Genomic DNA, 1,054,747 nt, shown 5'->3' on the forward strand with positions numbered 1-1,054,747 from the left:
GCACGGGAGACGCGTTAAGACGATATCGTATACGCACGAACGATGAAAACCCAAGGGCAATTAAAGGAGGAGCTTAACAAGCCGGAATCACTATCGTTTCCTCTGCATCTACCCGCGTTGAAAAGGCATCCACCGCGTAATAAGGTACATACATTCAACGTCCGCCACCGCGCATCCAAAGTGCATACTTAGGCAGCGTAATACGCGTGTACAATATCGCCGACAATTAGGTCGTTTCTTTCGGACGTTTATTTAAATGCGAGAAACGACGGTCTTCCTGCGGATGTCGAAGCCGTAGATCTCCATACGCGGACGAACGAATAGGTGTATCGATCTCGCGAGGAAAGTTGCGGCGAAAAATAGGATATCTATAAAAGTCGATTTAATGATCAATGTCAACAAGTTATAAAACACGTACGCGTTTTTTTCATCCGCTACTTTCGAAACGATTCCAAGAGGCGTCGCTGACGAAAGCACAAATGATACAGATGTTACGATCAGTTCTCTCGGTCCGCATCGAAGCGTGACATGTAAAGTGGAAGAAGAAGGGAAGAAAAAAGAATTCGCCACTGAATCTTGTTGTTCATCGCATCGGTTGCGAAGCTGATCAACGCGAATCCGACATAATCCGACAATTTCCTGCCATAGTAATCAAATCGCGGATAGAAGCGAGCGAACTCTCTCTTCAGCTAGCAGCTAGTTACCCGCTGTGCAGTTATCTCGCATCTTTCCCACTGGCATCGTTAGCACCTCCTCTTCTCTCGTTGGCACCGAAGACGAGGTGAAGCCGGTCGTAACCTATCGACACGTAAAAGTTTTGTTAGACAGCGCGTTCCGACGTAATATACGTCTGTTTACAAGCCAGATACGAGACGCATCGTCGTTCCATCTCGTAACTGTCTTGGCACAGGGAGATTTTTTATCGCCGGCGTATGATTCAAAGCGAAATGACCATTAATAATATTATCGATTGAAGAACATGCTAAAGTTGCAAATTTATACACATGTATAGTCCCGCATTATTTTCTTTTATCTTATCGTATTAATAAGGAGAGAGTCTTCCTGAATTTTAAAATCGCAATAAAATAATTTTCAGCGAGGAAATTTCTCTCTCTTTTTATGAATACGATGGCGGTAAAATATTAATAAGCAAACAGCCTGGCACAATGGCTCTGTAGGGAAATTTACAAATTTATGCAAAACAGGGGAACGCGTTGCTGATATATCGATGATGTTCGACGTGCTCGTCGACACCTTGTGTCGTTCGCAGCGAAATTCCCGCTTGTACGCAAGTGCGTTCGTATGCCAGGGCCACGGGGCAAGAACGAGGCGAGACAAGAAAGGAGTAGAAGGAGCGCTACGGTCGAGTCGAGGGTGAAGGAGAGCAGAAACGATTGAGTAGGCGCTGGGCAGCTGTCGAAAGATTAAGATAACCCTGAAGTTAAGTGAACACGGGGTGTGCCCGGACTGTGGATTTAAGGTGATTAAAGGCACCTGATATCGAGAATTATTATACCATATATTTCGTAGTTACGGCGAAACCATATTCCGACGGTTGCATAAATTTCGCGTCTAATAGTTGAAAAAAAAAAAAAAAAAAAAAAGAAGGAAACGCGGGAAATCATTTAAAAGTCATGCGAAACAGGGGACCATCGATGAGGCACCATAACGAGGAAAAGTAAACGACGGACAATTTCCCTAAAAGTACGAGCGTTAATCGAGGTATAAGATCCCATCGATACACCGAGCCATAAGACTCGTGTCACGAGTCTCTCGTGATCGTGTGCAGGCACATACGGGAAAAGAAGAACGGGGTGACTCCCGACCTCGTGCAAGCGAGGAACGTGACTCCTCGTGAGGTAGGAATCGGTGAACCCGTCCCCGCACCCGATCAGATGATCCCGAACGACTTCGTGACTTTGTATTTGCTCAGCCATTTCAGCCGGGGAGCGAGAGACTATCCGCCCCGCCGATCGAACGTATCCCCTTTTCCACGCAAGGGTTTGCGGGGGAGAGGGATACATAATTATATTATAATAAACTGTAACGATATATACGAGAGGCCGGCTATCTTCGCGACCGCATCCTCCTAGCTTTTTCTCGACGTCCAAGCCTCCCGAGAGAGATCCCCGACTCGCGAAGGTATTCTCCCGAGACAGGGACCTCCGTGTCAGAGGGCTGAGTTTATCACTGTCATCTCTTGACGCCGCGGTTCTGCCGTCTTAATAGATTTAATGTCCGTCCGTCGGAGAGTCTGACTCTCGATAGCCGTAACTAACGTACGCGTCGCCTCCTTCATCCCTTTCCCAGCATGATACGCGCGCGATTTTTCTCCGTATCTCGGGGTGTGTGCATCTCGCCGGGGTGAATTTAATTGAAATCGCGCTCGCGAGAACGTGTACCGCAAAAATGGAATAGCGCGCGTCGAACGATTTTTCTTTCTTCGACGTTTGCGGGAAAAAGCGATTAAAAAGAATTCCTCGCGCGCAACTTGCAGGCTCTCTCTCTCTCGAGAGAGAGAGAGAGAGCTCCTCCTTCGAGACTGAAATTTTCTCGCAGATTCGTGAGTGGCCCCCTCCTCCCTCGCACCCTCTCGCCGTCCGATGCTACGTGCTACGATGTTGGTTAAATCAAGGTGCTGCGCCTGGGTGTGCGCCTTATCTCTCACGATGTTTACTCGGAGAGAAGCTACGCTCTTGGAACACTGCAAATATCGCAGAATGCGGACATTGCCGTGGCACGTATATTGGTACAGGTAAGAGAGAAAAGAGCTCGGAGGCCTCCGGGTCGAGAGACGGATGGATCTTCATCTCCTTCCCTCCTCTTCTTCTTCTTCTTCTTCTCCTCTTATTTTTCTCACATTATTGTTCGCTCTGGCTGCGAGAAACAACAGCATCGATCAATATGTTTCCCCGAGCGGAGCGACCCGAGAAAACAATGCTATACTTGGCACTGTTTTGTTTATATTCCGATATTATTCAATGCGTTTTTAACGCATATTCCGAGGAAAGAAATTCGGGCGGAAAAATTAGAACGTCAAACGACGAAAACGAGGCGTGTTGAACGACCGTGTCGGCGAGATCGCGCGAAAACGAATAAAAAGAAAGGTAATGAGGCAAGAGCGAGGGGTCGGGAGTCGTTGACAAAACGGATTACCCTAAGACGTCGGGCGGCAGCGGCGTAGATGGAGTCGCGAGGCAGAACCAACCGAGAGCGCCCGAAGAATGAAATGGCCCGAGACGCGCTGTCTAAACACAACCCTTTTCCTTAATCATTTAAGTGATTCGGTAAGCGCCTCTCCGCTCTCTCCGCTCGTCGAATCGCCAGTAACTCTTGTGTAAACTCGACCCTTTCTTACGGGAACGTCATCCTCCGCCGCGTCCCTTCGTCCGATAATGATAATACCCCCTCGCTCGACTGGAGAAAGGAAAATAATGCCCCCCCATCTGACACTCGCTAGCCCGGAAAAAGTTACATTGCCGCTATGCGCAGAATCGTATGAATAATCGTCTAAAAACAGAGAATATATTGCATTTACAAAGTGATGAGAAAATGTCTTCCGTTCAAAGACATTGTACGAAGAATTAAAAGCTGCGCGATATGAAATTAATAATTTTGTTTTGCTGTATTAAAAATCGATATTCTCGTTTGCTGCCATATCGTATGTAAAGGGCTTTTTACATTCGAATTGCCGCGGCAATTCGAAAGTTCACGAGGCGACAGAAGCCGAAGCGACGTCGAGTTCGATTAATTTTCCGGTCATTATTTTTTACGACTCCTTATCGCCAGCTCAGCTCCCTGCAGCTCGTTCTATTCGCTCTCTCGACGCCGATCCTACAAGAGGTTTTGACATAAGAATCTTCCCCCAAACCAGGACGGAGGAGGCTGTTGGATCTCCGCGCTACGATTATCGTAGAGCTCGCACTTATTCCGTAAACGTCTCCGCGGATCATAGTAGCTCTTAAAGATGTCTTCGAGATAAGCCCGAGTCGCATTGGAAGGGAAAGAGGACGTACGTGGCATAAAAACCTAACGAGAGATCGAATACGTCGCGTATTAACATCTCTTCTTCGCAGCTGTAGAAATTGCAAGACGGAGAATAAAAGACTCTCTGCGTGATATTAACATCGGCACGCCCGTAATTATCGAGTGATAAAGGATCGCGATAGGGTCGGATAAAAAAATATGAATATTCTCGGAGTGGAGTAACAATATATCCACGTTATTTACGCGATGTCTTTCGCGCTTAAGTCGTCATTCGAATAACGGCTAATTACACGTTTCGCGCGCGACTGGTCGATATTATCCCGGTTATCGCGGCAAAAATAAAACGACTCGTAACGAGGCTCGCGCGCGCGCGATACGATAATGGCAAATTCGAAGGGAAATCGAAGAGCGGACGATTCCTCTTCCCATCATCTTTGTTGGTTCCATTTGACGGTTTCCTCTCCGATCGAGTTCTACTCGTTGGTACAAGGAGGAGCCCCGTAGTCGTCCTGGGCGGAGCCTCGGAACCGCAAAACACCGGCCGACTTGACTTCGCGGCTCTCCGACTACTATTAATTATTTATGCTGGAGAGAACGTTACCAACCCCGTCGTCGACGTACGCATATGTGTTACACCGCGAAGCGAGAGTCGGGGCCGGTATCGGTATTATAGACCCAGGGTATCGCGAGTCTCGGGGAGAACCGGGCCAATCCTATCGAGAGCTGCAATCGATTCGCCCGGAATAATAATCATGATTGGATTCCCCGGAGTTTTGGGGGCAGGACTCGCCGGTCCCCTTGAGCGCGCGCGCGCGCGCGGCCCTCGAAACGTCATATTAAAAGCGCAACACTCCTTGCGTTCGCCGACCGATCGTTCTCAATGGTACCAATGATCCGGCCGGGAGAAACCGATGATTAATGATTAAGCAAAAGTATAGGTATTTATATCGGGCATAAACTTATAAACAATAACAAAAAGAATGAGAACCTGATTATAGTGCTCGATTATCAAACAATAATCGCGCTATATTTATGTCCGTTGATCATGCTTCTGCAGAAAAACTACATTTCGAGTGTTCGATACGTACAATAAGCGCAATTCGCAGAACCTATAAAGAGTACTCGAGTGCTCTCGAGGACGAAAGCATTTATCTCTTCGCGCGCGAGATTAAACGACACAGCCTCCCCATGGGATCGCTCGATCTATCTTTTGGAAATTTTCGGCGAGCACACATTCGCGAGGGAAAAAAAAAAAGGCAGAAAGAGACGAAGAGTAAGAGCGGGAGGAAGTGACGATAGAGAAGACGAGATGGGGATGGACCGGGGGTGAAGAGGACGACCGTGGAAAAGAAGACGGATAGGGAAGGGGGGAGGTAAGGGAAGAGATGGGGGGGGGGGGTAAAAAGAAAATAAAGGAGACGTCCGGCGAGGAGCATTTTTCTTTTGGACCGCGGTGGAGCAGCCACCGTGTGATTACTCGGGACGAGGGGGCATATATGAGTAATTTGTATTCAGCCCGATCATCCGTATCGAAATTCGAATCTACTTAGTTCTGAGAAGCGCCGGTGCCCTCCTCCGAAGCTTCGAGACTCTCTCCCCCCCCTGGTCCCTCTACCTCCCCGGAGTCGATCCACTATTCCACCCTCTCGGCTTCGACTACAGCTTAATATAATATTATTCGCCGGTTTAGTTTAATGGTGCCGGGCGATTATTATGTGGCCAGAGTCCGACCGACTGGCTTCTTCGGCCCCGGGTACTCTCTCTCTCTCTCTACCTCTTCTACCTCCGTTCTTCTTTCTACGGTATCCTCTTTCGGCTTTCGTTCTCTCATACAGCCCGGTCCACTATGTGCCGATATACGTATGTATGTATAGCTTACTTATGCACGCGCACGCACACTCGTGCAAAGACACGGTTGTTCGTATGTACTTGCGCCCGTATAGACGGCCGTACTCTCGGCGGGCCGTGAATGAGATCCTCTCCGAGCGCGCACAAAAAGCCCTCGCCCTTCGAAACAAAACGCCATTATGATTAGTCGGGAGTATAGGTGGTCCAAATTACCGCGGGTTCGCGTTCCCGCGCCAGAACGGCGATATTCTTCGCTCGTCGGATGCGCGCATAAAATTAATTTTACGCGCCGATCGTAAATAAAGAGAGAGAGAGAGACGAAAAATTGTAAAATTCGCGAAAAAATTGCTTTGCGTCGTGAACGGAATTGTAGCCGGATAATTCCGCCTAAGCGCCAACCTAATGAATCGCCGCGGAATTTGCATTGTGAAAGGGGCGCGTTTATAATACATTGCTCGGTTCGAACTCGTTACGGTAAGAGTCATTAAGAGCCGAATAATTACTCGGTATCGTTCCGGACTTGATAGATCGTCCGATCCGTGGCCGGTTTGACCCGCGACACTCGGGACAGGATGAAGAACAACGGCCTCGGCAGTCGAAAAGCTGCCCTTCAAACGCGAACCGTAACGATTATAAGCGGCACGATCTCTCCCGATACAAACGAGCGCGCACGTGGATAATAACATCGCCATTACGTCGGCCCCGACATGAGTTTGAAATTCATCTCTTCGACTTTCATTATCTCGAGCTAGGGCTTTTTCCTACGCGCCTTCGCGAAATATATCTCGTTTATTCGATCGAAGGAATGACAATGTGACGAGTGACAAGTCGCCCCTTCGGCCGCAATCTACGTAAGGGGATCGATTAAATGGTGGCAAGAAGTCGAGTAATGCATGCGGTTTGGTGCGACGGGTGATTGTAGCCGGTAGGATATTAATGAAGATATTCAAATGAGACAAAAATGAAGGGGGAGAACTGGCCTTTGTCGGGCGTAAAGGTGACTCGGCCTATGTAGATTACTCTTCGCCCCTCCCCCGCCCTTTTTCTCCAGAGTTTCTTCCTCTTTCTCTTCTCGTCGCTTCTTCTTAAACTCTTCATCCTCGATCCCGCCTTAACCTCTCCACCTACCGATCGTTTACCTCCCGGAGATTCGATCGTGCACCGACTGTCGGAACGAAGCGTTCTTATACTTCAACTTCTCGCAAGGCAGAGATTCCATTCCCATCTCGTTAGCGAAGAGAGAATGAAAATAGATTTCACATTTATTCAATTTGATTTCGACTATTCGATCCCAGTCTCAAATATTCAGCCAAATATTTCGTCGTAAGTGAGACGAACGATCGTACAAAGGAGAGAAATTCGATACGCGACGAGCGAATTTTTCAATTTTGTCGCCGGGGAAGGAGAACTAGAGGAGGATTATTAAAACGAATTACCGGCGCGAGAACGCATAAATTGCCGGAATATCGTTACACACGGAAGGTCAGAAACGCCTCGCCTCCGTGAACCCGATCTGTCATTAAGCGGGCTGCTTAATTCACTTGTTTCTTCAGTTTCCACTGGGATGAAATTAGAGCCGCGTCGCGCCAGCCCGCGGTGGATGTCATTAAGAGCCTTTTAAATCGCCCTTAAGACCCGCCGGGCCATTAGAGGTTCGCGCGCGCGCGCGGGAAAGGAAAGGGCCAACCCTTGTACATATCTTTTTTCCCTCCCGCAGCGCCACGTTGTCGCTACCGACACGTTGCGCCTTCGTATATAAGCGCGGTTCCTAACGTTAACGGCATTTCCTCGCGACGGCTCCTCGTCGCGATGCGCTCATCTCGGCTTACGGCTCTCGTCGAGACTCCGCACTCTTGCGCGTACACTTTGCGCTTTATCCAGTTAGTTGCGAGTAATGTCGTTACTCGTCTTCGAGCGTACCGCGACATGGGAGGGGCCTATCGGTGCTTATTTTCCCGCGCCTAGTCCTCGACCTCGTTTCTTAATGGTTCGAATTAACATCCTGGATAGTCTCGAATCTTGCACGGTGGGAAAGAACGTTTTCCCATAGAATTGGAAAAGGTACTAGAAAAGGTTCGATTTAACGATGCCAAATGCTGGCCTGCGGAATGTAAGACGGTAGCCGTTCCTCGAACGGTAGCCACGATTTCGATTTTCCTTTTCGGAAACTGTATTTCTTCCGAGATACGTTCCCAACGAGAGACACAAAGAACGGACAACGCGTGTCGGCCCAATTTTAATTGATATTTCGCCGACGACGGCGGCCCATTGTCTCCTTCTCCTCCATTATCGAAACCTTTGTGTTTCGCCGGTACGGTACGAAACGTCATTTTCGCCGGGATGCGCCTCCGCGTCTCAGGTCGACGATCCTATTTGTCAAGTCATTTCGGAGCGTGTATACCTGCGCCGCCGGAATCTCGACTGTTCGGCGACTGGAACGATCTGCCTCGCAGAGCGTACAATGCGGTAAAAATGCATATTGTAAAAACGATGCGTCAGAGATGGACCGCGTTACGTGATAAAGTTACCGCGTGTACGCCCGCATCTCGCTCTCCTAAATAATATAAGTTTCACGAGACCCAGTTGAGACCACCACCGCTTTAAAGCGTGCGCGTCAAACTATATTTAGGTGTGACGTAATTACATGCAAGAGAAATTGTATTTTTCTCCCGCGTACATTTCAATTCTCTCTCTCTCTCTATTTGAATTGAAATTTTCACATCGCGCGATAAAAAGCATTTCATGCGAAATTCCCAGGAACCAGGAAGCGATTTGTGAAGTAACTCGACCGCTAAACGGCAGATATATGGCGGGTGATTAGCGCATGCGAGCAAATAGGTGGGATTCGCGATAACACGAGCCAGTTGCGGGTTAAGTCGCGATACTCTCGATAACCCTATCTGGGGGAGCACGCGGTAAAATCATGACCCTCTCTAGTTTATGAGTAGCAAAGTTGGTATTTATACGATGCACAGGTATATACAAAAATAGTACGCCGAAGGCAACACGCTCCGCGCGCGATTTACCGAAGGACACGCAGTTTTTTAATTAAACTTCTCCGCTAACTAGACGACTCTATCATTTTCTTGCTGTGATCACCGACGATCGCTTCTGGAATCCGGGACGATCTCGCGGCCGAAGCGTGTCAACGTCGTGGAAAAAGTCTCGGACGTAACTCGGAGAGACTTTACGTCCTCCGTCAGTCCGTCATCTTATCGCGAGAGTCCGCGTGTAGCGTATGCGAAGAAGGAGGTCGCCATTAGTCACGAGGGAGGCGGAATGCCCCGAGCTGCGCAATTACCGCGTGCATTAATCTGGCCGCGATGCTGATTATTAAGGCGACGACAATAAGAGTAAAGTCGAATGAAATGCGAAACCGCCGCGGCATAAATCGCCCTAGGAAACTCTCTCTCTCTCTCTCTCCCTCCGCTACTTAATTGTTGCACTCTATATGCTAAACGCGACGCGGTTGCGCGTCGTGTCGGCGGTAGCCGCGTGTGCGATATCGCGAGCGAGTCTCTCGGGCAAGTTATGGCACAGTCGCCGCCTCCGTCATGCGAACCGTCGAATCGCTTATCTCGTCCCTTGGCCGCCGGCGAGAACGACCACTTGGCGAATTAATTAATCTCTCTTGACCAACGCACGGCCTACGTCGCGCTCTACATCTTCGAGTCTCGTCCATAAAGAATTTTCAATGGCACGAAGCTTCGCTCACGAACCTCGAGAAGCCTAGAGGAGCCTTCGTCCGTTTAACCGTCATCATTTTTGGCGAATGCAAAGAGAATGCACCCAAATTTCATCGACGCCGCTGCCGCACTCGATATTCCGTCAAAAGAAATCTTTTGTTTGGCGTTGGCGATGCGGGCGGTATTGCAAACCGGTAGGTCGTAGGTAGACACTTGAAAACAAAGAGACCCGTAATATTCAATGACAGTTGGTCCGTACGATGATCGGTTTCACCCATATAAGGGTAGTATCGCGCGTCTCATTGTGCTCGCGATAAATCATCGGATGGTTCTCCTCTTCCAGAACATCAACCGACGCGCGCAAACAGTTATTAATGTCGTTAATTAATATCGCTAAAAATATTAATGACAACACGCGCGAGTAAAGTCAAACGCGGGCGGATAAACGTTCCTTGAAACTCGCTTCTTTGCGTCTCAATCGCAAAGTCCGGCTAATGTATCATTAACCGATCCGGTTTTGCGATAATTACAAATACACTCGCGAGAGACTCCACGTGTGTTATGGGCGTATGTATAATCGTTTTCATTAATATTTTAATCTCTACTCTCCGGATTTCTCTTTCTCTCTTCCTCTTTCTAATTCGAGAGATTCTCACGGAGAGTGTCGGTTGCTCGGGGATGATGAAATCGATGATCCGCCGGCGTATACCCCGTCACGTCGATCAACGACGCTTTAGCCGGGAATATCGAGCGAAGAACTAGTAGAGCAGAGCGGTTGCGGGGGACCAACCGGCGCGGCGGAGTGACGATAATTGCGATCAGAGCCGCCCGATGAAATCCTAATATTACGGGCGCGGATACGCATCGAATATGAGCATCTAGGTAAGCCGTCGCGCCGCTAGTCGCGCTGGACGACGCAAAGCGGGTTGGAAGGAGCGCGGTGATGCGAGGGGCCAAGGGTGGATATGCGAGAGAGAGTTGCGGAGAGGACAGAGCAAGAGGGAGGCTCGACGCGGCCGAGCAGGTATAACCTATTGTAATCAATATTAATTACTCGAGACAATGGAATCTCATTGGACTCGATCGTTCGAGCGCGGAGGGGCACTGATGATGGGCGGTGGGAAGAAGAGAGGAGAGCCCGAGGGGGGGAGGTCGGCAGAAAGAGAGAGGAAGGGAGTCGGGGATGCAGGCGGGAAGGATTCCAGAGAGAGAGAGAGGAGAGGTCGTGTTTGGCTCCAACGGACGGACACGTAGCGTTTACCGCGCGAATGTGCGAGCGACGCGCACTCGCTCGCTCGCTCCACGTTAGAGCATTATCTATTGTCGTTGACGTTATGCGTTGTGCACGCGCGCGGCCAGCATCAGCCGCTGCGGCCGATGATGTTGTCGTTGGATGCTGCCCGCGTTGTCGACGCGATCGACGATGCGGTCTCTCTCCCCCTCGAATGGCTCCCGGTATCCTTCTGCAGTCGCGAGGGATTCGGGGACAGCTATAGGCAGGGTAGGCAGGAGCGGGCGGAGAAACGACAACGACAACGACAACAACAACAACAACAACAACGGCGACGGCATCGACAACGTCATCGTCGTTGCCGAGCGTTCTCTCTCTCTCTCTCTCGCTCTTCGAGCTCCCCGGCGGCGCATATCCGGCACGCACACACCGGACTTACGGTTCTCGTTACGCGTTCCGACTATGGCCCTCGTCATCATAGCGACGCGTTGTTATTAGAAATTAGATGGCATATCTCCCCGCGCCAATCGGTCGTTCGCTCAGGGTATACGGATTATTGGACGAGGGAACGTACGACGCGCGTATTAACGCCACGAATTTCGCGAACGAGCGAACGATGATATACACAGCGAACGAGTGACGTGACTCGTTTTATTACATCCCACACCGACGTTAGTGGCTTATGATTATAAACGCACGACAGTCGCGCGGGAAAAGTCGCGATAACGCCGGGGTGCAAACGGGATAATCGCTAATTATCGAGCATTAATTAATTAGCCGCGCGCGACAAGGGCGCGCGACAAAATACTCCACTCGGCTACTTGACGACGACGACGGGAGAGGACGACGCCGATGACACGACGATGACGACCGCTTTTTACGTCGCGTACCTACCTATACCGTGCCTGTTGTCCGACCGGTTAAGTAAGCAACGTTACGCGGTGAAAATTAGTTCCCAGAAGGGATCGGTTTCGCGTGTCCACCCCTCATCACAACCCGGTGCGTGTTACCGTATTATATACGTCTGCCGCGCATCGTGCGATACGTCGCGTTACCATTCACGGTTAACGCAGGAGCGGATTTTCTCGCTAGGAGCGGAAGCTCCTCCAGCCGTTGAAAGATAATTCGCGAATCGTGTTGTCTCGTCGCGTGAAACAAAAACGCTCGAATGATGAATATTTTCGCGTCAATCTTTTCGCAAAAAGTAATACACCTTTCGCTTACATACTTTATAAAGAGAAAAAGATTATTTATTATTAATTAATTTTAAAAGAGATTTTTCAAACGATCGAATCCGTCCCTGTTTAAGGAAAGCCTCTCTCCTATATTCACCCTTAAGCGCCGAGTTCAGCGCACCCCGGTGAGTTTTACAGTCCCCCTAATGTGGCTCACTTCGAAGGAGAGCCTTTCCTTGTAGACGGACACCTTCCGGAGCCAGCCGTATCGTTTCCGTTTTGAAAGCGCCATGGTCTCGCACCGTATATAAAGTTACTCGACAGAGTCACAATATATATATACATTTTTGTTAAAGCAAAAGATACATAGATAAACGATAATGAACGTATAATTAATAAGATAACGTAAAATGAAGCTATGTATTTTACGTGCATTGAAAAATTATGAAACTCTACTTCTCCCTCTTTCAGAGTGTTACATTATATATATATATATATATATATATATTAATGCTTATTGTAACGTATACATCATATATTTCTCAGACTCGATGAAAGACGTGAAAAACTTTCGAGCGGCGCCAATCTTTGTGGACACGTTAGTCCATTAGAAGTTGGTAGCAACCGGCGTGAAATAAACGCGGCATTCTGTCAAAGCGTATAACCAGGTAGCGCAAGGTGGCAGGTGCCAAAGGCTTTCGATTATTCTGGCTTTGATCGGAAGAGGTGGAGGAGGAGGTCGGGGTAATGGGGTTTCGCCACCTCCACGGTTACCATATGCCCGATCTAATTTTTATGGCGTCGACGGGCCCCGTGGATAGAAGTATATAAAAGTATATGTGTATATACGACGACCTCCGGGCAACTTTGTCAGAATTTATGGCTTTTCGACGCGATTTTACGGGAAGAACTCTGCTTCGCAAACTCTCTGCGCGGAAGCCGCGCCTCGAATCTTTTCCATTTTAGAGAAATAAGATACCGAGCGGACAATGTTCACTTTAAATTATTATTGACGTAACGAATTATTTACGTACATAATACAAAGATTTAAAATGTTTTATCATTTGAAAATTGAAATGAGGAAGCTGTTTTTTCAAGAGAGATGTAAAGAACTACTATTTTTTTTTTTTTTTTCCATTAAGCATGTTACGGTAAAAATGTAACTTCTCGTAGAAGCGAGCAAGGTCGACGCGGAATATCGAATGCTAATTTAATAGCTATCAGGTTGCCGCACATCGTTGGGGTAATTATGTTTGCGGGAAAACGGAAAAGGAGCATGCGACTGTTTTAATGGACACACGCGGGCTATCCACTTTCTCCTAATTGGCTAACTGCGGGATCTGATTTCGGCTATAATCGCATTAGACTCTGACATGCCATCGGATATAGTCTCGCGTCGTGCGCGAGTTCTCGCACTTAATTTCCGCACAAACTTCGACGCCGACTATGGCCAATTTCTCGCATGTGTGTGTGTGTTTTTGCGTGTGCACATATGTATGTATGTGTGTGTGCGCGCGCCTCGGTACCATAGAGGTACATACTAACCATTTTCGCAGATTGCGATCGCTATGTAGCAGCCGCATTATCGCCGCATAAAGCTGTAATTAAAGAAAAATGGTCAAAGGCGCGCGCACGCTCGTCTACCGCGACAGTGAATTTTACGCGTAACTCCCGTCGTGAAAGAATTCCGATGTGTTATCAGCCACGTTTCTGATGCAGCGATATCAGCCAACGTCGTTGTTCTTGTCGGTGTCGTAAAGCACCTCAGCAACGCCACGCATTATGAAATATACTAACGCGACACTGCTTTAACGATCAGTTGACATTACATTCGATGACGTAAAGAAGCGCGAAAAGCACAATAAGGCACGTGCAATAAATGCAGTAATACTTGATCTACCTCTACGACTCGCGATATGTATAATACCTCTTTAAAATCGGCCGCGCCGATCGGGACAACGCTCTCCCGACCTCGGGGCTGAAAACTATTAGAGAAGATACGAGTAGTTAATGCACTTATCGTGAGGCGAGATAACGCGACACAGCCTCGATGCGGGAGAGAAATGGATGCAGACAGGCGCGCGATGTGTATACATAAGTGCAAGTCGTTGCGCCGCACGAGGTCCTCGTAGACGAGATAATCGAACCCTTACTTTATTCAAACCCGAAAATGTAGAACCGCCGCTATATATACCGGTTTTATACAGATTATCGCAGGGGCTGCATAATAAAATGTTAAACATATATTTTTTTTTTTCAACGCGAACGAATTTTTTGCGAGAGAGCGTATTTATACTTTCATTATCCGGCATAATCCATAATAATCAACGCAAAATGTGAATATGCATTTTCTTATCGCGCGCTGTTTTATTCGACGGGGCGGAGGCGGGGGCTCATAAGCGACGCGTATGCGCGAGATCGAGTCATTGGACCGAGCATACCTACGGATCACGGATTTACGTGTACACGCACACGCGGCTCGCCGGCAACAAGCCCCGAAGGGGCTCCGGAGGACGGGGCAATAATTAGAAAATCGTCCCGCCACCGAATAACCGGACCCTGTCCCTTGTCGAGGCACACAACCCGACACGTCGCTTCCATCCATATACCGGCGCCTGTGGCGCGAAGAAGCGAATTTCCATAGGGTCGGGTAATCTATGAAAATATTCTCTCGCGTGTAATCGCCGTGTTTCGCAAAAATTCGCCGTCCAGAGTAAGGGAGAGACGAGAAACGAGAGCAGGAAGAAGAGAAGAGGATTACGAAATTTCGTTTAGCGAAGATTATCCGTTTGATTATTAGCGTGTTCCTGTGTGTGAATTCGTGATAGTTTCCACATGTTAGAAAAAAATGTGACTTGAATAAATAAAAGAGAAAAAATATGTATAAGATATATTTAATGTTATATATTTATAGTTTTATATTTGCCTTGGAATTAGTTTGGTTCTTTATCCAGAATATTTATCTAGTCTATTTCACTCTGCTCAATTTTCTTATACGCGATACGGTATAACATTAGATTCTCGACAGGTGACGCAAATTCGGAAGCAACTAAGGCCATGCAGCGAACGGCAAAGTTGCCGAGCAATGGCCGATTATGACTCCGAAATATCCGTGGCATGTCGGCCAGCTACTTGTCTATTAGACACCGTGGAATCTGGGAATATTCCGAGGCGAGGTGATCTTTACGCAAATTACGAGATTTCGAAAACTATATTAAAATCGTTAAAATATAGAGCAAAAGAGCCATATTTCTTAACCTTTTACTTCTAGAAACGATCCGTCATATACTCTTTGCGTGTAAGAGAAAAATATTACAATATCGAATAAATTGAACAATTACATTCTATACGAGAAATATGAAAATCTCGTTTATCGAATCCAAGAGCGAGATTTGGAATCTTTGCAATTTCACAAGATGAAAGCGAGATGTTGCTGCACAGCGCGGACGGTTTTAAGCGCGTCTCCCTTCGCATACGAATCGCGCATAGATGGATAAGATAAGATGTAGATAGGTGAGAGAGCCAGGTCCGGGTTCCTTCATAATGAGGTTCGGTTTTGATTAGCACGGAGACTGTTTAACGGTTTGATACCTCGCCGGTAATCGAATCCGGACCTAATCTCTCAAGTTATAACCAGATTATTGCCTCCTCCATGCACTTGCTCTCTGCAACGCGCTCTCTCCACGCCCCATTTCGTACAGTCAGCTAGTAATATCAACCTTCCTCCCTCACCTCCCCCAGCCGCCACCCACACCCTCTTTTCCATGGTAGGACTCAACCCTTTGCTCGCCTTCGTCTTTTTGCCGCGACTGCCGTCGTACCTTGAAGTCGCGTGCAATTTGGTCGAGCAAGACAAACGGATCGCGTTATTGGAAGGCAGGATATATACAAGAATGCATTTCGAATGTCTGCATAATAATCATCGTATCGACAATTCAATTTGTATTAAATCAGTTTTTTAATCGGAAGAAGACGAAAACCTTCGCCAAGAAAGCTAGTACTGTTACATACTCGTATAACAGAGTGTGAAAGAAATAAAAGGAAAAATGTTGATTCGGAGAGAAGACGATTCGATTTGAAACAAACGAATCCTCGATGTCGCTCTTTTATCGAGCTGCGCACGTTTCCAACCATCGTTTCTAATTTATACATGGCTATATATTTTGGATCGATAATACAGTAAATGTACAATATGTTACGCCGCGTTATATACGCATCGCATCGGATCGGATCGCGCGGCGGTGCAGGTAGTCGTGTTAACTTACAGTTTTAAACGCGGCCAAATTATACGGTTCGCAAGGCATCGCCCGCGCTCGCGTTTAAAATATTCCGACGTCGGATAGCGCGGGAAAGGGCAAAATAAATGTTACGGCATTACGATGGACAGCGTGTGCTCGCTTACGTTATACCACGGGGTGGTGGTTCCCCTCCCCCTTTAAGACCGCTGCTACTACCACCACTTCCCGAGGGTCCTCCGCCTTCTCATCCTTCTTCTCCGCGTCCTTTTTCCTTCTCCTCCTCCACCGTCGCCATATCCTCTCTCGCCCTTCTGTAGCCTTTACAGCAGCCAGTAGCACTATTGATGTGTGTGTGTGTGTGTGTGTCTGCGTGAACATCGTTCGCGTATTTACAAGCAGCCATGTATGGGTCTGTGTATGTGCGAATATGTACAGCGGCAGCAAGATTCTTGAGCACGTGAAAGGAAGAAGGAAGAAGGAAGGAAAGAAAAAAAGGAAAGAAAAGAGGAGAAGCAGCAGAAGAGAGCGCAGTGAAGGAGGGAAAAGTAAAAGAAAAAAATAGCCGACTCGATTGGTGGAAATGAATTCAAAATGGCTGGTCCCCCAGCTAAAATGGCGTCGCGATGTTAATAGCTGGCTATTATGCGCAAATATGACGTTTCTATTCGCGATACGCGCGCAAGTCGCGGGTTAGCGACACGCGTGATACTCTCCCATCGAGGAGGTAAAACAAAAAATCAATTTTCTCTCGACCGTTCCCGCGCGCCAAAAAAACTTGAGCAATTCACGTCGAGCGCGAATCTTGTTTCACGAGTTACGACCATGGCGGCCGTACCAATAAAAATAATCCGAGAAATCCCGGTTCTCTCTCTCTCTCTCTTCGAGAAGTCTGCAGAAAATTGATCGACCTGGTTACCTGGGTTCCGACGAAGAAACCGATCGACGATTTTTGTTTCTCGCGCTGGAACGTAATTCGCGTTTGAGAGGATGATCGCTCGTGAGTTATTCGCGAAGTCGGACAGGTCGATCGCTGAGATCGACAACGCTCGAAAAGGGTGTCCCGAGTTTCGAAAAACAAAGAGAAAGGGCGAGCAACCCTCCTCGCCCTCGAGGCAGTCCACCTCTCTTCTTTTCCCTCTCTTTACCTTTCCGTCTGTTTTGAACGTCGATTCTCCGCGCGCTTCCCTTTCTTTTTTCCTCCACCCGCCGCTCTTTCTCTCCGTTTCGCCTCGCTCCAGCACGGATTCTTAATCGGGCCCATTATCTCCCGCGCGATCATCATCCCGAAAACTAATTCGTATTTTTTACTACGAAACCGAAAACTCATAAATCAAAACTCGCACTGACCGAGGCCCCCGACGCGGTCGGAGAGGGAGAAACCTCGGATTTTGGCTCCCTTAAAAAAGTTGGGCCCCCCTGTGTGTGTGCGCGCGTGTAGACAATGGGCGCGCGTCCATTTAAGGGATTCGAATGGACGCAATTTTCTATGGAACTTTGTAATTATGGGTAGTTTATTGGCGCGGTTGATCGAGCCAAAAGCTCTACTACTAGCTCCGAACTCCTCCCTCTTTGTGTTGATCATAAAAATTTTCGAATTAAATTAAAAATAACGCGCGCTCACACACACATATCTATATAACGTGTCCCGGCATAACTGGCGATAATTTGCCAGCTCGATGACGAGATGCCGTTCGGAAATCGCGAAAAAAAGTATTGCGCATGTATCGAGTTTATTCACGGACGCCGATAAAACTTTAATCGCCGTCAACGAGCGCGCATTCAATTATTTAGCCCACTACGCTCGCACGAACGTCGTGGTGCCGTTTTTACGCGCACCATTCAAGGGAATATATCGTCTGGAAATTAGCGGATATTAATGCGCGCGGCAGTCGGACCGCAAATGAGGCCGCGCGCATATCGCTTCGTTTGAATCCACTCGCGGTGGGATGATAATGAACAATCCGGAGATGGTATTTCTTGTTGTATTATCCGGTCGCTTTATTGACCAACAGCTGTTGCCAGAGGCTTAAAAAGTCCACACGAATATTTACTATTTTCCGTATGGGATGCAAAGAGTCAGACGAATGTGAATAGAAAGGATGTACTGTTTAATTATAAGCTTACAAGCTGCTGTAAATTTTTGTCCGAGTATCTCGACATCGACAAAGTCGATAACGAACGATATGACAAAATGTGCATTGCGAGGAAGACGATGTAAAATCTCTCTCTCGATCGAAAGAGACTTTGATATCGCAGCACAGATAAACAAAAAGATCATGATATTTGACTGATGATATTGCTTTTCATTAACTCGAAAGCTGGACGCTAATCGATATTAATCTGCTATCTAATTACAGTTTGCGTCAACTTTGTTTTGGTCATAATTAAATAAATGTAATTAACGGAGGAAGAGGAGCTCGACAGTAGCGAAAGAAAAAGAGATGAAGACTCTTTTAAAGTGACGTTCGACTTATTATTGTCTTCCTTTATTCTTTTAGACTCTTCTTATTCCAGACGCAATGACGCGTAAGTAATATATAATATAGATTTCGTTCAACATTACACGACGGTGTTGTAATATTGTATCATGTTATCATGGAATATTGTAAAATTATAGATACGTCATATGTTTACATGTATTTATAGCGTAGTTCGTGAACTTTTCGACAAGAATACCGATCGGTTCCGAGATGGAGTATTCTTGCACGATCGACCACCGAGATTTATACCTTGTAATGAGAAATCATTAGCCGCGAGGTGTATTAGATAATCTCGGTAATTGCCAAAAATTGGCCGGTCGTTTCCGAGTCGCGAGCGAGCATACGAGAGCCTTTCGGTACCTGCCGGTCCAGATTTAGGAGAGCACGATAGCCCGGGGCTCGCCGATTTTCGAGGTTTCATCTTGACGGGTCGGAGAAAAAAAAAGAGGAAGCGATTCCGATTTAAACAAAATTGGAATACGTACCGCAGAAACCTAATTCACGATCGAGCAGACGTAAGTCATCGGTATCGCGCGCGCGTTGATGTCTGCTTCATCTCGAGCAATCATCTCGAAATTCGGCCGCAAAAATAAAAGAGAAAGACTCTTATATCCTACAGCGGTCGGACGTTTCGAACAAAATTAAATGCAAATTCTAGCATAATCGTTTAATAGAATTTTGTATTTCGGAACACGTTCGAAAAGTTTCTGATTCGAAGAAGAATGTGACAAATGACGATGAAAAACTGTCGAGAATCTATTCGGTTAGTCGACACGTCTGCAGGAACGATCAAACAATAGGACGGATATTAAAAAAAAAAAAAAAAAAAAAAAAACACGAGCGGAGGAAGAGACGAATAAGAGACGAGACCTTCCAAGGTCCGGCAACATATGTATCCAACTTCGTTTCCCGGGAGCGAAGCACGCCGTCAAAATCAATCACGTCGGATGACGTCCCGTTGGCGATGTTGAGAAACGCATAACGCACTTTTATCGATATAAGAAGAAAGACAGAATAGAGGGGAAATCCCAAGCTTCGTTCGAACAAGCCGTCGCTTTTCCTCATCAGAAAACTTTATGACTCCTTCTTTTTCTTTATAAAACGCGTACATATACATCATTGGCGATATTAAATCGCAACTTTTGACGTCATCCTGGCAGAATTAAAGGTGCGCCGCAATTCATTACGAGAGAGTCGAAGCGGCGTCCTTTCGCGAAAATCGGGAAGATTAAAAAGATACGGCCTCCCGGGAGAAGGGAGAGAAAGAGGTAGGAAATGAGGATCCAATTGGATGGGATCACTCAAATCGGAAGAACGCGATCGCAGCGAGGCAGCAACGAGCGCAACAGCAGCATCGTCCGAAATTAAAGCCGCGTCCGATAATATCGCCGCGGCAGAATCTGCATATCATACTAGGCGTTCCCAATCAAGTAATTAACAAAAAACCGCGGAGAACGTGCCATTAATCATCCACTCGGAGCCGCTACTACTCGGAAACGGGCGCGTATATCGAGGTATCAGATTAGCTAACCCCTTCGAATCCGAAGCGCGGTCGCACCGAAGAGATGGAGAACCCTCTCGCGAGGTACCACTAATTTCCGAATGACCCTTGGGCTCGTTTATACGTTTACTCTATCCCGAGATATATTATATCGTCATTACGAGTGATCCTGTGCGAAAGAGTCCGATAATTTGAAATCCTCGGAATTTTCAAAGGCCTTTATATAATCCTTTATCCGCGAACTCTTCATATATGCGCACACATGATGCGGAATAAAAACAAAGTATCTCGCACTGTCGCGGTCGCATGTACCGGAATAAATCCGTGGACTTTTGAGAATGTCTGCCGCATGCCGGTGCATAAACTTGACTCTTGCCTATCACGACGGTGTACTCGTCTCGCGATGTCGATCTTTCCCTTCCTCTTTCTACGTATTTCCTTCCTTTCGCGCTTCTATCGCCGCTACGGTCGTCTTTAATTTCGTCGTCTCTTATCGTTGCTCGCCTCCTTCCTTCGTCCCTTCCTTGCTCGGAGGTTCTTGACACTGCCGCGAAATCGATATCTCCCTTTCTCTCTCTCTCTCTCTCTCTCTCTCCATCTGTCTATCTCTTGATCTATACGAGCATTCGGAGATCATTGCGCGCTGCAACGTCCAATTATTCCAATGCAAGCCGAGTTCAAAGAGGTTAATTCCGGGGCTAATGTATTCACCCCTTTTTACTTGAACCCACGCAGATTTCGTATGTATTGCCAATTTTGCATTTATACCCCCGCGCCATCCATGAATAAATTCATCCCTCGGTTTTGCTTTCGATCGCGCCTTTCCCGCGCCGTTTTCTTTTACTCTCGTCCGTCTCTCTCTCTCTCTTTCTCTTCCTTCCCGTCCCCCTACTTTCTTTTTCTCACACGAGCGTGCATCTCATCTAATTTTATTATGCATAGATATACGTAGCTATGCGCGACAATAAATGCTTCCAAAGTCTCTGAGCAAAAATTCCATACCTTCGTCGAGCCGGCAAAAGTAAACACAAACGTAAAAGTCTCGACTTTACAGCGCACAATCATCATCAGATGATGATACGATAGATTAATTTTCGATGATTACTCATTGCTAATTGCGTCCGAGATTTCCAGAGAGAACACGGGAAGGAAAGGGACGGAGCAAGACACAGAGTACGAGAAGGATGATGAATGCGTATCAATCAGAGCGATGTCTTGCCCACGCAACCTTCCAACCCCCTACATATACACGCGAAATCGACCCCCGAATGTTCCCGCTCCTTGTCAACCGAGAGATTTCCCTCCCTTCCTTCCTTCTCTCATCCTTTCTCGGATACGCAGCTTGGAGGATAGAGGTGCGTGCCATTTATCACCGACCGGGGAAAAAGCGCGCGTCATCGCCTGTACCGAAACCCGGATGACTTGGTGAGACGCCTGTCAACAATATCGCCCCTTTCCGCACGACGAGAAAGCGGCCGCAGCGATTTTCGCGACGAAACGCGCGCCCTCTCCGACTCTTGTTTAGATTCGACTCGACGGAATGCGATTCCGAATACACTGAATTTTCATTTCGACGAGTACGAGATATATCTTGACGAAATTAAAAAATATGTATTTAAAAATATATGGTACGATTTCGCGAAACTCGAAACTACCGGATGAGAAAGATCGCGCAAAGTTGGCTGCATCTTCGTAGCACGACGATCGACTCTGGCGGACAAATAGTTTAAGACCTATTATGGTATAAGAAAAGAGGCGTCTCGATATCGGTTGGCAGATATCAACCTGTCGAAACTCCGCCGCGGAAACTTAGTCAATCTGCTGCTCCCGACCCATCCTTATTCCGCCCCAATCGACCCTTAAAGCAAGGAGCGCGCCCCGCCGGGTAGTAGTCGGTAGGGCGTCCTCGCTAAGGTAGCAGATCATATTTCGAAAACTCCCTCCTTCTTACCGAGGAGGCAAGAACTCGAGAGACAAAGAGAAGACGAGAGGGTTTGAGAGTTCGCTCGCAAAGTGTCGAAAGCTTCGCGAGCGAATGAACAGTGGAAGGGAAGAAATCATTGTTCATCACCTGCAAAATTTTTTAATAAGAAATATCTCCGATTTGAAAGATGTTGAAAGCGATAAATGTTGATGTTTTTGTTAAAAATACGAATGAACGGCTCTCTTTCGCGAGAGATAGATTCTCCCGCTCCAAGATCGAAGTTTCGTCTCCGCGACGAAAGTTGCAGCGGCGTAGCTGGGGCATCGCGGCGCCCCGGGCAGCGAGAAGACGCATACCTGTGTGCAAGCTCGACTACCACGGCATAGTTCATCCGAAACGCATTTTTCGCGCCCCTAAACCCCCGGTGGCACTTGACCTCGGGGGGTCGACGGACGCGGTGCTGGAGACGTGGGTCGAGACCACGCTATACGAAAGGACCGAGGATGCCTTCCGGGACTCAAAGACATTCTCGTCTTGGGGACCGCGAAGTTTCTCAACCCCGATGACGGCGGCGGAATCTCTGACCGCACGATATCTCGGGGGGGTTGCATCAGACTTAAACATCCCGGGAACCTTCCCAGGGCGCCGTCACGTCGCTACGCCACAGATTCAGGGAACATGCCCCGCGGTAGCATCGACACACCGAGGAAATATTTTATCAGCGGAGCCTAATGGCTCGGAAAAAAAAAGCAACAAAACGCGCAAACAACCGCCGGACTGGCCGAAACGCGAGCGAGAGACCCGGGCCGCCGAACTTTCGGTTCCCGCGTGTAATAATTGATATTTGCATAATTATGTATGTGCATAATTATGAATTTAAAGCGTCCCGCGTGCTCTCGCGTACATCGTATATATCTGATATATACGCTTTCGCGGTAATAGTAATAAGTTTGTACCAGACTTGTGCCGCGCGCGCGAGCGCGAGCAGCCGAAACGGGCTGGTCGGTGCCCGTCCATGACGCTCACTGTGCACCACCGCGCATTTATCGATCGTATAACGCATTTACGGCGTATCGAAATATAATACCGCGGCTCATCGGCAACTCGAAACATTTAGCCCGAGTTACTCTCTCTCTCTCTCTCTCTCTCTCTCCGAGAGAGCCGCCTCCTCTCCACGGTCCGGCAGCCCCCGGCTCGGTTATATACGATATATTACATGCGTATATGTAAGTCTGCGCGATGCATGTTTCCCACTATCGAACCCCGTATTTACGAACGCCGCTCCTCGGCGACCGGCGTCTTATATACGCGCCTCTATATTTGCCGATCAACTTTTAAGAGTAATTACGACGCGATTAGCGCGTCGAACATGCGACTCGATTATATACAAAATTGCTCTTTCTCAATTATCGAAGGATAACTAGATATTTCGAACGTCGATAAATAGTCTCGGCAAGAATTATAAAGTTATGTATCTGTTTTTTTTTTTTTTGTTTTTTTTCTACGCGATCGAGGGACCGAAAGCGAGATAGGGCGAAGAAGCGAACGATAGATTCGGCGGAATGAAAACGCGGGAGAAACGCGGTACATAACTCGCGGAGGGAGAAAGAGAACGACGAGGAAAATGATAGAGAGAACGGGAGCCGTAAAGACGAAGTTATGGCTTTTCGCAAGATTCGCCCGCCTCCGCCCCTAATAATGGATAAAACGATCATAAATTCGACGGGGGAGCCTCTTCGGGCTCTCTCTTTAGGAAATATTAATTAAAATGTAATTGTTCCGTACGCGAAGAGAGTCTCGAGGACGGGTAGGGTTACGGGGGCCATCGTCCCCCTTAGATCTTACATCGCCTCTTTGTTTTCGCATTCGATAACTCAGCCCTTTCCATCGGGGGCGAGATCTGGACCAACAAAGAACTCGAGAATTTCAGTGGATAAAAATCAGGAAGATCGAAAAATCGGTGCATTGTTTCGAAATGAAAAGACAGGTACGTGCGCGTATTTGATAATGTAACGCAAAATTCGATCCACCTTCGGCTCGCAGCATTCGCCGTCGATTAACGATCCGCGGCGTGCATCAACAATGTGACAACGATGACAATGACCATAAGCGCGCGCATACATAGCATATCGAGAGGTATGAAACGAGAATGATCGATCGCGTCGCCGTCGCCGCTGTTGACGATGATGATGAGGACAAGGACGACGACGACGACGACGGCGACGAATATTTCCGTCGTCGATTAGCGCGCGTCATGAGATCGCGATTAACGCGTCAGCGACGACAAGAGTAAATTCGCAAAAGGGAACGGGGCAAACTCGTCGCGATGCCGGGCTGTCGGAGTATCGATGTGCCATTGGCTCGAAAGTAATTCCGTCCGGTGTGCACGATATTCCCGAAAACTCGTGTTTTCGGCATATCGCTTCGTCCTAACCCGGGCTCTCCCGCTCGGAGTTTACGGGCCGTCGTCTCTCTATCTTTCTCTCTTTCTCTTTCTGTCCCTCTCTCGCTCTCACACACACACTCTCTCTCTCTCTCTCTGTGAAGTCCGCCGGGTCTAGGCTTGGCACATCAAAGAGAGGGCAAACAAACGGAGGGGGTGGGTAAGGGTCCTACCGATGCGATGCAATTCGGACATGGGGCACAAAGTGATGACGTCACCAACCGGCCGAAAGCCCTGTTCGTCGTCGGCCATTGTATGCTCAGTCACTGGTTTACAAGTTCATTGCACACTATCACTTTATACCGACACACTGGCCCGCGCGCCGGCACGATGCTCCTGTCTGGAGCTGACTACCCGCCACTCTGCCTTGTTCGCTCACCCCCGTCGTCGTGTTCGAAAGAGTCGATAAGATCGTATGAAAAATCGAGATTTTCAATCGAACACGCATCTCGGACGATTAGACGGATGAGATAATGGATAATTCTGTTGTTTATAGTAATTACAGAGTACGTAAAAATTATCTTCTTATACAACTTTTAGAACAAGTTATCAAATTGTCTACGCGGAACTGATATATATGGGGCGGGATTGATGTAACGAGATTAAATTGATGAATAACGCGTCTTTCAAGACAAAAGGGGTTTTTTTTTTTCTTTAACCCGTCGTCTCTATATAATTATATCTACATCTTCGGGATGATATAAAATTTAAATGAAGGAAAAAGCGTCGTACCTCGAACCCGCAAGACGTCGATGCAGATCAGCCGCCTAGCCGAATTCACGCCATTTTGAAAGCGAGGTCGTCGATCGTTCGTTCTGTCGGAAGTCTGTCGTGGTGCGCCGCAGCTGCCACGAAACTCTCATATCCGACAATCGATCTCGGCGCGTGCTGGACTCGCCATTTTGAAAGGGGGAAGAGGAGGGAGATTCGTTCCCTATCGCCATTTTCTCTCTTTACGCACGAATATCGGTCTCGGTCACGAATATAGCGGCGACTCGACAAAGTCGACGATCGGCACGCACCTACCTCATGGTTCGTCCAGAAATAATCATCCTCTCTAAGGGAGAAAACTACTTCCGATACTTTAAGCACCTTCTTCGCGCAAGCTCGATATGGAAATTATCGATAAAAGGATTTGTATAAATCGCGTGACATCGCATATTTATTTTGCAATTAAAAAAAAAAAATTAATTTGTACATTTTATCATTATGTTAAAAACTGATCACGTACTCCTGCTAATTACTTAATCATCGCTATATATTTCTCAAGGAAAGACGAATCGGATCAGCCGATTAGTTGGCAAAGGGATTACGGAGGAAAGATTTTGGCGCGAACTGAAATTTGATCTCGGCGATCAGCGAGTATCAGAGACTTTCCGCAACGGCACGAGTAACGACTTAACGCTAGTTCGGTGCCGATATTGCGAAATCCGTCGATCGGCGCGTCGCTGGTTGTACACGGCGCCAGGGGGAGAGAGATACAGGAGAGAGGACTGGCGAGGGATGGAAGGAGAGAGAAAGAGAAAAGAGCAAAGAGGGACAGAGAGGGGGAGAGAGTGGACAACGCCGAGCCGAGCGTACCACCCAATTACACTGCAGTTCAAACACATGCAAATCCGGAGAATAAGCTTTATTTGTTGTGCAAATTAGCCGCATATTGGCGCACCGAACGAACGGGTTTTGTTACCACGAGAGTGAGAGACGGAGGAGGCGCGAGAGGGTGGGATCTGAAGGGGTGTGGGCGCGCGGGGCCAGTCGGAGGGAGATAGAAAGGAGGTAGGGAGGTTGTGTGTACGAGAGAGCGAGAGAGTATCGTGGGTCAATTGCTTATTTTGAATCGGGCCGGTGGTGCGCCCACCGTCCTGTAAATACCGCATATACTGCCGTGCATACCGCCGCCCGCGAAATATATATATATATATATATATATATATATATATGCATACGGAAACACGATCGAAAAATTTGCGATAACGATAGCGGGGACCAATCTCTGCCGCCAAATTGCGCCGTGGACGAAGAGTGAACCCGATCGGAACAAGGTGATTTGCAATACAGAGGATCGCGAGGACCAAATTCGGCAACCAAATGTAGCACTCGTTTTACATCTAACGCGATGTAAATTGCGCGATTCGTATATACATATATGCGTGCGCTTCTAGATATTTTCACGGTCAAATCGATTGATTATTATCCTCGGGAGAACGAATCCCTTCGACTTTGCGTTTCCCAAAGAAATTGGCTCGTAATCGAAATCAATAAAAATATAGACTTGTCTTGCCCCCGTGGAGAGATGCGCCCGGAGGCTCTTTGCCATGACTGACGAGGGGGTCTCGAGGGCTCGATCTATCCTTGAGGGAAGAGAAAACCAGGACGAGAGGATGAGGGAACTCCGCGATAGCCCCTGACCCACGGCTATCCTTCACGGGCATCGAACTCGCGCACATCCCGCGGGATCTCTTAGTCAAGACGCGGGCGTTCTCGTATATCGAACTCACCGAAGCGAAATACTCATGTGCAGCGTCTCGTAAAAATATGTGAACGAGGAGAGGGAATGTCATAACTCAAAATTATGACATATGAATCATGTCAAAAATATTAAAATTATATCGTACGCCTTGGTAAAGTATTATGACAGTTCTGTCAATTAGAGTTCATTTTTTAACAAACCTTTTTCATTCTTTCGAGTCACATTTATATTTATCGTACTCTTTAGGGGTGACTTCGAGATTCCTTCTCTTCACGAAATTTCCATAAAATTCAATAAAGGGATTTTCGGAGCATTTCAATGATACATGTAAAAAAAAGCCTCGCTGTGTCCGGACAAATGTCGACAGTCATCGCCCGAATTAAAAATTGCGACCCTCGTCGACTTTTGTCCTTTATCACTCCGCTCGCCCGCCCATCCTTGCGACGCGACGTATAAAATCAAAATAGAGCTTCGCGTTTTAACGATTCCCGGTCGTTTATCCAGTGACTTGCAATCTATTGTTATCCCCGTTTTCCCGTTCTGCTCTGCCATTCTCTGCTGCCCTCCACCTCCCTCTCTTTCTCTCTCTCTCTCTCTTTTTTTTAAATCCGCGCCGATTTCGTCCGTGCCGGGTTGAATTTGAATCGACGGCGCAAAACCGTAGAGTCACCAAGGCCTCATATGTTAGCCGCCGGCACGAGGCAATGGAAGGGTGCGCGCCCTTTCTCAACCCCGGCAACGAGAGCCGTCCGGCGCAGGAGCGCGAATCGCGCCGTGGAACGCTTTTTCCGACCCACTTCTCGCGGCAAGATGCTCCCGTCATCCTCTGATGCGCGCGACGAGCAACTTTCGGTCGGGGAAGCGGATAACCGAATAATAACCGCAGCAGTGGAAAAATCCGCGCCGATGTAATTTTCATCGGTCAGCCTTAAGACCGATCGAAAGCCGAATTCGATTAATTTTTAATTTTTAATTTAGTTGAATTTTAAATCAGAATAGATTTAATTAAGATGAATTTTGGTTCTTTTTTTTCACTGATAGAATCTAGAATATTTGTAGGTTTTTTTTTAAGATTGAAATCTTTGGTCTAAAGTTAATGCGAGAATGAAATATGCATATATGCAAGTTGACGACGGTATTTTCTCGTATACCTTCGAAACGTTAAACGGCGTAAATTGTGCTGCGACGAGCGTAACAAACGACAAACTACCGTGATAAGATAGCTTCGCGCGATGCTTCGTAAGAACGAGTTGATTGCAACAAATCGTAATTTATCGCATTCGCGTTCGCGAGAAAAAAAAATGCGACAAGCCTAGCTGGCGGCTAGGATCGTAAGTCGTACAAGTTCCATTGAGCTTCCCGTTATTTTCATAAATCACGTAACTCGTGACAACAAGATTGCAATATACTGTCGCTGTGATGCCATTTCGTAATGCTCTGGCTCGCGGCATCTCGCATTCCGTTAAAGTAAAGTAAAACGATAAAGCAACGATGACGCAATTTATAGTCTCTCTCTCTCTCTCTCTGAATTGCAAATAGTCGGTAATAATCTAGATGGAATAGCTATGATAATCAAGCGAGTTGCACAACAGCAGATTAAATAAAATTCAGAGAGAAATTAAATTCGATCGAGCGTTCTGCTGATAAAATAAGAATTAGTTCTCCCTTTAAATTTAATTTCTAAAACAATTCCTGTCAGATCTCTATAGACACGATTAAAGAGTATAACAGTGTCTCGGACGACAAGATGATTCGAAGACGGTCTGTTTAGCGGTAGGAAAGATGAAGTTAAGGGTGAACAACGAGCGCAGGCGTCATGGGAAAAGAGGCCAGTGAGTCGAGAACGCCGTGACGATACGTTCGCTTCAATCAATATGCAAATATGACTGACACTAATTATACGGAAGCTCCGCGCCCTCTTTGATGTCGCTCGGCTGACTGCACCACTCGTCTACGAGCAACGAGCGGCGAGCAGGAGAGTCCTTGGTTGCTCGGTCGTTCGGCGGTACTACTACCAGGACCAGGGAAAGTGAACTCGTAACGAGTTACTCCGAACTACGAATAAATCAACCCGCGCCACGAGTTCGCTTTCGTTACATTCACGCAGCTTCACGTCCGGCGAACACGATGACAGTTTAACTATCGGCTTTGTTTTTAATCGGCTACGCCGCAACTCGCCGCACCCGCCGTCCGGAGAGAGAGAGAGAGAGAGAGAGATGCATCTTATCGTATTTCGAGATCAGACATGGAATCAATCTACATATATACTCGCATGAGAAATAATTAAACTAATTTACTTGCATGAGAGAAATGAAACGCAGCTGAAGTGAATGTATACCTACTTGTAAATTAATAATTAATTTAGAATAATAATAAGTATATGTTGAAAAAAATGCATATGTCCTTCGCTGCGATATAAACGTTAGGATGCGCGCGGATTAAAAATTGCGTATTTTCACGATGTTTCGTTACTCGTTATTTTACGCGCAAAGTCGCGGAGACGAGGGAACAAAGTGGAGAAGAAGAAAAGGAAGAGGAGACGACAGATGCTTGCACAACTCCTATTAAGGCCGAAACAATTCAAGTGCAGGCAAGATGGCCGACGTTGGGCTTTGAGATAGAAGCTCTTTCCGCGATGCATCTGCGCTACACGCGGGAGAGAAAAAGGCGTGGTTGTGGAAAAGGAAAGGGGGCGAAGAAAGTGGAACGAATGACGTCGATAATAACGACAGCACAATTCTTCCCATCCAAACGATATCGTTGTATATTATCGCGTCGAGTATCCGCGCTATATCGCGATTACAACGAGAAGTAATCGGGATCAACGATAAGTGCGACACTTTGAAACGAATGATTAATGCAACTGCGTAGAAACAAACGAATAATCGAGATGTCTGTGTCTTCGGTGGAAAATCGCGAGCTTGTTTTCCACGGCAATCCCGTCGGCTGCGAGTAAATATAGTACGCCGCATAATATACACCGAGGGCGTATAGGTATATCGGTTAGGTACACTCGGCGGTGCGTCAACGCGCGAAATAATACCGCTTTATATGCATACGCGATTTGACGCGTAAAGCCATGATTTTTCCACGGGGGTCGCCCTTTCCCCCGAGCGCGCATATGCGCTGCGAGGGAGACGAAAAGAGAGAGGAGAATGAACGAGACGAGGGTAGTGGAGTGGCGACGGCGGGGGAGGAACGGACGCGTTACTACTTTACGGTTATTACACCGGAGGGCTAAAGCTCTCTTTCTCTCTCTCTCTCTCTCTTCGAAAGACGCCATTCTTCGACTTGCCTCGGAAATCTAATCGTATTGCCGACGACGAGAAGAGCCTCGTCGTCGTCGTCTCGAGCGAGACAACGCGCGTCGAAACGCGTCGAATCACACGCGACTTGGATCCGACAAAATTGTTGAGGAAATAAATGAATCAAAAGGAGAGACAAAAGGAACAAATAATAATTAATGCGTGATGTATAGAGAGTTTTCACTGTTGGGAAGAAAAAGTATTTATCTCTCCGGAGGCTAACTATCTTTAAACACCTGGCGGCGAGCAAAATAAAAGGACGATTCGACGGCGCGCTTGATAAATGCGATCGTCGAATGCAGTCACGACGCGGGAGGAAGTTGTCAGGATGCGCCCCAAACACTTTCCGAGAAGTTTCGCGAACTCGACGCGAATCCACGTCAAGGCATCCAAGAAGGAGACGAGGGACCTTAATCTTGGTAGCTTTAGACAAGGAAACGCGTACACACGGTCGAACGGATGAGGTGCACGTGCAAGGCGCCGAGACTAGCCCCTGGCACGACAATCCGCCATCCCCTATTCTCCACCGACCGCCCCCTTCTTATCTCAGGGGGCCCGAGTTTCCTCGGACAGTTTGCCGGCGCTAATGAGCTGGCAAGATAATTAGCATTATGTTAATGCGTGACGCGTGGGGCGGCTGTACCCGGCGGTAGCCTCCGACAGGGTAACCCAACGTTACCCGACCTCTCTCTCTCTCTCTCGGGTAAGAACTTCCGGTCCGACCTCTTGCCCTGCTCCGTCCTCTCGTTCGCGAACTACTCTACCGGTGTTTGTGCCTTATGTTTGGACTATCGCAAGTTCTAGGCAACATCCAGGCAGCCACCCAACAGCGGCAACCCCTTCGTCGCGAACACCAGTGGTTTTGAAGAGCTACGAGTCTAAGAGAGAAGCTCTGGTTACCGGATACTAGTTCGCGAATCGCCGATCCGAAACGTTTCGACAAACGTGTATATCTTGATAATTCAAATATATGTAGATTATCTTTCACATTTAAGGATAACTAAACAATATTCTCTATTCTTTTAGTTTAACATTTATTCGCGATATCTGCTGCAAGTTTTACTTCATCATCCGACGAATGAACCCTTCGTCTCGACTTTTCGAGAAATGAAGTACACTCTGCGAATATTCTTGATGAGAGAGTACTCTTTCGCCGGTATCTAGAGTAAACATCCAGGATCTTGCGGCATCGAGTTGAGGCAGATACGCGTTTAGTCCGACATTGGGAAAGTTAATATCCAAAGGGTTGGTCATTCAGGGTTATATTTGCCAAACGATAGGATCGCCGAGATAGGATTGTGCGCCTGGCCATCTCGTCCTGCGCACTTGTATACCTGCGATAACGGCCGGCCGTCGCCATGTTTGTCCGATCTATATTTCATGCGACTACTTGACGGTGACCCGGACCCACAATCCACCAACAAAATAATGCGATACGGTGCAAAGGATGGGAATGCGTAAATTTACTCGCAATGCGTTTTTCCGCGTGTAAAATAAAAATTATTTCTGTCTCTTTATATTATTAATCTTTATATTTTTCGAAATAAAATTACTATAGTAAAAAGATCCGCCGCCGGCTTACACCGCTCTGATTTTCGGAACGGTTCGAGCGCGTGAATTAGCGCGCGCAATCCTCAGCCGCTAAGCGGTCTCTGAATCACTAGATATATCGTCGTCGCCAAGTCGATAGAAAGGAAGGAAGGCGCGATCATCGATCCGGCTGTGGCAATAACGTGGTTAAGCAAAGCGGATACGTATATACACACACGTATATATGAAGCTATGCGTGGAGCTACTACCGCCGTCCTAACTGGTCCGGGCTAATTAATTAATCATGCGCCCCTCCCTCCCTTCCTCAACTTACTCCTTCCAACCCTTGGACAGCTTATCCGGAGGCCTCGCCGAGCCAGCCAAGTTTACCACCAAGTTGTGTATCTTCAGTATTGTTGGTGTTCGGAGGTGTCGAATGTCTCGTCCAGGCCAGTGGTTCTTCCTCTTCTTTCTTCTCCGTCTTTTCGTGTCGTCCTTTTCCTCCTATCCTTCTCCCCCTCCATTTCCGCCATCCACTTGTCGATCGTCTCTGCTCCTTACGTACTAGTGCTTCACGCGGCTTGACTCGGTGGCACTCATTATCTTGATTAATTGACCGATGGCCTCCTCCACGTTCCACCCTCGGCATCGGTTCCATCCCCCTCCCAGAGCATCCCCATTTTGCCATACCCTTCTCCTTCTCTTCTATTTTTCTTATATCATCTATCAAATGTTTTCGTCTATTTTCCCGCGACGTTTCCGATAATGGTTATGAAAGATATCGCGTTTCCGTCTTCGAAAAATTAAATTGTCCTCCATATGTGATGTAATAGAATCTAATGGATTAATATGTACGCGTGTAAAGTAGTTCGGGCTCGTAATTCGTCGAGATATCGATTCCGTCGCGGGAGGGTAGAAAGTTTGGAGAGCGAGAGACGAGACGACTCGTCGTAATTCCGACCGAAGAAATCGATGATGAATATATCGTCGCGGAAGAGGAAGCGCGCGACAACTCTTTACTGCGCGGGAGAGATCGTTATTTTATTATTAACGTTCTCGCTAACGCTAGACAAAAGCACGGGAAAACTTGGATCGCGTCCCTCCTCTTCTTCTTCTTCTTCTTCTTCTTCGGCATCCTCTCCCGACTTCTGTCCCCCGCAAGTTCCCTCGCGCGGATGATTCAGCCCTCACGTCGGTCGGTCGCGCCCAACAAAGGGGCAGCCAGGTATCGAACGAGTCTTAATTTAAAGTTAAAATTAATTTCTCTCTTCCGAGCGAGGTGGCCACGGTAAGGAGCGAGTTTTCGCATTTGCCAGCTTTTCGTCCGACTTGCGCGATTCCTACTCTCTTTCGCGAAATCAACTGTCCAATATAAAAGTTCTCGCGAAGAAAACTAATTTAAGTAATTTTATTACAAAAATGTGTTTAATATTATTTCTCAAGTATGTACTATCTCGCTCGATATTCTATCAGTGTAATACGCTACATTACGCGGACGATTCGATTAACGAATACATAAATTGCACGTCCGCGAGATGTCTGATTAAAAGAAATCCTTGATTAGCGAGGTAATTCATCTCGAAAATATTTACGTTCACAATCGGAGGGAGAGAAGGAGAGTGAAAGAGAGAGAGAGAGAGAGAGATCGAAAAAGCAAAGCAACCCAAATTAAGAGACTCAAAGGAACTTGACATAATTAAATCGCGATAATGACGCAAAGAATATCGCCGGGCTCTCCCTCCTCCCTTCTGTTCGAGGCCAGCACAAACCCTTCGTCCGTTCAGCTCTGGTTCGCTGATTATTTCGTCGAGTGCTTTGATATTCAAGAAACCAGAACAGCCCCGCAAGTTTCTATAATTATCAGAGGTATCTTTAAGATGTCTTTTTCTCGACGCCGCACCCAGTAAACATTTTCCTGATTCGAATCATCATTCGGCTATTTGTTTAACGAATCGGATAAATACATGTTCCAAATCAATTTCAACCACCGTAAATAATTAATTTTATAAATTGATTTTTATAAATCCCCCATAAAAAACATGATAAAGTTTACGCACGTTTATTTATTATATAAATATATACAATTAATTTAATCGTATTATTCTTCAAAAACAGACAATTAAATATCGCAAAGCGTAATTGGCAAACGACTCGTCGTCGTTCGAGCGTATAAAAGTGCGATTTGATTTTCCGGAGCAATCAATCGCTAAACGCTCGTATGTAAGGCATACCTAAGTGAGTTCCGGCGAAAGAGAGCGAGAGGAAGAAAATCGGGAGCGAATGAATGTACAAAACTCCATGCATACAAATGACATGCTAACAAGATACATTTGTCTACGGTGGTGTGTATCCCGTTGTCAGCGAGTGCGTACGAAAGCGCTGAGATGGTGTTGGTGAAAGAGCTAGCTACCCCCGCGAGCCGTGATGCGCAGCTCCCCGGATCCTTTCCTCCCAGTAAGCAGATTTATAGATCGATTATAGACTTCGCTTATGATTGGAACCATTTGCATGATGTAGGTATATACAGTCGATAGTCCTCTCCTATGCAACCTCGTGTCCCCCTTCTCTTTCTCTCTGTCGCTCTACACGTCGCTGACGCTCTTCAGCCACCATGAATCATCCGTGCCAACTGCTCTCTTATGGCTTCACGCGATAAACGTTTGATGCGCGGTGAGCGATGCGTGTAACGCGGTTGTTTGCATATTCTTCGTTTCGCTCGCCTCCTTATCCCGTGCCAGCTCGCATCGATGAGAGCATCTCTCGTGCATCCTCCCCCGTCTCTGTATTCTCGCGCAGCCTTAACCGTACTTATTAATAGGTATATGCAGATTCGACGTCCCCGCGGTATAAATCGACTTCATTCTCACGCTTTTTTTTTTTTTTTCTAAATTAAATTTTTCCATCTTTTCCACGCTCGAGATGAAATACAATTTTTAACAGTTATAAAAAAAAAGTATTTTCTTGTGTATCGCATTTTCATAAATAGAATTTTGGTAACAATTTAAATAAATCTTACGAATCGTGAGACGAGAGTCGGGCTTATGAACCGGAAAACGAATTAAATCGCATAAACGAGAATGTATAATTATTCCCGCAGATTGGCCTGCGGATCTCGTGGCCTGCGAATGGCACTCGTCGAGCAGAGTCGCAAGAAGGGCTGGCATCGGAAAGGGGCGACCGATGACTACCCCGCAAAGACGAAACTCCGTCTCGGGGTCCCTCCATTCGTGATTGATTAACTACTTTTTTCTTTTCCTCACCCGCTCCTCGCTCTCCCTCCCCCACCCCTGATGACGACGATGAGAAACGTAATTATAATTTTTATTCATTACCGGCGCAGCGACGACGTCAACTCCGAAAGACGGAGATCGCTCCGTTTGATTTCCCATTTAGAGGCACTCGCTTGCGGTTTTGAGATACGATTCTTGGCGGACCTTCTCGTCCGCGGTGATCAATATTCATTTGCAGACCGCGGAGGGTGCTGCTGTAAAGAATTAACTGTCTACGAGACGCGCTAATCAAGACGGTCCTTTCTTTTAATTTCATCCGTTTCTATACGAAAAGAAAAATAATTTTAGCGCTACTTCGTGTGCTAAGACGGCCAGAATAGAATTTAGATCGCGATAGAGTAAATTACATCGGTACAATATATACCAATCTGATATCATCAATTATCTCGTAATATATGTATTTTATAAACGAGCGATATCGAATAATGAAATTATATACGATAGTTGAATTTCTCAAGATAATTTTAATGAGCGATTATAATAAAGTAACCGACACATCGGGACGATTAAAAACCTTAAATGACGATAGCATCCTTTCCATCTGGCCGGCCATTGATCACCATTCAAAGAGTTCCCTCCATCTCTTTCCCCACTTTTTCTCCATCCTCTCTTATCTCTACGTAGACTCTCCACTCGACACGGTATCCATTTATCTTGTAATTAGTTCCGATCGTCTTGCTCCCTTATATCGCACGCGCGCGAGCTTCGTGCCGGAGCGAAGCACGAGATGGGATAAATCGGCGAATAACCCCCCGTTAACTTTGCTCACGAAAATACATTTCGATTATTTTCTTTCTTTTAAAAATCTCCGTCGTGGCGTGCTGATGATGACGGCTTTGGACGGTGGGAGATGACGTGCCGTTGGCAACGATTCGCCAATAACGATGATTCCGACCGACACGAGCAATAACTTTAAACCGAATCGAACCCCCGAGACATCCGGGAGTGGCTTATTTGCATACCGACCTGAAAATCCCGCACCCTCTGCCATTCGAAGTCACCCACTCGACATAAGGTGGCCCCGTGCCGTTCACTCACACGCTTACATTCACGCGTGACACGCGTATACAACACGCACACCGCGCGCTCGCCCTCCTCGCCGATCGTTTAGCACTTTGGCGTAATTTTTTCCATCCCCACGCGGGTATTTGCATAGCCGCGAGAGAAACCCCGTCGAAAGAAAGGAAGCCGAGGGCGCCGGAGCTGCGATAAAAATCGATGTCGTCTAATCGAACCAAAACACTCGGCCCTCATTATTTTTGTATTTTGAGGGGAGAGAGAGAAAGCTTCGCGAAGGTATCGAATTCGATGTAAGAGCCGATCCCACTCGGCGAATATAATCGTGAGCGTTGAAAATAAGAGACGAAAAAGTAAATCTTGTTATTCCGACTGAATTGATCAAGAGCTGACTTTGTAAATTAACGCGCGAGTCTTTAGAGGTTATCAACGTTCGCGTACAACAATTACGCCAGAATATTAATCTTTTGTTTTTCAATTTCTTTGATAAAAAAGAATAAAGTTTTTATAATAATGCAAAAGGAGAATGAAATATTCAAGATTCATTTAGCGTTAAATATATCCGGTCTGGACAGCTTTTTCATTCATCGTGTGGTTCCCTTGTCTCGGAACTCTGCTGCGCATTCGCCATGCACGCAATAATAGCGCGCGGTAATAAAATAAATACCATACCGGTGGACGACAGAGAAATATCTCTCTCGCTAAGAAGGAGGCGTGAAGAGAAGAACTCGCGGCGTAACCGCGTGTAAGTCACGGTAATGCAAGGTCCATCGTGTTTCACGGGGCCATAAGAAGTACACAGAGCGCGGAAGAAGGTTCTCGCCCGGTATCGATAGGGTATCCCCGGGGCTCCCGTGGTTTACTACTAGGCATTACTTCGAGGATAACACCCCGGAATAAAAACCTTTATGACCTTACTTCACTTTCCATCCATTTTATTCCCCCCGCGCCGCCGACGTCCATTTCGTACGTATATAATAACGGTGTTACCGCAACCGCGAGTACCTTCGTGCGTCCTCCCGCGTTCCCTCGCCTCGCCTCTTTTTGCGAAATAATTTACGGCAGGAAAGGCGAATTATGGGACATGATCGTTTTCAACTCAACCCGGTCCACCGCCCGATTTCCATTTACGGGGCTCAGAATTCGCGGCAAATACATCGAATACCCTGCGATACATCGCGCATCTTTTTTTCGTTTTAAATTGCCACAAATTTCTCAATTGTCGCAATAAATATATGCTATCGGCATTTGAAAAATGTAAAGCGCGTTTTGATAGACAATTTAATTCTTTTTTTTTTTTTTTTTTTTGAGTTGAAGAAAAAAGAGATGACCACTGGCTATCAAGACGATTAAATAATTAATCGATCGGGTTAAGTTGATTTCGATAAAAATAATAAAAAAAACTCACCAAATGTATGAGGATCTTTCTAGTGCTGTACGTGGAGGCATCTGGAGAGGACTGGTGCAAGGCAAGCAAATGAGGACTCGGTCGATACGCAATGGTATATAATTGTATAGAAGCCTTTCGACGTGGTGGATGCGCTGTAACAAAGTTGTAATCTGGGTGTTAAACCTTTCGATATTATATATATTATGATATATTCTTATACAAGCTCGGCTAATAATTTGTAATTCAATTAAAACATTACAAAAATGTGCATATACACCTATATTACACATCATATTATACATACGTATATAAATTCTGTTAAATCAAATAATTTTTTTCCCTTTTTGCTCAACGAAGCTCATAATGACTCTGCCAGAAACTGTTTATTTTTAATGATTTATAAAGGAAACTGTTATATCCTGAAAATCTTGAAGACAATATCGACTTTATTTTTCGCGTCGACGGAGGAACATAATCTTCCTTAAAAATATTACTTGCACTTCGAGACAAATTATAGATCCTAAAACAAGTCCGAATCTTGCCCGCAGCGAAGAGACTTTGCTTTCTCGCGCGAAACACGTAGCCTCACCTAGGTAAATAATGGTATAAAAAGACCGAGCGGTCTTTTGAAAAAATAAAGTCACGGCGCGGGTTCGCGCCCGAGTCTACAATGTTTGCGCCCCGGGAACGAGCGGATGAGTCCGCAACGCGGAGAAAGTCGAGAAGAAAAGAAACGAGCGTACGTGTACTCGAAGACAGGAAAAGAGAGGAGTGGGTTGGAAGTGAGATCGGAAGGGTCGTCGGATCGCTTCGGTGGTGCAAAGGCAGACGCCTTCTCCTGGGGTTTCATTAACCCCACGCATTCATAATCTCGAGTGTGTGTTGGACGTGCGAATATAGATTGAGATGGGAATGAGACCGTTTTTGTCCCGGTGGAATATTTGAGGCGCGCGAGGCGCCGGCCGTGAGAGAACTCAAAGGGGTGAATCTGTAAAGAGAGGGCCTATCGTTTACGCCGCGCGCTCGCTGTTTGGCGGGTAAATAGGCAGTCGATTGGGGGATTGCGGACACAATCCTTTTTCCCCTCTTCTCTCTCTCTCTCTCTCTCTTCCCTCTGCCCAAACAGCGAAAACGAAGTCGAGAGAAACCGCGCGAGCACCCGCTTTTCGACGCCTCTCGTCGAGTGTCAAACGGCACTCTCGAGCTTCTATCCGGCGATCTAAGCGAATTCTCCCGGATCGGATATGCGCCTAATCGGCGAGATACGGACCCTCGGCGGACTTTAATCTTTCGATCGCGAGATAACGACGTTCCTCGATCATTTTTGTTTCGCACGTGGTCAATTTTTAGTGCGAATTAATAATATTGATAGTAATCTAAAATATCGTTCGTTACGTGTGATAATATAATTAAAGAAAGCGGACGAGCCGAAAGACGACTAGATGAAAAGAGCGACATATGCGCGATAGCGAATCGAAATTCCGGCACATATCGGCCGGCATAACTGGAGCACAAAGTTCACGACACGTAGGTTGCGGGAGAAAACACACGGGATAAACGAAGAGAGAGGAAGAAAGGAAGATAAAGAGGAGAGAAATTTCAAAGATAGAAAGAGACGAGGGGGAATGAGAGAGAACCGAAGCAGCTATGCGTGAAGCGAAGAAGGTACATAAAAGAGCCGAGGGAGAAAATAGAGAAAGAAGGCGAGAAGGGAGACGTACGACGAGAACGTTCTATCCTCTCCTCGACTCGCTAGTTGCATTTTCCATTGGGTGGCTCTCGCTCACGATACGAAAGGCGGACACGTCGACGGAGGGAGGATGGTCGACGACGGAGGGATGGCGGTGGCGAGGCAGGAAAGGTAGATACGAGGTGGGTGGTTGACAGAGGCAGGAGGGGATGGCGGTCGAGCGACGCCGCCGCCGTCGACAACGACAACGACAACGACAACGACAACGACTACGACGACGACGACGGTAGGCAACGCCGGTGGTTGCCGCGAGAGGACCGACGCCACTCGGAGTAGCATCGAGAAAGCGAACGGAACGGAAAGCGGCAAGAGAGAAAACGAGGGAGGAGGAGGACCGAGAAATGAGAGAGAGAGAGAGAGAAGGAGAAAGAGAGGGAGAGGGTAAGAGAGGGACCTCGGCTTGGGGTGTGTGTAGCCCGGTCGATTCAGCCCCGGGCACTCGACTCCAAGCTACCTCTATCTGCCGTATTCCCTCTATTCTCTCTCTCTCCGCAAGCATCGCCACGGTGTTACCTACCGACCCGCGGCCCCCGCCACCCTTTCACCCCTTCTCACCCAAGGTCCATCCCGCCGCTGCCGCGTCGCTGCTGCTGCGGTCGTGACACTAGGTCTCGATACAACTTTCCCAACGACCACATTATTCCACCGTATATCCGTACGCACGCTGCCGTATCGGGTGCTACCAGTTTCTCTCGACTCTCGCAACCGACTACGACCGAAGTTAGGGAGGGTCGCGGATAACGAGTTAAGAATTCACTTTTGCGTTCGCTCGAAAGCTATGGATTCTTTGCTCGCTTGCGCCGTAAAAAGGGAGATTTTCTTAATCTCATCTTAATTTCGAGCGTCGATAAAATGTGAAGAAAAAGAGAAGAGCAAACTAGATTTCCTCGGTTGACGATTGTCGAAATGTACCCTCTCGTATACGAATCCGCCTTCCGTTAGCTAGTAGTCGCGAGGGCGACAAAAGCCGCCACCCTCCTACTCGCGAGTCGCCATCTTGAGCGATTCGACGATTTCTAGCGCGGAGTAGCAGGTTCCCCCGGGCGTAAGGACGTACCCCTACGTAGTCGTAGACCTCTCACGAGCAATGGCAGTCGCCAGGCGGGATCCCGCGAAAGAGTAGAGAAACGGACGGAGAGGCGGTTCTCCAAGCGGGGGCGTACGACGGCGGCCGTGTTATTTGTACGCAGACGTAAAGCAACCACCTGGGCCACCACCGTGGCGCGCATTGGTTTCTACGTCTGTGCCGTTTGTCTGTACGTCTGATGACGTCAGCAGCCAGGCTCCACCCAGGGTGGGCCCCCCCGTTGCCTCCACACCTATACATCTCTACCTCTACCTCTCGGTCTTCGCCGCGAGCGCGAGGTCGAGAAGAGGGTGGTCGTCGTAGTCGTAGTCGCGCGGGGGCGCTTGCGCGAAATCGCCGGATCGTTTATTTGTATCTGTCATTGCCGACCGAGGTGAAATGGAGGGAGGATGCCTCTCTCGGAGGAGGATTCCCCTTCCTCCGGTCTTGCTTTCTTTTCGCGTCTTTCTTTCCCCCCGTTCTCCTCCGCCGTCGTTGCCGCCATCGCATCGCGGAGAATTCGCGTATACCGATCGACATGTGGTATCAAAGTTATCGAACGCCAACTATAATTCGATTTTACCGCAACTGCGAGTTTTTTGCGCTGCTCCGCGCGGTAGAACTGCAAGAACCATCCCGATGATTCGCTGTAATAATGCTCTTGTGACGTAATAAGTAGGTCGATAACCGCGGGGGCTCGTGTTTTGCAATGCAAATTGCGCCGCGAGAACGGAGAGACGTCTTCGAGAGCGGTCTTCCGGCTTTAGCTACGGCTTCTAGCTCTCTGCCCAAAGGCGAATTTGTTTCATCGTCTTTCGCGCTAAAGCGCTGGGAAACGCGGTTTTGTCCACCATCCAGATTAAAGGTCTCTCTCTCTCTATATCGTACGTAACCCAACCACCTCGACCGTGTCGTCGGAAATTTAAAAAAAGATTCCATAAATAAGGATAAATAAGGAGAGTGCGCCGCGACTTTGAAACTCGTTTAAAACGCCCTTATGGCGCGAAGAGAGTGATCGAGAGGAAAAAAGGCTTGCTTTACACGTCGATAGAGAGAAAGTTCGCGACGAAAGAAAAAGCACGAGCGGAAAATAGCCGGGCCTAATTTTCGTTTCGTCAAAATATTTTCGCGGCGAATAGCGTATATAAAAGAGTCGGCTTCGTGACGCGCCGCGCCGTTTCACCCCTGCGAGGCAGCGGACGCTTTGATGAAACCAATTAGCTCGTTTTTAACGTCGTGGCACGTTGTACGAGCGCGAGTATAAAATGTCAACGCCAAATGGCTCGGCACGTTCTCGCTTCTCTTCACGATCCTCCTTCCCTCTCGCGGGGGGCGCATCGAGTAGAGGTGAGTGTGTGCACAGGTGTTACGGTAACCTTGACTTATAAAAATAAACGAACCGTCGCGTCGATTGACCGTAACGGACGTTTTAATTGCACCGAGAAGGCGGCCCCGTTGGCTGCGCCATTAAAGAACGCGCGCCCGCCACCACGTATAACTTGGATAATTTAATAACGATTATCTGTGATGCGGCAACGCCGCCGTAATTCGATTAAATCGTCGCTCCACCCGAGTGTCAATGCGCAACATCCTATCGACTGCTTGCGTCGCAAGCGTATCTCAACTATCAGCGAACCAGCCAAGTTAGAATAAAAGACCGAGGGGCTTTGGACGAGCAATAATCAGAGTCCAATATTCCCTGGACCGAAAGAGACACAGTTTCGCTTCAAAATTCATTCCAATCGATATTATTTACCGGAAGAAAAAACCAATCTATGTATTTAGAAAATCTCTCATCTATTGTATTAATACATCAACGAGGGAAAAAAGGGGGTAAGATTCCATCTTAATCGTATTTGGAGCGAGCTGGAGATTTCGAATCGAGCGATCGAAAAAAAAAAAAATAAATAAACGATACGTCTCTTCGGGGGTATGGCTTGTATATACGTATGCGTATATGTATATGTGTGTTCGCGCGCGTTACCTTCTCTCCGCGTAAGAAAAACGAAATTTCTTTTCCCGACGCTCCAGTCGGAGGCACTCTCCGAAAGAGGCGAGGTAAAAAGTGACCGCTCTCCGCGAGGGAAATATCGTGCCGAGCTTTTTCCCCGTTCCACTTCCTCCGACCTCGCCGCGGCCACCCCCGACCATCCCCGGACACTGCTCTGTCCTCTCTCTCTCTCTTTCTATCTAGCGTCCTTCTTCGCTGCGTTTCACGAGGCACAGCATCTGCCGGTAGTAACAAAAAAATCCTCCAACCACCCTCAACGATCCTCGGGCGGCCTTAGCTTCGCGCTTCTGCTTCTAGGGTGGATTTCCCACCCTTCTCGTCCCTTTCCCGCCTCCCCCGCGAGAGTGGGAAGAGAGAGTCTCGTAGAGAACGCCAGAGTAGAAAGAGAATAGCGACGGAGGGCGGGAGAAAGAGGAGCGAGATATTCCGGGTGCAAGGCAAACGGAGCGAGGGAGAGAGCGAATTACAGAAGAGGAGAAGGTAAGAGAGATCGGTCGGAGGTTCGCGGTAGAAAGACGACGAGGGATGGGGTGCGCCGAGGAATACGAGCGGGATCGGGAGGGCGGCGGGAGGGAGGAGGATACACGGAGGGTTTAAGTGCCGCCGAGTGTCTACCTCCTTGTGGGATCGAACCCAGGACTCTGTCTGCGTCTCTTTCTCGGATCGAAGCAAGGCGTCCTCCTCCGTGCTTTCTCCATCTCTCTCTCTCTCTCTCTCTCTCTCTTTCTTTCTCTCCGACGAAACTACATAGTTCGAAGCCGCGCGCGTATACACACACATATATATATATATATATATATGGGTGAGTGCAAATGTATGCATGTACGTGTACGTACGAACGCGCTCGTCTCGGCATAGAGAGAGGGAGAAATCCCTCTTTCCCTCATGGACGCGAGCACGGTCGTTGCCGGAGGAAAGAGAACGGATACACAGACAGACGCAGAGAGACGGCGAGAGATCTCCCGCTGCGAAATTCGCCGTCTCTTTCCGTCGGGATTTATCCCTCTCGCCTTCTCTCTCCGTCTCTACGTCCGCACCACTACGCGTTAACTCGCTTATATACGTATGCGCCGCGTGGGGCGTAACCTACCCCCCTGGAAAACCACACAGCCCCAACGACAGTCGGCATTTCGCCGTGCCATTGGCCCCAGACGACACTCGGAAACCCAATGGAAAGCGCAAATACGATACCGACTTCCGGTCCGTGGAAACGAAATACGGGAAACTCCCGGCAAATCGCGCAGGACCGCGCGCACTCATACTCCCGGTCCTCTTTCCGCTGGTCCTCGTCGCGGGATTCGACCCCCGGATTCGCACCCCCGCGCATCGCCGCCTTCACCTGCGAGCAGTCACATCCGAATGCTGGAAACTCGACGATTGGTCGCAATAACTGCCGAGTCGCGATTGGTCGCGATTCCGCATGCTTTTCCTCCTTTCGCGAAAAACCCTGCCAGGTCTCGCGAGAAGTAAAAGACTTCTATATATGTAACAGAGTCTCTAATATGCGATCGAATCCGTTAATTGTTTTGCGATCTCATCCGCGGGATAAGAGGATGAGGGATCCCCATCCTTTGGGAAACAATTTATTTTTAATAACGAATTAATATATATTTTCTCAACGGTAAGAATGTGAATTTCTTTTCTGAAATATATAAAATATTACGTTTTCTCTCTTTTCTACACAAAGGCGAATACGAAGGATCAATGGTGAAACATCGTGTAACTTTCGCGAAGACGGAGATCCTGCCAGGAGGTTATCGAGTTCGGGATTAACGGACGAGCATGATCCTAAAGGACCGCCGTAGGAACGGTGGCCATTAATCCCGAGTTATATCAGAGCGGAGAAGCAAAGCTCGAGGTTACAACGCGAACGCTGTTGCATCGTCTTGGCGAATCCATTTTGCCCGAATTTCCCGTGTGTCTTAGCCCTGACGTTACATTTATTCGACAAAATGTTTGTCCCGGGAGTCAATCGTATAGAGTTCTTCGAATCTTGGAATCTCCGATAGAAATTTTTGTTATTGGATAGCCAATCGTTACGTCCGACTAATGTAACGTCACCCTCATCGGAGTAACGAAAGGACGGTTAATTCTCTTGAATTTATTCTTTATTTATTGAATTTAGATGAGCAAGCGCTAAAATTATTCTAGCGCTCGTATATATATATATGTCTGAGAACGACACGCTCTCCAGATGATCAATTTCTTGGAGATTTCACGAGATTACTTTCGTAAGATGCCGAAGGTGTTGAATGCGATTGCGTTCTCTATCGATCCCGAAAACAGAGGCTTCTTAAAGAGATGGAACACTACCTTCGCTCGCCATACAATTCAGCGAAATCGTGAGACATAGGCATCTACTTTTACTTATAAACCTTATCTCCGACAGCGTGCCAATATCTTTCTGCGATTGTATACAAAAACATTATATTTTCTCGAAAATCAAAAACAAAGATAGTACGCTTTGCTTAATTAATGTTCATTTTATCATTCGTATACGCGCGATAAATGTAACACGTGCAAGTGCAAAAAAAGTGAGTACAAAATAAAATTGTGATAAACTAAACGTTGCGAAACATGAAAATAGCACGTTTCTTTCAAAATACTCCAATTTGAATGAATGAAATCGAAGAATAATATTTCCCGAAATATCGAATATTCCATAATTACATAAGGCAAACGACGCGGCACCTTATGCAAGGGTTAAATACAACGTCCTACGGCATCCTACGCGAAAGAGCATGCAACCGAGGGGGAGAGGGTGTCTCCTTCTTTCGCTTTCTCGCGAATTCTTGCGGAGAAACGCGAGAGACGAGCTACGCTATTGGATAATACCAGAGGCCCCGGGTTCTCCGAGGGAACCATCCATTTAAAATGTCTCCCTTAAATCTCCAACACCGCCGCCACCACCATCTCTCCACCAACGCCGCCGCCACCATCGTCGACTTTCAGTAGTTGCCCCCGCCTTCACCCCCTCGTTCACCCTCGGGCCACCCCTCCCCCTCCCCCCTTCCTCCCGGACCAAAGTAGGTGCCACCCTCGCGCGCGCTGCCACCGGTTTCTTCTTCCACCCCTCCACTTTTATATCCACCTAAATCCATCCATTTTAAATGACGGATATTTTCTCCGCGCGACTGTATGGATTTTCATATTTTGCGCGAGCGAGATCTTTCTCTCTTTCTCTACTCTCGCTTCCTTTCTCTTTCTTTCCCCGTTGGCATTTTAATAAAAGTGGAAAGAGAGAAAGAAAACGATGGGCGTTGGGGTACCGCGAAAACCTGCAAGGAGATAAATCCCCTTCGCTCTGTCATCGCGCACACTTTGCAAAGCGTTTCGCGTTTCCGAAATTATCCTCGAACGGAATCGGAGATCAACTTTCGGTCATATTTGTTACATGTATTATCATTCGAAACGGAAAAAGAGATTATTAATTATAAAGAATGCGCAAGAAATATTGCAAACGCAGTTGCGCCAAGTTTTATTCCACATATAGTTTAGATATCGATTTACCTTTTAGCCTTCTCAAAGACTGCTCCGAACAATTGAATTCATTCGGCTAAATGGTATCGATTGATTTGACGCATTCAAAATCGGTCTCGGGTTAAAAACAGTAAAAAATGCAGTCATTGTAAGAGACAGAAAGAAAGAGGGACAGAGAGAGAGAACGAGAGGGTAAGAGAGGTTACTTGCGTCAGAGCCAGTTATAAGCTTCGAAGATCATGGAAGACAACGAAAGGGGCAAGAGGTGAAGCAAGCGGCAGACGACATGTATTATTGATGTGCCTGTGTCGCCGGCAAGCCTCTACCTCTTCTCTTCTCTTCTCTTCTCTTCTCTTCTCTTCTCTTCTCTCTCTTCTCCTCTCATCTCGTCTCTTTTCTTCTCTCTACCTGTCTCTACCACTCCGCTCTTCCGAGTATCTGCGCTTCCCGTCTCTCGCCCTTTCCTCACCCACCCCTTGCATGAAAACACTCATGCGAGTCTTCCAGTTTCCGATACATTCCGCCAGGAATCCCGGCCGTCGTCGTCTCCGTCACTCGATATCTCTCGCGAATACGCACACGCGTGCACGCTTAACAAAATCCATCCTAGTTTCCACGAGGAGGAAACTCAACGATCCATATTCCTATCGAGCACTTGGGTTCTACTGCGTTTTATTTGCACGCGAAAAATTGCATATCAAACATTTTGGTGATTTTCTAATTTTTACGATAATATGCAGATTATTTGACGTATGTAACAAAAAGGACGTTCTAGAAAATTAATGTATTCTATTTTTAAAAACGCAGTTATAATATACCCCCCCCACACACACACACATATATATATATAGTGCATGAATAAAGCGCAATCTTGTTTGACTGCGTTTTCCCGAGGGCGAGAGACGCTGCTGTGGGATTGAAACCGACCGAGGATGGATCTGCAATAATTGCAAGTCGAGTGCATTATGCACGGTCGGCCGAGTGCGGAAAGAACGTCATGCTCTCACCGAGCGTTCATGAGAGAAAGAGGAAGAGAAAGAGGGAAAGGAAAGAGAACGCAGAGCGCTCGAAGCGGAGACGCCGCCTTCTTCCATTAATCTCGCAGCAATCGAAATTAGCATAATTGACGGAGCGGAGAATAGCGGCCTGTTCGACTCCGAAACGCCATCTCGCATAATCTCTCCATATATCTCACTCAGTGTTTTCCGATAAAGCACGCATCCGCGAAAGGACCATCGTTCCAGAATATATCCACATGTACACAGAGCGTGTCGAGATTTCTCTAAACCACACGTCATCTGATTGAGAAAGAAAAGTATCTACGCGATGGATACACCAAAAAAAAAACAAGCTAATTAAAAGTCGCAGTATCGTTTTTTTTAAGGGAAATTAGATATATCTTGATAATTAAAATATGAAAGTTGCGAAAACCCCTCCGCGTTATGTGATTTGTCGAAAACCGCGACTCTTTCCCTCGACGAAAATATACACGTCGTTTGTATTCACGGTATGCGCGGAGAAACTTAAATTGCCACGATTAAACTCGACACCGCGCGCGCGCGCGCGACGGGAGATTAATGAATTTTCGGAAGCGTAAAATCTCCCGATACTCTCGCGGCAACATTTATACGCGGATCGATCTGCGAAAGCAGCGCGTTGTTCGACTGGTTTGAATAAACGAGCGTGTGTGGCGAGGAGGGAATGCAGATCTCGCATGCGGGATATATAGGATAACCGCATCTCGGTGGACCGCGGGAAAGAACCAACGGCTTTTTCTCGCCCTTCATCTGTCCCTCTCCCTCCCTTTTTCCTCCTTTCGCCCCGTCTTTCTTTACGGTTCTCCCTTTTTCTCTCGCACGCGCATCTCCTTGAGCAAGACGTATCGACGCGGATTTTTTTCCGCGTCAGTCATTTATCAAAGCCCTTCGTTCTCGGCACCCATCCACCCGATACACGTGGATCCGACCGAAGGATTTAGGCAAAGAGACTCTCTATAGTCTCTACTAGAGAGGTGGAAAAGGAGAGGGCAGGAAGAAGGGATATTTACCCTTCCTCGGACATCCGGCAGTACCGGATCGAGACGCCAAAGGATCCCCGATCCTTTCGCACTTTCACCCCTAGCGTTTATAATTGTACCAACTCTCGCGGAGGAAAGCACTTTTCTTCACCGTCCATCTTTCTTCCGCCCGTACGGAAATCTTCCGGCTCTGACGAATACACGCAGGTAAACAGATACGGACGAACGTCGATCGAAAAGTATACGAAAAATCGTAAAGCCGCGAACGTGGTAATTAAGGCAGAGGCATTGATCCCGGAAAAATTCAACAGCTCGCAGTTTCGAACGTTAAACGCGGCCAATTTTTCCTCGGCCGCGTCCTCGCACGCAATCTCCCCTACCCCCTCCCCTCCACTACTACCCCTCGAGAAGAGCCGTCACTTCCGCCCTGTCCTCCGCGGCGTTCCCTTTCGCAAGAGCTCGATCGAGTATCGAGGATGCTTGTGGTTTTAGCGCGAACGGAGGAGAGAGACCGGCGCTACGTAAATCCTCCACCACCTCCACGACGACCTACAACTCACACCTGGCCAATAAATCCATAGCATCTTCCTATTTCCGGGGAACTCTTACGTATGCCGCCGTCGTAAAATCTCGCGAGATAAAGATTTCGACGAGAAATCTGTAACACGACGTCGCGCTCTCGTAAAGTTTCTATATATATATATATATATATATATACTCGCGGATGTATAATAAAGTCGCGACCGTTAACTGGGCCATTTCATCCCTTCGCGTATTCTCTATTCTATTTTATTTTTTATTTTTTATTTTTTTTTCCCTTTTACAACGGTTGTATTCTATAGACTTTATATAGCGACTCGAAAACGAGATTCGCGGTAAGGAAAGAACGCGACGCGTAATTTCTATTATCTAATATAAAGAAGCGAGCACTACCGTGAACTCTGGCCGGCGTTAAAAATTCATAACAAGAGCTTCGATGTGTGAGTAAAAAGTAATCTGATCGAGCGTGACAAAAATGATGCAACGTGACGGCGAACTGTTGTTTCTGACTGGACCGATGACGCATCTTTACATATCTCCCTCTCTGCTTCCTTACGCGAGCTTCTATAAACTCCGGGTGGTAGTGGTGATGCGTGCGCTACGACCTTTTGTCATCTCCTTTGAAAGAGACGCGAGTGCATATTGCATTACCTCGCGCAGAGCGCAGAGAAAATGGAGATAAACGGTGCGAGAGAAAAGAGAGACAACGACGTCAGAGGAGGGAGCGGGTCAACCCGCCGAGTTTCATAAATATTTTCTATACAGACGCGTCGCCAAACTGATTTACGGTAGCTGAAGGTAGCGGAATATACAACGTAACGAGACTCGAACGTTACACAGTCGTATTTTATTGCCGTCAATCGCTCGAGCAAATTCGTCAGGCGCACGTCATAGAAAAATAGCGCGTTTCGACATGTACATAAATAATAAAAAATTAATTTAATAATTAAAGTTGTATAATTAAAGTCGATTGTTTTTTTGTTTTTTTTTTTTCAAGGCAAATCGGATGGTCGTTGACCAATCGACAGAATTAGTCGAGATTTCTGTGCGATGAGATAAATATAGATATATAGGTCGAAGGGGATTCTCTCTGATATGCGAGACCACATAAAACCCGTTGGTATGCGAATAAGCGCATTTCAGGCAAGATTTAAGGGCTATTCAGCAAGATAAAAAACGAAGCATCCCCTGCCGAGAAATACGGGTGTTTGATCAGGAAAACACCTTGTATATTAGCGGGCGTGTATGGAGTGTGCCCGCGCATATGCAAATACGGCGATGTCCAAAAAGTAAATACATGCGACCGAAAGATAAGACTGGTTCAAGACCGTAAGATAAGACTGGTTCAAGGCGAAACGTTTCGGCTAGTGATCCAGAGAGGACTTTCGCAGTCGATCGAATTACGGATTATTAACGATAAGCCCTTTTGCCCGAGTAAGGTTACGGTAAAATTCATTTTATGTATTTTCCTGGTAACTTGTACTCTCTCTTTCTCTCTCTTTTTCTCTTTGTATCGAATTTAAACTTGCGCCGCACTTCTGACTTTGTTAAAAGCACAAACGTTAATTAGCACAAACGATGTAATAAAAAATATAAAATGAACGAAGAATAAAAAAAAAAGAGTAAAATTATTTGTACGAAAAAGAATCTTTTTAGTATTTCAATTTAGCATCAATAATTATTATATAGACTAATGGGGAAAAAACAAAAATATTTTAATAAAATTAATATTGTTAATAAAATTTGCAGGAAGAAGTTGGATTTTTGTATCAAGAATAACTTTGAAGTTGCTGTAAATATGATGGATTAGCTAGCATGTCTTTTCTTCTATTTTAAATTCCACATCCCTCAAAGTATACATGACTACATCTTGTCTATATTCGTGTTGCCATGTGTATTGCACATTCCTCTATATACTAATTGTAATAAATATCTATTATTAAGAAGGCTTATATGGTTTATATATTTTTGTAACTCTCCATTCTGTTATTAATTTACTAATCTTACTAAATATGATGATACTTAAAAGATTGATAGTGATGTCGTAGTATAATAAATAAAGTGCAACAATCGGAGCAGGTCAGTGAACTTCCGCTTAATATGATTACAGTGCTACAGGGCGATAGGCTAAAAACGAATTCGGATATGAAAATAGGCAGATAGAATAGGTAACAAAGAATAGAACATAGGATAGCTTGGTAGGGAGACAAGAATAAAATGAGAGAACGAGCGGAAGAGCAAGCGATGTTTATACGAGTCGCCGAATATAAATACCAAAGACGAAGTTAAAAAGCCAGTAGTAGAGAAGTGGAACCAGTATCGTGAACTGTACCCTACCTTGCTACTCCTGAGAAGGACCCTCTGACGGCTGTTTTTGTTGTAAGACCAAACGCATTTGCATCCTCGATTGAGATTTTGCGGAAGTGAAGGCACTGAAATAAAAATCGCAAATTATATTAGTCGAAAAAGAATATATTGTTTTTTCTTTTTTTTTCATAAATTATTTTTTTTATTTATTTGTGTTTTACTTATATGTGTAAACAGACAAATATTTCGCACATCGATCAGCACAATAGAATAGAATTAATAGAATACAATAGAATCAATAGAATAGAATACAATAGAATCAATAGAATAGAATACAATATAGAATCATTAAAATATATAATAATGACCTAGTTTACACTGATATACTTTGATACGTATTAAGTACTACTGACCAACCATAGTCATTCTATTCTTTAGAAGAATGGCTGTGTTTTTTCAGTAACGCGTTTGATATGTGTATCAAATAATCGGTGTAAACTAGGCCAATATATATATTATTATATCAGCGATACATCATGGAACTTGCTGAGGATTATCTTGCTTCAAGCAACATGCAAAATCGCGATACCAGCGAACTAATTGACGAGTTTAGTGCCGAAATGTCAAAAATGAAAGGCAAGTGCCTAGATATCGGTTGCGGGCCAGGCTATATTACCAAAGAAATTTTAAGTCGTGTATTACCAAACGAATCGGAAATAGTAGGTAGGTGTGAATAAAAATTTGACATAATACGCAACATTTAATAATTTTTAAAAAATTTTAACAAAAAATATTCATTATAAGGTGCTGATATATCGCATAAAATGATCAATTATGCACGAACCTTTTATTCTGGTGAAAGATTATCATATATCGTTCTGGATATAGAATCGGATCTGCCAAGTGATCAAATCGAGCAATATGACAATATCATATCGTTTTATACGATGCATTGGACCTATGATATATGGTATATTTTTATATATGCGATATTTTTTTACTCAATATAACAATTTTTTTGCGGACTGTTAACTCTTCTATCATAGAAGAAAATCACATAATTGAAGATAATCGCATTATAGCGATATTAACATTTAATAAATATTAATCTCATACGATTTCTTGTGCAAATCTTCTATAATAAAGTATAAACTTATATAGCAAAAACGTATACAGCTGTTTTCCAATTCGTTATGTTTATATATAAAAACTGGCTGTTATTGCTCTTTTTATACTTTTGATTGTTTGAGTGTTGATCGGAGTTTTGTTCATTTTTATATCATTGTTTTATATAGCAAAGCCTTCCAAAACATTTACAAGCTTCTGCGACCGGAAGGAAAAGCGCTAATCATGTTTTTAGCTCATCACTTTGGATTCGAAGCTTACACTCGTCTTCAAGAACATCCGCAGTTCCAGCCTTATCTTTACGTATGTTTTAAAATAACATAATGTACATATAATACGCGATATGGAGCATGCTAAAATGTTTTTATCTTTATTAGGATGCGCATCGTTATGTGCCTTACTTTCAGAGAAAATGTGCCAAAAATATGAAAGCGAGTCTACAAAAGATTTTGGAAAACATTGGCTTCAAAATTTTACATTGCAGCAAAAGAGAGAAAAGTTTTCAATATAGTAATAGAGAGAGCCTTAAAAGTAAGATATTACATAATTTTTAATTTGCTATTTTTTTTTGCTAGGATAATATAAGGATAAAAATTAGACAATTATTATTTAATTAATATTTTATGCGTTTGCTCCAAAACGAGAGTCATTATTTCTTTGTTTTAGTTTTCTTAAAACTTTTTTCATGTGCTATACATGTGCTATTCATGTGTTTTTACAGATCAAGCAAGCGCCGTAAATCCTTTCCTCAAGAGATTTCCAGATGATAAAAGCAAAGATGATTTTTTAGAGCAACTCATAAATGAAATATTAAATCTGAATGTTCATACGCCGCTTAAAGACAAAAATAACAAAGATGATAATATCATATTGAAATATCATCTTTTAGTAGCATATGTATCAAAACCATCGACATCTAAGCCGTAAAGAGCGAAATATATTTTTAAATAATTAACGATAAAATTAACAGAATTAATCTGATGTTTAATATATATATATCAAACATTTTACTAATACATTTGCTAATATATTAACATCTTTTATTTAATAAATATTGTGAATAAAATATATAATATTATATAGTTATATATTAATAAACTATATATAACTATATAATAATATATATATATATAACTATATATATAATATATATATTGTGGATATTTGGATAAGAAATACTATTATATATGTGGACACGTTTTTTTGAATAAGAATATTAATATTTTAATATTACTTATTCATTATTGTAAAATGAATAAATAAAGTTTTAGTTTATTCATCTTCTAAATAGAATGTTACTTTTTCAACAAACACTCCTCGTTCCGAACATGATTAAAGGAAGAAAGAATATCCAGCCACCTTCAACATCATCCTCTCCTACAACACTAAACTTTATTATACGCTATATCTTTGATTTTACAATAGTACAGCCATTTATAGAATATCGTTATTATAACTTATGGATCATTTATCGGATATAAGTGGGCATTAAATGGTATTGATATTTGTATAGCAAGTAACAATATGTCTCTAACTGTGTGTTTTCTAAAAAATACATCCAGGTTTATAAATAATCTTGAAATTACGTCTCATCGATCATATTTAATATCCAATGTTCGCTTTTGAGAAAGTACAACTAACTTTGCGACTGCGAAAAGATTATACAAACGTACAAGCGAGCATCGATCTTTCATTCTGCCCGATTATATGAAGCATCGCGATAATTAATTAATTTTCTTCTGCAATTACTATTCATTTCACGGTAAAAAAAACCGGAAATCGAGCCAGAAGCGAAAGTCGGCGCACTTCCTCCAAGCGACAGCGAGACTTGTCGAGATGGAAGCGGACCAAAAACTACCATTGTACATTTGTCCATTGTACCATTGTCCACACGTGATGCGTGACCTTTTCCTTTGTGACATCCGCATAATTTATCAAAATCGCTGCGTAAAATCAAGTTCAAAAAATAATTTCTCTATATGTCGAGCTAGTGTGGCACAGATAAGTTTCAATTGAAATATATGTTTACTGTATATCGGTATCGAAATCTTAATATTCAAATTCACACACGAGTAACTACGTCACAACTAATCGTAACGCAAAATATATTTTGAATACTCGTCGCATATAACATATTCTATTCTCCATATTATGATTTTGTGTGTGGATGTAATTAATATATAGTCTAATCATCTCAAAACGAAATATCTGCCTATTTTCTGTATGACAAACAATATCTACCACAGCAGCTTTCCGTAATTCGTCTAATGATTGTTGTTAGTTAGTAAATAGAACATATTAAATTCTAATCGAGCAGCGTTCTTTTATAATAATTGCGAAGGTCGTAAAGCATCGGATCCGATGAGTGTCAATCTGCTCTGAAATCTCGCTGATCTGATTACCGAAATTAAAATTTTACAGAAGAAAATCTTGTTGTGGAAATGAAAATTAGGCTAATTCGTCTTGCTTTTAGGTTACAGAACGAGAATTGTAATACACCGAGATATTATAAAATTTAAAATGCATTTATCTTACATCATTTAGATGCTCTAAATATATTTTCGAGAGCAGGGTTTGCCAGCGTCCGTAATCCGAATGCCTTTGTAATCATTCTGGATGTCTTAAAGGATGTTTAAATCGTAAGATTATTCGGTGTACATTTATGAATAGATTACGAACTAGTAACCATTAGGGCAAATGGAGTAAGTAACGTTTCTTAGTTATATCGCTCTAATACTTAATAGGTTTCTTATCGTAAAAAGGACATCGAACATCGAAGACGATTATTTAGAAAAGAGAGATTATACCTGGATATACAGAACAGCGAAGGATGATCAAAGGCAAGGCACAAGTGAATCAGAGGAGAAATTATTTTGGATCAAATTAATATCTTGTGTCTTAATCGTTTTTCGTTACCTTATTCTTTTTACGTTGCGATTAAGATCGGGACATTGCGAAATATACATACATATATATTGTATTATATAATCAGACATCGTCGACGTGTTTAATCGACAACTATTGCTAATAGCGAGACAAACATCTCATTTCTACTGATACCCTCGCATTTTTTCGTCCACATTTATCTCGTAACGATTAATAATTCATTTTTCAAAATAAAAACATCGAATATATACTCGGTATGAAATAGAATAGATCTCTGCTGAAAGGAATAATTTGAAAAACGAGCGAAGACACAACATGAAAAAAGTAAAATATGAGGATATCGTTAGATTGTATCTATGTATATATTTCGTTTGTTACGAATTCCAAACATTGTAAAAACGAGACTCAAGACTTTAAAAATTTTTAATCCACGAAACGCTAGATTTGCGAAGAAAAAAATACAGATTTTATAAGAAACGAGCTACGTAAGATTTAGCCGCTCATCGAAAGAAATCGAATTAAGATTTGCAAAATAAAGATTTTAAATTCGATAAAAAAATCTTTTTTTTTTTACTAAAACGAGAAATTCGTAATATAGAATAAAAATTCTAGTTTCATGATCCGTAAACTCTCAAAAGTACTCGCAGAAATGAGATTTCTGTCCAAAATCTAAACTATACTACACAGAGCTTCATCTCACCGATGCTTCGGCCAATTAATATCACGCGTCGAAAAAATCGTTGCGTGACAAACGCATAGCCGAAATTACGTGTATATCTTAAGTTTCGATAGCGTTTTTATTTTTCTTCCGTCCGATACAACCGATATACCGAAATATGCGTTATGCATAATATAGTGGTTCGAGAAAGCCACACTTACTATAATTTTCTTTTACGTTTTAAGAGCAATAGAACGCGAACAGCGTGTACCATACCGTTAATTACACATTAAAAACTGCTGTCTACATACTTTCATTGCCAGAGTTTGTCATTGAATTTAGTAGAAATGAATGCAAATATTAATTGATAAACACATCACGCATAGCGACTAAAAATTACAAACTAAGTCAATTTATCATAAAAACAGATATTGGCATAAGATAAATAATAATCAGATAATAATTGGCAGATAGATAATAAGATAATAATCAGCAAGCAGTCAAAGTTAGTAATTTATATATAGATATATATGTTAAGAATCAATTAACAAATATTGTTAATTATAATATCTAATTCAATATTGTCTCGATTCATTATTCATAAAATTTTAATATTTCTTATTAATAATTATATATAGAAACAATCGTGTGTAGAGAAACTTCTCATAAATATATAATACTGATTAATATTCCTGACTTAAATTTGACATAACTCCTGATTATCATTAAACGGAAACATGGGAATGGAGAATCACAGGGGAAAAAAGAAAATAATATGAACACAACAAATTATTATAATCTCTCGTCGCTTACAAAATAGAAGTACGCGACCGACGACAAATGAACCTAATCGCCGATTAAAGAATGCGAATGACACAGATGTATATAACCGAGATATATATAAATCAGATCTGTCACGTTGTGCGTGATGCATTACAAAGATAAGTCAACGTATGTAGATGAGATGATCGGACAGTACAATCATCGAGACGACAATATGCTAAGAATAATGGAATTCCCGCGGTAAAATCGAGTTACTGCAAGTATGCTAAGAGGGAAGACAAAATTATTTGCACGGGATGAGACTATATATTCTCGATACATAAAGTAGATAACGTATAAATCTGCATATACGTTTTCTACTACACGTACAATACCGTCAAGCATTTGTACATTTCCGGTATCGATCGTTACTATAATTACAATCATCTCGATGAGTTTGTTTTCTTCCTCCTCGCGCGCTATCTTTTTTTCTCCCCTTCTTGACGTATTTTTCTCCTTTTTTTGTTATTACGAATAGTCGTATAGACACACACCTAGCGAATAAATCATCTACGACGCAAAATCTCTACAACATAGCTACATTACAATCTCGATAATCGAACTCTCGATCACGAAGCGGATACGGAATTATTAAGATTCGCGCTGTACTCAAGTGCGTTTTAACATTAGCATTTTGTGCAAAGAAAATCAAGATGCTCTACCGACTGCCACTGTACAGTCTGTCCTAAGGCAAAGTTATTATACTCGGAATAAAAAGTTGTCCAACTCAGACATCAACAATGCAAAGCTTTATAGATCCACAAGAATATCATCGTTGCATCTTATGTACATCGAATTACGCTATTTCATTGTCGATTGAGAATTTGCTGCTAAAACTGATATAGACAATTCAAAAACACACGGCTGAGCAGCAATACAATTCTAATATCTACATAATATCGGTGCAGTCTAATCGACCGCCATTTCTTTCAAAATACTTAAAAGCTCTCGCGAGCGCTAAAAAGAAGAGATTATCGAGAGGATCAGAAGAGAGGACGCAAGGTTGAGGACAACAGTACGTTCAGGTACGAAGAATCGTTGTTAGGAGATCCTCATTACAGTAAACTCGAAGGATGGACGAGATGTATGTATGTATGTATGTATGTATGTATATATATATATCGAGATAAATCGAGATATATATATATATCGAGATAAATAGCAAAAAATCCTTAGATAAGCTTGTTGCGGGTAACATTATGCTTACTTCCGATAAGAATTGTGTAATAGCGGCGGACGTTTAGACGCTCCAATGTTTGAACCTCGACAAGCGCGATGAGTGCGATACTTTCGAAACAACAAAACAATATATAGCTGAGCCAAATCACTACGATCGTTTGTAGGCCGTTTCAAACTACACATATCTTATATATTAATATAATACGCCTACGCGTCTTCGCACGTTTACTCTAAAACGACAAACACGTCCGTTACAGAGATCTTCGATGCTGAACGTCTTCTATAAATATCTATTTGGCAAACCTCGAGTAGCTTGAGTAGCACCTCCGGAAATACTTGTCGTTAGACTCAATCACCTTATTAGCGCGAAGCCTTACACGTGGAATATCTAAAGGACTGACGCTAAAAGTAATCTGCGAATTGGGAATCCTTCGTTCAAAGCAACGTCTAATAGAATCATATTAGTCAACGCCAGAGTGATCAAGACAGATATAACATCGCAGGTACAAATTGCTAATATTGCGACGCACACATCCGAAGTTAAATCGATGATGCGCAATTATATAACTATCCGCGCGCGAACGTGTTCGTCGTAATTAACGTGGAGAACTCGTGTGTTTTTTTCTCTTTTCCTTCTTTCCTTCTCCCTCCCCCCCCTCCCCTCCCTGTAATTGCTATATTAACAACGATTATGCTAGCGCTACTATTTTTCATCTTTATGACTATATCCTACGATTAACAACATCAACAGCAACAACACATAATATATCAACATGAATATAATAACTATGTCCCGTTAGCGTAAATCTATATACTTATGTACACACGCGTGTGTCGTGTGTAACATACATACGCGTGTATATATGTACGTTACACGAATGTAGGAAGAGAACATGATGTCGATCACATATTCCAAGCAAGTATGCGATATTCATCCGTATATATAATATGCAGAAAAAGATCTCTGACAAAATACACACAATAAACTTGCAATCTGATCTAAGTGAAGGATATAAATGCACTGGTAGATCACACTATCCGTGAAACGATGGTAATTGAGGAATTGGACACAATAATTGGATACAATGAGAAATAATTGTACATAATTTAAAAAAGAATGAACACAAAATTGGAATAATTTGAAAGAAAATAGTAAGAGAGAAAAAAGTGAGTTTTGTAATCACCTGTAATATTCAGATTTGCTGCATATCAGGCTAACAGCAAACAAATCAACTTCCATTTCCTCAATTAGATAACGGAGATAATAAAGCTCATGAGGAAATTCGAATAAATACTATTAGGGAACATAAGGAAGTTAAAACAAATTTTATAATTGAAAATACCATTGACATTCTACCTGCTCACTCTCTAATTGCTTATATTCCAATTATTTCTTATGCCTACCTTTCAATCAATTATAGCTTAATCAAAATGAATTCAAAAAGTTAATGAACTTTGATATGAGAGAATTAATAGAAATCAAGATTTCCTATTAATATGGCAAGACGTAAAACGCGTGGGGCATTCGCAAAGTAAACGTGTGAAATTAAAAAATAGGTGCTTTCCTTCGAAGAAAAACGAAGGATTTCTATAATAAAGTGTATAATAAACTAATATATTCGAAAGAAAACTCGAAATAAATATTATTATATGCAAGAAAAGATCGTATCATTAGTAAACTAGATAGAAATCTAGCATACCAAATAGAATTTATGTATATGTGGTTTAATCAAAATTCCCTCTATTGTCACCTTTTTGATATCGCGAAGGATGCATACTTGGCGCAGAAATCTGCCCAATCTCGCAAAAACATCGACACTTATACGCACGCATACAATTAACGCGGTATACGGAGGACGCTATCGATTTCCTCACACAGGTTCCAGGCATACTGGATAGAGAAATTACACATACGTTGCCTTAAATATCGCCTGTATTATTATGGTATACGGATTATCTCTATCGTCAACCCCCGTGCCCGGATAAAATCAGTCGCGTCCGCCACGGAACATTCTACAACTTCGCGAACGATTGGTAAACTTCGTTTGCGGAAGAAATGCTATCTCGATTAATTGGCATCGACTAAGAAACGGTAACTCTGCGTTCTCTCTGGTTCCCCGCGCGCGCGCGTATATGTATATGTGTGTATTTATGTGTTTATGAGAATCTCTAAATTTATCGGAAATATATATACATATATATCAACTACTCTTTCAAAAAACGCGATATTATTACGACTATTTAAAGTGAAAACCAAATGCCATATCTTTTACATCTACAGCAAACCAAATATCATTACATCAGAAGGAGGTGCACGGGATATAACTTCAAGATCCATAATTCTTTTTAAGTTTACAGAATGCGCACTATCATCTGCAATAATAAATGCATATGCTTTAATTGCTTTTCCCTGCTTGTTAAGACTCATAATCGCAAACGGTTCTTTCGACTTATTTTCTCGTTTTCCATAATATTTGCAAAAAACAATATGCAAGGACAGCACACGATTGTATAACAGAATAATAATAAATTTGAGATTCTATCGTATACAACACTTAGATTTTTGTACATGTGATTACACTCAATGGTATAAAATAAAATGTATATAATAATAAAATCTTTATATAAATTTTTATATAAAATAAATATAAAAAATTTCGATTAAATTTATAAAAGCATTATACTTTTTCATTATTTAAATACAATTTAAAATAATTAGAATCATTAAGATAAAAATTATGAGTTTGATAAAATTATAAAATAATACAAAAAATTAACATATAATAACATAATAATTTATATATATGTATAATTGAAATAAACGATATACTCTCTTATAAATCGATGTGCTCTACGAAGCTCACAGATTTCAATATTATATAATATAAAATATAATATCAAAATCCATGTCAAGATTTGCATTCAAATTATACAAGTAATTATAATTTCTATTCATTCAAAGAAAGCAAAATTCTTTCAATGTATATAAGTACATACAATAAAAAGATGTACTTAAATCGAATTGTAATACGTAAAGAAAAGCAGCTAAATTTCGGTAATACTAAATGCCACGAGATCACTTGTGCAGTATACTTGTGCAAATAGAGCATTAATAATAATTTTGTCTGGTTTGCCAAATATTTAACAATAGTTAATCTCATGAAAATTTAAAACAAAGGATGCAATCGTTCGAATAAGAATATAAATAACAAATTACTACGACGGAGTATGTGACCGTACATAAGTAGATTACTTAAGTAAATATAACATTATAATATTACATAAAATATCAGACATCTTTGATTCAGATCATCAATTATATTCACGCGTTACTATTTACCGCCTAATAATTACGATACATCCCGCGTACCTCTGTCTTCTCATTAAATCAATACCTGTTAAACAATTAACTGATTTTACATGATGCAGACTTACTTAGATAGATTTTAATCCTAAATTCGTTATAATTAACGGAGAATTCTCCCTCATATAGATACCTGTGTACATGTATCGTAGCGCGTAGCCTAAAATATCATTACAATTAGAAACAACAAGGACAAATGTTACCTCGTAACATTTTTGATTGTCTTCCTCAAAGAGGTCTGCCCGACCGGACTGCTCGTGATACGAAGATTGATCCGCATACAGTAGAATCCGGCTAGTAGCACTCCAGCAATAATGCAAAAGCGGAAAACTCGTGAAAAAGAAAAGTATTTACGCGCCGAACTATTCAACAATCGCCATATGTACTTGCGCGAACGGTCAAACACGATTATAGTGCGGCTGCGCGCGCACGTCACGTGATCGTCACGTGATCTCCCATAATTCCACAGAAAATCATTTAAATAAAAATAATATAATTATATATAATTTATATATTATATATAATTAAATATATAATTTTATATATATTATTATATATTATATATAATTAAATATATAATTTTATATATATATATTATATTATATATAATTAAATATATAATATAATCATTTATATATATAATATAAATATAAATATATATGTGCGAGATGACTCTTCAAGTTGGAAGCACTCACAAAAAACGCAATGTGCAAAACTATGCATTTTCTATAGAAATTATGAATTCGATTCTATAAACAAAAGAAAATAATAATATTATCTCTTTCTTTCTCTTTTTTGAGAAATAAATATACATAACTAGCACTGGGCTTATGATTATAATACATTAGTTTGATAATATGTATATATCTACGTATATATAAAAAAATAAGAATTATCCGGATCCTACTGTAATGAGATATTAAAAGATTCCCGTGCCTTCGGCAGGGAAAATATCACGATTTTTGTCATAGTATGGGCAAATCCTCCCCAAAAAAAAAAGTTACTTTATATATGGAGTACTTTCAGTCAAAAATATATCAGATCACTCGCGCGTTCGTGCAATTTGTCGAATTTTTCTTTTCTAGGCCAAAGAGATTTCACCCTCTCGGTTGTATATGTTCTCTTACGTTATTCTGACTGGAATCTCCTGAGATCTGACTTCTTAATAGTCAAAGATCAATCTAAACGGAGCATCTTGGAACGCGATTAGACTTAGTTTATATGTAGTTGATTAAATAACGATGACTTATGCATATAACAACAATATTAAATGTTAGCACTTAGGAAGGTTGTATATTCTTTTTTCTTATTTGAAATTTTATATATATATATATATATATATATATATATAATTTCTTGCACGCGTATTTGTCGCGATCTTAATGCTCCTTAAGATCATACGAATACGTAATCGGCTATATTACGTCAGCGATCGTTTTAGATTCCGGAATCTCTCTGCTTAATACTGTGTGCAAATAATGCGAAATTCATCACGTATATTGAAGTTTAACATTGTCTCTTTCTCTTTCGTATTACTATAAGCAGATGTTTTATCGTAAAGAGATCATGACATAGCGTTTTTTCCACATACCTAAACAGACACGATCAATTAAAGAATTGATCAACATGTATGATATCAACGCGTCAATCGAATAATGATTATTGTAGTAAAAGACACAGCATTGAAGTAATAGAAAATTACCTCAATCCATTATTCGACATCTAATCTCTTTGAAGTATTAAACGGTAAAAGTTCAATATGTATGTGTGTGTACATACACAATTGCATCGTATATATAGTAATTACTTGTCGTGCATTGTATAGCACCGAACTGCTCCAAATCACGCGATTTCTTGATACAGCATCAACGTCACCGTATCGATATCTTCAATAATTGATGGCAAGAATCATCACCATAAACAGCTGTAGATATACACTGTATACCAACATTTCCTTACTCGTTATTGGTTCATTTCCTTATACAAACATCGGAGAAATATTGCATTCAAGTACAATATCCGTTTTCTTTCTCCCACATATCTCTTGTTACAAGCCGCGTGTTCGATATACCAAGTTGCATAACTGGATGCTTTAAACGACGCGTATAATGGCGTAAAACATCGTGAACCGATGTCACACCTTTAGTCAACACATAATTAGACCCGTTTCGCAAGTCAATACATATTCTCGCTAAGTGACTCGGGTAAGCTAGCTCCGCCAGATGGTGACAAGGGTAACTCACCACTCTCATATTTACTGTAGCGGCTACTATATTCTGCTAGCAAATTAGCTTTTACCTATTGCATTAAAATAGAAAATATTTCATGATATCATACGAGTAAAAATATTTATTACAATTTAGGATGCATACCTTGGCTCGCTCATCTTCCAACCTTTGACGTACTTCTTCATGTTGTCTTTCTAACTCTGTTCTCTTCTTGTCGAAAATTTTCGTTAACCGCGTGCATTCATTTACAGCTTTCTCTACAGTCGATTTTGCAACTTCTCGTTTTATGCGCTCCAGCTCGGCTTTATCTTTATGTACCTTGGCCAATTGTTTGACCTTAAACACGATAAAAGATATGTAATTAATTTTCATTATTTTATATATGTATTTCGTCGCGCAAAGAAAAAATATAGTAGCTAAAAATACCTCGCCCTGTCTTGTAGCTTGCAGTTTTCGTTTAACATCGGCGGTTTCTCTGTCTAAAAGCACTTGGAGCATTTTCAATTGATTGGCTTGCGATGCTCTCATCACTTTTTCGACGGTCGTAAAGAGACTGTCATAATATTTTTCCTGAAGTTCACGTTCTTGTTGAACGTGCACTTTACATATGGCTAAAAATCGTTCGCTTTGACTCCTAGGTATACCTCTGGATGTCCCGTCATTTCCCTCGCGATTCTCCGGGTTCTCTGGGTATTCGGAAGACTCAGGCATGGCTAAGGTGCTTAAACCCACTTCGCTCGAAAAACTCCTATAATAATAAGAATACAATTAAAAATTATACAATTCAAAATTAATGTTAGCTTGCTTCTATACTTACATATTTTTGCTCGATAGTCGCTTCACCAGTCTATTGCTGTAGAATTTCGATCTATGTTTCTCGCCGTCGAGCGAGCCTTTTTGCGACTGCATTCGCACTTTTTCTTTCTCGTGCTTCTTCCGCAGAGATTCAAGTTTCTTTTCGAGTTCCATCTTCTTCTCCCTGACTAGCTTATTTTCCATGAGTTTTTCCCAACTTTCAGCCACTATTTCGTCACTTACTATAACAGAAAGAAGTTGTCAAAATATAGCATAAGAAATAAATATACTTATAATCAGAATAATTAAAAAAAAAAACAAAAATACTCACTATTGCTAGACTGATTGACTGGACTTTTATTTACAGATGTATCAACTGCTTGAATTGCAGGACTCGGAATATCGTCTTCTACATCCACCGTGTCCGAGCTACCCAAGCCACCAATAGATGGTCTACTATGTAAACTACTGGAAGGAGGTACAAGACTTGGCATTTCACCTATGGACTGCATTCGTTTAGCTTTTACAACTTCCTCCTGCAAAAATAACACTGTCAGTAACATATTACAGGATAATTGAATCATACAGAAAACTTACAGCTGGCTTAGCAGAAGTAGGAGCATCGCCAACTTTACTCTTATCCTATAAAATATGTTAGTAGTGTTATTAGTAAACTTGAAAATAAATTTGAATTATTAATTGTTAGAGAAGAGAAAAAGAGAAGAAAAGGGAAACAGTAGCACCATTTTTAATCTTACTTCAATTTCATCCGGAGCCTCCAAACAATCCGTAAGAACCAACAATTGATTTTCTCTTTTCTCCACTTCGCTCTGATATTTGATAGGATTCGCTAAAGCTTCGGCAAGCTCGCTCAAACCATCAGGCACGTAATCCTTTACGATAACGTGTAAAAACACACTCGCTAATGGTAGCGGTTGCCCACACTCGTTTCTTAGTGCAACGTGTCTGTATCCTGGGCATAATCCAACTACAGGTAATACCCTGTGACCGATGAAACGTCCAGAATCTTCATATGCGGCAATCCTTATCGAAGCAAGTTCCGGTAAAACTACCTGAGAAATGCAAAAGCAATACATTATTATAGAAGCTGTGTAACAAGACAATGTATAAATAATATAATTTTACCTTTTTAAATACGAATGGTTCCTCATCATATATGGGATTAATACCGTTATTCGGCACGATTTTTGTGCGGAATTTCTTTCTTACGGTATCAGCTGGTAAACCATACATATCCACTTCTACATAAGTGCCTACTCTTTTGTCGGTTAAAAATTGCGCGGATATTACGTGAATGTGAACGGTGCCCGCAATAATACCATCAACGGTAGATTCAGCAAAAGGATCTAATCGTCGATCTTTCCTTCTCATAAATTCCGGTTTCAATAGATAACCACAACGTTGATTGTATTCAAATATCCCCAAATTTAATTGCATCGCTAGATCTGTTATCAATCAAATTAATCAAATTCATTAACGATAAAAGTAAAATGATAACGTCGAATAATACACTAAATAAAATTTTACGTACCGAGTGTTTGATAATTTAATGCAACTAGCTGACATCCCGCGTTCCAAAATACTTGCGGCATGAAATTGCTAGAATCGAATCGTGTTCCTGCTGGATAAACTCTGGATAACTGATGTTTGTTGTAATTTACAAATTCTAGTGGTCTCTCCTTCAAAAGAGTCGTAGCTTGTTTCTCGTCGAAAGATGACATTTCGTACGTACGATTTTTTTCTGTACAAGTGATATAAAAATTTATCGTCTTCGCAATATACGAAGAGAATGCATAAAAATTCTTCTCGTTAAAATACATCACGTACTTTCAGCCGACTCGAAACTGTTGAAGTGTACAGGCTGCACATAATTAACTAGAGCAGAAATTTCTGCACCCGCCTCCGTCTCTTTGGCCGCGGATGCTTTATCTGCCGCAGATCCTTTGTCACCCATTCTCAGTTCCACGTTAGACTCATCTTCGTCTGTACTCGATTCGTCTTCCTCATCTAAAAAAAATTAATGCATTAAAAATATAAGTATCTCTTATAAATATATTATTTATAGTTTCTTTTTTTTATTACCAACCTTCATCATCCTGAGCACTATCTTTACTACCCTGTCTTTGTTGCAACATAGGAGGATGAGGAATATCGCCATTCCCAATTTGTTGTTCATTTCCAGATGCGCTATCATCAGCCATTTCATTTTGAGGTATTATATCCGGTGGTGGGCCGTTTTCTCCTGCAGATGGATTCACCGTCCCGTTTGTTTCATTCTCTGGGTTATCTTCAGCAGTGTCTAATGCTTGCGGTTGCTTTTTGTGATGCTTTTTATGATGATGATGATGTTTTTTCTTATTTTTTATTATTATTTTGCGCTTCAATAACGATGGAGGTGGAAGCTCTTGACCTGGCTCTAACTAAAAACAAAAAAGAATTAATCGTTACAATAAATCATAAAAAAATTTTCTTTTGCTTATAATTATCCTATTATTCTTATAATTATCCTATTCTATTAAGTCTCCATTAAACATAATATCTAAAAATACCTTGTGCGATTCGAGTGGCGCCTCAAGTAACATTTCCCCGAAAAGTTCTCTGCAGTACTGTGCGATTTTGGCTTGTTGCCTTGGATTACAATGATTTTCGAAACTGAGAATGACCGGATAGTCAGAAGTTTTAAAAGCACTCTCAGCAATTGCTTCTATCACATCTCGAGCACATATTTCAGGTACAAATGTATATCTATAAAAAAAAGAGATTTATATTTTTTATTATTTTAAATTATAAATTACTTATATATGCTTTTCTATACATATTGAAAATTATTACAATATTCATACCCGTGAACAATAACAGGTTCGTCAACTTTTCCATTCCAAAAATCTAATTCGACGCATCGACAACCGGCTAAAAGACACTGACGATAAATTTCCACAGAACTCTTTCCAGTGAGTTGATGCCCTAGACAGAGAAAATTATATCTGCTACAATCATTCAAAATCAAATAAATGTGTTGCATGTTAAAAATGATTATAACATATATACCCGTTAAGTATGTATTGTGACTAGAATTTATGAAATAATGCGCAAGCGATTGATCCATATCGTCAGACAATTCAAATTTCGAGATTGCAACAATCGGATTGTCCTCACTCATGAGATATCTCAGGAATCCATCAAGACTGAGTTGGCCTTTATTTGCATTACATTTGTTGGGTTCATACTGATTTATGATATCCTTTGCCCTCGCTTCATTTGCATATGGATATAGTATCTCGTTGAGGCGTGGATCTCTCTGCGTCTTATTCAAAAAGTCGACGAATTGCGAAACAGACATCAATTTGCGTTTGCTATTGCCAACTATTTCTTCAAACACTTTTTCTACATCTGATCTCTGAGTGAGAGACTTATAAAAGTTGAAGAAATCTTCGAATTGGAATTTTGACAATGGCACAACGTCGCTCTACGAAATAAAATATATCATAAATAATATGTATAAAAAATGCATTTTGGAGTAAAACCTCTTTCAAGAATAATATTTACAATAATGAGAACAAAACTCACTTTGCCAGTTGGAAAGCCAGAAATATCGAGTGCTTTTTCAACACGCTTGCGATGTTCTTTGTTTTGTGTAAACATTTCTATTATACTACAAAAAGATTTCAATATAAAAATAATAATTTTTTTCTTATAAATAATATTAAAATTACATTACAATATTGTACTCACTTCTTTACTGGTATTTTTTCACATTTATCAGCAGTAAGTATTAATTTGGTGTGCGCTTTGAGTAAAAACATAGTTGTGCTAGTATTTAATTGAATCAAATTGTATGCCACTTGAAAAAGCTGTTCTGTCCAATGTTGTGCTGTTTCTGCACGCATGGTGCAAAAATTAATAAAATTCATATTGACAAAATCAGAGCCGTAACAGACTGTTAGAGTTTTGTCTTCTAAGGAATCTTGAGAACCAATATTTACAAGAGATTTCAATTTTGGATCCTATAAAAGAATTTTTAATTTAATTCACAATATGAATGTTCTCTTATCCTCTGACATATAAAATTTAAGATCCATAAATAATTATAATCCTTCTAATGTTGTCATATCGCAATGAATGGATACAGATAAAAAGTTTCATATAATGAGCTAAACATTACAATGCAACATACAGAAGTATGTCAGTTCATTCAAAGTTGCTTATTGATTTATAGGAAAACTGATCTAACAAAGTGCGCTATTATTTCAATGAATACGGAACTGCCTTTATCTACCATTGAAGCGGATAGTAGTGTGATAAAAAAAGCAAACTATGTATGGTATGTAAAGTAGGTAATGTTCTATTTATAAATTAGTCAATAATTATTATGTGATGATGCTCTCTGTGCGTCATTGTTATAATTATGGGAAAACCAAGAGACACTCTTTGATTATTCATCTTTGATTATTTATCATTGATTATTCATCTACTATTCATATTTGTATATCTATTGACATCGATGTACAAATAAACTCTAGTAGCTTTTGTGTATATCTCGATAATGCTACGTCAAATATTTATTAAAAGAAGCAAACATGAAATTGATACCTTTGGTACTTTTGCATATTTTCCTGTTCGTGTATCTCTTATAACTGCTATGTCCAGCATATCCATCTCATTATTTTGATCCACCCAGTGTAAGTAAAAACCATACTTATCCACTTTTAAAGTCACAGGCGTTGCTATTCCAGAATCCTATGGTTATACATACATACAGCATATTTTATATGTTACGAAAGATTTATTTTTATCATATGACTCTATATGTATGCATGTGTGTTTTCTTTAAGTGTATTATAATATTCTTTCTTTGATAGAAACGACATACGACATATGACTTAAGACATAACATTTCATTTTTTTAGAGCTGTCATCGTAGATCAATTCAATTTTTTTGTTTTACCAAGCAAAATGAAGATAATACTCTTATGCCTAAAGTGACCTTTTCCACTTATACTAAAACTATTAATATTAAAAATACACACAAACCTCATCCCACTTGATAAACTTCTCTCCTTCCTGCAACTGTTGAGAAACCTCCACGGGCTTTGTATACATGGTAGGGATATTCTTATTGCTCGCCTGCATCCTGTCTCCTTGTTATCACAAATCCACACTGTCCAGCACTGACTCTTATAGACGTAAAGGCAAAGTGACAAGTGACGTGGTGAACGGCGGTAGCGATGTCAAGGAGCACGTTGCGGACATTGACCACGAGGATGACGATAACGACGACAACAACAATGATGATGATGATGACGATGACGACGGTGACGACGACGACGACGACGACGACAATAACGACGACGACGACGACTCCGACTCCGACGACGACTCCGACGGCGGTGGCGGCGATAATGACAGCAACCACGACGGCGACTCCGACGGCGACGACTCCGACATCGACGACATAAGCCTTATCGAAATTTCAAGCATTTAGGAACTCCTGAATCACCGTATCTCGGTCGCCGTTGCTGGTACCAAGGCGACTGTCGCCGTCGTCGTCGTCGTCGCGATCTGGATACACTTTGCGGTTATATATATTCTTAAGGACGTGCTCTCGACGTGTCCACGAGGAGCATAAAGGTAAACTTCGAATCCGATTTCGTCGATCGAAGTCACATTCAACCGGGTCGCGACAGAGCAAAGGTCGTCCGCGAAGACATCTCGTTCACCGCCCAAGTAGAAGCACGCCGATTGTCCGGAGCACGTATCCGGGTGTCCTCAACCGCGTGCGCGCGCGCGCGCAGGAATTGGAGCACTCTGGAGCACTCGCGCCTCTCGTCTCTTCTCGCCTTGTCTCGTCTCGTCTCGTCTCGTCTCTTCTCAGCCTTGGTTCGCTCGCTCGTCGTCGTTGCTGGTCCAGCTTGGTCGCTCCCTCCGAACCAGCGTCGACACCAGCATCCTTCTGCGACTTCTGTGTCACGCCGCGCGCCGAAGACAAGCACCGAGCACCGACACCGAGCGCGAGCGCACGCACCGCGCCGTCAACACCAGAAGGCGCTCGAAGGCGCCGCCGACAGGCGCGCGCCTTCCTTCGAATTCGTTTCCCCGTCCTATTCAATCACATACGTAGACTCTTTATCTTTTCTTTCGGGGATTATGTAGTATTATTATCCGTGATACGCAAATGAAGAACAATGACAGTTCTCGCATCCACGTGACATTGGCGCGCAAACTTCTTCTGTAGATATAGCGAAAGGAAATTTCCTCGAACTCGTCTATAGAAATCGCTGATTCATCGACCCTGACTCGCGAGATTATACAGTTTAATTTATACGCGATAAGAAATATAGTATATAAAATATATATATATATACATGTATATTATAATTATATATTATATAATCTTACCTATGCTGCAGATGTAGGAATAAATTTTTTCTACAAAAAAAAATGTTAAATAATTTTTCCCTTCACTTTTTCTGACTCGTTTCTCGAAAAACTTGATCTTTCGGCTTCGGAAAATGCGCGATTATTATGTCACGGTGTCACTTTTCCGCGTGAAAAGCGACTGCGTCAATCGCCGGAGAAAGGATATGAACGACTATATAGAAAGAGCGGTGTACGGAGAGGGAGAGAGACAGATCGAGCGTTAACGAGGGCGCGAACAGCGTCGAGAGTTAACGGCGCTGGGGAAGGAAGAGGAAGGGTTGCGCAACCCCCTCTCGATATTATCTCACAGTATTGCCAGCGCGTGAAACACGGCGATTGATTTGCGGTTCTCTCTCTGTTCCGCAAATTCCGAGAGATTCCGCCGCGTGGCCATCGATTTTGCATTAGTTCCGAGTAATTTGCGCGACGACGCAACAGCGAAAATTAAATGGGTCCTCGATCGAGATCCGGTTCACCGCTCCCTAACCGAGGGTGCTGCGTTTTTTCGGGGATAAAAATTCACGCGCGCAAGCATACACATACATACATACATACATACATACATACATACATACATATATAGGTACACTTGTATTATAGATTGTGCATTGAATTCGATCTAAAAATAAGCCCGCGCCCTTCCACGAAGATGGAGGATAGACTAATCACCTTCACCGCGCCCATTAAATCGATCCAATCTCTTTGACTGCCGTTAAACTTGAGTCAACTTGACACGGCAAACACGCGAAATAGAGCAACGACGGCGACGGCGACGACGTCGCGTGTTCTCGTCTACTCTCTCATACCTACGATAGCATCTCTTATCGGTGACTCAGGATTCATTTAAATGAGATAGTCGAAAAGGGGAGCCGCGTGATACGAGGCGATCAAGAAATCGGGTTGTCTCTCTTTCCTGAAAAATATTCGTTTTAAACATGATTGTCGCACTCGAAGTGAGATGAAGTGAAAGAGTGAACTTTTTTCATGGGTTTAATGCAGTAATTCTTCGAAAGGGAGAATATATCTTCGCGATAGAGCCTCGTTTCCTCGAAAATATCACATGTGAATTGAACAATAAAATGTGTAATATTAAAATATTACCACTATATATTGTAATCCTTATAAACACAATCTCCATTATAATACAAACTTCTGCTTACGTTTTTACGACTAGAAACTTACATTTGTGTAAGTTACTTATTAGCAAGCAGTACATTTGGATACAATGATATATTTGGTATTTATTTTATATTTCTATAGTTCCCATTTATTTCACTAGAGACTTCGTACAACAATTTGAGGCCTTCAAATCAGAGGAATTCAAGTATTAGAATAGATAAAAATAAATATTTATTTTGAAGTTATCTATTTCTAGCTTGAAATAAATAAGAACCATAAACTATAACAGTCACTCGAGAACAACACATTGTTTAGATGTCTAAGCAATATGATAAAAAGAGAATTGCTACAATGATATTCTTATTCTTTAAAGAATGTGATGTATACTATGTATTAAATATATAGTAGAATTAAAATTCTTAGACAGATCACTGTAATATAAAAAAAGCACAAACATGAGTACAAAAAAGATTTATGATGTGCCTTAATCTTTTTTATAATTCTACTATAGTATCATCATTCCTATTGATGGGATCTCCCTTGAGCAATGCCACAATCATGCTAAAGAAAGAAGAAAATATAAATATCTTCTCTTTCAAGCTTCATTCCTTTGTGTATAAATAATTTGTATACTTATGCAAATACGTACCAATAAAGATAGATGAAAAAGAATACTAGGCAATATCCAAGATGAATCATACAATCTCGCGTGTATCTCTTTAATTGGCTGCGATTATGAATCTCCGTAGGATCATAAACCCCCATATTTCCACTGGGAACACCAAAATACTCATAAAACAGCCATAGCGTCATTGGTATGTTTACCAATGTTAATATTAATTGTCCATGTATCAATAGAAGAAATACTAAAAATGTATGCGCTATTAATTTGGGTAACACTCCCTGTAACAGAAAAAAGATTGACTAAATAATTTGTACTGCATTTTATGCACATGTAATAAAATAATTAACTCTTTAATGTATTACCATATTCAATTTTGAACAACATTCTTGCGCATTCAAATAATCACACTCGAGATCCGATAGTGTTATAATCTTGACAAATCAGTCAAGGAAAACAATAAGCTCATCAATAATCGATTTGACAGTAAATTATTCATTTTCTACCTTTCCTGCCTGAAAAAAATTGAAAATGACGCCATTGCACGACTATAAATAAGAACATAACCTTTAATAAAAAAAAAATAAAAAAACATTTATTCGTGTATCAAACAGATTATTTTAGCGTATTCTTAGTTTAATGAAATGTAAAAGAGATATTCATATTATATATAAATGATGAATGTAATAAAGGATACATAATACACAAGGAGAAACAAAATAGAGCCCGTGTCTATCAACGCAATCGCGAACAGAAGTGGATCTGAAATTAGGCCCATAACGCGGCTATTTTTCGACGCGAAAAAAAACGGCGGATCACATGGGATTTAAAACCACGATAATCCTCGAATATCTTTCCTGTGATTTTTATCACGCAATTTTCCTCGTTCGCCGGTCGAGTTTTGAGTTTCGTCGTAAACTTCCGAAACACCGACCCCCACCCGAGAAATGCACTTCGCAGTGTTACCAATTGCGCTATTTTTTATAATTAAATCCCCTACAAACTCTTCCTTCCTTCTTTTCTACACTCTCAAAAAAGACAGAAAAGTTATGTCATGTTGAGCGAAAATTGTTGAATTATAATAAATATACTATTTTCAGAAACTATTGAAATATAATGTTTTCAGAAAAATATTGACAAACTAATTCTAATGACGAATTAATTTTGATCAATTTGCACTTTTTTGCACTTTTTTCTGAAAATGGAGTGTATGTGACGAAAAATTTGATTGGTCCACAACGTTAGTAAATTTGCGATTTCGTCGCGAGTTTGCGTTTTGTATTACATTACGTTGTAATACGGTTGTCTAACCTGCAATATATCCGTTGTTCGAAATCAAACGAACTCGGCTTGGAACTGTACGAGAAAAAAAGTTTTACGTGGTGAATTATGTGGATTATAAATACGATAATACATAGATAGATATGGAACTGTGGGAAAAGATTATTATAGAATGGGTAATTATTTCGAGTACATATTACATTACTCCATAAAAATTCATGTACAATGTATCATTTTTATTATATATGTGCTCCCCTATACATGTATAATAATATAATATTTTTACTAATCAATTCACTTTTTTATATCTTTTACTTTCATTTTTGTAGCTTTTTAAGCAATGTTTAGAACATTAAATTATAAGCATATTCCAATTTTTATGAGATCTACTTACTACTTATTGAGATCTACATTTCACGATTATTTGATTATTACCTTGATTATTTTGTCTGTTACCTATCTGCAATTTATATTGTTGATATACTCTAAAATATTTTACGATTTTATTTACAAATTTGAGGCACTTTTTAAATACAAGCTCTTTATGAATAAACATTTGAACTTTATAGATTGAATGCTTGGGAGTGCAGAGTGATGCTATAAGAAATACTACAGAACTGCAAGATGGAGTGTTTTATGCCAATTTCCTAAAATCAATGTAAGTATATAATTTATGTAATATATGTATATATATATATAAGCTATCATTTAATCTATTATGTTATAGAAAATGGAAGAAACATGAGAGCTACGATCAAAAAGATATTATTATCAAATTTTTAGAAGGTAAACATCTGCATATTATATATTTTTTGTACATTACTTAATATCTTAAATGTATGATTTTAAATTTCTATAATCTGTAAAATATAAATTGAAAAATTAGCAACAAAATATAATGTAGGTATATCTACCATTTGTAATTTTAGGAATTAATATTTTTTTATATTTTTAATTTTTGCAGATGAATATCCTAGTTTTAAAATCAACAATGATGATGGCACAGAACATATATACATTGCATCTTTATTATTGGTGCATGCATGTCGAACACTGTCTAAAAAGAATAATTCTCTGCAATACAATATGTGTGACTTGAAGCATGAAACACAAATCAGAGTTAAAACCTTTTTGGAAAGTGTCTTACCTCTTGGAAAAGATATTACTAAGGAAACTATGAGAGAAGTTATGGAGGTTGAAGATTCATCAACAATTGCAAACAATTTTAAAACACCATCCATTGAAAAAATGTCTAAATCTCCTGCCACTTGTTCTACACATAGTAAAAAAATAATAACCGACCGAATTCGAGAAATGAGAGATTTAAAATGTAGTTTAGCAGTAGAACGATTTACTAATGCAGAATTACAAGATGACATAATAATTCAACAAGAAAAAATAGAAAAGTTACAGAAAAAACTCAATGAAAAATCAGCTCAAGTAAAGATATTACAAGAAGAAAGAATGAAAGCAGCTACCCCACAGCCTTCTCGGTCAAAGGAAAATGATTCGCAACATAATTATTATAAAAGGTATATTGATGATTTGGAAAGTCAATTGAGCAAACAGCAGAATGAAATGGATAAATTGGAGACAGATAAAGATACTCTATCGAAAAAGTTATCTGGTGTGCAAAGAACATATGTACGCTATAAAGAAGATTGTACAAATTATGAACAATCCTTGGAATCTTTATCAAGTAAAATTGAATTGAAAGATAGAGAATTGGTAGATCTTAGAATTCAAAATGAAGAATTACGTGGGCGTATTAAAGAATTGGAAAATAAAAATGTTGGTACAGAACAAAGTTTTGAAGTTGAAGATTTACCACTTCCTAGCAGAATATCATTTAATACTAGTGAAGCTCTAAGTTCTGTGATTGAAATTCAACTGCAGGAAGCTAAAGAAGAATCCGCTATATTGCAAGCTCAAGTTGATACTTTAAACGGAAAACTAAATATTCTTACAAAGGATTACAAAACTGCTATGGAATCGAATAGAGATTTGCAGAAAAAGGTGGAAAAACTGGATCAAGTACAAATAGAATTAAATAATCTGCAGAAGGAATTAGAAATATCGAATACAGATATTGCAAACTTACAAGTGGAAAAAACATCTCTTGTTGCGCAAAATGAAGATTTAAGAAACTTACTTTCATGCAGGGAAGAAGAATTATCTGAAATAGAACAGTCAAATATTGCATTAAATACAAAATTGGTTAATTCAAAAACAGACATTAATAACTTGAATAAATTACTAGAACAAGAAAAAACTAATTCTTCAAATTTAAACATTACTCTAACACAAACAAAATTGCAGATAACAGAACATCTTGAACATATTCAAAAGGTTACTGATGAAAAAGACTCGTTTAAATCTTCCATTGAAAATTGCAATGAAAGTTTAAAAGATATTTTACGTTTTAACAATCAATTTGCACAAGTTGAAGCTAACAATTTAGATAATTCGACGCTTAATGATCTTATAAAGTACATTGATGTAATGTTGCATAATTGCAACACAGCACACATTTCATATAAATGTGACATAGATAAACTAAAATTGACAATAAATGAAATAAATACAAACTTAGTTAAGCAACAATCAACTATTATAACTTTAGAAGAACAAAATAAGCAAAAACTTATAGATTTAGCTAATATTGAGGAAAACAAGAAGCAACAAGATTTATTGTTAAATGACCAAAAAGAAACTATTCATAAATACTTACAGGAAATTGAAGTTTTAAAAAAAATTAAAGATGAAAAACTTGCTTTGGAATCAAATATACATGAGTTAACAAATAATTTACTCAATCGAGAATTATTATTAAATTCTCTTATGACACAATTAGAAGACCTCAAGAATGTGAAGAAAGATTTAAAATTAATAAAAGAAGAAACTCAGCAAAGCTTAACTGAATATCAGAAAAATATAGAATTAACCTTTAAAAAGTTGCAATGTGATTATCAAACAGTGTATTACAATTTTAACAACATACAAGAAGAAAAGAAGAAATTAGAATATGATCTCGATTGCAATAAGAAGGAATTATCAAATACTCAAATAATAAATGCAGAATTGCAACAAAATTTATTAGAAAGTAAAGAAACAATAAGTAATTTGGAAGAAAGAAGCAGAAATCTCTGTAACGAATTAAATGAATCTAAACAAACTATTCAAGACTTAAAAGAAATAAATCGGACATTGGAAGAACGGTATACAATGATGGAAACTGAAGCAAAAGATAATTTGGAAAGTTTGAAATCAGAAAATACTAAAATATTATGTGAATTCAAGGATGCTACTGATAAGCTCAGTTTATTACAACAAGAAATGAATGACACAATTACACAAATAGAATTGAAAAAAGCGCAGATTCACGAATTACTTTTGGAGGCCTCCTCTTTAAAAACAGAAAAAGAAGGTTTGATGCACTCACATGAAGAAATGCTTCAAGCAAAAAATAAAGAGATAGAAATGAAAGAAGAAGCATTACTGATGTCACAAGCTAAGATGGAAAAGCTAATAAATGAAAAAAATGCCACGGAAAAGAAGATGAAAGAAATAATTATTAATCTTCAAGAAATAAGATCTAGTCAGGATGCCGTTTTAGCAACTCAAGAAGCAGCTTTGAAAGAAAAATGTTTACACATAGAAGAACTTCACGAACAATTTGATAATTCTAAGAAAATATTAAACAAGGACCTCGAAGATGCAAAATCACTATTGAGCGAATACCAAATCAAATTCTTCGATTTAGAAAATCAGATTAACAATCAAAACAAGGCTACAGCAGAATTACAAGAAATGTTAAGAGAAATGGGTGTAAAACTTGAAACAAATAAGGAACACTATAAGCAAATAGATCAGAGTCAAATTGAAATTGTAAAACTGTGCCAAGAATTGGAACATCCAATTAAAAATTTGAATTCTACAATTATGAAAACATGCTCAGATTTTGATTTTCTCGATCAGGATTTATACCATGTACCACAATATGAATGCACAGATCATAAAATCGTAAATATTTCAAATATTATTAAAATGACTCTTGATGAATTACATAAATCTCAAAAAGTTATCTTGCTTTTATCTTGCACAAATGCAGAATTAAATAAAACTTTGGCAGAGCAAAAAATACTTATAGAAAACAATGTAAGAGACAAAGAAGAGATCTCTAGTTTGAAGAATAAAGTACGAGAATTGGAAATAATAGCGCAAAAACGAAATGACTATCTTAAAAATCTTATAAAAAATAAGGAATCTTTAAAAAATTCTTTGAAAAAAATGGTTGCCTCACAAAGTGACTTAGATACTGTTTTAATATCATCTATGCAAAAGTGGACTGAAATAGTGACAAAGTTTCAACATATTTTTCACATTGAGAGCTCCGTTTGCGACGAGTTCAAACAGTTACAAGCTAAAAAAGCAAGTCTCGAAAATACATTGTCGAAATACCAAGTTGCCTATTCAGAGAATACTAAATCTATATTCGATATTTTATGGAAGAAATTTTTATGGACGGAGCAACAATTACATGATACTTACTTATGTTCAATACATGAAAAGGAATGTCTCGATGCATTGACAAGTGTGGAAGAGGATCAATTTGCTGACGAGAAAACAAATATTGACATAGAGGTGGAAAAGCATAAAACATTGCAAAACGATATAATGAAGTCTGATGAAGAAATAGAATCCTTCATAGCTTTAGCCACTTTTTACGAAAATAATTTAAAATCTGGCGAAATCAAGACTCAAGTAGAAGTAGAGAAGAAACTACAAAATCAAGTTAATCAATTGACGAAAGAAAAAAAAGATCTAAAAAATAAAATGGATACTATGCGTGTAAGAAATGTAAAATTAGAAAAGAATATCGACGATCTTAGGACGGAGATGAAAAAGCTAAAATCAGCGGAGATAGCACCAATTAATTTGGAAGTTAACTTGAAAGAAATGCGATCTCTGAAGGATGAAATAGAACATTTGAAAGAACAAAATCATCAATTACGTAAAGAAAAAGATGAGTCAAACAAGCAATCTCTGAAAAATGAATTGGAACAGTTGAAACAACAAAATCAACAGTTATTTAAAGAAAAGGATGAATCAAACAAGATTGTAAAACAAGAATTTGAAAATCGAATAAAAGAAATTCATGCTACATACGAACAAAAATTGGAAGATATGAAGCAAAAAATGGTAAATAGAATACATCTATATTTGTAAATTTTTTTCACATAAATTCTAATATACTGTATAATATTACATATTTAATATTATATTATAATATTAATGTTTTTCTATTTCAGAAAATAGCTTATAATGAACAAATGACAAAGTTAAATAAAGATAAAGAGAATATCGTACGGGAAAAATTGCAGGCTCAAATGGAAGTAATGTGTCAGAAACAAAGAGAAGAAATCAATAAATATAAAGCACATGTTGGCGAATTAAGTTCGCAACTTTGGAGTCTGGGAGAAAAGTATTTGATTGAACAGAAACAGAAAGACGATGCATTGCAGCAGGTAAAAGAATTACAAACCAAGTACAAGGAAGTTGAGGCAAATCAACCAATAACTACAATTTCGCGCAAGACTTGCAAGTATGCATTCAACTTGTGTTAGAATTTTTTTAATAAAAAAAATAAATTATAACAAACACTGTCAATTAATTTAAATTTATTGCAGAATAGAAAAAGAAGAAATATCACCTGATATGCAGAAAGCAACTGTATCACAAAAAGTGATAATAACAGAAGAAACATTCAAAAGAAGAGATAGTATTAGAAGCATACAAGCAATGGGCAATGCGTTTAAAACGGAGGACGAGGAAGAAATCTTTGATAATGTTTATCTAGGTATAATTTACATATTACATATATGAATACGTTGATAAAATTTACATTTTTTCCACAATATCTAAATCAATATTTTTTTGTATTTCAGCCGATATGAAGAGAGGTAAATGTGTACCTGTTATGGATGCGGATCGCTTGTCCGTATTACAAATGAGGAATTCTCTCTGTAAACCTCATCTAAAATCATCTTATCCGGCGGAAATGCAATTCCTTCCTCCAACTTTAACTGAAGAAGAGATTAAAGTAAATTTTTTTGTAATGTGTATTGTTATGTTTTATGTATTTATTGTATCTATATTTAAAATGTTTCGTTAATATGATTGCATGTGTTCTCTCTTGTATATGTAATTTTTTTGTTCTTTATAGACGGGCTCTGCAGTGGAAGATAATTTTAACGATAGTCTTAGTCAAAGCCTTCTTCCAGAACAAAAAATAAGGAAAAAAGATAGATCTCAGGTAAGAAGTTGTCATTATATTTCCATCGTTTTCTATGAAAACCCCTTGTTCAATCCCTTGTTCAATGTTTGTGATGATTTCCATGCTCATATAGATAACATATAAAAAACCTGGCCCTCCTACTCCAAGTAAAAATGGCGGAAGATTGTCACTTCAGGTACTTCCATATATGTTATCTTTAATCTTACATATTCATATCATGCATGATTCAAAATCCATTAAAATAAAGAATTTGTTTTCTAAAACTTTATAATACTTTCATGTAAACTTTTTTATTATTGAAATTATTATTGAAAGATCTTTTAACAATCTTTTTCTTTTGCGACAGGGTAATGAATTAAAAAGCCCAAATTCACGCATATTAAGAGAGCGGAATATAGATAGGAGAATGACGACCACTCCTCACTCATTAAAGAACATATTCTCTTTAAAGCGACAAGATGAAGTAAGTACAAAGAAATATAAATAACTTTATGTATTGAGTCGTTATTAAATCTATATGTATTTTTAATAGAATGGCACACCCAAACGCAGGCTGAGTCTTTTCCGTAGATCTAGATTACCATAGGACTGATTGGAATGCTGAATTGATATGTAAAGATATATATAGTGTCATATTATGTACATATTATGTACAAAGAATGACGATAATTTCTGGTTTTATGCTTTAATTTATTGTCATTCTTTGTACATAATATGTACATGTAATTTTATAAATTCTGATTTTATGCTGTAATTTAAGTTCTACATAAAATTATAATACAGGATGAATAAAATAATTTCAACCTTCTATAATATAACATGTAATAATTGTAAATAGCATGTAACACAAATATTTTATTTTATATAAAAACATTTAAATATACCAAGCGTTATTGCAAATTATATAGGAAGTCAGATATAAATATTTTTTCCACTTAATCCTTTTATACATACTACTAAATTGTATCTGTATATTTAAAAAGATTATTACATAGTTGAAATAAAAAGAGAAAAAATTTCAAAGCAATTATTTTTTTATAGAAAAATGTAATACATATATTGCATATTATTAATCTAACATACAATGAGATAAATCCAATCTCAAAAAAAATTTTTAATTTTGCTTATATATGTTGTGTGTGTGTATGTGTCTATATATATGTATATATATATATATATATATATATATATATATATATATATATATTAATGCTAATCTATTATAATAATTTGTCAATACCTGCTCTCTGAAAGCTTTCTTGTGCCATATCTGCTTTGAATATGTATCATAATACATTTATTTAAATCAAAAAAATAAAGCTTTTATGACATTATATGCATGTTATATAAAAATGAAACATATATACTGTATTATTTATATAATGTATAATAAAAAATAAATCAATTTGACAAAAGAAGAAAATTTGCTTATATAGATAAGGTATTAATATTCACGCTGAAATCTATTTGTGTAATATATGATAAAATAAATTTAATCTCATAGAAAACCTAAATTTTGCTTATACATGTTTATAATGTGCTAATCTAATATCTTTATATAATAATGTATTAATGTTTGCTTTGATAGCTTTCCTGAAGCATCCATAGTTAAGTATGTCTATAATTTTCAAATGACATACCTGAACACATATCACAATCCAGTTGTCTAAATTAAAGTAAAGCTTTTATGGACTATGTTTTCTTACTCAGAATCAGATTCCTGCAATAAATTAATTTACATTGTTATATAATTAACATTATGTAATTTGTGACTGTTTAAATTGCTACATTGCATAAAATTACCATATATTGCCCCTCTACATATCTGCCCGAATTCCTTGAAGTTCTTCGTAATTCCCTGTGCTCTACATGCTCTTGACTTCTTCGTCTGTGCAAAATTATTTTAGTTTTACTTATTATATAATTTTATATAGTAATATATGATGGAACAAATTTACTCTTTCCAAACTTACGCTCGTGATGACTGTATTTGTAATGTTTTAAGTCTATTATCGAGCTCATGCGGAGGACTTGTCGATGTATCTTCTATGTTCGCCAAAGGAGAGGTTTGCATTTGTCCGGTGTCATTATTCTCATAGAAAGTATTGGTTCTAGGTCCACGTGTTATCACTACTTTATTAACTGGTAATCTGAAATAAAATTACCAACGCTTATTGGATTATAACTGCATTGAACAGAATCAATATTTCAGTTCATATACAATATTGATATTTCTGTGTATCTAATTTAGAAAATAACATTAAAAGAGAATAAATTACTCACTGATTCTTCCGTGGACGCTTTTTTTTGTGTTTGCTGAAATGTGAAAATGTCCATTTTGAGGTGAAAGTACAATTATTGCTATAAAAATTTATTTAGAGAAATAAAGGGACAAAAATCTCTTAAAAGATATTGTTACATAAATATATGTAACAATCAATTTGCACACAAGCTGATATTCAACTTTATCTTTATATAGATTTATCTTTTATTTAAATTGTTATTTTCTGGATGAGAATAAAATTTCGTTGTTAAAATCGATATATAATATTAAATATAGAGATGAATAATAATACATACATTTTTTGTGAAGAGTATGATGGGTATAGAGAACGGCGTGTCATGGAAAGGGAAATGTTGACTATTAATTTTAGGAAATATGAAAAAACAAATGATTAATTTTCTTATACTTTATATTATATTGATGATTAATAAAAAAGTTTGTCGCGCTTTTCTAATAATTGATCATTTTTAATTCTGATAAAATAGGATTTAGGAGCGCTGGGAATAGAAGGTCTTATTTGAAGTAATCCCACATATTTATTCACATATCTATTACCAATTTGTATTATCAATATATAAAGAGAATACAAAGTTTTAAACTTACTTGAGTTTAATCACTCATTAAAATACACACATCGTTCTCTATGCACGATCTTTTTGTTTCAAAAATATGATCCAATGATATATATATATATATAGCTATCCCTTAATAATTTCTTATTCTAATTAAAGTGATTTACTGTCATTAAAACAGGCACCAAGTATAATAAATTACATCAAAAATATTTTGTATAATTTTTGCCCCTTTCATACACATTTTTAAATGTACATTTGATATTTCTTTAAAAATATATACTCTTTGACTTTTATAATGATTGAATCACTTGTGAAAGGGATTAAAATTACTACTCATGCAAACATAGCACAGATACAATTTCTGCACTATATTTATTTGTATATATATGTATATAAATGTTTAAAAAGTGATATTTATAAATTAAGCATAAGCATGCAGCTGTACTGCAAGAAGCGAGATCGCAGATCTTTTTTTATAAGAAAAAATATAGATTATGGTATTTAGTTATACGCAGTAATGTTGTAAATTTTGATATTCAAAAACTGCAAAATTATAATATATTTTAATATATATCAAAGTAATAATTATATAAGTTTAGATATATGTTCGACTTGCTATTAGATCCTACTTAATTTTTGCATAAATTATTTGCATTTTAATTCATTATAGCAATATATTGTAAAATTACATAAGTAAATAAATTATAAATGATAAAATATTAATAAAGCATTAATGAAAAAATGGCAGTAAAATAAAAAAAATATTAGTATAAAACTACTACTACTTCTACACTTTGCAAGCAACATATACTCATAGCAATAGTAGGAGAAGAAACATTCATATGTGCAGAAACTGTATCTGCGCTTCTAATTTGATAAATAATACATATTATCTATATAGCATAGTTTAAACACATTGCAAAAGCAAGTAAAGACAAGCATTTAATTTTTATAATGCCATGATAATCGAACGCAATTAAGTATTCAGTCATTCGATTCTTTTTGTGTTATCGAGTTATATGTACCGAGCTATATGTTAACAGTTACTTGCAATTACAGTTGAATTTGTACTAATGACAAATATTTGATAGAATGGAATAATTATTTATATCATATTCTATTCGGGTACACCTAACTCACCCTGCAAACTCATGATCAGAACCTTCATCAGGTTCATCAGCATCTTCTTCTTCTGCAAAAGATATAAAAAAATAATTTAAATGATGAACGATTTTATTGACTTAAAATTAATAGATTAATGACTTAAATCTTAATAACTTTTTAATTACAATTATAAACGCAACTGCGTTTTGCTAAATTTCTAATTATTGATGTTCGTTTTTACTAGAATTCTTTCAAAATTTGAATAAAAATTTGAATTTACATCTATCAAAATAATTTTAATTTTACAAAAAAAATTAACATATACTTGCACAATATTCAAAATTACAATAAATTTATCAGTCATTTCCTTCTTTAACTTAATTCTAGAAAATAAAATTGCATCCAAACTGGCATCTATATATTAAGAGTACTTTTAAGATAATCATAGTAAGAGATTATCTCTTACCAGCCAAGTGATCCTTCTTGCGTCTCGTGTAAGCTCGTTTACTCGTGACTGGAACTTGATCAGTTTCACCATGTAATAAACTATTTCTGTACAAAAGTAAAGGCTGCCAATCTTCTCCTCTTGAAGACGGCATTCCAGCTTGTAATCGTCTATCCAGGAAATTGAGTCTGCATAATAATACCATAATAAATATAAAGATATTCTAAAGAGTGTATTGCATTCGATAATAAGTACTTACACAACACGTTTATCTTGTTTAAGAAGCTTATTCGTGAATTCTGATAGTATCTCGAGGAATGGTAAATTCGGTGGTGGACCTGTAGGATCCTGTTCGACACCGTCTGGTGGAGTAATGGCGAACAACACACCCGCACGATGCAAGGCGGTAATTGCTTCGCGATTTTTCACGGCATCCAAACCGAAGGACAAAGCAAATCGCTTCGCGAGTTCCTAAAAATAATTGAAAAATTTCACAGATTTTGATACATTTTGTCTTATTATATAGTAGGATACAATGATAATTACACACCTTGATTGCAGTGAATTCTTCACTATTTCTGTTCACTTTGCCTTTTTCAGTTACTATCTCGTTGTATAAAATATTTAAGCTTTGTTGCATTGTCAGCGCGCAATTTGTTTTATTAATGTCTCTTGCTTTACCTAATGTAGTTTTAATAATATCGCCATAGTCGTTATAATATTTGACGTAATGTTTAAATACATCGGCTGCCGCTTTCGTGGGGATCATATTATAGACAATTAACTTGCAGTAGTCAGCTAAGAAATTTCTTCGCTTATGTAGTTCCTCGATTTTAGAATGTTCATCGTGTTCGTCTACAAAAGAAATTCGTATTACATAAACTAATATTTACAAAATTTAAAGCATTTAATTCGGATATTTCGCTTACCATCCTCCTCTTCGAAGAAGACATATTCTTGTATAAATCTGTTGAGCATGTTCTGCATTGCTTGGTCAGGTTCGTACACTAATTGATGCATCAAAGGATTAGTATGATTGGTCAGCTGATTGCAGAATAATACTAATAAATCACATATCGTATTGTATGCTTCTTCCCTCAAAATCGCCTGTTCAGTATTAAATATATAAGTATTATTGTAAGAGACATTAATCTCATTCTTGAATTATTAAGAAAGTAGGATAATTACCACATCGCCATTGACGAAATGGCGCATTGAACCCATAAATGAATGCAACCGTTCCTTTAATTGCCGACATTCCTCTTCACCGTGACTGCCCGAATCTGCAGCTTCCATCGAATGATTCTGACTCCACAAAATAGCAAAGAAACATGCGCTTATACAGTATTTAATTGCCATTGATGGTAAACCTCTACAAAACAAATTGATTTATATATACAATTTAATATTATAATACATATGAATATATACAATTTTATGTAGAGTAAAACAGTGTAAGTATAAAAAAGATACTTTGAAGGATCCTCTATGTCCTTGTATAGTGAATCCCATATGTTCCATGGATTCATATTATGACAAGAATAAAATATAGAAACTTTTTTTAACGATTGGATAACGTTAAATGTTTCATCTTCATCTGGCTCCTCATCTCCTTCAATCAAATTTCTGTACTCATCGATCGCCTCTTTATATTTATTTACGATAGAGTCGATCAAAGTGGAACGAGCGACGTCACATCTACATAAAAATAAATTAAATATTTCTTCAAACAAATAGTATAAGAGAAAGTAATAATAATAATATATATATATATATATATATATATATATATATACACACATATATATACCTGGTGAAAATAGCATGACCTTCTATACACATATGTTCTAAAGTTTTAGCCGCTGTATCTAAAACTTCGCTATCATGCATTTTTTCAACAATCGCGTGGATTTTAGTTAGTAAAGAATCTAAGTTTGTCTCTTGTCTAGATTTTTTATAAATATCCAAATCAAAATATTGCGGGATAGCCAGCAAATTTGCCAATTTCTCGGGATCTGCCCTGTACTTGTCGAGTAACAGTGGTAATGTTTGAATAAAATGTTCCGTTAGCTTCTGCTTATCATCGTGAACTTGTTTAAGTTCTTTCGCCGATAAAATTTTCCGAGTGGGTCCACGACCAACGGGTGCTTCGCCCGTAGCGGCTTGCTTTATACAGCACACCATCAATTCGATAAGGGACGTTTCCTTTTGATTATCCAATGCTTCCTCGTCAGGACCAGCCTCCTCCAACAAGAGATCTGTCATACACTCCCAGTCCTTCATCATTTGATTAGTTTCGATTAGGGAATCGACCAAATAAGCTCCGTGCTCGTGCAATTCAGATTCGATAAAAAATAGAACAAGATCGCGTATAAGAGGTGTATTTGGCAATCGTTTCTTGCCGCGTCTGGTTTTAACATCCGCTACGGGTTCATCCTCCGGACGAAATAAACGCTCATTCAAAAACTCTCCGGCTGCCTGAGCAACCGCGCGATGCGACGAATACACAAGTTCATATACATGTTCACAGTCTTTATCAGTGAGAATTTCCCTGTGATGTTTTAAGATCGAGATAACCAGCTTCACAGCTTGTACCGCTACATCGTATTCCTTATCCAACGTCATTGCGACGATTCTATCTTTGAATTTGCTCGTGAACAGTTCAAGCTTTGTTTTTAATTCCTCCGAAGCGTACAACGGTTGCAATGCCTGCAGGCACTTGAGCCTAACTTCTCCAACTTTATCGTGCAAAGTCCAACCTAAAAAATTACATGTACAATATGAAAATATATATATATATATATATAATTTCTAATTAAAATATGTAAAATAAAAATTCTTTGTACCAATATATTTCAAATACGAATCATCTAAGAAATTTTGATGAAACTTTTTCATCCAGACTCCGATTTCCGCCATGCAGATCGCGCGTATTTCCGGCAAAGTATCTCTATATCTATGAACGAAAACAGACTTGAACATATATGTAAGCATATTTTTTATTTCGTCCATATTCTCTTCCAACTCCTTTCGTTTCGCCAACAAGGACTCTAATCTGTCCGCTGCCCTTTTCTCTCGTGCTTTCTGCCTTTCTGCTTCGTATTGACGCTGTGTATTGTCCAAATTTATAGATACAGTCAAAGCAACATCCACCAGAGCTGTCATTAATTTCATAGCTACAAATGAAATTGTTTTGTTAATATACATACATATTTTGTTTATAAAATATAATTTATAACTACACAGGCTTTTTGAGATTTACCTGCAAGAGTTGCAGTATGCCTAAACGCTCTCACTTGGGAATCTGAGAGTCCAGTTAGTAAAGAAATAACGTTATCCATTAAAAATTGATCATAGATGATCGAATACTGACATTGACGAACAAGAATTTGAACAAATTCACAGAAATTTGCACGAAACTTTTTCCACTGTTGTCCTGTCATTATCAAGGGATATTCACCACTTTCCTGCAAGAAAATAGAATTATGTAAACATATTGATACTTTGATTATTATATATTGATATTTTGATTGTTGAATTGATTATTAATAAGATGGTTGAAGAATTTGAGGAAGTATGCTAATATTAAATCATAACATAACATATGATTTAATAATTAACATACTTCATCAAATTCTTCAGTCATTTTGCGAATAATTGCCACATGCTCCATAGTAAGTTGCATCTCAGAAGTGATACGTCCTTTGCAACCACTTGCATTGATGAAAAATTGCATAAGCATAAGCAACGCGTTTTCTCTATTACCCTTGTATTTTTCTATCCAGTCATCAACAATGGTCTGCCAAACAATATTTAGATATTATAAAAAAATTTTTCAATATGCAAACATTCTGTTGCAATTTTGTATTAATCTTAATTAATCTTTTTACAGTGAGTGATGAACGATTGTTCCTAATAACATAGTAAAGACTAGCTTCATCTTCCAGACTATGCGAATGATGTGCCCTTTTGCCACGTCCTCGTCCCCCACCACCTCTTCCTCTGCTGCTGGTTTGTGGAGTATAATCTGTATCAATTTCTTTGTACTTGGGTTGCTGTACCACTCCTCCTATAAAATCAAATATATTACAATCTTTCATATGACTCATCAGAACATTTTTTATATAATTTTATATACAAAAATGCATATTTGTATATACCACGCATCCTGGCACGTGTGTTCCTCGTGATTCTCATGTTAGGGGTGGCAGGTGTCATAGGAGCCTCAAATTGTGCCTGATTATCAAAATTGTTCTGCTCCTGATACTGCTGTTGAGATGTGCTCGGTGAACTATAGCTCTCGGAATAGTAATGTTCCGGACTACAAATATACAATAGTATATTATAATGCTTAATTGATAAAGAAAGTGGGATTGCATTGTTTTTATAATAAAACTAGATATATACGTGGGATTGCGCATTGGCGTTTGAGACGCTTGATACGTAGGGGTGTAAGCAGCATAGTCGTTCGCGTCCCCGCCAGAATTGTCGTTCATTGGAGTCATAGGTGTCATCGGGGTCTCGTACTCTGGCGGCACCGGATCGTCCATCCGGATCCGCTTCCCGCCCCTTCTGTGCATCATCTCGGCCTTTATTCACGTTCAACGTGTCTGACAATAAAATTCACATCTGACGAGAAAAACGCGCAATAAATCCACGAAGCGGCGCAAGAAATCCCGCGTTTATCGAGATTTCTTTGCTAAGAATGTTCAGAAATTTTCACAAGCATATATACTGTTTTAATAAATCCGTCAATAGGGCAGATTCATGTGCGTAAGAATATTCCTCGCTGCTTCTGATTTCTGTCAAACTATACAAATTTATCAAACTCAAACCGCTCATATTTTGCGTTCTTCGCCAGTTAACGCCATCTTGACTTTAATGTTTGTGCCACAATCAGAAGTGCCAACGCAAGGATTTATAAAGAACGGCAAAAAGCTAGGGATATTCCGGAATTGTCCAATTGTCGAGCTCTACCGGACGATTTCATTGGCTGCTCGATAAAAAATTTCCACGTCTCATGAAAACTTGCCTTTCGATGGCGCCAGTTTTTTTACTATTGCAATTTAAATTCTCTGTCTCTCTTATTATTAGTTTCGTGTGCAATTTTTGTGTAGACGGTACAAACGGAAGATCGCTCCTGCAATTATTAATTAGTACCTAAAAACAATCGAAGGTAATTAGAATATAATGTTTCTACGTGCTAAAGAAATCAATTCTTTACACAATCGAAAATTTATTTTGTTAATTTTCAGAATCCGGTTGACTAATTGCCTGAGTTTTCTTCTTCCTTTCGAGATGCCGGATAAGTGATAAGATGGCGAGTGTGCAACTTTAAGGATGCTGTTTGAACGGTGAGTGCATTAACGATAAAATAATAAACTGCCTTCATTCATTCTTTATTATTCGTATATGTATATATATATATATATATATATATATATATATATATATATATATATATATATATATATTTCGTTGTTATAATGAGTCGTAAGATTATACAATAATCCTCTACAAGTTAGTTTTAATAACGAAATAAGAGGCGAGGATTCGAGAATCGTTACTCTATTCATAGATACAGACTTTTTCATAAAAGTAAAATTTTCTCATCTTGAAAACTTCAAATTATTAATAACATTCTCTATTTCCGTGAAATTATTTCAAATTTACAAATTTACTTCTCCGCGTTTGTTATAAATTAAATTAATATTAATAAAAAATAATTGATATATTAATATTAATTAAATTAATTGTAATATTAATATATTAATTAAATTAATATTAAATAAATTAATATTAATTAAATTAATATCAATATTAATAAAAATTAATATTAATATTGAAATTATTATTAATATTAAAAGATTTATATTTGTATATATTCTATATCTTCTTATTTGTCTTATTGAATCAAAATTGAACAAATTATTAAGAATAACAATTTTTTAAATAAATTTTTTAATAAATTTTCGAATATTTTCAATAATAAAATAATAAATATATAATCCACAATTGTATAAATGATCATAATGTGTATATTTATGTAATAATGATAATAACAATAAGCGTGGTTGAAGGATTCGAGAAATTACAGAAATGAAAAGTCGGCGTCTTCATCCTTGAGATAGAGAATGGGTGATAATTCTGAACCCATCACTGATCGGTTAATTTGCGATACGGAGTATGAAATGTACAAAGCAGAGACACACATATGTCTCTTTTTCTTTTTTTTTTTTCTCCCAATACTTATTTAATTGCCTACCATTTTTAACACTACGGTTTACGCTTTGCATTACTTTCTTGCGATTTACTTGCACGATTTTACGAAACCGTCGTCGAAACCGGCGAATCGCCGGGCGAATTAATTAAGGCGGTTGTTTTATTAAGTACTACGACAAGTTTTGGCACTTATAGATTTACGATTGCACTAATTATGAATGGTACCGGCTGCGTTCCAAGAAAAAACGCTCTTTTTCTACACTATGTATAATATATGTATACTTGATATATCAAATCTTCGCTATGTAGCGCAGCGAGAATTACAACTCTCGTATTTTTTTTTTTTTTTTACCTTGCTGCATTATGGGTTTCTTGGGGACGGCATTGCGATTAATCTATTAATTTGCTCGTGCTTAATAATGCGCGGCTAATTAAAAGGCAGGCATTGTTTCCCGCTTTATTGCGATATTATATTGTATTCGAGGAATTATTGTTGTGTCGAGAATCTCGCTACATATAAAATTTTCGCTGTACCATTTGCAAATACAATTGCAATATATTATAAAAACCTGAAAGTCCTTTTTATCGCTGTATTGCAAGTAAAATAATCAATATTAAATATGTCTCCAATGTATAAAATGTATAATAGCGTGTATAAAATGGCAGTGTTTTAGTTTGGAAAAATTTTTATTATTCGTGAGAAAATTTTTTTTTCTTACTTGTGGATCACGTTTAACTATTACATATGAGATATTGCTTTGACAAATCGCTTTAGCTCCAGTAAAGCGATGCAAAACTATCAAAACGCGTATCCCTTCAATTAATGTATATATATCTTGAAATTTGAAAAGAATTTAAAAAAATCTAAAATATGCTCGAATTTTCACAATGATCTTACATTATTTTTGCAATCTTTGAATAAAATACATAGATGAGTAGTAATATCCGTTTTATATACTTTATCAATTAAAAAATCTACGTTTTTTTAAATCATAGTGCTTATAGATTATAGCACATTATTAAGTACAGAACACGAAGATCAGACAAGATGCGTTTCATGTATCTTTTTGTATATGTATTATTTAATTATACAAATTACATGTGATAATTTAATTTAAAATATTCAATATTTATAAAATTCAGTAATTTAATATATCCAATAGTGGACATACAATTTATTTAGAGATAATTAAGACAAACAAAATTAAAAACTTGATCGCATTTTGGCCTGATCTTTCTTATAACAATATTTTAATAACAGTTTTGATAATATACATGGATTGGCACAGCGATTGTTCGAAAACACGATTGCTCGTTAAAAAAACAAAAGAGAGAGGTACATACAAGTGACAGATTACTGGTAACTGTACGCGTGTTCCGTGTATAACATTTTTTACGAGCGCAAAATCTGTATAGCCCTTTTATTAAAAGAAAAGTAACTCCCTATCTTGATGTAACAAGGCGCGTTAACAACGTTTATTCTTCAATGTTGTTCACCTCGAGGCACGTTGTTTTTCATGGATGCAATAGTCGGATGCAAAGATTAAAAATTCCTTGTCTTCATTTGTGACATTAATAATCAACGAGGATAAAATTTCAAACGAGACCGAAATCCGTGTGAACAGTGACGTCGCAATTATTAGGCTTATCGGCGGCTGCCATGTTCACCTCCACCAGAGTATCCACGCTGTTGATCGGGCAACCTTTGAGGATTTTCTGTGCCGCCAGGCTAGTAAACTGAACCTGCATGTCACTAAGACTGGGATAAGAGTGTAGATCCGAGCCTCGGCTCACAGTTTTCTCCAGATTAGGCTCGGAACCCTGCGGAGCCCGTTGCTGCTTTGCCGTTTCCAGATTTTCGATATAGACATCGTTGAAAGAGCCACCGAAACCGTCGTACGATTTCGTAGGCGACGGCGGATTCGAAGCGATGTTGTTCTTCGAGCCGGGACGCAGCAGATTGCGATAGCTCAGCGCGTCCTTCGATAACGACAGGCTGAGTTTGCGCGAATTATTCATTGCGTCGTTAGTGTTCTTCGTGGTGGACAAGGCAGCAGCCTCGTGCACCAAGGCGTTCTTGTCGACGTTGTTGGTAGAGCCATCGATCAGATGAGCCTGACTATTGTTCAGGCGATTCGTCAATTTCAACTTGTTAGGCACTTCCTCCTCGATCTTCGGTTTATTCTCTTTGTCAGATTCCGATAGTAGAAGACTGGTTTTGAGTTCCTTGGATGCATAGAGCGACGACGGACGCTCGGCCTTGACCGTGCATTTGTTCAACTTCTCGTCATCTAGCTTCGATTTGAAGAGCTTCTCCTCGTCCACCCGAGTCTTGTAGGCCTTCTCGGCTACCAGCTCTCTCTCCTGCTTTTCCTTGCAATCGATTACTTCCTTCTCAGCAATCTTCGTCTTTACCGTGCCATTCTCGAAGGTGATCACGGACCTCATCGGCGAGTTGTTTTGTTGAACGTAGATCTTCGTGCCAGGCGAGCCGGAAATGGTCGTCGTACTAGTTGTGTTAGAAGCTAGCGTCACGCTATTCTGTATCGTCCGTTGCTCCTGCGACGATGGGCTCAGATTAGTAGACACCTGAAGAGTTATCGAGTTCTGTGCCTCTTGGAGAGGAGTCAGCGAACCTTGCTGAACAACTTTGAGCGGTGATGATTTTGTCGACAATGTGGCCGTTTTCAATGGCGAACAAGTCAGCTTCGTGCTAGACACTGACTTGCCACTAGAGTGAGATGAGTGACCCGACGAAGTTTTTTGTAATACCTTGAAACAATAAATCTTTCGTTACACACAGATAAAACAAACTTCAAAAATTAAAATTACAAAGATTAATCATCTAACTTTTACCTGGAAAGAATAAAATTTTATATAATATTAAAATTTCCATTACGTTTCTTAAACAAGTAATACAGAAAAAAATTTATATATATATATATATATATATATATATGTATATATAAAATATAATAATTTATATATATGTATATATAAAATATAATAATTTATATATATATATATATATATATATATATATATATATATATATATATTCAAAGAAATTATATACGCGAAAATATATCGTTTTATATAAATATTTATAACAAAATATTAATTTATGTCTACCTTATGTTGTGGAGAGCCATTAGCCGATTTACTGCCGCCGTTGCTAAAGTCGTGACTCGGTCTTCTAGAGTTGGATTGCCTGGTGTTGGGCCTGCCCAACGTGGTTGTTTTAGCCGGACTCGCGTTCATCGTTCTAACAGAACCCGAGCTGCCGCCACTTCTGCTAGGCGATGAGTTGGTCGAATTTTTATCGTTCTGCGCCTGATTACGTGCTTGATAGGTCTCCTGATTAGTTGTGCTAGGCGGTAAAACGGATGCTCTGGACGTGCATCTGCTCAGACTGGAACACTTGGATCTCGGTAGAGTAGAACACGGTGACCGATGCCTTCGAGAGCTTCTTGGCGTCGAGTTGGCCAACAAGCTCGAGGAGTCACCGCTGGCTTGACGTCGATGTCGCCTCGGCAAAGTGGCTGATCGCATCGAGCTTGAATCGTCCCATACTTGAAAACTGGCTTGCGACTGGTCGAGACCTTCCATCATCTGAAGGCAGATTTATTCGATCGATCTCATTTCTTCAAAATTCTATTCGCTTCTAATTTTATTTCAATTAAACTATTTATTATCTTCAATATTATCAAATTTGCAAGTTCGTTGTTATAAATAGCTTAGAATGTGTATTGTCGCCTCAAGATTTTTTATTAACTGTCTGGAGGGAACCGGTTAATTAGCCTCGCGGCGTTAGAGAAGTACTACAGTAAGAAGTTTTATTTCACTAGTTCTTGTCGAGGTATATACTTGTATGCGACTTACCGAAGGACTGGCGGCCCTTGTCTGCGTGGCAACGCTGTGCAAATGCACAACACGCGGATTAAACCACTCGGTGGGGGGATACTGAGCACTGAAAGTGCCCATTAACGGTGTGCCCTTCCTTCGTGTACTCCGCCGAAAGAGCCTGGAGAGCAGGCCTATTTTCTCTGAAAAAATCCCAGAAAAGCCTTGAGAAAGGGATTTGGATTTGTTGCGCTTCGTTAGAAGATAATGAGGATCAAGGAAGGGCTTGCCAGCTACAGGGTGACTAAAAAGCTTTGATTTCTGTTATTATACGATCTATGTACATGAAATACCTGTTTGTAATTATTTCACTATGTGAAAATAATTATTAGTCGCAAAGAAATTTAATAAAAAGTCGTACAAGGCATAATGTGCAACGAATAAGTCTTTCTTGCGAATCGATTTAAATTTAATTACATATATACAAAGCAACATTCTGTCTTTGAGAAAAGGCAATTTTATACACGATTTAGAAAGTATTTTTAAATCGATTCACTTATAATTTAAAGCGGTCACCCGTCACCACGCAATCCCTTCCTCGATCAGACTTACTGGTTGGACTGTGAGGTGCGCTGTCCGTGCTGGCGTATTCCGCGCTGGAAGATGTATCGCTCCTTTCGGGTCTTCGCGGCAGGGACCGCGAACTTCCGCTTCTGTGCAAACGTCTGGCCGAGCCCCAGAGCCGTAACGAGTGTCGCCTCTCGAGACGGCCGGGCATCGACCGGCACCTGGCGAACAGGACCTTGTCGTTTGGATTTCCTGAAGTAGAGATCATCCAAATTATTTCTAACGAATGTAAAAAAAAAACATTACATTATATATATCATACATGGAGAGAATTTTCTCTCAGACTTTACCCTGAAAATCATGATAATCGTGGTTTGATAATCGTATTTTATAAGAGTTTCTCTGATTAAATATTTATCACAATAATAAAGATTCATATGTATATACATATTAATATGTACATTTTACTATAAAAATTTTATTCGTATGAAATTCTTCCATTACCACATATTATTCCACCACGATTTTGAGGATAAATTCTAAGAGAAAATGATCTCTATGTAATATTGTTATATAATATAAGAGAACTCTAAATTGATGAGTAATGTTCAATTCGAGAAGAATGAATTATATTTTTTTGGTTGTCTTCGCCTTCCGGGCGTCATAATATTTAAATAAAATCTGAATATTCGTGAAAATACGTCGGAAAAACATTGCGTTAAATGGAGATCCACACCTTCGCGAAATATATCAGAACGGCGAGGCGACGCGTCGCTTCGGCTGAAAGGGATAATATAAAGAGATATGCTGCACAACTACGTTCTCAAAAAAGAAAAAGAGGGGTGGGGGAGGGGAGAAAAAGAAAAAAACAAAAAAGTGGAATACCCTCATTCCTGAGAGTTTCATCTTGGTACATAGCCACGGGCGATACGCCGACGTACCAGCCGACGACGAGTGGGTTACCAGCGTGAGAATCAGCCGAGAAACGAGTAAGAGAAAAGTAGGAAGATTATATACGTGTGGTCCTCTGCCTTCCCTTCCTCTCCCCCGCATGATGTCGACAGCGTATGTAACGGTAGACAATGTCGTGACCAATAGCTAATATATCGGTTGCGTTAAACGCTTTCCAGGCATCGTCAGTTTCTCTATCTCGTTACCTCTCTCTCTCTCTCTTTCTCTCCCTATCTTAAACGTGTGCCGTGCCGAGATGTTGGTGGCTCTATTCTCCACGTACAGACACTTGACGCACATAAAAAAGGCCGCAAGAAATTCCGCATACGCTGCTTTAATATAAATAACTCGACATATCGCGAGAGACGCAAACACTTTTTATCAAAGATAATAAAAAAAACCCGCATAAATAGCTCGTTGGATTCGCATCGCGCTAATATCAGAGTTTCAATTGTATCGCGATTTTTTTATGTATGCAATCAGAGATCAGCTCGGGATCGATCGCAACATTTCTTCGATACAGATTGTTGAGGACAGAGAGATCGAGAATAAGAAACGTGGATATGTATGCGAGATGACGAACGCGATTGTCTCTCTTTTTTTTCTCTCTCTCTCTCTCTCTCTCTCTCTCTCTCTCTCCCAGGATTTCCGCGAACATGGCCAAAAAAGCGAAATTAAGATAGCACGCCGATCTTTCGTAAGCGGTCGCGAGAGGAATTGACGATCTTCCGGCGGCAGGGCCTGCGTGGCTACCAAGGACGACAACAACATAAACGCTCTCCCGACCCGTCCGTCGAGTCGCGACGAGAAAAAGGCCTCGGAGAGTGAGCAGCTAGTGGACTGCTCTCCTCCTGGACACAATCGGAACGTTTCCCGAACACACGTGCCGAACGAGTTTGCCCGGACCGAGCGACCGGTCTGCCGGTGCGAGCAAATTCCTCGTCGCGAGTATACGAGGCCTCCGACTTCCTGTGCATCCTTGCACCATGAGAGAGAGAGAGAGAGAGACACGGCGAAAGCGATCTTTTCTTTAGACTTCGGTCCCGGCCGCACACGCATTTATTTGTCCACCTTTTACGCACGTCATCGCGAAAATTACACAAGATATTATAAGTGTGCAGGCAAATATATATGTCTGTACATTTTATGCTGGTCTGCGAAATATCTATGATTTTTATATAGCAATAATTTCTGTAACAAGAATTTCTCCATCGCATTACATTCAATATTTTTCTGAATTTTGATCGTAATGCACGTTCATGTTATAAACCGTAAAAATATGTTATCGAAGCGTTTACTTCGTTTAAGACAACTTTATAAGTTACAATTAATTATCACGGTTGTTATCGCGAGATAGGGTGATTCAAATGGGAAACTTTCCCTCGAATAAGTATCGCGCACCGCGGGAGACAACAGAAGATACGCGACACTTTAAAGACGCAGAGAACTCCACGACTACTACTGAATGAAGACGAAAGCAACGTTAATCGCGTCCTCACCCGACACTCTCTTTTACATACATGCTATACAACCGGTATATTTTCACGGCATTAACTCCTTGTATGACAACTTCCACATAAGAGGACACACGTTATAATATATATCTATGATCCTTATGATTAATAGCTGTCCCTTTTAGCAATTTAACTTCGCGCGATTTTATATTCTGTAGCTAAAATAAATGGCAAAAAAATGTTACTTAAGTAATTTTCTTCAAGAATCTTCGCCGCGTTTCGGCTCGGATTATACACGAACCATTAGCGAATTTTTGAACTTTGTCTCTCGAGAGAACGAGATTCGCGAGATGATGTCAGGCTCAGAAAATAATGAACGTGAGAGTCGTTTTACCTCCGCAAATAACGTCCGCCAAGTTTGTCTGTACGGCCTGATGCGTAACATCGCCGTCTCGCAGAGTGAGCATCTCGCCGTGTACGAGTGCCACCGCTTCGTCGTTGCTCATCAGCATGCTACCCTGACCTCTGGACCCGTTCACGTCCCTGGAACACCGCCTGGAGCTACCGGAGTCGCGTCTAAGCCTCTTGGTCTCCGGCGTTACGACGAAGTAGCCCTGGGACGTGTGATAGATCTTTCGTTCTTGCATGAGCTTGGCTAACGCATCGTAAACGAGCTCTCGGCTGGGCCTTTGCATGGCCGGGAAGGCGTTTCTAAGGGCTGATCTGAGGGTATCCAAGGTCGCCGCCTGCCTCTGGGAAGTCAACTCCAGAATGGCCCAGCACAGAGCCTCCGGCAACGGCGTGAACTGACCTTGAGAAACTGGAGCCACCAGACAGTCCTCTATATCACCTGCAAAATAATAGATGTACAAAATTAACATTCGATATAGCCGAAGTCGCGTTATTTTTTCTAGAAATTAATTAAACGGCAAATTATCATCGCCCGTGTCTTACATAATTTACTTTATGCCTCAATATAAATTTTGCGCCATTATGGTCCCACGTACATCATATATTTTACGACCGTCCGTCATATATTAGCTCCCTCGGAGATAAAATAAACGATGCGACGACGACGTAATTTTATATTTTCCATTTATTTAGATAACCATCGCGATAAATTCCTATTTGTCTTATCATATAATCGCGTAATTTTATTTTCAAAGCTGGAACGTAATAGTTACTTAAATCCAATGACATTGCATTCATGTTGAAATTTTTTCTCGACCTCTCGCATTTTCATATACGTGCACCGATTTCAAAACACATTTCTTTAAGAAATACACACGGCGATAAAAAAAGTCATTTAAATTTTATTATGCTGCACTCGTGATCACATAGATCACGGATTTCATGGTGTGTATGAAGCTAGCATATTATTTAAAGGAAGATCATAAATAATTGAGAGTTTTGGCTTTATTTCAATAGTTCTCGAGTGGATATATCTATCATTAATTCTATAGCTTACATATTTATATTGTGTATATTATAATACGAAATAATAAGATTATTCTAATATATGTATATGTATTTTATTTGTTACAGGTACCATTGCGATACACAGGGCGATTTGTGTCGTGTCGGGAGTGCCGTGTAAAATTGCGCGCGTCGGGAGTGCCGTATAAAGTGTCGGGAGGATCATAATTATTCGTGTTTTCGCGAGTGTTGTGCGAGTGCTACGGCTACAATAGACCAAGAGAGGAGGAGGAGGCCCGGTGAGGCATCGGGCAACAGCGGGGCAACTGTAAGGTATGCAAAATAAAAATTTAAAAAAATATATATGTATGTATATATACACATGTATGTATATAATTTGAATATTTTGTTTTCAGATCGATATGCTGTGTACTCCGCTCCACAACTGTGATATTGCACGTATCGGTGAGTGAGAAATTGTTTATAACATTTTTGTAGCGATAATAGGGATATATGAAGCGTCTCATTACGTGGAAACTCATAATTAAGAGTTCCGGTTTTTTTAAGTTCTTAATAGTTTGTTTAAACAAATAATTCTGTCCATTAAATTAAAGAAAATGCCTAAGAACAAATTGATATACCAATTTCATGCAGTACATCACTTTATCCTATACATATAATAACACTTTCTTTATCAATAATTATTCAAATTTATACAAAAGTTCTAAGAAGAGTTCTGCCTTCTAAAAATAAAAAATATTAATGAGAACTAAATAAACATCAGCAAATCTCTTACTTGAACATATCGAAATAAAACGCCGCTCAATTTTCGACAATTCTGCTTATTACGAAATACCTAATTCTGATACAAATCTGAGCATGTGAAAATAAAGTTAGAATTCTCAACTATTTATGATCTTCCACGAAATGATATGTTAACTTCACACACACACACACACGATTTCAAATGCGGAAGAAAAATATTCCAATTTACGAGCTAACTCGGATTCCTACCGCGAATGAAGTCAAAGAACAAACGCGATCGGTGAATATGAAAAAGACAGTGAATTTATTAGCCCTGGGGAGACCGTGGCTTGGATATAGAAGAATCGAAATCCTTATTCTTCCAGTCACGTTTTACGGTAACCTGGCGACACCGCGACTGCGTGCTTTTCTACATCTGGTTCACGCCCACAAAAAGAATATGGATTATTCTAAACCCGAGTAAGACCCCGAAATTCTCCGCGAGGCCCGTACTTCGTTTGACGTGCGACGAATTTCTAATGTCCCTTTCGATGTCGATACCGAGAAAGTCAATGGATGTCAACGATGCGAAACGCGTGACATTCCTCTATATCGCGATAATGTTATAAGAATATATAATAATATATTAATATATTAATGAGACATTTTTAAGTCTAATAAGAGTATATTCTATATACATATATCAAAATAGCATTGTATTTAGAAAATGATTTGCTTCATTAACAACTTATAATCAAGGTTCTCAAAAACAGAAAAATTTAGGAAATTTAAAGTACGGGAAAATCGATTATTGTATATCGATATCGATATAAAGCATATAAGAAGATATTTCTAAATATTTTAATGAACGTATAGTCGCGCGAAATACCCATCAAGGCTCAACAATACATTCGCGAAGCCACTTGTTACGCCGATCGCGTATAATTAAAGGTTTCAGCCGACAGAGGAACTCTATTTAAAGTTCGTGCAATCGCGGGCCCGCCTTCTCCGCGGGTGCAACTCTGCAATTTCCCTGCACGTCTGTCAACGGTTGCCTTTGTTGTTCGCGAACAGGACAAGGGAAAGAGCAGGTCTCCAATTACGCGTGTAACTAACGTGTAGAAAACGCCCGTTTCGCGAGCTCCCGTTAAACAATTGCCGTAAATAGGCCGAATATATAAACCCACCTTTTCTCCTAGTCCTCCTCCGTTCTTATTCTTTCGACTTTACGCCGACAGACCGAGATGTCTCGCTGTCCGTTTCTACGTCTATCTTGACGCTTGATACGCGTTCCATGAAAGCCGGGTCATACGCAAAAGGCACATAGTCTCGACAATGTGCCTTTACTTTCGACTTGAACATTATTCTCACGCTCAATGCTCATTGAAAATGAGCTGAAGGTGCCTATTTAGACTTCGATAACTTATATCACGAAATTATTCTCACGCTCGACGTTCATCCGTCTTCAGTTTAGTTAATTGAATGTAAAATATCCTCCTTCATTCACAAGATACATTCGTTTCTACATGATCTTATCTCTTTTATTAATCGCAGATTAGCTGAATTTTCATGTTAGCTGTTTCAATCTCGTATATTATCGTCCTGTCTATTTATATCTCTCTCTTTGAACACACATATATCAGTTGCCAATTAGATCTGCGCCGCGACTTTGAATAGACGGTATCTAAATGCTGGAAGCAGTCATATAGTTTGATTTCATTCGCGCGCGAGATTTTATTTCCTGCAAACGAGCGCGGCACTATATAACAATAGGGAAAAAAGTGTACCGGGCACAATTTTCAAGGAGCTTTGTCGACGACGGACGGAAAGACGGACGTCGGAGCGAGGCCAGCGGGATCATGGAACCCGATACACGTCTCCGGGGCGTGGATGCTGGGCTCGCGCTCCTCGTCGTGAGAATCTCATCTCGAACGTGTCCCCCGAACGTGTTCTCTGTGTATCTACGTTATCTGGCACGCATTATCAGCATGTGCTCCGAATTCGAGAGCCTCGACCGACGAATTCTTGTTCTTTGCGACAAACTTTCGCGCATTAAATTGGCGAGATTTTACATCTTTTTTTTATATACCTCTTTCTCAGAATTATATGCCTCTTTTATGGTCAAGTGACACCAATTTATTCGAAACGATGAAACGTCCGCGCGAAACGTCCGTTCTAGAGCGCGACTTAATCCCTCTCTTTCTCTCTAACTCGTTTTAACTCGCTCGGGATTAAACCGGCGAAGCGTATTCGCGCAATTTCAGACGTACATACACGACGAACATCGACAATTAGATACGCGTCATAAATTTTCCGGAAAGCGTTCTGCATGCGTCAAACCGCTCCGCTCCTCGTTTTTGTTCCGGTGCTACGCGGCGCCGCGATATAAGGCCGCAACCGCCGCGAGATCGAGACGGACAATTTATGGCCGATGGACATTTACCACCCAACTAGCGGCCCTGTGTAAATGGCCATTAACGGTTTATTCTTATTTTTCATTAGGATGCTTTATAACCCGTCTGTATGTGCCTATGGGTAGAATTTAAAAGAACCGATCTCTCGCCAATGACGGCTGTTTCGATCTCTGCGTCGCGTCGTCTCGCGGCTTTCTCTCGATCTTCGATCGAGAGATACCTGCAACGTCATTTTCTTATGCATAAAGCCGCTCTTATTATCAGGGGGTACGCAAAGTGCTCTAAATAAAATCAAATAACTAGATCGCTTCGTCGTTGTACTGCATTTAGCTTATCATTTTTATCACGCATGAACTAAATAAAAAAACGAGATCGCAAGTGCACCCGCGATATGCACAAAACTGGCAACACGGTGACGCAAAATCGACGACACCGATCCCGAGAGAACAGTAGATAAACGCGAAGCCGAGCACACCTGCCGACCTGCGGCGACCCTGTGAAAGGCTATTATTAGCAGCCTGCACCTTTCTATCATTCCACGAGGCTTTATTATAATACTATTTCTTCGCGCTGCCCACGTAGACAGCATTCGTTTGGCGTCTCGAAGTAAAAGGTGGTAGTGTCGGGACTGGCATTCGGTCGATTCGCGCCCACGCGAAAAATATATCGCGAAAATATCACCGCGGGGAAAATACATATAGAAACACCGCGGAGAGACAAGAGACGGAGGCTGCCGTCGGAGAGAACGACTTCTCCGTTCCTCGAAACGGCGCGATCACTTCCGGTACTGTACACGCTGCATATACTCTTATCGCTGTGATCCATCGTGCTGGTCGGTTGGCTGTTTGGCTGGTTGGTTGGTTAGTTGGTTGGTTGGTTGGTCGACCTCCGCCGCCTTTATGGCTTTGCGCTCATGGGAAATGGCAAAGACCACTCGGCACTCGAGGAATCACCTCGTAACAAGACGACCTTTGGAGTCGCGTATATTCTCTCTCCTCTCGAGAGAGTCGGCGACTTTTCTCAGTCGTCTGATTATATGTAAATTCTTGAGACAGCGCTACTTTATACCGCCGGCTATATATCGATCACGCGATTTATTCTCTCTCCCATTTGTTTACCTTACAGCGGCCTTGTTTTGTCGGATTGTTACGTCAGCGCGTACGAGAGCAAATACGGAAGTTATACATTAGATTAATCATACGTTAGATTGTTGATTACATAGTATATAGCGTTGATAGCATAAGCGAAAGCTATTTTACTCTTTCATGTACTATATATTTATCCAGGCGGTTGAATAAGCTCGGAAATTTTACTCTATATGGAACTATGTATTTCCATAAATAAAATTGATTAAAATTAACGCGAGTTTAATTAATATTTATACTAGTCTTTACATAAATGATAGATTAATTATCTTAACAGTCAATTTCTATCAACATTGATTATCTTTAATCGTAAATTAAATAATTCTCTTTCTCTTTCTATAGAATGTTGAATATAATATCTATAAATAGACAGATAATTTATATAATTAAATATAAATAACGCTAAGCAATATTGGTGGAGTTAACTTTACGAGAAGCTATCGCGATAATAAAATTCTCAAGTGCACAAGAATAAAATGTACGAAAAAATGTACAATGCAATTCTCTCGAACAAGGCGTGGTTGGTTGGCAGCACCTTTACACGCACAGAGATCTTTCTTTCGTGCCTATCAAATTTATGCGTTTCCGTCAGCAGTCAATAATCCCAAGTTGTTAACCAACTGTTTTGTTATCCGTGCATGGAATGCGAACGCAGTTATATAAGAGACTCTAGTCAATTATAAACAAGTAGCGATACAGACAAGCACATGTCGTCTCTCCTGCTCCATTGACGGAAATAAATTTTTCGATTTGAAAACATTACGCACCACGAATTGTATCCCGTCGTGACACACGAGAAGCGAGTCGATATCAAATGGAGCACTCATTAAATTCAAACGCGCGAGCTCGATGTAACACGAATGTAACTGTGATCGTTCCCGAGTATACATATACCTACACGTTACATCAGTCGCAGAACACGATCCGGAACATTGCATGTACATTGCACATACGGCGTGTCACGTTGTTCAGAAAATTAAGTCCTACAAGGTATCCTGTATCTGACGACGATATGGATCCTTGACGTTATTATTTTCGGATGACACTTTGCAGGGTGTAAACTTGCAGAGGGGCTAAACGTTCGAGCAACAAACAAGTCATGAATAATCGTGCTCATAATCTTCTTCAATCGTTATCGAATCCGAGTCGCAATAGTGTGTGCTCGGCACTCGATTACTTTATGTATAGTGACGAACACTCTGTGTTCGTAAATGATTTTTGCCTAAGGCCAACTCGATTGATGATCGCTCAGATATCGCGCAAAATATCCGGTCTACGAACCAGAAACACCGTTAAACGATTAACGTCACATAGAATATTAATATACGCGTCTTGGAATAAAAATTAATTTTTTTAGGAAGATATATTTTAAACTTGTTTTTTTAATTAAAATCGGAATTTTTTCAATTAAATTCTGGGATATACGAATATTTCCAATTTTTAGGCAATATGTTTCATCATCGAGTGCAAAAAATTTATCGTTAAATATTACAACGTAAGGATACATATTATATTTTATAAGTTTTTATATTAAAGAAAGATTATATAAAACAAGAAATTACAGTGACAAACGTCTAAAATCTTTTATAATTTTCGATTTTGCACAATGCATATCATCGTTCTTTAATAAAAAAATTTCTTTCTCGATAATTGTTCAAGCAATTTTCACATCAACAAACATTTTAATTGAAAACTTGATATTTTTAAAAAATATATACTCACTATCGTATGAAATCACATATAAACAGCAATAATAAATGCGAGAGTATTTGCTTTTCGCGGGATCCATTTTTCACTAATATGCATTTTACACCACGCACACGCCTACAACCTGCGAATTCTTACGATCCTACGCAGGTGGTGAGTGACGACATATCGCGCCGACAACGCAGTAACATGCACATTTAACTGCCACCTTAAATAAAGCTCTCGAGAGCTCGGAAGCGTGTCCTTAATCATTCGACGAAACGTCGTCGTAAAGTGTCATCTCGGATTATTAACAAGAAATATGTTATTTATATTATCTGAATCTCGGACATACTAATATACATATATGTACACGTCGAAACTTTTTCGCGCATATTATTGCCACTATCATTCGATACGAGAAACAGAGAGCTTATGGACTTTCTCTAGTCACTCGCGCATTCATCGAATATAAGCGTTTACTTGTGCAAGCAGGCACACACGGATGCTGTGTTCGATGTTTCTAGATGTACGCAAATACGCGATGCATACGCATACATTATCGGAGACAATACGAGTTATTACACGAAGCTATTAATGGTGTCGCAAAACAGACAAAAAAAAATCGCGTTTCTATTGTGTCATCGCGCATACGATATAGATTGCGGTCAAGCGTTTTCGCTCGTCAGGCCAAGGTGAGCCATTATGTCAGAAAATTCATTTTCACATCATGCCATTGCGAATAATGCGAATAACTTTAGCTGCGTCCTTATTAGCGGAATTGAAATTTTCAGTTTTAATTTTCTCACATTTATCGATTAGAATATTTCGATAGATTTATATTTTATAAACAGGAAATGAGCTCTTACTTTGCATCTAAAATAAGTAATAAACGAACAGTTTATCACTCGAGATTTAGAAGAGAAGTTTTTTCGGCAGCGTTAAAAATTAAATAATTAAAAAAAAAGATAATTTGATTATATCTGCATCGAAATTTTCGATCTCAATTTTCTCATATTTATCGATTTCAGAGTATTTTGGTAAGCTTATTTTGTATAGGAAATGAGCTCTCATTTTAAATAAATTAAATAATTTAAAAATAGATAATCCGAACTGCTCATGTTTGAAATGTCCAAGTCAAAATTGAAAATTCAAATTGAAAAAAAGACAGGTAAAATTCGATTCGAAATATGCTCCTGTGGAATATCTATCGTACGAACGCATCCCGCGGAACGTCATCGTGACACGCGGTCGCTTTCCATCCCGATGCTTCCTTCTCGTGTCCGCGATGCGCACTGTGTATCTCTGTCGTGCCACATACTCGTATTACAGCTGTCTTGTAGCGTATCAAAAGGACCGGTGTATAACAATGCCGGGGCACTTTAATCCTCCGTCATCGAGAGAACCGCAACCGAAAGAAGGGAGGGAATCGTAGCTGAGGAGAGCCGAGAACGCGCTCGTGCTTATCCGAGATTTTTTGCGCGAATCCCCCGTTATCCCCGGTGATATTAAATTTCGTTCGGATCGCCAACGGCGGCGGCATAGAAAGAGAGAGAGACGATTAGATCGCGCTCGGATTAAAATCCGACCTCGCGGGTCGTGCGATTTTTCGTTCACCGGAAAGACGATATAAGCCGAGGCCATGAGAATCGACTCGTAGCCTCGATTCCGCCGTTCGATTCCGCTGCTGCATCATGTGCGGCGGCCCCCGATACCATTCCTTCTCTTCGCGATAAGGGCGCAGTCGTTCTCGCGTCTGACATGAGCCATTTTGCAACTACGATTATTATTACGGGGCCCCGACGTGCCCGCCAATTTCGTTGTAATTGAACAGTATCTTATTACGTATCCTGCTTTTGATACAGTTATTCTGACAATGAGATGTAATCTTTTATCGCTAATCACTTTTCACTTTCTGTATCTGCATTACTTACTGTTTATTGTAGATGTAATATATGATATTATTTTTATTTATTTTAATAATATCGATTTTATTAGTATTGTGATTTAATTATTCTCTTCGTACGCGATTTTTAATGCAATATTATTATTATATACAAAATATACAAGGTTTGAGATTTTCGTTGCCTCATCGCTGATCACGATCGATAATGCCATGCCGTAATTTAATTGAGACTGAAAGAGATCTTGGCCCTCGAGTATATATTCAAGCATAAATTTCATATCGTGCTCGTTGTATTGATCGATTTCAGGAGGCGTAATTTTAGTGATAATTAGGAAGATTTTCGACACGACGATGAAACATTGCTCGGGAATAAACTAGCTTCGACCTGCCACTCCTAATCAGGAAAGTTTTAATAATCTTCTTGCCTGTTGTTTCTCTCAAACGAGTTGTGTAAGATTGAAAGATCACCAGTACGTTACCGCACGTATATTCTAATATTATCCAGATTGAATTATTAAATTTTATTCATGGTACGCGATCGATATTAACCGCTGTATTAATAGAGAGTAATCATTCTCAAAAATATGAAATAGTCATGTATGAAAAATGAAATTTATGCACGAATCAATAAATATACATGTTTTTTAAATATCAAATTTCGAATTAAAATTTGCAAAAAACTGCTTGAAAAATTATCGAGAAGGAAATTTTTTTCTCAAAAATTTTATGAAATATTCACGAATTCATAAATATAATTTTTTTTTAAATGTCAAGATTCGAATTATAATTAAAATTTGATGCAAGAAACTCTATTTTAAAAAATTATTGACAAGGAATTTTTTAAATTTATACGCGTTTGCTGAAGAACGATATACACCGTTTGCAAAATCGAAGATTATAAAGGATTGTACACGTTTGCCACAGCAATTTCTTGTTAAGATAGATCGCACAGGTCACACGGAAGCGATATACGTATTTATCTGCAGAGGCGAATGTGATCGCTTAACGCTATCGAGGTCAACGGAGCACACAGGTGAAATGTCACGAGGGTTTGCCAGTGATGAAATTCGCTAACTCGAGATTAGGCGACTGCAAATATGTACATACAACGATAAATATGCCTAAAAAAGCGCGGGTATTAACGGTTCGGCACCGCTAATCTGATCTCGTTTAATTGCATCGTTATAATTCATCCTTCAACTATTTTCTCAGGCAGCTAGTTAATATCCCTGATGAGAGAGGTTAAAAGTAAATAAGCGAAATCGACGAGTCATACAATCGATACATTAAAGTCATTAAAAAAAAAATCTCTGAAAAAAAATTGGCAAAAAAATGTTTCTTTCACGCAGTGAATCACCGCGGCTTCGGCTAAAGATCACCGCCTATATCCTTTTAAAGTATACTGATTATATGTTGAGGAACTTTTTTCTTCTCTCGTAAATTAAAACCAGCGTCTTTAATATCGTGCGAAAGAATGGGCGATGACCGACGGTGTCATCAATCACGTTAAAAGATATATCCACGGATTATTGTGTGTACCCCCTTGACATTAACCTACATACTGAGAAATAATGCGACTTACATTTGTAGAGGCCAACATTTTACAAACGCAGCACCACGCCTTTCGTCGTCTCTATGGACAGGCGGTGCACGCCTTTGTAATTATGTCGCTCGTAGTTGGTCGCACCTAAGAAATTATCGTCACACGTTGTATATTGCCCGATCGAACAAAGCGAACCGCCGAATCGGTGTCGACGAAAAGTCTCTCGTAATTAAATGGCAAACGTGATTCTCTAACTAATTAACTTTTCAACATTCTATCTATAATTGTCTAATGAAAAGTACGAATTTCAAAACATAATCCCGCGATGAGATGCGACTTTTAGCTTCACTCGGCTTTCAATCGAGATCAATATCCATTCGATCCAGGTGTTTATCCGATGAACTAAATATAAACCGCGCATATATACGAGCCCCTATATTAATGCCAATAATTCGTTGAAAAATTTATTTTACTACCCATCGTCGCGTTTCTTTAATGCCGCTAATACGCGCGATCCTAGATTTTTTCCACCCGTAATCGCATGCTATATAATATATTCTACTCGTTTAATTTTTCATCGTTTCTGTCGCGTTAAATCGCGCAATAAACGGAAGCGAGCCATTTAATCCGCGCATGATTATATTTCGCGCCTTCGCATACCGTTCCGACACATTTCTCACGACAGATATAAAATAAATTGATGAAAAATGAAAAGAGATACAAGTAGCAAAGTAGAAAAGTAGGATATTTAGAAATCATCTTTTTAAGAGAAAAGCCTACGCAAGAGAACATAAACATTTCAAGATAAAAAAAATAATTCGCTCCAATCTGCAAAGTGGCGTTTTGCGACACCGATTTGTCCTCATACTTTACTGCATCTCGTATATAGAGTGTTTGTTTCACCGTCGTAATACCGTGTCGTCATAATAGATTAGTCGTAATGAACCTACGACCGCGTTTCACCCGAAGAAACCCGTTTTCCTTAACGGCTACTAACAATAGCAACGCGATCGTATACCCACGCGAAAAATTAGCAACGCGAATGACCACGCGATATATCCAACGCGTTATGTCGTAAAAGATATCTTCGTGCCTATTTTCGGAGGATATCCGCGTACATGCCGCTGCCGGAGGAAACCGGTTAAAAACCGTCCATGTGTGATAAACATTCGCAACTTTCATAGCCATCGCATTTGCCATTTCAGGAAATATCAACGCGCTCCGACCGCGTTTTGCAATTTGCATCTAAAAAGCATATTATTAGAATATGTCCAACGACCAGAGAGAATCTTTTCTCTCGTTTGAAAATATAAAAGTATTATACATATGTTTTATATCTCTCTATACTTTTGCTTCTTCGCAAACTCACCTCGGTCCGATTCTAATCAAAACTTCTCTACGAAATGGAATCGCGCGATTGAGACGCAACGAGGGAGATGTAATCCTCTTTTCTCCGGCGGTGAATTTATGCCGTCGTTCTGTAAACGACATCTCACAATGCCAGTCCCATATCCTTTATTATATCGATCGACATTGTGTCGCATTCGCAGCTGACATCTCGACGATTTCCCTACCTATTTTCTCGGAGCGAATCGTGCCAGACGAGCAACACTTTGGTGCCGCGATTACCTATACGTCTGCCTCTCGACGATCGACGTATCAAAGTATCGGAGAAAGGGAATATACATTTTCTCGCTTATGTACATTGAGGGTGGCGGAAGAAAAAGAGAGTAAGATGAGGCGAGATATACTCGTGCGAGAGAAAGAGACGGAGAGAGAAAATTCTCCGGAACGGTCCAGTTCTCATGGATAGTTGAACGTGGCATAAGACTCTGCTCGACTTCGCTTGGTCTCTTCGCTATGCTATTTTTTATTCATAAGCTTCCAAGCCACTCTATAGGATGTTTCAACCTCTTCCCGTGCAAATTACTCCGATATTTCCAGACGCGAAAGTGGAATTCTTTTTTCCAAAATTCTTTATTACATATTTCTGCGTTCATCTTTCGTTCAGATTGTCTTCTTATTTGATCATTTTTATTTTTGTATATTATAAGGAGAAGATTCGGATACGAAAAGAGTTGGAACGTCTTGTAGCTCCTACAGTTCGAGAGTTAACGTTCGGCGATACTAACCCGCATTACTGCGGCAAAACGCCATAAATTTCGCTCGTACATATATACATAGAATCACGAGTCCCAGGAGAGACTCATTCTTCGCGAATTTACCGTCTCTCTTTCTCTGCATTTAAAACCGATGTTCTTCAACCTGCTATGCCACATACCACGATGTAGCTAGAGCAAGCTTATTCCGAATGTCTCGCTATAGATATCTCGATCGTGCGGCTGGCGAATGAAGATAAAATCCTCGCAACAAATTTAAGATAGACAGGATACTACCGCTGAGAAAGTGTACTATGCAAAAGAGTCATATCGTGCATAAATACATAAAAATGTTTTGGAATTTTATCGGAATTTTAAACGGCTTGGAATTTTCTCAGGGGATGCCGCGCGCGTTTTCACCGATAAACCTTGTTCAATCTCAGAAAGATTTATAATGGTAATTTATAATTAAGAAGACGGTTCTCTCGCGTGAAAATGAAACGCCTGATTTTATTTCCGATTATGTTTTCTCTCTCCGCCTAACCATATTTAATGCGCAGAAAGTGCAACAAATTACTCGATTTGAATCGGTGTATTATGAAAATAGCGGAAGAAACTTTTCACAAGGACGCGGATGATATATCACCTGATAATACGGTGGAGATAGGCGTACCGTGACAGTGGCATTGTTTTCGGGAATTTATTAGCTGCAAGAAACGTCGCTTTCGAAAGCGCACCAGGTTTCACTCTAAGTCAATTACCGGAATCGCGGCGCGCAAATCTTCGCACGCTCCTTCTTCATATCGCAGTCGTGTTTCGCTGAAAATGCATAAACTGTTCCCGCTGCACACAGAACAGTTAGTCGGAAATGAACGCGTGTATATGTAAGGTACCTGTCCCGTATACACGCCTCACGCATGTATCGCTCGTTATATTGTTTTCCGCTTTTACCGTTTCTCTCTTTCTCCCTGTATTTACAACTTTCGCAGCCTAGTCCGCGATCTAAATATACTCATGCCGGATGAATGAAAAAATAAGAAAATATAGAAGAACGAGAGCATGTGACGAAGCGAATGAAATTAATTATATTATACTTTCAATGTATATATACGTACTCTTCTTTTTAAAAAAAAATATGATACGACGCGATGCACGCGCGATAATTAATCGAAACGTCAAGACTCTCAATTACGCGGAAATGACACGCGATGTAATACAAACGCGGGATAGATTTTCTCTCTGGAGGTAATACGAGGCGATATTATGATCTCCGTTGAAACATTGTCCACTTCTTCTCGAAGCGAGGAGAGCACATCGGGGCAAACACGGTATCGGCTTTCCGTCCCGACGAAAAGGTAAAATGCCATACGTATATAGCAGAGTCTAGGTAGACGAAGGTGTACATATCGCATCGTGCCCGTCGCTGAATTTCTTGGTGCAGTTTTGCACCGAGAGCACGATGCGCCACGATAACGAGGGAAGAGGCCTTTCCCTTTCGCGGCCAGAATGCCACGTTCCTTGCTCTCTGCTCGAGACACGAAGAGTGTAGGTCTTCTTCGGCCAATGTGTAATTTTCCACTCGTTTCCCGTGGTGCATCATTATGCGGCCGATTGGCCGGATTCCCTGGGACCCACTCTCGCGTCTTCATCTTCTCTCTCGCGGGAGAGACGCGTGTCCGCAAGCGGTTAATTCCTTCAGCGCGTCTTTATGAGCGTCCTTTTCACATTTCGTTTCCCCCGATTTATTATTCGCGCGTTATTGCTTAAACATTTTTTGCGCGTTTCAAACCGTTTGCAATCGTCGTTTATGTCGCCGTTTCGTTCGAAACGGCTCCCGCGGAGCCGTTCATTATTGGTGGTAAAAAGAGAGGAGTCGAATGACGCGCATATATCACGTTACCCTCTAGAATGTGTGTCGCGAGAAAGAGAGAGAATCACCGCAGCTGTGCATATGTCGCGTTTAACCGGGCACGCTTTGTGATTGCAAGAGGGGGTGGCTTTGCATTTATTATATACGCACGTGCTTCAGGGCAAAGAGAAGCGCTTTTCCCCTCTCTCCATCTCTCTCTCGTTTATGAGATTGCGGTAATAAATGTTAAAATTTGATACTCATCGTCAAACATTGGCACATGTGTCACGCAACAACGTGACGCTGCATTCGCTCTTCGAAGCACGATTAACACAAACTACTATCCCTAAATTGAACCACTTGTACAATTGTCAATCTACATTTGTTTGAAAATATAGATGTTATTCGTTATTCATGAAAATTGGAGTGGACATTTACAATTATTACATGAAAAACAAATATTACTAACCATAATTAATTTTAAGTATGATAATTAATATATTTAAGCTATAGTTTAGTAGAGAAAATGTTAAATTAAACACAGAGAATTTTCTCTTAGAACTTACCCTGAAAATCATATGGTAATCGTGAGACATATGATATTGGAAGAATTTTATAACAGTCTCTCTGATTAATATCTATACCACAATAAGATATAAAATATGTTCGATTAATTTTACTATGTACATATTAATATTTTTTATTGTGGTAAATATTAATCAGAGAAACTCTTATAAAATTCTTCCAATATTATATTGCCCCACAATTACTAAAATTTTCAGGGTAAATTACTGCATTGTAATTTTTTTTGTACGTAATTTTACATCTAAAGTGTCATAGCACGAGAAACTTATTCTATTTAGAAATTTCTTATTAATGAAAATTATTATTAAAAATTCTTCCAATACCATAATTGTCTTACGATTTTCAGAGTAAATTTTAAGAGAAAATTCTCTTTGTGTAGTTAAAAATACAAGTTATTGTAATTAAAATTTAGACAACTAAATTTCAGATGTAACAGGGACAGACCCCTAAAATTTAGCTAATATTTTTTTCGTGTAACTTGTATTTGCAAATGACTCTGCATCGATGAATTTGAATTGCGACCTCGCAGTCTGCTTCAGATAATAATTAGGAAAACGTAGAGACAACCTTTAACGAGTACGTTGTTCGAGGACGCACTTCTCGTGCGTTGGCTTGCAGGTGCGTTTAAAAGCGAACGCCTTGACCTAGACAATCGCTCGGAGTGGCGCAAGATGATTATAAGCAACGACTTAGACGATACAACTACGCGTGTCTCTTTCTCTCTTCCTCTCTCGTGGGAGTACACGGGGGAGGTCGCGGATTAATTTATTAGTCGATGCAATTATCCGTTACTCAATGCCTCAATGTAGCCTTCATGCCACAACTGCGGCTGTTACCTCTCGACATTTCGCGACGTTGTTACCTCTCGGTATTCCGCGACACGTTGTTGATTTAAGTCGGCGAATTATCTCGTCGGAGGAAGGTGTTCTCTCTCTTTCTCTCAAGCTACCGGTCTTAAATTTCCCGTGTAATTACGATCGCATTAAACGCCAATCCGCTTCGCTCTCGTACTGATCGCACTCGGTAACGTAAACGGCACCGTTTGACTGCGTAACGAGCTAATAGGCCGCGTCAGACGCCACTAAAGCGAGGTAGCTGCATGCTTCATCTCATTCCAAGTAACATACACTCGTAATCGCACGCGATGGTCAATATTTTATGGTATTTGTCTGTAATATCGATATTATACATGCGCATATTTTACCGTGAAAAGAATTACACATAATTAATTCATCGTTTAAATAATCATCAGTCAATATATCTTTATACGTGCAATTAATTAATTTATGAATGTAAACAAAAAGATCAAATAAGAGCCAAACGTGAGATAAAGGAGCGAATAAAAACCTCCTAATTAATTGTAGGCATAGTTTAATTAAAATTAAATCTTCAATATAACTATATAAATAAAAATAATAAGATGAAAAAGGTGAAAGAGATTTCACTGTTTTAATTATTTAAGATATAATTAGTAATGAGTCTCACGCACTAAATCTTTGTTCTGAGAAATGAAAAATCTCCAAATCACCATAATCAGCGTAGGAGTCCGATACTTTCTTTCGCGGAATCATCATGCAATGAGCTCACATGCGATATTGCTTATTTAACAAGAAAGTCGCGACGCGACACGCGGCCTCTCGCAAATCACGAAGTCGTTGACGAATTATGAATGTGACTTATGAATATGAATAGTAATACGCGTATATATAAAAGAGGGACGCGTTAAAAAGCACTAAACACGAAGGAGTCGGAAAAAGAGTCGGAGTAACGCCTCAGGAACGGCAGGAAGAAGCGAGGTAATAGCAAAGTATGTCGTGTCTCGACCCCACCATCATCGTGGTAATCGTCGATCTACGACGAGGCGGCCGCTAGGATCCAGCTGACACTCGACAGGAAGTTGCCACTCGAAAATACCGTGGCATACATCGATGGGCCTACAAACGTTTACACACTGCGGTGGTAGATGGATGGACAGATAACTCGTTACTCGGCTCTGCCGTCTCACTCGCGTACACGTTTGCACACACGTGGAACGAATGAACGAATCGTGTAGTACCGTGGGATCTCCTCGCCGTTCTGCTTCCAGGTTCCTAATTCCCCCTTTTGAAAACGAGGGTTGAAGGAGCCTCGAGCAATTCGATCGAGGCCCTCTTAAGATCCATATAATGTTAATTAACAACAGGTGCTCGCCAGTTAATCATAATGCTCTCTACTTTTTTCGAGGCAGAATTTAAAAAATTTTTTCAATTTAAAGCAATATTTGGATCATTCAAACTCGAAATATAATAAGCAATAGTAAAATGTAACATTTTTATTTTACGAATTTTTTCAACAGAATTATTCTGAAGGTACAATATTTAAAAAAATGGCATTTGACTCTATCCTTAATTTAATATTTATTGATACATTGATTATGCATTTAGGAACATTACTGTATTTGCGTAACAAATCTTTTGCCGCTAATTGAATGGTGAAAAGGATTTTTCCCTGGCGCGAGAAAGGTAATCATACGTCAAAGTTTATTTCGATCGGGCAAATAGCAAAATCGTGACAGGAGAGGCGTGAGAGACTGACCGATTGCAGAGACGTGTTTGGAGCGCCCTGTGGCCTTAAGATACCGATACACCTCTATATATATGTATATACTCGTTTCACATTTAGCGCATTCGACACGACTGTCGAATTCTCCCGATTTAATCGACACAAAGATCCGATTAAAGAGTATACGTAATATGTCATCGTTATATTGTTTGTTGAATAGCTAACAAGTGAAAAATTTGCCTGTCGCGAGATAGACAATTCGATAGAGATTAATCGTAAGTAAGCGATAAACGATTGTCAGGGAAATGTCAAACAGAGTCGAGAATCGCGTCGCCAGCAACGGGTTGTTGGAATTTTGCTATCGGGTCCGTAATCCTATAGTCGAGTGTCCTTTTATATCTCTTGATCAGCAGCTTTCCAAGTACGTCGAGGAAGGTACCGATTTTTTTTGCATATATTTAGCTATGATATATTAGAAATATATATGTATATATTTATCATAGAATGCACATTACGTAAAGAAAATTGATACCTGATACATGAGAGATGTTTAAAAAATTTTATCACGTCTTGATGCAATTTTGCAAGCAATTAATGAATATCTTTATACAAGTGCATTTCCTTATAGATCTTATCTCGCGACAAGTCACGTTGCGATTTAATATCACATTTTACACGATTCCCAGATATAATTGAGATTTAAAATAGCGAACAGAGAGAAAGATCGTTTCGAAGATACATTTCTCGCGAATGCAGGCGCATTCGTGTAGGATGGCACAATCGCGATTCCCGACATGATAAAGCGCCGTTTTGGCTCGCCGTTCGCTCATCATCATAAAATGCGGTTGCATACTCGAGTCGAGGTCTTCTCTGCGCATAGCGCGCGCTAATAGAACACCGACGAAGTCTTCTCGCGCCGTCTTAACAACGTCCGCGGCTAGTCAATACACATAATGAATGAGGCACACGGTGCAAACAAAAATGCTGAATCGCAATCATCCAGGCTCGACGTGTAACGTGCATATATATATATATATATATATATGTATATACGAGCGCGCATTCCGCGTTACTGCATACTCGGCCATGTATATGTGTACCTATTTATAGTATAGTGTAGAAATAACTGGATGTCGATACGACGCTATTAATTTCCACGACCTCACGTCCGTAGTGGCACGTCCCACGGAATCCTCGTTATTACGTTCGATTGGGTTCCTTATCTCCTTGATGCATAGACTTGGCCCGCATCCCTGCTCGACTCGCGTTTTAACTAAGTATGCGCTATCGAGCGTCGAAAACAGGTATGATGTCCCGCTATTGAAATTCGCGCTATACCGCAAAACTTCTCCACGGAATACCTTGTTTACTTACGGCAAGAGTATTTAGCATCTCGTGAGTGAAGGATTGATAATTGCAGGGATGTTAATTACACCAGTGTTAAAATTAATGATTCTGCATATAATCAAAGAACGAACATATATATAATTAAGCGATCACGAATATAATTGCTCGTATAATTAATTCAATTATAAACTCTGCGGCGAACTCTTGTTTTACGAGAGGGAAATATTCGTCGACAAGTTGCAGTCGGTCGCGGTGTCGCGAATCGCGCTCGTTCTGCGAGATTCCCTCGAGATAAATCGCGAAATGGGAATTATGCGTGGAAAACGCGCGCCGCTTATCGAGCCACGCGTGTCCAATGGGGCACCACGACTTAATCGATCGCCCTGGAATGCCGCTACTGTCGCGCACCGAAGGAGGCCGATTTATTACCCTGCGAGAGAGTGCACCATATGGATTTCAGTCCGGAGGAGACGAGAGGAAAGGGACGGGGAGGAGGGAGGAAGGTCTGGCATTCCAGACGCGCGCGCGTCGACGTCCCTTTCGCTGCACCCATGTGCATCGGATGCAGGGACTCGATGGCATGCGACTCGCGTACCGAACGAGTCATTTCTATGTGGAGCGCGTTATGCCGGTTATTTAGTTTTTTTTTCTCGACACATACGTATATATACTCGAACTCCATCTGAATCGCGTTACGAAAAAGCTTTCGCAATTCGAAACACGATCGACGCAATTATTTTCATAATAAAAACTAATGGATAAGAGATGTTAAAAAATGAACAAAATTCTGCAAGCAATTAATTGAGACTTAAAATGCGAAATTTTATTTCATGAGCTCAACCGCGTGTATAACTCGCTCCTCTTTATTTTTATAGACCGACATAATCTTGCGAAACGCGTGATTTTCCTGTTAATAAACCCAAATACTCATCTTGTAACGCGCTAAAAGTGCGCGTTCGCACGCGAAAGTCGACGACACTAACTACTGAAACTAGAAAATCACGCGCAACCGCCGTATTTACGGAGCCGCGTTCGTCGTTATCGTGACTCGGCATAGAGGGATGGAACGTGGGGAATAAAGGGGTAAGTCTGGATAAGAGCCGGTCCGACCGGAGGACCGGCTATCTCACCGCGAAGTGGACGGCAGACCAATTATGGTAGCGCGAAACCCGCGTTGTTATGCGCATACCAGGTGCATACGCATATACAGACGCATAAAGAGGCGCGTATTATGATGCCCGACCCGATCCGGCAAATAGTAGAATATGTAAAGCAAGCTTGTCTTATACGGAGTTGCATTCCCGCGCGAACCGGAAAGCCCGGAAATATATACGCATTCGTGTGCAAACTGGCTTAACGAAAACACACTTTGTAAAATCTCGTGTATCTCGTGTTATACCGCAATTCATCGCATTTCGACATGCTTAATCAGCAGTCATTTATTTAATTACGAAACATTAATATATTTTCGATTTAATATCTCTCTCTTTCTGGACTTGGCACGAAAAACGCGTTGTATCGATACATTAATATATTAATTTATTAATACATTGTTTGAGTAGATTGCGTAACTTGTGCGGACGCTGAATATACGAGGCAGATGAAAATGATAAATATTCTCTGTGCAAAACAGCCGCGTGTGCTTCGATTCGCGGCTTCGTAATTTTTCGATATTCACACCGGCAGCTTTCTCACGCGGATAAAGTCACGTAACGCGTTCTTTATCGCTCGAATAAATTTCTTTCGTTTTCGCGAAACATAATAACGAGTCGAAGCTCCTACGCCATTGCGCGCGTGCATTAGCATAAGCCCGGTATACGAGATAGCCGAGCGTAGGCGTGCATAGATACACGAGTACGTGGGGCATAAAAGGGGAGCAATAAGATTGGAAAGAAACGGCGAAGATGGAGAAAAAAAAAGAGAGACCGGGAACGCATCGCGACCAAAGGGGGCGTAAAAACAGGACGACGGGGAAATAAGGGGTGCATTGCATATACGGGTGCATGGGCTACCTGATAAGATATGTGAAGCTATTACTGTAGAATGTACATCGACGACAGGCGCGGATTACGAGCGATAAGCGGATAAGGAGAATAACGCGTAGAGATCGGACACTTTCTACTATATCCTCGATCGTTTCTGTTTGTAAAGCGTCGGTTTTATATCAGAGTCTAGGATGCTAAGTAGATCATATCTTGGAATTTTCACGATAATTTATATATGCTTTTATTTATTTATTTTTTGCTATAATATTTGAGTATTCGAGTTTATTTTAAACGAAATAAAGGATATTTTTAAATATGCATTCACGAGTTTGATAAAGGCAAATGAGAGAAAGAGAGACGCCCGAAGTAAAGCTCGTACGTCATTTTCACGCATAAATTGTCGCAAGACATTGTAATTCAAATGTACCAGGAACCGGGGGTCACGCAATATTATCTCCTCTCTCATAAGAACTCAATCTTGTAAAATATTGGCGCTTTCACTTTCACTTTCACAAATTGCTTGATCTCTAATTAAACTTTTTGGTTACCGTTTGAATCAAACGGATTTATAGTCCTGGTGACAGGACTGTCAAGTTAAATACATACTCGGGGCAGTGTATATATATATATATAAGTGAATAAAATGAATATGGCACGTACCGAGACAGGTGATTGAATGGTCCGCGGGTGGTCGTAGAACGTTTCGCGCCCAGGCCGCCCTCAAAACCTCGAGGGCGCAGGGCGGTCCGCCAACCATCAGCACACCCGGTGACACGTGGCCCTTGTACCTTAGCTGCCGTGTCGCATCCACGAGAGCCGTGTTCCACCAGCACTTGGAATTTGCTTCCAAGAAGCTCTGTAACAATTGCGAAAATTACGTTCACCTCGATATTTACCAATTAAATTTGCGTCAAAAGTTTATCACGAGAAATTATCTTGTTTTTTGTTTTTATATTCTTAATTTTTTATTTATTTTCAAATATTTTCGAGTTTATCAATTAATAAGAAGTATGACAGAAAAATAATGTTCTTTGCGGTAACCAATAAAAAAAACTGCCACACGTAGTACCACATAAAAATCCACGAGTTATTCCCTAAAATATAGCGCGGTCACTAAGTGTTTATCTCTCCGTGGAGCCGTATGGCGTTTCACCCTCGTCGTAACTAGAAGCGAAACGCAGTTTCTATCCCCTACAGATGCTTCCTAGAACCCCTGCGTAGCGATTCGCGTCACAGAATGAGCCGTGATAGGGTCGAGAGCCCCGGACAATGCTCATAAACGTACCGCCCCATAGAATTTTCTTCTGACCCTGTCTTTCTTTTTTCTTTGTCCCGGCTAAACCATGAAATTAGTGCGAAGTGCTGGAATCGATCGGTACGGATCAGAATGTGATTTATAACAGCCCTTGTTCGGGCGATCGGTTTTTCGCAATTGCGAAAAGTGCACTGCACTTGTATACGAATAACAATTGTTTAAATGAAAGACAATTTATTACACTACCTATGTTTCATATAATTTTATACTAGTAAAATAAGTTTATCTTCAACACACTTAGCGATATATCTTAGTGATACAAATCTAACTAAATTATGTAATTCGCTGGCTCGCCGCTTAAATTTTATTCGGCCAACGTAGGATGGAATAGTAGGATAATGCAAGACATGATTAAGATCTCACAGCGGCGTCGATTCGAGTTTTCTTTCGAACGAAAGAAACGAAAATAGGACTGAAATATCGTGTTTAATTTAATTCTAAGAAAAAAACACAATGCGTGCCGCGCGTGCATAAGGCAATTTTGCATCTAACGGTAAGATATAAGAGCGTAGGATCTCCAGACTTTCACCAGGTGGAAGTCGCCATATAGCGGACCGTGGCGATGACGGAGTTACTGCCAAATGACGGAACCTCCGCCGCAAAATTACACGTCCGTTCGTGATCGATCTGATCTGCCACGAAAACGACCAGGCCTCGTTTTGTGCCTGTGCAACGGAGCACAGCGCAAACATCCACCCTTGCCAAGGCTGCGCGCGTCCCGTATTTCGTCGTGAAAATATAGTATATATTCTCGTTACCCAGATCTCTCTCTCTTTCTCTCTATATACTTATATATTGTTGACCTTCCATGAAATAATTCCACGAAGCTTTCACGATTGCAATAACATTTCACCAATACGTGACATCATTCGATATTATGTAATCGGTGCTTGCTCCGGGATTTTCAAATTTAATTGTAAAATATTTACGTTTACCGTAACACACTCGCCGTAAATGATGTCACTTTATGTCACGAGAAACGCGCTTCGATGGCGATTACGAATCGAACGCCTTTATTCCCCGAGATACTGCATTATAATCTCACGCGCAAAGAAAACGACTTTCGTAACCGTGTCGATTACGACACGAACGCAGATTTTCGACGCTCCAACGCTCGCGGCGAGAAAGAAATCATAATGAAGGTGCAGCGCGCGCGCGTCGCGGCCGATTTATTAAATCGTTGGTGAGATGCGATTTTCAAGCGGGTGAAACTTTTTTTCGGTTACGTCAAGCCGCGCTTCTTCCTCTCGAGAGTTGGCGCGCGTCAGCTTCCACGTGGGAGCTCGCCTCTCCGGTGTCGAATCAGCCAAGCGAACACGATCGATTTCACGAGATCGCGAGACCTCCTACCGATCTCTCTCTCTCTCTTCTCGGGACACCTTCTACACAATCGAATTACTCTTTAGCTTTGTTTTTTCCGCTCGGTCGAACACGATGAACGGAGAAAAGCGCCACTTTAACGATTAAAAAAAATTCCGTCCACCTCTTTCGTAATCGGCTAAAACTTTAGGAAAACATCCCGGAACGTCGATTCACGCTCTAATTCGTAATACAGAAAACTTTTTTAGATCTATCGATTTATTACCATTTGAAATATCAAGATAGAAATTTTTATTTTATTATATATATATTTTTTCTTATATCTCTTGCTAATATAAACCTGAAACGCGCCAACAAGAAAATCGCGCGAGGACGTGTAAAAATATCGCGTTGCGTCGCGGAATGTGCCTGGGTGGGCAACAGGATATGCTGATAAAGTAGACGCTCTTATTGTCCATGGGAGGATCTAACCGTGAGAGTGCGACAGTTCTGAGTTAACTATAATTAACGCTGAACCCAGCCACCATGTCTCCTGTATCCAACCTAGCGGCACGACAGCTAACTGTGCGAAAAAGAGGGCTTTGATCGCTAAACATAAATTGGCGTTATACCGTATATTGCGATACTTTCGTTACGTCTCCGGCAATAACATTCTTTCTGTCCCCGCGCGAATATAATGCTTCATGAAATCTCATTCAATCTACAGAAAATAATGAACGTTGCGTAAGAGCGACCCGTCTCTTTTGCAAGCATTATATAAAATACTTTTGTTGAAAAAGAAAAAAAATAAGATTGTTCAAAAATGGAAACTCAGGGAGTTGCCGTAAGTTTCCTTTCATAATCGTGAACATATTGAATAAATTTCAGAACCATCCCTAGGATTTTCTTGTATATTTAATCTCGATCTCATTCCGCTCCCTAAGACTACTCAAAAGATTATAAGCTATCGATTACTCGAGGGGAACAGTGAAACGGCTGTGGGATATTGCCGAGGGTGAATATTTGCGAAGAAGAAATCGCGATAAAGAAAAGATGGCGTGGGATTCAAAATCGTCGATCGGGAATTGTGATTTCTCATTTTAATTACACATTGATAAATATTTAAAAAAAAAATGAAAAATGCTTTATGCGATAATTCCTTTTCGTCGCGCTATTTTACACCTTTCGCGACTTAAAATAACACTCGCACTTTTTCAAGAGACTGAGAGAAAGAGGAGGGAGAAAATAAATTACGGCAAGATGTAGAAGGTGCGGAACGGACCTCTATTGCTAATCGGCGATGCGGTGCTCGGCGCACGTAATATATGTATTGCGATTTCCGCGCCGGCAATGAACTTGCGGCAATACGGTCTATAGGGTGTTGTACGGTCGTTGGCTGCCCGTTAATTATTATGCAATATACTCGCCATGCGCTTTCGCACCGCGCGCTTATCCTTTTAAAGCCCTAACTCGAGACGCGCACGAACGTGAGCGGTTAACGGAGTCGAACGAAATACAACAGAAACTTATTGCCAGGCGTCATTCGCTCCGCGATATTATTGCGCCACGTTGACCTCCCCTTATCGATCCATCAAAACTTGATTACACTAGCATCGAGAATATATTGTATAACCCGTTAGTATATATTCATCCTACAGTCAGAGTATATATATATATATATATATATTAGCCTTATAAGTATTTTATATATATAATAATTTTAATTGTTTTTTGGGAAAGAAGGTGAAGGATTATAAGATAAATTTTTCATTTTTTTCCTCGTGACGTTTAGCCTTCGCGAAATTGATCTATTTATCAGGCATTACTGGACGACAGGCATCAAGGCGTTTGCCCGCGTCGTCTCGAATTTTAATCAGCAACCCCCTATAGCCCCGTGTGAGTACGCTGACTGCAAGCATAAATCACGATAATATAATTTATATGCTAATATTGCGAGTGCAACGTGCGTTCTCGCACGAATAGTATACGTTGGAGATCTCTCTTTCTAACTGGATGTAGTTACATATCCAGACATCGACGCATAGGCGTCGACCCTCACGCAACTTTTTACGCATCAATAGTGAGATATTTTGCGAAGGAAAAAAATAAAAGTGTTTTATCTAACCGAATCAAAAAATATAATCTAAACTAAATCCTATATCTCGTTATTATGAAGACAAATTGATTAAGATATTAAAAATTTTTAATTTCTTTCTCGTCTTAATAAATTAACATTTCCGCGGGATTAACTCCTTATATCTTGATCGAAGAAATTCTCCGCTCCGCGTGCAAAACAAGAATTTGTAAAGAAAATAAATTATTCCGAGTCGGCAACATTCTCGCTAAGATCTTATGTTAGATATAAATAGCGCTGTGTTATTGTATATCCCTTAACTGACGCCCGTGATACCATCGGTATCTACATATCGTAAGGCGGAGAATAAGCCCCGGCATTCCATGTCATCGTTAATCTGAGACTCTCGCGCGAGAAGACGAGAGCGCCGCGACAAGAGGGAGAGTCCCCTCTTTCTCGCGCGCATATTTTTTTTGCAATTAAATCGGCAAACAAATAGACAATCACGGACGCGAACCGCTTCGAGACGAATGGGCATCCCGCGGATAAACGAGTTCTCTCTCTCGCGCGGGAGATAAAAGTCGGGACTGGCTGAGCGATATACGCCGCATGGCGCTGATTTACGAAGTCAAGGCAACGCGATGAGAACACGGTCGATTCGGTTTTCTACGTGGGACAGAAAAAAGAGACAATCAGCGAAAACTTGGAAGAACCTGAGAAAGAGAGAGACAGAGAGAGAAAAAAGTGGCAGAATCTTGGCCGAACTCTCTAACGTCGAGCTCGGCCCGATACGCACTTGACTTTATTGTTCTCTTCGTGATTCCGCGCACTAGTTACGTTCTGGGTGCCGTTGCCTGGTCCCCGTCGAGCGGCTATTACTTCGATGATATTCGCGATTTGATCGTATAATCCGAGCCCCGCCCATATATAGATTTTCTCCTCAAACTTAAATCGGTTTATCTGGACCGCGCGCGATTCGCAACTATCTAATCTGTAATATCATCTGTAATTACTCAAATTATTTTTAAATACAATTATTCTTCTTTTAAAGATTGTGACGTCAGAGAAAACACGCGCTGAAAATTCTTGCGTGCTATTTTTCAATAAAAACTATTTCGAAAACTATTTTTTCCCTTGACACAGACTTTGTCATGTGAAATATTTATATGAAGGGAAAAGGATAATTTTCAGACTATTTTAAAAGTGTACTAAAGCCATCTGAATTAATAATTTTTCATTGAAATATCTTTTTATCTAAAAATGACACACGGAAAAAAAATTATTTGACTTAACAAAATCTGCGGTCGAATACGTGCAAATAAATATCAATGTAATAAGAACTAAATATTTTGTTTAATTACAATGGCAATGTTCAAAAAACTAAATATTTTGTTAAAAACAGTTCTTATTACATTGATATTTATTTGCACATATTCGACCATAGATTTTGTTAAGTGCAATGATTTTTTTTCCACGCAAGAATTTTTTGTGTATACTTTCTCGCCTCTGACGTCACAATCTAACATAGCCGCGGCGAAGATCCAGAAGCCTCAAGACAAATTATCGTAATATATAGTTACATTACGACAATTTTATTATGCGCGAGAGCTGTTACATCCTCGCGAGAGGATATTTTTACAGTCGAATCGATCCGCGAACAGACACACACACACACGCGTGATGTAAAAGAGCGAATGTAACAAAGTAATGTATAGCCGCGGAGTAGCTCGAACGTAGGTTTTTGCATGGCGGAAATCGCCACGCGGATGGAAAGTGTCCGCCGGATCGTTGGCTGCGTCGACCATCCCCGGGGGCGATGCGCGAGATCGGTGCATCGTAATAACAGTGATTTAAAAACGCGTCACAACGAGCAGCGAAACACACACTCCGCGCCCGAGAGAGGAAGCGTAAAGTGCCTTTTCTCGAATGCAGATCTCGCGTGCGCGCGCCTCGTCCTGTGTCTGAAAAGGCCTCGATAAATCTCGCAAACATAAACTTTGCGGATCGAACAAGCCGCGTCGAAGCACAATGCCCTATTATTTAGTAACCTGAGATTTGCTACACAGTAATAGATCCCCGTACACTGTCGCTCCTTCGTCATTGTCGCTTTTCTACCGTAAGAGAAGACGAAAATAATACGTTGATTCGTATCGACAATCCCTATCGCAATCTTATATTAATTCGCGCACGCTAAGAAAAATTTGTAATGCCGCCTGCTTGTTTTGTCAATTGTTGTATTATCGGCCATTTTTGTTCGATAAAAGGCTGATGCAGAATTTCATTCGATCAGTCATTCCGATAAGCTGCATCGAATATAAAGCTCGGACTACAACATTCTAAACAACGTGTATCGCGATATCGATGCGATCTGCGCACGGGGATGCTTTTACGAGAGGATCGCTCCGTTGAAAAGCGATCGTATCTCCACGTCGATCGATTATTATCCGCCGACATCGATAAAGCGGTCACTATATGGCGCGAAACCATGCGGAACCACAATAGCGATAGTATGGAACACACACACACACACATGCTACGATTTCTGCACTAACGTCTAATTGACTTAACAATTATAGAATGTCTAATTCACTCCGCGACCTCGAGAGATTCTATCTCCTCTCGTACGAACGTTCAATGGTTTCCTGCTTTCGTACATACCATATACACGGCGCGAATTTTCTCTTAGAATTCACCCTAAAAATCATGATAATTATCACAATAAAAAATATTAATATGTACATGGTAAATTTTATTATGTTACATAGTGAAATTAATCGAGCATATTTTTCATATCTTATTAAGTGGTAGATATTAATATTTCTATTGTAACAAATTGAAGAGAAAAGTCTCCTTGTGTGTGTATGTACGGTGTCTTCCAATTCTCTTCCTCGTACATTACTTCATTTATAGTTTATTCTCCAAAAGAGATTTATATCTTTAACAAAAATATCGACTCAAAAATAACTCATATTCTTCGTTCTTTTTAATTGAAAAAATTCTTTTAAGCATTTTAAATTCGCTAAGGTGTAAGAGGCTGCAAGAATATTGGCACGAATAATGAAACATATTTTTGTCCTCGACATTTTCGGATGCCTGAGGAATGGGTCATCGCTTAAGAACCCAAAAGAATGCATATGCTTGCATATTCAACGATTCAGCATCCTCGCTTTATCATCGTCGCCGTCATCGTTCCTTATTAATTTTGGAAGCGAGAGGCTCGCTCGTTGAGTTTTCCGCAAGGGTGCTTCTCCGCCGAGTACGTACTCGTTAAAAAGTGAGAGCACTTTGTTATTGCGAACAGTCACGTTCTAATTTTATTTCTTCACTACTAATCTTTGTTTCTCTCTCGCGCGATCATATCTAAAAACTTTATGAAAGAATTAATATTTCGAAAATATTTCATCTTCTATACACATTTACAATTTATTATTTTTATTTTAAAAAATTAATTTTTATATACATTGAATGCAAATTCTTAAGGATAAAAAGAATTAATTAATGTTGTATATTGTATATAAATATAAGTATAGAGGAATTGAAAAAGAATTTTGTCGCGCCTAATATCTGACTCTTTATATTTGAATTCGTATTTATATATCAGGACCTTTTCAATTTATGATTAAATTTTCTGTTCTAATCCTACAACAATGCATAATAATACCTATATCTATACGCCTGACCCGTAACTGCAGACTATATATCGGTAGAAGGATTAATACAATTTTCCAAGCCAGACAATAGACCGCTGTTGAATATTCAGCGGTTACACGTTACGCATTGGTGGCTATAAATTCGAGACGAGCTGGATTACGACGCGCGCGGCGCCGCCGCCGTCGTTCGCTTCATCCGCACGGGAAAGAATTTTCTGGACGTAAAGCGAAAAATTTATTACCGTGGAGGAGAGTCCGCGGGATAAAACACGTCGGCCGGCCGCGAGAACGAGCTTCCGCCGCCGTTTAACCTACCGCTCCTCGATTATGCTTACTTTTGCGAAATTGCTCGTAATTCACATTGTCTCATTGTGGCGTAACGGTGCGGGCAATCAACGTCCGCTTTACGGTAAAGGACCCGGTGCGCCGACACCAGGGGAAGGAACAAAGCCGAAGACACGAAGTCTCTTGACGGAGAATCTCAACGTCGGCGGACGACGTCCCGTGTTTTCTTTTTCCGACGTTCGCTTCCGCAAAACTTTTCCGGCGCCAGAGTGATTTCTCGGAGCGAAGAAAAAAGCACGGAAATGTCACATGCGCGTATAGATATATCGCGTTTATCGACGAAAGTTGAGGGAAACTCATCTTAAACTCGCGTGGTGACACGATAAAAGGATATCGACAGTATAAACTGAGAGGTATAAAATAAAACGAAGGATAAAATGAAAGATGACGTGACTCACTTGAAATAGATTGTAACCCTTATCGTACATCCACATCTCGTCGGCTGGATGTTCCTTCGGACTCTGACTGACGTTGATTCCGTTTGCGCCATGAGGGGGTGGTCCTCTGGTCAACTGAATCGCCAGGGACCTTTGCAGAAGCAAGAGGCATCGGGAGGACCCGGGGCCTCCCGGACCCGTGCCATCTCCTAAAATCGAGGCCATTACGAAGGCCCACCACTAACGACGTGGGTGATACGGGGGTGGCATTGCGAAATCTGTAACAGAAAAAAATACATTGAGCAATTTTACTTGGAATTATACGTAAATTCTGTCAAATCATAAATTAATAATTAATATAATATAATAAATCAAAGAAAGCAAGAAAGAATTATAAATGAATTGCTTATGAAGAAATATTAAAAACGAGCGACATTAGCAGAAAGATTTGTTCCGTAAAATTAAAGTGCAAAGACACCCGGATGATTTTACATATTGCATAACCGAAAACTGTAGATACGCTCGATAGCAGAGAACTGCGAATGACCTGCAATTTTACGCAACGGAGACCTCCATCTCTCCTGTGCTGTGCCATCTTACGTCCAATTATTCTTATCGCTGTACCATGGAGAGAGATAAAGCGGAGGCGAGTTCATCGTACTATTATACGAGTTCACGAAAGTTGCAGACGACGTGAGAGACTTTGCACGAAACCATCTTTCTCTCTCTCTCTCTCTCTCTCACTCATTCCGTCTCCTTTTATCTCTTTCTATACACACGTACGTCCGTGACGCATACAGCATACAGCTACTTTATTGAGCATGCGTTGCAGGAAACCTCGCAGGATCTAAGATCAGAGGTTCTCGATTCATTGCAGATTTTTATTCGATTAGCGCAGCTTGTTCAAACGTCTATTTTATGTATATATTATATCAAAAGTTTATACTAATATTATAGAAATTTTGTCTAGTTCAACAAATCGATTGTCTTCATTTAATATACACGATATACAATATTTTATTTTGTGGAAAAAAATATTTGTCAAAAAAAATTTTTTTTGCACTTAGAGGTATGTAAAGATAGTTGAGAAATCCTGCAACAATCCTGCTCGTTCTTCATCTTCTAAAAGCTAGAAGATAACATCACGTATTTCTATATATTGTATCAACGCCTCCCACCTCTAATTAATTTAGCCGGCCAGGCAGAAGGGTGGAACGCCCTTACTCGCCAAAATCCACGTAGCATTATAGCTCGTGAGAGACGACTCGAGTAATAAGAAAAGGGATGGTCGTCATCGTGCATTATTGTGACTCTTTCTCTGGAGCCGAGCCAGAGGCACAAGATTGCTTCATCAATTCGGCCGTTCGTACATGAGAATTCAATCTGGCTCTAATTGCTTAGAGTAGCCAAATGTATCATAACATATCCGTAAAAAAAGAGGAATTACTTTTTTTTCAAATCAAAACTATGTACAGTATAAAATTAAATGTAAATTATTTTTTGTTTTCGAATTGTACCTTATTAAAATTTTATTTCGAAGTAATGAAAATATTTTCGCATGTGTTGTGATATAAAATCAGATTTAATCAGATACATTATTATTGCGAAGTTTAGTTCATGGACTATTATCTTACGTCCCACTGACTTAGTTTACGATGGGGATGGACATTGTTTTATTACAAAACTGTACATAGTTAATAATAGTTAAAGTTTACTTCCCGACATCAATAGATATTTGATAACGCAGATAAGATATACTATGTGATGCGTAACAAGTGTACGGGATACGCTGATGTACCGCAATTGTGGCATTATTTTTTAATCGAAAGATAATTGGATAGTTAGTAGTATACACTCTCAGTTTATGTGTAATAGGCGACATTGAATAATTCCTTGTGAAATAGCGACCTCTCTCACGCGATCGCGTCGCGCTGATGATATCCCGCGGGTATATATCGAGAAAAAGATTCATGCAGATAAAGATAGATGAGAGAGAGAGAGAGAGGTGGAGAGGGAAAAGAGAAAAGAATAAGATTTAATAGGATCTAATCTTTCCTGTGTTCGCGTTGTCTATCGTGCCATCCGCTCTTTGAACTGCGACTGTCTAGCGCACTTTTATCCGGTAGTATCTCCGGAGTATCTCATTCTCACCGATACAATGGGGCAATTTTCTCATCGCGTACTTGGCAAATAGTTTATTCTGCTTGTCTGGAGAAGGAACCAGCTCCGATGCAAAAAGAAATTATTCCAAAACGGCGGAGTTCGAGAAAGAGGAAAGAGAGGAAGGATCAATCTCTCTTGCCATTATAAGCCTTCTTCCTCCCTGTCGGGATCGAAGCTCGATTTCACCTTGTACCAGTTCGCCAGTTCGAAGCGGAAGGTGTTCGACCGTGTGTCGCGGAAAAAGGACTTCCTGCCGCGTGATTCATTCGCCGCGCGCACGACTCTCATTAATGTCCCACTGCAATTGTGCGGCTGCGTCGCGCCGATGCACGCCGGTGCATCCCTGAACCTGAACATCTGAGCGGCCGCAGTCGTCGATCGAATTGCGCGTGGGACACGCGATGACAAGTAATTAACGCTCATATCTCGCCGTTAATTTGCCTTTCCGCGCTTTTCCGCGCCGCTGCAAGCCAGAGGGTTTCTCTTTCATTTGGATCCCTTCCCCTCTGTTATAATTGTAATTATAGAGTGTCTAGCGGTCAGGGAAATCTAGAAAATCGGGCATTGTGAGGGAATTTGATAAATCAGGAATTGTCAGGGAAAAGTCAGGAAATTTCACTATTTATCTGGACTTTTTCACATTATTCTATTGTACATTTGTCTCAATAATTTGCAATTTTTTATTAAATAAATATAACTTTTTCTTGACTCCCATGCAGATTGTATAATTGATTTAAATTTTTGTTTTTTTTAACTTCCGAACCTTTTCATTGTTGGCAAAAATATCTCAAGGATTTTATGATTTAACATTTAATTGATTTATCATATAGATATATACAAATTATATATTTGGAAAAAAATACTAAAAAGCCAGGGAAAAAATGAATTTCTGGTCTTCTGAAAAATCTGAAAAAGTCAGGGAATTTTTTTCATTGAGTCTGCTGGACACCCTGAATTATAGAATAATCACGTGGCCGAACACGACGCTTCGTGAAATAGAAGAAGGATATATATGTACGCGTTATTCTTCACGTGATCGATCGCGATCCGATCGCTCGTATAGAAACGAGGTAATTTCTCCCGCGCAACAGAATAACACATTTACAGAAACATATAAATCATCATGTAGTGAAACGGTGGATACCATATAACTTAATTACGCGTCTCATAAGTTACAAGATTATACGAGATAACCACCTACGTTAAATACGGGTGATAATATATATATTCCGATCTCGTCCCATTCTAACGTCACCTTTCGAATCTGAAATGTTCATATCTATATTTAGAATCCTCTATATCGAATACTGTCTCGCGTTTCTTTCTTAAAACGCTTTATATATCGAAACAATAAATTGCTTTCGCGCGGCTTTATTACAATCTTGCTCTTTCTGAAATAGCCGCGTCATTAATTTCCTGTTAGACAACCTGTCCGACAATTTGTCGAAGCGCAAAATATCGTCGATACGAAATCTTTCTCTCTCTCTTTCCAACATTTTTTGTTTCCTTCTTTTCCCCTGCACAGTACACCACTTGGAAGAAATATCCGCTAGACCGTAGGGGGTTGTTAAGAAAACAAACTTTCATATACGATGAGCAAATTCATCCTTCGCGCAGGCATTGTACGATCCTTTGATGTATCGTCGATCTTCTCGACGACGAAGACCAACCGCACGTATCCCGGACTCGAGTGTGTCTAGAAAGTACTTCTCGGGCGGACCATTCTCGTAAAACGTGTAACGGGAACGATCAAACAACGTCTCGGCCTAATGGAAGTCCAAATAAAGACAAATCTTCGTCCGTACCGCCGTTGATCTTGCTCGCGATGGCCATTGAGACCTCAACGAGCGTTATCAATGACTACATCGCGACTTACCGCGAGTCGCCAGAGTGATGATAAATTTTTACATCGATGATGAGAATGTAAATAGAAAGTTTCGATCGGACGTCATTCTCGTTTGACGTTGTTACAGGCTTGTCATTTATAATGTCCGAGTTTTTTTTTTTAAATTACGATGACTAAAAAGATGATGTACGAATATTATGATAAATCCCTGGGAATAATTATTACACGGGGAGAGGGAGGAACGTGAGAGCGAATTATCGTCCTCTCTTCCTCACAAAAGACAGGTTTAAAAATATCTAGTGAAAAGATAGAAATTCGCTTCAAGCCATATGACGATCCGGCGCGTTTCGATGATTCTGGGAGAAAAAAAATTGCGTGACTCTCGCTTTGCGCGACCGACATAGCTCGCAACGTAATAGGATATATCAAGAAACTCGAGAAATGCGAAATTACCACACACGCCAAGTTTCCATTTAAGAATCACATAATTGTATCCTCCGGATTCCGAGCTTAATTAGCGTTACGCAGGGGAGTCCTATCGAGCGACTTGCCGCATTATCATTAAATGCGCCGAATCATTTCATACCGAGCGATCACTGCTCCGTTTATTGGAAATATGCCTGTTTTGTAACGTGACTTGAGTCGTTCACGATGTAAAAGCTAAAGGATATAAGTGAAATAAAAAAGTAATGTTAATATATATATATATATAATTATATGTTATTGCAAAATTTACTGCCAATGAGTCGGTCGAATATATCTAATCTTTCGAAACAAGACTCTCTATGTGAGGAAAAACGACTATCTTCCTTATGGCATGTATTATATGCTGAGGAGGTCAAGAGGATATTCTAATGTATCAGCGATGTATCCCGAAGACCCGGTTCTCACGCCTCCACCTCCGGAACATCGCGGTGATGTGAAAAAAAGCGGAGGATACAAGCGGATGACGCTTGTAGCGCATCGTGAAAAATCGTGCGTAGAAAACGATCGAGGCACACTCTGTCGTCTCACTTACTCGTTTGAAAAATAGAATAGAACTCTCGCGTACGTTTCATATCGCCGGGTGAAAAGTCCCACCGAGAAGCTACTGTATTTGCTGTTATCTAAATAAAATTATACAGATGATCATCTAACTGAAACTTTGGTGTTCATCTTATCTTTATATATATATATAGATAATAAAAATATGTATTATCTATACCTGCATCTTAGATGAAAAAAGTATTATCTTTACTAAATTATCTAGAACAATTCTCAGATTTTGGTTTAGAATCATAGTACATAAAATACTTAAATAATGGAATTTAAGCAGTAAGCGATAAAAATTTATAAATAAAAATATGAATACATATTTTTTATATCCCTTTTACAATTTATATATTTTTTAATTGTATTTACATAAGCAGTCATAAAAATTATTATTTAGAAAATTATCTAGATCAATCGTCTTATAATTTTATCTTTCATCTAGATATATTTAAAATAAAATCATCTTCATCTTATCTAAGTTAAATTTACATATTTTTATCTCATCTTTATCCGGCTAATTTTAAAATCATCTAAGTACAACCCTGCTCACGATACATTCCGCGATTCCTCTCTCCCGATAATGACGAGCAACGATGAAGGATGTTGCGGACACGCCGCAGTCGATGAACGGACGACACCGGTTTGAAGGATGTCAATTGCGAGCTCGCGGATAATGCGCCGTACGTGAACATTATTGAAATAATGACAGAGAGAAAGGCCCGGTGGCGTCGAACGGTGTGTCACACCAATCAGCTAGAACTCCGATAGAAGCCGGGAGAATATCGATATTATCGCGATTAAGTCAAACGACACCAGGACTACCGCGTCTTCGCGGAAATTATTTCTGAAAAGTACGTACTCCGGAACAAGAAGCACGTGGGAGAGCGTTTTCCTTTGATAGTCGCTGGTATCGTTAATATTATCCTGGGTATATCGCTGACATGTGCGGTATTAGAAAGTAGTTTTAAAACGTGCTGGCTTTTCTCCAGTTTTTAAAAGATATTTTGTGCAATATTTAAATATATAATTTATGTAAATAATTAAATTAATAATATTCTTACAAAAGGAGGAATTTATTTGTTAATTTTTATTCTATATTAATATACATTTTATTATCATTAATATGTATATACATATGTATTTATAATTATTCTAATTGTATTATATACTTATATATTATATAAATATTAATAATACAAATTGACGAATAGAATTATTCTCCCATAAGAATATTATTAACTTAATGATTTATACATACACAAAAAATATTTTCATCATTGAAAAAATATAATTGTAGCGAATCGAACATTTAATAGATATATCAGTTTCCAAAATTGGGAATGTTTTATGACAAATGTACATAAATATATATATTTCATATAAATACACTAGTTCTAGGGCATCCTGTTTTCAGACATCGGCGCAGCTTTGCGCATTTCTAGTTTGAAATAATGTTTTATTGATCGCAATAAAGGCGCTTTCTCGAGTGCAGCGTCGCCGGTTAATAAATAACACATCGAATGGTAATGCCGAGTGACGATGACGAGCTTTTTCCTCTCGCGCGCGGACGGAAAATATCACCGTGGAAAATCAGGTTTCGTAACGTGTTAACGAGCAACGAACGCAAAGCGAGAAACGCGAGCGAGAGGTGACAAGGATACGGCTGCGCGACTAAAGGATGTCAACTGCACTCTCCAAGCGTGACTCGTACCGGTTCGCGAGGCGGTGCGGTGGTTCAACTTGCTAGGATAAATTATACCGGACGTAAGGACGGCTGGAGTCCTTGGGATGGCGTAACTTTCCGCAGTTAAAGAATCCCGCGGCGAATTATAGCCTCGTCGACGGAATCGCGATGATAATCCCGTTAATATTATAGGATTAAGAAAACGTAATTTTTAGAAAAAGAACGCAATTTTTTCAATATCGTATATAATTTTCGTATTCGAGTATAATTCAGGGTGTTCAGCAGACTTAATAAAAAAAATTTCCTGACTTTTTCAGATTTTCCAAGACCGGAAATTAATTTTTTTCCTGACTTTTTAGTATTATTTTTTCCAAATATATAATTTGCATCTATATATGATCAAGCAATTAAATGTTGAATCATGAAATCCTTGAGATATTTTTGACAACAATGAAAAAGTTCGGAAGTTAAAAAAATAAAAATTTAAATCAATTAGCATGGAAAAAGTTATTATATTTATTTAATAAAAAATTTCCAATTATTGAGACAAATGTAGAATAATGTAAAAAAATCCAGATAAATAGTAAAATTTCCTGACTTTCCCTGAGAATTCCAGATTTATAAAATTTCCTGACAATGCCCGGTTTTCCAGATTTCCCTGACCGCTAGACACTCAGATATAATTACTCGAAGAGAAATCATACATACGTTCTCCAACCGATATATCTTCGCGATAATAAGATTGTTTAGCGATATATGTGTATCTATATTTTGCAAAAAAGAAAATATAAAAAGACGCTTCTTCGCTTTTGGCGCGGAGAAACATATCTTACTTATCTGGTGAGCTATACGAGATACGGATCGCGTGTGTGCATATATAATTTTACGTATGCGCGAGCACGCGCTATTTGCAAGCGGCGGCAATATATATAATTTATGTCGTAATTTAATCCAGGACAGCAGTTAACGCTCCGTTGTAATAGATAAAACGGTTAATTCGTTGAATAGCCAGTCCCATAATTACGAAACGTCGATCCGCGAAACTTTCACGCGAACAAGGTGGTCTCTAAGCAGTATATATACATATACATACGTATATACAAGCGCTTCGCGCTTTCCTATCGTTTTAATATTTATCGATCATGCCATTGCATATATATTACATCAAGCGCGAAATTAGACGCGTCGATGCGTTACTAAAAAAATACTGGGATATATTAAATGAACATATAAGTCCATTACGATAAGATTTTATATATAAATAAAAGACGGTATTTATTTCGAAAATAATTAATATCGATATTTGCTTAATACCGAATCAATATATTGTACAGTTAATTTAATAATTCTCTCTGTGTGTTTTTGTGTCGCAATATGAACGTCTGTTAATTAATTTAAACATAAGAGAAAGTGAGAATCGCGCGCTCGTTGTAATGAAGCCGTAATTTCATGTAATAATTCGTTTGAAGATAGCGTGTCACGGAAACGTTACTTTCCATCGAATCTCTCGAAGAAGCAGCAGATCATTCTCGATAGGTCCCCGACTTGATACCCCAAGGCGTAAAACAATTACTTTGCGAGACTACCGGAAGCCTTAAAGCTACCACACGCGAACGATCAAATCGTACCGACCATTAACCGACACTGCATATTACTAAGGGACATTCCACGAAGAAAGTATATTCCCGCAAGAACGACTTTTACGGAGACATATCGTGACGAGAAATCTTTGAAAGAAGTAAAGATGCAAGGACGCGAACTCACATGTATTATTAATGACAAAAGCGCGCATCATACGTATACGAGCCTAATTACGCTTTATCGTTCCCAGCGCTTCTCTTCCTATCTGTAATGACGACCCGGCAATGCACAGTTAATTGTTGGCACGTGGATCATTATCAGCGATCCCTATGTTGTACCTACATGCACGTATTATCACAAAAATCTCATGATGTGCGCTTGTATTATAAATATTTATAATATATTATATATATATTATAAAGCATCAATAAAATATACGTATATTAAAACATTATAAGTATTAAAATGATTAAACATAGCTATAGAACAAATTTATTCAAAAAGTCAAATGAGAAAATGCACAAGGAATAAAATAAAATAAATATATTTTACATAAATATTTCATATATTATAATGTAAGATAGATCACTCTTTATTATGATGAGAAGCACTTAATTATATAAATAATAAATTACATAAGTGAAAATATATTAACTTACGTCAGGAAACTACTTCTCCATCATCCGATGCCTATATCTGTGTGTTTGCTCTCTTTTTTATTCATCTTTTATTGCTACTTCATGGCACACTCACTCACGAAAATACAATTTAATTACGATCGCAAATGCTCTAATAAAATAGAATGGTTAATTAAAAGATAGAAGACTGTCCAAGAACACAGTTCCAATTAAATTTCGAAAATAAATGCATTATTAATGAACGGTCAATGTGTTACGTCTCTTCATCAGTTGAATCATTCGATCCAAGTTAATAATTATTATTTTTATAAGTAATAAAATTAAAAGGCTAACTTAACGAGCTAATTAATTAGGTGTTATTATTTTTAATCCGAAAAAAGAACAATAAATAATTTGTAAAAATTTCTGTCAAAGGGCGCGATAATATTTGTATTTAAAGTTAGTATTTAAGGAAAACTAATTTGACAAGAAGACTGAAATCATTAATATCGAAAGTTAAGAGAACCGCGTGTCGATAGACGACATGTAATACAATCTTCCCGATACCTTCCACGGACGAGCGTTGACTGAATAATAATAATCTTTTCGTTCTCCCGATCCTCGCGCCTTCTCCCACTTGTCGCCTCTCAATCTCAATATCTTTCGTTGTGGTGAACCCCACTATTCCGCGCCGCATTGACATACCATTACCGTTCACCGGCATGTCAACAATAGTGCGCGACGTGAAGGCCGAACACGGTAAACATACTATTTCGTTAGCAACGATGTATTAAATTGTATTATACTATGTTTAGCCTTTGCGTGTCACGGTCTTGCTATCATTCACACGGTGAATCTCGAATGGAAAGATATAATTATACGTATGTCGTTGCATTATATTTTTGATATGCGATCATGATTATTGTAATTAGAACTATCAGGCCGTGTGATTAAGTAACTTTTACGATTAATGATTAACGTAAGAGCATCGTGGCATTATTTATAGAAGTAGAATTTCGCGTAATATATATATATACATATTCATTCTAAAATCGAAGTGAGAAAAAATCGGAATTATAAATTGTTTTGAATTGTAAATTATAAATTGTTTGTTACCGTAATATACATATATTCACGACTAATTAAACATTTCCTTAAATATATTTGAAATATATGTCATCTCATTTTAATCTAAGTTTTTCGCTTTTTTAGTGGAATTTATTCGGATCGAAAGCACAGAGGAGTAAACAAATTGAATTGAACAATCATGAATGATACAAATAATAATTCGGAGCTGTGACGTATAGACCGTTTATTAATAATACTTTTATTTTGATAAATATTTTCATGTTTCAAATATATCGCATATATAATATTAAATTTCGATTTTGTGTATTTTTTAGTGTATTAATTCGATTTAATAATAGTATTATGTAATACCGTGTGATTTTTGAGCGCCAAAAATCGAGAGATTATCGTATTCGTGCTGTAATTAACTGTATTTTCACAACTGAATGTGAATGTCATGAAAAAGCAGCAAATAAATACGAGAGAAGGAGTAGATCTGGCGTAAGCAACTTCTTTAATTGATTATTGATTGTGAAATTAATGTTCGTTTATTTCAGCGTTAATATCCATCCATAATTTAATGTTTAATCTTAATGATACAACAAAATAATTTTCAAAGCAAAATTTTTTTAAATATTTTTTTGTAAAGAAATATTTCTATTTCTTATACAGGATGTCCTGTAATAACCGCCACACCTTTCGCGTGTAGGTAGAGTTAGTTAAAAGTAGGAAGTCCAAGTAGGAAAATCCTCTTTCCTTTTACGATCTTCTCAATAATTAATAAGAAATTAATTTTTAAAAATTAGCCAATCTCATGCACTTAACATCGGCGTAATATTGGGCTATCTTTTTTCTCATTAATTATTGCGAAAATTACAAAATAGAGAACTATTTTCTCCTCGGTTTATCTCGTTCTAACTGTACTTAATTACTTTAAATAATTTTAAATAACGATTGATATAAATTCAATTAAGTTTAATAATTATTTTGAACACTGTGCTACATATAAATCGCTATATATTAAATATATGTACTTTTTATTTTACAGATCAACCTAGGCCTATAACTTTATTGCTGTTGCTCATCATATCGGTGAGTTAAAAAATTTTCTATCACACATGCGAGCATGCGACATACACGTATACATATATATCTTGAGTTAAACGAAGTTATCCCGTATCCTGTTATTAATTTTTCCTTATCTTAAAATATTCCAAGAGACGCGTTTATTAATCAATCTTGCGCAGTAATCTTGTTTTTAACAAACATGTAACGCTAGTTTTTTGTAGAAATTTTAAGACTTTCACATTTTTTAGCTTTTTATTTTCTTAATATTGGCAAATATTAAATTTTCGCTTGAAGCGCATGCTCTGAAGCTTCAATGAGATTAATAAACAGAAGCTCCTCTTTGCGTTAACATATGCGTGACGCGGTATGACAATCTAATGGACTAAGAAGTCAGTTTTCACTTTCCATCGACCTCGAGGTTGTACGAACATGTGTCCACTCACGCAGGCACACTCACCGGTATACAGTGTACATCAATGCCGATACATGCACGGCTATTATTCTCATTACTCGCCGTCAGGTTGATCGGGCAGCGACAGATCGAGTCGAAAGCCTATTTTTCCGCGGTCGCTCGAGGAGAGGAAAGTGCGGTCGTAGGAGGAAACCAATTTAGTTGCATGTAGGTGTACATACACTCGTATGTTTGTATTAGTTGTATAACGAACAGCAAATAGCCATCGGAAGTACAGGAAATCCTTAACGACGAATAAATAAATACCACCATTGACTAACATTTATTGCTGTCAATGAATCACGAATAAGAAGAAATGTCCGAGGAGAAACGATTCATAATTTATAGTTAATTATATATTTTAAAATCTGTTGTAATTTACCACTCCTTTTTCGCAGGAGGGAAAAGAAAAAATTTCACTTCATTCCAAAAAATTAATAAACATTATTAACATAATAATAATAATTTTCTAATATATACTAAACACTTTTCGAAGAGGATAAATCGTAACGGGACGTCGCTAATTTGATCGAGACTAGATTGAGCAAGATCACCTTATTTCCTGTACTTGAGAACGCGCGCGACATCAACTCGGTGGTCGTTTTTGGAAAGGAAAGCGTTAGAGTCGTAAGAGAGGAAAGCGATCAGACGTTGAACGGGTGTTGCAAAACGAGCAACTAGCGTCTTTGTTATACGCACCAGAGTCCAGCCAATGATCATTAATATCTCGCAGCTTCCAGGGCCCGAGCGACTAGACCAATTACCGTTATAGCGCAAACACTGTTGCTGCCGTTAGAAAATGATTTATCGCGAATTGTTCTCGGGCGTGGGATTTATTAGAGCAAGTCGCGAGCGCCCGCTTATTGAAAACTCCTTCGGGACTGGCGGCGTGAAACGCCCCTCGAACCTATTCGATTTCTGCCGACCGACAACACCAGGTATCTTTGAAACGAGACGCGTCGCGATCGACTGCGCGTACGTACGTGCCGTTACAGTGCCACAGCCGATTTATCTTAAAACATTTCTTCCCTCTACTTATGCACCTCAAACGAATCCGTGCGGCGATAACGCTGATCGGAAAATGATGCCCTGAACTTGCATGATTTTTTTTTTATTTCTTTTTAGTAGTAAACGTTTTCGATTGTCTTGGCCTATTTATGAATTGGATCAGAGATAAGTTGATTGAAGAAATTCATTTATTTTCCTTACGAACGTATATAGGATACGAGGTATTAATCTCGAAAAGATAGCTAACGTGAAATTAGTTTACACGCAACCGGCATATATTCACACATTTCTTACCGCGTAAACGCAGGTATTTATCAATCGCCTCTGCAAATTTACAGTTTTTGTCCCTCCGCGAAACTCGTTTAATAAATTACTTTCGCGACCAGCGCGTTAAATTTGACGCCGATATATTTTACGAGCGATCGATGCTTCAATATCGACGATCGAACTGAGTATTAGTATCTTGATTTTATCACGGATGAGTATCCTACATAGTATACATATATATAGGTATATATGTACATAGGCGCGCACAAGAAACACTCTGCTGCATCCGATGCAATATATTAATTAATTAGCAGTGACGACGTATAATTATGCGCTTGAAATTATCGTCTATCGAACGCTCGATCTCGCGAGCGCGATAAATCTCGCGATACGCGAGCGTTAAACGCTTGACGATAAATTTCGCGGCGCCGTACGGAAAATTAAGCGCTATTTGTTCAATCGATCGATCACGCCGATCGATCAAGCGCGCGCGATGTAAATTCGCGTTGCATCCGATCATTATACATCGGTAAACGAGCGTGATTGATCACGCGTGCGATGTATCTCCCGGGTCACCGTTAAAAAAAAAAAGAGAGGAAAAAAAGGAAGGCAGAAGTTCCATTCCATTAATTTTTCACGTTCCGTTAAGTCTTCACTCTCTAAGCGAGGCGCGACTTAGCGCGAGGCCGCAAATAAACGCGGAACACGCGAGTTTCTCGGTTAAAATCACTCTTCCTTTTCTTCTCTCTCTCGCGAGAGAAGCAAGCGAGATTCCTCGTCGTTTTTTGCAACGTAAGAACCATCGAAAGCCTCTTTTGTCTTAAAAAAAAAAGAGCTAACTACGGACTGCGACCGGTGAAATCCTATAGTGATCGCCTTCACGTTACTCTTTTAATGTATCGCTAAATACCGTCATGATCGTGACATTGTCTCTCCGCATAATTCGATACCTCGGTCTGTTGCGTGATGTAACGCCACGGCCAGTTACATGGTCGTTAGTCTAGCGTAACGTCATCGTGAACACGCAGAAACGACGCTCGTTCTTCATCTTAAGGGGGAATTAGTCATTATATAAATTAAGAAAGCCGACGCGAGATTATTTTCGCCGCAATAAAATAATATCAACCCGAGAATCGCTTAAAAAAAATCCTCGAAGGTACTTTCATTTTATATAAGTGTATACCATAATTCACATAGAACAGATTATTTCTTCTTTATTTAAGAAATTCGATCCTATTCTTTCATACTATCCTAAATAAATAGAAAATCTCGATCCCAACGTTTAGCGTTAATATTCCTCGCCTCCACAACTTTACTTTAAGGCTTGCCAAGAGCCTTGGGGTGCTTTTATATAAATCTTGCGAAACGTCTTACTCAGAGGCACAAGGGAAACACCCCTCGGTAGAAAATAAGGCGAGAGCGAAGAGGGGTGAAAAGCCGAGAGCCTTTTTAAGAACGACCGCTCATCGTCGCTGATCGCGATTAACGTCCCTTAACGTGAATCCCCGAGATTTCTACAATTCGACTAATCTGATTAGATACGACTCGTATTCACGGAGTGTATATACGACAAAAGGTCAAACAGAGCCATACTTTCTACTTTATATACTGCGATCTTATAATCCGAATAATCTTTAAATCCGAAAGCGCTTGTCAAGATGATTCCGGATGTGTGCGCTTTCATTAAAAAAAAAAATCAGATTTAGACGTGCGTCGATCCGTCATTATTCACTCTGCAATGTTAAAATGATCTTGGATTGGACAGGTACTATATGTTACGTTAAAAATGCGGAATGATTTGTCAAGAAACGAGACGATTGATTACTATATACGAGTTAAGTATATACGAATAATCGCAGAACGATTTCCCCGTAAATGATCGAGCGATTAATTCGTGATCAATGATTTAAGTGATTCGAGCGTAAATTGAATAGAGCTCTTTTCGAAGGATTATTTAATTAACTTGCATATTCGCAATTATTTCCTGACCGCGATACGTCGAGAAAAAAACATATAAAAAAGAAAAAGAAATGTTCTGAAATGGTATCGTGAAACGATCGTAAAATTCGCGGCAAAAATCCATCCATCCGCGCGCGCATCATGATGCACTTATCGAGCGGAAAAATGCAAATGTTCCCGGAAGTGGTAAATAAGGGTCCAGAAAAGACGATGCGGCTTGAAAGACGGGGATTCCGAAGGAGGATACGCGCGCATGGATATTACGGCGCTCCTAGGCTTCGGGTGTGGTTGATCACAAGATAATATGTCGTAAGAAGCTGAGTAAAAGACAGACTAACAAGGAAGATGTTTTTGTTTAACACGCGGGATAACGTGAGAAATAAAAATAAAACCGCACGCAGTTTCGCGCGTCGATGCAGTCCACCGGTCAAGTGTTTCTACATTACAAAATAATTTATGGATAATAGGAAATATTACGTAAAAAAGTTTAAGTGCAATATATTAGAATTTATATTTTATTTTAATTAAATCAAAATTGAAAATTGTTGCGATATAATGGAATCTATAAATAAATTTGCGGATAATTTTTATAATTGTTAAAAATGATATAAACGATTGACGTATTTTAGCGTAATTATTATGCATTATTGAATTAGAGGTTTGCGAGAGGTATACGCTTCCAGGAATCGATATATATCAATGAAAATATTTTAACGATAACTGATAAGAGTACGACGAGAGACGTTTAACCCTTTCGCTGCCGAAGACAGCTGTAGGCGCTAGGAAGACTCCGTTCGTACATATAACTAAAGACGACTATGATCGCCCGAGTGGAACTGACATTTCCTCGAGGCGTTCGTCCGAGCCGATAAGATTTCCATTCCCGCGATCTAACAACACATGACTACGTACGCACTTTATCGGAAATTACGTCAAAAAATAAATGTTTCAATTAAATCTCATTAGATTGCTTTTTTCATTTTTTGTCACAATTTTTAAATGTGACTTACGTCACTTTAAACATAAATTTAATATCTCCCGTATTAAATTTTTCAAAATTCTATTTCAAATATCCCGACTATAACTTGTACATGGAGAGTATTTTCTCTTATAGATTTTACCCAGAAAATCATGGTAATCGTGAGAAAATGATATTGGAAGAATTTTATAAGAGTTTCTCTAATTAATATTTACCACAACAAGATATAAAACATGTTCGATTAATTTTATTATATCGTGATAAATATTAATCAGAGAAACTTAAATAAAATTCTTTCTACCATATTATCTCACGATGATTTCAGGGTAAATTGTAAGAGAAAATACTCTGCGTGTACAAATCATCAGTTTTTGATCGCTTTACATGCTGTTCGCGCACATCGCGATGATTCCGAACAATAGTATACATATAGAATCGGTGGTTACCCGGCCGAGAGACAATCTCCGGTCGCTCATCTTCGGCGAGCAAGCGGCCAGTTCGCGAGGAAATTCCGGAGGAAGATGTACGAACGTATGCACGTGCGATTCCACGACGGATTTTCGCTGGAGGGTCCGGGTGTGGTCGCGATCGTAGGATAATGCTCGCGAGGATACTTGAGGGAGGGAAGAAGCTCACGGTTCCTCTGCTGCGAGAGATCGATGCCCAAAGGCGAGACGCGTCCTCTCTTCTCTTCCTCTTTCCTCCATCTCTCCATCTAACCATCTATCCATCTACTATACACACAGGTATACATACGCGCGTGTGCAGAAGGCGGCAGCTATCTTCAAAGAGAGGGAATCTTCTTCTCCTCTTCCTAGTATTTTTCCCTCGGCTTTAACTAAGGCGATTTTCTCGTTCTCTCTTTGTCCCGCGCACTCTCAGCCCGCCCCTGTATCGTGTACAGGGTGTTCGGATAGTCGTCGATATACGTAAGCGATTGCGCAAGCGGTGGCAGGATAATGGTCCATTCAGAGTTGAGCATCTTTTTTTTTATTTTCGCTACGTAGAGATTATTCAATTTAATTTATAGGATATATTGTGATCTTATAGGATCATCATTTAATGATATATAAATTAATTAATGAATTTTCTTTTTCTTAACACACAATATATTTCTTTTTGAACAAATGGCATTATTCCGAATTAAAAAGATTGATATTCTAGGCCAAAATAGCCTACTATTCTACGAAATTTAAAGATGCGGTATTGATAAAAACGTCACAAACAACCCGGTCGCAGAAAAATGGTTGTAGCGCCGTGCTGGAAGCGGCGCTTATACTTATAAGAAAGCCAAAGTGATGGAGCTCGTTACCGTTTTCTTTGAACGGACGTGTTAAACGGTGGCTGTACATAATTGAATGGTCGCTTCTATTCAGGCTCGAGCATTGGAACAACCATCGATCGAGAGAGAAAGAAAGACCTACGGCGCTTTTTGTCGTCGTTCTGGTAATTTGTTCGCGCAGACCAAAAATAGAAGATCTTTTCCCTCGATTCAACTCGCGGCATCTTGAGCTAATATCTCGAGAGAAGAACGAATGATTCTCTAACTTGTTACCGTTATTATTACGAGTCTTACGACGGAGTATCACGTGCGAAACTTTTACGCGGAAGCTATTTTTCATCGGTTAAAAACGGAGAATTCTACTTGATTGACCTGATTCTTCTCTTCTATCGGAAACTATATAGAATGATTAAGAAAAAAAAAATCTGTTCTCATCAAGCAATACGTTGCATATACTGGAACAATGTGTTCGAGATTTAGATAAAAGATCAAAAGAGATTCGCATTTAATCGATATTACACAATTTCCCGCGAGTGAAACTTTCGTCCTCTTGCATTACGTAAACAATACTCGAAGGTACGAAAAAGGGGAAAAAGAAATTAATTTAAATATATATATATGTATATATACCTTCTGCGATCGAATTCCGAATCGTTCGAATGGTATATAACTCACGCCGCGATCCGATATCGGGTTCCTCCTCTTTCAACGATTGGATAATTCGATTTGGATCTCGATTTAAATCACGCTGCGCTCTGTCCTTGATTACAGACCGCGCGGCGGATACAAGGGCGAAAGCGCGATAACGAAACGGAATCCTACGTCGTCCTACGCGCGCTACGATCGTCTACTACGACGCGCAGGATCGATCGGCACGTTTGACCTGCCACGCCACACCGCAAAACGTGAATGATCGATTCTACGCGCGATATCCGCGGGATTGATACCGTTCCCCGAGAGCGACCGGCAGTTTCCTCTCGCGGAGAGGTCGGTCCGCTTGATCTCGAGCGTTATGCGCGGTAATTCATGACTCGCGAGTGCCGTGACTCCAGGGGATGATCATTCCTAGACTCATCTCCGATGAAAAATCTCGCATCTCGTAGCGACTTTCAAGTTTCTGCTTTTTTTTTTATTCAGGGATATCTCTTCCAACGACGGAAATTTTTATTTTTAGGCTCTTGATAATTTTATATAAATGAAAATAATAACATATCACTGTAAATCAAATTAAAAACTTTTTACAAATATAGGTAAAAATAACGACGAAATTCGCGAGTTTTTTCCCTCTTATTTAAACTTTGAAAAAAAAGTTACGTAAGATGACATAAATTTCAAGTTTTAAAACCCTTTTTTAAAATTTAAATGATAATTTTTCGAAACAAAGTTACAGCTATTTAAAATTTAGAAAAATAGATGGTTTGAAAACTTTCTCGCTTTCTTTTCGCACATATTTTATCATATAATATAATATAATATAATAATTACATCACGTTCTTCCGGCGCGTCAGTTAGGATGTTTATTGTATTTTTTAAGAAACGAAAGTCAGCCTTTCGAAGGTAACGAAGTTGTGCTTTGATACGCACAACTTCCTACGGTGAAACGAACGGTGATTATAGCTGTTTTATCTCTTACCATGTATCGTCATCGGATATGCGCTCGAGATAAGCTAGGATATGCCGGCAGGAGCGCGCGCGATCTTTACTTTCCTCTGTTTAACATTTATTATAATATACATTCTATTTAGTGTTATATATATATATATATTCGTGCGAAGACGCCCTCGATTCCGTCTTGATGCAGCATCTCCTCTCACGTGCGCGCGCGGCTTTGATTATTTGCAAAAGCGATCGACAACGATGTAAATTTATAAGTAAAAGTAACGATGCGTTTTCACAGATCCATGCGCAGACGCTTTCGTATCGCGCAAATTTGATGTTTTTAGCTCGCCTCGCTCGCCGAGAGCGGAGCCGCGCGCGAAAGTGTGCGCCAAGTGTATTTCTACCATATAAGAGGGCGAGAGAGCAATAAGCAGAGCGATGACTAGCTAAGAGAGAGGATGACTGACGAGAGAGTGGTGATTGCTCCTGCAAATATCCATGTAATGTGTGTATGCGCATACGTGTGCAACACACACGTGCGTATCTTTAATCTTTCAACCACGTGCGGATGTATTCGTTATCCATTAATTCTATATCTGATATGCGCGATCCTACTTTTCTTATAGATACCGATTACGGAACAATATCTTCTCCGCTGAAATCGATTAATTTTCTGTCTAATGTCTATTAGATCCACATATTGAGATTACATTTATTGCACACACACAACACACACACACATATTTATGTGTAGAATAATACCAGATTGTAACCAATTAAAAAAAATACAGTTCCGTATTGCTACATATATTTTGTATAGCAGTATAGCTATATCAAAGATTGGAGGATATGCGCGATACATGAAATAAGATTACGATAAATCCTATTAATAATTCATTCATATTGTTATATAGCGGAAGAATTACCGTTATTTGCTAATTAATTATTACGTATCAATAATAATATTAATAGCGCGTATTTATAAATGGAACGAAATAGAAGAGAGAGAGAGAAAAAGAGAAACCATTAGTTCATTCTATAACATACACAAATCTACAAAAACGTCTTTAGAATTAAATGTAGGTCTAACGGACTCGGGCAACAACAGCTGATAGATGAGGAGTTAAACGTGCGAGTGCATTTACTATTTGGATAGAAGTAATTTTCCGATGTTAGAAAATTCGTTGAAGATCAAAGGAAAGCCTCGATCGAAACGCCAGTCATTGTCAGTCGTCAAAGTCATTCCTTGGCCGACATTGTACATCTCGGCGTCATATTGTCGTTCTCTTCAGCGTCGCGCGACGCGTTTACAGATCCATTACTTTCTAACTATCTCGATAGACACGCGACGTTAAATTTGAATATACATATAGGAAGGAGAAGCAGAAGTCCTCCCGTAATCTCTTCCACGTTTTACGTTGCAAAGTCGCTCGATCGGAAATTAGATCGAGTCGTGGGCGACTCTTCCGGATGGTCCCCGCGGCGAACGAGTCAGCTTCCAGGAGAAGACGTAAAAGGCACTCTCCAAGAAAGTTTGAACCTTGGCGTTGCCATAAGGCCAACGGGGACGGCCATATAAGTTCGCAACGTCTATCCACGTCTAATCTGTTCAGTCATGCGGCCGTCCGCGCAGTAATCGTTTTATCGATGACCTCGAAAATTCGCAATTTATCGCTAATTATTTTGCATACCGTAAGAGTGAGAAAATCATTCAAAATAAATCCTGCTTCTCTAATTGTCTCGAATTAGACAATTGTGCAAAAAAAGAAACAAATCCAAAAAAATATTGGGAAGCTAAATAGGTATAAGAGCTATATATAATATGAAAGATCTAAAACAATCATATCCATCTCGTATTTTTATCTCATCACGAAACGTTCAAAATAAAGCAAATCAATAATTTATGGGGTTTATTTTTAATATAAAATAGTCTAAAAATCTAATCTATTTTTGTCCAAAATGTTTCAAGATATATTCAGCTATAATAATTTCAACGTTTAATTAAAGCTATATATTTTTTGCAAACTTGTTGCTGAAAGCGTTTGCACATCGAAATCAAGATCGAAATCTCTCTCCTCGTATTTTTACAATACAATATTATCAATTTTTTTCGCCGAGAGCGAGACTAGCAATTCCGGTCGATTAGCAGGACTTGATGGACGAGAATCCTGGCGGATGATACTGCGAGGTATCGCAGAAACTGGAAGTTTCACCCATTATATATACAACTCTTCTCCCGCGATTAGGTTCCTCTCTAGGCGCCTCTCACCATCGCACAGCGACCTTCGAGGCCACGGTTGGCCAGTTCTGGCCTTGACAGCAGTTCGGGAGAGGGAATCTAAACAACAGATCGAAGCAGCACAGCGGCAGGAAAAGCGCTACGTTACACTCAGTTGCATCGAGAGAGCTCTCTCTTTCTCCGCCACCGCAGCCGAAATCTGAGCTCTCGACTTATGAATAGCGGATCGATCTCTACTCTCACATGTCGGCCGGTCCATTCTCACTGCCGGCTAACTGCACCGATCGCATCTCTCTTCTCGCCACGCCCCACTCTCTTCGAAATAATGATCCGAACGAATATACGAAAATCTTTGACTTAAAATTCGAGAAAGCAATATTGAAATATCAAATATTAAATATGAGGAATTAAATATGATTGGCCGAATTAAATATTAATACGTATTATATAAATGAAAGATTGATGGTACATCTTTGAAAATGTTTGATAATTGACTAATTTAGATGCAAATCACGCAAAGCGATGAGGAACTGGTAATATTCTATTTTATAACTTGTCTACAGGAAATTGTTAAATATTCCGGAGCGATTAATCTGTAGGAAATCTGTAGGAATTCTCGATAATATATAATCAAGCTATTTATGCACATACTTTATATGGAAATTGGACGAATCAACTATTCTTACATTCATTCTTGACTCTCAAGTTTACTTCGACACGTCAAAAAATGCGACGATGAAGAATGTTAATTAATGACGACTGGTGGGACTTGACCAAAAGTGGGCATGTGGCATAACGCGTTACGTAAAGTATGTGAACTGTCCGTAAAAGGATTTCGGCGAATTTGAATGACGCCAGGCTAAAAATATGTACGAGAGAAGAGAATTCATGCTTGCGAAATATCTCGATTTTCCGATTATGAATACGCAAACATTTTCTCAGCAACGATTTTATAATCAACGGAACAATAGACTCTTAATTAAATTAATAAAGTGTTATAAAAACATATCTCTTGAAGTAAAGGAAAAAATGGAAATTCTTAGACATGATTTTTATAATTATGGACATATTTTTCACGCTTCGTGTACGAGATATCAGTGCGAGATTGACAATTTGCAATTTTTTGCGAACGTAATTAGTATAGTTAAGAATAAACGAGGGGATACTTTATACACGAAATTTTTTCTTAGAATTTACCCTGAAAATCATGGTAATCGTGGGACAATAAATTGGAACAATTTTTCTCATTAATATTTACTACAAATTAAAAATATTAACATGTACATAGTCAAATTAATCGAACATATTTTATATCTCATTGTGATAGATATTAATATTTTTGATCGTGGTAAATAAAACAATTATTTAATCAGAGAAACCCTAATAAAATTCTCCCACGATTAGCATGATTTTGAGGGTAAATTCTAAGAGAAAATTCTCTCTGCGTAGACGTCCCCCGTACGAAACGTTTCTCGCAAGGTGAAAGAGCCGGTTGAGAACCCTCGAGATTCAGGTTCTACACAGGGCGACCCGACCGCGGAGAGTCTTGGGTGGCATGAGAGTCGGTGGTCGCGCCCTGCGTTAACCCAACCTAACGTAGCCTAAGATCGACTCCTCTCTCGACTAGATTCTCTCTGCTCGAAACCGCATATCGGCGGCGCGGCGGTCCATCGTGCGCGAACCCTTAAGTAGTCATGTATATCCGCCGGCTACTTACTCCAGCAACAACCGAAACCACCGCGCCGACCGACCGAGAGTCGTCTACCTGAGAAATCGCGGAGACTGCTTCGCCATTCAGGCATCTAAAAGATCCAGTTGAGAATACGTAGATTCGGAATTTAGCGGGATATAAAAAAGGTCGGAAAGGAATCTTGACGCGTCGATTTTTCTCATTTTCTGCGGAAATATCTTTTCGTGCTACTCACCTGGAGAATAGACGGTACTTTTGTGGTAAAAATACAATCGTTAGGGTCCCAAATATATATCCCTTTTGAAATCGACTTGACTGACATCGTAAGGGATCGTCAGGTAGTGACAAAGAAAAATTATCTCTTCTTTCGCATTGCAGAAGGAAGTCGCTGATGATGATCAAGGTAATCTCGTTCGCCCAATTTCTCTCGAACGCGGCCGCCACGTGAAAAGTAAAATTTCACCTGCCCGACTTAAGTGTCATAAGCATAAAACGTGCAGTTATTGACCGCTTAAGGAACGTGCGCTGTTCATTGACAAACGGTTAACAGGTGTTCCGTTGAGTATAACGTCGCGAGAGCAGAGAATTGCTAGTTTTATATGTACGAAAAAGAAATTTAAAATCGATTTCTTCTTGTCGTTTTATCACTACTATATTGTATATCTTATTATTTTTTTTTTTAAATTAAATAAAAGCATTATTCCTGACGGCTTGCAAATAACGCGACGTTTACCGAGAGCAAAGATCTTTCTTCGGATTTCAGTCTCTGCCGTGAACACTGTGAAGCATCAATTTGGCGTTTAATCGATTTTCCACGGCATCCTCTACGCCGTCACGAACCTAGGACGATCGCGAGACCGCGATAAAGCCACGAGAGAACTTCATCTCGATAAAACAGTACGTGGATTTATTCGTCGTGAAATGATATACGTCAAATTAATCGTAGCAATAATCATTATCACAGTTAAGTTTCTCGTTATCGATCTACCACAAAAATCGATCCTTTATATTGTGTGCCAGGAGCACAAAAGTCGCTTGTCATTCGTGTCCGAATCGTCCTCTCACGTTATCGTCTTAATCGTCTCGGTGCTGTGGGATGGAAGTTTCGAAAATTATATACGAGTTGAAAATCGGTAAACGCAATTTGACACGATTGAACCGACACGTTCATCTTGGCGAAGCGGAGTTAATGAATTATGAAACGCGATTTGCATACGACCGAGATATGCAAGACCCCCTAGTGCATAGGACTTCATTCCAGACCAGTCGTAGACGCGATTCTTCGCGATTCGTAGATGCGATCCGGTCCCGAAGACGGATGCTGTGCCATGCTCGAACCTGTCGAGTGTTGTGTTGCGGCAGACAACGTTCCTTTTATATGGTACAAGAAATGTGATCGCGGTGTTTCTAACATCATGTACGTGATAGATATGCATCTGTTGGATGTATCTGGGTTAAAACTTTTTTATCGCGTTAAAAGTCAAATTTTCTTTAACTCTTCTATGTAGTTAAATTATGTTAAATGAATACAATTTATTTATCTCTTTCTCTCTCTCAATTAATCTTTAATTTTCAATATGCTAATATAAAAAATTCATTTTTTAGAGAAGTATAAGATTAATTTTTTGAAATGTTTGAAAAGACTTGATTACCTTATAACTTATCACATTATAATGATAAATCTTCAAATTATTCCTGTGATTAACACATGCCTTGCACATCGCCTATAGTAAACATTTAATTTCGAAGTAAAAATTATTCGTTATTCTTCGCGTGTTAATTTATTTTAATGTGATTCGTGTCGCAACGCTATGTCGCAGGCCATGGGAGCAACGCGAAATGTCATTTGCAACGCAATAGTCGGTGATGACAGTCAATGCTTATGTATATATTCTCGCATTTCGTTATTCTTTAAATAACGCAATAATAAGCGACTGCATGCATAATCATTTTCCTCGTTTCGTTCATTCAGGCATCGTTAGTATTTAAGTAATTGGTCGTAAGATGCTCGTGACAAACGCACGTATATGATGATTCTCGACTAACGGGATAGACAATTCGCCGAGAAATCACATTGTTCTTTCATTTGAAATATAAAAATTAACGAGTTACGATTATTTACGGTATTAAAAATTGATTCAGTTTCTATACTAAAATTATATTAGTTATGTAATCTGTAATTAAATATGTACATAAAAAATATCTATGAGACATATATATATATATATATATATATATATATATATATATGAGATATATTAATACAATAATGATAGACTAATTAACACAATATATATACCTAATGACAATTTATTATCATCTATTATTGAAAAAATAATTTAAAATTTCCAAAAGAAATTGTGAGATCGTGTTGGGTTGGTGACATTCGAATTCGCGATCTCGAAGTCGCGCACGATCGAATCGATACATCGCGATGCAATTAAGTAAATCGTGTCCCAGATCTTAAACGACGATCATGTGTATACTATCAAAAGTAACACTGGCTGGTAGACTGACGTGACTTTTGACCCCGTGCTTACGGTATCGCTCAACCTTTTTCATGCTCAACAAAGAGATCGTTGTCCTCTCATCCACGAGGGAGGGTAGGATCTCTCGACCTACGACGCGAGACTCTCGTATCGAAATTCAAAAAGACGATGACAGAGCGCCACGTGGGAACCAGAACGACGCGTCGTATAGTAGTAAGTCACCCCGTGTGCTATATAAATATATCGCTGCGACTTGGTTGCATAGTTTCATTCCAAAGTAAATCTCGTAAAGTGAGCGAGGAGGAGCTTTTCTCCAGAGAGAGAGAATACGATACTGTTTTGAATAATAATATTTTACGTTGAATAATTATAGCACACCCTCTCTTTTCACTCTCTTCCTCTCTTTTTCTCCTTTTACTATCTTTCTCTGCTTAATTTAACATCGCTTTCGATGTACACTTGACGAGAAATTAATTTTATAACGGGTCGACTTCCGTTGTGTGTTACCAATCAGAGCTCTTTCCTGCGTGCGAACATAAACAAAATCTATGACGATAGTAACGATAGCACACATGTGTGGGAATCGGGATGGAAATAACGGCGCGATATGTGCATGATCGCCGGTAGCGATACATGCATATGCAAATGTTCGCTCGCAATCGTTTACATATGCAAAATATATGGCAATAACAAAATGAGAATTCAAGGCTGCGGAAAATCTGCATTTCAAAAGTGAAAAAAATCGTATACTTTCTACGTACAGTAGTCGGAGACCCTTTTACCTCCGGTACATGTCTCTAAACATTTTGCGAACTCCCCCAAAAAGTTAAAGTACTTGATAATTCGGACAATCAAAAAAGTCCAATAAATAAAAAAAGGATTCATGCTCCGTAAATTATAATTTAAAAATTAAGAAGTTGAGGTAATTTTGATCCATCATGATTTTTGGATGTTATGACAACCGCAGGAGGAGATAAAAGAAGGGGAAAAGGGATATCATTATTCCGGGCCGATTTATCCGTCATCGGTGGCACGAAATTCAGTCTGTCGTAACGGATCCGGCACGGAAACCGAGGAATATACACACACGAACGAGCACAACACGCATAGGCCGATATTTCGTCGCGTGTAGATGCACGGTGCACTCGGGATATGCAGGCAGGTTGTACAGGTACAACACACGATACGCGATACATAATACCGTACGCGGCGGAGAAAACATTATCGAGAAGTCTCTCTCTCAGAACAGACGCTGCGGAGGTCTCGGCAGGACCGTTAGGAGGCTTCAAGGATATCCTGCGTCTCGCGCTGGCGATCAGCAGGAATTATTTTACGCGGGAGACACAGGAAGAGAGAATTAAGAATCATCAAGGACTCTCCGTGCTCTCGAAAGCGTCAAATATATTTTTTTCGAGAAAAATGAGAAAAAAAGAAGCAATATATTTAATTCTTAACACGTTGACTTGCCCATAGGACACAACTGTCTCTTATGCACTGTGTAGACCCATGGATACTCGTATTCAAGTTTATGAAACCGTATGATTCACCAGTGAATCACGCAAGTTTATACTATTTTAATTGTGCGCAGAGAGAATTTTCTCTTAAAATTTATCCCTGAAAATTATGGTAATCGTGAGACAATATATGGTGTCTGAAGAATTTTGTAAGTTTCTCTGATTAATATTTACCACAATAAAAAATATTAATATCTACCACAATAATTATCATGATTTTTAGGGTTCTAAGAAAATTCTAAGAGAAGATTCTCTTCTCGTGTATAAATCGAACACATTTTTAAATAATAGTCTGAATAGTTCAATTTCTGACAGTCATCAACATGTTAAAATATATAAAAAGAGGAGAGAGAATTATATAGGTACATATTTAATATATTTTAATATATATCAATGTATGTATCAATTTTACATAACTAATTTATTCTAATAAAAGTAAACAAATATCTAATATATAAAATTGAAAATAAATTTTGTTTTATTTAGTGCAAGATAACTGGTTGAAGAATCGTATATCGCAAAATAAGCATACCTACATTGAAATCATTTGTGAGATAGGAGAGATTTCGACTTAACGAGACGTGGAATTCTCAAATAATTGTACGTGAATAAAAACTCTCGCGAGCGCGAGTTATAAGAGTATACCTATATATATATATATATATATATATAGGAATTTCACGGCTCACAGCGGGACGCGATAAAAAAGTCTGAAAATCGTTAAATCGTTTTATTAGTATATTGTCATAGCGAGATGCTGGCGGTGAGAAGTCCAGCCAGCCGAAGTCGAGTCGATCGCCGAGAGGCAATGATTGGAGAGCGGCTTATGTGGCCTACTGGCCCAGTAAGGGGACTCGGCGTGTCGCCCCAGCCCGGCATCGGCGTGTATACTTGACGCCAATCGGCCAATATCCCCTTGCTCATTACTGCTTCTCATGATTAAGCCTCGATCGAGGGTAAGCGAGTCTGTCGCGCGCCAAGTATCACGCGGAACGAATCCAACTTTTGGCTCTTGGAGCGGAAGGCAGCGGCGCGGCGGCGCGATACAAAGAAAAGCGCCAGAGACGGCTGCGCGATTAATAACGCTAGATAAAGCGTCGCTAAATTACGCTCGAGTCGCGACATTAGACGTTAGGAGGACGACGAGGCCATCAATCGACGCCAGCCGCTTTAATAGCGTATGTATACGCTCTGTACAACGTGATCCAAAAACGCGATACTGCGTCGTTCGAATGAGATTAATAAAGTGCCGTTCCTATATTGAAATAGTGATAATCCAAGGTATTCTAATGCGTCCGCCACTTGTACGGAGTTTAATCGGCTAAAGCTAAACAAACGCGGTACTAACGATAGGAGTGTTGAAATCTTTGAACCACTAACAGAATCAATCAAGAGTACTATTTTCAGACGGAGCGGATATGCTAAGTGAGTGTGCTAAGATATGCATCGTGTGTCACTTGTATCTCTTTTATATTTATTTGACAAGTGTCAGCCTCCCTCGTGTCGAAATTACATCTGTCAGTAGAGAGTTTATGTTTCTAGAGAGATCTATAAATAATTATACTGTTTTCTTGTTTTGATCAATTTTCTCTGTAAGGATGGTGCTAGGATTTTTTTTTGCTTTGCGCGGGGTCGATAATAATAGAATTTATTAAATATAGACGCAGAAAAAATGCTGCATTTTTAAGTCTCATTTTTAATTACATTTAAACAGTACATCAAAAATATATTTAAAAGAAATATTTTTTCTCATTATATATTATTTTCATTTATATTATTGCATTAACATTTTTATTTATTTTTTTATTATTTCGATGTCATTGTAAATATATGCATAATTTATTCGACCATGCACCAAATTTCTCCGATAGTGTGACAGAGTGATCTCGCGAGCATGCTTTCTAATTACATCAAAACTATTATAAAACAGCTGGACAATTAATTTATTTTTAATTGTCAAGCTGTTTTATAATAGTTTTGATGTAATTAGAAAGCACGCTCGAGATTACTCTGTCAAATTACCGGAGAAAGGTGGGAATAAATAATGAATATACTTATAATGATACACCGAAACAATTTAAAAAAATATACAAAACTATACTCTAATTTATATAATAATATTATATAAATATTATTATACAAATTAATACATTTTTATTATTTCGGTATAATTATTATAAGAGCAAGCATTCATTCGATCGCCAAATTTCTCCGGTAGTAATCCCGAGCGTGCTTTCCAATTACGTCGAAACTATTCTAAAACAGCTCGGGCAATTATTATTGGGCCCGCGATCTCATCAACGAACGAACGAGCGCGGGGGAATCGACCGCTCCGTTTTGTCCGGAACAGAGAGAAAGCTGGAAATTCGAGAGCTCACCTCTCTCAGAAATCTATCGGCGCGTACGTGCGAACATCGCGGCGGCGGCAGCAGCAACGTCAAAGTAAATTACATGCGGAGTAGAGATCGCGCGCGGTATCGCACGACCACATTGCCGTATATGATGCATATACAATACATTATATATATATATATATATATATATATATATATATATATATATGTACTCGTTCTATTCTCTCACTCTTACTTTTCATTGCGCGAAACCGGATTTTGAAACTGGGACTAGCCGTGCTTCGCGGGACGGTGCATAAATCGGCGAGAGCGAAATGAGAAACAACGTCCCGCAGCCCCGACCTCTCATCGCATTAACCACGCCGGTCGACGGTGTCGTTTGAAGGATGATCGGTGCTCTCTAGGCTAGGTGTGGTTCTCGCGCGGTTCGCGAGGTCTCTATATCTAACGCGCCGCCGGGCCGCGCGAGTCAACGCGATTGCGATTTCCTCCTCGAGTGCCGACGTACGAGATCGTGAGACTCTCCGTCGTCGTCCGCCAGCACAAATATACGCCTCTCCTCGCATATCCATTCCGATGGTCAACGACGGAAATATTCTCACGGCGAAATTACTTTCTAGACAACGACGCGACGCCGCGCGAACACGATATCTATTGTTCGGAACTGTTGTGAAATTAAATTCTCACCTGGAAATATGATGCGCGATATCACTTTTAATTCGCCGATTAATAGCGCCGCTCATTAAACGAATGATCGACTGTGTGATTATTGAGGAGAAATTCTATGATTCTTTCTTTTTTTAAGAAGACGAGAGATTTCAGGGATACCGAAACAAATTTAATTCAACGTCTTAATAATCTTTATATCGGACTCGATATCAGAATTCATGAAAATCACAGAGAGAATTTTCTCTTAGAATTTACCCTGAAACTTATGAGACAATATATGCTATTGAAAAAATTTTACAAGTTTTTCTGATTAATATTTACCACAATAAAAGATAAATAAAAAACCACTTGAAAATGTTTCAACATTTTTAAATTTTTTGATCTATATAAATGCGCATTCGGCAAATCTTATAAATCTTTCCTTATTTTTCACTGGGATATCATCATCCACCGTGGAACAGCACGATACGTAAATCTCTTGGCAAAACCGCCGTTTGTAAAATTTCGGCGCATGATTTGTGGCAATTTTAACCGCAGACTCGGGATAGAAAGTCAGACGAGAAACGATTTATAACTTCGTTACACACGGAAATTCTCCCGTGACGTTCATTCATTTCGACGAGTTTTCTCGCGCGGGATTCGATCTATCCGGTCGCTTATTATCGTCTATTTCTGAAACGCGTCACGCGTCGAACGTCAGTCGAATCTCTTGTTGAAGAGGAAACGCAAGGTGCATACGTTTAATAAGGAGATATGCCATAAAGCCACCGCCGTATTCGACGCAAAACGACTCATAAATATCCTCGCGAAATAACAACGCCGCCCGCATAGTGTTATGCTAATTCGCGAACGTGATTCATCCCACAGAACGACAACCTTCGACAAAATTACAGCTATCGCCGGAAATCGTTTGAACAAAACAATTGCGCAGTACGATACTCTTGTCGAACTCGTCACAGAAATTCACTGCTAGAGAGACGAAAATAAGGAAAAGGAGGCGTTCGGTCTCGCTCTATCGAGGTCTGAGATAAAAGGATAATATATCAAGACAATATTGATTTTCTGCACGCTTATCTCATCGTCGAGGATGTATATGTACAGGTAAAAGCAAATCGAACACGAGAATAAGAATACGCCCCGAGTTTCTCCCAACAGCGATACACGATTTGTCACTTAAGTGTCGCTCGTACAAAAGCAAGCGATTTGACTTACAAGAGGAAGATTCATTTTGTACATGAACTTGCGCTGGCCGCAGGGTCCAGCTTCCCGCTTTTAAGAGGATGATCGTGACGAAGGGCGTGGGAACGTCATTAACCCTTTCCTTGCGGCACGGCGCGGTCTGCGAGAATCTCGCGAGTGAGATTTTCGAGCGAGACGGCACAAGGGGATGCATGAAATTTATGATAGATAACATCTCCCCTCGGATTTATTTAGTTTTGGCTCTCTTGATTCTCTATGTAATCACAATAACTTGGCGTGAAATGATATATTGGAAATATACGCACACGAAAAGATATTATATAAAAATGCGATTATTACGTCTGTACACGGAGAGAATTTTCTCTTAGAATTTACCCTGAAAATCATGGGGAGAATTTTATAAGATTTTCTCTGATTAATATTTATCGCAATAAAAAATGGTAAATCTTACTATGTACATAGAGTAAAATTAATCGAACATATTTTATATCTTATCGTGGTGGATATTAATATTTTTTATTGATGAAAATGATGAGGATTTATTAATCAATTTTAATTTGATATCTACACGTGAAGTTAACAAGTGCAAACGAGAAATAAAAATGAAATGGAATATAACGAAGAGTTAAACTAACTGAGGAATTAAATTATACACATATTGTGTGTATTGCTTTTATAAATATGAAAAAAAAAGATATCAGCGAAGAGAGTCAGATGTTTCGAAAATTCTATATAATTATAGAAAATAATCGTACACCCTGTAGCTGCGATCATTCTTATCCCAGAACGCGCGCACACATCCTAGGGCTAATATTACCCTTCAACCGGTAACGTCCATTTCTTAGACTCGCGTACGTTCTGCATTCTGGCTACTCGGGCAACCTTTATAATTACGTTGGTAAACTACGTAATTTTACCGGTGAATTCTTTAGTTCACCGTCTGTAATCAGATAACAATTTACATGAAAAGTGTAATGACATGTATACGCGTGTAAGCGTAAATAATACAGTGTTATACGCCCGTTCCGCGGATGGACGTTAAAACTCAGTAAAGAGATTCGCGCAGACTCGCTAATAATACCGTATAAAATAGCGATGATCGCTGAAATATTTCGCTACCGATTCTAACATTATAACTGAATATATCATCGTTCACGCAAATATAAATTTATATATAATATTTGTTCCAAATTGATTGTGAGAGAACGTTTCAAATAATCTTCCAAAAAACATGGAGATACATTTTTATGCATACTTATTATTCTGTATAATTTATAATATGACTGCCAATTTTTCAGATTATTTATCCTAATCTAACCTGATTGAAATATTAATCTATGAGCGATCAAATGATTTTATATCACACCGATCGCGCTCATTAAGGTTACACATAATAGGAATTCCTTTCCGCTATATATACGAGACGTTCGAAAGTCTTCGGCCTAGCGAATGCCGTGTCCCTTATACACATTGTAAGCAAAAGGCGGCGAGATAACTCGCACTTTCCATAGTTTCCATGCACATGCACGAAACGACGCGATGCAAAGAGCGTTTTGCGTCCAGGCGAGATTGCAAGTAAGCATATAAGCACGTGTTTCCAGCTTGACGTACGATCGATAGAGTAATGACGCAGACTCGAGAAAGTCGCTAAATTGCAAGTTGCCGTGTAAATTTAGCGGGTTTGTTATCGCGAGGCGAGAATTAGCCATAGAGAATTAGCCAACACCCTCCCTCGACTTTGAATCTTTTCACATACGTCCTATATACGAGTATATATAATCGCTTATACGAGCTTTAGCTCGTAAAGTTGACATTTACCTGGCGATATAAAATTTCTCCTCAATAATGCGCGCAATTACGAATCTAGAGAGCACCGGCATGTCTAATTGTAATCCGTACAATTATCATTAACTGCATTTCCAATATTACGAAAGTCGTTTTCATTGTTTCGAGTGTAAAGACGCGGCGAGAGATTGGTTGGATGAGATAGGAATTTCGCGTTCGAAATTTTCAAACGTGTACACACTTATATGTATATATAGGTATAATATACAAAAGCAAGAATCGCGTGCTTGGCGCGTCGAAGCGCATAAAAGCCCCGCGCGCGATATCTCGCTCTCCGTCCAGGTGAAAGAAAAATATCAAATGATAAGAAGTGGGCGTCAGAGATTATGCCATTACTAGCTCGTAAAATAGCTTGTAGGTGGCTCAGCGACGGAGATTATTGCGAAGAGACGCGCACGCAGGAGCCTCGTTCCACTTTTCCATCACGTCGCAGACCGCGATTCCGCAAGCATATACATATATATGTGTAGAGGAAGGAAGAGGAACACGCTTACGCGGCGACCCGATCGTGTGTGACTCGTCCGTGTGTATATAACGAGAATCCGTATATGCGCGCATATGTGGACCATAATAATGAAATACGTGATCTATCCGCGGAGAAACTTGCGGTACGCGGGAGACTCCTTTTAATTGAAACTTTCAAATCCATCCCGAATCTCGCGTGCGCGCGTTTGTCAATTTCGCACAGGCGGTATCTTTTCGTGCAAAGCTTCCGCCGCGCGCGGTGAGTGGGAGACTGATTACTGTCATTATGTGGCTCGTAGATTGAAAATTTATCTCGCGTTTTCCTCGCGAGAGAGGAAAAGAGAGACACGAAAGGTAAATAACGGGCGATAAAGTCGAGCGTGATTTGCGTTATATGGTAAATGCATCGGCGTGTGTGTTTTACGCACCGTGCCATTTGAGGAAATTTAATTTCAAGTGCCGTAAAGCAGTCAGACTTCTGGAGCATTATAATTTTCGTCCCACGATATACCTGCGAGCGACCATCGACCATATATCTGCCGAGTCTATGATCGATTAACGGAGTGTCTTGTGTGCTGGACGTATTAATTAAGACTATTTTCACCATCCGCCAATCGGTGTGTTCATTTAAATCGACATGTACGTACAACAAGATCGAATCGTCGCGAGAATGTCTTCGCTTTTTCCAGCCTTTAGCCATTTGCACACTCTGATGTTGATATAATTATTTCTAATCGGTTTAGAAAATGCGCGATTACAAAGAGTCCGCGAGGTGAATGGCCAGTCTATTTAACATCCTGCTTTCCATTTTTCTTTTTTAAATCATTCGCGGATATGGAATCTCTTCCTTTTCAGAAAGTCTTAAAGTTACAGTAAACGAGAACACATAGAAATTCATATATTTTAATATTTATTTACATTTTACAAATATGCAATACACAGAGAATTTACTCTTAGAATTCATCCTAAAAATGATGCTCATAGAACAATATGGTATTGGAAGAATTTTATAAGTTTCTGATTAATATTTATACCACAATATAAATCAATCGAGTTCGGAGTATCTAAGTCACTGAATTAAGACTGTCATTGATTTTTAAATATTAATTACGACTTAATACACATATTGGCTAAAATCAATCTCCAAAAAAATTAATAAAACACCACGTGTACTTTTTTCGATAAACAGCTGGAAAAATCTCGCGTTTATATAATCTTACATTTCTTTTCCATGTACATCAGGATGTCGGAAACGATCTCTAATTAACGGCATCGTCGAGCCCGAGGTCAAACGTGTGTCATTACATTAGCAGATCCCAAGACCCGACCATGAGTCTCCGCGTGCTTTTACTTCCGGTCGCGTCGCGGATTTTTTTCTCCCGCGATCTTTCTTCTCTCCTCCGAAGACGGGAGTCGCGCGAGTCGATTAATTAAGTCCGGCGATCTCTGACGGGCGCGCATTGACTTATAGGCTACATGACGTCCTTACTTTTCCAGCCTACGGGCTGGCGTCGACGCAATTATTTCTAATCACTTTAGAAAATCCCCCGCGCGTGGTCGATCGACAACCGAGTGTGTGCCATCTTTCTAGGCTGTCCGATCTCCGCTTTCTGACGCGCGGCAGAGTTTCCTCGTCGTTCGTGTCTACAAAGTTGCTTGACCATAAACGGCTTGATGTGTCTCTCGACGACGAGAGCGACGATTCCTCGCGGTACCGAGTCGGATTTACGAGATGAAAGGTCGTACATTTCAAACTATGTTGAATAAGACATAACTATAATTCTTATACGTTTGTTTCAAATGACATTTTTACTCGCGTGAGTATTCTATACAGGATGTTTCTTAAACATAAGTCAAAAACTCAAGGAGTAATTTCTTAGGTCATTTTATGAAAATTTATATTTATATACCTCTGATGTTTTTTTCAAAAATTGCTTCGTTTTTCGAAGATACAGGGCGATATGATATATGATATGATGCTAGAATGTGTAGCGTATCTATTTTGTTATCATTGGTTGTGACCATAAATAAAAATATTATTTACGAAGCAATTTTCGAAAAATCATCAGAGGTATAAATTTCCATAAAAGGAAAGGAATTTTTTGACATATATGTTTAAGAAACGCTCTGTATATATTGTGTTTTATCGATATACTACATCTTTCCTCTCTGGATAGAAAAAACAATGTATTTTAATTTCGTAGAATTTATCGGTAGAAATTTTGATTTATTACGCTCGAAAGTTTCAATTATAGGAGTAAAACACGACGTACGATGCTACTCTCGCGATTATGTCGATCGGATGATCTGCTAGATAACCGGTGACAAGCGAGTGTGTCGGTCGATGATCGTTCCTCTTCCTATACGGTCTTGTTTTTCCCGCGGAATCTAGCGTAGGAGAAATTAGCCGTATATATACGCGAGCGCTTCGAAAAGCTAACCGACACGATCGTTCTCTCATTAGCCTCGTTACCACTGAGAATGGGTCGAGGAACTCTCTTTCCCTCGGCCCACGTCACCGTAAGGTCAGCGAACGGATGACTGGATATCGAGAGGTTTTAGGAAAATATTACATAAAAATTAGTAACACGTACACTTACGAGATCGAAGCCATTCTCTCGTACACACGTGGCTACGACATTCACAGGCAGACATTTATATCGCCGATTCCATTAACATTAATTATATATGACGTCGTCCGGAGTGAAAGCGCGCGAATCTTTCGAAATGTGCATGTTGCGGATTTCGCCAAATAAATTTTTCATTTTCGAAATTTAATGCGTACATAATGCCGCTTCTATGGGGTGGGGTGAAAGGGCGGGCCCGCTAAACATACACACACACACACACATACAAACACACGAGTAATTTTCTCCTTTACCGTTCTCCACCACGTAATGCTCTTGGAAAGGATCCTATCGATCAATTACCAGCTCGATACACTCGCCGGTTGCGCCCGGTAAAATGGGCTTTTACCCATCCAACTTTCCTTCGGGATACATGAAAGATATCCACACATATCCAAGTAAGAGTACTGTTAAAGGTCGACTATAAATAAATCGAGAATACGGCGAACGTAACTGCGTGTGCGGACGCGCGACAAGAACCGATCATTCGTGAAGGTCGCACGCTGGAATCGCGCGTCTCTCGTCAGATTTACTATACATTATCAGGTATAATCGGTCTGTCGAAAAAGTATCTTGGTTGACACAAGTCTCGAAAGAGCGCTTCCTACTTTTGTCGTGTAATTAATTCAAATGGGATAAAATGAATCGATTTAAGAAGTGCGCGCGATTAAGTTCAAATTGCCAATATATAACTATTAATTGCGCGTAAATTTTCACAAAATTTCACATCATTCGGGCGATAAATAACGCGATGGTAACCTTGTTTCATCAATCATCGTCATGATGTAGCTTACAACAAAGATATTCGATTAATTTGTGAAAATTTTCCATCCATCATGAAATATGATGTGTTTCGACTTCATACGTATATAATTATCATTTTTCTACAAAATATTTTCTATATTACGGCAGGCAAATTATTATATAAAATTTTTTTCTCGAATTTCATCGCAATTTCAATGACTTGAGATACACGTTTAACTCCGAATTGACTCACTTTCGATCCGTTCGAGCCCCGCGGGTGCGACGTATTACGCGAGAGAAGTTTACTTCGCGATTATAGTCTGACTGTAGCTCGGAAATCGTTGTAAACAGGACTCAAATGGTGATTTGAGCTAGGGATAAAAGACTTGGCGTATAACGACGTACTCGGTGCGAAATGTAATTTTCTTTGCGCCGACCACGCTCACGTTTAGCTACCGCAATGCGCACTTAATCTTTATGGCGATTCGACTGGCCATCGACTTATTTAACGATCGACTTAGTCGCGATCGGCCGTAGACGATCTTGTGTGTATCGTTTTCGAACACGAAGACCCCGTTTTCTATATCTGTTCATCGTATCTCTCATACCGTGTATCCCATAAATAATTATTAACTACAATATAATCAATCGCGTATAATACATACATCATTTTTTTATTTTGTTTTGTTTTCAATAAATATATTTTATGTATATGTAAATTTTGCGATGAGATAAAAAGAAATATATATGTGTGCTTTTTCCTTTGAATGCAATTGTAATCATGAAAGAAAAAATGTTTATACCTATACATGGAGAGAATTTTCTCTTAGAATTGATATCCTGCAAATCATGGTAATCGTGGAATAATATATGTAGGATTGGAAAAAAATTTTATAATTTTATAAAAATAATAAAAATATTACCATGTACATGGTAAATTTTATATCTTATTGTAGCAAATATTAATATTTTTATTTATTTTTATTATAAAATTCTTCCAATACTATATTGTTCCACGATTACCCATGATTTTTAGAATAAATTCTAAGAGAAAATTCTCTCTGTATATATACGATACATATATATTTTTTAAGATTAAAGATACTATTTGAGTAAAATATATATAATATTATTAAAACAGAGTATTCATCTTTTTTATCAATACATATATGTCAATTTTCTTGCAATACATAAAATTGTTATCTGTCGTATTAATCGTGTGTTTTAATCGCTCTGCAGAAAGAAGATTAATATAAATACACACGCACGCTGCACTTGATATTACCAATCTTTCGTAAAAGACATCGAACGGTACATGGATTTATATTCGATTCGCCTGAATCAAGCGTTACGCAATTTTCACGGTTTCTCGCCCATATACGCGCATAGTCCCGTTTCCCGCGAAGACAAATCGCCGATTATTATTAAACGATAATAGAAACAAGTTTGGCCAGCCGTTTCGTACAGCTGTTATCCACGAAACGGGAATCGATGGCGCATTGTAATACGTCACCGTCGTCGTATATGAAATTTATTTGTGTCGCGCCGATATATATGAGCGTCAAACATTCTCAATTAATACCGCATTAAATTGTCTCTGCATATTCGCAGGTGAGGCATTTACGCATATATACTTATATTTTTTATCCGCTTGCGTGCTACTTTTGTGCGACTCTCTCGTATGAATGAATTCACAGGCCTGTGAACACGATGGATTTTCCATAGAAAAGCTAAACAAATCAAAACGTCCTAGAAGAGGATTAAATATAATTTTTTATTTTATATATTCATTTTTTTTATTCATTATTCAACACTGAAAAAATTATGCTATAATTTTATCTTAAAGGTTTTTTAGAGGGAAAGTGCATTTACGTAAAGGAGACGTTATATAGCGACCTTTTCCTATCATTTTCTACCTTTAATAAATTTTTTTGTACAATATACCGTATTACGGTATTTTGCTTTCATATCCCACGCGATCGACACTTAACGACGCTAAACGCCCCGTGCTTGCATTGTGCACGACGAAAAGGTCGCTTTCCCGAGATACCCTTTAGACGGCGAAATGTGACCGTAGGTCCAAGACCCCGTCAAGATAATTAAGTAGATTGCCATGGAAATTAGATTAAGCGAGTTTCTCGCGAGCGAGGACATACACAATCCGGTTTAATTGCCCGGCATTGTGTCGCGGGAGTTAATGACTGCGCTCGCGGTTGCCTTCCTTCCTCTCTCTTCTCCGGGAAAAGACGCCGGCACCGTCGCTATGTCGCTCAAGACGAGTTGCGACGCAACTTTAATTACGATGCGCGCGTGAAACAACGGGCGGAGAACGGATCGCGAAAACGAAACGTTAGACGATATTGCACCGGAGGCTGATGAGAAACCGCGACGAAATTGGAATTGCGCAAATCAATTGGAGTCTGTTACATCGCGATAATCTCATCATTTTATCTTCCCATCTTCTCGGTTTTAATAAAAAGATGGTAATTTGATAGGGCAGAGTTGATTGAGCGCTAAAGACGATTTCTCTCCAGATATAGAATATAACTTTCAGGAAATGTGTAGCAATCTAATTGTAATCAAAAAAATTGCGTTACAATGAAAGACCGAAAGAAATTCAAGAATGAAACTTTCGTGGTTTTAATTTAATCTCTTTGCGCATATTGCTACAAAATTATTGTAAAACCTAATAAAATCACTTTTAATTCCATTGCGTTACGTGATCCAAATATTTTTAAAAAGGTAAAACGAGAGAGAAAGGAGGGATTGGTTCGCGATTAACGCTACAAAATTATTGTAGAACCTAATAAAATCACTTTTAATTCCACATTGCGTAACGTGATCCAAACATTTTAAAAGGAAAAGCGAGAGAGAAGAAAAAAAGAGAGAGAAAGGAGGGACTAGTTCGCGATTAATGCAACACATTAGCGAGAATTGTTGAGACTACCTATACAACGGGCCAGTGATCGTCTCTCTGGTCTTTCTCGGGGTCCCACGTTACATTATTCCTGATCGTTTGAACTATCCGGGATGGTAATTCCGCGTTATTTCCCGAGGTCGAGGTCGCGACAGGCCTCTCGTCGATTCGCGTGGAAAAGGAGACCGTCGACCTCCGCCGAATAAATCGTCGGGGACGATCTTGTCGTGACGAGATGACGCGGTAAATCATCCGGGTTCTCAGGGATTCAAAAGACTATGTATCTCTCGTCGATTTGGCTTTAATAAAGCGCTCGGCTCGCCGCTATTATTGCTAACGTTATCGTGCAAGCGTGCAGAATCGTCAAGATTTTTTTTAGACGATATAAAATTAAAATTCTTACTACATGTGGGAATTTTTCAAATAAGTTGAAAAACAAGTTCTTTGATCGATTTGCCAATTAAATCTCAGCACGATAATCATGATCATTTCAATGGAACGGTGAATAAATTCCATAGCTGAAGATAGAAGTATATCCAAGCAGATTTAATTAGTTCTAATCGTTCTGTATATATATGTACATACATCTAATTTATCTATAGTAATATATTCATTTCATTTTTCAATACGTCCCGTTAGAATTATTCTGTTTCTACACAGAGTTAATTTTTTCCCAGAATTTATCCTGAAAATTATAATAATCGTGGAACAATATGGTATTGGAAACATTTTATGAAAGCGTTTCTGGTTTATTATTTACTACAATAAAAAATATTAATAATCTACTATACAATAGGATGTAAAATATGTTCGATTAATTTTACTATGTACATAATAAAATTTACTATATACATATTAATTTTTCATCAGGATAAATTCTAAAAGAAAATTCTCTCCGTGTACATATTTTATTTTATTTATATATCTTATTAAAATATGTAAAATATTAAATAAATCTAAATCTTCTTTACATATTAAAAAATAAAATTTTATTAACATAAACATAAGAGATAAAAAATAATAGATCTAAAAATAAAGACTTTAATGATAATTTTGAGAAACCAAGCTAAATATAATCACGTTATTAAATCATATGAAATTTAAATTAAAAATGAAAAATTAATTAAAAAAAAAAAACAAACGCGTAATCTTTGAAAATGAAAATATGTAATCCCTCAAAATTTTTTGACATTAAGTAGTATTGATAGAAGCGATCTCGCTTGTCGCGAGAAAGAGAGATGAGGTCTAATCGCTCTCGATTCTTCAATCAAAAACTCACCTTGCGACGATCGTCGCCTTATCCGGTGGGAAGCCAAGCCGCTCTCGTCTAATTAGCACCAAGGTTATCAGCGAACAGGGTCCGATATCACGGGGACGTTGAACGGGATCGAAGGACGAGTGTTTTCACTTTTGTCAGTCCAATAAGCCGGTCTCCTTCGAGCCGCGCCGTTTCATCAGTTTCACACGCGACAACGCAACTCGCCGGCGTCTTTAACCATTTACCGGGGATGATGCACACGCGCGATTACTTATCTCTGTCTATTTGGGCGGGACACGTGTGCACGAGAGCGTAATCTCCGCGAATTTCGGCGCTCTTCGGCGAGAAGAGAAAGAGTGTCAACGATCGGCGGCTCCCCTTCCGGCTGGGCCGGCGAATCGATCCGCTTTTACGGAGACGATCCCCGTCGAGGAGAGGTCTGGTGGTGCTGTAACGTTCACTGATCAGGATGAGGAACGTCGACGCGACGAGTAGACAATAACACGGTGGTCGCGCAAGACGTTGCGGCAGGTGCAGCCGCTGCAGCTGGCACGATCGTCGGCTTCATACTGAAGGGAAGAGATACGCACGGCAGGCGCGATGCCGCATGCCGCCGCGGACTGCCGCTGTGCGAGCAGCTACGCGAGAAACTGGCTCCCCTGTTCCGAAAACGAGCAAGCAGCGCCTCTCCTCTCCATTTCGCTCCTTCGATCTGTCTCTGTCTCTCGCTATCTCGTCCTCTACCCCTTCGCTGCGTGCGTTTTGCCATTCGTGCATGGTGGGGTTCTCCTCTCCGAACGGAGAGTAGGGATCATCCTCTTGCTCTCTCTTATTTTCTTTCTTTCTGTCTGCCCCAATGCAGGATCTCTTCTTCTCTCTCCTGCGCTTCGCGTGGAATCGCGCGAACGGGTCCTGAAGATATTTTTGGATTTTTCTTTCGATACGTTGTCCTGCGCCTCTTACGAGGAGTCACCCGGTTTGAGAGACCCGCTCGCAGGGATGGATCCTCATCTCGAGAAATAGCTCGCGACGATATGGCGGAGCGAATTTATTCCGGCGAATTTCTCGAATATTTATATGTATATGTATAGAAATCGAATTGCAGAACGAAATGTGCGTATATAGATATTTCAGGGTCTGTACCTTCTTCCACGTCTCCAATATTGATCTAAATTTAGTAACACAATTTTCAACTGTTGCCAAGGAAGAAGTCGCGTCCCTTCAGTATATAGTCTTCCTCACGATTCCCAGTATTGCGTGGAATCTTGATAGATTTCTCTCTGAAAACTAAAGTATTTAGTAATTAGAGATATATCGTTACATTTCATTCAAATTGTTTTTATATTTTTATCTCGAGCAAAGTGCAAACTTATAAAGCTTGTGGAAGAAGAAAGATGCGCTCTCTCACGAAAGATTTCATCTCGCGAATTTCGGAAAGCGAGGAGGATGAAAAGAACTGTATCTTTGTATTCCTGAATTCATTGACACTTGCAGGTGCACAAATGCATCCTGGCGAGGGATCGCGGCGGAATTTCCGCGCGAATGTCCGTTTTGTCCTTTCTGGTCCTAGTCGGACGGACATCGTGCTCTCGAGGCCGACGCGACGCGTTCCGGTAGGTCGGTGACGCCAAGAACCGGACCGGCTGCAAAAACGATTACGTTTCGAGAAGAGCGAGAGGGGGAAGTGCGGGGACGGCGGAAAGAGAAAGAGAGAGAATGGTCAGAGATTACCGGCAGGTCCTGGGCCGTAAAGATGCCCGGACTCTCTGGACGCATCGCCGAATATGGCCGAAAACATCCATATATAAGTGCGCCCGGTAACAGGTCGTAGCATCGCGTAAATCGAACTGCGAAAGTTATTGGACAAAACCAGATCATTTTTCCAACTCATTTTTCTAAATAGAATCATTTTCTCATGCTGTGACGATTTAGATGTAAAATATAACATCTACGAAAAAAGAATTAAAATATGCAACTTTCGAATACACGAAGAGAATTTTCTCTTAATTTACCCTGAAAATCATGGTAATCGTGGGACAATATGGTATTGGGTTTTATAAATTTCTCTGATTAAATATTTACCACAATAAAAAATATTAAAATTTACTACGTACATATTAATGGAACATAATTATTTTATGACTTATTGTGATACCTAAATATTAATATTTTTTATTGTGGTAAATATTAATCAGAGAAACTCTTATAAAACTCTTTATTGTCCCACGATTACCATGATTTTCAGAATAAATTCTAAGAGAAAATTCTCTCTGTGTACATTTTTCAAAAATGATTCACATTCTCATTTTCGCAAACGAACATTATTTCACAATCTAGCTAAGTCCTCATAAAATTTTAATTGATAATATTAATAAATGTTTCTTTGAATACTCGCATCAACATTTTCATGGTGTTGAACATTATAATAATAAATGTTATAGAGATTGCAATAGAGACATTAAGAAATAACCTTTCTTAATTTACATAATTATATAGCTATAGAGAAATGAGGAGATATTTTGCAGATGAAATATTTAAAGGCTTTTACTAGGAAGAACGATAGAACGTGAAATTATTTTGTATTGATCTGATAATTTTCACAGTACTGTAAAATAATTAGACCGATCCTCAGTGGCAAGGGCGGTTTTTAGCATCTTCGCACGCGTTAGACCACTTCGCACTCACACAGCAACGGTAATTAACGATGCTTTGAGCTCATGTACTTTCATAAAGTCCGGAACTTTCTAATGTGCCCGATAAATATCTCTATTTAAGCGTAACGGGGTTACATTGCTTCGACGCGCCAATTTTTTTTTCTAAGAACATCTCTAAGAATGTTTTTCATCCTTCGAAATTAAAATAATCAAGGATCATCTGTGCTAAAAGAGAGCTCGAGAGCTCAAGTTTTTTTTCACATTATAGGTATCAATTACAATTTACTATCGATACCCTTAACTGTATATTCGTAGATTAATTTATTATCTCATATATAAAATTAATTTATTGATCAAAAATTACGAATATCATCCGACTATTAATTTATTATATATTTATTTCCTGTTTTCGTAATGTTTTTTGAGATGTTTTTTAGAAACATGCTATACAGAGGAAATTTTTCCTCAGCGAAAATGTCGAGAAAGAGGTCATCATTTTTTACATGTTCCCAATTTTTGCCACGATGTATCTTTTTTGTAACTAATTGTAAGCCTCAAATTAAAATTCTATTGAAATAAACACTTCCTGAAAATTAACTAAAGAATGTGATTTTGTTTAATTGGTACCTCGACATTTTCGCTGCGGAAAAATAGTCCCCAAATGACATCAGGAATCTATACTGTTAATCAGTGATTCACTGAGTACGGGACACTCTGTACGCTCTTTAAAGATTAACGAGAAACAGATGATTCTCCGCCAACACTTTTCTGCTGGGATTTCTCTTCGGTCGGGAGGTGATTGCGAAAGACTCTCCAGGGGCGTGTGTCGTTGAATGGACACCCTCTCTTCGCGTCTTCCATCCCTTCGCAATCGTGCAACGGCTCGGCCGAACGACTTTCCTTTAAATCGGTGGGACGTTTTACGTGCCGTAGATTGACATTTACAGTGAAATCCCGAGCAACGGGCGCAGCTGGTTTACCATTCGCTCAATGATGCCTTAAGGATCTACGGTACCGTATAGCTGAAACCTGTTTCTCTTGTTCCTGGTTGCACCGGCTATATTTATACGCATTTGCGCGCGTGCGTCTATACGCATACGCACGCAACGACGTATCTCTCTCGTCGTCGTACAAATTGAATCGCAACTAATTATGAAATATTACCGATGTGTCGCGCTCCGCTTTCAATGCTCCAAGAATTTCACGCTGCGACACGTTAATTCACCGCTAACGTGCACAATAGTATTACAACCAAAATATATTTCATCTCTTATATATGTAAATCTGAATTTATTAAATTTTAGAAAAATAAAATATATAATATACAATAATATTGGAAGAATTTTATGAGAGCTCTGATTAATATTTATCACAATAAAAAATATTAATATGTATATATTAGAATTGATCGAATATATTTTATATTTTATTGTGGTAGATATTAATATTTTTTATTATGAAAAAAATATATCAATCAAAGAAACTCTTATAAAATTTTTCCAATACCATATTGCCCTACGATTATCATAATTTTCAGGGTAAATTCTAAGAGAAAATTCTCTCTGTGTATATAGAATATTTTTACAAAAATAAAAAAGGTGCCGAAACAAATATTTCAAGATTTTTAAATAAATAAATTTTAAAAGGAATAAGACACAACTCTTACATATATATCTCATATCAAATTATATATATAGAGGTTTATATATATAGAGATAATCTCGAACTCTAATCTCTCCTTTTGCAATACACAATAATCGTAGATTAAACATCGCAGTTACACACATATTTTTCACGCCTCTAGATATGGATTTTATTTTTATCTTTCCGGATCGACCGGATCTCATTTCGCACCGTTGCGCTCGGGTTAGTTCAGCACCAATGAAATCAAAAGTGATTTCTATACCTTATCTTTTACGATCCGGTGTCCGATCGTCGAGGCACCGGCATACCGCGGGAACCGTTTGGGAAACTGCATAATCGGTGCAACACGCATTTTAACACTTGAAGATTCACACGTGACGACGTGGACTGGGCCCTCGACTTCCTGTCGGCGACCGAGCAAACGAGTCGCACGATATAACGCAAGCCGGATACGGAGCTGCGTAATTATACATCTGCTGCGTTTTTTTTGTGTGTGTATGTGCCGCGTTAGTCTTTATTATCGTACGAATGCGCTAACAACAAGAGAGACTCTTAAGTCGCGCGCCCTTAAACACCCTCGTCGCGGAAGTGTGAAATTAATTTGACGTAAGAGAGAAAATTTTTCTATACGGTACAATTGCGTGCGATCTGTTAATGTTTGAATCTACGATTTAAATTTATTAAGTTTTAATATTTTATTTTATTTTGAAGGGAAAATTCTTATCTATATCGATTATATATGCATTTATTCTTTTGCTCAAACTAAAAACTACTACATGGATTTAAATAAATCATGCTATGAACACATAGTGCGATATTAATAATAAATATCAATAATTCGTGAATTTTATGATTGAAAAATTTAATAATTATTTAGATCACATTCTGATAAATTTATCATTTTTTGTGGAAAAATGATAAAAAAATCTCATAAGTTATAAGAGAGTTTTCCATATCCTCTGCCACAAATATATAGATAAATTTTTACAAGAAATAAATTTGTTTATTCATTTCTTTATCCTCTTTTAAAATTCCTTTTTCAAAAACAAGATAAGACTATTTAATTCTATTCAATTATATATGTTCTTTAATATTGATATCCACCATTACCATTTTGTCTGCTATTTTCGATATCCGCGTTGCCACCGATGTTGTTGCTAGGAGCATTGGAGAAGTATCCACCAATATTGCCACTCAAGTCACTATCCTTAGCTTGGCTAAAGGATTGTTCTTCTACAAAATAAATAAAAGAATTATCAACCAGAAGTTTAACAAAAACGGATAGAATATATATATATATTTAATTAAAATATATGTAGCATAATTTATTGCTTTTATAAAAATTATATATACTTTCTCTTTCAAATTATTTTATTTAAAGAAAAAACAGAGAAATTAATTATTGTAGCATATTTAATTTCTTACATATAAAATTACTAAAAAATTACATTAAAAATATGTTCTTTAATATATGGGGGATTTAACGTGTAAATAGATATAATCTAATTACATTTATTACAAAAGTTAAACTCTTTAACATAAGATAAATCTTTCGAAATTGCCATTTGTTATTCGTGTCGAAGAATGAAAAACGAGGAATCATAATCTTATCGCACCTGATTTTCCCGATTGATAACTATTGCTGCCTCCTCCATTAAATCCATTTGACTTTCCCTCGCCTGGACCACCGTTTGGATAACCATTACTACCGCCTCCATTAAATCCCGAGTTATCTGTAAAGCCGCCGCTTTTGCTATCTGGTCTACCAGAAGAATAACCGCCGTCGTTACCATTCGGCCCACCGGAGTTATATCCTCCACCCATATTTGCTTCGCCTTCGTATCTAATTTGCGGTTTAAATCCATCCTGATCAGCCTCATACTCGACAATCTGTTTTCTACCATCTGGAAGTAAAACGTTGAACTCGCCTTGAGCGCGATCACCGTTTCTAGTTTCTTTGTGGCCATAATTGCTGCCGGATTGTTCGTCCTTCACTTCGTAAGAAAACTCATATTTTGCTGGCTCCTGAAAGTGAAAGAACAGACCTGTAAATACACATCATAAAATAAATATGATTTAATATATAGGAATATATTATTAAAAGAGGATCAATATTTTTGAAGATTGCTTTGTGATTCGTCTTGCATTAATTATGTCATATTGGTCTTTGATATACTTAATTATTTTAATAACATATGTTTACGTTGCTTTCTTCCTGTGCATTGTTGTTGTAACCTTCGTTTCCTCTTCCTCCGTTTTTAAAACTTCCACCGCCGTTCTCAAAATTTCCTGCGTGTCCACTTCCTCCAGATGGATAACCATTAGCAGCGCCGTTTCCGAAACTTCCTCCATTTCTGGCTGGACTTTCAGATGGATAGCCATTGTTCCCATGTCCGTTTTTATTAGGTGGACTATAACTGCTTGATACTCCTCCATTGCTACTGCCGAATCCGTTTATTTCGTTGTTTGTTTTAGGTACATTTGGAGATTCGTAACTGCTCGACAATTTTCCACCATTATTTCCGCCATTGAAGCGATTTTTATCATTTGCATTTTCACTTGCAGGTACTCCATAACTACTGGAAGGCTTTCCATTACCATTGTTTCTACCAGAAGAACCACCTCCATGGTTTCCATTCGCGCCAGGAACACCGTAGTTAGTCGAGGGTCTTTCTCCATTACCTCGATTCCTAAAACCGTCTCCGTTGTTCGCATTCGTATCAGGTACGCCATAATTAATCGATGGTTTCCCTCCATTGCCGCTGTTTCGAAAACCACCTCCGTTGTGTCCATTCGCAATAGGAACTCCATAGCTGTTCGATGGTCGCACATTACCGCCGTTTTCTTTAAAATCCCCAAAAGGAGCACCGTAAGAGCTAGAGGGTTGTCCATCCCCAAATTCGTTTCCTCGAGCTTGACCTAGACCATTTACGCGGGCATTTCCTCCGGGTGTATCGTAAAGCTTCGACGGACCATTACCTGCGCCATTATCACCAGGCTTGCCGAAACTTGTTGCACCACCGTTTCTATTAACACTACCTCCGTTACCAAAATTCGGCGTCCCGTACTGAGTAGACAGGTCGGCTTGACCGCCATTCGCACCAGAGGTTCCTGTTCGTGGAGGTAGATACGAATTGACCGGAGGTTCCGAACGCGTCGTCGCCAGCATCGTGATAAACGTCATTATAGCAATCTGTAATAAGAATTTCGTGCAACACTTACAAATTTTGGTATCATATAATCTGTAATAAAAGATAATAGTAATATTGATTTCGCAAATATTAAAATATTAAATATAATCTCTTTTTCTTTTGTATGAAAAGATAATTAATTACAGAACATTTTTCTTATTTTTCAAATATGTTCTATGTTTCGAAATTTGATGATTTTTACTATGTCGTAAATTGATCTCGATAAAGTGAATTTATAATGTATTACGTAAACACTTTTGTATGAATTTTTGCTGAGAGAATCTTAATTACATCCATCAAAAAATATTTATTTATGAATTATATTTATAGAGTTGTCGATAATTCTAACACTTGATTATTGACACCAAAAATAAAAATGTATCCTTATGAACTCTTGATTGATTTTTCCTCTTGATAAATATTTCTAAATTATAACAGATATAATTCGAAAAAAAAATCTAAAAAAATGTATTAATTTCAAATTCCAAATTTTACGAGCACTAGAATAGAAATATATACATATATACCTTTATCGTTTCTTCTCACCTTAAGCATATTGACGATACTCGATGTTTTCTAGCGGCAGAAAAAAACAAATTTTTGTTACTTTATCCCTCCGAGAGAGAGTCGTTCTCCCTGCTCTCGTTGCTACCCTAGCACGGGATAGTCTCGAGGGAATGACAAACATGGGGTCCGCTTCGCTCTTTATATATCCCGGGTCTCATCCGCGTTTCTAGATCATAGTTTGGTGCAATCGGTAAGATTTACAGCAACAGTTCGATGCAAGTGTGTCACGAGATGCCGCGTGGAATCGACGGTGACGATGGAAAAGGGAGCCAGATCGATGTACAAGTAAGCGTAATCACGAGCAGATTCGCGCTCTATATCTCTTCGATTCGCGATTCCCGAGTCGGTGTTGCACCGGCGAATCGTTAACTCGAATCGTAATCATCTTAAACGTCTTTAAATTGTCTCGCTCCATGCGAGACAATTTAACAATCTTTGACATATCACCTCTGTAAAAAAAAATTATAAGAAATGTACATGTTAACTACATGTTCTTCAATTCTTAAGAACGTAAGAACTGAGAAGCCGCATAATGATATCAATGTAATAGTTTATCAAGTGACAAACAAAAATGTACAAAAGAACTTTTATTATTAATACAAAAGTTGCATAATATAAAATTGAAACCTATATATATATATATATATAATACAATGTCTATCGTACTTAATTGAGTATGACATGCATATAACTATACGTTCCATTGCTCAATATCTGATAATTTTATTCCATTTGCAGGGGAATCAGAAGAAAGGCTTTAATGCCGTGATCGACGCGTTAAGATGCTGTTGACGTGCACGTGAAATGTCCTCCAATTATAGGAAGCCTAAACATCGCGGCTTCTCCGTCCGCGCGTAGAGCTGATGCAACAAACCCGCGTGACGCAAACTTGCATAATGTATCTCTGTCTCATCTAGCTTACCGCGCTGCCATCATCTGCATACGAGTGCTACGGATTGCACAAATTTTCCCGAACAAGATATATACATATATCATATAGGTATGTAGAGCAGTAAGTATGCAACTATACGTTTAAAATAATTATAAGAGGCACTTAATTTTCTCTCAATTTACGATTTGATTTTAATTTATATTATTCTGATTAATTCAAATTCGAGTCGTGTGATATGTAAATCAGAATTACCTGTAAATTGGATGTCTGTAAATAATGATGAAATATTATATCAATATGATTCGAGATTTAACATAATTATATTAAACGCAAGTAATTTTATTTCTGAATTCATTCTTGATTAATTTTAGTAACGTGTACGTGATACACACACACAAAAAGAGAGATATTTATCTTTACATAGATATAATTATCTCTAACATCATTAATTAATTCAATTATATTCTTTATCTCCCTACGATAGTATAAAATAAACAAAGTATCATATAAATAAGTAAAAGCATACTTTATATATTCTGCTTTCGTCCGCTCGATCGTTCGATTACATTTTATATTGCAGTTATGGTGGACGCAATCCCCCTGTGCGAATACATGTCGAGAGATGTTTTGTATGGAACACGATTCTTCTCTAGATACATATCTCTCGCTACGGGCTTTGTGTCACCTGTGTAAATGAGAACGCGCTTATGTACTAGTCGTTTTATACTAGCATACAAATTTCTACATTGCGCCTCGATCGTCATCAATTATCCGCGTGATATGCAATGCTAAAAAGTTCTCACGCTAAATTTTAATCACGATCATATTTTACTGTAGTCTTTCACTGACAATAAGAATATATAATAAATAAATATATAAATAAATATATGTGTATATATATATATATATATATATATATATAAATGAAAAATTTTATATCGTGAAATATAAATATATATATTTTTTTCGAAAAAATATAATTTGTAATATTTTTTTTATAAAAAAATGCATCATTAGATATTTTTCTTAAATACGTAAAAATGCACTTAGTAATTTCAATCACAAAAAAAATTGTATTTAGTTCTCCATGCAGAGACGCCTGCATATACATTCTCTCTGCGATTCTTATGCACTCTCGCGCATCCTTGCAGTACATCGCCTTGTTATATATATTATATCGCACAGTCTCGCACGTGAGAATATATTAATGCATAATTCACAGAATTCTATGTTTATCCACATGTCCGAGATATTAAAAGTAATCTCACGTCATATAGGTAACGTAAAGGAAATATAATTTATATAAAATTTATATAAGATTTATTTATATATTTATATAAATATTTAAAAAATATCTATCACACATACATATATAAATATATAATTACATAAATGTATGTACTTAATATATATGTATGTTTTTAATATACTGCATATATGTGCATGTGCATCATATGTTGCGTTCCTCTTGACATTTCTATCTGGATAAAATGGCCGCGAAGTGGAAACATCATCGAGTCAAAATAAATAATATCTTACTTTACAATGGTTAGAATAAACGTTAATAGATTTTTATACGCGTGCATTTTGATCATTTGTAATCTCACATATTTGATAATTCGTTTAATACAACGACATACCGAGAAATTAATTAACAGTTGGAACAATAAATGTAGATCTGTCAAAATTGTGCATCGGAGTGAGAACTTTTTAATAATCGATAAGCCCTACGACATGTATATAAATAGTAATAATCCTGACAGAAAAGTGAGGACATACCTGTTTGACGTGCACACATAAAGCATTCTCATATTAATCAAATATTATGTTTTCAGAATACTCTCCAGTTAAAACTGCGAGAAATGCTGCCGGACTTGGTTAACCCAAAACTGCGTCATGAATTTTATTTCGTGCATCGACTGGATTATCCTACAAGTGGCATCATGTGTATAGCATTAAATAAAACGGCAGCCAGAGCAGCATCGTTTGCTTTCGAGAATCAAAAAGTACAAAAGTTTTATTTGGCATTGGTACACGGTCATATACACAAACCTTACATCATAATTGACAAGCCTATTGGTAAGCAACTAAAATAATAGAATGCAATATAATATTGGAACAAGATAAAAATAGGCAAAGGATTTGATTTTATCTTTTCTTTAACTAGGTAATGATGTACGTGAAAAGAATGGCAATCATAAAATGTGTACAAGCGAGAGTATCTTTTGTGAAAAGCCACGTAACTCTTACACTGTACTAGTAGTATTGGAATATGGATTTTGGAAAAACAAACCTGCTACTAAAATATTGCTAGCACCTGGCACAGGTAGACGGCATCAGTTGAGAGTACATTGTCATTATATCGGTCATACAATTATAGGAGATTATACGTATAGTAATGGCAAAGATATACAGCCTCATAGAACCTATCTTCATTCTTTCAGGTAAAATTTCTATAGAAATTTGTTATTTGAATTACATAATTATTTTACTAATGTCCTGTACTTTTCAGGTTAATATTAAACTGTGATAATATTGAAAATATAGATGTAAGAACAATAGATCCATTTAATGCTTCCATATTGTCTGATTATAAAGTAACAAATGTAATAAACATATTAAATGAAAATATATTTCACGATATAAGTAAATATATGGAATAAAATTAAGAATTTTTGTTATATATGATACACAGATTTATTGAGCCACTTTGACTCCAGATTTGGTCACCATGAATTGAAAAGTAATTCTTGGTAAGTGCGAAGCTAGCATTATGCAAGCATATCGTTTAGAATTTCTTCTGTAAAAATGTATAGAAGAAGTGATCATACTTGACCAAGTAAATCCTAAAGCTGGTTGTTCAATTGCATTTTCAGATATAATACTATGATTATCTATAACTGCAGAAACCTAGAAAGATATAAAAATTAATACTGTATATCTGTTATAATAAATATTTTAAGATTTCTTTACCTGATTAATGCAGATTACACACAAGTCATTATTTTTACAAAGTTGGTGTAATTGTCTTCCAACATTCCTTTTACTTCTGCCTTGTAGCTGATCTTTCCAATCTTCTACTCTGTAAGGGGCTGCTATTGAATCAATGACTAATAATCCTATTTTATGAATATTCATCAGCGCTGGGACTTGACGTTGCAGACATAGTTCTAATTCGTCCTTTAACATAGTATATATATATATATATATATCAATTGTATGTATAATAAGTTAAAATGTAAAGCCTCATTGATGTTTTTAAAAAAAACGAATATAATTATTATTAGAATTATATTATTAAATGTAAACTTTTTAAATATATGTATTAAAATAAAAAAATATATATATATTCAAATATAAAAATATATAATAAATTCTAATATATCTCTTATAGTAGTATAATTACAGTGGTGGCTACATGGTTCACGAATATTACATCTCCATTCACAGAATGAGTTTTAGCTATTTCTGAATTCTGTAGTAATTGTTGCAACCTTTCTGATGGAAAACTAGTTTCTGTACAAATGTATATTGCACCTGTTAACATCAATGTATTCCATCATACATGTATTTTAATTCACACAGTATTATGAATATTTGAAAAAATTGACCAAAAAAAAAGAGAAAAGGCATAATAGAAAATTATTATTCTTTACAAATTTGGTTAAAATTTATATTATATTAAAAAAAAAAAAAATACAAAAAGTTATTTAAGACATTTATTTGATTTTTGTTATTTATCAAGAATTTAGAAAAGACATAAAGTTTCAAAACTACATAAAGAGACTTATTTGGCATGTTTTCTGAATTAACATATTATATTTCAAACTTTTGATTACCAGCTGCAAGACCGTTCGCGGTTACTGGCAGTTGAACAGAGAGACACAACTGCAAAGCCAACTGTGTTTTTCCAGTGCCAGCAGCACCGTAAATCTGCGTGATACCCCGACAAGGTATACCGCCCTTTAATATCACGTCCAATTCTGAACAACCGGTTGTGAGAAATTTCTCTTTAATAGCGGCTGCGTCTGTCACTAACATATAATAAAAATCATTTTATGCATGAACATAAACGTGTGTGTATATACATTATTCTCAATAATCATAAAAAAGATTCATTATTTTTTAACAATACCTTGCAAATCATCGAGTTTGAAGCTCATTTTTTTATGTATTGAATATTTACACATTAAATGCTTTGACATATGAATTCATGTTCATATCGGAGCGTATATGTATTTCTCATATATGCCTTGTTCTTAAATTCATATTAAACCATTTTGATTCTGTACGTATATCACTGTTACATTATTATTGATAAATTATAACTCGAACAATTAGTTTTTAAAATAAAATATATCACGAAATAAATCGAATGTTAGATAGTATGATGGAGTAATCGTTTTCTTGACAATCATAGCGCCATCTTCTGCTTATGAAGAAAAATATATTACAGAATGACCAGGAAAAAAAAGTCTCTATAATATTATGTTGCTGAAGTGTTACGTATATATTTTTTATATACAAGTCAAATTTTACTTGAACATCCTTTAAATTGACGTACAATTTTTTTAATACTTTTTTAAAAAATATGCTTACGTTATGTTGTAAAAACAACATTTAACTCATTATCATAAATTGTTATAAATGTGAAATACACATTGTAATCTTTCTTCTCCACATATCCTTTTTTATACAAATTTATTTATTTTCCCCCTCTTGATACTTTTATTTTACGTTTCTTTACGTGCTTCTTTACTTTAGTTTTCCTTTTTTCCGCTTGCTGTTCTTTGACCGCCTTTTTACGCGCCTAATTTGAATTTTAAAAAATTTTAAAGTTAAAACAGTAACATCTATATAAAGAAAGAATAAATAATATATCTTACTTTTTTACTATCCGGGCTTTCGTTTCTGGGTCTAGCCGAATTTACAAATTTGCTTTTATTCTCGCTCTCGTTTTCACTATCGGAATTATCGCTACCCTCAGAAGAAGAGCAAGTATCGCTTTCTTCCTCTACATCTTTGTTACTTTTCTTGTGTTTGTTAGCTAGGATCTCGGGTGTTTCCGCAGGCTTAGATAAATCTGCTTTCAAGCCAATTAATGTCTTGTAAATTAAGTCTTGTCCAGATTTGGCAAGATTTATATCACGTTCCACATTGACCACCTATAGAAAAATATACAGAATAAAAGTTTGTATCTTTTCAGAAATTTCCTTATATAAATGAAAATTATACATTACATGAACTTGTAGTAATCGATGATACCTGAGTCAATCTTTGAGGAATGTAAGCTTGCTTAAAAACTGCCTCTTCTATTTGCTGCTGTGGATCATTTTCATTATTTGCCTCTTGCATCCGGATATCGAGATATTCATCCATGTTTTTTTCATTAATAGTTGGGTCTGTTATGAAATCAAATAGTGATTGAAGTGGCATAACTCCTACTTTGTGCTTTTTGAAAAATGCTGCAAAAAATATACAAATATATTAAAAATAGATACTTTTAACTACATGAAAATAAAATGTCTTTATCATACCTGTAATATTGCTACAATCGTTCCTTAGAAATTCAATTGCATTACAATGATCACGATCTACTGCCTGTAAAACATCAATGACTACAACTGATCCATTATGATACAACATATTATACTCGCTCAAGTCAGCGTGAACAAGCCTACACTTATTGTACATTTTCCACATAATTTCGATACACTCTCTATACAACATTCTTGCTTTTGATTCTGTAAGTGTAGCATCCTTTAGTTTAGGCGCCGCCCAGCCGTCTGAACCCAGAAATTCCATCAACAACATGTGACCACCATATAAAATGGGCTGTGGCGCTCTGACACCACCTTGTTCCAAGCGTTTCAAATTAGAGAATTCCTTTTCCGCCCAGATTTTCACCATTTTGCGCGGATTATGCAAAGAGTATACATGATCAAAACGATACTCTCCCCTAATATACTTTTCCCGATTTTTAAATGTCAGGATGGATGTCCTATATATCTTTATAGCAATCTCGTCTTCGTTTTTCGACTTGGCATAATATACATTAGCTTCTTTTCCAGTTGAGATACAACCATTTATCTCCGCTAACACTCCTCTTTCAAACAATTTGTGCAGTTTCTTCTTGATACGCGAATCCAATACATTCTCAGTCGTCGCGTGATCGCTCTTATCTTTCATCCTTATGCGATCTTTGTCAACACGTTTGTCATTCTCCATCAATACATTGGCTACATGGTTTGGTAATGATGAACTCGCATACTTCTCTAAATTAATCTTATTCGCATAGCGAGTCAACAATTTATGTTTTGGTTGATAATTTGTTACCTTAGTGGGTGCTTCTTGAGTGTTGAATCTTTGTGAACTCGTTTTTACAACAGCATTCTTGTCTTTCTCTTCATACAAATCATAATCATTGTTACAATAATAATCATCATTGTCACTATCTTCAATATTGGTCTCTTTATCACATGTGATATCCAAATTGGCTACTTTTTCCTCGAGTGGTGCATGCGAATACATATCAAACGTGGATGTATTTTTAACTTTGTTCTGTCTACAAAAAAATAAAATATAATTATAGTTTCTTTAAAAAAATACACAAGATTTGGAATTTTATAAAAATTTCTAAATAATTTCAATCTTTTTAATGAATTTTTTTAGATTAATAAATAAAAATGATTTTATTCCTAATACTTTGTTGAGAATCAAATATATTGATATAAAATATATTTACATGCAAGGTATTTCGTCCTCTTCGGCGTCGCTAAATTGGCCTTCTTCGAATTTTTCTGACATGATTAATATTCTTTTTGAACAACTTATTTAATATATTCGTTAATTTCAATATTTTGCTCTAACATGTGCTTAAGCAAACGTATGAAATAATCATATATATATATATATATATATATATGTCAAAGCGTGCGTTCCATTTGATATCACAAACGATTCGAATCATCATAATCACAAAATTTTAATCAACCAATCAACACAAAGAAATCTTTATTCTTTTCGTTCTGATTGGTCAATCTATATTAGCTTCGATTTTTAATCAACTTCTAGTAAATACTTGTATTTTACAACATTTTTGGATATCTATATATGTTTCATTATCTATGCTTTAAACGTAAATTTGTTGTTTACATCAATATTTAAACTATCCAATTATGCTGAGCTGACAAAGAGTAAGTTTTTTTTCAAATTTCTGTATTAATATATAGTTCTCTAATACACTTGTTATAATCTATTATAATTTTATGTACATATTTAATGTGTATATTATTTCTGTTGTACAATTAACATCACAGCTGATTATATTTTTTAATTAATTAGAAATACATATATTTTACAGTCTGTGTTTATATAGCTAATAAAAAGTAAAATACAATGTTTTTTTTTTTTCAATTAATATTAACATTTTTTTATAACATAATTTCTTGTATTGGAGTAATAAATAAGATTATTTTACTTGCTGTATGTATATTGTATAAACAAATGTATACAAGCAAGATTATCTAATACGTATTGCTTGCATAAAGTATCTAATTTTAGTAAATCTATGTCTTAATACACACACATAGAATTAATAGAAAAATAATTGCTTTGGAAATATAAAAAAGATTTTCTAAATTATCATTGGCAGATTTACAGTTATACACTTGAAAACTTATAAAAGACAAATAGCAATTCGCAAGAGTGATTAGTGAATAAATATTCAACCATGGAAAATATTATGCGATCTATGCAAGGATGCAATGCTATTCGTTACGCATCTTATAGAGCTGCTGCAAAGATGCAAATATTACATAAAGAATTGAATAGTAAGTTTCTCATTGATTTTTAATTCTCTGTAAAATAAATTAATATTTTATAAACTATCTTATTTAATTTTTAGTGCAATATGTACAATTGGAATTAATAGCAGGAGTATTTGAACGTCATAGACTTTCCATTACTGAAAACTGTGTTAATTTAGACTCTAGTGAGATCGAGGATGTTTTATCTGATATTTATTTTGCGGCACAAAAAGAAAGCAATTTCAATTTTGATGTTGATTTTGTAACAAAGCTTGCTACAAATTACATTTTGAGTACTTTTGACAAGTGAGTTTTTGTTTTTCTTTCTTTCTTTATACTCTATAAATAATATTAATATATATTAATTTTGCTACACTTTAAAACATCTTTATAAATATATACATTATAATCTCAACAATAAATAATTTTATAATTACGAAAGAACGTATTAATAAAATATGAAATTGTATTTAATATTGCAGACAAAATACTGGAAATATTTTAGTGTTTTCAGTTAAAGTTGCATTGATATTATTAAGTAATGGTAAATTACAAGAAAAGTATGGATATTTGTATCAGCAACTAGCTGATCATAATGCATGTTTATCTAGAGCTGGTTTGCATACCTTATTAACAAATATCTGTAAAATAACAGAAATGCTTGGAGAAACTATAACGTATGGATATGAACAGATTCAGACACATATAGATGCCTGTTTTGTAAAGGTTAAATACAATCAATTTTGTGTTCGTTATTTTTATTAAAAATAAGCTTTTAAATAATTTTTTAAAACATATTTTAGTCTCAAGGAGGTCTTGGAATTACTGAAGCAGAGTTTGCTGCATGGATCATGCAGGAACCTCCTCTGCTTGTTTGGATAACAACATTCAATCGAATAAAATCTGCAGAACATAGTCAGTGATAGAATAAAATTATTATACTATTATTATATTATTATTATTACTTACATATAACATAATTATATATTTTTTTTTGCAGTTGTACATAATATCAGATGTTCTTCATGTAAAGTGACACCGGTACAGGGACCAAGATATACATGTTTGAAATGCACTGGATACCATCAGTGCCAAGAATGTTTTCTCTTAGGCAAGACGTCAAACAAGCACAAGTTGAAGCATCCAATTCGTGAATTTTGTGTTAAGGTAAATTGTTTATTTAACTTGTTTCGTGTGAATTAAATTGCTTACAAGAATAATTCTTTTGCAGACTTCACATCGAGAAGTTACAAAACTGATTATTGAATTAATTAGAAATAAATTGAGATTGTGTCCTACTAGAACAATCCCAATAGAAGATCCAGTTACAGATGTTACCAGGTTCGTGTAAATTGTATCTTTACAATTTTGTATATAATTATACAATATTTATTTTTTGATAATTTTTTTTATATGTAGTAACGAAATAAGACGTGTAGATTATGGTTCAGTAAGGAGTACTGTTAAACGAAAGATTCTCAGTGATCCGCAAAAGGAATTACAAAGTATTATAATGCATTTGGAAGAAGAAAATCGACAACTGCAAATTGAATTGCTCGACATACAAGGCACCAAAGCAGAAAGGCTACAACGTCATAGAGCAACTATCGAATCTCAATTGCAGCGACTAAAAACGCTTAAGGTATATTAAGTCGAAGATTCCTTAGACATTGTTTACTAACCCTGTAATTTTTGCAGAAATATTTATTTACTGATGTGACTCAAGTACCACAGATTACTCGTATGCAAAGCACCCCAATGTTACCACCTTTAACATCTAGACTTACAGCATTGCCTCTTGAATTTGAATTGAGTCCAATTATCAGGCAAGACTCTACAGATCAACCAAAAACACTTCACAGCAAAAACAAATTGACACCGGATTTTAATACCACATCAACAATAGAGCATACAGAAAGGAAAGATGACGTCAATGCTCTTTCTTGTACCCAAGAAGCTTCTACGAGTTCTGGATTCGGTAATTTATCAGAAAACAGTCGCATGGAACTAAGTACTTGGATTGGAGGTAAATATAAAGTATATCGATGCGATTAAAAATAATTACAGATAGACAGATTTATGAAAATACATGTTGAATTAAATTCTCTCCTTCTTCCTCCTTAGGAAGAAGGAGAGAATTGAGTACAGCTGACAGTGGTTTTTCTCAGTGGTTGGCTGCTGGCAATTCAAATTGTAAAGATAATTATGTGGCTAATGCAACAATTAATAATGCAAATAATGATTCGTCGCTCGTAGCTTCTCAGTCTCCTACAGGCATTCATAGAGATAATACTCCATCTTCCTTGCAACGGCCTGATAAACATTCGCAACATAGTAGTTTGCAAAATATTCAAGGAGATCTTAATGATATATTAGATAGACTGCAAAATATGGTTGCTAATGACTGTTTGCTCGATGGTAAGTTTTCATTAATTATCAAAAACAAAAATACAGAGAGTATTAGATTTTCACATACGTAAATATATCATTTTATAATAAAATTATTTTGATACATTTATGGCACATGTTATGCAAATGTATATATACATATATTTAATTCATATATGCAATTTTTGTAGAATCGTACGACGGCAATGACAATTGTAAATTAAAACGTGCCACAACTGAAATGGAAGATCTATTAACTGGCCTTATCGAAGGTATGGAATCTCGTAAGAGTAAACTTACTACTATTGTTTGAAGCGATTAATACTTCAAATCTAAAACTTTAATATTGTACATTTAAAAATTTTTATATTGCAATGACTTTTTCTTTTATGCATAATCTCAAATCTTTTTTAACTCTTATTATTGGCATAAATATGAAACGACATATAAACGTGCCATTTTATGACATTATGCATTATCCAAAGAAAGAACATAGAACATAATCCTTATTATTATAAGCAATAACTTGTGCACAAAGATTTAGAGAATTACAGTTATATTTAACACAATAGTGAAATATTCATATTCATTATTTGATAGACTAAAGTATTTTTTGACACTATATGTATTTGTATATCTGTGCAATCATGAAAGAAATCTATTTTGAGATTCCTATTAACAAAGAATTATATCTGATGATTGTCTATAAAAAAAAATGGATAAGTTTTATATATACATATACATATGACTCTCTTTAATAATAATTTACTTGTAAGTAGGAAATATAATAAAACTCTTCTACATATATCTTGCAAGAAATCATTTATAATTTCGTCCATTTAAACTTTCTTAATGCATTATTGAGCCAATTTATTATTGTTCTTCAAAGATAATTAATTGCACAAGACGTTATACTTTATGTCAAAGTATATTTTATTTTTCAATAAAATGAAAATTTTGCATACATACATTCGATTAGAACGTAAAAGCGATAGATTCCTTTGTCTCCAATTATAAAACGAGTGCCTTATATTCTAAGTTTAAGTCAATTTGAGACCCGACTAGATGCTTGATTATGACATAATCTATGTAATCAGAAGTAGAAAAATTTGTACGTGTATAATGCCAGCATACCATACAAGTCTTTGAAAATTAATACTGAACAAATATATCGGACATTTACTACATGTCCTTCTCTAGATGTAGCGTATCAGTTAGATAAGTGACTTTGAAGAGCCTCGAGAAGTGCGTTTTCTCTGACGGTCGATTTACCGTCCATGCCATCACGCGAATACCACGTTCGGACCACCGTTCTATTACGCGTCTGAAATAAAATTTATCATAATTATATATACGTATTATTCGTTCGTACAAATATATATGAAATTATTAAGAATTTGATTTGAACATACGGATTTACTATGTCCTTGTGCAATAATATAGCAGAAATACCAATGATATAATAAACGAAGCGAGATAGTAACCACTCGTACAAAAATTCCAAGATGCAAGCTGCCAAATGTTTAAACGGATTATGAAATCGTGCCGCGCCAAGCGCTTCCAGGCCAGCGTATGATAATCTCGAAAAATAATACGGCCTCCAAGCAAGACCCGAGACAATACGTGGCTCTTTCTTTCGAATCTGAACGTAAGATTAAGATGAATATATTAACGATTAAAAGATATTTTTTTAAGCATATATATAAATTATATTAATATTTGAATTTCCCACATGTACCATGTATACTATGATTGGATTGAAACTCGATACAATGCCTCTTTCAAATAATTTTGGATATTTTTTGTACGCATCTAGAACAACTTGCACGACATCCGTCCTAGTTTCTTTTATATCTATAATTACTCTCTGTTCGCCATTCAGACATTCTTGCAGCGCATCGTATAACAGCGCGATTCTCTCGCCATCAGAAAACTTATTCCTTGATCAAACATATGTACATATTTTCTATTAAAATACTTAAATATATATTTATTATAAGGTGCATTTTACATCTAAATTATATCATTATATATTTAAATGTATAAATTATAATTAAAAGATGAAGTTTAAAGTTCTAGTATTGAATATTCAACTAATAAAGAGAAAATAAACTATTAAAAAATTATAATTAGATTAAAAAAAATATGTACACAATCATACCTATGTCATACCTATGTAAGCAGGTAATTATAAGTTATATAATCATACCTAAGTGGATGATTATAAGATATATCTAACTCTCTCAATTCCTCCCATGTCATCTCACTAATTGTTCCTGTTTGGCCTGTAAGTCTTTCAATTGTTGAGTCATGAAATATTATTGGAATGTTATCTTTTGTTAGTCTTAAATCAAGCTCTACAGCACTGCAGCCCTTTCCCTTGCTCTGTAAGTATAGGTAATATATTTAAAGAAATATGTTTAAGATATATTTGTATATATAAAATAAAAATGCATATAATTTGAAATACAAATATTTAATGATTAAATAAGATTAAAATATTAATGTTAAAAAAAATAATATTGATAAATTAACTTTATTAGTTCTTTCTATTGTATACTATCAAGCAGCAATTATGTTAAATAAGCTAATAAGACTGAGATACAAAAATGTCAAAGTCTAACAGAAATTTTACAAGTATTTTATATAACTAGATATTTTGAAATATGTAATTTTACATTTCGAAAAGCCAGCAAACTGTTTTCAGGGTAATCGTATCCTCCACCACGGTGAGCCACCACTCGCATGCAGTATTCCTCTCCGTTACCATGTTTTTCAGGCACAGAGTTATTTTTGCCCAAGAGGAGTGGATTCACACCGAGTACTTTTTGGACAGTTTTGACAGGCGGAGGAGACACTCGGGTAAATCTGAGTGCAATCACAATAATTAACGAGCCCCAAACGATCCAAGGAATGCAAAACTCGTACAGAACAGTAATTAATACACTCAGCAACGTTTGCAAGAATATCCATAATAAGGCGCTGTTTAAGATTAATTCGATGATTCTGTGCATGTTTTTTTGGTGTTAATAATTCTTTATCACAGTTTACTTGTTTAAAGATTCTCTTGCCATATACGAGAGAATTAGGCGAATATTGCGTGATTGCACACGTTGTCTTATATAATTATTATTTAAAAAGAAGCAAAAATTATTACTTCATAAAAAATTAAAATAGAAATTGACAATGTCGAAGAATGCACGAGAACTTTGGTTGCAAGTATTTCATCGGCGATTCGTGCAAAACACAGCATTCTTTTTATTTGCAAGTCAATATATTCGATTTATTGTACAGTGTGCATAGATTTGCACAGATCTCCAAGCTTCTAAAACAACGCAGAGCGTTCATTTGTAGAATTTAAACACGTATGTGCGAACAAGAAACTCTGTTTTTCTTTCGCAATAAAAGCTCGTCGAGGTGCTATCTATCCTTCCTTCCTATCACACTATTTCTTTCATTCATTATTCATTCTTTCGTTCCACTATTTTTTCCTCATTCGATCGATTGGCGCGCAATTTACACAGCGAATATTTCGCTCGAAAAATCAACACAAATCACACGCCTCGATAACAAAACTGTAAATATATATAGATTTATAAATGTCTGTCATGTCTGTGGTTCCTCCCCGTTACATCGCAACATTCCCGATCGGCCAATCACCATCCGGCTTCCCGGCAAGCAGAGTTACGTGTATTCTAGATGGTACATCAAGTGAGAAAATTCGGACTTTCAGCACTAACACAGAAATTCATTAACTCAGTGCTGCCACGTCGCAAGACGTAAATTTCTTCAATTCGTATAATGAATTGTCTTTTGATAATCGATAATCGCATTTAAAAAAGGGTTGAGAGTTTCCTGTCTCCATTTTTCTAGTCAAATTGTTAGCGCGCGAATAACGACACCTCCCCGCTCAAGTGTCGCCGCGCGAATGACGCAAGCTCTGTGGAATGCAGTGCGCAGCACACCGCGCGCAGATGGGGTGGGAAGGAGGAAGAGTGGGGGTAAAGCCGTGGGGGAAGCGGAGTAGAGAGAATGGAATGTGGTGTAGAGGGGAAAAGGTCATAGGTAGCGCACTGATGGCGCATTATTATTTAATTATTTTGATCATTTTGATCAATTTGATTATGTGTTTTAATTAAATCTTATTGTAATCGTTTTAATGCGTGTACAATGTGATAAAAAAGATTTTGTTTCAGATCCTAAAATATTAAGATAAAACATGAATGAAGGATTCACATTGCGTGCAATGTTCGACGTCCAATAAAAGAACTTGTTTTCTAGGGACAAAAATATTGAACGATGAGAATATTTTCTATTGGCGAATCAAATTGACATATGTCAAATAATGCAATGTGAATCTACCATTATACAGCGCAGTGACGTGTAACGTAAAAAGTTGCAAAAAGAAATATCGGTGTATGATTAACCTTTATGAATTAAAAAGAAGATGAATATGTACAAAATCGTGACGAGCGAAAAAAAATTCGCCGCAAGAAATGTAATTTGACTCTTGAAAGAGTATACTTTATTTTGCATTTTTGATTACTAATCCATTATCGTTACGAAGCCGTGCATACATGAATATTTTTCATAATGAATAAGCACGCATATTGAAGAGCAATAATACATTCGTAGTGAAATATATTACTGCAAATCATTCAAGAACGGAGCGGCGATACGTTTGAAAAGTTGTTTACGCAGATATGGCTGGAACGAAATCCAAAAAATCCAGTGCTCTCTCAAAAATCTACCTGGCGTCGTATAATCTTGGCCAAACTTTGGGGTATATATAATTTTTTTCTGTCAATGTCAAATGAATGACGAGAAATGATGTATTGATTTCAAATTCATCTATCTTCAAAATATTTGTTTTTAGAATATTTTGTATATTTTGTACATAAGAAATTTCTTTATTACTCTACTATATTTATAAAGAATATTTTCTATAATTTTACATATTCTAATACATGTTTATTCATGAAAATCACATTTTTTCTTTTATTTCAGATGGAGTTACATATTGTATCTGATTATACAACATTACATCAATCCTTCTCGTAAGACTTTGTGGGATGAAACACAGCTACCTGTAATCATTTTTCAGAATGCAGCTGTATTGGAGGTATTTTATAATATCTTATTATTAGAGAAGTAGAGAAAGCAGATAGATACTTTTTGAAATTAATAAGTTTAAAATTTTTAACAAACACAATAGCAGTATTTGAAAATGTTACATAAAAATTATATAAAGTTATACATGCATAGTTACAAAAAAAATATATATATATATATATATATACACATTATATTATTTATTTGTATACTGTATATATAAAATATTATTTATTTATGTATTTTATTATAAAAACTTATTTTTTTCAGATACTACATGCAGCAATTGGGCTAGTACCTTCTAATGTTATAATTACAACATTCCAAGTTTTCAGTCGTGTGATGGTTGTGGTTGGAGTTATTTTGGCTACTCCTTCTACGTATGCTGCTGCATCTCCAGGACTTCCGCTAGCTCTCATTGCATGGTCTATCACAGAAATCATTAGATACTTCTATTATTTTGCAAATCTTATTAATATTTTGCCACATATATTGATATGGCTTAGGTATTCTTCTTGTCATAATTAAAAAATCTCAAGTTTGAATTCTTGCTTATTTTAAAATTAATTGACATATATTTTCAGATATACCACATTTATTATTTTGTATCCAATTGGTGTAACTGGTGAATTATTATGCTTCTATGCTGCAGTGCAATATTCTAAGACTCATCCCGATTCATGGAGTTATGTGTTGCCGAACAAATGGAATTTCACATTTAGCTATTTGTATGTCCTGATAATAATTATGATAGGTTATATACCAAGTAAGTATGCGATAGAATATAGATAGAATAATATAGAAAACAAGTTATATAAACTCTAAATTATATATTCATTTTATTCCAGTTTTCCCACATCTTTATTTGCATATGTTTGCACAAAGGCGCAAAATGCTCAATCCTACAGCCAAGAAAATTAATTAATTAGTTTTTAAATTTATATAAGAATATAAAAATAGATTATGCTATATATATTTTTATGTATATGCATATTAATATAATATAAACAAAGGGTGGGAAAATATTTTTGTACTAAACATATTAATTTAAAAAGATTAATATACTTTCAAATATATAAAATATACTATGCAGTTATTTATTCTGTTTACGCTGCCAAGGTAGCTATTTTTATTTTTAATTAGTTCTTGTATTATCTTGTTTAGATAAAATGGCGGAAATAATGCATGCTTTTTCCGTTTTTTGGAAATCGAAAGTTGACAACAGTTGTTAGTCGGGGTAAAAACAGCAGAAGAAACAGCGAAAGTACCGAGAAGAGCAGAGATGATGAGAAAAAGGCCAAAAAAACGTGAAAATGCCAGAAAAGGCATCGGAATTGTCGAAAAAAATATCGGGAGTATCGAAAATAATATCGGGAGCGTCGAGAAAAGTTTCGGGAATGCCGTAACGACTATTATTATGCGTAAGTATATCGCATATTGTCTGTTCGAATTTGTACAGTTCCGTCAAGTAAAAGAATAATTCCGCATTCGTAATTATTAAATATTAATAAAAATAAGTCATCGAACATAAGTATTGCCTAAATATAAATGTGTTGGAAGAGTCGATCTCTCTCTTCCTTTTTCTCTCGTTATACATGGACACAAAATATATATCCGCGTCAGTAAATATGATACATTCATCAAATAAAATCCACACGACCGTAGATGTGTGAAAATATCACAGACTTCTAATAGAAGTCTGTGGAAAATATACATTCGTCAAATGAAATCCACACGATCGTAGCTGTGTGAAATCTAGATAAATCTAGATAAATTCTGTACAGTGCTAAAAAAAGTATCGAATTTTCATTGTATTATATGCGGATACAAATATACATTGCGTACATCGTCTGCAACATGCGTTAAATTATCGAGATTGTTAAGATATCGATACAGTCGATTATATCGATATTTTATCGAAATCTCGATTGAAACTTAAAAGTATAACAAGTCGGAAAAAGGTTATGTTTTGTGCAAAAGGAGAAATATATTTGAAAAATTATTAAATTCTCCATCTAATTGTTTTCTCTTGGTGTGAGAGAGAGAGAATATTAACATACGATTTTCAATATTATTTGATAAGAATTTAATATTGATAAAGAAAAGAGTTTTTTCCTCCCGTGAAAAACATAACCTGTAACATTTATTCACGTCCATTACTAATCTCTCTGTTTTAATTAAGATATACAATGAAGTTGACGCAAATATTATACAAGCAACACATAGGTAGACAGATTACTAAATTGTGGTACGTACGACGTGAACGTAAGGTATACAGTGACAAAATCGAAAACTATTTGTTTAACACACATGGAATTCAGGCGAAGGATGCTTTAGATGTGATCACTCCAAAACGAACTTATCGAAAGTACTTCAAAGAATTATATTTTTATGCAAATTAGCGTTATTTTATGTATTATATGTATTTAATATCAATTGCAAACTGTATTTTATATCAGGTTGAAAATAGAACAACTCAAACCAAAAATATCTTTTGCCAACAAACATCCTGATTGGAAAGCTCAGGCTTGTTTAGTATTTAAGGATCATAATGTCCTGCAAGAAGGTTTTCGCCAAGCACAGATACTAACTAATACTGTGTGTCTGCCAGATAGCTCTTCAAATTATATACAAGATCCGCTTCCAGATCTACCAGAAAATGTAGATGAGATAGTAGAAAGGTATATTAAATTAAATTTTTTTTTAAATTATATATTACATGTTTATATATTACATATGTTTCTTATTTTTAGAATAATTTATACTTCAAATATATATGATGCTCATCAAGAAAAGCTACCAAAAAGGAAGGATCCTGAAAGACCTGCATGGGTGTTCCCCAGAAGTTTTGGCCTAACCAACTGCAGAAAAATGTTAGCAAATTAAGAATTAAGTATTTTCACATATATATATATATATATATATCAATTTATACATTTATTTCTTAATCACATACTTATTATTTTTATAGGCGAAATTTGTCCAGAAAGATCTTACAACTCTGTGAATCTTTATCAGGGCCAGATATTGCAAAAAAGCGATGCATATTGTACGATGGGATTACTGTATTAAATTTAGGTAATTTACATATTTAAAGATATTAAATAATACATACATAATATAAATATTGCATAACATAAAAATGTTTTTTCAGAAAAGGAATCTGATCTCATCCAGTTCACCTTAAGAGCAGATGTGATGGTCATGTCAGCAAATCCTCTAAAACCAGTAGAAAATTCTAATTGTAATCTGGAAATAAATCTTCCAGATATCTATCCGATGCATCATACTATTAGTTTGGATCAGACAAATTTCTACAAAACTGAAGACATATATCGTGAGTTTAATTGTTTGTTATATATCAATATACACACACATTATCCTCATAATGACAAGTATATTGCATTCGATAGCTGTCAACGTAACAACGCCTTGGAAAAACATTCATACAATTTTTGTGCATTATGACCCAGACGAAGTCAGAAATTTGACGGAATTGGCTGTGGTAGAAAATCAGATTTTCGGTCGCACCTTGATAAAATCATATACCATGGCAGCATTTTGTGCACGACAAAAATTCGGTTCATCCGTGAAGAAATTGCCAGAACCCGTGACCTTGCAGTGCATTCAGTCAGATGGGAAGAACTATCACTTTTTCATATTTCAACTCAATTCATTAGACGCCAACGATGCCAGTGTAAAAAATTTCTGGTGCGCTCTACCACCTTTGACGCTTTACGAAAAAGCTGAATATGATGATGCCAGACCTGTAGTTGAAGGTTACAATCCGGAAGTGTTTAGAAGGATATTAGCATTTTATAGGAATGGTAATTAAATAAAATTTGTTGAATGAAGTCGTTAACGAATTTTTTAATTTTTTCTATGTAAATCTCTCATGCATTTATATAGATTATATATGCATATATCATTAAAAATACGATATATATATACACACACACACACACACACACACACACACACACACACACACACACACACACAACATTATTACATGATATTTAGAAGATTTTCGAAAAGCGTGCTTGTTTGTACATTTGGATTGATTTCTTTTGGTTTTACACGCAAACGATGATCCTGTGGTGGTTTTATTAAATTCTTCATTGATGGATAAGGTTTGGAGTAAAAATATTTGTGACACAATGCCTGAAATAATTATCCATTTTATTTATATATATATTATACCATGTATGTTTATAGATACAAGAATAATCTAGCACCTGTTCAGCTGTGAGGCGTCTCGACGAATTGTAAATCAAAATTTTCCTGATTAGATCAATAGCGTCTGGTTGAGCATCTTGAATAATACTCTCCCACGTCGTACCTTTGTGATAAGCAAAGCTGATTTTATTGTAATCTGGTAATGAAGTTAATTCAGGCCATGATTCGGATGTAGGAGAGCCTAAATATTTTAAAACTATAGCTAGCTGCTCGATGTCAGTTTCACCCTATTGTATAATTTTATATACAACATTAAGATTTTATACTATATATTTTATCAATTTATTTAAAATGATAGTGCGATATTTACTGGAAATAATGGAGAAGTGTTTAACATTTCGCCAAATATGCAACCAATCGACCACATATCTATTGCGGATGTGTAATATCGTGCTCCATAAAGCAATTCTGGTGCCCGGTACCATCTTGTAGCTACCTGATGCGAATACGCTTTCGAACTATCCTGCCACATCAATCTGCTCAAGCCAAAATCTGCAATTTTCAAAATACCCTCAGTGCTGATCAACAGATTCGCAGGCTTCAAGTCCTAAAAGTGTAAATTTGAAAACTTGTTAAAAACAATCTGGAAGAGATCATCTATAGATCCTGCTAAAATAAGAATAATTTTTGAATATTTGAGTACCCTATGTATTATGTGTTTTCCATGTACATATGCCATACCCTCCAACAACATTTTCATATATGTTTTAATTTGTGTCTGTGTCAAGGATATGTCAGCATCTCTCAACACTTCCCATAAACCTGTAGGCATGTATTCAAATACCATCACAAAGTCTAAGCCACTCGGGAAAGCATCCAATAATTCAACAACCTGCAAGTAAATTGTAATAATTACGACAAATAAAATACTTATTAAATTAAAATATAAATAAATATTTTTACAATACAATTCATTCCTTTGTTTCAGAGTAATCTAAAAAAAAAGAAAAAGATGTGAATGTACATAAGGGTGCTGAAGTTGCTGTAAACTTTTCACTTCTCGTATGATGGATACAGGTAGACCATCTTCGGTCCTTTTAATTAGGATCTTCTTCAATGCCACATCCTGATCCTTAAACATATCACGTGCTTTTAAGACCAAGCCTTGCGCTCCTTCACCAATTTGACCATTGATGATGTATTTCTCCATATTCTATTTCATACTTCACATTTATATTTTAGAAATATTATTTATGGATAAATAATATATGTATATATAATTAAATTATATATATATATATATATATTTGTAATTTTTTAAAAATTACATACTTAACTATATATTCCTTATATGAACTTTACATATATAAGAATCCTTATTTAATAAAAAATATTTATTAAATAAACATCTGTAAAAAATTGAACTATTTGCAAACATATTTTTATATTGACGTTAGAGAGATTAATTAGTACACTATTATCTTATGAAGAAAATGTGCATTACAGTTTCCATGGTTACCAGTATAGTACACTGCATTATCATGCATTCGCGTTGTTGCGCATGTCAACGAAGAGTTCACGATATGTCATACGTATATGCATATGATATGTGAGATATGTATTGATATACGTACTTTACAACATTTTATAATCGCAAATGCGTGGACTAGCGATTAATTTGATTACATTGTGATTGATTATTTCAATTGACAAGCTAAACACACAAGATTAATGACTGTATGTATATTTAGGTTATTTAAAATACATTTCCTAAAATATGATACATATATATAATATATAATTGTCTGAAAAACAGGTTGCACATGGATAAACTACGCACGATCAAGTGAAACAGAAAATAATATCGAACAAAATGAAGCAACAAATAATTGATTCAAAAGCAAATCTTAATGCAACTGGAGAAGCCGACGACTGTCTCTTTGAATATTTGCATGCTGAATTGGTCAATTATGTTCTGAGTAAATCATCTAACGCTACAGTAAGTAATGAGCTTAAGATGATAGTAATACTTTTACATGTGTTACAATATCTTTTATTATTTACTATAAAAGAATCCTCCAATTTGTATTATTTTTGACACAGGAAGGCGAAGAAGAGCTCTCGCGTCTAGAATGGATGGGTTTCAGTGTTGGATACAGAATTATTGAACGATTAACAAGAGAATGGAGCAGATTCAAGGATGAATTGGATATGATTAAGTTTATCTGCACAGATTTCTGGTCCAGCCTATATCACAAGCAAATTGATAATCTCAGAACTAATCATCATGGAGTATATGTGCTGCAAGATAATGCCTTCAGATTATTAGATAAAGTAGGTACAAGCAACAGTAAACAGTATCTTAAAGAGAGTCCTCGTCTACTGGCCTTCACTTGTGGTCTACTCAGAGGTAGTTTAGCAAATCTTGGTATTATCAGTACTGTTACAGCAGAGACTACTACATTACCAAGCTGTAAATTTCATGTTCAGGTTCAAAAAATTTAATAGCTGTTCTAATGATTTGATAAAAGAATAGATATAAACGATAGAGGTAAATGTAAAAAGAAATATATATGATAAAATTCCTAGTATTTAATTAAATATAAGGGAATGTAATAGATATTTAACATGTTTTACATTTTTATGTTTAGTCAAATGAAATCATTAATTTTCAGAAAGAGAAAAATTATTTAAATATAATTCGTATATATAAATGAACTACAGATGTTTTAGTTTCAAAGTACATTAAAAAAAATAATAACATGTATTTATAATCGTATATTTGATATATTTTTATTTCTTTTGCACAGTTACATATATAATTTATAAAATCACTATCAAGATGGATGTATAAAACTTAAATGCTTAAAATTTACAAATGCTAAAAGGGACTAAGAAAAATCATTATTATACATTAATATACATAATAATTTGAAGTATACATATAAATAAAAAATAAGTACTATAAAATATTTAGTATTTGATATAATGTAGCAAAGAATTCTAAAATTCAATTATTCTTATATTTAGCCTTCTTACTTGTCTAAATACGCAAATATTGTACAAACGACAATCTTGCTTTATCACATTTATATAACATGGGCGAATTTTACATAATACCATTATTCTGTGCTGTATTATCGCCCTTAATTATAAAATTGAAAATATCATTTTGATTTACAATCCCGACCAATGCATTATCGTCGTTTAAAACTACGACAGAAGATTCTTTTTCAAGAATACGTGATAGTTTACCCAGCGTAATCGAGTTTGTAACTTTTGTAAATTGCTTGATCATGACTTTCTCGGCGCAGTCCGTTCGCTCAACCGTCCCAGAAATCAAATTAGATAGGAGCGCATCTGACGTAATAACACCTTTCACGTGTATTTTTGTGTCATCAGTTACTAATAGTTGTTGCGTGTTGCTAGTTTTAAAGAAGTCTACAGCATCTTGACATGACATTCCCTTCGATAATACTACAGGCTTATGTAACGTTAAATTTAATAACGGTATATTCCACCACCATTTGTTTCTCTCTGTTGAAGGTTCGCATGTCTGAAGAAAAAAGATTATGATTTAGTAAATATTTTATACACTTTCGCAATCATATATAAGTATATATCTTCGATACATCGCAAATGATTTTACCAAAAAATCTCTGGCCTCCATCCATTGATCTGATACAAATTTTGTCATGTAATTGCGTATACCATCTGGTAAAAGGACGACCATACGTTTATCCGCCGACAGATTTTTAGCAATTTTAATCGCTGCGGAAAGTGCCGCACCACTGCTACCTCCGCATAAGAGTCCCTCTGTACGAATTAATTCACGTGCTGCATTTAATGATTCGTAGTCTTCCGTCTTCATCCACATGTCAACAACACTGCGATCCAAAACCGTCGGTACAAAGTCGTATCTGGAAGAAAAATATTTTAATCGACTTTTTTTATTCTGTATAACATGATAACATTTTATATACATACCCAATTCCTTCTACTTCATAAAAACCAACGTCCTCTTTATTCAACTCAGGTGGCTCTGCTAAAATACTTCCTTTCGGATCCACAGCAATAATCTTTACATCAGGCGACAGTTCCTTCAATTTACGTGCAATTCCTGTGACTGTACCTCCAGTACCAGCACCAACAATTACATAATCAATTTTTCCATCACATTGATCCCAAAGTTCAGTCGCAGTTTGATCATAATGTGCCAATGGGTTACCAGAATTTGTATACTGATCTAAGACAATACTGTTGGGTATCTCCTTTTGCAATTTTTGAGCAACACTGATATGCGCTTCCGGACTGTACCAAGCAGCTTCGGTTGGTGTCCTAATGATTTCTGCACCGAGTGCGCGAAGTACATAGACCTTTTCATTAGACATTTTTTCAGGCATGACAATGATACATTTATAGCCCTTAACTGCTGCAGCTACTGCTAGACCAATTCCAGTATTTCCACTAGTAGGTTCTATAATAGTATAGCCTGGCTTTATCAGTCCCTTTTCTTCCGCATCCTCTATCATTCTATTTGCTATTCGATCTTTTACAGAGCCTCCAGGATTAAAGAACTCACACTTTGCATCTGTGTAAAAAAAATAGCAGTAATTGATAAAAGTTTTAATCAGAGAGATTTTCTTTAATTTATAAAATATATAGAATATATGATATTTATAATATAGAAATTTTTTACTGACACATTTCACATTTGATCCCATTAGCTTTAGGAATATTATTGAGCCGAATGAGGGGTGTCTGACCTATTGTACTTAAAACGTTGGGTAATATTTTCTTACGGTCCAATGTCCTGTAACAAAATAATATAATTAGCACATTTGTCTTGTGTATTTTATTATATTTCCAGTTTATTAGCACAGTATATATTACAACTTGTAGTAATATCTGTACAAAATTTTACATATTTTTCATTTATTTTTTATATTATAATTGTAATACCATATGGTATGGTCTCCATATACACATTGAAAATTTTGCAATTTATATACCCTTTTTCCACATTTTGCTAGTAAAATATATTGTTAAAGTTTCTTACTATTAAAATTAAAATAGAATTATAATGTAGCATGCATGTGTGATGGCAAAATGTGGAAAAAGGGTATATAAATTGCAAAATTTTCAATAAACTTACTCTGTTCGTTTCGTGTGGGGTGAATTTTCCTCGTTCGCTTTCCACGTGCACTTTGCTGGTTTATCTGGTCGCTTTAGCTCCATTGCAACTTTTTATTTATTATCAATAAAATTTAAACTTTTCTATTTATTATCAACAGAATAAACCGTTCTTTAAAGAGGAAGAATTTGCAAATAAATTATATATATATTACTTATACCAGTCGTGCTTTATGGCCTGTTTCTACCAACGTCGATTAAATTGAACCTTCGATTAAATTATATATTTGTCTCTTTTTAAATAAGTTCTTAAAAAGAGACAAAGATATACTCAACCGGAGATTTAATTTAATCAACGTTGGTAGAAACGGGCCTATGTGTTAATAGAGATTGCGTTCTAAAATTTACATCTTGGAGCTTAGAATAGAATCGCGTTTGACCAATCAGGACGAAAGAAGCAAAAATTTCTCTGTCCTGATTGGTGCTCTATCGGAAAGGAGTGAATTTTAGAACATAACCCGAAAGGCTTTAATAAATTGACATCACTTCCGGATTTAGATTAGATAAACGCCGGCATATTTCCGGGTTGATGTAACCTAAAATTACAAACATAAACATGCCGCCGAAAAAGAATGCCGGTGCCACGAAAGGCAGTAAAGGTAGCAGTAAATCTTCGGAGGAGAGTGGAAAAGCCGAAAAGAAAGGAGGAAATGCGGTGAAAGTAAGAAAGCACATATTTTGTATCGATGAGTAACATGTATACTCCATATAATTGTGTTGTTATTGTTATCTACATAATATTCTACCTAACATTCTATTAAACATTAAACTCTTAAAACTATTAAATATGTACAATTGTTTACAGCTTTTGTCATTTTCGTATTTATTTTTGTTTATTATATGTATATATATATATATATATATATATATATATATATATATATATATACAATAGTTTATTTTAAGCTCCTTGATTTACAATTTTTTATTTTATCCTCACTTATCATCCATCCACAAAAACTATTTTATCCTATAATTCTCTTCAATTATATCTAAACTATATTTATATTTAAAAATTACAGTACAGTTTTATATAGAATTTTCTTTTTATGTGTAAATACAGGTTAGACACATACTGTGCGAAAAGCAATCAAAGATATTGGAGGCGTTGGAAAAGTTAAAAGCTGGTCAGAAATTTAATGAAGTCGCAGCAACATACAGTGAAGACAAGGCCAGATCTGGGGTAACGTGAATATATTAAGAAAATATCGTTTTAATAAATAAATAGTAGAAAATAATTATGTCTGAAATTTTGCATTTTATTATCTGAAGGGTGATCTTGGATGGATGACACGTGGCTCCATGGTAGGACCCTTTCAAGATGCTGCCTTTGCACTGCCAGTTTCTAATCTGTCATCTCCAGTTTACACGGATCCACCGGTGAAAACAAAATTTGGATATCACATCATAATGGTGGAAGGTAAAAAGTAGCTTAAAGTACATACCTATTTTTCAAGCACTTGTAAAGCTGTTATACATATTTGATTAAGTAAATATGATAAATATTATTAGACTTTTTGTAAGAACTTTGTTTAACATTTGTGATATATATCTTTTATTGATAAATATAATTTTATCTGGAATTTAAATTTTTATAAAAGAGAAAAATTTTTTAAAGAGAACAGTTTATGCATTTTATACAAGTAATTTATAAGATGTTATAAATTAATGCATATTACAAATGAACTGCTTTTTAATAATGAAAAAATATGCAAAGTTATTTATTCACGAATTTATTACTATTTGAAATTACAATTAGTATGTATATATATTATTTAGAAATGTAATTATATAGAACTTTGTAATAATTTAAGAATTCTGAGTGTGTGCAAACTGCAGTTTCTATTCTATCAAATATAATTTTCCATCTATGTCTAGGATTATATCTAAGAATATAAATAGTTAATTTTTCCTGGAATCAAATAATGCCTACAAGTTTAATAAAATATTTCATACTCTACAGTGTTGAATAAGCATGAAATATTATTAATAACATTATAATAATAATAAATAAGATGTTCTATATGGCTATTCAGTCGCTTCTCTGGCGTAGACACACATTTGAACATTATGATTTTATAGGTGCTTAAATTCATTTGAACAAAAGTAAAGCTATTATTCTACGATATTCCTCTTCCATTATATGCGAATGTTGGGATTGGTAAAACGAACATATCTCAGGAGAGACTCATTGTCTTCACAGATCCATGGTTTCTTGTGATGACATGCTACGTCATGCCAGTTCACTCCATCATTGTAGAATTGATTGAGGATAGCCAAGCAATTCTCGGGAGCGCCGCCCTGAATGGCCTCGCGATTGTCTGGCTGCGGCTTGCCGATACTGAAAAAAAAAGAAAAACATATTGTCCAATACAGAATGAATTCTCAGAAGATGAACTAAGATACATTATCGCTTTGTCACATTTAATATCATATATATGCTTAGGATCCTTGACTGTTAGACACACAATCATTGATTATAGAGCAAAGAATACAGGGAATTATAGCGGGCGGATAGAGAAGATTTAATCATAACTTGTTTAACATCCTTGAGCTCAAAAGTGTGTGAGGATATGGACAATCTTGATCTGATGTATCTCGATATATTCGACTAGTAACATTGAGCAACGCAAAATTACAGGTCGGTGTTATGGATATGTAATACTGCGAATAACAAGTCTTACCCGCCGCTCTCGGACCAGTCATTTTGGGAGCGTTCATTGGTGGGCGCTAACTTTTGCAACTCGGCGGTCCAGAACCAACCGTTAATATAAAGGGGTTGCAGATCTGGCCTGTCGCAGCCTTTGAAGTCACAGAGGCGACCGGAGGTCCAGATGTACTTCACCTTGTCTGCAAGAGAAAAGCATTTTACGTCTTTTGTTTTTTTTGTCTTCTTTTTTTGCAGAGTGATATAGTACTTTGGACCATGTGGCTCTTGATGAACTCGTTCTCGGCATAAGTCTCCAACGAGACTAGATCCATGCAACGTTGTCGACAGAAGTTTCTACCCGACAGCCAGTCCACTTCCTGCCCGGCCGTTCTTGGATCAGCCCATGAAAAGTAATAGCCTTTTCCATTGAATCGTTGATGGATGATTCCTGCGAGTAAAACCGCAATTAGAAGATCGAATGAATTAAAGCGCAAGCATTAGACAATAGACAATAATCTTTAGGAAACGTCTTTGAATGTTCAAGAGGTATGTTTACACTGGGAAGAGCCCGAGGTCTCTCGCTCCCAGAGTGAAAGTTGCGAAATTAGTGTCAGTCGTGGCGGCGACCCCCAAGCAATCGCAGTCACGACCTAGACATTGGCACCCGCGCTGTATATTGATTATATGGCGCGTGTCACTTTCCAAATAAAGAAGAAGAAAGTTTTTTATGAGGGGCGCGTCTTTGGAACGCGCGTCGACCGGTTATACCTTATGAATGAATAATCAGTCATCAGGTCCCATGCATGACACATTCTCTCCTATTGTTCCGAGTTTAGAATCTCGTAAATGAATGTTCGAGAATCTTGCGTTGCTTTTTATTCTCATCTGATATTTAAATTATGATTTAATTCTTCCAAGATTGAGATCAATCTTGGAAGAATTAAATCAATTCAAATATCTATTTTTTATCTATCTTTAGAAGACGAAAAAAATTAACATAATTTATTTTATACAAACAAAAAAGTACAAGATGAAATAGTTCAAATAAGGCTTAATCTTCTTCTAAAATTATTTTAACATTTTTGACTATTAAAAAGTTTAGTTTATGATCTTCTATGTGTGAATTTCTGCTTAGATAATGGGGTAAGAGAATGCTGGGAAATGGCTGGAAGAATCTAGGAAAAATACTAAAAAAGCTAAGACTTCAGATTAGATAACGAGCGGTGATTTATTGTTACCGGTTCAACTCAACCGAAAACGCGATGAACGTGAAAGTGCCACCCGACATTCCGTACTACTTACGACGAGGACATTTACAATTCAAATGCGTTCGAGTTACACCGCTGTCGATGTCATCGTCACACTTTCTATAACGAACGTCGAGTAAGACGCGCAAGATGTAAAGAATGAACGTCACGTGTAATTAACCACGCGACGTCGATGTAAGAGGATGCAACAGACGCGGAAGATACAATGGTTGAAGGTCCGAGGCGGAGTAGGAAAACGGATGAAGGAGGAGGATTCCGTAGTGGAGGATCGCGGCCTCTCTTTAATCACAAATATTGAAAATACTTTCTCTGGTCCGTAGTTTCCTCGGATGTTTGACTGTTAAAGGGAAATAGAATGAAGACTCTCTCCGGTGTGAACTTTTAGAGAGAGCATTGGGAATGCTTAGATTATTCACCTTCTAACCGGGAGATCAATTTGTATAAAAATTCTAAGCGGCAGTTTCCACAGCCGATCTATTTGCATAAAGTTTATTTACAATAGTCGACAAGTTAATTTAGCGATGAATTATTCAATTTATTTATTTATTCTTTTATCTTTACACAATAACGCGATAATGAAAGAGCAATATTTTGTACGATTAAAACATTTCGCATCCAAATAATATCAACATTTGAAAGATATGTGTGAAAGATGTTTGTAAAAGCTTTTCACGTTGAATTGACAGATTTTGATAAAAATAGTGATGCATAAATAGACTTACTCTGTGCGCAAAGTGCGGGATTCGGTGATTCCAGAATCCGACCACTGGGTTGCGGTTGAAATTGGGCGAACGACAGCGTCACAAGAGCAACAAAATACACGAGCGACTTCATTTTTCTTCTCTTCATATACGGCCATAAAAAAAACAAAAAATCTTTTTTAGTTAATTTAAACGTTTCCTTAAAAATGGAGATGTGGATCAAGATGTATGAATTGTTTGTTAATTGATTTCTACTGAACATGATCCAAAAAAGGATTACAAGTTTATTGCTCCTAATTTCTATGTCTCTCACATTAGCTCATTTCTTAATTTTATTTATATTATCAGTATTTTCGTTTCATTAAATTAACATTAAAATTTGATTATAATGATATAAATAATTCATCTTTTTTTGATTCTGGTAGAAATACTTTCTTTGTTATCTTTAGGTTTAAATTCCTGAACTTTCTTAAAGAAGCGACCACACATATCCTCAAACCGGTTTTACGATTTCAACGTTATACAAGGTGGTACCTTGTACCCAGTCTTGCTTTGTGACAGGTGCCAAAATTTGAGATTCAACTAATGTTACTAAATATTATTTCTTTTTTATTACACACACGTTATAGATATAGTCTTGCTTTGTGACAGGTGCCAAAATTTGAGATTCAACTAATGTTACTAAATATTATTTCTTTTTTATTACACACACGTTATAGATAAAATATAACTCAAAAAGTATACAGAATTTATTTTTAATAATTGGATACCGGATATATTAAATAGATAAAAAAAGTATTGTTTACAATGCATTTTAAAATAAGAAACTCAAATACGGAAGTATGACGATACAATTTTAATCGCATCTAATTATTTTTCAGCATTACCTGATACGGTCAGCTGCAACTCGATTCTAATCTGAACAAGATTAGGCGATGAAATGTCTCAACTGATTTTCACAAAAGAAACTTCCTTCGACGGGACAGGTATCCCTCCACCTGATGCTGTTCTACAGACGTTCAACGAGGAACTGCAGTGTTTTCTTGTCACAGGCACCCCTATATATACACAATGAGGACACATCGCGTCAATACTTTTACCATTCGGTGAATCACGTTTTCGAGCGTCGAAGTCTCCGTGACGAGATTCACCCATTGGGGATTTCAACGCTGTACATCGTGGATCCCTTCTTTGTGTACGGATCATTTTTGGGTACGAACTTATAATATTGATACAATACTCAGAGCGATGCTTCAAAAAATCACGCCTTTTCTCTAAAAAATATAATACGCCCCGCGACTTTTTCTTTCAAATATTATTATTCGGATATGGCTGCTTTCGATTTTCACTCATCGTTTATGAGTTAGCTGATTAAACTGCCTTTAGTCAAGCTCATTAACTCGCGTCTAATATTCCGCGGAGACCGCAAATACTTTCTAGAAAATTTTGAAAATTGTAATGAAAACATTTTATACATAAGCTTGATCAATTTTTAGAGAATTTGAAGATAATATAATATCTTCGAAAAAGCAATTTGAAGATTTTCTATTGGAAGGCAATTTATTGTGAAGATTTCTTTAATTCCCTAAAGTTTACTTTTTTTACCCAGATTATATGAAAAGTGGAAAGTATAAAATCTCTGTTGATGCAAGTGAAAGGAGAATACACGAAAGCATGGAAATTGAAATAACGCTGCGTCAAAAGTTCTCAGAAAAAGTACATTCTGTAATACGCAAATATGTGAAAGAAATTAGTGGCGAGTTCGGCACAATCATGGATATTTGTTCAAGACGGCCATTTTTGACTGCGTTTGACATTCATTGAAGCTTCTGAGAAAACGTAAACTTTCGCTAATACATCTGCGGAATTTTAAACGGGTTCTAATTCCGGACATTTTTTGCTACTTACAAATCCATATATTCAAGATAAATGCGAGTTAATCGATATGCAATGTTTTATACTTATTTTTAGATTTTAAAAGTTTCAATAGGAACAATGATATGTTTGATACTTTTTTACTGCAGAATATTCATATATTACAAAAATTATATAAAATATTTTGTTTGAAATTGGATTATTTAATTTTTGATAATAAGAATAAGGCATTAAAGTTTTCAAAAAAGATAAAAAAAAAGAAATAATTGTTATTCTTTAATGTTTAATTACTGCTCTTTGCTATAATTATTGAAATGATAAGATAAATTTCTTGTACATATTTCTGCGTTCAGATGAATATTTATATTTTCATGTTACCAAGAACTATCAATTTTCCTATAATTTAGTCTGCCGTATAATTTATCATTTTATATTTATTGTATTAAATAATAACTAAATTTGTTGCTCATAAAATCTTCACGATTACAAACGACCATGTTTGATTTTTCAGCGGGAATTTCTGTATTACCATATTGGTAAACGCAAATACCTTCAATAACTACTGTTGATAAATGCGGACTTTGACAATACCGAGCGAGAATGAAATCGTGCGCATGCGCCATGCGTATTACAAATCAGATGTTTTTTTTGCTCCGCAAACAAACGCTTTGACAAATTACACGTTTGGGAACATTGCGAAATACGCGATCTTTTATTCGCTGCTCGAGGAGAAAAAAAACAATCGTTGACTGACTCGGTCGTGATCGATCGCTGTTCATCGCGCAACAAGTCGCTTCTCAATAGTTATGATTTCTCACGGCGAGCAGGGAGAACCAACATGTCCGCTGTGAACCGAATTAGCGTTGTTCGTGTCGATCGTTTGTTTACCAGCGGTACGATATGATAATACGCGCGCGATATACGCGATCCTCCGTCTGAGCTGTCAATATTATGAATGAATTCCCGCCTCGTAGGAACGCAGTACGACGCTTCTGTTCCTCTTCTCTCTCGGGCATTTTCAGCGCCGAGGTGTATGGGTTATTGAGGCTTCGGGATCGAACCTGGGAGAATCGGTCGCTCTACGCGTTACCCCACAAACGGCCTTGAACCAACGAGCACGATGCGTTTTCGCGCGGTGACGCCGTACGACGATCTCACGCGTACGACAATCTCGCATGTGCATTGAATGAGGATGACGGAGCCGGAACTTTATTGCCGGCTGTGTGCCGAGACCAAGAAGAATCTCATCGGGATCTACGACGCCGAGGGTCAGAAACTCGCGATCGAGACGAAGATTGCGAAGTGTTTGCAGATACAGGTGAAATTGTCATCAATTTGACAGTTCTCTCTCTGTTGCTCCCGTTTAATGTATCTATTCCAGAAGAATAGAAATACTTTATTTCATATTGTAATCGCATTTCGAAAATCAATTTTCAATACTTGAAGTGAATCTTGCATGGAATGCAGCCTGAGTTTATAGATATAATATGTATTGATTATCCTAATATATGATCTGATACCATAAATGATTATAATTGTGATTATTATATAATTGTTACTTTCATACTTTTTTGGAAAACTTAAAATTTAAAGTATATATTTGCATACATTTTATATTTTGCTCGAGTTTATGAATTTATGTCATTTTATTATCAATCTAGAGCAATTGTATTAAATTGTTTTTGTATGCTATAAAATAACTATTTGTAGTAATATAACTACTTATGTATATAGATTTAATTTTCTCGTTACACAAATTTTGATATTTCTGATGGATTTTAATAATGACTATTACAATTGTGTGTGCAGGTTCTAATAACAGACAGTTTGCCACTCACGGTTTGTCTAGAGTGCTGTGACTTGTTGAATCAATCCAGTGAATTCTTTGAGAAGACTAATCAAGCACAAATATCACTAAAGCAATTATTGGTAGATTTAAAGCCTGAACCACAACCAATAGAACCAAATATAGATTATGTAGAGGAAACTATAGATTTTCCAAAAGATGAAGTTAACAATAGAGAAGAGATAGTTGAGCGCCAATTAACTGGCAATTATATCAATGAGACGGTCAATGTCTTGAATACTTACAACTTTATTGAAGAATGTAATAAAGGTGAAAATTCCGAAACTCAGGAAACGCAGGAAACTCAAGATAACGCAAAACAGAAAAAGTGTAAGATACAGATAAAGAAAAGTTCCCCTAAACAGAGTAAGAAAAGATTAAAAAGAAGAAATCAGATGCAAAGAATGGAAGAAGAAGAATCCGAGCTTCATGTATCTTCCCAAATAGAAACGGAACAGAATGATGCAGCTGTGAAAAATACTTTAAAGATTGTAGATAATTATATATCTGGTAAGATATTTATATATATATATAAAAGAATTTCATATATATGTAATTTTATTTGCTTTGCTTATTTCTTAAAACTCATCATAGATATTATAATTAATACCAATAGATCTGTTGTAAGTCTAATACAATATATGTTTTTAATATATAGAGACAGAGTCTAATTTAGAAATGAGAGAAACACGAACAATGGAAACAACTAAGCAAGGAAGAAAAAAGACAGAAGGTTTAGAGAGATATCCTTGGTTGTGTACAGACTGCAATGATAAATTACCAAGTTTAGAAGCATTAGAGGAACATCATGAAACAGTGCATAATCAAAAAGCCAAGTATATGTGTGTGCAATGTTGTAAGGTCTATGATAAGTACTATGGGTTTCTTACTCATGTTAAGAGGCACAAGAATAAGGCAAAGTTTAGGTATAAATCATTTGCTGTAGTCATGTGAAATTTTGAATATATGTATAAACATGTTTATTAATATTGTTTAATTTTCTTTTAGCTGTGAAGACTGTGGAAAATCATTTGTACATAAAAAAGTATTAGATTCTCATAAAACGATTCACAGCGAAGAACGGCCCTTTGTATGTCAAACTTGTGGTAAAGCTTTCAGACAGCAAAGTGCTTTATATATCCATAATCGATGCCATTTACCCGATACTGTAAAAAATAGATATCCATGCGATCAATGTGATAAGAGGTTGATATATTTGTTTATTTTCAGAATAATTATATTTTAATGAATATTATCTATATATTTTTGACTCATAAATTTATTTTTAGGTTTTCTACAAAACCAAATCTTGTAACGCACCAACGTATTCATTCTGGTGTCAGAAACTTTACATGCGATCAATGTGGTAAGAGTTTTATACAGAAAGGAAATTTAGAAGCCCATTTTTTAACTCATTCAGTAGATAAGCCATATAGCTGCTCTCAGTGTCCAAAAGCGTAAGTTAAAATGTCAAGTCTATATTACACATTACATATAAGTATATTATTATATGATTTCAAAAAGAATTAATATTTTACAGATTTAAAACGCCCTTGCAATTGAAGAAACATGAGACAGTGCATACAGGTGCCAAGCCACATCAGTGTGATGTGTGCGGAAGAACCTTTAGGGAGAAAGGAACTTTAAGGGAACATCACCGAATTCATACCGGCGCAATGCCGTTTTCTTGTGAATTTTGTGGAAAACGCTTCCGTTTCAAAGGGATATTAACTGTAAGTTACTACCAGATTTTAATTGTATGGCATTAAAATCTCTATTTAATTAGATATTAATTAAAATATTAAAATAAATTAAAATAAACATTAATTAATTAAAAAAATATTAAATAAAGATTATCTAATTAAATTAAAATATCGATTTAATACAATTGTTTTGCAATTGCAGACACATAGGCGACAGCACACGGGAGAGCGTCCGTACAGTTGTTTAGAATGTCAGCACCATTTTACAAATTGGCCAAATTATAATAAGCATATGAAGCGTCGTCACGGAATCAACACTTCTCACACCAAGCATCTAACTAACAATCAGCAATTGCAACAGACGACGGAACAAACGCAGTCTCTTGAGGAAGAAGATCCGCTCACTGTACCTCAAACAGAATCCACGACAGCGCAAGTATAAAATGTTTATTTTCTAATATTAATTTATGTATTAATAATAGTAAAGTAGATGAAAAATATAATAATATAAGTAAAATATAATAATATAATAAGTAAATATAATAATATTAAAATATTGGATCTCTCTAAGATAATTCAAGTTGAATTAAAATATCATAGAAATTTGAATTAGTTTTGAAGCAATATACCTTATCTGCATCTGATTAACACAGCATGAACATTTAAATGTTATATTTTTATAGGTAATACAAGCAGTTCCTTATGCTTCAACATCACAACCTATAGTCATCCAAGCTATTCCAACAGCTACTATTCAGACTTTCCAAACAGATGTTAATGGTACTGTACAAGAAACTGTATTCAGAGAACGAAACACGACTTATTTCAATGCAGTGCCAGCCGCGCTGCAAAACTTTTTGCCAACAAACTTGCCGTATAATTTTTATAGCATTTCAAACGTTACAGAAAATGATTTAATTCAACATAGATAAAATTGTTTTTTAATATCATGCTTAAATAAAGACACCTATATCTTTGTGTTGATTGATTATATGAGATACATACAATTGTTATTATTAATATATACGATAATAACAAATGTTATTAAAATCACACAATATAAAATACATAAACATATACAAAGATATAGCTGCAAGCTAAAGAACAAGTTTTATTGATAATTAAGAATAAAATAAAATAATCTATTATTTTAACGAAAATAATCTGTAATTAATTAAAACAACGAATTTTTATAAATATTTTATCGCATTAATTTATAATGATGTAAGATCTAAAAGACAAAAAAATTAGCTCAAAATATGGAATTAAAAACTCATAAAACTTTGTTATGTGAATAAATATTAGATTTTTGTATATAAGAATAACTAGACGAAATAAAAAAATATAATTAAGTATAAATTAGAATTAAAGAAAAAATAAAAAACTAGATAAAATATTTACATACATTTTATATCGTGTACCATGATTAGTATTAAGAATATTATTGCAAATTGTGTGTATTTATACATACACTTGTTTAATTACACTTATTATTAAATACATTTCATAAAATGTATGTAGCTCTAATTTATATATGTTATATAATTGCATTTTTATAACTTGTAACTATGCTGACAATTTATCATATCTTTTCAGTGTAAGTTGTAAATAATCTATGCATATTACATATACATTTTATATAATTATTGAAATAATAATTATATAAGTAAAGATTTTTAAAAGTAAAGATGTTTTTTTTCTCTGCTCAATGTACGTGATGACTTGACTTTGAATTATATGCAATATTGCATATTTATTATTTTTTGTATATTCTACGAGAGAGCGATTAATAATGTGAACAAATTATGTTTCAATTAATTAAAATTAATTAAAGATGACTGATTCTATCGAAAGAAATTTAAAGCGTTGAATAAAACGAAATAATTAACAATTAAGAGGGAGACTTCTGGGGTATCGCTCGATATCATCTATCTATATCTGTTATATTATGTCGAAATCGGGTTGCATGTTGCACAACTATCAGTACAAGCAGCTCTGGTACAAGTTGCCTTATTACAGGGGAAAAACGTTAGTGCGCGTATTCTAACATATCTTCTTTAGCATTTTTGTAATAATCCTTTTTCTCGAAATAAAAATAAATAGCAGATTTTTCGAAATACGGATTTCTACGAGAGTTCCGGCAAAGTACTTTGGATATAACCTAATCTAATAGAAATCAATTGACAGCTAAAATGGGTTTCGAGAAAGTCACTCATTGCATTTTCGATATGGATGGTTTATTACTGGGTAAATACATTTTCTGAATTTTTCTTCTCATATTTGTGCATTTAATTTTATAAAAAAATTATATTGAAATCTTACTTTAAATTTATATGTTAAACATATTGTATTGTGTTATCTGTAACATATGATAACAATATTTTAATATTGAAAATAAAAAAGAAATAACTGATATTTCTTTACAGATACAGAATCTCTGTACACTGTGGCATACAACCATGTCACTCAAGAATTTGGGAAAACGTATACTTGGGAACACAAGGCAAAAATTATGGGTTATAAAACCACTGAAGCTGTGCAATCTATAATAGATCAGTTACAACTGCCCATTTCAGTGGAAACATTTGAGGACAAACTTGTTTCTATATATCAAGAAGTATTTCCTGAATGTAATATTATGCCAGGTAAATTAAAGCAAGATTAAAAATAATTTAGCATTATATCTTAGCCAATTTTAATACAAACACTATATATATAGGTGTGGAAAGACTGTTGCTGCATCTTAAAAAAAATAATGTGCCTATTGCACTGGCTACAAGTTCAAGTCTGGAAAGCAGTGATCTGAAAACCCAAAAATGGAAACACATATTCAACTTATTTGATCATAAAGTATATGGTGGTTCTGATCCAGAGGTTGTCCGTGGAAAACCAAGCCCAGATATATTTTTAATCGCTGCAAACCGTTTTCCTGATAATCCTGATCCTTCAAAGGTTTGTAGATTTTAACAAATGTTAAATATTTTTTAACTCAAATCTATTTATCTGTAGTGCCTAGTCTTTGAAGATTCACCGAATGGAGTGCAGGGTGCTCTTGCTGCTAAGATGCAAGTGGTGATGGTGCCGGATCCTGAACTTCCTAAACATCTCATTAGTCAAGATGCTACATTGGTCTTAAAAAGTTTAGAAGATTTCAAACCAGAGGATTTTGGATTACCACCATTTGTTGTGTAAAATTATTTGTCTTAGTTTATCAAAGAGAATATAGAGATGAATTAGATATAATTTGGTGTAACTAAAGGCAGATTATAAGGACTATAATTATATTTATTGACAAAAAAGATAAAAACCTGCAGGCAGGATTTTTAGCACAGAAATCAGTAAAATCTGACTGATGTATATTTTCGTAGAACATAGGGAGACAATTATCACACTGCCTATATAATGTGTGATTAAATCTATTATCAAAGAATCTTTATCATATGTTTATGCAATAGAGATCTTATGCCATTTATGTTCATTATAGCATATAGTTATTTTTCTTAGTTTATATTTGTCAAACTTGCAAAAAATTTTATAGCAAATGCTATAAAAGATTAACTGTTTGATATAAACACAAAATTACAAAAATAAATATTTTTCTGCTATAAAAAATGAATTTTCTAATTTCGTAAAATCTAATCTGTATATAACTGCATATACATGCAAGGTATAATTTGTTAAGACTTGTAAATGACTAAAATCTACATTTGAAACTGATATAACTATTTTATTTTACAACACACTCTACACATATTAAGATAGATATTTATAAAATATTTATTTTTGAGATGCTAATTCTTGAACCCTCCCGAGTACTTCTTCAGATTTCAAATTTGACAGTGGCACACAACGTTCTACACCATATTCTGTAACACCATTTACAAAAAGATAAATAACATTTGAACGAGTATTTAGAAAAAAGTGTAAAGTATAATTTGTGAAATGGTTTGCGATATTGTCAATTTAAATTATGATATTCATCTTTACTCTTTACATACCATAACGCGCATACAATTTTGGTTCGATCGACGAGCATTCCCTAATCAAAACAGGAAATCTTGGATTATTTTTCTTCAACGGCACATATTGTTGCTCAATGAAGTCTCTGCAATGTACACACAAAGTAAGAATGAATGAAATTGAAAATTGATTCAGATTACAAATGAACTTTTATCTCATCTATTGTGACTCTACCTAACACCTTGACTAGATTTTGACGTTTGGCAGAGGAGGATTCTCAACTCTTTCAAATGTTTTCCGAATTTTACAGTAGCCATATCTCTTTCAATTATTAATCAAACTTTTTAAAAACATACACCATAACCATACACTTTCATCACAGTTTCAATCCTCTACAATTTTGCGTTGATCTCTATTATGTCATTAATTTCGTGCACGTAGCTGCCATCTACATCTATTTTGGAAACTATATTTGAGTGTGAAGTTAGTGTCTAGAGATTCCGCAAGAGACCGCGAGTTTCGAGCTTCGCGCGCTTTTCCCGTGTTAAAAAATTTTCCCGCCATAACAAGTGCGCGTTGCCTAGCTACCATTAAAATCAGAAGATTCAGAAGTGCGGAGTGCGGCATGTCGTACGCTCATTAATTGCATTAAAGTATGATTAGTGCGTGCGTAATCGCAAGAAATTGTTTTCGTAAATGCATGTTTAATTGTAATACATTGTTTTCGCTAGTGAGTGGCATAAAAGAGCGACATCGCTAATGGAAAAAAGAAAGAGAAAAGAAGAGGAGATCCGGAGCGGCATCAGGCGATGGAAGAGCAATCGTGTAAGGTAAATAATTTATTATTTATCTATTATTATTTATACAAAATTCAATGAAGAGAAATTTTAATGCGCGCAACAGCTACTTTTCGATAGATATTTATATTTTATTTGTTTCTCCAGAGATATATAGATATTTTATATTAAACATTTTAATTAAGATATTTTAATGGAGATATTTTATATATTTATTTTTTTCGAGAAATATTTATTAATATCTAGTTTAAACACTTGTTTTAGATTTTATTAAATAAATATATTTGTAATTTACAGACTAACCTTCTATATTATGCTGTGTAGCTTGGCGATTACACATCGCACCGGTGAGTTAAAACTTTATTTTTTATTTTAATTATAAGATAATAGATTTAGGTAATCAATTTTTTATATGCAAAACGCATGATATAAAGATGCACATTTTTGTGTCTGCTAATGAATAGACTTTTTTAATAAAGAGAAGCATATTAGAATTAGTACAACTAATTAATACCATTTTTTTTAATTCGAGTTTTAATTTTACATTTTCGTTTTTTCAGTCTTATATATCTTAATACTTTAATTTTTATTGATAAATGCATGCGTATAATAATAAATTATAAATGCTTTTATAATAATTGTCAGATGGATACTTTTCGCATAGCCATTTTATTTTTATACTATTTTTGTACATTTACAAATTGTACATTATTTTAATTATATTTTTTACAGTACATATAAATTATTTACATAAATAAATATATTTAGAGTTATATTATGCATATTAGATAACTACAATTGAATAGTAAGAGGAAAGTTGAAGTATCGATTCGGTCCTAATTCTCAGGTCAATGGACATACATACGTCAATTTTTCGCTCTTCAAGGGTTTCTGGTCTCCTTAATGAAAGAAGAACCGCACCCACGACAAACATTCTTATAATTGCCGACATCGTTCTGATCGGCGCTTATATGTATATATGTATATATGTATATATATGCATATATGTACGATCGTGCGCATACTCGCATACATACTTTCTCATTGCTATAAATATAAAGTTGCAATGCGTTTGAACACAAGTAGGTAATGCTCATAATTGAAGACTTTAGCACCTTTATCCAAATTTTGTAGTTGCACGGATCAATAAAACCAATCGATTGCAAAGATTTTCTTCTTAATTTTGCTTTTAAAAATTCTTGATATATCGAGTAATAAGAAAATATATAGTTTATAATTTGTATATTTCGTGTTTAAAATTCCTTTCGTTCCAACTTGTATGAAAAATTTCCAGATTTTTGGAATGTAAATAAATTTTGCAAAATTTATATTTGCCAAATCCACATCGAAACATTTTAGTAGTAAAGCGAATAATAATAATAATAATAATATGAAAATCGCGCTAATGAATCCCTTTATTGAAACTTAAAAAGCGAAAAAGAACATACTTGAAATAGCAACACTAAGGAGAAAGAAATCGGGTGGTCGCATCATAAGTAAAATCGCGATTATTTATGTAAAAAATTTATTAAAATATTCGCTGCCGGAGAGCAATTTAATTCGTCTGCTATTTAAGCAAATATTATCCGACCGATCATGCGTTGATTGATTTTTCCGCTTGACGAATGTTTGATAGCTTTTCCGTACAAAGACAAATTGTAATAACGAGTTATTAATTAAACAAATCTATCAGGTCAAAGAGATTGTTTTCTCTATTTTGCGTCATCTCTTCAGTTTCATCATTTTAGTTGTCTTTTCAATATTCGTGGTTTCTGATAGATGAGAATCTTCATAGGAACAGAGAGATGCAGATTTTCTTTTTGGAGATCTTATTTAGCTCGAGATTATTGAGAGTTAATGATGTGTAAGCAAAAATGCAGCGAAACTCGAAGAAATATTAATATACATTGATTCGAAGTTGAACGTCAACAAATTAGGAAATCACAGGTTTGCAATTTTTTATTTTTTTTTTATTTGCGCAAACCAAAAAGTTATTTTTCATTTCCAATATAAGAATAATAATTTAATGTGATGTTATAAGAAATTTTTTTCTAAATTTATAAATAGTTTTGTGTAATTTGATTTTTAAAATTTGATTTTTTTTAAATTTAATTATTCTATTTAATTCAATTAATATTCGAAAAACATTTAATTACAGTTATATTAATATTAATATATCTAATTGCATACTTGAATATAGATATATTTAATATATTACAAATAATTATAAAGCAATTGACAGAAAAATAATTTTCAGAGAAATTAGTTTTTCGAAATATCTTAATTTTTAATAATATTAATAAATTGATTTTAAAATAAAAAATTATCCGTAAAAATCTTTGCATTTATTTTATATTACAATTTAAGTAATAGCATCACATAACTTGATACTAAATAAATAACAAAAATATATTAAATTAAAAAATTTTTTCATATTCAAATCACGAGTAATAAAAAGATTCAATCGCACTTTATTACGAATATATTTATGATTCTGGCTAATAATTATATTATACGTAGGTTACAGGTATATTCGCGTGGAATAATGAGCTCTTGATCCCCCTCCGATTAATGATTGTGCGATCGGCATGAAAAAGTGGGGAAGGATTTTCGGATTCAGCGTTCGCGTTCGCGGTCGCGCATGACATAAATATTTAAAGCGTCGCGACGACAACTCCGAGTCGAAGTGTCAATCCATCGTCATCGACGAGTAACGTTCAAGGGAGGTCACGACATCTCCGCACCACCCGCAATCGGCAGTCGCAGATTAGGCTTCTTCGTCGTGCGACCGAAGAGATTGCGCCTGTGTCGTAGTACCGGACACTGCTCTTGGAAATTTTTCCCGGTGCTGCATCATGGTCAGCCGCATCTCCACCATTTCTCTCTCAATAGGTCAGTCTGTAATTTCGAATATTTTATATGGGATTTCTGTCGATTAAAATTTAAAGAAACGATATAGTCAAAAGTCACCCGTTGCGACATCTGTGTATTAATATACGTTTATAAGCATATGTATATTTTAAATTATTTTTAAAATCGAGTTATACTTTTTTAAATTTTGATTAATTAATTTAATTAAATTAAAAAAATTAAATTATTGCTATTTTAGCAATAATCTTTGTGAAATTAAATTTCTGTGCTAGGAGATCGAATCTATATATCTTCCATTTATTTTCTTTTTGGCATAAATTTATGTAAGACGTACATGTTTGAGTATTACTGATTTAAAACTTTAATATTACCTATAGATAATACCATTTTTTATTATCTCGTTGTCTATTTTTTTTTAGTTTTTACTACTTTACTTTTCTATATAAACCGAAAGGTAGACATTAAAAAAATGTTATATAAAACTGTTTTCATTATCATCATCATTATTATTAATGATGTATAATGTCTTTTCTCATAAAAATCCTGATTTTTGTAATCGATTTATGTTGCAATCAATAATAACTCTGTAATGTTAAGCTAATATTTCTTTTCTTTAACTTAAACAATTCACAACCTTATTATTTGATTTATAATGAATTTCACGAACTCATTATAAAACATTCTTGTTTTTTTTATATTTATTTTGCACGAATTACGAATTTTGCTCGAATAAAATATCAAGTATTACCAAATATAGTCAAAATATATTGGTCAAGTTGTATGTAATGTAACAATTGCGTCATCGATTCATTCCAAATAGTAAAGCGCAATTACGCCTATAATTATCCCTTAATTTGCCACCTTATGTATAATCGATCAAAGTCATGCTAGTGAGTTTTTTTGTCGAGCGCACGTGCACTTCATCGTTCAAGTCACCTTCATTTTTGTCTCATTGTTCGATAGTACTTAGTGCAATTTGCATCAAATTACGTTGCATATTCATACATATATATAAGTTTTTGCAAGAAAAACATTACAATAACTAAAATAATTTGAATTTGAAATAGTTTGATATACTGTGACAAATTGTACATTACATTTTGCGAATTGCAACAACAATTAAGTTTCTTATACAACAAACGATGACATGTTCATGGTATGGGCTAGCATTCATCTACAAAATGCAAGATAATTATCGAATTGCGACATTGGGACACAAAAAGCGCGCGCACAAAGATGGTTTTACGTCAACATATGGTTTACGTTTATTTCAATTGGAATAATGTTGCCTCGCATAAAAGCGATCATGAATGAAGAGAAACATAAATATATAAATTTTACTTCAGATATAAGTTTTACTTCAACAAATATGAATGACGAAATAAGTCACATCTCATAATAATTTAATTCGAAATCAAGCATGTTGAATGTTGTTATTTTTTTTAATTTAATTATATTTATTCTAAAAAATAGCTCTAATGTTGATCTATAATTATTGAATATCTATAATCATTATTCCGTTCTTGATTTCGTTGAGATTAGTATAACAAGGATAAGGATTCATGTAATAAGTAAGATCTATTGTGTGGTTTAGGAGCAAACAATGATATGTATCATAAATTGATTATTATATCGATATTGCGCTCAATTAACGCAATGATAAATTTACGCACCTGTGTAATTCGGTGACTGTCGACATTTATTTATTAATTCCAATTTTCCAAAGCGAAAAAAATAGATCTCTTAATATTCTCGATGCTTCTTCCAAAATCATATACGTCTTTACAAATATTAAATGACAGGCAGATTTTTTCAATTTCATAAAATGCAGGCAAGCAAATATAGAAAATTTTTGGCGTGCGTAATCAATTTATGTATATACGTGATGTATCTTCGCAAAATTTTGAATATATGCATATGCTTGTTTATAAAATTTTATATCTCCACTCGAATTTTACACAATTTTTGCGCATATCGACAATGTGATATAAATGATATGATATACATGTTCATGTAATGACGCAAATTTGATATCTTAAATTTAAAAAAAAATTAATTTTATGTTCAGATTTATATATATAATTTATGAGTTAAGAGTATTATACAATATATATATATAATTATTCATGCTTCTATTTTTCTCTCCAAATAAATTAAAAAAAATTTTTGGTTTTTAGAAAAAGAAAATCGCAATGCATCCACAGAAGAAATCGCAGATTTTGAGAAAGCGATGGAGATATGTGGTAAATTCTCATTGCACTATATCTATTTATAATCATGTACTTTTCATGACGTTTAGCTTCTTTAAATTGGATTTCTTGTTGATAGGAAATGGAAGATATCAGTACACTTTTCTGCTGGTTTGCGGTGTGATGTTCCTCTGCGTCGGCTTTCAATATGGTGCAAACGCGTATATTTTGCCATCAGCTGAATGCGATCTGCATATGGGATCTGAGGAAAAAGGGTACTTGAACGTTGCCTTTCTCATGGGTAAAATCTTAGAATTACTAAACTTGCACTTCTTTTTTTCAAAATTTAAACGCTTTTAAATCATAAAAACTTCTGAAGCTTACATTTAGATTATTAATACTTATTTTTTATCATTTCAGGTTCAGTAGTTAGCGCCCTTTTCTGGGGAGTCTTTGCGGGTGCCTACGGAAGAAGAAATATCCTGCTATTCTCTTTTTTCTCCGACAGTATCTTGACGCTAATCGGGAGCTTTTCGCAAAACTTCAAGCTATTCCTAATGTTCAGAGTCATAAGCGGATTCTTGTGAGTAACAATTACTTGCAATGAAACAGCAAATATAAGATTGTGCATGTTTATGATTTTTTCGCCACTTTTAGGATGGGTGGACCCGGTTCCTTGTTATACATATATCTCGGTGAATTTTATGCAGAGAAGTACAGAGCAAAGAGCATTTGTTTCATAGGCTTTTTCTTCACTCTCGCTTGGTTAATATTACCTGGTAATTATTTTTTAATTATCAATAGATAAAGAATTCTTAACTGCATGCATTATTTTTTTTAAATAATATTCATATAAATTATTAAATATGACAGATGAGTAAAATATTAATTTATTAACAATTAAAATTATTAATTTATTCAGGCTTGGCATGGATTATCATACCATTGCCGATATCCTTTGAGTTCTACGGCATCCGGTACAATTCTTGGAGAATGTTCCTTGGCGCTATTAGCCTGCCAATTTTCATTATAGCTATGATAACTCTTATGTATCCCGAAAGCCCGAAGTTTCTGGTGTCGCAAGGTAAGACCGACGAGGCTCTCGCGATTATGCAAAAGATTTATGCGGTAAATACTGGACGAGATAAAAGCGAATTTCCGGTAAGTATCGAAATTATGTAGAATAACATTTTCAGATTATATATACGATGTTTTGTGTCAATCGACGCGATATATCTTTACTTAGGTGAAGGAACTCCTTTCTGATGCCGTGCTCGAACTACAAAAGGACAAGAAATCAGTTTCCTCGTCGGAAATATTAATGGAATTGACGAAAAATATTTGGTTGCAATTGCGTACCATTGCCTCACCACCCTACATAAAATATGGTATTCTCTTGTGGACGATTTATTTCGCGAACATGTTCGGGTGAGTCTTCTCAAAACTTAAAAAAAAACATCACACATAAATATCGTATTAAAAAAAATGTTTAGAAAATAGTTATAATTATGTGATTTTATTAGTGAAAAAAAATTTATCTATTATCTTTACACTATTACTTTTTATTATAATTTATTTATATAGAGTAATAATATATCCATTTAATTATATGCTAATATAAAAAGAAATATTTTTCACATCTAACTTTTCTACCGGCGTACTTAGGTTTTATGGTTTTAATCTTTGGACGCCAGAATTGTTTAATCGCTTTGAGAGTTATCATCAATTGCATCCAAATGAATCGGTGACGGTCTGTGAGCTAATAAACAATAAAATGTCATTGAATTACACTGTTCTGGAAGAATCATCTGTCCCTTTGAAGGATGAGAACACAACGGAATGTAAACCGCACATGGACGAACAGGTATTTATTAATTCTCTGATCATCAACACCGTTTGTTTATTCGGCAATATCATTTCCGGATATTTGGCAAATCGAGTTGGTCGTCGAACAATGCCGGGTAAGTTCTAAACATACTTTGGATATTATTATTACTACAAAATTATTTCGGAGTTTATCTTTTCAATAAGACTGCTTTTTCTTTTTTACAGTGGTTACAATGTTTGTAGCTGGTATCGCCGGCTTCGGTTTATATTTCGTCAAGTCCTCGCTACAGATCCTCGTAACAGGATGCATCTTTTCCATGATGATATCCACGGGAAATTTCGTGCTTTCCAGCGTGGCAGTCGACATCTTCCCCACGCATGTATCCGCCGTCGCAGTATGCATGATGGCCTGCTTGGGCAGATGTGGTGCGATAGCGAGTAATCTGGCGTTCGGCATGCTACTGGATCTTAGCTGCGAGATCCCGATATTCCTTCTAGGCGGTGTCAGCATATGTGAGTACAATAAAGTATGTCAGATTCATTTAAGAAGAATTGAAAAAGATATTCACAATGTCCAATTAATATTTTTATAGAAGCTCGTAGTTATCTTTTGTTATATATATTTAATTTTATCGAATAATTTTCTCAAAACTTGATTTTAATGGATCAAATGGATTATAGATAATTATAAAAATTGAGTGATGTTAAAATAAAAGATGAAAAAGATAATATTATTTAATAAACAACTGATTCTTTTCAGTTGGGGGAATACTATCTTTTCTGATTCCAAGCAAAGAAAAGAAATGAAAATCAATATTAAAGAAAGAAAAGAACTTAAAAAAATCTAAAGTGTTAAAACATTTAATATTATTTTTTTACGTGCTGTGACATTTACGTAGAATTTGAAATACATGATAGTAAGTATCTAATATATATTAATTTATAAATAATTATTATCAGTATCGACCGACAATTTCTCGGCCTCATCCAAGTTTATATTTAAATTTTTTGTAACTTTTTATCTTTTTTTAAGTTTTGGAATGTTCTGATTGAACGATTATTTCATATTTAATGAGCGATTATCGATCAAACTGCATTTCTTTGTAAATAACCACATTCCATATAACATATAAATATTTATTAAATTATGTTGTCTCGTATATCCGTGTGGAATGTAATACATTGCATAATCTTGGTCGTGTTTCAATTAATGACGAGAGATGTAAAGAGTGAGCAGTCTTTTTGTTACAAAGAGTTAGAATTTAGAAATAAAATGTATTAGTGTTAGATGTTAAAAATAAAATAAGAGAGAGAAAGATAAAATGAGAAAGAGAAAAAAAGAGAAGGTATTTTAATTTATCGGCGTGCAATTCCGTGAAAAAAAAACAGTACAATGACCCAAAAAATGTTATTGTTGTATTACATATTGTTCAGAAAAAAGAAAAGGAAAAAGAGTAAACTGCATTTTGCAAGTTAGGCATTAATCATTTTAGTGAACGGAAAATACTTATCTGATAGCACCTAAGCGAATTAAGCGTCGTTTCTTGTAACAAGCTCCACGAGAGATTTAAAATTTAATCACTCGATGTTTATAGTCTACCTGTTATAAAGTGTATTAAACGCGATCATCTTCCAGTGACAAATATTACGTATACCATGTAAAAATTAGGTACCTATTATTATCACTATCTATACTTATATATATATATATATATATATATATGTTATAATTAATATATTTATATTATAAAATTATCTCTTTGGAAAAGTTTTGCAAATTGTTCGTAAAAAAAAGATAGAATAATCTAAATTATATTAATTTAAATGTGAGTGTATATATATATATATATATATATATATATGTGTGTATATATATATATATATATATATAAAATCATATGCAAATATATCTATAGAGATTCGCAGGAGGATTCATGGTATTGAGGCAATTTAAGGTATTTGGTTATTAATAACGCGTCAGATACAAATTTGCAATTTCATATATTTGTTTTCTTTTTCTCGTAAAAATGAGTGGAGAGGATTTCCTTGATCGTCGACACACGATCGCTTAGTAAACGTGTGTTACTTGATTTTCGGAATCAAATACAATGATATTGAAAATAATATATATCGTGAGTTCTCGGGATGTGTGGTACCTAATAATATCGTTATTTCGTTATGCTATTCGCACTTATTCGATATATCTGCTTTCTGTATTATTATATAATTATTATTACTATCATTCGTTATTCATTATCGTCGTTGCCGACAACATAATATATAATATATATACATAGTATGTATAACGTATGCATATGCGTACATACTTTATGTACAATATATACAGCAGCGCGTTGCTTTATTTCATTTCGATTTTTCTCGTATGCACTCTCTTTCCGTGCATAAATTATATATGAATATATAATATGCATATCTAATATATATATTTTGTTTAGCGTATATCTTATTGCGCGTGATTCGAAAATGAGGAATTGGAGTAGCCGCTATCGAAGGCTCTTTTATCCATAAATATATATTAAATAAACGGTGTATCTCAAAGTTTTCGCTCGACGCAATTCGATTTCGAGTCGGAAATCATATGAATAATCATTGTTTTCACATCGACGAATTTTGAAACTGTCAAATGTAAAATTATACACTAAACTTATGTCATTAAAATATAAAAAATTCTTTTAGGTATATACAATATTATATACACTTTCAAAATATCGATAATTCTTTCAATCGGACTAAAAAATGTCCTTTTTTCCAAATTCGTCAACAAGTTGATTTCCGATGAAACGATCGATTTTTAATACGTCAATATAAGTGAGTTCTCTTCGATGGCGAAGAACGACGTGTTTTATCAATTTTGCGAGATTACAATTTAAGATACTGAAAGGAGAATATCTAAAAATTGCCCGTTTTAGAACGCTCTCTTTACGTTCCGACTATTTGAACTTTTGAAAAGCACAATATCTCGTGGTAAGGCACTATTTCTTTATTACATCCTAACGGATGTGTAAAGCGTATCTCTAGAACGTAGGACATGGCAGGAATCGCGGAAATTTGTCTAAATATATATCAAAGTTTTTTTCTCTCTTTCTTGTTTTTATCAAAATCTTCATCCGGTAGATATCATTAATTCTAAATAAAAAAAAAAGAAAAAATAAAAGAGAGAATCGACAAATTCTTCAAAGGAGGAAACATACGTACGAGAGGGCTTTCTTGTTAACGGGGTAATATCATACCGATGCCGATAAAGCGCTTACCTATCAACAACAGTTAATTTTTATGATACGCGTGATAATCGCTAAGTTGTATGTCGCTTCTATAAACACTAATTTAATGTAACAGTGAACGGCTATGTAAAGGCACTATGTTTCACAGACGTAGAGTCCTTATAGAGAAATTAGCTGCCTTCATTTCGTTCATTTATTTGCTCAATTTTTCCTCGTTCGTTCTTGTATTCGAAATTGGCAAATTTACTATTTTGTCGCGAATTTTTTTCCTTTCTAAGCAAAAAAGTTTCAGTCAAACTCGGAGCGCGGTGATTAATTGTTAATTGACTCGAAGGCATCTAATCTCGCTAACGAGGAACTTTCGTATTGCATGTGTATGTGTGTCTACGGTTTAAAGATTATTTAAACCTAGCCCCACAGAGACACGTAGAGTGGTCGGTCGGCCGATAGCAGTTAAGAGTTAGTAAACGCTAGAAAACGGCTCTAATTGTCGTTCGGTCGTTAACATTAGTGTTATTACTCTCGTTATTACTACTACTGGATAATGGCACGTCGCGTCGCCCGAGAGAAACGGTAACTCGTCAGCAAACAAGTGGCCGGCTCTTTTCTGATTGGCGACAGCCAATCATTTTGTTTGAGATAAATCTCGCAACGGATAGGCGTAAAGATAAATTATCTTATTCTTAAAACCTGGAAACCTCAGTCTTGCTTTTGACGCGCTTCGAACGGACATACCATTTGCTGACGTAATAATTTCCCTTATTATGAAATAACACAAAAGCAATATTATATCACAAAATCCGGAAATTATATTTATATTAGACAAATGTCCTGTGAATTAAAAATGAGAATAATTTAAAAATGAAAGAAGAGAGAGATACTCTCGAATATTATTTTTAAACAAAAAGATTTGGTGTCAATAGGCTCGAAAATTGAAAAAATGAAACAGAACATCAAGACTTGAATAAAAGATGGAAAGTGTAAATAGTAAAATTAAAAAAAAAGAGATGGAAAAGTGCGAAAGGAAGATGAAAGGAAAAATAACGCAGAACGAATAGAGGTAAAGTGAAAGAAGACAATTCATGCATTACATGAATCTATGTTTTCAATCGAAATGCAAAAATGTTTTACGCAATTTACGAATGTATACAACAGATGTATTTAGCTTTTCTTATCTGAGAAAATCTCCATCGAAGAGATATAATATATTACATTATTCACACACATCTCTGAGCTCCCTTTTTTTAACTTAGATCTCAATGTAAGACTCTCGTGTTTTTTTCACAATTTTGTGACGCTACAAAAAATCCACATGAAAATCTTTTACTACAATTTTTCTGCATTTTTAAATGTATATACAAATACAATCCATAAATAATATTTTTGTATCAACTACAAATATTTCAAGAAAAGTTGAAAAACAGAACAGTATAAAGAATATCAGACAGATTGACAGCGATATAGAACCTGTAATTATAATAATCTATTACATAAAAAATTAATGAATTTAACAAATGAAAATATAAATCTACGCAGTTTAGATTCGCGAAAAATATAAAAACAACTGTGGGAAAAAGATCTACGAATCGAACAGAGTATTTATTCTCTTTTTTCATCTTTCCTCTTCTCGAATAATTTTATATTAAACAAATTTATTATTGCGAGTTTAAACTTTTTGCAGTCTGAGCGTTTTCTTTTAAAAATTGTTTTCGGAAATTGTATCGCATTCGGATTTTTTTCGCGTTTTTGCACGCGAGCGAATCTTTTCTTCCTTTAAATTCCTCAAACGAAGGAGAAATCGCTTTCCTCGCGTTTATTGCGACAGGCGCATCGCAGGGAAGAAGCGCTCGGTCGTTCCCGTAGTGGCATTTACGTCGTAAGACAGTCTTACCATTAATTTTAGTACGCCTTCGTAAGTTCCTTTTTGTTCCTAATGCGCAACGGGGCAATCCGTACGCTCTCTTTTGGATGCTTAAGCGCGATATAGCGAGCAAGAGATACGAATATTCTCACAAATTATTATTATGCATCTTGTGGTGCGTTTAGTATGTACAATAACCGATCTGCGAATCTCAATGTAAATTATAATTTAGCATCAAATAATTCTCGTATTATCATTCTCTTAATTGCACATGTTTTTGAAATTATTATATTTTTTATTCTATTGTGTCATTAGCTTTTTCTCAAATTATTGCAATTTTTATGAAAATTAGAATGTTCTACAGTTGTTGCGGATGTTTATCAGCTAAGTCAAGTGCGATGAGAAAAATGTGTATATAAAAAGACGAGGATCGTTGACAAATATCAGTACCTCGAACTCGAGACGATGACACCGAGATAACTGAAATTCCTCGGAGAAGATACGCACGTCTCGTAAATCATTAAATACATCATCTTACATCGCGCGTATGCATGTAGTACCGTTTTAAACGCGTTCCAAAGCAGTGCTGCAGCAATGCGCTCGGTCTTAATTGCGGCAAAAGGGGCGGTTAGATAGATCTCGACCACAACAACGTGTTGGGGGGCAGTGAAAAAGGGACTACGAAAAGCAAAGTCGCGAAGTCGCTCAGAGTGAATAATAATCTGTCGGCGGAATTCCTCTTATCATCGTTACAATTATTTTCGCCGATGATCTAATCCGACTCTCACTCACTCACTCACTCACTCACTCACTCTCTCTCTCCCTCTCATACATTTAGCTACCTATGAACATTTTTGTGTATACGTCTCTGTATACATATTAATATATAACATTCAAGTGGCGTATACCCATCACAATGTAACGTTCTCGTAGCTCTCAATCCGTTCAATCGTCATTACAAAGTAACGACCACTTTTACATCGATAAAAGCGGTAGTACGAAAGTAAACTAATGGTCGAAAAAAATTCTACGGATCGATCAGTCGATATATGTTTGTATGTGTAAGTGTGAGTGTTGAATGAATACGTATGACTGGTACATATTACATCGTATGCATTTAAACATATTGTTCTGAACACTATATACGACTCTTTCCTTCCTTCAAAAATCGATTCGTATCTACAGAGTATATATAAAAAAAGATTCACATATCGTATATATATGCGTCTCGTGTACAATTTCTCGGAGAAAAGTTTCTGTACGTCAAAAATCAGAATTGCGACGTTTTAAAGAAAAAGAAAACAGAAATTTCGATGACCAAACGCGATAAGCTGAGAAAATAAGCGTCGCAAAATTAACAATACCGTTTCTCTCACTCTCTTCTCTCTCATTTCCGACGTGCAGAATCTCTTCTAATTAATCATTATACGTGAACATTATCTCGTTCTGCGTTATTTCTCTCTCGTCTTCGCAACGCGTCAATCGTAAAAAAAAGGGAAGAAAAAAAGACTTGCGTCGAACTGTTATCACAGTACATTGTATTACTGTAGTATAAAGCTCCGGAGAAGGAGGAGGCATTTTATATATATATATATATATATATATATAATATATATATGTGTGTATATATATATATATATATATATATATATTTTTTTTTTCCGTGCGAAACGAGCTTGGCACGTGGCGCACTTTTATTTCCCGAGAGTACGCGCTGCACCACGGAGGGAAGCTGGGAAGGCACAATGTATGTACATATACTATACGTATGTACAGCACCGAACGACGACCGGAGATAACACATTCAGGATTCGTGGCACGTTTGCTTGTAACGCTAATCAATCGCGCGACTATTCGATTCCAGTACTATCCTCTCATGACTTATGTCGTAGAACTTATGTTACTGGAGCACAATTTGAAAGATTAAAAATAACCTTATTTAAAGTAGTCAAACCAACGTCAATAATTACACATTTATTAATTGGCTTAAATGGAAGCTAAATAAATATAATTGATACAATATTAATCGAAAAATACAAGACGATAATAATTACATCAGTCCTTCTTTATATTCTTTAAAAAAGAATTAGAGCAAAGTACAAATGCAGTTGAAAAATTTTATTTTACTGATAAAAATTCTTACGGTTCGTCAAGAAATTTTGCGAAACAACAATTTCAATCTCGATCTCTTCGCTGCACATAGTTTCCCCAGGAATTTTTCGATGTTGCATCAATCAATTTAATAGTTACATTTAAGCCTAATTTTAATTATTGATCTTATTTAAATATAAATATATATTTACATATATATTTATCAAATAAAATTGTATTATTTAAAATTCTATTGTCTTTATAATACTTTTATAAAATAATGATATCCTACTTCTTACAATTTGTATAAAAATTGTAAAAAAGATTTAATATTCATAATCTAATTTAAATGCATGTTAAACGCATAATTTTTTGTACAATTTTACTAATCTCATAAATATGTAAATAAATTACCAATATATTAATTTATTTTTGCTTTCAATAACATAAGTTCTAGAAGATGTAACGAGTTTGCGAAGCTCGAATTTACAACAAAAAGACAATCATTTTTTCGCAGTAATTTATCAAAAATTATTTACAAGCAACTAAATATTTAATTATTTTATATCGCATCGATTACCTTATATTATATAACGTTATGCAATGAACTTTATCGAGATGATAAAACAAAAGCAATTATCCGAAAAAAATCTTTGTTCCGATAATTACTTTTGGAAAAAAAACAGAGCAAATCGTAAAATATGTTTTATTTACATACCTCTTTGTTTCGTCGATATTACTCTCTTTACCTCATGTGTTTTCATTTTTATAAGACTAATAATTTTCCCTGCCATGTTGAATTCAGAATCCACGCGCGCAAATTCGCGAGTCGGCGCATGCAGACCATAAACGCAAGTGACTAGACCTACCGGAAGCCCGACTCTCTTCGCTTCCTCCTTGTCGGAAATTCTCACATGAATCTCAAGAATAATATCGACGAGTCTAGAAAATAAATCGAGAGAATAAAAAAAACCTAGACGAATCAAAACGCAAGAAACATCCTAAGTACCACACTCGTCAATGTGAGTTCCTCCGTTCGTATATACGCGCTCGATGAACACGCTCGGCGAACGATCTCCGATCTTCGTTTCTATCTCTCGTTCTATTGTCGAAACGGAAACGCGACGTTATTCCTAAACGTATTATTTTTTTTACGGTGTGTACTTTGGTAAGACTGCTGGGGTTTTGTTCGGGGCGACAAGCCGCTGGCGGTCGCCCCCGGCACGTTTTTTTGTTTTATTTATTAGTCATTATTAACACAGCTCTCGTTAGGACGGAGCTAAAGGCCACGGTCGTCGCATCATTATCCTCCCCGAGAACAACAACAACAACGATGACGACAACGAGGAGGAAGAAAAGGCGCGAGTTAAGGACGAGACTTGACGATACCCTTTCGGCCCGGCCAGCTTGGGAAACGATCACCTGCACGGTGCCAAGAGCACTTCGAGCCAGCACGGGCAGGAGGTGACCTCCTGTCGCGAGTAGTTGGGTCCCCAGCCCTTGACAAAGCTGATGCGGACGGAGTTAATGTCGACGGGGCCGGAAGCAGCAAATCCGGCGGTCTGACATCCGCCGCCAACACCGCCGCTGCCACCGCCGTTGTATGGAAGCTGCAGGATCTTGGCGCGATCGAAGATGTTGAGACAAAAGCCCGATGGCACCCGGTAGACCAGCAGGGTCCGCGATTCCGGTTCGTCCAAGGTGGGTGAGTGCACGAAGATCGGACTCTCCGACCGATTGTACGCCCATACACCGTCCGCTTCCTGACTAAGCGTTAGTCCTACAAAGATATTATCTGTTTATGTCCAAATCATTTTAATTAGACAAAGTTATATCGTTTTTCATTCTTTATTACACAATTTGTTTTTACGATAGAAAAAATATAGGATAAAAATATTTTTCTTCTTATTATAAAATCGCATTATTAATAAATTTCGTTTTTTACGTATTAAACATATATATATAATATTATATATTAAATATTATATAATTTAATAAATTTATGCATTTTTTATTCATATGTGCATGATATAATTGAAAACTGAAAAGATTAAATGCAATTGTCTATTGTTTTCCTAAATAATCTTAATAATGTTCTTAATGACTAGGTATAATGGCCTGCCATAAGAGAAGCGGAAGCTGTTTTTGAGGCAAAGTAGAAAGTGCAAAGAGCAGCCTTCTTCAAATAGAGGAAATTTTCCTATTGGGGGTTGAAAAACTGTAAGAAGATCTTACCTAGACCGATTTTGCTGCGCGTACGCTGGACCGCGGGCGGTGCATTGTGATTCTCGGTCAAAGTCGCCAGACAGAGGCCGTCGCCGTCGTGGAGCGAATCGAAAACGTTCACCGTCAACGGCTCCACGGGATACAGACGACCTACTCGACCCCCTAATTCCCAGTACGCCAGGGTGCACCATTCCCTCTGCCCTGTCTCACCTGTAGACAAAGAACAAGAAAGGAGTAAGGTAAACATTTGCATCACTCTCTTTCTTATCGATTTATGAATGACATTTTATTGTGATCCTACACAGAGATAATTTTCTCTTAGAATTTAGAGTTTTAGAGAAATTAAGAGTCTCTCTGATTAAAATTATAGCACGATAAAAAATATTAATATTCATCACAACTTATAAAATATGTTCGATTAATTTTACTGGACATATTAATATTTTTTATTCTGGTAAATATTAATCAGAGAAATTCTCATTAAATTCTTCCAATATCATACTATTCCACCATAATTTTCAGGATAAGTTTCTGTCTCGCTCTTCATAAAAATGTATACAAAAATTTCGCGCCATTAATAATAATTAGCGCACAATATCAAAATTAAATATGTCGATTTTTTATCTCCAAAATATATTGAATTAAAATGCAAAAGAAAACACAAGGGAAGGAGGATAACGTGATATTTTATTGTTCTCATTCGTTTGAACAAATGAAAAAAGAAAGCCTTCAAATATTTTATCAAGTCGCATTTTTTAAAAAGTGCATCCATTTTTATTTTGTAATCTTATATATCCGGTCGTTTAGCAATAATAAAGTACTTCCGTGCGTCATACAATAAAAATGGTCGATTATCCGAAAATTTGTCTTCATCCCTGAATAAAAGGATTATCGACCCGGTAAAGAATTTCCCAAAGCAAGATCTTTTGTTAACGATAGGACGTCTTTCTTTTCGGTAAAGAGGTTTACACGAGGAGAGAAACTGCGGGCGGTACAAAGGACTGGTTGCCGACAAGACAAAATCCCACGCTTTCGCTGTTACGGCGTCTCTTCGGTGGCGTAGTCGCGCAGAGACGGCGCCAGCAGATCCCGGAGGCTGGACGAGTGCGGTCGAGCGAATACAAAAGGATTCGTGAGAACGGCGGAAGGCGCATAGCAATCGAGTGTACGGATTGCAGTTCATTTTACGTAAGTTCCAGAACAATGATATACAATTACAATTCATATCGAAAATCACATCGTTACCGTACCGTTTTTTTTATTATTCATTTAATGTTATATTTACGGTGACCATCCGTCCTTTACTTTAGAAAGAACAGTTCCTTATTTTAGATAGCTGTCCTTTAAATTCGTTCATTTTTCCAAAAAATTTAATTTTATTCTTTATTTTAACAATATTGCCTTTTATTTTTTATTTACACCGAAAAAATTGTATTCTAAGCGCCAAGAGGATCCTCTTAATTTAAGATGATATTTTTAATTTATTCTTATTTTTAGAAAAAAATATACTAAAATTTAGAGGAATTTCTTAAATTAAGAGGATCCTCTTTGGCGCTTAAAATACAATTTTTTCGGTGTAGCGTTTCAATGTTTAATATCGTAGTATTAACATGAGAATTTGTACGAAAAGGAATTATTTCTTATGCAGAACCTATTTAAGAGACCAAGGATTTTTTTGCTCGTTGATCTCAATTTTGGTCGCAAACTGATTCGGAAAGACATGAGCCCTAAAATTTTCAGATATATCCTTTTCTCTCGGAAAATATGTTGACCATAGTTTACTCAATGTTATACTTAATGTTATATTCATTCTACATATGCATCATTGCATATCGTGAAATATATATTGACTTCTATTTTAAAAGTAAGAGAGAGAGAGAGAAATCTAGAATGGAGACGCAAAAAATGGATAAATATATAATTGCAATAATTGTATTACAATAATTGATATTAGTATATATGTAATTTATAGTGTATTTTACATTATAATGTGAAATGCATAAATCCAAGTTTATTCTAAGCCTAGAATGATAAGATGAAACGATTACGCAAATTCATATATTAATGTGATAATTTACGCGTAACGTCAAATGATTATTAATAGCTATCCTATCACAATCATGGATTATTTAAATTTGTATGTGTTAATAATTTAATAGATAATTTTATAAAAAATAGATAGAAGGAATAAGATATAGAGAATCTTTTTTTTTAATATATAGGAAGAAGACAGCAGATAATTTTATTCAGAAATATTATATGATATATAAGTTCATTATTTAAATATGAAAAATTAGCATCTCGATTTAACTTTGTGACATAAATTAATCCGTATATTTTTTGCTCTCTTTCTTTCACATTTTTTTTCCGTTGCAACACTTTAATATCTCGAAACCAAATTCCGAGTCGTCGACGCAAATTTCGCGTCACCTAGTGCACAGCTGTCGAAGACAGCTTCCACGTTCTCGCTAATACTCGCTCTTGCCGATGATTGGTAAGCCGATTAATGACCGGTCTCGCCGAGCTAATCAAACATTAATTGCAAGAACTCGCTCGGAACGCCAGATCAGAAACTTGGTCGCGCAACGAAAACACGAAAAGTACGATCAAAAGCACGTTCTTATCTCGACCGCAATAAACGTCGTTCGATTTCGAAGTCTCCTCGGACATCGGGGCTTGGCTCAACTTGGCTCTCTCTCGCTCTTTGCGACTCGATACGTATATTCTGATGCGTGTGTGGCGTAAAAGCGCCGTCACACACAAGACAGAGCTAGCGAAAGAGAGAGAGGGAGGCAAGCCGGGGGACCTCGAGGGAGGGACCCCTTGCTTCCACCACAGATAAAAATAGATATTACGAGTTTACCGCGGCGCCAAGATTGCGGGGTATCGCGACGATTACGTCATCGGTAGTAGCGCGAGTGGTTGGAGCAAGGACGCCTGTCGCGTCGCCCGTCGTCGTCGTCGTTGTCCTCATCGTCGTCGTCGTCGTCCTCGTCAAATTTTCATGTTTATCTGCAATCGTCTGCAGTTCCTGATGTGACCGCTGCGCGTTTTATTTCGTCCGCCGACAATGGAACGTTTACCGCGAACGGAAGATCAAATCACGCGAGATAAATAGTAATAACGTCTCACAATAATTATCAAAAACCGTATAAGTAAATCAAATGAATAATTCATAATTTAGGAAAATCTTTGGAAATTGTTTTATATGAAAACAAAAGATCTCATTACTCCAATAAGAATTTTCTCTTAGAATTTACTCCGAAAATCATGACAACCGTGGGACAATATGTGATAAGAGTTTCTCTGATTAATATTTACCACAATAAAAAATATTAATATGTACATAGTAAATTTTATATCTTATTGTAGTAGATATATGAATATTTGTTATTGCGATAAAAATATTAATCAGAGGAACTCTCACCATATATTGTCCCACGATTAGTATGATTTTCAGAGTAAATTCTGAGATAAAATTCTGTCTGTGCAGGAGCGAGAGAGAGGAAATGAACGCGCGCGAGAGATCGCGAGATCCTGCGATCTTACGGCCGCGATACAATAAACGCAGTCACAAAATGTGGGCCACGCCACCGCGGCAAAAGAGGCAGAGCGAATAACGCGCGTGCGAGCGCGCGACGCATGTGCTCGGAAAATTGGAAGCAGACTGAAAGCCCTGTAATAAAGCAATTCTGTCGGTTCTCTGAAGATCGCGATAAAGAAGCAATTACGAAATTGACTGCAGCTTGCCGCGGCTCTTAAGTGTCCTCGTTTCTCAGCGCGCCGAGAGAGAGAGAGAGAGACGTATTATTTCGTCTGGCTGGTCTCTTAGTTAGAGACGTACGTCCGCACGCGGCCTTTTATTTTCATAACCGCTCTCGTTTCCAAGGATTTCAGTCCGGTTAAGAAAAACTTCTCAATGAATCGGTGCCGGCGACCGCGCCGAGAGAATTATCCGCCGTTCTTTGCACCGCCAGACTAATTTCCTCCGACCGTACACGAAGACGTAAGGAGATGTAATATGCTATTTCAAAAGATAGTCTAACGACACGTATTTATGTGTGTAAATATATATTAATATTTTTTTCCAATATTCGAAAATAAAATCCTGACAGCGCCACGCGAGTTTCTAACACAGAGTGCTCTGCGAAATGTAATAATAAAATAATAAAATGAGTCCGCGTCTCGCGCGCTTTGCGAATCTAATGGCTAACGCGGAGTCAGTCGCAGATATTTATCGTTTTGCAGCGTACGCAGATCTCTCGAGTGTCGACCTTCCCAGTCGCATACCAATCGCCTCGCAGAGCGATACGGCAAGGTGTTTGCACGGGAGCGTGTGTAAACACGGATGAGAGAAAAATAACGCGCGTCGTGTCCCGAGACACGCGACAGCGCCGGCTAAAGTATCTGGAGTCTCTCGTTTGGAATGCGATACCATCGCAATCGCCGCTCTCTTCCCCCGCAAAACGGGCGTGTATATATATATACATACATGTACATGTCGCAAAGAGATACGGCACGGTTAAAATTGCGATCCGTCAATATAAAATCGGCGAGGGAGATGATTCCGCGAAGGAATTGCGCGATCGAACATTCAAATTGCTCGACAGCGAAACGCCCAGCTGCGACATCGATTGATCGATCGTTCGCCAAGAGATATCAATTATTTATAATAATTATGTAATATAATATTCTAATATCTCGTAATATATGTGCACAAGATAAAATTAATAAACACGACGCCGAGACTTTTTTCTTAGAATTTACCTGGAATTTTCTCTTAGAACTTACCCTGAAAAATCATGCGATAATCGTGGGGCGATATGGTATTGAAAAAAATTTATGTAAGAGTTTCTCTGATTAATATTTACCATGCACAATAAAATATTAATATATACATAAATTAACTATATTACATAGTAAATATTTTTTATTGTAGTAAAAATATTAATCTAATAAACTTTTATCATATATTGTCCCATTGCACAATTAGCATGATTTTCAGAATAAATTGTAAAAGAAAATTGTCTCTGTGTAAAAAAAAGCGGGGAAAGAATTCGCAAATCATTGGAAGGGGGACGACCCTTGTTGGGGGTTCGATTCGTACGGAGGGTGAGGTGAATAACGGCGGATAATAAATTTCGACGAGCGAGAGATGGGAAAGAGAGGCGAAGAAAGCGCGGAAAAGAGAGCGATGCCATCATCGTCGGCCCCAAAAGCGAATTCCAGAGAAATTGGATGCAATTACTTATCGACGCGCCGCGCAACGATCTGTAAAGAATAAACGTCGGCGGTCCTCCACCCCACAACGACGCGACGTCTCGCTTCGCGGAGAGTGCGCTGTTTTGATCGGCTCGATATATTTTACGTTCGTAAATTAATTCGACGCGATTTATATCTTCGCGCGAGAATTCAATTCGTGTCGCTCGAGAAGAAGCGCGGATGTTCAAAAGCCGATCTCTCTTATCTCTCGCTCGATCGACACATCGTTAAGTTTAGCACAAAGTATGGATTGAAAATATATATATTCCCCTCCATAAAAAATTAATGAAATAATAATATATATTTCGTGCAAAGAGATTAAGACGGAAGAATTGCAATTCCCGATAGCGGAAAAAAGTTAATAATCGACATTCCATCTTCGTGAGCGACGAATAATATAAAATCCGCATTTATAGCGCGCACTTTATATCGTTCCGGTCGATAAGGAAAGCAAATTGTGAACAGTGCTTTAAAGTGCGGATCGGTCGCGAGTAGCCGTGGCGATGCAAAGCCACACCGGAGTGCCAATGTGTTTTCCCAGTTGGGTCAAACACCTTGAAGCTTAGATAAGGTTCCCAACCTTGGCATGGCCGAGCAGCCAACTAACTGCGTAACATGGGTGCACGTTGCAAGGATCATACTATTCCGCGTACGTACGGCGACATGAACGATTTTGCACGTAAAAAGATAAGCTGCATGCATCAATGTAAAGTATGTAGTACGTAAAGTGTGGAAAAAAAATAATTTAAGGGGACAGATTTCTATCTCTCATTCATCGCGACTAAAACTACAGTGACGTATTACATACTTTGATTTTTCATTCATTTATATTAAAAACGATTAATCATGCAATCGCATGTCTAGAGTATTCAGAAAAAATTATAAGTAAAGAATAGCATGCACGTTACATATATTACAGAGAATTTTTTCTTAAATTTACTCTGAAAATCATGGTAATCGTGGGACAATATTGTATTGGAAGAATTTGATCTCTGATTAATATTTACCACAATAAAAATATTAATATTTTTTGTCTCATGATTTTCATGATGATAATTATTAAATTTTGACATTTCTGCAATTTAATTTCATAAAATACGCATATGTACATGTATATAATTTTACTTTTCAGAAAAAAAAACAATCACTGTAGCTAAATTTCGCTGCTCCTATATTACACCTGTTTAGTTAGCACGGTAGCTAATATTTTTAAGCTACAGTTTAATGGAGAATTAAAAAATGAGGCACGGTAATTAAATTTCAGATCTAATATAGGGACACATCTAAAATTTTCTTATAATATTTTGTTCTCTTTATTTCGTAGTTATTATTAATTTTGTACATAAATCCTTGATTACTCGACCCCGATTCCAAAGGCAATCTGTTCTCCCTTCTATCTATTCCAAAAAGAACAAAAGAATTTCGCGATCCGTTCGTCGGCGAACGCGCGTGAGATCACGCTGGCATAAGGCAGGCGCACTGCATCGGGGTCGATGGCTATACGGTAAAGGTAGTAAAGGTAGCGGCCGTGTCGCGTATATATATCGGCGCTCGCGGAGAGACGTGACCCTTGTCCTTCAAACGGCCTTTCTACGACCGTGCGCGCGACTTCGTATAGGTGCGCGTTGCATACCTAACGACACGCGCTCTCGCGTAAGAAAGCCGGCCATCGACGACGACGACGACGGCTCCATTGCGATCGCGACTCGCGTATATATGTGTACGTATATGTAAACGCGTACATACATACATATATGAGCGCAACGACCGCTTCCAGCCATAACCCACAATTCTCTCCAGCCGCTACCAGGGACGTATTTGCCAAATTCCTCACCTCCGAACCGCAACCGCAAAGATCCATTCCTTGCGAAACGCGACTAAAGTTTGCTCATTTGCGACTCATCAGACATGTGTACCTTGCCGCGTCGAAAACGCTCTTCGATACTCGAGAATATTATATGTTATTCTGATAGCGTTATTTTTTACTTTTTTTAGCGATTGTAATAAAAAGTTTTCATAGAGTGCATCGTCATAAATATTTATTATTAAGAATTTATTCTTTTGCGCTATATAGGTACAAAGAGAATTTTCTCTTAGAATTTATCCTGAAAATCATGGTAATCGTGGGATAGTGAAGAATTTTATGAGAGTTTCTGGGTGATTCATATTTACCACAATAAAAAATATTAATATGTACGTAATAAAATTAATCGAACATATTTTACATCTTCTTGTGATATATATTAATATTTTTATTGTAGTAAAAAAATAATTATTTAATCAGAGAAATCCTAATAAAATTCTTCCAATACCATATTGTCTTATGATTACTATATGATTTTCAGGGTAAATTTTAAGAGCAAATTCTTTCATGTGTAAATATAATATAAAATTTTATTTGACTCGTGTAATAAAAATTAAATACCGACAATAATAATAATAATAATAATAAAATAAATATATTATCCAATATTGTAACATTTGTAAATAATAAATAATACTATTATATTTTAACGATCGTTTTAATCCGTAGGCAGTAGTCATTATTTATGTCGCAACGTACTTAACACACTCATTTATTAATGACGCGAATTAAGAAGCAATTTCGACCCGACTCTCCATCGAATTAATCTATGTCAAACAAAAGGCACGATATGCTTTTTCTCGCGCATATAATGGACATGGGAGATTACCTCTATTTCTGTCTCGCGGTAATGCAGTTTTTGCTAAAAATAGTTGTCACATACTGCATTATTGCGATGTGAAATAAATCATTGCGCAATTTCGAGAAACACTTTTGTATACATGTTGCGGATACGCGCGACACGGTTACCTTTTCTTATATATTTATATATCATACAAATGTGCGTGTATATATATATATATATATTATATACAAATATGTATAGTTTGATAGGAGAGAAACTGAGATAGGAATTACAAACTTACTTAGCCAAGCGGTGTTTGCTCACGATAAGATGTTACCAGTGTGGCGCCTATATGTAATATTATATAGCTTGACGATTGGAGATTTCACAATACATCGAAAATTATCGAAAATGCTGCCAGAACGTACTTTTATATCCTATAGTAATATCACAATCTCCCGCCAGATTATCAAAGAAAATCACGGGAGAACAATTACTGATAGTAAAAACATTTCTCTTATCTGAGCAAATACTTATTTATAAATTACAAATATATTTTATCTCGCATCTAGAACGGAAATCCTACAAAAACTCAGTCCAAGTTCTTCTAAGTTTCTCGAAAAAAATCTTCGGCCAGATTATGGAAAATCCCAGGAAGATAAACAATGATAGTATAAATATCTTTATATATCTCTTTCTCGACTTTGAATATTGTAAAGTTCTTCCTTATTTTATTTTATTTTCAAGTTGTGTACAAACGATTCAAGTTTTGGCGATAATGTTTCATCTCTCAAATATCATGACCCGCAAATATTTGCATAACTATATAGTGGCGCTAAACTAGATATGTTTTTAAAATATACATCTACTGGGAATAAGTTAAATACGAATTATCGCGTGAAGGCTGATAGGCGTTTCTCCGATTCCTTACACTAAAAATAAAAAACTGGTATGAGAATGTACGCCGTGTATCAAGTGATTAAAAAATAATAACGACCCAATGTGTCGAGACACTTAATAAATCAATTATGCGGTAAACGTTAAGTGGGTACAGGTGCGCATCGAGGAATCATTTTCAATCTTGCAATCTTGTGTGTGTGTGTGTGTGTGTGTGTAATTGGAAACGGGAAGAAGGAAGAAACTAGACGACAATTGCGAAATAAGACAGGAATTGCTACCGGATTACCTTGAAAAAGAGAGACACGCGATTTCAGAAGATCAATGAAAATGTTTCCTTTTTTTTCGCGACATTTTCGTGTTATTTTTTCGTGTACAGATAATGTTCTCTTAGCATTTACTCTGAAAATGGTAATCGTGGAGCCATATGATATTGGAAGAATTTTATAAGAGTTTCTCTTATTAAATATTTATCGTAATAAAAAATAATTAAAAAAAAAACAATCTATACTATAATAAGATATAAAAGTATGTAAGATTAATTTTACCATGTACATATTAATATTTTTTATTGTGGTAAATATTAATTAGAGAAAATTCTCTCCGTACAGAAATTAAGAAATCGATCTTAAGGTTTGTCAAGTTTCTTCGCAAATCTGCGCTACTTTTCCACGAGCAACGTGTCCGGTTACATTAGATAAACTCGACATTACGTAATCGCGTAATACGCGTTGATATTGGTTGCGCGAAGTATCTCGCAAAAGTGTCTCGCGAAGCCATTCATCGAAATTTATCACGCGACCTTGCGAAGGCGATATAATCGATTACAATCGCGATTAAATCTATATCGCGCGCTTCGTCCCGAATTTCTGCGGAAAATCAAACTACCAACTCGCGCGTGTTCTAATCGATTAGCGAGATTAGAGATCAGGCGACCGCGCAGTTTATCATCGAGTCATAGACGTATCTATAGCGCTGAAATCATTTTTTTCCTCATTTACACACAAGTATTGTCTTATAGCGTCTCAAGTGTTTTGCAACTGTCATAATATTAAAATAACGATATGAAATTTCTGAGTAAAGCAGAGAAACATTTCATTTTTTTTGCTTAGGTTTTATTGCTGCAGATTTGGCGGAACACAGAGTACACAAATCCGCAGGATTTTTTTCAGAAGGGGGCTTAAATTTTTTTTATTTTTTGTACTTTCTTCATTTTTTTGTTACTTTATTTATACAAATAATTTCCAGTGTTTATTCAATAGAGAAGCAAATAATGCTTAATTTACGGACGTCCGCACACAGATGACGGGGATACGCTGCGGTCGAGCTACTCCAGGTAGAATCGATAAGAAAAAAAATCACGTAAGGACACAGGTACATAAATATATATGCAACGAAAAGCTCTCCATGTCAATCGAGGCGACGCGCGACGATATCGAGGGGGCCACGCGCGTCAGAGAGGCGACAGATGACCGCGTCAGCGAGTCGCCAAGTCGAGGACAGACGCCTTTTAAACGAGACTACCAGCGGGAAGGAAGGACCGTCCACGTCGCGCCGGCGAGGCGCACCGGCTGACTTTCACGTGGGATTCTATTCACGAGAGTCGATCCTTCGAACGCGATGAGTGTCCGAAAAAAAAGAAAAAAAAAATATCTTATGCACCAAAGACGACGACAACAAAGCCATAAACCGTTCGCTTCCTGCGTCGCGCCGCTCGTCCGGTTCTGAATGCATTACATCGTCATCGTCTTCGTCGTCGTCGTCGTCGCGTCGTCGTCGTCATCTTCGCAGAGCTCCAACACGCAAACTCTTGACACGAGTGCATAAATATCGGCGGAATAATATCGCGCCACGCATTCCGAGAAAATAAATATCCCGCGGTCTCTTTGATGAGACACTTTCAATCATATGTTTGTAAGTTGTATGTGTGTGTGTGTGTGTGTGTGAAAAGAAAATGATAATTATATTTATAACGATTATTTACACATATGCGCGAGTAATATATAATGATTTAATAATAAATACAAGTTCTAAGTTACAAGCGCGATTAAATGGCTTTATGTCGTTGTAAATTATTGAACGGCGGCGTCTATAAAAATAGATCATCAAAGCGACGTGATGCATTTATTAAGACTTTGATGGCGTCAGAATGTCGCCGCGGCACGCATCGCTGAATAGGCAAGATAGATCCAACGGATAAGGCTCGCATTTAAGAATTGCATCTTTCTCGAGAGACGCCCACCGGCATAGGCTTGCAAAATTGCACGGAGCAATAATATAGTAGAGAGCTGCTGTACAGGGTGTCCCGTTTCAAACGCATTAAACGTCAACGGGACTCTTTGACAAGAACAAAGTCGGAGTTTCCAGTTGAACGAGTCGCCAGCCCCGACTATACTCGTCCAAGTGAACCGGATGATCGAATCCGTCCAGAATCCGTGGTGAAAAATTGAACGAGACGACAGTGGGACACTCGCGAATTCCGCGCTTACGTATATATAAACGTGCGTAGTGCGCATAATAAGCGAAGATATAAAGTCGTCGGGTGTTTGCTTAAGTGCGTGTCATATTAGAAAACGGTACAGCGAGAATATTATTGGCGCCTGCCTGGCAGGGGAATGCGGCGGCGCGTGTTGCATACGGAATCTGAATAAAACGACAACACGTAATATAGAGAGGCTTTAAGCTTTATATATATATATATATAATGTAATACGCGTACACGCTCTCTCAGGGGCTTGCGGTAATTAGTGCTGAACGGATTTAACGAATCCCAAGTATCTCCGAGGTACACGGAGAGAATTCTCTCTTAGAGTTTACCCTGAAAATCATGCTAATCGCGGGAGAGTTTCTCTGATTAATATGTACCACAATAAAAATTATTAAATGTACATAGTAAAAATTAATCTTATTGCGATAGATGTTAATATTTTTTATTGTAAATAAATAATTATTTGATCAGAGAAATTCTCATAAAGTTCTTCCAATACCGTATTGTCCCACAATTATGATTTTCAGGGTAAATTTCAAGAACAAATTCTCTCCGTGGTACTCGACGTCTAGTTGTTTAATACCGCAAAAATATAATATTATACCCACCCCATTAAAAAAAAAAAAAAAAAAAAGGTGGGCGCGCCGCGAATAGTATCGTAATAAAATCGTTCGATTTATTTCGGTTCTTCTCTGCAAGAGAGGAGAGTGTCGGCATGGGGGCTAAAAAAAGACTCCTCACCTCTATTACGCGCACCACACGGCAGCGGCGGCAATGCTCGATCAAAAGGACACTTGGCAGCGCTTATATTTTCGTTGGCCCTTATCGACATCGCCCGCTATATGCACCCGATGCACTGCCGTTCAACTTTAATAGACGTGTGTTTTCCGAGAATCTATATTAATAACCGGTATTCACCCTTTCGTCGCGACTATACATTGAGCAGTATTCATCTGTTTTATATATATATATTTTTTTTTTTTTTTAATTATATATGTATATAATAAAAAATTTTTATGGCGTAAAAATATCTAAAAAAAAATGAGAACAATATTATACTATTACTATTATATAGACAGAGATAATTTTATAAGAGTTTTCTCTATGTGATTAATACTTGCCATAATAAAAAATATGAATAATGTACATAGTAAAATTATTCGAATATATTTTATATCTTATTATGGCGAATATTAATCAGAGAAACTCTTGTAAAATTCCTCCAATGTCATACGATTACCATGAGTTTCAGGGTAAATTCCATGAGAGAATTCTCCCTGTACTGTGTGGAATATCATTTGTATAAAGAAACGATATAAAGTGTAACTTGTGATTTTTTTGACATTACACGATCTGTCACTTTTCGGATCAACGGTGCAAATTTATGCCAATATATAGACGAACACTTAAATGAAACATGAGCAAACGCTCGCTCTTGTTCACTCGTGCTTGCTTCGTTGAGTGAGTACGTAATTAAAGAGCGCGTCTATAACGCGAGACACGTGTGGGCCCTGAGATGGAAAGAGAGAGAGAGAGAAAGAGAGAAGGAGAGACCGAGGGACGAGAAGGGCCTTCTCTAGACGATTCTAAAAAAGGCTGGCGATGGCAGAAATCTAACGATCGTCGTATTGTCCACAAACAATACGCCCGTAAGGAGATATACGCACAATACAGATGCGTATACGTGTGCGCACAGATTGCGCGCACGTGTGTGGGTGGGTGTGTGTGTGCACGAGAGACGTACACAGAGAGATACGTGTTGACGCTTTGTAATGGCAGAATAAAAGATGGCCCGACGCCAGTGAAGGCGCCACATACCAGGCGCCGCCTAACCACTCTTTTCCTCCGTCCTCTTCTCGCGCGCGGTCCATTCTCGTTCCGATGTCTCTCTCTCTCTCTCTCTCTCTCTCTCAGCCGGTCCGATCTCTCGCTGTGCATTACGTCTCCCTCTCCCACGACAGCTGTCTCTCCCTCCTTCTATCTCTTCATATCTCCCTCCGCGCTCTCTGCTTTCATCTCCACACGACAGTCTGTTCGTTCGCCTCTCCTCCTCGGTAAATACGCACCTTTTCTCTCTCGCTCTTTCCTCCGTCCTCGTTCAAGGCACAATTTTCTGTCATTCTCGCGCTTCTCCCTCCCCTCTTTCTCTCTTTCTTTCACCAATTCTTTGACCCTATACAAACAGGGCCGCGTGCATATGTCATGTGTGTGCACGGTGGAATGTGTGGGGGCTTGTACGAGAGTTACGTATGCGTGTGTGTGCATTTGTGCGTGTACGTATATGGTGCATCTGTTTTTCGCAGATTTCGCCGAACGTTATACCCGACCATGGCGGGCCCCCGTTTCTTCTCTCTTTCCTCAGCTCCTCCTTATCTCTCGCTCTCGCGCGCTCGTTCGAGAGATACGCACATTGAAACCGCGTTCGATAATTTTGCAAGAGCGCTCTGGCGCACAGTGGCGTCGGCAGCGCGAGGAAGTCGAGGAATTTCTCGCGGAATTTGAGGAAATCGCGAGGAATAAGAGGATCGATATCGTATAAATTTAGAGGAGATTCAACAGGTGAGATATGATGCTGCATCGTAATAAAGTACGGACCTGTCAAAAAAAAAAAAGATTATTGCACACCGATTGCTTCAATTTAAATACAACAAGCTACGAGAGATACTTCGAGAATCTCGACTTTATCACCGGCGCGGGTTAACTCGCGGCTCTTTCTCCCCGCTGATAAGTCTTATCGGAACCAGGAACTTGCGGATTCTTTCTCACAGAAAATTCGCGGAATTAAAAATCTGCGTTTTTCGTATGTAATGTATATTCCAGAGATTTTGATGGCGCTGACATTTTCTCTATTTTAGGAGGGAAAAATAATGCGTGACATATACTATATATAGCTTCATAGATAAATCTCGGCGCGCCCCTTGGGCGGATAAGGAATGCCGAGGCGTAATGACTTTCGAGACGGCGAAAGTATGCGTCGGAAGAAGCGCGCACGTGTCCTGTGATTGATTTAGCGTCGCGCGATTGATTTGGTGCGTAACGAGCTCTTTAGTCGCGTTTTCCGCAACTTGGAGCTTCCGTAGCTTGAACGGCAACTTTATGTAGAAAGTTACAACTTGTCATTCGGATCAAATATATTTTTATATATATATGTACTTATACACAGAGAGCATTTTCTTTTAAAATTTACCTGGAAAATCATGGTAATCGTGGGACAATATACCTATGGTAAGAGTTTCTCTGATTAATATTTTTACTACCAATAAAAAATATTAATATCTACCACAAAATAAGATATAAAATATGTTAGATTAATTTTATTATGTACATATTAATATTTTTTATCGTATGGTAAAAATATTTTACCACGATTTTCACGGTAAATTCTAAGAGAAAATTCTCTCCGTGTATATTTTAATATATTAATAATTTTTAAACAAAATAATATACTGTTAAAAAAATTAATGCAACAGCGATGGTAAAATATCATCATAATCCCGAGCACATCTTTTAAAGCTAAAGAAAAATCTTATCTGACGTTTAGAAAAGTCATTGATCCATTTATATTTATAATAATAATAAAATGTACATATATAAAACTTTAGTGTGTCTAGACTTGACGTCGCGCCTGTTTTACTAAATTGCAATGCAATTTGAAGTCTTACAATTATTAGCTGTCAATCCCGATCGATGGACGTCTGCAGAATGTCGTTGCACCACAACAGAATTCCTGCGCACGACCTTCATATATATTTTTTTCATTCTGCATTCGCGTGCGACACGCGTATCGCGTGATGCACGGTATATATATGCGCGTTGTAATCGTTTCGTATCAGTCCGATCGACGACAAAAGGGGCTTGTTCGCGATCGTCATCGAAAGAACCACGCTGTATAGTCAATTTCTTCTTTACATTTTATCCATCCCATTTCAAACCTACCAAGTTTTACTAATTGCCACCTTTTTTGTACATTAAAAATATTAATACATCTCCTTTTTAATAATGAATAAAAATATATTCTTATTATGCATTTTATCTAGAAATCTGTGGGTATCATAGAGCGAACGTTTGCCTATAATTATATTATTGATGCTAGATTAATCTCTAAATAATATATCTGAAAATGTCCTATCGTTCCCGCGTAGTGTTTTAATTTTCGCGGAATACATAGCTCCGCTTCGTGCACTTGACGCGGAACACGTGTATCCAATTATTGACATCAAAACGATTTCGCTGAATCCGCGAAGCGCCATACGAAAATGTCGAGTGTTATTCGACGGGCGCGCATGATAACGTCATCATCGTGCAATAATCGTTTCGTTTATCGGTCGGAATCACCAAGATCGTCCGTCCGAGTTGCGAATTAACGTCGGCGATAACGATCTGACATGTGCGCGCGTATTTAAGGGGGAAATCTGCTATCATCGTGTAATAATAATAATAAATAAAGTCACACAGTCCATTAAATCGCCGTCATCCGAATCGGCGAGACGCAATAAGCGATAAATTCGATAAATTCGCGTCGTTCCTCTCTCGTGAGGAGGGAGAACTTTTATCTCCTATGGAGAGAATTTGCTCTCAGAATTTACCCTGAAAATCATGGTAAATATTTTTACCACGATTAAAAATATTAATATGTACATAGTCAAATTAATCTAACGTATTTTATATTTTATTGTGATAGATATTAATATCTATTTTTATTGTTCATTAATAATAAATTAATACTTAATTTTTTTATTAATATTTTGTCTCTGATTAATATTAATCAGAGACTCATCATAATTTTCCGGGTAAATTCTACGAGAAAATTCTCTCTGTGGATTAATATATAGTTACACAAAACAAGTCGTCGGGAGGCCGCGAGATCCTTTTTAATCCTTTCGGCGTTAAAACGACGAGGCGTAACTTATGGCAACGGTAGCCTAAGCGCGTAGGTCCTTGCAAGAGCGAACGCCTTTCTATCGATCGATAGACATGTTCGATACCGATAATCTCGTAACACATGTAAACTTCTCGCGATACGCGATAAAGCGTCAATATTTTATTTTTTTTTTTCCAACTCTGACGGCTGAGTCTCACGAAAATTAATCACCGGATGAATTGATTTTCATGTCGTGTCATTTTCTCGTATTTCATATATAAATCGAAAATAGCAGCTTTCTGCGACGTTTGACGAATCGCGATATCACATTTTCTGAGTAGAATTATATAAAGAAGATATTATACATATGCAAAACATGAGAGAAGATTTGCCAACAACTTTCGTGTATCTTTCTCTCTGCGAGATATCATAACTTATATCTTCTCTCGATTTATCATTTCATTTTAAAAAGCGCAGATAGTGCTAAATGAGTTAATCATGACTCAGAATGTATCTATTAATCGACGACGTTTGAATGATTTGAAAATCATGTTTGCATTTTATTCATGTGTCGCGAAGAACGAAAAGGTTTATCATAATCATTTATCACATCAACAAATTTATAATATGATGATAAATGATAAATATATTGGAAAATCACAGAGAGAGAGCGTGCCTTCTTTATTATACTTCATTAAAATATATTTATTAATGTAAAGGAAGAATTAACTTTGTTAAATTTGAGAAAGCTACTCGATAAAATGGATGTATCGATAACCATCGATTTTTTTTCTTTATTCTTAAGCGAGAAAAAATGACATCGAGCTGCGCAAAAACTAGTCGCTTTAGTCGTTAAAGCGAAAAGGTTAATATCGGATGCAACTTGAAATTTCGAAAAAATCTGGAGCACGTCTAACAAAATTGCTTTGACAATCTTTAGCGAGCGTAAGTTGCTCGTCGTTACGCGAGATTTCATTTTCCGAGTCTCTCCTCTCTCATCTCCCCAACCTCTCGTCTCTTTCCTTCTCCAGCGAACGCTGCTCTCTATTTTCTCTCCTCTTTTGTGTCTCGTCATCTCTTCTGTATCTTTCTCATGCGCTGCGTGTCAACGAGCACGCATCAGCCAAGTGCAAATATGCATATAATTTCCCGCATAAAATTTAATTCGAGGGAAGGTCGCTGTAATAAATTTTTCCCTCAATTTTCCACAAGTATAAAATTGTAGAAAATTATTTCAAGTATACACGTACTAAAAATAGAATCTAAAATAATATTGTATTTTCTAAACAGAATAGAACTAGAAGCATTTTTAATTACAAAACGCGCGGGGAGATCGTCATATAAATTTTTCCTTCAATTTTCCACAAGTATAAAAAATTGTATAAAATTATTTCAAGTGCGTGTTCTAAAAATAGGATATAAAATAATGTTATATTTCCTAAACAGAATAAAAATAACGAGATGCAACTTCAAAAATTGTTCACACGATCTCCCGGCGAATTTTCGGAAACGTTATGTCGTCGTCGCGAGAAATGCGGAATTAGTGTTTTTCCGCGGCGTTCATCGAGCCGCGATTTCGCTCCGATCGCGCCTCGTAATATCGGAGACCGCTGATTGAAACACTCGGCCGATAGACGAGGAGGCGTGAGAGCGGGCTTCTCGGAAGAGCACGCGAACTTTGACAGATGGCCTCGTATAACGTATCTCTCTCTCTCTCTCTTTCTCTCCCCTTCCCTTCCCTCGAAAAAGTGCAGGGAAACGTTTATTTCGCTTCGTAGCGCCGCCGCTGGCGGCCTCGGTGCGGTATAATTTAATTATTAATTTAACGACGACAAAATAACGATCGCGCGGACAATGAGGGGGCCCGATTATCTCGACGCGACGCGATAGCAGCAGCAGTAGTGGTAGTACTAGTAGTTAGTAGTAGTAGTGATATAGCTCGTAAACCCGGGCCGTATTATAATTTACGCCGATATTTATGCACTCGGGTATTATACATATACATACATATATATAGAGAGAGAGAGTATAAGAACGATAGTAATGGTGGTGAATCTCCTCGTTAGAGTTAAGCGAACAGTCTTTCTTCCGTGCACGCGCGCGCAGTATGCAAATTATTTCTCGAAGATACTCGACGTAATTATATAGGTCAATAATGTTATCGATAAGCATCGCGATCACGTCTGCGCCGCTTTATAAGAGCGTAGCGTTTCTCCGGGAGCGGCGAGGTACAAAGAATTTTCTCTTAAAATTTACCCTGAAAATCATAATCGTGGAACAATGTAATATTGGAAGAATTTGATCTCTGATTAGTTTCTCTGATTAATATTTACCAGAATAAAAATATTAATATCTATACCACAATAAGATATAAAATATGTTCGATTAATTTTGTAAAATTTACGATGTACATACATTGAAAAAAAATGATAAAATTAATCAATATTTATCTGTTTTCAAAAGAATTTTCTTATATCAAATAAATATTTGTCACATCAAATCAATATTATTACTTTCAAATAAATGATTTATTAGACGGTATTGAAATAAATATTTATTCGAATTCAATAATTTTTTTTTCCAGTGTATTAATATTAATCAAAGAAACTCATAAAATTTTTCTCATATTGTCCTACGATTACCATGATTTTCAAAGTAAATTCTAAGAAAAAATTATCTCCGAATACTGACGGTCCCCGAATCAGCACCGTATAGCTACAATGTATTTATATAACGGTAACAAAATATAGGAACCCTTAGGAATTTCGCCTTTCTTCCTTTATTTCTAAGATATATTTTTTCATATCACGATGAAAATGTAATATCTATTGAATGAAATTCGCGAAACAGGGAATCTTGGAAGTGCAAATTGAAGAAATCGCCAAAGAGAGCTGCGATTAGGAAAACTTATACGAATATCAACATAACGTGGGGCATCGGATATATACAGTTAACGAAGAGCACTTCTGGATCTATTTTCGCTCGATCGAAAGATCGAGGCCGTCGACCCAAACGGATCTCGAGAGAGAGAGAAGAGAGAGAGAAAGAAAGAGATACCGAGAGAGAGAAACACTGGATCATACTTCGCGAGTCTTCGCGATATTCGTTCTTTCTCGCTCTTCGCACTCGACGATGACGATGACGGCCGGATGACGGCAAACACCAACGACAAAGACAACGACGACGACGACGACGACGAGGGGCAATCAATCCGTCATTTTATTAAGAGGCTTATTTCGCGCCGCGATTTCATTCCCTCTCAAGTGGCCTGATCCAATTCGATTTCATGGCGTTCCTCGTCGCGCTCGTGCTTCGTCGCTTAGGCTCTTTTCCATTGATGACCGGGGACTCGTCTCTGCAATCGCCTGTCACCCTCGTGACTCCTTGTTATGCGCTACTCGACGAATAAAATTATCTTTTAATCTTATAGTCGCGGCACGTGCGTGAAACGTCTCGAAATTATCGGCGAATGTGATGACGAAAGATATTGTGTTACGTCAGGTATTACACTCCGTCTTGAAAAATGTCTATACTTTGATATAAGAAAATTTGTGCGCTTGACAGTTGATTTCAACTGCACTTGAGGAATAATAGCGGTAAAAAAGAGCAGACTAAATTGTTGGAAGCGGATTGTCAAGAGAATTGTAATTATTGAAGGAATACGAGTTGGATGACTCACGATAATTTGCAAAACCTAGAAGAAGTGTGATGAATCTCGCGGCCGAATGCGTCGGACGAACGCTAATTGAAGCGTTTTAACTCTTCCACTTATTTTCTCGTTTAACGAACCGTTAACTACTCTTAAAGTTAACAGCTGCATAAAAATTATTCCTCGCTCGGCTCGTCGTAATAACTATTAACGTATAACTACTATTATACCGCGATTAACTCTTTGATACGATCGAGGAAAGTATGTTTATATTTCACGTAATTCGGACGAATCATATTCCGACAACGCGAACTCGGTATTCGCGACTCTCTTTTCAACGCGCGCCGAGAAGAAATCTCTCCCCTTTAAGGAAGGAAGGAGTTCGATCCGGCTTTTCCAGCAGACTCCGAGTGACTTTGACCCTCTCTCGCCTGGGTCAACCCGCGGGAAGAGACGCGATTGTAAGCGAAAACAAAACTGAAACTCGTGTCGAAACAAGTGCAAACATATAGCGAATAACTTTGTTGAAAGTCTGCAATTTTTTGCGACTCGATAAAATACCGAATTTTACAAAATGTAAAAAAGAATTCAGGAATAAAAATTATTTTACAATTCCCATTTTAATCCAAAAAAAGTTAGAGCTGTTTCGTAATAAAAAAAATATATATATATTATATACAGAGAGAACTTTCTCTTAGTATTTATCTAAAATCATGATAATAAAAAAATATTAATATGTATATAGTAAAAATAATTGATCATATTTTATATCTTATTGTGGTAAACGGCAATTTTTTGCGACTTGATAAAATACCGAATTCTAAAAAATATAATAAAGAATTCAGGAATAAAAATTATTTAAAAATTCCTATTTCAATCGAAAAGAATTTTTTCTTAGAATTTACTTTGAAAATCATGATAATAAAAAATATTAATATGTAAATAGTGAAATAATAATTTATCATATTTTATATCTTATTCTGATAAATTGAGATTTATAGCCTAAAAAACACGTTAATACTATATAATATAGTCTCCAAACCTTTTCCAAGACTTTTCCTAAAGAAACTAGAACGCTGTTGTTTTTGACGTATGGTCTGGGCGACGCTTCGCACTCGCTTTTCATTCACACTTTTGTCTCTCGGCAGTCTCGAGGCGTCGTCATCGCGACAGTCACGACGGGAGATCTCGATTGAGAGAAGCAATTCTAGGATTCGATGAATGGGAACACATCGGGGCAGGGTCTATTTACCTCGGTTATCGCGTTAGGACGCCGAAGGTTGGCGGCGCCAGTAATGATCTTCCCATTGAGAGAAGGGAAAAAGAGTGCTCTGGACCGGGGCGACGAGACGTCGTCGAGTCTGGCGAAGGAGAGGAACTGAGCGGACACGAGCAACCTGTTGCGCGCGTTTACGGTGCCGGGATATATCCGCGTGCCTCTCCTCCGCGTGGCAGCACCCACACGCAACATGTTGCAATCCCCGAACCTACGACTATAAAATATTTGCGCGCACACGCTCGAGAGAGCTGCCTCGAGATTCTTACGTAGGTGGACAATTTCTCGTCGCGGGAAGCGAGAGCTTTGTGCGAATCGGGACTGCGGAGCTTTTTGTCGCGAGATATTTCAAGGAATTTTATGACAAATAGAATCAATTAATATGTAATTTATAAGAGTACAGTGATATGAAAGTATAATAATGTAAAAACCGTGTAATACCACAATAAGAAATCAAATATGTTTGATTAATTTTACTATATACGTGTTAATATTTTTGGGGGAAATTTTGACAAGAAAAATTGAATCATGTCAAACCCAATGATAAACATTCCGGGACCAAATAGAAATTTGATATAAGTATTAAAAATTCTGAAATCATGTACAGCGATATTTAATCTAAAAAATTGAAGCACTTATAATTGATAAGAGACATATTAATAAGACTTAATAAATTTTCATGAGAGTCTGTCCGACCGTGTTCCGCGTTTAAAGATTAATCACGTTCGTAGAAGTAGATTCGAAAAAGTGAATCGAGTGAATAATCTCGAAAGGCTAAGAGACGTCGGGAAGGGCAACAAAGCTTTCTCGCTGCGCTGCTCGAGATTCTTGAGAGACAAGACGGGCGCATTTCGATCGATCGTCGGCCGAGAAGGCGGCACGGCGCGGCGACGGCCGACTAAAGCGAGCAGCGGAAAGAAAGAGAGAAGGAGTGAGAGAGAGAGAAACCTAGCGCCAAAATAAATCAATAAAATAGCGAACCCGAGTCGGGCATGTAGGTGCATACACGTACAACGTGTATATGGCTATATACGTATGGATATGAGAGGCGAGGTGAAGAGAGAAGAGAGTCACGACGCGACGGCTGAGAGGCCGAAGCAAGCAAGCAGGCAGGCAGGCAGGCGAACGAGCGAGCGAGCGAGCGAGGTCGAGACACGCGGCAGCTGTCTGGCGCCAGGGGTCCCCCTGTTCCCTCAAACAGTCGCGCCGAATGCCACCCACCTTAGCCGACCGACCTATCGTGCCATTCTCAAACCTGCCTGCTTCCCGGGAGCCCGTCCGGCTCTCTCTCTCTCTTTTTTCCTTTCTTTCCTTTCTACGCGCATTAACTCGCGTTCCTGAGACCGTCTTCTCCTCGTCTCCTTCGTCCTGCTGCGGATGCAGCCTGCGTTCGACGACGCGTGTACGTTTGATCGACGACTTCGTTACCGCGGAACGTACGAAAATTTTTAATCTTCGTCGGAATAATTATTTAATATTCATTCAATTAGTGAAATTAGTGTCGATGTTATCGAAAATTTAATCAAAATTTGTATGATTTTTAAATTCTATAAATATGTTGTCGCGTTGAAATAAATGAAAAAGAAGAAATGCTCGATCGAGCTTTGAAATTTCTAATTCAAGCGATATTTCTGTTCTCTCCCGGAAGCAGCGTGTTCTATCTATAACCGATTCAAATAAAAAGACACGCGCGCGTGTTTATAATTCCGTGCCTTCCTCCTCTTTGGCGCGCTATAATTTTGCATATCACGTATATTTTATTGACCGCGTGTAACATCGCGCAAATATATGTGACGTTCACTAAGCCGATGAAAATGCAATTGCGTTGAAACGATTCTCATTTCCGGCAAACCAGGGTTCTGTCGAGGAGATATAGAGGTCAAACGCGCGTCTGTGCAATGTCACTTTTAAGTCCCCGGAATTTTAAGCCCGAGTGATATAAGTGCTTAAAAATGTTCTATTACAGATAGTACAGATGTCTACTCCGCATATTTTGTTGTAACGGAAATATGTCAAATTGATGTATAGCTACTAATTTCTTTGGTTTAATCACCCCCCAGCTTTTAATAATTAAATACTGTAAATTAAATACCGTAAATAAACATGACATAAATTTATATACCTATATAAGTTTAATGAAAGTTAAAGCAACTTTTAGACTTAATTAAAAATGCCAAAATTCCGAGTCCAAGAGAGGGGTTTGCTTAAAAGTGACATTTGACAGCTTTCACTGTTATAGTATAGCGAAGATGTCTTTTCAATTTGCAATCATTGTGGTAAATTGCACTTTACGTGACTACTCTCGGATTAAACGCGCAAACGTCGCCTGTTATTCATTCTTGTAAGATCGCGAGAAGCGCCGGGCAGAGACGCAATTTGCTGACTTGGGAATGTCTGACGTCGTCAGAGTAGTGGCCTTTGCATTGGTAAAGGCAGATAGTAAAAGTAAAGACCTCGATGGCGCGGGAAAACTCGGCGCCGACGACGTCGTCGTCGTCAACGAGAATATTACGAAATACTCTATATTTTTTTTTCATGGACATGAAAATTTATGATCGATTCAGAGGCGAACAAATGTCACGCTCTTTTATCCGCGGCTTGATCTTTATTCTACAGACCAAATTATGTTTGTCCATAAAGTGTTTTCGAAATTTATAACGTCACGAAATTCTTAAAAAAAAAAAAAAAATAGAATATTTTATTCTATAAATTCTTTTTAAATTCTTTAAAAAAAAAAAAAAAAAAATTAAATCTTTAATTATAAAAAATATATGATAAATTTTCTGGAAATATATTTTGGTTCCTCAGAAACATTATCCCAGTAATATTAATCGAAAAATGATTTATCGAACGACGTTGCGGAGAAACGATAGTAATCGTCGCGGTGCGGCGAGAGAGCAGAGCCCGCGCTCACTTTCCTCGTTCTGGTCGGGGCCAAAAGCGTTTCAGGCGTTCCACGAAGCAGCAACGCGAGCGAGAGCAAGCCGAAAAACGACGAGTCCGCGATCCGTGCGGTGCGTCATGCGTGAAAACCTACGCGCGCGTCAGCCTCGTGGAACGTGCATGCTGAGGAAATTTCTTCGACGACCGCCGACGACCGAGGATGGTAATGCATCACTCTGCCCTTTCGACAAAATTTTACGTGACTTCGATGGGTATCGCGAGTCGGCGTCACGAGTGAATCATTATCACACGGTATATAAGATTCATTGTAGAGTGGCTCAACATTATTATGGTTTTTATGAAGATACACAGAGAGAATTTTCTCTTGGAATTTACAACGAAAATCGTGGTATACGTAGGACAATATTATAAGAGTTTCTCCGATTAATATTTATCATAATAATATATAATATTTTTTTATTGTGATAAATATTAATTTAAAAAATTATCTCTTATAAAGTTCTTCCAATACCATATTATCCCACGATTATATCAGGATTTTCATGGTAAATTCTCTCCGTGTAGAAAACACGATTTAAAAGCTACATCTGCGAGTTGAAAAAAATTCTAAAAATTCGCGATTCTGTTCATGAATTTGTATTTGAAAAAAAATTTGAAAAAAATCGTCCAAAAAATGAGGATCTTTATTTTATTTTTCCCACACAGGGAAGAAATTGATCGTAGCACCGATCAAGGTTAACCACGCGGATATAGAGGCGTAGCCATCGATCAGTGGCGTAGTCGAAGGCATCTCGGATCGACCGTTAGGCTGAACGATTACTCGAGAATGAAAAACAAAAAAAAAAAAAAAATCTGAAGTCGTACATAACGCGTCTCTTCAGAAGCACTTTATTTTGCCAAAATTTCACGTCTGAAACTCGACGCGGGATTCGACAATTCTCTACCGTTATAACGACTCAACGGGACACCCTGTATATATCTCTCGCCGCAGGGTCGGTTCTCGCATATGGAGTACGTATAACCTTGAGGACATAGTTACCTTCTCCGTTGGTGGTAAGCGAGCCGGGAAGTGGCAGGGGCGTGCTGTTTTTGCACCGACGTTGATCCCCTTCGCTGGGCGCGCGATCTGAAAATAAACGGACAACCCTTTTGAGAAGCTGCTTTCCTCGAGAGACTATTTCTTCCTCTCTCAATTCCTTTCGCTCCCTCTCGTGCTTTTTCCGCGCTCTTTCTTCAATACAGAAAATTATGCGGACACGCATCTAATAATATATCGTTTATAATCGCTGCACTTGAAAAGAAAAAAAAAATCATGTGTCTTGGAATTGTAGCGATATTGCATAATTATGCATCATTAAGTGGCGTAGTTTGTTATCGCCAGAAGATCGGACGACGATTTTCATTCGGAACGGGTGAAAAATCTCGCGACATGCGTCGCATAAAAGGCTTATTATCGGTAAACACTAGCGGCAGCGAGGTTCCACGTAATTTTATACGTATGATCGTACATCTTGTCTCTCTCGCGCGCAACTAATTAACGTCACACCAGCGTCTCGGGTTTCTCCGTTTTGTTCGACGGAATAATATGGAAGGCAAATAGAAAAGCGAATCAAAAGTAGCAAATAAGGATTTTTTTTTTTTTTTTTAAGAGCGTGAATAATAATTATATTGACACATATTGTTGTAGGTTGAAAAAAAATATGAGACACGCACTTTGCCACTCGATTTACATTCTAGTAACCATTATTGCAATTAAACGGCAGCGCCGGCTACTTAATCGCAAGAATTCACAATAGGTTGCGAAGCGTGGATAATTAAGCGCGGCAATTTCCGCCAACCAGAAGAGACAGAAACAGCCAAGGTAATCGCCAGACGGGTGATTCATAATTCCCCGCGGAAATTCGTGCATCTCTCTCTTTCTCTCGTAACGTCCACAAAAGAGGTGACAGAATCATCCAAAATAATGACTCGCGGACGGATAATTTATTCGCGCGCCCGGTGGCAAAGTTCCTATATAACAAACAAAACGTCAACTAATTTCCAACGAGACTGCGCGCTAATCCATCGATTTTTTTGTAAAGGTCCTTTAATATTTTTTTTCGAGATATATACTGCATTTATTTTGTCGAAAAAATGGGAGCGGTATAAAAATTAATTAGTTGAATGAATAAAATGATGAAAATTAATGAAATAATTAAAAATATAAGAGATATGTTTCAACGTAAATTACTTTTTTAAAGAAATGGCATTTTGTACAATAAATTACTAATCACGAAGATTATATATTACAAAAGAAAAAGGCTCGACTAGTTTCTTCAGTGGCATGCTAATAGTTTTAGGGATAGGCTATAGAGAAGACCGAGGTCCATTCACAAGAGAATTAAAAGAGAAGATGACGTCAGAAGAACAAGTTGGACGAGAGAGCGGTCGCATTCTTTTTGGATTCCAAAGGATCGTTCCTGCGGGAGAAGAGGCATTTCCTGCCGTATCGTATCACCCACGAACATTAGAGAAAGCAAAGTGGACGGATGCTTTAAGAAGGGGCTCCTCCAAGGACTTAGAAGACATAGTCGCCTCATCTATTTTTAGGACACAATTATTTAAAAATCCACCGGCCTCGCTCCCGTCGTCGCGCGCGAATATTCAGCAGGAGATTCTTCTCCGTCTTTCGCCGAATCCTCGTCCTGTTTCCCACGCGAGAAGCTATCTCCGCAGTTGTTACATAAATAGAAACCGAAACTCGCCCGATATATTCTCCCTCTTGCTTCTCGACCAAATAAATATTTTTCCATTCAACGAAATTATGCAATATAATTTCAGTATAATTTTCCACGAATAATTCTCGAAATTTTCTAGATTTCAATTATAGAACATAAAATGTGTTTATCGATTTCAAGATCAATTTTTATACTTTTCACCATCTTTCACAGATTCGCGCAAACGAGGAGCACAATCATCTCGACATAGATGGTTATCCAGTCGATGGGGAACAAATTGACACGCAAACTCGCGATTTGTTATATAGGTATCCGCCGTTTATTATTGTTATACAGTCGCTCGATATAAAACGCCGCAGCACACCGAGACGAGCGCAAATACAATTTATTTACAAAGTGGCCGGTGACGAGAGAACGTTTTTGGCACACGCGCGTCACTCCACAAAGGGAACGTAAATATAATTCCGCGAATTACGCGTGTCACCGTGTAAGCCGTTAAGTGCCGCGCGAATCTGCGAGATAGTGTCACCGCCGAGTTTGCAAAAATATATAGCCACGCGGAAGATTCGGCCCGCGGCGCCACCGCGCTCTCTCGCTCTGTCAGCCAAGGTGAGCGGATTCCTCGATTATTGGGTTTTGGCTCGGGAAAGAGAGTCACGTGAGAGAAGAAAAAAAATAGAAGAGACAAGTTTGCTAAAATTGTAATCGTAAAATAGCGCGTCAAGAAATGTCATTTCTATTAAAGTCATGCATTTTTAAAAGTCTACATGGAGAGAATTTTCCCTTAGAATTTATTACCCTGAAAAATATAAGAGTATAAGAGAATTTTATAAGAGTTTCTTTAATTAATATTTACCACAATAAAAATATTAATATGTACATAATTAAATTAATTGGAACGGTACTTATATTCGCAACATTATGTAAAACTTGTGGAGTTCCGCTGTCGTTAAGAAAAATAAAAATAAATTACTTGAAATTTATTTTAAATATAGAAGATGTTATACACAGATAATTTTCTCTTACAATTTATCCTGAAAATTGAAAATCATGGTAATCGTGGAACATGATGGTATTGGAAAAATTAATATTTACCACAATAAAGATATAAAATATATTCGATTAATTTTACTAAGTACAATCTTAATATTTTTATTGTGGTAAATCAGAGAAACTCTTATAAAACATATTTCATAAACCTCTTTCCAATATCATATTGCCCCACGATCACCATGATTTTCAGGGTAAATTCAAAGAGAAAATTCTCTATATTAAAAAAAATGTTTGAAGTAATTAATTTTTTTAACGACTCTTCTTAAAACTCGCAAGTTTACATATAATGTCGCGAATGTACCGTTCGTAAATCAAATATGTATCGCGATCGTCGAGTACAACATCGTGACATTGGAAGTCGATCGACGTCACGCGTTATAACGCTCGCGCGATTCGCAGCTTCGCCGAGCGAGCGAGCAGGCAAGCTGCATCGAATTAGGATCTCGCCGGCGGATCTTCAAAAGCGGCATCTCGTCGGGCTCCCCCGATCCGGAAATCGGCGTGTCTCGCCGCTCTCTCGGTGCTCTCGGTCCGGTCCGCAAACGCTGCCGGCGCAATCCGGTGAAGGAGGCACCGGAATGCGAGAGAGCCACTCCCGCCGATCGCCGCCGGACTCGCGGCAGTCGTGGCGCTCGAGCGGAGACGAGAGAGATTGCTTTTCGTTATACGGAATATGCAGCACACGTATCATAGATTTTCCCAACCAATATGCGATCCACCCGATTTCAAATTTGTTCAGCGTGACAATTAAGTCTTCATTTTCGACATGTTCATTTTTTCTACGAGATCAAACGAGTCTGTTTAAAATATTTGTCGTCGACGGAGAACGCAGTGAAAGTTGGATATATTTTTTCTGAAGAGAAAGATGAAAAATAAACGAAAAAAGGCATACGGAGAGGCGGGATAAACGAGGAAGAGCAGAAAAAAAAATGCTGAAGAGAGTCGGCAGAGGAGAGAGCGAGAGTGCGTGTGCTTGAGGTTGCTGTTTCAAGCAAAGCAACACGAAGAGAGAAGGAAAAAGAGAAGGAAGGCTCGGGTAAATAGACGAGAAGCAAGGGACAGAAAAGGAGAGAAGGATGAAAGGAAGGAGAGAAGGGATGTATTCAAGGACGCCGATGCGGCAAGCCAAGCGACAGGCGTTCACCGCTTCGTGGTCCCGGGGGCTTCGTGTTACCGCTCTCCACGTCAGCCCCACCCTTTGGCCGGCGCTAAGGGGCCCTTTACGTGCCCTTAACCTTTCACGGATTAGCGCGGCGTATCGGAATTGTCGCGTTTCCTCAAGGCTACGTGTATACGAATGGATTTGCACCGAGACTTGTACTTGGGTATAGAAAATCATTGGAATATGCCGCCATTTTTTATAATCTCTCTTTCGAATGTAGTATTTTTCCCCTTTCATAATGACTCGTTCCTGGTAAAATGACAAAAGCAGCCCATTTTAAAACCGGTTATATGTGTATCGATACCGCACACTATCGCACACTTGTTACATTCTTTCGAGGCAGGTGGACCGTTTAGCGAGTGCGCTTATAGCTATGAACTTTCTATATACATATCTTTTCGCAATTTTTGTCCTCTTTTTCTCTTCCTGCAAACGAATATTACCGGTTTTATTTTCAACGGCGCGGAGTGTTATTGTATACAAGTCTGAGCAACGAAGCGATCTACTACGCGGCGGCAAAAATAAGATCTAATCTGAGAGACGAATCTCGCGGACAGAGAGAGAGAGCAAGATAGAGTAGAATTAAAAACGTAGATGTAGCGCGATATACGCGGCGACGTTTGTCCTCGTATCGCGCGTTCGAAAGGGACTGCGGCGGTGCGTTGTGTCCTTCGTCGTATTCGTTGAAATTTACGCAACCGCGCTGTATCTGACACAAAACAAGCACGTGCGGAAATCAAGTAGCTTCGCCGATCACTCCCAACCGAGATAAAAATTTCCAGAACAAAAAAAAATTCCGTTAAAAAGTCTACGTAGAGAGAACAATAAAATGCATTTATAAAATATTTTATGAGTGAAATATTATTTAGAATTTACTTAATAGAATTTACCTTCATATTTTAGCACAATAAAAAATATTAATACAATATATATACATAGTAAAATTAATCGAATATATTTTATATCTTATTGTGGTAAATATTAATATTTTTAGAAACTCTTATACCATATATCCCACGATTACCATGATTTTCAGGGTAAATTTTAAAAGAAAATATAGCCGCCCTTAGAATTATTTCGAATTACTCGTTTGCATGTGAAATTCATTTTCAACTGGTAAAACGAGACGACAAAATTATATCATTTACGAACACTGGTAATAGACGCCCTTTATAAGAGTTTCTCTGATTAATATTTTTCACAATAAATTAATATGCATATTAATATTTTTATTGTGGTAAATATTAATCAGAGAACCTCTTATAAAATTCTCCCAATACCATATTGTCCCACGATTACCACCAGTATTTTTAGGATAAATTCTAAGAAATCGTGCATAAAATCATACTCAAACATAAAGAAAAAAAATATAAAAAAAGCTACTTGATATGTTTGGAAAAACGTGAAGATGCGAGATCAACTCGAGATTTTCCATTGGCGTCATCCCCTTTATTCCCCTTCCGCGATCGACGAGAGAGCGCACGCGTGCATTCGCGGAATCACTCCACGAGTCACCGGTTCGACTGAACTAGCTGCGTTTCGTGGTACGAATATCGGCGTCGCAGGCAGCAACAAGTGGCGGACTTTTATCCGCCGGTGGCCCAGTTTCCGCGACGGAGCGATAAATTCGCCCGAGCGCCCGAAAGACAGATTTACGACGAAGACAGGAGGCGAGTCTTCTCCTCTTCCGAGAAGAGACCGCTCCTCTGTTTCCTCCCGCGACGCCGAGATCAATCGTATACGTTTACATGTACTTGTCGATTCTATCGTATCGATGCCATAACACGCATAAAATAGAGCTCTGACGTTATTATAAGTGACGACTTGTTCACTATTAAACAGAAGTTAACGTAAAATGCCATTTTTTAATATTATATGAAACAACTATTTTGAATCGGTTAATGCATTTATAAATTTACTAGAAATATAATAATAAAAAATATAATAAAAAAAATAAATTTACTAGAAATTTCCTAGAAATGAAAAAAATGAAATTTCGATTGTACTGTGTTTAGGCGCGAAAAATGCGTCGACCTCGATCGAGACGACGATGTAGGCGGCCGACGACGGATTCGTATTTATAACGCACCCTGCGGATTTAATAATACCTTCAAGACCACGCTGGACCTTTGGCAGGATCTTCCTTGATATAAATGGGAGCGGTTACGCGGTGGATATGCACGGCGTATGACACACGGTCCTTTCTATCGACAGGAGATATTGACCCCAGGCGATACACACTATGCGTCCAGTAATATTTCTTTGCTACATAAGAGTGCGTCCACTATATAATCTTATAAACACGGACGCACACACGCGCAACGTCATCGCAAATACGCGGTTCTCCTGGCTGCAGGCGCTATTTATTATTTCGTCATATCGAGCTTAGTCGCGCAACGTCGAGCCTATATACAAAGATGCCTGGTCTCCGTGACATTTTTACCAGAAATTTCAATAATAAATGTTACAGTAACATTACATCGACATTGTGATATTTTATCTTCGACATCTGAAAAATAATGCATAGCACTTGCGACACATCTTGACGACGTGCTATATTGCTTTACCTGATTACACGCTCGGCACACTTTTCAAGAAGATATCGATGAATGGCGAGGACTCGATGCGCCTGCATTATATATCCGTGTGTATAATTGCGCAACCAGATCGCACGAGAGGTTTCTCGAACGAAAGGCGAATCTATCGATGACTACGCAGTCGATCCGCGTGTTGTATACTTATTCGCGTCGAGAGAACCAGTTTAGGACTGGGTGCGGAAGAAGAAAAGAGAGAAACGTGTATAGTCAAAATTAGACGCGAGGCAGAAAATATCGGGTATTCCTAATCTCTTTCTGCGATTCACAACTTCTTTGTTTATCTCTGTAATTTTATGCCATTATGATTCTTTATTAATATGTATTTAAAAATGTGTAATCTTGAGACAAAAATTGATCACGAATAATTTTACATCGCAATTTTTTTCGTAAATCTTTCGTGTTATAATTAAAAAGAACTGCAATTTTATAATGAAAGATGACTGGTTGCGGAATATAATTTTTAATTGCAAATAAATATCGTTGAATATTCATGTTTTGCATTCTCGCGATGCAACGAGATCGATCAGCTTCCACCTGGTGGTCCAATATTGGCCAGCGGATACTTTGATCAACCGCTGAAATGGCGATATCATGAAATCTATCGGCATTATGCGATCGAGAAGATCGACTTACAGCATGTAGTTACAAATATTACAATCATAAAGAATCATGAAAGTTATGTAGAAAATTCAATTTCGATTTTTTAATCGCAACTGTCGATTTCATGTTTTATCTTTATATAATATTCATTTTATTCATTTATCATGTTTGGAAGAATTATTGCTAAATTTTGTGAAAACCGTGCTATATTCGCAAAGTAATATTATGTTACGGCAGATTGAGAACCCTCGACACATATATGACTAAAATGCTATCGTAAATGTATATCTCTCTCTTCGAATGTTATATCTACGTTTGTTTTTTGTCGATTCCGTCTAATAAAATCGTTAGTTTTATTCGCGACAGGATAATTTATTATTTTACTCAAGAATTCACGGTGATTACATACAATAAAATGTAATAAATTATATATTTCTATAGTAGCTATTTTTCGTCCGTCCTCGAATTTCCTAAGAAAAAAGTATATTGACATCTTGTTTATCGATCTCATCCACGCGTGACCAATGTCAATTAATAATAGCACACCGATTAAACCCGAATAAATTATGCTCGTGTCGATAGGTATCCAAAAATATTATTCCGCTTTAAATCGAAGAGCTGTAAATGAATAAGAGCAGCGTGTGAACACAAAAACGTTGCGCCTCGAGAAGAAAAGTCAAATGTCAAGGTCTCCCTTTCACACCATGGCACATCGGCCAATTTCTAAATCGATACTTTTAAATCACGTTAACAGCATTATTTGTGCGCGCGATCTTGAATCCGCTCGCGGGATTAAAACGGGAGTTTCGCCGCAAACTCCGTAAGATAGAAAAAACGGTGTCACTCTCGTCCCGGATTATCCCTAACCTTGCTTTGGGCTAGGTCGTGAGAGACACGACTTGCTGCTAACAGAGACGAGCCTCGCTTGTACGGCAAACGTTTGCAAGCAATAAACATGAATTATCGTCGGCACGGTTGCGTGAAAAGACACACGCACACACATTCACGCGGATATATACGCGATCCACATTCACAGACATTCCTGATTACGGCGTGAAAAATGAAGACACTCACCTTCGGGTCTCAGTCTGTCGGCGATAAGGCAATACGGGGGTGGCGGCGTCTCTGAAATAAAAAAAAAAGATAATTATCACATTGTCGTGCAACTCGAAACTTTGGATGAATGAAATTATATACGCTATGTATTATCTAATCTAAATAAAATTAAATGTCACGAAATTCTTGCATTTCGAATATTTGCATTATCTGGAGCAGAAATAATTTTATTTTTATCTTACATTTGTCGAGAGTAATATAATTATTAATTATATGTATTTTAATCAAGATATATATGATGTGAAATAAAAATAGTCAATGATTTCGATTAAGAATGCCGCTTGATATATCCGTATCGATGGCGGAGTCATTGAAAAACGGATCCGAGAGGCCCCGATGATTTTCGATTAAATCGAGTTAATGACATCAAACGCCAAGTGACGGCGCGAAATGTCACGGTGGACGGGCGCTCCGTTAGAAAGAAGTCCAGGTCCAAAAGCGGCGAGTTCTATTATTGGCGCGGAACGACGCCCGTGCGAAACCGGTACGCCGGTTTTCGTCCTTTTACGTTTATACGCGTCCTGAAAGTATAGAGGACAAATCGCGGCACCGCGAATATCTCAAACGTCAAGGTAACCCGATGCTTCCCGCGTGCATGCCTCCGTCTCGCTCGTAACGCATGGCCGAGATACGCACGTACACGCACGATAGGTAATTGCGTCCTGAGGAATCTCGCCCCGAGTCTCGAAAAAAACTCGCCACTCAATTAGCCCTTTTCTGGACGCTCCATTTTTTTCAAAGAAATTTTATAATTTGAGCGAGAACAATAAATATATAGAATTAGAAAGGAACTTGTCGTAAACAGAGAAAATTTTCTCTTCGAATTTACTCTGAATATAAATAGGTAATAAATAAAAATATTAATATGTATCATACAAGATATAAAATATGTTCGATTAATTTTATTATGTATACAGTAAAATTTACTATGTATATTTTTATTGTGGTGAATATTAATTAGAGAACTCTTATCATATTGTCCCACGATTATCATGATCTTCAGGATAAATTCTAAAAAAAAATTATATTACATATATATATAATATAATATAATAAAAATATATAAAAAAAGTAAAATATTGTAAAACAGAATCATTATCATAATGAGAAAAAATATATTTAAAAAAATACATTTAATGCGATTTAAATGTATGATAATTTAATTCAAAAAAATCTCGCCTTTATCAATCATTCAGTTATTTAAATAAACATTTAATTAGATTCATATCATGCAGATTGTAATCAGATATCGACATCGGTGTATCGTAAATAACGCAATTTTTTTTTTTTTTTTAATAAGATGCAGATATCACTAACAATAGAGGAGAGCCGCATGCCGGAGAATTTCGTGCCCAAAATTGCTAGATAATATAGATAATAAACGTGGTGCGACGTCGACGCGTAATGGCCGCCTGTCGCGCCTACACGTGGATCCTCTCCCGCGGGGCTCGCGTTTCTCGCTTCCACCGGTTCGCTCTTTGCTCTCTCGATCTCTCCTCTCCAGGGTCCGCCGAGAGCTTTAATAAAGCCGGCGCGGCGTGTCACTCATCGACGCGCTTCACACTTGGAGTCGGAGTTTGGCACACGATTCGAATAACAAGATCCGCGAGAGCACACGGGCGATTTAAACGGCGATGTTTTAGCCCCCCCGGTTAAGGCACTTATAATCAATGCGTATGGCCATTATTACGTAACTCGCGCCGCCAAATGTCTCTTCCGAAAGGAGAGAAAAACCCGCCTATTTCTAGGTCTGTTTATCCATCTGTCGCGCAAACCGCCGCGAGATAAATGTTATTACATTTATCGAACCGAGACCATCAATCGATACCGAAGCGGAAAAGTCAAACAATAACGCGCACAAGAATGTGTGTTTGTCCAGATATCATCTTTCAGATTAAAAAATCGAGGAGGAAAAAAAAAAGAAGAAAATATGTTATGGAAGTCGCGCTTTCGGGCGTGAATATGAATATATTCGAAGCGCGGTCAGAGAAAGTGGTGCGCACATTTGAAACGCTGTGGATCGCGGTATGTAACGATAAAAACCTGCCCCGCGACGATTTGCGTAACGACGACGTATATACATACACAGAGAGCCGTCGCCGGTCGGCCGATGATAATCGATTCGCCGGCGTGAATTATTAACCGGCCGTCCCGGCAATGGTTCGCGAACGAACGGACGACCGCCGAATGCAAAAACAGATAAAGACGGCGGCGGGTTTGTGTGTGTCGCGCGCGGCGGCGTTATACGAAAACAAGGCGCCACCGTGGGGAGGTGATTTACGCGCGATAAAACGCCGCGCCGCGATCCGATACGAAGTTAGCGGCGTTCGCTATATCGACGATCGCTGACAATAGGTTTGCGTCCGTCCGATGTTGATGTTGCGCGTAAATTGAACCGTCGAGAGAAAAAAAAATAGTGCCTCTCCGTCGCCGATTATTACCGGTCATCGCATGTATGCGTCATTGCGTATCGAATATGCGCGTTATTTCGAGCGATGCGGACTAAATTACGTGTGCATTTATAGTCGACCAAAATAAATGTAGGTTAAACAAAATGTATGTGCATAAGAAATATCTTTTCTTATGTTAAATATTTCTTAAGAATTTATCTTGTATCAAAAAATATAAATCGTTATGTGTAGATATATATATTTGAAAAAAAATTATTTTAATAATATTAATAATAGATTATATATTAAATAATAGTTTGTGTAATATAATATAAACTATTATTAATATTGTACTTTGTTATATGTTGCTCATCCGAGAAATGTCATACGAAATATAAAAAATGTATTAAATATATGTATAAAAAATTGTGAATCATATATATAGAAATTATATGAAACACGTGGACGGTCACGCGAAACGTCATTTCGGCGCGTCCTTTGTCTCGACAAAGAAATTCTAACTAAAGTATCGACAAAATTGAAAGCGCAGCGAACTTAAATTCCTAGGAAACCTATTCCCGATCCGTCGAAATGACTCTAAAACATGCGCATCCCAGAAGACAGAATATAATAACACATCGGCACCAGCCAAGATTCTTGACGCCTTCGCTGCCCCCGATTCCGAAATCTCAAAAATTTCGACGATCGAAGGTCAGCAGTCGGCATTGCATACAGTGGGTGTATGCATTTATTCAACGTGATCTCTATACGTCAGCCCAAAAGTTGTAAAAATATATAATCGCGCTTGAATTTCGAGATAATGTTCTGCTTGTAAAAAATTCAGATCCAACTATAGAATCATTTATTAATCCTAAAAGTTAATCTCTAGCCTTGGAAAGTTTTTATACGACGGTACAGATATTCCTTATCAAACTCGAGACTTTTTCGTATAAAAATGCAATTTCCAACATTATACAACCATTTAAATATTGAAGAAAAAATTGCAGACGTAACGCAAAAGACCTTCCTCGTTATCAACTCGTTCGCGAAACGAATTCTCCAAGGGAAAGAGTTAAAGTTGAAATACTTGACATCGTTTCTGTCTCCGGACTCTTTCTCGAGCACTAAACATGGACATTCTCGCGCGAGGGACGAACGCGAGAAAAAACGTCGGTGAAGTTTCCGATATAGAGAGCCGCGCGGGAGAATCGGTGCAATATTAAATTCTCCGGCCGGCGAAATCGAATCGAATCGAATCGAAAGAGGGGTTCGCCTCAGTTCGGTCAGCTCCTCGGCTAATGCCGGCTGGCCTCGACAATTAGCTGGCGCCAGCAATGACACGCAGCGGCGCCGGGCTGCAGCCTCCCCTCTCTCTTTCTCGCTTCTCGCGCGATCCCGCGACCGACTCCGGTTGTGTCTCCGATCCCCTCGCCATCGCTGCCCTTCCTAACCGCACATGCTCGACGGCGCCCCGTCCTCAGTCTGCCATCCGTTCTCTTCTCCCGCCGCCGTCGCCGGTCGACCAACCCTTCCCACTCTTTCTCTCTCTTTCTCGCGTCACCGTCTTTCCGCCAGCCGCGACTGACTCGCTCAATATACGTTTTATTTTTAGATTCATTTCCTTCTGGCCATAACTTTGATTGTACGGCCATTCGTAAGTGCTCGCGCTCTCTCTCTCTTCACTTTTAACGCGCCTTCTTTCTTTCAACATGCGTCCCGAGTATTTTTTTTTTCCCTCCTCTCCCTTCCTTTTCTCCGTGCTTGGTCGGGGTGTCTGCGCGCTGACGCGTCTATTTCGTCGTCGTTCTCGGTGGCACCGCGCTCTCGCTTTCTCTCGGCTTCTCTTTCCCCAAATGCGTCGTCGGCTTCCTCCGGGCGTGTGCATACGTGGCGCGCGCTATTATTAGTCGTGGAAACCTCAGCATGGAATTCGAAGGATCCGCTCTTGTTCCCCTTCCACCTCCTTCCCCCAACCTTCTCTCCGGCATCGCGCGCCGTTAATTACGAAACGCGCGCGTAGTTCGCGATTTTATCTCGCACACACCTTCAGTCCTTTTTCTCTCGCGAAAAGGTGTCGCGCCGCCCGGCGAATCGGTCGCGCCTGTTTTATTCCGACGAGCGATTTTCCAGCAATAAACGCACGATATTATCAATAAATCGTGCACGCCGCGCCGCTCGACTGTAACGAATCGATGTTGTCGTGATTAGACCACCGGCGCCGGTGAGCATTCGCATGAATGATCGCGTAGAAAATAGTATGTTTTTTTTTCCTACTCGCGCGGTCGTACGAGACGTCTCTCGAACCTTTCGGAATTATGTCGACGTAAAATGTATCGTTTTCCTCTTGTATATTTTTATTTATTAATTATTGATTATATTTATTTTCATTTTGTATATTATTTTTCATACACTGAAAATCATGGTAATCGTGGATATAAAATCGAAGATATAAAATATGTTCGATTAATTTTACTATATCTATATATTAATATTTTTTATTGTGGTAAAATATCAATCAAAGAAGTTCTTATAAAATTCTCCCAATATCATATTGTCAATTACGTGTAATTATGACTTTATACGTCTTGAGAATATATTAATAATTAATAATTTCTTTTCGTATATGAATTATTAATATATATATATACAACATTTAATGAAGTAATGCATACATCTTATTGTTCGAAATGTATGTCGGAAAGTATCTTCCTCTTCGATCGAGAATATTTCGAGATAATATATTCCTGAATTCGGATCGTGCCAAAGCGTAACAACCGTAAAACACACCGTATTACCCGTGGTTCGCACGATCGAAGTCGCTCCGTGCTTGAGCCTCGGCGACGACGACCGGGTTAAATGATCGCCGGGGTTACGTAAAGGCGCGTTTTGCTGGCGCCTACTCCGTCCGCTTCCTCTCTCGGCTCTCTCCCGCTTTATTAGGGCGCGACGCTTTTTTGCGATCGCAGTCACGTCACCGGTCTCGGGACCTATCAATTCGACTACTGGATGCGAATAAGGCGTAAACAGCGTAAAGTCGCAGCGCGGTTATACAGTTATTGGACTCCGCGAAAAATACCGTTCTCTGCGAAAAAGTGTCTTCAAAGAAACTCGATTCAAAGGCCGACGTTGAAATAAATTTTCAACGCGCGCTTCTCGTTACATTATTGTATATATTTTAAACCGTGCAACTAGAAATAATGAAAGTTGTACAGTACTTAAAGCCTCATTAAAATTGCAAATATTTTCTTAAAGTTTACGTTTGCATTCGTTAGAAATGAGCATTGCAAATATAAACATTAGTTAAGATTACACGGGAATACGTCAATGTGTTTGAAAAGTTTACTCATTAGTTCTAATTCTCGCACCGTTAACGTTACGTGGCTGCACAAATGAGTTTCTTCCTTTTTAAACACACATCCGCCTACCTTCTTTACGTTTTAAAGAAAATTCTTCGAGATTACCTAATTCATACCTAGATGATAAGGAATCCAGCTGCGGAATTGTTACAACGGCGTCACTTCACAAAATAAATATCCTTTGTATTGTACCTATCCACTTTTTAGAGTTAACATGGAACGATTATATACCTGCTCGAAACTAACATAATAAGTCACAAAAGCGTACTCGAAAATGTGAAAGAGCCTTGTCGTCAGCTTTTCAAAGTTTATTACCTGCCATAATCTCTTCGGCGTTCAGTGTGACAAAAGGGACGACCGTGTCGAATGTGTTTCGACATTTCGAATTTCCATTACTTTGAACTAAATTATTACGATTACGTAATCATATTATTGTATATATAAGCGCCATTTCATATATTAAAAAATTGATCTGCAATCTTGCAAAATTATGACTCTGTAGTCATATATCATTATTATTATTATTGTAAACGTCATCTTGTATTAATAAAAAATTTTATTAAAAAATCGATTTTGCAAAATCTCACGTCGCGATAAAGTCCGATTCTTCGGCTTCTGTAAGGAAGAAAGCATGAATGTATTGATATTTGACTCCGAAATTTTCTCCTGCGAATATATATATATATATTGCGTATATTTATTATCTACATTTCCAAAGACAACCTTGTATGTGCCCCATCTAGTAATAAATTTCTTTTTTACACCGGCTCTCGAGTCTTTGGGCTTGTTAGCATCCGGCGACGCGCGCACAGGTGCCGATTAGCGTGCCCGGTTTGAGGTCTACGATCGTTACAATGTAGCCAGCTGTGCGTTACGACGGTAAATTATTCCTTCGTCTAGACACCACCGGTGGCGACGGACTCGGACACGTTCGATATACGTCCGGGACTAAAGCGCAACTTTAAACGGCATTGACGGTATTTCCGAGAAAAACTGACACAAATCGCTGACAGACCTAACTTGAATTCTTTATGAATTTTCGGCGACCGTACAGATGCACGCCTAATTATTCAGTGGTTTTCAAACATTCGTTAAAGGGTTAACATTTTAGGGAAAATTTTGTTTTGACACTTGACAAGTTGCCTTAATTTGTATAAAGTGATTAGTTTGTTTTATACCTACGTACACAGACAATTTTTTTTAGAATTTACCCTGAAAATCGTGGGACAATGTAGCATTGGAAGAATTAATATTTACCACAATAAGATATAAAATATGTTTGATTAATTTTACTATGTACATTTTTAATAATTAATATTTTTTATTATGGTAAATATTATATCAGAGAAACTACTCTTATAAAATTCTTCCAATTAAATTCTAAAATAATAGAGTTATGAGTTTCTCTGATTAATATTTACCGCAATAAGAAATATTAATATGTACGTAGTAAAATTAATCAAACATATCTCGTATGGCAAATATTAATTCTTTCAATACCAAATATTGTCCTATTTTTCGCAGTAAATTCTAACAGAAATTCTCTCCGTGTACATCTCGGCAAGAAATGTTTATTTTATACAACAAGCTCCTTAATTTTATCTCGTTATACTAAATTTGATTAAATCTTCCATTCAGATAAGATAAGATTATTTCAAACGTAGAATATATCAACGCTGTAATTCACGCGAGTGCGGCGAGGCATCGAGTTTTGGCGAGATGTTGGTGCGAATTAACGAGAGTTACATAATTCGTAGCGAGACCTATCTCTCGGCGAGAGAGATATAATATACGAATAAAAAAGATGTCGAGAAAAAGAAAAAAAAGCTTCGCTCACCGAGTTTGCAGAGCCGGCTATAGTGGTAAGGGTTGCAGCATACGTAGACGGGATCTTTAGCGGAATGACAGATAGGTAGTCTCTTGAGCTCGGACGAGTGCTCGAGATCCGGCCACCGCCAGATCTGGCAGCAGAGGAGGTGCGGATCGTTGCATCGTCGTCTTCCCTCGGTCGGTCCTCTCGTCGCCGGCACGACGACGCTCGTCTTCCCGCAGCACCTGTCCGTTCTCATCGGCGACGCGGACAACGAGTCCTCGGACGCGGAGCAGCAGCTCTCCTGCTCGTCCTCGACCGAGGACGAGCGGTGGTGCCTGCTGGAGCGACGCCGGTAGCGACGATAGCGATGGTGCTGAAAGCCGTGACGGCCGTGATGGCGATGCGGCCTGCCGTGATAGTTTTGGTCGTGCTGTTGCTGCTGCTGTTGCTGCTGCTGCTCGTACATGGGATAATCGTCAGCCGGCGAGCGTTGTTGACGCGGCACGAGGACGCACGAGCCGAGATCGGCGCCGGAGCTCTCGACGGCGACGAGCAGCATTTCCAGCTGATTCTCCTTGAGCGTCTTGAGGAGCTCTTTGACCCTCAGCAATCGGGCGGGATTATCGTAGTATCGGCGTTGCTGCTCGTGCTGTTGCTGCTCGTCGTCATCCTGGCTCACGTGGCCGCCGCCGCAGCAGCCCTGGTGCAACCGGCTCGTGTTGCGACTCCCGTACACCACCGCACCACTTCCTTCCGTCCTGCTCACTTGTCGGCCGCCTGGTGGTGGTGGTGGTAGTGGTGGTGGTGGTGGTGGTGGTGTTGTTGTTATTGTTGTTGCTGCTGTCGTCGTCGACGTCGCTCTGCTGTCGTTGCTGTCGTAGACGACGGCGCCGCCGCTAGTGTTGCTGCTGCTCGTGCGATGATACGTACGTGACGATGAATCCTCTTGAGCTTCACACTCGGTTTCATGCTCCCCACGGACCTTGGCCTTTAGCAGACGTCTAGTGAGCACCGTCCGTTTGCTCCAGAACATCAACATGAAACGGGATTTGCGGTACGCGCATTTGGTGGCCAGTCCTTTTCAACGTAGCCGCCGTAGGAAAACAAAAGGAGGACACGAGGGAAAGAGAGCTGAGAGTAGGGAGTGATGTTTCGCTTCCCTCCCCTTCCCGCAAAATCCCTTTATTCTCTTCTCCTTTCCAATAAACACCAAATACGCACTGTCAACCGAAAAAGCACTTGTTCGCGCACACGCGAGATCACAGACGGTATACGGAGCGAAAAACACACACACACGACGCACAAACACAGTCACGCCCGCTCTCTCGCGCGCAAGCGTGTATATTTATTTATGCGCGTATATATCTCACGCGCGATCACGGTCCCGAAATAGTGTGACAGTCCAAACCACACGGCGGAGCTCCGTTTCACGGTCCTTCTTTCTCTCTTTCTCGCGGATTCTTCTTCTTGTGTCTTCTGCTCTCTCTCTCTCTCTTTCTCTATCTCGCGTGGATATTTCCGATGAGCGGCGAACGAAACGCGCACCAATCTTTTATTCCTCGGATAAGTCTTTCGGCCGCGTTACACTCGAGCTCGAGTCCGACACCGGCTGACCTTGAACTCTCATTTACCTCTCGTTTGCTCTTCTCCGCTTCTTCTAGAGATCTAGTAGAGATCTCCTCGATTCTTCTCGCTCTCTCTCTCTCTCTCTCGAGGGAGTCTTCTACGTATCCCGTCGACGAACACCTCCCGGGAACAAACAATCCGCACGACGGCCGGGAGCGCGAGCCACTGTCGGCATCGCGGACGAAAAGTCGACGTCGTCGTCCGCGAGTCGACCGACGACGTAAAAAAAATAAAAATAAAAACGCACCACGCGGATGCAACTGGTCGGAGATTACCGACAGACGCGCGCCCTGCTACTGGGTATAATATCGTCGTAGACTCGTTATCCGTTTATACACGCGCGTTCTCGAGAGATAGACAGAGAGAGAGGTAGGAGAAAGAAGAGACCCAGGGGGGGAGGAAGAGGGGGAGGAGGGTAAGCACGAAACGAATCGGTCGGCGCACGCACGACACCCGGCCTTTACTTTCCTCGGACGTCGCCTACGTATCGAGGGCGATGCGGTGCCTTAACCTCGCGACCCGGCACAACGACGTGTATATGTATACAAGATATAAGAGTATGCGCGGTATATATAACACACCGGCGCCGCCGCTGAATCCTCTCTTCAGGAGCAAGAACTCGCGACTCTCCACAGCTGACGCAACGACAAAGACGTCGTCGCCGAAGAGCAGTAGTACTTGGATCTCGGTGACGCTCGTGGCAGGAGATGACGTCGCTCCCGATGCTCCTCTCCCTGCCGACGATCCGGTGCTCGCGTCGTCGTCAATGCCGGCACCACCGGGTGGTCGGCGGCACCGCGTAGGGACGACGTCGACGACGACGACGGCGACGGCGACGAGGATCGCTGCCACCACCACCACCGCCGCCGCGACGACACTCCAACAACCTCGGACTCGCGATCGTCGCTCCGTCGATCACTCCCCGTCATCCGTGCGCGCGTATCACCGAGTGACATTTTCCGCTCGCATCGTCCGTCCCCTTCTCTCCCTTCGTCTTCTTCTTCTTTTATCTCCTCTCGCGTTACGTTTCCACGCGCCGCTCTGTTCTTTCTCTCTCACCGTCACACGATGCCGCGATTCTCGGCACCCATCGCCGGCGATGCTTTTCCGCCGCCGCCGCCGCTGCTGCTGTTGCTTCTCGACGAAGAACTTGTTGTGTCGATGAATTCGCGACGCGCACTGTCACATTCTTGACATCGCTCGCGAGGTGAAATGAGAACTGAACGTGGGAAAGATCAGAGTTTGCGGCAGGAGAGAGAGAGCACGCAGCAAACTTCACTCCGAAGAACGACGCTTCCTCGATATATCGGCTTTAGTACGACGTCTCGGGCTCTCGTAACCCGCTCTTCTTCTTCTATCGACGACTCGAGTGTCCGTTGCCCTCTTCCACCAGCGTGTCTTCCTTTTCCTTTTGTCGATCGCGCGATGAATATCAACGTCATCAGCGGATCGAGACGAACTGTTGCGCACGAACGGACCGACACGGCGCGATCACTCCGACTCGACCAAGCTCGGCGGCGACTGCGACGAGACTGGCAGGCACGAGGTTCGGCCGTCACAAGCGCGCCGCGACTTCCCCCACCACCGCGACTTCCCCCACCACCGCGCGCCGTCTGTCTCCCCCCTCCGCCCGGCACACACGCAGCGCTCTCACTCTGCCTCGCGTCTCTCGCCGCCGCGGTGGCGCGGCTCGTCTCCTTCTGTCCTTGTCGTCCCGACAACACGCCGATACAACGACCGTAGCATACTAAACACACAAGAGAGAAAGAGACGATCAAACATGGCTGCGCCAGTGACGGACGGCGCCACGATCGCCAAGTAGCGGTGCCGAAGACGGTCGAGTCTCTTCTCTATCCCGTTTCTCTCTGTCTCTGTCCGCGCGGCGCCTCGCAGAGATCGAGATACGTGTGCATAGGCGTCCGCAGGGGAAAAGGGCAAGGGGGCACCTTTGCCCCCCTTGAAATCAATAAAAAAATCAAGCATTTGCTATTTTTTGAATAAACACTGGAATTTACTTGTATATTTAATATAAAAAAATTAAAATAGCAAAAAATTTGATTTTAAAAAATTAAGGAAAAAAAAATTGAATTATGCTCCCTCCTGGAAAAAATCCTGCGGACACTCATGCGTATATATGTATATTGTATGTATGGGCAACCGCGTCGACACGAATTCGAATCGAAATTTTTACAGCCTTATGCAAATGCGTGAATCATCGCGATGCGTCATGATTAAGTGGCCAAATTCGCGATTGAAATTGGGTCGAGATAGAATTTTTAGATATGCTAAATAAATAATTTTACACCTCTGTTTATTTATCTAATCTTGCTCAAACAACATGTTACCAGGGTCATTAGATTAATATCATCTTTTCGTAAGTGAAGAATGTTCGCCGTTAAAAAAAAAATAGAGATTTTTTCTATATATTTGTCCAACTTTTATCTAATTTAGATTAGACGATTTGTGAAGGAACGGAAAGCGGAAGGGCAAAGAGACAAAGATATCAAACTGTTCGTCGTTAGAGCAGACTGACGCCAGTGTCTTCACCGCCAAACTGTCGCGCTCCGTTTCAACCTTCGAGGGTCAACATTCCAGGATAAATTTTAGTCACGTTATCGCTCGTAAAAGGGAGTAACCCATTCCCCGACAAACGACAAAGAAACGCCGCAAGGAACACACGCACACTACTAATATCGGATGACAGGAAGAAAATAGCAAGGGGAAGTCAGTGTGGCGCAATGCTCAAATTTTTGGGAAACGCATCGTTCATTTAAAATTCCATGGACGAGATATTTCTATTTAAAGCTCATGAAAATAATCATAGAGCAGATGACACTCGTATACGCGAGTTTTCAATGAGTCAAAAATTCCAGCAACCTTTTTTTTGGAGATAAAACTATTAATTAATTAAAATATTGTTATACGCGATACTTACAAAATTTTGAAGATCGCACCGTCAATTGCTCTTAGTAGAGATGCCTAATCTGCAATAGAAATTTATATTACACTTATTTTTATTTTTATTGTGTAACACGTGCAGTCTATCTCTTAAAAATAATTATTTTTTATCAGAAGCGAAGTCTGACAAAACCTAATTTTCCAAGACGCGAGGAGACTACGAAAAATCTTTCTGCCTCGAATCGGCAAGTGGGGTACCCTTGTCAACGCTATAACAGTGTGTACACGTGCATCAATAACGCGTAAATCGTGCAATTTATCTCCGGAGGCGAGACGTGACGCGACGCGTTTAATTTGGATCGTCGCGTCTCGAGCAGGTATACCCAAGAGAGAACGAGATCCGAATAGTTGACCGAGTATACTGAAAAAGGGTCGCGAATGGCATAGCATCGCGCGAAGTTGAAAGGATCTCTCGCGCGTCGCTCATAAATTTTCTAATTTTAGAAACTCGTTTCGCGCGATCCCGGTGGACGTAATTTTGTAATAGGCGGCTGCATAGCTTCGCCCGGCGAAGCCGACTCTATAAACTTACGGGAGCCTATAATTTCATTTTTCTATAATCGAAACGCGCCGTGGTATAACACGCTTTGGAGCTCCCCCTTTTTTGCCGATCATTATATTATCGTGTATATTCTTTTTTATATTTTTCATATCATCTCCCTTATCTCCTGCATCGACAGGTATTTGACGAAACGAGATCGTATCGAAAATTTTCATTAAAATCAGATTTCCTGTCAAACATATATACGTGCGATCGATGGAGGATCTGCTGAAAGTCGCAGTTTACGCAAGGACAATTAAATCGATGAAGGCAATGATAGCTTAAGGCGTTCCGGCTTATAATATCTCATCCCACAATCGGTTGTTTAACACTGTGAATGACGTTAGGTATTTATGCCGTGCGTAATTCGCACTTCGCGTGACACCTCGCGAGAGCTACGCATCATTCTTAACTAAGGATTGCGACTGGACTTTATATAACGAGTTTCGAGTTTCCATAAAATAATCACCGCGTGAAAATGTGCCGACAATTAATAGCACGGTATTTAGATGGAATGAAACAAACGTAAAACAAGAGTATACAGTTCTCCGTCTTTGTCCTGAATTTATCGAATACGGCGGAGCGAATCGCGCCGACAGAAAACGCGTTCGCCAGGCTGTGACGCGAATATCCCTGCTAAAGCTTCTCTCGCGTTCTCTCTCGCGACGAGTCGCGACGTGGGTCTAGACGCGTTATTTTACCCGTCCGAACACGGTCCAAAATGATATAGAATTTAGGAAGTTATTTAGTTATGTACGTCTGGTGTCCTGCGCTGGCTAGTAATCAGACGCCTAGCCTTTTGTTTTTCTCTCCCTATCTCTCTTTTCGTCTCTTTCTTCCCTATCCTTACCTTTTTCTCCGCTCCTCGTCTACCGAGGACCATCGTGCTTGTTTCTCGTTCTTCCTCTCGTCTCTCTTGTACAACCGGTAAAGATCTCTCGGTAAATTCTGTAGGGCTATCCGCGTTTCTTCGGTGCCTCGATGTCTTGGCCCAATTAAATGTCGATCAGGGCGGCCCTGGCTCAAGGTATACCGACGTTGAGAACAAAAAGAATTCGTCGAGCCTGGAAAACAAAGAGAGAGAGAGGAGAGAGAGAGACAGGATGGGGTGGAGAGTGCTCGTTTGCCCGTATATCCGCAACGAGATGCACACGAATTATTCGGATTCGAGAATACAAGACGCCTTTCAACAGTCGTGTTTATTCTGGCAACTAGATTTTTGCGGAAATAAGTAAGGAGAGCAAGTGAAAGTTCCTTCAACAAAGTGTCATAAAACACACGTTAAATAATCATTAATTCTGCGCTCGTTTTTACAATGAAAAATTAAATTTTTAATTAATTGCGATATATTGAAATTTATTAAGATAAATTTCGTAAAAATGCTTTCAAAAATTTTAACTATATTTGACATTCATTTATATTTTTTGCTTGCATAGATAATAATTATTATCTAATCGTGCATAGTGCCAGCTGCCGCGTGAGATTTAAGCAGCGACAAACATGCGATGCGAAACGGCCCAAGATAGCGCAATCGTACTTTTTTTCATTCTATTTTCAAACACGAAAATTACTCGCATGCCCGCCGCTGCTCTTTGGGGTATGGCGCCATTCTTAACATATCGCACCGATGGCACCGGCGAATGGACGACATTAATGTTGTGCGATGGAACATCGCAATGTTGATGTAATATATTGCGCCGATAAAGAGAACTATTCCTGTATTTAGAACAGAAGATATAGTGGATTAATTTTTGAAATATTTTTTCAATTATAATTATATCGCACGTGATATTATTATATCTCGAACATTAGCAAGACATGTATACATATGTATATTATTATAAAAATAATTATGAATAATATATAAAAATAAATATATTATTACATGTATATTTTTCTATATTATTCATAATTATTTCTTGCGCTTTGTCTATTACAATTTAAAAAATGAATTATTGTAATTTTTGTGCTGATATGACAATAATTGTACCCGAGAGGTTCTTGAAAATGGATAATTAGCAGATGCAAACACCGGGCGTCCGCTAGAACAATGTAAAGCGATAGGAATGATGAACTCGCATAAATAGAATGAAACCGAGGGACCTCATCTGTCTTTTCCAAAAGGTCGCGACGCGTTTCGGTTTTCGTTTCAACGAATATCCTCGCTCGCGTCACACACGTGCGCGCTCTTCGTTACACGTCGCGGCTCTGCTTCGTTGTCTTCGTCCAAGAGGATTATTAATGAACGCCCGATGAACTGTGCCTTCCGCCAATTACTGCTGGTAAACGACGTGCTTCTCTCCACTCCGCGCGATTAACACGCGCGCACGCTCGTTATCCGCGCGCGAGCGTGAATAGCTCTACTTGAAATTCTGCGCGTACATATCGCGCCGATTGATCGCGACGTGCATTAATTGCGTTGCTCCCTCGAAACTTTGAGAAATAATGATGATGGGACGCGCGAAATGGGATAAACGTTTACGACAAGTCGCGGCTTGCGAAATTTGACACGTCGAATGGACTATAAAGGATAGTTGATTTTAATGGTTTCGCGATATACTAATGGAAACATATATATATATATATATATATATATATATATCGCGGGAGAAAAGCGAAAAAAACGCGCGCGAAATGAATTTCTCAGATTTTCCGAGAATATACTCTTGGCGCCGCTTGTCGAGACAGAGGAATATGATGATTGACGATGACGCGCTCTGACTTTGTCACGTCGCACACATACGAATTAAGGAGCGGCGTCTCTCGCATGGAAATATTTTCAGTCGCGGCATTTTTACGCTCGAAGTGCCTATAAGAGAATAACGATGAAGGAACATCCTAGCAAATTCTACTTTTAATTTCTCGATACATCGTAATGTGTACAATTGCAAATATTATGTACATGTTGTTTCTATACGGAGAGAATTTTCTTTTAAAATTTACGTGCGCGAAAATCATGGTAATCGTGAGGCAATATGATACTGAAAGAATTTTATTAAAGTTTCTCTCATTAATATATCTATACTTGTGGTAAATATTAATCAGAGAAACTCTTATAAAAAAATTCTTCCAATATTATATTATACCATCACGATTATCATGATTTTCAGGGTAAATTTTACGAGAAAATTCTCTCTATGTAGGATGCCTATAGATTTTCAATGGAGAAAAAATAAAAAACTGTATTTTTTTATGGATCTCATTGATCCTTTTTGCGATCGAAAGGAGGATGTTTTTCATGAATTTTACTCGAGACAGACTTGGCCCAGCGCTCACCGATAATCAAGTATCTTTACTCCGTACAGATAGCGTCGGCGCCGATGTCAACGCTCCAAATTCCGAGGGAGAGCGATCGTCGTCGTTCTTCGAAGCGGCGCAGCGGTCCAGCTCACGATTCCGCTATAATTCATCTTCCACGAAGCGCGGAGACGTTTCGGGCTATTCTTAGGGCCGGCGCGGAATCTTTTTCAGTAACTCCCCGATGGACCGAGACGACGTGTTGGAACGCATGTCGAGGATGACCAATCATTCGGAGGCTTCTAGTTGTTTATCACCGATGTGAACGTCGCGCTCGCTCTAATGCGTAATATCTGCGTAGAATCTCGCGAGAGAGAAAAACGGACGAGAAAACTTTGAACGGGCCTTTGCGGCTAATAGCTAATATTATTTCACGTTGTCGACGGTAAACGTTTAGACGAGAGCGATAAACAGTTTCTAATCAAAATATATTATCCTACGTAAAAAAAAAAAAAAAAAAAAAAAAGAGAAACAGAGATGAGAAGCATCGCTAAATAAAATTACATCGTGGCGCTTATCCAGCGGTAATTATAGTCTTATCAATTATCTCCTAACTTACAATTACGAATGAAAAATATATATACATATATAAAAGATCCTTTGTAATCGACGGCAGATCTACAGAGGATATAAAAAGCGACTCGACCGTGACGGCGCTTCATTGTTCACGCTCGTTGCTAACAGCGTTTTGTGCACCTGTCAGTCAGACAGTACACGAGCTCTCGCTGCCGGTTATGGAAATTCGGCTGGCATTAACGATGTCCGCTTGCAAATGGAAAAACCCGGTCGCTCGCCACCTCCGGGCGACGCGACGCGACGCGGCGCGTTGCACGCTCGACGGACTCGAGCGCGTAATCGTCGTCTGCATCGCTGGCGCCGGGTGTCCCTCTCTCTCTCTCTCTCTACCTCATATTTCTCACGGAGAATTTAAATAGAATTATCGCAACCGTGGTCTCGCGCATGTACATATATATTTATATATAAATACACGATTGACGATTGTGATAACGCATATAGGTACGGTGACCATCCGTATATCCTTTATTTTAGAGAGGATAGTTCTTTATTTCAAGTAGCTCTCCTTTAGATATTCATTTTTCCAAAACTCAATTTTGTCATTTATTTTTTATTTAGTTTGTTGTTTGATATTTCGACCACCCAAGGCACACAAACTATTTGATGTTTACAGCCAAAATTTGGTGTGTTTATTAAAGAAAAAATAGTGAAAAAAATCCTGAAGGCATCCTTGACTTTGGAAATTGCCATTTCAAGGTCAAATTCTTTTTTTTCGCTATTTTGGCCTCAAAGTTCGTATAGCCACATTATTTATGCGCTAAGTGCGAAAAAATAGTACTGCGTATCGTAAAACCTAACCTAACATTTTTCACTATTGGATTGCATAAGGTAAATTTGCTGCAGATCGCTACTATTGATTCATAATCTATTACGATTAGAATTCTTGCAGTACATATTTTATTTGTTACTATTATTATCATTTTTTTGACACTATTATCCAAACATTTTATCAGATTCTTATCTTTGAAAAATGACTGAGGTCAAGGATGATTTTTTCCAATATGTTTTTCGTATTCAGAACATCAAAAAACATGAATATACCAACTTTGAGGCTGAAACAGCAAAAAAAAAATTTTTTTAATGTCGTCGTATTACCGTGAGAATTTATACGAAAACAACGGTACCTCTTATCCAGAACAAATTTAAGAAACCAAGAGTTTGTTTCAACATATAAAACTAAGAATATGTGCACAGAGAGAATTTTCTCTTAGAATTTATCCTGAAAATTATGGTAATCGTGAGGCAATATGATATTGGAAGAATTTTTATAAGAGTTTCTCTAAGAGCAAATTCTCTCCGTATAGACTTCTGATAGTCATAGAATTATATTTTTTTGCTGGTCGATCTCTACTTTTGGATGCAACTGATTTGGAAACATGTTGAAACAAAGCCCTAAATTTGTCAAATTTAACCTTTATTTTCTCTTATATAGAAAATATGATCATCGTACACATATATAGATGTATACTCTGGACCGGCTCGCCTCCGTGTTACCGAGATATTTCTGCCAGTGGTTGCCACGAGGAAATACGTTCAAGTCGCGGCAAATAAAATACAACCCGAGTTAATCCGAGATAAGGTGGAAATGCGAAATATGTATAAATATATATGTGAATGATTAATTATTATAACACGGAGAGAATTTTCTCTTAGAATCTACCCTGAAAATCATGGTAATCGTGGGACAATATCGTGTAAGAGTTTCTCTGATTAATATTTATCACAATAAAAAATATTAATATGTACATAGTAAAATTTATCGAACATATTTTATAATATCTTATTGTATCGTATAGATATTAATTTTTGTATTGCGGTAAATATTAATCAGAGAAACTCATAAAATTCTTTTATAAGTTCCTCCAAATATCATATATATCATTTTACGATTCCCATGATTTTCCGGATAGATTTCAAGAGAAAACTCTCTTCAGAATGTCGATATATTTTTTCAACGATTCACATCCGGTTTCTACTTGGACGGTCCATATCCGTCACATTTATAACCCCTCGCTTTTTTTCTCTTTCCCGCCGGGTACGAGGTCTTCGGCGGAAGTCTCCGCTTTGGACGCAACGCGAAAACCGGCGGTAGATCGAAACACCTGCGACGAAGAAACACGTGCGGTCGGATATACATATATCGATATATAGAGGCGCGAGAGAGAAAGAGAGCTAGCGCGGCTGCGGCACGGCCCTGCGAGACTTTACTTAGCTCGAGGAAGGGGAGGAGAGGCATGACGGGACAGGTGCGGCTCGTAACTTCCTGGATGATATCGGCCGGTCCGGACGCTCGCGCTCGCGCGCGTCCGGCGCTAACGCCTGACGCTTACGTTAGCGCTGGCGCCACTCGGATCCGCGCCGTAGGCGCCTGTCAGTCCCGGCTGCTTCCCCCGGTGCCCCTCTTCGTATTCTTCGCTCCACTCCTTTCGCTCTTTACCCCGCGCCGCGTAAAGCATCTGTACCTCTTTGGCCCGGAGTATAACCCGCGGACTCCTCTCTTTCGCTCGCCGACCGAAGCGTCTTCGTTCGTGCGAAGCCGCCGGCGAAAACGATGTTACCTTTATTCACGCGCGCCATGCGCGCCGGAAAGATGATGTCCAGGATGGGAGAGGGAACGACAGCGTTTACATCGCCGAGATGCATGCATACGAAATTATGCCGCGGCGAATCTAATCTTCCAACGGTTGCCTCGATCGGCGATTTTCGTGCCGACGATGCAAATGCAGACATGCAATCCGCTATAAGGTCGCGTCTCGAGGTGCGCCTATATGTATAAGAACGCATGGAGAAGGGGGATATTTTTTCTCCTCGCCGACGAGAAAAATAAAAGGACAACATAATCACGATTCTGAGAGAAGTCACGTACGCGCGTAATCTGACATGCTCTATCTGTATATATACATATATGCCGTCGCGACGAACAAACATCGATATAGATCTAATTTTCGGAGCCGACTTTTGACTGGCCTCCTTCCTCTCCCTCCCTCCTTCCCCCCCGAGCGTGGAACTTATAATTAGAAAATTTAGTGCTTCGAGCGACTCGAGATAATACGTCGTATCCCGATCACACGCGAGATGTGTCGCGACATATGCGTGTACGTTTAAATTCCTACAAATACGGTGGACGATCGTCATGGGCGCAGGATTTTTTCCAGGGAGGGGCATGATCGAAACATTTTTTTTTCTTATATTAACATCCTTTTTTAATTTTTTTTATTATTTTTTTATTTTAATATTTTTATATTAAATAAAATTGCAAATAAATGCCAGTGTTTATTCACAAGGAGAGCAAATGCCTCTTATTACCCTTCTTAAATTGTGGATGCCCATGAAGGTCGTCGTATGGTATAAATAATGGGGAGAAAATTGACTCCTTCTCTCCGAGAGAAGGCGTTATTTATAAAATGTAATGCTGCGGCATTGTTATATTTACACCTGCCATACTCTTACCTTTTCAATTGACGGAAACTGTACAGGTATAAAGCGATTACATTTCGTTCTACCTTCGAGACGCATTCCAATCGCGTCTGACGCAATCCGTGCGCGATACCAAACGGATTTCAGATCCGACATTGTTGAGGCAATGTTAATTTATTCGGCGGCTATTACGTAAGAAGGAAGAGAGATATATTCCTGGCGCACACTCACACATAGTTATCACTATTCAAATACGCGGTAAATATTTATTTCTCTAGCGCCGCAGCTGCAAATGCCTCATCTTCACGTCTTTAGTTAAAAAGTTTCGCGACAATCAATGGCCGCTTATTTCTTTTCATTTTTTATGCATATGTGTTTTTAATAATAGTAAAATTAATAGATCTTTCGAGCATTTCTATAAGGATAAGGATCCCCATCGTTCACCGACGAAAGGTTTTCGTTCTAAAAAGTTTTCCTCCAACTCGCGTTCTAGGTTTGCATCTCGCTGAACTCACATTGTTTCTTACCTGTTGCAGACTTTCCGCTATTGGCCGAGATACCGTGCACGTGCTACGCCGGCGTACAAAACTCGCTGCCGATTACGAAATCTTCGACGGAAGATTTCGCGTAAAACACACCGCTGAATTTTATCGTACTCCTTACTCCATCGATTAAAACAAGGCACGCATATCTGAAACACATATCGATACGTTTTTCACATTCAATTGAAAAATAAGATGTCACAAATTGCATAGAAAAAACTTTGCATAAATCATGTCTATAATTTTAAAATATGGTTTATAAAATAGCAAATTATCTGTTTTTACAGATGTTATCGTTTTAAATTGTTGTTATCGAAGCAATTATTTTTTTTATTTTATACATATTAATTGCTAATTGCCAAGAAAAATCAATGAGTCGTCATAATTTTCGCGATAAAAAATGAAAAAGAAAAATTTAATATTCTTTTACAACTATGTAAATATATGAATGTAAAAACGAATAAATGAAATGCACCAAGGTTTCAAAAGAATTCCAAGCATTTTAAGCGTCAAAGTCGCAAGAGGTTTAACATACATAAAGTCGTGCAAACAACCAAGACCTTGTTTCTCAATTAACACGCATGACGCGGTAATTAAATGTCGAAAAAAAGGAGTTGGAAAAAATCGCGTATTTTTCTTCGCGCGATTTCATCTACAACGGAGAGACGTCCAGAGGGAAGACCAAAAGTTTCGCGTATATATTCAATGGAGGTGCACGATCGGCAACTCTCCGGGGACTCGACTCCTACGATCGTCGAGCGTCGACTGGCCGCGACGCCGGCCGAACGCCGGGCAATATGTAAGCGCGTGTACGAATGCGCTGCAAATATACGGACGACTGGAGCCGAGGGACTCTCGCCACCCCTGTGTTCCGTCGTCGTCGTCGTCGTCGTCGTCGGCGTCGTCGTCGTCGTCGTCGTCGCCATCGTCGTGGTGTGGCTCCTCGCCTAAGGGCGGCCGGAGCGGCGCGAATCCGCGGCGACATAGAGCGGCGGCGCGCCAGTAACGTGGCGACGCGGTTCCTGACGCCACTCGGCGGACATGTACGCGCACCCTCGTCGCCGATACGTATACACACGTGCGAGCGTCAACGACGACGTGCGCGCGCGACGCCCGGCACCGACAGCGGTGGCGAACACATCGGCGGAAGGGGCGCGTGGAAGGGTGGTTCTGGCAACGGGGACGTTGAAACTGCTGGTACACACCAGGGTGCTTGACCGAGTCAAGCCAAATTGCCGATCGACGACGCCACTCTGCGTATATACACTTTTCGGGCGGACTCTTCTTGCTCTTGTGCGGAGGGATAAACAATGTCATTTGCCGCGTCCCTTCTTCTCCCTCGTCGCTGTTCCTCGATCGCGCGATCCCGAGGAATCGAAACGGCGACATCGGTTTGCTCGAGATCCATTGGAACTTGAAATTAAATATATTTCACAATTAAAGTCTGGTCAATTACATCATTCATTAATCATACGCATAATAATATATACATATTATAAATTATACATTATAATTATAATATAATCATATGAAATAAAAAACTGTTTCTTGAAAAATTACATACATTATATATATGTAAAAAATATTTCAGTCTTTTTCTATCGATATAATAATTTGTTAAATATAAATTCGCATTTTTTGAAATTAAAATAAACAGTTTTATTGATCAAATATTTTGATTCTCTTGCTGCGCGTGGCGCCGCTTTTTTCTTTCTCCGACCCCGACGTCTGCAAGTTATCCGCGATTCGATTCGCATGACATTAGGGTGATTCGATATGTATACTTTCAAAGTTGGGGTACTTTACGACGCGCGAATTAAACAGGCATCCGCTACATTTCCTGCACCTTAATGGCAGGAAGCGAGTAAACACCGGTACCATTCTCGTTTTCGTCACATTGCTTATTCGCGAAACCAAAGCCGCTCTATTTCCGTCAAAAGTATACGCGCACTCAAGCATCTTCTCCTTCTCTGTCAGCGGATATAGCATAAGAAAGGAATGCGGATAATGAAGAGGATAAGATGAAACGTACTTGAAACATCATTAACATTTCTCACCTCGTACAATTTTCATAAGAAATCTACGCAAATTTAGTTCTTTATATATTATAAACGATTAAATATTGGAATCTCATTGCGTAAAATTCGGTATATTTTTCCTCCCTTATTTAAAACTTTTTTACTACATAATATATTTTTACTTTTCGAAAAATTCTCCATCAGACTTGTTTGTCGGAAATATCTGCCATTGAATCTTAAAACATTGTAATATATGATACGCGTCATTAATTCACTCACGCTCTTTCGCGGGTTAAAAACCACGACTCTTGCACTCTTACTCCGGTTCGTGAGCTATGATCGGAAATTTCCGATCATACGACCGTTTGAAAATCGCGTCGGCGGCGCTCCGGCACCACCGCTAACGACGGCTGTCTCTCCGATTCGGGAGGGGCGGTTCGAGACAACAAGTTAGAAAAACGGAATGACGCCGTAGTGTCAGGACATCAATTCTTTCGTAATGACACGGGCGCAGCCAGTCGGTCGGACGTCTCCGTTCCCGTCTCCGGGAGTCGGGGGCGGTATGGGCGACGGTGATGATCCGAGTCCGTCCGGCTCCGTTCTCTACGTCCCGTTGTTTATCAAGTTCCCCTTCGCATAACAAGCATCAAAACACTTGGCGCCCCACGCTGGAGCCGTCGTAGTCGGCCGCCTCCGGCCCCTCCTGGGTGGCAGCCGCTTCTACTACTTTCCGCGGATGTTGCCGGGGGTAGGTGCTCTGGCATGGGTTAAAACGGCGGGTACACCCTCGGCGGAAAGGGGTGTCTCTCTCTCTCTCCCCCTATCCACACCAGGCGCCGTCTATACCGACTCTGAAAAAAAATGAGTTATCGTTCTGGATCTAGGAGCGCGGTGATTGCGATCACAGGGATTCCCGTAGTTGTAAACTATGTACAATCAACGGGAAATTATAGAGTTGGCGCTGGGAAGGGGGTGAGAGGAATTAAACGATACTATTGAGGGTTTAACGCATGTGCGATCGCGAAGAAAACATATCTAGTGAACCCGATTTTAATATTCAATGCGCTATGAATGATATAAATATTTTATATGAATATACTTTTATGGAAAAGGGTTCCAGGTTATTTCGAGTTCGAAAATGTTTAGAAATTATTTTATCGTATTAAAAAAAAAAAAAAAATGAAGAATTTTCAAATTGTACTTAGAAACTTTCTTCATCTCTAAATTCTGTCCTGATAAATATAAGTGGATACAGTAACCGAGGGAAAAACAACCCCTATTAATTTGCAATTTGTTTTCCGAGTGTCCTCGGAAACGATATAGTCCGAGTATTTTTTCCTCAATTATTTTCGCATAAAACGCGATGGCGCCATTGACGCGTCTAGGAATCGGAGATTTCGGATGACAATATCGAGAAAGGGGATGGGTGTCGGTGCATCGTGAAAGATAGAGAAAGAGAGGGACCGCGGGGATGTGGACGGAGACGTCTGTCTCCCCCGGCTTGGCGTCCGTTGGACGAGCAACGCGTCCCACCCTACCGTGCGTCGTGGCGGTGCCAGAAGAAGTATTCTTGCATTGGTCGTCGTCGCCGTCGCCGTCGTCGTCGACATCACCGTCGTCGTCGTCTTCGTCGTCGGTGGTGGCGACGGCGACGCTCCACGCTTGGCGTCGAGGTTAGCGCCGGCCGGTCGCTGGAATCGGCGCCTGGCTGTCTCTTTCTCTCTGTCCCTCTCTCGGTTTCGTCTGTCTACAGCCGGGAGAAAGGAGCAGAGCCATCGTCATCATCGTCGTCGTCGTTTGTTCGTTCGACGGCGACGACGTGGCTCTGCCAGCCGGCTGTCGCCGTTCGCGCGACCCCCACTCGCCGTCGATCTATTTCACGGGATGCGTTTAGGGTAATGAAACGCCGACATCGAAAAATAGTCGTCCCTCTGGCGTTTAGCGCCGCTTATGCCGCCCGTCGCGCGTTACGCGCGCTCCGCGATATACCGCCGAGCGTTGAAATTACCGCCTCGCCATTGCACCCGGTGCGTCACACGCACTATACGTATAGAACGAGCCGCTCATTTTAGTCCTACAAAATTCAGATAACATTTCATATCTAGACGCATCCTAATATAATCAGGGATATGTCTATGATCTTTGATGAAAAATTCATAATATAATTATCTATTCGTATTTCTTGGGTTTTTTGCGAAATGGAAATTTATTTTATCATATTTATCGGATGTTTTAAGATGACACATCACGATTCAAACTGATTGCTCTATTATTAATCTAATATATTTTAATATAAATATATTTTAATTTATAAAAATAATAAATTATATAATATATATATATATATATATATATATATAATATGTGATGTATTATATATAATATAAATTAAATGAGATACAATAAAGAAGCTAATGTATTCCTTCTCTTTCTTGGATTAATTATATTGCAAAGAGATGAGAGAAGAGAAAGAAAGAGAGTGACTTTAAAAGATAAATTTTTTTACATATATTTGTTCTGTGCGAAAAGAACGGAATCGATCGCGGCCCGCGGCAAGTGCTGGTACCCCATCGTCATAACAAACAAGGCATCAATTCGGTAACGGACGTTGTGGCGCACGTCGCAATCTGTCGGCATAATTAGATCACGATCTTGCGGCGCGTAAGAAAAATCGAACGCGCGGATTGTTTCGTAGCTGAGGGCCAGCCGAATATAATGGGATTTTGCCGAGCCCGACGTGATTCGAGGGTCGGCGAAAGATTCGTCCCGATTGCCCGTCGCGTCGATCGTCTCCCATCATTCCAGGAGGCCCATCGGCCCTCCGCGAAATCATCGGGGCTGTGTTTTACGAAGGCAGCTTGAGATCTCGGCGCCGCTGCTGGCGACGCGTTCCTTCTCTTTGATTTCTCTTTTTCTCTCTCTTTCTTTCTTCCTCGCCGTCTTTCCCGTCGTGCCAGCCCAATGTGGAGTCCCTTAACTCAAACCATTATCCGTATACCGCACGATTATAGGGCAACGGGACCGACAAACAAGCGTGGGTTAATCCATAGGCGCCCCTAAGAAGGGACGTCTGGGGACGTGTTTAACTTCTCTATGTGGATCACGTTTATTTCTCAATAAAAATAAAGCTGGAAGGATACCTCTCAGATAATTGAAATTTTTTCAAGAAATTAAAGAATCTTCTAAATTGAAAATATATATGTGCGTGTATGATATTGTAATCGTCGAGTTTTTTCTCGCACAATTTAAATTATAATCTAATTAAGATTTTTCATACATCACAAACAGTTCTATTTTTATGTATAATATGTGTTTTTAGATTAAATAATATGTGCATTCGTGGTTTGAGAAATTTTCATTTATCGGAAAAATTAAATTGTTAAAATTGTATTTATTTCATTATTACTATTTCTCTTATATTATTCTTATCTATTGTTAAGATATATACATATACGTAATGTGTATATCTTCGAAATGGCATACTGATGTTTCTCTTATTGAAACTTATCGAATGAAGATTTCTCGAACTGGCAGATGCATATCTGTGCGCCTCTTTCTGAAAATATTACCTTTGGCGCCCATGTAGAACACCCCCGGCATAGCTGTTCTCCGCCCTGCACCAGCACATACGTGTCCTCGACTACGCAAACAAACTCGTGCACCGGCTAACAATCTGCCTCTCCAACCGTCCATCATATTTCCATCCTCGTCGTTTTGCGCTACCGCCACTTTCTGCTAATTCCGGATCCTCGTCAAACATTGTCCTTGAACATGCACATATTTGATTATTAGACTTATTATTCTCATTATGTTCTACTTATTGTTAACAAAACAAAAGGAACATTGCAATTTACATTTACAGTTAAAGTGAAAAACGTGATTGATAATTAGAATGGTTTCTCTCTCTTTCTTTCTTTCTCTCTTTCTCTCTCTCTCCTTCATGACTTTCAAATAGCTTGATAATTGAGTTAAATATGCATATCCATTGACTTATAAGTGCTTTTAAAATTGAGAAACGTGAGTTTGATACTTATTTATACATTTCGACAGTTTTCGTGCTTTCAAATGACAAAATTATTACCTTTTTAACAGAGTTTTGCTGGACAAGAAAAATTCAACCGCGAACGTCACGCCGCCATATTGACTGTTATCGGTTGCTAGGATACGCGTTGCACGATTGTGACTACAGATGGCGCGCAGATACGCTTCGGAAGCCCTGCCGATAAAATAACTCGCGCGACGTCAATTATCATCTCGCGGTCACCTCAAGCCGAGCTCCTGTTCCAGAAACGTCAAAACCAGTACGATATGTATCTTAACCTAACTTATTACCCTCAATCCCCAGTATATCGTTCGTCCTCGTCAAAGTGCCACGTTAACAAGTCATCTCCAGGCGGATCCGGCGAGAGATCGCGTTACGTAATGCGAGAACGATAAGATCATTTCTGGCGGGGGTCGAAATAGTGCATAATATATAACGACGACATCCAAGTTCATCCTAGGATGTACGTGGGTTACGCACAAGTCTGTGCGTTCGCTCGCATTTAGTTCCTCGAGCAGCGAAGCGACTCGCAGACACGTCGTCGAAAGAGCATCGGAGCTGTCATCTGTCAAAATCGCGTTTTTCTGTCATCGCTTTCACAAGATCCCACGTCATTCCAGCGTATCGGAAACATGAACGAATCGTCGACGGCAACATATTTAGGTCTAGACCTGAGCACGCAGCAGGTAATGACGAGTCTGTGGTCGAAATGCGAAAATATACAGTTGTAAGATATAAATATATATATATGCGGAATTTGAGACGCGTGAAAGTTCGAGCCATTAGCGGCGTGTTAATGAATAATTAAAGTACAAACACGTCTAAGAACGCAAAAGCCTCTCAGTTTTTTTACAGATATTTCGGAGTAATTGTTTAACTAGGATGCGTAATAGTTGTTCGCAAGATATATAAGAATACGAATTGTTCTAACAATTGTCTGACGTTTCCTGACCACGTGGAGTTCGATCCAATTGCGTGGCGTATTTATTGACATAAAAGTATTTTGTATATTATTTTAATAATTTTGAAAACCTTACGAAACAACATCTGTATCGTTCACTTGCATGCTTTTTTTTTAAACTGCGAGATAAAATGATTTCCGCAAAATTTTGATGCTGCAAGTACGTGAAATGATCTTTATTGACGACAATAGATAGATAAGATAATAATGAAACGATGTAACGTAAATATTTTACTATGTCAACAGCGTCAAAATTATATCAAATTCTTAAGGAAAAATAAATATTTTGTGGAAAGAACTATGAAAAAATTGTCCATTAGTTCGTCAACTCGGAACGCACTCATATTTTTTTATATCTATACATATATACTTTATTTGTGATTTCCATAAATTATTTCCTTCAATTGTTATACAATTATCGATTACTTGTTATTTCGTCTCTATTCATTTTTAATCTTACAAAGTATGTTTACAAATTTCATTATCTTCGAATAAAAATGACCCGAAAGTTCATTTAACATGCGTGTTATGCATTTTAAAATATGTCGATACGTTAGTTGTTTCGTAATTTGACGATTCTATGCAGAAAAGATGAACAAATGTCACGAGGCGCTCTGACGTTGCCGGGTTATTATTATCTAATGCGCGATAACGTTGTTAGCTGATAAATATGAGAGAAACAGATCTGCAAAAAGTGGCGAAATGCAGCAAATATTAACTGATAAGCGATAAAATTAATATCGTGGCGTGCCGCCACGATATTAATTTTGATGCATGCACATAGGTGTAAATATTACATTGCATCCGAGGTGATAATGTAAATAGCATATTAATATACGATTCTGTTATATTATTATGTCACGATATTATTATCGTTCATCTAGATAGATATGAAAATAATTTTTAGATCTTATTAGCGATATATACGTCCTCATACTAATCGATCATTATTATAATAAATATAATTATATTAGTATTATATTACATAAAATACAATTTATATAAATCAAAAAATAAATGAAAATATTTACCGTTTACGTTATACGTATAAAACATAAATTATAATTTTTTTTTTAAATTTTGAATTTGCGTTTGATTTCAGCTAAAAGCAGTAGTAGTTGATGATAATCTAGCTGTCCTTCACGAGACGAATGTACAATTCGATAATGATCTACCAGAATTTAGGTAAGTTAAAAAAATGTTGAATAAAAAGGATTATAATTTTGCATCTTTTATCTTATAATACGAGTATTTGAATATTGTAGGACTTACGGAGGAGTTATACAGAAAAAAGAGGAACCGCATGTCGTGGTGGTGCCTTCTTTAATGTGGGTTAAGGCCTTAGACATGATACTTGACAAACTACGTGTCTGCGGTGTCGATTTCAGTAAGGTCGTAGCCATCTCTGGATGTGCGCAGGTAACGTGACTATATATATCATTTAAAATAATATCAATGATTTTAAAAATATACCATAAACGCATAAACATACTGTAATATAATATACTTTTTTCTATATTTCTATGATACGTTTAGCAACACGGCACAATTTATTGGGGCAAAGGCAGCCAAAGTCGATTACAGCATTTAAACCCCACCAAATTTTTATACGAACAATTCGCTACGTCGTTCTCCGTGACTCATTCACCCGTATGGATGGATTCCAGCACGTCGAAAGAATGTAGCGTTTTGGAAGAGATCGTGGGTGGTCCTCACGTAAGCATCTCCATTTATTTATCTATGAAATAATACATAAGGATTAATTAAGATAAATATATATACATGCACATTTAGTCTAATATACGTTAAAATTTATAATATTATGAATGCGTTTATATGGGTCAACGTTAGCTCTCACAAGAATTTTATTTCCACGATGTAAAATATTGTAAACAACTGACTGGTGCTATAACTATACGAGAATCGATTGGCCAAATATTTAAAGTAGTTGCCTTAGACTTGATGTACACACGAGTTCTTCAGGTCGACAATATTTATTCACGCAGCATGTGATTTCAGAAATTAGCGGAAATAACGGGTTCGCGGGCGTACGAGAGATTCTCGGGACCTCAGATAGCGAAAATAGCACGCACGAAGCCGGAAGCCTACTGCAACACTGAGGTATTACCTACTAAAAACTCGTGGCTTCCTTCAAAAAAATGAGAAACGGCAATTGATCGAGGTATTCGTTACGTATGACTATACTGATTGAACTTGTATTACAATAGTGTGGCTTCTGAATGTATCGTTTATAATCTTACAAAGTGTGTCAACTATAGAGAGCATTTAGTAATCGGAAGTTTGCATTAACCGATCGTTTATTTATTCGTGTTAGTGTGATTATATATTTTTATACTTCTCTTTATTTCACGATTCTAGTGAAATGTACGAATCTAAACATTTCTGACATAACTGTGTGTCGTGTGATTTAACGCCTCTAATTATATCTTGATGATCAAAACTATGCGTCATACGTTTGTGCTACTTTTAAAACGCGTGTAAGTCGAATGTAATTGTATATGTGTGTTATTCTTTTTCAGAGAATCTCGTTAGTGAGCAACTTTCTCGCCTCCTTATTCCTGGGCGATTACGCACCTATCGATTGGTCGGATGGTTCGGGTATGAATCTATTAAATATCCGTACGAAAGATTGGGATGATATGTTACTGGAGGTAAAAAAATCACGTTGTACGCATATATACGTTTATATTTAATATTTGCGATTACTATATATTGTATATTTAATAGACTTGCGCATCGGGACTAAGGGAAAAATTGGGTAAACCTGTATCATCATACAGTGATATCGGTCCTATATCACCTTATTTTGTTGAAAGATTTGATTTTAAAGAGGAATGTAGAATAATTGCATTTACCGGGGACAATCCAGGTTCCGTGGTAGGTACGTAATATTATCCGTGTATATATATTTAACACGTTTTTCATTAATCAATGTGAGAACTATAGAACACTTTACTTGTTATACTCATAAAAGAAATGATATATAGGTCTTAGATTAAAAGAGGGTGATATCGCTTGCAGCTTGGGTACAAGCGATACTTTATTATTTTGGTTGAACGAACCAAAAATCACAACTGATGGCCATATATTATGTAATCCAATAGACGATCAGGCTTATATGGCAATGCTTAGGTAAATACTTTTTGTCACTGTTACTAACAATGTACAAGTTGTAATAATTTTATAAATAAATAGTGATCATTTTTATACAGCTTTAAGAATGCTTCTTTGACACGTGAAAGGATACGGAATGAGACTGCACAAGATAGCTGGCAGATATTTAACGAATTATTAGAAAGCACGCCTCGAGGAAATTTCGGCAATTTTGCATTATATTTCGATATACAAGAAATCAATCCTTTTGTCATTGGTGACTATAGATATAATAAAGCCAATGATGAGATCTCTCGATATAGTTCAAAAGAAGTAGAAGTGAGAGCACTGATTGAAGGACAATTTGTAGCAAAAAGAGCATACGCTGAAGACTTTGGATTTGTCATCGGTAAATATTTTTCTATAAGTGACTTTTCTCACATTCTTATTTTTTAAAATTTTCGACATTTTTAATTATTTATATATTTTTTATTTTCTATGTAGGGCCTAACACACGAATTATCGCGACGGGAGGTGCATCTGTAAATAAAGCTATATTGCAAGTGATTTCTGATGTATTTAATTCGCCAGTATATGTCTCGGTAAATATAGTGTGTAATAATCACATTATTATCATTCAAATTATGAAATATTTAATAATATTATAACTTTATCCAATAGGAAGCAGCTAATTCGGCTATGATGGGTGCGGCATATCAAGCCAAGCATGGTTTATTACGGAATAACTGCAGTTTTGATATAATTACACATTGTTTGCCAGAATTCATACCTGTATGCGAACCTTACGATGATGCCGAATCCGTAAGTGAAATCAATTTTTTAAGTATTTCTTGTTATTATTACAATTGATGATATATTCATAATTGATGATTATATTCAATGCTTATAGATCTACAAACCTATGACAATACGTTATCGCAAGATTAGAGATCAGATATTGAAGAAGAGAAACGAACAAAAGAAACACATATGAATTTTGTATATAATAGAATGTTTTCTGAAGGAAGAGGCCTTTTATATCTTTACAATGCTAGTAAATACAAAACGACAGATTTATTATGCTTTTCGATAGAAGCGTGAACTTTTCTATACATATTTTGAAATTAATTGGAAGGAAATATTTATATATTTCAATTTACATTATATTATAATATAAGTTCACAAAAGAGAGGAAAGCATTTTACATATGAGAATCTCTCATACAATATTTTGTATGAATGTATAGAACACTTTTTTAACTATAAACTTTTTATCTGATATGTAATTATGTGTTTATATATCTGATAATATATTATCTTACATTTTTAACTTTAAAAAATAAAATAATATTTAAAGTATATACCATAAATAGATTTATTACATTATTTTCGTCAATTACTCTATTTGGTTTGAATTTTAATAATTTTAAAAGTTAATGATACCAACTAAATAGAAATTCTATTCTGATTATTATATAATCCTAACATAAGACTGAATATGTTATAATTTAATGTTATAATTTAAGTTTGATTTTTTGACAACGTGAAAGAATCGAGTTATAACAAAAGTTATAACAAAATCATATTTAAAATGTAATATTTATTAAATTTATAGGTTATAATTCTCCATTGCACATGTGATTATAAATGGATCTTGAATAAATGCAATATATATTTTAATTAAATCATTCTTGTATCTTAAAATGATTATAATAATTAAATGCCTAATTAATAAGTTAATAAGTCATATATATATATATATATATATATATAATTAATTAGTTAAGTTTACTTTTTACTTACTATTTGTATTTACTTCTTTCTACCACCTCTTTCTTTCGGTAGCAGATTGATAACGTTACCCGAAGTTAAATTGTAATAAGCGAGAGTATTGTTATCTTTGAAAAACATTCCCTGGAAACAGAAAGTTGCATTTACATAACATAAAATTCATTAGTAATCATGCGTATACATGAAAAATTTATCAATTATCATTACCTCATGCTGCAACTTTTGTTTTCCAGGTGGCATACCAGTTTGCTCGTGGATAAGCGCTTTCATGATTGCCACAGTATCGGTTAGTTGTAAAGTAATGTTCAGTGTTTGACCATTCAATTTCCATTCAGCTTTCTCCGTCATCATAGGCACAGCGATGTTAATTTGTACAGGTCCCTGAGAATTTTTTGTTTTAGAGATTTCACAATTCAAACTCTCTCTTTGATAAATAAACATGTATTTTTTTACCTTATTTCTAGCGAGGAATTGTTGTTCTGGAATTAATGAATCTTCAGTTCTCAGTTTCTTAGCTTGTGGTTCTTCTTCTAGTGGTTTACTAGCAGGATGTTTTAATCCAATCTTTAAACAAAAATATAAATTAAATTTTAAAGTGCAAGAAAAGTAACAAAGTGTAATTATATTTTATTTATTTATATTATTTTATAACAAATTACTTACAGCGGATGCCATCGGTGGCTGCATCGGTGGTGGCGCCGGCATGAACGGAGACATCGCTGGAGCTGCAATAGATTATTTTATTTCATTCATTCATTAATTTATTTAATTAATTTTATCTGTACGGAAAAATACGATAAAAATATATTTATATAAATGTATATAAAAAAGTTCCTTACGCATTAGAGGTGGTGGTCGGGGTGCCATAGGTGGCATAGGTGCCATCATCATCATTGGCGGCTGTGGCATCATTGGCTGAGGGATGCCCATAGTTGGCATACTCATGGTCGGTGGTGGAGGAGGTTGAGCAGGCACTGGTATTGGCTTTGGTGCGGGCGGTTTTGGAGGTGCTTTCAACGTAGCTTGCGGTTTTGAAGCGGCGGCAGCCATGTGGGAAAGTTCGGTCGCGCGATTCACCGGTTTTGGACCGATCTTTTCCTTCTCCTCGTCGGGAAGAAGACCCTTGACCTTATGTATTTGATGAATCTGTTCTTCCAGCGTGATATTGGCGCGTGCAGCTCTCGTTGCTGCCTCTACGCTCGACGTGTGACCATCCCATGTGACCTTATCATCCTTCTTCTTGTCCTCTTCACCAATTTTCTTACCAATCGCCGTTTCTTCATCGCCGACACCGAATATATCGGTACGTCTCTCGGCGAGTTGCTTGAGACTCGCCTCGATAGCTGTGCCTGGCGCAAACACAGTTTCTTGCGCTAATTTATCCAAATGTTTGTCTCGTTGCTCAACCCAGCGCGGATCCAACAATCCGATGCGCATGTGCTCTTGCACTTTGTTAGCAGGGATGTGTTCGCGTGTAAGCGGCGAAATCATCAAGTACTCATCAGAACCAACGGGGCGAACAGTTTTAATAGCTGTAAAAATATTAAGAGTGAAATGTTGATTTTGCAGTGTAAAACAATTAATAAAAATGAACTGATGAATATTTACCATGTTTTGGATCGTATCCTTTCTTAACCATCACATTTCCTGGTGTAGGCGGTAACGGAGGAGGCTGCATGCTCGTTTCGCGTGGTTTGGAGTCTTTAGATTTGTGAGTATCACCTGGTGGAGATACGTCGTCTTCGTCGCTGGAATCTTCCTCCATATCTTGCACCTTGAGATAACAAAGAGTGTTACCACGCGTAAATTTATCTTTTTATATAATAGATAACAAAATACACTTACTTGATTATTATCTTTTGCACGATCGCCTTTTTCACCATCTGTGCGCGTCTGCGCTTCGTCTTCTGCGTCACTATCAATTTGCATTTCCACATCCTCACCATCTTCTATACGTTCCTACAAGTTTTCGATATAAATTAATATTTAAAATATATTTTCAAAATTAATAAAATAGATTTTAATCATTAAAGTTATGATGATTATACCTGCATTAGAACACGCGCTCCAACTTCGTCTGGTGTCGTCGGTGCTGGGAAATTACCGACTTCGAATTGTTGATAGTCCACTGTCTCAACCACGACGAAATCGTGCCAATCAATTTGCGCATAGGCGACTCTTTCTCTTTCCAATTCCTCTTCTTCTTTACGTCTCTGTGCCTCCTGATATTTTAAATACTCGGCGCGGTATTTCACCTGGTCCAAAATCTTATCCATATTGAGTGCCTCATCTTTGAGACGCGGCAACAAATCTTTAGGTGGAATCAATACCTGTAAGTATTAAGATTTGTTATTCACTATTACAAGCAAGTTTCTGTTCATACTTTAAAACAGAAGTTATTTATTTTTACCTTGGTATATTGCTCCAAAAGTTTAGTAAAATATTGAAACAAAGAATGTTGAGGACGCAAGAAATCAAATTGAAAATTCCTTTGTTCACGATTCATCAAGTTGGTCAAGAACTGCCTTCCGTTACGTGCAACAAACTGAGCGGTTAGTTTCACAATATCTCTGAAAAAATAATATCATTTTATATTCTGAGGTAGAAAATATTACTTCCTATATATGATTATTACATACAGATCCAAAGCTGATATAGAAGGGGGATCTGCGATGAATTCAAATTCAACTGGTGGATCCTTGGGCACAAATGGTTGTTCAACTTGTTTCAAGATTTCCTGCTGTTTCTGATGCGCGGTAAGTGTAACAGTTTTCCCAGGGGTTGAGCCTACTGTAGGCTCCTGCCCTTTTCCTTCCTTAAACTCCTTTACTTTATGCTGATAATAAGCATGATACGGATCACCAAAGTTTAAGAAATTAAATTTGGGATTGCCCAATTCATTCTGTCTGATCCTGGATTCGAACTCCGGCCCATTCCTGGCTACAAAGCTAGCAGTTTTGTCAACGATATCTGAGTTTCTGCATAAGGAAGAACAAGTAAATAAATGTCATACATCAAGCAATGTTGAACCAGGATAATATTTTAAATGTATTTTTATATATATATATATATAATACATTTAAATATGTATAATATATATAATACATTTATATATGAATATAAATGTATATATAAATATAAATATGTATGTATATATATATATATATATATATATATATATATATATATTTATATAATACATTTCTCGTGTTGGTTTCTTCCCAGTTCTGTAAAAAATATTCGTGCAGTGTGACAATGTTTCTGACAAAGGATACTTCTAACTTCCGGAGGCGGATAAATAATGCCTACGATCGGTTGAGAAGAAGGGACATTGTTCTCTTCACTCTCCGTAGCTGGTGGTTCCGGCACCGCGACTTCTTGCGCGGGCATTTTGGTTGTAACCGGTGTATTCGCGAAAACTAACGCGTGTTCCACGCCGTTCTCACAAATGGTCGCCATTACTGACACTGACAATTACAGTGATCGCAGCGACACCATCCTTTTGTGGTTTGTCGCTTGACTAGCTATCGAGTCATCATCGATTGTCGATAAAATGGAGATACATATTGTTTACCGACAGATCAGATCTATCAAAAATCATAATCGTGACGTAATTTATTAAATATGGCGGGAAGAAGCGGAACAGGTGCTGATTATGTGTGCGGATATAATAATAAATATACAGGTAAAAATTTTGTTACAATACGAAATTTATTAAATATCAATCAATAAGATTATCATCAACGTTAAGAAAATATTGATTTATTTCGTAAGCGCTAATATCGCTCTTTATTTACGCTCTTCATATCGTTGATAGAATGGAGTAGTAGATTGTCGGATGCAATAACAGATATATACAATCTTAAAATAAAATATGAAAAAGAAGAGAAGCGCGTGTAGATATATTTATCTTATAGATATCTTTTATTATATGAGATTTTATGTCGCTATTTTTATATATTTCTCGAAATGTAAATACTAATATACGAAAGAAGAGAAAAATGACAGAAATGAGAGTAATGTGTTTCTCGTGTCTTGGAAATCGTACTATACGATTCTTTCAATAAGTAAAGGACATCTTAACGTAGAGCTATATATACATATATACACGTTGAAGTGCGCGGTTTCTACCGGGTGGACGCAACGTATCGTTTGACAGTCATGCGACATATATATACATATATATTGTTGGCAGCCGTGGACACGGTAGCCTCGGCAACAGGCATCAATTTCGTAAACACAAGCACGCATTGTCGTTCGCCGAGGGTTTGACGAAAAAAGCCGCCCGCCCGATGTATGAAGATGTGAATGCACCGCGACGGCTCGCACTTCCTTCCGCGTACGCCCGAAACGTTCACCCCTGTGCAAGAATCCCGCGTCTTGCTCTCGCCCGGGATCGCGTCATCGGCGGCCACCAGGTTCCGTCGTCGGCGTCGCTTTGACGATGTCGGGCAAGAAGACCGTCGAGAAAGTCTCCGAGATTGATGCTCACATTAGCAAACAGTACGACATCGTGAAACGCCTTGGCAAAGGGGTAACGTTGCTCTCTTTCTCTCTCTTTTTCTCTGTCTTCCTTTTCTTTTCCCTTTTTTGCCTCTTTCTTACGCGCCTCCAGGGAAATTTGCACATGATGAGTGTGGTCGCGAATTTGCATCTTTTATCAATGAAATAAAGATTTGCGGGGTTGTATAAAATGCGCCCGCGTAAATGATAATTTTCGTATATGTCGAAAATTGTATTTTATTTGCGCAATTGCGACGAGGAATTTTTTAAATATGTAAATTGTAGGAGAGACTTTGTTAGCTGTGCGAAATGCATATATAGATATTTCAAATATGATAAATGACAAATTTTTTTATTTACTGGAAGTAATGTATATAATTTGTGATCTGAATTCGATATTGAAGATTATACTGAAAAAAATTTATTGAATTCGGATAAATATTTATTTCAATACTACCTAATAAATCATTTATTTAAAACTAATAATATTGATTTGATGCGAAAAATATTTATTCGATATAAGAAAATCCTTTTTAAAACTAATAAATATTTATTTGTTTTAAATAAATAATTTATTAGGCAGTGTTGAAATAAATATTTATTAATTTAATAATTTTTTTCAGTGTTATGAAAATAATAAAAAAAATTATCTCTTTTATGTTATCAAAATTATTTAGGATTACACACTGTGTGTGTGTTTTATATGTAATCTGCTTCGGACTCAAGCTTCATCATGTTTTTCTAGCTAAACCTATATTAAATTTTTCTTTTAAGAAACATCTTTTTTTTATAATACCTTGAGGAAAAAGATTATTAGCACATGCGTGGTACAATACCCGACGATATAAAAAGTTTCATTAAAGTTCTGCAGTTCGCGAGGAATATCAATAATTGTCACGACTATCTTTCTTGCCAGGCAAAGTTACAGATCGATAGCGGTGCGGTTAAAAGCCGTCGCCGTCGCAACGATGACAAACGGATCATATGGTAGCATAAGTCGATTTTTGTCAGACACACACACATACATATCATCGCGTTTGTGTAATTTAAAACCTGATCGCAGACAGGAAGGCAATCTATTTATATCGTAATAATGCAAATTGGCATAATGCAATATTCATGCGTTGCGTTTGTATACTCGTATTTCACGGCATAATCACTATTTGACAGAAATCATTTCCAATTATGAATGTACAAAAGATACAAAATGAGAGAATGAAAAATCCGATAAGACAATTACGTTAATGTACATTTCTTCAAGTTCTTTCCGTTCTCCTAGGAAATATAGTAAATTGAAATATAAATAGGATTTAAAAGTTCCTCGCGTTCGTTTCTTTACGTAAAAATTTCCTTCAACGTAATCATAATAACATGTATAATTTTTTTATACAGGCTTACGGTATAGTATGGAAGGCGATCGAGAAGAAAAGGAAGGACACCGTCGCGGTGAAGAAGATCTTCGACGCCTTCAGAAATCAAACGGATGCGCAGCGCACATTCCGCGAGATTATGTTTCTACTGTCATTTGCCAATCACGAGAACATCATAAAGTTGATCGGACTTCACAAGGCGAACAACGATCGGGACATTTATCTCGTTTTCGAGTACATGGGTAGGTTTTACTCGGTATGAAGAAGAAATTATGTAACATTATGCGCGCCGATTCTCAGACTTTTAGCCTGAAACACATTTTGGCTCGTTTCTTCAGAAACTGATCTCCACAACGTCATTAAGCGGGGCAACATCCTTAAGGACATCCATAAGGTCTTCATCATGTATCAACTCTTTAAGGCGATCAAGTACATACACTCGGGCAACGTTATCCATAGAGATTTGAAGGTGCCGGAGTCTTACAATTAAATAATAAAAAATTGTTCTTAAATTCTTGAATTTTTCTTGAAAGAGGAAATATCTTTTCGAAGTTATATAATTTCAGTAAATTTTACGTAAAAATTTGTCAAAAACTGAAATGCGTAAATATATTTTTTTGAAATAAAATAACATTTCGAAAAATTAAAATTCATGAAATACATTTTCTTTTCACCCTTGCAGTTTTATCACATCAAGTTCCTTCGTTTTACCGTGTGCTATCGCATGTCGAGTTTTATACGTTATCTTTTTATTGCAGCCATCCAACGTGCTTCTGAATGCACAATGCCATTGCAAGATCGCAGATTTCGGTTTAGCAAGGTCGGTGACGCAGATTGGCGAGGGTGACGGCGAGACTGGAAGCGATCCCACCCTGACGGACTATGTCGCCACTCGGTGGTATCGCGCGCCAGAAATTCTCATAGCTTCAAAGAGGTACACGTTTATTTAGCTTACGCATTTCCCTCGACGCCTTCTCCCGGCGTCGCCGACACGTTTATTTCTCTGTGACATTTTTATGATCTTTCGCGTTCAGATGCGTTTCGAGTAAAACTCTCTCGGAGGACGTTCACAAATGTCATTTTAAAATAAAGTTGGTTTTTTTATTAAAAATGGATTTATAAATTTTTCTTTGCAAAATTAAACAATTTCTTAAATATTTGGTAAATTGGTATTTTTTTCTATTCTAATTTCTGTTTGACTGATTAGCGATCAATTTTTTGGTAATTTTTCGCGTATCAAAAAGATTAATTTAGATAGATTGTAAACTTAATGGTGAAGTAATATGTATTCAAAGTTCCTGATAGACATTGATACACCTATATATAACAGTATATAGAGCTTTCAATCTGGTTAGAGACTTAAAGTACTTTATGCAGTTAAAAGCCAAGGTTGTGAGTTGTGAGTAAGTATAGTAAGCTCTTAGAATTACCAAAAGTTCTCAACTAAGAAGTTAATCTTGAGACATAATTTATAAGACTGTGGGAGATAATAATGTATTTATTTCGGTTTAGAGTATTATAAAGATACATTGTGTCATTTAAGAAAAATTTTATGCGAATAAAATTAGTTCTATTTAATAGAGAGAGAAAGAGAAAGATAAAAGGAAAGTAATTGTTAATTTAAACACAGTCTAATTCATCAAAAAAGAGTAAAGATATATGAAAGTTTAAAATAAATAAAGATATAAATATCGAGGTAATTGTTTCATATTGTTATCACATATGTGCGCAGAATTTAACGTCGGCTCTTGAATTCTCTGGGTTTCTTTTATCTGCAAAATTGTGGAAATCAGATTTTATTCGCGACAATACAAATGTTCTCAGGTATACAAGGGGAATAGATATGTGGTCTTTAGGCTGTATTCTTGGCGAAATGCTGCTGGGGAAGCCGCTCTTTCCCGGTTCATCGACGATAAACCAAGTCGAAAGAATAATGGCGACCTTGCCCCCGCCGACAGACGAAGGTAATTTTTCCCAGAGCTCTTTCGGTAGTAAAAAGATGAAAAGAAGAAAAGAGCAAAAGAAAGAGGAAGAAAACGATTGCATTACTTGCCGATTATTTTTTCAGATCTAATATCGGTCAGCGCCGGTTACGGAACCAATCTGTTGGAGAAGACACCTAATAGACCTAGAAGAGCTCTGAAAGATTTACTACCGGAAGTGTCAGAGAAAGCTTTGGATCTTATCAGCAATTTGATAGTCTTTAACCCTACGCAAAGGCTTACCGCCGTCGAGGCGTTAGAACATCCCTACGTCGCCGAGTGAGTACATTTGTTATATATTGTATATAATTTTGCAGAGGCTAAGTAAAGAAACAAGAGTTTATTTATTTTTTTTGTAAAATTAAATTTCTTATCCATGCAAAATTATTTAATTTTTTAAAATTTAATTAATCTTTTCTGGTAATCGATTGTAATTTATTATTTGTTAACGCGAGCATAAAACAATTATTAATTTTGAAGTGTAAAGCTTCAAATGGTATTTTATATTGTGGTGCAAAATATAAGAAACATACCATTATTCTGTCACGTACATTCAGTTTGCACCTACTATCTTATTTGACAATTTTTAATATGAGGCTCTTTACGCAGTGAAGGATTTTCCGTTCTCGTTATTCTTGCGTCATTATTTTTTATTAGAGAATCATTTGCATAAAAAAGTTATATATTGAAAATATTGATTTTCGATAATACAATGTAACGAAATTTTGTTTAAAGAACAGTTATTGGAAATGTGTTTCTTTCTTTGGATTCTTAAAAAGAATCTTTCACAGGAGAAAGAATCTTATCGATCTTGAAATATCTGGATTAGATCTTCCCGAATAGGATTCTCTCGCGAAAATTCTACGTTTAATATGTTTGTCTGTACGTCTTTGTGTAGTTTGTATTTTTATTTGAACAAAGAGAAAGAGAAAAAGAGAGAAGAGAGAAAGAAAATGTGAAAGCACACGTCTTTCGAAACCGAGTGAAGGAACGCTGGTAGATAGGCGTTGATGGAGATTTAATTGGAGAACTTTTCTTTTTGATAGTTTTCACCGAAGGGGAAACGAACCGGAGAGAGGCTCCAGCGTTATACCGTTGCTGAATGATGATGTGCAGCTTTCCGTCGACGAATACAGAAATAAGCTTTACGCGATGATGGACGAAAAACATAGGAAGCACAAGAATATGTGAGCATATACACAATATACCTGTACGCGCAATCGGTGATTATTATCTCGCGTAATCGAGATTATATTGCAGTATTATTCACATTTTACATCTGATGTTAATGTAATTTGGTATGAATAATAGCAATTTTAACGTGATTAAGAACTCATCAAAGAATTCAATTCTCCGGATCGTATTCTTCGGTCTCTCGCGTTACAATTGATTGTCAGTTTGCTTGCAAAGTTTTATTTTAATGAATATTCAGATACAAAATTATCGCACAATATGTCTGTATATTTTGTATATTAAAAATTGTTATTGCGTCAACAACTATTTCATAGGTCAAAGTCCAGATTGCGACGATTATCTGAAAGTATCTGGAAAGAAACCAGTAAAAGCAATCCGGTAATTGGCCAAGGTGACGCTATCGTCGGTAAGAGTAATACATTTAATTAAGTAATATATTTGTTTTATTTAGTGCAATCTTATTATAGCAATTTTTTTTTATTTCTTCAGCGTGTCCGTCATTGCCAAATAGGAAGACAATTAGACCGTCTCAAGGCGATAATAAGGCGGTACAGGAAACTTTAACAAATTCCCGACATAATGGTAAGTATTTCACAATAATGACGTTTTATAATTCAAAATATAAAGCCTCTCAAAATCATTTAACTTAAATCGCGCCTAATCCAACTTTAAACAAGTTTATTTACCGCAGCGATACCTTTTCTTATTCCCTAAGCGCCTACGCGCGATTGGAAAGTTTCAATTAAAACAAATAGCATTTTCCTGAACGGACTCAGGAAAATAGATTGCTCTGATTATCGTTCAACATCGCACGATCACGCGTCCGCCCACGTAATTTCGCCAAGTATACCTTGTCCTACATATATATCGTTATCTCGTAAATCTTTTCTCCGGGGTGCAAAAATTCCTTACTTGTTTTTTTCGATGTATTATACATATACGAGATGACCCAGATTGTCGTATTATCCTTTTACTCACGTATTGTTTGCTCAGAATTAATTACTACTTAAAAAAAGTTATCGCAAAATTATCAATTTTTAATTATTATTGAATGACAGAGAAATACATTTTGCAGTCGCGATAATATCTACCTCGGGGCGATTCTCGCTGCTTTCTATTAATTGCTCGTTACGTTTTATTAATTGTTACGAATAAATATGGAGCTTATTAATTGGCGCGTGTCTGTAACATGTCCAAAACTGAATTCTGCACTCGTCAGAATTATTATCCGCTTACAAATAAGTTTTCATCTCTGCATTCGCGATCGATTGACAGTCAGGAATGTGGCGACGCAGTACGCTTGTAACTTGGCAAACAGCAGCCTGGGAAATGTACCTCCGGCGGCAGCCAAAAGCTGTTTTTATCTTAACCAGCAGCAGCAGCAGCAGTTGTCAAAGTCCCAGCGTTCCATACAGTCTGATCAGATGGCAATGGTGAGCGTAATATTGTAATTCTCGCTTCTCTGTCTGATTTCTCTGTTTGCTCTTTCGCGCTTCGTCGTTTTCTCGCGGTTCACATTATGCAAGAAGGTAAACGGAGAATTCTGTTATTACAGGCTACATGTCGTGTGGGATTTGCGTTTAGTAGGTACTGTAACTACTGATCCATGCATCACCTAGTAAATTGCATGCAACTCTAATTTATGCATGTTGTTCACCGCGCTTCGAAATTCGAGCGAAGCCTTTAATTTTGTAGTGAGACGTGGTCATCAAAACTTACACGCAATTAGTAGAATTTTTTGACAACTTATTATCTCCGTATGAAAATAAATAACGGTAATGATAAATTTAACAATTCTAATGCATTAAATGATATTTCGTTGTATTTTTGAAAAAAATTCTTAACGCTGAAAATGCTGTGGTCTGTTTTGATGGCCATATTATTAAGAGCGGGATTAAACGCGCAATCTGCCGAGCCTTTGTCATGCATATAAAGAAGAAAAGTGACAATATGCAATTTGTCATACTTATCTACATGTCCTTTAGAATGATTGTACGCAGACGCGTTTCATATCTGACGACAATATTCTCTTGTGTAGTAGCGATAAAAATTTATGATCGCATTACCTAGCAAGCAATCGCACTCTTTTATGTCTGACAGATATGTACTATTTGCAAAATCTCTAACCGGTATCATTTTTTTTACTTTATGTAAATGCAAATGATGTTGGTGTGTTTGCATATCGTATCAATATCATATAGAAAGAACTTTATCATATATATGATAAATACATAATAAAAATTCAGATACATATGTTAATTTATCATATATATGATAAATAAATAATCAAAATTCGGATACATATGTTAATTCATCATATATATGATAAATAAATGATCAAAATATATATACACTTTTTTTATCATATTTATAAAACTTATCAACTCTTATCTATATAATTGTTCACATTTTTGTTAATATATGAAAATTATTTTACTTTCACGGTGCACATTTTCGGAGAAAGAGCAATTCAAAGGGAGATTTAATACATATTAACGCTAACGCAAAGTTGGAACTCGCGGTAAATGCGAGCTATTATTCGGAAATGTCCCGCGTCATCTGCTCGTCCGCTTCATCGCACCCCATTACAGGCAGACCCGCTAATTACCTTACATCAAGGTTACGCACAGTACGTGTATCGCGTGCTTATCGCGATCGTGATTTTCGCGATACTGCGCCTGATGGGGGTATGTATTTCCGATTTGAAAATTGTCCATTTTCAGCGCGGTGCCGGAAGCAGATTGAATCAATTAGCGGTATCGGCACCTCGCGCCAAACTGCGACGGGCCTGTAGGCAGCAGATCTTCGCTCACGCACCGAGACCTCTCACCTCAGCGACCGCTCATTGCCGCGGCGACCTAGATCCTCGACCTAGAACGATGCCGGCGAAGCCAATCAGGATGGATGACAGTCCGAAAGGTATCGGGCAATCGCTGATGCCCAACAACGTCACCAGACACTTTGCGAGGACGAAGACCGGAGGAACCAGCAGCCCGGAGTCGCCGTACGTCGTCGGTCATCATCAGACCATTCGCAACTACTTAAATCAAACGATGCCATTGTCGACGCAGCAGCATCTTCGTGAACGAAATCGCGGGTCCTGGCAAAACAGAGTCAACCTGGACAGATCGTGCACCAGTGCGGATAATAACGAGATCAACAATCGTGTGAAAAGCGCGGCACGCAGTCAGGTGAGCCGGTTACAGACGAGGCACAGCTTCGACGGCTGCAGCATCCAGAGGAGATCGTCGACGACAACGTGCGACAGATCGGGCTTTCTCAACAGTCACAATCAGAATCACGGCGTGATAGCGGCCTCGATCTACAAGGATCTCTGTAACGGGACTATAAACTGGTAAGCGTGCGGTGGGCGGGTTTCTCTTTACGGAGGAGCGAACATCAGACGAGACAATCGCGCGACGATCGCTCTGCTTCTTCTTTCGTCGAGATCTCGCAGGATTCGAGAGCGAGATGCGTGAAAGTTTCGAGCATGTTACACGAGTCCTTTCAGAGGGATCTCGACCGCGAGGATACGATTGAATGTCCCGAGGACTTTTGTGGGGAGCTTGCAATTGTATTCAGCGAGATAAATCTGCGGTTCGAGTCTCTCCGTTTCTCCATTTACCCCGGAGGAGATACAAAACATAGTATGCTTTATGTGGTTTTCCTATATATGTTTCTGTCTGTAAATCATCCTTTTCTAAATCAATTTTTTGCACAATTGCAATTTACATATTTGATAGACCACCTTTTCTAGTAAATATATATAATATTTAGTTTTATAATTTACTAACTGCAACATTGTAAATAATAATTTTACAACAAGAGAAAAAACTGTTGGAATGAATAACTTTGCGATAAGAAACCGACGATCGTCGCAAAGAGCTCTCTCGTCCGGAGTTCGTTCTTCGTTCATCGTGTAAGAAACAAGCCACCTCGCGCGAACGAGTAAGGTTCCTAAGTAAAAAAGCAAATTTTATACAAAGTAAATGCTATATAATATATAGCTATAATTAATGCTATCAAACCGCGCAGTCGATGCTCCGAGTTCTTACGGGGATAATCGATCCGGCCCCATAAACATTAAAGTTCGGAGGCAAATACGATCCATCAGGCTACTACGACTACCTCAACTTTTTATACAGCATAAAATATTGGGATACAAAATATAGAGAAGCGGGAGTGAACCATTCTCTTCCCCTCTTCGATAACGAAAATGCGACAATAACGATATCAAATAAGAGATCGAGAATTCTTTTTTTAATCCCGGGAGGGGAAGAGACGTTCATCTTGACAAAGAAAGAGCAAGGGCAAAGTAAAGGGCAGAAATTTACAGAATTCACTCCGTGGAAATTCAAAAACATGTAGGAGCGTAGGATATAAGGTAAACGCGTATCGCGCGCACAAAGTCGATTCATGTGGGGCCATGTAGGAATGAGCGACACACATTTTTCTATAATATTTTATTTATACGACGCGGATATATATATATATATATGTGGAACACGTACACATATGCACACGCGATACGTACGTATATCCGTCAACTTAGTATACAAATCTCATTGTACTCATTGTACATACTTGATGTCGTGATACTTTTGTCAGCGACGCTCGACAGCGTTCAGACTCTCGTGTATAGTCTCGAGAGAATAAAGTTTTAGTAAAGAAAAAGAACCTGTTCAGTATACACATATCTGTTGTACGGTAAATAGATAATTCGAATTAGCGAATTAGCTACTTTTCCAATCGACCAATTAATTTTTAATCAAGGATTTTATATATTTGATTATAAATCACGTTTATTTCATTATTGCACATGTGAAGAGATTATTATTAATGGTTCTTGAGTTTCTCTTTAACACTGCCAGTTTAATCAATTTTAATTCAAAATTCTGTTCGGATTCAAATTTCCACGTTGTGCACGTGATCGAAATACAAGTTCATGAATATTGCTATTCATTCCAATCCCTATAGAATAGATCGTGTGAATCGAGAAAGCTATTAGAGACTGCAACTGATATCTCAGATCTGAATTACTCGGCCGAGAATAATTGAGTTCTCTTTATCCGCTGAACCGTCAATAGCTCTTTCCGACGAAGAGAGTTACGTCCGTCTTTCGTTAAATGAAAATCGGATCCGTTTTCATTTTCCTCCGGACGTGTGCGAGAACGTGAGCTGGACGAAGCTTCCATCATCTGCAAGATGAGCTCGGAGGAGAGTGAAAACGGATCGTTCTGTCTTCCTCTGATCTACGTAAGAGCATTTTCTGCATGATGATATACACATCGACTTCTCTTTTAGGCTTTCCGCTATCTCTTTCCGTTCCTTTGATATCTTCATCATTCAGAGAGAGAAATATTCCGTACATATGCAAGTGCATACCGCTCGTGTTATACCATGAGTTTATTTAAATTTATCGTTTTTTTTCTTTTAATGATTACACACTCTTTCGAGAGTTTTTTTTGTAAAGAGCAGATTTAAACAGAATTTTTTTCCTGAAAAGTCACACATTCATAATTTGTCTTCTTATCAGCGTAAAGTGTATAAAATATTTTTATATTCTTTTAATTTTCTTCGTCTTTAATCTTTAATGAAATGAAATAATTACGTACTTATGTGAATAGATAAAGCTTGCGAGTTTTTATCGCTAATGTTAGAGATTAAAATATTCCCCAATTCTTATTCTCACGAACATATATAAGCGAGCTGTTTTAAAAAGTTGCCAATGCCTTAACGAAACGGAGGCTTTTTTTGTTTCGCGAATGTAACAACAAATTAATTTCATCTATTGATTTATTTATTAATTTATCTATTAATTCATAGTTAAGATTTCTGAAAAAATGCAAAACTACAAATTATTTATCAAATAATTTTATACGCACCAACAGATGGATTTTTTTTTTTTCAATACTATAGCCATATAAAGTCTTTAACAATATGTGACCGGAAAATATACAATGTTTCAGAAAACTCTATTTACAAGCTCTCCACATATAAAGCGTTTATTTACGGTGAACTACTGGATCGTCCTCTGTGCGCTTTATAAACTGATCTAAGTAAACCATCGTTGTGGTCGGTTGGATCGCGCTGGCTTCCGACGATTTTTAATCATATTTCCTGTCGTACCAATTCCGTAGATCCAACGGTTCGGCGTGGGTCGGCGTGAAAGAGCTGAAACATGAGAGATCCTCTCGGTCCATGCTTCGCATGCCATCCACTGAGGCGAGCGAAGGCTCGAGCTATTTCATATTCATGCTGTAAACGCTACGCCTTCATATACTGACTATTTTCTGCCAAGCTCATGTCCCCTATGTCATCAAATCTCTAAGTACTCGGATCATAAGGAGCGTATAAAAAATTGCTCCATTCATCCGCATATTCTTCCGTGACATTGATTATATTAATTGTCGTACATTTACGAATTCCATAGCATTTCTCTTATGAAGAAGATTTATCGATGTATTGCGATAAAACTCAGCTGTTATAGGAAAGAGTGTTTTGATAAAAATCTTCATAAAATGACCGAATTGTTTAAATGTCACGAGTTATTTAACAGCCGGAACTTTGTGTGGGGTAAATGCCAATGGAAGTAATAAAAGGAAATCGAAATGATAAAATATCTTTCGTACTTAACTTGAGTTTTCCTATTGTTAAGGAAAAAGTATAGTCATAGCTGTTGTTTTTTAAACATAACATAATTAAGATAATTAAATCTCTCTTTATTATTTAAATATATTTTGTGAAAATAATATGATAGTAAACTTTCAATAATTTTTTGAATTTTTCTAAGAGTTTTTCTAAAAGTTGTGACGGAAAATATTAATACAGAATTTACTTAACACAATTTATCCAACAATTTTCAGCCATTTTTTTATTGAAAATACACGTAGATATAATTTACAGCGTTTGAAACAACCCGCAACCTCTCAATAGTTACAATTCTAGCAGCCCTTCGATGTATCGATCTTCGCCTGGCAAAAGGCCAAAAATTCTCGACGCGTAAAGAAAATCTCATTTTAATGATTTATTATGACTATTGAAAATTTCAAGTTAGTTAATTGAAATACGTCCTATTTTATCATGTCGCGCCGCGCGATGAAAATTCATTTGCGACGACCAAATATTTACAGGACGCACACACGCGATGTGTATTATTGGCGGGGGTATCTTCAATAATTCCCCGTAAAAATTGATCTATGAGGGGTTAAAGTGGTAGTCTCCCCATTAACGATAACGAGCGCCAGACAGTCGCCGACGCGTTTCAAATTGCCTTTTTTATTTTATTCCTGTACTCCTTTCTTTTCCTACTTTCGCAACGCACTTTTCTCCCGTCCAGACTTCTCAAAGAGCGATTAATTAATAGCCCCGTCTTTCCCGTCATTTATCAGCGGTTCCATTATATATGTATATAGGGCTTCCAACTCCCCATTCTCTTTTTCGCGCAGCATTCTAACAGCTATTATCGACTAAAAAGCTCGTTCTTGCAATATCAAACGATATCGCGCACGCTCTCGTGAATCATTTATACATAGTTGGTGAAAAAAAAAATCATTTACAGTGAAACGATCACGAGAGAAAAAAGGAACGATAACGCGCGACATCGGTTGCGATTGACACATATATCTCCTTGATTTAAATATTTGTGGCGTATATTGCGTTAAAAAAAATATGACAAAATATTTGCCCTTGTATATCTAGCTTTCTAGAGAGTTTATAGAGAAAAATTCATATTTGATTTGACGATTCCGCAGAACCGTACCTTCACTTTCCCATCGTGCCAATCTACTCCGACATGTATTAGAGACAATTACAGCTGATTGTCACTGATGATGACAAATAGCGAAGATATACATACGATAATCGCGCTAACAGTGACTTATGATTAATTAATGCTATTAACGAAAATGCTATTAGCACATACAGTTACACGTATGTATGTTCAACACGAAATGCAACATTAGCACCGTAGACAGACTTGATCAAATTTTATGCTTATGTTTTAAGCGAGACAAATATTTCGCGCTTCAGTAGAAAAAATGCGTTTTAGTCAGACATGTACCGAACTGTCAAAGTGTCGTACAGAATACAGTCATATCACGTTTTTTACTCACAGAGCAGTTTTCGAACCCTTGATATCAAGTTCGCGCTCTGTCTTTCTTTTCGAACATTAAGTTTGATTTTAATCTCTGGTTTCTAAACATGAATTTTTCGAATACTTTGCTAATTAATATTTTAAAATGTATTAACAAATAAGCCTGTCGCAAGAGGTTGATTAATTTTCGTTCCGTTTTGGTCCCATCGAATTTCAATTCATAACTCTGCAAACTGCATATATCGCAGTCACTCACAGAAATAAAACTTCAACGAGTAATAGTCAATAGAGCGCATTTCACGTTCGTTGCACATGTGACGCTTGATAGCTTTCGGTTCATTGTGTTTGTAGGTATAACTATCAGAACATACAGAAATTTCTCAGGAGGATACATCCTCTATAAAATTGTATCACTTTCTGTAAAATTGAATCTCTTGCGAGCACCACGTTTAACGTCGTATATATGTGATACGAGTTGTAATCTTGATAAATCCGAGAAACTTTAAACTTGTGTGAAATGAGACTTAATTTACTACTTATTTACATTAAATCTATTACAAATCATCGCGATATATCTCCGGCAATGCGCGAGGAAATCCAAAGATTCTCCGACGAAATAAACTTGATTAGCGCCGTAACAAAAATGACTCTCTCGTCATAAATTACGTACATCAGTATTATCCAAATATATATATATATATATATATATATATATATATATATATATATGCACATATTTAGACATCGCACAGGAATAAAAAAATGGCACATAAAAACATGTATAGTGTCGGTTATCCCTTGGAGACTCCTCAGGTTCAAGGACAAGGACGTCGCTCGTCCGTGGTGCACAGGGTGCTCGGCCGGGGTTGGCTGGTTTCCAGCCCGTTGTTCTCGTCGTACTTCTGCGGATGTTGATTCCGTTTGGAATTCTCCGGCGGATCGACCTGCGCCCGCGGCGCGTCGCGGATACTCCTCAGCATGTAGCAGTGCAAGTGCGGACTGTGTCGGCTGTAGAAGGTGTCGTAGCCGCTGCTGGACGTCGCGGTGCGTCGTAACGCCAGGACGGCGTTGCGATTCCCGCGCACGGGATTACCGCAACCGCATCCGGGCAGCATCCTTCGCTGATGCAACAGACCGCGACGCGCGCCGTCATTGACAACCGGCACGCTGCATCCACCGCAATCGTCGATCATCGCGCTCTGCAACAGTGCCAAAGATCGGCTTTCGACTACGATCCTCGCGAGAGTCTCGGCCCTTGTCGAATGAAATAGGGATCTTATACGAGAATTGTGAAGACCAGTTTTAGATAAAGTAGAGATAATTACGCGACTTTCCTTGTTCACCCATAATAGTATACGTCGAGCTGTCTAATTGAGCGGATGAGATATCGAGACACTCCTATACTTACTACTAGAATTTCGCGTCAACGATAATGCAACGTGAATTGCGCCGCTGCATAGCTGTATTATAATTCTGTTATCTTGATCCATTTATGCGGGGAGGTCACCGGCATAGCTATGCGATTCAATAATAATGCTCTCGCTTTACGTCGTGCATTTATGCCGCCTCATAATGTCTTTATAATAGCTTGTAGATTTATTTTAGAGATTTTGGAAGTAGCTTTTCCACGCTTCTAATCCTTAATCAAACATCAGTTATCCGATCATTAATTAATCCAGATTTCATTATCGATAATAATAAACCGATGGGTTGCATTAAGCGTTAATTCAGGATAGTCATTATCGCTTTAATGATTTAATTGAAATAATAATAATAATCATCAGGATGATCGTAATATAATGCGAAAATGGTTATGACATGATCAAAGGACAACTAAAACCGCGATCGTACGTATTTACGAAATTTCATGAATTTTTATTTTCTCTCGTACATTCGATTAATGAATTTTCTTCTTACAATTAGACGAGATGCTGCGACTCGCGACACAAACTGCGTCACGTAAATTTGTCACGCGCGCGCTATAATTTTGCATGCTTACGCGGGGAATTCATATTGGGTCACTTGATGGAATCACACGGATACTCTTGTGCGTACCCTATGGCATGTGAATTCGTAAATGGCAAGCGCGCGGAGTTACCCGTCAGCCATATAAATTCTATGACAGAGACACTCTCTGTATTTTAGAATAATCCGTGGATATTGGGTATGTTTGTCCTTTACCCGTCGATTTTGTGTGCGAACGTGTGCGCGAATGTATATGTATATGTTACTGTAAAATGCCTCGTGCATATAAAAAGTGCGTGGACATGCAGCGGGAGGCATGACACAACGTTGCACCGAGCTTTCCTCGTGCGCCTGCATGACGCTGTATAAATTATTTTATCACGACATTCGATAACGAACTCTGAATTTAACTGCACATACACATTCTCTAATTGTGAATTTAATGATAAATTTCAAGCGCTTTGTGTGGCTAATCATTTATTTTATAATTTTTTGATTATTGCTACATGGATGCGCAAGTACAAATTGCAGTTAATCGCTCACGTAATTAATAATCGCGGAAAAATGCACTTCCCGGTAAAAAAATTTTTATATATAACAACATAAAATTATATATATAGAAATATATATAAAATTATACATATAATTGCAAAATTATATATGAAATACGTCCATACATAATTAGATAAAAATGCTTTTTATATATAATTATTTAAATTTAGATATATATAATAAATAAGTATTTCTTCATATATATAAATATATATCATTTGACATGATTATATATGAACCCTTTATATATAAATTTATATAATTATGTATAAAAAAAAATATATATATATGAACATATTTCACATATAATTTTACAATTATATAATTATTTATATATAATTATATATACAAAATTTTTTATCGGGTTGCAATTATTGATGCATTTGCTGCGCGTGATTGCCGCAATCATATACTTTATATTTTACGAATAGGTGTCATAAGATTTATGTGTTTATATTGCGGGTTTACAATGCTCGTTTTGAGATTTTTACAAAAAAATCAAAACTGACAATTTTTACTGCAATTTTAAACCGCATCATCGAGTATTCTCTCGAAATCCATATGCATCTGTTGCGTCTATGTGTATATGTCGAATAACGCAAGAATTTGTTCATATATGTATATATATATATATATATTTTTTTATTTAGTTTAACCTTTTAAAATAAATTTTGAAAAAAAATATTCACGTAAAAATACAGACGGTCCTCTATTTTATTGTCACGTAAAAATGATATTTATTCCTTATTATAAATGACTATTTTAATTCCTGCTATATATATATATATATATATATATATATATATAGAAGATTCTTTACGATGATATACATAACTATTTTTTTATATTTGTTATATACATATATCTCTTTTTACGGAAACGTTGCAGTGGAACCGACTTTTAGCCGAAGCCGTATTGCATATTTTCAGCTTCGTTGGAGTTAAGGGACTTCATCCAAACCCCAACAGGATCTCTCCATTCACGGAAAGATTCCATCCCAATTTCTTGCATTGCTCAAATTTATGAAATGACAAAGAACATAAAAAGTATATTACATTAAAAAAAGTTAAAAATTTATCTTTCATAGAATAAACATTTTAACTTTACATTATTTTTATACGCTCTTAATATGCATGATAAATTTAAAAAAATAGTGAAACATCTAATACCTAACAATAATTGTATAATACATATATAAATATAAAAACTTGATAATACAGAATTCAAATACAAAAAAATATCTCTTATTTATATTGTTTAATTAATATAACATGATGTATATCCATTAATTAAGCTGCATATAAAAGGAAAGAGATTTCGCGAAGTGATAAATATTATTATGTCAGATATACATAGGAAAATGGAACATAGTTAATTAAGTCCCAGGGGTTGAACAAACTTACAACATGAAATATGAATACGCGATTCTGGTGCATACAGAATAAAATAAATAATTTGAACAAGTAACGTATAGCAATATATATTAGAATTTGCGAATTTCTCGTGCATATGTACTCAAGATACCTACAATATTGCACGTATACGCATTGCGTTTCGTATTGGTTTTTTTATATAAAAACACATGAGTTGCGTGTTTGTTTTAATTGATTTTTTTGTAAAATATTAACTTTACAATATAACAATATTTTGTAAACTATTTTTATAAAACGTAAATGTTCTGTACAATATCCGGTAGAAATTAGAGAAAATATTGTGAGATTTTTGAGCTTTTAAATCTTTCGAGAAATAATTTAAATTTTATTGCTCTTTATAAACAGACATATTTTAAAAAAGAATGTTTATAAATTCTGCATAAAACGAATGAATTTTTGAACAGCTCGAAGTTTGGCTGTAATATAAAAATATGTACGAAATATTGCATAGATAGTATTTATATAGTAAAAAGTTTAAATTGAGAAAAATGAGACTAAACACTTGACGTGGAATGAAGAACATACGTAACAAAAATATCCCGTATTTAACTGCGCATTGTTTTTTGCTTGATATACGCGAATCTCTCGCGTTGTAATATAAATGGATTAATTAACTTGAGTTTACTTTATTGTTATATAATTAAATACTTAATATTCCGGCCGGAAATTTTTTCTTGCTTATCATATAGTTCTCTCTTACGTACGAAAGGAAGTAAATTAAATTTGGTTTCAACGGCAAATTTGCTTCAAGAAAATAAAAGAGCTATAAGAGGAATTTTGCAATGAGAGCAGTTCTTTGAAAGAGAGTACTATAGCGATCTGTTTAGTGCAGAAAGATACTTTGGAACGGAAATTCTAATTGGTATTAAGAAAGAAATAAACGTGAAAAAGTATTAAAATTTAATTATTCGCTTAAAAAAAATCCGTTATAAAACCGCGATATTGATTACGGTTTTACGCGTGGAATTCCAGAGATTCAATAGCGTACAGCAAAAATATTCGTTATAATTGCTGTAATTGTAAATATGCTACTTTTATTCTATCAAATTGTAAAAATAGTTTCATCAAATTATAGGTAGAAAGATAATGAATTATTATGTTACATAATTTAATATAATTTAAATTAGTATTATGATTTAGATTTAGGACATCATCTATAATATTTTTATCCATCAATTCAATTTGTATGCACTCATTACATCTATAATATTTTTATCCACTAATTCAATTTGTATGCACTCATTACATTTTGGTCTCGAATCTAAAATCTTTAAATTGTTGCGTATTATCGGTTTATTGATTGAATACTTAACTCTAATGTTTATATAGACTAGATATCTTCAAATATTATAATATTATAAGATATATATATATATATATATATATGTATCCCGATGTGATTTAATATATATAATAATATTCTATATATAGATTTTAAGGATGCAAACAACCAATTGACCTTTCATTTTTAATAACTTACTATTTAAAAACCATTGATAATATGTTTGCTGAAAACTAAAGTATTATTGAGCTATATAATCGATCTATATATATATATATATATATATATATAAAACTTATATATATATAAATATATATATAAAAAACCATTGATAATATGTTTGCTGAAAACTAAAGTATTATCGATCTATATAATCGATCTATATATATATATATATATATATATATATATAGATCGATAATACTTTAGTTTTCAGCAAACATATTATCAATAGTTTTTAAATAGTAAGTTATTAAAAATGAAAGGTCAATTGGTTGTTTGCATCCTTAAAATCTATATATAGAATATTATTATATATATTAAATCACATCGGGATACATTCATATATCGTGAGATTTTAAAGTCAGATGATACCATACACACATGAGGTGTAAGAGATTAGTACATGATACCTTGCAAAACGGATTATATGAAAACTTTGTTAAATATTCCAGTCGATATTCCAGAACGAACAATTCAAAAAATAATTTAAATCAGTCAAGCTACTAATTTAATCACAATACCGATTCTATCGAATTTTAATTAAGCAGACACTGTTAAATTTTGTCGCATATATATACGCGTAAAAATTTAATACAAAATATATTTTATTATTCTTTAATTTGTTTCCCGGAAAATCTCAATTACATATATAAAAATTACATAAAAGAACAAAAGTTATTAAAATCTCGGTTTATGTTTTATTATTTATTGTATTATTTGATATTGAGTCTTGTCAGCTTTATTATTTCCTCGTATTGAGAATTGCAATAATTGTAATTATACAAATTGTAATTATACTTTGACACAATTCAGAGAATTAAATATACAGATGATTTCTACCACTGATTTCTACTGCATGCTTGTCATCACGATTTTATTATAATATCGATTATATCTACTACATTTTTATAAATAGTCTCAATGACACCATAAAAAGATATATTCGATATATTCAAATATATCTAAATTATATAATATGTCCTCGATAAGTTCGAGTTCTGGCCTTGTAAGTTTTGACTACATTGTATTACCGATCTGGCGATACAATATTTATTCAAATGTTATGATTATCTATTAAATCGAAAACTTACATCTCACCGAATTTTTCTGAAATAAAGAACTGACATAAACCTATAAAGAGAAAACATCTTATAGAGATATTACCGCGAGATCCAAATTTTTTTCTGTTTTACTTCTAGATACGATCGTGATGAATAAGTTTGAGAGATATAAATTTATGATAACGATAAAAGAATTTTTAAAACTCAGTTCTTGTAAAGCTCCGTAAAACAGTATATTTCGCAATAAAAAAAAGCAAAAATGTTTATGGCAAGCGCGCTGGTGTTATTGAGTTTTTCATTGCTTTGATTCCTAGAATTTCATCAAGAAAATTGGAGAAAGAGAAAATATGTGATAACATATTTTCACGAACATAAATTTTATAAGGACGGGCTATAAGAATCAATTTGTTGTAAAAAAAATTATCTTTTTAAAGTAGAGAGTAACTGTGTATAAACTATTCGCGGAAAATTTTACATTAATTTCATATTTAGTCAATTGTTTTAAAATTATTGCATTTGCGCAAATATAGATATAGAAAAAGGAGAATGTAAAATGTTCAAGCTATAACATTATTCATTAAAATAACGTAGAAGGATTCATTTGCCATTAATTCTACCCATGGTAAAGATGGCATTAAAGATCAATTTAAAAGTTGCGCAGAATGCACATTTAATTTTCTCTCATTTTATCCACTGATCGACAGCCCTTGGCAGAACGGAAGCATTCAACTATAGAGAACAATTGCGATTTAATGTTTTAATTGTAATCGGAGTACTTCATAGTGATACAACTTATATCGAAATATAGAACGTGCTTGAAACATGACGAGGAGAATGCACTTGCATCTATTTGCAGTGAGGAACTTGCGACGAAGTACTTGGCGCAAGTTCAGTATTCATTATAGTTAAGCGATTATTACGCCAACAGGCATATCAAACATACGTTAATTAGCATTTCAAATTCATCTTCAGTCTCGTTAATTATGATGCATTGAATATAAACCATCATTTATTCCACTGCAAAGCTTCATACAAAATTTAGAGATTGTTATTATTTCATGAAAAAAATGCTATATATATATATATATATATATATATATATATAAATTTAATATAATTGATAGTATTCTATTTACGTCTCAATTGCTTGATAAAACATCAGAATGTAATGGGGAAATAATTGGATTTGCTTTTATTGAGCTTATATTTCCAATGTTGAGTGCTTATCTTAAACATTTCTGTAAGTTGCATAATTGATTTTGCGCGGCGAAGAAAACCTTAGAATTGAAAGACGCAACTTGACGAGTTTCCATTACATAGCTATAAAATTCGTAAGAAATTATGATTGCCATGAAAGATGAATAAATAAAGTGGTAAGGGGAAAATCTAATTGAAAGATATGTGAGAGGTGCTCATAGACGTTCTCTCAGGTGAAACATATATAAATTCGCTTGGGAGTGTACTTGGATAGTTCTATAAACATCTATATAGTGACAAAAGGAATTTTTGTTCTTTTCTTCTTAAAAAACGAAAAAAAACCTCCAGTTGGAATCCAATAGAAAAAAAGAAATTATTTAAAAACTATTCAGACATCAGCAAAAATGCAAATAATATACCAATTAAAGGATTTTGGATCGTTATTTTAAAATATAAATTTTATTTTACTGACAAATATTTTTCAATATATAACAAAGAACCGGTACTTATAGGTATAACTGACAGAATAGCGATTTTATTTGTTAACGCTAATGATTTATTACTGGTTTACACATTGAATTTCTCTCTTTATTTACAATCATTATATCATTAGTTTCAATTAGAATAGAAACAATCTATATTATATTGTGTCAACAATCTATAGTTTGCAATAACATGTAATTTGAAACGTATAAAATTCAAAATACATTGCAAAATTAAATTTAATATTTTAGTGATCTATCAGCTATTATTTCTGAATAATATTTAAAAAAGCTGTATTTTCCATAAGAACTTAATTTTTTTTATTTGAGATGCATAACTAATGGCAAATATTCAAGCAATCCTCCATTTGCTATCGTTATTTCTTCGACATTGTAAAACGAGCTTATGCAATCAGCCGCAACCGTGCGTTCATGCATTAAATGATCAGCTAATATTATGATCGGCGAGAGAACTATAAATGGACGCTCGGTTATTACTACGGAAATATCTTCTAGCAATAAATAATTCAATGAGAGTATCAAGTATACATTTTTCAATAGTAGAGTATTGAAAAATATACTTTCATCGAAATATGTATTTATTGATACAGAAAGATGTAGCTATATAAGAGAGAAAGAGCGTTTTGATGGACTCAGTTTAGCGATTCCGTGAGGCGAAGAGTTGTGGAAATATCTCTTTTAACGCATACAAGTATATACTATGCATATTATATACATATTTATTCATGCACTCACACACTCCTGTATATAATTGGTACTTACTTTGCGGCGAGGTTTACAGCGCGTTAAACCATGAAAAGTGCGACGCAGAATCTCTGAAACACTGCGACGAAAATTGCGCGTCATGAAGCAGTAGACAACGGGATTCAGGGCGCTATTTGCGTGTCCTAGGAACAAGCAGTACGTGAGAGCGTCCGATATCGATCTTCCTTCTTCTGCGAACAATTTCCAATAGTCTCTTTTCTGATACGTGTCGAGAATTAATTAATATTCATTCATGCGTTTTTGTATGTTGTCGATGTGTATGAAAACGGTCGTACTTTTTTTTCATTTCCGAGAAAGTAGTATTTAAATGCAAAATATAAATGAAAATTATGAGAGAGAGAATTTATAATTTGATGACACATTTTTTTATAATCACGTCGTTACAAATGATAATCTGTTTTGTATCAAGGGCTTTAAACGACAATTTGTAAAATTTCCATTTCTTTACAGGAACATACGTAGAAGACGAATGAAGAAAATTAGTGCAATTTAATTTGAATTATAGAGAGGGAAAATATACTATTGATGAGAGCATATAATAGATAAAAGAGGGAATATTAAATCAATTACAAGAGAAGAAATACATTTGTGATGTAACGATATAATAAGAGGAAACTCATACGCAACCGATTTTCAGAGGTTCGTCAACAAAGGTTTAAAGTAAATAACGACTGACAATATGAAACTCATGCTCATTTCAACAAACTATCCATTGTTCACAACAAGGTACAAGGTACTCAGTAACTCGGAAAATTAAGCAAAAACATATATATTTCATGTAGTTTGTAAATTTTGATTAATTTTTATAAGCACACATGCGTACAAAATTTAAAATAGAGATTATTTTTCAATTTTGAAGCTTAAAAAGTTTGAAAAGTTCTATTATTATAATTTTCGCGTATTTACATAATTTAATTCGGATACAATTTTAAATTTGAAATATGTTATCCAAGACTCATCTTTTTGCAATGAATGTATTATCATGAGATTATTTATTATCGGTAATTTTTGTACTTGGTCTTAAATAAAACTCTATCGAAAAGAAAAAGAGAAAAAAAAATATATAAAATTACACAATGTATGCAAATATATTTTTCACATTTTGAAAATTAAAGTGTATCATCGCAGTCATTGCGTATATGGTTGGTTTCTAATTTCATATGTGTAATATTATTCGGGTTTTGCGTATCTAAGCAACAAATATTAAATTATCGTTGTATTTAAAGGTTTCTTGGTTCGAGTAATTTCGAGGATTTTATCAACCGAACATCCTCCACCCACTCTCAGCTGTCAAAATAACATATTTGTTTATATTGCTTCATTAATTCGAAAATATCTAGTAATTCATCTGTCGAAAATTGAATATATTTGCAAATTTCTCTATATGTATATTCTATCTATTTATTCGTACGATCCATGATTTATAAAAGATATATTTACTTGTTTGTGTGGAAAAAATAAAATTAATATTTTCCTATAATACATAATAAAGCGGAAGCCTATATAATGGAGATAAATACGCGATTGATCATAAAGAATAAATGCATGAATATACTATAGTAAAATTGGAAGTGGACAGTATTTCAAATGCATAAATATTTGAACTGCAAAGTGCAAAAATCATAAAAAATACAGATTCGTAAAAGTAAAAGAGATAGAATGCTTTATAGAGTTCGTTTCGTAGTCTATTTGTAATTAAACGATCGTAATAAAATTTAAAAATAAATATGCATATATATAGGTAGAAAAGTGGAAGATATATATTTCAATTATATACGCATTGATACCAATATTTATAACAACAAGATATTATTTTGGAAAATAAAGATATTTAACGAGCTACTCACTGATAACTCCAAGATCGATTAACAATCTGAGCATGTTGTACGGCAACCAGCACAGGGCAAAGAGTACAGCAAGGAGGAGCAATATCCAAGCAATTCGTCTCCTCTCACGTACCAGTCTGAAACTCTACGAATAGGAGGTATCAGTGTGTCTACTGAATTTAGATTGGAATTAATCGTATGCCTAATGAATTCCGCGGAGATTAACGGAGATAGATTTCGAATAATTATATAGGACAGATGGAAGTTCGACTGACTGACCGGTTCAAGCCGATCGATTGTTACACTGGATCGAATTTCGTCGGATGACATTTGAACGGAGATATGATATTTCTTTTATAAAATATGCGCGGCAAACCGATATGCGTTGTAAAAAATCATTGGTAAGCACTTGGAGAAGTTTCACTCGTGTCATCGGAATAATTTTGCGGAAAATAAAGGTTGTTCCACGCATAGAAATTATGTTATTAGCCGTTATTTATACTGTGGAAGGTCACTAGTAGTCACGGGTATGTGCACGTGTATTCTTTAGCAGTATCCCGCTGCAGAAATTGTACGGTATCACACGGAGAGAAATTGTACACACATACAATACAATCTCACCAAGTTTGTGGAGCTCGTTTATAGTTTATTTGTAACTAATTTCTCGCACCGTGACGCAGATGGTACTGCGGTGTAGGGAAAGAATCGCATCAGTATCACGAAACAAAGGGCTAATTTCTATTACAATTTTCCTCCGTCTTCATTAGTTTTAATTCAGAGAGGCAATAAATTGTAGCTTATGGACCAAATTGCCTTCATCTTTTTTATACGTTATACCCTTTATCGACAAATCGATTAGCGACAAAATAAGAAAAGAAATGCCTTAAATCAAGCGTGAGTGCCTATTCTGTGGAACTTTAAAGTGATGAGGATATATGTATATCTTCCAAGTTATAATTAGAAATTTTTTAAATATAAAAAACTTGTTTTACAGCTTTTTTTTGCGCAAGGGAATTTTAATCAAGTTTTTATTAACACTGGATTTTAATAAAAGTTGAATCGTATTTAACACCTGTCAAAGAGTGAACGCGAATGGCGAGAGAGAATAATATGGGATGGCAAATTTCCCGTCATCGAATTGCAATTATCGGCGTCGAGCTCACATATGGACTGGGCAGACTTTAACAAACCAGAGAGGGATTTCTGTCATAAAGCATCTGGAATGACGCGATTCGATTAAACTCGACGGGAAGATGTTTTTCGACGGACTTTCGCAATCGGCGCGCAGTTGCAAAATAGATTTATGACAAATGATTCGTGCTCGCGCAAATCAGGTATCGCTTTGTAAATACATACACAGACGCATCGTCGTGTAACGGTTTCACATTTGTTCCACCTGAGCGATTACAATCCCGCACCATGCAATTGACATATTGCGATACGACAAATAAACGAAATTGCGGATTTTTTTATCGAAAAAATGAAATAATTCTCTTGCAACGAGAGGAAGAATGTAAAATATAACGTATATATGTATTTTTAGATACAATATACATATATATATATATATATATATACATATATGTAGAGTGCTTAAAATAAGCTATATGTTCAATGGTCATTATTATTAATAACATGAAATGTTTATTGATTAAGCTGTTATTAAATTGTTTTGCAGTAGCTATTCCCGCTCGACTCTTTACTCATCAAAAGATACAACGCACTTTTGGACGATATATATATATTGCAAACTATTGGCAGTTTAATTAATGAACATTTCATGTGAATCAATGATCATTGGACATCATATATTACATTAAAGACAATTTGATCTAACCTGCTGTGAGCTGGCGCTTCCCTCGACACTGTCACAGTCGAAGGGCGGCTTCCTGGAGCAGAGGGTGCGGCCCATCATCGAGTAGGCCAGTATTACGACGAATCCTAAATTGGTCAAAACACCCAATAGATAGAGCATTGTGAAGAAATCATTAACGAAGATAAATTACCAATCTTGTCCGAGTTATTGGGTGTTGAGAGAATAAATTAACACTATTAAATGTCAAGATTAAAAAATTTGTTGTCGCATTAACACGGTCACATCTAACTCTCAAAATGACAATTTCTTCAAAGATAATAATAATGTTGCATCTTGGGATTTTACATTAAATCAGTGTAGGAGGTAAAATTATACGGAGGAAAAACGTCACTGAACGTGTTAAGGATATTTAGGTACCATGTCACGTGCAAAGCTCCGTCATCTTCTTTAAATTTAAATCAATCAGCGAGTATTTGTTTTTGACCTACCTTCATAGTTACAAGAATGCATATTTTCTTATTTCTAGGCACGACGAAGTGATTTAGTATTCAGGTTCGCGTAAAGTGAAATAATATATATATATATATATATATATATATATATATATATCTCGGAGGTGATTTAAGATATTAAGAAATTCCTCTAAGCCGTTATAAAGAAACGAGATGAAAGAAGGAAGGATTTTAAATTCTTAAAAATTTTTTCATTAAATTAAAAGTAAAAATGATGATCGCTGATAAATCTTACAGGAATTCGAGAAATCTAAAATATTACAGGCCATATATAAATTCATATGGAATTGTAAATATAGCAAATATGAGCGTGTATAAGAATTTATTAATATTGCACTTCAATAATGCACGATAATAACTGGAAGTAATGCAATGGTAAAATAATTACATTTTACTTATTGTAATACGTGACCGATATATTCTTGTGTCGATGTTCTTCCTCGTTTTATTTCTCGTATAAAGTTTGCTCGAAGCCATATTGACCGATATTACTTTCCTTGTAATAAAGCCGTGAAAGAGAAAAAAAGGAGAGAAAGAGAGAGTATTCATTATTAATCATGTAAACTTACCCGGAATAGCATAAACAAGAATGAAGCATGCAGTCCCGAAGACATGCGCTCTGATGCCTAGTGGCCTGAAATCCTCCGAGCAAATGTAGAAGGTCGGTGGCAACCGCGAGATATCGTGCGAAAAATTCCCTCTTATCGTTGAGGAATCGGGCAAAGTTAAGTTGAAGAATGTGGTCGGACTGTGAAGAGTCATCTACAGGGAAAGATAAAATTCATAGAGCGGGCGTAACGTTGCGTTGCATTATGCAGTAAGGTAATTTCTGTACAAAAGTTTCTCTTAAAATACAATATGGTACACTTTTCACGTATCAAGTAGCTTTCAATAATTTATTACGAATTTTTTCAACAATTTTTCTTCCTTACTTAGATGTACATTTTCTACATGCGATTAATTATTATTGCATCGCCATTAAGGCGCTAAATAGATCGCGGATTGAAGTACTTCAAAAATCAATAATCTCGTCCCATGATGTATGTACACGTGATTAATTTAACTAATGGACATGCGAATCCTCATTTGCCTGCTATTTATTTGTATTACGTTTTTCTCAGTAATCTTTGATTATTTTGCAGTGGACTCAGAATCCATTTGGTGACGATCAACATATGATGCTATTCTTATTCTTTCATTGTCGCTACAAACAATGTTTCATACATTTTAAAGAATGGCTGCCGTTATTGTACTTTAATTTTTTATACATTTCGTTCTCTTTATGCACTTAATTTTTTTATGCATTTTTATTCTTTTTAGCTCTATAACAAAAGTAACAATAATGGAATTTAGTGATCGATAAAGTCCATGATATCTCGTTAATTGATCATATTAATTATAGTTTATAATCAGATGAAATGTTATTACGTTTACATGAATTAATTCGATTATGTATCCTATTAAAGATAAGTAACGTTAAGCGATTTGTTTGACGTCATAATGTTTGAAACGAGAATATAAAGGAAGAAATACATTTTTTTTTAAATTGCACCCTCTCAACAAAAAGATGATTCTTCCCGAGACTATATTTCACAAACAGATAGCACTTTGGTTGTCGACGTTTAATATCGATCCACTCATCCGAACAATATCACGCTGACGTTCTCACTCACAAGTGTCTCCTGTCTTGTAACGTATATAAATAGATAATAAAATGTATGTTTAGCGTGTATTATATTTCTCATCTCTGCAGGAATTTTGCTTTTGAGATTTTGGTTTTCTCGAGATGTTCTGTATTGCGCGGTGACTTACGAATTCAATGTCGGATTAAAAGATTAAAAGGTTCCAAGGATACATAAATTTATCCTGTTCGAGATGAAATACGATGATAAAATATTTTTAGATGTAAAAAAAAAAAAATGAAAGAATTTTACATAAAGTTTAATTATCTACAAAAATATTGATATATTTAACAAAAACTTATTCTTATTGTGCAAACACATATATTTTTAAGCACTTCAAGATGCAGGCGCACTACGAGATATGATTCTTAATAATTTCTCATGTATTTGATCGAATCTGTGCATTGCCGTTTTCCCTGCTCGAAAGGCAATCGGTTTTCATATGATTCACGAAGAGGAACTGCGAAAAAAAGGAGAAAGAGCAGCTTACTTTGCCTTATGTTGCGTACATTTCGTTCGATCGTCAGTCAGATAGAGTATATACATGCACAATGCATCGCGAGTGTATCGGGCGAAGTGACTGCTCTGGAAAAACGTAGATGTAAGCACATCAGACGCAGCTTTGTGCGAAAGGGCGGTACTAATGTGACTGGGTCGAGTCACGGAAACTTCGACTTGCGTTTCGCACGCGACATCAATTTTAGCATGACGACGGCGTTCCCATTCTGCAGTGTATGCAATTCTCTCGTCTTGTTTGAATTAGTTTAATCTAAGCTATATTTGTCGAGAGTTCTATTTCCTCTTCCCCTTCTTGGAGGACCTGCTTACTAATCCGTTATTTGCGTATCCGCCGCGGATACTTAATATCCGGTTTTCGCGAGTCTCCCTTCGATAATCTCGCAAACGTTTGCGCATTTTCTGAGGTTTCCGAAGGACGTTCTCACGTTTCATTGGTTTTCTTTGAAAATGTTATTCCAAATTTCTGTTTACGATATGGATAGATCAAACAGAAGCCGTAAACGCCCAAAAGTTTTATGCGAATATTTATGCCATAAAGCACAGAAACGTCGAATCGAACGACCGCAAATGTACACGTCGCGAGCAAATATGTTCTTTTTTGGCAGACCAAAAGAGATTTGCATGTAGGAAAAATAAATATATCCCAGCGGTGCTATAGGTCCTCAAAGTCTGTCCCTCCCAAAGGAATCAAGGTACATCCCAATTTGCGTATACCATATATCATTTATACTCTTCGCGAGGGTGGATCTGCATTAGCAGTTGCGACGATTCTTCTGACGTAAATCCGTTTCTAAATTTATTGTTACGATCGGTATAAATTCTCATTCTCATTTCGCAATTTCGTAAGTGACAAATTTACAATTTTACATTCTTCCGAAATAAAAATAATATTCAAAAAATTACACTAAAAATATATACATTTTTTAAATACATAATTTTTTTAAATGTATAACTTTTTTAAATATATAAATTTGTTAAATATATAAGTTTTATTTTCACCGGTTGAAGCGAAGATCTCGTCACGTGCACACACCACGTCGGCGAAAATGGACTACTCTCTTTGTGGCGAATGTCAATATGTTCATCAATTAACGCATGCAAGCTCAATATCGATCCGTAATCAAGATTTCACTTACCCCTCTGAGGACGGGAGCGAAGATACCCAAGGCCACCAGCCAGAGAGCGACGATAACAAGTACGGTACTCTTGCGATTGAATACACGACGAAACGCCATGGGGCTCCTTATCGCTAGGTATCTGTCGATACTCATGGCCGTAATGGTGAATACCGAGGCAGCAACGGCAACACCTATGAACACGAGTGATTATTTGGTCAGGACAGGAAATTTCGAGCACCGTCGTCGCGATTTTCTCGATCAGTCGCATCCTCGTTCCTCTAATCTGATTTCACGAACGTGTGAAGCGGATCTTGATCAAATCGCTACAAAAGGAGGGACAACTGTTCCAATTTATTCTTAGTGGAATTTTATTTTTCAAGTCACTTTTTTGACACACAGCTGCGATTGTTTAGTTCAAAAAAGTTACTTTTTACTGTTCTTTCTATTGTTCTTCTGGAATTGGTATGCATTGTAAATTATAATTTCGTATCTCTCTCATTCATTTATATCATAGAATCTTTATGAAATATTTGAAACACAACGAATGTGCAAACATTGTGTACACGAAGTATACAATGGTAACATTGTATTGTTTCCGCACAATGTGTTTACTTCTGAAAAATTAAAAGGTAGTTTCACGTATAATTTCATCTTGTATCACAAGTAATAAAAAACATTTTTATATACGAGTTATTAAAAACATATGTCGTATATCCTTCTTTGACCATCTTGTCAACAGCGGACATTTATGTACTTTGATTTTCACATCATTAATGGTCCTTTGTAGAGCTCGTTATAAAGAGGCAGACTTAGTTACAAGGTAATATGCGCATACATTACATTATTTTACGCTTTTGTCAAAGGCTTCGCTCGAGATTGTCACCAGCCTTTATTTAAAAGATTTCGTCAACTATATATATAAATATATATTTCCTTGCGACTTTTCTCTCTTCCTTTTTGCCAAATAATTTTCATTTTATATAATATATAGCCACGCCTGATATTATATAAAATGAAAATTATTTGGCAAAAAGGAAGAGAGAAAAGTCGCAAGGAGATGTGCCTTAGCGAATACGCAAAATCAATTTATGCTACCGCATTTTAAAATTGCTATAGGATATTAATATATATAATATGCGAGATTATGTTAAATCAAACGTCTCATAGAATATATATTCTCTTTTTTTTTTTTTTTTTTTTTTATTATAATTGGACTTTAAATGTGCGTTTAAAAAAACAAAATCATAATTTGAAAAATATCAATTACTCTCTGTTATCAGTATCGTGAATTATTTTTCTTGTAACACCGGAAAATACACATTTCAATAAAAAAATTATTAAATAAACTTTTATTCTAGATCGTATAGATTACTGAAATCAAAATCAAAGCTAAAAATATATACAATTATAATGTTAAATTTAAGCAATTACGATCTAATATTTTATGCAATTAGTTTTTTCATACCGTGCATAATGCATGTCGTTTTGAATCATAATTTCCATAAATCTTCGCTCCATTAATAATGCGAAAACTGTTTTTATAGCGGAGTGCTTTCTGATTTTCCTTCACCCACTTTTCCATTCCTTGTTCTTTCACGTGTGCATGCACGTGAACGGTAATAGCATGTCTAGTTAAGATAATAATGACACATATAACAAACGTGAAATATGAACATGAGTTGAATTTTGGATGTTACAACATAAGCTGTCAAAGAACTTCGCCAACACTGCGTCACATATTTGAAATTACATATGGAATTTTGCGTCTACATTTTATCTGGGTGACGCGAAAAATAAATCATTTTGACGAGGATATATATTTGTAACACCTTGCTCTTTTATCACCGCGACAAGAATCGTTATTCTTTTCTAAATTGTCTGAGAAAGAAAGTTTCGTTTAAATTAAGAGCGAATGGTTATGAATATTTCGAGGCAAAGAAAAATGTTTGCGCAAATGCTTTGAAGAAATGCGAATATGCGTAACTTGTTTGCGCGCTTTACGCCAGAATACACGCGTGCAAAAGACAGTGATATTATTTTAGATGAAAATATAACGAGAGCTTTTTCCATATTGAATGCTGGGGTAACGTTACACGAACGTATTAAAACCAAACGCGTTTTGCAAAACAGAAACCCATTACCGTAGAACGATGCATAATCGAGTTGCTTACGTAGATACCCGATGTCTGATAAACATCCGACGTGGTAAACGATCGAAGCAACGATAAAATCAGCGCGTAATTTTTATCGGCTTGATTTCATTTTTTTGTCATACGGTGGAATAATATGCCAGAAGTTTGCTTGTTATTTTAATATTTTACATACAAACTTGTGTGTAAAATATTAAAAAAATATATATACCGACAAAAATACGCAAAGCATAAAAGTGATAAAATCAACAATATGTTACACTGTTACGAAAAATGGAACAGTAACATATCGCGAAAGATTTCAAGTGTGATTAGATCGAATAAGAGCAATCGATTCTTTTTTTTTGAAAATTTTAAACGTAAAACATTCTCTCTCTTACCTTGAAGATAAGAAGAAAGTTTGCACATGAGTTCACCGTGACGCCATACAATCGAGTCCGCCTGGATGACAGCAACTGGCATGCATATAATGGTAACCAATAAATCGGCGACGGAAAGGTTCACCACAAAATAGTTTGTAACACTGTAAGAAAAAATGTTTCATCTTTATTTTTGCGTAAATACAAACGTAATAATATAATAATTAATCATTTATAAATTTAAATTGAAGTGTATCAACAAATTTGAAATTGGATCATATTTTCCACTAACACACTTCATATTTTTAACAATATTATATCTATTGAAATAAAATATTTTAATGATATTTTTAAAGCATATATGTATATATGTAATTGTGTGTATGTAGATTTTTTGTTTATTTCACAAATTCAATTTCTTTGTAAAAATACGGACAACCAATAGGATATCGTGACAGTAAATCACCAATGGAGGGTTGACCCACGAGATAGTTGGTCATATTTTTAAAAAATAAACTCTATCTTCCTATTCCCTTTTTACAAATATACACACGTGGAAATATTGCGCAATTTATAATACTTCCATATCCGTTAAATATAATTGCTTTGCAACCTATAGTTTCTCCATTGGGAAATTTAAATCACATTCCTTATTAAATATAATGTCACTATCCTTTAGAATGCACTTGAAGTACAAAGGTCATAATGAAGCTCAAATAAACGACAAACGCGTTGTCCTTTGTTAGTGATAGTAATATCGGTGATATTATCGGAGAATGCAGGAATAGTTCCTTGTTACATTTTGCAAGTGCTAGCCCATCAAAGAGACAAACATCATTGTCATTTACCATCTGGGAAGTATCTGGGAAGTTCGTGCGATCTTTGAATAACACACCCCATCCTCCCTCTTCGTCACCTTCAATCGTTCTGTCAATTCGCTGACATAGTTGCGAAGAACTTGTTCAATTTTTTTTTATCAATGACGAAGTAGAAAGTTGGTGGAGGCTTTTGATTTTAATGAGTATACATCTTGTCTAAGAAAATCTGATTTATTTTCTCAATAGTTAACGATTATAATTAAAAATTTATTGAGAGAAGAAGAGAAATATTAAAAGAATCTAAAAATATCCATCGAGAAAAATATTGCTGCAACGTCAAATATATATTTTTCTCATTATTTAATACGCTTTATTATTTTATAATATATAAAAAAGATATATATTATAGAATAATAAAGCATATTAAATAATAAAAGATAATATAAAAATATAAAAAAGTGATGATACAGTAATAAAACAATATCATAAAAGTGCAGAATAAATGTTTTGTGTTTAATTTTCCAAATTTTGATAAAATAAAATAAAACAAAATGTTATATTACCAAACAATTTAACTGTATCTTTCTCTCTCTCTCTCGCTTATGAATTTTTTATCCTTTCAGTATCACTAAAGCATTCTTGCTTTGTTTGATTTTACAATCCTCGTGTGAAAAAATGACAAAAAAAATAATACAGGACGGGCTGTAGAAATGTCGTTTCAGAGTCGAAACGAACAACACACAGCAACCGAATCTATCCTATGACAAGATTGAAAAGCAGACAGAATGGACCAGCTTTTTCGATGGCTGATTGTGGTCTTATCGTATGTAGGCGAGTCTCGTGCATCTCGTATGGGAAGCAGTGCCTGGACTGAAAAATAATCGGCAAGTTTCGCCCAGTTACGAATACGTTCATCCATTATGAACGGCTCACCGGTGGTTTATTTGTACGACACGATGCTGCTGTGCGCCTCGCCGTCAGAAATAAGCGACCACGGATAACGTACATGCAGCTTCGTGAAATGCTTGAACACCGTACTCGGAATACATTCTTCTTCGTTAGAGAAATAGTCTGCATCTTCTTCTTCGAGACTAGACAAGCTACCTCGGTGAAAATTAATGTTTCTCTCGAATGCAACGCGAGCGCCTGTGTTAAATATTGGAGTAGTCTTCTGTTTTCGAGAGAATGATGTATTCTTGCAGAATATATACTAGAATCGAGAGACGGAAAAACGAACGAAGTTGGAACCGCAACTAGACTGGTTGCGAATGTTCCTTTGTGAAAATTTTAAAACTAATCACGTTGGTCCACACATTGTTTTCAGATTCCCAATCGAGTGCACGTTTCCCTCCGCATCGAGATATATATGTATAAACTATGTGCAATTCCTTTTTCTAACGTTCGACGTATATCAAACGCATATATAATATATAATAAATATGTATATAATATATAATAAATGAATATTATTTTAAATCTATTTTGCATACGATATAAACGTTTTTTATTATTACCAATGATCGTATTTATTGGCAAATATAACCGAAGCTGTTGCAATGTAAATTGCGAGAGAGATATTGCACAGATGTAATATAAAAGTTTGCAAAATCCTTCGCCCGAAGCGGAAAACGCACGATATCATGAAAATGTATACAACGGCCAATTCTGTTCACTCTCGGAGAAATTATTATGCAATGTGAGTACGTGTTTATTGACATTGTAAATTGTAACATGAGAATGTCACGTATTCAATTAATCATTAATTTAATAATTCCGTAAAATAATTAAGATATAGCGTGTACACAACAAACATATATGCAATGCACGTTGCATTTCACCTGTAATTTGGAAGAGAAATCATACATAATTGTCACTAATTCAAGATTATTATGTTTGCATGTTTATAAACAAATTATTCGTAATACAGCCTCTAGGGGTGCATTATCATATGCGCGTAGGAATAATTACGAACTTCAAGGTTGTCAACATGAATATTCTCGAGTAAACATAATTATAATAACTAAATTATAACGGGGTAAATAATCGAACCTCGGGTCGAAAGTGTGAATACCGCAATCACGAAACTTTGGATAATAAATTGCTACTGTAAAAGCTTTAAAAGATCTAAAGCAGCTATAAAGATGATATTGCCATCCCGTATTAATCGCGCGATTCCTTTCCTGCCAGCACTATACGTGAAAGAGAAAATCTATGTACATTGGTCGCAAAGTCGCAAGAAAATATGACACGTGACGTAATATACAAAAAAATTTAATCAACTGTCTATCGGATTTTTGTAATTTTGTGATTGATACTTATAAGAATAAATTGAAATAACATATAATGAATTTTAATATAAAATTTTAATATAAAATTTTAATATAAAATTAATTTTAATATAAAGTTAAATTTAACATGAAATGTTACGTCGCAAAGACGTTACAAAAAAAGCGACGCGGTAGCCAATATTTTGAAAAGTTGAGATTAGTTTTTATTGTTATATATGTAACTATATAATCACATTGATAGATAAAATACATAATGTGTATTTGATTATATACTTATAGTGACAAATTTAAACAGATGACATATTATTTTTATATTTGTAAATATAAAATATATACCTGTTTAAGTTTCGGTCACAAATTATAATATAATCAGACATTTTGTTTATCTAATATATAAAAATATATATAGTTTACATACATAACAGTAAAAACCAATCTTAACTTCTCAAAATTGATCGATCAATTTCAAGTCGTAAATAGGTGCTGAATATGTCACATAAATCGCAAATCACTACAGCGTTTCTATCACCAAGAATTTGGCTGTTAGTCACGTGACAGTAACGTGGCAATTACGTTTTAAACACCAGTTGAGACGTCGTTCAATGTAACATGTGACGAGTTAACACGTTATAGTGACGTATTGAACACGTATCAGTGCTGGCAGGGTTGGAACTAATGTGACCTTTGTCTAGATTATTGCCATTCGGATAACTCAAAGTTTTAATTACTGGCTGTTTGATTCAATCATACTATACACAGCGAAGGTAATATCTTGCGATAAGCCAAGCTGCGAATGAAACGATAGCTCGACCAATCAAAATCTATGTATTTGGAGATCGTTATATTCCTCCCCCGGACTTTCTGCGCGTAATTTACGAAAATCTCACGTGATTCAATTCGGAGTCGTCTCATATGTCTCGGGTGACGTACGAAATTCATATAATACCGATACAATCACGTTTAACCGGTTAATTCCTGATTATTATAATCTTTGTTAATGTCCGCACGTATTGTATAAAATTCTCATTATGTGAAATAAAAATAAAATATGATTCTTTTCTCTCCCCGTGATAAAAATAAATATAAACTTGAAAAATTGATGCGTGACATATATTTCAATAAATAGTATTAATGTTGAAATTTTTCACATTTATATCTGTAAAAAATTATATAATATTATAAGGATTATAAAAATCTCACGTTATAGATATCTTTCTCAAATTATTACAAATTGTTCAAGTGAAAAAAGCGTTAAGTAAACACTATAAAGTATTAGGTATATAAGTTAGCGTAAGTTCCTCAAAGGCTTTCGAATACTATTCGCAGATCTCACTTTATCCGAAAAATCCTATCTACAGCGTGTCTCCATTAAGACAATTCTGTATAAGCGTATTTAACCGCGTTTATATTTTTGTCACGTAGGATCTCTTCGTCCTCTCGTAATTTCCACATGGGTTAACGTGATAACATGTGCACATGTTTATATCATTGTTTAATCAGCATCTCTTAATCATACAATGCATTTTCATTTCATTATAATTTATTGAGATATTCTATATATTTTCTCGAATAGAGAGGGGGGGGGGGAGAAAGAGAGAACTTATAAATGTTTTATTAAAATATGACATATAAAATGTTAAATTCAAACATTATATGACGTAAAAAAATTCAGGAAATTTTACAAAATTATTTTGTTATTCAATTAAGTAGAAATATTGAAAAAAAATTGCCAAATAAAAATATTTAATAATAAATACAAAAGATAAAGCTGCCAAAAAATGTTTAATGCGTGATTTTGTGTGATTGATCAACAAGATAATGTTCAAGATAACTAAAATAACTGACCACCAACTATTTTACGAAATATATGATTTTACGTTACGCCATAAATATAATGTATCAAAAGAGTATCAACAAAGGGGAGATAGAATTGATAGATTGTGTACATATATTCAATATCGTTTGGAAGAGTTCAGGAAGACAAAATATGTCTTTCCCTACATGTAGAAATATTGCCATAAATTTATGATGGTTTTTGTCAGTCGTTATAGATAAATATCTATTATTTCAACAAATGTTATAAAAAAACAATTAAATAAAATGCATTTGACATTTTTCAACACGTTTATCTCATCATGATTTTTTTAACAGTCAATATCAGTTCACATGTCGCAACTGCGACAAATGTTAAAAAACCATAGATTTATTTGTTACATGCTTTGTAACGTTTACGTTTACATAATACCTCTGTAGTAATTCATTAGAAGTATCCTTCTCGTGTAAAATAATGATGCGCGCATAACAAATGAAATAATATAGGGAGAATCAATATCAAAGGCGAAAGAGATTTACTCGAATAATGCTATTATATCATCACGTGTAATGCATATCGAAATCAACAGCATTGTTACATAATTTATTATCAAAAATCGATGAATTGAGAGAAGAGATCGCGTTAACATTGTTTATTTTTCACAATTTAATAAACTTGCGATCTTGACATCTCTACTAATTTCCGATTTTAAAGATTGTAAATTTAATTTAATTTTGCTAATTAATTCGTATGATTAAAAAGAATACTAGAAAACAGATACGAAGAAGTATGTGTTACGATTTTATTTTTTAAGAGAATTGTACAATATATTTCAAGAGAAATATTTGAAGTACATTTATTCAGCAAATTTTGATTCAAATACTACATACATCATTCTATGCAACAAACTCTGAATCATATCTACCCTCAAGTGTGCAATATACGATGCAACATTATATCACTAGAGAATCTTGCTTTATTCACTGTTTTATATTGCCCTGTTGTAGCTACTGCTTTCTCTCACTTTCTCTGACTGTTTCGCGTACGCATACGACGTAGAATAAACATGATACACATGATTGATAAGGAACTAAAGCGTTGCAAGACGAGAGATTCTTTTATTCGAAGCATTTCTTATTTTAAATAACAATCACAATGTTATTTAAATAAAATTTATATATTTCTAAATATATGCCTATTATTTGTAAAATATTACGATTTGTTTTCGCGGTGCCTTGTTTTTTTTCGCTATATGGTTTTCATAAAGCGATTAAAATGTTGACGTTTCATCACTTTTATATTTGTTTTTATTTTATTTAATAATAATAATATTCACGTTTTCAATATTGCAAGATTTATAAGAGTATTCAAATATATATATATATATATATATATATATATATAAAATCTGTAATTCATATTTAATGGTATAACTTAGGAGATGGAATTATAAAGGAAATAAAAATAATATTATGAAGAAAGTAATTTTGACTTTCTTCCATTTTTTACATTTTTTACATTTTTTGGCTACCATAAACTTGAAAAATTATAAATATATCGCAAACTTTATCTATCGTTTACAATCAGAAGCATCTCTCTTGAGCAACTCAGCGCTTGCATTACTGAAATACTTTAGCAAAATTCAGGTAACCGAAGGATATCAAGCCGTGTACATACAAGTTTCAAATTATTGTCCTATACAGGCCGTAATACAGGCGTTATTAGTTTCGCAAAATTGCAATCAAAATTTGACAGTGCTATCACGCTGCATCAAGAGATATCATAGTAATGCACAAAATATGCAGACAAAATATCCTATTAAATTTAATATTTAATTATCCTATTAAAAATTGTATTCAGAAAAAAAAAATATATATATATATAATTATAGAATCATTTAGAGTTTTTTTTACATTATTAGTTTTAGCATTATATATATATATAGATATCCCATTTTAAATCCGATTAATTCACATCATCAATAAGTTCTTTTTTTTTTTGCAAACACATGCACATATAAAAATCATTACGTACATACCTTCTCATGTAATGATACTTGAAGACCACCGCGATCACAAGGATGTTGGCCGTCACGGCGAGCACTATCACTGGCACATAGAGGATGATCAGCAGGTAGTTAGTCTCGCTGAATTTTTCATAAAAATCCCACAGTAGGTCCGTCATCATGTCCATTTCCATTGCACTGTCATTGTAAGGGACCGTCGTGGGCATCCCATTGTTGTCCGCGACCTCGATTCTCGATGTCGTGGTATCTTGCGACGATGTCGACGTCGTTGTCGTCGACGTAATACCGATGGCGTTCACCCTCATTTTCGCTGTCTTCTCTCCCGTGGAAGGGTAAAGCAGTGATGGACCAGGTTAGGAAGGGGATCTTGCTGATCTTACGATATTTTATCGCTCGGACTACGTGAGCGGAAAAGAGTACACGACCCCAACGAGCATACGAAATACTTCGGTCCTCGGGCTGTGTCTTGAATCAACAAAGAGAAGGAGCTAGAGCGCGTTTAGAGGACCTACCATAATTGTCGCTCAGGGGTGCAATCGGGGGTCCGTTTCTGCATGAGGAGAAAAAGTCGCCCGATATATATATATATAAGTAGTGGCTTTACTTCATTACTCTTTTCTTCATCTCTTCGTGTAGTGAACGTAATTTGATTGCGCGGAAAACGTATGTCCAAGTGAGTATTACTTGGTCAAGTGATGTTGAGATTGATGTAATTTCAGTGAGTCCGCAATCTTTGCTTGTTGTTTTCTATTTTTTGTGCGAGACGTCTCTCTTCCTTCTGCCGTTTGAAGGCGAAATCTTTGAATTTAAAGTGGATTAGTATTTATAGCAGAGGGAGATTCATTCTCGTTAAAATTTAATCTGTCTCTCAAAAAAAAAATATTTTTCTTCAATTATCGTACATCGCTTTTTGATAATTTATTCGACATTTCTTGAATGAAAAACAGCCATATGGATGAAAGGTAGAAACACAAACGCATGGATGAGATTACAAAATTATCGCTCAAATTTCCTCCGAGCTGTAATTAATGCATAATTCATCTTTCGTCGCAGAAGCAAGGACGCACCTTTCCGTCGCTTTAATTAAATTGTAACTGATATGACGCGTATATAACAGTGAGAAACATCGAGGTACATCGAGGTACTTCAAGGTACTTCAAGGGACGTCAAAAGTATGCGGGCGTAATATATAGGTACGTAGCGATTGCAACTTTTGTCTCCCCTTCGTGAAAGCGAAACGATGACGGTGAGTTACGGGATGAGATAAATCTTTTGCGTGCAATCAAGAACGGATTATCGTAGAGAATGCTTCTTCCATTTGCCTCTATCAAGAACGATCGTAGATACATCGGAACGATTTGACGACTGATGTCCGTAGACTCCGGGATAAATCTCGGAATGGATTTTTCGAGTCTTGACATAAATCTCGAGCGAACGCATGCGGCGAGATTGAGCTTTCGATGCTACTGATGCGTCGATATCTTATTAAGTCTGTTATTTTCCGTTAAACTGGCCGCACTAGTTCAGAGTTTATCTTTTTTACTCCACATTATAAGAAAAGAGATAAACTCTGACAGTTTAGTCAAAAAAAAAAAAAAAAAAGACCTATTGTTAGTACAAAACCGTGAATGCAATTGAGATTAAAATGACAAATATATAAATATAGGATCATAGGTTATATGTTGCGAACTTTACTTATACGTCATTTCCGTTCGCTCAAAAAATCGCGTGAAGAAATGCGTGCCAGGCATACATATGTAAAACACTCCCTCTTCGACAGATCATGAATATGTATTGATAAACCTGCTGCTTACGAAATTTTCGTGAAGGCAAGTTTCATTGACGTAGTCACTTGAAATTATGCTTTTTTTATCGATCTGATTTTAAATTAATAACGAAGAGATCGATCACTTTCTTATGTACGCTAATTGTAAAAGTACATTGCATGTACATTTCCAATTTACATTAAAATTTTTAATTATGTAGATTCTATTTGACATAAAAGCATCACTATGTTGAAGTAATTTATAGATGGAAGCAAAGTTAATGCGGTTTAGAAAAATTTGAGGCAAAAAGATGAGAAAAAAGTTATCTCTCGCGATTTTTCGAAGGGTTGTTTACATATCAGTTAATCGTCAGTCTATAGTATTTTTTTTATTTATTATTAAAAAGATTTTTCCGCGAAAAACATTACGTATTGTTGAAAATAAAAGACGAAGGATTAATTATCATCAAAAAATGCACACAATGCACGCACCGATGCAAATTTTATATCTGCTTTTTTACTTGTTTTATTATGGTGATGCGACGCACCGCATATTATTTCTAGAATTTGTAGAAAGTCTACTGCGATGTTACGGCGATTCATCACTGCGAAAGTATCGATTTTTATCTCGGTAATCCGGATTTGCGAGATAGAAAATAATAACCGCCCAAGTTAAAATCGACAGCTGATGCTATTGTATACGGATTAAAAATAATCGTAAAAAAAACTTGATCAATCATCTATCCGTGATGCTGTCTTTTCACAACCATTACATGTTGTTACGTGATTCAAAAAGTGAATTAACACAAATTCGAAAATTGACACAACGGGCTTAATCTCGACAAATGCGCTTTTTTTTATATATTATATACCAATTTCCGCAACTTTTTTAACGAGCGATCATAAAAAATCGTATATATAATATATACGAAAGTTGAACTCACCGAAATAATTTCGCTTTCAATCCTTGCAGATGGAAAAAATCAAAGACAAACCAAGTAAAATGAGTCTTCGCTGTCCAAAATTTCACATCTCTATTTTTCTTCCCAACGTCGTCGGATCACCATATCGAGATCGATCGTCACAATCACATCTGAGCTTTCCACCACCGACAGGTCCGCAACGTTTTCATCGATCGGTTCGCGGCATGCATGTTCAGGGAAACATATGTATCTCTGTCGCCATCGACTTCTCGAACCCGGAGATCGCTGCTTAAAGGAATCGAGATAAGTGCATCCACAGTCTTGCGGCCGAAAAGTTGCGGATGCGGGTCTACGGCAAACTGATCGGGAAGAATCGCGGCTCCCGCCGCCGGTCTTAAAGGCGCACGTTGACGAATCATATACGGCGCGCTTGCGTCCTTTCGTCCTTCCGCCTCCGTGCTGCGCTGCGCTCACCGGACGGAAGTCCGAGTTTCGTGTATGCGCTGAAACCGCAAATGCTTTGGACAACTTTCGTCAAAGTCTTTGCGACGAAATGACAAATTCCGCTGGAATTAACTCCAAACATGAACAAAAGAACAATTTCAATTCATTAATAATATACTATTCGATTGAAATGGAAAAATATCTTGCTGCGACGAGAACCAATTTGTAATGTCACAGTTCGTTACACGTATGTTCGCATGGAAAAAAATTCATGTTTTTTCGGATGAAAATTTCGATTTCAGAAAATAATTTGTCGAATCTAATTTCTTCATTTGAATTTCGAAATATCATGTAATGCACTTTTTTTTTTATATAATTTATATTTGGTTCGCAAATTGTTTTATTATCTTCTCAATTCTTTTAAACAAAAAGATTAAATAATTTGATCATTCTTCAATTAGTAAGTTGAAGCAAAAGTTTTGTTATATCTACCAAATAAAGTTGAAAATAAAATTATACCAAAATCGAAGCAAAATTGGTACTAACTTCAGTATACTTTTTTTTCATTCAAAAAGGAATTTTTCAAATTTCAACTTTATTGATATGAAACTTAATAGAAGATCGATAAACCTTTTGCACAAACGTAAACGTTAGTTCATTTAAAATGTAGAAAGTAAAGAATTTGAAAATGCTGTATAAAATTAATTGCAATATAATAATTGTATGAGTGCACCAAATATATAAATAGCTCAATATTGAAATTCTCTTTCTCTGTTTATTCTATTAAATATCATTATTTTATAATTAATTTTATAGTGTTAACTCTCTGGTAAACTGTTTTCGGAGCGCTTCAGTTTTTGCAAATAAAATCTAAATTTAATTTTGTTTGTTAACTTATTATGCACCGCAAAAGAGTCCTCCGAAATTGCAATTTTAATATAGTATCGTCATAATATCAAAATAACAATGGCCTAGATTTTTCCATCGAATCTTGCCCGCTCAACAAACCATTATATTTTCCAGCTGTCAGCGAGATTCATCACTAAGAGGGTGCGATCCCTTCTTTCCTCAAATAAATTCAACGTTCTCCTCAATCTTTCCTATACTCTAAGCCGATGACATTGGAAGCGTCAGTTCGTAGGTAGCGAAACTTCTGAAATCTTTGTAATTTTTATTGCACGAAATAAATATTCGCAACAACTACGTTACGTACTACGTCGCAAAAGTATTCATCAGGTATCTCACCGAGTTTAAAAGTTCTCAACAGAAAAAAAGAGAAATAAATTATCCGCAGCGATAATTCTGAGAGAACGCAGATTCTTCGAGTTGCTGGAGCGTTTTTTTTTTTTACGGCGTAAAGAAAGCGTTCGCGATTATCTCGCTGTTGTTCACAGTAAATTACTAACTACCACCGTATAGTACTATACACGAGAGAGAGAGAGAAAGATGGATGTTTGCGCCTTTTCAGCATCCACTGCCGGCCGATCGATGAACAAAACGACGTGGCCGCGCGCTCGTGACTCGTGTTGTTGTGACAACGTGCTCTCGATGCAAAAAGGGCCGCGACCAAATTTCAAGTGTATTCTATTACAGACATTAAAGCTTGTTTTCTCCTCCGCGCAGAGGTGCCTGTACAGCGTTTCATGTCAAAGACTAATCGAAACGCGACAAAGACGTTAAATCGACTCATAGTATTTCTTTACCTTTTATGTGTTTTTTTTCTATTTTTTTAAAAAGCTCTTCCTTTCAACATGTTATTCATCGTTGATCCGGTAAAGCCGTGAGAAAAGATGAGACTGGAATTAACAGACGAACGATGAATCGATCAATCGGTCGATTGATCGCGCGTACGTAAAGTTGTATGCTGGAGATTACGCTAGATGTTAGCGCTATGAAGGATTACTAGATATGTAGTTATACCGGAGGCTATCTGTGAAAGTAACGGATATAGAAGTTATGAAAACTCGCATTCCGTACAATCTTATGCAGATGATTTTACACGGTGGCGAATTAAAGTATTAAATAGGAGCTTCAAGCATAAACTATGATTTTGCGGCTTGTTATATTCGAAGTGTTATTGAAAGTTTAAAATCAAGAAAGTTTCGAATAGGAATTCAATATAATCATTTTTAGTAAATCGAAAATTGGAAGTAACGACGTTGTTTGAACGTTTATTACAATAAAAATGATATCAAGAGGGTTTCAAATGTAGTTCATGGAAATCTAAATCACTTGAGCTCGAGATAAAGAGCGTCTTGCAATGAAACTGCTTAAGTGAATAATCGATTTTGCGTTTCAAAGCGATCCTACAACGCCTCTTTTCTCAAGTTTGAAATAGTAGAGATTATTCTCACACAGAGCTGCAACATTCTTGCGCGATTAATCTATTCTTTATCTTTATTGTGCCATGCAAATATTTTCGATATTTTAAACGGGAAGATTGATCCACGCTATTCTTTTCAAGACTCACCGAGAGCAGCAATGGAAGATCGATGCGTATGATTCCGAACAAGGCATAGTAGTGCACTTGCTGTAGCTGGAAATACGTCACAGCTTCCACATTGCAATCCTGCAATCATACAATATTCATATATTCATTAATATCTGGTGAAGAAAATTAACTGTACGACACAAAACCGATAAAGAGAAAAGAATTTTTATTTGCATTGTTATTTATTTTATTCTCTAAAAGTTTCTTATTTTAATATATATTCAAATTATTTAATAATTATTCCTATCTCTGTGATATAATAATTATAAATATTCACTTATTATAAGTTTTAATTGAAATGACTAATAATAGAAGACCTTGCCACTTTTCGCAAAATAAGAATATTCAAGAAAAATAGGAACAGTCGTGAGCTTGATGCAATTAATTTTTAAGCGGAAATGAAACTTTGTTACGTGATAACAAGATAAGAGACAACGACACAATAATATTGCTGCAAGCTCGCAGTTAATTATGCACCTCAGTGCATTTAATCGATTAAGTGCTTTTTAAGAAACTAATCTTCTTCGAATTAATTCGGATTGTATAAAAAAATAACATTTTCTAATATGATATATTTGATGTAAATTTATTGATTTTTATTAACTACGATTTAATACAATTTAATTTTGAATCATTCTGTTTATATTTTTCGTGTTTCAATTAACTAATTACAATTTTAATTAAGTCAAAACTAATATTACATTTAATTACTACTTTTCTAATTAATATATAATGTATATATATATATATATATATATAAAATTAAAGGAGATGCTTTCTAAAAGATTGAAATTATTATAGATTTACCGTGGAATAAATTGACATACCTGAAAACTTCGCTTTGCGAGAACGGCTGACGACGGAGCAAAGGCGATCTTGCCCACGCGATTTGCCTAAGAAAAATAGAAAAAACGAGATTAGTTGGTGTGAGAAAAAATGTTTCTGTTCAAATATGGATTGCCATCTATACCTGATTCGCAGTCGCGTGACAGACGATGCTGATAATTAGTAAATTCGTTACGCAAGCAGATACCAGCATTACTTCTCTTACTGTCAGTAAGGGTAATGAGATCGCACCACCGTCATTAATCGTATAAATACGCGTAAGGGTGTTGAAGGACATGCAGGAGATCCATAACAGCAGCTGAACCGCGTATACGGAATTTATCATCTCTGTCGCATTGGTGAGACACGAATGTAACCACCATACCTCCTGCAAGCGAAACTGTCTGCTCGATCGATCGACCACCATGATTTTGCCATCTGTTTGAACACGTATTATCGCACTAATGAGATAATTATTTGATGAGAACATTTTGATTTGCGTACTTACAATGTTTACACATTACTTATTCATGTACAAAGACTTGTTAAACATTGTAATGTTGCAATTTATAAGGTAATATAGGGTAATTGTATTATATCATAATTACATTTTATATATTTATAAATAAGCAATTTTTTAAATGTTTCAATCATTTTACTAAACAATTACAAATATATTTCTAGCGAAAAATCTATTTATTTGCACTTGTAAGAGTCGTGTGATAAGTCAATACAGGTATTTATTTGTCAGGTTTTCAACCCTCGCGGCTATTCTTCGCGTGAGAAAGCAGGCATGTCGATAACAAACAACGAATCTTGACGATAACAGGTAGACATAAATGTCCATGAAAGTGAAAAATAAAAGACAAGTTGGAAGCAGAATAATTGAGGAGTTGGCGTTGAAAATTGCAATGTTATTTTTCCAAATAATGATAATAGAGCAATCTCTTAAAATAGCGCAATCTCTTTTTATAAAATAATATAAAACTTAAAAAAACACAATTAATTTATCTCTTTTCATTATTTTCATGTATAAATGACGAATGAAGATCTATAGTCTTTAAAAAAACTTTAAAAGCGTTTTCAGTAGTAAAAATATTTATATAGTCAGACATGATAAATATCATACACATTATTCTTTGAAAAAAAAAAAATAATTACAGTCATATTACATTAATTAAATTCTTTCTGTGACAGAAATCTTTGAGATGCTGCAGTCGAAGCTGTGGTAATTGACAAACAATCGTTTATCAACAAATTAATTATTGTACACTAATCTCACTGCAGAGAATATGAGAGACATATTGTCCTTCGCAATTAACTCACCTTCAGGCAGTAGCAATATTTCACAAAGACGGCGAAATCTCTCGTACAGCAGGGATGATAAACTGGCGAACGTTATCAGTTGCATCGACAGTGTCGCATTAACGACGGCGTAAGTTATACCGTTGAACACAGAATATCTGGGCTCGACTCTACGGATGACGAAATTGTGAATGACGGCATTGTTACACGATGAAGATCTATAAAGTAAGAAGTAGGCTTATGTTTGCGAAATAAAGAAATATTGATCTTGACTCTTCTTAATTTCTTTTCATTTTTAATTTTTTCACTTATTATAAATTTCACTTATTGTTAATAAATTAAATGTGTCGATAAACGTACTGATAAAAAATTAATTAGGCAATTTTTCTTCCACGCAATGTGTCATTGTTATTACTGTACTTCTAACATAATTTTATGATATAAATAAATTACGATATAAATAAATAAATAAATTTAAATTACATAATAAATTTATATAATAAAGTATATATATCTTACTGTACACAAAAAAATATAAAATAAAGATTTCTCTTTTACCAAAAAAATGAAAAAATCCATTAAAGTTTTAATCCATTAAAGTTTATTCACTTTAAAATTTGTGTATAAAAATTTTTAAAACTTACATAATTATTTAGGTATATAATTAAAACTTACATAATTATGCACATAGGATCAATAAATAAAAGAAATATTATTTAAGGTACCGGAAAATCTGTAGACTTTAAAAGAACTTCAAAAGTGCTTTCAGTAGTAATACTCTATTCACAGTCAGACATGATTATCGTTTATATATTATAATATTATCCTTTAAAAAATATTAATTAAAGTCATATCATATTAATTAAATTTCTTCTCGTGTATGTTGTATGTTTGTGTATACACAAAAAAGAATTTAATTAACATATTATTATTTTATTGCTCTTTTTCTTCATCAATATTCGCTAGCGGATTAGATGAAAATAATGAATACTCACTGAAATGTTATGTATCCGACTATCGACCAAAAGGATAAAACAATGAAGGAGAAGGCCCAACAGCCGTAACGTATTCGGTAAGAGCGTTTATTCTCTTTGTATTTTGTCGCTCGATCGAAGATGCGTATGTGCGAAAGCGCAGCTCGTATCTTCCAGTTATACAAAAATGTCATCACTATGTCGCTCAAGACGCAAGCGTACGAGAGCAACGTTCTTACGGCGGTGAGCATCCGAAGCCTCGGTCCCAACACGTCGTCCATCCAGAGCATATAAAAATTTGTTATACAGAAGCTGAAGTACAGCAACGCGAACAGAATCGAGTAAATGGCGCCATATTTCATCATCGTGATGTCGTCCTCGCCGACAACGTACAATCCGCATCCGAACAATCTCGCGGTAAGCAAAAGCGGTCGTATATCACTCGGAGACAGCATCGTATCGATCCTGATAGGTAAAAGAAAAAATAGAGAAACACCTTTCCCTTTCTTTATTTTTCCTGTGAATCTCGCGAAATTCGCAACACGACGTTTCCGTGTCGGTATATTCTGATTTAAATGTTTCTCAACGCAAGTCCTTATTTCTATTCTTAATGAGATTCTTAAGAAACGCGTGGGAGAAACGCAAAAAAGCCGTACTTGGAAAAATCACGTTGACATCACAAGGACTTCGTATACATTAATGTGTAAAAAAAGAGCATTTTTATATAATGTTTTACGGAGCGATGAAAAACAAGAAATGTAAGAATAGAAATTGAATTGAGCCACCAAGATGTGATTTCTTACTTTTTTCAGAAAAATGAAAACGTTTTCAATATCTCGTGGTTTGTGTAATTTGCGTTATTTATACACGTTGAAACACGCATAAAATTAAAAATAAGACAACACAAGATGAATACACAGCTCGAGCTCTTTATGTATTTGAAACATACCAAATGTATCTCATATTCCTACCGATGTTCACGATAATGCACAGACGAACTAAATGTTCCACTGGGATCGGAAGAAGTTCTCATATTGATAGCACTCGTGTTGTTTCGCGAGCGAACGTGACCGATCCTAAATTATAGCAATTCGATGTTAGTTTCGATCTAAACGTCGGTAGATTCGTCAGATAGAGTACATAAATTGCTGAAAAGCGATTTAGAAAAAATTACAACTGTACTAAAACTACATTATACGAACTATACTGAAACTAGTCTGACAATAAGTGACGGTGTCCGCCTTTAAGCGGACCGTATACGTACTGATGTTGGGCCATAAACTAAGTTTTTCCACTTGTTAGCCTCTTTAACTGCGATGTCGGTAAGATAAATGGAAAAATATACGTCTGACATATGCGTGAATGTACATATGTACGTGTATGTAAATGTATGACCCTTTTGACGCTTCGCTTCACGATATTAATCTGCTACCGATAGTAGTATGTAAATATTAATATTACGAGCGAGTAATTAATGCAAGCCGTGTCTTGTTAACAAATTTGACAGCGTGACAGACTAGCCGTCATCGTTAATTATTTTTGGACGTCACAATGACGATTCTTCGTATAACTATACTGCCTCTCTCCACGAAAAGAAAATAAAGCCAATCGACAGGAGAGTACGTGCGAGACATGTAGGGAACTACGTGACATTTTATAATCGTGATTAGATATTAAACGTTCCGAGATTATCGAGACATAAATGGAAAATATTGCATTTATTTTCATGTTCGCCGTAGAGACAGATAAAAAGATACGCACAGGACAACGATAGAATACTGATAGTTTGAATTATAAATCAATTATAATCAGATATTTTGTTATCTGTAGTCTGAAAAGGTATAGAATTAAAGAGAAATCAGTTTCTAAAACGGGAATATTATAAATATTTAATCTTTAATTCCTCTCTTCATACATGTACATCACGTGTATATCACGTGAGCCTCGTGTGCCAAACCAGTTTCAATCATTGATAAGACTTGGCACGTAGTAATCTGAGAGTTTTTTATATGTAAAAGGCTATGCACACATCGCATTGTAAATTGTAACTTAATATCAAAGCGTGTGAAACGGAAGTTCAATAGGCTACGATGACATCGCTCAAACAAAAATGTCAGTATTTCCATTTGTGATATGTAGCACAGATAAACACTCATTGTCAGATACGAAATGCAAAGTATAAGACGTAAATGCATTAATGATCTGAGACCTAATAAAAATATTTGGTTTATATGTAACATGTAATCGCTTTGAAATGTATATAGATCCTAGAATACAAAAAAAAACGGAAAGATTATATAGACATGAAAGCGAATATGTAACGATTCGTTTTTTACGAAACGCGATATTATCTCGTTTATTAATGATTGGCAAAGTAGGTCTTCCAAACGCAAACTAACTAAATCTTACATTTACTTTCTTTACACACAGACATTGAATAAGCTAATAATAATAGACGAATCTATCTGTTAATTTTAAACGACTTCATTTTTCGTCTCTTTACACTATATATAACGATTCGTTCGAATATATGTATTATATGTGTAAAAAATGTGATGACATAAGCTTTTACGTATTCGATAAAAAATCTAAAACTATTACATCTTTTAAATTTTATATTTTTTTGAGAGACGTTATTTTAAAAAATTAAAATTTTGAAAAGATTTGGAGAGAGAGGAAGAGAAAATATATAAAAAATTAATATGCAACAAACAGGATTCCATTAAAATTATTAGAAGTAGGTATTATACGGTAATTGGAACTTCCTGCGATGTGTATTTGAGATTAAGGAGATACTATAATATCGAGAAACATTGATTGCAGGATTAAATTTAACAAGATGTGCTATTTGTGCTGGCTAAAGGATAGGTCAGTAATGAGTTTGATGCGTGTTTATGTACGATATTAAATACGAATTGCTTAATTACGATAATAATATTATACTTACACATGCTTATGCATTAGAATTTATAGTATGTCATAAATAAGCGAAAAAAACATATATATAAAAACGATTATTTCTGTAAAACTTTGCTTATCTTATTACAAATTTTAATTTTAAGTAAAGATTACTTAATTTAAATAATAATTAAATTAATTAAATTATTTATTTATTTATTATAGTTATTGTAATTAAATTAATTAATTTTTAATTTTAATCTTTTGTTGAATGGATGAAGAAAGTTTCTTTATATATATATATATATATATATATATATATGCTTTATATATATCTTCATGAAAAACTTTCTTATATATATATTTGCCTGATAATTAGCAATTATTGAATCTCAACAATTCCGATTAGATAATGATTTTTTTTACCTGATAATATAAAAAGATAAGAACGGAGCTGCGACACAGTTGATTCCTTCTGAATTAAAGGGACGAAAGTGAAGTGAGGCATTTAAAAATGTAAAAAGTAGCATTAACGCGACATCTGGTGTAGTTTTAATAATTTACTTGCTTAAGTAACCTGCCTTACCGATCGTAAGTCACGTGGAAGGGTAGACAGGAGAACCTATCGGGCGATTTGTTTGTCGCGCAGCCCGAGAAAGTATGGCGACGTGGGAGAGCGACAAGTTTCGAGAAGACGAGGATGCCGACGAGATCGGGGGCAATTTCGATAACATCCTCGTGACGCACGATCTGCAGGACTGCTTGGATGACACTCTGGACCTGTCAAGCTTCGAGAAGGTCTACGAGCAGAGCGCGGTGTTCGATTACGAAAGATACTCCGACGACGATGCTCCTATCAACGAGAGGCTGCCGATACCCGCCGATGACAACACGACCGAGTGAGTTTTTCTGCTTTTTAAAATCCTCTTGGTGAATTTTAATCTTGTCATTCACGTTTCTCGATCGGCCCGCTCGCGCTGAATCTTATTTTCGCGATCAAATCTGCAAAGTTTTGATGCGGATGCTTATTGATATTTCGTTGACTTCGTCGTCGGTATAATTCCTCGTCCCCTCCTTATAAGGCTATAACGAATTTTGAAACAAGAGCCTTAATTCATAAATCGTCTGAGAAAAATTGATGCTCGAATGACGCGCGTCGAAAATTTTCATGCAATTGCAAAATAAAGCCATGTCACATGTATATTATATATATGTATATATGTTTGGTATATTATAGAATATATATGTATATATAGGCAGTGCCTTCTTCCGTTTTGTTAATAATTTATTATGGAGTGGACTATACAATATAAATTATATACAGTTTTGTGGTTTCTTATTATTATTGTTTTTATTCTAAAGAATATTATTTTTATGCAATACAATATTATTTTATATCATTATTGGCAATGTGAAATTTTTGCATTCTCTTGTTGTACTGAAAACAAGAAGCACCTGCTTGTTATAAATTTAGTTTTGATGTCTTCTATTATTCATATCTACTATTACATATTTCTAGTAAATCTAGCAATAAAATTGGCATGCTTGTGTTTATGTACCATTTCATATATGAAAAATATATAAGAATGCTCTCTTGTAAAGTTTTAGAAATTATGAAATAAATATATAATATTAATTTAATTAAATATAATTTATTAAGGAAGATTAAATCTAATATAATTTAGAAGGAAGTAAATCTAAAACATGTATGTATATACAGGCATATTCAACACACAATCAGTCCAGATGAAATTTATATGCGAATTCATCAAGAGCAAGACGATGCATTACTTGAAGATCTTGCAACTTCTCATGAAACTATTACAATTGAAAGTATGGATTTGGATAGTAATCAGAAACATATCAATCGCTATAATTGTCAATATGAAGGCTGTACCAGAACATATAGTACCATTGGAAACTTGCGTACCCATATGAAGACACACAAAGGTGAGATTTAAAAATTTTTTTCTTAAAAAATAATTACATTTTATATTTTCGTGATTTTTTAATAATAGATGTGATAAAAAATCAGAGTATTAAACTTTTATGTTAAGTAAAATGTCTCTAACATATATATTACTAAGGAATTATGTAATGAAAAATAATTATTTAATAATTAAAATAATAATATTTATAATAAAATAAATAATATAAATATATAATACTAATTATCATATTACAATATATAATATATTATTAGTATTTTTTAATACAATTTATAGTTGTATACTTAATATTTTAAAATTTTTTGTCTTATTGTCTTATGTTATTATATTTATATTATATCTGTTTTTGACAAGGGATTGTCATTTTTTCATTTTTATTGGCTGGCTTATCCATATTTATTTGACTTATATTTGTCAAAAAGATCATCAGGCTTTGCATGTTGTGCTTGTTTGGTACGCAATGTACTTTGCTCCATGTACCATACTAACATGTGCTCTTGTTTTTACATATTCAGTGGATGAAAGGATTCAGGTAAGTGTCAAAATCATATTATCACGTGTTTATATGTGCTGGCAATAAAATCACAACTTACATATTTTGCTGCAACTTGATATTATTAAGTCATCAATGCTGGTATAAAGGGACCGCTTCGACCTGCATGGCTTTCAGATACTGCAAGAGATAGGTAGCCCTGCAATCTTTTTATGTGGAGGGAATTCTCAAAACTTTCAGGCGAGTATCGATTTAAATGCGCAGAGCCGAGTTGCGGCAAGGCCTTTCTCACATCCTACAGCCTAAAGATCCACATTAGGGTACACACAAAAGTAAAACCGTTTGAATGCAATTACAAAGGCTGCGAGAAAGCATTCAATACCCTTTACAGACTGAGAGCTCACCAAAGACTTCATAGTGGCAACACATTCAACTGCGAAGAGACTGGATGCGTTAAATTCTTCACTACTTTAAGCGATCTCAAGAAACATATACGTACTCATACTCAAGAAAGACCGTACAAGTATGTTTCTTTTGGTACTTATATAATATTGAAGAAAAAACAGTCATTATCTTATAAACACATTAAATAAACCGAAAGAAAAGAAATTAATCATATAAAACTCAACTAATTTCTTTATACAAACTATTATACATTATGTACACTTATATATATATGAAAATTATATTTGGAATTATATCATTTTTCATTTATTTTAGGTGCAGAGAAAAGGGTTGCGGAAAGGCTTTTACAGCTTCACATCATTTAAAAACGCACAAGAGAACACATACGGGCGAACGGCCATATGTTTGTACTTTCGAAAATTGCAGACGACGTTTTACTACTCCTCACAGTTTAAAGAGTCACATAAAAACGCATAATAAAACTGTGAATAATGAACTGGTGAGTATTAGACACAATAAAAAATTAAATGTAATTTCAAGATTTTTTAAAAATATATATAATAGAAATATCATATAATTATACAATTATATCAAGTTCTATTTTTATAATTTTTTAACAGAAGAAGCGTAAAGACAATAGAAATGACGATACGACTGAGGAACAAAAAAAGTTGAGTCAATTAGAATTGAAACTTGTGAAAGTTAGCGCAAACAATACTATTATACCATCGTATACTGTTATACCAATATCTTCAGATCTTGCACAAAATCATAAAAACATGTACGTTTCCGCGAAAAACGATACAGCAGGACAAGTAGTTCCTAGCGATGTAACGATGGACATTATGAGCCATCGCAAGTTGGAATCGCAAGTAAAACTCGGTTATATTTCTACCAAAGATGCAAAAGACTCGAATAAAACCACCAAAGTTGCGCTTCTCGCAACGGATATCGTGTTAGATAATTTTGACGAACACGCAGTTGATGCTTTTAACAATAATGAGGACTATCACGAATTTAAGGTATTCAATGAAATGACGGAATCGAATATGCAACATGATAATTTAACGGATATAGTTGGGCACAAGTCAGCTTCGTTATCAGAAGTGATTATAAGTGAGATCAGAAGTGAGTATAATGATAGTATAGATAGGCAGGATCAATCTATCCCGATAAATTTGGAGCAGAAGATTATGCAGGACGGTTTGCAAAACGCAATAGCGCATATTTCGGAAGGAACAAATTTCACAAGTGATATAAAGCAGTACAAAAACGAATCCGCCACTGTTTCTGACGATGTATTTGCAAATCGATCAAATGCAGGAAATATAGATAACGATAACAACGTGTTATATAATGCCAATTGTATTACTAGTCATATTCCCGATATTATAAGTTCCTCGAATGAAACCCACCTTTTCGAGAATGGAATGGACGCTCTCTCGTTTATCAATGATGCGACTTTACAAAGCGGAGATTCTATCAACGCAGTTTCAAATCACGATTTGTGCGCAGACACTATAATTGCGAACGCGCAATCCGAAGCCGTTGAACTCGCGATAGCTACTGAGGAGGAATTACCTTCAAGTTGGATAGATGTTACAGCATTGGCAACCGCATCCGCTTTAAGAACACAATCTTGGTCCGAGTTCAATGCTTTTCCCATAGCAGTTCATTCCCTGGTCGATCTAGTTGGTCCGGAACCTTACCCATTAGAGATAGATTCTCAATTGCCATCTATGGAAAATTTGAAAAATATTAACACAGTAAATACGGAACATACTTTAGCAAATACTGAGATTGTGCAATCTCAAAAAGCAGCCGATTATGAGGCTAAGAGTATAAGTAATATTAAGAATAAAAAAGATAATAGAAATGTTCTGCAGGAGATCACGGCAGACGCTGATATATGTAAATGTGTTGACTGCAAATGCGATAATTTACAAAATTGTCAGAATTGTACAAATAGTCCTGTCGCAGAAATTACGAAAAAAGATACGTTAAATATTGTAAATGACATCGTGTCTTCCTTGCAAAGTGGATGTTCCTGCAACGCTGAGTCGGGTGGTTGTGATTCATGCTGTGTTGTAATTTGCTTAAAGACATTACAACAATTACAGAAAGTATTTAGCAATTGCTGTAAGAAGACCACAAATATGTGTTGTGGGGAAAAGTTGTTACCATCCTTGATGAAGTGTCAATTAGCTAGAAATCCATGAATCACATATTTTCTTCATTAACTAGTCATGCAAGAAAATAATGCTATATTTTCATGTTAACTCCCCTGAAAATGTGATTTTGCACTTGATAGCTTTAAAATTGCCTTTGGCAATTTTTGCCTTCCAAATGTTTTATCTAGGACAAATTGAGAATATATGACTGTACATACATTTATGTGCTATATCTATATTTAATAGAATCTTACAATATTGATTCTATACATATGTTATATAATTTGTGCCAAATATTTGTAGACTTTTTTACAAAAAATGTTTATATAAACAAAAGTATTTTATCGCATAATTTGTGATAATAAATAAAGTATCCACAACTTTAAAATATTATTCAAATGTAATAAAAAAAAGAGTTAAAATGAAACTAACGATACACATACAGAAGTGCAAGGAAATGAATGCACAATATATAATTATTTTTTACAAATTAACTATGTTGACATGAACAAAAAATGTTTTATAAATATTGTATGAAGCTTCATAGCTTATGCAAAAATAAATAGATGTCATATTTTTTGATATATTACTTAGTCACAAATATATATGCTGTTTCTTTCATATAAGATTGGTTTATAATTTATAATTTTTGCTAAAGAACTTGTTAAAAAATGTACAGCATATATTGTTAATATATTTTAATTATAATATTATATTTAATTGTATAACACCAAAAATGATATCTATATCATATTTGTATATTTAAGAATTTTATTTATTTAATATAATTGAATGTATGTTTCTCTAAATAATATGTTATAGCATTAATTTTAGGAATATTTTATTCTGTTGCTGTTTTATGATAATTGCAAGAAAAACTTTTTGCATATCAAGAAAACTTGCATATTCTTTGGATTAATAACACGAAATGTTAAATACTTATGAACATCTATTTATAATGTTACGAAAATTACAGTACTAGAAATTTCGAATTTTAAATATTCGCTGTTTGTATGCATTATTATAACGATAAGTAGATTGAAAAAAAATTTTTTAACCGTTTTAGAGCGTGAACATTTTTATGGCTGTTATAAGTACTTGCAATAAAATCAATGTACCTAAATAGCTTGTAAATGGCAGCATATTTATTGTTAATGAACAAATATCAAAACTAACATCAATAAAGAATTTTAAATAACTATTTACATCTATCTATAATATTATCCCTTGTATTTATTTTAATATTAAATTTTAAATATATAATAAAATAGAAATTAACACAGTGATTTTTTGTGTTTTAATAAAAAATATATACGACTTAATATATTTTTATTTCTGTCACATTCTTATACAGCTATTATGATAAGGGTGTATTGAACACAAGCTTGTATTGCACAAGCTTTCTTCTAAAATTCTTAATGTGAAATGTGTATATATAATTCTATTACTTATAACATTTATTGCGTAGCTTGTACAAGAGCCTCTGCAACTTCAACTGCAATAGCTGCTTCGGCCTTATCTTTGTCTGACGTTGCAGAGGAAAGTTGTTGCTGAGCTTTACTAAGGATATCTCTTGCTGCTGAGTTATCGAGATTTTCTACTGGATGAGCTTCCTCTGCTAAAATCTACAAATAGATGATGTGATTAAACTTTAGAATTTAAACTTATTATTTTGAAAATAGCTAATATGTACCTGTACACTGTTGTCTTCATTTATGGTGACTGTACCAGATGACACAAAAATTTTCTTAGTTGAACCACCATCTTCATATACTGTTACTACTCCAGGTTTTAACACTGCCAGCGTGGGAACATGTTTTGGTAAAATGCCAAACGCACCTGAGAAGGAGGGTACATCAACTTGTCGGATTGCAGCTTGATCATAGAATACCTGATGCAGAAGAAGGAAACATATTAATTATTAGTTAAGACATGATTATAATATTTTATCACAGCAAAACTTTTACTCCATTATACCTGATTAGCACCAGCAAACGTAAACTTCATTTGATCACCAGCTGCAACATCTGCATAGGTCCTTCTTTGGTTCCGGACATACCTTAAGCAGGAGCGCAAAGTACGAGCGAGAGTGGCCATTTCTGCACGATAAAAACAAATAATCCTTTTTAAAAATTTATCTTTACATTAACTGAAGTGACATTGTGTGTGTGACAAGGTTGTTACATCACAAGTAAGAGACACATGAGTATAATTTTGTTTCTCAGGTTTCGATACTAAATAACTCGTTCGAGAATGCGTTTGAATTTTCTTTTTTTACATTTTTCGTTGTCAATAATTATTATACTCACTAATATATTAAATATTTGCGTTCTCCAATATTATAGATGTGCAGAAGACGGATACAAGTGACAGATAGGGAACTTTGACAGTGGCGCTGGTGTTGCTTTGAAGACTTTTGTTCTTTTCAGTTGGTGACACTGCCTACCTTTAAAAGTTTCAGTTTATGCGTAGTGTGTGGTGCAAAATAACGCGGGTAAAAGATTTTGGCATTCAATAACTTATTTCGCCGATGTATGTTATAGAAAGTCATCTTTGAGATTTGTAGATAATGCTCTTCATAAATCTTTCTGAATTTATAATATCTAACATTTGATTTTTCTTCTGTTTCAGTATTCGCTGAGAAAGCCGAGTAAACGATAACAATGCAGCGACTGTGCAACGATTCGGTGAGTGAATTTATTATGATTAATTACATTACTGATTGATATAATGCTCTTCATAAATCTTCCTGAATTTATAATATCTAACACTTGATTTTTCTTCTGTTTCAGTATTCGCTGAGAGGGCCGAGTAAACGACAACGATGCACCGACTGTGCAACGATTCGGTGAGTGTGAATTTATTATGATTAATTATATGATGATTATGAATATGCTAAAATGGATTATCACGTCTACGAAAAATGAACTTTATATTTATCAGCAAAAGTATCTTTCGCCCACAAAGCCAATTGAATAGCAGCTTAAAAATATATATTGTTTAAAAAAAAAAAAAAAATAATTTTGCTTCCATATAAATGCGTTAATATAATTAATTTAGAGCTTATGTAATTCTACTTTTTTGAGAGAAAAATTATATATATTGTTTGCAAATGGTTCTTATTAAATTATAACTTCGCAGTTTTATAATACTTTTTATCAAAATGATAGTAAGATACACGGAGAGAATTTTTGTTACATTTTGCTGCAAAATTTACTATAAATTTTATTATGTTTGACAATAAGCTGAAAATTATCATGCTGCATATTGAAATTATCATGAGCGATTGGGTTGGAAAATATTATATGTTACATTGTAAAATTTATATAAAAGATTTTGGATGTTTATTATTTTTTTATCTATGTATTCTATTTAAAACACTTAAAGAATCATAAGTATTTTAACACAGTTTTTAATATATTTTAAAATGATTGAAATTTTACTATATATTTTAATAAAATTAATCATTAAACGTATTTTATATTTTATTGTACATATTCATATTGTAGATATTCATATTTTTTATTGTGATAAATATTAGAGAAATTCTCATAAAATTCTTCCAATATATTATATACATATATTGTCTCACGATTATCATGATTTTCAAGATAAATTTTAAGAGAAAATTCTCTGCGTATAATATATAAAGATATTATATAATGATTAAATATGAAAATTGTATGGAAATTGGTCTTTTTTGTCGTTGAATATTTAGTGAAATTAACATTTAATATCTACATTCAATTATTATTTTAATATCTACAATCGTTTCCTCGATTTATCTACATTCAATTATGATTTTAATATCTATAATCGTTTTCTCGATTTACCGCAAACATCCTCTTTAGCACCGTGAGATAAACTATATTAAATGCCTGAGATAGGTCATTCGCGAAATATCTCGTTCTCAAGTCCCGTCGTTGGCTCCGATATCGGAAACATTGTCGTCATTTCTTTCCGAGTGCCAGGAATTTTTATGTCTCTCCAGGTCTCTTCTCCTGACTAGCACCTTGCCGCATATGTCGCATTTATAGCGACTGTCATCCGTCACGTGCAGTCTCACGTGCTTGTTGAGATTACTAGGATCTCCGAATCTATGCTCGCACACCTTGCAGGTCAGAGGCTTGTAACCGGTATGCGTTCTAATGTGGATTCGCAGACCGTACTTCCTCGAGTAGATCTTGTTGCAGAAGATGCATCTGTAGCCTTCGTTGCATTTGCCGATCTCGCTTGCGCGCGTCTCTACTTCCGCGGGATCCGTTTTCTTCGCAGATTCTGCTGGTGCATTTGAAGATAATATATCGTAGGGTATCATCCGATCTTGGCTGTGATGTATCAAGGCATTGTACGATCTTAAAATCAAGCGGTGATCCATTAGATTCTCAACGGATGATTTGTAATTCGATGAACTCGGTAAGATTTCCGTTGGTAAGGAGTATGTAGGAATCGGCGAGGGATTATTTTTATTCGAAGACGGGGACAGGGGCGATAGTTGATTTGACGAACACGGCGAATCGTTCTTCAGCATCCGATTCGTGTCCTTCGTTTGTGCCGAATACGCTGGAATATTGACTGGTAACGTTTTCGGCCTGGAAACGGGCAAAGGATTTAGCTTAAACGTAAAATTTCTTTCTGAATATTGAATGAAGGACAGGTCCGTTGAAGAACTAATAATTTTATTCGCCAAGAGCGTCCAAATATAACTATTGTCCTTTTGATTGCAATTTAAGACCAAGTGCAGCTTCAGAGGATTTGGAGAATCAAAACAGCTGTTACAAATGTGACATGTGTAGACTTGACCTGTAATCATTTAAAGTCGTAAAGCATTTAATAAATATCCTATTATTTAATATTGCATTTATTATTTTATATTAGTATTGTATATTAATGTAATTAAAAATTATAAATATAAACTTATTTGTTATAAAATTATTTTAATTAAATTGTATTACGATGGTCATTTGAGTCAATGTACAGTTTAATATCAGTCATAATTAAAACATTTACAACAAATAAATTTTAATATTTATATCATTTTTAAGTACTTTAATATATGGCAATAATGTAAAATAATATAAATAATATATTTTATTTATAATTTTTAATTAATTCCATACATATTTATATTTTATACGTTATAATGCAAAATAATAAGATTATTCTAATATACGTATTTTATTTTTGTTACAGGTGGTATTACGATACGTAGTGCGAATCATGTGTCGGGAGTGCCGTGTAAAATTTCGCGCGTCGGGAGTGCCGTATAAAGTATCGGGCGATCGTAATTATTCGTGTTTTCGCGAGTGTCATGAGTGCTACAAAGGACCAAGAGAGGAGGAGGAGGCCTAGGGAGGCATCGGGCGACACCGGAGCAATCGTGAAGTAAGCAAAATAAAAACATTTTTTTTCTACACTAAATTGTTTATGAAATATTCGATCGTTTCCAGACTTTTAAAATATCCTGTTTATACACACACACACATATGTAATATACATAATTTGAATATTTTGCTTTCAGATGAATGTGCTGTGTACTACAACTCTGCTAACGTATTGGTGAGTGAGAAATAATTTATTTTTATAGTTTATAGTTTACGATTTAACAATTTAAATCGTTAAAATTACGAGAAGAGCTTTAACAAATCGTTCTTACCTTGAATATTGCAATTTGCCGGTGTCAAAAACGGAATATTCAACACATTCAGAATACAATCCGCGAACCACATGAATAACGGTTCTCCTGGTAATATTTCTCTTGTCGTTTTTAATATGAGTCCGCCATTATTAAGCATAAGTAAAACATTAGCATTTTGGAAGTCTGTCGCCAACGTGATCATTTTCAGCCAATATGATGAACTTATAGGTTCATTGAGGCAATGGAGTCGATCGCCAATGTTAATAATTTCGATGATATTCTAGATCATTAATAATAATTTTAGTAAAAATTAGGAAATTAAAACATAATAAAATATTATATATTTTCATGCGTATATCGAGATCACTCTATTGTCAATATTGAATGTGAAGATTATTCAAAATAAATGAAACAGAAACTGTCAGAGAAATTTAACTTATTCAAATAAAATAAAATTTTTATGCGCGTTGAAACTAAATCAAAGTCGAATGTTAAATTGTTATAGAATGATAAAAATATAGAAATAATATAAAATACAAAAAATTATGTGTATTAATTTTCTCAGATAAATCTTCATTTGATGGAGATATTTAAAAAGAGAAACATGCCGTTAAATTTATTTTAATCCAAATTCATGATTGAATAATGATTATGTCATGATCAGAAACATTGAAATGAAGACTACTTAATTGATAATAAATTTTTCTGACAGAATAATTTTATTACACTATATTATATATATATTTTAAAATTATTATCGTTCTGGTAAGTACTTAGAACATATAAAAGTAAACAATTTTTTACTATTTCGAATATTAGAGAAAATTGCGAAACATAATTTTTTTTATATTCTATATACAAATACCTACATTTCGAATGATCGATGTATTTTTTTGAGGTAACGTATTGACATCTATAATTTCTGTCGTGGAATTTCCTTTAAGAAGTCCACCGGCTCGAACGAGTGGCCTGCTTATAAAGAAGTTAGGTCTCTCTCTTTCCCCCCCCTTCATAGATAAATTAATATAATTTTGAACTGAATATCTTTGCACTGAATGCCTCTCTCCTTGCATTGTATATCTTTGTGATGAACTAGCTCTTTCCAGTCTTCCGCTTCTTGTCATTATTGCCTCTGTTTCTGTCGTTGCGGGATATACTACTGGGATTATAGCTTGATTCATGGTCTCAAATTGGTTTCTTTTTCTTGTAAAATTCTCTCTTACAATTCTCTTGTAATGTCCGGGCTTCTTTTGTATTTTCTGAAGAAACTGTGTCGCCAATTTAGTTTCTCGTTGTTTAAATTTTTTTACATTTTCGAAAGATGCATCAGAGGGTTGACATTTTTATCACACTAATTTAAAATATTGATATAGTGAAAATTATATTAAACCGTAAGTTAAAATAAAAAACTTTGAAACGTTACACCATAAAATTTCTAAAAAGTCACATTATAACATTTTCGAAATGTACGCGTTTGCTTGTTATAATATAAAAATGTTTTCAGAGTATATCTTGAATTATCGAACGTTAATGATCCGTAGAGTGATAGCACCAAGTTAAGATATCAACTAACATAGAGACGATTTCGTGCACGCTTTAAATATATACTGGGGGTGGTGCCTAATTTTGATCATTGGTAGTTGCTGCGTTCTCCCCTCTGTGCTTCTCTGTATGAGTCAATATATATACGAAATTGTATTTAAGAATCAGTCATAGATGGGCCCTTTGGTTGCTTCTGGACCATGTCGTTGGTGCAACCATGCAGGGTAGGAGGAGCTAACTGGTTGTAGCCTCTTGGGGGTTTTTCTATTTGCTACAATAGGTGCTACTTTTTCGTCACGTGGTATTATGGACAACTTATACATCGTCAATATACAGAAAAGAATATAATAATAAACAAATTAATATTATATTATATATATTTATATTATTATGCTCTCATTTATTAATAATTAATTTGAGTAAATCGGATTGCATCTGAATAAGTGCAGTGCAAGATCTATCTGAATTACTTATTAATAATTATATTGTATCTTTAATTATTAATAATATATTGTATCTTTGAAAATTTAGATGCAATGCGTTGTACTATAAAGTGTGTCTTTGTAAGAATAGTAAATTTAATCACGCGTTTTAATTTCGGTATTATTGCAAAAGATGATAAATAAAAATGTGGTATATTCGTTTTTGCGATTTTGACGAAGACGCAAGCTTGAATCGCGGATCGACAGGATTGCAAACCAGGAGCGGACCTTCAGTACGCTCAATAGGGCTATAAAAGCCTCATGTGAAAGGACATTGTTTGGCTCAGCTGCGGTCTACTATATGTCTCTGTATTACGGGGGATCGGTCGAAAGGTGCATCTGAATCAACGGTTGATTAGGAAATTAAGTGCCTCATTCTTCTCGGCGGTCCGGGTCGTCGATCGCGTAGGCGCGATATCATCCGAATTTGCTTAATCTTTCGTCGATCTTGATTGCACTTAGCACGATCTAACTATATCCATATGTATCTCTTTCTCTCTCTTTCTTTTTTTATGTTTGCGCGATAGATAATCTCATAAAACGCTTCTCGTTGCACATGACATTTTTTTTCTTTCAACGACAGGATTAATTGATCACGTGATGATTGATTATGCGCAGTTGAATATTGACGTGATTGTTAAAGTGATAGAGTTTGCACCACGAAATAAAAAAATTTTTTTACGAATGGATAAATGACATATTTTAAATATGGAGCAAATATCTAAAATGTATTTCTTACGAATATTTATGAAGAGACACACAATACCCTTTCTCAATATAATTCGATAGAATTTATTTTAAACCAAGTATATCTATACAATTTTGCATAATAAATTACAGTATATTTTTAAAGAATAATTCTTTAAAATTAGGACTTGCATTCACTCAAATTTACAATTTGAACAAGTCTAAATTTTCAATTCTTTCTTTTATTAAATTAAGAAATAATATATTAATATTTTCAATTATTGATTTTATATTATAAAATTTTTCTTGCAATAAAATGTTTTTTAAAAATATTTTAATAATTATTTGATTCAATAATTTGAAAATTTAACTGTCACGGAACATAAAATTAAAAAGAATAAATGATTAAATTAAATGTGATATTAAATGAATATTTATCTATTACAACAACTATATTAAATATACTTTTCTCCTTTTTCTTAATTACGTGCAATCTTCGCGTGAATTCTCTTAAGACCAGTTTTCAAAAGCTACGCGTAGCTTACCAGTCTGATCCGGAACCAGAAGGGCATGGTCCCTTCAAACTACGGATCTCTTACACGGGCCGCACGAGCGGCGTGATTCATCCACGTGTACGATGTTAGAGCAGGGAATGACACGAGTGTTCACAAGCCGCACCATCCCTTGCAATCCCTCTCTGGTCGCTGGAAACTCGAGCACGAGTGTTTCGCCATTCGTGCCTTATATCGTGCCCTAAAATGTACGCGGCAAGTGTTCCAGCCCCCCTTGCACGATTCGTGGGTAGTAAACAGAAGTACGAAAGACTCAGAGACCTTGCTTCTAGGTCTAGTAAAGGCGTAACTATTGGGGAAACTATCGAGGGATAGAGAGAAAGAGAGAATACGGATTGTACGCAAAATTTACGAAATCTTTCTACATTTATATAATATATATTTTTTGTTAAAATTTATTAAGACCAACTTTTTAGTGCAATAATATAATTATAAACTAATTTAGTAAATGATAGATAATTATAATTATTCTAATAATTAAATATAATTTTGTGAGAAGTTTTTAACAAAATTGTACAAAATTTGTTGGCGAGATATTGCACCTTTCTTGCAATTTGTTGATAAATTTGTGCTTGTCGCCCGCATCGTCGCGGAGGGTTGTACCCTCTAGTCGTCTCTTTCTAAAATCAGGGTGCAATTCAGAGAACCGCGAAGCCAGCAAGCGCAAGCAAGTGTTCCGCCGTGACCAATGGGCCCTTTGCACGCATGTGTGCGCTTCCCAATGCGATATTAATATCGCGATTATCATCTACGTATTATCGCTGCATCCCCCGGGTGGGATGCTCAAAATAAGCCCACGCGGTAGCACCCTCCACGAAAGTGTATTCGTGTACCAAGCCGTGCACCAAGCACCCGGTGTTATGGTGCATGAGGAGACGCAAGTGCATGTCGATCTTGTACTAGAGAATTAACATTATTGGATTTAACTACCAAAATCTTGTGCATTTTTATGTATTTCAAATATAATAGTTTTATAATAAAAGAAAATTTTTTAATATATTTTTATTTAATATATTTTTAATAGTTTAATATAAAAATTTCTTATATAATATTGTATATACTTATATACTATCTTATATACTATTATATGTATACTTATATATTATTATATAATTATTATTATTATATAATTATATAGTTATTTTATTATAAAATTATTAAAAATATATTAATTAAATAATAACGATACGCCATATTCTCACGTTTTTTTCAAGATTAATTATTTGGAGCTATTTAAAATTAATCATGCACCTTATTATATAAAGACACTATCTATATTATATTCGTCATTATCGATAAATATATTTTGCATACATTTAAAAATGTGTGGACGAAGTATATGCGAGTTCGGATTGTCGTCGATAGCGAGAGATGCATGTGGATCCTTTTGCTTCGTAAAGAGGGAACCAATGCCATTGTTCTGCGTCCCTTTACTGCAATCCTGAGTTATGGTCGCCTTTGCGGGGAGGTGGCCATAAAGGTGATTCGTCTCGGTCCTGCAAGTGTCAAAAGTCTATCCCTAATGGTGCCGCGCGTGAACGAGACAGTGGTCTATGTATTATTAATATTCGCGTCATTCAGATCTGGCGTCATCTAAATCTGACGACTTCTTGTTTATCCAAAATTTCCGCTTCGTATTGATTGTTTTTAGGTTTTTTCTTATATTTAAGAAAAGTCTGATTAAGAAGTATCTTATTTTTGAATTAAATAAGTTAATTTTTTTCTGCATGCACAGGTTGAATAGTTTTTGATCAGACTTATTAGTATATTATAATACTTTTTGCTTTATTGGTAAATTTTATTTATTACAGATTCTATATTTATTGTATCACTTAAAATAGTAAAACAATAATTATATATTATAATGTTGCTAACAATCACGATAACAATAATAATTACTATCAGTTTTGCATAATTTTTATACGAAAATTATGCAGAGAAAATTTTAGAGAAAATTTTTTTGTAATATATATATATTTCTTTAAAGTGTTGCAAATCTTGCATTCCACGTAAGAGAAAAGTTAAAGTGCACTTCCGCTTGTTCACGTGCCACATCGACATATTGTCCTTGTCCCGTAGAAACGTGTGCTATGTAACATGACACGTGACCATTGAATACCCCACAGATATTCTCTATCCCTGATCATACGCCCCGCGTTTAAGGCAGTATTTAACCATTAGGAGCTATTTACTTGATTTTAAGAGTCAATCCAATCTATGATTGTTCATGGGTAAACATTAAAATATGACAGTCTCATTTTCACTCGAGCGAATAGCCGAAAGGAACACTTTTACAAAATATAAAATTGTGTAATTTAATATAATTATATAATTTAATAAATTGTATGGGAATTTTTAATTGTGTAAATAAAAGTTCTGAAGTTAAATTAAAAAAAAAATTAATAATATATTTCGTTCGAAATAATATGTTGATTCGCGCTATGTTTATTCTGTGCATTTTTACAATAAAAGTGTTCTTCGCATGTGTCATATTCGCAGCGAGAAAAAAACGCACATGGAGATGCAGGTGACACAGCTCACATGACAAAATAATGTCAGATCCCTCGCGGCATATACCGGTCCTCAGACCGTGGTGCATCGGACATTTTACCCCTCTTTATCTTTCCCTTTACCCCTCCGCGTGATAGACTATCCCCCTCCAGAAAACACGATTCACTTGGCACACAAGTTTTGTGCATATAATGTTCGGTACGAGAAAGTAGCCCCCTGCTTAATTTAATCCAATACAATATGTTCCCTTGTCTCACCCCGATCTCTCAGTGTCGTCAGGGGTGAGTTAAAAAGGGTGGGTGGCTTTTTAAAACTGTGCCGATCTCAATTCAGCGTGAAACCTCATCCCATTATGATTGATCTAATCCTGATTGGAGCGGACAGGTTTTTTTACTTTCGCGGTGTACCGGTGGTCTAGATTCGTGTCTGCAGATAGATTTCGGAAATCATCTCTCATCACACACGTAATATCTGTCATGCTCAAAGTGAACATATACAGGTATACTGATTTTACATAACAATGTATTACGTGAACATCTTGAAAAATATTATTTTTTTATATAATAAATTTCATAGAGAATAAATTTATAAGAAATATTAAATCTTACTTTTTTTAATACAATTTTTTTCTCGATTAATTATTTAACATATTTGTTGATATAATTAATAATGTTAATTTCCAACTTGAATAACTTTGGCAAAAGAATAATAAAGATTTCTTCTAATCTATAATATACACACAACATTCGTTTGTTTTATCATTACTTTCTTTTTTAACTTTTTTACTTTTAATTTTCTTTAGCTAACATTTTACTTAATTTATAACTTTGAATTTTATAATTTTTTGTATAATACAATTTATACAATCTATACAATTATAAAATCTAATTTATTCACCATCATCTCACTGGTATTCTCTTTCATCTCCGTTTTTATCTCGTTCTTGTTGATGTAATTAATCTACGACATTCGGTACTTTGTGTTGAAAAATTCTTGTTATTTGAAATAATTTAAATAGTGATAGCTAGAACACACGTTCTGTTTTAACGATGTTACATTTGTTATTTTCGACGTAGAATAAATATCTTCAGCTGTGGCAATTCTTCAGTGCGGATTAGGCGATAATCCATGAAAATCGATTTACCAGAGCCTACAAAAAGTGATTTTTAAAATATCGACTAAAATGCATTTTATCTTGAAATTTTGAGAGATCATTAAAAAATATCGTAATTTAATAAGCAGAAATAATTTGTGATAAGAAAAATACTCTCTGCTTAAATTCTTTTTATATTTTTATTTATTTAATATATGTATACTAAATTTTTGAAGAGATATCTTTGGACTGGTTCTAACAATCATAAATTATATCTTGGAACGTAATTAGTTTCTTAAACTGTCTTGAAATCGTTGTGCAGCATTATGGATTTCCAAGTCAGTCTAGATTATGCAGACAGATAAACAATGAATCATTAATATCATATGTGTGTGTGTATATTATGAATAATATTTATCACATAAAACAAATATTAAGTTTTCTTTTAAAGTAATATGTATTAAGATTTTCCGATATAATGGGGAAATTTTTATCGTCTAAAGATTATTGTCGGATAAAATTGTTCTGAGCAAAAATGAGCTTTTTCTTTATATTCTTTCTATAAGAGATTATGCCCCGCTGACTTTGAGAATCGATAATTAATTTCCGATGGGTCTTTCGCGTTCTTTCGACAGTTACTGTTTGCGATAGGGATTGCGAGTCTTGTGGTAACCTGTCAGGGGATGCAAGCGGAGGAGATGGATTTGTTGCACAGCTGTGTACACTGCTTAATGTAGGAGGTATCGGGCTCGGAAATTACTTTTGTGCTGGTTAAGATGAATCCCTAAATCCGAAAGCTAACTACGATTTGCTCGTTTTTTAGTCATAGTGCATCATTAACGCTCATCGAATTGCGCAATAGTGAAAATTATTATCGGATTGTATATACATACATATTATTAAATATTTATGATCCAATAGTAATTCTCATTTTTTATGCCTTCACTCATTTTCTTAGATTTTAATTTTCCTTAATTTGTAATTTTGATTTAACTCTTAAAAAAAATCCAATCTTTATGTCGCATATATATATGTATGTATAATTCGCTCTATCTGCACATGAGAAATGCAGTAATTATTATCGAATGCTCTGTATATACGTGAAATATTAAATTATACAAATTATTTTAAAGCATAGACATTAATTATTTATTATATTAATGTATCACGAGAAGCAGTAAATAAAGGCTATAAGCTCTATGATACATTAAATGTTTAATAAATAATTAATTTCTATACTTTAAAATAATTGTATAATTTAATATTCCATGTATATACAAAGTGTCCGGTAAAAAATAATCATGATAATTGTGTGTACATATATATATATATACAGATATATTTACCAAGTTAAATCTCGTTATCATTTTCCATCGCAGGCGATTCGTAATTCACGAAATTGCTGTCAGTTTCATCTTCTTCTAATTTATCCACTTCAATTGGTCTCTTTTCTTTTGAAATATCGTATTCTTCACCGAGTTGTCTATACGTCTGCGCGCGGTTTTCCAAGATTTCTTTAATGATTTCTGTAGAAAATTATGCAATTAAGTTATTATATATCAATTTTCTAATGTTATATCTAAATTTATCTATAGTTATTATCGCAAAAATAAATTCTTATCCAGTCTATTTTACTCTGACATTTCAAATGACCTTTGAAATAGAATAAACATTTTGCTGGTTTATTTTCAGTTTAGCCCATTAATAATTCTTACCCATTAATAATTCTCTGCTCTCGATCATGTTGCCCATCTCCTTTTTAACTTCTTTCATCAACCACGGCATGAAACCTTCTTCGACATCTGCAACAAATCATGTTCACGGCATTTTAATAATTATAGATGGAATAAAGAATAAAATAATCAGGGGCGAAAAGAAACTTAATCAAAAGATAGACTCGACAAATAAAGAGAAATTAAGAAACCTTTAGGATTAACAAATTCAGAAAAAGTAGTCAGTGTTTCTTGCGAGCTCACGAACCGGCCTTGATTTCGTCCAATAAGTAGCCAGACATTTTCAAGCCTTCCAAAACTGCGGGTAAAAGTTCAGCAATGTATCCTGTTAACAATACCGCCGCCGCGACTCGTTCCTCGGTTTCCTGTTGAGTCTTCATCGCTTCTTCGTGTTGTTTCAGGCGTCGATCCTGAAACGAATCGGGAAACAGATTTGCTTTTTAATCTTTTCACGCGAGCGATATATGTCTTTCTACGATGTAAAAATAAACGAGATATTTAAAAGATCGAAGAGCGCCGAGATATTAAAGAATATTAAAATGCAAGAAAATAATACCTTCTCTTCTCTACGTCTCCTCTCCTCTTCCGCTAATCGTTGCTCTTCAGCTTTCTCAGCAGCGCGTAGTTCCTGGAATCTTCTCTGCTGTTCCTTGAGAGTAGCAATTTCCTCTTCTTCTAAAACTTCGATCAGGGATTGCTCGATAGTCTTGCCTACTAACACCTCGAGAATCGGTTGAACTTCAGTGTCATAATCGAAGAGCTAATAATAAGAGGAAATAGTATAAGAAGAAATATCGTAGTACACACAAATACTGTGTTTTGCAAAAAATTATGTCGTGATAAAACATTAAGTACATACTTCTCCGGGTTCGATTTGAGTGCAAGCGTCTTGGCCAATCTTGCCAGGATAATAACTTGGTGGTTCCGGTTTCTCCAAAAAGTAATCAGTTTGCGTGGCTACTTCGGATTCGTCCGGCTTTTCGGCCAGCTTAAATATAATGTCAATATTAAAATTTGAATTTACGCTTCGTTCGTCGTATATCGAGAAATAATAATTAATTGTTATAACGAAAAATAAATATACAAATGTTAATTAACCTCCTCGAGAAAGATTTCGGTTTGCACTGGTTCGTGCTTTCTCCCAGGAACCGGAGGAGGTGAACCCGTCCTCGCAACGAGCGCTCTGCAAGCTTGCATCTGAGCACGTTTCCTCGCCAAGTGTCTTCGTCTCGCTTCCGCTTGCCTCGCTGCTATCGATTGTTCCCCATCGATCTAGATGAACATGCGAATTTCATGAAAGAACTTACCATTCTTTTACCTTGAAAGATACCCGAGAAGAATACTCACTAGAGCAGGAATGGGAGCGAATGTACTTCCGCGAGCCACGCGACGATCAAACATGATGTTCCCGAAAGGAACCGATTGTTCGCTGCAAAATAACGATTGATTTTTATAATGAAACATGGTTCTCAACGGTCACTAAACAAATCTAAGAAAAGCTCAGCTGAGTTTAACATGCTGAGTAATGATTGCTGCAAGACCGGTCACTCTCTTGAGCAAACATCGACAAACTTGGCAATAATAAATTTGTTTGAAATTGTAATACATTCATAATCATTTTAATATACCTAATGTTTCATCAATCATCTATTATTGAATTATATTAATTCACTTCAATTTATTTGGAGACTCAAATTTTGAATAATTAAATATAAATATTTCGCCAATCTTTTGATTGAATTCTTTTTTATTTAATTTACGAATCAAAATATACAAAAATACGAAATCCAATTGCTCTCTCGACTATTGTCGACGAGTATATTAACTGTATATATTTATATAAAATAAAATGATTAAAAGATTACATCACGCTATGCAGCAAATTATATGAATATAAAAAAAGAAATAATTTTTAAATATATATATATGCAATCTGTTATTAAAAATTATATACGTAACAGGTACATCTGCCTATTCGCATTTAATGAAGCATAAGTTTTAATCACATAGTAAAATATCGATGTCTACGACCCTGCTGCACGCAAATGTTTCCGATAACAATCACAACAGTGTCCATCACAAGCACAGTAAAATTTATTATGTATTGATGACATACTTTTGAGTCTGCAAAAATATTATATGTAGATCAACCTAAATAGACATGCACACAACACGTATATTTAGGTTGATCTACGTATATATCAGACTTGCGATAATTTCTTAAAAAAGTATAAATTGTTTTTTTACATTTATAGTAAAAAGCAATGATTAATATCTTCATCTTTTAATCAAAAAGATGATACATTTATTGTAGCGTAAAATCGATTATACTTTTTACTTGAAAAACAATCCTATTGATTTTTTTATGTTAGTACAATATAATAATGATGAAAAACCCTTCCTTGTAAAAGGGAAATAAAAGTTAATATTATCGATCATTTCAATGAAACGTAATTTCCGTTCTACGAGTATTTAAGAACGTGGTGCATAGGAGCGACAATAAGAGAGGAATAACTCGAATACGACCGCAAGCGCATGAGAATAAATCGAGCCGATGAGAAGGAAAAAAAGCGGGGAGAAAGCAGCTGCTATCAAATAAAAGATCAGTGATAAGTGTATGCCATTTGGTAGAAGGTGTTTTTGTTACCCGCGGAGTCTCGGCAGCATATTCATCATGCCCTCGATCGGTGCCAACTTTTTTGGTAAAGCTCGCGGCGTCTGCGGGAATCTGCTAGAAAAACAATTCTCGCTCTTCTTATACGCTCTTTTCCTCCTCTCGAAGTGCCTCTCGTCATTTTTCATTTACGCGCTTCAATCGAGCTTTCGTTGCTTTTTAAGTCCGAAACACCTTTCGCGCTTTCATATTATACGCATATATATGTTTATTGAGGAGACGGTGAAATCTTTTCGCACACTTCTTTCGGCCGGTTTCTTTCGACTGATCGATTATATTTCAGCAACATCTACGTTGTCTTGGACATCGAATTTTCGGCGGGGATGATATGAAACGAACGTAAGATTCGATATCGCGATTTGCATCTGCGAAAAGGTTCGAGGTCGCATTATCGCACGTTTGCAAACCAAATCCAGTGAACGGAAAGAGACTTTTCAGGGCCAATCATTATTCATTTTGAACTGATACATTTTTTTCATATTAAACCATAATTATACTTAAGAAAATATTTTTAGAAACAAATAATCCTTTTATTTTATATATAATATATAACGTTATAGAAAATATTCAGCTAAAAATGTTTCTCTGAATAAAAGCGTTTTTGCGGAATAAGAGAGCATTATGAATTCCGCTGCTATAAATTTTATCCCTAGCTGATAATAAAAGGACGTAAGTCACGATATATGTTAATTGAACAGCCGGGACCACGGCTATAACGCGACCGTGTTACGTCACCTCAGCGTCACTTACGGCGGTTCACTCCTCTTGAATCTTCTTGCTCGTTCGTCTAAGGTCGAGGCCGTGGCGATGGTAGTGGCGTTCATCATGCCAAGGGAGAAGTCCACGGTAGCCTTGAGGGCGGCCGGACATCTGGCATTATGACTACTGTGACGTACTTCCGGTCTCTTGGTTAACGACACCAGTGGTTTGAACCTGCTCTTAAGCGGGCATCCGTCTGTTACCTCTTCGTCGTTTCCGTTGGACGCGATACCGAGTAGAGCCGCCACTTCCGGCGGAGGCATCAAAAATTCTCCTGTTTTTACGGTCGTGATAAACGGCTTTCTCTGTAGCAGAATCGATTTCTTGGGCGATCTGCGCCCTTGTTCGGCCTCGGCTTGCTCCTGTATCTTTTTCAATTTTGCATTGAGTACTTCGTTGAAGTCCTCCGTGGATAGAATGATGCTGGCCTTAATAGGCGGTCTTTCTTCGTTTAAACTATCCTGACTCTTGCTGTGGTTTCTGCTCTTCAAAGGATTGGCTTGATTCGATTGTAGACTAGCCAAGACCAGATGTTCGTTGGATTTGCTGATCCGTCTACGGTTGTAGAGGTCATTCCTCATCGTATTTTTCATGTTCTTGAGATTGGTGAGCCGCGGCGCGTTCATTCCGTCGTCCTCGTTGATGTGTAGGAGCGGCAAACTCGAGTCCAGGCCATCCTTTTGCAGGATCGTGAAGGCCGGCGGATCCTTCGTCTCATGATTGAAAGATCCCGCGTCCGTCGACGGCGCCAAAGCCGAAATACCGGCTGGCATCCTTCTAATTTCTTCAGACGTTTGATTGCGCGGCGAACATTGTGAATCGATCGAAGGCAAACAAAATTACGTGACGCGTTTTGCCTTTCAAGCGTAGTTTCCCTTTAAAATTTCAAAAATAACTTCTTATTTGTTTGTACGGGATATAGGCTTTTCGAAAAATCTTAGGTAAAGCAATTATGATCCATTGATCGCTTATATTGATCGTTTTCGCGAAGTGAAAACAACAAAGATCACGCGAGCGTGATATTTGCAATTATTTCTTGAATTATTGACCGACAAAGTCACGATATCTAACTACAATCAAGTTGGTTAATTGCAAAATATGACCAGTACTTTCGCGATACTTAACGCGGTGAAAAAAATATGTTCGCACTAGCTCTTATAAAAAATATAAATATATAAATATATATATTTTTAAAAGATTTTTGTGCCGCAAATATTATTTGGTTGGTTAAGTACGCGATAAGATATTACAAAAAGCACACAGTGTTATTATCAAGAAAAATTCTTTTGTTGGAATTTTAATTTTCGGATTTGCATTTTTTCTATAAATAACGTACACGTTTATTAAATCGTGTCGCGCTTCTATCATTATGAATAGACGGAGATTATTTTCGCGTATTTATATGTAGGATGAAAGTGAACTCTTTCCAAAATGATATCAATCTCAGTGTCAATCGATCCGTGTCAATCGATTTACATTAATACATACTGTGCGAAACTCGCGCCAAATCGGCGGTCCTGCTGGTCGCGGAAGATCTCGGAAGGAAAACGTCGTAGTCGTTCGTCGAGTACGGTCGCGACATTACTGACCATTTCGCGGGGGAGTTCAGAGACTGGACAATGTCCTTAGAATCGACCGATATAGGCCGCGCTCAAGTTGTACATACACATAGATTCTCGCTTCGTGTGACCGGCCACTCAATAATGCTGACCACCGCGAATGTTGCGCATGCTTAAGTTCCACCGACAGAGGGTGGAATACGGTTGGGGTTTTGCCACACTCGCCTAGGGAACCTGTCCGGGAACTTTGCAAACCTTAGCAACACTTCAAGGTGAAACTTGGCGTATTTGATCGCGTCGGTCTAACGCAAGAAGACTTAGTGTATAAGTTGAATCACGATTTAGATTTTTAGATGAATAAAATTCTTAAGTTTCTGCGCAATTCATAACTTTTTTTTAATAAAAAATATTATATATGCACGCACGTGTACATGTCACTTTGAAAAAATTGCTCAGGAATAATCTCTTGATGAGAATTTCTTATCTTTCAAAATTCTCTCGAAGATAGAACTGATTAAGCTTTGCTTCGTAGCCGTAATAAGAATATGCACGCGATCGAACGATAGGTGGAAAATGAATTATGAGATGAGTAAGGCATTTTATTATCACGCGATTTAATGCAAATAATGTGCATGAAAAATCAGATTTACGCAGTATGAATATAAACTGTATTTTATGTAACAATATCACGCTTGTAAAATAATTTTTGCGATTATATTAAATTACAATTTCAGTTTTTCAAAATAAGTACAATTACATCGTACTTTACGTATGATTATATGTATCGCAATAATTTGTAACGGATTTCGTGTTTCTCGAAGATATATCCGACATTTTACGTAGAGCTTATTAATCTAAATATAACATCTATTCCCAGTAAATAAAGTTAGTCGAGTGGTACTTTTTGGAGAAAGATCTCATATAGAGATTGCCGTTCATATGAATTCTACACGAATAGCATAACTTTTTCGTTCTGCAAGTTCTATCGTAATATCCAGATTTATGATAAGGCATTCTTATCACTAAAATTTTTGACATATTAAAAAAAATATCGATTTAAGTCGAGGTGACCATCAAAAATAATGATAAGAGAAATTTGACAATATAGAAGTTTATCGTTGAGTTCGTGAGCGGTGTAATAAGAGATCGTTTTTTCGTCCTTGCATGAGCGTAATTGCGCGATTGATCGATTTACTCGAATAGTGCCACAAATAGTGACCTACGGCTATTGTATTTACGATCGTCAATAGTAGTTTATCATAGTTATTGCTTTATCAATTCCTAAAATAGAACTCACTGTATGTTTTAAAACTATTTTTTGTATTTTTAAATTTTCTTTTTCTGCGTTAATTAATCAAGCAAATAAAAAACGTTTTAATTTCATTAAAAAAATTATTTTAAAATTAATCACCATTGAATGTTTATTACTACATTTTGTATTAATACAAGATGTGTGAAATTTCACCGTATTTTGTATTAATATTAATACGCTGCAGATATCCTTGAACAAATTTCTTACTAGTTTCTCACGTTTTGCGTGAAACATGGCGTGCAATTATAAGCCTGAATAGCTAATATTTGCTGCTAGAAAAACGATAAAATAAGTAGAACATTTTTACGCGCATACAGTTTTACTATGCTTTTTACTGGCCTTTTTTTTATTTTTCTAGTCCACTTGAATTATAGTTTTTATTCAACGTCACGATCTTTCTCGATAACAACATTCATCGATCTCTTAATTAATTAACAAAGAATTGACGTTTCGTTTAAGACAGCTGCAGAAGCCCCCTTTATTATTGATTCATGCTCGATTGTTTCCTCCGAATGTATTGTAACATAAAGCGCACGTTTCTTTATTCTGATCAATATCATTCGCAAGTTATATTTTATTATGTATCATGCAAAGGACTAAATATAGTACCCAGCCAACAGTCAGAAAAACTTGTTTAACAGAACATTGTGTTATGCACTAACTTTATAGAACTTCACAGAATGATAAAGTGAGTCACTTTTGTGTTAGTTTTTTTTGTGTGATGACATATTCATATGAATAATTTCTGAACTTGTCATGCATTATAGTTTTATTTGTCTAATATTTTTCTAATTTCGATAGCGAGATTTAATTAACAAATTTATTTACATTTAATTATTTATAAAAAAAATTATAAATGCAAAATTTAGAAGTTTTAAGTTGTATTCAAAAGGCTAATTTTCTTCTCAAGAGCTTTTATATTTTTATAAAATTTATTCTAAAAATATTATCCTAAATCGTTAGTGCGAGATTTTTGCAAATTGATTATTTTTACAGCATAGCTATACTTTGATGTAGAAGTGGAAATCGCGTGAAGCGAGTGCATAGTATATCATACTTTGTACTCTTCCGTGTACGATAATCAACGATAAAATCAACTGCCACCGCGGTCATTCCCTTTTCGTCTATAAGCGCAGTAATGTATTAAATAGCTGTTGCATTATCAATATGCTGTGCTTTTCCAGTTATCGATATTCTTCTTTTGGCTTTAGAAAATAGAGAGAGAGAGAGAAAGAGAAGAGAAAGAGAGAGAAAAAGTGTACTTTTAGTAATTTTCTCGGAATAGATAAATTCTCAAAATATATTCTTTAATAGCAAAATTAACAAAATTACTATCCATAATGACAATTATAGCAATTTTTTAAAATGAGATATTGCAAGTTTATTGAGAGTGAACATTTTCTGATTGTCCCACAGCATTAATGTTTGAGGAACATAAAGAGCGCAAGAGAAACCAATAATAGACTATGCTCGAGAAGTAGGGTGTCTCTACTTTTAATATGTATCTGTATGTCATATAAGCTTAGCATTGTGTTAAATATGTAGCGTGCTTTATGTAAAGAAACGAACACTATCTGTTTTCCATTATCGTACGTCTCTCTCAATGTTCATTAATTCAGGGAATGATTAGGGCGTATATTTGTGCAATTTCGTTAAATAGATAGGATGGTTTACAAGAATATCGTACACTTGTTGCATAGACAATAACATGAAAATATAACATACAATGTATCAATATAAAAATAGATTGCTTTTTTTTATTAATTGTGGCTTGTACAATTATCAGCAGCATGTGTAATTATGATTTTCGTTACTTTTTCTCTTTGAAAAAAACAATTTGTTGCTCGATAATGAGATTAGGAAATATTTCTGATATTCTGTTTAAATAGTAATCTTTTATTCAATTTATATGTATATAAGATTCAAGAAAAGATAAGCTTAAAATATTTTTTCTTAATACTTTTTGTGAAAAAAATCACCTTTATCAGTGAGCTTTTTAAAAGCTGAGATAAGTTTGTTGATGTTTATTAAGCAATTTTCCAGGTTGCAACACAATTTCTCGTTTGATAAAGAACGCGCAATATGATGTTAGGAAAAGAGTTAATTGTACTTACATCGGAGGATTTCTGTACTTCTTTTGAATATGTAATATCGCCCGCGGGCTCTTCACGAAAGTGTAGGTCTCCTTTCTTTCGCATGTATCGAGGGGTATATTGTACGAATGCAATCCACGACTGCACATCCGACATCGTTCGGTCACCGTTCTTGTAGCCATTGTTATTTATTTTAGACGATTTAATTGTGTACAAATTTTATTCTGGAAATCGCGTCGCGCGGCTTCTAGCCTTTTATGAGATAACCCGACTTCTCAGGGCGGATCCCATTCATTACTAAGCTCTTTGTCTGTTGCTATAGAAACGGATCAATTATGAAATTCCTTTTATTGACATAGCGACTTGCAGTTTTCCGTATCTAAGGTACGACATCCTTAAATTCTCATGATTCGATTTTATTTAGAATGCAAATTAGATTTTTGAATTATCATTCAAACAAGGATATAATATTTTAGGTAAATTTTTCTCAATTAAAATTATATACATGTATATGTAAATTATGATATTTATATCTTGATTTGTATAAACATTATTTTAGTATTTTTTTATAATTTAAGAGAAGTGTAATCTAATAATACAAGTCTAATTTAATATTATAATGTTAAAAATATTTTTTACTATATGTAACATATTTTAAATATTTTTAATTTTATTTAATTTTATAGCATATATTAAAACATTATTTAACTGAAAAAAATTATTACTTTTTTATCGGATTTAACTATTCTAGGAATAGATTTAACTATTCTAGGAAAAGTTGATTTCTACTGGGAAGATGGTCTGTCAGAATACCTATATTGGATATGACTAAATCGATACTTATATCGGGTGAGACTTTTCTGCTTTATCGAGTTAGGCACGGGGTTGCGTCTATTGCCGATAGGTGTACAATAAAGTTTATTAAGTAATAAATATATTAAATAATAAATATTTATGATAAATATTAATTGAATAAAAATATAAATACTAAAAAAATTTTTTAACTTTCTAAATAATTGCATATAACAAAACTGTTTTAATATTATATAATATAGTTTAAATAAATATTTTTTTAAGAAATAAAATCAAAATTTTGATAAATTAACATTTTTTCTTCTGAGATTAATGTTAATTTTTAACTTTAAGAATAATAAAAAAAATATATTGACAGTGAGATTAAATTGACATTTATAGTAACTATATTTATATGCACAAAAATCAAGTATTTTAGAAGAATATTACTTTATTTTAATTTAATAACATTTTTGAAAATTTTGGAACGTTTTGTCAACTTTAAAAAATTTAATTAAATGCAAAAATTATGTTATTAAAGTTAATACGAAGTCGTGTCATTAAAATAGCATCATGATTCAATTCATCAAAGATATACTATTCACGGGGAGATATGTAATGACGTTTTCCTTGATGGCGAAGAGCCCGTCGAGGAGGCGCAGCCCGCCGAAGAAGTAGTAGAAGAGAAGAAGGAAGTGTGGGCGTAGGGAGGTGGTAGTTCGATTTGGGAGAGAAAGAGGAAGAGGGCAGAGATTTTGGCACCCTGCTGTGCCTCCTAATTGCCTCGCCTTCCTTGCCTCGACAACGTCCACGTCCAGCACGCCCTTGAACCTTCTCGTGGGTCCACGTAAGGCCCCTAAAAGCCCACCAAGTCTTGATTCTTCTCTCCTTTCTTTTCCTCCTTCTTCCCCATCTATCGTATTGCTTCCTCTGACTGCAGTCTCTTCGTCTTTCTCTTCACTCAGAACGCTGAATAAGCAACATCATCTATCACACTGTGCGAAACGATATATTTGTTTTGTCGGACCTTTTTAATTATTTATAACCAGAGCCCACGAGCGGAATCTTCCGGGACCAATCTTGAGAAATTTTTGCTGCTTTTAGGCACTCGGAAATTTTGGGGAAAATTGAGATCGTGCATCGTCTAACGATTAAGTTTTCATTCCTGTCTGGCAATTTATATCTACTAATCAGCAATGAATGGTTATTAATCAATTTTCTTTTGTAAAAAAATTATATGATAATAGAGTGTAACATGTTTATTAAATTGTTATGAAAAAATCTTATATTAACTGCTACGTTCTCCTGAAATTAAAAATTTAGAAATGAAATATTTCTATATGTCTGGCAATTTATATCTACTAATCAGCAATGAATGGTTATTAATCAATTTTCTTTTGTAAAAAATTATATGATAATAGAGTGTAACATGTTTATTAAATTGTTATGAAAAAATCTTATATTAACTGCTACGTTCTCCTGAAATTAGAAATTTAGAAATGAAATATTTCTATATATATTAGTATATTAGTATACTGGTATTAATTTTATTATTAATTTAATTAGATAATGATTGTAAATAATGAATGACTAGTAATGGTCGCATAATACATTATCAACAAAATTTGTAATTGCCCAACACATTCAGTGGTTTACACCGGCGATTGATTGAGCGTTAATGATAAATACGGCGCTGCGTAAGTGCACATAATTTCGTGAAATTATGTAAAGTGCATTATGTCGAGCATAAAAAAGAATCGAGATTCCACGAGAAAAAACTTTGCACATACGGGCAAAGGATGGGGTATGATTATCTCTATGGAATGTCAGTGTCGGGATTCCTGATGAAATTCGATCTCGGTATTGGAACCACCAGATAATGACTAGGAAGTCTGGAGGCGTGGTAATGAGGGTTGGCCCGGGGCCTCGAGGGGCCCAAAAGAAAGGAAGAGAGAGAAAGAAAGAAAGGGAGAATGTAGCGCAGCGCGTTCGTAGTCCCTTTTTCGTGTCTCCTCTTTCTCTATTTTCCGTTCGCGTTCTTCTCTCTGGGCCCGTGTCCACATAAGGGACGAGCGAGCGAGCGAGCGAGCGCAAGTGGCCGGGCCCGCCAGTTTTCTAGCTGGTCTAGCTGGGTGATAAATTACGGTTGAGATATCGGCACCTCCTCCTGTCCATTCGTCAGGGGTACGTAACGTTGCTCCGTTTAAAAGACAACTACACCATCCCCTTCCTTAGGGCCGTTCGAAGCACGTTTGCCATCCTTCAGGTCTCTCATTCTTCTTCTTAACCCACTTCGTCTTCTTTGGCAGTCTCATCTCGTTGAGGCTGACTCGAGATAAGACATCAATCTTGCGCGCCACGAATTAGCACCAGCCGCGATTATCGCGCTCGGTTACAATTCGCAGGTAGAAACATATTCGATTTACTCGAATGTTATCCGAAAAGATGTGTTATCTGAAAGATGCATTGTAAAAAAGTAATATAAAAATATATATATATATATATAGTTTTCTCTTTCAGCAATAATCAAAATTTATTCTTATGGAAACTACATAATCGACGGAAAATATTAGATATTAAATATTGAAAAAATATTACTTGACTTTTTTCTTAAATTTAATATATAAATATAAGATAATATGATTATAAAATAATAAACGGTTAGTATATTAAGATATAAGAATCTCGAACAAAAATGTCTTTCGCAAAATCAGTATCTGATTAAAACATGACTTTTGTTGTCATCACAAAGTTAAAATATTTTCGGAGCCTCGTTGTTGCACACAAACACGGTTAATTGGAGAACCGGGACGAAACCTCGACGAATCGGTCCAACCCCGCATTTGCATCTGCACCGGCATGGTACAATATTTTGACGCGGTGTGAAAACGAACTGCTGTTTGTTTTACCGCGATGCGGCCGATTGTTCACGCGAAGGTAAACAGATCGAGCAGGTCGAACAAACGAGACGGAAGTGTGCCCTGCTCGTGGCGCAACCCTCGTCTTTGCCACCCGGGCGAGATCTCGTTTACAGCGATAGTTTCCACCTTTGCCCGTTGTCTTTCATTTTGGTCTCATTCTTGCTTCCCCTTGCTCCTTTTCTCTTCTTGTCCTTTCTTTTTTTTAACTGTGCGCCCCTTGCAGGACGAACTTTTGCATTCCTCGAAAGCGGTAGATCGCGCGCACGTTCCAGCTCGAATTTGGAACAAAGACGATCTAATGCCGCGAACAATGTTAACTGATGAACGGGGAACTAGACCTGTTGTAAGGACAATGTTAGGGTAGAAAAATAGTGGGGAAAAAACAATAGGCACCTATTAGTATCTACCTGGATGTTTGGGGACTCTATCGTTGTGCTTCTTCTTCTGCTATATGTTTATACCCTTTCGTTTTTTTTGCACTTGATATCTGTCTTGGTTTTCTCTCGTTGTATTGCCGAAATTAAGGAAGGTTGTATAAGGAAGTTTGTCTTAACATATTTTTGCTTGTGATTTTTATATATTTTGTTATCTCAGGTGACTTGATGTTTTCGATGTTCTTGTTTTATAATTCTTCTTTGAGTTGTTTTGCAGAGTGCGTTTCTTCTCACTTTCTTAGCAAGGAATACTCAATTTTCATTTGAAATTTGTTGAATTAGTAATATTTTTATAAAATAAAAATTCAATTTATATGATCAAAAATGTAATACTCGTACATTAATGATATCACGAGAAATAAAAAAAAATGCATTTCTTATCGAGAAAAATTATGTTTTTACGAAATTAACAAGAGATAGTGTCATATTTATTATAGAAAATTTTGGTCTATTCGACGTGATTTTGATAATCCCGACAAGTTATGGAAGAGGATCCCCAAATGGGATGGGCGACGAAATTTATGAGAAAGTTGACGCGACGCCGCTATTGTTTAAGAGTTAAAAGGATCTTCGGTGTTGCGAATGAAATCTCGGCTTAAGATGTTGCCCGCCAATTTTGACGCGGAATTATTTTACGGAGAAAATCCAACGCTGTCGATTAATACAATATTTCGTGGAGAGACATTCCGATATCTACAATGTTAGTTATTTTTTTGTCAATTGAAACTTGTTGGATATGTTAAAAGTTTACGTTTATGCTCTACAATATTTAATTTTATTTTTAGCTATTTTTATATTTTTTTACATACGTGCATTTAGACGTATTTTTAGATAGTTTTCTTATCAATTAAACTCAAATCAATTCTATCTACGCCGAAGACACACTGCTCACAGAAATGTATGTTTATTAATGAATTTTTTGTTCTTGAATATTTAGCATGAGTCAATTATTTGCATAAAACAGAACTTTGTATTCTGTGTAAACGCATTTTTTCGAACTGCCAATCAGCAGTCTGAAGTATAAAATTTATTGCTTCTAACTCTGGCAAGTGATGAAAATGTAACAGATATATGTATGTGTGTTACTTTTCGTATTATTTTAATATTTAACTATAATTTAATTATTGATTACACAATAATAAAATGACAACTATATTTGCACCAATGTGTGCGTGTCATAGTTATATCCAAATTTTTTCCCTACTTCTTTAAAGACGATTCCGCGCCACATTTAGCCGCGTCCTCTTTAGTAGAAGTTTCTAAAAGGCACCTCGTGGCGCCGATGATATATCGTTTAACCGCAGGTGGAGTCTCATGGGAAGCCATAGATCGATTTTGAAAATTTCACTCTGGCTTCTTTACGAGCATCGTGAGGGCCCGAATATTCTAGACACCGGGCGCTATTTTTGTTTTTGGAACATTATCACGCTACTTTTCAATGATTCGCTAATAAGGAATATACCATGTCAAAGAAAAAAAAATATTTTACATCGAAGACGAAGAGAGGCGGAAGACTCGACTCGTGACTACGCAGGGTCGTACCAAAATAGACTAGGTAGATAATGTCCGACAGATAACGGTCGCTAGATAAAGCCGTGACTGACGTACGATGTACGTGCGCTTAGCGAAAAATTGATAGTCCTCGAAAAGTGAGCTTAAACATTTTCCATCGCTCGACTGCGCTCGAGCGTAGTTTATTATACATGCGCTTAAATTTAACGCGTTTCTTTAAGTCGATACGTAATAATTTATTCGAGAATTAATATATATATTGGAATATACGGTCGAGAGAAGTATTTTTCTTTCATTAAACAATTTTTTTTACTGAAGAAATCTCCAAAATCTATAATAATTATTTTCGAACGTTAAGATGACTTATTCGATCCATTGATCTCATTTAAAATGATAATTATCGCTTTGAAGGAATTGTCGCAACGACGTTTGTGATTTGCGTAACAGGAGACTAATAATCTTTACGAGAGATTACTTTGTCGTATCGAGGAAGTTCCCAGACTCGCGGAAAACGTGAAATGGTAACAAACAGATAATGCCTAGGAAACACGTTGAATTCTGTAACAGACACGGAGCTGTGCTTCGCCTTGCATAAGTGATCCCGCGGAATTCGACGAACGTCAGATCCCGTTGGGTTTCATTTCGCTCGTGGATCTCCTTCCCTCGCGATTTCTCACGATCTTTTCCCCCCGTGATCGACCTGACCCACGAAGAAGATTAGATACCTCCGTCGTGTCTCCGAATCCCGCAGCACGCAATCGGACAATCCACTTTTGTCATTGCATCGGCGATTCCACCTTCGGCAGCAGCAGCAGCGCGCCCGCGGAGGATCGGTTTCCCCGATCATATCGTATCGATCGTTGTCAGTCGAGTATCGTGGCAGCATAAAACGTGCTCGCTTTGAGGCACGTTGAGCAGCCTCACGCCGAAATGCACTTAATCGCCAGACATCCTTCTCCAGATATTTTATTTTATTTTATTAACGGTATCGAGAAGGGATATAAAACCGCAAGACTGACATGAGTGTTTTAAGCGATTGCTTTCTGACGTGGGGGGTTACTTTCAGGAGTCTCTCTCTCTCTCTCTGTTTTTCTGAAAAATGTTTTTATCTAAAAGACTGCTTTGTTTATAAAATTGTTGCAAAAGATATTTGCTTTTTAATTTTTCTAACTTTTCCAATTGATATCTCCTTGCGTTCATTACGAAAAAATTGCAAAGTGGATGCCTTGTTTCTAGCAATTTCATAAAACATAATAATCTTTTAGGTGATAAATACAACGTTAGAAAAGCAAACGTTATCTTTTATCAAGCAAAGAGTATTGTATTTTATAATTGAACATTTTCCCGTTACGATTTTCATCAATAGAATTAGGAAGTATACGTCTTAAAGAGCTAGATATAAATAAGCTAAATTATCGATTGAAAGTTTGTCCATTTAATCACAAAAAATATGACGGATAATATAATTTCCCCCGCAATTAGATCCGACGTCGGAGATAATTTTGATTCATACTGGAACTGATGAAAAGACAGCCTCAAATATACGTTACGTTCCATTCTCGAGTGGGCTGGATCCGCTAATGGAACGAAGAAGGGCGTTTATCACTGGCCTTATCACATCTTTGACGGGCGCGCATGTCGTCTCTGTGGTAGGTGCGATTTCCGACGTGCGGCATCGCACCTGTACGATCGTTTTTCTCTCTGCGGGGTGCAACAACGTGGGCTGAACTTTTCCGGTTTTACGCGTCACGCCGTGACGTTGCTTTATCCGTGAAGGAAAACACGGATAACTTGGTGCGTCGGTGATGCTGATGCCGCGACATCGCACCCTCGGAGCGTTAAAACTGACGGACAGGTATATCGCCGTGGAGCGTGTTATTAAAATTAATCGAATCTCTCGCCGTTCTCTCTCTCTCTTTCTCTCTTTCTCTTTTTGTGACAGATTATTAAAATATTAAGCGCGAGCTGCTTAACGTAACGCGTACTCAAATACGACGATCATCATTCATTTCTATTAACTTTGTTACGTCGTTTCATATACGTCGCTTAAGATTATTTATGTCTGTAAGGATCTCTGTTTTACTATCATATAATAATTAGGTAAAATTAAGTATTTAATTTTTTCTCTGAATTTTACTTAAAAATACGCGTAATGTGTATAATTTATAGTATAATACAACTGTAGGAAAATACTTAAATTATACAACGTGTGAGATTTCTCTCTCGAGCTTCCGCAACACGCGAAAAATATTGTCGAACGGGGAAAAGAAATCTGAACAATAACGAGTGTCTTTGTTTCCACCGAAGGCAATTAACATGGGGGCAGTCCTTGTAGAACAACGGATCGCGTGCAAGCGGTACATTCATTATATCTGTCGCTAGCTTGCAACTTGTACGTGACACGACGTACGAGGCACGATCTCGGCAAGATGGTAGCCCGTGGTCCCGAGGGATGGAGCGTGGAAGAGGTTCTCTCTCTTTCCCGGGGACCAACAATAAGTAAGTATCCTCGATCGGCGCGAGATAACGGAAGCGGCGCGTAGATCATGTACCACGATCGCGATGGTGGCCGGATAGGGTCACTCGCGTTTTGTTCTTTCGGCGATGAGAGCAAGGATCAGATAATCCTGTCCAGAGTGGCGGACGCGCGGGGAAAGCAGAAGGGAGAAAAAAAAACGAAAAAACAACCCGAGACTCTCCGCAGCCGATGATTCCGGAAAGCGAGAGATCGGCACATTCGCCGTCAACCTGTCCGCTTTTGTCTTTGCCTGTGTTCTTCGTCAAAGGAACAGGTAAAACGCACGCTACCATCCTGCCACGATCTTGTCCTCTTGATGAAAAATGGATCTTCGCCATTATCGTGACGGCCGTACGTGCCATAAATAGTTACGAACAGTTTTCGTTTCTCGTTGGGGGTTTATAGAGCTGGAATATATGAACGTAATCATTTTTAATTTCGTCTTATTTATTTATACGTGAACTGTGTTTAAAAAAAATAATAAAATAAATTTTAACGTTCTTTCAATCCGATTCCCTCATGAGATTCTTTCTGTTATTTTTCTCCATTGATATTTCGTGATGTCAATATATGAACGTAATCATTTTTAATTTCGTCTTATTTATTTATACGTGAACTGTGTTTAAAAAAATTATAAAATAAATTTTAACGTTCTTTCAATCCGATTCTCTCATGAGATTCTTTCTGTTATTTTTCTCCATTATATTTATACGTGAACTGTGTTTAAAAAAATAATAAAATAAATTTTAACGTTCTTTCAATCCGATTCTCTCATGAGATTCTTTCTGTTATTTTTCTCCATTGATATTTCGTGATGTCAATATATGAACGTAATCATTTTTAATTCGTCTTATTTATTTATACGTGAACTGTGTTTAAAAAAATAATAAAATAAATTTTAACGTTCTTTCGATCCGATTCTCTCATGAGATTCTTTCTGTTATTTTTCTCCATTGATATTTCGTGATGTCAAGACAAAGTTCGCATTGCAAATGATGTTCGAGATAATCTTTATCGAAGTAGCTCCTTGCTACAATTCGTGCACGGGCGGAATATTTTCCCGAGATCGATCGCTCAAATCGATTTGTCCTCTCTTCGGTGTCCGCATGACGATATACGCATTGTAGATTCGTATCAATCGGTTATACAGCGCTGTAAAACGAGTCTTCGTGAATACATCTCGAGCGATCGATGCCGCGGTTTTTCGACACGGTTTGTAAATGTGATCGTACGACGCAATGCCGAAAAAAGATTGCAAGATATGAAGAAAGATAACTGCGATATCAGTCCATGAAACAAAGAGAAAAAGAGAGAAAATAAAAAGAGCAAGATCGGTTCTCACATCTATTAATTGCATTTCGAAATCTTGAAAATTTCAATTTTTATTTCGTATTCATTTGATACATTTTAAAAAATTATATATTTTTTGTAAATTTGAATTTAATAGGTTTGAATGAAGAGAATGTGAATTTTTTAATTCTAATGAATCAACTATTCGTATTTGTGTGTATATTAATTAATGAACTCTAGTTAGTCAAATGCTGACTTATTTTTCGATCATCTTTCTAGAGTTCGCGTACGATATAAGTATAAAGAAAGAGCGATTCGACTCTTCAACTGATTAATACAAACTTACGTTCGCAGAGTTGGCTTATAATGTCACTGCGACTGGTTTAAAACTGATTCATGTTTACAACTGCTGCGTTTTAAGTCTCGTCGCCCGAAGTGACCCTGGATGAGACGTCGTACTCCAGCGAAGAGACGAGAGCATCTCGATGGATCACGATCGCGCGTAGATACATAAATGCATTTACGATTTCTTTTCCTTGTCTTTCATCTCTCTTTTTCTCCTTCTCTTTCCTTCCACATATTTTTTCTCTCCCTTCTGTTTTTCCTCCTATTTTTTTAGTCGTGTCACACATCCGATTTCGCCGCCTCCGATTTTTTTTTTTCTATTCCGCGGCTTATCTTCACGGTAGCCCAGGACATCGGGTCCGATTCTGTCGTTTCTTTTCGCTATATGTATCCCGCGTTCGATGGTGAACGGTCGCCACATAGATAACAACGAGCTACATACATTATTCACGCGGTTACGCCGAGCTCGCGCATATTACGTATCGCCGCGACAATGCATGCCCTCCCTCCTCCTCCCCCTTCTCGCCATCTCGCCTTATCGGCGTCACCATATCGGTACCTTTACGTAAGGGCCTTGTCGACGACGAGCTTGTTGTTGCGCGTTTGTCGCGGGAACTTCGATTGGGAAAACGAGATTCGGTAGCGATCCCGATGATACGCCTAAGTACGCGCGATCTGCGACTTTTAAGTTTCAACGCTTGTGAGTCGACACTCGCTTGAAATAAGTCTGTCAACTTAAACATGAAAGGAAATCAGATAATCATGGATATTTTCTTAATCTGCATTATTCATGCAAAGCACGATAAAAGTGCGCAGTACTGATTCGCGTACTTTTAGCGACTTGTCAAAGTTTTGTCTTTTAATTTTTTTCATGTTTTTATAGCAAGATATATATACTTTTTTTATCTTTTTTGTGTTCAATTTTTCTAAAAAGAAAAAACATTTATGTTTTGCCCGACAATATTCATTTTTCGACATTTGTTTGGTAATGTTAATGAATTGCGCTCGTTCGACGTGAATGGTTTCTCGTATGACTTTGATGCAGCAGGATGCATGAAAAATGCATTTGCGGGTAAAATTATCGGAGCAACTCGGAGCATATATAGTACATCAAAATTTGAAGACATTCGCCTTGGCATAATTTTCTTTCACCAAATAAAATATTCTACATCATTCTCCGTTTCTCGCTCAAATCGTCATAAATGTCATAATGTAATATTAATCGATTAATCTTCAGTATAATAACATAAAAATGACACAGTGATCGAGTCAACATAATCTTCGTCACAATTTCCATAGCTTTTGTTTCGTCCTCTAACGCAAAGGATCCTCCCTATTCGTTAGCTCGTCTATCTATCGAAGTGTCCATCTAAAGTGCATTTTTCTTCTCTTTTGAAAAGGCGGGAGCAAGAAGGAAGGAGAAGATACACGAATCGTGTATTTTTGCCGCAGAAACAACGATCCTTCTCGTCTTGGGTTTATCATCGCCAGAATCAACGTGTATCGAAAATCTAAAAAAAATAACCTAATAAAAAAAAAAAAAAAACGAAAAAATAACGAATGTCTGGTCTTTGGTCGAAGTGCATGCACTTTTTCCTCGAGTCTTGTCTCGATTGCTGGCACACGCCAATTACAGCTGTTAATCTATGAGATTATTTTCGAGAGTAGATAAATGAAAAATTTGTCCGAATTTAAATAGATTAAATTGCGAAAGATCTAAAATACAAACTGCCATCTCTTTGTAGTGACAGGATAATTTTCCTCTGTGATATAATTATCGATATTCGAGACATCTGCGTTTAAGTAGGATTCGTTGCGACGAAAAATGTGAAAATGCGCAGTAGCGCGTAATTGCGCAACAGACATTTGCATGTCCAAGGAAATATTATATCTATTCACGCTTTGTCCGTGTGCTTTGTGCCGCTCGAGAATCCATATTGTCGTCGCTATCACTATAGATACTACCTTTGTAAAGACTCCATGACATGAAGAATAAACGAGAAAGAAAGAGAGAAAAAAGAGAGAGAGAGAGAAAGGGAGAAGGAGGTCCCCGAACCCTCGATCGCACCGTCAGGAAAGTGTGTCCAAATGATAAAAGAATATCTGCCGTGTTATAAAGGGAATGTGTCAAATTTCGTTGCATTCGAGAGAGGGAGTTCGGGGATGATGCCCTTCATCGATGAAAGAGGACGGAAGGGGGTAGAACAGGGAGAGGCAGGAGAGGGCGAGAGAGAAAGTTTCACGTTCGTAGAGAGAATTCAAAGGCGTGGGATTTCACCTGCATAGACGCGTCGCTCTTGGCGAAAAAAAAAAAAAAAAGAAAGGGGGATGAGGATCCTGCCACCGTCCGGGGTGACGTCCAACCTCCCTAGGTGGCAGACCCATAAATAGTCCGGTTTTAGGTATTTAAGCGATAGATCATGTTTTAAACAAAAGTCGCGCTGATCCGCGCTGCAGGATGCATCGGAGGGGGTTGGAAGAGGGGAGGCGCGAACGAGGGAGAGAGGCATCGAGAGGAAAGAGACGGCGGAGGGGTACGCCCTCGCTTTTACGTCGACCCCGGACCGATCCCATAAATCCTTCATCCAGCACCGACCGCTTGCATCCACGCGGCTGTTTTCTAATATTTTGATTTATGCCGCTTTCGCTGGGCTAATTTGGCGGCTTTTATCCTTTATTTGCGCGTTTAGGGGTGAAATTTGTCCCTCCGACATGCTGCTCCGAGGATCACTGTACGGGAGGGAAGGAGTTGTTCCCAGAGTGCAGTCACAATGCCGAAGAGATCGAGGATCGTTTTCGAACGCGCTATTGTGTTTACGCGGCGTGCGTTTTTTTTTGTCCACCGACCACGCATCGCGAAGGAAAGTGACAGGGAGTTGCGAAACCACTACCAACGTCAATGGGATACCAAAATATTTTCCAGCCGCGCTCCTTCGAGGCTCCTCGAGAGGCAGGGATGGACGCATCGAGCGTCTCGATCATGCTTCACGGTCCAGCGCTGCCTCTGAATGCGCTCTATTTCGGTTAGCGTCGAGCGGGATGATCGCGCACATAGAATTTAGAATCGTGCGAGCGCGAGGACGTTGAATACGAGAATGTTGAATAGAATTAGAAGCTGCGAAGCACGATTGTCGAAGTCAAAAAGCGCAACGAGAGAGAGAGAGAGAGACGTTTTGCTTCAATTGCCATTTATCGAGCGAAAATAGCTTTTATCGTCAGTCTCGGATATTTGTTTCTCAAAATTTTGAACCGTGAAATCTACTTGAATTATGGTAGTTTAATATAGGTATTTATTTAAGAAAATATTTCTAATTTTCTGATTTTTTAATAATAAGTAAGTCGGTAATAACATTTGAAAAAAATACAAGTTGTTTCTTTCATATCGGGCAATTGATCCATCGGCTGTATAAAGCCGGGAATGTATCCGGCGGGAGAAGAGAGACCGGAATATCAGGACGGGGAATAACAAATCGTAAATTATGCCCGGTAACATCGTGGATCCGCTTTCGTTCCGGAGTCGCGGATACTTAGGATTTAGACATCACGTGTACGCGTTGCAGGAGAAAAAAAAAAGGAGACCGGCGGGAAGTTTCGTCCTTCTCTGTGCGGCGCGCGCTCTTCGCAATCTCCGCCGCATTAAACTTCCTGAGGGTCCACGTGACTGTGCCATTGTGTCGCGACGGCACTAATGATTCGTTCTGATCCGGCGTGGTCCCCTTCAGGGTCCGCTTCCGCAACATCGCCAGCCGAGTCTCGCGACGTTTCGTTAGGATGGATCGTGTACTAGCGTCCTGGGGTGACTTTCCGGCAGGGTGACGAGCGATTTTTAGAGTACTGCCCGTAGAAATCATTTCTGTATGTATTTTGGTTGACAGCGAAGACATCGCGCGTTACAAAAATAAATTCGCATTAAAAGCGAATTTATAATTTTTTTAAATAAAGTTCTCACACACATACGCATGCGTAGAATGACTTTACATACTTGTTTTTGATAATCAAATTTTAATTTAAAATCCTGAAAAAATCTAATTTTTAAAAATTCGATGAAAAAAATTCTTATTAAGAGAAAAATGATTTTAAATTTATTTAGATGCGAATTTATTTCTAAAATAATTTTTTGTTATTAATTACTATCTATAATTATTGATAAATGTTAGTGACATAAAGCGAGCAATGAATTGAGTTTGCGTTCACTCTCGTGTGATCTTCTAGCTTCTTTAGCAACTCGGGGTGGGTGACTGGATGCTGGGTTGTCTACCGGGAAGTAATGGCTTGGTAATATGACGGGGGAGAAACACGCGTCGACCGGAAACGATTCAATCCAGGAATAGGGTCTCCTTTCACTGTTACTGTTAATTTATCGTTCGATAAATGACGCAGCTTATAGTGTAGCGAATAGCAGTATTAAGTCGTATCGGGGGTATATATTGTATATCGCTAATCTATGACAAACTACTCCGTTATTCTTGTCAATAGCCCTCATGCAATTAATTTTCTTATAGTATAATATTCTGCTTATATATTTGAAAACTGAAAAAGTCCATTTAAAAAATATATTTAGATATCAATTTTAAATGTGTTAATTAAAATGAAAAACATTTTACTGTAAAATTTAATAATTATAAAAAAGTAATAATTCTAAAAAAAAAAAATAACGCGTTGAGAAATATAAAATAATAATTTAAGGAATTTTATGTACATACCTATTGCAATAGCTGACATATTGCTTTCATCAGGTAAATATATCTTCTGTTAGTGTGAGAGTTCGTTCTATAAAATCTTCGTTTGCGGCTGCTTTTTACAGACTAGCGAATAGACGACATCTGTCCCAAGATCCTTTTTGTCACGTCATTTTCTGTCGTATTGCTGCGAGCGATGTTCCTAAGCCAGAAGATTACGCATCGAAGATTGGCATGACAAAAATAAGGCAATATATGTCTATCGCATCTGCCTGTCGAAATTGACGAAAGGATTTGCGGATGATTATACAGGCAAAAGGCTAAGAACATCGGTCGACTCTTTATCGAGAGTTAATAATATTCTTATAAATATCTAAATTAATTGAAAAGTAAATAATTGCAAGAAAATGATTTTATTTTAAACAAGAGCAAGCTGTTAAAATTTCTCGTATTAAATTTACTTTCACATTAAAGTTGATATATATTTAAACTTGATATATTTGAACAATTTTTTATGCCGATTTTGCGGGATGTATCGATTTTAGTGGTCGAAAAAGGGTGCGTTGTCCGAGAAGGATTAATTCTACTGACCGATGATCTTTTATCCTTTAAACGACGATACCGACTCACCAACTGCCACGACGAGAAAAGAGAAAATCCTATTTGGATTCGTGGTGAGCATTCCATGGGCCCGTCACGGCCTGTAGAAGAATGAGCCGTCGTTTATCAGCTGGGCGTGGGCCGCGCGGGCGTCCGTAATAAATTATTTAATTAGTACAGTATTTAATCAACGCTCTTCTCGCGCGCCCTCCGTGAATATTGGACAGACCTCTCGCGGGTCATACAAGAATGGTAGAGGTCAACGATTGCTCGATACTCGACGGAACCAGTCGGGTTTGTGAAAGTGATAGGTTCGGTCCAGCGAGGTGCCAGCAAGGACGAAGTGCCTCCATCGTTTCGTCTGTCGATAAAAAATTACCGCAATTTATATTCTATATAACCTTCTTCTGACGGAGTCTTCCGTACCTGTGTCGATTACAGTTAATTAAGATGAATTAATTTACTATTTTAAACAGAAGCATAATTGCTTGGAAAATAAGTTAAAATACGATCTTTGTGGCTAGATTTTTCTACTTGTTCTTGTGTCTCTTTCTCACCGTAATATAATATTTGAATATAATATATTATATTTTTGATTTTTATTTCACCCGCGCTTTCAATCTTTATATTATATATCTATTAGTTAATTTGCAGTCGTATTTATAATCGCAAATTAAAAATGCGCCGTGAGAATGATCAAAACGCCGATTAGCCCGCGAACACTTTTTTCGACGAGTTCTTCGATCAAAGGCTGAAGAGAGCAAGAAAGGGTCGCGCGAGTCCCGAATCCGGCAGGCTGAGGCAGGAATATCGGTATATAATGCATTGGGGCCCAGACAGGCCTTGTTTATAATGGGTTGAACAAGGGTGCTAGAAGCCAGTGGGGGCTCCGGCCCCCCTAAGGCGCGGGTCTTATGGGGCCTCATAGGGATCGGCGGTGTTAACCGGCGGGCAGTCTCACTGCGGTCGCTGTTTGCTCATGAGCCGCGCGTGGTATTTAGGGATAACAAGAGGGCCACTTCATCATCCGCAGGAACGACGACCCCGCTATCCTTCGTCCTCCTTCACTCGTTCTCTCTTTTTGTTTCTTCTTTTCTTCTCTTTTCTCTCACTCCTACGATCGCGCTCTTATTCGTCTCGTTCGTCCTCACGTATTTTCCGAATCGTCTTGCTTATTTCTTCATATCATTTTCATGATTGAAAAAAACAGTAAGTAATTACCAATTTTTAATGTAAAAAAGGATCTTTCTTTATTTTATTAAATCTAATTAATTTTTTAGATATCCTTAATAGTCGTATAGAAAAAGGATCAATCCAGATTGACATTTTTACAATAACAAGCAGAATCGTGTATAGTTTCAGAACAAGTTAGTTGTTAATTTATACCATTTTAGCAATCTACTAAGCATCGCTATTCACACAGGCCGGAAAGTCAACTCGGGGGCACAGTTTGACCGGTCTGGCTCGGCCGAAAAAATGGATCGCTCCGGGGATAGGGCCCTCTTATGGTAATCCCGTGTTTATGCGTTGACAGTCGTTCGAGCTTCCGAAGCGCGGGGGAAAGTATGCAAATCCGACGTAGTCAAAGATTGAATTTCATTCTCCGTGCCTACCGTCGGCCAGGCACCACCTCGGCGTTTGACACATTCGCGTCCGCCGCGCTGGAGATAACCTTTCGTCACCCGGCGAAATGCCGGCTGACCTTTCGACGTCGTCGGCTTCCTGCTTCCATATGCATTAAGCCCGGACGTCGACGACGAGCCTTTTGATATCGAGTCGTCGCGTCGCGTCGTATCGGCCGATTAAAAACGTCGACAAATCTTCACGTATATTGAAATATAATATACTATATCTCGTCGATGATGTTTGCGCTCCTCCGGAACAAGATTCCATTTGTTCTCTTTAAATATGACGCGAATGAGGCTTTATCATGAATTCACTTGCTTTTTTATATCACCTTACGCTGCATTCTTTATAGCAATTGTTAGTATCTTTTTTCCATTTCTTTCCATATTTAATAAGAGTTACATATCGCGCATTGTTTGCAAATTTAATTTTGTTGGTAAAAAAATTTGAATTATTATAAAAAGCTCATTTACAAAGATTCGACGTTTTATTTAGAAAAATATTAGTTTTACAAAATATAAATAATACAAGTCTGAGACTTTTCAATTTGTTAATATAATAAGAATTTTTTTATACAGTAATTTGTGCGTAACACACTTTTATAACTTGAATAAAAACATGGTCTAATTCACCGATTGATCGTCTTCGAGGCATAAATGTAAGAATAAACCTATTTGACCTAAAAGCTAGTTGTCTTATCAGCAATGATATCAGTCTTTCCGGTATGCATCGTCTAAAATCGTCTAAAAGGGCCACTTATGCCCTCTGACATTTTGGAACTTTGCTCGCCGGACGCTGTAACGCCGGACGTTTTGACCCGTTTCTAATTTGCATTCGATAACATGAAATCGCATGCTTCCATCATACATAGTATCAGATCATCAAATCATCGTTACATTTAATACTAGATAAAATAACGTGTATATTTTCTCTGATATTAAAAATTTTTGAAAACTATTTCCGAAAATTGTTAAATTATCACGTAAATCAAATATTGCATAGAGCAGTATTTTTTTTACTATTTTTATCACATTTCGTGTCATCTGCATATCTGCAGTTCGCAGGTAACTTGTCGCGAAATTACAAATGAGGATTTCAATTGAACACGTATTTTAAATCACATTACAAAATTATAAAATAAAGTGTCGTAATTAATACGTTACTTTTATTACGCGGCTCTTTAATTTCTACAGACTGACGTATTATTGAATTGCGCTCCAGACTCCCGGCGAAAATAATGGGCACATCCGTAAAGTGCAGCGTTCGACCTATATTTATCCCGAGTCGGATCGAGTCGAGAATTACACCGGTGTTACGTAAATTTCCGTGTGCGCAGACTAATGTCGGTGCGATACGACGCGGCGCGGCGACACTCGCACGCCCCGATCGAACGATCGAGATCTTCGGCGGTGGTTCATGAATTTCAAGAGTTCCGTGCACACGGACGGAGAAGGGACGAAGGAGGAAGGAGATAAAAAGAACCATTTCCAGGAGCATAATTTTTCCATTTAGCCGTTGCATGAGTTCGATCGTGAGATTGTTCGATTTCTGTCCGCGCCGACATACGTATATATGTAAACAAACGTGTACTAATGCGAACTAATGTGCCACCGGTTGTAAACTAATGACCCGCTTAAAATGTCACCACCCCATCGAGGATGCCCTTCTGGTAGCCGTTGTCTTCCGTCGATCCTTTCGATCGTTACCGGTCTCGAAAGGTAGAGCGGCTCTTCTCTCCTTTTGCATTCCTTCTGTAGATCACATCAATGATCTGTCATTCAACGTTCTTACAGCCCTAGATATCGGCGAGATCGTTCACGGACGGTCTGTTTCATCTCGATCGCGAGTCGTGTTCCATCTACACAAGAACCGACTTGTTAATGTCTTCAAATCGATGGATCTCTCTCGTGTTGCGTGCGAAGCTTGCCAGATCATCTTAAGATGCACATGATAATTTATCTGTGGGTGAAGGAATAGTCGTCGTGACGCGCTTTGGGAAAGTATTTTTTTCACGTCCCTCAGTAGGATAGAATTATGAAAATTGATGGGGCCAATTTTACATGCATCCGAAAAAAATGTACGCCGTTACTTGGTTGGCTATTGATGCGATAGGAGCACGAAGAAGATATATCGCAAGCTTATTAAGAGTTATATCACAGATTTTTCACCATTTTCCATTTATTTTATTATTTAATAATTGGAAAAAATATTTTTCTATATATCAATACAATATATCGGCAACAAATCGCGCGAAGCTCCCGTATTTAAATTAGTATGCGAAACGAGATCTCTCTCGCCGAGATCGCTCTCGTCCTCTCGAATAAAGAGAGCGAGACATCGTTTCCAATGGACACGTTTTGCCAACACATGTATATCCTTCGAGTCGTTCGCGACGATAACATCGATATGGACGATCGAGAGAGATCTATCTCGCCGGCCATCTCTACCTGTCGACGATTCACCGATCGTATATATGGTACACAACTCCGTATTGGGCGACGTTGACGATCCCAGCAATTCAACCCCTCGAACGACATCGCGATACCCTCGATCGCTACCCGTCGGGAAAAATGTCGGTGAGACCGATTTCAGATATTGCGCGAGCTATTTCTCACCGTTTTTATTAATACCCCGAACGCGTTCTCGGGGCCCCCGGAAAGAAGCCGGCAAATTAGGGGGCGAAGCGCCCGCAACACTCGTGAATCTCTCCGACCCTTCGTGAACGAGGAGATGACTATCGTTTTGTCCTTGAAGGAGGACTACCGTAGCGTTACTACCGGCGTGTCTTGCCGACGAAAACTCATGAATTCACCGCTAATTTATCGTCGAGAGAGCCGCGCACTTCCCGCTCTTCCTCCAGTCAGCACGTTCCTGCATCCGGGATGACTGTTCTCTCTAGCTCGTCGTTCGCTCGAAGTCGACTCGTGTTTTCTAAACACCGAATTATAATAATCGTATACGAATGAATGATCTGTCGCTGCGCAGACGATGCTTGTTACATTTTTCCAAAGTATCCAACTGTCTTTCTTGCAGCGAATCTTAAATAGCAGATGATTCTCGCGGAGGCACTAAAGAAAGAGGAGACAAGAGAGAGAGAGAGAGGGAAAATAAAGAAGAGAAAGATCGGTGCGGCGCTCCGTGACGCGCTCGTGATTCCCTTTAGGCTCGAACTACGGAGCATCCGCGATCCGGCGCAGCATCACAGGTACATGCACACAGACGCGCACATACACACGATACGGGGGGATAATAACCAATTATTTTCGAGTATATAATTAGAAAATTACGGAGTCAGCTCTCCGACACAACGCAAGGGACCCGGCCGAGGCTCGTTCCGTCGCTTCTCCTTCCTCCCTCTTTCAGTCTCATCTTTTCCTTCCCTTTTCTCAGCTCCCTTTTCTCGGCTCCTTCATCCTGTCTCTCTTCGTCCTGTGTGTGCCACCTTCATACGTTACGCCGTCAGAATTGAGATACAGATACCACGGCGCAAAGTATAGACCGTGTAAGCTCGAGTCGCATGTGGACGATCCCATCGTCTCTCTCTTTCTTCCTCGTTAGTTTTCTTGCCTCCCTTGTTCGCCTCTTCGTCTTTGCTACTACTCGTTGCTCTTCCTTCTCCTCCTTCAACCTCCTGCGCGTGTAGGTGAGGGAGTAGAGGAGGGCCGACCTTATGGCCCTGGGCTACCGGGCTTCGTACCTATGCTGGTCCTCCGTATATGGGGTGTCCCGTGTCGAAAAATACAAGTGCGTGCATATATATATTTTTTAGATATTTTATTATCGTGTATTAATAATTGAGCATGTGTAAAATCATTGATCTAAAATCAAGATACGAATTAAGCGTGTGTGACTTAACGTTGCAATTTATTTTTATTCAAAAATGCTTATTCGTCGTTATTTTATTAGATATAGTATCTTATTTACGAATGAATTAAAATGATTAATACGAGATAGTTTTTTTTATGTCTTTTTCAACAATTATCGATTTTTATAAAATTATGATGTTATTAAAATAGTAAAGACTTTTGAACGTTCTGCATATCTCCAATTATTTTGGCCACTTTGTTATGCATCTCGCGACTAAACTATTAATTTTATTAGATTAATTATTAATCCTAAATTCTTTAGTAACCATAATTCTTGCCGGGCGATTCGTTTTCAAATTAGCTTCTATTAGGTGATGGTCGAGCGGATTAATTCTCAGACGAGAATCTTACGTGCATTCCGATGCACTTGTAATTTAGACTCGACTTGTCGTCAGTAGGTCCCAGCACGACCGTTCGTGAATGGCCAAACGGGTTATTAGGCGCGTTTCGTAACGAAGAATCATCGCCGCGGTGCGATTAGAGAAGAAGAGCGGCTTGTTAGCCAGGAGGTAATCGACCGATATTCTCCAAGCCGATTATCTTATCGCCTTATTCCCGATTTCTCGGGCACAAAATTGTGTCGACCCCTCGTAACTCACGATTTGCCCGAAATCGGTCGCGCAATGATCGTTTCATTGAAAGCGAACTCCGCCAACGCAGTCGCGTCTCGATCCGTCGCGAAATCTCGTCGATAGCATTTAAGACGATCTAAATCGTGAGAAACTCGAAAGATCGAAGTAAATTTAATTTGATGATATGTTTGCCTTCCCTATCATTCTCTCGACTTTTATATTTTTCGATTTTATTAATATTCGACATTTTTCAATGTTCTTCGCAAATTATCTTAATCAGTCTGAGTTTCTCGAACAGATACTCTCGATATTTTTGATACGTTTTACGATGAGTTTTGTTTCACGGTGAGTTATACACCCGGTACAAGAGCTCCGCCACCCACTCGACCAGCAGGACCAGCCCTGGCGGATCGTGATACCCCGCGGACTAATGCCGATAATTACATTTTGCAGTTCGTGAATTTCTTCTTTCCTTCCTTGTTTTTTGCCGCGGCTGCGTTCAGCTTCTTCGCTTAGTTTAATCTTTGGAAAGAAACTGGCTATCGCTTGCTATCATAGCTTCGCACTTCTGCTTCTCAAGATCAAAACACAATAAAGAAACATATCGACATATGACACAGTTTTTTACGTACCTCCTAATTATTTTATGCAGTTATTTAAATATTTATATTTTATTTATCGATAACTGTGTGAGAAGCTGACGCCTGATTTTGGAAATTCATAAATAATTAAGAGATCTAGCTTTATTTTCAATAGTTCTAGAGCTCTTGATGATTTAAACAAATAGTTCTGGTCATTAAAGCAACGAAAATGCCTTGAATAACAAACTGAGACGTCAACTTTACGCAGCGTGTCATTTTCCTTATCAGTAATTATCAGGATTTAAAAAATTTATAGTTCTACATGAGTTCTGCCTTCTAAATGCAAAAAAATATTAATTAAGCTAAAGACAACCGGATTCTTATATCTTATATCTATAGATGTTGAGATGAGACGCCAGTAGATATATTTTCAAGAATTGTATTTATTCTAAAGTTATATCTTCTCGAACGAATCTTCTTTGAGTTTTAATTAGTTATTAATATTAAGTTAGTTTTGCCAACACAGTTAACCCGATCTAATTTTTTCGCTCGCGCGAATGTGTTGAGATCCGTGAATTATCTATCATGAATTCTAGCTTACATATATTTATATTGTTAATGAGAAATAATAAGATCATTATAAGGAAATTACTAGACCAACTTACGAGACATACAAATAAAGTTTCTAATTTATTATATTAATTAAATGGATATACATATAAAAATCAATGTACATTTTTATATACCTATCCATTTACCATAATTAATGTAATAAATTAAAAACTTTATTTGTATGTTTCGTAAGTTGGCCTAGTAATTTCCTTATGTTGTTAAAAACTATGCAACGAGCCTTTTTATATATTTTTTTTTAGTTTAACAAGATCATTCTAACATATGTATTTTATTTGTTACAGATAGCATTGCAATTCACGCGTATCGGGAGTGCCGCGTAAAGTTTCGCGCGCTCGTAATTATTCGTGTTTTCGCGAGTGCTACTTCGCGCGTCGTGAGTGCTACTATATAAGAACCAAGAGAGGAGGAGGAGGCCCGAGGAGGCATCAGGCGACAGCGGGGCAACTGTGAGGTATGTAAAATAAAAATTTTAAAAATTACATATGTATATATAAATATATATACGCGCACACACATGCATACATAATTTGAATATTTTGTTTTCAGACCAATGTGCTGTATACTCCGCTATTGCAGTATCGGTGAGTGAGAAATTGTTTATTTTATATAACATTTCTATAGCGATGATGCTTTATTGTATATTATTTGAGTCCTCCTTGCGAGTGAGAATTAAACTTCACTTTCACAGTTGTTTTTGCAATGTAGTTTGCAAAATTAGGATCAATTTGTATCCATCTTGCTTCGGTTAGTATATGTTGATATAATTCCTGTGCTCGTATGTCTTTTACAATCGCATAATTTCCATATCAAAGCCAACGATCTCGGCTAATCCCCGATGACTTACTCTATGCGAACACGGAGAGTAAATATCCACGATCATATTCCCTACTCGCCAACTATCGACGACATTATTAATCTCTTTCACATAAGACATCATAAATAAATTATATACAAACAAACGCTAAAAATAAATAAGACGCTTCGTATAGGAGCGATTATTTTGCTGACAAGCTATATATGATGATACGACCATCTAGATTAAAATTTCGTGGTCCTTTGAGATTTTATTTGAATCACGCAAGGAATCGTAATGTGTTTTAATCCATTATTTCTTTCCTGCGTATCGAATATATAAAATATCGCGTTTTCTCTCAACATTAATTAATATTTAAATTATTATAAATTTAAAAAAATGCAAATGTTCTACGTAGGATAATTTATGCTATATGTTAAAGACAGACTCCCTAATCTGATCTTTATGTAACAAAACTTTTCAAGTAGTAATAGTTTTATATATAAGCTCGCTGCAAGCTACGCGAGTTAAATGCATCGCTTGAGACGTATATCTCTAATTATCTCGGGATTTCATCATTTCTTATCAAGCGATCAATTTTACGCTGATCAGACCTTCATAAAACAAATTGAATCGTCGTCGTAGCCGGGAGCGTATCGAACGTTGAAAAGAATCGGCATCTTCGAGTGTTGTCGAGGAATTTGACTTGTAATAACCCGCTTTCGTTCGTTTGAATTTATCGGGGAAGCCCGCTCGCCGATTAATTACCGTGATCGAAGTAGCATTTTATCGACGCGTTACCGATAAAGATAGGAATAAGCGGAACAAGGGTATTCTGAATCGAAGAATTAAAAAAGCAATATGATTCGCAATTAGATTCAAGATCGAGAGCGGTGATCCTCTAAATCGTATAACAATTAAATTTTCAAATTTTTTGTAAAAGAATCGACAATATATAGCTTTGATGCATATATTTATATAATTTTTAATGAATTTTGTTTAAATTATCCAAGACAGATTTTTTATTATACAAAAATCTTTAATTTATAATAATCTTTACTTCTCGAAATATTGATATTTTTTTTTGAACAGTTTAAAATTCAGAAAAATATGTAAAAAAATGATTTTTATGAAAGACTTTACCGAGAGTTTAAATTTTCTTACTTTTTATAAACGCGATCTTGGTCCGGCAGTTGTGGGAGCAGCTCGCGGTTTCGATTCGGAATACATAGTCTTTAAAAGAGATGAAGAGAGCAAAATAGAAGACGAATAGAAGAAGGGGAAGTAGAGAGAGAAAGAGAGTACGTTCCTTCGTGTACGTGCGTGACGTCAATATGTCGAGGGTAATAAGATGGCCGGCGATAAAGTGGTGGGTGTAGATACAAGATAACAATCAGCTGCAGTAGCTCCTGGCAATCTCGTGATTACAGGCTTAGCCTCCAATCTCTCCCTCTTCTTCGCTCTCTTTGTCCCTCTCTTTTCCGCTCGTTTCGTCTCGAAGCTGCTACCTTCCTGATCGTGCCTTCTCGAACGACGTCCTACCTTTCTTCCTCCCCATCTTCTCCCTCACGAAGCTTTACGATATATTTCATAAGCGGTATAGATCTGCCCACGAGGGGTACACCGATCTTCTCCTCCCCTTCAACTCGTCGATCCTCGACTTCTAGTCGTCCTTCTTTTCTCTTATAATTTCTCTGCCTCTCTTTCCGATTTTCGCACATCGAATATTATAGGCTGATGGTGCAAAGGAGCAGGAACCGCGCCAGGTTTCGGTACCGAGGGGGTTCGTTCCTCGGGCTCTCTCTCGGCCACAGGTACCTCTTAATAATAATTTCGATCGGTAAATTGGCGTGGTGCATATTTCAGACTCTTCGATCGTTATCTCTCGCGAGACTGTCGGTTGCTCTCGCCGCGCCGCGGTTCCGTTTTCGTGGGGGATGGAAGAACGACGCAGCAGCCCCGAGGCTGCTGCTATACACGGACGAAGGACGAATCGTTCTCGCAACTCCCGCCGCGGCTAGAGCCAGGGATGGAAACTGCTGTTATGTTTTGATGAATGTAATTTTCGATGCAGATACCTCGCAAATACACCTTACGTCAATCTTACGTTTTCACTTTGCTTTGCACGTGAGATGTTCAACTTTTGAATTTAATTGATTAACTCTTGTTGCAACTGACGCATCTCAATGTTTTTTTCTATATCTTTTTGTTTCATTATCATTGTCAAAATAATTATGTCTTTATCAAGTACCTTTTGTATTATTATTTTTCGCCTGACACGTAGGCACGCTGCAGCAGCAAATCAGTCACGCGATTAAAATTTATTAGAGCATATTTCTTTGTTCTCTTATTACTTCAAGGTTCAAAGTTAAAATTACAATTTTTGCTTTTACATTCTCATAATAATCTATTTTATTCTTTAAAAATTCGTTATTTAACTAATATAATAATAATAATAATAATAATTAGAATCTCAACTAGTTGCGTGTTGCTCTGCTCTGCTGCCTTTGCTGTTTGTTCAATCGAACTTCACCAATAGCAACAAACTGCTGCCGCACATGAAATGGTACGTTTAAACATACAAGAGCGAACAGTGAATTATTCTGGTATCATTGTTACATCGTTTGATCAAGGGAGCAGCGGCGAGCTCGAACGCGCGCTAACTTTTAGCGGTAACGTCGCGCTGCTGGCTCGCTGCATTAGGCAAGAGCTCGAGCGCGGCGCTTATCGTCTCCTTAATCAACTCTATACCCAGAGCGTCGAAGTTTCCGCCGCAGTTAGCGGGTCCTTAGAGTGCAAGGATCAAATAGTCTGCGCCTGAGAGAGCCCGAGTCGGAGCTCGAGAGCGACGAGAACCCACCCCTTCGTATTCTCGATTTCAAACGCAAATTCGCGTACAGCGTAAGGTTTACCAGACCGGCGAATCCCGTGCGAGTTTCGTTCGCTTCCCGCCAAGGATCCGCGGTCGACGAAGTTAGTCTCGAGACCGATTCGATCCGCCGGCGATTATAATCGAATCCAAGATGCCTAATCTATTCCAACGGTTGCTCCTCTTCCCTCGACCCTTTGACCCCTCGTGACGCTTTAACGAACAGCCTTGCACCTTCCTACGCTGTCCATCGGGAATTTCCGTCCGGTTGGTCGGACACTGGGCGATGTAGTTGAGCATTGTAGCGGTCATCCGTGAATTACCCGTTAATTCGTAGCGTCTTGTTACATCGCGAATGTCTGACGCGCATGTAACAAAGGATTAATTTGTTACACAGAGTGCTGAAGCTATTCAGATTCATGACAAATTACTTATATACAAATTTCATCGATGTTTCTTAGAGATCAAATTCATCAAATTTTTCAGTCGACGATTTCTTTCGATGGACCTTTTTGATCAAAAAGACTTTATAAAATCAAACCAACATATGAAGCGCGAGATTACTGTGAACATTCGGATATTAATTGGCCTAAGCAATTTGCGGCATCATCCCCATTTCAAGTATCTACCCTACACTTTTGCACAGGGTGTCATTGATCTCGAGTAAGCGTAGATGCCTGTGTGTCACATTGCGTGTCAGATCCACGTGGTGACGTCACCACGAGAATGAATCGCGCTTGGATACGGCGACCGCGATCGTAAAAATTCAGATCACGGATCGGCGGCAGTAAATAAAACCATCGTCTTTCCCTCCCTTCCTTGCGCTAACATATTTCTTCACGCTCCTTACATCCTTCCACGCGCGAGCTATCGATTCTCCTTCCGAGCGGCCTAACGGTTGCGCTGTGTGGCAGATCGAACTTTTTAAAGTGGAAATTCACAAGACGAGGGAGGAAGCTCATGGCTCTTCGCCACGACAAAGATCTTGACGTGCGGCTTGAAAAATCGTTTTAATCACGCAGTGATGGTCTTCTGAAATAAAAGAAAAAAATTGATAGAAATAGATGGAATATATACAAAAATACGAGATAAGAAAGATGTGATTCTTTCTTTGGCCTTTTTTCTAGAGAAGACTGAAATTGTCAAATTATAATATATATATTCATTGACTTACAACAGAAATAAATAATTTTCTTTCTTCTAATTTTACTGAATAATTTCTTGGATTATATTTCTTTTAATGATCTAAATCTTCATTGTTTCTCTTTACAATTAATTTGATTAATTCGTTAGAACGCAAGTGGCAATGAAAATTATCAGTAAAGGCATATCGTTTTATCCTCGAAGCTCTCTTCTTCTCTATTCAACTCTCGTATTGTTCCATAGGTGTCACCGTGTTTATCAACGTGTCCCTTCTTCGAGCAACCCTTCGAAGGGGTGTTCCACCAAGTTTCCCTCTCTTTACGATGACATAGCCGCGTGCTGCTGCCATCTCGTTGCAGTTTTGTTCACTATGAACCCCTCTCACAGATCCTCTGTTCCTCTAAACAGCACCCATGGCACTCCCTCCTTCTGCCTCCTCGAGTTCTGTCCCCACTATTCATATCGCTGCCTCCCTTCTCTCTCTCTGAACGTCGAATCTCGCTGTCCCCTCTCTCTATGTTGCCCTTTTTCCCCTCTCCTTACCTCTACGGGAGTAGATACCCACAATAGGGAAAAGCTCTATAGTGCACCATAAAATCCCTCATAGCGTATATATATTTCGTATTAAAATATTAAAATATTCATTTCGGGCATAAAGGCGGCCAAATTACGTCGGTTAACGTCCTCCATTCACGTACGGGTGACGTGGCGTTCCCTTCCGTTTTTCCTCTTTTTTTTTTATGACCGCCGTGACCTACGGCACGTTCTAAATATTCGTTTTTATAGGCTCCTCGGCATGCACTGATTCGCAGATCGTTGCGGGTTTTATTTCGACGATTGTTAAAATGTGGATACTGTGCGCATGTATGTATGTGCATATATACATATGTATATGTACTATGTATACGTATGCATGTATAGTACTGTGTGTATATATGTATATATATATACATTTATGTATGTACGTATGTGATCGAATTCACAACGACAGTCTACATTGTCGCGTTGCACTCTGTTTTAACAAATGATCAAATCCGTGCGAATTTCGCGTGTGCTCTCATGCAGCATTTTCGGCTCACGCATATTTTGAAAAATTGATGCAACGAAATTTTGGCAAGCTTTCGCACCATTTTTCGGTAGGAACCGAAAAAAAAAAAAATTTACACATCATGCTCTATGCTTCCGATGAAACGTGTTTGCTAACGAATATCTCGGGCTGATGTGATGCCTAGCTTGTATATATTTTCATATTTGGTAGATGGTCTGAATAAGTCCCTTTTTTATGTTTGCCAGGATCTGTGACACCTCATTTCAAATATCCGGATTAAATGCTTTTGAAATGCTTCTGAATAAGTAGGTTGTCGCGAAAGATCATTAAAATGTTGTTCAACTATCTTTTCAAAAATTGTATTATTCGTACAATAATCATCATCATGCGACGCGAGTCTCAATGAGACGTTATGGAGGTCAACAATTGTATTTTCAAATGTATCCGAAAAAGATGACCCAGCTAGGTTTTGTGTATACATTCTATTATCGTGGCCTACCACATAATGTAGACGAGAAGTTGTAAGCGTGTTGTGTGTTCAGGAGTGCGTTCAATGCGTATATTTCTCTTTTCGTGTCTACAAGCGGATTTCGTATGTAAATACGTTCTTTTAACCATTGTTGCGCATCTCGACGGTTCTCTGGGGTGATTATTTGGAATTCGAGTGATATTTTCAAGGCGTTGCGGCTAATTTCAGTGCTTTGCCCGACGCGATGTTAGCGAGTAAATGTATTCGTATCAAAATTAGAGGGGAAAGGTCCAAAAGATATATAGTCGTTTCGTGTGTAGTGTGTGTAAACTCTTGTTTAGTTTGCGCCACGTTTTCCTACTAAAATACTTGGTTTTAAATTCAATAAATTAATAAAGTTACCTCGCACGTGTGTGCGGTAAAAATTTCACCAATTAATTTTAAGATAATTTTATATCAGCGAAATTAAGACGTGATACGTATAGTGCAACGTGTTATAAGAAACCCTAGATTATAAAGTCAGTAAGCGAGGAAAAAGGAAAAAAAGGCGGACACGGAAAATTGGTCGTTTAACACTTAAGTGGAATCGATTTCGGTACTGATGTTTTGCACAAATGTTTTCGCACTCCTCGATGGACCTCCGATCGCAGGACAAGGTGCAACCGGGCCGTGTATCCCTCAGGGGTGAGCCCTAAAGGTGCGTCTAAATTATGCAAGCGAACATTCAGGTAGTAAAGCGTTTTCGCGCGGAGTTAGGCCGTTGTGTGCTGGTTGTTTTCTGCGTTTCCTCGCACCTATCCTTTCTCTTTCTCCTCTCGTTTCTCGTCGTCCCTAATCTTCCTTCCTTTCCCTACCACAAGGTTGTCCCGTGTACGCGATGTGGAAACCCAGCTAGCTATAGCTACCTGTCGGATCCTAAGCAAATATTTCACGGCAGCATTCAATCCAATTTGACACAATGGGTACACGAAATCGAATTAAGGGTGCATTATGACGGCGCGACCCACTCGATCGATCGACACGATTCCGCCAGGAAACTTCGCGAGACCGAGCAGCTATCTATATCGCATCGCCAAGATAACGATCGAAGAGATAGGAGCGACAATATATCGTGATCAATTAAATAACTAAAGCGATTATACAAGAGAAACTTACTTTTTCGCTTCGCGTCTCTTATTAATTTCAGATTTTTTAACTAATACGATAATTACAAATAATTACATATACATTATACATATATACACATATGTTTAGCGAATGCATTTTTTCTTTTAAAGTAAAACAAATTAAATAAAACTTTTAAATTTGCAGTTTTTTTTTTAAACTTGCCTAAAGTCGATAATATTACTTTCGCGCAGCGTTCCAGCACTCTTGTGCGTTCTTTCCCCTTTCTGAAGTCCCTTCCCTATCTTAGTCCGTATTGTACATTTAGCGAAAGACGCGCGCGTCGCGTTAAAACCGTATGCGCGTCATATCACCTCGGTCGAACGAGCGTTTGACGAGATCCGTCTTCGGCATTTTAAGCAGCGCTATTCATAATCTGTCAGTTCAGAGCGATACATATGTAAAGACGATTCTATTATTGGCCTACCCTTTTCCCCCGGTCCCTCTGTCACCGACCTTCTGTTTACGGTGTCCCACGACAAGCAGTGGCACTTATGGCAACGTGCCACCGTTGCGCGCATAACGAACGTGAATTTATGCGCTTCGCGCGAGTCTTGTATCGGTCGCTCGTAGATCATCGGTGATGTCGGCGTAGCCGCGAAAAGTTGACGGACAGCGGAAGGTAAAAAGCGGGGAAAAAGGGATAGAAAAGACGGATGGTCGGCCTTCGTTCCGTCGAATTGTTAATGCGATGCGTGCGAAACTTGTATATAAATAAAATCGCGAAAATCATTTTAGCATATTGTAGAAAAAAGATATCTTATTAATATCTAATGTTTAATATATATTTGATAATGTTTTTTAGTCGTTTAATTTAATAATACAGTATATATTATCGGGATCTCGAGTATTCTGTATTCTAAGGTCCAAGAAACTTGAGTAAGCTTTGCGTATACATACTTGCAGCAACGGAATGGAGAAAGGGGACGTGACGAGTGAAATTCCGGAGACCGTTCGCGGGCAACGTACACCCGCGTACACGCGGAATGCATAATTTCTCTCTCATCGCGACCGAGCTTTGCGATCACCGCGTGAGCGTGTCGCGATGGCGATAAGAAAGACGCAATAAAAGTCGTCGAAGTGAAATATCGACGATTTTCCGCGGCGACACCAATCGTCATCCACCGAAGCGTCGCGATATTTTTAATGTAAGCCATGATTTCTCCGGATGTTAAGAGAATTTCAGTTTCACCGTGTCGATTTAGAAACGTCAAATAGCTAATTGTTCGTAGGAATTTTTTTCTGAAACTTTTAGCGCGTTGAATCTATATATATGAATATATAATTTCTATTAGGTAAATCTCGATGAATTCGAGCACCCAGTCAATTTATAATGTTTATTCCTAAAAAATATATTAACATTTTTAAAATCTTCTTCTTGAGATAATTCGAATCACGAGGCAAGAAAACGTAAGGGAGAGATATAAGTTATCGTTTCCTTTTTTTTAGTATTTTTATTGTAATGCTCGAGAGATTCGCGTACGTCTCGTATAAGCGATAATTAGCCGCGCTTCCTCGCACGCGCGAGCAATAAAAGAAAAAAAAAAGGAAAGAAGGAAGTTAGCGGCAACAATAACGCGAGCGAGCGTGGCCACAGGTGCGAAGGCGCGCAAAGCCAGTCGGGTAGTTGAAACAGACTACGACACAGGAGGATCCCGCGGCACACGATGATCTAACTCACCCCTTCTGAGGGGTGGCTGGCACGTACTGCATAATGCTGCTACCTGTGGCTCTCATTTAAATGTACTAAACCTCGCTCACTCGCGCGTTCATCCCCCTCGTCCTCTCCCTCCTTTTCTCTTCTCAATACACTTATTCGCTTTCGCTCATTCACTCGCTTTTTGTGTTTGATTCTTGATACTACTCCCTCCCGCGGGAGGAATTTGGCGATTAACCATCTCGAAGTACGAGGTGAGTTGAAAATTCTGCGATTTTGAAAGATTGGCGAATATCGCAAATAATGTGTTCTGAAAATTCTTGAACAATATTGAAGTATATATAAATCTGTGCATCAGTTTTTTTAAGTTCATTCGTCATACAACTTTCTTGGGTTTATTTTCAACGTAGCTGTCATCATTTTTCTGAGAGAGGGAGAGAGAGAGAAAGAAGAAAATTTTTCCGTAATCATAAATCGAGATTTCGGACTGGGATTAAACTTTTTAGCTTATTCCTCTTTGCTTCTCGCTACGGTGCGAGGTGCGGAATATCGATAACGAAGGCGCGCGTAATCAGCGGACGAGTCGAGACCAACGATTACCCGTACACCTGTTGCACCGCGAGCTACGCGAAAAGGAAATGAAACTGTCGACGAGCAGGATTGTACCGCGACGGTGCCTGAAAAATTGATCTTTCGCTCGCGTACGTGACGAGTATGCCATCGTGATTCTCGCGGAACAATCGTGATGCAGTAGAGTAAAATCGCGTATTCGGACGGTTGTTCTAAATTGGAAAATGAGAAGGAAGTGAAGATTCTGCGACTATTAATTATATCTGGATAAATAGTTATTTTCTATACGCATATTATCGTTACTTTAATTAATATAACGTCTTCCACGCGATGCGAGCCTCGTGAGGCTTCCACCGGATATATTCTCACAAAGATATACTTCGTTACGAGGACAGGAATATCCGAGGTATCGCGATGTGCCTCACTATGCATACAATTATCCGTAGAAATTAGTACCTGTTGCATGCGTGCGCGTGTCATCGGGAGATCACGACAATGTTCATCGTGATCGGTGAAAAATGAAAAGGAGAAGAAAAAACGACACAATATTGAACGGAACATAAACGTAGAGAAGATGAACTGTGTGCACATCCGAGAAGAAGTCGCGAGGAGTCTAGGTCATGACAGGACGGACGTGAAACAGAGTTCTGTCGCGTGGAGTCGACAGCTCGAGTCATGCTTCTCCGAATCGCCGCGAGAGTAACGGAACGCGGCGCGGTTGCGGTGCGGTGCGGTGCGGTGCGGCGCACGGTGCGGATGCGGCGAGGTGCGGCGCAACGCGGCGCGGCGGCGGCAGGCAGCAGCAACGTCGACGGCATCAGCGAACGAGCATCGTTAGCCAGGCGAGAGCGTAGTCGAGCGACAACAAGAGGGGGTCGAGAAGGACTGGTGCCTGGGGTGCCTTGCCTGCCTTCGTAGGCAGGTCTTATTCAGGTTCCGCCTGATGCTGACGTACATCGACGGCCACCTTGCGAGGTCGACCAATCAGAAGCGGCATATACAAGTTTGGAAGGGATGAACATGACGGTGGCGCGCATGACGTACCTCCACCACAAGCGGCTCCGGGAGCCTCGGGAACCTCGGGCGAGCTGCGAGGCGAGGCAGTCAGTCGCTCTCAGCTACGACATGCATAACGCATGAAAGCCCGAGCGAGATCTTTCTAACCCGTCTCTCCTCCGCCGCCATACACACACACATACACATACACATTCACATACACTCTCTCGCTCTCTTTCTCTCTCTCTATCTTTCACACATATACATACATATTCTCTCTCTCCCCGTATTCTCTCACCCACACTCTCACGCATACACGTATACCGTATGTATACGCACACGTACACTCACGTAAAGAGAGGGACATCCACCGCCAGAAGGAACACACACGCACGACATCATATACTTACTCTACTCCCGTCGAGTTGAGTCTCTTCCGTTCCGCGATTACCGTCGTACGTCCCTTTACGCCGAGCCGGTCGGTCGCTCGCTCGTTGCTCGGTCGTCGGTTCGCGGTGGCAACCCCCGAGTGCAGTCGCGACGTGCATCGTCATCGTCGGTTCGCGTTTACCACATCGGGGCCACGGACACAACATCAGTGTGGAGTAATCCTCGCATCGCCGTAGACGTCATCGTCGTCGTCGTCGTCGTCGTCGTCGTCGTCGTCGTCGTCGTCGTCGTTTTCAAGAGTGATTATTCGAATCCCCACCAGGGATATGTGATCTCGGCTAAATCGATACCCTTGGTCGCGAGTGACTTTTCGACTCGTCTCGTGCCGCGAGAAGAAAGGAAAACCGAGTGCTGCGACAAGGCGGTGCTCCGATCCACGCTTTCCTTCCGCGGGGATCCACCCCGTTGGAGCCGAGACGAAGAAGACGATACGTCGACGCCTTCTCCGCGGACTCGATGTTTCTGTATCGTCGCGTGCATGACAATCTTGAGAAACTATGGACGAAAGTTCGTCGAGAGCGATGACCAGCTTCGTCTGGTATTTAGTGTATCATCGCGAACTGTGGACTGTGCCACGAGTGATCAGTGATTAAAAAAAAAGAAACTGCCTCTCGATCGTCGTATAAGGTGACTAGAGACATACAACCGATAACGGTCGAATCTAAGATCCGCGAAGAAGGCGCGAGGAGACTCTACCGCGACAATCGATATCTTCGTGGAGATTTTGTGAAAAAATCTCGATCCTTTGATCTATATCGACGGATCCATCAACGTTCGGAGGATTCTTTCTGCGAAAGGGGTGCGCGCGAGAAACGTGGGCGTTCCACGGCGTGGAACCACACCGAGAAGGTTTCGCGAAACCTCTCGACGAGCGGGAAGTAGATGGCCGCTACCACGTACATGCCGATTAGTAGCGCAGTGTCTACCGACCTGGATGGTGGTTCGGGTACAACGATCGGAATGAACATCGCCGTAGGTGGCTATTCCTCGGGTTCGCCCCGCAGCGCCGCCGACGCCGGGGAGATGAAGTACATGCCGGCGCCGCAGCATCATCACCACCATCACCATCACCATCAGGTGAACTCCTCGCCGTCGCCGAATGGACTCTCGCATCCGGCGGCGAGTCTCTCGTCGGCGAATCCCTGGGTGAGCCTACAACCTGGCAGTGATCCCTGGGCGGCTTCGATGGGCATGCACCACACTACCCATCATCCGCATCATCATCCTCATCAAGCTAATGCGAGTCTCGACGTGAAACCGCTGACCGCGGCAGCCGCGGCGACCGCGACGGACCAAGGTATGCACCATCGAGGGCCGCATCAGTCCCCGGGCATGGCCTCGCCGCATTCTTGGCACGCACCGGTCGTTCCGTCGGCGCATTACAACCCTAGCGGTGGCGCGGCCTCGCCCACTACCCTGCAACAGTACCACGCGGCGATGAACGGCATGCTGCATCAGCATCCGCACCAGCATCCGCATCAGCTGCACAATCATCAGACCGGATTACCTCACCACTTGAGGGACGCGCACAATCACAGTCCACCGTCGGGGCATCCGCTGCACGCGGGACATCCCCTCGACAGGGATCACAGCGCCGGCGAGGAGGACACGCCGACGTCGGACGATCTCGAGGCCTTCGCCAAGCAGTTCAAACAGCGACGCATCAAGCTCGGCTTCACCCAGGCGGACGTCGGTCTCGCTCTCGGTACGCTCTACGGCAACGTCTTTTCGCAGACGACGATATGTAGGTTCGAAGCTCTACAATTGAGCTTCAAGAACATGTGTAAGTTGAAGCCGTTACTACAAAAGTGGCTCGAGGAAGCTGACTCGACGACCGGCTCGCCGACGAGCATCGACAAGATCGCCGCCCAAGGTAGGAAGCGGAAGAAGAGAACATCGATAGAAGTATCCGTGAAGGGCGCGCTCGAGCAACACTTTCACAAACAGCCGAAACCCTCGGCTCAAGAGATCACCTCGCTAGCGGACTCGCTGCAACTCGAGAAGGAAGTCGTCAGGGTGTGGTTCTGTAATCGACGGCAGAAGGAGAAGAGGATGACGCCGCCTAATACGCTCGGCGAGGGTATGATGGAGGGTATACCGCCGGGTCACCAGGGCCAGGGCGGCCTTCATCAGGGTTATCATCCGCAGGATCACCTACACGGCTCGCCCATGGGCCACAGCCACAGTCCACCGATGCTCAGCCCACAGGCTCTTACGGCTCACTCGCTTGCGGCTCACTAGCGTTCGCCGGGGCCTCCCCCGTTGGGCCTCGCGGTAACCTCGCAAAACTCGACAAACGTGTCGTCTACGGCAGAAACGACGACCCTGCCGCCGTTCTATCATCACTACCTTCAGGCGCGCACCGGCAGTTATACGACTTCGTAGCTGACGGATTCACGGCGCCCTTTCTACCTGCCGGACGACGGCGCGCGTTACCGAAACGAAGGTACGAAATGGTGGCTTGTTCAACGAGATTCAACGGGGTTCAACGAGGCCGAGACCGGTCTACCGGGGAGGCTGAGGAGCTGACGCGTTCGGTCGGAGATCTTTTCTCGACCTTGACCGCCAAGCCCAAAGTAGAAGATTAAAGCTCTGGACGAAAAGGAGCGAGGAGAAAAAAAATCGGGATACGAGAGGATACGTCGATGTCCCGGTGATAAGTGATTATCTTCTCATCTAGGAAGAGATCGTCAGTGATGACGTTCCTCCTTCGTGCGGTCAGGTCGGGGCCCGTTCGTCTGTCTCGCGGAGTCCGAACTGGACCGCGGACTTTGTTGCCTGTTTGCTGTTGTTATTGTTGTTCTTTCGTCATCGTTGGTGAACGGAAGTGAATTTACTCGACGGTCTCCGACGGGAAGCCGAAGAAGGATGGTTCTAACAGGGTGCGCGAATATGCGGACTCGGGCGAGGGTGCGGCGAAAAAGAAACGGAGATGTGTCTTCATCTTCTTCTCTCGCCCGCGAACAAAAGCGGGGATCTCGAATATCGGACACGAAACATCGCGTCGCGAGGGTGTCTTTTTTCCGTGCGCGTGCGATTTTCCCGCTTATCGTCCACGAAGGGAGTCTGAAAATTCGCGGGACAATTTTACGGGGCGGACGAACGGGCGACAACAAGAGAACGTTAGGGGACGAAGTGTTGTGTTCGCGCGGGATTTGCTCGGAGCAAACTCGGCGGATGATGTAACATAAGTATAAATATGGACTGTAAATAATGTACTAGATAAAGCTAGTAAGTTAAGTGAGAAAGAGAGAACATGAGTCGTCGTCGTCGTCATCGTCATCGTCGTCGTCATCGTCGTCGGCGAGCGAGAAAAACAGACGCAGGAGCTGGAATAAACGGAGGAGAAAAAAAGATAATGAGAGATGGCATGGAGAGAGAGAGAGAGAGAGAGAGAGAGAGAGAGACAAAAAATATGCGGCGCGACGAAGTAGAAGAAAAAAAATGAGGGACAGTTTATATATAATAAAAGGGACAGGATTGTCCAAACGCAAATACATCGAAGAGGGAAACACGTGTCGGAAAAGCGCGTGCGAAATCCTAGCGAGATGGCAAGACAGATACCCCCTCGCGCGAAAAACCCCTTCTGTATAAAGAGTAAGTATACATAAATCTATATGTGTATATACACACGAAAAAAAATCTATATATATATTTATATGATATATATATAGATGATATATTATTATATATAAATTATAGAAAAAAGGATATATATGTATATGAAAACGCGCGGAACGTGTGACGATACATTCGAAAGTCTATGTATAGATTGCAAGGTTTTAGCTATGTTCTTATCATTATTGTATTATTATTATGTTTATTATATTACACATTACTCTATTATATTATTATATATATTATCATATTATTATTATTATATTATTGTGACGTTCATTGTCTGGTCTCGAGAAAATGTATAAAATGTGGCAAATCCGGCGTTTAATCACGCAGTGATCTTATTATTATTATTGCTATTATAATATTCGCCACCCCATTATTATTGTCACTTATTATTATTATTATTATTATTATTATTATTATTATTATTGCGATTATTATAATTTAATTATTATTATTGTCATTGCCAATATTATCGATACCTGTTGTAACGCCCGGGAGTCGAGCGCGAGAATCATCTCGTCTTCCATCGCTGCCGGGCATCGAGTATCGAAGGACTCTCTTCCTCTCTCGCTCTCTCAATCTGTTTCCCCTTGCCTCTCCGCTTGTCGTTTCATTCGTCTTCTCTTCTGTCTGAATTGTTTTTTTTTTTTTTTTTTTTTTTTTTTTTTTCAAATGGGTTTAGGCAGATGCGAAGTTGACGCACGCGATTCGCGCGCAGTATCATACGCTGTATTTTACGTCACAAAGTGTGTAGTAGTATTAAACGATGATAAACTATATGATTTACGTGGAAGTGTGTTATCAATCGCCCGATCAGATTATCGTGTAGTGTTTGTATTATAAAGAATAGTACTATCCGTCGCGCTCATATTTATTCTCTCCGTTGTTAGATCCTACATAATGTATTTCAAATTTCGACACTACGTAAGGCGACGAAAAAGTCGCGGAATATAATATTTAAAGTGCTGCGAGAAAAGAGGGTGTATTTCTCGCATAAATGGTATACGAAATTTTAGATTGTTCTTATACAAACCAGCTGCGCTTCCACCTATAATCTTCTTTAGTTTGTCCGTCGATCGTTTCTCTATACGTATCATCGTCTCGCACACAATTTCTTTTTTTCCGTTGCGTCTGCGAATCTCGAGACACGCATAATTAATTCACTCGTGATATGAAATAAAGATGACGAAGCTGTCACTCTTGCCGTCGGTAAAAATTAAGTTCACACTATATAGTATTTAAATGTTAAGCGATCGGAAAATGTAATAATAAGAATATAGACGAGAAATTTTTCCTTTACATGTGTTTCATATGTGATAAATTTCAAATAATGACCAAAAATTCACCCATCATCGTATATTGTTATTACTGAAGAATGTATATGTATAGCAGTCAAAATATTTTAGACTCTAGACAATCGTAAAATATGTTTTTCCTCTACGAGATATTTACTATTGACACAGGAATATCTACTTAATCGAGTTAAAATTCTCAGCGACATTTTATTCCGTAAATAGTTGTAGGTTTTTTACTCTACAAAAAACAAGCATGACATTAGACGCTCTATGAAATTTAAATTACGTCTCGAGGAGCCACGCGCGTACAAAATCGGGACGAGATCGATCGATCGTATGTTTGTTTTTCTGTTTTTGCTCTCGCGCTTCGTCAAGGTTTCACTTTCCGCCTTTTTTTGGTGTTGTTTTAAAACCGTTCGGCGCGGAGGTGGTCACGTGTCTCGTGCATCCCCATCCTGAGTATCCACGCGCTTTTTTGTGCGGCTCTCTGTCTCTTTCTCTCTTTTTCTCTCTGTCTCTCTCGCTTCAAATCAATCGTGTTGACTAATCAAGCATATCAACGTTTTCCAATCTGCTCTATAATATTTGCTGCATAATTCTCGCGCCTTAACAATTATCGATGATCTCGCGATTGTTCTGAATACGCATTTAAGAGATGTCGGAAAAAGATCCCCTTCGGCTGTCTCACCTTCTCCCAGTGTCGCTTTGTTCAGCCTTTTTTTACCTATCGAACTCTCTCGATCGACTCTCCGCCTTTTTTCGCGATTCTTTCTCGGCGTCGTATGAAACGCGTAGGTGGTCGCAAACTTCACAGCGCCGACGCGCACCTTCGCTCTCTCTCCGGCGATTTATTTTCCACTTCGATCGTTGTGTGGTACTTGGTTTAGTCGCGCCGATGTACCAACAATGTGCCTACGCAAACGCGGCGTCATCTCCTTTTCTTTTTATTCATCGGTAGACTCGTTACGCAGCGTATCGCGCGAATTCATTTGCCTGGCGTCATCGTTGTTGATGCTGGTATGTCTGACACAGTTGCTGTTCCTCGCCTTGCCGTTTGATTTGCTAGACTTTTTTTTTGCGAAATCTGACGTTGATATAGCAGTGAATAAAAAACAAAAAATGATTTTCCAAACGTTAACTTGTTGAGTGTCGGAAACACTGTTATACAACTTTTTCTAATTTTATTTGCATAACATTGCACGATTTATATTTATATTTTGCATATATTTCCTCGGTCGTTGTAGAATACAATGCTTAGAGTAACAGAAAGATGATAATAACATTGACGACTCATTATCACTTGGGTCATCGGAAAAAAGCACACTCTTCAGACGCGGGCGGGTTCTTATTTGAAGAAGGTAGTTCAACGAACCCGTCGTTAGTAGTTCCAACAAATCCGTCATCGTCTATTAATGCCCGAAACACCGCGTTGACATTACGCGATATTTACCGAAATACCAACGAATAATTTATACGCTTCCGCGGTGTCGTACTTGCGTCTGGCAGTTGAGGTTGCGTAACGACGTACACTATAGGTGTATATAAACTGGCCGGTAAACGCGTTAATAACGGTATCTACTTGGCGGGCTAAAAGAGTCGTTTAGGGGCGCAAACGCGGCTTGTAATTCACGGCCCAATTTGGGAAGAGAGAGATATTTTTATGGGAACGCGCGGCGATCGTTCCATGGGAGCGCGCGTCATGGGGACTTTAATAAGAAGGGCCCACCGTAAAGCACTTCGTCGAGGCCTACCGCACCGGGGACCAGATTGCTCTCTGGAGCGGCATTACACAGCCATCCCGCTAATCATCGTAATTCTTGATCGTTATAATGCGCTTAACGCATCGCGGCCCGTTCATTTCCGTAATTCCTTCATGTTTCGATAATGGCGCAGTGTCCAACCTTTTGGCCCTGTCAGACCCTTTAAGAATATTCAACCTCGCGCCTTTACGACACGTGATACTAGATTTCGAAAATTTTTAAAATGCCTATATGAATCTAGTTTTTACTTTCGCTAATATTTATTTAAAAAATGCATGTTGTTTTTTTTTATCAATATAGAGAAAATGTTGTAAAAGACTCCTCTTCGAATCTCTCCACTTTTGTGGATCACATATACGTTTACTCGTCTGATAATTTGTGTTCTAACTTTATCACGAGCTTGAGAGTTTAGCTTCTTTAACTTACGATTGATTGTTTTCCCCTGCGCATCATGAATTAACGTCTCCTACAAATCAGTTAACGCGTATTCGCTCCTCGTGTGCTATCGTCCGAGCATTAAAGGTCTTATCTACGACTATCACACAGTGGCTTGTTCACGGCGGAGGTATATTTGCCTAGCGGGACGAGGCTTTGGAATTTTACGAGATCCGATATTAGACCGTCCATCCTCGTGCGAAGATAGAGCCGTTGAGTCCTTCCTGCATTAGCGACGCTCGTTAGCCTCCTCGTTCATTGGAATACAGTTGTCCTTCTTTGACGTAATCGCCGCGCCGTCGTCCGAGAACTGGTGAAATGCTTGTTAGGTCCATTTACCGATTCCGGCGAGGATATGTAATAGAAACGTTTCCATTTTCCCGCAGGTTCGCTCCAAGAAATTTCAGACATTACATCGTCCGACGTCGTTAAGCTCGCGCTAATGTTCTTCTCGTCAGTCTTCGTGTATTAACAATGCCTTTCCCTGAACGTTCCCCTTTTATCCACACACTTGATTAGTCTCTCTCGATAATGACGGTACAGAAACGTTTATATTTCGTGAATTGATAGTCGATTTAGAAGGACCCACCAGCTGCAGGGTGTTTTTGAAATAAATAGTTGAAATAAATTATAGTCTGAAATAAATTATGCAGTTTGGCTCGTTGACTGGATCTTTTGATTTTCTACTCTTATCTATATATAATTCAGTGAATACAAATATGTGTTTTCGTGTGCGAAGGAAATTCGAATAAATTTAACACATGGCGAGAATCTCTCATAACAGTTTCGTGAACTCTCGGATTTATATTCGAAAAGATTAAAAACTCGCGTCAAATCTCGGAAATTTGCTTAAGCGTACCTGATCTCTCGTATACTTATTGTTAGTGTGACGCCTTATTTTTTCTGCTCAAAATAGCGGCTTTATATATACGTATATTACATATACGATAATGACATTCGTGATGTTACGTATGTTATTATCAGTCATAGCTTCTGTGATTATTTGCTCAATTGGCCGCTGATGCTTATCACCTTCTTGTTCTTTTCACTTATCTTCTATATCGCGATGTCGAATATATATATATATATATATCTCTTCGACTTCGTTGAGTTTCATTTTGCGCCTCGTGAGATAATTAGAATTGTCGAGAAATAGTAATCGCCTATGAAAAGTTTCACTTTTTCTAAGAGATCACGTTGAAAGCATCGATAAAGATCCTGTTAATGACGTTTTCATACATTTTGTTGTTGATTAAACCTAAATGTTGGAAAAATCATTATCAGCGAAATGTGTCGATGATTTTAATTATAAAACTGTTTAATTTCAATGACAAGTGCAATCTTGATAATTGTGATCGATAAGTGAACACACACATTGCCGTGATGTTGAATTTAAAAATGGTAAATTGATTTCTAAAATGCAAAAATCGCGTATATATATGAATGATATGCGAATTGACACGCGACGCTCATTATTAAAGTGATTCAAAAGATTTTCACTTGCGCCATTTGCATATACATGTGTATATTTTTTTTATATACGCTGTTCCGCATAATTCAATTGACGCTCGTGAATTATAAATTCCGCGTTGCGGAGATTGCCCTGCACGTTGATTTTATGATGTGATCTTTTTTATTACCGCATAAAAAGTTATTAGCGAAATAAATATTGTTAGAAAAATATTCTTTCGAGAAGCGCATCGGCTACAAATCTTTCGCATTAGTCAATTAATTATATATTATATTGTAATGGCAATAATCGTGTCACATTAACAAGCCGCATAGAAGATATGTTAACAAAGAGTTGTATACGTGATATGTATATTTTTTGATTATTATTTGTTACTGCATACTACTTCTCATAAGATTTTTTCTAAGAATCTTCAAAAAGAAATATTAATATTAATATTTTATATTAATGAAATGAGAGAACCCAATATAATTTTTCCCCATAAAATCTGATCGTTTTTTTCTTATACGATTTTATTGTTAGATGTATAATTCGATCGAGAGAGAGAAAAAGAAAAACGGGTACACGGCCGGCAAAGTGATTTTGTTATGTCGACAAACGATTTTACTTATTGATATCGAGGCGTATGACTGTGAGAATCATTGCGAGACCGACGGACGTTTATAATTTAACTCTCGCGTATAAAAAAATGGGCGTCACCGGGATCGAAACTAACGGTGATCGATCGCGCTGGATGAACTTTATTGGCTGAACAATCGGACTGTTCGTTTTTTAGGGCACCAAAACAGGAGCGAGAGAGAGAAAGAGAGAGAGAGAGAGAGAGGAGGAGAAAGAGAGAAGAGAGAGAAATCGATGCGAAATTGGGAAACGATGAATGAAATGTTTGTGCAAAATTCGACGTTTTTTTTTGAAAATGTAAAAAAAAGATGTGAAAAGCGAGCGACAGAAATGCGACAGGTGCGCGCGTGCGATTGGTGAAAAACCGATGTCGATTGTTGCGAATCATGACGAACAATGTGTTTCGGACGCATGAAGGTCGAGGAGCGCAGTTGTTCGTTAAGGAAATTAAGGAAATCCTTTTCCGGGCGGATCGACGCGCGCGAACGCGAAATTGGACAATTGCTAATTGAATCGTTCTCCGAGAGACAGGCGTTTCTCTTTTCTTTCCCTTCTTACGAAGTCAATGGTACTTAATTATTTCGCGAAACAACCGCGCTCTTCGATTCGATCTCGCGATCAGAGAATGAAATCGGTATAATTTCGCCAAGTTCAATATTTCTTCGTTATATCTCTTTGTTAAAATATTGAATAATATTTCAAATAAAGTTTACACGGGAATATTTTAATATAAAATACTATCTTCTATATTTCATGTTTTGTGTTAAACTTTTATTTTCTATTTGAAACATATGTTTTTGAGAAGATTCTATAATTTATATATATTTTGTATTTTATATTTAAATTTACTCTTTTTTTTTTACTTGAAAATTATATTCTTGCACGTGTGCGGGAGATGTCAAAATGTAAACTCGTAAAAATTACACCGATTTCGATAGATTTTAATCCCCGATCTCTCGATGATCTTTTTTTTTTAATATTAATTAATGCGGATGCTGCAAATTGCGAGCGATGTGCACACAAAAGAGAGAGAGAGAGAGAGAGGCGACAAAGAGACATGTAAAAACTTATAGTGATACACGAAATCATTAAACGATACGCATTTGTAAACAATTCTTTCCTCCCGCCCATCTTTTCTCTCTAATGCTGTATATTATTAATATAATTAAATCTTAATTATTATTAACGTAAAAATAAAAATTTGGCGAGTGATGGTGAGCATACGTTTTGTTAGAATGACGGAAGCTAAATTACTACTGAATTTCGATTAATAAACGACATGAAAGTAATACAATATACATTTGGCATTTTTTATTTTATTTGCCGGACCATCATCATCATCATCCGTGATTGGGAAATTCTCATCTCTCTCTACCTTTTCGATATTCTATCTACATCACTATAATAAAAATCTGATCTTGTCTTACGGATTTACTATAAATTACTTGCTGTACCATAATGCGCGTATATATTTATATATGTGTGTATGGGATCCAATAAACGCGAAATATTCTATTTAGTCTTGGTCATTGGTAAGAATTAATTCTCGATGATTGATAAGCGTTTTCTGCAGATATGGTCGTACACTCAGTAGGCATTCCAGATTAAGACTCTTCTAAAGGAATCCATTCGAATTTTACGGAAATGAATATTGACGCGTCATTGATCAATCAGCTGTTTAGTATTTCATCGAGGTTAATTGATTTTTTTCGCGGAATTTTTCTCCCTTCGTTGAATCATTGTGGGCGAACACTTTTACTCTCGCGTCTCATTTCCATCCACGATGTATCCATGAATAATTACAGCAAAAGTTCATTCGCGCGACTTAACCGTGGCGTGATATTGAAGTCTTTCATTGCATTAATTAAGAGCTTAATAAGCAACGTGAGCGACACGAGAAAACGGCGAAAAAGAAAAAGTGTATTCGCGCGTACAATCGATCGAACCTTATAATAACTCTTCATCTCTCCGGGACCTTTTCCTCGCGATTGTCTCTCGCGTTTCCACGAACCGAAGTACGGTTCTCTGCTTGTCGATCGACGGCGCGAGGGAGGTACCTCGCCCGATCTCTCGATTATTCCATCTCGTACACCGCATCGTGTGTAATTATCACACGATATGATAAAATTGCCGCGACGGCCAAGTGACAAGCGGAATAATCGCGTGTCGCGGAAAGAAACACGCCTGCGAGATAGCGAAATTGATTAAGCGTCTTTTGTAGTATTCTTGGGGGACGGGTATATCTCATTATATTTATGTATGTCTCTATATCATGTCATCTTTGAGTAAAGGTATTGTTCAATTATCGTTAAAATAATAATCGACAAAACTTGAGAACGTGTCGAAAAATCGGAATTATTGATTACGTTACGTTAATAATAATCAATTAGGGTCACATGTATGATTTGACACGTGCATTTATGTATTTAGAAGATTGACTGACATACGATATTTTTATAATTAATACAATTATTTTTATATATTTTTTTTATTATAATGTATATTATAAAGATTTAATACATACGTCTATTTTTGAAGCTCATTTTTTATGTTTCACAACTTGTTTTCATCATTTAGTAGTCCATTACGCAAAGAAGGTTGGAAAACATTGCTCTAACGTTCGTGAGCTCCCAGAGATAGCTTACTGTTTGCTCATCATCGAACGCATCATACTGATTCCGAAGGTGTTCCTCGCTATACGCCTACGGTTACGCATCAAAGGCTCGTGTCGCTGTTGCTTATCGCGAAATCGAATATCGTGGCACGTTTTACCTTGAAGAAGCAAGTCGCGTCTCCTCCCATCAGGATTTTACTGCCCGAGTCGAGTGACGTAATTTGAAATAAAAAAGGCTCTAACATCGCTATTATCCGATATTAATGCATATTTTCTTTTTTTTTTTTTTTTAAGAACTATAATTTTTTATGTGAATTCGCGTTTAATTATAATGTACCATTAAATAGTCTAATCACTCTTTTCTATCGCTCGATATTAAACTATTTAACATATCCGATTGAACGATTCCAGAATCGGAATCCCATATATTTATTATATCGCTTATTTCTTTCTGGACACATTTTTCTTTTTTACCTCGTAAACGTTATGTAAATAGATTGCTTGATAAACCAGATTCGCGACGTAAACCATGTGAAAAACTTGCATTACAAAAAATGATAATTTTTTTTAGGCGGAAGGATAAAACAAACATGTTTACATATCTAGAAGGATCTATAATATAATTCAGGTTCAAAGATAGAAGAAAAAAAAGTTAAAAAAAAAAAGATAATGTTTCCTCAGTAATTAAGAATTCTCGTGGAAAATATTGATTTTTAAAATTATTTTTGTTTGAAACGCTACTTGAAAATATTTCTCGCATATTCACGTTGCAGTTTTTCTGATCGACTTGATTTTATTCTGATTTCTTCATTGCACTTTATCGAACTTATCCGATATTGCACTAGAGAATAATTTTGAGATTCTGATGAAACTAATCGAGAAGAGCATGTAGTAAATTATTATCGTAGCTGAAATCATTCTCGATTTGGCTTAACAAGATTTCTGCTATCGCAACCAGTATGTCGATGTTCATTATATCACGGATGATCTGACGCTTTTCGTTGAAATTATTGGTTATCGCGTCACGCTAAATTTGGGCCGTGAAATATTTAGATTGTCGCTCGATTTTGATGGTTTGTCCACGTTATTTCTACATAACTATTCTACATGTCCGTGAATTAATTGGAACTATGGCATGTTTGGTCCAATTTTTCCACGTGGGATTGGAGGATTTTTTGTGAGACCAAAATATCACAATGTTACGCAAACGTATTATGTGAGGAATATATATATATATATATATATATATATATATATATATATACTCTACGTATTTTAATTCATCCATTTACAAATAATTAAACGTTTTACATAGTTGACTTGATCGTATAAATTATGGAATACATTATTTTCTTAAATAAGTTAATATATCGAGTTGAGAAGTAATATATAGAGTATTAAAAGCGAGATTCTGAAGAGTTTTATGTCAATACAATTGATATAAATTTTTAATTCTATATTACGATTTTTAACATTTTTTCTTCGATTTATTATTTTTCTGTTTTGCTCCAATTTGATCATTGATCTGTCATTTCGCCACCTAAGATTAACAAGTACAAAATTTGGAGTAGATACTTTCTAATAAACAAACAACAAAAAATTTTTTTTGATTTTATTAATTTTATATTACACAATCTTCTTTGGATAAATATTTATCGTTTTTCTGTTTTGCTCCAATTTAATCATTGACCTGTCACTCAGCGATTTTGCCGTCCTAAGATTAACAGATTTAAAATTCGGAGTAGATTACCTTCTAATAAATGGTCGACATAAATTTTGTAATTGTATTAAATTTACATTACGATTTCAACATTTTTTTTTCCATATATATTTATCGTTTTTCCGTTTTGCTGCAGTTCCATTCGACCTGTCATCCGGCGATTTCGCCGTCGTAAGATTAACAGGTGCAAAAGGTGTCCGATAAAAAAGCGTCATCTTTATCGTATCGATAGGACGACCACGTAACAGCTCGTTTCTTCCAGCCGAACTCGATGTCCCAATTGTGTAATGGGCTTAAAGCACTTTAACCACCTCTTGAGCTACGCCAAACGACGCCCAGGATACGATTGACCGTTATATTCCGAACGCGTTTCGTTTGTCTCGTAAATCTCGACCGGGTAAAGTCCCGTGGCGTCTCCGTTCCTCTTTTACAACCCGCCGAATCTATTCGAGGGAATAATACTCCTCTGCTGGTGTTTTTCGCGGCGTCGAAAAAGGGACAGAGCCCGTCCTCCTGCGTCCTCTCTTTCTCGCGCGCGAGCATTTTTACAGTCGGTTTTTACACGCATTGTGTTCGCGGTTTATGTCGCGCTTATTTTTACGGCCGTTAAAGGCGAAAGGATATGATCGCGTGGCCGGGAAACAACCCGTCGATTTCATTGCCTGCGTTCGCTTCCTGCTGCGGCTTTCCCGTGCGCAAATTAACCTTCCGATGCATTATTCAGGCCGCTTCATCCTTCGAGAATCGCAAGCATCAATTTTAAATAATTATTAAATCAAGAATCGAACACTTGACTTTTCGATAGTACAGCGTAACAGAGAAATCAGCGATACTCTTGTAATTTTCATTTAATTTTAACAACCCCTTTTTCGTTTTTTTTTATTTCATGGGAGTTGTGGAGCGACCGTTAAATTTTTATAGAGATCGTCGTGTCAAACGCGATTTATAATTTTCGAATCAATTCCGTTGAACGTTTGCGGGAACCCGGCGACAATAATACACACGTGAAGATGACGTAAAAATCTCCGAGACATTAATATGCAAATCCCGGCATGCCGGTGGCGAAGATCGCGGCTTCCTGACTGGTGCGGCGATCTTGGCCAATCGAAAGGCGAATGGGCGTCACGACGAAGGTATCGCGTTACGATCTACTCACTTCGGAAGCACGCAAAACGTGCTCCGGGTAATCTCGCCGAGAGAGCGAAAGCCGGGGGATGTAATGATAATCGATAATCATAATTGTGGCCTCATCGATAGCCGCGGTAGATCCATATCTCGTCGCTGTCGTTTCGAGACTCATAAGACCTTACCTGAACGTGCCGATCATCATCCATCTGGAACAGCTTTTCGATTTTTCGCAAAAATGTCAAAGTATCAACGTTTTCTAAATTAAATTAAAGCTTTATAAGAGGTTAAAAATATATAATAAATTAGTATTCTCCCATAAGAAATAGAGTGTCTAATAGACCTGAATTAAAATGAGCAGAGAAAGTATTAATTGAAATAGAAATAAAAAGAGGCGTCACAGGTATTCAAGGAGAAATCTGTTCTAGATTAAAGAGCGTGTTATTAAAGATCGATGCGGTGATACGAATAACCCTGTTTTTGTATGCCGACGCATGCCGGTCGCCCAACGCTCAACGGAGGTGACGATCAGGTGGCTGACACGTGCTTCCGGTTCCTCCGTGTCGACGAAAGAACGGTTCCCCGGTGTGCAACGGGTTTAAGTGCCCGGCGCGCCATCCGGGCGTATCCACGCGAGGCAGATTATTATGTTAATGTGCGAATCGGCTTTAATTATGTGTGGAAATGCGCATCCGATTAAGATTCATCACACGCGAAGGCTCGAGAAAGCAAGATACGCCGCGGAATGTAAGCACTTTTCTCACTGCATCATTGCGTTTTCGGCGAAGAGCATTCCGTGATTAAGCTGTCAAACACGCGCAGACTCCAGATGTTTCTCTTCGAGCAGAGATTCGAGTAATTATTTTTTAAACTATATTTATTAATTTTTTTTTACATATTTGTATAAACATATTTATCTTGAAATTATACTTGTTAATTATTTTGCAAGATATTATGATGCCGCCACTCATCTTATCGATGTCATACTTGTTTCGTGCGTAACTTTGAAATACACATCGCAATGTTGATTAACGTTATATAATTAACATTATTAAATAATGACATAAAGTACGTCGTATAAAATTAAATATTCAGAATCTATACTATTTATTATCGTATTATCAGTGTTAATCATAATTAGATCAAGCGTTAGAATCTCTGACGATCGATTGATACTACGTAATGCATCGGATTGATATGATAAACACGCGATGTTTTCGCGTTTCCTACCTCAAATAACGTTCGCAAAACCGTATATTATTAATATAAGACCACAAGTCTCTCCTCTTCTACCGATTTCATCCCCAGCGGCGCTACTCGCCCCCGGTTTGGGATCACAAATGTACTAATTTGACGCTACACCTGTCACACCCTCGTTAGCCCCGCTCTTCCGCCATTGACAGTGACATCGGTCACTTCGGAAGTCGGCCTCCCCTTCCGTCGTCTCGTTACGATCCACCGATCGTGTGTGCCCTCCGACCGGGTCGGTCATCGGTAACAACGGCTTCGCCGGTGAAAGCAGACGAGTGGAAGAGAGACAGAGAGGAAAAAAGCAGCGCGCGAAACCAGGTGCCAGCCAGGAAATCGTCGGATGGTTTCACCTCGGCGATGCGTGACACGCGCGAACAATGAGCGGCGTATCGAAAGGGGGATGAAACTGACCGACGAGCGGGAGAAAGAAGGAAGGAAAGCGGAGCAGGCGAGAAAGAGACGCTCGATGAAAGAGGGAGAGAGCGAGGGAGGGATAAAATCCGAGTGTTCCGAGGAGGAAGAGAGGGAAACGAGCTAACGAGGGATGGAGAAACGGAGGAGAAAGACGAGAGGCGATGGGAAAAAAACGATGACGAAAGGGGAGGGAGCGATAGGGAGAGAAAACGAGAGGGGATGCGATGATATCGGTGAGTGGGGTGGCTGATAAGAGAGAGGCGAGTTAGTCCATAGAGAAGGGAGGAAACGGAGGGATGAAGAGACGGCGCAGGCGCTATTCGGCTCCCTATCAACCCCTCCGATTCATCGCGGGCATGCGCTCTGGGACTCACGTTTCGTTAGTTTCCTTTTCCCGCAGTCCTTTCCTCATCCTCCCTGATCCTCCCTTCGTATATTCTCAATCCCTTCCCTCGACGATTTCGTTCACACCTACCGAAATTATTTTTATAGGCGTAACGCGACGTCTGCGTGGACTCGCGCGTGCACGCTGCAATTTGTGCCGCGACGTTTCGTTCTTCAGGATCTGCTCCGTCTTTTTTTTGTTTTTTTTTTTTTTACGTACATCAGTCTTTTTATAAAGTTTCTAAAATTTTAACATTGACTTTTTTCACTATACATCGCAGCAAAACTTTTCATTTTACCAGCGTAAATTTTTAAAAAAAATTGCGCTATTTATTATATACAAATACGTAATTCACATAGAAAATAGAGCGTGCGTATTCAGAGATTTTGAAAGAAAGAGGGTTCTAGCGGAGAGAAAAATATGCTCCTCTTTTTGTAAAAAGGAGGTTCGCAAGCTCTCTTCAATCCGATTCGCATTTGAATGCTAAAAGATCAGGAGGCGCGAGAGGGTAGTAATTCAAATGGAGTCGCCATATGGACGGATTCCGGTTCTCTCGAGAGATCTCGTTATCACGGCGCCAATCCCGATTGCCTTCCCGACATTCCTCGGGATCGCGCATTAGTGAGGCGTGTACGCCGTTGCTGCATTGATTTAATAGTCGATTGATAAAGGTGGCCGCACGGACAAGAGACCGGTAGCCATTCGAAGTCGGTGCTACACGTTACCCCGACCTTATCTGGAATACCATAATTATACCTAGCGACACCTTTCGCGCGCGCGACTCTGCTGGATCTTCATCTTGAATTGCTACCGTCGAGCTTTGTATATCGGCATTCCGCGCGTGTACAAGTGCAAACAGACCTCGACATTTTGCTGCCGTTCGTACAGGCTGTTTCAAACAGAACAGCCAATACGTTTTTAAAAACAAGATAATTTGCATTATATTTTTTCATTTTTTTGATATTTTTATATTTTATATGCATATATATATATATATATTTTTTATAATATATTTTATATATTTAAAAAAATTGATTCGAACTAATATATGTTTGAAATAACTTGGAATTTCGTTCCTCATAAGGAAAACTGCGTAATTCTGTGTAACGATGAGAAACGAAGTGAAAGATAACGTGTACGCGCGACAAGATAACGCCGGCTTTAATTATGGGATATGCACACGCGTAGAACCTCTCGTTCGAACCTGTCGAGCATGTCGCTCGAGCCTCGCAAATTGTCGTTACTTCTGTTAATTAGTTATTGACGAACATTTCGCCGCTCCCTTAATGCCTGGCTTCTCTTGAGGGATACGGAGCGTAACGAACGTGTAGACGCGGTAGTTCTTGCTCGCGCATATATATATATATATATATATATATATATATGTACGCACACACACACATATATATATATATATATATGTTAGATGACGCGACGAGGAAATGGAAATGCGAGAATAATACGTGGCCAAACCGCAAAGCGCTCTATCTAACATAAGTATCGGTTAAATAAGCGATTTTCCCCGAGTGCGGTCTCGCAAATTTCTTCCTCATTCATTCCTCGTTCGCAAACAACTTGAGCGATCGGGAAAATAGTTCGAAACATGTGTGTGATTATTTTTTTTCTACATTTATCGCGAAAGATAAAAGCAATTAAAAGTAGGATATATAGATATATATTTTATTGCATACCAACTTGTCCAATTTATCGGCGTCGAACTGGCTTTGAGATATCAGTTAAATTTAATCATATAGAGAGCTGAAAATTAACGGTATAAATATCCATGCGGTTCAATTTTACAAACCTCTTTCAATGAAAATATTTTTATCGAATTATCTCAACATTTTCACGCTTATCCACATCTGAAAATCTTCGCTTGTCGAAGGACTCGCGCGAAGAAATATTTTACCCCTTCTGTGAAGTTTCTCCGGGTTTCTCCCATAGTGCAACAACAGCCTCCTCTCAAGGTAGTCGTCTCGTTGACATTCCACGGGCGTATTAGCGAGGCGTGAACAGATCCTGACACCAGCGCATTGATTTAATAGCCGATGCCCACACTAGGATCTTCGGCGGGTCGCGTCGTTTCTCGTCGTCTTCTATATACGAGCGGACGTAGGTACGTACATACCTACGTACGTGCATACGCGGCACGCGTGTGCGGAGGAAACAATTGAACGTCATCCTTCCCCCTCTTTCCCCGTTTTTCACTCTAGAACCCCTTTTCCGCCCCCTGCCCGTCGTGCTCTTTCCATCTCATTCTATTTTTGTCTGCATCTTTCTCTCTCTCTGTCTCTTTCTGTTGCTCCCTCTCTCGCGCTCTGAAGCTTAATAAGCACCGCTACCTACATTCCATTTCCGGTGACGCTGACGTCACTCAACAATCCGGCTACGGAGAGCGAGCGCAAGCCGCATACGCGAGACTTCATCTATCGTTTACGTATCCCCGAAACGAATCTTCGTTTCTTTCCTTGTCATTTACCTGGGGCTTTGCTATTGTCACTTTTTTAAGGGACATTGCAGCTTTACGGTAAAATGGATATAAGATACAATCATTTTTGATGAATTGAGAGCGGCTACAAAGATTTTTCTTCTTTCTCCATTCATATATTAATTTGAAAATAAATGTAAAAAAAAAAAAAAAGGAAAAAGAAAAGAAATGATCGATTGGCTCCGTAAGCAAACAGGTAAGAACCTGTAAACAAATCTAAGCTCAGAATCTCATGCTGCAGGACTCTTCGTTGTTTTCGAATCTCTCTCCTGCAAACGCAGGCCAATTTCGCAAACCCAACACCATCCTCCACTCGACATGATCGAAAATACGTCGGCGCATATCGATGTCATCGTCTAACGTTCGTTCTTGGTCCCACTCGAGACCATCAAGTCGCGCGAACTCGTCGATGTTAAGTACCGGATCCACTTCGCGGGGAGATTCCTCGGAGATACCTCGTCCTTACGGCAACCTTGTTCGCGTCTCTTCGGTCATTTTTTATTTCTCGCCGAGATTTTCTGCCCTTTTTCTCTCTCTCTCTCTCTCTCTCTCGCGAAATTACGCAGTGGCCTCGACGAAAGGGATCGCCGAGAGAGGAATACACATATAGAGAAAACGAGAAAAGAGGAGAGAAGGGAAGAAAAAGAAACTCCGGGGAGAGAAAGATCCAAGTGACGGAGATACAAACCGTAGAGAGACGGACGTGGCGTAAGAAAGGAAGGAGAGAACCGATCTCTCGTCGCTCGCGTCCGACAGCAACACAACCAGGTAGGCCTTGAACAACTCGGGACCCACGCGCGTACGGCACTCTAGGAGTGTTGGCTCGTATATATAGAGGCATTCTCGGCCTGGCGCTGCCGGGTAAAAGACAGATAAATAACTCAGGTATGGCATTGGCTAAGTAAATGAGCCTACGCATGCGCTCGTGAAACGTACACCTGTACGTCCACGTGTCGCGTTACATGCGTGCGTATATACACGCGTAACGTGTGTGTAACGCACGTCATACCAACGCGGTCCGTATACGCCTCTTGTACGGTACACGTTCGCGTGGGCGGACTCGGCTTATCCATGTGTACGCGATTTTTTTTCTTATTTTTTTTCTCATTTTGCACACACACGTATATATATATAGAGAGAGAGAGAGAGAAAGAGAGAGACGCACGCGGTGTGTTTGTCTGCATATATAGCGAACACGGTGCAGCGCGGATAAAGATTGAACGCGCGTTTCTCTCCCGAGAGAGTGCAGTGCTTTTTTAGGTAGCCGAGATCACGTCAGTATCCGCCGACATTCCCTTGACTTATGCACTGCCCGCGGAAACGCGCTCGCTTGCGAAAACGACGGGTCCGGCGCTTGGCTGGACCGTAAAAGCGTAGGAGATGACCTTCTCGCGATGTGTGCGCAACTCGATTGGAAATATTATCTCGCTAAGAAATGTTTCTAACTATGTGATATTGAGAAATTTATCTCACCTTGTAGCAAAGATATTTCATTTTTAACTTTTCCGAGAGTTTGTGACATAGATTTATTTCATTGAAAGAAAAAAGTGGTATTACAAAATTCGTGACAGTTAATTTTATATGAATTAATTTTTATATAGATTTTAATACTTTATAATTTGTATTTTTATATATTTAAAAGTATTTTAATATATTATATATTATGCATTTCAAATCAGCCGGGGAAGAATACACCTACCAAAATGTGCTTTATTCAACGTGATGCAAATGGAATAGCCATTTCGTTTAAATAATCTCGATGCGTGCATCTTGCGAGTTCTTCCGCTCTTTTGTGGCTCCATTACACGTCAATAAAAGTGCCCAACACCCGGTAGTGAGATTTGGCACTTATGTAGAATGGACATCCCATGCAATCGAGATACGGACGAACTGACGGACGATCGGGCGTACGCCTCCTTACTCACTTATAAAGTTAATTGAGGGCAAACGTCCACCACGATCTACTGACTAACCCGAAAACATTTGTCGGAAAAGACCACGTGAAATTCAGTTGACAGCGCAGAAATTTATTTTCATCGTTACATCTAAAAAAAAAAATGCTCGTTACGTAAAATATTTTTTCCAAAATATCGAGATATAAAATCTTTAACATTTTTTATGCGCGTCGAGAATAATTTCTCGATCAACTTGCAACCGACTGCTTCCAGTCAGCCGCGTTTGCATACGTTGACAAAATCTCTCTTTTTTTCACTTGCTTCGGAATAAAGTATCGTGCTGGTGAGCGTCATGCATTACAAATGCGTCTCGACTTCGCGAAATGCACTCCGTACGCGAAACGTACAATATAATGACAAGTTGACACGCCGTGACATAAACGCGACCCATATTCGTCAGCCACGAGACAGAATTACCGGGGTGTGTGTGTACGTGTAAAAATAATAAAGAAGCTTTTATGATAAATCGCGACGCAGATTGACACGTAGTGTCGCGAGAGTTAGAAGTTATGGAGTCAGACGAGCGACAAACTCCAGCGCGAACAATCGCGCATGACGCGACAGATCTATCAATTCTTCTTACACGATACTTTGTCTGTGTTTCCTGCTCATGCAAATTAGACAACGTTGAAGAAAAGAAGCCTTTATTATTGTACTTGGTAAATTTATTAACCGTATAGTCGTTCTATGTTTGTGTTGGCTTATCGTTTAGCTTGGTGCAGTCGTCCTCATCCTTGCTTTTCATTCAAGAATCCACATTTGCGCAGAAAAATTATTGCTAGAGAGCGGTCTTTCGCAAGATCGAAATGCAGATATGTCATCGTGTTAAGTCTTGTTTCTCGCGCGCAAATGCAATTTCTACAGGGTTATTTATGAGAATAGTATCGTTATTTAGGTCTCTTAATATTTTTGTTAAATTCCTGAAAATTAGTCATACATTAGGGTTTTAAATAAATTCATTAAAAGTGACGAAACATTTCTCCTGAATGTGACATTTTTTTCTTTCGATATTTCTAGTTTCACTTACAATTAGTTAGATGATACTTGGTAATGAATCGTAATGTATCTACAATTAATTGATACATCTTGCAGATGGCTTTTTGAGGCTCGAAAAATTAATTCGCACGTCACGTTTTTATGACATTCGAAATCCATTCACGTATATTCACGCAGTCACGACAGCATTCGCATATTTCAAACCTAGGGACCATTTGGTTACGTCGAAGAGGTATTTAATTTCGCGGGAAGATGATTCGCGCTAATTTCACAGCAGCCCCGTTTCTACGTATCAATCATACATTTTTCACCTGCGAAATGAGATCGGGGGCTGACAAATCGGCGCGATAGACGCGCGGTCGCCATGATGAATTATAGTTAACGGCGTGACAAGCTACAAATATTGAATCTAATTATGGTAATGCGCTCTCCAGCAATCTATTTGCATTGCTGAATAATGAAGACACACAGGTGGCACACGGAAAGATCCCACCCTGATCGTCGCGCGAATGGTCCAGAGGGAGCGGGACGAACCTAACCCGGCGAAGAGACGGAAATACAGAGAGATAGAGACACATAAATAGGATGATTACCGGATCAGCCGCAAGTGAGATAGAGAGGAGGCGAGAGTCTGTCTGCTTCGGATATACGAGCTCTCGTTGCTGCGATACCAGAGCGATCGCAGAGATAATCTCTCCATCCGAGAATTTATAAGCAAAGATTTCGCGGTTCGATATATCTCCCGCATATATACGATCGATATATAAACATGGATAATCGTAGCGTAGTCTTCTTCGATACGTTTCGAATATGTTTGCTGCGCGAGCTTGTTTTTCAAAATTTCATTCACACGAATGTGCAACAGAAAAGGAAAACAGTAGAAATTATATATCCATAAATATATATTATATCGTGTAATGCCCCTTTTCTTTCAACATATCACGGGTCGTTGCGTGATTGATCGCGTGTGCGTACCTTTTCGTTTTTTTTCTCTCCTGCTCTCTCTCTCTCTCTCTCTTGAATCACTCTTGCGCGTACAGTTGTCACCGAGCATGCGAATCATTAATTAAATTGTGTCACACGGATTCGTGTCGTCACGCTTGAAATTGCGGACGAAAGCACCTTCATAGGCCGCGGGCTGGCTTTTTTTCCACATTTCGTGGCACACATCAAGCAAGTTCCTTTAATAGCAGGTACTCGTGTACGGTGACACGTGCACGCACTCGCGTGCCGGAACTTTCGCGTGCCTTTCTGTATACGACGCGACCCGCGGGACCGATAAAGCGCATTCAGATTAAAGCTCTATTGCTAGGAAACTTTTCGTAAATCCCCGCCGGACCTCTCTTTTTCCGTCTCTAATCGAAAATCTGCCGTAAAGTTTTTGCCTTCGGGAAGTCCCGCTCGCCGTCGGGGGCGATGATAAAGTGTCTCCGAGTGACCAATTCTGAATACAATATCGTACAACTCGAGGAACACTCTCTCCTCTGTGATCTTCGGGAGTGCTCCGTTTCGTGCCTCCGGAGAGCGATCATCTTGATTTATGTGTTTTTAATATGTCGAATGAGGAAAACTTGCAAGAATACAAGGGACGTTTACGTAAAATAATACAAAGTTGGAGGAAAACAAAAAAAAGAGCTTCACACATGATATGCAAATCGCGTGTATAACTTTATCGCGAGAAAGTAACGGAGAAGCTCTCTTATTTGTCAAATAGAGAGAGAGATTCTCATCAATCTTTCCAAGGAAGGTCCGCTCCGAGAGATCGCCATCGGAGGATCCGCCCCGGAAGGAATTTCGCTCGCACGTAGGACATTTAAACGACGGGCGTGTGTCTGTCGTGAACGCGTGCGGAACGCGTGCGGAACGCGTGTCTCGTGCCGGCGTTGCATTCCGCATGCCCGCGGGAGGGCGATAAAACGTATGCAGATTAAAACATTTTATTTGAATGATAATATAACACTTGTTGATGCAAGCGCGTTGGCCTAGGTTAGCATAATAAACATTATGTAGATCTCTCCGCGTCGCCGCCACCGCTATCCGTTCCGGCTACGTCCCGACATCACACACGTTCGTGTGTGTGTGTGTGTGAGAGTGTGCCCTCCCCCTCTCGCCGTTCTTCGCGTACCCCTCTCCTCATCCCCTTGTTCCCCCCCGTCGTTACTATATTCACGAGACGTTCATTCATTAAAAGCGGCAGACTGCGTGCATTCTCAATTTTATCGATGCTCCAATCGACTTTATATATATATATATATATATATATATATATATATATATGTATAGGTATATATATATATGTATAGGTATATATATATATATATATATATCGTCGCGTTCCCCTTTCACTCCGACTTCGACTCGCGGATGCTGGACCCAGCCCCTTTTCTGGCCGATCCTGATAACCGCAACTAGAACCCAATTTTCCCACCCGCAAAACTATTGGTATTTTCATAGCTCCTTGTGTTCGATGACTTTATATCGTAGCTTGTGCGGCGCACTCGCGCGTTGCATGTGCAAGATCGTCCGCGAACATGCACGGTCTCTTATATAGCGGATTTGCCTTTATGGTATTACATTTGATGCGTCAGCCACACGCTTTATAACCATCCTGTTGCTCGTAACTATATTCCTTTGGGAAAGGGGAAGGAGGACAGAGAGAAAGAATATATATATATATATATATATATATATATATATATATATACACAAAGTGGAAAAATATTTTACTACGACACGGTCTGTCAATATATTATACAATATCTCGGATTCCATCTGCGATCGGACTGATTTCGCAAAGATCCGCGTCATGCATGATCTAGTCTCAAATCTGTGTGTTTGCAAAGCTTTCCCACTTTGTTATCGCTTGCGAGTCTTTTCTATTCATTGCAAATCGATCAGAAATTATATAAATAATGTTCTATTAAAAAAAGGCGCTCGTTTTTCGCGAAAAAAAATATTTGAACAAAGCAGCGTGCATAAAGTAACTGGAAGAGAGGCTTGAAAATAGATCGAGCCGTATTCTATTGTTCTCTTTCTCTTTCTCGTAGTACGAACTTCAGTGGCAGGCAGACTAGTATCGTCATTCCGGCACCAAGTGGCCGCGATAATAGGACCTATGACACGCATATACGTGTACACGCGCGCGCACGCCTAAGTTAAGTGGCTGGTACTCGCTGAAAATAATGTCCAATTCCGTCGTAACTGCACCTATGACCCTGACCCCGCGGTTTTTTTTTTTTTTTTACCTTGAGTGCTCATTCGGATATCCCGGAGAGTGCTTTCACGTGTGTGTGTACGTGTGCGCGTAAATATGTTGCACACGTTAGTTCTTAATCTTACAATTAGAAATGCAGTAACATATAACAGAGTTTCTTCTTCTTCAAACTTGCAAATTTTTTTCCATTAATATAACATTATTATTTGTTTTTTACACATTTTTTTTCAACACGTGTAATTATTTTCGATCTCTTTTACAAAACTTTTACGAATAGAGATCTCGAACTTTTTGGAACTGCATTATTCTTACGATGAATTCAGTTGGAACGAAATTTGGAGGTCGCGTTGAATTCAACTCGAGATGAGCTCTAGCGTCATCGCGTGACTGCACAGATTCAAAAGAAGTGAGTAATCTTTATCGTGCGCAAGGAACGTCCTGCAGACCTTGTAACGCGCACGCGCGAAAAAATGATTACGAAAGATCCGGACACGTGTAAGCGCTTAATGAATTTATCGATATCGTTACGGCGGTTGGATCTCTCGTGGAATCTCTCTCGGGGCAGAAAATTACGACTACCTGTCAGCACCTGTCAATTTCGCCCATAAACCCAGTGGTTCTGCATCAGACAACGCGACGGTGATCTTTCGTTTTGTCTCTAAATCTTATGTAAATATATCTTCTTATGAATAAGGAATATTATACATATTTATATAATTTTTTTTCTACCCACGTGCCATCAATTAACCCTGTCTTAATGTTAATGTACGATGCATCCTAAAAGGAACATCTTACATATTGCTCTTTACGAAATCGCAATAAAAAAAAATTAATTCATAAAATAGACGAGGCTTACATTAGCTATTCGTACACGTGTAAACGAGTCTCTTTTCTCGTCTTTCAAGATAAGGAATATATATATATATATATATATATATATATATACATATATATTTTATAGTACGCCAACTCGTGCATAAACATCGCCGGGATAGAGAAATCGGGATCGTTTACCGAGCAAACGATCCTTTTCCTAGCCGAGCGACGAGAGAGACACGGCACCCCTCGGTCCCTTTTTAACTTGTCCGTCTCGTAAACAGCACTTACGGCGCGAAACGCAGCTCGCTGGACGGAAGGAGTCGCTGAAACGTAGCCGGTGCACGCGTCGGAGTTAAGTGGCAAAATAATGTCTAATTCCGACGTAAGTGCATCTACTCGTCCCTGACCCTCCGTCCGAGCGAAGGGACCCCCTCGGTCTCTCCCTCGTCCCTTTTCCATCCCCTTCCGCGACCGCGATCGTCGCTTTCAGCCCGCGTTGCGCCGCAATCGGATGTAAATGCCATGCAAATTTCCAACCGGGGGAGAGATAGAGATAGAGAGAGAGGGGCACTCGGATGCAGGTACACTATCGGCGTACACCCGGCTACCGAATGTACCGGGTGGCGGCGATAAACGGGCCCCGACAGAGCCCCCTATCTGTGTCCTAAAAGGAGGAGGAAGATCGAGCACGAATTCCGGGCGCCGACAAATTTAATGGCCGTCCATTAAATCGTGTCTAAACCGCGATAGCGGCGAAATATTTACCTGCGGAAAAAAAGGCGCGACTTCTCTTTTTCTCCCTCTGAACCCCTTTTCGATCTTCATTCCTTTTTACGAGAGCGATTGCGCGATTATCGCCGACTCGTAATTTAACGAGGCTGCTTTTTCTCTGCGTTTACAACTTAATATTGTATATTATTAAAAGTGCACAAGATAATTAGGAAAGTTAAGGATTAAAATATCGAATGGAGGACACATGATTGTTTATCTATAACGTTTTTTTTTTTGCTCGCGAGATGCGTGTATTGTATAGCATATGCACCTGGCTCTACTTTTTCAAAAAATACCTTACCATCTTTTATACAAGTCTCTCTGCGTATAACGAGAAACGGTCGACCTTGCGTTACAGGAAAACTACCGGGAGTGCTCAAGTTTCTTACGCCGGAACTCAATTTCTTACACTTGCCAACCTCTTCTTTTCTCTTTCTCCCTTTCCTTGCTCTCTCGCATCTATCCTCGAGAGACTTTGCCGTAGAATTTGCATTTCCATCACATCGATAGGAGCTCTTGTAAGCGCGTCGGCCTTCAATGGACGTTCCGCAACTTTCTGGACGTCTACTTTCCGCTGCTTTCGCACTTTATTTTACATCAACGATTATTTTTTCTCGATGATGTATAAAAATCATATGTTCAACAAACTTGCAATTAACGTCTATGGATTAGGAAAAAAACTATCTTCGAAGTCACTTGATTATAACTTTTAATTCATGACAACGTTAAATTTTGCAAATATTTGTAGTGCACACAGCATCACAGATGCTTGAAAAAATCTTCCATATTTTTTACATATGTTTTACGAAATGAAAGACGCGGAAGATGGAAGCGTGTTGAGCAGATGGAGAGATTCGAGCGAAAAAAAGGACCTCCCAGCGGCTTTTCCTGAAATCCAATTTCGGATTCGGTACAGTCAGATTTTGCGCGAGGTGTAGGGCGACTGGAAGTTGATGTATCGGAATAGGAGGGGCGAGAGAGAAAACGTGAGGAATTAGCGGTCGGACGCGTGCGATCGCATTGTTGTCCGGTGGCATTAGCGGCTGTAACGTATATATAGTAGGTGAGAGAAGCTCTATCTCGACTAGCGCAAAACACGGAGAGAAAGGGAGTGCATCTCCCCCCGTTCTGTCGGCTCTTTGTCACCTTTGTTTGCGTTATAAATAGGGGGAGGCAGAGAATGTGTGGGGTTCGCGCGTCGATTCACGGCGCCGCATCGGCACTTTTTCCAAATACAACATACCTCGAAAATTCACTATCAAGAATCTTTCTCGGGTATAAAAATGTATATTTATTATTTTTATTAAATTTAGAGTTTAACAAGACTCTGTAATATAAATATAAATTTAAATCCCATCAAGGCATTGTGCACAGATACTTAATCCTAACGAAAAATTTAGTTTCGTTAGGATAACGCACTGTCATCCGTGAGTTGGCTCTTATTGCCTGTCTTATATCTTTAAATTTATATTTATTAAATTTATTTTTTATCATTTTTTTATTACAATATATTAAATTTATAAGACCAGAGTGTCTAGCGGTCAGGGAACTCTGCAAATTGTCCGGGGTATTGTCAGGGAATTTTATAAATCTGGAATTGTCAGTGAAAAGTAAGGAAATTTTATTATTTATCTGGATTGTTTCACATTATTCTATATTTGTTACTCTGTAATTTGAAATTTTTTATTACATAATTATAAATATAACTTTTCTTTGACTCCCAGCACGCTAAATTTCTGTGTTGTTAAAAATCGATTCATCTACATAGCGGGTTCGTTAATTTCAATATTTTCATCGTCGCGTTAGTTTATTTCAATGTGTTTAATAGAGACAAAACTAAAAAATTTGATATACTTAATATAAATAAAAAAGGCAATTATTTAAATAGTTTAATATAATAGCATAATGCAGATTGTATAATCGATTTTAATTTCTGTTTTAACTTCCGAACCTTTTCATTGTTGACCAAAAAATCTCAAGGATTTCATGATTTAACATTTAATTGATTTTCATTTAGATATATGCAAATTATATATTTGGAAAAAATAATATTAAAAAGTCAGGGAAAAAATTAATTTCTGGTTTTAGAAAATCTGAAAAAGCCAGGGAATTTTTTTCATTGAGTCTGCTGGACGCCCTGAAGACTTATCTACTATATTTTTGGTACTTGCTGAAAAATTTTGGTTACGCTCCTTTCACTAACAATAGATGAAGTCTTACGATCGACGATGGCTCGTAGTAGCATTATCGACATTCTCGTGCACAAGCGAAGGCTTGGAATACCTTTCTTGAGATCTCTCGCGGTTTCCCGGGCGATCTTCCGTGACCAAGGATCGTATACTCAGACTCATTGCGGATTCGTGACTCGTGCAATAGCGTGCGACGAAGATCGTCGTGAGTCACAACACCGGCGATAAAGTTGCAAGCGGAGGAATCGCGTCCTTAGATTAATTGACTGCGGTCTCGCGCGGTAGTTTCGCGCCGGTGATTTTCCGCGCCGATCGTTGCTTAGCGATTTATGTTAGCGAGGCTGCTGTTTCTCGCCGTTGTTTCGTCATTTGCGTTGCGTAAAAAATGCATGACTTGTTAATTTTACTTTATAATATGCATAATTAATTTGATCTTCACCTAATAATAAATGATTATTGTGATAACACGGGAGATCTTTTGATTAATCTGTAGAATATTTCCCATTATAACAGTATAATATGATTAATTAATTTAATATTTACGCAAAAAATTAAATAACGTATTTTTATAATATATTAACTTAATTTATACTTTTATAATATTTATATATAAATTCGCAAGATTCGCAAGACAAAAGCTAAATTGTAAGTCAGTTTCATTCCGCTGTTATCATAGTTTCGAATTATGTGTGAGCTCTCGGAAATATATTCCGTGAAATGTAATTGCGAGAACGTAAGCGTGACATTTCCTTCTATAAACATAGTAGACTTTCCTGATTAGGCCGCCAGCATGTTTCATGCTTATTTCCGCAAATTACTTTTCCCTACGTCTCTCTGGATATGTGCGTCGAGCTAGTTCCACGAAAAGAGCGCATTCTACCGGCATATAATTAAATAGAAATTAATTCAGGTTCACGATAACGCCAATATATCCTTGCCGTTGATCTTTAATATAATTTTCAGAAAGAGCCCGAGATCGCAATTAATTTCGCGTTTTTTGTCATTCCTTATTATTTAACCATTAATCAATTTTTCTTTCCCGTTACCTTGACTTGCTATATATAATTTTATCGCTGTTGTGTGATATGAGAAACGGACGATCTTATTAATCTCGATTACGCAACGCACAATTAAAAAACGAAAACCGGCTGGGTTTTTTCTTACGTCTCCTTAATTGATATAAAAAAAAACGTATCTGTTATATAAATGTTACTGTTAAGGAGAGCCGATGTATATGTCATCGGCGGCTACCGGGTGTCCCCTTGCTACATTCTCCCCGATGTGGAATGATGGAGCACGCGCGTTTCGCCAGCTTTCCGAGCCGATTTTTGGCACGATGCCGACGCTGGCTGTTCTCGCTTCGATCGACGCCTTTTGTGGATACACCCGTCACAATGTGACCATTGTGCGCGATCCATAGTTTTTGTCCGCGCGAGCTCTCTCTCTCTCTCTCTTTCTCTCGATAGCACACATCCTCGTAGTTTCATCCACGTTGCGCTATGATGGGGCCCCGTTAGTCGTTTACGGGGGTCCACGACGCAGCTGTCCAAGTCTAGTGACGGACGGAAAACCGTCCGGATCGTCTGGTTCCGAAAGGTGCCACTTTTTCTTAACACGACCATAAACGACCGCGAGATGATGTTTTAATTGAAACGTCGAATATATACAAATTGTCTCTGGTGCGCCAGTTCGATGAGGACTTTGTAGATTGGGACTCCTGTAACAATAAAAATTAAATTTATGCAAGATATCGACATGCTCTCAAGTGATGCGTAACATCAAACGGAAAAAGAAATATTTATGTATTTCCTCTAAATCATTGAGTCGAATAGTTTCAGAAATACCGTATTTTAATCCAAGTATCTCAACTGATACATGGCTCTAATCTTAAGCCCATTTTTTACTTCAACAATTACATATATATAATTTTGCGATAGCCAATTTCGGTTATTGATAAAAAAGGATTCGATTATTCGCGGTAGCCGATCACGTGGCTTCGATGATTCATTCCTTTTTCCGTATTACGAGAACGAGCATAAATTTGCTTGTATCCGTGGGCACGATTTCAATCTCGGTCTTTCCACAAAAGAAGAACCCGCGCCCGTAAACCATGCAATAATTCTCCCTATTCTACATGGTGTTCATTAATTACGGATGGTACGTGCAAGAGGGAAAAGAGAAAGAGGAATTATGGATCCAGCTTTATCCATGCATCGCGCCGGTCCAAGGCAAAAGGGATGTATGCGCTCGCGATATTCCTGTTTTTTTTTATCCTTTTTGCTGGTACATGTCGTGATAAAGCTCGCACCGAAGGATATTTATTGCCAAAAAAATTCTTACGGCCGTTCATAACATGCGTCTCGGCACGCGAGAGCCGGCCGTTTGCGAAATATTGCTCAAACGATAGCTGCTATATTGCTCGCAAACACTTTAAAATATTATTGGTTATTAAAAGTATAAAAGATTATTTTTTATAATAAAATATCCGATTGTTTTGCGAGCTTGAGATTTACGCTAGTCGAAATCAAAAGCGATATATCGACGAATTCAATTTTTTTTGTTTCGAACCTTGCCCATGTGAGAATCTACGTAGGTTTCTCGTACACCTTTAGTTTAAAACTCGAACAAATATTTTAATTGTCGAGAGCACGGGAAAATTCCTTTTCCCGTCGACGTCTTCAGTGGCAACGTTGCAACTGGCGTTTCATCGGATTTATGGAACAAAAACCAAAGCCTAGCTCGCGCAGCAGGGGTCATTTGTGCGAGAGAAGGAGACAAAGTAGTGAGCAAAACACTAATACCAAATAAAAAAAACAGTTTATAATCCGTAGAAGTTAAGATCGCGTGACAATGGAGTTCGCGGAGCGTACTAAGGGGCTCTTACAGGATTACATGGAAGGTAAACGCATTCGGTGCATTTACCTGGATCCCTTCATGAGAGATATATAGGAATAAAGAGAACGCAGGGCAATCATATCGTTTTTGTCGACAAAATATTTATCAGAGAGAAAATTAAGAAATAATTCTGCCTAAGCATATGTTTGATATAAATTAAGCATATATATTGTTTTGTGTGCCATAAATAATATAGACTTTTTGTCAAACAATTATTTTGGCGATCACAGTTTCGATGAAAAACCTTAGCGCCGATAGATCTAAATCTCTGGAATATTGATTTTAATATCGACTACGTAACCGTAACAATAACCGTAACGAGAGTCGCAGATATTCGAGCGACCATTACGAGAAATTCCGTGGAAAGTGTAATAGCCTTGAAAAAAGGACTGCATAGAGGCGAAACGTAACACGAGATGCATCGAATGTGATCGATCAATGGGTTTCTCGCGCGATTAGTAGGCGAATGGCGTTTATCCGTTAAATACGACGTTCGGTAGGATGTAATAGCGGTAATTACCGTGTCAGTGGCTGCTATACTCACCAGTATCGATGATCGTTTCCTACCTTTCGCCGCTTAATTATGCCTCGTTAAGATGTCGGGAATATAAAAAAATTCAGCTCGTCAAGGATTATTCCTTTAAACGAAAGAATTTCTAATTTTTCTTCTTGCAATTTCTTTTTTCATTATAATAGAAATGTTTCCCTCGCGACGAGTGTTTTCCTTAATTCTTGATTCTTTGGTCTGCCTCTGTTGTGTTTAAACATTATTTTCTGCGATACACATCGCCACCGATGAACTATGGGCTGCGGACGACAAAGTATGAGGGTCAAACAAGGCGAATTTAAATAATAATGGACATTACAATAGCGCGTTAAAGAGCTGCTGGCCACTCTCTCGGCTTCACTGACAGCTTCTCGTAGAGCTGTCTCTGAGAACCTCTGGTTAGCGTGAGCGAAACTTCAGGAAAGTTCAAAGGGAGCGACCGCTCTCGGCCCGGGGCCTTCTCGCTGGGCCTCATATCGTGCCCCGAGAGAGAAAGAGAGAGAGAGAGAGAAGCTCGAGCTTCCATCGAGGAGCAAGGGGTATCTCTCGCCACGTCGGCGAGCGTTTGTGTAAAAGTTTTCATGTACGTGCCGATGGCGTGGTCGTGGTCGAGCTCCAAGGAGAGGAAGAAGCTCGACTCGATGAGACGAGGTGAGACGAGTCGCGGTGGTGTAGGGGAACCAGAGGGTAGCAGGGGGGGGGAGAAAGGGGGGAGACGAAGGGGACGCGTAATCCTACGAGTATACCGTTTCGGCACGATCCTTTTCGAATGCTGCGCTGCGAGAACTCGAGCGTGCCAGCGAGGTGTCTATCGCTCGGAATCCGACGAATTGTCTAGAAGAGAGAGAGAGAGAGAGAGAGCTCAGGACGTTGGTTCCCTGCCCCGTGGCTTCCGGTGTTCCGCCCTTCCTTTTTTCGATTCTTCGAACGGTAGTTCGACCCAGGTAAAAAGTTTTGTGTTTTCCCACTTTCTAAAGGAATACGTGCTTCTTGGATAATTTTCGACAACCAACCTGTTCCTGCAATTCAGTCATGGGACATAAATCATGTCACGATATAGTAAGGTCAGGCGTATTTCAATCGACTTGTGCTACAAAGAAATTGTCTCCGGAATTTCCGAAATGAATACAGAAAGATTTATACAATCGGGAGAATTATAAATTATAAATTATATAACTTATAATGTAGAATTGCATATTACACACGTTTATTCGTGATAATAACAACGTGTGATCTCGCGATATCTGACAGAAAAATCGTTACTATAAACTACATATGTAACAACCGTTTCGACGAAAAGAGAGAGAGACTGTGAGAGTTTATTGCGTTCTAACATTTTATTTGATCGCAAAACTGCTCGTCCGCGGAAAAACAACAGTCCGGTGTAAGATTTCCGCTATGCGAGTCCGCGAAAGTGAGATACACCGATCGCGATCAACTGATTAAAGATTAAAAAGAGAGTTCAGAGCCAAGAGAGACGCGGGATTCGGTGCGGATAACTTTGCGATAACTTAACAGCTCATCGCTTCGTTTCGCGCTTTATCGTTACCCATCGATGTCTTTATTATCCTTCGTTAAGCGACTCCGATTTTCGCTTTACTTGGTTCTACGATCATCTTTTTTTCCTCTCTCTCTCTCACTCGGTTGTTTTCTACGTGAGCTCGGTCGCGCGAGGAAGTTTCCTAGATATGGAGCCCACGTATTTCTCGACCGTATCATCGTTCGCTTCTAATTTACGCGAACTTGAGTTAATATCGTACAGTCTTCGCCAGGAATGTATCGAGCACGCAAATAGCCAACTACCTACGCACCTTTCCCGAGCTTTGGAATTACGCGCGTGGCCTGCTGCGATATTCCATATCATGTTCGCGCGACTCTCGTCGCTGCGAAATCGTTACGAAGAGATCCGGTCTAACTGGAACATTCTAAATAAATAATTAAAGTATCGACAACCGTGTCGCGCTATCATAGGGTGCCGCTATTGGTGCGATAAAACAACTACGCAGAAAGCTGCTCTCTCTTTTTTTTTGAGCGTGCGAGAATCTCCCACCTTGGAATCTAATGGTGACAGATCGATCGTAGAATCGATCATGACGATGCCCTCGAAGGGTCACGCGGCTCGTTCTTACACACCGGTGGCCCTTTTGTCGTCTTCTCGGCACAGAGCCTTGGGTGAGAAAGAGAGCGAGACAAAACGGAACTGTCGTCCTCCGCATAGTTCAAGGGGCGATTCGTCACGGGCGTGAGTTTACGATGACGGCGACGTCGACGTTCCATAGTAATCACGTCATCGATGTCCACGACGCTCGATATTTTTGTCTGTAAATACCTCAAGATATCATCTTTTGACGTTTGTTATCTCGCACATACCACCGTGTTGTCGTGTCATTGTTCAGAAGTGTTCGACATCGATGATTAGCGGATTATCTATTATCTGTTAAGGGATGTTGATGTACTAATAGATACAGTGAAATTTTTTTAAATCGGAAGTCCAAATCTTACCGAAGATCACCAGTTTTTTTTTCAAAAAGAGCATGATTACATGACGCGTAAAAAATATTGATTTCTAGGATAAGAGCCTAACGTAATTATATCAAATATATATGGCATATAAAAAGGAAGTAGATTTTGTCGCGTGCACTTAAACAATGCAACTTGGCGCGAGCAAAAAATATATCCTGTCAGCAACGACGAAGGAGTGAAAGGAAGAGTTAGTTCGAGTCGCATCCGTCATATGGTTGGTATTTTAAAATCCCGCAGACTGCAAAGATTCTCTCTCTTCTTCTCTCTCTCTCTCTCTCTCTCTCTCTGCCTCCTTGAATGTTTTTCCATTACGTAAGAATATCGCTTTGCACGACAGCAAGCGGAGAATCCGCCTCGTACATCCGATCGCGGAATAGACGCGACGACAAGACGAAGACTATTGCGAAATTCCCTTTGGCGCGTCGTGCGAATAATTGCACGAAATATCGATTTTCGACAGTCGGTGGGGCGTGTTCAGGTTCTTCTCCGTCTTGTCCACAATGCTTTTACAGGCGGTGAAGAGACGCGGTCGAGTGTTCCGAGGCAACAAGGTGGTCGTTCGGAGAAGGCAAGAAAGAGAGAGCGAGAGAAACGATGAGAAGAAGGAAGATCAGGTAGAGGATAGTCGGCAGCCCGGACTGACCAGCGGGTGCTCCGGATCCGACTGGACCGGTTTTGCTTGGATTCCCTAGGAGTTCTAGCCTTCGGGACTCTGCAAGACTGGCTCTCGCTCTCTGGGATTCTCTCCGATGCTGACCGGTCAGCACCGGTTACCGGTCACTACGAGGCAGAGCAGCGCGGGATGAGCTCTCGTCGCTCGTCCCAGACTCTCTCTCTTCTCTCGACTTTTTTTTTCTTCTTCCTCTTCTTTCCTCTCGTCCCCTTCTCCTCCACTTCTCGTCCGAGGAGGAAGTTTCACGCCGCATCGTCGTTCCAGCGCGCGGTTCCAGCCGTGCTACCACAGCTAGATTTCAACGTATCATTTATCATCGGCCGCCTCCTGCACGCGCTCCTGCCGCTCTGATGACTTGATAGTCTCCGAAGACGACGATCTCGCGACACTGATACGTCCGACTTTCATCCAGTCTCTGCGCGTGTGGACCTCGCTAATTCTAGATTTCTTGAACGGTCGAAGGTGTAATTATGAATTTACCGAGGAATCGTGCCTGCCCCGATCTTTTCCGATTTTGCCCGATTATTAGTTAATGGCTCGGCCAATGTCATGGATCGATAACTCTCGCACGGGGTCTTTCTCACCGAAAGAAAATTGCGTCGCGATTTCGCCGTCAGTTGGAGGGGCTCGCGCTTTTTACCCTCGTTTCGAGATGTTTCTTCAAGGTGTTGTCAAAATCCAGTTTAGAAATCGAGTTCAGCCTCCTGAAACGGTTCCGTGCGACCGTTATAGGCGAGGATGGCGGAGGCCTTCGTTCTGGAAAGGTGGACTGGCCAGCAGCCAGTTGCGTCGCGGTTTTGTCTACTTGGCAATATGCGTGAAAAGAGGCGGTAGTCGAGAAAAAAAGAGTTGCGCGCAGGCTTTGCTCGTAGGGTGGCAGAAGCTCTTCTGCTTCATTGTGGGAACGTCCCGATGATGGATTCGGTCATTAATTAAGCCAGCTAAGTGGGCACCTCCTGGCTCATTTTTTAGCCGCGTTCGAGGAACGAACTACTTGATACACAAGACGTCCGTCTCTCTATATATCACATACTGTCGTTTATTTATCATTATTCAACTGCGCAACGGATTAAATTCAAAGCCTCTCTATTACCGCTATTTGTTTATCTACTCCCTTAAGTATTAATATTACCGGATTAATTAACACGCGTTTAACACCACGTGAATTAGCGCTGACCGACAAGAATATAAGAGAATTATGCATAACTAATTTTTTCTCGCGCGACCACGCGGCGAGTCACGCAAAATTTATGCGCCATTGAACGTGTTAAATTATATAATTATTTCTACGTAATAAATCCTTCATACGTGTAATATTTTATAACTGCTGATTTATTCGCATTAAGTTTGAGGGGCTATAACCCAGCTCGCGCTGCGTTAACAACTTCATTATGAGACCTCGTAATCTGCACGAGATCTCGTACTTAGAATCAAAGTGCAGAAAATGCGGAGAAAAAGAGATAGAAATATCATAAATCGACATGTTTATATAAAATTGAATCAAACTCAAGTTTCAGCAACTTTGTCAAAAGACTTTAGGAAGTATACTTTATTTGTTAAAAATAGTTTGAGAAGAAGCTAGATTAACATTTCATTACATTCGCGCTAATGGTCTGCAAAAGTTATTCAGAAGAGCTCGGCGTATGTTTCTAAAAAAAAAAAAGAAAAATAAAAAAAGATCGACACGTAGGTCAAACCTCACCGAGCCATCGGTGGAGTTATGCTACCTGCATGCTAACATATTTTTTTTGCGCTTGCGTGCGCGACAGGTGATACACGCGTGACGCTCGTACGAGATTTCGGGAAATCGTGCGCGTGGAAGGGCGGCCGTGAAGTGGAACGTTGGGATTATCGTCGCTGTCCGGCGCTTTTAAAGGTCCCATTAGCCACGGCACGTCACGCCGGTGGTAAAAGAGCGCAGCTGATGAATAGCGCCTATGATCGTCGTCGTTCGAAGGGTAAAGTCTATCCGACCGCGCCACCATTCATTATGCTTCTCTTTTACGAAATAAACCGGAGGCACGCACGTTGCTTCCGTAATGGCATTTACGTAATCGCCGGTGGCTGTCATTCGGAAAAATCGCTTCGATGATGTATAACACTGTTCGCGACCCGTCATTAAGTCGCTACGTTCGAAATGTCAAGATTTCGAGGATACTCGCTTTAGAGAACTCTAAAATTCTCTTCTAACGAGAGAGTTTGTAATACGCGTTAATATGATTTATATTGTAATATTTTTGTCAGGCAGTTTTTTTAGATTATACGAATTTTAATCAGGCCTGTCAAACTTCGAGGCTTAATTAGTGCGAACGAACAAACCGGATATTTGTACATCCATTTTTATTTATATACATCAATCACAAAACCGGTGTGCCAGCCAATGTTATGTCGTTAAACTATCACAATATGACGAGCAAACGGCACCAAAAGCACTGAATTAGAAATCGATATAAAACGATGCGCGACGCTAACGGCGTGTCTGGTGATTAATAGTAAACGCGTCGGTTTTTTTCCCTCGTCTAATTTATTCGTCCGAGAGAGAGAGAGAGAGATCACATTTTTCCGGCATGCACGCCTTAATAACCATTTAATGCTGTGCTAATGACGGCACTTTGCCGAGACTAATGATTTGGATCGTCCAGCGTTAACGACAGCGTCATCGACATTCAACAGTAACAGGACCGCTGTGCAACCGCACACGTCGATTACGTTGAAGATGAAGATTTATGTAAAAATATTCCACCGCTGAATCGCGCTAATAATACGAACTCACTATTTCATTACAAAAAACAACAACGACTCTCTCAGGCCAATTTCTAATCCATCCGTTCGTGCGATTATACTTGATAATAATATAATTAATATAATCTTAATGATTACGTGCTACTTAAGCGATTAGATAATATATATAATCTGTTACAGCACACCCTTTTTGTAACATCCAGTCGGCTATCATTAAAGCAAACGTGTAGCAATATAGCGCCAGTTATGCATATTTAACATCACATTTGTACGTGTTGTTTTGGTGACAGGTTCTCTCGATTCTCTCTGATTCTTTCACGTTTGCATTCGTGATTTTTGCAAGCACGAAGGAAGAAAGAAGGTGTCGATATTTATTCGAAGAGAGATTTATTATAAAGAACACTTAAAAATTTTATTTAATAATCTTTCACTAATAATGATATAATCGCAATAAATCGCAGAGAGTTTGATTCGTAACTTATTTCTAATTTTCTTTTCTTCACGTGCAATTATTTAAAATTTTTTAACGCACGCGCGTGAAATTTACGTTTTGATCTGCACGATTCGCGTGTCGGGCGAACGAGGCGATCGCGGACAATGGGTCTTGTTTTCTCAAAACGCAAAAATTAGCATCGCCTATGGGCAGAGAAAGAGAATAAGTTCGCGGTGAAAAAGCAAAAAAAGTGACCGTTCGATGCAGGCGATGCATCCCGTGTAACAATGATAATTGCAAGTTGTTCTCCTTCCGTGGCACCATCGCGCGCGATCGTTCGAAAATAAGTGTTTGTAATGGCATATCTTCCTTCCTCTCCCCAGTGGTTCGGCGGGTCTTTCTTCGTTGCAGCTTCTCTTCCGCCTCTCGTCCTTCGGCTATCTTGACCATGCGTAAGAGCCGCTGCATTTTTTGATATAGCACGCTCCAAGAATCACATTTGTCTCGTTCATTTATAACAAAAACGGCAAAACGACTCGTTAAGATTTTTCAGCGATCGAAATGTGGATTTTTAATATCGTATTTTGTTAGTATATTTTTCTGTTTTCTCATTATACAGTAAAACACAATTTCGCAATACATAGAATGAAAACATGATAGGGATTTATAGAAAACTGATCACTTTCGAAAGAAATAATCTAAAATAGCGATTGCACTATATCTTGAATGAAGATTTCAAGTCGATTTGATTGAATAGTAAACTGTGGTGAGTTATATAACAAAAGGGTTTTGGACCTACCTGTATATCCGCGGATTCCATCTCGTGGGCCCTACGGTGTAACAAGCGAACGCGCATAATGATATTAATCAGGGCGGTGTGTTCGGCTTCCTTAAAATTGCCGGCAGGCTCAATTTCTCACTTAAAATCTAATTAGAGCTTGCCGGAGCTCGAGCTGCCGTAGGCCGGCCAGAGAACATATATGAAGAGAAAAGAACAAGATCGAGAGATAAAAGGGAGAAAGAAAGAGAGAGAGAGAGAGAGAGAGTCCCTTCCTCGACACAAGCGAGCCGCGAATTTGACCTCGGAATAAAGACGGATCCCAACCTAAGGCCCTACTTTGCGAAATTGCAGTTTCCTGCCCTCGGATTGCCGATCATCCCCCGGACCCATTTTCGGATCCACCGAACTCGACGATGGACCTCCCCCCTCCCCGACTGCCAGAGAGAGAGAGAGAGAGCCGCCGAAAACTAAGTCGGGGCCTCCGAATCAGCCGTCAAGGATCGGTCGTCAAGGTTTTTGGGACGTCCGGAACGCGTCGTCTGTCGATCGCGCGCAGTCAGGACACTCGAACGGACTCGACAATATCGTCGGATTTGAGGTGAGATATATTTTTATTTCTCGACAAATCCTACCTTGTCATTTCAAATGATAGATCGAAAATGCTCTGACATATAAATACAAAATCAGATATATATAATATATATATATAAAAAGTAAGAGCCAGACGGTTAGGTGCAAAATTATTTATTTTATATAAAAATAAAAGATTTATGTAAATGTGTAGAGGAATTTAAAAATAATTTTTTGTGTCTGGCTCTTATTAGTCATTTTTATTGATTTTGACATTTAAAATTCAAATCAAGGATTATTTAGGAAATTAGAACATTTTCTTTGATTTTCATAGTTAGAGAAATTGTCTCGCTTAATATTTTTTTCTTGGCTGTATGTTTCTGGATGTAAAAAAATTTATTAAAATTTCTAGAACTAGAAATGTCTCGACAGCTGATTGATATACGTTGTACAAATATTTGATAGGTCGCGTTTCGGGTTTCGTTCGCGGGTTTCAGAAACGTCGATAACGATAAAATACGGTTCGCGGTTTCTCCGCGATCGATAGGTCGGTGTCACTCGGTTTCAAAATACGTCGATGTTCGACGCATAATTACATGTATCGAGCGCTAAATCACGAGAGTCGCGCATATCGAGGGATGCATGGAGGAGGATGAAAAAAAGAACGAGAGAGAAGGGGATGACAGGAGCAAAAAGGACGGTCAAATCGTTAGCAAGGTACAAATTTCGCCATTTGCCGCAATAAACCTTCGAAGCCGCTTGTAACTTCTTCTTATGGAAGGTATGAGTAATCGCCTTGTTAGCCCTTATGGCCCATAGCCCTCGTGCGCACTCCCTCATCCTCGGGAGGGACAACAACAGCAACAACAACAGCGAACGGATGCAGGCATCGATATAAAAGAGGGAAAAAAAAGACGAAAGAGAGAGAGAGAGAGAAAAAGAAATAGAGAAGAGGTAGAGAAACGATAGGGGTACCAAACACACGCGATATATGTATGTACCCCATCGACACCGAGTGTAACGAGTGAAGCAAAGGAACTAAAAGTCATTGTAAAAGGAAGAGCACGATGGAGAAACGGAAAGAGGGAAAAAGAGGATGACAGACAGAGAAAGAGCCTATAAGGGGCTGAAAGATACAAGCAGATAAGAGAACGGCGGATCTCGAATATTCCCCTGGCGACTCTTCTCCGCGTGCTATCCGTCTATTTTCCATGTAAAAATCCTACTAGACCGCGTATATATTATCGTGCACATCTTGCGCGTCTCGTGTCACTCGTTTCTGCGACGCGCTCCTTAATTAGTAGCACGTTAATAAAAGGAAAATGGCTTTGATAGATGAGACGAGAAATTGTCGGCGAGTCCGAAACGCTTGCACGCGAATAAGGAAGGTATATGTTGACGAGGCATAATATCGAAACCTTGATAAGAGATAAGAGTCTTTTTACACGGTACTTGCTCTTGTTTCTTCCCTTACTGAGAGATTTTCTTTGGACTTGATTAGAGTTGCTATCTTAGAGAAAATAGATGTGGTTGTAAGCAAAGATAAACTTGTAACATTGTATATTATGCGGTAAAAAATGTTTAATTAGTTACAACATAAAGTGTAACGTGATAAAAAATATACCAGATTCAATTAATTCTGTAACGCATCATATTACTTAAACCGATATTAGATAGATTCGTATAAATTAGCAGAATTAAATTTTAATTTAATTTTATTAGTTTTTATTGTATATTTAATATAAATTAAGAATAAATGCTACGTAAATAAAATCTTTTTGGCGAATGACATCAACCGTGAACGATTGTGTTTTGACGAAGAGAAATAAAAACGAGGGAAACGAGGGAATGAAAAAGGGACGGTAAACTTTATTTTCGGCTATATAATTCTTATTCTTCTATTGTCGCTATCTCGAAACAGTACAGAAGCGTTTATCTCTGTAATACTGATCGTATTTGGACTATATTTTTTATGTCGGGCTCGTGCCAGCTGATTTTTACAGTTAGTGATTTAATAATATTAATATGCACACACTTAAAAACTGAGAATATACGTATATACGTACACTGTTAGGCTCTGTCTGATAAAATAATTTGAAATGCTATTTTAATATTAGCAAACATTTTTATAATTTCGATAAGAAATAAATTAAAAAAAAAAAATTTAATTGTCCAATTAAGTTGTACGTTAGACACAATTTCCGACGCGCGATCGATTTTTTTTTCTCGAGAGACACTAGAGGTCCCGTGTTTCTCGCGACGCGAAGAATTTCGGTCGAAACGGGTTGTTCGCCCGGGTTTGCACGACGCCTTCGGAATTTCTTTTTCCTCGTAATTCTCATCGGACCTCCAACTTCGCGATACACGTACGAACGTATACGCGCACACGTGCGCGAAGAAGTCGCGTGGCCCCATATGTTAAGAGGAAACCAGGGGGGGTCCAGCCGAAGGACAGCGAATGGGGACTAACACTGTTTTATCGTGTAGCCAATTAATAACGTTTCTCCAGGGTTCCACCAGCTCCTCTCTTTCTCTCTCTTTTTCTTTCGTCGTCGTCCAGCAGTCTCCTCTTCGCGAAGAAGAGATCTCTCGCTTTAGATATCCCCTGGCTCTCTCTCGTAGACTCCCCAAAGACGACATCTCGTAACTGCTCGATCTCGCGCGCTTTTATTTATCTTTATTTGAGTGTCCACTTGGCGGGATCGTGGCACGGGACAGTAATGAGTTAAAGCGTCACCGACGTTCGCAAACGAAATATTAACGATTCCGTATTTACGCGGAGAGATGCGAGAATAATCGTGCGTCGGCAGACATTTCGAGAATCATCAATGAGAAAAATAAGAAGTGCCTTTGTGTTTTAGCTTACAGAGTTGTGTCTCGCATCGTCCTCCTGCAAGCAATCGTTCTCCAGAAAAATCCAGTCGCAGCCAGGCATCGTGTCTCAGTGTGGAAATACATAATTACATAGAATTACGGTATAAGTTGTGTTAAATCAATGTTAATCGCTGTAGCGAAGTGGGGTATTATAATAAATACATTATTTTATGTATATTTGCCACTGTGTCTCGTTTCTTCTTCCGAAAAGTAAAACTAAGATTATGAATTGAACGAAGCCGTACGCGTCGATTATCGGATAAAATCTCGGTTAATTGGAGATTCAACGAAACCCACGAATAGTGGATAGGAAAAATATTCAAGTCGTGACAAGACTATCACCGCCGAGTCGAAATCTCGTTCGAGCACGCGAGGCTCGTCGTTTAATTACAGTCTTCCAAAGTCGTTTGGAATTTGGCGACGGACTCTTCTGCTATACGGAATTTGTCGAACGCGTTCTAATTCCTGTTCTTCTTCTCGGCGCGGTAAACGGATCGTGTTACGATTACGAGGCACGGTCGTAATCGCTTTTAAAGACACTTTCGGAGCTTACGGCGCGAGGAACTTTTCTCCGGAGAACACAAAGAAGCTCGGCTTTTCTCTCTCCGCGTACAGTCTCTCGCTCACCCCTTCGTGTCTGTGTTTGCACCGAGGGAAAGAGCGGCTCGTAAAGAGCGCGTGCAACGGCCCGGCATCTGCGATGCGCAATTAACGAAAGGGTTTTCGCCTCTGCACCCTCCCCCTCCCCCCATCCCCCCCGTTCTTTTTCTCAGCGGCAGCTTAAAGACCGGCCGCCACACCCGCTGACAAGACATTTGATTTATAACAAGCTATTACTTTTTAATTCCGAGTCGCAAGTGTCACCGTGTTTTTTTTTCTCTTCGCCTTGTGCTACCCAGGAAACTCGTTGCGTCGCGAACGCGTTACAAGACGGCCTATAATTTATGCACAATTTTATTTAGCTTCGCAAGTTTGCGTAATAATGTTGGACGTCAGCATCGAGATTAATCGTAGGTATGAAAATCTCAATCGCACTATCACACCGTCGAATTGAAAAATTGATGCATCGTTATCTGCGAACGAAGGTTTGCCAATTTCTTGAAGAAATATTCTTCTCATATTTTTTATAAATTATAATAATTATTATTTTAATATAAATGTAAAGCTTAATATTTAAAAAATCGAACTATGCCATCTAAACTTTTATTAAATCTTTAATCACATTTTCTGAAAAAGATTAAAACATTTTGTAAAATATGTCATTTTGTAAAATTCAAATACATTTATTTATTGCAAGATAAGCTCGAGAGAACTTATTAGGGTATCGCCACAATTCGTAGAAATAATCGACCGTTTCTCGCGTAACTTTTCAGCGAGTATCATCCTTGTAGCTTTAATTGTCGAAAGATAACGCCGCGGAAGGGAAGAAGCGGAACGAGGAAGGAAAGAGGTTGGAGATCGTGTCGTGAAAGTTTGAAGCTCTCGGTGGGTTCGTGCTTAACTCGGGATTTGGGACTCGAGGGGTACTTAACCCTCGGGATGGGTTATGAAATGACTTTATGGCAGATCAGAGGCTTGCTTTAGATTGCATAAGGGGGTCCAGGAGTACGCGCGCAGGGGTACGCGCCTCGGTTTCCATACGACATCGTGTCCGAGCTGGGAGGGTACGATCTCTCTATGATGATGACAACGAGGAGCCAGGCCCGAGAGAGTTCCGCAAATGGAATCCTGATTACGAATAATGTCGTCCTTGCGAAAGCTCGTCAAACTCGTCATTCATATAGGATCAGCAATATCGGCGCACCAATATCGGTAAGTAAAATCTTTTATTAAACCTGTATATAATTTAATGTTAAGGAGTAGTTTCGTGTATGAGAATAAGTGGAGAAAAATATGTCACGATCGTGATGAGCTATTATAACTCGCGCGCAGATATCTCGCGCAGCGTTTCGCTCTAGAACTAAGGGTTATCCGGTTTGAGCACCCTTTTTATGGTTTTAAGCGAGCCGACTGGAGCTGACGTAGTCGGGTTCTCGTAATCGTGCTACGTAACATCAAACTCCTGACTTTGCGCGATTATACGCGACACATTCGCTGCATCCTGATGCCGCGCGGACGTAATTTGTCTCAAAGGGACAACACAAAAGAATTAATTTGATACCGAGGTTTTTAAGAAAGTATTACACGAGTATTTTACATTATGCACATTTATGCGTAAACTGCCACGAAATAGACGGGCATCACTATATAATTGTGCGTTTAACGAGAGGCGGTTAAAGCTGACGTAATGAGGCAGATGCTTCTAGCATGCACAATACTTGTGATTCAGTATTCACAGATGGTATATTTTTCCAAAATTTATACAGTTTCTTTTTATTATATTAATCATTCACTAAATTACATACCTTTCCAGAAAGATTTACAGATAATAATTACACGACAAATTTAAATTTTATTCTATAAAATAAAAACTACAATTTTACATCACATAAAACTTTTTCCTCGTTTCAATCAATATACGTAATTTCCGTACAATTCATATAGCATATCGTATACTGTAATTAGAAAAGATGTAAAATCACCTAAATAATTAAATGTAATTTGACATATTTTTATATAATACATTACATAATTTTTAGAATCCGGATGAATTACGTCGGATTACACGGAACGACGATCGTTTCCAAATGAAACACACTGCGCGTCCGAAGTTTTCGCGACGAGCCGTCTCTATTCGCGCGATAGGTACGCGAGATAGCTCAGGTTTGAGCACCTCTTTGTGTAATTTTACGTTGCCGTGGGGTGGCTAAAGCTAACGCAGTGGGGTAGATGGTATGCCCAGTAGCCAATTCCCGGCTTTGGGCTCGACTCGGCGGGTCCATTCATCGCCGTGCATTACGTGACCGGTTTACCAATCCAGCCCTTCCTGCACCAGCACCCCCGCCATCGCCGCCGCCGCCGTTACCATCACTACCCCGTCTATATACCTCTTTTCCGCTGCGAGGGCCGTCGGGTACGTACCTGTGTGTACGTGTATCTGCCAAACAACCCCCGGAGTCATATCGACCGGCTCGAATGGCCCAAACTCCCTTCGCGATTCCGAAATTCTCTCGTAAACGATTTTCCAAGGTTTGATTCCGCTACCCATTTCATCCCTAAAAAAAATCTTGCCACTCAACGGTCTTTCGTTTTCTCGCGTGTTCTTTATTTCCCCGGCTGAAAGGAAAATAAATTCTATAGATTTGTATAGCGTAAAAATTCATAGTCGTTATAAATCAGTGACGATAATTATCTTTGATAGAGACGCGTAAACTATTGAATACTATTCGCGCTTATATGAAAGTTTAGGATGGTCTCGGCGCAGACAAATCGACCGGTCGCCGCAAAAAGAACAGCGTCGACACGCACGCACACAGACAGGTTTCCAAAGTAATTATTCCGTCTATAAAACGGCCCGGCACGAATTTGCGTGACGAATTGCTCGCGATATTCAGTGCAAGCAAACGAAACGCCCACGAAGAAGAGGCCGAACCGGCTGAATCCTCGCGCGAGAGCAGACTTTCGAGAGGCAAGTCTTCACAGGAGGGCGTCACGTCTCGCGTCTGATGACGACGGCGTTTAACTTTGAGTCTTGAACGAAGCAGCGAGGGAAGGGAGAGAGAGAGATATGGAGAAGGTTCAGCTCGATCAGCTCGGTTTCCACACGATGATGACATGTTAATGTATGGATGCGTAGTACATAAGCGTGTCTGCCATGGAAGGAGGCACCGAAAGAGAGCACTCCGATGCTAAGCACGAGCCAAAGCAGGCAGCCCTCTCTCCTGAGACATCCCTTTCGGATGGGTTTCTTTCGGTTCAAGACGAACGGGCCCCGACGTCGTCCCGAGTCATTGTCGCCCTGCCTTCTTCATCTGCATACAATGCTGGAGACATCCGCGCGGCACATCGAACCGTCCTCTTCATCGCTCTTCCTCTCTCTCGTCAAACTATCTCTTCTTTTCCTCCTCTCTCTCTCTCTCTCTCTCTCTCTGTCCCGACGTATCATCGGGATATCGTTAATACGACCGTCCGTTGAAATTATCGAAGTGGAGAAACTAAAACGAACATGCCGAGTATGGGTAGAGAGGCCGGGTTTTGGATTAAAGATGACGTCTAAATTAATCGAGCGGGCTTTCAAAGCGTCGCAACAACTAGTCGAAGAATTAGAGGAGCGGCTTGTTATTAAAGGGTGTGTCTAAGCTTCCTCTCCTTTATGTAATTCTTTAAGATAATATATGAAATATAACGCTGCGAGAGCCGAGTAACGTGGAGACGTGTCGAACATGATCGAAACTCGACCGTGCAACGTCAATTTCAGCCAGGGAAAGGGAGAGGGAAAAACTCGATTAAGAATCTGACGTTGGGATCATAACTATTAGTCGCGCTCCCTTTTCAACTAAATAGAGGCAACAGTTGCGGTTTATGAAATTAAATCGCCGCTGACTTCTGGAACGAAAGTCACACAGCCTGACGCAGATTATTATATTCTGGCACACTCTTATATATAATACATTCGGAATGAATCCCTATTGTTCTCTTTCTTTGGTACATATAATACATCATTTTACGAATATAATATACGCGCGCTTTATTTTTGCGAAAACATTATTCTCGCGGGATAAAATCGATTTTTTCGCGATTACAAGTACGTAAGAAACGGCGTAATAACTCAAAAACTCGTAGAATTTGTGTATTATTCACTCAGGGAAACTCTCGTTTTAATAAGAATTCAAGTATATGAAAAGTTCTCATATTCGCATCGCATCGCTCCGATGTTTTACTCGGAGTGAAATAACGTGAAAGTTTTTAACGACGGCGGTGGTGAGAGAAGGGAAGGAGAGGATCGAAACGCTGCTCGCATTTGTCAGAAAGGCAGGATTTATTTTTGGAGGGTTCTGTAGAGCGACACTCGGCCACGGTATATAATATCCAGGCGCGAGTGCAGCCACCTTTATCTCTTCTATTAACCCCCGCGAGGTAATTAAATTAAATGATCCACGGTCCCTCGATCATCCGGCTTGTAAGTGCCTATTTATTCCGGCACCCTTCGACGAAAATGAAAGCTTCTGCGGACGCGTGCTATCAATCCAGATTCAAAGAAATGTGTGCCTTAAATTACATTATACATTGTACTTACGTAATTGTTTCCCTCTTTCAAATGTTTTCATCTTTTTCGCGACGTTAAAATAAATCATCTTTTTTCTCATTGTATAAATTCTAATATAAATATATATATATATAAAGAAATTCTAATTTTTCTGACAATGAGAAAAAAGATGATTTATTTTAACGTCGGGAAAAAGATCAAAACCTTTGGAAGAGGAAAACAATTTATATATATATATATATATAATTTTATATATATATATACATATATATATATATATAAATCGCATGAAAGAGTCAATTCGTAAAATAATATGCTTCGAGATAGCCCGCAAAATTGGAGCGGATAATCTAGGCAGTCGTTTCGCATGCCAGCGCGTTATCCGATTCGCCACAGGAATTTCGAAGGATGAAAGAATTTCGAAACATCTGGGTCGAGAGCGGCGCAATCGCTCGTTCCTTCGCTCGCTCGCTCGTTCGCTCGAGGAATACATAGAAAACGCGTCCGTAAGGTAACGGAGGGCCCCTTCTGCCCCGAGATCGACCTTCCGACGAGCGCAAGCCACGGAGAAAGAAAACGGGGGGTGGTGGCACCGAAGGGGCCCCCGGCACGCCACGGTTGCGCACGTGTTAGATAGAGGGTCGACCGGGCTGAGAAGCTCCCGAGGGAGCTACGTACCATTTTGCATAAATCGCGAGACACCCCGTCGTACCAGAACCTCGGGGAGATTCTGGAATAGGTTGAATCCACCGGCGCCGCACGATCAGAAGGGATGAAAGTGCCAGAGGTACCAAAGGCACTCGATATTTTACTCCCTTTTTTCCTTTTTTTTTTCCCTCCTTTCTACCGCGCGCGGCGAAAAATACGCATGAAAATGTTGAGATAGAATTCCACCTTTCCGTTTCGCGGAGGCGGTGCTGAACTTAAATGATGATTATCGTTGGATTCGTTAACGGTTGAGCATTGCAGCTGATCGTGTATTATATATACTATATATTCGAGATAGGGAAGAAGTGAAAAAATCGTTGGATCGTATTCTAAAAATTTTACCAGGAGATTTTCGATCGTACAGCGGATGAGTCGGGTGACTGGGAAAAATCATACAGCGAGATTTACCCTTTCTCCCGTGACGCAGCTTAATTCAACAATAACGGCAATATGTTCTCTTTCTCGTTGTAACGGAGCAGTATTGTTTTATAGCCACGATAACTTTGAGATGGTATGGGGATGCGTGTTCCCTACGTATGTTCGATGAAGGGGTGTGGATACCCACAGCGGCCCGAAATGAAATGCAACAATAGCTCAGGGTGTAGTTAATGCTCGTCCTTTCGCGGGGATCGTCAGGCCACAAATTATGTGTCTCGAAATTTCTGTTTTTCCGAAGCTCGCTACGTTTTTTCTCGACATCTATATATACATGATTTTTATTCAAATTTATTTCGTCTAAAATTCATATATGCGATCAGCCGACAGTGAACTTGGTATGCAAGCAACGAGTCTCCTTGTCTCGTGTTTGTTTCTAAAATAATGGCGTTTATTCGCCGATGTCTATTTGCGGAAATTCGTCTCTTTTTGCCATTAGCATTGATACTATTTCTCAACGCGTTTGCCTTTTACAAATGTTCGTGGTGGCCATTCCCGGAGACGAGATCGTTTACGAGCGCGGTCGAACGATCGACAGACTGCGATCGGTGATTGAATGCCTGATAAGGTGACTCCCGTAAAACCGGTAATTCGACATCCCTAGTTGTACTTTGGGTACTGCATCTCGTTGTTGCATCACTTTCCCGACGGACTTGTGTTATGCTAAAATCTTGATACTTTTCTCGATCGATCAACAGATATGCCGTTTAATTATAAGATTCGGTTCTTTACAGGAATAGATCATATATTAAGTAATTATTGTAGATCATATAATTATATTAATTATTTATACATATGTAATTAGAAATTTTTTAAATTACATTTTTCAGAAGCTATTTTTTCAGAAATTATGTATATATATATGTGTGTGTGTATATAATAATATAAAATATTAAAACCTTATTTTGAAAATCGTTTGTGGGTCAAGTAGTCTGGCTCATCCAAAATAGCCAGCGAAATTTCCAATAAAAAATCGAGATACACGATCCACCGAATATTTCATGAAAGTAGCTCGTATACGCCGGGAATTAATTCGCTTATCTCGACATATTGACGGCGGGACCATTTGTCGCGGTTATCGGTTATTGCTCGACACTTCAGAGATTCGTGCCACTTTGCTAGATTGAGGGGCAACACAAAATTTTGGGAAAGGTGTCGGGATGTCTGATTCCAGCAGATGATCGGGCAGGTAGTCGGTCGGTCGGGCACAGGCTTACGCAAGCCCACATACCTAATAAGTTAAGATTAACCTTGCTTAGCGGCGCCCGGGTCGAGGGGGGATCCGGATAACGAATGAGGACATTTGACGGGATTAATTTATGTCCAGTTTGGTAACCGAACTCGACGATACGCTCAGCCTAGGATCGAACGAGGAGACGCAGCGAGAGAGAGATAGAGAGCAGAATACATACAAAATATTGTACGCTCGCGCGTTCGACCGGGGACTTCGATTTTAAGGAATAACAAGTTTTGTCCCTCTCTCTTGCCTTCTCTCCTCCTCCTTATTCTTCTCTAGCTTTGCTAGATTCCGGTGTGATCTTCGAGCTCCCTATCCCGCAAACCTATAGGGTTAACGGTGAATGGACCATCGGCGTTGCCAAACCGGACACAACTCTCTGTGAAACTCGTTTTTACGTGGAACTCGAGAACTTCTTCTTTTTCTTTTCCTTTAGCAGCTGCCGGAAAGGAGGGAGGGGGGAGATTTGTTTTTTTCCTCGCGGTGTCATTGATTCGGATCTGCGCGTATGATTCGATTCGCAGAGAATCTCGAGGATGGATCCTCTTCGGATGTTTCTGTGTAAAACGGGCGTGTCGAGATAGAATCGATAGGATAGCTATTGAAAAATCTGTTTGAACCGATCTCATGAGATAACTGCATTTCTCGAGCATGATACTTTGTTCATGTTGAAAAGAGCAATATGATCGAATCGATTCTGCGAAAAGATTTTGCAATAATTCAAGAAACTTATATTTCCAAATTATTATTTTCATTAAAAAAATCATGTTATTTTCGCACACATTTAAAATATGAAACTACGAAAAGGAAAGAGAGAAAAAGATATTCTTAAAATATGTGTTCCCACTCCTTGTTTGTCCTCAACAACCCATACCGTTTTATCTGACTTCATCGTTGCCGTTTGTCAAGTCCCGAGTTAAATCTATGCGTGAAACGGATCCTGCGAAATTCCATAAGTCGTGAAATTCCGTTCGGAGAGACGCGCCCGTTCCTGCCGTAAATTAAGCGGTTGGCACAGTTTTCGCGGACACGTCCACGTGGTCCAAAACGCAGCTTTAATATACGCAACTTCTCTCGCAACCATCACGTTCCGACGCGTCTTTTATTCATCGGCAGAAAAGGGTCGATCGAGGAGGGTCCTCGTAGGGGAAAGAGGCGAAGACACCAGATGCCTCAAGCTTCGCGTCGCGTTTCTCGAACATCGGAATAAGGGTTGCGAATTCCCTCGGATGCCTCCGTCGCGTCGCGATGCAACACGGTGGTTAAAATCGCGAGTTTATGCGCATTCCGACAGCGCGCGCAGTTTCGATCAGGATATCTCTCTACCTTCGCCGCGTCCTTTTTCGCTTCCTACCAAGCAACGACACCTTTCCCTCCCTGCCCCACGGGGCCTCGGATATATCGGGTTTTGGACATCTCCCGGATCCGATTCCAGATGCCGAAGTGGGTTACCGGCTCCGATGCACGTCGTGGACTCGCGAGTAAACTCGACGATATATAATCGTCGCTGGCCCCCATCGGAATATTCGATTCGACACTCGTTTCGGAATGATTCTTACGCCCTTTATCGCGGCGAATCTTTATCTCGAGATAAAGTGTTGGAAGAGTTGCCGGGAAGAAGACTCGCGTTTTATTTGCTCCTTAGACATGACGCGACTTTTTATGGGAGTGCGATGCGTGTCGATTTTACAGTGTATGCGGTAAGGCAAGTTGTTGCAGGTGTTAATGCAGTTACGTGAACGTTGAACGCTAAATTCGCGTTGAATTATAAACCTCGCTCGATCCTCGGATAGTTGACGGCGATGAAAACAAGAAAAAGATAGGCGGAGATAGAATAAAGGAAGATAAAGGAGAAAGGCTCATAAAAATAATCTCTCGCATTAACAATCGTATACAATTCCTTTTTTTAACGCGTTTTCGCAGATTTCACAATAAATCAATTTTTAGATATCTCGAATCCAGTTTCAAAAGTAGGTTAGCGTCTTTGGGTCACATGTTTATAACGATATATGTAGTGAAACTATCCGATCCAATCGACTAATTTGTCCTTAACATTTTTTTATGTGTTTACCTGCCCATTCGATGTGCCGGAAATTATCAGTCTCGATAAAGAGTTAATCTTTCATTTTTTTTTTTCTGAATCGTGGGATCGATAAATTATTCGGCGGATACTTTCACATACTAATAATAGATTTATTTGCGAAAAATGTTCACGTACATTGTGTACGATTTAGCATCTAGTAACCAATGTCAATCTTGCACTTAAATATAAAAGTAGTGCTATTTGCGCGGTCGCTTATCGATATGCGGAATCAGCTGATAATGACAGCTCTTCGCGTTCGCTAAATATATTAATAATATACATAAATATGTGTAAAATAAAATCTTTGCGCTTATATTTATTGCAATAAAATTATTTATATGTATCTCTTATCATATAAAAAGTGCTCTAAAATTTTTTAATATTTGTTATAAAAAATATTTATTTCTTTATATAAGAAACGTGCCAAGCATAAAATTATTCTTAATAAATTTATCCACTTTCTATATAGAGATATTTCGCAATAATGTCCGACCAATGATAAGAACTTGTTTACAGATGTAAAAGGTTGAGTTCGATGATAAAGGTTTTAACGCGAAATTATAACACGGCTCGCTGCTATGTTATAATTTCCACGGTCTCGCGTTATGGAGCAACGTTAGATGAGAAAAACATCCTACTGGGATCTCGCGTGAATACGTAACGTGTAATTTTCGCATGTTGCGCGCTCGTCGGGGCAGCACTTACGTATCACGTCGCTAATCGATAAGCAGTTAATTAAGCGGCGTTACATATGTTGCAAAAAAAAAAAAAAAAAAAAAAAGAGGAAAAAGACATCTTTTACGCAGTACGAGACAAGTCTCTGATCTGGAACGCGATCCGCGCCTGACACTCCATCATCGCCATGAAGAATCTCTTTTAAATCGTCCGTCTAATTGCGATTTGACGAGCTCGCGCTCGTTTAACCTGCGGCTGTCCGCTTTCGGGAACAAAGCGCATCTTGTCAGTCATTGTCCCGATTATCGTTGGTCATTAGGATGATCGATGATCTAAACATAGGTCAGTTACAGAAATAACTTTAACTTTTTTTAAATCCGCGCGGGGTAGATTTAATTTAAAAAATTCTTTTCAATTTTAATATGTTTTTATGCGTTAAATTGAGATATATATATAAAGATCTACTCTCTCGACTCTCTTTTATATAACGAAAATGAATCTTTCAAGCTATATTGTTTCTGCGTCCAATATTCATACACTATATATACTTCCATTGATTCTCTCAGCGAACCATTTTGTACGTAGGACGGTTCGTTAAAACCGACCGGTCGATTTATTTATCGCGAGCGAAGAGAAGACGGCTTAGAAGAGATTGGTCCGAGCATCCGGTGTCCGGATCACCCGGATGATTGATAGCGATTTGGCGGATAGTGATCTAGAGACGTAAGGAAATGTGCTCCTGATCGAAAGGAAGAGAGAGAGAGAAGCTGGAAGCGCGAAGAGGAGAGAACGGCGAGAAGATAGCGGAGCGTTCGGTTCTCCTTGTTCGGTCAGCGAGAGGATATAGACTAAGACAGTCCAAGAGAGGCAGGAGAGAGAGAGAGAGAGAGGTGACTTCTGCGGGACGTACAGGAAACCTATTATCCGTGGCGGGCAACGGCTATCGGCGAGCACCATCTTTCCGTGTGGGTGTCCGGACGCCCTTAAGACCCCATAAGTCGAGAGCCACCCCGTCGAGAAAACCGCCCCCGCGGAGTAAACGCACACCACTAGACACCTCCTTAGACACCCTTTCAATTTCCTATATACCCGATAATCATCTGTCCGACCGGATCTCGCCGCGGGGAGGACACATCGCTGTGTGTTCGCGTTTCTTTCTCTTTTCCCCTGATATATATATATATATACCTTTCGGTTCATTCGCAGCTTCCCTCCAAGGGATCCCGATTGGTCCAGATAAATCCTTTATCGGTGATGAGAAAATGACTTATTATTGCCTCTCAATTGCTAATGACATTGTGGAATAAATTACACAGAGATGGAATTACGAACCGAATAAACATTCCCTGTTATATTGTTAATTAAAAAATAAAATAAAATTATTTCTACCCCTTTCTTCTCTGTCATAGTTACATCACTGTTAATAATTATTTATGGAACATGCAAAATTTTCATTCGATAAGAGGATTAAAAGATATTCGGCTACCAGATGACACGCTCGCGCTCGCGATAAAAAGTGTCTACATAATTACGTATGCAAATATCGATATCGTTCGTTCGATTCTTCGACGGAAGAAGCCACCAGGAGTCTTCCATCCGTATAAGAATATTGCAGCCGTAACGGCTGCTCGTTCACAAGAGAGAGAGAGAGAGAGAGAGAGATCGAAAACGAGCCGCGGACATATTGTTTCCCTCGCGGGGTGTAATCTATAGCGCTTAAATTTTCTAAAGTACTCAATCACCCGGCGTATTTTCATGCAAACGCCGTCTCACGGGGATACCTCCCCTCCCTTCGGAGAAGCACGAAGAACGGACGTACAATAAAGCCGTGACGTATGAATCCACCGGCGAAATAAACTTCGCGCGCATATTATTAGCCGTTATTCCCGGAGACTTATGCCGGCCCCTTAACCACGGGCTCGTAAGGCCCCCGAAGGTCGATACATCCGCGCGTATCGCAAACGTATCCTTCCTATCTCGTAGGGTCTATATTTCAGTCCTCGTTCGTGATTTTAATCTCGATATATGAGGATAGTGACATACGAGGAAAGCTCGGGCTCTGATAAAATATTGACGGGTGTAAAATCAAGCGTCGAATATATCTTAAACCTAACGTATTCGAGATTTTTCTACCTGAATCCGAAACATTTATCATTTTTTATTTCGCGTTAAAATATAGAAAAGATAATTATTTAATTTTTTGTCGGCGAGACGCGTCATCTTTGAAAGAACAAGATTGCTTTATGGCAGTCAGCGTTAATATGTCTCCGCGCGGTGCTTGAAAAGACGCGGCGTGTAAACTGTCCAATAAGTAAGGCCCGGAACATGGGGCCTCAGTTGTAGACCTCCGCTCCTTGTACTTTGCGCATACATACTGTTACCTGCGTTTATAACGTATGGCGCGCGCGTACGTAGGCGCGGGAGGAAAGAGAGGGTGAGAAGAGAAGGAGGCGAAAGAAAAGGAGAGACCCCGGGCCCGGCGCTATAAAGAATATCCCAGAGACAAGAATAAAATCCGGTTGACTTATTTGAACCGCCGCGCCGCGATGGAAGGACGGAGCGAGCAGGTAGCGAGGGAGAAGGAGAAGACACGGAGAGAAGATTTGCGAGATTGGAAGGAGCCCTATACGAGAGCGGGCCGTGTACGAGAGTTTCTCGCGGAGGCCCCGCAAGAAACGGCTAGCAGGGTCTACAGAAGCGGTGGCCGAATACTGCTATATTGCGCGACCTTTGTGATCCGAGCTACATGTGCCCACACACGTAGTAGTTACCGGAGGAATCTCTCGTATAGGATTCCGTCATACGTGGTAAAGACGTTACGCCGAATGTTTCACTCTCTTCGGGAATCTTTGCGTCTCTCCCGCTCTTCCGAATATTATTTTTTTTTGTAGGATTATATTATATAGAGGTGCTCTCATTATTTATGAATTCTCTGTCCTTTGTCGAACGTTGAGTGAGTTACTTTATGTAAGTTAGTATCTGAAACGCGGTTCTCTGTGTAAAAGGCTTGTATCCTTGATTCGTTGACCATGCCCCGATAAACGTCTAGGTTTTCCAGAGAAAGGTATTCCCGCGATAAACCTCGTGTTTGTTGCAACAAGTATGCTATTTTCGTATCACGTTTATCACACGTTAAATGATCTGAAAAAATCGCAAACTACATGACACATATTCTCAGTTGGTGAACTTTAAACCGTGGACATGTTAATTCTCCATCTCGATCGTAAATACTAAAGATTTATAAACTGAGATTTATAACACTGAAAGATAAAATCGAGAAATAATAATGTAATCAACAAGATTTTCAATCGGCAAACACACTTTGATTCAATAATTATTCCACCTCAATTTGCACAACTGTCGTGATAATAATTATATAATTGATGATAAAAGAGTAATTACCCCCAATTTAGAAATTGAACGAAGAAAAAAGAAAGGAAAGGGGTAACTCTCTAATTAGGATTTGCTGGAAGAAAATGATCTGGGTCTCCAAAAATGTATGAAATTTCAAGATGAATTAAACAATATGTATAAAACAAATGATAAATTCAAAAATATCGAGAATCTCGAAAGCGGCATATAGACACGTTTCCCGACTCGATCCCACAAGTATCATCGTGAAGATTGAAAACGCGCGAGAGACGCTCGAATGTTGACCGCATCTCGCGCACAGCTGATCGGCGACGCGTCGAGTGCGTCAGGTACACGTGGACAGGTCCTAAGAGTGGATGAAAGGCGCTGCGGCACTAAGTGACGGTAATTATCGTAAAAACAGTGATTTTTCGCAGTATTCTAACCGGCTATTTTTAGAGACCGAGTCACGTCGAGTCCGGTCTCCTACAAGGTTCTCGCTTCTCGTGCGTGCACGCACGTCTAGGCGACATTCTCGCGTGCACACATGTTCACGCATGCATCTGTGTACGTATGTACGTGTGTGTGTGTGTGTGTGTGTGTGTGTGTGTGTACGCCAGACTTCCTAGTTTCGAGAAATCGGTCGTCTGCCGAGTAACGTGCGCTTTCGCACCGAACCGTTCTCTTTCTTTTGTCGCCGTCTATCCTCCGAGCGCTCCGTTGACATCAGCTTTCCCCGAGATACAGATAGGCTCGAATACGCTTCTGACAACCGAGATAGTACTCGGATAATTATCGGTTGTGCAAGATTTGTTTTGACCAAGCCAAGTTGAAGCCTATCGATTAATCGACATGTGATCGATGTTTTCTGACGAACTACGAATGCATATACATGTGATATTTGCACGAATCGTTTTATAAGTGGGTAATCAATTGATGTCGTTGAAGAATGTTAATGCGATATGATTTTCTTGAAACGTAACTTTATTCGAAAAAATAGATGTCTCGATTAAATTTGTCGTCCAGCACGATGCAAATATGTATTTATGCTGTTATCGATCCACGTAATCATCCGGTTGCACGTCTCGAAAGAAGGCTACGATCGTCCGTCTTTTCTATACGTCAAAAGCGTAAATCCACGGGTTGATGCGTAAGGAAAACGCAAAGGGAAGAGGCGAACGAAGGTGGACGAGGTCGAAGACGAGCAGAGAGAGGAGACAAGCGGATCTTTTCAGAGGCGGGAATGTTTATCGACGCAATATTTGCTCGTCCACACCGCCGGGTCGTCTGTACGCGATGGCGGAATTTGTTTAATTTGTTAAGTGTTAATCTTATTTAATTTTTTCTCCAAACCTCACGCGTTCGCCGTACTCCCGGCACCGTACTCTAAATATCTGTGCAAACATCGGGAGCAGGCGACGTATTATTGGCTCCTTACCATTGCGCAATTTTGTCATTCGCTTCTCGTAGAGATCTCGAGAAAGAAACCGAGACGTCGGATTTTATTACCGCTGCCCCTTGAGAGATACTAGGACTCTATTTGTTTCGCTTTACGCTATTAGCGGGAATAATTACCATCTCTCTCGAGCGTCTTGCATCGACGCCGGATAATGCAATGCATACACCAGGTTGGTCTACGAAGAATGTCGTGTGAACATTAACCCCATTTCAGTCGACATTCACGCATTCCGGCTGACAATCGCGAGGGAAAAGATTTATACATACGAGTTCGTGATTTTTGGATTTTTATCGCAAAAATAAATTACAAAATAATGTACGAAGGTCTCCCTGTTCTCCGTCTTTCTCTACCTATGCGCGAATAAAAGTGTTTACATCTTTATTTCAAGGCCTATTAATGTTAAGTATGTTTAATAAGTGTCTCATATTTCTACTTTCCCTTTCAACGTAAGTCAAGTCACTCAAACTGCCAATAAATAAATCGACAGACTTACGAAATACATCGCGCGCTAGTTTTTTACAAAGTCTCACACGATTATCAACATCGATCGCACTAATTAAAATCCTTGAAGCGAAGCGCTTCGCGTTGTCGACGTCGAAACCGGTCGAGAGCCGTTATTAAGCTTATTCCGCGCGTAACTCGTTTTACTCACCAGAAAATCCGATCTTACGCGCATATTGGTACAGCGGACTACCGGAATGTCCTTTCCACTCTCGTTATCTAAGTAAGCATGTTTTACGCTCCGTCAGGTACAAGAACGATGATGTCCAGATGTCGTTCTGTCACCGCGTGAAAACCGACTGACCGAGGATATCGAGAAATGCGCGAAGGAGAGATTGATGACTGATTGAGACTCGGATTATGTCTCTCTCGAAATAATCTACATTAGCAAAGATGATTAGATAATGAGTTAAAAAGCATCACAACAAAATAGTAATACAAAGTTTCGCTAACAATAATTTTATATATACATTTTGAAATAAATAAATTGTAATTTGTTTTTCTTATAAATTATAGAAATAATAATCAAATGCCATCAGCTTATAAGAGTAAAATGATTCTATTATGGTTCGTATCGAGGGGACTTAAAAACCGGATGTTTTGATTACGAGGAGGTTTTTCGCGCAAGCCATATATTTCGCTTTCATTAAATTTCCGATATGGATATTATCAGAGATCTTTCTTTCCTCGATATACATACATACTGGTCCTAGCTACGCGAGATAACTGTATATACACTACCTTGTAGTATCGGTGTTTATTAAAGTCGCCCGTTTCCAATTAATTTCATCGATTACCAGCCCAGCGATAGGTAACCGACGACGATTCGTGTCTCCATTCGCAGAAGCGCGTGTAACAAAAACCAGTTATCCCCCGATAATTTAATTAGATTCAATCGGAGGATTAAATCTTCCCGTTACTTTTATTCTTACGCTTATAGTTAGATGTGTGCACGGAACAAATATAACGACGTTGCGTATACGAGCACTTTGCATTTTTTAACCGTTCGTCCATTCAGAGGTATATTAATGTCCACATATGCATTATTAAAGTATTATATTAACATATTACATATGTAATACTTATGATTCACTTATCGATAATAAAGCATCGAGATTGAAAAAAATCTTCGTACGTCGTTCATATATTTGATTTCTTCGACGCGCTTGCTACTTGGAGTGCACCGGAAATAACTTCGTAAATATGGACGCGGTAATAGGTATACTCTGTCGCTCTCTCGAGGAACGGAATGCAACGATTCCATCGATTTAATTTTTTAATAACAGGTGTCTTTACACAACCGTGTGCAAAACATCCGCGCGATGCCCCGGCGCTTATTAAAACTGCAATTGCTATTGCGTTTCAATTAAAATTTCGCCACTCATATCGAATGCTGCATTCGTGCTGCGAACGAAACGTATATATAAGCGTACGTGGCCGAATATTATTCAAACGTATAACGCGCGATGACGTTATACAATAACAGGCTTGTACACACACATAAAATTGTCAACGATTGCACAATTACGTTTTATGTTTTTCATTATTACGTTGCCGTTGTAATTTCCATTGTTCGCAGCCTATAAGTTACCAAAATGCACGGGCATGTGTTTATTTATGCGTCAGCTCATAAACTGCATCTGCATTATTTTACACCGTATTTAGTTTGCATTTAGTCCCATCTCAAATATTTGCTCTCTCGCTATATCACGTCACCTCGCTCAATCGCCACTGGCTTTTAACGTATAGGTATCCTTCAAATGAAGCGAGCTTACGAGAATATGCTAAGCGAAGATCTACATCTTCCATCACGGTTGATCCTCTCTGCTTTTCGGTAGACCAAAGTAGACCAACAGGACGAAGCAGCAGGGTGATCCACATCATCTGACCCACCCGGCGAGAGTTCCACCTAGTTGACCCGGCTTTGCCGAGACATATACATACACGTATATGCGAATACATGGACTTGTAGAAGAAGGCGCGCCTACTCGCAAGTATTCGCGAGTCGTCTGGTTTTGGCGAACATAACGGGTCGCGGATAAGGCGGTGAGAACCGTTGGCGATTTCGCACAAATTTATTGCAGATATCCCCAGGATTTTTTTACGACGATATATTCGGCGTCGAAAGTTTCGAATGCGGCTTCCTGCTCAGCGACGCCGAGACGTTTCGCAGAAAATTATACACGTGGAAGGAAGATTGAGGTGAAGTGATGCATAATATGGGCGCTATCTCGAGACGCAAGGTGCAAAATGACACGTGAAAGATGTTTATCGATGTCGCTCTGGTACGCACATATTTTATACGACGAGTGACATGTTCGACAATCGAGAGTTGCTCCGAATTTCGTGGACTTTGACTTGATTTTAACAACGACGGTGATTACAAGTCTCATCGAATCGTTTCTGGAAACTGGTTACGTTTCCAATTTCACAAATGTAATACACGTGCAAGTGTTACGAAACGTCTGGGTCCGAGAGTTTCCTGTATCCCATCTGCTTTATATCAAACGATGCGAATTTTAATTAACGAGGCTAAACGAGCAAAGATATACATTCCTCGCGAAGAGGACACGATTCTATAACACCGCTTTCACGGGCATTTTAGTACGATCATAATTTTCTTAATAACGCAGATAAGCATTTCGCTCATGCGGTTTTGCAAGTTCAGTAAGATGTCAAGTTGCATTCTTCTATAAAAGCGCGCGAGCGTCCCGTTTTGTCACGCTTAATGAAGTTAACAGCTCCTTGAATAACAGTGTATAACAGGCTTTCATATTCAGCGGTCAGTTCGCATTAGCATTACACATTCACCGATCTGGTAGTAGCCGCGCCGGCCGTAGAACCGCCGTATTAATCCTTCACCTTATCCGCGCCACCATTAATCACCGCTTTATCATTTTCATATCATTTTAATACGATATTCCTCGAAACAAGTGCAATCGACTTACTCCAGAGCGGTGAAAAAAAAAATACCGATCATTTACGATTATTATCAATTCTCTTTATCTTTCTCTCTCTTTCGAACCGATAGACAACCAACTATCGTCGATGCGGAAATTGTCAGCCGCGCCGCACGTTCAAGATGTGAGAGTGAAACGTTCACCGAAAACTGAAAAAAAACCCAGCTTCCCCTTCGAGTCTCTCGCGCGGGAATGCACCGCACGTGCATATGCACACACGAACGATGCATACGCGGCATACATTAGCATAGCTTTGCTCGGCACGGGCTGTTTCATAGGTGGTTAGGTGGCACGCGACCGTGAGAGGTTCGGCATGGACGAGAGTATGCTCGAAGGCCGCGAGGGGAAAGGAAGGAACAACGCGAAGGCAGAGAGAGAGAGAGAGAGAGAGAGGGGGTAGAGATTTTTTGGAGCACGCAATGTTTTTGTCGGCATCTAAACAAAACCCCCGTACGCCAATTGGCGCCCGTAGTCTCGCGTGCGAGAAAAGTATGTCGAAGACCCCGAAGAAAATCACGAAGCGACACGAGAGAGAGAGGGAGAAGAACGTTTCGCCCGGTCGGTCTTAAAGGTTTTAATGTTATGCGGGATTCCCTTACCCCGTGAATGAAACGGAGAGGAAAAGACAGACAAAGAGAGAGAGAGAGAGAGAGAGAGAGAGAAATTGAGTGAGAGAAGAGAGAGGAGAGGTCTGGGCCTGAGTCTCCGGCGCTCGTAGGAAGCCGTTAGCCCACTTGTTCGTCGTATACTAATGAGAATGAAAATGAGATGACTGCGTTTATTTTAATTTCATCAGGTGCAAAGGACGGGCTACACCTGCTAAATGATGCCGGTGACCAGACGCATTTGTATCCGACGCGTTGTTGACTTCCTGTCACGTTTCACTTTTCCGCCGCTATTCAAGTGGAATGACATTCCCGATCGAGCTTCCGGCTTGCCGCGAGACAAACGTCAATACTTCAATACTTATTCATCGAAGAAGGGAATCGTGTTTGTTTATTTAATACGTATATTAAATAACTTTTACGTATACATTTAAAGAAAGATTTCCCAAGATTTCCAAGATCGATAATAATATATAATCAAACGCAACAAGTTTCTGTGTTGTTTTCGAAAAAAGATTTACAATCACTAATGATTTTTGATTTTCCTATATATATTTCAAATCTATTACTCCCCGAAAATATACATAAATCGCAGAAAGACATAAATGACACAATAAATTCCGCGTCGAACGAAACCGTATAACGTATCCGTTAAAACTCGAGAAGACGAGCGCAACTGATGACGAGCGAATGACATGGAAGCGAGGAAAAAAAAAACGGTTGAGGAAAAAGCTCTCTTGACACATCGGCGGTTACTTCTTTTGCCTAACAAAAGGACTCTAATGCTCTCCCGCTATCTCTGTCTCGCTCTAGTCTCGTTTCGCCTCTCTCGTTCTGTCACGTTGGTTCTGAAACGCGCGCCGTGCTAAGGCTGGTATGAGAATATAGACGGACCAATGCTTTTTACGTATGCACAATTGTCTCCTGGAGGGAGAGAAGGAAGGTGCATCGTGCAAGCGAGAGAGAGAAAGACAGAGGGTAAAGGGTTTCGACGTTTCCTCACGGTTCGACGATACCGCGTCAGAACCATCTATCTCAGGGGTGTGATCTTCCTACTTCCCCCTTTTCTCCCCCTCCCTCCACTTCCTTTTCCTACACGGGCGAGAACGGACGGCGGGGGTCACAATGGTTTGCATACACTTTCCCATAGGGATGACACCGTGCTCTCGCGGATCTTTATACCTGGACCTTTAAACGCGCGGCAGAGGCAACGTAAAGAAAAAAAGAAAACAGGGAAGAGAGAAGAGGAGGATACATAACATATGGAGATCTATGCAAAATCGCGGGCTGAAGAGGTACCTGAAAGAGGAAGGATATATCCCGCGCGAACCGAGGGGTCACCCTTCTTCTTCCACGGTGTTTATTGTTCCAGATCGGAGGAACGAGAAGAAGGGTTGCACGGGGCGCTAGCCTAACACCGCCGCTTCTACCCCCTTAGCAACTCGCCCTTTTACCACCTTCTGCCAGTCACCCTTGAATTTTAAATTATGCAACGACCGGGCCAGTGCCACGCCAGACCAGGTATATTCAAATGGGCATATTACCTGGGCTCTTCCTATTCAAACATCCGACTAACCTTCTCTCTATCCTCTCCCCTCCTCTCGTTCCACGGCCTTCCGATCATCCGGAGATTTATAATGAAAGCGTCACGGTGCGCCACCAGCGAAGACCGCTGCCGAAAATTCTCACGGTATCCGTGGCTGCTGCTTTGCCTATCGGAATAGTTCTCCGCGGAGGGAGGGAAGAAGGTTCGATGCGCATCTTGAAATCTACGTGATGTTTGCGATCTTACGCCGATCCGTTTAAAGGGTTCGATCCCGCGAGTGCTCTCCCACGGAAAACCGTTGCGCAGATTCGTTATTGGCTTTTCTAATCTTTCAACGGATTCTGCTCCGATCAGCTGACGGATGCAAATTTGCGTATTTAAATGCGACGTCATCGTGACAGTTGAATTTTGCGAAACGGTTTTTCAGATCCGTTTTGGTAATAAGAATAAAAGATTAGCATTATAAGGTTAAAACCATCAGGTTCTCGCATTTCCTCGAATAATTTTGAATCTGATTTTCACACGTATGGATATTCATTTTTATGCACATTTTAATATACGATCAGCCGCGGCTATTAGAGAAGTAGGACTCACCACGTGCCAATGTTTTCCTTCGCCGCGATAATCAGATACGTCTGGTCCTACGGTGGGTTAAGGTCATCCCCCTTGTCGCGGAATCGGGAATTAATGCAACACATCGCGAGGATTGGCCACCTAAAGCCCGGCGTAATATGCAAATGTCGAGGCCGGCTCGCGTCTCGATGAAACGAGGAAGAGAGAGAGGCAGCTTCCCCTGCCTTCTCGCTTCTTCCTCATCTTTTTTACCGTCTCCCTCTCTCTCCCACTTCCACCTTTCGCGGAGTGGACCCAGCTGGAAAAGGACGAAGGCACTTAACAGCCTTTATAATGCTTTCTGCTACGTGTTTCTTCTTCTTCTTCTTCTTCTCCTTCACCGACTCGACTTCTTCTTCCTTCTGCCTCCCGTTTTTTTTTTACTCCCCATCCTTCTCGTATACTCGGCCGTTCCGACAAATAAATAATTCATCGAGACTGCATGCTTTATGACGATTATGCTAATCCACGTTGAACCTGTTACCGCCGCTCGCGCTCGCACGCGCGCATGCAATGGTCTGAATGGACGGCCGCAGGACGAAGGAATTGTAGATCCCTTGGCGCACGCATCCCCGCCGACGTCAGAGATGCACCTTGCGACTGCACTCTCGGTCTCGCCAGATTTTTCGACAGATTCCGGAAAAATAGGTGAGAGACCGGGAGAGGTGGAAAGGGTCGGCAGGTGCTGTTCAAGAGGCTTTCTCGAGAAATGTGGGAAACCGATGACCCACTCTCTCTTTCGGCAGGCCCTTTCGCCCTTGACACAATGACCTTTCTCTTTCTCTCGTTTCCTCTCGCCCAAAGTCACTTCTCGTTCCATTAAGATATTGCGCCACGTGGAGGAAGCGGTATCGTATCGAGGAACACGTCGCAATAAATAAATGTCGAGATAAAATGCGCGCCCGTTTAAGCCAGTTTCTTCTACGTCTCGTAATTTTTGAACTTCACGCGATCGCGCTGGTACCGGATGAACGTCGTCCTTCGTTTTCGACGATCAACCAATCGTCGCGCTCGCGCACAGACTTCCAAGAATAGAGCGATTTTATATGGTATTCGAATTTTTTCATAATCTTCCGAGTTTATATAACATCCTTAGGCACGAAAAATATTTTCGTACGCGTTGGAAAGGCCGCGTGTCTTCTTCATTTACATTTCGAAAAGCGCGATTGATTTCTATTTCCAATACACGAGAAATCCAGCTCGCGAACAACAAGACAACCTACCATGGAACTCCTGGTGGTGGCAACCTACCGTTCGGACGATGGTCCGAACGTAACACTTACCAGTATCTTATCTCGGCCGGACGGATAACTTATTAACTGCGTCGCCAGCAAACTCTGCCCAAAGACCGCTATACGGCGTCACGGTAATAACGTAGAGAAACGTTACACGTGGAATGCGCCGAAGGTATCGAACGCGCAAGTATCCACGCGAATACGATGGCGTTTCGCTTTACGGATCAACCTCCGAGACCGCTCGATTCCCACCTGGATTAGACTCGTCGTCGTAAAGCAGCTACAAAGACGACGACGAAGACAATGACGATTACGACGTCGACGATTTCTTCCCTCTGTCTCTACATAACCGGAAAGAACCGGGAATCTCTTTCCGTAGCTCTCACGAGGAGCTACGAACGATCCCACGCGTGGGAGCATCATCGTCCCCAAGTGCTGTAGAGAGTGTGTACTTTTATTAAGCGCCTCGACCGACGTGTGATACGAAGACCCGGAAATCGTTGGAGATTCTGTCGTTCTCTCTTATCGCGTTCCACCTTCCTCGAGCGACGAGCGTTATTAGCATTGCCAGTTATCCGGGACTATCTAATAAATTGTTCGCGAAAGGGCGCGAGTGTGTGTGCGTTTATGTTTAGAGCGCATCTCGTCTTGTCGGTCCCTGCGAGATGTTCGCGTGGCTCTCTTTCCCGCGCGTTTAGTCACCATTTCTATTGATTCCGAGGTGTCTTGGAATTCCATTGATTTTGCGCCGTCAAAGTTTGAAAAAAAAAAAATAATATATACTACTCGACAACAGATGAAATCTAAATCTCTCTTTAAGAATGAATAAAACAATATTTTTGTTCCGACGCGATTTGACAGTTGCACCGCGTTTACGAAAGATACGACGATCGTATGACGCTTCTCGTTGCCTGTCGATTTTTTCCAGAGAAATTGTGCCACTATTTCAACGACTTTCTTCTCCTTAAAGGTGGAGCTCCTCCGTGGTACCTGCTCGAACGAAATATCCGTAGATCAGACAACGCTCGTCTGAATAGAAGACACTCTTCGTCTTTATAGACGAGAACATCCGATCATTCTTATCCCCGATAGCGCGTAGACCAGATGCCCACACCCCTCGCTCGAATTGCGAGTCTAACCCCCTGGAGGGCGGTGCCCCGACGCTGATGTAGCAGGTAGAGCAGGTAGCGCAGCCGGGGCCCCCTTTTTCCACCCCGGCTGCACCCTGCGTTTCCTGCGCGACCCCGAGAGGAAACGCGACGACGCTTATGTCAGGACACGGCGGAGGAGAACGTCAGTCAACCAATAGCCGCGGCTCGAGTTAATGCGTTTCTTTTATTATGCGCCTCGACGCAACTCGAACCCGGCAGCGTATATACATAACATATATAGCACAGCCGCAGTTGCGGCAGGCCGGAACCGTTTAGGGAAATTTCCTGCTACTGTTATTCAAACGAGGGTCGCGCGTCGAAAAACTACCGTCTCCCGGACGGTTCCGTGGCTGCTGCCCCTTTGCAGCGCGTAGGTAAACGTATGCATATCGATCATTCTTCGATCGAATGAATGCCGCGAACCGACGACGTTAACAGTCCCGACCCTACTTCTATCGTTACTCGCCTCGAAAACGCCAACGGTTTTTTTTTATTTGCGACGAAATTTAGTTAGCGAAAATTCTCGTATATCATCGCGCGCGATACGGAATATTACTACGGTTAATTACGTATTGTGAGAAATTAGTGCACTTTTTCTGATTAAGATATTTCATTAAATATTTTCAGTGGAAATATAATATTTGCGAGCGTTCGCGAGAGTCTTCAGACAGAAATAATAAATGTGCGGGTTTCAAGGTGCCGGCTTTTGAAACGCTGCTATCTAAAATGTGCACGTTTCAACGGACCGCGACTTGACGTGCGTGCGTTTTTAATCAGCCGCGCTTAGAAGGAGCTTGAATGCGAGCTCTCTTGCGAGATTCTCCTGTGCAAGCCAGCCACAAGTATTCTAGAAATCTCCCTCTCTCTCTTTCTCGACCAACGGACGATCAGACCACGTACACGATGAAAAGGCAGTCAGACGTGGCAAGCGACACATTGTCTTCCAGCAACCTAAACTTATTAGCCTCGGTTTCCGGTGGCGTTAAACGAGGGCTATTCATCGGGTATTCGTTCGTTTCGTCGTCGCGTGCAAACACGGGAGATGAAACGTGGGGTTGCCGGCCACGGAAACAGAGCTTTCAGAACCAGAGTCGCTGCCGGTTCACGAATTCTCTCATCTCTCGATACACATCGTCGTCGCAGATGCGTGCGCGCACTTCTGCCACCCTGTCGCGGACGGGGGAAAAGGCGGAATCCGGAGACGCGGAGGCGCTGTGTGTTTGTGTTTGAGAAGTAAATTACAATAATTGAATAGACCACTAATTCCCCCTCGGTTCTCCATCGTACGTTCTCTCCCGCTCGCGCTCTTTCCCGCCGTTTTCTCTCCTCGTGTCTCGATCTGTCGTCTCTCTTTTTCTCTGCCTCTCTCTCTCTCTCTCTCTCTCTCTTGTGTGAAGCCAACGCGAGCTGCGAAGGTTAACCACCAGCCGCAGCCACTGTCTCTACAGCAGTGCGTATCCACGCGTGTTGCATCGGTGCTGGTACACCGCTGGCAAAAGGGGCGCGTGTCGCGCGATTAATTTCATTTGCCGGTCGCTCTTTCTCTCTCTCTCTCTCTCTCTCTCTCTTTCTGGCGTGGGTGTGGAACGCTAAATTTCCTCCTTCTTTTTTGCCCGCTCGTCATTTGATGTTTTTATTGTTATGCATTTCTCGCTGCCGAGGCGTTGCGATACGACCGCATCGCGCTGACCTTTTGATGCACGACGAATCAAAACTGTCACCCGCCTGCGATTGAGACGTCACGCAATATATACCGGTTTTTTTTTATTCGCGAGGCGAATTTGATTCCTGACATTTCTACGCGCCGTAAAATTTAACGAGAAATGTTAGCTCTTTTATTATTTTTTACAATCTACGTCGTCACATCTCATTAAAATAGAAATTGAGGCGCATACATGATTTTTTCAATATATGATAATCAGTAATTTTTAAACGTATACCGTTGCTTAAGTAACATCGCAAAATATTACGTCGTATATATTATATTGCTTTCCGTTTTTAATCTAAATCCACAACGACCACAACATACGTAAATGTTATTGGGTTAAATTATTTTTAGATATTCCCTGGAATCAACGGAATTCGCTGAAGCAAGGCGATTGCTGCTTGTTACAACCGGACGTAAAGGCACGAGATAGATATATACGAGATAACGTCGCGAGGAAAAAAAAAGTAGAAACAAGAATGTCACCTGTTTGTGCAAGTGTTAACATTATTCCTCCACGCGGTTACGGATAGAGCGCACTTGGAAAGCAAAACAGGATATTACCGATGTAGCAAAAAATTTCGTCTTGGGAAACGGCTTTTATCACTGATTTATGGCCTCGATTCGTAACTTTGCGCGACACGGGCTACGCGTGTGTAACCCCATTTTTCAACAAGTGCGCACGTAGGAAGTGATCGGAACCGATGCCTTGCGAGATAAATACAAGATTGCGCGATTAAACCGTCGTATTAACGATGATCATATGCGAACGATAATGCCAAGGATTCGCGTAAAGAATTATCGATGTAATAGCGTTGCGACGAAATGGTTTTCCTCTTCGCATCTGCGTGTAAATACGTAACATTTTCTTGTAACGATGTCTCGAGATGTATTTACATCGAATTATGATAAACGTCTCAAGCTTGAAAAAAAATGATGGAATAATTTTATTAAACATTTCAAAAGAATCGATCTCCTTTTACGAGAAAAAAATTTTGACGAGACGCGACTAGAAACATCTCTACAAACTCCTTTGAAAAAATAATACAATAAGGATGCGTGCTCTTCGAGTGATGTCAGTCATCGCTCACGCTGCTGCTCCACCTCGACATTCCTGCGAGAGTGCCGGCTTATATTCGCGCATAGTTTTAAAACGCTCTCGTGTATTGTACACATCTCGCAGCCTTCCACGTGGAGGCGAGTAGAGAGACATATTTGTAGAGTGTAGGAGCAAAGTGAGGCCAGGATAGATACAAGAGAAGAGAAAGGGAAGGAGACGAGAGTGAGAGAGAGAGAGAGAGAGAGAGAGAGAGAGACCGTGTGTGAAGGTGCAGAGACAGGTCGATAGAGAGAATAAGAAACAAAGAGGAAAAGAGAGAGAGAGAGAGGAGGCTCGATGAGAGGCTGAGGTTCTCCAACGCGCGAGATACTCGGTCCCGCACGATTCGTTCCAACTTCCAAGTATTCGTTATTTGTTTGCTTGTGCCCGGACAGAGCCCGTTCGTCTATTTTAGCGGGCGATGCTGCGCTTCACGGTCCAGAATACCAGGAATTTCGACGTTACATAGACGATCCGATCCGTGTGTAGGCGCGGATGAGAGGATCGCCGATAGTCTCCGAAGAGCGGATTAGCGGCTACATGTTTTGGAGGTCCGATCAAGGCCGACATCACCAAAGATATACCGTTTTTGCACACGTGAGAAAGAAACCGCGACGTCTTAAAAAAGTCTAGAATATGATGTATTCTTATTCTGGATTGATTTCTGGACCCTTTTTAGCTCCGCGTTTCGAAGGTAGCAGCCGGAGAAGTGAGCGTTCACAATTTTTTCCCGCGATTTTAGATCATCTCTTCCTTCTTAGATTGCGGCGCGACACGTTGTCCTCGTAAAATCGGCGACAGCGAGTGGAATTGTTGTCGCGCGACGTGATCAGCGCGTTTAACGCTGCTCGCATCGTATACCGTACGTCGCGTGAGCGCCGCGTTTATCCTCGTTTACGGCTTATCGCCGTGAATTTGAAGCTACGAGAATCTCGCGAGAAAATATAAAAAACGCAAGAAGGCTCGTGCCGTGCGACATCGCGCGTGATAATCGCGCGTCCTTCTCCCACACCGATTTTCAAGGAGTCGGAAACCAGTCTGAAACTACGTCGGGATCGGGTTTAGCAGGATTTTGGCGCTAACGTGCACGTTGGCCGAGCCGAAATAGCGCTCGGGAATGCTCGCGGCTAGAGGCGAGCAGAGAGGGACAGAGAGCGAGAGAGAAGGAGAAGAGCCGGGCTTTCGGGACCCGGTCCCCGGAGTACTGGCGACTGGCGATTATAAAGAACAGTAAAAAAGAAACGAGAGGAGACACGGAGAGAGCAGGAACAGACGAGGCGGACAAGCCGCGGAGGGAACGAGACGGATAGGAGCGGTGTATAGGCATCGTCGTTGGCTGCGTTTAAAAAACCAGTTGTGCGAGCCGAGCCGACAGCGACGGCACTCGTTGGGGCACCAAGAAAACCGGCGAGAAGGAGCGCGTGGGCCGCACCGGGTCCTACACGGGGCCCGCGCGCTTTTGGGCCCTTCGCGGAGATGCGAGACTCGACCCTACTCGAGTCTACTCGCGATGATTTTACGAATCTTCGTGGAAGAGCAGGCTAAAAGAACTAGAGGTCTTTTTTTTTTTTTTTTTTTTTTTTTCACGTCAATCGCAATCCCTTTCTATAAATTCGGCGATGTAACGACGACACCGATATCGCTATTCTATAATATCGCTATTCTATGCGTCGATATTTTATATTCAATAGAATTTATGCAAATCGCGGTAGCTGCGCTGCTCGAGAACCTCTTGCCGAGAGTGGATCAGATGGATAGCCACGTGTATAATGAATATAAATGAAAGCGCGTGTACTCTCTCTCTCTCTCTCTCTCTCTCTTGCACGAGCGGATGTGACTCTGCGCATTTTACGCGCGGTCAGGTGATTTCGGTGACGTCACCGGCCGAGAGATTACGAGGCGCAAGATGCAACCAAAATTATGCAAACACGATGCAAATCCCGGAGCGCCGTGACGCTAATCCGCGTCACAATATTGGAGGTAATTGGCCAGCAGCGCTGTCGCGGTGTCTCTCCTCTAGCTTTCTTCTCTTTCTCCGCCGCCTGTAAAACTCACGGTAATCCGAATGTCCGGAAATTCATCTTGGAGGTCACGGAGGGCACTCGGACGCTTCGCAGGCGATACCGCCTTTCGATATGTACGCGCATATTTATGAAGAAGACGAAACAGGTTCGTGCAATTTTTCACCCGCCTTAAATTCGTATTAAAACGATCGAAACTTCCTGCTTGCCAGAAACAGAAAGTTACACCTAAATGTGACCCAAAAGAACGATAATAAAATGATAGGATTTAACGCTCCGTCCAGAATCAGGAAATTCATAAACGTGAGAAAACAAATATATAAATTTATAGACCTGTAGAGAACTCGCAATTTCTTCAATTATATAACCAGGAGAAAGTGTAATAAATTTTTTTTGCTTTTAATACATTGCTGGTTGACTGTCACAAGTTAAATATAAATTTGTCAAAGTTCAGAACGACGAGTTTCAAGATCAATCTTCAATGACAATCTTATATTACCCAATCTCGTATACTGAATGTACAAACCGCGTGTTAACAAATTGCAAGTCGCAACTGGAGCTTCAAGAGTCCTCGTAGGACTAATCGCGAAAGATCATCCAGCGTGTCTATCCAGCCCTTATCGATCCTTGTCCACCTTGTCCCACACGCAGCCAGGTACACGAAGGGGGTTACTCGGTATGTCGGTGCCCGGGAGGAGAAAGGCGGGCGGTTTCATTCATGCCGGTTCCCCGCAGAAGAAGAATTATCTCGGTCGCTCCGTTATCTGCGGCGGCGTACGTGCGTGTGCATCGAGGCTAAAAGTAGTCATGAATCTCGAGAGAGATATCGCGGTCTCGAGTGAAAACCGAGGGAGACGGAGAAAGCGTGCTTTGGAGCGACAAAGGCAAAGAGGGGCGATCTTCGCGTCGCGGCTTCGTCGTGGGGGTTGATGAATGACGGGCGGTCAGCCACGACCAACGCTAAAGTTATCTGGGTAATCTAAGGAGAGGAAAGGTCCCACTGTCTTACGGCGGCTTTTATTATGGCGCTCTCCTACTCGCGCGGCAAGAGCGAGGTCAGCGAAGGCGATGCCGAGGCCTGAAAATGAGACTGGGTCAGACTCGCGGTTGCATCAGAGATAGAGAAAAGATATCTGACCGCCCTACGACTGGGAATTTCCAAGATCTAGAATCCTTGACCCACTATCGATCGTTGAGTATCGCCGTATGGAACACGTGTGTCTATGGCGACATCTTGCCATTCGTATTCGCGATGGGCCCTTCAACTATTTCGTGAGATCGGTAACCCTGGTGTACGAGGGGGAAAAAAAAATGTAGCGCGATCGCATCCCTGTGGATTCTTTTACCTCCCTGTCGGTAATACAAAGGGAGCTTCGCTCAAAAAGGGTCTTACATGGGCCTTAAAAGTGCTCCCTACAGTCATTTTTTTTTCTTTACCGACTGCCTTGAGATTTTTACAAATCAATAACATTATTAAGAATCTTAAAGTAACACTAAATAAATTCACATATATTAAGAATTAAGACATTATATATTAATTATTGAAGACATAAAGAGAGTTGCTGAAAGGATGATTGAGTTTTATCGATACATTCTATACAAATGATTAACATAAAAATTATGTAAAAATCACGTATCGAAAAGCGAATAAGATTGCCGACAATCTCGCGTGCTAGTCTCGGAGTTATCGAGAAGTCATCGAGCGTTGCGCTGGTCGACTTTTGGAAAGGTCAGACGGGTTTTCGCTACCCGTTAGCCCGGCGCCGGAGTAGAGGCACACGCATACTCCGACTCTAGATTTTAAGGGGATTATAAAGCCGCGTTTGACCCGCGGCCCCGACCGGTTCATTAGAGAGATCGCTTTCTCTCTCTCTCTCCTCTATCTATCTTTTTACCATACACCCCGGCACACACACGAATGCAAGCCAGGAAGGAACGAAGAACAATGTCGATCCTGGCCTTTAGTTTAGAGGTTCTTCTTCACGGTGGCGAGGCGCGTGCCCGATCACGCGACGATAGAGGACGATTAACGACGAGATCCGCTCGAACAAAAAGCGGGTCCCGTCGCGGTTAACCGGGGGCATTAGTTCCTCAAAATGATGATATTTCGCCGCGGGTAATTACATGTCATTAAAATTTCGTCTCACGAAATGATTCGGCCCGACGAGAGTCTAACCGGTCAACTCGATTCGCCCCGTAATTGCCGTTGAAGCGAGTTTCGATTGGGACACCCCGGGGCCCCTTGAGACAAGAAAATGAGAGCGCCAACAATGAAGACAAGCGTGGTAATTATAGTCGATTACAACTAGAACAGTGTTTACGTAATGTTAATAAGATCGCTTACAGGCACGATAATTAAAAAGTGTGCGCTTCTTCAGGCGATGCTCCTGTCGCAAGGCCAGGTGCGATTGTTTCAGTAAACTCATAATGATGAACACATCTGATTCTACATACATATGTATATGTATAACTCAATGTTCTATTCATTATTTAAATGTAAAACGTTTCGCTCAGCTGTCATATCTCACTAGCGGTCGTCGAAATTTTATCCAGTCTTTAACGCGGAATTTATATAATCACGTCAAAAGAAGAAAAAGAAATTGACGCGGATAATCGAATAGCCAAACACCTCCGTTGTTCGATCGCAGCCGATTCACTTTTTGCACACAGAACGGCCTTGTTGGCGATGACGTCAGCGAAGACACAGGTCTGTCGAGTATCCTGTGGCGGATTCGCTCGATGTTGAGCAAAAAAGGCACTGCGTAACAAGCAGCGTTACAGCGTGATACGTGCACCTACTTACAAGGAGATCGCGCGAGAAGAAAAAAAATAAGCCAAGACAGAAGGAAAATCCCAGGAGAAAAAGGAAAAAAACCCGAGCAGCATCACGCTCCTCTCCGGCTTTTCACTTCGACAATTCTCGCAACTGACGATCCTGCAAGGATGATCCTTTCTCCCGAGGCAGTTCCGTCTTTCGGAACCGCGATACTTTCTGGTTACATCCTTTCTAATTTGGAATAAAAATATCATCAGATTAATTATTCTCTCACGTCGAGCTCGATATAATATATAATGTTCGTATTAATCCACGATACGTTCTCTTACGTATTCATTGAGCTATTGTAGAAGCGATTGAGAACAGGTATCGAGTAAATTAGATGAAAAAATAGAAAATAATCGTTCATTCCATTCATACCTATTAATGAAAGGTGTAACTTGTCATAACGGTCGGTATATAGGCGATCGGCCGACTATTAGCGGCACGCTCGAATCACGGCAATTTTCGCAGAGCGACGGCAGTAAAAATATCCTTGAAGGCGCGCAGGTGAGTTAAACTGCACGTTTAACTTTAAATGCCTCGTACGCAATCGCGCGACGTTTCTCTCTCCATCCTTTTCTCAAAACACCTTCACGTACGCGGGTCGTGAGTCACGCTCGGAGGCTGAGATACGCGGAAATAATAAAGCTCACGTATATATCCACGAATCGGTTTTAGAATAATGATCGAGATGACGGCGAACAGGCGTTTTCCCATTCGCTTTTCCGATAAGCAATTACGGGAATCGTCCTACGCTATTATATCTTCGATATTGAGAAAGGGAACGGGCAGGTTTCGAGGCCGACGATCGATGGTGCGGAAAATCCGTAATGCGTGCTTGTCTTTCTGTCGGACGGCCCATTTTTTTGCTTATCACTACGTCATTTCAAATTAATACGAATTTGCAAGCGCACGGCGTTGACCTTACGAATTAATATTCGAGAAATCGGGAATCGACGCGAGAAAGGACCGTACACGTTAGTGCACTGTACGCTTATACTATACGCTCCTCTCGACGCCGCCATTCACTGGATCCCTATGAATGAACAGGGACGAACGCACGACGGCAACTTTATACGCGGTGCGTTGCAGCGCAAGCAAGCGGGTTTGAGAGAGAGAAAGAGGCGAGAGAAGATGCAATGAGAGAGGCGAGAGAAGGGAGCGAGATGTGTGCAAGTAAAACGTATGCATGCGCACACGCGAGCGTGGTCGAGCGGTTTCACATTGTGTTATTATTCAATAGCGATAGAGTAATTGATCTCGCGCTCGGTATCTGTGAACGATACAGCCACACGTATATATATATATATATATATATATATATATATATATATATATATTATGTATACACATGTATATTCGCGGCTCCAGCTGCTGCGGCGAAAACGCGCGCGAAAGTATTCAGGAGCGTCGAAGAGGAAAAGTATCATTTAATGACTTTGATATGGGAGGAAGGCGCGTCTCTCCGCGCGTGTAATCTTCATTATTCACGCGATGTCTCGCGAAGCTCCGCCGATGATCGCAAGGTTGGATCAGCGGGAAAGATAGCGATCTCGCTGAATCGATCGATAAATACTACTATCTTGCTTGCAAAATAAACTTGATTACTTTTCACAGCGAGAATTGGTACACACTCCACTTTATTCGAGAGCTTTACATGAAAGTGACAAATTTGAGAAAGTTCAATAATTGATATACAATATCGATTTTTATTTTCAGTAAAATTATATAGAATGAAATTTTCTCGTCAAGGATACGAACACGTACTTGATTTGACATTTGTCAGCGTGTTAAATAATTGATATATAATATCGATTTTTATTTTTAGTAAAATTATATAGAATAAGATTTTCTCGTCAAGGATGCGAATGCGTGTATAACATTATTTGACATTTGTCAGCGTCTACGTAGGCCTCTTTCGAATCTCCGATCCTCCTCTGTCTACTTCACAGTCTCTCCCAGACACAACGCACATTCTCGTAAGTATAATTCCTCGCGTGCTGTTTGTATGCACATGTAAATGCGCAGGTATTGTGTTTGCCGATGCTATACAGCATTATAGGAGAGACTGCACAATGTTCTGATTCAAGATGCCGAAGAATCAGATCTCGCATTGATCGTCTAATCGCTCTCAATTAAAATCGTCGAGACGTAATCGATCATACAAATGACAATGAATAATGATGAATTGTTCTCGCGAATGTGGGAGGAAAGATGAGAAAGACGAGTCCGGTCAATCAATAAGAATGGTGTCTTTTTTCAAACAGTTCGGAGCAGTTCTAGAATTCGTCTGGACGCTAGAGCTGAAATATACGTGAAGATGAAAGAGAGAGAGAGAGAGAGAGAAAGAATTCGCCGCACGTCACGTGCGGGACCACGCGAGAAGTGCTCCGAAAAGAGAAGCGATGCTTCGGACGTGAAAAATACGGTCGCTACGGAGCGGGAAAGCCGGCGATCGTTTACCGAATATTCCGTTACCCGGGTGTAAACCGATACAAATGTCGCGTTGGATCGAATTTCCTCCCTCGCGAGGCGGTATCGCGCCGCAGGACCGACTCGTCCAGGCACCGTCGGGGTCTTGTGAAGCGGGCTTTATACCAGCCACGTTGCCAGCTGAAACCATCCCGGGGCTCGACAACAGGAATGCCGTGTGTTAAAATGCCTCCGTATCTGTGTGTGCTCAAATCATGTGCGTGTACGAATGTGTGCGTGCATGCGCGACGTAGGATGCGTAAAACGTGCGTCTGTGTCCTATCTTTCTTCTCTCTCTCTCTCTCTCTCTCTCTGTCTTTCGTTTTTTCTCTCCTTCTCTCCTGTGTGTGCCTCGAGCCCAGCATCACCTGTCTTCCCTCTCTCACCCTCTCTCCTCATCCTTCCACCGTTGCTCATCCCATCTCTTCCCCTGAGCCTCTGGGAGAGACTTCGTTCTTTCTCTCTCCCCTCCTTCGTATCTTTCATTCTCGACTTCTTTCCCCGGTGTATCCCGACCACACAAAAAAAGGAGGATCGAAAATATATCCTTGTGCGCGCCACACGGATCTCCTAGAGGACTAGCCTTTAAATCCCGAATCTCTCGAGAGTGAAGGGACCTCCCGATGCCTATCCTCTCCTTCGAATCCTCTCTTCGATAAAGATAGTTGAAAAAAAAAAAATCATTTATCCCCCTATTTTTACACGTAATTTGCATACGTTTAATAGAAGCTACAGCGCTATTCCTCCCGAGGATTCTCGCGGAGAGGCGAATACAAAGCGAATTGCCGCTCTCGCGCGAGCGGCCCCAGGCGAGATTTCCACGTGGCAGTGGCGGTCGCGTGCTTGCGTTTACGGCCGTTGCGGTTTTGCGGTTTGCACGCCGGGGCTGATCGTTTCTCCGGTTGCGTTCCTGCCTACCGTGCGCGTCGCGCCGCAATACCTCTTGCGTTACGCGGGAAAGCGAGACGACGCACGCACGTTAAAGGCGCACCTGCGCGCGAAGATCGTTAGCGGCCGGCGCGCCGTTGGAAAGCACGGAAACAATTTGAAATAAGGACGATATTTGCGGTCGCGGCTCGTGTTCATCATCGCCAGATACGAATCTGCGACTCGAGAGATCATCGCGCTTCGAAGTAGCTCGCGAATGAGCAACATTTTATACCTTGCAATTTACGAACTTGCGACAAGCTTCCTCCTTCTTCGTGATTTGGAAATTCTTTGGATAATTATATAGTATTATCGTATGTATCCAGTGCCTTTTTTCAGATCAACAAATTTCCGTATTCATTATATACCTATAAGTTTAGATGCGATTAAATGTAATTAAGCAAAAACTATTGTACACATAATGAAATATCTCATTTAGATTATACGAGAAATGTGTTGGGATTGGCAAGATTATTTCATAGAAAATCAATGATTGTACACGACGAGTACGTGATTGTATATCGGTGTATATCTTGCAACGACGGGCAAGAAGTCGGCGCGTCGTCATTATGCAACGCACTTAATTGCGCTATAATTGCAGTCGACACAACGTCGAGTGAATCATATCGAATCGTATCGTATCGAGTCGCTTTTTAGTCTCGGCTAATAACGCACTTTTCTCGCCGAAGCGATTAATAAGCAAAGGGATAACTTTCGGTGCATCACGTGAAATATCGTCGAACATCGCGGCTCGCCTTCGATTCGCCTTTTTTCCGACTGCACACGTCGCGCTCATCCCCCTCGTTCGACGATCCGATGCCTACTTCTTCGGGGCTCTTCAAGTGAGCTACGAGCTAAACGTGCCCCGGGGGTCTCGGGCGGGCCCCACTTTTACCCTTCACCAATTTCTCTTCGAACGTATCTTCTTAGACAGTGGCGAGACTAGCGTTCTTCGTGCCCCATGTATAGCGGATATATGTGAACGAAGTATTCGAAAACATCTTTTATACGACAAATTTTCAATATTTTGAAAACGTGCGAAACAGAAAATACAATATATTCAAATCATAACATGTTTAATATACATTTTTGTATTTAATTCTCAAGTTTGGGATGCAAAAAATAGTTTTTAAATGTATATAAAGAAATATTTTAGATCATTATATAACTTATATATTTTATATTTAACCAATTATACGTATGTTATATTGTTTTTTCAGATCTATATTAGATATATCGTATTTTCTACTAGATGTTTTAATCTGCATATTAGAAGATGAAAAAAGGAGTTCACGTTCAACAGTATACACTATTTTTTGTAAAGGGACACCACCTCGTTTGACCGGCTTGCGAGTTTCGACTTTAACGCTAACATCCCGTAACTTTCTGTTCTGAACAGATCCACGATGGCGCGTTTCCACACTTATAGCTTGTATAGGAGAGAGAGAAAGAGAGAGAGAGAGAGAGAGGCCCTCGACCTCGGAACACTGTTACGTGTCAGGTACCATAGCTATACGCGTGAATAAGTTATGGTCGGTCTGCCATATCCACGAGGCAGCAGCAGCACGCGTGCATCAGCTTCGGTGTCACGAAAGCTCTCCTTCTTCTCTCGCCCGAAATAAGTCGCGCGATTTTCTACTATCCGAGAGAAGTTAGATCTGTCTTAAGTTCTCATTGTGACTTTATGTATTATCATTATTAATCATTATTTTTGCGATGATAATTATTTCATCGCGAATGAGACATCGATCGCTGAAAGATTAAATATTTAATAAATCGAATGTCAAATAATGTTTCGTGTTACCTAATAAATACAAAGATAACAGAATTCTCTATTGAAAAATTACGTAAATAAAATTTTAATTCCATTGCATCTTTTTTTGCAAAAATAACGTCATAAGGGAAAGATTAGTGTTAATTTGTTCAGTGCAAATATAGAATTTATGAAGTATATTTTCCTCTGAGAATGCGAATGCGTGGAACAAGGAAGAACGAAGGAAGGTGGATGACACGAGGGTGTTCCAAGGACTCCCGATCGCGAACGGTGGCGCGAGTCACCCTTTCGAACGTAATTCACGTTTCCTGCTCGTTTGAAGGACCCGTGCTCGCTCACTCGCTCGCATTGTCCTCCGAGGGCTCGCTTCCCTTCCTCTTGCGTGCTCCTTTGAGCAGCTCCCGCACATTCTGCGTAGCGTCACTTTATAATATTTACAGCCCTCCGCCAAATTCCTTCCGCGCCGTTTTATTTCGCTGACTGGAAGAGAAGAGAGACGGTCGGTGCCGTCTCCCGACCCGAATGGTTCCAACGGGGGCCCAAGCAACCGCCTTTGCTCGATTTTCTCATCTCTGGTCTGAGTCGTGGCTCGAGGGAAAGAAGGAAATAGACGTGCCGAGCAAAAGGACCAAGAGGCAGAGAGAGAGGTAGGTTACGTGCTGAGGGAGAAACGAAGGGCGCGTGTGCATCTTCTATTTGTTGGGCCCCTCGGCGGTCTCCTGACCGCGGCCTCTCTTATAAGCGTCCGATGGGGGCCCCCAATCGGACACATGAAAGCCAAAAAGCCGAAAGTTGTCGTTGATCTAGTGCTCCACCGGCCGCTTAACTAGGGCTGATACCTTCGGATAAGGCGGGAGCCCGCGCCGTCGATGTTTCGATGCCCGGAGAGAGAGACCGCCGTCCCGTCATCTATTATATCCGCCATCCACCCTTTATCGAGATTCTCAGAGAGCGCGAGGCTATCTCTTTCCACAATTCCATCGGCTTTCGTCCGTCCGCGCGAGGGTGGATGCGGCACCGAAGATCAATGGGGATCGTCCCTCGATCGGGATCGAAGATACAGAGAAATCTGAAATTTTTTGCTGCCTCGCGTGCGGTTTTGCGGACGGCAAAATTTCGCAGCGTCTTAAATTGTGATGCAAATGGGACGATTTAAATAATATTGACTATAACCAGTGTTACTTGAAAAAAAGAGGTTCTCCAATTGAATGTTTGATTAAGAAAGTCGATTTTGTATTTGAAAACCTTTCCACCGCCTGATTCTTCCATTTCGGATGAAGAAAACAGGATGACACTCTTGCAAACCAGTATATCGACGCGCAGATAAAAATTGCGTAAGCATGTTTTCGATATCTCGATACTACATTATCCGTATAATGTAACAGATTTAGAAGAGAACGGAGAAAAGGATTTTTCTTTTATATATATATATTTTTTTTTTACGGACAGATTGTGTTTGAAATGCGTGTATTGAAACCCGCGTGCATACGTATATATACGTATGCGGCGTTTAAAACTTGGCAGTCAGCCAAGATTCAAAGGATCGTGTTGCAATGTTCTTCTTCAAGGTTTTTCGTGCCGCGTGAGCGCACCATAGAGGCGTCCCGTAGGCGTCGAGCGTTAAACGCATTCCACCTTAGAGGTTACGCGTTGCGAAACCGCAATGCGTGAGCATTGCGTCTCGTTAGCCGCGATTTACACGTCCTTGCGTCAAGTTCACATCGGTCACGACGCGCTGTCAACTGTCACTGATAAGGAGACGAAGAAAAGGATTGTCGTAGTTCCTCCTGGAGAATCACGCTCGTGTACGCGGAGAGACGATTAGACGTGGCAGATACATCATTACGATGACGTGGCAATCGATTGATGAGAGAATTAACTCTTTCATATATATATATGAATCTCTATTTATTAAGAAAATGATCGCGATTCATCAGTCGCTTTTTTTCTCTTTGCACGCGCGTCGTAATTTTTTTCCGCAAATTGTACATCGATTTAAAATTTAAAGCCATTTCTATCCACGATGTTTTCGAAAGTTCCGACATTTCGGTGAATTATCTCTCGATAAATTTCAAAACTTTTGGACAACCTTGCGTGGCTTCTTTTTGTAGAATATTACATATATATATATTGTGTAAACATATAAAAAAATATATACTTTTTTTTATAAACGCAAACGCTTCACGTCAGCTGGGCAATAAATATCATCCGCTAGGACATTCGTGAAATTTCAACGCCTGCATCCAAGGCTGAACTTAAAGAGATCGCGGAACGCTCGAAATGTCATCCGCCTCGCTAAAAACAAAGGAACGCCGACGATAGTCTCTCTAGGTGCCTCGAAACACGCGTGTTGCGCTGCCTTAACGCCTCTGCTCGTCGTCGTCCTGGGAACTGGGAGCGACGAAGAGGCACGTCTTGCTCGAACGGGGTTCGAACGAGGTCCGGGCGAAAGTTCAATTTATGGTCACGGTTTAGGATGGTGAACGGCCTGTTTCTAAATTCAAGCGAGTCGCGATAATCGTTATTAACATGGATGAAAGGCCGTGTAGGAGAGAATCTCGGTTCTACTTGCGTCGAATCGCCGATTTTATCCTTTACATTCCTCCCGCGTCTCGTAATCGGAAATTCGCCGAACGCGTCGAGTGCCGTCGTCGTCGTCGAGGAATTCGCGTCTCTCGAGCGGCGCAATTTCTTTTTTGCATTTTCGTTTAATTGACTTGCTAAGCCTCGAGGCAGATGCAATCGATGCGCTCTCGGATGCGGTATATATATATATATATATATATATATATATATATATAATGCTTCCTCGGTCCATCTGTCATTTCTTCTCTTCACGTAGCGATCGTATAAAATTGAAAATAATTTTTTATAACACGAAAGCTTTCGCAGAGTGTCGCGCATTATTTAATTACGTTTATTGTTAGTGTGGAAATTATTTTTTTTAAATTTGAAAAATATACGTATACGTATATGGAAAAAAGAATTAGCGTCTCTACACAAGTGTACAATATTGCATTCGCAGGTTTGCCAAGCTCCCTGGTGTGGAAATGTTCGACGAGTGGTCAGAGCCAACCAAACGACTTCTACTTATTGCGTAATTCTTTGACGACGAAGGCGAGCAGGATCGCAGGTCTAGACCATTTCTATATACACCTATATACATATATATATATATATATATATATATATATATATATACGTACACTTTTCTTTTATCAACTGCATATACATATATACACACACTTATATATCGATATTATGACACTATTAGAGATGAATCAAAGAAATCTGCGACAATGAAAATGGGATAATTGACATAAGCCATTATTTTCCATACTTATCGACATAGAAAACTCAGCTTACCGAGATTATACCGGTTCTAAACCTAGCAAAATACATAAAATACAATACGTCATAACATATACACACATCCGAATGCATATAGTCGCTTTTATTTTCACTGTATACAAGTGACTCCTTTCCTTTTGCGATTTATCTAATCATTTTAAAGTTCTCTTGACAAGTTTTTCGCGAATCGATAACGAGATATTTTGTACGTCTGGAAATTTTCTATGAGACTCGTCATACAAGATGTTGAAGAAGACATAGTAGACATAGATAGCAGTCGAGAATACTTTTATAAAGAATGATTACCAGACTTTACAACGAGAGTGCAGCAGTCCTGATGAAGAAGCATATATATACGTATAAAAATGTATAAAACATATTATATATATAATAAAAGAATAATAAACAATTAACAATAAGAATCGATTCCCGATTCTGCTAAAATGAAACTTGCTTGATAGCGACGAGTTCGTTAAAGGTGTAATTTCGCAAGTTTATCCGACGTGAGGGAATTATTGCGACAATTTGAGGCGAATGCGAGTGAATTATCGTCGATCTCAAGGCTCGCATGGATGAGAGTAGGCAGTAGCTGGACGATCGAGGTTCGATCGAGATAACGGGAGCTTAAACGTACCTAAAGCGGTTCGTCTAACACGACGCACTTAAAGTGGAGCTCAAGGACGGCTGTCTATATAAGGGTTTCGATCTCCACCATGTCGGATTCCGATACCAGTGCCGATTAGATCCCTTCTTTAACAGCCAGCTCGCACGGGCGTTAGCCCGTCGAGAGATTAGAGTCACTTTTTAGCGGGAAAAGATGGTAATCCGATTGATCGGACGGTGGACAGTCGTAGAACGATACGATAATTGCGCGATACATTTGCGTACATCGGCCGTCCATCTGCATTATCTCGTTAAGCCCCGCGATCTTGTTAATCCCTGATCCGTACGTTGACTGAGAAAATTACATGTGTTAGCCTGCGTGTCCAGTTTGCATTTTATAAAGCGTGTCTCTTTGAAATAGACGCAAAGAATAGTCTGTCGCCTACGCAGGGAATTGGTTTCCCTTCCTTTCTCGGGTATAAATGATAATATCGGCGAAATGAATTTCGGATATAAGTCATCGAGATTGTTCGTTCGGTATAAACGGAAGCCCAGACGTGGCATCGTGGTCGACCTTTTGGTCGGAGACCTTAAGAGTTGGGAGCGGCTCTGTGATGAAACTGGTCGTAGAGACCACTTGTTCCGCTATCTTTTGGAACCTTTCTGACGTCGTTGCACGGTCTAGCATTCTTATATGAGAAATTGAATAAAACATTTTTCTCACTGTCAAAAAAAAAATTGTAATTTAATGTAAAGTAATTTAATTTTTCTCCTGAAATAATTATATACGAAAAATGATTACGTATAGATTTCATGCTGTTTTCGTTTATTAGTGATATACATTAAAATTATACGGAAGTAGAATAAAAAGAACGAACGAATTTTAATTTTCATTCGAGAGAAAGAAGGGTGGAGAAGGAACGATATTGATAGAAATGATCTCTTGCGGTCGACATTTGGCGTGAAATTTTCAGCTCGATATACGAACGGTATATTTGCGGCCCCGGTCTCTAAATGAACTTGTCCGATCGGAAGGGTGCCGGAGGTATTTATGTGCGGCGGTTGCTTGCCGCACGAAAGCCGCAAGGTCGGGCCGCATTAATAAAACAAACACAATGTACGACGCAATTCTGCATACAAGTAGGTTGTCCGTCCCCGAGGCGATGGTTTCCACGTACGATCGACAGGTACTATCTCGGAGTCCAATGGACATCGAGTAAGTCGCTTCGGTATCTCCATCTCTCTCTCCGGCTTCTTCGACTGCCTTCCCTTCTCCTCGGACGTCGTCGTCGTCGTTTCACAATGGATTTTCGTGCAGTCCAATCTCTCCGAGATCGTTTCGCGATAGGGTTCGCGATAGCGGCGCGGATTTTAACGTCGCTCCAGATAGAGAGCGACACTTTCATCCCGACGTGTGCTCCGAAATGGAATCGCGAAGGATAAAGAAAAATGTTGATTGAAAAATCGCGAGGCATTACACACACACACACACGCACACACACGTAGCATAAAGCTAATATTTTTAATACTAATATAGGAAGCGAGCAGATGAGAAGAATAGTTCGATAGAATTGCAAAATAAGCTTATGGAAGTAAGTGTTTAACATAAATCATTCATTACTCATTAGAATGACGTAAAGACGTTCTTATTACGTAGATATTTTTTCTTTATCAAATTCTGAAAAATTCCCATCATCAGATTGAGAATTTCACCTTTTCCAAAAAAATGGATTCTGCTCTTCCACTTACCATATATATATATATTTCTACTATATATATATATATTTCTATGTAACTATATTTCAGATCCATGTAAATCAAGGGAGATTCACTTTCATTTTATATATATATACGTATATATAATGAAAGTGAAGCTCCCTTGATTTACATGGATCTGAAATATTGTTACACGGCGGGCTTTCAGGAAGCTGCAACAGCAGCATCGTCGTATCCACGTGCGCGTCTCGTCGAGGTAGTTGCGATTAGCCCAATGTCTTCAAGATCCTCTTACGACTCGTGTGTGCCACACCGCGTTATTATCCAATGCATTCGTAATGGGCACGCTCTCGCTCTTTGCTCTCGCCAGCCGAGTCTCTAATGAATGGCTCGGCGAGGGCACGAGACATTCATGAGACGCGTAGAAACGCATAAGGCCTCTCTATCTATCCCTTCCAGCCTCCTCTACATCACTCTGTCTCTGTCCGCTTGGCTCACTAACGTATTAAACGTGTATTATGCGCGAACGTTAGGGATACGCAGTGTTCTTTTGATATCTGTCATGTGATTAACTTTGTAAAAAAAAAGAAACGATGTTGAAATAGAACGAACGCGCCGAGTTAACAGATTTAACTTTCATGTCGTTCCAGTATATAATAATATAATTATAGTTAGTAATATATATAAATATAGTTTTTAAAATAAATTCCAATTAACAGATATTTATTTTATTTTAAAAATAACCGCTACGTTCATTTAAGACGCTTCTGTATCGGGAGATTTAAAATTATGTGAAATTCAGGACGCAAGAAGGACGTATTAAGAAAAGTGGCTAAAGGAGACTTTACGAAATTGCATAAGTAGAACGATGTAGCATCGGTTCGCCTAATAATTTTCTCGAGTATCTACGGCGATCTGGTTCTGTCGATGATGTAACGACAGCTCGAAATGTCGTCGGCCTTCCAGGCATTCGTTCTCTCCAGTCTCTCGCGGAATCCGAAGATCGAGTCTTTCCCTTCGCTCCTGCGTCCCTGGCATGTTTCCTCATTAACATTTCGTAAGTTCGATCTGTGCTGTGTCCTCTTCCTCGCGTTTCTCAAAATCTCAAAATCATCATCCCGCCACGGATAGACGAACCAACGCGACTAAAAGTCCTTCAAGGAGAGTCCGAGTTATCTTTAGCCAGAACTTTCAGAATAATTAAATAGCTATAATTAAATCTCACACGCGAATAAAATGTATTTATTAAATGTTTCTCGAGTTTGAAAGAATTCCCTTATTTCTGCGAAAATAAATAATAATTTTAAATCCTCAAATGCAGACGTTCCGTTTAATCGTTTTGATAAATTCGAGTATTCAGTGCATCGTCGATACCGCGAGATAATATGTTAAATGCTCCATGAGATTTTGACCGATGTGACAATCATTTTCACGAGTACGTCCGAGTGGACGCTCGTTAAGGTCTCCTGTGGACACCGATGACGTCGTTCGATGGAACATTGCGACACGTAACGGCCGCGCTACAGCTTGCACCGCGCGGTAGACATCCTTGAGTGCCCGTTTACACCGTGGCAAAACTTGCGTCGTTTAAAACGCTGCGTATATATCCGTCCGTCCCGCGGCAGCAGCCGTTTTTATTGCTTATCACCGGCTTTTATAGCGCGGCCAGAAAACCGCCGGTTCGCGAGAGATCGCGTCATTTTGCCCGCGCGGCGATGTCCGATCCCGAAGCTATAACTTCTCGCGCAGATGCTGTATCTTAAATAAATATATCGTATAAATACGCGTTTATATTTAAATCCACGCCTTTCCTTCATTTATGTATAGGCGTGCAATGGCAAAGTTCATTAATTGCGAAATTTGCTATTTAGCGGAGTTAATTAACACGAATGATCGATTCTTCCCCCGATTGCAACTTCATCCGACATAGACGAAGATGACTGATTAATCGTCGATGCGGTTGCAACTTAGCCCTGAACGCGACGTGCGAGGGTTTCTTGAAGTTCGACGTGCGCACCGATGACGCAGTCGGATGGAAGTTGCGACACGAAACGAGCATAGACTGGCTCGCATGGATGGCGGCCATCCTTGAATAGTGCTCGTGGCTCATTTCAACCGCGGTAAAACGGTCATCATGCGAGAAACGCCCGACGATGCCGCGCGACACAACTGGCTCGTTTGACTTTATTGCATCGCCTGCGCGACCGGATAGTCCGGCTACCAACGTCGAATAAGTCATTTGCCCGATAGAAGAGGAAGAAACATAATCGTCGTTGTTTTCTCGGTTCGCATCTCTCGAGAGACCGCTCGCTTAATGGAATCTCCGTTCTTTTGCCATTTGTCCGCGATACCGGCAAAATTTCGCGCCGACAAGGAGATTCCATCATCATCGAACGCCATTTAAATTTGGAAGCAAAGATAGCTCGCGAAAGTGGAGTTCCAGACGACGAGTTCCGCAGCCTTCGAAGAGCTGTTTTAATTCCTTCCTATGATTGGGATTCTTCATGGACTCCTCTCCGAAGAAGATCCCATTCCCCGTTTCCCGGCGATCGTCGGAATGAGCTAACTTTTCGACCAACGGGAGCGTAAAATTAGCGGAATCTTCCCGGAGGCTGTAAATTTCACACGAAAGCCGATCTTGTTGACCCTGATTGGACCAATGACAGAGAATAGTGAGAATCTCGGCTTGCTTAATTCTCTCTAGGAATCGTGTAACGGTGATAAAAATTATTGGCCGGTTGTCTTTAAATATCCAAAACTCGCGTAACGTAAAGTTATCTCGTGAACGATCACTTAAGATTATCGAAAGCCACGAAATAAATCTCAATTTCTTCTTACGAAGAAAAAAAGTCATGTATAAATAATCAAAATAATCGCAGACGATCAGCCAAAACATTTCGAATCAATTAAGACATCGAATGTATCGCGATATATCGCGAATAATGTGACATCGTAATATATATTTCTTTAAAAATTCATGGTCAACGTATTTCAATAATATTTTCATAATTGTTAAATAAGCAGTCGTTGCACATTTAACAACTTTATGATAATTATCATATTCATATTAAAATTAGATTAATAAGCTCCATAAGATATTATAATGATATTTACCCTCGAGTCATAAATATCTCGATTGAATCTACTTATGTGCTATCCTCAATTTACTATTCAAATACCGATTCTCGCCGCCTCGGAAATCGCAAGCACTCGCCTCGGTGTAAACAAGAGAATAACGACGAGATGAGTCAGAGACACGAGAGGATTCTTCGAGGAGAAAAATGTTTCGCGGCCTAACTATGGTCCTGGTCGTCTTTCTAAGCGATCCGAGCGTATCGGCGTTGCAATGACACGTCGCATATCTTTCTTTCTCTCTCTTTCAATGAATTAGTTCGCGCGAAATGGACCAAACTAATGCGTCTTTCAAGCGAACGACGTGCAGATTGCAGCCGAGTCGAGGACAAAGACATAACTCTGTTCTTTCTCGATTAGAACCGGCGCCGCGAACGAACGCGGTGACAAAGTAAGCGTTGGGTGCGCCGCAATCCGTAAAACGCACACGCACGCATTCATATGCGGTCCACCTGTGTGCAATTCACGTGTATCTTGCCACGCACACACGTCACCGTCGACGACGACGACGATCTAACCGCTCACTTCTTTTCATATCTCGGTAGCCTCGTGCAGTTTCTGCGAGCAACCCGCGTGCTCGGCGCGTGTAAACATCGCCGACAGATATCGCGGAAAACATCGAGGAAAATTGCAGGAGTTTTCAAGCAAAATCGTTAGCGAAGTTGGACTCTGGATGATACCGGCAAGAATTAATTTTTAACCCTTTTTATTAAAAAAAAAACTCTTACATAAAAATTGAAAAAATCTTGAAGAATAAATACTATGACTATAATTTTTTTATACACTATTTTATAATTATCTTGATTATTTTTTACAGAAAGAGAAAGAGAAAGAAAAAAAGACAATGTAATTTTGTTATAATAAAATTAATTCAGTCTCGAGAGATTAAAGATACTTTTGGCTGTCTTTCGAATTTGGTTTTCGAATCAATGAGGTAATTTGCTATTTTTGTCAATTTTCCAAGTACCCGTTATAATGAATGTCTACGATAGGCACACGACTGTGCTCACTTTCATATTATGTCAACGATTTGGCCTTGGCATACGCAGGAAAAGGTTGAGAAACATTGCCATGCGCGACGAACATGCGTGCAGCAACATTTAACCGCAGATATCCGTAAAGTCATGTGTCGACGTTATTATTAGTATTATTATAGCGATATCTATCGACGGATCTCAAGGTTCGAGTATTTAAATATAATTGATATCTTTAAAAGAATAAGCGTTTAAAGATATATCAATTATCGCGCAATCAAGCGTTTCATAAATGCCAACACAATTCGATTTATTATATAATTACCATCCATAATCTGCAATCATTATTGTAAAGCATTGTCACATCAGCCGCGATAAATGTGATCTGCATCAATTAATGATGAAGTAGGACATTACAAGAGAGATTCAGTAGCGCGAATTTTCCAGATCTGTTAGCGATCATAATTTTATTAAAATTCATGAAACACATATTGTGCATGAGTGCATGAGAGAGAGAAAGAAAATTATTAACATAGAATAATCTTTCGGCAATTCCTCTCGTCGGCCACAATGCATCTATTTACGAGTCGCGGAAAGTAGTCATCGGCAAGATATGCAGATCGTATGGTAATCGTTTCGTAAGATAGACACGTGTGTGTCGCGTTGCACCTTGAGGTGGAGGCAGAGGAAAAGATTGACGGAAAGAATCGATGACAGGAATTTTTTTAGTCAACTTCTCTATGTCTGACAACGAAGCGTAAAGACGCGGGAAGGTCACAAAAATGATTGTTCGATCAAAAATATATATTTATAAATTTCAATCTTAATTTATGTCTTCCTATAATGAAGATATAAATCGTCCCATCTCTTGCGCATCGTATAACGCAAAATTATGCGTGACTTGATTAACTAATTCATTCCACTCAAAGAACGAAGAAATCTATATAATAATAATAATTGTGATTATATAGATAAAGCAAAAGTCGGCTTCGAACAAAGATGATCTCTGAAGAATCAATCGTTAGCTGCAACAAATTTTTTCTCCCGAGATAATGATATATATCTTTACGTAGACATATGAAAATCTATTTAGCATAATTGAATTTGGCATCAACATTACACGGCAAATATTATGCAGAATTGTTTGAATTGCAGATGCCTCTTTTTTCCACTAAAGTCACTTTTTTCAATTAAAGTAAGATGATAATGACGAGAGAGATTAGATAATTATTCACCGTACCGTTAATAAAAAAAAAGTGAAAAAAAAAAAAAAAAAGATAAGTTAAAGTACCTACGATAATTTGAGCGGGACGAAACCGAACGTTACGCGTGTCGTCGCCTTCTTTACGAGAGTCTGCGGGTTTCGCTACTTAATAATATTTAGTAGGCCATTATTACGCGGTCGGGGCCCGCGTTATACCGACGAAACACGGTACATCTCCGGCGCGATTCCTATACGTAACGTCGGCGAACGTTACGCGTCGTCAAACTGGTTTATTTTTAGGTCGGGGCTTTTAGCGTTCCGGTCGAAACAGAGAGGAAAGGAGATAACCAGGAAAGGGGCATTCGCGCGAAAGGGCACGCCGGAGATACTCTCGCATACCGGATTTTCCGGTATATCTAGACGTAACTGCGCAAACCTCGAGCGACAGGTACGTCTAAAGATACGTAGCTCTTCTGGATTAAGCGACTTTTGTCGGAGCAAAGCGCGCAATTTCGCGCGATTTGCGGCAAAGGGCAAGTGTCAACGGACACGAAACAGCCTCGACCTCGACTTCTACGAGCTGGACGTTTCTCAGGATTCGTGCAAGATCGCATCGCGAAACGAAGTTTGAATTTTCCGTATACGAGAGACGCGGAAGAAGGAGAAACGACGATGTGGCTCGCGATTTCCAGGGACCTGAATTTCGCGGGTCAGTTGCGGTTTCCGCTCGGACGGCGGCCTCATGCTTTCTTCCTTTTCAGGTCAGACCGACTAGACCCCTCGTTCGCAGCCCAAATCACGGGCTCACCTATTTGTTATTTCCTCGTGCAATTAGCGCACCGTTGCACCCGCGAAAATAATAAGCGAGTCCGAGCGGTATCGTCCACGTTCTACTTACGGTTCGCGAGCGAGCGAGCGAAGAAAACGTGAAAGAAGTGCGGCGAACGTGCGATCGTCGAGGAGATTCGCCTGGGCGGCCGCGGAATCTCGTCGATCTGTTGACAATACTCTGTTTCTCGGGAGCGTGACAGGATACCCTCGCGTATACCCTACTGTCAGAATCTCATTTCGCAAAATAATATCATGCGCGATCGCCTAACCATGGCCGGACACGGCTCTTGGTCAGAGTTGGTTTAATCGACGGATTAATTATTTATGAGGCGTGTTTCATTCATTCATTAAAGTTGCCCGAGATCATTATGACGTGATAATGTCTTAATTAACGGCGGTTAATGTATCCCTATCGTAGGATCATTTTGCTTTATAATGCGAACGCGCGACTGCGGGCTCTCTAAACGGCAGATTAATCCGCGCTTAATAAACGCGAAGAAGCGCGTGTTCCCGAACACAAGCGTGTAGGTATCACAGATCGTGCGATCTGTCCATCCGCCGTGATTGGCCATTTTTACGAACCCGGCTGCATTGGGGGATGACGCCAATTAACCCGCGCATTGAGGGGGACATTTGACGTGTGTGTAATCGCGAGAATTCTCGCGAGCTCAAGTAAGTCCGATAAGATAGGCGTGGTATGCGGTTAGGTCGGTCATTAACTAACTCCTAATTAATTTGAGAAAGCTTGGCCGCGATCGTAAATTCTTTGCGCGACGAGTCGAGTCTCGATAGAGGCGAAAAAGAAGACTGTAAGCCCGGACGCATCTTTGGTCCTAAACTTCTTTATATTTTGCCGTAAAAATACATTTGCATTTTTTTGTTCCTTCACGTTTCTATATACAATACATATTATGCTTTGCATTTACGATCATTTTAAATTTCATTTTTTACTTTTGATTTAATAGATGAAAAATATCTCGTTTTTATTTATTTCTACTCCCACGCAGTTATAAATTATTCGTTATATAATTTTACATTCCAATATATCATGAAGTAATATATATATATTTTTTATTATTCATTTAGTTTGACAGCTCATGTTTATCATAGATTATAAATATATCGGTGGCAGAAATGCGTTATGCAGAACCAGTCGTACTCGTTTTGCTGAAATAGTATCGTCGTCGTCGTCGTCGTCGTCGTCGTCGGGCACTTCGTCGACTACCCGAGCTTCTTCGTATGTAACTTGTATTAATTATTTTGACACGTCGGGCCCATGTTTGTAGGTACTTCGCGGGTTGCTAGCAGCGATAATTAATAGCGCCAGACGCGAATGAAATCATCGTAACGCGCCGTGACTGATTGCGTTAAAGTTACCGTGCATCAAGTCTTCCCAGTTGAAGGCACTACGACTGTAGGAATGCAAGATTAATACTGCCTGCTCACGTGTCTCGCGGTATTACAGGACTTATACCTATAATATGCCAGGCGCGCCAATTATATCGACAGAAAATCTACATCCAGGATCAACTAATCATTGGAAAATCGATCGTTTCCGCGGAACAAATTTTATTTAAATCTATCGAAAAAATTCTGAAGATTATATACTGAGAGATCCTAGCAAACTAACATAGATAATAAAATAGAAAACATATGTCATACGTTTTGTGAACCGTAAAATTATGTATATATTTTAAAAAGTAGATTAATTTATTTTTATAAGTTACGTTTTTTGTATTAGAATTTTCACGTTCAGTGAATTTTATATAGTTTATATAACGTATTGTAAAATTTTTGTGTTTCTCAACACAAGAAAATATTAAAATAAAAAATGTTTAGGCGCTTTATACATTTTTATCCTGTTTGAATCCACGTTTACTTATCAGATACGATGTCAATGCATGTAGCTTATAAACAGAAAGTATCAGGGCATCAATTTCAGTTCGACACGGGGATAGGATAGTAAATCCGATTTTACACGAGGGGGAGGGAGAGGAGGGACCATTCTTCGGAGCACGAGCCGAGGCCTGAATTTTCTCTTTCTCTCTCCTTCCTCTCATCGATAATTCTATTATGTACGGTTTAATGTACAATTAACCGATCACTTAGAGGCTGACATTGCGCCGAGTCACGATGTCTTATTAAGTCTCTACCGAGCACCGGTCGGCCGAGAATACTGTGCGGCGGAAGGTGCAAACGGCAGATGCGGTCTTAAATCGGGCCAAGATGTTGGACCCCGGTTGGACCAGGCACCGATTTAACGATCGCCGGTTTGCTATTTCGTATCCGTGACCGCGAGAATTATCGCGAGTCGTTAAATCGTTGATTTACTGTAATGAGAAAAGAGTATCGATACGTCATTCCTTCCCCTCGTATATACACACCCGGGGATCTCATATTTACGGCGAGTATGGTAATTATACGTGCATCGCGCGCGAGGTGTTCCGGCGTTAAGTACAAATCGCGATAAGACCGATGAATTCTCTCCGTGGAACCGCCGCGCCGGTTTTATTCTCTCGCATGTCAGCCGCTCACAAAGTAGCCACTGATTCAAAAAAAAAAAAAAAAAAGAAAAAAAAGAAAAAAAAAAGAAAAGGAAGAAGGAAAAAATAAAGATAAATAAATCCTGCAGCTGCGCGTCGCGCAGAGATGACGCGCGCCCGAGGCGCTCGTTTCGCCGAGCAGTTATCTTGTAATTATAGCAAACGGTAAAGAGAGAAAAACACGTGACGCACATTCTAGCGCTTTTCACTCTCTTGCTTTAATCCTCATCTTCCGCTAAAAAATAATTGCGCTATTTATGTTACTTTATTCACCCCACGCAATCAATAGAACTTTAGATAAGTGTTGTATATCATTAGAATAAAATAAAAATTACAATTTTAGATTATATGATGGACAGATTTGTAATGTAGCAAAAAAGTATCGATGCTTTGCTATGAAAATAAAACTGCTATTATTTCGGGTCCACTCTCGATTATTTTTATCGTTGAAAAGGAATCCGATGATTTTATAGGGCGGTTTCTATAAATGTATTACTTCCGCGGCGGAAATTCAAGGCTCGAATCGACCCGCGACGATCGGCTAATTTAAGAGTACATAAAGTTAGCCGGTTCTTTGCCCCCTTGTCTGAGAATCCGATTCTCCTCTCCCTACAACAGCGACGAAACCCCACCTGAGACACATCGTGTACCATCGTCCCTAACGGCCCCCACACCGATGATATTTCAGTGTTAATTGCGCCCAGTATCTACCGCTCTCGAGTCCGGGGCTGACTTCTAATCTCGAGTTCATTAGGGACTCCACTACCCGGGACCAACCGAACTATTTTCAGATCGGGACACACGTATGGTAGCCCGCTTGCTGGTGAGAGCAACGGATAGGAGGGAAGAAGAAACAGGACGAGACGAGGAGAAAGAATCGAAGGATGGTACATAGAGCGAGCGGAAACACAAGACTCACTTCATACGTATACGTATATTGCGTGTGATTGTGTGTGGGTTGAATTCGGTACAAGGAAGAAGGACGAAGAGTACGAACGAAAACGAGGGGTGAATGCAGGGGAGAAGAAAGACAGGGAGAGACGCAAAGAGAAAAAGGAAAAGAGAAAGAGAGGAGAGACGTGGCGAAGCAACGGCCATCCCCGATTTCCATTTTAATTGAACTCAACGCAACATCATACTTAATGCCAGAAACGCGTCAGAAACTCCAATTAAACGGCAACGCCATTTCACTTTATCTCCCTGTACATTCGTCCTGATTGCCGGACCGATCGTCGCCGAAGTAGCCATCGATTACTTCTCCCCCAGAATTTCTTCAAGATATGCTCCGCATGTGCGGACTCGTCGACTCGCTGCAGAGAATTTATTTATCTTTTGCCGCGTGTGGATCGCGTGTCCAGAGCCAACTCTGTCCTTCGCGCATTCAACGAGTCGAATATCGCAAGATTATCGAATGCATGCGACAAGTTAAGTTACAAAGTCAAGTGACAAAAGATATAAACTTAAATTAAATTTCTTGCAATTCGTATCAATTTAGACTCTTCAATAATTACGCCTTACGAGCTTTTTACGTAAACCAACGAGCAAACAAGATCGACGAATAGAGCAAGAGTGTACATACATAAACAAGCTTTTGCTTGCAAAACTAACTAAACCAAACGCTGGAAACGCTTATAGGCGGGACACGTTGACACACAATATTTCTGTGACGACATTTTACTCAACACGACGGAATGAATAAGGAAGCAGCGCATGGTAACAGCAGCAACGACGATGATGACGAAGAAGACGAAGTCGTCGGTGGCAGAAATGCCGAGGCCGGACCCGCTTGATTTATTGACAGGAAAATCTAGTCGCTCGCAGTCGTCCAAGTCGTCGCAGTCATCGTCGTCCTCGTCGTCGAGTTGCGATCGGTTCGGCTTACCTCACCATCTCCTGTGCGCCTGCGGCTGGTGTCCTTCAGCCGGAGCAAAGAAAAGACACGTGCAAGGATGGAGAGCGAGAGAGGGAACGAACACCGGTAGCTGTTTTGTGTTTACCGAAACAGAATCCTTGAGGATTTCGCCGATGTGTCGACGCGACACCGAAGAAGACGCCCAGCTCGATCGATCTATTACGAACAAAAACTGTAGCAGTCGGATTTGCACGAATTTGTATACGAAAAATTTGAGACCACTTGATGTGCGATTTCTTTTTTTAAATCCGACGATCTTGGTGATGTTAATGTATAAAAGTTTTGTTATACTTGTTTTATATTTAGAGTATATTGTGATCCAGAAAATAAAACGTCAAATTATGCTAGTCAATGATATATTTGATGTTTCATATTCCTAGATATTTTCTCATATTCAATTTATGTAAAAAAGTTGAAAGCGTAAAGGAGTAGATCTACACGTGTCGTTGTGAACCAGACATCATCCTAGACTTAAATTGCTTCAAGATACAGATTTATGTTCGTACGGCTGGTTTTTCGAAAATTTTGCATACCATCTCTAGTACGATCTTTAATCCGTTATATGTCCTATTACGATGTTAATTGTTATTGACGATGCATATTGAAAAAGAACTTCGCACGACTTCGATTGATATTTAATCGGCACATTCACGTCATCCACGTGTTCTTTAAAACTCGTGGCATCGTTGGGATTGGCATCATTGCAATTCAAAGGTGTGGTTCTAGTATACACATTCAAAAAAACTTTTGAAAAAAAATGTCGAATTTGACGAATAAGTCAGAGGTAGAAACCCAGAGCCCCCATTAATATAACGATGTAAAAAATGATCAAATCTGTAAAAGAGAAGTATAACTGCCATAAACTTCGTGCGAACGATGATTTCGCATCGCTACATCTTCCGTTTATGGAAATGTCGATGTCCAATTTTATTATGCGACGAGAGAGAGAGAGAGAGAGAGAGAGAGAAAACCGACAGAAGATTGAGATTGCCTGTTAACTTTATGATATATCAACTTGTTTCCCTTACTTTCTGTTCAATGTCTGGTGCGAAGTGCTCTTTAAAAACTTCTTTTCGAAATGTCGGTCGAGCGTTCATTAACATCGTAGGCTCGTTACAACTTTTGATAAGCCGATATATATGCATCTTATACATATATTGCGTCACACATGCTTTTCGTAGAGACCGTCTTTCGCTCAATCCATTCGGATTTGTTTGTTGCTTCGAGATAGACTCCAAGCAAGGTTGTGTTCCAGAAATTCCGATCGGGCGTACCACGTCGTAGATTTACTCCCGAATTGAAGACGGTCTCGTCGAGCCGTCCATCATTCGAGGAGAGGAAAAAGCGACGACAAGTACGCCGAATACGTATATATATATATATATATATATATATATATATATATATATATATATATATAACGATTACGATGAACCGTGTCTCATTAGCCGGCCGTTCAGGAGTTTAGAAGAGAATAATCGCGTCAGAAATTCGCCGTACACATTTTCAACCCGTAGAATTAAATTAATCATTCATAATCCAACTATATCTCTCGCGAAAGAGCAACTCCCCAACAAAATTGCTTCCCATTATTGGGAAGATCAACGAGAGAAGATTAAAAGCGAGAGTAAAAGAAAAAAAAATAAATATCGCATAATTTGTCAAGTCGCAAAAGCCGCAAAGCGTTAACTTCCCAATAGCCTAGATATTATAATAAGAATTTTAATGGTCTCAGAGAAAGCCTCCTGTATATATATCGGATGTTGTCGCGCTTCTTCAAGGTTTCTTCAACTCGCCAATCCACTATAGCCGTCGCGGATACTTTTTTGAGCCGCAGTAGACCGGTTAAAGCATGGTTATATCGCGACGGCACGGCCGATTAGGCGAAAATATCCGCCGCGGGCTACCGGTCTTGGTGCATCGCAGGACCGGCCCTCCCGTTCGCCACGTCCTACGGCGTTCATCGATATCTCCGATGCGGCCGAGGTGGCTGCGAAGGCGCGTATATGAGGCCCGAAAATCGGCTCCACTCGGCCCTCTCGGTCTTCTCGCGCGGCCAGGGACGAGGGCATTGAGATGCAGAGAGCGTCGGTGCTACCGTGCGATGGTCCCGATACCGCCTAATGGACCGTCCCCGCCCTCTTTTCCCTTCGCCCTTCGTCGTCGTCGATTCTTCTTCTCCGCCCTCCAGCCACCTTTCACACTCTCTCGTTCTTCCTACCACCACTTTTAACCATCTCCCTCTCCTCTCGTTCTTCTCTTCACCTTCTTGATTTTCTCCCCTCGTGCCTTCCTTCCTTCCGATGGTCCATTTTCTTTTGACCACCTTCTTCGCACCGGAACTTCCACGAAGTGCAGAAGAAGCGAATACCTTCTCTGTGCTCCGCGTGTTAAGCGCGTCCTTTATGGTGAACGCAAACTCTCGAGCTGATATTTCTATGACATTTGCGTCGGACAAATAATTATGATTGTCTTCTAGAGATAGAGATCCGTTCAGTGTATTTTCTTCCTCCTCGTATAATATATCCCGAGATTCGCGAGAGTCGAGAAGTCGCGGTGAAACACAATGGGAAAATTCTCTGGAAAGAGTAGGAAGTCGTCAAGAATTTCATTAATCCTCGAAGCGACTTCGGGCACGCGATGGAAAACCGCGATTCCTCGACTCGCGACATCGTAGGCAGCGCGTATCCGCTTATTGCTCGCTTGAAAACAAAACCTATCGTGGACCGGATGATCCAACCGCGTGTCGGCGGCGACATAAGCAGGAAATAAGACGGCCGAGAAAGAAGAGAGGCTCTCATCTACGCATTGTGCGTTTTATGCTCTTGCATCGGTGTATATATGCGAGAAAGAAAGAAAGAGAAAGAAAGAGAAAGAGAGAGAGAGAGGTGTAGGTCTGCACGCACACGGTAGCACGGCTATAACTGCGTCGCGGCATCATTTATATTTACGAGACACCGCGAAGAGCCATGTCCAGGCCGCATTGTTACTGCCCAAGGGTCTTATAGCCGCCGTCTGGGCCTTATAGGGCCGCCGCGATATCTCGCTCCTCTCTTTCATTCCTTCCCGATGGACCGGACCTGAACGGAGAGATCGCGCCGCTGGGCCTCTGTATCGATCCCGATTGATCGGATTTAGTGCGCGCGAACGCGCCCTTTCGTGAACGTCGACCCTCGAACGAAACTCGCGTAATTGGGTCGAGATACACTCGACGGACATAAAAGAAAACAAGAATTGCGGGACCACGAGTGAGATAAATATATGATCGCGTTTGCGATATTTTAAAATAATCCGGAGAAAAAATTGTCGAAAAATAATAAAGACGTAATAAAATAATATAGAATGCTGTTGTATCTTTTGATAATGTAAACTCTTTTAATTTTTGCAAGTCATTATTTCCGCGGCAGGTCATCAAGCGTACAGCAATAATCTCTTTACGATGGCTTCTAGAAAAAATCGTGAGCATAGGTATTTGTAGCGTCAGGTCGTTTTGAACAGAGGACAAGGCGATCGAAGGAGGAGGGAGGAAAGATTTACCGAGGAGAAACGGTTCGCGCCAATCAGACACGACGCGGCGCAGCGCGGCGCATCGCTAGCATAGATATTTCACAGTTATGGCCAGATAAACCACGACCTTAGCGTCGGATGTAGCACCGTTTGGGGAATAGAGCGCATCAATGATGCAATATTCGGCCGTGCGGCATCGAACGCGCGTTTGTCTTCCTTACCGGGAGTTTATAGTCGCGCCTATCGCGTATACAGTTCCGCTTGTATATTATCTTTCTCATACGCCCCTACGTCTTATTACCTGCTTGAAATTCGAAAAGAAATATTATGAGCATCGTGTATTTGTTCGTTACAGTATGTATGTGTGTGTGTGTGTGTACGTGTGTGATAATTGTAGCGAGAGAGTTTTCGGTGACACGCGAGATTATAAAATAAATAACCAAATATATTTATAAAAATAAAGATAACAATAGTAAAAAGATACGAAACGATTTAGATTATCAAGTTCATGACTAATGTCAGAAATCTCTCTTTTTCTCGTTTCGCGAGAGGGTAAGCATCGATTGTAAAGACAGCGGCTCGAGGGTGGCTCTCTCGAGTGCAAGCAAAGCCAAGGGCTGCGCTTTTCTGCTGATCAGCCTGCGTTCCTCACGGGATCGTCATCAGCGAATCGAGAAACGGAGAGAGGCGGAAAAAGAAAGAGGAAAAAAAACCGTATATGGGAGAGAGTTTTAAACCGCAACTCGATATCTGCTCGTTTCCGCGCCGTATACCAACCCCTGCTCGTATAAGTCCCTCCAGGGATTTCGGCGGAGCTAGAGGGATGCCCGACAGGGATGCGTACGAGCTGTGCAAAAATGGGAAAACCAGAGCGGCGTTGACATTTTCAAAGTCGTTTCTGATCGCACGGGTTAGCCACGGTAGAAAAATGGCCTTGCCACCCCCGATTCGGTTAGGGTCGTCCGAACGCGTTGTTATTACAGTGTGACAAGTGTGATAATTAAAACGTTCAATTTAACTGCCGTAAAATCGAATCGTCCCAAAACAATAGCGAATCATTTCGAACTAATTGAAAAATTCATATCTTAATCCAAGAGTAACATTAAGATATTTATATGAAAATTTCTTGCGTATAATAATAATTATAATATAAATGATAGAACGCTATAATCGATAATTTCTTTTGCAAAAAAGTAGGTAGGTGCGTGTTTCCTTGCGGAGGGACGTCCTCGACTTCGCTCGAGGAAGTTACTCGGATGCCGAGAAGGGAGGAGAGAAGAAATCGCGCCGATAAGTTCAAAACCGTGTCGATGCTCGACGCTATAAATCGCTCGGTCGAGGATCGCTATTCGCGAACGAAGCGAGTCGAATCGAAAACGTGACCGAGCGCGGAAACGGGGACAAGGAATCGGGCACAGGCGGCAAAAGGAAAATATAAAATTCCATTAATTCGCGAATCGGATGGTCGTCGATACAATTTCTCTCTCGTTGGGACATTTTAGAGGGGGTACATCGAGGGGTGCAATGATACACCGTCGAAGTACGATATATAGAAAAAAAAGAACGCGCGATATAGAATGGCGAGCTATATGCCTTATGTGTTTGGGGTTTCGGGTCTTATTAATGATTGATCGAGGGATATCGACGTCTCCCCTCTGACGCGACTGAGATATATATATATATATATATATATATATGGAAGGAAGCGGAGGGAGGGAAGTTTGTATCTATGCCTTCGCACGTGACACAATAAAACGGCACGGTCGTATCGATGGCTTATTGCGAGACTTTTTATCGATCCCGATAACTCCCTGGTTGTTGTTACGCGGCGCCGAACTGTGGAACTTTATATAAATCGCGCTCCTGTCCGGGGATCGACTTTGTTTTGCCAGCCGATTAGCCGAAAGAGTCCCCAAATATCTATCTTGAAGAATATCGATGGGTCGCTTGTATCAATTCAACGATAGCCGAGGATATCGCATTGATTTGTGTATGTACCTCAAAATACTCGAATGCTGCTCTGCGTATGTCGTAGCTTAAAAGCTGTTTTCAATTAATATTGACATGGAGTTTTGTATTTCTATGGTTGAATTTAATATCCAATTATTAATTAAATCGAATCTGGTTCTTAAATATTATGACGCACAAATCAATTATTAGATGTTGATTTCAATGAAACGTAAAAGATAGATGTTTTATTTATTAAGAATACTTTTCTATTTAAAGAGAGATATGCAGTTTCGCATTTCTATGCAAATTAAACGCGACTTTTATCAAGAGGAATTAGTGTCAGGCGAATAAGCAATAATTCGGACGGAGCTATTTCGGACAAACGCCGACTAATCTTCGTAAAAGGTGAGCGAGGTCTTAAAAGTATAAGGGCATAAAACCGCTCGTGCAAACACGGGGCTAAAGCGAAACGAAGGTGGGAAAGCCACGTGGATCCCCGAGGGTGGCATTAATCCGCCCTCGCTCTCCCCGATGCTTACCCATCTAGACAACGGAGACGAAGCAATCATATTTTCCGCCCCAGAGGCACGATACGTGTCAATGCGAATCAGGCTTAGTGATCTAATGTGGATTCCGATAGTGTCTGATTTACTCTCGATGCTTCTCTTCGGGCGAGATATACCATACCCCTATTTCGCGTCTGTGGAGATTGCATCCGTCTGTTTGAGATTTAAGAAATCAGATCGATATTTCTCGACTGAGCAATACTTCTCTTTCGATCGCGACACTGCATTTTAATTGCAATGTCGACATACTTAAATATTTATATGTCTGTAGATATAACACGAATGAGAAACGATTCTAAGAACATTCTAAGAAAAACAACGTCACTAGAGTTTCCAATCCCGAAGACATTTTAAAATTCCGGGATTACGGGATTTTTTGCACTCAATCTCGGGATCCCGGGACTAGTCCCGGGTTTATACATATGGAGCAAAAATAATAATAATATTTAAGAAATTATAACTTTATTAATTAACAAAAAAAAATAAATTTATGTTTATCCTCTTAATTACTAATTTGTCATTTTTAAGTACTAAAATCAAAGATAACTATGTTATGTTATTTTTATGTACTTATTAGAAGAAATCTTTAAAAAAAATAATAAAATAAAATAACTTTTTGCAACTCGCAACTTTGAAAATTTTAAAAATATAAAACATTACACTCTGAAACTTTTTAGGAACATAAACGAATAAAATACTTATACATATATACTTAATGTATATATATTAAAACTCGGAACTAAGTTTTAAATATGGACACATTAAATATATTAAATATATCTTTAATAAACACATTAAAATATCAATTAAAAATATTGATAATTGATAATGATAAACTAGAAATAATTATTAAAGTATAATTTTTGTATACATCAATATATTATATAAGTATTAATTACTGAAACTGCAAATCCCGAAATTTCGGGATTTATGGTGATGAATCCCGAGGATTTTCGAGATTGTAAAATTGATCGGGATCCCGAGATCCCGGGATTCGGTATCCCGGGATTAGAAACTCTAAACGTCACGCATATATTTACATTAAAATGTATCGAGGAGCGTAAATATAGCGAGAACAAAAAACCTGCGGATAAAAATATGTTGCTTATTAAAAAAAAAAAAAAATTAAGGAGACTGCTGTCAGTTCTACTTTTCGTGGGAAATCGCGTAAACGTTACTATCATACTTTCGAATACAGCCCTTTTAGGAAGAGGAAACGACATAAGGATTTCGAAAGTTGGAAAATCCCTCGCGAGTAATCCGGCGTTCCGCCATCAGGCACGATCGTCCTCCGCGATGGACGGAAATTCGCGACCGGCTTTTTTCCCTCGCTTTCCACCGCCCTTTTCTCCCTACCTGAAGTCCTTTCTCATCTCGTTTCTACTCCCGTCACGTATGTAGCGAGAAAAATTGCAGCCGAGCGCTTTGCCCGGTTCTCGGTTCTGCACGCCCGGCTTCCTCGCCTCGTCTCTCTCTCTCTCTCTCTCTCTCTCTCTCTCTCTCTCTCTCTATCTCTCTCTTTCTCTCTCTTTTCGCTTCCTGTGCCTGGATACGCTCCTGGAACCCCGCGTGATGAATCTTATTGTTAGATAGAGGCGCCCTTTTCGTTCGGCCAAGTATACGTTTATTGTTAGTTGCGCCAATATAACTTTGTCGAATCGCAAAATTCATTTTTCCTACCAATATCTATTTGACGTACAAAGTTTACACATTTAAAAAAATTTAAACATTTTTTCGCAACATTGAAAAATCAAAATTCATAAAATGTGTATATCCATCCTGTGCTGAATGCATACTTTCTTAATTTTGCATTCACGTAATTTTAAATATCCGGCTGCATTCCAAAATGTATAAAAATTAATATATATATATTGTGTTTCAGAAGCTTGTGAATTAAACTAAAATAGATTGCATCCATAGCTTCATGTTTATACATAAGTATGTATAATCAATCTTGTAACAAAGAAAATTATAAAATATATATCTAACAAAAAAATACTATAAAAATTACGCAGTGGTAACAGTTTATAAGTTTAGATTATTAACAATAAAATTGGGTTAAATAGCATAGTTCTATAAAGAAGAGCCGATAATATGCACCTTATAGAAGAGTTTTTGCGACGAAGTGCTCTAATTCTGCTGTTTATATTTTTAAGCACCGGAACGCGCGATCGCGTCTAACCAACTTGCATAATGACATCAGGAGGATGATGAGGATCATCAGTAGTAAAAGCGGGCAATTACCTCTCGGACGATCTGCATGCTACTCGTATAATATACAGTAGTTTTCCTCGAAGGCACATGACACTACACTAATTTCCCGCTATAATGCAATTATAACACTGTATATCTCAACTACAATCAAGACAAATGAAATCACTGATTCATCATCCATCATCGGTCTAATTAACTTTGAAGTAATGAATTATATAATTACTGCTAATATATGTGTATTATTACTTTTGATGCACTTTCAATATATAGGTGATGTTAAAGAAGCGCGTCATAAAATTATAATATTTCGCCAATAAATGATAATATGGTAAATTACACAAAAGAAAAAATTTAATTAATAAAATTTTTAAAAAATTATAAAGTTAAAGTAGCGAAGATTATGTGACTTATTACGATACGTGATTAAAAGAGAAAGATTGTAAAACTTGACCAGGAAATTGTTTTCGCGATTTCCTTGAAGTGATAAATACGCGTAAGTTATAATCGTGCGTCTGATCGCTTGTCAGAAAATACTATAATTAACGCTAGAAGGTCGTATCCGTTTATATATATAAATTAGTATCACAACCTGAATTCCTTACATATAATAATATGTAAGAGAAGGCGTATGATCTTGAAATTCCTGGAAATATCTAATAATCCTTTCGAAATATGTTAATTGAAAAATTTATGCGATGTTATGTAGTATCCCAATAGTTAAAAAAAAAATAAAGTCAAATTATTTTTAGATAACATGTTTTAATATAAAAAATATGCATACGCATTTAATTTTTTTAAAAATGCCTAAAAATTTCAACTCTCCGAACGCGTTTGTCCGTAATCGAGGAAACGACTTTTTTTTATCCGTGATTCATATCTCCGGCTAGATCCTTACAATCTCAGGCACTCCCCGGCGGAAGTAGTCGCCCGCACTTTTATGTAACCGACGCTACGTGTTTTTTTCCCGAACGATTTCTATCAAGACGAACAGGCTGTTAAGGGAAGACACGCGCATCCTGGGTAAGCCGTGACGACACGCGTGTCTACCTCGACTTCCCTCCGACTTGAAGCTCCGAAGTATCTCCGTCTCCTTCACTTTCGTCACTACGTGAGTTTGATCCTTCGTCGATATCCATAAAAGTAAGTTGCGCGTAACTCACACGCAGTTGTACATAAAGTTTATATTATTAGCACACAATAAATTAGATACTTTGCTGAATACGAAAGCAGTCTTGAGCTGTATATGTCTCATTTCGAAATACTAGAAACGAATAAATGTATCTTATTAGAATTGAAGCTGAGAATTAAGATCGAGAGGTACTTCTCGTCATATTAAATCTATCAATCTAGCTGCTCGTTGATTGCGGAATGAAAGTATTCTCGTAAACCGCATCGATCCTTTGTCCACCGTTAACCGAGAGGTCGCTCGCAGGAAGCAATAATTGTTTCTTATATACGCCGCATACCGGTCCAACAATCGCCGTCCTCGCGATCCGATGAAAATGCGCGTACACCATCCGTCGGTTTATCAAGTATGCAAATGACGAAGCAGCCTGCCCGTCACCTTAAGACCGGCCAACGTTACCGGTGACGGCTTGCAAAGCCATCTCTCGCGACCGTTAGCGTGTAAAACGCAAACTCGTGTTCGTGATGCGCGCCACGTGACCGCGACTCGCGAATAATGATTGACGTTGTCCGTCGTGTCGCATCGCGTGTATATAGTATTTTCTTATTGAGATAACGCGTTATCCGCTAGCCCAGACGGTGACGATCGCTTGATCTCTGAAGAGCTCCGTCTGATTCCGCAAAACCGAGGATTATCTCCAGATTGGAAGATCGTAGTAATTGAAGGAAGACTGGCTCGATGATATGCACATTAAACTAATATTGATGCTTTTCATTGACAAAGGCAACTTGTTCAGCGAGTTTAAAGAATGATACGCGTAACTTTATGTATTATGTATCGCAAGATATGTATATAATAATATTGAGCAAGAGTCGGTCGTGATTGAAAGCTGTGAGGAAAAAACCTTTCATCTTATGATAATATATAACTAATGAATATATATGATAAATTATGTGAAAAAAACGTGAGTCTGTTTTCGTATTGTAAATATTTTTTAAAATTTGCGCAGGTCAATGATCCGTTTATATTCACGAGAATTTGTAATTTTATTCTTTCATATTTTTTTATTTTAATCATCTAGTTTAACGAGTCAAAATTATTCATCATCTCATTAATGTCATAATTGATAATGTATCGCAAGTCAATGATTCCCGCGAAATATTTCTGACACAGTCACACACTTATATCACGTGATTTTTTTCGCCTTCGAGCTACCTCTCGACCATGTTTTACTGCAATCATCGAGTCATCGTTACTGCACAAAAAAGCGACGTTGTCTCGGTTTTCGAGCAATCAGCCCTAATCAACCATGACTAGCTAGCATCCTCAGGCTCGCAGACAACCCCTATGAAATCGCGCACAAGGTCGGCATACCTAGCTACCTCGAACCAGCCGGCATGGCAAGCGCAGAGGGGGTTGGTTTCTGCCGCCCCCGAGATGGGTGTTGCGTGTAGAACGCGGCATAAATATGTAAGAGCTACCTCCCTCCCCCTATCTGCACGGGCTGTTGGCCCCCCTTGGTACCCCGTCCTCCGCAGCATTTGCCTCCCGCGGCGTCCCTCTCTCCTTATCGCCCAGACCTTGCGCAACCCCCGTGCATGTACACAAGAGAGACGGAAAAGCGTCGGCTGTGACGTCAGAGAACGTCCACGTCACCGGCTGGCTGTTGTAACGTCAGTGATCGAAATCAGCTGAACCACTGGATGAGAATGAAAACTTTCGAGCGATACGTATCGATACTCATCAATTCAACCATCGATTGACATACTCACGAGCGACGCTTTAGTTCTTTAAGAGAAACCAAACGGACCTTGAAGAGGTCCTTGAAGAGGAAACATTGATTTACCTATTGAAACACGAAATAAAACTCGCGACTGTTCGCCGAAGGAATGATTCTTTCAACAGACCTAGGTCTCTACCGAAGATCGAAAGGGTTTCGAGCCATCCACTTGAATGGGAGGCGGAAAGGAGCAGGACGAGCAGCAAGGCAAGGTGCTCATTGTGATGAAGCATGAGTCTGACCTAGTGGGGTAGTGGGGCAGGTCGCAGCGGATGATACATACATATTTATGTCGCGCACCGCGTACCACCACCACCACCACTACCACCGGCAGCCAGAGTACCACCGTGTCGGCGGCGCTTCCACCATTCTACCATCAGACCAACCCCCTCCCCGGCCGTTCTCTCTTTCTATCTTGCCGTCTCGCTCCGGTCCCTCTCTGTCTCTTTTGCACGCTACCCCTTACGCTCCTCGTGGAAGACCAGGCAGGGTGCCATTGGCCTTCGCTCGGTCTGGGTTGCTAATCAGGCCGCGAAGGTGCGCATCCCGAGCACGCGCCGTTTCCACGTTGCCGTTGAAAAGCGCCACGAGGATGCCACGTGAGACGAAAGCGTGAGGATTTCTCCCCCGCGTGGAAAGTGGAACGCTTCCGGACGAATGCTGCTGTGGCTTTCGCATCACTAACTGCCGACACGAACATCTCCCGGTTACCAAACTTTCGCCGCGTGGCCGACAAAAGACTCCGTTCGTATACTTTTAAACAACGCGATTTTTTCGTTCAAAAAGAATCCATCGATCTACGGGTTGAAACCGATGCGCGTCGATCTTGTAAAAATGTTCAAATATATAATTGTGCACCGATAATGATTTGTTTTCATAACACGATTAATGCGCTTTCAATCAATTAATTTTCTCTTTATCGACGTTACTCAAGGATGGTGGGAAAATATGCCGCTAACCGTCCCGCTGTTATTACGGAACATCCTATACTCGTTTAATTCATCAACTCATACATAGACACACACACACACACACGGGAGACGATGAAAATATAGAGAAACCGTCGAACGGCAACAAGTACTGCTCGTCGAAGATCGCGACGCGGAATTCTTACCGCTGGCTGCGAGTTATTAATCAGTGGATTCCTTGCGTCACGTGGACGGTCGTCCTGTTCATCCTATTAATCGTAACCCGCTAATGACGCCCCGGCACAACACCATCATCGTCGTTAGCGTCGCGCCGCGCCGTAACGGTGGTCACGCGATCCAGATCGCGTTTCAGACCGCGCGATGTGCAATTATAACGAGAATGCGCCGCGAGCACGCACCCGGGACAAGCGTGCGTCCCGGGACGATTTCATCTTCTCGCCCCCTCCGTCTCGCGAGAAGGAATCGATTTCGCCTACGACATCGTGTCCCCGACACGACATCGAAGGCGTTCGCCGTCTGCGCTGCTCGCATTTGGATGCACTTTGGCGAAGCTGCAACGCGATAATGACACCCGGCTCTGATACGGCCACGCACGCACGCATGCACACATTATGTATTGCATTAAGTGAGGAGATACGCCTCTCCTTGGAATATTACGTCCGAATGATATACGTTCTTTCAGGATCGAGGGAGAGTGATCCCAGGTGTCGTTCTTTCGTTTCCCGCGATTATGTGTTCCGGTTTATCGGGACGATGTGTCGACTCAATTAATTACGCCTAGCCTTATACTCGTAATAAATCCGATTACAATTTCGTATACGCGTTCGGGCACGGCAAACTCGTTTAAAAGATACTATGCGATATTTATGATTGGCATGGCTATCTTACTGGCTGGCGCAATGGATACAAATTCCTCCGGGTCGTTAATGAAGAAGAGATAGAGAGAGAGAGAGACGCTCGAAATTACACATCTTCCGATCCGGATCGCCGACCGATCGGCCAGCGGATTTAGAAATTAAAGACGCGGCTTATCGCTCCGAGCGTGTCCTCGAGGCCGCGAGCGAGTAGAATACAGAGGTGCTTCTAAGGAGCAAGGTCAACAACTTGTTTCACTTACAAACGCCGAATATCTCTTTCGAATGACTCAAACGTGTTATCTATCTTATAAAAAATATTTTCTCTTACAGTATCTCCTATATATCTTCCCTTCTCCTACGTATCTTTTTTTTCTCAAATCAAGATTTTATCTTGGTATCTCTCAAATTTCAGCCTTATCCCATGTACCTGCCTTTTACCGTTGAACTAAATCATTTGGCAGCAGTTTGTCCCTTCTTCTTACTTCGTTCTACACTTGATCGCTACCGAAGAGGACGCTCGCGAAGAACGAACGCTATCAGGAATGCAGTCGGTTCGAGAAAAAAAAAAAAACAAGGTGCGAGTCGATTCTATATATACAGACGAAGACGCTGCTGGAAACGTATAAACGTAGACGTCGCTTTTACCTCGCACGCACGACGCGTAATGATCGACGATCAGGTTCGACCTGCCAGATAGAACGAGATAGAAGAGAACGATGCGCGCGTTGTAGAGGCACCCGATTTATCGAACGATAATATCCTTACGTAAAGTGTTTATGTCGCGGACGCACCATTAATAAAACCGTTTACCATGCCTTTTCGACGGGCCTGCCTCGTCCGCGATAACTGCCTCGGTGAATAGCTGTACTTCTCCTTTTCGAATACTCTCTTCTACTACTCTAACTTCTCCGTCTCCTTCTCGGCTCTGCCGTTTTCCTATCCTATCCGCAATCTGACATTTTTTGGTTGGCCCTGATATTCGAGTAGGCTGCAAGTTTGCCGCAAATTTTCACGTCACCACCGCACGATCAACACACTCTATAATAGTCTTTAATTCTTTTTTATTCAATGTATTTTATAAATTATATCATACGTGTATATGTGCTCCTTTGCGCGAGAGGAAAAGTGCAAGAGAATTCAGTTTTGAAACGTGATCGCGGAGGAATCCAATATTCCGGAATTACGGATACACTGGCTAATGATAAGTAATCAAACCGGTTTGCGTAAAGCTGGTGAAACGCTAATCTCTCGCTTTAATCCACTACAGAACAGTCTCATTAGTCGAAACGTCGAATTACTTCATAATCTATGCGGGACATGTTATTCGCTCCTTTTTTTAGGAATTTAATATAGATTATACAGACTCTCGTTCACAGAAAATTAACACCGATGCTGCTTAATAAAGCGATAAATTGTCATCTTTTAATTTTTAAAATACATTTTTTCGTTTCCGTCAATTATAACGCGTCGTGTTGGTAGAAAACAGGAAGTGCGAGCGAAATGGAAGGTCGATTACCGGTCGCTTATCTCTGCCTGTCTATTCAACATCGTAGAAGAGTGTTTTTATGCCGGGAACAGACAAGTACGGCTGACGACGATCGCAGGAAACGAAGGATACGAGAGCTCCGGGTTAACGCAAAACGGGTTTCATCGTACATGAGAGAGAGAGAGACGCGCGGTCTCATCTACACGTTCAAGTTAAAACTCCCACGCATTTCGCCCAAACGCGCGTCGCGTCCGACGTTCATGCTTCGTAATCCGTGGGTTACCACCTTGACACCACGGTATCATTCCTTAGGAAGTTATTGGCCATCGCGAACCTTCGCCTTCGGTCGCACAGCTGTTCCCGTCCAGTGGTCGGTGACATTTAGCTTTTCTCGCTTCTTCCGAGAATAATCCCGGGCCTGGGGTGATCCCCTCAGAATCCCGCCAGTATTTCGCCTCCTACGATCTCACCCTCTTCGCGTACAGATCTGATTTCTTCAGTCCGACTCTTCCGACGATAGTTAAGGGCCAGAGATTCGCGCGATTGAGATGAGGCAAAAGTGCGGACAAAGGAAATAATAAACAATATTTTTCTCCTCTTCGAAATGACGCGTGATAATTGTATAATTGCTTGTTTTCAATTCTTGAGTAGATATCGATAAAAAGAAATCGAGCACAATTTTCGCTCTTTGCATTAAGTTGGTCCAAGTATAAAGTCATAATCATGTTACACGAGAATTCCAGTATTTGCATATCTACGTAAGTTTCGCTTGTTTAGATGTGGTATTTAGATAAGAAGTATCTCGCTCTCTCTTCCTCTCGTGCGCGAATTCACAAAACCTGCTTTCCAATAAAGTTCCCGCGGCCGAATTTCATTACGCAAAGTCACCAGCGTGTGCACGTGTCACCTTGACTTTCCGACGATTCACCTCTCCCAACTCGACGAATGACGTCAGCGCGGAAAGTAACGAGGGATCGTCGTCAGCCATCAGTCGATGACGAGTGTCTCCTCGACCGATGTTGGTCGAGTGGAATTCCGCGGTGGCCGGCTTCATCAATAATAAGCAATTAACGCGATTACAATCGATTGATCTTTAATCATTAATAGTTCCGTGATAGAGGGGTAATTACGATTGACGATTTATTACGATAAGTGCGTAATGAGCGCACGACGCGTGCGTATACTTTGTTGTTTCCGTGCGCGGCTGTTTTTTTCTTTTTTTTTTTTACGTTTCGCCTTACGTAGCCGCGCTCGCGCGACGCGATTACGTGGACGAGGACACATCTTGGCACTTTGCGATCGGCACTCGGCAAAGTCAGGACTCGCGACAGCGACTAGGTGTCCTTGCGCTTTAAATAAATGCGAAAACAGTGCCTGCATCGTGCGCGCAACGCGCCTCGTCGATATCCACATAGCGATATTCTCTTGCGTTTACTTCGAGAGAGGCGAGGTTCTTACGCCTACGCCTATACGAGACCGCGATCAACGTCTCTCTCTCTCTCTCTCTCTCTTTTTTTTTCTGCCTCTCCGTTTCTCCCTTTCTCTGTCTGTCGATGCAGTCTAGAATTTTATTGCAAGTCTTTTTATGCAAGAGCTACCAGACGGTAACAATAATCGGAGTATTCTGTTCTACTTTTAAAATAATTTGCGCGAAAACTGTTTGCATCAAGGCAAATAAGCGATAAAAAATGTTAATTATTATTTTTTTTTTTTACAAAAAGAATTTTTTGAAATAATTTCGATGTGCGAATATGAAATATATCGAAAAGGCGCTTCGTTATATCACACTAATAAATTGGTCCAATCATCGCGGCGATTGATTAACGCGAGTAATTCGTGAATTTTCGTGATTGCCAGGTCTCCGATGGTTTTCGCATTCGCGACGCGTCGCGTGTTCCCTCGATCGTTATTATCAGACATTTTATGTGACGTCAGAATCTTCGTCGCAGGTTGAATTTTGCTAATTGATACCTACGAACCTGCACCTCTTCGTATACAACGAACGACGTATAAAAAAATGAACTATAACGGAAAAGAAGCGAGACCAGAAGGAAAAAAAAAAGAAACGAAAAGATTCGGTTTCCCGAAGCAACGCGCGAGGCCCAACCGATCGCTCTTTGCCTACCGCACCCCAATTTTAATCAGGACCCGAAGTATGCAAGTAGGATGGATGCCTGCGAGCTCTCTCCCGGCGGTACTGCCGAGCGTTACGATGCATGTAATTTATTTTTATTGCCGCCAATTTTTTTCCACCCCTCGATCAGCTCCTACTAATTCCGAAGAAGAGGAGGCGTCGCGAGAAGAGAGGACTCTAGCCCCGGGGTTATGTCCGCGCCTGAAATATCTTGTAGCGCAAAAATGTTCATACGACCATACGTTAATGGTGTGTAAACATCGTTGTGTGAGATTTCTTTTTTTCATTTCAAAGAATCAAGGTATTATTGCAGAAATCGCGCGCGAGAAGAAGAAAGAATTATTAAATATAATTATTACAAACTTGGCGAGAATAAAAGAAGAACGCAATTGGAACCGCGCTCGCGAAGAAAGCGTAGAATAAGAAACCACGGCGATACCCTGGAATTGCCTTCCAGATTCTATTTGTGCAAATCTTTGCGGAAGCGGCAGCTTCTCTCGACGATACAGAATCGCAATCCACCCCGCGGCTTTCCACCTTTCGTCGAATCGCGCCATCGGAAAAGCCAACCACCCGAGGCACACTCTTTCCGTATTCCTCGACGAGGCCTCCCGCGCCTTGTCCGATTTAGAGGTACGTGAGATTTATAGCGAGTCAGGAGCGTGTAAGAGAGAGAGAGAGAGGTGGAACCGGTGATGTAGAATCCCGCAGGAGGGTTGGAAATGAAGGGCGGGAATCGGCCGGGTAAGAGAGATACATAGAGTGAACGGCGGGTTTTGAGTCTGAGCCGCGGGGGTTATTGCAGTAAGCCTTCTCTTGGGGGTTCAAGAATATTACTATCCGCGCGCGAGGCCTACCCTACGCTTTCCTCTAAACCACCCCCTTCTCTCTCTCTCTCTTGCTTCTTTCCCTTCGGCCGAAGCAAGCGCGAGGGAAAACGAAGAACGATTCCCTCGAAACCCAAGCGATCATACGTGCCTAGACGATCTTTTTAAACGCGCCCCACTTAAAAGAACACGGTTTACGTTTATGGCCACTCATTCGACGGGGGAATGTAAAAGCCAGCCAGCGAGTGCGAGAGAAGAGGAGAGAATAAGAGTGCGAGCGACACGATTCCTGCAATTTCGGACGAAGGGCGAAAACGTTTGTACCAGCGGGGGTGCGCGACCTGATAAGCAATAAAGGTCGACTAAGGGTGAGAGGTAGGTATTATAAACCGTACGGTTTCCTCGATAATGTTTCGTAATCGGAGGTAATTTCCTTGGCGCGCGATCCGCGAATTCTTCCCGGTTGAACTTTTTGCGTGCGCGAGAGTAAGAAATAGGGTTAATTATACAGCGAACGCGTCGTTAATGCGATATTAAATATGTACATGCGTTATTGCGCTACGATATCGATGAAACGGGTCGCGCGTTCTCACATTTGCTATTCAGAATTTACTGGAACTGATGCCGGGTTTAGTCTCGCGATGGATTTGCACTGAAACGAATACGATAACCATCGATACTTATATAAGCGATATTTCACGAGAAAAACGAATGTGCGATCAAATACGATAATCGATAGCGAAAATAAATACTGTAATATATAAGGAAAGATTTGTGTTTAAATTAAGAACTTGATAATAACCCGTTAATCGCCTTATTGTGAAATTATTGAAACGGCCGTACACTAAATTGTATTTCGTTGTTGCTCGCGCGATAAAGTTTTTATTCTCGAACAATTAACATAAGTCCCGTCAGGGATGTCGCAAAATTCATTTTTATTTTCACGAGAACGGCCGAAAGTAATGCGGAACAATTTCGCTTGTTCGGAAGTTACGGGGCTCTTTCACCCCTCGTTTCACTTTCTTCGCAGGCCCTCTCCTCTCCCGAGATGAATCGTCGTTCCCCGATCCCGTAAGACAGGACACGGTCGAGTTAGTTAAAAAAAAATGAATTAAAAGTGTAATCCGCGCGCTGATTGTGAGGAGGAGGACTTCCGCGAGATGGAGAACGGTCTCGCCTCGTGATTCTTTCCGCTCTCTTGGGGACCGACACGGCGGCGACGAGGAAGCCGTCTAATTAAAGACGGGGATCGATCCGACGGGCATGGGAACGAGAGCCACTCTCTTTCTGACAGAAAAAGAATTCCTTCTCTTCCGCTCGAGAAGAGAGAGAGAGAGAGAGAGAGACGAGGTCGAGGGAAAAAAAAAGAAAACACGGCGTCTTTCGCATCACCTCCCCCGCGAACGACTCGCAACAGTCGTTCGAATGGCGGCATTAACGTTGGAAAATTCCCAGCGGCGCTTTATTGACCGGTCGATATAACCCGGTTCGTAAAAATGGTTCCGCGCCTCGCGCTAATTCGCAATTCGGGGTCGGCTCGGAGGACGGTAAGGATTCGCTTCGTTAAAGTGGAGCGAGAGACGAACGACTCTCGAAGTGCGACGGAGTCGTCTTCTTCTTCTTCTTCTTCTTCTTCTTCTTCTTCTTCCCGATCTTCCCGGAACATCGCCCGGGAGATTATTTCTAGGATCAACGGCGCGGCTCAATTTACCGCAATTTACCGCGGACTTTCCCCGATTTCGAATGCTCTCGGGGAGCCTTACGTTCTCGGACCAAATCTTCCACCCGCGCGAAAGGGAGGAAGAAGGGTCGCCCTAGACCCTTCGATAAGCGCCGCGATCCTTTACGAAACGTTTACGTCCGTAAACCGCGCGCGTTGTTGATCTCCGGGCCGTGGCTTAGCCTAGTTTTATTTAACGCGTGTTTAAAACTAATAAAAGCTACAGTCTCTCCCTCGGAACTTCTGCTCGTCCCGGCAGATCCGCAATCAGAGCTGTGAGTCTTAACAGCGGACAACCGCATTATCCATCCCCGTTTCCTACGCTTTCGCCTCCCTTTCCTCCTTCTCCGAGTGGGATATACACTACTTTATACTACTCCGAATTCAAGAAGAATAGATGAAGAAGACGAGAAGGCTAATGGTTGAGTGGTCCTCAAGTTTCGGCGCGACGTTAACCGCTCAGCCTGAACAATTATCGTTTAAGCTTTTACGAGACACTTCCTTCGTTTAAATTCGTCTAGTTACTCGGGCAGAAATAAAAAGAGGGTGTCATAGTTATCGTACTATTTTCTTTGGCAATTTAATTGTCAAATTTTTTAGTGTCGATTGTCAAATTTAGATCTCTCGAGCTTTTATCGCGTAAAACATAGGTACATTGCAGTGAAACGTGCCGCCTTGCACACGTAATCTTTCGCCTGCATAAAGCAAAAGCGACGAAATAAAAAAAAAAAAAATAAATAGCGTAGGAAAACAGCGGGATCGCTTAATCCGGCGCGACGCAATCCACGCAGATTGATAAAAGAGCCATGATTGAATTTCGCTTTCCGATGTTGGGCAGGCAAAATTTTGCCAACCGGCTGCGCGAACGCAAATATAGAGATTCCCCATCCCCTGATTCGAGTTACGAGACGCAAAAACAGCCGCAATTCCGGCGACTTTTGGATTTTGCAGTTTGTTTTCCGTTTACAACCGTTTGCCGCCGCTTCGCGCTCCGGTGTCAAAAAAAATTCGTCGCCGCTTCCTGCGCATTATCCGATTTATTGCGGGTACATAGATTCCCACGAAAGTTTATCCCGCCCGCGCGGATTGTAAACGAAACGCGCGTACACCACCGACGACCATTGTCCTGCGAGCTTGCGATCTGTTCGGCCTGTGCCCTGTGTGCGCTGGTCGTTACGGCCGTATTTACACGGGACCAGCGGGTGGTCCCGGACTAACCATTTACATCGCGTCACCCGTTTACAAAGAATTATCGTACGCGCGCAAGCGCTCCGTTCTTGTCATCGGATGTCGTTGCTGACGAGACTGCTGACAATGTGTTAGTACGGGGGCCGTTATGGATATTAACATAGTTGCTTTAACCCGCATTATATCAGTCACCTTACTCCCACCTCTCTCTTTTTTAAATAGCCAATGACGATAAGACGTCGATAGAGGAATAAATCTATTTAGGAGCGCGCAATTAAAATCTGTTATCGTCATAGCATTATCTTGTTAAGCGATTTAAATAATCGCTATCAGTAAATTAGAGCAAAAAAAAATGTGCTTATCGAGTTCTTTCGTATAATTACTCCAGGATGATTAGACTAAAAAATTGATCGCAAGTAGATATGATAAGTATGATTTTCTCGATTTCTGCTATATTCCATATGTGCTTTATCTCTATACAAGTTCAAAACATATAAATCTTACCTTATTTCTTATTTGAATCATGTTTATTATAATCGTAGTAGCATGAATATTGATATCGTGTTTAAAAAATTTCAAGTTAATTCTCTCTCTGTAGCAATAAAAAATATTGCATTATTAGATTGGGAAGCATGCGGAAAAAAATTTTTATGGATATATCACAGCAAAAACCTGTCATGTCATAGTCAAGGAAACAATTTAAATAAAAATACGCCTTTTTCTTGCATTTTTTGCCGAAAGCTTTAATGGCTACGAGTGACATCGGATGGCCACTAAAATCCTTTCGTTTTTTTTTTCTAACGAAATACCTGTGAAAAAGTCACCGATCATATGTTGCGATCTGACGACAGAAATTATTATAGATCGAAGACGACAGGTATTGTCTCTGCCTTTCGTTTTTTTACTTACCGAAATAGCAATTTATTTCTCTTATCAATCAAATTCTTGTCTTTGATTCAGTACACAATATTATATAAATGATTATTTTTAATCGATATAATTCAGATAATTATTTTTATCCAAAATTATATACAATTTGTTTTACAACGATAATAATCCATATTATTTTATAATACATGTGACATATATTAAAATGTATAAAATTTTGAAATATGTAAATATCAACAAATAAATCCGGATAATGAGACTATAAAATTGATCGCAAGTAGGTATGATAAGTATACGATATGATAAGGATTCTCTCGATTTATGTTATATTCCATATGCTCTCTTTATACAAGTTCAAAACATATAAATCTTACCTTATTCCTTTGAATCATGTTTATTATAATCGTAGTATCATGAATATTGATATCGGCTTTAAAAAATTTCAAGTTAATTTTCTCTCTGCAGCAATAAAAATATTGCGCTATTAGATTGGGAAGCATTAAAAAAAATGTTATGGATTTATCATAGCAAAAACCTGTCATGTCACATCAAGAAAATAATTTAAATAAAAATACATCTTTTTAGATTGATTAATTTCATATTATGAATTTATAGTTCTTTATATGGAATAGTATGCACAATATAATTATCGACACGATTGCGTAATATTTTTATTACGGGATATCAAACATAATTATACGAGAAAATAATTTTTCGTTTTATAACAGAGATTGAAAGGTAATTGGCATCTGATGTGGCTAATTTCCTCATCTGCGTATCATTCAAAATCCGGATCGGACCTGTCCACGCCTCAAAATCATTAAAACCGAATTAAATCTTCAAAAACAGCTTTACGAGTTGAGCACGTTATGCATACGAGTTTAAATTATTATGTTATAACACGAATAAAAAACTCAGTCAGTTTAGCGTCGATTGAACACGAACTTTGGTCAAATTATTCTTTCAAGCAATCGCCCATCTGTAAATTAATTGTGTCTCACAATTTACTTATAATTGTGTACTTAAATCACTTAATTATTATTACTTAAAAATAAATCAATCTATTAGCTTAAGAATTAAATTGTTTTAATTACAATATCGTAGTAAGAATTATACTTTGGAATATAAGTTGCTGTTAAATCGTCGGCAATTACAAATTAAACAGCGCACTCCGGTGTAGCTATAATTAATTAACACTTTCCCTAATTACAATGAATAACTCGCCATGCTGCTTAATCGTTACTTCTTCGAAGGAGACGCGAGAAAGGAAACGCGAGGAGAAATAAGAACCTTTCTCAGAGGAAAAAGGAGGAAATAAATTGTACCCGTTTCGCGGGGAAGAGGAGAAAACGCGGGAAGGAATCGACCGACTAGTACCAAGAGGTGTTCCTCCTTAAAAGCAATCGGCTGTACCACTATTTTGAACATTTCGTCGCGCTTGAGATATAACCGCCTTGCGATGAAATTATAGCTGCTCGCTCACAGGACCTCTAACATATGCGACATACCAGTCGTTAAATTATGTAACGCCTCGCGTAAATATCGCAAGGCTACGCTACGTACAAGATGTTCCTATGTACAGATGCTACATCGCGCTTCAACCTTTAACCCTTTCGATTTTCTGTCGAATTTACGCGATCGTAATTCTCGCTCTTTTGCACGAGCAATTCGCTCGCAAGATTCGCAAAGATTTTTAAATAATGTAAAATGTAAGAGAGAAAAGATATTGTTCGTATAAGGATCAAAGTAAGTCGTTATGCCATTTTTTATAATCATTACGTAATTCGTTTGTGCGATATCAACAGTAAAACATTTTTCATATAATCTGTTGAGTGGTAATTATAAATGTAAATGAACAATTTTATATGTATTTATAATATTTCACTCACCGGTACGATGTACAGCAGAAATAGATCAACACATGTTGAGCTGAAATATAAATATAGCATTTAAAATAATTAATGTTTTACAAAATTATTATTGAGTGCAATTAAAATTGTACTATTTAAATATATTTTATTTTTTAAAAATACAAAGTTTTTGCACAATTCAAATTTTTTAATAAAAAATATAAAAATTTAATAACTAAAAATGTAATTCTTATAAATTATTCTTATAATTTTATATGCACGTATTAAATATTATAAATATATTTTTTACATTTTTATTGTAAATATATTTTATTAAATATCTTATAAAAATGTTTAATACATGGCTTCTTAATTTTAAAAAATACATATTTTATATATTTCATGGAACTCGTATCTGTTGAAGAAATTATCACTTCTGTTTCGATTAATAATTTTATTAATACTTACTTTAATGATGCCTGGAGCTACGATCTCGTGGAATTAATTGTCGAAAATGTCACACGTTCGCACTACCGACACTATATATATATATATATATACTGTACTAATGCATAATATTGTACGATAATACGTCTTTTTCGCACTCCCGATATACATACATTTGCAGAAAGTATTACTTTAAAATCGCAATTCAATGTAATAAAACAATGATTCTTATGATCGTAATATCGTAATGTAATTGTTGACTCTAATATTAATTATAGTAACCAATTAATTTCGCGATACACAGTTTTCACAAAATAATTGCGAATGATAAACTAATCTTTTGATTGTGTTACGGCACTGATCCGATTCCGAGACTTCACGCACGATGTGTAATTAAATCCGCATTTATATCGATAAACTGCACGCTTAGAGGCAAAAGGACATCGTTATTAAAAGAGAACAATAGAATCAGATACTTATTTTTTTCCGATTTTTTTTTGTCGTTCTTATACTGCACGCATTTAATAACGCCGTCCTTTTGCCGTCTTTCTCTAGTTCCGACTCTGTGGTACCACTGTAGTTCGATTCCGAATATGAATTACACGAATCAAATATGGCTGTCATAAAACACAAACAAGCGTTAATTTTCATTAAACGTCAAATTAAGGTGATATATGTACATCGCGACATACATAATAATATACTTTGCGACATACATAATAATACACTTTGCGACAGACATATTTGATTCGCATAATTCATGCTCGGACTCTCGAAATCGGACTGGCGCCACAAAGTGGAACGCGGAATTGAAATCGCGCGCGCGATTTCGGAATCGAACCGGCGTGAAATTGCGCGCGATCAGGAAAGTTAGATCATATCGTGCGGGATTATGTGCGGCGTCAGGACATTTGTGCAGATATAATCGCGCATTGTGAGCGTTTAAAGGACGTAATCAATTAATTCCACTGTGAGTATTGAAAGAAAAAAAGTTTATTGATCGCTGTAGTAATAATTGCGATTGCTGTAATCATAATTATATAATGATAGTACGATCATAAGAATCACTCTTGTCTCGATTATACTTATGTATATTAAATTATTATTTTCAATTGAGAATAAATATGTTAATAAATACGTGTTGGTTATATCTGCAAGTAAAGTAGTGTATATTATATCAAAAGTGTCGAAAAAAAGTATCGTACAACATTAAAATATAGTACATTGCGTCGATAGTGCAAATGTGCGACAGTTCCGCCAATTAACTCTACAGGATTTTATAATTCCGAGTCATTAAAGTAAGTATTAATAAACTCAGCAAAAAGTTAAACCATCGAGAATAAATATTGCTATTAAATAAACATAGATTCATAAAAGTGTCGATAAAAATATCGGATAATTCTTGCATTATATGCAATATATATCACATCGAGAATGACTCCAGCATTGTTAAATGAGTAAATGCTTAGCAATTATTTTTTTGGAGTAAAGATTAGTCATTGTATTATTATAAAGTATAAATTATCTTTCTTTTTACATAGCAATATTGCATATAATTTTATTTCAAATACGATTACATTTTTTTTAACATATTCACAGTTTTTACGTTACAAAGTACAAAAATATATAATTAAAAACCCATGAATTGACATTTAACATTGACATTTAACAATTTTTTAAACAACTCAAAATAAAAATTAGCATATTTTATATATATTCTAAGAACGTGTATAAACTTTAGATTATTATACTCGCAAAAAAATAATTAATTTTACAAATAACATATAAATTAATCAATTATAAATTGCTTATACCACGCTGCTCTGTTGGTGCCCAAGCTTCCTTCTCCTCTTTTGTTCATCCTTGTAGCACACAATATTCAATCATGAAAATGCGGTTAATTTGCATGATATTTTGAACTACACTTCTGATTATAAAATGCATATTTATATTATGACAGAAGAAAAACGCGCAAAAATGGACGACTACCTAAAATTGCGCGACCAAATTTACATAATACATACCGTGGAAATATTATTTCTATTTTTTAATAAATGGCACTTTATAACAATTCTATTATCTCGCATAATAATGTACTATATATAAGTAAATAAATATATAAGTTAAAATTTAAAATAAAAATGTACAATGTATTGAAAAATACAATTGAATTTGAAGATTATTTATACAATGTCCATTATTTATACTTCGAGCAAATAAATCTCGCGAAATACGCATTTTAACAGATTACAATGTGATATGTAAATACCGGCTTTTCGTTACTTAAGTTATTCGATGATATGCATATTATTCCATACTCTCGATATGATAATTATGAGCAAATTATATTTAAATTGATGAAAAGTTTAAAACACGATGCAAGATATATTCAAATTTAAGCATTTAAAGAAATAATTATGAACATAAATATCGGAATAAAATATATTTATGTCTGTAATCTCCTATCAATACGTTTATGAGTCATTAATCATAAGAATGATTGAATCGCGTGACAATTAGTAATTGTAAAAGTTAATAAAAGAAATATTTTTCGCATTTTGAATAATTCTACGACATACGCGTTACTACCTTCTAACTCGAGTCTCGCGACGCAAATGACAAGGCCAAGGAATGTCAACAACAGCGCTCTATACGCCGCGAAAAGCGAAGGTCGAATACCGCATGACAATCAATTTGTTACCACGACGAAATACATATTTCACGCGCTAGAAAATAGATTTGTGTGCAATATTTCTATTCTTTTATTATTATATAAATTATTAATTAATTGATATTGATGTGCGCAATGCTGACTATTCGTTATTTTAACATCGATTTTGCGATTCGTACTACGCATAAATGATTAGTAATTTACAGCTAAATGAAGAATTGAAAACCCAAAATAGGAAATATGATATTTGAATCCAAGCATATTTAAAAAAATAATTAGTCATCCAAAATATCACAATGTAATTTATAATACTTTGTTACTTTGATTCGTCGCATTATACCCCGGAAACGCAATTATTTTCTTTAATTATTATAATTATTCTATAATTAACAATTATAATTATCAATTCATATGATTGATTAATGTGAAAGTGAAGTTTTACATTATTCACCGACTGAAACGTCATTTGCCGTTTTCGGAGTAAGAGCATACAATATAGCAAAATAAAGTAAATCAAATAACAAAAAGTATTAATACATCAACGTAATAGCACATCAATCAGTAATTAATACCTATAAAAGAATAGAATATTTCTTATGAATTTATTTCTTACAAATTTTGCGATAAACATTTCCTAGCAAATTCAATCCTCGTTTACAAATGGGAATTAATAAATTATGCGAGTTGATAATCTCTAATTGTACCATTTGCAAAAAACGATCGCGCTCTTGGAATCTCCTAATAGCATTTGTCGCAGTCGTGTTTAGAAAGATATTGAAATGACAGCGAATCGCTTTCTTGCTTGAGGCGCATCGCGTAACTGACAAGGTCACGCCGTTACGATGAGTCTTCTCACACGAATATGTAAACAGTAGTGCATTCCAAAGCGAGGCATACCAATAACGAATAGAAATATGTAATATGTTATATATCTTTTACTATGACGTACAATGACGTAGTGCGTTATTGTTCACGAGACTTGTCGCGACCTTGTTGTTATTCGCGCGGTGAATCTCGAGAAGGAAAGTAGCAATCCGAATCGCTCGTGTGTCGTCGTTTCAATATCTCTCTAAATACTATTGTGATGCTACTGGGAAATGCTGAAAGAAGGGGAGAGAGTGTTTTTTAAAATTATTATAATTATAGATTATCAACTGTGATTTAATTCTACCATTTATAAATATATCGATAGAGATGAATTATAAGTTATTGTTTCATCCTGAGTTTAATGACAATTATTTATTTAATATATGACATTTTTATATTTCTTCTGTTTAAAAATATATAATTAAACACTTTTCAATTTAAATATAATTTGCTCATATTTATCTCGAATCAAGAATACGAGGTAATACATTGAATAATTTAAGTATTATAATTAAGAAAAGTCTTAACATACAAATATGATTTATATAATAATAGCGTTATTTCATATAATTTTTATGTACGAAACACACATATATACATATATCGAATTTTTATTGTATGTTTTCAGATAATCGACGCATCTTAATAATAAACTTACATTGTATCATACAATATTGGAGTAAAATCGTTGTTATCGTTTTACGTTTTGATATTACGTTTACATCTTTACGTTTAATTATTAAATACAATCGCTATTAATTATATGTCGGGCGGATACAGTTTTCGAATTATTCTTCCGAAAATATAATAAAGTGCGTGTTGTATTACATAATTAACGCGTCGGGAGTGCCGTGCAAAGTGTCGTGCGATCATCGTATTTTATCGATTAGTGCGCGCGCGTCCGTAATTAACTATGTTTTCGCGAGTGAGTGTGAGTGTAATGAAGAAACAACAAAGGACAACAAACAAGAGAGGAAGAGGAGGCCCAGGGAGGCATCGGGCAACGGTGGAGCAACCGTGTGTGGTAATTTAAAATTTTATTTTATTTTTAAAAATAATTGTTTGCTTGTTTTTGCGATAGTAATTAATTTTAAGTATATCATTTAATGTAATAAAATCATTCAGATTTTATTCTGAAGTATTTTAAAAATATTTCATAAAATGTTTATAATTATACATTATATATATATATATATATATATATTTTTTTTTTAATTTTAATCTGAATATTCTTATTTGGAAGCTATAAATTTTTTCATTCATTATCTATTTAAAAGGAGCGAAAATAAAAAAATTAATTACGTACAAATTTAATTATATTAATAGACTTAATTGTGCATAATAATTACTTTTTAAAATATTCATTATTTTGAGCATTACTTTATAATTTGGATTTATTTATATTTTACAGATCAACGTGTATGTGTACTACAACTCCGACATTGCACGTATCATATTATCGGTGAGTACTAAAATATTTTTTTTTATTTTGATCTCGGAGTAATGAATCATATGCAACGGCAAAATATTTTGTATTATTTAATGTCCCTATAACAATTATTCGATATATAAATTTATTATTTATTTCTACAATTATAATTACATGAAAAAAAATAGAAAAATATTGTAGATAAATATAAAATTTTATGAAAATTTGCTTTGAAATTTGTTATATAAATTATTTTTGAAAAGTTAATTGATTATATGCATAAATATAAACTTGATATTGGAGAACTATTGAAAAATATTAGTTCTTATTTAAAAAAAAAAAAGTGTTATATCTGAGATAGATATGCCCGATACTCGCACTTGTATAGGCATGACTCAACCTTCCATCTTCAAGTCGGGCGATCCGTTTTCCAGATAGCGGAGAACCATTTTTTCGAGTACAATTGCTTTTTAAAGAGATAACCGCGAAGAGCGCGACAGCATCTCCGTCTCCCTTCTTCCTTTTTTCCTCCCTCGGACAGGAGGACTTTCTTGTTACGTGGCGATGTAAGAGCGAGAGAAGAAAAATGAAAAGAGTCTCTCGGAGAGTGAATGAAAGAAAGGATTGAGCAGTCTCGGGGCTCTCGCAGTCTGGATATAACTAACAAAGGGTGTGTCGAAAAGGGCAACGATGGCCCCCACAATGCCGTTCTGATAAACGAGGCGACATTGTCCGTCCGCATCTCTTTCTCCTTTCCCTCCTTCTAGTCTTCCTCTTGCCATTCTTCACGCGCGAGAGGACGAGAGGTCCCTGTCAGTCACGCTACGACTGTTCCTCCGCTTTTTCACAAAGCGAAAATTGGGTTCGTAAGTAGGTCGTAGAATCCGAGAACCGTTGCTCGGTACATGAAAAGTATCGTCTTGTATAAAGTGAATTATAGAATTATTCGGAAAAATATTTCAATAAAAAGGTATAACATTTCGATAAGCGGCCTTCGATTTTCTCATTAACAAATATTGGATTGAAACGGTTGAAAATTTCCAGAAATATTTTCGATGCTAATTTACTGAATACCCTTCCTCTGTTTAATCGATTCGTCGATCGGAAGCGTTCGCGATTTTCACTTCTACGAACGAACGCATTCTTTGTACAGGATCCGATCGGTCCTTGATCGAGAGGCACGCGCGTTAATATAACCGAATCGCTTAATTTCGGTGGCGGCGTCACACATACGAGAGAAACGATCGTTTCGCAGCGTCGAAATTGCGAGACGACCAAGATGGTCGGTTGCGGATTTAAGGCGAGAAAGCGAGGCTGCACGCACAAGCGAGTGTCCGGGAACACGCCACGAGAGAGACGGCTCAAAGCTGCAATTTATGCTTAAGTGCCCTGGCAGTTCGTTAACGAGGCCCTGCTTGCTACGATCTTTATAAGCGCGACGTGTATCTACGATCGGCCAGCTCCGAATTGGGTGGACACGTTCCCGCGGCTTTTCTCTCCTCTTTTTGCCTTCATATTTTCACCCGTTTAATATGCCCACCGACGCATAAATAAATCCCTAATTGGGCCGAGGTCCTATTTGTTTCTCTTCTACGTGGCGCGGCCGCACCGGTCTCCCGCCTTTATTCGCGGACCCGTCGAAGATAAGGACCTAATTTTCGGAATTAGGGCGAGTTTTCTAATTCCTCCCGTTTCACTCCAGATTCTGTAAATTTCGATTCGTTGGAATTTTCGATCAAAATTGTTAAATATTTAATTAATACATAAGTTCAGATTTTGTGTGTTAAATAGAAAGATAACGAAAAATTATTAAAATTATTATATGAGAAAATTTACGATATTACATGAGAAACGCATATATTATATATAAAATAAAAATTATTTGAATATTTTCAAGTATTATTAAAAATTATAAAATATAAAAAATATAACATTATAAAAATAATATAAAAAGGTACGATTAGTTTGAAAATTAGATAGACATTCGATCAAAGTTTCGATAGACAGGATTACCGTAAAAATGTAAATGTACCGTAGAATCTTGTAGGCCCTACACTTAGACGGTCTATTATTAGCCATACCGGAGTTAAACGGGCCCTCCGGGGCTCTAGAGATTTTGAAATTCCGCGTCGACGCGGACAGAAGAGACGCGTAAAAGTCGCGGTCGATTAAAAATTAGCCGGACGCAGACGACCTTTTTCTTTCTTCGATAAATCAGCCACATCAATGGTAATCGTGGCCATAAAATTTCAGTGTTCATAAATTAAATAAAACAAATATTTTCGATTTTCCTTGACAAGGGGCGAAATCGCATTTCGTTGGGAGAAGCTATTGCGAACATCGGCGTGATTAATTGCGCGCATTTCGACCGGTTGAGACGAAAGTCGAAAATTATTAATTTTCTGAGGTACGACGACCTCGCGTGCCCGATGATGTTTCTTTCCCGATGTCGTACGGGTCAATGCATTATTCATGCGCGAATCTCCTCGTCATTCTTTCGCGTGACACAGATATGGACGGTTTATGTCGTAAAATCGTCGGCAACTTTCGGCAAAGTATGCGTCCGTGATTAGCGACATTACGATCGCTTCTTCCATTTAATCAGTCCCGGGGTCGTTATCAATCAACGGGAATAACGTAACTAATAAAATTTAGTGCGACAGGTTCGTGCTAACTTTGATAAAAAACTGCGATAAAAAAATATAAAAATAAACAAACGTTATTTTGTCGCCGTTATTTCGCGCATACATCGACGTATCGATCGTTTTAATGGCCGTTACTGTAAAAATGCGTGTAAAAATAATTCTATCAAACTACAGAGATGCTCTCTCCGGGTCACGCGTCGCTTGTTGCCGTTGATTATCGCTGGTTCACAGTTTTGGAGAGAGTATATCGTCCAAGTTTTGACTTCGCTATACTGTACGCGTTTGCTCGTAATCTCTATGGCTTGCAAGCCAAGAGGTAGACAAGGTGTTACCGCTTGTTTTTGCTACTGAGCATTGTCGTCGGAATTCTCGTAAAATAATTAAGAGAGCCCGGTAGAGCTACCGCGACCATGGTATTTTAAAGGGTCGTAAAAAGGACGTTAAAACCTGCACTGTCTCGCTCCTTTCTACGGGGAAAGACGTCCACCATCTGGAAGATCGCGGTTTTACAAGATGCAATAAGTATCCTTCCGGATCTCCACTGCTTTTCTAGAACATAAATCGTGAAAGACCTGTGTAAACGTCGGCAGAAAGAATTGTCACCGGAAATGATGTGGCAATTAGTGCAATGTGTCGATTAGAGAATGAAACGCTCCTTTATTAGCATTATTTTAAACAAAACAAAATTTAAAACCTATACATCTATAAAAAATATATTATATATATAACTTTTATATATTATACATTAATAAAACAAAAAAAAAAATATATATATATATATATATATATATATATTTGTTGTATTTCATAGACAGAGAAAAAAGATTGCAAAGCTAATTGACACGTTTCAGTAATCGTATTAAATACTCGATTACGAGAGTGGGGAGAAAGAGAGACAGATGATAGACCGAGAGCACTGCAATTAATTATGTATACGCGATTAAAAGGAAGACTCGTGCGCTTTCGTGTCCATAAAGGAGCCGGACGGATGAGAGAAGGAAGGTGTTGCGTTTATGCATCGCACATTCGTGGATGCATTAATTATCTCGAGAATCATATTGCGTTACCAACTTGCGCATTAAATATAAGTGAGATCAAAGAAGCTGAGGATAGCGCAAATGTATCTCTTAAACGCCATTAACATACGGAATCTCTGTCGAGCGTGTTTATCTACTGACCTAACCGGTCTTACGTAAATGCTCCATTACTATCGATTATAATTGTCAGTTTAATGCGGAGTGTCCCCCATTGAGGTGAATATAAATCATGACAATGACATCATCAAAAAATAATGCGCATCGCGTACGTTCGTAAAATGCACGTGACACTGGCGCAAACTGAGGCATCATCGCGCGAGATTACGGTATAACAAATATTAGCATGATTAGCCGCGCGTAATATTGTTTACAAATTCGTAAGCGAGGCAAGCTCGTTTCGAGCTCGTTCACATTCGGTTTATACAATATAATACAGATATTACCTCGCGTTATCAAGCCGGTTTACATAACTTGATAGGAAAGCATCTAGAAGAGGGTAGTAAACGCGTCGCGTATTTTAATGAGAGATCCACCGAGAAGGCCGGGCGCGAATGGCTTAACGATTGCATAAACGACGAATAAAATTCGCATTCTATCGGCGGACGTTACGTAAGAAGGTTTTAGAATGTCCCAGAAATCAGAGATCGTTACCTTGTATTAGGATACTCGCGACACGACGAGGCGAAGGAGAGTCGTAAAGTGGGCTGGGCAGATCGTACAGTCTTTGAACGGTGTGGAACGAGTTTGGTGACATCGAAGGGGCCTTGTCACCGGGACCCACCTTTCTGAGTTCGGCGGCCCGAGTATATATCGGCTTTTCGAGAGAGGCACGGCCTAGAGAAAGTGCGCGCGTATATATATCTCTATACGTACCACTCTAAGCGCCTACTTCTTCTCTCATCGACCGAAAAAAAAAGAAAAAATCCCAGGCCTTCGTCCCGAATGGTGCTACCTTGCGACGTGTGCTCTCTGCCTTCGGAATGTCTCTTGCCTACCTCGTTGCGCGAGTATAGCAACTTTCGAAAAGAGAACGCCTAATAACTTTGACGTTAACGAAGTAAAAAAGACAACCGGCGCGCGATCTTGCCGTATATCCAACGTATTTTATCGTCGATCGATAGCCAGTTGCTGACTAAATTTGTAAGTGGAACGACAAGCTCACATGTGTATACTATCAATATATGTATATATATTGCCGGCCATTAATTTGTAGAGATTCACAGAAAATAAAATTTTTGATAAAAAAGAATATTGACATCAGAGCTGATATTTCACATATAATAAATATAAATTTTCCTTTTTTATAATCATAATAAATAACAGTTTTTATATCAAAAATAATAAGATTTTCGTATAAGAAGATTATTTCATGTGTAAAGAATTATTATAGAAACTTTTTCCATTTTTGATAAATCCCTACAAATGAATAATTTTCTATCGAATAAATGTGATCAACTTTGAGTTCTCTCTGGGAATACATCATGGTATCGTATGGTGTCCTTAATAAGCGAGATACAGTACTTGTTTGCGCACACTTTGCGATCTACCTTATGCATTTTCGGGCTCCGTAAACGGTATCGCAAGGTATATTATATCGCAGAAATAAGTGTCCGTACACGAGGCGAAGGACGGTAGTATCCCGAGAAGTAGATCTTCGATCTGGTCGCTTATGTACAATATACGTATACCGAACGTAACTTCTGCTACATGTCTTTCCGAGGACTTCGTCCGCGAGTCTCTTAAGGTTTCGCCCTTATCTCACATCGGAGCATTATCGCTCGCGCCGGTTGACAGCGTTGTAGGACTACTGGGAAAGGTATAAAGGTATATAAGAAAGCGATGGAACGGAGCAAAGAGCGGAGAATCGCGCTATATGTGTATATATATATATGTGTGTGTGTGTGTGTGTGTGTGTGTGTGTGTGTGTGTGTGTGTATGCGCGAGAGGAGATCCGCCTGGAGATCGAGAGATCCAAAGTAAGAAACGAAGACGACGACGACGACGACGACGACGACGACGACGATGACGATGAGAGGACATCGTCGAGCGAAGGACGAGAGATCGGACGTGCATGCGTGCTCGAGATTGGTCCTCGATCGCGAGGACGATCGCGAACCAAGACCGGCGTCCGTCACTTGTCCTCTCGCGGACAAGTTGCATCCGGCAGATTCTACAATTACTCGAGCACCTTTTGCGAACTTACTCCGCGCGCTTTCTCGAGAATTCTGTATTTCTCTGTATGACGTAAAGCGATTCTCGATATAAACGTTTCGTATTATAAATTTTTTCTAGACCAGTGTAGATAAAAAAATTGAGCAGCGAAAACATAAAAAGTTACTCTGCGCTCGGCTAATTTATTTTTTCCTCTGTCACCTAGCTGCGGAATATATCGAAAGCGAGTCTTTAATGCATTAAAGGACAAGGCTTTTTCTTTTAAACGTCAAAATAACCGGTTCGGCTCTGTTAGTGTTAAAATACAGCTGACATTACGGCCCGTGCCGGCTGCTCGGGCGTTTATGACAAAGTCGCGGCGACGAGCAGCTGCGCGATAAATAATTTATTCCCGATTTCGGTGAACATGCTCTCCCAGTTGTAAATAACGCCGGTAACCTCGAGGCAAGCAAGCTCTTACGGGCCTCGCGAGAATAGGCTCGCTTTTTTTATTTAACCTTTGCGCGAGCGCGCTGAAAGAAGATTGCGAGTCTGTGTCGCAAGAGCCGCGCGCGGGACTTTCGATTTCCGGTTTGTCCATCGTCACATAAATTCTCGCGCTAAGTGAACATCGGTTCGCACGCGGACGTTGCCATTCGCGATATGATCGCGTATTCCATAGCCCCGAAGAGATCGGCAACCTCTCGAGACCGTGCGAAAGGCTATCCGATGTCCAATATTGAATGACATATTAATCGGGTATCCCAAACTTGTCGAAAATGTCTCGATGCTAATACACACGAGAATATACCAAGAATACGCGCACGTGTATCTTGAATGGAACGCGTTCATATCTGAATAATCAATATTTCAAATATGCAAATCTATATAATTTATGTCCAATAATTTCTTGTAAACCATATAATTAATTTTCAAATTACTAAACAAAAATAGTATCGGAGTTTATTATTTTTTAAAAGTGAGTTTTCGTATCTTCTAATGGAAAATGGATTTTCCTTTCGAATCGCAGCATCTCTAATGCACCGACGAACGTCGCGAAGATTTACAGCAAATCGATCTTCACGACTATCGGAGGAGCTCATCCAATCTTGAAGATCGATTCGCGCATAGGGCAACGGATTTGTCAGAAAGTAGAGAATAAGAAAGAGATGGAAAGGAAGAGAGAGAATCGCAACGAAGAGACGGCTGAATTTCTCAAAGTCGTCGGGGACCGATCGTCGCGGACTTATTTTGACAATCGTGCATATACATAGACATCTGCACGTACATGTATATACATCCTATATCAGCAGCGCGTCTCTCGGCTCCTTTAAAACGAATGTCTCGACCAATATCTCCCTCGTTTTCTCGGACGACGCGCGTTCGTCTGAGTTTCGATCGTATCGTTACCGAGGGAAGGTACCTCTCCGCGATGTCGTGAAAGCTGGTTCGTTTTGGTTTCCCGGGATCGTATATTGCGAATTTAGTGAGAAGCCGGGACCGTCGGAACGATCGGTTCGATCGTGGCTGGATCCCCCTGCCGATATTTCCCATTCCGTTCCATCGCGCACGCGTGCTGACCTTTTCCTCTTTTTTTTTCTTCTTTTCTTTATATCGACGTACGTATTCCGTGCCGTTTGTTTTTATCGGCACAAATGGGACTTTATGACGTCCCGTCACACACCGTCGTCGTACCGAACGCTCCGCGAACTCTCCTCCTCGTTCTACGACCTCGTCCCTGTCTCTACCCTTCGTTCTCCGATTTCTGTCCCCGGTCGGATTTTATATATATATATATATCGGAAAGACCACGGAGAGACGAGAGAATGCCACCTCGAACTACTCAATCTCCTTCTCTTTTGCCCCCGCGAGGACTTTTTCGACCGCGAAACTACTCGCCCGGATCCTAACTTCTGCTGATTTCCGCAGATACAAATTCCCTCTGGAAACGCGTGTTCCACTCGTGTTTTGAGTTTGTTCGTTCCTTCGTCTCTATATAGCCGAGATGACTGAATTTCTCAAAGTCGAGTCCGAGACCCGAAAAATCACAGAATCAAAACTGCGGTTACGATCGCGTTATGCGTTTGAGTTTTTCTGCAATGCACGTTGATAAAGTTTTTGTCGTCCTACAATTATATAATTCACACACACACACACACATCGTATATTTATGTTTAAAAATTATTTCTATTAAAAAATCACTAAACTTCTTTTCTAAAGCTATCTTTTTAAATGTAGAGGCTCGTTATATCGCGCTTTTCTTCGGGGTTGAAAGTTTACTCTTCATTCGTACGAGATCGTATCGCAAATTTTCGTCGGGCGCAGAAATTCGACGCACGTCGTTTCGATCGAAGATGATTGGATCAATCGCGATGGTGGTCCGATTTTTCCATCGAATGGCACACGCGGTAGACGTTCACTAAATATCGTTCATTAAATTTCGCGACTTTGACGTCACATATCGATGCAGTCAACGATTATTTCAATAATTATGATACATATATATATATATATATATCGGCAAGTAACCTCGATGCTTGACAATCATTGAGATTTATATGTTCTTGGCGTAGTTTATTCCCATTGCACAAGCATACTTTTTTTAATTGGTCGATTGACATTCTACGACAATCTCGAGCGTATAGACTTGTGATTATTGAAATTGAGATATAAAACAACATTTCGATTTTTTTAAGTCTTTATCAAACATATACCTTTTATACTATAAAAAAATAATAGAATAACCCCAAAGCAGAATTAATAAATCTTGTTTGGAATTTATCATAACATATTTATAACATGCCATATTTAATATGTAATGAAAAACTGTGTATTTTAGTTATTTCCATCAAAACGCTTATTTAACAAATACATTTTTTGTTTATTAGTCGTCGTTTAGTTTATTAAGTCGTTCATTTTTTTTTGAAAACAATATTATCGGAATTATTTTAATACGGCCGATAAATGTTTGTTCTAGAAAAATGTGCATCAGAACTAGCTGCTAATGATATAAGTAATAATTGTTATTGCTACTGTCGAGAAAAACGCGAGATCGTATCATATATAATTGTTGTCGCGTTTTATATAATCGTCTCGCCGTCGAAATCAACTGGAGAAACGTTTGAATTATAACGTTCTGGTTAAAAATAGTAACGTACAATTACGGGTAATTACGGGCGCGTCAAAACAACGACGGTGTTAATTTCTGGTTCTCTATTCTCAGAAAATGTCAAATCACTTATCCATAATCTATTCGATTTTTTGCGACCAGAACTTAATATTCCGTCTGTGTAACCTGTCATGTGGCCTTAATCGCGAAAAGTTTAACTAGATTTAGCGCTCTTGACATTTACTATTTTATAGGGGAACATATATTGTATAAACGTCCTGTTTCTCCTACCTATTAACAAGCACGTAATATTATGCTATTTGTTCGCGCAACGACACGATTATTATTAAAAAAAAAATACAGATATGATCGATCGATCGATTATCTTTTATAAAATAAATTCAGCGTGTAATTAACTTAGGTTGCGTATAGAGGAAAATATATACGACACAAAAAATGTAAAAAAATAATGAAGCATATATAGTTTTTTCCTAAAACAAGTTTACGCGATAATTTCTCAATCGATTCGATGTTTAAAAGTGCAACGACTGTAAGAAGATTCTGAAAGAAAAATGCGCGGAAAGATTTTCGAATCAATTTCAAGTCGATTTCTTTCTTAGAGAGAAAATTCAGTTGAATTGTCGTCCTTGTCTCTTTTCGCGACTATTTCTCGCGTCCAGTCGCTATTCGGGATTTTCTAGTCCCGTCACGCAAGAACGTGAGCTCAGGAGTTTTCTTTTTTTTTCTTTCAAGCGGACATTTGCGCCTGCGAATGCGCGGCTGATCGGTAACTGAGAAACGTCTGGGAATTTTCCGCGGATTCCGACCGCACCTACGTACATAAGAGAGAACACGAGAATTATTTTTTTTTCTCGGCAATATATCGCGACGCGGAAAACGTGACGACAGTGACATCGATCAGCGATCGTCATTATCAGCCTCCGCGCGTCGTCGCCCGATTCCGCGCACTCGTGATAATCAAATGCCCGCGGGATGACCTATCGAGATCCGACGTTACGATCTACGAATCGCTGCGGGCTGAGGCAAGGTGGAATTATCACGATGTCCCTTGATAGATGCGATTGTCGTTAGACGTTGCTGGAAAACCGGTATTCCACAGCGAGTAGCGATCGGCACGAATGCACAACGTGTTCGTTCAAATACAATATAATTTCACTGTCATTATACTATTGTATATATTTCTTTACATTGTCTCTCATCTTTGATCATTCTTTTTAATTGCTACGATAAGTTTACACATTTTTTTATCTAGTTCTAAAGAGTTCTTAAAATATGCAACTTTTATAATATTAATAGGAGACGATAAGTATCCCCTTCAATCGAGAGTCTCTTAATTGATATGATACAATATTATTACTTCTCTGAGTGCAATTATTTCTATTCATGAATGAATTTCACACGCTTGTAAAAGGTGCCTGAGATTTTTCGAGCGTTCATCAGACGGACTGACTTTCAACTGGTCGCGCGTGTTGGTCGTTCGTGTCCTTCGCTGCTTATAATACCGGTCGCCTCGATTGCGTAAGCGATCGATCGGCCTAGCAAACGGGTATAGTAGACAGTATCGTTGATATACTCGGTTGTACTTGCAGCTTATACTGAAATCAAAACGATTATAAACGATTCCGGTTACGCCGCGAGTGGATTTCAGCTCTGGGCGAATCGGTAAAAATTCCGTATAGCAATGACTTGTCGTTGCGCGACGAGGGTATAGGCAGGAGATGGTCAGGAATCACGTCGCCGGGACGAAATGGCACTCGGGTGGATCTGCTCCCGCGGATAATCGATAACAGTGATTAACGGAGCAACGACGGGAATGGCGAACCAACTAGAATACTAAAAGTACGCGCGCGGAGGAGGCTGATTGGATCGAGGAGAATAGTAAGGGACGCCGTAAGCGCAAACGATGTAAACCATAAGTATAGCGCGAATCGAAGTTATATTAATTACTGCTATATCGATTTTTTTCAACCTAGAGTCCCATATTAATCAGTTATGAAAAATGTAAGTTGACGTGAAAAAGAATTATTTTAATAATTGTACAAAAAACTAATTTTGTAAGAAAATAATAAGTAGATAATTTTCCAAGTTTTAAATTATTATTGTACGATATAATTATATATTTTTGAAAAAAATTCGTGTATGGGAATCACTAATTGGATTGTGAAAAACAGTGAGGGACGCCGTAAATCGAAATTATATTAATTACTGCTATATCGATTTTTTACTGCTATAAAAAATATGAGTTGACATAAAAAATAATATATAAAACAAATTTTGTAAGAAAATAATAAGTAGATAATAATAATATTTATTATAAGACCTCAACAAGCATATGATGAAAACTAGTTACTTTACGGCGAAATTGTTACAAAATGAAAGATACGAATTATAACCGTACATATTAATAAATCGTTGAATTATTACATAAATATTATTATTGTTTATTCCCAGAGCGGAAATTATTTGTGTAATATAAGTAGATAATTTTCGGAATTTTTAATTATTATCGTACGATATAATTACGTGTTTTCCTGCGCGAAAAGTCAGGTACGAAGCTTCCGCGATCCACGGAGAAAATCTAATCGTAATGATTCGATCGATCGCACGATCAGCTGGCGGTCGAACATCCACGATAATCGCCATAGCGACGAATCTGCCGCAAAGTGTGCGGCGATTAGTTTTCGCGGCACGATCTGACCTAAAATCGAGCACTGCTCGGTTAGACTCTGCCCCTCCGTCCCTCTCGCTGTTCCTGGTCGATTCTTGCCGGCGTTTTCTTTTACCTCTTTGATCCACCTCCTCTACACTGTCTGTCTCTCTTTCTCGAACCCTGTTTCTACGCGCTCGCGATCTTCGAGCAGTGCCGGTTTCTTCGGGGCGCTGGAAAAAACATTGATTTCACTCGGCTGGAATGGTGACACGATGTGCACGTCGAGTTTACACGCACAATTCCCTATCGCGAAACATCGTATATACAATCGTGGGCTTTAACATTGCACTTTGCGGCCGCGCTCTTGACGCTCGAGAATTTGCCTCACGTTCCCTCCGGCAAAGAACTTTGTAGCTCTGCGCAAGATAATCACATTTCCTATAATTAATCCTCCAGTTTCTCGTGTCTTTAATTCTTATTCCCTGTCCCTTTAATTCTGAACATATCACTTCTTTACCAAAGAAGACTTTAAAGTTGATCCTTAAAGTCGATCTAAACGTGTGTAGGATAAAAATTAAGTACATCTGACTAATGTCGCGTCTAGCTAAAGTCTTGCCGATTAATTAATTTCAACAAAGTATCACGAAGTTTCTAATTTTAAAATATGCCTGGTCCCTAATCGACGTAAAATTCACAATCTTCGTCATTTTTACAAGGAAATTCTCCACTTATTATATTTTTAGGCTGCTTTTCCGATCCGCCGAGGACAAATAAATTCTCAGCTATATCGCTTTCATAATTTATTAAAACGACCGGTAGTCACGAACGCGCATCCGCGCGCAACCTTCGTTTGCACGTTATAAATACTTTTCCGGGGACATCGCCTTAAGCATAATCAGCGCGGCACGTTTTACAATTTATCGTGTCGAATATAACGCGCGCGTTCGGCCGGCTGGCAGATGTCAGCTGCCTCATCCGCGTATGCAACATTCCGTGGTGCAACATTGAGAGCATCTAAACTGTACGATGCACCGCGAGAAAGCGGCTTCCCGCCCACGCCTCTTCATAACTGTCTCGTAGTGGTCCATTGACCATAGCGAGCTTATAATTGCATTTTCGTAAATAAAGAGATATTAGAATCCCACATTTATTTTGTCACAAGCAATTTACTTCCGCTCAAAAATATTTTCAATTTATAAAAATATTTATTCTTGTGCAATTAGAGTGGTAGCAATATATATATATTTTATTAAATTAGAATGATAAGGAGTGTTTCAGTATTTCTTTGTAGCAAATTCTAGTAAAAATGTTTAAATACGAGGCATCGTATATTTATCTCGTTAATTAAACAATATTAACATACGAACGTTATTGTCCATGGCAGTTGATTTTGTATTTTCTCACGGCATCATTATTATACAGGATGTGTAATAATCGTCCCACTCGTCGTATGCAAATAGAGGGATTAAAAATCGAATAAGAAAATCCTGTTTATCGTTTCGCGATCTTCGCAATAATTAATAAAAAATTAAATGAAAAAGATCGGTGAATCCTCGAGAATATAAGGTCGTGTTTAATTAAATTCTCATTAATTATCCGCGAAGATCGCAAAACGGTAGAAGCTCTACTCGCGCATGATATAGATGAAGCGATTATTACCGGACAATCTTCTAAGGAACCGAGAATCGTTTGATCACTGAGATTTGACTATTCGCGATTTACGCGAGAGAAGAGAGCAAAGAGATGAGGAAGGGAGTAAAGCCGGCTAAGCGTGGCGGAAGAAATAAAGAAATATCGGCACGGTTGGTACCAACGCGGCGGCATCGCAGATACCTACTACGCGGCTGTGTAAGTGAAAAGGGTTGGTCTTGTCGAGGCACGAGAATGCGGTTATGATAATGCACCGGCCACCGTGCTACGCGAAGAAACTCCGAAGGTGGACGGCAGCAACCAGTGGCGGGGGACTCTCTTTGCCTCGCATCGCGAGAGGTGCATCTCTTTCCCCGACAACGCCTTACTCCGTAACGTAACCCGCGCGAACATTTATCCATGCCGATAACCGATTTTGGCAAACCCGTGCTTTCGCTCTCCTCCTCGCGCGATCTCTCACCGGTGTCTCTTCTCTCGTGCGAAACCCGCGGTGCCGCGCAGATGCCATCGTGGCCACGCACGGTGGAAACTTGTGCTCGAATCTCCCATTGTTCTCGCTGCCGTATAGTCGCACCGAAGCTGCCGCGAATCGAGGCAGCACTTGGAGCAGGATTTTATTGTCGCGCGAGACTCTTTCGCCGCGCTTGTCGGGAATTTAGCGAGCAATTGTCCGCGTTATTTTATGGTCATCGCCGGCTCCTCTAACCGTACGTTATTCTCTAGTCGAGTTTTCGGACAAGATGGAATATATGAAGAAATCATTTGCCGAAATAAAGTAAAGCGACATTTTTTTTTCAGCGATCAAGTTGCTGATAAACGATATGAGAATTAGAACCGTGATTAAAGTGAAGACCATTCGTATGTGTCGCCGTTATATTCGAACATCATATATTGCCAATAAAAGAGCAAAGATATCTTTTCTCGATATCTCGGATCCGTGACGTTATGGAAACTTTTGAGCATGACTCGATAACGACGACCCAAAATTCCGCTCACATCAAATAGCGCTCTCTCGCGCGACGACAAGTAGCGCACATTCAGTTTCGCGCGCGCGAAAAGAGAGAAACCGCTTTCGGTGGGGCCGGTGCGACCTAAACGGATAAATTGTTTCCAGTCCATTAACCATTAACCGTACCGGGGATTCGGATTCGAGGTTTTCTCCGTGAGACGATTCGCCGCGAGGAAAAACGAATCGAAGGGCGTTAACATATAAGGCACGCCGAAGGTGAGAAAAGAGAGAAAGAAGGCAAGATTCTCTTCCGTCAAAAGATAAGAAAGAGAGATAGAAGAAGTGGTAGAGGAGAAAAAAGAAAGAGAGAGAGAGAGAGAGTGGATATCACCGGTCCACCCCGATAGCAGCTACCACCATCGGTTCTGCCCAGCCACTCGGGTGGTGGTGCAGAGAAGGTAGGGGTGGTTTTTAAATAATTCCACTATTTCCATGCATATTGCAGGAAACAATTACAACTGTAATTGCTAATAGAAGATTCCAGACGAGGCCAGGTTTATCTCGGGGTTCAAACCCGCTCCTTACCCGCCCATTTTGCTACCCATCTTATACCCTCCCCATCCCGTTGCTTGTCCCTTTACTCGGTGTAGTTCTTCTTATACTTGCAATCTTCTCAAACGTCCGATTCACCACGACCGATAGCGCCGCATTTCTTTTTCTCTCTCTCTCTCTCTCTCTCTCTCTCTTTCTTTTCTTTTTCTCATTGGAATTGTACGACGCTCGTGTAACTAGGTGGACGGTTTTGCGATCGTTTGGACACACCGTCTCCATTCAACGATTGTTCGCAAATGTATGTTATTGCGGCGCAAACTGTTGTCCATTACGAACGATCGTTTGTAATATCGTATATTCACGACCGGCGTTTACAACCTACTACTTTGGCGTCGGGCTACGATTTCGTTTGCGTTCGCTAAAATTTCGCCTGCAGAGCTCCTGTAATTGTGTCTAGAAAGACCGAACTGCGGCGGTAAACTTTAAGCTCCCTCTTTCTTGCTTTAGCAGCACTCTACACAACTATTACGAAATCGAAACTCAATGAAACCAATGTAATCACGATGAGTATGATTTTCGATATACACCACAGCACAGGCAATTCGAAAATCTACAGCAAGAAAAATTGGACTAAAGAAAATTATACAGCTTTCACAGATGTTTCGTTGAAAGAGATAGGCAGGAAGTATCAGTTGAAGCAAAAAAAAATGAAGAAAGGGCCGATGGCTAGCCATAGGAGATAGGTGGGTGGAAAGAAAAGAGCGCGGAGGGAGAAAGGGAAAAAGGCAGAAAGAGACAGACATAAGAGAGCGAGGAGGAACGAAAGGGAAAAAAAATCAAGCAAATTGGTATGCAGCACACAACAACCGGGGGGTGGAACGAAGGGGGAGCGAAGTTAGGCCAGCTAGGGGTTCCTACGTCTGGAAGAGAGGGTGGGATCAATACTCTCTCTTTCTCTCGTCTTCTTTTACACACACGCACACGAGTGCGAGCGCGTAGACACGCGAGCGCTCTTCTCCGTTGTCCTTCTGCTTTTCTTATTTTTCTTTCTTTCTTCCTTCCTTCTTTCTTCTCTCCTTCAGCCTGTGGCAAATCCCGAAACACTCGTCGAAAGAAAAGAGAAGGAAAGAGAAGGTGAATTTGTTGTCAACGCGACGTGCCGATGGATCGCTAGAGTTGGGATTCTCCCCGGTCGCGGAGTTACTGAACTGTGGTATCAGGATAATTATATTCGATCGGAAGGATGCGAGGTACAATAACCCGGTATCCTGTTATTTATACCATTATATGTGCACAGGCGAAATTGTTTCGGGCGATGCACGGTTCCTGGATTCGCAGGAACACGATCATTTGCCGCAAAAGTATCGCTCACGCGACCATTATACAAGCGTAACGCAATAACAAATGATGTGATTGAATAATTTAATGGTAATGCGATAATAGATCTGTATAATGCAAATTAGCATTTTTCAATTTATATAGAACAATTCATCCGTTTGACTTTATATATTCTCCAAAAAAATATGCATATTTGCGCAGAAATACTTTGGAATTTTGAAAATAGATGGAGAGGTAAATATACAGGATAAATAGATATATCGAAAAATTTCTGCGCGCTCTTCTCGCTTATGAAAATAGCGCTAGGGAAGGGTTGATGAAGGGGGAGAAGAAGCGGCAAATTAGCGCGACCGGGTACTGGGAAAAAGCGAGGAATCGAGGCTGCGACTATACTCTTCCGCGCGGAATTTCGCGAGAAAATTTCGACGCGTCCGTGCTAATATAATTACGATATTCCGCTAGGGCGAATATACCGTGAGATTAACAAGGCGTATCCTTGTGAAACACCGAGCGCACACAGACGACGGAATCGCCCTAATTCGAAAGCGGATTGCTATCTCGCTCGGTCTCGTTCTTCGTCATGTCCGAGAGAATAGAAAATTCACGGAGCTGGCCTAAGTCGTTTTGTTAACAAGGTCATTCTTCTCCTTTACAATTAAGCTCTTTGATCGTTCCTGCTCGGTCTCAGCTTTGACGTTGCAGATGCAAGCACTTGGTCGATGAAATTAATTTGTATGTGTGAAAAGAGTTGAAATAGTTAATTGATTCGAAACGCGCATGTGTTTTACAAAGAATTAAATGACTCAGATTGCGTTATTAATTGCGAACCCGTGTGATTTGGAACGTGAATGTTTCTTAAGAATGTCGAATAATTTTTCTTAAGAATTTCTGATTTCGCGGTTATCAGAAATTCTTAATAAACGAATAAGCGAAATGGATAAGGAAAGGTAGACGAAACCCGGGAACGAATGGACGGATGGTCACGTCTTGGGTTAATGCCGCATGCAGCAAAGTCACTAGGTTTATTAAACCATGGGAGAGGAAGAACGGAAAGAGAAGTTGATGACTAACTTGAAGTCGCATGTCGAATTAATACGTTAAAGTGATAACACTTTCTTACGGATACATTATTCTAACGATTAATTTGCGCAAAATTTGATTAATCTGCAAAATTTTCTCAACAGTTCAAAATAAATTATCGTATTACCGCTCATGTTTCTGATTTTGAGTTTCTATTTCTTGAATAATATATATATATACGTATTATTCATATATATATATATATATATATTCGTATATATAACGTAAACTTTTATACCCTCTAATCAGTGGCCTATTTATCATGATTTATTTATCTGAAAAATTAATAGAACACGTCAGTATAAAATGTTTCCTAGTACAATCGTGTCACGCTATTTTCGTTGAGACATTCGTGTGTGTGTGTGTGTACGATATTAAGTTATTCTACATTTGATAACAGTAACTTTAGGATCAGTTTCCTGTGTGAGAAACGGGGTGAAGATTTATCTTATTTTTAGAAATATAGCAAATCATAACATTTTGCATGCAATCTAGTTATTCGTGATTAATACAAATTCACAACGATTAGATTTATAATAATTATCTCGATTCAAGACACGCGAATTCCGCCAAACTGTTCATTTACTTTCATATTTTTTCTATCATTCCTATCATTTCTAGTACTTTTATTTCTTAAAATTTTTTAACACAGTAAAAATGCTCCAATTTATTAATGATAAAATAAAAACAATTTTCATCTATGGCATATAATACCTTAAATATTGCTATAAAAATTATCATAAAAATGAATTAAACAAAATTAAAAAAAATTATAAAATAAGAATTAAACAAAATTTCGAGAAATAGGCATTTTAACTTTTTTTCCACGATTGTTTAAAAGACTCGAAATAATTTGACTTATAAAATAAATATATTTTTCTAGACTACAATCTTTCTCTCTTATCTTAAGACTTATTTTAATCTCTGCAAACTTATTAATAAAATTTAAAAAACTAAACAACTTGCAAATAGTCGAGTACTCGAAAATAAGTTTAACGAAATATATAATGACCCTTGTAAAATTCCATTTTAGGAAGGATTAACATAATGAAGAATCATTGATTCTCGGGTAACGGTTTCCTGCCGAATGACCCCGACAACGGAAGTCGGCTCACGGAAAGATCGGCGGCGTAGAATAATTTACGCGCAAACGAACAATGCATGTGGAGTCTTCGATGGCATTGCGCGGTTAAAAGTTCATGGCTGTCGTCTGGGTTAAGGGTTAGAATTTCCGATGCTATTTATTTGATGCCACGGGTGATTATTTAACCTGACCTTATTCCAGACTACTTAAATCAAAGAATTGTTTATTCGTCGTGCCAATTCCTCCAAAGAAAAAAATCAGCGAAATTTCTAATCATATAGAAGATTATCAGAAAATATGTTTCAAAAATATTTTTTCGGTTTGATTATATCAATGTAAGTAACTAAATATATATGTATATACATACAATGCAATTACTTTATCGAATAATGTTAATTATATGTATAAATAAGAAAGTTTGGAAATTTTATTGCGCGCTCTCTCTCTCTCTCTCTATTTATATAAAAAAAATACATCTTTTAACATATAGGATCGCGGATCAGATTTTTGTGTCGGCATTGATTTTATTCAACCAAACATCTGTGAGTTTAGTGACAGGTACTACCGCGACAGTTGGTAACCGCCCATAGCGAATATAAGGCAGGCGGTGAAGGCTGAAAGGACGAGGAAAGTTAGTGGTTATGGTCAAATTGTGTAATAAATAAAAATAATTGCCGCTACGTGTTTGCACAATGCAGCTGGCCGCTTAGGCTGCCACATCGTTACAAAAAGACGGCTAAAAGTATAGATCGTATAGCTACGACTGCAGTTATACTCACGCGTTGAAGGGAGAAGCGGCGATTTTCTATGGAGAGATCTGACTCTCGGAAGTTTCGTATTAAAAGAAAAAAAAACACCATCGAATAATAAAAAATTCTTCGAAGAATATCGTATAGATATCTAAAATTAATCTAAGATAAAAAATATATTATTTAATTTCATATCGCAAATTTTTCGATATAAATTGCCGGGCGAAAGGTTTATAGCGCGAAATATTTTTCATGCAAATGCCGCTCGACGTAAAACCGTTTCATTGTGATATACATATACTAGGCCGGTGACCGGCCCTTTTTGGGGGATTAATTAAAGAACCTTGCGGCGCGTTCCTGGAAGAACGACGGTCGCCGCCGGCCGTCACAGGATCGCATGTTTTCGGTCTAAATTCTTCGTGGGGTCTACATCACGGTCGTAAGAAAGCGTCAATTTGGCGTCGGATGCACGAAAGTCCGACGACGTCGTTACGAAAATGCTGGAGCAGTTTTCCAGAAAGCTCGTCAGAAACTCGGTCAGAGAGAAGGAGGGAGAATATCGGTCACACAAAGGGTCCGCACGCGGATATGAATTCTTATTTCACCGATGAGGTAAAATATTAAAGTCACTCGCGCATCCGCCCCCGAAGTAGTGGGTCCTCCGTCGCGTTCATAAATAAGATTTCATTGTGTAATACGTAATATCGCGTGCGCCCTATCCATTGTGTATTTTTATCTTCACTCGTTTTGCATAATTTCGCCTATAGGTCCCGCGCTTTTCGGTCTTTTAAATTGCCGAGTCGCGGCGTTTCTCGTCGCGTACACGAGAAAAAAAGATTGATCGATAGCACCAATGTTATGTTTTCCTCGCGTGTAGTTTGAACCTCGAGCTTGCAGCGGAAAGAGTGCGAAAAATCCTTATTTTTTTCTCTTTTTCATCTACATTCCCCGAACCCCAAAATGCTATACTTTTCAAAACATTCGATAAACGAATCTCTTAACCGAAGATCATAAGCTACGAAAGAATGCAAAAACTACGCTGGCATTACGTTGAATGCTACGACGCATATTTCCCTTCCTTTCCACCGCATAAAAAAATATATGAAAAAAAATACGCGCAGTTGTATATGAGATTCCCTCGGGGAACGCCGGTTAAACGAGGGAATTAAGGCGGCTGAAGGGCGCTTGTGGTTTTTCATCGTTCTCCATTTTTTATTCGAAGTACGAGCACGCGAGCCCCGGGATTCTCGAACGAAGGTGATGCCGCGTTCTTAACGCATACCTTAAGTGATCTAGGACATTGTGATGCAACGATGATATGGGAATAATCTTGCGAAAAAAGCGCATAAATCGTGAAAAGCTAGCATAAACGAATGCATATATACCAGTTTATTAATACATAAAATTAATGATAAAATTTTTATTACGAATCATAAAATTTGAACTTTGTCGTATATTTATTCAACTAAAGTCGAAGAAAAAAATCTGCATATAGATTTTGAAATTTTTTACCGTTTCGAAATATTGTTCTCGAAACGTTGCTCGTCTAAAAGTCGCTATTCCACGTCTCGAGACTGTATGTCGAACGGAATAAGTAATCCGATCGGAAAGCGCGGAGAGATCTTTTTGACTATTTACTCGAACGAGAATCGAACTCTTATCGCTTCGGGAGATACCCTTGCGCGAGATTGCGCGATTTCCTCGGGGAAGAGTTCGCAGCGCGCGAGGGATCGATTCGAGAGAGCCGCGGAGAGAGAAATAACCCCTCGGTTCTAATGTTTATCATTTATCATGGCGCGCCCGATTGTCTTCCGGATGACAAAGGATCATATATATTTATGTGTGTGTCTGTGTGTATGTATAGCATGCGTATATACCTTCTTTTCCCTTCTCGCTCCTCTCTGATGCCCCTTTTATTTTGCGGAAACGCGTGCGTGCCGGCGCATAACTCTCAGATGTCGTGTGGGCTTTATCGCGCGGACACCTGTCCTACTTACCGCTCGTTATTATCGGAGCCCCTTATCTCGCGCCGCTGCCAATCTTTTCAAAGTGAAGGATTGCACCGCCACGCTACTTGGCCAACCTGTTTCCGTGACAAAATTAATAAAAGAAAGAAGGAAGTTTGTGTAGAGAGAGCGATACACATTAGCACAACTACCCCATTATACAGCTCCTTTCACTTTCATACAGATCCAGATTATCATGTTTATTGATATTTTATAAAGACTACACACATGTTTTTACTCATTATTCTCAAATAACTCGCACATCTTTTTTATACAACAATTTTACAATTGTGATAAATGTGATTTCTGTCATCTCATAATATTATAATAATATATATTATATAATAATAATAGTAATAATATTAATATTAAAATAATCAATTTTCACGTTAAAAAAAAATCGACTGGATAATATTGCGTTTCGCAAGATAAAGGCGTATCGGGCGGATACATTAGAATCACCTATAATTAAAGATATAGAATTAATTGAATGACGAAGTTGCAGAAACTCGTTGCATAGTCGATGAGAGCCCTTCGATGCACCGCGGCATGCACGGCGCGCGTACGCACGTACGAAATAGCATTTAGTTAGGCCCAGTTATGGGATCCTGCTAGATTAGGGGTTATTAGGTGTCGGTGTCCCTGTGTTTCAAGCACGGCCCCTCATAGAGTGCTGTTTAGCCCGGGCGTGTGTTGCTGTGTTTTCGGTTTCGACGTTTTTGGGCCCCGCGGTACCTGGCAGCCGCGTAACGTGTTATTACGTGTCTGGCGGTCTGCGGACGGAAAAGGGAGGAAGAGAGTACACGGGAAAAAAAGAAAGAAGGGAACCCCAAAGAGAAGAAAAAGGAGCGAATGGTGCGGGGCTCCACCTCGACCGCAGCAACAACCCCCTGAGCCAACTAAATCGGGGGCCCTATTGTGCCCCGCGGGCGCAATGCCACCAGTGTCTCTCAAGATTACCCAAATTGCTTTAAAGACTCTCGGAAACGATCGCTATATTGTCCTGCTTGGAATACGTTGTCGATGAAAGGACGATTACATCAACAAGAGTGAGATAATTGCACATAACGCTGTTTATTAGTTCGCATACATAAATAAATTACGCGAGAAAAGTTATCTGATTTTATTATTGTTAACTATTTAAGGGTATATATATTAATGTTTTATGCTAAATATAAACTCGGAATACGACGTTTTTACTGTGGCAATGATTTCATACGCAACGAATAAAAATATTATGATTTAATGTACGGGAAGGAGGGAAAGCATTCCTGACGGATACGCGATTAAAGGAAGCTCGATCGTCCTTTCGTGGCTGTGATGAATTTCGTCATTCGGCTAAAACAAGGCAAAAGCGCAGCGATGCTCTGGGCGAATCTTTATTATGCGAGGATAGGGTTGCAGGTCGTTATATTATTCAATAGCTTTAGAAGAAGCGTTTCTTCCAAGAAGCCGATGTAGTTTCAGATAATGGACCGGCGAATTGGGATATAACGTGTCTTAAATTGTCTAATGAATGTCCGAAGGGGATTACGGATCCAAGGTTATCCTATTTTTTTTCAAGGAAAAAACTATTATATCTTGGAGGTGCACCGAGATGAACTATTTGAGAAATTAAATTTCGACAAATCGCGTCGTAAATGCTCGATTTCGCAATTTTTATTCTGCGCTTATTATAAAATCATCTTTCCGAAGTAAATGTTATAATCAAGAGCGATGTAAAAAAGATGGAATCATCAATCACAATTTATTATTCATTTTAATACATCCTATCTTTATTCGGCAAATCAATTCTCTTTTTCGGAAAATTAAATCCTCGAGAGAAAATACCTTTTTTTTCGCGTGATAGGTTTGTATTTTCCTTCTCGCGAGAGGGAGGATAAGCACACCGCGCCTTGTTCGTCAAGAAGAAGGGAAGTAACGGCGCGAGGGATTCGATCGATTTTTAAAGCAACCGCAATATTTGACAGCTACAGCCCACGGCCGTGGTTTCGGCGCCACCTGTTTCACGACCCTCCGGCCTCTCTACGCGCACACACACGTAAACGCACCCGCGTTTTCAGGACTAACGTCGACGCACGTATATATACATATACACGCGCGCGTGCACGCATAGGCAGAAAGAGGGAAGTAGAATCCACCGGCGTGCGTCTGCGGTCCATGGATAACTGCACCATGCCGGCAGACATGCCGCCAATAAGTGAACATCAGTTGTGTTCAACACCCTCGCTTTGTTCCACCCTCGTCGTACGCGCGCTCGCACGAACCATTCTGAAATCCATCGGCCCACGACACGCCGCAACGATCCCGACTCTGAAGCCGTCAAAACTACGCGATTCGATGCTTCCAGTTTGTATTAAAAAAAAAAAAAAAAAAAAAAAAAAATCATGGTCGAAAAAGCAATCCGCTCCGATTGTGTAGCAAAATTTGTCTACAGTTCTGTAACAGTCGATACTTCTATTCAGTCTCGTAAACTTCATTTTCATTTTGGAATAATAGCACACAAATATTTCCTTGAAATAACAACTGTCATCCGTTTATAGTTACAAATATTGAAAAAGAATCGGCTGTTTTGCTGTCAACTCGCGAACAAATCGACTACTGAATTCATTTGATTACGATGTATAAGAATCGAATGAAAGTTGAGTATACGCGAAGAAGAAGGTTAAATACGCGAGGAGAGGAGAATTGAGTTGACAACGTCAGTGATGTATGCCGGAATGACCCCGAAGTCCGTGGGCGCGACCCTCCTGCGAATATATCGAGGCCTTTGGACGACATTACGGTGTTATATGCGCGGTGTGCCACGGAGAGACATTGATTTATATGAGCCGAGAGTCAACGGGTCCGTGGAACACCTCGACCTTCCCGGGATATCCTTCGGCAGCAGATCTGCCGCAGATCTTTTCCGGTTCAAAGTTATCCCGCGGAAAAACCTCCGGTTTTTTTCGTTCTAAGAGATGACTCTGCGAATCGACTCGACTACATGATACACGTTTCCGACAAAAAAGAAACGTATCTCTCAACATCTCCAAAAAAAAGGTACACATTTTTTTCTCAATCCGTAAATATATAGTGAATTAATTTTTTATCCGAGCATCAGACTTGATATAAAATTAAGGTTTGAACACGTTTTTTTTATACGAAAACAATCAATTATACTTTATTTACGGCTATTTGAGATTTATTATAGTCGATTTATTAAACTCGAGCTGATGTCGAGTCTAGTATTCGCAGGATCAGAAATAGATAAGTGTCGGAGTAAGTTTAGAGGGGAATTCACGTATCGACTCGATTTTGACGGAACGCGGACATTATTTATTTTAACCCCAGCAGCTTGGCCGATCGGATGGGACGGTGGGTGCATTCTTACGAAGAGTCACGTATACCGAAGGTGGTCGGAGGGTGACGATGGAAGCCGATATATTGGCATACCTAAACGAAAAAGAATTTCCAACGCGTACGTATCTTTGTTCGTCGTGGATTCATCCTTTTCGCCCTTCTCGCCTTCTCGAAGCGCACGTCTTTCCGTCTGTCTATCTTTACTCGTCGTTGGTCAGACTTCTTCGCCGATGCAACACGCTCAATTGCGAGTGTCGAGGGTGTGATAGATGTCCTTCCGGCGTAGGAATGCGAAACGGGCCTGACGGAATGAGAGAGTGACACGTGGCAAGGATGCCCTCGATCCCGTTGATTCAGGATCCAACGAATACACGTATTTTCCTCAAAGTTATTTTTGCGATAATAACAGAATTCCCCGTGTCTTCAACAAACGATATTAATTGCGTTCAAAATTTTGATCGGATAAATTCGGGCCATAAGCGTATAGAAAATAAAGTCTTAACGAGAAAATAAAATTGAAGAAAAGAGATTAATTGCAATTTTTCATATCGGAAAGAAAATGTTAGAATATCTTCTTTTTTTTTCTTTGTCGCGTGTAGAAGTGTCGCTTATCGCGTATTCGACACGACAAATGTCTCGCGGATAAAACACGAACCGGACGTAGACCGGAGTATCCAGGGTGGCATATAAAGCGACGTTCATCACGCACAATAGACAGCCATGAAGCAAAATGCCGAGCCGCGGCCGTAAACTGGAAATATGTCAAAGATAATAAAACAATTAGCCATAAAACATAACGACCCCCGTATGTACCGTATATCCAATGCCGATGCTGTGCGGCCGGTGAAGAGAAACGACGAATGCGAACGGCAGAGAATGAAGGGGGAGGAGGATGGCGATTGTAAGTGGAAAAAAGTTGCGCCCGCGAAACAATGAAGTGAAGAAAGAGAGGATCCGAGAGACATGTGTGTCTCGAGGAAGGGACATTTACATATGTTTCCGCGGTAATAAGTGTTTCGTGCAACCCTCCCATCCCCCTAGTTCGCGTATATTTCGCGTAATCGCCCCCGAGATAAATAAAAGTCGGAACGTGCCAAGTAAATCGACCGTCTCACGAGCTTTAAATAAATACATGGCGCGACGATATATAATATTGTTGCGGTTCCGTGCGGTTTCACGATGCGTCATTCTCTGAATCGAGAGAAATTTTATCGCCAAAGTTATAAATCACTTGTGCACAAAGTCGAAAGCGTACTGCGCACTCTTTTCGCGAAGTTGAGGCTAGGAGAGAATTTTTGAGCGAGCGTGAGCAGGTTTGCAAAATCATGTCACGAACTCAAGGTCGTCCGAATTTCAGTCGAGAGAATAGGGAGGCGGTGTCTTACAGAGAGAGAAAGAAAGAGAACAAGAGCGGGAACCTAAAGGAGAGACCTTGGTTGAGAGGTGCGACTAGCGCGGCCGGAATGATAAATCGTTCGCGACGAGAGAGAGAAAGAGAGAGAGAGAGTCGCGACAGAGTATTTAAACGAAGCGATCCTCCTCGGGCGTAGCGAAGAGATTAAAGCCACCGGAGTAATGTAGCTCTTAATAACAATCACGTTCTAGAATCCGGATCGCAATCGCGAGCGAGCGATATCAACGGAATGCATCGATGATTGCGATGAGCATTATCACGATACAATCTTTAACAGTCCTTTTATTCTTACATTTCCTTCGAGATAATTGATATTCTTGTTTGCGCATCGACTCCTTCAAGAGAATGGAATACGACAAGTATTTTATTTCTCAATCTTCTCATTAATAGTGCGAGTAAAACTTGTATAATTTGCGAGACAATTGGACTTAAATATTTTAGGGCATTGAGAAAAAACGATCCATTAATTACGTCAATATCGGCCGGGGACAAAATAAAAAACGACTTCGGGGGGTACATTTGTTTCGACAGCTCCTGATACAAAGTGGATTCCTCGAGAAAAGAAAGCGCGTTCCACGAGGAAGGGCGAGAGACCATCGAGCGAACCTAACCAAGGGATTCGTTCGTCCGGGGTCCTTTTTCCGGCAGCTTATATACATATATATACACACACACACATACACACGATGCACGGTCGCGCTGCATCAGCTAGGCAGTAATGAATTCGGAGATAAATGGCCGGAGATACCAGCCAATATGTAGAACTGTCGTTCTTTCGTTCCTTCCACGGACGCTTTATCGCGCGGGAGAGAAAAGAACAGGAGCAGATCTCCTCTCTATAGCAACTATCCGTCTGTAACGTCTCCTTCCACGGATTCGTGTCTTTAACATATGAAAACACATTGTCAGATAGCAGCCACCGCGATGTACGTTCCAGCATATAAGAGATCATCCCGGCGAGAAAATTTATTAGATTCGATTTAGAGTCAAGCAGACACGCACGTGTTGTTTTAGCGAAACTGATTTTCGATACGCGATATTTCATATTTATTCGCGATCTAGAATTATGTTTTATTTTTACTATTGAGCTTTAACAGTCCTTCTCGTTGGAATTTGAGGAATTTCAAATTAGAATAAAAAATTTTGAAAAATAACTCCAGTTTTTTTAACAGCTGAAGAAGATAAGAAATACAAAAAACAAACAAGAACTAAGAAGTCTCTCGCGATTCTTTCATAAGACGCGGTACCGACAGGTCGAAATAATACCGTAATAATATCGTCCGACACAATGCAATGGTCGTAACGGTTTTCGAGAAAGAAAGAGAAAGAGAGAGAGAGATATGGAGAAGGAGAGAAAGAGAAAAAACAAGGAAGCGAACGAGAAGCCTCGCCTTTTGCCACTTGGTTCGTTTCCGGGGTCGCGTCTCGAAATAGAAGTTGCAAACCACGACGCATCATTCCCGTTTTAGCGCAGTTTTACAGCCTGCCTACGAGCTATCGGTTCGTTTGACGGCCATGAATCTCGTCGTCGCCATCAATGTGGGTTTTTGACCACCGGCTGTCAAGCGCCCGCTCTCGCGCTCGCGCGACTTGCCTACTTCGAAACCAGGAAAACGTCGTCGTAAAATTTATACAGCCAAACGGTATACGTTACTCGAAACGTGTATATAGAGGTCAAATGCGTTTAAGGAAATGTCGGCCGACGTAAATCGAAAAAAATTACACGATACGCGCCAAGAATTGCCCCACGAATCTATTTATTACTTTATCGCCCCGAACTGACACTTGATCTGTCATATTAAAATAACGCGCAATTAACATCGTCCGGGATGTAAAAGAAAGTGACTAAAGTTCACGACAAAAGTCTTGCTTTTTCTTATCAAGAACGACGAGAGACTGTAATTTGGCCGGGGCAAACTAGCTGTGACAAATCTCAGCCAGGATGCTTAAGCGCGCATAAAGCTCTCTTCCCTGTCTTTCTTTTATCCCGAAAGCAAGTAGACTTTTTCGCGAAGGGTACAGCGAGATAGCTATATTTTCCATTCCATTCCACTCGCCCATTTCATCCTCCACCCCCGAAACTGAGTATCTCGACTTCACAGTCATAATGCCCGTACACGATACAAGGATCGGAAGACAGTTGAGTAAAATGATTCTATTTAATTTTTCCATCGGGAACGGCACTCGTGCATGCCGCCCCTGCTTCTCATGCGTCGTCTTTCGGATCCCTTCCCGCTGTTGTTCTATTACGGCATCGTGTTCCAGATCGCGCTTACGTTACGATTACAAACACACGCTATGATATACCTCGGAAGAATATCGTTAAAAAAGAGAAAAATCTCACCGCTTCTCTCTGTATATTACGAGACTACCGCCGAGTCGAATATATTCGCGTATATAAATATGTACTTTGTTTAATATTATATCAATTACGTTTCCATTACAGACAGCTTAAGGATAAGAGTGCTTGAAAACGAATCGAAGCGGAGAGAATCTCCCGTTAGTCCGGTGCTTGAATTTTCTCGTACGAATTATACGATTATTGCGCGATCACTATAATAACACTTGAAACCCGCAGCCGACTACCAGTTACTACCGTGATCTCGAGTTATTTGCGTTTCCCTCTGGAACGGGAGATACAAACCGAAGCCTAGGCACGATATATACCGGACGAAAAAGGCAAAGTATACGAGACGGAATGAACCTAAACTAAACATCGAGGGCTCCGATCGGAGGGTGAGGGCGAGACGGAGGCAAAGGGGGGACCAAGAGGCGCCACCGTGACCTCCTTCGACCCCGAACCATCCGTCACTCCATAGAATCAATGTGCCAGGAACGAAAAGGGCCGGGTCACGAGTCCGATCTCTTCCCTTTTGTCCGCGCGAAGATTGCGCTCTCGCTCTCGTCTTCCGACACCATTAGATCCGCCGAATTATAAGGAGCAACGTCTCACCGCTCTTATTGGAATACGAAATGGATCTCGCTCGTCATCCGCGACCATTGATAACCCGGAGCGAGACATCCGTTATGCGCAAAGTCGACTCGGAATTCGGATGGACGTCTTGATCGTGACATCTCGATCGCTCCAAATGATTCTTTTTTTTTTTTTTTACATCTACCGCACGTTCTCTTCGCTTATCAGACACTCTCGAAGCAATTTTGTTTTTTCATCATTTTTATTATAGAATAAAAACAATTTATATATATAATAAAATAAAATGTATATAATAAAAATTTATATATATATTTTTTTAATTTCTTGCGAAGTACATCGCGAGTTGTCGCCGTCGTCATTCATTATAATTTGTCTCCTACGGTCGAGGTATCGCGATCTACACATGGTACCGCGCAACATGTGCCGGCACTACCTGCTTATACCTGCGTGTGCCACGGAACCGAAGTTATTAGAGTTCCCCCCTTTTTCCCCCGTGCGTTTCATTGTTTAACGACAAAGAGAGGAGGGAACACAAAGGAGGTCCTGTGGCTTTTTCTGCGCGTGGGCGCGAGGAGAGCCGATGTGTCCACGTGAGGTTAGGCAAGTCTGAAGTCACCGCCCTAACACATAAGTACATCTCGCTCGTAAGCGCATCTCGAGACACCGCAGAGGGGAGGAGAGGGACGACAAAGTCAGACGGAGAAACGAAAAAGGAGACGAGTCATATTTTCTCGTAGAGGGGTTTCGTTTAATTCAACGCGATGAAGAAACAACGCACCTTTCTACCCGTCGTTTCTTTCTTTTTCTTCCTATCGATCATGACTGCGACACGACAACAAAATTACAAAAATCAGACATAATAAAATGGCAGCCCGGCATTATTAATAATTATTTTCCGCTAAATAATATATTTACTCGTTGAATTCGACGAAAGCATATCAAATAGACATACGGTGGTGAAAGTTGCATCACGATAGAGAGAGAGAGAAAAAAAAAGAAAGGGAGAGAGCCGGAGGAGATGCCTCAGAGACGCCAGCACATCCGGTTTATTTTCTTCACCGGCCAGACTTCTTCGCGGCGGAGGTGTGGCGAGGCGCATCCTTGAATGAAGGAACCGTGTCTGAGCCCACCTCTGTGTTTTCCCTGGCCCTCCGCCCCGGCTACAACGACGACCTCATCAGTATCGATAAGAGCGAAACGTGCGACGACGCGTCCTACACGTTCGCGACCTGACCTCCGGAACGACCCCGCACAGTCGCGTCGTCGTGGTCCACCGCAGCTTGTCTCCTCCGTCTTCTTGTCCGTGCGCCTCCACCTCCTTCTCATAATCACAATCTCTCACGAATCCACGGCGTCATCGTGTTCGCGGCCGGTGCGTACGAGGGAAAGGCCGACATGAATGGAAAGAGTGAATGGATCAAGCAGGGTGAATGCATTCGAATTACGACGCTGACGGGTTTCTTCATGGTCTGGAGAAGTAAGGAGGGAGGAGGAGATACAGAGCGAGATACATATATATATATATATATATATAGAGAGAGAGAGAGAGAGAGAGGTCAACCGCGGTACACCCGGCACGGCGTGTTTACAAATTGTCTAATCTCGTCGACAAATCGGTACCGGACGTGTTTTTCGTGCCCTCGGGGCACTCCCTTCTCTTTGCGCGAGATGTTACACATCACACGTTGCTCGATTCTCGAAAACAACAGCTCTCGAATATGAGATTTACGAAATCTCCGTGCTTTGCAGCGTTCTAATTTCTAAACGGATAAAGTAATACACTCTGAAGATATTGTCCATTATAATTTCAGCTTCGTCCAATCAGTTAAATGCCATTTAGTGCCTCTGAGACTGCGATTCTTTTAATTTCAAATTGAAGTATCCTTCGATCGCGGGAGGATTAGGAACGACGACCGGTGGCAAAGCAAACGAGCAACCTCATCACCGTTCGGTTCCTCGTGTATGGGCGGACGAACGCGACGAAACCGCAAATTAAATTAGCGAGTCGCAGAACGACTCGAGGCGGGCAAGAAAGCGTTGGCTGCCCGCTGTTTAACCCGGCTTAATTACCAATTAGCCAATAAAAAGCCGCTGTACCCGGTCGCGCATTATGGCTGCCCTTAAGAACCTGCGGCGCGTACCGTAAGAACGCACTGATCGTCCACGCGAAAAACGAGCCTGTATAATTATAACTGGCAAAACAACAGACAGGCTGCTAAGAGACTTCCTCTCCATCCAGACGTGACTCTTCTTGCATCCGATATCAGAAGAGGTCCGAGCTCGCAAGGGATCGACGCTTTCATGAATTATCAATTTGCACAATTTAAATAATTTAGTTGAATTTGCAAAATATATAACGCAAACGCTCGAAATCTATCCCGAATTTTTGAAAATTTGTATAAGAAACAACGTCCGATGCGACACAAGAAATTCCGCACCGAGACGGAAGAGGGAGAGACAAAAGAACTCCGGAGACTCTCTTGTGTCGCTCCTCGGGGGTTCTGATAATTGCCATGCTCTCCAACTGTTATTATTAAGCCGATATTTTACCAAGGGGACACACGTTCGCGCATATAATTTGCGAAAGCCTCTAATTATGGGTTAGTGGGTACACGCGCGGCCAGACGAGCGAAGCGGGGGAAGCGCGAGTTGAAAGAATGGCGTTAGATGGTGCCGAGAGAGGAAAGGGCGAGGCCGCAACGTGGGTCCTACACTCTCGATTCGCCTACGCGTTGCACCAGCCCGAGACTTTCCTTCTGTACCTTGTTATTAGTCACACATCGTCACACCGGTTTGTCTTAATCGAGAGGAGAAAGATTTCTACAAATTTCAAGCGCGCGTCGGATGAACACACGAATCTTTCAAGATCGATTCATAAGCTATTCTCAATCGCTCGACTTATACATTTAGGGTAATATTAGAGATTAATTTCTAGACAAAAAAAATGGGTGAAAAAAATTCTTTTTCAACGCTATCAAGAGAATCTTACAATACGATCGGCAGCGATGAAGATATATAACAATCATATAGGTACAGACGTGGGCGGGCAAAGATCGAGCTCGATCTCGTCGGAAAGGAAAATGAGATAAGACTTCGCTCCAGTCACTCGACGGAGAAGACACCGTGTCGCCATGATTCATTGTACAGGTACGATCTCGACTACGAGCGGAACTACGGGAGCGTCTCTTTCTGGCTTATCTGGCACCTTTATCGATCGCGGTTTTTGTTCGGGGACACGTTGCACGAATTATCATGCGCGGTTATAAATGATTGTTCGAAGAGCGGGAACGGTGGGGAAGAAGAAAAAAAGAAGAAAGGGAAGAAAACGAAGAAGAAAAGCCGAGGCGGTGGCGGTTACCTCGCGGCTCGTGTTTCTCATAACTTCGGACCCCGGCAGGGCAGAAGAAGAAGAGGAGCTTTTGAGTGACGTGAGTATAATGACGCGCCTCTGCACCGAAGCACGTATATAGGTATATACCCGGCTCGAAAAACGTCGACGGGGGAGAGGAAGCGTCTTCGTACACGCCTCGGGGCTCTTCCCGCCCAGGGAGCAGGGTGGAAACCGTAAGGCGAGATAAGGAATCTGCGATTTAATCGCTCCTTACCGATCCCGCACCATTAGGGCAACCGACGAGCGAGAGGCCTTTCTATACGATCGAACATACGGGCTGATCGATCGAGAATCGCTGTCGCGCGCGAGACTTTTCCCCATTCGATTTATCCATCCTCCGTTCTTGTATCTCATCATAGTTCGGCTAACGCGTTTTCTCGATCGAACGGACGAAAACGATTATCGGGTGATCGCGAATGACCCATTGATAACGACAAAGTTGGTAACGATCGTCGCCGGAAATGTGTGTCAGCCGAGAAGTGATAGTAAATCACCACCGACATGGTTGAATCGAACATTTTAATCTACCGACATAAGTATAGTTATTTATTCCATGTGTAACTACGTGTACTTGATAAAACGCGGTATAGTCGTGCGTAGGAACCCGAAGGCTCGCCACCATCATCGACGTCAGGGAGGAAACGGCGTGACGGTCGGCGATACATCGATGTTTGTTTTCTTGTGGGCGGGCCCGAAGAGAGTCGAACGGCCGGCTCGTGGGTTAAGGCACGGATTGCAAGTCACGAGCCAACAATAGTACAAATAATAACAAGCCCGTTGCGCGGAGGTCTCCACCGCGGTGAAATCGTTTCAGCTACTACGCTACCCCCGTAAGGCTCCTCTCACATCGGTAATGCTCGGTACGAAACGCGATTCCTACCGTGTCGGTGCGTCAAACATCGAAGCACACGTCGTGCTACGAGAGATTCCAAAATCCGCGATAAACGTATCGAGATAAATCGACGTCCGCCCACTGAAAATGCAGAGAGAGAGAGAGAAGACGAGTTCGGACGGGCGTGGGTCTGGAAAAAAAAAAAAAAAAAAAAAAAAAAAAAAAAGCGTAACCGAGCGATTTTGGTGTGCGTGCGTCTTTATCGAGCCTATCGCGTTCCCATAAGAGCCGCTAGCTCCACGAGACCGTGAAACCGAGGAGCGATACTGCCCCTGCAGCACTTCTCGATGCTGTTGCCGCGGTTACCGCTATCGTTCCTCTCTCGGTTGAGAGAGGCCCACCCACAACGCACGATCTCAGTCTCCAGACTCGCTACCGGTATTGAATCCGGTGCATTGTTTTTCTTCGGTCATAAGAGGAGAAAGATTATTTGCATCGAGTTGAGAGAAGAGCGCTCCCCGTGCTCTCGAATATATATCCATTAATCGTTCGACTATTTTCCGAGATGAAAATTACTTGACCTTATAGTGGACAGAATATTCGAATATAGTGGACAGAATTATATATTTCCTATACTCCAACTCGTGAAAATAATCACGAGCGTGATAAGATCGCGAAAATTACCATTAAACCAACAAAGGAAAGGCGAATCAAGGAGACGTAAGATATGGGTATGAAAAAAATAGGGGTTGATAGTATACGGGAGGAGGAAAAGGAAGAGGGCGGGCGTTGCGCGCAATGGCATCTAATACGATCACGTAGTACGAAGAAAAAAGGGCCCTTTCCGTGATGGAAGGAGAGAGAGAGAAGAAGAAGATATAGTTTATAGTGATTACATGGGGTCAGGTCCCGGCAATAAACCATCTCATGGTGGCAATGGTTATAAGATCGGGTCTACGGTTGCGACCGTTCTTTCTCTCGTCTCGGTCTCGATCCTCGAGTCGCGCCTACGCGCGGGCGTAGCAGGAGCAAAGCGACTTGGAAAGAGCAAAACGATCGGTCGACGAGAGAAGCGACCGGTATACGAGAGCAAAAAGCGCGTGGCTGCGCGGCCATACGACGAGATGAGGACCGGGGTGGGGGTGGAAGAGGGACAGCAGGCGCGAGAGGGAGCCGCGACGAAAAGAAACGGAAAGAGAGGAGGGCACTTAGGGGGAGCAACCGGGGGGAGAGAAAGACGCGAAGAGAAGGGAGCCGCAACACCGGGAGCCATCCTACTGGAATTTAAATAATAATTATAGTGTTTAATATCATACGCGCGGTATCCCCCTCATCGTCCCGCCGCGGCCCTCCTTCGTAACTCGTCTCGAGACTACTCTTCTTGCGGTACACGACGACCAGAAGCCCGCCGGCTGCCGTTGGTTGGTCGGTGGATGTATACCCGGTAAGGTTCTTCTTCTCTTTCCTCGTAACGTAGACACGTGCAGCCGTATGGCGTCCGCAAGCCTGACCGGCCGAGTCTGTAATAAGGCGTCCGCCAGATTGGAAACCGATCATGGTTCCCGAGGGATCCCGCCGCAGTATAGACGTGGACGGGCCCAAATTTGATATTTAAATGGTATCTCGTTATACGGAGATTATCGGGGGCCGCGCGCTCTGTTCGTTATTTCTAGAAGAATATATATGGCCGGCGATTATATATCGCGCGGACCTGTGATTTAACCAATATAGCATATTTTCCAAATGGACTTTAGGAACATTCGCATTACAGCGCGAATTAACGCTCCACCGGAAGCTCCACGTCGCGGGACTGATCCGATAGATGATTTTAAACAGTAGCGATTTGTCCAATTTAGCAGAAGCCGCGCGTCGCCTTCTTATACAGTTACAAGTGACAGCGATTGGTTTCTTTTTAGATTCTACTACTTCGCTCGCGCATAAAGATACGAAAAAAATAGTTTTAGGGGACTTTCTTCGCAGGATACAAAGTACCGATATGCGTGTCTGTGGCAGTTGCCGCTGCTGTCACTTCGGTGCTGCAAATGCGTTAGTCGTGTTCGAGCGTCGTGTACCCGCTGGCCACCAGGATCCCGGAAGGCGGAGCGGTTTACCGGTCGCCGCAAAACGCTACCATTATCGCTACTTGCGGACTTTACAGTCGAGCTCTCTCTCTCTCCTTCTCGCTCTCGGCGAGTCCGTTCGCGCACAATGCCGCCTGTCGTTATTGCCCTGCCACGAATGTATTAATAAAATTTATTGGTCGGCCTCCGCAGCAAACGTTAATGGATTTCGAGCCACCGGTGGCCTCGCCGTCGGCAGCAAACGACAGCAACGACAGCAAATGAGCCACTCGAGATGGCTCCGGATGGTAACTCCTTCCACGCTTTAACGCGTTAAAACTTGACGGGAATGATATTACGGTACGGAACGATGCGCGCGGCGAGCGTCGACCACCTTGTGCGCGTTCCTTTAAAGAAACGACTTCGGGAAGTCAATCGTGATGCACGACGAGCGATTTAGCGGTTCGCGGGATAGAGAAATTTCGATCGCACTTTTGATTGAATTCGCCAGATTGCGATGTCTCAAAAAAATTACATTATTTCACACAAATTATTATCCTTTTCAAGTTAAATTCGAAGAGCGAAATCTTGAAGATTCCTCGAAATAATTCTCTTACCGTATTAGAAAGTAAACATCTTTTTCTATTCGGATGATAGATTTTATTTCAATCACCGCGAGCGACAGCTAAGAAGGTCTGCGTTTGAAAATAATTTTCAAATGTAATACGTTCCGCGCGGAGAGAGATTTTATACGAGCGCGCGAATAGCAAAAACATCGATCGTCTCGCGAGACACGATCGTTAAAGGTTCGACTCTCGTACAAATAACTTACATGACGCGAGTTATTCGAATGCAGGATGGAAGGGAGAGAACATAGGCGGTCGCGGGGCGGCCGAGTGAGAAGAAGGAGAGGAAAAACAAGAAGTCGACGAACGCCAGTACGTCAGTTTATCTCGTGGCATACGTCGACTATTAATCAACAGACCCTCCTAATCGCTTGACGAACCAATCGATAAATCAATAACTTTCATCCATCGCGCGGACGTTGAATAACCCGACGCTATAACGCCGCGTGTCTAGGAGCTAAAAAGCTGCCCCGTCGATATTTTGCTGCCCCGACGACGTTGCATCTCAAACGAGATCTAATCTCCACTTCGTGCGCTAACGTCAAAATTATTCTTTCGTTTCTGTACCTGTAATATATATAAGACTCGCGCGTTTCGATTTTTTACGTAAACCCTCTCGTAGCAAATTATATATATATATATCTTCTTCGAAAAAGAGAAAAAATCCAGCACGTTCGAAACGTGTCCACCTGCTTCGAAGGCGAGCGAGGGCAAACGAAGCCCCGGAAGAGCAGCGTCGGGAGCTCGTTATCCTTATTGGAGTCGGGAGAGAAGGACAACGGAAGAAACACAAGAGGAGAGATAATCCGGCTATTAGAGGTGTCCCCAGGAGATTCCGGGGGTCATCGATAGATCGGGTCGGGGTCGCCGATGGACCCGCGAACCGAGGTCACTCGAGGATACGTTGGGTTTGTCACGGTGGCAGGTCTCAATTTGTCGTAACAGGCGACCAACACGTTTTTTTCGAGCTCCTTATCCTAAGACCCTACCTATACCTACCGTCGCTTCCGAATGTCGTACAGTTCGGTCTCCCTAACTGGACAAACTGAATCACATTGATTGACCGTCTGCTAGACGAAAAACTGTCGCGAAGAGAATTTCTCTTGAGAATGCGTTTTTTGTCGCGCGCAAACAGAAAACGAGGAAACTCTGTGATGGAAAAATGTTGAATTAAAATGCTCGAATGCCTTTAATCTCTTGTGTGCACTTTATCTATTTATCCTGTCGGAATTTTGTCATCCTTTTTGTCCCGCTCGCAAATATAAAAGTAAACATTTTAATAAACATCAAGTAATAATATTAAACAGTTACAAGTTCTAATCAATATCAAATAAAAATATTCCAATATACATATTTTTCAATCTCTCGCGGACGCGTTTCATGCATTTAGCGTGCAAATTTGTGTAATCGTTTGAGAGATATAGAGATCGAATAAAACAAATAATATTAGAAATGTGTTTGCGACGCGATTGAAGCCGAGGAATAACGCAATGACGAGAGAGAGAAAGAGAGTTATTTAAAGAGCGAAGGTGAGAAACGCTCGTAATACAAAGTATGCAGCGTAATCGAACCGATAAAGGCGGATGCCGTAACGACATCGTAAGTTTCGTAACAGAGCGGGCGGATGGGGGTGGCGATGGGCGAATAGCGGCCAAGTTTTGCAAGTCGATCATCGGCCCCTCTTCCGAACGCTTATCGATTCGCGGGATCTTGAATAAATTAATTATCCGACAGATTAATCGAGTTAGTTATCGGCCAATCATAACTCGATGCTTTATTAAGCGCTTCCCGCTCGCAGTCTGCCTGGATTAAAGCCAACGCTAACCCATGGAAAAAGATAGATGTGTGTGTGTGTGTGTGTGTATAGAGAGAGAGAGAGAGAGAGAGCGATACACAAAGTATCGCACGGCTCGCAACCAACCAATCAAATAATAAAGTAATTTTGCCACATCTCATTGATCGTCAATATGACATGCGATTGTTGAATCATTATAAACAGGTACGTCATATCGAATTAAATTTCCATTTTATCGTAAGGATCTTTCAAACTAAATATGCTGCTAGAATTAAGAAAAATTGGATAATCGAATAAACGGCTTCCTCGTCGAAAGTTGTTGGATTCTTTAACCAAAGTGTTTCTAGATTCTAGAGGAAAAACGCGATGGAAATCGAGAATTTCGGGTCCGATTTCAATCACGATGTATCCAATAAGGCGCATCGAACTTTCTTCTTTTCCAAAGTCGTGACTGCGGGATTTTTCGCAGTCGGACAAGACTTCGAGGGGAGAATAACAGGGAGGAGGGGTTGGGGAACGCGGGGGATGAAGGGAGAAAGGGAAAAAAGGTATCGCAAAGAGAAAAACGGCAGCACGTACACCCCGGTGAGTTCGATTCCACGAGTTTAGTTGCAGGACGGGACAGGGCTGCCGCGCGGTCACCGGTGATTAATGATCCAGCCAATCAGATATAGTCGCTCGGCGAGGTGGAACCGAGACGGAACGCGATCGAACGGAGACGGGACGACGAGAGCGAACGGCGGCGAGAGATGGGGAACGACGAGGGGGCGGCGAGGAGGAACATGTGCGAGAGGGGTGAGAGAGGGAGGTTGCGTCCTGTGGAAAGAGAGATGCCTGGTATATATATAAAAGTAGGAACGAGATAGAGCGGAGGAAAAGAGGAGACGCGGATACACATACCGGAGGCCACAACCGAGAGAGAAAGAGAGCGCAACATACCGCGGTTGATATGTTGCGCTGTCACTGCGCTCTACCTGCGCCGGTGGGATGTTGCTGTTGCCCGGATTGTAATATTGTATTGTACTGTTTGTTGCCCCGATGTGTTTCAGCGACCGTCTGCGCGGTCGACAGGCTGTCCAAACAGCCGCCACCGGCTTCGAACGTAGAAACGTCGGACAGACGGGATGGACTGCCGCGGTATGCAATCCGACCGAGTTCTACGTTCACCCGGTGTTACACCCGCTGCGGGGGATCGCTCTCCACTTACATGCTGCGTATGTTACGTTTCAGCGGAGAGCAGCGATGTGTTTCTCGACAACGTTCTCGTGTCGCCGAGACGAAACACTTTCGCTTTCGTTGCCTCGTCGATGAAACAAACTCTGCGTACTTTCTCAAAAATTGTATCTCCAATATTTCTCGATAATTCCTCGCGCGGCGCGGCAATAAAAATAAAAGCACGACGACGAAGATGGAGAAGATGTCAAGTTTCGCCGCGTATCTCATCTTCGCGACTTAGTAAATGGCATTCCGAAGAAATTAGCGAATGGTCGGTCGGCCGTTTAGCTCGAACGAGTAAGCGATATTAAATGGAAGAGACTCTGTTGCATCCGCGCACGTCTCTGCCTTTTTCTTCCTCCGCTACCTTCGTTTTCAACGTCTCTCGCAGCGACGTTGCGGTCAGCAGCGACCGACGTCGGGCCTCGGCATCAGCTTCAACAGCGTATAATCTCGGTGGTTATTAATGGCGATGCTTTGGGAAACTGCTACCGTGCAGCTCGCTCGCTTCCCCCTTTTAACCGCGCGCTATCTCTTCTTCTTCTTCTTCTTCTTTCTCTTCTTCTCTGTCTCGCTATCGTCCATTTCGCTCCTCTCCCCTACCACCACCTTGCTCCTGCTACGAAACTGCATTCCGAGCGTCGTTAGACCTCGCCCCGCACCTACCGAAAGTTCGCGAGACGCGAGTCTAAGCGTGAGTCGCTTTAATTGCCTGTCTATGTCGGACGGTGCCTCCTCGACGCGCGGTCTCTCCACCGAACGTTCTCGAGAAGAAGTATCGCTTCTTTAGGAAGTGGTTTCGACCTCGACTAATTACCGACTCTCATTCGCTCGTTCGAGAGACTGCCCTGGGAAAAGCTCGTTTCGTCGCGAAAACACCCTTTATAGACGGGATTACGTTCTCGCGTGCGCTCGCTTTGTAACTTATTAGCGGGATATTTGTCATGCAACTCGTGTACAATAAAAAGCGAATTAATTAACGATAGGGAAAAGACGAGTAAGAGGGGCATCTCTTTCTCCCCTGAAGATATTCATGCTACAAAATATAATACGTGGTATTATATAAGTGGTGTCTCGTATTTCCATATTTTTATAAAACTCGCACAGACATAAGATACTGCGCGATGTTTCTCTAAGTGGATTCGTTTACATAATACTTTACAATTACAACGAACGTTAATTGCTCCCAGAAAGAATGGATTTTTTTCTCCGTACATTTCTGGTTCTCGCGAAGAAAAATTTTGACACTCAAGTTTAATTTTATTTATGTTTTGAATTTTGTTTGCATTCAACTGATATAAGTACAAAATTACGCATATTATATATTATATATTTTCATACGCGGAAAAAATCTGGCATTTAAACGTCTCAAAAATTTTTTCCCGAAATATCCACTTTTGTGGATTATCTTGTAATTAGAATCACGAGTAAGATTGCTTAACGCGATCGTAACAAAAATCCACGAGCCGCTCGTAAATCGGTTTCGGCAAAAGGAAAGAAAAAAAGAGTGCGAGTCGACAAGTCAACCTGGCCGATATAAAAGAGTACGGGAAGTTCATTTAACAGGCCATAAAAAGGAGTGAGGAAAAGAGCATAAAGACGCATTCTCTCCAAATCGGCCCTTTCGCCGTCGGCAGCGGACAGTTTCGCCCAGAGAGGGTGCCAGAGGATTTGGAATTGGGTGCTAGCTAGTTGTCCCGGAGTATGTTAGGGCCGCAGGCTATCGGTGATCAAGCTCAGGGGTCGGATCCAAAGGCTTATCTAGCCGAGAGGAAGGCTTATCGAAAGGTAGGGCGAGCCGCGAGAGTCGCCCGTGCGTAGGTCTTTTCGCGGGATCGACCGCAGGATCGTTCGATCTTAATCTACCCGGACCTACGCCCATCTCCGAGATGTCCTCTGAAAGGTGAAGGTTGACTGGTATTAAGCGTTTCCGAGTGTGGAATACAATTCACGTGGTGAGCTGGCAAAGATGGGCCGCCGATTGAGTTCTTAAGAAATAAAGCGAGGGTTGATACGGAGGGCAAATCTAATAGTTATCTACTACCCGTAATACTTTACGAAGAAATATAGGTGTATATATATATATATATATATATATATATATATATTTTTTGTTGCGCAATGAAGGATACAGTTAAAAACGCATAATTGCATTTTCTTTTTTATTACATTTATAAAAAAAAATATAAAATGCAAATAAAATGCATATGCATGCACTTTACGATGCGTATATGTGATATAATCCGAATTGCACTTTGCGATATATTTATTTTTTTGTGGCACAGAGATTGCGAAGCGATGCGGTCGCGAAAGAGAAGTTTCTCTCACAGAAGTTATTGTCGAGCCCCGGCGTTCGTTAGACGAGTGTTCGGAAACCGTGTGACGATTTTTGCGGCGTGCGTGATCTATACAGTTGTAGTACATACTCGGAGACTCGCGGCTAACGCTTTCCTCCACGCACAAGAAAAGATACGCGCGTTGCACGCCAAATGACTTTCCGCTAGGCATTGTCGGTGGTCATGCGCGACTCATAAACGCGCCACCGCCGAGGTTTCTAATATCACGAACCACTAGTAGCAGCGATCGCTAGTAGCTATCTCTCTAGTCACAATAGGCAAATATCAAAAATATCACCATTGTGTTGCCATGGATATTGTTTACTCTTCAATTCGACTATCATTCTATAATAATTATAAAGAATATTGCAGAATCTCAATTATTTCTAGACATTTATGAATATTTATGTTTTTAGATGCATCACATAATTTAATTCTTAATTAAAAGAAAAATCATCTTTATACATTATAATGAATGTAGAAGATAAAAACATCGTGGCATAAGAATTGTCAACTTTTACGTAGACACGTGGTTAAATATTAGATATAACATTTTTGAATATGTTTCTAAAATAGTTAGTAGTACGTCTTCCGGGCTACTTCGCGGCTTTTGTGCTCCGGAGAGATCGTAAAAAGCAGCGCGCGCGAAAGCAGCCTTCGAAAGTGGCATTCCGCGTTACGCTCGTAGGTCACGAGGCATTCGCACGTTGTTTCTCGCCCAGGTGCATCGACGATCGACAAAATGGATATGGTGAACACCCGCGTTTGACTCGCGGCTCCGATCATTTTCTGGTACGTACACGCGCTGATTGTCCGACGCCCCGACGCTGCTTTTCCGGCCTGCCAGTCGCGGGGATCGTCATCATCGATCGATCTGCTGCGCTACCGTCATTTCGCTTCGCCCGACTCTTTTTTTCGCCACCCTTCGTTGGCGATGACGTTCCCCGCGTGAAATGTATTTTGCAGCAAAATGCATACATGATCTCGAAAGCATTGACGGATCTTATGCGATTCTAAATGCGAAAAATAATTTGGAATTTATTAAAGACTAATTATCATCATTAAAAAATATTAAAACTGCATCTAACACTTGAATAATCTTTATTCTCGTTTCGCATATAAATATCCAGATTTTTAAAATAAAATGCTTCGACGAGTTAATTAATCAACAATTGACGCCGTATTATCATCGTTAATGTGAATTGACGAACGGCTAAATGAGTTGATTTCGATCGTTTAATATCGCGCAATTTTTAGCGACATATATACGTCTGCGCAGAATCAATCCCGCGAAGAGCGCGACACGGCAAAAGTGGTGGATGTCGACGTCAAACATGTTGGCGGAACGCCGGCGACAGTATTTTTGCGAAAAAAAAAAAAAAAACGTCAGTGTGGTGATCCAGGTGCGACGGTGTTTGCGTTAGCAAACCGTTTCCCGGACGGACGGACAGGCTTCGTTGTGGCCGGGCGACACTGATTGCCAATCAATATGCCCATCTCGCTGGAGTCTAATTCGGCAACAATGTTGATCAATCAGTGCGCACACGGGCTGGCCGGTCGGTTGGTCGGCCGGCCGGGAAGCTCCCGTTCCATTTCGCTCGCGTTCCGCTCGCAATCGCGCATCCACAACAACGAACGAACGAACAACGAACCGTTCTGCGGCAACGGGCCGTGGGGAGAGGGAGGAAACGCGCTACCTTCTCTCTCTCTCTCTCTTTCTCTTTTTCGCTCTGATCATTTCCGTTTCCGGTCGTACACTATATATAAGCGTCCAAACACGTATTTCTTTAGCGTCGTTTAAAGAAAAATTACGCGATTATTAAAAAGTGAAATGTCAGAATTTTTCAGAGATAAGTGCTCGAGCACCATTAGAAGTATTACTTGACATTGTGCAAAAAAGTATAAAAAAATTATATAATTGTATAAAAAAAATGGAATCCTACTCTCTTGAATATATTACATTAATAAAAATCTCAAGATTAAATTAATATTCATTTCATTTGGCAAAACGATATAGTAAACGAAAGTAAGTTGTTTGTTTCGTGCATTTTTAACGAACGTATAAATAAGCCCGTTACGTAGTTAATTCATTATTCCCGCGGTGCGCGACGATGCAGGATAAGGAATCAAGAGCCGATTGAAAGGCAATCGTTACAACGAATGGCGGAGTATGTTGATGCACGAGGTTGTTCCCTCGACAATGCACATGTCGGCGACACGCAACAAAACATATTGATACGCATGGGGCCGCGTTCGCGCGCACTTGATGCAGTCGAGCCGTTGATTGCATTTCTGTTTGTGCGTTTCACACGTGCGTTTCCGGGCGAGTGGCGAACAGCGCTCGCTACTCCGCGGGATATGAAAACGAAAATTCCAACGATCACACTTGTCACATCGCTGCCGAGTCGATTAAGCTACCGAGAATAAACGTACAGCGCGAATAAAGTGTCGGCCGATCTCTCCACGCGAATCGAAACGAAGGGGTTAAATACTATATATGTGTGTGTATATATATATGTATATATATCTGTTCGCACGCATGTCGAAACACACGCGCTCCTTAATATTCGTTATTATCCGACTGTCAATTACCAGAAGAAAACGCAGGTAATTAGCCGGTATACTTACATCTCTTTATCCGATGTGACACTTTAATTGCGACACGACACGCAGCCCTGCGACGTGGGCTTTATATAAGAAATCGCGATAAAATCGACTTCCGTCGAGATATGAAACTCGGTGTTGCCGAGAGAAGAGGAGAGCTCGATTAATTAATTTCCAACTTTAATTAATTAGCGTTTCGAGTAAAGAGACCTGTCGATCGACTCGCTCGCTCCGCTGACCGAATCAGCTGATCGACGTCAACCTTCGGCGTCGGCGATTCCTCTCGCGATACGTCACGATCGATCGGTCGAAAGAAAACGGGACGTAGACAAATGCTGCTCTTCCGCCGTCGTTACCGCGAAGGGTCAGCGAGCTAACCCGATATAAGCGAGCGCGTATCCGCGGACCGGCCGCATAGAAGATGTATGCGGACCGGAAGGCACCGTACCCGGAAACCATTACTACCCCTCTAATTTCTTTACGATCACGATGCCATTGGTCACGCTCCCACTACGCCGTGGTTTACGGCCAAACCGCGCAGGAAAGGTCTAGCGTAGCGATTTTTTTCTTCCTCCCTCCATCGCCAGCAAATTGAGACTTTCCCCCGAATATTTCAGTCCTCGTAAAATCACCCCGATCATTTTTCACTTTCTCTCGAAAAAATTGCTGGTCGTCCAATGGCATCATTTTTTTTTACGACAGATACCATCGGTTGTAACGGTAGTCTACAAGTTGCATTGTAAGTTACGAAAAAAAAAAAAAAAAAAAAACATTTAGATGGATAATAAGAGCGTAACGCAAGATAACGCGACGTTGAACGAAAGGGAAGAGCCTGTCAATGAAAGAAAAGATCGAAGGCAAAGAGGGAAAGGTGAAAAGAAAGAGAGAAACGCGGCTAGAGACAACGAACTGGCGTGTGGAGATAGCTGATGTCGGTAGTGGCAGATAGTGGTGTAGCGAGTATAGCTCGGGGCACAATGAGCCTATCAGATTATATTTCTATTTTCGACACGCGGTCTATCGCGCAATCCCATCTCTCCGAGGCGGCTACCGCGACGGGGTATACTACACACGTCGATACGTATACGAGAACGCATACGCGCGAGATGGTCGCGGAACACGAACAGCGTGTACGCGGCACGCCTGCTTCGTCCTGCTCCATCTTACGTTGCCCGCGGGTCCGCTGATGCTGCCACCGCTGCCGTTCGCCGCCTCTATCGAGAGTACACGCACGTGCGTGCATGGCCAAACTTGAAGCCGTTGCTCGATATAGATCTTGTTTCGATGGATAAAACAGCCAGCAGATTACCTTCAAATTCCAGAGAATCTGTCACGGAGTCGGATGATTATATCCAATGACATAATCGAGAACATCGTTTATCGATCATCCTACTTCTTCCAGGTGTCCATATTCAAACGATGCAAATAGAAGAACGCGACAGCTGGACACGGCTAATGAATGTAAGCGGAATCGCCGCTCTCTCCCGATAGTTAATAACGAAAAAAGCGCGGGGACGCGAGAGGTAGCGCTTCGATAAAAGTAGTAATCACGGATGACGCCCGGTTGATTCGTTCGTTCAGAGGGAACGTGCCCCGCAGCCACGCGAGAGATTCTCCTTGGTATGCGGCCGGTCCTGAAACCACCTCCGATTCGAAGGAAGGCTCTTCTCTCCGCTCGGTTTCTCGGGCTCTCCGCTGGTAGCTCCCGGCTACTACGACGGGCCGCGCGATTCTCCCCGGGTCTTTCGAAGCCGGGGATGGAGCCGGGAGGGCCCCGTCCCACGTTCGAAGGGGCTCTTAAAGGCCCGAGCTGCCTTCGTTCTTCTCGCGCTCTTCGTCGTCCGCGCGAATCGCTACGTACCGAATCGCGAGGATGATGACCACGTCGTACTATACGCGCGCGCGCGCATGTGTGTGTGTGATATAGGCACGAGAGAGGGAAAATGACGCGGAGAGTTTAGGATGAACGGAGACGGAGAGTACTCGAACCGCTTTCTTTCCTTCGGGCGGTGCAGCTTCTCCCGCAACGCGTACTACTACGCCTCTCTCATCTCGTCCTCTCCCTCACTGTATCCCTCACTGCAATGTTCTTATCTTCTTCTCTTCGTTCCTCTTCTTCCACTGCGAGCCGATGCTGCTTCTGCCTCTTCTCGTGCGAGAAGTAACGTGTTTTCGAAGAGATCGCGCATACTTGGCGACCACGACGTTGTCAACGCGACACGTATCGATTATCGGGCTAAATAAATCTTTTTCCGGAGTAAACGGCAAAACTCATGATAAGCGGACGTGTGAGCGATTAAAATTGTCGCGTGATTGAGCTACATCGCGCAACTGTGGATATTTTACAATTCATATAGAATATCTATAGCTTACATGAGCAGAGCGAAAAATATGTTGTGTAACAAAATTGAATATAAAAATATTTTTCTGTATTTTTATTTCATTTAGATAGAAATATCGCTCTTTCGATCCATAAATTAAAAAATTCCTTGCAACGTGAAACAACGATAAAACAAGTTTCGCCATACTTCTAATATACATATACGGCTCTCGTGATTGGATTTAGGAAGAACGTGGCGATTTTCCAGGAACGATTAAACCCGGCAAATTTCGCGTTTGGCAATCTCGAAAGTCCCGGTGACTCTCCCATCGAGCCGCGGAGAGATGACTCTCGAAGGATGATCGCCGAGAGAAAACGTCAAGACAAGACGTTGGCTGGAACACCTCGAGGTGTTCCTGGTCGACGTGATGGAAAGAACGCGCGACTTGGCAGATGGCTCCCGAGCGAAAAGGGGGGCTGCTGTCGTGCACCGCGGCATGACGTCCGAAAAGCAAAAGAACTCGCGCTACTCGAGCGAGGGCGAGTGGGAAGAGAGGTCGGAAAAGAGCACGGGCAGTTATCACGACACTTCGCGCCGCGGATGCGGCCGACGCGTGTGTGTACGCACGACACTGTAAAATTACCGCGTCAAAAACAATTACGTTACAGCCCAACAGTTCGCGTAACCCGACCACGGGACAATGAAGATAACCACAAACCATCACCGAGCCAACCAGCCAGCCAGCCATCGTCGTCGTCGTCGTCACTGGCGAAATGCGCTTCGCGCGCGTTTCTTCATCAGATCCGACTTCCGCGTGACAGGTCGAGGTCGAGAAATTAGCTTGTGTATAATCGCGCTTTCCGATCTCTTTCTTTTCATAATATTCCGCGCGACTTTTCTCTTTTCAAGTTTCGTTCTAACTTTGAAAATTACTAGCCCGCGCGCATATACGTATCAAGAGGATCCGAATCAGCCTCGGGACGATTCCGATTTTAACCACCGCGAACGATTCATAATGAAGCGTTACCGCGAGATGGTCGTCGCTTGTTGATTACTTCCTTAGACATTAGCGTTCTGAGATCTTGGTTTTACTTTGACGAAGACGTATCTCTATATTAATGTAATCTCGCTTTGCTTTACCGGTAGGTATATATTTATGCAAGCACATCTGGGAAACGTTAGTGCATGAATATTAAATGATCGAGCATGAAAGGATTTTTATGGCAAATTTCTTTCAAAGTCTCTCGTCAAGCTGTTGCAGAAATTATTAATTTCTATTCGTCATCGATGTTCGCGAACACCAGCCGAGCGCTTGATATTATCAACGATGTCGGCTCAACTCATGGGGTGGAATCGAGGGGGCGGGGGTCGAGCCGCGGCGCGGCATTGTCGAGTGGAAAGGGGTCCAATCAATCAGCCGCAAATCAGTATGCACGGCACGTTCGCCTAATGCCGCCACTCTTTCATCATATTCATTTGATCGCGACCCCCTCAGCCTGTGCACGCAATCGTTAATGGCGCTGTTTAAAGATCGCAACCGATCGATGCCGAGACCTCGCGCGCGTCCGTGAAAAAAGAGATATGTGTAAGTATAGATTTTAATAAAAATTATACGATTTTCTCTTTATGTAATAATCTTGCGTAAATATGCGTCATTGCGCCATTAGGGCTCGAATAGACTCGTGCTGGAATATTTATCAATCCATAAGCACCGAAATATGTTACGTTCTCAATTAATTGAATTTGCACACTTTTAAATAAATTATTAAATGCAACTATCGAGTTAATTTCTTTGAAATGCCATTTCTTTAAAAGTATGACGATTCCAGCGAATAAGTGTCTGCAAATAAATCGCTCATCGACTCGAAGATACACTCTTTCGCGTAACCGTAAATATGTGCCATTGCGCCATTAGGGCTCGAATAGACTCGTGCTGGAATATTTATCAATCCATAAGCACCGAAATATGTTACGTTCTCAATTAATTAAATTTTCACATTTTTAAATAAATTATTATTCTTTCCTCATATATGATCTCTCTATGCAACGATACAATGTTGACAATTGTAAAATAGCGCAAATGCAACTATCGAGTCAATTTCTTTGAAATGCCATTTTTCTGAAAGTATGACGATTCCAGCGAGTAAGTGTCTGGAAATAAATCGCTCATCGACTCGAAGATACACTCTTTCGCGTAACCGTAAATCGTGCGCGAGGGAATCTCGTAATTGACGAAGGAGGAATCGCGTTTTCCCCGAGAACGTTTCTTAGCCGCGGCGCGGTTACACATCGATAATGATATATGGGTTTCTCGCTACCCGTGTTTTCGTGGCTTCGCAAAACAACCGGCTGCCATTCGTAAAGCGTTAAACAGATTACGGACAGCGGACGGTGCGTTGCCACGAGGCAAATACGTCTTTGGCTCTCCGACTGGCGTGAGATCGAGATGGCAGAGAACCGGGCAAATACGTAATCCGGATTATCGTGGGATCCGCTTACCTTACCGGACACTTGCGCGGTGGAACGATACGGCGCCGATACCGGTGCCGACTCTTCACCGTCCTCCCTCCCCCTTCATTCTCTGACCACACTTCTACGTCGCGCAGCACTTTTAAGAGGATTGACCTGTAAGCCGTAATATATTTTTAACGAGGCCCCGAGTTTCCTCGACGTGTTCGTGACAAAAACGCAATCTGTCGAAAGTTGATTGACATTATTCGACAAGAACACAGAAGGGTTTTTTCTTTTTAAAGAACAAACCTCGTATATTAAGTTTACCTATTGTGTCTACTAATTTTTTAATTCATAATTGAATTCCGCAAACATGTTCCGATCGTCGAGGAAACATTGCAGTTTCCTGTATCAAGTCGAATCATCGAGGCGTAAATCGCAGGAAGCAGATATAAAATAAGCAAAGATAGACAGCGGATGAAAGAGAAAAGGAGAGGGGGTGGGTATCCAATTTAAGCCGAGCCCACAGCGCAAAAATGCTTCCGAAGGCTCCGGCTTGGTTCATTAAATGAAACCCAATAGCGGTTGTTTGCGTTGCCAGACAGCGAATCCGTCTGGAAATTGAATGCCATATTGTATTGGGTCCGCCCATGCGTTTTTCTATATAGAACGTACGCGGCGTAGAGTTTTACGAAATCGGCTGGCGAATGGCGGCTAATGTTTACATTGTTGTTTATCGTTAATTTACAAATTAAGAGCATCCTGGCGCAAAAACGACACGCGGCGTGTCGGTAATGAAATAAAATTGATAATCTATCGTTCTCTTTATTATTATTTTTTTTTTTTTTTTCACATACTGAATTAATCAATCATAGTGTATAAAAATGTAGTTTCGGACAGAGGGAGGACACACATTTTTTTTTTTGCGCGCGCTCGTTTATTTATACCGGGGTCGGTACAACCAACCCCGCATCAAAGAATATTTTGCGACGCTTTGGAACGAATGGACGACAGCTATCGCGACGATATGGAGCGTAGTTAAAACACAATTACCGCGTCGCCCCTCCACTTCGATCCTATGACAGACCGCGGGCGTACCGCGCTGTCAAAATAGATAACGTTCGGAGTAAGTCACCCCGAAGTTAAAACCCATCGTTGCAACGGGCGGTGTGTAGGACCATTCACTTTGGGTTAACGTCGACAAAGGGTGTACGCGCAGGAGGATAGGAAGAGAGAGTGCAGGAAAACGGGGGGAGGAGGGGGGAGAAGGAGGGGATTGCGTTACCGTGATACGCTCCGCGTTTTGTTGCTTGCGACGAAGTTAGGGGTTGATATTGCGCGTCGTTGGGGTTGCTAGTGTGACGTCACGCGGCTGATTAACATAAACGGACCGGCGTTCGTTGACAGAAGCGTTATCTTTTACTGCCCGTAACTGCTCTCCCGCATAAACGGACATCAATTAAGCCGATGATATAATATATCAGCTGGCGAGGCTCGAAAATTCATTTCGTTTCGTTTTTTTTTTTTTTTACTCGATTCGATCGTTCGGAATAAACGGCGATGGATTTTGGCGTGGAACCGCGCGCGTGTCATCGATCTGCGTTAAGCTTATGAGGAATTTTCGTCCGAGGGATTAGCGCACGAGGGATGACGCACGACAACCCTTTTATTACCGGGACCGGATGACTGTAACTATCTAACGTGACATTAGCGGAACCTCGCTTGCCTCCGAAATTATTGTTATTATTCCATAAATGGATATCGGGAGAGGGAGACTTAGATTATGGAACGCTGCCCGCATATCTATTAGGACAATGTACGTCTGATTTTATTCACTCGCATATAGAGAGATCTTAGGTACTTGTTATTGTCTTTCAAACTTATACGACATTTTGATTTCGAGCACTTTATAGATTTATGTACTCTCTCAATTTTTCATAAAAATACTTAGCATTAAAAGATTTTAACGAACACATTATATATACCTTTCGTCGCCTTTACTACTTCCTTATGGATCTTTAACGACACTCGAAAATAACAATCGAACTTTACAACTGCGTTTTATTATCTCGCATCTAGCGAGACCTCTCAATCTCTTTATAGTTCAAGACCACGAAAAATGTATCTCGTTTGAAAAAAATCTCATCTGAAGAAGAAAAAATATTTTAAAAGCTGGAAAGATACGAGAGGCAGAGGAGATAAAATAAAGTTTTTGTTACAGAATCGATCGCCTATCTAGTCGTATATAATCAGCTTTCCGAGATAGATAATACGGAATAGAGATGTAAGGGAGAGAGCAAGGAGCACGAAACCGCGCTGGTGGGAGGAAAGACGATCGTCGGGGAAACTTTATCTCATTCATACTTTTGCATTTGAAAGCGGTAATTTATGCGCGCGGCGAAGTGAGACGGAATGCACCGCGGCGATGCAGACGAGGGAGGACAGCGAGAAAGAGAGAGAGAGCGCGACTGAGTATCCAACGTGCGCGAGAGAGAGAGGCACGAACGTCGCCATTATAATAGATATGTTAGCATGCAAACGCTGTCTTTTATACGTTTGCCAGTCTGCGGTAGTGGTGGCGATCTTCCAGGGCCGTGCACCTTCTCTTGCCATACCCAACACGAATGTCTCTACTTATACGAACTTTGACAGAAACACGCGGTGGTCTCGTCCACTCACTTCTGATCCTTCCAAATATTGTATCGAACTATAGAAACGAGAAGAATGCACGCTGCAACTACCGCGCGAAGGTCGTGCACAGATATCTATGGATCGTAAAGTCGTTACAGAATTGAGATATAATTTGACATTTGTCAAAACACCGAACTAGTGTCAGATTCGAAGCTCTCTCGGTATCACTGACACCACCTTCGAAGGTCAGTCGTTGAAGATGCAACGTCGTTTCGAGGATTTGCCTAGTAGGCCCATAAAAAAAAAAAAAAAAACCAAAAAAGAGCGGCAGTCCAATAAACCGAAAGTTGATACATCCCTGGTGCCTCGCGAGCAAAAGCGTAGAGGCGGCACGAGAGGGGCGGCAAAGCACGGTTCGTCGGATAAGGGGAGTGGTGAGAGGACAACGCGGTAGCGACTGCGGCGGCGGACGAGCGGGGGAAACGCATGGGTTCCCCGAGGGAACGGGGGGAGGGGGTGGCGGTGGCAGGGGTGTATCTACTTACCATACTCCCAGTATACCAAAGTCCCGCGGTCGACGCGGCAGATAGTAGTCGCTGGCAAAGCAGGCATCTCGACAGCAGCCGCGAGAGCAGCGGGAGAGGGAGGGGGGAGGGTGAAAAATAGAAAAAGAAGCGAGAAGAGAGAGGGAGACGAGATAGAGAAGTAGAGACGAGGTGTACATACATAGAGAAGAGATAGACGCAAAGAGAGAGAGAGAGAGAGGAAGTCGCGAAGAAAATCTGCTACGCGTGTTAGTCATTCGCTTTTCTTCGAAGGAGACAAAAAAAAAAAGGCAGAGATATGGCGAAGAGGACGTCGCGAAAATGGTCGACCGCAACGAGAGCAAGTGGACGCATCGCGTGTGATAGCATATCGTTGCGTGTTTCGTGCGGGTTCCGATCACGTGGTGATCGCTGCCCCTTCCTCTCCTGACCACAAGGGTTCCTCCGACAGGCAGTGGGGATGTCAACCATGATTGGGAGAGATGTAAAAAGAAGGAGGAAGAGTGGACGGCTTCTAGGAGATGAAAGAGGACAGTGAGGGTGAAGAGAATATCGTTTCAACCCTGATGATGATAACGTTAGGTGAGTGTATACGTGATATTTTACGTCAATAATCTTCGTGTAATAATTTTTATAAGATAAAACTATCGCAAAAAATTATGAAATATTGCTCGATGATTATATATTGTTGCTCCATATTATATATCGTTATTATTTATCGAGGGGAATGTTGAATTAATCCATTTTGCAGATCCACAAGTAATAATCTTACGGCGGAAAAATAAGAAATAGAATTAAGAGACAATTCTTTAAGACACGGAATAGATTGATGATACTGTAAATCATATTCCACGACAGAGACAATATACGCGGCTCGCTCCTTCTTCTTTGCCGCAAGATGTCGACTTAAATCGTCGTTTGGCGATGCCTTCGAGGCTTTGCCACCGACTCACTTTAAATCGTATACTTGGCACACGAGCTAATTGGTATCTCGCGTTAGTCGGCGTGTTTTATCGCGCCATTCGTAACCGGTCGAAAAGCATTCGCCGACGTTCCAACGAGCAATTTAACGAAACGCGAAATGTGTAACACCCTCGCCGACGCTCGATTTTTCACTCGCGGTTCCCACGTGGCAGGCGACCACGTGTTGACTTAGCGCGCGTCTTACGCGATTACGAGAATCCTCGCTCGTCTTTTCCTAGACGATCCGTCAAAAAGATACATGCTAGAAAAAAATATACAACTTGGAAAATAAAATTCGAGTAAGAAGGAGCTCTGTCAAAATGTAAAACTTGACATTTAAATATTTCGATGACAGGCGACCACGTGTTGACTTAGCGCGCGTCTTACGCGATTACGAGAATCCTCGCTCGTCTTTTCCTAGACGATCCGTCAAAAAGATACATGCCAGAAAAAAATATACAACTTGGAAAATAAAATTCGAGTAAGAAGGAGCTCTGTAAAAGTGTAAAACTTGACAATTAAATATTTCGATGACAGGCGACCACGTGTTGACTTAGCGCGCGTCTTACGCGATTACGAGAATCCTCGCTTCGTCTTTTCCTAGACGATCCGTCAAAAAGATACATGCCAGAAAAAAATATACAACTTAGAAAATAAAATTCGAGTAAGAAGGAGTAAAAATGTAAAACTTGACATTGAAATATTTCGATAGAAGTATATCGCGCAAAATGAATTTTTGTATTACAATTAATCTAAAAATTGTACAATTCTGCAATATAATTTTCCTGATTATTTTTCTCTCATTTCGACTCTCTTCGTTCGCTTATTGTCAGATGTGTCGAGTGCGCGAAAGTATCTCGCGGAACGAACAGAATCTCGTAAGCCTGCCTGCCGCTTCTATTTCTGTTCTACGAGCTGGACATGAAATTGAATTCGTACCGTGAATAACGACTAACAAACCGCAGTTATATCGTAAAAAGCAATGCAGCGGGATGTGAATTAATTCTGGCTCCGCACCCCACAGGCTATCCCCGTTTTGCCGCTCTCTCTCTCTCTCTCTTTCCGTCTCTCCTCACGCGGCATCTCTCGTTTCCTCTATCGCGGTACTTCTCTCCTCCAACTTGAAACCCAAAATTCAATAAAGGCGAACGAGTACGAGGTCTCCCCCTTTTGACCCCCCTCGCAGCTTTCCGTATGGGGTGGTGGTACGGCTATGGGGTTAGCAGTACTGGAGTCATCGCGAGAACTTGGAGGGAGAGATGAAGGCACGGTGCATACATTAGCGGGGGCAACGTACGGAGATATTGTCTGAACAAAGGGATCGACTCGTACCTATCGAAAAGGCGATTAAGCGAGGATAAAGTTAACTTCGCCTTGGGCTACTTCCTATTGAAAACACTCTCGGAAAAGACTTCGCGATATATCATATTTTCATGTTGCTTTTGACAAAATAGAGTCGATGGAAAAAGAATTCTAAGAAAATTATAATGCTTTGAAAATCGAGGATGGTGGATAAATCGGTAGCTGCCGGAAGATTCTATGACAACGCGAAAGACATTTATCGGGAGAAGTTATATTCAGTTCTTTGAAACATGCCGTCCAAGTTTCGAAAGTATTCCAATAAAGCGAGTTATTACAGCTTACGTTTGCGGCTGCATGTATAAAAAACGACGGAAAAATTATCCGCCGACTTATTTGCGACGCGTTACGCGATTCCGCAAACTTGACACGTCGCGTCCAAGACAAAGTGATGAAGGTGGAAAAAACAGGCGCGCGAGAGACGGAGAGAAATAGAACGACAGCGAGAACGGCGGGCCTGACAGGACACAATATTGCAATAACTTCAATTACGGCGACACGACGGATTGCCGTGGGGTAAATTCGACCGCGCGCGTTTCCCCACCCCCGCCTGTTCCATCCATTTATATATCCGAGTGACACAAACGTCGTGGTCGAATTGGCTGTCGGATCTGAAAGGGGCTGCCTTTAAACAAGTGCTTCTTAATAAACCATTGACGCGCGAAACCACCCTCGAAAATTTGCCCCTCAGCGCCGCGTCGTCACCCTTCCTCAACGTCTAACGCCACGAGACCGTCGAGGGACTTTAAGCTTTCGTTACTTCGTTAAGTTCAGAAAGGCAAAGCGCCTCGAAGTAACGAGGCGTCCTGATATTTTTATTTTCGACAATTTTTCGGCACGCGTCAAGTTTGCAAGCACAATCCGATTAAAAATCAATTAACTGTTGTACCTCGGAAGGAGCTCTGTTAACGTTTTATATAAATATATATACAACAAATAGAATGAAAAATATTATATAAAAAATGTACAACTAAATATATTAAAATGTATAAGTTACAAAATAAAAATTATTGAAGAGAATAACGAGTTATATGTCGACTAGCATGAAATATTAAGTAATTTAATTTTTTGCAATAACACAGAGAAAATTCGTCAAATGGTTTTCGAGACAAGGCCGAAGATCATGGAGTTAGCGTAGCGGTGACTTATCGACCGCTCGGTTGCAGGGAGAGCGAACTCTGGAAAAATTGTGCAGAGCCTTTTGCCCCGCGGGCTAAGGGTATTTCACTAGGGGTGGGCACGCACCCTTCTTCGCTCACGTCCCACTCGAAATTTCGCTCGGCTAGCGCTTTTTTTAACATTTATTTGACAGCTGTCGTCCGCAATGCGTGCGCGTTTACCTACAAGGTCTTGTCGTCGTGTCGAAATTGTTCGAGGGCAGAACGACGAGTCTTGAACAGTACCCTTGGAAGAGATAGGGGTAGTATAAACTCTTAAGAGACGCCGACACGTTTGACCGATATTTACATAGCACGATTTATCAATATTTCAACATAATTACATAAGTGTCTCAAAAAATTAACCTTCGTATCTTATACATATTTCAAATTCATGAATTATATCGAAGAATATTAATCAGTTTTTTTTCCGGTGTGTTTATAATGCGTTTAGAGGTTCATTTAAAGTATAAAAGTAAAGAGTACCTATTATATATATAATTGCAATTGATACGGCCGTAAAGTTTTTCATGGACATCTTTAAGCAAGCTACAATTATCCTATTATCATCTTATGAAATTCAATTATTCTCTAATTGAAATATCAATTGTATATTTATAATATGTTAATTACATTTTCAGCATGAATCACTTTATGATTGAATAAAAACATACGCTAAGGAATCGTTCGCAACGATTATGATGTAATTAATTTTTTATCAATAAATTGATTATGTTCTCGAATATGAATCACACTTTTCGAGACTGAAGAGAAACAGACGATTTCAGAAGGAATTCTCGAAATATCAATGAATAATTTTCGCATTCTTCTTTAATAGGGGTTTACATTTGTTATGCACCAATTACTTACACCCCCGCAGGCGCACGATCGCTAATTGCGGAACCGCGTTTTGTAAAAAATCGGCGAGGAAATAACTAATAATCACGTAATGAGTCGCCGCGAGAGTCTGTCACGCGATGCAAACGAATCAACGATATCGTTGAGCTAGGTTAATTACCCCGTGACCCGCGCGCCAGAATGCGACACCCCACTTTCTCTATGGTTGTATTCGTGCATGGACTTTCGAAAGTGTTGGTACACGCGAAAATTGAATGCCATGCGCGACACAACACTTTAATATAGTCATATTCGTCGCATCAACTTCGATTACAATTAACACAGTTTTTTTTATTCCTGACAGAGGAGTATCGTATCAATGAAGACTATTTACATGAAGGTGACAGGAATATATATATATATATATAAGTCACTATTTTATTTTAAATATCGCGGTGTAACCTTAGTTTTCACCGAATTACAACGACATTATTCCGGTTACAAACGCCAGATTAGTTTACGCCGAAGACAAATCGCAGCCCCTTGTCGTTAGGGCTTCTTAAATCGATATTCGTTGCCGCGCGCCAAGAAACCTTCCTTTCCCTATCGAGCATGTCCGGGAGAATGATAAAACGTTTAACGGCAGATAATCGTAAGGAACCTCGATAAATCTAACGAGGTCTCGTTCGTTTCGCTCGTCGATCCGCCGTTTCTGGATACAACCCCCAGAGCAAAATCCCGATAACGAAGCGGGAACTCGTGCGTTTTTTTCTCCTCGCCGGCGAAATAAAAAGAGTGAGAATGAACGACTCGATTGCGCAGGATTGCGGAGCCTGAGAACTTTGTCAATTAGACGGCAACAATTAGTCGTAGCCGCCAGACAGTAGCTGCCACCATAGTGATAGGTAATAAGTAATAACGGATCACTCCGATCGCGGTAACTTGTCTGCCTCCTTTTGACGTATGCGCTTTAACGTTCGCCTCGTTACACGTCGAGTTCTCGCCGAGTTCTCGTCGAGTTCTCGCCGAGGAATGCGGATCGCCGCATGATATTGCACAATTGCCGGTTTTCCCAGATGCTTCCATAAGCGTTATCGAGATCTTTCAAGAGATTTATCTCGCCCTGATTAGAACATACACGTCTTACGTCAGAAATGTCAGAATTCGGAAGTTAGCATTCGGTAAAAAAAAAAAAAAAAAAAAATAATTGTGCGTGGAGACTATAAGAAAATGTTTTATTAATGAGTAATTTTATCAATATATATAATTATTATCAATAATATGTGGATTTTAATTATAATATATTCGACAATTTCGTTGAATATTTTTCGCTTAATATATTTTGCACATGTAGACATCGAATTAAAAAAATAATAAATATGCATGTAAATGATTAAGCATCATTATGTAATTCTGAAAATCATTATTACAAATAATATATAATACGTCATCGTAATGTTGTGCACGAATCCGAGCTCCGGAATAACGATCAAATAGCAAAGCGAGAAATTACAGTATCACGGTCGATATCGAAGAATATAGCTCGCAGATTTATTTAGAAATCGACGCGGCGTCGCTTAATAAATCCGCAATTATCGTCGATGCGTTGTCGCGCAAACGCGCGAGATTTTTCCGGCATTTCCTGTTGCGAAAGAAAAAAAAAGATAAAAATCGGTTAGAATGTCACGTCTCGACAGGCGACGCGCCTACTTTCCCGTCGTTCACTATCCCTCGTTTCCACGAGAGAATATTATCATCGTCGTGCTTCGCTCGCGCTCGCCTTTCGCGAGGGATTCCTTGGATCAATCAGCGGACTACGAGCCGAAGAAAAACCTGGTTGCCAAGCTTGCTCTCTCTCATGTACGTGAGTTACGTGACGCCGTCGATCGGCCGTCGATTTATCACGCAAACGCGTACGACGACAGTTCAACCGGATGTGAGATCGTTTCTTGGCGATCGACGCGAATCTCGCGAACGTGACGTCCTCCCTGAACTGCTATATTGTTGGCGTTTAATGCAAATTTTCTTACTAGCGCTTAATTCTAATCGTCTCTTCTATAAAAATATTACATTTTTTATGTACACAGAAATACACTTACCTCGCTGTCGCGTCATACACTTCGAATGGCAATAAAATCGGCGGATGGCCGAGAGCTTCGAAACGTTCTCTAAAATCGAATCGCGGAAAGGAGAGGCACGCCGGCAATTTTCGGGATGGTCGCAAAATAATGATGATCTTTATCCCTAATGAAATTAGTCCCGCTGCTCCGAAGAGCGCGCGGGAATAGACATCGTACCGTGAAATTACTATAATAGGCGGCGGTAGATCCCCCGTTACACGCACAGGCGTTACTCGCGTGTAGAGAGAAGAGACGTTTCACGTGTATATTACGTATACGTGGATTCGCGAGCACAGGAGAACGCGAGAGATTGGATCGGTTCGACTCGGAGCCGATGTGGCCTATTTAAAGAGAGCACCTAAATATAGTTCGCTTTATTTTTTTTTTTTCGCCGGAATTTAAAATTACGGTCGTAAAGAAGCCGAGGGCAAATTAGCCGGGGATTCGACCCTCCTAAGGGGGCTGTCTCTAGTCTCTTCGAAAGTCTCTTCGTGCACGAGTGGATCCACCACCGCGAGGAAAGAAGGTATTTGGCTCCTTTTGGCAATCAAGTAGATATATCGATTCTAAGAGAAGAGTATTGAGAAAAAACTTGGATGTCTGTGAAATTTGATAAAAAGAATTGTCTCTCGCAATTTTTTGCGCGCTATTACTAATCATTACAAATGAAAATCAGCAATCGAATTGAAGATCGCGAGTCGGGGCGAAGATTTCGTCCCACCTGCACGAATATTCGATCCAATTGCATTCGTCGCCATGTTCATTGTACGTTTCTTCACGTCCGGCTCTTCAGAACGATAGTGCCGGGACCCGCAGCCCCACGGACTCGCTCTGGTGGAAACAATTGCTGCCGCGGGGCATCATTTACATCATAAGCAATCATAATGATCGAATTTTCGGCGAACGACGATGATCCAACGAGTGGAACGAGGGGAGCCAATCCAGAAGTGGGTACCCACTTACCGGCTGTACGAACTAGTGCGCTCGCGAGTGAGGGACTCTGACCCTCCTCCACCTCTTTCGACCCTATAGCTCCGGGCTACCTGCGCCCGTTTATACGAGCTGGCACCTATTTCTCCTTCCCCTCGGCCCTCTCTCTCTCTCTCTCTCTTTAAACATCCAGAAGGGCACTTCGAAAAAAGTAATCGTCGAAAAAATTCCGGGCACGACGAAAGTCGGCGCCCCGTCAACCATCTACTTGCGATGTATGCGTCTGGCTGGCTTTCGCGATACGTTAAAACAAATAATGTCAGCATGTCGTCGAAACGAGCCATCAACCGTCCAGCGACGACTCTTAATGCGCATCCACCTAAAACGGCATACGAGTATTTTCACGTACCGTTAATGGGAAGCTACTGCGAGCTGAGCGCGCGGAGAGGCACGAAAACGCGGGTTCAATTTCCTGGGCGCGCACGAGCAGAACGACGTTCCCGGAGGACGTTTACTTCCAACGTTCAACGTCGACGATAATATAAGAAGTCCGCGCATTGCTAGGCTATTTGCGCTTAAACGGTCGGGAAATTCGCGGAGAGTAGCCAATTTAAAAAAATCGTTCCCGCGAACGCAAATGATTCCGCGTTCTATCGTATATCCGGCGTGCTTCGATTTTCGAATTTCGTAGAAGAGCCCCCCTTCCGCCCCCTTTCCTAACGCGTTTAGGGGTGCGACGACGTCGGCAACGTTGCCGGTATTTTCCACAGCCCGGGTTTACCAAAGACAGCGGAGAGAGAGCGAGAGAGAGAGAGCTCTGTGTTTTGGGCTTTGCCCGCTCTCTCCGTATATACGACTGGACCTATCAGTATGCGGACCACGAAACGTGGTCGGGGTCTCTCTCTCCCTCCCCTCTCGGCCTCCTTCTTCGTCCCTCCGTATCTCTCTTTGACAAACATCGTGTCCCTCCGCTCCACTCACCTCCCTCGGCAATCTATTTGTCTCTCTCTCTCTCCTCTTGTTGGCCTTCCTTCCTCGCACGTCTTCTCCGTCAGCGCGCGCGAGGCGAAACGTAGGCTGTTTCGGAGAGAGTGTTTCCGCCGTAATGCCGAAACAGTATTGATTGCAGCCCACCTAGCTTAGCTACGCCGCCTACTGCACCTAACTCACGCTCGCACCTAAACTAGCGCGTATTTTCGCACGACCACCTTCGAAGACAAACGAAATTAACTATGCATATTAACTAACTGTCATCGGACGTGCGGCGCAAATATCGAGCTTCTCCCGCGGCCGGATGATATCGACTTTACCGCATTGGCGTTTCCGACGACCCATATCTTACGGAGCGTTTAACTTGTCTCGCACAGAGAGAATCGAAAGTGCATCGAGGATATAACGTCATCCGATGCGCGTCCATTAATATCGACAAGGCTATACGATTTAGCACGGCTCGCTCGCAAATCTGTTGTCCCGGTCAACCGTGACGACCAGCCGGAAATCGCGCCCATCGTCCTGGACCGAAATTGGTCGGAGGACCGTACTAAAGGGTAGTAACGACGTAACAATGATCCTCGGATAGTAGCTCGGCATCGCTGACTCGGAGAGGACGATGGGAACGGCAATTCCATCTTTAGGATAGGGTCGCCCTATCGTGACTCGGCAGATAATTAGACGGGTAATCGAGATGGTCGGAGTTTCAAAGTATTACGGTAGTCTGCAGTTTAATATAGGCCGGCGCGATTCTGTAATTTCCGATGCCAATGACCCGCCCTTAATGTTACACCGTTCGTATCGCGGAAAAAATTCACAATTATTTGTCGTTATTATTTTTACAACTGACGGATCATCCATCGAAACGATTAAAATGATGAAAAATGTCAAAAGTACTCGCAAAAATTATTTTCAAGATCTTGACATGACCTTTGACACTCGAATGGTCACCGCATCCATATCCCGCGTTTTTCCCATAAAAACGGAGTGTACGGGCCTCGTCTGCGAGGTTTTTCGAGGGTTTGGTGACATAATGAGGCAGATCGATTGCCGGGTACATTACCATTACAATAGTGGACACCCCCGGAGACGCCTATGCCTAACACAATTGATAGACGGCAGGAATTTTGGAAGAAAACGGGAAAAAGCGGGGAACTATCGCTCCGAGATGAGAAAAGAAAGGGAGAAAAAATAGGGAGGGAAAAAGAGAGCGCGGTCACACCAACGGGCTTATTAGTCAGCAATGTGATCTATTTGCCCTGTACTCGCATAAAGAACCTACATTATTGTGCCACTATGTTACGAAGGAGGGCGTTATTGCCCAACAGGGACCTCCAGTTAGGCTCCTGTATCACCAAGCCGTGTAGCGACGTATGGGTTATAGGCACCGTTCTTTCTCTCTTGTCTCGTTCCACGTTCTCCTCCATCATCGACCACCCGCGGGGTCTCGCTAATATGCCGGTAATATTTCCTCCATTCCGGATATCGCTTTATTATTTCCTGCCGGCACGCCACGGTTATCGACAATGAATTCTACATACGAGGAAAACAGCGTGAGAAATTTCCAAAGCGACGCGAAATCTACATCGATATCATCGATATTTGCATTAAAAACGCTGCGTCATCTTCTTCCTCTTGTAATAAATAAATATTACGTCGCGAATATTTTGCACGACAGTTTGTACAATATATTTATGTTAAATTTTATTGCATTTTAAAATAGAAGATTATAAAAAACTTAATGTCCCATGTATATTTTTCTAAAGCGTGATCTTTCGCGTAAGTTTGTTGTTTTACGAGATCAGCTGGTCGAATACGGCGAAAAAAGTTTAACATTGTTAAAGACGGTCGATGAATGCCGTTCGTAACAGAACGACCTCCATCCTCGACACTCCGTTCCATTGTCGATTTTGGTCGCTTAGTCCGACAGACATTGTTTAGCATCCCGCGGATTCAGCGCGCGTTGTCTGACTCATGCGATCGGCTTCTCCTCTCCATCCGTATAAACCGAATCGAATCGTCCGTCCGTAGGCTCGCTCCTTTTGGTTCTCGCGTCTCCGTTTGTACGAGTGACAATGATGTCACTTAAGGAACGAGGAATTTCCATTGTTCTCGACGACGGCCGATCGAGACTCACGTATAGTGTTATAAAAATATATACATATACACATATATATATATTGAATTTCATCTTTTATTCGACCCAGAAATTCGTAGTTTACCAGCGAACTTTGGTCGGTGATACTTTCGACGTTATTTTTGTGGAAGGAAAGTTCGGCTTATCGTGAAAAGTTTGGTGAAGGCACGCCGGGAAAGGGGCGAGGCTCTCGCGGAGCAGCGAAACGCTTTCGGAAAATCCATAGCGTCAAGGAATATACAGGGTTCCGCCGTGGTGGAACACAATGGCGCGTTGTAGAAAGGTCGGGTGATAAGAGGAGCGAGCGGGAGCGAGCAACCGGACAGGAGAAAGACAGAGAGAAAAAGGGAGAGAGGAGAGAGCTTGCGGCGTCGGTCTTTGCCCCGAGTACGTGCTTCGAGTGACAAAGCTTCCAGCATGAGACCGACCGACCGACCGACCGTACGAACGCCAGAACGATACGAGGCATCAAGGTCCTCGACGATCGATAGGCAGGCTCGACTCCAACCTGGAACTATCCTCGTGCGCGCCGCGCTTTTGCCTCTGTTTAATATTTCGGACGGGTATTTACACACGCGGTCGTTTTATCTGTATCGCGGACGGATCTCTCTTGTGCATTTCACAATTCCACGCCGAAAGATAATAATTCAACAAAATACGTCATTTGGAAATTCATTTCGCGCATTTCTAGCATCTCTCGAGCAATAGAAGGGTTCTCGTTGTTTTTATTTATTTATTTTTTTTTACATGGATTATATTTGATTGTCAATGCAATCTTGCTCGGCAACTTTCTCTTTTAAAAGCGTGATATCTCGATTAAACGGACTTTACGACAATGGCGGATTAGGTCGAGGGACCGCTAGTAGGTGTTGGCAGATCTGTATCTGGCTCCATCGAGCTGGTCGCGCCCGCTCTCAGAAGCGTGAAATGAAATTTGACAGATCAGACCGAGACCCTCTCGTCTCCTCCGCGGCTTCCTGTCTCGCTCACTCATCTCTCTCGCTCTTTTCGTCGCCTGATCGCAACCTCGAGAGCTGCAAAATGGCGTTGGCGCTCGTCCCCCGGGTTTCCGCACCTTCGGGGTGCCCCACGGGCATCGGCGGGCACCTCCCGTCCCTCCCCCGTTCTCTCTCCCTCGCGTGGCGCACCCCATTTTATACGATTCTCTTTTATCTGTTACCTCCCTGCCGCCGCCGCTGCCGGTTATGCTCCCTCGGGGCATCCGCTGGAGCGGGTCTTCCTTAGTTCCAACCCGACACCTTTTTACAAATACATCACACGGCCTTCTGGCCCTTTGCCGCCTCTCATCCTAGAACCTCATCCCTCCTTTTCGTATCGCTGTCCCATCGTAACGCTTCGTTATACCAAAGGTGGTGGGTGCCCCATTTGCTTAAGCACATCAAATGCTTCAGGCCACTCGGCTCTCATTCACTTCGCTCGGCAGGTACTTACTGTAACTGCGTGAGCTATATACTTAAGAACCGTGCGACATTAAGGAAATCGTATATAGCGACATGCTATTTTAATAAATATGCATCGATATATATTTTTCCGATCATCGATTGAAAAATTAATATAAAAGAATGTTAAACGATAAACGAAATTTTTCTCTTTTAATTTTGACGATTAAACGCTTCGAATGCCACGCAGCGGGAATATCGTGATGCGATTTCGCTGAAACCTAACGAACTTTTTTTTCTCTCGCCTCGACACCCCTGTGTCCGTCGACATAAGTAACATAATCTACGATCAAAGTGCGGGAACGTCATCATCCGCGTTGACGATCATCCCGTCTCCTTTCTCGCGTCCAAACATCCGATCGTGTGACAGCTGTCCCCGCATCGGAAACGAAATTATATGCTCAAAGGATCGCGCTGCGATCTCTATTTAGATTTTATCTTTCGCAGCAGTGTGACGCAACGCCCCAGAGATGTCATCGGCGCGTCTGGTGACCATGATCGTCATTGGCACCAGGATAACGTAGCGTTCAATAACGTGTGAACACGAACGGGCGTCCGATTTCCAGGACGGTTTAATCGTGTTTCTTTGAAAGCGTCGATAGCATCTAACGGGGACACACTATATACTAACGACACACGCGGGCGTTCGGTTAGGTCGCGTTAAACAACCTGGGATTTCTCTCTTTTCACTTCGACGCGCGAGCATCTTTTTAATTAAATGAGACAGGAATAATAACCATTTAAAAAATTCTTATTTCTCTTTTGCGTATCAATCCCGAGTCCTCGTCGTTTTATAAGATCGTTCATCCCTCCCATTCTTTCTCGCTGCGAAAAAGATCGTCTCGGACGACGAAGGTACCCCTAAGTGGCGAAACGAGGAAGGAACGAAATGCTGAGACATAAAATTGAAAAGTTTGACGTACGGCGGTTTATGGGACTTTTAGAACGTAGTAAACTCGCGCGTTATACCTCCTTCCGAGAGTCGTTATATTTTTCTTCCCGTAGTCCGCGCTCTTTCCGAGTGGATTTTTGTTGCCGCGATCGTTTTGTGCGCCGAGATGTTTGTCGTTCAAACGAAATCTTCTCCTCTCTCTCTCAACCTTTTCCCCGTTTTTACTCTCTTCAACGTGAATTACCGCTTTGCCACTTGCAAGGTGATTTATTGTTGGCTAGTGCCTTCGTTCTTGAATTAAAATTTATTCTACTTTCCATTTTATTTTTAAAGATTCTAATTCAATTTTATTCGCGTTCCTCAAAAATAATATTATAGTAATTATTTTTTTTCATCTATATAATTATTACCGCCGCACTGGTTTTGTAATAACGATTTAATAATGATAAAAAAACTTTATAAAAATGACAGAGCGATAGATGTAAAATACATACGATTTACACTTGTAATTTTTAAACCGGTTTGATCTGTCCAGGATAAATTTTATTCCACGATAATTAGTACAGATCGCGAAAATTGCACCGACAAAGGGTTCCCCTTCGCGGAAATAAAGAAGTTGTTCGGCATTCCGAGCTCATTGAACGCTCGCATACCGGGATCATCCCCGCGAGAACGGTTAATTATCCGAGGATTTTTCGGCAAACGTCGTACCGCCCTCCCGGCATCGGAGCCGGCAAAGCGCCGGGTCTAAGGGGTTAGCGATGAACTTCGACTCGGTAATGAAGCGCTCCCTCTCTCTGCCTAAACGAGTCGTCGCCTCTGCTTCGGATATATTTTATTGCGCGGCCGGTCTGGTTTATTATCGCCACGGTTGCGCGAACTTCTCCGTCTCGTTTCAATCCCGCAACGTCTTCGTCGCTCTCGCCCTTCGCGCTACACAGAGCTCGAACACAATGCGAGAGAGAGAGAGAGAGAGAAAGAGAAAGCGTTAGGCACATTTCTGCCTAGATCAACCCTTCCTCACGCCCGGCTACGACGATACCAACCCTCGGAAAAACAGTGGCGCTCAACGAGCCGTGCTGTCGCGCACGAGTTCGCCCGAAATAAAAGGGTTATGACCGTGGGTCTTACCCTCGGGGTACCATTGTAAGAAACACGTTTCCAATTCGCCTGGACACCTTGTTAAAGTTCTGTCGAATTATTGTAGTACATTTTATTATAATACTTTGTGATGAGCAAAAAATGTTGATTCTTTTAAAATGAGACAAACGTTTAAGAAAAGTGCAATTAATTAATATCAGCGAGAGCTCTTCGTTTAATCACCGTTTAATAGTCCACGCATTTGTAGCGTATCGTAAGTTAACGGACCATCCGATTTCGCATCGTTAACTTTTTAAATGCGTACGCGCGATAACTTTCTAAACGAGCTTACATCAAATGAATTATCCGTAGAATATGAGAACCGGCGGCTTTTAACGGTACGAGCTTAAAACTATAATGCGTCCTAATCCGGCAATATCTCATGCTGTCTTGTGGGATTCGTCGCTCACGCACAGCCGTCCCTATTTAGTGGATCATATATATTATACCACTCTCATCGCCGGATCAACCCCTCGTCGAATGACATTTTATCTTTTGCGATTGCACGCCAAATAATTCCCGTCGTCGCAGTTCTTCGCGGTAAAGAGTATACGTTGAAATATCAAGCAAATTCTCGTTAGACTTATTTAAGATAAGACTGATTTAACGCGATTAAATTTTTTTATCCAACATCTCTTTGCCTACCCTCCCATATAGTTCAGGGTGCTCGAAGTAATCAAAATCCGGCGTTTGTCGGGTGTGAATAGTCACAGAGAGGAGGAAGTGGAGGAGAGTGAGAATGTCGTCTTAGCACCGCATCGGCATCTGTTCACGAAGGAATTACGACGTAACTTTGTCTCCCAAGATAGCGCGACGGTTTCTCTGGAGCTGAGTGCTATCCAGGATAGAGTGTAGGAGACGATGGAACCGTTGGGTTATGGGAGCGGGTGGGAGACGAAGAGGCTATGAAGGAGACGGGGTAAAACCGAGAAAGAGCGAGATGGAGACAAAGTGAGTGAGAGAGAGAGAGACGAGAAGAGATCGAGAGCACGGGCGACCGGTAAGCACGGGAGTGTGCATGATGGGTGAGGCTCCTCCGAGGCTTGAGTTTCCATTGGGGTTGGTTCTTGCGATATAAGCTCTCGCAGCCACAGCACCGCCACCCATCCTGGGCCCGCCATCCTCTCCCCTTCGCCCCCGCCATCTCTCGCCCTCCACCACGCAGTTCGCCCGCAGACCCCTGCGAGACATCCAGCATACCCACTATCACCCACAGATAGTGGTGGTTCGGGTCGTCTCTCGGTGTGCTACGGGGTGTCGCGAGCCTCATACATATTCAGCGGATGCATCACCCTCCTCCTCCCACGTTTCACCCTTCGCACCCCTCACCCTTTATCCCCGCGCTCTCTCGACCTCAGCGCACCTCCCGAACCGCACCGGTCATCTATTGCCTCGACGTCCCCGAGGACCCGAATCGCGCCGGACGCGGACCAAACTTTCCCCGGCCGTGCGCTAAACTCGAATTATGGAGCAGTTTTCGAAACCGATTGATGTTTAGGCGTTTTATCAAAACCGAAAAGCGCCGCGGGAGAACCGTCCGCCGTTACGCTTTGTCGTTTCGACCGATAGGCTTCCGAAACTTGGTGTCTGCTCGCCTCATTCCCGATCACGCGTTTCGAACTTTCCTTTCGCGAAAGATCGGTATGCGAATCGACTCCAAATGCGACGACGCTTGCGTTTTATATTTTTAGGTTCTTATATTATTATTTTTCGATTCTCGTTACACGTTTTTAATTCTAGTGTACAATGTCGTGTTTTGATCGATTATTATTATCATCACCCTTATCGTCATTTTTAATTTTGTCTTTTGACATCTGTCGCTGCCATATTATCGTTGTTATTAATAATCTACCGCTAGATACTGCAAATAAAGTGTATCATATATTTCTTCCCGGAGTAGTACGAAGCAAAAACACATGCATATTTTTTCTTCCTTTTTTTAATGTTCTTGTTATCAGTATACCGATGCGAGATATCTTTTTTCCGATAAAGAAGAAAAAAAAGCGCTGCGTGCTTGTCCCGCCGCGAACGAAGTGTTTAACGGCGGGCCGCATAAATATTTACACTCGCCGGGATGTTTTTAGCCCGCGCGCGGAATCGAGATTACATCCGAATACATATGTAACAGTTCGCAACGATATTAGCAGTATTGCAGTATTTATGAAGCGAAGTTACGCCGAGTGATTTCCATCGCGCGGCAACAAATTCCTACCTATACCCTCGCCTCGCATTAAACGCCTAAACGCGATGACGTATATTTGCGAACATCCCACTCTCTCGCCGAATTTCCTCGGCGCGCTAATCTTTCAATAATTACAACGCCAAACTCGAACTCGAACAAACAATTATCCCGCGATACGATCGCGGATCTCTATATACTTGGGTAAAATCCATCACATGCTAAACATACATTTAACCTACTCGCTGAAATTTCCACCTCGCTTGTCCGTCCGACAACAATTATACGTGCCGAAATGAAGCAAACTAATCCCGATATTGCGATATACCAATGCGGCGTTTCAGATTTATGCAATCAGATGCGAATTATCTTCGCGATCCCCCAATCAATACCTGGACAAAATCGGACCGTGACGAACGTCTGCTTACAACACGTTCGACGACGTCTAGGTGCGCAAACGCGATCGCTGACATCCGCGACGCGACAGAACAGCCATTTACATAATAATCCGAGCCGCGGGAACGACACGTAATTGATATAAATACGCCGGGCGATGACGGTACCGACAGACGTACGGCAGACCGTGGCCGCTGGCCAACCTATGGTATCCATGGACTGGCTTCGCATAACTTAGCATAAATAATAAATAATATTGTAATCGCGCGTGCCCCGGTGTTAACGCATGTGCGTCATTAATAGGCACATTCTCTCTCCCTCTCGCTCTTTTCCCGCTTTTCACCCTTCCGCCCCTTTCACCCCGTTGCTTTCTCCTCTAGCTCTCTCGATCCACTAGCACATAGCGTTATATTATATACTATATATACTTATATGTGTGCATGTGTACCTGTCAACTCGCATCTGTCTACCTTTGCCATCGACGCGCCGTCTCGCCGAGTTCATCGCCACGAGCACGTATTATACAATTCGAGACGATTTATGCACCTTCGATGTATGTCCATCAAATACAACAATCGCCTCGACGTCCGTATTAATAGAGACAATTAAACTTGGGCAACGAATCTATATTTAAATTAATGTAAGATAGGCATATTTATATTTTGATATATCTTGCAGATTATACAACATTGTTCAAAGACATTGTCAGTTTGTATATTGTGTGAAACGATAGAAAATTTGTCTGCCAAACTAGATCTGAGAGAGAGAGAGAGAGAGAGATGAGCAGCAAATCCCAAAAGCGTACATCATGAATTTAAAATGTATACTGTATAGTAATTAGATGATTCTTTGCAAGTATAATAGCAATCATATCGATCAATTTTTTATGTGACAATAAATATAGCTAGAGACGAAATAACGATTAGCTTACTCTTGTATACCAAAATCGGGAAATTATATAGTAAAATAAGGATATATATATATATATATGTTATATTTGGAAACTTATAATTATGTGCATAAGTTTTCGTTTACAAGTTGCCTATCTATAGATAAGATAAACGACTATTTAAATTGCATTGTGCGCGTACATACACATTTGACATTCGAAAAAACCAATCAATATAATTTTTTAACGACAAATAATTGCATAGCTATAATTTAGTAGTCTTATCAGAGATTGCAATAAAATATGTTAAAGAGGGAGAGAAATAGAGAAAGACAGAGTATGCATGTGTACGTGTGCGTTCTATATATATCTGAAGCGATGATACGCATCTTTACGACGGCGGACTACTAATAAGATTCGCTATACTTTGTCATTAAGGCGATTACGTCTAGTTCGCCGGATAGCTAGTGTACCCGTATTTTCTCGCTACTCGAGAGAGAAACGAGTTCTCCTCGCCGCGAGTCTCGCCGATAGGCGATTTCGTAATACATTAGTGAGTCCGGGGAGCTGTTAAATCGCTCAGTACGCAAACCACCGCCTCGAACTCGATCGCTCGATCCCAGGTAGCTTCTTCGTGATGGCAATAATTGAGGAGAGAGGCGCACGGTAGCCGGGTGTCTCTTTCGCGTGTAACCGAATAGCGATACTAATCTTGTCGCGGTCCGTGGATACACGGAACGAGAGAGAGAGAGAGAGAGGAGACCTGCGTGTCTCGCACCCATCCAGACTCGAGAGTTCCAGGGCCGCGGCGACGTCGCTCTCTCTCTCTCTCTCGCTACCCGGGTGTCCGCTTCCAGTCCTAATACCCTTTATCGCGAATTAAGATGTTGTCGTGGTGCTATAGCCACCACCCGTCTTTCCCCTTTCTCCGAATCGACGGAGTCGATTCGCCCAAAGTACCTGCCCAAAGTACCCTGCAGGTACTAATACACATACACAGCCGTACGCCCAGCGAATAACGAAGACACACTTAAGCGTTACGGGGAAGAGGCAATGAGCGCGCGGCGCCACGTCGGGCGGCGAGACGGATCGTTGCTTGAAGATAAGTGAAGGTACGTAAGATACGTAGCGCTACGCACATTCTGCGCTCGTCAGAGCGGAATATCAAGTTCGGAAAATGTAAGGGATTAGACAACGGCAGAGCTTCCTCTAGCGTCTTCTCTAGCGGAATTTTGTAATTTAAAATCAAATCATATTTCTGACATTTATATATTACTTATATATATGGTAAATTAATAAATCTCGCTGATAGCAAACATAATTTTATATATATAGCAAGATTCAGTCTCGCACGGGTCGTATCGATTTATAACAAGCGATACGCGAGTGCAATGGTAGGATGCGCATTGCATCATTGCTATCGTCTTCCTTTCGCGATGTCGCGCAATCGAGAATAAACTCAGCATCAACCCTCCCGCGATCTCGTCCCCTCTGCCCTGATGAAGCGAGCATCGGGGGCGGTTGATGCATGGGGCCCCATTACTTCCTGGCACGCCGTAAATAACCGAAGCGGCATTTGCGTGCCATGTAGTAAACATTCAATAAACGGCCGAGATCCGTTTACAGGAATGCATAATGCGTCGACGACGCGGAGAGGCAGTTTTCCGCACGGGATCGTTTCCAGAGGAAGAGCCCCTAGAGGAAGAGCCGACGCGGCTTCTGAGCCGAATATACCACGAAGGGGATCGAATGGGTGGGTGGAGGGACTAAATGCGACCACTTATACTCGCGAAAGAGTCTCGAGCGCAAGAACGCGCGAGTATCAACGAGGTCGAAAACGCCAAGTTTCTATATAAATGTACGCGTCGGTCCGTAACTTAGGATAATGGGTCGTATCTGCATATTGGTTATCGGTCTCGTCGCGGATCAGACTCTGCCCGTCCTTGTCGCTCCTTCGAAGATGGCACCCAATTTGCGGACGCCCGAAATCGCGAACATCAACAGTCGCCCGAACCCTCGAGTAATATTCGAGGACGAAAAAAAACCCGTTTATTAGAGATATTTATATATCGCTAACAAAAGTTTAAAAAATGAAGAAAAAAAAAAAACGTTTTAAGAAGATTTTATCGTATTTCATAAACAAGACACTAGATCGAATCAAATTTGCGCATCTGTCTCGATAATCGTCGGACGTCATTAAAAAATTAATTACCGATCTAATTATTGATATTGCTGGAACCACATAAGTTTTAACGTCGAGGAACGTGGTTCTCGCTGATTCACGATCGAGGGAACGTTAGCTCGCGCGCATATCGATTAAACCGGAACCCGGTTAACTCAAACGTTAACTCAAAGTCAGATTCTGCGATTTCTCAAGGCCCCGTCTGCAATCTCGGCAAGTCGGTTTCTTTTCACCTCGGTCGAATGTATCTGCGATAGACGATCGCCCGGATGCTAAGAAGATTGCAGGAGCGGAGCAATTTATCCGCGATCGCCCCGAAGGAACCGATGATCCATGAGTGGCCCGGAGGTACGAGTAATCCGGTCGGCAATCAAGAACCGCGACGCGTCGCCGATCCGAGAGCCGCGCCGAGAGCGCGGACAGGTTTATCAATGCATATTGAAAACAAGCCGAGCCGTGAAAAAGGAACGGTTCGGGGCAACGGCGAAAAAAAGACGACGGTAGATTCGGTCGACAACATTCAATCTTTTCCACTTTCTCCCTTTTGGAAGATCGGTTCATTCTCCGCGCTCTCTTTTCGTCTGTGTGGCTTACACAAACGCGCGCGGTTGCTTGAAATATGCCGCGCGTTGTGAGTTAGTTTAATATGCAAATAGCGAGAGAGATAACGGGCCGATCTGCGAAGAGTGGAGAAGGCTAAGTCGTGATTCCGGTAGCCGTGTCTTCCCCAACCCTGTGTGTGTCGTGCTCCTCCTTCTTGCTCGCCCCCCGGTCTTACCGAAGCGACCGTAGAAGATGAAGCAAGCGCGGGAGAAAGAGGATGAGACGAGAGAAGAATGAATCTCGCTCGCTCGCTCCCGATGAGTGAATTGAGAGATAAGGGGCCCACGTTTAGCCCCCCGTGAACGCTCAGGGACGCATCCTTCCGTAGGATATACTACTCGACAATTTGACAAGATTTGCTTTGACAGATGTCTCGACGGAACGCTTAATCTCGAAAAGAGCTGCTCTCGCGATATTAAATGTCTTGTTCACATGTAAAGATGCAAAGAGTAATAACATATTTAACAGTTTAATATTTTTCATTTAAATCTACAACGTGGAAAATGGAATAAAATAAAATTATATTGCCTTTAATCTTCGCACGCAGAGTGCAAAACTCAATTAACAAGCCTACTCATATCAATTAAAATTCATTCTACACGAGGCGAAAACTCTCCCAGAGAAAGAGAGAAGAGAGAGAGAGAGAGAGAGAGAGTTTTACATTCCTGGCTGGTTTAATCCTGTAATGGTCGTCGAAAATGCGAGCGTATCTACTCTCCAGCATCCCGCAATGACTTTAGCGATATCTTTCGTCCTCGCTTCGTCCTGACATTCCCGAATCGACCGCAAAGCGTGAGTATCGCTTCGAAGATAGCGAGAAGCGAGGGAGTAACGATCGTCGTCGTCTCGTTGATCTCGTCGTCATCGTTTTTTTTCTTCTTCTTCTTCTTCTTCTTCTTCTACGCTCGTTTCACATCGAGAAAGAAGAAGAAGAACCGTGACGTTGTGGCCCGGCGCCGATGTTCGCCGTGACCTCGGTTAGGTATTCGTCAGTGTATGTCGGCGTGTGTAGGAGGCACGAAGGGGCCGAAGAGGGTTGGTAGCTAAGGTAGATAGGTAAGCGCTTCATTAGGCCGCGAGAGCTCCCTAATTACACACGGCCTCATTAGCGGCTTCCACTCTCCTTCCCTCTCTGCGAGCTATCTCTGTACCACCTATATCCTCTGAAACCTCTTCGCCCTCTCTGCGTGCTGTCTCTCACTCTTCGTAGATGTATATAGAAGAGAGAGAGAGAGAGAGAGGCGAGTCGAGGGAGATACGTTGATGGAGCGGGAGGGAACAGAGGAGGGAGCGAGCTCGAGGGAGCCACAACGCCGTGTTCGTCGCCGCAATGAGGTTCCCGACAACCGACCGCGTCTCTCTGTATCTGCCTAAACGAGCCAGCAAACCGCCAAATGCCACCTGATCGCTCCACCGAACATGGAGAAATTACTCGTTGCTCGGCGCAGCTGACGAGAGTCCAAACTGAATACAAATTTTTCAATCTTGGCGAGATTTGCGACATATTTGAAACGGTAGAAAGAATAATTTTAAAAAATTTGTGATCCAGATTGTACCTATTATAAAGTCGATTTAAAAATAACTCGCTCTCTCTCTCTCTAGGTGACGCGTGTTAACAAGCAGCGAATTTTACACTTGCATCGGATGAAAGTTAATGTGGAATTCCATCGCGTGACCCGATCGAGACAAGCGAAACGTGGGAGTGAAAATCTTCACCGAGCTAGGACGACGTCGAGTCGGTGTAATTCGTATTAATTAACTCACATCCCACACCTCGCTTTCTCTAGGTCCGCGGAGAAAAAATTAAAAGCCGGTCCGCCACCCCGTTTGCACGCGTAACTTCAGGTCCAATATATCGCCGGACATTCCGGTAATAGGCTTCTCATTATTTATGCATTTAAAAGGGTCCACCCTAACTGGCGCGCGCAACCCTTTCCCTGTCGAAGGATCAAAAATAGCTTCGGGAATGCTACCCTCGCTGCGAAACCGGCTGAAAGGGGTTCGTCAGCTTACCACCGCGACACCCCCCTGCGTTCGCACGCAGGCAAATTTAAATGTCACTTAACGCGTCATTAAGATCCTCGTCCGGATCGCTCATTTAAAACACGGAAGCGTCCCGATATTTTTTTAATGATACCACTTAGTTAATTAATAAAACAACGATGCCAATATTGCTAAATTTCTTGTTTAATGAATCCTCGTACAAGTTTTTCACATATTACATACCCATTTAATGCACATGAACATGAAATATCTCTCGCAAAGAGAGTCCCAAAGATTTAATTAACATAACATACATTCGCGACGATCGAAAAAAAATACTCGAATCGCTGATAAACGATGGAAAATAAATTAGAGAAATCACTTTTCCCGGCGAAGCTCGCGGCGGAATTTTGTGATATGTCGGGCGGGCGCGCGCGGAATCAACGACGCGAAGAGCCGAATAACACCGGGGGCAGGTACACCTGGTCGTTCCGTTTCCCGCTGATTGATGCGTGTCGTCTGCCGAGCGCGCGCAGCCGCTTCGCCCAGTCCCGCCGGGGTTGAATGCAGTCGCGCGGGCCTTCGCCGCGGCGCGCCGCCGCGCCGGAAACGGTCCATCACACGACCACGTGACCACGTGACGGTCTGGCCTTTGTTCCACGCGATCATTAGTCTGTCAATATGCCCAAACGACGCTCGCCCTATACGTCCTCCTCCGCCTATCTCCTCTCTCGCCGCCCTCAACCCCTCTCTCCCCTATGTACGTGTGTATATATGTATATATATATATATGCGTTATCTACCTGCACAATGCACCCATTGTCTTCTACACGCGTGTATTATATATCCCTATTATGCACGTGGACGCGTGCGTACTGCGCTTACCTGCGCACGCATCTATATATATGCACACGCATGAATTCGTGTACGCGAAGTGATACGAATTTTGTTGCAAGAAGATCACGCGAGCGCGAGATGATATAATTTTTATCACGATGACAATAAAGGACACATAAAAATCTCGATATAGCTTGAGGAGAATAATTAGGATACGATCAGATAAATCGGTAGATAATAACTTTTATCCCCCAAACTCAATTATATGATAATAAAGCTAAAAATATGTAATATATACACTTGCCCGGAAAGATCAGTCTCGGAAAGTAACGTGGCGCGACGTGTCATATATATATATATACGATTGCTCTGTCGGCGCGCGATTTCATGCCAGCCCTCCAGCTCGCTGAAAGATCCGTAAATCACATTCCGGTTCATTGGATAATCCGGCGGTGTTAATGTTCCCCGCGTATCCCGTTGACACGTATTCCTCCTCCTCTTTCTTTCGCCTCCCGTGTCTTTCGTTCGTTTTCTCTCTGTCTTCTCGCTGTACACGCCGATGATCCCGAAGGCACCCCTATACGCGGCCTCCACCAGCCCCGACGCGTCGCGTCGCGACGCGTCGCGCCGAAGCAGGGAGGAGAGACGACGTTAAATCCAGATATATGATGCGCGGCCGTGACATGCAAATCTGGTCAAAGCCCGGTGCCATTACGTTTTCAAATCTTTAAAGTGTGTTTAGACAGCCGACAAGTGGTGACGCGCTCTCTCGCGAAGATTGTCGCTAGTGAGATCTGCAAGAATCGTCGAATGTCGATCGCGAAAGATGACAGATTTTTTTAATGCAAGGAAAAGACAACTTCAACAACAGTATATTTTTATGTATAGGTGATGATCGCACTGTGGTGTGTCTACACTTTATTATTGCATTGTATTATATTGTATAATGTATTTACATTATGTATTATATATTATATATATATATTTTACGACAGCCATAAAAATGTTTAAAAAATACGATTGAAATGATGCTCTAAACACATTCTCACAATTTTAACGCCGTTTTCGTGATTTGCGCGCAGTTATCATCACTTTGCAGTATAAGTGCACGCGATTTAAATTCATCCTGACAGTTGCTTATCGTGAAAAGAAGTCGTATCATAAGGGATTAAAGATCAGGGGTGAAGTGGCGAGCGTTAAAAGTCAGAGGTGAGAGCCGCGAAAATTGGAGCATCGTTTGGATCATATTGCAGTGCAGCGCAACATGCAACCCTTCCTGGAAGCCATCAAGGGCAAAAATGTGCACGATCCGCCGTCGATCGACGGCGCTGGCCGCGAATCCGGGATCGATACAGCCTGGTCGTGTTGGAGACAACGAGTTTTTTGCCCGAACGATCGAGACGCAGTTTATTTCGGCTCTCGATTCGCGAACAGAGAGGTTGGTTCGCGCGGGAACGAACTTGGTGTACACGCGCAATGTTTATACTTTATAGAGGATCCAATTAATGCCACGTAAAAACTTGCCGGATTCGAGGGTGGTCGACACCCACCGTAAATCGCCCATCGATCGATCTCTCGCGCGATGTCGACGGACAACGAAGTTGCACGCTAAACAGGATTAAATCCGTCAAAGATCATTGGACGAGCTTCGGTCCTCGTGGACGTCTGCACTCGAAATACCCCGGTCTGATAAGAAAACGCCGCGGTCTGGCCCGATTCGTTTTTGCTTCGTCCTCGGATCTCATGAATCGACCGTTCGAATCATCGCTTCGCCCCGATCCGGGTCCTATCGATCAGCGAACGATCGAAGGCAAAGAGACAAAACCGTCGTTTCGCGGTATTTCGCTTCTTGTCCTGGATTTCGTTTGGTCCCACGGGCCTTGAGCGACGAGTGGCGTCGACAAGGTCGATGCATCATTGGCTTTGTCAGAGAGGAAGATTGAATCGGTCATTGTGAGAAGGACATGAATTAACTTTTTTTTTTCTAAACTCCGATAAAAAAATTCAATTATACATTATTTCCTATAATAGACAAGAAAGAGGTAAAAAAGCATATAAAATAGTAAAAAAAAAAAAAAAAAACTGTTTGAGGATACCCAAGAAATATATGGATCTCTCTAGTAATTCCGTCCACATTAAACAGAAGTTACGATAAGACATATAACGCGGCTCGTGAGCACAAAGAGAAATACCTGCGTCCGATCAGGATACGAGCGCGCATACGCTCTCCTGCCTGCTTGCGGCATGAAATAATAATAAATACACAGCTGACCGAGAGTGGTATTGCGCGCTAAACTGATTCGTAAGCGTGGAAGCCGCGGAACAATGGGCGCGGACTCCGCGCCCGATGGCGTACTTAGGTAAGGGGGACCGAGACGGTCGGAAGGACCTGAGAACGACCGCCGACACAATGGGGACCAAGTTGGCGGTCTGACCTCCGACCTCCCGACTGCGCACCACCGACGTCCGCATTCGCATTCGATTCCGTTGCTTCGATTGTGTGCTAATGCTTTGTGCGGTGTCCACTACCGCGGCCTTAAGACACATGGTACCGACCCCCTTCTGTCTGTCTTAAATGTCTACTCTCTCGTCGCCCCCCTTTCTCCTCCTCCCGATTGTCAATACCTCGCACCTCGCTCGACAGATATATCCATGTTTCCAACAAACGTAACCATCGACCTGAATTCCTGGGATTCAATTTTTTACGAATTAAAAATAAACTGAGCGAAGAGATACGTTGAAGTAAAAATTATTCTCCTTTTTATATCTCTTAATTATCGTAATCATGATATATACTTAGAAATTATACGGTAATTTCGACCATATTATTCTCCTCCGATTTCGTCATTAAAAAAACATTTTGATCGAGTGAAGCTACGCGTTTCGCTACGCTGTATATTTATGTCGGCGCCATCCTCTTTTTATCTCGGGCGGCACGCAAGGGAGTGGATCGAAATCATTTACTGTCGCGATCACATGGCGATGACCGAGACGTCGGTCGGGTCGAATGGATTCGATTAGCGACGACGGCTCACCGCGGTACCGTCGACCATCGCCGTAATCGCTCCCGGCAGGCTCGTAAGTCTTACCGCACGGCTAACGAACATCACTCTGGAATACGGATCGATTCGAATCTTTGCTACGCGTCGCGTCGTGAATTTATCATGATCGCTCCGATGGAAACGAAAATGTAACAGTAGCACTTATTGCTAAAAGCAAATATTGAATCGAACGTGTCTCTCCACGATTAAGTTGCAGATCATATTTCTGTTAAACGAAAAAATCCATATAGATAATATAGATATGATTGTAAGTCTTTTGGAATTTCATTAACGAATAATTGATTCGAATCTTTGCTACACGTCGCGTCGTGAATTTATCATGATCGCTCCGATGGAAACGAAAATGTAACAGTAGCACTTATTGCTAAAAGCAAATATTGAATCGAACGTGTTTCTCCACGATTAAGTTGCAGATTATATTTCTGTTAAACGTAAAAATCCATGATAATATAGATGATTGTATTGCCTAAGTCTTCTAGAATTTCATTATCGAATAATTCATCATTCTTCTAATTCGTGCTCGGAAGAGCATGCAATGATTATGTCATGCAACGATGCACGAGACATCGGTAGCAAGCATTGTGTGCACAGATGCAGAAGATGTCGCCATCAAAACATCCCTATCGCGCGTCAATTTTCGATAAATATGATAAGCAGCGATTGGCGACGTTTAATGTTAAGCACGGTATAAACCGGATGCGATGCGTGTTTGCCGCAAAGAGAGAAAGAAAAAAAAAGAGAAAGAGAGGAAAAACAGAGAGAACGAGAGAGAGTGAAAGAGCCGCAACAATGACGCGGATCTTTCCGCCTCTAACGCAGCAGAGGGTGAACCCGGTTTCCGGTGGCCTTGCACCCGAATTTGAAACTTTCCCCGTTACGTCGGCGGCGAAGCCGCGCCGCGCGCGATGCGCGCCAGCGGGGGCGACGAGGGCGGCGAGGAGGAGGGACGGGACGAAGGTCAGTGTCTGCATAAAACCACCCGAGGCTACAGACTGTCGGTTCTAGACTGCCGAGGCGTTTGCTATGCGGGCTGCGCAAGCCGCGGCTACGTGCCCTGCCTGACGAGCTGCGACTCAAATTCAACTCAAACTCTGCTTTCTGCATCTGCTATTCCGCTTTCCTTCGCCGCACTCCTGTGTACCGTCGCTCTGCCTCTCTACGAGGTGTCCGATTCGAGGAGGCCCCCGATCATAGAGACCCCACCGCTTGAGACAGCGATCGAGAAATCGAGACTGAAACGTCGGCGGTGTTATTGAAATTGTCGAAAAAAATCATTGGTCATCTTGAGAGGAGAAAAGAGAAATTTTAAGTAAAATATTTTTTTTTTAATTATATCCTAACGAGAATCGAATTACAAAAAAAATCGAAGAACGCCAGGGGATATTTAAAAAAAAATTAGAATTATATACTTCGAAGTAAGAAAAGGAATTTTCATTGTTCACGATAAAAACGTCGGCGGTGTTATTGAAATTGTCGAAAAAAATCATTGGTCGTCTTGAGAAGAGAAAAGAGAAATTTCGAGTAAAAATTTTGTGTACAAAAACTTTTATTCAAAATACCATAAAATATTCTGAAGACGAAACCCCATCTTATATTGCAAAATATTATTTATTTTTTTTCTTAAATATTTCCTAACGAGAATCGAATTACAAAAAAAATCGAAGAACGCCAGGGGATATTTAAAAAAAATTAGAATTATATACTTCGAAGTAAGAAAAGGAATTTTCATTGTTCACGATAAAAACGTCGACGGTGTTATTGAAATTGTCGAAAAAAATCATTGGTCGTCTTGAGAAGAGAAAAGAGAAATTTCGAGTAAAAATTTTGTGTACAAAAACTTTTATTCAAAATACCATAAAATATTCTGAAGACGAAACCCCATCTTATATTGCAAAATATTATTTATTTTTTTTTCTTAAATATTTCCTAACGAGAATCGAATTACAAAAAAATCGAAGAACGCCAGGGGATATTTAAAAAAAATTAGAATTATATACTTCGAAGTAAGAAAAGGAATTTTCATTGTTCACGATGAAAACGTCGGCGGTGTTATTGAAATTGTCGAAAAAAATCATTGGTCGTCTTGAGAGGAGAAAAGAGAAATTTCGAGTAAAAATTTTGTGTACAAAAACTTTTATTCAAAATACCATAAAATATTCTCAAGACGAAACCCCATCTTATATTGCAAAATATTATTTATTTTTTTCTTAAATATTTCCTAACGAGAATCGAATTACAAAAAAAATCGAAGAACGAGAATTATATACTTCGAAGTAAGAAAAGGAATTTTCATTGTTCACGATGGACATATCCCTGTCTTGTCCGACCACATTTATCCAATTAACATTCACGTCGCGTAAGCGTGATCGCGTCGTAAATATAATACCGTAATAGTCCAGGACTTGCTCGAGCTGAGCTGTACGTCGCATACACGTACATACAATACTCACGTGGAACACGAAAGGTTCCAATTGCGGGGCAAACAAACGGGGGAGACAAAATGACAGGAGGCAGCCGTTTACCTGGCGTTAATTAAATCGAAACAAAAATCTATCCGCCGTGGTCGTCAATCCTCGCAGCCGACATTTTACGTTGCCAATCGGCCACCCTCTCGCCGCAACACGTTTCCACTTCCGTCCCCCTGCCTGTGCTCAACGTTCTCTCCTCCTCCCCCGAGATCGTCGTGTTTTTTCGTTTTTCGATGTCGACATGTTCCACGTACTAATAATCCGTGCACGAAAATATATTCGCTTTTCGACCCTTTTTTCTCCCGCGATAATGACTTCGACAGGAAAATCGAGCGCCCGCTTGTGCTTTACTACTATCACGTATCTCGCTATAAGCCTCGCGCGATAAAATTGCACGCCAATGTTTAAATATAAAAAGAAGCTACGGCAGCCTCGAGCGTCAAGAGTGTATAAAAGCGCGATAACATACTGTTAAGAAAAAAATTTATTTTAAATATTCATTAAATTTTTATCAAAGAGAAAAAGATTTTCTATTAAAATAAAATATAAAAGACGTTTTAACTTTCTTTTATCGGTGATTTATCAATGGCCTCGAAATTCTTAATTTTCAATTTCGTAGAAAAATTCCGATAGAGGTCCAGGTGTATTTCAAGACTGCACTGCCGAAAACATTATAGAGCGCCCTTAGACGCCATTTTCGACGATGCGGGGGTTAATCCCACATGCGCGTCGCGTTGCGTCGTGGTGGAAACTACGCGACGAATAGTTACAGCTCAACGAAAGTAAGACCCGTGCGCGACGTTGACGCCTAACCTCGGCTCTCCTGCACGTTAGCGGCACGGAATCAGCTGACTAGCAAAACTGACCTAATTATTATGCATTTATTCGCGCGTATTCAAATGCGCCGGCGGTGCCCATTGTCTCGCTCGCTCGTGCTCACGTTCTATCGCTCCCCTTCGTATCAACCAACGCACTCGGTTGTCTCACGGACACTTAATGCGCGATCGAAGGATCCACGTCGAGGATCTTCCACGGAATTATCGATCGATTCCTTCGATTACTTCGGAATCTCTATTTAGCGTTTATATCTTGCCACGTTTATTTAACACATCGATCCTTCTGTTTTTAATTTCTTTCATCAATATTACGGGAATATCGAACAAAAGTATCCTGGCATTTATCTTTAAAAGAGTCGAAAGAAATTAAAAGAATTGTTTTTCGTAGTAATACGAGAGAATTAAGTAGTACAAGTCAAGTATTTCAACATCGTATGCAATTATTTCGTTTTTGGAGCTGTTGGCTCGATAAGAATGCAATTTGACTAATTCAATCGCATATTAAATTATGCGCTCTAATATCGATGTTAAAATGTCTACATGTATGAACAAACAGATTAATCAGGAGACACATACACCTTATACGTATTCCTCCGGCGCATAATTTAAAAAGCTTCATCTCGTAATATCGCAACGCCGTAAAGTCAACTTCGCGTGACCCGATCAAAATTTGCCTTGACAAATGAGAACGAATTTCATCGATGCAATCGTAAAGCGAAGTGGTCGATTAGAGCACCTATCGGTTCACTTTATCGGAACACCGTGTGGCACCCTTCTCTCAGCCTTTCGAATCGATCGGCCTTATCGGAAAACTTCCGCGACATTGAGATCTTTTTCCGAAATCGCGCTCGCGTGCTAATCGTGCGTGCCGATAAGTTGAGGGATAGGTATGCCGAAACAACACAGGACGAGAAACATAGCCCCCGGAATACCTACCCCGTGTCCCTGCGCGTCTGCTTGCCTGCTCGGTCTGTCGGTCGCTCGGTCGATGCTTTGGTTTCGCCGGTGGTGAGCATACATCCGCGCTAAGTACGCATACACACGGGCCGCGTGTACGTACGTATAGAGGGCGAGCGCGCCGGAGAGGGTCGCGGGAGGGCGTCTCGGCGCCATGCTGATTTGCATGCGCCGCCATGACGGCCGCCACCGCTCGAGCGGGGGGGTTGCACGACGTCGCGGGAGGGAGGGTTAGGGGGTGAACATCGATCGCTTTCTCCCGCGCGAGAGCTCGCCGTCTACCCCTCCCGACTCTCTCTCTCTCTCTCTCTAGGTTGCTCCCTTCTTGTCGGCCCTTTCGTTCCTCACTCGCGACCATTCTCTACTTTACTGTCCCCTCCCCACCGTTATCGTCCACCCCTATATACGTCGCGTACTCTTGTTCCCTCTCTTTTCGCCGCGCGTCCTCTTTTTCACCGTTTTGCTCGCACTTTCTCTCTTCCTCTCGGAGAGTTCCTCTGGCGACCGAACCCAGCCCCAACAACCACCACCGACGCCTAAAACCAGAAACCTCCGCAGCTTCGCTGCCTTTACCTTTCTCTCGTTCCGCTCGTTTCTTTCCACTCCTTCGCAAAGACTATCTATCATTTTATTCTGCACTGCGAAAACTCGAATTTTGTTATCGAACGTCTGCGCGTCGAGATCATTCATATCCCCCTGTGCGATGGATTTAATTTTTTTCAAAGCAGTCTTTATTCTCGTCGCGAATATATAATATCCGTTTGACTAAAAGGACTTCGCATCAACAATCGTTATATCAACGTTGCACTTTTGTGAAACGAAGCGTTTCAAGAAACCGCGTCGGCTGGAAAAGCGCGGGGTGGAGAAAAGACAAGAGGGGAGAACGACCTGGCGAACAACGACCGCAGCCGTCTATTTACTTATGCAACGGGCGACGAAGTAAGAGGATGGTGGCTCGCGTGGTGTAAGGGGTCGGAGCCTCGGGCTCTGTTTGTTTTCGTTGGACCACATAGCGTGATACGTTTGCGTAATGCGCTACGTCCGTCGTCCTTTCCTCCGCCATATCTATCTCTCTCTCTCTCTCTCTTTCCACCCCCTCCCTCCTCGACCGTACCGTCATCCTCCGGGGGTAGCAACGGCTGCGGTGGAATCTGCCAGGCGGTAACTCATCCGCACGGTCGTATTCTCGGATATGTTTTTGCTCGTTCTCTCTCTCCCGTTTCATCCCTCTGCCCGTTTCGTCGTCCTCTCCCTTTCTTCCTTCCCACCCCATCTTTCGCGCAGACCTGCATCCATCCGTCCCACGCCATCGTCGTGTTCATTTTTTATAATGGTCGCCAACGTCAACGCGAGCTGACGGAAAAAGACGAGTCGTCCTCTCCGCCGCAAGCGAAGCGTTTGGTTGCGTGAATCGAGAAATTACGCGAATCCGAAAAAATATGGCGCTCGCGTTATTACGTTTCCGCGTGGCTCTCGAAAATGAGAAATTCGCTAAGTACGCGGACGAAAATTAGAATAAAATCATCTTTCTCCGTCTTCTGGTATGCGAGAGCAGCAACGACGCAAATGAGGAAAAATCATTGTGAGAAATAAATAATCGATCGAATCACAATTTTAAGTAAGGGAAAATACTTTTCGCGGAAAAGATAATTACGCATTTCCCTCGATAGAGAGACTGCGGGTAATATCAGGTGATGACAGCAATTTGCTCGACGCAGCACGCCTAGCAAAGTATTCGCTTCCGTTCCACCGTCTAGCGTTTCCCGATGAATCTCGCGACGGATCTCTACGCGAAACGGTTAATTTCATAGCGGGTCGTCGAAAACGATGGAGGAGAAAGAGCGATCTCGATGCTCCGCGGAATGCAAAACTCATGAATGAGGTGCTTGAACCGAACGAACAATCGCGCTATACTCTTTCTTAGCCTCCTCGCGAACGAATATTTGTGGATGGGAGGGGAAGAGAAACCCGTAAAATGACAAACTCGTAAAACACGATCTTCCTCTTTCAAACGACCTATCGATGACTTTGTGAGTAACGTGATTCGAATTCGGTCGCGTTTGCATTCAGAAATCCGAAAACTTCTGGCGGAAGGTCGCGAGGGGGTCAAGGGAGGGAAGTTCTCTCCGCCGACTGCGAGAACGAGCCGACGTGATCTCGATAGACGACGATGACGACAAACGAACAAACGAACGAAAGGGTTCGCGCAAACGCGGCTTTGATAGTAGTGTCTACCGGTGTGTATGTACGCCTCTGTGTGTATAAATACGCGTCAACGATCTCATGTGTAAAACGCGTACTATTGCTCCCTCTACACCCCGCATTTTCCGCAATATCTACGTACGAGATGTAGAAGAAGAGGAATTGGATGGAGGAGGATGAGAGAAAGATGGAGATAGAGAAAGTACGGGTTACGTACTACTACGGGGCGAATGGCGTGGACCCCTTGGATGGTTGCCTCATGAAAGATGCATAAGACGACTCACCGAGGGCGCGATAAAGAGTCGACAACAGACAGACCGACAGTCACCCCTGTGCACCCCCTAATACCCGATGTACAATACACTGCCAGGCCTTGGCGTATATACGGCCAGTCCGATGTGGCCGCGCCACCCACCCGCTATCAATTAATTATAATCTAGATTGATGGATCCGATCCACGACGCTCGTAACGGAGATTAGTCTCGCTTCTGTCGTTGTCGTGCTTTCACCCCCTACCCTTTTCTCGACCCGAACAAAATTTGGCTATTTTACGTCAACGATGCGTCGAGTAATAATATTTCTAGGGATCTATCGATTTCAATCGGCGGGATCGAATCGAGTGATAAAACGATGAGAACAAGAGAGAGAGAGAGAGAAACAGACACATCGGCGATGTAACACCGAGTTACGTTTGTCGAGGTCTGTGGGCTAATGGCATGCAAGTGAGCGGTGGCGATGGCGGCAGCCTCGCGCGCCCGCTCGGTCGATAGGAATTAGCATTTTTATGGGTCTATCTCGCTTACGTGCTACGGTGGCACCTAGATTCTTCGCCATTGTTCACGCACGCTTCGTACGCATTCGCCGCCCGTAAACGCCCGTCAAACGCTCGCTCGAGCCACGAGACGTTCACCTTTCGGTATCTCGAGATCGGCGATCGTCTGCGGCGAGTCTTTACTTCATTTTCACGAATTAGCATATTTTATTTATAAATACATAACGAGCATCGGACTAATTTTTTGTATTTAGAACCTGCTAGTTATTGATTTCTGAACTCAACTTGAGATTTTTTTTTTCTTTACTAAATCGAGAAAGTAAAAAGACCGATAACAAATTGATTAGTATTGCGTTTAAGTTGATGCTTCTGAGAGTGATTTTCGAAAACTCGTGAAAAAGGTAAGAGATAAAAGACAACAACTTTCGATTTTCAAACTTTTATTAATTTTGCAACAATAAGCGTTCCAATTGATCGATGCGATAAATGATAAAACAACTGGATCAAAGGAGCGAAAACTTTATTCGAAATCACGATTACCTAAACAAGAGATGCAAAGCGTGAAAAAGAAAAGGAAGAAAGCGCGTTACATATTATCTAACGCTCTAGATCGACGTTGAACGCTTTCCTGAACGGAATCCGTGAATGCATGCAACTGGCGAGATGCATCGATAACTTTCGGACATTCGGACGGGCAGGCGCCCGATCGCAGGTCGAGCGTTATCCCGATCGACGTCATGGCGTTGTTTCTTCTCTTCGAGGCAAGGTCCAAGGCGTTATCGGCGCCGAAACGCCTGGGCGGTATTGCGCCCCGAAGGGTAAACACGCGCGTGCAACCCCCCGGAAAGCCTACACGCGGCCTATGGGGTGTTTAGTGCGTATTACGGAGAGTAGGCGGCCACGAGGGGCTGGGAGGAACGGAGGGAGTCGGATGAGAAACGATGAAGACGAAGACAGATAGACGGGCAGATAGATAGTAAGCCAGAGGGCGGAAGGAAGAGAGACAGGTAGAGAGCGAGGGAAAGTAAGGGTGCGTGATAGAGGGAGAGTGAGAGAGAAATGACAAAGAGAATGAGAGAGAGAGAGAGAGAGGGAATTCGTCGAAGGGCCGAGGGTCTTTGGCGAAAGGCGCCTGCGCGTTTCCATGGGCACCGTGTCTGTACGCCCCCTCTTCCGCGTAACTCGGGGGAGAGGACGAAGGGGTGTATGTCCCATTCCAACGCATTTGCCATCCCTCCCTCCCTTCCCTTAGTCACTCCATCTCGTTCTGTCACTGCTCGTTCTCCGCGCGCTGATGGGCACGCTATACAAGAGAGAGAGAAAGAGCGAGATGAGAGAGATCTCCCGGCAGCCTCCCTTTCTCGCAGCGCACCCCTTCGTCTGTCGCCGCCTTTCGCCGTTCCGTCGTTTTTTTTTTTTTTTTTTTTTGTCTCGTTCCACGTCTCCGCCAAATCTCGCACGCATGTGATCGACACGGACGATTCGATGATCGGAACGTTAAAACTCGGAGTATTCGCGCTTCGTCGCGAAAGCACGGATATCGTCGATTTTTCTCGAGAAATCTGGGATCTGGCAAAGTGATGCCGGGTGTTACTTAATTTTTTGATAACATTATAGAAACTCACACGGAATTAACGCTCAGCTGTTTCCTAAGTCTCTAGACCTCATGATCCGTCATTAATTTTTCGCCGCATAAATCGATTTTATTTTATGCTCATTTATCGCGAGAACGCAAGTAGCGCTCGGTTTGGTAAATATATCTTAAATTGGTCGTTCGTCGGGCAGAAAAAGACGCGATTTTCTGCCATTGTATGCAAGAAACCGATTTTGCCGTTATAAAAACATCAGTCGAGCGCCGCCGTTTCTGTTTCAACAAAATCAGCTTGTTCACCGCGACGGTTTTTCGGACTTTACATTCAGGTCCATGTTTTGTCCTCCGAACCACTCGACGACCGACGGACGTGAGATGGGGACAGGTAAAGGCGGAGAGGTATAAAAAGCTGCTACTCGGCGCACCGAAAGTCGGGAACACCGGATGGAGCGACGCGACCGCCTACTTCGATCGCAAGACACGCTCCGTTACGCATGCACAGCCACACGCCCGTCTTTACGTGTGTGTGTGTGTGTATACGTCGTTTTCACGTAGATATACCAGCGACACTATCGATTCGAAGACTTCGATCCGCCTTTTGGCGAAATCGAACGTTCTTTACTATGAAAATCCAAATCTCGATGGATTTATATGTGTCGATCAAAGTTGGAGACAGTTTTCTAAATCTATATGTATTAATTCGACTCTTTGACAGCTCCTTGTAACGATTGACGGATGGATTATATCGCGCATTGTCGTTCCAAGGTTAATGCATCGCGAAGGCTTAATCTACCTTAAATCTGAAAACACGCGTGTGTGTCATTTACTTATAAGCGTCGTCTCGCTTGTCGGCCCGCGCGAATGCTTAGGATTTTCCTTACGCAACAACCTGTTTTACGAGATGCATTATCCCACGCGAATCGCGTCGCGCGTGGGCTACGGCATTGACTGCCAACTGCATTTATGACGAAGCTAGCGAAGGCGCGCGATAAAACGATCGCTATACGTATTTGCGCCTATCGATACGCGATGTAAATGCATTATTATACATCCGACCGATGTACGCGTTTCGTTTGTCGAACATCTGTAATTAGTTGGTAATTACTAGTCAATCAAACGCCATCAATTACATCAATTAATCCGCAAAGACGCACACGCAATACTGTCCATGAGCGCAAGAATCTCAAGCACCGTGTTTATTTCGCGATTATTAATTATGTATACGTATTTATAATTTGATAGAATAATTTGTAAAAATAATTTATAAAATAATTATTAAAATTTATAATTTATAAAATTAAATGATAATTTGTAATACAGCGAAAGAGAGATATTTTGAAAGAGTATATGCCGCACGTGGCCTTCGGTCTGAAATAAAATTGTTGCGGGTTGTAACCGCGAAACAAACTTTTTTCTCTAAAGATTTAAATTAAAGTTCTAAACGTCAAACGGGCGCTCATATTTTTATCGTAATCTCTTTACGCGTTAAACAACCGATATTTGCATTAGCGATCATATACCATGAAAAAGGCACGTGCCAAGGACATGCCCCTAATTAACAATTTATATTCCACATTAATCTGATTGTACGCTACAACTACATTGTGTGAATAATAATAAAATACTTTCGTCTCTCTCACAAACATACAGTTTATTATCCCGATATCTTAATCTCGTCTTTGTAAAAAAAACTTTAATTGCCGATGATCGGCGATACATACGAAAAGAAAATGACGGGTCGATTCGAGCGGCGCGGCGTTTCCCAAATAAAGGGTGGCGGTCGAGTTATGGGCGGGGTTCGTGTATAAAAAGGGCTGTTTATGATTTTTCTATTGAAGCGTAACTAGGTGGCACGCGAGGTGGTACGGGTAATAAAGTCCTTTACGCGACAACTAACCGCGGTGGCGGCAGGTTCAGGCCTGGGGATTCCAGGCGAGCTGCGTTTACCGTTTACTATCGGCGTTACAGCCGGTCGTACACATAAATCGCTTTACGATCTGTCGCTAAAAACGGATTTCATGCGAAAGTAGGTAGCTGCTGGTAACCGCAACCGCGCGTCGCCCATCGTGCGACTTCGTGAGAAGAAACCGCCGCATAGCAGAAGCACCAAGTCAGGGCCGTCAATATGTGCGCGGCGATTTCGCAGCATCGGGCAGAATCCGCCGATCGATCGAGGGAATCGAAACGCTTGTGTGTTGTTTCGCGCGCCGATTCGTGAAACGCTCGCGAACATTTCCATAATCACCTCGCAAACATAGGCAACGATGCGTCTCGTTGTGAAAACGAAAACGCGCGAGTGTAACAATTCCTTTGGAGAATAAAAGAACGCTCGTGTTCCACTTGGGCGCAAAACCAGTTTCCGGGTGAACGGTTTAGCAAATTCTCTTAATTTCTCCAAAGGGTTACTTGAATAAATTTCTACAATTACTATTGATAATTAGAAAATATAGATCATCGTCGAGATAGCATAGAAATTTGTGATCGATTGTTTACTCGTCGAAGCGATATATTTTCCCATTCGTTCCAACAAGAACCGGCGCCGTTCGTCGATAGAACGAACGCGAGAGATCTCGGAAACGAGCGAAGAGCGAAGAGTAAGAGAGGAGGAGAGAGAAGTAGGGGAGTGGGACGTGAACGAAACGGAGGACAAGATGATGGATGGTCCCTCTCCACCCTTAGCTGTGCCGCGCGCGCGAAGTGAGGGCGTCCCGACGCTGACGACGATGCTGACGCTAATGAGCAAAATATGAGGCGCCACCCTGCCACCCCTTTTCCTTCCGTCTTTCCACCCTCTCTCTTTCTCGCCTGCCTCACCACCGCCTGGCCTCGCCAGGTATCGATTGTCGTTCGCTTAAAGACCAAGAAGAGGAAGAAGAAGAAGGCGTACGAGAAGGAGGATTGGTTTCGTTTCGGAGAAAACGCGAAAACAAGACGATCTATCCGTCTGATTACTCGCACCGTCCTCTTTTCCTTCCGCGATTCCTCGCGTATATATATATATATTCTCGGTTTGTCTACGTGCATTTACCGTATCTTGATCGCCGTCGCAGTTGTCCCTCCTCGGGGCTGACGATAAATAATGACCCCGAGCAAAATCCCAGATACCGAGAGGAATCTTTGTTTCGTTCGGTTCTCCCGGATAAACATTGTTGGTATGCGGTATGCCGCGTTTCGTGAAATATCGTCGACAACGGGATTGTATTTTCGCGCGACTGTAAAATATGTTAATGAGAGAACCACGAAGATATGTCGGGGAAAAAGCGAACGACTGTACGTACGATCGTGTTACGCCGAAATGTCATTTATCATAAAAGAAGCAAAAATTAGTATCATCGATAATAGGAATAACGAGCGATAATACGCACACCGGATTTGGCTGCTCTTCGTTCGTCACTTCAGCAACATTACCACCGTCAGCATTACCACCGCGTCGCCGTGGGGTTAGTGCCGGATGTCCACACTCGTTTTTACCGCGAACGAGATGCTCCGACGACGAAAAAGGGACCCGTTTAATTTCATTTCACCGGCACCGCCCTTACTCTCGACGCCCGGAGCGACGAGGTACCGCGAAAAAGAAACTCTTCGACGTTTTACGAGCGAGAGACTTCCACCACGTTCCGCGCTAACCTCTCGACGAAAGGGATCTCGAAAATGCTTATCGTTCGCATCATCCGCGATGCGACCCTTCGTTAAATAGCTCCGATATTTGGAGGCTGTATTAATCGCGCGGATGATGACTCACCTTCGGAAAATTCGGATTAAAAAAAAAAAATAAATAAAATTCTGTAAAAAAAAAAAAAAAAAGAACATTATATACTCTTCGTCGTAGGATTAATGACCGCACCGGATATTTTTAATCTTGACGAGGAACGGATGAGTTAGGAAAGAAACTTGGCAACTATTCGTAATGCAAATTCTCTTCGTCTTGCGCGTCTCCGCTTCTTTTATTGGGTCACTCCATTTTTGTGGTAACGATCCCGTTTCGGTGTCACGCCTACCACCACCACGACCGAGACGCAGAAGAAAGGTTTTTGCAGCGCGGCGAGAACCCGCTCGCAGCCTCGTTAGAAATTACCGTGCAGCCCATCCTTCTCGCCGTTAATGAAAGCCGGGTTCTATGCGGCGAAGATTATTCGCGGTTTTTACACGCCGAGGCCATTCAACGCACAGGCGAAGACGCGCAGCGTCTCCTCCTGGTTCATAGGAGAATGCAGAGGACTGGCAAAAGGTGGAGAAAGAGAGAACGAAGAAGAGAGAGAGAGAGAAAGCGACAAGGGAAGACTAATTAATTTGGCAAATCATCGCGTCGCAGTGTAAACAGGGTGGTTCGATCTGTCTTTCCCGCACAAAGGGGGTGTCGACCGGAATGAACAAGGGCGATGGCGGGGGTGGGCGCGGGGGAAAATTCGCCCGCTAGCTCGCGAGGGTGATATCAAAGGGGAAGACGAGGGATATCAATCCCCGGAGAAGCCACGGACTCAGCCTCCGCCGACTATAGCCGACGCTTCCGCAGTTCTCAACCGCGAAATCCTCCGTTCGAAATTTATCGCCATCGTAACCGAACACTTCCTTCCCCCGTAAGCTGGTCCCTACAACGTGCGTCGAACTTTCTCCGTGCTTTTCCAAAACGACTGATGGATCATCTCTCCCCCTTCGTTTCTCTCTCTCTCTCTTTCTTTTTCACCGAATAGTATTTATATATATATATATAGAGCCACATTTATATACATCTGGCTTTTGATGGTTTCCACGCGAAACGTTAAATCTTCCCGCGAGTGAAAAACTATCGGATAATCCAAAAGTAGTTTCGCCCTTACCTTAGCCAGACGTCTCGCAGATGATAACCCCGACTTTTCACTCCGAACGTCTTTCCGTAGTGGGAAGAATAAATCATGTGGAACAAACGAGATGAAACAAACAAATTATTTTATTCCATTTATATATAGTATTTGTATTTAATTATAGAAAATTCTTACAAATCTAATTTGCAATCGATTTTTAAATCTACGGAACTAATTATTAAAATAATTTCTCGTTCGATTTTTCCTCGAAACCGAACTGAAGAGATTTATCAATCGTCGGTTGAATAAATTGCGTGACAATCGCGAGTTCGGGCATCAACGGTGACACACAAAGAACACTGGACTTTAGCACCGCGGCTTCGTCTCCTCGCCGTAGTATCTTATCGGTGGATCGGACTCGATGCGAGGTCAAGGCGCGCTATCGTAACCACGCGATCCGTTACGAGTCACCCCGCGGATATACGAGGTCACCCTAGTTCTCCGATCCGGACGTCTTCCTCGACAACGGTAACATACGAGCGCTTCGCACGCCTGATCGAAACTCGCGAGGATACCTCGCGAAAAAATTAATCATTTTCGATATTTCGAGTAAACTGTCGCAATTTCCTCTGTTAAAGCTGATCTACATTCGTACAAACTTAATAACGACGACGAAAAGCGTAAGCAACGCTCCAAGACGGAAGTCGTCGTCCGGAACAGTACAGTACGATTCACCTGTCATTCCCCGGAATTTCCCGGGAAGTTGGGATAATCTCGTGCGCGCGCGATCGTCATCCGGGATCGTTGGTAGACGTCGCCGCCGCTTGGTTATCTTCGACCGTCGACGAAAGCCGACGTAGAATATGAAGGAAATCGTGAGCACCCCTACAGATTCCTTTTCTCTCTCTCTCTCTTCCTCTCTCCCTTTTTCTGTGTCACTCTCTCTCTCTTGCTCATCCGTCTATACATCCGAACAGTCGTCGCTCCATCTCTATCCCGTCTCCTTTCTCTCTATCGAGGTATAGAGAGCCGAAGGGGTGTGCCGGGCGCGCGGGGTGGTTCTTTCCCTCCTGTGACGGAGGAGTTGAGAGTGCCGTTGAATATGCATGAGGGCTCCTATCTACCATCCTAAAAACATTCAGTCGACGCTGAAGCGACCGATGCTCGGACCGACCGTGCGCCTCGTCGCTCGCCAATCAATGTCTCCGACAGGCCCGTCTTGCGAAAATTTCTGCGAGACGATTCCTTGTAACCACGAGCATGGGGAGTGAGAGAAGAGATATAGGTTTCTTCCTCGACCTAACGCTATACCATTGCCCGCAGACGTGCGCTGACATTTTTATTCCGTGGAAGAGAAACCGCGGGGTTCGCTGTATACCTCGGGGAATGTTTATTTCACTGAATTTAGATCGCCATTTTTACCGATGTATCGGTGATTCTTGAATGAATTTTTAACATCGAGGAATTAGATTGAACAAGGCGCTAATGTCACGAAATATTTTATCAATTTCTTTCTTTTCTTTTTTCTTATTCGAACCTATTCATCGTTAAATCTATTTTTCTTTTGCTTCAGGAAAAATATGTCATCGCATATGAGAAATGGACCGCACGAATCATATACGAAGGGTGTCTCGCTTTATCGTGTTTTCTTATCCTGCGGGTACGTATATACATAATATGACAGAAAATCCGGGTAGCAATTATAAATGAAGTCCTGATGTTAAATGAACAATTTGCTAAATAATTATACATCCTTTTCACCCGGAATAAATTTGACATTGGAATCCGTTCGCGCCGCAGATCAGTTTTATCGCGACGATCATCGGCCATAATTATGTTGTAACTGCGCGCATAAATGCCGGCGTGTAAAGTGAAGCGTGTTAAGCGTGACTCGATTATCTTTCGAATCAGACACGGAAGAGACGCAGCGTCTGAAATATATGGCTTTCGATCCCGAAGAACGCGAGCGCGATCTCGGCCCCGCGTGCACGCGCGCGCTACTTAACTACGCGAGAGCGCGTATATACGCAGGAATGCTTAATGCATTCAAATGATATTCACTCTCGCGCCGCTGACGCGAATGCTTTCGACAAATTAACGCCGTGTATCGAATAACTATCTACCGCTGCGTTACACGCGAGAATGCGCATGTGTGAAGTGCACGCGCGCGCGCGCGCGCGCACGGTTTCTCGAGCATCTTGTAAATCAAACACACGATCGGTAGTTCCGATAACGCCTCCCCGGCGTTTCGCTCGATATAATTCCGCAGAGGAGCATTGATTACACGTATAAACGCGCTCTTCGCGGCATCTAATATTAATTCATACACCGTACGAGTCACGCTGATAACCCTGTCTAGTAACTACTGATAGTAGTATCTGCCAGGGGGTTGCGTAATCGTGTACGTTCATTTCGCGGACACGAAGATAAGAAATCGTTGACTATATACCTGAAAGGTCTTCTCGCCACATCGATAGGTGAATCGAATATGATCCCGTTGCATAATAACCCGAGATTCGACGTTCTCCCTTTCTGCTAGCGCCTGACCTACCTATTACATCGAAAAAAAAAGTTTCCTTCTAATATCTGTCAAGTCCGAACGAAACCTGAGCAAAAGCTGACGAACATGGTTCTATCGCCATCTCTCGGTAATGTCAGAAGGCAAGGTAGCCATTTTGTTTCTGGAGGTGGCCAGAAGGTCGCCGTGGTGTCGCGGTACACCCGCGCATGTCCATTGGTCCCTCCTACGTTGTCCTCGCAGCGACGGCTTCTCTTTCGTCTCTCGCCTAAGCGACAACGAGAAACGTACCCCTCTCTACCCCTCTTCTCATCCCTCTACGCGACCAACTCCCCCACTTCGAGTCCGCGACTTCCCCACCTCGGGAAACTCGACCACCTTCCCTTTTGTGCCCGCCGCACCCTCTGGCCGCCGTCGTCGAGGCAGAAACGTCGTTTCCCCCTCGAACCTCTTTCGCATCCTTGCCACCTACACGGCCACTACCATTGTCGTCTTCTCCTCCGAGTTCCCTTCCACCTCCAACGATCCCACCCCTACCATCGTCGCGCGATATTATCACTCCGTTTTACTCGCGATTTATCGGCCTTTATCAACTACATTGCCGCCGAACGGTGTGTATCGTTGCTGCCCGCCTTGGCTGCCACCAACGCGCGATCCCTAAACCCCCATTCTCCACCCGATCCGCGCCAGGTTTCTCTTCGACGCGCCACGACATACCCTCGTAAATCAACGCCGGTGGTTTTGATCGTCGTCGTCCGACTGAAAACCGCAAAATCGAGCGACCGACGCTCCCGCTTTCTCACCGTGTCGTCCGAGAGACGGCTGCGGCGCGTCAAACTCACGCTACGATGATTCTTGTTCATTTTGCACCATGACGCGAATCGGTATTGAACACGCACGCAATGGTTTTACCCCGGAATATCAGGGGAGGTAGAGAGAGAGAGAGAGCCGGTGGATGGTATTTGTATGGAGCTGTTTAATTTCGAGTACTAATTTGCATACTAATAAATACCAAAGTTGGAGCATCATGCTGCGTCGTGAAATATGCGTTATAACTTTGCGCAAATGTATTTATATTTATTACAATATCTTTTTTTAGAATTGATGAGAGAAAATATAAAAAGAAGATAAAGAAATAATATTCGGCAAGGAGAGCTAAACGATTTAAAGCGCGACGGTTCTCGCGCGAGTCTCAATTACGCGAAAGTGATCGGGCCGACCTTCGTCGATTCGTTCCATATACGCAAATGAGATTTTCAACTTACATATATCGATTTTTAAAAAATTTATTCCCCGATAAATCTCGGTCCTTTTTTTTTATTTTTTAAAGAGACAAGTAATGTGCGTTATCGTTAGAAAATGAAAAAAAGAAATGATTATCTCGACATATAAAACTGAATACAATTGATTATCTTAATTAGAAACTCGTAAAGTGGCCAATAACTAGGTTTTCACGCGTCACGTCTTCCCTCGGAGCTACCAGGAGACTTCATAATACGACCTCTATTTAACGCACGCGGCTCCCACGTTCGCGGAGCGATTAGACGTTAGATTCCGACGTTTCTCAGAGTCGCGCATCCGTCCTATCTCGCATCTTATCGGCCGTCTTTGAAGCCGCTTCGCGCATACCACGACGACGTTGAACTTTGCACGAGAGACCGAGCGCGCGCTCGATCCAACCGACTAGAGAGATTTAACGCTAGACCTAACGTGTCTCGATGTCACCGATCGCTCGCCTTATCGGTTCGCCAATCCGATCGCGTACCGGAGATTGAGCGAATCTCTCTCGCGGCACACACTCGGGACTCCATATCCCCAACCGGTCATCCGCCGGTAGTGGAATTCTTTCCCTCTCGTTCCAGCTCGAGAACAAAGCGATCGCCGCGCGACTCCATTTCCCGTCGTCATAGTCGTCGCTTTACATCCTGTTCCCGACTCCGCGATGTGCTCTCTCGCGAGCTCTAACGCGAGAGGGGACCCTGCTCGCACACTTTCGTTTTCGCGCATGTACGTGTACGTATGCGCGTGTTCGCGGTGCAGTTGCTCTTATACATACATATACATACATATGTATATATATATATGTATATAGCATGCATGTATATGGCTGGGTTATATGTATATATATATATATATATATATATATATATATATATGTTATGTATATATATATACGTATATACATCGGAGGCACCGATGCACGGTAGAGTGCTTTCGAGGCGAGTGCAGTACAGACTCACGCTGCTGCACGGTCTGGTGATTAGCGCCGCCCCTGGGGGATGGCAACCGCCAATCGGTGGATGGCGTCGCGGCGCCCGCCGTCGTCGCCGGGAATATCCCCTGCGGGTCTGCACAATCGCGGATATAGCGGATAGCGTCGGGCAAAGCCACGACAAAAATCAATCACTCGCTGCTTCCTCTTGTTCGCGATGCTTCTCCCTCTCGCTCCTCTTTTCGTCCATCCCGTCTCCTATTTCTGTTTCCCTCCGGTTACACGCTCTCTCCTCTCTCTCTCTCTCTCTCTCCTTCTCCTCCATCGGCTCGCTGTTTGCGCAAACCAAAACAGAGACAGCGTCTCTATATACCGTGCGCTTTTTTCCCTCTCGTGCGTTCAACTTTAGTTTACCTGTCATGATATCTCGGTAATCTCAGTCGTCAGATTAGCCTGTGAAGGCTTCCCGAAATCGTAATTAGCGCGAAAGAACGGACAGAGTCGATTGTAGATGGCTAATTGCGATCGTAATAAATTTATACCGCTCAAGATATACCGAGGTAAAAGAGATAAACGCGAGAATCGGTATATTCCGAAAGAAAATACGTGAGAACGGCTTTGTGTCGCGGAACTTGATAATCGCCTGATGTCGAGGTGTCATGTACGAATCCTACCGTCGCGAATCGACCGATTTTTCTCGCGCGATCTTCCCACGTTCTCTCGCATATATCCCGTACACGCGCGTGCGCTCGCATCATTCTTGTTCACGTCGATCCACGTCCTCGTCGAGACGACATGCAAGAACGGGACAAGGACAAGCGCGAGATCCTAGCCGGGCTGACCGACGACCCGCCTTGAATTTCATTCACACACCCGCGAGGTCGAGAGTCTCGCTACTTACGCGGAATACAAAACGATGTTCCCATGGATCGAATGATACTGTCGTGTCAGCCGAAATAAGAGAGATGCCTCCTCTCTCTCTCTCTCTCTCTCGCTTCGAGAGACCTTCCGCGAGGAAAATTTTCAAGCTACTTGTCTTTGGAAAGGAAAAGAGCATTGAATTATAGCTCCAACTTTTAGTAACATTTATACTGTACAATTGACCTCATTTTGCAAACAGCTAATTTCCATTTTGCAAACTTAACTTTTCAGTCACTCAACCAAGTTTCGCGTTAAATCAGCGAATTCTAAAATTATTTCCATAGCTTGCGAATTTTGCCAGAAAGATCATTATCAGCGAAAAGAAATAGATATAATTATTTCATCCTCGAGAAAGATTTGGAATTATCATTCTTCCATTTATAATTCTTTCGTCTTTCCGTTGCATAATCATTAGCCGCAAAACTCCGCTAAATACGAAAGCGATATTTCTTACCGAAACCACTCATTGTCAGTATATCGCTTAGCGAAGCCATCGTCACGTCACGGCGGCGGACGTGGTTATGACATCAAATCGATCCGCGAGCTATCGAGCGGCAAACTCGCTGCGCGCAAGAGAGCTTTTCAAAGAACTTCCGCCGCCATAGTTTCTTTTTTTTTTTTTTTTCGTTTCTCAAAGAACCCATAGTTTCTAAAGCCGGTGCGTTACGCGTCGCGCGCGATTTTCATAAATTAAGACCGGAAGGCGTGCGTATACACGCGGCGCGACAGAGCGATCTCGGGAGAAGGGAGACGAACCGAGGAGACAGGGAGAAAGAGAGCTCGAGTGACTGAAAACATCCCATGGCGATAAGAATCTCCCGGCGATTAATTGGTATGACAGCGGCACACGTTAGGCCGCGCAGTGCGCCAGCCGTGACAGCGCGTCCGCGTATCTCGCGCGATATCTCCTTATGACGACGCCCGGTCGACGACTCCTTCGTCTCCTCCCTTGCCGCCCTCTCTGTCCGCGTCTTAGGTTCTCGCGTCTACCTGTGTCGAGAGGGAGAAAAAAAAGACGAAGAAACGAAGGGTGTCTCGAGGAGAAGCGCACCCGAGGGCGCCGATAAAGAGGAGATCGCCCTTGCGGCACGTCGCGATACGAACGCCTGCGGTTCCCACCGGAACTGTAGTTCCGGGAAAAGCCTGTAGAGAGGCCAGCTGCCGGAAGTCGCCGAGAGACGCGAAGCGCCGCGCTTTACCGCGCGAAAGCCCGAGCGAGGTGAAAAGCGCAAGCTCGCCCGTTGCAGGGATCTACTTGCCACCCGGGGGTTCGTATCCCCGATGCCAAACCCTCCCCCGCAGCCCCCTTATGCCCTTTGTCTTTTCGCGTGGGCGCGGATACCCACGTGGTAAAGCAGGAATCTCGGAAAAGCTCGCAGGACCTTATCCTGAGGTCGTATTCTAGGTCTCGACCTTGCGATAACGCGGCCGAATGTTGAGCTTTCCACCGCGACGTCGTTTGATAATGAATTGGAACGGGGTAGGAAATCATTTTTTTTTAATCACGAGTATCAATAAGTACTCCCTAATCTGTGGCTCGTACTAAAGGCTATTGATTTTACGTTAAGAAAAACATTTCAATATTCAGCTATATAAATAAGGATTGCCATCATCTGTTTGTGCATCGAGACAGTTGCATAAAATTTCATTATACTTGAAAGATTTAATGTGTTCAATGTTCAATGTGAGATTGCAATATGAAGAGAAATGTTTTCGAAAAATTGAAACACACCGAACATCGAAGAATAATTGATTCCTTTACAAGATTCGATTGTTATGATTAACAGTCCGTATTGGCGCTGTGCCCGATTGGCCTTTGTATAAAGCCGCGCGCACACGCGACAATGTAAAGTGCAGCTGCAAGAAGCCTCGTCTGGATCTCACCGATTGCCGCTCCGATGTCCGAGGTCAGCCGTGTCGGTTCGTGCTGGCCCCGAAGATCGTTGGTCCACCTGCTCCGAGCGCGCGCGTATGCGGCAAACGTTCACCTGCACTGGGTCCGCGTAGGCCAAACTTACACTTTCACGCGTACGCAGCCGCACACGAGAGCCGACATCCACCTTTTCTTTTTTATTTATAGATATCTCAACATCGACGAAACCAAAAACCTGTTCGATTTTGGAGAGTCGCGCATTCTTATATTTTGTCAACACCGATTTTACTCTAAAAGAATCTGTAACGATCGACTACTTCAAGCTTGAAGTATGGCGATGTCTGCGGCAACCGATCTTATCTAATTACATTGACAAATAATGCGGGAAAAATCCGATTTTTCATAAGATTAAAAAATGTTAAACTTGTTTTTTTCAATTAAACGGATTGTTCAGGGTGGCCGATAATAATTTTTGTCGATACCGCCGGCATATAATTATTCTTTTCCCCTGGTGGATGATCGTAACGAAGGAGAAAGAAGTTTGGTAGCACACCTTGCGCGACAGGTGCCATTCTCTCGTGGAACGCAGGCGTAAGTAACAAGTACCCACGCGCTCGTTCATACGAGTTTCTCTCTCTCTATCTCCGGTTCTATCTCTCTCGCATGATAAACGCGCATCCACGCTCAGTTCCTACTCTCTTGCGTATTATATACCCTACCGGTCGTCGTCGTCCTCGCGCTCGTGGTTGTTGGGCTATATCGTATCGGTGCGCGCACTGGCCGTGTCCGGTAGACGCTATCGTCGGTGCTTAAAAATATGTTAGCGGCCGGCGTATAAGCACCGTGACCTCCGTGATACGATCTAAAGAGCCCAGGGGCCTGCTGGGACAGCGCGTCAGATGCTCTTGCGACGGGGTGGTTCACCGAGGGTGACACGGGGAGAGAGAAAGAGGAGAGAAGGACCGTGACTGTAACCGTCACGCCGTCACCGTCGTCGAGAGTCACCGGAAAAAGGCTGAAACGAAAGGCTGACCTATCTGATGGGACACCCGGCTCGTGCACATGCTCGGACATCGCGATAGAAATTAAGGTGAATACGTGGGACTTTATAGACTCTTAATTGATCTTTCGTGTAGCTTGTCGATATCATCAATTTATATTTTAAATATCCGTTTAAATACGTCGCTGTATTTAAAGATGAAAAGATATTAGAAGCTTATTAATCTTAAAATTAATTTCTTTCTCGCTGCTCGAAACACAAATGACGAGAAGATGCCGAAGGCGGTTCCATTAATAACGTCGAGGCACAGGAGCTCTTTGTTTAACCGCGCTTGTCATTTGAGCCCGCGGCGTGTTAGCTTCTGGGAGGAAGTAAGAAATTGATAGAGCCTCTGTGTGTATCGGGTGAGAGATCCGGTGAGGAGGAAGTAGACGATAATCTCGTCCGCGACACGAGGAGGAGATGCGGCAGTCAGAGGTGAGGAGAAAAGAGGTCGCGTCATTGCTGGCCATGGCTCGTGATCGATGGCGCTGGGCGTTATCTTCGCCACCCCCTCTTGTTCCCGCGGTAATTCATCATCTCGGTCTGTTTTTCACTTACTTTATATGCAACATATTCCGTAATTTTTATTCAGTCAACCAGTCGCCGTCGCCGGTGCCAGCCATCTCCATACAGAGAGAACCCCGCCTCATAAAATAGCGAGCCGGGCTTCGGTGGACCATCATCTCCGCGAGTCGTGAAGGATACAGCCGACTTGCTGAGGAAGCAGACGGGACGACTAACGTTCCCCTCGATCCAAAGTAACTCCGACGGACGGAAGTCCGAGGGGTTACGCAAGCTTGCACTCTATATGCTAAGGAATTTCGATATGGAGATCTATCCCCGGGACCGGTCAGTTTGATTTATTGGCTCGAAATCGGCCGCGCTAAATTTCGGGGAAAATATGCTGTCTCTTCTCCCCAACCGGTCTCGGCACCGATCGCGCCGTGTCCTCTGACCGGGCTTTCCCGCTCGGTGTTATTTCCATAAAATGAATTATTAGACTCTCAGATATATCCGGGAGAACGCGCGGGATGCGCCAGGCTCTGTCCTCCGGCATAGTTTGACAGAAATCTCGGGGTGAATTTATGTCGCCCCTAAGACAATCTCGCGAGAGTGGAAAGGTACTCGTATTTTAACTTCTCCTTCGCAAAATTTATGAACTCGAAACGTATATGAGAAAATTTTAATTACATCCAAATATACTCCACTGTATAAAAATATCTATCGCGTCGATTCATATTAAGTAGCTTTAGCGAGAAATATCACGTACTATATTATACTGCCGATTATCAGGGATCGAAACGCGTTGAAACATCAAGCATATTCGGTAAAGCAGTCCAAGCAGTCGGTCACTGACAGATATCTCTTTCGGCGATAGTATAGAAGCCCTAAAGTGAGTCTAAGCGCTAAGTAAATCGTAGGGTCGGGCATACAGAAGACGAGTGGCGAGAAGATGAGAAACGCTGGATGCCAAAGATCGAGGATAGGGAAAAGGTGAACCGTAGTAGTAAGGGTGGCAGGAACGAGAGGAATGGGACGGGCAGAAGGCGTGAGAGTGCGAGCAGAGGAGGTTGAGGTGCTTTCGAGACTCGAGAGTCGCGCGAAATCTGCATTTCAGCCTTCTATCCTTCCGTTTCCACCACCATCCCCTAGCTACGGACTCGCTCGAAGCCGAGAGCTTTCGAACGGCTCGCAAACACTCCGCGCCGCGAGAAAGCTTCCATAGCTGTTTGCACGAGGGTGTGTGTGTGTATGTGCGTATACAATTGTAGACGCGCTATAAAGACTCCCCGGTAAGCCTCGCACCTCTGTCATCCTCCTACTTTTGCTTTCGTTCCGGTATTTGCCTTGCGAGAGAGCGCAACGCGAGCCTTTTATTCGGCAGATCAGCATTTTGCAAAAGATATACACAAGGGGAAAGATCCTTAAACAAAACTGATTGTCAAAGATATATTGGATAAAATGGAAAAGTTTTCTCTAAATTTCAAAATCTTCAACAAATGACAAAGAATTTACGATTAATTAGATATTAGAGATATATAATTCCTCGCATTATCTGAAACTTTGTACAACGATCGCAATAATTGACGTGGAAGACTGTAGGGATGAGGAATGAAAAATTGTTTACCGCGCTCTCTCGGGCAACCGGAAAGGGTGCGAGAGAGTCTCGGGAGAAAGATGGTGAAGAGACGGGCCGGTAGGAAGAGGCAAAGGCGACGGGTAATTAATCCGCGGTTTTTCTCGTCTAATTAGTTGGATTTATTCCGTTGGTCCCCTTATCCACAGACTCTCTCCTCCTTCGCTCGCCCGCGTCGCGCTCGCACCAACTGTAGCTAGATAGGTTGATGTATGGAAATGTATGCGGGGAGACGGAGGCTCGCATTTTTCCAGGCACGGTGCGCCTTCATTTCCACCGCAGCTTGCTCCCGCACCCCTCTCCCGCAACCCTCACCCCCGTTCGGCTTACGGCCCCGTATATCCAACACCCCCTTAATGACGCGTCTACTCGTTAAATTCGTGTCAGGCCACCGCGCTGCTTCTCGAATCCGCGCGAGATCCCGCGTACTTAAGGACGAATCCGCTTCCACCTTAGCGGGGATTTTCACTTTCCACCCGTGAAAACCTTTTCCTCCGTCCTCGCTTGATCTTTCGCGCTGATCCTCGCTAAGCTCGTCGAGATCTCGGAACTTGGTCTCTTGCGTTAACGTTCCGCGCGGAATTACTTTGTTCGATTTCGCAAATTGGAATTAATGCGCGACTCTAACAAAAAAGTTTGAGACATCGATATTTATATTAATAAATCGTATTCAAAGTCAATGTATAAACGATGTAAATCTTAATATCATATTTATTCTCAATGTATTAACAATGTAAAATGTTTCAATGTTATATCTAGGAAAAAAGGAAAGCTGCGAAAAAAGCTGAGCACAAGAATAGCATTCAACAAAGGCGGCAAGACAAAAGAATCGCGTTACCATGCCTTACGGGCACAATGTCCGGTGAAGATGACGACTCGAGGACATCCGGTGTTCTGAAAACGAATACGGAATGCAGCATGTACGGTACAAAAGCGGATTGTTCGAAAAACAAACACGCGCTTTAAATAACGTTCGCTAAAATATCATTCGAGATATTGAGTTGAAAACAACACACAACATTGTCTTGTCGCGATAATTGAAAAGTAATACCTACATAGATAAAAAAAAGTATGCAATATGTATGCGCAATGATGAATTATGCATGCGACCGCTGTCCACAATAATTGTTGCACATTATTATAATAAGATTATTTAAGGCCGAGATAAAAACATTTAGTACGAAGACATCAATTTCGCGATAGCATGCTTCTTTTCTACTCTAAAAATAGCTCGAAATATTTTATTTATGAATACATATACAATCTCGAAAAAATTATTCTCCATCAATAATTTCCAATCTATCAAATTGCGAATATAAAGTATTGATTTCATTTCGTAACAAAACCTTCGATTTAAAAAAATAAAAAATCACTGAACAAGAATGATAAGAAACATTTTCAATCGATCCTTCTGTAATCAGTTATTCAAGAAAGGGACGTGTATCTCTAATAATCTGGAAAGGCAACACAGGGAATAGCGGCCGTTCTCCATCTTCAACGTCGGCCATCGAGGACGACATTGCGACAGGCAGCGGTAGAGACGGTTTGCGGCGAGTTACATTTCCCGGCGCAGCCGAAGCGTTTCGACCAGTAAAAGCTCTCGCGTGAACGTGGAGTCGCGCGATACGGCGGTATACACGCGGAACGCACGCACACGCTCGGCCGGCGAACACTCGCGTGTTGTGTGCGCCATAGTTACCTACCTACACACCGGATAGTCACAAAGGAACGAGAGAGAGAGAGAGAGAGAAAATCGCAACGGGTTACGAGGAAGCCAGAAACGCGCGGCGTACCCGCGGCGATGCCCAGGCACGTACCTGGTAAGTAGTAGGTACGTAATGGGTATAGCAGGCAGTAGGTGGCAAGGCTGCGTGACGAGGCGATTGCGGACCGTGACTAAAATATTTAAAAATATGTATCTTTCTGACCGTCCAGTTTCAGTCCCCGGCTCGGACCCTCTCCTCCCCTTCGCCCACGCCGCTCCCAAGCTCGCCGCTCGCGCTCTCTGCGCCGCGCTATATTTATTTCGCGTTTCCTTCCTGCCGCACCGGCCTCGCTCGAAGGGTTGCTTGCTAGCCTTCCCTCTTTCCCTCCCTTCCCCTGTGCGTGTGTGTGTATGTGCGCTGATATTCCATCGCCTTTCCTCTCCACCCTATCCCGAAGCTTACGCAACGCGCGAGCACTTCGCGTTCGTTCCTCAGCAAACTGTAGTCATTCGCCAAGATGATCTGGGAGATAATTTGGTGCGATGGAAACCCATTTACGGAATATAATTACTGATCGTCGGACTGTTATTAGACCATCTGTCATTTAAAATTAGAACTGTCGTTATACGTGTTCGTACGCTGTGTTATTTTGGAATTTTTAATTTTGTTCAAGAATCTAACTTTGAGTGACAATTAATTTATTTTTCTTTTGTGTCAACAGTGCTGTAATTACCACTTTTATTCGAGTAATTTATGAACATTAAACATAGGGGCAAACGTTATCAATAATCGCTGCTGATGACTATAATATAACTATCATTTATCAAAGAATCATGTCATTAATAAAGCGTAGACATTTTTCTCACTAGCGTAAATTTACGTCAATAATACTTAACACTTTCGTAGACTTATTACTGCCATTCAATTGCCTTAATATCTAATCTATTTTTATTCACGTGACAATCACGCAACCTTATATAAGTATATTATTAAAATAAAACAAAGTTTCTATAATGTAATGTGCGAATTTTTTTGTGTCTTTTTTTTCTTTTCCTTAAGAGGAATTTTTTCTGTCAATGTTATATCTTGTGCGAAAACGATTATTATACAGTATTATATTATATATAATTTTATTTAACTTTAAGATGAAATTTCATCGCTAAATAATCTATTTGCAGCACTATTGCATTAAATCATCGAAGCAGGTGAGAGCAGAAGAGCATGTGCATTCGCAATTGTGCATTCGAGACTATTGCACCCGCTAATCGCGCGCGAATGCAACGTGCACTCCAACAATAAAATCTAACATTATCTGATATCCGAAGCGCCTTTATACCAACTATTCTCTTGAGGGATTATCGAATGCCGTAAGTAAACGAGCAGGTGGACCGGTATATGATGACGCAGGTATACAATAGCATTTGCTGCTGCAAACCGAGTATAATTCGAGAATTTATTCCATCGCTCGCGTCTTACAATTGCGACTTCCCGCATCTTCGAATGCATTATGCAAAAGTCTCTAGGCTCTGTAAGTAATGTTGCAAACAACCCGAAATTATCCACGCGAATATTATTTGGTGCCGATTACTCAGTTACATCAGACATATCTGATCGATTATTCGACCCCTATCATACGTCAATTACGTTGCAGTTAGGCGTAAGTGAGAGAGTAGGCGGGTAGGAGTATATCGCACAATACACAATCGTAATTGTAATCGCAAATTAGTCTGTCCATATGGGAATGTCGAATAACTTTAACGATTTTTTCGGGTCCCTATATACCGGATGGCCGGGTGCGAAATGTCAGCAAACAGTCGTGCCCGGTTTCCGTTCGTAATTCTGTCTTTATTTTCCTTTGAAAAAGGAAGACTTGGAACGCAACACGCAGTCCGTAAAGCGCGATACGGCAAGATGCATACTAATTCGAACGATTTTCGAAAACGTCACAGAAGCCTCTTCCGCCAACCTGCTTGACCTTTCGAAGCACGCGGTTCTATTTCGACGACTATCCTGTGTACAATTAAATTTTTGCATAAGTCGAAAGTTGATGCGACGTAGCAGATGTCAATAAATTCCTTGACGTATTGTGGTATGTAAAAATGTTGCACGGTGTATGCATAATATAGAATATTATGAATTTATCGAAAGACACTGAATCATCGAAAAAAAATCTGTACATCTTATAACATTTTACTTTAATATACGCAATTTTCATCTTTTTTTATATAAGTAGAATTAAATGATTCAATTACTTAATATAACATTTAACAAATTAGAACCAATATTATAAAGATAATTGAATTTTCAATACGAAAAGAGCAAAGAAACCTACACACATACATACATACACACACACACATCGCCCTTTAATAAATGAGTTATAAAATAAATATCTCGACGTAACGCCCTGTTTCTCCGACAATTAAGCTCCATAAAACACTAAACCGTAGGATACCCGAGCGTTTCGGCCACCAATGAATATTTTTATTTAATGTCCCATTAGTGTTTTAGCCCGCCCCTGAAACTCACCGGGAATAATTGTTCAGAATGCTGCTGGTGTTTCAGGGAAACACCCATAAAGTCACAAGAAAGCAATCTCTTTTAACGAGCTGCGGAATTCCACGGATTTAATCGTCCCATTGAGAAATAATTTTATAATTCCGATATATTTTTACACGCGTTTATTGTCCATTTTTATAATTGGGGAATATTTTTCACTCATAAATGCTCATCTCATATATCTTTCTTGATTTGTTCCAATATGTTTGGTAATTCATTATCCACGCTTCAAGAACATTAATAGTTTTTACGAAAACCAAGTAATCGATACCGCAACGTTCAAGATCAATATTCGGAATACTTCGGAAAGTTTTTAAAAGATTTAAGATCGCGATAAATAATATCGATAAATTACGATAATTAAGCTTCTCTTTTTTGCTCGTGCAGATTTCTCTCTCACGCGAGTAGCGACGAACAATTAAGTGTCAAAAATTCATCGCGCCATCGCGGCGACCGCCTTCGGCTCTTTAGATAAAGAGGTACGCGATATCGAGTAACGATGAGAGAATTTCAAGTTGCAAGACGGCTTTGCGTACGGGACCAGGGGAGGGGAGGAGGGGAGGAAGAAACGGGGGCCATCTCCGGTGGCGTAGCGGGTAGCGGTAGCAGTTAGCGCCAAAATAAAATAAGGATGGTACAAAATGAAAGGCAGGAAAAATAAGTCGGCCCTTATCTCGTCCTCGTCCCGTTCCGTTTGGCCCATGCATATTCAGGAGCTTCGCTCTCCCTCTCTCTCTCTCCCGCAATCTCGCTTCCTTCTCTCTCTCTCTCTCTCTTTCCTCGTAGATTCAACGAACCATCCCCCTTGGTTCTCGTGGTTGGTGCCACTGGCTCGTACCACGACGGACTCTATACTTACCTACGTCCGCCACCCGCTAATTTCTAGGCTTCCTTCTTTAATTGCACCGGTGCGATAATAAGACCGTATATATGCTCGTGTGTGTGTGTGTTTGTATGGGTTTTATATGAGGGAACGTGCGAGCGACTGTGTAAAGTAGGTACAACGGGGTACCGTGTAACGAGGTAACACCCATTCTTACACCCTCGACCATCGAGATAATCTTTATTGTCCCGATGCCTGACGAGACGTCATCGGTTGTTTCGGATATGTGAGAAGATGAAGGGATCTTTGTATCTTTGATACGGGATGAATAAGAAATATAACTATAAAGAAACCAGTTTTAAATTCGTTTCCGGCTTAAAAAGATCATCCTCGACAACATCTGCGGCAGTTAGTCATTCTTGAAAAAAAAAAAAAAAAATTAATGATTAACACGTCTCTAGTTGCGTAGGACGTGTGACGTGTGTAGGATTGTTCTCTTGAGAATATAATTTGTGTTCAACGTAATCTCACAATCAGTCATAAACTCGTACTTTATCTGTTATAGCGATATTACACAATGGTCCCTATAACCGTGAAGAACAATCGATGAATGATGCTACAAGAGCTCGCGCCTATGATCAAAAATGATTCAGCTACATGAGAAGACGTTTTTAATCGGAATATATAAAGAATTGGCGGTATTGTCGATTCGCTAAAAATCGGAACGTCAAATAACTCTCGAACGAAGAGAGCGCGATGCGATAGACGCTCATTTGACATGCACGTCGCATATGTTTTAGTGGAATAAGGTCACAAGACAGACCGGCCCGAGGCTCTTCTTCAAGTATGGTATCATCGAGCATCAGACCGACACAATGGCGCGGCGATGTCTCTCGGAATGGAACGGAACGCCGACGACGGATTTCGTATTGTCTGCAAGCGGGACGCGATGGCGTGTCACGCGTCTTATCGCATTCTTATAACGCGCGTGACACGCACGACGGTACCTACCTACTTACTTTATACCGGCGGCCTTACGTTCGCTTTACGTCGCCCGTGGTGATCGGCCACGGTCCATTATGGCCGTGGAAAACGGACCATCGATCGACAGCTGTACGCCGGGCTACCTGCACGCCGAGGATGGATGGCTTCATTAAGAGAGAGGCATTAGCGAACGGATCGTTCTTTGGCGGACGGTGAATTTGGCGCACCGCAGTAATTTTCGATTACGACGCGCGAGAAAAAGAGTGAAGAAAATAACTCTGTTCCTCGCAGTTATATATCTTCTCACGCCTTTTGTATTTAAGGTGAAATAGCGTATGTTCAGTATCATGTTAAGTGGAAACACTAATTCTGTAGAAAGATATTTCAAAAAAATTGATAATAAATATAAAGTTAATAACATAGCTATTTATTTATATTAAGTTTTAATATAAAAATACGTACATGTGTTAATGCGAAGAGAAGAAGAGAGACGATTGCGGTTTTTACTTTGTATTTAATTAAATGTAAGAAGACTTGAAAATAAAATCGTGCAAGGGCGAACACAGATTCTCTGTGGGAAGACAGCTCTCGTTTCGTGGGAATCGAGTGCCGGCTATTAACAGCTTCATTAAGAAAAGGTCTGCGAGAACGCGGCGTGGCAAATGCGTACCAGTTATAAAAGTCTATTTACGCCTCCACGGTGTAAATCAAGCATTTTGACTACGGCCAATCATCAGGCTTCCCGTGGAAATTCTCGATCCCGTTAGAGGCCAACGACGCCGTAAAGGTGCACGGTCTGCGATTTACATAGGCTGATTTTATTGTACCAATAATATCCGATTGGCACGAGAGCAACCTTATACATTAAATATTTCCCCAAAAAATGTTTTTTAAAACTTCATTATAGATTATATATTTAAGAAAAAAAATAAAAATTAATCTTCGTTTCTTATTTTAATATATCGCAATAGTCGATTATATTTTTTTTATATACCTATAAAAAGGTCCATCGTAAAACGCGATTCTTGCTATAGTAGTATGAGTGATAAAAAGACTAACAAGCCAATCGCTAGAGTAAAAGACTCTTAAATAATTTTAAGGTATTAGTTATTGGTTTAAAATGATTATTAAACTATAATATCTAAAATTATGTAGACATCTCTCACTCGCGTCTTTATCTCGCGATTGGCTCTTTAGCATTTTTTATCACTCATATTGACATAGTTAGAGTCTACTCTTCGATCGATCGAGTATCGTGTTTGTGCGAAACGTAAATAACGACGACAAGAGCGACGATAGGTCTCGAATTCGTCGCGAACGCTGGAAGTTCAACGCGTGGAAGTTTTTGGTCCCGTTAAGCGCCGGCTTCGTCAAGGATGCGGGAAACGGTAAAACTTTGAAGTCAGATCGATTTAAGGCACCACGAGTCCGCGGCCGAGTGTCGCGATCGGGCCGATTGTCAAACGACGTTTGTCGTCGCGTCGCGTCGCAGCGAGGCAGAGCTCGTGAAAAGATGGGCGCGGCGTACCGACATTCCTCCTCGAAGAGCTCCGATGGCATTGTTCCATCGCGTCGCACCTCGATCACGCCTCTGTCACGTGGCCCACAATTCACAGGACGTGACTCCCCGAACACCTCTTAAGGTGTCTCTCTCCTCGACGATCGCTGTTCGCCATAAGCGCGTACACCGTCATCCGCTCTGTCACCGACGCCGGCCATTATTTATTTATTTTCTTTTTTTTTTTTCGTCTGTCGTCTCTCTTGTAATGTCACGTTGCGCCAAAGTAACTGCATAATTTCGTCGAGATATATCGGCAACAAATACCCGACCCGTCGCGACAATCGAGAGAACGTCTTTGCTCGACTATTAGCGCCGACTAATTTCATGTAAACGAGAAGAGAGCATCGGCATGTGAATATTATTACGGTCGAGAGAAACTTAACCCAATAGAAGTCGTGGTATTTTTGCACATCGTGTTTAAGCACATATCTGAACCGGAACGAGATTATCTATATATTATCAGTGTACTTGTACTTCTCCACTTATGAAATATTTATGAAAATAATAATATTATTAATTAAATTTCCATTATAATGGCCAATTTGATATTTCAGACATCGCGATATCAGAAGAATACTGTTCTTTCAAGTATATGCGACACGAGAGTCGAAAGAGAGATTTCAATGTATATAAAAATGAATAAAATATCTTATTATCCGCGTAAAAAGATGTGTCGAAGCTTGAAGATCAGATCCTTATTCCTCGTCGTACTATATACACCATCATAACTCACGCATCAAACAGAGTGAACTACCGTGATACGAAACGCGGCTTACTTAATCGTTCGCCCGCTGATTCGCTCACCTGCCGCTCATTAGAAGCCTTATCGCTAATTAATCCATACAACAACGGCGTTACGGCTCTCGTGTCGTTCGTTGCCTCGCTTCTCCATCCGCCTCCTGTCCCTCCCCGCTCCACCCCTCCCCCCTTTCTCCCTCTTTTCATGCAATTATGAGCATACTTCCTGGACTCGTCACCCTACTCGTCGTTGTACAATGTTGAAACTGTTCAGGGTGTGAGCGACAATTATGCGGTTTCTCGTCTCAATACAAGATATTAATGAGTCTGCGAGAGGGGTTGCCGGAAGTTTTATCGCAAATCTTTCCGGTTCAGGTCAGAACCGTCGCCAACAAAGAGATACGCAAGGTTTCAGATCTTTCTGCGCGATATTTCTGGGACAGATTCTGCGAACAGTTTGACGCGCAATGTCCCGTACAAAATTGCAAACATACTAACGATTTTTCAGATTTAAGCGATTCGATTACATAAACCTGCATTCGATTTTATTTCATTATTATAAATTGTACTTATTATTACAATATGTTTAACTTCAGAAATAAACTCTACTTTGACATACAAAGTTATACCTATGCAGCAAAAATATTTGAAAGCGCGAGCAGGTTTCTTTGTTGAACTTTTTGCGTGCTTAAATTTCTTTTCACCCGAATTGCGCTCAACTCTATACGAACCCTTCGACAGTATCACGTGTTTCTGCCCGAATGCAGGCAGTTCACCCGCCTCTCAATCTCTTCCCTTCGATCGCGTCGACGTTTACAGTAATGTATGCAGTCCAATGTGTCAAGAGCGCGCTGCTCGGATGGCTGGCGGCGTTTATCCGCGGTGTTGTTAAGTCATTTAAATCCACAGTTACGCGACAGCTGGCGTAGGTCAGTATCATTATCTCGCGAGAGAGGAACGAGAGTGAAACGGCGAATCGGTAGACGGACGTACGGGACATTAATAAACATGAAGAGGCGAACGCGAGTCGACTCGGCCTCCTCCTTTTCTTCTTCGAGACTCTTTCCCCGTTTTACAGACAGAATTGATCGGATTTCTACAAAGCGGTAGGTACCATTGCCACAGAATCCTCTTCGCCGAGATATAAATACGATCGAACGCATCTCTTTCGCGTCGTTAATTCGCGAAACTTTAAATCTAGTTTTCGTTACCGCAACTTTGTTTCTTAGCACAAACTACAGGTAACAGTGAAGAAAGAAGTAAGCGAAACTACCATCGGGCATCAAAGGCGAAAGCGAGCGTCAATTTCATTCGGCAAATTTGATCGACGACTTTAAATTAAATTGCAAGAAAATTCCAAAAATCGACATTATTCGTTAACCGAATGATAATACGTACGGACTAAAAAAAAGATTATCTTTCGAAAAATATACCTATCACCAAAAAACCGCTATATAAAAGCGAGAGGGATAATCATTGTCAAGTTGCGCTTTTTACTCACAACGTCCGATGTTTAATATCTCGAAAGTAATCACATCATCTCTGGAATGTCGTACGTAAATTTAAATTGAGCGAGATGCTCGCATGCAGAGAACGAAATCGCAAGAAGGACAGAAAGAGAACACCCACCGTCTCTATACCGGTATGCGCGTGCAAAGAGCCGGCAACTTGTTAATTATTAATCAGCATGTTTAATTCATATTGCGCGCGCCAGCTGTTTGTTTCCTTGATGCGCGGTAAGGTCTTCGCTACTTACTTATGGCAACGTTTAAACGTTACCGCGGGTAAGCATTGCGCTCCGGGTGCTTAGGAATTCTCTCCTCTCTCTCTCTCTCTCTTGCCTCTCGCTCTCCCGTTTACGCTCCCGCACCTGCGACTTTTTCTTTTGTCTTTTCCTCACCTTCCCGCGTCTCTCTTTCACCGAAGGAAGTCTCACGGTGTTGCATACCGTACATGCACGCTGCAACGTGCACTCGCAAGGTCGTCTTCGTCGACATTACCGATGTACGACACACCTGATCGGATCCCTCTTATCGGGAATGTTTTATCGCCTAAACCTATAGAATTTTAATTTCTGAATTCGTGCGAAACTACTTCTCAAGACATAAAAACTTTAATTTGCAAAAAATTGACGGCATCGAAGCTAATGATTTTTGTGGCTCGATCAGTTCGTCTGATCAAGTTTCGTTCTATTTTCCTTCGCATCTTTTGAAGTGGGATAAAGTAAATGTAATAAGGACACCTCGCGAAGCGAATAGGAATTACCGAGATAATGAGGCGCTTGGCGCTCCTGAAAATGATTCCACGATCGATGTGTATCGCCGCGTGTGCACGGCATTTTATGTATTACTCCGGGAGGGTTGGACCTTCTCGTCTGTGTCTTTCGCCCCGCGGACGGTTCTTTTTCTCAACGCACAACACGGGGGTGTTTATGGGTTTATTATACGACCGATCCCGGCCACGCATACACGCATATAGGATATGCGTATACACGTCCGGCGTATGATTCCGCCGGGTGTGTCGGAGAGAGACTTTCGTCCGTTGCGGATCGGACGCGTGCGAGAGATCCTTTCCCTCTAGGAGCGTCTATCTCCCGCGCGTGCGGGATCATAAAAAAATATCCGAGTGGAGTGAAAATAAATCTAACCTTGGGGCGCCGAGACCAACCCGACCGACCGGTCGCTCCCTTAACGCGAGGTAATAGAAACGAATGGCCGCGCGCGTGCGAAAAGTACGCGGAGGAAAAGTACGATATATATATACGTGGAAAAAAGCGACTTCCCCGACGACGTCGCGACGGAGTTTCTTACTCTATTCACTTTGTAACGCCTCGTTAGCTCGGCGATATTCCGCGCATATCGCGCTCGTTTAATGCGCACGTGAGGCCGCGTCAAGGCGTTTAAGCAAAGGTACTTTGAAGGTAAAAGTATGTTAGTCATGTCAGGCGTATAAGCGTATATGAAAATACAAAGTAAACTATATTCTCCGTTCTATTTCTTAAGCAAGATTTAAGATAATGCGTTAAAAAGACGGAGAAAAATGATATAGAAATATATATAATTTTCTATGTGAAATAATTTATAGTTCCTAAACGATATGCAAAAACACTTCCTAAATTTAACCGTTAAACCCCGTTAGCGATCTGCATTTAAATGTTATTTCGGAGAATACGAGTGAATCCATTTGTCACTTGAAACGCATTAACTCAATCGCTTTTACCGTGGAACCACGGAATACGTACAAGACCACCGAGCTGCAATGAAACTCCCGCATGTTCTATACATAAGACGGGTACACAATTTCCGCTATCTTCCCCCAACTGGGCCGAGAAAAAGGGAAAATGTTATTGAAAGATCGCAGGTTGGAGAGTAGAAAGGCGGGTGGTGAGAGTAGAGAGAGAGAGAAGAACACGAAGAGAGAGAAATAACTAGGAAGATAGAAAAAGGAGGGCGAACAACGACGACGAAGAAGAGGGATGTGGGATGCCGAAGACAAGAGAAGGGAAGAACGGCGGGTTTACCGCAGAGCGGTACCACCCTTAGCGCGGTCTGAGTTCATTGCGCGAGTCATCAGTATCCATAAGCGATGAGTTACCCCTCGCTCGCTTCCTCTCCCTTCTTCCTGGTCGCGCGGCGGGTGCAGCCCCGTCGATGGAAGAGGAAGGTTGGAATCGGGGCACCTGGTTCGCTTGTTCGGCGCGCTTCGAAGCTTCTCTCCTCTCGGCTGGATGGTCGAAAGGATGGCGGGAACCACCATCGCCGGGGAAGGACGAAGGCCGAGGACGTGCGGCTGGCGCTACTGTGCCGGTAGTAGTGGGTGGTTGATTTTCTTAGGTCAACGTATAATCAAGGAGAGGTACGACGGGGAAGAGGGATGAGTGAGAGAGAGATAGCACGGACAGCCATCGTCCTAGACCAATCCCCGGGCTTCGTTGGCGAACAGTCCCCCGAAAGCGGAGGCGAGCCAACCGGCGGCTTACCTCGAGGAGAAGGAGCCTTCTCGAAGGAATCCTCCGGACTACCTTCGATACTCCGATCCTCTTCGAGGAGGATACTCTCTCGGTTGAGAGAGAGAGAGTCGCGTCCGTGAACCACCAACCCCTTTTGCAGAAACGCTATCCTAGAATAACCACGTCCGCGATGGCTCTTACATACTACGTGGTTACGCGGCTAAAGTTAATAACGGATAGTCCCGCCGGTGCACGCTTCGACGATTGAATTAAATGAGCAGAGCCCGTCTCATCCTCGAAAGTTGGCAGGATTATTCTCTTTCGAAATGATTAGATTTCGGAAAACGGACGGTTGAAGATACCGCTGGGGGCGTAAACTTATCGTCAGCGCGAAATTATTCATATTTTATGTCTTTGATGTGGTTGATTATAATTTTTGTCATAATCATTGCAACTGTATTCTCTGATATTTTTTAACTTCTCAAATACATTTCTTATTACATGTATAATTATTAAGACTGTAACAATCGCGATAATATATTATATTTAAAAATGTTTCCTTTTTTTTTCTATCAAAATTACATCAAGTACACCCTGAATATTTTGCAACATTAATTCTCTATCCGCGTCCATCAGCCACTCGCAAACTTGCGATTGCAATCTAAACGTATAGACATCGGCTTAAGATGTCCCTTCGAATTTCGTGTCGCGTACAGGACGAATGATATCGGTTGATGAGACCAACTGATCCGAAAGAGATGGAGAGAAGGAGCGAGAGAACCGCGAAAGGGCAGAAATAGCCAGACGGCCGGAACGTCGAAAGTCCGTGTTCTTGAAGGCAACGGGGCGAGATGGAAAAATTGCCTCGATGTAAAAACATGAGAATCGCTTCTCCGCCGTCCACACTCAATAAAACGACCTCGACCTAAGAGATACGCCGGTCCATCGTGCCGCATATATATGGAATGGAGCACTCGCGCAAACACACGCGCGCGGGAACGAATAATATACATGACCATTACACACACACACACACACACACACATGTTCATGTCAACTCGAAAGGCTTCCTTTTGCAACAAGGCGAAGGAAACGGGAGCACGAGAGAAGGACACGAGGAGCTTGAACGGAGAAGGGAAGGAAGCATCAACATCCAGTCGAGTGGTCAGCTATCGAAACCTCCTACCCGTCGCCATTCTGTCCCCCCTCCCTCTCCCCCCCGGGGAGAGACCGGCTCCATCGACCAATAATAAAAAATATACGATCTGTTCGGGCTCTCGCACACGGACGCAACCGACCGGCACGCCGATCTACGTAGACGTAGGCGAATTATACTTCGAGGCCGGTTCTAAGTGATCGCATTTCCACATAGACGAGCTGGCCCGATACGATATGAAAGACTGCTCGGGTGCCGTTATTGCCGCGTGACGAGGGGGCTGAAAAAGGCCATCGCGCCAGCGGGGGGCGCCATGAGATCCGAACGAAACATTATCGAGTCGGATATTTTCTTTTTTTCGTCGAGATCTTTATGATCCTCGCTTGCGACGAAGAAAGGGAAAAAATGGAGAAAACGCTACGAGAAGGGAGAATCGTACGGTTTAACAAGAAAAAACCGATATTAGATGTGTGACAGTCTTACAAGAACGTGCTAAAGTCTTTATCGAAACATCATTCCATGGATTTATCTCGAATTTTTTCTTCCTTTTTTAATTTCCTGTTACGCTGTATCAAGTATGATAAAGCAATCTTAATACACAATCCTTGACTGCTTCTCATCATCTATGTTATATAAAAGATTATCTTTTTTATATTCAAACTAAAAAAAAATGATAACATCCAATTTTGATTTTTCTTGTAAAATGTAAATTTGAAAAAGTATCGACTTACAACACGCGCACACCGAGAAAGCAAAAAGTACTTGCTGGAAGAGCGTGAAACAGTTGCGCGAAATCTATCAACCGCGTTCCCCTTTGCAGTCCTTTGCGCCCTAGCGCGGCCAAGTTAACGGAAGAAAGATGATCCATTCGTCATAATATAAAAATGGCCCTGACAGCGTTATCTGTGGCCATTTCCTGCAGTCGTAGAGCCGGTTCCCCGGGCTCACTTGTCACTATGCCGGAGGTAATGATCATTACTGAGGGTTTCAACCCTATGCGCGGTACAGAGATATACGAACCTCGTAAGAGGAGAAAGAGAATCGCGGTTAGAGACCAAGAGAGAAGAGAGAGAGAGAGAGAGGACCGGTCTCTATCAAAAAGAGAAGACGCCGGGGTGGAGAGCAAAAGACGATGATATAGACTGTGTTCTCGAGCCTTCAACCCCCGAGCGCCTCAACCCCTCGCGAGGGTGGGACAAGATGGCCGCTGGTAGGACTTCCCGGCCCAGGTCGGGTTTATGTGTAGTAATAAATGGTAATTTAAAACAGCGAGAACTAACAATTTCTTTCTTTATTTCTTCCCCAGTGCTCCGCGCTCAAGAGCGCCCACGAAGAACGCGCTCGCCCGGCTTACACACTGACGCGTTGTGCAAACACACGTATATATACTCGCGTACACACCGCGGGGGCACCCGCTCGCACCTAGAAGGGTAGATCTTTCCCGAAGGTGGTAAGCGCGCGGGAGAAAGGCGCTGTGCGAGATCCGAGAGGATAGGGTGCTAACATCGAGCCGAGAGGGATAGTAAGAAAGAGAGAGAGGGTTGGCTATGGTGAAAGCACTTTTGTCGAGATATATCCAAGCCAAGAAACCGTGAACCAACCAGTCAGCCAAGCAGCCCACGTAATATAAAGAGATATGTGCCGCGGAATAGCATTACCATTAGGAGATATAGTTTAGCGGAGGAGGCGGCACAGATGAAATGAGATACTGCGGCTGAATCATGCATGAAGCGAAGAAGGTGCGATTCGCCGTTCTCCTCTCGCTCGACCGTCGCTGTACACGTTTACCGTAAGTATGTATGTATATGCGTTCACACACACACACACACACGTGTGTATATAAACCGGGCGAGACATCACGGTGATCTCTTCGCCCTCCCATAGTCGCGGATCTCTTCTCCGTCAACTTTCCCCGCTTTTTCTTACGCTTTTCTCTTTGCCACCTTGCTTAGCTTCCCGCCCACCTCTCTTTCTCTCTCTCTCTCTCTCTCGTTCTCTTCGTCATCTCTATGTCAACTTTCCGTCTCCTCCTCGCGCAGACTCGATGAGAAAAGTGAATATGCTACAATATTCAAATGGCAGCCGCGCGACACTTTATTAAACGCGCTATTTGCATCGCCGCCAACGTCCCCTGCTCGTCCCCCAACCCTTTCTATTGCCCGCTCTCTCGCTACGTCGACCGACGGTCGACGGTCCTTTTTGGTTGCCGACCAGACAGAGACGAGCACGATGCCTGATTAAAAACTCGCCAGCGTTGCTGTGATAGCGACGCGTTACGCTTCGCACGTTTAAAGTATTCGGGTCGGGGACCGTTTTCTATCGCCGTGTAATCAAAATCACTAAAGTCTTGAAATCAATAAAAAGAGCAGATTAATGAATTTTTTGCGAGTAAACAAAAATAAACTTTCTTGTAAAGACGCTTAAATAAATTCAAATCGACACAAACAAGTGTTTTAGCACATATTTCTCATTTTAAGTATGATGTAAATGTATCTATCCGCTCTCGATAATTTCGGATGAATAGAGAAAGTATGTGTAGTTTATAAAAAAAAAAAAAAAAAAAAGATTTTGATTCATTATTATGAGAGCCACAGTGCATGCAGAGATACTAGAAGAGTACTCGAGCATACTATCCCCGTAATTCTTCGCAGGACGGCTTGGGGCGCGCAGGCACACATTATGCTAATTTGTCTTTTAATCTCGTGGCACCACCGGTGCCGTCTTCTCTTTTCGTTCGAAAGGGAGGCTCGTATCCTCCGTCCAACCAAAATACAATCTGAGAGCGTGCAAGCGTACTGTATACTTTGAAGAACATGAATTGCTCCGGTATTTATCATAATATTATTTCTATTGAGAAAAGAAACGTTAAAGAACTCGTGTGTACAGACGCGTGTAATTACAGTTTTAAAGTGACTTTGAATAAAAAATAGAGATATACCTACGTAAATACATTATTTCCGACATATGAAAATATCTTAATTTCTTCGTCTTTTCCATAGCACGGTTCTATGTTCCATGTCGCGAGACGAAGCGACATCCAATATTTTTCTACGTCGACGAATCCATTCTAGCGCGAGAACTCGAAATTCAACCGAGAGAAATTCCGACGAGCGCATAGGTCAAAGGGCAAAAAGTGTCTTCGAAGAAAGAAATTCGGAATCACGACGTGAATGAAGTAGGCGGGAGGACCAGATGGTGGTGGCCGCGACGACAGTAGTGGGAGCACTTATGCATTTATGCATTCATATTTCCGCGGTCTCGAGACGAACCGTAAGACGACGACGTTGTCGTCTTCGTCGTAGCGCCCGAACCATAGCGATATTCCGCGCCGTCGAGAAAGAGGAGAGGTAGGGAAGCGAAAGAGGTGGGCGGAAAGTTGCTCCGGAATAATAATACACGCCGGCGCCCGCGCTAGCTCCGCTCTCGCAGGAAAAAATCTGAATACATGAAACGTAATGACAGAGTGTGTACGCCTCCGCTTTCGCCGGAGCGGACGCCAGATTCAGGATAGCCGTGTCGGGAGAAGCAGATGTCGCAGCAGCGCCGGAGAACGTCCTTCGACTTCCTTACGATACCGGCTTATCTCGCAGGCTAGAATCGCGAGAAACTCTTCGGGAAGAGGAAAAAGAAATTTACACCCTCCCTATATGTCTTATTCCCCATATTTGCTACAATAATAATACTTCACCAGAACCTTCAGTACAAGACTAAGATATTTTAAGTCTAAATAGAAACAAATAATCTTTTATCAAATTTAAATTTCGCAAAGTTTGCCATATATAGTTTGCAAGAAATGGAATGTTAGCGTTCTCCAATGAAGCAATCGCTGAAATTGTTGGCAAATGTTAAAACCTTTGACGCAATGGTGACCATAAGATTCGCTCTCGATGGTGAGCATCGCGAAGAACGAGGTTATCGAGGACGAGCAGAAGGACGTCGGCGAGAGAAAATAGTCGGCGACGCCGATGGCGTAAGGGTAGGAAGGTAGATGGATGAAAGGAAGGAAGGAAGGAAGGAAGGAAGGAAGGGCGCCGTCGTACCCGTGGCTCCGCCTATCGGCGCGCCGGCTCGCGGTGGTGAATACATTTAGCCTGGTTAGTTTACAAATGAATACAGCGATTGAAGCAACTTATAATATCAATGTACCTCCGACCGTCTCGCTCGCACGCCGTGCGCCACCCCTTGCTAGCATCTCGCTTCCACCCACTCTCTCGCGGGGTTCCATACAGAATGGCCATATTAACTTGATAATTAGCTCGGTTATACGACTTGCAGATGAGGAAAGACTCGGGACGGACGTCGGCTACCCCTACCAGGAGTGGTGCCAGTGTTCCTTGCTCTGCTCCCTATGCTATGCTCGACTCGGCCCGGCTCCTCGTCGCTCGTCGGATGGATATAGAACCCTTAGTTCGTATTCCTCTCCCTGTCTGCTAGGAACCCCGCCGTGGTTCGTCTCGCAGCCGGCAAATCCGACGACGACGTCATCGTCGACGTCGTCGTCGTTGTCGTCTTTGCACTCGTCGTGCTCTTCACGAGACGTGTTTTTCGGAGTATCAGTCTCTCAGTGAATTTTCAAAGTGCCTATCCTCACTTCGCAAGTGACAGGGTTAATCTAGGTGGTCACGTGCTCGAGCATCGCGACCACGTGCTATATACGAGCTTTACCTATGAGGATTGAAACAAACGGGGAAGGTCGACGTTCGTCGTTTCTCTTATCAGCGACGTCCTATCGAGCTATATCGTGGTAACGATAAAAAGGTACGTTTCGACTAGGCTGGAGGAGAGTTTAAAATTAGAAAAAAAATTGTCATTATATAAGAGGTGGTCGCCGTCGATCCGCGACGGCGACCACCAAGGTGATGACGACGACCTTCCTCCGGATCAGGTGACGGGAAACGAACCGTGCGTGTGCTAGGTGGCGCCTTGAGAAACCCAAAATGGCCGCACCGCCGGCTGGCTAGACGAAAACAGCATCTCTCGCACGCGCGTTTCGAAGATGAGCGGCGAGTCGAGTCGAGTCGAGCCGAGTCGAAGCGCGCGACCCCGTGTGTCTTCTTCTCTTTGAGGACTCGCGCTCGCCAAAGGTCTTCCCATCCATCGCGCGCGATACGGGAATACAAACTACGAAGATATAACGCGTACCAACGCATTCCGAGAGATGACCGGCATTGAGTAAGCTCTCTGCCTTTGGAACCGCTCCCGCTCGCTCGGCTTACTCGCTTCTCCAGTCTACGACTGGAATACAGAGAGAACGCGGCGGCCATATTAGGCTTTGACTTGTCTCCTTCTCTTTCTATATTATTCTCTTTTCGTTTCTTCTCTCGTCTTTTCCTCCTCTTTCTCTACCTCTGGTCCCTTCGTTTTCGTATTTAACGACGTATCTCTGTGATAAACGCGGGAAATAATGACATTTGCTAATCGTGACATTAGATCGCTTCGAATGACATCTGGACGCGACTTACTCTTTTCTCATATCTACCTGGGAAATCGTGCAGATTTTTCTTAATGAATATTATTAGCAGTTTGAAGCGCTTTTTCATCATCGATTACTTTCCACGAACATAAACAGACTTTACGGTCATATGGCAATGGCTCGGCTTTAAAGACTTTATCGCGTGCGTTTGCTTTATGCTTTCTTGATTGCGAATGCCATTGCCAGCAAATTTCCCTGAGGTATGAAGATTTCTTAATCATCTCGCGTGCAATCTTTTACAAAGCTTCGTAACGCATTGTAGAAGAAGCGTAAAGAAAACTGTGTGTTGCGCGTGTTGATAAATTATTATTTTCATTATATTATCGTCAATGAAGACAGTTTGAAAATATATATAAATACTCCTTTTGCAATATTAAATTATATAGCTATAATTATATAATTTAATTTCATATATTATGTCATATTGTGATGCGAAATTAAATCTAGATTTGACAAATAGAAGTTGATCGCCCTATACGATTATAAAACCGCGTTACAATTCTTTCTTTCTTTTTTTACTTTTTTACTTTTTAACTTGTTTTTTTTTCATTTTATATATAATTACAAAGTCACATATTATTTTATAATTGTTTTCATTTCTTGTCTATTTGTTCTGCCACCCAAATTTCAGATACGCCCTACTTTATCCAGTCGCGTCTTCGATCGAACACGATTACCATCATTTTCTCGCACCGTAACATCGTAACACGATATTTCAAGTTTACCTCTACATCCGATGGCACCCGTTGCAAAATGATAGCCGCGAAATCGTCCTATCGTAAAGCGAAAGCAAACGAAGGAGGCGGACCCGGCGACGCGATACGTACGTGCCGTCACGTACGCGACGGGAGTTTTTACTGAAATCAAATCTAAATAAAGCGAGTTCGTAACACGGCGATATACACGAGCCCAGCAAATTGTTCCCATGGCGGTACCCATGGCGTGAGATACCGCCGCGTTTTATCGCTATCTCAAAAGTTTCAACGACAGCCGTCGGCGCATTCGTTAGTCGCGCTCGAATCGGCGTCTGATCAGTCCATCCGTTTTCACTTCATCATCTCTCGCTCGAGAGCCAATAAAATTAATACAACAAAGAGAAGAGAAAATGGAAAAAAAAAATGATAGAGACTTTAGACTTTCGATCTACTTAATATTCTATGAAAACCCTCAATGTACAATAATAAATCAAATAGACAAAAATTGTTCATTAATAAGAGGCTCATTATTTTAAGATTCAAGTGTATTTTGCAAAATTCTTTTTGGGCGAAATTTGTTTAGCTCCAAAAATCGTTCATCTAAATTCAAGGGTAAGACAAGTGTCTATTGTAAAAATTTTTATTCTTGACAATTTATCGAGCGACGGCCTTAAAATATCGTTGCATACATCAACACCCTGTGAACTCTACCGACTATTGGTCGACGGGACGCGTTCGCGAGGCCCTCGATTACGTCCCCGACGGTAATCGGCGTCACGTTGCACGCGGAAAACGAGTTTTCACGGGCGATAAATTCAAGAATAGCGCGAGCGCGAACGAGAACTCGGCCGGTACCGCGGGGTGTACGGCAAACAACAACACCTGCCGCGAGTCGCAGTGTGGGTGCCGCGAGAGAACGGTATATATGGGGAGGCCCGACAAAAGTAATGTATGCACCCTTGTACGCTGTACAATGGAAACTCCGAGAGAGCGGAGCCACCTGAGCCTGCAGGCAGGTCCGAGCATCATTCGGGCCGGCTGTTTGGAATCGGCCGTTGTGGCACCGCTAATTATTCCTCTCGTATCGAGAGAGCCGCGTGAGAATGTCAGATGAATGATAATTAGATTAGCCTGGGGTCTAAAAGAAGAAATTGCGATTCGATAATCGTGATTCCGCGAATCCCGCTTTCCACTGACAGCGATCAGCTGTTCGCGACGTCACGTATCGCGGAGTACGTCCCGCTAATTATTCGCGTAATATCACCTGTGGCGTAATGTCATCGATCTCACGCATTACGTTTCCCGCGCGCGAATATATAGTTGGGATTTCTAATTATTTATTCGCACGGCGAATAATAACGCGTGTACGTCTTCGGGGCGATAACAAACCAGCCGACGCCATTATTTTTTTTCCCTCGTCCTCGACAAGGAGGACTCACGGCGAATTCCGGACTAGCAAAAGGAAGAGGGAGGAGACGAGGCAGCGAACTAGAACGAGAAGTCAGGGCACTCAGCGTGGCTAATTGCTCAAATCATTAAGAAAAAAACATGAAATCTAAGGCTCGCCGTACAGTGGGAAGCCATAGTAGATAGCGATCGGCTGCGCGTATATACCGTAATGAAAATAATCATGGTAGTCTGCGGCAGCGATATAACTACGTTTCGAGCCAGATCTATTCGCGATTCGTCGCGGTCTCTCGTTCGCTTGTCCTTGCGATTGAAGTGCGTGCGCGCAATGTTTTTCGATACATCGGAAACTTTGATCTCGAAAGTCTGTTCTATGAATTACAGTTTCACACTTTCAATAATATATATAAGAATCATAATCTCTGCTCTTTTTCGCTCTATCTTTTGAAATAAATCGGTAAAGTCAATTATGTACACGCATGGACTTTTTTTTTCAGACTCTCGATCTTATGAAAAAGAAAATCCGTCTCTTCGTTATGCACGCGAAATATTAATCTCGCGAATAAAATTACGAAAAGTAAGACAGACCTTTTGATTACACGTTATTCTCGACGAAAATCCGTTCAAAGTCGATGAATCACGGTCGACACGAAATTTTGTCGCAATGCGAAAGCGCTGCGGCGAGAAGTAAAAGAAGAAGTAAAAAAGAAACGTAAGAAAAGACTGTAAGAGAAAGAGTAAAAAGAAAAAAAAAAGACAGAGGGAGAAAGAAGAGCGAACGCGCGCGGAGGAATAAGAAAACCGAGGAGTGCGACCGCGCATTTGCGTATTGTTATGTTAACGCCCGCGCGCGAAGTAACAATCGGCACCAAGCACAATGGCGAAATCCCAGCTGAAAAGGGGGCAGGGAAGGTTGTAGAAGCCGAAAGCAAGGGTTGGGTAGGGACAGGGGGGAGGAGGGAGCGAGAGGGGAAACGTTATCGCATTATCGTATTGCGGCGCCTCGTTGCCGGGACTCGCTCTGCCCTTACGTAAATTCCTGCAAACAAAGATTTACACCGATACAACCGTGAGCACCCGATACCGTTCCCTCTCTTCCTTCCACCCTCGTTGCTCCATCTTTCCTCGAGCGAGTTTGCGAAACCATGCCGAGTAAACGGGGGACGACGCGCGCGTTTGCCGCCCACTTTAATATTCCTCGTTTCCATAAAAATATGACGTTCCTTGCGAGAGAATCTCGAGATGACGGCCGCGACGAAGATTCGCCACGAGCCATGAAGAGAATCGACTTTGATGATAACGACGGATTTGATGGAACTGCACACGTCAATGCTTGTTTTCCATCAAAATAGAGAAACTACTCTTGTGTTATCATTACACCGCGAGAAAACAAACTCATCATTTAGTGTCTGCAAACATAATAGTCAAATGCCAGGAATATCGTGAACGTGAAAACTAGAGAGGCTAACAATATTTGTCTAGTCTACAACTTGTTTTTCACAATATATTTCTACGTTAGAATAACAAATATACTTTCAACTGTATATCTTTAACATTTTTTTTTTTTTATTACCACTCGTATAATTGTTTATCGGATGTTTCTCAAGTTTAGACAATTCACCTTCTCGATCGATCTATATACGATGTAGGCAAAACAGACAGCCCCTATGTTATAAAGGATAGGCTGAGGGATTTAACGGAGAACGGCGGAGGGTGGACAGAGCGAACGGTGGCGGGTCATGGGTGGGTGGCGAATATGCAAATGTAATTGATATTACTTTTTAAATATTCCCCACTCTACCCGACAGAGAGAGAGAGGGGTCACCCGTCTGTCGCTCGCCTGCAGCAGAGGGTGCGCCTGCTTTATACACTCTTATTCTAAGTGCCTTTTACCCCCATGCCGATAACCTCCCACCGTTCTGCCTCCTATTCGGCAACTGCAGCGACCCTAGTAAGTAAAGGTAATTAATAGACCCCGAGGACCTCTATCGCGAGATTTCGACTGTAGTTGCCGATAAACCGTGGCGAATTATCGCGTTTCGATAATTCGTGAAATTTCATTTCCGCTGTGTATATAACTCTGCTCTCTGAACTCTGAATTGCACGATTTTATAACGGAAGAATGTGTAGAAATAAAGATAAAAGGAAAATTACATCGTGTCAGAAATTTATAACTTGTTATGTTAGCTGCACAAAATTAATGTAAAAAACGAAAAATATATTCGAGAAAATATGATTTTCTTAATATTCATTATTGTGAAAGCTGTGAGAACATTTTTTTGTGATTTAAATGAAATCTAAAATAAACGAATTGTGACTTGTATTTTGCGGGAAAAGAGCTTTTATAATACTTATATGTGTATATGCGATTATACGATAATACAGTTATATACACAATATGTTGATTCACCGAGTAATTATTCGTAAATAGAAATATCTGTTAATCATGAGGCAAAGTTTATAATATACGAATAATAATTAATAGATCAGAATACGCGATACTCTTATATCTACATTCGTGTTAATAGTCATAAGGGATTTAGCAATTCCGATAGGAGCATAGCTCTCGTTCGCTTTTTCAATCTATCATTCCGTTCAAACATCATCTCTCCCCTTCGTGATTGATCTAATTCTAGCAAAACCTACTAAATTATCATACATTAATTTGCGCACAATGGGCAATGAATTTATTAGTTAAATGCATTGCGTTGACGTTGCGCTAATTATAATTTATGGTGCAATAATAGACACGATGTATGATTGCCAAATAGGATGCAACGATACATTAATGAGAAGACCACGATCCCTACAATCGCTGCATCGCTGAAAATATTTTTAATCGCTACTACCTATAATCAACGTTTCAATTCTTATTATAAATATCGATAAAATTCTTTCTTTCCTATAGTTACCATATCCTATAGTTGCAAAAACATTCATGAATTACATCAAAGTCAATTAAATCATGTCGACATACATACACATTTAAAGATTAACTGTATATATATATATATATATATATATATTCTGAATCAATTTTATAATAAGTATAACATTACTGTAAGCTTGAAGAAAGAATTGTGTTTTGTCATCGAATTTTTTGCCATTAATTTTTCTTTAATTATCTCGTAATTATCGCTGTATTTTCCGGAAATTCCATAAATACGAAAGATGCAGATATTAGACAGATATTAATTTAGTACCTATATTGACAATGAGCTCTCGTGTGTACAACAAACATGGTGAAAATCGGGTCAAATATCATGAACAGAGAGAGCTTATGGAGACCAATGAGCATTTTCTTTCCATAAATCCGTTTGTGTACGCTGATGCTAAATAAATAATTGGACGAGTTTACGAAAAATCGCTATGGTCACTCACCGACGGCAAAGAAAAAGCAATCGACCGCTTTATCATAAAAATAAGTAAATTGAACGTCGAATTAAAATTTCTTCAAGTATATTCGCTATCAAATCATAAAACCTCATTATCATTGAATTTCGTACGAAAAATATGCATATAAAAACAAGTAGATATAATCCCTATTTTAATTTCTTTTATGTTAAACACACACGCACACACATACACGTATATGGCTTATTATTATAACATGTATTCATATTGTAATAAAATATTCATATAGAGAATTGAAAAAATACTGAAAAAATATTGAAAACGCAGAATATTTCTTATATTTGTCTTAAGGTTAAATTTCCCAAATCCTCATCTATTAATAGCTATATTTCTCATGGTATGATAAATCTCGTATACATAGCACACAATTAACTGTATCTCCTTCCAAATACTCCAGATAGTCATTAGAATACAATGCGATCGTTTTTGCGCCGACGAAAGTAATCCTTTTCCTTGCTTCGGTTTGCATTACCGCGTAAACGCGTCCGAGCAGGTGTCAATAAGATTTATGATAATTAGCCAGGCTGTCGAATAATTAGCGAGAAATTTCGCAAATTGTAGCACGCGTATATTCCAACTCACTAGAATCCACAAGTCACACGATTAGCATTCGCTCAATTAAAGCTTCGGATAAATATAACTCGCTTAAATATATAACTAGGAGTCCGATAATAACGAGTATATTTTCGTAGCGATAAAATAACGTAATGAGACGCGACTCTTCACACGTGGTTAAAAATTTGCGTGCTAAATAATGTGTAAAGAGACGAAAGAGATTAGAGCGTGGCCACTTGAATAGAGAAGGAACGGCGTAAGGATTTACGACCAATTACGTGGCGATTTGAATTCGCGGCATTTAGACAGCCGACGATGATTAATTAATTGGGCCGCGCTCGCGATACGACGGGTTAATTGTTGTTTACGTTTATTATGCGGCATAATATTATCGCGTTTCGACGATCGATAAAATTTCGCGCATCGCGCGCCGATGCTCCTCGACGATGGGTTTTTCGACGGGGATGAGAAACGAACGACGAGCGCGAGCGATTGATTAATTTTTTTTTTCTTTTCAGCCTACCAAATAAACGCGGAATTAATTTGTAGTAAATTCGTCGACGCGATCGATGATTATTATGCAGAATTATACAAAATTACCTCGTCGTTCGCGATTTATTTTGTTGCCAGCGATGTGTAATATTGAAATAACGCGCGTGGCAGACGCCAGCATGGTCACCAACGACGTAGCTACATAGGTGCTCGCACACCGAGAATGCGGTGCTCCATCGAGCGTGCACACACACCGTCGGTGATTATCGGGTTTCCTATCGCGCCATTTCAAAATGGTGGATTATCTAATGGCCTTTGCGCCGCGGAATAACGCTCGTTCAACGGGCTGAAAAATTAATTTTTTTTTTCTCTTCGACATATTGTCGCGCCCTGTTCTTCGAAGAGCCGATCGTTCGGCGATAGCACTTATCTCGCCTGTCGTTCAATCTCACGCGCGTATATACGCGCATATTTGCGTGTGTATTTTATGTACGTGTTTTTCTGTCTATGTACACTCATAATTGCACGTCAGCGCGAATACAGAAGCGGCGAGTAATTATCGCGTTTCCTGTCGTACGACGCGAGCAATGGCGAACGTTATCCCCAAAGATATACACCTAGCTCGCCATGTTGCGAATTCGCCTCTTCGTTAAAGCTTACGCGAGATGTTACGGCGAGATAATTTGCCGTGTAATCGAAAATCAACTCCGCCATTTTTCCCACACGGATTCTTTCGAACTAATTGCCGCGTTCCGAGGAAAAGAGAAGAACAAGAGAATTCGAACGTTAGGAAGACTTAAATCAATAGACGTATCTCTCATAATTACTCCGGCTTCTATCCTTCCTCGCTATCTCCCGTGATCTATAATTATTATTGTCGGCCGTTGTGTATCTCGGTATCGAATGATAACCGGCGGTGATGTTTACCGATCCCGATGCGATAGAATTTTAATTTCCGCCGCGGTGACGTGTGGGAATTGAAATAACATTACGTAAATGAAAATAATAATGTATTTTTATCGTCGCACATATGATTCCGCGTGATTCAGACGATAATTGCATACTACGTGTGCATTCGATACGGTTTGTGTGCCTAATTTCTGAAAACAAAACTCGGGCATAAACATAAAATATAATGAACGTCGATAGAAATCTTAACAAAACGCTTCGTAAATACTCGAAATAACTACTTTGTACTTATTCCTCTATTGCATGGTTAAGAGAACCATATTTACATTCATTTCTATTATTAAATTAATAAAGCTAATTGGACTCATTTCACATACGTCAGTCAATCTCAATCGGTATAACTTAAAGATGAGACTGCAATTACTTTCATCTATTACTTTAGCATCTTAAAAGGTATATAAATCCTTCGAAACAGAATTCGCGCGCATATATGACTTTTTTCACAGTTTTCCACTGCTTCTTCAACTCTTTCCGGAATTAATCGATATAAATCAGTGCGTGTCCTGCGTTATGCCTCCTTTACGACACCACCTTACGTACGTACGTAACGCTGAGAAAGTCGCTCGCCATGGTGAACAAACGCGAACGGAAATCGCCGCGGGTACGTAGCCGCCATCGCGAACAGCAACAACAACATCAACAACAACAAGAAGAGAGCGGAGAGAGCAGCGCACTACGTGCTCGTACATACATCCATCGACGTATACATACCGTGTATATATACACAGACGTACACACGAAGTTGCGTGCCGCGGGTAATTACCGGGTTTCGCCGTGGTAACGCACCAGCGATGGCGGATCCGCCTGCGTATATGTATAGCCGGGGCCAGGATTCAGGCATTCGGGCATTCGGGCGACGCCACCGGCACACACGGTGTGTTCCCGTCACACCGTTGGTTTCAACGCCAATTAAACACCCGCTTGTCAAGGAGAAACCCGGAGCAGGGGACCACTCGCGCGCGAAGGGGGCCCCAGGACGCGATTCGCTGTCGCACGCGATGCGTTGCCGGAGCGTTATTATTATTACGTGTCATTGCCACCCACACGCGATGGCGGTGGTTTTTGAGAACGCAGCGAGCTCAGGTATGCCGGGGAAATCAACGTGGGAAGAGAAGAGACGAGAGAATCGAAGTAGACGGGAGAATCTGATTAGAGTCCGATTGTGACATGTGTCATTGTGCGTCTGACTTTCTTATCTCTCTTCTTCTACAAATTAATGAGACTGTATCTAGAATTTTAACGATAGACTATGACAATAAAATATCTGACATTTTTATAGGTATTACGTAAAATATATAATTCTATTTTTTTTTTTTTTTTAATTTTGTGCACGTCTTCGTATGAGACAGAGCTAATTACTACCTCATTCCAACGTCGACTGCTCAGAAAATTTCAGTCGACTTAGAATCGAACGAAAAAATATAATCACGGACGAGGCATCTCTTTCGAGAGAGAGAGAACAGAAATTACGACGTCGGTACGGATTTTCTTGGGGCGCTATCGTGCGACATAATTTTCCAGGCCGGAAACAGCATGTATACGTCGGAAGAGAGAATAAATACACGATTGTTTAGATGAAAGGAAAGGAGGTAACGCGCTGCCGCGATATACCGGACTGTCGTAAATCCTTCGCCTAAGCCTCCGGCCGCAATTAGTACTCATAACGAAAAATATACAGGAGGAAAGTAATATTCGCGATAACCCCGTGAATAAAATCTGCCTCGTCGACAAATGTCGTTTCGCGCGCTGCGTATATAACAAATGCGCTCCCGTTTTTTTTTTCCAGTGCGTATATCGTTTCACCACCAATCGCGCCGCGCATCTGGATTTTTTTCCAGCCACCCCCGACCGCGTCCAATCGCGAGACAGAAAAATTGCGAATGCATATAGGTCGCGGTTGAGTAGGCAATATTTGCGATAACAACGCGGCCGCGCTATATATGTAGGATATGCGTGTGCGATAAAAAATATGACGCAACGAGTGTGCGTCGCACGAGCCCACCTTGGGAAAGGAAAAAAAAAAACTACCTCCCGATAGCGCGAGTCGCTCGACAATTTCGCGAATCGTTAAGTTTTCCTTAAGATACGACAACATGCGTTGTATTGTGAGCGGATAATTATTCCTCGCGCTGCGGTATTTTTTTTTTTTTTTTTTTTCATGCATTGCGACATTATTCAATTTTGATTTTATGCAGAATCTCCTCTGTGTGGTCGATCGCTTTTCGCGATTACGCGCTCCATATATGTCTACGCAACTTCTATAGCCTCTCGATGTAACGTTGTTTAAATAATTCATTTTTCGAGTATAAATTAATCTCCACGCTCATACGTGAAAAGAGAGCTTTCACGAGAAAATTATGTTATTTTTTGCGAACGTAATAATTGTTAGGATACATATGCATGGAGCAACATTTAACAAGAAGATTAATTATGATGGATTACTTTTTGTATATTAAACTAGATTAATTAAAAAATTTACAAGCACTGATATTATAATACGAAATCTAACGTGCCACATAAATGTCAACCGTTCACTGTTCATTTCTCAGGAACTTGAATATTACGTAATACTCGAGCTCGTACAAAGGAAATGTAAAAATTATCAATTTCGCTAGATAGATAAGTGGTTATCGCTTAACTGATATGAGATACTAAAATAAGAAATAAGTAATTTATCGACGATTTGCACTTTTATTCAAACCAACCTAACATCTTATTCATTGTCTTCGACAACGTTCGAGACAAAGTTCGCCGGTGTGGAAACCTTTTCCATCATCCAGCTATCTTTATCATGATCTACGACACAACACGATGACAACACCGAAGTAGAGCGTACCTTGGCATACTATCGTCAGAAAAAATGAGTCGTACATTTTACCGTACGGTTTTTTTATCGCTTGTTAGGCTCCTTCAGAAAAGACATGCATTGAGCAACTGCGGAAGTCCGACGTACTATATCAGATGTTAAAACCCACTCTGCTAGACGTGAACTAAAGAGATAGTAAATCTTTTTTTTAAAAAGGCGTAAGCTAAAAATAGTGGAAAAGCAGAGTGGGACAAGAGATTTTTAGAGATAAAATTTTTATTTCTTTACATTTATTTCTTTAGGGGGGTCTATGGAAATAAAATCTCAAGTAAGATTATTCCATATATGTCTTGGTAGTAGACCAAGTAAAATACGTGCCTTGTGCAATTATTTGTTCAACTATTTAATTCCAACGAAAAATAATTTTCACGCATTAATGCACGCATTAACTTCTGCGTTCGGCTCTAACAATAAGATCTTTCTCACTTGTATTTATATTTAATATAAAAGATCTTTGATAGTCTTAATGTTAATAGAGATCAAATAAATTCTTTTTAATAGAAAGGCTATATTAGAGCCGAACGCGGATGTATATGCGTATAGACAGCGAAAATTTTAATTTTTTCGCTGTCTTTTAAATTGTGCACGAGGCACGAAAATTTTTTGAAATTCTTTTTACTTACAAAACTCTATAATTCCTTTTTATCTTGCATTTGTAAAAAAAAAAAAAAAAAACGCAAAATTTCTGGCAAACAGAGAATTCGTTAAGTCTTCGCGGAAGCGAAAACACGCGCCGCGAATAAAGATTCGACGGTACGACGACATCTCGATAAATTAGCCTAAGCACCACGAGGCGGCTCTTCTCGCCCCCCAAACAATCAGCCCCCCGTGGCTCCGGCACCGTCGATTCAACGCCAGTTTTAATCACGTCGCGCAGAGTCATGGGGCGCAGCCGTTGCTATCCACCCATGGGGCCGTTTCGTCCGAAACACAGCGATCCGCCTGCGGATTATCCGACTGCTTTATTAGCGCCATTCGTGTCTTTCTCGCCCGCCCGTCCGGCCCTTTTTTTTTTCCGGGTACCGAGAGATGAAAGTTACGAGACGCGTGCCTCGCGTGCCTCGTCGATCGCGGATTGCGCGAGCGTGCAATCAACGACGGCTTAAAGTCGAGGCTTTACCGGTACAATTGGAATTCCGGACAAATTATAGTCATAACGGAAGCGAAACAATGTTTTACCCTCGCTCGCGACAATTTATGTTTTTATTCGCCACGTATATCACGCGGTTCTTTATATACAGGTTTTACACGTTTTACACATTTTAGCGTCGTTCCGACCTTTCATTGCTACACAACCACACTACACGTTACAATTTTTACTTGACCCAGGATTAGGATAATAATTTTGTACCGCAATTCAAATGTCATTAATGTGAGACCTAGGGCATTAAAAATCTTATTCCGTATATCGCATTTTTTTTTCCTCCCTACATAAGTAGAATTCTTGATCTGTACTTCTGTCAATTGATTTGGATTAATCCTTAAGTGGTGACAAGTAATATTCGCATCTATTTTCTCCATCAATTTAAAAAACAGTAGTTGACGAAATATAGACATCTTTGGTGCGATCCGTATTGCATATATATTTTACGAGTAGAAAACCAATATTTCGATATAGATTCTATGCCGCAATTTTGCTGCGAGCTCCGCTTTCAACGCAGAGCCGTTTATGATCCAATTTGCATGTTTGATAAAATCCGCATTGCCAGGATAATGACCGTTAAACCTTAAAAGCAGCGCGTGCAATGTTAAAGCGGAAATTACGCTTACGAGCACGGATAATAATCGTTTCCGACAATGCCTACAGACGTTCTCTCTCTCGCTCTTTCTGTCGTTGCACAATTCCCGTAATATCCAAATTCGTCGTTCTCTAGGATTTGGGGCGATTATGCTTTTCGGAATTTATAAATTTCGATCACATATACACGGATTAAAATAGATATAAATAAAAAAATTTATATAGAAAACGAGATACGTTTCGCGAAAAAAAAAAAGAAAAAATGCATTTGCAAGGATTATCTGAATATCTAAAAATAAAAATTATCAGAAAGATCGATATTAATATTTCGTGGATAAAATTGGAAGACAAGCGACATCCTTCCGTGATGTCCTGCGGAAAACGCAGACGCACCGCACGCGACACATTTTTATATAATCGGCTCCGAATCGAATTGTTTTACGTATTACACCGCTTATCTGTCTATCTATGCGTAAACACAACAACCGCCGCTGATCGGGTAGCGATACAGCTGACAGATAAAGGTGGATGGTCGATAATTTTTTGCGCGCACGACGCGAATTCTTGCGTAAGAGGAAGGCCGCACGCTATCTCGACGGATCGACGTTTCGCGCGCTAATTACCTATCGTGTGCCTGGCAAATGACTTCCGCGGGTTACTCGAGAACGTGCCCGCCGATAAGGCCCGCGAATCTGCAGAAATCGTAAGCTAGATCACAAGATCTCCTTCGCATGAGAAAGATGTAACTACGTGTCAAGAGATATAGTGGCTATTCATGTCGATAACAAATAGAGATTCTGCTCTGTTAAATTTTAAAAATGTATGTCGATATACATTTGTTTTTAATTGTAATAATAATTGTTAATTATAGGTAATTTTATATATTGTGCTCTGCTGACTGCGTGAATTTGAATATCTCTGATACCAGTTTACGCACATGGATTGCACCATAATGCGATGCGTTGAACAACGTTAAATTAAAATACGATACTTGTCGAAGAATAAAATGGAAGCGTTTACGGTTATCTTCTCAAAGCGCTTCAAAGACAGGACATTAAAATTCGCTCGTTATCGAAGTTTAGCATTTAAAATTGAGCGTTTGATATTTAAAAATAGTACTTTGTTACATGAAAGTCTATTATCATTGATGTAAGTAGTTACGTCGCAAACTAAAAACCGAATTTAATATAAAAGCACAACATTTCTATCTATTGTAGATCCCAAATTATTCTCTTTAAGGACAACAATTCATATTTAAGTGTATACTTACAATTTTTAAGTACGAATAAACAGATTTGTTCAATCGTGTTTTCTCAACTTTTCCCGTTCAAAGTCTGCGCTTGTTCTTGTGTCATTTCATCAAATAAATAGAAATATATAATTCAAGTATAATAAGGACTTCTTATTAGTCCTTACTATACTTGAATTATATTTCTATTTATTATAAGAAAAGATGCAACTATTAAGTGCAATAAAATGTTATATATTTTGCAGTTTATCTATTATCAAAATAAATAGCTATAAAGAAATTTAAAAATAATTTTGTTGCACCTCAAATATATCAAAACCTTTTCAATTTATTATCTAAAATAAAGATCTTTCTCTTCTTCATAAACGGGCGAAATTGTTACAATTATAATCATTTCCTACGAAGCTAGAAATGTTCCCCTGCGAATCAATTTTTTCCCCGTTAACAACATTAATTCTCGAACTGTCATATCTGAATCCGCGTAAACGCGCAAAAGTAAAATGCCGGTTATCGAGTCAAATATCGTCCCTGAAACTCGTTTTGCTGTCCCCCGGGAGGATTTCGAGGATTTACGTATTTCCTCGTACGGTTGACGCGCACCATGCAGGCAACAGTTCCCGTCGCGAACCAGCCGCGTCGGGCTTCTTTATTAAAGCCCAACCACGGGGCCTCCCCTTTGGCCCCACGTGCCCGGGCTTATCCCGGAGAGACCTTCCATCATTTTAAAGCCCGTCGTGATAAAATTAGACGGACAATTTCATCCGAAGACCTCGAATGCCGCGATCGCGTAGGTAGGTGACGGTTTAATTTCATGCCTAGGGGTGATTCGACGTCCCTTGATGGACGCGGACACAATAGGCGCAATGTTAACAGATTGGACGACAGAAATTCGAAATAACTATATTACCATCCTCGAGGATTTCGGAACATTTTTTCGGAAAACAATGCTGACGACGAAGCTGACTTAAAAGGACTTGAAAGGGAAGTATTGTCGAAAATACGACGCTTCGCGGACAATTATGTCACTATGTATGAAATATTGCGTCTCGCAAATCTCGTTTTGGCGAAACAGTGAAGGTTATTATATAATTAATCAATCTGAAAATAACACGATGAATAAAAATGACAAGATTCATTTATATTTATGGCCGCCTGTCGCGTTGAGCTTTCTTGTCAGAGTTGTATAGTTACGGACAGAAAAGTGACATTTATTGCAGCAGCGTGCATTTTTACGAAATATGGAAAGTAAATGTGAGGGAGTGCGTAATGCGTGATATAACTTAACATTGTGAAGTGCATCGCGATATGCAATGAAGATTTAATGCTGCGCAGCAATGCGAATAATGACTAACAATAAGGCGTGTATTTAAAAAGAAAAGAAAAAAGGTAAAGAATTTGTTTGAGCGTAATATTATACATGTTACATGTTTAAAAAAATGTTCTCTTTATAAAGACCTGGAAAAATTTATGGAAAACAATTTGCAATATTATATATATATATATGTACAACGATGAATAATTGCGTCGAAAAATTGAATAAATTAATTGATTGAAAATTCATCGAATTAATTGATTCATTGAAAATTCATTGAATTAATCTTGAATTTCGAAACACGCATTTATAAACACGGGCCAATATCTTAATCTGAATATAATCCATTTTCCTCGTTATAAGTTTACTAGTTTCGACATAAAAAAAAAAAAATAAAAAAAAAAAAAAAAATCCATCACGAGAGAATAACGTCGTAACGAGAGGACGAGCGACTCCCGTCCGGGAAAAACGACTTACAAACGAAGGAACGAACGAACGAACGCGCATGCATTCGCGCACGTGGAATAATAATTAGCCGTCGTCGGTGCTGATACACGTTCCACGCAAATGACGTGTCAGGTGCAGCTGTTGCGCATCGTTCCGCAATGCGGGCCGATGTATACTTCTCCCCGCGGCTCACCCTTTCCTCATTCCCTCTCTCTCTCACTCTTTCTGACCCCGCTCCTCTCAAACTGCACCGTCTACTTAACTTCGTTCCACCCTTTGTCTCATGGTTTTATAATGTCTCCCTCGGCAATCTCGGGTCCCAAAGTGCGAACCTACATGCGACGCGTGATCGCGTGCTACTTGTCATTAAACCTCTCGACGGACCTCTAAAACGGCTGTAGCTATACCTACATACATATATATATATACTATAATGCTCTCTACGTTGTATACGCCTCTTCCACGGATGCACTTCCTGCCGTTGCGATTAAGAGCCGCGATTAAAAACTCGCGGCTCGCGGATATTTTCTAATCTCGGTCAAATAAAAAAATAGATGTATGAAACACATACTTGAAATTTAACGATATTATCTGCAGAGTATAATGAAAGAAAATCAAATTTGATCTCAACTTCTTGTAACTTCGTTCAAAAGTTCTGCATATCCGCAGGAACAAAATGGAGATGAAAATGACTCTATAAAGTTGAAAAAAAAAAATCTCAAGGAGGAATACGTGCGGTCCATACTCCAATTATGAAGCGACGTTATAGTTGGAGCGTGTCTCGATTCTGCCTCCCTCATCAATCCTAAACAGTTAGATTCGATCGGATCTCGTGAGCAGCGCGGATCGGCAGGGATCATCGGCCGTTTTTACGACGGAAGGAGGAGAAAAGAGCAGCAGAGGCAACGGCATTGCGGCATAGATCGCTTGCAATGAAGAGGAATAAGAGGCAATGAGAGAAAAGATGAGGGAGAGAGAGAGAGAGAGAGTTGGAATGGAAGCTACGTAGCTTCCCACGGCGATTCGCGGTGGCGGTCGTCACGAATCGCATGACGACGTGACGACGACGATGGCGACCGAGGACAATCCGTCGTCTCCTTGGCCTCCCTCTCACCGTTAGCTCGGCAGCTCATCGGGTCCTACATAGGCCGCATCATCGACGCTGTATCGCCAGCGAATATCGGTGCAGCGAGACGGTGCATCAAGTTGCTAGCGGGAAGAAAGGGTCGGGGGGAAAGACGAGGGGAAGGTCTCCGTGGACGCTTCTAGCCTAGATCAAAACCCGTAATCACGACGTAATAATACCCGATCACGGAAGATATTGCACATTTCCCCGGAATCACTGCTATTCCCAGGGAAGATGCCTCCGTCGGGGTTGTTTGGGAGGTCTTACTGTTCCCCGACATGCGATCCCGAATTCGCCTTCTTTATATCGCTCTCTCTCTCTCTCTTGCTCTTTATATTTCTTTCTCTTACTAGGCGATTCCTCCTCAACGCCGCTCTACTTTGCCCTGGGTCATATCGCCGTACACTCTCTCTTTTCTATCCTTTATACCGGTACCTACGATTTCTTTCTGCGTTTCCCTCTTTCTAACTCGTGACGAACAGCTACGGCTTCGTAAAAGTAACTTCGCGCCGTCTAATAATTTCTCTCGGATAAAACGATTTTCGCAGAAATAACATTGCCCGATGTGTTCTATTGCAACGTTGTTAAAAAATCGATTCTTGCATTGAACGTCTGTAAATAAGTCGTATGTAAAACTGTCAATTCGGATATGGCAGAAGCGAAAATAATGTAAATATTATAAAAAGAAGAAAAATTAAATCCATACATGATGGCAAAACTAAGCGTAAAAATAATAAAAAATACAAGTGCATAGAGTGTATTCTCGTTCGTGCGCTAAATTATTGACAATTTTTAACGAGCAGAAACTACCTTCCTAGTAAGCAATTTGCAAAATGGTGCTAAATATCCGCGAGCAGCTAAATATACAAAAATGACGAGCCAAGCGGGATCTTAATGAAGTTCACGGTTGCGAGATAACAGAGAGCAATCTAAATATTTAATCTAGATTAAATCGGGAAGACAGAATGAAGAGAAGAACGGACGGACAGACAGACAGACAGACGGACAGATGAGATACGGTCGGCACGGGCAGCGCGCGGGTTTAACATTGTACACTTTTTTACACGATAACCGAACAGTCCGTCGGCCGGCTCGTGCACGGCAAGATCCGAGGCCCCGGAGCCGTTGGGCCCAAGGTGGGCCAGTGGCTGGTAGCACGTCGGCGGCAACAGACGTAGGCGGTCGGACATTCAGGAAAAAGGAGGGAGAAAAAGAGAGAGAGAAGAGACAGAGAGGGGAGCAGGGTTGGAAAACAAGGTAGAAGGGTGCCTCGAGCCAGCCGTACCATTAATCATCGGGGTAATTCCATAGATGGCTCTTTGCTGCTCGAAGGAGCGAGCGATGCATGCCAAACTTATGGTATACCTCGTCCGCTTCGAACAATCTGCATTTAGCGAAAAGGCTGCATTCGTTTCTGCCGCAATTCGTGTTTTCGCGGTATTTTTCGGATTTTAGCGACTCCGATTGTGTAAAAGATTCTTTACTAGTCGTGGAAAAAGAAATTCCCGCCTAAACTCGTCGTTCAATTTGGCTGAATTTTTGTTTCAAAGGTATTTGCAAGCAAAGACTTAGGTACCATTGAATGATTTATTATGCCCGATTGATTCTGTAATTACTGCATTCGTTTCTGCTGCACTTCGTGTCTTTGCGATTCCGCGGTTCTTTTCGTATTTAAATGACTGCGATTATAAAAGATTCTCGTCGTTCAATTTAACTGAATTTTTGTTTCAAATGTCAAGTAAAGACATATACTTATCATTCAACACCTAGTTAATGCGATTCACCACGAACGATTTATTATGCCCCATTGACTCTGTAATTACCGCATCTGCTATTCTAGAATTAGTCAATCACTCTCGCATCGCAAGACGAGACACGCGACAAAACTACCTGTCAATTTAATCTCGAACCTTGTATTACTCGCATTCTGTTCATATTTTAACAAGCCATTTTATTTACACTGTATTACAGGAATATTAACGATACACCAGCTATTAATTCGCGTGTATACCATATTGAGATAATCGATAAGATATATAATACTACGTAAACGCTAATCAAACATAACAAGCCAAAGTATCGACAAACATTAAATTTTTTTACATAAATGTCATCTAGTCCGTAATTTATGATTAATTGAATATTTGCATTTAGATTATACCCCTATCTTTTTTCTAATTATATATAACATTATCAACACTCGTCCCCTATAAGAATGATAAAATTGCTCGTAATTTAATCGTCGGCAAGTATGCAACTATATCAACGCGACGCAATTCCATTCGAAGCATTCGTAGACATATATAATGCTCACCTCGCTAAACGCGTCGTGAAGTCACGAGTTACGATTCGGGGGTCCAAAGTGGCGGGACAAAAATGAAAGGGAGAACGGGTAGGGCAAAAAAGAGGGCCCGCGAAGACGCGGTGGCCACCGGGCCGTCCGAACGATGTCAGCAGTTTAATCAATGCATTTAGCCGAATTCCCGTCTGGCCCAAATAAAAGGCGAGACGAGAGGAGGTTAAGCGCAAAAAACGCCGTGCGCGCGACGGGTTCGCTCGAGCGGGCCTCTCTCGGCTTCTCTTTTCGCCCTCGTCGACGTGCCGCGACTTTTGGGACCTCTCTCTACGCACCGGGGCCTAACCCTCCCAAAGTTCCCGAAGTCGTTAGGTATTCCGCGGGTGTACTCCTCTGTCCTTTCGTCCCCTCCCTCTTTTGCCCCCTCGCGGGAGGAAGACACTTCTCCGAATAACGTATACGTCAGCCATGAAGAGGACTGCGAGACGAAAACCGGTGGCACTACAAATCTTCGAGTTGGTCTTTTCATTCACTGTTTTACAGTCCTACCCGAGATTGCTGCCCGCCGCAATGTCGCCTGCATTTTGTTTCCTATGTTAATCCAACTCTTGATATTTTCTCAATATTAAACGCATCGACGCTAACGAGATTTTTCATTTCCTCGTACTTTTTAATCAATTTGAAGAATAATATTGAGACGCGTTTTATTAAAGCTAAAAAATTCGTATCCGTAATTTTTTTATGCTCGTCATTTAAAATTGTTTAATGTCATAATAATATAATAACAATTTAGCAGAGAAAACCAAATGTATATATGCAAATACTATATATATATAGGTAACTGCATAACTGAATCATTGATAGGAGCATTCTGTGATTGATCATCTATTATCTTGTTAAGAAAGCATAAATATTGAGACACACTTTATTAAAGTTAAAAAAATTCGCATCCGTAATTTTTCTTATGCTCGCCTTTTAAAATTGTTTAATGTCATAATAATATAATAATTATTTAGAATAAAAAACCTAATATATATATAAATACTGTGTATATAACTGCATAACTGAGTCATTGATAGTCAAGGAGTAGAGCATCCTGTGTCTGAGCATCTACTATCTTGTTACGCATCTTCTAACGATGGACCTAAAGTTGTTTCGTGAAACGTGACGAAGAGACTGACGAAGATATATAAAAAAAATATCCAGAAAAGAAGAGAACCTTTTTTCTTTCCTCCAGACTCTGACATATATTTTTGTATTTTTATTAAAAATACACATACGAGAGTTCATAAAAATCTATTTAAAAAACGTGCATACCAAAGTAACATCAATATTTTTTTAATTCTTTACGTATCATGATTTATAGGCAGCAAAAAAATGCTGATGTTAAATTAAAGACATGATATAAAAAAAATATGAGTACAAAAATCATCGCTTGATCTTCCCCTTACTTCCCGGTGGCTAGTATTGCAACACTTTTGGGGTCTCGTCTCTTCCGCTCGTTAACCAGGGAGAGTTGGAGCTTATGGTAATTTAAAGTAGTCGTCCCCAGTCGATTCTTTCCTAAAGCTATTAGGCGATCATCTCGGATTATCCTACGATTCCGGGTTTACTCGAAACTCGACTTTTCTAAGTTTTCGCCCTTTCACGTGCTCGCAATAATACACGCCTAATCTTACTATACTACGTATATTATATTTACTTTTCATGTTAAGCGAGTCAAAAATTAGCAGAATATGCATATTTATGCTTTCGGTGAAGAAAAAAAAAATTAATCCTGTCGCAAGGAAAATGAGAAACTCCGAATATGCCTTCGAGTGGGGTTTCTTCACAAGAAGACGATGACGGAATGATCGAAGAAATGTTATTGCTACCGGTGCGCCAATTATACCATAACGATTATCAGATATCTCGCCGGATCGGTAATTACGTATTACGCCTAGGCCGGGCTTATTACAACCGCATACACACACGGCGGTCTTTTATCTCTCTTGTGATTTTATTAGCTAGGAAATCGTTTTCCCCGTTACGGATAACTGTACTAGCGGGATACTGGGGAGAAAGGAGGGATCATTACCACGTTATCATTACTTACGTCTTTGTTATCGAGAAAACGCAACCTCTGTTCGCGCGCGGCAACCTTACAATTAAATTCTCAGGGTGTTATGAGGGCACCGCTATTGCCCGCTCATATCTCTCTATATAATATGTGCGTGCCTGCAGTACACGGCCTGGGCGAGAGATAATCGAAGGAAAATACAGTTAAAACTTCAATATATGCATATATGCCCTTAAGTGGCCGTAAAATATAATTACTGCAAATTTTCATGTCATGGCAGAGCGATAAATCATTATAAATTATTATTAAAGAAAATAATGTAGCAGCAGTTTCTCTTCATTCATTTTTGAACAAAATTGAATTTTTGAAGTGAGAGAAGGTACCTACGTCTCGGAAACTTCGAACCTGAAATAAAAATGAGCAAAAAAGGATGATAGTATTTTATGTATTTTTACATCGAAATTAATGATAAACTGGCCACGTTATTTCCATATTGCTGTCGTTTATACGATTTTTTTTATAAATCGTTTATGGTACAATCATGCGAAGCGTAAAAGACGTAATAAAGACTAACGTATCTGCGCAAACGATATCGCGGACGAGAAGGTGGTAGCAGTTTCCAGCGAGGCGCCCTACGGGGAGTTTCTCGACAGCGCGGCGGAATAACTTTGCGGTTGATTTATACTTCCGACAGGCGTAACGAGCTTGCGGTCAGACTGCGGCGTTACGCGTCCATCCTTTGTATATATATAAAAAAAAAAAGAAAAATCAATAAGATATCTCAAGTTTTTTTGCTGTGCAGATAAACGAAATATCCGCAACCGTATAGGTTCAATTTAATTAACGCTTTTAAGATTTGACACAAATCGAAATTGTCTCGCTTATTCGATGAACCCTACATAGTAAGAAGATTAAAATTATTGCTATATGTATATATAGAAAAAATATATATATATATATTGCTCAAGATTTTTATGTTATTCATGTCACTCTTTAATTATACAATGTTTCGATTTAATTGCTTATTTTCTCTCAACTTGCAGATTCTTTATCCGCACGAGAGAAAGCGGGGGATGACATATCATATATATTCTGTACAAACTTTAATTAATTAACAAAATAAGAACGCGTTGACAACAATCGTGAGATTGGCCTTATTAATTGAATACGTTAATTAAATATATGAATAAGCTTAATTTCTGAATAATTTATCAATGTTTGCGTTTCGCAAACATACATATAATGCAGATCGATACACATCCCAACTACGCACACACATCTAAAATAGACCTAAAATAACATCTCTTCCATCTTGTATCAGTTGAGAGACTCTCTTACGATTATATCGGCTATCCTTCCGTGTGCTAATAATTATCTCTCGATTTCTTCTAATTTAACGGCGCATACGTTACGTGCGTAGCGTTCCGGTTACGCACTGCTAAAATCTAAGAGCCGCGCCTCCTTTAATTGGCCTCATACAAGAGTGATTTATGATCGCGAGAAAAAAAAGAAAGCATTCTCGTATTTCTTTCACGCTTTTCCCATTGAGATAACAAATAATGTTGGGTGTTTAATATAATATTAGCGCGAAGGAACGTCTTAATTACGTCTCTCTTGCGCCAATTTCTCAAGCAAGCCCGTATAACCGCGTCGCGGAAACCCACCAGACGAAAGTTTCATAAAACTCGGGGCCGTCGCGAGATAAGATACTCATCGTGGAATCAAACCCATCCGTCTCGTAAAAGAGACATCGCGGAGACTCCTCGCCGAGATCACCGAAAGCCGTAAAACGTCCAGCACCCACGTAGAACCCTGGGTATATCACGTACCGCCATACGTAAAGCTGAATCTTTTTTGTACGCTCGCGTGTGTATTAATCACGTGTGTGCATATACAGTCGCTCTCACAAATAGTCCCGGGACTATCGTGTCTCGCGTGTGGCCGCGCGGGACCTCAATCGCGCTTTAAATCACGGAAATATTAGATAAGCACCTGGCCGAAAATATTACCTGCCGCAAAACGACTCCGCGATCTTTTACGGATTCCAATATTTGCGAAATTGGAACAAGGATATTCCGCAGCCCCTGCTGCTCAATCTTTCTATCCGAGCTAGATCACAGATATTTATTCAATGATCTTAGCTTTATATTCTCTATCATTTATTTTATTACACATATTTTAACAACAAAAATTAGAGATACGTGAACCTAGATTCAGAGAATAAATTAAATATATTTTTTTGTAATGTTTCAAAAATTTTGCTACCGTTCTCTCGTAAAGAAGAGGACTTATTCGCGGTTCGGACTGTACCATACACGTGTACGTTTCTGGTGTACGTGCCCGTCGTCCGTCCGTCCGTCATGAGTGCGTGCGCGAACGTTCGGGGCTCGTTGGAGGATGCTCGCTAGCTTGTTCGCTTAGCTCGATCATGGGACAAAAGTCGGAGTCTACGTCTCGTGGGAACGTGGAAGTCACGCTCGCTCAAAAACCGTGTGCCGTGCTGCACGTATTAACAGAGGAGCGAGCAAGTTTCTTGCATCGCGGCGATTCAACCGAAATGTCAAAAGTATTCGAAGCACCGAAAATATGCTCTTGGAAATTAGCAACTAATATAGTAACCATAATAATGACCAGAAATTTTTCTTCGGAAGATTGTTGTAAAAAGAATGTAATTTCTTCTATATAGGAATATTTTTCTTATCAATGATTTATGAAAATTCGACCTGACTGGCCAATACAAATCGTATTACACTCCATTTATCATTTATTCTTTATTATATCGCGTGAAAAAGATAAAAATTGACTCGACGACAATATTTTTCTTGTTGAGGTTAAATTATTTTTTTAATAATGATAAATAAAAAGCAGAAATGTTAAACTGCGATAAAAAAGTTATTAGAAGAAATTTAATTTCGAAAGAATAAAATCGATATTCATGTCGTTGTAAGCTTAAGATTCTTAGAGTATAACATTTATTATATCACACAGTATGTATCGCATGTCGACATTCTAATAGCCACTTAATTAAAATCGTATAAAATTAATAAGAAATGCACGTATCAAGGGAGAGACACGTTTTCCTCGTTATCATAAATTCGCGATCTCGATAATACTGTCATATGCTAACGACGGTGAAAGGATAAGGATAATTGCAGCAACAACGATATAATTGATAGTTTAATTAATTGTCTCGATGCGTGTTTTTCTGCGTGTAGTCCAGTCGTGTAATCCGTCGGAATTTCGATTTCATGCGAGTATATATTGTATATAGTATATGTATGTATGTATACGTGATGCGCAATAACGCGCGTGCATGCAAGAACCGTAATTATCTCGTGATTTGTGAAAGTATCTCGCGCTTTTACGCGAGGAAAATCGCGCTCGGGCTGATGATAGAGACACAACCGCATCGGTTATAGCCGTATCGCGTCGGTCAGGTGCTTCGGTATCTTTCTCTCTCTTTCTCTTTCTTGATTTCTCCCGGCTGGATATGCATCCTGACACGGTGCACCTGTCCGCCGTGGCTCGCAGGTTGCCTCTCTCGTTTTATAGAAGGCTACTTCTCTATCGCCGATCTATCAAATTGGCCCCGGCAGATAAGAAATTAGGGGGAAACAGGGCCTTAAAAGCCGTCCGTGACGGGACACCCCGGCTGTTATTTGGCCAGCGTCACTCTCGTCTCGCTTTCGGAATTTTACGGCTCTTCAGCTCGAGATCACCTGCTGCTCGAATATCTCAAAGCAACGTGTTTTTCATTTTCACTATGCTTAAATTACCGTCGCTTCTTTCAAGCAAGGTCAATTGTTTTTCGCGATTTCTGCTTGGAGGAACATTTAAACGCACGATATTTCTCTATTTTAATGAACTGTCATTTGCTATTCTAATACTTTTACTAATATGTAAAACACTTATATATTATAGGTATCCAAATGAAATTTTCATTATACGAAAATCTTGTCAAAAAATATCCAGATATTTTTTCGTATTGTATATATGGATATCGCGTGAAAAAGATAAAAAATGAGTGGACGACAGCGAGTCTCAAGACCAGAAAGGCGCGTAACGTGGGAGTAATTTGGTAATACGTATGCGACGTGTTTGAACTTGTTTGAAAAATCATAAGCAATTAATAACGTTCATTAGAGACGACCGGCGCGTGCGATAATAATTCCGTTTGATAGGTAATTAGACGAGGGAGCGAGTAATTGCGTTAATTGAGACCGAGACCGGGCACGGGTTGCGCAAGGCTTGGCTAGATATATGGAACCGTTCCACACGCACGCCGCAGTCCGTAATCGCTCTAATCGCGGTGCTTCTTGCTGGAAATACCTCGCCTCGCCTTTAGTCTTGTTCTCTCTACGTACCAGCCTTTTCGACCGCGCTTTTCTTTCTTCCGCGGAAAAAAAAACTTACCCGTCAACGATCCATAGAGATCGTTAACTTTTGCGCTTAGCATCGCGCACTCGCTAACGATTTGTGACGACTCACGTAACTGGACGCGTTGAATTATTTTCACGAGAAAATGATATTTATGTTAAAGCGTTTGCTCTTTACAAATGCAATATTGCTCTCATTAAACTCAAAGAAAAAATCTAAATGTATTATTTAATACATGTAAATTAAATTCTTCCTACACCAGAAACTTGTGTAAATTTTTCCCAATTTTTTTTCCTATTGTAGGTATATACATATATACAAATATACTCGTTAATAACCGAAAATAGTATGGATGCGATAGATAATCCGCGCGGTTTTCGATTCCCAGCTGCTTCTTACGGACATCCGCATTTTTGGCGACACCAAAGTTCGTATATGTATGGTATTCATACATAATGGGGAATCGTTTCCGCGCGATGTGCGTAGACACTTATAATAGCGACATCCTGGACATCTGCCGACCTCGAGGCCCTCGAGGTCTTCCTGTATTTTTTTTTCTTTCTCTCGAAGAGTGTCGCGCAATAAAGCCGTTGCCGACGGCATAATACGGCAGTAAGCCCCACCGATATTTGCTATTTTATGTAACTATTTTATGTACTTACGCGACGTGTCTAATATTATTAAAGAAGCACGAAAGATACGAGTTACGTATATATTGTGCGGGAAGACGCGAGGAAACTTGTTTCTTCGTTTCAGATCAATCGTTTATTTGTCATCTCATTTCATTCCGCAAGTTGCAGAAAAGAGGGAAAGCATGATTTTATAATCTAATCGCTTTTATACGTGCAACGTTAATGTAATGTTAAAAAAAAGGAAACGATCCGTGTATCTAATTAAAAACCTTGTAGGTTTTGCAAGTTTCACACCGAATACTAATTTACCGATGAAAATGGTTGAAAAAAAAAAGATCTCGCGCGTTAGCATAACCAGAAATAATGATTTAATCCATCCTGTAAATGAATTCGTAACACATCCGAAACGGCGTATCATTAGGAAGCTGATAAATTTGAGTTGCTCGATATGTTAATATCAAAATTGAATGGAATTAACCGAGAATTCTCCAGGGTAAATTATAGTCCGATTTACACTCTCGATTTCACGAATTTTAAAGCGACTTAATCGACGTCTATCGTGAAAGGCGCCGATAAGGTAAGAGTATTAGCATTAGCAGTTTATGAGCGTCTACTAATCACGCGATTAATTAGCGTATATATGCAGATATGATTTCTTAACGTTGAAACAAAACTTATGTACCTACCACTCGCGCTCTATAAATTTTCGCCATTCGAGCGCTTATTAACTACACCGCCGTTAATTACATGCGAAACATTTACGCGGGTATCAATTATATCGGAATTATTATATCCGTATTTACGTAGACACGCTCGATGCGCGCATAATCCGCGCCTGCAAGTTGTATAATGTAAATTTCTATTCCGACAAACGCGATCCTTGTTGTATGCTTGGACTTTTTCGAGGACGCGACGAGGTATAGCTCTTTTCCTCGTGCACGCTTATACGCGCGCATCATTCATCGGAATCATCGAGTTAACGAGAGCATAAATATGCATTTCATTTGCCTCCATATACACGCCGCTTTCTTGTTACTTGCCAAAATAAATCTACACGATGATTATATACGATTAACACACCAGTTAGAAATTCTAATATCCGTATAATTAAATAACTGATTCTCTCTTACTCGGGTCATAAATTATTACACAACTCTTTGGCATGAATATACAACGTATACGCGATGTTAAATAATGAATCGGAGTCGGGTGCTAATCATCTCTTCGCGATACTTTTGTATACACAAAACTGCAACGTGATATTCAAGGTCTAACGACTTATATATCAGCGTGAATAAAATCGTGACAGATTTCGCGGCGATTCATCATGAAACATCAGGAAACGCTTAATACAAGAGAGAAGAGAGCGGATGAGAAAAAAAAAAGGAAAGAGAGAGAGAGTCTCGAGGGAGAATGATTCGAAAAGGGCAGCGGTTTACAGGGCGGTCCCGTTCGCGGGCGGAAAAAGTCCGCCAGCGGAACGTCGCGTCGCGTCGCATCGCCGAGGTGCGGACTATTCTGGCGTTCATTAATTTTGTACCGTTGTCACCGGGAGGAACATGCGTATTCATGAGACACACCGAGGCTTATAAACGTCGGGCTATTAGTGATACGATTAAAATGTGCATTTCTCGAGCGTTGTTTTAAACGCAACCCCCGACCCGTGACTCCGCCCCGCACGCGCGCGCCTATTTTACGTATAACGATATTTTATTTCGCTGCGTCGCGCGCCGTCGCAGCGCTACACCCTCCCGGTGCGGTGGCGGTTTTATCTACCGGAAGAAATAATAATACGAGATATACATGCCGCGCGCGCGCGCGCGCCCGCGCCTACCGGCGCCAATTAATTTTCTGTCTTTACGTTTCGCTCGGTTATCACGCGACGGAGCGACGCGTGCGACATTAATACGCGGAACGCGATTCCGTTACACGCCTGAGAGACGAACTGCGCAGATTGAAACAGTGACATATTAAATCGCATAAAGCGGATTTCACATGCGAGCGATTCGATTGAAAGTCATATATATGGTATGTGCTCGAGAAAGAGAATGTTAGTCGAACATATATCTATTTTTTTTATTTAAAAAAGGGAAAATTATAGACGAAATTATTATCAATTTACACGGTTATAAGTAGGCTTGATTTTTTCATTTAATTAAAAAAAGTTGAAATATAGAAAAATTCTTGTCTCAATTTATATCATTGTAGAAAATAAAGAATACGGAATTTTTCAAAGACTGCATAGTTGAAACTATTTTCTTGTTGACGAAACATCAAATTGATCGCAAAATTATATACTTTATCCATATTTTTCAAAAATTCAATGCTAAATAACGAATAACTGGTCCTTGCGAACATATCGAGGAAGATGATATCGATTTAACGACATGAACAGCAGCAAGGAAGGAAGATTCATCCAGAGAGGATCCCCCGGAAAAAGGAGGGAAAAAAAACAACGCTATATACCGTATAAATCTTTTCCCAATCCCTCTTCCTAGTCTCTTTCGCGAACAAGCCAGCTCGAAAAACGAACCGAGCTGCATGGAGATCAGCGTGATACAGAGCGATCACACATACACACACACACACACACATATGTATATATATTCCAACGCGCAACTGCATCGCGGACACACGGAGAAATATACCGCGGGCGGCCGGTCCGTATACACCCCTTCCACCCCTTCGCGCGCATCGCTGGTAAAACGGATGCATTTCGGATGCAGCTGCGAGTTCGTTAGAGCGTCTAACGCGCGGATGCACGAGTCCGAATTGTTTATGCGCTGTGACGTCGGCGGCGGCGGCCGGGGTGGAGTCCGAGACCGCCCGCGCCACCACGGGTATAATAAATGTGTGCGCGTGTGTGTTTCGCAGGAAGCGCGCATACGCGTATCAGAGAGCGATGAATATGCATACCTTAATTCGCGGGGCTAATTGAATAATTTGTAAAACGCGGCGGCCCGGCCCGCGCGCGACCTTTTTGCATTCCCCTTCTTCCCGGAACATGTCCAGCTAGCCAGAAATGCCGGCCGACAGGACGAAACGATATCCCTTGCCCGGAGCGGGAAGCTAAGGCATGCCGCGGATAGCTCGCCGAAAATGCGGTTTGGCACCCGCCCGGCTGTCGCGCGGAACGCGATCCTACGCCTCGTGAATCATTCCGCCGGGCATGCCGGAAGAAAGAGACACGCTAACTTCATCCACGTTCGCAAATTCTAACAGGCGATTCGTTCTTTCGGGGAGTGCGCTGGGCGATTCGATGCAAACAAATTCAATTTCATTATCATATTAATTATCATTTTTTGCAGCGAATGATACTCCTGCGGAACAAATATTTTGTGAATTAATTTATTATGTATTATATGGAATATATTGAACCATTGTATTAGTCGAGATTATAATGGTTGGTGGGAAAATGTCAATTTTATACTAACAGCGTTTATAGATTTTGCAAAAGATTTCTTCTTTCAGTAAGAGTATCATCTGTGCTACAAAAAAATTGATATTAAAATATTATATAATATATATTGTGTATATAAGATGAAAAGTTTCTGTAGATTACAGGAAGTGAAATAGTACAATTATATTAATATTCGAGGTTTAAGAAAACTGGACTGAACAAATATTTTGTGAATTAATTTATGATGTATTATATGGAATATATTGAACCATTGTATTAGTCGAGATTAATGGTTGGTGGGAAAATGTCAATTTTATACTAACAGCGTTTATAGATTTTGCAAAAGATTTCTTCTTTCAGTAAGAGTATCATCTGCTACAAAAAAATTAATATTAAAATATTATATAATATATATTGTGTATATAAGATGAAAAGTTTCTGTAGATTACAGAAAGTGAAATAGTACAATTATATTAATATTCGAGGTTTAAGAAAACTGGACTAAACAAATATTTTGTGAATTAATTTATAATGTATTATATGGAATATATTGAACCATTGTATTAGTCAAGATTAATGGTTGGTGGGAAAATGTCAATTTTATACTAACAGCGTTTATAGATTTTGCAAAAGATTTCTTCTTTCAGTAAGAGTATCATCTGCTACAAAAAAATTAATATTAAAATATTATATAATATATATTGTGTATATAAGATGAAAAGTCTGTAGATTACAGAAAGTGAAATAATACAATTATATTAATATTCGAGGGTTAAGAAAACTGGACTGAACAAATATTTTGTGAATTAATTTATAATGTATTATATGGAATATATTGAACCATTGTATTAGTCGAGATTAATGATTGGTGGGAAAATGTCAATTTTATACTAACAGCGTTTATAGATTTTGCAAAAGATTTCTTCTTTCAGTAAGAGTATCATCTGCTACAAAAAAATTAATATTAAAATATTATATATTGTGTAAAATGAAAAGTTTCTGTAGATTACAGAAAGTGAAATAGTACAACTATATTAATATTCGAGGTTTAAGAAAACTGGACTAAACAAATATTTTGTGAATTAATTTATAATGTATTATATGGAATATATTGAACCATTGTATTAGTCGAGATTAATGGTTGATGGGAAAATGTCAATTTTATACTAACAGCGTTTATAGATTTTGCAAAAGATTTCTTCTTTCAGTAAGAGTATCATCTGCTACAAAAAAATTAATATTAAAATATTATATATTGTGTAAAATGAAAAGTTTCTGTAGATTACAGAAAGTGAAATAGTACAACTATATTAATATTCGAGGTTTAAGAAAACTGGACTGCATCATTTCTTGCTATGTAATAAGAAAGATATTTCAAAATAATTTGACAAATTTTTTTTTACAAGGATTAATTACGTTAGCGTAAAATTTCTATGTTGAAGAATAGAAGAGGCGAGTAGGCTTTAGGCTTCTTCATGGGTCTAGTTCGTCCGTTATAGTCATCGAATCGGCCCAAGGCCTTCCTTACTTATGCGATGCGTGCGCTTGTCGACATATATCACTACTAGCTAACATTTTTACGGGACACGATGCGATTACGCACGTTAACATTCTCGGAATATCATTTGCCTACCGTTCAAGGATTCGTTGTCGGCGCTCGTATTTTTTTTCTTCATGCCACGAATTAATAACAGGATCGGAAGACTCGATTAATTCGCCAACGAGTTAATTATATCCACTTTTTTCCATTCGCCAAATTAATATTATCGCGCGTGAAATCGCTGAGATGTAATTTAAAACAAAGAATTTAGGAACCCTCTGAAGTACCTTTACCTTTAGAACACTTAAACCTAAATAAAAAAATTATCTCACGATATAATATTATATAATCTCCAAAAATAAAAAAGCAAAGTTTAATATTAAATCGATATTTTACCCGTCTTTATTTTCCGGATTCACTCAACCGCATTTAATAGCTTTGCTCCAAAATCCAATAATTACCGAGTGAGAAAATTCCACGGAAGAAAACGTCAAAAAAACGAAATCTCCGACGAAAGCAAACATGAATGGCGAAGTTGGCGATGCATCTCCCCGAAGACACAGTTGTAACAAAGTTGAAATCTCACGATGGGGAAGGAAATCAGGCGTACGATCGACGATTTAACGACAAAGGCCGCGATATTCAAGATCCAAAGTTGGCTGTCGTATGAGAGCTTGCCTAGGAGACACGCCAAAAGCCGACAGCGAATCCCTTTGCTCTATTTCGGACTGTCTCTTGATTCTCATCTCTCTCTCTCTCTCTCTTTACCTACTTTTTCTCTCTCTCTCCCTCCCTCCCTCACCACCCTTCTCTCTCTCTCTCTGCCTCGCCATCACTCATTCCCGAAGGGAAGAGAGACGTAAGCCTGGCAGAGGGCCTTTGATCCTCCGCACTCGGTGTCGGCAAACAGGAGCTCCGCTGGTGAACGCAGCCACCGCGCTTTAATACCTCATGCAAATTTCAGGAAAAGGGCACCCCTCGTGCCTTCCCCCTTTCGGGGGTCCCCACGCTCGTCCCGCGCGCTCATCCGCCTCCTTCGTCGCCTCGTACTCCTCCACAACGGTGATAACCCGCTATATTGCTTTTCGAACAAATCGCTATCCGCCTGCCACGGGAAACACACCGATCGAAGTGTCTGCCGGAAAAATTTCGAAATTCCTGTCGGAATGCATCGCTCGCCTCGACAACGCGCTATCGCGGAAAGATATAAACTGTATCCGCGTTCAAACGGAAGATATCTTATATAAACCCAAATTATTTTCTTCGCGCCCGGGATGATTACTTCAAAATTATGCAGAATTAATGACGATATAGTTATGATTGATAGGGAAATTTTATTGAACTTGTACGATATTTTAGAACTTCATCGACAATATATTAGAATTTGAAATAAGAAAAATGTAGATGAAAAAGAAATAGTAATTTTAACGGGAAGAAAAAATGCATATATATTCAAGTATTATTAATTGCAATATTAACAGCCATTAGCGACATTGATTGACGAATAAATGTGATAATCCAGCGTGATATATATCTGATTTCGCAATATAAACAAGCATATATGCGTGATAAGCCGTACACATATAGTGTGATAAATTATCGTGTCATCAGTGGTACGAATTTCTGGATCCGGACTGTAATGAGCCCCTCTTTCCGTACTGGTCCCGCACATTATTATACATATATTCACACGATAGCAAAATTAAAATTATTTCATATTTTATCTAGAAAAATCAATTTTTCCATTACACTTTCTTCAGCGAAATTTAAAAATTATTTCGTAATCAAGCTAGAGAAGTAATTTTTACATTATACTCTTATACTATTATAAAGATTAAATTTAAATGCCAAAAACATCGAATAAGGAGTAAATCCCGATGACGTCGGATTCGTTCTTTAATACTATCATCGGCAAATTTAACGAAACTATCGAGCGAGTTCAAAGTTATTGGCTCCGATTTATCGATATTCCATAATATTCCGTCCTAACAATAGTTGCAGATGTGTGGTCCCCTCGGAACAATTTTGAGAGTTTGTGAGTGGGCAAATATATATAGCTCGAGTTGTACCTATATATGTATATATATTTGTCTACGTATTCATGTCCCAAAACCGTCAGTCTCGACCAACGAACCGCGTAATCCTTGACGAGAGAATCTCGTCAATCACATCCCTGACGCACTCGACGAATCGATACGAATTCACCCGCGGCTATCGCGATAGTCGCGATTCTCATTGTCGATTCTCTCATCACGATCGCTCACGAGCTCACGAATCAAACCGATTTTTCAGCCAAGTCCTCAATTATTCGGAGTAATCGTTATAACTTTCTCCAAGAAAGAGAGAATCCCATGGATTACAAATCATCGATTTAATCAATGAGAAAATGGACGTGTTTATTAACGTAAGAGCATTGTATTATTATATAAAAATCTAGAGAAAAGTAACTTAAAAAATAGCATTTCGCGGACATTATCTCGAATGATGACAAATAATTATGTCGAAAAATATTTCTTCGTATATTTTAATAATTAATATAGAGATGTTTCTCTCTCTCTCTCTCTCTCTGATTTAGCAAGATTGATGGGATTTTTCATGTATTTTATTACACAAACGCAGTTGCTACTGTGACCTCTTAAACTTATCAAAGTCAAAGGTGAGTCGCTCGGCATAATAATTTATGAACCCGCTTTTGGCTCAGGTTTCGAGGGCACAAAGTCAAACCATGACGCCGTCAGAGTTTCATAGTATCGCGTACAAGTCCTACAGTTAAGCTTCGCCCGTGCAAAGGACAGACAGCGAGCGAGTGCCTCCGCAAGCAACGCGACGAGAGAGGAATTCCTCTTGGAGGAGGCGTTTGCTGGACCAAGGTAGAGAGGTACCAGGAGGGTACCGGAGGACACCAGATGCCGAGAGGAAGCATGGAGTCTCCTCTTCTGGGAGCGGGTACCTTTTTTTTGTCCCGTGATATGGCCCGGGGAATGTCATCCAATGAGGGTGAAGTAAAGGGAAAACAAGTAAAATAATGATAAAAGGCGGAGCCCGCGGCGTGATTTGATTGGTCGAGATATCGCCGGCGTTCGGAGTTCACAACCCGAGGAAGAAGAGGGGGTTGTCCTCTCTTTCTCTCTCCTCTCCCTCTCCCACTCTCTCTCCTCTTTTCTCGTCTCTCATCTCTGTCTCGTCCTGTCGCGCGGCTTCGTTATCTCTCTCTTTCATCTTCCTCCGCCGTTTCCCTTTACCTTCGTTTCCTCTCTCGCTTACACCTGGTGCCCTCTTTATATCCTCCTCTTTCTCTTTTGCCTCGTATATAGAGGCACATACATGCGCGCGTACGGAGAGGTTACTTTATTCTCCTCTCTCCGTGGGTCCATGGTCCACGATCGTGTCCTGACTCTGGCAGGAGCATCGGTTTTCTCTCCCACCTTCGTGACTCTCCTCCCTCCAGTCCTCCAGTATTTCCTTTCGTCGTCGTCGTCGTCGTCTTCTTCTTCTTCTTTGTGTCATCATCTTTTTTTTCTTTCTTCTCCTTCTGCTCGTCGTCATCGTTTACTTGGACGAGTTCGGGTACATCGCATGTCGTATAAGTACGTGAGCGGACGGTCCACCGTATTTAAGTGAAATATATATTTGCAACGATCCCGGTAACCCTTGAGAAGAATGGACGCCGAGCATGGAATAATATTGTTTTACGAGGAAGATGCCGTCTCGCGCGATACATTCCGCGAAAGATAACACAAATGATGATGATAGAATTCATAAATATCACATGTCAATTAATCACACGGCAAAAGACACAACTAATAATAATCAAATTGCGTGTAACAAAAGCCTTTATGCAATAGAATGAGAATCGAAAATAATGTTGGTAGCCAACAAATCATTAATCTTCTCACAATATATAATTCTAAAATTGTATTGCAAAAGATAAGCTGTTGCGTCAACCCGTATGTAAATGAGTCAACCCTATAAAATATTATTATAATACAATTTTGTCATATATATTTTAACTCATTTCTCTTCAGCATCTCTTCGTCATGAACCGAATAAGCATATGCGAATACGGGTCAAAGATATGATTAGCGGTCGTAACGAAAATTCAGAACCCGTCACGTGCGTTCCCGCAGAGCGAGGGTTTCGTGGCGGAAAAGTATATTGACTCGTGATACGCCATCTGTGCCGAGAGAGAAGGCACCCTCTCGGGCGTTATTGGCAAAATTAATAAGCCCCGCTGTATCGCGGTCTGTCCAAACGGGAAGCGGTTAATTCGGCCCGGCGCTCATTGATCCGCTGTGTTGGCAGATTAGAAACGTTTCCGAACGAATGGAAACTGTTTGTCCGATGGCTGTCGATGGTATATGGCTTTGTACGCTATTGCGAAGGGGAAAATCTCGAAATCCGAAAGCCAGCGCGACGGAAACCGCCTCGTTTCTCCCGAAGAAACGTCCGCGATGAATGATCGTGGGCGACGAATCAACACCCGACAATCACGGGATACTTATTACGGCGCATTAAGCGAAACGAGTTTTCTGTATAAGCGTCAGCAGTCGTTTGAACAATTGATATCGCTGATTTGTCCTGAATTGTTTGACGTATTGGCTGATTTATTATTGATATTAATAAACGACTTCGCGTTGATGACAAAACATTGTCTACTTCAACGAGCGAATGAAAATTCAATGATAATTATACTTTGCAATATATATATATGACATACGTATAAATTAATGAAGGAAATACATTAGTATAATTCTTAACTCTCTTTCTATGTTCCGTATTAAAAATTCTAAAATTGAGATTATTGATACATGAAATACTGCATAACAATGTAATTTTATAATTACGCTCATTACAGAGTTTTGATATATTTTCTTTAACTGAGTATCTAAAGATCGGTGAAAACTTATTTCTCGACTTTCTATCGCAAATGAGTATAATACTCATGCGACGAATGTACAAAGACCGCTCTTTACATCCGAGCATGTTCACGCGTTTGAGAGCAAGAACGGTTGCCGGCGCGCATTGCGGCATCGAAAATTAACGCCACCGCGAATCAAGACGACAATGTGATTCATCAGTTAAATCCGCGTGCATAATCCTTTACACAACGTCCGAACCCCGGTCCAGCGCCGTGAATGGGGTGGATCGTGGGATACGAGAAGGGGGTCGGAAGGGAAGGGAAAGTATGGGCAGTAGAGAGAAACGAGGAGAGAAAGAGAGAGAGAGAGAGAGCGGGTGGCTCTGTCAGAGCTGCGAATTATAATCACAGTTGTGGTTGGTGAGGAGACGTCGAGGGGACTGCGCGGGGAGATACACGGATGATGGACCAGGCGGAGGGAGAAGGACGACGAGCGTCCGCTTCCAAGGGGATGGAAAAGGGTGTATTTACCCACCGCCAATACACACCGGTAACGCGCGCGGACCTAGATGGAAATCTGCGGCATTCGGAGGCACTGGCCAAGAAAATTGCCTGACAACATTTCGCACGGGCTCTGAATTGCCGAACCGATCTCTCCTACCCTCCCTTTCCGTGCCATCCCTTTTCTTGATGGTGCGACGACGACGTACGCCCAAATTTGCGGTCCAGTCCGATGCGCCCGCATGGACGACGTTTTCCTCTCATCGCGACTCGAGCGATTTAAATAAATCAAAAAGATGTATAATCCAGAATTTCTGTGCATTTAGTTATGGAGCGCTAAAGAATCTCTCCCGCGAAAAACAAATGTATTCCAACGATAAGAAAAAATAGAGAGACTCTTACTTGAAAATTTTATTAACAATAGAAATAATAATAGTCTACGCAGTCCGATGCGCCCGCATGAATGACGTTTCCTCTTATCGCGACTCGAGCGATTTAACTAAATCAAAAAGATGTATAATCCAGAATTTCTGTGCATTTAGTTATGGAGCGCTAAAGAGTCTCTCCCGCGAAAAACAAATGTACTCTAACGATAAGAAAAAATAGACTCTTAAAATTGAAAATTTTATTAACAATAAAAATAATAACAGTCTCCGTTATTTTATACTAAACTTTATTTGCACTTTTTAAAAATTAAAAATTATTGCGAAATGAAATGTATAAAAAAAATATCGCGAATCATTCCGCGATCTCAAAATTTGAATTCAGACTCAATTACTTAACAATTAATTTGCAATATAAGAAAAGGAAATGACTCACGCGGCATTTCCATTATTGTGCAAGTGACACGAGCACTATACATATAAAATCGATATAGAATCGTGCGTAACGAAAGCGCGGTAGTGTCAAATTAACGCGCTCTCGATAAAAGGCTTGGAGGCGTTTCTCTCTCCACACAGTGGAAAGCTTTAATGAGTGCCTCGTGCCGCCGACAAGCGCCGAATCCCGGGCAAAATAAATCCGACTTGATTGAATCATTGTTAAGCGAAACCGCGTTAAATACCCGTGAAATTAACCCGGCCGATCCGTGGCCGGCACGCAATTGCCGCTGATTGGCTCGGGGGTATCGCCTTTAAAGCGTCATTAGAGCGCCTCGCGCTGTCGAGCAACGATTAATGATGCACCGGAATATATCCGGCTCGGGTGCCGTTCTGGCGGTAACGTCTTCTGAAAAGAACGAGCCACCCATTCCGCGAGGGCATCTCGGGAAAATATGTTTTGCGTTCGACGTCAATGATGATGAACACGCGCGGTAATTTGCTAAGATGATTACCACCACAATATTTAACGTGCAATGTAAGCTACATTATTGCAGGTAGTAATGTTGAAAAAAAAAGCTTAATTGCTCGACTAAAGTATTCTAAAAGCAGAAACTTGTAGCGCCTTGGATGATTATAGTTTTTCGAGAATTTCAGTGTTCATCCGCGAGTTATAATTTCGATAGTTAATTTCCAAGTTAACCAACACTTCACATTTAATTATATAATTGCAGAGACTGCGCCTATACAGCTCTTCCGAGATTGTTGCAATTTCATTTCTTTCTGCTGAGCTGTATATATACATCGGAATCTAATCTACCGTTACTTCAGGAAATAGTCTCCTTTCGTTTACGCTAAACTAATACAATAATAGTCATTTACTAAATCGCCCATTCATTTCGCCAGACCGGAATGCGACGGACCACACCCGCGGTGAGCTCTCAGCATCAATGAAGCGGCACGAATTTGCCGTAGCTGCCAATCCGCCGTGACTTAACGAGATCGGCGAGCCCGCAAACAAACATTTCTCCAACGGGATCATCGTGTTGCTCCTCGTTCTCGAAAGGGAGATGAACGCCCTTCGCCGATATCTCTTGTAAGCCTCTCTTCCTCTCTCTCTCTCGATTCCATCTTCCAGACGTCGCTACTGCACCCCGCAGACGGACAGCGGACAAAATTAGGGTGAGTACCATCGTGGTGGTGTGGACATATGGGAGCACCATGTGGTCACCACCGTATCGTTCGTTTGGTCGACTAAAGCTAACGCCGGCGTGTGCGAACGGAGAAATGAAACGGGAGGGAGACGAGAGGAATATAGGAAGCCACAGATTTGGCCGGACGGTTAAACGCCCGCCGCAATTTGTAGCAATTTGTTAAGTAGCTGGCCAGAACATTACCTATATTACGTTTACTCCCCCTTGAACCGGACACCAAGATATACGGCGTGCGCACAGATTTATCGTTCTCGCGGAGAGAAACGGAGGTTGCGAGCTTCGGGTGAATTCTAGGACGCATATACTTGGTTCTCGTTTTAAGTTTATCGCAATGTTAAACCCTTGCGGGACGAACGAAGTGGTTGCGACTGGTCAACGTCAGCCAATCTGCTAGCAGAAAATCGATATATAATTTAGATTGTTAACTTTCGCGCGTGAGATATATATATAAGGATTTTGTTTGATTAAATCTCGAATAGAAGATCTTTATTGAATTAAAGACACTGCGCCATGTAAATATTTGTGTTTCTTGTAAATAAAAATTAGCGAGGTGCATGTCGTTCAAACGAATGTATCGGTACAATAATAAATAGTAATTATCCTTTGCAAAAATTCAAGCTAAAGATACAGGAGAGCCACTTGAACTTCTCTCGATTTTCTTTTGTCGAGAAAATCAAGGGACTCAAGAGAGGCCAAGAGAAATCGGCGAATGACAAAACTTCCTTCTCTTCTCGGTTGCGCAGGATCGCGGGGATAATTTAAACCGAAGGTAAACGTCAAGAGCACTCGCTTTATCTCCGTCCATCTCGTCTTCGTAACGAGTGGCACCCTCCTCCACCCTTTGCTCTTCACGAGTCAGGAGTTTCCATGACGGCGTAGATTCGAGAATAAACCGAAACGACTTCGGCCGCGCTGGATGCTTTTAGTCGATGAGTTCGCTGCTTCCCTATATATCCCGTTTCGTTTTCGTCTCGTTCCGCGTACTGTCCTGGCCTAACCCAGCTTTCTCATCCATATGTAACAGTCGCCTGGTATTAATGACAAGGGGAGAGAACGAGTACGATACACGGTGGGTTCTTTATCCTACAAAGGACTGTCCTTCTCTCGCCGTCGACTACTCTAGATTTCCCTCGCGCTTACACGCTATTGCAGTTTTATCGTTGTCCTTTCATTATCTGATAAATGTAATGGAATTGTTTATTCGTCGTTTGCTCATCCGTTATGTCGCAATTCGCAACAGAAATCGCGATACGATACAACTTGCAATCAATTAGTGTTTTAAATAAATTATGTATATATACACACATGTATTAATATTAAATTATATGTATACATATATATATATATATATGTATATCAAACGCACAACTATAGAAAACATGTATTAAATTAACAGCTTTTTTATTGTTATTTTATAAAGATGAATCTCATCTTTTTAATTATATTCAATAGATATAATCGCTGTACACTGATAAAAAAATGCGATAGCTAATCAAGAATACAAGCAATAAAAGCATGACAAAGTACACGCCGAAATATATTCAAGTTGAGCCAAAAAATTGCCAACATCCGTTCAGTGATTATTTTTCGTGGAACTCGAACGACGTATCTTCCCAGATCGGATAACGATTTTACGGCTGAATGCAATATCAATCAACATTTATGATCACCGATAAATAACTATAAAAATTAACATATATAAATAACTATTATATAATTTCCCTCTTAGAGATTAATCGATCAAAAGCTGTGAATCCTCATCCATGTAGAAAATGTCACAGGCACATTTCTTCCAAGATTTCATATCGACAATTAAAATTCGCTGATTATTTCCGACGGTATTAGACCACCCACAGTCAATATATTCATCATATATCAAGACAATTGAGATTTCCGTGCTCACATCTTTCGCGGGTTCCTCCGCGCGCGGAACTCTCGGAAAAAGATTACGAAGCAACGCGTTTGTGAATGCAATCGGCGCTTTTGTGAGTCGCACGCACATATGTCAGAATTAGTGACAATGAGCAGCGCGGGTTGAAAGCGGAAGAGACAAACAGGAATAATACAGAAAAGGTATAGCGACACTTCGGTCACCCAACCACTCTGTCTCTCTCTCTCTCTCTGTCGCGATGTTCATAAGTGCTTGATAAACGGCCGGCAATCGGTTAGTCTTTTTAAACGGCTCGCGATGACGGATCTTCACCTGCGTCGGTGGCACTTCAGCTGACCGACGACAATAGGATGAAAGGAAGCAGGAATGAGATTGGAAGGGATTCGTACGTTTGTCTAGCTCAATGGCCTCCGTCCGTCGACATCAGTTACGCTATCTCGTTCACCGGTTTCTCCTCGGACAAGTGTTGTTCGCAATATCGCACCTTATGTGTTTCGTTTTCCTTTTCTCGGGTAATATGTGACCAGAAAACATCCATCTACTCGCCAGATAAATTCTCTAATAAAACTAATGTTCGAGAGCGTATAGCAAATATCTTAATATTCTATCTTTTCAATCGAAACACAATAATATCTCAATAAAATAATAAATTAGCAAAGCTTTTATAATTCATATAATTAATTCATTTCGCGAGATTTTAAAGAATTAACTTTTTGAATATCAAAGATTGACGTTAAAATACGAAACTGCTTTTATGTATTTTTTTTAATTCATAACTGACATAAATATTATACCTCTACTTAATTCATTTAATCAAATGAACAATGCGAATCGGTAGATTCGAGTTAATATCCTGATAAGATACAAATTAAGTGTACACAGAGAGAATTTTCTCGTAGAATTTACCCTAAAAATCATGGTAATCGTGCGACAATATGGTACTGGAAGAATCTTATAAGAGTTAAGTTTCTCTGATTAATATTTACCACAATAAAAATATACTATGTACATAGTAAACATAGTATGTACATTTACTATGCACTTAGTAAATTTTACTATGTACATATTAATATTTTTTTGTGGTAAATATTAATCAGAGAAACTCTCATAAAATTCTTCCAATACCAAGTTATACGATTACCATGATTTTCAGGGTAAATTTGAAGAGAAAATTCTCTCCGTGTATTAATATCCTTCGTATTTCGTCGGAATCTCGTCAATGCTGACATAAGGTACCATTAACAGCTAAGTAGGAAGAATTCGATTCGCGATCGTCGAGAATGGTCCCAGTGCGGCAGTTAGCCCCGTGCAAATTGTCGCTGTCTTTCTCCGTCTGTTGCATCTTTTGTCCCTTTCTCTCTGTCTCGGTGAGCATCATCCGTACAAATTACGAGAGGCGAGGGCCCCATACGTCCCCGGGCATCGAGTCGAGTGCCCCGCGGGTCCGTCGGACGTATCGACGAGAGAGGAAAGGGAGTCAAGAATTCGAACATGTGGCATCATTTGTTACGTGCGAAGTAGGGTTCTCGAGCCTACGGCTTATCTAAACCCGTTTAAAAGCGCCTACCCGAAAATCCAAAAGCGTGAAGGAGCGAGAGATCATTCGAGCGTGTAAACGTTGTTTCAACGAGGAGTTCAAAGGAGATCCGATCTACGCCCGATTACTGTATCCGTAATTAATTGTTAAACACATTGCAGTTAAAGAAAACTATATAGCTGTTCTGTAGACGCAAAATTAATCAGACGAGAAGCATTAAGAAATGAATAAAGAAAGTCGAAAATTCGAAGAAATAAATTACAAACGATATCGCGACGCAGCTTCAATGTCATCGATACAATGTGCGACAACTATCCTCTGTACACGGGGGCGAGAATCCGCGTGGAACGCGCGCCCGATGGGGATCTCGGTTTCCGTGGACATATGGTCAGCCCGTGCCTCACCGCGACAAAAAAGCGCTACAGAAACGGCGACAGAAGTTGGGAGTGTCGGCGGGCGATATATCAGGGCTTAAACTGTCCCGTCGCAGCAAGCATGTCCTACCAGCGTGGTTCTACGCCACCCTGTCTGACCGACTGGATGGTCGGTCGGTGACTGGTGCGCGTATGGCGTTGCGTTCAACAGGGGTGCTGGGCATTAGTTAATAGCCCGAGTGCAATACCGGGAACACGATAATGCGAGAAAGCGGGGGTAAAAAAAGATAGAGAGAAGCGGAACGAGGGTGATCGACGTCTAACCAAATGCGGTTTCCAATCTATTGCGTTTTTACGCGGCGCGTCTAACGCTTCTGGAAATTATCCTTTATGAAAGGGCGAGAACTACTCGCTGGGGTGAGAGAAATCGGGAGCTCTAAGCGTGTGATTTCATATTTAGGCAATCTTAAAATCGGTAGTAATAAGTAACTCGAAGAATTAATTAAAATGCTAATTAAATATTTCATACATTTTACATGTAGTTATTTAATGTAATTGGTTACAAAAATATCAAATCGAGAATCGTGCTTCGTTGAGGGACGAAGAAGCGCTCGGAGAAAAGGGAGGATTCGAACGACGGTGCGCGCAATATAGGGTGGCAAAGGTGTCCGCCGACGCGGGCCAAAGTCATTATAAAAATAATCAAAGTTTCCCGGGGCGGAAGGCTCGTCAGGATGGATGATGGGTCGAGAAACGTTCCGGCGGCCGGCTTCGCACGACGCCGGCGACCGGCGTCTCATTACGTTTGACGATTATGCGTTAATTTGCACCTAGCGATACTTCAAAAGATTTTTATTCATTGCACGAGCTTTTTGCCGTCGTCCTAGGCTGGAAGTCGCGCGGCGACGTTCCCTGGTAGTCTCCGGGCCACGTCGTTCTGGGGCACGCTTCGGAGACGACTCCTCAAGTTTTATATATTTTTCCTGTCTTTCGCGTCGAGGATCGAGTGTCCTCTCGTCAAAGGATCCAGGGGATATGATAATCTCGATGTCGCGCTGAATGCGTAACGAGTTTTTCGCCGGCGACGAGAAGCGGACTCGCTCCTGATTAGCTTTGCCTTTACGTTCTCCGAAGGAAACTCGGTTTTTCGCGATTGAGTGTTCTCTTTACAGAAGGCAACAGGATTGCTAAAGTCACTATATATTATACGCTCAGAAAACATTTTTTAAATATATATGATGTTATTTCTAGAAAAGTGATAATTTTCTTTCCTTATTGGAAAAAATATCACGACTAATATTCATCGCATAGAGAATAAATTCGAATTCTCTCATTTTTCCGTTATTATCGATCTTTCGTTCGTTCAATAACCATACCAATCGAAAATCAACGACGCGTGAGAGACGTGTCGCGGCGAACATTTTGCAAGCCAATTCTCCCTCGAGACGTCGACGTCGATACGTGAACATGCTTTTTCCACGGTGCTTACGTAACCCTTGCTCGATGCCGGATCACGATGCCGGTATCAATTAATTAATTCCGTTCGTATATCTCGCACGGAGAGAGAAGCCATTGTAGCGGCGACGGCTGCCAATATACTCTCGCTTCTTTCTCTCTCTCTCTCTTTCGATACTAAACACCGTCGACTACGTCACGACCGACGGCCGCTCTCGTTTTGTATCGTGACGGCACGTGTCGCTTACAATGGTACCGAGTGACTCCCGTGTGTTCTCTCTCTTTCTCTTCTTCGACTGCGATCGTCATCAATCGACACGGTTTCTCGCCCTTACGAGCGCACGCCCATCCCTCCCGACAAAATACCGAAGGCAAACAAGAGGAGCAATGCCAAAAAGCATTTATTCCCGATTCTTTATCTGACGCAGCCCGACGCGTTCTCCCATTCTCTATCTTACGCTACGTGATCGTCTCTCTCGGAGCAGGACGCGTGTCCTGGGCGTGTCCGTCTCACGCGTGTATATATTTGCGGACCGACGTAACGCGTTCCCGCTTTTATTGCTGCCGAAAATTAATGAGATCGCGAGACGATAAACGACAGATATGGCCGGGCGAACGATTCAAGGCGCATCGCGCTCAACTTAGCACGTTTCGCTTTCGTTAAGTGTCCTTTCGAGACTCGCACAATTGAGTTACACGCACTCAAACTAGCCGATTAAATTAATGAGAAATAGCGTGTAGATTTTACGCGATAATTTATATATTAAATTTAGAAATCGTTGTTTCGGCGATTCTTTATCGTTTGCACGCTGCCAAATGAAATCGAATCGTTCGCCGATCACGAGACCAGTGAATCCGAGTGACGAGTGAACGCGATCACGCGTGAAGACATTTTCCACGTTCGACTTGACGCTATCGCGATGACGAATCGCAATGTTACGCCGACACGGAAACTTCTCTTTCGCGCGCGCGATCGGCAACCGCGATCGGTGACGGTACATCTGGCGTTCTTGCTGCGGGAGAAAACCGCACCGGTAGAATCCTCCTCGTATAGGAAAAGAAAAAAAGAAGGCGCGACTGATGGATGAAGATCGATGTCGTGTACGCGAGACGGAACATGCATCCTCTTCTATACTTCGATACCACCCTCTCTTCCACTGCCGCTTTCCCGCGCAATTTTGTTACACCTCATATCCCGTCCCTTTCGACTTAATATCCTTCAGCACGTGTGGAGATCTCGGCATTAACGGAGAAGCGCGTCAGGTGTATTTCCTCAAAATTCACCGATATTTTCCGGCGAGTCGCCGTTATTCGAAAACCGATTATCCTCCTCTTCAAGATATGTACCGAGATAATAAATGTGAAAAAAGTTTTACCGAGTTGTAGCGATTGTATAAAATATTGGTTATGTAGAGAGTTGACTAATTAACGGTATAATTTTATATTTCCAAAAATACAAAAAGAATAAATTTCAAATCATGTTTATCGCGAAATGCATTGCATGTTTTATAGCATTTCAAGAAGAAACCTGGAAGCTTCTCCATGAACATTCAGCATATTGATATAAAAAGATATCCACGCTGCTTGAGAGAAAGTAGAGAATAAATCGCCAAACTTTTCGGCAAAGAGGGACAAATTCGCCCGAGGGAATCATCGAAGGCGGACAAGTTGGCTCCTGTTCGCGAAATTAAATCTGTTTTTCTTTTTTCGATATATCCCGCGTTTATTTTTCCGGCAAAACTACTTACTTGACCGACGAATACGCTTCTGACACATGCTCGTTGAATACGAATCATAATACATCTTTATACCGACCATTTTTCGCCTGATATTCTATATTGAATGACTCTCTGGTTTTCTCTTATTCTTTCGACTTCTCCGCAAGAGAAGACGCAATGTTTAATTTAAGAATTATTTAAGATACAATGTAGTTTAGATAAAGAAAGAAAATAAACGTATTCAGAGTAAATATCGAAGCGATACAAAATACCCGCGTTAATTAATTGCCACGAAGATCATCCGCACTTGATTACGAATCGGCGAATAACCATTCCCAGCATGCGTGTTTACCGGACGATCCGGATGAATCGAAATCCTCGAAAGACTCCCGCTGGCTGGAATCGGCCGAGACCTGTCAGACGAGCGATTATTGATGACGCGCATTGATGGCTATCGAGAAAAAGAGAGAGAGAGAGAGAGTTGACCGCGGTCTTCGTATATCGCAGGCATGACGCTCGCTAACGCGGATATAATGCCAGGCTCTCTGCCCTCTCATAAGGGCGTCCAACAATACAATTTTCATTTTCGGTCGAAGGGTAAACGTTTCCCCCGTATACCATTCTTCACGTTCTTTTCTCCGTTCTTTTTTCTCTCGGATGACCTATGTCTGCTATCCTCCCCCTACCTCGCCTGATCTCATCTAGAACCCTCTGCCTCGATCATTTTCCATACGAGTGGAATATTCACTATGACGAGCCACCATCATTGACGTCGCCGACTCTCGAAGTAGTCGAGCTTGTCGCTCCGCAGACACGTCGGAGGTAATGGCGTGTGCCCTTTTCGAAAACCCTCCGTCACGGACGATTTTGCCGCGCGACGACGTTATTTATCACTTTCCAGTGAGGTTCCGCGCTCGCGTCTTCTCTACTTCGAGCTCCCTTTCGAGAGAGAGAGATCCGCGAAGAGGGAAGAGAACTCTGTGCCTATGTGTTTATCTCCCGGTGCAGCCATAAAGGTCGCGATGTATTAACATAAAAATTTTGTTACATTAACCTTGTAATCCCACCCATTTAAATCACTATCGTGCGAGGGGAACGAATCCCTCGTTAACGCCGTAGTTTTCATTTCGCGACATAAGCCACTTTATTTTCGTTTTTATTGGACAATTTAATTTTAATTACGTGAATCGGGGAGCTAAATATTTTATCATATATATTGTGCATTTTGCAAAGATCATTCCTTACCAGAAATCATAGAGATATATAGCGTATGTGTAAAAATTTAAATTGTGCTCTACTAAATAAATTTGCTTTTGTTGTAGTACCACAGTTTTTAGCAAAACTGTATTTTGGTAAGTCAAATATGAAGTCAAGTGGCGGTAAACTTTAAAACTAAACATCCATGCAATTCGAATGTGGTTTATAAGATCAGTTGCAATAATTGTAATGCATCTTATGTAGGCCAAACAAAGAGGCAATTGCAGACGCGAATGAAAGAACATAAAAATAATATTAGATTGGACTCAACGAAACATTCAGTAATTTCTGAACACATAATAAATGAACATCATACTTTTAATTGGGACAATGTTAAGATCATGGACAACGAAAATAATTATTATAAAAGACTCATTTCTGAGATGCTACATATCAAGGAACAAAAAAATGGACTAAATTTAAACAAAGATACTGAGTTACTTAGCGAGTCGTATTTTGATATTTTGGATATATTAGCGAACAAGAAATAATAATAGGACAAATAGGACATTAACGAGTAAAACATAGATATTAGATCATATATAAACACGCACGCTCTCCGATCAAGTAGAGTTTAAAATGAGCTGTCTTTCTGTATTGTTGGTTTGTTATGTGTCATCCTTAATAACTGTTAATAAGTAGCAAAATTGTCAAGAAGAACGATGATAGGTAAGCATACTACCAATTGTAGGGGATACATATTATAATTTGGACATACGTTGATCGGTAATTTTTTATTAATCGCAGCGCCTACGGAACGGGTTAATTTCTCGCATATTAACGATGAAACTATCCGAGATCTGAACAAAATCAGGGATCATATCGAGGCGAACATTGTTGGACAGGACGGATTGAAACACGCGTTAATTGCTCAAAAACTCTTGATTCTGAATAACTATAATTAAATTTCGATATTATGTGAATTGTAAGAATTTATATTTCAATAATTATACTGAAGAAGACCGCGTGCGGTCGAAACGTTTATAGAATGATTGTAATTTGCGTTAGTTTTAATATAATGACTGTAGTTTTATAATTTATACATGTAATAAATGGTAGTTGACTGAACATCTCGAATATTCAGCTCGATAAGTTGGCCTTATATTTATCACTTTGTTGACATTAATATAAATTGCCTACATATTAAAATCATTTATACATATATATTACTTGGCGGTTTTTATCATAAAATAAAAATTTGTCACTCACTGATCGGCGAATAACAGCAGAGTTTATAAACAGACTAGGCAGATCTGTAACATAAAAATATAAGATCTATTATAGCAAAGTTCAAAATAAATAACATTTCAATAATTAATTATTATTGTATGTATTGCAACGAATTTTGTATTCAATGTATATAATAAAAAATAGACATTTATCCACCAACGTCAAAATGTATCCAGTGGGAAAATGAATTACATCGAGCGACCCAATGATGCTCCAAAAATGAGCAGCAATCGCTACACAATACTTTCTTAATTAAAATAAATTATAAAATACATTATAACAGTGAATTTTGAGGAAAAAGAGAATTAATTGATGATACGCTTTTTAAAAAAACTTTAAAGTTCTTTTAGTAATCTTACATTTAAAATACCTTTAAATATATCTATACCAAAAATCAATTCATTTATTTGAATATATATGCTATTTATGGAGAGATAAAAAAAATAAAATTTTTTTTCAATTTTACATCGCGAAAGCCTTTTCAATCAATCCCACCCAATCCCATCCGATCATTACTCGCTCGGACGAGCGACTCGCGCAAACAAAGCTGACGCAAAGAGCACGACGCACGTGTGTTTGCCGCTACCCGCCGCGCCCTGCGAGAGGTCCAGGACAGGGAGAGATACACAGCTTCTCGCCGTGAATGAAGCTCTCGGTATCCGGCGGGAAGAGACTTGGACCGGCCACCGATACCGAAACGGAACGGTGCAGTTGCGTAAATCCCTAAAGGGGAGCCCGCGAATTCGGTGCCGCGCTGCGGAAGGGCTCGGGGTGCCACGTGACAGCCGTGTTTGCTGGGTACACAGAACTCGGTGTTTGGTACACACGGCCTTGGAAGGCACAATGCTCGATGGGTTACCAAAACAGCGGCGCGACGTCGGCATAAGCGATATTTGTGTCAGCATAAAGGACCCCCTCTAAAGCCGCGTTAAAAGAACAACCGACTCCCTCTACGTCGAATATTCCCTTCTCCGCGCCCGCATCGAGTATAAGTCAGATATGAACCAGATATAAAGTGTAGCGGTTTTTTTTGCAGCAAGAAGGTCTATTTATAATTCAATATAGGGATATTTTTGAGATAAAAAAAAAGAGAAAATAAATCAATTTTTTCGAAGATATAGAATTGAAATTTTATTATCTCTCTATTAAAAATTGACAATATGTCGAATTTGACGCTCTGTTCTAAAATTAATCATTTATTTTATAAATAAAGGAAAATCTTTGTCACATAATTATAATTAAATTTATAGATTCGCATAGAACGATTCGCATAGAACGATTCGCATATTATTTCTTTCGCGTTTCGAAGTCGATGCACGTAACGCCAATAGTGAAGCGCTATCTTTTCTTTATCTTGGTACAATTTCCAAAAATTCCAACTACAATTTAACACGAGACAACTTTCCAAGCGCGTGACTCGCAGTCGTAAGAACAGTTCTCGACTTTCGTGCGAAAGTACAGCTGAAAAAATTTCGCTTGCAACGAGGCGGAACCCAACGTACGCATCCTAGAAGGATTTTCGAGGTAAACGACCGTTGGCTAATGTTCGCCAGAACGAGATCCTGTGCCTGCACCCGGTTTCAGGCAGGACGACGACAGTCGCATTAGCCACAGGACGAGCTTACAATAGACCCCTCTGTTTTTCACGCATGATCGGGATAACTAAGGGGGGCTATAACCCCCTCGATTCCTCGTCTGGAACCCCGTACTTAGCGGAGGAGATTTGTGAATCGGGGTGTCGCGCCCGAAATAAGTAAAAAATTGATCGACGATACTACAGTCCGTTTTTTTTTCTAGCTGTCAAAAATTGTGAAAAACGTTTGGCTAATTTTCTGGTAATGTAAAGATCATTTATTTTTGTTCTGCCTGCGAAATAAGCACGTTTATTTGTAATACAACATGAAAATCTCTCTTTACCTTCGAGTGTGTAGAGCAAAAAAATGTTAAAATTTAAAAAATTTTGATAATAAAGAATATATAAAACCAATTTCTATTTTATTTTGTTTTTAATTGCTCAATTGCGAGTATGAAAGTTAAAACAAGAATTGAAAATTATCCAAAGGTGTTGGCTCTGCCGATAGCGCTATATTATAATGAAGAGTCGCATCAATGATTTTTCTTTTCGAACCGTTTGACGATTCGGCGAATGCACGAACTGGTTTTACACCATCGGTGTCACGCTAAATCTTCGACGCATTGTTTGCGCCCCCTCTTACCGTCACGATTTTCCATCAGCACCCCTCCAAAAAGCCTGCCACAGTCAACTCCTATCCCTCTTTGTTCCACCCTCATCGTAAACCTCCACGAAACTTAGTTCTGATCGTCATCCTTCTCGCGATCACGGATTTGCCGAAAATCGCGTGTTTAACAGTTTCGATAAATCATCATTTTGTGATATACGTTTATTATACACCTATACTTACATAGAAATACAATATTAAAATTAACTCTCTAACTATTATACCTATCAATATTTAAATCATTAGTTTTATTGAAAAATTATGCATGAGCAAAAAGTCAAAAAATAAAATTTTAATATTTTTTTACTTTAGTTTTTATACATTAATTCAAATGCAATTCTAAATCTTATATAATCGCACAAAGTTGTAAAAATGATTTAATAAATTATTTATTAAACTCTTTATATTTCCAACTTGATACCAACAAAATATTATATTATTTAATTAGATTTAATTGTCAAAAAATAAGCGCTCGCACTATCTCATTAGATTTCCGAAAAACAAAATGAAATTTGAAGATCGAAAGCAGTTTCTAATGAGACTTTAATACATCTTTTTTATCTGTCATCTCTCGTATCATCATCCATATTGCACAACTTGAAGCATTTCCTTAAATACACATCTCTTTCTCCAGTTTCATCCATTAGTTCCCGCCATAAATCACCGACGAAGGAACGATCGCGGAAATAGATGAATTTCTCCGATTATACCCTTAGTATAGTATTCCACGTACTCAGCGATACGCGGTTATATCTGAGATATAACCGACGGGCGAACCGTTGCCGATTGGCTTGATGAACGAGTGCGATTAATAATTAAGATCACCGAAGCGGAGTGGGGCCCTAAAAAGCCGCGGGCGTTCTCTCTCTCTCTTTCTTTCCTCCAATGGGGAACAGCGGGTAATGGCAATTTACGCGTCCCGCGGGACCAGATAACTTCATATCTTCGCGGTAATCATTTATTCTCTCAATGGGCATGATATTGCCAAATTGAATTAGATAAGCGCGTCGCACATGCATCTTCTACGTGTATATACGTGCGTACGCGGAAAAAAATTCGCGACATTATCGCGCAATATCCAGAAATTGATTTCCGAGCAAGTCATTATAAAGATATCAACTTGCCAATAAACCTTATGTTTAGATATATCAAAATAATGACATAGGAAAGAGTACTATATTTTTTTAACTGTATGTAAAATGTGAAGAAATTATTTCTCAATACGTCTTCTTAATGAGTGTGTAATTAAGATATAAAAGATATTTTTTTAATATAAACAGTTTCATTAAATAATGAATTTTAGATAATAGCATTGTAAACCTTTTAAGACAAACTCTGTGTACTAAATATTATAAAAAAATTTCCAGATTTTTCCTCGCATCTCTTTTTATATATTATATTATGGAGATATCTTCGTTAATAAGAAAAAATTTCAATATTTCTAGTATATTTCGATGTTTCCGTTCTTTTTAATGCGCACACAAACGAACAGACCGTTCGGCTACAGAAAATCACACCCCGATAAATTGACCCTCCATTGCTAAATACCTCCCTTTGACATTGTCGATCGGGGTAAGAGAGCTGTATGGGGACAGAATAGGGTGGCTCATAAAGGTCCACGTGGTACAAGGGAGAGAATCGCGCCGCACCGTGAACACGTCCCGATTCTCGAGCTATGGAAGATCTATTGATCCTGTCCATCAGTTTCCAGGATTCATGATCATCGCGTTGACAGATTAGCCCGATTCGTCACAGTTGCTCGAAATCCGTATATCCGGCGCGATAAACATTCGCTGCGTGGAACAATCCAGATTTTCGTGTATGAAAATGCAATCTCTAAATTATTTTCAATTACCTGAAATATCATTTTGAAGAAGTAGTTTTTTTGAGAAATTTTTATTTATTATTTTGTATCTTGCCACAATATTTTTCAAACAAACTCGACGTGTATTACGCAACACGCGATACACCTTCTATTTAAAGAGTAGTGAATGATAAATAGTATAAATAGTTGAACGATTTATGGATTCATGATCATCCGGTTGACAGATTAGCCCGATTCGTCACAGTTGCTCGAAATCCGTATATCCGGCGCGATAAACATTCGCTGCATGAAACAATCCAGATTTTCGTATATGAAAATGCAATCTCTAAATTATTTTCAATTACCTGAAATATCATTTTGAAGAAGCAGTTTTTTCGAGAAATTTTTATTTATTATTTTGTATATTTCCACAATATTTTTCAAACAAACTCGACGTGTATTACGCAACACGCGATACACCTTCTATTTAAAGAGTAGTGAATGATAAATAGTATAAATAGTTGAACGATTTATGGATTCATGATCATCCGGTTGACAGATTAGCCCGATTCGTCACAGTTGCTCGAAATCCGTATATCCGGCGCGATAAACATTCGCTGCGTGGAACAATCCAGATTTTCGTGTATGAAAATGCAATCTCTAAATTATTTTCAATTACCTGAAATATCATTTTGAAGAAGCAATTTTTTCGAGAAATTTTTATTTATTATTTTGTATCTTGCCACAATATTTTTCAAACAAATTCGACGTGTATTACGCAACACGCGATACACCTTCTATTTAAAGAGTAGTGAATGATAAATAGTATAAATAGTTGAACGATTTAGGCGTCATCGTGACTATCGTCCCCCGAAGCGACGAATACGTCAATGCGTGCCTCGCGAGGCGGGGTACACGCTGTTTTGTTACCAGCGTGCGACCCGCGCCACGTGCCCGAGATTAATGTGTTTTGATTTTTAGACTTCGCATTATATCCGCCCGTGAGCCTTCGCTTTATTGTGCGTACTGAAGTCGCTCCGCACGGTGCCGCGCAGTGAAATCATAATACGCGAAGTGGCTGAGAGACCGCAGAATTTTTTTCTTCTTGAATTGCAATGTAGAATCTACATATTAATCTGACACTTCATAATTTCTTAGTGGTATAAATAAAAAAAAATATATATAATATTATGTCTTGATCGATTGTTTCTCTTTCCTTTTAATTTTGCGATTTATTCGTCATCGACACAAGGGATTAATAATAATTTACGATAGAATGTCATTAGACCACTATATTAGCTAGGAAATGGCGAGAGGCCGATACATTCAGGCCGTTTCAATTTATCTGGTTTTTAACGTTTCAATTTAATTGACGGCACTTGAGAGCGAGGGCCCGCGAGGCTCTAAAAGAAGGGATGAGAAGGAGGACGAGACGACCCGATTAATTCCTTTGTCGCCTATCCGCCGCTGAAATAACAAACCTCTTCGGCGGACGGGAGTCGAGAGGATACAAGGACGATAAAATCACGAGGGTCCACGGGATAAAAAAGCTGGAAAGTGGGGGAAGGGGATGGTAGAGGCTCTACCGACGACGAGAGGGAGGGATGGTTTGCAGTCCTCCGACTCTCCCTTCATTTTCCAACGACGACGACGACGACGACGACGGCAGCGGAGAGAGGAATAGCAATTAAAAGTATCTGGCACAATCTTCGTTAAACTTCTTCCTCGCTCCACCCTGTCGGAGAGAAGGCATTATTAAAACGTGCCGTCGGCTGCAACCGCTACATACCCTCTCTTTTACCCCCTCCGTCAACCGCACAGTTTCTACCAACCCGCGTTTTCAACTCTTTTGCATAGAAAATGCGGCCTCCTTGCCGAATCCGTACTTGTAACTATCGCTCCGTTATTCCGAAATCTCGGCATTCTCTCATTCGGGAACATCTGTACTCATTGTTGAACCACTCGCGAGTTGGACTCGAAGTGTCTCTTAACTGCTAATCATTTATACACGTAAATTTCTACCGCGTTCTTCTTCAAACTGGTATATTGTAATAGTGACAAGAAAATATTTATAATTTATTAGAAAATAGCCTTTCAAGAAAAATACATGGTATATTGTTCAACCACTCGCGAGTTGGACTCAAAGTGTCTCTTAACTGCTAATCATTTATACACGTAAACTTCTACCGCATTCTTCTTCAAACTGGTATATTGTAATAGTGACAAGAAAAAATTTATAATTTATTAGAAAATAGCCTTTCAAGAAAAATACATGGTATATTGTTCAACCACTCGCGAGTTGGACTCAAAGTGTCTCTTAACTGCTAATCATTTATACACGTAAATTTCTACCGCATTCTTCTTCAAACTGGTATATTGTAATAGTGACAAGAAAAAATTTATAATTTATTAGAAAATAGCCTTTCAAGAAAAATACATGGTATAAAAATATCTCTAAGTGCAATTGATTAAAAATTAAAAAAAAAGAATAAGAAAGAACATTCGAATGGAAGCATATATTAGATGAGATAATCAAGGTTTTCGTAACAAGAGATGATATTGAAATTAAGTTTGAAATATAAAATAATAATAAAAAAACACTGCGAATGTTACTATTGTATTTATTCTTTCATTTCAAGCATTTTGAACGAGCAAATTAAAAGAAAATGAAGAGAAATCAATAATACATAAATGTTCCGAGGTGTGTCGACGAAAATATCGATTTATCGAAAATTTTAAGAATGGTAAATTCGGAAAATGCGAGAAGGAATGGCGTCGATAGAAGCATGGGAGCTGAGAGGCTGGAGAAAGGTAAGAAAGGGAGAAGTTCTCGGGGTCTCTCGAAGTAATCCTGCCGAGCGGAGGTCGAGGAATATAGGATGAAAATACCTGGAGTTAGAGAGGTCTTACTTGTCCCATCCCTCGCAGTCTGGTCTCTCACACTACGAGTGTGCGATGCCGTTCCAAATAAGACAGAAGTCATCATATAATTCCGCGACTAACACTATGGCGCGCGCTAAGACCCGTGCTAGAGAAGCTTACCGAGTATCCTCGATTTTTTTTCTCAGACCAGCCGAGGAAATTAGCACGCCGTTCTGCCTCGCGACGCGTTCAATATGCAAATTACGCACGTAATCGGCACGTAACCCTTCTCGGAAGCTTACAGCCCTTTAATACGATCGGAGAATACGTCTAACACCCCTGTGTTTGTAAAATGCTAGGCGATTCATCGTTTAAGTGCTGAAATGTAGAGATACTCTTGCAAATCTATATAAAGCGTTCTTAAAAAAGAGGATTTATATTTATATAAAATATTAGTCAAAATATTTTTTTTTAATAATATGACTTAAATCTATATAAAGTGTATATGTGTACATCTCTCAGGTTGAAATAAAAATTAAAGTAAAATTAAAATACAATATTTTCAATTCGAGAATAGTCCGTAAATTAATTCAAATTGTACGCTTGATTTCTTAAAGTTCTAGCAGAACAGAGATTTTATTAAGAACGATATGATTACTCGATATTACAGTCGGAAACATAACGTCACAATTAGTCGAAAAGGAATATCTCGCGAAAAATTGTGTTACTGCAAGAAATTTTGTGTGAAGAAACCTTTTATCAGAATTTTCTCAAAAATTTGCTTTCTTAAAATATTTCATTTTAAGAAAAATTAATTATAAAACTTGCAAACGATAATTTTTTATTAAGTATATTATTAACGCGATATATTCGATTATTAAAATTTTAGATTCGAGAAACACCAATTTAAATGCTGAAAACACACGCGCTTCCAGCACACAAGAACGTATATCTTTTTTTCCTTGCCGACATATTAAACGTCAGCAATACACGGTGTCTCGTAAATTCAACGGTATATCGGGACGAGTCGAAAAAACTGAATAGTAAAGAAGTTGACGGCACTCGACTTCGACGAGGGGTTGAAAACGAATGCACGAGGAATGAGGAAGAATTCCGTCACGATTTCATTCGTGCTTACTTTGTCCCGGCTTTGATTTCTTCTCTTCGATGCTCGACGATCGGAGAGGCGAGAAAGAGAAAGAGAAACAGAGGGTGTCGAGATGTAGAAACGGACAAGTGCAGTAGAAACGAGAGAAAAAGACGTATCGGGAGCGCGGGATATAGAGCGAGAGGCTTCGCTTGCTTCGGTAACGGGAGAGTGAGCGATATTTACATGCGATTTGCATACTAGTTGATCTCTATTGCTTCCATCTCCAACGACCCGGTAGGGGTGGCGGCGGATCCGCAGCCCCTCCGTCAGGATTCGCTCTTCCTCTTTCTCTCCTTCTCTCTCTCTCTCTCTCTTTAACTCGTCGGCACGTAAACGATCGCCGACGAATCTCTCTATCGCTATCTCTTTGCGCCACGACGAATCGCGAGCAATAGTAACTTTCGCACGTTCAGAGTGGCACCGGAGGTAAATAAACGAAACCCTTAACACCGAAACAAATCCGCGCGACGAAGGAGCTTCAACCGTCTTCGAATCCTACCTCGTTATCATTCGCCTTAATGAAGCATCCTCCCCGATGACGAAATCTTTTTGTGTCTCACTCCGCACTTGTATTTATTCTAAGAAAGATTCTTGATGAAAGATGGCAAAAAATATAGCTAAGATCTTTTTTAGGCTCTTATACAGTTTCAGAGATTTTTTAATTCTATTAATATTAAAAATATATCTCATACATATATGTTATATCTCATTGTATATTTTATACGTATGATCTAAAGATTTTATAAGTTAAAAAATATTCAGTTAAACTAAATTATTTAGTAAAGTTAATGATGTAAATTAAAAATTTCAAAGTTAGAATAAATGTACAAACTTTGATAATCTTAGATTTCGTAATCTTTCCTTTCTGGAACATCAACGAACGGTTGCATTAAGTTTAAGAGCGGAACGAACGACGGAGTTTCAAGATTTCGATTAAGAACCTTCGGATTAAACGAAGCTGAGAAAACGATGTAATCAGTTCATATAAATGTGTATTAGTCAGCTCGTGGTTGTACGCGTTAAAAGAGTCTGGGAGAGAGAAAGAAAAGATCTTTGGTTTGTTGATAAACAGAGAGAAGAAAAGTGATTTTCGTTTCCTTATCTTCCAGCCATACGGCAAACACCGAATTAGCTGGAATAATCAAGGTGCAAAGTAGAACAAGGCGAAGTTACAAGAAAATATATTCCCTTCTTTTGCCACAAAATGTTTTGCAATCTCTCTCTACGCGTAATCAACAATTATACAATAAAAAAAAATTGTTAAATAAGACACTATTTTAGCTATTAATTTATAGAAGATTAATATTAAAATTTTCATTAAAATCTATTTACACATTGTGCATTAACTTTAATAATAAAAAGTATTATTTAAAAAAAAATTACTTGTTATATAAGTAAGAAAAATTAGGTGACCTGTCCTCGGTCAAAGATTTCGTTTTCTGCAAATATATATGTGAAACATGTGATAGCAGAGTACGAAAAACGTGGAAGAGAGAAGAAGAGGGAAGAGTTATTTTTTTTCTTTCTTTTATGGAAACCGGGCGTTCTCTGGTCCATCCAGGAGCATAAGAGGAACGATTGATATCTGATTGTAAGTCTCGTGCCACGTGAGTAGCCGGCGAAGCGCAGTGTCTAATTAACTCCGTGACTGGCTGACCTCGTGTGACCCTGTGGGCATGTTGCATACCTCGTAGGGCGCCTTGTGTACCCTAACGTGAACGCATGCAACTATATACGTGCACACGTGTTGCATCGTTCTCACATAACGGAACGCTTCATCAAGGATAGAGACATCATCCGTACTCCGATCTTACATAATCCTTCGCGACCCTAAGTGAACGAAGATCTCCCGTGCTAATACGATTAAATTAATAACGCGACGATTGCGAGCCTCCTCAATATTTTAATAAAGACTGAGTGGAAAAAAATTGAGATTTAACCGTGAAAATCTATAATAGATATTGACGGTATTTAAAATATTTTTCTAACGATCCAATGGATCAGTTGATAAAATAATCTTGAATCCTACAGAGGTATCTGATAATTTATAAAAATCTGAATAAAGGTTACATGATGACGCGCATAAAAAATCTCGCAGATACATTATAAACGCGAACGTTTTGGTAATCGCTGTCGATTTATGTCGCGTATCGCGCGGATCGCGAGATACACATATACAAAAATGATTGACATTACAAATTCCCGGGGCCGAGCGCATACGGCCGAGCGATCGCATTTGCAACGGCGCGGCGCGGCGTCGAGAAGATCGACGTGTGCCGTGGCCGCTCTCTGTGTGTTTCGTTAATTAAAACGAACGAACGAGCGAACGAACGAGCGAACGAACGAGCGAGCGAGCCGGTTAATTTTATGCGGGTGGTGCGAATCGGGCCGGCATGGTGTGCATGGCTTTCTCATTACCGGGCGCGTTCGCCTCCCTCTCGCGCCGATTGGTCATCGGTGTCACAAAACGATCATGTCCCGGTTCCGGTGGCGTATTCACGGGGTGTATTGTTAAATATCGTCACTTCTCCTCCTTCGAGCGCGGATTTGATACGTGCCACGGCGTCCATTTAACGTCCCGATGTTTAATAAGCGGGCGGGTCGCTTTTTCTCTCTCCCTCTCCGGCGAGATTTTAATAAAATTCCGGAATATAAATTATATCGCGTGCGTAAAGCAGCGACCGGAATTTATTGTGCCGAATTACAACGCGCATGATGAATTATCGACATTATCGACGTAGATAAATTTGCGAGTCAAAAGAAGCATACAAAATTCATGTTTTGCGCTGCCGCTGGACGCGAAATACAATATTTTTGGCGACTGATTAATTTTTAATATCCCTTTTTCATCGTCAAAATGATATCGATGTTACGGAAATATGGAACGGATTTTCGCGTCGCTCAAGTCCGCGAAAAACGCCGTTGATAGTAAACGTCGCTTAATACGCCGGAAAAACAGTGATACACCGTTTATTGCCGGCAGTCCCGCGGAATTTAAAGCAGGAGTGGCGATGCTAGATATACTCTCCGCCGTATCATCATCTCGCCGACATTTTTATTAAGCACGCGAAAACAAAGAGTCCTTATCCCACCGCCCACTAAATCTCTGCGCGATTTTAAATTCAAATTGTTTTCGTATATCTAAAATGGTTCATATTTTCGTTTAAGCGGGCCGCCCATAATTACAACATCCCCGTAATAAAATAGCGAGAAAGTGTATATAAATTATGCGAACTGCAAGTGTTGAAAGTCAAGATATTTCGTTATATCATAACAGAAAGCTAATTGTGCAGCACACGATTTAAACATGGTTTTAAAATCGTTGAAGAAAATAATAAGCAGCAAATATATCTCGTCGGATGCTCCGGAATAAAGTTGAATAAAATATTTTTTCGGTCATTAACTGATCCTAAAAGCTCCTCTCTCTTACTTGCCGAGGGGATCCCGTAAAGTTACCCTTCCGAATAATATAATATCTTCGGCGAAAGTCTTCCGGCAGTATTTCGGGCAAAAATATATTCACCGATGGCGGTTGTTCTCGCGCCGAACCGCACATCGAGGCTACATCCCACAGCGGCGGCGCATTTTTTTTTTTTTTATTCGATACTTTTTTTTCTAGAAAAATTGTTTTGCACTAGAGAGAACGATTTCAAATTTCCAATCGGTCGGTAGTGAGGGAACGCGGCTGACTGGACACGGGGGTGTGTGCAGGTACGGGGGATGGTTTCAATGCGGAAAACAGGGTGTGGCGCGTGAGAGCTGGCTCACCTGAAACAACACAACGTTTTCAGATCGCTGATCCCATAAGCGTCCACGTTTGATCCCTCTGTTGTTTTGTCGAGCGCGCGCTCTCCCGTCCGTTTAATTCGCGAAAAACTGTAGCAACGTTCTTCGTCTCGAAAGGAAGCATCGTAATGTATATCTAAACCCATCGTCGCAACATACCTCGATGCGATATCGATGTTTATAAATGTGCCAACGGAAAATATTTAAAATATATCTTCGCTGTTTATTATTTTATTCCACAAACAATTGCGCTTTGCCGTTTGCAATGAAGCCTATTAAATGAACAAGATTGTCTGATATCAGAAGGCAGATGGATAACAAGTAACGATAATATTTTCAGATGACTCACAAATATTCTTGTATCGATTCTATCATTTTACTCGATTTTTAGATTTGAAAAATAATACCTTTCCTCGATACAATGCGGTCGTTACAAAAGTGTTTCTAAAATCATTATTGCCATTGTAGATTTAAAAAAAATTAATCATTAGAGAGGGAGAGAAGGAACGTGACGTTTGGACGAGACTCGTCAACTCGGGTACAATGGTGGAGATATATCGCGTCGTAATATGCAAAGCGGATCGGATGTACCCAGCGGGGGGTGAAAGCGGGAGCCAAGGGGTGATTAGCGGGACAAAAGCCGGCGCCGCTACAAGTGGAACCAAATTGGTAGAAAATTGATAATCAACCGCCAATATCAACCTCCATTGGGAATAGCCGATCGTCGTGCTTGAGAAAAGAATAGAAGGGAGATATTGCGGAGAAAATATATTTTTCTAAGTAATAAATATAAAATACATTCGTTAAATAAACTATCAATCTCCGCCAAACTGCGCGCGTAACGTTACGAAAATTGTTTCGCCTCTACAGAAAATTCTATAAAAATCAAGGAAAGCGAAAAATTCAACTATAATGATAGATTCAATAAAAAATTAACATATACGATATCTTTTTTCTCCCTCTACATTTTTTTCTGTAAATCTAATTTCCAATTAAGATTAAAAAAATTATTAACGCGTAATTAATAATCCGTGATATCTAATTGTATAAGATTGTTAAAAAGTATGCCTCAACTCATTTAATTATTAATTAGAGATCGTGAGTCAAAGTTTCTTCGCGCACGTTGTGAATATTAAACGATTCGTCGCGCGACGAATTATTTCAGGAAGACTCAACTGTCACATCGGAAAAATGTTCAAACCAGCCACAGTCGAAGAAGGAGGAGGAAGAAGAAAATTTGAAAGGAAAAGCGAAAAGGAATCGAATACGCCGCGCATAAGAGGCACTTCGTCGAAGTGAACTACGCGGCCATTCTGGTGTGAATGGAACACGTGTACGGTGTCACATCTATCTGAAAAGTTCATCGTTACCCGAGGACCCTCTCAAAGAGTTTTCTAGAATGCGAGCTAACTCGACGGGCACACGGCGCGTCGCAAGTGTGTAATCGAAAGAATCGTAGAGCACTTTTCTCATGCAAATACACCCGACAGACGTGGGGCGCGAGTAGACGGCGAACTTTTTCTTTGGTCCGCTTAAAACTCCGAACTTAGATCCTTTTAAATTTAAATGCTTTCCCCGCCGTCGCCGTTCGTAGGCCCGCTGCGCGTTTTACCGTTTCGAGACCAGCTCTTTCGCGGAGGTGAAGCAGATAGTCGTTAAAAATAGCACCGTGACAGATAGACAGATAGATGAAAAGAAAAAATGAAAGACATGCGCGATAATCGGCTGATGAAAATAAAAAAAATCTCTCGTATCGCGAAGAACAGTCAGATTATTTCATTTTCATATATAAAGTAGATGGAGATAAGATTTGCAAATTAGAAAACGAAATTTATTCGAAATTAATTGTAGATATATATATAGGAAAAATCATTATATTCAATAGTATTAATATTGTATATATGTATATATATTAATAGCATATATAAGATATTAATATTAATAACGATGGTAGAAAAGATATTACATTCGATCATAATTTTATCAGGGGATTGAAATAATCACGAGCGTGTCGAATGAAAGAAAAGTAAGAAAACGAGCGACTCCGCTCAACATACGCGTAATACGTAGAGGGACGACGAGAAAGTGGAAGAGACGAGTTATTAAAATGTAAATATGAATCGACAATCTGTAACGCGCATCTCTAGTCGTGTGCGCTGCTGTGTGAATAAACGTGTCGCGAATATTCGCGAAAGTACGATGACACCCGCAAATGGGGCTCGACAGAGGATTTAATCGAACGGATTTTTCTTGCACATAATTCCCCATCATAGCCGCCGATGTTAACGTCCTTTAGGCATCGTAAACGACCTACACGCGTCGTATAATTTTTTTATCAAACATTTAATTAAAAAAAATGCTAACATTACAAGCAAAATTTTTTTCATAATTAAAGACGCAGATAAGTAATAAAATGTTATTATCTTCTGTGTCTACTCTCTGTGTCTAAAATAAGCTTAAAGTTAGATTATATGTATTTTCAGCTGCAATTTAATATAAAATTACATAAATGCTTCCAAAATTATTTCAATAGCTCCTTATAATGCTGCGCTTCAACGTTTTCCTTCATAAAATTATGCAGTAAATTTATCAATTGACATTAATATATCAATCAGCCATCTATTTCCCGAATTTAAGATCAGTAGAATATTGCTAATCTGACGGTCCCCAGGAATGCCTTGGCAACGGGTGGAAATAAAAATTCCACGGCGTTCTGCTTCTGTTTTTTACGGAGACCGCCATAAATTCGTGCAACCGATCCCGCGCCCGCCTTCTTTCTCTCGAGGAGATTTTCTCTCTCTCCCTCTGATCCGTCTGCTCGTAGATTTATGGGCTTATAGATTCTTCCTCCTCCGAAAATCTCCCTGGAATTTCGCGGAGGTAAAGTTCCGCCCTGACCATCGGCCGTCCCGCCCTTGTCTCTTTTTATTTTCTATGATTTTCTCCACCATTATTCCCGATTCGCTTCATCGTACTCAATTATCGCCATTAATTCGAGAATTATATTATATAGAATAAGGATGAATCAATCTGTAGTCAAATTTATCTTTGAGATCGAGCCTTTTCAGTCATTTCTTTTATTCTCTCCAACGGACATAATACACGTGCTTATTAAAAAGATGTTATTTTCATTATTGTTTCAATAACTTTTTTATTCAATGATTATTTAAGAGAAAAATATATGAAAAAATAAAAATAATATTTCTATTCAGTTTCTTTAAAAATTAGATTTTGATTATTCTCAACAAAATTTGACGATATGAATTTTGCGCCTCATACCGAACTCTTTAATTGTTAAATAATCGAGCCTCCCTACGTCGTGTGAATCGCGTACGGACTTTGATGCTCCGAAGGCAATTACGTCTGCCGGAATGGCGCATCTTTGACGAAGTCGAGAGCGAAAATCGTAATCTCGCGCGGGATGACAGCAACCACAGCCGGTTCCTTTCCACGCTCGCCGAAATCTCATTCTTCGTCCCCTCGACGGCGACATCCTCTGGTCCCTCCAAGCTCCCACCTCTAGTAACGTGGCCAAAGGATCCCTTTACCATCTCCTTCGTTCACTCTCCCTCGCCCCATTCACTTTATCTCTCTCTCTCTCTCTCTCTTTCTCCGCGCCAGCGAGCGACCGCGATGGTTCATAAATATTCAATGGCCACGCGGCCAAGATAAACTAATTAAAACTTAGATCTCGGTAGTCACTTTAGATTTTTACTTACACAAGAAGCATTTCAGCGCGGCTGCTCGTCGCCCGGAAAAAAAGTCTACATGGTCCCGGCCTCTCGAAGCCGCGAATCCGATTCAACTCCACTTCGCGAATGCGACCCAGAGAGGGTGGCAAGAGCATGAAAAGGGGGGTTTAAGATGGGCGAGAGGCGGTTTGGCAAAAGGAGACGCAAAGAAAGCTTTACTCTGTACTTCTCATTAAGGAAACCAACGCTCTTTCTTTCCTCTCTGGTCTTTCAAGGGAGCGGGAACCAACCGCTTCTTCATGCGAACGTTTCTTTTTTTTCTCGCAGACGCGACGTGAGAAACCTTTAACGGATGTCGCCGAAAGTGCGCGACAAAAGAGAGACACTAAAGTCGATGAATGTCGTGAATTCATAGTTAATGTTGTAATACGTTGGCGTACAGATAATCTCCCTCTTCTGCAAATAACCGTGTACTTTTAAACAAGTTCAGGTATAACTTTGGTTTTAATTAATTTCTTCTTATTCTTGAATGTAGAGAGCTGACACAGAGTAAACATCACGTCTTATCATTACTGACTAATATTAAATACTTCATATTTTTGTCAAATATCACATAAATACCGGATAATTTCTTTCGTTGCAAAAAATTTAATTTTTCACTTCCGATTGCAATATTCGAATTCTAGATAATCTTCTGCGTTCCCGCAATCTCTTCTCCCTGTTCGCTAGTATTTTAATTCGTCGACCGTGTTTTCGCGTAACCCCCTCGAAGTCTCTCCCTCCCGTTCACGACTCTCGTATGGCGCAACTTATTTTTTCCTCCTTTATCCTGAGTCGGGTTTACTTAAGATATTAAAAGCGCTCTCACCCTCTCTCGCGCCCCTTCCGTTTCTCTTCCCACTGCATCTTCTTCGCTTTATACCGGTTGCCCTTCCTCGTGGCGGAAAAAGAACGACTATCCAGCGACTTCCTTCTTCGGGGAGAGTTCTAGAGCGCCTCCGCGCTTAATTTGTAAGCAGATTTTTGCGCTAATCAACGGATTTAAGGAGCTCGGACCGTCTCATAGATACAGGGGAGAAAGACGAGGCGGCGACGCCAAAGACAGAAGGCAAGAAAGTCATTTGAATTTATTTTAATTATCCTAACGAACGAGGAGGCCCTAACGAATTATTTGCTCGAATATGATTGCGCGGAATTTCTAACGAAGGATCGACCGATCGTCCCTCGTCCTTGAGGTCTCTAATATCAGGCTTTCCGTCTTTCCTTTCATCAATCATCGACGATGCCTACATGATGAATCGATCGTCTTGATGAAAAAAAAAAAAAAAGAAAATTATCTTAAATCAATGATATAAATATTCGAAAATATTCAACTTGCGTGCTTGTTAATATATGGAAAAATTAAACGTAAAAGCATCACAGGATATCGCGTATGTATAACAAAGCAAAAGTTCTTTTTCCGCAAAGTAGTATAAAATGGAACGACGAAAGTACTGTTCCAGATAGTTTTTGCTTCCTATCACTTGAATGTAGATAGATAGAAAACGTATACCCCAGATAGCGCTCGCCGGACGCTTTTATGAGAAGACTGTGTGCGACGTATAGAAAAGTGTGATGTATAATATGATAGATTGCAACGATTCTTTACGGGCCTCTCCCATTGTGCTCTCTCCATTGCGATCGACTAGCGTGACCAGCGCGCGACAGGGTGACTCGGCCTTTTCTATGCCATAGAAAAATTCTAGGCCATAATCCTACTATCCAAAGAGAGCAATGCTAACGAGAAAAGATGAAATTTTTATCTCGCATTTAATCTTTAATTACAACATTTCGTTATTCACGTGATTTAATTACTACATTATATATCGCTACACTGACGTATCTTTTTAAACGTCACTTATTAAAAACCCAATATCCTAATTGCGCATATAATATGATGCGTTTAACGATCTCTGAGAGTTAATATTTTAATTTTAAATATGCAAAAAAAAAAAATATATATATATATATATATATAATTATAATAGAAGAAAATAAACATACTAAAAATGTCTTTTCATTTAAAAAATAAAATGTTTGCAGTCTTCGCGCGATTTCTTCGCTACGTTCGAGAATTATTAATCTTGTAGAACGTATCTCATTAATATCGAAGCGAGCTAAGACGTTTCTAAAAAGCAACTCTCGGCGTAAATCCATCCATTCTCCGCGAGTCGCGTCGTTAGGGTTGTCTCAGTGCGGTGATTCATCCGAGACGCGAACCTCGATATAGCATCGAACTCGCACACGCGGCCGATTTCACCGTAAAACGTTGCACGCTCCGGCGTCGTTCTCCGGTGTGTCTGACTGTGGGCGGAGTGGGTTGCACATTTGCAATGCAAACGATAACACGGCGTATCGCACGAAAACGTGCACACAGAGAGACGCAGCCGGACGAACGTCAGAAGAGAGAGAACGAGCCGGCACGAGAGGTATCGAGGAAAGAGAGAATCGTCACCCTCTCTCGAGAGGATTCCCGAAAGCCCGGAACGCGCGAGCTCTCTTTTTCTCGTTTCTACCCCTCTTTCTTTTTCTTTTGCTCTCTCTCTCGAAGCCTCCTCTCGCGTCGCCGCTGCCGCGGATGGATCTGATTATCGGATGGACCACCTCCGATGAAGTTATTCGCGATTTCCGTAATCTGCCCGGATTTGTCTCGGTTAGGAGATTTCACGGCTCGTTTTATCGGGATTATTTCACGTAGTCGTGATGGCGCATATTGTATCGCGTCATTACCCGAAAGGGATGCCGCTGCGTTTTATCGTCGTCGATTAACATATTTTTATCGGCGCCGCCTTCAAAAAAATCCTCGTTCTTACTCGCCGTGATTATCGACGTGCGAATGAATATTTTTATGTAACAGGTACATCCAGTTAGACTTAACAAAAGGCTCTTCAGCTTTTTTTTAAATTTTAATATAACAATGTAAAAGAGAAGATAAAAAGAGCAGCTTTGCAATATATACATATATCATATTTAATATCCCCAAGTCTATACTTTTCATTTTTTTTTCATAATAAGAATACATCGTTTTCATCACATTTAATTCATATTTAATATATGAAATATATAATAAATTATATGAGATCGTTATTAAGATTCCGCTTTCGCGAATTTCCTCGCTCTCCGCAAAGAAACGATGCGTTTCTCTCTCTTTCCCCGACGCGCACGGAAACTTTGCGCCCCATCAATCAGCGGGGGGGTAGAGAAAGAGAGGGAGAGGCGAAGGGGTAGCAAAGTACAAACTTTTTTTTCTGGCACGTACCACATTTCATTTACGCCGGCCAGCGACGGTATCTCGCGATCTCTCTCCTGCGAAACGGCGCTGCGCCAACCGTAGAGCCACGCGAGCTGAAACAACCCGGGCCTGCAAGCGACGACCCTTCACCCTCTCCCTCCCCCCCGTTATCCCTCATAGCTGCACTTACGCAACCCCCGTGCGCGATAGAGGCGAGCGGCGAAGTGGCAGCGCGACGTCGAGGGCACCGAATACCGTTCCGTGGCACGCGGAACACGGAATATCCGTTTTAGAAATGAGCTTACTTTAAGGCCGCCCGACAACCCTCCTTCGTACGTATATACGCAAGTACGTGGGATCTCTCCGCGCGATGGGGATCGGTAATTAATCATTTAGAACGCCGGTCTTGGGGGAAACGTAGGTAGGGGATGGACGCTGCCATACTAAGGCTAGGAATGGCGCGAACCTTTTCGCGTGCGATTTTCAAACTCGAGAATCGAAAATCTCGGTGCATTTACTGACGAAACTGCGACGGTGTAATTTAGCACACTGTGCATAAAATATAACGATAATAATTATTATTTAATTTTTCATCATATAAATGAATAACGTAAAATATATGTATTTAATTATAGTTAATTGCAGCATCACGCTATACAGTTTTAAAAAGTGCAAAATGTAGTAAAAGTTTAATTTTTTTAAATTAATTGCTAAATTAAATACTCAATAGTTCTATCATAATTGACCGAATCCGGAGCTGTGAATGTTCGGATCGAGTCCATCTCTAGGAAGGGAATAAAAGGCCAATCTACACGAGTATGCACGAAGTAGGAAACGCCAAGTGGCTAGCGTTGGACTGAGATTAGCTCAGACCACGCACAGGTATACACGAAATCAGGACTTCCTCGACGCTTTCGTGTCGACGTCGTAGAATCACGCATGTGTGGAAAGTTTAGGGCCGTTTACGCAGATCTTATGTACACACGGTATACGTACGGGCGATCAAAATTGTTGCATATTGTTGCTGATGATGGAAAGCCTGCAACACGTACGTTGACAGACGTATCGCGCCTCGTAGGCAAATCAAGTCGATATCCACGTCTTTTGAAAAATATGTCATTTCCGCATTTAATATTACGAGGGCTAAAGTGTAGACGTTTTCCTGACAGGAAATATTTGTTCCATGGATAGAATTTTTATTTTAAAGAATTCGCTCTTTTTGAAATTCCATATTGTAAACGTAAAATAGATATCTGTTTAAAAAATTGGAAAACAAAAAGCTTTAATACACTTCCCAAAATATATGTGTTGTAAACTTTTGAGTTATAATAAAATTATAATTTTATTTAATATATAATTTTTATGTTATTAAGAAAATACTTCGATATAAATGATTTCAAAAAATCATAAGTGTAATGAAAAGTGTAACGTAACAAAATTTATCTCTGCAAAGCGAAGATAAATAACAAAAGTTGCGTAATATTGGCCAAGATTTTAACGGCATTGCAGCAGTATGACCAACGACTTTGAAAGGAAAAAAGCGAGTACATAAAGAAACGGTAATGTGTCTCCGAGTCTGCGTAATGGAAAGATACGTTCACGCTAAGTACGGTGCTATGTACGTACTGTACGTATGTAAACCGTGTATCCGACGTATGTTCCAGTCGTTATCGCAATCTCGACCCCGTTTGATATAACAGTCACTGTGACGACTATCGTCTTCCGACACGCAAGGCCGCCACCGAGGTGGTTTGCGGACCCACGAGGGTTCTCTATAAAATTGTTATAATGCGTGGAGTAACTAATGGCGACGCTGATAACGTCGATCGGTAGGTACAGGTCTATAGATAAAGAGGCAGCCGTGCGCGATATAGCAACGAGCAGAGAAAGGGGAAACGAAGAAATAATTACATCTCGATGTTACATACTCAATCCTTCATCGCTGTGACATTTACGGATCGATGACATTTCTCAAAAATAGTTCATTTGCGCTGCTTATGCGTGCCACGAGCGGAAATATCACTGACGAACGCAATTAATCGAAAGTCGCGTGATGAGAATATATTATGCTTATGTTAAATGAAGGGATTCTTTAACAGATACCCCGGTATAATTGTGAGAATTAATTTTCCAGAAATGCAATATTCATTATTGTAACTTTGCGGCATTTGCAATCGTCCAATATATATACGGCATGTCAAACACTTAACATTGATTATTATCATAACAATTAATATATATTAAATTAATTATATATTTTATGTATATTAATATATGTTAAATTAATGTAAAGAAATAACATGAAGCAAATAAAATATATTATTGATCTTTTTTTTTTTTTTTAAGAAAAAATATTTTGCGCCTGATATTTTAATTTTCATCATATCACTTTTGAATTGTTATTTCCAAACTATATATTTAATATTTACTCTAATAAGTCGCCTCTAATTTTCTTCACGCATAACCGACCGCAAAACTCATAAATAAAGCCATCCAGCGAGCAGTCAATTAACGCGAGGATATATATAATTAGTCATGAAAGAAGCAGAACGGTTGGCAAAGATGATATGGGACTTCCTGACAGAATTCATAAGCGCTACCGCGATGATTCGGGACAGTTAGGAGGTCGCTAACGAGTGTTTCCTCGCAGAGACCGATCCGGACGATGTCCCTGGGGCTGCCATTATCGTTGACTTGGTCGTCTCCGCCATTATCCACGACTACAGCATCCCGCTAGCTACATCCACCCTCTGATCATCCCATCCCTCCGAATCACGGCCCTCCTCGTTAACCTCGAAACGATCGAGGGCTCTCTCTCTCTCTCTCCCTCCTCTCTCTTTCTCCCTCTAACCTTTTCTACCAAGCCCTTCTACCAGCTCTTGCGTTTTGCTCCACCCTCACCCACCCTCCCCTATAACGCACAAATACATTTAGTAACGTCAACGTGGGAGAACTCACAGAAAGAGGGTGGCCTCCCGAGAGTATCCTAATGAGCGCGAGCTTGTCTGATTTGTGTAAATACATGCGACTATCTATTTTGTTAGGAAACATCCGAGAAATTACTCTATTCTAGTGGCTCTATTCTATTATGATATGTATGTCATAGAAATATTTATTTCAAACAAATATATTAAATTGTACTCCATTAAATAAACAATACACTTTTTTAAATCAAACAGAGAGAGAGAGAAGAGAGACATATAAAGAAACACAATAAAATTCGTAATTAAATAGAAATATGAATGAAAGCATGAATTAAATGAACAAATTTGTTAAGATTACATATTTTTAACACAGCTCGGTGATCTCCTTTTCAATGTTCGTTATCATTGATTGCATTTTTCATTGCATATAAAGTTGCGGGATGGACTATTTTTTTCAGACATATTTTCTTTTTTTTTAACTCGCACACGGTATTCCGCGGCACGCAAACCGATCAAGTTTGCCTGCCGCGAAAACAAGCCGCTCTTGTTTTCGCGCGATGATCAGTCCACCGTGAATCGCCTCCATCTCCCGCATCTCTCCCTGTTTTTGCGCGCAGAGAAACAACAGTTTCGACGTTCTCTCAACGATAACAAAGGAACGATGAACGGGTCGGGCCCCGTCGATTTTACCGAGTCGCGAAAAAATATATGTATCTTTTCGCCGAGGACAAGAGCGACGTGAAATATCTGAGGCGTGTGAAACACAGTTTACAGGCATTCGGTCCATACATTGGGAGTTCGGGATGTTTACTCGAAAAAAACAGCCGCAAAGTCACAAAAATCGCATGCGGTGACTTCAAATCCTACTGACTCGCACAACGCGTGTTATTTTACCCCACTTTTAACTAAAGCGCGCTATTTTTTTATTACTACTGGCAAAATACTATCGTGTATGTGAAGTTGGCGTTTCATTTCATGGAAACTCATAAATAATTACGAGTTCTGCCTTTAGCTTTAATAATTCTAGAGTTCTTGATCATTTAAACAAATAGTTCCAGCCTTTGTCCTAAAGTATTTTCCTTATCAGTAATTAACAAGATTAAAAAGATTTATTCTATATGAATTCGAAGAAGAATTTTATCTTTCAAAAGAGAAAAGCATTAATTCAGTTAAAATGAAGATAACCAGATATTTGTATCTATAAATATCGAGATGAGATACTAATCGATTTGCATCAAGAGTTCTGCTTATTCTGGAGTAGTACTCGTACAGTTCTGAGTATACATATATACATTATTATTGTCGTTTCAGAGTTTCGATAATTAAAATCATTAAAAAATTTTTTAATAATTATTTCGCTCGAAAACTCGAGAACTCTATAATTATTAAAAATAAAACCAGAACTCTTAATTATTTATAAGTTTCCACAAAATGAAACCAGTTTCATACACCCTCATTGCCGCTATAGAAATGTTAAAAAATAAACAATTCCTCACTCACCAATACGCGCAAAAGCAAAATTGTAGTACACAGCACATCGATCTGAAAACAAAACATTCAAATTATAAATATATACATGTGTGTGTGTGTGTGTATACAATATATTTTTTTTATTTTATTTTGCATACCTCATAGTTGTCCCGCTGTCGCCCGATGCCTCCCTAGGCCTCCTCCTCCTCTCTTGGTAGCACTCGCGAAAACATGAAAAATTACGATCGCCCGACACTTTACACGGCACTCCCGACGCGCGACACTTAACACGGCACTCCCGACGCGATGCATAAATCGCTCGCGTATTTCACGTACGTTGCACAATGAGAAAAAACGATAATCAACACGAAACAACGATTCGGCACTCGAGATTCTCGCGGTCAAACTCGCGCGCAGCTTATCAGTAATGTTACCTGTAACAATAAATAAAATACATACATATATAATTTTTCTAGAATTCCAGAATTATTAAAAATAAAGCTAGAAATTATAAAAGCTCTTAATTATTTATGAGAAAATCAGACACCAGCTTCATATACTATTAATTATATCTCATTTGGAAAAATTAAAGATCGACGACTCCAGCATCGCATGGTCTGATACATATATCTTTTCTATAAAGAGAAAAAAACAGGCGGCATTGCAAAAATAGGCATAATTGTGTTAGTCTCGCGTGTTACATATCGGCGATGCGATGTAAGAAGACTACACATGGCGTTTTGATGAGAAAGCATTGATTGCGCCGCGCTTCGCCGCGGCGGACGGCGATTAAACGCTGATTACGACTAATTATCGAGCGGGCGCGCACTCTCTTACAAGATCCGCCGTTTATAATTCCCCTCTCGAAAGGAGAGAAGACTTCCCATACGGATTCGCTTCAGGATTCCACGTGCAGACGAGCGCGTAGACACGCACTGGAAAGTCCGCGCGCGTTCGGTAAACGCACACGTCGTACGTTGAACTCGTCGAACGTCGTATTCGCGGACGACGAAGGGGGCAAAAACCCCGCGGAGGCTATATCGCGTCAGCAAGTCTATCTCTCTTTCTCTCTGGTAACCTTCTGAACCTCTGATTAAAAATGGATGCACGAGAAGGGACCGAGACAGAGAGGATCGAGGAGAGCACGCTATATAACTGAATGTTGTGGAAAGACGAGTTGCATTCTTATCGTCACGTTGTTACACGTTTGCATCGTCTAATCGCTAGATAAATTGCATTCTTCCGAAACGTTACTCTTCCTATGATTTATCAGAAATTTCGCACGACCGCGCACGGACGACGTGGCGCCTTCTCGTAATTCTCTACCTCCAATTACTTATCCAATTAGCTCATGAGTAACGGTAATGTTGTTTGTCCTAACACGTAAACGCGATGCATCGCGCGTACGGAAAAATTCACGGTTTTTTACATATAAATGCGTCTATTAATAAAACGAGTGGAAAAAGAGTGGTTAAAGGAATTTTTATTGTTGTAGTAATTAATTAAGGTTATTCGTAATTAAAAACCTGACACTCGATCCAATATCATAAAAATAAATAAACTTTAGTGTATTTCCTGTAAGAAAGAGAAAGAAGGACAGAAAGAGAGAACATTTAGAGATCAATTGAAAATTGAAGTGTTTACGTAGAATATCAAAATTATTTTCTATTTGCACATATACGCATTATATATTACGTATCATAAAATAAATTTAAGAGCAATTATAATAAATGATTGAAAAATCGTTCAGTATAAGAAAACTACGATTAGTTTTATTACCTATACAAAATTACAATTTTGAAAATAAAGTGTTCTCTAAATCGACTTTCTTGCAATTCATCCCCTTCAAATTAAAAATCCGCTCTTATGTATAACTTTTTCGCGGAAAAATAAAGATTTTGTAGTCGAACTCTACATGGTATTCGAGATACACCCTCTGAACTCGATCGAGTATACGAAGGACGAGCGAGAAGAAGAGGACACGCCGCCGTCGGTTGTCGGTCGCAGCAGCAGAAGAAGCGGAAGAGGAAGAAGAGACCGCGGCGAAGAAGTAGCGGGGCGGGAACGGAACTCTGTCGTAAATCACTGGCAGTACGGAATAACTGGCAAAAGCGCGATAAATCAGGGATCCCCGGGCACCGAATTAGGAAATTGCCTGCTTAAAAACCGCAATGACGTTAATCCCGGCGTGCCAGCAAGCCAGCCAACCAACCAACCAACCAACCAACCAACCAACCAACCAACCAACCAACCAACCAACTAACCAACCAACCAACCAACCAACCAAGCCAGCCAGTCAGCCAACCAACCAACCAGTCAGCCAGCGAGCTGCCGTTCGACGCACGTATATATCGGCAATCCGGAAAATAAAACTGATTCGGCTAAGAAGCGATGCCCGGGTGGAATAATGCGGAATAAAATCAACGTAACTCAATCGCGCTTGTCTTTCGAAATCAACCTCCCCGTCTTTTCCGCTGATAAATGTTCGATATACACCATCGACTACCTGTATACGAAAGTAGCTCGTTTTTTCTAATTCGCCGCGAGTACATTAGGAAAAAACAATGTTTGGAAAAGAGCTTAAAGACACGGTGATGTTTGATTCGAACTACGATCTTATAAAAGGGAGATTACGAGATTCCAAGAGGGTATAATTAATATTCAGATGAGATTACAGCAGAAATTTTGTACTTCGTATATCACGCAGATTGCAGATTAAATTTCTAAAAAATATAAAATCTCTTAGAGAACATCTTTTACATATCTTTTGTTGGAAATATTTTATTTGTTAAAATGAGATAATTAAATTGATATCTCAAAACAAGTTCCTGAAATCTGGAAAAACGCGCGCTTGCCGGCGATCCATCTCTCGCAATCTCATTTCGAGAATTTGAAACGCTCGATGTACGATGGATAGATATCTATGACCGATTGTGCCATTCAATATTGCCAGATTCTCGATAGGACACCTGACAATTGACCGGAATTAATGGCTAGCCGATGCGCGAGGCCAACCGCCAGGTTTCAACTTCCCATTCCGGAATATGAAATGTCGCGTTAATTAGTTTTGCCCCGCGGCGACAGGCCTAAACACACATAAACGTAAACGAGCCGTGCCGATGCGATGAGCGGTAAGCATAAGCGATCGCCAACGATATTATACGACGCGGCAATCGACTGCTGACGCAAACGCGAGGTAATATCCACGACTCGGCGGTTCGCGGCAGGCTAAACCTGAACGGGCACGAATGGACAGACGTTCCGCTTCGGCGCATTAATCAAGTTATTAATTATGTAGTCCTCATGCTAATTGAGCCTGTAATCTGCTCGCGCTGCCGTAAAATATCCATGCCGATTTACGCGGAACCGAATGCGACAACAATACGTTATCGTTGCTGCTGTCGTCCTACCGTTTCCGTTCTCGAAACCACGAAGTTTTGCTCCAAAATAAAAAAAGGATATATGGCTTGAATTGAAACTCTAAGATATAAGAAAAATCTAAAAAAAATAACAAAATTATATTGATATTTTTCTATTTTTCCTTTTCTCAAATAACATAAACGAACATTCGCGAATATATCTCTATATATATTTCATAAAAATGCAATTAAGTCATTATAAATGGAGCTTTTTCGAAATTTTCATAGAATGCTTCGTATTTAAACGTGATCGCTTAAATTTTTGTTTCAGGAGATATAACGGCCATGAAACGGAGGGAAGCCGGAAAGACGATAATCAGGAGGGAACTGCAAATATTCTTAACTTGGGAAGAATATTCTTAACTTCGAGAAATGAATTTATTCTTCGCGCAACTTCTGTTCCACGATCGAGTTTAGCGAAATATCTCGCGCTTCGCGCTCGAGCAAGAAATAAATGTTCCAACTCACTGAGAGCTTTTATCTTTCAACAAAAAACCCATGATCCTTAAGCGATAACCACAGCGGACTCGCTAATCCGCCAATCAAATTAATTGGACTGCGTACTTCCGCGCGCTGATGAAAAATGCCGCCAAAAACAAGTCAGCTTCGGAACATTAATCAAGAAGAGGATAAAAAGGTAATATTAACGCTAAGTCGGCAACGGTGGCCGGCATCAAAGAACCTCCCCTTCCTTCCTCCTTTCTACAGCGTATATTTAAAATTTTTTTCGACTCTAGGATAAATTCAATATTTTATTCTTATTATTTTTATAAATTTTCCAGATTTCTATATAATCTCATATATTAATAGCAGCCAATAAAAATATTAGTGTATAATATAGATTGTATAAAATATTGATTATAATATACTTTACAGACAAAATGTCACAACACGAAACTTCAGCTTGTAAATTAAAAAAAAAATGAATATGCCTTATTACAACTCTACACTATAACACATCTAGTACGACCAATTGGCTAAATATGTATGCAAATAAAATTAATGTTTCAAGGATCTTAACCCTTTAAAAATGTTCTCGTCTCTCTCTAGATGAAGGGAAAGTTATTTAAAATACATCGCTCCGTTTATTCTCGCTTGTCATTATTTATTTCCCGGTAGCTACGTGCCTGGTCGGCTCCCCTTTCGCCGATGTGATCGTTTTAGAATCCTCGGCGGCACCTGCCGTGCAACCTGGAGCAGCATGTAAGTATATACGCAAGTAAGTATACACTTAGTCCCCGTGTGCAGGCTGCGTGCGGAGAGGCCGCGGCTACGGTTATTACACGCGTCACGCGGCGTTCCGTACGGTCACGCACCCTCCTTCTCCTTCCTTAGGAAGCCCCCGATGAGGAGGAACCCTTATCGTCACCCTCTATCTTGTCAGACAAACGCAGCCCCATTAAGCCACTTACGATGTACCTAACACACGAACCACGAGTGAAAAGAGCCGCCGTCGTCTGTTCCGGAAAACAGAATCTATATATATGTATATACACGCGAAAATATAAATTTGCGCGATGCAACTGAGCTTTCATTTTTCTTGTTTTCTAGTTTACTCAAATCGTGAAGTGTAAAATAAAATCTGTAATTAAACATTTTTTATATATGAGATATATAATAAAGTATTTTTATAGAAATCCTATCAATATCATCCTGAAATAATATTTCCTACGTGGAAAGAATTTTCTCTTAGAATTTACCCTCAAAATCATGGTAATCCATGGTGGGACAATAAAAAATTTTATGAATTTCTCTGATTAATATTTACCACAATAAAAAATATTAATATCTATCACAAGATATAAAATATTTTCTATTAGTTTTACACGATTTTCAGGGTGAATTCTAATAGAAAATTCTCTCTGTGTACATACAAGCATAGTAATATAATTTCCTTTCATATATAAAAAATGTTTCTTTTTTAGATAATAATACGAATAATTTTTGTGAAAAATTACAACTGATGCAAAAGAATAGTGGAATAATTAGGTACAAAGAAATAGATAGAAAAGATTAGATGAAATATCATCATTATATTTTGTTTACGCTTATCGAGAGAAATAACCGTGCACTTCCGTAAAATAACCCTCTGTTCATAGGGCTCCTCCCTATTATTTGCGCACAAGCAAAAAAATTAAGACCGCATTAAGATTTGCACCTGCATGCGTTACCTCGTACGTTTGACAAGATAGAAATCTTTATTTATTCGAACAAGATTTCTTTTCATATTACTCTTATCAAGAAAAATATATCCGCTTATAATTCGAGAAAAATTAAAAATGATCATATTCTTAATTATAAAAATTATTTTATATTTTTAACTTATTTTGAATGTTTAGAAATAAAGGAGAATACTTTATAGAATTGACTTCAAGTCTTATTATAATCTAAGCAAATTTTTTAAATTTCCTTTCTTAAGTTTTGTTTTTTTAAATTTTATTTAGAAATTAAGAATACTTTAAAATAGAAAATAGGAAAGGAGTGAAATAATTTTTTCATAGTATTTTAAACAAAATATTTTAGATAGAATAATATTTAACATGTAATAAGAATAATATTTCATAAAAATTCCTAAATTCTTTGACGAGTTATGAATCAAAATATATGATCAAGAGAAAGGATAACAATTTTATACTTTGCGCCAACTTTTCTTTGTAGTCCACAGATTTTGTGATTTTTTCCTGCTTTGGTTTTCCCAGACATATGCTAATCCAAACTTTTCCCAGAAATATGCTAATTCAAGCATTCTTGCTATGTCAGGGTCGCAACCAAGGGGCATCGAAAAGCTGCAATGACCCGCAAATATATTTCATCTTAGATTTCTTTCTATTTCTCTCTCTTTCTCTTCTCGCCCTAGAATAAATTCATCCGGCCGAATTTTCGAGTTACTGGGTGCGACGCGAATAATTCCGAGCTATCGGTGACCGATATCAAAAACGAACGATGGAAAACGGACGATCTCCAACATTCACCGGGAGGGAACGAGCCGGGAAATTTTCTCAACCCCGGGAAAAAGAAGATGGTCGATCTCTGGAGGAAAGCAACGGAATGTAGACGCGATATACTCGCCGATGGGTATGTGTATATATATATATATATATATATATATATATATATATATATATATATATATATATATATATATATATATATATACATACATACATACCCCTCTTTGATATAGTGCGCGAAATCCTAGCGTCTTGAGGAGACGGAAGGCGGAGAAAAGAACCGCCACCGTTATCAGCTCGCGGCAGGATTGGTCTAGCAAGGGGATGCAGGGCTCCGTCGACGGCCAATGGCGTTCTGGTCTCGGCTTTTCAAGGATTCTGTCTCCCCTAACCCCTCGCCACCCCCCTCCCCCCCGAAATCCGGGGTGTCCTGGGCACGACGTACACAGGGGCGCGCGCGCGCAAGGCGTCCTCGATGTACCCGAGACTCCGACTTTTCCATCCCTTGCACACGTATACATACGTCAAGGCCACTGCCCACCGGTCACCGGAGTTCACCGTCGTCGCTGACGGTGGATGTCCGGCTATTTCGTATATTCCACCCTCTACTACAACCCCCCCGTCGAACGATCTCGTTCGCCGCACCCCATCCGATTCGTCCTCCTTCTCCTCGGAAGTATCTCTCCGAGAAACATCTCCGATTCGCACCACAATGGTCCAGCTTTTTCTCCGCTCTTTCTGGGATTCCGAGGGAGCTCACGTAGGACTGACAATGGTGGTGAGGTATTACGGGGGAAGAGAGGACATACGCGACTCGTGTAACTCCCATTTTGACGACAACGCGATGCGAATAGAATCTGCGAGTTTTTATTAACTGCTTTCGCGTACAAAAATGCTTCCAAGTTTCTAAAAATACCGTCGTGTAAATCCAAAGAAAATTAATGTATCTTTTCTAATAAATTAATAAAATACTTTTATTATTTTACTCCATAAAAGACAGGCGAGTTTTAAAAAATGATAGGACTTCTGTAAAAATATATATATGGAAAATGTGTATAGTCAAGAAAATTGCTACAGTTTAAAGGAATAGAACGCGGATGCTGCGCATTATCATAATAAAAGTGTAAGCTTTTTCTCTTTAAGTTTCATACTAACAATACTAATAACTAATAGCTATATTGTAAAAATACTGATATTTGATAATACAAAATAAGAAACATGATAATATATCATTGTAATATATCAGATGATAAAATAATCGTTTAATTATCAAAGAGAATATATCGAAAGATTGAATATCTTTTTTGGTAAGATCAGAACACACAAGCAATTTTCTATATAATAAAAAACATATATAAAAGAGACAAAATTATGTGGTCGTCTAAAGAAAAGAAGTTGGACGCGGAGATATAAAAGACGAACGAAAGATGAGGCCAAAATTGCAGCTTCCACTTCAAGGCACTTTCCGCCAGCCGCCACAACTGTTTCTCCACTCGTGAAAAGAATTATGAAGGCGCTGCGAGTGACATCATGATGTCAACGACAATATAAGAGCATCTTTAAGAGCACCTATTCTTTTAGCGCTCCTTAATATTTTTCTCGATTTCTTTAACTAGCCACATTTATCAAAAACGCAAAATAAAACAGAACTTTCTTTAATGAATCGAATGATTAAAAGCACACGTTTTAATCGAACATATCACAATAGAAATATTTTTAATCACATTGCTAGCGAGAACAAATGCTACTATTTCAAAATCATGTTACAGAATCATTTCAGAATGAACAGAATACTTTGAAAAAAGCAGATTGATTAAACTGAATCGATTTGAAATTGTTCCTGCAATATTCAATCTTCAAAATAAAAAAATCCTATTCCTTTAAACTGTAGCAAATTTCTTGACTATAAACATTTTCCATATATATATTTCCACATAATCCTATCATACTTTTACGTAGTCCTACCATTTTTTTAATGCCTCACCTGTCTTTTACGGTAATAAAATAATTTTATTATCGCGATTTTCGAGTTATCAACATATCCCCCGTATCATTCCATGTATTCGTCTCTTTTGAGTTATTAGTTGATTAAGTGATCCTCGCGCCAGGTGCATTTTTCTACAGAGTGATCCACCTTTACGATGCGATCCCTGGCGTGTCCAATTAATGTCAAAGATCTCTTCAAGCGCAGTACTCTCAGCGCGCGATACAGGTGAACGATAAACGCGGACTGTGAATAAGCGATAAGCGTAGCGAGAGAAAGGGGGAGAAAGAAAAAGGCGAAATGTACGAAAGGAGAAGAGAAAGAGAATCCGGCTATTGATAACATTATCATAAAAGTGACGTTAAATGGTCAGCCGCGAAGTTACGTCGACGCGACGCGCCGCTACTGGCGAATGGCTCTATAAATGCGTTTACTTTGCGCCATAAAAGCGCCGTACTTCGGCTAGCGCCGTTAAACGGATATATATATATATATATATATATATATATATATATATATATATATATATATATATATATACGTATATATATTGACGGGCACACACATACAAACGGACGCCTGTATATACAGTGTGTGTGTATTTGTGCACGATGCAGGAAGGAACGGGAACGTCGACGAAGCACCCAGCGCTTTACGGTAAAAGCCCTCTTTGAGTGATCCATTTATTGGTTGCTAAACATCGATATATTGCTTTCGGGGTTGCGCAAAGAGCCGCGCGCTCTCTGTCCTCCCCGTATACATATATGCATACGTATATACGGTGGATATACGTCTCTTTCTTTCCCTCTTTTGCGCACGAATACGAGAGTATACCGTACATAACATGAGGCGCATATAATACCGTAGTCCCGAACGTATCGACGCTTTCTGAGCTTTTAAAAGCACCGCGGCGACATCGCGTTGCCGTGAGACGAATAAATATCCGCGGACCTTCCTTCGCGAAGGAAGACGCTGCCGATTTTGAGATAAATCCCGCGAAAATGTGCGTTAACACCTTAAGCCGTTATTTCGACCGCTATGCGCTTCTAATACAACATAATTCCATATCTGTAATACAATTTAAATATTTGATAAATATGCTTAAAATATTCTTAAGATAGAGATGCATCCCTCCTGTTCTAAAATATTTTATAAATAATTCGAAATATAATTTAAATATATATATTTTTTTTTATTATATAAATGCAAATAAATAATAGCTGATATGACTAACAGCTGATGTGATATTTTAATGGATTCGCGAGCTCAATCGAAAGATCTCATTTTAACGACGAAATATGACAATATCGCTCATTCAGTCGAGGCGCGCTTTAAGATATTCCGATCGTGTAAACGAAACGTGTCAACGGCAATTCACACAATATACGTGTGGATCAATGCGTAATATATCCACTGCACGTGCACGCGTGTACACGAAAGACGCGTCTTTAGGGAAGAGCGACAGATGATCGATCGACGATTTCTCGGGATAAAACGTGGAATCAACGTGGCTTCATATCGCTTCATCGAGATGTCCTTAAGCTCCCCTATTCTCGTCATCATCTCGAGAAACGCCGTTGGTCACGAAAAATAGCGTATAAGAAGCAGATAATGTCACGAGCCATATAAGTGGAATATAAAATGTGCGTTTTATAAAATAGATGTATTTCTTATTATTTTTTAAAAAATATATAAACGTAAGAAATATCATTTTTTATCAGAAATTAAATGAGAATACTTTTACTACAATTATTCATCGAAAAAATCAAAATTGACGATTATGATTAAATTACATCCTGTATTTTTAATAATAAAATTGTATACCTATATCGCGATATTTATCAATATTTTTATATCAGAAATTACCCAAATTAAATAAGAATACTTTTACTACGATTATTCATCTAAAAAATAAAAATTGACGATTATTATTAAATTAACATCCTATGTATTTTTAATCATAAAATCGCGTATATCGCGATATTTATCAATATTGCGTGGATTTTAAAATTTCCGAAAATCTTAGCCAGCAGCAAGCCATTACCGTAACGACCTCAAAATTTACATGAAATTGCTTATTAAATTACTAAGTTTTTCGGGATGATTTAATGATACCAAAGGCCATTTGTCTCCTCAGCTTTTATTTTCTCCTTTCCCCGTTAATAAAGCGATGTGGTTAGGCTTTACGTCCGCGCGTGAAACTTTACGTTCATAATTCCCTACTTTGGCTTTTTTCTCTCTCTTCCTCTTTCTTTCTCTCTCTCCTCCTTACTCCGTTAAACGAATTCACGTAATTTTAACGCACATTTTTTCGGCAAGTACTTTTAAACACAGAAATATACAAATTCTTTGTACAAATTGAAATCCATATCAAATTGACTTTAAAAATAAATTATATATTTTAAATTTTATTTTTTTCAAACCTTTGTTACGAAAATTTCAAGAGTAAACTAATGTACAATTTTTTTAAAAAATATAGATAAGTAAATATACTAATTAAAAAAACTTTTCTTAGGAAAAACTTTTTAAGGAGAAATAATATATATCATAACAATTATATATTATACAAACATTACGTATTATATGTTATAGTTTTATATTATATATATCACAGTTTAAAAAATTTGTATTTTTAACAGATATCTCACATATCCCAAACAATCCACAGAAATTTTTATGTTAATTTGATATAATATGGATATGTTAAGTGGAGACACGAATACTATGTAAATATTTTAACACAGAATCAATGCAAACCTTCAAGTAATTTAAAGTAAATTTTGTGTAAAATTAACATAGTTTTAAAGTAAAAATTAACTAAAAAAATACGTTAATTGTAGATTTTATCATTCCCATTTATACTATAAAATAATTCAACATTTTTTCTATAAATTTTAACACATAAATCTTGTCACTAATAAAACAGAACATATTTATTAAGTTCAGTTAACACAACAGTAATATGTTAAATTAACACATAAATATGTTAAATATTTAACACAAAAATTTTAATAAGGACCATTTTTAACAAGAAAACACAAATTTTCCAACTGTGTATGTAAAAAATTAAATAATTTTTTTTTATGTGACTCTATTTCATATGCAAAAAAAATTTAGTCATATTTTTATCGAAGACTAACAATAAGAAGACCGATTGCAAATTTTTGCATGTTTTCTCTTTTCGGATATTGGATGCCCCATCATTTCGACGCAGCGTGATATCTGCAATATTTTTGTTTGAATTCTTCATATCTAGAATTCTAAATATCGAGACCGCAGCACACGGATAAAAACGAACAATCCCCTTTTCGAGTAGCGCGGTAGCCGCAGATAGTAATAATAGTAGCGGGAATATTCGACGGTATGTTACGCGTGGGTGTGCGCGGCTTTGCGAGAAGTCAGTTGGCAACATGTGGTTCGACGAACGCAATCTGGCACTGACATTTCGAATTAAACTTGTTGAAGACCAGCCCTCTCCTGTAACTTCCACCAGATGAAAAAAAAAACAAAAAAAAGAGAGAATTGGTCGCCAAATGTGAAATTTATGTGAAACCAACACACCGAGATTGACCGACAAAATTTTCCCATCAATGTTTTTCGCAATCGATACATATTAAACATTTCTTATTTCGTTAAAAATGTCCAAATTTTAATTATATAATTGTTAATCGTAAATATTAAATATATTTGTTTATTCTTTATAATAATTCTGCAAAAAGATGCGCGCGCTTGTTGTTTTAAAATAAGAACTCTGCTAAATCTCAATTTATTAAATAAATACGCGAATTCTTTGGGCACTTTTTTAATCATATAAAAATTAAAAAATAATTATATTACGATATGTTTTTAAAGCTGCGTTCAAAAACAACACTAATGCTTTCTTTTTCTATATCACTTCTCTCTGATATAGAGTGATATAGAAAAAAAAGAAAGGAAATGCATTCGGATTTTGGAACGCAACCTAAAATTGTTAATTCTATTTTGTAAATTAAATACTTGAGAATATTGCAATTTAAATATTAGCGGACAAAATATATATCAATCAATTTTCCATAGATGTAGCACATCTCTCCCTATTCTTGATATAATTGTTAATATATGATATAATTGTTAATCATATTGAATATATATATTTATCCTTTATAATAATTTCGGAAAAAAATGCGCGCGCTTGTTGTTTTAAAATAAGAACTCTGCTGAATCTCATTGTCAATTTATGAAATAAATACGCGAATTCTTGGGCGCTATTTTCAGCGCGAGAATATCTGGTTCGCAAGCGCCAAAAAAAGAGTTCTCACAGTCGTCCTTCTTCGGCCACGCCTTCTTAGCCACGGCTAAGCCGATATGCATTCATTATAATAAGAAATGGAAGGCGCCGAGTGAAAAGTTCGAACGCGCACCCCCGGCTTATCAACTTCCTCTGAATTTTATATTATTTAAGAAGGTACTTACCCTTATATATATATATGCTGCCCCGGCATCTGCCCTGTGCGGCCCATCTATACACTTCTTTCCTGCCATGATGCTGCTTCGATGTAGCCGGAAAGGTCCGCTTAAACTTTCTTCCTTCAATGCGGCGCGCAAAAGCCAAGATGCGCGGCATTTGAAGTTCGCCGAGTGCTTATTATCATATTTATTTGTCGCTCGACGATGAACTTAAACGCGACGTGTATTTAAACGCGGAACGAACTTTAAAACACTATGCGACACCGATGCAACGACGCGTTCTTTCTTCTCGGTTTTCTTCACTATGCACGCGGCAACTTCATATCGAGACAATCTGTTAAACATAACAACAGTAAAATCTATAGTAATTGCTCTCTACCTATCAAATATGCGCGCCCTCTATGTGTTACTTACTCTAGTAATATTATTTCAAATTTGACTAAATGCGAGTTGGCGCGCTTTTCTAATGTTCTATATGTTCTTAGTATGTACCAACCAAAAAGACAATATTGAATAAAGATTTATCTTAATATATTCAACTGAATTCTCTTTGTCAAATGTGTACCAATGTATGTATAAAATAATTAAATTTAGATAAATCGATATCTATTGTATATTAATCGATAGTATTGATTAATTGGAACACTTACAAAGAATTGGCATAAATCGGAACGAAAAAAGCAATCTAAGCCAGTTCTTTACAGATTAAATAATATTTGTAGTTAGATATAAGTGTTAATATATATAAATTTGTAATATATACATACTATAATATTATTTATAATATTATATTATATTGTAATAACAATTATAATATAATATAAATAACATTATATTATATTATAATTGAATTATAATTATTATAATATTATAATATTATAATATAAAATTGTAATATATATATAATATATAAAATTGTTTTTTGCGTTTAATGAAATTTTGCATTGTACATGAATATACTCTGTTACTGTACTATTATATAATTAGGTTTTTTAAAACTATATGTGTATTATATTGTATTGTACTGTATATATTAAATATATATACATATATATATAAACATATTTTTAATATATAAATTAAATAATAAATGATACTGTATGCAAATATAAATTAAAATTATTACAATTAAGTTAATAGCAATATTTCACTCAAAAAACAAATATAATTTTATTAAAAGTAACATAACTGTAAGATAAAATTTTATATGTAATGTTATACTTTTTTTAATTGTAAATTTTACAAAATTTTATGGAATTAAAATGAGTACACTATCACACTATATGTGCGATACTGTATCAATGATTATCAAGAAATGCAAAAGTGTCAGAATGAGATCTTTTCAAAACTACTCATGTCAAATTACGATTCCTAATGCGTGTCGCAAGGCCACGATACGAGATCTGACAATTAAAAAATTATTTTTTATTCGCGTTGCACAGTGTCCGGCAGGTAAAGTGACCGTGTATACGCTCACCATTATAAGTACCATAAATGACGTATAAAAGCGTTTGCATGTAGGACATAGGGGTAAAACGCAGGTAACGAGACATGCGAGGCGAGTCGTACAACACGCGGGATGCTTATCGGTTGCTGCGGTAAATGACGCAAGTCAAACTGCCAGCAAAAAGGACACGTAACAGCTCGTCCACGATATTAACAATTCGAGATTTAATGAGCACGAGACATGTCGGATTTGAAATTATTATTTAACACAGTTTCTGGACTGACCTCATATATATCATACTGCAAATTTTTATTTGCATCATAACTATAATAGTTGTTATAATTGACTCACCTGTGATTATTACAGATTAAACTGTAGATCAGTCTTTAACATTCAATCAGAAATTTATGACCATTTAATGATATGTATTTTTTACTTTCTTCTTCCCTTAATAGAAAGTCTTTAGCCTAAAAACACAATATTTTATATTATTTTCTGTTAATATTTTTTATTTTATGTATTAAAAACATTTATATTTTTATGTAAAGTAGCTATCAACTTACCTAAGATACACATTGTAGATTGTCATTTACAAGGAGAGAGAAGGGAAACACCCAACATAATAAATCACTTCTTTAACATGTGATCAAAAAATGACCATTTAATGCACTTTTTACTTCCTTCTTTTCTTAATAGATTTTTTAACCTAAAAACAGTATGTTTTATATTAATTTTTGTTAATATTTTTATTTTACGTATTAAGAACATTTATATTTTTATTTAAAGTACCTACTAACTTACCTAATTGTAAGATAGACTGCAGATTGTTGTCATTTACAAGAAGTGAGGAAGGAAACACTTAACATAATAGATTACTCTTTAACATTCAATCAGAAATTTATACCATTTAATGGCATTTCTTGCTTCCTTCTTTTTTTAATAGAAAAAATCTACCTAAAAACACAATATTTTATATTATTTTATTGTTAAATAAAAGATATATTTTCATTCTATACATAGAGAACATTTATACTTTCATTTAAAGCAGTTATATTAACTTACATAAAATATCATGCCATATGTAACATATGTAAAATATCATTGCAGATTATAAATCTGATTGTCATTTACAGGATGAGAGCAAGGAAACTTTCAACACAGAATTTTGTTAACTGTGTTCATTATCTAAAAATAAAATTACATATTATTAGCTACTAAAATTCAAATAAAATGCATCAAATGCATTTTATGCAATAAATTCAATAAATAGCAAATATAATTTTGTAAATAAACAGTACTTATTCTAATAATGTGTGCTTTTAATTGTAAACACATAACCTAATATAATATAATATATATCACAATTAATAATAACATAGAAACAACAAGTTTTCGTTACTAAAATCAATAATAGATAAAAATTGGAGTAAAAATCGATCTTATACCTATCAATAAATCGCTAATCGCTTCTCTCATCTCCTATTGTACAAAATTATACCAGTGGCATTATACGTAGAAATTGCCGCAGGCATGCGATTCCGCTGAATTTAGTTTTTGCAATTCCGCGTGAATGAACGCAACAGGCGGCACTTCCCACACATCCGCAGTTTAAACGTCGCTGATTCGGAAGACCCGAGGAATGCTTTGTGCCGAAGAGAAACCGAGAGAGCGCCATGTCTTCCCGATTTCGCGCGGGAAACTATCTGACGCGTACCGCCACCTATCGATCAGCTGATCAAGACGGAAAGCTGCGCCATCAAAAGGTAAGTGCAGTTAACTCGAAGGGTAAGATTTATTTGAATGCTTGCTCAATGAATAATAGAAATTACTACGTATGTACCAAGGTATATGTACTTATGAACATTTATGAACAAAATGAAATAATAGAAAAATATAATAATAATAAATAGAATAATATAAAAACATTAATAATAGAAACTCGAGAAAAAATTGATTTTAAATAAAGTTTAAAAAAAACTGTATATAAAAAAAGATGTTTAAATTTTAACTCATTTAATTCTTATATATCACAAAATTTGAAGTTTGTCTTATGCTTTATATTCAATACTTATATTTGCATTACTTTCCTATATATATATATATATATATATATATATATATATATATCCTACTTATTTACGAAAATTTACAAGATAAAAGGAAATAAGAGAGCCGCCTTCTTGTCAAGGGAGCGACCCTCTTCTTTAATATAAACTGCTCGTAATGTAATGACTCCTACACATCCTACTACTATGTTATGTAAGAAAAACACTTTTCATCGCCTCGCGATATGGTCAAACGGACACAATACATTGGGTCAGCCAATACATAATGCATGCGTTGTAAGATTAGAAACGGGGCTCGCGAAAATACATACATACATTGCATATGTAATGGAGCTGCTTTTTATATATATCCGAGGAAAGGTTACCAAAAATGCATACACAACTCCTCATCTGCCTCTTTCTTCCTCTCTCTCCGCCCTTTTATCGTCGTAAAAGCGAAATTCATTCTTCTAGAAGAAAAGCGAATATATATCAGCTATTTTTATATAAGACATAACAAATATACATAATTGCGCTCAATGCAATATCTTTAAAAAGCTATTTAACAATTTTTGGAATATCTGAAAATGAAGAATTTTGCAAAAGGTATTATATATAAGCTATATAAAAAATACTAATATATTAATTATTTTCATATTAATAATCAAATTCCTGTATCTAATAACAGAATATATAAGAGCAGCATATAATTACCTATTATTGAATTGTTCAATATATAACGATAAAGCGTTAATAAAAAGAGAGACAATAAATAAGTTTCATTCAAGATGGAACGTTGTAGCCAATTATTTAATAGTATTTGAAAAACAGCAAGCTAAGGCCGAATTCACAATATATAATTTAAATCCGTAAGAAATTGACCAATCACAGTCGAGTATCCTTCTTGTTCTTGATTGTGATTGGTCAATTTCTGAGGGATAAAAATTACCAGACTCTATCGAAATGAATCTTTTGACCACAGTGCGCGTTTTCATGTATGCGGGACATGTGAACGGGCCTTAACGAGGATGCCAGTCGCGCCATCGCAAACGGTAGCAGCATCGTAGCGCAAGTATCTCGATCGTTTTCACTGCTGTTCACTGCATGCGATCAGCGTGCGAATGCCGGAAAGCATGATCGCTCGCGCCTCGTAATCGACTTGAAACGATTTTTTTTTTTTAAATCTCCACGACGAGACACGCTCTCGATGGTGTGATTTAGTTAGTTTCGTACAATCGTTAATATTCGCGCGATCGAGGCACACCGCCATCGGGAAAAACGGTGAAAATTATCACGAAGCACGCATCGACGACCCCGTGATTCTGCCGATCACCGGATCACCCCCCGAGCTCCACGGTCCGTGCTATTTTTAATGTTTTGTACCGATTGTGGACGTGAGAATGGTCACTCGAAGCGAGGTAAGTCCTCCCTAATCCGCGAACGCGTTCGCCCGCAAAAATTCTCCTCGCGCGATCAGGTGTGCTGTCAAGGTTAGGTCGTTGCGTCGCCCGGGCCGATTCGGCGAGGATTTTTCCTTAGTTTCTCAATGTTTTGTCACATTTCTCCGAGATATCTTTCGAGGCACTCGATACGCGAATTCGCGTTGGCCCTGGCTATAAACAAACTTTCACGAAACTCGCTTGAAACGCTTCCTCATTTTACGTGATATCAGTGTAAAATTAATTTTGAGATTGTAATTCAAAGCTAATCCCAGGTTTCTAAGTCCTAACGTTTATTATTTTTTATCTTAATTTATTAAACGCACTTTTAACATACTGGGAAAAAATAGTTTGTTTTAGTCATTTGTTTTAGTCCAGTTTATTGAAAATAGTATTAAAAGGAATTTTTCTTAGTAGAAAATTGTACAATTACAAAACACTTGTATTATATGTAAGTATAATGTATTCATTATATATTTTTTTATTTTAATTTTTATACTTTTATCATAATGAGCATATTTCTTCGTTATAATATAAAATGAATACATTAAAATAAAAAAAATATATGATTAATTTACAGTTGTGACAAACAAAAATAAAATAACAAAAATGAATTTCTTATAAAATATTTACAAGATATTTAAAAATAATTTAGTAATATTTATTATATATATATATATATATATATATATATATAGCAAAGATTAATGTATATATATATATATATATATATATAGCAAAGATTAATGTATATATATATATATATATATTCCAGTGTGTGTGTATATATATATATATATTATTTCGCCATACATAATTTTTATTTTTATTTTGCTTTTTTCAGATGGATCTTCAATTTTTAGATTTACATGATTTAACTGACAAAGATAAACATGAAATATTAACAATCCTCAGATCTGACACTACCGATACCTTAAAACTACCATGGGATGCTACAGAAAATAATAATAATAATGTTAATTCTGTTACAATGACAGAAGTTCCAGCACTTCACCAACAACATTGGTATAATGGTAAATATGTTACCTATCTCGAATTGCTTTATGTTCTGATCCTTTTTTCATAAAATAAAAAGTATAAGAAAACTTTTTGAATGAAATTATTTTATCAATAATTCTGTTCTGTTTTTTTTTAGATATGATTTTTTAATAATAATATAGCACTAAATATTAAAAATACATATAGATGTATATACATAGTCACTTATATCAAAGTCCTATAATGGCATATTTGGAAGGCTTTGTAAAATATAATAATCCTTACAAATGTTTCATTTAGCCATGCCACCAACACAGACCTACTCGCAACAGATGGTGTCATTGTGTAATGACTGGCAGGCATCAATGTACAATGTTTCTACAAATGGTCATATGCCATTTATGTCAGGACTGACATATCATCCTGGATACAATCTCGGTGCCGAGATTCAAGACGTGAATTATGGTAGAGAGAACGGACGCCGCAACAATCGGGGCAGAGGTATGAGAAGAGACAACTATAATCGAGCAATTAATTCCACTAACGAAGTGCAATCAGGATACATGGGCGATCAGGCGCAATTTCACCCACAAATACATCCAATCATGTACATTTACCCTGATCATCATTCCGTCTCTACGCAACAACATCAGGTAGCTGCCGGACAAATCTATTACGCACCGCCGATGTATTCATCGATACCTCATCCACATCCGAATGCACAACCAATTTCATCTAATTCGCATGCACAACCGACTTATCCTCCGAATCCGCCGCAGATGGACAGATGCGTGCGACAATCACAACCTGTGCCATTGGAACAATCGAACCAAGAAACCACAAAACAACCAATTGTCAAGGTACATGATAAACATGTACAAAATACATATATCGATAAATCAGTATGTCATCAAGTAAACCAAGACAACCACGACTCTATGCAAACTAATGTCATTAGTAATGCCATTGCCACCGTTGTAAATAATTCTACACCGGAATCTGTCAAGAATTTTGACGAAAACACTGCCAATAAAAAAACCATAGCTAGCAGTGAGAAAGACCCAAAAATTCAACACAATATAGTATGGGCTGAAAATTGCAATGGTACAGAGAAAATTGACGTATCATGCATAAATACTAACAATGACGTCGAAATAAATCAAAATTGTGAAATGGACAAGATGTTAAAGAATGAAACTACATCAAACATTGCACTGATTGTTACAAAAACTTCGCCTAAATCTGTCCCTGCCAATGCAGACAAAAGTGAAATGCATACTGAGGAGAATGTTGTGCTGAAGGATACCCAAGATAATACCGTTGAAGATAAAATACCAAATGGCTCTTCAACCACATCAAATGATTCGTCAGTCATGCCAAAAGCTCCATCGCCCGCATCTGTATCTGCCACATCATCTGCAACTACAACTAGATCTTACGCGAGCCTTTTGAAAAAAGATAACACCGAAACACAAACACTCGCATCTTGTAAACCGACGATACATATTAATCAGAATGACCCACCAGAAATACCAACTCAAAAAGAATCAACGAACCTTGATTCCACACTAAAGAATCAAAACGATTCATCCAGCACACCAAACGATACAAGCACAATAAACGATGACACGACTTTGCAGAATGGTGTATTACAGAATTGTTACGATGATCCAAATTCATATAGAATAGGTGGTAAGTACAAAAGTGCATATAATGTTTTGGAATGATAAAATTTTTATATGCAAATATATTTTAATGCAAATTAATATTCTTTTTCAGAATTTTTGTCCAGTTATCAAATGGACAAACAGACTGTGAGCTTATTACCAAGAGGATTAACCAATCGTAGTAACTATTGTTATATCAATAGTATCTTGCAAGCTTTACTAGCCTGTCCACCATTTTATAATCTACTCAAAGCTTTGCCACTTCCTAAAAATAGGGGCAAGAATTCTGCTACACCTTTGATTGATAACATGTAAGTAATCACCATAATTTCAATACTCTTTTAATACTTCTATTGCAATTTTACAAAAACGATATAGGTGTATAATAATAACAAGAAATGTAAAAGTTAATTTATCTTGTTAAAAAAAAGGGTCAAGTTTGTTCGCGAGTTTACACCTTTGACAGAGGCCGCTCGCATGCCCAGAAAAGATAGAGTTCACAACAAACGAGGAGAAGATACAGTCATAGATATACATAGTGGTGTTGCTTTTGAGCCATCATATGTATATACAATGTTAAAGCACACCTCTGCTGCTGGTGCTTTTTCTGTGGAAGGGCGGCAGGAAGATGCGGAAGAGTTCCTATCATGTCTTCTAAACGGCATCAACGACGAGATGTTGGAAGTATGAATTTATATATACTCTATTCGTTAAAAAAAATATGAACTATTATAAAATATTTATAATTTGTAATAATTATAATTAATTCTAGTTGATAAAATTGGTCAGTAATGATCAAAATGCAATCGCCAACTCGGAGAATAATGTCGGTTGTGCTCATGATGAAGAAGAGTGGCAGGTAAGATGCTCAGTAGAGTATATATCTAGATATTACTCTTAATACACATACATATATAATATATATATATATATATATATATATGTATATGTATGTATGTATGTATGTATAATGAAACATATATTCATTCTTATGTCAATGTAGGTAATGGGACCAAAAAATAAAGGTGCTGTCACACGGTGTACGGAGTTTGGAAGAACGCCATTGTCAGATATATTTCGGGGACAATTGCGATCTAGAGTATCGAGAGCAGGAGAACAACCGACAGATAACGTGCAACCCTTCTTCACATTGCAACTTGATGTGCAAGTTAGTATATTAAGAATTTTCACTGAATTTACTTATGCTATGTAAGATTTATATGCGATATCTGATATGATATTATTTATTATAGAAAGCTGAGTCTGTAAAAAATGCTCTTGAAATTCTCGTTGGGAAAGATCAAGTGGAAGGAATGACATGTAGTAAAACAAGACAACAGATAGAAGCATGGAAACAAGTTACCTTGGAAGAATTACCTGTCATTCTTATATTACATTTAAAATGGTTTATTTATAAATTTGACAAATATTCCAATGGATGCTCAAAAATACTAAAGAGTATGGAATTTCCTATAGATCTAAAAATTGATGGCAGTAAGTATACCAAATATAAATCTAATTTATTCTACTTTAATCTCCAATATTCAACAAGACAAATACAATGGAAATTTTTTTGCAGAATTTTTATCACCAAATACTGTGAAAAAATTAGGGCCGAAACAAAAACAGTACAAATTATTCGCAGTTACGTATCATGATGGAAAAGAAGCTACCAAAGGTCATTACTTCACAGATGCCTTTCACATAGGATATGGATCTTGGGTGAGGTATGATGATAGTGCAGTGAAAAGCGTTCCAGAAAGTAATGTGTTGAGGCCCACATCACCTCGAGTACCTTACTTACTTTACTATCGAAGATGTGACACTATCGGTAACCAACCGAATAGTACTAAAACCCATTAAAAAATTTAGCGAGAATTTACATAAGCGAAATTATATTTCATTTGGAATGGAATATAATTTGCTTAATTTTCGTGCAAAATTTTTGAAATGGAATGACATAAACCTGTTTTTATAACTTCAAAGTTCTTGTTGATATTTGTATTTAAATAGAAATCTACAAAAAAAATACAGAAAGTTTTTATATATTATCCGTAATAGCATGGAAAGAGTAAACATACATTGAACTCTTATAGTACTTCCATGAAATATTCCTATTACGATCGTTGTTACAAGTTCTATACATATATAGTTTCCCTAAAATCATGCGATAAATATAGCCAGGCGAAGTTAAGATTCGTCGAGTGTTCCAATCTGGGTTCACATTTTTTTAGTGGATCTATATAAAGAGCGTTATATATATACTAAATGCTTTATACGTTGCAGTTTGTGAGATACTAGAAGAGTGTCTTGTGTATATATATAAATAAATATATATATTCTTTTTTCTGAATAAGATGACTGTAAATGTTACTGGTTTCCAATTTCTTAGAGGAAACCAAAAGTGCGAGATTTTTGAAATTTATGACAATGTGTGTATAAAATATAGAGAGAGAAATGCAAATCGTTATATGTAGATTATTTTTTTATATGATCCTCCTGTACAGCAAAAATCAATTCCAACTTGCCAGTCATTTTCTAATATACACATTACTATTTTTATATTTTCAAATCATGTATAACACAAGTCATATGCATGTATCTTATTTGACTAGATCTTTCTATAGATTTCTTGCTCATTAAGTCACTTAAATCATCTCAATAATTTTAAAGAAAACTGGCAAAACAAAAATGAAAGACTTATCAGGAAGATTATATGTAAAATTATTGAACATTTTGTATATTTAATCTTTCCTAAGCATGTGATACTCTATATGTCACATATTAATTCTTAAAACTGAGGTGTTCAACAAAGCTTGTTTATCTATTATGTTTGAATATTATGTATTGATATATTATAGTTTGTAACTATAATCCGATTGTTTGCTTTGTATGCGAATAAAACGCCATTTATTTGCGATGCAAATCTTTTGTGTTAAATAACATTAAAATAAATAAGAATTATATAAGTTTTAGTTCCCTTATATTAAACTTCGTAATATATACATTTACTATATCTAGTATATATGTTTGTATAATATAGATAAGATTAAGAAATATTCTAAGTTTTGAATCTAATTGTAATCCTATGCATTAAACGTAACTCTCATTTATTTTGGGTTTTGTAAATAAATATTTGAAGTTTATAACAAAAAATAAAATTGTACATGTTATATCAAAATTAGTTATAATTAAGATACATATATTTACTCAAATTATCTTTAAGTTTCCTTTAAATTTCCTTTTATCTAAAATCTTATCGTTATGTTACTAATCACAAAAAATTCTAGACTAAGTAGAATTTGAATATGTATATATATATCATAAACAATATATATATATTATTTACGAAATTTTCATGCATTAATCTTTAAGTTCAGGAAGAGATAAATGCGATACATAATAATTATATATAACAGATTTTAGCATTATATGATATAATTTTATAGAAGATTTATAAAATGATATAAAGAAATCCTCTCTTTCCCTAATATCTACAATTAATGTCTACTATATTTATAATAAATCTATTTGGCATACGGCATAAAAATTGTAGCAAAATTTTAATCCTTTTAAAGTATATATATATACATACATACACCCAGATAGCCACAGTAATTATTATGACATAATTTTGATGTCAAAATGCATCATTTGCCATCAAAATGATGTCAATAATTACTGTAGCTATCTGGGCATATATATATATAGCATTGTTCCTTACAAGATAAATTCTATATATCATTACCCTGCCAGCACTGTCACGTGGTAAATATGTCATTACAACGTGCTACTAGTTACACGTTACGTTACGACGTCTCAACGGTATTCGAAACGTAATTGCCATGTTACTATCACATAACAGCCAAATTTTTGGTGATAGAACATTTCGTGTTAAATTTAATTTTATATATTAAAAAGAAGATATATGTTTATTTCAATTAATTTTTATAATTATTAACCATAAAACTACAAAAAATGCGAAAGGAAGCTAATTAAATTCTTTTGTATGTTACATTGTAGCAAAGTTACAACGCGCAAAAAACTAGTACAAGTATCATATTTTTTGACTTTATGACGGGGTTGTTTCACGTATGTTTCCGAGTATAGAGTATATTTAAATTTAAAGGATCAATAATAGTCATATATAAATAATACAATTGTTAATGTAAAGATAATATAATTAACAAATATTTTTTTTATGGAATAATGCTAAAAATGTGGCAGACAAACTTTGCCAGCAAAAAGTTCAGAAATTACTGTAATCCATAATGCTAGGACAAATAAAATATATGCAATTCCAACTTGATGTGAATTAGGCAATTGATATGGTTGCCCACCAATTTCGTCAATATGGAATCCCATGGGAAATATAACTGCCGCAGCACAAAATAGCACCACTGGAGAATTTAAATATTAGTTATTATGTATAATGTAATTTTAGTTGCACTGTTTTTGTTTAAAAGTAAATTTTATGTGTATATATATATATATATATATATATATATATGTATATATATATATAATTGTATTATACAGTATAACTTATTTTCATGTATTACATTATAAATGTATCATTTATGTACATTTTATATATTTTCATGTATTACATTATAAATGTATCATTTATGTACATTTTATTATACTAAATATTATATACTCTTCTGACACTTACTTGCACCAAATCCTACCCAACGTGCATAAGGAATGACACTACGATCCCAATGTGAAATGACCAGTAATATTATGGTTGCTGTTATTAAAATGCATCCTACAAATATGCAGACCAGTGCCATCAACCATTCCGATTGCAGATCTGACTTGTAACAGACCTGTGGTCTGTTGTACAAGGTCATGCATGACCACATGAGACCTAGTCTTGTATCACCTGTTTAAACCGAAAGAATGAAAATTATGACATGTACAAATTCTCACATAGCACATAATTGTAAAATAAAATAAAAATAAATGTAAAAATGTGAGAAAAAATATATCTTTTATGATAAATAGAGAAAAAGTTGTGCTCGTTTGAAAATAAAAATAAAATCCACAAGTTTACAAGTACCGCCGACATCGGTAATGATCCAATCCGGCATAGCGATGCTAACTATGGCAGAGATATCCGCCAGCAGAAACAGTATCCCCGAAATGATAGTCAATTTGTCCATTTTTGCGTTCAAAGTAGTCAACAATTGGGAAGAACTGACACTGTCACATTTGTTTTGCCACCATATTTACAAGCATCGTGATGACATTTCAGCTGTCAATCATTTCGGGCAACACAAGTATCCTCGACTGATCGAGGAGATGTTATCCGTGTACGAATATACACAATTGTCATTATTTATACATCGACAATTTATACGCAGTGAAATAAATCAAAAAGAATCAGAAATAAACAAGCCAGCATGTATCACGCGGACATACAGCGTGCTTACTAATCGAGGCAATTGCGCTCGGGTAGGGATGGACGATACTCGATAACTCGATCGATTAATCAAACAATCGCGTTTATTTTTTGAATATAAGTTTGAAAACGTGATTATTTTTGTCCTTATTTTTTTATTAAATTATTTACTGAAATATTTATTTATTTTATAGATATAAATATACTTTTTAATCAAAAAGTAGGCACACAAAATCTAACGGAATAAAAAAAATAAACAGAAAATTGTCGTCAACTTGGACAGATTGTATAAATAAATTATAAAAGAAAGATTGATTGAGATATATAATAAACATGTAAATTATATATAAGTTAATTATAAGTTTTAAAATACGAATAATATATTTATAAAATAATAAATTTAATAGGAAAGGACATGTACATACACAGTATTTATAATCTAATGATTGATATCATTATAATAAAAATTTTGATAAAAGTAATAAAATTTAATAAATTTACAAAAATTTTTGTTAATTTATTAAATCTCTTTTTTTCTCTTCTTTTTCTCTTTCTGTAATAAAAGTTTATTATTTACATACTAATTAGATATATAATAATGAAAAGAATTCAGTGATACAATGATGGAAATAATATATTTGATATAAATATAATAGATATAAATGTAATTTGATATAAATATCTAACTAAAAAAAAACACTAATCACAGTTAGAATGTGTTAGAGTATATAGAATAATTCCGACGTTTAAATTTCTTGCAGTTTGGCTCAGTTTGTACACCTGTAACATATTTAATTTATCTCGAAATTATTCTTTTTCTCAACGTTCTTTATTCTCTCGAGTATTTGATTAAAAACATTACTTACTATCTTTTGTCGAAGCAGGTTCTACAAACGTAGTGGAATTATGAACATCCTCTAAGGTGCTTTTACTCGTGTCTGTATAATCAAAATTATGATATTCATCATCATTATCGTTTTTTGAGGATAGATTCGTCGGTGAACTATCAACAAAATATTTATTCGTCGAATTTTCCTGAAAAGTAGAACTAAGCACGCTCTCCTCCTCAAATGAGACCTCCATGGATTCCGACATGTACTCGCCGGACGTCTCCATTTCGCTCGACTTATCCTTCGAAGTTGAAGTAGTGCTCGTAATAATTTGCAGCAAGGTGGAGGGATCGTCGATGCCCAGCATTTGGCAGAATTGAGTAGTCTGATCATTTATCAGTAATCGTGGCTGTTCGACTCGAACGTGTGTTGTATCTTGTGGATCGTATGGTTTCATAGTTTGAGTGAAGTTGCAAGGAATTTGTAAATTAGATTTAAATTTCTCATATACAGTTTGTTTCTCTTTCGTAGTGGGTGTGTACATCCACCTGCCAACGCCATACTGACCAGGCATGTAGTGATAATTGTTCTTGACACTTAATAAGTGATTCGTTAAATATAATATTGTTAGCCATTCAAGATCATAGTCCAATTTTATCAAACCATCCTTTTGCGAATTTATTTCCAGTACTTGAAGGAATTTTCGTTTTGGTAGACACTTGTCCAGCGCTAGAAATTTTGTCACTCGTGCTCCTTCCTTTTCGGGAATGAGCGCCGCGAATTTACAATGTAAATGTGCTGAGAACCAGTAAGAAGGATATAGACGTTCTAACAATTCCATACCTGGAGGACTACCAAGGGTATTGTTTTCTATATCATCTCTAAAACATAAAAATTAATGATTGAATATTAGAACTCTTAATATATATGTTAAAATTTATCTATTATTTCAAACATAATTTTGTGCCAACATTCATAAAGTTTTGATATAGAAATAGAAGTTTCTTACTTAAAGAAAGGTTTTTGTCTTAACAACGTGTCTTCATCTCCATATTTTGTCACTCCTGCTGGCCAATCATGTGATAGAAAAATATCAATTTTGCCAGAAAGCTGAAAAAAAAAAATATATATACCCTATTGGAGATATTCCTTATTTTAAATCATCTAAAATTATATAGTTATTTATACAATTCGATCAATCTTTTACAGTTTATGTAATTCTATCAACTATTTCTTTCTGTGTCTTTTCTGTCATCAACTATTTCTTTCTATCTTTTTCTGTGTCATAATAAATATTTACCTGTTTTAACCTAAAGACTTCCAAATTCCTAATATGATATATGCTTCGTATAGTGCTATCATTATATGGAGGTTTTTCATAACGTCCCTGCATCCAATGTTGACTCTTATAGATACCTGAAAGTCCTGCAATTCTTACTCCAGCTACTTGTACGACACCTGCATATCCAAGGTAATAAATGTTAGGTGCAACCCATCCTCCATATGGCAATTCCTGAAGATAATTTGACGCTTCGTGATTGCCTCCAATGAAAATAGTTAATACTGGGGCTTTTTTCTCACCCGAATAATATCTATATACAATAAGCTTAGATATATAAATAATATTAAACATAAAGTGTGTGTGTAAATTATATTAAACAATTTCAACGAGTCTTTGCTAAGATAATTCTTACTTGTAAAAGGTACATATATTTTTATATTTATCTGGCACTGCCATACATTGTAAGTCGCTTAAATTTCTGGTAGCTTGAAAATCGCCGCAACAAATAAGCAAATCTATCTTCTTTCCATCTATCTTTTCAATCTCCTGTATAGTCTCATAAATGATATCTAATTCGCCGTGAGCACAACCTTCTACAGCGATCCTCATTATTAAAATTATATTGAATTAAATTCTAAAATTACAATCTCGTAATTTGATAATTAATGTCATATGTTCTCTCTAAACGTATATATGAATCTCTTAATTATCAAATTTATAACCCTTGTAAACAGTTTATCTGACAATTAGACAAAACCTATAACCTAAAATATAATACGGCATAGACTGAGAAAAGTACTAAGATAAACAACCTATCGGCGCATTTGATTGACCAATCACGATACGAAAGAAGCTTCGGAAAAAAATTATTATTATTAACGGTTTTTGAAGGTTTCAATTTTTGAAAAGCATAAATTAGGAGGTGTCATTAAATTCTTAAATCAGGCATAATATAATGCAATATTATTGATGAGATAAATTAATAGTAAATATATATAACAATAAAATTTGAAATAATTTAAAATATACATTTAATTTTTAAAATATGTATTAAATTATATTATCTTTTCAATTTTAAATATATAAAATGTATTTCAGATATTTTATATGAAAATAGTTGATATTTATTATTATTTAATTTTTATAAACATAAACAACAACTATGATTTAGTTATAAAGAATAATTTGCTTTTATTTCTTTCATATTCGTAAAATTAGATTTAGATTTATCAATGTTCTTATATCTAGACTGCACATTGTAGTTCTTATAATTTTTGTACTAATTACAGAGCAACAATTTTGCTTAATGTTTACGTTTAAAATTAAAATAGATATTATTGGTAAATTTGACTAAATATATTCTTCTGAAAACAGAATATTTAGTTTTACAGTTTTATAACATAAACAAAATGCAAATTTTACATTTTATTAATGTTATAATACTGTAAATATTTAAATACTCTGCTCTTAAAAGAATATACAATTCAGTCAAATGTAAATTTTATTTAGTTAGTATTATAAAACTGTACTTAATATTCTGTTTTTAAGAAACACATACACTCCTGTCAAATTTATGTCACAATTACTTTACAAAAATTCTTCGCACCAGTCAGTTAAACACTGATAACAATCTGTTGACTGCTTTGCATTTGCTGAACAAGCATCCTTCATCCATTCTTGAAATAATTCCTTATTCTTCTTTAGCACTAAGTATTGACCTAGTACTACATATGCCTGTACAAAGAATTCAATTATGAGCTCAAATCTAATCAAAAAACTTGTAAAATTTAGTAATTATTGTAAAATTCATTAAGTATCACAAACTTTCAATTTTCTTTCAATTTATATGCAAGTAGATTTTAGTAGATCAAAATAATTTTATATTTTTATAGTTGCAAATAGACTGTTGTATATATAAATTGAAACAAGTATTCAATGTAAAATATTAATAATTAGATTTTATATACAAATATTACTTTATCAAAACCTGCAGCTTCTAATCTTTTCCCTAAGACTTCCCCAACGCCAGCAAGCTCGGTCACAGGTTTCTCTCCCATTGGTTCTGCCACAAAATTCCGGTGCTTTTGTGATGTCGTAGACATTTTGATCTGCAAAAATAAAAGATTTTACTTTCTGTTTTAAAATCCGTTATTATAAGTTAAAAGAGCTAAACGATATTAAATAAATAAAAAATTACTTCATCGTAAAAGAACTTTATAACCTTCAAATAATGAGATATTTCATTGTTCAAACAGGGATAATTATCGAGATTTTGCAAAAATAACGCATCAGAAACAAATAAAACAAGTTAGAAAGATGCGAATTAAATATAAACATAAACTAGACAAAGATTTCATAACAATGTACAAAGGTGAAGAATGATTTACCTGTGGCAGTTAACCGAAGTATTCTATTGTCTTCTGTTGTCTGCAACTGTTTCAGTACGAATAAATCAAATTTATTATTAAATTATGCTGAATTTCAAATCGCTTGAATATTTACTTTTCTACGAAATTTAATCGAAAACCGGTACGTGATGATGATTCATGAATTCGATCAAATCAAAAATATATCAAACGGACGCAATCCATCAAACGTAGAGTATATAAAGTGTAGAGGGGCAACTAGAAACTCTATTACTATATATTAATTTTAAAAAATTGGACAAAAAAATTAGCCATTCTGATGCAGATTTTTGAATTCTTTATTTTCTTTTTTTTCCTATAATTCACAACTTTTTTAAAACAATTACTTTTGAAGGTAAAAATGAATGAACACATTAAGTGTATCTCAATATTTAATTACTAAAACCATATCTTTCTCCAAAATAATTGTAACGGAAGAAAACCATTTCTTCTTTGTAATGTTGGATGGAAAACATCAAAGTCTACTTTTCGTAATTCCTCTAAATAATTTTCCACGCAAACTGCCGGCAAAAATATCGCGTTAAAATCCTTTCCCATTGTCTTTTTAATTGACATTGCCTAAAACAGAAAAGTTTTTGTACACGTCAAAAAATGTCCTTATTCTTTTACACGCATAAAAATACAATATTTTAAAAAATAGAAAGATCAAACTTAAATTTTGTTCCACACAATTGTATTCATTATTTATATTTAATCTATAAATTTAGCCTATTTAATCTATTATTTATATTTAATTTATAAAATTTAATATTTTAATTATCGAACAATGATAGGTACCACTTTTAAATGTTGTTTGGCGCAAGACGCGACTTCAAACATCGCGTCTCGAAGTCCAGCGCTCGATTGTCCCTGGAAAATGGATTCCGAGGAGACGCTGTTCCTCAGCAAAACGTCCTGCGGCAGTACAATAACTCGTTTTCTAGCGTTATACGGTACGGACCGTATCGAGGTGATTAAACCGTGTGCTTTGCCGAAATGACTGGCCGCATGATCTGCGTTGACATTTGCTGTACCATTCGCCTCCAACAGCAAATAATATATCGACGATGCGGTATAATCACAGTACCTCTCGAGTGATTCCAAGTCCACGAATATCGAGTTACTTAATTTATTCAAGCGAGCGTCGATCAAACGCTTGAAATAACGCTTAGAGAGCTTATGTCGTTGGAGGATCTGCAAGAGATGCGAGAAGTCTCTAAAAAAAAATTCACAGCTTCGATCTTCAATATAATCTCAGAAATGTATTCGAATGTTAATTTTCAGTCATCTACCCTGTGTAATTCCAGTGATACAGGATTTCTGGGAGGGTGATCGTTATAAATATTGTTCAAAGCATCTGTCCAAAATTGCAGTCGCATAGCTCCTATCTTATTGTCGCTCACTTGATCCTCCACTTGAGCCACTTCGACATTAAATGCTCGTATAGCAAATGCCACTGATTTAACACTATGTGGAAGTAACAATGTGCACAGAAAGTTCTCGTAATCATTTCTCCTAAAAAGATAATACATGTAAACATGATTGCAAATTAGATTGTGGATGTTTCATATAAATATAACTATTTTACTAAGTTTTGTAAAAAACTGTTTTATTTAAAAAATAAAAAAATATAGAGGATACAAGAGCTTCATTTTAAAAAAAAGTATATATTCATCTATTTTTTACGAATTTGATAAACCCAAATTTTTTTTGAAAACTGTGACAAAACATTACATAATCTCAACAATATTCTACTAAAATATTACTATTTAAATTTTATATTTGTTATTATGTATATACGACAAAGTTTAGCATAAAAATAAATACCTAACTAATTGCAAACAATATTCGGCTGGCGTTTGTCTTTCTTTTGTAACTGCTGTATTTAGGCGTCTTAATTGCAATCGCACATTTCGTTCAATAATCGACGACAATTTATTCATAGTTATAGTTGAAGAATTTTTATTAAAGTTGATATTTGAGATTATATTGACAGCATCGAATAATAAAATTTCCTATTACGACAAATATTGCGATACGTGTTGTAATTTGTTATACAAGAACAATTTTTTTTACAAAATGCACGATAGAAATAACCGTATGAAGGTAGGTTCTTTAAACCACGGATTGTGTGTAATATAGATAGATATCCACACTAGTAAATTATAAAAATTATACATAATTCCCTAGATTTCTTTGGCTAAATACATTGGCGACACTGTTGAATTGACATTTGACCGACTTCACTCTTCACTTCAGAGGTTTATTTACAGAAATAAATATGGCAAAATTATTAGGATTAGATAAAATTGCCACGTTTTTTCGCATTATTCGCGCAAACGGTGGACCTTTCGGTTCCGTAAAGACATTATTCAGGTTATTATTATATAATTATACGTTATATTATTTCAACAATACAATAAACATTTTACAATATTGTCTGCTAACACATTGGATTACATACATATAATATTGTATAATCTACTTTGTACACAATTCTAACTTATTCAAGTTTTAACGTTGCATCTCCTAATTTTCATTTGCAGAAACAATATTTCTTACTACATTTACAATATATTTTACTATATAAATTATTTTTTACTACATAGAGAATTGCACGATATGGTAATTTAATACTTTTAGCAATTAAGTGTGATTATTTCAAACTGATTTGTGTGAATAGGACGGATGAGCTCAAGGTTGGCACTTTAATCGGGGAAGATAAATTTGGAAATCGATATTATGAGAATAATGCATATTTTGTAGGTGAGTTATTATAGATACATTCTTAACCACATCGCACAATGTTGAAATAAATTTTTACACAGAATAATACACAATATTAAGGCATTTCATAAGATTCTAAATTCTTGCACATAAAGATTAAATTTGTATAATTTTATATATTATTATTTATTGGATATTTTTTATAGGTCGTAATAGATGGGTGATGTATGCTGATAAAGTTGGACTCAATTATGATGGCTCGCAAGTCCCACCAGAGTGGTTTGGTTGGTTACATTACAAAACAGATTTGCCACCACATAAAGATCCATCTCGACCGAAATACAAATGGATGTTAGAGCATGAACCAAATTTGAGTGGCACCAATAAAGCTTATATGCCCTACAGCACTACGAGACCAAAGATTGAACCTTGGCAGCCGCCACAGTAAAAAGTTTAATGAACAAAAAATGAAAAATAAAGGTAGTTTATTATAATAACGTAATAAATATTGAAATAAAATATTTAATGTGTAAATATAACAAAGAAATTATAAATATTTAAAAAATATTTACAAGCTGTTTTTAATTTTGAATCAAATAATGTTTCTTTGAATTCAGCATTATGATACTAGAGATAAAACTTGATATAGCAACAATAAACAGTGGCATTTAATATCAATTTCTAATTTTAGAAAACATTAAATTGTGAAACATAAAATTATAAAGGTGATAATATGTACATTTTTTATATGTATTTAGATTTTATTGGACTAGAACCAATACTGCACTATATAGATTTAATTTCCTGTACATTACTCATACATTGCTTCAAGTAATTAATTCGTTTGTCAATTTTGTCCTGTACACTGAAATTTTCATAGGAAATTGTTATAAGGTTGTAACCTCTGGCCTTTAGTAATTGAGTGTATAAATACACCGATCCTACGAGATCTTTCTGTCCTCGACAATAATCGTGGTAATCGTGCATCATTATTGCTATCCTAAAATGATTATATTCGTTATTGTTGTAAATTTATAATTGTGTAATTAAAATTAATTTATTTCTATGCTCTTTGAAAAAAATTAATTTTGAAGCTATTATTAAATTATTAAATATAATTGTCATTGTTCAGTTATTTATATTTTCTATTATTTATAAAATGTGATTATGTTTAAAATTAATAATTAATTTTTATTAGCAAATTGTGATATAAAAATATGATATACCTTTTTACATTTTTAGATTGTTTATTCCAATCTTCCACCTTTATAAATTTATGTTGATCATTTATACGAAATTCTGCATCTAAAAATAATAAAAAAACAAATTTTTTAAAATTATTTTAGTAACAAGATTAACAAAATAAATTCATTATAATTCATTCATTTCTGTTTACTACTGTATTAAAAAGTTTACCTAGTAAAAAACCCATGTTCGTATTAATATCTGTTTTGAAATAAGACTGAGAAGGCAGCAGCTTTGTTAGTGTTTCCGATAACGCATCTATATACGCTTGTTTTTCTTTTGCTCTAATTAAAGGTACATTAAAAACTTCTGAATCTTTATCCAAAAGTGGTCCTGTAATTTAGAATAATGATTATTTATGGAATTGTTAAAAGTATATTAATACACACATTTCCAAACATTTACCTTTATAATCTTTCAGTATAAACTGTGCAATGGCATTAATGTTTAATAATTTTAATTTCTTTGAAATATTTAGTTTGGAAGAACCTGTACAGAAGTCATAATAACAAATATTAATATATTCAAATGATAACAATTTAATTATGTGATTCAATATAATAGATACAAACCGCTTAACCTTTCCATAAATGTAGGATCTAGTACGAATTCTATATGTCGCGGCCGTACTGCATCTAAAACCGCTAAGGCCCAAACAATATCCAACCATTCCACCACAGATGTGTAAAATGGATCTGATTGTTCCGTGAAATTCTGATCATAAAAATAATATAAATGCATATCTATATTGAAAAAATAAAATATAGCTCTTCTTATAGCTAAAGAACATATATAAGAGTGAAAACACTATGAAATTTTTTCATATACCTTGATAAGCGAGCTTGCGCACTCTGATTTATACTGTAGAGCTGCAAACGTTTGCAATATCGACGAATAATCATGAAATTTATAATTGATTGATTCCTTGAAGAATGTGTTGCAGAATGCCTTAAGTATTTCCTCATTTTTGTAACGGAGAAATCCAAGTGATGTTATTATGGATTTATTTGTATTAACATTGGTACTTTTTGGTATACATTTCAATAAATCAGATGTAATTTTTTCCAACAAAATCTATAAATGATACAAAATGATTATACATGATGAAAAATTAGTATATTTTTTATACATAATAGATAAATATATGTATACCTTATCTGGAAAATTTAATATAGCCATGCTATACAACAAAGTTGCACTTTGTTTCATGGTTAATGTTATGTTATACTTGACAATATTGTATGATAGCATCCTTAATAGTGGTGTATGTCTATTTCCTTGTTCTCTCAATGTTGCCATCACCTTTATAAAAAGAATATGTCAAGGCACATATATATTTAATACTAATATAAACATTGCATTTACCTCAATCATTGCAGGTGTAGATAAGTCAGAGTACTGTGAGAGATCTTCTGATGTTCTAATCTCGCTACCACTTTTAACAATCTTTCTGAGATGAATAAATCTTTCATCAGCTTCAATATTGGCTATTTGCGATTTGCCACTGTTTATCTGATTAGTTATACTTGAAATAAGCTTTAATGCATTATTTATGGACAGATTTTGCAGCAGTGCCAAATCTAGCAAATCATTTATAGACTTAGCAGCTTGAAATTTTTTGGAAAATATTGTGTCACTTTCACTGGACCATTTCTTTTCCGATGGATAAAATTTTGTATGGATTCCTGTTTTTTTAGATTGCTGCTTCTCTTCATTCTGTGAGATATCCTGTATTTCTGCGAATTTAGTAGCATCATCTTCCTAAACATAAACATACATTGAGAAGCTTTTCTGTCAGTAAAATTGAATTAAAGCAGGTATATAATGTAAATATGAGTTGTGTCTTTACCTTCGCAGAAACAGCAGAGTGTTCGCTGGTCACTGCTGTGCTGGAGTTATTAGCTATGAGTGCAGTAAAACGCCAGGACGAACGAGGTGTGAGTCTTGCAGTCGCGGTATAAAGTGTCGCACTAAACTGCAGCATTGTCATTATCCTGCAAAATGATTGTTTATATAATTGTCAATTAGAGAATTTCAGAAAAAAAATGTTTATATGTGTTTTTTCTTATTAATTCGTCGGCGAAACAATCTTAACTTACATTACAAGCATATATTTTTTTTCTTTTTTTGCATAAAAAAATAATATTACCTCCAAAGTCAAAAATTATTGTTAACTATCTCCGGTGCAGCAGGTGCATATTTAGGTTAGATGATCACCATGTTCCCGACCATAGAACATGAAAAAGATTAGAGCCGAATATCGAACACATTTTGATGCAGCTCAAGGCAAAAAGTTTGCAATGCATGCATCGCCAATAATTTATTTTGAAAATATTATGCAATGCAAAATTTAATCGATTTAATATGCAGCGAAATATTGTAAGATAAATAAAATAAATTATGTTACATAAATTTATATAATTATATTTAAAATAATTTTAAATTAAATAATTTTTTTAATAGAGAAATGAAGAAAAAAAGAGGTTTTTAAAAAAATATAAGAAAGGAAATCATAACCATTTCATGTATTTTAGAATGTTTAGGGCCCACTATCAGCAGATTACTGTACTGTGATAACAGCGAGTTATGTAAGCGTCAGGATCTTGAATAATCGACAAGTGTATCCGAGTTCATTGAAAAATTATATAGTATCAGCTGATCGAAACTATGTGTTCCGCAAAAACACCACGCATACTTTCAATTCAGAGTCATGTTGTATCAGGATATGTTGGCAATAAAAGCGCAACTTTCCCGTTACAGGTAAATATTGTAGAAAAATTAAAAAGATATACGTCCTTATGTTGATCTTTGATTGACACTGAATGTTTTTTTTAATATGCAATAAAAACCGATTTTCCATACTTTGATAAAATATAAATAAATTGAGAAATTAATTTTTCATCAGCTATTAGGCTTTGAAGTCGACGCAATTAACTCTGTACAATTATCTAATCATACTGGTTATAAAGCATTTAAAGGTCAGATACTCAATGATAAAGATCTAGGTAAGATCAAAGACAGATAACAATGATTATTTAGAAAGAGCAAGAAAATATTTCTCAGTAATAATTATTTTAGACGACCTAGTTGATGGTTTGGCGCAAAATAACTTGGATAATTATACGCATTTACTGACTGGATATATTGGTTCAGCTTCTTTTTTAAAAAGAGTAGCATTATTGGTCACGACATTGAAAAGTAAAAATCCAAATCTTATTTACGTTTGTGATCCTGTTATGGGTGATAATGGGAAGATGTATGTCCCAGAAGCACTGAAGGAAATTTACAAGAAGGAGATAGTTCCATTAGCAGATGTGCTTACTCCTAATCAGTTTGAATTAGAGTATATATGATATTGATACACTATATTGCTACCTCGTTAATTTCAATACCTATCACAATATGATACATTGTTAAAAGTTCTTAGAAATTATATATTTTTATAATTTTTTTTCATAATCATATATTTGCTTTCTCAGATTACTGACAGATGAAAAAATTACCAATATTGCTGAATTGCAAAATGCAGTTAAAAAATTGCATCAAATTGGACCCAAAATTGTAGCTGTATCATCAACTGAGCTTAACAACAAATTGACAGCAGTAGTTAGCGCTGAAAAAAGTATTATTGCACTATAAGATAACACTTAAACTCTCAGATTATTATAAAACTACATTACATTAATGAATTTTTTTTCTTAGATAATATATTGTTAAAATTAGACATTCCAAAAATACCAGCCACTTTTACGGGGTCTGGAGATCTCTTTGCTGCATTATTTCTTGCTCACTTGTATTTGCAAAACAATATGAAGATCACCATGGAGAAAACTATAAATTCTCTATACAGCGTATTACTTAATACTTATGAATATTCTAAAGGTAAATACCTATAATAATATTTATAGCAGAACATACAATATGGCACATATCTTAATATTGTTACACAAATAATTACTTGCAGTATATGCAAACACTGAAGATCAAAATGCTAGAAAAATCGAATTACAACTTATACAAAGTAAGAAGAATATTGAAAATCCAGAAATTTCTCTGTTTGCGGAATCCTTATAACACACATTATGAGGAAAGCTTGAATGTTTATGTGCGAGTTGCCAGAGAAAAATATATATTATAAACAAAAAAAAATTGTACATATATAATGTTTATATAATGTATATAATGATATTTTAAGTTACCAATTTGTTAAATTGCAACGCATAATATCACAAAAGATATTGCATTTATAATATAAAAATTTTTGCTATATATGTATAATGAATATAATGTAAAATGAAATTCCAAAGACCAATATATGTCTTCCAAAGAGAAAATATGTAATTTATTCAAATAAAAACATACAAATCATATAATAGACAAGTATTTTTATGTATTAAATGAATTTAATTTTGAAAATTCGATATCTAAGCTCTGCTAATGAAATAGATAGAGGTTGAAAATTACCTGAATATACTCTGATAATAAATAATTAGTCACAATAATCTTTCAATGTTAAACGGGGTAATATGTTCATGCATTGTAATTCTTGGAACAATAATTTACAAGCATAAGGCATTGTGATTGTAGACATGGAGGAACTGGAGCTACACCTTTGGCACCAACCGTTATATCCCATCAGACCACACTCATTACAAATGTCGATTTGAAATGCGTCACTCGATAACATGAGTCTCTCTACTAACAACATGCTGGCCCCATAACCGATCAAGCAATCGCGTTCCATTTCACCCAGACGTAGACCACCGTCTTTGGAACGTCCTTCTGTCGGTTGGCGAGTTAGAATTACTCTTGGACCTTTGGCACGAGCATGTATTTTGTCTTGCACCATATGTTTCAATTTCTGGTAATAAACCTATAATACAATTAAATTTGTATTTTAAACAAGATATTGATCAAAACCTCTTATCGATAATTAATTGGAGTTAATTATCTAACTCAATATTTTTATTGGAAAGTGAAAAATACTTTAGAAATTTTAATGAACTATATCAAGTCATTATCATCTTAGTTAAAATAGTAAATAATAAAATTATTATACATATAAAAAAATGCATGCATTATATTAGTTTCACATATTTGGAATAACTTTTTTCTATCTAAAATAACTGAATTAAATTGCACTGATTTATTTATTTTTAAAAGAAAAACTTACTGTTCCAGAAAAGAGATATCCTGTTATTGGCTGTCCAGTCATGCCGCTATAGAATAAATCTTTCCCTAAGTAATTATAACCATGTTTTGCTAATTCTTCACAGAGATCCTCTACTTTAGCGCCCTCGAATGCTACAAGCAAAGATTAGTAGAGATTAAATATTATATCGCATACAGCTCTATCGTATTATCTTCTTATAAAATGTACCTGTTGCATCGTGAAATTTCCCATTTACAACGCCTGCTTTGCCAGCTAATACCTCTATCAGTTTCCCAACTGTCATTCTAGATGGGAAACCATGTGGATTCATAATCACATCAGGACATATACCATGGTCATTAAATGGCATATCTTCTTGATCTACAATTAAGCCTGAAAAAATATATTATCAGAAATACCTCTTTTACAACGCATGATATATCTTAACATGAAAATATATATTTATAACAAAATAATTTTACCTACAACACCCTTCTGTCCATGGCGACTACTAAATTTATCACCAATCTCAGGTCTTCGAGTTTGTCTTAATAATAGTTTTATTAAGAAAGCATTTTCCGCATTACTAGATACCATAACTTTCTCTACATATGCCGGGACGGAACCTTTGTACGAAACTTCCGCGCTGCGATACTCCGGTTTCGCTTGAAAATTGTCAGCCCTCGATGGGCCGATATTTCCACGTGTCGACACAGATTTATTTACCAATACCTATAACATGGTACAAGATTAATCATAGTAGAAACAAACAAAAAAATCACGCTGTCATTCAAATACATACTTTCTTATTTTCCACCTTTTCACCAGTCGCTGCAATCCCATCGTTCTCAAGAATATCATGTTTCCATATAGGTTTTTTACTAGTTGGGTCTAAAAGTTGTCCTAAAATTATATCACTCGGTTGATTGGGATGGTTTTTTATTAAACATTTCGAGTTCCGGTATACCAAACATCTTCCATATCCTCTATCGACAGAAGCTTTATTCAATATGAGCGCATCTTCTATATCATATCCGCTGAATGACATTACTGCTACGTTAGCGTTTTCACCAGCTGGCAATTTATCGAAATTGATTAACTCTATCTGTCGTGTTTTTACTATCGGCCTTTGCGGATATACCAGATTATACATCACTGTATCGATGCGATTACGTTGATTATATCCTATAACTCCCATAGCTTGCTTGCCCATAGCACATTGATAAGTATTTCTTGGACTTTGATTATGATTTGGATATGGTATTAAGCCTGCACACACACCCAAGATTGTAAACTCTGCGATTTCTAAATGTGTTGTTTGAGGAATAATTTCTGACTCCTTGCAAGCAATCAAACTGTCGTTTTCTTCGTTTACGTCTAAATACTCTATCAATCCTAAATAACACAATAAACAATGTATTACAATTAATTGAATAATACATAAAATAAAAATTAAATATATATTGTATTTTCAATATTTATTACCAGCACGAACAAAATCATTGAAAGTCCAAAGATTTATCTCAAGATTGTTCATGTGTTTTTGTTCAATAAGAGGCTTCCCGTCCTTAACAATGATGAGCGGCCTACACAATCGACCACCATCACAACTGACTTGAACGCATTTATGGCGACGTTGCACAAATATTGACACAAAACAATCTATGTATCCTTTTCTGCGTAACAATCTAAACTGGTGCACCAACCTTGAGACCATAGATTCTTTTATGATACCTGCCATATTACCATTGACGAAAACCACATATATGCCCTTTTTAATTAGCTCTCCTCCGACACAAGTATAAATAATTTGCACGCCAAGATTACGCATCAATCTTACAAACGGTTCCTCTGGCATTTCCGTGGTAATATGAGCCAGCAATGCTAAGTTCTTCACTAAGCCGCACGATTCACCTTCTGGTGTGTCATTTGGACACAACATTCCCCATTGTGAACCATGCAACGCTCGCGGACCAGAGATTTTTCTCGTCTTTTCAAATTGAGAATGAACTCGAGTCATCATGCCAAGTGCTGAAATGTATGATAATCGTGACAACACTTGTGTAACGCCATGTCTTTCCATCCTAAATCTCTTGATTGTCCAATTGCCTGAAGATATAGCAAAAGCTAGCCCATTGGTAATCAGATCCTTTCTTATATATTTTGTTATATCAAATGGTGCCGCTTTTATCTTAGGAATATTCTTATCGGCAATTTGCTTGAGCTCCGAGTTAAATCTTTTGAACAAATCCTCAAACATTAGAGCCAGAAGAGATCCAGCTAGTTCCAGACGTTTATTACCATAATAATCCTTGTCGTCAACCAGTTTGCGATCACTTTGTGCATCAATAACTCTTCTAATCATCAAAGCGAGATGCAAAGCTTTTGTTCTGAAGTTGAAATCTATGACAGGCACATGAGACAATACATTTGCTGCTAACAAATCTTTCATCTCGTCAGTAATTTTAGTAGACTTTGCAACATGAAATCTCATCTGTCTGCGTTTATTATAGAGGTATTTTAATGCTTGTTTCTCAGAAAAAACACCCAATTCTTGACAATCTTCTACACTGGCTATAAATTTGTTCATATATTTTCCTTTTTCTCCAACCATTTGTAAGATATCTATATCGCTTACTATTCCCATAGCTTTGAAAACTACAGTAATCAATATATCGTCTTGAAACATATTGTTTCTTATATAATATCTGCCTCCTTTCCCCACAACAGTTGTCTTAGTCTTTTTTTCATGTGTAAAACTATTGCATGTTGCAATAATGTCTTTACCATCTTCTTCCACAATAATTCTGTTTCTGACCATTTGTTCCTGCATTAATATAACTTTCTCTTGACCATTTATAATAAAATAACCACCAGTATCATATGGACATTCATTCAGTTTAGCTAGCTCATAATGAGATTTATTAGTTAATACACAATTTGAACTGCGCAACATTACTGGCATCCTGCAAGAGAGTTTATAATCATATAATATTTTTCACATTATCACATGTTATTCTATTCTTTATTTTTTATTCATACCTTCCAATTACCATGTTTGTATTTCTTATCCGTTGATTATTTCTTATGTGTTCAATATCTACTATGATTGGTGCAGAATAATTTAGATCTCTTAAACGACATTCGTGCGGTGTAGTTGGCCGCATTACATTTGAGCCATCCTCAATCTCAGGTGAACCTACTTTTATATTTAAATATCTGCAAGATAAAAAAATAATGTTAAATTAATAATTTTACAGTTGCATTTTCTATATAAAAATATAAATGTTACTTTACATAAAAATGTTCTTACTTTACATAAAAATGTGGATCCTCATCAGACAAAACTTTTTCATTTGCCTTAACAATATTTTTTATTTCTTTGTTGATAAAATAATTATAAGAATCTATATGCTGTTTCACCAAACCTTTGCCTTTCAGAGAAGCTTCTACTAGCTTTAGTTTGTTCTATAAAAGTATATAATTTATTAAAATTTATTTATAATTCAGCAACATGTGACAATAATTAAAAAAAAATGTTTCAAGTAAATTTAATTATTTTATATTTTTCATAAAAATGCATGCATTAAAAGGAAGAAAAAAATACAAGTTAAAAATAAAATTTTTATTTAAATGAATTCAACTTTTATTTTACAATGCAATTAAATGAATTTCAAAAACAAAAAATACTTAACCCTGTACTTACTTTAATTTCATTTGTTTGTTCCATTTTTGTTAATTAAAAAGTGTCGTAATGTTAAAAATCAATATTTGTCGAAAAGTTCATATATCAACGTGTTAAACACGTGGCCATACGCGTTTTTTCTTTTTTTTCTTCTAGATTTCACTAAGGACACACAACCAATATTATTATTGGAGGCTCGTTCTTCTGAACTTTCTACACTGTATAGTGTACACTAAAAAGGAAACAGATATATACCTAAATGTTCAAAAGAAAGAGAAGAAAGCGTGACCGCAGTCAGTGCACACAAGCCGAAATTTGCGTACATGCGTGATAGTGTAAAAATCAGCTGATTCTAAGAGTGTACGTACATACATACATATATACATACATGTATATATCGAAATAATATATTAGATTACATGAAAAATGAATAGAAACTGTTTCAAAAGATTAATAAATATTATTATTAGATATATGTAATATTAGTATATTTAGTACGAGAAAAAAAAAATATATATAGACCATGGTTTTTTTTTTAATTTGGTATTTTCCGTGCCGTCAACCTGTATTTAAATATATAAAAGATTTTTTTGACACTCCTTTCTCTATTTCTATATAGATCATGGAAAGTCAAGTTAGGTTAGGAGAAGCATGTTTAAAGAGATCATACACCTCTGCTTGTTTTTTTTATTACGCAAAAAAACAAATATTAAATTATTATACAAATATAGTTGCAATTTAACATAAGGTTTTAATTTGCATCTTAATATAAATAGTTTGTATATATTATAATTATATATATATATAATCTATAAAAATTTAAATTATTACTTCTTTAAATTATAATTACCATATACCTCTATTAAATTATTTCTAATATTAATTAATCAATTATTTCAGATAAGGACGTCGATATTTCTTCTCCTATCTGATTACTGATAAAAAATAAAAGGTATATATATCAATTTTAAACATATATATATAAGCGATGATTTTTTTATATCGATTTTGATAAATATATCGGCGTTATCAGAATTTAATGTTATTGCATAATTAGTTTATTCATTCACTTATTATCATATATATGTCGTCAGTCTTTTATCGTCATATATATATATATATATAGTTTTAGTACAAAATTCTCATAACATGCGTTTACACTGACTCATTCGATTTTTGTTCATTCTATTGAAATTATTCAACATTCAATATTTGGCGCTTTTTTTATTCGACCTCTACAAACATCAGTGCAATACTTTTTAACGAATAGATTACAATCGAGATATTCTTAATCGACCTTAAAGGGCATACTTCACGTATAAAAAGTAATATTGATCCGAAATTATTCCTAATCGATCGAAGAAGGGAAAATGATCTCGACACGTCGTTTTGTCGTTTTGCAACATATAAATTTCGGTCTCGCGAATCGCGCTAATAAAATTGTGAATGTGAATTATGCGTCCAGCTATTGCAAGATCGACGAGAGTATCTTCGGGTTAAGCAATGAACAGAGAGAGGTTATAGTGACTTTCATGCTTTATATCATACATATGTCCTGCATGTGTGTGAGTTGTCATATATATATATATATATATTTATATCGCGCGAAGTCATTGCTCATTTATTATTATAATCGCAAATTTGTATACTTATAAAAATGCATGTGCATATAAAAATATATATTATTCATTATTATTTATCAGCATCTCTTATAGAAATTTATCACTAGTAACGCCAATTAATCACTTATTTCGAGTACTTAATAAAATACTGATATACAGTAATTTAAGTACTCAAAATAAGTGACAAATTGGCATTAATAGTGATAAATTTCTATAAGGGATGTTGATATTATTGTGCTTTTGTGATTGACGTTATCAGTCATAGAAAGGCTGCTCCCCTTCGGAGCAAAAATATCGTCAAATGGAATGCAGAAATGCACCATGAGTGCAATGATCACGTGATCGCACGTGTGTTCCGATATAGGATGCATTTCGTTTAACACTATGTTCACTTCGAAATGTCTATGGTGAACCAATTAGGATGAAGAACATCTCGCGCTTTGGAGCGAATATATAGCGTTGCATCTATATGCAATATTCTTTCATCGGTTCTTTTTATTTAATAAATATATAGCGTCGCATCTATATGCAATATTCTTTTATCGGTTCTTTTTATTTATTAAATTAGAAAAGATCGACGAAATTTTTGTTTCAGTATTTTTGTATATAAATTATATATAATATCTAATTGAGGTATAAAACTTTTTTTTATTAATTTTTATTAATAACGTTATGAATCATAATGAAAAAATAACTGCGTTTAAAATATTAGCTTTTCTTTGCCATTCAACATATTCTTTTATATATATATATACCCTTCCTTTTTCTTAAACTATTCAAATTTTCTGCATTATGTTAAATTAATTTAATATTAATATCGTTATTCTTTTTTCAGCTTCGCTCGCTCGTTTTCAATTTTGCGCAGAAGAACCTGGCGCCTAAAGCTGCCGAGATTGACAAGAAAAATAATTTCGATGAACTGAGAGTAAGTATAAGAAATTTAAAAAATAAAATAAAATCGCATTTAAAATTAAGAAAATCTAAATCGCAAATTGCAACGCAAATTAAATTAATTAATTTTTGTGTCAAATCGAATCCCTCAAAATAGTAATTTTTATTTAAAAATGATACAATATAGACATTCTGGAAAGAATTGGGGAAATTGGGCCTGCTGGGCATCACGGTGAAGCCGGAATATGGCGGTACAGGCGGCACCTATCTCGATCATGTAATTATCGTCGAGGAATTGAGTAGAGCATCAGCTGCTATTGCTCTCAGTTATGGTGCGCATTCGAATCTCTGCGTTAATCAAATCCATAAACATGGCACAGAGGAACAAAAACACAAATACTTGCCTAAGGTAAAACTCGTTTCCATATACACAGCGTATAAAAAATATTGTTAATTTGACTAAACCTTTCAACTATAAATATAATAATTATTTTGTTAATATTGAACCTATCTATTATATAGTATTTAAATCAAATATAGGTCTTGTTAGATTTAATATATTTAATTTAAATATTTTTTTATATGTTCAATTAATAAAATAATATTTAATTGAAAGATTTAGTCAAATTAACAAATTTTTTTCATGTATATATATACACATCTGATGTTGTATAATATCATAAAAAAATATTTCGATATATAAATTTCTTGGGAATATAAATAAATTTCACAAAACAAATATATATACTTATAATTAATAAGAAAATCTAGATTTTATAAGCTTATAACAGTTACTACAAATAAAACGCTTTCACGTAGATTAAAAAGTGTTCAAATATCTTTATTGTATAGAGTCAAATTCGCATCGAATTCATTTCACATAATAATATAATTAATAATAATATGAATATATCATTGACATATTCATATCATTTGTAATATATATTTATATAATAATATATATTTATATATATTATATTAATAATTACATGAAATTTTTCAGCTGTGCAGCGGTGAGCACATTGGCGCACTGGCGATGTCGGAACCGGGGTCTGGATCTGATGTGACCTCCATGAAATTACGAGCTGAAAAGAAAAACGATTATTACGTATTGAATGGTAATAAATTTTGGATCACCAATGGCCCGGACGCGGGTACCTTGGTCGTCTACGCGAGAACTGACCCGAACGCGGACAAGCCGCAGCACGGTATCACCACCTTCATCGTCGAGAAAGATACAGAAGGATTTAGCACGGCGCAAAAGTTGGACAAGCTAGGAATGCGCGGTTCTAACACTTGCGAATTAATTTTCGAGGATTGTAAAATTCCAGGTGTGTAGCATCTGAGAGACGCAGATATAGATATTTTAATGTTATACGATATATATATGTATGTATATATATATATATACAATATATGTTATATTGTGTTATCGATTATCATTGTTAAAATTACAGCCGCCAACGTTCTAGGAGAAGTTAATAAGGGCGTTTATGTTCTGCTCAGCGGATTGGATTTGGAACGATTAGTATTGGCCGCTGGACCTCTAGGGTAAGTACTTAAAGAATGTTGAAAGATATAATACAAAATTTGAAATCTTTAAAATCTACTTCTCGTTTTTTTCTTCACGAGTACTTATGCTTTATATTTTATTAAAATAAACTTTGAAATGATTATTGAAATGGACGCATTTTTTATAATCGGCTTTTTATAAAAATAAGAATTGTAGTTTTTTAATATTTATATGCAACTTACATATTATACATATAATTATATATATGTATGCGTGTTTCACGAAAAGATATGATAGATCTTAGGAATTTTATTCTTAAAGATTTATTTTTGTTTTAAGAATATCGATAGATAAGTGTTTACACGTTTATTTTAATTATAAACAAGTGTTTATAAGAAGATGTGCAATAATGCAACTTCTAGAATTCTACAAGCTTCTTGCGACATCGCTTTTGAATACGCTCATACGAGAAAGCAATTCGACCAATATCTCGCGCAATTTCAATTGATACAGGTAAGATCACATGCTCTACTTTTGCTGAAAAAATTATTAATATTATCTGACGCTATAATCACGCTTCAGGCAAAGATTGCGGACATGTACATGACTTTAACCGCGAGCAGAAGTTACTTGTACTCCGTCGCGAGATCTTGCGATGCTGGTCACACGAATCGTAAGGATTGCGCCGCGGCGTTGTTATTTTGTACCGAGAATGCCGTGAAAGCAGCCATAAACGCCATGCAGATACTTGGTAAATTATTTATCAAACGGAAAAAGAAAATAGTATAAGACAAGAATTTTATACTAACAATAAGTATAAAAAATATCTAAATTTTTTAATATTTACCGAAGTTTAGTTAGATCGACATATTTATCTGTCTTTCTAATTTTTAATCGTTTAACAGGTGGTAATGGATACGTCAATGATTATGTGACGGGAAGATTATTGCGAGACGCGAAGCTTTACGACGTTGGCGCGGGTACCAATGAAATACGACGATTGGTCATCAGCCGTGCAATCACTCAGGAATACCTGTAACACAAAGAAATCTATATTCCGCATCGATCTGGATTTTATAATCATTTTTATGAATATATGTAATTCATCAATGGTAATATATCACTATTTTTATACGTTATTATTTTCTATTGCATTATATTTTAATGTTTTTATATCTATGTTATATTTTATAATAATAATAAATATATATATTCTCTGATGCCAGTAATTTATTGCCACGAATTCGCAGGCTAAAGAATTATTGTCCAGGTTTTTTTTACATCTCGTAGCTTATAATTAAATGGTGATTCATAATGAATTGTCGCTAATTTGCCAATGTCGCGCATAATTTTAATGATCGTATAAATTAAGATAAAGTGAGTCACTAGAACGAAGACCGTGATTAACTAACCTTTAGCGCTATAGGTTGCTAATTTAAGTCGTATAACGCGTATACGCGTGTTCTCTTCTCTTTTCATCTTTCATTCTTTCTTTCTTTGTCCCATCTCCGGATCTATAGTCTTCGTTAATCACAGCCAAATTAATTACATCGATCCCCACAGGGGAGAAGTTTCTCGCCGTCCGTGAACGTCGCACGGCGGAAGAGAAGCGCGAGTGTTTCATCAGGAATAAACGAGGGAAAAGCGATAGGATAAACAGATTTTAACGAATCTAGGATGGCTCTTAAGTTCTCCATAGGCCACTTTTATGAGACCTATGTGAGTACGAGCTGGAAGAAGTCGTCCCTTAATTTTCTTGTGAATTCCCTGTTGCCTCTTAATTTCTTTGTGAATTACAGTTTAATTATACATCTGTTTTTAAGATCTTTCATCTTTATTAATTCTGACAGATTTTCTTCGACGGGTTTAAATTTTTGCTTTGTGAGGAATGAAATTAAAGCTATATTTAATTGAGTATTACAATCATTTAATATACATAATTTATTACATGTTCAATTAAATAATTTGATGACAGCAATCGCAGAAATTTTAGTATTGGAAATCAAGTGGTCTCTTAGCAAATTAAATCTTCTAAAGATATAAATAATTATCTAATCTTGGATTAATTTTAAATAAAGTACTTTCTCTTATTTGTTTAATACTAAAAATTAACAAATATGTAAATAATGATCAAGCATCAAATGTGTTGAAGAATCTATCGGAATTTGGTGTGATGAAATATGTAATGTATATTCTTTTTTTCTCTTTCACTCATAAACTTTTTCATGTATTGTTTTATATATGTTTGTCCCATTTACAGATTGTTTATAAAACATATATTCGAAATGTGTTTTAAATTGTATCGTTAAAGTGTAAAATTACACTATTGTAAAATATAAATTTTATTCATCAGAAAATTTTGATCTTGTCTCTCCCTGATGTTTACCATTTATTATTTTATTTGCATATAAATTCTATTGTCTTATCATCTGTTAATTTCTGCAAACGATTGGATTAAACATAATACCATATATGATGTTCAAGCTATATTTTTTGTTTTATAGTTTTCTTTTTTAATTTTAACAAGCTGGCATGCATTTACAAACCGCTTCTCCTAGAAAAATCCTATAACCCGAGCACAAATTAATTTTTGTATAAAATCACATAAATTAACAAGAAATAAATTTTGCGATTAAAAGATTTATCTTTTGTTAATTTACGTCTCTATACTTTTATCCTTCAAAAAATTATAAGAGATTGACATTTCCAGAAAACAGGAAAATAGAAATGCAATAAGAAAAACGGGAGACTTCTTCATTAGTTCAGAGATCCTCTCTCTCATCTATGTCTTCAAAGATCCTTCTCGCGATGTCCTTCGCGGATGCAAATATTGCATCTCTCTCCCAAAAGTGTCTATAATGTATTTACGCACGCACGCACGCACACGACGGATGCCAAAGAAATGAGTGCAAGTCGGATCACCAGAACAATACATCGGCGCAGTATGCCAATTCGAAATGGGGCCAGAATAGCGAAGAAACAGAAGGAAAGAGAGAGAGAGATTAAACTTTGCGATAGTCTCTGTTTTAGAGTTAGGCAACTAAGGCTCCTTCTCTCTCTCTCTTTATCTGTCTTTTCCTCTCTCGCTGCTCAGGGCTCTGTCAAAGTCGGCATATAGTCGGCAAGTGCTACAGCTGCAGCTACTATCTCAGTAGTGTAGCAGAGAGCGACCACGAGATCCGGGAGATCTATCGCTCGCGCCGTATTCGCGCGACGTCTTATTTTCTTCTGTGAAAATCCCCTTCTCACTTGCGAGAGGCTCTCTTCATTCTGCTCACCTAGTGCATCTCGTGATTGATCGATCGATTGATTAGGTGCTTGTTGTCGTGGTGGTTGTTGTTGTTGTTGTTATTGGTGGTGGTGAATTAACTGGACCGAGTTTAGAGTATGACGAGAAGGCACACGGTGATCGTGAAGCTCAAGAGACCCGGCACAGGCAGGCCTTGGGGTATAAGAATCGCTGGAGGAGCTGATCTGGACACACCGATCATTGTCACCCGCGTGAGTCTTCTTCTTCTCGATTTAATTCCGATTCCTTCTTGTCTTATTCCTTTCATTTTCGGATGAAATTGACTATATAGAATAGCAAGTTGACGAAATGCATTCGTTTTTCAAATGTATTCCAATATATTGGAGTTTATTCTGGCTCCAAAACGTAAAGAAATGATTATGATCTTTGAGAGAAACGACAACAAGTGATAATAAAATAGGAAGATAAATTTAAGGAAACAATAAAAAATAATGCATTCTTCAACTATTTAAATAAAAATGAATTATGTTCTATCGATATTATTGTTGTTGACATTTGATAATTGATATTTGATGATTAATATATTAAAATGACAATCAATAAGTATATGAAAATTATATAATTTGATTTGATATTTATGATTTACTCGCAATGTTGAAAAGCTATTCTCTTAAAGCTCTCTTTTAAATATTCTAAACTAAGTTTGCCGAATTACAATATAGAGTCACTGATCAGCGAATCCAAAACAATGTGCGATAATAAAAAAAAAAAAAAAATATATATATATATATATATATATATATATATATATTAGATATTTTTACGTCATTTAATCATGTGAAAAATTTGATAACATGCCGGATAATAATTTTTATCCGACAGAACAAATAGTCTCCCATTAATAAGGCTTCGTGTCTCGATTTCGGCGTCTGCTTACTTGGCTTCGATTTCGCGCTGGCATTTGCAAATCGCGACCAAACAATGAGTGTAGAACGTAACACAATACCGTGAACATTTGAAATAGAGAGAAATAGTGGAGAGGGTTGCCAAGAAATTTTCAAATCAACGATTCGATCTAGCGCCCGTTGACATTGATACACGATGTGTACCAATGCATTCTATTTGCTTGCGCAAAAACATCGTCCAATCAGGCAGTCTTAATTTTTGTATATTTTGGGCATAAGTACGTAACATTGCATAAATTAAAGATATAGAAGTTCGCCAGCTTTTATTTAATTCTCTTTTTATCTTTTATTTATTTTTCCTCCCATAATTTTGTCTTATTTCTAATAATATATTCATTCCTTCCCTTATATTTAGCTTTATTATTTATCAAGTTTCCTGATGGATATATTAATTTTTCCTTTTAAGATCTATCATCGAATTTATCTGAGTGAAGCATCATCGAATGTAAATAATTATTTCTTTAAATTATTTTACATGCCATTGTATTAAACCATTTAGAGAATATTCTATAATTTTTCGAAAAATAAATTTTTTAAGATCTTGCTTCTTGTCACGTATTTTCAGTACTTAAGATTATATCTGATTATTTTCTGTTAATAATAATAATAATATATCTTACAAATTATAATAATTATTTCAACAAATTATAATATAATAATATAATTGTTGCTAACAATAATATCGAATCAATATTTCTGATTGCAGTCGGAGAACGAAGCGCTCCAGAGGGGTGATGTGATCAAGAAAATCGACGATTATGACACGCGCGACATGAGGCATGTAGATGCACAGAACCTTCTCCAAAACTCCGAAACCATAAAGCTAGTCGTCGAAAGGTCTGAGTCGTCGAGAGCCACGACATCATCACGTATTACCACCGACACTACTATCACCGTGTCACCTCTACCATCCACAGTTTTCAAGTCCAGATTTGGCGACGGGGCTGCGGTCACTAGTCTGTCAGAATGCAATATTATCTCCATTATTACGCGTTTTTTGATTGATAATGCCGTTGTAATGTTATTCATTGTTGCTCTTGCACAATATCGCATTCGCCACTACGTAACGCCGCCGCTGATTAATTCGCTTCCTCGATTAATTATAGTTTCCTTCTTCGTACAAAACACAATTGACATTTTTGCCCGCTATTACATTGACTTATACTACTTCGCTCTTACATCAACGATCGCCTTTAACCCTTTTTTAAATATCTAATGAAACAGTAACTTTTATCATCGAATATAAAATTAAAATTCATTTTCCTGCATACAATTTTAATTTTGTTTTACACATAATATGAATTTTACATACGTATTATATATTATATATATCATATATTTTACTCTAGAATTCTCAATTTTACACGTTAAACTATCTCTAACTTTTTTTGTTTCAAAAAATTGCAGTCTGTATATTTTAATTTTACATTATATTATAAACTTTATAAATTTATTTCTCTCATTTATCTTATTAAAATTATTTATATATTTAATTGCATTTTTTTTAAAAATCGAAATATATTAATTTATTTTTTTATACTTGAAGGTAATCGTCGAAAAACTGCACAACTCCCTGTATTTTGCAACATAAAATGCATTATTTATTGTATGTTACTAATATCTTTTGCAAATTTTTTACGTAGGTACAAACAGCAAAAGGAGTATCCTCAAGAATTACCGAAGAGCCCGATACCGCCGCCTTCAGTCGAAGAATACATACCGATACCGAGCCCCGAATGCAGTCTTCGTAGCACGATCGTTTTGCCACATGATCATCGTGATGAGATCCGCGAAGAGAGAGTTCATTTGTCGCAGGTATTTCAAATGTGCATTTTTTATACGAATTATACGAAATTATTCTTATTGAAATAACAAAAAAGATTTTCTTGTTTAAATGAAAATATGTATTGAAATACATGATTATAAATCACACATATATATAGAAATGAGAATAATGAAATTTATTTGTATAAAATAAGATAAAAATAAGACAATTTCGTTAAATTTATAAAATAATAAAAACTTTCTTTATCTTAAACGAAATCCTAATGATTATATTAAAAAACTATTAATTTTTTGTTATTCATTGATGAATTTGTCTAAATCTATCTATTACAACAGATCGATAATGTTCCATAGGAACAATTGTGATTGAACAAAATGCATTTTATAGTTAGAACAGATTGAATTGAAATTTCCGAACATATGTCGACAATGCAAACTCGCTAGAAAGTTCATTGATCCGCGCGAAGAAATAATCGACTTTGTTTTCTTGCGTATAAATTAAGGTCCAATCGCGATATTTATTTTTCTTTCTTATATCGGATTGAAATAATTTGGACGAGCAGAAACGTGGCATTGATATCGAAAAATATTCACATATCTCAGGCCTCATATATAATGATCTAAACAGATATCCCGCGGTATATAAAAATATTTTAAAATATTTAAATGGTAGAGTTATTTAATTTATAAATATTTTAAGTGTTATTTAAATAATGATTATGCATTATTGCATTATATACTAGCAGGCGCCAGTGTTCGGCTATGACTGACAGTTTCATGCGGAATTATGCAAGCGGGCACTAAAAGTAGATACTAAAATACTAAGTATAGAAACTGTCCCGTCATAAATTCTTGTCTCTATCGTTAAGTCATAAATGTCCTTTTTCTATTTGTTTTTCAATGCTTTGCGCGTTTATAGAAGAACGGCCAGAACGCTGTTGTAAATATGAATCCATATGACAAAACCATTCTTATACACTACGTATCTAAAAATATATAAAATAATAATTTGGATTATAAAAAAATAGATTGCAATGGTAATTATAAAATATAATATTAATATATATATTGAACTGTTTGACGTAGGTATGATTTAGAAACATAAATTATTATAAATAATAAACAACAATGTTTATTCCGATTTCTTAAGTCTGTATGAAAGTGTCTGGCAAGCTTGAATCGGTTCCGAAATAATTCCTTCTTCACTTTGAAATCCAATAACTCATCGTTAGATCATACTAATGGTATAGTGTGACAGGACATTTGTCACGTTTAACTCGTCTATCTTGCTTGTTTTGAAATAGTTATTTAAGCCAACGAAAGCTTCTGGCCTGATTATTGCATTAAGCTATCGCATAATGGAGCGTATAGAAAAATTTAATACAAATGAATTTATTTACAAGATAATATATAGAAAATAAAACCGTAAATATATAATTATGTGGAAACACAAAATTATAAAATTAAATACTTTTTCCAATTAATAATCGTATATTAAAGTATAATATATATATATATATATATATATATATATATATATATATATATATATATATAGAGTTCTTATCCATAATTTTTCTAAAATCAAAGATTTTCAAGAGAACAAATAACACTACGAAATTGACTAATTGATCGAATAATTTATAAAGACAAACAAGTACGCAAAATTTTGATTAACGATTTTAACGGCGATGGCAATGATTTGCAATGCGACACTTTTGAGTCTAGATGTCGTTTGACGGAGTATTTCTCACTCGTTTCGCGAAAACGATACCGACGAAACTTCGGAAAGGGAAGTCGTCTTCATATCTTCGTGTTTACGTCGCTAATCGTATTGCTATTACTATTCGCCAGCTGCAACAGGATGCACCGTGCATCGCCGCGGCTTAGCGCGAAACGGAGGCACGAAGGGGCCTTTATTCGTGGGAAGTCCGAAGTGTGAATATATTTTTGTTGGCCCGCCACGATGCCGGAAAGTACGTCGGTAGAGCCGGTTGCCACACGCTATAAATATCGCTTTTGCATCGAAACCCGCCTCTGCCTGCCCCGATCCGATATACATCCCGCGGATTCAGGACGTCGTCGTCTTCTATACTTTGGCCTCCTATATTCGCCTAGTCACTATTTCATCTCATTCTATTGGGATCCTAAATGGAAAATTCATCAAATCTCTTCCTCTCCCGTGACACATCAGACAAAAAAACGCAATGCACGTTAATAATATTTAAATTGAAAATAGTTTACTTGATTTTTCCTTTTTTCAAGATCACATAAACTTAGAGAGAAGACAATATGTTAATTTTCTAAAAATTTACTTAAAAAAATTTATGAACACTTTTTTGCCTGTTTTAAAAATATCACGACCGTCGAATTTTGGAAATGTCTGATTGCGAGAAAGAATGCACGATGTCCAAAATATTTTGTATGCATTTCTATAAATACATGACAAAAGGAAAAGAAAGATTTACTAGTAAATCTTGGCAATTGGAGTAACTCTCTTGTTAATCTCTCATCGCGAAAGTCCGTTGCCAATAAAAACATTTTACGCGATCATCTTGTAGCAATAATCAATTATTTGTATAGGAATAAACCTTAGAAGCTCTGAACTATGATAAATAAAACTGAATAAATAAAATGATCTAAATTTTTAGGAATATCTAAAAAAATGTTTTATAAATCTCTCTCTCTTTATGTAATATTTTTTACACAATGTTATCTATACATTTTCCTTTTTCTTATCAAAGAGAAAGAGAAAAGATTTCGATTGTTCAGGCGATTTTGATGATTTATCTGGTTTCTCAATGGGATAAATCGATTATAATTGCCATCGAATCTCTAAAAGTTCCGAAAAGTATCCGACTAATGACAGTTGAAAGACAAGCTTCCAGTGTCAAAGAGTTAAGTATGTGAAACGAAAGCGAGGGTATTCGAGAGAGGTCTCCTCTCCGGAAAGAGAGAGAGAAGAGTCGCGTGGAAAAGGCCAGAGTTAGTGCCGCCCGCGCTCTCGTCGAGCCAGTAGTGCTTAAGCGCGAATAATCCGGCGAGAGTCGCGAACGAGGGACGACGCGAGCGATATTACGTGGCTCGCGAAAGGGGTTGCCGCGCGAGAAAGGGTGACAAGTTTTTCCGAGGGAAAAGAATCGTAGAAATCGCGAGGAAGTTCCCGCGGGACGCCTCTCGACGGGACGAGAAGATGCCCGCTTACACAACCGTCTATCGTTACAACATCGAGCATCAACCGAAGGAGGAGGAGGCGGCCGTTTACTGGGTACGAAAGAAGCAAGAGAAACATTTCGTCGGTTTGTTAGAAAAGAGACGATCAAATTATAGCGAAAACCCACGTAGGCGACCGTGTAATTGCAAGGCGAATCTCCCTTGCCCTTGAACGTGGACCTTCCTCGAGAACGCGGCCAAAATGTGCTCGCGGATTCTGTCGCGTGCGAGTGATGAGAGATTAAATTGTCATCGCAAAAGTATTCATTTCAAATATCCGACGAATATGTTCATTTTTTTATCTTTGCACAGACAAATTTTTCCGACAGATATATATTTATTTAGAGTGAAAAATGTATTTACGTAATATGTGTGTCAAGATTTAGAATTTAATTTTTCTTTCATTCTTCTTAATTAATTTCCGATCGGTAATTAACTGAATAATTACATACTGAGTATATTATTTTAGATAAAGCTGTAATTTATAAAATGATTTATTCGATTATTTAATTAATAATATAAAGTTTTATAATTAAATATATAATAATGTATCAGTTTTTCTAGTACTTATTAATTATTCTTTTCATTTTATTAGATTGACTTTTTATCTTTTTTTTTAATTTCTTCTTATTCAAATAAAAATTATTATTTCTGAGTCACGCGTTTATTAGAACAATATTATCGATTTTAAAATTCATTTTTTCCGTCCGAATAGCATTTATGCGTGGGTTTGCTTACGACAGAATATAAAAACGCACAAAATCGCTTATGTCTCGCCATGTCACCCTAAAATAAAACTCGATAAAGACGCAAGCTCAACTTCAGCATCGACATCGATATCGAATAATGAGATCACCAGACGATCTGGATTTCGCGTTATTTACCTTGACACATAATTGTGTCTATATAGAACAATTTCTCGAGAAAAAATTAATTAATTATACTTGGAAATGTATCGAAAAAGAGTCCGATGATTTCGTCGCGATCGGTCGGAGTTGAAAGATATACGTAATCGAGATGAAAGAACGAAATTGCGCGAACGCTAAAGCGATGTGCATTAATAACGCGCGATGCAATAAAACACACGTAGGCACATCGCAGATGCCGTTCATCGGTATCGCGTTCTATTTTCGTGAACGGGATCTGGGTTACTCGCAAGCACGAAAGGCCGTCATATGTACAAAGACACACCCACATCTCGTGTTTTTCGAACGCACCTTTTGTTCGAAAAAAATGTAGAAGGCCAAAAAATTAATTAGAAAAAAAGAGCGACGTCCTGAACGTGATGCCTTACGTCTATTAAGGGTTGATCCGCGAAAATGTCGAAATTAGAGATAACTTTTGAAATTTTGTTTACTGAACAACACTCCAGCGAGGAATTATATACGATTATTTTTGGATATATGAGTAAGCAGCGATAAAACTCATGCAAGAGAAACGTATATATCATGTATTACAACTGGAAGGTTTTATCACTTTATTATTTTCTTCGCGAGCAAATGAAACACACACACATTTGCAAATTGAGAATTTAAAATATATAAAATAAATAATATAAAATATCTTTGCATATATTAAACTCTGTCTATATGATATTTCTTAATCAATTTGTTTATCCTTAATGTGACAATGTTTTTTTTAGTTAGAAAGTGATTGGCGATTTTAATATAAACTTAATTTTCACGTCAAAAATTGAATAAATCGGAATTTATTAGTCACGTAATCACGTATTCAACTTGATTGGAATTTTTTATTTTATGCGTATAGTTAATGAAACCGAAGCGTCTGTTCGTTAATGTGTCTCTTGCCAACCTGCTCCAATCGGTTTCCAAAGAGTTCAAGTTTCATCTCGCCGCCGCCAAGTAATAAACACTCTGCGAAACAGCTGTTTTGCTCTCGTCTGAATATAGTTCGCGGGAGACCTTTTACAAAACGAAGCATGAAAATGCGCACACGAAAATTCTATAAAAAAAAGAATCTTAAAATAAACAAGAATTTTATAAAAAACAACGAGATAAATCAGTCAAAACTAAACTCAATTAATAAACTATTCTATCATTTTCGGAAGAAGATTTAATTTGATTCAGAAATATTAGTTATTAACGTTTAAAAGATATTCTCATTATTTCATTTTCTTTATATAAAAAAAGAAGAAAGAACATATTTTTTTATTCATCTTTAATTTTATAAGACGAGATGATAAAATTTTTTTGACTAATATTCTTTGAGCAAATCAGTCTTTTCAAGATCTATTCTAAATATTTTTACGATGCAGTTTGAAATACACTACATCGAGGCATACGTCATCGAAACAGAATAGAAGTAAAATGCCCTTTAGACATTTTTAGCTGAACGATTTTACTACTCCCTTTTCCGTGACCTTGTCAACGCTTTAGCGAGGGACATTTCTCATTCCTTCATTCTCGGAGAAGAAATGTTTCCTGGTTAAAAAAAATTGCGAATTAAAAAGAAACATGGAGAGGAAAAAAGAGAGAGAAAGAGAGAGAGGTTCTCTCGTGTAACGCGATTCGGGGTGTGCGCGTTATTTTTGCTAGCCGGGGCCTTCATCTATTTCGAGAGAGTCACTAACGGCTCACCCTCCAACATATAATGACGTTCCTGACCCATTTATAATCATCGTAATCGCGTGATTTCACGCCGTGAACGTGAAACGCAAAACTCGCGCGCGAACTTGTTACGACCGCGACCGCGGTTCTAAAATTGTAAAATATGCACATTGCAGCATGCATGTTGCAGCATGCACATTAGAGCACCAACGTCGAATGGCAGTGGGCATAAGAGAGGTCAAACTCCTTACGTTTCATATAAACATTTGGTTTATATATGTATTTTGGAAATATAAATTTGTTCATTTAACAGAGGCCTCGATTCGTCAATTTATTCAATTTATTATTTAGTTGTCACGATCTCAGCTGATAATGCGATAATTATGTTTCTAAAATTTTAGATTTCGAGAAAGAGCTACGAAAAAAAGTATAGAAGAGTTAATAAAAATATTGTACTGACAAATCGCTCAGATTGAATAATGTTTAGTATTTTTCCGTTATATATTTCGCTAACTTGACGCGCAATAATTCTGAAGCCAACAACGCGTCATCACGGTCAATTAATTGCCCGTAAATCCCGAGCTGCCCTTCAAAAATGACTATTTTTGCAGAACAGAAAATAAAACGACAGCTTGTTTGTCCGCGAGCAAATTTCACGAAATATTTCTTTTTCTTTATATGACTATACTTTATTTTTTCAATTCGCGATTTGGCGAAAACCTCCGTGGAATTTGCACGACGAAAGATTACGAGATTCCGTCTTGCACTTATTTTCACGGATGTTTCAGCAACTCAAACTTGTAAACAGACAAGAGTCGCATGACGAATCGACGATGCGCGATATCGAATCGCGTAATTTCATAATGTCATGCAAAAACGACGGTATGTGATGTAATGATCCGTAACTTGCCAAGATAAGTTCGCTCGTGGTACGAGAATGCTTTATGTAATTTTCTCATTGTGTGTGCCAGCTAGGCAGAATTTTTGCTTCTTTAGAAGCAATCGGTCATCGTCTGATGATATCACTTCCGGTTCACGGTGTCGCGCCAAAAATATCGATCAATGTATTGATACTAGCTGGGAATTATTTGCATATGCAAAAACAGAATATTATCATTAGTGAAAAGCGTTAATTTTTTTACATAGTTTACGATGGAAATGAATAAAAAAGAATACTTTTGAAAAAATCTTTGATCTGTCATAAAAGTCTCCAATCAATGACATTATTGGACTAAATTATTTTAAAATATCTTTCAAATATATATCTTAAAAATATAAAATCACGATGTCTCACTTTGTTGTAACTCGTCATTCTTTAAGTCATACCTCGCCTCATTAATGTTACGAAACGGGATCAATTAATTTAAGATGCGATATCATCATCATCGATTTATTTTCGTCGTTGCTCGGAATTATGGCGACATAAGAAGCACCAAAGATTATAACGAGCCATCTAATCGCCATGGCCTCTATTATATAGTTTATTTTAGATCTCGTTAGCTAATTGGCATCGCTTCGACAGGATATTGTCTTATATATATATAATTTATGCCATCAACTACCCCATTACTCACATTATTATCGGTATATTATTTTCACAATGTTAATTTATCAATATTAATAACAGCCATTGTAAGTAATCATACAATGAGGGAAATATTATGTATTAATAAAATATTAAACTAAAATAATATATAGTGAGACATCGCGATTTTATATTTTTAAGATATATATTTCAAAAAATATTTTCAAATTATTTATATAGACAAATAATGTCATCGATTGAAGACTTTTATGACAGATCAAAGATTTTTTTTCACACAAAAAAATTCTTTTTTATTAAATTTGATTATAAATGAATAATTGAATAAAAAATAAAAAATAACGAAATATCGCAATTACGATCTGTCTTCTAGCCCTACCGTACGACTCCTTTGGTCTTGCCAGGTGCTAAGGTCAAGAAGGATGCCCCTCTCGGCGAATGCTATCTGCGACATCATCCGAATCCGATGATCAGGGCGGCACCCCATCATTACGAGCCGGCTCACCCTGAAGTCGCTATGAAGCAAAAGGTAATGATCCGCCATGGAGAGTCATTCTCCGTTATATATCTTTCGATTTCGACGTCATAATACGGAAATAAGTTCGTTTCCTCAGAGACACGTTTTTGTCGAATCGGGATCGGTCGCGTGTAAATCGGTCCTCTTAAATTGTATCTCTCATTAAACGTCGTCTGAGCAGGTGGCGGAAACGGTACTTCAGCGTGTCTTGGGACCTAATGAAGTTCCAAAGGTTTGGATCACACACTTCCGTTTTTTGCTTTCTTTCGTAAGCCGCTTCCGCTTTGAGAAACGACGCTTACGCTCTTTGGATATCCGATATGTCCGCAAGAAACTTGAGTTTTGCGGAAGTTTCATCTTACGAGAACTCTGTTCTTACACGATTTTTTTTCTGCTATAACTAATAACTAATAATAATGATATATGACTTGTAAAGAGATTATTACAGGATTAATTAATACAGGAAATCCTGAACTCTTCCGTCCGTGTAATATAATTCTATAATCCGAAATAATATTGATACGTAATCGATTTCATTGCAAATCGATATATCTTGCACTATCTCCCGATTTCGATTAAGTCACTAAAGTAACTTACTTAAATTAAGTAATTGAATTTTTTATTTCAATGATTAAATTAAATTAAATTAAATTTAATGTAATGTGTAAAAAATTTTGAATTATTTGATTATTAAAGTAAATCTACACCTTGAATAACATTTACTTCGTATTGTTTGATTATTATTGATTGTTTTGTGAATGGTTCAAAATGTAATTTCGAATGAGCCGATCTAAAAATATATTTGAGCATAACGATTAATTACATTATGACAAATATTATTTTTTTGTAGTAACGGAATTATATAAATTATATCTGTAAATCAAACTTTTTTTTACGTATATTTTCGACATAAAACGGAAACTTGGCATTAGCTAAACATTTATTGTGTCCAATGCCAACATACTAAATATACGGTTATTTTTTTGCAGCACTAAAATTGTCATAATGTAATATCGCAGTCACAAGTGACACAACTTGATGACAAATTGTAACAATAATACACATTCAGTGGACGTTTTGCACAATAAAGCGTTATTAATATCTATCTGCTTATGTTGCACAAAAATTTCAAAATAAATAAAATAAATTATAAATAAAATATTATAACTACATATATTTTTTAAAATTTTAATTGTGTTTTAAAAATAAATATTGAAATAAAGGAAGAAGATTGAAATAAATCTCATTTACGCTTCTGCTTACAAAATAATAACTCGATCGTTTTGATCTCAAGCCACAATTATTGTATTTTGAGTTTTGTGCGATAATACGGCGAATTGTATTGTACAACTATCGTAAACGCGAAATTTCGCTATTTTAGGTTGTCCATAAGCAATTCAACTCGCCGATTGGTCTCTATTCGGAACAAAACATCGCGGACACCATCAAATGTCAAGCATCTGCCGTCCCGTAAGTAATCAATCATTATTTATGATTGCACTAAGCTCTCCTAACTAGCATTTTTTAACTACTTAAACCGAATTATATATACATATATATATTTAACGAATCGCTAATACGCAGTAAAGCTTGCAGCAATCACAGGGTAAAATTAATAAACAATTAATAAAGATTGGCTTTTCCGCTGAATGCCGCTCACACATTTTGACAAATATCTGTCATATAATAAAGATAATAAAAAATTCGATTTTTCGTCTTAATTGAAATTAACAAATTATCAATTCACACAATTCATGACGTCGTAAAAGATGAGTTTAAAAACTTGATTATTACTCTCAGTAATATCTTCAAAACCGGAGACTGATTTGGACATTTTTAAATAGCAAAATTATAATTTTTATGTACTATATATACATATATATAAATTTTTATCAATTTCTATCTATTAATTTTTATATAGCCATATAATTAGATATATTGTTTGAAATGTTAATCATTTTCAGATATATTTTCTGAGTTTTTTTTAGAGATTTATGCAAGTGAAAAAAATGATCTTTTTTTTGGATATTTTCACGAAGGCTAATTCGGAAAAGATTACCAATTGGGGAATTAAATTGGACTTACTTCGTTCGAGATTGCGCAATCGTCGATCTTCCATCGTTCAAAAGAGAAAGGACATTCTGGCTCCTTTCTTTTTCCTATGCGGCTCTCGGATTCTCCTGATGATTCATTACTTACGTAGCGGTTTGTTTGTTTTCCAGCATTTTCATAGACTTTTCCTTCCTGAAACAGAAACAGGAAATACAGGAGCAAGCGAAAATCTTGAAAGAGCAGGCCAAGGCTGCCTCCTCGAAGAACGTCTGGCCACAATTCAATAAGCCAAATTAAAAATTATTGTAAAAGACGTTCGAGACGTTTTCCGATGCTTCTCACACGTCGGATCTACGACGGCAGTTTTCCGATTTTCACGTGATTCATTGGGCACGTTCCTTTATTTTACTGAAGTATTATTGTATATTAATCATATACATATACACGCAGATTATTAAATAAATTATTTCTAAATTGTTAAAGAAATTTATCATAAAACGTTACAATGAGAAAAATTGTTGATAAATTTGAAAAATAATTATAGTACAAAATTGTTAGAAAAATATAGGTATTCGTTTTTTTTTAATTTACGGTATCTCGTAAACTACTGATTTGTCTTAAAATTAGAAATTATTTGATTGTCTTAAAATTAAATTATTTGTTTCAAACAGTAGACACAAATATTTTTTATAGATAATATCGATATTTGAATTTATATAAAATATTGAATTGCGATATAACGAACGTGACCACTGAGTTTCAATATTTTGAAAAAATATGTGTGATTATTATTTCAAATTAGCTTGTCGTTCATATTGCATAGTGATGAAAGTCATATAGGCGCGTTACTTACGTTAGACGAAATTAAGAATTTCGCGCTGCTTTCGCGAATCCGCGCAAAAAGCTTTTTCTTTAACGATAGTGAATAAACTCTTGCATGTGGTAGAGTAGTAAATAATCAATAAACAATACAATAGTTGAAAAATACGTGAGAATATCTACTAACTTCGATGAGTGTTCGTATGCTTGCATCGTAGATACCGTGCACGAATAGCTCGAGACGACTTTCGAAAATTACGCTTTTGAGAACAAATTTTTTAAACATGTTTTTAAATATTTTTTAACCATAGAATTTTAATATTTGAAAATTAAAACAATCTGAAAATTTTTACATCAATTTTTCTTTTTAATATATAATTTAATTTTTTGCCCTATGCACAAGTGTATTAGAAAATCAATAAGTGTCAGAAAATAAGCCTTTCAGAAATCTGCAACATTTTTTTCTTAGATTTTATTGAATCTTGACAATAAGAAAATCTTTTCTTTTTAATTTTTCCAATTCTTTGCGAAATTTTTTTTCTCAAAAAGCGTAATTTTTTAAATGTCCGACGAACGCGTTCTTCCTGATCGGATATGTACATGGAATTTGCACGATGAGGAATTACCGATTTCTCTCGATTAAACTCGGCTGGAGGACGCGTCTGAAAGTTGTTCTCGAACAAATTAATAATAAGAAAAACGTGGTTGCGTAATTGGCAAATCGCAATCCCGGCCGCTGCTAACCGATCCAGATAGAGAGAAAGATAAAAGCCGCATGAGCGAGAGAAAGAAAAATTAAAAATCATCCCTGTGTACACATGCGATACATGCAGCTTGAAGAAGCCGGTGAAGTACGACCCGAGTAAGAGCGAGGCGTACAAGGCCCTGCAAGAAGAGCAACTCGGGGACCAGGTGCAGGAGGTCAGGCAACCGGTCCGCACCGCTGTCTTTTCGCCGCAAAAATCGAACAAGGTATACATTCTTTTTTTTTACATTTTCAAGAGATATAATAAAATAATACGTCTAATTCAAAATTGATTTTTTTTCTCTTCAATGTCTTATTTTTCCAATATTATATATTTATATTTATAAATATATATTATATTAATATATATTAAATATATTTAAATATATTAAATAAATAAGAATATATATATATATATATATATATATATTTAAATATATTTAAATGTATTTACACGTATTGTAAGACATAAGAATTGCGTTAAACAATACGATATTTGTTGTACAGATATACCATACTCCACCGAAAAGTCCTGCATACGTGAGTATCTGCGTTTTTTTCGTTTTGATCAATAATTAATTTAAGCCACACAATTTTAAAGAAAATTTGTCAGGCTGAAATACGCATTTTAGCAACGCAGTTTTCATTCGCATGTTATCGCATGGATTCTATGCAAGAATATATTTATTATCAACTGCTGCATAGACTATATTATCTCAGAGCTGAACTTAAGATTCTCTATATTGTATCATTATATATTCATAAAACGCATATTTAAAATACTATGAAATTTTATTTAAACATGCCATTTAAAATAACTTAATCACACAATTTTTAATTATTCACGTGTTTATCATTTGCCACCAAAAAACATTTATTGACTACGTATGAATATTCTTATAACGTTACCGAACACAGCCGGACGATGAAACGGCACTGGATTATATAAGTAACTTGGCACGAGGTGTTACTTCTCTTGTGCTTCTTTCTTTTTCGTCTACCGAAGCGTCGTGCCAAACCATCTCCTAGTAATAATCGACCGTTGCATTTCACCATTGGAAGATCATGATAGATCCGACCCGCTTATCTTTTCTAAAAAAGAAAGATCTCGAATCGTTCGATTATTTATAATATGACGCGATTATTTCACATTAATATAATTATCATCACATACAAACATATTAATTTCAATGCAGATCTGTCATTTAATCGTCGCGCGATCGGAGATGTAATCTAATTTTCGGCCTCTGTTTTATTAAGGGTGGATATAGACGTCCCTTCCCTCTTCCTTTTGTTAAGGATTTCACCACCGACTATTAAAATTTTTGCAGAAACTTGTACGTGCGTTTTCTATTACTTTTGCATAAAGTGCTTTCGCATAGAGAAATTAATTCATAGGACAGATGCTGTTTCATTATGCTGCATTGTCGGGTGTTTGGTTTTTTTCTCTTGTGTAAGGCACGTTAAGGTGTTATAATCTCACGGCATGCCATTTCACGAGATATAAAATTGTCTTGTTCATAGCATAAATTAAACTTAGATCATTTATGTATACCGTTTTTACAGTTCGACGATATAGAATGACAGTGAATAATTAAATTTTCAGATAAACGTGCTCGACGACGAAGGCGAGAAGATCCATCAGAGTAATAGTTTCAAGAGGATCATGTACAGTGTGCTGGGACAGACCGATTACTAAAAGCCGAACTGACGCTATAAATATATCATCATTTATTTATGTTAAATAAATCTATATTTTATTTATTGTACTACGCAATAAACGAATTACGCATGAGAACGAATGTCGAACAGAATCTCTTTTAACTGAGATTAGCTATTGGATTTTTAAAGAAGCAAGTTTATATTAAGTGCATATAGAAAGTAAAGAGTCTACGGAAAGTCTGCGTTAATTAACGAATTGCATTCGACATTCATTGCTTGACAGGATAAAACAATGCCATGTATTTTTAAGCGTAGTAATTATAAATATATAGTTATTTTAAAACGCATCATTGTTAGAGTACGCGGGGCTTGCAATCATATATATTTTACTCAAGATTAATATTTTTTGCTAGCCTGCACTAAGATAGCTTATTCTCTTCTCGCCGCATCTCGATGTATCTATTTTTTGACGATCTATTTACACACTGTATTATACTTTTAACGTTATGCACAATGAAAAATTAATTTTCACAAAATATATTTTGTCTTATTTTACTCTTTCCCAGATTTTCGTTTAAATTCAAAATCAGAAGAGATCTTTCTTTCCAAATTCAATCCTAATTAATTTCGTATAAAATTAAATATAGATTATGGTAAATTTAAATAAATAAAAAATATATACATATGTACATAACATATTAACTTCACATATCACGAAAAAGCATGCAATAAAAGAAAAAGTTATATATTTTCTTCTAATTATTTTTTAACGTAGTATTACGTGTACGAGAAGATTAGTAAATATTACGAGGGAATAATATACGCAATCAGATGTGTGAGACAATTTAATTAAATCAGCAATAAAATGCTACAATATCGGGAATAATATCAGCGGTTTGCGCCAAACCAAATTTTAAAGTGTCAGATACTTACTTGGGAGGGAGGAAATCTGTTTCTGTTTAACATTTTCACCCACGTGTGCTCTCGTATTAATCGTTATAAACACGATGATGTAACGAGTAGGAACAAGTGTAACGATAGGTACTGCAACTTTCATTGGGCCGTCTAAATAATAATATCGTGCTAGATCGTGAGATGTCACATAAATATCACTCCATATGCATCAAGCAAAATAAGACTGATTCATCCCCGCGCATCATAAAACAAATATTACGCGTCAAGTAACAATACTTTCTTCCAGTCAATAAGGTGTGTAACGATAATTCTCAAAATACCTTCGCGTCTCATCTTTAAATAGTACAGATAGAAGAATATAAATATACCGTGCATATGCACATCTTTGCATACTACGCACAGCGACCCATACGAGCCATAGATGCCCCGGTTAAATAATAATTATTAAAATTAATCCCTAAAGATGCTATTTAAGTATTACTAATTTGTCTTCTACTCTCAATCCTTTATTCTCAACCTTTTACTGAAGCATTCACTGATACTGTCCATGGGGTAGCACTAAGATTTCGGTTGACACACTTTTTTTAAGCTTACACAACATTGAAAATTGAAACACCCTTCAATTTAATATTGCGTTAGTGTAACTGAAACTGCGAGATAACTCGAGTAATAGTGCTACGTCACACGTCTGCGTCAAAAACGCGCTGCAAAACCGCCAATTATTTAACCTTTTACAAGAATACAGTAAGAATAAAAAGTTAAAGTAATTGGCAACTATTTCCATGGCATAAATTACTAAAAGAAAAAAAAATTGCCATGTGTTTTCTCATAGCCTTTTGCCATGGACAGTTATTTTGTGAAAGTATGCTTCAGAATAATTGCTATTCGTTAAAATGTACGCGCTACGTAACATCGTTATAAATTAATAATACTTTTTTCCTTTTATAACTTATCAATTTTACACAAGAGATTAATTCAATAAAGTACAAATAAAATGAAGTACTGAGGATGACTGACGCACGAATGTCTCATGTTATGTAAAGATCAATCGACTAGCAAGTATTTCTCTTTTATCCATATGTATGTATATATAAACAAAAAAGGCATTATATGTGTATATATAAACCAAAGATATTTTGATAGATATATATATCTGTAAAATTAACTGACGACGAGATACTGATTAAAAGTTCTACTGCTTTTTCAATCGTGCACATCAAGCAGCATACATATGCGTAATCGAGTTGTTTATTAAGAACAAAATGTGCAGATTATAACACATATAAATAAGAAATGCATATATAGATAAAAGTTGCTCATCATAAATCAGTAGTATAAATAGCTAAAAGATATTCTTAAAAATAAGAAAAACCTAACGATCAATTATCGGATAGTAAGTAGTAACTGAAGACTACCATATTTAGTTAAGTTTATACTGCCCATATATTGTGTAGAGTTATAAAAACGCAGATTTTTTTAACGAACGAACATGATACATTCGTGCGCATGCAAACTTAAATGTAAGAGACGCCACTATGAAGAAGTTGTTTAAACGACTACGGTATAATCTCTGTTGTATGTTATATGACGAGCAGGACACAAAGATATTGTAATGCATACATTATGAGAAAAATAAATAAATCTTCAGTTTTCTACATATAGCGCTAAAAAAAATCATTAAAAATTAAGGGAGTCGTCAAGTAGTTGCTTGAGTTCCTTGAGATGTTGCATTTTACTGCCAGTTGCGGGTGATGACGATGTAGGACGTCCAGCATAGCTAAAACATTAATATTGTTACATATAGTGCATACTTTTAAAAAGCGATTTATAGTTACTAACAATAGTGAGTAATAAGTCAATGATCCCTACTGAGTATTATTTTTGATTTTTGAGAAACTCAACTAACAATATTACTACAATTATACACACATACACACAATTGCGTCATTAATAATTTAATTACTAATTATTTTTTAAATATTATAATATGTTTTTAATATAAATGCAATATTTTTATAAAATATAAAATATGATATAATTTCATATCACATTATCATTGTAATTAAAAATAGCAATATTTTTTTCATGCTATTTTTAGGATAAATAGTTAACATTAAACATGAAAACTAATTTATAATCCATAATTTTTCATTATATATGAAAATAATAATTATTTTTTATAGTTTCGACGTTACCTCACTGTTCTCTGCTTTGGTTCAGTAGGTTCTGTTGACTGCTCTGACACAATTGTGGTTTTTTTCGGTTTTGGTGACGAAAACAAATCAGCTAACCATCCTCGATCACTCTCACTTTCTGACGCACCGCTGTAACACGCGGCCCAGATTCTTCATTTTATTTTCGTGAAATAGATACAAACCAGAAAAGCAGAGATCTGCCTGAATAACTTGTGATAACTTATTGCGATAAAAAAACACATATACACATGATACTTCGAATATAAACAATAAAATAAAATTTGAAATTTTTAATATAAAATTATGACACGTCGCATTAATATACTTGTATTACCGCGTCAAAATAAAAAATGTGGGCCGTGTGAAACAGGAAAAAAAGAAAAGAAAAAAAAAGAAACAGTGTAACACATAGTGAACATAAAGTTCATACATACAACTTACTTTTACATTTCACAGTTGGAGTTATATTATGTCGATTTTATTATTTCGATACTTACGTTACACTTCGGGTGCCATTGAGCGCCGTGTGGAATCTTGGCTGCACGTAAGTCCACCCGCCTTGATTCTTATGTTCTTCCTGAGACCACAACAATTCTGCATTGGGATACTTTGCAGCTTCTTTCTTGACAAGATCGTACGGGAAGGGCGAAATCTATAAAAATAAATCGAATCAAATATCTGCAGAATATTGTAATTTTTACAATTAATTATAAAGTGATTATAAGGAATAAATGAAAAAAATTGATTATAAAGAAGATATTTGATTTTATGAACTTATTTAAATATAATGCCTGACCTGTTCCACTCTGGCAATCGCAATCTTGTCATCCAAATTCCGTTCAGCGCGAGCTTTCTTCAGATCGTAATAAACCTTTCCAGAGCAGAACAGCAGCTTCTTGACGTTGTTGGGATTCTGGGCTGCCGTACCCTCTTCCGGTATCACTCTGAGGAAGTGAGTATCTTCTAACATCAAATCAAAGCTGGACTTGGCCTCCGGATGACGGAGCAGCGACTTTGGTGTCATTAGGACCAATGGCTTCCTGAACGGCAGCGCGATCTGCCGTCTCAGAATGTGGAAGTAATTGGCCGGTGTGCTGCAATTTGCAACGATCCAGTTGATATCATGCAGCTGACGCACGGCAAACTCTTCGCTTTCAGGTGGGAAGTAATCCGGATCATCAGCAGACATTTGAAGGAAACGTTCTAGACGAGCACTAGAGTGTTCAGGACCCTATGACAAAAAGATGAAAAGCAAACTTAAAATTGACAAATTTTACAAACAATCCAACTTTATTCACAAGCTTGACTTTATAGATTTACCATTCCTTCGAGACCGTGAGGTTGTAACATGACCAAACCGGATTGCCTAACCCACTTGGCTTGACCGCTGCTGATAAACTGATCGATTATACATTGCGCTGTATTGTTGAAATCTCCGAATTGAGCTTCCCAGCATACCAATGCGTTAGGATTTGTCATAGAATAGCCTAACTCGAATCCTATGATTACAATAAAGTTACTTTAATATAAGTAAAAATTAAAGAGTAATAATAATTGTGTTACATAATAGTTTCCAGTCTTACCAAGGACGCCAAATTCGGATAAGGAGCTGTTGCACACTGTGTAAGGTGCCTGATCGGGATACAGATAGCAGAGTGGCCTGTAAGTTGCTTTGTCGACTTTCTGATGATGTAGTACGTTATGTCTGTGTGAGAATGTGCCTCTCTCCACATCCTGGCCTGACAAACGGACGTGGATACCTTCTTTAAGGAGAGATCCAAAAGCCATAGCTTCGCCGAGAGCCCAATCAACAGTTCTAGCCTCGATCATTTCCATGCGAGCCTTTAAAATACGCTCGATACCTGTAAAATATATTAAAAATTAAAAATTAACATATTTTAAAATTATATTTATTATATAATTTTTTCTTACACATATTATATATTTATATATAAAATTTTAATCACATTTTATCTTTAATCTCTTTCTTTCAATATCTTTAGTCATTTAATATTTTCTAATGTCACTTAATTTACCTTTGTGGATGATAAACTCAGCGGCATTCGGCGGTGGCGACGAGAATTTTTTGCCAATGTGTACGAGTGTGTCTTCTTTAATACCAGTGGGTGATGCCTTCAATGGATCTTTTCCTTCGAAGAAACCAGACCATGGCGAGTCCAACCAGTCCTTGTACTTGATGTTTGTTTCCTGCCTGGCGTTATTATACGCTTCTTCGCAAATCTTTTCGTATTTAGCCTTAACATCCTACAATAAATATAAATTTTTAACATAGGAGCAGTCATATAAAGTACAATTTTATGCGTATATCTTCATACCTTTACTTCCTCAGGAGTAACGACGCCATCGGTAATGAGCGAATTAGCGTATTTGTCGAGAGCTGGCGGAGTATCCTTGATCTTGCGGTACATCAGAGGTTGCGTAAACATCGGCTCGTCGATCTCGTTGTGACCGTTACGTCTATAGGAAACTAGATCGATCACAACATCCTTGTGGAAGGTGGCCCTCCATTCCGCCGCTACTTTACACACATGCATCACGGCCTCGGGATCGTCGGAGTTCACGTGGAAGATGGGCGCGTTCACCACTCGAGCTACGTCTAATGACACAAAATAATGTATAAGTTGGTTTACATTATTAATTAATGATGTCATTAAAAGCTAAGACTGTGAATACCAACCAGTACAATATGGCGATGATCGTGAATGCCTTGGATCCGTGGTGAATCCAATTTGATTATTCACGACAATGTGAATAGTACCGTGAGTGGTGTAATCAGGGAGGTCGGATAGATGCATTGTCTCGAAGACAATGCCTTGACCGCAGAACGCTGCATCTCCGTGAAGAAGAATGGACATCACCTGGAAATATTATTATACTTAGCAAAGTGATTTTTTATTCATTAAAATATTGCAAAATTGCATCAATTATTAGATATTCAGTTAATATTTTAATTTTATTAGTTTAAATCTGATAAGATTTTTGAACTGTTTTTTTTTAATTTTATAAAATTCCTTGCTATATGTAGAACTCTGATTTATGTAATAACTTACCTTCTTCCCTTCGCCATCGCCACGATAAAATTGTTCGGCGCGCGTTTTGCCTTGAACCACCGGATCTACAGCCTCCAAGTGCGATGGATTCGCAACCACGGCGAGACGAATGTTCTTATTCGTTACGCGATTCAGCCGCTCGATGTATGTACCCAAGTGATATTTCACATCACCAGAACCCTGAAAATTATTTCATCGTTACTAGGAATGTGCGAAAAAATTGCGCAAAAAAATGAGCGTATTACACTTTCTACTTACTATGCAGCTAAGAAAAACATCGCACCGTTTTAAATACTTACATCATCGGCGGCTTCAAGAGCAGCAAATTGGGTGAATATCTGGCTCAACGGTTTGCGACAGACGTTAGCGAGAACATTAAGACGACCACGGTGAGGCATACCCATAACAATCGATTCGACACCCAATTCCGTGGATTTGTCGATCACTTGTTTCATAGCTGGAATCAAAATTTCACAACCCTCCAGGCCGAATCTCTTCTCCGAGGACCATTTGCGCGCCAAAAACGCTTCGAATCTGTGATTAAGATATTTACTAGACATTTTATTAAATATAATTACAGAAATAATTAAGCAAAATGTATCTTGATAAATATATCTTTTAAAATACATATATTAACATTATAATAAAATAAAATATAAAAAGACCAAAAAAATGAAAACAAATGTATAGTATTTTTTTCTGAAAATTTGTAATTTGTAACAAAATTGGAATTTTGACACTCGATTGACATCACTGCCATTACCCAGTTGCGCGTGTCAATCTTGCTAAAATAAGCCTTTTCTCATCGTTGGTCATTTCCATGATTCCGGGTGTCTCCATCTTCTGCCTGATCCAGTTGCACTGTTCCAAGGAGTTGATGAACATGAACTCGACACCGATGTGGCCGCAGTAAGCGGCCTCAAGCCGTTTCAGGATGTCGCGTAGCGGCAACGATTTCTCCTTGCCACCGATAAACGTGGTCGATGGCAATTTAAAAACGCGATCCATGTCTGACTCCTCTATTTTAAGCATTTAAAAAAAAACACGCGTATTTTACAAGTACTCCGAAGCATCCACAATCGATAGATATGTTTAAAAAAAATGTTGCAGTTCATACACACGTATAATTATATTACAGATATTTATGCACATTTGAGCAAATTTTAACACTTACAACAATGTTTGTAACTGCAGCATTTATTTCGTATACTTAATTATAAAATAGACTGTTTAAATATAATATATAAAATTGTATATATAAAAAAAGGAAACTGTTGGAAAGTGTTAAGTGTACTTTTTTCCCTATTTGTTTCGGTTAAAACTGATACTGAAAATGTGTCTTTTAAATACTCAAAAATTTTACTTTCGATTTACAATTACTTTCTTCGATACAATCCAATATTTACTCTATTAATTTCAATTTAATAAGTTATATTTAATATACATTGCATATGTGTAATTTCTTTCTTTCAACAACAATATAAATCTGATATTCACACAATGTGAAGTATTTGCTTACGTAAACATGCATTATATTTTTCAGAGAGAATGTAAGTGTACTCTGTGTTTACCACAATATATTACAATATGCGTGACAGTGCAAATAAATACCAAACTTGAAGAAAAAATAAAATCCTCTGTTAAAAACGAAAAATTGTAAGCTCAAATAAAGCAATTTAAACAACAACCATCGAAAATGTTTAAAAGAGTAATACTGTAAAGGAAAAACATATAAAATATAAAATACAGCAAAAGAGATATACACAAAATAGACAAAAGAAAAAGATACAGATGTGTTATTAGAATATTATCAGAGATAATATACGCAACACTTCAATTTGGCAGCAAAACAAGATACTCGGAAGTAAAAGAGGAACAGAATTAATTTTTATAGCCAAGTTTTATATATATATATATATATTTATAAAGCCACAATCTCCACTTGATTCCTCTCGACCAATAGAGCCAAACGCGATGTTATTGCGACAATTATGAAAGAAAGAACATTTGAAAAGGAATTTGAATCCTGTGGTTGGGATCTCAAAAATTCCCCCTGTTCCTTCTCTTAACATCCCCTGTAAAGAAATAGGCGAGAAAAATATTGGTCCGAAAGTCGGCTGAATCGGGACCGAGGAACAAGGGGAATTTCTGAGATCCCAACCATAGGATTCAAATTCCTTAGTTTCCAAATTTTCTTTCTTTCTTAATTGTCGCAATAACATCGCGTTTGGCTCTATTGGTCGAGAGGAATCAAGTGGAGATTGTGGCTTTAAAAATTAAAAGAGCTGACTAAATAAGTATTTTCATTATATATATTTATATATACACCCAGATAGCCACAGTAATTATTATGACATCATTTTGATGGCAAATGATGTATTTTGACATCAAAATAATGTCATAATAATTACTGTGGCTATCTGGGTATATATTAGAGATATGCGAATTATTCGAATTCGAATCGACGTAGTTCCAAATCGAAAGATTCGATAACGTCGAATCACTGCAATTCGAATTCGAATCAAAGAACCGCGTAAGACTTAAAATCCGTTTAATTCTATCGTTTAATTCTATACGCGTTGATTCGATTCGAAATATGGGTGATTCGATTCGAGTTGTTTTTTTTGCAAATTCGATTCGATTCGAATTAGAAAATATCAAATGTATCGAAATATTTGTAACATACAGATATGTCCCTCCTCCAATTCCTTCACAAGAAACGTTCGAGAGCTACCTTTTGCGTGCGAGCACTTTTACATAGTATATAGAAGAATAGAAGAAAAACCCAACAGAAGAACCCAACTTTTACAGATGCTTTTGATAGAAAATTCTTTTTAATTTCCGAGGAAAAGCCGAAACCAGTACCGCCCAATAATATGCTAGCGCGAGTAAAAGACAGAGCTTTACTTCAGGCAATTTCCTTGATTACAACAACGATTATTACATACTTTGCATTAGGACAGCTACCCGATATTGTAGATCCTGTGAGAAAGTAGTACGTTGTATCTTCCCTGTGGACATTACACTCAAACTCAACAATCGTACAAAACACTGATCTTCAAAGAATTTTACTCCATTTGCTCGGTAAAACGAGTCGAAGGATAAATTAGTCCTAGATCAAGAATCTTTATGATTATGTTAGCAACGTGTTGCACATTTTATCTTTCACATTGGCATCTCTATATTAATATTGATACGATTAATGTAATAGTTATTAACAGAATGAGAATAAATGAGAAAAAATAAGTAAAATTATTTAAGAAAGTGCTACAATAATAAGATACTGAAATAGCTGAATTACATCGAGAGAACTAAATAAAGTGAATTAAGAACAGAGCGAAGCTTTATAGACGTGTACGAGCTATTTAAAAGAGAAAATGTTTTGTTTATATTTAAATTAAACAAGAGAAGAAGTTACGCATAATTTTTATGTAGTATGTAAATAGGATAAATAGTCGGAATTATATGTTTGAAGATTGAATGGTATCGTGCCAGTCAAATTGATTAGTAGCCTTCGAGTGCATCAAGAGATGCGTTTTTCGTTCAAGAAAAAAATTTTTTCATATTTTACTCCTTTCTATTTATGTTCGTTTAGGCTTACCGAATGAATAATGGGTATAGAGTAATTCTTGCGGATGTCTATCATCCAGATCAGCGCTGTTGATGCCGAGTGGATCCAATTTAGCGATATGATGGCCACGAATCTGTCAATTTAATGTTACATTCATGCGAACCAAATAGTTCACTTTTGATTTTGCGTGATCTAATATATTTAATTAAAATATAAATTACTGTGTTTGATGTCCCATTTTTTTCGAAAAATATTCTTAAAAAAAATCGCAACAAAGACAAAACATGGATGTTTAATGCACATAAGCTGTGTTGTTACACTTTGTAATAAAAAACATCATGTCACAGTAATTAACATTCGAAATACATATTAAAACATCAAGTTATATTTTAATTCCATTTTTATTTTGTGAATGTGTTATCTGCTCCTTTTAGCTTCCCTATTATTAATACTTTGCGATATTATTTTATATAAGTTAAAGGAATGATGAAAGTGCTGCTCAAAAATCCCCTTATTTAATGCGTTTCACGTAGGAAAAAATAACAGTACGTTAGTACATAAATTTTGGAAAGACACAGGCATGCTGGACGTTAAATGTTGTATACAAAAGTGTTCAAAAGCATAGTATATAATAACACAGATAAACTGTACATGCACAAAAGTCCACAGAAATTTCTTAATTCTTACCTTTGATATTTTACACTCGCATACTCGCATACAATGTACATTATCAATTTTTACTCTCTGTTAGATGTATATATAAATGCAATGAATGCATAATGTTGAACTATAATATATTCAACAGTTTTATATGCCTACATATGCACGAATAATCAAATCGCGAAAAAGCTGATTCAATTATCAATTATTATGAAAAGATGAGGCGTATCGTTTCTATGATTCTCAAAATGAATGTAATGCTTATTCCAACATTTTCAGTATCAGTGTATGTATAAATGCATCATTAAACATCTCCCTTTTGCACACTTCCTAACAATTTTACATAACTCTTTCCTAGTTACCTCGTTAAAAATGATCTAATTGTAGAGTATTTTTTTAACAGTAAAAAGTTTAAAAAGTAACAAAAATTTAGGAATGCATTATTAAAAAATGTATAAAAATAAATTGCTATTTCTTATACTTGATTTGATTCGGTATTATTACGGATTATTACGGTAACGGAATTTTCAAATACGTTGTTGCGCTTTAAAATTGTTGCATCTAAGGTTGCACATTATATCATAAATAAAATTATAAACAATTTTTATTTATAGAAAATTATTATTTATAGAATTCAAGATTTTAAGCAAATAAAGAATTTATGAGAAAGTAAATAGAAATTTGCTCTCTTTTCGTAAAATAAAAATAAAATGTGTCGAGATGTAAAAATGATTATATGAAATGATGATATCAAATGTGAAAATTAAGAAAAGATGTTTTGACGATAAATAAAATTGCAAAAAACACAATAAATCTGTAATTCGTATATGAATTTATACAACACAAGAGTCTAAATTAGTATAATGCGCGATTATGAGAAAAAACATGTTTATATATATAAAAAAAAAGCCTGCGAAAAATGCTCTAGAAGAAAAGCCTTACCAAGCATGTACTGTCGCAGCACTTGTTCTGGTGACCCCTTGCGAGCTGCATAATGCGTGTGTATCAGGTCTGTTTGCATAATACCCAGTGGGTCCAGATCGGCAACTAAGTGACCTCGGGCCTACACGCCGAATAATCCCGAAAAAACCTCACATTTATATAACTGTATCTACTTTTACAACTGCACTACACATAATTACAATAAAAGAAAAAAGAAGCAATATAACGGCTAGATACAGCTGAATTGACAAACATAGATGTATAATGTATATATTTACATGTTTTACAACAAATATTTATAGTGTATCATGTACTAAAAATTATATTGCAGGAATTAATGCTAATTCTTTACATTTTTCATGTAAAAGGCAAAAGAAATTACGATCAATTTATTGTGACTCTCTTATCAAATAATTATTATTTTAATGAACCAATTAGAAATAGTATGCTACTGTTTCTTCCTCGATAAAAATATAATCTCTAATATAAATATAATTTTTGCCCAAAAAAGAGTGATATAAATCAAGATCATAATTTAAAAAACCTCATTCTTGTTGGAAAAAAATGTGGAGATGCAAGACATGCTTGAAATTGGAAAACTATATTAATTATACAAAATGAGGCTATTATGCAATATTTTCATTATGTTTCTTATTTGTGCATTTATCATATAATTATATTGATGCAGCATATGAAACAAACACAAATATTAAAAAATTTGGGAACACACATGATAGCCCCTAACAATAAGCATCAAGTGTAATACATAATATCTTATGTTCCAGGTTCATTCATTTAGACTGTATATGTATAAAACTTATATGTATAATATATAAATATAAAGTTTATATATATTGTCTTCACATCACATATTTTAATTCATATAAATGAAACTGGGATACCAAGAACAATAGATTTCTTTCAATGTATTTCACATGCATACAAATATATTGAAGTCTGTATAATGTATTGATGCATGCCGTAGTCATTTCTGAAGGAATATATTACAAAAATTGATGTAATAACAATATATTATAGTTTTCGTTTAAAAGAATAACAGAGAGTTGAATTTATAAAAAATTCTTTATCATATTAAAAAATAATTTTTTTAAAATTTGTTATAACTTAGAAGCAGACTTTCAAGACTCTCTTTTAATTTATTAGATTTGTTAAGAATTAAACGTTAAAAACATTCAAGAAGAATATTATGTTTTTATATTAAGAGTTAGGAGCAGAAAATATTAACAAACCAAATATGAACCACTTGTTGCAATCTCCATCTATGTGATTAAAGTATTATGATAATATTTTTTATATACATTTAATGCATCAATTTATAATTCACTTTGTTACACAAGTGAATTATAAGTGGCTGAGAGAAAATAAAGTGTCATTTCTTTTGCAAACAAAGTAATAAAATTAACTAAAAATTATCATCTCACTGACACATCACAGAACTGCATAACACAAATAGAATGTCTGATAGTATATAATTTGTTTGCAAGAGAGCAACACATTGAATATAGTTGTTACTGGAAACAAACAAAATTTCGATATCATACCTGATAAGAACGAATAATAGCTTGCACCGCTAGATGATCATCGATAATTTTTTCGTTGACGGGTGCCTGGCCGAGTTGCGGTCCGCCACCCAGGGGCAACAAAGCTCCGAGCGGTACTTGATTGTAGCTTGGAGCAAGGGATGGTGGTGCCTGATATGCAAGCCCTGGTGCAGCTCCAGCGGTGCTGTTTCGAAAGAAGGAATCCCATGACTAAGAATAAACAAAAAATAATAAATTTAAGAAAAGTATTTTCACACAAAAATCTGTGTACAGTATGTCTATTCAAATCTTGTGAAAATATATATTTCCTGAGAACTTTCTATTCTTCTAAATATTTTCGTTTAAAATTTCAAGTATTTCAAATAAAATAAGAAAAAATAACAGTTCAATATATATATATATATATCTATACGCTAAAAATATAGTATATGCAAAAATATAAAGATAAAATATAAAACAGAAAATAATTTATTATAAACGTTTTTAAGGACTAATTTATTACAATTATTTATTAAATTATTTAATTATTAAATAAATAAAAAATATTAATTTAAATTTAAATTATTATCTATTAAAAAATTGAACAATTTTCTATGACACTTACATAAGATCTTGATAATAAAAACAGATCCTTAATAGAAAAAAATCACTTGAAATTTTAATGAAAACTCAGATATTGCAAAGATATGTTAGGCATGTTTTTTAAATATTAAATAAGAGTAATATTATTAAAGAGGCAATTTAAAAAAAATCCCTGATTTCCACGATTTTTCAAGGTAGAACAAAATTTCTTAAGGATATCAGGTTTTTAAAGCTTTTCCAGGACTATATACACCATTGCAATATACATATATATTAAAATTTATTTACTATGTGCACGCTGTGCGGATCCTGTAGCCACGCATTGTACATATTCTCCACGTAAGAACTCGTACTGCCATTTAGGAAGGGTTCTGTTGTCACACTACTGTTATATTTGCGCGCGGTCTTCGTGAAGATCACTTGACTGGTCCTGGTCAAAGGATGACTGCGGACGACCCAGGATGCGTATCTTTCGGGTCCGCATATACGCGGCGCCAACGGGGCCAGCGTATTAAATACTGTCCTCGCCTTGTACATTTTTACCTGAAAAAATATGAAACATGAGTGAAACGAAGTTTTATTCACTTGACATGAGGAAGAGATGTAGATAAGCTAATGAAACGTAAATGCAGTCGCAGATAAGGTGTATCTAATATCTGATGTCGTCATTTAAATGCCTAAAATGATTAAACAGTTGTTTATTCACTGAAAACCGCGCCTACATTTAGATTAAATGTTTCGAGTGCTCCAGCCAATCATGAGACTAATGAGAAGACAAATTTGAGATAAATATAATGCTGATGTATGTTAAGCCCATCTTGCAAGCACAATCAGAATCTGATTTATCTGACTTTATCTGCTATACTGTTTGTATTTTCTTATCACTGCCCTCTTTGCATCATTGAAGTTTTTAAAATTTTGTGCATACCATATTCATTAATTATTAATTATAGAATTGTGTAAACAACATATATATCTAGATATTCATGTGTTTACTTGTACACGTGTGTATTTATACATAAGCCAAATAAAAATTCAGTCATTTTATAACTGTTTACAGAATTAATTATGAACCTCATTTTCGACACAAAGAGACCGTAATTGCATATCATAATAAAATGTAATATAATGTAATGTCAAAAATTCAATAGAAATATACGATAAAATAAATCAATATCCGCGTATAATTAAACAAAAATGACGCGTAATTATTGTATATTTTCTGCATAGGAGTAAAATCTCACCGTCTAAAATTATTTGAGGAAGAGTCGCAGTTATGTTATCGATATACGCAACAATTGATTTTGATATTTATTTGTTTATACCGGCAAAAAGCTCTTTTTATATCTTACTGCGCTTTAATGCCTATAAATATTGAAACAGAGAGAGAGAGAGAGAGAGAATTCTATTTTTACAAACTCTGGCTAGTTACCAGATTGCGTAACGTGGTTCTAGAAAAAAATATGTAATAAACATCAGACATAGAAAGTTGCAAACAATCTCTCAGTGAGAATATATATTTATCTATTTATTTTTATGTAAATATAAAAAAATAATATATTACATTAAAAGATTTTCGGAATAATTGATGTATTTCATGATTCGTAAAATACATCGGTTACTCTGAAAATCTTTTAATGTAATAATATATAATTTTTTACTATCTCAAGTATTTCCCCAGCAATAAAAAATACAAAGGCTAAAAAATATAATGAATAGATAAAACGATTGAAGTTTTATATTATCACGAGCCAATGGAATAGATCCTGATAAGCTTTGACAGATGTCATGCCAGAAACATACAATAATTTATAATTTCTAAGAGGATAAAGTTCTTTGCAACTCTTTGCAACATTATTCTAATCTTTAGTAAAAAAAAAGCAATATTTTTTTAGAGAAAAATTATGACAACGACATCCGAACTAAAATTACAACAACTGTACCGAATATTTATAGGCAGTTCAAGACAATAAACCAAAAATTCTAAAAATATTTTAACAACAGCATTAATCAAGATAATTGTGACACTGGAATATTTATTAATAGTTTTCAAATTTTCCATCATTATAATCATTTTTGTTTAATGATGCAACAATATTAAACGATGACTCACAATCTAGTGAATGATTTCGGCGATTTAAATTTCTTTTAATTTTCTGAAGATTAATTGACAGGATCCTGACAACATTAGACAAATGATAAAAGAAATAAAATAAAATTCTACATTGTTTTTATATCAAAATTATATATATAAGCAATAATCTTTAAATAATAAAAATTATGTAATTATAGTATATCATTCTTTTTCCTTAGCGATTGCAAAAATCGTACGAAACGTACAACCTTGATTGCGCTATTGCAAAAGAAAGAGATGCAGGTATCACGTTTACCTTGATTACTTTTACAATTTTTTTATATATATCCAATGTGCAGAGAAGTGTAGACAATTAATGAGGTAACAGAGACATATCAATCACCGATTCGCACCGATATAATAAAATAATTTTCGAGACGTCTCGATCGCTCGACCTCACTCAAGCACGTGTGACGTTACCGGGTCCAGGAAAAATTGCGGACTTCCCAAGTCTCCGAAGGAAATCTCCGCGCGATCGAGGAGAGTGGGAGAAGAAGACCTGGCTGCTTCTCGTTACGTCAAATACGACGAAGTTATGTATGTAGTGTGTATCTATACGTCGAGAACGCGGCCGCGCCGTTACTTGAATGTCACACGTCGGGATGACAGGCCAGGCCGCTATATAATATGTATATATATCGGCGAGTCTAGATTATACAACTGAGCCGCAATTATTCTACGTCCGTTTCTTTATCAGTTGTATAATAACGATACACTTTCTGCGAAATAAGGTAATAAAAAAAAAAATAAAAATAAAAAAAAAATAAAAAAAAAACTCAGAATTATAATAAAAAAATCGCTTTCTTTTTCTATTTAGATGTATTTTCTGTAATTAAAATCTTTTATGTATTTATTCTAAATCACAAATGTATGTGCATATACGTATGTATGGGTGGCTGTATTCGGGAACCACGAAGAAGCTTCCCAAGTAGTAAATTGATGTTATTAAAAATGATGTCATTTTGATATTTAATGACGTCGTTCGACGTCAAAAGCACGTACCTTGTGCTCTGTCCTTTTTAATAAAGATAGGAATGACTGCAGTGCAGCCTATGTATATGCGTAGATATTTAGAATTTTTCGAGATTTCTAAAAAATTCGAAACACGAGTATTCTTTTATTCTTTAATTGCACATTTTTCTACGCTTTAAATTACAATTTTTTAAAATATGTGAAATATATTCATCGTATTTATTTTATTTTTAACACGCTCAAAATATTTTTTCGCAAGAAAAAAAAGAACCAAAAAAATTACATAGAAAACTGCAATCGTGCAAAATTTAATGACGATTCTGTAAATTCGAGTTTGGAAACACAGAATGAATCGCAAAAAAGTACAATTGAAATGACCAACCAGACTCATCTATACATGTGTATGCACATATATTGTATATTCAAATCACACGTGAAACGCAACACTTATTTGACTCACGTGCTCGAGGCCGCCGGTAGACAGAGTAAAACCGCTAACGACTGATAAATCGTTAACAGATTGTTAACAAGACGCTAATGACGCATGGATAAAACGCGACATTTGTCAAATATTGACGTCGTAAATCTCGACGTCTGACGCGAATTTCTCGATTTCTTGAAACTTTGACTGCGAATTCGATCTCGTCGTCACGAGGCAGCGTGCGCGCGCGCGCACAAATAGCGATTACGCACACCGGAATTTGTCGCCTTTTGCGTATTCTTTCTCTCTCGAGATAAGGACACGCGCGGGAGCCGCTGGGGGCCTCGCGACGTGTCGCGCAAAATATCCGGCCGATGTTTTTCCTCGTTTGTTGATTTTGCACGGCCGATTTTACGTAATCGAGCGCGACAGTAACCTCTGGATATAACCCCGATCGTCGCGGAATGAAACAGCTGATCGGCGACGATCAAACGCGCCGCCCCGTTTACGAGAGATTAACGCCTCGAGATGCGTCGCGATAGGCGTCCTGACAACCTCCAGGTTGATAACTGGACTGGCTTACCTGATGTTAACGCAACGACGATCGCACACCATCCACCATTTGCAACACGCTACTGCCGTTTGAGAAAATTTGCGAGCGCTCCTAAAATATACGTGATGAGTTTCTGCGGAGAAGTGAATCCGAGGCGCCACCTGGCGGCTAAAGCAGGTATTAATTGCCGCTCAATCGCGGTCGGTAAAATAGGAATTTACAGCAGTTTCTACCGACTGTGGAATGACGTCATCGCGGGAAATGTCGAAGCACTTTTATTATGAATTTGTCTGTGTAATTTTTCAAAACAAAGAAAGAGTTATGGCTGCGACAAGAGAATGATGTAATCGTCCAACGTGTTAACTGTAACCTATGAGTTATTTTTTGAATTTTGTATGTCTATTTGTATGTTTTGTTTTGAAGAATAAATTATTTTTTTACAAGTTGTACTTTAATTTAAATTCAGAATAATACACGTTAAATCTCGCTGCATCATGTAAACACAAGATATTATGGAAATTATTAAAGAATCTGACATAATCAACATGAATATTTATGATAGCAAAAGCGGAATTTTTGGTAATTATTTAAATGAAAAATCTTCATAATTAAAAGCACTTTCAAAAATTCTAGAATGTTATTTTAATACTATATAATTTTGCTTCCACAGAATCATCTTCAAAGACTCAATCTGAAATGCAATCATGTAAATTAGATGAATCGGAAAGCAGACCAGATATCACGTTAAAAAGTATTATCTCGTTTATAAAAATCTAATTTTTCTTATTATTATATTAATATTATTTTATATAATAACGCTATATTGGGTTTTCAAAGTCGTCGATAATATTCCGTTTTCGAAAATACTTTAACAAGATTAAAAATATTTTAATGTTAATATTATTATATGTTAAAATATATTTTATATAATGTTTATATTTTAATTGACATTATTGCCTCATTTAGAAATGGGACAAGAACTGGATGAAGCGGAAACAAAATGCTTTACGTTAAAGTCCGAATTAAATTATGTGATGGGAGTTTGTCAAAAAGTCAAAACGGAAATGAAAGGCAAGAAAAATCTAATACTTTGTAGGAACTCTAAAATTATCACCTAAAAATTTAAGCTTAAAATTTTTAATCAGATGATCGTACGATTGTAATAGTGAAATTCTGGTTATATCAATAAAAAATCCCAAATTATTATCTCCAAAAATTTACAACATTGCACACATAAGACTGAAAATTTTTGTAAAATGTTTTTTCGTCAAAATCAATCAATATATTTATATTTTTGTAGATACTTTACATTTAAGTCCAAAATCTATCCAATTGTCACCTAGAAGAATCGTCGACAATGACGATGCTAATGAAGAATTCGAAAGCTTGGAACAACAAAAGCAAAATGGATTATTGAATGTTACAATTACACCGAGAACTCAATTAGATAAAAAGCTTCCTATCACGATGACGATGAGGCAGAGCGAAACCCTGAAAGTAGGCAATATTACACAATTCTGCGTATATTATAAATCATACACAGAAACGTACAATTGTATAATTTTTTATATATTTTTGTTATACTGTAAATAAAATTACCATACTTAGAAATTCTCGAAATACAAATAGGCGAGTGGTGAATACGAAAATTCGTTGTCCTTTCCGGAATATGTGCGGGAACATTTCCAATCGATGCTGAGCGTAGAAAATTCTGTCGAAGAGATAACATCGAAAGTAGACGAGGAGAATTATTTCCACGTAATTCCGCTGAATTCAGCAAAAAAAGATAGAACCGCGAAATTAAATTTGAATATTCCGGAAACGAAAGTTAGACGAGCGGAAAAGAGTAAACGTGCCTCGAGAATGGAGAGAAGCGAATCAAATTCCATTTATAATAAAACGAGCCATACGTTATCTAAAGTACGCAAGAAGAAAGGAAGATTACGTAATTCCGTTTCCAAGAGTACAGTTGCCACTAAAGATACAAGTCTCATCGGTAGAAAAGAAGCGAAGAAGCGCAGACATAAAGGTAGAATCGAATTCTTGCATATCATTTTTTTCCGTAAATATAATATTAAAAATATATAGATATCTCTACGTCGAATCTGTTATGTAAAAAATATTTTACCGCAGGCCATGGCATTATTCATCAACTGTCAAACCCTCCAAAAAATTTAAAAAGGTCCAACGACATCGTGGAAATTTTTCATAATATTACATTGAAGAGTAGCAATTCTGGAATATCTAATAGTAAGCATTCTAAATTTGATAAACAAACAAAACGTGTAAAAAGACATCCTATTCAAACTGCTAATCGAAAGATCCAAGAAACACCTTGTCCCGAACGTGTTAATCATGAATACCATATTGACAACAAGGAGAATGAGCAGCATCAGTCATTGAATTATCAATGCGATTCGAGGTAATTTACAGCTATAATAATATCATTATTATTCAGTTAAATGCATTATTATTTTTCGACAATATAATAAATATAAAACTAATTTTTTCATCGTGCAAATTGATTTTTTTCAGAGTGATTCCTGAGAGGGTTCAAGAACATGACATATCGGAAAAGCATTCCAAGGATTTCTATCCATCGGCGCAGTGCAATAATAAAATGCATCAATGCGAACACAATACTTTTAACAAATGCAACGACCCAATGTTCATTCCTAACTATGAAATGCCGACCTTGGCGTCGAGTTTGAAACGTTCCAACAGATCGTACTTCAATAGATTTAACTTCCGAAACATACCATTCGTGGTAGGGACTTCGGTGACACCTAGCCATAATCTCGGATTGAACATTCAGCAAGTGAGTTTCTCGAAATTTATAAGAGCATTGAATGTTTAAAAGGTCTTCTGTAAAAAAAAAAAAAAAAAAAAAACAGGTATTAAGTATAATGAAAACGAGACAGCCAATTGCAAACGACATCACTCCGTTATTAATTCGTAAAGTCAGTAGAGGTATAAAACCGATGTCGATTCTTCTGGAACAGATGAATGATTATTCCCAAAAATCGGCTCTCAACATAAACTCGCATCTATCTGTGTTCAATAATAGCAAGAGTTCAAATATCAAGCGAGATAAAAAATTATCTGTATATGATTTACGACACGTGGAGAATTCTCGTACGTCAAATTTATCTGGCAGCGTAAAAATGATTCCTGAAAAAGATAACGATGCCGCTAAACAATTTAATAAAGAAAAGATTGATTTCAATGATCATAAAATTAAACTGCAGTCTCCTGTCGTAAATAAAAACAACATGTCAATAAATATGAGAAGTCAGCAAGGAATAGCAAAAATATCGTCGAATAAGGAGGTAAATCACATTTTAGCAGTTTGTGTAAACATATTATATGACATGTTAATGTTGCAGATTAATATCGGTGATTATAAAACGCATACAATTAGTGGCGCGCATAATTCCAAGGAAATACGCGAAATTTTAATTAATCTTCACGATCAATTTGAAGAAATGAACACGTGAGTATTGGCAGTATTAAATTTAAAAATCCGCATCATTTGTAAACATATATATAGTCATATTCGTGATTTATAGAAAATATGAAAAATTGCAATCAGAAGTGGAAAAATCTAATGATAAATCTCTAGGGAAGGAATTATCTGTCTTGGAAAAGGAACTTAATATCAAAGAAGAAGAAATCAACGCTGTTATTGGCCTTTACAAAGAAGTGAGAGCTATATAAATAACTTAATGCATTTCACACATTTTTTACATTAATAATAATAATAATAATATATCACGAAAACAGGTAATGACGCTGAAACAGCAAATGAAAATGTTGCACGAGAAAAATAGTCTTGTTTGCATTACGACCGAGTCGGTCAAAGGATCTCATAAAAATTCTTTTGCTATTTTGCCTGGTAAGTCTCATTCGATGAATCCGACACAGATTTTTGGTCGAAGAAAATTTAATAATGCAACACGAGAACCGCCCACTTCTATGCAACTGGCCGCATTATTACGGCAGATACAAACTTTTTATAAGCAAATGCAACTCGTATTCTAACTACATGGAATTATGGTAAAAAATCAAAATTATTCTTCTCAAATCGTTCACCCATGCAATAAACACATAAAATAAAAAGAAATTATTACGACGAAGCTATTAATTAATTTCTTCTTCCATTAGATAATATATAAAAAAAAAGATGTTACTAAACGATTGTAACAGCTATTTCGCACGGTTTCCTAAGGAGGGATTTTTAAGGTGTTTTCTTTTGTCTTTTGCAATAAACGAACATTTCTAGCAGATCATATTCCATTTTATTCTGCGTGCTACCCCATAATAATGTGTAATATTAATTTGTATGCATGTACGATTGTATGTAATTTATGTATGCGCAACTTTCTTTTGTCTGTGTGTATCTCTATACATAATCAACATTTGTGTATAAACGCCGAAGATGGTTATTTTATTTCTTTTTCTTTAAGAATCCTGCTAGAGACAGATATTCTTTATCGTCGTAACTCTCACGGTCGAATGCAATTGTCAGTTGCAACTACATACGACGATATATCCGAGAGAAATCGATTGTTACATGTTATTGATTTCTTGTTTTTTTTTGCTTCCCCATCGCAAGATTCTAATCTCTCTAGATATGTTCGTCGAAGAATTATGTGATCCGCGTGGAATATTTATTTATATATATCATTCCTCTCTTTTCTTTAAGTACTAATTTAACGATTCATAATCTATCCGATTCTGCTTTTCAGCTAAATAAAATTTTCTTGCTCCTTTCTTGCATTCTGTTTCTATTTTCAAATATTCCTCTCTGCTTTTCTTTCTCTCTCTCTCTTTCAAAGCATCTACACAGAATCACGCGATCTGTTCTTATGCGTAAAGCATACACTATGCGCTACAAAATGTATCTTAATTATAACGTTAATATAAAATGTTATCTTAGGTCTACGATAATGTTAATTTTTTCTCTCTCTCTTTCTTACTACAGAAGGGCGCTTAAATACACCCGCAGCAAATAAAAACATTCCTGTGGCATCTCGAATATAAAATTAATTTTTTCTTGTGAACAAAGTCCTTTTGATAGTACGGATGGAGGACGATAATTTTTGAGGAAAGCGATAAACGGATTTTATGACGATAAAATATTTTCAATGTCACCTAGATTTATTTCTGCACGTGGAATGAAAAAGAAATAATCTCAGATGACAAATTAATTAATTTTAAGGATCGATTAACAAAGCAATATATTCTAACTAATTTGTTTAATATTATAATTGGAATAGTTTTTATTTTATTATAATCTTTTTAATCATTACAATGTGTCTATAATAAATCCGTTTTTTCCTCACTATAATTATCCTACCTCCAACCGTTCTTCCGGAAAAAAGGACGATGCTTTATTTAAATTATCGTCATCGCTGTAAGATCTTCTAAAGTGATCGTCAACTTCAATCATCTCCTGCGGAGGAGACGCGGAAAAATCGTTCTTTTTTACCTCGATCTTTTGAAAAATTGCTTTCACAAAGAAAAAAAGGAAAAAGAAATGGAACCGAGTACTCCACATACACACTTTCTCATCTTAACGCAAATATATCTCTCATTATATCACAGACTAAAAAATGCTTTGGTCTAAACAATTGTTTCATTTTTTCTCTTTTTCTTTTTTGTTACTCTTTTCTTTTTTTTAATTAGAACATATACGCGTTTTGGCATTTACATGTTCGCGATTGACTTCATCAGCGCCGATATATCATTTTTTTATTTCTGAAAATATTAATTTTACCTAATCAGTGCGAAAAACGGAGCTGTTCGTCAATTTTCGTGTATTATATCCGATATTGATGTAGAAATAACAATACATAACGAGTGTGCAAAATTTAATTTGTTAAAGCATTTTATATTATAATTCTTAAAAAAAAATTAATTATCCTACTAAAAAAAGAAATATTTTAACTAATTATTTTTTCTTATAAAAGTTACTGCTGATGAAAGAAAAAAATGGTTAACGTCTCATAAAATTTTAAAAGGGAATTTTTGCGTCTCGATTACATATTGAAATTTCCGGTTCCAAGATGGTATTTGATTTCATTGCTGTGATATAAAAAAACAAAAAATTCTTCGGTTCGCAATTGTAACTTAGTATGAGACTCGCAAAGCATTTCTTTTGTATTATCAGCACGCTGTAAAACTCAAGCCATTAGATTATTTATTAGCACCCTCGAGACTCTGTGTGAAAAAATCGATCCAAGTGGAATTTTAAGGCGTTTTTTTTTTTTTGCGATAGTCCCTAGTCGGCTGTGTGTATACATTGCGAACGGCCTTAAAATCGTACTTGTACAAAAATATAAACGCAAAAATCAACGAGCTTCTTTTAGTGAATATTCTTTTCTTTTTTTAATACGTTATTAAGATCGTAACATTTTATAATACTCTACAATATTACAACATGTGATATCTCTTACAAGGTACTTATATTACGAGTAACCCCACGGATTCGTTCTTTATTCTCTCAGCGTTAGACTTCAGCGATTATTTTAAGATGATAAAATAAATATCGGGTTTACTATAAACATTAGTCATTATATGAGAATATTCGCTCTCTCTCTCTCTCTTTTCTATCATTTTTTTAAGTCTTATTAATCGACAACACGTATCATTGTGAGATAATTCATTATGTCAACTGGATTTATATATGTATATACACACATACACGAATATCAAAAACATGATAAAATTATATCAAATAAACTCTGTTTCTCTGCAAACAAATGTAAATATTAAGCATATAAAATTATATATTTAACTGTGAAATAAAAATGTTACTTGATGTATTCTTTGTAAATTGTGATACAAGTCTTCTTTTTCTACGTTGGAAAAATCTTGATCTGTAGATTTGCATTAACGATTTAAATTGATAAATCCATTTTTAATCTCAATCATTAATATCTGTCCTTGTGCATTCATCTGTAAAACTTGACATTTTAAATACAAACAAAGTTTACAGATCCTGTGCAACAAGATATATATAAAAATTATAAATATGCTTTATATTTGTAACAAATTAATTAAAAATTTATAAACTGTAAATATATTCCAAAACAATCATCCAGTTTCTTCCCAGTGCAAAAAAGTTTATCCTAATCCTGCATGTAGGATAAATAAATGGAGGACAATTAAGTAAAAATTTCCCATCATAAATAAACAAATATTAAATATGATAAGAAAGTGTATCAATGAACAAGATGTACAATTATTTCATCGCGCCGTTACATCGTTAAGATGTTTTGTAGTAATTTTATGTTCTAGAATCATTAGTGTTTAAAGAGCTCAAACGTGCTATTTCGATACCACTATAACTTGTCCGTTCATGCGTACTTTTAACATATTGATTATGTTGATTAAAACAATAGTATTGCAAATACTTAAAATGTTATATTAACGTTGAAAATATTTGATATTATTTTTCGAGTTATAACAGAATCTACAATTAGAAAAAGATTCAGTATCAATACGCATAAACTAGAAAGTGAAGAAAATCCTATATTTGCAAATATTACCAGCTTTCTCATTTTTACTTTAAAAATCTTTTGATTCTGGACAATAAATTCTCATTACGTTACCGTTCTTTGTTTCAGAAGACTTCGCTCAGTTGAACTGCTTTTTCAGGCCTTTTTAATTATGACTTCATGATGCAAAAATTGCAGACGACGAATGAGTTGTATTGCATTCGTGATGCGACAATTGTGTCTTATTACAAACATTTAAAGCCTCTTCGAAGATTTCCACAGTATTGTTTCACGTCAGATCTTCGTTACTCGTAAATTAAATACTGCGTCAAGCCTTCTTAGCTATAAGAGCGTCGATCAGTCTAAGTTTCGCCTTTGCTTGCTTGTAGGATTCGTACACGGTGGTGACTTGTGGTCCGCGATCCTCGCGTTGCATGCGACGGCCGGCTCGGGCTTCAAATTGTGCTTCCAACTCTTTCAACGCTCTGCGAAGCCGTTTCTTTTCTTCTCGAGTAGCTTGTTGTTGCATTAATAATTCCTCTCTAAAAAAGAAAAAAAGGTATTCGATATTCAATAAATACGTGTCAATATACTTCGTCGTATATAGTAAATTTTTATTTAAGAAAAACTTCTTTTTTAGGGCGCTCTTCAACAATAAACAGAATAAATTAAGAAAAAAATTCGAAATAATACAAAAGTAAAATATAAAAAAAATATAAAATTCTTTAAAGCTGACAATTTAAGAAATTTTATTTTAATTTAAACTTACTGAGGAAGAGCGTGCAAACTTTCACCGGCGCCGCGACTGCCTTCACTGCTACTATGTTGACTATCGCTATCGGTTGGTAATTGATCCGTGGTGTCGATACAATCTAAAATACCTCGATGAGACATGTCAGGCTCGCTGGCTCTCCTTTCAGTTTCCGCAGGATTTCCAGGCAGACTTGACGATGTAAAATCCATTGTTTCATGCTCCAAAATTGTAGCTAGTTCCGAGACGCTGTCCTTATTTTTGTTCTGCAACATGTATAAAACGTATCGTTAAGATTTTCCTCTGAAACTAGTTTTGATCATGTTTAATTAATAATAATTATTCATTCTTACCACGCCTGCTCTAATGAGAAGTCTCTTCAAGGTTCTATATCGGTCGTATAGCGGTCGCACAACCGCTCTATCTTCCTTCGAAACCGGCCTACCGAAAGTGTTCTCGATATGAAGTAACGCTTTTTGTACGGCCGTCTTTTCGTCCAGCAATTGCTCGTAGCTGAGTTCTTCCATGTTATCGGGCCGATTGTACTTAATTCGTTTCTCACTGAGCTTCTTTTCTGCTTCTTTCACCATCTCTTCCATCGATGTCACGCGTGATTTTTCATGGCCATTGTTGTTGTTTATTGGACTACCATTGTTCAGTCGATTGTTGGCATTGGCCAGAAGTGCGCCTATCGGATCTTCCTTCAATAACTTGTGTTCCTTTCGTAACTTATTTAGCTCTGTGCACAGCCGCTTGATGTCGCGATTACTCATTTTGTCAGAATGACTCGGCCGATAGCCGAAATTTTCTTCAAACTCGTCCTCGTACTTCTTAATCTTCTTTTTCAGGCCATTAATGTGTTTTGCTAAGTTTTTGAGTCCCATATCCGATGGATTAGGCGTGCTGGGTTGTATCTCCTCCTCGGAGTAAAATCTCCTAGGTTCCAACAGGGAGTTCCTGGGCGAAAGCATGGCTTCCACTCGAGCATCCACGGCTTCTTCCTACAAAGATCCAAATAATTATTTATCATATTAATTGTTGATCTTTTAATTTAATTAATATATATTATTAATTTTCTGTGTACATATTTTCTATACATTATTTTTAATATTTTAATTGAAATTTAACTGCTTTATATGTATATAATTTTGTATAAATAACTTTTTAAAGATAATTAAATGTATTTTGAATTTTTTAATTAAATTTTCTTACTCACGTTTCCTTCCAAATGCTGAAAGCCCCAATTAGTCAAACTGGGTTTATTTACATCCTCGTGATCGACGGTAGGTGGACGAGCTGGTGAGGGTGACCTGCTAGGTCCGCTGCTTAACATCTCTAAAAAACTTTGAGCTGGCGAACCATTATGGCTGGTAGGGCTTGGTGACACATTGGAGATATACATATTTTCGGATTCTTCTTCGTTTTCCTAAGAAAAAAAAATTTTTTAATTATATTAACTAGAATTCATTCGCGTTAAAATTAATTTTATCATTAAAATTATTATCGATGATTAAGATATAGATATTTTATAAAAATAACTCGTAAAGCTAATATATAATATCAACACTTCTCGTAAAAAATTTTGCTGTGTCTACCTTGCTGGAACTCTGGTCTGTATCTTGAACTCTGTGCACTCTTCTCCTACGCGCTTGTCTTCTGCCTCTCGGGGTGATGCTTCTGCTGAAGCGTTCGCTACTTCTCAGTTTCTCGGCGTCGCAATCATATTTCTCGGTCGCTACTACTACCTCACATGGTGACGGTACTGATACTGATTTCTTCAAGACAGGCGAAACGTTGGTCCTCTCGTGAAGCGGTAATCCACCGCACCTCTGCATATAAACGAATCGATTAGCAATCGAGCTTGCATTAATTAATAATTTAACGTTTAAGATATTTAATTATTTTTCGTCTTATAAAATAACCAGAGATATTCCGTTTTAAAATTTTTATTTAAAATATTTTTTTTAATTATTTAAAAATTGAACGAGCAATGTTTTATGAAATCTTTGATTTTAAAATGTTTTTGGAATCTTGAAGCTTTATATAATTTTTATAAAGACGTGTATGTGTGTGTTCGTTAATAAATGACAAATAAAGACTGTGAATAATGTTTCTGGAATTATATATGTATAAATTAAATGTAAACATCTTATGTTTCGCTGCGCAATATTTTGAAGATTATTGCTGTGATTACACTTACCACGCCGTGACCCATGTCTTGACCGAGCTGCGATAAAATATGCAGATGTTCCTGGCTGTTGAAATCTTCGTGGCTACTCACACGTCTAATCGTATCTGCGACGTCAGTGGGACTGTCAAGAACACGTTCCTCACTATTGCTCCTAAAAAACATAGTAGCGTCAGATATCAATTTTTTAAGATGATTTCTTTTAGATATCCAATAAATAAAAATTCAATAAAGTAATTAATTAGATCATGTAAAAATATAACAAGCAGACATTCTCTATATATTCCGCATTTTTACATAGAAAAATATTCTTGATACTAATGCAAGTTTAACAAATGAGAAAAATCAAAACTACGTTCACTTGGAATATGGATTTTATCGATAACATTTTGCAGCAGTATTACGTACACTTTTACATAATTAATAAATAGATAATAAGTTAATATATTTTAGAAAATATTTTAATAATAAAATTATACAGAGATAATATGTCATGCAGTAATATTCATACGTGCGATTTATTTAATCGTTAAATAATAATTTGATTCGAGCTATTTAAAGCATATAATTAACACTTCGATAAGATCAAAATGTACTGTGAAAATTCAATAATACCTTATTAGTTTTCGTTCTTGACAGCAGGATTCGCGACGTTCCTTGCGTTTACGCGGTTTCAGCGCGCAAAGGAGAGACGCACCTTCGGAGTCCTTCGACTCGTCCCTCGTATCCTTGCAGATCTTGCAATCGCCGGCAGCTATCACGCCGTTCACCGTATTCTCCCGGATACTAAAGCCATACAGAGACAGAAAAGAAAAAAGAAATTAGGTCATATCGTAGAAACGAAGCGCGACGAGAGACGGTCTTGACGTGTCAACCTTCAAATTTAATCGACAACTGCGACTCAATTGGTCGCGTAAAAATGCAATTCGCGGACATACGAATGCGGAATTACGAGCAAGACATTGAGCGATTAACATACGGTCAAATCACGAATACGGAAAAGATTCGCGAGTTCAATTTTTCACGGCGATTAAGATATGACGTAATGAATGAAATTTGTTTGCGATTGTCAGGATGACTTTTGCACGATGACTAAGATATTGCATAAGACTTTTCTGTTTTTTTTTCGGACGAAGTAATTTATCATGTCTGTCGTGAGAAGATGACATACATATAAAACTCGAAAAATGCGTCGTAACAAAATAATCATTGACAAAATAGAGAGAATAATGCGAGACACGTACGGTAATTAAAAATGATGCGGCAGGTGGAGAACGTTTGTTTGGCATTCAAACAAGAATGAACATAGTAATTGCGAAACGGCGTCAAGCATCGAGCTTCAATGGAGACGAGCTATTATCGCGTTTTCTTATCACTCTGTTTATGAACTGCTTTTAACCGGTTTATAAATAGTTTATTCGCGTACATAAAAAAAAATCTTGGATTTGCTATTATGATATTATCGCTGTAATAACGCAATGCCTAATTACAGTTTCGAGTGTGCGAAGGGTAGTTTTCCTTAGAAATTATTTTTTCGATATAGGAAAAAGAACGCACGCGACTAATTGTGTGCTATTAAATCATAATGCCGCTAATAAGAGTTATGAAATATTTATTTCTCGCTCTATAAAATATGTGTGTGACACGGAGTTATTGAATGGTTCTAATTAGATGAATACAAATCACGTGATTTGAAAATCTTTATATTTATTTTCCTTGCAATTAAAACTCTATATTTAAAATTAAAAAAACATGATTTCGTCTGACAATAATTGTGTAAAAAAATATATACATAAAATATATTTGCTTTAATTTTTTCTTCGAACATATAAGAGCAATATTTTTTCTTCGTGATAAGAAATTACAAAAAATATGCTTGCTTTATTGCACTTTAATTTAGATATTCTTTTCCCAACGGCAAAAAGCCTCTCATGTTCTATAAAGGTTGCGCGCAAAAAGTATTATCGTTGTCAGTAAAATCATATTATCATCTTGAAGGTATAGTCAGGATTTAAGTTCATATCTCGTGAATCTAATCCCGCCAGGTAATTATTTTTTTTCTCTTACGTGCAAAATTAAATTTGTTCGCCTTAGTTTGCAATTATTTTCTTTCATTATAAATAGCAATCAACGATAAAAATGTTGACTTTTACTACACGATAGTACTCTTGAATTTTGCTATAATGGATTTTTTTCTTACCCTGCTAATTCAGGTTGTCCTCGACGCTTGATTTGATCTTATGTCACGAGTAGTGGCGCATAAATGAATCGCGAGGCGTAAATACTTTCATCATGAGTCACCAGACCGCGTGATAGCGCTTCACTTCGTGCAGAAATGAAACTTGCGGAAATAAAGATGTGACGCAATGGCGTATGCTCCAATTTTCAGTTTTTTTCGCTAATGGAACGCTCGTATAATTTCAATAAAAATACAAATCAAAATTTAATTATTTTATAAATTTTTACGTAATTTTTTAAAAATTTCTTTCATTTTTACATGATTTATAATTTAAAAAAATTAATTTGTTCGATTTTCAATTATTTACTAATTTATTATCAATTAATAGACAAACTAACATTTTTGTAAAAAATAATGCAAAAATAATAAATCTTTCATGTATTTACAAATATGTGTATTAATTTACAACATTATAAAAAGTAGAAAAACTAGTGGAACAGATAACAGATAATATAAAAAAAAATCTTCTTAACACAATAAAATACAATTAATTAATTACTATAATAATAATTAAAAGATTTCCTCAATAGACAACATTTATGTAATATGCTCAAAAATATTAAAGAAATATTAATAGTAATATGTAAATATCGAGATAAAATCTTATGAAGCGTGCACAATAATCAACGAGAATAGAAAATCTTGATTAAACATCAATCAGACTTAATTTCCTGAATTAGAAACGCGCCGAGACCAGATTCATCGCGTCTCGTTTTTCCATTAGGATCTATAAATATATGTAATGTATATATATGTACATGCATGTATGCTATTTGTACTCGAGATCTTTCGAACGTTTGGAAAATTCCGACGATGCTGTTACGCTGCTGACCATTATTGCAACGCGCTTTCTGTGACTACAGAAAGTTAATCGCAGAAATATCAATGCGAGACGAGCCAATTACACCGTCATCCTCGCCGGTAACAGGTCGTTAATTGCCGGATGATTAATCTTTAATGAGGCACACATAATTTGGTCGATACTCGCAAACGCCGCCGTGACGTTAGCTTGGACATTTATGCAAATACGAATAGATACGAAATGTCAATGGAAAGCGATAGAATAATCTTACACGAATACTGATAGCTTGTAAATACAAATGTGAACAAATTTGTACAATCGCATCATTGCAATCGAGAAATTGATATCATTTAAATTGATGTAATAATAAAGACACATATCATATTTCTCTCCCTTTTTTTATTTTCTCTATAGAATATCAAAAATAATCATTATCAACATCCGCGCAAAAATTCTTGACAACTTTCTTTATCTCGCTAAGTCTCTCGGTCCTTTCGCGATCGCGATAAAATGAGTTCTTCATTTCTCGAAATGAATACATACTGATGATGAATCAACGGATGGATCGCGTCATAATTTGCATGCGGTACTCTTCCGATCACGAGAGGATGAACGAAAGTACGTGACAAAGCGGAGCACGTCGCTCATGAAGAAGTGCATTGAGGGGCAATCGAGGTGACGCGAGGATGATGATGATGATGATGCATTGTCATGTGAATAGATCTAATAAATTGCCGGGCAGACTCGCACGAGATAATTCGATTAATTCACCGGCGCGGCGGACGGATACAGCGACTTGTGCGTCTGTCAACTTTGTTCCGCGCAGATTAATGTCAATTAAAGTAAACCGGGGGCTCGTGACAGTGTTTACTATGAACAAATGTATCTTTGGAAATAATTTCCATGCGACTAGTTTACCTCGAAAGAGCGCAATCTTTAGCGCAAAATTAATCATGTGCGTATTTAAACTAAAAATCTTTTATTTATAAAAAAATATTTAAAAAATGAAAATAGATATTAAAATTTCGAAATATTTATAATTGTTTTTCTAATATAATATTGTAATATATTTAAAAAAAAAACATTAAATTTTTCGCGCATTTATTATTGCATTGAAACTATTTATGAGTATCAAATTATAATATTATCAAGGAAAGATTCCAACAACATATATATACGCACACACACGCACAATGTTTGCATACTTGTTTATAATACAGCTTCTAAAAATAATCGGTCATTTATCGCGTTAATGATTACTGTCGTCTATCTCTTACATAAGAATTTCTCGGCGTGAGTGACATTAAGGTGCATAATAAACGCGAACGTCATCCAATCCGATACAATTTCGCGTGGCGCTTACACTTGCACCATGGTTAATAAATTTCGATTAAGAGAGACGTGGAAATCTACTCTCCGCACATTCTAACGAGACTTGACTCTTTCACGAAATATCGCGGATTTACGGTATACCGCGTGACGAGATGATGCATCGGGCAATCAATTGCACTTTAACGCATCGTGATGCGAAAAAGAAATACTAATTGTTCTTTTACTTGACACTGTGATCTCGTAAAAAATAGAACAATTTATTTCGCAGAACTATATTGGTCTTTGGGAAATATTTTTAGAATTTTAATTATCTTGCAATTTAAATTATTAATAAAAATTCAATCTAAAATCTGATATATGGTTATAAAACATAAAGATAAAAATATCATGGAAACATGCAAAATGATAAAATAAGAAAATCAAGTCATAAAATAATATTAAGAACTTCGAAAAATCATTCTTGTGCTATTAAAATTAGAGTTAAATATTAGACATTAAAAATTTTATATAAAATGTATCAACTCATACAAAGCGTAAAAATTATTGAGATTTCATAAAGTTCATATAGTAGCTATATTTAATGTGTGCATTTATTTTACTTTTATTATTATACTGAAGGCTACGATAAGTCATTCTTTGAATGCTAACTATTAAAATTTTTTGCAATTTGTATTTTAATTATGATAAAATACTAACTACGCTGTTCATTTAATATGCACGATAAGTTAATTTTATGCTTTTCACAAGTAGTTTTCGATATCGAGTGTCCTAGAATTAGTTAGATACTATGTAAAGAACATTATGAGTTGAAACTATAGCATTCATAAAATATTATAAAACCAATTTTCTTACTTCTGCTTTAATGTGACATAAAATAGATATCTTTCAACATTTATTGTAATAGAAATGAATAATGTTCATTGATTCAAAGACAGATTTTGTATAATTCAAATCTATTACTTTTTATGAGGTATATTTTCATATACCTCTTGATAGAGAAACTCATGATAAAGTCTTAGAAAGTCTCTTATATTCAAAAGATTTCAAGCCGGAATAATCTCAATATACTACACGGAGAGAATTTTCACTTAGAATTTACCCTGAAAATCATGGTAATCGTGGAGTAATATGGTAAGAGTTTCTCTGATTAAGATTTACCACGATAAAAGATATTAAATATGTACATAGTAAAATTAATCGAACATGTTTTATATCTTATTGTGTAGATATTAATATTTTGTATTGTGGTAAATATTTAATCAGAGAAACTTTTATAAAATTCTTCCGGTATCATATTGTTCCACGATTACCATATGATTTTCAAGATAAATTCTCAAGGAAAATTCTCTCTACGTTTATTTCTAACGATGAAAGCGCGTAACAAATGTAATTTCTCTGTATTCGTACACTGAAAAAAAGTATTAAATTAATAAATATTTATTTCAATACTGTTTAATAAATAATTTATTTAAAACAAATAAATATTTATTTAATTTGAAAAAGATTTTCATATATCAAATAAATATTTTTCACATCAAATCAATATTATCAGTTTCAATAAATGATTTTGGCAGTATTGAAATAAATACTCATTCAAATCAATAATTTTTTTTCGGTGTAATATATCGAGAATTGAGGAAGAACACACGAAACGAAATTATAACAATTTCAAGTCTCGTGATCACTTTGCTTCCGATTGCTCCTCGCCCTCGATCATTCTCGAGCGCGCAAGATAAATCGGAGCCGATCGCGACGAGGCTGCATCGCTACGCAAAATTATGCTAAATGTGCAACTCACGGATACTCAGCGGGTCCCCCGCTGTCGCGACTTGCGCTCATGTAATCGCGAGCAGCAGCTTTCTTTTCCAACGACAGAGCAGAACAACTGAAGAAGCGAAGACGAGTCTGTCGGCGATTCGATGAAACATTTATGTTCGCCCGCACGTGGGACTGTGCACAGGTGAAAAGACAGACCGGACCGAGACAGAGATGCGCGCACGGGCAATGATGATGGTGATGGTAATGATGATGATAATCCGATCATATGTAAGTATACGATCAGGAAGAAGGACGACGAACGATGTGCGCCTTGATTGACGATGTAATGCCCCTATATCTTTTACTTCGGCGCTTTCCCTTGGAGGAACGCACTCTCTTATCGAGAATAGCGGCTCTCGTGCCTTTTTTCCGCTTGTCGACAGTCTGCCAGCAACTGCATAGTAACACAGAAAGAGACGGTAAAGCATCGTCTTTACACGCCGGTCGATATCGCTGCGCGATTATTTAGTCACTGACATTCCGCCGATGACGTCCGCAGCTGTCAATACAAAGTGATTTGCCCATAGCCGAACTAACTCGCCAATTGACACTAACTTTCGAATACGTATACAACTAGATGACTGAATTGAAGCATCAATAGAGTACAATGACACACAGAACTTAATGGAAGTTTTCATGTATATAAACATGACGACTTTCGAAGTAAGTTTTCTTTGAATTGAAAGGAACTCCGTTTCTCTATCAAGATTGATATACTATTGGAAACTTTATCAATGCACACAAATAAAATATTTTATATTTTATTTTTATACAAACGTAATTATTATTTCAGATGAGCGAGCTTTTTTGCTCTAGATTTCTATTCTTCATTTCTATTCAATATTTATTTAATAATCATAGAAAATTATTTAATTGTGTACGGAGAGAGATTTTTCTCTTAGAATTTACTCTGAAATTTATCGTGAAACAAAATATGGTATTGGAAGAATTTTATAAGAGTTCTTCTGATTAATATTTAGCACAAAAAATATGAATATATATGTACATAGTAAAATTAATCAAACATATTTTATATCTTATCGTGGTAAATATTAATCAGAGAAACTCTTATAAAATTCTTCCAACATCATATTGTCTCACAATTACCATAATTTTCATAAATAAATAAATTCTAAAAGAAAATTCTCTCTGTATGTAATTATAAAAAATTGAATAAAATAGACAACACTTTGTAGAATGCAGATTGTTCGTCATCAACGATAGCTAATGACATTGCAATAACGTATTGATTGTATGGATGTTACAGCTGCGAGTATCGAGCTATGAATGTTATACTCGCAAAACCTGCTCAGAAATTCAAGGATCAATTTATCTTTTTTTTTGTTCTTTAAACCATCAATGATCACAAATAAATAACAAAAATTTCACACGAAAATCTCATCATCAAATTAATCCTGAAATCCCGGAAAAAATTGTGAACCAGAAAGCATTGCTCCAAAATATACAAACTGTCACAGAAGCTCCAATTTTAGACTCGACTTCGATTTCGATTTAAAATTTATAAATAAATTTGAATTCTAAGATATGTAAAAATACTTAAGCACGCAAATCTTCAGTAACGTCTGTCATTTTAATTTTTAAGCAACTTAACATTCATGGATCGATACGCCATCAATCCATCAAACTCGATAATTAACGATAGCTCCAATTACTCGAAATACAATCTTACCCAGTCGAACAGAGAAAATTCGGCCAAGCAGAATTAGGGTTGTAACCGCGAACAAATTTCGCCGGTTCCTTAATTGACGATCTTCCTAATCACCAGGAGCGCGATTGATTAAAAACAGATCGCAAACTTTAACACTTGTTACGTTTTTCAGACTTGCTGCTCCGAAGAGAAGAGAAGATGTATATAGATATACGTCAAGGACGATTTTCGCGTTTAGCTTTCACGTTCACGGACGCGATGTCGATGCCTATCTCTCTCTTTCTCTCACGTATAATGTATGTACGCGCGATGCTGGCGGAGAAGCGACTGCGCCGCTTCGTCGCTCGGATCCTCGTCTATATCCGCCCGCGCGTGTGCGCGCCGTCGCCCTGTGCGTGCACGTGACAGATGCGTCCCGTGCACGCGGACTTTTTATCCTTTCTCCGTGTTGCAACACTCCCAGAGATGAATTCGGAACTAATCTTCAATTAATTGGACCAATCGGCTCCCGAAATAAAAGATGTATAAATATTACAGCGGCATTCATATTGTGTAATCTGCTATATGCTGCGTATTATGCGTAAGGCTTAGTTCTTTCTTCTCCTCTTCATCTTTCAAATTAAATTTTTCTTATTCAATTTATTATTCATATTTATGACGTATAAGAGCGAGTATAAAAAATTTGGCACACTGCCCTTAATATACATTCACACCACTAGGCGGTGTCATAACGGAATACTTTTAGATGAAAAATCTCTCATATATAAGGACCACAACCCAAGAAAGCTCAATATCGGAGCTCTCAGCCCTAAAGATGCAAACTGCAACGTTTGCGAAACGTCGGCATTACGCTGTTAAACCACGCGGCATCCATCCGGAAACCTTTTGCATTGATGAGTATAAAAAATTGTTTGTCGCGAAGATTATATAATATCGGCTCGGTTAGATCGCTAACGATTTTCGAGTCGAGCTGACCGAAGGAAACGCTGATAAATGTGATAGGAATTGCGGAAATTTCGGAAATCATATATGTCGGACAGAATCGTGCGCAGGATTCTTTCGGTTGTGAGATGCAATCGAATTAATGAATTTTGACAATGGACTGCAAATCGCGAGGAGAATCGACGTCCTTCTCCTTTTTATAGCCGGTTGACGGGCCAAGTTGTAGTAGTTTCCTATACGCGTGCGATGTGTATGCATCGAGAGAAACACAAATGTCTCGAAACCGGTTTTCGAAGCTCGTCCCCGGTTGCCGATAAGCTTTACGGCTGAAAGAAAGTAAGTCTCAGGAATCTCAATGCACCACCTTTGACGTACTGCACTCGAGAAGCTCGGGATGTTCACGTAAATGCACTTTTTAATTTTCCCAAATTATCGAATATTCTTTTAAAAAAAATATTAACTCTTTGTATGATATGACCATAAAATTGTAAAATCAATTTTACAAATAATAGTAAATTATATTATTGGAATTATCCTCCCCAATTGTCAGTAAATAAATAATATTTATCAAGACACATACCATAAAATATTAAGTATCATCATGTTATTTTCCTGCAAAATGTGATTCCGCATGAAAGATTTTTATATAGCTCCTTTAAATAAATTATGTCTACTTAAACTGATATCGTTTAAATGAAAAGAGAGATTTATTTGACAGATAAAAATTAGATATATTGATTCCGTAGCACAAGAGAATAATAAATCAAACTATTTCACGTCAATCAATCATTCGTATAGCAACGTATTAGTTATTATTTATCCACATTCAGTCAATCAATAATTCTCAATTCAGATGTAAGTGTGTTTTATCAAAGGGAAATGAAAAATAGATCGGATATCGCGAAGCCACTCGATTATTTCCTTCTGTGAAATTACGTTGCAAAATTACGTCATTTGAAAGAAACACTCGAAGAAAAGAGCGATGCAGTTGCAAGCTCGTCGCAGAAAAGTCTGGCGGTTCAAAAGGAAAGATCAAGCTCGTTTGCGTCAATCATCAGCGAGCATGTGAGTGTAAGTGTATATATTCAATTGTGTATAATTATCGGTTTACGACAAAATAATTACACAACCAAACATTTGCTATGCCAACTGGCAATATTTTTAGAAATTTTCAGAGATACCAATTATGATGCAGTAAAGTGTGAAAAAAAATTAAGAGTGCTCTGCGCGATTTAACAAGTAATACGAATTCATAATTCATTATATCTGGATAATTAATTTCCAAATAATCTTCTTCTACTATCCGCGATAAAAATTTATAATAACGCGATTATAATAATAGCGTAAAAAAAATCTGAAGAAATTGAAACGATTAAAAATCTATCAGTTAAGAAATTATCACACAAATTGTAACGTATCTAGAAATTCATTTAATTAGAAATTAAAAATAATTGTAAGCATTTCCTGACTGTTACTGAATCCTAATCGTATGTTAACATCATTCATGGTTTTATGATTCTAAATATTTATTTTGATCTAAGATGTTGATCACAAATATTGATAAACCGTTTAAACAATGATTAAAGACTATAAAAACTAAACTGCTCTTGCAGATTAAATAGATAAAATACCTCGCGTGTACAATCTCATTAGATTAGCGTGACATACACACACATACACATACATTTCCGACAAATTAATTATTTTATAAATGTCTCATTGAATTATGATTTTATTGTACTTATTGACTTTTGTAGAGCTTGTTTTTCCATTATAATAATTTACTTATTATAATAATGAACATGCTGCATTATCATTATTAATATACCATCTTTTGTTACCGTCTCAAAGACTTACAATATTAATTTGCGATCGATATGTCGCAAGAGTTGCCGGAAGGACGATCCACCTTAACGGTGCGGCGCTCGTTTTAGCACGTTTATGCGACATGCACAGGGTATATAGTGGTGCCTCGTCGTGCCGAATGCGATCATTATGTCTGTATGTTTCGCGATTTCGCGCACGCATTCGGTGTCTTTGACGTCAACGGCTCTATTTTCGGTTGTCGTCGGCGTACATTCAGAGCGCTGAGTGTACATCGTAAAATCTACAACGATTGAACGTGAACGAGCTGTGTATTCGTAATTAAATTGCACTTCATAGACATAGAGCTTTCTTCGTTCCATAACGAAGTCTCCTTAAATTATAAAATTCATTCTAGCTATACATTGAGAGTAATTATAGTCCTTCGGCTGAGATCGGATATGAATTAATATTTTTTAGATAGATTGTAATAAAAAAATTATTTCTTACATAATATATGACAAAACGTTGATCTAATAATTTTTGTTTCTTTTAAAATTTGATAAAACAGTTTACATTGTTGTTCATATATTTAACATACAAAATTGTACACAATGTTAATCAAACAAATGCTTCGTTTTGTTACAAGAAATATGAACAGTCCTTATTTATATGAAAGTGATAATACGCTAATTGCATGACGAAAGTTGAAAATTGACAGAAAGTTGAACGATTTTTGTATCGTCTGCAAGGACACAAAAAATAATCGTAAATTTGCGGTTAATAAAAAGAAAAGGTCGCCGATGAAAAAGAAGAAACATGCTATATTTGTTGCAGCGAAACTTCAAAAGACACACGTCATCGTGTGTGCATATCAAATATAAATTATTTTTGCAGGCCACGTTTGAAAAATCAGTGTATCTCAACGAGTAGAAAAAAAATCTGTTTTGATTGCGTGATTTATGATCGCGTACTTCGAACCCTGTAATAAGTTAATTCCTGACATTTTCAAAGGAAATGGAACAAGTGCAGCAGAGATCTCAATGGTACTTATGTTCTGATCTCACCCCGTAGTCTCTCTGTATTTCGAATCACAATCACGAACGAAACGACTGGGGAATTTCCACTTCATCGTGCAACATAGTTATTATCGACGATAAAAAATTGCGATCAAAATTCCCGAGCGTTTAGGCACGCGTTACAAGATGGTTAACGTATGCGATTTATATATGCTCCATTTTCATGCGGAAATTTGCAAATGACACCGTTTTCTCAAATCCAACAGCTTTAAGTTTTCGAAACAATATCGAATAATTTGTGTCAAAATTCAAAAACTGAACTCTATAAATATTTTTAATTATAATATTGAAAAAAGTTCAATATAGAGCATAGTAAACTATATAATTTCATAAATATATGTATAATTTAAAAAAAAATATATATATAATTAGAGAATTATATTTTTTCTTCATAGTAATTAATAATTAATTTTATTTTATTGGTAGTAGTAATTAAAATCACATATAATTTTCTCAAAAATGTAAACATTTTTCCTTTAGAAATCAATGTTATACTATGTATATTTGTCACGAATAAGTAAATACATATATTATTTTTGTAAGATTACAGCTGCTCTGCAGCACGATATCGAAACCGAAATATATAAATTTTATGCTTGCAATGATTTATGATATCGATCTTTCAGCCTCTTTCAGTCTCTATAGAGTCGGAAAAGCGGTTGAACTATTTCGTTGCCAGACGCGTGTCTCGCATCAAAACCAGTTTTTTCTACTAAGCGAAACGTGTTTCTTCTGGCCACTTGTACCAGGTTGTTAAAGTTTCGACGAAATCTATTAGGAAACGTTACGTCATTCTTGGATTTCTGCCTAAGACGAAAGTGGATAACCGACAGGCAAAGATACACAATCATATGCACTGACTTGTCATTTTGTGCTTCCTATATAACTATTTCTTCCAAAAAAAGAATCTTGCGATTCTAAGATTATAGATTTTTTAACCTTGATCATTAATTGTAATTTACGTTTGATTTTTCTAAACTTTACTTGAAATCTTATTGCTAAATTATTTAATTACACGCACACACATAAATACAAATAAATATATGAGCAAATTAATAAATAAAGAATATTAAGAGAATAATAGACTTGGAGCAAATGTTTAGCGGGAATGAATAGAAAATAATCCTCAATTAGCAAGAACATCAAATTTAATTGTAGAGATTACGTAAATGGACATCTTGGCAGATGGTTGATTAAAGTAATACGCGATGAACATTAATACGATATTACTGACTGTGTGGTAATTGTAAATGCTGTAATTGAGCACTTGTACTAAAAACAAGTTATAATGTCAAAAGAGATTAATTGATTAAATACATAACGTAAAGTATCATTTTTTGAAAAATGTTATTTTTGAGAATATGCAAAAATCGTGAAAATGATTCGTTAGTTAAAATTTTGAAAATCGCAAAATTCTCTAGCATCAAATATTTTGTAACAATGAAGAATTAAGGTAAATTAAAATTCAATTATGAGATTAACTGAGAAACAAAAATTGCTCAGTATTAATATATATTTTAAAAATTTTTAATTAATTTTTCGATTTTTATATCGAGGAATATTTACTCTCGTATATCGATATCATTTTTTTTTTCAATCTATTTTCTGATAATACTAAAGCAATATTTGATAAGTTCAGGATATTTCGTATACTGGATCAGAATTTTTTATGATTGGATGAAGGTGTGAGAACTCTTACTATTTCCCAGGGAATATATCATCATCCAGTTCAGGGTGTAGGCGTGTATTCAAGGTCGAGGGAAAATGTACACGCGTGAATCTTCTATGACACATTTGTAAAAATAAACGAAATAACACATCTCTAAAAAATTACAAATGCGAGGAAAAAAGGATGATTAGTAACAGAATCATTTTCTTAATTGTTTATCGATATAACACATCCAAGATAATGAGGTTTCGTATTTTCTAGTTCCTTATTCGTGAAACTTTCACGTAGAAATACGAGTAGTTTCAAACGCGATCAAACTGAATGAGATTGATTGCATACCTCAAATGAGAAACTTTGACGCGTCTAGATAATAATAAAGATTAATAAAAATTAATACTTAAAAAATTGTTTAATTTATGTCTATTTTTAACAATTTCAATATATATAAATAATATTGTGAAATTGAAAGTGATATTATTTTGAAGTTTGTTACAGAGTACTGCTTATTGTATAATTTTAAAGCTACAACACAAAGATTAGATATTCTCATTTCAAAAGTAATTTTAAACTAAGAATAGGATGACAGAAATTTGATAAGGAATACCATACAAAGAAATTTTGTTTTGGCTAGTGTCAAAAACGACCAAAAAAGATCTTAAATTTCAGTGTAAGATTATGCTCCTCTTATATCGTAGAAATCTCTTAAAAATTATGAATATAGCAAATAAATAAATAAATAAATAAATAAATATATATACATATATCAATATTTATCTGTGTGTGCGTGTGCATATAACATTTATAATAAATAATTATACGCAAAACATAATTTATAAAAGGTATACAAATATTAAAATATATAATTATAAAATCTATATGCAGTTATTTAAAATTATTGTAAGATATTTTTAAACATTATTAATGAAGAAAGAATTTGAAAGTTTTAAATCCCATCCTCAAATCAAAATATACGTTTACGTCAAAATGTAAATTTTGCGGAAAAAACACTCCGTCGAATCTATTATTAACTCATAACTTATACAACCAACCTGTCTATGATCGTCTCTTACTCGAAGACTTTGTTGAAAATTTTGTCACGGCAATTATCGTCAATGTAATAGCTGTTAAACCTCGTAAAAATTCAACAGCAAAGAGTATTCATGTAATTATTATTATTAGAAAGATTAGTAATCTATTTTAGCACTGCAGTGTACCACCTCTCGAAAATCCTAATGTCATTTAAAATTTAATTTTAAAATATAACGATAATCACAAGATAAAGTTGTCCTGTCAGATAAGTTGCAGACACGTATTGCGTAAATGATGTAATTAATATCGTAGCAGTAATATATTCCGCGCGATAATTATGCGATTTGTAATCGCGCAATAAAAACATTTACTCGCGTTCCTAAAGATGTTGGCTTATCAGCCTTATCAAGTAATGATTCTAATTCTTTATCATTATGGATCAGTAAACCGAACAATGTACATCTCTTTCTTTCTTTATAATATTTTTGTCTCGCTTTTTCTCCTCTCTATAGTTATGTATTTATCTTTCAGTCATCGAGCAATGAATACGACACTCTGACAAGAAGCCTTCGAAACTATTCCTTTGTATACTCTTCAAATCTTTGATCTCTTCTATATTTGATTCTCTTTTAAACGTGATAAATCTTTATTTTTTAACATATGATATATGAAGAAACATGTTTTTTTCATATTAGATATTACATCTCGAGTTTCAAGAACACGTATTTTCGAAAGATTTAAAAATAAAAAAATAATTATATAACAAAATAAATTTGCATGCTGTCAAGAGAGAGGGAGAATCAAATAAAAAATATTAAATATTAGATATACGAGAAGTAATATAAAATATCTATAACATATATAACTGTACAAAATAAAATATATTAATTCCGTAATAAAAAGACATCTCTTTTTAGATCTCTAAAATTAATTTCTTTCAAAACAGTCGAAATAAAAAGATTGAGAAATGTGCGAGAAACGTTGCGAAGCGTCACGTGAAAAATTTCCTGTCAACATTTCGCGCGCGTCTTATTATTTACACAATATTCGGTGAGAATCAGATATTTCGAGTATTGCAATAAAAGAGCGAGATATGCGTATCGTAAAATGTATCATACGTTAACAACAAGGTGACACACGCTTGTTTTCAGCTCGTCAAAACCGGAAAGGAGCAGTTACGGGTGAAGGTTCCCTGACAGACTCCCCCGTCTGCGTGTCTCCCGCTTTATTTTCCCTCGTATCAGTCGACGTCTTATCGACTCGTGTCAACACGAAATCAGGGTCTCGCCCCTGCAAACTCGGCTCTATTTCCGGACCGTAGCAGTTATTTCTATCGGAGTTTACACACGATCGTCTAGTTCACGGTGAGTTCGATAGATAGATTTGCGCTTACGTCAAAAAGACATCGTTATGATACTTTCATTAGTATTAATAGCAATTTGCAAGAAGAGATCATTTTCGCCTTTGAAAGTAACAATGATTTGTTTGGAATAATCTATCCAAAATTGTTTTTATAAATTTATAAATTAATGGATACGTATCTTTAAAAAAAATTAAATTAAAATATTGCAAGTACTCGAATACTCTTGCAAAAAGCTCTTTCGAGCCAAAAGAATTAGTTTTAAGTGACAAAAAATTTTCTTTTTACATTATGATACTTTTATTTAAGTATTAATAACAATTTGCAAGAAAAGATTATTGGTTTCTCCTTTAAAAATAATAATGATTTGTTTGGAATAATCTATCCAAAATAATAAGTTAGTAAATTTAAAATAGTAAATATCAAAATAGTAAATTTATAAATTAATGGACACACATATTTAAAAAAATTAAGTTAAATTAAAATATTAACTTTTCATCTACAATCATGTTTCCAAATCAATTAGTTTTTTGCAATTGCAAGTACTCGAATGCTCTTGCAAAAAATTCTTTCGAGCCAAAAGAAGTATTTTGAAATGATAAAAAAGGTAAAAAAATTTTCTCATTACTATGGCAATAGGAAGACACCGCGTGTCTTTGTGAAGGAATCGCTGCGGAAATATGCTATGGAATGTGACCGGAGACCGTCGATGCTTAAAATGAAATCCTGGTCAGCTGCCAGGATCATATTCACAGAGTTGTGCGAGAAAGAGAGATTCCCGCGACGACTCATACATCGAACCGAAGAAAACTGCGCAGTTCTCTCTTCACCAAGGTAATCTTAGATTATCGCGGTCATATCGACAAATGGACCAGCTTGCAGCCGCTCAAATTGTCGCATTCTTCGTATATTAAAAATATTTTAAAATAACGTTTGTTTTCTTTTACATTTTTATTTTAAGATGTCGAAGAATGTTAAAAATAAATTTTAAGTTAAAAAGTATTGGAGAAGAAAAATAGTTTTCTCTTAAATTTATTCCTCTTATTACTAATGCGCCTGTGCATATTTCTTTTTATTACATAAGATCGATAAATGCTATTTTAAATTTCAGGTACACAATCAGATTAGATCTGATATCACTTCGTGATATCAGATGAATTGTAAAACTTTCTCGCATGCGAAAGCTTCCAACAGCTATTTGTCATTAATATCATCCCCTTCGCGATATGTAAACTACTTATTACATTACATTTAACTTTATAAGCTTCTATAAGCTTTATTAAAATTAAATCTCACCGATTATTCTCTGACGCGCGTAATCGTGCAACGAAGAAATTTACCAAGAACAAAAGCAATTCTAACTGCGATGGAAAAGAAAAATATTTTTAAAAGTCGCTGGAGGTTCGTTTTATGAGGTTACGACTCCGTTATAAATAACCCTGCTATCAACACTGTTGTCAATAATAATAGCCTTTATACTGCGAGCCGATACAATGTTGGGATTTTTCTGCCAATATTTATTTTCGTCCTGCAACATCCACCAGATACGATTTTTCCAACAACCTTTCGATCATTCGAAAAGTCTAGATCACAATTTTTAAATAACATTTTTCTTTCATTATACCACAATAATATCTTTATGAAAGAGTTTAGCAAAGAACTCGAAATTAGGAGTAGTTGAAAAAATAGCAAAAAATAATTTAAATCTTGAGTTCTATAATTTTAATTTAACTTTACTATGCAATTAAAGTTTTGTATAATAACAAAAATATATTTCATCACTATGTATGTGTGTGTGAAACATTACGCATGATTTTGAAACATTCATTCGTTACATCTGCTTTAATTAGCTGATGATTATTGCGACCAATGCGTGGAAAATTCATGATATCGCGTGTCATCAATGAGCTCGTTATATTCACCCTTTCTCTCTCTCTCTCTCTCTCTCTCTCTCTCTCTCTCTCTATTTCTTCTATCTCTCTCCGATTGATGATACACGTAATCGATCCGCGGCTTCCAATTAATCGACGACACTATCCGATTCCCATGTATCGCGTGTCACGTCATTGTTGGCGATCGAATCTGAGAGAGAAATCGGAGTGCGTCACATTTCGATCACACGCTCGCAGATATTGTAATAAAACGCGTCACGAATCCCGCGAACGAGATAATTTTGGCCGCGAGGTGATGCTCTAACGATTTTTTATTGTAGCCTTTTGTTTACGCGTCGAATGCAAAATCAACTCCGATTGTAAAAGCTAAAAAAGCGATCGAGCGTGTTGAGTGCGCAAAAAAAAAACGAAAAAAAAATTTACCGAATTTTTACTCTCCCCATCGCGACAAATTCTCTCCCCGAGTCACTCTGGCTGTAATTTTCGTCTTATCTTATCGCGTAATAATGAAGAGACTGATTCGTTGTGATTATTCATCCTATTCCTTATCTAGACTGAACCGCGGGATGAAAAATTTAATTCGCACTCCATATTTCATCACGAGAAATTTTTAGACAGACTAAAAGTCTACTTCACGTATATAGGAAAATTGAAAATTAAAGATAATAAAGAAGTAATATATGTTTTAAGAATGATTTATGAAAGTGAAACAAATCTATTTCCTTAATAATCCTTTGGCGCGATTATTTTATGCAGCGGTTTGCATGCAGAATTGCATATTGATTTCTCTCAAGATAATATGTGTGTACATATTTTCTTGTACGTTATTTCATCATGCGTCTATTTATGCTTCAAATGAATTAAAAAAAGTGCGATAATTATGATATTAACTCAGAAATATACTATTATTTATGCTGTATTTATTTTTGCTGCATGCTTTATAAAAAAATACACTTGCTATATATTTTTTATGTATGCAATATCTCTTTGTGTCTTATAATACAATACTTAATTTCATATATTAAAAAGGAAGAATATCTTAATAATCCGGGACATAAATCTGTCCAAACTTCTTCTATGATATATACGCTTTCTTTTATGCTACTTGCCAAACTGAGATTGAAGAAGTTGCCCATATTTTTGGCTCCATTTTTCAGCAGCGTGCCAGGGACAATAATACGAAGAAGTGTAAAAGGTCATTTGAGCAACACGTGAGCGGAATGTAATTGCATGCCTTTCGTCATGAGCTGAACACGTGTGTTCGAAATGTTCGACGATGCAACTTGCATTCGACGTATGTGCGCATGATTTGTTGTCATTTCAGAATAGCCAGACGTGAACTTTTATTAATCGAACCTACCTAATTAATGCGCCACGTGTGACGATATGAACCGACGAACACGCAATTTCTCTTACAAATCAGCACATTTATCATCCCGCGTCGCATAAATTCTGAAAATTTTTGCAGACTCTTTTAATTGATACGCAGCTAATACAAAACTTTGTACGCGTGATCGATGCAAGAATTATTGCCAATTATTAATAGTTGTTTGATCTAAAAACTTATTTAGATTGCCGGTGGACGTATTTTTAAACGCGCGCAGTTTTTCGTTTAAAGTCGCGTTCGCAATATATTTATGTAGTTGTCCTGTTTGAAAAATTGAATAATTCGCGACTGTCGCAATATGTTGTTAAAACGTGTCGACGTAGCGGAAATTTTTATTCGCGCGCGAAAGGTTATTTTATTCTTATTTCTTTTGCCGCTCGAGATTATTAACAGCGCTTATAGTTTATATCGCCGAGAAATTCGATTGTCTCGTCGTCTCGCTGCCGATCGAGATACGAACAATGTATTCATATTGCATCGGCTATATAATCAATGCGTATTGCGTTATCGATTAGATGCGATTGGGAGAACGGTTTCGGTCTCGGCTTGGCTCGTTCAAAGCGATCGACTGAGATAGATAAAGCGAACACACAGAGAACAACCCATCGCATTATGAATATTCACGAGTTATCCAGCAGCTCGATTGTGTTTGCATATATTAGTCTGTAAATCTTTAGAAGAAACTTCGAACCGGGTGAAAATCTTTTATCGGAGTCTCATTGAAGGAACCTGTTTTAACCGGTTTATAGTTGTACCTTGTGCTTCCAATCGTTTACTTTAAAACACCAATTGGAGTCTTTGATGGAAATCGTAAAACTTCTTCAATATTACTATACGCATGTTAACTACAAGGATCTTCTTTTTAAAATAAGTGTAATAAGTTAAACTTCTCTCGGCTTTATCAAATGTTAATTAAATTCTGCGTTGCCGTGAAACTGCTAAAAGTTATTATATATATATATATATATACTGCACAAATGCACACGTATGTTACTTAACATTTTTTTAAGTAAGTAAAATACATTGTAAATTTTTAATTTTTTTCTTGCATAAAATTGAGCTTCGTGGAATGTAACACGCAGCTAAAATCGCGATAAAATGTTACATTTCTAAATCGATTTTTCACACATAATATCATTGCATTATATCCGCGGATTTCGCGCCAAAACTAATTGCAGTTTTATATAACGCGTCTACCGTTTTCGAAAAAGTCGAAAGATTTTTGGACGCAGACCAAACGCAGACAGCGGAGACAGCGTGAAATATTCATGCATACGATGCAATATTCACGGACGCTGCTCGTCTCAGCGTCGGCGGCGATGACGCAAGATCCATGAAAACACATGACCGTGCATAACGTCGATTATCTTAAGCTAATACCCTAAAACGAGGTCTTGATCGATTGAGAACGCACAGCGCAATCTCTTGTCTCTCTCTCTTTCCTCAGTAATTTACTTATTTATCAATATTTACTTTATCATTGCTATCTTTAGCGTAAAATGTAGCACGTTTCAAACAATTTCTGTTTATGTAGGGTAGTTCTATTATTGACCATTGATAACTGAGTTAAGTCGAAACTCAAACCCGAGTTAAATATTATTTTAATTAACTTGGATACTATCAACGTATTTTTCTCCGTATTTAGGATATAAATTATTCGAATGTTTTTTCTTTTTTACAATCACGTGTACGGCATATTGAAAATGGTTGAAAGCGAAGTGTGCATTTTAATAAAATAAAAAAATTTCTATAAAGTTACTATATATCATATAAAAATAGTAATGTGTAAGTACGTGTAAAAAATGATTAAAATTTATTATACCTTTTGATTTTATTATATGATTGAAATCAATTTTAATGTGTTGTAAGTTATATTAAGTTTACAATTTTTTTCAGTCAGTGTTTAATCGATTTACTCGATCTGTCAATTTAATTTATGCGATTGTATGTGACAAAATTTTTTACAAATGAATGAATTTGCCAGTGGCCGCAGAAAACAAAATAATTAATGTCAATTTTTATCTTTGTTATATATTATCAGATTTATTTAAATAATGTTATCAGATTAATTTAAATAATATTATAATAAAATTCAATAATAAATTCTAAATTCATTGCTCTTTTATACTTATACTTTCCATGTGTTGTTCTATTCTGAAACTTCTCTCTTTACTTCAATCATCTTCAATATGCCCATACATAAAAAAATATTCAAATAATTTAGAACCCTAATTATGATTAATAAATACTATAATATAAAGTTTGAATAATAATTTACACCAATAAAAATGTGTGTAGTTATAATCACTTTAATAAATTGAATCATTAATCAAACTAACGATCACGGAATCTCATCAATACCTTTTTAAATTTTTAAATATAAAACATACTCATATACATATAGTTTTACAAAACACACGCACATATGTAGTCCTGGACTTTGCAAAAGAGAGTATACGCGTACCTTCACATTTTTATTATTCTACATCGCTATTGTGTCTTGCATAAACGCGGTATATAGTTCGCCAATCTCGCGTGACCGCGGTGATCTCGGTAAGAGCGATCAATCTTTTGTGGATGCTGGTTTTTCCAGGAAAAAGAGCACCGTCCTCCCTTAAAAACGATTATCGCATCACGCTTTAACCGTCACGTGCCGTTCATGTGAGTAAAGCGGCGATCTTTTTTTTTCCAGCACGATACGCTTAGGTATTTTACGAGCTAAGATTAATCGTTCGCTTTCAGCCTCATCTAACTATAATGGAGGAGTTTTAATGCACCGCTTGTATATATGTGTGAAAAATGCAAAAAAAAGTTAAATATATATATATTACTATTTATTCATTCTGCAAGTTATTTCCTTGATAAAAATAATTTCTATCATCTTTTATAAAAAGTGGAAAAAAATACGTAATACCGAGCAATGTTTGTATTATGTAAGAGATGTATCTAATAATAGTAATTTTATATATAAAATTATAAAATCTTTTTAATCAATTTATATTTGAATTTTTATTTGATGTAATTTTAATTTAAATTCTTAACTGTATTTATAATAAAGTGAATTTTCTACAAGACGAAAATGTCCGAACTATCAATCAAATATAATAAGATAAAATATTATAAACTCAGAAGATATTTTTTTCTCCGAATTAAAAATTTATATCGCACGGTTCTGTAATTTAAACTGTAGAAGTATATTAATATTCAACAATGAGCAATTTTACGTCGCTCTTGATTTTATTTTTAGTTAGATACGCAGAAAGCTGTAATCAATATACAGCGAGGAAAATATAACTGCTATTATATATATCAGACAGGAGACACGCATTAATAATTCATTACGCGCGTAAGATTAAGTAGAGAGAAACTTCTCGGCTTAACAACTTTCAAGAAGGTGAATTGTTGCAATTTTTCTGGAAGGTCCATGACTTCCTAATCACTTAATACCTAATGCACTTCGAGAATTAAATCGACTTTGCACATCACGTATATCTCTCCTTTTAATTTAGAGATATTTTATAATTTATTTTATAGTTTTATTTTCTTATAACCATTTTTTTATATAATATTAATTTATTTGACTCTCCCACAAATATCTCATATCTGAATTTTCACGATATTCAAATAATTATTTTGAGTGCACTCAAATATTCTCGATAAATTTCTTAATATAGTTAAGAAACACTAATTCATATCGGCGCACATACACAGCCAATAATTAATCGATATTATATAACACAATAGTTTATATATTTTTATTAAGGACCGATCATTATGTATATCAATTTATCTCTTAATTTTTTGTCAACCTTGGAAAGTATTTAAATTGTCTCATTACACCATGAGTTTTTTTTCGAAAATACTGTGAAACAAATTATAAAGAAACATGTCACGTTTAAATTAGTGTACATGAGAAAGGCTACACTCTCGTCAAAAAATTCAATTGGATAAAAAGTGAAAGGGAGAGAGAGAGAGAGAGAGAGAGAAAAAAGGAAGTGTGTGCATCAAGCGTGCATTCAAGTATGCGCGTCAATGACGAGTGATTTCGCGACAAGGCCAAGGACCGCAATTTTTATTAGTGTCCGAGTATTTCATTGCCTCAGTGGTACGGCACAACCAACGAAATTAATCGTGGAGAAGGTCGCGAATATTCTCGCAGTTTTCGCCTACGCCTGCGATCTGACGCTGCGCCGGTAATTTACAAATTTCGTCCGTGACTTTTCCGCTTAAAAGCTAATTCGCACGCGTGCGAAAATAACTCGGTCCGAAGCAGCGTTCGTTTAGCTTTCGCCGAAATAATTCGTGCGTGAAATTCGAACAAAATTTGCGGGAAATTTTGCTGAAATGAGAATAAATTTGAATATCATTAACTTCTCATTGTTTTAATGCACGCAATTAAAATGAATATTGAGAGAAAAAACGCGTATTTACAATTTATTATTATTATATTTATAAATATAATATATTTATATTTTATTACACATTATTTCATTATTAGTCGTACAATTCGATATGCCATTAACTACTTGTAGCTAAAAAAAAAAAAAAAAAAAAAAAAAAAAAAAAAAAAAAAAAAAAACTAAATACTGACATTGAAAGCGTATATATTGATATGTAAATAATTTCGGACGCGAAAGACTTGGCGATATTCGTTTGTATTCAGATGTCTGCATTCGTATCGCGTGATCCGAATCGATCATCGATGCGGTTTAATATCCTTTTTGCGTGATTTGGAAGCTTTTACGCGCGATGAAATCGTACCCGCTTGTACGTGGAACCAGGAGAAAAATCCTTCATATATGCACGAGAATCCGGGAAACGACTAGTTCTCTCGCATACGTTGTACGTGAAGAGAAATTTGACCGAATCTATCGATCCAAGTATAATACGTGCGAAGCAGAACGCGATAACGGTTATTTCATTTATTTATATGTATATCTCTTTCAATTATTAATTTATACCAATTTAATTTAGCATAATTATTTTTTAATCAAGAACTCTTTTATAAAAAAAACCGTGTTAATGAGATGCATGGAATTTTATAATATAAAATGTACAGAAAAAATATTCGACATTAGATTTAATGAGAAATCAATGAATTTTTTCTATTTTTAGCCCATCCAATATGCTACTGAGAATGCAGCAATTAAGATGAAATTGCAAGTGCATTAAAACCCTTCCATCGAGACTGTCCAAGTGGTCGAAACGCAATCGAGGAGAAAAAAAACGGACACAAAGAGAGTGCCCCGGGTTAAGAAATAATAAGCAAGGTCCGACTCTCTTGCGAAGAAGAGATTTTCTTGAATGTAAGTAAAAGGGTGTCCAATTAGACGGTTGATTGTCGAGGGACAGACATTCGCGGAAAATTTACTTCGTTTGTGATTTTGAGGAGAAACGGTTTATCAAGATAATATAGATCTGTCGGTCGGGTTGAATAATTGTTGGAAATGTAAGCGATATTACGAGATGAGACGGTGCGAGAAAATTGAAACGCGAACAACTATTTAGTTAGACATGTGAGCTCGACGCAGTTGCGGAGCATTTTCTGCAAAATGTGCTTTATAATTTATTTCGCAGAGTAGTTGTTGGCGGTCGACTACATTCAAATACATTGTAATTCACAATGTGGTTAATGTACCACAGGGAGACTGGATCGGATTTCGAGATTAATTAACAAAGTCCGCCACTTTGGCCGGGGTTTATTCGGCTTAGGCAAATGTTATACAACCGTAAATTGTTGACAATTCTTGTTGAAAAAACAACGAAGAATTAAAGCAATTCTCTGTCGAGAATTTTAGATTACCGGTTTATTCAAATTTTAAGTGTTAAAATCATTCAAATTCAAAACGTACGTAAAATTTTTTTAAATTAAAATAATAACAAGATTAACAATAAAAAAAGATAAAATTATATTAAATTATACATCTAAACAATAAATATTAAAGTATTTCTGTTCCAAAATTATTTAGGACTTAATAACAGAAATCATAAATATTTATTGTTTTCAAGTAAACGCAAACTGATATCTAATATGAAAAATTCCCTTGTAATAGTGATTTATTTTTATATTCTAAAATTAAGGCGTTTTTATCCGACGATTATAATAGTCCTTCCGTGTTTTATCGAGCGGAAAAACTTAAGTGAGATTTTTATGTTGATAAATTTCATTGCTTCAGTTGCAAAAACCGCGAACAACTGAAGGAGCAGCGTGTTATCTAATGATGCATGAATAGTTAGGCATGTGAGCATAGTTAAGTTGTAATTTATCGTGATTTCACATCAATGTCTTTTTCACGATTTCAAGAATATCCGCAAAAACCTCCGTTAACTTGGCATCACTTGGAGCCAAATCAAATTTAGATGTATAGCATAATTAAAGGTCAATTTATTATTAATTTATCACTCTAATTTTAAATTTATTGCTGCTTAGTATATCAATTAATAGAAAATTTATATTAAAAATTGGAATGCTAATTTAACACCACTATTTCTAAATAATATTAAATTAATTGCTAAGCAACACTGCAAATATATTTTACAACTATTATATTTTTATATAAAACTACTAATATATGTATAAGGAATATTATAACTATATAAGATAATAAAAAATAGACAAAAATAAAAAATCAATAATATCTGTTTGATACATATCAAATTGTTTCTTGAAATAATTGCTACTAAAATATTAATAGTTCCAAAAATTTAATACTCGCGAAATAATCGAAAATGTTTTATAATAAATGTAAACGTAATCCCTGATTGATCAGCTCTTATATATCTTAAAATTATGTGAGTTATCAAGCAAAGGTTTAGCAAGCAATTCATTTAACAAATAATAAAATAATAAATTAAGAAAATTACAAATAACTCACTCCGTAGTTGCTTCATCATTAGTCGCTGTCTTTCCGAGCTTTTTCCTTCTATCTCGTTTGTTGCACCTTTGTGACACTTATAAAACACTCACTTGCGAAAACATAGTTAATTACGATTGCGCGCATAATAATCATTAAAATATAAGCGCTTAACTAATACGCTATAATTTAATAAATATATTAAAATTAATATTTTAATAACGACTTTCCAATTATTAAATGGGTCGCAATAATAATTATGTTCAATTCAATGTTTGGTTGATGACTGAAAAATTTGAAACTGATTCAGCAATTTTATCCTGACACTGCGCGATATTACTACATTATTATGCGAGATAATGATTACTTGAGACGCGATAATCGCGAAAGTTATTACGCAGATTGACAATATGATGATAAACGAAGCGCCTAACGTTGCTATACCTTCTCATTCGAGTGTCGCCGCGTGATTGACAACAATTCGATCGTCTGTATGACATACGTATATATAAACAATAGCGCGGTATGCGAAAATTAAAACCGAAAACATTTACGTATATGTAGGAACATTCGTTGTCGTTACGAAATATTTAACATACTATAAAATAAATGTACAAATATACCGAAATATTCGTTCCTTGATTTTTAATTCATTAAATAATTACAATATAGCACGTCTTTTCATTACTTGTGAATCATTCAATTTTATGGTTTATGTATATAATATTATTATTATTCCATGTATTATTAATCCTCAATATGAAAATACTGTGTAAATTACATTTAAATCAGTGAAAAATTCAAAATTTGATACGAGAAATATATTGAAATACAAGTATCATTAAAACAATTACTGCCCATAATAAAACGATACTTTATAATTCTCTCTCTCTCTCTCTCTCTCTCTCTCTCTCTCTCTATCTTTTATTATTTGGATTTCTTCTTTAAATGTATAAATTGCTCTAAATATATATTTTAATAAATAGCGATCAATGATATCGCGACAAGTAATAAAAGACGCCAAACGCGATTATTTTCTATAAATAATTAAAGATATTGTCAACCCATGTTATTAATTAATTTGCGCGATTATTGCGTCTCAATTAGTCATTGTCTCGTGTAATATTGGAATAAATTGCCGATATTATTTTCAAATTTTTCATTAATAAAGTGGATATAAACATAGGACACAAAACAGATTAATTTGGACATTATTGCAAAGCATTTAATAATGATAGTCATTAATGATCAATTTTATTTTAATATTTAACAAACTGTGTACTATAAACTCAGCGTTTGTATTTTGGTAATTAGTGTACACGCAATCATGCATAATTAACTGTATTTTCACGTGTAAGTATCGCTTGAATCGAATGAAAGAACAGGAAAAATCAAACAAGAGAGAAGAAAGAAGCAGTCAAACGATGGCGAAGCAATTAAGGGATAAATAATTTGTAATTTTTTAAATTTATTCTTTGTTATTTGTAAAATTAATTTTCTGTGAAATCTTCGGTAATGACCTACACTTTGTATTATTTCGAGTTTTATAACAATTTAAAATTAATCAATCATAGATTACGCTTAGACTTAGATAATTGCTCATTAAAAAGTTTTCGAATATTTTTAAATCTTACTTTATTTTAATAAAGGTTAAAAATTTGAGAAACAATATGATATCAAAATGATATAGTTAATTTATTACTTGTGATCACTTTATTACTATATAATTATAATAGTTAGTATTGATGTGCATTTATAAAAATATAATATTATTTAAATCTATTTACAACCTTTTTCAACAATTAATTAGCAATTATTTCTAGTATATTTATTTATTGTTTATATGATTAACTACAAGTGTGTTATTCAGAAGTAAATGTATTCCAGTATAATGTGGGTGTTAAATCAATATCACTATTTTTAAATCAATTTTCTGCTAATTAATCAAAGTAATGAAAAAGTAATAAATTCGAAATTACAGCAGCAAATTGACAATATTTGATTTAATTTCTTTCAATGGAGACCAGATAAAAGATATAAAAAATTATATATTTGATGCAAGTCCGTATTCACCATATCATTTTTTGTGTAGTCGCTTTTTTCACATATTTCTCTAATTTTCATATAAATCTTTTTCCAACAATAGTCTTTAATTAAAAATAAATTTAATTAAAAAAAATTTTTTACGACAGAAAATATATAAATTTAAAAAAGATTAAAATAAAAATTAATTGTATATTTATCAAAATTTTATAAAAATTAAAAATTCTATTATTTATTATTTTATTATTTAATAAAAATGTATGTTATTTTTCGATGACCCAATAGCTACCGTTTCTTGTTTGTATAACATATCGAACGTGATCTAATGGTTCCAAAAATAGGAAAAGCGGATTCGTCGATCAAAATAAGTTAGACAAATAGACATCATTTGCCTCTGCTGCCGATGAGTTACGCAAGCCTCTCGTGCGACGCGACTTCCTTACGTGTTTTTGCGAATTACCTCGTGTAATCATGCTAAGAGAATCATTAAATATCACTCACCAGTCGGGGAACAGCACCAGCGCCTCGGCAAGAATGTCCCGCAGCAGAGTGGTCGCCGGTGGCACGTGCGGTAGAATGACAGGCGCGAAAACGCCACAAACACCGGCGCTGCGTCCGTGTCGAGCCTCGTAGCGGCTAAGGTAGATCGTCAGATAGCCAAGCAGATGATAATGCGAAGAGGGTAGAGTTGACAGTAACTCCTTCGTCGAGGCGATCCACGAGTCGTGATCGTTCGAGTAACTCTCTGCGTCAAAATGTTTTTGCAGAATTATTAGAAACATCAAGAATGAGAAAGAACAATTTTTTTCCTTCAAATAATAATTAAAAAATCGCATCTAATAGCGAATTCGGTTGGATGCACTAGTGCGCACTGAGTGCATATAAAGGTTATCGCACACAATTTTACAATGACATAAATAATTAAAAAAGTAAAATAATATTAATAGGAAGAGCTATTATATTATCATTATTCATATTGAACAACTATAATAATAGCTCTTACTGTTAATTATTTTCCTTTTTTAATTACTTGTATCATTGTAAACTCGTGAGTGATAAACCTTTATATGCACTCACTGCACACTAGTGCATTCAATCGAATTCGCTGTAAAATATAAGGCTCTCCCTTATTTGATTTCCAAATAAAAGGTGCTTTCCAGCAATGACACAGAGCGTCATAAAGTATCATTTTATCTTTGTTGTTTACTGGTATTGAAAGAAGATAGAATGATACGTTGTGTCGTTGGTGGAAAACACACAAAACCCTTATCTCGAGAAAGAAATAGGATTATGTGGTTCTTACGAGCATGTACGTTGAGCAGTCTGCCGACGAGGGTAGACGGCACGACGGGCTGCGGCAGTTCCTTCAGATACTGACGGAGAAGAGTCGCAGCGGTCGGCGGACACCCAGCTGCTTCCAGATCGGCGTCGCCCCGTCGTTCGAAGGCAGCTCTCAGCCGTTCTGCCAGTCGGGGGCTGCCGCCCGACAGGCGGAAAACCGCCGCGCTCTGGAAGCCATGCACCTCGATGTAGCTGCATAGTCGATGCACCACATACGGCACCCCTGTGTCGAGGTACGACTCGACCAGCTCCAGCCGGGTGCCGAAGATCCTGCTGGATCCGGCGCCGCGGCCGAGCAGCGAGCCCGCCAGGACGCGCTTCACGCGTGCGAGACGAGACTCATCCTGAAACGGGAGAGGTGGGATTCGTTAGGCCGCCTGGGCCTAGCGGGTATTCAAGTATATACATAATCGAAACAAAATCTAAACTATTATTTCCTTATAATTAAATGAATACTAGGTCAATCAAAAACGATGCTTTAAATTATTAAAACCACGCGAAAAATTTCTAATTATTGTAAAGTATTTAGAATGTATGAAGTATAATACATAAAGAAAAAATACTTCTATAATATATAGCGAAAATAAATTGTAGAACAAATTGTGTAGAAAACATATGTACAATTTCGTGTTTTAAGAGTGTAAAAATTTTACAATAGATTTTATTCATTGTTTTTCTTGTAAAAAAATCTTTCTTATTAAAATATTTTCGGTATATCCTTTGCATATTTATTATTACTCTTTATCTACTTATTTAAGGGTCCCATGATTTATTTCGAGTCTAGAACGATAATTGATATTTCCGATATTCACATGTATTTATATGGATCAAATAAATAATTAGTGAAGAGAGAGAAAGAAAGCGTAATTGACGAACAGTCCAGATTTACAACTAGAAAGGTAGTGCATCGGCAAAGTGGAGTAACGAGTAGATATAGATTCTGCATTCTCACTCAATGTTGTAGAAGAACAAGAAAGTTTCTATAACCGTATTTATATAGAATGTAGAACTACTATACGCTATTGTCCCTATCTATTAAGATAAGCAATAGTCGTTATAGATAAGAACTTCAGTACAGTAGTTCTTATCACTTATAAATTGATTAATATATAATTGATTAATATATAAGCATGATGAGATTAAAAAGGAGATTACTATCGAATAAAAAGTTACATGCCATTATTCCTAATGCACATTAATTGCAATTTGCATAATTAAATTATTTAATAAACTTTTGATAATTAATTTCTTACCTATCAAAAATATATGTATAATATGTATATGTGTGTACGTGTGAAATAATATAAATTCAATGTTTTCTAGACAGTTGTCAAAATAAAAATAATGATAATATTGAAACATAAGATTGAGATATTTTGCGTGGAGTTGCAAAAGTGTCAAAGGAAGATTACCTTATCATGTGCTTGACGAGAGCGCGTGGGGCTTGTTGAGGATCCATGATGATGGTGGTGATGGTGGTGGTGGTGATGATGATGATGGAGATGTTCTTGCTGAGGACGTCTCATCCCACTTTGTCTGCACTGCGACCCACCGCCGCACTGACAAAAGCGACGAGTACACTTGTTTTAAATCGCAGGATATACACTAACGTGCAAAGACGACAGCCATTCAAAACTTCGTCATTCACTCTATCATCATTCTTATCACCCCGAGTAAAAACTTTGCTCGCGGTTTATATCGCGATGAAATAACAAAGAGATATACCGGTAAAAATAACAGAAATGCTGAACTTTCTAATGTTAAAAAAAGAGAAAACAAAATAATTGTTTATTATAGAAAAAAAACATCAATTTTGTAGAACAAAATCAGAAGTTGAAATTTTGGAGAACGAATCAATTTTTTTAGCAAATTATTTTTCGGTATATTAAAGAAATAAAAATATAAATAAGTAATAAATATTAATTAAAAATATGTATATTTTTTTTAAATATAATTTAAATAGGTATATATTTTTTCAAACGTAGAAAAAATAAAGAAAAATTTACCAGTTTTCTTCGATAAAAGATCGGATGCTTCATATCGGTATCACGCGAGGGAACTGTCGTCTCATTTGCACGATTATGGTGGCGAATAGCATGTCAGTGTACCGATATTGACAGAACAATCGTAAGGTAATTTCAATATTTTCGCAAGCGTACGATCGATGAGCGATGTACGACGAGAAACGCACATTTCATAACACAGGAAAAGCTTGATTCGAATAGATCGATGAACCGTAAAATGTCGTCGTCCTCGCTTCATCAATTATTATGATATAAAAATACGCGTCGGCAAACTTTTGCGTCGCTACATGGAAAATGTATATTAATCGCGTGTGCGCAAAGTTTTAGTATATTTCGCAGAAATAATATCTTGAAACTTTGTGAAAAAAATTGCTTTGATGTAGCCTACGTCCTGCTCTATTTTAGTTAATTATTCTACATTATATTGCAAAGCGATATTATTTTGATACAATTTCTTTGGGGTTTTATTTTATTTATTAAAATTCGTGAAAAAATTATTCATCGTAAATGAACAGATGTTTAACGATTCTATCGATTCTTTTAAATAAGTAAGATAAATGCAATTCTTTGCGATGTAAATTCACTTAAGCGACACAAAGCGTTATCAAAAATAACTCGCCGACCATTGCACCGATAACCGATATACGGTCGATCAATTTACCTTGTCACCCATATTCTTGCGAGAGAGAAAGATACGCAATTTCAAGGAACTATTATGAGCCGGTTAATGATTGCCGATGATGTGCTCGTTCGCGACTGATCGCAGCGAACAGGAAAATTTCCCACGCCAACGAGATTATTCATGTACCAAAATTGTGCCAAAATTTTGCAGTTACATAATCGAGGGACCAGGTGCAAGATTCTTATGTGCGCTTAATATAAATATGCGACTTTAATGCATTAATCGCCGACATGCTGAATTTACGATGAAAATTGGAAAATAACTGTACAGTACATAAATTACTGTTTCGTCCTTTAAATCGCGAAGTTTTGGATATTTTCCATTAACGGATAACAATGCTTTTATACAGAGAATTCTTCTGATAAAATGAAAATCGTGATGTAATCTACGCTTGAATCGAGAACATTTATTTATATTTAATAAATTATGTCGTTATAGAGATAATATAATTAATTAATAACAAGAAATTATATTGTGTTAATTAAACACGATGATCATAATTTTATCATTGCAAATGCAATATATTAAATAACTTCAGAGTGCTTAATAAAAGGAATTTATATATTCAAAAACTTAATAACAATACTTTGTATCATATTTTAAATAAATGTATAAGATATTTTTGTTTAAAAAAGATATAGATAAGTAACAAGAAAAATAATAATAAAATCACAATAAGACTATTCGAATATATTTTGTGTCTAATTGTAAGTTAATTAAAACCACACCACTTTTTCTTGTGTCTCTTTATATATTGATTTATAATAAATAGATTAAAGTTACTAATAATTTATTAATAATCGTGTTCACAATTCACATCGCTTTTATCAGGAACGCCAAAGACGTGCATGTTATTATAAAAAAAAAATATTTAAAGAGAAACACTTACAATACACTCTCTCGCGGCTCTCCACAGGTTGATGTATACCGAGTTCAGCGTGGCAGCTGCCTCGACCTGCTCCTCCCTTACTCCTTCGCTTCGTCCTTTTTCTTGATTCGTCGTATATATTGGTGAAGTCGTCTCTTCTGATCGTGTTCTTTCGATCCGGCCGATTTGCTCGAGCCGGATCACGGATTTCTATATCGAATATCGCGAGTAACCGCGAATACCGAACGCGATACCGTATATATATATATATACACACTTGCTCGTTTAAGAGATTCGTCGGGATTTTAATCTACCTCGAGATCATAAAAAGAGAGGAATCGTACTTGTTCGTCTACGTAGTTGAAGGACAAGGAACGATTCGTGGGGGTGCGTGTGTTGTGTATGTGAGTACGTGCGCCAGGGCGAGAAAGATTCCCGCGGCAGAGAGAGAGAGAGATAGAAGGGCCGTCGAAAAAAGAAGAAGTCCTTCTTGCGTGAAAATTTCGAACGACCGTGTAGTCCGTTTTTTTCCTTTTTAATTTAATTTTTACGACGACGGCGACGGCGACGGTAACGCCGTTGAGCGAAGATCGTGCGACTCGACTAGTAGTTCTGGGTTCATGTCCCTATCACGGCACATCGCACGGAGCCCTTTCTCTAAGGCGAAGGGCACTGCCTATGGCTGCTTCAGGAAGTGAGTCGACACCAGCCGTAGCGTAAGCATCGAGGGTCGGAGCCGAGGGATGAGGTCTAGGTCACCACTCCGCCCCTGGCCCTGACATGATCTATGTAGCTCCTGCTCGGGCCCTTACTGCACTCTGAAAGCATAAAATAGATATATTCTTAGGGATTCGCCATTAACCACCGGGGAAAGATATTTCAAGCGCTGATGTAAACCAAGTATCTAAATACAACCCCCTTTTATGTTCAATTCGAGGAGTTACACTTTTCTAAAGAGAGAGGTAAAAATTAAGTTTTTTATTTTTATTTTAATATTAATAAATATCCTTTTTATTAGTGGAACATATCCACCAAGTTTCATTTTTTTAATTTGTCTGAAATTTGAGAAACAAAATAAGAACTTTATTTTTACTTCCCTCTTTAGAAAAGTGGAACTCTTCAGGGAGGGATATAAGAGTATGTTTATGTAAAAAGCTCCCTTAATTTTCGACAAAAAATCATCTAAAATTTTTCACATTTGTTTAACTACACGCTGTCTCTATATACATAGTAAATAAAGTACAATATAATACCTTTTAATGGTACCTATATAGAAAGCACTGAACCCGATTTTGATTTGATTTTTGACTCTGTGTGTATGTTAGCTTGATATCAACGCATTTAGTATACGTGCTATAATAATAGTTCGTGACGTGATATATATTTAAAATCATTTGTCTATATAAAGCTTCCGTGCTTCTTGCGCGCGCAGTATATAGCATATGCATAATTACATTATGCATACATTATTTGCATTACGTAATATATAATAAGCCAGCATTTTGTAAATAAGCATAAATAATTCAAACATTTTTTATCACCAAAATTTTAATTTATGAAATACAATATTTCATTATTGAATAATCTTATTCTGAAGTGCGATACAAGTCGATATCTATTTTTATAGAACAAATTATTTCATATGAAAAAGAAAACTTGTACGTATATTTTGTTATTCAACTATTTTGTATCTTACAAATTATTATTTAATCTTAAATTAGTAAAATGCTACATATTGTAAGAATTGTGCAATTCTTCGTATGTGACGAGAAGCCATAAAACGGCACACCTAATCCTAAACCGAATACGTAATACGGTTCTATTTAATTATAATCATGATTCATTTAGTGTGCCCAGTTCTGCAATCGAAAATAAAATTCAAAAAACACATCTCATCGGTTTCCATTTGTAAAACATTTGACTACAATGTGTCCGAAGAGATTATTATAAATCTATTTCAACTTTAATAAATTAAATATTAAAAAGTTTAAAATAAATTATAAATGCATTGATATACCATAGAAAGCTTTAAAATATATCGCGCATCTGTCAAATTTATATTTTTTATTTACAATATTAATACTTCCGAAGTGAGAGTTGTGAGCATATCGATTTTATAGAGATATTACGCGACGATGAGTTGACGTTAATGTATTTTACGACAGAAGAGTATATAATTAATCGTCGGCTATCAGGCTTTGCGATACATGCGACAGCTTATGAATTAATTAATGCTCATTCTCGAATTTAATCCCGTTAATTAATATCCATTCGTCTATTTGTAATACTTGTCATTGCATACAGTCTGATAATAACTGTATGCACTTTAAGACACTGCTTATTTCTATGTACATTTAATACAGTGTGCGACACAGATTTAATTCGCAAAATTCATTTCAACTTAATACATACACATATACATATAAATAAAATATATGTATTACATTTATATTTAATATTATTCTAATTCTATTAAAATATACACAATGTCAATTTAAGTTACATCATTTATAAAAAGTATAAAAAATTAAATTATTATTATTATAATGATATAATTTTGTTTTATTATTAAAATATAGCGTATATTATATAAAACATTTAAAAGAAAATTAAGTTTGAAAAGTTCTTAAATCAGAACGAGCTTTTCTCGAAACTTTGAGTTACTACATTTTTAAATTAAATTATTCATAACTGCTTCAAAGAAATCTAAGATATCTCTTCTTTTATCAACATTTTCAAAAAAACTAATTTATATAAATCTCGAAATATACCATTCATATTATAATATGACATTATTTCTCTCATTTATTCTTTTTCTGCGATGCTGATAAAATGATGCGACAAATTTTAACAGAGCTTAGTCAAGTAGAAAGGAAATTCGTGTAATCCGCTTGACTTTTTCATAAAAGACTTTTTTAAATCGTTTGGCGCTCTGAATCGTGTTACACACAAAACGAGATATAATATTCGTGTATTACACGAATGGATTCAGTATTATTAGATCATTTACTTAATGGCTCATTTGAATAATCCTCAAGATCAATTTTTTAAACAACAAATAATGATATTCTCCAATTTGCAAATTTTACATAATTGGAACATAACATACATAGTATTCACGAATTGCAAAAAAGATACGAAAACATAAAAAGGGTTACGTCACTCTTAACGTCGTATTCGAACTGCATTGTTTGATGCGGAAATCCGTAGAACACGTACTAAGTATAATTTTTTTCACTTAATTCAGCGATATTACACTCCGTAGTTTATAAGTAGTGCAGAGTTAACAAAATGCGATTGTTTGTTTCCACACACTTACGTTAAAAATTGAATATCTTCGACAAACAAGACAAGACAAATAAAACTCCTAATTCACAGACGTAGCGAAAATGAATAACTACGTCTCCGCAAATAATCAAGTTGCACAGTCAAAGAACCGCAGAAAGTGCTAAATCAGTAAATATAAAAAGAACGTCAAGGTTGAATTAATTTTAAATACAACATTTTGAGAAAATTTAATTTAATTTTTTAGCTAACTTTAAAACGTTGAAGTCTGAGAATACTTTTGATTTTCAAAATAACTTTTATTCTTCTTTGAAAGAAAATTAAAATTAGTCGAAAAGGAGTAGTTTTCTGTATTTTCATATTTTTTTTTAACGCGAATACAAATAACGTCGATAAATAATCAAAACGTTCATTCTCGAGACCTGTCCAAAAACGCTGACCTAATGCACTTAAAATTAATGCAATGGAAAGATTCGTTCGCAGTTAATCGATTCGTAAAATATCGTGCGTGCAACTCAGTGCTTGTCTGCGATCGATATTTCCCGTGAGAGTAAATGAAATGAGCGTTCAATTTCGTAAAACGGAAGAGCCTGCCGATCTCCCGTCTAATGATGTGCCGATCAAACGAAATATCTGTTCACGAAACGTCGCGATGCACTTCTAGACATGGCCCACGCATTTGGCATTTCGAAAGACAGGAATATAAATATTATATAATCTTCCTCGCGTTTATTTCTTTACGGAAAATATTATAATGCAGAAAGTAAAAAATAAAATATTAGAGAAGCAACTTATGTACATCGTGTTTTGTATGTAGCATATTATAATTCAAAATTGGAATAATTTATGAAGAGTTACTTTACGAGGCAAATCTTGCACATTATAAAAAATGAAAAAAAATGTAAAAAAAACTTGGCAAGTATAATAAATATTTTAAGCACATTTTGCAAATATCGGACATAAAACATATAATGAATCTTGCTAAATAAATAATGAAAAATGAGAGAAATCTTTTAAGTAGATTTTGTTATAATTAGATTACGTATAGAGACATTGTATTTTAATGTTCTGAATAACTCGTATATTAATAAGGTATCTTTTTGTCTTTCGTTTTATATTTCTCTTAAAAACTTTTATTTTTAAATATGTTTTATATATATGTATATATATATTTCATATTTCTATTTTTTCTTTGCGCTTTTTTTATATCTTATATATATCCTCATCTCGTTTTTATAGTTCATTGTGCCTCGACCCTTGCACCTGCGCCTCGATGTACAGGGTGTAGGAGAGCGCGTTGCGCTTAGCAACAACCGCACGTTTTTATGTAACCATCGGGAAGAAATCGAATTCCGACAAAATGTCGACAACGTGTCTGTCGTCAAGCGTTTGCAAGTTTTTAATGCAATTTTTTTGTTCGTAAAAAAAAATGTCTCACGGAATTTTGCCCTCTTTCACGTTATATACTATGGATAAAGTATACTAAAATTTGATATCTATCTCTCTAGACGATATCCTGTAACCCTTATGCGACTCGGGGTTAATGGACGTTATATATCGAGATTACTTAATAGCTATGAAACTATGAGATATAATTTCAATTCATCGACAAGTGTGACATAATGATCCGTGATTATATCTGTAAGCGCGTTTTATTCGACTCGTTTTACGCAACATGTTAACAATGCGCAGAAAAAGTTTCTTCTGCATTCTACAATCTCGCGATCTCGCGGATTATTGATGTGTAGGTTGGTTTATTTTCGGTTTACAAATAAGACGACATTATTTGATTCAAGTATCGAGATTAATTATAAATGCATTCCTAAAAAAAAAAAATATAAAAATTTATTTCTTTGAATATTATATATTATATAATTATATTTATTTTATATATAAAATTTAATATAATTGAATTTTATTTCTAAAATATTTTTTATTAATAAGAAAAATTGTTTTTTATAGATTATAAGTTTCTACATGTATGTTAAAGAGAGAGCTTCACAGTTTATTTATAAATTATGGAAAGAGTTCTATTCATATATTGTAAAAATAACATAAAAATATGCTAAATGTCATTGATCCAATTTTAAATCTGCATGGTTTGCGCAATCACAATAGCTTTTCTGCATTTAACATCAATTTCGACATTTTGCGCAGTTGTCGATATCAAAGTTACTCGTAATAAATGGGTTAATTTTCGCCGAAATTACATTTATGTAAACTAATGCTAAAATTGCAAACTAATGCTAAAGGATTCACAATCGACAATAAAAAACATTATTAATTGTGATTAAAATTAACTGATGCTGACAATTTCACAAAATGCTGCGCGACGTTCGATCGGCGTAGTAAACAGAAATTGCGTTCTAGAAATACTGAGAGTATCTCTATAAGGTTTTTGGTTTATTTGAAGAATTTTGCAGATTAATTTTAAAATATTTTGATTTTTCAAAATAAAAATTAACAAATTTGATGATAGCATGTGTTATTTCGGCGAATATAGGATAACCCTAGAGAAAAATATTTTAAGGGGTAATAAATATTTTCGCAATAATTTGGCAGCATAGTTTGAAAATACGTAAACACTGCAAATGATAAAAAAAGTAATAAATGTAGCACCGTTTACTAATTAGTTTTAAATTCACTATTTTATATATATATAATTCATATACAGTTACAGAAACAATTCCTTAAACTTAGAAATTAGAAAAAATTCTGCAACATTGAACCGCAAAATCATTCACAGAAATCTGTTCTTAATATATGCAAAACACCCATCAAAATATCGATCCCTCCTGTTGGGGGACACCCTACGCACAATTAATTTTAAACGACCGATGGTGCGCAAGATACAGTCGAAAGTAATTCGCAGAGGGATCTCGTCGAATCTGGAGGCTGGAGATGCACTCGCGACGGATGTCAACGCGCGTGAGTCATGTCATGTCAATCATACCTGATAATGTACGAGACGAGGAAATTCATGACGAGTGCAGGCGGAAAAAGAAGAGGCTGATCGCGACACAGACGCTACACAAGTGAGACTGAATCTCCGCCGCGATCCTCGGTAAGCCCTCTCTCTCTCTCTCCGTCCGTCGTCCTTCATCACCACCCTCCTCTTCGCAACCCTTCTCCTCGCGACCCTCCGCTTCGCAACCCCTGACCGCCTCACTAGCGCGCTCGAACACGCCGCCTCCCCCGGCTGACAACGGGAATTGAGGGAACTCTCGAATTTCGCGTCGGGTCCTAAACGAGTCCGACCGAATTTTCTGGATTCTACAAATTCGTAATCGATTACCGGACGGATTCTTTTTCCACGCGTTACAAACGTCGGAAAACTTTCGAGAGAGAGAGAGAGAGAGAGAGTGCGAGGGATGAAAATTGGTCCAGAATTGCGGTAAACCAAAATCGATATTAAAAAGCTTTAAAGAGAATGGGACGTAAATTGATCAAGCTTCGTGAAATCAAAGAAATGATAGCAATACGAATAATGCATTGATAGATATGTAAGTTTGAAAGCTTTTACGCCGAAGAAAGTCTTTCAAAACAGACTCGAAGAAAATTGAGAATTTTTGTATTTAAAACAATAATTTAATCAGTAATATAATTTTTGGATACTGATAATTATATATAAATGTAGATATAATATAAAAATTTTATACTATTAGATGTTATATTTGATGAAAGAAATGATGAATGAATTTTGAAATTTTATGATGATGAGTTTGCGAATTAATTCAAAAATCTCCAATTTAATTAATTAATGAATAAATAATCAAGCTTCTCCTATAAAATGATAAAATACAATAAAATATTGCTAATACTTGAAGTAAAACTACTTATACAGTACGCACGCATATAGTTAAACTGCAGTGTCACTTATTTAATCTTTTTACACTCTCAATTCTCGTTTTAATCCCGACAATTACCTATTTCATTCTATCATGCAAAAATATGTACCATCACCATAAAAATATCCAAGAAAACCCACTAGAAAAAACGACGTGCAATTTTCCATCGCTATCTCTGTCTTTCTTCCCACTCTCTCTCTCTATCTTTTTCGCGGTATCGTAATATCTTCTCTCTCTTCTCGTTTTCCCCGTCGCCAGCATATCCCCACCATCGAAACTTGCTCCAAACTTATCCCCTCCATCGTACACAAACCCCCTTGACAGCAGAGATCGCGTGCACGAGGGCGCATGCACTACCCTCGAGGAATCAATAGACTGTCCCGGTCACGTGAATCGCGAGCTGGAGGAGGGTGGACAAGGGGAGGCGAGCGAGAGAGGGATCGAGGATCTAAGCGAGTCTAGGAGGGATTGAGGACGAGAGAACCGAGAAAAGGGTGGGGAGAGAACGGCGGCTACGGTCGCGCGGAGGTCGCCCGAGGGTTTGTTGACGATTATACAAAGCGCGCGTATGTGGGTAAACAGCGACACGAGACCGTCCGATGGAAATGCATAATGTAAGCATTTCCTGCTCATCGCGGGGTGGGCGAAAAGGGCAGGGGGACAAATCGGCAATGGAATGAGGGTTATTGCGCACCATCTCCGCGACGGAATACCTCGGACGCACAAACGATCGGCGTCTATCTTAACCCTCCCTCCTCCCAGATGCACCGACTAGGGGTTGAAATGTGCGTCGAGTCTAACCGTCCTTCGAAGAGACGTAAATGTCTGAAATTATAGTATTTCTAGCGTTTCTATATGATTTTTCTTTCTTTTTGTTTATCATTTTTTCTCTCTTTAATTATTCTCTAATTATTCTTATGAATAATTAATATATTTTACGTTTTAAAGTATATTTTTGATAATATCGTATTTTACGTATTTACATACGCGATTACTTTGTATATAAATATGTATAGAGTAAGAAGTTAAACATTATGTTTTAATGGGAGAACTTTCTCCCCTTTCTCTTTTTTGATAAATAAAATATTACTGTTACAAAAAATATCAAGAAAATAGTTTCTAAGATTTTTGTTTCGGCATTTTTAGATTTTCTACATCTACTCTTTAATTAAAATTACGTATGATTAAATTAGATTTAATTAGATTTAACAAGACGAAGATTTAATCAAAGATTAAATCGTGCATCGGGGAATTAATCCACTGGCTCTTGATCACCTGATCATCTAACATTCCGTTTACTCGAGAGACGTATGATTTAATTAGCCGATGAATACAATTATTTATTCATTTAAACAGTTCACAACTTCTTCACATTTTGAGGATTAAATTTGTATAAATGCATATGGATAAAGACCTATGAAAAAGCACATTTTTTTGATTCAATTATAAACTTTTTAAAATTAAAATTTTTATCTTTTTATAATTTCTTATTGATTTTCAAATTTTTCTTATCGATTAATGTTGATGATATTAAAATTTAACGTATTTTAAATTGAATAGAGCTCACTTAAATTTTGCTTTGTTATTCGCTTGAATAATGATTGTATGGCGTTTTAAGGAATTAAAATATAAATTTTTGGAGCCTAAACCTTTGTGCGCAACATCTGGCATCGATTGTGTTCAAACTGCGTAATTTTCACGAGGGGATACGTGACCTTCAACTTCAGATCCTTTTCTGCAGGAAGGGATCCGGCCCTCCCTGTTCGTCCTCGAGACCCCATTAAAGCCAACGAATCCCATGAATGGAATAGTGACTTCACTCTTCTCGTCATTCTGGAAACCTACGCGGCAACGCGTTGCGTAATTATTCTCGGAATTTTTTGCATCTTTTTTTATATTTTTGCTTTTATTTTTAATTTTGATGAATCACTTTATTAGATTTTAAAATTATCGATTTCACTAATTTATTTGTCTCGGTGATTTATTATTATATATATATATATATAATTAATCATTCAAATATCAAATACATTTGATCAACATGTTTTTCCTATTTAAATAATTCCTTGCTCAAACTAAAAAAATATTTTTTTTTACTATTTATAATTATTTATCAATAAAAAACAATTAATTATCGAGTAATTATTGAATAAAAATAATTTGACATATGCAATGTCTTAAGATTTAATTAGAACTAATATAATAAATATAATAAATAAAGAAAACAAATAATATGCACTTTTGTATCTACAATATTATGTACGATGTATATTTATATCAAAATATACTTTATCTCTATATACTTTATCTCTATATACTATATAGGAAGTAAATAATATTTATCACAACTTCACACAGAGTACATAACTTGCAAAAGACGTGACGACGAATATTTTTTAGAAATTAATTTTACGCTTTTTCTCGGATCTTCTTAAAAGTAATGTCATGATTTCGGGATTAATGGAATGATAAAAATGAAATAATAGATAAAAGAAAAATAAAGTAGAATATGAATCCGTGAGTATATTTAAATCTCGAGCGATTTTTTTGCAAATTCCTATCTTGTCTCTTAGAAATTCGCGAAAAATTTCGTTTCACCCTCAAGCACGCTTTGCCGTTCGTTGTCAGCGAATGTATTAGTGATGGGAATAGAACACGTGCGGACAATGACCCCGTATGCAGCGTTGCGCATATGCACGTAACTAGCGAGCGCATGCATATATACATGCATATATGCCGTCACTTGGATAGCGAGCTTTTCGTACTACGTGCTTGTATCGATTATATATGACGCTTCGCGATGCAAATTAATGAGGAATGCGACTCGAACGCGAGATTAATCAGCATTTATTAATATTTGCCGAGCGATCTCTTTCAAATACGCTATATTACTTTTTTCTTACAGTATAAGCTAATATAAGTTACAAGTATTAGCTACTTGTTAGAGAAATGCGAAAACTGCAATATGATAACAAATCTTTTTACGACGTATATAATATAATCGTCTCTCATTTCTCAAATTTTCGTTGATGGAATAAAATTATAGAATCATTATGTTATATAATACATTTGAAATTTATCTTTACATATACGTACAATCATATTTCATTTTATATTTCCTGGACATTCGAAATCACGCAAATTATTCATAAATTATTATTATTATTATTATTATAAAATGATTTGAAACACGAAACAACACGTGGAAATCGTTCGATCTGTTAGGTATATATTTTAATATTATAGATATTATTTGCACGATATAAAAATATTGTTGCAATCCAAACATAAACATTTGCAGAAAGCAAATCTCTACATATTGTTACAGTTCCATTGAGTTCAATGGAAATACATTCTCAAGGATCAATGCCTGGAAAGTCGAGATAAAAGTTTTCCTTTTTTTTTGCGCGGAGAGATACATAGGTAGAGAGAGGGATCGGAGAAAAGTCGCGTGTGTAATAATTTGCACGCCTCATTGTCGCACGCGGATTGTCAATCGTCAGCCAAGTGAAAGGAATGCCGCAAACTGCTGCAGAAACACACGAATTGCATCCAGGTCGAAGATGTAATCCGGATCGATTTCACATCTCCCGGAGAGCGAACCGCGCTCTTGCGACGAGAGATATCTCCGGAAAAGCGCACGCGACGCGGAATTTCCCGGTTGCATAGGCAATATGCAATTACATTGCCTATGTCGCGTCTTTGACATACCGTGCATATACGAGTACGATACGAGTTCGATCGATATGGTGGCTCGTATCGAGATAATATTTTAAATTCATTGCCTTTGAAATTTAATATGTAACATTTTTTGTTTGTCTTTGTTGGCTTCGTAAAATGTAAATGCATTATATTGTAACGAAAATGTGTTTCTGTGTTTATTTATTTATTTTTTTATATATAATTATCTCTCTGATTTATCACAATCACCAGATGGTTTCTCTTTTTATTTAAATTCTATTTTAATAGTAAACCAAAAATATATATTTTAAAATAATATTGTAAAATAATATTAAAAAGTATTTATTATGAAATAATTGTGGAGAATTTTAATATATATAAAAATAACTTCAAAATAATATATATTGCAATATTAATATTCAAGCCATATATATATATATATATATATATATATATATATATATATATATATATATAAGAGAAGAGAAGAGAAAGACAATTTAAAGTTTAAAAGTTATATATTGAAAAATTTATCACACTATTAATTTAATTATAATTTAATTATAATTATAATTTAAAATTATGATTTAATTATAATTTGAAATTTGTACGCGATAAGATGAATCATAACTTTTCTCGACATCATCGCTAAAGAAAAATCATCTCGAAAGCGACCGCAGAAATTCAGATTAAAAGACCTCTGTATATAATCTATGTATATACGCTATTCTTTTTCTGTTTTTCATTTTAGATAAGAAAACACATAAAGCGCATTTGAAATATCTAAATCTAAATTGACGGGCGCCGATGAAAAGTAAGTCGTACACTTGCAACCTTGCGTGCATTTTCAATTACGCACAATCATTTCCCAACCTAACAATAGCTAAAAAATAATATATGTATATGTATACAATGTAGCTTTACATATATTTATTTATTTTTCTCCCATTAGAACTGCATTATAAACAAGAGTAAAAAAAAAGATATGGGGAACAGATGCAATTATACAAATAATTTTTCTGGGAGAGAGATCGTAGTTATACAATATACTTTCCATCAACAAACACCGTTGTATAAATGTTGGCCGCGTCGACACTTACCTCGTCACCGGAGAGTCGCCGGACGATTGGACACGAATAAGCGTCGTCGGTCCTCCGCTCGGACAGGTGATCCACGCAGCCTCTTTCCTCAGACAGCGAACATGTCACAAGGACGAGGCGGTCTGGCGCCGACAATGTCGCGCGTCAGCTTCAGCTCCATCATCCGCGGCGGCACATCGCCGCCGACACGAATGCTGATCGATATACTAACACAACGACGACCACGACGAGGAACGCCGTGAACGTTGCTCCGCGAGAATATAAACGCGAGAGAGAATCGGCCGTGTTAATACGCGCGAAAATACCTTTACTCCGTTCGTACGTGTATAGCTTTGACAGGTAGAAGAGAGCCGCCACCGCGCCCGTATACGCGACCTGTTGTGCACGCGCGTACGTTCCGCACGCGTTTCCGCAGCTCCGAATACCGTGTCGCGAATCACAGCGAGAGACGGGGCAGTACCGGCGCGGGAGCGCGTTCCGCCATGTTGTTTCGCGCAATTAAAGGGGATCGACCCTTTTCAGCCGCGAGAGAGTGGCCGGCCACCGTCCGGCTTTTTTATCGACCGATGACAGACTCTGTTTATCTCATTATTTTTTTATAAGAATGTCATTATTCATTCTTGTGTATATCGCGAATTTTTTATTTCTGCAATTTAATCGCATCGGTGAATTTTTTATTCCGTCTCTTCTCGTGCTTCGAAAAAAATATTTCTACGTATAATTTGTATATTATCATATATAATATATTTAATATATATTATATAGTGTTAATGATATTAATTTTGTTGATTTAACTGTTGAATTCCTGTTGTTATATGCCCATTTTTTAATTATTTTTTTTTGTAAATTTTATGAAAATGGAAGGTTATATGATACCTTAAATATTTTACCTCGAACTTTATCTCGATCGCTTCGCTGGAGCAACGTTCGACGTATATCCGCGAGAAAATCGGCTCTACAACTGTCTATTATAATATTTAATGTAACTTACATGTTAAATATATAACACAAATAATAACGAAAATCAAATGCACTCGTGCCGAAAGTGTCCCGTGTTGCAACCGCCAAAACTGTTAAGGCTCGTGTACAAAGAATCGCGCGGCAGCCAATCAGAAACGTCAGCCAATCAGGCGCTCGCATGTCTAGTGACTTTGCTCGATTTCCGTTCTCTATCGCATGACGTAGTTTCGGATCACTGTATCGTCCGGCTTTTTTATCGATTTCGCCGGAAAACTCATCTCGACTGATCGATCATTTAGCCAGACTGTTTATTATCTCATTTTTTTCATGCAATTGTTTATTCATTTGTGCATGCACATCGCGAAATTTGTAATTTTGCAATTTAATCAAGCTATTCAATCTTTTATTTCCGTCTTCTCATGCTTCGACAAAAATATATTTTTCCTATTTTAATGTATGATTTGTATTATCATGATATATTTAATATATATTATATAGTATTAATAATATAAATTTTATTAATACAAGATTTAACTGTTGAGTCTTTGTTTTTATATGGCCATTTTTCTTTAATTCTTTTGATCTTTTTTGAAATTCTGTGTTAAAAATTGAAGGTTAAATAATATATCTTATCTTAATGAAATATTTTACCTCGACCTTCATCTCGAACGCTTCGCTGGAGCAACGTTGACGTATATACGCGAGGAAATCGGCTCTACAACTGTTTATTATAATATTTAATGTAACTTACATGTTATAACACAAACAATAATGAAACTCAAATGTGCTCGTGTCAAGAGTATCCCGTGTTTTGACCGCCAAAACTGTTAATACTCGTGTACAGAGAATCGCGCGGCAGCCAATCAGAAATGTCAGCCAATCAGGCGCTCGCATTTCTAGTGACTTTGTTCGGTCGCGATTCGATGCTTGGTTTCCGTTCTCTATTGAATGACACAGTTTCGGACCGTATCGACTACAATGGTATCGCGAATTTTCTGAACCGACGTGAGTCCTCGTGTCCTTTCCGGTTAGAAGTCCAAGATGGTAAGGTGCTATGGGTCGTGAAATCTGTCTTCATCACGCGTATGTGATGTGAATCTTTTTGATACACGAGAGAAAATTCGTTGTACACATTATCGTGTGATCGATGAGACGTTTATAAATTCTTATATCCGTCTTATTGCTAGGAAAATAATTGTTACATCTTGATGCGCTTGCTCTGCTTTGGTCTTTTTTAATGAATGCTTCTTGACTTCTTCTGATGCTTCTCATTGCATTATTATTTTCAATGTTTTTTTCACTAATTTTCTGAAAAAAACCTACAATTTCGCTCGCGTTTAAATTAATTGATTCAATTGAAGTGGAATTAAATGTTACCTAAATTTGTGCATAACCTAACTTTTTTGTCAACGTAGAAAAAAGTGCAATAAGATTGTTGTAAATATTAATGTTCTGTGTAAATTTAAGAGATTTGAATAATTTTTTTAGTTAAAAGAACAGAAGACTTTAGAAAAACTATAATTACAAAGTTATTGATTCAAACATGTAATATGTTATTTATTAATAATTTTGCACACTTGACTGTGATAAAATATTTTGATTTATTAAATCTATATTATCTAGTTTTTAGAAAATCTAATTTTTTAATGGAAAAATTTACATACTAATCTTATCATTTTTCTTCTAGGCTCGTGGTCCAAAGAAGCATCTCAAGCGTCTCAATGCGCCTAAAGCATGGATGTTGGATAAACTTGGGGGTGTATATGCCCCCCGACCATCCACTGGTCCACACAAACTCAGGGAATCTCTCCCTTTGGTTATCTTCCTTCGTAATAGATTGAAGTATGCCTTGACTAATTGCGAAGTTACTAAGATCGTAATGCAACGCTTGATTAAAGTTGATGGAAAGATTCGCACTGATGCCAACTATCCTGCTGGTTTTATGGGTAAGTGCTTTTATTATCTTTTACACATATTTTATATTATTTTGTATAAAAGAAATTAAAATAGGTCACATTGAAGCTATTATATAATTGCAATAGGCCAAGAATAAATTCCTTTATAGTTGCTGATTATCATTATAGATTTTTCGTATTATCTAAAAAAGAAACAACAAATGTTATAAACTCATTAAGTATATCATAATTTATTATAATAAATATTAATGTATTATAATAAATATTACAGATGTTATTACAATTGAGAAGACAGGTGAATTTTTCCGTTTGATTTATGACGTGAAGGGACGTTTCACCACTCATCGTATTACTGCTGAAGAAGCAAAAGTAATTATCTTACAATAATTGTTAACAATAATTGTTTAATATCATATGCAACTATTTATAAGTATTAGTGAAGTATTTGTAAAGTATTAAATATAAAGTATTATGTTCTATATTTATATATAACATTGTATTTTACAGTACAAATTGTGCAAGGTAAAGCGTGTTCAGACTGGTCCCAAAGGGATACCATTTCTGGTAACACATGATGGCAGAACAATCCGCTATCCCGACCCTGTCATAAAAGTCAATGATACTATTCATCTGGATATTGCTACTGGCAAAATTTTGGATTCCATCAGATTTGATTCCGGTGATTATTTTTCTTAATGTTAAAATAATAATATTTTTTTTTAAATAATAAATTAATTAATTATTATAAAAAATACTACACATATATATTAAAGAAAAAAGAAATTATTGTGAATATAATTCTCTTTTGTTTATCAGGCAATCTATGCATGATTACTGGTGGAAGGAATTTGGGTCGTGTTGGTACTGTCGTCAGTCGTGAACGTCATCCTGGATCTTTCGACATTTGCCACATAAAAGATGCGCAAGGACATACCTTTGCCACAAGGTACATGAAATGTGTTTTACTTTTATAAATTTTAATGTTTATTAAGTGTTATTGATTTATTTCTAATTATAAGTATATTAATTTTGTAATTATATATCTCTGGCTTTACAGTACACATTTTATTTAAAAAAAGAACTTGCTTTACGGTATCATTAATTACATTTACGTTTTAACAAATCTACAAGGTTTTATATATTTTTTAAAAGATTATGGCCATATCGAAGCTATGATACATATATATATTATGTATTATGGTCAAAAATAGGCCAAGATTAAAGAATAAAGAATACATTCCTCTTCATATGGTCACTGACTATCTTTATAGATTTTCAGTATTACCCTCAGGGGAAACAACACATGTTTATTTTAACAGTTATTAAAACAGTTTATTTTTAGCAATAATAATAAACGTTTAAATTGTTTTCAATATGCAATGTAATTTTCCAGATTGAATAATGTCTTCATCATTGGCAAAGGCACAAAAGCTTATGTGAGTTTACCAAGAGATAAAGGTGTCAAACTGTCGATTGCCGAAGAACGTGACAAGAGATTAGCGGCGAAAGGAGTAAACTAATATGTAAATTTTCAAGAAAATATTCAATAAACCGAGTTTATCTTGGTAATTTTTAATACTTCGTCGTTTTCAACATACACTTAAAATCCATCATAGTAATCCATTTTCCTACTTCGACAAACTAATAATATTACCTCTATTATTAAAAACTGTTAAATGATAATGTAATGTTATTCTAAGTTTTTATTTTGTTTCATTTATTTGTTAACATATATAGAGAAAGGGAGAGAGTAGAATTAGATACAATTATTAACAAAGTTATATCAAATACAATGAACATTTAGATTTTTGTGCATTAAAATTTTTAGTTATGATAGTTTGACATCTATAAGTGTAATATACGTAGAAAGTTAAAAACAACGTTCAAAGATAAAAAAAATACATAGAATATTAAATTAATAAAAATATAGTTAAGAATGTTTTATAATATTATATGTATATGTAGCGTACAATTTGTGACATACTAAAAAATTCAATTTATATGTTTTATTTGTCACTTCAAAAAGATAATGTTTTATACAAGTTTTTATTATACTAGTATTTCATGAAATTTGGACAATGTTACTAGTTTTGACTTGAAATTTCATTGTTCTAAATATCTAAATAATTTTGCGTAATTATTTATATATCTGTTACAATAATTCAAACTGTTATAATTAATTTATTATTTAGAAATCTGCATTTATAAAAAATGCGTATAATGTATTTTATAGAAAAATATTTAACAATTATATTTATCTCTTTCGACACACATTTTAAATTTAAAATATATTCATGCATTATTGTTGTAGTGGGCGCTGCGGGCGCATGCGCATCGGCGGCCATATTCGTCTCGGCGACAGTGAAGTCGGTGTTGAATCGCGGTCAAGATTTTTCGCAGATTTTAATCATTAAATATTGAGGGGCGGGTCAATTTACGTCGAGAATGGCAAATCAAGTGTTGTATTATCGTTGCATTGTATTCGTTTACGTCCGCGAGTAATTATTGTCGCGTATTTTAAGCGGAAATTCGTGTTCGCTCGAAGCGAGAGAAATCCGCCGAAATTGGGGGTCACACGAGTGATCGCACGGACAACTACACATAGGAATCACATATGCAATACGAAACAGCACGGTGAATTTCGGTGAGCAATTTGTTTAATTATCTATTCTTGATTAACGACCGCATAAAATCTTACATTTAGTATTAGATATATGATCGATTGTATGACAGTAACAATGATTTATTCGTGTTTTCAGGAGTTTCATCCATGTACTCTACGATGAAGCGGAAAAAGAGTCGAAAATTGAAGATCAAAGAAACAACTATTACACGGTGAAATGCTACGAGATTTGGTGAGTAATTTGCTTTTATTGTTGGCTGAAGGCCGTATATATATTTACGCATATTGCATTTGGTGCTAAATGTGGCTATCTGTAAGAATAATTATAAATTTATATATAAAAAATAAATTTGATTATATAAACATATATATACAATAAAATTATCATATGAAAGTATTATATATAACTATACATTAAAATAATTATAATTTGATATCATAATAAAGTTTTTAAATTTTAAGTGGTATATATCTAATAGCTAATAATTATAAAAATAAGAATAATTTTAATAATTTAAATCTAGATTAAAATTAAACATTTTTTCGTGGAATTATAATACACTCTCATTATTATTAAATTACAAAACAATTATGTTGTAATAAAATAATTTTATTTGTGAGTTGAGCATGAAACTGCTACATTTAATGCTAAATGTAAATACTAAATGTCTGATTGTTTGTTGCATAAAATTTTGCAATTAATTATTTTGAAATATATTAAATGCAACGTACAATATATACAAAGATCGATGGAATAAAAATGCACGTTCATTATAATCTACATTGTACATAGTTGTACAAAATATTTTTTAAATAATATGCTATAGTTAACAAGCATAAACAGTAAATAGATGTGAAAATAGTGGGCGTGAGCAAAAAACGCAGACTTCTAGGTTTTTACTTTTCTGGCAGCCAAACTTCTGTATTTAATTCAAGCGCATTTTGCAGAAGAGCATTGCATTGTTCATCTGTGAGTTTTTCGTTTCTTTGTTCCACTTCCTTTGCGGCTTTTAAGTACCTATGGGATAAAATATATATTAAATGATTATTGCACATATTTTTTTGGCATTTAGACATGTAGAGAATTTTGTTAACACTACATTTTATGACAAAATTTTTTATTTATCGAAAAAAGTTAAATCTGAAATATGACACGTGTGATAGCACATAATTAATAATAAAAATTTCAATAAGTAAAGATTTCAATAAAATAAAATTACTTTTGTATAGAAACAACCATATTCTTGATCTCGTTCTCAACAGTTCTTGGTGATGGTTTTACATTTTTCGTATCTTCAATATGTTTTATCCGAGTAAATGGACAAATACGAATCCATCCGCCTTCTTTTACGCAGGAAACTCTCCAATCTCTACCATTATCCCAAATCGTTTTAGAAGCGTAATTCTCGATTGTATTTCCTTTATATCCTCGATGTATATATTTGTCCATTAATAGCGGGTTGTAATGAGACCAGGTAGTTGAACAGATTTCTGGCGTTGATTGTCTTAACTGAGAAAAAATTAAGATTAAACAGTAATTTTTTTCGAATAAACAGTACTCTAAACATGAATCCTTTTTAATAACATTATTAATTATTATTTCAATCATCTTTAAAACTATCATTTTCATGTTTCTCGTCTAGTAAAAATATTATTTTTATAATTTTATTTATTACTATGGTTCGGGTATCCGGAGAAAAATTGAGAAAAGCATCGGTTTCTCGTCCGAGTTTCGATTTCCTTTTTGTGGAGCGACTAAATTTGGAAGACATTTCTCTCTCGTCCTCTTCAACGCGATCAGAGGAGGACCAGATTGTGAACAGGGAAAGTCCAGTATTACATACTGGAAGACCCAATAAATCAAATAAATCATGCAATAGAGGTTTTTTCACTTCCGAATCAACTTCACAGTCATTACTCAAAGCCGGACTTAAGTTCACCTGTAATTTAATTTGTTAGATAAATTCTGCATTATATTACGATTGTTTGGATTTAATTATTCATTGAATTAATTGAATTATTTCTATTTACATTTACCTCTAAGAGCCATGGTTTCAAATTTTCATCAATTAACACATCAAAACCAAAAAATTCGAAACAATTCGAGGATTTAGGAATACCTGCCGCTTGACTTAGAATTGTTAAAGTCACTAAACAAGAAATTCTTTGCCATAGAATCCAATCGAAATGTCCTGATTGCTCGAAATACCTTCTTAATTGTCTAAATGTCCATTTGCACCCTATGTAAAGATGAGAAAATTATGTACTAGTTCAATTTGTTTTTTAATTTTTACATAATTTATTAGGAACAAAACATTAATGAAAAATAAAATTGAGACATGTAAGACATTACACATATTGTATACATGAATATCTAAAAATGTGAATTATATTTGAAAAAGTTTTTTGTTTGATATTAATTTTATATCCAATATATAAATTTAATAAAATTTTTATTCAAATTTCTAACTATTAAAATTAATATATACATAATATATAAATATATAACATATAAATACGTTTCAAAAATAAATTACAAAATTTTAACAAAAAATTTAATCAAACAAAAAAATTTTTTAAATATAATTTACATTTTTTGGATATTTTAGTGTATAAATATGTATATGTAATGTCTTACATGTGTAGTTAATTAATTGCGATTCAATAAAATGTTTTTTTTTTAATATAAATAAAATTAGCGTCAAATACCAGCACCAACGCGTTCCTTTTTCTCTGAATAGCCTGGTCCCAATTTGTTTAGGGAAAAATTCGTAAGATGTCGAAATGGATCGTCCAATCGTTCCAAAGAAAATTTTTCAGTAGCGAAACGGGCTAAACCTTCTTTATATAAATAAATTGTTAATGGGCGATATGATGGCACACACACATATAGACGAAGATCAAATTTGTATCCACCAATTAGGAGAGGATTCTCGATATATCTTTGCGCAACTGCGGCATTGTCGTATGAGAGATCGCTTAATTTCTGCAAAGATATATTTGTATTTAATTTATGCAATTTGTATTTTTATTTACACTGATATATTTTTAAAGAGAAGCTTTACACGAAACAAAAAAATTCCTTTTCCTTGACTTTGCCCAACTGGTTTACAGATCCAAACTTTGTAATCCTTTTCATAACGACTACATTCTTCGGCCAATTTCGTGTATTCGGAAGGCAAGTTATATCCTGTGGGACTAATACGACAAAATAATATCGTTAGAAAAAGATAATTATATTTTAAATATAATAGAAAAATAACAAGTAAACAATTAAAGTCTGTCAGTCATAATACCTGAAGTCATAAATTGGACCATGGACTTTTTTCATACATTTCAAGTGACGAATCAGTTTATCTTTTCGGCAAATGGAATTTCCTTTTGGAATCCGATTGACAAACTGCTCGAAAAATAATCTAACTGAAGTTCTGAGATTAAAGTTTTAACTATTTTAAATTATCTAAACGGATATAATTAAGAGACAATTTAAATGCATAGTTGACATTTTATATAGATTTTTAAAATTTATTTTTATTTAGTTAAAAAGTTATTTGTTATAATAAAGAACTGCAAAAACATTTAAAGGAAAAATTTTTTGCTATTTTTGCAATTTTATGTGAAATATATGTTTATTGTTAATATTTTGGATGGAGATTTTAAAACGCGGGTAGAAATATTGCATTATTACCTGCCAGGGGAGTAATGGCCTATAATGCGATGTGGGAAAACCACCGGACCGCCACCATAAATTCCATCGATCTTTGAATACATTATTTTCGCCGGCATACTCTCGCCACCCCCGTTCCGTGCAAACCTGTAGAAGAAAATTCGCGAATAGAGCGAAAGAGTAATATTGGCTCGACAGTTATTCCAAGTGCCAGATATTTTTTATAATCTGTCGGATGTCGATATGCGTGTTCGAGCTCATTTTTTTCCGTTGCTAAATGGCAACGCAAAAGCGCACCTGATCTAGATTATTTGCAACAGTAAGTATAATATGAAATATGTTTCAACGATGTAAAAAAGTGCTATGGTAGAATGTAGCTCTTATTCTTTGGAAATTTGCAATGAGCGCAATTTTAGCAGCCTTGCAATTATCAATATGTTATACGATTACATATTATTGCATTTATATGTTATTTATATGTGTACGTTTCACATATTCATAGTTTCACAACTTTTTTAAATTGAAGCATACTATTTTTTTATGTAACTCATATAGATTATGTCTACTCATATAGATTATGTTGGATAAAAATAGCAGTTTTATCGATGCACACACAATCGATTCGTGGATACAAATATTCTTATAAATAAATTCGAAATGCATATAACTTATTTTAGTATCTCGCGAAATATGCGCTTGTATATATATCAGTTACCAACCTAAATATCGTAATCGATATCTATTTAATTCATACCTATATATAGATATACATGTTGCATTGGTTCCTATAATTGGCTAAATTGATAGGCGGAACCACTTACAGTTCCGTAACCGCGCGAAAGTAAATTCATTAATTCTAGATATTAAACTACGCATTTCGAAGTTTCGTGAAACTTTTAAGGGTGAGACACGAAAATAGTGATGGCCGCCCTTGATTTATTGTCGTGTTATTAGAACATTAGGAATGACTGCTCTTAGTATTAAAAATGAGCCAAGGTCTGTGATTACAATTAAATCATCATACGACTACACGTGCATCACTTTAATTGAAGAGCTTATTCTCGAATTACTTTAAAATTAAATTGTTTTAAAATAAATATTTTATATTTATAAGATTACACGTTTTTGCAAAAAATAATTCGTAAAAAATATGACTAAAAAAATTTGGAAATTCTCTAATTATGCGAAGTAATTGGGAAGAGATTACGAATGTAGTTAAACCAGTCGAGATTAATTATCAATTTCATGTATACATTTAATTGAACCTATGTTTGTTTAACATAATAATTTAACGTTATAATTTAATATGTCTTCGGATTTGAAAGATAATTTCTTAAATGCAGTATATATTTAGATTTTTTTGCAACATGCAATGGAATTGTAAATTCTATAGTATTTGACACAAGGTATATTATTATTTAATTTTGATTAAGCGTACATTGTACGAAACGATTGAACTATTTTCCGAGTCTTGAACGAACTCTGATTTTAAACACATTTATGCAAACTCCGAATGACTCGTGAATTATACGAAAGACTGCTGTCACTGGCAATCTTCCATTTTTTAAGTTGTCCTTTCACGGATAACTCAATCTTTTTTGCTCTATTTTGCTCGACCGCTATTAACTATCAAAGGCAAACGAGCAATTGGCCTAATTTTAAATAAAGTTGAACGAGGTAATTTCGTATAGCACTAACTTCATGTTTAATATTTCTAGTGAGCTTTTTGATCACTTGCAGTATCTTTTTGCATCGTTTTATTTTCGAATTTACATATAATATAATAATATTTAAAAGTATTATAATATTATATGTTAATGATTGAAAATGAAAAATTTTTCTGATTATTATAATTAGATTGTTGATATAGAATGCATTCCCTGATCTATTTTTTATGAATTTAGAATTTATTTGAAATAAAGAAAACACATAGTTTCACGCGTAAGCGATTAAATATTTAATTACAATTTATTTACAAAGTCATTTTATTTGTTTGAATTGGACTTTAAATCTTCTTCTTAAATAAAGATCTCCTTAAATTTGATTTAATTATAAATTTAGTAGCATTAAAAAATTGCGATATTGTTTAAATAATAATGGCTTTTTCAAGCTTAATAAAGTTTAATGAGAAGAAAAAAAAGTAAAATAACATGTTAATATAAATACAATGAAATAGCATGAAAATGAGAAATCTTATGTCGAAGATTTCAGCAAAATTCAATCAAATCTTCCAATTTCTGCTTTTTTTATCGTTGCATGTCGCACTTATCTAATCGTTGCGTCTAAAAACGGCACATGCACGCAGAGGCGCGTTGCAGGTATGCATATATGTATATCGTGTACCTTGAAAAGTATTTGGTTCAAGGGCGCTAAGGTCTAAGTTTGTAATTGTATCGCGAAGGAATTCCAAGGGATATAAAAGCTGAATTAGGAGGCACCTACCTCCGCGTTTACATATCGTGTGTACTACATACGTTTTCCGTCGGAGTTGACGACCTTTCGCGTCGAATCGAATCGATTGTTCGCGATGCATCGCGCGCCAACGCTCGTGCAAACTTTGACGCTCGTGCAAAAACGAACGAATGACGTGTAGAGATTCTACGTGTAGATCGGAGCACTCGGTCTATGATTTCGTTTGTGTTTTGCGTTTGTGCTTTATCGAAAATCTTATCAACGATCACTCGTCTGTAGAATTGTGGAAAATGCAATTAAAACTGTACCTGCACAAGTAGATGCGGCCCGGTACCGTTTTCATTTAATCTGAACACAAAAGGGCCTTCCGTGCATTTCACTGCCATACCGAAGCACCATATTTTTTAATATATTTAATAAATACGACAAATCTCTTTCTGGCTGGCTTATATCAATGTTATATTACACATAATACATTTTACATCAATGTTACATTATACATAATACATTTCACATAAATGTATTAATGACATGCTATAGTCTAAAAAAAGAAAATTAATTAATTAAATAATTAATATAAATATAGATATTTATATTAGCAAACGCGATGATAAGTTAGTTACAAGATTTTCTCAACTTTCTATTGTCTCTTGAGAAATTAACAAATTTTTTTATTAATAAATCAAGATTGTTATTTTATCTTAATTTTTTCGAAAAATGAAATAATATAATTTCAGATCTTTTTTTACTGTAAATTATGAAAAATTACAAGTATCAATGAAAGCAAATAACTATCCTTATCTAAAGTTTAATAAATATAATTTTACTAACAATAAGCGGCGCGAAATAGATAAACATAGATATATTTTATGACTGTAGATAATTTAAACTTTCTAGATAAAAATAGCAATAACGAGTTGTAGATTCGTTTTTAGTACTTGATATTATATATAAGTGGTGAACGAAATTAGTCAACGAATCAAGCGTGAGATAATTAATTAATATGAATTTTACAATAAAGTACATTTTGCATTATATATCTCTTGATACGTTAGTAACATTTGCATGTGCGTTGTGCAAGTACAACTCAATATCAGGGACAAGTTTGTTACGTTTTCAAACACATAAAGTGCGCGTAAGTCACGAACGATGCCACGTGTATTGCATTCTTTATTTTGGCCCTCGGTATTAGCATAGAAAGTAGGAGATATACAAACTTACCTCTGCAAGTTATGTACATCTATCGATAATATTTAATCCTTAGAAAGTTATCTGGAAATAAAGATTACATTACATTACTTACAAATTTATATAAATTAATAATTTTAAATGTTAAAAATATTTGAAATATATTATTTATAATATAAATTTATGAAAGAAGAAAAATAACAATACAAATAATGTATTTTGAATAAAACAGAAAATATCTTATAAAAATATCTCATTTGTTATAAATTATAATCTTATTTATAAAACTCTGATCACAAGAACTTACGCAGTCGTAATTAGCAAAGGTAATAATTTCACTGATAATTGTGCCTGCCATTTCGATTCGACAAGTCGAAAGTCATTCGTGATTTCGATATATCGAAGCTTTTTGTCCGCGATGTTTCTCGTTAAGATAGCGTGTGTGGACAAGGCGGGATTTCGATTCTCACTGATGCACAACCACGTTCCGATCTACGCAATCGCTTTCGACTGGTTCGCAGGTGCGCAGGTTACCTGTGAGTCGCTTGCAGCTTTTATGTGCTTTCCGCCGCGAATGGCCGCAAAGGTCGGCAAGGACGCCGGAAGAGAGTGCCGAATAGTAGGCGGTCAAAAGTAGCTTATTGTGAAAGGATCCGAGAGACTTTAGATAATACGAATTTATGGAAGGTTATTAGAAGCACGCGACGCGCATTATTATTTTCTCTACCCAGAAATGCCAGTTAATGAGACTTTAGACCTTAATTTGAAACACAATACACTGAAATCAGAATATAATACAATGCAGTTGTATGTATATTATATTAATATTACTTTTTTCTCTTTTCCATTTCTTAAATTATCAACTTTTTGATTTATAACTCTAAAATTTAGAATAAAGTGAACATATTACAATAAAGTATCAAAATAATATAATGGTATATAATGGTATATAATGGTCTATTACAATTAGAATTTCAGGAAATAAAGTAGTTTTTAGAAAAATATTTGTCAACTTTTCAAAATCAAATAATGCGTAAAATTATTATGATTAACATTTCTAATTAATTTAAACTATAAAATTTATTCCACCACTGTCACATTATATATCAACGTTCTAACAATAGTTTCAAATTTGAATGTGACATTGAATATTTCTCTAACAACTGCGTGCTTTTAAAGACCAACGTGACGCACTTTTAACTATAATGAGGGATAATTATAATTGATATTTATGGAAACTCCGTGAATGAGAGAGAAGACATTTGTCAGATATCACGCGACGATAGATAGATACAAGAATAATTAGCGTTCTTGAAAAATGTTTAAGCTTTAGCAATTATGTCTAATTAGGATGTCCAATTATCTTGATTTCGTGGAAACGTTTTTATCACTGCGAAATGATATGCTTAATAATCAGTTAAAATTTTGACAATTAAGTGTTCGAAGGACAACTATAGATTAAATACCTAAAGAAGAAGATTAAACGTATAATATTTCAGGGAATAGAAAAATCGACGCAAGAAAGAGCGAACGTAATACCGACGTCACAACTTGATGTCAAATGTCAAATGTCTCGCTTTGAATTAAATTCCTCACCGTATACTTTTTGTCGCAAGGATCCGTGCAAAGGAGTAATAGGACACACTGGAATATTCAATATTATATTTAGAGATGAAGTATAGATGAGCAAAGAAAGAGAGAGAGAGAGAGAGAGAGAAAGAAAGCTATAGAAAGCTACTTTCTGATGACAAATATAATACTATGAGTATAAATAATTTTCTATAAATTGTGAGGATTTGTACATAATTTTAAGATCATACAATAAAGTTAAATAATGTTTTATGAAGTAATGTTAAATTAAATTTTAAATGAAATTTTTATTTGCGAATGTAAAATTTGAAATATTTTTTCTTAAGACTAAATATTTTTTGACAGATATTTTTTCTGCTTTTATATAAAGTCCTACTTTTGTAAAAGATTCGCTTTCTAAAAAAATTTCTTTATCTTTTTTAATAAGATTCTGGTTTTTATTTAACTCGTAAACGTTTCATGTTTTTATTTATAAAGTATTTTAGAAGTTTGAAAGGCAAAATTTTTTTTCATATCTGTCTTCAGAAGCGGCCAGGTACCGCAAGGCAATACTAATGACAAATCGATGAGACAGTGCAGAGATTGTTTCTCTTAAATATGGAAAAATTAGTCTAGTTGTTTATATTGAAGAGCGATATTTCGATTGTGCATTGATCTCTTTCGTTAAATAAAAATAACGCCCGATATATACATTTGATAGTTCCATAGCCTTATTTGTCTAAAAATAAAATTGAGAATTCAATCGATTCTTCTACTCATTGAAGTATCCAATGTCAGTTGTAAATAACACTCGTAAATAATCGTACGACATTCTTGTACGTTTTATCATGAACTACTTTACTGGTTTTTATTATACACCTCGGTGTAACACGCGAATCTCCCATAAAACTCGCTTTGACTGATAAGAGAACCTTGGAAACTCTTTTCACATAATTTCGATGAGCTTCCGAAATTTCGTAATATAACTTAAAACTGCATAGCAATAATTATATTTGTTCGCATATTATTATAAGTTTGGTAGATTAAAACCGTTTCTGAAAACAAGCTCTTCTTGTTATATTGCATAACAGCTTCTAAATTTTACGTAATTCAATTATTTACGCTCATTAAATTTAATAACGAAGTTTATAATACAGAAAAATGTATAACGTATTTCATATTTATTATTAAACTTTAAGATAATGATGCTGTTTAATTTCTCTAAATACTTCATGTGTGTGTTGGCGGGATAGGAAAGACAGAGAATAAGTTTTGAGTAAATATACTTTATTTTATTTTATAAGCAACACATAACACGAAATTCCCTGAAAATCAAGAATTCCCTTTGCACAATATACTTTTTTTATTTTATTTTATTTTTTTTTGCAGAATTGCCGTGAACATAGTTTAAAACACATTTATGCGCACTATATAATTATAGGATTATACTATATACCACAAGTAGACGAGTTTTGTCGAAATCTCTTTTTCTCTTTTTTTCTTTTTTTGCTCATTCTCATTCACAGAAACTAGGACTACACAATAACAGAAACTCGCGCAGATGGCACAAAAAATTCGGTAACTTCGTTTAGAAGTAACATAATAATATGATAATTATCTCATTTGAGTCCCTATGTTTTCGTAAAACGGAGCGAAGATATATATCGTTCTCATGCATTTTCATATCTTGAGAAAAAGATTATAGATAATAAATAACTGATTGCAGGGTTAAATTAGAAATTCAATTATTGTTGTCTTCACAAGAAAGAGATCGTAAACATAGATCTACATACATATTGTACGAGTATACGTCTAAAATCTAGCATAAGGAAATTATATTAAAAATAAATCAACTAGAAATATAACTTTTCAAAAATGTATAGACGTGAATTTAAATTAGGAGTTTTAGTAATAATTTTAAAGAATTTTTTTTTCTTATGAAGAATTGATGTCACAAATCACAGTAGCTAAGAGTTTAAAGAGCTAAGAGTTGTCAGTGAAAGCACACGGCAGGTCGTTCCTACCGTGCGAATTTCAGCCTTTCGTTTTTTCAACTGACGGATCGATCGTTTGATTAAATGAAAGCCCGAATGCATGTTGAACCTGTTATCAGTCTTAGCTTTAATCGGCCGATTCCAGGGTACGACGGATGACTTATGATAAAGTTTGCATGCACTGAGAATATATATCTGCTCGTCATCGATTTAGTAAAGCTATTAAGTATCTTCGGTTACTCGTTAACAATCTATATACACAATATGCCGGGCTGATTCTCATAAATTAATAGATATTACTTGTTATTTTTTTCATGTATATTTTTCTTTGTCTATGAATTAAGAACAATTTATCGATATTAATTCAAATACTTAATATTTATACATAATGTTTTAAGAACAAAATTTTAAACATTTGACTAGCATATCTTGGAGCATAATTTTTTTTAATTTGTTGAGAAAAGTTTTGATGATTCAATGATAATATTGTTATTATGACATTTTCATTAATAATAATTTTGGAGTATGATTAGAGATTAATCCTTTTACTTTATCAAGAAATAATATTTTATATTAATATATAGTTATTATTTATAATTATATATTTAAAATAATAATAAACATATGTTTGATTGCTTATTAAGGTAAATCTGAAATATAATTTATGATTAAATGATCGTTCTGAAAGTAGCGATAATAAACTTTAATAGTAAAAGGATCCAATTTCTCACAGGAATAAACGCGAATGCATCAGCGAAGTGAAATTGCTTGAACTGATTTTGATTATTATCGTTAATCATCGAAGTTACCTATCTCTCAACACAAATCTAATACATTGTAATCGTACACAATTTTAATTGATCAAAACTGTGCGATTTCTCTCTTTATACACATTCATTCATCGTTCACACTTTCCTTTCAATCGTCTTCATGAATCATTCATCTAATTCTCTCTTGATTGTGTTCTCTCTCTCTCTTTCTCTCATCGTCATCGTAGATCATTGAGAAATGGAATGCCATCCGAGACATTTGTTAACGTTCGCTGCATCCCGATGCACCTTGGAAGTACAAAATTATGCGATATTTAACTCACATAATACTAATTGCTCGGGTGACCTTTGCGTGATCCGTGATCAGAAAACGACGACTTTACTCGCGGTGTATCCGTTATGTGTAGTATCGTTCCAGTGTTTCCTACTGAACGATTTTACGAGGTATTTCACTAGCTCTGCAAGGCTCGTGATTTAATCTCCTGTTATTAAATGGGAACCGCAAAGTGCAAGGATATGTCATCAACCGTAATTAATTATACCGCTTGCTCGCGATGTCGACGTCGCGACGTTTCATATATTCAATATCATGGCTTGAAATAAAATTGTAAATGAAAACCAGACACGTTTTTACAGACACAAGATCATTTTTAACTTTACAAAGCACGAATAAATTTTTAGCGCAAGTCGCGATGTCTATAAAATTACATATAATGCCGTTTTTTCAAGGAATATTTGAGTAAAAGAAACTATATACCGTTTGAATGTGTGTTGTGTCGTATTATGTGCTTATAAATAAAAAAAAATTAATTAATAAATTAATAAACTTCATTAATAGGAAACGGAGATTGTGTGTGCGCGTCTCCGTTGATCTTTTTAGGATTGAAATGATTGTTGGTCCTCCTGCGTCGCACATTCCTAATTAAGCTAGATAATAAATATTAATTAATAACTCTCTCGTAGCCAGACGACGCAAGGCATTACTAGTGTCTCGTGAAAATGTGCATTGTGTAGAATTAATCAGGGTGATTGGTGACACTGGAAAAAAATAATATCATTTCATATTAATAATATAATTCGTCACTTTTTTCAAGATTTTATCTTTATTCGTGTTCCTGAATGATATATATAAATATCATTTTATGCGATATCTAATTCTATAAATAATTAACACTTTTAACAATATTACAATTCGTTATCAGGCTCAATGATAAAGATTATTTTCGTCAAAATCACCCTAATTGATCCTGTATTTTCGTAGTTATATTACTTATATGAAAGATTCCTCGCGGATTTGACAATGGGTTAGTGAAATAATTTCGGTCAAGACACAAAAAAAGAAAGTAATCACGATAATGTAATCCGTGTATTAACACTGTACGTTTCTTATTTTCGTTAGACTCTCCTCTTCATTAGTTTGCTCTTCCTGTTCGTCTCTTCTCATCATCCCATCGATCATTTGCGATGGTCGAGAGTATGTGATCTTAACGTGCATGATTTTTGCAGAACGGGCGACCGCCTTTCGCATAAAAGCTTTGTCCCTCAAGATTCTTCTTGCACATCTGATAAGTTAATAAAGAGATATACATTTAATACAAACCGTAAAAAACTACATATTACTTTAAATTGCAGTTTTTGATACATTAGAAAGTTGACAAAATTTTGAAAATTTAAGTAGATTAAAATAAAAAATACAAGTCTTGAAGTTGTAATTTATTGTTACATACCGTGCAATTGAAGCACTGGCTGTGATAATTGTTATTTAGGGCCTCCACCCAACGATCTCCAGCCTCGACTGGGAATCCACATGCGAAACATTTCGTGGTAAACAGCTCATTCCAGTCTGTAAAGAAGAGATTATTCATTAATTTTCTTTTAGCAATCTTAATTTTGATAGTTAATTAAATAATTAAATAAATAAAAATTACAAAACATTGAAAAAAAAACGTATTGAATATAATGACGACGTATCAAAATTTTAAAATAAATTACTTTACATTTATGTATCAATTTCATACTATATATCTTTTATGATTAATTATTATTAAGTAAATGAGATTATGATAATTAAAAATATTAACCAGCTTCGCAATAGGGCAATCCTTCTTCCAGGAAAAACGGAGTGTTGCCAAAAAGCTTGCCACAATAGGCGCAATTGAAACATTCAGGGTGGAAGTGCTTTCCAATTGCGTTCAAACAGTCCTGAATATTAAAAGAAATGATTAATTAATCGAATTATCATCATTTGACAATCGCGCGTCATTAAATAAATTGCGGTATACTTACGCCCCTGATCTTGTTGTTGCATTTGTTACACGAGGGCGCGATAAATTTCTCAAAGCAGTATTCGCAGTAGAGCTGTCCTTTTTCCTCGACAAAACCGATGTCCTGAAGAGGACGACGGCATTGAGCGTTCACACAGACAAAGTGATCGGGGCACCAGATTTGACCCAAAGCAGTGATGAAGGGCCCTCTGTGATTATATTGTAATTAATGTAGTAATTAATATATATAAAATTAATTAATTTATTTATTTTATAATTATCATGAGACAATATTAGGTAGTATTTTTTAGCTATGAACAAAGCATAATAAGCTGATATTTTACAATAATAATAAAGCTGAACACAAGGGTTATATTATACACAGAGAGAATTTTCTCTTAAAATTTACCCTGAAAATCATGGTAATCGTGAAACAATATAATATTGGAAGAATTTTATAAGAGTTTTTCTGATTAATATTTACCACAATAAAAATATTAATATCTACCACAATAAGATAAAAAATATACTCGATTAATTTTACTATGTACATATTAATATTTTTATTGTGGTAAATATTAATCAGAGAAATTCTTACAAAATTCTTCCAACATCATATTATCCCACGATTACCATGATTTTCAGGGTAAATTCTAAGAGAAAATTCTCTCCGTGTATTTTTCAAAATATCAGTGTTAATGAACATTTACGCGTAAAGCAGACTTTTTATACAAACCTTATGCACTCTTTGTTGCCTTTACAGCACACTGGCTTTAGGGTGAAGCCATTGTGATTACTCGACTTGTGATTAGTATTTTCTCCGTTAGCTGTCAACAACGTGCAACGGAAATCAATTGTTATTTAAGTTGCAGTTAGGTAATTATAGTACAAACAATAAACTCGTAGACATCACTTGGATAAGCAAAAATATAGATTTTCAAGCGTTTTAAATACGACGAAAAAGTTTTGCGTAAGCTATATGTTTATACATAAATCATATTAATTAAATATGAATTAAAATTATAAAATTAAAATTATAAAATTATATATATATATAATTATAGAATTAAAATTATAAAATTATATATGTACTGATGAATTAAAATTATAGCACAAAATTTACAATATATCTAAAATATTAATTTGATAATCTGAAGTTTTACTTTAATTAAAATTAAATAAGAAACAGTTTCAAAAGAACATTGCATTCAATATAATAATAATTTTTTTATAGTTACAATATATTTAGCGCATTTTTTAAAGTGGTTCAAAGTGATTAGATAATAATTCAGCACTTAGAAATGTAAAACATAATTTAAGAAATATATTTAAACGCATTAGCGCGGCAGTGCAAAAAATATATGGGCATTTTATGAAATAAATTTTTCGAACGATTTAAAACGAAAAGACTCTTCAGCAACAATAAATACAGCACCTAAAAAAAAACAGAAAAAGATACACACATACACATAGACACATATCAATGCGAAAACAAAGATTGAGGAGAAAAAATATTGGAAGCAAAACAGATACGAAAAACAATATTGAAAATAGCAGGCATCATAATCATCGAGCTGGACAATCAGTTCCGAGTACCTGACGTATGAATTGCAGTGAGCGCATAGTGGTATACGCGATCCCGCTCCGACAGCCTGATTCAGAATGCCGCGTCCGCGTTTAGGCGCGCTGCTACCGGCAAATGATCCGCTCTTGGAGCTTGCGCCAACTCCGGGGCCGCCGACTCCGGTACCTATATCCGGATGGGACGACAAATTTGGTGGGTCTACTAAATTCTGGGTCTTACTAAGAGGATCACAATGGATCTGGTTTCGGTTATTCTGACAATGATTGCCGGATTCGCAATGGTAGCTTTGAGTATGGCAGTAAGTACTCTCGCTGTAGTTTTTCTGAGGAAGCTGATTTTGCGCCTGGGGCTCGAACGGCTTGTAAAGCTGTATCGTCTGCACGTTTCGTTGGCCGTTCTTAGTGGTCAGTCGCGCAAGTTGTCCACTCAGGTTAGTGCGAGGCTTGAAGTTCGGGGCTGAGTGTTGAGGAACCGGCGGAGGAGTTTCGTCATAAGGAAGCGGGATTTGAGGAAAAGGCAGATTCGTCCTCGACTGATTCGGACCAGGCTTCTTGCAGGGTGCCACGCAGACGGAACCGTCCGCGCATGGAGTAACGCAGACATTCGCATTATTAGGACAACCGGGGATGTTGAAGTCGCAGGCTGATTCGCGACCGCAGCTGCCCGAAGGTTGACCACAGGTACCAGGTCGCATATCGAAACACGGAGACACGCACACGCCCGACCGGTCGTTCGTAGACGTCACGTAGATTCCGGATTTAGGACAGGCGGTTTGAGAATCCTCAGCAGGGTACCACGACGACGCCGGCCTTGGTACCACGATCCGAATGCGCTTTGCAAGGTAGAACGGTCACCCCGGTCTCCGAACAAGACTTCGAGGGAATCCCGTATTGCACATGACGCACTTCTGTCGAACTGTTGTACGTCGGCTGTCTGTTCGACGCAGAACTGCTTTGTGATATCATAGGGCACGTCAAGGTAGGCTTCGTGTGACTCACTTTGCTGATGGCGCAGACGCTTGCTTTCGTACTTTGCGGTGGCAATATATTCTTCCGTTCGCATTTTTCGTAATCCTCGACTACCTGAAGAGCTCTCTTCACTTGAGTGTTTTGTTGCTCGTTGGTTTCCTCGCTGGTCATGCATCTTGTTTCCTGAAACTGAGCGTACAGCGCGTCGGTCGGACCCGCGTCAAGACTGCTTGTCTCCTTCTCGTCGTAATTGACGGTCCTCGAAGCGGAATACTCTTCCTTTTTATGTCCGTGGTCAGTATCCTCCTCCACGTGATAAGAAATAGTCTTGCGCGACGGAAAATGAACCGATCCGCCGCGTTTCGACGGTGGTGGATCCTCTCGAACCTTCGGGGCTGCAGTTTTTACGTAACAAGCTGGTGGCTCGGGTGGTCCTTGAGCAGGTGATTTAGATCTAGCAGGTGTCGGAGTAGGCGTTCTGCTAGGAATAAATGGCTGACCTTCCACCGGATCCCACTTCATTGTTACTAGATTTTTCTGGTACCCCGGTATAGCGTCCGGTTTTTTCAGACCAGCCGTAATCGGTTTTGACGTTTCTGGTCGGAATCTCTTTCCAGGCGATGCTGAAGAATCTCTCAGACGATGATCGGGCGGCGGTGTAGGCAAAGGTCGTGGTCCGGATTCTTTAACTTTCTGTTTGACACATTGCTCTCGTGCAAAATAAGATTCTTTTGTCGTATCCTCGTTGCCGTACAGAATATTCAACGGCGGGCAGTGACCATTTTGACCTTGAAGACTCGGAGTCTGCGATCTACCGGCGATCTGCTGATCTTCCGGCCCGATTTCGCGACTCAAAGGAGTATAGGATCGTTCGGGCGCTATCGTCAACGCTTGCTGAAAGGGCGAGATTGGTCGAGGCTCTTTTTTGGGTGGTTTAGGTCGACATTTATGAAGATAAATAGTTTCCTCGGTGTAAAGTTCTTTTACGCTAGAAGTGGCGTTTAAGGATGCGTAAGATCGATCAGGCGCAGTTGTCAAAGCGTTCACCATCTCGGATTTCCATTCCTTCGGCGTGGAATTTTTCACGGATGAATCCGGCAAAGGTTTCGGTCCCGTTTCCGTCTCCTTCAAGAACTGCACTTTTTTCTTGCACGTCTCCATGGTCTCCTGAGGCTGCTGGCTGTACCTCGCAACGACATTCCGTCTCTCCGGTGCTTGTTGATCTCGAAGGCTCTGATGAACCTCCACTTGTTCCCGTAAACTCTTTCTACGCTCGTCTTCTACAGCTTTTTTTCTTCTCACGCGTTCATGGACCAGAACCTCCTCGGTGATCTCTTCATAGGTCTCCTTCGTGACCTTGCAACGTCCTGGAGTGGATCCATCCGATTCCGTAATTCGTTCCTCTCGTACGACAGTCCTGCCCAGCGGTTGTTCTCGCACTTCTTCAACCTCTTCATCTTCTTCATTGAAAGTCACATGCTTCTTGGCTTTCTCTTCTTCTTGTTTTTTTCTCTCTGCTTCTTCCTGACGTTTTTGCTCTTCTTCTTCCCGCCTTTTCTTTTCTTCTTCTTCCTTCTTTCGCTCTTCTTCTTCCTCTTCTTTCATTCTTTCCTCTTCCTCTTGCTTGACCTTCTCCAACATCTGTTGAGCATCGATGGCTGATGTAACCGTCTCAGCGGATTCTTCAATAGTCCGTTCTTCCGCCGTATCCTCCACTTTCCGATTAATATGTGTCTCGGTTCTTTTCGCAATGCATTGAGATTCCGTCGCATCTTCCATCTTCTCAATCATCGGCGTACTAGATCTCTCCGGCGAGGACACTCTTTCCATGGTTTTTTCGAAGGTCGCCGACTGCTTCACATGCATACCGTTCACGGTCTCTTCAGCTGTCTCGGTGATAAAATCGTGTTCGCCCTGGATTCCCTTCGAAGCTTCCGCGTCGTCCGTCTCATCGTCTCTCAGATCAATAATCTCGGTATCGACTTCCTTCTCCACTTCCGCTGGTTCCTGCTTAGGTATCGGCAAGGGTGGTTTCGAGCAGATGGTTTGCCGACAGATTTCCGTTTTATACGCTCGCTGTTCCTTGCCGCCCGATATACTTTCCCGACAGATCTCCCGTTGCACGAACTTCTTACTGCAGACTTGTCCAGGCTGTTCTTCCCGCTGTATCGCGTAACTCTGCTCGTAAAGATTGGTACCGCCACCGCTGACAGTTGCAGTCCACGGTTTCGGAATCGGTTGAACGATTCTGGTAGGCGTCAACGATCTTCGGACGCTGTCGGTCGAACTTGGCCTCGATGTCGTCACATCCGCTCGAGAATTTCGGTTGAAATCTACCAGCTCGACGCGTTGGTACATCGGTTGTCCGGGACAACTCACTCGATCCATTGTATCAATTCCGTGCTCTATCGACGTTCTTTCGATCTCCCAATGGTTTCGATGTTTTTCTGCTCTATAGCTCAAAGCTCGCTCGCAAGCTTCAATGCTGGCACGTTTCTCTTTGATCGCCTGTTGGCACTTTCTGTCGAGGACAGAATTTGGATTGATATAGATGGGACTAGCGGTAGGATATGTGATATCTTCGAGGGGTTTTGGAGGCGGCCACATAAGATTCCGACGGGATTTTGCAGAGCCAGGACGAGAAAACTGGTCTCTTGTACTCTCCGCGATCTCGTAATAGTAGGACCTTTCGTAAGTTTCACTACTGGGAATTTCTGAGGCGATAAATACGCGATGGATGACAGAGAGAGGGATCAGTTCGAAAACGTAGGAGAGTAAAAACAGATGTACACGACACGAAAAATGTATGGATGCATGCGTTTGTTGAGGATGAGTAATGGGATTAGATTCGTCGTGACACGTTAGATAGAACAAACAAAACAAAAAAAAACAGAGAAATCTGCCGTAAGTAAAAAGCACGATAAATCGCGCGCGCCCGTGGTCTCTTCGACTTTTCTGCCAAATCCGTGAAATTATGTGTTTTAAATATGCAAACGCAATTTAAACTTGCCAAATAATTCTCAGATGATAACACTCAATAATACATTATTACAAATACTTGTTTACATATATGTTTATATATATATATATATATATGTATATGTGTAAATAATAAATAATATGTATAAATTATATACATATTATATATATAAGATATATGTACACACACACACACACATATATATATATATATATATATATATATATATATGTGTATATATACAATATATAAATAAATATTTTTAATTTGACATATATACATACATATTAAAAATATTTATACATTTATTACGTGTCTGAAAAAAAATGCATTTTAGTCTGGCTATTTTCGGTGGAATGAAACCACGAGCACAGCCCGATGCTAAATTAAGAAGCGATACTATAAGACATTATGAAAATTTAATTTTTGAAGATTTTTAATTGTTAGTATCTAAATCAGTAACTGTGCATTCTTAATAGTCACTTGACACTCGAAAATAGAGCAGCGTGAAAGCTGCGAGCCTGCGAGTGTTAAACATCGATTTTTTCGATCGTAAGTAGTAAAAATATATCTGCGAAGATAATGCATATTAACATCGATACTTTTCGAATGCATTTTGAGAGCATCGATGTGAAGCGAAGAAGAAAAACACCATTAAATATCAATTCGCGTAACTGAATATTGAAGAAATTACGGCACAATAAAAATATCAAAAACGTGCATTCGTTCAACGAAAAAAACGTGTACTTTATTTCGCATCTGCATTTATTCATTCAATATTCTGAATTGATAACAATATGAATTGTCATCAAGCGCAATTTTAAAAGTATCATTAAGTGTATGGGCTGATTCACAATTTTCTTTCTCGTGTCTCGGAAGAGGTAAAACGGAAATGATTCCGTGCATAAAAGAACGCATTCATTAGCATTGCAATATTACGATGATAAACTAATCAATATATATATTAAACAGCTAGAGAAAATTCTTCTCTTCTTCATTTCTTAATTATTGAAAAGCATTAAAAATTTTCAAAGATTCGAAAGAAAAATCATGAGCAGCGAAATGAATTTTTAAAGCCTGACACTTTTATTATCTGGATCGTGTTTACGTTTCGGTTGCCAGCATGACGACGACGACGACGGCATCGAGAGCTATTGATTCATGCGAATGTAAGGGAGAAGGGTCGGGGTTTCGGGTTGAAAGACGGACCGGCTGAAAAAAGATAAAAGAAAGATTATGCACGGAAAGAGAGGTATGATAACGCGCGATGAAACCTGACAAAGGAATGTGGCGATTGATTATCATCCAAAAAAGTTGCCGATGAGCATAACATTTTCTCAAATAATAATCGTAATAATAAAATAAAAATTTTGTCAATCAAATTAACAATATAAAATTTACTTTTTTTCTTAATATGAATAAATTGTTAAAAAGAGGAATCATATACATAAAATATACAATAATATTATACAAAAATCGAGAAAAATTACCAGAAAGAACTTTTATTATTTTTTTATCATGCCTGTATATAAATATTATAATTAAATATGAAATTATTATTTTTAATTTAAATTTTCCTCTTAATGAATCTAAGACAATTTTGCATCGCAAAAACTGATAAAATGTGAAAAAGGAATCAAAGTGCATGTCGGAAGATCGCTACAAACTGTCATAGCTCTCAGAGTTCGCCGTCGTCGTCGAGATAACGACGAACGATAAGGAGCCGAAAAATGTTCTGTTGATTGAGAATTTGGAGAAAATTCCTCCTATTCTTCTTTTCTTTCTTTCTACTTAAAAAGATATTATACGATACGAACCACCAAGAATCAATGATTGATCGATCGATCGATATACGAGCTGCGTGCAAAGGTGAAAGAGTGATATAAAATGTGAGGATGTAAGCCAAGGGAGGCGTATCAGCCAAAGCTCGAAACTCGGTCAACCGGCGGCTCTAATCTATTCGTCGTACCTCTGAAAGGCGAACTTTTTGGCTTTGGCAGGGTAGAGTATCGACCTATTTGCAAGAATCGAAGGCAAAGTTAAGCCAAGGACGCACGAGATGAGATCGTGATTATCTTGGATCGATTACAAGATCACTCCTTCGAATTTTTCGAAATGAGAACGACGCAAATTTCTCAAATGAAAAAAGAAATTAAGGAAGAAGATGATAGAGAAAGGCTGTCTTTTCTGTATTCGTTGTTGCTCGCGATTCGAATATTTCAACTTCGCAAGAATTTGGGATCTTAATATGTACATATTTAAATACCTTGAATGTGATTTCATCACATTCGTTTATAATTCTTTGTCTTTGTAGTTGTAATATTTGCATATAATGTGATCTGAATTAGAAATAGATTTACGCGTAGATTTTGTGTGATTTGATGTTAGCAAACGTCAATTTTATGGGATAAATCAATTCCCATCACTCTCGCGCCCTTGCACTAATTTTTCAAAATTTATTATCGGATCTTTTCATATTAATAGTAAAATTAATTTTTACCTGTCACAGTCTGGCTCTGAGGACGTGGCAAAGTACCGATATTTGATGTTGGAATCGGGGATAGATTTGATGAAAAACCACTCGATCCACCGAAGGGTTTAGGACCAATAAGATTGTTGCTCGTTGGTGCCTATAAATTCATAAACATTCTCTTAATTGCACTCATTATAATATACATTTTGATGCAATTTTTTATATGAGAAATGGAATGTTTTCTTTGCATAACATTTTTATAAAGAGATATTTTAATCATTTATTAAATTAGAAAAAATTATCTTCTTTCATATTAGATAAATCTATATAAGATAAATCATTTATCTTTATATTAAATAAATAAAATAAAATAGCACTTGTTTCATAGGAGAAATAAAAGTTACATATATGCATATAATTATCCATAATTAATCCATTTAATAGATTGCAAAAGTTTTATAGTACCGAATAATGTGCGAGATTTTGGTACCTTGATACCGCCTAATGCAAAAGTGCGATAAGTTAATCAGTGACCCATATCGTGCAAAGGAACTTTGTACGTTCCTTCTACATTAAAAAGTATTATCTCTGCTAGAAAAATCACATAAAGTACGGCATACATTTTATCAGTGCATGACGTTTAAAAAAAAATTGTCGATAATGTGATGATAGTTATTCTTTTTTTTTTTAACTTTTTAGAATCATAAAACTATAAAAACTATAAAAGTATGCGTACACCATATTACTAGACTTTAGAAAAATATATATCAAATTATAGCATATAGTCCAAACTAATATTTCGTTGCTTTTTAAATATGCATATCAACTTATGAATTTTTATTTAAATAATAAATAAAAAAGTATCCTCTATATACGAGCACATGCGTGATAAAAGAATCATTTAGCAGTTTTAACTTTTCATGCTTTTACGACAATAAGGGAAAAAAGATACACTATGGTCGGGATGTGAAAAAGTTCAAAGATTAATCATTTCTAATCGCACAAGCGAGGCATTACTAAATTGATCTTCAATTCAATTTTCAATGACGAAAACTCTCATTAATTTCGCGACATTATATAAAGGCAACAACGTTTCGCACAGCATCGATTTTTTCGGAATCGTCGGGAAATACTGACGATTTTGAAGGGCGATCGAGGAGATTGACGAGAGCGTTACGAATCGTACTAGGACTTTACCTGAACTGATCGTAAGCTGGGTGGGTCGACAGGCGAGGTGCCAAGGCGGGTGGTAGGCTGCAATGCGATAAAACAATACATCGATGTCACGTGGGACGAACAATTAAAAATGAACAGGAGAGAGGGTAAAAAGAGAGAAAAGAAACATCATTAGGAATGCTGCCAATTACGACAGACTAATTAGTCATGAGATCGAAATAATCAGTCGCGAATTAAAGATTAGTATAATTGGATGGTCGAGTTAGAGTAGTCGTCGAGGAAGCTGACGTTCGCAAGGACATTCCGGTGAAATGACTCGTCGATGACTAATTAATCAGTTTTGCAACTAACATCTGATTCATTAAACAATTTCCATATGATGATGGTTAATATATCGATTATTTAAAAAATAAATCGATACGTGTGTCAGATACTATATATAAAAATTGAATTACAACTATTACCATTTCTAAATTTTATATTATAATAGACGATATTTATACATATATGATATTACATGAATATTAAGACTTTAGAAAAAGATTCTATATGAGAATTTTGATGCTATATATTATTATATTATATAATTAGAGTGTATTTCGTTGATTTCTATAGGATGTAGTCTTATGTAAGATAGTTATGATGAAAGGATGTTAGAGGTACTTTAGCATGAGCAAATACAGAAGTGAAATTTTTGAGCACATTGCCAACCTCTGTGCCACCTGTTTGGATGGTGATTGTGCTCGTATACGTTTTTGATTCGCCGTTGCACTCGCCGTTCCTCATGCATCCGTTCATATTCGAGGTCGATCGCCACGTACACTGGGATCCGGAATCGGGGCTGGTACGATTGCACGCCTAGAAAAGCGATTAGTGCCAAGCAAAGACCACACTTGTTAAATTCTCAAAATAAGCACGCGTCGTCGAAATTAAATCAATTGCGATATAAACATCATTCGCGATTATTCGAAATTTAATAATCAACGATTACAAATGATCGCGAATTTATATTTTATTAAAATGTCAAGCATAGTTATAATGACTCTTCAGATATTCCTATCGATTTTGTAAAAATGTGATATTAATGTTCGAAAAACACATCACGCGCGCTAAAATATTTTTAATAATATGCATATGTTGACATAATTAAATAGTCTAGCATGTCCTTTTAATCATAAAAATAATTTTGTAGAATATAGTTATTCTCACAGATTTAATAATTAACTTTAATAATTAAAAATTGAACTTTTGAACAGAATGATTATTATGACAGATTATTGACTTCTTACGAATTTGAAGTTTTTTTAAGAAAATAAAAAATTTGCATTGTATGTCCATTATTTCCTCAGAATGATTTGAAAAAATAAATGTTAATGCGTCAGAAGTTTTAACCTTTGCTCGACTCGCGGTCATAAAAAGCGTCATAAAATCACATTTGAGTGTAGCAAAGCCACACGCTTAATGCAAAATACTCGCTTCATAAGCCATACCAAAACAGACAAGAAAATGCGTGCGCGAAAAAATCGGCCCGCGATCATGCCTCGTAAAGAGAATGAAATTATGATGAAGCAACTTACGGAGAATGGCTGAGGCGACGATCCGTGATTGCTGAGAGGCGGCGATAAAGGTGCATTCGCCAATGCCGCGCTAATAGTGCTAGCTGGTGCTTTGCCACCTCTGTCGAAAATGCAAGGAATTTATTTTTTAAATTTAATTATCAAAGTTCATCTTTCTGTTTAAATTTATTTTTATTTTACTTGTATTTTTTTTATAAGAGACTGTCATTTTATTTTTATTTTTATTTCTCGTAAAATTATGTCTTAAATTTTCAAAGTATGCAATACTCAAGTATATTACATTGTAATACTTACGGTGGAGGAATAGTAAGGGGTACGAGACCAGCTGGTGCACCTTGCCTAGCGACGAGTTTCGCGTGAATGTCACAGTACAATTTGTTATTGATATTGTAATAACCGACATTCTTCAAGGATGTGCCGCAAGTCGAGCACTTGAAACATTCGACGTGTAGATTTTTATCCTTGATCCTGACGAAGACACCTCTAAGGAAAAATAGCAAGTTAATAATGCGATCCAGTTTTTTCCATCTCATTACAGTAATTTATGTTCTTTAATATAACAACAATACAGGGCGAGATAATGGCGCATCGGATGTGCCACGAGTTTTATATTTTATTACTATTCACTCGAGTTTAAAACGAGAGAAAGATAGAGGAAACTCGATACCTCGACGAAGGAGGCCGAAAATAACTATCTGTATTATGATCTCCATGAAATTTATGTTCGACGAATGAGAACGATGAAACGAGTAAAGCTACAAAGAATTTGTTTAAAATTCATCTCTGTAGCAAAGTGAATAGTTCTAAAATAATATTGATAAAAATAACTAATCTAAATTAATTTCTAAAAGATGTAATATTTTGAAGTGTAGTATAAAATATTGTTACATAGTATAATATTCATTTTTTAAGAAAACACATTTTTTAATATAATTTCTATATTGGTCCAAAAAATTGATAAAAAAATAAGTATATAATTTTAGATATCTTCTCATCGAGAGACTAAAATATTGTTTGTAAATTTTTGAATAAAAAATGACACTTTTCGCTATTTGATAGTAAAGTAATAAAAAAAATATAAAAAGATTTTATATATAAAAATACGACAAAAATAAAAATCCACAAAAATATTCACAACATCGAAAGCATTTTTACGTTGCTATAATCATTCAGTGTGCTGTAAATGCGTTGAAAAGGTGCCATTAAGAGTGCAGAGAGTGAAAAGACATTTAGATAGGGCTGCATTCAAGCTGCGAGCAAAAGAGAAATTTTTGTCTCGCCCAGATACGACTTCCAGTAGGTTGTAAGCTGTAAGCTTGAATGATTACAAATGATCGAAATTTGTCCTGACACAACAGTGACAAAAATGCACAACGATTGATATAGTCGCTTTTTTGAAGAAGCGATGTTGACGAAAAGAAACGGCAGAGAAAGGCGTGCTCCGAATTCATCAAAGGAAAAATGTGCACTTTTTCTTGTAATTTTTAAAATTTATTTTATTCTCTTGTTAATTTACTAATTTACTTTTCATATATTTTGGAGTTTCATAATACATGTATATACACATATACTTGCATATATTACATACACGTCTGTGTTTGTATTTATATGTATTTATATGTTATATATATTCCTGCATTTTTCTATAAATAGTTTTATCTAATTTCGATTATTAAAATTAGAAGAAACAGTGCATACTTTTCTTAGAAACGGAGTCTTTCAGATGATATCAGCGTACGATAATCGAGCAATTCAAACGGCATCGTTTTTGGAATTTTTTGACTATTGTACGAGATGTATAATTCTAATTGAGAACGATTACGACATATATATTAAATTATAAATATTAATGGAAAAACTTTTAAATCTAAATCAATCAATGAGAAGGACCATTGGTATAAATAAGAGTTAAATTATATTATGCTTCAATGATAGCGTTTAACCATTATTTGTACATTCTTCCATTTTAAATTAAATTACAAATTATAATCTGTATGCATATATTATTGATATTCTGAAGAGATTAACTTAAAAAATATTAATCGATCCAATATATCTCTCATTAATCTTAATTTAAATTTTCATTAATATAATATTGATTTGTTAGTTGAGATTTGTTGTTGAAATTGATGATCGTCATTATTGATAATTTTATTAATAACTCGCTAAAATAATAATGATATATTTCTGCAGATTTCTAATTAAGATTAGCTCTGTGTCTTAAAAATGTAATAATTTGAAGAGAATTTTCCTGATTAATATTCATTTTTGAATGTTTGTATCGATGGATGAAATTTCGCACTACCAAATAAATAATTCCTAAAAATTAATAAATCATGTCGCAATTCGCTTTCAATATAAGAATGGAACCATCTCGAAGACGTCAAAATGAAAAACCCGCCGCGGCCGTCTCGTGCACACAAGGGTGGCAAGAGTCTTGCTCGTAAATAGTTACACGATCAATCGGTCGCAGTTGTTACAAACGACACCGCCCGGTGTCGATGAGCCCGACCCGGCGGAAGATTCCTGCTTTTGCTGTTGCGATGTTTCCGGATTCCTCGATTCGTCCGGCGATACGAGGTTCCTGCTATCGTCAGTCGCACCACCACCCCCGCCCATAGCATGAAACAGAGGCGTGGGTGATCTCGGTGAAGTGGCCCTTCCGCCAACCGCGTGGCTCACGGAGGAGTAAAATTCTGTCCTTGAAGAAACTACGACAGGGAAGTAGAGAAAAAAACGCGATGACAACTAGGCCGGGAAAATGTCGGATCGGAAGCGATCACTCGATGAAGCCCTTCGGCAATAATCGCGTTCGCCAATTTATCGCGCGCGAGTTTCTCAATTCTCAGACTAAAAGGCAGTTCTTCAACTTACTGTTGCAAAAATTTCAGAATAATATTGTGATAGTAAATTATATAAATTAAATAAATTATATAAATTATATAAATTAAATGAACCAAAATTAATATTACAAATCATGGATAACGTAAGCTTTAATCTGAGAACTAGAAATCCGCATATGACACTTGATATGTCCGGAAGTCGGAAGTGGTTATCGTCGTGGAACGCGATGGAGACCACCGGGAACTACTACCTTCCTCTCGCCGATATCTATTTTCTGAAAATAAAAGAAACGCGTCCCGGATCATGTAAACTTACACGATGAGCCTCTCGCACTCGGCACAAATGTTCTGTCCTGGTGGTAAGCTCGTCTGCGGCGTCGACGGCTGCGGCTTTGTTTCCGGTGCTTGGACTGGCCTCAGTCCTGTCAGGGCGGGCGAGGACGGCGTTATCACGCCGCTCACGATATTTGGCTCCGCTATTTCGCAAACAAGTTATCGTATGGGCATGCAATGGGCCGGCTAGAGCCGATTCTGGTCCACCCGATCGATCGCCGAAGAACGCAATTTTTTATACATTTCGGTATTTTCAATTAGATTATCGAGCAGACAATTTGATTCTCTTAAAAAGAAACTTGTAACTTATTTGATCTATTTTTCACACAATTCTTTTATATACAAATTAAAATTGTCACAAAATCGATCGCAAGAATCGAAAAAGCTGCAACAATATATCGTTGTAGATATAATAAATTATTTTACCTGCAATAATCTGTCCAGAAAAATTTTGATAATTTTGATAATTTTGAAAATTAACATCAAAAATATATGAATAATGAGTTGTATGCAATACGCTCTTCAGTGATCTTTTATAACTTGTATACTTAGCTATGTATAGTAAGAACAATTATACATTAATTAAAATGCATTAAAATTCTCAATCTTTAACTCCTTAAAAAACTGATATGTCATATATCATCGAAGTAAAATGAATGAATACTAACCAGGTTCTGGGGTCTTTGGTTCTTTGTCCGCTTCCTGGACCATTTTGAAAACCTCGCTATTCTCGGCATTGTAGTTTTTCTCGTTCTTCTTGAAATTTACCCTGCAATATATTTGCATCATCAATAATTTATTTTTATTATATTCAATTGATAAATTTAATAGTTGGCGGGACTAAGAAAACAAAAGTTATTCTCTCGAATTATATATTAAATTCTACAGATTTCTTTTATAGACTCTTAATATTTGCAGTTTTTCTACTCGTCGATTATTAATTTGATTACGTTGTCGATTGTGTAAATCTGATTTGAAAATAATTTCAAAGCGAAACGATTTTAGTCCCACCATCAATTGTATTTCGTTATATCTGGTATCGCAATTTTACCCAAGGACACCTCCGGCAAGAACTTCCGCTTGAGCCGATAGTGTCTCCGCGATGGTTTCCTCGCTGTAGATCGCTACGGGGCTGTTGTACTGTTTGTTCACGATGGATTTAATTGGACCGTCGCCAGTGCCATTCAGCTGAAAATTATTATGTCCCACATAGTGCAGAGAAATAAATAACTAACCGCCTCTCATGTTTTTGTTGCAGAATTGGTACGGCGGGAACAGACGCGGATAAACGCTCGATACTAACGAATGGCTTGGGGCTAAAGTTGTGTCCGCCACCGATGTGAGCTCCGTCCTGTTTCTTCGCTGCCAAAGAGGTCTTTGTGACTGGTGCAACATTACCCGCGGAGGCAGTATGTATCGGAGACGGCAGGTTTGCGGTTGCGGGCGTCACATGCGGTTTCCAGGTACTGCCACCTCTATAATGATAATTTATATCGTTCGTTAACAGACGTTGGTGGGCTTCCAATTATACATCGTTGCAGTTTTATATTATCAAAATACTCGTTTCATAAAATCATCATATTTTAATATCGCGAAAATAATATATCAATTTATTTAAAAATTGGAAAAGCAAATTTGCTGAAAAAATAGCAAGTTTATATGGTAAGTACATGTTATTAATGATTATTATCTTTACAATAATAATCGGTCAGTAATGGCCACGATAATATTTTTGCTGACAATTGATTAAACAGTCGATTAAAGACCATTACTGCTCAACCTTTGACGTGGCGATATTTTTCAATATTGAATCATTCGTTTATCGCAACTTTATTATGCTTATCGTCTCACCTTTGAACAGTCAGTTCAAAATTATTTCCGGCCTTGACTATGACATCCTGCGCGTCTTTATGCCTTAAATTATACGTATCGGTGGTGTTGACTTTAATAACCGCATCGCCAGCTTTAAGACCAGCAGCTTCCGCAGGGGAACCAGTATTAACCTGCAATAAAAACAGACTGACTTAGATTTATGTCGAGAGAAATCTGAATTTAATAATTAAATAGTAATATACTAAATATACAATTTGATTCTGCAATCATGCATTATAATTATAATTTAAATTCACCAATAATTACATATTATTTTAATATATCATATAAATATGATTGACAGTAAAAAGATATAGCAACAGTACGTAATTAAAATTTAAAGAAACTTGGTTAGAATCATGGATGTCTTCAATCATTAATTTATTTTTATTTTTTGCAATTAAAAATAATTTACTTAAAAAAGTCCCGATTTGTTTAATTCTGCATTTTCTCTTAGTCTTAAAAAAGAGTAAATCAGTATATTTTCTGTCACTTTGATTCCTATTTCAAATGAATATATTTGTGAGAAATATCTACTTTGATATATAATCATCAAAACTCTTACGAATAGTCGATCGTAAAAATTAATTATTGGTACGAACTAATTTTCTAATCGACTTAGGGTTGCAGAATGATCGTATTTGGCATTTCGCGATATTTGTCATAATCGTATGGTAATGGTGAATTATCGAAGTATGTTATAAAGAATAATTATTTAATCAAATATGCTTATTTAGCATATTTAAGATTCAATTATATTTACATTGCGTTTTGAGCTTTTAATAAATTTTAGCCATCTTCGGATTGACAGCATAATACATGAAATTGTAAAAATGATCAAATAACGAGAATCAACTACTAAATTAATAATAAATTTTTTTATTGCGCGTTAATTTCATAAATGTTATAATTTACATGTGTTCGGCCTTCGTGGAGCGCGTTATTGTTTACACTCGGTTATCTTGTTGTTATTCATGCGGCAGAACTCGAGCTGAAAAATAGCAGTCCGAGCTGTTTCGTATGTGTATTCTCGAAATATGATCGCAACAGGTACTAGAAGATGCCAAACGCGATTATTTCTTAGTTACTGCAATTAGCATTTATCAATCTATGCGATTGATTAATTTATATAATTACAAATAATACAAATATAAATTATTATTTTATTCACCACTTACGGTGACAATTATTTATTAATTTTTAAATATAATATATTAAATATAATATAATATATTTACATTCAACTAATTTAAAGAAGAAAATAAATTCCGCATTTGCACATCAGTATAATTTGATGAAAATGCACATTTCACGAGATTTATTTGATACAAATCTGTCACACAATCAGTAAATCATATTTTCGAATATAGAAGTTTGTGTTTCCGGAGTGTTACTCATAGGTTGAATGATCTGAATTAATCAGATTCATAAATTTAGATTATTCGATTTATTTATATTTTCTCTCAAATTAACAACAGCATTTGATATACGCTTTATGAAAAGAGCACGGTTTTTAATTGTTCCTATGTTAATCAAATATACTATATAATCTATAGTATATAAAAAATGTACTATAATCAGATTATAGCAAAATTAAAGGATTGATTAGTGGTGATATTTGAAGCTCTCGTCTCGAATCTCGAATCTATTTTTACGAGACGTCGGATTGGATCTCTCCTCTTCTCCCTTGTATCCAGACTCCAGAGCCACTATATTTAAGTGCATGCGCGTCATTACGCCTCGAATGTCGGACACTGTGCATCCATTCACGTTAGAGACTCGTTGTCGGCAATATGAAGAGACGAAAAGAGGGTAGTAAAAAATGTTAAAGAGAAACAGAAGTATTCAAAAGAAAAAATCAAACTCTCCTCGCAATCTCGCTGGCGTTCTTCTTATCGAACATGCTAATTACGAGCTCGATCGCGACGATGATGATGATGATGATGAAGGCCAGATTAACAAAGGCTTCTGTGTGTCGTATCAATGTAATTGGGAATAAAATTAAGGAAGAATTAATCTGAGCTAAATATTACTAATTTAAATATATATGTATTACAGGAAAAAACTCCTGTAATTATTTAATTTTAATTTGATTTTTTGTATGAGTAATAATTTTAATATTTTTTATGTATAGGAGATTGAAGATAAACCTAAAAGAATTATTGTATATAATTAAACAAATAAAGATTTAAAAAACATGAAAATAATTCAGGATAAAAAGAGGCAATCTCAGATTTAATTCTTCGATATTCAAAAAATTAAAATGGAGCAAGATATTCATTGCTTTCGTTAAATTATTTGGACACATTAAATGCAACGAATTATTACAAAGAATTAATTATTGAAACATTAAAACAAACGCATCATTTCATTATCATCGATGAGGAACAAATACAATAATTGAATAACGGAGCGAAATATCCTGTGAGCGACTTATCGAGTAATGATTTCTTTGACATTTTGGCAGAGAAAATAATTATAATGAACTTTAACTTCTTTGCAAACACACACAATTGGGCAAGAGGGCCAGGACTTCTTTTTTCTTTCTCTATAAATACATCTCATAATATATCGCCGTTATTTTTATTACGAGTCGCGCGACAGTCGTTCCCCCATAAAATACCCAGATAGAATAGATATTATTTCGTTCTTCTTTTCGAAAAGTGGGTCGTTTCATAAGCAGTTGAAAATAAAACATGATATATTTTTCTATAAATTGAAAATATAAAGATTACTTTTATAATTTTTAATTAAAAGAAATTATGTTGATGATTTTTCATTATTGTTTATTCGAATATATCCTAGAAATATATCCTCAATATTTTGAGAAACAATTAGACACAATGGACGTTAAAAGAGCAATTGTGTGGTTATAAAAATGTACTTATTTACAGAAGGCATTATGCAATACATGTTTTCTTGAAAATTAGATCAAGATCAAGAATATATGAGAGAGAAATAAAATAAAGAAAGATAAAGAGGAAAAAAGAATTGCATCCTTATTTGTTTTGAGAAATAGGAAAGAAAGGGAGAAAATTATTAATAGCAAATTAAAATATTATTATAGCATTTTACACATTTTTAGATAATATAAAAAAATATTGCATTTTGTATCTTTTTTCTAGATTCATGTATATAGAGTTTATAGAGTCATGTTCTTAATGTCAAATGTATAAAAACCATTGCTTTAATCTTCGCCGTGCAAGTTTCACAAGTTATTAAGAAAGTCCTTGTTTTTTTCTTTCTATTCTCACTTAGTTTTGGGTGAAGAGAAAAAATGGAACTATAACCATAAAAATGTCGCTTTCAAGAATATATTGGTCCCCATGTGCTATGGTTGAAAATCGTGTCTATTACTTTTTCAGACTCTTCTAATTCTCTAGTATAGGTGGTTTTTGTAGATTCTCTATATCTGAAAATCTACTGATTCTTTTGCTACTGGAATGTTTTGCTACTGGAACTTATTATATATTATGTGATTATTTATAAATATTTCTTAATAATAATCTAAAAATTAAAACGAAACGAAACTAATTTTTTGCTAAATTATTCGCAGTTTTTTCAACAATTTAATTTCCTAATTTTCACTTTTTTCAACAACTATTCATGCGAAATGTCACACAATCAGCGCGAAATTGAAACGTGAGCTTGAGAGCAGTTTGATCTGCGCGTGTAGTTGCGCCGCAAATAGAAGCTCGCAAGCTTGCGTCATCGTCCTGAGTGTAATACCTAGTTTACTGTTCAGCTTCGTCTTCGATTTCGATAAACTCCAACAGTCTAGAGCACAAACTTCGGAATAATCTTTACGGTTGAATTTATGATTGTGATATTCGGGCTCAATATGTATTTTTCAAACGTTATTGAATTTTTTATCATATGACAAGTGTCTAATTGAGGGATAAAGCGACGTAAGGTGAAGCAAATTTAAATAGTTAAAAAATCTGCAAACAATTTAAAAATTATCTTTGTACTGTCTTATATATTTTTAAAATTATTACTAATGAATGAAATGTAAAAAAATTCACGTAGACGGCCAGAGGCCACAGAAACCAGATAGAAAACATCTCGCATGTTTCACACGTTGCACATTTTTTCACGCACCTTCTAATGATCCACCTTTCTTCGCGGTGTCCCTATCGTCCTGGTATTCATGAAAACGTAGGGACATGAACGTAAGTCAGGGTTAAGATGCCGGTGGGCAGACCGCTTCTAAAAATAATCTTGGACCGGTCTAAAAATAGATTCCCGAACACGTTACAATCGTTATGTACACTCGAGTCACAAGCGACGACCGAAAGGTAGAAAGTGCATCAAGGTATATCAGGTTCGTTCCGATGCACGCGACACGTCCGTCCCGCCGTCATCCCACAATTGCTTTCATTCAACGAATAATTGCAGCGCTAATGCAAAAGCCGGGTAATAAATGCGAGCAAATACATATACTTCCGAAAATACGAGACACATTATCGCGATAGTTCATAAAAAACTAAGAAAATTACTCGCGACTTCTTGTTTTCTCCATTTCACAAATTTTGACGAATTAAAAAGAGTCCTTAGGGATACTGTGAAATTTGCAGCATTGAATTTTGCAATTTGATTAAAATTTTATTTAAAACCATATACCTAGATTTTTGACATTTAATCGCTCTACTACTGAAATGTGCTTTTCTATTGAAATATATAAATTGATTCTCTCAGAGAAAATAAATGACAGTATATCTTTAATCTCAACTTTAATTTACAATAAACGCAGGTGCAAGAGATACAGCAATTAAATTTAGTTTTTGAATTGTCGCGTGCACTTTCCGTGCAGCATGTTCTGCATCTATTCTATTTTAATGTCAAAATACCACGTGGCAATTTAATAAATGAACAATTAGATCAAAGTGCTATAACCGATGCTATAAACTTCAGCAAATCCTATCTGGCGATTTGCGTGACGTATAAATCCCCGGATGGCAGTTATTGCATCCGAAATGCTGCCACATGTCCGCCTGTCAGAATTATTCTAAAAATAACTGCCGAATATGCGCAGCGTACACGTATCTGTATGCGTTCGTGCATACGTGCGTGTATAGGTATGCACTCCGAATGAAGTGAAACCAAGAGAGAGAGAAAGAGAGAGAATACACCAAGGTGTACGAGGTACGCATTCCAATGGGCGGGTTATCAGAGACGAATCCATCCCACCTTCCATGTTGGAATGCATCTGTTCGTTTTTCTCTATCTCTCTCTTTCCCCCCTTTTCTCTCTGTCTCACTTAAACTTAGGACGAGGATTCTTAAGGCTCATTCATACGTGCAATACCCCTCAAAAATGCCGCGCCGCCGGAGAACGCATTCGTGCGAACCAGTTGCATTTTACATCAGCAAAACTTACAGAAACGAGAGACGCGTTTCGCATTTTTCTGCGCGCGGTTATTTCCTTTGTAGCTTTGTCGATGAGTCGAGCGACTTGATTGCTATAGTAATTCACCTCTGAGTCACTATTCATTTCAAAATTAAAATATAACTTTAGACAAATTTCATTTTAACATATATAAACTGAATGTATTTGAAAAAAGGTTAAATTGTTATTATAAAAGTTTTTATTTTTTCATGACTTTATTTCAATTATTATTTTGCCAAATTTCGATTTCTTCTAATGCAAGATTAATGCATTAATATAATAATTATGTTCAAAATGATATAAATATTTATGTAATAATTTTTAATTATGCTAAAGAATGCACACGTATCAAAATCGATATAATCAAGATGAAAGATTAAAGACAAAATTAAAAGACGCAATTAAATTTCAGAATTATATAATTGAGAAAAGTGTTTTAAATCTATTATTATTTTTATATTATATTATATAAAAAATAAAATTAATATTTATTTACTAATGTAATGAGTAATTTTGACCGCTTTTCGTTATTGTTTGAGTTATTCAACTTCGAGGTCGGATACATATCCATGTGGCGATGACGAAATAAATATTGAAGCGAAACCAGGCTAAATGCCTTCGTCGTTCTTGTTAGTAGAGAGAAATAGACAGTAACGTCAGACCAAAATTATCGGCGCACAGTCAACCAGTTCTTATCTCTTTAAACAAACTGCTCCGTTTCTATTACTGCAACTACTTATAATAATAAACGTGAAGGGAACCATATATAATAAAATTCCATCCACAAAACACTAAATATCGATGACATTAGCGTGGAGAGTTATTCGATTTTTATAATTGAAATCAATTAATATTTATTATAATTATCCCTTTTTTAGATCAAATGCGTCTTTTAATTTAAAATAAATATTATAATACATTTTTTTAAATTTTGATTTTTATTCCAAATTTATTCTTGAATACGAACGCATATTGATACAGAAAGTATTCAGTATTTTTAAGAACGACCCCGGAATTGTCGTGATCTTGCACAGTATATCGAGTGCCAGGAAACGAAACCGAGAAAACGGAGGTCAACGAGTGCGTGAAAGTGGAATCGATTCTCGGAGATTCGTATGAGTCGGTACGATGACACGCATACCGGAAGGCGGTTGAAAGAATCACAAAGGACCACATTGCCAAAGTGCATTCCAATACAAAATGACACTTGAAAGATTAGGAAATTACTATTAAATTAGATTATTTTTATTTAATTTTTTTTTTAATTAATTTTCTTTCTGATTTAATCAGGAAAACTGTTCTTCTGTTATTTTTCTTAATAATTGTGCATTTTCGAAATTTTTATTTTTCTTTTTAAATAAAATCCTTTAAAACTAATTAAAGAAGAATTTTTAACAAGTAGATATAAACTGAATGAACACACTTCCGGCTATTTTGCGAAACAGAGAACAATCAGTTTTCGCAAACACAGCGTGATTGTTTGAGCGTAAACGCGGATAAATTACTCGTCGATGATAAAGGGGAAAAATACTGAAAAGCCTTTCAGTCACTCTTCTGATTCATCAGGATGTTGAAATTTTCTTCGGACACATTTAAGCTAATATTTGTATACGCACTGTTAAGACCACGAAAGAAAGAATATGTGGAGGCGAAGGCACGTTCCGGTGCCCGGATGAGTCATTCTTGATGAATGAATTCCGATAACAAGAAAAAAATAGCAGCACATCGTGATGAGTTCATATAAAAAACTGACCATAAAAAATGACGAATGGTAATGCGCTTATCACGCGCATTTAGCGATTATATTCAAGTGCGAATTCAACACAAATAGCAAGATGATTTCATCCTGGATTACACCGTTGAATTTAAATCTGAATTTTTCTGCTCATTATTCCTTTAATTAATCTTGAAGTATTTTATACAAATGTTAGCAAATATATAATTTAATATATATACTCTAAAAATATAGTACATTATTTATACTTATATATGAAGCTATCTTTTTGAATAAACGTCAATTTTTATTATACGGACTTTTTGATAGTTCAATATTATATTAGATATTATATTAGATTTTAATATTATATTAGATATTTATAAAAATCTAAAAAAATTAGCAAAAATTTCATAAACAGAAATTTATAAATAAATCTGATATAATAATCTTTTAAAATTCATTTTATCTAATAACACAGAAGTTATAATCTCATATTCTTATGACAATATTGATAAAATCAAATAAATATTTATAAGCATGATAAAAATGTATGCTTAATTTTACCAATTTGCATTTTGCTCTCCTATGATTCGAATTCACGAATATATATGTATAGATCATCGCACGATACAGTTCGACTATTCGCTATCGTAATGGTGACATAACCGCCGTGATACGGACATGTCAGGATGTCACGTTACGAATGGATTCACGTGGTGGTAGCCCACGACAAACAAACGGGAGAAGACTCATTTCTGCGTCGACTTTTGGCAAATTTCCCACAATGGGGGCCTCCCACTATCTTATTCTCATTCTCGAAATCGAATCGACATTTACGACGACGCTGCACTGAAATTTTCGGCTCTGTCGAGATATATTTCACTTATACTTTTTTGCTTCTAATAATTTTTATCAAAAATTAAAATAATTTTTTAATTTAATTTACAATTGATTAATTTAGTATTTATTTTATCAATTATTTCAAACTTTATTTATTTCTCAAACTTTTATTTCAAATCATCTCTTACATCTCTCAAAATTTCTACAATTCCTGTTTATTTTTCTTAAATATGTCGTTACAATTTTACACACGTTTACAGTTATGTTGATCTTTTAAAGAATATCTATTATGACAGCAATTTTCTTTCCAAAATACAATTGACCATTTTTTTCGAGAAGACCAAATTTTTTTCTCACGATTGCACATTTCAGGCTGTTCGTGCAAAGGGAGTTCGCTATGAACGCTTAAGAGGAAGCCCGGTCCGTGGATATTAATAGAGGCTGAGACCCGGTGGCGGACGCGCCACCGAGCTTACTCTTGTGAATATAAAAATATCGCTTTTATTTCTCACCGCTTCTTGCCGTAACTTTTTTCTCCTTCATTCTTTTGCCATCGTTTGTTACACGCGTCTCGATCTTTTATAAGTATTTGTTATAAAGTATCAATTTCGTGTGAAATCACGTATTCCGCGATAAGTAATTTCAAACTTGTAAATCCACGTATTAATCTTTCAAGAATATCACAAATTTTCATTTTTGACGCAAATTAATGCATTTTTTAAGCGATTGTTTAACTATTTGTAATCTTGAATCTTTGAGATCGCGAAAAGAAGCAGCGATCGTCGTGTGCTAAATCAAGTTCGTATAATAAATTGACGTTTACTCGAATTTAAGATAGCTTTATATGTCAGAACTGCAATCTATATGTTTATGAATTACTATATTTTTGTATTAATTATTTATTATTTAATTATATAGTTGCTAACATTTATGTTTTACACTTTGAGTATCGTTGTACCGTGTGTAATATATATTGTTCTTTTGCTTTCCAAAAAGTTGAGCCAAAATACTCACATAATTCATCAAATCAGTTTCTTTTTGGCTTGTTTCTGTGGTTTTTTTGTTTTTAATTCATTCTTTCGGATATCATTTTTCTGTAGTTTACACTGCCAAAAATCTCAACAAATATTTATCTTATAGGAATTTGAACTCATTACTCGAAAAATATGCATAACTCTTGCCAAAACAACATAACTTGTTCGTTGCTTTCTATTTACCTTTCTTCCTGATAATGTTAAATACATGTGATTCTATATGTACGCAATTAATAATAATTTATACTACAACTGATCAGTTTAATTATTTAATGTAGCAATTAATTTTAATTGCTCTATACAATGTGAATACTTAATTATTCTATTTTTTATATATTATATATATGAAGTATAAAATCACGATTAATATATATGTATACCCATATGAATTATTTTTGACTATAATAATTCTAAAACATTTACATATTATGTATTAATTTATAATCTCTTGGCTTGTACAGAATATTATGATTTTTATTTTTTATGCTTCAGGGCAGCTATTATGTGTCTATTCGGAAACGTTTCCGATCATAATAATTTTATTTTTCGTTATTTTTCTATCAGAAACAGATAAATTCCTAGCATAAATGTATGCCCAGGATGAATTAACTATAGGATCGTCGAAATGTGCTACAAAATTATGCTTTTCAAAATAAGAAAAAGCAAATTGATACACGAATAGTCGTCATTCTCAGATCGTTGGCCGACGATTTTCTCGGTTTTCATCCTTATTTAAACGCGACAAACCCCGCCTGAATGCACTTCGCGGAAATCCAGATTGGATGCATGTCTCCTCTCTTCGACGTCGTCCGAATTAGGACGTTGCAATCTGTTCGATGCGCCACGGCAGCCGTGAATATCTTGTGTGCGAGATTTGATTCACCCTCGCTTCTCACGGTCCGCAAACAAATCGCGCTGCAATTTCCCGGTTGCATCGTGTGCAACGGCGCGAATGCAGCCGTATGCACACAGTGTGCGTACGCATAAACAGAACTCTCAATTACCGAGACAGCCATAGTTTCCCGAAGGGATAATTTTAGATAATCAATAAAAGACCAAATATTTGTCTTTTCGATAAAAATTGAATCACATTTCCTGTCTGATAAAACGGCCGATTAGATTTGAAACATGTTCGATGTGAATGCATCTTATATGAAGACGCATTTGACGATATTATTAGATTAATATTAATATACATTTTAATAGGTGCATTACAAAATTAATTGTTGAGTGAATTTGCAGTTTAATCATGTTGTTTTTTAAAAACTATATATTAATTGATTTATATAATTAATTAATCTATAGTAATAATATCTAAATGTTAAATAAGTTTCATAATTTTACATATTTTTATTATATAATATATATGTATTGTATATAATTTTTCCTACAATTATTTTTTATCATTCGATTTTATTGTAACAAACCACATTTACACGAAAACCGTTGAGAAAAAGAAAAATATAAATAAATTTATATTTTTAAAATTAACGATAATCAAATATTAAATAGAAAAGCAATTAACTTTTCGATGCAGACACTGATAAATACTGATTTCAAGTTATAAATAGCAAAAGTAATTGCGCAGTTTTTATTATAGGTGAATATAACGTTACAGAAAACAATCGTTCTCATAAGAAATAACAGTCCTTGTGTAACAGTATTTCGTAAACTATTTTATTGTATTATATAGATGAAGATGACACATTGTTACGGATTTTCTTCTTGTCATATGATGCATAAATCACTCACGTCTTTGGCAGAACACCAATATCGTTGTTCGTATGTTTACCTTGATCAGGGAGTGATGATTTTATTTATGGATTTTTCAATCAATCAAAATTAAATTTTATCTAAAGAATTTAGACAAGAAGTTACGTGTAAAATCTATTGTTAGTTGTTTATCTGGAATTTTATTATAGTTTTCTCAGTAACTTTTGCAGGTTTTAATTATATATTTCCATTCCATTATTTAGATTAATTAGAATGTTATCATTCCAACAATTATTGTGTCAAACATGATCTTTTTTTACTTATTGGATGAACGCAAAATAATCTAATATGATCGAGCAATGCTATCGCTAGCCAAACTGTTTTCTCGCGCGGCCTCGTTAAAATTCCGTTACGCGTATAACGCCTGAGGAAGTTCAGTTTAATTAGCAGAACGATACGCCATTATTAGGGCAACGCCACGTGCGTGAACTACGTTTTAATGACCATCGAAAAATTCCTTCAAAATTTTTTTCTCATTGCCTTTCTTTCACCTCGAACGGTTTTCTCTCGCGCCTGAAAGAAATCTTATCATCCAGTGTGACGTTCTAATCGGATAACGATACTTGCAATTCACCCCGAGTTCTTTCACGTCGCGATAACGCGTTTTTCAGCGAGTATTATCGCATAAGGCGAACGCCTACGCTTCGATGCACTGTCGGTGCACTCGTCTTGGAATCGCGGGAAGTGCATGTAGATAGAACGCAAGAAAAATAAATTGCAATAAAAAAATTTGCCACGGCAAAATCTTGTGCGTGATCTTGATCTTCGAAACGTGTTCGCAGCATTAAAATTTCATGCGATTAAATAAACGTTATAAAAAAGATTCGGAATATATAGTGTGTCAAATGGAATATAATCTAAATGAATGTTCAGCATTTATTAATATATAAATAATGAATCGTTAAATTTAAATTAAATTAAATTAGATTTTTTTAATCTCTTTAAATATTGATTTTTTAGTATTTATTATATTAGATTAATGTTTACTCGAGATTTACATATTATGACAGATGTACAAGGAGACAATTGAAATTATGTGCAATTTTTTATACTTGAGATTACTGGAAATTTATGGGAAATTTATTTTTGTTTACCATATACTTTTATCTCATAAATAAGAAAAGGGGAAAATATTTTGTCGATTTTACGCGAGTTTGGTCGATCTGTTGGCAGAAATATTTATCGTCGCGATGATCGACGAAGACTCGCGTTACGGTGTATTAACGATATAAACTCTGTTAAACACGCGTTAAAGTTCTTTTTCCACAGCTTCTAAAAATGCGCGTCCAAATATTTTTCTGCTCGTTGAACAGAAATCGTTTGATTTCGTTTCGGATCGTGACCGGATACTCGCGCGGCCGCATTATTTATCCGTCTGAGAAAAAAACGACGGCCCCCGTGAAGACGACATCGATGTCGTCGCCGTTGTCGTCGTCGTCGAAATCGGCGCCTGCTGTCTTCGTCGTCGCGAAGCGAGGTTCGATCTGGCGCGCGCGGGTTTCGCAAAGGCACCTTCTAGAAATAGAACGCCCAAATAATTTGCCTCGAATTGCCAGCGACATACGCCATTCTCTCTTCTTCTCTTCCTCGCCATCGGTTAATTCCGTGGGCGAATTTTTCTTAAAACGAATCTTTCAAACAAAGCTGTACACAAACATGAACAATAATCTGAGCATTTATCGAATTTAAGTCGCATAGTATTTCATTCCAAATAATAAAATAATTTATTTAATTTGTGGATGCTTTTATAGTTTTTATTTCCCAAGAATATATCAGAAAAGATCGTCATTTTTTATTTATTGTAATTTTTTAATTTTTGACAGTAATACATTTTTCGGCTAGCGAGGTGTTCAAATAAAGTCAGCAAAATAAAAAACCAAAATATTTTAATTTTTATCGTGTATGTTTACAGTCGAAAAAAATTGTATAAATCATAAGAATGTCGACAAGACAATAAAAATGTGAAATATTTTACGCACATTTCATATCAAATTATCACGGCTCTTTAATTCTGTGGATTTTTAATTTTAATTAATTATGCATTTTCTTCAGAAGTGTGTGTATTTTGCATCCTGCATTATTAATTGAAATTTAAAATCCGCAGAATTAAAGGGATGTGATAATTAATCGTGACTGCGCTGAACGATTTTATCTGTGCAATCGGCACTTCGAACTTGGCCTTCTTTTCGTAGCAAACACCACGTGGTACGTTTATTTTACGAGGCCGCAAATACGGCCGGCGTCCGGCCACCCTCGGTTTTCTCAGAAAGGAGAGAAATATGAGTCTAGTGGTGTGTCAAAGACATTTTGCACTGGTTTTCGCCGAGAGGCGATCGCCGATCCAATTTCTATTTTGCATTTCAAAATACATACTTGAACCCAATTGCGATGCCGCGATAATTCGACGCGACTGCTAAAATAATTCGCAAATGCGTTAACATCCGCGACCTAAGCACGCAACAAGAATTCAAGGAAACCCGAGGAATCAGCTGCCCTTGAGAAACTCAAATTACTACTTTTTGTTGAAATATTTTATAAAAAATATAAAAACAAGTATCCTTCTTTCAGCAAATCTACAAATCGAACATATATAAAAGTTAGCATTTGTATAATAAGTGAGAAAAGTAATCTCTTTTTTATGATTATAATTATTACAAGAAAAAATATATACTACATATTGTATAATAATTATAATATGAAATATTATATTAAAAAATTATTGAACTATAATACATCAACACACAACAAACGTCAAATTTCTGACAGTTGCGCGCGAATTGCAAAATCTGCGATGATTGTCGTCGCTCGACATTGGCACTCGCTGACAACGCGTCTTAATAATAGCGCTTATGGCAGTATAACGCTACATAATCGCCTGAAAAAAAAGATGCAGAAAAAATGACGGAACGCCCCGCGTCTCTACACGGTCGCCAAAAGCTTCTCGTGTTACAGCGCCGAGCATCGCCAAAACACGTCAGGGCGGTGGTGGCGATGGCGAGCTCGACGTTTCGCACGTAGTTGGCAACGATTTCTGTCGATGCGCGTGAAATAATTTAACGTTTGCCGTCAACGTTACATAACGCTCTTTCTAGATCGTAATATCAAAACACTCAATCGCGTCTCACGGCCGCGAAAAGCAGAAGGGAAAGGGAAAAGCTCGTGCCGAATTTTCGCTCTTGAATTCAATTTGCTCATCCTTCTTCTTATTTATTTTATTAATTTTAAAATTTAAATTCAATATTTTGTCCACATGAGATCGTAGTATGAATCATATGAAGAAGTAGAATTAATCATAAGAATAAGAGATTTTAACAGGGGATTACTTGTGGAATTAATTTTTTTTTCAGAGTAAGTATAATTTAAAATTCCAGAAAATTCAGAAAATTTTAGATACTTGTTTTGTATCTGAATTTGGCGTTGATAAAAATTTTTAAAAATATTTAATTGTATTTTTATGTTAATATTTTTAATTCATTTTTAATTATTTTTTTTCTAAGCACAGTTATTTGAACCGAACATATATTTTGTCGCGCGTAAAAGAAGATAAGAAGCGATTGCTACGTTCTAATTTCCATAGTTATCAATTCCGGTATTTTAAATCGCATATTGCAAACGGGGGACTTGCATTACGGAGCATCAACACATGTCTGCCTGTCGAGTGTCAACTTCAGTCAACTTCTGTCTTTGATATAGATTTCATTTCCGAGGACGAGTCGCATGAGATGCCGTTTGCTTTTCACTTTCGTCTCGCTCTTGCTCTCGGAGTTCATTATCGTTATCCGCTTCCGCGTACCGAAGATTTGAGAACTCGAATTTTTATTTTTACAACGTAGACAAATTTATATATCTTGGCAATTTAAATTTACAGTAAAAAAATTAGAACAATATAAAAATTTTATAAATCATAATTATTTATTAATCATTAATACTGTAATTCGATCTGGAAATTATGTATAAAAATGCAATAAAACATTTTTTACATTATAATAAAAATTGATAACAATGCCAACATCTCGAGAGAAAAGAAATTATTGCATAATGAAAACGCTGTTATTCGCGAACGCGAAATATTTGAATCGATGATTTCACTTGTCAAATAGGAAAATTGATTGATCCTTGTGCTCAATGAAAATTCTATTCAATTCGAGTTGCGACAATTGATATTTTATGAATAAAGGAAAGATGCAACGAGTTCACATATAGAAAAGAGTACATAAAAGCGTTGTATAGTTTCTTTTACTTATTGTTAGTTTTATTATATATTCGGTAATATATTGGGACGTGATTCAAAATAATTTTCTCTATCGGACTGTTTTCCTATCGAAAATCTTTGTGGAAGCGAACGACAAGGGGAATAAATGAAAATAGCTATATAAAACATCGCTATATATAAATATGACAAGAAATATTTCTACTACTACTTCTGCCTCGAGTCAACTTTAGATTCGGGCCTTTAAAAACATACCTTTATAATCCGAAAACTGAGTGAGAAAGATAGAGAAAGAGAAAAATATATAGATAGTCTTTTAATATTTATTATTAATTTAAGAAATACTATACAATAATAAACGACGAATAAAAAAATAAGACATAAATCAAACCATATAACTAGAATAGAAATTATATTCCGTAGCAGAGCTTTGACAAAAAGTAATATAAAAGTAAATGTAAAATGTGATTTTTTTCTCCATCATTTCTGCATTGCGTATAATTATTATTTAATATTATTTAAAATACATATTATATATAAATTTTTTAATTTTATATTAATATAACATTATGTACAATAATTTTAAACGCGAGAAAGCAAGAGACTAGAAAAGTTTAATATTTAATTAATAATTTGCAAATTCTTCAGCTCTAATATTTAATACGAGAAAAATATTACATTTAATGAAGTTGTTGAAAAACAACTGTCATTGAACCGGATAGGGAATAAAATATTGTTTGAGGTGGGCTCACCTTCTGCACAATAAGCGGCGTGCCAAAATCCTTGCCGCCTTGCAGACGAAAACCCCAGGGGGATCCGTCGAACCTAGATAGCTTGACGCTGATCAGCTGTGCCATATCACTGTCTGCCTGAACTGTCGAGCGCGTCAAATCGGAGCAAATGAAACGTGTGAACAAACGAACCGAGAACGATCTCAAAAAAGTACGATAATTATTGGCGAACAAGCTCTTAACTCGGACCTGGCTATTTTCGAGGTGCACCACCGACGAATGAAATCTGGCTGTTTATGTACAACGTAGAGGTACTCTTTGAAAGAGGGGTATGAATCGCGCTCTCTCTCTCTCTCTCTCGAATGGAACGTGGAACGGGCACGTACGTTCCTCAAGAACGCGCAAACCGGAGTAAAGGTATAAGAGGCGCCGAGGACGGTCAGTCGGGCAGCAGAGTCTCCTCGCCACGCGATTCGGGATGAAGAGGAGGAGTACGAGAGTGTGGAAGGAAAGGGAAGGAGGAAGAAGCAGTGGTAGGAGACAGGTGGCGGGGACGTAAAGAGAGGAAAGGAGACAAATTTATTCTGTTCTAACAGGAATCTCTTCAAATAGCAACATATGACGAAATAAATGTGACGAAATTTCATTAAAAGTGATATTAAGTTACACGGATATGTTAATTTTAAATCTCGAAATTATACCGACCCTCTTTCTTTCTCTCTCTCTTTCTCTCTGGAGTTTCAGGTCAATACTTAAATTATTCGGATTTTTCGGATGCCTGATGGGATATGTCAGAACCTGACTTCAGGTATAATGCAGCAACAAAGATATCTTGTAGGAAAGGAACAAACAAACACCGATCATCCCTCTTTGCGATGAATGCTATTTTTGAAATTTTTCAAATCCAAACAAACAGTTTGGTGGAACTCTTCGAGCTGCCTTTGTCATAAAATTACAAAGTAAAAATAATCTGATTGTGAAATAAAAATGAGGAATAAATTTACTAAGAAATATCTAATAAAATCGACTAAATGATTATAGCGCCATGAATACAGATCAAAAGATTAAGGGTAGCAGAGTAGAGGATTCAATCGAGAGCGTGTGTTTAATTAATTAAATTCCCGAACAAAACTTTTGTGCCCTCTCAAGCATATTACCGACCTATATTACCGAGAGCGTGTCCATGAACATCGGTGCATCCGGTGCAATGTGCAAGGTGCTTCTTATACCGTGGCGGTGGGAGTTAAGAGACGGATGGTAGAAGAGCAATAAGATATATACAATATAACGTCGGGGTGGAAAAAGGATGGGGCGAAATGTCGGGAATGTCGAGTTGCCATCTCGGTGACCATGACAGAATAGCGTGCACACGTTTACATCTCTTCTGTACTTCTCCGCTTCTAATTATGTCTCCCTCTTCCTTTCAATTTAGGACTATCCAGTGTTTATCTAGTCAGATTTTTAATTTTAGTAAATTATTAATTATTCTAAAAAAAAGATTTTTTAGTTTTTCTTCTGTCACAAAAAATGTTAATTTATCTTATATATAGAACTTTAACATATATGGTATATGTCGTTAATTATAAATTAATGATATTGATAATGATATTTAATGATAATGATAATGATATTTAATGATTTTAAATATAAATTAATCAACAATTTTTTCTTTATATGCTTTTTTTATAATTTATGACTCTTCAAAGAGGAGGCGATTTTCAATGTTAATTCGCTATCGTGTATATTAAAATGTTAGCGCATAAATAGACGAATAGAATCTCTTAAAGACAGAAACACAATCATATCTTTCCTCCCTGAATTGAAAATTTTTTTACGATGACAATGTAAGTTTAATCATCGTCAATAGGTCGCGTAAGAGGTCGTGAATGAAAACTTATTAAATAAATTCTATTACACTGTCGCGTATCTGACCATTAAGTCTCTCAGCAATTACACATGAATTTACCGAAATTGACGTTACGGCGGCGAAGACACGCGTGAATTATGTCAGGGAGAAGAATCTTGTCTCTTTGATCTTCCTGCGCACGTGTAAATGTAAAAATATTACGAGAATTCCTTCCCATGGAAAGGCACATAGGAAAATTATCAAATCCTTTGTCACAAATTTTTAACTATCCAAAACTCACATTTAATTTAAAAAAAATTAATATATTTATCTCTATACAGATAACTTTAAATTACTCTTAATATCTGAGGATTTGTTCCAATTTTGCAATTATGTTAATTGTACACTGAAAAAAACCTATTGAATTCAAATAAATATTTATTTAAATAGTTCCATTTACACATTTATTTCAAATAAATATTTTTCTGTTTTGAAAAAAAAATTATTATAATATATCAAATAAATATTTTTTCAATGCAAATCAGTATTATTAGTTTCAAATAAATGATGTAAGACTTTTTGAAATAAATATTTATTTTAATAATTAAATAATTTTTTTCAGCGTAACTTTTTTTTTGCAATTACATACTCAATAATCAAACTAAAAGGGAATTTCTGAGAGAAATTTGATGTATATAAAAAATTGTTAATTTGACTAAACCGTTCAACTAAATTACTATTTTATTAATTGAACATATATTTAGTATTTAAATCAAAAACTCGTTTTAATATGTTATATTTATTTAAATATTTTTATATGTTAAATTAACAAAATAATATTTAGTCGAACGATTTAGTCAAGTTAATGAATTGTTTGTCACTGTATGACAAATGAATTGTGTAACAAATATGCTAACTTTTTAATTGTATAACGAATATATACCGAATAAAATTCGCGGAAGGAACATTTCGATGGATGCACCAGTGTTTTCGATGCTGCACCCGAGCTCGGCGGTTGCATTCTGCGCCGGTGGCGGTCACGAGGGCGCGAACTAGTTCGTGAATCATGCCTAGAATGCTTTACATAAATTGCTCGAAGCCGACGTCACGATCGCGGACCCTAAACAAGCAAGAGTGAGAGAACGAGATAGCGAGAAGAGAAAGAAAGAAAGAGAGGGAGAGAAGATGAAAAAGAGGTTCATCAGCCAAGAAGGCAGACGTGACTCAGCTCTCGTCGTGCACGCATATGCGAGACGCGGATACCAGGGGCCTCCTCGGGAAACCCTGGAAAGGAGAAAGTACATCCTCGCGACTCATCATCGGCGGAACCAGTTGCGCGGATTTCCGAGCGAACGGTATATAATCGCGGCCGTTTTACTCGGAAACCTTTCTTTCTAGGTCAATTTCAATCATCGCGTATTTAGAGATCCAACAATCTCCTCCGGTTAAACATCATTGAGCGAAATGATGGCACGTATACATATACGTACACGGATTGTTTCAAAGATGTTATTGCTATTTCTTGCTGTTTAAAAAAACGAGAAAAAATTGACGTTGTTAGTACCTGATGTAATAAAAGTAATTCCGCTAATAACGAATATTCTTACGATCGCGAACAGAAATAAACGCAAATATATATAATAGTAAAATGAACTACTTTTACATATTTACTTTCTAACTTACTTTCCTCTAAAACTATGCAATTAATTATTATGCATTATTCTAACCAATTATTAATTATGCATCTGTCTACAGTGATTTATTCGATAAATATAGGGATATATTGGTAAAAAATATAATGAAGTACATTTTGAGGAGCATTATAGAAAAGTGCATATTTTAAAATGCAATTAATCAAGTAATTGCTTTTAAAAATATGCGAAACAATTAGATATTTGCTATACTTCTAAAATGTAAAATTTTTATGGTTTATATTTAATGTATTAATTATTCCATATATGTAAATTTATACAAAGAAGGATTACTGACGTGGACTTTCTTTGTTAATATATGTAATATATTGTCGAGAAAAATTGTTCTCGGGACGATTTAAATATGATTATACATATACATATATGTACACATGCTTAGAATTATTATAATTATATTGTATCTCGATAATCGTACGATAACATTTTTCAAATCAGATAATTGCGTTCTTAATAATTTTGAGCAATTTTCTTGAATTGCTTAGATTTTAGATATATCAGTTCAGTTTATAGCATATTCTTTAAGTAAGTACATCAATTTTTTGCTTATAAACTATGATGATTCATTTATGATTGCTGTTGGTTTAGTGACTGATGCTTCTCTCATCTACAACGCTCAATGCTGGTGATTTCTGAAAAAACATCGTTAAGAGAAATCAAATTTGTTTTTTATTCTAAATCATAATAATCAAGTTAAAGCATGACGATGATAATTTGATTAAATTACGAATTTTTCATTTAAATTTTAGCCTAACACATTTTTTTATTTTATTAAAAAAACATATTTAATATATAATAAAACAATTTTATTAAAAATATTTTAATCATTTATGATTAAAAATTGTTTTAGTATGTATATAAAATTAATTAAGAGTAAATTTTTGACTTGTCAATTCACAATTAATTATCATCACCATCATTTTCTCTAAACGATTTGTATTGACAATCGTGAAAGGTTACAAAGAGAAGCTTACAACTCTCTCTATTATGTCTTCAGCTGCATTGACTTTAGCAGGTCTCGCAGGGATGCCCTTTTTCGGTTCTCGTTCCATTTTATGAATCATCTTATAGACGCTCGAATTCATCAGGTAGTCGTAGTTTGGTAAATTTGTTTTCTCGTATTTCTTAAAGTTTACTCTGTAATAATCGATTAATATTTGATTAGAAAATTTTTGAAAAATTATAAGAATAATTTTAAAGCTCTTTACAGGATTCTTATATATTGCATTTATAATTAATTTGCTTTTAAATCTTTTTTTTCATTATAATCGCTATACATTCTTACCCCATCGTTTTACCGCGAATAACTTCCGCCTGACAAGACAAGACCTCAGCAATCATCTCGTCATTGAAGAAGTCATTCGGGCATCTCCATCTGCGACCTTGCGTAAGTTCGAGCTGCTTAGCCTGGGGCCAGAGGTCTTGCGAATGTTTTTTGCCTTTCTTGTGCACTTTTTGCTGAAAAATGAAATATGAAAAGTTATTGACTTTCCATTTAATTTCGAACGCTTCTCATGCATCAATTGCATCAAAATTGCAAAATGGAGTTCACGGAAAGATGTAAAAATTTTATTGGTATCAATAATAAATAGAATTGAAATAACGAAGTAGAAACAATGGATTTACAGAACAAATTTGAATATTAATTACAAAAAAATACATTTAATACATTCGATTCATTGTGCATGTAATTAATTATATATAATTAAGGATATTTTGACATTACTTTCATTTGTTAACATTTTAACAGTATTTAATTTTTGAATATGAATAATGGAGAGGGAGGAGAAAGAATGAAACAATAATAATCAATTTCTAGGTAAACACAGAATTGTTCATTCCATCTATCGAGATACCTGTAATTCCTGTATTACTTGATCTTTTGGTGATAGTTTGGGGTCTGGTTCGAAACTACCTATATAATAGCATTATCATATTTTAAATCACTGACTGTTGTATTTAATAAAAACATACTCAAAAAATAATATATTTTAATATTATAAAGAGGAAATTTTATATCCTCACAATATTCAAAGATCGAATTTATAGAATTATAATCTATTATCTGTTTTTGCAAAACAAACAAATTCGTGATTAATAGATTAATGTCGATATTTACCGTGCGATAGTGCTGGACTTGGTGATTTCAAAAGCTTAGTTTCGTAAGAAACGATGAATTTCTTGACTTTATTTCCTTCCTCGTCTGCGCTCTTCACGGAAATCGTACCGTCCAGTTCCTTCAATTCTGCTTCTTCTTCTTCCATTTCTCCTTCATCGTCACTAGGCTCGATCACTTGTGGCGTTGACCTCGATGACGTTTTTCGCTCCAAGCATGCGATTTCCTCGATGTAATCGTAAGTTTCCGTAAATTCGTCATCCTCCTCATCAGTGTCCTCATCTTGTTCCTCCAACTTTTCTTCGTCCTTTCGCTGTACGATATTCTCTTCTGAATAACAACGAATCTTAATTAGCGTGCTATTCAAAAAAGAATCTTAAATCTAAGTGCAAAATTGAAAAAAAATCTGGTCGTCCATCTTATAAGCTATATTGTTTAGTAATTTTTTTCACATTTAATATTGACGAATTGGCACTCATTCAGGATGAAAATGGAAAATATACTAAAAGAGTAATCATCGATAGTTGGTTTTTGGTTTTCGACCTCGACTACGAATCTCGGTCACCTGGTGACCCGCGATGGCCGCCGCTTCCGTTGCCGAAAGACCTCGGAACACCGCTCAGCTCCATGATCTTGTGCAATTGCTCGGAGACGATCCTCAAGTGATTCTCGATCTCGCTCGGTAGCTGTTTCAAAGCGAGCAATTGCCGCTGCACGTTCTCCAGCTGTTGCTCGAGACTGAACTCCGTGGACACCAGTTCCTTGATTTTCTCACTCTCGGCTTTCGTCGCCGCTCGATCCGTCGTCGAGACGCTGGAATCTTCCTCGAGTACTGCTGCCTCGTCCTGGCTGGATCCGGCTGCACGAGACTCAGAACGATGATTTTCCTCCTTAGATTCGGATCTCTCCTTGAAGTCGTCGGTTTCGTCGCTCTTTTCTTCTCCTTCTGCCTTTGATGCGAAATGAGATTCAAGACTCTCTTCTTGCTCCGCTCTAGATGTGGGTTTTGGTGTTGATGCTGGTGTTATTGTCTAAATTAAAAAAGAAAATTGTATGAATGCACCGAATAAACATAGCGTAAATTTTTCTATAGATTTTGATCTAAGAATGATTATTGCAAAACTACATTTTTACCAAAAGTTTTGTTTGTTATATCATATCAATAATTTTTAGTTTGTAAAAGATAAAATGCATATTACACGTTTACAGGTTTGTAAGTTACAGGTTGTTAGAAATTATCAAATAATTATACTAATTATTAATTTCCTAAAATAATACTTCAATTAACAAATTTCTTCGTCGATAAAGTTGGAGACAAAATATTTAAAAATTACAATAAACTTTTAATGCAAAAAATATTAGAAGAAGCTGTTTAAAAAATTGATATTGAATATGTACTTACCTTTCTGAATTATCAAATTGAATATTTCTTATAGAGTATATGATATTGAATTGAATTATATTATATAATTTTAATTATGCTATGTTTTTTTATAATCGATTAAGTGAGAAAAATTTAAATAATTTAAAATAATGATAAAAAATAAATAATGACAGTAATAATAATGCATATAATAATAAATATAAAATTTCAATTTTTTCTTATTATTGTTCACATTATAATTATGGAAAATGAGCCATTGATATGCAAGGATTAAATACAAACGACAGGTTTTCACAGTTTAATTATTTAGAAATCATTTCACATAAATAAGAGAAAAGTTAATTATATCTTTGTTCATACACAAATTGGATCGATTTTTACATAAAATATCTTTGCATTCCGGTTATTTATTTTGTATAATAAAATCAGTTTAACAACACACATTTTCTCTAATGACAAAAAAACAAGAACATACTATAATTATAATAAAATTCGAGCGCATTTACGAAATATGTTTATGTGGATCAATATATATTATTTAAGAGAATTTCTAAAACAAGTATATACCTAGTAAGACAGTTAGAATCATTTTAGGAACAATGATATCTATTTAAATGTAAATACACACATAAACATGCGCGCAATTGTGATGATCGAAATGAATAAATTTGTTCATCCTCGACATTTAATTTGAAATTTAAGATTGATTACAATCATTTATCATTTATATCAACGTATCGAAACAGAATACAAACATCGCCAGATGAGGACTACTGATACATGTACAGAAGGATGATTGAGGTGCACGGCACAAAGGCGTAAGCCACCAGCCTTGTAAAATCAACACCGATACGATTCGTGACACTTTGATAGAGGACCGTCGGCACGAATGACAACCTTCGATTGTCCAGATCGATTTCGGAATCGATCTTCTCCTCGCAGCCTCCGAACGAAAACCAAGGCAGATTGGAGGAATCGCTTTTCGAATCGGGAGCTACGAGAGATCCCCTTCTGGACGATTTTGATAATCTCCTGCTACGGCGATGGAACACCTCGCTGTTGACGTAATCTCCAGTTGATTGGAGAAGATTCGACAGAACACCCGGTTCCTCTTCCGGATCTTTGGGTGGTTTTGACAATGAAAGTCTTCGGCTACGACGATGGAAGACCTCGCTGTTGACGTAATCTCCGGTTGATTGGAGAAGATTCGACAGAACACCTGGTTCCTCTTCTGGATCCTTGGGTGGTTTTGACAACGAGAGTCTTCGGCTACGACGATGGAACACCTCGCTGTTAACGTAATCTCCAGTTGATTGGAGGAGATTTGACAGAACACCCGGTTCTTGTTCCGGATCCTTGGGTGGTTTTGACAACGAGAGTCTTCGGCTACGACGGTGGAACACCTCGCTGTTGACGTAATCTCCGGTTGATTGGAGGAGATCCGACAAAGCACCGGATTCCTGGTCCACGTCCTTGGATGACCTTGAGAATCTTCGACTACCGCGATGGAACACCTCGTTAGAGACATAATCTCCGGTTGATTGAAGGAGATTCGACACAGCATCTGGTTCTTGTTCCGCGTCCTTGGATGACTTTGAGAGTCTTCGGCTACCGCGATGGAACACTTCGCTGTTAACGTAATCTCCGGTTGATTGGAGGAGATCCGACAGAGCACTCGGTTCCTGTTCCGCGTCCTTGGATGACTTTGAGAATCTTCGGCTACCGCGATGGAATACCTCGCTGTTAACGTAATCTCCGGTTGATTGGAGGAGATTCGAGATTGTATTATCATCTTTCTCGGGGATGGCATCTATGGACTTACGCGATTTCGAAAATCTTCTATTGCCGCGATGAAAGACCTCGGTGGAAATATAATTCTCAGTCGATTGCAAGAATTTCGAAAGAGAGTCGTCTTTCTCTTCAGATAACACGGACTCGTCGACATCTTCAGACAAAATCGGATTACACTTGAGAACATTGTTTTTATCGGTTTCCTTCTTGTTTGAATCCAGAATATCAACGGCATATTCTTCTTGTAATGAACATAACGGACCATCTTCATGCCATCCGGAGATTTTCATATTGCAGATATCTTTATTAATTTTTTGCTCATTTAGATCTGAATCAGTAGTATAATTTGAAGTTTCCGATGACTCGGAGACACTTGACTTCTGCAACAAAAACTGGAACAACATCAAGTGTTGAGCGATAACGCTAACATTTCGTAGAATAATCCTCTCTCCGTAATGTGCTCGCGGGCATCTGCTCTTCCTTCTTCTGGAAGTGATCTTGTTTGATGCGAGAGCACCGAAACCAAGCTTGCTTCCCAGCCAGCAAAAACTTCCAGATCTCGTCTTTGAAAACTCGAACTGATCATTAATCTGTTGATCACGGGAAATGCAAGAGTCGGCATAACCGGAGAGAATATTTTCTAGGTAATAACCCTTGAAGGACGATCTCCTTCTAGCTTTGAAACTTCCAGATCTCGTCTTTGGAGGCTCGAACTGATCGTCGATCTGTTGATCACGGGAAACGCAAGAGTCGGCATAACCGGAGAGAATATTTTCTAGGTAATAACCCTTGAAGGACGATCTCCTTCTGCCTTTGGAACTTCCAGATTTCGTCTTTGGAGCCTCGAACTGATCGTCGATCTGTTGATCACGGGAAACGCAAGAGTCGGCATAACCGGAGAGAATATTTTCTAAGTAATAACCCTTGAAAGACGATCTCCTTCTGCCTTTGGAACTTCCAGATCTCGTCTTTGGAGCTTCGAACTGATCGTCGTTCTGTTGATCACGGGAAACGCAAGAGTCGGCATAACCGGAGAGAATATTTTCTAGGTAATAACCTTTGAAGGACGATCTCCTTCTGCCTTTGGAACTTCCAGATTTCGTCTTTGGAGACTCGAACTGATCGTCGTTTTGTTGATCATGAGAAACGCAAGAGTCGGCATAACCGGAGAGAATATTTTCTAGGTAATAACCCTTGAAGGACGATCTCCTTCTGCCTTTGGAACTTCCAGATCTCGTCTTTGGAGACTCGAACTGATCGTCGATCTGTTGATCACGGGAAACGCAAGAGTCGGCATAACCGGAGAGAATATTTTCTAGATAATAACCCTTGAAGGACGACCTCCTTCTGGCTTCGGAACTGTTTCTTCGATAATGACTTGGTTTGCCGTTCGACAGCTTCGACTTGCAGTTATATGTCGCGGGACATCCTAGCTGATCCTCGGAAGGACAAGTTTCGTTCGAATCAAGTTCTGGAGAACGCGAGGACAGTGAATCATCGGTATCGAAGGGGGAGATCGAACACGAGGAATTTCGGTTAAACACGGGGGGACGGTCTTCCTCGAGCCGGTTCTCCATTTCATGCATCTTTACCTCGGACGGTGGTTCCGGTGGTTCCGGTGTCCCGGCGACGCTCGCCTCTGACCCTGGAGGAAGCAGGCCCTTCTCTACAAGGCGCGCGATCACAGTCTTTTTGTCTTGTTTCTTGATCACGACCTTGTAGCTCTCAACGTCGTCCTCCACCACCTTTGGCTCGCACTTAGGCTTTGGTACCGGTCGCTCTGGCTTCTGCAAGAAAGTGGAAGTGCGCTTCAACTCCCGTATCCGCTCGGGCTCGGCTGTTGCAATGTTCTGTAATTCCTCCAAGACCTTCGACTCTTTCAGAATCGGGGCGCGTGGTCGTAGCTTTTTAAAGTTCACTCTGTCGAAAATAGGGAAAAAATGGAAATTATTGTTATTATTATCGTAAAAATACTTATTTCTTATTTCAATTAATTAATATTATTATAACTATATTATATAATTAATATTATATTATTTTTTATAAATGTTTTATACATTTTTTTATAAATTTTTATATAATATTTTATATAATATTTTTTATAAATGAGAAAGACGAGACTAGGGAATGGATATTAATAATCTTAAATGCGCAGAATTGTATCGATCAACTTGACATATGTAAAAATATACCCCAATAATCCTTGATCGGACAAGAGCTCCTCCTCCTCGAGAATCAGCTGTGCGATCTCGTCATCCGTGAGATTTTTGTTGGGCACGATCTCGCTGTTGGCGTCCACTGGTTTCTCCTCCGCGAGCTTTTCCTCCTCTCGCCTGACCTCTTCTTCGGCGGACAACGGTTCAACGACAGTCTTCTCTTCCTCGTACCGCTCGATCACTGTCTCCTCCTTTAAGATCTCTTCTGGGAAGACTGGCGGTAAGTCTGCAAGCTAATAAGCAAACTCGACGTCATCTCATCTCGCACTTTCTCTAGTACCATATCTCTTGAAATGTCAAGCAAAGATCAAAGATTTTCCCTGACGAAAGAATGAGATTAATTTCCAAAAAGATTCTTAATTTTCTGAAGCTATTTTAATTATACGTAGAGAACTCATAAGAATTACTTATTCTTGTTACAAGCATTCAAAATATTTTAATATACTTGAGTCTATAATAAGTCCCACACATATTCTTTAAGAATTATAGTATTTAATAATCTTGACACAATATACATTTTTTTTAAACCATCTGAGAATTTTAAATCAAATATGTTTCTATCTCTCACAACAATCGTATCAGTTTATTCAATTCTTACGTGGTGACATAATCATCTTTTCTCCCTCTAATATTTTTTTAGATGTGTTCCGGAAAATAGAAAAACAATCTCTGTTTTTAGAAATGCACGAGAGCCGAATATTCCAAAAAGAAAATAAGAGCGGATCGTTGAGAGAAATGGACGTATCACGTAGATACCTCCTCGTCACCAGTTAAGAGCGCAGTCAGGGATGCTGTTTACCTTTCATCTCACGGATATATACTTACGGAGATCTTATATGGGACGATGTTCTCTTCCGATATCGCCTCGACGGCCTTTCGTGCCTCTTCCTCTCTGCGCAAACAACAAACACAGCAACCAAGAAAATAGACTTTCTCCCGCTCGTGGTGGATGCGCCGGTCCAGCGACCGGCTCGCGAACGCGAATATGCACCGAATGCACCGAAGGCAACGGATTCCGGTGTGTGAGTGAGTCTGGTAAGATTTACCCTCTACTCTACTCTCTATGCGGCGAATCCCGCGAATCCGCGACAAACGGCAAGAAACGGGGCGCGACAGGGACCAGCAATAAAATCGCCGACCAATGATAAACAGATCTCTCATTCTGGGTCACCTATTTATAAATGTCGCAATACATTGCCACATAGCTCATACGCGCTCCGGGATATTCTTGCCGTCCCCGAAATTATTATCGAAGAGTATATGCTGGTGATGAATGACGCGCGGCGGTCGCCTGACGCATTACGAGATCCTTGAAGGCTCATTAAATTTGATTACAGCCTTCGACCATTACGCTCCAAAATTAAACTTGATCTTGATTTAGATGAGATGATCGAAAAAAATTTGCCTCGATACCCGAGTTCTTCATTAGTTTCTCCAGTTACAATGAACATACATAATGAATTGTCACGTTAAACATAGAGTTATTAATCGCACAACGAATCATTCTATGTGAGTTCCAAAAGTTCAATTATATTTATTTATAAACATTTTATTTTTTTCTTTCTATTTTACTATATATTTTATTTTAATTTTATATTTTAGCGAACTGGATATGATATTTTGCAGCAGCAGAAAAAATTAGATAACTGCAACTTTTATTACATCAATTGTATATAAAGATTTAATGTAGAAAGTATTTGTTATTTGTAGCTCTAACAACGCAATTTCAGTGTCAATAAATTCAAAAAGACTAATATTGAAGAACGATTTCTCCCGGGACCAAATAGGACAAGAGCTTAATTTATGCGAAGAGACGTGGTCGACTTTGCTATTGCGCATATTTACGTACTCGTTTATTCACTTTGGCTGCGATGCAACCGGCACGAGCGTCATTTATCTCCATCTTCTATTTTCTGGATTTTAATTATACACGCAGTATGCGCATCCCTAATTATATAGAAATTTATATTACTAAGAAACTGGATAGAAAATTATGCTACCTGATATTTTTTTGTTTAATGATTTCAAACACAAATTTAAAATCGTTGATGAAAAAAGAAAACAAAGTTACAATATTATTTATTTAATTATTCAAAAATATCATTTATTTAAAAAAAATTTAATATTATAATTCAAACATTATAAGAAATATAATATATGTCTCAATTTTTATAACTTTTCTTTTATGAAATACAGTATCTTATCAGTTACGACTCTTCCAAAAGAAGATTTGCAACTTAAAAAATAAATCTTTTATATCTTTTTTGTGACACTTACAATTAATTGACCCTTGCGATAGACTTACCTTTGTACAGCTAGAACAAAATTGTTGCCAGCTTGCACGATTGCCTCGTGTGCTTGTCCATGAGTTAAACTGCTAATTGGCTGATCATTTAATCTTACTATGACATCGCCAACCTTTAAACCCATACATTCGGCCAAACTGCCCTCTGTGATCTATAGATGATTCACATATTTTTTATATTTGTTCTATTTCTTTTTGGAAAATCTTAACGATATTGTTATCAAATAAGAGATACTCATTCTGCTAATTAATTGCAAGAAACTCACTTTGATAACAGTAAGTGGCTGCGGAAAATCGCTGCCACCTGCTAGTCGAAAGCCCCATGGTGTGTTGTTAAATTTTGTGAATTTTATGCTAATTGCCATGACGTTCTACATCTGAAATTATGTAAAGTTACGTTTCATAATGTTATGCAATCGCTTGAAAGATCTATATTTCCTAATCTTATTTAAACAAGATTTTATCTTCTTATATCCAAAAATTATTAATAAAATTAGCCAGCACTGTATAAATTGAAACTGATAACTATATATGCGATTAAAATTAATTATATCAGTCTGCCATGGGTCATTCTTCAAAATCTATCACTGTTTTTTTTTATAATTAAACAAACTAATTGCTAGTTTTTTATTTTATCGCACATTGTTCGTCTCTTCTTATTTTTTTATTGTAGTATTCTTAATCGACGCAATATTTAAAATGTTTTAAACTTTTAGGTACATAATTACGTAAAATCCGGAACGAGATTTTGGCAACATAAGACGACAACACGAATGTCGGATACGGTTTTTTATAATTCCTAATGCTATTTTCATGTTGTTTACGAATGAATGCGAATAATGTTGTTTACAAAAGGAACATAAATACATCTATCATTTCGATGAAAACAAGCGTCATTTAGAGAGACAGGTCAACGATTCGTTATGCGGCTAAATGCCAAGATAATTTATATATCTAAAAATATAATCATTAAATACAATTTTCAAATCGATAAATAAATTTTAATTATTAATTAAGTAAAGTATGATGAAATCAAATTTCATTGTCATCCAGAATTAGCATTTCTATTTTTATGAAATAAGTAAAGTTCAAAGTGCAAATATATAATGTATTTTTAATTAACTTTGCATATGAAATAAATTCGAGAAGTAAGCATATCTTTAAGTAAAATCGAAATTAGGCAGTCTCATATTTATCGAATATAAACGCGGTTTCTTTGCCAAATATACATACATATATATTTGTAATAAACGTATGTAATTTGTAAGAACCATATTTAAGTTAAACATATAATAATTTAATTTTGTAATCAATCATATTTGTTGCAAATTTCTCGGAGAACTTCGCTCGTGTAAGAGAGGGTGAACCGTGACTTCTCCCTTTCGCTCTATTTTTGCCGGCATCTCGCAGGCCCGCGAATCTGCGTTATATACCCGGAAGTGACGGTACACGAGTATAATAGGACAAGGGAGGTGGTGGTGTCGTGTATTACTTGCCGAGCCAAGCTTAGCGAGGGTATAAATTTCCCACGCGAGTCGGCGGGGGTTGGCGAGATGATAAACTGCTGCGCGTGGCGCAGAGAGGATGCGGAGGACTCACTGCATCAGCTGCTACGTCGCTCTGGAATCCGCGGAAAACGGCTGCTAGAATCGACGAGCCAGGCGACGACTAAAGCAGAATAAAGCCCCGACGATGGAAGAAACGGACACAACCGGGGGCCCGACCTGGCCGTTGCCCGGCCGAAACGGTGTCACGATAGGCTTTGCCAGAAGATGCGAGATACGACGGGCTTGTAAGCTGTAAATACTACAGAGCGGTCGACTCTGTGACGCGATTCTCGTGCCGGCTCGGGATCTATTTATTGATCGATCTATATTGGATTTGAGCCTCAATTTCCGGTTGCGAACGCCCGCCTTCGCCTCCCCCGGTACAGGCAAAATCGCAAGCTGAATCCTAAACTGATAATACAATAATATCGTGGAGAGAGAAAGGTTCTACATCGTGTTATTCAAATATTCCTTCTCGATTATTAATTTTTTGAGATTTTTAAATGATGAATGATTTCGGAACGAAATGTTAGGATGAACTTTAGGATAATCTGGAGAATTATTATATCATAAAGTCTCTTCATCTTTCTTTTTCTGCAAATTATTAAACTATTATAAATATAACATAAATTTCCAGATAGCACAGCGAATTCAAAAAGAATTCATTTGTATGTCACGAATTTGAGTCCTTTTTCAAATTTGAATTCGCTGTGCTATCTGGGTTATCAATTTATAACTGCAATTATACACAATTAGATCTTATTATACAATATTTTTTTGTATAAACTTATAATGACATCCAAACAAATAGTAAATTAGTAAATTTTTAAAAAAATCTAAACGCTTTGTGATGTGCAACTCGTATTTTGTACTTCGGCTTTACTACATTGACAATTATTATGATCGTTTATTAAAACAAAGAAACAAATAAATTTTAGATTATTTTACAAAGACATTTGAAACAGATACTCGTATTTATGTGCCCGCAACGAAGTACTAAGTATGTTGATTATGCGGAATCTATTTACTGATGAGGATATATTTAGACACATGGGCGTCGCGATATCAATTGTTCTGATGCAGTATCTTGTTATTTTTGAAGAGGATCTATTTTAATTATCTTTTATATTATTCATATTAATCATAAATAATTGCTTTTCAAAATTAAAAAACTTGTTTTTATTTTTTATACATATAAGAAATGTTAAAGCTCATAAGATATATACTATATACACCCAGATAGCCACAGTAATTATTATGACATCATTTTGATGTCATAATAATTACCGTGGCTATCTGGGCAATATAATAGGATTCGTGGTTTTTGTACATAATTTTTTACATAAATGTTCTTGCATTTTTTGTTGTGAGAGATTTTTAGCATATACAATATTGATTAAATTTAATTTAAAAATCTCTCAAATTAATTGAAATAAAAAAATTCTCTCATTTTCAGATACATTCATGGACTAAGAAATAATTGGATCAACTATAATATAATTAAGCAAGGGAAATTATGATTAAACGAAAAGAACGAAAGTAAGAAAACCAATTAATTCTGCCATACTGACAAAAGGTACTAAATAAACAATTTATTATTTTGCCTTTATTAGTTTTTCTTGTATAGATCAGTTCTTAAAAGTTTGAGATAAAAACTATTTTATTAAAACACAGATTAATATATTCCAAGAATTATTTCTTAAATTGTGTATAAAAATAATATAAAAACTTTTTATTTATTTGTTCCAGTCAGATCTAACTTTCTTATTTAGATTCAGCCTTGTTTACAATTTTTTCTTCAGTACTTACATCTTTATAATCTTCTGTATCTTGTGGTACCACATTTTTACAGGTTTCATTAATTTCTTCTATAATATTATCCAGCAATTTGGATGCACCAATTCTGAAACGGCTGCTTGTCAACCAATCTTGTCCTAATTCTTCCTTGATTAAAACCATCCATTCAAGAGCATCTTGCGCAGTTTGTATACCTCCAGCAGGTTTAATGCCAACCTATAAACAAAAGATATGTTATAGAGCTATGCTATGAGCTTTCTAAGAGAAATTGCATTCAAATTATACATTACCTTTGTAGATGTCAATCTCTCATAATCCTTTATCGCTCTACACATGACAATACCCATAGGCAAAATTGCATTAACTTCCTCTTTTCCTGTAGATGTCTTGATAAAATTAGCGCCAGCAAACATAGCTATCATAGACGTTTTGTACACATTTTTGAAGTTAAATAGTTCTCCTGTTGATAGTATAACTTTCAGACATATTTTTCCTTTCTTGTTACAAGCATTGCGAATAGCTACTAGATCATTGTACAATGCTACCCATTCATGATTCAAAGCTAACGATCGATCGATCACAACATCTATTTCTTGCGCTCCATATTCTATGGCACAGCGCACTTCTTGCAACCGGGTCTCTAAAGGATATTGTCCAGAAGGAAACCCACCAGCCACTGATATAAACATTATTATTAGACAATATCGTTCGACATTAATATCTTTCTTAACCCAGAAAAAGATTTATTTTCTTACCGCTAACGACTTTAATTGGACCTGGCTTATTTTTTGATGTCTTTAAAAAATCTGCTACATCCTTTATTCTGGAGGGATAAACGCAAATGCCTGCTGGATGAAGTGGTTTATCCCATTTCAGTGAAATGCGATCTGCAATTGTTGTAGCCTGCAATATTAATTGTTAATCAATTATTTATTTTAAAAAATAATTTCTAATATAAATTTATATTAAAAAATCACTTTTCTTATATACCTTTCTACACAAAAACTCCATGTTGACGCTAGTTTCATTACCACTCAAAGAAGTCAAATCTATGAAGTTTATCAATTTTAATAACCAAGCTATTTTATTGTCACCAGTTAATGTGGAAGCTAAATAACGTATCTGTCGTACACTTTTGTTTATTGCTGGCTCATTAATGTTTACTTCCAAGAATTTTAGCCAAGCTAAAGAGTATAAATATAAGAAAAATATATATATATACATAATAAATAATATATATATATATATACATAATAAATAATATATATATATACATAATAAATAATATATATATATATATATATATATATATATATATCATATATATAATTATATATACGCAATTATATATATCTAATTTTATACATAAAAAGATATGCATTGGAATAATATAATATATAGTATTAAAATTATTGCATTACTTACGTTTAACTGATTCGATTACCTCAGGAACTATCGGAGCTGGATTAGCCATAATTTCAATTTCAATAGAAAAATTTAAGATATATCAGAGATTGAATGTGCAAAATAACTACTGTATCGATGTGACTTTATACTCGTCACCTTTGTTTGTCCCACCTGTGTCTGTTTACTTAAAATGAAACACAAAACTGTTGGTAAATTCGTAAACCAACGTGGAAAACAATCTACTTTCCTGCCTAAACTTATTTTTCGAATTGATAAAACAGCTCTGTATTATATAATTGTATGAGATGATAAGAATTATAAAAATAAGATGAAGCTATACATTGCATTAAAATAAAGTATACAAAACAACTTGCCACTTATCTGTCACGTGTTATATTTAGGGTTAGGGATAATACACAATAAAACCTCAAAGCAATATACATAAAACGTTTTTTATTAATATCTTGTTATATCTGTCGAATTTCAGAGAAAAATTTTATCTTATATTTTTATTCCAGGAAATAATATTCGTAAATATTATCTAAAATGTGTATAAAAAAATATAATTTTTTTTCTTTTCCGTTGTGTACGCTATCGAGTGAGTGAACTCCTATGTATAATCATTTAATTCTGATATGACCATTGTTGGTGTCTAAATAGATGATGTGATTGAAAATTTTTTCAACCTACTAAACTACAAACTATATGACATCGGTAATCTTCTCGACATATGCTATCAATATCACAAAAAAGTGAGTAATTATAACACATAAGCCAATTTTAAAATTTCATGTAATTTATACATTTACATCATGATGCAAATAGTGTACTTGCATCATGTTTTACATATGTACATAAATACATAAGTACATATAGATACATAAGTACATAGATACATAGATACAGAAACATACATTTAGATGTTAGTGTTAAAGTTTAACATTCATAAATAATTAAATAAATATTTTAATATTAGATTTCGAAAACTTCTTTCCAAAAAATTATTTACCTTTACTTTCCATAAAATAAAATACTGACAAAATGTAAAAACTACATTCTAAGTAAATCGCACACATTTGACAAAAGCTTATATAATTTTACTTGTGAAATTATCTCTTTAAAATTTTATTGTTAATATGTGTGCTGTAAATTCATATAGAACTACATAAATCTACTTGCACTAGTTAAAATCATCATTATCTATGATGCTCCCACTGTTCCCAGTACTGCGAAGTCTGCATCTCAGCTAAACGTGATACAGTGCGATCAAATGCAAATAATTCTTCTTCACCAGTAAAGATATTTGCTTTGTGATCTTCCTGTATGTGAAATTAACATAATTAGCAAATAATCTAATAAAAATGCGCTGTTTTTGTCAAATTAGAATATTTACCGAGCCATGTGAAATCTTTAAGTCATCCATCAGCATTCTTTTCTCATCAGTATATTCGGATTCATTTTCTGGTAAAAATAGTTGCGTATGTGGCACAGCTGCTGACATAACTACCCGTACCTATGAGTTATTATAAATTTGTTTTATCTTCTCCAATATTAATTAGATAGATTAAATGCAAATTATCATATATTAGAAGCCAGATATTAGATATTAAGACAGATATTAGAAGTTGTCATTTTATACACAGAAATATGCTTTACCCTATTATCATACAGTGTATCGATAAGAGTAATAAATCGTCTGGCTTGAGATTTAAGTCGTAGATTAAATTGAGGTACATCCCTTATTATTATTGTATGAAACACTTGACTCAATTCCAAATAATCGATTGCTCCAAGAGGCTGTGCAGAAATAATAACCATATTATGTAATTTGTATCACAATTTTCACAATACATTTCATTAACATACAACTTTATGAGCAGAAGACATCCATCTTACTCTGTCACACAATTCTTCGAACGTGGAATCCAGCACCTGCCCGCAGGTTTTTCGGAAAGTGACGTTGCGTCCCCTTATAGAGATCGTTCGTGGTCGTATCACATCATTCTCCATAGAGCATAAATATTTGAAAACTTTGTCCACGTCGTTTGTCGCATCCTTGCCTTTTCTTATAATTTACACGGCTCGTTAAATAGCGAGCATATAGACGATTATTATATAATGACAATTTATCGATTTTCACATACATGAAGTATATTTTCTTGTTTCCTGTCCCCGACCTCAATCTGTAATCTATTCCAGAATCCAAGTTACATACATAGCAATGATCCTTTAGCACTTTTATAAATGGCACGAAGTTTCCCCGTTGTAGTCCGTTCTTGTACAAATCATCGGGCGATCTATTACTAGTCGCGACTACTATAATGCCATTATCAAATAGCTCCGTAAATAGCCGTTTCAATATCATAGCATCTGCAACGTCCGTCACCTGTAATATAATTGTTTTTATTGATGCATTTTATCATTGGTGATTCTTTTCTTGAAAATAATATGTGAATATCAACCTGAAATTCATCAAAGCATAATAGCCAAGTCTCTTCGGCAATACTGGATGCAACAGGAGGTATCGGATCAAAAGGTTGCAGTTTGGTACTAGTAGTATCTCGCACAATCATCTTTTTTACTTTATGCACTCTACTATGTACATCCAACATGAAAGAGTGAAAATGAACTCTTTTCTTATTTTCAATCTGAAACGAAATGTTTTTATTAAGAAATACATATTGTATTATAAAATTCCAAAATATTCCTTTTATTCTATATTACACATGAAAAGCTATTATTTCACATTTATTCCTAATTTTTAGTTGTTTATTATATATTGTATATTAATAATTTTTTATTTCTTAATTTATTTTAGTTTTAAAAAGTACAGTAATATTTTGTTTTGACATCTATTATTTATGTATAACTATTACATTATTTCCTTACATTTTTTTACACATTACTTTATTTGGAAAAAAAATATCAAATGATTAAGACATGTTATCTAGCTTTTCATATGCAATATTTGTGTGAGAAAGCAACCCGAAAGATACCTGGCAGCAATTGTAAAATAGATCCATCAACGTTGTTTTACCTCCACCGACTGCTCCATGAATGTACAGTCCTTTTGGCATATCTTTCTTGCTGCCGCCAAACCATTTTTCCAATAAATTTAATTGTTGTGGCTTATAATCGTGTACCTCTTGGTAAATTCTCTGCAAAATCTGTGCCACTTTCATCTGATGTGCATCATTCATCAACTCTCCTCTCACTATTTTTTGCTTCAAAATACTGACTGGTCCATCATTCAAGTTTATGTCTATATTGTGAGCATAGCCACATCTTTGGATATAAAATACTGGTTGAACGCGAGCCAGCACGTGGGAAAGATAATTCACACTGATACACTTCTTTACAAGACAGCAAGTCATGACTGCAAAATATTATCTGAAAAACAAAGGCCTATTTAAAACTATGACTTATCTATATTATCATATTTATAATATAATATTGATCGTTTAATCGCAAAAATCGAATAAGAACATTGAATTAATAAAATTAATATATAGTCAATCATTAGCATTAGTCATTAATGATACGCAGGTGCGATAACCTTGACATTAATAAACATATGTAAAAAAAATGGCAAGATGTATATTCCAAATTAAACTCACACACGTGAAGAAAGGCTAAAAAAGAAAGGCGCCTTGATTTTACGAGAAGGATCGTGTGACAAGATTTCGTTTTGATTCACAAGATATATAATATTTATATACAAACGAAAAGACCTGCTTTTCTCGTTGCACCTGTCAATTCAAACATACGTGCGAATGTCACGTATATCCTCGAACTCATCTGCACGGTGGGGACGTGCTTTTTGAAAGATTCATTCGCCGCGCGCAACATGCGACTTCAAAAAGTTACCACAAAATAACTAGATAAGCTCTAATCGTAGTCTCGCAAATCCGTTGACGGCTAAGCGCGAATTTTCATTTTCTCAGATCAAATTGCAATTATTTTAATCTCAATTTTTACATAAATATTTTATTATTTATTAAAAATAATTTATATAGATTCGTAATATAAATTTAACAAATTTAAGAGAGGGGATAGCATACAAATTTTTCAAAGAAATAATTTTCTTAAATATTGTGACACAAATTAATCTTATAACAATCATTATTTCATATATTAAAGATTATATAAATTATATAGATTATATAACTGTGTTACATTATGAAATGATTGTATATATAATATATAGGTATATTTTTACAATATAGATGAAAAATATTATGAACTTAATATATTTTTATATATGCTGTTCACAGTCATCTTTGAGCACATCTGGTAAAATACTTCCATAGGAAGATTAGGAATGTGGATAAGAAGTGCGACATCAACAGCCTTGCAATACTTAATCCAGTCAATCCTACAAATATCTTTCATGTTACAAGAATTATTCTGTGTAACATGAAAATATTTCCCTTAAGAGATTATTCTTTGCATATTTAATCATTATGATGAAACTTTGGATACGAGGAAGTGTAGAGTGGTGGTCTTCGTTTGTCAAGATTGGTGGCTTCTCTGGAGGAATAGTAACGTCTTTCAATAACTTTATCAAAAAATCTGCTGAGCTTCACAGATGAACTGGACCCTGCTGCTAAAGCTCTTATCTGGCGACAATCCTGTGAAAATAAATAAGGTCAAACATTGTTCTCATGTGAATTTATCAAATAATATTTACCAAAAATATTTCATCGGCACCACATTCTTCTGCAATCGTTGCAGAACGCCTGTGTACATTGGATTTTATAAAATTGGATTCTGAGATTAGGTCAAACTTTGTACCAATAACTAGGATTGGAATCTGAAAATAAATGTTATCTATATATTGAGAATAAATGTTAATACATGAATACACATAGAATAAATTATATATCATAATTAGCAATGTGGAAAGTTTTTATCACCTGTGTCGAGCCTACGAATTTCTCTGGATCAAAGTCCTCAAATAACTTGGACCTTGACGAAGTTCCATCTTTACTTAAAACTTCCTCCAGCCATTTCTGAAGATTCTGCTGTGATTTACGATTTGTTAAATCGTGGACTAATATTATGCCTAGTTATGAACGACATATATTTGCAATCACTGTCACATTCTGTCACAATTATATATCCAAATTAGATATAATATTGTATTTAACATTGCTGTAAAATATATATACCATTTGTGGAATTATAAAATACAGATCTTGTATTTGTATGATTTTGACTACCACCAATGTCCCATAGCTCGATAAAGTATCTTCTCTGATTAGGTGTCCCTTCTTTGTATTCGTGCAGCTTTACTTCCACTGAACAACCTACGGTCCAGGAAGGATTGCTAATAGGTTGCTGTTGGCATATTAAATGTGTCAATGATGTTTTACCAACACCTGCAATAATGCAAACATCATTAGTGAAATCCTATATTCTTTTATAAAAATAATATCAATGATAACTATCTAATATGATATATAATGTTTATAGTGCAATATGATATAAATTATATATAACCTAAACTTGATTATAATTTTAATATTTAATAGTGTAATATGATATCAATAACGAAGAATAAGAGAATTTTATTATAATAGTTAGGGCAGTTTGTATCACATTTTATTCAAATGAAATATTGTATAAATATCAATAATATTCTGTAAAAAATGGATAATACAGTATATTATTTCTTATATTTACCTGAATCGCCTACTACGATAATTTTAACTTTATCAATCGCTGCCATTATAATAAATCGTATTATGTATTTCACGAATTACACTTTGTATAAGTTTGACATTTGACAGATGATCATTTACAAAGTATCATATTGGAATCTAACAAATCATGGTGGAAGTGTGGAAATATACTTCTACCATGTTACAAACTGTATACGTCAAATGTAATATTCTAGAATAAGTTCGGAAATTCTTCACTCATGAAGTGACATTTATTGATCAAATAATTGTCTTGATTGGTCATTTGAATGCTACGAGTAGGATTTTTGCACGCACCCTAGATAAGATTGAAGCTAAAAGTTGGTTGCAGTTCTTGTAGAAAGCAGTCAGGTAAAGTTAGGAAGATTCTATAAGAATCCTACCTTTACCTGACTGCTATACAAACGTGATTATTTTATGGTATATGAATATATCAACAATAAAAACAAATAATAATAAAAATTAAATGTATTTGTCATAAAATTTTTCTGTTAAAAATAATGTATCTAAATTCATTAATAATATATGTAATGAATAGCATGTTTTTAACAATTTTCTTATAATTTGTAATAAACAATAAACAATAATAAATAGTATTATTTTTTGCTACAATTTTTATCAATACATATATTACACCTACATACCTCTATAAAAAATAGAAGACATAAAGAGATAAATGGTAGACATTTAGAGAAATACTGAAAAATATAAGCGATTATAGACTTTTATATAAAAAGACATGCTTTACTCGCAATATAATGGCATTTACAACATCACAAAAGGATGGTATGGCAGTGATATACACAGAACAGTAAACGTTTATAAAAGGTCTCTTGTCTTTTTTGGTTCTATGATTAAAGTCTCTTGTATCTGTATCCCTTTGAGGCACATACCAAAGAGATTGATAAAAATGCTTTCATTAAATGCCAGTGTAAAATTCTTGAGAAATTTTAAATTACAAATTTCACCCTAATTTGCGTTTCAGCCCGGTCGGCACAGCTGATAACATCTTAAGTCCGAAATAAGCTGAAGAACTGATCTTGTCAGAGTTGGTTGATCCTAAAAAAAAAGTGTGTTCTAAGTGACTATTCTTATCGCGCATGTATTACATTTATACTTATATTTTTTTATATTAAAAAAATGCTAATGATTAAACACACTGTGGATTTATCAAAGTTTCCTAATAACGTGGCTCTCTGCATATCGTCTACGCCTTCGCAAGTTGCCAAGAATGTTGGCAAAAAATGGCCAAAGAACCATCCTATGTTGACAGATGCTAAACTGTGAATAGCGACGGCTATTTCATCCGCTAGTAAATTGTGAGACCTATAAAAATTTAAGAGTATTATATATTTTCTAAGTATAAATATATAAATAATAAAAATTTATTGGTAGATAATATTACTAATACTATACTATACGATAATATACTATACTTAAAAAAATAATATATATATTATACTATATTTATTGTATTATACTATAATTGAAATATAATACTTACTGTTGAAATAAAACTGTGAACAATGCCATCAAAAATCTCTCGAGAAGATGAACCTTGAATATAGCTCGTTGATAAAGTCGCCACCTGATATTTAACTGCTCGAGGCTCTGCAAGCTCTGTCGGAATATATTGACGTCCGATTGAAGTAGAGCTTGACCAAATGCCTCTAAAATTGCCACTAATTCTTCTTTATGCTCGACAAATTCCTCTTCATCGGGATGCCCAAGAGTACGCAATACCGAAGTATTATAGAAATATTGCCATCGATGCATAAGAATACTAAAAATTAATAATTTTGTGAAAAAATGTTTAAACTAGGAATAAAAATATGCTATTAATACGTTACCTATGAAAGAGTTTCAATAAAACTAATGTTGTATCTGGATGAGCACTTAGGTTGTTTCCAACAGCAGGCCATACCTGACCTAAACACAGATTTGTTACAGAAGGAACAAATGCTTTAAATGCATTGCTGGGTGCTGATACAACGAGTATCAAAATTTCTAATAACTGATCTAATGCAGGACCAGCAGAAATGTTTTCCCTGTAAATGAATCAATTTATGCTCTGTTAAAACACTTCAATTCTTGAAAATATAATTTTTTCAACAGAAAATATAATTTTCATGAAAATATATATGTATATATAATTGACATAATAATAATGTAATTTTTTCCTCTATTACTCACAAAAAAAAAAATAAGAAAGCTTGATTTTCATTGTGAAAACTCTTTGGAGAAAATTTTAATAAAGAAAACTAGGATGATGTAATCTGCTTGCATCTTGATTAAATAATATTAAATAATATTTCTGCCTGTGTAATGTCATATCTTATACAAACCTGGTGTAAAGTTGCAGCATGCCTTGAACAGCATTTTGCATAAATTCGGGACCTAATTGTTGTTGTAATACTGAAAATGCTGAGTGTAGAAAGCCAAGTAACACTTCACATATAATCTGACATCTAATAACATAAGATAATAACTCCAATGTCCTATTTATGATTGATTCCAAACATGAGTGTAACATTTTTTTTATAGTCGTAGACGAAGATGCGCAATCTTCTAGTAATTGAGTCAATGGCATTACTGCAATCGAAATTGTCGATTCTAAAGGCATTGGTTGCCCTTGCATACCCAAAGGTGCAGACAAGGCTAATATCATAGTACCTAAATACAATTTTTTTTATATACTTTTTTCATAAAAACAAAAACTGTATAGTAGGCGTTTTATATCAATAATAAATTTAATAATCTAATAGCTCACCCAATAATCTTTGCCTTATTGCTGCATCACCAGGTGGTAATATAATTCCGTTTATCAATGCTCTTCGCAGAACTTTAATTGTATCTGGCTTCAAGTACGGATACGTGCCCGTGGAAATTAAATTCCTAAAAATCGGTTGGTCCCACAGGATTGGTTTTAAAATGGCGGTAATGCTTTGAAAAAGATGAACAGCGGAATGGACAAGATTTACAGGAGGTGAATGATCACAGGACGCGGTATATGTTGTTGCCCAAATGCATGAATCGATGCAACGCTGACAGAGTGCTTCCTTTGTCTTTTCTGGTTTTCCGACTATCCAATGACACCATGCTTGAAGAGAAGCCAAAAGCTGTGAATGTCTAATAGCGCAAATAAAGATATAAGTGCCTACATATGAATATATCAATCGTTCTTATACTTAAAAAAATATGTAAGAAATGTAGCTAAGAACTTACACTTCTATAAGATCTATTACGATGGCAGCTGGTTGAAGTGCCGCTTTATATAATTGATTATCTCTTGCGAATATACACGCATCTAGAGTTTGCGATACAACTTCCTCAGCTAAAGCTTGATCAACATTTGTTTGATCTCCTATCGATATAAATAATCGATATAGATAATTTATTACATTATTCGCACAAAATAAAAATTAATAAAATTACTCGCAATATTTCCAATATTTTGCAATAGTTTACCGATAAAAAGAGAATATAGCCTGGTCAAAGCTTGTGTAGTTGATGCAAGATCTCTCAAATGAGCATGTACGTTTGATGCTTCTGTGTCATTTAGTAAAATAACTTGGCCATTGGCAATGGCAGCGCCTAATTCCCCGAAAATAATTAATCCTTCTCTCCATGAACGATACTGAAAAATACATTCTCTCTCAATATTAATAATATTAATATTATCATATATAAAAATACATATAAGATATATTATAACACATTATAAATTATATTACAACACACAGATAACATAATACATTATAAATTACCAATAGTGTAAATACTGGAGCAGGTGAGATGTCGGCAATTTTTGCTAAACATTCTACATTGCATCTCAGAAAATGCTGCCATTCTGTTTCCTCCTGTAAAAATAAAAATTGTAAAATTTAATGAAACATTTAATATATAATCTCTGATTTAAATTATATATATATATAAAAGATTTATACCTACATTCTCATCTAAACTTTCCGTATCGAGATCCCTTAATACCCGAGCATTAAATTTAAAACTCATTTTTTGTAAGATCCGTTCCGCGAGGGCTAATGCAACAGCAGAATATCGCGACTGTGTACTTTCCAAAAGTGTAGTCCAAACGTCTAAACAACGCAAATAACCGTTTACGGTAGAAGCTTGTTGGAATGTGTGATGGCACAATACTTCTAATAATGTATTTACTGGAAATTTTGAGCTCGATTCCATTCTCTTTAGATGATTTGTTACAAATAATTGTAAAAACTCTGTCATTTTCTCCATATAGCTGAAAGAACACATTTTATTTTGCAAATATAATCTTGAAAATATCACAAATTCTTCTAGGTGCACATACCTTTCCTCTATAGAATCTAGACGTTCCATTAATTGAAATAAACCAACACCATTTTGAAATATTTCCAACAACAATGTGTCAGTTGCATCAGGCGAGCAAAGTGGTCTATATAAAAGCTCATTAATCGTTGTCAAAGCTTGAACAGCCATTTCTATTTGTTTACCATTCTATCAAAACAGGGACAAATTATTTTCTTTCTGGTAATACATATAGAGATGCAATCTTGTGAAAATCTCTTACCATTGCATCATAATATTTAGCACAAGAAAAAACAGCATCCAATAAATTAGCAGAGATATTGCTTGATAGATCTATCCAACTAAATAAATGTGCTAAAACTTCAAGGGTAGCTGTGCAAACTTCACTGGTGCCAGTTGCCAATCCCTCAACATCTAATACTGTACGCGCAGGTGCGATACTTTGTCCACTGGTAGGTGATGGAGGTGGTGTAACAGTTCCAGAACGACTTTGTAATTTTGTAGTCTCTTTTAAAAGAACTAGCATAACAAAAGAAAAAGATAAAATTATTAATATAATGTTATATAATGTTATAACATACAATCTAAATTCCAATGATATCAATTATACTTGTAAGTGTATCCAAAGTCAGAGGCACTTGTGAACTCAGTAATCTGAACAGTTCACTTTTTCTGTGCATTGGCAGATCTTCCCTCGGTGTGGCTAATTCCTCTGAAGCTGTTCTCAAATACACAAGTCCCAACAATCTTGTATGTTTGTGATCTAATAGCTATGATAAAAATTAGACAATATTATACAGCCTAATTAACTGCAACTCATTTGTATGAGAAGATTTAAAAAATTTCATTTATATAAACCTGTAAAATGTTGGAGTAAAAATCAGGATAGAAATGTGGCCAGTCGTGTCTTGCTATATCCACTACCAATTTCACTACTTTATTCCTTACAAAAGGCGCTACGTCTCTTTCTAATGATAATGTATACAAAGTAGATCTTGTAAGAGCCCTATCCTCCCATGGAAGAATGGGCCATCGTCTTCCTATAGTTGTCTATGTAAATAATTCAGATTAAATCAGAGAAGATCATATCAGAGAAAGTCACTATTCCATACAAAATGATATTACACACTTACCTCCAGAGTGGACAGAGCAAACATACTGACATAATGATTGCTTGTAGAGGACAAGAAATGCAAACACGGTTTCCAGGAGTCAATTTGCGCGGCGAATTCTTGAAAACTACGTTCGATCATGCGTTTTCTTTCGTTGGTCGTTTCCGGAGAGAAAAATTCTGTCATGAGCTGTTCCAGATTCTGCAATGCAGCTGCATCGTCGTCCTAAAAAAAATTATATATTTTACGCACAAATTTTATCAATATTTTTATTTTTATACATCAATCTAGCGCAAAGAGACGAAACGTCAAGATGCAGACTCTGTCAGATCATGGACCAATTTTGTCTCGCGGATACGAGAAAGATTACTTATAATTTCTTACCATGATAGCCTCTGTGAAAAGTATTGTGTCGCTGAAAATGCAATATAAATATATAAAAGAAAGAGAAAGAAGATTTCTCTTCACTTGACAGACGTCATTTTAAATTGACTAATTGAGATCGGTCCGTCAATCAAACCCGTCAAGACCATTGATATGTACAATCGAGAGAAGCATGTCTCTTCTTCGACGGACATTTAATCAGTGCTGCCAACTTAAGGATTTTCTCCTTTAGGATTTTTTACGAAATGAAACAGGGAGCCAATCAGCTTCTTGCTTATCTAGCAAATATAAATTAGACTCCCTAGAAATAATATTAAAAAATAATATTTATAATATATATATTATGTGATTATTATAATTATTAATCATCATCATCATCATCATCATCATTATTATTATTATTATTATATTATAATTATAATAATAATTTTTTATTATATAATATTTTATTTATATTATTATATAATATTAATAATATTATATTATTATATTTTATTATAATATTATTTCTACGATTCTAGAATAAATATGTACGGATTGGCCATCTATAATGATTATATGCTCCGTGTCAAAAAGGCGTGCAACGTGCTTGTCAAAAGAAAATAAGGAAAAATGGCGGACGAAAACGAGGATCAGTGGTTGTACGGAGATTCCGCCGATGGAAAGGAATACGCTAATATACAATCGGAAAGTCAGCAAAATGATTCGATCAAAAGTCAAGAGAAATCTCAATCTGAAGAGGAGCATAAAATCGAGGGAATTAATGAAACCCCGCCCGAGGTAGACGCATGACATAACCTCTCTCAATTATTCGTTATAATTTAATTTTTCTCACAAAAAAAAAACACTTGAAGATATGTTCAAATTTAGAAAGATTCTTTAATTATATTTATTTTAATTTTGAAGCTCTACAATATTTTCTATACATTCTTTTTTTAATTTGCACATTTTAATAGAGTAATACAATCCAATGTGTAATGTGTTTAGTGCAATAAACAATTACATTAGTATATAAATAAAAGAAAAATTATACCATAAATTGATTAATGAACTACAGCTTGTGTACGAATTATGTGTTATTTCTCTTTTATTTTTTTCATATGTTTTATCCCTTTCGTATACACTTTGATATGTTCTTAAAATATTTACATACATTTATTTCTACAGATGCAAGAGAGTGTTAGCTCCCCTGTTGGTGGTATTGAAGAATCCTCTTCATTGAATAATGTACAGGAAGAGAATAATGCAGATGCAAGTAAAAATGGGACTAGAGAAGCTTCTAGTCAAGAGGATGGCGAAGCAGCCAGTGACTCTGACTCTGATGATGATGTACATGTTGTGATTGGAGATATCAAATCTACCCCAGCATATGGCAGCTTAAATATCAAGAGAGGAGGACTTTTGACCAATGCGTCTGGTGTACCGGATAAATTGAGCAAACAGCCAGGAAAATTCAGTATAGATGAATTTGAAACTATTGGAGTTATCAACGGGATACCAGCTCATGAATATAATTTGGATCAATTGGAGGATAAACCTTGGAGACAGCCTGGTGCAGATATCACGGATTACTTCAACTATGGTTTCAATGAAGAGACCTGGAGGGCGTATTGTGAACGTCAGAAACGAATGCGCAGCGAATCAGGAGTGGGGTTAATCTTGAATGCAGGAGGTGGCAGTGGTAATCCTAACAGCATGAGGGTACCTCAAGTGGCGATAACCAATGATAACAGTAAATACTCTGGTATTATGGGCCCTAAGAGGGCAGGTCCACCACCAGGACGAAAGATGGCAGGGACTATAGACGTCATTGGAAGTTCTGGTTTAGCTTCCCGAAGAAATCTGGACAAATCTCCGCCGAAAGGAAATGTCATACAAGTCATGACCGCCGATAGAAGGGAGTATTCGAGAAAACCAGGTTTTCCCGATATGACTGTACCGCCTCCTGGAGCAGGAATACCACCACCGTTTGATATGCCTCCACCGGGATACGCTGGAGAACCAGCGCCGTTTTACATGCCGGAAGCGGATCCATATTATCAGAGTTATGAACCTACGCAGGACAATCAGTGGGGTAATGATCCGGTAAGAGAATAGCTTTATGTAAATTGTCTGAAAAGTTATATAATATTGAAGAAAATATACTTAATATATATATATATATATATTCGTAAAAATATCGCTCACTTTTTGACCTCTTTTTAGACATGGCAGCCAACAAATCTGGCAATCCCAATGACCGAAGGTGAAGACGACAAAGACATGGGAACTAAGACGATACCTACCATGGTTCCACCAACATCCATTCCACCCTTAATACAACAGCGTGATCAGCGGGACGGAAGAGATCGGGAACGAGACAGAGATAGGGATAGAGATCGAGAACTGGATTCCATGGGCAGAGACAGGGACAGAGACAAGGATAGAGATCGTGATCGCGACAGAGAGAAAGATTCTATGATGAGAGATCGTGATAGAGACAGAGATTCGATGACACGAGATGAGGATCGAGAGCGTGATAGGTCTAGATCCCAGTATCGTCATAAGGATCGGTAAACTTTTTTCTAGAATGTTAACATTATATTATATATTATATATAATATATATTTTATATATTATATTTTTTATATTTAATATTATATATTATATATATGTAAAATATATAAATTTTAATATTATAAATAATACATAATATTATAATGTATAATATATATCTATGCAATATTGTAATATATATGATTTTCATGATTTTCAGGCATCGACATCGATCGCGATCGCGTTCTCGTAGACATAAATCTAGATCACGTAGTCCAAGTCGACGTAAGAAGAAATCTAGACGCTCGGATAGAGAACGTTCTAAAGAAGAAAGCGAATAAATGTGTGTATATGTGTATCTTACGTTAATTTACAGTGTGTCTTGTATTACAGGACGCATTGCAATAGAATTAAGTGATTATTTGTCATAAAATCAGATAATATACCGACTATTGTTCCAAAAAATACAAGCATTAATACAATTGTGCGAAGCTATTTATAAGATACACAAGCTGAAAAATATTATGTACCAACGCTTGCAGAAGTGTTAGGAATAATTTTTAAGTTATTAATAGAAACAATAAAAGTATATTAGATTTGTAGTAAATTAAAGATTTGCAAATCAAGAAGATCAAGATTTTGCTTCGTTTTATAGAAAGCTCGTAAGATATTTTTTATTTTATTGTATTTTTGCACTCGAATTTTTGTGTAATCTCTGAGAGAGAAGTAAGGATGATAATCATAATAAAAGAGATCTTTTTTGATAAATTAAATTTTATCAATATCAAGACTATATACACAAAATTGGTAAGACATTTTTGAAAAATTTGGAATAAAAAATTTAAATCATTAAAAATCGAGGAAATCGCATATAAACGTATATAAATTGGTATAAAATTTTATTGTAAAATTTTATTCAATATACAACGAAAACAGAAGATGCTTATAGCGCTGAAAGCGTCAAAGCGGACGCAGCTTCTACTATAGCGTCTGCTACGCGATCGAACTGCACAAAGTGCGCATGCGCGACATTACTTGACACAAAAAGAAAAATCTGGACTTCGCCTGAAAAAAAGCTGGTATATTATTTTTTAGATTATATCTCTGATTTTATAACATTACTATAACTTAAAATATGCGATAACGAAGTGTTTAATTACGCTTTTTCTTTGTAATTATAATATGTGAATTTTTTTTTAAATATTGATCAATTCGTCTTACGAAAACGCAATCGCAAAATTTAGGTTATATATCTCTGCTCTTATACATAAAACGTGGTCTACAATAACAGTAAGTAGTAAGAATAAGCAATACGAAATGAGATTTGTTCATTTTGCTACTTTCGACGAAATAGGCAAATCCCATTTCTGCTTATTCTACTCTGAATTGCTTACTGCCTATGTAGACGAGCCTTAATGTATATAAATAAAATAGGTTTTTCTTATAAAAACATTAATTTTTCCTTTTTTTGAACCAAATTATTTAATGTAAAACATTAAGTAACAATGTAAAATATGTCGAAAATTAAAATCAGTTTTAAGAATCTATTTTTGTACGTGTATTTAAATTAATGACCTTAATAATCAACAATAAATTTGAATTTTTTTAAAGGTTCTGTTGATCTTTTAAACCGAAGATGCCAAAATCAAAGGAATACCTGTCTGACAGTGATGACAGCAGCGAGGAGGTATATTATTTTTAATATTAATAAAATTTTGTAATTTTTGTTTTGTGCTTATATTGTATTTTTTTTTATGTAGGAAGTAAAGTCAAGTAAAAGGAAACAAAAGGCCGAAGAGGATAAACCAGCAACAAAAAAGCCAAAAAAGGAAGACGAAAATACTGTCTGGGATTTGGGCAACAATCGACAAGTGACAGTGAGGGATTTTAGAGGCAAATATTACGTAGATATTCGAGAAATGTATTATGACAAAGATGGCGATTTGAAACCTGGTAAAAAAGGTAATATTTCTTTACAAACTTAATAAAATTGACCTAATTTTATTAGTCAAAAAAATATTTAATTTCTATTTTAATTTTTTTATAGGAATATGCTTAAATTTGCAACAATGGCGAAAATTTATGTCTGTCGTGGAAGAGGTAGATAATGTGGCAAAATCCAAGTGTTAGAATTTTGTTTTTTCTTCATCTCTAAAGTGTTTCTTTTATATTTGTTTTTCTATCCAATGTGTTAGAATTTTCAAAAAAAAGTTCAAATAATTAGTGAACATTTTCAGTTAAACTATACATAGATAAGAAAATAAAACTACATAAAATGTAATATTATTTAAAAATGTATCTGTGTGTTTAAGAAAAAAAAATAACATTTATTGCTGGTTTGTAAGAAATAAAATATTTTCTTTTATATTCAGATTTTATATTCTTCCTTACATTCTTTTATATTCATCGATGAAAGAAATATAATGTAAAGATTTAAAAAAATGTTAGTAACATATTACATCTGAAAAATTTCATAAACTTGGTTATATTTCATTTTTATATTTTAATATAAAAATTTTTCAATTTTATATAGTGTGATGTACTTTTTATCATAAAAATATGTATATACACAACTATATTTCTGTTAGAACAAAAACCACTTTGTTCCCTCTTTTTTTCTTTAATTAAATTATTAACTATTATTGTATATATACATATACATTATAATATAAATAATACATTTACCATAAATTATTAACATAAGTTTTATACAGTATCATAAAGTAAACAAAATAAAACTTAATGAATATTGTCAATTAGAAATATAATCTAGATATCAAGCTGTCTTAAATGTGTCATACAGAGTATCTACTTATTACCTATAATAATTTCTCTCACTATATATGTATATCTATATATATGTATAATATATACAATGCATTTAATTTATATTGTGCATTATATATTTACATTTTTGCACTTATTTAATAATATAATTATAAATATAAAACTAAGTACTTTTTTTAAATTAGAAAAATAAAAATATTTATTACACAAATTAAAAACTCGGTATTAAAAAAGAAAGTATTTAAAAAAAGTATTTTCGCATGTGCAAATCTTTAATCAATTACAGAAACAAACGCGTGATTAATTATACGATATAATACTATAATATTCATCTTCATATAATCATGTACAAAAACACTATGTTAAAATTAAAAGATTATAAAAATATTAAATCTAATAGTAACTGTCGATGTAATAAAATATTCTAACATTATGTACAGTATAAAAATAGAAAATAATTAGCAATAGTATTACGTAAAAAAGATGACAATATTTACATTTCTCGTAATGTACATATTATACACTTGCGGTCAATAATTTGTTCCCTTCAAGGAAAAGGAAACAGAAGTATATCCGGTAGCGGTCAACTAGTGGTGTAGATTTATTAATATTGATCGCGCGCGACTCGATCGTCGAAATATACTATGTTGGATTAATCGCACGAGATTTATCACAAAAGACAAGAAATAACATTATGCCAATATAAATTATACATTATACGTATAATATATAACGATATCTAATATATTAATATAATTTATATTTTATTTATGTAAATATATTAATATAATTTATATTTTATTTATGTAAATACATAAATACATATATACATATATGTATATACATATATGTATATACATATAAATGTATGTGTAAATATATTAAATTAGAAATATTGGAATAATTTTAAATTATAAAATATTGTACTTTTTCAAAAATATTTCAAATTTTATGTATTTTTTTTGTTGCATATGTTTTTTATCAACTCAAACTTATAGTAATTTCGGTGATCAAATCGAGTCAATAAAGCCATCGGTCAACTGTTGCTGAGTATATTCCCCTCTTACCTCAAGGAACGAATTACTGACCGATACCAAAGTATACTAAAGTATACCAAAGTATACTAAAAGAGAGCACTTATTCAGGTCCATGAACTGCACATAAAAGTTCATTCAGATGAGCATCATCCAAATTATTAAGTAATATTTGCGGATCAGTTGTGCATGGTTTCTTCTCAACCTTAAGAAAAAATTTTTTTTTTAATTTATGCAATTGTATTATATAATTTTACTTCAAACTTCAAGATATAATATTTTTATAAATTATACCTGTTTCGTTTCTTTTGTTTCTGATAGTTTTCTTTTTCGACTTTTGATAATATCTGAAAAATAGTAAAATATTTAACATTAATTTCTCTAACGAAGAATTACATTTTCATCTGATTCAGAGCATAACAGAATATTTTGCAATCTTACCTTTTTCTTGATGCTTTTGCTGTTTTTTCTTTGAATCAGCTTGCACATCATTATCATTTTTATTTGTTGCGACACTCTTGATAATCACTTTCTTCATTTTACTTCGTGATGCCTCCTCCACAGGAGATGATGTGGCCAAAGGTTTCGCAGTACTATTTTTTAAAATACACTCCTCCTTGATTGTCTTGCAACCTTTTACATTCTTGACAGATAATTTCTTAGTTACTGGCCTTCCTTTCCTAGATTTCGGCGATAGATTAAATATTTCCTCAAACTCTGTGGCTCTCATTATTTTAATACATTCAGTGGGATTCGGATCCGAAAGATCGGCATAATTGATCTCGATCTGCAACTCGTGGCTGCTGTATCTCCTTCTTCTTTTCCTGACCGGCGTACTGTCGTCGTATACAAAGTGATACTCGGCTTTATAATTATTAACATTAGCTGCCTGTGATTCACTATTCATTCGGTTTTCAAATTCATCCAATTCTTCATCCTGCTTTCCAGTTTGGTTTTCATCATTGTGTTCATTTTTGCATGCTGGCACCAACTGCAGACATTGAAGAACGGTCGATAATTCCTGTTTAGGGTTCTCGACATTTGCTTTCTTATTTGAAACTTCAACAAGGTTTGGAGTTTCAGCGATTTTCTTAGTTTTGTTATTTTTCGTGCTTGCGCTGGCCAAAGATGTCCTGTGATCATTTTCCTCGTCGCTAAATAAATCACGTTTCACTTGATCCACTTTGTGTCTTAATATCTTGTTACATTCGGACTTGTCAACATGATTTGAAAATTGTTTCGGCAATTTCATCTTATCTTCCGTTTGATCAGATATTTCCGGTTTTATTTTATCTGGAATTTCTTGTACAGTAATATATTTCTCATTAGGATTCATTTCTTTCTCCGAAATTTTGACATGCATGTTATTATCTTTGAATATCTCTTCTTCCTTAGTAATATTATCCTTAATATCGCAACTTTTTTCCGTCGTTTTTGCCTCAGTATCTGATTTTTTCTTTGTACACTTCTGATCTTTCGACGACAAATTTTTATGTACGGCTTCTTTTTTATTACAATTTTCAATTAAATTTTCAAGTAGCGTCGAGTCGCAGATATTATTTCTGTACGATTGTTTCGTCGTATGATTATTGAATAATAGTTCGTTACTATTATTTTTGTAATTCGTTATATCAGGATTTGTATTTTTCGATCCAACAATTTGATCCTTCACCTCTTCTTCATTATCGCATTTATTTATAAGATTCTGTGGCATGCATTTCTGTATCGTATTTATTGTCGAATTTTCCTGTAGATTATTCGATGGTTTCGAATCCTTATCGACATTTTCATTAACGCACATTTTACGAGAATATTTTACTGCTGGTCGCGTACCTCTTTGTCCTCTACCAAATCGAGTACTCTTCTTCAGACCATTGGCAGAGATTAAAATGCGCTTGTGCTTCGCTTTACTAGCGAGATTCGATTTTGGATTATCTTTAATCTTTGCGATCATACGTTGTCGTTTCTCTTCTAGTTGTTGCCTATGCATGAGTTTAACATTTACAGATACGTTTTGCTCGTGTTCGAATCGGTGTTTATCCGATTTTTTCTCAACGACAGATGAGCCTGGTTGAATAGATTGTATATTCGTTATCTTTGGCTTTAGTCTCGATTTGTTTAACATTTGAATTTTATTACTATTCTTTGGCTTGAGATTGGACCTCATTTGCTTCTCGTCTTCTGTCATAATTGCCGATATCTTTGTCGACAAGTTGGTGAGGGACTCTATTCCGCATTTCGAACTGCTAGGCGTTTCCGAAATATCGGCCTCGTTCAAGAGGGTCTCGTCCTTAGCTGGGGTCTCCTTCAACGTTGCCTCTATCTGGTCGTCAGTTTTCACGATCGCGAACACTTTCGTCGGCGAAGCCTCCTCCTCGAATAAGATATCCAATTCTTTACACGTTACATCGTTTGGAACTTTCGCGTGATTTGCATCTTTCGACACGTCGATGCCCTTCTCCGCGGAATTGCTACTGGTGTCTGAACTCACTTTACTTGGCTTTACTTTGTCGTAGTTTGGCGAACACGTTGCCGAGGTGTCCGTATTCGAACTGGTGGACGTGGACGACGATGAGGATGATGACGAAGACGATGATGACGATGATGATGAGGTATCGGAGGATAAACTGTGATTCTCCGCGGAATCCGCGACATAATGATCATCGATTATTGTTTCGCGATATTCACTTATATCTTTAAACTCATTCCTTCGTATCATATGCCGATCTACGGAATTGTCGAGTTTCCCTGTGCTTCCTAGATCTTTGGATGCGATTTTCAGTTCCTTGATAGCTTCCTCCCTCGGTAAATTCTCTTTGATCACTTCGAATTGCGTTATCTCCAGTTTAGAGGTAGTACACGTTTGATAAGTATTACCAGAAGTCAGACTATTGTGCGTCGAATGTAATGTTATGTGTGACGAAGAAAGAATAGGTGACTCTTGTATGCTTTTAGATTTTAATAAATCGGAATCTTGTTCAGTTTGTTCAGAAGAGGGTTTGTAGTATGGAGAATTGTACTCTCCCCTTTTTATGATATCCCTGGTCGTCTCTTCTTTCGGAGTTATAGCCATTCCCCCTGGAGTTATCGGGAATTCTGGTGTGGTGATAAAACTGTTACGTACTTTGCTAGAATCTTCGCTGATCTTGATGAACGGCGTGATGGCATGACTACCGGGACTTAGCACTCTCGGTGTCGGTGGAGGACCGGATATGTTGTCGAATTTTCTAGGCGTCTCCAAACTGATCATGTCAAGTGGGATCTGTAAAATATGCTGCGTGCTATCCGCGGATAAAATTCTCGATATTTCGGATATCTGCAAATTGCTTTGAGCGTTCTTTTCATTTTCATTGTCGGACTTTCTTAAGTTAGTTGATATCGTCTTCAATTGTGCGTATTTTTTCACCGGTTTCTTCTCAGTTGTTGTATCGCTGTTGGACGCGTTTGTACTAGAATCCACTTTCATCGGTGTATCGTTAATATCTGCCGATCGAGAAATTGTATCAGGTTTATTCGTAATGGAATCTGCGGCACTAATAGTAACCTTTGTTGTATTTTCTCTCTCGTTATTTCGTGGCTCCGTTACTGCGATTTTCACGTTTTCTCGAAGAAAATTTTCCTCTTCCGGTTCATCGATATCTCCAGGGTCGCAATTAGACTTTTCGTTTACTTCCGGTTTATTGCGGGTCTTCTTCTTGTTTTTGCTCTTTGGCGAGCGTGATTTATACTTAATCCTTTTACGCATCGCATCATCCTTCTTATTGATGGCATCTCGTTTCTTCTTCGCGGTCATTTTAATCTCAGTCTCATCCTTCTTATCCAATTGTACACTTTTACGTAAATCAGCATCCCAACTTTCCGCTACCAACGCTTTAGACGATTTATGTTGAATGGCTCTATCCTCAAAGGACGAACAGGACGCGCTAGTGCTTCCATGCGGAGATACTTCGCCTATGATGACACCAACACCGTTACATTTATCCCAACCGCCCATGAGTTTGGGCGCGGGACTTCTAGTGGCTATCGGAATCCTGTAAGAAGACTGACAGACCTTTACCGGACTCTTCTGCTTCTGAACAGTATTCGAAAGCGACGGCGATCTGAATAACGAAGTTCTGCAAACGGATTTCAAACGCTTCGCCGACGCGGACGAAAGTTGAACATTTCCGTCTCCGGATGCCTTCCTACTAGAACCTATCGCTTTCGTAGGTGTACTAAAATCAAGTGCTCTCACGTGACCGTTTCGTTTGCGCGGGGTGGACAAGCTTAATCTATGATTTTTAGATCTACTTTGTAACAGAGACTTTGGCGTGCGTTTAGTAATAATATCCGTGCTTTTGGGCAAGTGTTGTTCGACGTTGCTTCTATTACTCGCTGTCTTCATGTTCCTCGTGTCTTCCATCATGGGTGCTATATCAATATCCGAAAGATTGTGACTCTGGTTCGTTTTGCTACAACTGAACTTTAAATATGGAGAAAGTCCACTTTGCGACAAGCTGATATTTTCTTCTAGATTGATCATAGGTAGATTAGCACCGTCCAACGATGTTTTCGTGTTGGTTTCGTTGCCATAAAGCGTTATCGATTCACCAACAATCTTGCCAGTTTCTGCTGGTAAGATTGTTGGTGGTTCTACCGAATGATCTAATATCTGTTGTTTAGCAGCGACAGGTATCGTCGCGTCAGCTTCGTGTACGGTTTTCGATCGTTTGTTCACTTTGGTGTTTTTCTTGGTCGATTGTAATAATTCCGCTTGATTTGCGGGATTATCTGGTTTCTCCATTATGGTCGGTAGCGTTTTGATCGGTACTTTCTGCGCTACATTTACTGTCTTTAAGTATAGAGTTTCAGATTTCTCAATTCTGTTTGGATCTTTCGGAGCGATCGGAAGAAACCGTGAATTTGAAGTTGATTTAATGGTCGACGAGCGATTTATCAAAAGATTATCCACCTCGTCTTTCGAACACACTATTAATGTCGGCATCGTCATAATTTCACGTTCAGTCATGAGCTGATTATCGCTGATCATTGCTTGATCGTGTTTATGTTTTGTCGTCGATTTTGATCGTTTAACTGTGGACTTTTTAATTTTAGGTTGTACATTATTATTCGCAGATGATATAACATTATTCGTTTTTTGAACATCTGTTGATGCTGGAAGATGCTTTAGAACTGCGTCGTTTTTATTTATTGCAGATATTGTTTGCATCTTCTGTCCGTTATTATCATTCATGACCATCGGTTCTTTCGCATCATCAAGACTCTTTTTATCATCATCAGATGTGTTATTAATAATATTTATGATACTCAACACTGCGGCTGCATTTTGATCCTCCAAAGCGCTCTGCTCCTTCTCTTGATCTCTTACTTTGTCGACTTCATCATCAGTTCTGTTATATTGCTGTCTAGAAGAACTGCGAAGTCTGTGTTTCAGAGGAACATCCACTATATCGGTTTCTGTAGATACCCTAGTGTCTACTATCATTGGCTCTGGTGAACTAACATTATCCAAAGCTACTTCCACTTGTTTCTCTTGCACTCTGAAAATGTTAAGATATGTCATGAGTATTCATGATTTGTAATGATATATTAAGAAGACGAGAATAAAATATATATGCATACTCATTAAGAGGTCTTGGACTTGGCTCTCCGCCATCATCCTCTGGGCATGTATCAGTCTCAATCTGCATCTGTCTGTGCGGTCCAATGCATTCGTCGAGAAATTTTTCAAATACAGGATCGGTTTCTGTTGCTTCAACAATCGATTTAATAGCATTATCTAGCTCGGATATCGAAGTGTTTCCCTCGCCAACTATTGATTCATTCAAGTTCTCATCCCTCAAAGATAAATCTGCAGGAATGATTGCTTTGTTGATATTCTCCGCAATACATTCTTGTAATTCTATACGATTCAAGAGTTCTTTTGTTAATATCTGGAATATACATGAGTGGAATATACATTTAATAACATAAAGCGTTTTATGTCTTTATATAAGTGTCTGATTTGGAAAATATTTTTTTTTTACGGCGTTTATGTGTGAATTAAAAGCATAAATTGATATTATTTAGAGACTTACACTGAGATTAATAGGTCCGTCATTAGATTCTGACTCTGACATCTCATAAGGAAGAGTAGTTTGGACCTCTGTACTAGAGAAACTCAACAATTCCTGTGTACTTGTGGCTGTAGTATGTTTAGGTACCATATTAATTATGGTACTTTCTTCCTTTTTCTTATCATCGATATCAACCATTTCACAACTTCGTATACTTGAGACATCATCTTATAAGAAAGAAAATAAATAAATATTAACTTTATCTATCAATTTATATAACAGTTTGTTATATAAATTGATAAATAGTTATTATTACAATTACCTGAACTTAGACGAATACTATTGTTCCTATTACACGTGGGAATATTATTTATACTAGTATTTTTATCTTGATGTTGAGATTCCTGTGTAATATTATCATCCCTTTTCTCATTTGTACAAATATTACTGCATTCTGTTTGTTTTAATAGATCATTCCCAGGCAAACTCTCCAATGGAATTGTGTCAATATTGTGACAACTTGCTGCTACATCAAAATATTGTAATCAATGATTTATATTACATAAGCATTATAAATAAATAAAAAGATACATACGGGGACTCAGTATGTCAGATTGTTGTACTGAGTTTAATTGGGATTTAATATAGCGTTTAATCCGTTCGTTATGCCTCTCACTATTATGCCTTTTACGCATATGGCTTGCAGTAATAGGTGAACCACTTGATGTTTGTGTGTTACTCTATTAAAGAATGTTATGTTATAAAATTTAAGTGTCTCTCTCTAAATATATGTTTGATTACAAATTACACAAATGTACAATGACAATTTCTATATATTTCTAGTTAATAGAACAAAAATAATCAAGATTAAATCTATTATGTCAAATTAGTATCTCATTATGTCAAAGATGTTTCTATATCTAGAACATTGAACAGATATTGATAGAAATCCAAGACAATAATAAGTTACCTGTGAAGGTACATTTATATTTACAACAAATCGTTGGCCACGTGGCTCTTCTACAAGGAACTTGAGCTTCTCTATCAGATCTCCACAATGCTTCAACTGCTCGCAATCTGTGACTTTATTCAAGCGCTCTTGAACTGTAACAAACAGCATATATGTAGATAAAATCAAACCACAATACATTTACATATCTGTATAATTTAAATTTTGTAGCATTAAATCTATTTAATTGTTATTTTATTACTATTTTAACATAAGTTAAGATAATTGACAGAGACTTACTCATGGTGCTAATGGCAGAAAACTTTTCAACAATGTCCATAAATGTTAAACCATTAACTCTGGTGCTAAATCTCCTACCACAAGAAAGTACTGTACGACATTCTTGTAAATGTGGTGATTTTTCTAAAAACATTTTGGCTGCCTCAGTACATTTTTGATCTTCCAAATAACCTAGCAACAGAAAATGCACTAATTAATTTTTAACTGAATTGGATCTAATATGTACTATCAAGTACACTAAATATAGCACAATATAAAAATTAAATGTATAAAAATATGACATAAAAGTTTCCATTAATTTTGTGTTTCTACACTTTGTTTACATACATCTTACTCTATCCAAAATCTAGATAAACAAATATTTATAAGAAAAAACAAACATATTTACTGACTCATTATTGAAAAACAGCTTTATTTATATTATTATATAATTTATGTTTAATAAATAGCAACATTATAGTAGAGTAAAAAATGCATTGTTGTAGAAATAAGTATAAAAAGTGATCACTTATAAAAGAGTATTTTTCATACATAAAACAGTTATGTTAATTGTTAATTGTATAACACACATATATGTCAAACATTATCGACAAAGAGGTCACAGAAGCTTTGTTGCAAAGCTTTGTAGAAAAAGGATTATGGCGTTCCCGCGGAAAAAAAGGTTACGAAAGTTTCAATTTCAATTGCGAGAGTAAATCTTACCAAGAACTAATCGAGCTATCTCAGACGGCAGTAGTGCTTCCATAATCGCTTCGAGGTGCTTCGTAATCACGAGAAAACCACATCGAGACGCTCGTTGATCGCGGCTCGAGACGGATGTTTCGGAGGCGTCTACTGCGTCTCAAGACAACGAGCAATAAATGGCAAACATTTGTAGTGCATTGCTACCAACGGCGTACAGTTTTGGTTTTCTCGAATTCGACTTGGACGGATTTCGCAAGATTCACTTCGTTTCCTCGCTTCGCTGAACCTAAAACGCAGCGAAACCATTGTTATCGCGACGTTTTAGCAATATTATTTCTCATTTATTTATTATATACATACGTTTGGAAATTTCGCGTTCGTTGTTTTTTTTCATCGCGCTCGCGTCGGAGGTTTATTTCGTGTCATCGCAGAAATACGGGAATTTAATGAAAACGCAAGAAAGCTCGATGATTAAAAAATTCGAGAAAAATAACCTCTCGTTTTTTAAACTTATATTTCGCGCTTGTATTCGAACTTTTTGACAACGACGTCGCCATTTTGCAACGCTATGGATCATCATGAACGACATAAATTACAGATGGAAATTCGCATAGCTGAAAACAAACGTGATTGGCCGCTTTCGAAAATTCCCTAGTCAACAGCCAATCCGGGAAGCTCGTAGAACAGACGACAAATATAAGTATAATGTATCCTTCCTACATAGTTTATATAGTTTGTGAGAAAACGAAGTCGGAGAGAGTATATCAGAAATTAACCTAAAAAGTATCTCTGTCAAGTACTTCTTTTAATGTTGTAACTTTCTTTCTTTAACATCTGTTTAAGGTACATTGTTGTAATTTTTGCAAAATTATTTATGTAGATTATAATTATATATCTTTACATTATGCTATCATGTTTTCGATTAATTATTGCAAGTATATTGATATCTGCTTTGAATGTAAATAAAGAGCTTTCTGCTTCCAATCAATCTATAATTTTCTATAATTTTATATATGAGATATGAATATATAAAAAGGAAAAAAAGGAATTCACAAAAATATTGGCAGATTAATTGATGTAGAAACCTCTTGTCATTTTATTTTATGCACATAATTAAGAAAAGTCCAGATAAGAAAATGTTACAATTGAGTTAAGTAAATGTGAATAATTATTGACTAAATTTGGTTGTACAACAAATCATTTTAAACCACAAAATAAATTGATTGAATAAAAATTAAAGCAAGTAGTTATAATCATAATATATTATTTTTCTCATAGATACTTGAAAGGATGGGTGGTTGGATATTAGAGATAGCTAAGATGTGTCTGTACATATCGTTTCCTGTGGGAATATTTCATTATGTCAATCAGCCAGCTTATTTCGATAAATGGGTGGTAAAAGCTAAGAAAGAGCATTATCCACCTGAGAGTAGAAAAGCAAATCAGGAAATGGAAAATTTTATTCGTGATTTCAATGCTAATAAGGAGAAGGCACGTTTGGATGCTATGGAAAGGCAATATGCAAACAGATGAAAAAAGATAATATGGTTGTAATGTTTTTAATTATATATCGTGTACATAAGGGAATATACCTTAATAGACTTAATAGTAAGAAATAAAAATATTAATGAACTATTTCTAATCCTGATATTTTTTTCATATCTAAAAGAAGAAAAAGTGTAAAGCTTGTAATTATTTGGAAATTGTATTCAAAATTGTTTTTTTTTTATATTTCATTTTTTAAAAATACTTTATTATTTTTTTCAAAAATAGTTTGTAATGTAATGGAATCTTATATATGTAAAAATATTTTAAATATGTTTGACAATATATGTATATATATTTCTTTTTTAATATTTTTCTAATAAATACATTTATCAAATGTGAATTTATGAAATTATATATATATATTACAGTTTTAAAAAGAGTATAGTTTTAACAAGAGTAACTCTAGATGGCGTAATGCATGCAAATAATTGAAAATGGCGCGACATGGAACCTCCCCTCAATAAAGTTACTATACTAGTAACATCTGTAATTAACCCGCATGTCATTTTCGACGAGAGCGGAATGCTCCGCTAATATAAACAAAATGCTTTGAAACTGTCCGAGTCCGAGGTTTTTGACGAAAAACACACTCGTCGTTATATCTCCGGTGCATCGTGTATCTATCATCATGTGGAAGTGTCACAAATGCGGGAAACCCGTTTATTTTGGTGAGTTTTCGCGATTTACACTCGTTGATGGCGATGTGTTCATTTTGACAAGTATCACGCTATTAGCAGTTTGACGAAGTCGTCGATTTGTTTCACTACATTGTTGGAACTTTAAAAAATATATACATATATAAGCAATTTTGCTCCGTTTTATAATGATGGCTAATATCAAATGAAGAATAAAAATTTATAAAACAATCTGTCATCTGTTGCATTATTTTAATTGTTAATAATATTTGGAATTGTCATTTTTGTATAAATACATTAAACAAGGAGAATTAGAAATAACGAGAAAGTACTGTTTATTGTATGTTTTTAAAAAGTAATTTAAGTTTAGATATGGCTTAAATATATGTATGAATTAACTTTTAGCTGAACGTAAACAGTCTTTGGGATATGATTGGCATCCAGAATGTTTACGATGCGAGGAATGTGGAAAGCGATTAAATCCTGGACAACATGCAGAGGTAATGCAAACATCAATTATTTTAAGAATTATAAATTAATACATACAATTTTGTATACAGCTTATTGTATATTACTATATTACATATTATAATGTATGATATATTATTATGTTAATCAGCATAAAGGTGTACCTTATTGCCATGTTCCTTGTTATGGAGCACTTTTCGGACCTCAACTATTTGGTCATGGCACAAGAGTGGAATCACACACGAGTTTCGGAAAGAAAGAAAGTCGACCATCATTACCAAGGTAAATACAGAGATTTTAGAGATTTTGTTCAAATAATATAATGGAAAATAACTTTATTATTTGCATTGAAAAACTAATTCACTGTACAACAATTTTGTATAATTTGTTGTTATATTAATACAGTAAATCTAGACATATTTTTAAAGCTTTATATTTTGGATTAATTTTTATCTTAGGAAAGCATATGTAAAGATATAAGTTTTTCTTTCTTTTAAAACAAATTAATATTTGTTTTATTTATTTAGGTAATTATTTAAATAGTCTAAAGATATATATTTGTTTTAGGTCACACTTGGAATCTAAACTAAAAGTTTTTAACCAGTATTATGAAGGCAAAAGCGGAGGAATTCGAAGCCGCGAGGTAAAAAGATCTCTTAAATTATTTACATTATATTCTTATTGATATAAAACTTTGAATCTCTGTATAAATATAATGATTAAATATAGGTCAATGGAAGATTGATATTAGAAGGTGCATTAAGGATTTATTGGGGAGTTCGTGGCGTGATTCATTTGAAGGAAGATGATGATCAACGCACAGTAGTTACGGCACGAAATAGAAATTCATGCAGACACAGCGTTTCTGAGGTTTGTTATTTTTAATTTGTTATTCCTATTTCAGAGTTTGATACACGTAATCTATTCTCTATTCTAAAATTATTCTCTTTAATTGCAATAGGATATTGAAGACGAAGATAAAGCAGATGAGCTGTCTAAGAGTACATTAGATAGTAATACAGAGAATAATGCAAAGTCTGTTCCAACGTCTCCTGATCATTTAAAGAGTCTCACTCTGCCCATGAAGCTGGATGTCAAGAACATGGAATGGGATGAGCTAGATGAGCTTTTACAGGTTTGTCCTTTTAATGTCCATTATTTAGTTTTTTTAAACACAGGTGTAAACGTCGAGATTGCAGGTTGAACGAAAAGTCGAGGATGGCAATAAATTATATCAGACGATGCCTGAGAATCTCCCTTCGATAAGCTCGCAGTCCAGCGTGGATACGCCACCGCTCTCGTCTCAGTCGAGTCTTGATCGATCAGACTCTCGCGAGAATTCGGAAACGAGCAGTCCTAATCATCAAACTACTAGTCGAGACGATAGCAGCGTAAATAGCACGCCAACGCATAGCATAGGTAGTTCATCTAGTACAGACACACCTGTCTGTAATTTAGGAGCTTCTAATCGGAATGGTACGCTTCGAAGAGTAGAGTACTTTGACAACTTGGAGAAGAATGCTAGTAATAAATCGATCAGCACCGACGACAGCTGGATTGAAAAGGGTCTGAATCGATCGTTATCCGGTCCTGACTGCCTACAGAGACACAGAACGGATAGTGACACGGATTCGGTGAATTCCTTACAGTTCAGAGAGGACGACAATATGACTATGTCTACAGATAGTGGATTAGAGGTATCGCAACGCTACCATTGTATTAGTCCTTTCTTTCTCTTTTATATATACGCAAATGTAATATATCAATCTATTCTGGTTGTAGCTGGACGGTGTCGTTTTGCGCCGAAAGCAGGGTTCCACCGCGATCAGACGACGCCCGGGCGGCAGGCGTCAATCGCGTAATCGATTACGACGTCGTTGCTCAATTAACGGCCACTTTTATAATCGAGAGACCAGTTTCTTCACGCCACCTCACGGTTCGCAAATGTCCGTCTGGGTGACGAGTCTAGTGAACACCCAAGAAGTCATCAATCTTATGCTGGACAAGTACAAAGTCGACGCCAAATCCGATAACTTTGCGTTATTCGTAGTGCGCGACAATGGTGGTAAGAGGGCTGCATGATTTTCTAGAAAATTAAAATCGATTTATACACGCGATTATATTTTTCTATTGTTATTCCTAGAGCAAAGAAGATTGAGGGACGACGAATATCCTTTAGAAGTCAGGGTAGTCTTGGGTCCGCACGAGAACGTTGCACGACTCTTTCTGGTTGACAAGTTATCCACGCCTGAGATCAGCTCCGACGTTGCGCAATTTCTTAACTTATCTTTAGCGGAATGCCACGGTATACTGCAACGTTATCATTACGAAGAGGAACGTCAGATTATTATTTTGAAAGAGAAGTGAGTACATTGTAATTAGCAATTTGTATGTGCAAGAGTAAACTTTTACTACATAAAAGTGCTGTATTACATAAATTCAATATTTCAGATACAAAGAGATGCGGAAAAGAATAAAGCAGAGAATGGAGGAACTAAAAGTTCGATTGTAAATAGAATGATAAAAATCAAGGTATGCAATTATTTTTATATAGATGCTTAAGAAATTTCTTTATAAAAAGTATTTATGTATTAAGGATCTACGTGTCGTGCAGTATATATTGCAACATGACACAGTCTATGACATTTTAGCTTTATTTGTAGCTTAACAATTCGTCGTTACATTTTTTTTCGAATCTCTTTGAGTCTCTGTTGCATTTAGTAAAATTTTTACAGTCATTTTATATATATATATATATATATATATATATATATGAAAATGCTGTTATAAATAATATGCTATAATTGGATAAGGAATCTCTAATAATTCTATATTAAATTTTCATTTTTTAAATTGAAATAATATTATGTGATAAATGTATGTGAAATATTATTCCTATAGTCCCGGTACAACTTTTTTTCAAGTAAAATTAATGAAAAATGCACAAGAATATTTTTACTTTGTCTATAATATAGACAAGGCAATCAGAAATTCAAACAATGTTAAGATAAAGTAGTTATTGCTTATCAAATTATATAATAATAATAATAAAGAATTATATTCGACGTTTCCATTTCGCGCAAATTCCGTATCGTCACAATGGATAAAATGAAACGTTTTATAGCAATTTTTCATCCCGATAGTGATAAAAAAAGAAGTAATAATGAAAACGTATTTTTCTATCGGTATTTAAAGAGGATCCGTTTATCGAAACATCGAACCGAGAAATTATTATTATCGGAATAAAAGTCGATGATAACTGTTAAGAATTTAAAGTCTTCTATCCTTTGCATTTCATTATGTGGCCCAAATATATAAGTGAACGTACACATATTATTATATATTCAGCCGGGTACAATTACTGCCAGATGTTCTATCGTAATCCGAGACTATTGTTGTACGAAACAAATTGCAAGGTGCAAAGCAAAATGCCGTGTACAGCAATTAATCGTCATAATAATTGTAACGCGTCGCGCGGATCCATGAAAATCGCCGTTTCAAGCTAGTCATGTTTCACGCTTAGTCACCGATATCGATTGCATCCATCCCATTTTCAGAAGCCAAAAGAGCATCGTATACTGAACCCACGTTTATGTATATTACAAAATATATTGTATACGCTCTCTTTCTCTCTCTCTCTCTCTCTCTCTCTCTCTCTCTCTCTCTCTCTCTCTCTCTCTCTCTCTCTCTCTCTCTCTCTCTCTCTCTCTCTCTCTCTCTCTCTCTCTCTCTCTCGCTCGATCTGCCAGTTTAGAACAATAATGAATAACGCGCCACGCGACGCGTTGAATGAATAGATATAAATATTAATAGCATTTAAAGTATATATCTTTATATTTACGAAAATATATGTATCAAAGGGTATAATAATCTCTTAGATTAGTAAACAGCTTTCGCTAGAAAAGTAAGAAAAAAAATGTAATCCTTATGCATATATTAACAGAACAGATGATATGATTGCGACGCTAGAATAAGTTCCTCAATTCATGCTCGCGTCGATTTTCTATTATTGATATATAAATGGATAGACATATGTATAGATATAGGCGTATATATTTTTCCGTACGCCAGTTATAGATGAAGATATAGGTATACTCGATAATTATGACGTATTGAACGCATTTTGCGCTGAAAGAATAAAATACAAAAATATATGTCTGAAAGTATATAATGAAAATATACTATATATCTGAATATTAAATATTATAAAAAAAAACAATTGTGGAGATTGAGGAATAAAACATGTAACATCGTTGACAGAATAATAAAATGATATGGTTGCTTCTTTTATACGTAAACTTTCCGCTTTCTCGATCTGAAACAAACAAAATTGTTGGAGAAATATATGAACAGATATATACAGTATCCCTCTTGAAGCATTAATTAACCACGAGTGATCGATAATTCTCTCGTGTGAGAAATTATCTATTTACCTATCTCCTGATAAATCCCATGTACTGATAAGGATAATTAACGGAAGATATGTTGATGGGGAAAGAAACAAGATATCGACATAGAGAGGCGTGAAATGTGAGATTGGACAGAATGTATTTATTTATCTTTAAAGTGTACGTAGAGTAAAGTAGATCAATGCAATTGTTATGAGTAGTATCGAATAGAGTAATTGTTCATACGAGTTGCTAGGAACGAGTATGCATACCCACAACACCGAGGAGCTTCAGCCGCTCATTTTTTTTTCTTATTTTTTTTTTCACGACACTGATATACATTAAACGTTACAAGATAGCAATAACGATTATCACCGCGCCAGACGTTCCATCATCATCATCATCATCATCATTATCATCATCATCATCATCATCATCATAATCGCATCATCGTTATCATAGTTACCTTACAGTCACAACACTTTATTACACGATTTATGAATCGTTCGGTATCGTGATAGAGACGCCGAATTTTCAACAACAATGTACTACATGCACACAGACGCTCGCACCTTCGCAGATTATCAGAAAGTATCACAAAAACGCGATGCGCGTAATTACACAACTAACGTAGTCCCGTTGAGATTTGTAGAATTAATTATGTTTCGCGAATTGAATCATTTGCCGAGTCGAAATCTCAAACGCGCGGACATTTATTTCGTATTTCTTCTTGTTTTTTTTCTACGAATATATCGAATATAAATCGAGCTTTTATACGTATCCGGCGGAAGTTACGAATTTATAACGATCGCTCGCATCGACAGCGATAGTTATTGCGATCGTCCGGTTTGCGTCGAACATTTTTGCAGTGTGTGTTTTCGAATTTGTAAAATTTTTACAGAATCGAGGGCGTCTACGAGTGCCAATCTGACACGATTTCGTTTCAAGCGCGCGTTATTTATTAGAAAAAAAAACTTTTTTTTATCCGAATATCCGGCATGATTGCGCGCATTTAATGTCGTAGAAAATTCCCGTTTATATACAGCCGGAATAAAACTTGCAGTTTATATAAGGCAGGTCGATGGTTAGATTACACGATTAATGATTGGCGAACACGAAACTCATGTGGAGACTCGCGATTTTTTTAGGATTCTTGCTAGAGTCTTTACAAATTATTTTATGTGTAATCTGCTGTTTCCTGTGTTTATCTCATTTTTTAAAGAACTGTTGAATCGGTATTTGAGCAATTGAATCAGTATTTTGGAAAGAAATAAGCATATTGAGCAATTGAATAAATGCTTTGAAAAAAAAAAAGCATTTTGTAATATATATGAATATACAATTAACAAATTTTTAGATAATTATTTAATTAGTTGTGATTTATCATGAATAATTTTATATGTAATGTAATATTGGTTCCTGTGTTTTGTTTTATTTTTTAAGAAACTATTGAATCGACGTTTGAGCAATTGAATGAGTTTTGGAAAAAGTAAGCAATTTGAGCAAAAAATGAATAAAAGCTCGAATTAGTTATTCATTAATATGTTAATTAATGTCGAGACTCGGCGATGATTCGCTTCGATTAGACAACAATAATTAATCGAGACAATATATAGTGCGAGCAATATTCTATTGACAAGTATATTCCTGACTGTTTTAACGTACAAATGAGAATACAAGGCAGCATTCGTCTCTTTCGTACTGTCCGAAAACACGGTACGATTATTATTTTGTATTCATAAAATGAAAAAAAAAATCGTTTCACAACTCTATGCTTCCCTATATAAAAAGTATGTACCGCTTCGTGCATATCTATCAATCTAATCTCTTTAGTACACTATATAAAATTATATATTTTCCAATATTTATTAAAAAAAAAGCAACAACATATCTCAAAGCGATCTAAAGAAGTTCTCAATGGCATTTCAAGCAGCTTTTAACTTTTTCGGTATGAGACAAGAAGGGGTAATAACTGTCAGTTGAAATTTCTCTGAAAATATAGAGTTTAAAAGGATTATAGAACACGTCTTCTCTCCTCGTGTGTAATTAAAAAAAAACGAAGCTTCGTCCTTTCTAGAGGAGAGAAATGAAGGGAAACGAAGGGAAATAAAAAAGGAAAAGGCCCGCCGAATCGATCGTTTCATGCGATGTGGTACGCCGGTCTCCGTCGTCCATATATCTTTGAGACGACGCCGCGAACTCGCTTTATCACATCTGCGTGTGGCGTACATGAGCCTTACAAAAAATACAATACTTGTGCGCTCGCGACTTTTGTATGTATATCACAGACGACCGGCGCACCGTCGTCGCGGCTTCGTCGCGCTAAACGTGCACCTCTACTACTTGCACTTTCGCCGCGCGATTTTCGCGGAAAATTAAAGGGGAGAGAGAGAAACTGAAAAGGGGGACACGCGGTATATAAACTGCGCGCACGGGACGAATATGAAACTGGGACGACGGAAGTTCGATTCGACGGCCTCGCACGAAAACACCTCCATTATAAATATACTATCGCTAAAGTTCAAGTCGCAAAGTTTCAAAGTGCCAAGTTGAAGAATTTTATAATCGTGCGTCGTTATATATATATTATATTGCAGCTCTTCCGAGAAGCTCCTTTCGACAAATTATCCGAGATATTAACAGATTTTCTTCCTTTTTTTTTAGATTAGAACGCGAGTTTAATTGATCCACAGCGATAATTGGAGTAAACATGTGTTGCAAATTTTATGCACTCTAACTTCGAATGTACAAACATGCTAAGTATTATAAATTGCGAATCAAAATGTAGAAAATTATTTTATATATATAATTATTAATATATATAATTATACATATAATTTATATATATAATTTTGCAAAAAAAAATTTGTTTTGGCACATTTGACACTCCTCGACTTCGATCGATCGTTGACAATGAATATTAATTTATAACTGTATATCGTAAATACGATTTTTATCCGTATCAGACTCGAGCTGCGCTTGGGAAAGACATAGAACTCGTTGTATATGATGGCATATGATAATGTGTTTAAAAGGGAAGCAAATGGAAATGTGGAAAGCACAAGAGATTCTATCTTGATCGAATACACATTATTCGCGCTTAAGTATTCGATGTGCTTTTTTTCATCTTCCATGCATCTTTCGCTCTCATTTCGTCCCCGCACAATCTTTCCTTACCCTTCCTCTCCTCTCTTATTCCGGAATTCTTCCTATCTCTTTTTTTTTTTATTCTGGTTCCGCACCTTACATTTTCCTTCGTTTCTTGTTCTCTCTCTGTCATTCATCCCCATTCATTCTCTTACAACGCTCGCTCTCAACAATAACAATCGAATATGAATTAGAAAAATAACATTATATCGTAGACAACAATTGGTTACAATGTATATAATATATATACCGGTAATAGTGGTGTGCTTATTTTTTTTTTTCACACACAATACTTTTTTATATCCCCCGTTATTTAAAGCGTGCCAATGACGTGGGGCGCCGCGCTAAATGGCTCGTAAAACACTACAATTAATTCGTCGTCTCATAATCGTCGTCTGTTTATTAACTTGGTCGATCGATCGTCGATCACGGATCGGCGCTCGCGATCGATAGGGATCGGATTCAGATGGGAGATTCACGCTTTTTTTTTGTACCAACGGCCGTTTATATAATACACGTAATATATATATCGAACGCACTTTTCGAGAACGCGGCTGCGCGATTTATGCGCGTCGCAATTGCAGGCAATATCACGATCGATTTTTATAACGGATGCCTTAAGACGATATCATATCCCTTTTATCATATCCGATATCGACTTGATGCCCATTTTCGTTTTCGGCATACGCGCAAATGGGTTGAAACAAGAGAGACTTTACAAAAGAAAGAGAATTTCGTATTTTCTTATTTATTAGCTTATTTAATTATAAAACTCTTCTGAGAATTATTTTATAGGATATCTTAGATATCCCTCAGTGCTATACTTGGAAGAATCGATAATAAAATATCATAACAGTTTCTTATAATTTTTCCTTACGTTATAAAATGATGACATTATAATAACGAAATTAATTTTTTTTTTGTAAGATCTATAGCGTAACAAGATTTTTTCTCCGAGAAATAATTCATCTCCTTCTTTTTCCTCACTTTCAATTTTATCGTCATTACGGACTCGGTCGTTTAAATCGAGACACGATTCTAAATTCTGTTGTACACGCGCGTGTACCAAAGATCCGCACGAGACATTGTTTTCACGCGTTGCTCTCCAAGTTCTCTTAATTAATTAATTAGTTAGCCGAAGAGCCGGAGGATCTCGCGGATTCGCGTTCTTCGCTTATGCGCGACAGCGCCCACCGTCAATGGGAAATTCGTGGACAGATTTCGAGACGGCAATATTACTCTTGATTCCCTCTTGCTGTATCCTCTATCTCTTCTCTCTCTCTCTCTCTCTCTCTTTCTTTCTCTTATCTCGACCGCGTAAACGCGCATCATTCCGCCGTCTGCCATTTACACGAATGTGTTCGGTTAATAAGCTAACATGTACTAGCTACAGTAAATTCTAATTACGGCTTGTACGACAGACATTTATATGTATATATATATAATATATATATAATATTTGTGTATGTGTGTGCATGTGTGTCGCGCGCGCGTAAATATTATATATATAGAATATTTGTGTGTATTGTATATATATATACGTAATATATAATATTCATATATATATTACAGTTAGATTGCTCATTGTCAATTCATCGGTTTATCACATTTAGTACAAGTTGAAAAATATTTCTAACATCCACGCGCGGCGACGCGAACTCGTTCCTTTGGACGAGTCGCGCGTTCGCGACGCCGCTTTGTATAATGGTTATCATTAATTATACTAATTATTAAATTACAATTAATTATCTAACGGTAGGTAGGTACGACAAACAATTATGATAGTACGGCCAAGACTTATTAGTTTTCTGCGCGACGGCAAAGTGATTGCAAAATCGACTTTCGTTATTAAAGTTAAACGCGGAATCCTCCATTATATATATCTCACGGAACCTTTCCTTTATCGCCGATTTCTCGGGGAATATCTGGGGCGGATTGTACGTAATTATTTCAGCAAAGTTACTCGACAAACTGGCAAAATTCAGATAAGATGGTCTCAAGATCTTCGTGTCACAAAGACGCAGATGAAATGACACAATATATTTCTGAACATTAGAAATTTTATATTTTCAACTTCTCTTTAACTTGTATAAAAGATAAAAATATATAAGCAAAATAATTTTATCAATTATCATTTCTTGATGATACAGTAAGATTAAGAAAAATTAATATGCATAAAAAATGTATATTATATTATTATTTTAAATAAGAGCCTTTCTAATCAGCTGATTAACACTTTGTTAAATAAATTGGTATATATTTGAAGAGAAAATAACAGCGGTTTTTTTAGTAGGTATAGTTGCGACTAAGTTTGCTGAAATTTTTTTTTCCAAGTATAAATCACGTTGTGAATATAGTATATTAGAATACTTTTATATTTTGAAATCTCCCCCTTTGCAATCACGTCGATGAAAGAAAGGTTCCAAGTTTTTTTAGGCCCGCTATTACACAGATCGAGGCTCTAGACGTTTAACTTGTTCGTTTTTATTTTTTTTTTATGTATTTTTTTCGCTTTAAATCTCTTTAGAATAGACACCGAAGACACCGAGAAAGACTCGAAGGAAGTTTCGAAAAAGGAGATAAAGTCCGTTCGGCTAATTAGGTTCGAAAATGTCTGACTATTATAACGAGTCGAGCTATACTACTGACTACTATCGCTTTGCGCCCTACACACGTGTTAATGTTAACGCTTTCGTTTCGTCTTCTCTTCTTTTTCTGGTTTTTCTTTTTTATCTTTTTTTTTCTATAACCTACCTAGTCATTCCGTACGGACGGACCGACGGACGCCGAGGATTGAGCAAACTGTTATTGCACGGAACGCGTGAAAATCGAAACACTCCCGAAAATTTCCCCCCTTCCCTTTTTCTGCTTTCTATAAGAGCTAGCCATAGGTTCGCGAGAGAAGAGCCTGCATTGCCTAATTTCGCACCTTTCTTGACATTTTTTCTACTTGCAAGTGTCGAATTCCGAATATCTCCGAGAAATCGGATTTTCCGAAATGTCTCGATAAAGTTTGAAATAATCCCATATATAAGACTTTTCGTTTTGAGCAAAGTACAGTTAGAATTGACTGAAAAATGAAATTTTGTTTTTTTTTTCCATCTAGTTATATATTTAAAATTTATATAATTTCTGTCAAAAAAATATTTAGACTCTTTGTATTAAATAACTACATAATAAGGGGTCTGTTAAAATTTTCCCTGAGAAAAAGTTTTTAAGAAGAGAGATCTTAAAGGAGCATATATTATTTAAATCGGTTGAATCTCTCTCGAAGAAATTGTAATGGTTTTAAAATTGTGGAAATTATCGAAAATATTGCGGTATAAAATAATAACCGGTACAGGCATTTTAACTTTAAAGTATCGAATATTTTCTCCTACTAGTCGACGTCTCTTTAATAATTCACGAGATGAACGCATTTAAAGACGGTATCGCGAGGACGTTTTCTCCTTGCAAAACACGTGAATCATTCATTTCGTTAGGACAATCGGGACATCGATATTTTCCGAACTGGCAAGAGAGAGAGAAACGCTCTCTTGTGACGTTTACGCGAAAATACGCAATGGAGGATTTTCTGGCGTGAATTGGATCACTCCCTAACCGGAGGTCTCTATCGATCAAACATTAACGGCGAGAGACCTTCTTACAGCTTCCTATCTAAATACACTTAGCATATATCCTCGGAACATATAGATAAACCATTAAAAACATTGTATATGTTCCTATCTACCTATATACAATATATAGATATAATGTTTGTATATCGTAACCATATTAATATAATATTAATTACATATATATATACGATTAGAGTAAATAATTAATCCTTATGCGTATATCACATCTGATCGTTCAGTCAGTATAGGAAGACCCTCGCCTCACCATCGACACACGCAAAAACCCGTTTAATATACGTGTCCTATAATGTGTCTTCTTTCCTTTTAACGCTTCATCTCTTTCTAAGGATTCTGAAATTTGTCGCCTCGCTACAAACAACCTCTTTTCCATTCTCTCTTTCCCTCTTTACGCCCTCTTTTTTTTCTCGCTCTTCCAACATATTAAGCTAGTATCCCATAATAGCTACTATCTAAACAGACATTTAAGTTTTGGTAAAAACCTGAAATCGCCATCGAATATCAATATAATACACTTATTATGTACTTATAGTATAAATATAGGAACATTCATTAAATATATTTTCATATATATATATATAATATTATCGCGTCATATATATATATATTTATGTATTAATTTATCTATATATATATATATATATTTCATATAGAATCTGCATATATACAAATATATATGTGCGTATATATACATATTTGTATATATTTATATATATTACTTGGTGTTGTAGCTATATAACTTTAAACGTGGTTTAAAATGCCCAATATATTCCATAACGCCTGAACCATTAGAGTTAGTCCATCATTTTTGGGGGTGGAAAAATCGACGTAGTCAAAACCAAACTGACTAAACACGAAACTAAAAGAAAATCGTGCGAGTCAATAGATAGACGATGTCGATTATTTTTTGAGAAATTCTTTCCAAGGCTGCTCCTTTTCTAAGGACCTCTTTTAACGTCGCGTCGGGTCGAAACCTTCGTAATGCTCGACACACGCTTTCTTTGACATTATCTATATATATATAGGCCATAAAAGAGACGGATTTTAATGGATCGCGGTGCTTGTGTGTATATAAATACGTTTGTAAATATATATGTATATATATAAGTATTATTCCTTAGTTAAATTATACAAAATATCGCTTGTGTGTGATATATCGAGCCTTCGATTGTCCGACCCCGCGACGTTTTCGATGATTTTCGAACAATTCGGTGATTCGCGGCCAACTTATTAATTTAGACTTTTAATCTTCCTTATTTTTTGCAAGATTAAGTTTGCTTGAAAAAATCGTGAAAACGATTTCAATCAATTGATATAATCTTAATAGAATGAAATATTGACGAGATATACAGATCAGAAAATGTGATCTCTCATTCATGACAATAAGCATATAAGATGCAATTTTTTTTCGTGTAAAAAAAAATCGAAGATTATATTTCTGAATTAAATCCCCCTGCATTTCAAACTTCTATATCGAACGAGATATATTGGCAGCTGCAAAGTGCAATCCTCGATTTTATACGATCGATAAGTGTAAAGGATAATCGCGGAAAACAGAAGCTTGCCAGCCTGCGTATGATAATGAAATTGTGGTAATCTAATTTAGAAATGCATTGAAGACTGAATCAGAGGATTGTAATACGTGATTCGAGCCGCAAAAGATTTGAAACTTCCGCGTGCATCCCGTTGCAATTGCAGTACCATAATTGGCATTACTTTATCACTCTGCAAAATATGCGAGATGTCGGTTAATCCTTGAAATAGCAACCGTAATATTTTAAGAGTTTTATCTTAAATTCTTTTTTATACAGATTAAAATCATGAAATTATTATGTCCTCCCTAAAATATATAATTATATATATATATATATATATATATATTTTTTTTTTTTAACAAAAAGAAAGAAGGAAAAAAAATATATAAATGTATATATGCATATATAAAATATAATTATACTGGTTTCAAATTTTCAAAATAATTTTGATTCTCCAAAAAATCTGTAATCGTGAAAACATATCTAGTAGATTCTGAATTATGTATGTGTAACGGGTAAAATGATTCTTTTTTTTACTTTCACAGTTGAAAAATTGGTGTTACATTTAACAGATATTACATGTCCCAAACGATCCACAGAAATTTTTGTGTTAATTTAACATAATGTTAAATGGAGACACGCATAAATCTTTTAACACAAAATAAACTTCAAGTAATTTAAAATAAATTTTGCATAAAATTAACATAGTTTTAATGTAAAAATGAACTAAAAATATGTTAATTTTATCATCCCTATTTATAAAATAAAAAATCAACCTGTTTTTCTGTAAATCTGTACAGATAAATCTTCTCACTAATAAAACTTTTACATCTTTTTTTCGGTTGTTTGTTTTAATAATTTAACATTTGACACAACAGCAAATTAACACATGAATGTGTTAAATATTAAAAAAATTTTCACGGGGATCGTTTTTAACAAGAACACAAATTGTCCTACTGTGTTTGTTAATGGAGAAAAGGGTTGGTATTTCCAGGATTAACGCGGAACTCGAAGCCATGCATGTAGACCTTTTGTACGCCTTGATATCGCGGTGCTGATATCAGGGGCAGTCTGAAAGTACGAGCCGTAGAGCGATGCGAGTCAAAAACTATTCGCGATCGTTTCGCACATGCCTGGGGGGCGCGGCGATAAATATATTATCCCGCCGCACATATTCGGTAGGTAGGTAGCCTGCTGCACGTTTTACTGGAGTTCGATTGAAAGACGACTGGCTATCACGCGAGCTAACGTGCGATGCGGGAGAGTCGCGCACACGCCGCGCGCGTCGCGATTAATTGATTCCCGGAATTCGATGTAAGTTCTCGCTCGAACTGTAAAACGAGTCCACGCGAGAGACTCGATATCCGCGATATGTATATATAATACATGTACGTATATCTTTCCCCCGTGTCGATTTGTCCGATCGCGTTTCTATTGGCTCTTTTCTAGCTATACGATCCTACCTCGACACTAGCTGCAACGTTTTGTCATGTGTTTGTGACATTTGTCGATAGAACTAATAAAAGATAGCGGCAAAAGCGATGTAATTTTGTATAAATCAAAAACTGTCGATACTTATAAACAACGTTTTTTTTTAAATCCCTTTTAATTATTTGAGAATTTGTAAATATAGAATAAAGGATTTATTGTTAAGTACTCCGAGAGATTTTCGCGATGTTAATTTTATCAATATTTTTATTAATTTTTTGTATGCTATCAATAATAATACGCTTTGCCATATATGACGTTACTCTGAAAATTTTAGATAAAATTGATTTAATAATTTGCAACGTGAGATGGATTAAAGATTAAATAATCAATATATCCCGTGACAAATGGCACTGTTATAGTACATAGAACATTATTGTGGCACATTAAACTATCTCAAAGCGATTTCGTTAAAAATAAATAAAACTATACATCACGCGAATCGGTAAAATTTTCAATGATAACGAAACATGTTGCGGTTTCAATTTTATTATATTCAGAATTCAAATTATAAATTGCGTATTGTAGAAAATACTCTTCCGCGCTTGCATTTATCATCCATGTACGGGATAAAAAAATTTAATCGGCTTTATCACACAATTACGACTCAGTCCCGGATTTCAATTAATTGTGAAAAAAGTGACTAGTAGTATCTAAATAATAAATAGTCTGTCTATAATATTACAATTAACCTGTATTACAAATGGCTGGCACACATTATTAAAATATCACATATTATATAATCGTTACTTTAAGGTATCTTTGTATTTACGCGGTCGTGTCCTTAAAAAAGAATATACATATATTCTTCATCCCCGAATGTTTGTCAAGGACAGGAAAGAATCGCGACGGTTCTGTATCGACTGCCTCGAGAAAACGCGCCTCTTTCTCTCTTCCGCATCGGTTAATTCAACAAAGCGGCGGTTAGCCGATCCGAAGAGAGTCGTACTATCGTCTACAAAATACAATTAATACGGTAACTAGGAGTAACAACGCATTCCGTTGTAAACGTTCCGTTGTAAACGAGATTAAATTGTCCGCGTACTATTACTATTTAGCGTTATTACGCTCGAACGCAAACACACTACGTCCGGCTGGTGGTGGGTTTAATTCGGGACGTACTTTCATTCGTTCCCATCTTCCACTACGAACGGACAACCGAATTCGGAAAGCGGCAAACATTTCCGAAATTGCATCCTGCGTTGCAGGATACAGCAGCTGTGCTTTCTCGCCCCCGCTATGCTCTACTTTGGTACAGAATAATCGTTTGGCACTGTCGCTATCGTCCTAGCATAATCTGTCGCGATTCAAGTCGTAAGCATTCAGAATTACGCAATTCTTTGCGATAAAAAAATCAAGATTCTGCGGATCACAAAATCCAAGAATCAGAGGACTCGAAATCAAACCTCTCATCCGAGTGTATTTAAAAATAAGTAAAATATATAATATATTAAAATATTGCAATAATATGCTTAGCCTTCTCCTGTGCTGTGATCAATTTTTCTATGAATATTTAATATTATTAAAATCAAATTATTATATAAATAAGCATCTATCAATCATACGCACGGTTAGTATGAATCTTTGAGAAAATAATGATTTGGAAGTTAAATTAATGTGACAGGTATAATAATATTGATATATTACATTTGATCGTTTCGAAAGTTCTCTCGATAGTTCGATTTAAAAATGAAAAAATCTCCGACAAAACGATTTGCAGCTTTTCTCGGTTCCCCTACGGCGAATCCGACATGTACAGTAGAAATGAGACGTTATTGGGCAAACACCGGGCAATTGGACTAACGATCGGGGCGTCAGGCGTCATGGAACTGTTTTCTTTAATCTTCTAATCCACGCTCCTCGAGCTCGAACATGCGAGGACCACATATATATATGTCCGGCTTATTAGGGCGAACAAGTATGTATATATACATATATATGGTGAATCGACCAAGAAGGTGGGAAATTAAAACGGTGCGAATGCGAGCAAATTGTGTCTCGCCGCAAATTCTCGTTGACATTTCGTTGGACACGTTTCTCTTAATAAAATCTCGACGCGATAGTCGCACCACCGACCACGGGACGAGAGTATCGACATATTATTCTAATCGTTAAATTACATCCTTATTAAGAGACGATATAATAATACGGTAATTACGGACTAAATTGGCCTATCGCAGCACCGGGCCGGTCTTGGAGGGAAATTGAATTTTCGCCCGACGGAATAGGTTCTCCAGTCTCTCTCTTTCAATTCTTCCTTACTCTCTATTTCTTTCTTGGCTAAACAGTTCCTTCTTTTGGCACGGTAGATATTAACTGGCAATGGAGAGCTTTTTTTCTTACTCCTTTTTTTTTCCTCGCCGTGTTTCGTCTTCACGTTTTCGTCGTCTCTCGAGGTACCGGCCGGCCGGCATCTAGCGATCAACCCTATTCGTTAGATAGCACCTTCGTTATTCAACTTCGTTTCGCGTACTTTCGAGAGTGCGCGAGAGTACACAGAGTAGCAAGTACACTATAGGTATATCACTTAAGGACTAAGTAAGTGTTCTGACCAAGTAAAGGGATCCGGCCTCGTAAATGATCCTTCGAGTTTTGCTCAAGTTTCTCCAAGAAACGTCTTTCATCTCTTCTCTCTCTCTCTCTATCTTCCTATCCCTCTCGCAACGAGATCGGACTTGGTTTATGAAGTGGTCGGAAGTTAAAGCTACTTACGAGACCGATCCCGAGAGAATGAGCCGGCCACTCTCGTTCTGCGCTCGCGCATAACTGGACAGCGTGTCGTTATTGTATATGTATGTAGGTATATATCGCGTATATACACATATATCAATATCTAGGAGAGTGGATAGCGACTGTAAGTGGAGAGGACTTTTGGAAGGACCGAATATAGACCGTGCAACAAGACGCTACTTCGCGGCTCCCGACAAACCTAAATCGCGCTGGTGTTTCTGACGCGGGAGAAACGAAAGATATATAGATATTATATATTATTGCTATCCGCATCGTCAAGGAAAGGATTATTCATTCGTTTATTCGAGAATTCAAAGGCACCGGCAACGCTTTCCGGGAGGCTTTCGCCCTCCCGATCGGTGCCAACGTCGAACACGTCGTTTTACACGGATGATCAACGCCGTAGCTGTGTCGTGTATGTGTTGTTCAACGAATCATTTTATTTTTTATGGGTAGAATCTCTTCAAAACAAACTGCATCCCATGTTTTTAGATTGTATATAATGCGAAAAAAATTCTGTATTTTAATTTAATATCATTTCTGGAAGATATTCTATTCATTTTCTCAAAATCAATTATAAGTATATGATATAGTGTGTGTTTTGTTAGTTTAAATAAATAATTTTTTTTTGAGATTAATTTCGTCAAAAGATGAAGTAACTTTCACGATATTGCATATCGATACTTTAATCCTTTCGCCATGGTACGATTTGATTCTTCTTTCTTGTGTCTGCTCGCGACAAAAAAAAAGTAGATTAATAAAATAGGCCAGAAACTTCCTAGCTTTGAAAAAGTTCATCACGAAAAGTCGTTTGCGTGCCTCATCTTGCTTCTGACAACATAATCAAAGATGTCTGGAGTAGGTATTGCGGGACTTTAATAACTTGTCTCGGTTTCCATAGACACGAACATGCCGTGCACGCGTATACGCCAATTGTCGAAAGTGTATTTTTCGCGGTGAAAGGGTTCCTCGAGAGTTGAAGAGAGTTCTGGAGGTTTTAACCCGCTCCTCTAACAACTTGAGAAAATTAATCTTGAAGAAAAAGAGAGAGAAGTTAGGAATATTTAATTTAAGAAATTTAATTTAGAAAATTTTAAATAAAATATTCAAATTAATATCTTATTTTCTCGCGCGATGAAATTAATTAAATTTCGAGAAAAAAAAATTGAATTTATTTATTAATCGAATCTCTCGATATTACACGGAATTGTGATTATACGGGAATTGAAAATATCATCCGTGTAAAGAGGTGGGAAAAAAATTCCGCCGACGTGTTCGCGTTTGCACGAAGCTCGCGTAGAGAGAAATTATCGTTATCGCACACGTGGCATTATCATCGCGAATTATATTACATATCGAGTACACACCGAGTATATCGAGGTTAAGCTATTACATTACAAATATATCACTTTGTCGATGGAGAGCACGAAGACGAAGAAGACAACAAAAGGAAGCCTTTGACCGTCGGCTTTCGCCCGCCGCGTCGTTGCGTTCTTTGGTTTTTTCTTTTCTTTTTTTTTCTTCTCCTCTTTTGGTTTCTCATTATTCCTTATCACATGTTAGTCTCACTGTCGTATTCCACAAATCATCGTCAGCGACGAGAGATCGCGGCTTAATCGCGTGTTACTTTACACATTTTTGTTTTCTATTCTCTCCGTAATTGACGCGTCTTGTTCGGCCGGTGGCTGAGATGGATGGACCGTGTTTCTTTGTTTCTTTCTCTCATTTGCCTCTATTTCCTCTTTAGTGGGAGTACTTTAGCGATTTTCGCTCGATTTTACCGCGAGTATACGGAACGTCGCGGTTCGAGACTCGAGGGATAATATCTCGCAATGGTGAACAATCAAATACTCGAAGATTTGAATTTTAATGCGCGTCATCGAAGCGCCAAAGAGAAGCGTCCCTCCGGGTCGAAAAAACATTACCATTTCGCGGTAGCCTTTTCACCGGTTGGAGCGAAGTAAACGACACGAGAGACATTACCATCTTTCCAAGTACCATTAGAGAAAAGTTATTACACAGTTGAGCGCGTAAATTGACTAGATAGATACTTATCATCCGCTCGATACAGCTCGCAATTCAGACTGCAAGACGGTGTCGTTTAATCCCTCTTACGGTTCAACATTTCGTACAATTCCATGTAACTTTTGACGAGATCAACCCTCGAGAGTCGGGCCGCGATGTTGGTGTCGCGCGCCGGAGAGAAAGAAGAAGGACATTGCTCGCTGCTCGGCTTCGAGGACACCGAGGTTGGCTAGTAAGCCGAGCTGCGATCGCGTTAGCGTTGATGGATGTGCGTGGTTAGGTGCTTGGAGAGATAGTCAGCCCGGGCGAAGCACTTGCCGCACATCTCGCAGTGATACGGCCGCTCGCCGGTGTGGATGCGCAGGTGCCTGGTGAGGTCGCTCTTGCCGCCGAAGGCACGACCGCAGAAGAGGCAGACGAACGGCCGTTCGCCAGTGTGCTTGCGCACGTGCAGCTTCAGGTTCTCCTTGGAGCGGACGCATTTGCCGCAGAAGGGACAGGCGAAGCGACGCTCGCGTCGATCGGCCTCGCGAGCCCCGGTACGGGCGAGGCTGATGATCGCCTCGGTGGGCTCGTGCGACCGATCGTCGTCGACGGCGTTGTCGTCGACGTCGCCTACTTCGCTGCTGGTACCGCCGGCGTCGCGGCCGCTTCCGAGATTCACCCCGGTCCCGGGGACGACGGCGGTCTCCGTCAGCTGGACCTCGACCGCGTCACCGGGATTCTCCTGGACGCTCGCGGTCTCCGAGACGCTGGTCTCGTCGCCTCCGCGAACGCTTTCGGAGAACGCGCCGCGTATCTCCTCGACGTCGCCTGGATTCGTCGTGTCGCTGCCGGTCTCCACCTGGCTGGGCTCGCCGGTGCTCGAGACTTGATCGCTACGTTCGGCCGGTGCCGAGACCACGACGACCGAGGTGCTCTGGGACTCGGGGGCGCGTTGCAGCCGCTCGAGGGCGTGATTGAGACGGTGTTTCTTAAAGGACTTTAGATACCTGAACTGCATGCCGCATACGTCGCAGGTGAAGAGCTTGTCGGCCGGTAGCCGGGCGCGATGATTCTGCTCCCGGTGCTTGACGTAGGCGGACCGGTAGCGGTAACGCTGCCCGCACTGCTCGCACGTGAACGGCTTGTCGTCGCTGGTCTGGCCGGCGTGCTGCAGCAACGCGTGACGCTCCAGCAGCCACGGCGACGGGAACGTCGCCAGACAGACGCCGCAGCGACGCGCCAGCCCAGCCAGGCCGGTGAAGCCGCCGAGGATGGCAGTGCCGCCGCCGCCGCCGCCACCGCCGCTCGTCCGCTCCACCAGAGCACCCCATCCGCCCGCTTCCAGGCCGAGGGCGAGCGAGACCTGCAACAAGGGGAGACAAATTAAGTTCTACCGCGTGACGACAGCTTGTCATCCTGACGCTCCGTCAAGTGTTTGGAATCTTCGGATTTCAGGGTCGCGAGATACCATTCGTTCAGAGTGCGGTTTGATATTCATTCTCCTCCGATTAAAGATGAATGATTGCGATAGCGTGGAGGATGAAGTCTGGGAATTGATTAGCTAAATAAAGTATGCTTGAAACAATTCCAATGATTCGACGGATCTGGAATTTACTCGTATATAATTTGTAGAACATTTTCATTGAACAAAGATTGTTTTTCGTAAACGTCTCGTCGAATGCAGCTCGATACCTGGCGGCAGGTATCTCGGGAATTGTTTCACGCTCGAATAGAAGATTATGAACTATGCACTTACCCTTTGTAGCGCACGGACGCGGCTTGTGATAGCGATAAACAATCCCTACGGCATAATGTCGCTCTGGGTTTCACGCGAGATTGGATACACGGGCGGGAATTGCCGGTGTACGTATATAGATAAAGATAGGCGTAAGGATACATATAGATATAGACATATACGTTGTACGCACGTGACGTATTGTTAACACAAACAGTTTGCAGCTTTTATTTCACAAATTGTTAATTTACAACTATGATATGCATTCGTTCGTCTAAGAACCGAAACAAACCAGTTTTTATACTTTTTTATTCTTTTTTCTTTTTTTTTAAATACGCCAAGCCAAATCAGTTGTGGCTATTCCGCAATGATTTCCGGAATGTTCAGAACGCGTTATCGATGTTGATGGAGTTTTACGGACAAGAGTGGGCCTTTTCCTTTCGTCAAACTTCTCCGCGAGAATATCGAATTTTTGCCGATTTTGTCGAAATGTCTTCCGATTCTATCGATACAGCTGAAATGTATACGTGTACACAAACGTTCGCGCGCGTGTATGTTATATAATATAAACGTTCTCTGTATTAAATCGAGACTCTCTCATATCAGTCAGCTCTCGTAAATTCAGGACGCATTCGCACACGGTCGCGATCTCAGAGCTTTGCTTCGCTCAATTTCACTCGAATATTAAAAAATCCCGGATTAAAAACACTTTGAACTAGACCACACCCAGCAACGATCTGAAACGCAGTACAGATCGAAACGTATCGGATGGACGGATATGCCTCTCATTGTCGGATTATTCAGTACGGTTCTTTTTTTTTTTTTTTTACAATCAGTCACATCCATCTTACACGTCTCGCTGTGTTCTAAGTGAACGCTTGTGCATCGCGAGTTGAATATGTTTGCGATACGCTCGATTACAATATGAACTCGGGGACATGATGATTTTTGACAATAAATTTTCCCTTCATTTCCACGAGTCGTTCGCGATGACAAACACGCACGAGATTAGAGTCTGTTTATATGATTTTTAAAAATATATTTTTTGCCGTACATGTTACAACAAATACTTCAAAATAAATTTGTTTTAAATAATAGCATACTTTTTTAATTGTCAGAAAAAATACAGAGAGATAATTAATACAAATTCCGTCAAATTGTATAAAGTTCTAATTAAAGTGAATCTTATGAATTGACATTCCGACTCTAAATCCTTCATTTGAATTCAAACGTAACAATTTAAATGATGCGACAACGAATGTAAAATTATTTTCTAAAAGACTCGCGATATGAAAATAGACTCTGATTCGATTGTCTTCAATTATGTAGCAAGTTAAGACATCAATCGTTACGTGATATCGCGAACGGCTCGTGGAAATAAATCAGGATATCCAAAAATGAGACCCATCGGTTAGCTGGTCTGTCGATCGGTGGTTTCTTTTTTTATTCCACCGCAGCGAAGAGATCGTGCTTCGATAACTCACATACGTGTCCTATCGCAGCCCATAATATCTAAGATCAGCAAGGTCGCACTCGGGAGTTCCGAGTATCACGCGATATCATACACATACAAGGTGTTTGAAAAGTAAAAAAGCGAAGAGCGCAGCCAAATGAAGATATTTCGACATGACAGATATAATTCAAGAGAATCATACGAGTATTTTTTGTAAGAATATTTTTTCGATGGAAAAAAAAAAATTAGAAAACTCTGCCTTCTTTACGTATATAAAAGTGATTCAATATTTTTAATTAATGTGATGATGACAAAAAATGACTATTACATTTCCGAATATGTATAATTGAAATGATGTCGAAGAAATGATTTTAATACGTACAATCATGGGTAAGATCTACATTTATATTAAAGTGAACAAATTATCCAATTTAATCCAGAATATAAAGTTACAAATAATCGCGTGATTTACTGCATATTTAACGAACAGCACGTCATACGGCTTCCATTTTATAACAATCGCCCTGTTATTTCAAAAGTATCGTTTTCAACTCGCCTTTTCTCTTTTCAAGCTCCGAGATCCTTAACTTTCGAGAGAACATAATCATATAATTCTTCGTCATAAAGATTCCGCGATCTCTAGAGTGCGACCAAGAGAATCTCGAAACAAACGATCGAAAAAAAATGGAAAATTTTTGGATGTTCACTTAAATAAGACATCCAAATGTATATAGGCAAGAATGAACGATTAATGACGCTGTCAAAATTACGTATATAAGCATCGAGAGATTTTTTAGTTCTCTATTTTCATTTTGAGCTATGTAAAAAAAAAAACGCGAGTTATATTGCTCTTAAGTTTCCCGCGATGCTTCTCGGTGCATCCCGGTGCATCTGCATCGTAACCGAATGCATCGCGGGGAGATCGTAACGGCACCATTGGCGTTTGCGTTTCGTTTATAGCTCTCTCTCTCTCTTTCTCTCTCCTGTATTCTTGCTTTCGCAAAGTCCGATAATCGAATTACTAACGCCGCGAGATAGTTTCAAGAGTCCCGGTCGCAAACAAACATTTTCTCGCCAATGTCCAGATTCCGTCTCTTTCTCTCTCGTTCGTTTGAAGAACAAACTTGTTTTCGCTTTCCTTTTCTTTCTTCCTTTTTTATTGACAAACTATGTGAGCGTACACTGCACACATTTTCCCCTGTGTCTTTCAAATTTCTCTCTTTTTCTATCTCTCTTTCTCCCACACACGCATACACATACATACATACATACATACATACATACATACACACTTTCTCGTCCCCCTTCATTCGATATTCGATAATCAAGCGAATGGGCGTGGGTGCTTGGTGTCGAGATGTGCTAAGGTGGAATGGCATGTGGGTTCCTTAAAAATCGGATTACACTGTGTTGTTACGCTTTAACAGCACGTTGCTTGACATCCTGGGAAAGCAAAATCTAAGATCTGGTTGGCACAAGAAACGAAATGAGTAGTGGTTGCCGCGGTACCGGTGGTCGCGTCGCGTCTTTACACGGACGGACGACGCGGACGCCGCAACGAGTCGTTTACAAGTATGAAAAATATTCCGGTAACATCGTTTTAAAAAAGTTATTGCATCTGGGTATAACACCTATGTTGTATAGGTACGTTTCTCTCTTGTATCGTTATATTATACAAATATTGTTGTAAGTCGGTAGTACAAACGTTACTGTAGAAAACATAACAATTCGTATGTCTCTCGTATCGTTATACGGAAAGCTTAGTTAAGTGTTATACAATCTGTTAGTACTATATGCGAGATTTCGATCTACAGGGTGACTCCGAAAATATTGAACACTGCGTTGTCTTCGCGTGTATGTGTGTGTGTGTGTGTATGTGTTTTTTTCCCTCCATGTACGAATATATTACGCACTCTGTTCATTTCCTTTTCTCTTTTTGTGCTCTACTTTATTCTCTGTCTCAATTGATTTACCGGAGAATTCAGAAAAGGAATATTTATAAAACTCGATCAGGTGTGTGCTGTAATCGAGCCTCGACGGACGGACATTTATTTTCGTCAGCGTTTCGAAAAATGTCATCATATTTAGTTTGGAAAACCAGAAGAAAATACGTATTCAGATTGTGAATGATTTACGTATTTACGTTGCAAATTACATATTACGATATGAGAGTGTAACAAATTTATTAATTTAATAAATAATTATGTAACCTCTTCAGGGACGGATTTATTGAACTTGGAAAAAAATTGTTTTATCTTTTTTTTTTCGCAATTGTATTTATTCAAAATATATTTATAATTATTAAACAAAATAGAAAAAATTGAAAAATATTTTGAAACCTCTGAGAAAAAATAATATACACTTATGTGACCATTGTGCGTTGACATCAACTATCAAGGTACACTATTAGTGAAATAATTTCATAGATTAACTAAAACTAAACACATATATGTGTCAATATCCCTGAAGAGATTAAAGGATTAAGCTCTTTTCTCTTGTGTGCTTTTTCGTTTTCGACGCACATTTTTTTTCATAAACCGTCAAAATATGCGTTAATTATATGCGCAGAAATGATGGAAATGTGCATTCGTGGATCTCGAACGATGCTTACTAATATTGCTTCGCAGGACAATGACAGAAATAAAATGTATGTGTCTTGGGCGCGAAATGTGCAACGAATGCACAATATGATCGACGTTCGACAATGCTGATAATTCTCAGTACTCTTAGTCTTCATTATATACACATATTCTTTAGCGCAGGTATTTTGTCGACATCAAAAAGTCTGTGCAAAAGCTTCGTGCGCTTTTCTAAAATCATTTTTATTTTAATTAAATTTTAATTAAAATCTTTGAATATTTTTCATTTTTAAAATTTTAAATTCATATATTTTTCAATGCGCTAAATATCATTTCCACACAGAGAGAATTTTCTCTTAGAATTTGTTCTGAAATTCATGGTAAAATCGTGTGAAATAATATGATATTGGTAGAATTTTATAAGAACTCTGATTAATATTTACCACAAATAGAAATATTAATATCTATAATAAGACAAAATATGTTTGATAAATTTTACTAAAATATATAATAAAATTTTAATAATTAAAAAAATAAAACCCATTCTTAAAGTATCTTAAATAGAATAGATGCGAAAAAATGGATAAATATATAAAATATTTTGTATAAATTTTACACTGCAGAATAATATTTTCAATCCAGCTGAAGCATTCATAGTAATTTCAACATGCAGCATGATAATTTTCGGCTTATTACCAAACACGATAATATTTGTATAATGAATTTTGCGGTAAAAAATAACGAAAAATTCTCTTCGTGCATATAAAAGGTTTGATGTCGTGAAGATTTAGCGTTTTTTTTTTTTTTTTTCGCATATTTCGTATCGTCCCGTCCTGATCCGAATCTTTTCTGATACAAGATCGCACGTCCTTCGATTATCTCTGAGATATCAAATTGTTTCGCACGCGGACGTGCGAGATGAAAAATACCACGCGTCGCAGGCAAAGATAGTAGCCTCACGCACACCGACAGTGGCAAAACACGCACGTACGTACGCACACAGGAGATGCGATAAATCGGTATTCATCAAACGCGGTTATCGAGCGCGTCGGCGAGAGCTGCACGCCCCGTAAGATATGACGTGTCGGGCGTACAATTTTTTTTCTACGTTTTTTTTTACATGTACGCGGTATACTTTGAACAGCTCGGCCAGAGAGGGAGAAAGAGCGGCTCGACGAGGCTGAGCGTCGAGATGTCGGGGGTGCGGATGGGAAGGGAAGAAGCGCGGGGGTTGAGCGCGACAGAGAGAAAGGGAGAGAGAGAAAGAGAGAGGCCGTGATCCTGCGCGTCGACCTTATTGGCGGAATTCCCGCGGAAGAGATCCCATTAATAACGGAGCGACAAGCAGGCACGTAGTCGCGGCCCGTCGCGCGGACGGAAGGGGGTTGTGCGAGGGGGTTGCGCGTGCTTCACGAGTCGCGGTATATATGTACATCGCTCTGCATCTCATCCCCCCGCGTTTGTGCATACACGCGCGTCTCTGTCTCTATCTCGTAGATGTGGGACACACGTGCGCGCGGCGCGGATGTGAACCCGACGACGACGACGACGACGACGACGTCGACGTCGACGCGAGCGGAGCCGTGTCTGTTCTTTGCATTACGAAAGAAAAATTGCGAGCTTCGCTGAAAAAAAAAAAAAAAAAGAGGAAAAAAATATACAGTCGCAAGATGGATTAAACCAATTGTGTATAATTCTGCATTCATATTCCAATTCGATATAGCGTTAATAATTTTATATCAAAATATTAACAGTGGCGTTAAAAACGCGTGGTAATTTTTTTCCAACGTAATAAACTGGCATGAAAAACAATGTTTCAACTCCCGTTTTTTTCTTCAGCAGTTTAAATTGTCCATTACGAGATTATAATATGGTCAACAATATTGCTGATGCTTAAAGTACTTAGTAATGCCATTGATCGTAACAATTTTTTAATGCAATAAGTCAACTTTTGTTCTCTCTTGTCTCGTTTTATCAGCAAATATTCGAGATATTTGAGAGATTATTTCTTTCCCGTTGATTTAAATTATTTTTCGACCACCGTGCAATCGATCTTATATTCGAGATACTGATGGAATCGTTAATCGTGCATTAATATTACAATTAGCATTTGAAAAGAACGATAAATCAACTCTTCTTAATCCCTATCCATAAAAACACAAATCTAGTCAAGATATAAAAATTGGACAACTTTATCATATGAACAATTAAACGCTTTTATATAAAATTTCTCTTTCATAAGTTTCATCGTCTATTCGCAAAAATAACAATATATATCTAAAATACAATTTAATAAACAACAAACTCTCTAACCAGTAGAGATGTGCGAATTATTCGAATTCGAATCGACGTAGTTCGAAATCGAAAGATTCGATAACGTCAAATCACTGCAATTCGAATTCGAATCAAAGAACCGCGTAAGAAGGTCGTTAATCCGTTTAATTCTATACGCGTTAATTCGATTCGAATTCGAAATATGGGTGATTCGATTCGATTCGAATTAGAAAATCTCGATTCGCACATCTCTACTAACCAGTTATTAATTCTTCTTTCGATCGAAAGATTGATTCTTCAGCATATCGCGATAACATGAAATCGTTCGAATTTTCAATAGAAAGCATACGATCCGTCTTCGATTTCCTCATCGCGGCTCGCGTCCTAGAGCAATTACTTTCCAGCGGCATAGAATTTTTGGTTGACTCGCGTGCTTGTCACGCAACCATCCGAAAATCGGAATCGTACTTTTAGTAGCGCGTAGCAGAATTACGCGGGAACGTGTCACCGGGTGACCCGATCCGCAAACTCGCGAAACGCGCGATGCCTCGAACTGGGCTAGTAGTGACAGCCGCGGTAGGAGTCAGACACGGCTCGGTAGTAGTAGTCGATCGTGCACCGTCCTTGTGTACGCGGAAGTAGTAGGCGTAGGCTTGACGTGCTCAGACCTCGCACATCTGCGCGATCGGCGACACATACATACCCTAATATATATATACATTGAAAACTATACGGATACAGAGCACGCGGTGCCCGCGTGTATACGTGTCGCGTGTTGGTATCGCACGCGTAGGCGTACCTACCTACCCTATGTTCAGAATCGCGCAGGTAGGCGTGACTTGGGGCGGCGCCAGGTGAAAACAACCCCTGACCTATGTTTCCTTCCCTCTCTCGCTTACCCATTTTTGTTCTCGCCCTCTCTTTCTCTCTCTCCTTAGCTTCCCTTCTCTCGCCCTCTCGAGGGACACACGTGTCTCCGAATTTATATACCGATTTTCTCTGTCCACCGCGCCGGGGGATGCGTGCACGCTCGGCCGACGTTCGCGAGAGGATCGAACCGCTGTATAACCGTTGGTAATGCTCCAGAGGCAACCCTCTTTCCATCCCCTTACGTCCTTTTTTTCGCCTTTTTTCTTTTCCTTTGCTCTCCACCGTTCTCGAGAGTATGTGCGTACGTGCGCGTGTGCAGACGTATATAAGCTGCAAAAACTACCCCTCTGTCCGATATCTCTTATTCACTCTTTTAACGCGCTTTTCTCTTCCCTACGTATCCTCATTCGCGCGAAGAGATGCACCCCGACAAGTTTTGCGATGCTCGCAAATTTCGCGAATCGACGATCGTTTATATTTTCAATGATTCTTCTATTTCGCACACTTCGATCCACGAATGCTTCGATCACAGATCATCATTTCACGATTTTATTTTACGCAGAATTTGAAGCGAAGAAAAAGTGAAATATGTACGAAGATATTAGGTCAGAATTAAAGAGGGAATTCAATATTATTATTTTTTATAAGGTTCTCTTTTTTTTTTTTTTTTTTTTTTAAAGTGGAGAGTTTGAATTTTTTCTAAATAGGAAACACAAAAAACTTCTTTTTTGTATATTTAAACAAAAATATTCTGATAATGAAACAATAAAAAATGTGTTTTTATTTATTTATCAATAAATAAATAAAGGATTATATTTCAAAACTACGCGTCAAATTTTATTTTTTAGTTTATTCGACGATCAACTTTTTGTACCAACCTAATATTTTCGTTGTCGTTCTTTTGCGCGCACACATGCTTGTTGCTCTCTTATAAATATTGTATTGATATGAATGCATCTTTCAAATGTTTTTCGAGTTCAGTCAGTCCGCGGAGGGTCGATTACATTCTTTCATCGAGATCTCGCGCCTTGGGAAAGAAAAATACAATCACGAAAATTTGGACGTGGAGGAATATGAAACTGACGTTACTTAAATCTGACACAGCGCGGTTCTATTTTTCAGAAAAATTATAAGTAAATAGAAAAAGTGTCCGAATGACTCTCGTCGTTTCTCACGTTTGAAAGGTGAATCTGTACAGCTCATCACGACCGGAAGAACGGCATGCCTTGCATAGGCATAACGGATTATTTTAGGGTTGTTTGAACAAAAAATGCGACGATTTGTTTTCGAATTTGTCAGATTTTGGAACCGGATAAAAGTAATCTTGATTTCGATGTCAGTTATCGTGTAGAGCTGTGGTTGTCAAGCAAAAATGAATGATTTCGCGCAAAAATTGATCAACTTGATTCTAAATCTCGATGAACGGTAATCAAATATTTGCAGTGGATGTAAATTTTAGTACGCGTTTCGCGTTATTCCAGTGTGAGTGATGTTTGCGAGGATTCTACATGTAGGTGAATTTTCGTCGAAAACGCGATTGTTTTACCCAGAACGACGAGTCGAGGGATAAAAATGGCGAAAAAGCAATGCTACGCCTAATGCTAGCTCATGGATATGCGATGCGACCTTCGAAAATTGTACAAAACATGGATCACAGTAAAATAAGAGAGCACTCGTGCCCAATGTACAAACAATAAAGTATATATATACATGTACATATATATAAATATGTATATGTATATATATAATATAGTCCTACCTAAGAAACTTTATCAACATGTTCTCATCGCGCTCTAGGTTCTTTTTTCTGCCTAATTTTTATCATAATGTCAATAATTATGATTAGGTGTCCCCGTAGTAATAATGCCTATGCATCTTTACATAATAAACTTTGTCTCTTAGTTTCTAAATATTCATTGCCTATAGTTAATTTCAGTTTAGATTAATTCCTATTCACATATTTGTCTCTATATGCTGGTGTATACAATAACTCTATATATTTGTATCACTAGTCATATTCAATATATATATATATTTATATATATATTGTTTGTGTATGTGTGTATAATATATCGTAGAATATATAATATTTTTTTCTATATGTGTGTTTTATGTATTTACAGGGTGTTTTAGTCTATTTCACTTTCTCTCACTCACTCTCGCTCTCGTCTGATCTTTGTATTATTATTATTATATATTACAACATTCGCCCTTTTTTCTTTTTTATAATATATATATATATGTATTTATATATCGTGTATATTATGTACTAAACTATTAAAATACTAGTATAAATATCTCTCGACATATATATATAATATATATTTTTTCCATATATATATATATGTATATATATTTCATTTATTCATTTATTTATTTATTTATATATGTATAGTGTAGAAAGAGAGAGAGAGAGAGAGAGAGTGATCGCGCGGCGGAGACGCGGAAACGAATGGATATTAGTTGAAAACGATATACATAGCATCGAGATTACATACGTTTCAACATCTCCCCGTGGTTGTCTCTTCTCTCCTCTTCTTTCCTCCTCCTCCTCTTTGCCTCTTTTTACATTTATTGCTATCAGATTCATTGCGTAGTAAGTTTCTCCTGTGTGTGTGTGTAAACTGATATATTCATTTTTCATTGTATAATATTCACCTACGTTCCTTTTTTCTCTTTCTCCTTACTCGGCGTGGCGATTTATAGAAGAGAAGATGTTGAGCGAAGAAGAGCGCGAATATATCATCGAATATAATTAGCCGCTCGCGATCGCGTTATTTTTTTTTTTCCACGCTTCTTCGACAAAAGTGCGCAACAGTTTCGAATTTGCTTAAGGTAATTAAAATCGCGATATTAATTAGAGAGTAAGGATCCTATAAGAACGAGGGAACGCGTGAAGCACCGGACGATCCGAAGTATTTATATATATGCCTTTTTTGTGCGATCAAGCGTGTAACCTTGGAAATTTGTGAGAGAGAGGCTTAGAGGCTTAAAATTATATCAGTCCGAGAATAACGATACCCTCATCTGCACGCTCCCTCTACAAATCTCGTTTTTTTTTTTTTTTTGTTGGAATATCATTTTTTTCCTCTCCAAATTTCGAAACTCGCGTGTAACTTTTCTCTCTCTCCCTCGCGTATTTGTCGCGAGAGATCAAATATAATTATCGAATTTCAAAAAGTTTTAAATAACAACTTCTCACTAATTAACAGCGCATTCTTTTTTTTTTGTATTCTAATAAAATTTAAATTTGCGATCTTCCCCGAAACACCAATAGAGTAGATCGTGCAGATATAAATCGCGACAGTCTTTCTCGCGCGACACCGGCAACATGTAAGAAGTACCCGTGTGTTTACCCCCTTTTCACCCCAATTCAGTCAGTCTCCTAGTAGTTAGAATCTAAAATATATATCGAGCGCGTTTATATATATTAAATCTAGAATTAAAATGTGCCAATTTTGGTTTATCTCGAATCGCGCTAAACCGCACGTTTATCTTGTCGTTCGATCACTCGATCTTCTCTTCCATGAGCAACTACTGCGACAAGCTATTTGCATCCCTTATCCTCTTATATCTCCTCCCTTTCAATTATATTAATCTTAAATATTTATTACTATTGTTCTGTCTCGCGCACTTCTCTCCCCATTTTTTAACAGCATTAATTATCGGCTCGGGTCAAAGGTTGAGGGCGTCTCGTTTTCAATCCTAGGAATGAATTCCTAAATTCTGTATCTCGAAGCGTTTCGAAATTCTATACGATTTTTCCCCCTGTGTATATTCGCTTTTCTTGCCAATTAATATCCTCAAGTATATATTTGTGTATAATTAATCAAATTTTCATGAAAATTTGATCGCAATTGTCGAAGATTTTTAATCGGGAGGTTTACTCGGTAATCAAATCGACATATATAATTAAGCGGATAAACATTGAGCGAAATTAAAGCGGCGACTCTCGTCGGGGAAATAGTTTGTAAATGTTCACTTAGACGTACAAATTTATTACAGTGTTTCGTCGATATAACCGATAAAGAGCTTCGGGCGCCGCGTTTGCCTTTCGCATTGGATACTCGAACATCCGGCTAGCGAGATTAATCGATAATTTCAATTTTACGCGTTAAGCATAAGCTCTCATCCCCTGACCTGGTTTTCAGGTTCGTGCAGACTGCCCGCTTGTCGTCGCCGTGTGAGTGCATTCGCGTAACAATACAGTCGTTCGAAACATATAAAGGAAGGCATCAACGAGTATGAGCGCCTCTATACTGGACACGCAACTTCTTCTATATGTACAAGAGCGATTAACGCATCTTTATATAATGTCTGCCTAAAAAACACGCGGTGATGGGAGGATCGTTTATTTATTGTTAAACGATTTTTTTACGACTCCCCCTCTCTTCTCCCCTTCTCGAGGAGGGGGGAGGAGGGGGGTGCGCGCGACCGAAAAGGCCGAATAAAAAATATCAGTTCGAAATCGCGAATATCTGCGAATCGGCGAATGCGTTAACGTCTATTCCTGAGTATTCAACGAATAAAGAGCGCGCTGCGTCGCGCTCCGCGTTTCTCCGCGAGATCCAACTCGCAGCGTCTCCCTTTTTTTTTTTTTTTTCTTTTTACGTTTCTTCACCCCACCTTGAATTTTATTCTCGGAGAGCCGTCGCGTTGTCGGATCTCCGCGGATTTTTCTCCGTGCGCGAAATTACGCGTATTACAATAGCCTACGATCAAGTGGTTTGGTGGATGGTTCACCGTCGTTGATGCACCTTGATATGAAGTAGAAATTGATATGCGAATGTTTTCGTTCACGCGCACTGTTTTTTTTTTTTTTTTTTTATTTTTTATTAATCCATCACGCCGTGATACGCCTTCACGAGCGCACGTGCACATAGCTGTCGCGAAGGGACAGCACGAACCTTTTTCTTTATTTTTTTTTTTTTGCACATAGGTGAATTTCGCTTGGGTCAGTCGTCGTCTCCAATGCTTTTGCAGAAGATACCCTTCTTCAATCTCGGATCAGCATTTGCGAAAACGCAAATGAAACTGAGAGACGAATAATAATAATAATGTAACGTTCGCCGATATGCCGAAAACAATTCTACAGAAAAGATTATGTGTTCGATTTTCATATCATATCTTTTTTTTTCTCGATTTGGAATAATCGAACGTAAAATGTAATGCGTATTGGAGACCCACCGGCTTACGCGCTGTCCTACAGAAAATAGAACACGTACGCACGCACACGTACGTTTGCGCTGACGTGCCTGCCAATAATATACGTGTGTATAGTAAGGCTATCTCGCCTACGTGTAAATCGTATAAGTCTACACATACTGTTTCGCCTATGCTTTGCGATAAAATACTATACATAGGTATATACTTATGCCATTTTTATTGTGTGTGCTTTCTCTCCCCATTTTTAACTCGTTAATTGTTAATGTCTACTTATATTACAACCGATCGAGTGCGCCGGCGGCCTTATCGATATCGTTTTTTTTTTTTTTTTTTTTCATTTTGTAACGATAGTCAAATGCGATTGAATTTCGAATAAATTTTTGTTTCGTTCATTATATTCTCTCTGATTATTTTTATCAACTGGATGATCGTCGCTCGTCAATATAATCATGGACACATAAAAAGAAATGATAATATCATAATTATATAAATAAATTATAAATAAATATATATACATATATATATTTCCGCAATATATAGGAACTCGATAACGCGCGTCGAGAAAATTGCCTAAATTTGTGGATGTCTCTCGTGACGTTACGATGTATTGTGCCAAATTTTGCGACCTGCGTGAAAAATATTTAATTCGCCGATGGATGTTACGTACGTACAATATTATGCCCGCAATGTATGAATTTCCCGGCATGAGCCGCATTCGAGCTGGAATTAATAATCGTCGATGCGTAGCAGGGATGCTCAACCGAAACCGTTTTTCGAAGCTATTGAGAAGTAGAGTATTACTGTACACGTGTGCAGAGAGGAACTTATAAAGATAACATACATCGTAATATAATTAACGGTGATTAAGGAAGAAGAAAGAGAGAAAGAGTAGCACTGAATATTCAACAGGATAAGATTACGCACAAACATAATAAAGGGACACAAGGTTCAAAAGGGTTTCGGTATGCGCACGAGGAAAAGAAAATAAAAAATATTGCGAACGGAAATTTGTATTTGAAAATAGGTATCCATATATTTTAATAATATATGCTTAAGTAAACGTAATAGTATATACCGAATAGTCTCGATAATAATAATAATAATAATAATAATAATAATAATAATAATAATAATAATAATAATAATAATAATATTAATAATTAATAATAATATTATATATAATATAATGTATATATGTTAGAATAACAAAATAAATCCTAACGTAACTTAAGTATACTGCGTAAGGAGAGATGGTTGTGATAAAAATTAATAGTACAATTAAAAGAGAAACAAAGCACCGTCATCACACATCGGGGCGGCGTTCGAATTCGGAGCAAATTCGCGTGCCCCTAAGGAACTTTAGTCCGGAAACAATACAGCGACACACGGCTTGGCGTAATATGTATCTAAATAATTATTGTACATCTGACATTATTTTTTTTCTTTTGTCTGCTCCCGGTTTCCTTACACTCGCTCTCTTCTCCATTCGTTCTCTCGCGCAAAAAATCCACATCTGCGCGAAAAATCCACGCACGCATTCATTCATCCACACATGCACGCATCCACATTCACCCGCGTATTACATCCAATCGGAACGATAATTACCCTAATATCTTATATACTTTTTGTCAAGTGCTTTGCCAATTGCGTATAGGTATGTCGTGTCCGTAAACGGAGATATTTATATATACATATGTGTATATATTATATAAAATTAACGACGGATAAAATATTGTATATATATATGTTCGGAACAACCTCGACAGGATTACTTAACTCTTTGTAACTCTTTTAATACTGTCAACATGTGTGTGTTTTTTCTACTAAAAATGAGAGAAAAGACAAAAGGAATACATCTCTCTCGCGCGGGAAAATTGATCGAAAACTCTCAACTCGGCTTCTAAAATAGAAACATAGAGCATTTTATTATGTCTACATTCGTGCGTTAGCTGCTGGAATCTTCACACTCGATTATTGCTCGTGCGTCCTCTATCTTTTATTGCTAATCGTATTTAGAACACTATCGCTTCGTCCAACGTTATGCAACGAGGAACGATCTCGCCATTCTCTATAAATACGTTATGCTATCGATGCAAGTAAATATTATGCGTAAGCAGTATTATGCTTTTAATGTCGAAATGCATATATGTATAGTAAGTATTATTGCGGATTCTGCGTTGAATATTTTTAAAGAATATATATTTTTTTTTTTCACCAAGTTATTCTCAATTAAAATTCCGTTAAAGTCTATTGTATATATTATTATATACAACATTTCATTTAAATAAACTTGAAAATTAAAATATCCACATTTTTCTAAATTATGATTTATGATGTAGAAATTTTAAAACAATTTTGAGATTCATGTACAATTAAGATTAATATAAGACTCTGCGTCAATTTTGAGATAAAAATTTTTCATTCTTATCTGTCATGTAAGACATATTCCTTGTACTAAGATTGATCAATTTTCGTGTACCACGCTATTAAATTAAATTAAATTGTACCATAAATTTCTTCTTAAATGACTTTTTTGAGCTTTAGTAATAGTTAGCTTTTCATAAGTTTTTCAAAGAATAATGCATCCAACAATTTTTTTTCTTCGCATATTAGCGATCTCATTTCAAACTCTTGCCTCTATTCTCAGCTCAACACTCCAGATACGAGTAGCAAGAAAGAGACAGACGCGAAGAATGATTAGTAAAGAAGAGATGACTACGATATGGAAATAAATCTATTGTGTCACAAAATTCGCACATCGATGTGCCTAGTTTGTCGCGTCTGCTAACGCCGAAAGAGAGGGCGAGAAAGTCCACTTGTCGATAAGCTGCCTTTCCTGCGCAGGAACTCTAACTAGAGGAATTAGTCTATTACTCGATATGTGTGTATGTATTGCATCATGACACCTGGCAAGAGAATAAATCGCGCTTTGTATTTACAGACGCTTCTCTATGTCGCATCGCGTCGTTCTACTCAAGATACACGCTAGAGACGCAAGAGTGTAACAGAATGGAGTATACGTGCATATATAGATTAAGTGTATATATGTATATATACTTAATCAGTGCGTCGCGCGCGAGTTTGAAATTGAAAACGTGTGACATCCATTCGCACTTTGTATACTTGCATTATTCTCTACCTCGCGACCCCTTTATTACAACTTTACGTAATGATCTGATCATAATAATTAAAAATCTTCATGTTTATTTTGTATTTTCTATTATATAGCACATTATATAGATATATGTATATCACCAATGTTATTTGAATACATAAAAATATTTTACATAACTTACTTAATATAAACAAATTTTCATTTTTTATATACAATGAAAATTTATTATATTATACAATGTAAAATATTTGTATATAAAACCGGTGATATGTTAAAGATGAATTAACATGCTTGTGATTCGATGAGAGATTTGGATGTTTTTTCATAGATCGACCACGTAACACATTAGATTATTTCATATACGCTCCGTCCTGTTACGTTCGTACATCTGTGATTCTATCTAGCAGACTTTTCGCCAAACATACTGACGCGCGGGATTAGCGCGAAAACTTAAGAGAGAATTATGCTCTATATATATCAAAGAAAAATCTCACAACGCACGCGGACGGAAGTGGGTACCGGCGGAAACGTAATCGATCGAGCTCTACGGATTTACTCCAAGAAATATTACGCTCAAGACTGGCCTGCATCAGGTTTTCGTTATCTTGATCCAAATTGTTCTCGCCGTTTAGTTTCGCTCTACATAACAACATTATTACGATATTACGTTTTTCACGTTTTCTAATATAAGTACAAACTATGTCTAGGCTATGTACAATTGAATTAATAGATAGAACGGGTCTTTTAGGAACTTTAGAGAACAGAAACTTACACGCAAAAGCTACTACGAAACTAAGCTAGGGACCCTTGACGACGGGAGGGATCGAAAGGGGTAGAATTTTTTGAGAATCTCCAAAAATCTAAGAATTATCTCTAATTGTCCTCTAATTTCCGATTAGTCGATGGTAATAAATAAGTAAAAATAAATTAAAAGCAATCCCTAAAAAAAAGGCGACACGGGAGCTTCGTACGATCTTAAACGATCCCTTCAGTATTTTTGGCTAAAGTCGCTCTTAAACGGAACGAAAGCCTAAAGGTGTGTTTGTGTATATGTGAGTACACAACGAATACTTGTGGAAAATATACATACAAATTCTCCCTATGTATAATACAGTCCGACGTACAATAATATACGAGACACGTGCAGTTTCTCGCGAGGATCCACGGAGAGGAGATGAGATCGAAAAGGAATCGCGATGAAGGAAGGAGCCAGGGGAGCGAGCGAGAAGGATGATAGGTGTCAAACAAAATGTACGAAGCGCTCGACTTAATTGAAGACAAGCTACAAGGACTTCTTTTGTCGTCGCAAATAATATTTAAGTCGCAATCGATACGCGACAGATGTACCAGTAACGATCGTTCAAGAAATACACAATTTCAATTCTTTGCTAAATAAAAATATGAAAATATTTCGTCATATGATCACACGTCACTCATATATAGCATAATTTGATTTCGGAAAAATTAAAATTTATATACAATTATTATCTTATATAGAGACGAGAAAAGATCGTTTATTGGTGCACATCCACATCTATCGCACACAAAATATTCGTGAGACCCAGAACGAATTTTACGAGTGGAAAAGAAGCTCCCTTTAAAATAAAAGACACGTAGCCGCTAAGAGACTAAATGTCAAATCTCGCTCTCCTTCTTTCTTTCTCTCTCTCTCTCTCTCTCTCTCCCTCTTTCTTTTTCTCTATCTTGCGCGCACACGAGCCATTGGATAACTTAAAACCTAAGTTAATTGGAACTTTGCTGATTGTACCTTACGCCAGCGATGCACGTCGCGTCGTGCCGCTCATTAATTCTCCTCTCGATTGCACTTAACGGCGAGATCGCCCATCTGTATCTTGCGTTCTGTGTTCGCGGCGTGAATAATTGCAACTATATACAATGCACTTCCGCGACGCACTAGCAACGACGTATCGTTGCGTAAACGGGACATCCCGTGAAAAAATCGACGGCCGCCAAAACTACGCGATATCGTCGAGGAAAAACCTCGCGGAGGTTGGCTTTATAACGTGATGAAAACAGACAAGGCGAGGCAAGGCGAGGCGAGATGACAGCCCGATTTTATCCGACACGAAGAACGAAATCATGTCCGACGCCGAAATGCTGTTACTAAGATCGCGAAGTAGGTCGTCCTCCATCGTTCCTTTTCGCTTCGCGAATGCGAAGTCACGCACGCGTGTGTCTAATGATTTTTTTTTGTTATCTCGCGGAAAACGAAATAGTATTTTAAGATTGTTCCCCTTTTTCTCTCTCTGTTTCTTAAATTTATTTATTTTTTTTTTTTTTTACTTAAGGGGTTCCTAAACGCCGTCCTGTTTTATTGATAAAACATTATTTTTGCACATCCTTTTCCTTTCATTTGTTGAATAGAATAATAAATGCTTTTCCACGATTAAATTGTATGTAAAAAAAAAATTAAAAATTTGTTCTTAATATAAAATCGGTAGGTTCGCGCTTTGTTTCTACATGTACTTAATCGTGAAAAGGCATTTATTACTCTATTTAACCAAAAATGTTGTTTTATGAAAAAAAGCAGGACGCCGTTTAGGATCTCCTTAACTTTGGACAAGAGGACGAAAACAATACGCAAGAATCGTTTGAGCGTCACTGCCCAATTTATGATTTATCTGTCACGATGCGCGCGCGCACACACGTATAAGTACACACACGTGTTCGCAAATGATGCGATAACGCAGGGTGGTATCCGACGCACATTATGCAGTTCTCCGCGTTCATTATATTTTTACGATTACAAGGTTATACCCGGCGCGGAATCCTCCGATTGGCATCAGCGTTTTCCTTGTCGATCGATTCGACCGACTCGAGAGCGGATAACACAGACGGCGACGCGAAAAGAACGCGTCGTCGACGATAAGTCTTGGCGGAAAAAAAAACCCACGGCTGTTTACCACGATCGGGACCGATAAAAAGTGCGTAGCTTCGCGCGATTACGTGGAAAATTAGCGCGTATATATATATATATAAACTTACGAAGAGTTGCGATATGAATTTCAAGCAGCTGTGATTCATATACTAGTTTTTCCTCTCATCTTTTCTTTTTTTCTCTCTCGCAATATTACCGTCCCCGCCGCGATTATATGCAAATCGGCGACGGTATATTGTCGCAAAACTAATATTTTACACGATATTATTGTCGACGAGAGTATCAAGATAAGCGCGAGAAGGGAAAAAAAAGGGGACGTAAATGAGCGCGTTCGGAGACAAAAGCAATCGTTTTAAGGGACAACAACGCAGATGGACATGCTCTTAAAGTACGAAATATCGATTTGGTATTTAATATCTGCCGCGCGTGCAATTTTTTTTATTTTCGCTAAATAAATAATTTCCACATTTTTTCTTGTTTACGCGTAATACAAGAATTTATTGATTCGGCGAATAATTCCGATTTTACTCGCCGTTCTTTATCGCTCAATAGTTGTAGGCAAAAATTGTCCATTTTATTTCTCTTCGGATTTAATTTGCATGAAAGAACCGAATGAGTTAATAAATAGATACGCGAACGTAGAATAATGATTGCGGAAAATCTAGATCCGAAGAATCGCGCGCGATAGAAATATATGTTTGAGCTTCGAGTATAGAATTTAGTGAACAAGAGAGAGAGAGAGAGAGTCGAATTTAATATGCGATATCATTTTAATACCGCGCGGACGGATGGACGGACGCTGTGTAACGTCGCGCGAATTTAATTAATCGTATTCCAGAATTTATAACCTGCTGACAACATTTTTGATATGGTATTTGGAAACTTTATGATCCATTTGCCAAACGCCAACTCTCTAATCAGACTCGCGTTTCAGAATCGCGGCGAAACTCTCATTTCAATGTACCCTCTCACGGTCCCCCAGTCATTAACGGCATCGTCACGCGTAAATATTAATTAAAATCCCATTTTCAGAGGAATACCGATTTGTCGGGCGAATATTCTAATTAAATCTACGCGAAGCGCGGGATCGGGGCGGTATAGAACGAAATTTCTCGTCCTTCTGCCCTTCGCAAATGGATTGATCCGCGTAATACTTTGGACGTTATACTTTCTCTTTTTTTCACACGAGTGCAAAATAAATCACGCTTCTGTTCGATTTCAAATCAAAAAGGTCAAAGATTTATATCATTTTGTGCAACGGAATAACTTTTCTTTCTTCGGGAATGAATTCTCCGTTTGATCTCAAATATATGTTGAGTTCGCGCGTCTACGCCTCTCAAGGAAGTATCGTATGCTGTGCGTTTGAAGGATTCAATTAAGTAAAGCAAGCGCGCAGATCGAAAAGTAAAAGTGCGCATACATTTTTTTTCTAAAAAAGCGAATAATTTTCTAATAACTCGGAATCGAAGATCGAGACCGAGTGTGTTGCATTATTAAGTTTAATGCCGCTCGAGAGATCATATAATTAAAATCACACACGTCGAAGAACCCGTCTTCTCGAATCAAACGTAGTCGCGAAAGAGCATTTTATATCGCCGCCGATTAAAAACTAAGATAAGCGATGGAATGTAATGACGATACGTGACAAGTGCATTGCGTGTTAAAATAAAGTGGTCGGTATATACGTTCGTGAAATATCACAGAAGTCGCACAGGAGTCACGATCATCGATCGAGACGTAGACGCGTCGACTATATATTGAGACGAAGAAAGAAAAGTTGCGATACTCACGAATCGGCTGGAAAGAACGCAAGAATTTGAGCAAGAACAATTCGTATAATCATCACAGCTCTAAATCAAATCACTCAACTAACCCTAGAATACCAAATCAAAATGTATCTACGTCATCCTCAAAATCCTTGAAATACTGCGATCGAAGAGTTGAAAATTAATTATTTAATCAATTTCATTATTATTAAAATGTATTATTCTAAAAACAACCCGTGTCTAGTGCAAAATTGATTTCACAAAAAAATGTTAAAAAAATCCCAAGTTTGACAGTTGAGCATTCTAGGGTCAACTTTGAAGAGATTATCTATTCGCGGCGCGAGTTCGGATCGAAATTGGTTCGTATTCGATACCTTCCTATTCTCCGCGAGGCGATTCCTTCCTTCTCGGTGCCGTTTTGCAGGCCTCCGCGCACGGAATGCGATGAATATTTCAGAGATCGATCGACTTCGAGCGACTCGGCTCGCTCGGCGGGAGAGGGAGGCCCTTGCGAGGAGGACGAACGGAAAGTAAGTGGCTGCTAAATATACAATGCGCTCATCGAATCGCTTAAAAGGAAGAGACGGGAAAAGAGCTCGTTTCGCTGCGTTCGCATGTGATCGTCTGCGCGGCCTGCGCGATAGTATATGTTTATGTCGCGCCGAATTCAATTAAATCCCGCGGAGGAAATCAAGCAGTCGCGTCTTTGCCTTTGAGGAATTGGACCGGTCGACAACGATCGTCTCCGATTAATTTTCACACAATTGCGTATACGCGCTAATTACCTTACTTTACCTAATAGGAAAACAAAAGTACACTCGAATACTGGTTCTCGTATCACTCGAACGTTCGGGTCGTCGTGTATATCACGCGGATGTATCGTAACAGACATGCGAGATTCGCGGATGGAAATCCAAATTAATATTTTTCTTTCTTTGCGGACAGCTTTTGTTATATTTATTATATTTTATTAAATTAAAAATGATTAAAGAGTAAGGGATTCCTGAATTAATGATTAAAATAATTTTGTCATAAAATTGTTAAAAAAATCATGAAAAAGATAGAAAGATTCTTTTTTGATGCTGCGCATCAGGAATGTATGGGAAACACATCTATTACTCAAACATCCTGTCAAACGGATCTTTGTTGCGGATATTCGCGCGTATATACGACGCCGCGTTTGATTCATTCATATTTAACTTCGAGGCATTAATCTGCGATTAATGATCGATGCGCTGTTCACTATTGAGCGGTGAACTGTGGAAATGAAATCCACGTGGGAAACCTATCTATACCGTATTTTTTCCAAGAGCACGCACGTCCGAGTGGAGTCTCCCGAGGACTATAAATAAATAAAGATGAATTCGCGAGTATGGAATAAAAGACGGTATTACACGGAAACCGAGTCTCACCGCTATTAAACTATCTAACTATCTTAAAAAGAAATTGTTAAATAAAAATTAGACTATATATATATATGTATATGAATAAAAATAGTAACGTAGGTGTGAATCGCGTAGTCAGGTATTGCACTGTCTTCAATGGCCACCGCGTCATCGCGTACTCATTGCAACTCTTGCGATCATCTGTCTGTGAGAAAAGTTGCATCGGAAAACATATCTGAGAAGCTTCGCTCGATTTTTTGTCCTCGAATCTCTCTGCAGAGCATTTCGCGGATTCGTCGGATCGCGCGAAACACTTTTCGATGCACGAGAGACGAAATTGATCTATATTTTCGGCGCGATGCGGGTCGTAAGTCAAAATTGAGTCCACGATGAGAGCGCGAAGGAAGATGATCGGTCGGCTTGAAGAAAGAAAAAAAAAAAATGAAACGAATCGAAGAAGCCACTAATGCCAGCACACTCGTAACAAATTCTCTCTCTTTCTTTCTCTCCCCCCTTCTGAATTTTTTTCCTATTATAAATTTATAAACTGCGTGTCCACACCGAATCGAATTGCACCGCGTAGAATTTCGCTAAGTGGACGTTTCCTGCTTACCTTTCTTTTTCCTTTTCCCTCCTTTCTTCTCCTTCCCAAGCGCGTTTTTCAACATTTCCAACCCCCCGTCAACTGTATAAAATATTCTCAATCGTATCAACAACAGTCGCATCGTACATCGTACAACGTTAGTACATTATTACAATAGTTTCTAGTTAATCGTAATCAATATAATATTCACAGCATTTTATCAAAATCTCTTAAAAGCACCAACCTCAAATTCCCTCCTTTCCCTCTCCTCGTCCACTTCTCGTTTATTCTTGTCGCTTTGTCCGTTTCTCCCTTTCTCTCTTTTTTTTTTTTCAACGAACCTCATCTCGCTCATGTGTGTGTGTGTGTGTACGTGTACGTGTGTGTATGTATGTATGCATTTGTGTGTAAATATATATATATATATGTATATATATACCTTCAATAATTTATCGATATATATATACGTATAATTTATAATATATATATATCTATATATATATATTTATATATTTATATGTATATAATAAGCTAAACGTTTCGTCTTAAAGCACTGATTAAACGAGGGAGCTCGTTATTAACGTGTCCCTCCCCCTGAACACGCGTTTACCAACCATCCTAACCAAAATCACAGGACTAACTAGAAACACCGCCAGCTTGTTGCCCCGTCGCTCGATTGTTGGGGAGGGTGGAAGTAGGAAAGGGGTGGCCGATTGGTGGGTGCGCGATGCGTGAACGATCACGCGATCAGATGGAGACGATGATGAGAGGAGACGACGAGTAGTGGTGTCGGGAAAGAATCGGGAGTGGTGTCGTGGGGTTGCGGGAACGGGACGAAACGTGCGGCGGCGGAACCGGAAGCGGGAACGACACCGTCGTCGTTGTCGTCGATGCCTCGGCTTGACGGCGGCGGCTTTCTCTGCTGCTGAGACTAAGGCGAACTCAATGATGCGGCGGTGGCGGCGGCGGGGCCTCTTCCTCGGAGGGGTCCACGGGGCTCGGGGACAGGAACTTGCGCACATATTTCGGGTAATGTGTCTTTTCGTGGGCCTTGAGTATCGTCGACCTCGAGAAGGTCTTGCCGCACAGGGTACACCGGAACGGCCGCTCGCCGGTGTGCACGCGACAGTGGTCCTTCATGTGGTGGCGCAGCTTGAACGCCTTGCCGCAGAACTCGCACTTGAACGGCCGATCGCCGGTGTGCGCCGGTAGGTGGGCGATCAGCGAGCCGACGTCCGGGAAGGACTTGCCGCAAAACTTGCAGAGGACGACGCCGGAGGTCGGGTCCGAGTGGGCCGCGAGTTCAAAGTCCATCGGCTCGATCGTACCCGCGGCGGGATAGTGGGCCTCAGGCGGCAGGTGCATGCCGGGCTCGAGGCCCAGCTGTGCCTGCAGCTGCAGGTGGGCCGCCTGCTCGCGGTACTTGAGCGACTCGAGGCTGTGCGAGAGGATGTGCCGCGTCAGCTTGCTCTGGTGGAGGAACGAGGCACCGCAGTACATGCACGCAAACACCCGCTCATCCACACCCATCAACTCCTGCAACCAAACAAACAAGAACATCAACTTCTTGTCTTCCCTTCCGGCGCTCTCTACCCTCGCGGGAAAGACTTTGTCTCCAAGACTCTTTCTCTCTCCTCTTTCATCTATTTTGCACTTTTACTGCTCTAAAAGATCTTTTTTTCTCTCTCTCTCTCTCTTTCTCTCTCTCTTTCTCTTTCTCTCTCTCTCTCTATCTCTCTCTCTCTCTTTCTCTCTTTTCTTTAGCTTCTGTCTTTGACCTAGTCCCGTAAGTCCTAACGCCATATTTTAATACTAATTGTGCTACAGACTGCAATAACGCCTAACGAATCGTTCGCCCCGATACTACCCGCAGAATATACACAGATGCACACATATATTACATATATGTATATATGCATATGTTATATAGATATATGTATGTATATATATATACCGCAGCGCATTATTATTTCTAAAATGCATGAGCGCTGTGGCTACTTTGAACGGATAAGAAAAAGATAACATGTCTTTCAGCCTCGCGTTGTGCTCCCTTTTCTCTCTTTCTCTCTTCCTTCTTTCCTTCCTTCCTTCCTTCCTTCCTTCCTTCCTTCCTTCCTTTCTCTCCTCCCTCTTTTTCTCACTCTCTCTCTCTCTCTTTCTCTATTATCATCTAATTCTTTCTAAATGCATCTAAGTTTTCGGTAAAAATAAAAATAAAAAAAGGACAGGCAAGCTCGTTCTCTCGACACTACTAAGCACGTGTTACGACTAAACAAGGTTTTCTCTCTCTCTCTCTCTTTCACTCTCTATCTATGTATCTATCTATCTATTTATCTATCTATTTTTCAGTTTTCTTTCGTGTTCTAATTCACAAGTTTCATTCGTTCGGAGGAGAAAGTGTCTCCGGCGTGGCGAGAAGTTGACGCTTCTCGGCAGCACACAAGACGGTATTCACAAGAAGTTGACGCTCATTTTTGTTTGGCGCGTCGCGCACCCCAGGCACATGTATATGAACAAACTATTTGAGTGTGTTACGATGTATATATGTATACGGATATGTGTTCCCGAGCTTCTACCGCCTTTTGAATTTTTCCCACTTATGAATTTTTTGACCAAATTTTAAAAGGTGAATTGAAAAATGTGATAATCATAAGCGTGTAGATGAATAAATAATTTTAATATAGTTCCCGATTTATAAATGGAAATGAAGAATTTTCAGCCAAGTAAATTCGGAAGCAAACGTAAACTCTGATTCGCCCCAGATAATTTGGAACAGATCTGTCAGCGAAATCTTACCGTGAGGCTGATATGTGTTAAGATATTTCAAGTACTAATAATGTCAAAAAATAAGGAAAAAATGTGTCATCAGATTTATTTGAAGAAAAGATCGACTCTAAATTGGTCAAGAAATTCATAAATAAAACAAGCGGCGATAGTTTCGGGAGAGACATCTCGTATATATATAGATATAATATGTATACGGGCCCATAACAACCCCCACAGCCTCGTTCTCAACCCGTTTCCCTCGTCCCTCCTCCCTTTTATTGTATTCGCAGCCGCGCCGCAAAATTTATTCGCCGTAGCAAAAGGCATTGCACTCAACCAAAACGACAAATCGAAATACAGATATTACAAAGTAACAAATGGTATAATGAATATGTCAATAATATTTGCCAATATATATATACATATACATATATATATGGTATATGTATATATTATGCAAAAAAATATATATGTAAATATATATATAGATATTTATACCACAGTGTGTATAAACGATATGCGATGTATACATAACGTATGTGTATATATATATGTATATATATTTATGTATATATATATATAAATGTAGTAAAAAACAACCATGGCCAAAAACGAAGGTCAACTTCTTGACAGTGAGCTAGCAAGACAGGCTGGCAGGACGGGAAAGGATTTGTTTGGCTTTTTGTAATCTCTTTCGCTTGTCAATTTTTTTCGTCTTTCTCAAGTGGTAGATTTTGAGCGCACTCTCTTTTTTTCGGTCCCCTCAAAGCACGTGGAGATTGAAATTCACGGACGGAAGGGATCGACGATCAGCTTTACACACTTGGATCGCGAGCTGCACGCGTAACGAGAAGAATGCTGCGCAAGAGGGATAGAAGAAGGAAGTAGTACAGAAGTACGAAACGTATCGTTAAATTAAACATCAAAGTTTCGTATCCATTTAATTAGAAACTTTTCATATCCCCCCAATAGTTTTAAATTCATTTTTTGCATTATGTATTTTATGTTTGTTTCGAATTTCATCCGAATTAGTAACAGAAAATTGACGAATGAGAAATAATCTACTTTGATCTAATAAGGTTCGCACTTCTGTAGTTAGATTTAGAAATCGGAGTACGATGGATAAAGTAAAATAAATAAGTAGTAGTAAAAATTGGAAAATAAATAAATATAGGAATGAAAGAGAGAAAATAGAAGAGAAAAAGAGAGAAAAGAGAGAGAGAGAGACACAAAGTGTGTATGTGTCTGCAGCATGTCTAGTCAAGAGAAAAAGGCAGAGAAAAGACAAGAGGTTATGCATAAGGAGTGTAAGACAGTAAAATAGTTTGGAGAGAAAAAAGGCAATAAGTATATGTATTTGCCACAATAGATGGGCATGCACGTTTCTTTGCATTTATTACGTCTCGATGAAAATGGCTTCTCGAATTGGCGTCGAATATGACACACAAATACAAAGCCGATATCGAAAAAAGCTACGATTATTTATCACAAATAAGTCTCTGGAAAAGAAGACTTTTTGAGCAATCGAGAAACGAATGTGACATCTCCAAAAAAAAAAAAAAAAAAAAAAAAAAAAAATGTAAATTCCGGTAAACTAACTATATAATTTCTTCAACATTTTATAAAGAAAACTCAATCACGTTCAAAGCTTTCAAATCTTTATCTGTCAAAATCTTCACCGCGATATAACTAATCTTCACTATTCTTCTTTCTCTCTTTCTCTTTCTCTCTCTCTCTCATTCTTTCTCTCTCTCCTTTCATAATTAAAAACGATATTTACATTATACTCCGCGAAAAGTCATGACCGTACATTTCACAATTTAGCGAACGAAAGATTGTGCGTGGAAAACAACACTTTCGGAATAATATTCTGTCAATTGACAATTGACAAGAGCATCAACGTTAGTATGGTAAAGTATATGAAAAGGTGTCTCGCGTGTGAAAAGAACTCGATCATAGGGAGCCTATCTCGTTACAGTATCAAGCTCAATGGAACGAGCGTGAATCCTGCGAGATCATCGATCCTCCAGACACGGGCGGCAATTCTCGTTAATGACGCGACAATTCTATCAAATTAGCGGGGGAGAGCAGCAAACAGCAAAGCACTTGGGTACATGCAAGAGACCCACATGCAAAGTGAATTCGGCGCACACACACGTACGCGCGTGCGTGCGCGCGTGTCATGCGTTATGCGATTATATATCATCGTCGGATTTTCGGAGGGTGAAGCGAAGTATATCTACGTTTATGTATCAAGTACGTATCGACGCGATACGTCAAACTCTATCGTCCATTCTCACCGGGTAGCACGTAACGAACGATCTGCCGTGATCTGATTATAATAATAATAATAACAGTAATAATAATGACGTAATACACACGATACATACTGCATCGCGCGATGCGTAATTGCAGTTGCAACTTGGAGGGACTTGGCGCAGCAGTAGTACATCGTCGTCTCATCCGCAACGTGCCACTCCTGGCGACGTTTGCGGATGAGCGAGACGATAACGGTTATCAATAATATATGTATATATAGGTATATATATAATATGTATAGAAATGCAGAGCAAAGAGAGGATACGAGAATAAAAAGTAGTTAATAATAAATTGGAAATATATATATATATATATATATATATATATATATATATATATGTATGTATATATATATAGACGACTCGCCGGAAAAAGGGGAAAACTCACCGGATCTGGCGGGAGTCTGTAGTCTGCGGATATCTCGCTGCTCGCGCTACGCTCCTCGGTCGACCTTTCCCAGTCCATCTCTTTTTTCAGGGACTGTAACAGAAGAGAGAGAGAGAGTGCATCGGGTTTAGATTCAAGTAATAAAGGAATGCGCGATATCGTGTAGCGTAGAAATTATTTTTTTATATTTTGTATTTTATATTATTATATATATAATAATTGCAAATAAAATAATTATCGCTGTTTTAAACAGCACAAAAAAAAGCATTAGTAATAGAATTATTTTTTACGTTAAATAAAAATATACGAAAAAAATCATTATCGAATTCCAAGCTCTATAATGACATCATCTTTCTACGAATGTATCTCAAAATCCTCGACGTTAATTTTTTAACAAATTTAGAATATATATTTAATTATGCGTATACTCGAATATTATCGATATTAATATCTTTAAACTTAAAATGAATTTATATTCTTTTAAAATTCATGATTTCTTATTTTTATCTATATACTCGAAGCTTCGTTTCAATCCTTATGTAAGTAACCTGTTAACCGGGCAAGCAGGATTCATTATAAAGATGGGCAGCTAATATTAATATCTTTAAACTTAAAATGATTTTATACTCTTTTTAAATTCACGACTTCTTATTTTTATCTATACTCGCAGCTTCGTTTCAATCTTTATATAACTATAAGTCGTAAGTGGCCTGTTAACCGAGCAAGCAGGATTCATTATAAAAATTGGCAGCTAATATTAATATCTTTAAACGTAAAAAACTAGTATACCCTTTTTTAAACTCACGATTTCCTATCGGCATATCAAGAGGAGAAATAAATAATATCGTATACATAATATGAATCGCGACTACCGAGTCTCCGGAATCCGCTTGCCCGGCTCGAGTTTCCCCGTGCAAGAACGATCTTATCGGTATACTCACCAACGGAACTTGCTGAACCGGGGGTAAGCCCGACGGGCCGGCGAGAGGTTCGGTACTGTGCGGGGACGGAAGCCGGCTCTGCGGCAGATTCAACGGCAGCACGCCGCCGGGCGTGCCGCCGCCAGTGTTGTTGCTGAGACTCATGTCGGATGGTCCGCTGTGCACCGAGATCGGGCTGAGGGAGCCCGCCCTGGTTTCCTCGAGGCTGGCCGCGTCCTCCGAGTCCCTCCTGGGCCGGTCCAGGGCCAGCGGCCCCGGACACGGGCTACCGGGCGCCGTCGGCGACGGCGAACAATCCGTCATGTCCACCGCCTCCGCGGGCTCGCTCGGGGTGTTCTGAGCGATGTTGCTCGATTGTTGCTGTTGCTCGCATTCCTTGTTACCGGCCGACACTCCGGCGGTCACGTTCGATTCTCGCTCCCTGTCCTTTCCGCTCGTCTCTTTTATGCTCTCTCGATCTCGATCTCGATCTCGATCTCGATCTCGTTCCCGATGATGTTCCCGCGACGTGTCAGATGTGCTTGTGTGTTGCTGTTGTTGCTGCCGTTGCTGTTGTGGTTGTTGTTGCTGTTGTTGCTGCTGCTGTTGCTCTTCCCTAGATGCTACCGCTGCGTTGATATTCGTCATGTCCGCTAGACCCTTAACCTTGAGGCTCTCCGCTGTCTTGAGGAGGGCCGATAGCTGGCAGTACTCGACGTTTACCTCGCCCTTGTACATGAAGTCGACGAGGGTACGTAGCTCGGCGAAACGTACGTCCTTTAGGATGACGATGGGGTGACGGTTCGGATGGTCGAGGAACAGGGCCTGGAAGTAGCTGGAGCACGCGGAGAGGACTACCTTGTGTGCGCGTATCGACGGTCCCTCCGTGCACGCCAGTGTCACGTCCACCAGCGACTCCGACTCCAGCAGTTGACTGAACACACCCAGCAAGTTGCTCTGATGATTGTTCCACCTCAGGCAGTAATGCTCACTTCCCATGTCTGAACTGCACCCCGCAACCCTGCTGTATAAGAAAGACCTGTACCCTCCGACACCCAAGGAAACTAACTTCCTTCTAAGAATGTATCGCGTGGAGCCCAGGTATCACGAATATTCTTCGATTATATTATGTAGCGAATTCGAAGGACGATCTCTTCACAGTTTTCGAACCATTAAAATTTGACGATTTGCTAATGCGAATCAAGCTTTCATTAAATCAAACATTTTTTTATTCGGTTACGACAAAAAATGATTTCAATATTCCAAAAGGAATAATCGCCGTGGCGCGAAACGATTCCGGTGGAAGGTGCGAGCGACTGGAGCGATGCGATTTCTCTGACGCAAACTATGCAATTTATTATCCCAAAGAGAGTGTTTATTTTGCAGCTGTATCGATTCCGCGCGTTACATCGACGCACTTTTGCGATGAATATACGCTTTTGTGAGACGCGCTCACCAACTAGAGAGTTGGTAGAGAGCTCTCTCTCTCTCTCTCTCTCTCGTATCCGAACGCATCCGGAGATGCGCGGCCGATATCAGCTGACGATATATACATACCGAGGCTTATCTTTTATTATTCCTTTTCGCATTCGACTGTATTTATTGCCGCTGCCTAATGCGTGAAACGGCGCGCACGCACGTGTCGCGGACATGTGCCGGCGCGGACGACACGCACACATATAATTATGCCAAAGCGTTATTCGCGTAAACGTGCATTCGCGTGATATATCCGCGACTATATGCGCGATGGCGTGTATGTACTGCTGCACGATATTCGCGTGATTCGCTTGGCCCCCGCGATATTACGGTGATGCATGACGGAAACCTGCCTCATATATACGGTGGCCGAAACTCCATGTGTCTCTCACCGAAAACTTCACGACCAATTTTTCTCCTTCATTAAAATTCTATCGAGATCGATCGACGGTCTTTATAACTCGTCGTTTCTAAACTATCGGGGGCGAGGAAAGGATGACGCGAAATACTGAATCTTTGTTGCGAATGAGTTAAATAACGAAATTTTATCGGCCGGGAGTTTGGAAAATTCTCCAAAAAGATTTTTTCTTTTCGGGATTTTTTATTCGAGGTAAAATACATGTAAAATCAGAGAGATTTATTTATCGTAACGACGAAAAGATTGAATACTTTCAATAGTGAAAAATCGACAACACTGGGAGATCAAGCTGATATCTCCTTTGACGCCGCTTTATATCGCTCGGCCAATTACGCGTTGCACAGTCTATGCGATGATACTGGGATCACGAATTCGAGAGAAGCAAATGTCGAAGCGCGAATTATCAGTTTTCAAACGTTTTAAAACAGAGAGAGGCTCGCACGTGCATTCAAGCTTCAGATAAATTGCACCTGTCAATTGTGCCAGGAAGGTTATAGGAATTACCTGTACTCTCGCCGGTTAAATATAGCGTCGGCACGGCATGTTACGCATTGATTTCATCGTTTTGCGGCTATAACGTCGGTTGTTACACCGGAATCTTCGAAACTTTTTTTTTTCGCCGGAAGCGCTAGGTCCGTTAAGAGGCAAACTATATTGGCCAACACGCGTCAAGTTATTCTCATTAAATATGTAACAATAGTCTTGTCATGGAATATCGATTAATATATTTGTGCGAATTTAACGCTTGCCGTACTCATATTTCACGTACGATCTCGAATGTAAATTTATTTATGACGAATTTGAAATAATATCCTCCGTGCTTACAATTTGCAAGTCGATAATTAACGTGTAATTTATAAATTTGTAATAATAATTATAGACCGATAAAAGAAAAAGGCACTCAAATGCGTGTAACATAATAATTTATACACGTATGTATAAAATTTTGTAATAGATAGTGAAAATAAGTAACATAATATGAGAAAATAGATATGTGTTAAATGATATATAAAATATAAAATGATGACATATCATTTGTTCGTATATTTGTAATAATATATGTTTAAAGAGATACATAATTACAAACACACGAAAAAAAAATAATGCGAATGGACAATGTTAAATAATTTTTCGTCGAGCTTAGAACTTGAGTTAACACTTTCCTGCAACAATCACGCGTCACGCATCCAATATAGTTGCTTTCAAGCACGTAAATGCCGAGTATAGAGCACGTCGCATCGATCGTTGGATATATTGCCGTATTAAATATATAAAAGGGAAAAACGAACCACACATGCGTTATTCGCGCGGGCGTATGTGCAGTTTATCATTCGCGAATATACACAGAAATCGGCCGATTAATCCGAGGAAGAAACGCTGCGGTTTGCCGCTCTTTTTCCGCGCAATAAACACTGCAGTTTGGGGTGCAGTTTCTCTCTCTATCTCTATCTCGCTCTTCTCTCGCCGCGCTTTACAAACTTTACTCACAAGTACCGGTTTCAGCGAAATCGCTTAATAGCGAAAGTTAAGAACCCAAAGTGGATGTACATATCTATGAATGCTCGCGGAGTGAACGACGAAGCCGTATATATACATCGGCACACAATACCGAGCACATTGTCAACTGTTTGCACTCATTTAGATTGTTACCCGCGTTCGCATCTCTCGGTATCTCTATTTATCTTTATATATATTGTAATTCTCTCCCTGTTATATCTATTATGTAATTTTCTATTCTATTAGTTCCCATTAGCATTCCAGTTCAATATCGAAATATAATCTCTTTTTTAATCTCTTTTTTATTAAAGTTGTCACTTTATGAAATCTCATTCTCTACTAATCTATTGACACTTTAGCAATTTTCTTTATTGTAGTACATCTAAGAAGCGATTGAAAGATAAAGTGCGAGTATATACGCGAACGTTCGGCGGCTTGACCGAAAAGAATTTCCTGCCTGATAATCTGTATCTATAATTGCTATTTATTGATATAAAATCGATAGAGAAGATATTAGATGATGTTTCTTTCTCAGATTTCGCAGGAGTTCAGCAGCCTGCCAGTGGCAACCGTATCGTCACCGGTGTCATTTGTGTCGCAAATGCTGCAATTTTTTCTTAAGAGAATTCTGTCTTAAATAGACGTTTCTTAAAGGCTCATTAAACTGTTTCAAAAATAAACAAAATACATTAGTGACACTAGTAATATTGGAAAAATCTCAAATAGAAATACCAAAGATTTTTTAGAAATAAAAGACGAATAGCGAATTATACATATATATATATATCTACCTCTGCATTCCTTTTTATTTATGAATTTCTTAATAATAAAAAATGCACCAAGTATGATTCCATCTTTACATAAACAGGCTTTAAATGTTTTTTTTTAAATGTTTTCCTTTTCGCTTCTTTTCAAGTTTGTGATTTATGGATGCGATCGTTTCTTTCTCACTGTGCGTGTACTTAATTTTCCTGCGTGATTTTTCTGTGACGATTTATATAGCGGCAACGACGGCGGTGCATTATTACATAAGTCGATACGGCCCGCAAGCCGTTATTTATGTCATTTCAGAGGTTTTCTTTGGGTCAATCCGTTTACGTACGATATGCACGCGCGGTTTGCGACTGGCGAAAACTTCGCGAGTGTTTCATTCGAGTTACTCTTGGCATAATGTCTCGCGGAAATCCGTGCAAACTGCCTTAGAAGTAGTAAATCGTTGACAATGGAATTATAAGAACCGTTTCGCCTTTATCGCGGAAAGTTCAGATTTAACCAACTGTGACCGAACGAGAAGATGGGATCGACGTTTTTATTTTTCAATAAAGATAGAAATGTAACAATGCAAGAGTATCAAGGCAAATATATTTTGTGTAATTTGGAAGATTGTATTTATCGAGCGATTATATCTTTGATAATGTAAAAGCAATTTATCGGAATAAATTTTGTACTGTAATTAATCAGTTGTTAATGTATGGTAATTTAAAATTAATAATGGAAGAAGTATAATAGAACGGTTCTTTCGCACGATTGTTACACTGTATGACGTTTTTCTCAATCTTGGCACAATGCGCCTCTAAGACATATCATCTTTGTTGGCTATCTTGGCTTAAATCCTTGTTTACAATCAAAATGTTGACGTCAAGTTTAAATTATATTTACGCATATATAGTTTCTTTAATAAATTCATATATATATATATAATATTAAAATTATTATATATACAATATTCATTTTATATATCAAAATAGCATCTCACGAAAAAAGAAGGATGTACATTTTCCACATTTTCTTCCGCACTTGAAATTATTTAATTATAAATGTGTATCCTTAACTTTTGTTCGAATTTAGAAAAAATGTGAAAGATTTATTTCTTAAAGTCTATGCAAGAGTTGCCGTCATTCTACGAGATAAAACTTTGAAAAAAGTCGCGAGAGCACGATATAAGAGAAGTCGATCGATGGGAGGTCCATTTCGACGCATAAATCGTCGCATAAAATGCGGAATTACTGCGTTCCACTTGCATGCGCGATTCGCGCGGTAAAATTAGCCGGTGCTACTGCGGCGCGGTGCGGGAAAAAGTTCGCGGATGTGCGTTAGCGAGCGCGCGTGTGAGTATACGCGTGGGTGACCCGCGCGTGTTTGTTGCACACTTACACACAGCCGTCCCGCTATCCGCGATTGCGCACGTCGCACGCACGATCCGTCGTGGCGCGTGTTAATTGATACGCGTCGCGTACGTGCGTGTGTGTGTGTATGTGTGTATGCGCGTGGGACGGATAACGTTCGGCGAGATATCGGTCGGTTTAACCCTCCGATTAGGAAGACCGAGCGAATTTTCTTCTCCCATTTGGCACGTTCTTCTGCTGTGCGTTACGTTTTTGTGGCGTGTTTCTTGTAATAAACATATATATGTCCATGTGACAATGCTTGTTAAAGAAGAAAACAATTTCTTTCGGATAAAAATATGAAGGCACGAATAATTTTGGTATTATGATTATAATTATTATTCATTTAAATTCAAATAGCTTTGTGATATATTTCGAATATTTATTAAAGAGAGATTTTTGCTACAAATTTCAAATATAATTAATACATTTTTTCCTCCAAATATAGGAAAATTAATTAGGAAAGCATCAATAAAATGAAGTGAACATAAATGTGTAGATATAAACAAGTATTTATAATATAAAATGTGTACATCAAGAGAGAAAGAGAGATCTGAGAGAAAAGCGAGACTGAAAAATATACGGTCATGTCTTTTTGACGATTTAGTCGAGATGTTTGAATAAAATATTGTGTTTTCTCTCCATCCTCTTTCCCAGGGAATAAAAGTACGTATCGCTTCGCGCGAAGCGGATAAAGTTGATTTCGCGTCGGAAATGAAACTGTTGTGTTGTCGCGCGCGCGCGCGCCACGTTGAAAACTCTTTAGATCCGTCCCTGGTTTGCGTCAAGTGCGTCTTACGAAATCGCGCGTTCCGTATCACCGCGGCCGCACGCACGCGCGACTCGCAGATGCGCGTCACGATCGACACGCGCAGATTTTCCGCAAACAGCACGAATATGCACATGCCGCGGGTGAAACACGCGCGCACCGCGCTCGCAGAAGCGTGAGAGGATTATTTTCTTTTTTTCTCTCCTTTTTTAGTTCTGCGAAGTCATTAAGAGTACAATACCAGCGACGCTTCTCTTGGCGATATGCAACGACGCGCACGTTTTTACAGATTGTTATATACTATAATGTTACCTCAGTGTCGGAGCACTTAATCGGGAAAAAAACTTAAATCCGTATATATATTGTAAAATCTGTTAAGAAATTTTTCTGAGGAATACAGAGATAATACAAAGAGTTGAACATTTTGTTTCTTCGTTATTTTTTGTGTCAATGGAATCATTGGTAGAGAGTCATATTTTCGTGGGTTTCTATATACGTGTTTCGTTTAAAACATTATCCTATTAATTTATTATCCAAAAAATTGTTTTACTTAGAGAAATAAACCAAGAAAGAAGTTAAAAATTTCTATATATTTACATATTAAATTGATTCCAAAAGACTCTATCTATTTGTATGTATTAAAATAGTAATAGCTAAATTGATTATTAGAAAGCAAGTATGAGTTATCGCGATCGACTCGTGCTAAAAAACAGTCTCGGAAAATATCGACAATCTTTTCGAATTCACGTTGAAGAAAAACAGCTACGATTATATATAATGCACGCTATATTAAACAGCTTGATAAGACATTTTTTATCTATAATGTCATTTAAAGCGTAATCCGCTACGACTCATCGATATACGCAATAAAACGCACCTCTTGAAAAATCTTCTATAATCGAGTAATAATAGAGAAGCGCATTCCATGAAAAGTAAATTGCATAAATCAATAACGCATTCGTAGGGAAACTTGAGAGAGATTTCATAAAGTTTAATACTTTAATAGCAACTTTTTTCGCGAGAGATAATATACCAACGTATTTAAATTTTGATCTGTGGCATTTTCAAGGGATCAGATATTAAAGAAATGCTGACATTATGAAAATGGCAGCTCGTTATTCATAATCGTTATTTATAATAATATTTTAAAATAAAGCGACTGCGTGGGAGATTTCGCGATCGAGTATTATACCGGATCCAGTACCCTATTTCCCAACATCCTGTTTCCATGAGTCGACTTTTATACGCACGCTTATATTATATTATAAACACGCAGGACATATAACTACCGAGCGATTGTCATACATTCCGAGATTATTAGAGACGCGGAAGATAGTAAATTTATTTTCGCCAGATGTGTGTTCGAGTTAATTAAAAGTTGTGGACAAATTTATTTGGAAGAAATGTAAAACCTGCGTTAATTAACGTGTGCGTATTGCGAGAAGATGCGTGAACGCTAATGACGATATATCGTGGCCGAAATCGTAGAGATAACGAAATTACAGGGTTACAAGAGAAATATACCCCCATCAATTTTAGTAATCGCGAAGTAATTGTTAATCGTTAAACAACGGAAAATAACAGTACGTAATTAAGGCTATTTCTGCCCCTATTCCAATGTTTTTTACGAAAATAAAACTAGGACTGTTTCACAAATCCAAAGATTATGTGACAAGTGGTTGTTAATACTATACATGATAATGCTAAATCTATTGAAATGATTAATATCAGTGCAAAGTCATCAATTATTTATTACAAGATATTATTAGAACAATTCAAACATTAAAATTTATTCAACTTTCTAGCTTCTACTTGTGTTCTCACTGTCATTTTTCTTTTTTTTTGTAGAACGTAAATATGTTTAGTTAAATTGAAGGGAATATAATTGATGGAGCTATGCTTTAATTCAGAGTAAATCTAAATGGAGATTTTTATGGTTTCTTAAAAAAGTCTATTGTACAATATCAACTATATAAAAGTGGAAATTGGTAATTTAAAAAGAGTAAAATTGAAATTAATTAATGCAAGCTAACACTCCAAAGAAATTTTCAAGCCGAATCAAATTCGATTTGTGTCAAAACGTCTAATTAAATTTTTTGTTAAAGTAAAAGTTAATTGATTTTATAATTGAAGAATTTTATCAAATTATATCTGTGTTTTTTCGAACAAATTTTTATTATTATTAAATATTTTATATTAAATTTGACGTAAAGTATTTGCGTATATTTAGTTTTCCTCAAATTGTAGCTGAGAAAATATCGAATTTATTAAAGGGAGAATATGCATCGGATTATTCGCGTTTTTGTCGCCGCATCAAACGTATGCGAGCGAGCGCGCACACTGCTCAAAAGCTCTTTAAACTTTTATCTGGATAGCGATATTCGAAAGTTTGTCGGAGTTTTGCGCCGGCGACGCAGTCGTAACTTTATGGGTGCTTCATTACAACTTCAACGACATTCCAAACAGTTTATCGACTGTCGTCTGTGAGAAAAAAGGACGTCAGTGTATCCATTTGAGAGGGAAAACGAAGGCAAAAAGATGCGAGAGGAGAGGAGAGAGAGAGAGAGAGAGAAACTTATATACAATAAAGTGATATATGAGGTGTCTTGCAACCATCGAATATACACGTATTTTCCCTTTCAACTACAATTTCAACTATAAAATTACTAGAAAACTATGCTAAGAAAAATTTCGATTTTGTTTAGAAAAGCGTGGCTAATTAGCAGAATATTTTCAATATTGAAAACAATAATAGTTTTCAAAGCTTTCAACTTTAAACTTTGAGGAAGCATAAATAAATAATTCTTTTTTCTCGCGATTAATTGGTCAATTTTCAAATGGATTGTAAAATTGAAAGAAAAATAAAAACTTGTAAAGTTAAGTTTCGTTGTCAAAATATTACAAATACTAGAGGGTAAAACTTTTCCAACATGTAAATCTTCAGCAAAGTTCTCGCCTTGGGAAAAGCGATCTAGAGAGTCACAGAGGATTCGCGACAGGAGAGGCATCTAATACTTTATATATAACATGTCTCGAAATTTACAAGTCGGTTGTGACATGGATCGATGCGAATTGGCACGATCGACACGAAATCCAGAATCCGATTCGGCGAGCCGGGATTATCGTTGGAGTGACAGCGGTTGTAACGCATTATAATTAAATGATGAATTTTAGAATGAGCAAATCGCTCGCTCGTAACGAACCAGACCGCAATGACGGCGCGGTAATTTTGATCGTGGTAATAATTTACGCTTTGTTTCTGCGCGGTGTAACGCAAATTTTGTTAAATTAATGGCGAGGAATAATCGAATGGCTCAACATAGGCAATATAATATAATGAAGAGAGAATTATATTGCTATTATGCCGCGATCGACCTGTATACGGTTGATAGTGAACCGAGACCTTCTGTTTACACAGGATTTTTCTAACGCGATCGATTTTATAGTATGAGAAGTATTTTAAATTGCAAATTTGCAAATTTTCAAAATTGCTATTTCATCAAAGCAGTACAAAACATTAAAAATTCGCGAATTGAAAAAACTGCATATCTAAAAAGTATTTCAGAATCTATAAATATTTAGAGATTAATAGAATATATATATAGAAATCTAATGGTGTAATGATTTGTGTACTTCAAAAATCTGCATTTGTAAATAAAAAGATTTGTAGATTCGTCAATTTATCGACAAGAATGAACGAGTTAAGGCTGCAGCGAGCGAAGTAGAAGTAGTTATGTACGATCGATCAAAGATAATGATATTATCTGAATGTTCGACTTAATTACTCGGCAAAATTGACGCGTAACGGCCGGACTTCCGGCGACGAGGAGGCATTCCACTCGAGTATTTTTCGCCCAAGTTCACTCGGTTACGAGGTTCTGACGAGGGATAAAAGGTGTCTGGTAGTAATACTTAACCGTCGTTAACCGGTAATAATGATCGGTCTCTCTCTCTCTCTCCCTCCCACGTTTAAACGCGAATCGAGTAAGAGCAGGTAGAAAATTTAGAGGGCGAAAGAGGGAAGAAGAAACGGACACGCGAAAATATATAGAAAGAGAAGGAAAAAAAAACAAAGGAAGATAAAAAATGGCACGAGAACACGAAGGAGATCGCGGAAGAAAGAACTTGGAAGAAAGAGCACCGAGGGAGAGGCACGTTCAGAAGAAGCGCCAGGCTAGATTAGTCTCCTAGCCGGGCTAGGCTAGGCGAAAATAACGATGGCTCGCCATAAATCAGCCGGAGCGACGGTCACGACTGCAGGAATCGCACGGCACGACGAGCGGCGAAAAAGCTCCGGTCGGTTACCAATGACTAATACCCCGCGGTGAGCTTTTTGCCACGGGGGCTTCCTTTCACGCGCGCGACACGCTCGCTCACTCTCCTCTTATCGGTCTCTCTCTCTCTCTCTCTTCGGGTAAAAAGAACGTATAGGGTCTCGCCGTGTCGAGACAAAGTACTGTCATTACAATCGTGAAATAGAAGGATATCGAACAAACGATATTTCAAGATATTTACATCGGAAAACAAAAAATGCAAGGATGTTTGAAATCCAAGTGTATATCGGTGCTGTGTCAAAAAATAATCGATGTTCTGTATTTTGAATAAAGAATTAGTTGAACTCTACGGTTAAATGAAGTTTTTAAGCAGGGGCTATTCATTATATCGCGTTTTTCATGTCAGCGCCTTATGACTTATATGTCACTTTCGCTGTTCCTTACATTTTCGCGGCTACAGTCGAGAGTAGTTGATCCGCCGATTATAACGTGGCATTTTAACGAGGATCCGGGATCTAATCAAGCGCATGTCCCTCCCGTCCCGATCCGCCGTTTTAAATGCATCGCCAGCATTTAATGGCACGTATCGATTTCGAACCGCGATGAATGGCATCGAGAATATAGCGGTAGTCTCGTGTATAGGTAGGGATAGGGATGATCGCGCCATCGCATCGCATCGCATCGCGTCGCGTCGGATAGAGAGATCGGGGAAAGAGAAAACGAATCCCCCGCGAGAGAGAATGACATTTCGGCCGACGGCATGACGGCGCGACACGCGCGGAGAGACGAGAGAGGGAAAAACAAATCTACGACTTGCGCGCGCGAATGATGTTTCAATAGTGCGGCCGACTGGAGCAATTACTGCCGGAATATTGCAATCATTACGCCTCTATCTCTTTGCCCGGGAGTGCCTCCGCCCGTCTGTCTCCGTCACGTTTTAAAAATGATCACGATATGTATATATACATACATAGGTATACAAGCTATGTACGCCCGGAATTGTTGGCAAAACCGCCCATCGGCGGTGCCCATCGAAAATCACTCTGTAGAATGCCGCCAATCAAAAGATCGTGAACCAGTGGAAACCGATTTAAGTCGTCCCGATATGACAATGAAATAGATAGCTGTTACGCGTTTTTTTTTTTTTTTTTTCTATAGATGCGTGAAGGGTTTCTGATATACGGAGCGGTTCGAGATTATCACTCTCGTCGGTTTTTATTTTTGATACGTATACATATAAATAAATGAAAATTTTGGAAAAATTCGCTAGAGTGGTTTTTTTGTAATATTTATAAAATCCATTTTAGCTCCTTGAAAAAATATAAATATGCTTAGCAATGATAATTAATATGTATTTCTGAGAAAAAATTTCAAATACTTTTTTCGCTATAAATCATGTTTTTGAAACTATATCTATATAACAAAAACTAAATATAAATTCGTGTTCGTAGAAAAAATACCTTGAATATAATTAATATAAAAATGAATATAAAGATTAAATATAAAAGATTAAATTTAAAACGTGACCTATACAATATAAAAGCAAAGTTAACAAGTTATGGATCTAGTATAGTTATTCTTGCTTAAAACGACTGAATTAATTCGTCGATAAAATCATAGAGACATTGATTTTTCTTTTCTTTTTTTCGTAAAGATGTTTGCGAATGAAATAAAAGAGATACAATATTTATTCAATATTAAATCCATAAAATTGACGGTCAAATATATCTAAAAGAATTGTATGTGCTAATATGTAAAAAAAAAACAAGATTTGCCAATTATCTTGTTGACATTTAGAGTCCATTTTATTCATTTTTCATTTTTTTCATTGTCAACGATATCGCAAACAACTGCTTGAGCTACTTTTAACCTAAATATTCATGGAACACGTCACTAATCTCTGAAATTATTTTTTTCAAATAAAGTAATTTTATAGGACATTCCGTGTATCATCTATTTCATCGTGGCGTAATAAAAATGGTTCGATCGATGCTTCGACAGAGCAAGTATCTCGGACGCATCGCTTTCTTTTGATTTATCAATGTTAACGACCTCGTGGTGCGAGAATGCGTTAATCAGTGCAGAAAATGTACAAAATACCACGGTCTCTCTCTTTCGCCACAGTCAGATGAGGCTGTTTTTACGCTGCCTTGATGCGTGAACCGGGCGATTTTTAAAATTTCGTCTGATTCGCGACGGAAACAGACAAGAAAGAGAAAAAGATAAGAGGAAGAGATGAAAATAATTATACCCTGAAATAACACTGCTTTAACCACCGTTTTAAACACATACTAATTGTTGTAATCTTCTCTCTGGGAATATATGACATATAAACTAATATTATATCAGATTGCAGTATATTAGAAGAACCTGATATTAGAAGTTATTAGTTTATATATATATATATATACATATAAAGAAAGAAAAACAAGGGAAATGAATATGTTTAATTAAAAAATGATTATAATAATTATTTTTTTCGATTATTGTAATTTCCATGTTAAGTAAAAGCGAGAAATAAAAAAATATCTTGTAAAATATTTTAACAATATATATAACATCCCTAAAATGATTTAAAAAATTTTAAAAATTGACTTTATATGTATAAATATCTAAAAAAATTTATTTTTTTAAATATTTCTGCATCTGAGAAGCTATGATAAATTCAATTTTATTAGTTTAGATATGTCGTTTTATTAGGTACTTATCTGTCGTACAATGAGGAAAATAATAAGTCTGTCAGAGGCGCGATTATCTGAGAGAATTTTTACAATATAAATATAATATATAATTTAACTCAATTATTTATATCTTTCAGATATAAACTTTTTAAACACATATTAAATAACTATTATTTTATGCACGCAAATTTTAACCCAGCTTGATTTTATCTAGAAACATACTCGTTTATTTAATTTATTTTGAGAATTCGCAATTTTATGCGCGAATTTCCAGAATTTTTATTCTGAAAATGTGAATTTCTCGACTCACATCGATTTGCCTCTCAGGTGCAGATCGCTCAACGAATTTCCAAGAAACCTGCAATACATCCACGCGAGAAACAAATGTCTAACGCGCGTCTGCACATCCTATTAGCAGTGCATTTTACGTATACGATACCGGAGCATAGACATGCGTGCTCGTCGTCGACGTCGTGCAAAGAGGAAGAGAGACGGAGAAAAAGACAGAGCGAGAGAGAGAGAGAGAGAAAGACGGAACGACGCCAGCTGATCGACGCCGCGGCGCGATGCAGCGCGGCGCATCGCGATGTCGCGGTATATCTACGATAGAGCTCATGCCGCGGTGCGTTACGTTGCAATTCTCTCTCTCTCGGGCGATCCTCAATGTCATGTTCGCCGATAACGTGCCGCGGAAAATATCGTTGCGGCGGATCACGGCTCTCTCTCGTTCGGAAAGTCGCGCGTGGCTTCTCATCGGCGACGGCGACGGTGAACAATTGAACGCGTAACGATCGTTAAATGTCGGGACCTATGTACGGTGTGTGCGTACGCGCGTTGCGCGGAAAGCAGACGGAGAATCAAGTAGAAAAAGACGCGGGCGGTGTTTGTGTGCGTGAGAGAGAGAGAGAGAGAGAGGAGAGCTGGAACACGCGACCTTCGCGAAACGTCAAATGTCTATGCTACTCGGAGCGCAGGGACGTATTGTCGAAAGACTCGCTCCCGCGATAAACATTAATGTTATTTGTTTTCATAGAATTTACATTTATTTTATTTAAAATTGATCTCAGTATTTTACTGCTAAGATTGATTGATTTTTTAATATATTTTTTCTTTTTTACAGTATCGATAATCGAAAATCAATTTTGAATAATGATTTCATTGCGGTATTCTTGTCTCTCGTATTGCGTACGAATGTTTGCAATCAATCCGCGTTTACGGAATATGTAAATGGAATATGTAAATTTAACGTTGCGGCAAATTTCAGTGAATAGTTAATGCGGGAGTCTCTAACTAACAATAAGATGAAAATTATCACAATAACTCGTATTTGCGATGAGTGTAAGACTTTAGCGTTTACCGTATTCGAAGTACGGTATTGCAACGGCTTCTTATTGAAGTTTCTGTAAAATCCGACGTCTCTCTGACGTACGTACAACGTGACAACACGCGCGCTCCAAATATCGGATGCAGTTCTCAGACGAAGACAGACTGCGCGGCGCGAGAAACGAGGACGGAGCGTCGTCTTCGGTATTCTCGTCCTCTCGCGCCGCGGGCGATACGTCACGCGGTCTGTCTCTGTCAAGGCGAGAGTCGATCGCGGAAATGCTATTATCGTCATCGTTACACGCGTAAGGCTCGCGGGACGTAATGAAATATAAAAATAAGAGAAAAGTGCAAATGATTGGGCTGTTGCGTAACATGGGTTTAAATGCGCGAAAAAATGTCCGGGAAAGACAACAAAATTTGATAATTTGATAAAAAATAAATACAAATTTTTCAGAAAAAAGATATCACGAATAATCAAAATTGTTTCAATTGATATTACATTAGAGAATAAAATACAAGCTTCAATTCGATAATCGATAACTTTAGTAAACATATTTTTTCCAATTTCTTTCAGGTATGATTGTATTAGTTATAACAAAATTTCATCAGTAATTAAAAAATCTATGTAATAATGGTTAAATATATACTTTTGACGAGAATGTTTTTGTGTTATAATTTACAGATTAAATTTGCATTCTATTATTTCACTACAAGCACCATTCGTTATTTTAATATTACGATGAATGCGTACTCTGACGTGGAAAAATTATTTTAACGAATCCGTACAAAATATTGGAGTTAATCGAATTATGTAGTTTAAAATAGAAACTGATTCTAAATCGAAAGAGATGAAGTACGCAGAAGCTAGTTGCGGAAATCGGGATTTGATCACAGAGAGCGCGTGCCACCGTTACCACTTGCACTTTACTTCAACGTGTACGATCGGATTTAACAATGGTTGTTAAAGCCCCTTTACGGCGAATTCGACTAATTAAAGCGATAGGGCAGAGCGAGAGAGAACCGCCAAGGGCAAAAGTGGATGTTGGCACGGAAGAAAATTCCACGCAGAAGCGAGCGCGCTTAGAACCTATTATTGGATCATTGTCAGTCAAGAAACTTGAATAACAGACAAAAAGAGTTTGCACATTGTCAAGTGAGACGGATTTGTAGAAATAAATATGCAAAGAACAAATAAAGCTTAAACAAAATTTTTTTTCATACCAACACCCGTTCGAAATTCTCATTTTTACTTTGACTGTGTTACGCGAAAACAAATTAATCACACATCACAGGTCTTAAATAAATTAACTTTGAACTGCAAAGTGCTTTCGAGAGAGAGAGAGAGAGAGAGAGAGAGAGAGAAAGAAAGAGAGAGAGCCAGCTACGTATATATAACTTTATTTTCCTAAATCTTGCCAGTTATCCCTTGATTCGTGACAATACTCTCACTTTTTTCGTAATATATTGTCGATCAAGAGACATCGTTAACAAAAATATTTTAATAAGTTTGTTCATGCGGAAAAATAAAAATTAAAGGAAGAAAAAAAATAGTGATTTTCTTAATTCATTTTCGCATAACATTATCCAATTAATTATTGTTTTCAATCAAATTGGCACGAATTTGGAATGAGCCCACCTCGAAAACTACGTCACTACGCCTGCCGTTTCTGCTGCTGCTGAAGTGAAATCCGCGAGAGAATACCTTCGATGCTCTCGGATAGCTAAAGCCTCGTAGGAGCGGGCCGTTCGATCGCTCCAGATTTCCTCGGAAGTCATACTTTACTTTTACTCGCACACGCCGCATCATCTCCTCTCGACTTCCCCTCATCGTGCTCGAAAATTCGACCTGCCGCCTACCTCCCCCACGTTTTCCTCCCTCTTTCTCATCAATTTCTCGACGCACGTGAGGTATTTTCGTCCGCCCGTGGCTCACGCACTCTCGCAACATGCCTCTTGTATATTCACGCGCGCGCTTTTTTCTCGCACCTTTCTCGCGTGACATTCTCCTATGTTTTTTTTTTCAATTTTATTGCTCTTTTTCGTATTTTTTTTTCTCGTCGCAAATCCGCGTTGGGTGAATATATCGAGCCGATAAATACGCTGTTCTCTCTTCTTGTCTCGAGAGAAAGAGAGACTTTGGTCGTCTGCTCGAGCGCGACGGTACGGCCCCCAGGTACGCGTTGCACTGTTCACTGTCACGTGTGTCGCGGCACGTCGCGGCGCGTCGAGTCGCGTCGCGTCGCGGCACGCGCGATCCACGGTGCCAAGAGCGTACGAGATCGCCGATTTTCTTTCTCCTTCTCTCTTTCTCCTTCGCTCTTTTTTCCCCTCTGTTTCTGGCCAGGCTTTTCCGCTCGCGCCGAGGGAAAAGCGAAACTATTTCGAACGCGCACGTCCACGTCACGAACGCGCACGAGATCGGCCGCGAGAATTCGAAAGCGACCGACTGCCAAGACTTTTCGGGGCCGTGCAAGGTCGCACGAGTGTGTCTGATTTATAAGTTTCGCGCTTGGCCGAAAACGCGAGCCGCGCTCTTGAACGTGACGTGCACGCGCCGCCCGTCAATGTGAGCTGTCAAAGTGCGCGCGTGTTTTCACGTGTCTCTCCGTCGTCGTGTCTTCCGTACGGAAAACCGATGTTCCGAGAGGAGACGCGCGAGGGAGATACAGGAAAATCCTTCGTTACCTCGTCACTTTAATGACAGCTACGTCGAACGAGGCGTCAGGATGCACCGGATTGACGGATCGAGCCCGCGAATTGAAACATCATCCGAGAAACTCCGAGAGCGCGAAACTTGGCGCGTGTCTCTCTTTCTCTCTCGCGATGCGGTTTTCGCGTGACGCGAGGTCACGGTTTTTCTCGTTCTCTCCGTGATCCCTTCGCTCGCTCTGTCGTTCTCTCTCACTTTTTTCATGTGTCTTTTATACTCTCTCTCTCTTTTCCATCTACCTGACCACAAACTCATTAGATAAATGACAGGCGGCGATGACAGCGATTGGCGGCAACGGAATGTCAGTGGCAGCGATGGCAATGACAGCGATGGTTAACGAACAACACGTCAAGTAACGTGGACGAAAGGAGAAAATTGTTGTGCTCGCACCCTCTCCGATGTAAATAAATACATTTTCTCTCTTAATCAAGTGGCAAAATCAAACATTCGTCACGATGAGATCGTCACGCGTCACAAAACCCGTCGACGGACGATGATTGTCCGCCCCCGCAAGGACGTCGTCGTCGACGTCGACGACGATAACAACGAAGACGACACCGAGACGCGGCAGTAATAACGTGAAAAAAATTCTTCGCGCACTGGGCCCACGTTCTTTAGTGAAAACGTAAAAACGTAAAAAAAAAAGAAACACCGCGTCTGAATATTTACCTTGCTACATGTAAAACGAATAGAGGAGCCTGCCTGAATCGAATGAAGGAAGGCTCGAACCGGCCCACTGTGACGTCGCCGGCCTACTGTCAGCTCAGCGCTCGCTCGGCCCCGCGGTCAACTAACCTACCGTGTTCGCCGCGCAGACTGTACCGACAAAATAAATCGATTCTGCGCGTCCCAGCGCCGTGAGCGCCGCGCGATAAATCCGCGCGCTCGTCGAAGCGATTTTCGGCGTCGCTCGCGCTCCTCCACGCGCTTCTTTCGCGATCGTCTCACGACAGTTCGTACGGTTGCTCGCGCGACTCGCGTAGTACATAGTCAGGTGTGAAACGCTCACGCGCGCACCTCCAAGTACACACGCACGCGCGCGCTCTCCCACACACTCGCGGAACCGCGACTCCGTGTGCGCGTGCGCGCACACATTCGCAATGCGCACACTTCGGAAGACGCGCGTGCATCCATGTATACACACTCACACACACGTATACATATCGATACAACGTCGCGCACGTTTCCCTCGCGAATCTCGCGATTCGTAGCGCGGTATAGGCGTCGTTGGACCAAAAAAATGCATGTTTGCCAGTGAGAGAGAGAGAGAGAGAGAAAGAGAGAGAGAGAGAAAGGGTGAGAGGGTGGGAGGGAGGGAGGGCAGAGTAGGGTAGGTAGGTACTGCGAGAGAAATGGAATGAAAAGGAGGTGGGAGAGACGCGTAAAAGTATCTCACGCATTGAGTGTTACGCGCGCGTGGAAGCTAATTATTATTTTCGACGTGGAGTATGGAACATAGCTGCATATTCCTTCGCCTGTCTGACGATGACGGATCGACTCCTTCATAAGTTTGATGTCGATCGAGAGAACTTTATGATGAAATCGTTGCGAGGCTCTCTATGAAATAGACAGGATGAAATACAAATACACGATTAAAAAACTGCACGATAAATCTCGTATTTTAAACAGTCAATGCAACCAATATAATTTCCAAGTAATTGACTATGACATTTTTTAAAGAAGAAATTAAATGCTTTAAAATTTTTTAAGAAATTCCTATAGTGGTGTCCATGATGGTTTGTATTGATCTTTATAATTCCTAGACATATTGTCACGAAAGAAATCCAATATCGTATAACTGATATTTTTTTTATAAAATTGATATTTTTATTGGCAATTTTCACGCACGCATATATTACTCGTGTTTTATTATCGTATTTTTCGCGTGTTTATATGTGAGTAACAGAGAAAACTATGATCTTTTACAGGCATAGTCTTCAATAATGTCATCAATAATGTTAACAACCTTGCGTTATTTTATAAATTTTTCAATTTTTCTTTTAATAAATTTGGTCTTTTGCCACTTGCATAATGTTTTTCACATAAACATCGATCTGACAAAAATACCTAAGATTCTATGTCATAGGAGACTCCTCACATTTATTCAATATTTTTCGATCGTAAATATTATTATTTCTATACTAAAAATAAATTACTATTCTATTGTGTGGGTTACTAACATTTTCTTATTTTTCCCATCTTATTCTTGCGGCAATACATGCACTTGTCTTAAGTTTTATTAAACTTCGCAGAGGAATGTATGCATATGTATTCGTCTATCGTGAGTCTCGCGGTGATGCACTCTGCTTTTATATAGATTCTTAGGTAACGCAAATTGCGTCCGATCCTCGTTTACATCCACGTGAGAAAGAGAGAGAGAGAGAGAGAGACAGAGAGAGAGAGAGCGAGAGAGGGAAAGAGACAGAGAGACATAATAAGCAATGCGTGTGTGATCGGCCAGTGTTTTTCAACCTGCATTTTATGCGTTTTCATCTCGCATCAGTCAATTTGAAAGGCAACTAACAAAAAATATTTGTACATATTTTTATATTTATTACTTCATCTATCTTTTTTATTTTAATAAAAACAAGAAAGTGTATATATTATACTTAATAATAATTTATACTGTTCGTAAATTTATTTTAAAAAGACATTTCAGACATGGCTGATGGTTAGCTTATATAAATTTAAATGATAGATGTAGTTTTCAACAACGACATGTGCTACGAAAAATTTTAACCAAATTTTTACGGGTTAAAATATCTATCGAAAATAGCTGAAGAGCACTGATACATTACCACATGTGTATTGCTGGTGGGTATTTACGAAGAAAAGTTGCTCCGTGGTCTTTATCGAACGATCGTTGCTCATAAATTATACTCGTAAATCGATGATTTACTATCGATGTATAGATATAGAATGCGTAATCTAGTTGAGAAAAATCCCAAAGCAGAGTTCACCAATGTTTTCTGACTTATGTGCAACTCGTGATTAATAATTTCATACTGAAATTGTTAACATCTTTCAAATTTCATGTAATGTATATTCACATATTTATACCGCCTTATTATTTCGCAAAATAGCCCAACCTGAACAATGTGAAAAAAAATATATAAAATACATTGACAAGACTAAATAAAATATTTTCAATAACGTCAAGGTTTTTTATATTTAGAAAATAAAAATAGCTAATAAACTTTTAGTGAAATAATATTTATCGGTACTTAAATATGTATGATTTAAATTATATCGTGTCATTTCAAAATAAAACAAAAGAAGAAAGTAATTAAAAGTGACAAAAAAATTATTAATCAAGCTATAATTTTGACTTAAAAAAAAAATCGTTCTTTTCATTGCATAGTTAAAATAACAAGAGGACACATCGGATATAATATCATATCAGAAAGTTAGCGGTTGCGTCTTTCGGACATCTGTGGTCCTGCGTGTCAAACGCGATTATGGTCCGTCATCGCGTACATAAGTACATATATATGCATCGATCCGGCGCGACCACGCGTCCGTTGTTTTTTCTTGCATCATTTTTTTATAACCATGCGGTTACGCTGAATTGCGCGTCTACGCGTTCTTAGGTAACGCATGGCGCGCGTGTGTTGCGTGAACGGAGAGAATTGCTATAGAGTCCGCCGTTTTATTTTTACTTCGCACAACTGTGCGAGTTGCCGGCCGACCAGCACATATCGGACGCTCGTGACGTCGCCCGAAAGTGCATCCTCGCGCGCGCGCTCTGTTAGGTAACCCTGAGATAGCGCATCTCAGACAGATCTTCTCGTTACGGTGACGCGCGATTGCAGAATGCAATTGTTGGATCACGATCTAGACTCGTATTCTCACACCTTGCATTTGCTATCTGGAGCTTAATAAAACAATTTAAAATCTTCGATGTATGCGTTATTTATGCATAATCATTACCTTCTGCAGCGTGAATAGATAGGAAAAAATAGAATTAATAACAAAATGATAATCAAATGATACTACATTATTATGCATATTAGGAAAAAAAGAATTTAATAAGAGACTCAAAACATTGCAAGAGATTGAAATGTGCATTGCATAATACATTGTTGATTTGCACAGTTAAATATGTAATCAATGTTAAATTTTGTTTGTTTATAAATATCGCGGATATATAAGAGGGGTATGCATATATGTATATTGCAACTGCATTACTAAATATGCACGGAGTGAATACAGATTCAAACGTGCTCGTGGAAAATGTTTTGTCGCGAACCCTCAAGCCGAATTTCGCAATTTTGCTTTTTATGATCGCGATTTTAGTCTTGCAACTCGTCGCAACGCGGAAATTCCTTATCTCGTCGTTTTCATAAAAACGTTACGTATCGCTTCGTTTACGCCGCGCGTCGTATTTACGCGTGCGTCCATCTCTCGCAAAGAAATCTTCGTTAAGCGAACCATTGAAACAATTACAAATCTCAAACGCGAGAAAAACTTAGAAACAATCTTAAAACATTTTATAGATTCATAAAGTTCTTTAATTTCACATTTTCAGTAATTTACTTACTTATCGCAACGCTATGTTCTTTTAACATTAACCATATCTATAAATAAAACGTACGTAAATAAAAAAAATGCTAAAAAGTACTTTCGATTATGAATTTTAAATTTGCTTATATAAAAGCATATCATCAAGACAATATATATAATTATATATATATATATATATAAATAATTGTTTGTGGATTTTGAGAAAGGGAAATATCTTTGGATTAGCGACTGCGTATAATTCGCGGCGAATCGCATCGATCACGCGCTTTAATAAGTTTGCCGATCTCAGGAATATCCCAGTAACTTATTTATAATGCTCTGAATTGATATTGTGGCCATATTGGGGCGATAAAATTGGAATTCGCATGTATGCGTGTGCACTGATACGAAACGGTATCCGTAAAGATGTTCTCTTTTTTGCATCCGGATAAATGTCTCGCTTAATATATAGCTGTCTAAAGCACGATAATATGTGTGTGTGTTTATAACCTTTAAGTTTCTATATACATATACAAAAGTAGTTATATTTATTTTATGTAGGCTTAATTTCCAGACAAATCCTTAATATCGTTAACAGTTCCTAAAAAATGTTAGAAATTCTTTTCTTGAAAAAAAAAACAATTTAAAAAAATAATTGTTTCAATATACATATTTTCTCGCGCAATATATATATTGTGCGAAAAAAATGTTTGTAATGTAAACAATCACGAATTTTAGCAAACATCAAAATATCAAAAATGCAAAAAAATATTGTGAAAAAAACTTTTATCTAATTTTTGTTAAATGGGAATCCATGAAAATGTAAACGATGAAAATCAAAGAAATTGTAAATGAAATACGTGACCTTTAAGAACACTTTCTTGAATGTATATTATAAAAGGAGCTATAAAATTATTGAAGAAAACGAATAGAATATCCATTGACACATACCGTAATATTACATATATTTGTTTTTATTGAGTAATCAAACAAACAACTTTTAAGAACGAAGTGGGAGTAATCATTCTGTTGTTATGAAAATTAAAAAATAGAACATTAATCTGAGACCTTAGATAACCTGTCGAAAATGATTGTGTAATGAGTACCTTGCGATATTTTTATAATATAATTTATATATGTAATATCTCTTTGTGTCATGAAAATTGGCGATATATTATTGAACAAAATTCAATTTATCGTCGAAGCAAATTAGATTGCGACTTGAATAATCGCTCATATCGCTGTGTAATTTGACAATATAAAAGTTTAACGAGGACTACAACGAATCAAGTACATGTTCAATCAAATAAATGCAGCGCATACTTAAACAAATATTTCGTGTTGAACAAAATGTATTTATCTGAAAATTAAAAATATTTAATTTTTTTAATGGTTTGTGGTATTTCTCGCCCTCTCTTTATAGATACGTTGTTTTTATTTTTTTAAAATTTATTGCAATTGATGTAAAGAATTTATGTAACTGATAAATAACAGTTTTATTAACTAGTGCCTCTGTGTTTTTTCTCTCTTTCTTTTTATGTAATTTATTTTCACTATAAAAACTATTTTAATATAAAATAAATTAACCTGTTAATGTAGCAAGTTAAAAGCATTATATATTTCAATCTATTTCGAAATATTCGATCTAGTTGTCTATACTAAATGATGAAAAAATATATATATAATTTTGTATAAATATAAGAAGCCTGTCATAAAATATTTATATAAACATTAAATTATTCCGTACTAGCACAACAAAAAGATACATGATTTTCTTTGTTGTTCAATCATCATAAATTATCTATAATACTCGACAATAATAGACGCATTGCGTAACGATATTCATTACACTGTGAATAATAGCCGCTTCATGGAATGCAACTTTGTCGATGTAACCGATTATTCCTGCGTGTTCGCATCTTTCATTACATTACAAAGTATACAGTCGAGATGGTTTTGCCCGAGCCGGTCGTGTCCAAGTTTTTTCGTCGCGTGGTAGCGTTTCGATGCGCTCGATCGATACTGGATTTCAAGAAACAGCAGGAACTTTTCCGCTTTACAAGCCGTGTAATCAGAGCTCGACACGCTACATACATAAGTAATACATCTCGCCGTATATAGAAATCCTTTTTCTTTTCTCAGTAATACGCATCGGTGGGGCAAACTCGTTATGATCTATCTATGGATCTCTGTCACATTTTTCTATTCCCAAAGTACCGTACGATTTTCCGAAAATAGAGCAAAGTTAATAATCGTATTACACAATACAATTATGCTAATAAATATGTAAATAATATTCCTTTATATTTTATATCACTGTACAAAATTTTCTTCGACAATATTCAATTTGTACTGCAAAGAAGAGCAAATATTAAATATTACATGAGCTTGTAGACAAATTAAGAGAAGAGAAGAGAGTAAAGTCGACACGCGCTCGTATAAGTATTTTTGACATATTCGAGATCGACTAAACAGGATAAGAAAGATTTAAAATATTAACGTCAAATTGCACTCTTGCTGATTTATCAGACAATATTACGCCGAAAATACAAGCGATGAAAATCCAGTTCGTATAAGGGCGGGGAAAGAGGAAAGTGTTTTTCGAGCAGGCCGAATCATGGATCTCAATTAAAAGTCCGCAATTTGTTTTTGGAGGTGCGAAAACATTTTGTCGGGAAATGCTAAAATAAAAGCACGCGCATGCGCAGTCCCGTCGACACGAAGTCACGCTAATTAATGGTAGCGCATTCGGTATTGTATAATTCTGTTTACGGTGAACGAGGGAGGCTGTGCGCGCGTATATACACTACGCAAATATTATACATACACACACACGTGTGTGTGTGTGTGTATATATTTTGTCGCCAACACCAATTTCTACGGAGCGATTGTTTAAGTTCCATTTATCGGAATGTAACACCCGAATGAATGCGCGCGAGCGTCGAAAATGCTTTTTAATGCGACGGATAATCTGGTCTTGTCGTCGCCAGATAAACGCGCTATCATCAATCAGCAATACCGAACGGAATATTAATTGCGCGGTCAAACTCGAGAATACGCATTGTTTTACGCCTTTACCGCGATGATTGTCATATAGTATCTTTCGCGGTTATATTGCGTAATCTCGGCGAGTTTCGTATATATTTGATAAAACGCTTGAAATAAAAGGAGACGCGCAATTTTAAAAGAATTCAAGTGACTTTTGCAAACTTGCTTGTAAAGTAAAAAAAAAAAAAAAAAACTGTGAAGAAAGTGACGTAAAAGATAAGATGCAATTATAATTATGTAAAAATTTGCATTTATCATAAAGCGGTTCGGAAATAGAAATTTTCCATGCGTGCTTTATCGTTCAAACTATTATCGCTGAAACGTCGTACCGACATGGATAATTAATTGTGAGTCGCGCAAGAGACTTTACCGTTGCAAACCGATTAGAGAAGATCTCTCATAGCGCGTGCGAAATAATTAAAAGCATTAAACTCGGAGTCGCAAATTTCATACAGTAACGGCGCTACCGAAAATGGATATCTATGTTTCTTCGTCTGCATCCAGTTTCCAAGCAACGCGCCTGTGTATGTATGTATGTATGTGTGTGTGTAAAACGGCGTAAAACGTCGCGTTGGCCTCCAATCAAGCGTTAACAGGAGGCCGCCGCCGCCGTCCGGACGTCGTGGCATAGAATTTGCAACTATGCTAATAAGAGGCGACCCGAACGGACAGCTAATGGCCGCCTGAGAGAAAAAGGACGAGAGCCGGAAGCGCACAATGAATTCGTGAGGTCGTGGCACGAGGACGTGGAATGAGGAGGACGAGAAAGCGAGAGGCGCCGAGGACGAAAGGGCGCGGAAGGGAGGAGTGAGAGAGAGAGAGGGTGAGAGTAGGATAGAGAGAAGGATGAAGGGGGTGACCACGGATCAATCGTAGCCTTCCGTATTCCCTGCCGCCCCTCGGTCGACTTTCGTCCCCACCTCATCGTTCGCCCTCTTCAACTACTACAGCCGACTTACACCCCTTGCAACTCGCCTCCTCCTTTCGTGCCCTCTACCATCTCTGCCTCCGTTATCCCTCGGTTGCCCTTATCCTCCTGCCACCCTCTAACCCGCGCCATCCCGCGACTTGCACGAAACCCTCGACCGTCGTCGCGCACTCTTGCATCGTCGACGTATATACGCGTCGTTACGCAGGCCCAGACCCATACCGACCAGATTCAGTCTCTCTCCTCGTCTCTCCTTTCTTCTCAACCGCGTTCATCTCTGCAACGTCTCGCTCCCCTTTTTCCCGTGCACACGATGCGTTTTCGCCCCCTCCCTTTCAGTCTCTTTCAGTCTCTCTCTCTCTCTCTCATCTTGCCGCTTTCCCAACCGCTACGTCGCGGCGTCGGAGGGCGAAGCTCGCGCAGCAGAGTAGGTCAGTGGCGTGAATGATCATCAGCAGTTGCGCGACCGGGAGGAACGAGCGCGCGCGCACATTCGCGTATACGCGTATGTGTGCGCTCATTTGTCCGCATACGCGACATTCGCACCCTCCGACGTATATTCACGCTCCTATGTGACTCTCGTTTGCGCTCACGCAAACTTTCACGATTACATTGCGAAGACTTCCCGAGGACGAACATTTCAGACAAGATTTGCGACTTGCTTTTATTTTTATTTTTCCTTAGTTTATATATTATACTAGAGAGAATGCGGAACGCATCAACCGTCTAAGATTCCTAGCTGCAAATGTTTCACGAATAAAAATAAAAAAAACATCTTCCCTGTAAAACTACGTTTTTTTTTATTGACAATGTTCTCGAATTAAGTTTGTGAACCTAGAGTTTTCGGATGTTCTAATTCCGACGAGTAAAATCAAAATTTGTAGAAATTGTCAATTATTAGAATATAATTTTATTAAATTTATGTGAAAAATATAGCAGTTTTTAATAACGTGTAATTTCGTTAATTTTGTGCGAACTTGTTTTATTAAGATATATTATTTCAAAATTAATTACTATCACAAAATAGAATTTCTCTTAAAACGTTTAAATAATTTCGCACCCACGCATATTCGCTTTCTCAATTTGATACGTTGGTGGTTTCACGAATTTTTAATTACGATAAAACTATAGAGATACTCGATTCCATCAAATACCACATTTACGCGCCCACGCACAAATGTTTCTAGAATTTCTCTCTCGTTTGGAAATTATGCAGCTTATTGCATTAAAACGAGATTTCGATAAATATTTAACTAAATATTAATTTTCGATTGTATTTTTAATCTCTTGAGATTTTCGTTGAAAATATTAAAATCCTAAATTTTATGCTAAAAGATAATTCTGGATTTTTAAAAGACTTTTCTACATTATTAAAAATGACATGTTATTCATAATATCATTTCGCTAATAAATGTCTAGAAAAGTTAAAAAAGATCTGGAATGTAAAATTTTGATAGTTCTTACCGCAATATTATTTAACACGCGGCATGACGTATTCGAGCAAAAGATGTGTGCACGGAATTGCACCGCGAATTGAACGAGTTTCACGGTCCCGACCTTGAAGCGGTTTAACTAGTTTTCGCAACTTCTTGCTCCGCTTGCGCTTTGCGAGGATTATTTTTGTTATCTTGCTACTGCGTGTGTCCGCTTACCGATTATAAAGTACATCGTGAACGCACGGCCTTCCGCTGCTAATTCGTAATGGCAAGATCGAATTAGTTTCGGTCGCGACAAACGTGAAAAAATCGTTCTCTCGATGCAGTTACACCGGTCGTTACATAAGAATACTTTATGATAAACGCAGGAATTAAAGCACATATTTATATCTCAAATTGGCTTCGTAGTAAATACTAGATATTTTTTTTAAACAGTATTCGCAATTTTCCATACAATGTTTCATGTAGAAAAAATACAAGTAGTTTGGAATAAAAAATTTGAAGTTTGAGAATTTATAAAAATATATATATATAAAAATACGTGAAAAACTTTTGAAATCTTCATATTTTATTCCAATTTTCGAAAATTTATTTTATGTCTTTTATACGCTCGTATACGCTATCGGCGTCGCGTGCAAATATATTGCAATCGAAAATGTAAATATGAAAGATTACAACACGTCTATATTACGTAATCAAAAACTAAAAATTTAAAGCGGATGGTTTTTCTTCATAAAGATTGAAATCGAATGCGTCTCTTGGCGCGGCGGACGTACTTCTCTCTTTTTTTTCTTTCTAGCTAAAACGTCTATGGCGATACCGTCAAGTCAGCCGGCGCTTGGTTTATGGGGACCGAAGTCTACGTAGACGTCCCACGATCCAACCTTACCCAACCTCCCTTCGTCCCAACCTTTCCTAGCTCTAGCCTAGCCTAGAGCCGTGTAGAAGTGCACTCCACCACATCGCACGGACGTCTGCCTAGTATTGATCCTCGGCTCAGCTACTGGCTACCTTCACCTACTAATAATTCTTGTCAGTCTCCTACAGGCGTGGTGATTCAGGCCCAGCGTCCAACTTTTACCCTTTATTCGAATTTCGAGATATTTTTTATTTAAAAAAAATCGGATCAAATAAAAATCGAAAGTTACGCTGTTATAACAACAACGAAAGATTTTTCATTATTCATCCAATTAGGCTACATTTTCGTCTTCGCGATTGAAACGACTTCTACAGAGTTCTATCAACGCGATAGAATATTCTCTACTCGTTAGCCTGTTTTAATGCATCTACATGTTACATGTCGAAGCGCGCGAAATCGATTCGATAGAGCAAAACTCGCCTGACACGCATCCGTCTTCTCGACTCTCCCGGTTTCTCGCGAAGCGTGAGATGCTTTTAAATATTCACGATCGCAAAAGGAAAGTAGCTATAAAAAACTGTCTTTATTCCATCAGGGTTTCCCGCATTAATTACTTAATGAACGCTATCGTCTTCCAGAAATGTGGCAAACCCTACAAATCGACAAATTACGCTAATTTCAGATATATATAAGATCTATTTTCGAGAAAAAAAATTATTATCATGTTTTATTTATTATTTTATACTTATTTAATAATTATGATAATACCGTATTACATTCTAATTTGCATATTAAATATTCTTACTCAATGATTATAATTTTGATCTTTTTTTCTTAAAATTATAATTTTTGAAACTATAAAAAATAATTATTATTATTATCTTTGATTATTTTATATTTATTACTATATTAATTATTGTGTAGCCAAAATTAATCAAGGATATTGAAAATAAAATCTCTAAACTCTAAAGTATCGATTAAAAAAATGCATGCACGTGTATTTTTAATGATCATCAGACGCCACTTGACTTTATCGCCACATTTCTTAACGACGCTTCCATCACAACACGTGTCAAGATTCTGCGTTACATCGCAGTAAAATGACACTGTATGCCCTACGATGATAAACGGAGCCAAACTATTCATCCTATATTCCTATAGATTTTCACACAGTTACGATTCTCTTTAACACAGACACATACATATTTCATTCTGTTAATTCTTATAGCTTGTTCCATTCTTTGGATAACGGCATGCGATTCGACAATTTGCGGTTTTTTGTTCATTCAGTTTCATGTTTTATTATCTCATTCATTGAAAACGCAGAATTTTTCGTTTCCTTTGTTAGATTTTCATTAGATTTAATCGATGAAGTTTGCTCTTTCCCACCATGCATTGCATATCTCTATATAAATATTCGTCTCGATACAATGACATTATATTGAATGTTGCGAGATAAAATCTGTTTTTATATCGCGCGCTATTTATTAGACAATTATTCGGTAAATAAAATCACAAGACACGCGTATGCAAACTAATATTTATGTACACGATCATTAAAATACATTATTCCATAAATACAAAAATCGTAATTTTTCTATAATAATAAGTAATTTATTTGATACGAAACGAAGATGAAGATAATTCAATATCTATACGATCGCACGAAAAATTTGTGTCCTACTTTAATCGCCATATACAACTCGCGGGCGCAATATAACGGGTTTGAGTTTTTCTAGGATAAAGCATACTCTTTCATTCCGTTTTTTACGCTAGTTTCATCAAGAATAATAAAGCTTTCCCGATAACTTGGTTTTTGATGTTTTTTTCGTGCAGTGATTACGATACGGGACCGCGTCGAGTGTCTGCGAAACGGATCCGTTCGCTCGCGGTGATTGTATGCATATGCGGTTGCTTATCGCTTACAATACAACTATGTTGCCGCGACCGAAAGAGAAATAGAGACAGCAGGATGTGGGGTGAGCGAGAGAGAGAGAGAGAGTGAGAGAGAAAGGGGACGTAGAGGCGGATGGAGAGAGAGGGACATATATGCACCGAACACGTGCGCACACATACACATTCGTTGCATCGTGGTGCACTGTCGAGAGAGAGTACAAACGGCTGAAAGCGAAACGTAAACAAACAGGTAGCTCTTTATCCAAACCAAATAGCGGGGGAGTAAAACTGTGGCACGCTGCTGTTGGAAGCCCGAGCGAGCGAGCGCGGAAACTTTCTTTCCTTTGTGTTTCCCATTATATTTCCGCATTACTTTTTTAACGCGCCGTTAAATACCCGAGCTGCCGCAAGCTCGCAGGTAGTTTTGAACGGGTGAAAAAGAGAGAGAGAGAGACGCATCGTTTTTCTTCGTCGACAGCGTGCGAATCTTTTCCGCATAAATGCATGTCATTTATTATATTTCGTTTACTCATTTTGTTTCCTTGTTAATCTCTCGGATGATTGTTTTCTCGCTAATCTTCACGTATAATGTTTATTGGATTAAAATTAAAGTTCCGAAAGTAAAAGTAAAGAAAAATAAATTTTGTTTTCTTTTATTTAAATTGTAAATTACACAAAGAGATGCGCAAATCTCTATGTTGATACAATATATTCGTGGTGTAATTGTTTTTCAAGTTTATTTCTCTTGTTCAAGTATTTCTCTTGTCATATACACTTTTCAATGCGTTCTTCATTTATAACGGAAATATTTTTTAACACCGGTAATTGTAGTTAATGTGCAATAAGCATAAAAAGTTTTCGATTGTACAGTTACGTTTGTACTTGAACAATACGAATCCTTGACAAATAAAAGGGAAACGATCGAAAATGGTAAAAATCGTCTCGCTATGCGCCATTGAACCGGCACCGATCGACTGTACGTGATCAACAATGTAGCGTAAAACCGTCCATACGTACGATTATCTAACACGCGTTGCCGTGTCATATGAAATGTCTCGTTGATGGTGACGGGCGATACTTATGTCGACAAATCGAGTGCATTTATGTCCTGCTCGCTTTATCTTTAGACCGTTTAGCGATCTATGATTCATTGTATATTGAAGAAAATAAAATTGCTTCCACAGACATAAACTCAGCAAATGCCTTTGTTTCGATAAATATCATGTCAATTGAAAAAATCTAATGAATAATGAAATATAATTACTTTTAATATTTGCAATTATATAAATATATTTTTTTAATTATATGTAATAATTTTTTTAATTGACAAAAACAATTTGTATGATACATTTAAATATAATATTTAATAAAAAATTAATGATTCTTAACTATCACTTGACATTTATTAAAAAATATATATTATATAAGAAAGCGAGAAAAACAATCTCCAAAAAAATGTGTTCTTAAATTTATCTACTTTAAAATAATATTTTCCCCGAATATATTAAAATGTGAGTGAATATTGTAAAAGTTTTCGGGAATTTCTTTCTTATTGGAAATGAAAATACTATGTAGTGATAAATCTATATTTCGACAGACTTCCACGGCGACGGATTGCGCTTTCGATTATCCTTCGAGAAAGACCGAAGACAGATCGGAATCGTTACGCAAGATTTGCTCGACCATGGGTGGTCGTCGTTTCCTCGTATCGTGCATTGGTGACGACGTCTTTATCCTCGCCCCAGACAATTACATTCTCTCTCTCGTTCGCGATTCACGCGATCGCGAATCCATATGTGGACCAAGTTGTTCATCATCGATTCGCAACGGATTTATAGTGTCATCTTTGTAAAAAAATTATTCGAGTATACTAAAATTGCCTATATATATTATTTTTAACTGGTCTCGGAAGCTCGATTAAAAATGTAGAATTAAAAATTAATTGTTCACATAAATGCAAACAAATATGTATATATATATTTCAATAACATTTAGAACACATTCTGTGCAATAGAATATGTTTTCATCGTTTATAACGGAATTTCAAGTTCTGGATTCATACCATCTGCGAGACATTTCAGCATGTGTAGCCGATCTGTCTCGCAATTTTCTTAACTTTGCGGAACCGCAAAACCGGTCCGGTCGGCTTTTTCGCAATCGATTCGTCGCGGGTGCTCGCGATTCGGTAACCTTCAAGTGAATCGATTCATTTTCCAAACAGCTAACGTAAACCGAATCTTCCTCATGGAGCACGATACGAAATCAATCAGTACGGATGCTGATCAATGATGTAAAATCGTACAAATCACATAAAAATTTTCCACCTAACTTATCCTCGAACAGTCCATCGATTTTGCTAGCACAATTCATAAAAACTTAATCAGAAAATCAATCGTACAATTTGTACGTTCAATCAATCTTCCACTAAAAATACAAAAGAATCAGAAAAAAACATTCTATATATATCAAAATTTATTCCATCGACTATCAAGAGAGTATACTTGACATTATCAACATCAATATTTATGATAAAAGTGCTCTCACAATATTTAATAATGATTAATTAAAAAATGCTTGCAAAATATAATTAATTGACAATTGTTTTAAGTCGATATTGTGTCGATTAAGTCAATTGTTGTGCTGATACTTTTACTAATGTCGAAAATGTTTAGTATCAAAAGGGAAGTATCCGATAAGCATCGATATCCATTGTCATTCCTATAGTCTTAAATCAAGCCAGTTCTTGAACCGACACCGAATCGCGCACTTGAACGGATACAATTACGCAGCCATTGGAGTATGAAAATAGTTTCTCCACTGTCGGTCCTCATGCGGAGCACCTTGAATAATTTGACGCACGGCGGAGTCCTAGTTTCGCGAGAGCGGCACAAATACATTTTTTATGGTCTCATTGAGATGGCAAGCACGAAAATTTGCTGACGATGATCGCGCCACTCTATCATAATTAACCTATTAAGAGTGAATTTGATTTTACCATCTCATTTGATTATTATAATTTACGACATTCTTTGGTAATCTTTTTAAGTATATGTATATCATTTATAAAGTAAGAATATGATATATATAGGTATCAAGAAATTTTGATCAAAATTAAAATTTCTAGAATTAGTATTCATTAATCACGTTATGATATATCTATGCAATTTAGTGTATTGAATAATTTGATTAATATTTTCTACAATATTATTAATTTTTCTTTCTTTCTAGATATTATCTCGGTGCACATTTATATATGCACAAAACATTTTATTTGTTTGTGTGTTAATTTTGTTGCATTAGAATTTTCTAACAAATTTCAGATATTAAAGTAAATGATAATTTAAAGGAGAGATAATTAACAAAAAATAATATAAAACGGTAAAGTTTCTATTGAAAAAGAACTTTCTCTCTCTTTCTCCTTCTATCGCATCTTTTCTTTATAATGATAAAATATTAATATCGCTGTCCATGCAGCTGATATCCTATCACTGTATCAACTGCATAAAATAGCTGCAAGATAATATATCATTATCACAAAAAAGCTTTTTATCGGGAATAGCAAACAATCTAGTCTTTTTAATTTGTCCATTTTATACGAGATGATATTGTTATGCGTGTGACGAGCGGAAATCAGGTGAAGATGTTTCAGAGGAAGCGTGAGAGAACAAGATGAGAAGAAGTAATGGAAAAACGGAGAAGGCTATAGGCGGTTTCGCCAAAGACTGTCCAGTTTTTACTGCGTTTTAGAACGCAAAAATAACGTTATGTTGACCTATACGCAGGATGCCCGACCGCCGTGTAGCCTTTTTGTCCGGTTAATAATTATCATCATCTTACGTACCGCGCGCGGAGAAGGCTATACCGGCTCCTCAGGAAGACGGAATCTTTGCCCGTGGCTACCGTGGCTGGAATCACGGATAAAAGGATTAAAAAAAGGGAACACGAGAGAGATTTTGTTGTTGCTGTTTTAGTATAAAATGATTAATTTTGACGTGTTAAATTGGAAGGTCCATCGGAGATATACGAATCCCTCGAGTTCTATCAAGTGACAACAACCAATTAAGGTCACGTCTAACGACATTAGCAATCGTAATTTTGTCTCTCGAAACGTATTATTCATGTAAGAAAGTAGCACATTCTGTCATGAGATTTAGACTCATTTTCAATTTGCCATCCTTTGTCTGAAATTAATGTAGAAAGACTACGCGAGGAAGGCATTTATCGAGTAATATTTGATTTGACGTGAAAGTATGTATTATTATAATTTTTATATAATATATAGGACATTTTAATATAAAATATTTTAATAAAAGTTATATATAAAAATGTATATAATTAAAACATTAAATTATTAAATAATAATTACTTATTACGCACTTTTATTATATAATCTATATCCTTTCCTGTAATTAATATTTTAAATATAATATTTTATTAGTTTGCAATATCTATCTATTTTATCAATTTTATCAATGACGTGTTTGAAGAACGTTTTTTAAATTCACTCAATTGAACTCATCAGATCGTCGCGAATTCGCAAAAACGAAGATATTCTCTTTTCTTGACCGGAAGTCGTTTCCCGCGTCGGAGAATCGACGTCGCGCCATTCTGACGGTTTTTTTCTGCATTTACGCGCGGACGCCACGCAGATCCTTTTACGATGATGTTTATTGCCGTTATGTGAAACGGACCGCAAACCGGCAGTTCGTCCTGTTTGAGGCCCATTCCGAGAGCGATAATTTTTCAAAACACGCGAACCGCGTGCGTTTGTCGGAACGCACGAGTTTGCGAAAAGAAAACGAATCCTGACGAAAGGATTCCATTGATTCCATTATCAAGATTCCGACAAATAATATGGACCAAAAAGAAGCACTTACAATGTAATCAAGAATATAAAATGTCTCGGATAATTTGGCAGTAACATTGAAATACTAATTAATTCACGATGATGAATAAAAACAGGTTTTTGGAGAAAAAATTGAGAGCGTCTAACATGTAAGTTTTAATTCTGAGAAAATGGTATTACATATTTTTATTCCCTCTTGAGAACTCTGTTTTTCTCCTTAAGATCTTTAATGCTCATAATGAAATGAAAAAATAATATATATCAAATGTCAAGTATTTTAAAAAATTAAAAAGAAACAAACATTTATCGTTATTAAATAAACTTTGTTTTTGACTTGAAAATATAATTCATACATATCGCAGAGTAATCTGTCTAATATCACTGTAGAATATTTTTCACGTAACTTTGAAGAATACAAGTTATTTAAAAACTGTATTATTTCGTATAAAAATTCATATGATAATATTCATACATAGGTATATCTTTTCTGTCCTTTCGGTTAAATTGCAGAAAATGAGAAAGTTTTATTAAAAAAGAGCTAATAATAAATTAACAAAAATACCTTTTATATACAATGTGTTAATTTCAAGTTCCAAGGTCAAGCATTTTGCAAAAAAAAAAAAAAAGTTAATTCGCGCATGATGTTTCAGAGAAACAAAGCGGAAAGAAATGTTTTTATCTCTTGTGCGCCGCGAAATGGACGAGATGTACAAATGCATACATTTTCTGCGAGAACGCACGATGTTGCACGCGCGCAGCATCACACGCACGCACGCAATAGCTATTCAAACGCAACTCAAAGAGTCTCGTCTTTAAGTCGGAACAGACAGACAGACCCTGCCGCCTACCTAGCGATCGCCTCTAACTCTGCAGATCTGCAGATTGTCCTTAAATGCGCCTGATTGCTTCGCCTTAGGCGATTCGGGAGCAAACTCTTCAAGCATGAGAATCTCTAAGTTTCGAGAATATATATATCGTGCAACATTGAATTATTATAATGTTACAAGATGCGTCTGAATTGTTTATAACGTACTAGAAATATGTGCATATTCTTATAAAAGAGAGAGAAACCAATTAATTATATATTAGGTTTTAATTTATTTATTTGATTGCAAATATAATCGAAATAATTCTTGGAATAAGTTTATAACGCATGTTATAATATTATAAAGGTAACTTTAGCAGAACAGTTTTAAAACTGTGTCAAATTTTAACCGTGTTCGAGGATTTTGAAATAAAGAAATATTTTAACTACATGATGTCTTTAAAATAATACATGCTAATTTAATTTAAAAACCTGATTTCGAAATTCGTGCGATACATTAATCATAGATGTTAGATATATATTTTATTATGCGCTTGCTCTCTCATAATATATATCATATGCGTAGCATATAAATATACATATATATATATATATATATATATGTGTATGTGTGCATGTATATGTGTGCGTACATTTTTTCTCTAAAAGAATAAATAAAAGTGTCTCTCAAAGACAATAAAAAATTCTCACAGATAAGATAGAGAGAAGGGGGAAGCGTGCATTCTCGCGTGACTCTGTGCACGCTCGATTAAACGTGCATTCACGATCGATCAAAGGTCGATCGAAGTCGACCACGAACTGAAAACAGTAGTCACGAGAAAAGCATGGGGGGATCGGGAACTATTTGCTCGCCTCTGTAAATATCTGCCTGCAGAACGACTTCGGCAGGTCTCTAGTGTACGTACACACTGTATTCCTTGTACGTCACGTATATACACGGTGTCCCAAGAATTATGCGTTTTCCGCAAAGCCAATAAGGTTAATTTAAGAAATGACGTTTGCTTCAATATCGCAGCTTTAATGGTCTTTAATAATCTTTTTATTACCAAAAAAGATGTCGCAATAAAGTAAAAACAGAATAACCTGACTCTAATATAAAGAAGTTTTCAATTTTGAAGTTTCCACAACTATGTACATAATGTTATTATACAAGAGACAATAGAGATATAAAGAAAAATTATTTTATTTTTTTCTATGGTCCTAAAAAATTTAACTTTCAGATTTAAAAATTTTAATTATATCAATATAAAAAAAGGTTGCAAAGATTTATGTAAATAAATTAGTCGTTTAATTAATTGTAATAATTGAATAGAGACATAAATTGTCATAATATGGATGGTCGAAAAAGCAGTTACGGACGGAAGAAAACGATGCATAACTACTGTATACACATTGTATGTGCATCGGCTCGGCAAGTTCGATTTTTCCGCGGGGAAATGCCGGCATGCATCTCGCCAATTTCCAGAGATTATCGCGCCCGAAGACCGTGCGAATCTCTGCCTAAGACGAAATTAGGGAAATTGTTGATGCACGAGTTTGCTGATTATCTGAGAGCATCGATATTCAAGTATCCGTGGATTATTAAGTAAACATACACGCAAAGATAAAGAGCGTTCCACGATTTTTGCAGAAAAATTATCTTACGATCTTGACATTTATTGGATTACCAAATGAGAACTGAGCAGTAATTGACCTGAAAATCATTAATTTTGCATGCATGCGGTGTATTTCAATATCTTCTCGCACGATCAGTCAGTCCTTTAGCCATACACGAACAAACCCGAGTTTTCGCTACAGATATGAGAAAAGTGCAAAGGGCCGCATTTACTCCCGACGCAAAAATGAGAATGAGAAGTAGTTACCCCGTGCAACGCTCGCGGCGATGTAAATGCCAGTTACACGTCGAAAAGCGACCACCAAGAGGTGAATCGACGAATCTCGATGCGTCGAACGTAATACGAACTATCCCACGGGAGCGTTTAACGCGTTCGAAAATGACCCCGCGGAGGCAAGCGCGGATGAGGAGGAAGAGGAGAAAGCGAGGGGGATACAAAGGGTTAGAGAGCCGGCTCTCTCGTCCGACGAGGGCGATAAAAAATTTATTCGACGATCCGTCGGCGCCGCGGCGCCGCGCGTCGCGAACAGGGAAAAAGAAAGATGAAATAAATAAAAAAGAAGGAATATAAAGAACAAAATGGTAATGCAACTCTCTCGATTTTTTCTCCCCTTTTTCGTATAAAGGAAACGGACATAGCGAGATGGATTAGAAGGCGAACGGGATACAAAAAATTGTAATTGTCAGATTATCGAAAATTATCTATCGTCGAACACCGGAATCGTACAAATTTTTCGCGATTTAAATTTTAATTTTGCAGCCATTTCGATCCCAAGACTGAAATAGCGATTTTTCATTATATATTTCTATTGAGAAATTTCAACATTCATATTTTATTCATCGAAGGATTTTAAAATGTGAGAGAATACGACTCAACATAACGCATTTTGAGTAATAGGGAGAGAGCTTCATCCTCTCCGATCTTGCCGAAATTTTAATTAAAATTGTCACTCATAAGTAAAAAAAGGTTACAGTGGGTTCGCTCTCCCTCATTTATAGAGGAGGCGGATATTAATTTGCAAATTCGTGTTTCATGCCCAAAAATACACAATATTGTAAGATTTCGGCAAAAATTCTGAGAGAATTTTTACAAAACTATTACCTGAAATTTAAGTAAAAATTGAGACTCACCGATACGATGTGCAGCAGCGAAGTTGTAAACTGTAAAAAATAAATACATCGAAATTATTATTTTACTTAATATTAGTTTTATTTTTTCTAATATTAGAATTATTTTTCCTAATATTAGTTTTATTTTTCCTAATAATAGTATTATTTTTCCTCAGGTTAGTTTTATTTTTCCCAATATTAGTTTTTAATATTAGTTAATTGAAAAAAAAGAGTAATCACTGCAGTAATTCCCTCGCAGAAAATTTAAAATAAATTTTAGTGCTTTGCATTTAAGCATTTAAATAATTATAATGATTTCTTTACATAATATATATTCAGCTTAATTATATTTATTCAAAAGTGTTATTATACAATATTGTATTCAAATCAGATATTTCACAATAAAGGTTTAGTTTGCAATTGCAAGACAATCGCGATTGCAGAAAATTGAAATAGGATCAAATTTAAAACTTCTTTAATTTGTCTTTTTTCAATTTCTCTCGAATTTGTGATATATAATTTATTCTGTAAATATAGATTAAATTCAAATTTTTAATAACGCAGCATTCGAGCAACGACTATAACGAGTGTCGAAAAATTCAAACA

General features: G+C 37.8%; 65 protein-coding genes, 10 long non-coding RNA genes and 1 pseudogene across 149 annotated transcripts; 36 read left to right on the forward strand and 40 right to left on the reverse strand.

Moving 5' to 3' along the window:
* Positions 1-360: 360 nt before the first annotated feature.
* On the reverse strand, positions 361-60,988 carry LOC146723128 (uncharacterized). 2 transcript variants are annotated; one of them, XR_014924757.1, is made up of 4 exons: positions 60,924-60,988; positions 50,717-50,811; positions 37,534-37,667; positions 361-798 (listed from the first exon to the last, which is right to left on the reverse strand). It is a non-coding gene; the product is annotated as an uncharacterized LOC146723128 (long non-coding RNA). The 2 variants fall into 2 exon arrangements; XR_014924758.1 differs by lacking the exon at positions 37,534-37,667.
* jhamt (juvenile hormone acid methyltransferase) lies at positions 50,626-52,865 on the forward strand. Its single transcript, XM_029304260.2, has 6 exons — positions 50,626-50,758; positions 51,214-51,409; positions 51,491-51,656; positions 51,982-52,114; positions 52,189-52,342; positions 52,533-52,865. Exons 2-6 carry the CDS (start codon positions 51,223-51,225, stop codon positions 52,736-52,738), a joined length of 846 nt encoding a protein of 281 aa, XP_029160093.1. The 5' UTR covers positions 50,626-50,758; positions 51,214-51,222; the 3' UTR covers positions 52,739-52,865.
* Plc21C (Phospholipase C at 21C) lies at positions 53,187-70,092 on the reverse strand. Of its 3 annotated transcripts, XR_003819805.2 has the most exons (19): positions 68,796-70,092; positions 68,355-68,501; positions 67,497-67,768; positions 67,332-67,416; positions 66,813-67,230; positions 66,608-66,728; positions 66,314-66,509; positions 65,851-66,184; positions 65,592-65,771; positions 65,296-65,505; positions 64,890-65,209; positions 64,502-64,816; positions 64,341-64,385; positions 64,075-64,279; positions 63,766-63,985; positions 63,375-63,696; positions 63,093-63,284; positions 62,423-63,018; positions 53,187-62,311 (listed from the first exon to the last, which is right to left on the reverse strand). XR_003819805.2 is itself a non-coding variant. In XM_029304249.2 (18 exons), the coding sequence occupies exons 1-18, from the start codon at positions 68,892-68,894 to the stop codon at positions 62,896-62,898; spliced, it is 3,804 nt and encodes a 1,267-aa protein (XP_029160082.1). In that variant the 5' UTR covers positions 68,895-70,092; the 3' UTR covers positions 53,187-62,895. The 3 variants fall into 3 exon arrangements, 2 of the variants coding, with proteins under 2 accessions (XP_029160082.1, XP_029160084.1); XM_029304249.2 differs by having other exon boundaries at positions 53,187-63,018; XM_029304251.2 differs by lacking the exon at positions 64,341-64,385 and having other exon boundaries at positions 53,187-63,018.
* LOC114932099 (uncharacterized) lies at positions 57,616-68,441 on the forward strand. Its single transcript, XR_003819809.2, has 3 exons — positions 57,616-57,859; positions 64,111-64,221; positions 67,981-68,441. It is a non-coding gene; the product is annotated as an uncharacterized LOC114932099 (long non-coding RNA).
* LOC146723129 (uncharacterized) lies at positions 68,795-69,265 on the forward strand. The gene has a single exon (XM_085483131.1). It carries the CDS (start codon positions 68,990-68,992, stop codon positions 69,218-69,220), a length of 231 nt encoding a protein of 76 aa, XP_085339257.1. The 5' UTR covers positions 68,795-68,989; the 3' UTR covers positions 69,221-69,265.
* Positions 70,093-71,265: 1,173 nt separating the features above from the next.
* cnir (cornichon-like protein) lies at positions 71,266-72,876 on the reverse strand. Its single transcript, XM_029304243.2, has 4 exons — positions 72,620-72,876; positions 72,288-72,356; positions 71,950-72,203; positions 71,266-71,861 (listed from the first exon to the last, which is right to left on the reverse strand). The coding sequence occupies exons 1-4, from the start codon at positions 72,698-72,700 to the stop codon at positions 71,795-71,797; spliced, it is 471 nt and encodes a 156-aa protein (XP_029160076.1). The 5' UTR covers positions 72,701-72,876; the 3' UTR covers positions 71,266-71,794.
* Positions 72,877-73,211: 335 nt separating this feature from the next.
* mud (mushroom body defect) lies at positions 73,212-80,404 on the forward strand. Of its 2 annotated transcripts, XM_029304223.2 has the most exons (11): positions 73,212-73,379; positions 73,773-73,861; positions 73,931-73,989; positions 74,168-78,405; positions 78,516-78,808; positions 78,894-79,063; positions 79,152-79,306; positions 79,430-79,519; positions 79,614-79,676; positions 79,848-79,964; positions 80,034-80,404. In XM_029304223.2, exons 1-11 carry the CDS (start codon positions 73,347-73,349, stop codon positions 80,085-80,087), a joined length of 5,361 nt encoding a protein of 1,786 aa, XP_029160056.2. In that variant the 5' UTR covers positions 73,212-73,346; the 3' UTR covers positions 80,088-80,404. The 2 variants fall into 2 exon arrangements, with proteins under 2 accessions (XP_029160056.2, XP_029160063.2); XM_029304230.2 differs by lacking the exon at positions 79,614-79,676 and having other exon boundaries at positions 73,213-73,379.
* SA1 (stromal antigen) lies at positions 79,776-88,793 on the reverse strand. Its single transcript, XM_029304141.2, has 19 exons — positions 88,645-88,793; positions 88,317-88,519; positions 88,070-88,230; positions 87,800-87,978; positions 87,535-87,708; positions 87,172-87,376; positions 86,756-87,085; positions 85,720-86,668; positions 85,383-85,607; positions 85,098-85,281; positions 84,839-85,016; positions 84,460-84,764; positions 84,169-84,380; positions 83,931-84,097; positions 83,501-83,552; positions 81,785-81,817; positions 81,475-81,651; positions 81,305-81,389; positions 79,776-81,221 (listed from the first exon to the last, which is right to left on the reverse strand). Exons 2-19 carry the CDS (start codon positions 88,490-88,492, stop codon positions 81,204-81,206), a joined length of 3,810 nt encoding a protein of 1,269 aa, XP_029159974.1. The 5' UTR covers positions 88,493-88,519; positions 88,645-88,793; the 3' UTR covers positions 79,776-81,203.
* A 227-nt stretch (positions 88,794-89,020) lies between these two features.
* Positions 89,021-176,852, forward strand: LOC114932039 (uncharacterized). Of its 2 annotated transcripts, XR_014924748.1 has the most exons (8): positions 89,021-89,085; positions 89,165-89,263; positions 98,492-98,695; positions 98,779-98,827; positions 138,306-138,349; positions 174,745-174,903; positions 175,951-176,222; positions 176,676-176,852. It is a non-coding gene; the product is annotated as an uncharacterized LOC114932039 (long non-coding RNA). The 2 variants fall into 2 exon arrangements; XR_014924749.1 differs by lacking the exons at positions 174,745-174,903; positions 175,951-176,222.
* knockout (Stork-head domain-containing protein knockout) lies at positions 89,925-168,549 on the reverse strand. Of its 3 annotated transcripts, none has more exons than XM_085483104.1 (8): positions 167,903-168,549; positions 127,288-127,544; positions 118,867-119,062; positions 97,341-97,796; positions 94,587-94,793; positions 94,014-94,198; positions 93,264-93,743; positions 89,925-92,903 (listed from the first exon to the last, which is right to left on the reverse strand). In XM_085483104.1, exons 2-8 carry the CDS (start codon positions 127,489-127,491, stop codon positions 91,728-91,730), a joined length of 2,904 nt encoding a protein of 967 aa, XP_085339230.1. In that variant the 5' UTR covers positions 127,492-127,544; positions 167,903-168,549; the 3' UTR covers positions 89,925-91,727. The 3 variants fall into 3 exon arrangements, with proteins under 3 accessions (XP_085339230.1, XP_085339232.1, XP_085339231.1); XM_085483106.1 differs by having other exon boundaries at positions 94,014-94,177; positions 167,903-168,548; XM_085483105.1 differs by lacking the exon at positions 167,903-168,549 and adding an exon at positions 136,232-136,762.
* LOC114931994 (uncharacterized) lies at positions 173,205-178,745 on the reverse strand. Its single transcript, XM_029304163.2, has 6 exons — positions 178,609-178,745; positions 177,356-177,514; positions 175,917-176,386; positions 174,383-175,372; positions 173,796-174,204; positions 173,205-173,412 (listed from the first exon to the last, which is right to left on the reverse strand). The coding sequence occupies exons 3-6, from the start codon at positions 175,923-175,925 to the stop codon at positions 173,267-173,269; spliced, it is 1,554 nt and encodes a 517-aa protein (XP_029159996.2). The 5' UTR covers positions 175,926-176,386; positions 177,356-177,514; positions 178,609-178,745; the 3' UTR covers positions 173,205-173,266.
* LOC114932004 (pseudouridylate synthase RPUSD1) lies at positions 178,299-179,810 on the forward strand. Of its 4 annotated transcripts, XM_085483108.1 has the most exons (6): positions 178,300-178,596; positions 178,665-178,908; positions 178,997-179,273; positions 179,342-179,435; positions 179,525-179,582; positions 179,706-179,810. In XM_085483108.1, exons 1-5 carry the CDS (start codon positions 178,375-178,377, stop codon positions 179,531-179,533), a joined length of 846 nt encoding a protein of 281 aa, XP_085339234.1. In that variant the 5' UTR covers positions 178,300-178,374; the 3' UTR covers positions 179,534-179,582; positions 179,706-179,810. The 4 variants fall into 4 exon arrangements, 3 of the variants coding, with proteins under 3 accessions (XP_029160009.2, XP_085339234.1, XP_085339233.1); XR_014924747.1 differs by having other exon boundaries at positions 178,299-178,596; positions 179,342-179,582; XM_085483107.1 differs by having other exon boundaries at positions 179,525-179,810.
* LOC114932012 (DNA repair protein XRCC3) lies at positions 179,066-181,258 on the reverse strand. 2 transcript variants are annotated; one of them, XM_029304196.2, is made up of 5 exons: positions 180,965-181,258; positions 180,669-180,863; positions 180,236-180,345; positions 179,803-180,009; positions 179,066-179,739 (listed from the first exon to the last, which is right to left on the reverse strand). In XM_029304196.2, the coding sequence occupies exons 1-5, from the start codon at positions 181,032-181,034 to the stop codon at positions 179,527-179,529; spliced, it is 795 nt and encodes a 264-aa protein (XP_029160029.1). In that variant the 5' UTR covers positions 181,035-181,258; the 3' UTR covers positions 179,066-179,526. The 2 variants fall into 2 exon arrangements, with proteins under 2 accessions (XP_029160029.1, XP_029160021.1); XM_029304188.2 differs by having other exon boundaries at positions 180,236-180,366.
* Positions 181,259-181,513: 255 nt separating this feature from the next.
* Positions 181,514-183,724, reverse strand: RIOK1 (RIO kinase 1). The gene is made up of 5 exons (XM_029304152.2): positions 183,575-183,724; positions 182,367-183,394; positions 182,095-182,294; positions 181,716-181,994; positions 181,514-181,639 (listed from the first exon to the last, which is right to left on the reverse strand). Exons 1-5 carry the CDS (start codon positions 183,634-183,636, stop codon positions 181,535-181,537), a joined length of 1,674 nt encoding a protein of 557 aa, XP_029159985.2. The 5' UTR covers positions 183,637-183,724; the 3' UTR covers positions 181,514-181,534.
* A 231-nt stretch (positions 183,725-183,955) lies between these two features.
* Positions 183,956-187,802, forward strand: LOC114931940 (dystrobrevin-1). Of its 2 annotated transcripts, none has more exons than XM_029304101.2 (11): positions 183,956-184,025; positions 184,484-184,661; positions 184,736-184,943; positions 185,120-185,363; positions 185,441-185,552; positions 185,638-185,804; positions 185,869-185,978; positions 186,057-186,279; positions 186,336-186,663; positions 186,762-187,055; positions 187,217-187,802. In XM_029304101.2, the coding sequence occupies exons 2-11, from the start codon at positions 184,562-184,564 to the stop codon at positions 187,336-187,338; spliced, it is 1,908 nt and encodes a 635-aa protein (XP_029159934.1). In that variant the 5' UTR covers positions 183,956-184,025; positions 184,484-184,561; the 3' UTR covers positions 187,339-187,802. The 2 variants fall into 2 exon arrangements, with proteins under 2 accessions (XP_029159934.1, XP_029159940.1); XM_029304107.2 differs by having other exon boundaries at positions 186,894-187,055.
* Positions 186,689-190,942, reverse strand: LOC114931957 (glycerophosphodiester phosphodiesterase 1). The gene is made up of 5 exons (XM_029304118.2): positions 189,704-190,942; positions 189,235-189,410; positions 188,764-188,965; positions 188,438-188,667; positions 186,689-188,349 (listed from the first exon to the last, which is right to left on the reverse strand). The coding sequence occupies exons 1-5, from the start codon at positions 190,037-190,039 to the stop codon at positions 188,208-188,210; spliced, it is 1,086 nt and encodes a 361-aa protein (XP_029159951.1). The 5' UTR covers positions 190,040-190,942; the 3' UTR covers positions 186,689-188,207.
* Positions 190,943-191,155: 213 nt separating this feature from the next.
* On the forward strand, positions 191,156-193,220 carry Hacd1 (3-hydroxyacyl-CoA dehydratase 1). Its single transcript, XM_029304129.2, has 5 exons — positions 191,156-191,808; positions 192,033-192,147; positions 192,408-192,643; positions 192,722-192,903; positions 192,986-193,220. The coding sequence occupies exons 1-5, from the start codon at positions 191,729-191,731 to the stop codon at positions 193,060-193,062; spliced, it is 690 nt and encodes a 229-aa protein (XP_029159962.1). The 5' UTR covers positions 191,156-191,728; the 3' UTR covers positions 193,063-193,220.
* A 75-nt stretch (positions 193,221-193,295) lies between these two features.
* Positions 193,296-197,531, forward strand: mRpL37 (mitochondrial ribosomal protein L37). 4 transcript variants are annotated; one of them, XR_014924745.1, is made up of 9 exons: positions 193,296-193,558; positions 194,320-194,505; positions 194,597-194,818; positions 194,891-195,010; positions 195,109-195,215; positions 195,292-195,474; positions 195,551-195,964; positions 196,356-197,221; positions 197,305-197,531. XR_014924745.1 is itself a non-coding variant. In XM_029301450.2 (6 exons), exons 1-6 carry the CDS (start codon positions 194,327-194,329, stop codon positions 195,970-195,972), a joined length of 1,233 nt encoding a protein of 410 aa, XP_029157283.2. In that variant the 5' UTR covers positions 194,320-194,326; the 3' UTR covers positions 195,973-195,991. The 4 variants fall into 4 exon arrangements, 1 of the variants encoding a protein (XP_029157283.2); XR_014924746.1 differs by lacking the exon at positions 193,296-193,558 and adding an exon at positions 193,794-193,932; XR_014924744.1 differs by lacking the exon at positions 193,296-193,558 and having other exon boundaries at positions 193,947-194,505.
* On the reverse strand, positions 195,988-197,925 carry LOC114931885 (cyclin-dependent kinase 20). Of its 2 annotated transcripts, none has more exons than XM_029304033.2 (6): positions 197,649-197,925; positions 197,341-197,529; positions 197,020-197,208; positions 196,687-196,923; positions 196,376-196,603; positions 195,988-196,301 (listed from the first exon to the last, which is right to left on the reverse strand). In XM_029304033.2, the coding sequence occupies exons 2-6, from the start codon at positions 197,524-197,526 to the stop codon at positions 196,146-196,148; spliced, it is 996 nt and encodes a 331-aa protein (XP_029159866.1). In that variant the 5' UTR covers positions 197,527-197,529; positions 197,649-197,925; the 3' UTR covers positions 195,988-196,145. The 2 variants fall into 2 exon arrangements, with proteins under 2 accessions (XP_029159866.1, XP_029159857.1); XM_029304024.2 differs by having other exon boundaries at positions 197,341-197,539.
* Trs33 (trafficking protein particle complex subunit Trs33) lies at positions 197,860-199,873 on the forward strand. Its single transcript, XM_029304065.2, has 3 exons — positions 197,860-198,053; positions 198,133-198,315; positions 198,420-199,873. The coding sequence occupies exons 2-3, from the start codon at positions 198,190-198,192 to the stop codon at positions 198,819-198,821; spliced, it is 528 nt and encodes a 175-aa protein (XP_029159898.2). The 5' UTR covers positions 197,860-198,053; positions 198,133-198,189; the 3' UTR covers positions 198,822-199,873.
* Positions 199,084-201,827, reverse strand: Cbs (cystathionine beta-synthase). Its single transcript, XM_029304014.2, has 5 exons — positions 201,472-201,827; positions 201,020-201,129; positions 200,304-200,907; positions 199,966-200,236; positions 199,084-199,872 (listed from the first exon to the last, which is right to left on the reverse strand). Exons 1-5 carry the CDS (start codon positions 201,552-201,554, stop codon positions 199,426-199,428), a joined length of 1,515 nt encoding a protein of 504 aa, XP_029159847.2. The 5' UTR covers positions 201,555-201,827; the 3' UTR covers positions 199,084-199,425.
* Positions 201,828-202,003: 176 nt separating this feature from the next.
* LOC114931923 (peptidyl-prolyl cis-trans isomerase NIMA-interacting 4) lies at positions 202,004-203,098 on the forward strand. Its single transcript, XM_029304077.2, has 3 exons — positions 202,004-202,170; positions 202,573-202,692; positions 202,782-203,098. Exons 1-3 carry the CDS (start codon positions 202,066-202,068, stop codon positions 202,938-202,940), a joined length of 384 nt encoding a protein of 127 aa, XP_029159910.1. The 5' UTR covers positions 202,004-202,065; the 3' UTR covers positions 202,941-203,098.
* Positions 203,099-203,226: 128 nt separating this feature from the next.
* Positions 203,227-207,175, reverse strand: LOC114931899 (L-selectin). Of its 2 annotated transcripts, none has more exons than XM_029304054.2 (5): positions 207,016-207,175; positions 206,150-206,265; positions 204,428-204,607; positions 204,194-204,359; positions 203,227-203,850 (listed from the first exon to the last, which is right to left on the reverse strand). In XM_029304054.2, the coding sequence occupies exons 2-5, from the start codon at positions 206,259-206,261 to the stop codon at positions 203,649-203,651; spliced, it is 660 nt and encodes a 219-aa protein (XP_029159887.1). In that variant the 5' UTR covers positions 206,262-206,265; positions 207,016-207,175; the 3' UTR covers positions 203,227-203,648. The 2 variants fall into 2 exon arrangements, with proteins under 2 accessions (XP_029159887.1, XP_029159877.1); XM_029304044.2 differs by having other exon boundaries at positions 206,150-206,270; positions 207,016-207,174.
* Positions 203,599-212,882, forward strand: LOC114933705 (uncharacterized). Of its 3 annotated transcripts, XM_085483094.1 has the most exons (12): positions 203,599-204,569; positions 207,010-207,340; positions 207,738-207,967; positions 208,515-208,896; positions 208,978-209,321; positions 209,813-210,359; positions 210,508-210,775; positions 210,858-211,055; positions 211,139-211,306; positions 211,390-211,582; positions 211,755-211,988; positions 212,236-212,882. In XM_085483094.1, exons 5-12 carry the CDS (start codon positions 209,190-209,192, stop codon positions 212,482-212,484), a joined length of 1,989 nt encoding a protein of 662 aa, XP_085339220.1. In that variant the 5' UTR covers positions 203,599-204,569; positions 207,010-207,340; positions 207,738-207,967; positions 208,515-208,896; positions 208,978-209,189; the 3' UTR covers positions 212,485-212,882. The 3 variants fall into 3 exon arrangements, with proteins under 3 accessions (XP_085339220.1, XP_085339221.1, XP_029162132.2); XM_085483095.1 differs by having other exon boundaries at positions 208,515-209,321; positions 211,755-211,984; positions 212,236-212,301; XM_029306299.2 differs by lacking the exon at positions 203,599-204,569 and adding an exon at positions 206,621-206,689 and having other exon boundaries at positions 208,515-209,321.
* A 591-nt stretch (positions 212,883-213,473) lies between these two features.
* LOC146723130 (pseudouridine-5'-phosphatase-like) lies at positions 213,474-214,982 on the forward strand. Its single transcript, XM_085483097.1, has 4 exons — positions 213,474-213,799; positions 213,979-214,197; positions 214,272-214,504; positions 214,562-214,982. The coding sequence occupies exons 1-4, from the start codon at positions 213,745-213,747 to the stop codon at positions 214,742-214,744; spliced, it is 690 nt and encodes a 229-aa protein (XP_085339223.1). The 5' UTR covers positions 213,474-213,744; the 3' UTR covers positions 214,745-214,982.
* A 276-nt stretch (positions 214,983-215,258) lies between these two features.
* ND-B8 (NADH dehydrogenase (ubiquinone) B8 subunit) lies at positions 215,259-215,949 on the reverse strand. Its single transcript, XM_029304089.2, has 3 exons — positions 215,747-215,949; positions 215,551-215,657; positions 215,259-215,418 (listed from the first exon to the last, which is right to left on the reverse strand). Exons 1-3 carry the CDS (start codon positions 215,827-215,829, stop codon positions 215,330-215,332), a joined length of 279 nt encoding a protein of 92 aa, XP_029159922.1. The 5' UTR covers positions 215,830-215,949; the 3' UTR covers positions 215,259-215,329.
* A 3,000-nt stretch (positions 215,950-218,949) lies between these two features.
* Positions 218,950-224,892, forward strand: LOC114929776 (synaptic vesicle glycoprotein 2C). Its single transcript, XM_029301436.2, has 10 exons — positions 218,950-219,201; positions 221,358-221,423; positions 221,509-221,670; positions 221,790-221,952; positions 222,027-222,148; positions 222,292-222,530; positions 222,616-222,797; positions 223,035-223,330; positions 223,422-223,709; positions 223,957-224,892. The coding sequence occupies exons 1-10, from the start codon at positions 219,165-219,167 to the stop codon at positions 224,001-224,003; spliced, it is 1,602 nt and encodes a 533-aa protein (XP_029157269.1). The 5' UTR covers positions 218,950-219,164; the 3' UTR covers positions 224,004-224,892.
* Positions 224,893-225,178: 286 nt separating this feature from the next.
* Positions 225,179-276,606, reverse strand: Dad (Daughters against dpp). 2 transcript variants are annotated; one of them, XM_029303996.2, is made up of 5 exons: positions 273,430-276,606; positions 265,805-265,855; positions 257,641-257,727; positions 232,626-232,826; positions 225,179-232,170 (listed from the first exon to the last, which is right to left on the reverse strand). In XM_029303996.2, the coding sequence occupies exons 1-5, from the start codon at positions 274,442-274,444 to the stop codon at positions 231,809-231,811; spliced, it is 1,716 nt and encodes a 571-aa protein (XP_029159829.1). In that variant the 5' UTR covers positions 274,445-276,606; the 3' UTR covers positions 225,179-231,808. The 2 variants fall into 2 exon arrangements, with proteins under 2 accessions (XP_029159829.1, XP_029159836.1); XM_029304003.2 differs by lacking the exon at positions 257,641-257,727.
* LOC146723131 (uncharacterized) lies at positions 232,504-259,540 on the forward strand. Its single transcript, XR_014924731.1, has 3 exons — positions 232,504-232,855; positions 233,578-233,804; positions 258,935-259,540. It is a non-coding gene; the product is annotated as an uncharacterized LOC146723131 (long non-coding RNA).
* A 50-nt stretch (positions 276,607-276,656) lies between the features above and the next one.
* On the reverse strand, positions 276,657-293,474 carry LOC114931849 (uncharacterized). Of its 5 annotated transcripts, none has more exons than XR_003819770.2 (7): positions 292,462-293,467; positions 291,950-292,144; positions 286,898-287,775; positions 286,348-286,511; positions 279,381-279,594; positions 277,967-278,015; positions 276,657-276,778 (listed from the first exon to the last, which is right to left on the reverse strand). XR_003819770.2 is itself a non-coding variant. In XM_085483020.1 (4 exons), exons 2-4 carry the CDS (start codon positions 292,074-292,076, stop codon positions 289,148-289,150), a joined length of 420 nt encoding a protein of 139 aa, XP_085339146.1. In that variant the 5' UTR covers positions 292,077-292,144; positions 292,462-293,474; the 3' UTR covers positions 287,961-289,147. The 5 variants fall into 5 exon arrangements, 1 of the variants encoding a protein (XP_085339146.1); XR_003819771.2 differs by having other exon boundaries at positions 287,568-287,775; positions 292,462-293,454; XM_085483020.1 differs by lacking the exons at positions 276,657-276,778; positions 277,967-278,015; positions 279,381-279,594; positions 286,348-286,511; positions 286,898-287,775 and adding exons at positions 287,961-289,231; positions 289,919-290,127 and having other exon boundaries at positions 292,462-293,474.
* LOC114931818 (xylulose kinase) lies at positions 292,628-297,866 on the forward strand. Of its 2 annotated transcripts, XM_029303972.2 has the most exons (12): positions 292,628-293,108; positions 294,486-294,568; positions 294,649-294,802; positions 294,920-295,099; positions 295,403-295,504; positions 295,924-296,055; positions 296,132-296,285; positions 296,392-296,536; positions 296,617-296,906; positions 297,002-297,099; positions 297,179-297,319; positions 297,408-297,866. In XM_029303972.2, the coding sequence occupies exons 1-12, from the start codon at positions 293,055-293,057 to the stop codon at positions 297,489-297,491; spliced, it is 1,617 nt and encodes a 538-aa protein (XP_029159805.1). In that variant the 5' UTR covers positions 292,628-293,054; the 3' UTR covers positions 297,492-297,866. The 2 variants fall into 2 exon arrangements, with proteins under 2 accessions (XP_029159805.1, XP_029159809.1); XM_029303976.2 differs by lacking the exon at positions 295,403-295,504.
* On the reverse strand, positions 294,690-301,771 carry Sf3a1 (splicing factor 3A subunit 1). 4 transcript variants are annotated; one of them, XR_003819758.2, is made up of 13 exons: positions 301,563-301,771; positions 300,927-301,257; positions 300,698-300,857; positions 300,336-300,617; positions 300,133-300,246; positions 299,896-300,061; positions 299,127-299,819; positions 298,951-299,012; positions 298,741-298,851; positions 298,495-298,668; positions 298,300-298,410; positions 294,999-295,121; positions 294,690-294,811 (listed from the first exon to the last, which is right to left on the reverse strand). XR_003819758.2 is itself a non-coding variant. In XM_029303955.2 (12 exons), exons 1-11 carry the CDS (start codon positions 301,744-301,746, stop codon positions 298,309-298,311), a joined length of 2,379 nt encoding a protein of 792 aa, XP_029159788.1. In that variant the 5' UTR covers positions 301,747-301,771; the 3' UTR covers positions 298,077-298,149; positions 298,300-298,308. The 4 variants fall into 4 exon arrangements, 2 of the variants coding, with proteins under 2 accessions (XP_029159788.1, XP_085339139.1); XR_003819757.2 differs by having other exon boundaries at positions 294,891-295,121; XM_029303955.2 differs by lacking the exons at positions 294,690-294,811; positions 294,999-295,121 and adding an exon at positions 298,077-298,149.
* Positions 301,527-312,634, forward strand: LOC114931808 (Extracellularly regulated kinase 7). Of its 2 annotated transcripts, XM_029303964.2 has the most exons (12): positions 301,527-301,972; positions 302,483-302,821; positions 304,183-304,402; positions 304,499-304,629; positions 304,919-305,094; positions 305,985-306,124; positions 306,229-306,421; positions 307,189-307,329; positions 307,651-307,742; positions 307,826-307,918; positions 308,612-308,769; positions 310,060-312,634. In XM_029303964.2, the coding sequence occupies exons 2-12, from the start codon at positions 302,732-302,734 to the stop codon at positions 310,693-310,695; spliced, it is 2,070 nt and encodes a 689-aa protein (XP_029159797.2). In that variant the 5' UTR covers positions 301,527-301,972; positions 302,483-302,731; the 3' UTR covers positions 310,696-312,634. The 2 variants fall into 2 exon arrangements, with proteins under 2 accessions (XP_029159797.2, XP_085339140.1); XM_085483014.1 differs by lacking the exon at positions 302,483-302,821.
* A 1,549-nt stretch (positions 312,635-314,183) lies between these two features.
* On the reverse strand, positions 314,184-344,618 carry Gr10 (gustatory receptor 10). 5 transcript variants are annotated; one of them, XM_085483017.1, is made up of 10 exons: positions 344,048-344,618; positions 341,943-342,136; positions 341,351-341,803; positions 334,415-334,557; positions 331,903-332,075; positions 329,135-329,327; positions 328,075-328,178; positions 326,259-326,382; positions 324,409-324,581; positions 314,184-316,630 (listed from the first exon to the last, which is right to left on the reverse strand). In XM_085483017.1, exons 3-10 carry the CDS (start codon positions 341,641-341,643, stop codon positions 316,247-316,249), a joined length of 1,587 nt encoding a protein of 528 aa, XP_085339143.1. In that variant the 5' UTR covers positions 341,644-341,803; positions 341,943-342,136; positions 344,048-344,618; the 3' UTR covers positions 314,184-316,246. The 5 variants fall into 5 exon arrangements, with proteins under 5 accessions (XP_085339143.1, XP_085339145.1, XP_085339142.1 ...); XM_085483019.1 differs by lacking the exon at positions 341,943-342,136 and having other exon boundaries at positions 344,099-344,618; XM_085483016.1 differs by having other exon boundaries at positions 341,351-342,136; positions 344,099-344,618.
* A 1,586-nt stretch (positions 344,619-346,204) lies between these two features.
* Positions 346,205-351,428, reverse strand: LOC146723132 (uncharacterized). Its single transcript, XM_085483115.1, has 8 exons — positions 351,330-351,428; positions 351,037-351,213; positions 350,087-350,530; positions 349,113-349,309; positions 347,932-348,224; positions 347,789-347,854; positions 346,941-347,039; positions 346,205-346,400 (listed from the first exon to the last, which is right to left on the reverse strand). The coding sequence occupies exons 2-8, from the start codon at positions 351,096-351,098 to the stop codon at positions 346,347-346,349; spliced, it is 1,215 nt and encodes a 404-aa protein (XP_085339241.1). The 5' UTR covers positions 351,099-351,213; positions 351,330-351,428; the 3' UTR covers positions 346,205-346,346.
* Positions 351,429-353,584: 2,156 nt separating this feature from the next.
* Positions 353,585-359,182, forward strand: LOC114931784 (uncharacterized). Of its 4 annotated transcripts, none has more exons than XM_029303936.2 (5): positions 353,585-353,862; positions 354,684-354,913; positions 355,646-355,928; positions 356,126-356,309; positions 356,431-359,182. In XM_029303936.2, exons 1-5 carry the CDS (start codon positions 353,624-353,626, stop codon positions 358,027-358,029), a joined length of 2,535 nt encoding a protein of 844 aa, XP_029159769.2. In that variant the 5' UTR covers positions 353,585-353,623; the 3' UTR covers positions 358,030-359,182. The 4 variants fall into 4 exon arrangements, with proteins under 4 accessions (XP_029159769.2, XP_085339186.1, XP_085339184.1 ...); XM_085483058.1 differs by lacking the exon at positions 353,585-353,862 and adding an exon at positions 355,428-355,444 and having other exon boundaries at positions 354,865-354,913; positions 355,583-355,928; XM_085483060.1 differs by lacking the exon at positions 353,585-353,862 and having other exon boundaries at positions 354,849-354,913; positions 355,583-355,928.
* A 111-nt stretch (positions 359,183-359,293) lies between these two features.
* Positions 359,294-360,375, reverse strand: ATPsyndelta (ATP synthase, delta subunit). Its single transcript, XM_029301579.1, has 4 exons — positions 360,291-360,375; positions 359,959-360,080; positions 359,675-359,872; positions 359,294-359,606 (listed from the first exon to the last, which is right to left on the reverse strand). Exons 2-4 carry the CDS (start codon positions 360,076-360,078, stop codon positions 359,439-359,441), a joined length of 486 nt encoding a protein of 161 aa, XP_029157412.1. The 5' UTR covers positions 360,079-360,080; positions 360,291-360,375; the 3' UTR covers positions 359,294-359,438.
* A 1,516-nt stretch (positions 360,376-361,891) lies between these two features.
* Positions 361,892-364,800, reverse strand: Prdm13 (PR/SET domain 13). Its single transcript, XM_029306290.1, has 3 exons — positions 364,489-364,800; positions 363,638-363,899; positions 361,892-362,784 (listed from the first exon to the last, which is right to left on the reverse strand). The coding sequence occupies exons 1-3, from the start codon at positions 364,798-364,800 to the stop codon at positions 361,892-361,894; spliced, it is 1,467 nt and encodes a 488-aa protein (XP_029162123.1).
* Positions 364,801-368,099: 3,299 nt separating this feature from the next.
* On the reverse strand, positions 368,100-377,313 carry Rsph3 (Radial spoke head protein 3). 5 transcript variants are annotated; one of them, XM_029303923.2, is made up of 11 exons: positions 377,161-377,313; positions 375,664-376,547; positions 374,887-374,970; positions 373,587-373,668; positions 373,338-373,511; positions 373,099-373,227; positions 372,796-372,999; positions 372,487-372,649; positions 372,222-372,308; positions 371,853-372,032; positions 368,100-368,398 (listed from the first exon to the last, which is right to left on the reverse strand). In XM_029303923.2, exons 2-10 carry the CDS (start codon positions 376,443-376,445, stop codon positions 371,857-371,859), a joined length of 1,881 nt encoding a protein of 626 aa, XP_029159756.2. In that variant the 5' UTR covers positions 376,446-376,547; positions 377,161-377,313; the 3' UTR covers positions 368,100-368,398; positions 371,853-371,856. The 5 variants fall into 5 exon arrangements, with proteins under 5 accessions (XP_029159756.2, XP_085339224.1, XP_085339225.1 ...); XM_085483098.1 differs by lacking the exon at positions 368,100-368,398 and adding an exon at positions 368,777-370,850; XM_085483099.1 differs by lacking the exon at positions 368,100-368,398 and adding an exon at positions 368,777-370,850 and having other exon boundaries at positions 374,887-374,967; positions 377,161-377,312.
* A 36,498-nt stretch (positions 377,314-413,811) lies between these two features.
* Positions 413,812-417,561, forward strand: vvl (ventral veins lacking). The gene has a single exon (XM_085483047.1). It carries the CDS (start codon positions 415,047-415,049, stop codon positions 416,403-416,405), a length of 1,359 nt encoding a protein of 452 aa, XP_085339173.1. The 5' UTR covers positions 413,812-415,046; the 3' UTR covers positions 416,406-417,561.
* A 26,319-nt stretch (positions 417,562-443,880) lies between these two features.
* LOC114931760 (uncharacterized) lies at positions 443,881-536,202 on the reverse strand. Its single transcript, XR_003819753.2, has 4 exons — positions 536,191-536,202; positions 535,416-535,463; positions 533,194-533,233; positions 443,881-445,025 (listed from the first exon to the last, which is right to left on the reverse strand). It is a non-coding gene; the product is annotated as an uncharacterized LOC114931760 (long non-coding RNA).
* On the forward strand, positions 449,774-457,523 carry LOC114931711 (uncharacterized; annotated as a pseudogene).
* Positions 534,715-647,007, forward strand: LOC114931714 (uncharacterized). Of its 9 annotated transcripts, XR_014924733.1 has the most exons (8): positions 534,718-534,899; positions 537,768-538,163; positions 538,551-538,601; positions 631,384-631,470; positions 641,273-641,433; positions 641,935-642,333; positions 643,398-643,586; positions 646,167-647,007. XR_014924733.1 is itself a non-coding variant. In XM_029303883.2 (6 exons), exons 2-6 carry the CDS (start codon positions 538,053-538,055, stop codon positions 646,189-646,191), a joined length of 435 nt encoding a protein of 144 aa, XP_029159716.1. In that variant the 5' UTR covers positions 534,717-534,899; positions 537,768-538,052; the 3' UTR covers positions 646,192-647,007. The 9 variants fall into 9 exon arrangements, 2 of the variants coding, with proteins under 2 accessions (XP_029159716.1, XP_085339174.1); XR_003819738.1 differs by lacking the exon at positions 643,398-643,586 and having other exon boundaries at positions 641,935-642,344; XR_003819725.2 differs by having other exon boundaries at positions 643,398-647,007.
* On the reverse strand, positions 540,408-746,050 carry LOC114931747 (uncharacterized). The gene is made up of 10 exons (XR_003819749.2): positions 745,781-746,050; positions 745,398-745,520; positions 745,137-745,289; positions 744,899-745,041; positions 744,687-744,802; positions 742,895-743,222; positions 730,247-730,522; positions 730,119-730,160; positions 706,869-706,912; positions 540,408-541,762 (listed from the first exon to the last, which is right to left on the reverse strand). It is a non-coding gene; the product is annotated as an uncharacterized LOC114931747 (long non-coding RNA).
* LOC114931768 (uncharacterized) lies at positions 634,489-639,226 on the forward strand. The gene is made up of 2 exons (XR_003819754.2): positions 634,489-638,424; positions 638,607-639,226. It is a non-coding gene; the product is annotated as an uncharacterized LOC114931768 (long non-coding RNA).
* Positions 658,324-733,974, forward strand: LOC114931754 (uncharacterized). The gene is made up of 2 exons (XR_003819751.2): positions 658,324-658,747; positions 733,779-733,974. It is a non-coding gene; the product is annotated as an uncharacterized LOC114931754 (long non-coding RNA).
* A 1,389-nt stretch (positions 746,051-747,439) lies between the features above and the next one.
* Usp10 (ubiquitin specific protease 10) lies at positions 747,440-752,955 on the forward strand. The gene is made up of 9 exons (XM_029303841.2): positions 747,440-747,798; positions 748,664-748,853; positions 749,119-750,510; positions 750,598-750,796; positions 750,917-751,169; positions 751,258-751,344; positions 751,489-751,653; positions 751,739-751,979; positions 752,065-752,955. Exons 1-9 carry the CDS (start codon positions 747,781-747,783, stop codon positions 752,346-752,348), a joined length of 2,829 nt encoding a protein of 942 aa, XP_029159674.2. The 5' UTR covers positions 747,440-747,780; the 3' UTR covers positions 752,349-752,955.
* On the reverse strand, positions 752,472-755,947 carry LOC146723134 (uncharacterized protein C16orf52 homolog A-like). The gene is made up of 3 exons (XM_085483050.1): positions 755,551-755,947; positions 755,161-755,373; positions 752,472-754,885 (listed from the first exon to the last, which is right to left on the reverse strand). Exons 1-3 carry the CDS (start codon positions 755,651-755,653, stop codon positions 754,698-754,700), a joined length of 504 nt encoding a protein of 167 aa, XP_085339176.1. The 5' UTR covers positions 755,654-755,947; the 3' UTR covers positions 752,472-754,697.
* Positions 755,948-756,508: 561 nt separating this feature from the next.
* LOC114933684 (lariat debranching enzyme-like) lies at positions 756,509-758,801 on the reverse strand. Of its 2 annotated transcripts, none has more exons than XM_029306286.2 (5): positions 758,417-758,801; positions 758,023-758,314; positions 757,732-757,832; positions 756,759-757,603; positions 756,509-756,672 (listed from the first exon to the last, which is right to left on the reverse strand). In XM_029306286.2, exons 1-5 carry the CDS (start codon positions 758,611-758,613, stop codon positions 756,602-756,604), a joined length of 1,506 nt encoding a protein of 501 aa, XP_029162119.2. In that variant the 5' UTR covers positions 758,614-758,801; the 3' UTR covers positions 756,509-756,601. The 2 variants fall into 2 exon arrangements, with proteins under 2 accessions (XP_029162119.2, XP_085339177.1); XM_085483051.1 differs by having other exon boundaries at positions 758,023-758,328; positions 758,417-758,488.
* A 369-nt stretch (positions 758,802-759,170) lies between these two features.
* On the reverse strand, positions 759,171-760,619 carry baf (barrier to autointegration factor). 2 transcript variants are annotated; one of them, XM_085483119.1, is made up of 4 exons: positions 760,507-760,619; positions 760,392-760,437; positions 759,981-760,112; positions 759,171-759,738 (listed from the first exon to the last, which is right to left on the reverse strand). In XM_085483119.1, exons 3-4 carry the CDS (start codon positions 760,104-760,106, stop codon positions 759,592-759,594), a joined length of 273 nt encoding a protein of 90 aa, XP_085339245.1. In that variant the 5' UTR covers positions 760,107-760,112; positions 760,392-760,437; positions 760,507-760,619; the 3' UTR covers positions 759,171-759,591. The 2 variants fall into 2 exon arrangements, with proteins under 2 accessions (XP_085339245.1, XP_029159666.1); XM_029303833.2 differs by having other exon boundaries at positions 760,392-760,619.
* A 65-nt stretch (positions 760,620-760,684) lies between these two features.
* On the reverse strand, positions 760,685-762,528 carry sicily (NADH dehydrogenase (ubiquinone) complex I, assembly factor 6 homolog sicily). The gene is made up of 4 exons (XM_029303813.2): positions 762,237-762,528; positions 761,702-761,924; positions 761,208-761,603; positions 760,685-760,988 (listed from the first exon to the last, which is right to left on the reverse strand). Exons 1-4 carry the CDS (start codon positions 762,350-762,352, stop codon positions 760,809-760,811), a joined length of 915 nt encoding a protein of 304 aa, XP_029159646.2. The 5' UTR covers positions 762,353-762,528; the 3' UTR covers positions 760,685-760,808.
* Positions 762,529-762,615: 87 nt separating this feature from the next.
* On the forward strand, positions 762,616-763,703 carry ND-B17.2 (NADH dehydrogenase (ubiquinone) B17.2 subunit). The gene is made up of 3 exons (XM_029303824.2): positions 762,616-762,785; positions 763,093-763,175; positions 763,343-763,703. Exons 1-3 carry the CDS (start codon positions 762,691-762,693, stop codon positions 763,582-763,584), a joined length of 420 nt encoding a protein of 139 aa, XP_029159657.2. The 5' UTR covers positions 762,616-762,690; the 3' UTR covers positions 763,585-763,703.
* A 169-nt stretch (positions 763,704-763,872) lies between these two features.
* On the reverse strand, positions 763,873-766,676 carry LOC114931601 (FAST kinase domain-containing protein 4). Of its 2 annotated transcripts, none has more exons than XM_029303727.2 (10): positions 766,531-766,676; positions 766,231-766,375; positions 765,747-766,142; positions 765,534-765,683; positions 765,210-765,455; positions 764,954-765,095; positions 764,787-764,870; positions 764,553-764,714; positions 764,363-764,441; positions 763,873-764,136 (listed from the first exon to the last, which is right to left on the reverse strand). In XM_029303727.2, the coding sequence occupies exons 2-10, from the start codon at positions 766,369-766,371 to the stop codon at positions 763,923-763,925; spliced, it is 1,614 nt and encodes a 537-aa protein (XP_029159560.2). In that variant the 5' UTR covers positions 766,372-766,375; positions 766,531-766,676; the 3' UTR covers positions 763,873-763,922. The 2 variants fall into 2 exon arrangements, with proteins under 2 accessions (XP_029159560.2, XP_085339244.1); XM_085483118.1 differs by lacking the exon at positions 766,531-766,676 and adding an exon at positions 766,481-766,519.
* A 246-nt stretch (positions 766,677-766,922) lies between these two features.
* On the forward strand, positions 766,923-771,281 carry Pdxk (pyridoxal kinase). The gene is made up of 6 exons (XM_029303804.2): positions 766,923-767,141; positions 767,287-767,386; positions 767,460-767,724; positions 767,861-768,003; positions 768,084-768,263; positions 768,346-771,281. The coding sequence occupies exons 1-6, from the start codon at positions 767,049-767,051 to the stop codon at positions 768,453-768,455; spliced, it is 891 nt and encodes a 296-aa protein (XP_029159637.1). The 5' UTR covers positions 766,923-767,048; the 3' UTR covers positions 768,456-771,281.
* Positions 767,552-773,555, reverse strand: RpIII128 (RNA polymerase III subunit RpIII128). 2 transcript variants are annotated; one of them, XM_029303655.2, is made up of 10 exons: positions 773,474-773,553; positions 773,240-773,380; positions 772,847-773,001; positions 772,576-772,752; positions 771,019-772,499; positions 770,336-770,928; positions 770,016-770,265; positions 769,762-769,926; positions 769,555-769,685; positions 767,552-769,254 (listed from the first exon to the last, which is right to left on the reverse strand). In XM_029303655.2, exons 2-10 carry the CDS (start codon positions 773,261-773,263, stop codon positions 768,871-768,873), a joined length of 3,360 nt encoding a protein of 1,119 aa, XP_029159488.2. In that variant the 5' UTR covers positions 773,264-773,380; positions 773,474-773,553; the 3' UTR covers positions 767,552-768,870. The 2 variants fall into 2 exon arrangements, with proteins under 2 accessions (XP_029159488.2, XP_029159477.2); XM_029303644.2 differs by having other exon boundaries at positions 773,240-773,555.
* Positions 773,556-774,355: 800 nt separating this feature from the next.
* LOC114931608 (isovaleryl-CoA dehydrogenase, mitochondrial) lies at positions 774,356-778,350 on the forward strand. 2 transcript variants are annotated; one of them, XM_029303738.2, is made up of 8 exons: positions 774,356-774,783; positions 775,676-775,765; positions 775,919-776,140; positions 776,735-777,062; positions 777,189-777,282; positions 777,667-777,757; positions 777,827-777,995; positions 778,150-778,350. In XM_029303738.2, the coding sequence occupies exons 1-8, from the start codon at positions 774,589-774,591 to the stop codon at positions 778,281-778,283; spliced, it is 1,323 nt and encodes a 440-aa protein (XP_029159571.2). In that variant the 5' UTR covers positions 774,356-774,588; the 3' UTR covers positions 778,284-778,350. The 2 variants fall into 2 exon arrangements, with proteins under 2 accessions (XP_029159571.2, XP_029159575.2); XM_029303742.2 differs by having other exon boundaries at positions 774,356-774,735.
* A 500-nt stretch (positions 778,351-778,850) lies between these two features.
* Positions 778,851-796,900, forward strand: Zasp66 (PDZ_signaling and DUF4749 domain-containing protein Zasp66). 3 transcript variants are annotated; one of them, XM_029303773.2, is made up of 9 exons: positions 778,851-778,963; positions 782,166-782,419; positions 783,103-783,274; positions 790,941-791,096; positions 791,266-791,316; positions 792,466-792,554; positions 794,789-794,927; positions 795,208-795,240; positions 796,307-796,900. In XM_029303773.2, exons 1-9 carry the CDS (start codon positions 778,922-778,924, stop codon positions 796,397-796,399), a joined length of 1,029 nt encoding a protein of 342 aa, XP_029159606.1. In that variant the 5' UTR covers positions 778,851-778,921; the 3' UTR covers positions 796,400-796,900. The 3 variants fall into 3 exon arrangements, with proteins under 3 accessions (XP_029159606.1, XP_029159600.1, XP_029159586.1); XM_029303753.2 differs by lacking the exon at positions 778,851-778,963 and adding an exon at positions 780,360-780,745; XM_029303767.2 differs by lacking the exons at positions 778,851-778,963; positions 791,266-791,316 and adding an exon at positions 780,357-780,745.
* Positions 796,901-797,192: 292 nt separating this feature from the next.
* On the reverse strand, positions 797,193-814,059 carry Nc73EF (oxoglutarate dehydrogenase Nc73EF). Of its 10 annotated transcripts, none has more exons than XM_029303668.2 (17): positions 813,971-814,059; positions 810,149-810,403; positions 809,279-809,488; positions 806,145-806,247; positions 805,492-805,554; positions 803,307-803,562; positions 802,843-803,077; positions 802,544-802,723; positions 802,171-802,351; positions 801,809-802,089; positions 801,509-801,737; positions 801,056-801,334; positions 800,793-800,971; positions 800,269-800,703; positions 799,970-800,124; positions 799,473-799,601; positions 797,193-799,054 (listed from the first exon to the last, which is right to left on the reverse strand). In XM_029303668.2, the coding sequence occupies exons 2-17, from the start codon at positions 810,395-810,397 to the stop codon at positions 798,955-798,957; spliced, it is 3,264 nt and encodes a 1,087-aa protein (XP_029159501.2). In that variant the 5' UTR covers positions 810,398-810,403; positions 813,971-814,059; the 3' UTR covers positions 797,193-798,954. The 10 variants fall into 10 exon arrangements, with proteins under 10 accessions (XP_029159501.2, XP_029159518.2, XP_029159514.2 ...); XM_029303685.2 differs by lacking the exon at positions 813,971-814,059 and adding an exon at positions 813,427-813,933; XM_029303681.2 differs by lacking the exon at positions 813,971-814,059 and adding an exon at positions 812,348-812,446.
* Positions 814,060-814,373: 314 nt separating this feature from the next.
* Positions 814,374-819,433, forward strand: LOC114933677 (uncharacterized). Its single transcript, XM_085483155.1, has 11 exons — positions 814,374-814,519; positions 814,611-814,691; positions 814,907-815,011; positions 815,241-815,437; positions 815,570-815,969; positions 816,074-816,362; positions 816,476-816,758; positions 816,835-817,269; positions 817,327-817,433; positions 817,510-817,642; positions 817,724-819,433. The coding sequence occupies exons 1-11, from the start codon at positions 814,453-814,455 to the stop codon at positions 817,979-817,981; spliced, it is 2,355 nt and encodes a 784-aa protein (XP_085339281.1). The 5' UTR covers positions 814,374-814,452; the 3' UTR covers positions 817,982-819,433.
* LOC114931527 (protein FAM13B) lies at positions 818,216-857,419 on the reverse strand. 2 transcript variants are annotated; one of them, XM_085483117.1, is made up of 11 exons: positions 857,236-857,419; positions 855,053-855,199; positions 853,603-853,984; positions 852,801-853,044; positions 824,997-825,167; positions 824,394-824,535; positions 823,789-824,022; positions 823,410-823,619; positions 822,547-823,194; positions 822,212-822,459; positions 818,216-821,984 (listed from the first exon to the last, which is right to left on the reverse strand). In XM_085483117.1, the coding sequence occupies exons 2-11, from the start codon at positions 855,164-855,166 to the stop codon at positions 821,771-821,773; spliced, it is 2,607 nt and encodes an 868-aa protein (XP_085339243.1). In that variant the 5' UTR covers positions 855,167-855,199; positions 857,236-857,419; the 3' UTR covers positions 818,216-821,770. The 2 variants fall into 2 exon arrangements, with proteins under 2 accessions (XP_085339243.1, XP_029159446.2); XM_029303613.2 differs by lacking the exon at positions 857,236-857,419 and adding an exon at positions 856,326-856,799.
* On the forward strand, positions 834,129-852,465 carry LOC114931538 (uncharacterized). Of its 3 annotated transcripts, none has more exons than XR_003819687.2 (4): positions 834,129-834,254; positions 839,915-840,127; positions 840,763-840,957; positions 848,518-852,465. It is a non-coding gene; the product is annotated as an uncharacterized LOC114931538 (long non-coding RNA). The 3 variants fall into 3 exon arrangements; XR_003819689.2 differs by lacking the exon at positions 848,518-852,465 and adding an exon at positions 841,235-842,903; XR_003819688.2 differs by lacking the exon at positions 848,518-852,465 and having other exon boundaries at positions 834,130-834,254; positions 840,763-841,125.
* Positions 857,420-871,048: 13,629 nt separating the features above from the next.
* RpS4 (ribosomal protein S4) lies at positions 871,049-873,582 on the forward strand. The gene is made up of 6 exons (XM_029301427.2): positions 871,049-871,132; positions 871,776-872,034; positions 872,276-872,373; positions 872,512-872,683; positions 872,821-872,950; positions 873,398-873,582. The coding sequence occupies exons 1-6, from the start codon at positions 871,130-871,132 to the stop codon at positions 873,522-873,524; spliced, it is 789 nt and encodes a 262-aa protein (XP_029157260.1). The 5' UTR covers positions 871,049-871,129; the 3' UTR covers positions 873,525-873,582.
* A 1,673-nt stretch (positions 873,583-875,255) lies between these two features.
* On the reverse strand, positions 875,256-882,539 carry LOC114931510 (putative tubulin polyglutamylase TTLL2). The gene is made up of 11 exons (XM_029303595.2): positions 882,202-882,539; positions 881,928-881,978; positions 881,015-881,247; positions 878,316-878,441; positions 877,924-878,027; positions 877,693-877,825; positions 877,337-877,613; positions 876,665-876,867; positions 876,304-876,567; positions 875,848-876,137; positions 875,256-875,645 (listed from the first exon to the last, which is right to left on the reverse strand). The coding sequence occupies exons 3-11, from the start codon at positions 881,090-881,092 to the stop codon at positions 875,525-875,527; spliced, it is 1,596 nt and encodes a 531-aa protein (XP_029159428.2). The 5' UTR covers positions 881,093-881,247; positions 881,928-881,978; positions 882,202-882,539; the 3' UTR covers positions 875,256-875,524.
* A 2,194-nt stretch (positions 882,540-884,733) lies between these two features.
* Positions 884,734-920,473, reverse strand: LOC114931480 (Z band alternatively spliced PDZ-motif protein 52). Its single transcript, XM_085483156.1, has 20 exons — positions 920,013-920,473; positions 904,278-904,429; positions 903,730-903,901; positions 903,478-903,614; positions 903,095-903,195; positions 902,410-902,569; positions 902,223-902,275; positions 901,706-901,961; positions 899,545-899,733; positions 899,251-899,350; positions 898,385-898,531; positions 897,695-897,751; positions 896,525-896,654; positions 895,994-896,038; positions 890,864-894,028; positions 890,088-890,718; positions 888,514-888,700; positions 888,309-888,429; positions 887,955-888,070; positions 884,734-887,789 (listed from the first exon to the last, which is right to left on the reverse strand). Exons 1-20 carry the CDS (start codon positions 920,115-920,117, stop codon positions 887,712-887,714), a joined length of 6,102 nt encoding a protein of 2,033 aa, XP_085339282.1. The 5' UTR covers positions 920,118-920,473; the 3' UTR covers positions 884,734-887,711.
* A 3,388-nt stretch (positions 920,474-923,861) lies between these two features.
* Positions 923,862-935,144, reverse strand: LOC114933667 (uncharacterized). Its single transcript, XM_085483157.1, has 16 exons — positions 934,855-935,144; positions 933,625-933,735; positions 933,359-933,510; positions 932,944-933,000; positions 932,771-932,881; positions 931,879-932,215; positions 931,030-931,286; positions 927,818-930,757; positions 927,512-927,520; positions 927,065-927,068; positions 926,228-926,693; positions 925,666-925,992; positions 925,403-925,461; positions 924,832-925,004; positions 924,521-924,683; positions 923,862-924,178 (listed from the first exon to the last, which is right to left on the reverse strand). The coding sequence occupies exons 2-16, from the start codon at positions 933,721-933,723 to the stop codon at positions 924,131-924,133; spliced, it is 5,202 nt and encodes a 1,733-aa protein (XP_085339283.1). The 5' UTR covers positions 933,724-933,735; positions 934,855-935,144; the 3' UTR covers positions 923,862-924,130.
* A 12-nt stretch (positions 935,145-935,156) lies between these two features.
* LOC146723135 (uncharacterized) lies at positions 935,157-942,741 on the forward strand. Of its 2 annotated transcripts, none has more exons than XR_014924751.1 (3): positions 935,157-935,285; positions 936,362-938,861; positions 942,384-942,741. It is a non-coding gene; the product is annotated as an uncharacterized LOC146723135 (long non-coding RNA). The 2 variants fall into 2 exon arrangements; XR_014924752.1 differs by having other exon boundaries at positions 935,285-935,349.
* Positions 936,462-938,507, reverse strand: Dera (deoxyribose-phosphate aldolase). Its single transcript, XM_029303519.2, has 5 exons — positions 938,128-938,507; positions 937,693-937,886; positions 937,458-937,605; positions 936,993-937,378; positions 936,462-936,918 (listed from the first exon to the last, which is right to left on the reverse strand). Exons 1-5 carry the CDS (start codon positions 938,174-938,176, stop codon positions 936,670-936,672), a joined length of 1,026 nt encoding a protein of 341 aa, XP_029159352.2. The 5' UTR covers positions 938,177-938,507; the 3' UTR covers positions 936,462-936,669.
* On the reverse strand, positions 938,631-941,930 carry LOC114931457 (putative ATPase N2B). The gene is made up of 8 exons (XM_029303505.2): positions 941,727-941,930; positions 941,106-941,499; positions 940,572-940,757; positions 940,254-940,495; positions 940,006-940,174; positions 939,766-939,906; positions 939,503-939,622; positions 938,631-939,428 (listed from the first exon to the last, which is right to left on the reverse strand). Exons 2-8 carry the CDS (start codon positions 941,481-941,483, stop codon positions 939,306-939,308), a joined length of 1,359 nt encoding a protein of 452 aa, XP_029159338.1. The 5' UTR covers positions 941,484-941,499; positions 941,727-941,930; the 3' UTR covers positions 938,631-939,305.
* Positions 942,089-944,102, reverse strand: LOC114931472 (rab-like protein 3). The gene is made up of 5 exons (XM_029303532.2): positions 943,795-944,102; positions 943,281-943,490; positions 943,026-943,174; positions 942,800-942,922; positions 942,089-942,740 (listed from the first exon to the last, which is right to left on the reverse strand). The coding sequence occupies exons 1-5, from the start codon at positions 943,838-943,840 to the stop codon at positions 942,564-942,566; spliced, it is 705 nt and encodes a 234-aa protein (XP_029159365.1). The 5' UTR covers positions 943,841-944,102; the 3' UTR covers positions 942,089-942,563.
* A 415-nt stretch (positions 944,103-944,517) lies between these two features.
* On the reverse strand, positions 944,518-949,799 carry ebo (exportin ellipsoid body open). The gene is made up of 16 exons (XM_029303492.2): positions 949,613-949,799; positions 949,250-949,453; positions 948,975-949,166; positions 948,727-948,886; positions 948,379-948,635; positions 948,139-948,305; positions 947,763-948,069; positions 947,579-947,671; positions 947,280-947,448; positions 947,037-947,175; positions 946,582-946,940; positions 946,157-946,484; positions 945,662-945,859; positions 945,316-945,594; positions 944,972-945,137; positions 944,518-944,870 (listed from the first exon to the last, which is right to left on the reverse strand). The coding sequence occupies exons 1-16, from the start codon at positions 949,613-949,615 to the stop codon at positions 944,793-944,795; spliced, it is 3,099 nt and encodes a 1,032-aa protein (XP_029159325.1). The 5' UTR covers positions 949,616-949,799; the 3' UTR covers positions 944,518-944,792.
* A 392-nt stretch (positions 949,800-950,191) lies between these two features.
* Fip1 (Factor interacting with poly(A) polymerase 1) lies at positions 950,192-952,782 on the forward strand. Its single transcript, XM_029301406.2, has 4 exons — positions 950,192-950,392; positions 950,780-951,697; positions 951,818-952,164; positions 952,368-952,782. The coding sequence occupies exons 1-4, from the start codon at positions 950,225-950,227 to the stop codon at positions 952,486-952,488; spliced, it is 1,554 nt and encodes a 517-aa protein (XP_029157239.2). The 5' UTR covers positions 950,192-950,224; the 3' UTR covers positions 952,489-952,782.
* A 360-nt stretch (positions 952,783-953,142) lies between these two features.
* On the forward strand, positions 953,143-954,512 carry Ssb-c31a (single stranded-binding protein c31A). Of its 2 annotated transcripts, none has more exons than XM_029301412.2 (4): positions 953,143-953,226; positions 953,759-953,834; positions 953,908-954,109; positions 954,195-954,512. In XM_029301412.2, exons 2-4 carry the CDS (start codon positions 953,784-953,786, stop codon positions 954,275-954,277), a joined length of 336 nt encoding a protein of 111 aa, XP_029157245.1. In that variant the 5' UTR covers positions 953,143-953,226; positions 953,759-953,783; the 3' UTR covers positions 954,278-954,512. The 2 variants fall into 2 exon arrangements, with proteins under 2 accessions (XP_029157245.1, XP_029157250.1); XM_029301417.2 differs by lacking the exon at positions 953,143-953,226 and adding an exon at positions 953,280-953,437.
* Positions 954,513-955,158: 646 nt separating this feature from the next.
* Positions 955,159-964,512, reverse strand: LOC114931433 (uncharacterized). Of its 3 annotated transcripts, none has more exons than XM_029303481.2 (11): positions 964,318-964,512; positions 963,976-964,243; positions 963,274-963,444; positions 963,019-963,128; positions 962,620-962,764; positions 962,347-962,550; positions 962,046-962,251; positions 961,591-961,901; positions 956,410-961,508; positions 956,263-956,315; positions 955,159-956,173 (listed from the first exon to the last, which is right to left on the reverse strand). In XM_029303481.2, exons 2-11 carry the CDS (start codon positions 964,016-964,018, stop codon positions 956,072-956,074), a joined length of 6,444 nt encoding a protein of 2,147 aa, XP_029159314.1. In that variant the 5' UTR covers positions 964,019-964,243; positions 964,318-964,512; the 3' UTR covers positions 955,159-956,071. The 3 variants fall into 3 exon arrangements, with proteins under 3 accessions (XP_029159314.1, XP_029159304.1, XP_029159295.1); XM_029303471.2 differs by having other exon boundaries at positions 962,347-962,547; positions 962,995-963,128; XM_029303462.2 differs by having other exon boundaries at positions 962,995-963,128.
* A 189-nt stretch (positions 964,513-964,701) lies between these two features.
* On the forward strand, positions 964,702-965,592 carry LOC114929901 (protein PET100 homolog, mitochondrial). The gene is made up of 2 exons (XM_029301615.2): positions 964,702-964,800; positions 965,236-965,592. The coding sequence occupies exon 2, from the start codon at positions 965,248-965,250 to the stop codon at positions 965,488-965,490; it is 243 nt and encodes an 80-aa protein (XP_029157448.1). The 5' UTR covers positions 964,702-964,800; positions 965,236-965,247; the 3' UTR covers positions 965,491-965,592.
* Positions 965,593-965,870: 278 nt separating this feature from the next.
* Positions 965,871-973,798, forward strand: Rassf (Ras association family member). Of its 2 annotated transcripts, XM_029303449.2 has the most exons (11): positions 965,871-966,173; positions 966,546-966,640; positions 966,760-966,890; positions 967,176-967,251; positions 967,338-967,478; positions 967,570-967,743; positions 967,808-968,305; positions 968,391-968,673; positions 968,752-968,971; positions 969,060-969,140; positions 973,661-973,798. In XM_029303449.2, exons 1-10 carry the CDS (start codon positions 966,134-966,136, stop codon positions 969,118-969,120), a joined length of 1,719 nt encoding a protein of 572 aa, XP_029159282.1. In that variant the 5' UTR covers positions 965,871-966,133; the 3' UTR covers positions 969,121-969,140; positions 973,661-973,798. The 2 variants fall into 2 exon arrangements, with proteins under 2 accessions (XP_029159282.1, XP_029159272.1); XM_029303439.2 differs by lacking the exon at positions 973,661-973,798 and having other exon boundaries at positions 969,060-970,973.
* Positions 971,140-1,033,857, reverse strand: mamo (zinc finger protein 628-like). 3 transcript variants are annotated; one of them, XM_085483053.1, is made up of 4 exons: positions 1,033,744-1,033,857; positions 1,015,780-1,016,779; positions 1,014,839-1,014,931; positions 971,140-986,904 (listed from the first exon to the last, which is right to left on the reverse strand). In XM_085483053.1, the coding sequence occupies exons 2-4, from the start codon at positions 1,016,755-1,016,757 to the stop codon at positions 985,810-985,812; spliced, it is 2,166 nt and encodes a 721-aa protein (XP_085339179.1). In that variant the 5' UTR covers positions 1,016,758-1,016,779; positions 1,033,744-1,033,857; the 3' UTR covers positions 971,140-985,809. The 3 variants fall into 3 exon arrangements, with proteins under 3 accessions (XP_085339179.1, XP_085339178.1, XP_085339180.1); XM_085483052.1 differs by having other exon boundaries at positions 1,015,780-1,016,782; positions 1,033,744-1,033,856; XM_085483054.1 differs by lacking the exon at positions 971,140-986,904 and adding an exon at positions 987,476-1,010,902 and having other exon boundaries at positions 1,015,780-1,016,782; positions 1,033,744-1,033,851.
* Between the last annotated feature and the right edge of the window lie 20,890 nt (positions 1,033,858-1,054,747).

This window comes from Nylanderia fulva, unplaced genomic scaffold, assembly GCF_048542155.1.
Source record: "Nylanderia fulva isolate GAGA-0341 unplaced genomic scaffold, ASM4854215v1 Scaffold23, whole genome shotgun sequence".
Classification (NCBI taxonomy): domain Eukaryota; kingdom Metazoa; phylum Arthropoda; class Insecta; order Hymenoptera; family Formicidae; genus Nylanderia; species Nylanderia fulva.

Coding starts and splice junctions, on each gene's coding strand:
- jhamt (XM_029304260.2), top strand. CDS start 51,223: ATGGAACTTGCTGAGGATTATCTTGCTTCAAGCAACATGCAAAATCGC. Junction 51,657..51,981: donor CATTGGACCTATGATATATG/GTATATTTTTAT, acceptor TGTTTTATATAG/CAAAGCCTTCCAAAACATTT. Junction 52,343..52,532: donor TAATAGAGAGAGCCTTAAAA/GTAAGATATTAC, acceptor GTGTTTTTACAG/ATCAAGCAAGCGCCGTAAAT.
- Plc21C (XM_029304249.2), bottom strand. CDS start 68,894: ATGCAGGCGAGCAATAAGAATATCCCTACCATGTATACAAAGCCCGTG. Junction 66,510..66,607: donor GAACCTGTTATTGTTCACGG/GTATGAATATTG, acceptor TTTTTTTTATAG/ATATACATTTGTACCTGAAA. Junction 65,210..65,295: donor ATTAAATTATCAAACACTCG/GTACGTAAAATT, acceptor GATTGATAACAG/ATCTAGCGATGCAATTAAAT.
- LOC146723129 (XM_085483131.1), top strand. CDS start 68,990: ATGTCAAGGAGCACGTTGCGGACATTGACCACGAGGATGACGATAACG.
- cnir (XM_029304243.2), bottom strand. CDS start 72,700: ATGGGCCTAATTTCAGATCCACTTCTGTTCGCGATTGCGTTGATAGAC. Junction 72,357..72,619: donor TGTTTCTCCTTGTGTATTAT/GTATCCTTTATT, acceptor TGATTTGTCAAG/ATTATAACACTATCGGATCT. Junction 72,204..72,287: donor GTTGTTCAAAATTGAATATG/GTAATACATTAA, acceptor TTTCTGTTACAG/GGAGTGTTACCCAAATTAAT.
- mud (XM_029304223.2), top strand. CDS start 73,347: ATGGAACTGTGGGAAAAGATTATTATAGAATGG. Junction 78,406..78,515: donor AAGATATGAAGCAAAAAATG/GTAAATAGAATA, acceptor TTTCTATTTCAG/AAAATAGCTTATAATGAACA. Junction 79,064..79,151: donor CTTTGATAATGTTTATCTAG/GTATAATTTACA, acceptor TTTGTATTTCAG/CCGATATGAAGAGAGGTAAA.
- SA1 (XM_029304141.2), bottom strand. CDS start 88,492: ATGATGCACAGAAGGGGCGGGAAGCGGATCCGGATGGACGATCCGGTG. Junction 85,282..85,382: donor GACATAGAGGATCCTTCAAA/GTATCTTTTTTA, acceptor TTTGTTTTGTAG/AGGTTTACCATCAATGGCAA. Junction 84,381..84,459: donor AAGAATTCACTGCAATCAAG/GTGTGTAATTAT, acceptor AATTATTTTTAG/GAACTCGCGAAGCGATTTGC.
- knockout (XM_085483104.1), bottom strand. CDS start 127,491: ATGGCCTCGATTTTAGGAGATGGCACGGGTCCGGGAGGCCCCGGGTCC. Junction 94,794..97,340: donor GGCGGACGTTATTTGCGGAG/GTAAAACGACTC, acceptor TCTCTACTTCAG/GAAATCCAAACGACAAGGTC. Junction 93,744..94,013: donor CAAGGGCCGCCAGTCCTTCG/GTAAGTCGCATA, acceptor ATCTGCCTTCAG/ATGATGGAAGGTCTCGACCA.
- LOC114931994 (XM_029304163.2), bottom strand. Junction 174,205..174,382: donor ATGCACAGGAAGAAAGCAAC/GTAAACATATGT, acceptor TTTCACTTTCAG/GAGCCAGCAAAATATGAGTT. Junction 173,413..173,795: donor TTATCAATCGGGAAAATCAG/GTGCGATAAGAT, acceptor TTTATTTTGTAG/AAGAACAATCCTTTAGCCAA.
- LOC114932004 (XM_029304176.2), top strand. CDS start 178,375: ATGGTTAGAATAAACGTTAATAGATTTTTATACGCGTGCATTTTGATC. Junction 178,909..178,996: donor CATAATTGACAAGCCTATTG/GTAAGCAACTAA, acceptor TTCTTTAACTAG/GTAATGATGTACGTGAAAAG. Junction 179,274..179,341: donor ACCTATCTTCATTCTTTCAG/GTAAAATTTCTA, acceptor TGTACTTTTCAG/GTTAATATTAAACTGTGATA.
- LOC114932012 (XM_029304188.2), bottom strand. CDS start 181,034: ATGTCAAAGCATTTAATGTGTAAATATTCAATACATAAAAAAATGAGC. Junction 180,010..180,235: donor TGAACCATGTAGCCACCACT/GTAATTATACTA, acceptor ACTATGTTAAAG/GACGAATTAGAACTATGTCT. Junction 179,740..179,802: donor GTGTAATCTGCATTAATCAG/GTAAAGAAATCT, acceptor ATATCTTTCTAG/GTTTCTGCAGTTATAGATAA.
- RIOK1 (XM_029304152.2), bottom strand. CDS start 183,636: ATGTCAGAAAAATTCGAAGAAGGCCAATTTAGCGACGCCGAAGAGGAC. Junction 182,295..182,366: donor CGATTGTAGCAATATTACAG/GTATGATAAAGA, acceptor TATTTTTTGCAG/CATTTTTCAAAAAGCACAAA. Junction 181,640..181,715: donor AAAGCCCGGATAGTAAAAAA/GTAAGATATATT, acceptor AATTCAAATTAG/GCGCGTAAAAAGGCGGTCAA.
- LOC114931940 (XM_029304101.2), top strand. CDS start 184,562: ATGGAAAATATTATGCGATCTATGCAAGGATGCAATGCTATTCGTTAC. Junction 185,805..185,868: donor TTCGTGAATTTTGTGTTAAG/GTAAATTGTTTA, acceptor ATTCTTTTGCAG/ACTTCACATCGAGAAGTTAC. Junction 187,056..187,216: donor TAATGACTGTTTGCTCGATG/GTAAGTTTTCAT, acceptor CAATTTTTGTAG/AATCGTACGACGGCAATGAC.
- LOC114931957 (XM_029304118.2), bottom strand. CDS start 190,039: ATGCACAGAATCATCGAATTAATCTTAAACAGCGCCTTATTATGGATA. Junction 189,411..189,703: donor GTTTGCTGGCTTTTCGAAAT/GTAAAATTACAT, acceptor CTATACTTACAG/AGCAAGGGAAAGGGCTGCAG. Junction 188,966..189,234: donor TCTTATAATCATCCACTTAG/GTATGATTATAT, acceptor TGTTTGATCAAG/GAATAAGTTTTCTGATGGCG.
- Hacd1 (XM_029304129.2), top strand. CDS start 191,729: ATGGCTGGAACGAAATCCAAAAAATCCAGTGCTCTCTCAAAAATCTAC. Junction 192,148..192,407: donor AGAATGCAGCTGTATTGGAG/GTATTTTATAAT, acceptor TATTTTTTTCAG/ATACTACATGCAGCAATTGG. Junction 192,644..192,721: donor CATATATTGATATGGCTTAG/GTATTCTTCTTG, acceptor ATATATTTTCAG/ATATACCACATTTATTATTT.
- mRpL37 (XM_029301450.2), top strand. CDS start 194,327: ATGAAGTTGACGCAAATATTATACAAGCAACACATAGGTAGACAGATT. Junction 194,506..194,596: donor CCAAAACGAACTTATCGAAA/GTACTTCAAAGA, acceptor ATTTTATATCAG/GTTGAAAATAGAACAACTCA. Junction 194,819..194,890: donor GTAGATGAGATAGTAGAAAG/GTATATTAAATT, acceptor TCTTATTTTTAG/AATAATTTATACTTCAAATA.
- LOC114931885 (XM_029304033.2), bottom strand. CDS start 197,526: ATGGAGAAATACATCATCAATGGTCAAATTGGTGAAGGAGCGCAAGGC. Junction 196,604..196,686: donor ACACTTCTCCATTATTTCCA/GTAAATATCGCA, acceptor ATTATACAATAG/GGTGAAACTGACATCGAGCA. Junction 196,302..196,375: donor GACGCCTCACAGCTGAACAG/GTGCTAGATTAT, acceptor TAATTATTTCAG/GCATTGTGTCACAAATATTT.
- Trs33 (XM_029304065.2), top strand. CDS start 198,190: ATGAAGCAACAAATAATTGATTCAAAAGCAAATCTTAATGCAACTGGA. Junction 198,316..198,419: donor GTAAATCATCTAACGCTACA/GTAAGTAATGAG, acceptor TTTTTGACACAG/GAAGGCGAAGAAGAGCTCTC.
- Cbs (XM_029304014.2), bottom strand. CDS start 201,554: ATGGAGCTAAAGCGACCAGATAAACCAGCAAAGTGCACGTGGAAAGCG. Junction 200,237..200,303: donor TATGAAGTAGAAGGAATTGG/GTATGTATATAA, acceptor TTTTTCTTCCAG/ATACGACTTTGTACCGACGG. Junction 199,873..199,965: donor TGGAGGCCAGAGATTTTTTG/GTAAAATCATTT, acceptor TTTTTTCTTCAG/ACATGCGAACCTTCAACAGA.
- LOC114931923 (XM_029304077.2), top strand. CDS start 202,066: ATGCCGCCGAAAAAGAATGCCGGTGCCACGAAAGGCAGTAAAGGTAGC. Junction 202,171..202,572: donor AAGGAGGAAATGCGGTGAAA/GTAAGAAAGCAC, acceptor GTGTAAATACAG/GTTAGACACATACTGTGCGA. Junction 202,693..202,781: donor AAGACAAGGCCAGATCTGGG/GTAACGTGAATA, acceptor TATTATCTGAAG/GGTGATCTTGGATGGATGAC.
- LOC114931899 (XM_029304054.2), bottom strand. CDS start 206,261: ATGAAGTCGCTCGTGTATTTTGTTGCTCTTGTGACGCTGTCGTTCGCC. Junction 204,608..206,149: donor TCCCGCACTTTGCGCACAGA/GTAAGTCTATTT, acceptor TTTTACTCGCAG/GAATCATCCATCAACGATTC. Junction 204,360..204,427: donor CAAGAGCCACATGGTCCAAA/GTACTATATCAC, acceptor TTTCTCTTGCAG/ACAAGGTGAAGTACATCTGG.
- LOC114933705 (XM_085483094.1), top strand. CDS start 209,190: ATGAGGATGACGGAGCCGGAACTTTATTGCCGGCTGTGTGCCGAGACC. Junction 210,360..210,507: donor TGTAGATAATTATATATCTG/GTAAGATATTTA, acceptor TTTAATATATAG/AGACAGAGTCTAATTTAGAA. Junction 211,307..211,389: donor TGCTCTCAGTGTCCAAAAGC/GTAAGTTAAAAT, acceptor AATATTTTACAG/ATTTAAAACGCCCTTGCAAT.
- LOC146723130 (XM_085483097.1), top strand. CDS start 213,745: ATGGGTTTCGAGAAAGTCACTCATTGCATTTTCGATATGGATGGTTTA. Junction 214,198..214,271: donor TGAATGTAATATTATGCCAG/GTAAATTAAAGC, acceptor CTATATATATAG/GTGTGGAAAGACTGTTGCTG. Junction 214,505..214,561: donor ATAATCCTGATCCTTCAAAG/GTTTGTAGATTT, acceptor ATTTATCTGTAG/TGCCTAGTCTTTGAAGATTC.
- ND-B8 (XM_029304089.2), bottom strand. CDS start 215,829: ATGGCTACTGTAAAATTCGGAAAACATTTGAAAGAGTTGAGAATCCTC. Junction 215,658..215,746: donor AAATCTAGTCAAGGTGTTAG/GTAGAGTCACAA, acceptor TGTACATTGCAG/AGACTTCATTGAGCAACAAT. Junction 215,419..215,550: donor AAAATTGTATGCGCGTTATG/GTATGTAAAGAG, acceptor ATGGTGTTACAG/AATATGGTGTAGAACGTTGT.
- LOC114929776 (XM_029301436.2), top strand. CDS start 219,165: ATGGTCAGCCGCATCTCCACCATTTCTCTCTCAATAG. Junction 221,953..222,026: donor AGAGTCATAAGCGGATTCTT/GTGAGTAACAAT, acceptor CGCCACTTTTAG/GATGGGTGGACCCGGTTCCT. Junction 223,331..223,421: donor TGGTCGTCGAACAATGCCGG/GTAAGTTCTAAA, acceptor TCTTTTTTACAG/TGGTTACAATGTTTGTAGCT.
- Dad (XM_029303996.2), bottom strand. CDS start 274,444: ATGTTGATGTTCTGGAGCAAACGGACGGTGCTCACTAGACGTCTGCTA. Junction 257,728..265,804: donor CGACAGACTGAGACCCGAAG/GTGAGTGTCTTC, acceptor GTTTATTTTCAG/ATCGCGCGCCCAGCGAAGGG. Junction 232,171..232,625: donor GCGCAGCAAAATCGGTCTAG/GTAAGATCTTCT, acceptor ATATCTTTGTAG/GACTAACGCTTAGTCAGGAA.
- LOC114931849 (XM_085483020.1), bottom strand. CDS start 292,076: ATGATGGACGGTTGGAGAGGCAGATTGTTAGCCGGTGCACGAGTTTGT. Junction 290,128..291,949: donor GTTCTACATGGGCGCCAAAG/GTAATATTTTCA, acceptor TCCCGGCTGTAG/ACAGACGAAACCGAGAGAGG. Junction 289,232..289,918: donor TGGCACCGCCACGACGCACG/GTAGGGTGGGAC, acceptor ATTTTTTTTCAG/AGTCGGTATAGACGGCGCCT.
- LOC114931818 (XM_029303972.2), top strand. CDS start 293,055: ATGAACGAATCGTCGACGGCAACATATTTAGGTCTAGACCTGAGCACG. Junction 295,100..295,402: donor AGATCGTGGGTGGTCCTCAC/GTAAGCATCTCC, acceptor ATGTGATTTCAG/AAATTAGCGGAAATAACGGG. Junction 296,907..297,001: donor AGACTTTGGATTTGTCATCG/GTAAATATTTTT, acceptor TTTTCTATGTAG/GGCCTAACACACGAATTATC.
- Sf3a1 (XM_029303955.2), bottom strand. CDS start 301,746: ATGGCGACCATTTGTGAGAACGGCGTGGAACACGCGTTAGTTTTCGCG. Junction 300,247..300,335: donor GAGCGCGTGTTCTAATGCAG/GTATAATCATCA, acceptor GAAAACTTGTAG/GAACGTATAGAAGATGGTGA. Junction 298,411..298,494: donor AACAAAAGTTGCAGCATGAG/GTAATGATAATT, acceptor TTCTGTTTCCAG/GGAATGTTTTTCAAAGATAA.
- LOC114931808 (XM_029303964.2), top strand. CDS start 302,732: ATGTCGGGCAAGAAGACCGTCGAGAAAGTCTCCGAGATTGATGCTCAC. Junction 304,403..304,498: donor TCTCGTTTTCGAGTACATGG/GTAGGTTTTACT, acceptor TCGTTTCTTCAG/AAACTGATCTCCACAACGTC. Junction 308,770..310,059: donor AGTCTGATCAGATGGCAATG/GTGAGCGTAATA, acceptor GTCCATTTTCAG/CGCGGTGCCGGAAGCAGATT.
- Gr10 (XM_085483019.1), bottom strand. CDS start 341,643: ATGAGGGTGAACGCCATCGGTATTACGTCGACGACAACGACGTCGACA. Junction 334,558..341,350: donor AAGTATCATTACATGAGAAG/GTATGTACGTAA, acceptor TTTTTCTTACAG/TGTTACAAACTATTTTGTGG. Junction 324,582..326,258: donor AATCGATCTTGGAGTTATCA/GTGAGTAGCTCG, acceptor AATTGTTCGCAG/AAGAAGGAAGATCGATATCG.
- LOC146723132 (XM_085483115.1), bottom strand. CDS start 351,098: ATGAGAACTTCTTCCGATCCCAGTGGAACATTTAGTTCGTCTGTGCAT. Junction 347,040..347,788: donor TCGCAAAGCGAAGTTTTCAG/GTATGTCAATTT, acceptor GTATGATTGCAG/GATTGCAATGTGGAAGCTGT. Junction 346,401..346,940: donor ATCTTCCATTGCTGCTCTCG/GTGAGTCTTGAA, acceptor TTACTTTCACAG/ATAGCCTCCGGTATAACTAC.
- LOC114931784 (XM_029303936.2), top strand. CDS start 353,624: ATGGCGACGTGGGAGAGCGACAAGTTTCGAGAAGACGAGGATGCCGAC. Junction 355,929..356,125: donor ACTCAAGAAAGACCGTACAA/GTATGTTTCTTT, acceptor CATTTATTTTAG/GTGCAGAGAAAAGGGTTGCG. Junction 356,310..356,430: donor AAACTGTGAATAATGAACTG/GTGAGTATTAGA, acceptor ATTTTTTAACAG/AAGAAGCGTAAAGACAATAG.
- ATPsyndelta (XM_029301579.1), bottom strand. CDS start 360,078: ATGGCCACTCTCGCTCGTACTTTGCGCTCCTGCTTAAGGTATGTCCGG. Junction 359,873..359,958: donor CGTTTGCTGGTGCTAATCAG/GTATAATGGAGT, acceptor CTTCTGCATCAG/GTATTCTATGATCAAGCTGC. Junction 359,607..359,674: donor ATGAAGACAACAGTGTACAG/GTACATATTAGC, acceptor ATCTATTTGTAG/ATTTTAGCAGAGGAAGCTCA.
- Prdm13 (XM_029306290.1), bottom strand. CDS start 364,800: ATGAATCAAGCTATAATCCCAGTAGTATATCCCGCAACGACAGAAACA. Junction 363,900..364,488: donor ATACATCGATCATTCGAAAT/GTAGGTATTTGT, acceptor TTAATGATCTAG/AATATCATCGAAATTATTAA. Junction 362,785..363,637: donor GGCAAATTGCAATATTCAAG/GTAAGAACGATT, acceptor AAATGATTACAG/GTCAAGTCTACACATGTCAC.
- Rsph3 (XM_029303923.2), bottom strand. CDS start 376,445: ATGCCAGCCGGTATTTCGGCTTTGGCGCCGTCGACGGACGCGGGATCT. Junction 372,650..372,795: donor GGAGACGTAGAGAAGAGAAG/GTATTATTTTCT, acceptor GATTCGTTTCAG/GATCGACGCCTGAAACAACA. Junction 372,309..372,486: donor ATTGGACGAAATCAAGGCCG/GTTCGTGAGCTC, acceptor GATTTGTTGCAG/ATGTCGAAGAAGGTTTCATG.
- vvl (XM_085483047.1), top strand. CDS start 415,047: ATGGCCGCTACCACGTACATGCCGATTAGTAGCGCAGTGTCTACCGAC.
- LOC114931714 (XM_085483048.1), top strand. CDS start 538,053: ATGTTTTCGCGAGTGAGTGTGAGTGTAATGAAGAAACAACAAAGGACA. Junction 538,164..538,550: donor CGGTGGAGCAACCGTGTGTG/GTAATTTAAAAT, acceptor TATATTTTACAG/ATCAACGTGTATGTGTACTA. Junction 538,602..631,383: donor TTGCACGTATCATATTATCG/GTGAGTACTAAA, acceptor CTTTTGCTTCAG/GAAAAATATGTCATCGCATA.
- Usp10 (XM_029303841.2), top strand. Junction 750,511..750,597: donor AAATTCATATAGAATAGGTG/GTAAGTACAAAA, acceptor ATTCTTTTTCAG/AATTTTTGTCCAGTTATCAA. Junction 751,170..751,257: donor TCAACGACGAGATGTTGGAA/GTATGAATTTAT, acceptor AATTAATTCTAG/TTGATAAAATTGGTCAGTAA.
- LOC146723134 (XM_085483050.1), bottom strand. CDS start 755,653: ATGGACAAATTGACTATCATTTCGGGGATACTGTTTCTGCTGGCGGAT. Junction 755,374..755,550: donor GATCATTACCGATGTCGGCG/GTACTTGTAAAC, acceptor CGGTTTAAACAG/GTGATACAAGACTAGGTCTC. Junction 754,886..755,160: donor TTGGGTAGGATTTGGTGCAA/GTAAGTGTCAGA, acceptor TAAATTCTCCAG/TGGTGCTATTTTGTGCTGCG.
- LOC114933684 (XM_029306286.2), bottom strand. CDS start 758,613: ATGAGGATCGCTGTAGAAGGTTGTGCTCACGGCGAATTAGATATCATT. Junction 758,315..758,416: donor AATATATGTACCTTTTACAA/GTAAGAATTATC, acceptor TATTGTATATAG/ATATTATTCGGGTGAGAAAA. Junction 757,604..757,731: donor AGACAAAAACCTTTCTTTAA/GTAAGAAACTTC, acceptor TTTATGTTTTAG/AGATGATATAGAAAACAATA.
- baf (XM_085483119.1), bottom strand. CDS start 760,106: ATGTCTACGACATCACAAAAGCACCGGAATTTTGTGGCAGAACCAATG. Junction 759,739..759,980: donor AAGCTGCAGGTTTTGATAAA/GTAATATTTGTA, acceptor TTCTTTGTACAG/GCATATGTAGTACTAGGTCA.
- sicily (XM_029303813.2), bottom strand. CDS start 762,352: ATGAATAAATTGTCGTCGATTATTGAACGAAATGTGCGATTGCAATTA. Junction 761,604..761,701: donor TATCACTGGAATTACACAGG/GTAGATGACTGA, acceptor CATCTCTTGCAG/ATCCTCCAACGACATAAGCT. Junction 760,989..761,207: donor CCAAACAACATTTAAAAGTG/GTACCTATCATT, acceptor TTTCTGTTTTAG/GCAATGTCAATTAAAAAGAC.
- ND-B17.2 (XM_029303824.2), top strand. CDS start 762,691: ATGGCAAAATTATTAGGATTAGATAAAATTGCCACGTTTTTTCGCATT. Junction 762,786..763,092: donor TCCGTAAAGACATTATTCAG/GTTATTATTATA, acceptor TTGTGTGAATAG/GACGGATGAGCTCAAGGTTG. Junction 763,176..763,342: donor GAATAATGCATATTTTGTAG/GTGAGTTATTAT, acceptor TATTTTTTATAG/GTCGTAATAGATGGGTGATG.
- LOC114931601 (XM_085483118.1), bottom strand. Junction 764,871..764,953: donor ATTTATGGAAAGGTTAAGCG/GTTTGTATCTAT, acceptor ACTTCTGTACAG/GTTCTTCCAAACTAAATATT. Junction 764,442..764,552: donor GAACATGGGTTTTTTACTAG/GTAAACTTTTTA, acceptor TATTATTTTTAG/ATGCAGAATTTCGTATAAAT.
- Pdxk (XM_029303804.2), top strand. CDS start 767,049: ATGTGTTCCGCAAAAACACCACGCATACTTTCAATTCAGAGTCATGTT. Junction 767,725..767,860: donor CCTAATCAGTTTGAATTAGA/GTATATATGATA, acceptor TTGCTTTCTCAG/ATTACTGACAGATGAAAAAA. Junction 768,264..768,345: donor TACTTATGAATATTCTAAAG/GTAAATACCTAT, acceptor AATTACTTGCAG/TATATGCAAACACTGAAGAT.
- RpIII128 (XM_029303644.2), bottom strand. CDS start 773,263: ATGGAACAAACAAATGAAATTAAA. Junction 770,929..771,018: donor CAATGATTTTGTTCGTGCTG/GTAATAAATATT, acceptor TGTGTTATTTAG/GATTGATAGAGTATTTAGAC. Junction 770,266..770,335: donor AAAAGGTGGAAAATAAGAAA/GTATGTATTTGA, acceptor ACCATGTTATAG/GTATTGGTAAATAAATCTGT.
- LOC114931608 (XM_029303738.2), top strand. CDS start 774,589: ATGATCTCGACACGTCGTTTTGTCGTTTTGCAACATATAAATTTCGGT. Junction 774,784..775,675: donor TACATATGTCCTGCATGTGT/GTGAGTTGTCAT, acceptor TTCTTTTTTCAG/CTTCGCTCGCTCGTTTTCAA. Junction 777,996..778,149: donor AAACGCCATGCAGATACTTG/GTAAATTATTTA, acceptor ATCGTTTAACAG/GTGGTAATGGATACGTCAAT.
- Zasp66 (XM_029303753.2), top strand. CDS start 780,632: ATGACGAGAAGGCACACGGTGATCGTGAAGCTCAAGAGACCCGGCACA. Junction 782,420..783,102: donor GGGGCTGCGGTCACTAGTCT/GTCAGAATGCAA, acceptor TTTTTTACGTAG/GTACAAACAGCAAAAGGAGT. Junction 794,928..795,207: donor CGCCGCAAAAATCGAACAAG/GTATACATTCTT, acceptor TTTGTTGTACAG/ATATACCATACTCCACCGAA.
- Nc73EF (XM_029303668.2), bottom strand. CDS start 810,397: ATGTACAAGGCGAGGACAGTATTTAATACGCTGGCCCCGTTGGCGCCG. Junction 806,248..809,278: donor CTATTATTCGTTCTTATCAG/GTATGATATCGA, acceptor TTAAATTGACAG/ATTCGTGGCCATCATATCGC. Junction 802,352..802,543: donor GCGATGGCGAAGGGAAGAAG/GTAAGTTATTAC, acceptor TAATATTTCCAG/GTGATGTCCATTCTTCTTCA.
- LOC114933677 (XM_085483155.1), top strand. CDS start 814,453: ATGGAAATTATTAAAGAATCTGACATAATCAACATGAATATTTATGAT. Junction 815,438..815,569: donor GGCAGAGCGAAACCCTGAAA/GTAGGCAATATT, acceptor AAATACAAATAG/GCGAGTGGTGAATACGAAAA. Junction 817,434..817,509: donor CAATTTGAAGAAATGAACAC/GTGAGTATTGGC, acceptor CGTGATTTATAG/AAAATATGAAAAATTGCAAT.
- LOC114931527 (XM_029303613.2), bottom strand. Junction 853,045..853,602: donor ACTGCTCAACGTACATGCTC/GTAAGAACCACA, acceptor ATTTTGACGCAG/AGAGTTACTCGAACGATCAC. Junction 825,168..852,800: donor CTGGTGCTGTTCCCCGACTG/GTGAGTGATATT, acceptor GTATGGCTTTAG/TATCCGGGAGAATACGGTGA.
- RpS4 (XM_029301427.2), top strand. Junction 872,035..872,275: donor CTATCCTGCTGGTTTTATGG/GTAAGTGCTTTT, acceptor TAAATATTACAG/ATGTTATTACAATTGAGAAG. Junction 872,684..872,820: donor TTCCATCAGATTTGATTCCG/GTGATTATTTTT, acceptor TTTGTTTATCAG/GCAATCTATGCATGATTACT.
- LOC114931510 (XM_029303595.2), bottom strand. CDS start 881,092: ATGGCAGTGAAATGCACGGAAGGCCCTTTTGTGTTCAGATTAAATGAA. Junction 878,028..878,315: donor GGCCATTACTCCCCTGGCAG/GTAATAATGCAA, acceptor TTTTTCGAGCAG/TTTGTCAATCGGATTCCAAA. Junction 876,568..876,664: donor TGAAACCATGGCTCTTAGAG/GTAAATGTAAAT, acceptor ATTAAATTACAG/GTGAACTTAAGTCCGGCTTT.
- LOC114931480 (XM_085483156.1), bottom strand. CDS start 920,117: ATGGCACAGCTGATCAGCGTCAAGCTATCTAGGTTCGACGGATCCCCC. Junction 903,615..903,729: donor ACTTTAGCCCCAAGCCATTC/GTTAGTATCGAG, acceptor AATAATTTTCAG/CTGAATGGCACTGGCGACGG. Junction 887,790..887,954: donor GCCAGTGCTTCAATTGCACG/GTATGTAACAAT, acceptor TTAACTTATCAG/ATGTGCAAGAAGAATCTTGA.
- LOC114933667 (XM_085483157.1), bottom strand. CDS start 933,723: ATGGCAATTAGCATAAAATTCACAAAATTTAACAACACACCATGGGGC. Junction 932,882..932,943: donor ATAGAAGATGGAGATAAATG/ACGCTCGTGCCG, acceptor TATGCGCAATAG/CAAAGTCGACCACGTCTCTT. Junction 924,179..924,520: donor AAGACATAATAGAGAGAGTT/GTAAGCTTCTCT, acceptor ATGTTTTTTCAG/AAATCACCAGCATTGAGCGT.
- Dera (XM_029303519.2), bottom strand. CDS start 938,176: ATGGCTAATCCAGCTCCGATAGTTCCTGAGGTAATCGAATCAGTTAAA. Junction 937,606..937,692: donor TGGAGTTTTTGTGTAGAAAG/GTATATAAGAAA, acceptor TTAATATTGCAG/GCTACAACAATTGCAGATCG. Junction 937,379..937,457: donor TCCAATTAAAGTCGTTAGCG/GTAAGAAAATAA, acceptor TGTTTATATCAG/TGGCTGGTGGGTTTCCTTCT.
- LOC114931457 (XM_029303505.2), bottom strand. CDS start 941,483: ATGACTTGCTGTCTTGTAAAGAAGTGTATCAGTGTGAATTATCTTTCC. Junction 939,907..940,005: donor TCGAAGAATTGTGTGACAGA/GTAAGATGGATG, acceptor ATTTCTGCACAG/CCTCTTGGAGCAATCGATTA. Junction 939,623..939,765: donor ATACACTGTATGATAATAGG/GTAAAGCATATT, acceptor AATAACTCATAG/GTACGGGTAGTTATGTCAGC.
- LOC114931472 (XM_029303532.2), bottom strand. CDS start 943,840: ATGGCAGCGATTGATAAAGTTAAAATTATCGTAGTAGGCGATTCAG. Junction 943,491..943,794: donor TATCGTAGTAGGCGATTCAG/GTAAATATAAGA, acceptor GCATTATTGCAG/GTGTTGGTAAAACATCATTG. Junction 942,923..943,025: donor AATTCGTAGGCTCGACACAG/GTGATAAAAACT, acceptor ATTTATTTTCAG/ATTCCAATCCTAGTTATTGG.
- ebo (XM_029303492.2), bottom strand. Junction 948,636..948,726: donor GACTTTGGATACACTTACAA/GTATAATTGATA, acceptor TTGTTATGCTAG/TTCTTTTAAAAGAGACTACA. Junction 948,306..948,378: donor CTAAATATTATGATGCAATG/GTAAGAGATTTT, acceptor CTGTTTTGATAG/AATGGTAAACAAATAGAAAT.
- Fip1 (XM_029301406.2), top strand. CDS start 950,225: ATGGCGGACGAAAACGAGGATCAGTGGTTGTACGGAGATTCCGCCGAT. Junction 950,393..950,779: donor TTAATGAAACCCCGCCCGAG/GTAGACGCATGA, acceptor TTATTTCTACAG/ATGCAAGAGAGTGTTAGCTC. Junction 952,165..952,367: donor CAGTATCGTCATAAGGATCG/GTAAACTTTTTT, acceptor CATGATTTTCAG/GCATCGACATCGATCGCGAT.
- Ssb-c31a (XM_029301412.2), top strand. CDS start 953,784: ATGCCAAAATCAAAGGAATACCTGTCTGACAGTGATGACAGCAGCGAG. Junction 953,835..953,907: donor GTGATGACAGCAGCGAGGAG/GTATATTATTTT, acceptor TTTTTTATGTAG/GAAGTAAAGTCAAGTAAAAG. Junction 954,110..954,194: donor TTTGAAACCTGGTAAAAAAG/GTAATATTTCTT, acceptor ATTTTTTTATAG/GAATATGCTTAAATTTGCAA.
- LOC114931433 (XM_029303462.2), bottom strand. CDS start 964,018: ATGGAAGCACTACTGCCGTCTGAGATAGCTCGATTAGTTCTTG. Junction 962,252..962,346: donor TAGTATTCGTCTAAGTTCAG/GTAATTGTAATA, acceptor CTTTCTTATAAG/ATGATGTCTCAAGTATACGA. Junction 956,174..956,262: donor AAACAAAAGAAACGAAACAG/GTATAATTTATA, acceptor TTTTTTCTTAAG/GTTGAGAAGAAACCATGCAC.
- LOC114929901 (XM_029301615.2), top strand. CDS start 965,248: ATGGGTGGTTGGATATTAGAGATAGCTAAGATGTGTCTGTACATATCG.
- Rassf (XM_029303449.2), top strand. CDS start 966,134: ATGTGGAAGTGTCACAAATGCGGGAAACCCGTTTATTTTG. Junction 966,891..967,175: donor AGTCGACCATCATTACCAAG/GTAAATACAGAG, acceptor TATTTGTTTTAG/GTCACACTTGGAATCTAAAC. Junction 967,744..967,807: donor AGCTAGATGAGCTTTTACAG/GTTTGTCCTTTT, acceptor TCGAGATTGCAG/GTTGAACGAAAAGTCGAGGA.
- mamo (XM_085483053.1), bottom strand. CDS start 1,016,757: ATGGGAAGTGAGCATTACTGCCTGAGGTGGAACAATCATCAGAGCAAC. Junction 1,014,932..1,015,779: donor CGGTTCAGCAAGTTCCGTTG/GTGAGTATACCG, acceptor CTTCTGTTACAG/TCCCTGAAAAAAGAGATGGA. Junction 986,905..1,014,838: donor ACAGACTCCCGCCAGATCCG/GTGAGTTTTCCC, acceptor CCCTTGTTGCAG/GTCTCGCTCGCCCTCGGCCT.